Genomic DNA, 1,153,433 nt, shown 5'->3' with positions numbered 1-1,153,433 from the left:
GCTGGGAAGAATACCCAGGATTTTTGACCCTCAAGCTCATGCTTTATCCACTTCCATAGCATTTCTCATGGTATTTTTTTTTTCCAAAAGACATTAATAGGTAACTTGCGAACATATGAAAAGACGTGGGTGGGACTTAAACAAAGTTCAGCCAGTCTCTTTGCTATAAGACTTTTCAGAACCTTTAAGGTAAGTCCCCCACATACGAATGAGTTTCATTCTGAGAGTGTGTTCATAAGTCCAATCTGTTTGTAAGTCCAACAAAGTTAGCCTGGATACCCAACTAACACAATCGGCTCTATAGTACTGTACTGTAATAGGTTTATAATACTTTTCACGCAAATAATACATAAAAAACAAACACAAAAAATGAAGAAAACATTTTTAATCTTAGAGTACCTTGAAAAGTACAGTAGTACCAGTTACATCACTGCTGCTTTTACGCTTGCTTCTGGGCATCCTGGGCTTGAAATAAAGATACTGTACTACTGTACTCTCTACAGTACTGTACAGTAAAGTACACAAAAGCACAACCACTTGTCGAGGTTGCATACACGTGACAATGTACGCAAGACACGTGAACTAACTTAAGTGATTGGACATGCAAACGCATGTTCGCATCTTTGAAAGTTTGCAACTTGAAGGTTCGTATGTAGGGGACTTACTGTACTCTGCTAAGAATCCTTATGAATCTCCCAGGGAGGTGATAGAATGCAGCATCTCTCAAACGTGTTTGATGATAGGACCCTTTTTTTCAAGGAGTAGCTCAAGGGATGAAAGCTCTAACAAGCACACTTTGAAAACAATGCAATGGAAGGTTGGTTTGTATTCATTATATCCTCCAAATGTGATCATTGACCCCTCCCCTTCTGAACGCTTCTATCACATTATCCTCTCATTCTTCAACATGTTTAACTTGCCGTTGTGTGCAGGGTATGCACACACCTGTCTCACCTCTACTGCTAGTGGGTAAGCTCCTTAGGGCAGAGCCCTCTCTAGTTTATCTTTGTGATCTTCTCAGTAATGAGCACAGTGTATTGCACTTAGTAGACACTCAGATGCTTGTTAAATGAATAAAGGAGTGTGTGAAAACCATTTCCACATGAGAATAATAGAAACCAGTGCCCCCCCCAAAAAAAAGAAAGGAAAGAAAATTAAAACTGAGAGCTCCATTTTAGGTTAGAATTCTATGGTGGTGATGGTGTGAAAAACAGTAAAGATCAGGAGAAAAGGCTACTTCTCTGATGAGACTGGTTTGTTGGTAACAGAAAGAGTACAGAGAAAAAGCAAAAGAAGCAGCAAGATTACCCAACTTTTAAAACTGAAGGGAACATTGAAGGTATACCTGCCTGAGCCCAGCACTTTGTAAGTGGGGAAACTGAGGCCTAGATATACATTGGGACATCCTCCAGGACAAAAAATATCAATCCTGGGCTTCCCTGGTGGCGCCGTGGTTGAGAGTCCGCCTGCCGATGCAGGGGACACAGGTTCGTGCCCCTGTCTGGGAAGATCCCACATGCCGCGGAGCGGCTGGGCCCGTGAGCCATGGCCGCTGAGCCTGTGCGTCCAGAGCCTGTGCTCCGCAACGGGAGAGGCCACGGCAGTGAGAGGACTGCACACCGCAAAAAAAAAAAAAAAAAAAAAAAAAAAAAAAAAATCAATCCTCAGATGTTCATAATGCTATCGAGGCTGTAAATCCAAAGAATCATTCAAAACTGACCTCCTGAAATTCTTTTTAAGGAAATGTCATTATAGGTAGGCAGGAAAAAAGCAATTTCTTATTAGATTCTTCTCCTGTTTGGAAATAGTGTGAGACAATCTAATTTGGAAGGGCCAAAGGGCAATTTTGCTGTCAGTCCTGAGCTCCCAGCAAGCCTCTCCTTCTCACATCTCCCCTCTGCTATCCAGTTACGATGTCCCAAGCTCAGATCCAGACGGTTGCATAGGAGAGTCACTCAAAAATGCTAGGCCCTGAGTTTCCATCAGTCTGTACCAAGCCCACAAAGCATAAGGCTCACAGTAGAGAAACTGCAATTTCCGTGGCTCGCCCATCAGCCAGCTTACCCAATGGATCATTTTTCCTAAATCTTGGTAAGAGCTGAAGTAAAAAAATCATACATTTAAAAAAATTCAAGTCTGAAATAAATCAGCAACAGCAGACTTCCTCAGCCTAGTCACAAACCTGCAGTCATGAAATATGAAAAGGAACAAAGGCCATTGGGCCAGAATTTTTTTTTATGGTTTCCTGTGAAATATCGTGTTACCTCCCCGTGTCCTGGAGTTTTCTCAGCGTTCGCTGGAAGAAACCTCCATCAGATAATGGGAAGGGAGTAAAGAGCTGCCCTTGAAATTCAGAGCTTTGTCTAAACCCCACACATGGGTGAACTCAGGGGACGGTTGTCTTAAAGTTCTTCTAAGGTCAAGGGTATTTGTTTGCCAGTAAGAATGGCTGCTGAGAACACGCCACAGACAAGCTGGAGTTCCCACACACTGTTCTTTGGAAAAAGTCATGATGTTGCCCTAGTTATGTCCGATCTAACCAGGTATTTCAGCACCTATCTGAATAATTCGGTCACACTCTCATTCCTTAATGCATAGTTACATGTCCACGCGTATTTTGGGGCCAAAATAAAGGGACATGAGAAAAATAATCTAAGTCTTTATAAACAAAGATAAATTGCAAATAGACTTTCTTTTTTTTAGATGCCTTATATGATTTATTTAATTATAAAATCCAGAATTATATAAACATTGTAGATATTATCATCTCATTTTACAAATGGTGCAACAGGCTCTGAAAAGTTAAGGAAATGTTTACAATATCATTCAGATAGTAATTAATGGAGACAGATTTTGAAAACGTATATTCCTAACACTCAAATCTTGTTACATTGAATTAAAACCACGATTTAGGTTTAACTGTTATGTTCTCTGTTTTATTGATGCTCAGTATAAGAAGTAGTAGAGGGCTTCCTTGGTGGCGCAGTGGTTGAGAGTCCGCCTGCCGATGCAGGGGACACGGGTTCGTGCCCTGGTCCGGGAAGATCCCACGTGTCGCGGAGCGGCTGGGCCCGTGAGCCGTGGCCACTGAGCCTGCACGTCTGGAGCCTGTGCTCCACAGCGGGAGAGGCCACAGCAGTGAGAGGCCCACGTACCACAAAAAAAAAAAAAAAAAAAAAGTAGTAGAAGATATTGATTTCTCGATTCTTTTAAAAATCATCACTGAATTTTTTTCTGTTATCTTTCGATTGTGCCTTATATGGAAACCAATAAGATAAATCACTTCCAAATTTGGTTTAAGGATTTTTTTTTTTTTGGAGTACGAATACATGTGTTCTTTATTAGGATGCTCACAAGAATGACACATTAGCACTGTCCTTCTGATGTGATAGAGAATACATACATCTGACCCACATCATGGCAGGAAATAGGCAAGGGGTAAGGGCTCTCAGCTGGTACCAAGTGTCTACTGAAGAAATCTCCATTCACCAAAGCAAGGATGTTCCCTTGAATTCCATCATCTTTGCTGTAGCTTCCAGTTCTCCATGACTGGCCCAGAATCCTCCATTCCAGAACCTCTTGCCACACCTTCAAGACCTAGGTCAACTGTCCCATGTCTCACTCACCAAGGCGCCTCTGGAATTTTGCAGCATATCTCTTTGGTATGTTGCTGCCCTGCCACCCTCAGAGGCATAGATGGGAGTTGAGGGGAAATATATTACCAAAAGCAAACAGCAGGGGTACATCAGAAACTGACTCTTGGGACATACACCCAACAACCTCACAGAATACATGCTTCCTCCCCAAATGATACATAATACCCTAGAGAGCAAAGGAAACCCCTTGATTATTCAAACACGATCCTGTATGCTGGGCACAAAGGATACAAAGTGGACAGTGTTTACTTCCATCATGCCCTGCACAGTAGGAAGGTGGCACCTGAAAGCTGGAACCAAATCTCTACCTTGGCTCTTCCCTGCCTTTGAATGGTGTCAACCACTCTGCTTCCACCTGTTCTGGGCATGCATTTTCCAAAAGGGAGGATAAGATGGCAGAGAGAGAGAGTGGAAGTGGAGATTACAGGAGAGGCTGGGGAGGAGATGACAACCTAAAAATAAGACAAAAACAATACAAAAATACAAAAACCAAATTGAGCACTAAAATATTTTATAACAATAGAAGGTAGCTGGAAATACTATATGCTAACAGACAAATGATACATAACCACTGGGGTAGGAGTCAGCAGCAGGGAGCGTGGCCGAGGCCACCTGTTTAGACTAAGAGCCTTTCAATGGACTGTTGGATGGATTGGATCTGCTGCTTCAGTTGTGAGCCTTCTTTGATGGTGACAGAACAGGCGATGACAGGCCTGGAGACCCCACAGGCTCGCCCCAGGGCCTGCTTGGAGCGCACAAACACGTAGGGCACATTCTTGTCTTCACACAGCAGTGGGAGGTGCAGGATGATCTCCAGGGGCTCCGCGTCTGCAGCCATCACAATGAACTCAGAGATGCCTCTGTTGAGGGTTTTGGTGGCCTCATTGGCTCCTTTTCGAAGCTGTTTGTAGTTACATGACTGCTGCACGAGGTCCAATAGTTTCTTGGTGAGGTGGGCATCTGCAAGAGGGTAGGCCTTCGGATTTACATCAGCCTCAGTCATGGCTCCGGTTCCGTGGTACCGTCACTCTTCAAGGAGCACAGGCGACGTCAGAGCTGCAGCCCTCGCCCCTGAAGCAAGTCGCAGGGTACCGGTTTAAGGATTTTTAAAAAAGGCTTTTCTCATTTCATTACACTTACCATGAATGACCTTCCTTATTCTCTTCCGTTTATAGAATTTCTGTTTCACATATGTGAGGGACAATCTTTGTACTTTATTAAATACTTTTATTTATATGAAACACTTTTATCCATCTTATTTGATCCCCACAAGGTACAGTCGTTGCCCCACTGTACACCTGCTGAGGCTCAGAGAAGTTAAAGAAACCACCCAGGGTAGCACAGAGGCTGACAGAGTCAGGATTAGAGTTAGACTGGACTTCTTTCTCTGTCCAATTCCCACAAATATTGGGTAGATTCTCTTGTAGGTTTATCTCTTCCATCCAGTGTGGATTAGGTTCTGCCAATCTTAAACATGATATTCCAGCGTCCTGCTGCAGAGATGAATTTACGAAGGCATGGCTTGAGGTAGTGATTCCATACTAGGAGGAGATCTTCCTGGCCTGCTGCTGCCTGCAGTGTGACTGTGGGCACTCACTGGGGGGTAGCCACACGGTGCAAGCTGGCAGAGCCTGTGGTACAGGTTTCCTCTGGTGCATGGTTCCATTCAGATTCATTGTAAACAGCTCTATTTTAAGAGCAGAGTGTGGCTATTATTAATTTCTATTGCTATGTCCAGAAATGGAATCAAAACGTAGAGGAAAAACAGCGATATGCAGTTGAATCGTTTCCACATTAATTTCCCACGATTATCAACAAGCGTTTAATCTACCCCTGACCTCTTCTCAGACTGAACTAGAAAACAGCCTTCCAGGGCAGCCCCTGTCAGGGGCACGTACACAGCTCTGGCTCTGGTCCTGGTTGTTGGCTGCTGCCACCCCCTGCCCAGTTCCATTCCAGGTTTTAAAAGCCTTCTGCCCACCCACTGGCTCGCACCACCCAGGAGAGAGTGTGTCTGGGAGCCTTGCCCTCTCCTTCGATGTGATCTGCCAAGAGTTGCCTTGCTGAGGACCTGTGCATACACACAAACACACACACACAAACAAGCACACACACACACAAGTACACACTTCAAAGTGGGGCTGGAATATATGAAGTATTATTTAGGACACATCCCATTTCCTCCCCCATGATGAGGGCTGAACTCAGAATGGGAGGAGTGGGGACTTCCCTCGTGGTCCAGTGGTTAGGACTCAATGCTTCCACTGCTAGGTCCCGGGTTCAATCCCTGGTCAGGGAACTAAAATCCTACAAGCTGTGTGGCGCAGCCAAAAAAAAAAAAAAGAATGGGAGGAGTGAAGCAACTCTAAAGAGACCTGGACAGAGGCTGTTTTTCCCTCTGCTTACACTAGGTTAGAAAGCCTGAGGTTAGCCAAGCTTTTGATTGACAGCTGCCCATAGTTGAGTATTATCATAACTATATTTCATAGAATGTAGACACTAGGGGGTGATATAAATATCAGTATTTTTTGTACCAGTTTAAGAAAAAATCACTTCCAGTTGAGCTATGACATGCCTTCAATTGTAAGAGACATCCCAATATCAGAAATGTTGAAATGTGAAAAAAAGGTCTTAGAAATGATAGAACAGTCTATGTTTATTTTACGGATGGAGGGGGAGAGGAAGGAGGCTCAGAGAGGGTAACTGGTCTACTCAAGGTCACACAGCTAGTATGGGATGCAAATCCAATTACACCTGACCCCAAAGTCAAGATTCTTTCTACAAAAACACTTCCATGTTCTACCCACTGAATTCAACCTTTCCAACAATAAGCCCTTTCAGAACCAACCAGAGTCCTTAGGACATTGTGCATGAAAAAGCTGATCACCAACACAGGGACCAGCATCATGGCAAGGCCATTACCCTCAGACCTGGCCTGTGTTTACCCCTCCTAGCTGCCTATTTTGCTGAACTCTCACTATACCCAGTGCCTGAAACTACCACATATGTCAACAGCAGGTGCTCTAAAGCAGTGATGCCAAAGAGATGTTGGAAGACTTTTGTTTTTATTTTTCTAGCACAACAGATCAGAATTGTCAATAGATGGGCACTATTGGTATTTGGAGTTTGATAACTCCTTGTTGGGAGGGCCTGTCCTGTGCATTGTAGGATGCATAACAACATCCCTGTCCTCTACCAGAGTGCCAGTAGCACTCTTCAAGCTGTGACAACTAAAAATGTCTTCAGACACTACCCAATGTCCCCTGGGATGGGAGGGGGGCTGTTTAGTGGGGGAATTGCCCCAGTTGAGAACCACCACAAGAAACATTTATCAGTCTCTTTTTGGCTTAAACACTTTTTTCAAGACATCTCTTTAGCATCCTCATCAGCTTTCAGAGTACTACATTGCCTCTGGCCCCATCACAAATGAGAAAGAGGGAAGAAGGGGAAATAGATTCCAACTATCCTATAAGTCCATGGTGATTATAGTTTCCAGTAAGCCAGGACAAGCACAGTGTTAAAAGAAGGTTTTTCTCTCTGCCTGTCAAGTATTTTGTCAACAGCACATCATGTGGTAAGTCTATCAGCTGTAACCCACTTCTGAAGGCTTGACCTGCCATTTCACTGCTTGACACTAGCAGCTTCTAAAGACAATTGACCACTTATTTCTTGAACATAATCATTGCAAATACACACAGCTAAATGATCAGGAAAAGTTACAGTGTCTCAGGCAGAGAGAACCCCAAATCATTGATTGCTGGAGGTTGACAGGAGCTGAGATAACTTCCAACATAATATCATCATTTTAAATATAGAAAACCTCAGGTTTGGAGCAGACATTGCCCTGCTCATAATGAGAACAGGTAACCAAGTTTTCAAGTAAAAGACAAAGATTCTCCAACTAGGTAGATTTGATTTCAAACATATCTCGTTTTCTCCATTTCCATTTTGGTAACTTAACTAGTCTAAACTATGGTTGAATCTAAATTAACACTGGAGTCTAGTGGCTTGACTTGGAGTCTAGGGAGTTAATTCTCTTAGGACAGGCTTTGAGAAATTGGCTGAGTTCTCATTTCCTCCCTTTCAAGCAAATCCCTGAAGCATGGATTTAAGAATAAATCTAAATAGTCTTCGGCTTACTTTAATGATTATTAGCTTGTGTTATCTTTCTCCTCAACTGCCTAGAGGATATGGTGTATGATTGTAACTCGATAGTAAGGCTAAACTAGCCCATTTGACACTGGAGACGCAAATGTAGCCAGAAAAATAGCAGCTTACCCTGGTCTGTATGTATTGTATTTTTTTCTGTGGCTATGCATATTACCCCACAAAATTATAAAGAAGCTGCAGCTGAGGTCCAGGAAACTAAGAAAATAAATAGGTAGTCATTGAAAGAGTGTTTCTATTAAATAGAAAAATAAATAAATCCTTGACCCATTTATTCCTTTATTCACCCATTTATTTATTATTCATTATAAAAATATTTATTTAGCTGCTACTTTGGGCCAGACTGGGACAAGGAAGAGAATAGAAGCGATTCAGACAAGACCTCAGAAAGCCTACACCAACCTGGGTAAACAGACAAGCAAGAAGCACTGAGTAGAGCAATTATTGTGATGTGGAATATAATGCAATATGTGCAATAAGAAGCATTTCTCTTGTCCCAGGGAAATGAGGAAGGGCAGGAAGATCCCTTGGAGATAGTGATCTTGAGGTTGAAACTGGAAGTAAGAGTAACTCCTACCATCACAGCTAAATGATCAGGAAAAGTGACAGTGTTTCAGGCATAGAGAACTCCAAAACATTGATTGCTGGAGGTTGACAGGAGCTAACTTCCAACATAATATCTTCATTTTAAACATAAGAAACCTGAAGTTTGGAGCAGACATTGCCATTCATGTAACCAGAAGAGCGAGATCCTAACCACTAAATTCAGCTCCCTTGACTCACCCTTCAGGGTTTACACACCAAGCTTCCACACAACTGGAATGACTGGCTGACTGATTCCTTCTGATTCATGCATTCTTACTTGCATTTAGCCATTTATTGATGACCTCTGTATGTCTTGGATGATAAAAATATGGGTCATAGACTCTGCCTTCAAGGACCTTGTACCAAATCATTATAATAAAAGATAGAAACTGCTGAATGCAAAAAGAGGAGTACAACAAGACATGCTGGTGAGGATGTGGAACAACAGGAATGCTCATTCATTGCGTGTGGGACTGCAGCATGGTGCAGCCACTTTGGAAGATGATTTGGCAGTTCCTTACAAAACTAAGCATAGTCTTACCTTCTGATCCAGCAATTGTGCTCCTTGGTATTTACTCAAAGGAGTTGAAAACTCACGTCCACACAGAAAACCTGCACATGTATGTTTATAACAGCTTTATTCATTTGCCAAAACTTGGAAACTACCAAGATGTCCAGCAACAGGTGAATGGGTAAACTGTAGTATATCCAGATAATGGAATATTATTCAACACTGAAAAGAAATGAGTATCAAGCCATGAAAAGACATGGAGGAAATGTAAAGGCATATTACTAAATAAAAAGACCAATCTGAAAAGGCTACAGACTGTATGATTCTACCTATACGACATTCTGGAAAAGACAGAACTATGGAGACAGTACAAATATCAGTAGTTGCCAGGGATAGCGGAGACGAAGAAATGAGTAGGTAGAACACAGAGGATTTTTAGGGCAGTGAAACTACTCTGTATGATACTTTAGTAGTGGATACATGTCATTATACATTAGTCCAAACTCACAGAATGCACAACACCAGGAGTGAACCCTAGTGTAAACCATGGAGTTTGGGTGATAATAGTTTATCAATGTAAGTTGATCAATGGTAACAAAAGTACCACCCTGGTGGGGGATGTTGAGAGTCGGGGAGGCTATGGATGGGGGGAGGGGCAGAGGGTATATAGTAAATCTCTGTACTTTCAGCTCAATTTTGCTGTGAACCCAAAATGGCTCTAAAATATAAAGTCTATTAAATAACTTAAAAACTTAAAAGAGATGTGCAAGTGTAAAGAGCCCAGTATTTGAATGGTGTTGACAAAGTGCATTAGTTAGGAGAGAGCAAGCTGCTGTAATAAGAAGATCCCCAAAGGTCAGCAGCTTAAAGAACAGTAAAGTTTAGTTCTCCCTCCCTGAACAGTTAGAGATGAGCACTTCGGACACTGCCTCCCAAGGGTGTTTTCCTCATCCACATGGTCCAAGCTGGGTAGACCAGTCTAGAATCCAACTGGCAAAAGGGGAAAGAAGGCTCCTTCTGTCTCAGCCCCTCCCTCCAGAAGTGAAACAGGACCTCCACTCATGTGCCATTGGAGAGAACAGAGCACAAGTGGCCTCACCTACTGGCCAGAGCTTCTGGGCAATGCAGTCATGGGCCCAGTTGCACATCGATTACCACGGAACAAAAGGAAAACTGAATTTTGAGGACAGTTTACCATCTCCAGCAGCAGTGGGGACTTTCTTATATTTGGCTGACCCTGTCTAATGGCGCCTCCACTTTCCCCATAAATATGTTCAATCATTCCCCCGGCCCAGAAAAAGCACACCTTCCTTCCACCTTATCTCCTCCCTATGGCTACTTCTCTACTTCCTCTCTTCTTCCAAAATTCTTAAAAGAGTAGTGAACACACACTCCATTTGCCCTGCTCACCTCGCTTATACTACAGGATTCTCTGCAGTCTAGATTCAACCCTGACATTTCCCAATGGTCATGTGTAACAGTCAATTATGTCATCTCTTTGCAGCATCTATCAATAATATTCATAATAACAGCTAATATTTATTGAGCATACACACTGTGCTAATCCCTGTGCTAAGTGTTTCATGTGCATTTTCGTTGATGTTTCCCAAGCTGTGAATCAAACCCCATCTTTCTTTCCAAGCTCTAGACTAATCTAAGGACAGGCACCCCCAAATTCATCCTGATGCAAACAGAACTCATTAGCAAAATCCCTCTGCTGGGTGTCTCCTCCTGCCCCTCCAGATCCACTGGCCAGCCTTGCCACCACGCTCTGCGCTCTGAGAGGGTGACCCTTGTGGACGGATTCAATGGGCTCTTGCTTCTGGCTTCCAGCTGCGTTTGGCCAATGGAGGCCCCTGGCAGAAAGCTGGAAACAGAGAGCAGCATGGGTTACCTGTGTCCTGTGTGGTCTGTGTCCCTCTACTGAAGGTCACAGCTCCTTAGGCAGCCCTTACACCGCAGCTCTCCCTGGACTCCAGTAACTTCTCCCTTCCTCCTTCAGGCCTGAGGAGCTCACAGCCCCACTGCTGCAGTCCCAGGGCAGGGCACTGTCTCTGGGACTTTCCCTGCACCTTTCAAATAGTGTTTCTCTGTGAAAGTCTTCTCACATGACTCAGCATGGTTGGGCCATCTTTTCTGGCCAGAATGAAGGCTGGTGCACACCCCCTCTCCATTCTCTAGTTCAGCTAATGGAGTTGCTACCACAAAATCTCCTACCATGGAAACCAAGACTGACCCTCGACTCCTTCACCCTCACTCCTAACACCCAGGAAGTCCAGGCCATCTTCCTTCAGGAACATAAACCCTAAATCACTCCCTCTCCTGGATCCCTGTTCTCATCGCCTCACAGCTCAGACTCCCTCCTTACTTAAGAACTGTCATGTTTCTAAAATGACCATCAGACCATTTCAATCCTCTATGTAAAGACATCTCCATAGTCTGCAGAATTAAGAGAGAAGTTATAAGGAACGAAATCGTGCCATTTGCAGAGAAGTGGATGGACCTAGAGACTGTCATGCAAAGTGAAGTGAGACAGAAAGAGAAAAACAAATATCATATAATATCGCTTATATGGGGCATCTAACAAAATGGTACAGATGAACTTATTTGCAAAGCAGAAATAGAGACACAGATGTAGAGAACAGACGTATGGATACCAAGGTGGGGAAAGGGGGTGGTGGGATGAATTGGGAGATTGGAACTGACATATAAACACTATTGATACTATGTATAAAATAAATAACTAATGAGAACCTACTGTATAGCTCAGGGAACTCTACTCAGTGCTCTGTGGTGACCTAAATGGGAAGGAAATCCAAAAAAGAGGGGATATATGAATATGTGTAGCTGATTCACTTTGCTGTACAGTAGAAACTAATGCAACATTGTAAAGCAACTATACTCCAATAAAAATTAATTTAATGAAAGAGAGGAGTTACAATTTACACAGGGGTTTATTTAAAGGTAAGTCTCTTTGAAACATATGAACAAATGACTTCTGTGAAACTTAGAGAGTTTCTATACCAGCATATAGTTACCTATATCCATACCGAAGGAAGAGACTTACAATATCTCACTAAATGTCCTGATATCATTAAAACAGTTATTTCATGCTTCTGACATAGGCCTAGACAAATTGGACCTCTAATACCTAGGCCAAATAATAACAACAGTAGCAACAGAGATTATTTCATCTTCCCCAGGTCTGTGAGTGAAAAATAAAGAACAAATCTAAACTAGGAGGAAACTAGTTGCATCCTATCTAACAAATAAAAACACACCTAATTTTCCAGAGCAAGCAAGTGACAAGTGCTATAAAGCAATGCAGCAAAGTGTCCAATAATTCTACTGGACTAGGCTTGCTGGGAAGGTTTCATTTTGTGTTCATTTTGGTGCAGCCCCCCACCCCGAATAATGGAAGCAGAGAAAAACAACCTCTGAGCCCAGGGCAGATGCCATGGCCACCAGGCCCTGCAGAGAGGGTGTGATACCACACGCTGAATCTTCTCAGCAGGATGGGAGGACATCAGCCAATTAGAAAGAAGGATCCCGAGCCACTTTGTTCTTAGCACAGCAAACAGAACCCAAGGTTTTAACTCCCTGGGAGCCTTGCAGGAGAGAGCCTCACATAATTTCTTATTTAGGAAAGACTTAAAGAGATTTGTGCTGGAGTATTTAATCCAAAACACTGGAACTGTCCCAGCAGTGGGTATAGATTAGGGGACAGTTGACTTCACACATTGATATTCAAACTAGAGAGTTGCTATTCTTCCAAAGTGGCAGGGAGATGGGTGAGTGACAGCAACCCCAGCTGTGCGGGAGCTCGGATCTCGCTCTCTCAAAACTTTCAGGAGTTTCTGTAGCTCTTGGCAAGCTAGCTTCCCATTTGATGGAGGACTCCCCTGAGCCCTTGGATGCCCGGGACTTTGCAAAATCAACCACAGACTTGATTGCTTTCAAGAAAGGAGCTCTATCATCTCTTTCTCTCTCTCTACCCTCTCTCGCTATCACTCTCTCTCAGTTACCTTTTCTGTTCTATTTCGCTGGCTTTTCATGCCACAGACTAGGAATGTTTGCACTTGTCAGGGAGCCCTCAGTCATAAAACCCAAGAAGGGCTGTCTGTTTATAAGAATTCTGCAGTTAGGTTAAGTTCAATAGAATGTTTCCACTGAAAGTAAGCAAGAAGCTTCAGGTGATCCATCACCGATTTATATTTTCCATTGAGAGAACAACATTTGTCACTATCTGCAAATAGCCACACACTCCTTCTCAGTGTTTTGCCAAGTCAAATACCTGGCCGGTGAACGTTAGACAACGCTGAGAGGAAGTGAATGCATAAATCAAGTCTCAGGGGTTTGTAGACAACAAACAGAGAGCCACAGGAGATACCCACAGAACCTGGAAAGAAGGTGACCCCCTGATGTCCAAAGTTAGAAGGATTGATTCATCATGCTTTATATTTAGCCTCAGACAGGAGCAATTCACTGCAAGAGAATTGCAGTCTGGAAGGTGTAGTGGATGAGACCTAGGGAAACCCAAGTCCAAGCAGTGATCATGGAGGGTGAAACCAAGGAGACAGGGCTGGGGGAGTGATTGATAGCAAGGGAGGCTGGTGATGTGCCCTGCCTGTAGGAACACTGTGCGAACAAAGAGGGGAACAGACAGCACAAGGGCAAAAAGGGGGCCCAAAGAACGGAGTGTGGGTTAGTCCAAGAGCACCAGTCCTAGCTTCTGAGTTGGTAGACCAATGGATGAGAACCCAGTCACAGGAACCTCAGCAAGGTAATGCATCCCATTCCTGATACAAGTCTGGGCAGCCAGATAGCCCAGTCTCATCCTTCTTTCTTCTTTGTCTCATCTCTGTGAAGAGTTGATGGCTTCCATGTTCACTCCGTAACCCCCACCCACTTACCTAATCCCAATCTACCACCATAAATCTACATGATGTCATTCTACAGGAACAACTCAAAATGGGATGGATCTTGGCCAAGTACTTATAACCAAATGGAGAAGAAAGGCAGAGGCATGGCCAAGATCTAGACTCACCCTGGCCCTGGGGTAAAATACATCACAATATTAACAGAAGTAATCTTATGCATGGTTCTGGTTGTTTTCTATATATTCCAAATATGACTATGATACCTAGTGAAAAAAATAACAAGGTTTAAAAGCATGATAAGCAAAAAGATAATAAAGTCCAGAAAGCAATTTTAAAAGGGGTTGGTATTTAGTGGTACAGGAGGAGAAATTCTATGATGACAGTGAGTAGAGCTAGGAGCAGATTGGGTAATATCCCCAAAGATATTAAGGTAAGTGAAGAATCAACTGTTAACACACAGTAAACCTCAGCCAATGGATCCGGGGTTGGGCATAGCCATAATCCATGGGAGGAAGAATGAAGGAGACATGGCAAGACTCCAGTTCGAATTAGACATGGGGATACAAGGCAGGTGTCCTGAATAGGAAACAGGAAAAGATGTTGAGACAAAATTAAGTCAGAGGTCAAGGGGGACAAGAGTCTGGGGTTCCAAAACGGGATGCCAGATTCCAGCAAGAGATGGAAGCGCACGTAGTTTTGCGTAGGGGAGGAAAAATCATTTTCTCTCCACCCTTCTGAGTTCTTGGCTGAGATCCCTGGAACAAAAGACAGACTAACTAACAAGAGAAACACAAACAGAAGTCTATCAACATGTATACCACACGAATATATGGGAGATACCCAGAGAACAATGAGTAACTCAAAGCAGTGCCTTAGAACTCTGGCTCATAAAACATCTTCAACAAAGAACAATAATTTGTAAAGAAATGGCAGGACAAAGGAAAGCAGCTTGGGGCTTCCAAGTGCACAGATAAATGCTGGTTAGTAAAGTTTGTTATGTAGCTTCCTCTAGTGCTGTCCCAAGGCTGATGGGGTCTAAAGTTGTCTCCAGTGATTAACTCTTATGTTTCCTGGTAGAGAGGGAAGGAGAGACACCTTTGTCAATTGACATCTTGTTTTATGACACATGGAAAGAGGGCAGGGAGCTTTTCTTGTATCTGCTTCTTCTCAATTGCCTTCAGGTCAAAATAACTCTTGTGCCAAAGTGGCACATTTTAGGGTGGCATATCTGCTACCTTTCATTTGCCTCTGATATTTTAGTTACTTTTGTGTAACAAGCAACCACAGGAATCTCAGTGGCGTAGAAAAGTATGCATTTATTTAGCTCACACATCTGTGGATCAACAGGAAGTCAACTGTTGTAGGCTGATCTCCGCTGGGTGGCTCTCCCAGTCTTGGGAAGATCCCACACACAACTGCAGATCAGCTGAGGTCTGACTGATATAGGCTTGTCTTGGCTGGGCTGTCAGGCTGGTGTCTGCCATCCTCCTCCTGGGACCAGTGGGCTAGCCCAGACATGTTCTTCCCACAGTGAAAGTACAAGTGCCAACGAGCAAGCTCAGTTGCACTGGACATTTTTTAAACTTTTGGTACAGCTGGCCCCCTAACATTCCACCAGCCAAGGAAAGTGATTGCCATACCCAATGTCAGAGGGTAGAGAAGTATACTTCACCCTTGGAGGGTGGAGGAAGGGGGATGGCAATGAGAGGAACATACACTTCTGAACAACAACTCAACAGCCCTCAGATTTTAAAACAATACATTCAGAAACAATGAGGAATAAAAAGAAAGATTCAGAAGGTAAGAACAAGACTAGGTCTGATTCAATCGCCACTTTTGTCAGACAAACCACAGGTTCCCCAACCTCTCCTCCAAGACAACAGGAGACAGAAGTCAGATATTAATATTTATTTTTTCTTACTGTAACTGAGACCACATGACCCCCATTTGCACGTCTAGCTTTGCCCTAAAGAGAGAGTTTAAAAGCAGGGCTTCGGGGCTTCCCTGGTGGTGCAGTGGTTGAGAGTCCCCCTGCCGATGCAGGGGACACAGGTTCGTGCCCGGGTCTGGTCCGGGAGGATCCCACATGCCGCGGAGCGGCTGGGCCCGTGAGCCATGGCTGCTGAGCCTGTGCGTCCAGAGCCTGTACTCCGCAACGGGAGAGGCCACAACAGTGAGAGGCCCACGTACCGCAAAAAAAAAAAAAAAAAAAAAAAAAAGCTAACCTTACTTTCAAAACTTGAACATCCGTGGTAATCCTATGATGCAAACTGCTCAGCTGTCACCATCCAAATAGTTGGCCCATTTCCCAGAAGTGATTATTCTTTAAGTGGGGAGTAGAGATACATTCTTTTTCTATCAATTAAAGGTCAAGTATGAATCGAAACCAACATAAGGACTTGGGATCAGGATAACATAGTGATTAGTGCTAGAGAAGGACTTCCACACGCTTGCTTGGCACAGAATACTTAATGGTGATAAAGTACAGAAGTAGGTAAGTCAAATGACATAACTCAACTCAAAATGAATCAAGTCTCCATGGATCCGAAGTGGAGGAGAAGCCTAAGATAATGAACAGAAATGAACTGGAGGAACTGTTGGGTTTGGGATCCAAGAGAAGAAAGCAATGAAAATGAATGAATGTATGCATCAATGTGGTTGGATGTCAAAAATGTAATGATATGTGAAAGAAGTCAGACACAAAAGCATACAAACGGTAACAATCTGGTATAAATAATGTTCAAAAACAGGTAAGACCTATTTACAGAAATCAGGATCATGTTTACCTTGGAGAGAAGTGGAAAAGGTAGTGGCTGTTAGGGGGCCTCAGAATGATTTCTAGGACGCTATTAAAGTTCTACCTCCTGATCTGGGTGGTGGTTATACACGAATGCTCACTTTGTAAAAAATTAATTTGTTGTGTACTTATGATTTGACCAATACACTATATGTACATTATGCTTCCATCAAAAAGTCCACCAAAAATTTTAAATTGTAACCATTCTGCTTTCAGCAATCATGAACCATGTTATTTGAGAATGACTGACTTGTCCACTGAGCAATATTTATTTTTAAGTCTAAATGCATCAGAGAGATACCAAGGCAGGGGCTAAGATACTGGAGAGATAGAAAGACTGAGTGAGCTCTGGCTGAATTTGGCACTGCATTCCACTGGTGGCGGGAAAGTGGTTAATGCTTTAAGTTCTATTATATTTTAATAAGCCAGGATTCCATGGTGTACATGCTAGAGTAACCACAAAAAGTATAATAAATTGATTGAATAGTCCAGTCAAAAGACAAAGATTTAAATCCAACATCAGTTGTATTTCACAGATTTGGATTCTCATTTGGGTAGGGAAAAAAATAGTGGAGTACAGCAGTGTGACTATAGTTTACAGCACTATGTTATATACTTGAAAGTTGGTAAGCGAGTAGATCTTAAATGTTCTTATCACAAAACATAAAAATAATTCTGTTAGTTGATGGAGGGGTTAACGAACCTTATTGTGGTAATCATGTCACAATACACACATGTATCAAATGATTGTACACCTTAAAGTTCCACAATGTTATATGTCCACTATATCTCAGTAAAGCTGGGGATGGAAAAAGGAGTAGAGACAGGAATATAATCCTAAACTGCTAGTTCATAGTAGGTCAACAATTATAGAAAGAATGCGGGAAAGCCATATGGATGGATGGATGGATAGATGGGTGGATGGATGGATGGATAGATGATAGATAAGAAATGTTTACAGATAAAACTAAAAATTTTCCATTCATAAGATGAGGCACTGAGGACTGTACAGAGGGAAACTTGAAAACCATGTACTGTAGATTGAGGACCCAAGAGTTTAGAATCCTGAGAACAAAAGGTTTGACCACAGGTTACACTGTCCTTGCTTGCCTGTGCCGCAGAGCCATTTTCACTGAGCAGTTTGTTGATTTAGTAATAGACAGTTTCTCCAAGCACTAACGGAAAATAACCTCTAGAAACACTTCTTTGACCTGTACAAGAAGGCCAACCATGTTTTCTTTTATTCAGAATGGACTGGAGGGGAAAAAAATAAGGAGAAATTACTTCAGAGAGTATTGCAAAGTAAATACTGACCTTACATGATCAGGTACCATGTAGGAAGCATAATACATGACTTCTGTGTATGTGAAATGGAATTCAATGTATGTCACCAGCCACCCCTCTCTATGAGGAAATAGCACGAATACTCTGGCCCTTCTTCTGTAGTGGAGACATTTCCACATGTGCTATAGCACAGAAACATGGTGAAGCTGTTCCTCTAAAATCGTTTAGGGTTTGTGGGTACAGCAGGTGCCCATGTGCAAGCAACATTATAATATTTATTATTTATTTTATTTATTTTTATTATTTTTGGCTGTGGCAAAAATTTTAGTTGCGGCACGTGGGGTCTCTAGTTGAGGTGGGTGGGCTTAGTTGCCCCGTGGCATGTGGGATCTTAGTTTCCTGACCAGGGATCAAACCTGCATCTCCTGCATTGGAAAGTGGATTCTTTACCACTGGACCACCAGGGAAGTCCCACAAGCAACATTATAAAATGTAAAGTTTAGCACTGGGATAAATCCATCAGAACAGGCTCAACCACAACCCTGGGCTATTATCCATCCAAACTCAAATTATTTTGACACCTTTGTGAAATATTCATATGTCTCTTTTCAAAGTGCTTACAATTCTAAACCAGATTCATGTTAAGGAAAGAAAATGTGGCCCATGTTTCTCTCCTCTTCCCACCCACCCTGACTAATGTGGAATTGTAGCCCACGGTGAAGTCTACCCACCCGCCTCCCCAAACATCATGAACACATTTGCACACCCAACATGTCCAATTAATTTTGGAAGAACCCAAGAAGGTTCTCATGGGTATTTGCAACATGTTCCAGGCATTACCATATGCCAGCTGCAGTTTCAGCCCTCTTGTCCTGCAATGGCCTTCTCTGTGGGTACGTCCAGAATGCACCCAGCACCTACAAAGACAAGTCCTCCCTCCCTCTAATTATGCTGCACCCCCTTATCTGTTTATGCCCCCCCAAAGTCTGGAAGAGCTTTGCCTGAACCAGCACTTTCAGATTTTATGGCTGGCCCTCCACCTTCCTCCCTAGCACTCAGTTGAGTGAACCGGGAGACAAGCCTAAGTAAAAATACAGCAGGCTTGACTCAGAATGGACCTTCCTCATTGATGACAGTTTTTCTTACTTGGCCAAGATTATTCTCTTTCTTTAAACCAGTTGCTCTTCCATTAGGGTGTTTTCTGTGCCAGGGGGTTCTTCATCCCTCATGCATGCCAGTTCCTGACAGGGCTACCCTGCAGTTCTCTAGACGAACAGGGGCAGGTCTGAACCCCAGTGATGGGCATTGCTGAGGCTCAGAGTGGGTTCTCACTGACAGTCATCATCATCATATCAACATTTGTTTTAAAATTAGGCCAAAAGAATTTTTTTAAAGAATTGTTTGGGGTTGCAATCTTTGTACTGAAGGAATTTAAAATACCTATTTACAATAGCCAAGACATGGAAGCAACCTAAATGTCCATCGACAGAGGAGTGGATAAAGAAGATGTGGTACATATATACAATGGAATATTACTCAGCCATAAAAAGAATGAAATAATGCCATTTGCAGCAACATAGATGGACCTAGAGATAGTCATACTGAATGAAGTAAGTCAGACAGAGAAAGACAAATATCCCATGATCTCGCATATGTGGAATCTTAAAAAAAAATGATACAGGGCTTCCCTGGTGGCACAGTGGTTGAGAGTCCACCTGCCGATGCAGGGGACATGGGTTCGTGCCCCGGTCCGGGAAGATCCCACATGCCGCAGAGCAGCTGAGCCCGTGAGCTATGGCCGCTGAGCCTGCGCGTCTGGAGCCTGTGCTCCACAACGGGAGAGGCCACAACAGTGAGAGGCCCGCGTACCACCCCCCCCCCAAAAAAATGGTACAAATAAACTTATTTACAAAACAAAAATAGAGTCACAGATGTAGAAAACAAACTTATGGTTACTGGGGGAAATTAGGGGAGAGGGATGAATTGGGAGATTAGGATTGACATATACACACTACTATGTATAAAATAGATGACTAATAAGGACCTACTGTATAACACAGGAAACTCTACTCAATACTCTGTAATGACCTATATGGGAAAAGAATCTAAAAAAGAGTGAATATATGTATATGTATAACTGATTCACTTTGCTGTACACCTGAAACTAACACAGCATTGTAAATCAACAGTACTCCAATAAAGATTTTAAAACAGAAAACAAAAACCAGACCTCTTGTGGGAAGGTTTTTAAAACCTAAAATAGACAAATTGCTCCGGCCTACTTTTCAACAAGTCCTAACAAGGCACCGATAGTAAAAACTGGCAGTTTTCTTTTGGTCTTCACCAGACTAGGAAAGTGTTGAGGTTTGATTTGTAATTTTCCACTGGTCAAAAAGTGAAGGACAGCCTAGAGGTATTTGCACCTATGGTGGTCCCAGACTCTGAGTCTTCCCTCCCTGCCCCGCAAAAGGGAAAGTGCTGCAAGTGATCTTTCTGCCCATAGCTAATACATTTATCCTCTAAAAGAGATGTATCTTTGTTGGCCAGATCAATGACTTCCCTAATGAAAAGCACATTTCTAGACATAGTCCTACTGAGATCTCATGGAGGGCCTATGAAGGCTGGAGCAGCCGAAGCCTGCACAGCTTTCAAAGCTAACTGCGTCCAGGTGAACGAAGAATACGACTTGAGCTCATCTGGCGCTCTTTTCAACCTAGTGCCTGAGTGTCTTTGTTCTTACATGTGTAAAGTTTCCCTCATTCTCCTTTTTATGGCCACGGGTTTCTGGCTTGCCTAACACCCAATAAGAGAGCACAAAAGGGCTTAGTTTTATTGTTTTGTTGTGTTTTATTGACTCCATGTTTTATTCAACTAATGGGTGCCGGAGAGGCAATAACAGTTCAATTACACCATTCAGGCTCTTCCTCTCCTCCCAGAGCCCGACCACGACCCAGTGCTCTTTTATTACATCCACATGCAGATGTGAAAGGGAAGAAGAAAGGAATGACGGAGGGCTGGGAGGCGCTTGGTTAAAGTATTAAAGCTGGAACCACTCCTTTCCCAAATGATCCTTGAAGGCCAAGAGCTTTCCAAAGAATAGCAGTTTGTTCCTGCTGTGACCATGGCATCAGTCACCCGATCTCTTCTTGGGAGAAGAATGCTGTTGCTCTTTGGAGAAAACCCAGAGGAAACTTTGCCTATTTGAAGGATTGGGGGCATTGGGATTGTGCCATAAGGGCCCAGCAATACCGGAGCCGTTGGTCCAATCTTGGAACCAGTGGCATCTCAGTGGACATGGAGGAACTCACTCACACCTCCTTAGATTTTGCTAATATTAATTTTCATGGTGTTTGAAGTAATTCACAAGAGGTCATAGAACCTAAGCTTTAGAATCAAAGAAACCAGGGGTTCAAATCTAGGCTCTGCCACTTCCTAGCTCTGTGAACTTGAATAAGGTACTTAATTTCTCTAAGCTTCTGTTTCTTCACCTGTAAGGTAGGAATAATGTTACTCACCTCAGGGTTGCTGTGGATGTTTAATGAGATAATTATAAAGCACGTGACATATCACCTGAATGCACACAAACTGGTAGCATGTTACCTTTCATACATACATACAGTTGTAAACAAATGCCCTCAATTTTTGTAGTTTGCTTGTTGTCACTAAAATTATATCTGTGGTCTTACACATCTTTGTTAACATTATTTTCGTTGTATCATAATGTCCCACTGAGTAGAGGTATCATAAATTTTTAGCCATTCCTCATTGCTAAATATGGAAGATTTCCCCAGTACCTATGTAAATAATGCTATAATGTATACATTTGTGCATAAATTAATCAGCATTAATTACTATGTCTTAAAATAGATTCATAGCTGAGGACTTACAGGGTCAAAAGTTGGTAACATTTTTAAGATTCAATATGTATTACTAAATTATTTTCCAAGAAGGGTCCCCTTATGTTTCACAATGATTCTAATAACATCTCTTATTGGCCATCAGAAATGGGAAGAAATAGCCCAATTTTGGCTTCTTTTATGAAAGATGCATAGTTGGGCAAAGTTCACATTCCCTTCTACATAACAAAGGAAGTGGAAAATAGTTGTAACTGTACAGCTAACAAGAATTATCCAGAAAATTGAACAAAAATGAAAATTGAGTTGTCTGAATATTTTCTTGATTCTCCACATTTCATTTCCAGATAATAATCTCAGTAGCACAGAACTACTCTTTCTACATTTTGCAGTCCAAATGCTTTTGTCCTAAATTAGAAGAGTTACAAGCTAAGACGTCCAGCCACTTTATGAAGTCTTAAGTACTCAATAGGTAGAACATGGGTGCCCAATTAATAAATTCTGAACAGTTTAAAGGCTGCAGAGGACATAGTGTTTTCAATGCAACCATTAGCATATGGTTAGCATCACTGTGGGACAGAGCTTATGGATGATCTATCTAAACGTTCTCATTTTTGCAAGTGAGCAAAATGAAACCAAGAGAATTTAAGGGATTCGTCCAGTTGCCCAGCTGGCAAGCTGCAGGACCAGACCCACCCACAAGCAATGCTTGTCCCCATGCTGCTTCCTCTTCCTGCATCCATACCACCACTAGATGGTAACCCTTCCTAGAGATGGCCCAGTTCTCAACAACAGTAACCATCTGAAGGACACATCCTGATGGGAGCTGAGCAATGTGCCCTAATGAGAAAAAGCAGGAAACCATTAGTCTACGCGTTAGAATCATATACTGTTAGATTCTGTTTCACCAACAGAAGATGTGTGAATTAGCCAAAGTCCCACATTCACTCTCTCATCACCCCATGTTGGACCTCCTGTCACCTCTATGCAGATAGGAGAGGAGAAGGACTGTTTCCAACGGAGCAAAGACCCCCGCAAGCATCCCGGTCAGGTGAACTCTTGCCCCAGAAATCCAGGAAGCACAGGCTCCTCGTCTTTGATAGTTCCGTGATCTAGCAGACCAGCAGCCAAATCCAGCCAGCAGTCTCTTTTCATAAGGCCTGTGAGCTAAGAATGATTTTTATATTTTTGTAAGGGTTGAGGAAAAAAATAAAACAGAATAAGTGACAGAGACCATATGGCCCACAAAGCCTAAAATATTTACTATCTGGTCCTTTACTGAAAAAGGTTGCCAACCCCACTGTAGATTACAGCTCATTACTGATTTATCAAGCATAGTTTCAAGGTTCCGACTCTATGTTTGCACCTCCAGTTCCCCCTGGTCTGTCAGAACACCTCTTCTTAAATACTGTAAAGGGTGATATTTAGAAACACGATGCCCAGGAGTTAGGAGTGCTGCTTTCAGAGTAAGTGGGTCTGAGTTTGAACCTCAGTGACTCCATCATCTGTGAGCTGTCAGACTGTGGGCAAACTGCTTTACTTCTGGGAATCATAATTTTCTCACCTGTGAAATGGAGGAAATACTAGTAACTGCCTCATAGGAGCGTAGTGAGGATGAAATGAGATTATACATATGTCCATATATATGTATATATTTGTATAACCTATACATTATATTTATATAAATACATTTATGTTATCTTCATATATACATAAATTAGATTACATATATATATATATATATATATATATATATATATATATATATATATATATATATATATATATTTAAATAACCTGTAAAGTCCTACAGAGATAAAGGTATTTTAACTCATAATATCAGGTCTGAAATGAGATTTTTTTTTAGACTTGCCCATTTTTAAAAATACATTATATCTTTTCATCTTTTTTTATTGAGGTATAATTGGCATATAACATATTCGTTTCCAGTGTACAATATAAAGATTCAGTATTTGTAGATATTGTAAAATGATCACCACAGTAAGTCTCTAAGTAACATCTATCACCATACGTAGTCACAATATTTTCTTTTTTTGTGATGAGAACTTCTAAGATCTACTTTCTTAGCAACTTTCAAACATGCAATACAGTATTATTAACTAGAGTCACCCACTGCACGTCACATTCCCAGGACTTATTTATTTTATAGCTGAAAGTTTGTACCTTGGGCTGCCTTCACCCATTTCGCCCATCCCTCACTTTATTAAAATAATAAAAAAAGCATGTTTATTTTTCTTTTCATATCACCTGTAATGACTTGCCCTTTGAACTGAAGCAGTGTAAGGAAGGCAAACGTACCAAAGGGTGTGTTTTTGGACAAAGCTCAAAATATCCCTGCATCGTTGAGCCTGTGGACAAAATAAAGATAGTCAAAGCAAGGGGAGAAGAGTCCAGAGAGAATATGAGATTCCCGGGATAATTACTACTCACTGATTCATTGACTCACGTAACAAATGAGCTTTGTACCTGAAAGAATTAAATTAGGCTGTAAAAAATGAGAAGCATATAAGGATTTGTTTTTTTCTTATAAAGAGAATTGACAAGCTACTTAGAAGATGGCCAATCAGGCCCCTTTTAAGTCCCAGCTCTGCCACCTGCTGCAACTGGCTTTCATGCTCATGGTCACAGGATGACTGGCTACTCCAAGCATCAAGTTCATGGAAGTGAAGAGGGCAAAGAGCCCAGGGTCCAACCAGCTGAGCTTTACTTTTAAATGAAGCTCTCCTCGTGACCTCAGCATGTGGACTTCTGCTTCCAAGAAATAAATGTATTTCTCCCTATTCCTCCAGCTAAATACAAATAAAAATCTTGGACGTTGTACAGCAAGTCCCCTACATAGGGACCTTCAAGTTGTGAACTTTCAAAGATGCGAACATGCATCTGGTTCCAGCAAAGAACCGATTGTGTTTGTTGGGTACCTAGGCTAACTTTGTTGGACTTACAAACAAATAGGACTTATGAACCCACTCTCGGAATGGAACTCGTTCATATGTAGGGGACTTACTGTATTTAAAATGAATGTAAGAAGACTCCGAAACATGGAGACAAGAGACAGACCAGCTGGGGACTTCAGGACTCAAGGAACAAAACAGTGGTGGGTTCTCTGGGTTTTCTTTTTTGTCCTGTATCTCCCAGATTTGGAGCCAAAGAAGCTGGCAAACAAGAAATGCCAACAAGAACGGGCAAAAAACCCCACAAAAGTCTGTTCTCTCTAGCCAAAGGATCAGGAAAAGGCAACCTAGAAAAACACATATTTTAGACAATAACCACTCTACTCCAGCCAAATACCCTCGAGAAGAAAAATGTGTCACAAAGTTCCAACAAGGTGCTCCAATAAACACACACACACAGGATGGTGTCAGAGAAGGCCAAGTGGTGACCCACAACCTCCATCACTGCCAACTGATCATGAGCCCCCACCCCACAGTGTCAGAGAGGACCATTTCAGGTGCCAGAACCCCCCCTACCCAGCAGTAAATAGGACTCCCTCCACAACCACTGGGTGTCAACAGAGGCCAAGGGGAAAACCTGGGTTCCTACCTTCACCCGACTGTAACCAGGAGGGCCCGCCTTCCCCTGCCAGCATGGTGTCAGAAAAAGACATCTAAAACAGATTTAAACAAGACCACCTGGTGTCTTGTAACATAATACACAAGTGCCCAGGAGTCCATCAAAAGTCTTCTGTCATACCAACAACCAGGAATACCTCAACATGAATGAAAAAGACTGTCAGTAGATACCACCACTGACATGAAAGAAATGTTAGTTGTTTGACAAAGATTTTAAAGCAAGACAAAAATGCTCCAACCAGCAACTGCCCATGAGCACACTTGAAACAGATATAAAATGCAAAGCCTCAGCAAAGAAATCAGAAGCCTCAGCAGAAGATACCTCTTTGGCCATGACGGGTCACAGAGCCATCCCTGACTGCAAAGGAATGGAGAAAATGTGTCAGAGTAGAGGAAAAAAGGGAAAACAGGGCTTGTGAGTGGTTTGGAATAACCCATCTGTAGCGTATCCTGCAAACCTCCTTACAAAATATCTTTGAAGCCAACTGCTTTATTCACCAAACAAAACTTAGCATTTTCTATGGATCTTTTGATCTTTCCTTCTAGTGTTTATTGCATAAGTGTGTGTATATGGCTCCTATTCCTTTGTGAAAATAATAAGTAAATGAATTATTCCTTCACCATTGAGTGGTGATTGATGACTATTGATAAATGGTCTCTGTAGAAAAAGACTATGAAGACTAGAATCCTTTCATTTTCACACTGATATTCTAATTACTGCTTTTAAGCAAGCTATAAAAAGGTCAATATTTCAGGGGAAACATAAAAATGTTTTCTGACGTTGCCATAATATCAAAGGTTGTGTGTTTTCTAAGACAGTAGATACCATCACAGATGTTTTCTTTCAAAGTGACTTTGAAATACATGCACTCAAACAAATTAACGTTCCCCTGACTGACTCCTTTTGCCAGGAGTGATATCACAAGCCAATTTGGATAGACAAGGAGGGATGGCACAGGCAGAAACTGGAGATACCCTTTACCACCGTGTAAGATATGTGCAGTGACACCTCATTCAAAAAAAAAGAAAGAAAGAAAGAAAAGAAAAAAGGTGTTCTGCGTAACTAATATTTAACCAAAGGAGAGGGGACTGGGGGGTGAGTGAGAATATAGCAGAATATTTCCAAGAACAGAAGGAGCCCTGTGGGTCCAGATTGAAACCCTGGTTTCATGGTGAGACACACTATTCCAGGAGCAGAGTGAGGTGGGCTCAGAACACGAAGGCTGCTCATTAAAAAAAAATTAACAGTAATAAAGGATGCAGTAAAAATAGTTCACCGATTCAATTTCTTATTAGGTTCTGGGTTCACATGCCTTCAAAATTTTATTTTGAGAAAGATGTATTTCTCATATATGGTACTTGTGATACAGAAGGTTGGGAGGGAGGGGCTGCAGAGGGAGTGGATAATAAAGAAGGGACTTGTGGCAAGAGTTTTCTGTGGAAAATAAAATAAAACTAGAAGGAGTGGTAGATGCAGAGTTCTAGAAGTGGAAAGAGTTGCTGGATGACCTTGATAGTGCTCTGAATCCAGAGACATTTCCACCTCCCTCTGGTCTTCCAGAGTCTTTGGCTTTGCCAGGTGGTAGAGAAAGGCCAGGGCAGTCAGACAATTTGACCTCCTCTTGGACACTCATCCTTGGAGCTAAGGAGAGCTGGAGGTGATTCTGGTCCTGTCACTTTGAGTGCACATTACAGGAACAGCCTCCAACTATAGAAACACTAATAGGAATTTAGTGGAAGAGACCTCATCTGAATACATCAGCTCCAACTGTCTTCCTTCAAGATTTAAATGCCTGGGGGGAACACATAATCAGCCCCCTGCGGATCACGTGCCCACCTGCTCACCAAGGACCCCTGGTTTGGCAATCCCATTAAGACTAAAAAAATATTGGAACAGTGATGGTCAAAAATGGGGTCGTTATTGCCAAACAGGCAAAATCCACAGAAGTCCAGTACACTAGCAGAAGTCTCAGAGGAGTGAGGTAGTTCTGAGAAATGTAAAATCTCAACATTTTCAGTGAATGGGATTAGAAATGAAAACCAGAGTAAGTAGGGACGATTGACACCGGGAAGAAGGAGGAAAGAGGTGATCTATGGTCCTACTCTGAGTGCACATACCAGGCACCGTGCCCTGAACTTTGGGGGCATTACCTCTTCTGTCCTTAAGAAAACCCAGTAAGGAAAGTTCTAATATTTATCTTTATTATACAGATGAGGAATGTGAGTTTCAAAGCAAAAATGGGGGTTTTCTTAAGGTCACACAATGGGTAAACAGATGAGGGAGTTGGAATCAGAGAGCTGATTCTCTCTTGTTAAGAGTCACAGAATTAACAACTCACAGAGCAAATGCACAAAGCCAAGGGTAACTCCATCACAGCCTTCCTTGTCTATCCCACAGGCCTGGCCCTGAGCCACTGTGTTCTATGTAAGATTTCTTCTTGCTCAAGACACAATAAACACACCCATGTTTTTAAAGCCTCTGTTGGAGGTAAAGAATATAGAGACTTCCCGATTCCAGCCCATGAAGAGATGATAGGCATCACATAAGACTTCTATAATGTATTGCTGAAATATATGGGTGGAAGTACTTCTTTGACAATAAGTATAATCACAGAAATTGGTTTCAGCAAGTATTTTATGCCATGGTGGCAGGGTGAAAAAATCTGTAATTGGTTAAACTCCCATGTTAATTCCTTACAATTTGGCCATTGCTACAGTACATGAGTCACTGAGCATATTTTCATTTTCAGTCCTAAGCACAGTAATGTATTATATAGTTTAAAGTTGGAACTTTTAAAGAGAGTCAAAATTAAAACCATTTTTAATAAAAAGGCTGAAAATTATTGCACGTCATCTTGATGGTTTAAACTATATATTTAATGTTTTACTTCTTATATCAATCATTGTTATGAAATGTTATTTATTTAGCACCATTTTTCAACTCAATGCACCCAAACTATATTCTTTTTTTTATTTTTTTATTTATTTTTATTTTTTATTTTTATTAAATCAGTTATACATATACATATGTTCCCATATCCCCTCCCTTTTGCGTCTCCCTCCCACCCTCCCTATCCCACCCCTCCAGGCGGTCACAAAGCACCGAGCTGATCTCCCTGTGCTCTGCGGCTGCTTCCCACTAGCTATCTACCTTACGTTTGGTAGTGTATATATGTCCATGCCGCTCTTTCACTTTGTCACAGCTTACCCTTCCCCGTCCCCATATCCTCAAGTCCATTCTCTAGTAGGTCTGTGTCTTTATTCCTGTCTTACCCCTATGTTCTTCATGACATTTTTTTCTTAAATTCCATATATGTGTGTCAGCATACAGTATTTGTCTTTCTCTTTCTGACTTACTTCACTCTGTATGACAGACTCTAGGTCCATCCACCTCATTACAAATAGCTCAATTTCATTTCTTTTTATGGCTGAGTAATATTCCATTGTATATATGTGCCACATCTTCTTTACCCATTCATCCGATGATGTACACTTAGGTTGTTTCCATCTCTGGGCTACTGTAAATAGGGCTGCTATGAACATTTTGGTACATGTCTCTTTTTGAATTATGGTTTTCTCAGGGTATATGCCCAGTAGTGGGATTGCTGGGTCATATGGTAGTTCTATTTGTAGTTTTCTAAGGAACCTCCATACCGTTCTCCATAGTGGCTGTACCAATTCACATTCCCACCAGCAGTGCAAGAGTGTTCCCTTTTTTCCACACCCTCTCCAGCATTTATTGTTTCTAGATTTTTTGATGATGGCCATTCTGACTGGTGTGAGATGATATCTCATTGTAGTTTTGATTTGCATTTCTCTAATGAGTAAAGATGTTGAGCATCCTTTCATGTGTTTGTTGGCAGTCTGTATATCTTCTGTGGAGAAATGTCTATTTAGGTCTTCTGCCCATTTTTGGATTGGGTTGTTTGTTTTTTTGTTATTGAGCTGCCTGAGCTGCTTATAAATTTTGGAGATTAATCCTTTGTCAGTTGCTTCATTTGCAAATATTTTCTCCCATTCTGAGGGTTGTCTTTTGGTCTTGTTTATGGTTTCCTTTGTTGTGCAAAAGCTTTGAAGTTTCATTAGGTCCCATGTGTTTATTTTTATCTTTATTTCCATTTCTCTAGGAGGTGGGTCCAAAAGGATCTTGCTGTGATTTATGTCATAGAGTGTTCTGCCTATGTTTTCCTCTAAGAGTTTGATAGTGTCTGGCCTTACATTTAGGTCTTTAATCCATTTTGAGCTTTTTTTTTTTTTTTTTTTGTGGTACGCGGGCCTCTCACTGCTGCGGCCTCTCCCGCTGCAGAGCACAGGCTCCGGACACACAGGCCCAGCAGCCCTGGCCCACAGGCCCAGCCGCTCCGCGGCATGTGGGATCCTCCCGGACCGGGGCACAAACCCGCGTCGTCTGCACCGGTAGGCAGACTCTCAACCACTGCGCCACCAGGGAAGCCCCATTTTGAGCTTATTTTTGTGTATGGTGTTAGGGAGTGATCTAATCTCATACTTTTACATGTCCCTATCCAGTTTTCCCAGCACCACTTATTGAAGAGACTGTCCTTTCTCCACTGTACATTCCTGCCTCCTTTATCAAAGATAAGGTGACCATATGTGCGTGGGTTTATCTCTGGGCTTTCTATCCTGTTCCATTGATCTATCTTTCTGTTTTTGTGCCAGTACCACACTGTCTTGATTACTGTAGCTTTGTAGTATAGTCTGAAGTCAGGGAGCCTGATTCTTCCAGCTCCGTTTTTCATTCTCAAGATTGCTTTGGCTATTCGGGGTCTTTTGTTTCTCCAAACAAATTTTGAAATTTTTTGTTCTAGTTCTGTGAAAAATGCCAGTGGTAGTTTGATAGGGATTGCATTGAATCTGTAGATTGCTTTGGGTAGTAGAGTCATTTTCACAATGTTGATTCTTCCAATCCAAGAACATGGTACATCTCTCCATCTATTTGTATCATCTTTAATTTCTTTCATCAATGTCTTATAATTTTCTGCATACAGGTCTTTTGTCTCCTTAGGTAGGTTTATTCCTAGATATTTTATTCTTTTTGTTGCAATGGTAAATGGGAGTGTTTCCTTGATTTCACTTTCAGATTTTTCATCATTAGTATATAGGAATGCCAGAGATTTCTGTGCATTAATTTTGTATCCTGCAACTTTACCAAATTCATTGATTAGCTCTAGTAGTTTTCTGGTAGCATCTTTAGGATTCTCTATGTATAGTATCATGTCATCTGCAAACAGTGACAGCTTTACTTCTTCTTTTCCGATTTGGATTCCTTTTATTTCCTTTTCTTCTCTGATTGCTGTGGCTAAAACTTCCAAAACTGTGTTGAATAAGAGTGGTGATAGTGGGCAACCTTGTCTTGTTCCTGATCTTAGTGGAAATGGCTTCAGTTTTTCACCATTGAGGACGATGCTGGCTGTGGGTTTGTCATATATGGCCTTTATTATGTTGAGGAAAGTTCCCTCTATGCCTACTTTCTGCAGGGTTTTTATCATAAATGGGTGTTGAATTTTGTCGAAAGCTTTCTCTGCATCTATTGAGATGATCATATGGTTTTTCTCCTTCAGTTTGTTAATATGGTGTATCACGTTGATTGATTTGCATATATTGAAGAATCCTTGCATTCCTGGAATAAACCCCGCTTGATCATGTTGTATGATCATTTTAATGTGCTGTTGGATTCTGTTTGCTAGTATTTTGTTGAGGATTTTTGCATCTATGTTCATCAGTGATATTGGCCTGTACTTTTCTTTCTTTGTGACATGTTTGTCTGGTTTTGGTATCGGGGTGATGGTGGCCTCGTAGAATGAGTTTGGGAGTGTTCCCCCCTCTGCTATATTTTGGAAGAGTTTGAGAAGGATAGGTGTTAGCTCTTCTCTAAATGTTTGATAGAATTCGCCTGTGAAGCCATCTAGTCCTGGGCTTTTGTTTGTTGGAAGATTTTTTATCACAGTTTCAAGTTCAGTGTTTGTGATTGGTCTGTTCATATTTTCTATTTCTTCCTGATTCAGTCTTGACAGGTTGTGCATTTCTAAGAATTGGTCCATTTCTTCCAGGTTGTCCATTTTATTGGCATAGAGTTGCTTGAAGTAATCTCTCATGATCTTTTGTATTTCTGCAGTGTCAGTTGTTACTTCTCCTTTTTTATTTCTAATTCTATTGATTTGAGTCTTCTCCCTTTTTTTCTTGATGAGTCTCGCTAATGGTTTATCAATTTTGTTTATCTTCTCAAAGAACCAGCTTTTAGTTTTATTGATCTTTGCTATCGTTTCCTTCATTTCTTTTTCATTTATTTCTGATCTGATTTTTATGATTTCTTTCCTTCTGCTAACTTTGGGATGTTTTTGTTCTTCTTTCTCTAATTGCTTTAGGTGCAAGGTTAGGTTGTTTATTCGAGATGTTTCCTGTTTCTTAAGGTGGGATTGTATTGCTATAAACTTCCCTCTTAGAACTGCTTTTGCTGCATCCCATAGGTTTTGGGTCGTCGTGTCTCCATTGTCATTTGTTTCTAGGTATTTTTAAATTTTCTCTTTGATTTCTTCATTTATCACTTCGTTATTAAGTAGTGTATTGTTTAGCCTCCATGTGTTTGTATTTTTTACAGATCTTTTCCTGTAATTGATATCTAGTCTCATAGCATTGTGGTCGGAAAAGATACTTGATACAATTTCAATTTTCTTAAATTTACCAAGGCTTGATTTGTGACCCAAGATATGATCTATCCTGGAGAATGTTCCATGAGCACTTGAGAAAAATGTGTATTCTGTTGTTTTTGGATGGAATGTCCTATAAATATCAACTAAGTCCATCTTGTTTAATGTATCATTTAAAGCTTGTGTTTCCTTATTTATTTTCATCTTGGATGATCTGTCCATTGGTGAAAGTGGGGTGTTAAAGTCCCCTACTATGATTGTGTTACTGTCAATTTCTCCTTTTATGGCTGTTAGTATTTGCCTTATGTATTGAGGTGCTCCTATGTTGGGTGCATAAATATTTACAATTGTTATATCTTCTTCTTGGATCGATCCCTTGATCAGTATGTAGTGTCTTTCTTTGTCTCTTCTAGTAGTCTTTATTTTAAAGTCTATTTTGTCTGATATGAGAATTGCTACTCCAGCTTTCTTTTGGTTTCCATTTGCATGGAATATCTTTTTCCATCCCCTTACTTTCAGTCTGTATGTGTCTCTAGGTCTGAAGTGGGTCTCTTGTAGACAGCATATATATGGGTCTTGTTTTTGTATCCATTCAGCCAATCTGTGTCTTTTGGTGGGAGCATTTAGTCCATTTACATTTAAGATAATTATCGATATGTATGTTCCTATTCCCATTTTCTTAATTGTTTTGGGTTCATTATTGTAGGTCTTTTCCTTCTGTTGTGTTTCTTGCCTAGAGAAGTTCCTTTAGCATTTGTTGTAAAGCTGGTTTGTTGGTGCTGAACTCTCTCAGCTTTTGCTTGTCTGTAAACGTTTTAATTTCTCCATCAAATCTGAATGAGATCCTTGCCGGGTAGAGTAATCTTGGTTGCAGGTTTTTGTCCTTCATCACTTTAATTATGTCCTGCCACTCCCTTCTGGCTTGTAGAGTTTCTGCTGAGAGATCAGCTGTTATCCTGATGGGGATTCCCTTGTGTGTTATTTGTTGTTTTTGCCTTGCTGCTTTTAATATGATTTCTTTGTGTTTAATTTTTGACAGTTTGATTAATATGTGTCTTGGCGTATTTCTCCTTGGATTTATTCTGTATGGGACTCTCTGTGCCTCCTTGACTTGATTAACTATTTCCTTTCCCATATTAGGGAAGTTTTCAACTATAATCTCTTCAAATATTTTCTCAGTCCCTTTCTTTTTCTCTTCTTCTTCTGGAACCCCTATAATTCGAATGTTGGTGCGTTTAATGTTGTCCCAGAGGTCTCTGAGACTGTCCTCTGTTCTTTTCATTCTTTTTTCTTTATTTTGCTCTGCAGCAGTTATTTCCACTATTTTATCTTCCACCTCACTTATCCGTTCTTCTGCCTCAGTTATTCTGCTATTGATCCCATCTAGAGTACTTTTTATATTTATTTAGCACCATTTTTCAACTCAATGCACCCAAACTATATTCTTTAGTCCTCCTATTAATTGGAAATATCCCACTATATCTGATTTTGTGTGCGGGAACTGTACTCTTGTAACAATGACAGGATTCAATTTTAAAGACTCCACTGTATTATTGCATAGGGTATAATTTGTGCCCAAAATCTTTTGTTAATATTTCTACAAACTGTTACTCTTCTACGTGGGTTTCATCATAGCATTGATCTCGAAAAACTGAAATGCCTGTCCATGTCTCTCCTGTCTTTCCCAAACAATTCAGCTTTTAGAGTTACTATTTCTGAGTCTAATTTCACCAAAGGAAACTCTCACCTAGTCGTAACACAGAGTGGCCCATACATAGGTTCAGAGGGAAGGGGATGGGGAACAATAGGTCTGTGACTGCTGCATTGTCTTCCTGGAGTCTCTAAGATCATTTCTAAATGTGTGATGCAGTAGAAGAAGCATGATTGAGGGTTGGAAACTCAGAGTTTAGCAAGCCATCTCCTTGGCTAAGCTCCTTGAGCTTCAGTCACTTACTCTGTGAAATAGGGATTCCAACTTCTCAGCTCTATTCTAGCAGATCAGCTCCGTGGATCTCTCTGGAGCTCTGTTCTAGCAGATCTACAATTTCTTCAATTTTTTTTTAAGAAAGTGAGTTATGAAGAGGAACTAAAATAAAGTTGAGATACTACATGGTGAAGAACAATACTAAAGCACATTTGCATGATGCTTCCTTCACAGGTGACAGAGCAATATGACATGCACGTGCCTTTTTCAAGGATTCAATAATTCTGTGTGGTAGAGAGGAGGCACAGCTGAGAACGTGGATTCACTCTCTTCCTCCACTGTTGACAGCACTGTAACTTTGGACCTGTTACATAACTGCTGTGCACCTTAATTTCATCCTCTCTAAAATGAAAATTATAATAATGGAAACATTTTTTATGAGATTAAGTGAGTAAAGACATGTAAAGGATGCCAAGCAGACATGGCAATGCTATGTGCATTAATGACAGTCGATGATCATCACTGTTGTCACCACCATTATTTTTATGCCTTCTGTGGTTGTATGGAATCTGAGGGGCTGAGTGGTGGATGCTGTGGGTTGCCTCATTCAATTTCCATTACAACCTACTTCTCATCTGTCTCCCCAAAGTCAGAGTCTGAAAGCTAAAAACACTTCTCAGATTTCACTAGGCTAGAGTCCTGAGTAGGATTTTGGTTACACCTTTCGGATGAATTTACACGTGGGGCGAGAGGCAAGGCTGAAGGCATTCACTTTCCTGGTTCAGTTAAACAGAGGAGTGCAATTCTGGAGTAGGAAGCTGTGGTGGAAATTTCCAGATTGGGCAGCTTTTTAACCACATAGAGGCAGGAGCTCCTTTGGTGGCGTGGCTCAGTGGTATGGTTTTTGGAGTTGTTCCCCAAAGCTCAAGCCTCTGTTTCTTCCACACCCCCTATGATACTGTGAGCTATGTATATGTCTTACTATATCTCATTTTCTTAGACTAAGTAGAGAGGATTCTGTTGTCTGCAACTAAGGAGACTCATCAATGTGGAGGGTACAAGCCACTTTGCCTAAACCACAGGCATAAACCATAGAAGGCCGGGTTTATGACTCCAACTTTAGTGGTCATTTCATTACCTCACAGTAAGAGAAAGGAAAATCAGCCAATTTTAATCTGATCATATCTCTAAATATGATCATATCTCTTCTACAATCTAGAAACTGGGCTAGGCACTAGAAATGTTTCTGAGTTAACATGTAGCTAAATGACATCACCTCAAGGAGCTTTTAATCAGTGGAAAAGACAAAACAAAAGCAAATAATATGTAGTATAAGTGCTTTAATAAAGACAAATACTGTACAGCAGGAACATGATGGAGAAAGCAATTATCCCAGGAAGCCATAGTATGGGTTTCTCAGGTGAGGGGGCCAGACAGAGTATGTGGGGAGGAAGTAATTCCATGCAAAGGTAATAGCATTTTCAGGGGCACAGGAGGCATAACCATTTATGGCATTTTTAGGGTTGTTTTAATATTCAGATAAAAATCAGTATAATTTTGGGCTTCCCTGGTGGTGCAGTGGTTGAGAGTCCACCTGCCGATGCAGGGGAAACGGGTTCGTGCCCCGGTCCTGGAAGATCCCACATGCCGCGGAGCGGCTGGGCCTGTGAGCCATGGCCGCTGAGCCTGCGCGTCCGGAGCCTGTGCTCCGCAACGGGAGAAGCCACAACAGTGAGAGGCCCGCGTACCGCAAAAATAAATAAATAAATAAATAAATAAATAAATAAATAAATAAATAAATAAAATAAAATATAAAATTGTAAAGAGCCTTTATTCAGTCCACAAGTATTCCTAAGAACTTGCAATGTACCACATGCTGTGCTAGACCAGAACCCAGCAAGATGCTTGCCCTGGAGAAACTGACATTCTGAGATTGAAGGGGAAAGAGCTCTTTGTTTTATTGTTTTTTAATATCCATTGACTATTAATAGGAAGAAAAATTTTGTAACTTCTCCTCCACGTTCCTTTGCCTGTGCCCAGGACTTTGGACATCTATTATTCCAAAAAACACTCATATCTTTCTCAGTCCCTGGGGTCAACAATTCTACTGCTAACAGACTTCCCAGCCTTCTCTTTCTACCCTCTTCCCTACCTGCCCCCCAATCTTTAAGTATCTCTCAAAAGCTTCCCTTGATTTCTCTGCCCAACTCTTTTTTACCCATCTCTTGCTTAAGATCTCAGAGGACTCCATAGCATATTGTGATGGAAATAGCAAAGAAATGAGAGTCAGAAATTCTGGGTTCTTACATTTTTGCATCCTTGGAAAGTCACACCCCCTCTCTGGGTCCCCATGTCCCAAGTGTAAAACAAACCCCCTGAGAGAGATGACCTCCCAAGTTCCTCTAGTACCAAAAACTTGAACACTTGTGCCTTTCTGAGCCAGGGAAGTTTCTTTCAGATGCAGATATAATTATGTTTGCTGAGGTTAATTGAGATGGAATGTGAGTGGTAGAACATTTGTTTTTTAAACTTGTTTATAACTAAATGAGGTTGAACTAAATATGGAGTTTCTCTACCTCTGGTCTAAGGAATATAGGGGGAAAAAACACAGACAAATTCTGAAAATGCCCACTGTGGAAGCATCTGGTGGTCAACCAGACGGAATGAGTTGTATGCATAATTCCTATAGAATAAATAACCAAAAAACTGATAACTATTAGTAATGAAGCACAAATGTAATTTCTTAATTTGGCCAGCTGGTTTTACAGGCTTCTGTCATCATCTTGAGGATACAGAACATTTTTCAAATCTAAAGCTGAATAACACAGGCTGAAATTAAATTACAAGTGTAGTCTGGACATCATGATTTCCAGGGACTGATGAGGACAGGGAAGTAGTCATAAAATCTGGTTCTGCTCCTGGTTCTGCTTCTGGTTCCTGTTGCATCCCTACTCACTGAGTAATTCCAGGTAAGTCACCCAAACTTTTTGAATTTATGCCAGCCCTAATGACAGGGCTTTTGTGGGGTTCAACAGAGACCGTGAAAGTGGGAACATTTTGCAAACTGTCAATCACTGTACATCCTTGGGGAATTCGTACCGTCTGAGAATCCTGAACATCTGTGTTTTCTCTTGTACTTAAAAGGAACTTTAATACGTGATCTCCCATTGTTCCAGATATGGAGCTAAGTGCTTTAAATACATTTTAATTCTCACAACAGTCCTATCTTCATTTTACAGATGAGGAGACTGAGATTCAGAAAGATAAAGTAACTTGTCCAAGGTCACACAGCTAGTTAGTAAAATCAGAGCCAAGACTCAAACTCAGATCTAGTTGAGTCTAGAACAACTAGAAGTTGTTTTGTTTATGAAGATACCTTCATAAGATATCCCATAGATAGCCAATAATAGGGGAGGCATCTTTATCAGAATAAAACATGAGGATTCTTTATCCATTTCCAAGCAATGAAGAAGGCAAGAAATATTCTTTGTCTATAGATGGTCCAATTTTCTGGCATCTTTCCAGCCTGCACATTCCGATCATCTTCTCAACTCCAACAGAAAGTTTCTGTTCCTTCCTCTCGGGAGCCATGGGTGCTACTCTGGCCTGGGTATCACAGGGAGACTGCAATGTCCTGGCCTGTTAAAAGTGCCCTCTGAGAACATCATAATTCAAAAAGACACATGCACCCTGAGTTCACTGCAGCACTATTTACAAGAGCCAGGACATGGAAACAACCTAAATGCCCATCAGCAGAGGAATGGATAAAGAAGATGTAGCACATATATACAATGGAATATTACTCAGCCATTAAAAGGAACGAAATTGGGTTATTTGTAGAGACATGGATGGACCTAGTGTCTGTCATACAGAGTGAAGTAAGTCAGAAAGAGAAAAACAAATATCATATATTAACACATATATGTGGAAGCTAGAAGAATGGTACAGATGAACATACTTTCAGGGCAGGAATACAGACGCAGACATAGAGAACGGACATGTGGACATGGAGGGGAGGGTGGTGGGACAGAGGATGAACTGGGAGATTGGGATTGACATATATACATTACCATGTGTAAAACAGATAGCTAGTGGGAACCTGCTATATAGCACAGGGAGCTCAGCTCGGTGCTCTGTGATGACCTAGATGGGTGAGATGGGGGGTGGGGCATGGGAGGGAGGTCCAAGAGGGAGGGGATAGATGTATACATGTAGCTGATTCACTTCATTGTACAGCAGAAACAAACATAACGTTGTAAAGCAACTGTACTCCAATTTTTTAAAAAAGCGCCCTCTGCCTTTCCATGTCTGAGCTGTCATATTGGCTTGGAGATCTTTGGCTCCCTGGGCTGTTACCAAGTTAGTATCTCCCACAAGCACAGACTCGGCAGAGCAGGCCTGTTGGTAAGTAGCTGGAGGAGTCAAAAATGCTCCGACTCAGACAGACAAAGACAAATAGCGTCACTTAGACGTGCAATCTAAAAACAATGATACAAATGAACTTATTTACAAAACAGAAACAGACTCACTGACATGGAAAACAAACTTATAGTTACCGAAGGGGAAAGGCCGGTGGGAGGGATAAATTAGGAGGTTTGGATTAGCAGATACACGTTACTGTATATAAAATAGACAATCAACAAGATCCCACTATATAGCACAGGAAACTATATTCAGTATCGTATAATAACCTATAATGGAAAAGAATCTGAAAAAGAATATCTATATGTATATCTGAATCACTTTGCTGTACACCCGAAACTAACACAACCTTGTCAATCACCTGTAATTTAATTAAAATAAAAAATGCTCCGGGCTTCCCTGGTGGCACAGTGGTTGAGAGTCCACCTGCCGATGTAGGGGACGCGGGTTCGTGCCCCGGTCTGGGAAGAACCCACATGCCGCGGAGCGGCTGGGCCCGTGATCCATGGCCGCTGAGCCTGCACGTCCGGAGCCTGTGCTCCGCAACGGGAGAAGCCACAACAATGAGAGGCCCGCGTACCGCAAAAAAAAAAAAAAAAAAAAAATGCTCCGACTCAATGAAGAGAAGCTAAGAAAAGCCAAGGGCAAATATAGTCAGGCTTCCTCCTTCCAGTCATTCAACCATTATTCCCCCAGGCTGTCCCCACATCTCAGGTTCTGGGGAGGATGCGAGTTACACCTAGCACTTGCTCCTGCTTGCCAAGAGTTCACCTTCAAGGCACAGAGATAAGACAGAGATGTAATTTCCCTTCAAAGAATGCAGCAAATTTCTGGGTGTTAATGCATCTCATTTGTATACACCTGCTATTAAAGGTGTGGGAGAGTAAACAGAATGAAAGAAGAAATTTGTTTTATAAACTGATAAACAACACATTGCCTGGGCCAGGGAGTTGGTCTGACATTCATCTTTATGCTTGGTTCAAAATCCAAGGCAAGGATTTACAGCTGTTTCTGCAGATTGGAGAATAGTGTATGGCCAACACCACTTCTCATTTGCACCACAGAAGGTAGGAGGCTGTAACCATGGGTAAATCCAGTATATATAACATTCACTGTTCTTACTTCTTTCTCAGAATGCTAGGAGTCTTTATAGGGTAGAGTGAGAAGAAAAGAAAAAGGTAAGAAATCCTGTTTCTATAATCATAGCATCCTTCCCTACTGGAATGTTTGTAGACGTTTTTATAGAATGCCTGGTGGCAACTTGTCATGGAGTAAATGAGGAAACTGAGGCTTTGGGAAAAGTGGTGGCTTGCCAGAATCACACAGCTAACAGCGAGGGCTAGGGCATCCTGGCTCTGTGAATTCACATGGCCCAAAAGTTAGTTTCTGTCAACCTAAAAAGAGAGAGGAAAGAAAGAAAGAAGAAGGGAGAGAGGGAGGGAGGGAGGGAAGAAGGGAAGGAGGGAGGGAGGGAAGGAGGGAAGGAGGAAGAGAGAGCAAAAGAGAAAGAAAGAATTTATATTTGGCCCTATTATTTTAATGATCACCAATAGCTGCCACATTTTAGAGCAGGGAGAAGATAGTATTTTTGAGACCTATGTTATTTGCAATTCCCCATAGATAAGGGGTTTTTATTGGAACTTTTAGCTTGAGGCTTATTTAGCCTAGCCTTGCTGCTGTGATGTTGAAAATTAAATCCTGTCTATGCCTTACCTTCTATGTCCTACTCCTGCCCTAGCCCCTAACCAGTACCACCCTTAAACCCAGGAAAGAGGGGACCCTGCCCAGAACACTGAGCTTTAGAAGGTCCCTTCCAGCCCTCCTCTAACTACGCCTTTCTCTATGAGGACAGGAGTCCCCAGGACTACAGGGGCACACTCCTTCTCAGAACTTGTATTCCACCTTCTAGACCATGCACACAGTACCCAGGACCACACAATTCTCTGCCCAAGTGTCCCTGAGCCCACATGCCACCAGTGTGTAAATCACCATGCCCTAGAGGTGAGCAAAGTGGGGCTGTGACTGGCATGGGTTGAGCTTGGAAGCCCAGGTCAAACTCAGACGTGTGGGCAGAGCTGGGCCACAGGCCGAAGTCTGGAGACCAAATCTTGACTGCCATGTTCTGAGGACACCATCAATCCAAGGAATCCCGACTTCCTTCAACTCTAAATTCTAACCTGGCCTTCCAGTTCATTATGAAGGAAGATTTCTCATGGTATGAAGAGACAACATGGATTTAATAATGCGTTAGCTTGACTTATACTGTTTTAACATGGAGACATAGGGTAAGTGGTTCTCTGTTTATACTCTTGCTCTGGGCCCCATACATGAAGTTCCAAGCTGTGTTTTGCCTGAAAATGCCTTTCCCCTGTGCAGAAAGCATTGACTTGATGATTTCAAGCCTAAAACCAGCCACAGTGGAGGGGTAGGTGTCTGGAGGCATGTTTCTTCCTACTGTTGGTGCTTTCTCTCATGGGAAGAAAGTTCCACTAGTAATACGCTTAGCCTCTCTCTAATCTTTAACTCAGCCCAGCCCAGGAGAGATGGAGTGAGTGCACTGATAGAGTTAGAAAGAATAAACCAGGCATTCTTGACTCTCCTTTTCCTATTGGGATGAAACTTCTCAAAGGAAATAGGAGTTCCCCTCTTTCTTCCACGCATAAGTCCATTGCCTATGACTGGATAGGTAAGTCTGCTAAATGAACTACAAACTAATTTCTCTAATAAGTATAAATATGAAAAATAAAACATATTGAATCTAGATGTCAAAAGCAGGGTATGGAACCAAGCTACGGTCTCTTCTAGAAATGAAAGGATGATTCGATGTTGGGAAATATACCAGTTATATTAGCAGGTCAAAGAAGAAAAATCACATGATTATCTTGATAGATGGTTATTTGATAAAAATCAACATTAATAATTGATGAAAGCTCTTAGTAAACTAGGGATAGAATGATACTTCTGTAGCATGACATAATAGGCTAAACCTATATCACCCCAAGATTGAAACACTGAACTGTACTGCCAAAGGTATTTTCTGCTAAGCGAGAGGTCTGTGCTTGTGTTATCCACATACCTCCCCCCCCTCCACTTCTTCTTCCCCACCAAATTGGGGGGAAAAATGATTTCCATGGTAAAAAGACTTTTGAAAAAAATGCATGTTACATCCTTATTTTTGAGTATGATAACATATGCAGAATGATGCAATACAAGATTTTAGAAAATGACTTACAATAAATAAAACTTTAAATCTGTTTACCTTCACAACATTTGACCATGGAAACTTTTCTCATTAACATTTACTCATTGAACACATTTTGTAAAATAATGTGCAGAATGTCAGTGTCAAAAATAAACCAAATAAGTCCATTATTCTACTATTCTACTATTATTATTCTATATTATTTATCCATTTCTAAATAAAACAGGGAAGAGTAATGGGAATAAATACGGGGGATTAAGAGACAAATTACTGCTTTGGGGAGGTGATGTGATTGTCTATCTGGAAAACCCAGAGAATGAACTAGAAAAACTAACTTATTAGAATTAATGAGAGAGTTCAGGAAGATGGCCAGTTAGAGAACAAATATACAGTAATATATATATATATATAGTGTGCCTATAAGCCAGCAATAATCAGTAATAGCATACAATTTTAAAAGACTATAATAGCAACAATGATATATATATTAATACCTAAGAACAATTATCACAAAAATAGACTTGTATAAATAAAAAGAAAAACTACATACCTTTATTGAAAAACCATAGAAGACTTGAAAAACAATTAGAATATGTACCAGATTACTTTTTGGGAAGAGTCTAAATGTAAAGATATCAGATCAGTTCTCCCCAAAATAACTCATTAATTCAAAATGATTCCAGTCTAAATTTCTAAGAGATTTTAAAAATTTTGTCCAAAAAAATTTCTAATATTCATCTTGAAGAGTAAACAAGACCAAAAGAAATCTATAAACATTAAATAAAGGAGATAGCTTGCTAGATATTAAAATCTAATATAACTGCAATAAACACTGTGACACTGGTGCTGGATGAGACAAAGAACACAGACCAGAAACAGAACAAAAAATACAGAAAGAGTTACGAATTTAGTACAACCAAAAGATTTCATTCAAGTAAACAAGCAAACAAAACAAACGAATATATTGAATTAAATATGGCCTTGGGGCCACTGACTAATATGGAAAATAGGAAATGTAAATCCCTCCATCTTCTCATATTTTTTAAATAAATTTTCAACAAAAATAAAATTTAAATATAAAAATATATTCACATAAACTTCAAGTAAAATGGATTTTAAAGCAGGATAACAAAAATAGAAATAACAAAGATAAAGATAAGTACAGATTTAAAATTGAATACCTAATTTATCAACTACCTCTTGAACGTCTACTGTGTCAGGCAGTGTACCAGACATTGGCCTTACTGGGTTTTCCCTAAGTAAGTAGACTCTACTCCCAAGCTTATTTACATCTGGATGGAGCCACGTGACTAGTTGGGACAATAAAATGTGGCTGGAAGAGATGCAAGCCAATTCATCTGCCTGACTCTACTGAAGAACAAACAACAAACCTCTCAGTCTTCCTCTCACTCCCCTGTTTGCAGCAATCTTGGGGCCACACGTTGAGGATGCTATCATGTGATAGAAGCAAACTTGATCCCACAGTCACCACTTGGAGAAGGAGCCCAGCCAGGAGGGCCACCTATCCATGAACATCCCCTTGGAACTTTATATGAGCAAAGAAGAAATCGTTCTTATATTAAGCCATTGAGACTTGAGGCTGTTTGTTACAGCACTTTGTCTTAACTGACTAATACAATTATTACTGAAAGTGGGATTGGCTGAGCAGGCAGGGGCAGTGAGGATGCCCATGGAGGGCTGGGAGGCTGGATATCCATGCTCTACAGAGGCAAAATATTCGGAAAGACTGTCTTAAAAGATAGACCAGGAGGCTGTTGATCCTGGAGGAGAAGATAGAAGACACATTAGCTGTGTACACTGGTTGTCACTTGCTGACTTTGGCAAGGTCAAGGAAAAGGCTGTACCCAGGAAAGAAGAGGCTAGTTTACAAGCAAAACCAAAAGGGAACAGAAAGATTTCAAACATTTGCAACAATGAAGGGTGAAAAAGTCAATTGCTTCTAGATTCCAAATAAGAACAAGATGGGATTGGAAAAAATCTTTGAGTGGCAAAAATCCAGGAAAAATTCTCAAGGAATCAAATGACCCCAGGCAGTGATTGCAGTAAAGGTGTATCCTTCTTCTCAAATGCTGTTTTAGATAGACTCAAGGTGGCTGCCTAAATCAAGACTGTGTATGGGTGGGGAAGCAAAGAAACCAAGAAAGAAATTGGTGGGGGGGGGGGCGCGTCGGGGATGGGGGATGGGGGAGATTGCTAGCACCTAGCAAAGAAATCAGAAGTCTTCTAAGTCTTAAAGGGAATTATGAATTGCTAAAGAAAGTAATTTTTTTTTTAAAAAAAAGGAGCTTTGTTCAAGATACAAAACTTGGGGATTCGAGTTGCAGGAACAGGAAGAAGGCAGCAAAGATGTATAACTCCCAAAATAGTCCATCGCCTCCACACTCACTTCCTATTTGGCCAAGGAGCGTAACAGAAAAAGGAAAGGTTTTCCAGAGGGTGGAGTCAGGGGCCCCAGACAGCAAAGCAAAGCAAGGCAAGGCACCCTCTCTTTCTCTCTCTCTCTCTCTCTCTCTCTCTCTCTCTCTCTCTCTCTCTCCCTCCTTTCCCAACTAGCTTCCTTTCCAGGACAAAATTAAATCTTAAAGCCCCAAGGCATTACTTACCTTGTAAGGAATGAATTAACTTCTTTCCCATGTATCTACAATGGTTCTAACTATGTACCAACCAAGGGAGAATTGGAAATAGTCACTCAAGTCATTTTCTGTGTGGCTTATTCTCTCTTGGAACCCCAGCTGAGAAAGGATTACTGGGAGTTCCTTCCAGAAAGTCAAACCTGGGTCTAATTAGGAAAACTCCTCTACCACCAAGTCAGGAGACTTCAGGATTTCGCCATTGACAGTGACCAGAAACTGTTGTATGGAAAAGGAACACTCAAATTATACTGACAGGTGTGGAAAAATGACAATATCATTTGAGTATACTGTAAAAGGCCTTTAAAATATATGTATCTTTTCCAACCCAGCAATTCCACTTTTAGGGTTGCACCTCAAGAAAATAATTGTAGATAGGTCCAAAGATGTTCATTCACTGAAATCTTAGTCATGGAGCAAGTTTCTTACTGTGCAGACTTGAATATGCAAGAAATATCAATATATTTTATAATTTTTAATAGAAATCAGGGTGGGGGGAAGGGATAGTTAGGGAGTTTGAGACTGACATGTACACACTGCTATATTTAACTTGGATAACCAACAAAGACCCACTATATAGCACAGGGCACTCTGCTCAGTATTCTCCAACAACCTAAAAGGGAAAAGAATTTGAAAAAGAATAGATACATGTATATGTATAACTGAATCCCCTTGCTGTACACCTGAAACTATCACAACATTGTTAATCAACTATACTCCAATATAAAATAAAAAGCTAAAAAAAATAACTAAACACATAAATAAATAGAAATAAACATGGCATCCCCACCCAATCATACCAGGAAGCGGGGAAACAAGTCTTGGCTCTTTTTGAAGACTCCTCTTTCTTCTTGGGGTCTCCAGTCAAAGGAATCAGGAAGCTTACATTGAGTCCAATCTTGGTGGACATGGGTGACTTCCTTTTCCAAGCTGGCAGGGCCTCGTGTAGGCCGTGTCCCCCTGCTTCTGTGTCTTGCTTGGAGACGGGAATACTTGCCCAGGCTTAGAGCCTACCCCCTGCCCCGGCCCTCACCCAATATCAGGCCTCAACAGCCATTCCCAGTGATGCCTGCACCCCCTCCCAAGCCCTGGGGCACTGCCAGGGCCAGACTCAATCCTTCCACTCTCTCCTCTCCCTTTTATGACTCCAAAACTCCTCTCTCACACAAAGCCACTTTGCCCTTGCTCTTTGCATAATCCCCTCAATAAACTGAGACTTAACCAACAAAAGCCAGGAAGAGGGAGCTGTCTTCCTGCCTGGTCACAAAGGATCTCAGGGGCTTTGGGCTCCCTTCTTAAAAGGAGGAAGAGTGAAAATTGGGGAGAAGGAGCACAAAGAACTTGCGTCCTTTCACATTCTCTACCAAGGCAAAAAGAACACGCCAAATTGTCTTTGTAAATTATTCTGCACCTTTATGATAGCAAAGCAACTGGACATAAACTATACGATTTACAGAGTGAGGCTATTAAATGCGTTACCATTTATTCAGTGCAAGAAATAGTATGCAAGAAAGGAAACAAAATGCTATAGAAGATTTAATAACAGAAAAAAGTTATTAAAAAACAGTAGAAAGCAGGGGACAGGAAAGGTGAAAATCGGTTGACAAAAATGTATTTAAATATATCCCACTTCGAAAAGCCCAAAATTTATAATGTAAGGGTGTGTGTGTATGTAAATGAGCCTATACCCACAAATATATGATATTCCAAGACACACTGCATTCACTACAATGTGTGGTACAATTTTACATCTTTTGTCTTTTTGCTTGCACGTATGTAATGCAGTTTTTATAATGACACATATTTTCATGATCACATGTATATAAAGAACCCGTATCCCTCCCTCCGCTGCGACCCTCTCTCTGGTCCTGCCTGGCTTACAGCTCCAGCAGCTGCCAGCAGCTTGCTCACTCAGACTTCGAAAGAGCAAAGCCCAAGCCCTGTGAATTATAATTGAAAACATTCTTCAAGGGCTTTAAAAGCATTATTGGCTCAGGAGTTCGTGCTGAGGATGAGCCAGCCTGGGCTTCATGAGGACTGAAGGGAAGACAGAGAGCCCTGTCAGATCTGGAGGACCTTGAGGGAAGTGGGGGGGTTGTGGGAGAGAAAGGAGGTGAGGAAGTTGGGGGTGGTGAGGCAGAGGGCAGGGCCAGGTGTTTCCTTGGAGTGTCTCCTTTAAAGAAGAAGCAAAATATGTGGAAGGGCCCAGGTTTGGATGCTTGTGTGTCTACCTTAAATAAGGCCTGATTCATCGTGTGGTGATGAGGATTTTACAAGAGTGTAATTCTGGACATCTAGCCTTTACCCTGCTCCCAGATTCATCTTACTGTGCATTAACCTGTGGTTCTTTAAGGCTCATCAATGGATCCTTAGGGCCAAACCAAATTAAAGATCTCTGAAGTGTGGTCCAGGAAAATGAATGTTGGCAGGGCACCCCGGGGAGCAAGATGGGCTCTGCCACTAATAAGATGCCACCTTCTGCAGACTTTCTCCCCCAGATGAGGAGACCCCAGCAAGGCTAAATTATGCTGATCAGGGTCACCTGCAGAGACCCCTGAGGGCAGGGATGGGGTGAGAGGTGTCACCTCTCCACTTGGGCAGCTCCTGCTTGGCTGGCTCTGTGTGTGTGTGTCTCCCTGAGTGTGTGTGTCTCCCTGTGTGTGTGTGTCTGTGTGTCTCGGCATCTCTCTCTCACACTTTGTAAATGCTTTCATGTCATCTTTTTTTTATGTTCCAGAGCTGAAAAATGGTTCGGAAACTATGACCCTTGATTTTTGCATTCCCTTTCTCTTCTATCATTTGGTGATTTTTTTTTTTTTTTTTATCAGTGTAGTAGCAACAACCGGGTAATTCAATACCAGTATGGGAACACACCTAACACAATGCAGAAACAGCACGGTGGTCCCTGCCATGGTCAGCCCTGTGCTTCTCCATCTCCTTAGAGAGGTTAGCACCTCCTGTTTGGGTGTTAAACAAGGATTTATTAGAAGAAAGAGAGAAAAAAGAGGGAGGTAGAGAGAGAGGGCCAGGCAGGAGGAAAAGAGGGAGAGGGGAGTGAGCCTGTGGCCTTGGGCAGTGATAAAACACGGGTGGTATTATCACCTCCATGGGCACTTTTGACTTCCTGGGCCCCTTCCTCCAAAAAATGATATTAAAAATTTTACTTTACAGCTGCATTGATATAAAGACAAATTTAATCTAGCTTTGATTATATTCATTGTCTTTCTTCTGACTTCTGATTTTAAAAGAAATAAAGGTATTTCGACGGCTCCTAAAATGATCATGGGCCCTGGGCACTGCGCTTCCTCTTGCCTGATGGGGAATCAGACCCTAAGCCCCGCCCACCTCTGCCCCTTGTCCGTGGTCAGCTCCTTCTGGGATGGGCTTGTCCCTACCCTGACCCTACGCTTGGTGCAAATTCCTAAAAGAGGGATCTAGTTTTTGCACATCTGAGAGATGGAAAGTTAAACATAATGTTCTGTAGGAATTTTTAAGGCCTCTCTGGAAGAAAACCATCACAGAAATGGTAGATACATTGGAATGACCAAACTCCTCCTTGTCTTCCCATCTCAACCCCTGCACCATCATCAAGAGAAAAGCAGGCAAATAACTAAATAATAGCTTGGAAGAAATTAGCAGATCGTCATTGGATGATTTTGCTCAGTTTCAGCAAAGTGCAGTTGGCATTCTTTCTGGTGTAACAGGCAATTAACTGCACAGTGGTGACAAGAGGCAGAGGCTCATTATAAAAATAAAAGAAACGTGTGACCCGGGCACCAAAAGGGAAGCGACAGGGCTGCATATCTTTCCAGCCGGGGTTTTGTAAAATAACTGGCCCTCAATCCAAATGTCTAACACACAAAGTGAGCTGGGGGTCTCGGAAGGGCCCCATTTAAGAGCAAGGAGTGGACCATGGATGATCAAAGAAAAAAGGAGAAGCCCATCAAGGTGAGGGGACAAAGAGAGAGGAAGGAGGGAGGTGGCTGTGGAATGTCAGGGTGAAATCGGGAACTCGGTCCCCACGTTTGATTTATGACATCAAGCAGAGTGTCATTGCTCAATCTTGTGAAGGAAGCAGGCACTGGGGGTACAGCTCCAGATGGAGGTAGGGCATGGCTCTGCAGGGCCCCTTGGACAAACGGGCTTTCAGCACCATCACATGGTTGCTGGGTGACCTTGGGCGAGTCAGCTCAGCTCTCTGTGCCTCAGTTGCCCCATCTGTAAAATGGGGATGATTACCTGCCTCTCAGTGTTGCTGTGAAGATGGAACAAGAGCACACGTGGACACCGCCTGGTTAGAATACGAACTCACTAGGGGTTTGCTGTGACTGCAATCACCAGTCTTCTTATTATGGTCAGCATCTTTAGACTCCTCCTGGGGTGTCATGGAGATGGGGCGGGCAGAGTCAGGGTTTGGCTGTGAGGGGTTCTCACTGAAGAGGTGTGTTTTGGGGACTTCCCCGGCAGTCCAGTGGTTAAGACTCCGCCTTCCAAAGGTGTGTAGGCTCATCCCTGGTCAGGGAACTCTCACATGCCCCGGGGCGAAGCTAAAAATTTTTTTTAAAAAGAGGTGTGTTTTTAAGATTTGGGGGATTGGAGGAGAATAGAATTGGTGAGGACACATTAAGTTTTAGTGATTGTTTCTCTCTCTTTCACACACACACACACACACACACACACACTACCTCGCACAAGTTCTTCATGGCTTTTTACATCAAAGTCAGGAGATGAAGCCTCACGTAACCTACATCCAGATATAACCCATTCTCAAACTAGAGCAGGACCCCAGGCTTCCTGTACAGACACTGACATACCCGCTGACCCCATGCCCTCCCCTCACTCCCAAGGCCCTCTGGCCATCTCCAGCTCCGAGCTCTGAGAGCTGGCATTTCTGTGGCACAAGTGCATAAAAGAAAGTAAAGAAAGGCCTGGCTCAGCTGAGGGGGCCAGATGCTGGGAACAGTTCACAGAACCCCTACTGGCAGGGCAGAGGCGGCATCTTCAAAAGGCAGCCCTGCTAAGTGAGGTGCTGCTGTGCCCCCAGCCCCGAACCCCGCATGTCTGAGCTCCTTCGGGGGACATGGAGCAGCTTTCACGGGATCTCTCTACCACTGTCCTTATTAGATTTGCCTCCTAAGTGCCAGCCGTGAAGGTTCATGTAAGTTTGTAGCTGTAATTTCTTCTGAGAAAAAAAATTAGCCATTTCTTGTTCGCTTTTTCTGTGTTAGCCAACTTTTAACTTTTCCCTTCATCACCTGCTCAGCTCCAGCCCTTAATCCTGCTTTTCCACAGTCTATTCATTGTGAGGCTTACACTAACATCGATAGCCAAAGTTGATGGCATGCTTACTATGTGTGGCACTGTGCTAAGCATCCTATGTGCATTATCCCTATTATGTTTACAAATGATGAAGGTGACACTCAGAGAGGTGAAGTCATTTGCCCAGAGTCACACAGCAGAAATGAGTTTACCCAAAAGTCAAGGCTGTCTGATTCCAGAGCCCATGCTTAGAGCACCAACACTCTACTGAAATGGAGCAGGACCCTATGGTCTATGCCCCCCATGTCCTCCACCTGCCTTCTGTCTGTGGAAAAACTTCAGCCAAAGAATCAGTTTAATCAGAGAAGTGAGAAAATGCAGAAACAAAAGAAAAGCAAACACAAAACAGTCATAGTTTAGTCAGTAAGCAAAGTCAAGGACCTTTAGTTCCTTCTCAAGGGCTATAGATAATATTCTGAGCCATATCCTGTGAGTTGTCTTATAGATATTGAAACCGCCCCAGGTGGAAGAAGTCACTACATGATGACCAGACCGTAGTCATGACATAAGCTGCCACAATGCAGAGAACTGGCCTCAAGGAAATGGGGACAAACCAGCCCTGGAACTGAAGATTAACTGTACCTAAAACAATCAAGATGACACTGATCAGACCACCGATGACCAATTTTAAGATGACTGTCAGAGCTGACTGTGCTGTTTCTGCATGTATATATTTCTCCCTCCGTCTATAAAAGCTCTTGCCCACTGATTGTCAGTGGGGGGAGTCAGCCTTTGGACAGAAGAAGTCCGCCCTCCACCCCCAGCCCCCGCCCCGGTTGCCAGCATCCAAAATAAAGCAAAGTTTCCTTTCCACCAACCTTGCCTCTTTATTGGCTTTTCAGTGGCGAGCAGCCGGACTCCACTTTCAGTTACACTACTAATTCATTCGAGGCAACTTGGGAAATGTAGAAATAGATGTGCTGTTGATAAAATCCACAATTAAAGCACATGCTAGGGTAATTTAAACAGTAAAATGAGGACGTATTATGCTAAGTCTGACCTACACACAGGATTGACCGCAGTACAGCCTCAGGGAACACAGCCAAGCAGCATGCTAAGCAGACGCCTGGTGAAAGTGAAAAGAGGTGGACGGTTTCCACTCTCTGAGCTTAGGTCGACCAAGCAGGAGCAGGATAAAGTCTTAACTCTGAAAATAAACAAACAAATCCTCAGCTATATAAAGTCCACAGCATCGAATAGAGGTCAGTGGGCTGGGCGAAACCTGGATACGGATAAATTCTGAGGATGGAAATAACAGGGCAGGCACAGCGTCTGAAGTGAGAGACAGCCAGTGCCTGCAGTAAGTCTCGGGTCCACATAAAGCTCAAACTCTGGCTAAAGGCCAGGGACCTATGAAGCCTAATAAGCCCTAGAGACTGATGGTGTTGGGTGAAGTCTAGACTCGAGTACAGCCCGGCTCTTCTCCATGGGGCACAGCTGAAGATCATTCCTGGGGGACGGTGGTCCCCAAGAGCCATGGGTCTCCACTGTCCCCCCTTCCTGTCTGGCCGGTGGCACCACCTTAAGCTAAGCTCTACCCCCCACCCCAGGGGCAGGAACAAACTCTCGATCCCCTTGACATCTTCCTCAGAAGGGGACAAGGGGACCCAGTGCCTATGTGGTGTCACCCATCTGTCAGCTTTCTCCCAAGACTCTTTAACCAATCTCAAAAGAGGTTAGATTTTGTCTTCTTTCAAGGGCACGGCTGTAAGAAGCTTGAATTGCTTCCCCAGAGGACCGGGGACTCCGAGGGGCTCCTCAGGCTTTGAGTGAGTCCCACCTTTTGGTTTCTCTATACCGGTTTTTCCTGCCTGCAATGTCACTCGAAGAAAGGTCTCCACCTTGGTAAAGAGTTTGAAAACCCCTGGGCCATATGGTCAACAAGTCTCTTCCAGCTGTTGCCACCCATCTTCTATGACAAGTCCCTTCAGCCAGTAATCACAGGCACCAGGTGTGAGGGCCCTGCAGGCACCGGCCAGCCTGTATTGATTTCTCTCTGGCCCCTACCAGGACCTGGCTCAGCCACTGCACGCCAATGCTCCAGGGACCAGCCCCGAGGGAAGCTCCGGCTAGCTTTCCAGCTGATGGGCAACAGCTGGCCATATGCTGGCAGCAATCTCATGGTCCTGATGGCTCATCCTCTCCCCTCCCCCATTCAGTCACCCAGGCCGCCAAGCCAAGGCCAGCTTCCTCTTGGCCTATGGAACCTTGGCAAAGTTCGAGAAGACATACCCAGTGGGAGGCTTCCTGGGGTGGCCAGAATAGCCACTGCGTCCCAGGGAGGGACAGGTGAACCTGGTGCAGCAGCCTGCTGGCAGCCACAGCCTCCTGCAGCTTGCACAGTCTCGGGAAACCTTCACCACGACCAGCATTGTCCTCGTTCTCAGCCAGTCTCAAGTGGGAAGCCCAGCTGAGGACAGGACCACCGGCCGGTGACCCCTTTCCCATGTGGAGGGCAAGGCCAAGGCTCAGGATTACATTCAGCCTGCTCCCCTGCGTGGCCTCACACAGACCTGCATTTGGATGAGATGCATTTGAATCCTGGTTCCCCGGCTTACTAATTAGAGGACCATGAGAATTTGTTTAGACTCTCTGCGCATCCGTTCCCTCATCTGTAAAACAGAGGTACTAACCCCTACCTGGCTGGGTTGCTTGAGGATTTGCTGAACTATTGTAAGAGCATAACACAATGTTTGCACCTTGTAGTGGGGGGTTTTATTCTTATTAAATTTTTAACAAGGTGTGTGCATCTGATGCTGTTCAAAAACGCAAAATCTCTCTCCAGGTGCATGCTGTGGAAGACTCTATCACTTAAATGTTTATCACAGAATCCAGGTGACCTCACTGCCCTATCTACCTCCAATTCCATCTCTGCCACTTACAAGCTGAATGACCTGGATCAAGCCTCTAAAATGAAGGGCTTGAACTAGTCAATGGTTCTCACATGTCAGCATGGCCGTCTGGGGCCCACCCACAGAGTTCCTAATTCAGAAGGCCTGGGTTGGGGCCTGAGAATCTGTATTTCTAGTTTCCAGGGGATGCTGGTCTGCGCTACACTCTGAGAACTACTGGATCTTAAATGTCCTTTCCAGTTCAAATGTTTTATATTTTATCTATTTATATTTTACATAATTATATATTAAATATTTATATTTTATGCTTTTAGGATTTTATAGTCTAAGACTATATGGGGTCTTGACTGGATAAGTTTTCCAGGAAGGTACTGCAATGTAGTATTAAAGAACTGACAGCTGGAGTTTGTTAGTCGGCCTGTGGAATCCTGGCTGCTTATAAAGGTGTGTGCGTGTGACCTTGGAAAACTTACTTACCCTCTTACTACATCTTTCTCATATGGAAAATGGGGGTAATAACACTACCCTACTTTATATAATTTGAAGTAGAGACTGATCATTGTCCCCCTGAACCCCCACAAAAGAATACTGGTTTTGTGCCCAACCCCAAGATATGCATCATAATTGGTCAAAGCCAGTTACATTCTCCTTTGCCAGAAACTGTTGAGGGGATGGGCACATGACACAATTCTATAAAGGGGAAGTCTGCTGGGGCCTTCTAGGAAAGATGTTCATCCCTAATTAATGACAAGAATTTCTCAAGGGAAATTCTTTTTTCCCTGTCCTTTTTCCCACTGCTTTCCTGCTCGGGTTGATGTCTTATGAAGATATAATGCTGGAGCTGCAGCAGTCACTTTGCAATCATGAGGCCATCCGACAATGACTCACTGAAGATGGCTGAATGGAAAGACAGAAAGGACTTGAGTCCTTGAGGGGAATTTTGAGCTGCTGGGCCAACCTTGGGGCCATCAACTTCCTGATTCTTGTTCATAAGAGGCCACATTGGTGAGCACTTACTATATTTACTATACACCAGATATGCTATTATATCAGATGATACATGTGAAGCACGTTTTTATACAATGCCTGGGATGAAGCTCATAATCAGTAAATATAAGCTTTGGGCAATAATGAAAAATCTCAACATTTTCCTGTTGGTAGCATCTTCTTTAATTTTTAATAAAATCTCTGGCTCAAGGAAACAGAGAGGCAGTGTACATTTACTAAATGCCCACCTGATACCCTTTTTGCCCCTGAGGACACTATACAAAGTGCATGCACAGTGCTGTCCTTAAGGACATTACAATCTAATGAAGAAGAACAAACTAACATTTTGGAAAAAAATAAGTTTTAAAAATTATTATGTATAGCACTAAGATATTTTTAAATTTTTATTTATAAATAAAAATAATAAAAGTAAATGATTTAAAAACTTTAACACCTTAGAAGGTAGCAAATGAAAAGTACAAGTCTTCCTCAGCTTCTCTTTTTTGCCAAGGGTCACCGTTGTTTACAATTTCTTGTATATCTTATCAGGAAAAAAATTATTTATGTACTAACACTTACACACATATTTATCAGTTTTATTGAGATATAATTTACAAACCATACAATTCACCCATTTAATTTGAATTCAGAGTTGTGCAACCTATGTTGCAATCAATTTTAGAACATTTTCATCACCCCAAAAAGAAACCCCATCATTAGAGTCACACTCCATTTCCCCCTCTCCCCACCCCCTGGCAACCTCTAATCTACATTCTTGCTCTATAGATTTGCCTATTCTGGACATTTCATATACATGGAATCACACACTAAATGGCCTTTTGTGTCTGGCTTATTTCACTGAGTATAATGTTTTCAAGACTCATCCATGTTATAGAATGTATCAGTTCTTCATTTCTTTATATTTCTGAATAATATTCCCCTGTATGGATATACCACATTTTTATTTACTCACTCATCAGTTGATGAACATTTGGATTATTTCCATTGGGGGCTATTATGAATAATGCTGTTGGGAACATTCAAACATACAAGCTTTTAAAAAATTACAGAAAGGGGTTCATCCTGCTATACTTCACAGTTCGTTTTTCACTTAAAAATCCATTTCAAAGATCTTTCTATATTAGCACATTCAGATTGCTGGGTAGAAAAATAAATGCATTGGAAGTTTGATAAATGCACTGAGGAGAAGGAATTTGTGAGAGGAAAAAGCCATCTTTTATTTTGAATAAAGCAAATTTATAGAGAAAGGAAACAGCTAAGAAGAGATGACACACAAGCAACCAGAAAAGGTGTTGATGAGGTGAATGCTGTTCACCTACTCTGGTAAATACGGTAGCTTCTCTTGACATCCCTAGCCTGATTTCTTACCAGAAAAGCACCAACAGTGGGTGAATTGTCAGAACTGACAGGTTGAATTGACAGGTGGCTCTGCTTGGTTCACATGACCCTGGCCAGACATGCCCACAGCCCACCATCATTACAGCCAGCACCTTCCCCCACCTACCTCCTCTCACTGCATCTCTTGTCCTCATCTCTTCCCAACCCAATCCTGCATCCATCCTCCTAATCTCAGCAGATAGAAGGTAAACCCCTCACATGCCCAATCCTTGACTATCTCCCAGTATCTTTTTCTTTTTAACTTTTTATTTTATATTGGGGTATAGTTGATTAAAAATGTTGTGTTAGTGTCAGGTGTACAGCCAAGTGATTCAGTTATATGTATACATGTATCTATTCTCTTTCAAATTATTTTCCCATTTAGGTTGTTACATAATATTGAGCAGAGTTCCCTGTGCTATACAGTAGGTCCTTGTTGGTCATCCATTTTAAATACAGCAGTGTGTACATGTCAATCCCAAACTCTCTATCTGTCCCCCACCACCCTTCCCCCCTGGTAACCATAAGTTCGTTCTCTAAGTCTGTGAGTCTGTTTCTGTTTTGTAAACAATTTCATTTGTATCATTTCTTTTTAGATTCCACTTATAAGTGATATCATATGATATTTCTCTTTCTCTGTCTGACTTACTTCACTCAGTATGACAATCTCTAGGTTCATCCATGTTGCTACAAATGGCATTATTTCATTCTTTTTAATTGGACTATCTCCCATTTTCTTTATGAATGAACCCCAGAAGTACACTGGAGTGTCTGCATTTTTAACCACAGGTACAGCCTGGGATGTTGAGAGCAGCAAAAGGATGGGGAGAAGGTAAGTAAAGGGAAGACTTAGGCTCCACATTTTTTCCCTTTGTTACCTGTTATTAAGGTAGCTGACACTAGCCTACTCATCCTGAATGCCCACCCACCCTCAGGGCAAATCTCATGCATGATAATGCAGGATCTTCTTATTTCCCACTTTAACACCCAAAGCTGTTTTTTTTTCCCCCCTAAGTCAGAATTGGTTGCTGTATTTGTAAGAATTCATTACGGAGGTATTCCACCTGGTGACCAAATTAGGCTGGCAGCAGAGTAAGGTTGACTATACAAAAACCCATCTGTCTTCATTAATCTGGGTAATGATGTGCAGAACCCCAGCCAGGTACCCTGGAAGCTGACACTGAGGACCTATGTGCAGGCGAGAGCAGGCGGTGACACTGCTCTACACAGCCTCCCTCTTTGATCTGCAGGAGCCACATCAGAGGCGATGACAGCCTGAGGTCTAAACACAGTCATGGAGACAAATCATTAGCTGGTGTCAGAGGGGACGGGACAAGTTTTCTACAAAATTCAAGTCTGTCCCATTTCCAAAGGCTCAGGTGACTCAGTTAATCTCTCCTTCCTTTCCCCTGTTCCTCCATCACCACACATCACCCTTTCTTAGACTTGAAAAAAATAATCTAGCTTTTTAAAAACATGGTTTTATAACATTGTGGATGTTTGGAAGTAAAGAATACAAATTTGTGTGTTGCAAACTTTATCATCTCCCTCGCTGACCAGCTCACATGTAGACTGTAAATCCTGGAATGACCCCACGGGCGGACATAGGCTGCCATGGTTGGGATTTGGCTGACAGGCACATCTACCATATGCTCACGACCCCAGCTCCAAAAGAGCTCAGAGCTCTCCCTTTCCAGCAGCAAAATCATTACCCGCACAGCTCCCCAGCAGCACTTCACTGGACGCACTATATTTGTTCAATACAAACCCAGACTTGGTACTAAGAGGGCTGAAAATACCTTTGGTTTCAAAGGGAGCAGCTGTTTATCTGAAGTAAGGATTTGGGTACTTCCCTGGTGGTGCAGTGGTTAAGAATCTGCCTGCCAATGCAGGGAACACAGGTTCGAACCCTGGTCCGGGAAGATCCCACATGCCGTGGAACAACTAAGCCCATGCGCCACAACTACTGAGCCTGCGCTCCAGAGCCTGCAAGCCACAGCTACTGAGCCCGCATGCTGCAACTACTGAAGCCACATGCCTAGAGCCCATGCTCCACAACAAGAGAAGCACCACAATAAGCCCGTGCACCGCAACGAAGAGTAGCCCCCGCTTGTCTCAATTAGAGAAAGCCTGCTCGCAGCAATGAAGACCCAATGCAGCCAAAAATAAATAAATTTATTTAAAAATAAATAAATAAATAAAGTAAGGATTTGTCCTAATCTGCAATTACCCAGAAGTCTGAGGACTCTCCACTTGAATATCCCCTGGGACCATCAACTTCACCTAAAACTGAACTCCTTCTTTCCCCTCCCAACATCCAAATGAAGTTCTCTTCCCAACACTTGAGTTCATATTCTGGCACCACTCTCCTCACGTTCACCTTCTCACACTCCTCTCTTCCCTCCCAAAGCTGCTGTCCCCACTGGATCAGCTTCCAAGCTCTGATGGTCATTCGGCAGCTTCCATTGATTGCTACAAAGTTCAGCCATTCATTATCTCCCATCAAATGAGTGCGCATGCTTCTTAATAGGGGTCCAGTTACCACTCTCTCCAACCTCCAATACAATCAAATAAAACAAGAAAGAAGATATTCGAGGGTATTAATATTGGAAAGGAAAAGACAAGGGTCATTATTTTCATAGGATATGGTTGTTGATGTTAAGTTCAAAATAAGCCACTTAGAAGCTATTAAACTAGTGAGAGAGTTCAAGAATATATCACACACATGATGAGTAAACAAAAAAGTCCATATCCAATCCATACACATGCAATAATTAAACAGAAAATATAACAAAAAGAGATTGCCTCCTCAAAAGCAACAAAAATGTAAATGCTTAGAATTAATACTAACCTAGAAGCACACAAGACTTACATGAAAATTATAACACTTTACTAAAGAAGCAGAAGAATACTGCATATTCTTGGATAGGAAGAATTATTGTAAAGATGGTAATTTATCCCCCAACTTAATCTATGAATTCAATTCAATCCCAGTAAAAAAATCACCACCAAAACTAATTATTGAATGTAGTTATTCGACAATTCTATAAAAGTCTATATAAATCTAAAATCATAATGAAGAAAAACACACAAATAATGAAGCTTTGAAAATAATAACAATTTGACAGAAACAGTTCTATGAGAATTTGAAATGTATTACAAAATTATAGTAACGTGTGTCTTTTTGTGTCAGCAGAAAAAGACAAAGAGATCAGTGGAAAAAAATTATGACAGAAATCCAGCAATATAGGAACTTAGTTTATGATATTCTGTAGAGAGTGAGTGGGTTAAAGATGGGAGATAAAATAATCAATAAATGCCATTTAGAAAAATTGGCTATCCATTTGGAAAAACATGAGGATTAAACCTTACCTCACACCATACATAGGACTAAAGATAGAATAATAACTCAAGTGTAAAAGTCAAAACTTTGGGAAAAATATATATGAGAATATTTGTACAATCTCCAGAAGCCATTAAGTATAAGACTAACTAATTTAACCAAAATTTAAATTTAACCCAAAATTAAAACTTGTTATAAAAGAGACATAGTAGCAAAGTTAAAAGATAATGTACAAATGCACATACTGGGAGAAAAAAATTGCAACAAAGAGAATGGGGGACATGGTATGAGATAAGAGATAAGGCAAACCATGGAGGACCTCAAAGGCCACGATACAGAATTTCATCTTTACCCCCGGTCAACCACAAAAGGGAAATATACAAGACAATGACAATATGTTTGGAGATTTGCATTTAGAAAGATCATTCTGGCTACAAGGTGGAGGGTGAATTAGAGTTTAGCTGAGGTGGATATGGGCAGACCAATTACAAGGCCTTATACTACAGTGGCCCAGGCAAGAGATGATGACCAGAGTTATGGTGGACATGGAGAGAAGAGGATAGAGGTGAGAGATAGTGCCGGAGTAAAGTTAACAACTCATGGTCCTGGATTGTCATGGGGCCAGGGGTGAGGGAGAGGAAGGTGTCAGGAATTACTGCTAAGTTCTGGGCTTGTGGAACTGGATGGGTGGTGGTTCCAGCAATGAGATAGGAAATAACAGAAGAACATGCTTGGGAAGAAAAGTCAGAGGTTCAGCTTGGGATGTGTAAGATGAAGATAGGTTTGAGACCTCATTGCCAATGTATCTATCTGAGTTCCATGGATCCTGGTTAACAGGACAATACAAAGATGTGGCGAAGTGCAGGTCCACGAATGAAGCAAAAAGACACCAGTCCTTGACTTCAACTAGTGTGTCCTCCAATGGGGAGGTGAGATCCTCCTTCCATGAGTGATAAACAGCTTGTTCTCCCATGTGGAGACACTTCATTTGACTCTGAATGAATCTGTGGAAAGTCTTAGGAACAGGATCAGCATGAGGTCACAACTAGGCCACCAGGGTCCCCGGCCGTTTTATTACAGAAATCATGATGGTGGGATTACAAGTAAACAGTATTTTCTGCTTGTTGTTTATAACTTCTAAATTTTCTCTAATGAACTTATTTTATTAGGAGACCAAAGACTCAGTAGAGATAAAATTTTTAACGTGCTTTACAGAGAAAGAAAAATGGAAAACTGAAGATGGTAGAAGTTTATTTTTTTCTTTTTATTTCCTTTAACACATACTATTTTGAAGAATAATAAAGTTTGGGTGGAAAAACAAGAGTGGAGGGGGGCCAGGAAGGCCACCAGTGTCCCAGGTTGTATTATGACTCTGTGGGAAGGAAAGGGAGGAGGGAGAAAGGACCCTAAGAGCTGCAGGAGACAGAAAATCCACAAGCACCCACTTTTAAGACTAGTGACATCACTTCACTGTACAGCAGAAACTAACACAATATTGTAAAGCAAATATACCCCAATTAAAAAAAAAAAGACTAGTGACAAACTACAGGTGGCTTCCCACCTCACAGTAAATGAGAACACCATTTCTTATAAAAAATGTTTTCCAAAAAATGTCATTGATTCTCTTGTTCTGTTCATCAGAATCACCCAATGTGGTTTCCAGTTTGGAGTCTTTAGTACTTAAACTTAACAAGGTCACTGAGATTAAACAAACTTCTTCCTTTCCACTGCCATTTCTCTTATACTCTCTTTCTCTCTCTCTCTCTCTCTCTCTCTCTCTCTCTCTCTCTCTCTCTCTTTTTATGTGTACCTAGTAATATGGGTGCTCAAAAAAATATTTGTTATTGACTAGCTGACTCTGATTCCCTGGCCCTGTGGGATGTGAGCAGGAATGTCTTGACATTTCCTCAAGTGCAGCCAGGGTTGCTGGGCTGGCGAGGTCTTCCCCATGTCAGTTCTGCTGAGCGCCAAATCTCCTCTGTTTGGGCGTTTGTACCTTTTGCGTCTTTCTGAACCTTCCTTGTCCCTGAGAACTCCCTCTCAGTGCCACTCTGAGCTGCATTTCACAGTGTGAAAAGCAGATTCTCTGATACCTGCTTCCTGAGTTTGAATCTGGAGCCTCATTTTGATCTCCAGCAGCCTAAAATTAGATGATATCACTGGGAAGAAAAGCCATCTGGCCAGCAACCCAGCCCCCAACTCTCAAGCCACCCTTCTGTCTCTAAGAGACAGCACCCAACTCAGACAAAAAGAGGGGAGAATTGCCTTGGGAAATCAACCACATCAGTGGTTCAGTGTACCACCCTTCCCCAAAAGAGAACTTGGGACCTTTGTTACATGGTGCAGTATCTCTCAATTCCAGAGAGTTCAAGTCATGTTCAAATTTGGAGTCAGAGTCCCTAACGTTCACAGTAGCACAAAATATAAAACCTGGAGCTGCATTAGCATGTTTCCTCTGATTAGAAATTGCCTGAAAGCAGCTGATTGTAACAACATTAGAAACATCCCTTCTCTGATCCACATAAACAATAGATATAAATATGTTTGTGTGTATAAATATGTGTATGCAGCTATAGATATAGTTATAAACATATTCAGACTAAAGAAACTAAGGAAAGTAGTCTAGTTTGCTTTTTTTCCCCCCTCTAATCAAGATACATTTTTTGGAGTCTGCATTCAATTCCAATTAAGGGATGTTTTTATACCTTTATAGAGGAACGACTATATTAACACTACCATTCACTTTAAGTAGCAATTGAATTTTATAAGGTATGAGGCTTTTAATGCTACCTTGAGTCTCAAAAACTTCTCTCTCCTGCTCATGAGCCAGGTGGCTGAGCTCAAAGTACAAAGGCACTGTTACAGGAGCTACCCAGGCACCAGAGAACCTGCATCACACCTCTGTGCACAGAGATTTGGCTGATTTTCACATCCAACAGAGGAAGCAATTCCCTTAAAACAAACAAAAAAAAAGTAATTTGAGGGAATTGGCCCACTGAATTTTTTAAGAATTCAGAATTAGGTTTTAAACATGACAACTGTAAAGAAGGAAGAGGAGAAATATGTTCTGTTGGAAAATATATCAGTTAGGAGGAAAAAAAGGAGGACTTTTGCAACCTCCATTGAAATTAATCGTGATGCGTCCCATCTCTGTCTGCTTTCTTTTTTATTTTTTATTGGATAGTATCTCATTTTTTTAATAAGCTTTTAAAAAATTAAGGTATAACATGCATACAGAAAAGTGTGCAGATCCTAAGTGTACAGCTCCATGAGTTTTCAAAGTAAACACACCCATAGAACTAGTAACCAGGTCAAGCAACAGAATATTAACACCATTTCAGAAATCTCTCTTGTTCCTCCCACTTCACTGCCCTCACTCTCACACAAGTGTCCACTACATTGACATTTTTTAACAGCCTTATTGAGATATAATTGTCTGTCTGCTTTCATGACAACAAATCAGAATTTCTATAACATCACAAAACAATTATCTGTACAAAACTTCAAAGAAGTCAGAACGCAACATCAATTGTGTCAACAGGATGAGTTAAAAAAAATTAACCCTTCAGATGTGAGCCTGCCCTTATTACAGCCCAGGCATCTGCTAGGGCCCCACCATTTTCCTCCACAGGGTATTCACGAGTTGATGGACAAAAATGCATCAAAACAGATTTGCTGGATCCTGGGAAGATGGTGGTGTAGGAAGCACCAAGAATCTGTCTCCCCATCTAGACAAAAATTGCACTGGCAGAATTTGTCTGCTGTAACTATTTTGGAACTCTGGAGTTTACTGAAAGCTTGCAACTTCCAGAAGAAGCCTTAAAAGGTAAATTGCATTTAAGTCCTGTCAATTTCAGATCTTAGCTCACCAGCATTTACCCATCCCCACCCCAGCCCCATGGTAGGCAGTTGTGCACCTATTCCTAGAGCAATTGGCATAAAGTTTTCAGAAGCCAGAGTGGGCAATAAGTACCCTGTCCTCCAACAATCAGGTATCCATGCTCTGATCACAGATTGCTGATTCTGGTCATAAAGGTGCAAACACAGAGGCAGGCAGCCATTGCTATGCCTCCATCATTGTTGTAAGCTCCTCCCCATCCAGCTGAAGTAACTTCCAGAGGATTTAAAAGGCTGACACTTTTCCCCCCATTAATTTTTCTCTTTTTCTCCTTTAGGGAACCAGGCGTTAAGGAATAGATCATTCAAAAGCAACTGCCATATACAGAGGAAATAAGAAAGTCACTGAGTATGCCCAGGGAAAGATTTAGGCTCAGAAAAGACCTGAGAAGACCTTAAGTGTACACCTCAGGCTGACCCTTAACATGACGAGAACCTACAATAATTTTTTAAGGTAAAACAAAAACAGCAAACCCTAGAGAAAGGGAAGAATTCTGACTTACAGGGTTATCACATTATTAGATTCAAATGTCCAGTTTTCAACAAAAAATCACAAGGAGTACAAAGAAACAGGAAAATATGGCTCATTCAAAGGAAAAAAAAAATTAACCAACAGAAACTCTCAGAGAAAGACCAGATGACTCACCAACTAGACAAAGATTTAAAACAACTATCTTAAAGATGCTCAGAGAACTGAAGGAAGATGTGGAGAAAGTCAAGAAAATTATCTATGAACAAAACTGCAACATTAATAAAGAGATAGGAAACCTAAAAAGAAATGAAAAAGAGATTCTAGAAAGTTTAGAGCTAAAAATACAATAACTGAAATGAAAAATGTACTAATCAAAGGCATATTTGAGCAGACAGAAGAATCAGTAAACTTAAAAATAGGACAGTTGAACTTATTGTATCTGAAGAACTAAAAGAAAAATATTGAAGAAAAGTAAACAGTGTCTAAGGAACCTGTGGGACACCATCAAGTAGACCAACACATGCATTGTAGGAGTCTCAGAAGGCAAAGAGAGAGAGAAAAGAGCAGAGAGATTATTTGAAAAAATAGTAGCTGAAAACTTCCCAAGCTTCATGAAAGACATAAATACTCAAGAAGCTCAACAAACCTCAAGTATGATGAACTCAAAGAGACCCACACTGAAACATACAAACTATCAAAAGGCAATGACAAAGAAAGAATCTTGAAGCAGGAGAGAAGCAACTCATCACATACAAGAGATCCGTAGTAATAACATCAGCATATTTCTCATCAAAACCTTGCAGGCCAGAAAACCATGAGTAATATATTCAAAGTGCTAAAAGAAAAAAAACTATCAACCAAGAGTCCTATATTTGGCAAAACTGTCCTTCAAATGTGAGGGAGAAATTAAGACATTTCCAGACAATTCCCAAAGGTGAAGAAGTTTGTTACCACTAGATCTGCCCTGTAAGAATGACTAAAAGAAGTCCTGCAAGACTTGAAATGAAAGGACACTAGAGAGAAACTCAAAGCCATATGAAGAAATAAAGATTTCAGTAAAGGTAAATACATGGACAATCATAAAAGATAGAATTGTTGTAACAATGATTTGTAACTCTGCTTTTTATTTTCTATATGGTTTAAGAGACTAATACATTTTTTTTAAAAATCACTTATTAGTTTATGCTTTTGGACACACAATGAAAATGTAATCTTATGACATGAACAACTGAAAGAGATGGGGATAGAGCTGTGAAGGAGGTTTTGCATGTTATTGAAGTTAAGCTGCTATAAATTCAAACTAGAGCTGTGTAACTTTAGGATGTAATCCCCATTATAACCACACGGAAACAGGTATAAAATTACACAGAGAAGGAAGTAAGAGAATTAAATTACCACAAAAATCAACTAAGCACAAAAGAAGACAGGAATTCAAGAAAAGGAGGACAAAAAATTCTATAAGGTATATGGAAAACAACTAGCAAAATGACAGAGTTCCCTCTTTATCAATAATTACTTTAAATATAAATGGATTAAACTATCTGAGAAATCAGAAGACAGAAATTGGTACAATCGATTAAAAAAAAAACAAACAACACATGATCCAACTATATGCTGTCTATAAGAGACTCATTTTAGGTCCAAAGACAGAAACAGATTGAAAGTGAAAGATTGAAAAGGATTTTTCCATGCACATGATGACCAAAAGAGAGCAGAGATAGCTATATTAATGAGACAAAATAGAATTTAAATCAAAAAAATGTTACAAGAGATAAAGACATCATGTATTAATAAAAGTTTCAATACAGCTAAACAATATAACAATTATAAACATTTATGCACATAATAACGGACCATCAAAATATAAGAAGCAAAAATTTACCTAACTGAAGAGAGAAATAACCAATTTTACAATAATAGTCTCAATAGAGTTAAACAGATAGACAATATACAAAGTATCTTCTCCAACAACAAAATGAAGTTAGAAATCAATAATAGAAGGAAAACTGGAAAATTCACAAATTTATGGAAATTAAACCACACACTCTTAAACAACCAATGGATCAAAGAAGACATCACAAGGGAAACTAGAAACTTCAAAAAGTTAAAAATAGGATTACCATATGCTCCAGCAATTCCATTTTGGGGTATATACCCAAAAGAATTAAGAGCAGGGACTCAAAGAGATATCTGTACAACTATGTTCATAGCAGCATTATTCACAATACCCAAAAAGTGGAAGCAACCCAAGTGTCCATCAGTGGATGAATGGATAAACAAAATGTGCTCTATATGTGCAATGGAATATCTTCAACCTTAAAGAAGAAAGAAATTCCCACACATGATACAATATGGGTGAAACTTGAGGACATTTTACTAAGTGAAATAAGAGAGTCACAAAGACAAATACTGTATGATTCCACTTATATGAGGTACCTGGAGTAGTCATATTTATAGAGACCGGAAGTAGAATGGTGTTTGCCAAGGGCTAGGGGAGAGGGGAGAATGGGGAGTTATTCTTTAATGGGTGCAGTGTCTCAGTTTTGCAACATGAAAAGCGTTCTGAAAATGAATGGTGGTGATGGTTGGGCATCAGTATAAATGTACTTAATTCCACTGAACTGCACACTTAAACGTGGTTAAGATGGTAAATTTTATGTTACATATTTTACCACAACAAAAAAAAATGAAAAAAGAAAACAGATTTGCTGGTGTTGGGCTAAGCTCACAGAGTTTATGAACCCAATTCCACATCCTCCCACAATGTCATTTCCCCCTTCTCTTTGTTTCATCGTAATCTGGATTTCATTACCTGGAAGTATTGCAGCTGAAGGATACCGCACCCACCCCAATTCTCCCAAGGTTCACTCTCTGTGGAATATGTTGTTCAGGGGCTAAGAGGACTGGCCCTTGGAGCTCGACCACCTGGGTTTGAATCCCAGCTCTGAAACTCAGTAACTGGGTAACATTGGGTAATTCATTTATTCTCTCTTTGCCCTCAGTTTTCCTATTTGTAAAATGCAGATGATAGAAGTCCTTTTCTAACAGAGTATTTCTAAGAATTAAATTGTAAGTACAAAGCTGATCAGAATTCCCAGTTCACACTGGGTGCCCAATTATTCATGTTACCAACATTCCATTAAAACAAGCATTAAAAGAAAAATCAATGAGGAACCAAAACCCATGGATTTGACATTCTTTTATTTCCCAGAGCCACCCACCTTAGCTTTGGTAGTTTAAATCATCTCCCTTCCTCCAGTCTTGGCCCTTTCTAATCCATTATCCACCTCCAGGATAAGGAGATCTTTCTGAAAGACAAATCTGACCATGCCCCTCTCCTGTCTAAAATTGTTCAGCCACCATGGCCATGATCTGGTCCCTGTCTTTTGCTGTTCTCCAAGGTTTCACTCGCACTCCAGTTGCACTGAACTGCTTGCAGTTCCTTGAGTCCTCATTTTTTATTTCACATCTCAGTGTTTTGTCCACACAGCTCCCCCTCCTGGAAAGTTCTTTCATGCTTGGTCCACCTGGCAAACATCAGGCATCTTTTAAAGCACAGCTTTGAGGTCACTTTTCCATGAGTTTTTTCCTGGTCACCTTGGCATCCGATCCCAGAGGTCCTAATACTTGAGTGCCCTTACTCGTCTCCATCTGGTGAGAATGATGCTTATTCCACCTCGTGTTCCCAGTACCCAACAAGATTCTGGCTCAAAATAGATAAATAATGTGGGATGAATGAACCTACTGTGCACCAGCAGACAAGACGACGTGAGTTATGGTGTCTGCTCTCAAAGAACTTGGAATTAAACTAAGCTTCGAGAATACAATCAATGTGCTGTTAAATGTCTCGTTAGGGGTGCAGATATAGCCTCCCCTTCAAAATGAGGACATCATTTGGGGAGATTTTAGAAACATTAAAATAGCAGCCTGTATCTCTTGAGCACACCTACTGTGTGTCATGTTAATTGTGTTAAAGTCATTAGGTCATTTAAGCCTCATTAATTGATTAAAACATCAGTTTGAGCAGATAGAAATCAGACACTAATGCTGCACATAATTGCAGCAGTTCTTAGTTACTGCACTCATTTACTCTTCATATTGCATGGGTCAGTTTGTATTTACTGACCCTGTTCCAGAAGGAATGCAAAGAGAAAAACAGAGTTAATATAACCTCTGATCCCACAACAAGACAGTGGTTTTGAAAGCCAAGCTTTAAATAAATAAGAAGGGGGCACAGGGGGGCAGGGAGAGAATCTTAACTCCAAATGTTTCTTTTTACTTAGAGGGAAACCAGGCCACCTTGTAGACCATAGGGCTTTCCTGTAAACCATGGAATTCAGATATGAAGTAAAGAAGTTTCTGCCACAATGAAAGGGTGGAATTCCACCTTTTCTGGTGCACAGAACGTGGAGAGGAGAGAGATGAAATGAGACGTGAATCCAGGATGCAAAGGCACTTGCCGAACTTCTCTAGGGTGACTGCTGGGACTGAAAGGTCAATATCATTAGATGGTTATGGAGGAGTTCAAGGATAGGATACTGTGGCTAGTGGTCTGCTTCCCTGGGTGTAGCTTGAGGAAGTCTGCAGAGCTAGGAAAAGCCCTACATTTAGCCTAGTAAAATGAGAAGGCAGCACTGAGAAAGAAAGCGTGAAAACTTCTAATTGCCTAACCATGAAGGAGATCTGCAAGTACATGTGCCCCCGAGAAGGTCATGAGGGCAGAGGTATAGATGTGGGACAAAGACACTGCAGAACGCGAGCCTCAGGATCAAAGGGAGATGACCCAGACCATGGTCTTTGCATCAGGTACTCATGCAAGGTCCCAAAGTAGCACAGGACCCAGCACATCCGAGTGGAAACTGGGCAGTGATCCAGGGGCAGGACCACACCAGCCACCCAACAGAGAAATCAATCAGGACACAGAAGCCAGCATCAGGTCCCGTACTCACACAGATCTAAGATGACCCCTCACTTCCTGAGGGGTCATTTGAGGAGAAGCAAGAGGGAAGAGAAAAAGTCTGAATGACTGAACATTTATCTAAAAGGGATTTATCCATTCATTCTACAGATATTAAGCTCCTACCACATGCAGGCCAATGCTGTGGACACTGGGAACACAAGCAGGGAACCATGAGGAAAAGAACCTGCACTCAGAGACCTCTCATTCTGATAGATAAACACACCTCTTGCAAATAAACAAGGTGTGTCCTATATCAGAGGGTAAGTGCCAAAGAAGGGAATGGGAGTAGGGGTTGCTGTTTTATGTAGAGTGATCAGGAAAGGCCTTAATGGTGATATACGAGCACAGACCTGATAAAATGAGTAGTGGGCCACAAGGATGTCTGGGAGAAGAAGGCTCTGGGTAAAAGAGACAGCAGGTGCAAAGATCCTGCCCCAGGAGGATGTTCAAGGAAAATCAAGGAGGCCAGTGTGTCTAGAACAGACAGAGCAAGGGAGAGGGTGGTCAGAGAAGAGCAAGGGGCCAAATCATGTTGGCCTTACAGGCTTTCATAAGAACTTTGGCTTTTATTCTGAGAGAAAAGAGAAAGACTTGACAGGTTTTGAGCAGCAGAGTGACTTTGCCTGACTTGTATTGTGAATGGATCACCTCTTAGCTAAGAAATACACAAAGAGGTTATAACTTCCTAACTCATTGAAGGGAAGAAATGAAAAAAGGAAGGAAAAAAAAAAAGAGAGAGAGGTACACAGTAAATATATAGTAAAGTGATTGATGTGATTACACACACACACACACACACACACACACCCCAGTAAGCACAAACAATATAAATGGACTAAGATCTCCAGCTAAAACCAAATATTGTCAGGAAGGATAAAAGATTTAGTTGCATGTTGTTTATAGCACATATGTTTTAAACAGGAGGACACAGAAAATTTTGAGAGAAAAAAGACAAAAAGAGAAAGTGCTAACCAAAAGTATATTGGTTAAAAATTTACTTTAAAACAGCAAGAGTCACTAAAGATAAAGAAAACTGTAGATGATTAAATATTCCATTCTCCAGTAAGATATTAACAATTCTGCTGCCCTCAGTGCTTTGAAGATGAATGAAAGCCTCTCCAGAGGAGGACACATCCAGGCCTTGGGGAGCCCTGTCAATGGCATTTCAAGGGAAATGACCAACACACAGTCAATGGTACCAGGAATATGAGGAAAGGACAAAGAATATTGATAAAAACACCCTCTTCATAGGAGGCAGCTAAAACTAAAAATATAGAACGATTGAAAGTAAAAAAGATGCCACTTAAATAGCAGCTAAAAATATAAAGACTATAGGAACAAACCTAGCAAAAGATGGGCAAGACTTTGATGGGATAAATTGCAAGACTTTATTGAAAAACAATTTTTAAAAGCTTAATGATTGGAGAAATACACCATACTCTTGGATAGGATGACTCAATATTTTAAATATCACTTCTCCCCTAAATTATCTGTAGATTCCATGCAATCCACAACTAAAATCCAAGCAGATGTTTTTTACAACTTTTATGAGGCAAAACACTATTGAATAAGAAGACAAGAGACATGTGTCACAATGTATTATTAAACTGAGTAACTAAGACAATAGGCAATCAGTGAGAAAAAATAAAAAAGACGAGAGTCTAGGAACATACTTATACCTATATGAAACTTACTATAAGACCAAGTAAGCATTGCCAATTAGGAGAAAAAAGAGATGTACTTTTCTTTTTTGAAGTAAATTTGTTCTATTTATTTATTATTTATTTATTTATTTATTTTTGGCTGTGTTGGATCTTCATTGCTGTGCATGGGCTTTCTCTAGTTGCTGCCAGTGGGGGCTACACTTCATTGTGGTGCATGGGCTTTTCATTGCGGTGGCTTCTCTTGTTGCGGAGCATGGGCTCTAGGCGCGAGGGCTTCAGTGGTTGTGACACACAGGCTCAGTAGTTGTGGCACACGGACTTAGCTTGCTCCGTGACCTGTGGGACCCTTCTGGACCAGGGCTCAAACTCATGTCCCCTGCATTGGCAGGTGGATTCTTAACCACTGTACCACCAGGGAAGTCCTGAGGTATACTTTTTTTTTTTTTTTTTGGCGGTACGCGGGCCTCTCACTGTTGTGCTCTGTCCCGTTGCGGAGCACAGGCTCTGGATGCAGAGGCTCAGTGGCCATGGCTCACGGGCCCAGCTGCTCTGCGGCATGTGAGATCTTCCCGGACCGGGGCACGAACCCGTGTCCCCTGCATCAGCAGGTGGACTCTCAACCACTGCGCTACCAGGGAAGCCCCTGAGGTGTACTTTTTAATGAATGGCATGGAGACAACTGATATCCATATGGAAAAAAATAATATTGGATACTTACACCATACCAGACATAAAAGTCAATTCCAAGTGGACTCAAGACTTGATTATGAATAGAAAATTATAAAATTTTCAGATGATAACATACATGAAGTCTTTCTGACTTGGGGATAAAGAAGGGTCTCCCCAAATAAAAAATATTTGTGACAAATATCATATATTAATGCATATATGTGGAACCTAGAAAAATGGAACAGATGAACCGGTTTGTAGCGCAGAAATTGAGACACAGATGTAGAGAACAAATGTATGGACACCAAGGGGGGAACGTGGCAGAGGGGTGGTGGTGGTGGTGGTGGTGTGATGAATTGGGAGATTGGGATTGACATATATACACTAATATGTATAAAATGGATAACTAATGAGAACCTGCTGTATAAAAATATAAATTAAATTAAATTTTAAAAATATGAACATTACAGTAAATTAAATCAAAAGGAAAAACTAAATATCTTATAGTCTCAAAAAAAATCAAAAAGAATATTTAAAATTCAGCTACATTAAAATTAAGAACTTCTATTTTTGTATATTACTGAAATTTTCTATAACAAAATATTTTAACTTCTGTTAATCAAAAAACACAATAAAGATAGCAAAAAATGAGCCATAAATTAAATGATATATTTAATTCAATTAATTAAATGATAAAGGATTAATATATAAAGTACATAAAGAACTTCCCTGAGTCAATCAAGAAAAAGACAAACAACCCAAGAGAAAATGGATAAAAAAGAGTAATGGGACTTCCCTGGTGGCACAGTGGTTGAGAGTCTGCCTGCCGATGCAGAGGACACAGGTTCGTGCCCCAGTCTGGGAAGATCCCACATGCCACGGAGTGGCTGGGCCCGTGAGCCATGGCCACTGAGCCTGCGTGTCCAGAGCCTGTGCTCTGCATCGGGAGAGGCCACAACAGTGAGAGGCCTGCATACTGCAAAAAAAAAAAAAAAAAAGAGTAATGTCATCAAAGGAAAATACAAATGGGCCATAAGCCTATATTCAATTTCATTAGTTTCATCAGGCATTAAAAAATGCTTATTAAAACCACAAGCAGAAAACTTTTCACATCCACCCAAATGGTAAAAATTGAAAAGTTGGACAATACCAAGTGCTGACAGGAGTGTGGTGCAACTGTAAATCTATATCCACCACTGGAAGAAGAGAAAATTACTATAATCAATTTGGTAAACAGTCTGGCATCACCTAATAAAGTTAAACATGTATATTTCATATGGCCCATATATTCCACTCCCAGGACTATATCCTAAGTAATCCTCACACATATGAACCAGAAGATTATTTCACAGCAAGATTGTTTATACCAGGGGTCAGCCAACTTTTTCTGTAAAAGGCCAAATGGTAAATATTTTATTCTTTGCAGGTCATCTAGTGTAGCAGGACAGCAATCATTAGACAATATATAAACAAATGAACATGACTGTTTTCCAAAAGAATTTTTTTATGGACAGTGAAATTTTAATTTCACATATCCACATGCCATGAAATATTATACTTCTTTTGATTTTTTTTTACCATTTAAAAATGTAAAACCATTTTTATGTTGAGAGCCATACAGAATCAGGTGGATTTGACCCATAGGACACTGTTTTCCTGTCTCTGTTTATAATGTAAAAAAAAGATAAAGGTAAAAAGAAACAATACAATTGTCCATCAACAGATAAATAGCTAAGTAAGTTAGGAGGTATAAACAATGGATACTATACTGTTGAGAAAATGAATGAAATTCACACATCAACACAGATGAAACTCAGCAAAGAAATGTTCAGCAAAAGAAATAAGCCAAAAAATGCCACTACGCTAGCCAAGTCTTCCAAGAGGCAGACACCAAGATGGAATTCAGTGTGCAAGGATTTTTGTTAGGGAAAATGCCTATGTGAGAGAAAGTCTGGCAGAGAGAAGGTTGGGTAGAAGCATCCTGGGCTGCCTCCATGCCATCTCAGAAAGGTGCTCCAGGGAGTCCTTGAGCCAAAGTTGGCCCACAAAGGGCCTGTCTCCCACACAGGTCTTCCTTAGTATCCTCATGAGCGAGCTGTGTGTGGGAAGTGGCCTTAGCACTAACACCCATGAATTTCAGAGTTTAGAGCTAAGCATTAGGTCAATTACACTCCTGTAGAAGGAAGTGCAAGGCACGTTTATCATTATCACCCATGGTATACATCCCACTTACACAAAGTTCTAAAACAGGCAAAACTAAATACAGTTTTGTTGTTGGTTTATACAGAGATAATGAACCATAAAGATAAGCAAATGAGGGACTTCCCTGGTGGTCCAGTGGTTAAGACTCCATGCTTCCACTGCAGGGGGCATGGGTTCGATCCCTGGTCAGGAACTAGGATCCTGCATGCCATGTGGCACGGCCAACAAAAAGAAAGATGAACAAATGAATGACATACACTCAGGTGGTGGTTTGGTCTGTGGGGGAGGGTGGGGAAGTAACTGAAGAAGTTCACACCACAGCTCAGCACTAAGGCACTGGAAATCGCTTCTTCAGCTGGATAGACGGCACATGGGTGTACATTTTGTTAGTATTCACTAAGCTGCACAAGGATGTTTTATGTACTCTTTTGTATGTATGGCATATTGCCCGATAATTTTTATTGAAAAGTATCTTTTGCATATCTAAGTAATAGTATGTGTCAGTATTCAACCATGCTACAGATATAAAGGCTTTGTGCTTCGATATTGTAAACATTAGAGATTATGTATGTAAAGTCACCTTGCTGAAGCTCAATAAATAATGGCTCTTTCCCTCCTTTCCTTCCTGCAGAAGTCATCAGCACCAGTCTGCATTTCTTCAAGTTCTTCTAGGACATGGCGTGTCAGTTTTCACTAAGGAAGTCAGTCAGTGGAAGTAAATCATAGCTTTTCAAAGGGACCTCAGAGAGGATCCTCTCCATCTTTCGCCTTCTCTCATCACTGTGGGTGTTATGGCTATTGTCTTAATTTCTGCCACCTTCCTGATCAACAGTCACAGGTGCAAAGGACTCCATCAAGGATAGATCAGCCTGTATTGGTAAAATGTTCTATGTGATTCTGGCCTGTTCCACTATCAACTTCCTCTGAAATTCAGAAGTGCCTACATTGTATTCACACAGAGCTTTATATTCTCCACCAGCCAAATTCATTGTAATAGCCACTAAAGTGACTGCATTGGACTAGAAGTTAAGACTCCTGGCTTGAAAGAGATCAACTTGATAAGATAGAAACTTAATAATGTTGAGGAAGAATTTTCCATTTCTAGTTCATTATTATTCATCAGTAATTGAATTTAAATTTTAACAAATGCCGTTTTTGCTACCACTGAGGGGTTTTTTTTTGACCTGTGGATATATATTATAATAAAATATTCCTGACATCAAATCATTATTGTATTTCTGGAGTGTTGCTAATTTGGTCATGAATTCATCTTCATTTAATGGATTGCTGGTCTCAAATTTGCTTATTTTCATAATTCAAATTGAACTTTTTTTTTTTGTATTGAGGTAGGCATCATGTCAATTCTGTTACCCAGGCTATTAACACATGAATAAGAAAAATTTCCATGTATTTCCTTCCTCTGTTTCTTGTACATTTAATGAAACCAACCAATAAAACCATCCATCCAGGCCCACACGTCCTTTTTTAAGTGTAAATTTTGGCATCTCTGGAAATTGGTCCTTAGTTATTCTATCTTTCAAGATTTCACTTCTAATGTAAATTTTTATGGGTATACTTTCCTTAAAATTAGGCTACTTTGGGATGTTCAAATTTACTTTTTTAATTACACAGAAAGTTTTCTATATCCTTTTCTTTCTCCCTTCACTAAAAAAGAATTAAAGAGAGATTAGATTAATTTCTTTATAGTTTCCATAGTTCACTGTCTTTTCATTGTTAATTTTTGGCTTAATACAGGCTCACCTAGAAGATATTGTGGGTTCAGTTCCAGATCACCTCAATAAAGCAGATATCAGAGTAAAGCGAGTCACAATTTCTTTGGTTTCTCAGTGCATAAAAAGTTATGTTTACACTATACTGTAGTCTATTAAGTATGCAATACCATTACATCTAAAACCAATTTACATACCTTAATTTTAAAATACTTTATTGATAAAAAATCATCCGAGCCTTCAGCATCTAAACCATCTAACTATCACCCAAGCATCTAACCATCACCCGAGCCTTCAGCAAGTCCTAATCTTTTTGCTGGTGGAGGGTCTTGCCTCCATGTTGGTGGCTGCTGACTGGTCAGGGTGGCGGTTGCTGAAGGTTGGGAGGCTGTGACAACTTCTTAAGTTTACAGCATCTATTCACTCTTCCTTTCACTAATGATTTCTCTACTGCATACAATGCTATTGGATAGCATTTTACCCACAGTAGAACTTCTTTCAAAATTGGAGTCAATCCTCCCAAAGCCTGCTGCTGTTTTATCAGCTAAGTTTTATAATATTCTAAATCCTTTGTTGTCATGTCAACAATCTTCACAGCATCTTCACCAGGAGTAGCTCCCATCTCAAGAAACCACTTTCTTTGCTCATCCATAAGAAGCAACTCCTCACCTTGTTTAAGTTTTATCATGAGATTGCAGCAATTCAGTCACATCTTCAGGCTCCACTTTTAATTCTAGTTCTCTTGCTGTTTCCACCACATCTGTGGTTACTTCCTCTACTGAAATCTTGAACCCCTCAAAGTCATCTGCGAGGGTTGGAATGCACTTCTTCCAAACTCCTGTTAATGTTGATATTTTGACCTCTTCCCATGAATCACAAATGTTTTTAATGACATTGGAATGGTGAATCCTTTTCAGAAGGTTTTCAAGTGGCTCTGTCCAGATACATCAGAGGAATCAACATCTATGACAGCTATCACCTTAAGAAACATATTTCTTAAATAATAAAACTTGAAGTCAAAATATTCTTTGATCCATGGGCTGCAGAATGGATGTGGTGTTAGCAGCCATGAAAATAACATTGATCTCATTGTACATCTCCATCAGAGGTCTTGGATGACCAAGTGCATTGTCAATGAGCAGTAATATTTTGAAAGGAACCTTTTTTTCTGAGCAGTAAGACTTAACAGTAGGCTTTAAATATTAGTAAACCATGTTGTAAACAGATGTGATGTCATCCAGGCTTTGTTGTTCCATTTCTAGAGCACAGACAAAGTATATTTAGCATAATTCTTAAGGGCTTTCAGATTTCCAGAATGGTAAATGAGCATTGGCTTCAACTGAAAGTCACCAGCTGCATTAGCCCCTAACAAGAGTCAGGCTGTCCTTTGAAGCCCTGAAGCCAGGCATTGACTTCTCCTCTCTAGCTATCAAAGTCCTAGATGGCATCTTCCAATAGAAGGCTGTTTCATCTGCATTGAGAATCTGTTGTTTGGTGTAGCCACCTTCATCAATTATCTAGCTAGATCTTCTGGATAACTTGCTGCAGCTTCCCCCTTGCACTATTATATCATGGAGGCATCTTCTTTCCTTAAACCTCATGAACAACTTCTGTTAGCTTCCTCACCTCTCTTTATATAACTGAAAAGAGTTAGGGCCTTGCTCTGGATTAGGCTTTGGTTTAAGGGAATGTTGTGGCTGGTTTGATCTTCTATCCAGATCACTACAGCTTTCTCTGTATCAGCATTAAGGCTGTTTCTCTTGCTTGTTATTCATGTATTCACTGGAGTAGCACTTCTAATTTCCTTCAAGAACTTTTCCTTTGCATTCACAAGTTGGCTAACTATTTGGTGCAAGAGGCCTAGCTTTCAGCCTATCCCAGCTTTCGACATGCCTTCCTCACCAAGCTTAATTATTTCTAGCTGATTTAAAGTGAGAGATGCACAACCGTTCCTTTCACTTGAACACTTAAGAGGCTGTTGTAGGGTTGTTAATTGGCCTAACTTCAATATTGTTGTGTCTCAGGGAATAGGGAGGCCTGAGGAGGAGAGAGATGGGGGACGGCAGGTCGGTGGAGCAGTCAGAACACACACAACATTTATGAAGTTTGCCAGCATAGTGCTCCAAAACAATTACCATAGTAACCAAAGATCACTGATTACAAATCACCATAAAAAATAAAATAATAAAGAAAAAGTTTGAACTATTGCGAGAATTACCAAAATGTGACACAGAGACGAGAAGCGAGCAAATGATGTTGGGAAAATGGTGCCAATAGACTTGCTCTACGTAAAGTTGCCACAAACCTGCAGTTTATAAAAAATTCAGCATCTGTGAAGTGCAATAAAATGATGTATTCCTGTATTATACTTTCCTCATATTTTCATCAGATTTAGCTTGCCTTTCCTTTTCTAATTTGGATTGACTCTTCGATCAATTGAACTCACTTCTCATTCCTATCATTTACTTTCCTTTTTGAGCCATAACCCTTCCTTTTATCACTGCTTCCATAACACTTTTATGTCTGACATGGAGAATTCTCATTTTCACTGTTTTCTAAGATGTTTAAAATCACAGGTTCAAGTTGACTATTTATTTTTAGGCGATTGCAATTTTTTTCCATGTGATTGATATTTGTGATCACAGAAAATGGGCTATATAATTTCTCCCATTTGAAATGTATTAAGGTTTTCTTTGTGATCTAATTACATTTTATAGTTGTTCAATGAACTCTTACCAAAGTGTATTCAACTATTTGTAAGGTACAAATTCCAATTTGGTCTATTTAATTAAAGCCAGTAGTGCTATTATCCAGATTCTCTATATTCTCACTTAGTTTTGGCTGGTTGAACTTTTCTCTATATTCTCACTTAGTTTTGGCTGGTTGAACTTTCAGAGATGTAGGGAACTGTGCCAAAGTCTTTCTCTTCTTCTAGCTTTCAAACTTTTTCTTCTTGTGCACGTTATACAAAAATATTTTGTATTATAAGTCAATGACATGCTAGTCATTGCATGTATATTCCCTTATGTCTGTAGGGAGCCTTGTACTTTTTCTCGAAATAAAATAACCTCCATCAGTTTTAATGTTTTTATACTTTTAATTCTTAATAATATATTGATAGTACTAATATAGCAGTCTTCTGAGATTTTTGCTTTTTTGTTAGTTTATTTACCTGTGCATATTAGCCCAACATTTTGGTTTTACTCTTCTCATTTTCATTTTTTCTTCTTCCTTCCTTTCTTAGATACAGACATACCTCAGTGATGTTGTAGCTTTGAATCCAGACCACAGCAATAAAGCAAGTTACAGAAATTTTGGAGTTTCCCAGTGTATATAAAAGTTATGTTTGCACTGTACTGTAGTCTATTAAGTGTGCACCAGCATTATGTCTACAAAAGCAATGTACATACCTTAATTTTAAAATACTTTAATGCTAAAAAATCCTAACCATCTTCTGAGCCTTCAGTGAGTTGTAGTAGTAACATCAAAGATCACTGATTAGGGCTTCCCTGGTGGTGCAGTGGCTGAGAATCTGCCTGCCAATGCACGGGACACAGGTTCAAACCCTGGTCTGGGAGGATCTCACATGCCACGGAGTGGCTAGGCCCGTGAGCCACAGCTACTGAGCCTGTGCGTCTGGAGCTTGTGCTCTGCAACAAGAGAGGCCACGACAGTGAGAGGCCCGCGCACAACGATGAAGAGTGGCCCCCTCTTGCCACAACTAGAGATAGCCCTCGCACAGAAAAGAAGACCCGACACAGCAAAAATAAATAAATTAATTAATAAACTCCTACCTCCAACATCTTCTTAAAAAAAAAAATCACTGATTAGAGATCACCATAACAAACAAAATAATAATTTTAAAAGTTTGAAATAATGTGAGAATTCCCAAAATGTGACACAGAGACACGAAGTGAGCAAATGCTGTTGGAAAAATGGGGCTTGCTCGACACAGCTGCCACAAATCTTCAATTTGTCAAAAACGCAGTGTCTGTGAAGTGCAATAAAATGAGGTATGCCTTCCTATACAGGTAACATATGCGATTTTGTTTGCTATTTTATTGCTGTTTTTCATACTTTCTTATAGTTTTACACCATGTTTCATTTATTTTGTCTTCTTATTAAAATTGGTCACTTAAAAAATTCATACCAGTGACTCCTCCTAAATTTTGTAAAACCATACATAATATATATATATATATATATATATATATATATATATTTCTCTAATGATCAAAATCAAAAATATAATCTCTTACATGGATAGATGGATCTATCCAACTATCCTATCTATAGGTGATAAAACAAGTACAGTAAAATGTTAATGGTAGAATCTAGGTAGTGGGTATATTGATGTTCACTGTAAAATTCTTTTGACTTTATGTTTGAAAATGTTCAGAAATAAAATATTGGAAACTTAATTAATTCATTAACTAACTTAACACCAAATAAATAAATAAATAAAATCTCTTTCACTATTCCTCTATAAGATGGCACATTTGGTTCACAATTACCTGTCTGTGACTCTCACTTAACTCTCCACAGTTTAGGTAATAATCCTTAGAATTTTTTGAAACATTATAATGATGAAATTATAATTTTTACCTTATATTTGTTCTGTTTTTTTGCACTTAGTTCACAGAGTATATATAAAACAATTCTATTTAACTAGTTTAATTCTCCAAGTCATACTGTAACAACCTCATTTTTACTTATTTTGATTCATCTCTTGGCCAACTTAACTGTTTTGTGAAATAATATTCCTCAAAGAGAGTTTATAGACATTTTACTTTCTGGAAACTTTCAGTATCCCTCTCCCATCCCAAAACACACTACCAAATGTAAAATAGATAGCTAGTGGGAAGCAGCTGCATCACACAGAGAGATCAGCTCGGTGCTTTGTGATCACTTAGAGGAGTGGGATAGGGAGAGTGGGAGGGAGGCCCAAGAGGGAGGGGATATGGGTATATATGCATATGTATAGCTGATTCACTTTGTTTTAAAGCAGAAGCTAACACACCATTGTAAAGCAATTATACTCCAATGAAGATGTTAAAAATAAATAAATAAAATAAAATTCAAACAAACAAAGAAAAAGATCTTATGGATGTCCTTCATTTATGAATAATTTTGCTAATATAAAAATTAGAAGCTAAAAGATTTTTCTTTCAAAAGAGTAATTTGAAGAAGCTTGAATTAAATAAATTTTTAAATTTATTTTATTATTTTATTATTTATTTCATTATTACTGTAAACCTGAGTATAAATAAACTGCTATTTGTTATTTTACTCCCTATGTAGATGATTTTATATCTATTTATAAAGTACCACAACATATGATGGCTCTGGTCTTTCCTTACCTTTCTTTTATTAATTGTACTTAGTGCTTACTTATTCAGCTTCAGACAGGTTTTCTTCTGTCTTTATTACTATTTCCCTCTTTTCCTCTTCTCCAGGGATTCTGTTCCATACATGTAGTTTCAATATGGTATTGTACTCCATGTCATCTCCTCTCACTATTTTTATTTCTTTGTAATTTTCCTCCAAATTTTGGGAACTTTTCTCAATTTGATTCAACATCAAGAGTTGTTTTTTTTTTTTTTTTTTTGCGGTACGTGGGCCTCTCACTGTTGTGGCCTCTCCTGTTGCGGAGCACAGGCTCTGGACGCGCAGGCTCAGCGGCCATGGCTCACGGGCCTAGTCGTTCTGCGGCATGTGGGATCTTCCCGGACCGGGGCACAAACCCGTTTCCCCTGCATCGGCAGGTGGACTCTCAACCACTGCACCACCAGGGAAGCCCCAGCATCAAGAGTTTTCAGATGGCTTTAGCCATGGAAAACAATTTCAATCAAAATCTCAGATGACCCAATTATAAAGAATTATTCAAAAAAAAAAAGATTATCTGTTCTGTTTGAAGTGGGGATAAGGAGACCTTACCCCACTCCCTAAAACATGTACACCCCTTACACCAGCCTCTGAGACACCCTCGTGAGGACCTAGGGTGCTCAGTTCAAAAACCACTGCTTTGCATTTCTCATTAAATTTTCTGCAGCATTAACTTTTTCCTTTACTACTTCTATTATTGATTTTTATTTGATGATTTTATTTTTAACGCAAAATACTACATTTAGTTTATTAGACTCATTCTAAACTTTGTAAAGCTGTGTACCTAATTCCTCTGTACATCTGTAACTTTACAAAGCTTAAACTCTACATTTAATTGGCAGAACAGACCAAAACGTTTAAAAGTCAGACTTATTAACATTTGGAGCAGTTTTAATAGCACATTTGGCATTCATTGATGTTAGGTCTCTTTGAAAAGCCAAAATAATAAAGGAGGAATTTAATTTATAATTTTCTCCCTTAAAAAAAAGCTAAATATACATTTTAAAAATAAATTTTGAACTACTGAAAACATCTGTCCCAAGGCAGGAGGGGTGCAAGATGTGGAATCAGCTCTGGTGACCACATAAATTGAAAAGGAATGCAATATTCTGTGCATTTTTATAAGTTTTGGTGTCCAGATCTGTTATCAACCATTTTTAAAAGTCATTAAATTTTAGTTTCCTTAAAAGCTCTACTTATCACAGTAATCTCTCTTTTCATCAAAGTCTATTGTGTTTTTATCTCATCCTTGGCTTCCTGAAGTTTATAGAGCTCAAGTTAGATATTGTCTAAAAGCTTTCTGCTCTTTCCTATCATAAACTTTTTTCCAAAGTACACTGTTCCTCAGCCTCTTAAGTCCCATGTTCATTTTCTTCCATGTTCAATCCTTTGATCAGAGAGAGAGATCTCAGTCTTGATATTTGCTCATAAAAAGTGCGTGTGATTCTGCTTTGGCCCCCTCCCTATCTATGTGCTTTCTGTTGGACTTCACATCTCTGCCCATTCCAAACCAACTTGCCTGTGATTTGCAATTTATTTAACCTGAGGAAGGATCTGCCTGGTCAACTTGCTAGTCTGAAGCGGTGTATATTTACTTCCTTGTCAAAACATTAAATGAAAAACACAGTCTCCTGTTTGCGCTAATGCCACAGTTTTTCTAGTTGCTAAATTCTCATTTCTCCATTAGCATATTGGGAGTTGTAGCCCAGAAGTCAGTTGGAGAGAGGGAGAGCCTGAAAGAAAGACTCTATAATGAGGAAGAATTTCCTATGACCTCTTTTTCCCTATACAGCCTTACTTTGTTTCTTAGAGCTTCTTCTAAATTCGGTAAAGTAGAAATTCCTCCTGGCTTCTAGTAAGTTTTTTAATAATATTTCTGGTTTCCAGCTTTGTTGGAAATCTGAATCTCCTTCTATATTTTTATAATTATGTCAGTGGGAAACTAGGGGATGGTAAATTAAGAGTCACTGGTTTCCTTCCATCATAACCCACAAACGAGTACAGTTATTCAAATGCATTAGGCCACTGATCAAAACTGCAATCGTGGGCTTTCCTGGTGGCGCAGTGGTTGAGGGTCTGCCTGCCAATGCAGGGGACGTGGGTTCGTGCCCCTGTCCGGGAGGATTCCACATGCCGCGGAGCGGCTGGGCCCATGGGCCATGGCCGCTGAGCCTGCGTGTCCGGAGCCTGTGCTCCTCAACGGGAGAGGCCACAGCAGTGAGAGGCCCGCGTACCGCAAAAAAAAAAAAAAAAAAAAAAAAAAAAAAAAAAACTGCAATCGTCCCTGAAATTATTTGGAATGACTGGTAGTGCTGAGAGTAAATTTGTCCCTTGAGTACTAAGGAGTCAGTGGAGGTCTTGTGTATATACATATGCATGTGTGTGCCTATGTGTGGCATCTGGACACGTACATGTGTACACATGATGTGGAGGTGGTAAACTAATCAAGGGATGAACAAACAAGAAATTTCATTGAATTTAAAATTGGAGAGATTGTTTACTAATTTCTGGGGTATTCCATATAGCAACTGTTAATGGTCACTTATTTTATCTTCCCTCTGGACTCAATTCTACTTGGTGCACGGAATTGTAAGGGGCTTTTAGTGGTTAGGTACTCATCATCTACTCACCTCTTCTTCCATGCTAACACTACCCAGTTTTATTTCAGCTTTTCAATGTCTTTATTATTCCCTTCTGCTTTGGGGAAAGTTGATTCAACCCTCAGTGCCCTGTTTGGATCCCAATTGATCTAATCCATTCGGGGTCAGACCATCTCCCCTACCACAGGGTTATTGACCTGTTGTAACTGACCTGTGGCTCAGGTAATTGACTTAAGCCAATCAGTGCCTGGCTTTCCCCAGCCTTAGGGACTGATCTAAAATAAGCAGGTGACCCAGTGAGATGTGAGGAGAGGTTTGCTGAGGAATTACAGGAACAAAAAAGAGAGAACATTCTGAAAGATATGCTTTCTCTTTAGTTATATGGTGTATCTATATCAAACCTGGAACAGTGATGACAATTTGCTAACATGAAGGGAAGTCACCTTGAAGCTGAAGTTGACGCTGCAAAAAGTTGAGCAAAAATGGGAAAAATGGCTAGGTCCTTGAGAAACTGTCGTGTGACTAAATCGATCCCATCCTGAGGTTACCCCAACTTTGGAATTTTTAGTTTCATGAACTATCAACCATGGCTTTTGCCACTTAAGCCACTTTGAGTTGGTTTTTCATTATCTCCAAACAAAGAGTCCCAACTAACTCAGGGATCACAGGTCATGTTCTCCTCTGTATTCCTTCCTTTAAACATGACAACAGCTGTTTCACTCCATCTGTTTCCAAAGTGGTTAGCCTTAAAGGAATGAAAAGCACAGTGTTTCAGAGAAGCTAGCAGTGGAGGTCAGCACCAGGGTGTTGGCCATCTCTGCTGGACTGAACCTTGCCAGCTGTCCCACCCAGAGGACAGCCTTGTGATCACTTCAGTCACCTTGGGTTTCTATTTCATGGCACACATGGCATCATCAGTTGAGACCATAGTCCCTCCCAAAGCAAGAGTACCTGCCTTATCTTTGACACTTCCCTCCAGGGTATTCTTTTTTTCTTTTTTTTTTTGCGGTACGCGGGCCTCTCACTGTTGTGGCCTCTCCTGCTGTGGAGCACAGGCTCCAGAGGCACAGGCTCAGTGGCCATGGCTCACGGGCCCAGCCGCTCCACAGCATGTGGGATCTTCCCGGACCGGGGCACAAACCCGTGTCCCCTGCATCGGCAGGCGCACTCTCAACCACTGTGCTACCAGGGAAGCCCCCTCCAGGGTATTCTTGAGGGCCCTCTCACAGGAAAGGAGGTAACTGTTCCTGTAAGTGAAGATTTCCTCTGATTGTACTAGGACAACTACCTATGGGGTACATTTCTATGTCCCTAGCACTAAACCTAAGACCTGATTCACAGACTGCATCCCAAGTGTTTTGTCAATGATGGCACAGGAAAAAACAGCCTTCTGTAAAATGACTGAACTCTGCCTAAATAACTAAATATCCCTTCTTACAATGCTCACAGTGACCTAATAAAAGCTAATTAATTGTCTCCAAATTGTAGGATTTATTGCACAGATGTTGTAAGAAAAAGGAACAAAAAATGGTCAACCCAATTAGGAGTAACCAGACTGGTGAAGAGGCAACCAGGAGGGCCTCCAGATAGATCACAGAAGGGGACACATGGTCAGGGGGTCTGGCTCGCCCTGATCTTTCCATTGACAAGCTGTGTAATTGTGGATGGTAACACTTCTCATTCTCTCACCAGGCAGGAGTTTCCAAAGAGACATATGGGATTGTGGATACAAAAAAAAAGTTTCAATGGCAGCATGAGTTAGAATCCATTCTAGGTTCTGGGGGCAGGCAAGGTGAATAAGGCCCTCCAGGGAACTCTCAGTCCAAAGAAATGACCATTCAGAAACTTCCATGTGATATTGGAAAATTGAATGAACAGTGTTTTCCATTTCCATACACCTTGCCCAACTAGATTTCTGTTAAAATAACAAATGGAAAATAAATTAAAAGAGATGAATATCTTAAACATATGGAACACTGACGTCCATAGTTCAGTATTTCATGATATATTCTAGTATAACTACTTGGGAAAACATAAAATTAAATCCCTACCTCAAATGATTCTTCAAAATAAATTACAAATTTACATTATATTAAGTATGTTACAATAAATGAAATCAAACAACTAGGAGACAATATAGCCCTATATTTTTCCAGTTTTGTTTTCTTTAGTTTTATTATTTTTTAAAATTTATTTTATTGAAATATAGTTTATTTACAATGTTGTGTTAATTTCTGCTATACAGCAAAGTGATTCCGTTATATATATATATATATATATATATATATATATATATATATATATATATATATATTCTTCTTCGTATTCTTTTCCATTATGGTTTATCACAAGATATTGAATACAGTTCCCTGTGCTATACAGTAGGACCTTGTTGCTTATCCTATTTTTCCAGTTTTATAATGGATAAATGCTTCTATAAACACAAAAGAAAACAAAAATTTCAGAAGAGAAAAAAAGACTGAGAAGTGTCACTGTATTTAAAAGAACTATCATATTTCATCTGTTATATGATATTTTTAAACAACTCTAAAATTGGGATCGATGACATCATGAAATTATTTTCAGACATACAGTAGTTTCGAAGTAGTTGTCATGACTTACATGTGCCCCAGCTTGGTTAGCACTATTTGTCTTACCTTTGCTTCAACTGAGTCTGTTCATTATTTGTACTACATGGCCAAGTAACATAACTAAAAATAGAAAAAAAGTTGCCAAATGTTCAAAGCATCGAGAGGCTGGTACTACAAATTAACACATCAAGCAGGACTATAGTTAAGGTGTTGAACACTGGAAACTTCCTGCAGACTTTGAATAGAATCTAACTTTAACTTTAGTGACATGTGATTCAATTAAAGAAAGCACCAAGTCATGAGTTAATTCAAATAGAAAAGTGACAACATAAAAACTTGCAGATTTGGCAAAGTGGGCGGAGTGGATAACAGCTTGGAAGAAAATCATAAAGATAGTCATGGGGTCTGTTTTTTAAACTACTGCATCACCAACTGGTCTTAATGGTACAAAGGATGATATTGTGCAGAAAACCATAGATATCAATGAAAAACTTCAGATTCTTTGAAAAAATACAACTTATCAAAACTGACACTAAGGAGATATAAAAAATTAGAATATTCCTATATCGATAAAAGAAGTTGAATGCCTAATTGTTTTTAATTTATTTAATTTATTTTCTTTATTTTGGGGGGGCATTGGGTCTTAGTTGTTGCATGCAGGATCTTTTGTTGCACCATGCAGGCTCTATGTTTCAGCGTGCGGGTTTCTCTCTAGCTGTGGAGAACAGGTTTTCTCTCTCTAGTTGTGGCACATGGGCTCCAAAGCACGTGGGCTCTGTAGTTGCAGCGCACAAGCTTAGTTGCCCTGAGGCATGTGGGATCTTAGTTCCCTGACCAGGGATTGAACCAGAATCCCCTGCATTGGAAGGTGGATTCTTTACCATTGGACCACTAGGGAAGTCCCTGAATGCCTAATTTTAAACCCTCCCATAAAGAATTCTCCAAGCTCAAATAGCTTCAACAGTAAGTTCTTCAAATATTTAAAAAAGAATTTCTATCTTACACAAACTTTTCCAGAGAACAGGAAAAAAGTAGGAATACCTTCCAGCTCTTTTATTCATCATCCAGCAGTTCTTTGAGTGAAAACCTAAAAAATTTATACAAAAAAAGAGTATATAGTCCACTGAACATTGATGCAAAAATCAAAAATAAAATATTAGCAAATCAGATGATCCAGTGATATAAGAAAAAGAAAATTAATAAGGATCAATCAAGTTGGGTTTATTCTAAGAATGCAACTTGATTTCACATTTAAAACTTAATCACCAGATTAACATAAAAATGGAGAAAACATGTTTTTTCAAATAAGTGAAAAAGAAACACATTAAGGAAATTAACCACCCATTCATGATTTTTTCTTTAATTTTAGCAAATTGGGAATTAAAGGAAACTTCTTTAACTTCCTGATAAAAGGAATCTGCAAAATAAATATACAGTAAACTTAATTAATGGTGAAATATTGAAACCGATTCACCTAAGTTTGGAAATGAGACAGATGCCACTATCACCATTTCTATTCAACATTGTACTAGAAATCCTAGTTAGTATAAATAAATAAAGCAAGAAAAAAATAAAGTTCAAAGTGTTAAAGAAAGAAATAGGTATCCTTATGCACACATGATGTAACATCCAAAGAATCTAGGGATAAGAAGTAAAAGACCTCTATACAGAAAATGTGAAAATGTTACTGAAAGGAATTTTTGAAAGACCTAAATATTTGGAAGAGTACACCATGTCCATGGATTTGAAGACTCAATATTATAAGGATGTTGGTTCACCCAAACTTATCAATAGATCCAACGTAATCTTAATCAGATTCTGGCAGATCTTCCTGTAGAAATTGACAAGCTGATTGCAGAATTTATATGGAAATGCAAAAGGAGCAAGAACGTTGGAAAACAAACTTGAAGACAAAGAACATGTTTAAATGACTTATGCTTCCAGATGTGACAACTTATTATAAAGCTCCAGTAAGTAGCACTGCATGGTACTGGCACAAAACTAGACAAAAGAACTAATGGAACTGAACTGGGAGCCCGGAAGTACATATATATGTTCACATAAATTTTGACACAGACTAACTTGCAATACATTGAGGAAAGGATGATCTTTTCCATAAATGTTGCTGGATCAGTTTGCCATCCAGAAAAATTAAAATATCTGAATCCCTTACTCTTACCATAAAAAAAATCAATTCCACGTGGGTCATAGACCCAAATATAATAAGTAAAACAATAAAGTTTCTAGGCAGTAGCATAAGAGAACACAAAGTCTTCATGACCTAGGGGTAGGCTGGTATTTCTTTAAAAAGACACCATCTGCCCTCTCCCCAAAAAAAGCACAAACATAAAAAAATAGAATAGCAAATTGAACTTCATTAAAGTAAGAATTCCTATTTATCCAAAGACACCAATGAGAATGTGAAAGGCAAGCCAATGAGTGGGAGAAAAGGATTTTTACCCAGCATGTATAAAGGACCCTTACATATCAATTTTAAAAGATTTAACAGATCCCTGTTCAACCTTGGAAAACAGTCTTAAACAGGAGATTCACAGAAGAGAATCTCCAAATGGCTAATAAGTATACGAAAATGTTCTCAACATTATTAGTCATCAGGAAAATTCATATTAAAAACACAAAGAGACACCACTATACACCTGCTAGAACATTTAAAAACAATTTAAATGTAACAATGCCAATTGTTGTCAAAGACATAGGACAACTGGAACTCTCATAGGCACCTGATAGAAGAGTAAACTAACACAACCACTTCAGAAAACTGTCAATATGTACTAAAGTATAATCTACAGCTTTAGCTATAATTTACACATAGCATATGACCCTTTAGTGTTTATATATATATATATATATATATATATATATATATATATATATATCTCCCAAAGAACTGCATACATATATGCACAAAATACATTATAAGAATATCCTGGGGCTTCCCTGGTGGCACAGTGGTTGAGAGTCCGCCTGCCGATGCAGGGGACACGGGTTCGTGCCCCAGTCTGGGAGGATCCCAAATACCGCAGAGCGGTTAGGCCCATGAGCCATGGCCACTGAGCCTGCACGTCTGGAGCCTGTGCTCCACAACTGGAGAGGCTGCAACAGTGAGAGGCCTGCATACTGCAAAAAAAAAGAATATCCCTAGGGCTTCCCTGGTGGCGCGGTGGTTAAGAATCCACATGCCAATCCAGGGGACACGGGTTCAAACCCTGGTCAGGGAAGATCCCACATGCTGCGGAGCAACTAAGCCCGTGTGCCACAACCCTGAGCCTGTGTGCCACAACTACTGAAGCCCATGCACCTAGAGCCTGCACACCAAAAGAAGAGAAGCCACTGTAATGAGAAACCTGCACACTGCAACGAGGAGTAGCCCCCACTCACCACAACCAGAGAAAGCCTGCGCACAGCAATGAAGACCCAACACAGCCAAAAATGAAAATAAATAAAAATAAATTAATTAATTAAAAAAAAGAATATCCCTAGTATCATATTTTAATAGCCCCAAACTGGAAACAAAAAAATGTTCATCAATAGTATATTGTATAGATAGCAGTATAATTGCCCAATGGAATACTATATTTTAGTGAAAAATAAACCAACACACAGGAAGATGGATGAATCTCAGAAGCATAATAATAAGCAAAAGAAGAGAGACACAAAAGAGTACATACTGTATGACTCCATTTACACTAAGCTCAAAAACATGCAAAATAAATGTATGGTGAGAGAAGTCAAGATAGTGTTTCTCTTGAGGGGTATGATGTCTTGCTGAAGGTAAAGGAAGGCATCCGGGGTGCTGGTAATATTCCATTTCTTTTTTGTTTTTTATAATAAATTTATGTATTTATTTCTGGCTGCATTGGTTCTTTGTTGCTGCATGCCGGCTTTCTCTAGTTTCAGTGAATGGGGGCTACTCTTCGTTCAGTGCGCAAGCTTCTCATTGCGGTGGCTTCTCTTGTTGTGGAGCATGGGGTCTAGGCACACAGGCTTCAGTAGTTGTGGCTCGTGGGCTCTAGAGTGCAGGCTCGGTAGTTGTGGCACACGGGCTTAGCTGCTCAGCAGCATGTGGGATCTTCCTGGACCAGGGCTCGAACATGTGTCCCCTGCATTGGTGGGCAGATTCTCAACCACTGTGCCACCAGGAAAGTCCCAATATTCCACTTCTTTTTTTTTTTAATTTGCACAATCTTTTGATCTATAATTTTTACTGTTACTTTATAAACCATGCAAAAATTAATACACTAAATTTAATGGGGAAACATTTGCCCTTGAAAAATTTTTAAATGTTTACACGAAGAGGAGCAAGAGTTTTTCACTTTGAAGAGTGACACATGGTACAGGAAAACAGTATTCAGGTCTTTTAGCTAAAAATATAATTACAATGGTATGTTTCATGAGGGGTGGTGTGTGTGTGCATATTTTGGGCAAAATGAATACCCCATTTCATAAATAAATTAATGCAAATATTAATGTTGAAGCGAATCAAGAAAGGACTCTATATAAGTACTAAAAGTCAACCCACACTTAAATCACAGAACATACCTGATTATGATTAGGGAAGAAACAGTTCTGTTGTGAATTGGAGTAAACATTACTTTGACAGATTCCATTTCTCCAGGTTTTAAAATTCGTTTTAAAATTAAATGTCGGGAGAGGTGCTCTGTTAATCCTGTTGAACTCTGCAGTGGATGAGCCTTGAAGCATTGGGTAAACAAATAGGAGTCATTTGTATATTCTCTGGAAAAATTTTTTTCCCTTTACCCCATCCACAGCCCAGTATTAGTTTCTTGAATTGATCAACTATATAAAAAATTTTATCCCTGATGATTTAGAGGCTGGATAGCTGACAAGGAGAGCTGGGCAACCAATGATGACACTTTATATTCTGCATTAAGTCCCAGAAAGGGCTTTGCTCCCCAGGTCACCAAAGTCTTCATGTTTGTACTAAGCACTTGTTTTTGTGTACGGATCTTTTTATTTTTAACTTTAAATGTTTTGAAACATGACACAAAAACAGAAAAGGACACAAACCTAAGAGATGAGTAGCTCAGTGTTTTAGCACAAAGCAAACAGCTGCCAATATTCCACTTCTTTTTTTTTTTTTTTTTTTTTTGCCGTATGCGGGCCTCTCACTGTTGTGGCCTCCCCCGTTGCGGAGCACAGGCTCCGGACGCGCAGTCTCCGGACGCGCAGACTCAGCGGCCATGGCTCACGGGCCCAGCCGCTCCGCGGCATATGGGATCCTCCCAGACCGGGGCACGAACCCGTATCCCCTGCATCGGCAGGCAGACTCTCAACCACTTGCGCCACCAGGGAGGCCCTCCACTTCTTGATTTGGGTGTTGGTTACACAGGGCCTGCCCAAGTTGGTCTAAAAGTGAAAAGATTCAAACTCAAGTATATCTGACTTCAAAGCCCTGTTGAATAAGCTATTTTAATAAATATGTGTCTGTGGTGGTGATAAGGAGGTCTACTTTAAAATGGGTATGAATAAGAAAATGTTCAAATTACCTCTCCTTTTATCACCCATTTAGTGACTAAAATCAAAGAACCATGACTAAGAAACCACTGCCACCTAGTGGCATCCTGCCCTAATTGCAGGATCAGGTATTTGGGTCATGACTCAACTTCCAAGCTGTCTACTGCCAATTCAAAATAGCAGGATGACAGCAAAAACTTGTTCGCTCTCACACACACACCAAATATTTCTTTCTCAAGCAATCATTTATGGAAAGCGGCCATCTTTCCTTCAGACTGCTTATCTTAGTAACATAAATATTCAATCTTTATCCTATATTCATAAAAATAACAAGAACGTTACCTACTAATCATTGATCAGTTACAACATGGCAGACACTGTATTAATCTCCTTGCATAAATTATGTCATTTACCACTCATAACAATTCTATGAGGATTCCACTATTCTTATACTCATTTTAGAAATGAGTAGACTGAGACATACAGAGATTTCCCAAGGTCCACACACACAGATACTAAGTAATCAAGTTGAGATTTTAATCCATATCCCTAGGATTCCAAATGTCCTGCTCTCCTATTTTCCAAGCATGAAAGTTGGACCTTTCCTCCTCACAGTAGGAAATCCACAGTTGTGAGTTCCAGTGCTAGAGATGCCAAGGACTCACTGTGGACCACAAGCAAATCCCTTTACTTCTCAGGGACTCAGTTTTCTTATCTATAAACTTAAAGGCTTGCCCAGATGATCTCTAAGGCTCCTTCCTGCCCCATCACCTAATGGCTCCTGAACACAGAAGAAAGGCATTAATCTAAGTCACTTGAAATATGTTTTTGTGGTTTGGTATGACTATTTTTAGACAATCACAGAATAAGAGCTCATTTCATGGAGCCAGCCACAAATTTCCCACAATCTTTGGGGGAAATCCAGGCATGAGGGATTCTAGTGCTTAATGAGATGAGGTAATACAGGAAAATATATAGCTGGAAGAAAATTTTATTAGTGTGAGTAAATGTACATTTTCAAGTGAATTACAAGACCTTAAGAAGTAAATGTATATGCCCCATGGGGGAAATCACCTAAGACTTTAAAACAGAGCATGTAGTGTTCATTTTCAAGCATTCTGAGAACCTCTGCTGATGTGAGTAAAAAGGAAAGTTGTGCAGGACTTTTAACCCTAGAAAGAAAAACAAATGACCTCAGAAAAATATCTTCAGTTAAGCAAATTGAGGATACTCTGTGACAGGTGCAATTGTTAGATAAAGGGGCTTTATAACACAACATGAGTTAATGTATTCATTCAGCAGAATCACACTTATGTGAAATCTGCTGATGTGAAATCTACAGGATTAGCAACATTTAAGAATAATGCATGAAACTGGTCTGGCATTCAAGTAGTAAAGCATGCACCCTCCAGCTCAACATGCTTATTTTCTAAAAAAAAAAATAAAGAAAAACAGCATGTTGGCTCATGCAAGTACAAGACATAACATTCTGGGTCATATAATTCCTTAAAATATTTCTAAGTTGTCACATACCTATAATATGTTCGACACATGCATCCTAGCAAATTCCAATCCCGTGATGTCGATTTCAGAATTTACATCTGTGACAGAACTGTTAGGGAATGGGATGTCTGGTTCTTTCCATTATTATTTCAATAGCCAACCTTAAATGAATAAAATAACAGAGGTAAGACACAGAGGTACAATGAGAAAGGTGTCCCAAAGAGATGCTCTTTTCTCCTGTCTTACCTGTTTTACCTCTGCAGAGGTGCTCCTGGTATTTTTCAGTCATTAAACAAGAATTTATCAGTGTGTAAGATAAGAATAAATTCAGAGATTAGGCATTTTAGGGAACACCACTCATGGATGATTTCAAAACCAAGAGTATTGCAAAAAACCAAGAGCTCACAGCCTTGATGGGACTAAAGCAACTAATGCATCCCCAATCTGGGGCCCATAATGCAAAGGCCCATGTAGACACAGTCACAGATGAAGAGACTGAAGTGCAGTGAGAAGGAAAAACTGTGTATGCATCCAACAGACCCAAGCGTTGGTGCCTCCAAGTGTGGCCTGAAGGTCCCTCTGTAGAATGCTCCCCTGTCCATTTTAGTCTTGTTGCTGCTGTTCACACCCAGCTCAACAGCCAACACCCCCTCCCAAGTATCACCTGGTTCCCCAGTACGTACTGTCTCCTCAAGGCTTGCTCTAACCCTAGAAGGCTTAGCTCTCCCTTGCCCAACAATAATTCATAAATCCATGGATGCTACAGTAAGGATGGACCTTTGAGACATCTAGTCCTCTCTCTTTACATCAATTTCATCCATCCAACAAAAAAAGTATGTACCCCTGGAGACTAGCACCATGCCTGACACAACAGATTATCAAAATTTATTTACTGGATATAAAGATTTGCAAATTGTTCACATTTACAAGTTGAACAAGATCCATTCCCTGCTTTCTCTGAGCTCAGAGCCCAGCTGAGGAGATGGGACATGTTCAAAAGTAACACTAATTGAACAATAAGAAACCACAGTCATTTAGAGAGGCCTGGAGGAAGTGGCACTGGAGGTATACCTTAAAGGATGGAGATAAATTTCAACAGACAGATAAGAAAATGCTTTCTCTTTTCTTTAAAATCTTTGCCTTCTAGTTTCCTTGCTCACATTCTTCTGAGAACTTCAGCCACATGGGCTTTTACTTCCAAATAGATGGGCTCATAAACAATCCCCATTGAGTATTTATGGATTGGACAGATGGATGGGTGGATGGGTGGATGGGTGGATGGGTGGATGGATGGATGGGTGGGTGGATGGGTGGATGGGTGGATGGGTGGATGGGTGGATGGATGGGTGGATGGATGGATGGATGGATGGATGGATGGGTGGATGGGTGGATGGGTGGATGGGTGGGTGGGTGGGTAGATGGATGGGTGGGTGGGTGGATGGATGGATGGGTGGATGGGTGGATGGGTGAATGGGTGGATGGGTGGATGGATGGGTGGATGGGTGGGTGGATGGATGGGTGGATGGGTGGGTGGATGGATGGATGGATGGCAAATGCTCCCTGCTCAAGTTCTGCAATAGTTCCCTATAGTCTATCATTTTGGGTTTTAGCTCATCTTGATTGACTTAATTGACCAAATCCATGTCATAGTTTAACCTTCATTGTGGTCCAGTCAATGTCCTAAATATCTTGCAGAAATCCTGTACTAGACCCAATCTTTGGATTTCCCTAAAGTGTTCTTGGGCTGTAAAATGGCCTATTTACCTTCTCAAACTCTCCATCCCCTAAAGCCCAGTTCAAGTCTCACATCTTCCAGGAAGTCATTTTGACTATAGTAGCCCATAGGGAAATCTTTCCTTGAATTTCTGCAAGATTTGTAATGAGAACCACAGAGTTTGTTCCTCAAATACACAAAGGCTGAACTCTTCTTTATTTCAAGTAAAATCAGATTATTGTGCAAGAGATTGCTCTTCATGCACAGAAATGCATTTTGCATTTATGATGTGTTCTTTCCTATCACCTTGCAGAGATCTTTACAAGCTGCTGAGCAAGGAATGGGGAGGGGGTGGAGGGGGGACAGATGGAAACTGAGCTGAGTTTGAATCCAAGCTTCCTCACTTATAAGTCATTCCTCGTCTTTAAAAAAAAAATGGTGGGCTCCCCTGGTGACGCAGTGGTTAAGAATCCACCTGCCAATGCAGGGGACCTGGGTTCGATCCCTGGTCGGGGAAGATCCCACATGCCGCGGAGCAGCTAAGCCAGTGGGCCACAAATACTGACCCTGTGCTCTAGAGCGCACGAGCCACAACCACTGAGCCCATGTGCGTACAGCCTGTGCTCCGCAACAAAAGAAGCCACCGCAATGAGAAGCCCGTGCACTGCAACGAAGAGTAGCCCCCGCTCGCTGCCACTAGAGAAAGCTCCCGCGCAGCAACGAAGACCCAACGCAGCCAAAAATAAATACATAAATAAATATTTTTTTTTAAAAAGAGTTTAAAAAAATGGGATCAAGATACCTCTATTGCATCCATGTCCTGGCTATTGTAAATAGAGCTGCAATGAACATTGTGGTACATGACTCTTTTTGAATTATGGTTTTCTCAGGGTATATGCCCAGTAGTGGGATTGCTGGGTCATATGGTAGTTCTGTATGACAACTGAATGAGACACCTATGTGGATGCACTTAGTATGGCACATAGCAAACTCTAATCCTTCAATAAATGCTTGGTTCCCTCTTCTATTGGAAACTCTAAACTGTGGAGGCAGGGCTTAAGGCAAAATAGCCTCCTTTATCGAAGGGTTAATATAAAACTCTGAAACTAATAGTCTGATATTTAAATAATTTGTTGGAAGATGACTTTGAAAATGTCAAGCTTTAACTGTGAAATCTCTGTATTGCAGGGTCAGCCCTCATTCTATAAAACCCTGTAATCTGGAAGAGAACAGGATGTTGTTCTATGCAGGCAGTATAAATGTGCCACAGCCCCACAGAGTCAAGGCTTTACCAAAACAGTTCAGTTCTCTTACAAGCCGAGATCCTTGACAGCTACACTGTAGCTCTGTAATTATCTATAAAATGCCTGCAGATCACAATGGCCCTTCATTCTTCCCTGTGTCAGTGGCAGCCTTTCCTTGTTATTTGGGGTCTTCTCTTGAGCAGGCGTGAGCAGCCAGACAAGGCAATGCACTGAATTTTGAGGGTCCTGAATCAGAGGGAAGTTCATTCATCCTGGTGCCTTTCACCAGCCCTGTTTACAAACTTCCTGTGACAGAAATCTAAACATGCTTAAGTAAAATAATAATAATAATAAAGGACGGGGGAGGGGATTTTTCCATCTGCCCAACTGGGAAGGACAAAGTGGAGAGTGCCGAGTACACTGTCTCCACGCTTCTGGATTCTGCTTCTCCCTGGGCACCGACCTCGCTTTCTCCTTTTACACACGGGCTTCCTCCTGGTGCCTCTTCCAGTTAGCACCTTATTTCTTTTCCCTTTGTGGTCAGATTTCATGAAATGGGAGTTTTCACAAGACAGCTCTGTGTTCTCCTTTCCCCCTCCCTCCCCAAACCATCCCAGACTCATTTGTGTCCCTTCACTTCATTCTGAAACTGCTCTCATTCCCGTCACCAATAACCTCTAAATTGTCCAATTGACCGTGCCTTGAAGTCTTTGGCCTTATTGGGCTTTTTTGTTGCCTTTGTTTCTCTTGGCTGGCTCTCCATCCTACATTTCCATGCAACATTCTCTCCTGGTCTCTTCCTATCCCCCTGGCTGCCCGTTCTTGGCGTCCTTTACTGGCTCGCCTTCCTCTCTCCACCTCTTAGATTGTGTTACTCCCCAAGGTTCCATCCTCAGCTCTCTTCTCTTTTCACACCATATCTTTTCTTTGAATGTGACATATCCACATTCCTGGCTTTAATTGCCACCTCTAAGTGATGACTCTCTATCTCCAACACAGATCTTTCTCTTGAATTCCAGTCTTCTAACTGATAATTGATTATCTCCTTTCCAATGTCCAAAGGCACTTGGAATTCAACATGTCCAAACTAAACTCAGCACCTACTCCACGGCCCTCAAAGTTGTTCCCCTTCTCTGTATGGCGCCATCCTTCCCTCGGGATCCCAAGCTAGACATCTGATAACCATCCTCTGCTTCCCGGTTTAATTAACCCCAGGTCCTGTTCATCTCAAGACTATATCCTTCTCCCCCCAAAACCACTGCCACGGGCTTCCCTGGTGGCGCAGTGGTTGAGAGTCCGCCTGCCGATGCAGGGGACACGGGTTCGTCCCCCGATCCCGGAAGATCCCACATGCCGCGGAGCGGCTGGGCCCGCGAGCCATGGCCGCGGAGCCTGTGTGTCCGGAGCCTGTGCTCCGCAACGGGAGAGGCCACAGCAGTGAGAGGCCCGCGTACAGCAAAAAAAAAAAAAAAAAAAGAAACCACTGCCACTGTCTTAGTTCAGGCCTTTGTCATTTCCCACCTGGAGGACCACAAAGACAGCCTCCCTGGTAGTACTGGTCTTCAGTCTCGCCTTCCCACCTCCTTCTAGTCCAGTCTCAGAACTCCCTCAAGTGTGCTCTTTCTAAAACACAACAGAATTGTGATTGTGTTACCCATACATGCCCACTTAAAATTTAAGTTGCTTCCAGCTGTTCTCAGAACAGATCCTAGGGCAAAAATGTATTTTATCCTCTTGCCCATACCTGTTTCACCAGCCTCATCCCTCTCTGTGAGTTCTCGTGATCCAGCCTCCCCTGCTCCATGCAGGTGCTCCACTGTGGATGCTCTCTCTTACCTCTGCAAGTTGGCTTGAGCTGTTTCTCTGTACAGGGTGTTTTTCCCACTTATTCACCTGGAAGGTTCCCACTCATCCTACAAGTCTCCATTCAGCCATCGTATTAGTTTCCTGGGGCTACCATAACAAACTACTGCTAACTGGGTGGCTTCAACAAGAGAAGTTTACTGTCTCTCAGTTCTGGAGGTTGGAAGTCTGAAATCAAGATGTCAGCCGGGATGGTTTCTTCTGAGGGCAGTGAAGGGGGATCTGTCTTATTCCTCTCTCCTAGCTTCGGATAAGCCGCAGACATTATTTGACTTATCCATGGTATTCTCCTTGTGACTCCACACCATCTTCACTCTATGCATGTCTATATCTTTGTCCAAATTTCCCCTTATTATCAGGGCACAGTCATACTGGATCAGGGCCCCCTAATGACCTTAACTTAATCACCTTTACTTGATGATCTGCAAAGACTCTATTTCCAAATAAGATCATATTGATAGGTACTATAAGTTAAGACCTCAACATCTCTTGGGGGGAATGCAATTCAATTATTGTTTCCAATAATGATCCAGACCCTCATATAAACACTTCCCCACTAGGCTTTAGACATGTCTTTACCCAGCAATTCACAGGCCAAAACTAAGAAAAAGACCAGGACCCAGTGAGGTAATCTAACCCTGCTCCAACCATTTGTTCTTGCAGGGAAACTGAACTATTCTTTTCATAGCCTTCCGGGCCAAGGACCAAAGCACAGAAGTTAAAGCCAAGGGTCACCCATAGTGAGGAATCTGATATGGCCCTTCCACACCCCACATTCTGCCACAATGATGAAAAGCTACACCCTGGGGGTAAAAGTGAGCCAGAAGTACATTGGACTCCCTGCCCCCAACTCAGCAGTGCAGGGAGAGTTGCTTTGATGCTGAACAGAAAAGGGAGAGAGATGGTAAACTGACATTAGTCCTTACACAGAATTATAGCCAGAATTCGCATCACCAAGTAGTCTAAATTCCTCCTTCTCTCTCTCCCTCTCTCTCATGTTGAGCCACTGAAACTAAGAAAGCACCTGTGCGTCCAAAAAGAAGATGGATGTAGGGATAAAAATGAAATGATTGGTGGAAGACATATATAGCATCTTTAGAACAAAAAACAATTTAAATCAAAACCATGTAGTATTGATACAAGCACACTGACTTTTTTTTAAGAAAGGAGAGTGAATGAAGAACTCCTTAGGTTTTTTGGCTTGACGCTTTTAAAACTGATGTTCTAACAGTATATCATTTTTGTTATTGAAACTACATATAATGAAAATCCTTCATTGTTCTGACATCTGATTAAATTTCTTAACTTCTTTTGCTCTTTATGTGTTTTTTAAAACTATTTGGGCTTTTGGGGCAGGAGGTGTTATGACACTGGTAGAGAACACTGTATTGCTTGGAATCCAGGGGTTGTGAAAACACTAAGAAGTAGCAATGTTTCCATAATGTCACAGGCAAAACAATTCTCAGGTCTTGAGTTCTACGACCAAGGCGCCAGGCGTGGCATCCGTGGCCTCAGAAAGTTTGAAACCCCTTCCTCACCTCAACATTACAGTAGAAAGTCACCCTCTTTGTAAGAAGGCAGGTGGTAAGTGAAATAACAGGAAAGCTGTCACATAAAATGAGGCATTTCAGGACTTGAAGGGGCCTTAGAAATCAACATTTGTGGAAGCTTAAATGGGTCCTTTTGTAGGACACAGTCGCTATTGAGCTGTTTGTCACACAACAGAAGCCCAGGTGGAGGAAATCAGGGTGAGCAGCTCATAGGACACCTTAGGAAGCTGTAGTGTTGCCTAAAGACTTCAGTCCACTGCTACGACAAATGTTCAGATGGTTCTTAAGCTCTAGGGTCCCTTGAACACAGAGGGCTTTACCTCTAGCAGAGAGGTGCACAGGCCAGTGGTATCAACCTCTCCTAAGAAGGACAGCCAGGGCAAGTATTTTGCAGACAAGTGGCTTTGCCAGAGAGGGCAGAGCAGGTAAGCACACCCTTCCCCCAACAAGGCTTATTCCTTCCTGAGTAACTTCCCGAGGCACTTTCACCTCTCTGGGCCTCAGAGTCCTCCTTTATATAATGAATGGCCTGGACAACACCATTTGTGTAGTCCCTTTCAGCATCGCAGTTGTATTGCTGCTGTAACAAATTACCACAAATGTAGTGACTGAAGCACAAATTTGCAGTTGTATAGGGCAGAAGTCTGAAATGGGTCTCGCTGGGCCCAAATCAGTTTGCCTGCAGGGCTATGTTCCTTTCAGAGGCTCCAGGGGACAATCTGTTTCTGTGCCTTTTCCAGCTTCTAAGGGCCTCGCACATTCCTTACTTTTCCCCCTCCTTGCAGCAATGTCAGGCTGAGTCCTTCTCACTCTGCCATCCCTCTGGTTCTCTCTTCTGATTTCCTTTTCCATTTCTCTGGACCCTTGTGATTACATTGGGCCCTCCCAGATAACCCAGGAAAATCTCCCCATCTTAAAGTCATGTGATTCCATTCAAGTCACCTTCTATCTGCAACCTTCATTTCTCTTTGCCACTTAACCTAACATAGGCACAGATCCTGGGGATTAGGGTGTAGACATCTCTGGGCGATCATTATTCTGCCTACCACACCAATAACACAAAATTCTGTTTCTATAATAATCATGTTTCATGCCTATCACCTACCCTTCACCTACCAAGAGCCCCAGAAGTGAGTGCCATTGAAATAAGGAATAAATACTTTGACTTCTAAACCATCTGATGTTGGGAAACCTAGAAAAGGAGCGAGGAAACTGACATTTCTTGAGAGTATCAGCTACTCTGTCACATGCTTCATCTACAGCATCGCATTTGTTACCATTTTCATAGGAGAAAACTGAGAGTCGGGTCGTTTAATTAATATGGCTTGTAAGTGGTTGAGTGGGAATTCAAATCCATGTGCATCAGGACAACTGCAGAGTTTATGTTCTTTTTCATCCATTAGTCCTTTCCCAATTGAGAGTCCCCTAACGCAACTAAAAGAACCACGTGGTTGAATATACTCAGTTCAAAAGACTATCCTCTATTCTGAGATTTTGTCCTTCCTATTTTGTTTTGTTTTGTTTTGTTTTGTTTTTAGAAGGATTTTTAATTTATAGAAGTATAGAAGGATGGGGTGGAAAACAAGGGCTGTTGAACTCGTACAGACCTGGTCTTGAATCTCAGCCCTGCTGCCCACTGTCCATGTTACTGAGAAACACTGAGCCTCTGTTTGCTTCTCTATAGAAGAGGATAATAAGGTCTATCTCATAGAGCTGTTTAAAAGGTGGAGATACTGCATAGTACCTGGCACGGTACCTAATATTGCTCTGATATTGATATTGACATGAACACTCCCATTCCACAATCTTTGCAATGCCAACCAATCCCTGGGCTCCATCTAGCACTGTTATACAAATGACACCTGTATCCACATTCCTAGGCTGCTTTCTTCCTGGTCCTGATTTTCCCAGAGCATGCTAAGCATCTCCACCTGGATGCCTTAGCAGTGTCTCAAACTCAGTACATCCAAAGCTGAACTCTGCCCTACCCCAATGTCTGCTTTGTCTCCCATTTTCTTTGTTTCTATTAATGGTGCACAGCCAGTATCCAGTCACCCAGGCCAGTAACTTGGGAGTCTTCTTTGATTCAGTTTTCCCTTAAACTGATAGTTCTTGCCTCTGTAACCCTTCCTCCCGCAGGCTTCCTTCTCCCAGTTCTCATGGCCACTGTATCAGTGGTATCAGTGTTCATTGCTGCATCCCACACACATACTATGCCCCATGGCCTTTTACCTCCAGCTTCTCTGCCCTGGGTTACTGTTTTAGCAGTATCATCACTCCCCTGTCCAGAAGCCTTATAGTTTCCCAGTGCCTCTAAAATCACATCCAGACTCCTTAGCCTAGTTTTCAAACTCCTTTGCAAGCCCCCACCAGCTTTCCTGTGCTACCTTCTTTCCTACCACTCCCTCCATATGCCCTAAAGTCCAGCCAAATTATCAAGGACCCGCTTTTGCCTCACTTCTCCCCATTGTTGCCTGGTTCCATGCTTTTGCACACACTCCTCCTTCCACAAGATCGCCTCATGTCCTGATAAGACATCCTCCAGGATCTCCTCCCTGGACCCTCATGTCTCCAGGCAAATGCTACCTACAACAAGTCTTCTTTTCTCTTTAGCCAGTAGACTGCTCGTTTTAGTGGTTGCCGTCTATAGGCCTTCACTATAAAGCTGGGTGATTATGATACATCACTTTGAATGTAGTGGTCAAAGCTGTATAGGAAATATAAATGTAAATTGGCTTTTAGTTATGTATTCATAAACAATAGGTGGTCACTTTTGCCTGGACAACTAAGCCACACAATACCTGGCCCTTCTCAATGAAAGTTAGGACAGCACCCACTTACTCTGTAAAACAGAGGTCCCAGTGGCTCTCCCCGTAATAGCTGCTTACCTGGCACCTACCAAAATCCAGGGACAAAAGTGTGACCTCTTCCCTGGTCCCATGGGAAAGAGCCAGTTTCTTAGGGGGTCCCATGAGCTGCAGGAACACCCTCAGGATCCTCCCCTTTCCTCCCACCAGGGTCAGGGAAGACAGGAGGCGGCATTAAACTTTTCCTACATTCACACGCCCAACTTGTGAGTCTGTGATCTCTCTAGAGACCCACTGGTTTAGAAGAAAAAGAAGCAACTTCTAGCTCAACTCCTGCACCTGGAAAGCAAGTTCTTTATGAAATGACTAATCCTTCCCTTTCACCCACCCCACATGCTCACAAGCCCCACATCTACCAGGAACCAGCTGGTTTTGGAAAGCTTAGCTGGCTCTCCTGCTGTCAGTCAACTTCCGCCACCCTACATCATGGTAGTTTCTAATCCCAACTGTGCATCAGAATTATCCATGGAGCTTTGCAAGCACAGAAATTCTGCCTCCCGTCCCTAACAGACCCCATCATAACCTCCAGGGGCAGGGCCTGCATCTGTACCTTTTATTTAATTGGGGCTTCCTGATTTCTAGTTTGTCATGAGGAGAATGGTCCCACCACAGTGTCCCGAATTACAATAGTAACTCCCACTTTATGTGACATTTGGTCCCTCCTCTTGAGGATGCTCTCCCAATACTTATACCCACATGCCTAGGATCTTCCATGTGCTCATAATTTCAGCAGACCCATCCGTTTCCTGGAGCTGCACCATCGGGCGTTTGTAGGCTCCACTGGTGATTGCAGTGCATGATCAGATCAGTTCCCTTCCAACTTGAGGAATTCCAGAATCCTCTTCAAGTGGCTTTCTCTGTCTCCCTGGTGGGAGTGAAGCAAATTTACTATTCCTAATCATCTCCCTGAATTGGGAAATGAAATGAATACTGCTCTACTTAGAGAACTAAGCTGAAAGTTGAGAGAGAGAAAATGATTTTTGAAGCCCAATGCCATAAACTAAATTCATAAATTTTAAAAAATAACCTTTAGATCCTTTCACTAGATTTTCTCAAGTTCTTTTTTTACTACTGTATTTCAAATTCCTACTTCTGATGCTCCTCCTTCACTGTAGATCAATCCATTCATTTTTTTAAAATTCTACCTGCTTCTATTAAATGCCAGGAATGATGGATCTAAAAGACCAAAGATAAATGCATGTTATCCTGTCATTCATTTCTAGGAGGAAATCAGCTATAAATTTAGTTTGCTTCAAACTCCATACCTAGTACAGTTCAGCTACCACTGATTTTCCTGATGTAAATATTTTGCAAAAATAAGTTAAAACAGTCTGAGATCCTTTGCTACTTGATTTTAGTATTATGAGTATCTTGTCACAGAATTTCCAATTTCCTTTATGTGTTCTTTTTAAATAGTTTCTCTTCATTCTCAAGTGTGATTATATTTTGTCTTGGGAACAAAACATTTCCCAAAGAACATAGGTCCAACCATATAGTGGGAGGCCATGGAAAAACCCTGTTTCATCTGTAGGAATTTGGTATACATGGCACACATCCATCTTCAGGGGGAGGGATGCAATGATGAGAAAAAGCCATAGTGGTGGTTCCCCAGTTCATCTTTCCCTTATCACATCTTAAACACTGGGGAAGAGAAAACCAAATATTTTCGGATTCTGGCTAAGCATCAGCAGGACATTCCTGGGGACCCTGGGAAGCCTGCTGATTTTGTAGTTCAGGGTGGATATGGTCAATTGGTATCATTAAAGCAGGGACAGGCTGCCTATAAAAACCATGGCACCAGGAAAATGTAGCCAACAGGGAAGGACTAAAATTCTTCAAGCTCCCATGATGTGCCGGGTGCATCCTGCTTGACCTCCCAACACTGAGAGAAGCAGGAGGTTTGGATGCCACCCGGGGTACATTGTGAAAAGCTCTAAAAACACATTTCAAATTGGCAGTTTACCAAAAACATTATTATTACCAAAGTCTGTGAGAAATGAAGACACTTACCCTCCCCCAGCCCTACCCACCATCACAGCTTTATTTTCTAAAGTGTGGGTGATGCCCGAGGGTGCAATGAAGCTCATTGAGGGGATAAACAAGAAGCATGGGTAAGAGTGAGAGACCAACTCAAAGTGAAGGAAAGACGGGGGTTAGGGGTGCATTTTGGCTACCTACTGCTGCCTGAAAGATCACCCCAAACTTAGTGACTGAAAACAGCAAACGGTTTTTGTCTAGCAAGCTCTGTGAGTCAGGAATTCAGAAGTGGTATAGCCAGGTGGTTCTGGCTTGGGGTTCCATTGAGGTTGCAGCCAAGATGTCAGCTGGGATTTCAGTTATCTGAGGGCTCGACTGGGTTTCCAAGCTCACTCAGGTGCTCTTAGTAGCCAGCCTCTGCTTTGTGACACCTGGCCTCTCCATAGGGCTCTTGGAGTGTCCTTAGGACATGGTAGTTGACTGCTCCCAGAAGGAGAGATCCAAAAGAGAAAGCAAGGAGAAAGGCCTGTCACCTCTTATGACTGAGTCTTGGAAATGGATACCAACATTTCCACTTTATTCTCTTCACAAAAAAATGAGTCACTAAGTCTAGCTCACACTCCCAGGAGGGGAATAAGACTCCACCTGTTGAAGGAAACCGTATCACAGCATTTGTTCACACAGTAAGTCCAGTACATATGAACAAGTTCTGTTCTCAGAGCATGTTCTGTTCTCAGAGCATGTTCATTAAGTCCAGCAAAGTTAGCCTAGGTGCCCAACTAAGACAATTGGCTTCACTGTACCAGCTACATCACCACTGCTTTCATGCTTGCTTCCGGACATCCTGGGCTTGAAATAAAGATACTGTACTACTGTACTCTCTACAGTTCTGCACAGTAAAGTACACAAAAGCACAACCACTTGTAGAGGATGTGCACACGTGACAGTGTACGCCAGACACATGAGCTAACTTATGTGATTGGACCTGTGAACGCACGTTCACATGTTTGAAAGTTTGTGGCTTGAAGGTTTGTATGTAGGGGACTTACAGTATTTCAAAACCAGGATTTAGGGGATTCAGGTGGGGATTCAGGAATGGAGTGGGGATTCAGGAATGGAGTGATGGTGGAGAATTCTGCTGTGCACATTACTTGGCAATAAAAACACTATTTTTACATTCTCACACAGTTGCTTCCAGACAACCATTTCAAAATGGCAACTCCTTCGGAAGGGTGTGTCGTCACTTGCAACTGTAGGAACCTATGGTTCCATATTAGCACAGTCCTGTCAACCACCTTCTGTTTGGGTGCTCAAAGCTAAAAAGCAATTGTATCGACTTATTAGGAAGGTCTTACAGGTCATGGGCCTTTTGGGAGGCCCAGGCTAAGCTCACTGCCCCCAGACTGACCCCAAGGCTGCACTGAATGCAGCAAATTAAACACAATATGTTGAACACTTTGCATATTTGCCCTGTGTATTAAATTCATATAATTTTGTACCAAGAGATATAGCTTTGTCCCTGCAAAGTCTCCCTAACTCCATCTCAGATAAAAATAAGCAAAGCTGCTTTTAGAAGCTTTGTATACTTTTCCCCCTTCTGACAGCCTTCAAGTGGCAGCATATGATTTTGTCCCCGAGACATACAAAGTGTTTTAATTAAAGGTTGTCTAAAAATACAGAACGTTTCCACAACCACGTCTGCCATTAACTCTTCTGACATTCTGGCGGCATTAAGTCCCGGAAAATTCTTTACATATTAAAAAGTATCCGGGCCTCCCTGGTGGCGCAAGTGGTTGAGAGTCCGCCTGCCGATGCAGGGGATACGGGTTCGTGCCCCGGTCTGGGAGGATCCCATATGCCGCGGAGCGGCTGGGCCCGTGAGCCATGGCCGCTGAGCCTGCGCGTCCGGAGCCTGCGCGTCCGGAGCCTGTGCTCCGCAACGGGGGAGGCCACAACAGTGAGAGGCCCGCATACCGCAAAAAAAAAAAAAAAAAAAAAAAAAAAAAAAAAAAAAAAAAAAAAAAAAAAGTATCCAAGTGTGCCTGCACACTGCTGGCTGTTTGCACTGACAAAACCAAACGGTCTGTTTACAGTTGGTGACCACAGTAATTAGAGTCACTGCAGGGCCCGAGGCAATTTGTTCTTATAACTTGAGAAACAAGCTTAGAGATTTTGTGGCATTTTGTTGAATGTCTCTATTTAAACATCCTAAGAGGAGAAGTAACGGCCTACGTGTCCACTAGACCAATCTGGGGAACCGGTTTTTTTTTTTTTTTTTTTTGGTCCCAGTTGGTTGCCAACTGTTTCTGTGACCTTGAACAAGTCAGTTAACCCTTATTGGCTTCAGGTTTGTTTAATCTATTGAGTTGGCCAAAAAGTTCGTTCGGGTATTTGCAACATCATTATGGAAAACCCGAACGAACTTTTTGACCAACCCAATATAATAATAGCAGTAGCTATTCAGCAGTGACAATGTGCCAGGGAGTATGCAAAATGCTTTACATTGATGATGACACAAATCCTTACCTCATCCCAATGAGACAGGGCCTATTATTATGCCCATTATATAAGCTTCCTTCCTCTTGCTTATTTATGTCTTATATGATGGCAAAGAAAGCTTTCCTCTGAGAGGCCATGGAGGGTCAGGGTAAACAGCATATACTCGGAGAGAGTGCCTGGGTTCAGATGCTAGTTCTGTCATTTACTATCTGTGTGATCTCAGGCTAACTTGTTAACCTCTCTGTGCCTCATTTTTTCCCAACAGTAAAATGTGGGTAATACTAGGACCTACGTTATAGGCTTGTTAATATGAATTAAATAAGTTAACATTTGCAAAGTACTTAGAACAGTATTTGGTACATAATAAGTTTGGTTAAAAAATTATAAATCTGGATGATCTTGGGCCAGGCTTTTACTGGAAAGAAGAGGTAGGTCAAGGAATTGGGCCCCTGATAAGTCAAGGCAGAGAGAGAAGATGTGCTTTCAAGAATGGCCTCTGTCCAGACGGGCCTCTAGAGTGCGGCCTCCCTGGAGCTGAAGAGCCCTGGGGCTGCCCTGCCCGGCCAGGCTGGAAGACAGCAGAGCCTCCCTGAGGTCTCCGCCTGCATTTGGAGACACTTCCGTGAATGGTAGCAAAGCCCAACCAAACACACAGCAAGAGCCATGTTCAGTGCAGAGCAGAAGTCACGGCACTGCATGCAGAATTCCAAGCTGCTGGTCCCAATTAGGCCCAGTCATGACACCCTTTTCCTCTTCCTCTGTAATCCCTACAGCAACCTTGCAAATAATCTATCAAGACCCAAGAGCTTAAATACAATTTTTGCTCTGGTCCACCCTGGCCCACAGATGGACAGCAGCCATGCATGAACAAGGTCTTAGCTTTTTCATTCCTTCTTCCGCCCAAATATTCTTCACTACAAAAGAGAGGTTGCCGTACATATTCCCAAGGCTACTGTGGGTAGTGTAGGGGTTCTCCTCTCTGAGATAACAAGTTGAAGGTCTTTGTACACAAGAACATCTTTGCAGAGGCAACCAAAAACGAATCTTTCATTCATCAGAACTTAGGGAGTGAAGTGAGAAGTGTGGATTCTCAAGAGAAGAGCTGTTCAAGTGGAAGATAAGGGACTTAACGGCAGCTGGAGGGCATGAGGAGAAAGTAGATCTGCATTGAACAGGTTCAGGAAAATCAAAGGGAAGAGAGCAAGAGAAGAGATAGGATGTCAAAGAGAATTTGGGGCTGAGCATTGTTTCATGGGAACAGCTGCAGTCCACATCGGGGACACTCAGAAAAGGGGACATGGAGAGAATTTTTAAGAAGTGTTGCTATGCATTAACAATGTCTCCCCTCCTTCCACCTAGCCTCTCCCTTGGAGATTTTTCAAGAGACTAAGTAAAAACTGGCAGTGTTTTCAGTTCTATTATTCTGAGGCACTTTTAATTCCTGTAATTGATACTATGCAAAGATGGGGCCACATGGGGCCCCAGTTATAGTTAGGTTTTGTATGTGTATATATATGACACACTGGCTTTCAGTAGAACCTCAACCCTGAGATTCCATAGTTCTGAGAACATAGCATCCAGGCAAGTGTTACTTAAACAAGTGTGCCACGTCCTCCTAAGAAAAACGGGCCTCTTATCTTGGGGGCCCCCATGACCAACATTAGGAGTGGCTCAGAAGGAGCATTGCACAGAGTGTAAAACAGGGACATGTCAGAATCTCCTGGGGACGCCTACACTTGTGGGGAAGTAGTGGGGTTCCAGCAAACACATGTGGGTCCAGAACCAGTTGGCTATCTTTGGTTATTATTATTATAAATCTCTGGGGACTTCCCTGGTGGTCCAGTGGTTAAGACTCCGTGCTTCCAATGCAGCGGGCACAGGTCTGATCCCTTGTTGGTGAACTAAGATCCCACATCTCGCTTGGCCGAAAAAAAAAAGAAAATCTCTGATACTCCTAGGCCTGGAAAGCAAGTCCTTTATGAAACAGCTAATCCCTCCCTTTCTCCGACCCCACATGAATTCTTCAGCTGTAAGCCAATGTCACTTGTAAGACACAAGAGTGCACCATTCATTTAAAAATAAATGGGAGGGGGCTTCCCTGGTGGCACAGTGGTTGAGAATCTGCCTGCCAATGCAGGGGACATGGGTTCGAGCCCTGGTCTGGGAAGATCCCACATGCCACAGAGCGGCTGGGCCCGTGAGCCACAACTACTGAACCTGCGCTCCACAACAAGAGAGGCTGCGATAGTGAGAGGCCCGTGCACCGCGATGAAGAGTGGCCCCTGCTCGCCACAACTAGAGAAAGCCCTTGCACAGAAACGAAGACCCAACACAGCCATAAATAAATAAATAATTTTTAAATAAATAAATAAATAAATGGGAGGAGCTGAGTCAGAGACCACATAGGCTTCCATGGCTGGGGGAGGGATTGAATGAGTTCTGTCCCCTATCCTTCATAGCATTTCCTCATCTCCCCTTCACTCACAAACTCCCAGAGTTGTTTATGAGCCCATCATCCCATCAGTGATATCAAGAAGCTCCACGGAGATTCCTGAGCCCGCTGCTAACCAGGCTTCACAGCCACCTTCCGTGCTGGTGGGGACACTCTCTCCTCGGAAACATCGGCCCCTCCCCCCTCGACTTCAATGATGTCACACCGCCTTCAGTTGTCCTCCTAATCCACTGGCTGTGCCTTCTCTACCTCTTCGCAGGCTTACATTCCTCTACATCCCCATTTTATTTTTCCTCAGGGACTCCACGCTAGGCTCTCAATGTATTACCCTGCTTCCCTTCCCCAAGCAGCCTCATCAATGCACCCAGGTTCATTGCCATCCAGAATGTCAGCATGCTCCTCAGAGCTCAAGAGAGCCCTGTCTGATTGTACACTTTAAATCTCCACTCGGATATCTCAAAGATCATCCCTATTCTGTGTGTCCAAGACAGAACATGTTATCTACCCTCCCAACTTGGTTCTCTTCCAAGATTCCTCCTCTCAGTTAACCTCAGAAATAACTAGAGGGGGGCTTCCCTGGTGGCGCAGTGGTTGAGAGTCCGCCTGCTGATGCGGGGGACACGGGTTCGTGCCCCGGTCCGGGAGGATCCCACATGCCGTGGAGTGGCTGGGCCCGTGAGCCATGGCCACTGGGCCTGCGTGTCTGGAGCCTGTGCTCTGCAACGGGAGAGGCCACAATAGTGAGAGGCCTGCGTACCACAAAAAACAAAAACAAAAAACAAAACAAAAAAAGAAATAACAAGAGAACAAACAGACACTCTCTGCTTACCAGATCCCCAATGCCATGCCACACATATTAAAAGTGACTTCTATAAATCTCTTACTTTGCACAAGAATTCTAACGGTTGGTTCTTTATTGGCACTATTTTGCCAATAAAGAAGCTAAGGAACCGAGAAGTTAGAGGATTTCCCTCCATTAATAAGTGGCGGCTCCACTGTCTACATAGCTGTCAAGCCAGAAACCAGGAAGACGTCATTGACATCCTTCCCCTAGCAACAACTTCCTCATCAACTCATCACCAGTCTGTGGCCTGTTAGGGCCCGGGCCGCACAGCAGGAGATGAGTGGCAGGGGAGCGAGGGAAGCTTCATCTGTGTTTACAGCCGCTCCCCATCGCTTGCATTACTGCCTGAGCTCCGCCTCCTGTCAGCATTATGGTGAGTTGTATATTTCATTATATATTACAGTGTAATAATATAAAGTGCACAATAAATGTAATGTGCTTGTTGTCCAGTTTTGCTTCTAAATAGATGTTTATTCGCTCTATTCTCTTTATCTCTGTGGCCACCTCCCTTTCCCACCTTCCGTTGTTTCTTTTTTTTTAATTATAAAATTTTTTTTATTTTTAAATTAATTTTTATTGGAGTACAGTTGCTTTACAATGCTGTGTTAACTGCTACTGCACAGCAAAATGAATCAGTCATACATATATGTATATCCCCTCCCTTTTGGATTTCCCTTCCATTTAGGACACCACAGTGCATTAAGCAGAGTTCCCTGTGCTATACAGTATGTTCCCCTCAGTTGTCTATTTTATACATAGTATCAATAGTGTATATTGCTGATATGCCTGCAATGGCCTCTCCACCTTCCTCTATCTCCTCTTGTTCATTTCTAAAACATTCCCCACACTGCAGCCAAAACGACAGTGAATTTGATCACCTAAGCCTTTTAATATCTCTGCATTGCTTTTAGAATAAAGACCAAATTCCTAATGATGAGAGCCTGCAACACTCCTCAGGGTCAGCTTCCCTCAACCTTCAACTCTCCAGCTGAAGGCTGGGTGCCAGTCACACTGTGTTTTCAGTTCCTGGAATGCATCTTACTTCCTCCTTCTTTCACCCAGGCTCTTCCTTCTGCCTATAATATTCTTTACCCCCTCACTCTACCTAGTTAGTGCCTTGTCATTCTTCAGATCTCAGACCAAAATCATTGTTTCAGAGAAAATTCTCTGCCCCCAAATGATGTGTTCTTTTCCTCAGGGCATTAATCTCCCTCAGGCATTTGTTTCACTATTTGATTGATGTCTGTATCCCTTGCTGGTTGGTAAGTTCCTTAAAGCAGCTGGTCCCCAACCTTTTTGGCACCAGGGACCGATTTGGTGGAAGACAATTTTTCCACGTACCGGGGCGGGGTCGGGGAGGGTGGTGTCGGGGGGATAGTTTCGGGATGATTCAAGCACATTACATTTATTGTGCACTTTATATTATTACACTGTAATATATAATGAAATATACAACTCACCATAATGCTGACAGGAGGCGGAGCTCAGGCAGTAATGCAAGCGATGAGGAGCAGCTGTAAATACAGATGAAGCTTCCCTCGCTCCCCCACCACTCACCTCCTGCTGTGCGGCCCGCATCCTAACAGGACATAGACCGGTACCAGTCCGTGGCCCGGGGGTTGGGAACCTCTGCCTTAAAGGCATCGAACATGTCTATTTTGTTCACCTTTGCACCCTCATTTAACCAGCACAAAGCCTGGCAAATAGTTGGCACTCATTGATGTCTGCTGGCTGGATGGATGATGGATGAATGGATGGATGGATGATGGATGATGGATGATGGAGGATGGATGGATGGATAGATGGATGAACGGGTGACTGATTAAATAAAGAGGGAATCAGAAGCCCAACCTACTTGCCCTTGTTTTTGTTCCCCTCATTTACCTAAAAGATAATTTTTTTCCCTCCTTTGCATGCTCAACCATGTCTTCAGTATATTGCGTGGGTGTTAAGCACCAGAAGTCGATTCCTATAAACCTAAAAAGAGGCCAGCTGCCAGACTCATGATAGCAATGAATAAAACTGGAGAGGAAAACAGAGTTCTAATCACAGCAGGAGACAGTGCAAAGAGCACTAAACTGATGTCTAGAAACGTGCTTCCAGTCACAGCTTTGTCACACATTAGGTATGATCCCGGAGAAATCTCTCTGCTTTCTTAGCCTCTTCAAATGCTATTTTTTTAAAAAAGTTGGCGATACAATGTTGTCTTCATTTCTCAGAATCTTCACTTGGCTTATTGATGAGTTTCAGTTTGTTTCAATTACAGTTTTTGAATTCTTCACACAATGACTTCACATGGGGTACAAAAGGAAGGTTTAAAATCAGAAAATTCATATAAGAAAGAAGTATCCATTTTAAATTTCATTTGGCGTTTTTTCCAGACCAGGTACTAGTGTTTTGCTGCATTTAAAAATAGCAATTTAAACGTTCTCCTTTTATTCACTGTAGTCATTTATTTTCAGTTCTATAGACTTTAAACTAACATAGAAGAAGCCATGGTTATTTCACTGTCAGAATTATTAATTTCTCTTTATCATAAATGCTGCTGAGTGAAGTCATTTTATGTACTGCAGCTCATGGCTGCAGCCTATCGTCTATGTGTCCATCATCAAAACACATTTTCTTTAAAAAAAAGTTAATAAAGTATAAGCACCACAAATTGAGCTTCATCTTCTTTCTATAATTGCTGAATTTTATTTGTGCCCTTTCCAGAAATTACCTCGGAAAGGGAAGAAAAGCAAGCTTCGGATCTGCATTAAGTCTAATTAAGATAAGTATAGTGCATGACTTGGAGTGAGACCCATACCACCAGGAAACTTCGGTTCATTTCCTGTCTAAGTGTAAATAAACACATCCACTTTGCTGTTAATAAAAGCAATTGCAAGGCAATAAAAAGCTTAGCTGACATGAAGAAAGATGGAATTATGAATACTTAATGACAACATGCCCCAGTTAAGAGACACAGACCTGGAATATGTTAGTCCAAACACATGTGAATTTCCACCAGTGAGGGAAGGACCTGCAAGTTTCACAGTAATGCTGAGCTTCAAATGTGTGAGTTCCAGAAACTCAATCTCAACCAAGATTTTGGGGTTTATTTTAGATTTGGTATTTTAAACGTGGGAGGGAAGCAACGCGTAAATGGTGGATTCAGTGTTCCTTTGTCAGGGGGTGGGTGAATATTGTTGAAAAGGAGTCAAGTTACAGATTTAAAGAAATGCAATCCTCTTTCATATAAGAGTTAACTACAAAAGTACAATTTTTAAACCTGTTTAAAAGTGTTTATATCCAGAAGGTCGAACAAGACATTTTATCCACATTTTGTTTAGAGGTCAGGCAATCTTGCAGATTGGGGAACAGGTTTACATACATCAGCTGGGAGACCTTGGGCAAGTCTCTTCCCTACTCTGGACTCAGTTTTCCTGGCTACACACTTTAAGATGGAAGTCCTCCAAAGTCTCTTTAGCTGGAATATTCCAGGATCATATTCATAATTTTATCAAAGCATGAGTTGAACTTTTCCTGCTTCCAAATTTTCATAAGTGAAAATTTCCCATCTGACTTGTGCATGAACACCTCTTAAGTTTGGTTGTTGAAGGTCATTTCAGATCTGCTTTATGGCCTTCAGTCATTAACTCAGCAAACATTTACTGAGTGCCCTGTACCTTGTTTCTAGAAAGTGTTAGGGAGCTACCCAGTTAAAAACTAAACCCTGAAATGAATGCCTTCATTTGAAATTGGTCCCCAGAGAGGCCCTCTCTGTTCATCAGATGCTCCCTGCAACTACTATTTTATTTCATTGTTTTCTAACGGTATTGGTGGTCCTAATATTAATCTGTATAAGTAAAATAAATTTTACCTCTGTCTATGACTCTTTCATGACACCAGACTGAACAGAACTTCAACAAATTTAGTAAGAATGTTGGGAAGAGTCAACTGCACAATATAGAGTCCATGACACATCTAAAATGTACTTTGAATTGAGTTATTTGTAGTGAGGTGGATGGACATAGAGTCTGTCATACGGAATGAAGTAAGTCAGAAAGAGAAAAACAAATACCGTATGCTAATACATACATATGGAATCTGAAAAAAAAAAAGGTTCTGAAGAACCTAGGGGCAGGACAGGAATAAAGACACAGATGTAGAGAATGGACTTGAGGACACGGGGGTGGGAGGTAAGGGGAAGCTGGGACGAAGTGAGAGAGTAGCACTGACGTATATACACTACCAAATGTAAAGTAGATAGTGGGAAGCAGCCGCATAGCACAGGGAGATCAGCTTGGTGTTTTGTGACCACCTAGAGTGGTGGGATAGGGAGGCTGGGAGGGAGACGCAAGAGGGAGGGGATATGGGGATATATGCATACGTATAGCTGATTCACTTTGTTGCACAGCAGAAACTAACACAACTTTGTAAAGCAATTATACTCCAATAAAGACGTTAAAAAAAAGAGTTAAAAAAAAAACCCTTTAGATATAAATAAATAAATAAATAAATAAATAAATAAAATGTACTTCGAGTAGCCTACAAGTATGTCCGACAGAGAGGCGGTCCTCCCCCAAGCCAGCTAAACCTGAGGTTCAACAGCCTGTCCGGGTACCTGCCAATTAGGAAATCAATACATTAGGATACTGTAAAATAAATGTATAAAATAAAAGAAAGAATCAAAGTGAAGAAGAATAGTATGTATAGTACAATGTGAGTAAAAACAAGAGAGAGAGAGAGAGAGAGGGAGAGACTTCTATAAGGGTGAAAAGGCAATAAACTTCATTCTATGCTTTTTTATGCTTTTTGGTTTCTGTATCACATACAGGTATTATATCTATTAAAATAACAAGAATTTTATAATTTACTATAAGGAAGAGTGTAATCACCAGCGTATGAGGGAGATAGACAAAATTTCATCCACAGAAAGGTGAACATGGGTGGATTCAAGGTGAAAGGGAAATTCAATGTAAGCCTAGAAGATTTGCTGACCTCATTTGATTAGAGTCAAGGACACTCTGAAAAGACAGAAAGAACAAAGAGAGCAAAGGGGTGAAGAGACCATAGGCTGTATTTGTGGCAGGCTGGAGTGTGGGTATTTATAGGTGAGGTAGGCATACTGTTAAGCCTAACAATCTTCACTACTAAAAAATTCAATGACATTTATCAACTGTTCTATCACTCACTTAAAGAAGGAAGAGAATAAGCAAAACTCTTAGCCAAGCATTGTCTCTAATGGATAAGACCCCCATGTTGAATATCCAAAGTAATCCTTCGATGTTTTCTATCCTATGTTCGATGTTTTCTATCCTATGTTACATTTTGGAAAAACACTATAAAAATGAAACCCTCTGGTTCTCTGCTGATTTTCCCCCCACTTCCTTCTTCTCCATCTTTCTTGTCCTCCACGCTCTTCATCTACCTGGGGGAGTTGTCTGGCAACAACAAAATGTCTAAAGCCAATGTGGTTGGGAAGAGCCCATAGCTCAGCACACCACCCCCATCAGGGTATAAATGCTGGTCTGGGCCTTCTCTGAGTTCTTGAGCACCAGGTGCTGAGGGAAAATAGCAAATTCATCCATAACAGGTGTCTCCATCCTTCAGCAGGTGTAGAAGACATAACCATGGTAGAAAGTGTCATGCATTCCTCCAGATTTTGTTTGCATTTTGCATATTATCACACTTAGGAGCACTCAGGTTTTCTCCCATTTCTGAAATGGGAGCTTAGAGACCTTTTCTTGCATACCCAAATTCAAGACTGTACAATTTGCAGCTGTTAAAATGTGCATGTCCTTTGACCCACCATTTCTATTCTAGATATTTATCTTAGAAAAATATACATACATTCACAAAATAATTCAAATACAAAGATGTCTATTGCACCAGTTTATAACAATGCAAAAAATTAACTACCCATTAATATGGAAGTGGTTAACCAAATTATGATGTATCCATATTATGGCATACAACATAGCTTGTAAAAAGAATGAGATATACATATACTCACATGGACAGCTCTCTAAGATATATCAACAAAGGAAAAAAATCAAGGTACAGGAACACGTATATGGCAGGAGGTTTATTCCAAACATACATCTATTCATGTAAGAACATTAATGTACTGGACTTCCCTGGTGGCGCAGTGGTTAAGAATCTGCCTGCCAGTGCAGGGGACATGGGTTCGAACCCTGGTCTGGGAAGATCCCACATGCCACAGAGCAACTAAACCTGTGCGCCACAACTACCAAGCCTGCGTTCCAGAGCCCACAAGCCACAACTAGTGAAGCCTGCGTGCCTAGAGCCTGTGCTCCACAACAAGAGAAGCCACCGCAATGAGAAGCCCACACACCACAATGAAGAGTAGCCCCCGCTTGCTGCAACTAGAGGAAGACTGCACGCAGCAAAGACCCAACGCAGCCAAAAAAAAAAAAAAAAGAATATAAATGTATTGGAAAAGGATTGGCAAGATTCACACGAAACTGATAGTGGTTGCCAAGGGTAAAGAGATTAGGAAAAAAGTTGAAAATGAAATATTCTACATCTTCTATATTGTTGGGATTTTTATGCAACAAACATGTTTTTGTGTATTACTTGTGTCATAAAAAATAGTAACCCACTAACTTTGTGAAAATTTTGAAAAATACAAAAACACATAAAGAAGAAAATTAAATTCACTTATAATCTTACTGCCCAGAGATACCTACAATTAATATTTGAATGCATTCTTCCAGTATTCTGTGGACCTTTTTATCATGAAGTGTTCAAGGGTTTTCAAACTTTAAAATCCCCAGTACAGAGCATAAAATGACAATGCTGGGCATGAGTTGTACCTTGAAGTTACACCCTTATTAAAAATCAGCCCAGCATTGCCTGGGCAATAATTATGATAAAGTTTTTAAAACTAATACCAAGGAAAATAAGAGAAATGAAATGCCCTGAAGTGCTGAAACAGGGCTTTTGATTGGTATAGCCTCTAAATCTTCACCTATTTTAAAATATGCTGCAATTTTGTGTCACTTTTACCAAGAAAATAAATCTTTATAATCTTTCAAATTCTTTCAGGAGCAAGATTTTTTTAAATAAAAATTTACTATGGTTTATAATAGTTCCCCTCCTCTATAAAGAAACATAAAGAAACCTCTATAAAGAAACATATAAAATTCCACAACACCAAAAACAAAGGTCTAACAAACATGCCAATGCCAGGATCCAAGTGAGATCTTTCATAACTACAAGGCAGAGGGAGGTAAACTGAGAAAAATAGCACATCTCACCTCGCAGGAAACACAGGCTTTATCTAAGCAGGTAGCACAGCCTGGAAAAAGATGTGATGCCTTACTTCTCTCATTGTCTTATTCAAAAAGACAGGGTCTGTGCCAAACTCTTAATTGGGCAGTGCTGCAGGTAAATTTTCTTGGTGGCCATTAGAGTGTGACCACCACTGCCACATGCTCCAGTGAGGGGTTGTCCGCATAAGTAGAGCTTGCTGGGGAGAGCCAGAAGAGTCTCAGAAGTACATGTTGGGTGTTGTGTTTTTGTGTGCTCTATTAGTTCAGCATATCAGAGAACAGAGATCAGTAGATGTCAACAAAGGAGAGTTGAAACAGGCAAGTAAAGGGGAAAGAGGAGAGAGAAGGATTAATTGGGGGGGGGAAGCTCATAAAAAGAGTAAAAACCCTGGACATAGTAAATGGCAAAATTGATGGTGCAGAAAATTGAATCAGTAATGTGGAAAAAAAGCTAGAGAATCATCTTCAGCTTGAAAAGAAAGGGAGGAATAGACTAAAATGATAAAAGATAAAAAAAGATACATGGAAGATAATGGAACAGTTCTCTGACATATACATGATTGAGATTCCTGAATTACACACCATAATAAATAAGAAAATAATCATCTACAATCCCTTAGGTAAGTAATTCTCAAAATGTGGTCTGCAAACCTTTGGGGGTCCCAGTACACTTTCAGATAATTCATAAAGTCAAAACTATTTTCATAATAATGTAATGATATTATTTGCCCTTTTTCACTGTGTCGCTATTTGCAGTGATAGCACAAAGGCAATGGTGGGTCAAGCTCTAGCACCTAAGCTTGAATCAAAGCAATGGCACCAAACTGTATTATTAGACATTATAGTCTTCGCTCTCATGCACTTTTTTTAAAATGCTAGTTTCCTTTAATAATGTCCTGGCTGCAACAGTAAAAGTACTAATTATGAAATATCTTGTCCCTTGTAAACATGTCCATTTATATCTGAGAGATGTGTGCTATGGTCCTGAGCCTCCAGGACATCCCCAGCGATTCTCCCCTCCTAGGATTCGCACTCCTATGTCATCTTCTTCCACACTGAATAGTGATGACCTGAGTAACCAACAGGATACTGCACAAATAAGGGTGTGTATCTTCCAAGACTAAGCCATAAAGATACGGTGCCTTTCTCCTTGTGTCTTAGATCACTCCCTCTGGGGAAGCCAGATGCCATGTTAAGAAGACATTCAAGAAGACTTACAGAGAGGACCCCATGGAGAGGAATTGAGGTCTATCTACTGTCAATAACAAGCATGAATGTGCCACACATGTGAGTGTGCCATCTTGGAAGTGGATCTTAGCTGCAGTCAAGCCTTCAGCCAACAGCCAACAACCTGGCTACAACTTCATGAGAAACTCTCAGCCAGAATCACCCAGCTAAGCTGATCCCAAATCCCTTCCCCACAGAAAGTCTGTGAGATACAATAAATGTTTATTTTTGCATTAAGCTGATAAATTTAGTGGTAATTTGTTATACCTCAAAAGATAGACATGAAGTTCTGTGTCACCTACAGAAGTCCAGTGATTGCTCCAAGATAGGTGTTAGCAGAACTAGCCACTTTTCTCATGGAATAGCATTTTTACTGAATGAATAACTGGCAAACTATAGTTATTTAGAAGCAGACATGTGGCACACTTTTTCTCAAAAATAAACAAAGTGAACCTGACACTTCAAGGAAAACTGACAGCATTTGTTGCCAATGACAAAATCGGGGCTTTTAGAAGGAAATTAGAATTTTTTAGAATTTATATCTGCCACCATGGGTCTTCATAGTTTTCCAATACATAAAGTCTTTTCTGATGAGACAGTGGTGATATTAACTAATGTGATTTTTTAATATGGTTTAGTGAAATCTGTCAACATTTGGAAAGTCTATAGAACTCAGAAGCAATATATTTTCTAAATCAGCAATGCCTGATGTTATAAAAGATCCATTTGAACTGCAAGATGAGTCAGTGGATTTTTTTTTTACTTTTATTTATTTATTTATTTTTAAATATTTGGGTAATCAGTCGTTCTTCTACAGTTACCATGGTTTATTTTATTTTATTTATTTATTTTTTGGCTGCGTTGGGTCTTCGCTGCTGTGCGCGGGCTTTCTCTAGTTGCGGCGAGCAGGGACTACTCTTCGCTGCGTGCGAGGGCTTCTCATTGTGGTGACCTCTCTTGTTGAGGAGCATGGGTTCTAAGCACACGGGCTTCAGTAGTTGTGGCGCTCGGGCTCAATAGTTGTGGTTCGCGGGCTCTAGAGCGCAGGCTCAGCAGTTGTGTCGCCTGCGCCTAGTTGCTCCATAACATGTGGGATCTTCCTGGACCAGGGCTCTAACCCGTGTCCCCTGCATCAGCAGGCAGATTCCCAACCACTGCACCACCAGGGAAGCCCTAAGTCGGTGGATTTTAATGTAACAGAGGACAAAGAGTTCGTTGCTATGGTTTCAGCATCTACATTGCAACTCATCTTTAAGAAACTAACATTTACCAAGTTTTGATGTAATATCAAAGCAAGTTTTTCATAACTATCCAAAAAGACTTTTAAAATATTCGTTTATTCTCCAACTACATAACTCTGTTGCTGTACTTTTTTTCATACACTTCAATCAAAACAATATAATGCCACAAAGCAAATGAAGAGAAGCAGATATGAGAATTTAACTATTTTTTATTTAGCACCTGTTAAAGAGATTTGCAAAAATCTAAAGCAATGCCACTCTCCTCACTGAAATTTTTTTTGGAAAATACAGGTAGTTTTCATTAAAATGTATTATTTATAAGTTTTAATGAGTTTATTACTATATTTTAATGAATTAATAAATATTTTTAAATTCTCACTTTTAATTTCTAATATAGCAAATAATGATAATTATATCCTTCACAAAGGCAAGTTTGCAGGGGAGGTTTTCAAACATCTTTAAACTCAAGACCACAATGTTTGATAACAACTGCCTTATATGAGGAAAAAGACATTACATGTATGTCTGATTGAAGGGATCACCTACCTCTCTGTTACTCAGAATCGGTTTGGTTACAAATAGATAGATAGATAGATCTCTAAATATATATGTATATTTGAAATGATATAAAAGATAAAAACAATAAAGCCATTTAATAAGGAAACAAAAGAAAAGCTTAAAAGCACAGAGCTAAAAAACTAAGGTCCGATATGATCAATTATGATGATGATTGAAGCTAAACCAAAATCTTTTTTTAAATGGGAGAGACTTTCTAATGGAGTATTAACCATGCTGTTTATAAAAGGCATTCCTAAAATATGGTGGAAAGTAAGCCAGAAAAAAATGGTCAAATATGTATGATTCCACTTACATGTGGTACCTAGAATAGCAAAATGCACAGATACCCAAGATAAAATAGAGGTTGCCTACTGTTAGTGGGAGGGGGAAACTGGGAGTTATTGTTTAAGGGGTATAGTGTTTCTGTTTGGGATGATGAAAATGTCCTGGAAAGGTATAGTGTTGTAGCACAACACTTTGAATGTACTTAACGTCACTGAATTATACACTAAAAAATTGTTTAATGAATTTTGTTATGTATATTATAGTACAATAAAAATGAAAAAATATATAGAAAAAGAAAATTTATTATTATTGTCTTAAGCTGATATAATAGTATGCCCAGAAAATAAAGAAAAACAAACTGAAAAATTATTAGAATATACTAGTGTTTAGTAAAAAGACTAATTACAAAGTAAACACACGAAATCCAGTAATTTCCTATATACCAATAGCAGTAACTTACAAAATACATTAAAGGTTCCATTTTCAAGAGGAAGTTAAAAATATAAAATGCTTAGAAAAAAAAGAGCTAAAACACCCTTATATAAAGAGATCTATAAGCTTTATTGAATGACTTAAAAAGAACATCTGAAAAATGGAAAAACATATCATGTTCCTGGATATGTAAGTATATTGTAAGTATGCTTGATATTGTAAGTATATCAATTATCACCAAAGTAATCTAGAAATATAGCTAAATTTCTATCAGAATTTGATATTTTTAACTTGACAAAAAGCAAATTTACAAATTCATCTGGAAGAGAAAATGTATTAAAATCACTAGATAAAAGGATACAACGATCTAAAATATGTTCCTAGTACCAAGATATGCCAACTGTTCAATTCATTTAACATTTATGCCATAAAAATCATTCAGCACATACTATGTGAGATGTGCTAAGGATACAGTGATGAACAAGACAGAGGACCAGTTCCTACCCTCATGGACCAGTGGGAAGCGGGCATTCAGTAAATCCTGGGGAAAGGAAGAGAGAGAGAGACAATGTAGGCAAGGAAAAACATAATTGCTTTCCTTTACCTGTCTTAGGTTTATTGGCTGTAGCTCTGCAGATTAGAGTTTTAAAAGATGAATTAACAAGAGATAAACAGAGTTTGTTAACACATGCATCAAGTGTACATGTGAGAGAACTCAGGGATGAATAACTCAAAGCAGTGGTGATAATAGGGGGTTTATTTAGCATTTTAACAAAGAACAATAAATTTGTGGAGAAGTGACAAGACAAAGGAAAAGGGGTTTAGGCTCTTAGAGGCAGCAAACCGTGAGAAGATAAACATATGTGGTTAAGTAATGGAAGATAAGGGCTATTTTAGTAAAGTTTTCCTGCTCTGGGCTGGTAAGTGTCGGGAGTCCTGGTGAGTTCTGCTCTTCCTGGTGCAGGAAAGAGAGACACCTTTCAAAACTCTTGTCCTGCTTTGAGGCGTAGGAGGAGGGCAGAGAGCATTTCTTGTGTCTGCTTCTTCTCTACTGCCTTCAGCTCAAAATAACCTTTATGCTACAGAGGCATTCTTGGGGTGGCATATTTTGATCCCCTAGGAAGGAAAGAGAATTACAGTCAGCACTGTGGAGGAAATAAACAGGATAACATGAGAGGAACTGACAAAATAGGGATGATCCCACCAAGATAAGATCGTCAAGGAAACGGAAGGGAGACCATATAACAAGTGAGAATTAAAGAAGAAGTCAGGGCTTCCCTGGTGGCGCAGTGGTTGAGAGTCCGCCTGCCGATGCAGGGGACGCAGGTTCGTGCCCCTGTCCGGGAAGATCCCACATGCCGCGGAGCAGGTGGGCCCGTGAGCCATGGCTGCTGAGCCTGTGCTCCACAACGGTAGAGGCCACAACAGTGAGAGGCCTGCGTACCCCAAAAAAAAAAAAAAAAGAATGAGAAGTCAACTGTGGGGAAAACCTGAGTAAGTGGGTTCCACACAAAGGGAACGATGGGTGCAAACACCCTGAAATAGGGAAGGCTTTTGAGGCTTCATCAGGCCGTTATGTCACAGGAGTAGCATAAGCTGGCCAGAGGTAGACACAGGAGTTAGATCATGAAGAGATTCTAGGCCATGGTAAGGACTATGGATTGTATTTTGGTAAGACATATACTTCATCTTGGTAAGGATTATATTTTATTTTGATAAGGAGGAGAAACTTTATACTGGAGGCAGTATGATCCAATTTGTACTTTTAAAATGTTCGGCTAGTTGCCGTGTGAAGAATGGATTGTAGGGAGAACACAGTCAAAGCACAGAGAATAGTTAGGTTTTTGAAGTAATATAAGAAAAGGATGACAGTGGGTTGTACACTAGAGGTGACAGAGAGAATGGAGAAAAGTAGATTGAGTTAAGGGACAGACATTTTTTTGGAATAGATCCGAATATATATATAGAAACTGAGTACATGATAAATATACATGTTTTAAAGCAGTGAAGAAAGAATAAATTATATAACAAATAATTCAGATGTAGTAAGGTCTTCATTTAGGTAAAAATTAAGTCATAACCCTACCCAAGTCTTACACCAAAATAAATTCAACTTAATTGAAAATTTCAATGTGATGCATGCCTTTGTAATTGTCTGGGGGGGTAACAAATTTACTATCTGAATTTAAGCCCTTTAAAATACCATCCAAGATTTTGAATTTGTGAAATCATGAAAGAAAAGAGATCAGATAAGAGAATCAAAATTATATTACATGTCATTGTCGTTCTTCCTGAGGCTCCTTTTGGAGATCTTGCTTGTTTAGGATGACTTAGATAGTCTTGAGGAATGCTGGTTAAGTATTTTGGAGACTAGCCCTCAATTTAGGTTTTTCCAATGCTGTTCTCAGGAACAGACTGGGATGATTTCTTTTGGGGAGGAGGACAACAGAGGTAAAGTGCCATTGTCATCACATCATATCGAGTGATGATGGCATACCATCAACATGATGACCTTGAGCCCCGGGCTGAGGCAGGAAGTTACTCTCTTCTCCTGTTTCCATAGTGCATTCTTTGGAAGTCTCTGTGCGCAGCCATGCTTAAGGAGGGGGAATTATGCTCCACCTACTTGAGGGCAGAGTTATCACACTGTTTATTTGGAATTCTTCTACATGAGAGATTTGTCTATTCTCCTTCCTTTATTTATTTATTCAATCATTATTTACATCAGTTTGGAGTCATGGATATTTGTTTTATGCTTAGCCTATAATCTAAATACTGCTTTATTCTGCTGCTCAAACCTTTGACCACTGGAGCTCTTTAGTTGGTTCCTTTGACCTTTTGACATACAGACTGAATCACTTTCTTTTATCAGCACTTCCTTACTTTCTGGCACTACAAGACAATCCAGGCTCATTTTGTATATTTTCTATCCCACACCTAGTCACTTCTCCAAGAAGCCCTGGTTGCTTTAGTTGGAAAAACGGTATTAGAAACCAAGATCTAGGCACTAGGTGTGAAACTACTTTTAAAAAAAAATCTCATATGATACCATGCTGTCAAGGATGTATTAAAACTGGTGTTTTCATCCATTACTGATGGAGTGAATGATACAATTTTTCTGGAAAAGTAAATTTTCAATGTGTATAGAGCCTTGAATTTTTATTCAGACTTTAATGTTGTATTCTCATGTCTTAAATGCAAAAACTTTTGCTATATTACTTATAATAGCACAATATTAGAAAAGTCAAACAGCATGGAAATGGTTAAATAAAAGAATAAGAGTCATTAAAAAGTAAGTTTAAGCCATCTTAAATTATTTGTTGTATAAGATGGCCGGGGAAATAAATAGATACGTAAATGTATGGATGCCATAGGGAAATGGTTTTTATGGGAATGAGGAACAACAACATTGTGTGTTTGTGTGTGTGTATTGAAATATATGTTACAATTTGATTATAGGGAAATATCTTTTAAAATGGAAGGAAATTTTCAAAAATGTTAATAGTAATGACCTCTGGATGACAGAATTATGTAATTTTTATTCTATTTTTTTCTGTTTTTCAAAAATTCTTTTAAAAGCTGGTACTTATAATCATCCAAAGCTAAACACAAAGTAATTTTTTTTTACTTTGTTTATGTATAGTTTATTTAGTTTAAAATATAAATTATATAACGAACTAAAATAATGGTATATAATGCAGTTTTTATATAATTGATATGATAGGAAATTATATGTCATACATAAATCATCTAGATCCAAGAAAAAAACAATTCAGTGGCTTGAAAATTATATACTAAATTCTGAGGCTGAAGATATACTTATTTAAATATCTGAAAAATGAAAATAAAATTTTTTATAAAATCTGCAAAAATATATACACTCATGACTGTCCTGTGTGTAAATCTGTCATAGATTGCGATATAAAGTGGCCCTCTAAATAATTACTGTGGGCTATTTGTATTTTATGGATGACTAATTTACCTATTCACTGAATGACACCATGATTTCTTGACAGTAAGCTCCTTATCTGTAATAGAGGAGGAAGGTCTTAACCAGGGGAGTGGATCAACTCTCCCAAAATCACACAGCAAGTTGATGGCAATAACCAGATTCAACACAGCATCAAACACTAGAAAGAGCACTGGACTAAGGGTTGAGCTATCAAAATTCTTCTGGGCTGATTTGCTTTGTCACCTTCTCCTGGCCTTCCTAACTCATTAGAAACAGACATACCTTCCTGGGTCATAGGGGGGATGAGGGAAAGGAACAGACAAATCTCAGAGTACTACAGGGAGTAGAGAACATTGAAACTACAAAGTCAAACAGACTTGGCTTTCAGATGATGGCAAGGCGGGTAATTAATTCACATGGGACTTTGAGTTCTGGGTTTGTTTTTCTCTTATGCAAATCTGGGTTTGTTTTGGTGGAGAAGTTAAGTCATAATTTTGTGTCGTCTTCCCCAGCTACAAGTCACATGACCCAAAGTTTTACCAAAAGCAGCACTTTTATTCTGTAAAGTTGCCAAGGCAACACCAGCTGCTATGACATCATGTGACTGAGGGGACACAGGCTGATTTTAGAAGCCTAAAATTATCACTCAATCTGCTCACCAAAATTCTAAAACCGCCAAGACGGCCCCAAGCCCAAGCAAAAGCTTCATTAATACTGTTCTGTGGAAATGATGGTGGTAATGAATTATGTATTCTTCTCTGAAGTCTGGTACCACAGCCTCAAATCACATACTAAAAACGTACTCAAGATCAACACATGCCAGGCATACAGGACACACCTGCTGATCTGTTTTCAGTTAAAGTTTTTCCAATACCATGATGAATAAAAATAATTTTTAGTTTTTGTGCAGTTTAAAAATTAAAATTTATTTTTCTTTCAGTCAAATTATATCTCACATTGTTCAAGATATATTAAAGGTGAAAAATAAAATGGTATTTTTCTACTATAATATATAATTATATAGTAATTGGGAATATATATATAGTCAACGTTTCAACATTTTTATAATAATAAGCTATAGTCCATGGACCATAGTAAAAGTCTAAATTTTAAGTGTTCTCAGAGAGAATTAATTGCATAGACACATTGAAGAGAACTAAATCATTTGCCAGGCATTTAGAAACAGGGACACTAGTCTCAACCTCCCGTTATCACCTCTTAGAGGACGAATAAATCAGAATGGAAAATAAAAACCAGATGAATAGCAAATGTAACACTTTATCATATCATGTTGCCCAGGTTTTCCTCTTTTTCATTCTCAAAAACTCACTTTTAAATTAAAATAGTTCAAACTGTCAAAAATTAAACACAAAGAAATCATATTAAAAGCAGCAAGGGAAAAAAAACAAATAACACACAAGGGAATCCCCATCAGGTTAACAGCTGATCTCTCAGCAGAAACTCTACAAGCCAGAAGGGAGTGGCAGGACATAATTAAAGTGATGAAGGAGAGAAACCTGCAACCAAGATTACTCTACCCAGCAAGGATCTCATTCAGATTTGATGGAGAAATTAAAATGTTTACAGACAAGCAAAAGCTGAGAGAGTTCAGCACCACCAAACCAGCTTTACAACAAATGCTAAAGGAACTTCTCTAGGCAAGAAACACAACAGAAGGAATATACCTACAATAACGAACCCAAAGCAATTAAGAAAATGGGAATACGAACATACATATCAATAATTACCTTAAACGTAAATGGACTAAATGCTCCCACCAAAAGACACAGATTGGCTGAATGGATACAAAAACAAGACCCATATATATGCTGTCTACAAGAGACCCACTTCAGACCTAGAGACACATACAGATTGAAAGTAAGGGGATGGAAAAAGATATTCCATGCAAATGGAAATCAAAAGAAAGCTGGACTAGCAATTCTTATATCAGACAAAATAGACTTTAAAATAAAGACTACTAGAAGAGACAAAGAAGGACACTACATAATGATAAAGGGATCGATCCAAGAAGAAGATATAACAATTGTAAATATTTATGCACCCAACATAGGAGCACCTCAATACATAAGGCAAATACTAACAGCCATAAAAGGGGAAATCGACAGTAACACAATCATAGTAGGGGACTTTAACACCCCACTTTCACCAATGGACAGATCATCCAAGATGAAAATAAATAAGGAAACACAAGCTTTAAATGATACATTAAACAAGATGGACTTAGTTGATATTTATAGGACATTCCATCCAAAAACAACAGAATACACATTTTTCTCAAGTGCTCATGGAACATTCTCCAGGATAGATCATACCTTGGGTCACAAATCAAGCCTTGGTAAATTTAAGAAAATTGAAATTGTATCAAGTATCTTTTCCGACCACAATGCTATGAGACTAGATATCAATTACAGGAAAAGATCTGTAAAAAATACAAACACATGGAGGCTAAACAATACACTACTCAATAACGAAGTGATCACTGAAGAAATCAAAGAGGAAATTAAAAAATACCTAAAAACAAATGACAATGGAGACACGACGACCCAAAACCTATGGGACGCAGCAAAAGCAGTTCTAAGGGGGAAGTTTATAGCAATACAATCCCACCTTAAGAAACAGGAAACATCTCGAGCAAACAACCTGACCCTGCACCTAAAGCAATTAGAGAAACAAGAACAAAAAAACCCCAAAGCTAGCAGAAGGAAAGAAATCATAAAGATCAGATCAGAAATAAATGAAAAAGAAATGAAGGAAACGATAGCAAAGATCAATAAAACTAAAAGCTGGTTCTTTGAGAAGATAAACAAAATAGACAAACCATTAGCCAGACTCATCAAGAAAAAAAGGGAGAAGACTCAAATCAATAGAATTAGAAATGAAAAAGGAGAAGTAACAACTGACACTGCAGAAATACAAAAGATCATGAGAGATTACTTCAAGCAACTCTATGCCAATAAAATGGACAACCTGGAAGAAATGGACAAATTCTTAGAAATGCACAACCTGCCAAGACTGAATCAGGAAGAAATAGAAAATATGAATAGACCAATCACAAGCACTGAAATTGAAACTGTGATTAAAAATCTTCCAACAAACAAAAGCCCAGGACCAGATGGCTTCACAGGCGAATTCTATCAAACATTTAGAGAAGAGCTAACACCCATCCTTCTCAAACTCTTCCAAACAATTTCAGAGGAAGGAACACTCCCAAACTCATTCTATGAGGCCACCATCACCTTGATACCAAAACCAGGCAAGGACGTCACAAAGAAAGAAAACTACAGGCCAATATCACTGATGAACATAGATGCAAAAATCCTCAACAAAATACTAGCAAACAGAATCCAACAGCACATTAAAACGATCATACACCATGATCAAGTGGGGTTTATTCCAGGAATGCAAGGATTCTTCAATATACGCAAATCAATCAACGTGATACACCATATTAACAAGTTGAAGGAGAAAAACCATATGATCATCTCAGTAGATGCAGAGAAAGCTTTTGACAAAATTCAACACCCATTTATGATAAAAACCCTGCAGAAAGTAGGCATAGAGGGAACTTTCCTCAACATAGTAAAGGCCATATATGACAAACCCACAGCCAACATTGTCCTCAATGGTGAAAAACTGAAACCATTTCCACTAAGATCAGGAACAAGACAAGGCTGCCCACTCTCACCACTCTTATTCAACACAGTTTTGGAAGTTTTAGCCACAGCAATCAGAGAAGAAAAGGAAATAAAAGGAATCCAAATTGGAAAAGAAGTAAAGCTGTCACTGTTTGCAGATGACATGATACTATACATAGAGAATCCTAAAGATGCTACCAGAAAACTACTAGAGCTAATCAATGAATTTGGTAAAGTAGCAGGATACAAAATTAATGCACAGAAATCTCTGGCATTCCTGTACACTAATGATGAAAAATCTGAAAATGAAATCAAGAAAACACTCCCATTTACCATTGCAACAAAAAGAATAAAATATCTAGGAATAAACCTACCTAAGGAGACAAAAGACCTGTATGCAGAAAATTATAAGACACTGATGAAAGAAATTAAAGATGATACAAATAGATGGAGAGATATACCATGCTCCTGGATTGGAAGAATCAATATTGTGAAAATGACTCTACTACCCAAAGCAATCTACAGATTCAATGCAATCCCTATCAAACTACCACTGGCATTTTTCACAGAACTAGAACAAAAAATTTCAAAATTTGTTTGGAGAAACAAAAGACCCCGAATAGCCAAAGCAATCTTGAGAATGAAAAACGGAGCTGGAAGAATCAGGCTCCCTGACTTCAGACTATACTACAAAGCTACAGTAATCAAGACAGTGTGGTACTGGCACAAAAACAGAAAGATAGATCAATGGAACAGGATAGAAAGCCCAGAGATAAACCCACGCACATATGGTCAACTTATCTTTGATAAAGGAGGCAGGAATGTACAATGGAGAAAGGACAGCCTCTTCAATAAGTGGTGCTGGGAAAACTGGACAGGAACATGTAAAAGTATGAGATTAGATCATTCCCTAACACCATACACAGAAATAAGCTCAAAATGGATTAAAGACCTAAATGTAAGGCCAGACACTATCAAACTCTTAGAGGAAAACATAGGCAGAACACTCTATGACATAAATCACAGCAAGATCCTTTTGGACCCACCTCCTAGAGAAATGGATATAAAAACAAAGATAAACAAATGGGACCTAATGAAACTTCAAAGCTTTTGCACAGCAAAGGAAACCATAAAGAAGACCAAAAGACAACCCTCAGAATGGGAGAAAATATTTGCAAATGAAGCAACTGACAAAGGATTAATCTCCAAAATTTATAAGCAGCTCATGTAGCTCCATAGCAAAAAAACAAACAACCCAATCCAAAAATGGGCAGAAGACTTAAATAGGCATTTCTCCAAAGAAGATATACAGACTGCCAACAAACACATGAAAGGATGCTCAACATCTTTACTCATTAGAGAAATGCAAATCAAAACTACAATGAGATATCATCTCACACCAGTCAGAATGGCCATCATCAAGAAATCTAGAAACAATAAATGCTGGAGAGGGTGTGGAGAAAAGGGAACACTCTTGCACTGCTGGTGGGAATGTGAATTGGTACAGCCACTATGGAGAACAGTATGGAGGTTCCTTAAAAAACTAAAAATAGAACTACCATATGATCCAGCAATCCCACTATTAGGCATATACCCTGAGAAAACCATAATTCAAAAATAGATATGTACCAAAATGTTCATTGCATCTCTATTCACAATAGCCCGGAGCTGGAAACAACCTAAGTGTCCATCATCGGATGAATGGATAAAGAAGATGTGGCACATATATACAATGGAATATTACTCAGCCATAAAAAGAAACGAAACTGAGCTATTTGTAATGAGGTGGATAGACCTAGAGTCTGTCATACAGAGTGAAGTAAGTCAGAAAGAGAAAGACAAATACCGTATGCTAACACATATATATGGAATTTTTTTAAAAATGTCATGAAGAACCTAGGGGTAAAACGGGAATAAAGACACAGACCTACTAGAGAATGGACTTGAGGATATGGGGAGGGGGAAGGGTAAGCTGTGACAAAGCGAAAGAGAGGCATGGACATATATACACTACCAAACGTAAGGTAGATAGATAGTGGGAAGCAGCCGCAGAGCACAGGGAGATCAGCTCGGTGCTTTGTGACTGCCTGGAGGTGTGGGATGGGGAGGGTGGGAGGGAGGGAGATGCATGAGGGAAGGGATGTGGGAACAGATGTATATGTATGACTGATTCACTTTGTGATAAAGCAGAAACCAATAAAAAAATAAATTAAAAAATAAATAAATTAATTAAAATAGTTACACTGAAATTTATGCTTATCATGACAAATGAGCAAGATTATTGTCAAAGGAAAATATCCAGAGTATAAATATTCCTTGTAAACAGAAAGACTTCTCATCTCCTTACGTTTTATTTTGTGAAGTTGAATAGCTGAGCACCCACTATGTGCAGGACAATGTACTGGGTCCTATGAGGATACCAAGATGAACAAAATATCATCCTTTCCTCCAAGGAGATAAGATAAACATACAAATAGCTAAGCAAAGATGCAAATAATTAAAACTGAAAGCAATAGAACCATGGGAGCACAGGAAAGGCAAAGCTCCTCTGGCTGGAAGGACCAAATGAGGCTTCATGGAAAAAGTGATCTTTTGAACTGAACCTTGAAGGATGAGGAAGACTTTAACAAGTTGAATGGGGAAGAGCATGCCAAGGAGGGGACACAGGGTGAGCTAAGGCTGGGGAGCTAAGAGAAGAGCTTGAGAAGAGGCAAAAGATACTCAGGAAGTTGTTGGATGGGAGTGGAAGGGTAACACAAAGATTGGGACCAGGTCCCAGAGGAAGCTGAATGCCATTCTGAGGCACTTGGACTTGATTCTGAGAATAAAAGGAAATGACTGAAGACTTCTGGGCAGAAGAGCGACTCGTACAGTAAGATTATCTGGGGGAATGTCTACTGTAGGAAGGCTAACTCAGAAGAGTGGGAGTCATATCAGGAACCAGTGGAAACCACCTAGTGAGAAGCAATGGAGATGGGAACTGGATAAGGATAAGCAAGCAGAATGCCTTAAGATGTATGAGACGGGTGATTGGTAAGACATGGTGGCCTGCTGCACTAGTGTGGGGCAAGGGAGTATTTTAAGACAACGCTGATGGCTATTACATGAAGAGAAACAGCACTCTGATCCCCTTGCCAGCTAAAGGGTTCTGGCTTTGTCTACTGAGCTTCCTCCCACACCATTCCTTCCAAGGAGGGGTGTGTGTGCCTGTACACCCATGTGCATGTGTTCACGTGTCTATGTGATCGGACTTGGAAGGAAAGAAGGAGGAGAAATAGACTTGACAGGGCAAGAGGAAAAGTTGTCAGGGACTCTAGAAGAGAGAGAAATCAGGGGATGGAACAGAAGAGAATTGAGGACAGAAAGTGAATACAAAAGGGGGGGTATGACTTTGATCCCTTAATACATGACAGAGCAAAGAATCAGATTCACTTAAAATTATTTTTCCCTAATGGATGTTTAATTCTGGAGGCCACACTCCAGAACTGAAACGTATGGATTGCAACTTCAAAAGGGTGACCATGTGTCATTAACTGTGGTTTGGTTTGGTCTGGTTCTGAGGATGGCAAAGAAGGGAGAGGTTTTCTGTTTAATTTATTACTTTTAATATTAAATGTAAAGGCCTAAGTAGCAATGTCCAGGAGGCAGTTCTAATCATTATAATAAAAATTATTGCCCTGAGATCCATGACTATTGTTGAAATGGATTTGTTCATCTGACCAAAATTACTGATGGCTCAATAAATAGGGTCAATAAGTCAAAATTCAAATTCTAGCTATAGTTGCAAAATTAGCTCTTAGAATATTAATCTGCTGTAAAATAGACATGTACATCCTAAAAATTACACCTGTATCTAAATCCAAATTAAAAGATAATATATAGTATTCTATAAGTAATCTTATCAAACAATTCAGTTGCATTTTTCAGATCTGATTAAACCAAAGTTGTCTGAGTAATCATTTAAACTATATGAATTTGAAGTTTGTTAGATATGCCTCTTTTTAAAGATAATTCAATTTCATTTTAGAGAATTTGAAAAATATGGAAAAGTAGAAAAAAGTTCTATTTTGCCCATCACCCAAGTAAAAACTGTTTTCATGTTGATATATTTGCTTTCATTTTTTCCTCTATATAGATTTCTTGTTTGCTTTATATAGTTTAAATTATATTTTATGTGTAAATTTGTGTCACTTAATATGAGTATTTCTATGCTATAAAAATTTCATAATTATTTTAACAGAGAAGTAACATTCCATCAGGTCACTATACCATGATTATTTAATTATTCCCCATCATTGAAACTGTAGTTATCTGATATTTTTGCTAATAGAGAAACATCTCATTGCATATTTTTTTCATATTTAGGTTTGCTTCCTTGAAATATGTTCTCAGAAGCAGGATTTCTAATTTAAACGTAATTTGATTTTAATCAAAATATCTTCACCTGATGTATAAATTCAATCTCTCCCATTTCTTTTTTTTTTTTTTTTTGCGGTATTCGGGCCTCTCATTGTTGTGACCTCTCCCGTTGCGGAGCACAGGCTCCGGACGCGCAGGCTCAGCGGCCATGGCTCACGGGAGTAGCTGCTCTGCGTCATGTGGGATTTTGCCGGACCGGTCACGAACCCGTGTCCCCTGCATCGGCAGGTGGACTCTCAACCACTGCGCCACCAGGGAAGCCCCTATACTTTCTACTTTTGACGGACATCTTGGTTGTTTTCATTTAGGAGCTATTATAAATAATGACTCTGTGAATTTCCTTGTACACATCATTTGTTCACATATGTACCACATTTCTGTTGGGGCCCTAGGAATTATTGGGTTATAGGGTGTGTATACCTTCAAAGTTAGTAGATCCTGCCAACAAATTTTTCAAAGTAGTTGAACTAACTTACATTCTGAAGAGCAATAAATATCTGAGAGTTCCTGTAACTTGCAGGGTCCCTACCAGCTTAGGCTTGTGGAGCTTTTAAGTTTCTGCCAATCTGTTAGCTATGCGTGGTTTTCATTGTGGTTTTAATGTTCATTTCCCTGATGACTAATGAGGTGGAGGCCTTTTAATATGTTTATTGGACATTAGGATTTCTTTTTATATGAAGTGTCTCTTCAAGTTTTTGCCCATTTTTCTAATTGATCTGAATGAGTTCTTTATACATTTTAAATACTAGGTCTTTGTCAGTTCTATGTGTTGCAAACATTTTCTTCCATTGTGCAGTGTGTCTTTTCATCTTTTCAGAGCCTTCTTGTGAATAGCATTTCTTGATTTTAATGGAGTCTATTTCAGTGCTTCTCAAACTATCTGTGGTGAAGGACCTTTCTTTTTCCCCCTAAATCAACTGGAAACTGAAATTTTTGAAAATACAATAAAATGACTGAATATAAACATGAAATTTTAAAAAAGGCATTCAAAAAACTTTCAACATTTTATTATCAAGAAATGTATTCAAGAGACCCCTGCCTTTCTCCCTAAGCCTCACCCAATTTTCTGAGAATATTGTACCCAAGAATGAAGTGAAACTCAGGAGAGAGTGGAAATTTTGACATTTACACTTATCAATTAACCCTTAAACAAAAGAACATTCAACTGCCAAGATTTTTATTGCTGAATAAAGGTCACAAAAGATAGTCTTACCTTATTCCCCTGAGTTTCTTCTCACCCTGTTCTTGACCTTCACTCCATTTCTCTCCCCGTTCGTGAGCCTCCAATCACCTTGAAGTACAGGGATGGTTAGAGCCATGGATGTGTCCACATGATACTTGGTAATAAAAAATTATTTTTAAATTATATCAAAATGTCCCCAGAATTTTTAGTTTACTCCGAGTCAAAATTTCATGAGGACTAGGTAAGTGTCCTACTCATAGTATAGCTTGATTTTTAACAAAGCATTTAAAAACTCTCTTGTAGGATCTAATTACAGATAAAATGGTGCAATAAAGCAGAAAGATTATATGGTTAGGTCATAGAAAAAGGAATGTTTGAGCAATATAATTATATATATATATAAAGAAATTAAAATGTGATGACTGATTTAATTGAGGTGACCCTTATTTTCTTCTCTGTTAAGAGGACTTAAAAATGATTGTGATTCACAGCTATAACTGTTTCTGTGCTTATCTCCTTCTGATTTTGAACCCCTTGAGGGCAGGAGTTATGTCTTACTCATATTTGCAGTAGATTTTTTTTTATAGATAGTCTTTAACAGGTTAAGAAAGTTCCCTTCTATTCCTAGTTTGTTAAAACTTTACCATGAACGAATGTTTAATTTTTTTTACCAGTTTGTCCTGCATCTATTGAAATGATCATAGGACTTTCTGCTTTAATCAGTGAATGCAGCAGAATGCATGAATAGATTTTCTAAAGTTAAACTCTTCTTACATTCCTGCGATAAATCCTGTTTGGTTAATGATGTACTGTCACCTCTACACATTGCTGGATTCAGCTTGCTAATTTTTTGTTCATTAGTCCATGTCTGAAACTGATCAGAAGTTTCCCTTTATATTACTGTCTTTGTCTGATTTTGATATCAATGTTATGCTTGCTTTATTAAATGAGTGGGGGGAAATTCCTTCTTTTCCTATTTTATGGAATATTTTGTGTGAGACCAGAACTATATGTTCCTTAACTCTTTGTTAGAACCCAACTCTAAAGCCTTTAGACTTGAGTATTTCTTTTGGAGAAAGTTTTTAACTATTGATTTCTTTCCTTAAAGGTTTGTATGGCAATTTATGTTTTCCATTTCTCTTGAGTCAATTTTGATGAGTTATATTTTTCCAGGAAATTGTGCATTTTATCTGTTTTTAAAAATTGAGCACAAAGTTGCTCATAACAGTACCTCATTACATTTCAATCTCTGCAGCATATGCACTTATGTTGCATTGCTTTAAGCCACTTTTGTAATTTGTATGGAAGCCATAGAAAACTAATACACCACCCCTTAATGTTATTGTTTCTGAGGCTCTCCCTTTGCCCCGCTGAGCTTCAAATTTTATATTTCTCTGGGGACGTTTTCAACATTTTCAAAAAATCTGTATGCTGATGTCTCCCAAATCAGCATCTTCAGCCCTGACATCCTCCCAACGCTTCAGATTTCTATACCCAACTGCTCACTGGATATGTCCACCTCCACATTCCATGATTCCTCAAATTCAGCGTATCCAAACAGAACTCACCCAAACCTGCTCCTCCGCTGACATTGCCCTTCTCTGAATTAGGGGTCTTCTACCCAAATACCCATGCCAAAACCCAAGTTGTCTTTCACTCACCCCTGGCTTCTCCTTCTCTTCCACGGGTTATTCAGTCATCACGTGCTTTTGATTTTACTTCCTAAGTTTATTTTTCCTCTGCTGCACATCCCACCTACTTACCACTGTCCCAGTTCTGACACTCATTACCTTTATTGTAACAATCTCTTCTCTGATCTCTTTGCATCTCAACCTGTTTTCCTGAAATTCACCCTCCACGGAGTTGAAAGTAATGTCCTTAAAATCTAAAACAATAGCACTTTCCTACTTAAAACGGCCAAAGCCTACACGGCTTCCTGAGACCTTCTCATAGCATGAAAGTGATTTTGCAAATAGTATCTCATTTCTCAAAACAACAGAGGAGAAAGGTAGAAAAGACTATTATTATTATCCTCACTTTATTAATTTAAAAGCTGAAGTACAAAAAGTTAGGTAATTGCTAAAAGGCATATAGCTAGAAGGAAGTGTGAGACAAGCATCTCCATGCCTTGGAATCTACTGGCCACCATGTGTTCTGTTTAAAGCTGACAGCAAAGAGGGGAGATAGCTACCAGTAAGAATATGAAGGCAGGATATGAGGGGTGGGTGAGTGAAAACAAAACAGAGACGTTGTTTTGTAATGCTGTAATTATTCCCTTAATGTTCAAGTCTAAATGTCTCTTCTCCCTTGCCTGCTGTCCAAGCCACCAGATGTCTTGAAAGACAGATGTTTCAGCATGTCAAACTTTTGGCCCCTTTAAAATGGCGAGTTATGGTCCCTGAAATACTCAATTACCAAAAATAAGTGTGCTGTACTTCATAAATCTCCAGCAAAACCATAAGCACATGGGCAAGGCAGTATGGTAGATGTCATATCACAAGAATAATTGTAACAGATGTGCCACTATGAAGTTCTTTCTGGAATAGCCTCTACTAGAAAATACACACCCCTGTTTCCTACTCCTTATTTCAAGGTAAAAAGTAGAGCATATTAATGAATGGTCTGGACTTACAGGAAAAAATATACATTATATAATTTGGCCAAATGTCCCTGTCTGCAAGACAACCCGTGTCCACCCTTGGAATTCCAGGCTCTTTTGTATGATTTTAGCCATCATGGACTCCTCTTCAAGGCTTTCACTTTTCCTTCCTCTTCTCTCCTGCCTCACCAAGAGTCTATAACTCTCATTCTAGAAAAAAAAATGGCATTGCATTGACAAATGTTAAATTCTAGAACTCCTAGCTACCCCTTCATCTGTGTAGCTGTGTGACTTTCCTGAGTCACCTCACATCTCATCTTTTAGGAAGAGGTCACTGACCCTGATACCCCCAGGGCTGCCCAGAACCTCTGACTTTATGCTACAGCTGTGGCTTGAGCTTCCTCTCCCTGCCCTCTAAGTCAGACTCAGCCCCAAAGCCACATGTTCCTGTCCTACCCTTGAGACCCAAGTCCCCCCTCCCTGGTCTCTTCCAGTTTCATGGCTCTCCTGTTTTAACCACTGCCAGGACCTCATCTTCCAGGTTCAAATCTCAGAGGCAGTCAGGCAGCCCTATAAGAGCTATGGAAGAAAGTTTAAAAATGCGTCATTAATGATCCTGCATTCCTCCACTCCCCAGCAAAGACTCCCTCTATCCAGGGAGGACTTCCCCTCCTAGAACCAGCATTGCTCATGGTGATTCCCAGGTCCAGAAAGACTGAGTCAGTAAGTAGAAATGTCCTGATCCAGCCTTTGCATGAGAAAGTAGCAGGCATCGTCTCCTCCACTCTGACCCATGATCCTCTTCTTTACCCTCATCAGACTGGGCTCAGCTTTGAATCTCCATCCTCTGGGTTCCTCTTTAGTAATAATGAATGGTCATGGATAGAACTGGAAACAACTGATGATCACCATCTCATGTTTCTCTGCAAGGCACACATACTGTACTCCCATGAAAAGGGTGTTCAAATCCTGTAAAAATGTAACTGGAAACATAAAATTATATTAATATTCAACAGGCATGGCAGAGGTCTCATCACAATGAGATCTTCCAAAATCTACCTCTGAGTTCCCTGACTCATCTCTTCTCTCTTCTTTTACTTTCTAGAGCCAGGGAAAGTTTGAAGTTGGAGAGTATTGACTATGGGAGCCCCTGCTGGGACTGAGGCATAGTGGAGAGAAGCACAAATTAGAAAAGAAAGCACTGGCCACAGTTGCTCCTGGATGAGCCATGTGGCTGGCTTGAGCTCCCCTACATATTTCTCATTAGCATTCCAGCCTCAGTTTTCATCCTTTTCTCTCTGAAAACCTTGTCTCCAATTCCACTAAGAAAATTGCCTTCTTCCATCCCATCACCAATCACATTATTTCTGCATCCATCCTCCATCTCCACTCCAGTTTCATTCTTCCTATCCACCACTTCTCCCCACACATGTGCCTTTTGACATCATCCCCTCCAGTTCCTTGGGAGCGTTCTTCATCAGTCTTGACCTCTCTGCCCGATTTCTGAAATCTCTTCCTCTCTCCTGGCACTTTCCCTTCAGTAAATATAAGCATGCTTGACTCTCCCATTCTTTTTTAAGACTTCTACTTTAACCCTGTGTGGTAGATAGAATGATGTCCCCTCTACCCCAAACATGTCCATCCTAATCCCGGGAAGCGGTGAATATGTTACCTTACATGGCAAAAGGGACTTTGCAGATGTGATTAAGCCAAGGATCTTGAGATGACATATGATCCTGGATTATCTGGGTGGGTCCAGTGTAGTCACAAGGGTCCTTATAAGAGGGAGCCTGGAGGGTCAGAATCAGACAAGGTGATATGACAACAGAAACATAGGTCACAGTGATGCCATTGGTGGAAGAGAGCCATGAGCCAAGGAGTATGGAAAATCTCTACAAAGTGGAAAAGGCAAGGAACAGATTTTCTAGAGCCTTCAAAAGGAACACGGTCCTGCGAACACCCTGATTTTAGCCCCATAAGACCCCTTTTCAGACTTCTGAACTCAATAACCATAAAATAATAATTTTTGTTTTTTTCCAGCCATAAAGTTTCTGCAATTTGTTACCGCAGCAATAGGAAACATGAATTCTGCATCCCTCTTTAGCTGGCCTTCAGAGAATCTCCTTTTTCCCTCATTCAAAATTCCTTACTATCTCAACTTCTTTATCTGTTAACTCCTTCAATCTCTCCCCAGATGTCACCCAAGGTATTTTCCTACCATTTCCCATTCTGGAACACTTCCCCCCTTCCCCTTCTCCCAATTTACAGCATGGCTTCCCTCAACCTCCTGAGGATTTCAACATGCAGGGGAGGTCCTGGCTCCCCTCCCTTCTCCAGGGATGATGTGTCCCTCTGAGCCTGTCCTGGTCGCTGAGGTCAGCTGTTCCATCTTTTCCCGGTGCAGCTTCTCCTGGGCCCTACACTGTTGGTGCCATCTGAGTGATGAGGAAGTTGGTACCTTGAAATGTCTTAAATGTCCTTGAATGGAGACGTTAACAAAGAGACCCAAATCCACTTTGTATTACTTCTGCTATCAGATGGAGGAGTCTGGGTCAGTTCTCCCTGGATGTCTCCCTTCAGCTGAGGAGAACTGGCTGCCTTATGTCTTTACCTCAGCAATGCAGTTCTTGCCTGGCCTACTTTCTTTTTACACATATCTTTTTTGGCATCTCGTTTTTCTCAGCTTGGCTGACATTTGATGCCACCCCATCTCCAATATATTCGTTTTCTATTTGAGCTCCAAGTTCTGAGACAAAGAGTCTTGACTCCAACTCCTTGAAGAAGACTCAGCAGCTGAAACTGCGCTTCACTCCAAGGCAACGTGCTCCAAGGTGGCCTCCTGGGTGGGGAGGGGAACCGGCGACAGCAGGCCACGCAGTAGAAGCCACACTCTGCGTCAACCATCACGCTGGGGTCTCCATTCAGGACCTCTTTTTTTTTTTCTTTTTAACTTTTTATTTTATATTGGAGTATAGTTGATTTACAATGTTCTGATAGTGTCAGGTGTACAGCAAAGTGATTCAGTTATGCATATACATGTATCTATTCTTTTTCCAATTCTTTTCCCATTTAGGTTGTTATGTAATATTGAACAGAATTCCCTGTGCCATACAGTAGGGCCTTGTTGGTTACCCATTTTAAATGTAGCAGTGTGTACATGTCAATCCCAGACCTCTTTTTTTAAAACCATTTTTCTATTGAAGTATAGTTAATTTACAATGTTGTGTTAGTTTCAGGTGTACAGCCAAGTGATTTAATTATACATATACATATATATGTATGTATTCTTTTTCAGATTCTTTTGCATGATAGGTTATTACAAGATATTGACTATAGCTCCCTGTGCTATACTGTAGGTCCTTGTTGCTTATTTATATACAGTAGTGTGTACCTGTTAATCCCAAACCCCTAATTTATCTCTTTAACCCCCCCAACTCTGCTATCCCCTTTGATGTCCATAAGTTTATTTTCTATATCTGTGAGTCTACTTCTGTTGTGTAAATAAGTTCATTTGTCTTCTCTCTTCCTTCATTAGAAACAAGTGCACATATTTCAGCTACTACCACCTCCTCAAAAAGCCTGATGGGATTGACAAATAACAGCAACCAATAAACAAGAGCAAGCTTTAGAATATTAAAGATATAATTGCCCAAATGTGTTTTTAAATTTTCAGTAGAAGTGTGGGAAGATAAAAGTGAGGAACTCTCGTAGGTGTATGCATCAAATCTAGAAGATCAAATAATTAAAACACAAATTCCAGAAAGATATATTAGAAGAGGGAGAATCCTATACAAAAATGAAAGAAAATTTCCCCCAGCCAACAGTAAACACTGACCTTCAAATTAAAAGTCCCCACAAAGAGCTGGGGTGGAATGACTGAGAAATGACCCCTATCCAGACATCACTGTGAAGCTTCAGAACATCAAGAATTAAGCCAATGATCCTCAAACTCCTAGATTCTAGAGAGAGAAAAGCAGGTCACTTAAAAAGAAAGACGAATTCAACATAAGATTCTCATCAGTGATTCTGGATGATATAAGACAATAGAACACCCTGTTCTTCTGATGGAGCAGCGCCTTCAGAAGTTTATATAACTGGTTGGTCTGGAAAAAAAAAAAAAATGAGAGACAGGAAACAGTAGCTCCAACCCAACAGAGCCATGAAGGGATATCCCTTGTGACACTAAAGCAACAGGCCTAGAAAAAAAAAAGCAGTGCAGGTTTCAACAGGCTGGCTGAAATAAATTTCCAGGATAAATGCAATGGTCTCACATTCAGTCCACAAATATCTCCTGCATACCTATGACACAGCAGGCACAGAGGACAGGGTGAGGGAAACACTGTCCCTGCTCTCATGGAGCTGGCAGTCTAGCCCAAAGGAAACTAGCCCTGGTGACTTCCAGATGCGATGCGCAGGCTAGCTCTTCTCTGGCTCCGCCCCACGCCTCAGCTCCCTGTCTGATTGGTGAAGCCGTGCATGACTCAGCTGCTCTCAGCTGCTGGCAATCCAGCAGATAAAGGGATTCCAGGGGTGGCACTCCCCTTCTGTCCCAAGGCCCCGTCCTTCTGTATTCCAAACCAGGGTGTATTTCCTTGCATTCTTCACCACTCCACAGCTTCTCTGGAAGGGAAGCTGCAGGCGAGAGATTAGTACCTTCCTTCCGTCTGCTACATGGGTGAAAATAGATATAACACAATCCCATCGAGGAAAATCTGGAACCGGAAATAGAAAGTTGAGAGTCCATTTCACTCTAGTACCTTCCTTTCGCCTGTGGGTGGCGTCTTCCCCGAGACAGAATTTCCCGTTTTTTATCTTTTTCGATTTTCAATCAAAATGGAATGGAGGTGGAGTAAAATGGAGAAAGTAATTTCGTGTGTGTGTGTGTGTGTGTGTGTGTGTGTGTGAGAGAGAGAGATACAGCTACCATTTTACCCAGAATTGGAATGAACTGAGAGATGAAAGAGAGAAAGAAAATTGGAAGTTAATTGCTACTTAATATCAGAATAAGGAACTGAGGGTGGCTTTTGCTTTACTTATTATCTGTCCTCCCTGAATTACAAAATAAACAGGATGAAACTTAGTATTTTCTCTATGCAGACTGAAGTGTGACGTTAAGAGGCTTTGGTAATTAAATTTAATTGGAACCAGATTTATAAAAAGGGATGTGAGCTGTTGAGGACAAGCACTCTGTATCATTCACCTTCCTCTTCAGCCAATGCTGGCTATTAGTGCCGCTGTAGCCGCCGTTTCTAATTACCATGTGTAACAGAATTTAGGAAGAATTGCTTCTGAGAATGATCAAAATGGGATTTTATTTTTATTGATGATTGAACAATTTTTCTAAGTTCAATCGTGGCTGAACTAAAAGAACACGGACCTCTTCGTAAGTGGAGGCTTTGTACAGCAGGATTTATAGTTAAACGCTGCGAATCATATTTTTGTTAAAGCTTTTACGAGAATTAGTCATTAAAAAGCTGTTTCTCCTTTTCTATCCACCGCACAGCCAGGACTTTATAGATGTGTGAAACAGAAAACTGCTTGTCTCTAAACACAGTCACCTGCCCCTATTTCAGACTGACCTCTTCCATCAGGGCAAAGGAGCTCAGTGTCACAAAAGCCAGCAGCGGTTCCACGGAGCGTTCAGAGCACAGAGGGGGAAATGGAAGGGCGGCAGGGAAGCACAGACAGGAAGTAAAGAAGGGGACAAATCGGGGATGACCGAGTAAGTGTCACAGGAGGGTGAGAACAACATAGGGGAAAGGAGAAGGTAGTTGGGGTAGAAGTGGCAGCTTGAAGAAGGAGAAAGGGAAATAAGAGCAAGGGGGGAAAGCAGCAGAAAACATGAGTGAGAAGTGTGTGGGGAACGGATCTGGCCAAGGAGATGCTGAAGCAGGAGTTCCCCTCCATGCCTGGGTGAGAGCAAAGGGACAGATGGAGGAGGAGTTGTGCGGGGAGTGAAATGGACTCTCAACTTTCTATTTCCGGTTCCAGATTTTCCTTGATGGGATTGTGTTATATCCATTTTCATCCACATAGCAGGCACCACACATGTCTTCTATAGGACAGGTGATTCTGAAACTAGCATTTATTGAGCAACTATTATGGGTCTTGTCCTCCACCCAGGCACATTGCTCATTGTTATTTCATTGAATCCTCATAACTAGCCTGCGAGAGAGTATTTATCCTTCTGTAAGGGGTGGGAAAAATTAGTCTGAAGGGGATTAAATAATTCTCTTCATGGTCTAACCTGGACTGATGTTTGTGTGTGTTTAAAAAGTCCTTGTCCTGAGCAAGAGGAAGACCTAAGGGGCTTTTAAAGTAAAAAGTCAAAGCAACACATTGTCCCTAGAGCCACAGGTTCATTAGACAGAGATCCTGTTTTTAAAATTATCAGTGGTAACAGTTTTACCTAATGTTTGTCACTGCATCATGTGGGTCTCCATCTTTCCATCATCTGATAGCCATTTTCTTGCTATGTGATTAAGAAGTAAGTCAAGGACGTATATTTTAGGCTTTTGTTACAGCACCACCTCACTCCAAGATTCCAGGTACCAAGTTTCAAACTAGATAAGTCACACTAGCTGCAACAGAGCAGATAAACTACAAAATCACAGGGTATAAGAGAATATTAGTTTATTTCTGCACCATATTAATCCAAAATAGGCATTTCTGATTAGCAAGCACCACTCCCTCAGGGATAATTCAGGAACCCAGAATGCTTCCACCTTGTAGCTACCATCTCCAAGGTTGATGCAGAAGGTCAAGAAGAATGTGTGGGAGGCCTGAATATTGGGCAAATCCCCTTAGCTCACATTTCACTGGCTAGAACTCAATCACATGACCACATTCGTTGCCAAGGAGGCTGGGAAATGTAATCTAGCTGCAGTTCCAGAAAGAAGAGAAAATGTATAAGGTTATCAACTAGCTCTGCCACATACCTCCAGTTCCCAAATTTTAATTTAGCATTCTCTTCTGGTTTCTAGATATAGATATAGCCAAAATAATTATGGGTTGTTTAAAGCACTTTTGCTTCAAACATATATTGAGCATATACTGTATGTAAATGAGTGGGCTAGGCAGGATATGAAATTTGCTTGGAACTATGGATGTCAGTGGAAGATTCTCTGTAATATCTGTTGCATTCTTTGTTAACCTGCTTCTTTCCAAAAGGAGGAAAGAAACATACATGTTGTGTCATGGGCTTTATTTCAGTAGAGAAGATAGAAGCAGTCGTTTTGATGGAGGCCAGTTTTCAGCGGGGAGAAAGGGATGCTCTGGCTAAATGTCCCTCAGGCAGTTTTGGTTTCCAAGGGAACCTCTGCCCACCCCAGAGATGCCAGGTTCCCTCCCTGTACTTCCGGGCCTCAGGACTCTCCTGCCTGATCCTCAGAGATATCCAGGCATCTCCCCATCTTTCTTCTCCCACGCAGCCAGCACTATCATGAGGAGAAGTTCAGACTTGGCCGTAGGCAGACGACTATACTGCAGTTTACCTCTGCCACTGCTTCCAGCCGGGTTAGAAACCCTGTGCCCCCCAAGATGGCTTCCCTGAGCCTCTTCAGATTTGATTCCCAAGGTCTGTGTCACAGATACTGCAAGCTCCAGAGCATCCTAACACATCTGGTAACTATAACCTGGGCAGTCTTTGCCCACCCCCTAAGCTGGAGCCCACTGAAAGGGATATGTGTCCCTATCCTTTCCTCGAAGTTCTCCTGAGGTCCCCCGCCCCAGGACCCAGCCCACCTCCCTCCCTCTCCCCTGATCCTTCACACACAGCTTGCTTGCTGTGTGTGTGTGTGTGTGTGTGTGCGTGTGTGTGTTTTGTTTGGGAGCACATAGTCTCTCTTTTTTAAAACAATTTTTAAATTGAAGTATAGTTTATTTACAATGTGCATTAGTTTCAGGTGTACAGCAAAGTGATTCAGTTACATGTATATATGTAACTGATTTTATACACACACACACACACACACACATATATATATTCTTTTTCAGATTATTTTCCCATAAAGGTTATTACAAAATATTGAGTATAGTTCCCTGTGTTATACACTAGGTCCTTGTTGTTTATCTATTTTATATATAGTATTGTGTATCTGTTACTCCCAAATTCCTAATTTATGCCCCCCCCCAACCTTTCCCCTTTGGTAACCATAAGTTTGCTTGTTTTGTTCTAGACATTACATCTCAAAACTGATTAAGTCATCCTGAATGAAAACAGCAGCCTCAAATATGACCAATTCAAGGTCCAAAGCCAGTCAAACCCACAAAATGTTCTCAGTCCTCAATAGAGCGCCTTGGGGGTTCCCTGTGGGGCAGTCCAGGGAAGACCATTCATAGAAGAGCCCACGGACTGATAGTGTCATAAAGCCAATGTCCACATGAAGAGACTCGTTCTTTGCTACTGCTCAGCACGCTGTCCCTTGGCTTTTCCAGTGACAGACTGAGCCCGCCCATGAGCCTCTGGTCCTGGTCTTGGCTTTTAAGCTCCTCCCCACCCTGGGGCTACCTTTGCCTCAGTGTCCAGAGAACGATCAGAATTGGAGCTGGAAGCAAAGGACAGTGGCTGTCATCCTCCCCACCCAGCCTCCTGTTTCCCTGTGAGAGGAATCTACAGCCTCTGGAAGCCAGCAGAGAGTACACTGATGCAACCCAGCAAAGAGGCATTCACCTCCTCTCATTAATTATCTAATTCATCTGATCAATCTACAGACATATGCTGATGCCTTCTCTCTGCCAGGCCCGGTGCTGGGCAATGAGGACAGGATGACTCACACAGTCCCTCCTCCCAGGCCTCATCCCAGGGGATTTTTCTACCAGAAGCCTCTTGGTCCTTTCTAGCGTAATCCCTTTGCTACAACAGAGTCTGGAAGGCCCCTTCTCAATACACTGGGCGACAGTGAGAGATTAGAATTTTAATGGACTTCCCCCCCCCCACCCCCGGAGGTATGAGTGAGGGACTTAAATAAAAACAGTCTTGTTCAAGCCAAATAACCTTGGACTCTGAATATGCATTTCTTCGTGAATCATGGGCTTTCCTCAACACTTTACAAGGATCTCAGGAGACACATTTTCTCCCTGCTTCGGTGGGAGTTGCTAGGAAGAAAGGGGAAGGCAGTGGTCCTCAGAGGAAGGGATGTAAACCCCTATCTCCTGCCCATAAGGTTTCCACACAGCCTGGCGGCTGCTCTGGTTGCAAAGAACTGGTTCCCTGGGTCAAAGGTCAATCCCCTACACTCATGGTTGACATTCCTAGAACCTCTCCCATCCACCCATTACCCACAGAAATCTCTCTCCCATGTAAGAGAGAGGCTCACACTCGGGTGCTAAACTCTGCTTTCCCGATTAGGCCCTGGTTCCACCCTCTTCTCTTGGGCATGGGTGTCCCTCGAAGGTCAGCTATTCTGAGCTTCCTCCCAGAACACCTGCTCCTGGGGCCAGTCCTGCTGGGCAATCCAGAGTGGGGGGATGGGTGGCAGATTCAAAGGTCCCTGACGGGGAGCCTCGAAAAACAGGACAAAACGTTCCACTTGGTTGATTTCTCTTCCAAAGTTGAAGAGCTTTGTCCTCAGTCTCATCTTAGGAGCAGGGGATTCCTTGTCTTCCTTCCAAGCCTCCTGTTTTTTGCATCCTGTCCAGCTGTTTCTCCAGCCTGTGCAGCTGCTGTCTCTGCTCACCCAACTGCTTTTGCAGGACTGGACATGTTTCTTTCTTTGCCTTCTCTTATCTCTTGGCATCAGGCCAAGCAACAGAAGCCACTAATAGTAACCAGCTATTCCAGCCGGGGTCACCGCCCAGAGCCTTTCTTTCTCCTCCATCTGTCCCAGGAACAAGTTCTGCTATTTCAGATTCTATCTTGTCTTCAAGGGTCCCATTGGGACTTCCAGGGGTCCTGTGCTAGTTGTGCTTATTGGAGAACAAACGCTGCCCTCTCCTGCAAGCTAGGTATGGAGGAAGTGGTTAAAAACATGTTCCCTGGGGCTTCCCCGGTGGCGCAGTGGTTGAGAGTCCGCCTGCCGATGCAGGGGACACAGGTTCGTGCCCTGGTCCGGGAAGATCCCACATGCCGCGGAGCGGCTGGGCCCGTGAGCCATGGCCGCTGGGCCTGCGAGTCCGAAGCCTGTGCTCCACAAGGGGAGAGGCCACAACAGTGAGAGGCCTGCGTACCGAAAAAATAAAAAAATAAAAAAATAACATGTTCCCTGCTTCCCGTTCAATTGGCTCCTCCTTTAGGGTCCTCCACTGCTTCTCTGATGCCCCCCGGGTCCAGTTTTTTGGCCTTAAGAAAGACCCACCTCAGCTACCCACTGCCCCTTCCTGGATCGGGTAGGATTCTTTGTTTGGAGGATCCAGCCGAGAACATTTTTCCTCTTCCATAGTGGAAACCCCCATGAGGTCTCTGGATCTCCCTCCTTGTCTATAATGTAGGGCAAATTCTCAAGCAGAGGCAATTCGACCCCCCAAGGAATATTTGGCAATGTCTGAAGACATTTTTGATTGTCACACAAGGGTGAAGTGTTGCTGCTGGCCTCTAGTGGGTAGAGGTCAGGCACGCTGGTAAACATCCCACGATGCATAAGACAGCTCCCTCAGCAAAGATTACCTGGCTCGAAATGTCAGAGGTGGGGAGGTTGAGAAACCTTGCCCTAAGTGTTTTTGTCTCAAGGGATCCAGGAGGTTCTCTCCAGCCTGGCAGTCTATGAAATCCCATCAATTTTGTCCCACTTCCACCCAAGAGGCTTACTCTACCTCATTGCAAGTTCTGGGTCCCAAGTACAAGGGGAATATCCAATTAGTGTGTGACTTCAAACAGACTAATAATAGTAATACCTAATGACAAACTTGTATTCAACCTAAAGAAATCCTGCCTTGTTTGTATATATTGTGGCACATTTTGTGCATTTTGTGTTTGCAGAGTACTTACCAGTTTAATTTGTTTTTAATTCCAGCATTTGTTTGTTGACTGTTGGATGAAGCTGTCCATCAGAACTTGGAAAAATATTTTTACTAAACCTTCAAAATGCAGTTTTGTGTCAATAGAGGAATATGTGATTTTCTTTCGTATCATTCTAGTTTATGTAGGAGAAATATTGACCTCTTTAAAGGTAAGGCATTTTACATCAGCACATATACTTAAGCAAGGAGAAAAAATCTTATATTTCTGTTAAGGCTTTTACAAGATTTCCTGATACAGAGGTGTTCTCTCCCCTTGACAATGCTCCAGTAGGTTATCTATAGACTTGAAAGTAATGAAATTGCCTCTCTCTAAACATTTGCCTCTCAAGTCAAAGTTCTTGAATTCAGATTAACCTCTAGAGTGAAGTCAAATAATTGACATCTACTGTGTCTGAAATCTTTGAAGTCAGAAGCCAATTCCTCAGTCAAAAGCAGGGCCCAGGGAACTCAAAGGGAAGAAGTTTGTGAAAGTTTTTGTGTGTGGTTGTGGTGTGTGAGGAGGGCAGGGCTGTGGCAGGAAGTGGGGTATCTGTCCGGAAGGGCAAAGAAAGAGGTAAGGAAAGCATCTGGAAGAGTGAAACAGCAAGAGAAAGACAAGGGGCAAAGAGGAGCGTCAGGAGAAGACATGGGACAGAAAGATGAGAGGATGGAGAAAGGAAAGGGGGATAACAGACGACTGCAGGGACGAGGGTCCAGGAAAGATGTGCAAAGAGTGAAACGCGGCAGGGCCCCAATGCTGAACAAGAAATTCCACATTCTTGAGTTAGGCAAAGGAAACTTTTTTAAATAAGAAAAATAGGAAGTCCTTCCTTGCCAGTTCCTTGATCCCTGAGGGTAGGGTAGATGGGAAGGACAGAGAGGGGTAGAGGGAGGCAAGGCAGGGTGGGCAGGCCCCGGCCTCAAAGCTACAGCATCATCGGGGCTCTGGGTTTTGTCTCAAGTGCCATACACTCTTTCCCCACCCAACTCCCATGATCTTCTAGTTTCCTTTTGAATTCACGTTGAGGTCAGACCCATTCAGTCCCTGAGCCCTTCTTAATCCAGGGATCCAGTGCTGCCAGCTTGCCCCCCGGCCACCTATACCCTGACTCTCAGAACCTCTTTCCCTTCTTGTTCACCCCAGGCATTTTCTCTGAGACACTCCATCTCTGCCCCCGCCCCCCATCCACCCACCCACCCACGCCAAGCACCATCCATCAAGAGCTCTCTTTCCTTCTTAGAGTGGCAAGAAATAAGGTCCCACAAGCCTTTCACTCACTGGTAAATTTCTGATTCTTCTTGGCACATGACCTTTGAGGATTCTTTGTTGGGCCACAGGACTCGTGTCAGAGTAAACCCCTGACAAGAGTTTCCTGCCCCAGACCCCAGGCAGTTCAATCATCCCTGACGACTTCCTTCATCCTGGAATTTCATCTTGGAACTGGATGACTCATTGCCAGATCAGCAAGGAGGACCTCATCTCCAGTGGAATGCAGGCACATTCCCTGACATAAGGTGGCTACCTAATTGCTGTAGATTTCACAGGTGGTAACCTGAGAAAATGTCTCAGTGTGTGTGCATGGATGAGTGTGTGTGTGTGTGTGTGTGTTGGGGGGTGCTTTCTTGATGCTATGGTGGTTTTTAGAACCTGGAGAAATAGATGGCCCACTTACTAAGCAAAGAGGACATGGCTGAGTTACTTTAGCAAACCATAGAGGAAGGGAAAAAAAAAAAAGATCAGGTCAGTGGGCATGCTGGAATGGATATACTACGAGGCCAATAGACCCACTAGAGGATTATGTTCCATGGGTGGGCCCAGTGGACCCACCGTGCACCAAGGCCACCAGAAAAGAGCTGGCCAGAGGAGCACCAACAACACTAGGCAATGTATTGATAGCTCTCTTCTGCAGGCTGGAGCTGGCTATAGGTAAGATACTCACAAAGCTGGGCAGGTTAATAGCAATCTGTATTGACGGGGCCCCAGAACAATAGAGGCAGCGCTTCACTCCCAGAAGCCAAGAGGGCACAATGACTGCACATCAGAGGAGCACCCATAGGGAGTTGTGGAGTTTGCTTATAGAGCACAGTGCTCTGAGGAGCAAAAGAGACAACCAGCCAACAAGGGAACTGCTCAACATCTTCAATCAGAAGAAGGCATGTACGAATGACAGTAGGAGGCTGATGGAAATCACCCCACCAGGAAGAATCCACCATGGAAGAGACGGTGGACAACCAACTAGACAAAATGACTTGGCCAGTTGGCTTTAGCCAGCCTTTGTCATCAGCTACCCCAGAACTTGCAAAATGAGCCCACAAATGGAGAGATGGAGGCTACGCATGGGCCCAACAGCATGGACTCCCACCACCATGGCCAATCTAGCCACTGCCACCTCTGCATGTCCAACCAGCATCAATAGAGGTCAATACTAGGCCTTGGAAATGGCCCTATTCCTTGAGAACAACAGGCCACAGAGTGGCAAGTTGACTATTTTGAGCTCCTCCATCCTCTCTCTAAGCTTCAGGTCCCATACCCTGTCCCCAGACTGGTCTCTGCCAAACTCAGACAGATCCTATTAAACTACCTGGCTGGTGACCTCAGCCTTAACTTTGACTTTGGCAAATTCCTGGCCCTTGCAGTCTTAGCTCCTGAAGTAGTTCTACTGCTATTTATCTAATATTTACTGCCCCCTCCCTCAACTTTATCCTTTATCTTTACCAGGAAAATGCAGATTTCATTCAAGGTAACATGGTGTCCAGCTAAAAATATTTGATTTCCCAACCACAGGAACGGTTCTGGCCAATGAGAGGTAGTCCCTGAATGAAAAGGCAAAGGTGCACCAGGAACATGCCTTTTTATGGTCTTCTTCACCCTTTCACCCCGTTTTCATGCTGGAACCACAGACAAGAGGCCTGAGGGTGCAGCAGCTGTCTTGTGACCCTGGGGCATTAAACACATAACAGATGACACAGCAGAAAGCTGGAAAGAGCTGTGATTCCTGGTTGTGTCTCTGAGCCACCAGACAAGTGCTGATCGGCTTACTCTGGGGCTCCCTGTATGTAAATCCACTCAAATTCTGCTTAAGCCACTATAGGAAGTGTTATGGATTGAATTTCAACATGTGAAAAAAAAGCATATGTTGTGGTCCTAGCCCCCAGGACCTCAGAATGTGACCTTCTCTGGAGATAGGGCCCTTAACAGAAGTAATCAAGTAAAAATGAAGTCATTAAGGTAAGCCCTAATCCAATATGACGGGGGTCCTTATTTTTTTTTTTTTTTTTTTTTTTTTTTTTGCGGTATGCGGGCCTCTCACTGTTGTGGCCTCTCCCGTTGCGGAGCACAGGCTCCGGATGCGCAGACTCAGCGGCCATGGCTCACGGGCCCAGCTGCTCCGCGGCATATGGGATCCTCCCGGACCGGGGCACAAACCCGTATCCCCTGCATCGGCAGGCGGACTCTCAACCACTGCGCCACCAGGGAGGCCCAACGGGGGTCCTTATTAAATGAGGAGATTTGAAAATAGAGACAGATACACAGAGAGGGAAGGTGATGTGAAGAGATCATATAAAGATGGCCATCTACAAATCAAAGTAGCCAAAAAGAGATACTTTCCTCAGAGCCCTCAGAAGAAACCAACCCCGCTGACACCTTGCTTTCTGCTTCGCACCTCCAGAACTGTAAGACTATACATTCCTGCTGTTGAAACCATTCAGTGGGGTATTTTGTCAGCCCTGGCAAACAGGTACAGGAGGGTTTTCTGTTATTTGAAACAGGATGCCTGCCTATACGATATGGCCACACAGTCCCCCATCTCTGCCTTTTCTCCCACACTCACCCTACCTATGACCTCAACCATCATCTGACATAATCCAACATTTGGAAAAATCTCCCTGACTTAAGATGACTGTTCAGTGAGCTGTGGGGAAAACCAGTAAATTGTATTTAAACTTAATGAACCATTAAGAACAACTGAACCACCAGAGAGATTCTCAGAGCTCTTAGCAAAAGCCAAGAGTCGAGTTCCTCCCACTCACAGAGGGGCCATCACTTTCTGAAAAGCATCAACTTGTGTACAGACTGCCTGTGGCCACAGGGTCCTATCACAGACTTGATTCAATAAGATAAGGCCACACAATGACTTGTTTTTGTATTCTGACTGTCCTGGGCTCTAAAACCTGCCTATTTCTCTATTTTGAGAAGCTTCTAAGTTTGATTGGTTCATTTTGGACATTAGTTTGGATGCAGGAGTATCAATATTCTGACCATTAAAGAAGGATTAATAGGGCTGCCCTGGAAGGGACTTCATTCTAGTTTCCAAATTTGATATATGGCCTCGTTCCACCCAGAACGTGGACACCTGGATTGTGCTTCACTCTCTTATAGTGAGCTACTTGGCAGCCCCAAATTTATGAAGCAAAGGGCAAGATATTGAGGCAGTATGTTCAACATCCCACCCCTGCTACGATTTCCTCTGTCCCAAACATTTTATAAATACTTGAGTGAAATTTGAGGCGTTCTTTCTCCCTAAATGGGAAATACAGACTGGAGGTTTTCATTCATTTTGATCTCTTCTTTGCAGTGGAATTGCTGGAATCTAGTTGGCACTTAGTTCTAAATATATATGAATGAAGACTGAGCTCTTGAGATTAAACTTTTATGACAATAACACATTGATGTACATGCTCATACAAACAGAAGATTTGAAACACTGCTACTAGTAATAACTGGATCATAAAAGCTTCCTAGTAACAAATGTTTGTCTTGGATATTTAATTAGCACAAGCTGGATCCAGCGTAAGATACATTGTTTAGCAAATTCTAATGGTTACTACTAAAAGAGTGCATTTCTTTATTTCTGTGTGTCATTTAAATATATTTAGCAATTTTTTTTCTTCTCAGATCAATCATTTAGTAAGCCTGGGGCTCAAATATATTCCCATTATGTGCCTTACGGCTTACTATGCTATTGTATATGTAGTATTGTATGTAAACCTGCTTACAGGTTACACTGTGAGTTCTTAAACAATAAAGTGCCTCAGACAGAGGCCAAGTTTTAGAAGCTACATTTCTATACTTCTTAAATATCTTCAACCTTTATGTAATAAGTGCTCAGAAACACAAGATTCTTCTAAAAACACTTTTATTCACTGCAGTAAATTCAAAATCGATGACAAATGTTTAACCTTAACTGTTGTAGAATTTCTAAACAATTTCAAAAAAGATTAAATAAATGAACCCTCTGAAATGTAATCATCCCTATAAACAGAAATTTTGTCCCTGTCATCTATTAGTATCAATATGTGTATAAAGCAACAATGGAGATTTTCAGATAATCTCTGAAAATTGTATATTCATTGGTTAAAACAATTATGTAAAAACCACACCCATGAGAAGGCTGGAAGAAATTTTTAAGCTACACACGCACACACATACACACACACACCCCGTTTTGAAATAAGCAGGCACACTGAGGCTCTCTCTTTTTTTTTTTTTTTCTTTTTGCGGTATGTGGGCCTCTCACTGTTGTGGCCTCTCCCGCCGCGGAGCACAGGCTCCGGACGCGCAGGCCCAGCGGCCATGGCTCACGGGCCCAGCCGCTCCGCGGCATATGGGATCCTCCCAGACCGGGGCACGAACCCGTATCCCCCGCACCGCCAGGCGGACTCCCAACCACTGCGCCACCAGGGAGGCCCTGAGGCTCTCTCTTGATAGTCACTTCTTTATATGCCTGTCATGTCTTTGCTTCTAAATGCATCGTTTGCCTAAGGATATGGAAATAGACTTTTTAATAGACATAATCAAGATAAACCTAGCAGAAATTGTTTCAAGTTGTATAGAAACCCTGGTCCCCAATTCTCCTACTGAAGAGCAGTTCTTTTCTTCTTTGAAGTCATCCTCAACAGATAGAGCCCCTCCCCAGGTTCTCATTTGATTCTCAGGTGAGCCTGTGGGTAGAGGTGAGGAAGGTTTGCTTTCTTAACATGGTCAGAATATTACTAGGTATAAAAGTTTCTTTTCCCTGGATGACCTTTTTTCCTATCCACCTTCCCCTGGAGGGAAGGAAGTCTGTGATAAACAGGAATATAAAAAGAGGCTCTGACTTCGAATAGTCAAATTCATAGGGACAGAAAGTAGAACAGTGGTTGCCAGGACCTGGGGGAAGGGAGGTAATGGGGAGTTATTTATTGTTTCCTGGATATAGAGTTTCAGTTTGAGATGATGTAAAGGTTCTGGAGATATGTGATGGTGGTGGCTGCACAACAAGGTGAATGTACTTAATGCCACTGAATTGTACACTTGTGTGTGTGTGTGTGTGTGTGTATGCACACAATGGAGTATTACTCGGCCATAAAAAAGAATAAAATTTTGCCATTTGCAGCAACGTAGGTGGACTGGAGGGTATTATGCTTAGAGAAATAAGTCAGACAGAGAAAGACAAGTATGTTATCACTTATATTTGGAATCTAGAAAAAATGAAAGCAAATGAATACATATAACAAAGCAGAAACAGACTCACAGATACAGAGAACAAACTAGTGTTTACCAGTGGGGGAGGGGTGGGGAGAGGCAAGATAGGGGTAGGGGATTAAGAAGTACAAATTACTATGTATAAAATAAACAAGCTGCAAAGATATATTGTACCTTTTAAAAGTCAGATTCTTAGGTTCTAACCCAGACCTATGGTACCAAGTTTTCAGTGGAAACAAAAGCCAAGCATCTGTATTTTACATGTTCCCCCAGGTGATTCTTACACACAGTAAACTTTGAGAACCACTGTATCAGGTAAATATAAGCCCAGGACAGTAAGCTTCAACTCCCAGATGATGAAGTTAATTTTCCCTACTTTTAGATTATGAGCTAAAGAATAAGGCAGTAGTTCTCCAGCAGGGGTGATATTTCCCCTGGTGATATTGGGCTGTGTTTGGACATATTTTGGGTTGTCACATTTAGGAGTATGCTACTGGTATCTAGTGGGTATAGGCTAGGGCTGCTACAAAAAAAAGTGGTTAAAATGGCAATTTTGTGTTAAGTATATTTTAACCACAGTTTTTTTTTTAAGTTAAACGAAAAAAGAAGGGCATGTTAGTCAAATAACATCTAGACATTGTACTAGCAGAAGCTGTCAATATTAGAAAGATTTGTCTTGTAGATGCTCTTCTCTGCTGACACAGAAAGGCTTACACTCTCTCCCACAGTATGTGGTCTCAGTATGCCTCCTTCCATGGGGGGTAGGGGGTAGGGTGTTAGAACTTTGAAGACTTTGTACCCACTCTCTAGGATGGAGTTGGGATCCTCATAGGAGGACCATATAGAGAATATCAAGAGGATCGTGGCAGTGAAGGAAGAGCGAGGAAGATAAGAAAGTGGAGGGAAATCTGCACACCCATCAGAGGTAGCCTCTGTATGAATTGGAAGGAGATTCCATGAGAAAAGTCAAGAAATACTCCACCATACGTGCACCCCCATGTTCACTGCAGTGCTAGTCACAATAACCAAGATGTGAAACGACCCGGGTGTCTGTCAACAGGTGAGCAGATTTTAAAATGTGGTATCTATTTTAAAATGTGGTATTTTAAAATGGAACACCATTCAGCCTGAAAAAAAAGAAGGAAATCCTGCCATCTGGGACAACATGGATGAGCCTGGAGGACATTATGCTAAATGAAAAAAAACAGTCACAGAAGGACAAATACATCATGATCTCATTTATATGTGCAGTCTGAAATAGTCAAACTCATAGAAGCAGAGAGGAGGACAAAGATGATCAGGGGCTGGGGGCAAGGGGGAGGGGGAGGGGGTGGTCAAAGGGCATAAAATTTCAGTTATGTAAGAAAATAACTTTTGGAGTTGAGGGGGGCAGGAAGAAACTTTGGGAAGTGATGGGTATGTCTATGGCCTTAAGGGTGATGATGATTTCCCAGGTGTCTACTGATCCCCAAACTCATTGAATTAAATACACTAAATTTGTACATAAACATGTATGGGAATGCATACATTAAATGTGTACAGCTTTTTATGTCAATCATGCCTCAATAAAGTGGTTTTATAAAAAGTGTTCTGCAGCCTCTTCTGGATTTCCAATCTATTTATGGTTTCTAATCCACTCTCCACCGCTCTCCAACAAGTCCCCTTAGGGATTTGGAAAAAGACCTGGACCCTACAGACAACTTCTTCAAGCTGGCCCAAAGCCAATCTTCATGACAGAGCCTCTGCTTGGAAAGCGGGTCCAATCCTCACCAACCTCCACATCCAGCCACTCACCAAAGCTGGCCACACACCTGGCAGCAAGTGTGATGCCACCCTCATGGTTTGTGTCAGGACTCACTCCAGCATGGGCCAGGCCACCAAGAAGGTGAATGCTTCCCAAGGCCACGCGAATGGAAGGAGGTGTCCCTGCTCTGCGCCTACCTGTCCACACCTAGAGTACAATTGTCCAGTCGTGAGCTACCGGAGCTTAAGGTAAATGGGCCCAAAGCGCATCATTTACAGGAAAGTTAAAGCCCCTGAGCTACCTAGCATGGAAGTGAGAAAATTCGAGTTCTCACAGTCAGTGCCTTCAAATCACTGACGAGTTGCCAGGTAAAAGAATAACGTGACTTGGTCCATAAAATGAAAGCTGCCCGGTGGAGTTTCAGCTTTTGACTCTGGGCAAGGACCAGCTTTCTCACAGTTAGACCTGCCCAAAGGCACAAGATTGATGATTTTCCAGACAGAGAATGACAAATACTGTATGATTTCACTTGTATGTGGTATCTAAAGAAAAATAAATAAATAAACAAAGGTAACAAAACAGAGTCATAGATTCAGAGAACAAACAGGTACTTGCCAGAGGGGAAGCGGGTGGGGGGAGGAGAGAAATAGGTGAAGTAGATTAAGAGGTATAAACTTCCAGTTACAAAATAAGTGAGTCACAAGTATGAAATGTAGAGTATGGGGAATATAGTCATTAACTGTGTAATTTCTTTGGACGGTGATAGATGACAATTAGACTTATCATTTTGAAACGTATAGAAATATTGAAACACTCTGTTGTACACCAGGAACTAACATAGTTCTGTAGGTCAATTATACTCCAAAAACAAGCAAACAAACAAACAAACTCATAGAAAAAGAGATCATACCTATGATCCCAGATGAGGGGGGTGAGAGTGAGTGGAAATTGGGTGAAAGCAGTCAAAAGGTACCAACTTCCAGTTATAAAATAAATAAGTACTAAGGATGTAATGTACAACATGATAAAGATAATTAACACTGCTGTACACTATATACAAAAGTTGTTAAGAGAATAAATCCTAAGAATTCGCATAACAAGGAAAATATATTTTTTTCTATTTCTGTAAGGTTGTTGTATCTCTATGAAATGATGAATGTTCACTAAACTTATTATGGTCATCATTTCATGATGTATGAAAGTCAAATCATTATGCCATACACCTTAAATTTATACAGTGCTGTCGGTGAATTACATCTCAATAAAACTGAGATATAAAAAAGAGTGATGACTTCCCAAGCTCTTCAAGAAAACGGTGGTTCCAGCATTGGTGGAGGTGCTGTTTGAACTAGATTATATTTAAACTCCCTTCTTGTGCTAAGATTCACTAAGCCACGAAGCACCTCATTTCATTCCCCTCCTTCCTAATCCAACTGCTATCTCCTGGGTTCAGGCTCTCACCATCTCATCTTGGGTCACTGACAATTTTGCGGGAAATCAATCTTGCCTACCACCAGCAACATCCTCTTCCGAAAATATCACATTGCTTCGGGTGCTTCTCTGTTCCAAGGCCCATTCCCAACCCCGTCAAATGCTCATGATTCTCTACCTTGCAAATTTTTGATAATCTTCCTCCACCCCAGTGAGGTCATAAACTTTGCTCCAGGTAGACCTTTCTTTTCTCTATTTTACCAGGCTTCCGCTTGGATCTTTACTAAAAAAAAAAAAAAAAAAAAAAAAATTCAACACATTTCCTAGGCAGAGGGAATGGTTCAGGCAAAGGCATAAATATGTAGAAACACAAGACATATTCAGGAAATATAAGCAAAAGCGTCTGCTCTAAAATCCCATGGTCTAAAATTCCATGACACTCCATTTAGTCATCACCTCAAACATCCTCGTTCCTCTCTTTTTAATAACGGTGTTCTAGCCACTGAGACTTAAGTCCCCAAATCTCCCCGTCCATCCTCACTCTGCAGAGATGCCCTCTGCCACCTCACAGTGTCAATTCTGTTAGGTTGAACCGCATGAAATTGTGATTAATGTAGATCACAATGGTCCAATATCAGCACTTTCACATGATTCAACCTAATACTTTTTCAAGGCCCTCACGACTCTCTCCTCTTCTCTCATCAGCCCAGATGCTCTGCTACCTCGTGCCTCACCATCTACCTCCTGGATCATGGCCATGGCTCCTCACCAGACTCCCCATTCCAGCTTGGCCTGGCCTTTTCCCAGCCCATCTGGCTCACTATGAAAACAGTGTACCCTGATGCCTGCAAGACACACCCCAAAATCACCAGTCGAGCTTTCCAGGCTCTCTACAACCTAATCTGACCTGCTTTTGCAATCTTACCCTCTACTCTTCTGTTCACCTGGAACCGTCAGTGGAAGGGGCCTTACGCCCAACACGTCCAGTGAGTCCCAAACCTGGCTACACATCAGAATCTCAAGGGGAACTTTTACTTCATCAGCCTGTCAATCAATCAATCAGTCTAGCCTTACATTCATTTATACATGGGTTTACCATGCCTAGCACTTTAAAAAATTGTTCTAATGAATAGACTTTAATTCTAGAGAATTTCTAGGTTAACACCAACATTGAGGAAAGTACAGAGTTCCCACCTCTCCCCCGATGCCCCCACCCACCCTGCCACACACACAGCCTCATCCACCATCAATGTGGTACATTTGTTCCAATCAATAAAGCAACACTGATGCAGCATTATCAACTATAGCAAATACTTTGAATAGGTAACGTACAAAATTTCTTTAAAGATCCAAACACCACAAAAGGATATACAATGACAAGTAGGTCTCTCTCCAGCCCCTGACCCCTGACACCCAGTCTTCCTCCCCAGAGGTCCATTCCATGTATATACAATTATAGTTGTAGGTAAGTCTCCATATACAATCTTAATACAAGTGTAGCATAATGTATGTACTCTAATGTACCTTAACGTTTTCCTCTGAAGAATGCATATTGTTCAATATCAACACAAATCTATCTGCTTAATTCTTTTTAACAGCACTCTGCAGAGTTGTCTAAAGTCTAGTATTTATATCTTTAACTAACCATCCCCTATTGAAGGAATAGAGGGAACTTTTTAAACTGCAGATTTCCAGGCCTCATCCCAAGTGTACTGAATAAGAATTCCAGAAGGTGGACCCAGGAAGTTCTATTTCATATACATTTTCCAGATTACTCTCATGTGGGCATCTCAAGGGACTAATATGCCGAGAAAATTGGAGATGGAAGATGTATAGTGAATTCCCCGCAGTCTCAGAGCAAAGGCAGAGTTAACAGAACAATAGCGATGCTCCCTGAATAGGAAGAGTGGATGAATGAACAGATCTGGGAGGTACACCATAAAAGTGTGACTGTGATAAGTAACCCCAAATATCATAGTCCTTTTTATCAAGAGATTTTAAGTGATCATTTTCTTGCTGTACAGTTCACTGATGTTGAATTGCCTTCTGAGTCATCGCAGGAATATTAAGGTGACGTCATCATGGTTTTTAATGAGAAGTGTGTTTTACTGGCCTCCAAGTCCATGGGTGGTAGGATTGGATATTTTCAGTAAGCAGTCTATTAAATTTACTCATAACTCATTGGAGTCACTTTGGGCTGTTCTGTAAAAGCAGGAGTCTTCTGTATGTCTGCACAGGGCATGGTTAAAAGGAACTAGGTTTCCAGAAATCTCTAGTCTCCACTTCACCAAAGACTGCCTGTTGGGCAAAGCATTTAAGCTCAGTTTCTTGGGCTGTAAAATGAGGATAAAAATGAGAGCCATATTATTCACTACTTCACGGGGTGTCTGTGAGATGATTCATATGAAAGCATTTTGAAAAGTGCAATGTCTCCTATACAAAATAAAATAATAGCATTGTATTAAAGATATGATGTCCATCAAAATGTTCAGACATGTAAGATCTGGCCCAGACAAAATCGACGAACACCCCTCATGCTTCCGATTCTAAATTTTTAAAATTATTTTTGACCTATGAAAGTAATATAATCACATAGTAAAAAAAAACCCAAAGGTCATGAGGATATTAAGTGAAAAAATAATAATAGCAAACATAAGGACTGATAGAGATAGAGAGCACATACCATAAGCCATGCATTATCCTAAATGCTCTTCAGAGCACCCCTTTGAGGTATGTTACTGTTATTATCCCCATTTCATAGATGATAAAAGTGAGGCACAGAGAAGTTTAGTAACTTTCCCAAGATACACAACTAGGAAATGGCAGAGCCAGTTTTCTGTTATCACCCTCAAATACCAGCCTTATTCTCCAAGGATGACCACCGTTTTAACAGTTAATTGCATAACTGTATTCATTTTCTACTTGTGCATAACAAATTGCCCTAAAGCTTAGAGGCTTAAAGCAACAAACATTTATTATTTTCACTGTTTCTGTGGGTCTGGAATCAGGGTTTGGCTTAGCCGGGTATTTCTGACTCAATGTCTCTTAGGAAGCAGTCAAGATGTTAGCTAGGGCTGCAGTCTCATCAGAAGATTCAACTTGGAGAGGGTCTGTATTGGAGAGGGTCTGTATTGGAGAGGGTATCTCTCCCCAAGTTGCCTTGCCCCCCATAAAGCTTCAAGGACAATTACTACCAGCATCACCCTGGCCAGCAGGCTCTAAACCCCCTTGAGATGGAGCAAATTTGTTCATATTACTTGGAAAGATAAGGCTTAAGAGATAAAAGCTCTGGATCTCTTAGTGGCTGATAGTCACTGACAATAATAGAGCTTTTCCCAAGAGCCAGTGTTGGTAGGACTACATTTTGAGTGTGTTTTACTACAAATATGCACAGCAAAATCTCAATGGTTTCTCCCTTACGGTTGTAGAAAGGATCACAGGAGACAATAGAAAAGAAAGCGCTTTGAACATTCCATGCAAACATTATTATTGATTGAGTGCAATCTACCACTCTTTGGTGAAGAAAAATGATTTCCTTAATTTTGACCTCCCGTGCTCACACATAAGCCTTGGCTTCCCCTGCAATATTCCTGATATCACTAGAGCTACCCTGGGTAGTGGGCAATCCCAGAGTACCACCACGGGTCAACCTCTGTGCGTTTAAATGTCAGAACAATATCACCAATTTCAAGGCAGTGAAAAGACAGCAGGGAAGGTCCATTTTCTTTGTCTACATCAGGGTTTCTCACCCTGGCCTGGATGATTCTTTGTTGTGCTTTGCAGGATGATTAGCAGCATCCCTGGCTGTTACCTACTAGATGCCAGTAGCACTACCCCACATTGTCATAACCCAAAATGTCTCCAGAGATTGTTAAATCAGGGGTGAGGGGGTTTGCAAAATCACCCCCAGTTGAGAACTAGTAGTCCAGGTAAAGAAAGGAAACATGGACCAATAATTCGGGGCAGAGATGTCTGTTAGCTGATATTTTGTTGCTGCAGAAAGACAGATTTCAGATGGGTAGCAGAAAGTAGAAAGGGAAACTGCTGGTAGTTGCTGGGCATAAAAGTGGTACCTCTCATCTCTCCTCCAGCTGGAGAACCTCCACAGCAAGTGACCACCTCCACAGTTGTCATTTGTGGGACCTGGGGGATGGGACAAAAAGCCTGCCTTGGATCAAAAGTTAATGCCATCTAATGTCACTAGCATGTGTCCACATCCTCCGCTGGTGACAAGAGCCTGCCCTTCAGAGGAAACCAATAGTGAAAAGCTCTCTCTCCTCTCAAGAATCCTGGTTTTATTAATATATTCCAAAACTTCATGTCAACAAAGGGGACCTCTCACCGCAAAGAAATACAAGCCATCCAAGGGCGTGTCAGTAGCCTCGAAACCTGATTTTTTTTTCTCATTTTCTAAAGCAGCATATGGACCACAAAAAATCTCAGTGAGCAAAGAGCCCATGTGAAATTCAACCAATCAAGTCTTCGATTTTTCCTCACCTTCTCTGGAATCATTCTGCTAAAGCAGCAAAGCAAAGCTGCATAACTAAAGAAATAAGTGCAAAAAGACTCTTGGTTCTGTTCTAGGCACTTTGGAACAGCTGAAAGAAAGCAGGGATTGGACTGTAATATCGCTCCTTGCCAGGCCTCAGCTAACCTCCAGTCCTTGAGGGAGCAAAAAAGGGGGTAAACACTGCCTGGGAACTTTCCAGAGTTGAAGATGATGCCAGAAATTTCCCAAGCAGGGCCACTCCTTTCTCTCCTCCCACCCCAAAGGCCTCTCTCCTGCCTTTGCACAGAATCATTCAAACCAAACAAATCAGGAGCTATGACGTAGGCAGTGACTAAATTTCCGGACAAATAAAAATGAATACAAAGGGGAAAAGAGGAACAGCCAATATATGTTATAGCTTATCTTTGGACTCACCTGCTAAATGTTACCCATCCGCAAAGGTTAAAATAAAAGGCTGCCACATTCCAGGCAGACACCATTCTCCTCCAGGGGCAGCTCAGCTCAGCCTGGAAGTCGGCTGGCAATTCAGCAGTATGGTCTGGTCATTCCTAAATACTCTCTAGAAGGCAGAGTTCCTGTCAAGTGAAAGCATGCAGGCTCCATCCCTTGACAAAGCCCCACAGCCAGGGAGCAGGTGTAGCCTGCCAAAAACAAACAAAAACTTCTCCCAAACAACAACAGACAGTTAACACCCGCAGCCTGTCAACACCAGTTAGCCTGCCTGACGAGCAGAAGCCTATTAAAGACCAGTGCTCAAATCGAGCCCAGTCCTCTACAAGCAGAAACTGGCATCTCTGGGCTTCCCCCAAGGAAGTGGCCTTCAGTGGAAACTCACCACAGCAAGAACAGCCCTCAGGCTCCCTATACTCTTGAAGGCCCTCGCTGGGTGGGATTATGATTTTCCTAAGCCCGAGGTGCTTTTGCTCCTTCCTCCATAATAAAATTATTCAAATTTATTTTTGATATAACTTTCAATACTTTGATACCTTGTTTTCTTAATGTGTTAGGTAAAATTGAATAGGTTTTTGTGGGCCTGAAAATTAAGACATTGTCTTTGAATATTTTCATTTCCTTTGCTTTATTTTCTTCTAATTTTAAGAGAAATTAAACCTTTTCCTGGGACCCTAAAAGAATCACAGATCCTAGGCACTGTGCCCACAATGTCTAATGAGGAAGCTCTGATTCCGTAGATAACTTGCAATTAAAAAGAAAAAATACTGTTACCCACGGCCTAACCATCCAACCAAACACAACCTTGGCCTCTTTTGAAAGTCCACTCTATTGATAAAATACTGACATAATACGCCTGGAAGTTGTATCTTTCAATTTGTCACTTAAGAGTGATTCCTTATAAAGGTAGACTCCAAGAAGCTTAAAAAAAAAAACAAAAAAAATCAAGTTACCACACAAGATAGATTTTCTTCAATATTTTATTTATATAGAAATACTTAAAAAATGAAGTAGCACCATTACTTAAGTTTTACCTTTATTATGTAGAACTTTAAATGTCAGAAAAATAAAACTCTTGATACAATTTCAAATCTTGTCTCAGCAAATATAATATTAGTATTTGACCATGAGGTTAAAGGCCCTTTATCATAAAATAAAATATACTTTGTTTTTTTAAACTTTGCTCAGTAAAGTACATTTAAGCTCAAGTAACATCACCTACATATACATAAACAAGTGGTAAACAAATGTATTAAAATAGAAATACTAAAACTATAGTGGTGCAACAGAATTTTTGTAACTTGCACTGAATTCTATTTATACAAATGTTAGAAAGCATCAACAGTTCCTTTTGACATGTTTATACATTTCCGTTTTTTGTAATAATATAGAATAAAATATGCTTTATATCACTGAATAGAAAATATGCTGGGTGAAGCAGATCTAGAAGATTTGTCTGAACCTATAAAATCTCCATCCCAACAGAATACTGTTCAAAACATTACACATTTTATGGTTTGTAATTCCGTCACAATTGTGTGATTATTAAAATAATACAGTGTTCTTTGCCATAAGGCCATACTAAAATAAAAAGATTTAACCCAGCTACAAAAAAGTTCACTGAACTTAAATTAAAATACTTGTAAACATCTTTGCAATATGAAATATAATTTTTCAAGTCAAAAAAGAATAAAATACTTCAATCTGTATTAATGCAATTTCTCTTTAAAACTTTTAAACGTTTTTTAATATATAAGAGATATGTTACAGTTTCTTTAACTTTAATAAAGCTGCAGTATCCTGGTTTCACAGGAACTCCTGGCCCTTCCACGAACATTCAAAAAGGATCCACTGTGTTCTATAATAAGCATCGTAGGAACCCAGCCACAAAGGGGAACACACTAAAACAGTCCACACATCCCATAGCACTATTATTATCATCTTCATCATAATAATTATTGTTCATTTTTTCCTACTTTAAGAAAATGGAAAACTTGTGGGGTTTTCTTCTTTTGGAAGCTTCCTATTAAGTACAGTGTAAAAACTATCATTACTAGAATGTCGCCGTTCCTATTATTTATAGAGCATGCATTTAAGGTGGTTCGGAGGTTTCCCAGGCTACAGTACTCTTGATGCAGATATCCTGGCAAGTTCCTTTGTTTAAAAATTGAAATTTAAAAAATGAGCGGATACTACAGCTTTCCAAGCTCCTCTTCGGATCTCAGAGTGTGAGCAGGGAGGCGGGGAGGATAAGGTGGGGCACCAAGTAGGCAAAGAGGCGCTGGAGAGTGAGGATGGAGGGAAGCGGGTTCTCCATCCCCCGCGTGGTGCGCGCCGCCTTCAAGAAAAGATGCGGATGGCCTGAGTGACCGCGGTGTGGCAGACCGGGCATTCAGGCTCACTCTTCTCACAGATGCGGTTGGCGCACTCCATGCAAAAGAGGTTGTGGCCGCAGGGCACCAGTGCGGCGATTACTTCGCTCTCAAAGCACACGGAGCAGTCACGGCTGCCCTTACGCCGCAACCCAGAGGAGGAGGATGAAGAGCTGGAGGAGGAGCTGGACGAGGACGAGGAGCCGGATGTGTCCGACGGCTGCAGGCCCGGCAGCTGCGCCCCCAGGCCGTTGGCATAGGCGGCGTAGGCCAGGCCCCCTCCACCCGGGTCGCTGCGCACCCGGCGAGCCAGGTGGTGCTCGCCCGCCCCAGGAGCCATGTGCAAGGGCGGGGACAAACGGGGGCAGCTGGTGCCCGGGTGCAGCCGGCGGTGCACCAACAGCCCCAGGTTGGCGTTGGAGGGCGCGCTGGCGCCGCCCCCGGGAAAGACCACAGAGGAAGACGAAGCAGACGAAGATGCAGAGGAAGAACAGGAAGAGGACACGGGAGCTGCAGGTCCGCCTCCCGGGGACCTCTCAAACTGGGCCCAGAGAAGTGGAGCCCCAGGCGGTGGGGCGGGAGCCGGGTCGAAGGTGGGCTGTAGCTCAGGACAGCCGTCAGGGGAAGGCACAGAAGCTTCCCCCGCCGTGTAGGTGTATCCATTACCATTGTTGTTGTTTCCATTGTGAGCAAAGCTGAGCGCGGGGCTGGGGGGACTATAGTCCGCCAGGCGCGGGGTGGCAGCTGCACTGCCGCTGGTCCCCCCGCCGAAGTAAGAGTCTGTGGAGGCGCTGCCAAGCGAGCTGGAGCTGTCGTTGCGATAACTAGAGAAGGGCTTGCGGCCCGGAGTGGGCGTGATGCTGGGGGTGGGCTTGCTCCAGAGGCTGCCTGGGCCGGACCCGCCGGACCCATGATGCAGATCAAAGCCCACATCCGTGCCATTGGCGTGGAAGTCGTTCTCATCTGTGAGCTCAATGATGCCGCCAGTGCGCAGGGCGATGTGCGCCTCGATCTCCTCGCGAGCTCGGTCCACGTTCTCAGGCATGCCGGTCACCTCGAACACCGGCTCCTTGTCGCGGCTGGGCGTCACGATGTACGTGTGCGTCTGCTGCTGGATGCGCTTAATCGTGGCGCCCTTGGGCCCCACCACGAGCCCCACCACGCGGTAGGGCACCCGCACCTGGATGGTGGTCTGCCCCGGCAGGTTAGGCGGCCCAGGCACTGCGCCGTTGAGCGCCGTGTTCTTATTCCGCGAGGCGCGGATCATGGAGAAGTGCTCGGCGGCAGAGATGATCTCCCTCCGAGCCATGGCCACATCCTCCTTCCTGCCCGTCACAACAAAGACAGGCTCCTCCCCACGAACCGGGGTCTTGATATAAGTGTTGGTCTTCGCCCGCAGTGCTTTGATTTTACAACCTGGGAGCCAGAGTGCAGGGGAGGGAGTGGGAGAGAGAGACAGACACGCCCATTACCCCGGGGTAACCGCGGGGATCTGGGACTGCCCGCGTACGGGGCAGCGGGAAGGCAGAACGCGCGATGGGCGGAAAGGGGGCGGCTCCCTCACAGACCCTGGGCCGCTCCACGGGCTGGAAAGCGGGTTCCACCCGCGAGGCGCTCGAGGAACAGTCTGTTGGCTGCCCAGCCCTCCCCCAGTGACTGCAGTCGTCCCGAGCCAAACCCGAGAATCCCAGAAAAAGTCAGCTGGGGAGATGCCGCTGGGATCCAGCGGGACGCGCCGCCGTCCGCCCCGAAGACGAGGCAAAGGGGTTCGGGGAAGGTTACCGAAGGCCGAGATCCTCTAGCGCGGGGGGTACTGGTGGGAATGGGGGGCAGTCCCGGGACCCATTGTTCCTCCTCTGGGCTCCATTCCGCTTTGCAGAAATCCAGAATCCTCCTCCCATCCGATGCTCACTCCTCCTCCTCCCCCCTCCCAAAGGACCGATCAAAGGCCCCCTCCCCCAAGCATCTTATATTTAAATTCTATTTCCCGGGGTGGGCAGGGTGGGGGGCGCTAGGGAGAAGGCAGTGATTTTCGCAGGAGAAAGTGCATCCCGCCGTGGCCGCGGCGCGGCTCTGGGAGACAGCCTGCCTGCACTTTCTTTGTCTGGGGCGCCGGCCCTTCGCGCGGCTCTTCCTCCCTCCCCAAGGCTCCCCGGCGCCGCGGATCTCGATTCCTCTCCCGCCTTCCCCGCGGGGCGGTGGCCCGAAACCCTCTCACCTCCAGCTGCCCATCCCTGCCGGACCCACCTTGCCGCCCCACGATCTCGGCGACATGCTCGGAACTGGGCACCGGCACGCACTCGGTCATGTTCACGCTCTTCTTCCTCGGCTCGCTGTCGTACAGAGACGCGCCCTCGTCACTGTCCAGCCCCAGCAGGGAGAGCTGGTCGAGCGCGAGCTGCAGGGCTCTTTGGTCATCCAGGGTCTCTCCCCCGCTGCTGCCGCCGCCGCCGCCTCCCCCGCCGCCGCCTCCCCCGCCGCCGCCGCTGCCGTTGCGCTCCAGCTCTGCAAACAGCGAGCTGGGCATCGCTCGGCCGTGCGCACCGCGCCCCCGCCGGCCCTCTGCTCGGCGGCGAGAAACTGCGGCCACAAAGGCAGCCGGGAAGCGAGTGGTCAGGGGCGGAGAGGCCGGCCGGCTGCAGAGGGCTCCGTTGCTCCTTTCTCGGCGCCGGGAAGAGTGGGTCGCTCCTTGTGGTCCACGCCGGGCAGTGGCTGCGGGAGCCCCCGCCTGGGTCCCCACCCCAGATCTGCTGGCGGGTGGGGTGGGGGCAGAGCTCGAGCGGCGGCCGCGCGTGCCCCCCAAGTGCCCGGCTGGCTGGCCACAATGCCGAGCGAGAAGCGAGCAGGCGAGCGACAGCAGCGTTTCTTTAAGGAGCCCCTCCCCGGCTCCTCCACTCCCTCCCGCCCGCCCGCCCGCCAGCCCTCACTCAGCGCTTTTTCCTCCTCTCCTCCCCGCCTCTTGACTGAGCCTCTGCAGCCAGACGGCTCCAGAGGGGGACGAGGGAGGCGCAACGTCACCGGCGGGAGCTGACTCTACAATGCTACTGACACTATCGCTGGGGGAGGCGATTGGCGCGCGCCGGGCCGGGGGCGGGCGGAGGCCGCAGGCTGAGCGAGCGGAGAGCGAGCGCCCCCCCAACCGCCGCGCTCGCCGCAGCCCGCCCCGTCCTCCTCCCGGCCGCGCCCCTCCCCCGCCGCCGCTAACGCCTCTCTTTGTTGTCTAATGCGGGACCGGCAGGCTCGGGACACTTGCCTGCACCTATCAGCCGAGGACGGTCACTGTCCCCAGGTCTCCTCCCTCGCCAGACTGAGAAAAGGAAACGCGCCCAACTCTGATGCCAGGGGCCCGGCTCTAAGAGACTGGTCCTTAGAAAGTCCCGTTAGTGTCCCCCAAATAAACCACCCCTAGAACCAAAGATGCCACTGGGAGAAGCGTCTATTGTCTGCCCAAAAGGCGGTCCGAGCCCTAGGACACGAAAGGCATGTCTCGAGGTCCTGGTGCGCACTGGCAAAGTGGCCCCCGGCGCGGGTTGCCCACCTGCACGGGAGCGCAGGAGACACAAAGGCAAACGCCCGGCCGCATCGCCTCTCGTGCGCGCGCGCCCGCAATTCTGTCCCCTTGGGCAACACTTCGCCCAACTGGCCCCAAAACTGCGGATCAGAAAGCCAGAAACCGGTTGCAGCGCGGACCTGGCCGGCTCCGCCTCCGGCGACCTCCGGAACGCACCGCGCTAGGGTCCGGCACATGCCACGCGCGCCAGCTGAGACCCCGCGGGCGCTGATACGCGCACGAGCGCCGCGCCGGCACCGCTGGGACGCCGGCCATACCTCCAGCGGGCGGTGCGGGCGTGCGCGCCCGCTGCTCTCAGGGTCCTCCCCGCCCCACGGTCGGGCCTGCGCAGTGCGCGCGAAGAGCGGGCGGTCACTTTAAGGCGAGCGCGGCGGAGCGCGCCGGCTCCTCCCGCAGCCCCGCCCAAACGGGAGGTGTGCGCTTGCCTCCCGGCCGCTCTTTTGTGCATTTCTCGGGGTGGGGGTGGCGTCGGAGGGAGGGTGCGACGGGACCGGCCGGCAGGGACGGCGAGCTGCGCCCCCTCCCGGATCTCCCGGGGGCCGCCTCCGAGCGCTAGAGAGAAGAAAGGAGGCTTTGAGGGGCGGGCAGGAACGGGGCACGCTGCCCGCCGTGCCCGCCACTCGATCCCTCTCCGCCCGAGTCCCCCTCCGCCGCCGACCCGGGCGGATGCCCCCGGGTCCCGGCGCGCGCTCCCCTCCCTTGTTCCGGGCGCCGCCTGGCTCGCCGGGTACCCTGCGCCTGGCCGGGGCCGTTCCGCAGAGGGGCCGGGGCCGCGGTTCGCGGAGTCGGCCAACGTTGGCGCAGCGGGACTCCTGCTGAGGACAATGAGGCCATGTGGCCGCAACCGCAGACAGGCTTGCTCGGGAATCCTCGTGGTGCCGCGGGGCGATCTCGGCACTCGAAGACAGCGGCTCCCCCAAGTGCTCCCTGCGTGACCCAGGGAAGAGTGAGGGAGCGCCCAGGGCCTTGGTTTCTCATCCATAAAATAAGGGAAACCATACAAGCCCTCCCCACCTCGTGGGTTCTGGGAATAAAATGTGACAATAGGTGGGAGCGCGCTTTGCAGGCAGTCAGGCAAACGCCTTTTGAGAAAACGAACGTGTTTTTCCTTCCTTGCTCACCTGGAGCTGTCTTGGCAAAGAGGTGCTGATTATTTCCTTAGGGAAATGAGACTTAGAAGCCACTTACAGTGGTTATTTCCTCAGGATGTTTACATCAGCTTCCTGGTGTGTGTTTTTCTTCAAAGGGAAAGCTTGGTGAGGGGGCAGGGATTGGGGTGGTGGGCGTGCTGAGTCTTCTGAGAGAGCCACCACCTAGACCTCCAGTAAAGAATTCTTGTATTTTTTTAAACCTGGTTTATGGACTCAAGTCCTACCAATTTGAGAATGAGGAGGGAGTGCCCTTGAGGATTCCTGCTGAGATGGAGGGCTGGGAATAAAGGGTCCTGGCTGGGGACGGCCATAGAGGAGGCCCAGCCTGGAGTCCCTCACTAAGGGCCTGTAAACACCCACCGAGGCAGACAGGAAAAGCCCTCCTGAATCCTTGGCATTTGTATCTTGTGGACACAACAGGCTAGCTTTGGCCTCTCAACTCTGTTTCTAGGGACTTCATAGACTCTGGATTGCACCAACTGAGGTTTCTTTTTTCAAATCACAAACATGATGAAGGTAAAGTTGTTCTTCAGCTTTCACAGCTGATGAGGCCTGTACCCAGGTAAATGGGGGCCCTCCTCCCCAAGGTTGCCTGTGCTAGGGACCAGGCCTGCCATATATCCTCCCCCTCCTACCTGCAGGGTTAAGCTTTCAGCTGGTCAATTCAGAAATTGGTTTGGAGAACTGGATACTTCCGAGTCCCTGGGTCATTCCCAGGAAGGTGAATACACTTTGTGTAAGTGACATGTTTCATATCTCTCTTCCCTACTGGATCAGGAAGACAGGAGCTCTACCTGCCTGTAAGTGTAAATGTTCAATGAAATCACCCATCTCACCCCCACCCCATGAAGGATAAGCTAAAACTCTGACCACAGGAATTGATGGAAAGCTGCCAATCGCGAGTGCCCATGACCTTCCATGTAGCCCGGGTCACCCTCCAAGGACCAGAATGCTTCAGTTAAACCTATACAAAGGTCAGCATGGTTTTCTGAAGACACCCACAAAATCAAAGCCCCTCCTGAGGGTAGGAGGGGGATGATTGTGGCGGCAGGAGCTGAGATGGCTGATGGATCCGGTTCCCAGTCCAGCTCTGCCCCAGTGTTTCTTGCCTGCAAAAAGAAGGTAGTGTCCTGCTTTCCATCTGCTTCCGGGGTGGAGGGTGGTTTAGCAAATGGATAATGATGGTAAAAGGTGACTCATTGTACGTTGCAAAGTCCTAAGCAGATGTACTGGTAAGTGGGTGCTTTCCCCACTGCCACTTCTTATCTACTTGTATCCAGTACTGACTGGTCAGGGTTATTTTCTGACACTTGAACGCTATTATAAAAGTAATGATCTGGAAATTTTAATTCACAGTTAATGGCTTGAATAAGCCAAGACATCATAAAACTTGCAAAGTCCAGTTCTGTTTTTAAATAGATAATACACCCAACCCCAAAGTTTCTGGTTAGACTTTCCCAGGCGCCTTTAGGACCCCAGAGCTTAACTACTTTTCCTGATACAGGACATGTTCCCTAAGGATGTCCCCGATGTAGCCATATTATTTTTTTTATTAGCACAAGAGAGAAGCTTGCAGAATGTGATCTGGTAAGATAATAGAGAAGTTCAGTTGTCATAAATAAGAAAAGGTAAAAACAAACCAAGATTAGCAAAAGACCACCTTGTTCTTGTTTCCAGAGGCTCCAAACTATTTTGCACACAGCTTGCTTCCTCTTGCAAACTAAATAGCTGGCAAAAGAAACTAAAATCCTCATGGGAAAACAAGCACACTTTCAATCAAATCATTCAACATTATCGAGCACCTACATACTTTTTTAAAGGCACAGAGGAAAGTGCTGAAGCTACAGAAATGAAAAAGGCAGAGGAAGCCTTTCCCTTGAACATGGTCTTGTCCAAATCCAGTTCCCAGCAGGTGCCCAGAGGGTAGTGAATCTGCCTAGGGTCCCAGGAAGCCTTCCCAGAGATGTGGACATTTGAGTTGTACTTTCAAAGGATGACATTAATTGAGGCTAGTGCCTAACATAGCATATGATATCTCATAGGGACTCAATTAATGTTTATTAAATGAATGAGTGAGCCAGATTGAGAAGGCTCGAGGTGTAACTTTCTTAAGTATGTGGATGAATACAGTCTCTGGGAAACAGCTCAGATTACTTCAGCCACAACTACATGATTTTGAATAATAATAACCACAGGTAATACTTATTAAACACTTACTATGTGCCTGGCAGTTTTACCAAATGCTTTATAATGCAGTATCTTATTTAATCCTCTTGACCTCTGAGGTCAATACTTTTATTATCTCCATTTTACAGATGAAAATAGGTTAAGTCACTTGCCCAAGGAGAGGCACATTTATTCTTTTCCTTAAGGAGTACCCCTAAAATGATCTTCAAATATTAGATCCACTTTTGAACCTAAGGTCTTAAAGCTAGTAAGTGGTACTTGAGCCTGTGATCTTAATCAACCATAAGTTCCTTCCCATCTCTGAGCCATGGTTCCTCAGAGAGGAAATATTTCCAGCCCTGCTTCTGTAACAATCACATGTGTGAGGGGAATTGAAAGCATTTTGTTTTTCTGATGTTCTGTGGTTTTTATATCATTAACATGTATGTGACATATAATACATAGAACACACATATTTTAAGAATATTTTAATAATATAGGAAATGTTCTCCTTATGTTGAACGAAAACAGAAAAGGAGATAAGGAGTGTGTGTGTGTGTGTGTGTGTGTGTGTGTGTGTGTGTGTGTCTGCATTACTAAACACTCAATAAGCATTAGAAAAAGCAAATGATGTATGGAAACAAAAAAGACCCCAAATAGCCAAAGCAATCTTGAGAAAGAAAAACGGAGCTGGAGGAATCAGGCTCCCTGACTTCAGACTATACTACAAAGCTACAGTAATCAAGACAGTATGGTACTGGCAGAAAAACAGAAATATAGATCAATGAAACAGGATAGAAAGCCCAGAGATAAACCTACACACCTACGGTCACCTAACCTATGACAAAGGAGGCAAGAATATACAATGGAGAAAAGACAGTCTTTTCAATAAGTGGTGCTGGGAAAACTGGACAGCTACATGTAAAAGAATGAAATTAGAACACTCCCTAACACCATACACAAAAATAAACTCAAAATGGATTAAAGACCTAAATGTAAGGCCAGACACTATCAAACTTTTAGAGGAAAACATAGGACACTCTATGACATAAATCACAGCAAGATCCTTTTTGACCCAACTCCTAGAGAAATGGAAATAAAAACAAAAATAAACAAATTGGACCTAATGAAACTTAACAACTTTTGCACAGCAAAGAAAACCATAAACAAGACGAAAAGACAACCCTCAGAATGGGAGAAAATATTTGCAAATAAAGCAACTGACAAAGGATTAATCTCCAAAATTTACAAGCAGCCCATGCAGCTCAATATCAAAAAAACAAACAACCCAATCCAAAAATGGGCAGAAGACCTAAACAGACATTTCTCCAAAGAAGATATACAGATTGCCAACAAACACATGAAAGAATGCTCAACATCACTAATCATTAGAGAAATGCAAATCAAAACTACAGTGAGATATCATCTCACACTGGTCAGAATGGCCATCATCAAAAATTCTACAAACAATAAATGCTGGAGAGGGTATGGAGAAAAGGGAACCCTCTTACACTGTTGGTGGGAATGTAAATTGATACAGCCACTATGGAGAACAGTATGGAGGTTCCTTAAAAAACTAAAAATAGAACTACCATACGACCCAGCAATCCCACTACTGGGCATATACCCTGAGAAAACCATAATTCAAAAAGAGTCATGTACCACAATGTTCATTGCAGCTCTATTTACAATAGCCAGGACATGGAAGCAACCCAAGTGTCCATCAACAGATGAATGGATAAAGAAGATGTGGCACATATATACAATGGAATATTACTTAGCCATAAAAAGAAACGAAATTGAGTTATTTGTAGTGAGGTGAAGGGACCTAGAGTCTGTCATACAGAGTGAAGTAAGTCAGAAAGAGAAAAACAAACACCGTATGCTAACACATATATATGGAATCTAAAAAACAAGCAAAAAAAATGGTCATGAAGAACCTAGGGGCAAGACTGGAATAAAGACGCAGACCTACTAGAGAATGGACTTGAGGATACGGGGAGGGGGAAGGGTAAGCTGTGACAATGTGAGAGAGTGGCATGGACATATATACACTACCAAATGTAAAATAGATAGCTAGTGGGAAGCAGCCGCATAGCACAGGGAGATCAGCTCCATGCTTTGTGACCACCTAGAGGGGTGGGATAGGGAGGGTGGGAGGGAGGGAGACGCAAGAGGGAAGAGATATAGGGATATATGTATATGTATAACTGATTCACTTTGTTATAAAGCAGAAACTGACACAACATTGTAAAGCAGTTATACTCCAATAAAGATGTTAAAAAAAAAAAAAGAAAGAAAAAGCAAATGAATAGGCTAGAAAGAAATACATCAAAATTTGACAATGGGGGCTTCCCTGGTGGCGCACTGGTTGAGAGTCCGCCTGCCGATGCAGGGGACACGCGTTCGTGCCCTGGTCCAGGAAGATCCCACATGCCACGGAGCGGCTAGGCCCGTGAGCCATGGTCGCTGAGCTTGCGCGTCCGGAGCCTGTGCTCCGCAACGGGAGAGGCCACAACAGTGAGAGGACCGCATACCGCAAAAAAAAAAAAAAGTTTGACAATGAATATTCTTTAAGTAGCAGGTCACAATTTTATTTTCATTTTATTTTTCTGTATGTTTCAAGTTTATCTTTATTCAATTAATTTTTTAAAGTAATGCATGCTTAATTTAAAAATTGAATAGTGCTAAAGGTCTTAATAAAATAGAAAGCACCCCATCCCTGCTGTAAACACAAGCAAAAAAAAAAAAAAAAAACCTAAGCTAATCCTAGCACACATTTATTCATTTATTTTTATTAAAGCTTTTGGAATTGTGAGAGGAAAGGGGAAAGTTTCATAAATTTTATTAATGGGCTTTTAAAAGTAGCTTGACTCCTAAAATTTAAACATCATTTAGTTAATAATCAGTAATAACCATCCTACAATATCAGAAAGGAATAAGAATAAGAGAAAGTAATTTAAAAATCTCTGATATACTGGAATTCAAAGAGCCTGGAAGCTCATGGGTCTCTAGAAAGAAGGAATTCTTCTTTCCGAGCGGAGCTGAAATAAATCAGTGGAATTCAAACTTTGTTTTGCAGTTGAATCCCCTTCTTTCCCCAGAGTCTTAGGTTGAACCCCTAATCTATGAAACTGACAAAAGAATGTTAAGATCTCAGGTGTTAGTGTGTGGTCCAAAACCTTCATTAGACAATGAGCAAACTGAGGGCCAGAAATAGATAATCTGACCCAATGTCAATTGCCCAACCCAGAGTCCTGACTTCCAATGTGAGATGCTCTGTTCTAAATCTGGTATGACCCCTAGTTAGCCCCTTCAATGTTTTATGGGCCATCTTCGCAGTAGTCTTACAGTCAAAACTGCTGGTATCAAACCTAAAAGGAACTCTACGATTGCTCCCCAAGTCTGGGTAGTAAAGAATCAGAAAGGGGGAGTGGTGGGGAAGATCTAAAGGCAGTGCCACTCACCTTTCCTCCCCAGCCTCTCTTCCCTGAACTAAATACTGCCTAGTGAAGGCACTGTCTCAAGGAGCTATGCAACCCTGCTCGGGAGAGACAGGTGATGCACTGGCAGTGAAGGTTCCAGTCATCACAGTGGTGCTATACCTTCTTAGAGGGACTTCCATACCATAAATAAACAAAATGAGTGCTCCGTATTGGTATATCATACAAGTCAGGCACAGTGCTAAACAGCTGGATACTTTGTCATCAATTCTCACAGCACACCCATAAAGTATGTACTGTCGATTCTATTATAGAAATTGACTTTCTCAAGGTCACATTTCTAGAAGAGTTGGAACTAGGATTGGAATCCAGCCACTCCAGAATCCAAACTCCAGCCGAACTTCTCAAATAGATGTGTGTCCAGAAAAAGCCAAACCAGGATAGTGAAAAACCTCAAAATCTTGATGTAAGAGAAATAATTGAAGGAATTATGACTCTTTGGACAAGAAGAGTTTCAGGCTAACAATAGTTATCCCTCAGAGTTGAGAAAGACAAACAGATTAAAATAATAAAATAAAAGATAAAGTGTCTCACTATCATAAGTGCTCAGTAAACAGAGATTTAAAAAAATCAAAAGTGGGAAGGGACAAGGCAGGGAATGGATGGTTTTCTGATATTTAAAGAACTACTCAGTGGGCGGCGGGTTCTGTGAAACTATGTGGGGTGAACAAGGATAGAAGCTACTGGAAGGTACTAGCATAGGATAAGAACTTGCTTAAGTGGCAGATGGGTGGGGTGGGCCACTTCCAGGCGATTCTCACAAACGCCTGAGGACCAGGAGACACCTACAGAGGGTTCATGCACTGGCTGGGCAGACAGGTAAATTTAATCAGAGGTGAAATTTTGAGTTTTTTTCAGTTGGTCTGTTGACATTCAACTAGTCACCTAGTCTCTGAGCTTCAGTTTTCTCATCAGTAAAATAGGAATATTAGTCCTTACATAGATAGGTAACAAATGTGGGATAGTCTTTCTTGCCAGTGGGACGTAGACATAGTCTACATGAGGGTTTTCTCGTCAGACCCTTTATAAAAGTGATAGAGTACAGAATGAAAAAAGTAGTAAAAGCTCTTAAGTCTGTTTCAGTACCTTACATGAGTCCATTGCCTCTGCTCTCATAACTTTTTTTAAAAGTAAGGAATACTTCTATAACCTAGAGAATTTATGTGTGTACGTTAAACATCAGCCCCAAAGTCGAGATGCTAATTAATGAAATACAGCTGTGATATTCTCACAAAGAACTCTGAACTATCATCTAATTTATCCTCATAATAAAAGCATTTTTCCCATGCATTTCAGTTAAAACAATAAAAATTATGTCAACAGGGCTATTGACATTTTAGCTAATAATAGAATCCATTATGTTACATTAATAAAACAAATCTTCAATTTTATTTATTAAAATTCTACCATTATCACTTTAATAAAATGTATATGCTGCCATATAAAGAAGATTCACTAACCCTGACAACCAAAGAAATCAAGTGAAAGAGTGCTTTTGAGTAAGCACAATCACTAGTGAACCTAACCAATGAATTAAAATAGAGGTCATAAAGTAAATTCCACATCTCAGGGGAAAAAAAGAAAGTAGTCTCTAGCTGGAAGCATTATAAATAAGAAATAAAAAACAAAACACAATAAAGCATACAAAAACATTAAACAATCAAATAAAGCAAATACCAACAAGTTGGTAATAACAGATATGAGGAGAATATATTCCTTCTTGAAAAGAGATTGATTCTCAGGTTGGATTTTACCTTGTAAAGGTCAAGGTCATGGTCTCTGGAACTAGACTGCCTGGGTTTGAGAGCTTCCAGCCCTGCTAGTTTTGTGACCTTGAGAGCATGTCTCCTCTTCCCGTGCTCAGTTTCCTCATCTGTACAATAGAAGTGGTGATAGCACCTGCCTCCCTGGGCTGATGTTACATGTGAGGAATGATGCTTGCAGAGGCACATGGTGATGCTCGCATAGCTGATAAGAAAAACTCTGAAAAAAAAAAAAATGAGCAACACTTGCATTCTCTTGTGTTTAACTATGTTATGCAGCTGTAAAAAATTAAAACAGCATATAACGGCATCAGATGAGAGCTAGATAATTCCAATGGACATAAACATTTAGAAACAAACCCAAATTGAAAAGTATTTACCATATGACAAGGGTAGAAATGCAAATGAGTGGGGGAAAAGATTATTCCAAAAATGATGCTGAGATAGCTGGCTTTTTAGAAGCACTACATTGGGTTGATTTTTTTTTTAACCTCACAACATACAATGGAATAAATTCCAGGTGGGTTGAGGAGTTAAGTTTGAAAAATGAAATCATAAAAGAACTGAAAGGAAATCACTGTTTCTATAATTTTGAATTTGGAAAAGGGCTTTCTGAGTGTGACCCTAATGGTGGAAATTATTTAGGGAAAGGCTTATATAAAGAAACTAAGAAACTGTACTGTGGGACAAAATAATGTACAGCAGGGCTTCCCGAAATGTGAGGTACCAGCAGTGACATTGGGAGGTACACAGATGAGTCTACTTTGTTTCAATTATTATATATTTATTTTAATTATATTATAAGATCTTAGTTTACCAAACCTTAGAATTCACTGATATCAAGGCAAGGAAGAAGCTAAAGTTGGTATGTACACTTAGAAGGAAGTCAATTTGAACAAAAATATTAGATAAATAATATTAGAGTTTGTTCTCAGATATTGTAAAAATATATAATGCAACTGTTCACTATTTACAATAGCCAAGACATAGAAGCAACCTAAATGTCCATCGACAGATGAATGGATAAAGAAGATGGAGTACATATATACAATGGAATGTTACTCAGCCATTAAAAAGAATGAAGTAATGCCATTTGCAGCAACATGGTTGGGCCTAGAGATTATCATACTAAGTGAAGTAAGTCAGACAGAGAAAGACAAATATTATATGATAACATTTATACGTGGAATCTAAAAAATATTACAAATGAACTCATCTGCAAAACAGAAATAGACTCACAGGCACAGAAAACAAACTTATGGTTATCAAAGGGGAAAGATGGGGGAGGGATAAATTAGGAATTTGAGATTAACAGATACATACTACTGTATATAAAATAGATAAGTAACAAGGACCTACTGTGTAGCACAGGGAATTATAGTCAGTATCTTATAATAACCTATAATGGAAAAGAATTTGAAAAAGCATATATATATATATATATATATATATATATATGTAACTGAATCAATTTGCTGTACTATGTATATATACATATATATATAGCAATAAAATCACAAATGTATGGGAGAATGATGACTAGAGATGGAAACTATGGATGAGAAGATGTTCTAATTAAGCTAATTCTTTAAAAATTCATTTATAATTAGAATATTATATAATTCCAATTAAAACACCTGCTTTTGAGGGGAAGTCTTTCAGAAGTACATCTAAAAGAACACAGAAGAGCCAACAGAATAAGGGATAGCCTTCACAATACCAGATATTAGCACATTTTATTCCACTGAACAAACAAACAGAATAGTGTGGTATCAATGCATTGAAACAGGAAACTCAGAAATAGACCCAAGAGTGTGTAAAGCTTTGGTAGAGACACCATCCTTTCAGCAAATACTTGGAGTGCCCATCCTGTGGGCACCGGGCTGGGGTAGGGGAATAAAATGGTGAACCAGAGAGAGACGTGGGCCCTGCCCCAGCTCTGCATGCAGTCTAGAAGGAAGGTGGCATTCATGAAATCACAGGGCAGGGCCCACGACTCTGTAAAATTGCATCTGTGACAAGTGCCATGTAGGAAGGGACCGTGGTGTAAGGAGAGTTTATAAAAAGGGGAATATGTCTTCTTCTCATCCCATAGAGGACTTAATCTCTGACCTGGAAATAAATGAGACAAGAACATGTTTTCCTGTATAAAGTGACAAAAGCAGGATCAATTGTTCTTTATAACATTTTTTGCAGCACTTAGTATACACCAGCATCATGCCAGCCACTCTAATAATCTCAATAATCCAGTGAAATAGAGACCATCATGCTTTCCATTTTTGCCCTGAAGAGCACTGAGCCTTAGCTGGCATGTGACAGGCAGACCCGGGCTGTCCAAAGCCAGAGTTTTCCCTTACTCTCTTTTTCTTTCAACAGCTTTATGGAGGTATAATCAACATACCAAAAAACTGCACATATTCCACATTTACAAGTTGATGCGTTTGGACACACAGCACACCCATGAACGTGAAACCACCACCACAGTAAAAGTAATAGATGTATCCATCACCTCCAGAATTCTATTGTGTCCCTTTTGTGTGTGTGTGGTAAGAACACCAACCTGAGATCTAGTTTCTCAAATTTTTAAGTGCACATTACGATATTGTTAACTATAGGCTATGTGGACAGCAGAAATCTAGAACTTATTCATCTTGCATAACTGAAACTTTATACTCATCGAACAGCAAGTCCCCATTAACCCCCACCCCATCCATGGTAATCAGCATTCTACTCTCTGCTTCTAGAGTTTGACTACTTTAAATACCTCATATAAGTGGAATCATGCAGTGTTTGCCCCTCTGTGACTGGCTTACTTCACTTAGCATAATGTCCTCCAAGTTCATCCACATTAGCAGGATTTCCTTTTTTTAAGGCTGGATAATATTTCATTGTATGTATATACCACATTTTAAAAATTCATTCGTCTGTCTATGGACATTTGAGTTGTTTCCACATCATAGCTATTAGTGAATAATTCTGCAGTGAACGTGGGAGTACAGATGTCTCTTTGAAAGTATGATTTCAATTCTCTGGGGTATGTACCCAGAGGTGGGATTGCTGGATCATACGGTAGTTCTATTTCTTTACCTTTCCACCAGGAGTATACAAGGGTTCCAATTTCTCCACATACTTGTCAACACTTTTGTTTTGTTTTAAAATAGCCATCCTAGTGGGAAGCTGCTGCATAGCACAGGAAGATCAGCTTGATGCTTTGTGATGATCTAGAGGATTGGGATAAGGAGGGTGGGAGGGAGGCTCAAGAGGGAGGGGATATGGGGATATATGTATACATATAGCTGATTCACTTTGTGGTACAGCAGAAACTAACATAATATTGTAAAGCAATTATATTCCAATAAAGATATTAAAAAAATAAAATCAAATAAAATAGCCATCCTAACAGGTATCAGGTAATATCTTATTGTGGTTTTGATTTGCATTTCCCTGATGATTAGTGATGTTAAACATCTTGTATGTCTTCTTTGGAGAAATGTCTATTAAAGTCATTTGCCCATTTTTTAATCTGGTCTTGGCAATGAAATCATGGATATGACATGAACAGCACAGTCATCAAGAGCGTAAGTAAGATGTCTGCACAGCAAAGGAAACCATCAACAGAATGAAAGGGCAACCTACAGAATGGAAGAAAATATTTGCAAACCATATATCTGATAAGAGATTAATATCCAAAATATATAAGGAAAGACTACAACTCAATAACAAAGAAACAAAACAAAGCAAAAAACAATAACCCAGTTGAAAAACAGGCAAAGGACTTGTATAAACACTTCTCCCTCTTCATCATTATACTGTGATACCAGCTGAATTTTAGGATTACACACACACACACACACACACCTTCATGTATGTATGTGTGTCCTAAACATTTGCTCTCATGCCATATATCTAAATACTTCAAAGTTATAAATCAAGCTATCAACTGTTGAATAAAATGTGTTCTAACCTCCTACCTAGACAAACAGACCTTCAAAATGCCCTGGGAGACCAGGTTAGAATTTAGAATTCTCAGCCTCCTTGGGGTTCTGTCCTGGACCTTGGTCACACAGGGAGGGGTAGCCTTGGCCATGACCCTGTGACTCCCACTCCTCTTCTTCCCACCCCCATCGGTTTCAGACTCCATCCCACATCACAAGGAGGCCTCAAGCACAAGTGTGTGGACTTCCCAGCTCCGTCCACACCTTGTTCCCTGCAGATAGTCACTCCCTTGGATGCATCTTGGGCCTAGAGGTGCACACACTTCAGTGCAAGACCTGGGTGGGCCATCAGGAGGGGTCCACACTGGTAGTGTACTGGGGCCTCTGGGCAGGGAAGTCCCATTGTGACTTTGTACTCAGGGGAGGGGCATAGCCAGAGGACAGCAAAAGCATGGGGGCCCAGGGCAGTGGCCTCTCTTGTCTGACATAAAATAACTTAAAATATTTAAAACAACAATTTGAGTTATAAAATAGCAATTGAGATAAGTACTATTATTATCTCCATTTTCTAGGAAAAGATGACAAGTAAACCTGTATGCTGGGGGACAGAATTGTTGTAAAGGATCTTTCCACTTGTAACATTTCTCACTAGCTGCTTCTTTTCCTTCCTTTTTTTTCTTTCTCCCACTCCCTTCCTCCCTCTCTTCCTTCCCTCCTTTCCTTCCTTCTTTATACAAATATTTAGAGAGTGCCCTGTGTGCCAGGCACTGCCTGGGCCCTGGGGTTCAAGGCTAATCAAGACAAATGCTCTCAGGGAGTTTACAGCCTAATGAGGGGACTAGCATTGATCACACACAAATAAATGGATAATTACAAACTGGGACAAGTGTGCTGACAGATAAGCATGTGTTGATTTGTTGGTTGCCTTTGATTTAAGGTTTCCTGCTGAGGCGGGAAGGAATGTAAATCTGTTTTTCTCTTAAAGCCAGAGGCCTTACATATTTTCACAAACTTCCCAGTTCTGTACGGCCGGTGTAATGAAACTGTTAACATTCCCCATGTGGATTTAGGCAGAGAAGATCTAGAAGCTTATTATTTTTAAATAGCTTTGTGTCGAGGAGGAGAATCCTAGAAGGAAAATCTGCTTGTGCCTTTAACATTGGCAATTTGGATTTCTGATCGCCCATTGATCTTACATATTTTCACTAACGGTGTTCCTGGTTTCAGGTAAGGAGGAAATAAAGCCCCATGAACTTTACCTTGGGAAAGGAATGATCATATCTTTACCATACCTAAGGGTCACTTAGGCAAACATTCCCTAAGAGGCACAAGCAGCTGGTCTTACCCTCTCATCCTCCCCTGCCCCGTACTGAACAGTCAAGCTTTTTAAAATTTTTATTCCTCGCAGGGGAAAACCTTATTTGAGAAGTTGTATTTTAGTACACACACAAGACACAACACACACACACACGTTTTCCTGTACCTTTCTCAGGTTTGGTGCAGGTGCCCCAGGTTGGGGGGTGCCCACGGGAACTGGCACAACCTGGGCTGGGTTTTCTGGCCTTCACTACTGTGTCCTCTCCTGCCAAACAGTCTCCGGAGGACAGACCTGGCTACTGCGAATGTGCTGCCCCCACCCCTGGGACCGCTGGGTCTGCTCCATGTTCTCCATCCTGCCTGTGGTATCCGCCTGCCAGGCCTTTCCTCTAAGTTACCTACAGACTGCACAGCAAGTATAAGTTTGTTTTAGAGGGGTTTTTCAGGGGGGGTGGTTATTTTGTTTGTTTTTTATTTTTATTTTTACAGGATTTGGGAAAGCATCCAACACCAGAATCAGAGCTGAGAAAAGAATAAGGAAATGGCTGGGGAGGGGAGACTATCTTGTCTCCAAAGCATCTTTTATCCGACGAGCCTGCAACTTTCTCCCGTTGCGGAGCACAGACTCCGGACGCGCAGGCTCAGCGGCCATGGCTCACGGGCCCAGCCACTCCGCGGCATGTGGGATCTTCCCGGACCGGGGCACAAACCCGCATCCCCTGCATCGGCAGGCGGACTCTCAACCACTGCGCCACCAGGGAAGCCCTCCTTAAGTAATTTTTCATCATCCTCTTAGGTGCTATACAAAGGCCACCTCCCCGATGAAGCTTCCCACACCGACTCCAGAATCAAAAGCGATTCCTCTCCCTTTTCATCTCCCAGCCAAGTGTTAGGGTCTGTCTTGGGCACACCTTTCCTTCAGCCTGATATTAATGTTCTTCGTGGATCTTCCTACCTCCCTTGCGAGGCTGTAGGTTAGTTGGGGAAATCTCTACACCACTTTCTTCTAACCGTGTTACCTCGGAAACTGCTTAACCTCTGTGTCTCAGTCTCCACTTCTGCAAAATGGGGGCAGGGGGGGATTTTCATTGCACGATGCCCGTGGAGTTAACACAAGAATTTTTTAAAATGCTACATGTAATCACATCATGCGGTCCCCAGCAACAAGGAAGTAGATGCTCAGAAAATGTTTGTGGAGGGGTTCTCATGGCAGCTGATGTATTGAAGGGTGAGAAGGTCTACAACTGGAGGACACAGGGTCGCCTTGGTGAATGCAGTCAGCAGATGTGAGGGCCACAGATAGCCCTAGCTGTCCCCACTCACAGTGTGCAAGTCTGCAGCCACACAGACGCTACTGTCCCACGGCCCTGCGATGCGGAGGCCGGGGCCCTCCGACTGCAGCTCCACTGTTCCGAGGGGAGCCGCATCTGTGGCTGCAGGCCCGACACCACCTGGGCGTCTGCCCCAGCACGTGTCCGGTGCCTCCTCCAAGGCACAGGCATCACTGTTCTCCCAGCATCACATCTGCGAGGAAACCCAACTGCCTTTCACAGAACTGGGCCAGCTGAACTGGAAACAGATTCAAGGCATAGAAATGGGGAAGGAAACCCAGCCATGACAAGTCAGTCTGAAGGAACTCTCATTCAACATCACCAGCCCCTGCTCCCTGTATTTCAAAGAAAAGCATTCATCACACCTTTTTCTCTGGAGTGTTGATGTTTCCCAAGGTCAGCACTTTTTTTAAACTTTTCATTTGGATGTAATTTCAAACGTACAGAAAAGTTTCACAAACTAGAATAGTGCAAAGAATATTCATATATTCTTTACCCGGATTCATGTATTGGTAACATTTATCCCATCTGCTTTATCATTGTCTTTCCCTCTCAATATAAATATAAGTACAGATATAGATGGATATAGATATACACAAAACTAGGGTGTACATCATAGTGTGTACGTCATGGCCCTTTACCCCTAAATACTTCATCATACATTTTTCTAAGAATAGGGGTATTTTCTTACAAACCCATGCTACAGTTACCAACTTCAGCATTGATACAATACTTTTATCAGCTCTACTGTCCTATTCCAATGTTGTCGATAAGGGTCAGCACTTTTAAAATTCTCTTCAAAATAAAAAAAAGATGAAAACCTCAGATAGGTTGAATAGGGTCATATTTATTTTAAAACCCTCAGCTTTTGGAGTAAATCTTCACACACACACACACACACACAACTGGCAGTGCTTTAAGCAGCCCACCTTGGTTGGCCTTATATCCTTTTATGTTTCTGTTATCGTTGTGACAAACTGCTTCAGCATCCTGTGTCTATTGTGCAGGCTGGTGTCACAGGTGTTCTAGAAAGGGAGCCCCAGCAGGTAATTAACACCTCAGAGAATGAGCTACATGGAGTGGGGTCTGGCAAAACCTGTAAAATGTACTCATTCTTTCAACAGTGAGCCATCGAGCACCTGCCCTAGACTGGGCATCGAAGATACAAATATCAGAGACAATCTCTGTCCCAAATTTGCTTACATGACAGCTGAGAGCACAAACTTAGGAATGGGATGAACCTGGGTTGTACTTACTTGTTGTGAGATGTGGGTGGATTACCAAGCTCTGAGCTTCACTTCCTTGAGCTGGGAAATGGGGGTGATAGTAAAAGCTACCTTGCAGGGGTGCTGTGCTGATCCAGTGAGAACATCGGTCCGAAGCTAGTACAGTGCCTGGTACATGGAAGTACTCAGTAAGTGCTCACTGGTGTGATTGACGGGGAGACAGGCACATAAACATGCAATTATTATATCAATACAATCAACCTATGACTATCATGGTGGTCTAGAGCACCAAGGGGTCCCCAGAGATGGAAGCCCTGTGTCTTTCAAGTGGAATCAGAGATGTCCTCAGAGGAGGCATTGGAACCAAGACTGGAAAGGTGACGTATAAGCTGACCGGAGGGAGTCTGGAGGCTGAAGGGAAGGAAGAAGGAAGGAAGGGGTGGTAGTCCACGTCCCATGCAGAGGAAATTGCATGAGCAAAGCATGGACGACCAAAAGACAACAAATTACTTCACTGCGGCTGGCCTCAGAGCCAGAGGGGTAGGTCACTAGGAGGTGAGGCTGAAAAATGACCAGGGAGCCCAACGGTACCAGCGATGTTCAGGTAAAATTCCCACGAAGGATCACACGCTAATGGAATCAACCACGCTGCCTTTCATCAGCATCAGGCACAGGCTACCAGGTGAGGCTAGAGCTGAGCAAACTAAGCCCCAGTGTGGTCCTGACCTTCCCCGTGTGGCCCTAGCTGGGGATCACGGCAAGTGAGTCAGGCAGCAGAGGGGTCAGGAGAGAGGGAACCAGCTCGGCGGAGGCGGGGAGTGGGTGTGAGAGAAACTTCAGATAATCCATCAAGTAGTGATGGAGAGTTTGACTGTGAATTAATTTTATGCCATAAAAGACCAATCCAATCCTGTTTGACTATGTAGCATCTTTAAAAGAAAACAAAATTAAAATGAAGCTCCAAAATTAAGAAAAAAAAATTAAAAGGGAGGGGTGTGCGGTCAGCCCACCCCTCCCTTTTAATTGCTTAAAATGGCCAGACGCTTTTTCATGAGAAATATTTTCTTCTGATAGTAAAATGAATAATGTTCATTACAGATGATTGCAAAAGTATTTCTTTAATCTCTTTTTCCCACTTTCAATTAAGAACCTCTCAGTCATAGCTTCATTATCTGGTGTGTCGAGTTAATGAAAGGCTGGTTACGGAACTCCCTTCAGTCTCCCTGCTTCCACCTTCCCTCCTGTCATCTGTGAGTGCTGAGCAAAAACCACCTACCTCCCATCTCCCAAACACCTCTTCTCATCCTGGTGTTCCTTTCTTTGGGGTGGGGGTGGGGGCGGAGGGTCCCATGGTGCTATGCCATCTGCTGGTTTCCCCAAAGGTGGCCCATTTTAAAAGCAATGGCTTGTGCTGAATGTAAAACCCCAAGCTTTTAAGTAAGACCCATTAGCCATGGTGTTTAACCAGAAGCTAGCCGCTGAGTTACCAGGGAGCTTTGTCAGCTCACACAGCCATCTGCTTCCCTCTTCCATCCTACTTCACTTGGGGGGCGATGGGTGAGGGGACTGTATATGGGGCTATAGCTCCCCAGGTGATACTGATGCACAGCCCTGGTTAAGAACCTCGCCATCAGAAGGGGTTTGTTTATTCACTTCCTAGTCAGTGGCAAGAGACCCCAGAGGGAACTAGGTACGCCAAAGCCCAAAGTTGGGGTCCCCTCATCAGATCTCCACTCACCCCATTGTTCCTTTAAATAGCACAGTCCCCTGGAGCTTTTTTTTTTTTTTTTTTTGCGGTACGTGAGCCTCCCACTGTTGCGGCCTCTCCTGTTGCGGATCACAGGCTCCGGACGCACAGGCTCAACGGCCACGGCTCACGGGCCCAGCCGCTCCATGGCATGTGGAATCTTCCCAGACCAGGGCACGAACCCGCATCCCCTGCATCGGCAGGCGGACTCTCAACCACTGCGCCATCAGGGAAGGCCCCCCACCCCGGAGCTTTTAAAACACAGTTTACTTTCAAAAAGTCAGTGCTCGCTCCTTCTCTTCCAGTAATAGATTTACTCAGTGAAGTCAAGTTCTATAATCTGGCCTCGACTTGGCTCCGACAGCAGTTAGTGAAAACACGGAGTAGAAACTGGATTTTTTAGATTGCTTGTCCTGTTCACTGGGTCTTTTCCAAGATAGTGCTTTTGTTTTCTGATTTTCAAAATATGATCTTATACAAATGTTCATGAAGGGATTGTGGTCCACTTCACAAAGGGATTTTAAGAGGTTATAAGAGAAGAGTGTAGGTTCCCCCAAAGCACTGATAATCGGATTTAGTTTACCACCATTGGTTTTATATAAAATTCTTGGGGAATGTAGTTTATGCATCAGAGAGGCGCAGCTGCCACAAACGCGGCCTGGGTGTCCAAACCTCTCCACGGTCCACCTTTTGAATAAGGGCTACAGACTAGCAAGCAATGGCGTTTTCCAATAGCTCTGCCCATCAGAGCTTCTTGTCCTAGACCTTGAGCACAACCAGGCCTTGCTCTTAAAGGTGCACCTCTCCCTCCCCCTTCTCCCAATGTTTGTGAAAAATTAAGACAAAAATCAAAATGCTCTTGAGAAATATCTGAATGAATTCTTAAGAGGAGTTAGAAGGAAAAACATCCTTCCTTCCCTGCCTTTGTGTTTTGATTATGTTTGGTGTTATCTGTGGTTTGCAGAACAGCAAACTATGCAACCCAGCTTTAAAACATACCCACACTGACACCCACACCAGGGAAATGTGTTGGAAGGACCCAGGATTCTCTGCCAAAGGCAGAAAATACAGCCCCGCCTCGCCAGAGGCCGGGATCACTGGCTGGAGGGCAAGAGCTGTAGCTCATAATTTTCGTCTCTCTGGGGCTGCCCAGTCCCTGGTGTTCTCTGCATTTCTGCTTCATTCATTCACAGACTACCTTTCTCTGCTTATCTCCATGTAGCTCCTCAATCCAAATACTTAACAGAACTTTCCAGAGTCTCTGAGTCACAAGTTTATTTTAGAAAAAATCTGATTGGTTCAGCTGGACTCCAATTAGCTGTAACAAGAGGAGGCTGGGTACCCCTCACCCACCGCCCTAGCATGCCTCCCCACGGCATCACCTCATCCCTGGTTCTGACTTTCATAAACTATTGTACGTTTCTGCTGCCTTTGTCCTTGCAGTCCCTGTAATAAGCATTGCTGGAGGGTCTGTTGTTTTGGCCTACCTAACATCTATTACTCCTTCGTCTGGCATCAGAACCCGCCTTTGCCTGTTGAAAAAACCTTTGCCCCAAACGGCATCTTCCACTCCCCCTACCTGCCTGGCCGGTGGGTCACAATGATTCAGAAGATGAACATGTGTCACAAGCAGGGCCACTGAGAATCTTATCTAGGATTTTTGCTGGACCGTTCAGGGAAAGAACCATTCTCTTTTTGCTGCAGCCAAATTCAAGCCTGGAGCTGCTGGTGGCCATCTTGGCTTGCCCCCAAATGAAGCCAACACAGAATAAATGCAGAACCAAGAAACAGAAACAAATTGTGACAACATGGGTTTGAACAACTAAATCTGAACATGTCTGAAGCAAGTGGACCCCAAAAATCTCTTCTTTGCTTAAGCCAATTTGAGTTGGATTTCTGTCCCTTACATCCAAAAGAATCCCACCTGAAACACCAGTGGAAAGAAATTACTTGCATTCTTCTTTATCAGTTTCAGCCTCATCAGCTAACACTCAAAGAATGAAAGAGCTGAAAAGCCAGTAGAGCTGATGGAGCCCAAGGCTTTATGATGCAGAGAAGCTTTGCGCTTCAAGGGCTGGAGAAGTTTGCCTGAAGCAGGCTGACCCCTAACATTTGTGGCCTAGAATAAGAGGACAAGTGGAGGCCCACATACCACATGTCTAAATATTTAAAAGTTACCAATCAAGCTAACCAGCTATTAAAGATGATATAGTTGCGACTTCCCTGGTGGTCCAGTGGGTAAGACTCTGTGCTCCCAATGCAGGGGGCCCGGGTTCGATCCCTGGTTGGGGAACTAGATCCCGCATGCATGCCACAACTTAGAGTCTGCATGCCGCAACTAAAGATCCCGCATGCCACAACTAAGACCTGGAGCAGCCTAAATAAATGAATAATGTATTCTATCCCTCTACCTTGACATATATACCTTCATTTTTTACCTAGCAAGGCAGACCCAAGTTTAGGATTCTCAGGCTGCTTGGAATTCTGCACTGGAGCAGATGGGCGTAGGAAAGCCCACCACCAGCATGGGGGCAACCTCCCCTCCCATCCCACTCCCTCCAGCTACATCTTCACTGCAAGAAACCTCACACTTGCAGGCTCACATCTCAGCCCACAGGACCAAGCTCTGCAGATCTGCCCTTCCCCCCACACTCAGTGTGGTCTGCCCTCAGGAGGACGGACGCAGCAAAGGAGCCTGAGCAGGTCCCAGAATCAAGCCTTGGAGTTTGAGGGGTAGAAAATTCCAGCAACCTGGGTCCCCAGAGAATGGCCTAAAATGGGGAGGCGCGGGCCTTGAGTGCTATGTTCCTTGGCCCTTTAGACTCCTCCCCTGAGAGGAAGACCACGCCTGCAGAAGAGCTAGGACAAGGCCTCTGAAAGCATGGAGCCCAGGGTAAGGCCCCTCCTGTCCAGGTCTAAGGATAGTTCTAGGCTAAGTTCACAGACACGTGACTAGAACTTAGTTTGCAGGCCCCAAGCCATGTACTGATTTCTACCTCATTATTGGTATTTTTGTCTGACTAGAGTTTCCATTTTCTAAATTTGTATCGACGATTTAGGATCTGGCTTACAATTGGATTAAGCCCAGGGCTACTGGGTTGCAGGGAACTTATGCTGTCAGGGAAAGGTGTTTGCACGGCCCTTCTGACTGTGTCTTCCTGCAAGATGAAATTCAGTGATCCCATCAGCTGAAGACATGTTTGCATTAGAAGTTCATTTTCACAGGAATGATCCTGTCCAGGCACAGACTACCCACCGTGGGGCAGTCCTGAAGGCCAAACAACTTGCAGAATTACAACTCATTTACTTCCTGATTTCTCACAGCACTTTGGATGGTGAACATACGTAAACAAAAGCTTCCTGTATGGACTCTTCTATGAGAATATTGGCATCTGCAGTTATTTTCAAGAGACTCAGGATTATTATAATATTGGATTGGCCCAAAAGTTCATTCGGGTTTTCCCATCACATCTTACGGAAAACCCAAACTAACTTTTTGGCCAATCCAATATGTTGCTGGTGGGAATAAGAGTTTGGAAGAAAAATGGACATAATGTTAAGGACCTATGGGATTCAGCAAATGCAACTTGGAGGCTCATACACAGATGGGAAGGCCTGTGTTGGAGTGTGTGACGGATAATTGTAGGATTTATTAAAAACTATTTATAGTACATCAGAAGCAATACAGTCCAGTCATGATACACAAGCACCAAAGTGTTAGACAAACTTTTTGTTCAATCCTATCGGTGTGTCCCTGTGACTGTATTTATAACCTCATTTGGAGATAACCCTGAGGTGGAACTAGAGGCTCTTCCTGAATGGAAGGCCAAGTCACGTGGCCCTCTATCCCCACCCAAGCATGTGCCTGGTCCTAGGTCAGTAGTGATCCTGGCTTTGGGGCAGATGCTCTGACCTCTGACCTGAAATATCAGCTTCCGGAGACCCACATGGTCCCTCCAGCCCAGGGCTGCTATTCACCTTGGAGAGTTTGCCGTCCTCTGTCTGCAGGTATGAAACAGAGCAGGACCCTATGGTCCCTGCCCACCACACCCCCCCACCCATGTCCTCAGCCTGCCTTTTGTCTGTGGAAAAACTTTAGCCAAAGAATAAATTTAATCGGAGAAGTGAGAAAATGTAGAAACAAAGGAAAACAGTCAAAGGAGACCAAATAATAATAGTTTGGTCATTAAGCATAGTCAAGGACCTTTAGTTCCTCCTTAAGGGCTATAGATAATATTCTGAGCCATATCCTGTGAGCTGTCTTATAGATACTGAAACCCACACCAGGTGGAAGGAGGTAACTACATGATGAACAGACTGTAGTCATGACATAAGCTGCCACAATTCCAAGAATTGGCCTCAAAGAAATGGAAACAAACCAACCCTGGAACTGAAGACTAACTGTACTTAAAACAATCAAGATGATGATGCTGGTCAAAAAAAAAAAAAAAAATAGATGATGCTGGTCAGACCACTGATGACCAATTTCAAGATGACTGTCAGAGCTGACTGTTCTGTTTCTGCATGTGGCCCCCTCCCTCCGCCTATAAAAGCTCTTGCCCACTGGTTGTCAGTGGGGAGAGTGGGCCTTTGGACAGGCTTCCGCCCTCCCCCACTCCCCACCTGGTTGCAGGCATCTAAAATAAAGCAAACTTTCCTTTCCACCAACCTTGTCTCTTTACTGGTTTTTTTTTTTTTTTTGCTGTACGCGGGCCTCTCACTGCTGTGGCCTCTCCCGTTGCGGAGCACAGGCTCCGGACACACAGGCTCCGCGGCCATGGCTCGCGGGCCCAGCCGCTCCGCGGCATGTGGGATCTTCCGGGATCGGGGCACGAACCCGTGTCCCCTGCATCGGCAGGCGGACTCTCAACCACTGCGCCACCAGGGAAGCCCTCTTTACTGGTTTTTGAGCAGCAAGCAGCCAGACCCCACTTTCAGTTACAGGTACCCAGAGGTCACCTTAAAGAAAATATTTTCTGCCCCACTATGCAAAATGCAACGATGGCTGTGGACATTGATTAACTCTCTTCCTGCTCCTATGTTCCTTACTTTTCTGCCAAATCCATGTAACACACTCCTTCCTTCAAAACTGCAGTGTAATAAGCCCTTGCTGGGTGTTGAAGACACAGAGCTAATAAGCAGTTAGTTCTCCAAGGCCTCTCTGACCTAGTGAAAGAGACACGTATGTAGAGATAATCACCACCCAATTGGATGAGTATGGAATTAGTTCTGATTTATCTTTTACTTGATTTTACTGTCCATCTCCCCATCAGACTCGAAGCTCCTTGAGGATAGATGGTGGCTGTTTTGCTTTCTATCTCCCCACGGCCTAGCACAAAGTAGGTGCTCACTAAATACTTGTTGAATTAGACAAATACTTCACAGACTTTCATATCTTGTTATTTCATTCGACATTCTTAGTGCTTAAAATGTCATGTGCATTTTTCAATACAATTACCTTACCACTATAAACATTAGCTTCAATGACATTTCATATATTTCCTCTATCAGTGTTTTCCAAATTCATCTGACGATAAGAATCGCCTTGGAATGTAGATTTCTGGGCACCATCCCAGTCCCACTGAATCGGAATTTTCCAGGGACCGAGACCATAATCTGTATGGGTAACCAGTGCTTTGAGTGATTGTTAAATCTGGGACATTCTAATGAATTTATCAAGGATTACTTAACCAACTTCTATTTAGACGATTTCTAGAAAGTTTGTTTTTCCGCTTACAGATGATTTCTTTAGAATGTATGTAACAAGTGTAATTACTGGGCCAAGTGCAGCAAATCACTTTCCAACAGGACTGTACCAGTCCATCAGCAGAGAGGAGCACCTGTTTCACTTCACCCCCTCAGCAACAGCAGTAACAACTTCTTAAATATCACTCATCGTATAATTGAATATTTCTCTCCTTGCATTATTTTTATTCCAGTTTTATTGAGATATAATTGACACACAGCACCATGTAAATTGAAGATGCACAGCATAATGATTTGACTTATGTATGTCATGAAATGATAATATTCTCAATAAGTTTAGTGAACATCCATTATCTCATATAGATACAAAATTAAACAAATAGGAAAAAATATTTTTCCTTGTGATGAGAACTCTTAGGGTTTACTATCTTAACAATGACATACAGCAGTGTTCATTCTGCTTATCAGGTTGCACATTACATCCCTAGTACTTATTTATCTTATAACTGGAAGTTATATATAAAGTCCATCTGGGCTAATGTATCATTTAAGACCAGTGTTTCTTTATTGATTTTCTGTCCAGATGATCTGTCCATTGATGTAATTTCTTGCTTTATTTTGCATTGGTTTGATACCTACTAAGACTGAACATTTTCCTATGTTTGTGGGAATACATAGTCATATTTTCTCAGAATTTTTTGATCCTATTTCTTGCCTTTTTAATTTTGGTGCTTAATATTTTTTCTTATTTATCTTTAATGAACTCTTTATATATAAAATATCAAACCTTGGTCTTTCGTATTTTCTGCAAACATTTTCCCCCTCCTGTTGTTTGCCTCTTGGTTTGAGTTCTTTTTTGAACACAGAAGCTACACACACACACACACACACACACACACACACACATACACACACATTCTCCTTGTCTTTTCTCATTCCTCCTATTACTTCCTTTGTTCCCGTATCACTCCATGGACAGTCTATAAGCGTCATGTAGGCTAGAGGTCAGGGCTGAAGTTACAAGCCTGGGGCTGGGAGTTCACAGCAATAGATGGCATTGAAGACTAGAGCCTAGATGACCACTTGGAAATAAAGTATTGAAAGAAAAGAAGTAAAAAGTCAAGACCCAAAAGACTCCAACAAACAGAGGTCAGGGCAGAGGGAGAGCTGGCAAAGGAGGCTGAGAAGGACTGGCCAGAGAGGTGAGAGCAAGGCCAGCAGCCTAGGGTGTCATGGAAGCCAAGAGGGGAAAGTGTAGAGACGATGGACCTCCAGGGAGAGTTTATGTCTAAGGGTGGACAGGCCTCACTCTTTCTTCGACTGGTTTCATGGGGTTTTTGGTGGGTTTAATATTAACTGCTTCATCCATTTGGAATTTCTTTAGAGATATAGTGCAAGGTGAGCCTTGGACTGCCATCAGCCTAGAGATGAAGGGAGGGAGCCCTGGACAGTTTAGCCCTTTCACTTTCTCCACCCTCCCCAACAAAGGGGTAAAGGAGGAAAACTGGTTGGGAATTGTTGTTTCCCTAACCGAGATAAGGGTGTGGTTTCTGGAACAGGCCCGGCTGTCTCTGCCTATCTCTCCCATTCTGATTAGAATGGATGCTTGAAGTGAAGGCAGAATTAGGGAGGAAAAAAAGAATCTTGGCCAACCACAAGCAACTACGATCTAAAAATCACTTTCAATTACCCTGTGACTCAGAAAGACAAAAGTTATGGCTTTGTATTTATAGATGAGGAAATACAGTCTGAGAGCAGTCACGTGAGTTGCCCCAAATGCCATGCCTAGAAAGAAGTGGAATTGGAGGAAAACCCCTAGTCCAGCCGTTTTCGCCTTTGCAGGCAATGCTGTCTCTCTGTTACAACTACTCAGCTTTGCTTTCTGTATCACAAAAGCAGCCATAGACAACATATATGAATGAGTGTGGCTGTGTTCCAATAAAACTTTATTTAAATATATGGAGATTTAAATTTCATAGATTTCACATTTCCCCCCAACCATTTAAAAAATATAAAACCATTCTTACCTATGGGCCATATAAAAACAAGCAGCAAGTCCAATTTGGCCCTCAGGCTGTAAGGTGCCAGCCTCAGGCTGTTGGTGCCAGCCTCCCATCCCCCCCCACCTTGTTTCATGTTATCATTGGTTCTTCCTTACCGAGGACCAGCATCAAACTTTTTCTCACTCCTTAAAATGGAAATTAAGTACCAGCCTATCTTCCTTGTTAGAGCCACAGGGACAGTCCAGTCCCCAGAAATGCAACTGTTAGCTTTTTTATTAGCGCCATCACTTTCTCACGGCCATGGAAATGTCGTTTTGATTGAGCCCCTTGGCCCCATGGGACACTGACAGTCGTTCCTGGCAGAGAAGGGGAGCATTTGTCTGGTGACTTCCTGGTGAATGTGCCCAAATGTAACACAGAGGCTCAAAGTCCGGCTCCTCTACTTCCCAGGCTGCGTGACGTCAGAGCAGCTCCTCGGTGTCCAAGCCCGTGAGGCTGATGCTCCCAGCTCACCGGAGGGTTGCGAGGATTCAGCGAGATAAGGCACATTCGGTACTCAGCCCACCATAAATGCTCGACAGACGCAACGGAGATGATCATGAGCTACCAAAGCAAAAGCTGCACGCATGGTTTGTGGCGTGGGCTGGCACGTCAAGGCGGCACGCGACAGAAAGGGGCTTGGGGCTGGGGGAGCTCACAGACATCTCCAACCTGTGCAGAGTGGCATGATGGGTTCAAGTGCTCTTTTGGCTTCCGTGTGGCGGGTAGCAGGTTTGTATCTCCAGCTATGGTAAACAGAGTGTGCAAAGACGCCAATGCAACCAGCCAGCTCTTACCCTCCAGCCCCTCAAAGTCCCTGCCTCTTCCCAATCACAGAAAAGAAACAATCTGGGGGGGAAAGTCCCTCCTAGTGTGAGACCCCCCACTTGGGTAGCTGCTCTCACTTCTGCAGACTGCTTTCCAGGTCTCCCCCAGTGCATACAGATGTTGATGCAGCTGACAGATTTTGTTTAATGTTCTCCATCTACATGCACCTTATCCCATGTGGCTGCATTGTTGTCCCAGTTACCGGTGTGGGTGGCAGCATACTATCTCTCAGGATAGCTTAACCGTCATTGATGGTCTTAACATTTCCCGACTTTAGGACATCAGGTTAGAGGTTTTTTTCAATGTCAAATATAATGCAGTGATCTTTGTGCCCAAAGCTCTTTTATTCTGCTGAATCTCTTTCTTTGATTTCCTTTAGAGAGATTCTAAGGACAGGATCAAAGCAGTACTACACTTGGATCAGGCAAGAGGTGTCTCTCCAACACTCCTCTGGCTGAGTCCTTCCCCATATGGTAAGGAATCCCCAGACCAAAGGAACATGCCCACTTGAAGTCCACAACCCCCTTCCAGGTACCTGGGACCCACAGAAGTCCCTGCCCCAATCTCATCTCCAGACCTGCTCCTGGGTCTCTCCTTCTGAGGTCCAGTCTCATCAATAGCGAGCACAGAGCTGGACCCAAGAAATGGCTAAGGGGACCTGGGATAGTGGTCAGAGTTTGGACATGAGGGCTGTGGTGTCCGTACACATGCACAGGAGGTCCCTCCCAAAGACAGATGACCTAGAAACTAGAAAGAAAATGGGTCTGGGGACCAGCGACTGGCATTCCCCATGTCATCACACTCCAATATGGAACTCCGAGGAGTCTGAGAACTTTAAACATGAACCTGTCCTTCGGTGGTTGTGAAAGTATATTTGACACAGTAGAAGGGTAGAACACATTGTATTTAACAGTTCATAACCTGATCTATGACTCAAAACTATTTAAGCATATGGTATATGAGGCTCCGATTATACTTTTACTTGGAACCCTGGAAATTATTAGGAGGAGTCCTGGGTTAAAGGTTGTGACCATTTTTATAGTCTCTTCTATGTCTATATTGCCACATTGCTTTTCCAAATAGCTATACTGGTTTACCATTTATGACTGTATCCATTTCATTATACTTTCTCAGCCACTGAGGATTATAGTTGCTTCTGCTATTATATCTGCTGATTCAGTAGGTGTGAGATGGTCTGTCAACATTGCTTTACTCTGCATTTCTTTGATCATCTGCAAGAATAATAATAAAACCCACCATTTATTGAGTGTTTATATGCCAGGCACTATGATAAAATGCTCTGCCTGCATTTTCTCGTTCACTCTTCCTAGGAACTCTCTGAAGTATGTACAATTAGGATACCTATTTTAGAGATGAGAACAATGAGCTTAGAGAAATAAAGGATCTTGACCAATATTGCGGTTAGTAATCAGTGCAGCCAGAATTAGAAACTTGGTACATTTGACACCCAAATCTGTGATTTTTTAATTGTTATACACATCTTACAGGTGTCTATTTCCTAAATGTATTTCCTCTTTGGTGATTGACTTTTTTATTATTTTAAACTTTTTATTTTGGACTAATTTTAGATTTACCGAGGAGTTGCAAAGATGGAACATAGAGTTCCCATATACCCTTCACCCAGCTTCCCCTAGTGTTAGAATCTTACATAACCATGGTCCATTGGTGAAAACTTAGAAATTAGTATTGGTACATACTATCTAGGGACTTCCCTGGCAGTCCAGTTGTTAGGACTCTGCACTTCCACTGCAGGGGACAAGGGTTCAATCCCTGGTGAGGGAACTAAGATCCCATAAGCCGCACAGCGTGGCCAAGAAAAAAAAAAAGAAAGAAACCATCAGAAAAAACTATCAACTTCTCCTCAAAAACCAACACAAAAGGTGGAGACAACCACAATGTCTATTAACAGGTAAGTGGATAAAAAATTGTGGTCTATCCATACAATAGAATTTTAGCCATTGTATTGGTTTCCCAGGGCTACCATAACAACCACCACAGACTGGGTGGCTTCAACAACATAAATTTATTTTTCACAGTTCTGGGGACTAGGAAGTCCAAGATCAAGGTGTTGGCAGGTTTGGTTTCTTTTTTTTGTGGGACGTGGGCCTCTCACTGTTGTGGCCTCCCCCGTTGCGGAGCACAGGCTCTGGACGCGCAGGCTCAGCAGCCATGGCTCACGGGCTTAGCTGCTCTGCGGCATGTGGAATCTTCCCGGTCCGGGGCACGAACCCATGTCCCCTGCATCGGCAGGCGGACTCTCAATCACTGCGCCACCAGGGAAGCCCAGGTTTGGTTTCTTATGAGGCGTCTCTCCTTGGCTCAGAGATGGTGCCTTCTTGCTGTGTCCTCAGATGGTCTGTCCCCGTCTGTGTTGTCTGTGTCCTGATCTCTCTTCTTATAAGGACACCAATCATATTGGATTAGGGCTCACCCATATAAACTAGTTTTACTTTAATTACCTCTTTAAAGGCCCTATCTCCAAATATAGTCACATTCTGAGGGACTGGTGGTTAGGACTTCAACATATGAATCTTGGACAGACACAGTTCAGCCTAAAACAGCCACAAAAAGGAATGAAGTCCTGAAATGCACTACAACATGTATGAACCTCAAAAACACTATGCTCAGTGAAAGAAGCCAGACAAGAAAGGTCACATAGTGTATGATTCCATCTATATTAAATGTCCAGAACAGGCAAATCCACAGAGGCAGAAGCAGATTGGTGGTGACCAGGGACAGGGGTGAGGGGGAATGAGGAGCAACTGCTTGGCAGGTACAGGGTTTCTTCTGGGGGAGATGAAAACATTTTGGAACCAGATAGAGGGGGTGGATGTACTAAATGCCACTGAACTGTTCACTTTAAAAGAGTTACTTTGGACTTCCCTCATGGCGTTGTGGTTAAGAATCCACCTGCCAATGCAGGGACACGTGTTTGACCCCTGGTCCGGGAAGATCCCACATGTCGCGGAGCAGCTGAGCCCATGCGCCACAACTACTGAGCCCGCATTCTAGAGCCCACGAGCCACAACTAGTGAGCCCTCACGCCACAACTACTGAAGCCTGCGCACCTAGAGCCCGTGCTCCAGAACAAGAGAAGCCACCACAATGAGAAGCCTGCACACCACAACAAAGAGTAACCTCCACTCGCCACAACTAGAGAAAGCCCGCATGCAGCAACAAAGACCCAATGCAGCCAAAAATAAACAAAAAAAAATATTTTTAAGTTTACTTTTATGCTCTGTGAAATTTCACCTCAACAAAACACCCACACACAGTTACCCACTTCCCAGAACCATCCTCCCTCTCATCCTCCCATCCGTTTCTAGGGTCCACCCCCAGCCTCCTGCAGTTCGCCCTTCAGATCCCAGGGTGCACCCCCTGACTCCCATGCTCTCAGTGCTGAGGCCCCCACTGCCCTCCTGAGGCCCTGGGAACATTCCTCCCTTCCTACAGCCAACTGAAACGCTGTCCTCTCTCCCAGCAAGTCCGGGTTTTCTGTTTTCCTGTATTTTCCCACGGAGCAAAGTTTGGTGCTTTTGTACAGGCTGTGCCGTGTTCCCAGAGCTCATTAAACAGCCTCCCCTGAAAAAACAAAAACAGAAAACTGACTTGTCTACATATTTCTCCTACCTCTGCCCTGGATCCCTTCCTTTCTGCCTCTGTAGAGATCTAGCTTCATCATTTATCCTCGCACACTCACGTTTTCTCTCTCTCTCCCTCTCTCTCTCTCTCTCTCCTGTATCTTCAAATTCTCCCTCACGTATGCTCTCTTCCCATTACGATGTCAGCCTGTTCCAGTCTCTTCTTCATAAAGAGTTTCCTTCCTTCCCTCCACACCTCTCTCCAGTTCCTGCCCTATTTCTCTGCCCGTTGGTGTGAGATTCTTTTTTCCTTTTAAATTGGAGTGTAGTTGCTTTACAATGTTGTGTTAGTTTCTGCTGTACAGCGAAGTGAATCAGCTATACGTATACATATATCCCCTCTCTTTTGGGTTTCCTTCTCATTTAGGTCACCACAGAGCACTGAGTAGAGATCCCTGTGCTATACAGTAGGTTCTCATTAGTTATCTATTTTATACATAGTAGTGTGTATATGTCAATCCCAATCTCCCAGTTCATCCCACCCCGCCTTTCCCCTCTTGGTGTCCATACATTTGTTCTCTACATCTGTGTCTCTATTTCTGCTTTGCAAATAGGTTCCTCTGTACCATATTTCTACATTCCCCATATAGGCATTCCTATATGATAGTTGTGACTCACTCTGTATGACAGTATCTAGGTCCATCCACATCCCTACAAACGATCCAGTTCCATTCCTTTTTATGGCTGAGTAATTGTCCATCGTATATATGCCACATCTTCTTTATCCGTTCCTCTGTCATGTAAGATTCTTGAAAGAACTGTCGCCTGTGTCTCCTCCGTTCACCCCTGAAGTCACAGAGGCACCCTGGTGTCAGTCTCACCCATCCACCTGAAACGACTCCTTCCGCTAGATAATTCCACCACCTTTAGCTTCCCAGCCTAGCTTTCTCTTCCTCTAAGAAGCCTCTGCTGGCCCCCAAGTCTGGGATGGGACCTTCTGGGTGTTTCCCAGAGCACCCATGCTTACTCTGGCTGGAGCACCTGTCATAGTGCACTGTGGTTGCCTGTTCAGCCCATGTCCCCTCCAAGATGGTGAACACCTGAAGGGACACATCTGTGTTTAAAAAACACTCTACACACAGCTCCTGAAAGCACTTGGCATGTTGTGTAATTGTCTAGGTGTCCAGCAACACTTATCAAATAATCTTTCATTGTTTCCTGGTTCCAAAATGCTAAATAATAAATTTTTATATTTAGCCAAGTTTATTTCTGGGTCTTTTCTTCTGCTCTGTTAACCTATGTTTATTTATTTTGAACTTTCATGTATTTTAAATACCGACCTTTTAATAATTTTATTATAAATATTTCCTCTGTTTTTTAAAATAAAGTTTGAAATTATTTCGTGTATCTCCATTAATAAGTCTCTTGGCTTTTTTATTCTGATTATATTGTCTATAAAATGTCTCACAGAGAAAAATCCTCTTTCAGTAACATTTAGCCTTCCCATATGAAGCATAATATAATTATTTATTCAAATCTTTATTTATATCTTCTAAAAATATTTTATATGTTGTTTTCTTTCTAGAGATTCTGTATTTCTGGGTACCATGTGCCCTTTCATTACTTTGCCTTGTAATATGTATATATATTTTGCTTTGTGTGTGTATATAATATATATATATTCAATCATGTGTATAAAGTATTTCATAATAAAAAATAAAAAAGATCTTAATATCTCACTTGTTTTATTCCCCTGTAATGAAATATTTTTATTAAATTCATAAGGATGATTTCTCTTTTAATAATTTCTTTCAAGCTTCTTCATTGCAGTGTGTTCAATAATGCTCCTTTAGCTATACTTATCTGACATCTAATAATGTACGTTATTATGCCCTCTTAAAATGATGACATCCTTGTCTCTCTTTCTAATATTGTACTCCTCTTATTTATTTTTCACATCCAATTACATTGTCTGATCTTTGTATTGCTTCAAACACTCATCCTCCATCTGTCATTGGAAGGGAAAATCAGGGGTTCTGATGGGAGTGTGATCTAAGCTTAGTCAAAGGTAAAAAGACAGCTGAGTTTCCATGAAATCCTTTATTGATGACAGTGAAAAGGAGGCGTGGTCCCAGGTGGAGGTCGGGGAGTTGATAGGGAAGGTTTCTCCCACTATAAATGATACAGACATTAGGTTGTTAAATCCACGTTCAGTTTTGACAAAAAGTTAACCTTCCTTAGGAATCAGAACATTGGGCAGTACACAAATATGATTCTAAGTACCTTTTTTTTTTTTTTTTTTTTTCCTGTATGCGGGCCTCTCACTGTTGTGGCCTCTCCTGCTGCGGAGCACAGGCTCCGGACACGCAGCCTCAGCGGCCATGGCTCACGGGCCTAGCTGCTCCGTGGCATGTGGGATCTTCCCGGACCGGGGCACGAACCCGTGTCCCCTGCATCGGCAGGCTGACTCTCAGCCACTGCACCACCAGGGAAGCCCTAAGTATCATTTTTGTACTAAATGTTCTTTAATCCTGATAGCCAAAAATGGTTGTTTTTTAAGCTCTCATGCTTTTGATTAATTTCTAAACTAAGAAGGGCAAAGAATTGTCTTCTGACAATAAATATCTTCTGTCTGTTTTGAAGCCCCACCTGTCCCACCCTCCTGAGCAGTGCCTAGTCTGCACTCTACCTAAATGGCTTTCCTCTCTGAGCCTTAGTTCTCTTATTGATTAAAAAAGTCATTGGACTAGATGACTGCCGTGAACTTGTGGGGATGTTGATCTATGTTGAAAACACATTTCCTATTGGTATTAGCTGGTTGATTAATGGATTTGTTGATGATACCAAAACAGAGAAATGTGTTTCTGTGGGTGTGGTTGCCAGGCATTGATGAAAAGCTATGTTGGGGGATAAAATTGAGGCTGGGCTAGAGCTGGAGCTTCCAGGTTCCTTCTAAAAACAAATGTCAAGTCCAGGATTTTAGAAATAATTATTTGAACACATAGTTAAACATCACTTCTTTTGTAAACCTTTTCCAAATGTCCTTCAGACAAAGAATTTCGCATGACTTCCTGAATGCTACTTTGTATACACCTCTGTTCCCTTACTTTCCACACTTCACCTGAATTATCTTTTTACTTGTCCTTTGTCCCTGTGAGACAGTAAGTTCTCTGTAGTGTGGGGCTGTGGCTTATGACCTCTGTAAGGCTATAAGCCTTCAGCTAAGCACCTGGCAGCTAGCAGCTGGTAAAAGAACTTCTGTTGAATACGTGAGTGAGACAGAGAGAGTGAGTAAGTGAGTAAATGACTTGAAACCAGCTCTGTGGTGTAGAGCTATGCTGTCCAATATGGCAGCCACCAGCCACATGTGGCCACTTAAAATTCACTAAGATTAAATGCAAAAAAAACTCAGTTTCTCCATCACACTGGCCACATCTCAAGTGCTCGATAGTCACATGTGGCTGGTGACTACAGTATTGGACAGCACAGGTTACAGAAAATTTTCATCATGGCAGAAAGAGCTTTTGGACAGTGCCGGTCCAAACTCTTGTCTGTATTACACACACACACACACCACGGAATTACAGGGACTCTCCAGTGGAGTTACAAGGAGGGCCATCTCACTGCAAGAGATTTAGCTCAGTCACTACCAGATATGTAGGGCTCCACCGCTTTTGACGGGACAGGGATGGGGGGAGAAGAAAAAGTTCTAGAGGAAGTAAAAGGGGATGCCTTTGCTCCTAGACACCTTCTACCCCCTATTTCAAGCCCTCTTAGAGATCAGGATGCAAGGGGAGACCCAACTGCCATGATGTTAGACAGGATTTCATTCCTTTCCCAGACAATAAGCCTTCCATTATAGTCCCATTACTCTATACTTTCGATTTATAAAGGGAAACTCCCATGTCTCACATGATAAATCATCTTTATTTATTTAAGGCTGGGAAGGGGCCAAAAAGCAAACCGTCAGTGAACAGCATGCTGTAACCACAAATGCCTGCCTGGAGAGCCCTCGTGGAGTGCACGCATTCCCTGCCGATTCCAAAGCACTCTTTGTTGGGCAATGTTTGCCAGGACATTTTCAAGTGTGCTGTGTGTTTGTCTCTGGGGCTTGATATTAAGCTCTGCTCATCCATCACCATCTGAAGGTCCACTCCTTCAGGAGAGATGCCTGGCCACAGAGATGACAGCCCCCTTTAGCCAGTTAGGGCTGTGCTCAGACATGGCCAAACTCTCCCATTCCCTTTTTGGAAACGATAAGCAACGGTTACTGCAGGCAATAGCGAAATGCAATCGCTGGATTCTTAATAAAAATTCAAAACTGCCCATGATATTCCAGGCAGTAGCTTCTATGAATGGAAGATTTTACATGAAAAAGATCTCAGAATTCTACTAAACAACAAATGCCACATAAACCATGAATTGTCACAATCAGGCTGGACAAATAGAAGGGGACCTTCATATCAAGACAGTAAGTGTCCCACTATGTTTGGCCCTGGGAATCACACACCAGTCCAGGGATGGGGACAACACACTGGGATATTGTCTAGAGGGGAGCACCAGGAAAGTGACAGAAATGGTGACGAACCATTGCTTTTGTCTACGGAAACCATGTTAGCTGACATTTCTCTGGACAGAAGGATGAGGATTCAAAATAAGCCATCAGGCTGAAATTATGATGAGGTAGATCGCAAACAATAAGGATGGACTCTGGCGGGAAAAAAAAAAAATTACCTGGTGCCCAAAAATTTATTTGTGAAAGTGAATGCCTAAGAGTTTCAGATAACCACAAGCTCGTTATAAGGCAACAGCATAATTGGAATATTAAAAATAAAAATGTAAATGCTCATGAATGATACAGAGTGAGTGGGGGTGGCTAAGAGTGCCCCCAGCGATGAAGAACCAGTGTTCACCTCCAAGTGCTATCTTAGGAAAGGGGTTCAGAGCAGCGTGATCAGGATGGCATGGCGGGGAGTGTTGAGTCTGGACAAAAAGTATTGGCAGTACTGATGGATCTCTGTGGATCTCTTAAGGGTCACCTTATAGGGGAGAGATTAGACAGACATTTTACCTATATGGCTAATTGTTCTGAACAGGTTTCTGAGCAGAGAAAAGAGATGTTCTCGCTCTTTTCTCTGTGCTAGGGGCACCAGGTTAGGGGCATGATTTCATTTAGTCCTTAGGATAACTCCAGCAGGTAGGTCTTGTTTTCCTCATTTGACACCTGAGAAAGCTGCTTATTAAATATCAAGCTCAAGGTCACAAGCTTGTAAGTGGCATAGCTGAGATTCAAACCTGCACCTACCTGCCAACCAAGTCCGCTTCCTCCAGGGAGTCTCCCCTGACTATGTCTCCCCTGACTACCTAGGAAGTCTACCCCCTTGACCTTTGACCTCTCTCAGATATCACCTTTCCTCTCAGGCTTCTCAGGCTTCTCCTCCTTCTCTCTCCATCCACTCCCTGGGATCTCTCCTCCTCCCCCCTCCGCAGAACCCACATACAAGGTTTCAACCTTCATCACTCCCTGTTGGTGAGTCCTTAGCTGACGCACTTGCCAATTTCCATTGCCCCATTGCTACCCCCAGGGCAGTTTCATCACTGTTAGGTGCACAAGGTTCTGGGATGACTGAACACAGCAATTAGCATTGCTTGAACATCTACCAGGCTCAGGGTGAGCTGGTGTGTGCGTGTGTGTGTGTGGCGGGTGATCAGAAAGCAACCAACAGGAACAAAAAGATGCTCAGAAATCATCGTTGGATTGTCAAAGAGCACATTCTCTCCATAATTAGCTAGCGCTCAGTCCCCGCCTTCCAGGAATTCCCCGTCCATTGGGAGAAAAAAGACAAAGACACACTAACCAATAATTCAGGAACTGTGACGTGATGCACGGGAGCACAGAGGGGGAAGCTCGAGGGTCTGCAGAGGTGTCACGGCCGGTGTTCTGGAGAAGTATGAGGGGCAGACAACCTGGGGAGGGCTTTCCAGGCAAAGTCACATTGGAAATAGAGGGTGCGGGGACTTCCCTGGTGGTCCGGTGGTTAAGACTCTGCGCTCCCAATGCAGGGGGCCCAGGTGTGATCCCTGGTCAGGGAACTAGATGCCACATGCATGCCGCAACTAAGAGCCCTCATGCCACAGCGAAGATCCTGAGTGCTGCAACTAAGACCCGGTGTAGCCAAATAAATAAATAAATAAATAAATAAATAAATAATTTTTTTAAAAAGAAAGAAATAGAGGGTGCAGAACTCCAGGCCTGGGGCCTGCACTGCTCAGAGATGTCAACATATGTGGGGTGATTTGGGATGTTAATCACAAAGGTCAAATTGTCAGCTAATAACAAGCAGAGGTGAGGTGACAGGCATTTGGCGTACACATGACTTAGGCACTCATGCTTGTTATTCATTAAGTTTGTTTACTAGAATAAGAGCACAGAGACTTTGGGAAGGGAATTTTGACTGTACCTGCTGATCAATTATAGATGTGCTACCCTCTGATCCAGCAACTCCACTCTTGGACTCTACCTTACAGGAATGCTCATTGTTCAGCTCAGCACTTTTTTTTTTTTTTTTTTTTTTGGAAATACTGGAACACTGGAAGCAATGCAAATGCTTTTTGCCAAAGAATTACTTGGCAACTTATCAAACATCCATACAATGGAATATGATGGAGCTGATAAAAAGGAATGAGTTAAATACATATGCATCAACATGGAAAAGTAACCATGATAAACTGGGGGTTTTTTTCAGTTGTAGATTAAAATATATAGAGTGTAACTTCATTGTGCTTGTGTGTGTGTTCGCCCAGGAAAACATCTGAAAGTATATGTCTCAAACTGTACGTAAGGGTTGACGCTACATAGGGGAGGAAGCAAAGTCGGGGGAAGGGGAGGATTTCGCTTTTTACTACACGCGCTTCTGGGTTGCTTAAAAGTTTTGCAACGAACTGTAAAACTAGTAATTTAAAACATTTAAAATAAATTTTTTTGCCCCGTTGCACAGCATGTGGGATCTTCCCCAACCAGGGATCGAACCCAAGCCCCCTGCAATGGAAGTGCAGAGTCTTAACCACTGGACCGCCAGGGAAGTCCCTAAAATGTTCTTGAATTAAACAAATACAAAGAAGACACTGACCTGTAATTAAATTAAGTAAAATCTATAAAATATCTGTTCCATTCTTTCCTCACAGGGCCTCCCACCCACTGGATCTGAGAGCCTGAACTGAGGGGGCAGATATGCAGGCAGGAACCACAGCAAGTCAGTGCCTCCCATTGCTGGACAGTGGTGAGTGGTGAGGGAGACAAAGTCTTGCAGTTCCAGCTGGAGGGGGGCCCCACAAGGGGAAGACAGCCCGTACCGAGAGATGGAGTTTTAGGAACTGACGTGTCTAATCCATTTCTGCCCTTCACCAGGCAACCTCTCTGTCATTGACTGTCCTCTTACCATCACTGTCCCATGTGCTAAGCAGACATCTCCCTTTTTCCTCCATCCAGCATCACTCCTGGGGCCTGGCTTCTCACTCAAGCTGGAAATCTCTCTTCTAACATAGCACATGTATACACAGAACATCAGAATCTAGAACCGCAATATTAATGAACTATATAAACCCACAAAAAAATAACATGGGTGCTGGACCAATGCCTAAGAGCATACCCTCTCTGAGCAACTGACCATACTTCTTAAATGCACCTGCTAGCCTTGTACACATCAAGATTTTGAGGACTTATTACAAGACCATACCATGCATTCCTCCAGTCTTTTACCAAGACTCTTACTCTATGTCAGGCTCTTTGCTAGTATATTAGTTAGCTATTGCTTTTGGCTGCTAGTTACAGGGACCCAAATAAGAGTGTTTTAAACAAGCTATAGGGGGTATTTTTCTCTCACATAATAGGAAACCCAGAGGTAGGGAGTCCAAGACTTGTATGGTGGCTTCTTGATTTCATTAAAAACATTCTATATTTCTGCTTTATCTTTTTTCCACCATTTTTATCATGTGGCTTCCAGTCTCAAAATTGCCTCATGATCACAAAATGGCTGCTGCACTTCCAGTCATCACACCTAAATTCCAGTCAGCAGGGAGGAGGAAGAAAAGGAAATGACAATAAAAGCATACTTTCCATCTGAATCAATGTCTTTCAAAACAACTTTAATGGAAACTTTACCCAATTTTGTTTGTATCCCACTGACCATCTCTATGTGCAAGGAGAATGGGAAACGTAGGTTTCTACTACAGCTCCTGACAATACGGAGGTTCTGTCAGTAAGGAAGAAAAGAAAAAGAGATACTAGGAAGACATTTCTCACAGCTGGGCACCATGGGTGATGCAGAGATTAAGACCCAGCTCTGCCCTCAAGGAGGTCAGGCTTCAGGGAGAACAATTTCCTTCCAAAATGGTTAAAAGAATAATTACATCTTGAGACATAACCTTTCATCTCGAGAAAGAGACTCTGTAATTTAGGATGACATTATCCCAGAAGATTCTAGACTGCAGAGAATTTTGCTGAGTTTGTTTGTTTTTGTTCACTAAGAATTGTGTTTCTGTCTTTGAAATCTGCTTGGGCCCTGCTCCTATCCACCAGCATTTATATTCCTCACAGCTCTGTAGTAGGAAATGGGAGAATTATTTTGCTAATAGTAAATGTCCACAGAATTTCTGGGCAGATTTCCCTGAAAGACAAATGACAGCTAGAAGCAGAAGGTGCTGCAGTCCTGTCTGTCCCCTCCCCCTCCCTTAAGGTTATCCCAGTCATATTCAGGTTGTGGGTACCAATGGCTGTGGCTTTATTAAGAGAGGGATGCCACTAGGGAGGGTGTAAAACCATCTGACTCTGCATTATGTGGTTTTAACTCCAGACCCAGGAGAGACCCAATTTTTCTATTTCATTTTGAGCAGATCCCTTGTTTTCTTAGATAAAGTCAATGCGGCGGGCTCTGACCGTTTTCTGCCCCCAGGGGAGAGGGGTGGATTTTAAGCTGGTTTCTTCTATTTCTGTCTCGGCCTGGGGTGGGGATTTCCCCTGATGGAGCTAAGAATAGAGGAACCCGGAGCTGGAAGCCTGGGGGTGAGCACCCACTGCTGTCACCTTGACCTCTGCCATTCACCTGTGCCACTGCCCTCTGACTGCTCAAGGGGCAACCCAGAGGCTCGGCGGTAGGTGGGAGCGGATGGGGGTGGTCCTGAGAGAGGGTGGGGCACTGCAGACGGCCTTGGGGAGTCCGCAGGAGAAGTGGGGTGGGGGGCACGGGAGGAGCAGAGCAGGGCCCCACAGACACCCCGACAACCTTGAGAATGAGTCGCACATCAGCGCAGGTGTGTCTGACCCGGTCGTCTTTCAATCAGCCTTAATTAGGAGCGTTCCTTCTGCTGGGCGCTAAACCAGGCACTAGACACGCTATCCCTGCCCGGGGGCGGGAGGAAATAGAAGGTCCAAGGAGGGTGCTGTGCGAGGTCAAGGAGAAGCCCTCCAGTGGGCTGATGGGCCCAGAAAGCTTCCGGGAAGAGGCTCACCCAAACTGAGTTCCAAAGGATGGATCAGGCAAGCAGAGACTGGACTGAGCTGGGGCGGGGCTCTCTAAGCTTGGCCAGTGGCTGCCTGCCTGCCCTTGGGGGATGGGGGTGGTACAAGGTGAGGCTGAGCGGGATGGGCGGGGCCGTGATAATAGGACCACCCTATCAGGAGGAGGATGCTCCGGCCCAAGGTACGTGAAGCAAGGAAGGGGCAAAGATCTGCGTGGCTGCGTGGAGCACGGCTTTGGAGCTGGGCCACCCGGCAGTCAGGCAAGAGCCTAGGAAGCAGAACCTGAACTCAAGACTAGTCAGGACACTAGAGGCAAAGGGACAGACGCACAGGTTGCCGAAGAGATAAACCGATAAGCACTGGTGAGTGATGGGGTGTTGGTGGGAAGTCAGGAGCCATGGAGGAGGACAGCCTGGTGTGGGGACTGGGTGACTTTGTCCCAGCCTCACATTCTGATCAGGGGAAAGATGAGTCCAGAGATTGTCTTTGTGAGTGGGGGGGTTTGTGGGTCAGCTCTGGAAGCCCTCCCTCCGATCGGATCCGGGAGTTGGGAGAGAGTTGGGGAAATGCAGCCGATTCCCGCTCTTCTGCTGCCCGCTAGGTCTGAAGACAAAAGAGGGCTGTCCCTACAGTAAATACATACAAGGTTCCCCTCGTGAGCGTAACGTGCCATATGTAAGAAGGAGACGCCTCAAAGCCCGGCAGGGGCGGGGCAGGGGGGAATGTATATGGAGACTTTCTTGTCACTTGCAACAGGGAATATATTTCTTCAGAAAACCCCGATAGGTAAGTACTAGAATGAGCTCCATTTGACTCATAAAGAATCTGGGATCAGAGATGGAGAGTAACTTACTTACTCAAGGTGACCCAGCCAGTTAGTGACAAACAAACAGAGCATCGTGTTCCAGGTCTTGTGATTCTTGGGTCAGATCCAGGGAGGGAGTTTTACCCAGTGGTTAGCCCATGGACTTTGGAGTTTGGTTTGACTCCAAATTCTCCTTCTAACTAACCTCTCTGAGCCTCTGCTTTGTCACCTGTGACTTGAGGGTAAGGCTTCCATCTTCTCACAGGGGCACTATGAGGCTTGAGTGAGATAATGCACTGGAGCTACTCCAATGTTGCCGTTACTTAATAAGGGGACTAGAGGGGACCCTGCTCAGTGGGCACGACCCAAGGCCAGGAAGTCAGAGTCAGTCAATGGAACATGGATTTCCACTGGGTGGTGGTTTTCCTTACACCCAGCATCCAAAAAAGCTGAGTTCATCCTCCCTCCAAAGCTACATGCAAACCAGAGTCTGGTCCCCAACTGGGATTGGGGGGAGAATTTAAAACCCACCCTCCTGGACTTCCCTGGTGGCGCAGTGGTTAAGAATCCGCCTGCCAATGCAGGGGACATGGGTTCGAGCCCTGGTCTGGGAAGATGCCACATGCCGTGGAGCAACTAAGCCCATGCACCACAACTACTGAGCCTGCGCTCTAGAGCCCGCGAGCCACAACTACTGAGCCCATGTGCCACAACTACTGAAGCCTGCATGCCTAGAGCCCGTGCTCCGCAACAAGAGAAGCCATGACAATGAGAAGCCCGCGCACCACAACGAAGGGTAGACCCCGCTCACCGCAACTAGAGAAAGCCCGCGCGCAGCAACGAAGACCCAACACAGCCAAAAATAAAGTTAATTAATTAAAAAAAAAACCCACCCTCCCGGTGGGCCTGACTTAGGCTGAGGCCCCGTACGACACTCCTGGCAGACACAGGCCAGCCTCCTCTGTGAACTCACTGGGCTCAGCCATTCGGTCCACACTTACGAGTCCCCCTCCTCCTCTCTTTCTGCCCGGTCCTCCCCGTCCAGCAGTTCGGCTTTGTGGAGTCGGGCCCAGGAGTGGGGCGGCCTGACTCAGCAGCAGCGATCAGAGCCCCGGTCTCAGGCAGGGGTGTGGGCAGGGCAGGCGAGAGGGGTCCAGCGAGGGGTGGGGGAAGCATGTCTTTGGGCTCTGCCTTCTGCACAGTCTGTGCCAAAGGCCAGCGGAAGATCTGACTCAACCCAGCTGCTTCATCTGGGCTCTCATCCCATGTTCATGGTCGGGACCACAGGCCCCAGCGACAAGGGCACTTAACCATAAGCGACCCAGCTGACAAGCCCACTGTCCCATTTCTGGTAAGGTCCCATAGGATTTCTTGAAATCTTGTTCATGGGGTTGCTATGGACCAGACACTCTTTTAATTCTAAAGTTCAAATGTAGCCTTTTCTTTTCCAAAAAAAAAAAAAAAAAAAATCTGCCACAATTCAAAGTGAACTGTGTTTCTATAAAAAGGAAAAAAATAGTACTTTTTCAAAAAACCATAGCCCAAACTGGAACATTTAAATATGAGACTGATGTATAAATATGCATACCCTCTCATAAAAATAGAGCGGTTTCAGTATATGTTATTTTTTCCCTTCATTGGTTGAATGTAATTGAAAATCCACCAAAAGCCATCCTGTGGTGAGTTAGCAGGTCACACCCCTCCCCCGCTTATGGAGACAACTGTTCATCTGGAGAATAGATCTTAGAGCTGCTTACAGGGGCATGGTCTGTTGATGCAATAGTTATCCAGTCACCTGTCTCCGTTACCTCACACAGAGTTGCGTTTCCAGACCCCCAAACAGAGCTGAGGAATGGGCGGAGGCCTGAAAGAGATGGTGCTGAAGGGGCCACAGGGAGCATTTCAAAGGAGGGGAAAGTGGAGAAGACTCGGAGGTCCGTGTCCCCCTCAACGAGGTGCTGGGAGTACGCTTGCTCCAAGGAGAAGCTAAGGGAGCATCTCCTTGGAGGCGAGGCAACCGCATTGTGTAAGAGGCTTGGGTTCAGGTCCTGCTCCCTCTCTATGTGGTTCTGGCCCAGTTATTTCACATCCCTGACTCACTCTAAACTGAAACGGATGATACTGATGCAGAGGTGTGCTGGGGTGACTAACTGAAAACATGCTTGCTCAGCTAGGAAAAGACGTGGGCAGTCACTGGGTCACCCACGGAAAACGGCTGGACATGGTTGGCGCTCTGGCAGTCAAAGCATTTATTTTATTTCACGAGAACAAAGAATTAAGAACAGGACCAAGAATAGCCACGAGTGGGGATGAAAAGACAAGAAGAAAGCATCTTGTAGTACCAAAAAGTAAGTAAGCGATTAAACACACAGGCACACGCATGGATGGGGGTTTGTCAAAGGACTGCAGGGCAGATTGAAGGAGCCCCCCCCCCCATGGCCAAAGATGGAACAATCTGAGCAACACAATAAATAAAGGAATATTAGATTATAAACAAAAGTATAACCTAAATATGCATGCCTCCATACTGATGGAAATAAAAGATTGAATAAATTAATAAATGAGAGAGAAGAGACAAATGCCCCGTGCAAAAGAATCCCAAATCATTCCTGTTGGATGCCTCCCCCTACAGGAGCTGGAGCATAACTCTCCATCCCTTAAGTGTGGGCTGTGTGTCCTGACTTCCTTCAGAAGACCACGGGATGGAAAGCTTTACCATGGAGAAGCCTGACAAACACTGCTCACCCAAGCAATCAAGGTCAACGTCAGCAGCCATAAATCACATTGACAGTACGTACTGTTGATGTTGGTGTGATAGGATGTAAATGGCACTTTACCCCTTTGGTCTTCCTCGAAAAAGGAAGACCATAACCCCAGTCTAATCGTGAGTAACATATCAGATCAATTCCAATAGAAGGTCATCCTACAAAATACCTGACCACGACCCCTCAACACTGTCTAGGCCACCCCAAAAACAAGGAAAGTTGGATAAATCATCAGCCAAGGGAGCCTAAGGAGATGAGGTGACTAAATGTAATGTGGTGTCCTGGATGGGATCCTGGAATGGAAAGAGGACATAGGGAAAAGGGGATCCAAATAAACTGTGGACTTTAATGAATAATAATGGACCACTATTGTTCCATTAATTCTAACAAATGGACCTTACTGGTATGTAAGGTGACAATAATAGGAGAAACTTTGTGGGGGGAAGGGGGGTATAGGGGAACACTCTGTACTATCTGCTCAATGTTTCTCTAAGTCTAAAACTCTTCTAAAAAGAGTCTATTAATTTAAGGAAGAAGGAGGAGGAGAGAAGAAGGAAAGGTAATTCTTAGCACACTCCTCCATAAAGAGCTGACCTGAGGGAGGGCATGGTCAGCACATAAGGTGAGGGTGACCCAGAGGAGGGGAAAATGGGGTATCCTCATACCCCTGAAAGTTGCGGGGTGGTGGGTGAACCTCCAAGATGAGCCAGGGGAAGGAGCTGGTGTCAGGGAACCGAGTCCAAGGCTGTCCGTGTGCCAGGGAATTCAATAGGAACACCCAAGGTGGGGAATTTCTGGTTCATTAAATTTGATTCTGTAAAGGAGGAAAATGTCTTTGCTATTTATAACCCCAAGAGCCTTCTAAGGAAGGGGCACTCCATCCAACGAAGATCCTTTTGTTCTCCCAAGCACCTCTATGGATTCAGACCCGCCTGGAGCTGACTTCAAGGGGATGAAAGGGAGAGGGAGGGATAGAAGAGATGGAGAAGAATCAGCAAAGTGGCAGAAAGCCGAGGGCTCCATGGGGTGAAAGGCCCAGTGAGAAGCCCTCCTGGAAAGTCAGCCGAAAGGAATTTTATAACAGGAATGTCAGACGCGCTATTGTAAGTTGCTTGCATTCCTCCCCACCACCTGAACTTCCTTGGTGACCCACAACTCCCCCATAGAAGGTTCCACTAAAGCGATGGCCCAGGACATCCCCGGTGGCTTCCCTGGGAGAGAAAGAACGTGAAGAGTTTATGTGGGCAATCACTTGAATGGAGACAAAGAGGCAACTGCAGGGCGCAGAGCAGGAAACAATAATTCAGTAGATGTGGGACGCTGGGTATGGAGCTGACTGTGAGAACGGAGACCCCCCACTAGGGGGAACCCAGGCATCTTGGGGAGAGTTGAGACTTCCATTTATCCTTTGGGGAGGGTCTGCCTGGAAGAGGGATGTCAGCCAGTATCTCCTGGACCACCAGGGGCCAGGAGATGCCCGCTGACATTCAGGCTGCCTGAAATACTCTACCTCAGCGTTGGAGGGCTTGCAAGGGTGATCGGATCCATGTGGGCAGCATGGCGGGGGGACACATGTCCAAGGAAGTGTGCCCGGAGCCTTTCTAGGGAAGACAGGTACCCAGAGCTTGCACTCAGTTCTCACCATGGAGCCCTGCAACCAGTAGGTCCCCAGCATACCCTAGTTCCTTTTCCAGTAAAGCTCTGCTTAAAGAACACGCCAGCCTGATTGCGCCAAAAGAACACAGTGCAGTGCTGTTCCTTTCATCTGGGGGTGTGTTTGCTCCTCTGCTGACGATCATCTCTTATGGGTAACGACAAACACACCACTCACTAGTTAGCACCCACAAAAAACATCTGTTTTTCTTCTTTCTGCTTGATATTTGGAAATAGAAATCACTGAGTAGCTAAACTGATCGTGTGTGTGTGTGTGTGGTGTGTGTGTGCATGTGTGTGTGTGTGTGTGTGTGTTGGCGGGGTGGGGAGTGGGAGAGCAGGGAGACAGCAATGAGTGACTCTATTTAAAATCTCCACCACCACCACTACTGGGCAATATCCTGAGAAAATCATAATTCAAAAAGAGTCAGGTACCACAGTGTTCACTGCAGCTCTATTTACAATAGCCAGGACATGGAAGCAACCTTAAGTGTCCATCGACAGATGAATGGATAAAGAAGATGTGGCACCTATATACAATGGAATATTACTCACCCATAAAAAGAAACAAAATTGACTTATTTGTAGTGAGGTGGATGGACCTAGAGACTGTCATACAGAGTGAAGTAAGTCAGAAAGAGAAAAATAAATACCATATGCTAACACATATATATGGAAACTAAAAAAAAGGTTCTGAAGAACCTAGGGGCAGGACAGGAATAAAGATGCAGACGTAGAGAATGGACTTGAGGATACGGGGAGGGGAAAGGGTAAGCTGGGACAAAGTGAGAGAGTGGCACGGACATTCATACATCACCAAGTGTAAAATAGATATCTAGTGGGAAGCAGCTGCATAGTGCAGGGAGACCAGCTCGGTGCTTTGTGACCACCTAGAGGGGTGGGATAGGGAGGGTGGGAGGGAGGCGCAAGAGGGAGGGGATATGGGGATATATGTATATGTAGAGCTGATTCACTTTGTTATACAGCAGCAACTAACACACCCTTGTAAAGCAATTATACTCCAATAAAGATGTTAAAAAAAAAAATCCCCCCCACCAGCCACAGCTTGCTGCTTGGCACAGAATAACTGGCATGGGTTAGGCTTTCAATAAGTGGTGTCTGTGGATGCTGTACTGTTGTCAGGAGGCACTGAAGGGTGGTGGTGGGGGAGATGGGGGGGCATGAGCATCTATCTGCAGTGGTAGAGTGAAGGCAGGTAGAGGGTTCTGGAAAAGCAGAAGCTTTAGAGCATCACTTTTGATGCTGGCCACAGGAGGACGAGCTCTCAGTTGGATGTGAGACAGATGTTTTAATCTGGACCAGACTTTTTAATACTGACATGTGACCAGTAAGTTTTTAGATCTTTCTGGGATGACATCAAAAGAACTGAAAAGTACTGCATGGTTGCAGTTGGGATATTTTTTAAGGCAGTTCCTTGTCTGTACCCCCTTGAGTTCAGATTGTTCAGTGAACCAGTTATATAGTTTTAGATGTTCATGCGGACAAGTTTAGGAAACACTTGTCTGTAGATAGATGGACATAAAAATCAAACTAGATAAGGAAAGAAAAGTATTATTCATATTTTTGTGAATAACATTACAGTTTTCAATGTAGTTTCTTTGTAACTTTTTATTTTGATGTTATTTCAAACTTGCAGAAAAGTTGCAGGAAGAGTACAAGGCGCTCCCATATACTCGCCACCCAGATTCACCGATTGTTCACATTTTGCCCCATTTTCTTTATTTTTCTCCCTTTACTGTCCATTTATTTTTTCCCTTTCTCCCCTGATGTATATAGATCGATATATACGTATATATTGTTATTTTTCTAATATGTTAACTACATTCTAATATCTTTATCAATATATTAAATGTTTTTGTGACTATTAAAATAATAATAAATTTTAACAATATACTCATATATTTTAGACAGACACAATTTCTGAACCATTTGAGACTAAGTTGCAGATATTAGGCCCTTTATCCCTAAATACTTCAGTGTCTATTTCCTAAGAATAAGGTAGTTCTCTTTCATACCCACAGTGCCAGCATCAAAATCAGGAAATTTAGCATTGATGCTATTATCTAATCCGCAGTCTGTATTCAAATGACATCATTTGTCCTAATAATCTTCTTTATAGTAAATTTTTTTCCTGATCAGCGGCTAACCCAGAATGTCACAATTTATTTAGTTTTCATGGCTCTTTCGCCTCCCTTAATCTATAAGAGTTCCTCAGTCTTACCTTCCATGACCTTGGTACATATTTTAAAATACAGGCCAGTTAATTTACAGGAAGTCCCTCAATAAGGGGTGATCTGATGTCTCCTCATGATTCCATTTGGGTTATAAATTTTTTTGGTACAAATACCCCAGAAGTGATGTGTCCTCAGTCCATCCTATCAGGATGCACGTGAAGTGGACTCATCCGGCTATTGGTGATGATAACATTCGCACCAAGGGATGGTCAGATATTAAGAAAATTGGGTTGCACCGGACACTGTTTTATAAACTGCTTTTTCACTGAACAATTTACTGCAAACGTTTGGTATGTTTTAAATATTCTTACACAGAATCATTTTAATAGATGCATAGTTTTCCATTGTCATGTCATATTTACTTATTATAACTCCTATAATTTTGCTAAGTTGTAACATTTTACCAAATATCTCCTACCATGAGCAATGTGATGCTGAATATTCTTGTAAATAATCCTTTTTGTATACCAAAGACTATTTCCTGAGGGTGAATCCCTAGAATTGGAATTGACAGAGGCTGTGAATACTTTTATGGATAAAAGATGCCATTCAAGGGGCCCTGTCCTCACAAGCTTTGGTCAATCTTATGCTCCCTATCAGAGTGTGTGAAGGGGCCCACTTCACCATCTGCCTCCCTACACCCTCCCCAGCTTGGGGTTTTGTCGTTTCCCCAAATCTTTTATTGCTTTAATTTGTAATCCTTTAGGTAGAAAATTTGACTTTTGCATATATTTTGGACCATTTACATAACTTCTTTTCTTTAGTTTCCTAATCATATCCTTTGCTAGTTTTTCCTTGAGTTTCCACCTTTTGGTATAACATACAGTACTTATTGTTATTATTGGATGAACAATTTGTAAATTGAGTTTTGAGTACTTTCTTTGTTTTTTCTTTCCTTAGTGGTTATGTTTTTTTAAAATTTCCAAATAGCTTTCCTTTATTTATAAACAGAGTACATTTATACTTGTGTTTGTAATTTTGTCACATGCTTGTAAATATAGTTGTAAATAATTGCTCCAGTGGTAATTAATTTGTGGTGTTAGTTAGGTCTTCAGGTTAAAGAGGACTACCTAGAAGCAAGTATAGTTTGGTGGCGAAGAGCACAGGCTTTGGGGTCAGGCCAACCTGGTGTTGAGTCCCGGCTCCGCTGGGTGACTCTGGGTGAGTCAGCCACACTGGGTCTCAATTTTCTCAACGGTAAACTAGAAGATAATAATAGGGTCGTGGTGAACATTAAATGAGATATTGTGTGTAAAACACCCGCTCCTGGGCACTCAGTAAATGTCAGTTGTTAGACGGTTGTTTTGTTATTGTAACCCGGTCTACTGAGGACCACATTCAAAGAGACTCTGATTCACCAGGATGTGTGGAAAGGGCAGACACTGTCCAAAAGTGAGCCGCCAAGGACGAGAAGCGAGGCTTTTAAAGAAGTTCACGGCAGGGCCGGGTCTCAGGCTTGTTATGTAACATCCAGCATTGACCTGCTTTACTGGCTCTTCCAGGAGCCCCTGAACCCTCCTAACCCTTCCAGGCTCGAAGTTACAGCATCTGAATGGTTAAGGGGTTGTTGTTTTGATGGGTTGACTTTTCTATGCTGCGCAGACGTCTGTCCCGTGGTGACATCCAACAGCTATTTAAGGTCCCCAGATGTACATCTGCAGGCTGCTGACTTGGAGTTTTAACGTCAGTTGGTAGCACTAGGAACCTCTAACTAAGTGAAGAATGAACTTGGAAAACATTGAGCCCAGTGCCTGGCACATAGTAGGTGCTCATCCAGTGCAAGTTGTTTCCCTTTCCCCCACTCTCTCTCTCCCCATTACTAATGGATGGGGAAAAGCATGAACCAGCAACCCAGTCCCAGTTCTGGTTCTGCTCATTACCTACTGTATAATATTGGGCAAGTTAGGTACCCTCTGAATTTCTCTTCGCTCCCCTATAAAATCATGGTTTTGGGGACAACTTGCTTTCAAAGAGCCCTTTCCAACTCTAATATCCTATGATGTTATCATATAAGATTTGGCGTAACTGCTTATCCCCAGAAGCTCACACTCCTGAGATACTTATACACACTCAAGAACCACAACATGAGGCATGGGATGCAAACTGCCCCAAGAAGGAACGCCCGAGGGTCTTCAAAAGGGCCTCCACCCGCTTAGCCTCTTATCTGACCCGCTCGCCAGGCACTAAATGCCCCCGTAGAAGCTCCAATTTGTCCGTCCCCCCCAGAGGCCAGGCTTCCTACTCGACTCCACTAACTCACTACTTGTCAGGCCCCAGCTATGCGGTTGTTGGTAGGGGGAGGGCAGAATTCTTTCCAGCCTCACCATGGAAATTTAAAGAAAATAACGCGAGACCTTCACAGATAGCTGCACACTCACCACCGCAAACGGCAGCATCACAAAGACAACTATGTAACATTTCAGAACTTGGGAGCGACCCATGCTCAGAAAGGGAGCAATTTGGCCGATACATGGCCATCCTGTGGTACAGCAGAGGGAAAAAGCAAAGTTTCTAATTACCCGGCCACAATCCTGTATTTTGATGTAAAAGAGAGGAAATAACTGAGCTCTCTTCTAGTCACAGACACACCAAGGGGCCAAGAGAAAAGCCTTCTGCCCAGATCATTGCTGAGCCCACAGCTGGCCTTCGGCCCAGGCGGGCCCAGCCAACGATCCTCAGATGAACCCCCAGAAGCCGACAGTGGCCCACTTCATCCTCCCCCACCTTTCGCAGAGGCATCGACAGCAATTTCCTTCTCAAAACCTCTTCACCCTCTTCCGTGTCCTTTCTCACACATGTGTGTTGGGATAGGAGGAATTGGGGTCACAGGGAGATCAAATAACAGCCCTAGTTTACTCAGGGATACTGCAAACCACGTCACAGCTCATCCTGTGCGCTGGGCACTTCTGATCTGGGCTCCCATCCCTCCTTCACTCTGTGCTTTCTGGAGCTCTGTCACATCCTTCATCTCTGCTGAACGTCACCTGTGGCCACGAGGTCAGCCAAGGTCTCCTCTATTATTGGGCTGCCAAATTAACGGCATCAAGCTTCAATCCTAAGATTTTTAGGGCATGACTCACAACCCGTCTCAAGGATTTGTCAGAAGCGTCAGCACAGACAGTCTGGCAGGAAAGGATGCTACCTTCCTAAGAATGCTTGGGGAACGCTTAGCTGTGCCTCCGTTTCCCTTAGCATCCCTCTGAGCTGCGGGTGCTCGAGGCTAAGAGGACTTCCCCACTGTCCGGGCGAGACAGACTTGGAAGTGTTCCCTGTCTCACAGCACAGGAGCAATTATTGTAGCCCCCCTCTCCCTGACAACGCTCACAGAAACACACGCACCCGGCTACCAGCCTGTCTGGGTTTTACTAGTCATTCGTCTTATTTTCAGGACGTATAGGCAGGAGAATGAAAGGGAGACTGCACGGCACGGGCGAGGAGAAAAGGAGAAGAAACGTGGGAAAGGGGAATGAGGGATCCTCTTGTGCTGGTGGCGTCCTGACACCCCTGATGCTTGATGTATGGTTATTTTGACATTTCTCCTATCCAGACAACAGTAAATCCTAAACAAAAATCAGTTTATCAGAAAACATACAAGGAAAAAATATTAACACAGAGAGTTGTGATACTTGCCCCTCCCACAGCCTAACACAGCCAATTCCATATCTGGCCACGTTTCCCCTCCCCCTCCTTCCATGGGAGATCCTGGGTCTGCCATCTTGGTTCCTGGGCTCCTCTTCTAACAAAACATGGTCATACCTCCAAGAGGTGAAACAGAGGGCACACTGATTTCCTTAACTGATTTGGAAAAGGGCAGACATTTTGCTTATAGGAAAGAAGAAAAGATTTAAAGAGGGGGAGGAGGAGTGAGGGAGTCAAAGGCCAACCAAAGTTGGATTCGAGGACAGCTTTTCTTAGGCACGGAGGTGAGGAAGTGAGAAAGAGAGAGGTACTTCATTGGCAAGTGAGAGCTGTGAAGAGCAAAGGTCATGGGGGAAGAGGAGCTGTGGGCTGTGAAATTCTCCTTTGACAATCTTCGAGGGATCCCAGTAAAGAATCTGGAAAGACATTTGGAAATTCAGTCCTTGCCTCCGACAGTGCTCTTCTTTATTCTTCAAGATCCTCATCAGAAGCCATCTCTGGACATCTCTAGAATGACCTCCTAGTGACCTCCCATGTCTGAATTCCTAGTAGGCAAGTCCCATCTCAGTCCCCAGAGTCCAGTAATCTCCTCAGGAGCGACCCCTGATTTTGTGGCATTGGGTGGGAGGTGGAGTGGCTTCCTTACTTGAGTAGGTTGTCTTAGTCCATTCGGGCTGCTCTAACAGAATACCGTAGGCCGGGTGACTTATAAACAATGCAAATTTATATCTCACAGTTCTGGAGGTTGGAAAGTTCAAGATCAAGGCGCTGGCAGATTGGGTAAGGGCCACTTCCTGGTTCATGGACAGCCATCTTTCACTGTGTCTTCACATGGCAGAAGGGGCAAGAGGGTTCTCTGGGGTCACTTTTATAAGGGCACTAACCCCATTCACTACCAGGAGACTCAGTCCATCTCTGCCTTGCACGTGCTGCAGGGTCTTGAGAGAGGTTTCAGGAGGTCAGGGTCCGCATCGGTTAAATGATGGGTATAACTACGGGCTCCTTAAAATGCCCTCTAACCCTGAAGACCCTTCACCTGGAGAGCGGACCCCCTCCTGGTTGATGTTGGCCTGCAGAGCCAGGACCTGGGCCACCTCATGGCTTCTCATTGGCGCAGACAGGTCTTGGGGCTCCAAAGACTCCTCGGGTATCTGAAGCCTTAGCCTCAGGCCTGGACCTAAGGCCAAGACACTGCTGTCAGCTCAGGTCCCAGTAGGGTGACAAATGATTTGGGTTTGTCCAGAGCCTGAGCGCTTAAACTGGGGAAGTCTGGGACAAACCAAGACACAGTTGGGTGGTCCTGCATCCCCTCCCAGTGTCCTCTGGGCTGCTCTTCCGCTGGGGGGACCCTGCTCCACAGTCCCACCCCCTTCCCTGCCATCCGATCACAAAGCTCTCAAGCCTTGGGCCAGCCTCTCAGGGAGGGGCTGGAAGAGGAGGGTGCTGTGATAAAGCATCCAATAGGAAGCCAGGAGGCAGGAATTCGAGTCCAAGCTCCACCAATCACTGATGGTGAAACCTCAGGATTTAATCCCTGTAAACCTAGGTCTCCTCGTATGTCACACAAAGAAATAGATACGGGGGTGAGTGTGTTCCTATGTCAAAGTGATTAGAGGATTGGACTCTGCAGTCAAAGAGGACAATGTTTGAATCCTGAAGGGCCATTTATAAGCTGGATGAACTTGGACAACTCACTTAACCTCTCTGAGCCCAAATCTCCTCATCTGTAGAATGAAGATAATATCCCTGTTTTGGAGACTTTTGTAAGGATTAAGTGAGATGAGGTTAAGTAAAGCCTTTAGCCCAGTGCCTAGCACATCCTAAGCGCCTGTTATTATTACTGCCATTGTTATTGTTTGCTACTCACTAACAGTCTGTGGCTCTAAAGCACACTGAGGGGAAACTGGGGCCTCAAACCCCCTGGCATCATTTGTTAACCCAGAACATGTAGGCAAGCAAGGCTTGTGCTATAGACTGAATGTGTCCTTCCAAAGTTCATGTGTTGAAACTTAATCCCCAGAGAGACGGGTAGGAGGTAGGGCCTTTGGGAGATGATTAGGTCATGAGAGTAGCATGACACGGAACTCCTCAGAGGCAGTACCGTATGACCTTTCTCTCTTCTTCGCATGTCCAGCATGGGGCCTGGCTGTCAGGCAGTCTCAGTACAGTAATAGGCTATGGTCCTGGGGCCCTGGGCCTCCAAATGGGGTGGCCTCGATGGAGGTTGGGGGGAAAGGCAGGAGGCTCATTCTCCAAAAGGGACGTCTGTTTAATGATTGCCCTTTAAGATAAAGTGGAGACTGTTAGGACTATGCTGAAAAGATGTTAGGGGAAGTGGTTGAAACCACATGGGGAGACAGGCAGACAGAGCAGGCAGAGGGTGGGGCTTATTTTAAGTGATCACCTCCCACCTCAAGCAGCCTGCCCTTGCCTGGTTCACTCAGTGTTTTTAGCGCTCCCCAAGTGGCTGTCTGCAGGAACAGTGTCACCTGAACACATTGACTGCTGGGGAAAATTCCTGAAAGCAGTTTGCCAGAACAGATCAATATTTAATTTCTAATGAGCAGTTTTCAATTAGATCCTAGATTGACTGCTGTCTGATTGGTCACCTGTAACCACTGTAGGCCTTTGCTCCAGCCAGTGGCCGAGTGCAGCTGATATTACAGCCATGATACCCTGGGTGTTCGGTCCCACTGCTACACCTAGGGCAGCGGTTCCTAAGTGGGGCAGTTTTGCCATCCAGGAGACAGTGGACAATGTCGAGATATTTGTGGTTGGCACAACTGAGAGATCTAATGGCCTCTAGTGGAGAGAGGCCAGGGATGCTGCTAAACATCCTTCAACGCACAGGACAGAGTCCCCACAACAAACAAAGGTAGAAAAACCCTGTCTTACTTAGGGCTTCCTCTCCCTGGTGATCACAGTCACCTCCCTGATGGCCTCTCTACCTCCAAGTTCACTCTTAAAAGCATCATTGTTTGTGCCACAACTGTGCGCATGCATACACACACATGCACACCCCTTCACAGCACCAGTCACTTACAGTCCAAACTCCACCCACTGTGTAAGCTCTGCACACCCAGGGCCCGCTTGTTTTTCCATTTTTCTTTCCCCATCTCACTCCAGTCTCTGAACTAAAGTCCCTGTCCTGGTGACTCTCAAACTTGACTCTGCATCAGAATCTCCTGGGGGACTTGTTAAAACCATGGTTACCGGGCTCCGTCCCCAGAGTTTTTGATTCAGTAGGTCTGGACGGGGGGCTGCAGGATGTGCATTTCTTCTGGGTGAGGCTGCTTCTGCTGGGCTGGGGCCCACACTCTGAGAACCTCCACCCCACACCAGCTTCTCTTCACCTCTCGTCCTGTTCCCCAGCCTCTGCTTCTGTCCAGGATGCCCTTGCTTACTGTCCTTATACCCACCCGAGTTCTACCCTCAAGGTCCAGATCAAACGCCACCTCCACCCTGCAGTTGCCCTCCTCTGATGCCCAAGAGAAGAAATATCCCAGCCTCGGCCGTCTTTCAGTACTGTGCACCTCTCCGTGGACACTTAACTTTCTTCTTTCACTGACAGTTACAGTGAGTCCTCTACACAGGAACGAGTTCCATTCTGAGAGCACGTTCATAAGTCCAATTTGTTCGCTAAGTCCAACAAAGTTAGCCTAGGTCCCCAACTAACACGATCGGCTCTATAGTACTGCTCTGTAATAGGTTTATCATACTTTTCACACAAATAATACATAAAAAACAAACACAGAAAGTAAAGAAAACATTTTTAATCTTACACTGCAGTACCTTGAGAAGTGCAGTAGCACAGTACAACAGCTGGCATCCAGGGGCTGGCATCAAGTGAACAGGCAAGAAAAGTTACTGACTGGAGGAGGGAGAGGAGGTGGGAGATGGTAGAGCTGAAGGATCGTCAGCGATAGGAGACGGAGGGCGAGCTGCAATTTCACTCACTCCTGACGCTGATGGCCCAGGTTCCTTGCTGGAACCAGATGCACGTTTGCATCTTTGAAACTTCTCAACTTGAAGGTTCATATGTAGGGGACTTACTGTATTTAAATGCATGCTTTACAAGCCAGGCATGCTCCAGAAGCGTAGCTGGAGAGAGTTTAATCAAAGGGACTGTTTACAAAGATGTGGGCAGGCTTAAGGGAAACTAACAAGGATGCTGAAGCACCCCAAGGCTGGCAATTATTGGAAGGCATGACCACTGCGATGGACAAGGTGGGGAAATGGTCACTGGAATCAGGAGAGGGTCACCTGATAGGAGCTGCAGGCTTGGGAAGAGGAGCACAGACCACTAGAGGGCAGCCTGGAAGGGAGGGAGTCTGGGGAATAAATACCCCAGCCTTTCTCTCCAGCACCCGCTGCTGTCCTGCCAGTGCCTCCCACTGGCTAAACCCAATAAGAAAACAGAATGCAAAGGGAACATGATGCAGCCCATAGACATCAGCATCCCAAGGCTCAGAGCAGGTGGAGAAGGTTGGAGAGTGGACCTAGTGGGGCAAAGAGAGGGTCTCCAGCACACGACTTCTCTCCCTACTATGAAATCCCAGAGTTATAGCATCCATGTCAGAATTGTCCCCAGGATCCACGACAAGCCCGGGCTTTGCATAATAGAGTAGGTTATTAATAAATATTTGGTGAGTGAATCGTTCATCATTAGCTGGTGAGTATGTCTGGTGATTAATTTTCAGATATTTTATGGAATTTCATCACTCAAAGAAGTTTCTCAGAATATTCTAAGAATGTTTATAGCTCCACAGAAAAACCTGCCAGCTGAGGCCCCCATGACGTGGCTGGGAAACCCAGCTTATCGTATTTCCCAGCCCTGTCCACCAATTTCTCACTTATATATCACTTTATCTTTCAAAGCAAAGAATATAAAATGGGGATGTATCAGGCTTCTGGAGGAATATTTTCTCAGATTTCAAGCAATCAAAGAAAACAGAAAGGAATGGAATCAACAACAGAGATACTAGTCTTTTTAAAGTGAAATATAACCAAACTAAAATTAAAGAGAAAAAGTTGTCTGCAAAACATACTTGCATTAGAAGTGATCATGAGTTCAAATTGATTAATTTCATGTAAATATGTAAGAAAAACAACTTGAGCTTAAGAGAGAAGTGGTCTTCTATCCTAGCACAACTGGCAGCCATTTATTGAGCACTTATTATGTGCTGGCAACTGTACTAAATGCTTTATGTATTCTGTCTCATTTAATCCTCACAACTGGCATTTGAGCTCTGAACCGTTATGATTTTCATTTTCACAGATGTTGAAACTGAAGTACTGAGAGGATAAGTAAATTTTCCTGGTTCTCGTAGTTGGTAAAAGGCAGTGTTGGAATTTAAATCCAATTTACCTAATTAAATCCAATTCTCGCTGGAAAATAGATAGCTAAAAGTTGAAACCGTAATCACTATACAAATTCAATTCAATGACTATCTGAGTGCCATTTACACCTACTAAATTAATTAATGCTTTTTAAAATTACTATTCAGTTCCATTGCTGATGAGGCACTGGTGAAAGTTATACCCACAGAGCTGGTGCCATGGTGGATGAATATACACTTCTGGGAAAGCAACACAGCAGAACCCATCAGAAATTAGAACCACATTCAGAGCGTTTCTACCATGTTCAGAAGGCTGGTTCGCTGTCCTGCGGGAACAGGATTCTGCATGAGGGGCAAGGATGTGAGGTCTGGGTCTGGCTTTGCAATCTTGGGGCAGGAGAAAGATGGTGTCTTCAGATATGGGATCCACTGTGCTTTCATCTACATGACCCAGCCCCATCTAGAAGCAGCTTCCTCCAAAGGATCGAGGTGGGGGTGGGGTGCCCAGACAGATGGGCACAGCTGTGTTTGGAGTCGTAGCCTTCCCAGAAGACTCTTCATTTGCTCTCACTGACCGGGCCATGGCTGGTCCTAGAGGTGACTCATAGTGATGTCCAGATGTTGAGCAGGTAGAGCAAGGAGGTAGCGGGGTGGGGGGGTGGGGCGGTGGAGGGGGTTCCTTGCTCCACCCTTCCTGAGCTGGAGGAGAGCGGCCTCCCTGCTGCCCCTGCTGGGAACTCTGAGAACTGCAAGGGGTTTTCTGACATCCTGGATCTTGATTTCTTCTGGAGACAAAGCAGGAATCTTCTTTTGCTCCCTCCCAGTCATCTCTTTGTCTGACGCTACCTCTATATTTTAGCGGAAGCAGCACGCCGAGCATCCCAGCTCTGCCACTCACGCACTTAAACTCTCGCTTCCCTGCTCCGTCAACACTACTACCTGCCTCACAAGTCTTTCCTGAAACCAGAAACATAGTGTTTCGTAAAGGCCTGGCACACAACAGGGAATCGATAAATATTCACTTTCCCCCTTTCCTTATTTTTATCCCTTTAACGGATTACAGGTGAAAACACCTCGGAGTGGTCTTCGTTTTATACGTTAAGGCCCATCTAGTGTGGGGCTTTCCCCTCCCTCACATTTTTCTTACAGGACCAAAGGGCTGGGACCTGGCGGCTGTTTCCAGCCCGCAAGAGTCAATCAACCAGGGGCGGGCAGGGCAGTACGGCAGGGATCCACCAGGGGGCAGCAGAGAGCCGGCCTCCGCGGGCTCGGAGGCGCAGGGCTGGGGTCTGCACAGGTGACCTCAAGAGCAGGGAGACCTTCCCAGGCTCTGTCTTGAGAGACTGAAGGTCTGGGGGTTATGCGCTGTGTCACCAAACTGCAACTCTAGAGGCAAAGACCTAGGTGTGCGTGAGCCCAGCATGGCTGTTAGGTTAAAGGGGAAGTAGTTCTCGGACTTCCCTGGTGGTGCAGTGGTTAAGAATCCACCTGCCAATGCAGGGGACACAGGTTCGAGCCCTGGTCCGGGAAGATCCCACGTGCCATGGAGCCACTGAGCCCCTGCACCACAACTACTGATAGAGCCCGTGAGCCTCAGCTACTGAGCCTGTGCACCACAGCTGCTGAGGTGCGCACCTAGAGCCTGTGCGCCACAACAGGGGAGGCCACCACAATGATGAGAAAGACTGGACGCAGCAACGAAGACCCAACGCAGCCAAAGATAAATAAATTAATTAATTAATCAAAGGCCATTTCTTTAAAAAAACAAAAAAGAGGAAGTAGTTCTACAGAGTCCAGAAGAAACCCTCTCAATCAGGGGAGTAATAGTAATAATAGCTGCTATTAACCAAATGTGCTGATATCATAAGGATATTATTGGGGGGATCTTTATATACATATGTACATATATAATACGTATGTGTGTGTATATACATATATATATATATATATATATATATATATATATATATATATTTTTTTTTTTTTTTTTAGGCTGTGGCATGAGGGATCTTAGTTCCCCAACCAGGGATGGAACCCAAGCCCTCTGCATTGGGTGTGCACAGTCTTAACCACTAGACTGCCAGGGAAGTCCCACCAATATATATTTTATGTGTGGTCATGTCTAATGTCAAACCTGGTAGACTCGGGCCATAGAGATTCTTCCAGAACATAGAGAAGATACTCCCAGCAGTCATGGGCTTCAGGACCTGGGGTGGGAGGAGGGTATTGAGTACAAGGAGATTCTCCCAGATAGGAAGTGGAAATGGAAACCCTGCTGTTTCCCCTTGATGGAACGTGGAAGGAAGAGAGGCGAAGGAGGAGAGGCAGTGGGTCAGACGCGTGGTTCTTGGGTGCCCCGCGCAGCCCAGCTCCCAGGATGTGGTGGGGCTGGATGTTAACATGAAGGAAAAGCCAAAAGTGGAGGGAGGGGGGCTTGTGCTCTGCGGGTGCCGGGCGTGGAGCAGGCACGCTGGGTACACACGGAGACCCAGAGGCGTGAGGTGGAGAGGAGGCCTGGGTTAGAGCTCTCCAGCCCTCTCTTGGCCTGGAGGGGCCCCCGAAGAGCCGGCGTGCGACAGCCACGGGTTGAGACCCAGGGACCTGCCATTGTAAAGGGTGAGGTGACTGCACCATAAAGGCCACAGAGTCCCCAACTTAGTAGGGGGCAGGTGGAGGGTGTGTCTGAGACTCAGAAGGCTGAGCAGCACGCTGAAGAGCTGGGGGAGGGGCCAGTCAGTAAGGGAGAACAATTGGACCCCAACTGAAATAAGAAAACAAGCTTCGCGCGTTAATCTCTGCACCCAGGGAGAAGTAGCCCAAGGGGCAGGCATCCCTGCCTCTATGTCTGCTTTGCCTCTCGAGCCCCAGCCACTCCCATTCTCCTTCACAGCAGCCACGCTGGCCCTCTCAGGCCTTCATTGCTGCCATGCTTCCTCCAGCCACAGGGCCTTTGCACATCCCTTCTCTCCTCCCTCCAAACCCAGCCTCCTGGCTCAGTCCTTTTCTTCTCTTCCATACTCTCTTTTATAACACTTGTCATTTTACTGAGTTGTGATTTTGCATCTATCTTTGATTAACACCCACCTCCCCCCTAGGATTATAAGCTCCATGGGGGCAGGGACCATGTTGTTTTTTATTTTTTCTTTCTTTTTTAAATTTTTATTTATTTATTTATTTGGTTGTGCTGGGTCTTAGTCACGGCCGTCAGGCTCCTTAGTTGTGGCACGCATGTGGGATCTAGTTCCCTGACCAGGGATCGAACCCTGGGCCCCCTGAATTGGGAGCGTGGAGTCTTAACCACTGCACCACCAGGGAAGTCCCACCATGTTTATTTTCATGCATCACCGTGTGCCCAGCACCCAGCAGACACTGGCAATGACAGACCCTCCATCAGCGTTTGCTGAATGACCGGACAAAGAGCTGAATGAGTGAACGTGTGGCCACAACCTTGTCTCCATTTTCGGAAGGAGGAACGGAGGTGAGCAGTGAGCTGTGTTCATCACAGAAGTGGGGGCAGGGGGACGGCAGGGGGCAGGTCCCGCCCTCGCTGAAAGCAGCAGACCTTTCCCCACATCACACAAGCTTTTCCTTTACCTGCCAAGTCAGAGCATCATTTTCTTCTCCATATGAAGAACCTGAGGATTTGAAGGGTCTTTTGGTTTTGTGTTTACTTCTCATGATGAGAATTTTCAGCAGACAAGAAAAGTGAGGAGGACTGTACCATATCCATTGGAGAATAAATATTTTAAAGTAAATTACAGATACCATGGCAATTGACTGTCAAAGACTTCAGTTTGCATCTTTGAAAAATAAGGACACTTCCCTACATAACCCAAATACTGTTATCGCACCTAACAGAGTGATCCAGAATTTCTTATTATCATCTCACACTCAGGTCTTGTTCATATTTCCCCAGTGGGCTCCAAAATGTCTTCTACACTTGGTTTCCTAGACCCAGGAGCCAAACAAAGTCCTTGTACAGAGCAGCATGTTTTGAAAACCATCTCAATGTCTTAATTCAGACCATATGTTGACCAGCATGGAACACAGAACCAGACGTCTCCCATTTACATTCCGGTATCCTCGGTCCTTCTTCATTCTGATCCATTCCTGGATGGCAGGCAAGTCCAGGAAGGAATCGCCACAGAGCCCAGATCCCTGGGGACACAGGGCGCCTCAGGCATATTCCAGAAGCCCACGGCAGCCCCCGGGGGAGGCAACACGCAAGCCGCACTGCGGAGGAGCAGAAAGATGAGCCATAAAGAAAGTATTTTCTTTTTCTGAACTTGCCAAGCTCTCCCGAGCAATCTGGCTACCACTTCTGAAGGAAGGTGCTGCCCGCCAGGCAGGTCCTGGGGGGCAGTGGTGAGGTCGACCTTTGAAAAGTCATCCACTTAAGGGACAAAGCACTTTCTCCGGTTCTCGGCCCCAGTGCAGCTGGCCTCAGGGCCTGAGGTCGGCCAGAGAGGCTGCAGACAGGCGTGTGTCACCAGAATGTGTGGAGGTCGAGCTGGGGGGTGGACATGGGACTTGGCTGTGCCAGTGAGATTTTTTTTAATCTTGATGGGAATTTTGTGGTTTTCACAATTGCCTTGGGTTAACATAGGACCTTGGTTTATAGTCCCTCAAGTATATAGCTGCTGAATTGTCCTTTAGATGACTCTCTTGACTTTCCAACTTATACTTTTTCCCTTGGGCGACTGCAGGAGGGCAGATTTCCCCGCCCCCTACCCTTGGCTTCCTTGCCTCTAAGACAAGGGAGAGACTAGGAAATGCCATGCCTAAAGAGAGTTTCCCCTAACCTCCCCCCTGAAACCGTGGGGTTTGGACAGACTGATACACGTAAGACTCAGTCCTATGGGGACGGTCACTCTCTGGGCTCCAGAAAAGCTGGGGGCAGCCTGGAAACAGCCTCAGTGCCTGCAGGAGCCCCACTCATCAGGTGGGTGCAGACGTGGTCACCCGGGCCACCGTCCATCCCACCTTTGCCCCCGAGCTGCAGCCTAGGCCCTGGGTCCCATCCGGCGTGGCCCCCACCACCTTCCCTGCCCATCAGGACAGGGTGCCCATCCCAGACAGAGAGCTGTGGGACTCAAACAGGGTGGAAGAGACTCCTTGCTCACCATCCCCTCCCTCCCCATTTGGTACAGATGCTTCTCTGCTGTGGGGCCTGTCCTGAGAACAGGAGGATGGTGAGCAGCGGCCCCGGCCTCTACCCACAAGATGCCAGGATCGTCTCCAGACGTTGCCAGATGTCCCCTGGGGACCCAAATCATCCTCAGTGGAGAACCGCTGGTTTAGATCTCATTTAAAAAGCCAGGAAAGTTGCAGAACTGTGTACACCAGCTGAGAGTTTCACTCTTTGTTAGGAGAACCTCAAACCATGCATTTCAGCAGCGCTCAGGAGAGCCCCCATTCTCTTCTTAGGGAGGCAGAGTGGCCACCAGGCCGGGCCAGTCGAGTCCTCCAGGTGTCCCTCTACTCATGCTCGGGAAGCTGCGGAACAGTGCTGTCCCTAAGCTGGATGAATGGGGCGTTTCCCCCCTGGAAGTGTGAACCCGCGAATGCTTTCCGGCCACCGAGGCCTGCGTCCCCACCCTCTCCCTTCTTCCTCCCTTCCTTCTCACACCCTCATCCCAGGTTGCACCCGTGGCTCTCCCAACACTCTTACTGCCGTCACCTCCTTTCTCTCATGTCCCAGAGGAGCTGCATCAGGGAGGTGGCCTTAGAGCCCTGGCTGACAGATCTGCAGGGCCTGGGTCTGAATCTGGACTTTGCCGATCTCTGGGCTGGCCCCTGGGAATTCAGGTGATGAACGTAACTTCTGAGCACGACGCCCAGCTCACCTCGGAGCTCTGATGTGTTAAGAAGGAGGCTTGTCCTGATATCATAAGGATATTATTGGGGGATCTTAATATATATATATATATATATATATTTTTTTTTTTTAAAGCATGCGGGATATTAGTTCCCCGATCAGGGATGGAACCCATGCCCTCTGCATTGGGAGTGCAGAGGCTTAACCACTGGACCACCAGGGAAGTCCCGCCAGTATATATTTTATCTGTGGTCCTGTCTAATATTTTATCTGTGGTCATGTCCTGCTTCCCTCTTCATCCAGCAGCAGATAGTGAGCGAAGGCTCAGATGGACCAAGCGGAGAAGAAGGGGCAAGAATAAAAGGACAAGGGTCTGAGGAGACCAGGGAAAAGACACAGGAGGTCAAGGGGAAGCGGTGCCTCTGAGAGCCCTGTTGGGTGACCTTGAGAGCAGAGGGCTGAGGCCCGAGGCTCTGCACCCATGGGAGCGCCTGGCGGAGGAGGAGGCCCTGGGATGGAGCCAAGGGGTCACGCGTGGTCCTAGCCCCCCACCTCCGCACCACAGACTCTGATGTAAAGGGCTGGACCATATCCCCTCTTCCCATCCTCTGTGGGTGCTTGACGGCCTTGTAAGTAAGATCTGTCGGCACGTAGGCTACATCCCTCTCCTCCTTCCCCAGAAGGTTTGGGGTGCTGGGCTCCCCCATAACTGGGTGGTTGTTTATTGTCACTTCTGCTAAGGATCCCCCAGAGGAGGTTAACATCCTCAGGATCCAGGAGATCCTTTCCTGCTGGCCCTCCTGCCCCTCCCAGTCCCTTCTTCCGCCAAACCCACTTCCTACCTCACTGGGCGTCCCGCTGGGCCAGGCCTCTGGTTCTCAGTCTCTCGGGCCCCTTCTGGCTTCAGTTCTTCCTTCGACCATCTCCCAGCAGCCTAAACTCACCTGCTCTCGTGGCCCCTCGCCTGAATCTCCATGCCTGCCCTGGTCAGCTCAGCAGTGTCCTCTGCCTGCCCTGCCTGGGAGCTTCACGGGGGGAAAAAACAGTACCAATGTGCTGATTGACCTTGTCGTAAAGAAGGTCACCCAAGCCCTCCAGGCAGTCCTCCATGATGCTACAAGTCCTCCAGCAGCCCCGCCCCCTTTTTCCATGACTGCATCCTCAACCTTCACTGCTACTCTCAGGGCGCCAGAGCCATCTCCAGCCTCACCTTCTCAGGAGGATCTTTCTTCCTCCTTTCCCTGAAAAGCAAAACAGGACGAAGCAAAAGGACCATCAGAGGACTTGCTCTGTCTTGGATATAACCTGTTCTCCATCTTCACAGCTGCCACCCAGGCCAAGCCACCATCACCTCCTGCCTGAAGCACCACGATACCTCCCATGTGACCTCCACAGAGCAGCCAGAGTGACCATAAGTTAGCTCACGTCACCCCATCTAGAATCCTCCAAGACTTCCATTGCTCCTAGGAAAAAGATCAAATTCCTCAAATGGCCTTTCGGGCTCTGCCTGGTCTAGCACCACTTTCCCCCAGGCTGTCTCTGCTCTGGCCATGCTGGCCTTGTCTAAGTTCCTCAGACATACAAAGATTCCCCCTGTCACAGGGCCCTTGAACATGCTGTTCTTTCTGGAACATGATTTCCTCTCCCATCCTGGCCTAGATATGCTCAAAGGTCACTTTATCAAGAGAAACTTTTCTGGTCCCCCCAGTAGGTCAGGTTACTTTGGTATACATTCCTTCCTTCAAAGGCACTTATCCTAGATCACTGGGATGTCTTCCTCCCCAACTAGGGTCACCAATAGCTCCTGAGTGCCTGGCACAACATTTGGCACATGGTTGGAACTCAATAAATGTTTCTTTGTTGAACGAACCTCACCTCCAATCCTTCATTCTCAGTGGACCATCTCCCATTCTCTCTCTTTTTTTTTTTGGCCACACCTCATGGCTTGCGGGATCCTAGTTCCCCGACCAGGGATCGAACCCATGCCCCCTGCAGTGGAAGTGTGGGGTCCTAACCACTGGACCGCCAGGGGAGTCCCCGTTCTCTCTTCCTCTCCCTCTCTACCCACGCCCCACATCAAAGAGTCCATTAGAGGTGAACTCTTTCCACCGCTGTTCCCTTCACCACGCACCCAGCCAGGCTCTCACATCAGAAATGGGCATTCGTGCCTTCACAGTCCTGAGGCCGACCACGAGGATGCAAGGGGTAGATTCTACAGCTGCTATCGAGTCTTTCCAAAAGGCTTGAAAGTCTTTCCACTGAACACTAGATTGGGTGGATTTCTTGGAAACAATGTGCTTCTTACGAAAGAGATGAAGTTTAATGTTTCTCAGCAGCTTCTTCTTGGTCTGGCTGAATGTACCTAGCTAGTTGTGCTTTTCTGCCTTTTCTGGCTCTCATTTTCATCAGAGAGACACCATGCCAACGCCCTGTGGGGCCGTGTTGAGAGCCAAGCTCAGGAACGAGACGGGCTGAGTCTGAGATTCTGTTGCACCACTTCTTAGCTGTGTGGCCTTTAGGAATTTATGGGGATATAACTAGTACATACCTGAGTCGATTGGGAGGCAGCCTAGCACAGGGTTTGGGAACATGAGGTCTGGTGTGAGAGCATCTGCATTCTAAGACCTTAATTCTTGTGTGTAAATAATGTTAAAACCCAGAGGGAAGGTGACCAAGGGTTACTCCATTTCATGAAAGAATTAGTAATCAGTGTGTGTGTGTGTGTGTGTGTGTGTGTTTCCCAAGAGCCCACAAGATTTGGAAAATATACCATTTACGAATAAGCAGAGCTTCTTTGGGCCACCATCGCAGGAAAACAGATGGAATCCCACCCCTCTGGCTCTTATCCACCTGCCATTACATGACCTTTAGCTCTCAGAAAGGGCCCCCCGCCCCCAGTTTCTTCTTGAAGTTCCCTGAGAGTATCTCTGAGATGCACCCTCGAGGTATGAAAACAGAGCTGTGCTCCCTAGAGCCCTCGGGGTGTTGAGACTAAACTGTGTTCTGGGCATTAGTGGGAGAGGTGTCTTTGTTCTCTCCTCAGCTGCCCTTTGGACCAGGAGGAAGGAAACTGTACGGTCTTATCTGTCTGGGGCTCAGAGATTTAGTGAGGCAGCTTTTTCAGTGTTTACTCACAGCCTGCAATGGGGTCAGGGAGACAAATCTGAAATGCAGATCCTCGGTGAACTGAGTCGCTCCTGCCTTCTTTTCCTTGCCACTGTCTAGGGCAGTGGTTCACAAATACACGAGTGCATGAGAATCAGCTGGAAGGATGATGGGGCGCACGCCCAGTTCCTGATCCAGTAGGACTGAGGTAGGGCCGGGCGTGTGCATTTCTGAACCGTCCTCAGGTGGTGTTGATGCTGCTGGTCTGGGGACCGCTCTTTGAGAAGACCTGCTGGAGGGCTTCCAAATCGAATCCAAGCGACTGTCCAAGTCCTCTTTTTAGAGTAGGACTCCTGGGACCTGGGACAGTGGCTGTAAGTCACCTAAATTCCTCCCATCCTTGCAGATGTAGAGACCTTGGTGAGGAGTCAGCAGGCAGCTGAGCTGGGTGCCGTACCCCAGAGCTGGAAGTGGAACTGAGCACGGTGTGTGCGTGTGCCATTCCGGGAGCCCAGCAAAGGGGATGGGGGGGTGTGTGAGCGGGGACGCTGAGGGTGTCGGCTGAGTAGGACCTATAGCTGTTGGTTTTCAGCCGCACCCCACAGACCCCTAGGTGTTCCATGGACTCTGCCCGGAGCAGCTCTCTGCGCGGGCGGCCAGGTGTGGGGCTCCTCTTCTGCCCCTCCCCCTGCCCTCCACTCCCGCCTGCAGCAGGGCAGGCTCTGCATGCCAGGCTCTCAAAACCTTCCTCCTCTCACCAGAGTTCCAACAGGGTCCCTGCCTAACACCGTCCAGTTCGTGTGCAGATGCCACATGCTCAGCCAACGTCTCAGCAACCAGACGGCAGTGCCCTGAGTGACGGTGGAGGGCTACTCGGTTATTTATCTTATCTCATCTAATTATTTTTTTCTGATTATTAAAGCAATACATGTTGGACGTGCCAAAGAAACACTTGTTAGGAAAACATAATGTGGAAAGAAAAAATGGTCTGTAACGAAATCCATAGGGATAGTAAATTTAACAGGCTTGTAAATGTCTTCAGATTCTTTCTGAGCATTTCTTAATGATGCATACATGCATTATAAATACTTAATAAAATGGATTCAAAGTATAGTTTTGTAGCTTTTTAAAAAATATTCCAATATATCTCAAATTTCTATGTCATTAAGATTTTCTTCAAACTTTCTAATGGCTGTTAGTGATCCACTGTTCAAATACACCGTCATTTACATAAGCAATTCTTCTTTGGCTATTAGGATTTTTCCCTGTGGTGGCTGTTATTCACAGCCTTGTTTGGGCGTTTTTGTGCACTTGTGTGAATGTTTCCGTAGAGGAGATGTCTAGAAAGATGTCTAGGTTAAAGTGTATGACCAATTTACATTTTAACACATACAGTTGACCCATAATGCGGGTTTGAACTGTGTGGGTCCAATTATACCTGTTTTTCAGTAGTAAACACTACAGTGCTACCCGATCCGTGGTTGGTTGAATCTGCTGATGCTGAGCCGTGTGTACCGAGGGCTCACTGTAAAGTTATATCTGGGTTTTTGACTGCAGGGAACTTCAGTGTCCCTAACTACCTGTGTTGTTCAAGGGTCAACTGGGTAGCAAATTGGGCTGGGCCACTTCTCAAAGTTGCTTGTTCACGTCAGAGTCAACAGCTCCAGAGGATGACATGTCCCCTCTAGCTCACTTCTCAGATCTCACCCTGCTGCAAACTACGGATGGATTCAATGGCATTCTGCCACGGCTACCAGCATATTACAAAAAATAATGGCAGTGGGGGTCTCCTTAGAAGGAGCTATGGGTATGACAAGGAGATCGACCGAGCTATTTCTGGGGAATTTTCTTGGAGAGAAACATCCTGTAAGAAGGCAGCAGACACAATTGGTCGAGTAGGTAGCAGAAGAGGGTAATAATTTTGAGTACAGCCAGTGACGGCCATTTGAATCCATCCCAAGCTAGGCCTCGGGGACACTTGTCTGGTCTGCTGGAGAGCAAGGTGCCAAGGAGTTGATTCACTGAAAACTCCATAAAACCCCAGGACACCAGGGCCCACTGCTTTGAGGCCTTTCTGACATAACGACACAGAAAGGAAGAGGCAAAAAAAAATGCATCTCTGCAGCCGTGGCAGGAGCATGGCTCAGTGAGCGGTGGCAGCAGCTGGCAGGGGACTGGGGTGCAGGTGAGAGGCAGCAAAGAAGTGACAGCTCCAGGGGAAAGGGAGCTGTGGCGCCCACAGAACGGTGCCCAGGGAAAGCGGGTCTGATGGGGGCATGTGTGGGACCCCCCAGCCCCCAAACCCACCCCCGGGAGCCTCCTGCAGCATTTGGGGGAAAGGAGGAAGCAGCAGGAGGTCCTGTATGAAGAGGGCCATCAGCACAATGATCCCTCCAGGCTGGATGGACCCTTGCACATCACTTAAGAAATATTAACCTTTTCTGGGGAAGGGAGTTAGCTCTCCAAGAGAGAAGCCGCCCAGGGAGAGTCTCAGACTTGAGGGCACTTTTGCCTTCTTTGGAGAAATATTTGACCAGGAAGCACGCCTTTTCTACATCAAATTCCATTCCAAATGCTACATCCTATTTATTTTGAAGGATTGAAGGTGGTGGCAGCGGCAATTTTAAAACATTTCAAAGCCTCTGAAAACAGCCAAATGAATTCACCTCTGATTGACAGGCTCGAAAGTGCAGTTGTTTTAATATACGAAAATGTCTTTGGAAAGGGTAGCATATAAAATGAAAAGTGTGTATTTTCAATGACCTCATGTGATACACTTAGAAGAATTCTCCCAGCCCTGATTTTTCTAGACACTCTTAAAAAAAAAAAAAAAAAAGATAAAAGAAGGGGAGTAAACATTCATAAGTAGACATCTCATAAGGTCACTTCTTTTTTCTTTCTTTTTTTTTTTTTTTGAATGAGGGCAAATAAAAAAAGAAACATCTAAATCTGATGTTCAAACAACCTTTCCAGTTTGATCCAATCCTCTCACCTTAAAAGTCCATTTATAAGTGCCCCAGATCTTTGAGCTGGTTCCTCCCTTTCTTTGCTCCTTCTGGGTTTGAAAGGCAAATAACTTCTTCCTCCAAAAATGTTCTGTCCAGAACGAACACCATATGGATGCTCTTTTTCAAACTGAATACTTTTTGGTGAGTTCTCTCCTTTGACCTTTAGTCTCCCAATCCTAAAAGAACAGTGTACACACTTGGAAAGAGTTAAGAGTTTCCATTATCTACTGTAAGGTGGAAGAAAGTTAATTATCCAAATGAGACCTTGCAAGTTTTACTTAAAGTTAGACTTAAGATGTGTAGTGTGCATTTTCACTTGTAAATCACGAAGAAGTTAAGATAAATTTCAAAAAGAGCAAAGTATAATTTTAAATAATTGTCAATTGAAATCTCTATGGCGGTAGTTTTCAAACTGAAGTATGCATCGGAATCACTTGGAGGGCTTGTTAAAACACAGCTTACTGAGCCGACCCCAGTTTGATTTAGGAGGTCTTAGGCGGGGGCCGAGAACTTGCATTTCCCACAAGCTTCCAGGTGATGCTGTCTGGGGACCACACTTTGAGAAGCACTGCTCTTGGACACATCCATGCCACTAAGACACCTCTCTCAGGAAGGAGGAAGTGTGGCATCCCAGAAACACTGGAAGAGAGCCAGGAGAACTATGTTCTCAGTGTGGTTCTATGTGACTAAGTGTACACTCAGGCTAATCCATACACTTCCACCAGGATTTACTGAGCATCTACTATGTGCAAGGCACAGATGGTATAAAAAATCTTCACCTTCAAGCTTTCAAATAAGTAAATGGGGCAGGATCTGTACCCAAACCACACTTACCAGAATGCCCTGGGTACCATAAAAGAGATGCAAATAATATTATGGGCATCAGAAAAAGATAAGCTCATTTGGTTGGCAATGAGAAAGGTGACATCCTAATAGAGATGGCACTGGACCCAGGCTTTAAGAGATGGGAAGGACACAGGGTGAAGGTGGGGGGACAGCGGGAACCACAAGACATTCTTGAGCAGAGGAGGGTGTCAGGATCAAAGGTGTTGTATTGGTCAAGGCTGTTCAGTGCTTGTGATTTGAAGTCGACTCAAACTGACTTCGACAGAAAAAGGCGAGGAAACTTACTGCCTCGTGTACCTGAAAAGTCCAGGGATAGCTTTGGTTTAAGGTACAGAATTTAGATGCTCAAAATTGTTCAGAAATTGGTCTCTCATCCATTCCAAAGAGGTCAAGGGACTTGAATACACCAACTGTCCCATTCTGGGTCACATGCAGGTGAGGTGAGGTCAAACCCACTCCAACCTCACGGACCAAGTAGGAATGAGGTGGTTTCCCCAAAGAAAAGCAGGGTGTTATTTCCAGAAGGCTTTTCTCTACTGGGTACTGCATAGGAGAAAACAGCTAAGAACTACTATAGATGTGAATAGCCCAAACACGGGATCCAACAGGTCACTATCAGAGGGGGAGCCAATTTAACAAAAGGTCACTACCCACCTCTCAGGTCCCTTGCCAGAGGACTTGCTACAACCTGGCTTCCATTCTCGGGGTCTGGTCCAGGGCAACTCCCTGGTCCTCCGTCCCCTCCGCCTCGAGCTTCTCTACAGCAGCAGGAACGCTGCAAGGGGGACTGTCCAGGTGGGGGGAGGAGGGGACAATTGCAGTGGTGGCCCCTGTAGACCAGGCCTTGAAAGCCCATCTCTGGAGGATCCACTGTCTCCAAATGTCTAATCAGGGCAGGGTCAGCTCAGCTACCGTGCATCTTTCTCCCACCAGCCTTGAAGCCCACTGTCACTTTCCTAGAAGGTTCTGGATCGTTCCTGTCCCTTGTGGATGCTGCTGTGCACTCAGTGGCCAGAGCAGGAGCCCCTGCTGCTCAAGTTCCTCCCGCTGCACCCAATTCTGCTGGGCGCCAGGCCTCCCCCCACGGTGGGCTCCCCGGGGAGCCCGTTCCCGAGTAACCGCAGCGTCACCAGTCCGTGAACTGCTTTCTCCAAGGCACTCCTGACCCACCTGCTCTTTGAAAAGGCGAAGGAATGGGCCCCTGTGCCAGAGGTTCTGGAGCAGCCCAGAGGGCTGGCTGGAGGAAGCCCTGGCTCTGGCCATGAAGGTAACATCAGTGCCTTGACCAGAGCAGGTCTGCACAGGGATGGTTATGCTCGGTGGATGTGGCTGCCTGGGGACCAGGCCGGGGAGAAAAGAAAGTCAAACCTATGGAGGGTAAAAAGGTGGAAGGCAATGGTGGCTGGCAGAGTCGTGGTAAGTCAGAGCTTCCCAGAGTTGGGAAGACAGCAGGCTGCGGTGGCAGCAGAGCACAGTGAAGTTCAAACGGCCCACGTGGGGCAGGCCAGGCCCGTGGCGAGGGCCAGAGTGGCCCTGAGGGCTGCCTCCGAAGCAGAGGGGCAGGAAGGGGAGTCGGCGCAGGGGGGGCTTCAGGAGCTGGGACGACCCCATGGAGACCCAGGAAGCTGCCGTCTCGGCCGGGCCTAGCCCTCACACTTTCCTGTAGCTCCCGTTCCAGCCGGAAGCACTGGCTGCCGTGGGTCCACGAAGGATGGATGAAGGGCACCCCACAGGCAAGCTCATCCGGCTTGGCCTTAAGCAGAATCAGTCACTGTCCGAAGGCCAACTGTAGGGCGGTGCCCAAAGCGAAGGGTCTTGGGGCTGGCCGATCCCACTTGCTATGCTTTGGGGACAACACATAATCTGACAAGGGGCGCTGGCTACAGTATAAAACCTGACCTGAAGGAAAGACCGTGAAAAGTGAAGAAACCAGAAAGCAAGCACCCCTGGAATTTCGAGTCCTGCCGCCCTCCCCACTTTCGGTCCAGAGTGCTCAAGGTCAGCAGGATGGGAAGACCTCACTAGAGAAAAAGAAAAGTGAAATACGCAGTCTGAATTTTTGTCTTATCAGATCAAATCAACTGATTGTGTAATCGGCCTGAAATCAGGTATCTTCCCTCTCCGTGCATGTGCACTGCCTCAGGATTGTAATAAAAATAAAAAAGCAATGATAATTGCTTTTAATATATTGGGCACGATACACCAGGTACTGTGTCCTAACATGGGTTATTTTGTTTCCTCCTCCCAACAACCCCTCCCACATGAGCAATTACCGACCACCTTACATCTGAGGGATGTAAGGCTTCCAGAGACTTGCCCAGCGTCACCCAGGTAGGAGTGACAGGACCCTAAGCTCTTGTCTCGCTGCTCCTGACCCCACTATGGTACTGTCTGATGATATCACGGCTCTGTGGTTCACAGAAATGTTTTTTATTTTTTCAGAAAGACAACAGATAACAACTTTTTGGGAAAAAATGCTACAAATGGTCATTCAAAATTAAGAAATAAAGGGCCTCCCTGGTGGCGCAGTGGTTGAGAGTCCGCCTGCCGATGCAGGGGATACAGGTTCGTGCCCCGGTCTGGGAGGATCCCATATGCCGCGGAGCGGCTGGGCCCGTGAGCCATGGCCGCTGGGCCTGCGCAACCGGAGCCTGTGCTCCGCAACGGGAGAGGCCACAACAGTGAGAGGCCCACATACCGCAAAAAAAAGGAAAAAAAATAAAAAATAAAAAAATAAATAAAAATAAAAATAAAAATAAAATAAAATAAAAATAAAAAATAAAATAAAAAATTAAGAAATAAAAATTCTTCAAGATCAATGATTTGCAAAAAGGTAAAAGTTGCAGCTGTGGTAAAAAGGTCTTCTAAATTGGACAAGAAAGGCTGTTTGTTTATGAGAAATCACATGAAATCTGGGACAGCAGAATTAGAGCTGCTACACCTTTTGCCTTGAACCAAAATCATACAAAATAATCTCAGCCAGACCCAAAGGCCTGGCAGAGATGTGCAAAGGGCAACCCCCAAAGCAAACGTGTGCTCCCAGCGCTCCCAGCCCTGAGGCCGAGGTGAGCTGGAAGGGACCTGCGGGGTGGAATACAACTGCCTGGCCCTCTGCAACTTCCTCAGGAACACCGGAGGGAGGGGACACATGGGCTGGGAGAAACCCCATCCCCATGACTCAAGATCAAGTCTCTGGCCTTCCAGCCCTGGGCCAGGAATGGCCAAGCTGGGAGGGCCTTGGCCCCTTCACTTCCCGAGCCCTTCCTCGTGTTCCGCCCCCTCCGCCCTCCCATCTCCTCTGGTCGGTGCTCCCTTGCTTCCCTGGAGTCTGCGGCATATGGCTCTGGTCGTTCCCTGCAGGGCAGACATGCCACAGGGTGAGAAGCCTCCCCACCGCTCATTCCTAAATTGCGAGAAGATGCTCTCTGTGCCTCGGGTTCTGTCTATGGAACAGGATCAAAGGAAAGTCTTCTTACTCCCGTGGTCTGGTTTATGTTTTTAGGTTGACATTCATAATCCTGTTTTTAGAATCTGATCTAAATTCTTGGCTTTTATTATTAATTTTATCTTTTTTTTTCTAGTTTAGGAAGTTTAAAGTGCTCTTTGCCTTAAAAAGAAAGGATTACTTGGACTGCTTCACAATGGCACACCTTCTAATTCTGGGATTTAATAATCTATTCACCTGGAGGGCTTTGGCTCCAGGACAAGCCTTCTATGGCTCTGGGTCTTATTTGTTGTTGTAAGACAGGAGAGAAGAGATATTTCTTATCCAGTTCCCTTTTCACAGTTCCAAAAGCACAGGTTACTCTAATTTTTTTAATCTAATTTCTGAAATCAATTATTTTTCCAAATTTACCAGCCATAAATCTGAGCCATATAGATAATGATTTTGAATCTTGGACACTGGTAGCTTTACCTAAGTTTGAGGCACAGAATATAAATATCATAAATATAAAGATGCCCCAAATCCTCGCCTCATCCTCTGCTACAGTGAAGATTCAGCTTCTGTTGATGATTTCCCTGACCTAACACAAATCAGGCAACAGTCCCTGGAATCCTTTTATGATGTACTCAGAGCAGGGCTTACCCAGAGGTGCAACTAAATGAGATATGGGACCATGGGCTGTGAATGTAACTTCTACTAGGCCGTTATGATTTCCTACTCCTATTCCCATACAACACGTGTGAGGATCCAGTAATTCTCTCTCCCTCTCTGCACAGACACAGACACAGACACACACACCACACACCCCCAACCCATACACCCAGGGTCATAATAGGAGATGGGTATTTCCCCTCAAGTCTATGAAAACTCTGACCCTTCCAGACTCTGTGCCCCTGGCCCACCTGTGCCCTGGGGTTGCCTTGGAAAAGGCATTAGGTTAATGTTGCCTATGCCTGTCCTCTGAGACCTCAGGACCTCAATGCCAGAATCCTCCAGGAGTAAGGGTCTTGATTTTGTGGCTTCCTCACTGCCCCTGAGGCCTGTCTGTAAATGACTGCCAGAAACTAATCCCCATGTAAGAACAGGAACATCCCCATCCCACTTTGGGACGGATAACTCCTTGGTTCACTTCCACTGAATTCAGTACACTGAGGCTAGGGTCTGAGCGTGCCATAGGGACACGAAGTAGAGACACAGTCTCACTATGCTGTCACACATGGACGGGGTATCCGTGGCTGGGGCCCCTTCACCAATTACACACCACAGCAGATTACTCGCATGGCGGATTAGCTGTAGCCCTTGGCCTGCCTGCTCGTGGTCATTTCTGCTTGTTGTTGTCTCCCCAGACGTGGAGAAGGAAGAGAGGCAATCTATCCACTTGACACGCCACTTCCCCACAACAGCACATCTGGCAGAGCCCAAGAGAATGCAGAAAGAGCTCCGACTCTTTCTGGGTTATGCCTCTTTTCTCCATTAAATGTAGCATTTGCTGATAAAGTGTATAGTCTAAGAATACTTTTTATAGCACATCTGGCAGTTTGAATGATATTATTTACAAATGCTATAAATCGATGTGCTAGCTTTTCCTGTGTTATCAAAGTTTTCAGATAAACCAATATGTGGTATAACTCTTCTAAATTAATTCAGATATCAGTATCTGTTCCACTTAGACAGTGAATTATCTAGCTACATTTTCCCCAAAGTCTGGGTCAATTAGACTTGACCAGATATGCCAGGGCTCTGGTATTAAGAATGACAGAGTTTATTAAAAACAACAACAACAAACAAACAAAAAAACATTAATAGCATTTCAAGCCTGGTCTGATAATTTTAGGTGTTTTGAAAAAGAATCCTTCTTTTAAGTGGCTATAAAAGGTATTAGCATATCAAAAATTATAAAATCTATTTTTGACTGGATTGCATTTGTACCTTATATGGGGATCTCCCTGAATGAGGCAACTGAGGAGATTTAGGGAAAGTATTTACAATCAAGGTAATAATCTCATCATATTAGCTAATATCCCTTTAGTAAGGCTAAGAGGAAACAGCCAAGAGAATTATAGAAATTTACCTTTTTTTTAAAAAAAGAAAAAGGTATAGGGCATAACTTTAATTAACATTTATTTAAATATGAGTGATGCAATTTATGAGGGAGTGTAAAAACAGAAGGTTTAAAGGCTAACAGTTGAACATTACATTGTTTTGCTATACAAATAAACCGTAAGATGAATCAGCTGTAACAGTGACTTGGTTTAACTAACCTAAAGGTAGCTGGTCTCTCAAGTACGCAGTCTCTCCAAATGATGTTAAATGCTGTGATTCAATGATTAAATATGAAGTATGTTTAAGTGGAGGATGTAATCAGAAGTGCGACACTCTGATGACAGGCAGAGGGGTGGGTGCTCAGTGTAGAGGACCCAGCCCACTGGGGGATATGCACACCCTGCCCCCGGCACTTAACAGGTTACCCTCACCACAGCATGAGTCTTGCTGCCAAGGGGTTATACATAGGGTAGGAAGAAGGCAACACTGCAATATTTATAACTTCTTGCCTTGTACCAGAATCAATTGCAAAAACATTTTGGAACGCCCTCTTTAAAATATGATATGGATCAGCTTTATTGAAAGTGAATGCACAGAGATGATGCAGCATAAAGAAATTTTCCCAGTATCGAAGCCTGGGTGATACTTCCTAACTTATTACAAAGAGAAGAATCTGCCAACAGTAGTAGTTACTTATTTTTGCTGAGGGTTCTCTGCTTTTCTGCGTGCTCCACAATCTTCTCTTCCACATAAAGACCCTTCCGCTTTCGTACCGCATTCATGTACTTCCGGGCCTGGTTCTCAGAATCAGCCTTTTCCCCAAAGTGCAAATACTCCTCCTCAGTGGTTGGTACCCAGAAGGGGTCGCTGGGAATGATCTTGTAAAAGAAGGTGACAGAATGTGCTAGATTAGACAAGTATACTTTCATTTCAAATGCCAATTCATACAGTCTTAGCTTAAGAATAAAATGAAGCAATGAAGAGTTAAGCTTGCTAGAAATGGTAATAAACAAATATGAAGGATCACAGGCGGTATGAACAAATGGAAGTAGATTCAACAAAACTTCTAACATACATATTATTCTTTACTAGAGCCTTTACATAACACTAAGTAAGAAAACTATTAATTTTGAATAATATAATAGAAAAAACTCTCCCTTTCACTAGGATATACCTGGGTATCAGTGTCACTTCACTAATTTTGCCTTTGTCCTCAGCAAAGACCAACACATGTAAGTCCATTCTTTTTTTTTTTTTTTTTGCGGTATGCGGGCCTCTCACTGTTGTGGCCTCCCCCGTTGCGGAGCACAGGCTCTGGACGCGCAGGCTCCGGACGCGCAGGCTCAGCGGCCATGGCTCACGGGCCCAGCCGCTCCGCGGCATATGGGATCCTCCCAGACCGGGGCACGAACCCATATCCCCTGCATCGGCAGGCGGACTCTCAACCACTTGCGCCACCAGGGAGGCCCATGTAAGTCCATTCTTGATTATTCTGAGCTTTTTGCTCCAAAATTCAGTGCAGTATTAGGAGTTTGGTATTGCCTACAGATGAAGACCACATTCCACAAGATCAGCTTTATCAGTAATAATAGTGAGATTCTGATTTTTATATGCCTTGTTCTTTTCGTTGTTTTTTCTTATTTCTCAATTGGGAGGAAAGAGGTGGTATTTCTCAAGTGGTCTCAAATCCCAACACTTTTCAATTTAAAATGCAGAAATGAAAGAAAAATTTATTTTATAATAGTCACTCTTCAACACAAGAAAAGGAAATTTCTGTGGACCAGGAAGGGAGAGGTTCTTGGAGGGAGAGAAGAGAGCCCACAGTAATACGTGAGGGCAAAAGCCCCATCCACTTCCCATAGGGAGCCAAGACAGCTGTGCATAGCATGGGCCCAAAGCCACATAAAACCAGGTGTGTGGGGACCAGAACCATCCACTCTTCTCTGGAGCTGGAATAACCATGCCTGCCCAGGGCTGTGGCTGAAAATGAGTTGTAGGTCATGAGATAAAAGCTGTCACCTTCTGAAGATCAGACTCGGCCTGTGCTGAGTCTGCTGTCCTGCACCATCCACACTGGTGAAGGCACCAAGCTGAGCCACTGCAAATGCTACAGTTAGAGCTACGGGACTCATGAGGACCGAGGAGGAGAGAATTCCTGCTGAAAATGACCCTGCCAGTAAGATATATAGAAGACAAAAGGAAATCCAGCACCATGAAAGACAGGAGCCAGACTCAACAAAAGGGAGAGTGAATAATCAAATAGAGATAATAAGGTAATCTGAAGAGAAAATTCTAGAGTGTTCATTTAAAAATCCTCCAAGAAATAAAGGAGATGGAGGTGGGGAATAGCATCCATAACACATTAGGCAGTTGTGAAAAAGAAAGAAGTAGAAATCCCAGAAATTAAAATTTTAGACATTAAAATTAAAAAAAAACAAAGAAACTCAGTGGGTAGGTTAAACAGAAAACTGCTGAAGGGAGAATAAGTAAATTAAAAAGACAGACTTGATATTCAGAATATATAAAGAACTCTTAGAACTCAACAATAAAAAAACCAAACAACCTGATAAAAAACGGGCAAAGGACTTGAATAGACATTTCTCCAAGAAAGATATACAAATGGCCAACAAGCAATTGAAAAGATGCTCAACGTTATCAGTCATGAAGGAAATTCGAATCAAAACCACAGTGACGGGACTTCCCTGGTGGCACAGTGGTTAAGAATCCGCCTGCCAACGCAGGGGACACGGGTTCAAGCCCTGGTCCGGGAAGATCCCGCATGCCGCGGAGCAAATAAGCCCGTGCGCCACAGCTACTGAGCCTGCGCTCTAGAGCCCACGTGCCACAACTACTGAGCCTGAGTGCCACAACTACTGAAGCCTGCGTGCCGACAGCCCGTGCTCTGCAACAAGAGAAGCCATGACAATGAAAAGCCCGCACACTGCAGTGAAGAGTAGCCCCCACTCGCTGCAACTAGAGAAAGCCCACGTGCAGCAATGAAGACCCAATGCAACCTAGAAAAATTAATTTACTTAAAAAAAAAAAAACACAGTGAGCTACCACTTCACACCCACTGGGATGACTATTATTTTAAAAAAATGGAAAAAAAGTGTTGGTGAGGATGTGGAGAGGCTGGAAGCCTCATGCATTGCTGATAAGAATGTAAGATGCTACAGCCACTGTGGAAAAGTCTGGCGGTTTCTCAAAAAGTTAAACGCATAACTATCATACGACTCCGCAATTCTACTCATAGGTATATACCCCAAAGGACTGAAAATAGGAACTCAAACAAGTATCAATACATATACGTGCAAGAACATAGCAGCACTATTCACAACAGCCAAAAGGTGGAAAAGCCTAAATGTCCATCAATGGACGAACAAACTATGGTATACAATACATACAACAGAATGTTACACAGCCATACAAAGAATACTGATACATGCTAAATGTGGATGTACCTCCAAAACAGTATGCTAAGTGGAAGAAGCCAGACACAAAAGGTTACATATTATATGATTCCATTTGTATAAAATGTCCAGAATAGATAAATCACAGACATAGAATGCAGACTGATGGTTACCCAGGGCTGGTAGGGGAGTCTGTGTGTAAGCCCAGATCCAGGAAGGGTTTGGCACATCTCTAAATCCAAGGCAGGCGCGGAAGCTGGAGCGAATGTAACGCAGGGGTTGATGCTGCTGGTGCTGAAGTCAGATCTGCATGACTGGGGCAAGTTACTTAAAGGCATCTTGTGCCTCAGTTCTCTCGTTTGTAAAGGTGTAATATTAAAAGTCCTAATCTCCTATGATTGTATGAGGACTAAATGAGATCATCAATGTATGCAAAGTCATGCCAGAGATGTAGTAAAACACATCACCACTCTCTCTGACACTGAAGAGTTCAAGACTAGGGCTACAGGTGTAAGCACAGTTGAATGGAAGTGGAAGGGGAGAGTCTGGAAAGTGGGCAGTGTCTCTGTGTGCTTTTATGAACCACCAGCCTATTGTGGCTGGAAAAACAGACCCACTCAAAGAACTGCTACTGCATTCTGTCCCCGGGAGATGAATCCCTTTGCTTCCACAGTCACCTCTGGGGACCCTGTCTGCCACTCTCCTCCCCCACCCCCAGCCACAACCACATGTCACAACCTCCTAAGTGTGTCAAAGCACAGAGCAGTGCCCTCAGGCTGAAGAAGGATGACATGCTAGGTATGAGGACTCAAGTGTCATCAGGGTATACATCTACAGAGGATAAGCAAAATCTCCAAGGTGCCATTAGCCAAGTATTAGCAGGTTGCTGGGGCCCTGCCACATCCAAGTCTAATCTGACAAGGTACCAGAGTAGTGGGGTGATACTGCTGATCTGGAAGTTCCCACACACTGGTGAGTGGATTCAAAGGTGCTGAGAGGCTGGTGGAAGCCTGGGGGCAGGACAAAGGCAGTTGCACGTGGGGATTTTGTGGCTAGAGACAAGTGGTTGGTAGGAGAGATTCCTGAAACTGGTTGGTGCCACCATACTGGCCCCAGCAGCCAGATGGGACTGGACCAGTCAAGCCATTTCCTGGCCAAAGCCACTGAGGATCTAGGGTACTGTGTTGAAGCTGAGGCTCCCCTCCTCCTTTCCACAGAAGGCCCCCTGTTGCTTAGAGAGGGGAAGAAGAAAGTCAGGAAATGGAACATTTACATGGGCAGTCATCCACAAAGACTATACTTTTAAGAGACTAGTTTTAAGCCAGTTATCAGTGCCCTCCTCTAACTAGTTGGATGATAAACCCATCATAGAATATAAAGAAGCCACATGTTCTTAGCAGTTCTCAGTGGTAGCAGTGAATACATCTTTAATCCAGTTTTAAAAAAGTGACAAATTTTATAAAGAGAAATAAGTGAGGTGTTAGTTGGGAGATATCAGACTCAGACTGGCCAATTGAAGACCAGAGTATCCTCTTTTCAAAAATGTAACTTCAGAGCTTCAGAAAGGTCCAATTTTGCCTGGGACCTCAGCATATATTTCTGAGGTTTGCTCAGTTTGTTTTCCGAGCTGCCAGGGCCGCTTTCTGTGCCCATCTCTAGCTGCCCGGGGGACTCGACCCGATGCGGGCCCACTGCTCACACACCTCTTCTGTCCAGCACGGGCAGCTGCTGTTTTCACCTTCACTCCTCCTGTATCTGTATGGACATCTGGAAGCTTCTTGCCTCAGCATGCCAAACAAACTCTCAGAAAAGGGGCAATGGGGTACACTTTACCAGAAAAGGACTAGCTTGGTCCAGTCCCACCTGACCGTGTTAGGGTCATTTTGAATTTTCCCAGTGGGGTAATGACAAGGCAACCCCAAAGGCTGTCCAGGAGATGCTCCACAGAAAGGCATCCTTGAGGCGAAAGAGCAGAGCTTGCTATCAGTTTGGAAGAAAAGATGCTTTCTTCTAACTGGCTCACCCAGAATTCACGTGCCTACAGTGAGAATGGTTTTTTTGGCAGCTCCACAGCCTAAAGAGGATGCCATTTTCTAACTCACAGGAAAAAAGGCACCCAAGTGCTAGCTGTTGCCCTGAGCATTACTACAAAAAAAAAAAAAAAAAAAAAAAAAAAAAGCCTAGAAGAAAAAAGCTTTGGGAGCTCTGTTTCAATACTTTGCCCAATTTTCCCTATGGTTACGGCTGGCAGGTGGCAAACACCATGTCCAAAATACACTTCTTCAGTGCGATTGTGATCACTTCTTCCTTACCCTAAAGTGAACTTTAGCCCACCCCTCAGCAGCAAGTCTTGAGGTTATGCTGACATACATGTAGAGCAGCACTGGCTGGTAATATTTTTCCTTCTGTGTCTGTTATTAGCTCCTTTTCTTCCTTTTTCATAGAAGGGTAAAACATAGAAAGAGAAATTAAGAGATTGCTGACTTCAAAGGTTTCCTCATGGAAAATGCCTGTAATTTTATTTTCTCTATTTTTTGAAGCACTTTCTCTCAAAAGCTCTTGATTGTAAATTATATGGTGTCGTAGAATACAAATGAAAAAAAGTGCCTTGGGAGTGAGAAGCCAGATCTCAACAACTGTGTTATTTCTAAACCTAACTATGGGGGAAAACTGAGACAGCCAGAAAAGATCAGATCAATGACACTTAATTAGAATGTAGTTTTCTAGACTTTCAAAAGATTTGAAGCTTTTGGGAACAGGACCATGACAGGTGGCAAGGGGATGACAGAAGGATGGTACAAAACTGGAGCAAACTTTCCTTGACTACATTTTTCTCTCAAGTTATTTATTAAAGGGCGGATTTGTAATGATTAGCTGTAACTAAGTCAAAAACTAATATTTTTGAAAAAACTACTATTAAGTATGTCAGGTTAACTTTCAGCTCCCCCCCGCCCCCCTTTTTTTTTTAATTTTGAGAGAGAAAGGAGACTGAAAAACCATCATGGTTTTTTTTTTTTTTTTTTTTTTTTAATTTTTATTTATTTATTTATTTATTTATTTATTTATGGCTGTGTTGGGTCTTCATTTCTGTGCAAGGGCTTTCTCCAGTTGCGGCGAGCAGGGGCCACTCCTCATCACGGTGCGCGGGCCTCTCACCGTTGCAGCCTCTCTTGCTGCGGAGCACAAGCTCCAGACGCGCAGGCTCAGTAGTTGTGGCTCACGGGCCCAGCCGCTCCACGGCATGTGGGATCTTCCCAGACCAGGGCTCGAACCCGTGTCCCCCGCATTGGCAGGCAGATTCTCAACCACTGCGCCACCAGGGAAGCCCATCATGGTTTTCACATTGACAAAAACCGCCTGTTTTGTAAAACTCTGTTTTGTATTAACTGTTCCTAAATACTTATTATCCTCTTTTTCTTTGGTATTAGTATTTCAGATGGGCATACAGATGACCTAGGTTCTGGGGGGAGGGGTAGGTAGGCACACATTTTCTATAAATCTCAAGACAGTAAATATTTTAGACTGTGGGCCACATGGTCTCTGTTGTAACTACTCAAGTCTGCTTGAAAGCAGCCATATAAAATACGTAAATGAATGGGTATGGCTATATATGAGTATATTTTATTTACCAAAACAGGTAATGGGTCCTAGTTTGCTGACTCCTGAATGAGTTAAAGACTACATTGCCCAGCCTCCTTGTCAGACGGAGCCTTGTTAGATGTGGCGGGATGATGTGTTCTGGGCAATGGACTTGGGCAGCATCCTCTTAACGGGACTATGCCCTCTTAACGGAGTATGCCCTCTTCCCATGGCCTATTCTTTTTTTTTTTTTTTTTGCGGTACGCGGGCCTCTCACTGCTGTGGCCTCTTCCGTTGTGGAGCACAGGCTCCGGACACGCAGGCTCAGCGGCCATGGCTCACGGGCCCAGCCGCTCCGCAGCACGTGGAATCTTCCTGGACTGGGCACGAACCCGTGTCCCCAGAATCGGCAGGCGGACTCTCAACCAGTGCGCCACCAGGGAAGCCCCATTCTTTTTTCTTTATTCTGTTCCGCAGCAGTGAATTCCACCATTCTGTCTTCCAGGTCACTTATCTGTTCTGCCCCAGTTATTCTGCTATTGATTCCTTCTACTGTATTTTTATTTCAGTTATTGTATTGTCCATCTCTGTTTGTTTGGTCTTTAATTCTTCTAGGTCTTTGTTAAACATTTCTTGCATCTTCTCGATCTCTGCCTCCATTCTTTTTCCGAGGTCCTGGATCATCTTCACTATCATTATTCTGAATTCTTTTTCTGGAAGGTTGCCTATCTCCACTTCATTTAGTTGCTTTTCTGGGGTTTTATCTTGTTCCTTCATCTGGTACATAGCCCTCTGCCTTTTCATCTTGTCTATCTTTCTGTGAATGTGGTTTTTGTTCCACAGGCTGGATTGTAGTTCTTCTTCTTTCTGCTGTCTGCCCTCTGGTGGATGAGGCTATCTAAAAGGCTTGTGTAAGTTTCCTGTTGGGAGGGACTGGTGGTGGGTAGAGCTGGGTGTTGCTCTGGTGGGCAGGGCTCAGTAAAACTTTAATCCGCTTGACTGCTGATGGGTGGGGCTGGGCTCCCTCCCTGTTGGTTGTTTGGCCTGAGGCAACCCAACACTGGAGCCTACCTGGGCTCTTTGGTGGGGCTAATGGTGGACTCTGGGAGGGCTCATGCCAAGGAGTACTTCCCAGAACTTCTGCTGCTAGTGTCCTTGTCCTCATGGTGAGACAGAGCCACCCCCACCTCTGCAGGAGACCCTCCAACACTAGCAGGTAGGTCTGGTTCAGTCTCCTATGGGGTCACTGCTCCTTCCCCTGGGTCCCGATGCACACACTACTTTGTGTGTGCCCTCCAAGAGTGGAGTCTCTGTTTCCCCAAGTCCTGTCGAAGTCCTGCAATCAAATCCCGCTAGCCTTCAAAGTCTGATTCTCTAGGAATTCCTCCTCCCGTTGCCGGACCCCCAGGTTGGGAAGCCTGACGTGGGGCTCAGAACCTTCACTGAAGTGGGTGGACTTCTGTCATGTAAGTTTTCTCCAGTTTTGAGTCACCAACCCAGCAGTTATGGGATTTGATTTTATTGTGATTGTGCCCCTCCTACCATCTCACTGTGGCTTCTCCTTTGTCTTTGGATGTGGGGTATCTTTTTTGGTGAGTTCCAGTGTCTTCCTGTCGATGACTGTTCAGCAGTTAGTTGTAATTCCAGTGCTCTCGCAAGAGGGAGTGAGCACACGTCCTTCTACTCTCAAGGTCATCTGAATGAGATGGACGACTTGTCATCTCTAAGATATTCAGAAGCATGAGCTGCAAGTTCTGAAGGCAGTTTTCAGCAACAGCAGCACAAATGAAGAAAGTGTTTCACTTCTCAAGGTCATTACTTTGAAGTGGAATAAGTCTCTCTTCAGTTCTAAGCATCATTTAGCTGCACTGTCCTGTAATCACACATCTGGTCACTAAAACACATGGGGGATAATGCTAATGTTTTTCATTAGGAACTTCAGTAATATATTTACACTATAGACATAATTCTTCAGAAGTTGCCTTTATAAATCCATTCCTTCTACTTCTTACTAGTTTGTGTTTTTATGTAAAAGTTGAGTGCCAAAAAGCAAAACCAAAAAGCTATAAGTTTGGATAAGTGGGAAATTACTACCCATAAGTGTGGGCATTAACAAATAACTTAAATGTTTTGTGCTACTGTTTTCTACATAATGAAGTACAGCAATGGCATCTATTCAGATATAGGCCAATAAAACCATCAAAACGTCATTTAGTTTCTAGAAAAAGATGCAAGAAAAATTTCATAGTAAATCACTGTTAAAATGTAGTTTGTACTGACAACCAAAAAAATGTAACCTAAATTAGAACATTAACTTTAGTTCTATCAAGTACTAAGAATGTAACTTTCTCTTTTTAAGGAGAAGCAGACACAATTGAGTGTTTTGGACTAGCAACTTCACTTGTATCAATTTAGACGATATGAACTTGCCCAACTAAAATCAAATTTGCCCTGTCCAAAGTTAGTTTTGCTGAAGTGTCACCTTTCTTTACTTTGCCAGATTCACTTGACTATAGAATTCATTTTAAAGAGAAAGTTCTCCCTCAATTATTCCCATTCCTCTATACTATCTAAATTTAAACTGCTCCTCGGAAGCATTCTAGAGAAAGGGACCCAGCTGGCTAAAGAAAGTGAAAGAAGTAAAAAGAGCTTAGCACTGAACCTAAACCATGAGCTTTGTTTAAATAGTTTAAGGAAAAAGTCTGGATTATTTGTGTGAAGTTGAGTGCAATGCCACATTGCTGAGAGAGAGCCAAAAGGAACATGACACAGACTCTAAGAATGTTGACAAGAAAACAATCTTCATGCCAGGGAGGGCCTACCAGTGTCAGGCACTAGGCTAGATATTCCATATACCTTATATCTCAGGGGCAAAACAAACTCAGGGAGGTTCCACAATTTGTCCAAATAAGTGGCAGAATTAATATTTGAAACCAGGACTTCCCAACACCAAAGTCAATGCTCCTTCCACTAAACTATACACCTCCACGATACAAGAGAATAATGTGAAGTTACTTAGGTCCCCTGTAAACAGTGACAACAGAACTTTCTTAAAACCACCTTTCAAACTTACAACCTACAGTTTAAAAATGCTATTCCTGACCTTAAGGCTTTGTCTTGAAACATAACACATTGCTTTCTGCACATGCCCTACAGCTTTCCTTCACTGCTTCTCAACACAGGCACCCTCTAACCCAATGTCCTTCTCTCCTCCTGAGCTGCTAGCTTCTACCTTTCCTTTAAGGATCTGTTCACAAAGCCCGGTCTGACCTCCCCGTCCTTTCTTGTTATTATTTTCTTGCCCTAAGTTAAAAAACAATGTGTTCACAATCTTCTCTTCTCTCCCAAGCAATGTGGACCTGTTAAGTTTGCATTTCTGATTACAAATAAGGTTTGCCTTTCACCTACCTTTCCCTACACTGACAGTGAAGTGTTTTGATGAGCCATTTTATTCCACAACACTTGAAAGCCACAGGAGCCTCGAATCTCTATAATGGGGACTGAAGAATATGTAACACGTAATAATTTAAAGGTGTCCCTTGTAAGAAGCATAACTGTTTGCCTTTAAATGCTAGAAGTACTTTTTCCCCAGAAGAAACAATACCTTAAAGTTTCACTTTCAAAATATCTGTGGTTTTCTTATCTACAGTATTATCTTTGGAGGGAAAAAAGGGATTAAATGTTCTGTCTTAAATTTTACATCAAATGAAAAAAAAATGAATATATATGTGTGTGTGTATTACACAGCATATATAACCTAAGGGTCATTCAACCTGGATGAAAAAATGCCATCTGCTTTGTCCTGTCCATTTGACTAAGCAGAGCCAGAGGAAGGCCACATGGCCTGGGAAGTAGTCTGCTACTCTTGGCGCCATCTATAAGGAAGCACATCCGTAGATGCAAAGGAAGGAATGGGGATTTGGATTCTTACCTCCCAGTGGCTAAATATCAGCTGCGGGCTGGCCAGGCCACTTGTCCTCTTCCTGATTTCATCAGCAAAGCCGAAGCTTTCGGCCACGGGCAGCACAGCCTTGATGATGAACATGTCCGTCCCCTCTTTCATTTCCTCTTGTAGCACTCGACCTTCTCTCTTTGACAAGACCGCATAGACCCGACCTGCAAAGCCATATACACCTTTTAAATTCATTGACCGGTTACGCGTCTTGAGCGACACAACGATGGGACTACTCCTGTACCCTGTAACAATCAACTAATGATTAACTTTGTTCCCAATAATTCTGGTTTATAAAAGCATGGGAAATTTTCATGTGTTTATTTAAACAGTAAAGTGTGACAATTATAGAAAAATTAGAAACAAATGATAACAAAAGGTGAAATCACCCCAAACTGCATTACCCAAAGACAATCCCCTCAATACAGCGTGAGAAGCAGGAGACATTAAAAGGAACTTTTGATACAATTTCACTACGAGGTGTCTTTGGGTCTGAAATCCAACGAGATGAGTGTGACTGGGCTTTGTAAATGTTAAAATATTCTAATAATTTCAAGACATTATTAATGTGATGATAATTATCATGATGACAAGCTATTTGGGACTGGTAAGCAATCAACTGGCTCAATGACATTTTTATACTAAAAGTTAAAGCCGCACATATATATATGCTTGCTCGTATTTGTTTTAAGCTGATAATATTTCAGTGGTACAAATAGAAGGGTTTTATTACCTGAAAACTGATAGTCTGGAATCTTTAATGTCTGGTAACAATTTTTACTGCCACGTCACAGGAATTCTAGCAAATCCTCTTGGCTAACACTTTTATTTCATCTTTAGGCACAATTCTGCCTTCCACTCAGGAGGGAGACCCCTTCCCCTCTGACTGGCTTCTGTATGACTGCCTCTGGGTGCTCAGACTATCCAATCAATTAGTAAGCAGAACAGACTGCAGAGAACAGAGATAAACTGGAGATCACAGACAACTGGAAGGAACTTGCTTTAGCTAATGGGTACACTCATTAAAGCCCCCACTTTCACCTTCCATTTAGAAAAAATAATTTTAATTACGTAAGTGATCTATAAATATATTAGCCTTAAAAATATACACATTGCAGTGAAGCAGAGTGCAAGTCTCCTCTGACTACCACACTGAGTTCTGGACTCTTCCCTCCGTCCTAAATAACTGGGTAGTGATCTGGTGTGGATACCACCTTACTTATTTTTTATTTTTTAGACTAGGCACGGAGGACACAGGGCAAACTTTTCTCTCTGACTTAGATTTCCCCCTGGTGGTGGTTATTAGGAAGGATAAAGGAAAACAAATGGCAGGAAACCCATTGTGTCGCAAGGCTTAAACATTAAAAAAACCTTAAAAACTCCGGCAGACCTTCTGCATCTCTTGGCTTAGCATCAAAACAAATAAATTAAAAATTCCATCAGTGATGACAGGCACAGTTGTCCTCTTCCCCACTCGCACGCCGGCCTCCACAGTTTCCCCTTCTTCCTGCCCCACATGCCCTAAGGGACCGCCTCCCGCGTCTTCACTGTGTGCTCCTCCTTTAACAGCCAGGCTCTACCGGTTGCCCTGAGCTCTATTAAAACTGCTTCCTTGAAATTTCACAATAATTTTCATATTCCTATCCTAAATGTCTTTTTCTCAATCCTCATTCTCTATGATTTCTCTGCGGTTTCTGCAGCTACTGATCAACACCCTCTCTGACAAATCTCTCCAACCTTAGTGTCACCTTCCTTTGACCCCTGGCCCTCTAACAACCATCACTCTACTGTCTACTACAATAATTCTTAAGGGTATGACTTCTTCCTAAGAGTATTCACTGAGGCTCCATACCCTTCTCCAAACAAACTTTCCCTTCAGAAAGCCCATTCATTTCTCATTTGTGTGGTTAAATTATTAACTTTATGTCTGGGACTCCTGGGACTCTATTTCTAAGCCTGGCCTCTCACTGGACCTCCAATCCCACATTTACTGGGACTGTGGCTGCCAGGGCATCTCCACGGTGGAGCGCAACTTCCTTTTAAATTCAACGTGTCTAAGACACAGTACATTGCCTATTGCGAAAGGCAACTCCACTCCTGAATTTTAAAGTCGTTTCCCCTGTCATTCACACTAGAAATCTCAGTCAGAGAATCACAGAACAGTGGGCTAGAAGGGAACTCAGGGGTCAAGTTCTACCACAGTAGTCATTTAGATTCTGCTTGCATATGTCTAAAACTCACTTCCTCCCAGGGCAGGCCATTCCATCTTTGGACAGCGCTGATTGGTAGACAATTCTTGAGCCCCAAGTTTCTAACCATTAGGCCCAGTTTTTGTCCTATGGGACAGGTTTAACCCCTCGTCCACAGACCAGCCTTTAAGCTACTTGAAGACAGTATCCAGCCTTCTCTTCTCCAGTCTCAACACCTCCTCTTTCTCTGTCACGACCTTCCTTTCCTGTCCCATCCTGACCACTTTCCTATTTGAATGACTACAATTTATTTACGTTGCTTTTGGAAAGCAGTTTCTAGAACTGAAAGCCGTATTTTAGGTACAGTCTGAAAAGCTCTTGAAAAAAGCAGAATAATTAGTCTTTATTAGTGATCCGCTCTAGGTTATATATGGCTTGCCTGAGATTCTTATGAGAAAAAAAAATTACTGTAATAGCTACCATGTGTGAACTAGTCATCTTTATTTACTCCTCTACCTCACTCTAAGCAAAGTTTTAAGGTGGTTTATGGAAGTAAATACAGAACAATGCGGTGGGCAGGGGGAAAGAATGAGTAAATTGGGGCAAACAGACTACGAGGAGCTGGGCCAGCAGGGACGAGCCGCCTGGCTGCTGCTGCAGAGGCTGGCTGCTTCTCCCCTCCTTCATGGGTCGTGCCAGCAGGCTTGGATCAATCATTACAATTGGAACTGAATGTAATTAATCATGTCATTTTGGGCCATTCCATTTTAATTCCACTAAAACTAAATCCTAAAACTGGGACACAGTGATGGATCACTGAACAATGGAAACCAGCTATAACAAAACCTTCCAAATACACTTGGCGCTCATGACAGGTGTGTCCAATGCTTGGATGCACTCAGCGACCCTCTCCACTGCTGAGGTTACACTGAGAAATGAATGCAGTCCTATTTGAGGATTTCTGACCCTGTGGCCCCTGACAGAATATTTTGATACCCCTTCAACTGGTCGTTAACACCTCAGGCATCTGTTCACTCACTCAAAGGAAGATCACGGTGCGCCCTACCGTACGCAAGGCACCAGGGAAGAGGCATCCGTCAGGAAAGAAGCAGCACCAGAAAGGTTAATTGCCTGAACTGGTTTTGAACAGGGCTCCACTTTTAATGACTACACTATAAATGTCTCAGCCTGTACTCCAGGCCCTCTATGACCTGGCAGGAACCCACCACTCCAGCTCCTGAAACTGCCAGACCCTAGAGCACAGAGCACAGACTCTACGCTCTAAGCCAAGGTAAACCCCTCACTGCCCACAGGACACGTTTGAGGTTTTTCCACTCTGAGCTCACAGTTTCTCCAACTCACAATACTCTTAGCCCAGCTTTATAGTCAAATCCTTTTCATCATTTAAAGACCATTCAAAAACAACTCGTTCCACAAAGTGTTCTGTGAGATCCCAAGATCAAAATAATCTCTTCACCATTTGGGCTTTACTGAACCTAATCTGTTCTTTTGTGGCATTACAGATTCTTATACACATATTTTCTTCTTCCATAATAGGCAGTTAAGATTGGTCTGCAGATTCTACCATCTTTAGAGCTGAAAGTTTGGCAATTAAAGGTATGTTATTTTTTTTCAGAATTTAGGAAAGGAAGCAGCTGTCCACAGCAATGTTTTCTCTAATAGTAAACAAACAGGAAACAATGTGAATTTCCAATTTGGGGATGATGGGAAGTAAATTACAACACATCAAATTGATAGGATATTATGCAGAGGTTAAAATGAAAATTATGAATACTAAGTAGCCAAATGGAAGTGTTTGTAAAACAAATAATAAATGTAAAAAGCAAAACATCAAACTGCCTCTACCATAATGCATAATAGCTATGCAAAATGTACTATTATGGACAAAGATGGTAAAAGAAAATGAAAAATGATAGGCTGACTTCCAAGGCGGAAGATTTTTCTTTCATCTTGTGGTTTCTGTTACTGTCGGTAACACTTGCGGTATAACTTCAATTAAAAACACACACACACAAAGAAATAGGTGGGCATTTCTTATTCTTATAAACTAGGTCACACAAACCTCTTTTCCTTTTGTCACAGAACAACCAGACTGCTAAATCAAGCAAATGTGGTCGACAGGATGCAGGTGGTCTTCAACCAAATATGAGATAAAGTGTGCTGTGGACGGAATGGGGAATGTGGGCTGGTTGCTATTAGATAGAAATGGATGTTAACAAGTCACTCCCACCCTGGAAGGATGTCCTCAGTGAACTGTCAGTGCTCTGTTCACAGCTCTGTGCCCTTACTATGATAATCAGCCACTTAAAAATTCAGAAGGCACGGTGATCAAATCCAAAGTTGACATGAAGCTGGCAAAGGTAATAAATTCTTTGACAGAATCAGGATAACTAGGTAAGGACCCAAATTTAATAAGACACAGTATGGGTAAATGCAAGGTTTTACTGTTGGGTTCAACCAGCCAGTGTCCAGGATTAGAAAGGTAATGCTGCACAGCAGTGTCTATAAAACCAACTGGAAAGGAGTTTACTTTAAGTTCAACAGAGGTCTTTAGTGCTGTGGTATAAAGAAAGCCAATTTAATACCTAGTTGATGAACTCAAAATTATTCCATCCATCATCAAAGCCCATTTCAAAGTACAATCACTTTCAAAAGATTTACCCTGTTTTGAATTTTGCTGATCCAAATTTCTCATAAAATTTCACTAAAAACCCATATTTATTCACTAAATTCAATTGTATTTTACTAATTGTTTTACATAATTAAGCTTTGTCACCTTAACTTATTTCTCAAAGCAGGAACCATGCTTAACATAGTGCTGGCATATATAGCTCAATAAATTTTTGTTGAATTATGAAATGCTGGTGAAATATAAAAAGAACTCCAAGTATGAAATAAGAATAGGTTTTTAAAAGTAAACAGTAATACTTACTAAGAATGTTTCTGATACATTAAAACACATATGTTTTAACAATATAAGCATTTATCCCTACAAATAAAATAGAAGAACTATAATAATTGTAGATGTGAGTAAAACTAACACTAACAGAAAAAGTTATATTTTGTACGTGAAGTTATTGCCAAAGGTAAAAACAATGGAGAGCAAGAATGAAAGACGTTAACAGGTTATTAGAAATATGAAAAGAGACAATTTACTAGTCACATGATGATCAATTAAAAACACAAACCAATTCTTATGTCCGTTCAAGCTCATAAAAGGCAATTTTCATGGGTAAAAAATGAAAATAAAACCACAGTTAGGAAAGCAGGTTTTACAAGTAAAGGAGGTCATTTTCTTGGGATTATTTCCCCAGACAAAACAATTTTAAGATGATTATTTTTTCTGCAAAATTTCCCATTTTGACCATAAGCAATTCTATACATTTATAAAAGGATTGCTTATTTTAAAAATCTGTGTAGAAAAGAGTTTTAAAAAGAGACTAACTCATCTTACTAAATAAAAAAGACCTGACTTGTCCTTTTATTTGTCTTGTGCCAATTCCTGGAGAATTAAAGGAACCAGCAGCAGTCTGAAGTTTTCCTGGAAGATCTCTGAATATCCAGGGAGAAAGCAAAAAGCCTCAGGAACATAGAGGTCTCCTCATTTCTTTTTCCAGGTGAAGGTGGTGATTTAGAAAGAAAAAGGAAAACACAAGTGAAGAGTTGAGTATCCTGATAGACCTTGGATACTAAAAACTGGTCATCATTACCAAAGAATCCCTCAAAACAAGAGAAAACAGGCTTAGGAGGAGATTCTCTAGTCTAAGCAAGAAGGCCTCAAACCAATTCAGGAATAAAAAAAAATTCCAGATCAAATCTAAACACAGCTTCTTTGTAAGGCAGTGGGTGTGGTAGCCAGTTGATCTCTGAGAAATGTATTAAGAAGGCTGACCAGCGACACTGGTACAGACTGTGTACAGTGGACCCTTGAACAACACAGGTCTGAACGGTGTGGGTCCACTTATAAGTGGATTTTTCTAAGTACATACTATAGTACTACAAAATTCGCAGCTGAATCTACCGATGTGGAGCCATGTATAGGGAGGGCCAACTGTAAAGTAATAAACGGATTTTCAACTGTGTGGTCACTCAGCACCCCTAAGCCCCGTGTTGTTCAAGGGTCAACTGTACTAACCAATCCACATATACAAGGTTGAGATTTGTACCTGGATAAGGCAAGGCAAAGACATATTCTGCTCCTAAGGGAGAAGAGGGCATATAACCCTGAAGGCTAAGATAAGCATCTATTCCTAGAAAGTGCCAGAACTGACTCAGCTGGCCAGGTGACAAGTGCCAGGATGAAGATCAAAGTGCAGGATGACAAGTGATATTCAAGGGACTGCCTAGTCACATGCAGGGTCCTAGTGGTGACTTCCTAACACAGATGGAAAAATGGACACAGAGGACTGACTCAACAAAGGTGATTCAACAGTCTGCTGGGAATTTCCAATAAATGCCAACCTAGCTTCATGTGTTGTGCTGAAAAGCTGTCTTATCAGAAAGGACAAATGCTGCTCTAAATGGATTATGTAAGGAGAGATGGCCATTTGGGGAGGAAATATGTGTTCCTATTATGCTGGGAATAAGGGAGGGAAAGACAGGCATAGATAGATCTGCATGGAACCTAGACTTTGGGAAGGCTCATTTCAAACACATAAAGGAAAAGAAAAACAAAAAAACAAACAGGCTTTAGGATAACAAACCCTAAGATAAAATTCCTTTGGGGAGTAACAAGAGTCTGAAAATATCAATCATGAATGATCCCAATGAGAAAAAAGGAGGAGAGATCCTCCCCACTCAAAATAAATAGCTCCAAAATCTGTTGGGTCATGGAAGGCACTCTGTTGTGCCTTCTGACTCCTATTTTAAGAGGACAGGCACAGCAGATAGAAGAAGAAGAAGATAGCAAACAACTAAGGGAGGATCATAGTTATGTCCTGGATGTTGAAAACTAGAGTAAGGCGAGCCTACCAAGTAACAGAGTTAAAGACAACAAAAAGGGTCACAGCTACAACTTGGAGAGGCCAGTGTAACATTAATACAGGACAGCAAGAAGGCCAGGGTTGGTTCTCAACACCTACGTTACCTCCATTCTCTTCAGTAAGGAGAATGAGGAAGAAACTACAGCAAGTAGAACAAACATGATAGAATGCTGAAGTTCAAGATAGCTGAGCAGTTGATAAGCAAGTACCTGGCCTTCTTAAACGAGTTCAAGTCTCCAAGACCAGAATTCTATCTCATGGCCCTAGAGAAATTTGCCCTTTTGAGAACTTGTGGATAGCAGGGTAGCTGCCAAACTACAGGTAAAAGGCAAATGATAAATGAACTTTTTAAAGGATAAAAGCACTGGTTTCCATAAACTACAGACTAGAAAGCCATACACTAATTTCCTACAGAATTTTAAGAAAACATTATAAAGATTTGTATATATTTATAGAAGCATGAGGTAAACCTTTGGAGATGACACGGACTTTCTAACACAAAATGCTATCAACCTAAGCTTATTTCTTCTTATAAGATGGTTGGTAAGTTGATAATCAGGGGAATGCAATATATACAAAGGACCTCAACTTCATCACAACATTCAATTCACTACTTATTGAGTTTCACTTCTCACCAGACAAGAAAAGGACCCATGAAAAAAATTTTTTTAATGAATCAATGTGTGAAGATTATGGTGTTGAGGGACTTCCCTGGTGGCGCAGCGGTTAAGAATCCGCCTGCCAATGCAGGGGACATGGGTTTGAGCCCTGGTCCAGGAAGATCCCACATGCCACGGAGCAACTAAATAAGCCCATGTGCCACAACTACTGAGCCCACGTGCCACAACTACTGAAGCCCACGTGCCTAGAGCCTGTGCTCTACAACCGCAATGAGAAGCCGGCACACGGCAATGAAGAGTAGCCCCTGCTCGCCGCAACTAGAGAAAGCCCGCGCACAGCAATGAAGACCCAACGCAGCCAAAAATAAATAAATTTAAAAAAAAAAAGATTATGGTGTTGAGACTTCTTTTTCTTGGCATTAAAAAAACCCCAAACTTCCTTCACTATTGTTGTAATGTTTATTATGTATTTTACACACACACACACACACACACACACACACACACACACACAACCTAAGGGAAGAAATTAATTGTATAGACCCAGTTTACTCGTATGTAAATATAGGAGTTCTACATAATTTCAGTCACTAAAATTTAAATCCAGCTTTTGGGGGAACAAAATAGAAAGACAAACTCATTAAAAAAAAAATGAGTTTGATCCTAACTTCTCACAAGTGAATGACAAGATGCAACTGCTGAACTGCATTAAAAGAAGAACGCTGTACCGCATGTGGGAGGTTGCAGTGTGTCTGTGTCTGTACGGGTGAGATGGTATCTGGGGTGCTGTTTATGGCTGCTTTATTTAAGAGGGAGGCTGACCGAAGGAAGTATGTCCAAAGGACAGCAACTGGAACAATGGAAGGATTAAAAAAAATCATATCCTGAAAACCAGGTGAAGGATGTGGAGCGTTTTCCCCTAGATATAAAACTAGAAAACGAATGCTCCCCTCAAATATATGAAGTGCTACTGCATGTAAGAGGGATGAATGGTGGTATGAATGGTGAGAAACCAGCAGGAGACAAGACTTTTTTGCTCAATATGAGAAATACAGTTTAATCCCGGAACTGGCTGTGAGCTGCCCATCAACAGAAGTATTCAAGCAGAGGTGGTATAAGCATCTGTCAGCATAGGAGAGACTGGAGAAGACCTCTGAGGTCTTTTTTTGAAGGAATTAAGACTGCTTGATTCTAATTCTACCTCTGCCTTCTCAAATTAAGAAGGTTCTCAATGGAAATGTGAAGAACACCTGGGAATGGTCTAGATCGGTGTTCCTCGAACTAAGCTACGGATTCCGTGAGATGTTAATAGGATGCTATATTCAAGTAAGGTTGAGAAACACCACATATTCCAGGCCGTATCTGCAAATCTGACTCACAGCACATACTGGCTTTAAGCCATCCCAGAGTAACCAAATCTATGTACCTGTGTTTAACTCAACTGTGTTTGAAATGCTGCTCTGGGTGCTCAGTTCCTCTCACAGGAACCTTACTGTGATGCAAGGCTAAATTTCTTTTTGGGGAAGAAAACCCCCAACAATTTAGATTTATGCTTTTAGGAATTAATCGGCAAAAGAACCTTACCAAAAAGAATGTAAAGGAACCACGTATTGACTCAAAGGACCTCAGAGCTCGAGAAAACACAACAATTTGGTCCACTCGCTCATCCAGTGCTCAATTCCCCCTTCTACCCTCCTCACCGCTGAAGCAGTTCCATGATCTCAAGAGGGTAAAGAGAATACCGTGTGCCAGGCATGGTTCTAGGTCCCATATTTGTGTTCTCATGCTACTCTTCACAACCTCCAATGAATTATTACCTTCTGTTTCAGAGGTGAAGAAAATAAGTCTCACTGAAGTAAAATCTGTCAAAAGTCAAAATAGCTACCAAGTGCCAGGGTTCAATGTCTCCTGAGATCTTAAAGGTTCTTCTCCCAAAGAGAGAAAAATCAGCAGTAGGATCTGATATAATAGTTAGCAGTCCCTTTCCGACGGTGACGACCTCCCCACGAGAACATGCCTCTCGCAAAGGATCTCCTTCATCCCTCTCCAGAAGAGGAGAAGAGGAAACACAAGAAGAAGCGCCTGGTGCAGAGCCCCAATTCCTATTTCATGGATGTGAAATGCCCAGGATGCTATAAAATCACCACCGTCTTTAGCCATGCACAAACAGTAGTTTTGTGTGTTGGCTGCTCTACCGTCCTCTGCCAGCCTACAGGAGGAAAAGCAAGGCTTACAGAAGGGTGCTCTTTCAGACGGAAGCAGCACTAAAAGCCCCTGGAATCAAGATGAATGGGAAACCATCCCAATAAACACATTTTGGATTAAAAAAAAAAAAAAAAAGTTAGCAGTGGATAAAGTCCCAAATAATTTTCTTATTCAGAAGACACCCAGAATTCACAGAAGTGCTTTGTGTTAGGAGTACGAGAATGTCACCTTATTCTCTGATCATTGTCACAACTTTGGTTACCCAGACTGATATGGTTATTCCCTTGTGAAAAACTACTGCACGGGTTTGGATGGTAAAATATATGAGAAGCTTAAACCTCATTTACCAGACCTTCTGTTGCAGAAAAGTCTTTCTATTTTAAAAAAACAAAATATCCTAAGTTGGCAAAACTTCCACTCCCTTGCCCCCAAGATTTTAATATTTAAGGCCTCTGGCTTTCTAAGATCTTAGTTCCTGAAAATCAGATGATAATGTAGCTTCTGCAAAAAAAAAAAAATATTAAATGAGTTTAAGCTTTCTGATCTGGGAGACTTCCACTGTTATTCATGGTATTTCTCAGTCTTTACCTTTCTTGCCTTACCGAGAACATCACTGGTGGCCATGATGTCACACGTGTACATTGCTGCCATCAGACGCTGAGGTTTCACTTGCAGTGCATAGCGACAGGCTTCCTTCATGGTGGCAATGAGCTGTCCTGAGAAGGGTCCATAGCAGTCGGTGAGTGAAGACTCTCCTTTCTGGGAAGCCCTCTTCTCAAAGGGCTCAGAGCAGCCACCTTGTAGGTCTTGGTGTTCATCTCTACCAGAACAGGTTTCACCTTCCCCCTGTCCCTCTTTTACCAGATCACTTTGTTCTTGATTCTGTTTATCACTTACTGTTTGGTCTTCAAATTTACTTAGGTCCCATTTTTCCAGAACAAAACAGACACCCATGAGAGGCTCCTCACACATGGGGCCAGAGAGGGTTGCTAGCTGGAAGCCACTCACGATGCTATTGCCCAAATCTCGATATCTACTGGCTTCTTTTGAAGCTTTGCCATCTGGGCCTGTCCACACTGAATTCTGAAAATCTTTACTTTTATTTACTAATATGTTGGGCCCACATTTTCTTGGGCCAAATGACCAGATTTGGTCAACAGTGTTCCTCCATTTTCTCCCTGTTAGATGTTGCTCTAGTTTTCCTTTGAATTCCCAAATTTTCTCTTGGGTCTTCTGGTGAATCATCTGAGTGTTTTTACCCTCATTCAAAGAGGATATCAATTGCTCCATAGAACGAATCAAATCACTATTTTCTTCCAGAATCTGAGTGACTTCTTCTGGAAGGGGCATGGCTCGAACACTGAGTGTGGCAAGTTTATTGGGGGTTGTCATGGTGATTAGCCCACCAGAGTAAACTTGGATTCCTTCAGGGATTCTGTTTTGATCTTCTTTTGTTTGGTGTATGACTGCAACTTTTTGTTGTTTGCCTATTTCTTCATTGACCATGTCAACTTTGGGGGGTTTTGTGATTGTTTCTCTGAATGGAATAATGGGTTCAGATACACTGATTTGAATCTTTGCAAACCTACAGAGTCAAGAGAAATAACACAAGGTTATAAACAAAATGGCATCAAAATGCCCATGTAGAAATATTACATAATGAATATTCTGCAAAAACATAGAAATATAAAAATTATTTTACTAGGAAATATTGGTAATTTACATTATATCAGAATTCAAAAACCACTTTCATTTCAGATTCAAAAGACCACCTCTAATGGGAACAGACCTTCAGGGAGTTCTTTGCATATACTAGAATCTCACTGCTTTGTTCATTCTCAAAATAAATAAACCAGGTATTTAGATAAGAATGTTCTGAGTGGAGAATAAATGTTTTAATAAGATTTTACATGAATTCTTTAAAATAATATCTGCCACTTTAAGAATCTGGAGAAGAACAGCTCAATGATTGTAACTCTAAAGAGACAAAAAAAAAAAAAATCACAGAACTTCAGGATATCCAGTCAAATCCTGACAGTGGATTTGGCTTTGATGTGGCTCATGGTGAGGCTGGCAAGACCTAGGAGTTTGTCTAGAGTAGCACTCTCCAAAAGATCTTTCTGAAATAATGGAAATGTTCTATATCTGTACTATGATTACAGAGATATGTGGCTAGTACAACTGGGGAAACAAAGTTTTTATTTCATTTCATTTTTTTTTTTTTTTTGCGGTACACAGGCCTCTCACCACCGTGGCCTCTCCCGTTGTGAAGCACAGGCTCTGTACATGCAGGCTCAGTGGCCATGGCCCACGGGCCCAGCTGCTCCGCGGCATGTGGGATCCTCCCGGACCGGGGCACGAACCCGTGTCCCCTGCATCAGCAGGCAGACTCTCAACCACTGTGCCATCAGGGAAGCCCCCATTTAATTTTAATTACATTTAAATAGCCACACGTAGCTACTGAACATTTGAAATGCGGCTAATATGACTGAGGGACTGAATTTTTAATCTTATTTAATCTTAATTTAATTTAAAATAGCCATATGTGGTTAGTGGCTACTCTACTAGACCGCATAGGTCTTGAACCTCATAGGTCTTGAACCTCAGTCTGGCACCAAGTCAGAAAGCCCCCTTTCTCACAATGTGTCAAGCTTATTAGTTTCATGCTGCACTTTCTTCCAGATGAGTTACAAGTTCACAGAGGGCAGATTCTGGAAACTGGTATGGTCTGATTCTGATGACAATGAAACCATGCAATCTTTCTTTTTCTCTTATTTTCTGTTTACCTCATTCCCAGGTAATACTAAAGGTTTGGTCTGGTCTACTATTGGCAAGGTGGATGGACATATGTATAAATGTACATATATATGTATGCACACATACATAAATGAGTGTGTATGTATACATATATAAGAAATTTTTGGATTTTGGAACAATGCTTTTTCCCTGGGAAATGTTATTCAGTAAGGAAATTAAATACTAAAAGTAAAAGGTTTTGAAATGCTTACTTTTGATTCTAGACTTGTTTTTGCTTTCTATATTTTGTGAGTTTAGGGCAGGAATTTGGTTTATCTGATTTCATACTTTGTGATAAAATTGAAAACTCAATGAATGGACGGTTTTCTAAAAATGTTACCAAAACTGATTTGAGAATACAGAACCTGAATAGATCATAATGTATGGAAGAAAATTAAAATTTTCTAAAAATAAAAGTCACTTCCAAGAAAGGTTTTGGTTTTGCCAGTGAGTTTGTTTACTTTCAAGGATTAGTTTATTCCAATGCTATATACATTGTTGCAGAATACACAAGATGGATGTCTACCTGACACTGTATTCATTTAAAATTACTCTGATACTTGAACCTGACAAAGACAGCAGACATACACAAAACTGTAGCTCAGTCTTACCCAAGAACTGAGATATAAAATCTAAGATAAAATAACAATGACAAAAATGGATATATATGTGTGTGTTTTGGGTTTTTTTTACTAATCACTTATTATGTATGAGGCACTGTGTTAAGTGGTTTACATGTGATTTCTTTAGTAGGTATATTATTATCCTCATTTTGTAGAGGAGAAAATCAAATAAGAAAGGTCAAATAACTTCTCCAAAGTCACAGAGCTAGTAAGCTGGGTTTCAAATCGAGGTCTGACCTCAGAATCCACCCTCTTAGCCATTATGCTATAATGAAAAATCCAATTAAACAGCATATTAAAGGAATAATTCACTGCAACACTAAGTAGTTTTTATTGTAGGTTCTAAAACTTGATTTGTATTAAGACATCTGTTAAAATATCACATTGAAAGTGTCTAATAGGGCTTCCTGGTGGTGCAGTGGTTGAGAGTCCGCCTGCCGATGCAGGGGACGTGGGTTCATGCCCCAGTCCGGGAGGATCCCACATGCCGCGGAGCGGTTGGGCCCGTGAGCCATGGCCTCTGAGCCTGCGCGTCCGGAGCCTGTGCTCCGCGGCGGGAGAGGCCACAACAGTGAGAGGCCCGCGTACCGAAAGAAAAAAAAAAAGTGTCTAATAAAGTAATCTATGTAACTATCTTTAAAAATGCTAAATTGGCATTCAATAAAATTTAATACCCAATCCTGGTTTTTATAAAAGAAAAGCACTTAGAAATCTTAGAAACAGGAAAATATTTTTTTAGTTATCTTTATTTAGAGAAAGTATGTCCAACATACTTAGAACATTCAAGAAAACCAACTGCACAGCTTTGAAACTATGAGAGTTGAGTACTATGACACTGTCTTATTTTCCTCCTACTTACCATAAGGTCCTATTTACCATAGGGTCAAAAGGGCTACTAAAAGTCATATTAGTCCTTCCAGTTTCTAAGGTTCCCAAGAATTCTTCCATAGTCGTCACTTATAAGATTAATTAAAATCACTCCACACCATGGAAGGGGACTTGTGCATTTGGTTTTCACACCTACAAAGTGCCTCAGGGCTAAAGTTTCTTTAAATCTTGGCAGTGCAGAGCCTGTGATTACTTCAAAAGAAGTGCAGTGGACTCCGACTACATCAGCAATTTCCTGTGGCTTCCTGCCATATCTGATCATGACTACCTTGAGAGGTGTAGGATAAGAGCTCTGACAGTTTCTCTGGCCTAGAGATCACAGGAGCCTCCTTGTCTCCCACACATGTACATAACGCATTCCTGCACGTGTATCAAAGTCAAAAAAGCTTATATATTAGAAGGCATAGGCTCTGTCCTATGAGAGGTAAAAAAAACCCTCTAGCATTATATATATGTTCTTTTTCTAAGTATATAATTGTAAAATTTAACAGTCATATAGAACAGTACACAAAACAAAACTCTACTGGATCTATGACTTATCACAACATGAACACCATGTAAATAAACCACTACTCAAGTTAAGAAACAGAACATTACTAGCCCTCAGAAGGCCCCGTTATGCATTCTCCCAACCCCATGAAGGTAACTGCTATCTTGATTTTCATTGTAATCCATTTTAAATTATTTTTTTATCACCTAAACATAAAACCCCCATACTGTACATCGTTCAGTTTGGCCTGCTTTTTGGACTTTATATGAATAGAATCAAACATGTTTTTCTTCAATTGTCTTCTTTTGCTCAATATTATGTTGTGAAATTCATCCATGTTTGCGTAGTTAGCTTGTTCACTGAGATTATTCTATAAAATTCCATGGTATGGATTTACTGTAATTCATTTGTTTATGCATTTTATTTTGAGGTTTTTCCAGTTTTTGGCTATTAAAATTTTTGTTGCTATGAATATTATTGATGCACATTTGTCCAGCTTTGTGTTAAGTATATATAGAATAGAAATGGGAATAGATTTGCCAAGCCGTAGGAAATAACTATCTCCTACCTTAGTAGATAATGCCCAAACTACATACCAAAGTAGTTGCACCAACTCCCACTCCCACTAGTTGTGTAGGTGAAGTCCTACATCTTTGCCACCATTTGACGCTGTCACTTTAAAAAATTTCAACCACAAATAAGTAATTCAACTAAAATCAGTTTTAGATTTAAAGGGGGAATTTTACTTGAAATATAATTCTAAGTACCATAAAGCATTATTTTTTAAAGAGGAGTTAATGGCCTGAGAAATGTAAGGTTATTTAACATTGGGTTTTAATTTGGTAGCAAAGAGTGTGAAAAGAGAGAAAATAAGTTAATTCAAAAACTCCAAAAAATAACTTAACATTTCAATACTATTAAGAAAAAAACCAGTGGGAGGGAGGGAGATGCATGAGGGAAGGGATGTGGGAACAGATGTATATGTATGACTGATTCACTCTGTTATAAAGCAGAAACTAATAAAAAAAAAAAAAAAAAAGAAAAAACCCTCTGAGAATTAAGTTACTATTTTAAAATACATTATGCCTTATGATTTATCCAATTAGGATTATTCTCTAATCAATATTATAATTATACCTTCAGAAATTCTAAGAAAATGGTGACAACATGAAAGAGATGGAAAAACCTACCTTCCAATTTTGTACTAATTATGGCTATAAAAACATTTAAAGAAACCCAAATGGACGGTGCTGCAGGAGCAGCTCCTCTTACTCTACTGTATTAGTAGTAGTAGTAGTAGAGTAGTACTGCACTACAACAACAACTATTACTACTACTACTACTACTACCGCCACCGCCAATTTTACTAGGTTGTTTTAAGGATTAAATGAGACACACAGAGTTCAACACAGGGACTAACATGTAGTATTTAGTATGTAATCATGTTGATTATTTATAATTATTACTTTAGCTATAATTATTATTATGGTTATTAAAGTCCCAGAAAATTGAAAAATAAAAGGAAGGAAGGCCATTACAGGGTGATTCATCAAAGAAAAACAAATGGCCAATAAACATATTAAAACATGTTTCAGGGACTTCCCTGATGGTGCAGTGGTTAAGAATCCGCCTGCCAATGCAGGGGACACGGGTTTGAGCCCTGGTCCGGGAAGATACCACATGCCGCGGAGCAACTAAGCCCGTGCGCCCCAACTACTGAGCCTGTGCTCTAGAGCCCGTGAGCCACAACTAATGAGCCTGTGTGCCGCAACTACTGAAGTCCACGCACCTAGAGCCCGTGCTCCACAAGAAGAGAAGCCACCGCAATGAGAAGCCTGTGCACCGCAACGAAGAGTAGCCCCCGCTCGCCGCAACTAGAGAAAGCCTGCGCGCGGCAACAAAGACCCAACACAGCCAAAAATAAATTAATTAATTAAAAAAAAGTTTCAGTATCATTACTAAGTACAGAAAGTGTATATTAACAATGAACACCTTTTATTCGTCTTCAGGTTGGTGAAATTTTTAAAAATTATGATATACAGGGCTGGCAAAAGTTTGGGAAAAGAGACTTTCAAATACATCTTGTTAGTTTCAGTGTAAACTGGAACAGCCTTTCTTAGGGATAATATGGATCATAAGCTTAAAAAATATGCCAGCAATATAATATGCCACCTTTTGAATCAGCAATTATACTTCCAGAAGTTTATCTTAACCAAATAATCAGAGCTATGTATAGATATCTGTAGGTATTTGAATACACATAGAACAGACTAGGGATTTATGGACCCAAATGTAATGGTCATAGTTATCTCTGTATGGTAACTGAATGACTCTTTTTATTCTTCTGTATTTCCCTAATTGCTACAATAAACATATATTACCTTTGGAATAAAGAGGAAAAACGTAATATACAAAAAGTTATTTGGGATGCCTATTTTATGACACTTATGTATCACCATGATAGAGAAATATAAAGATTTACCAAAGGTTTACACTGTAGAGACCACATCAATAAGGAAAGGAAGTCTATCCTAATTGCAGCCTATGTTTACAAAATACGATTTTGTTTTGTTGCCCTGATATGCTGTGTGTGTATATGCTTAAAGTAAAATACATATATATGAAAATACTTTATGACCCAAACTAAAAATGCAAAATCATCCAAGTATAGCAGTGAATACTATTTGTCAGTTATTAAAAATTAAATCTATGATCCAGTAACACAACAACAGTTCATGTTTAAGTTGAGGGCACTTAATTTTTCTCCAAAGACAAACCACAGTGTAAGTTCAATGGGTTTAGGAAACGCTAAAGCATCCCACCGATTTGGGGGCTATCATTTCTTCATCTCTGTTATCACCTAACCTTTCTTTTAAGTCATCCAGGCATCGCTGAAGGTGGACTTCCCCCGCTGTGACTAAAACGTGCTCTCCCGTTTCCTGAATTAAAATCTGGACACAGGGATCAGCTTGGTTTAACAGTTTCATTCCTCTGACGAGCTGAGGCATTTCATCTAGGTTAACAAAATGAAATACTGATTAAATACAAGATAAGGACTAATATAATCTAAAGATAACATCTGTGAGAAAACTGAAGGGAAAAGTATAATGAAATAAACTCTTAAAATAATGGTTTATTGTGCTTCCAAATAATACAGCAATGTGAAGAAAACCACCCTCTAGTTATTTACCTGTACAGATAGCTCACATGAGACACGTGTCACAAACATATCAGAGACTCCCAAATCTGATCTATGCCACTTCTTCAAACACTCAGCAAATATAAACTACCATCGTTATACTTGTAAATCCACCTAAATGTATTACACATGTATATATACCTAGAAATGTAACAGAACTCTTCCCAAACAGTACCTATAAAACTATAAAAGCAACAAATAAGCAAAGGAAGCATTCAATATGATACTCAATTCAAGAAACTGTACCAGAAGCTCGTATTTGAAATAATTATTGGGCTTCCCTGGTGGTGCAGTGGTTGAGAGTCCGCCTGCCAACCCAGGGGACACGGGTTCGTGCCCCGGTCTGGGAAGATCCCACATGTCGCGGAGCGGCTGGGCCCGTGAGCCATGGCCGCTGAGCCTGCGCGTCCGGAGCCTGTGCTCCGCAACGGGAGAGGCCACAACAGTGAGAGGCCCGCGTACCTCAAAAAAAAAAAAATTATTATTATTTATGAAACTGCTTGACACAACTGTGGATTTTAGAATAAAGCTGCCCTTTGGGTGAGAGGTGGGATACACTAAGCAGCCACTTTATCCCGTGAGCTATGGGTACCTTCTGCATGCCACTCTGCTGGTGCTTTCAGTATCTAATTGCTTGTTCCCTACAGTTCCTGGGGTACAGGTAGGGATTTGGAGCCACATCTTGAGTTCCGCTGCTTTTTCACACCTTTCATATGCGTGGTGGCCACTATTCACTCAAGGCAGGTCACAGGTATTCTCTTGTTACTACTTTAGCAGAGACCTTGGCTTTGAAGGCATTTTTATGCAGTCTTGTTTCACTTCTACGTCTGAAGGAAGGACTCAGTTAATTCCTCAATGCTTGGTTTTCAACATGCCAAACAAACCAAACCACAGGAGCTTTCTGCAATCAGTGGTTTTTCAATATATTCTACCCAAGTTGACTACCCATATCTATTCCATATCTATTTGTTTCCCCATTATCTATTTATTCTTTAAATAAGCTTTTCTTAATGATAACTAACACTTTATAGTGCTAAGTGTGCCAGATAAGCACTTTACATATATGAACCCATTAACTATGAGGCAGGGATGATTCCTGTTCTCATTTTATAGATGAGCAAACAGGCACAGAGAAGTTTAAGGAATCTGTGCTCAAGGTCACAGACACACTGGTTTTGAAGCCTGCAGGCAGACAGCCATAGCGCCACACTCCATAATGGGTGTCGGCACCCTCACAGGTCATGGTCATGAGCCACATATGGGATGCATAAAATGCTGATGGAAGACAGGGAGTGAGATTTCACTGTATGTGGAGGTGACGGATGTACCCTCATATTTTCCTTTTCAGCATTTGTAGTTTTCCTTTGCTTAATTCAGTGGACAGATATTATCTAGTGTTAAGTTAACCTTCACAGAATTTGAAATATGGCTTAAAAAGATTCTTGCACGAAGGCCACTAATAATACGTATCACACAAGCCCAAGGGAATAATTTTTTTAAAAAATGACAAAGCTTTTTGTCATTTTTTCTCCATCACCAAAGTACAAAACAATGTTACCAGTATGAGGACCTAATAAATTCTTTTTTAAATTTTTCCTTATAAATTTATTTGTTTATTTTTGGCTGCATTGGGTCTTCGCTGCTGTGTGTGGGCTTTCTCTAGTTGCGGCGAGCGGGGGCTACTCTTTGTTGCAGTGTGCAGGCTTCTCATTGCGGTGGCTTCTCTTGTGGCGGAGCATGGGCTCTAGGCACGCAGGCTTCAGTAGTTGTGGCTCGCGGGCTCTAGAGCACAGGCTCAGTAGCTGTGGCTCGCGGGCTCTGGAGCGCAGGCTCAGTAGTTGTGGCGCACGGGCTTAGTTGCTCCGTGGCATGTGGGATCTTCCCAGACCAGGGCTTGAACCCGTGTCGCCTGCACTGGCAGGCGGATTCTTAACCACTGCGCCACCAGGGAAGTCCACAAATTCTTAAGAAAACAAAAACAAAAAACCCACTCCCATTCACATACACACTTCAATCTGTCACTTCAAGGCAAAGGTGACAGTGTAACAATAAGCAAAGAAGAAGCTTTTTCAAAAGAAATTTGGCCTGTCTGACCAATAGAATACTGCAGAAGTGATATGTGATTCCTAAGGCTAGCTAACAAAAGGTACTGCAGCTTCTGTTTTAGTGTCTTGGACTACTGGCTAAAGCCAGTAACCATACGGTGCTCTAGGAAAATCAAGCAGCCATGAGGAGAGGTCCCCAGCAAGCACCAACTTATGAGCACCTGTGAGTGAACCACCGTGGAAGTCCAGTTAAACCTTCAGACGGCTGCAGCCTGCTGTGATATATGACTACAGCTGCATGAGACATCCCCAAACTGAACCCTTCCAAAACTCCTGACCAAAGGAACTGTGAAAAATAATAAGTGATTACTGTTCTTTTAAGTCACCAAATTTTGGAGTCATATGTTAGGCAGTATTACATAACTAATGCAACTATAAACCACAATCATAAATAAATAATACATATTCACCTATTTATATATACAGTGCATGTCTCCATCAAATACAAATAAGAATGTTTTAAAGACAGTTATTTCATTTTCATCTCCATTTTTAAAGCAATTTCTATGTTTGTGTGTATTTCATAATGTACATAAAACATCAGCACAAAAGTTCATGTATCTATATAAACATATGTATAGAGGGCTCTTTTCTTTTAACTGATATGGATAAAGGATGAAAAAATTCTGGAAACCAGTAACTCTGCTCTCAGGTAAATAGAATTTCTTGGATTCCTAAAAATAAAGATCCAGAGGCAGGAGTCTGAATCCTGACTCAACCACTTACTAACTGCGAACTGTAAGGCCATGGGCAAGTTAACTAACTTCCCTAAGCTTCAGTTTACCACATGTGAAGATGAGGATAAAAAATAGCACACGGCTGTTGAGAAGATTAAATGAGACACTGTCACATCCTTAGAATGTAGCACACAGTAAGGATCAATGATGACGCTGAAAATAATAATGGCTTTGGGCATGTGGAGTTCTCTGTGTTTGGGTGTTGGATTTTGAGTAGACCCCGTGGGCACGGAGCAGAGTGGCAGCCACCATGACATCTGGACCTCAGCTTAGGAAGTCAGAGAAAGAAAAGTGGAAGAACAAATGCTCGGAATGCCTTCACACCAAAAGAAGAGTAAAAAGGCTGTCTTCTAGATTAGTTAACCCAGTTTGTCAGCATGAAAAAGACAAGAGGGCCTGGGGACACATGTTCTATTCAGAAATAAACAATGCAACTGCCCAGTGCTTCTCAGGGGCAGTACTACCAGGAAGTTGAGGTATAGGAGGGTGGGACATCCCAATAGTCATTAGACATGTAATCCGTAAAGAGAGGGGCTATTGCTCCAAAGTAAGGATGGGCATAAGAAACTAGGGCAAAGAGTAAAGAGACAATAAATATCCTCTGAGGGCTCGGAGGAATGAGACTAGCATCATGAGAAGTATTCCCAGACATTCTAAATGTAAAATAAGATGTTGACATTGTAGTAACAAGAAGACAGAACAATGGGTATAAACTTCAGACATGGAAATATAGAATGGGGTACACTTCAATAACATAATCAAGAATACGCATGGCAAATCCAGCAAGAACAATATACTTGATTGGGAAAAGCAGCAATGCTCCTTTTAAAATTATGAAGAAAACTGGGTGCCCCTTCTATCATTTTAGTTTATTTTTTACAAAGTTCAGAAAAATCTAATGCAACACATATGAGGAAATAAATTTTGGCACTCAGATGGACAATGTTAAGTAATTCTGTTTATTAGATTACCTTGTTTATGAGAAAGAAATTAATCTTACTGAGTCTGCTATGGGACAGGAAGTAAGCTAGGTACTAGGATCTCTCATCTCATGTAGCCAAAGCTGTAGAAGGTGGCCCTTTAGGACTGGGCTTTTACTCGGCTTGGAGAGTAGCACAGAGTAGCACATAGCTATCACACAGACTCCAAAAAATTATACATTTCTCTTAAAACATTATAGCTTAAATTTCTTTAATCCCTGTTTTAAAAGTAAGAAATAAGATTTAAATAAATACTAGAAACACCTAAGAATAAATAATGGTTGCCAGACTCAAATGTTACAACTTAGATAAAACTGAGCTTTCTTATATTGTATGTGCTTCTTAGGGTTGGACGCAGTTAGCAAGCAGAATAAAAGAACAAACCATGAGGGGCCGGGATCTGGAAAAACCCACAAAGAGGAAGCAGGCATTACACAGAATGGGGTAAATCTATGCAACAACCAAAGGCACTGTCAGTCCACAATGACAGCCCAGAAAGCATGGCTGTCTGAGGCCCAAGGCAGATAGCTATTTACTAAGACTGAGCCCAAAGGCCAGAGATGCAGTCCTCCAAATACATGTCTGCTCAAGGGTCCCAGGGATCCTCAATGGCTAGAATATGTCTTAGGAACTGAGGCAGAGACAAGCTTTCAGAAGGTCCCAGCTCTGGGGAGAGGAGGGATATACAGATGCAGGGGCAACAAGGCCATTATATACCTCAACAGAAAACTGCCATTTTACACATTTGTTCTCTGGTTTCCTTAAAGCAGTCTGGAGATTCTTCACTGACTACCACTAAGCACTGGGAACAGCAAAGTCACAGGGACTAAGGGGGTTAGTGAAAATCATGGGAAGTAAAACATAAGAATCAATGAAGATTGGCCAGGCAAATGGTATAAACCAAAGACTAAGAATTAGTTATTATAGGGACTGGCATATGTAGGTGTCACACAGCCAGACAGAAAGAAACAGGAAGTGCTTTCTAAACAAAGAGGAAATGCTCAGTGTCCAGATAATCTAGCAAACCTAGAGGGAAGAGGATATGAATTTTGAACCAAGGAGTTTGGGATAAGATTCTAAGAACCATTCACATAAAACATGAACTTTGCTGAGACACCACCCTGTGCCAGGGTTCTGGGGGATGCAGAGATGACCCTGTTTCTGCCATAAAGAAGAATACAGTCTCCCTGGAGGGTGAAGGTGCCTAAAGACTCCCAGTTCCTAAGACAGAGGTTAGATTCCCCTCAAAATGCTGGTGGTCTGTATGGCCTCATGGCTGGGCAGGTTACTCCTATTATATACCTTCATGAAAATTCATAGTCTACTACTGAAACAAATCATGAGGAACCAAGCATTAAATGCAAGTATTTTTAAAATGTAATGAACATCACACGCTTTTAAAAACAAGGTGATCTTACTTGGGTGTTTCGGTTCAACAGCAACCCTCACAATAGGGGTGGCTTCAAAGTTGAGTGGTATAAATGGCGGGCAGGATGGCAAGGTACACAGTGTTGCTGATTTCAGCACAAAGTCTTGAAGGCCTCCTATTCCTGCAGGGAGGAAAAGATCCATGGAGTCAATAAAAGATGATAAATTCTGAATTTATGTTAGAAAAATAACAACATCAACCCAGTATATATGTCACAGAGAAAAAACACTAAACAAATTGGGCTAAAACATACCTACTTTGACCACAGAAATGATCATGTCCAGAAACATATGTCTGAAAATACTAATTACTTTTAAAATTGTAACTCTTAGTTTTTAAAATACATTAATTTGGGCTTCCCTGGTGGCGCAGTGTTTGAGAGTCTGCCTGCCGATGCAGGGGACACAGGTTCGTGCCCCGGTCCAGGAGGATCCCACATGCCGCGGAGCGGCTGGGCCCGTGAGCCATGGCCGCTGAGCCTGCGCGTCCGGAGCCTGTGCTCCGCAATGGGAGAGGCCACAGCAGTGAGAGGCCCGCATACCACAAAACAAAAAACAAACAAACAAACAATAAAATAAAATAAAATAAAATAAAATACATTAATTTGATGAAGATGAGTCTCTACTGAAATAATCTCTTTTGCCAGATCTACTTGCTTGTGGGTAAAGGGGATTTAGAGAGGAGAATATCAGTTATTCCCCCACCTCCCTCTCTTGCCCACTCTCCACTTCAGGCTCCTGGCTGATAGTTGCATAAGGCTCTAAAGCATACATATTTGTCTTTGAGCAGATAGGAGCAGAGAGAATGCCCCAAAAAAGTGAGATGAAGGGGTCATATTGAACCTCACATCGAGAGTAAGAGCAGACAACATTTTAGAACAAATTAAGAAACACAAGGGCGATTTTTGTGCTTTGAGGTTAAAGAATTAAGAATTGAAGAGGGCGTGGAAGGGGAGGCTACCTGTTTTAGGGGGAGGTGACATAGGAGAAAGGGGCAGGGATATTTAATCGGCAGTCTGCTTTTGCATCTCGAGCTTAGCAACAACTATGAAAAGGAAACAAAGAAAACAGCTTTGTACCTTCAGCTGACAAACGGATGTATAGGTACAGGGTGCCGGGGTGCCATACAATCGACCATTCAGCCTGGTGGAGGGGAACTGAATCTGACTACACACTGTGAAAAGCCCCCTCCCACCGCCCCTTCTGAATGCCTCCAGAATTCACCATCCCACCACATTAAGGGATCGCTCCAACTGTAAAAACACCTTCCTTACATTAGGCTGAAACGTGTTTCCCTCATCTCTACACATTGTTCTTAGTTCAGTTCTCCAAAGGTCCTCAGAAAACGTGCTTCAACTTTTACCAGCTACCCTTTGGATTTCAAAGGCATCTGTCAGATCCTTTTAATCTTTTCCTGCCTCACACTAAACCTCATTAGCTCCTTTAACTGTTTAGCTCATGACATGATTTCTAGACCTTTCGTGTGCAGGGGATCCTCTTCAGACTAAAGTTTCCAAGGAGCTAAATTCATTCCCAGTGCCTCTGGTTTATTTATTTGGTCAAGGTCTAAACTCATTGCTGTCCTTCTTAGCCCAGCACACAGAAAGACCTATACCTGGCCATAGCTTCTTGATAATGTCCTCCATGTACCATGATGTAACACATCTGGGTCTGCCCAAGTTTCCACCAAGTCTACTAGAAATAACAACATCTCCCATGAGGCTAGGGGTTTAGGAAAACCCCACAGTAAATATTCTCTTTCAAACCTCATCCATCCTGCTTCTGACCTCTGACTAGCATGCATTTCCTTCCTGCACACACAGCACATGGTTTCAATGAAAAGATAAATGCTGGTCTCTTCTCTGTATCACCAGGGATGCAGGCTGCAGAAGGTCAGTATATTTTGAACACTGTCTCTTTAAACTTCTGGTTTACATTTTGCTGTTCAAATCACCAAATCTATTCTTGCTATTTAGATATGCCCAGATTTGTGAACAGATTAAAAAACATGAAAAAACTGAAACAAAAGAAGTCAATACCACAGTATTCCTAGTCAAGATTAAGACTTTATGGAAAAAGTTATGCTCCAAAGATAGTAAAAAAGTCACTATCCATAATATGCCACTATTTTAACAAATTTTTGAATATAATTTAAAAATCTAAGAAAGGAACCATTAGAGTTATTTGGCTGAATCACAATAAAATGATTTAAAAATCACTTTGAGAATTTCTTGATGTACTATCAGATAATTATTAAGTGTACAACTTGATAGTTATACAAAAAACACTTTAAAACAAACTTTCCGTTTTAAAAATAATGCCATCAGGTACAATTTTGAAAAAAAAAATGAAACAAAACAAAACAGATCACCGTAAACCCATAACCACACCATTTGAATACTGTCACTATATTCATTTGATGTATTTCCTTTTTTATTCCCTCCTCTACTGGCACACATAATTTACACTGTTATAATCTCCATATAATTCTGTCATTTTTTTTCTATTTAAATCACATGATTTTCACTTCAGTTGTTTACATCACAATTATATCAATCAAGGAGGTATAATTCCTTCACATAAAGTTCACGTGCTAAAGCATTTTTCAACTGGGATTGGAGCTGCACAATGTGTTCCCTTCAGGGAATCATTTTAGAAGTTTTGGGATGGGAAAAGTGATAGGTCAGAAAAAAAATATGCAAAATTAGCATGGCATGAATTTGTTTCAAGGATTAAAGAGGGTTCAAAGCTTTTTCCATGTATGTTTTTAAAAAAGGCATATGACTTAAATAAAAGATAGAGAAAAAACAGGCTGATGAATATGGAGCAAAAGGAATTTACTAAACACCAAGAATTCTAGCTTGTTTTTATACAAACGCCAGTAACTTTTGTCTGACTGAAGATGAACAATCCAAGTCCTCTCTGGTCCTGATTCTTCTCTATATAGCAAGGAGTATTAGACATTTTGAGTGAGTGAACTCTAGCTTACAGGCTGGGGTGACACCTGAGTAAATACTGAGTTCTTCCACTGGGTACACAGGCCCTCACCAGGATGTGTACCATACCCTTCAAACTTTTCTTAATCAAAAATCAGCATTTTGCAAACACTGCCAGACCAAAATTTTTTCCAGGTTCTCTCTAATGTTTCCTTTTACAAAGTATTCCATTTTTAGTTTTTTTTTGAGAAACTGCCATACTGTTGTCCACAGTAGCTGTACCAATTTACATTCACACCAACAGTGTAGAAGGATTCCCTTTTCTCCACATCTTCACCAACATTTGTTATCTGTGTTCTTTTTGATGACGGCCATTCTGATAGGTGTGAGGTAATATCTCATTGTGGTTTTGATTTGCATTTCCCTAATGATTAGGGATGTTGAGCATCTTTTCATGTGCCTGTTGGCCATTAGCATTTCCCCTTTGGAAAAATATCTATTCAGATATTCTGCCCATTTTTAAATCAGGTTGTTTTGTTTTTTTGATGTTGAGCTGTATTAGCTGTTTATATATGTTGGATATTAACCCCTTATGGTCATATCATTCGCATCATTTGCATATGTGACTGATATGACCCAGCAATTGCACTCTTGGGTATATATACATAAACCCCAATGTTCATAGCAGCATTATTTACAACAGCCAAGATATGGAAGCAACCTAAGTGCCCATCAACAAATGAATGGATAAAGATGTGGTGTGTATATATATATATATATATATATATATATATATATATATATATATGTGTGTGTGTATATATATATATGTATATATATATATATATATATATATATAATAGAATACTACTAAGTCATAAAGAAGAATGAAATTTTGCCATCTGCAGCAACATGGATGGACTTGGAGGGCATCATGCTAACTGAAATAAGTCAGACAGAGAAAGACAAATACTGTATGATATCACTTATTTGTGGGATCTCAAAAATACAACAAACTGGTGAATATAACAAAAAAGAAGCAGACTCCCAGATATGGAGAACAAACTAGTGGTTACCAATGGGGAGGGGGAAGGGCAATACAGACATGGGGGAGTGGAAGGTACAAAACTATTGGGTGTAAGATAGGCTCAAGGATTTATTGTACAACAGGGGGAATATAACCAATATTTTTTAATAACTGTAAATGGAAAGTAACTTTAAAAAATTATATACGAATTAAAAAAAATTTTAAGTATTCCAGAAACAAGCAACGTTAAGGAGCACATCTTTTATGATATGAGACTGAAAATACTGTGTGGGCCCTGAGAGATGGATTGGTCTTCTGTCGACAACTTTTTTTCTTTAACAACCCCCTGCTGCACCAGTTGAATCAATCTAGGATGAGGGCACACTGGCAGCAGTAAGATGGTGAAATCATTACTGAATTCTAACACTGCTTCCTGGGGAGGAGACTGCTAGCTGCCTGGAGAGAGAAGAGCATTACTATCTTCAGGAAAGTTTCAATTCGTAAACTGCTCTTTCATTGCTGGTATAAAAATAATACTGGAATTAAAAAAAACGTTGTGGGAAAACATGTTACTGCTCTAGCTAGAATATGGTCTCCTAATTGCCAAAGTTTTATTTCAAGACAACTTTAACATTACTACACCCAGAACCATCAACCTGTTCCTCTTAAACTGTTTAATAAGACTGAGTTAATGGATTCCTTTAAATCTTCATAGTAAATGCAAGTTATGTATCATGGATGTCTACAGAGCCTCAGGCCTATGAGAGCAATAAACACTACTTTAGAAGAGATATGAGGATTCAGACAACTATGAAAACAAAACAAAACAAAACCTTTTTTTTTTTTTTTAAAGTACAGGTTTCCAGAGTAGTTGGTGAGAACCTAGAAAACCTTTGGTTTCAGAAGACTACCTTTTGCTCTAGGTCCTTCTGTCTTTGAATACCAAAGAAGCCCATATCCTCTGACTCTAATTTTACGTCCTTATTCTGCACCTTTCTGGAAATTCAGATTCTGCTCTCTTTGGGTCAACTACACAGGATATCAGGGGATCCATGCACTTTATAACTCTTGTCATGGAGGGAGCAGGCAGGTAGGTACAATAAATATAAAATGGGCCTTTCCCAAGCCTGCCTGCCGAGCATCTCCAACGCAGACCAGTGTTGCTGAGGTTTTCAGAGGACAGGTCCAGTCTGTCCATGATGCTAAACAAGTTCCTTAAATCCACTGCCCTTTACCTTCTTGGTGTTATAGGAGGCCCCGGGGAAAACTCTTGCAACAATGACATCACCATGTCAGGATTTTTTCCTTCTCGTAGGGACAGATGGAGCTCATAACCAGCTAACAGCTACATCAAGATCTGGGGTCCTTTTCTCAGAAGAGAGACTACAGTAAATGGAAAATGTAACACCTTAAGAATCAAAACCTTTTTTTTAAAGAGCCGTCTAGACTTGCTATCTTCGTCTATATTCCAGAACAGGTGGAAACATGGCCCTCAGGGTCCAGAACCAGGTAAGGGAGCTATAATTAGGTGTCACTGTGGAGTCTCAATTTATGCATCAAGACCACTTCCATTTATGCCAGACCACCATTCCTGCGAAACAGATGACGCAGTAGAGCTGGCTGTCACCAAGAGAATTAACACAGTTGGAAGGGTCTAGGATTAAAATAGTGGAAGAAATTTCACCTTGGACCTAGAGGCAATGCAGAGTTCCTGCATGGTGCCTAATAGTCACTCAGAGTGAATAAAAGGGCAGTTACTTCTGACTGTCTCTTGGTGTGTTATACCATGATAAAGGATCTACTAATGCTAGCCCAGGAGAAAGGATGAAGCACATTAATTAATTAAAATATTTGAAAACAATGTTTTCTATCAGAACAGAAATAGATGTGAAGGACTGTGAGGAAGGGAATACCAGGCCAGGGATACAACATATACAAAGTGCTGGAGTGTTGTGGGAACCCAAAGTAGTTCAGAATACCTTATGCATAGAACACACCAAGGGGCTGGCAAAACAGGAGGGTGAAGGCAAACAGAGAGATTATCAAGGGATGTGGATATCAAGCTAAGCTTAGACTTCACTCTGAAGGGTGTGGATATGGAAACAAGCAGATGAATTAGAGAGAGATGAGGTACGCTATCAGTCTTGGTGGTTACGTAGGAGCTGGAAAGAAGGGACAGGAAGAAACGAGGATGAAATCCAGATTTCTAACTTGGAAAACTAAGCATTTTTCTACCCTTCTTTTAGGTTCATAAGTTTTTCCTATCATTTTTATTAGTTCTCCATGTAATAAACATTTTAACTCTTATTATATTTTTTTTCTCCAGACTATAGTTTCCCTTTTGATTTTGCTTCCATTTTTTCTCTTTAGTACATTTTTGAGCTTTTTCTATTTGGTGTCTAAACTTCAGAGCTTACAAACTTCAGTGCACTCAAAGAACTGATATTTATTCAACTTTTTGTTAGTTTTCTAAGAATTTAGTTTTAAGGGCAGGGGCACAACTAGGCACTTTCATAAAGTTTCTTCAATGAACAAGTGAACCTGAGCACAGTTCCTGTCCTCAGAGCTTAAAATCTGGAGGGGCGGGCTTCCCTGGTGGCACAGTGGTTGAGAGTCCGCCTGCCGATGCAGGGGACACGGGTTCGTGCCCCGGTCCGGGAGGATCCCACATGTCGCGGAGCGGCTGGGCCCGTGAGCCATGGCTGCCGAGCCTGCGCGTCCGGAGCCTGTGTTCCGCAACGGGAGAGGCCACAACAGCGAGAGGCCCGCGTACAGCAAAAAAAAAAAAAAAAAAAAAAAAAAATCTGGAGGGGGACAAAGGCAAATAAACAGGCAATTACAATATAAGGTGATAAATGTCATAATAGGAAAACTACAAGGTTTATGTGGAGAGAGAAATTGAGAGGTTAGACTTCCTAGCAAAGTTAACACGTAGGAGTAGCTGAGATAACGCTGCAGATGCTGTGGGAGAAGAGTGTAGGTGGGGGGGGGGGGAAATGGCACCACTGGAGGTCCAAGTGAGAACCCAAAGTCATTATCTACAGCTGCAGTGTGGAGCAGAAGGCAGGACTGAAAAGGCATTTTCAACCCATTCATTTCCAGTTCTCTGAGGTCTTGCAACTGCCATCAACTTTTTTTCCTTAGTCAACATGCATTCTTGTGATGTCTGATTTGGAATCGGAAGGACTTGAATTTAATTAAAGCTCTAACCTTATGCCAGCTACCTAATCTCTCCCTAATTTTAGTTTCCATATATATAGCATGTGGTACTTTCATAGGGTTACTGTGAGCCTTAAGTAAGATAATCAAATAAAGAGTTACAGTCGCTGGCACAGAGTGAGCACTCAATAAATGGAGTTGGTGGCAGTGGTGGTTATAATTGGTGGTAGTAGTAACAGTAGCTGTCAGTAATAGTTTTGTTCATCAAAAAGGTTTCCTTGTGTATGGTATGAAGTGCATATTTAATTTTTATATGTACGATTCACTAGTTAACTGTAAAGAAGGTTATAATAACTTCTCTATAAGGTACAAATTCATAATCATATCCATTTATAAGCTTTGAATCCTGTCCCACTGACCTAAATTTATATTTTGTATAGTAACACATGGTTTTAAGTGATGCTCCTTCAAAGATGTGATTCCAATTCAAATGATTTCAGTGAAATGGAAGAAGTGTACAATGTTTAGCACATAAGAAGAATAAAATGCCTAGTATAGTTTAAAACAATGCTGGAAATTTGTTTTAAGATTTAAAAAGAAAAAAAAAGAGAGATGGCTTTACATAACCAGGAAATTGTAACCAGATTTCTTCTACCTTTAAACTCGAAATAATTCCAAATAAAAACAGGAAGCAGAGTCACTTCTGGATGAAATGGCAACTTCATCACAAGTACACAGAAGATCCTAGTTGAAATGATCAATGGAAGAAAACGAAGGAAAAACTGAATAAATAGTGAAACTAGAGAGGGCACTTCAAACTTTGAGCTATTTCTGTTAACTGTAGATCAAATTAAAGAAAAACAGCAAGTGTCAGGTCATAACTCCATTCTTAAGAAATTAACACAACTTAAGAAAAATGATTACATACATAGTGTACTAGTGGTGGACTATTTGATAACAGACCAGTGGAAATGAAGAGCCTAGAAACATGTATGTGTGAAGACAGAAAACCTAATGAAGTGGAAAAAATAATACAACTGCATCTCTATCATACACTATCTAGAAAAATAAATTTTACATGGAATTGAAAGCACAAGTCATAAGATGACATCATAAGACTGAAGACTGATAATGTCTTACTATATTATAAAATCTAGAAATCAAAAATGCCATAAACAAAGTAAAAAGTTATAAAATAGATGTTTTCAATGTTTAAACAAGACAAAGGATTAGTAAGCATAATATATAAAGAATTAGTACAAATCAGTAAAAGAGACATGCAACCAACAGGAATATAGGCAAAGAATATAGTTTCAAGAATAGACACTAAAAGAAAAGGAAGCTCTAAACATTCAAAAAACACACAAAAAAAACCCTTAATTGCATTAATAATAAGGTAAATGTAAATCAGAACAATGAGATACTATTTCACACCAATACAACTGGTATAAGTCTGAAAAGAAACCACGGTTGGCCAAGTATGTGCAGAAATCATAGGTCTTATGAACTGGAAATGGGAACAAAAACTGTTACAACTATGCAGGAGAACAATTCTGTGATGTTGAGCCAAATACACACAGACTGTGCAACTCACCAGTTTGATTTCTATTCGTATATCTCAAATCAGTGTGAGTAGCAGGCACAATAGTGTACCAGTAACATACCACAAACAGTGGTACAACTCTAGTGGTACAAATCTAGGTGATCTGGTAATTGCTGGGAACATTTCTGGTTGGGGCCGACTACAGGTATTAGCAGGCAGAACCACGGACCAGTGCCTTGGAATGTGTGCAAATGTCCCACACAAAGAATTTTTCCCAAACCACACAGCTTTTGAGTATTCTGCTGGACAAACCTATTAATAATGATCCGAGTTTAGATTTAACTCCATTTTAAAAGTGAAGTATTTTTTGCACAATTTAACACATGTTGAATTTTCAGGAATTTTGTTCTGAAAATGAGCTATTCACCATTTTCCCAACAGCCACTCATGGCACCCCAGTCATCAGTGCCATACATCTGCATCAAATTGCATCTGTAGCTGTCACATTCATGGTGACTACAAGTATGTATCTAACTTGATTATGCCATCTAGTATAGTCAGATTGGAACATTTAAACACTGCAGGGTACTTCATTTTATTGAAAAAAAATTTTTTTAATCAGAAGGTAAGAAAACAGCCTTTTTGTTACTCCTGCACCTTGAATGCTTGCACTGTTTGAATTATCACACAGCAATAAAACCCTGGCATTATGCTGTAAATGCATTACATTTGAATTAATCAATTTAGGTCCTAAAAACTGAAACTGTGCTCTCACCTCTGGGCTGCTGGACTTGAATTTCCCTGGTGCCTGGTGTCCGCAGAGGGAGTCTTGGATTCCTATCTGATAGGGAGCTGGAATGTTTCTTGAGGTTAATCAAGGTCCTGGGAGTGAGGTGTCTGATAGCCTCAGACTGAAGGCCCTGTTTAATCTTAGTTCCATGGAAAGACCCTAATCTCCGGGTCCACTCACAGGCCACCCTGGCATTAGATGTGAGAATGCAACACCTGATGCCACCCCTGTGTCCTTTACCATTTGTACCGATCACTTTTCCAAAGGTAAATATTTTCGTCAAAGTCAATTTAGGAATTATGGAATTTAGAGGGTCCTATTGAACCTTATATTCTAATATATTGTGATTTCTTTGCAAGTAGGGCTCAAAACAGTGGGTGAAGGAATACTTCACACAATTCCTGTGCTTGTTAGATTTATGTCAATAAATTTCTACTGACACTTATGTTTACAGGCCTGTGCTGAGCACCTTGGAGGAGACAGAGATGAAGAAGACCAAGATCCTACAACTTTCTCTCATTTTAGTATTACAAGTGCTCCTAAACCACTTTTAAAACTCAGTCACAAAGTGAAAGAGCGGCATGGACATATATACACTACCAAACGTAAGGTAGATAGCTAGTGGGAAGCAGCCGCATAGCACAGGGAGATCAGCTCGGTTCTTTCTGACCGCCTGGAGGGGTGGGATAGGGAGGGTGGGAGGGAGACGCAAAAGAGAGGGGATATGGGAACATATGTATATGTATAACTGATTAAATTTGTAAAAAAAAATAAATAAATTAATTAAAAAAAAAAAAAAAAAAAAAAACTCAGTCACATTATTGCTGATAATTTATTCCAATCCCTGAACCTTGGAGCTTGAGATTTTTGTGACCATTGCCATGTGTCCGCATCTTGATGTGGCACAGTTACTATGGCATGGCACAGACACAACTTACTTGTATTAGAACCTACCAAAGAAATGTAATTCCTAAGGGGAAAAAATAACAATGATAGAATGTTAACGAAATTTTAAGCAAATATAGGTTATTTGAATTCAAGCCAATACTTTTTCCAGTGCATGCATTACTTCCCTGTGAGAGGCAGCTTTCAAAGCAGTGCTGTTATTGTGGACCAATCACTTCACAGACCAATGAAGTAAGAATAAGTAATACAGGTTGAATTTTTTAATGTTAATATTACTACTACAAAACTACAGTAATCAAAAGAGTACGGTACTGGCACAAAAAGAGAAATATAGATCGATGGAACAGGATAGAAAGCCCAGAGATAAACCCACACACCTATGGTCACCTAACCTATGACAAAGGAGGCAAGAATATACAATGGAGAAAAGACAGTCTTTTCAATAAGTGGTGCTGGGAGAACTGGACAGCTACATGTAAAAGAATGAAATTAGAACACTCCCTAACACCATACACAAAAATAAACTCAAAACGGATTAAAGATCTGAATATAAGGCCGGACACTATAAAACTCTTAGAAGAAAACATAGGCAGAACACTCTTTGACATAAATCTTTTTTGATCCACCTCCTAGAGTAATGAAAATAAAAACAAAAATAAACAAATGGGATCTAATTAAACATAAAGGCTTTTGCACAGCAAAGGAAACCATAAATAAAACAAAAAGACAACCCCAGAGTGGGAGAAAAGTATTTTCAAATGAAGCAACAAACAAAGACTTAATCTCCAAAATATACAAACAGCTCATGCAGCTCAATATAAAAAAAAACACAAATAACCCAATCCAAAAATGGGCAGAAAATCTAAACAGACATTTCTCCTAAGAAGACATACAGATGGCCAAAAAAGCACATGAAAAGATGCTCAACATCACTAATTATTAGACAAATGCAAATCAAAACTACAATGAGATATCACCTCACACCAGTCACAATGGCCATCATCAAAAAATCTACAAACAATTAATACTGGAGAGGGTTTGGAGAAAAGGGAACCCTCTTGCACTGTTGGTGGGAATGTAAGCTGGTAGAGCCACTATGGAGGTTCCTTAAAAAATTAAAAATAGAGATACACCAGAAATACAGCTACACGTGGAACAACTCCTACAGAACACCTACTGAACGCTGGCAGAAGACCCCAGACCTCCCAAAAGGCAAGAAACTCCCCACATACCTGGGTAGGGCAAAGCAGAGAGATTCCCACAGAGAGGAGCGGTGCCGAGCGGCACTCACCAGCCCGAGAGGCTTGTCTGCTCCCCCGCCGGGGCGGGCGGCGCTGGAGCTGAGGCTCGGGCTTCGGTCAGAGCGCAGGGAGAGGACTGGGGCTGGTGGCGAGAACTCAGCCTGAAGGGGGCTAATGTGCCACAGCTAGCCGGGAGGGAGTCCGGGAAAACTCTGGAGCTGCCGAAGAGGCAGGAGACTTTTTCTTCCCTCTTGGTTTCCTGGTGCGCGAGGAGAGGGGATTAAGAGCGCCTAGTAAAGGAGCTCCAGAGACGGGCGCGAGTCGCGGCTGAAAGCGCGGAGCCCAGAGACGGGCGTGGGACGCTGGGGCTGCTGCTGCCGCCGCCAAGAAGCCTGTGCGCGAGCGCAGGTCACTGTCCACACCGCCCTTCCGGGAGCCTGTGCAGCTTGCCACTGCCGGGGTCCCGGGATCCAGGGGCGGCTTCCCTGGGAGAACGCACGGCGCGCCTCGGGCTGGTGCAACGTCACGCCGACCTCTGCCTCTGCAGGCTCGCCCCGCACTCCGTGCCCCTCCCTCCCGCCCGGCCTGAGTGAGCCAGAGTCCCCGAAGAGGCTGCTCCTTTAACCCTGTCCTGTCTGAGCGAAGAACAGACGCCCTCCAGCGACCTACACGCAGAGGCGGGGCCAAATCCAAAGCTGAGACCCAGGAGCTGTGAGAACAAAGAAGAGAAAGGGAAACCTCTCCCAGCAGCCTCAGAAGCAGCGGATTAAAGCTCCATAATCAACTCCATGTACCCTGCATCTGTGGAATACATGAATAGACAACAAATCATCCCAAATTGAGTAGCCAGGAGTCAGTGCTGTGCCTCTGAGGTGGGAGAGCCAACTTCAGGACACTGGTCCACAAGAGACCTCCCAGCTCCACATAATATCAAACGGCGAAAATCTTCCAGAGATCTCCATCTCAACACCAGCACCCAGCTTCACTCAACGACCAGCAAGCTACAGTGCTGGACACCCTATGCCAAACAACTAGCAAGACAGGAACACAACGCCACCCATTAGCAGAGAGGCTGCCTCAATTCATAAAAAGTCTGCAAACACCCCAAAACACACCACCAGACGTGGACCTGCCCACCAGAAAGACAAGATCCAGCCTCATCCACCAGAACACAGGCAGTAGTCCCCTCCACCAAGAAGCCTACACAACCCACTAAACCAACCTTAGCCACTGGGGACAGACACCAAAAACAACGGGAACTACGAACCTGCAGCCTGCAAAAAGGAGACCCCAAACACAGTAACATAAGCAAAATGAGAAGACAGAAAAACACACAGCAGGAGAAGGAGCAAGATAAAAACCCACCAGACCTAACAAATGAAGAGGTAATAGGCAGTCTATCTGAAAAAGAATTCAGAATAATGATGGTAAAGATGATCCAAAATCTTGGAAATAGAATAGACAAAATGCAAGAAACAGTTAACAAGGACCTAGAAGAACTAAAGACGAATCAAGCATCGATTAAAAACACAATAAATGAAATAAAAAATACGCTAGATGGGATCAATAGCAGAATAACTGAGGCAGAAGAACGGATAAGTGAGGTGGAAGATAAAATAGTGGAAATAACTGCTGCACAGCAAAATAAAGAAAAAAGAATGAAAAGAACAGAGGACAGTCTCAGAGACCTCTGGGACAACATTAAACGCACCAACATTCGAATTATAGGGGTTCCAGAAGAAGAAGAGAAAAAGAAAGGGACTGAGAAAATATTTGAAGAGATTATAGTTGAAAACTTCCCTAATATGGGAAAGGAAATAGTTAATCAACTCCAGGAGGCACAGAGAGTCCCATACAGAATAAATCCAAGGAGAAATACACCAAGACACATATTAATCAAACTGTCAAAAATTAAACACAAAGAAATCATATTAAAAGCAGCAAGGCAAAAACAACAAATAACACACAAGGGAATCCCCATCAGGATAACAGCTGATCTCTCAGCAGAAACTCTACAAGCCAGAAGGGAGTGGCAGGACATACTTAAAGTGATGAAGGAGAAAAACCTGCAACCAAGATTACTCTACCCAGCAAGGATCTCATTCAGATTTGATGGAGAAATTAAAACCTTTACAGACAAGCAAAAGCTGAGAGAGTTCAGCACCACCAAACCAGCTTTACAACAAATGCTAAAGGAACTTCTCTAGGCAAGAAACACAACAGAAGGAAAAGAACTACAATAACGAACCCAAAACAATTAAGAAAATGGGAATAGGAACATACATATCAATAATTACCTTAAATGTAAATGGACTAAATGCTCCCACCAAAAGACACAGACTGGCTGAATGGATACAAAAACAAGACCCATATATATGCTGTCTACAAGAGACCCACTTCAGACCTAGAGACACATACAGACTGAAAGTAAGGGGATGGAAAAAGATATTCCATGCAAATGGAAACCAAAAGAAAGCTGGAGTAGCAATTCTCATATCAGACAAAATAGACTTTAAAATAAAGACTACTAGAAGAGACAAAGAAGGACACTACATAATGATCAAGGGATCGATCCAAGAAGAAGATATAACAATTGTAAATATTTATGCACCAAACATAGGAGCACCTCAATACATAAGGGAAATATTAACAGCCATAAAAGGAGAAATCGACAGTAACACAATCATAGTAGGGGACTTTAACACCCCACTTTCACCAATGGACAGTTCATCCAAAATGAAAATAAATAAGGAAACACAAGCTTTAAATGATACATTAAACAAGATGGACTTAGTTGATATTTATAGGACATTCCATCCAAAAACAACAGAATACACATTTTTCTCAAGTGCTCATGGAACATTCTCCAGGATAGATCATATCTTGGGTCACAAATCAAGCCTTGGTAAATTTAAGAAAATTGAAATTGTATCAAGTAACTTTTCTGACCACAATGCTATGAGACTAGATATCAATTACAGGAAAAGAGCTGTAAAACATACAAACACATGGAGGCTAAACAATACACTACTTAATAACGAAGTGATCACTGAAGAAATCAAAGAGGAAATCAAAAAATACCTAGAAACAAATGACAATGGAGACACGACGACCCAAAACCTATGGGATGCAGCAAAAGCAGTTCTAAGAGGGAAGTTTATGGCAATACAATCCCACCTTAAGAAACAGGAAATATCTCGAATAAACAACCTAACCTTGCACCTAAAGCAATTAGAGAAAGAAGAACAAAAACATCCCAAAGTTAGCAGAAGGAAAGAAATCATGAAAATCAAATCAGAAATAAATGAAAAAGAAATGAAGGAAACGATAGCAAAGATCAATAAAACTAAAAGCTGGTTCTTTGAGAAGATAAACAAAATTGATAAACCATTAGCCAGACTCATCAAGAAAAAAAGGGAGAAGACTCAAATCAATAGAATTAGAAATGAAAAAGGAGAAGTAACAACTGACACTGCAGAAATACAAAAGATCATGAGAGATTACTATAAGCAACTCTATGCCAATAAAATGGACAACCTGGAAGAAATGGACAAATTCTTAGAAATGCACAACCTGCCAAGACTAAAGCAGGAAGAAATAGAAAATATGAACAGACCAATCACAAGCACTGAAATTGAAACTGTGATTAAAAATCTTCCAACAAACAAAAGCCCAGGACCAGATGGCTTCACAGGCGAATTCTATCAAGCATTTAGAGAAGAGCTAACACCTATCCTTCTCAAACTCTTCCAAAATATAGCAGAGGGAGGAACACTCCCAAACTCATTCTACGAGGCCACCATCACCTTGATACCAAAACCAGACAAGGATGTCACAAAGAAAGAAAACTACAGGCCAATATCACTGATGAACATAGATGCAAAAATCCTCAACAAAATACTAGCAAACAGAATCCAACAGCACATTAAAAGGATCATACACCATGATCAAGTGGGGTTTATTCCCGGAATGCAAGGATTCTTCAATATACGCAAATCAATCAATGTGATACACCATATTAACAAACTGAAGGAGAAAAACCATATGATCATCTCAATAGATGCAGAGAAAGCTTTTGACAAAATTCAACACCCATTTATGATAAAAACCCTGCAGAAAGTAGGCATAGAGGGAACTTTCCTCAACATAATAAAGGCCATATATGACAAACCCACAGCCAGCATCATCCTCAATGGTGAAAAACTGAAACCATTTCCACTAAGATCAGGAACAAGACAAGGTTGCCCACTCTCACCACTCTTATTCAACATAGTTTTGGAAGTTTTAGCCACAGCAATCAGAGAAGAAAAGGAAATAAAAGGAATCCAAATGGGAAAAGAAGAAGTAAAGCTGTCACTGTTTGCAGATGACATGATACTATACATAGAGAATCCTAAAGATGCTACCAGAAAACTACTAGAGCTAATCAATGAATTTGGTAAAGTTGCAGGATACAAAATTAATGCACAGAAATCTCTGGCATTCCTATATACTAATGATGAAAAATCTGAAAGTGAAATCAAGGAAACACTCCCATTTACCAATGCAACAAAAAGAATAAAATATCTAGGAATAAACCTACCTAAGGAGACAAAAGACCTGTATGCAGAAAATTATAAGACACTGATGAAAGAAATTAAAGATGATACAAATAGATGGAGAGATGTACCATGTTCTTGGATTGGAAGAATCAACATTGTGAAAATGACTCTACTACCCAAAGCAATCTACAGATTCAATGCAATCCCTATCAAACTACCACTGGCATTTTTCACAGAACTAGAACAAAAAATTTCACAATTTGTATGGAAACACAAAAGACCCCGAATAGCCAAAGCAATCTTGAGAACGAAAAATGGAGCTGGAGAAATCAGGCTCCCTGACTTCAGACTATACTACAAAGCTACAGTAATCAAGACAGTATGGTACTGGCACAAAAACAGAAAGATAGATCAATGGAACAGGATAGAAAGCCCAGAGATAAACCCACGCACATATGGTCGCCTTATCTTTGATAAAGGAGGCAGGAATGTACAGTGGAGAAAGGACAGTCTCTTCAATAAGTGGTGCTGGGAAAACTGGATAGGGACATGTAAAAGTATGAGATTAGATCACTCCCTAACACCATACACAAAAATAAGCTCAAAATGGATTAAAGACCTAAATGTAAGGCCAGACACTATCAAACTCTTAGAGGAAAACATAGGCAGAACACTCTATGACATAAATCACAGCAAGATCCTTTTGGACCCACCTCCTAGAGAAATGGAAATAAAGATAAAAATAAACACATGGGACCTAATGAAACTTCAAAGCTTTTGCACAACAAAGGAAACCATAAACAAGACCAAAAGACAACCCTCAGAATGGGAGAAAATATTTGCAAATGAAGCAACTGACAAAGGATTAATCTCCAAAATTTATAAGCAGCTCAGGCAGCTCAATAACAAAAAAACAAACAACCCAATCCAAAAATGGGCAGAAGACCTAAATAGACATTTCTCCACAGAAGATATACAGACTGTCAACAAACACATGAAAGGATGCTCAACATCTTTACTCATTAGAGAAATGCAAATCAAAACTACAATGAGATATCATCTCACACCAGTCAGAATGGCCATCATCAAAAAATCTAGAAACAAAAAATGCTGGAGAGGGTGTGGAGAAAAGGGAACACTCTTGCACTGCTGGTGGGAATGTGAATTGGTACAGCCACTATGGAGAACGGTATGGAGGTTCCTTAAAAAACTACAAATAGAACTACCATATGACCCAGCAATCCCACTACTGGGCATATACCCTGAGAAAACCATAATTCAAAAAGAGACATGTACCAAAATGTTCATAGCAGCCCTATTTACAATAGCCCGGAGATGGAAACAACCTAAGTGTCCATCATCGGATGAATGGATAAAGAAGATGTGGCACATATATACAATGGAATATTACTCAGCCATAAAAAGAAATGAAATTGAGCTATTTGTAATGAGGTGGATGGACCTAGAGTCTGTCATACAGAGTGAAGTAAGTCAGAAAGAGAAAGACAAATACTGTATGCTGACACATATATATGGAATTTAAGAAAAAAATGTCATCAAGAACATAGGGGTAAGACAGGAATAAAGACACAGACCTACTAGAGAATGGACTTGAGGATATGGGGAGGGGGAAGGGTAAGCTGTGACAAAGTGAAAGAGCGGCATGGACATATATACACTACCAAACGTAAGGTAGATAGCTAGTGGGAAGCAGCCGCATAGCACAGGGAGATCAGCTCGGTTCTTTGTGACCGCCTGGAGGGGTGGGATAGGGAGGGTGGGAGGGAGACGCAAAAGGGAGGGAATATGGGAACATATGTATATGTACAACTGATTAAATTTGTAAAATTAAAAAAAAAAAAAATTAAAAATAGAACTACCATATGACCCAGCAATCCTACTCCTGGGCATATACCTGGTGAAAACCGTAATTCAAAAAGATACACGCACACCAATGTTCATTGCAGCAATACTTACAATAGCCAGGACATGGAAGCAACCTAACTGTCCATCAACAGAGGAACAGATAAAGAAGATGTGGTACATATATACACTAAGACAGGGGTCCCCAACCCCCGGGCTGCAGACCGGTGCCAGGCGGTGGCCTGTTAGGAACCGGGATGCACAGCAGGAGCTGAGCAGCGGGTGGGCAAGCGAAGCTTCACCTGCTGCTCCCCATCGCTCCCCATTGCTCGCATTACTGCCTGAACCATTCCACCCCCCATCCCCCTCCAGCCCATGGAAAAATTGTCTTCCACGAAACTGGTCCCTAGTGCCAAAAAGGTTGGGGACCGTTGCACTAGAATATTAGCCATAAAAAAATAACAAAATAATGCCATTTGCAGCAACATGGATGGGCCCAGAGATTAAGTCAGTCACAGAAAGACAAATATCATATGATATCGCTTATATGTGAAATCCAAAAAAAGGGTACCAATGAACTTATTTACAAAACAGAAGGAGAGTCACGGATGTAGAAAACAAACTTATGGTTACCAGGGGATAAAGGGAGGAAGGGCTAAATTGGGAGATTGGGGTTGACATATACACACTACTATATATAAAATAGATAACTAATAAGAACCTGCTGTGCAGCACAGGGAACTCTACTCAACACTCTGTAATGGGCTACATGGGAGAAGAATCTTAAAAAAAAAAAAAAAAGAGTGGATATATGTATATGTATAACTGATTCACTTTACTGTACACCTGAAACTAACACAACATTGCAAATCAACTATACGTCAATAAAATTTTTTTTTAAATCATGAAAATATATAAAAACTGGGTATGGTTTGGTGCAAAGAATATATACTTCTGTAGAAAGTCAACTCTAAAGGTGTCTCTAAATGAATCTGTGCTGGAACTATACTGAATATAACCCATAAGGGAAAAGAATCTGAAAAAGAATACACACACACACACACACACACACACAACACACACACACACACACACATATATGGCTGAATCACTTTGCTGTACACCTGAAACTAACACATTGTAAATCTACTGTACTTCAATAAAAAATATTTTTTAAAAAATGTTAATGAGGTTTTACATTATAGTAGTAATGGGTTTTAATTTTATAATATTATGAAAGCTCATCTGTTTAGTACTGGTATTGTAAAGCAATCAAACCTCTTTATAAAGGACAAAGGAATCTATATTAAAGAGTTGGATTAATGTAGACTCAGTTAAAAAAATAAGTGAAAACAATTAAAGATGGGGCCCCAGATTTATACATTCATTCTCATTTGCTACCCTCTTGTAAAATGACAGATCAATAAATTTCTACAAGGTAGCAGTTCTCATTACTACCTAAGAACACTCTAAATGCCTATCAGTATAGGACTGGTTAACTAAATATGCTGTACGTGTCAAAAAAACCCATACAGCCACTAATTAATTGAATTTTGAAGACTACTGAGACACAGATAAAGCAGAATATAAAATTCTACATAGATAAGATTTATAGATAAAATGAAGAGAAATATAAAAATGAAAATTATAATAGCGGTGAGATTAAAAGTGATCATCTTTAAATAAAAATATTTTGACTTTTACTATGAAAAGTTATTAGACACAAGCTACAAGAACTAAAAATTTAAGCTTTTTAAAGAGCTGCCATTAACAGAATCAAATGGATATAAATTATATAAACTGATATATGGCAAAGGTGACACTGTAGTATAGTGGGGATTTGATAATGATTTTAAGTCAATGGCGTATCCACACTGGCAGAAACAATCAATCTGACTTCCATCTCACACCATGTGCAAAAACCAATTCAGATGGATTACAGATCTAAATCCCATAAGTTAAAAAAAAAAAACTTCATGACTTTGGAGTAAGCAGATTTCTTAAACAGGACACAAAAAGCACTAATCTTAAAAAACTGATAAATATTAGACTATATTAAAATTAAGAACTACTGTTCATCAAAAGACACCATTAGAGAACAGAAAGGTAACTCACAGAGTAGGAGAAATCTGCAGTAGGTATATCCAACCAGGGACTTTTATGCAGAATATATAAAGAATGCCTACAAATCAATACAAAAAAGGCAGAGAATCTTTAAAAAAAAAAAAAGTAGGGCCTCCCTGGTGGCGCAGTGGTTAAGAGTCCGCCTGCCGATGCAGGGGATACGGGTTCGTGCCCCGGTCTGGGAGGATCCCATATGCCGCGGAGCGGCTGGGCCCGTGAGCCATGGCCGCTGGGCCTGTGCGTCCGGAGCCTGTGCTCCGCAACGGGAGAGGCCACAACAGTGAGAGGCCCACATACCGCAAAAAAAAAAAAAAAAAAAAAGTAGACAAAGACTTAATGATAATTCATAAATGAGTAAAAGTCAATAGTTAATAAAGAAGTCAAAAGGAGTTTAACTTCACTAGTCATCAGGGAAACCAACTACTATTCCATACACACCAGAACGGCTCAAGCAAGAACAAAAACAAGTGTTGGTAAAGATACGTAGCAACTGGAACTTTCAGGTCCTCCTGGTAGAAGCATAAATCGGTACACTCACTAAGCCTGAACATAAACCTGCCCTATAACACAGCAACTTCTCTTCCAAGAGACATGTGTACAAATGTTCAGCAAAAGACATGCACAAGAATATTCAAAGCAACAATATTCATAATGGCCAAATACTGGAAATAAACTAAATGTCCACCAACACAAGAGTGGATAAATTGTGGTAGTCACACAATACAGCAATGAGAATGAACAAATCACAACCATGTGCAGTGACATGGATGAATCTCACAATCAGAATGATGAATGAAAGAAGCCCGACACAAGAGCACATTCTCTATGATTCCGTTTGTACAAAGCTTAAAAACAGGTAAAATTAACCTATGATGTTAGAAGCCAGGAGAGTTGGTACTCTTAGGGGTGGAGGGTGCAGGTGGCAGTAACTGGAAAGGCAGTTGACTTTCTGGCATGTGGGCAGTGTTCTGTTTCCAGATTCGGATGCTAGTAACACATGCATAATGTTCAGTTTATGAAAATCTATCAACCTGTGGTTTAAGATTTGCATATTTTTCTATACGACTATTATGCATCAATAAAAGCTACTTAAAAGTGTTATTTGGCACAAAATTACATGGGTATTTAAAGCGCTTCTGAACCTCTTAGAGATGCCAATAGTTGCAACTATTAAAGATAAACCATTTCAGAGCCTTTAAAAAAGAACTGGCAGCAAAAGAGTGAGCGCATGGTTTGTCTCCTGTATCTTTTCCCTCCACATCATCCAAGGGAGAGTGAAAGGTGTCTTTCACCGCAGTGTCCTTATACGGATTCTTCTGAACATGTCTGTCCTTGAGCAAATCACTTCTCTATTCAAGTAAGTGCAGCTGGCCTCCTCCTGGCGGCACAGTTCTGTCTATTCTCTGGTTCCTGATGCTCTCCAGTTCATTCATTCAGAAGATGGTCCTTTTAAATACCCACTGGAAGATACTATAAATGGTTTAGAAAACTATTCTTTGGGTTTTGGTCTGTTTCATTTTGGGGGAAAACAAAACAATCCCCAGCAAACATCACACAATTCTCTAAGGCTGCTTTTATTTATGTATAAAAAACGTCCAACACATTACCCAAGATTTTCCAAGTGTCTCATTCCATTCTTACCAGCTACCACTGCTGAAATCTAACCACCATTAGAGAAAAATAATCTCAGCTCACACCATGGGAAATGTTTCTTTGGCTCTAAGAAAAACAGAGAATAAGTGCTGTGAAAAAGTAGGTCAGCAAAATAATGTGAAAGTTGTTTACAGCTGATTATTTCCATAATACTGTCCATGGTGGCCTTGTGTATATGGATCTCTTCAGGAAACACCCCAGAAACACTCTGAGGCAAGATTATCATTTCTAAGTGATAGGAGACCCACAAAAAGGGTATGTCAGGCGACCCTCCTTTACTCTACCAAGGCACTTGGGTATGTTTTCTCAAACCACCACAGGTGTCCTTCTGATTTATTAACAAGCTCTGTCCCTAGTGAAACCTGTTGCAAACTAAAGAATTCCACATAACAAAACGCAGAAATGCTAATACAGCATCTGTAAAGAAGCTTTCATAAGACAAACTAATGTGAACAATTTACTCAAGACTTCCCAGTCTGTGCCTACTAAGTAGAGTTAGATGGGCAATAACAAAATCCCACTGGCTCCCTGTCCCCACCAGTTCATACAGGGCCTTCATCTTCCTGTCCATCATCTTCTCTAGGAATCCCAGGGGCTGTTCCTCATGAGCTCATGAGCTCACACTTGCCACAGATACTTAGGCACTGGTGTCCTCATGGTGCAAAAACCCTGCAGGGGTCTCTGATGTAGGGGGAATGCTTCTTCTGTATGCTATACCCTGTTAGAGCATAGATAATGCTTGTGACCCAATGTCTTACCGAGGCCAACTCTTACCTTCCAAAGGTCTCAGTCATGGGAGCAACAGGGCTGGGCCAAAAGGCAAATCCAGTGACAGGTATCATGCCATTCCTCCCCATGGAGACTAAGGCTTGGCTACTGGATTACCCTGTCATGTCTGGTTTCTTGTTCCTTTGGAGAAGTTTCCTTCCAGGAGGTACCTCAATCATCTTCAAGGGCCCTTTCTACCAATATCTGGATATGCTCCCCAGAAGGTAAGCAGTCCATGCTGAAGCTGATCCTTGGTACTTAACTATTTGAGTTATTATTCAACATTAAGAAAATGGCTCATGGTATTTGGCTCAGGAGCAGAAGAGAGCGGCAACACTACTGAGCACCCTCAGGCAGTGAGAAAAGCCTTCAGGGAGATATGGAAGCAGCCAGCTTTCCAGATCCAATACCATATCAGGTTGGTAAATGCCTCATCTGGAAAACAAAATCATCTCTAGAAGAGTCTATGTTTTAGTAAACATCAAGGGATTTCTTTCAAGCTTTGCACACAACTTTTATAGCTTGCTTGTAAAACAGCATTGTCGCTGATTTAATGACAGAAACATAAACTGTATACTTCAGCAAGTCCTTAGAGCTCCTCCCTTTCACAGGTGAAGAATCTGAGGGGTACAGTGGGGAAGGACTGATCCCAGATCCCAGTCGCTGGCCGTTCTGGGAAGAGCCCAGTTGTCCTGACTCCCAGGAGGAGGGCTTTTGCCTTTATGCCATGCTTCCTCAATGTGTTCCAGATAAGATGAATTACATTTTTCCAGGACCAATAAATAGTTATAATATTTCTGCTGCTTCCCAAAATCATTGAAATCTCATTCACATGCCTTTCGTCCAGTGAAGGAAAAGTAAAAATGCCAAATCTGTTAAAGAAGAAGAGAGGAGGAAGAACTGGTGGGGACAAGGAGGGAGTGGGTCACCCTATCTATCCCCTGTAGAGCTGGTTAGCACACAGGAACAGAGTGCACCAGGGTGGAGAAGATGAAGCAATAATTCCTGAAGACTCCAGTGCCTATGCCCAGGATCATCCTTATGGAGGGGCAAAAGGGCTGGGCAAGTAAACACCTGGTGCCCTGTCTACAAATATCTCCAAATAGGGAAAACTGGTTTATAATGAACATCAGCTGAAACCTTCAAGGGACAAATGAGAGGAAAGTGCCTTGCCAATGTAAACACACTCAGATAAGGAAATGGGGAGAGAGCACTAGCTGTATTTTATCCCAGCTCCTACCCCTTCACTGGCAACACTTAGAATCTCAGGTGTTCATGAACACCATTTAGCTGTGCTGTCTTCTTTTCTCTGATCTCTTATCTCCTCCCCATTCCCACTCCTGCTATGGCTTTACTACCTCTCCACTCCGAGAGTCACCAGAATGTCTGGCATCTAGTAGGCCCTCAATCGATATTTGCTGAATGAATGAATGAACCTCATTTGTGTTAAATGTCAATTAAAATGAAGCAATAGCTGTGATTAGACTGGCAAAAAACCCAGAGCCAGTACAACATAAATATAATACAATGATTGTCACCATAGCACTGTCTGAAACAGGAAAACCACCATAAAACAAAGTAATTATTCATTAGGAAGGAACGGGTTTAAAATACTTGTGGGGCTTCCCTGGTGGCGCAGTGGTTGAGAGTCCGCCTGCCGATGCAGGGGACACGGGTTCGTGCCCCGGTCCGGGAAGATCCCACGTGCCGGGGAGCGGCTGGGCCCGTGAGCCATGGCCGCTGAGCCTGCGTGTCCGGAGCCTGTGCTCCGCAACGGGAGAGGCCACAAGAGTGAGAGGCCCGCGTACCGCAAAAAAAAAAAAAAAAAAAAAGAAAATACTTGCGGTACATTCATAAAATTTATTTAGCCATGAAAAAGAATATAGTAAATTAGAATGTGATAACACTTGAAGATACAGTACTGATAAAATATTCTAAGATATATTATGATAAAAAAGCAAAGTTGAGTAAAACAACATTAATAATGAGATTCTTTGCCTCCCCTTTTAATATAAGAAGATATACTTGGAATATGTTGGTATACTTGGTAAGAAGATATACATGGTATATGGGTAAACCTGACTAATTGTCAAGAACAACAGCTAGATTCTTAAAGCTGGCCCTTCCCAAAGAACATGGAATGGATAAAATGATATCCCAAGTTCCTTTAAGCTCTAAACATCTAGGGTCTTAGGACTTATTAGGAGCAAGTTTCCCTTCCATACAAATATGGCACACTCTATAAAAACTCACTATACGACTTTGTCCTGAATTTGACTGTGATAAAATGATCCCCAGATGAAAATTAGACTTGAGTTAATTTGTATTTTTGCATTTTGCATACAAGTCCAGGAAAACAAATTTTAAAGCCTCTGAATATCACTTAAGAAACAGTTTCATTGTGATTATATTTGAAGATGGAAAGAAAAAAAAAGTTACTTGATACATATCAGATTTATTATCCTCAGTGACAACACAGAAAATCACAATTAATCATGCAAAAGAGCTGCAGAAGTGGAAGACCCCTGACAGCCTGTTCGCTTAAAACAACCTGCTGCAACGTGAAATCTCCTTCATAATAGCCCTAAGAGAAGGTGGTCACAGCAGTCCACTTCCCTGATGGAGGAGCATGAATTCAAATTTCTGTATGTGTGTGTATGAATTCACTTATCATTATGAACATCTCCTGCATGACAAGTCCTCTGGTAGGCACATGAATATGGCACTGCCTCTATCCGGCAGGCTCTTCTTGGCTTTCTTGTGTTGTGTTCCAATCACATTCCCTGTTATAACCCTACTGCCTCTAGCTGTACTCTGGAAAAACACAAGCCTTTAAATACTTTTGAAAGCTAGTTATCACGCCTTCCACACCACTGCTGTTTTCATAAAACCCCCTAAAAACGTCTATTCCCTCTATGCTCCGTATATAAATTTAACAGAGGAAACTACAACATTTAGGTCAAAAAATCGGTTGCCCACACAGGTATATTTTTAGGCAGTCATTTCAGTTTCACAAAGGTTTTCAGTTTGTGGTTGACAATAGGTTTGCTGCAAACTAACAGTCTGAGGTAGCTGCTAATTCAATCTTAGGTTTCCTTCATGAAGCCTGGGAACCAGTAGAAGGTTCCAACAATAGTCACCTATATTTGAAGTATTATGCTGTTAGGAAGGGCAAGGACAAAACTGAGTCCACCTAGAAATGGCAGAAGAGGATGGCAAGCTGCCTGTAAACCATATTTTACAGTCATGAAGCATAGCAAGCCAAAACGTAGTTTGAAGTCAGGTTTAATCAGCAGAGCAGTCAGCTTGCAAAGGCACGGGCAGACAAACACATGGGAGGAAAAAACTGGGCATCCAACTTTCTATCAAGGCTGGAGCCTCTCTGGCCTGGGGCATTTGTAAAGGGCATGGGATGGAAAGACAATGATGAGATCTGCAGGTAAAAAGGATCTCCCAGCAGGAAAGAGGACTTGGTGGTGACAGCCCACTTATGACCCAGGTTTGGGGGAGAGATGGCAAAACTAAGCGAGGACTTGTCCAGGGAATTTTACTATAGAAGCCCCTTTGCTATATATTAAGTATTAAAATTATCAATTTCTCAAACGTGGGGAGGAAGAAAAGTTGATAATCATATTTTATAATAATTTTGCCCTTAATATAAACTCTGCTTTCTTTAGTAACTCAAATAAAGCTTTACCTATGCCAGGGTAGATCTGCCTAATTCTTCAAGCACATGGGATAAAAATAGATTGGTCAGTGAAGTCTGTTTTCTTAGAAGGCAGCTCTCTCACTTGCTTCTTTGGTAAGTTCATCTCATTATTTTTTTTGGGGGGGAGAACACTTGCTCCTTAGGATGTGGTGTCACACCACCACTGAGGGCACCTTCCCTTATGAGTCATCACTGGTCACTTGCCCTTTTGTCCCTGCTCTACTGATCATGTAACACTACTACTCCACTGACTGCAGCAGAAGCCAGCTGAGGAGAACAGGGTTGGTGATAAACTGCACCCACCCTCCCTAAATCTGATGGAAGGAGCTGGAAGAAATGTAATAACAGAGGTTCTAAGGATGGTCTAGCACTGAATTTTTAGCCGTTTTGAATATTATCACTGGGTTTACAATAGGCCCTTGTGTTCTGTTTGTGAACAGGGTCAGCTGGCAGCTGGTTAAATTTCTTAGGGAGTTACTGAAGCCAACATTAAAACAAAACCAAGCACAGGATTCCCTAAAAAGTGCAAAGCACCGGGAAGTGTGCCCAGAAGAACAATGTCAGGTTACCTTATGAGTCCAAGAGCAGAATACTCGAGCAGTACATATTATTAATGAAGGGCTCACCTTTCCAGGGTGGCTAGTGTCAGTCATGCTCTCCTCCCCAGGGTTTTTGGTTTACACTCTATAGGGCTGTGGCACTCTAGGACCTCAGAGGTGAGGAGTGATGTGAAACAGGCTGGAACAGGGGCTAAGAAAAGCGACCCAATCTTACAATTGTCATTATAATTGGTGGTAAATCATTATTTTTAATCTAAATATCTTGTCTTTGATATTGTTAGGGAAGTCATCATTATAAATATCTACCTTGGAAAGCACTGACTGCTATATTACTATGCAAAAGATCTGCAGTTGAGATATCCAGGATTCTCAACAGTAAATACTCCTGGTACCCACAGGAAACAGCAGAAGCCGAAAGAAAATTCAAATCATGACTATAACATACATTCACAGTAACCTCTGAAGACTGATTTAGGAGCATTCAAAAGAGTTCTTCTGGCAATGGAGAAGACAAAGCCCTGCAATCAGGATGACTTGTGAAGCACTGAGCCCAGCTTCCTGGTGCAGGTGGGCGTTACTGACTTCTCCCTGAGGAGGAACCCAGTCCTCCTCCTGCACCACAGGTCACACTTTACTTCAAATCAGGGCCCAGCTACACCCTCCCAGCAGGACCAACCACAAAAATAAACGACACCCAGGCTGTAAAATGGGAGGCACAGCAAACTGCCCAAGAGAACACAGACACTTTGCAGTGCTCTTTCATGCCCTACTGGACAGTCTCTCCAGCACCTCATCTCCTACCTGGTATGTGGGGAATTTTTTCCCACGTTTGGAAGAAAATGGAAGCCAAGTAGACTGTAAGGAAGAAGTTGAAAGTTCCTAACTCCCAAATTCCTCAGAGATTGACAGATAAGGGATTACTGGATGAAATGGGGTAAAACAATCTACTCTACAGCCAAAATAAGTATAATCATAAAAACAAAGAAATGTAAAGTCTTCTCACCTGAGGACTTTGGGACGAGAACAACTTAAAGAAGGGGGTGAATAATAAGTCCACTGTTCAGCTAAAAAATTAGGAGACCTTCACTTCCCCAGGCTGTGTTACTAACATGAAGCAAATGTGTCAGCGAAAGAAAAGGAAAAGACATCTGTCTTTAAACTCCCCGCCACAATGAGCTCTCAGAGACAAAGCCAGTTTGAGTTCTGTTGACGATACAAATAAACTCACTATATATATATATATATAAAACCCCTCTTCCAGAAGACATGTAGTTCTTAGTAATGCTGTGTGTGTGTATGTGTGTGTGTGTACACACACACACCCTTCCCCACCACCCTCCAAGTTAGGACATTAGGTCACCTATTTTCAAAAATAAAAGATTAAAATTACATCTCTACCTGACATGGTAAGCCAAGATAAAAATCCACATGGATTTAAAAGTGACATATGTATGCATTTTGTTTGTGTAAGCAATACATACTAAACAAAAATGGAGTGTTTATCAGGGGAAAGGACAAGACTATTAACTTTTCTCTATATGCCATTGTTTTGCTTAATTCATTATATTGTTTATCTCCCTAAATAAAAAGAGAAAAATGAATTAAATTATATAATTTAATTTTTTAAAATTAATTAATTAATTAATTTATTTGTTTTTGGCTGCGTTGGGTCTTTGTTTCTGTGCGAGGGCTTTCTCTAATTGTGGCAAGCGGGGGCCACTCTTCATCGCGGTGCGCGGGCCTCTCACTGTCGCAGCCTCTCTTGTTGCGGAGCACAGGCTCCAGACGCACAGGCTCAGTAGTTGTGGCTCACGGGCGCAGTTGCTCCGTGGCATGTGGGATCTTCCCAGACAAGGGCTCGAACCCGTGTCCCCTGCATTGGCAGGCAGATTCTCAACCACTGCGCCACCAGGGAAGCCCTATAATTTAATTTTTAAAGATGGTTGAGTTTAAGAATCAGTTAGCAAAATTCCTGAAAATTTAACAATTGGGTCTTGTAAGCTGACCATTTCCCTTTTCTGTGTCCTGTAGGGCCTACTGTAGATTTTCTACACCTAAGCTTTCTAGAAATAACTTTTTGGAGCTTCCAGTTTATATGAGTTCCTGTAGAAAGTCTATAAACTTCATGGTACCAAGGCTGACTCTGCTCTTACTTGCATGCCCACACTGTACACCCTGCAACTGACATCTCATGATGATGTGCAACTAATTCCAGTAACGCAGGAGCTTGCTAGGTAGTCTTTTGAGCACCTCCCCCTCCCTCCACCCCCCACCTCACTGGAACCTCAGCCTGTAGTCATTTTAGCTAATTTCTAGAGCTATGTTGTTTATCATTTCCTTGAACTCTGAATAGAGGTCACCATACCACTTGGATGCTCTGTTTAACCTTCTTACGTAAGCTATTTTTGATCTATTTTTAAGAGTGATTTCACAAATATTCTCTATTATACATCACCTTACAAAGGAAGTTAGCAAGGGGATGATGACAAGCACCAGGGCTAACTGTAGTGCTTTTCTACAGAGGAGGCACTTGTCAGTGAGCTAAGGAGCAAACACTGTGACATATATTTGGAGTTCAAGTTTCATTTTTTTTTCTCCCAATAGTGAAGAAAAAATATTGTGAAATGGGTATCACTAAGGCTGTTTGGTTAAGATAAAATGCAAATGTTTTAAATCAAGGGGTTACCTATATCCTATAGTTAGTTACAAATTTAATTTCTACTTTGCTCCAAAGGTGATTTAAGAGATTGTATTTTAATATCTAACTGGTGAGAATTATTTTGAGTAACTTTTTATTACGAATTTCAAGTTTTAGTTTATTTTATAGTATAACAGCCAGTGCAGTTTATATTTGAGGGACTTTATTAAGATTTTACTTGTGACCTAGAATCTGATTTTAAAATCTGACTTGTACATAGAGTACAATGTTTTATGTATACCTAGTGAATCCAGCTTACATTCTAATGGGGGAACTAAATAAGCCCAGAAGGTTAGAGAAGTCATGAATCACATTTTTCTCCCTCTCAAAGTTCCGGAGACAGAAAAAGAAGCTTGATGTTGACTCCATTTTCTCTTTTTAGGGGGTATTCTGCTTTAAACTACCTGGATTTTCTGGACTATTTTCCTTATTCTTGAAATATTTCTAAGAGTCTTTCTCTCCCGCCCTGCCCCCCCATCTGTAACTACACCCATTACTCAGGGTGTCCTTTCACCATGAGGGCCCAAGTCTACAGAAAATTTTCTCCCATTCTTTCTTTCTAGTGTAGATGCATACACACACACACACACACACACACACACACATTCATATACACATCTATACTGAATTCTCTGTGTTTATTTTCCATGTTTCCAATCTTTTCACTCAGAATTTTAATCTTTTTCCTTTTTATTTCTATTAGGATTTCTTTAGCTTTCTTTTCATTCACTGCTTCAGGTTTCTTCAGTACTGAATCTGTTCCTCACCACTTCGTTTTAAAATCCTACAACCATGTTTTTAATTTCCAGTAATTTTTCCTCCTCTCAGATCATTTATTTTTTATGACTATCAACTCTGGTTTTATCAATGCAATACCCTCCTAATCTTACTTTGGATAATTTATTTTCCTAAGTTTTCTCCAGGTCAGACAGTCCTATTAACTCTTGTCGCTCAAACTGGTCTTTTTTCTTTTGAAATGCCGTATCTTTCTATATGTCTGTTGGTGTCTTCTATGTTCACTCGAAGAGAGGACGTGTCCATATTAGTTTTCTGAGTGATAAACTGTGACAGATAGTACACAGGTTTTCTGTTCTCATCTTGAGTCTTCACAAAATGAGGAGGGAGGAGTTTAGAGTTAATGAAAATTTCTTTGCCATCTTGGTGATGAAATTATCTCTACGGTTTAAGAAAGGGCCAGCAAGTAGAATCAGAGAAAAGGGTTTAACTTTTGTCTCAAATAATATCTTTCTCATGTCCTGAGTAATATAAGCAATAATACTGATTTAATAGGGGTGTATGGGTGTGTGTGTGTTTGTGCACAGGCATGCACAAATTATCTTTAATGTCTGTGGAACATTTTAAAAATGGATACTAGATCACAAATAAAATCTCAATAAAGTCCCCAAAATATATGCTGCACAGCTATTATTTGATTCTCTGATTCACCTAGACTTTTCCATCCTAGTTTGCATGCCTACTGTGATTTTTAAAAAAGAAAAAAAAGGATTATCTGTCATGAAAATTATTTAAAACATATTTCCACCTCCTTAGGTACTTAAGGAAAACTGACAGTTTTCTTTGCCCCCTCTTTTCTCCTTGGCTGCATCCACAGATTTCCCTAAGCATATTACTTATTATCCACATCTCTGTAAATTATATATACTCATTGTAAAAAAGGAGAACAACAGAAGAATTGAGCTGCTAATTTCTAAGATTACTCCAAGCAGTAAAGTTTTCTTTTATAAAAAAGAAAGTTTAAAGTTTCATCATTCAAATGTAGCCTATCTAAAACACCTGGAAATGATTTCAAAGTCACTAGTCTAATAGGTATTACTTCCAACCTTACCATTACTGGCCTTTGAAATATAGAAGCTAAAAGCAGACTGACAGATCAAATACTATAGATAAAAGCATTCTGAAAAGCATACAGTGCTATAAAAACATATGGTGGTAGTATTAAAAATAGATTTGGACATGAAATCCCAAACTCATTCATTTCAATGATTCCCTTAAATCTTGACAAAGGCAGAAAATAGTGAGACTTTAATCCAGATCCAGTTCTGCATCTTACTGGGATCATTTCAGTCCAGTCAATTTTAATCAAATTACACTCCATCCATACATGATTAGAAACAAACTGAGAGGTTTTGGTCGAGTGCCACAGTTTTTCTCACAAAGCCATCATGCTCACTTTATTGGAGGACATTTGGAAATTATGTGATCAAATTTGAAAGTAACTTTTCAAGAGTTCCATGCGGTCTTGCTGACAAGGAATCGCTTTATACTTGTGGCAAAGTTAAAATCTCTGGCTGTAACTAATTAGCTGGTGATAAAATAATCACAATGACAATGGACGTGGAATACAAACCATAAAGAATCTTAGACTCTAACACATGCATGTTAACTGAATAAAATTTATGGCCTCACTCTCATCCATCCAGGAATATACGGCCAAGATACAACCAAGAACATGGAAGAAAAGGATGGCTGAAGATACAACTAATGGGATTTTTTTTAAACATCTGTTGAGGCAAAGAAGGTTAGGCACATTGCATCTTAAAGTAACAAATACAATAAAACCAGGTGCAGAAATGTATGGAACCTACTAAAATAAATTAAATATAAGCAGATGTACCATTTTGTCCTTTAGGAATTACAAAAACTAGAATTACCCATAAATAATTATTAGTAATCATCATGCTTACTAAATAAGTGCTTTATGCTTAACTAAGTGCTTTAATAAACATTACCTTATTTGGGTTTCACAACACTATGGGCAGGAAGCCCCCACATGAATTGACAGGGGATTAACAATAGTAATGAATTTGAAAATGTGTCAGAAGAGATTATGCACGCTCATAGTGCAGTGCCTCTTGACACTGTGTGAGCAAGAGCCCAATACACATCTGCTGAACTGTACTAAACAAATAATATATTCAACAATTTTATAAGGCAAAGGAAAGAAGCAAAAAATGTGTGTGTGTGCGCGTGAGTGCATGCTGTATAAAGAAGAGCTATGGAAGGATACATGCTGGTTTGTTAGCAATGATTATATCAGAAAAGCAGTTGCAGAAATGAAACTATTAATTTTTGACACTTCTATACTGTTTGGATTTTTACTATAAGCATGTATTACTTTTGAAACCCAAATGAATGAAATAAAAATTAAAATGTACCAGCTAAATCTGCTAACAAAGGATGGATGCAAGTTTTAAAACAGAAAACAATTCAAATTGTATATATCTTTTTAAATAAAAGAAAAACAAAACACCGTAGGATTATGCTATGGTTTGTGATTATTGGATCCTGAAAATTGAATAGTGAATTTTATGATCAAATATACTTGCTAGAGGGGAAAAAAACACAGATTCACCACTATTTATTGAGCACTAACCATCATATGCTAAACAGTTACCTAATAACTTAGGACTCAGAGAATATTTGTACTCAATTTATCCACAGCCTTCCTTATTTACACCCAATTAGATCACCTTCCAGCTTTGCAGATAAGCAACCTTACACTCTGAATATAAATTCAAAGATTACTACACTTTCTAAATATCAAAAGTTTTTAGTCATGAAAGTCTACAGCATTATTACGTGTAAGCTCAGTTAAGTTGTCCATATTCTGCCTAAATTTGGAGGCACTTAGCTAGAGTAAAATTTGGCAAAGCCTTTAGAAAGACTCACTTTTTTCTGGTGTTGTCAACTGCCTATCATGATAAAGTACACGGCATATTTTGCAACTCAAATTCTAAAAAAGAAGATTCTTCCCTCTTCTGGCTCATAAATGGTTAACCGTTACTAAATACACCTAGCTTTCAAATTAAGAAGTCAAACTTATTCTTTAGAAATACACATGGCCCTGGACTTCCCTGGTGGCGCAGTGGTTAAGAATCCACCTGCCAATGCAGGGGACATAGTTTCAAGCCTTGGTCCGGGAAGATCCCACATGCCACGGAGCAACTAAGCCCGTGTGCCACAACTACTGAGCCTGCGCTCTAGAGCCCGCAAACCTCAACTACTGAGTCCACACGCCACAACTACTGAAGCTCGTGTGCTCTAGGGCCCACGTGCCGTAACTACTGAGCCCATGTGCTGCAACTACTGAAGCCCTCGCACTGCAACTACTGAAGCCCACGCGCCTAGAGCCCGTGTTCCGCAACAAGAGAAGCCACTGCAATGAGAAGCCTGCACACCGCAACGAAGAGCAGCCCCCACTCGTCCCAAAGAAGACCCAACGCAGCCAAAAATAAAATGTAAATAAATAAATTTATTTATTATAAATAAGTAAAAAAAGAATTCTTTAAAAAAAAAAGAAATACACATGGCCCGACCAACTGGATTTGCTCACAAAAATCTCTTCTGTGAATTCCTTGTGTGGCTCTCCAACTACTGTCCCACTGGGTCTCTCCCAACTAACTTGGAGCCCACTCTTCTAACTCTAGACACAGCGCTGTCGCCAACACTGCTGGTGGCCATGGTGGCTGAATTGAGCTGCTCTCTCTCTGCCTCGCACTGGAAAACTCCTTTGCCTTCATATTTAGCAGGAGTGTCATCTTCCAGAAAGAACTTTAATTGAAAAAGAGTTTACTGAAAACTTATTTGAGAGTCTCCAGGTAACAAAACAAGATAAATGGAATCTCTTCCAAAACTGGGTTTGGTCAGTGGTGCTGTGGGACTGACTGGATCCTCAGCCCCAGCTCAATCCCAGGTCCTTTACCTGAAGGACATTATTCTCAGACAAGATGGAAATTCAGCCTTCCTTCTATCAGGCCAAACTGTTTTCTCAGATTCATTCCACAAGTATTTCTTGAGCACTCACTTAGTTCAAAGCACATTGCTGGATACTGCCAGAGATACAAGGATCAGGTACCATCCTCAAAGAACTTATAGTCTAAGTCTTAAATTGGTTGGATACACAAGTAACATTTCAGTGTTGACTCTTTTAAAGAATGATTTGAAAAACATAAAGGGCAGCCATTCATAGAATTAAAAATAGGATATGCCTTCTAAAACATAAGAGTATCTAAAATACAGGAAAATATAGTAAAATACGCACTAAAGCAGCATTAAAACCAAGCATAAAGTAAAACAATTAAGGACAAAGTATACCAGTCATAACTAGAGTGACAACAGAATTCATCATCCAAACTAGCATTTACAAAAGTGAAAGGGGGTGCTATTAATAACTTCTCCAAGACAACAGGCATAAACCAGGATGTCCTGAGCAAGCCAGGTGGTGACTTCTCCCTAGTTATAAAAATAAATAGTTTGCTTTACTAAGAAAGGCGGATGGAGTTAATGGGTTCAAATGATCATCTTCCTTTCAGAATCTGAAAATCATGAAGCATACTGAAAAAAATGGAAAACAAAATAGGATACACAAAAATATTCTTTCTACAATTTTTGCAAAGAACAAAACTACAGACTTGTTACATTTTAAAATAAATTTAAATTTGGTCAAATATTGTGAGTTTGGGAAATATTTTTATATCATTTAAAGTGAATATATACAACTTATCTATAATTACACCAGTAAACTAACATCTTCTACTTGCTTAGGCTTTTTATTTTTTAAAGACAATTCTATATTTTAACATAGGTTTCACATACTGGGTTCAGTTATAAATTTGCCTAACCTCATAAAGGGAATTGTTTTCCAAATTTATTACCAAAAAAAAAAACTTTGGATATACTAGACTTATGTAGAAAATTAGACTTTTACAGGCCAAACAGATCCAGAAAACAAAGTTACTCAAAAAAATGAAGATATCTTGTAAGACCTGAAGAGACCAATGTTACATTACTTACAAACTCTTCTACAGCTATGAGATTTCAGGCTGGGAACAGCCCTAAGGTATCCCACATCTGGGCAGATTAATACGCCTACAAATGAAAGACAAACAGCCATACTTACTCACATGACACCCAGCCTACTGTCTACTCCAAGTTCTACATCTCTAAATTAATGCAGGTCCTTGGGAGAAATTAATTCCTGGTGAATACACTGAATATCAGAGGCAACAAAGAAGCAAACCAGAAGCATAGGACTGGTAGTCACGTGCTGGAAATTCAAGTTCTTGGTACTCTGGTCTTCCATTCTCCCTTTCTGATCTGTAGTCCCTCAATTTTCCCATATATAATCTAAAAGCCAAATTGCCAGCAAACCAATGAATAATTGTAATAATAGCTCCTAGAACTTCCATAGACTCTCCTTTCCTCCTGCTCAAAATTCTATTCCATCTCTGTGCTCAGAAGGTGCAACTGGGAGGGTAGCACACAGCCATTTGTCTATTCACTTACACGTGCACTGGAACATGTGTCCTAGTAAAGGGCACCCACTGTGTAACAGGTCTGGGCTCAACACCAGAGATACCCAAAGAATGACGATCCTTGGCCCAGAAGCTTAGATACACCAACTGAAAACACAAACAATGTAATGGAATAAATGTTCTAAGAGAAATGTATTAAAAGAGGTATAGGAACCCGAAGGAAGGAGCCAGATGTAGCCTAGAGAAGGTGGGGAAGGCTTCAGAGAGGCTGCATCTGAACTGGGTCTTGAATCTGAGTTTATCAGGTAGTAAAGGGCAAAAGAACGCTTGAAAAGAAACAACATGTGTTGAAACACAGAGGTATAAAAATCCTGATATATTCACTGTTGGTGGGAATGTAAATTGGTTCAGTCACTACGGAAAACAGTACGGATGTTCCTTAAAAAATTAAAAATAGAACTACCGTATGATCCAGCAATCCCACTTCTGGTTATACATCCAAAAGAAATGAAAACAGGATATCAAAAGAAATCAGCACTCCCATGTTTATGGCAGCATTATTCACAATAGCCAAGATATGGAAACAACCTAAGTGTCTGTCAACAGATGAATGGATAAAAAAGTTGTCACACTCACACTCACACACACACACACACACACACACATGGATATTATTCAGCCATTAGAAGAAGGAAATCTTGCCTTTTGCAACAGTATGAATGAAACTTAAGAGCATTACGCTTAGTCAGATAAGTCAGATAGAGAAAGACAAACACTGCATGATATCACTTATATGTAGTATATTAAAAAGCCAAACTCAGAGAAACAAAGAATAGAATGGTTACCAGGGGAAATTGGGGAGATGGTATTTAAAGGTACACACTTGCAGCTAGCAGATAAATAAGTCCTGGAGATCTAAACCACAGCATAGTGATTACAAACAACAAGACTGTATTATAATCTTCAAAGCTGCTAAGAGGCTAGATCTTAATTGTTCCCACCACAAAAAAGAAATGATAATTATGTGACATGATAGGGGTGTTAGCTAACACTACTGTGGTAATCATATTACAATATATAAATGTAGCAAATCCACATGTTGTACACCTTAAATGTAAACACTGTTAAATGTCAATTATATCTGAAAATAAAAATTTAAAAAATCCTGATGTATTCAGGAGTGGTGAGAAGTGAAGCACAGGGTTTGAGGTGGAGGGAAGCAGACAGTGAAGACTCTATGAGGTATGGATACAAAACAAGCCTAGGGGGCTTCCCTGGTGGCGCAGTGGTTGAGTCCGCCTGCCGATACAGGGGACATGGGTTCGTGCCCTGGTCCGGGAAGACCCCATATGCCGCGGAGTGGCTAGGCCCGTAAGCCATGGCCGCTGAGCCTGCGTGTCCGGAGCCTGTGCTCCGCAACGGGAGATGCCACAACAGTGAGAGGCCCGCATACCGCAAAAAACAAACAAACAAACTAAAAAAAGCTTAGGCTCCCAGGTGTGTGACATCAGCAGTGAGGAAGTATGAGGGGGATGGAGAAGGGGAGTGTCTCACTATCTCACCTCTTTATGGTCTCTCTTTCCAAACTGGGTAAAACTGACAAAGTCTCACTGTTCACAACTTCTCTCTTCTCCCCTTTGAGAGGAGCCAAGCTATTTCTCTTCCTGTCCTTCCCAACAGTTTTCTTTTCTCCGCTTATAAAATGAAAGACCTGGGTTCGAGTTTCAACTCTCACTACCCAAGCTTAGAGGAGACCCAGTCTCTCTCTGAGTCTCAGACTCGCTTTTTATAGGAAGAAGAGACCGGACTACATGAACCATGAAACTCAAGGACTCAATAAGCAGAAATGCCAAAAATCATTAGAGCATATTTTCATTTTAACAATCACAGAAAGTGAAGAGAATCAGTAGCAGACATATTCTAAATAATGTCAGCTACACAATGGTGCAGGACACAACATCTGCCTACTCGGGGATGGCTGGGTAGTGTGATTTGCTATGCAAGTCAAAACCACCTCACAGTTTTCTCCTCTGCAAAATGAAGACAGGAAATTCACACTCAAGTTTGCAGTGAGACTTAAATAAGAAAACATAAACAAAACCAAGTCACTGGACACCTGGCATGCAATAGGTGCTAAGTAAATATTGGTTAAATCTAGTTTGATATATTATCTTTCAAGTACATTTATATATGTGCCATCTGTTTTAGTATCAGTTAACAAAAAATATGCAAATACAATAACATTGGTTGTGTAAACTGTTTAGAAAGTGAAATTATTATTTTAGAAAAATTGAAGGCTTCTAATTGCATGGGAGATCAGGATATTAGTGATATTTTATATGCTGCTTCATTGCCCATTAAGCAGCATACATTTTCATTTCAATGCTTTTTTCAACTAGAAACAACCCAAGGAGTCATAACTCAATTTCCAAGGTGAAGAGGAAACCAAATAGAAAAAATATACAATGAAACAATGCCTTTAATATTTGGAAGAGAGGTAGGAGGGGCAGGAGAAAGAAAGAAAGGGCCAAAATAAATTTAAATTACTGCTTTGAAATCATTCTTCATGTTCAAACAGCAAGCTAAACTGATTTCAATTTCTTTATCTTAATGATTCAGACATCTCAACCTCTGATAATAAAAGATGCCTGCCTGCATGTTTGCAAGATTCTGGCCTGCACAAGAGGGTATAGTTCATAGTGCCTCAACAGAAGAATCCTATTTGTGTTAACAAACTTCAGTCCAGTAAAGCACAAAACCTACTCAGCACTCATATGCCCTTCACCCAACAGCTTAATACTCTTTAAAAATACAGAGGCACAGGCTACAGATTTTACACAGGGGCTCTGGCGCAGAGCACAGGCTCATGCACGCGCTCGCACACAGACACCCTACAGACACCCTAGTCTTTGTTCCTCTGTTTTCCAATATGATGAAAATCCGTGGGAAAGGCTGCCCCCTTGTGTTCATCTCAGTGCGGCCGTGGACCTTGCTAGAGCAGGAACAACTGGCCACAGATGCCTTTCAATATCTCCTGATGGGTCAGAGAGCAGACTTATTAGCCCACTCGACCTCTGCCCAGAAATCTAGGCTGGTATAAATGATGATCATCGCTTGGGCTTTCAGAGAAAGTGGCACTGCTTCTGAGTTGGTTCAAGTCCAAGAAAACCATTCTGGACCTCTATTAAGGCACAGCCATGTGCAGCTGGTCCTTGTACATACAATCAGGATGAGAACCGCTTTTACAACGCTCCTGGTTGTTAGAAGAGACCTTTAGAGGGATGGAATTCCTATCTGTCAGATGGCCTCTGGACCTCTGGCTTTCTGAATGACACCTAGAGAAATCCACAGATAGGACGAAGCGCAAAGAGGGTACTGAGAACAGCATAGCAACTAAAAGAGGTAGGAGAGCCCAAGAGAGGAGCAATTAGGAAGGTTCCCAGAAAACCAACTAAGAGAGAAGGAAAGGCTTATCATAAGAGATCACCTGGGCTTCCCTGGTGGCGCAGTGGTTGAGAGTCCACCTGCCGATGCAGGGAACATGGGTTCGTGCCCCGGTCCGGGAAGATCCCACATGCTGTGGAGCGGCTGGGCCCGTGAGCCATGGCCACTGAGCCTGCGCGTCCAGAGCCTGTGCTCCGCAACGGGAGAAGCCACAACAGTGAGAGGCCCGCGTACCGCAAAAAAAAAAAAAAGCAATCACCTGACTCAACCTTATTTTCTATGGATATGCTTTCAGGTCTTGAAGTTCCCACAAAAGTAGTCAACTTGCCAGAGGTCTCAGCTGGCATACCTAGTGCTTTTTCTCATGTAAGAGGCTTCCTTATTGACTAGTATGGGATCAAAACTCTGAAGGGCCTATAAATAATTTGGAAGATTAAATTTAAGCACCCAGCGTAAGAAATCTAACCTACTGGATAATATAGAACCAAACATACAGTACACATGAAATCCATGTATGTGAGAGAATGACTAAGCTATAAAATTAAGCAAACAAAGGTTTGTCTTTTCAGAGCAAACAACAGTTCAAAAGAGAAAAAGAAAAAACTCCGTCTTATTTTTTTTCTTTTAAGAGACTCTGGATCCTGAGAAAGGAAGGCTTATCAGAGATATTGATATCCCTCCCTCTCTTCCCCAAATCCCTCCACCCACAAATCTCAAGTGAAATGTCCAAAGAAAGGTAAAAATTAGGGAAAGACTAGTCAACACAGGAAAAGGTCTCATCCAAATGCCAGAAAATTTGAAAAATTTTCTAGAGCTAGATTAAAGGTCACCCAGGCATCCTAGAATTAATTTATGCCACTAGGAGAGCAACGGGTCTCTCCACAAATTAAAAAATAAAAGAGATCCTGGACCTCATAAATACCCCAGAGTAAGAAGGCCCAGGGTAGACGTCTTCATGTCAGGGAAGACCCTGGGGCACAAGCGGTAATTCCAGCTGCCTGCCAGCTGGCTCCATTTGAGACGGCCAGGCCTGGGGCCCACAACAAAAGAGCTTATATGAAAATGGAAAGGGTTTCTCCCCCAAACAGACTAGTATTGGTACAATTTAATGGTTTAAGATGATTCGGTATTAATAAAGTTAGGAGACCAGAACAACACAGAGCTGGGTTAAGTCGCAGCCCCGTCCTTAGCTCCCCCATCACTAGAAATGGCTTAATATGATAAGGATGTCAATCCTTCCCAAATGAACTTGTAAATTCACACACATAAAATTATTTCTTATTATAAAACATGTGTATGTATGAATGTGTGTTTATGCCTGGACAGAAGTTTGGAAAAATACACATTACACTGTATATTCTAAACACCTACAGTGAATACCCCTGGGAAGGTAGTTCACCTAGTATTTTCTATATTTACTGAGCTTTACAGTGAAAGAAGGTGATCACAACTTACTTCTGTAAATAAACTGCCTCAACATAGATATTTAATCTACTGGAATTTAAAAAAAATGATCTCAAGTTCATATGGAAAAATAAATGTCCAAGAAGAGCCAAGAAAATTATTAAAATGAAAAGTGATAAAACCAGATTAAGAAAGAATGACTGAAACCATCAAAACCAAACAATACAGACTGGCAAATACATCAGAATAGAAAATAGAGCCCAGAATCAGACTACTATAGTATTTGTAGGAATTTAACAGTGACAAAAGTAGTAGTAAAACTTGGGGGTGGGGGGAAGGTTTATTTAATGAACTGTGATGGCACAACAGTTATGCATCTGGAAAAAAAAAACTGGAATATTTGGCCTACGGGTAACCTGGTCCATGCCAGAGCTTGGCTGGGCACACGAGAGTTATGTAACATAAAACGGTCAAAGAACAATGCAAGAAAGAGTACAACTGCCAAAGTATGTGGTAAAGAATAAGGGAATTAAACAAAAAAAGAAGAAAAAAAGAGGAAAAGTATCAGTGGAGCTTAAGTCCCTACAAATCATACCTCTGAGAATATGGTACAAAATAACAAGTGGGGATAGACAAGCTCTCTAGGCTATGAGGCGACTGAGTTCTGTCTTCCCTTGGGAACTCCCTTAGCTCAGGAGGCTAGAAAGGGGCCTCAAATGGCTCCTGGGGGCAATTTTGGCCTTTACGAAGCCTAGAACAAAGCTCTTCTCTTGACTGGACCAAGGCACACAGAAAAGAACAGAAAAAGACTCAATATCTCTGCTTCTCCAACATCAAAAAGCCTTTTTCAGCCCAGAATATGCCCTCTGAATCTCCCAGAACACCTGGGATACACTGAGTGGAGGAAGAGGCAATTCGTTTCAGTGTCTACATGAGCCAAATGAAGAATTTCCAGTGATAACATCACCTTGCCGCTGAAGCCCCGGATGACCATATCACATTAAAACATCACTATCCTGTTATCCTTAAATGAGAAATGCTCAGACCAAGCCAGGATTTTGCTCTCACCTACGAAATTCCAGAATATTTATGATGAAAAAGCAAATTGTGTTCGCTTCTAAAGAAATGTTTTCCACACTCTTCCTTTTGTACCTGAGAACATTTTAAACTTTGAAGAAATAAATGATAAACCCCAAGTTGCTCTGGCTGCTCATGTGTTCTCTCACCTAAGCTCAGCGATCTTATTATTTGATTAATTCATGCATTCATTCAACCAATATTCACTGAATGAAGTGTAGAGACTTATGAGGCCCAGTCCCCTTAAGGTATTTGCAGTCAGTCCCCCACCCCCAAATTAGCTTGTGTGAAGTGTTAGGATGGTGTAAGCTAAGTGTCCACCACTGAAGGAGAAAGGGACTTCCTTCCCTAATAGAAGGTGTACTGACTCTCCTCCCCACCCTATAAAACTGGAAAAAGGCCAAGTGCTTTTGAAAAGACCACCATATATTTTATTCCAGGGCAGAACCTAGTTGCTTTCAGCTCCTACTGCTCTTAGTACAATTCTAGAGGTCCAACTAAGGACTTACCTTACAAATGACAGCTTAAAAAAATTAATATATTTCCTTTTATTTATTTTTGTTGTTGTTGTTGTTGTTTTGTGGTACGCGGGCCTCTCACCACTGTGGCCTCTCCTGTTGCGGAGCACAGGCTCAGAGGCCATGGCTCACGGGCCCAGCTGCTCCGCGGCATGTGGGATCTTCCCAGACCGGGGCACGAACCCGTGTCCCCTGCATAGGCAGGCGGACTCTCAACCACTGTGCCACCAGGGAAGCCCCCTTTTATTTTAAGAGAACAAATTATACTGCTATTTTGTGGTGTGCTTTATATTTATTAATCACTATATTTTCAGAATAACATTTCAGAAGAATATATACCTATTTTTAGAGTTAAAACCTTCTTGCAAAAAAAAAAAAAAAAATCAAAAATCAGGGCTTCCCTGGTGGCGCAGTGGTTGAGAGTCCGCCTGCCGATGCAGGGGACACGGGTTCGTGCCCCGGTCCGGGAAGATCCCACATGCCGTGGACTGGCTGGGCCGGTGAGCCATAGCCGCTGAGCCTGCGTGTCTGGAGCCTGTGCTCCGCAACGGGAAAGGCCACAACGGTGACAGGCCAGCGTACCGCAAAAAAAAAAAAAAAAAAAAAAAATCAAACCTTAACTCTGAATCTACCCCGAACAGCTCATGGCTTTGTTGACCAGGCACATGATGCGGCCTCTCACGGAGTATCTGGGACACCACCACCCGTCTGCTTATGTCTTCACTTTGTGTTCAAGCTTATATACATGCTTCTCAATAGAAAATTCTCTACCTCCTCCAACTTGCAAGCCACCGCCTTCTGCCTCAGCCACTCCTCCTCCTCTAAAACACACACTTCTGGAGTCAGGCTCTGACCCAAACGGAATGGAGTACTAACATCCATGTTGGCAATTCAGAAGTTTCAAGAATTCACGCTTTCTGCCTTGCTTCTCCGGGAAACTGATTCCTTCTATCATCTCTACTTACCTCAAGCTTTCTCTGGAAGAGGTTACCAGAAGTTTTGATTCTTTGTTAACTCTGAATAACTAAGGATGAGAGGGAGAGTCAGAGAAGTAGTTTCAGTAAGAGCCAAAGCATCTGATTTCTTCTCTACCTACATTTTCTGGAGGACATTTTTCAGACAGACTTCATAAGAACAAAAGAGTACTTTCCCCAGAATGTTTATGGCGGCTGACTTGAATTTTTCAATTAGATCAAAAGAGTTACGTTTAAATAACTGACATGCTAAATTAGAAAAGTGTTCTTTAATCTTCACAATTATGTGCTTCACTTATGATTTATTTTCTTAACAAGTGTGACAACTGGCAGTCAATTAATTAATGATAATATTTCCCATGGAAATCAATGGTAATAACCATGTTGCTTAATTAACATGTTGCCTTTTGATATTTTCTGAAACAAAATAAGAGGCATCATCCTGTTGCTTCCCATTATCCTCATCTGCAAGATGAAGTGAAAGATCACAGTAAGTACCTTGCCCAAAGCTACAAAGCTAAACAGTTGCTCAGCTGGAATTTTAACCCAGAGTATCCTATTTCCAATCCATATACTTCGTACTTCTCCACTCAATTCAACAGGATAAATTCTATAAAACAGCACCAATGGTGTTACAGAAAGATATTAACACGGTCTTCCCTTCTGACTTAAAGAAAAAAAAATTAGATGATATTTCAGGTATAAAAAAGGTAAAAAGAAAAATAAAACAGACAATATAGGCTCACTACTCACCTGACGAAAGAGAATATTACCAATAATTTTTACCCCTTCCAATCACATCCTCTCTCAAGGGAACTACTCTGTTGAACTTGCTGTTTATCTTTTCATGTATTTTTTTAATTACATATGTATCTGCTTCTAAACAATATACAATATTTACATGTTTTTAACCTTTACATAAATGGTTGACAACTGGCTTGTTTTTAAAATGCACTATTTGTGAGACTGACCCAAGTTGATATTTATAGTGTAGTTCATTTTCATCCATGTATAATATTCTACTTTATGACTAAACCATAATTTACTTATCTATTCTTCTGTCAATGGATAATTAGGTTGTTCCCCTCCCACCATTTTTTGCTATCGTAATTAGTGCTATTATGAAAATTCCTGTACATGTTTCCTTGTTTGCAAGATTTAAAAGTTTCTCTAAGATATATTCCTAAAAGTGGAATTGCTGTGTCTTGCAGTCACCTATTCTTCAAAGTGGTGTACCAATTAACAATTTACATCAACAGTTTATAAATGTTTCCACTGCTCCATCCCTACAACACAGGATGCTGCCAGATTTTAAAATTCCACCATTCTAAGTGCTATAAAACAATATCTCATGATTTTAAAATACATGCATTTCCTTGATTACTTTCACATCTAATGGATCTGCCACATTTTAGGTCACACTAGCAACATGTTTCTCCCTCCAACATCACACCTTCCTCTAAACCACATACTTCACCTTTTCTGAAAAGACCAAAAGAGATGTCAAGCCTTCTTAATTACTGCCACCACTCAAAATCCATAGTTACTGTTATCACTCAAAATCAGCTTCCTTCAAACTATCTTCATAGTCTTTGCAGAAATACCTTTCTTTTTGGAAAATTTTTTAAAAATTCTATTTAACCATTTACCCTCTCCCCCAAGACTATAATAAATATCTTCATAGCCAAATCTTTGTATACAATATTAATTATTTCCCTCTGAATCAATCCCTAAAGGTAGCACTTTTGGGTCAAAGGATATGATTATTTTTCAAGATATAATTATCTTTAAAACTTGATATACAATGCCAAGTTGTACTCCAATGGATGGTATCAATTTAGGGGTATAAGAGAGTATCTTGACAGTCAGTCGTCAGCTGGATAAAACCAAATTTGGCCTTGTCAACAAGCCTATTGTGTGAATCATCAAGGATTGCTTCCCAAATTTCATTAAACCATTTACGGAAGTCAAATTATTTCCCCATTCTGTCATGCATTAAAAATACTAAGAAAAGAGGTCAAAGGTCTCACCATCAGCTTCTTAAACTTGACCTCTGCTTTATCCATTACCACCTACTCTTTCAGCTTCCTATATCTGACATTTGATCTCTCAGTGTCTTATGAGTTTAGCTAAATTCCAGGCTCTGGCCTCCCCAGTGCTGGCATGACAATTATACATATAATTATTCAACTCACAAGTGTGATTCCAATATCACTTGAAATGGAATATGACCTGTAGTACGTTTATTATTATGTGTAAGTTCTAAATACAACTGTTCACTTTTTCAACTGTCGTATCTGAAATAGGCTTGGTAGGGCCAAAAACAAATGGAAATGAGGAAACTGCAACAAGCCTATAAGCTGAGTTTATATGAGGTGGCTCAATGACAGGTGAGCCTGCCCCCTCCCGGCCAACCAGGTCTCAGTGGTTATTTCCTCCACGTTTAGACCTGGGGCAGCTGCAAAATGTCTAACAATAGCCAATATACAGTCCCTCTATGATGGGCACTCGACTCAAGACAATCTTATATTTCCATGTCTGAGCAGTACTCACTGGACTTCCCATCTCCATGTCTTCCCGAAGCCTCACTGAAGCCCATTTATTTTAGTCGAGGTACAACGTGATGATCTGCTAGCAACTGCTCACTACGGTTTCTCCATGCATTATCACATGCTTCAAAATCTTATTCCCTCCCAAGCTTTCTTTACTCTCACCAGCCGACCATGTTTTTTACTCTGTTGAGTTGAGAGAGGTTATATTCTATATACCACTAACCATTTGAACATTTCACTGCATCCCTCATCTTTCCCCTTTCACTACCTCTTTTTCTCTCTGAAAAACAACTATTATCAAATTCTATTATACACACACACACACACACACACACACTTTCCCTCTCTCTTTGCCGTGACCCAACCACTCCTTCAAACCATTAACCCATGTCGCACCTTTCTTCAACTGAAAAACTTCAGCAAAAACTGTTTCAATTACCTCTTCCTTTATTTCCTCTGACAAGCTGGTCTTTATTTTATAAGTGCCATTTAAGAGTAAAAGAGGACTATCATATTTGGAGACGTAAGGGAAAAAAATTCCCATCACATAATCATTTGTTCTCATATAATATTTAGAGTGGCAATAAGCTTATTAATAGTCAATTCTTAGGTTATGAAGCTGTATTAGTCTATCTATTCAAAAGAAGTTATGTAGTTTTAGCCAGTTACTCCAGTGAGTGAAAATGAGGATTCAACAGACAAATCTTAAAATAAGCATCTTACTAAAACATATGGTAACAATTCGATCTTAGGTAACAGACAAGAGGGCTCCAGCTATCCCATAACCTGCTCAGCTGCCTTAAGGACTAAAGGGATCAACAGCTTGTCGCATTTAAGTGCAACTGCAGTACACTGGTTGAAAAGTGTTGCTATTAGAGTGTATAAAAATGTAACGATAAAAAAGAATAATGCATACAAAACTAAAGAAATCCAGCCAAAGTTATAAGTAAGATTCAGGCTATAAACACTTTCATTTGAAAAAAAATGAACCAACTCTTTTGAATAAAAAAGGGACAATAACAATTGATAACATTATCAAATCACAACTGACAACCAACCAGATATAGCTGCTTTCACGGTGTTAATCAAATTTCTTAAGGGACAGAAAATTCCTGTGTCATTTAAACTGTTCTGCAAAACAAGAAGCAATGAAAATATCCCCTAATTTGTTATTTCTTCATGCAGCTAGTAGAAAGCTGATATCTAAATTCCACAAATATAAAATATACAAAAAACTATAGATCAGGCAAACTTACAAATACTATAAACACTTTACAGAAAAACTACTAGCAAATTGAATTCACTGCTCTATTAACATATTGAAATATACTCATCAAATAGTTTATTCCAGGAATACAAAGCTGGTTTGATATTAGGAAACGTGTTAATGTGATTCACAATATAAGTGGGTCAAAAGAGAAAAACATGTATCACCTGAAAGATGTGGAAAACACGTGATAAATCTCAATATCTATCCACATTTAAAAAATTAACCTAGTAAACAGAAACAGGAGGATACTTTATTTTCATCATAAAGACTATCCAGATCAAATCTCATAGAAACACTAAAATGTTTACAGGAATTCCTATACTATAAAAGGAATAAGACACCACTCTTAAGCACTGTTCTAAGGGTTACAGCAAATATACTTAAACACAAGGGAAAAAGCTATAAATACTGTGAGAAGAGATTATCTCCAAGAGAAAAACATACAGGTTACAAAACAGGAGAGAAAGGGTGATTTTTTTTAAATTAAAAATGTACTACTGAACTGTACACTTAAAAATGGTTAAGAAGGTAAATGTTGTGTTATTACATTTTTATCACAATTTAAAAAATATATACACAAATACAGATTAAAAAAGAAAGACTGGTGGTTATCCCTATGGTAAGAGATAATTCTTATTTCGCTTCCCTGAACTTTTCAAATATATCTCTATCATGACCCACATTATGTTGAAAACCATCTTTTAAAAAGAACTTCTAAAAAAACATAACCCTTAGAATTCACATATAAGCCTTATGACCTCAAAATAAAAAAGACAAACTTATATAGTGAAGAAATAAAGAAAACACAAACATAGAATTGATCATGAGAAAGACAGTCTACCAGATTGAAAGAATCAGACTTTTTATGTGCCCGGCCAAGATGATTTACAAGTGAACTATTTCAAAACTTTCAAAGAAACGATGATTATCACATTCTATAGAAATTTCTCTAGAATAACAATGTCTACAATGGTAGCCACGAGCAACATGTGGTTACTGAGCACTTGACATGTGACTAGTGTATCTGATGAAGTAAACTTTTTTTTTTTTCTTGGCGGTACGCGGACCTTTCACTGTTGTGGCCTCTCCCGTTGTGAAGCACAGGCTCCGGACGCGCAGGCTCAGCGGCCATGGCTCATGGGCCCAGCTGCTCCGCGGCATGTGTGATCTTTCCAGACCGGGGCATGAACCTGTGTCCCCTGCATCGGCAGGCGGACTCCCAACCACTGTGCCACCAGGGAAGCCCTGAAGTAAACTTTTTTTAATGTTATCTGATTCTAATCTATTTAAATAATGGCACACGGCTAATGGCTACCAATTGGACAGTGCAGCTCTAGAGGGTAGAAAAGATGGAAGCTTCCCATTTTGGAACTACCATGACACCAAGAAAATAATGTCAATTTTATTAATAATACAAGAAAAGTCTGGATGAAATACTAGAAAATTGAATCTAACAGTGCATGGAGAAAATATGAAAATGCTCAAGTATTGTCTTTTCTAGAAACACAAGGACATCTTAATAACCAGGAAATAAATATAATTCATGATATCAATTATATAGCAAGGAGAAAAGCTCTATAATCTTGTCTTCAGAGGCTGAGAATGTATCAATAAAAATTAACTGTCTATTCCTGATTTTTAAAAAAACCCCAAACTTTCCTAGCATGATTAAGAGATATGAATCAATAGGCATCAGCAAACCTGAAACTAAAATACTAGGAATATCTTCATTAAAGTCAGGAAGGAACAAGACAGAACAGCAGCTCTAACTATTATTTATCGTACTTTTACAGGCAATAAAAATAAAAAGAAATAAGATACATAACTCTTAGGAAACAGGAGAACAAATTCATTACATCTGCAAAGAAAACTTAGTAAAATCAGTTGGAACTATTAATACTAAGAAATGACTAGTAAGGCTGCCGGTTATTTATTGATTAAAACAGAGTCTTTCCAAGTGGAAGTGTTGATAGTAAGGTATATTTAGAAGAAATTCACTAGTAAGTGAATTTAAAATATTACAAATGTACTACAAAGGCTTAAGAGTCACAAACCGTTGAGCTTTCCCTTGAAATAATCGAATCAAATCTGCTAGTAAAACCCTTCAATGGCTTCTGCCTCTTCAGTCACCCCACATGACTAAGAACACATACACTCTCTCTCTCCATTTAATCCGCACTGATTACCTATCAACCCAGCAACCAACCACGGCAAAACTAAAACCATTTCAGGAAAAGGCTAATTAATATTTATTATTTTCTTCATGTTGCAAAAAGAGGAATATCATGTTTCCTCTTAGAATATGCCCCTGAAATTTTTAAAGATTTAACCATATGGAAGAGATCTAAAAGTGTGTAAGAAAAGGCTAAAGATTTGGAATCCTAATTCAATTTCCCCTCACATTTTAATAGGAGCCTGTAGCAAACATTTATTTTTAGAGAAATTCTCAGTAGAGAACTGAACAAAAGACTATTGTGTGTTCAACACAGTAAGGTTTCTCTGGTCCCATCTATACCAACTTTTCAAACATCAGGTTGGAATTAAATGATTTTAAACTTTAAATTGACTATTTCCAGACCATAAAATCTAACCACACTTAGTCGGCGTAAGTATTCCAAGTGAGTTATAGCTGAGTTCAAGTGTGAAATCTGCATTTTTCAAGTGCCAATAAAGGAACTTTCCTTTAGACTTTGACTCTATACACTGACTTGTTCAAGAATGCCATATAATGTTTTTATTTCCCTCTCCAACAAAAATTTTCATCTGCACCTGATAAATCTGACTTGGTATCGTTTCTGATGAAAAGCATATGGGTATCGGTCATATCACTCTACTATTTTCTTATTAAAATGAGAATTGTAACTTTTTCTCTAACTTAGGAAGAGTAAAAAAGAAGTTTACAGGCCTGCCTGATCACTATGAACATCGCTATGTCTTAATTTGAAATATGTGTCCTACCACAGGCCTGCTAAAATACAAAAGGAAACAAGAAATTATCTGTGATTAGTGGTGTGGTCATCTTAAAACATGTCCACAAATTCCTTGACATATCTCCCATCAAAGGTGGAGTTAGTTCCCTCTCTTTGATATGGACCAGTCTTAGCGACTCTCACTTCTTAATAAAGAGAAGGTGGCGGAAATGAGACTGAAGGCTTTAGAGGCTGGGTCATAAAAGTTGATACAGCTCCCTCCTGGCTCTCCCTATTGGGATGCTCACCTGCAGAACCCAGCCACCATGCTGTGAGAAAGCCAGGTGGCCACATGCTCCAGCCCCAGTTCCACTTCCAGAAAAGGTCCCAGCAGACAACCAGCATCAAACAGCAGACAAGTGAGTGAAAAGAGGCTTCACATAACTGTAGCACCCAGGCTTTGAGCACTTCAACCGACACCATGTGGCACAGAGACAAGCTGTCCCACCAACCCATGTCCAAGTTGCAGATTCATGAAAAATTTACAAGTGCCTTTGTTTTAAGCCACTAGGCTTTGGGTGGTTTATTATGCAGCAACAGATAACTGGAACATGAAGATTAATTCAACCACATTCAGCCACTCAACTTATTCTTTCCATTCACCCCCTGCCCAACCCCTGCCACAGGAAGACAAACCAGTTTTAAGTAAACAACAATGCTGACATAGAAACTTGACAGCTAGAATCCCAGCATTTGTTACCCTTGCTGGCAATTAGCTTTCTCTTGTTCTGTTTGCTTCTCACCTCTTAACATACAAGAATTCTTGGCCTTTTCCTCTGTCCTGCCTTAGACTTACTCCTAGCTTTGAAAGGTTGCTTTTATTAAACACCTGGCTTATGAAACTGCTACTACTGCTACATACGCTCCAGTTTTTTAATCAATTAACAAGTGAAATTTGCCTTACAAAAGGTAATTCTGACTCTCAGGCTAGTAACTAGTTCAAGATGTTCTGAAAGAGCCATTGAAATGGGTTCTCAACCCAACCAAGTAACCATATCAAAAATGTACTGTTCCTTCTAAGAAATACCAGGAAGGGAAATATCCTAATAACTAAAATAAGATTTTTCTCTAAAAAACACAAGCCTGAAAAGTTAAAGCCTGAGGGAACCTTGGAGATAATCTAGTTCAGGACTTTTTTCAACCAGTGGTATATTGAATATAATCCAGGGAAGATTTTCATGACAAAAGTACTAAGAATTTGTATCTTACTCCATCCTCACTGAAATGTCAACGTGCCATTATATAATGGCAATTTTAAACTTGAATTTTGTTTGTACTTTATTTTTACATTTGTATGCATGTATTTTACAAACAAGATGTACAAAATATGATTTTGTTTATACTTTACAGCTACAGCAATAAAATGTATCCATACAATGCTATTTAATGTTCTGTCCTTAAAGTTTAGAATATATGATAAATATAACAAAAGAAGCCCTGGGAGTCCATAAATAGTCTTCTAAGCAAAAGAAATTAAAGTAGCTGTTCTATTTTTACTATAAGAAATGTTGGTAAAAATTACTCTAGTCCAAATCATGTGGCAAAACTGAGGACCAGAAAGGTTATGCAGTTGGCCTGAGGCCACATAACTAGTTAGTGGCAAAACTATGACCAGAATTTTGGTATACTCATGTTCTCTAGTCAGGTATGGGGCTCCATTAGATTTGGATTAATAGAAGGAAAACAATTACTGTCTGCTTCAATTCAGAAGGTAAGTCAAAATGGTTGGCTGGATTCCAACCCCTTCAATGTTACATTTATAATCATTCTGGAAGACTATCTTCCTCCTTAATGTAAAGAAACAGAACCTTAATGAAGGGGCCTCAGACAACACCAGGGCAATGTGGAGGAAATGTGGCTGACAGTGTGGACTGGCTATTCAAAAGCCATTCATAACCCCAATATCCCTTGCCTTAATTGTAGAGACTATAAGAGACTCAATCCTTGGCCTCCACTGCAGCTAGGGGTGATCATATGACAAAATTACAAAGAAATGAGGATGTATACATTGGTCACTAAGAGGGCATTTCTTCCCAAATAAAAACATCAGTGCTATGAGAAGGCCTTTGGCCCTTGTGCCCTCTTCCTGCCAGGAATGTTGATGTGATTCCTGGAGATGCAGGAGCCATCTTGGTTCCATGGGGACAAAAGCCACATGCTGAGGATTGCAAACAGGCAAAGAGAAGGAACCAGAAGGAGAACCAACCCACCAGCCCTCAACTCTCTGTCCTCTATCTTAAACTTCCTACTGAGTGAAGTTTAAGACTATGCAGTTGGTTTTTTTATTACCTGCAGCTAAATACAATCCTAATTCTTAAACGAAATAAATCTGGCTTTTCTCCTTAATCCATTTTGTCCCAAAGTTGGGTGTCCATCTATGTTATTTTTTTATCACTGAATTTGGTAAATGAATGTTTAATCACCTCCACCACCCTAGCTCGTACCACCACCCCAAAATGTTTTAAAAGATCAGTAAAAGAGAATGAGGCATGTCTCTTTTCTCCAAGACGAAGACAGTTTTAACTTGTAGTAGGTCTCCTGTAGCAGATGGCAGAGTTAAGGGCTGCCTTAGGAGGCAGATGAAAGAGAGATGGTTTCCCTACTTATAACCCAGCTGACCTCAGTCCTGAAAAGCATATGGAAATCTAGAAACAGAAAGAAGGAAACCAGAACTATTGCATGTCAAGTTCCTAACCTCTACTGGGGAAAGAGCACAAACAATGAACCTTAACTGGAGGGGATATTATAAAAACCATGCACTCAACCCTTCATTCAATACCTTTTCTTTCACTTGAACATTGTGTTAAGAGATCTTCCACCTCACCTTCCATTTAAGAAACAAAATTAATTGAATCAAGAGAAATACAGTAATCCCAAGGAAGGCTTATAAACAAAACTAGGGTGTTTTCCATTCATCTTCCCATGTCCTTCCTGATAAAATATTTTTCTGGCTACGGAAGCTCGTAAAGTTATATCAATTGTTAAGGTTCAATAGCATTTTCCAAAGGGGTGAAAAGAATGGGTAACACTGATGAGAAGCTAGGAATTCTACTAATTTCATACCAAAAGAACAAAACAACAACAAAAAAGGAATGAAAAAATTTTAAAAAGAATGTATCTCAGCAAGGGAGCATCAAAATGCTTTGGCACATTTCCCGGACTAAAGTGGACAAAATCCAGCTGTTCTGGACCAGTAGTCTAGATCATTTCTCTAAAACATAAAAAGAATCCCCAGCCCAAGCAATCACCCAATAAATAGCTCTATAGCTGACAAGGACCCTAAGGGTTCAGAATGGGATACAACATTCCACAACACACTCAGGTTCCTGTGATGATCCAAGGGAAATTCCTTAAGCTAAGTCTTTAGGATTACACTAAGGACCTTAAAATGTGAATTCTGCACACAAAGAGCATAAGCCAAGCAAGTAATAAACATTATGGAGGCAAGGAGCAGTATTTATGGATATATAATATAAAGCAACATTCAATGGATAAAAAATATTGCGAGAAAATAGACCTTTACATCGGAATAGTTTCCGATAATTTAGAACCAGAAGTGTCTTATTCATCTAGACTGACTTTAATGTGAGCAGGAATTCTCCTTCTTGCTCCCAAACAAATGGAACCCCAGCTTAGGATAGAGCATTCACAGATAACTTTTTTTTTTAAGTAGAACTACCATAATTTACAGCAAGCTATTGCTGTGCATGCTAATTACTCAAATGCACTAAGTTAAAGCCTAAGGACACCGGACAAAAATAAACAAACCAAAAATGAGATCAAAGTCATTTCCTTTGAAGACTTCACTTAGTTTGTGTGGCAGGTAATCTCTCAGAATGGACTACAGATATAATACATAGCACCACCCTACCTAGCACATTTCCTGGAGGTACCTTCTCTAGATCTTCCAGTTCCCTTCCCATCAGAAGATACAGGTTTTCCAGGGTACAGCATGCCATGTGGGGGACCGGGGGAAGGTCATCTAATGGAGCTGAGAAGCCTAATGGCACCTAGGCAAAAAAATAAAATAAATAAAGGAAGATAAGTTAGAAGGCATCAAATGAAGAGATTAGTTAATACCTACAAAGTTACTTTATTCAAAAGTAAGATATAGTGCGGTCATGTTTCATGTAAACCTGAAACGTGTAAATCTGAAACGGCATGATACAAAAATAAGTCTCAGTTTATGAATAAATTCTGAAATAGTGAAACCTCTCAAATATTCAAAAATTGTCAAGAATTCCACATAATCATAAGCTTTATGGCTAAGTAATATAAATTCTGTTGTGACCCGGTAGCACCACATTAACTAACAAACAAAAATCCCCATAGCCCTTTGCTAGTATTTACATGAACCATGTCATACACCAGTTCTGGTGACCACTATGCTATTATTTCAATGCTCATTATTACTATTACTACTTAAAATTATAATAATATTATTATAATGTCATGTCAATTATAATCTTATTATAATATCCTTTAAGCATTCAATAAGGGCTGGTGCTAGTGCTGAGTAAGACTTGAAAACGAGTAACTTTGGAAGAGCAGTTAGACCTAATAAACATGCCATGTAATGGCCAAACAACTGCTATTGATATTATATGCTACACTGTTCATCTGGAAGAGAGCATGCTGTGAGATATCAGGGACTCATGAGAAGACACAGCACACTCACAAGCAAAGAATATGCTACAGGGATAAGAGATTTATGAACTCCCCCTACATCATATTTATTCTTATGGAGATACTGTCTCAAATGATTCAAGATATTGTCTCGAATTATTCAGTGATCTCCATATAAATGCAAGTGCCCTGAAAGCATTTCAACCAAGGAACCAACTTATCTTTGATACCGAAAGGCCCAAGGCACTGTGCCAGTGCTGTGAGGAGAATAAAACATCCAAGACATAACATGTACAAAGATAATTACCATTGCAAACCTAGAGTGAGTGACACAAAAGCAGTACAGGCAAGTAAATTCATGAAATCTCAGAGGAGGGAGAAGATAATGTGTTAGGGTAGACTTGAAACTTCATGAAAATGATGACCTTTCAGGCACCTGATACATTTAAATGTACATGTTCTGACTCAGTGACAACTCTATAGGGGAGCTCTAAAGATAGGGTGGAAGAAATTTAAAATATAAGGATCAAATTGGAAGAAACAGAATTATGCATAGACAGTATGATCATTCACTTAAAGCAAACTACAGATAAATTATAATTACTAAGACAATTTAGCAAGATGGCCACAGACCAATATACAAAACTTAATTAACTGTATGTCTATAAATCAGCAATAGAAAAAATATATGTTTTTAAAACAGTAACTTTTACAATATCAACAAAATATAAGAGAGCTAGGAATTAGTAACAAAAGTGATTAAAGATTTTTATAGAGAAAATGATAAAACTTTATTAGAAAACATTTTAAATGACCTAAATAAGTGAAGAGCTATACCTAATACATTCATGGATAGAAAGATTCAGCATTGCAAAATGTTGACTAGTGCCATACATGTACCAAAGTCTCCACAGGACTTTTCATGGAACCTGACAAGATGACTGTAAAGTTTATAGAGAAGAGTAGAGAGTTAGGAATTAATGAGATACAAAGAAAAACAAGGTAGAGGAATTTGGCCTTTTAGATGTCAAAACACGTAGAAAAGAAGACAACACTGAATAGAGACAGTGACAGACAAACAGAAAAAATGAAGCCTAATAGTCCAGAAACAGACCAATGTACATGTGAAATTTGATTTATTACAGAATTGACAAAGCAGATTAGTGGGTAAAGATAGGATTATTCAATTAATGGTGCTGGAACAACTGGTTATTTGTATGCGGACAAAAATCAAATTGGATCCCTTCTTCATACCATATATAATACAAACACTGACTTAAACATTTAAACATGAAAGGCAAAACATTAAACTTTAGAAGAAAACAGAAAATTTTGCGTCTTCAGTGTAGTCATAATTTTAATTTTCTTAATCAAGTAACAAAAAATAAAATCCATAATGGGAAAGACTGATGAATTCAACTACATTAAAATTAAGAACTACTGTCTACTGAAAGACACTAAATAAGAAGTGTGACAAGTCCCAAACTGAAGAAGGAATTTGCAAAACTTAAAAATGACAAGGAATTAGTATCCACAATACACAAAAGAATATACAAAATTAATATCCAGAATATATAAAAACCAATATTAAAAAGTATATATTGTACAATAGAAAATTATGCAAATGACCCAAAGAGATACCTTCATAAGAGAAAACAAGAATGACCAATAAACATGTTAAAAGAGGGCCTCCCTGGTGGCGCAGTGGTTGAGAGTCCGCCTGCCGATGCAGGGGATACGGGTTCGTGCCCCGGTCTGGGAAGATCCCACATGCTGTGGAGCGGCTGGGCCCGTGAGCCATGGCCGCTGGGCCTGCGCGTCCAGAGCCTGTGCTCCGCAGCGGGAGAGGCCACAACAGTGAGAGGCCCGCATACCGCAAAAAGAAAAAAAAAAAAAAAAACAGGTTAAAAGAGTAAAAAAAAAAAAAAAAAAGAGTAATAAGGAAAATGTAAATTGAAACCATAACAAAACACCATATCATACCCATCTGATTAGCAAAAATTAAAGCCTGACAATACCAAATTTTGGTGAGGACATGGAATAACTGGCACTGTTAAACACTGCTGCTGGGAGTGTAGGTCAGAACTACTTTGGAAGACAATTTGGAATTATCCAGCTAAGCTGAAGACACACACAGGCAATTCCACTATGGGCACATTACCTTGAATTTTTTGCAAATATGCACAAGGAAGATGTACAAAAATATTCAATGTAGCATTGTTTTGATTAGCACAAAAGGAAAGCAGCCCAAATACATACTGAAAGGAAAATGGATAAATATTTCTATAATGAAATACAATGCAGCAGTGAACAATAAATGAACTACAGGAATAAGCATCAACATAAATTTACCTCACAATGTTAAGTTAAAAAGCAAACTGGAGAATAACTACAGTTAAGATTCCATTTAAGCAAAGTACACAAGCAGGATATTGTTTAGTAATGCACACATAGGTTGTAAAACTAGAGGGAAGGGGCTTCCCTGGTGGCGCAGTGGTTGCGAGTCTGCCTGCCTATGCAGGGGACATGGGTTCGTGCCCCGGTCCGGGAGGATCCCACGTGCCGCGGAGCGGCTGGGCCCGTGAGCCATGGCCGCTGAGCCTGCACGTCCGGAGGCTGTGCTCCGCAACGGGAGAGGCCACAACAATGAGAGGCCACCGTACCGCAAAAAAAAAAAAACTATAGGGAAAAGCAACAGAAGGATGGAGCAGACAGACGAAAGGCAGTCCTCCTATGATCCCTGCCTCCTGGTGTTCACCTCCTTGTGCAATCCCTTCCCCCTCAGTGTGAGCGGGGCCTGTGACTTGCTTCTCACCAAGGGAGTATGGCAAAGGTGATGGGATGTCACTCCCACGATGACCTCATGTCACACAAGACTCTGTCTTGCCAGTAAATTCACTGTACAGTCTCCTCTCGGGCCTGATGAAGTAAGCATCCAGGCTGGGAAAGTCCACATGACAGGAAACTGCACGCAGCCTCTAGGAGCTGACAGCAGCCAAAAGAATCTGGGGCCCTCAGTCTCCCAGTTACAAGGATGTGAATTCTGCCAACAACCTAAGGAAGTCTGGAAGCAGATACTTCCCCAGCTGAGCCTCCAGATGAGAATACAACTCAGTCAACATTCTCATTGCAGCTTTGTGAGACCCTAAGCAGGACTAGATAAGCTGTGCTCAGACTCCTAACCCACAGAAACTGTGAGATGAGAGAGCAGAAGCAAGAGAACTACTATTCTGCAGCCTCTGGAAGGAAAACCACATTCACAGAAAGATAGACAAAATGAAAAGGCAGAGAACTTTGTACCAGATGAAGGAACAAGATAAAACCCCAGAGAAACAACTAAATGAAGTGGAGATAGGCAACCTTCCAGAAAAAGAATTTGGAATAATGATAGTGAGTATGATCCAGGACCTCAGAAAAAAAATGGAGGCAAAGATCGAGAAGATGCAAGAAATGTTTAAGTAAGACCTAGAAGAATTAAAGAACAAAGAGAGATGAACAATACAATAACTGAAATGAAAAATACACAAGAAGGAATCAATAGCAGAATAACCGAGGTGGAAGAACAGATAAGTGACCTGGAAAACAGAATGGTGGAATTCACTGCTGTGGAACACAATAAAGAAAAAAGAATGAGAAGAACTGAAGACAGCCTAAGAGACCTCTGGGACAACATTAAATGGAACAACATTCACATTATAGGGGTCCCAGAAGGAGAAGAGACAGAGAAAGGACCCGAGAAAATATCTGAAGAGATTATAGTCGAAAACTTCCCTAACATGGAAAAGCAAATAGCCACCCAAGTCCAGGGAGCGCAGAGACTCCCAGGCAGGATAAACCCAAGGAGAAACATGCCGAGACACATAGTAATCAAACTGGCAAAAATTAAACACACAGAAAAATTACTGAAAGCAACAAGGGAAAAATGACAAATAGCATACAAGGGAACTCCGTAAGGTTAACAGCTGATTTCTCAGCAGAAACTCTACGAGCCAGAAGGGAGTGCGATGACATATTTAAAGTGACGAAAGGGAAGAACCTACAACCAAGATTACTCTACCCGGCAAGGATCTCATTCAGATTTGATGGAGAAATCAAAAGCTTTACAGACAAGCAAAAGCTAAGAGAATTCAGCACCATCAAACCAGCTCTACAACAAATGCTAAAGCAACTTCTCTAAGTGGGAAAAACAACAGAAAAAAAGGACCTACAAAAACAAACCCATAACAGTTAAGAAAATGGTCATAGGAACATACATATCGATGATTACCTTAAACGTGAATGGATTAAATGCTCCAAACAAAAGACACAGGCTTGCTGAATGTATACAAAAACAAGACCCATATATATGCTGTCTACAAGAGACCCACTTCAGACCTAGGGACACATACAGACTGAAAGTGAGGGGATGGAAAAAGATATTCCATGCAAAAGGAAATCAAAAGAAAGCTGGAGTAGCAATACTCATATCAGATAAAATAGACTTTAAAATAAAGAATGTTACAAGAGACAAGGAAGCACACTACATAATGATCAAGGGATCAATCCAAGAAGAAGATATAACAATTATAAATATATATGCACCCATCATAGGAGCACTTCAATACATAAGGCAACTGCTAACAGCTATAAAAGGGGAAATCAACAGTAACATAATAGTGGGGGACTTTAACACCTCACTTACACCAATGGACAGATCATCCAAACAGGAAATTAATAAGGAAACACAAGCTTTAAATGACACAACAGACCAGATAGATTTAATTGATATTTATAGGACGTTCCATCCAAAAACAGCAGATTACACTTTCTTCTCAAGTGCACACGGAACAATCTCCAGGACAGAGCACACCTTGGGTCACAAATCAAGCCTCAATAAATTTTAAAAAATTGAGATCATATCAACCATCTTTTCTGATGAGATTAGAAATCAATTATAGGGGAAAAAACGTAAAAAACACAAACACATGGAGGCTAAACAATATGTTACTAAATAACCAAGAGATCACTGAAGAAAGCAAAGAGGAAATCAAAAAATACCTAGAGACAAATGAAAATGAAAACACGATGATCCAAAACCTATGGAATGCAGCAAAAGCAGTTCTAAAAGGGAAGTTTACAGCAATACAAGCCTACCTCAAGAAACAAGAAAAATCTCAAATAAACAATCTAACCTTACACCTAAAGGAACTAGAGAAAGAAGAGGAAACAAAACCCAAAGTTAGCAGAAGGAAAGAAATCATAAAGATCAGAGCAGATATAAATGAAATAGAAACAAAGAAAACAATAGCAAAGATCAATAAAACTAAAAGCTGGTTCTTTGAGAAGATAAACAAAACTGATAAACCATTAGCCAGACTCATCAAGAAGAAAGGAGAGGACTCAAATCAATAAAATTAGAAATGAAAAAGGAGAAGTTACAACAGACACTACAGAAATACAAAGCATCCTAAGAGACTACTACGGGCAACTGTATGCCAATAAATTGGACAAACTGGAAGAAATGGACAAATTCTTAGAAAGCTATAACCTTCGAAGTCTGAACCAGAAAGAAATAGAAAATATGAACAGACCAATCACAAGCAATGAAATTGAAACTGTGATTAAAAATCTTCCAACAAACAAATGTCCAGGACCAGATGGCTTCACAGGTGAATTCTATCAAACACTTAGAGACGATCTAACACCCATCCTTCTCAAACTCTTCCAAAAAATTGCAGAGGAAGGAACACTCCCAAACTCATTCTAGGAGGCCACCATCACCCTGATACCAAAACCAGACAAAGATACTATAAAAAAAGAAAATTACAGACCAATATCACTGATGAATATAGATGCAAAACTTCTCAACAAAATACGAGCAGACAGAATGCAACAACACATTAAAAGGATCATACACCACGATCAAGTGGGATTTATCCCAGGGCGCAAGGATTTTTCAATACACACTCATCAATCAATGTGATACACCATCTTTAACAACATCTTAAAAACCATATGATCATCTCAATAGATGCAGAAAAAGCTTCTGACAAAATTCATCACCAATTTATGATAAAAACTCTCCAGAAAGTGGGCATAGAGGGAACCTACCTCAACATAATAAAGGCCATATACGACAAACCCACAGCAAACATCATTCTCAACGGTGAAAAACTGAAAGCATTTCCTCTAAGATCAGGAACAAGACAAGGATTTCACTCTCGCCACTATTATTCAACACAGTTTTGGAAGTCCTACTCACGGCAATCAGAGAAGAAGAAGAAATAAAAGGAATACAAATTGGAAAAGAAGAAGTAAAACTGTCACTGTTTGCAGATGACATGATACTATACATAGAGAATCCTAAAGATGCCACCAGAAAACTACTAGAGCTAATCAGCGAATCTGGTAAAGTTGCAGGATACAAAATTAATGCACAGAAATCTATTGCATTCCTAGAATAAAATACCTAGGAAAAAACCTACCTAGGGAGACAAAAGACCTGTATGCAGAACACTATAAGACACTGATGGAAGAAATTAAAGATGATACCAACAGATGGAGAGATATACCATGTTCTTGGATTGGAAGAATCAATATTTTGAAAATGACTATACTACCCTAAGCAATCTACAGATTCAATGCAATCCCTATCAAATTACCAATTGCATTTTTTACAGAACTAGAACAAACAATCTTAAAATTTGTATGGACACACAAAAGACCCCAAATAGCCAAAGTAGTCTTGAGGGAAAAAAGCGGAGATGGAGGAATCAGAGTCCCTGAATTCAGACTATACTACAAAGCTACAGTAATGAAGACGATATGGTACTGGCACAGAACCAGAAATATAGATCAATGGAACAGGATAGAAAGCCCAGAGGTAAACCCAAGCACCTATGGTCAACTAATCTATGACAAACGAGGCAAGGATATAAAATGGAGAAAAGACATTCTGTTCAATAAGTGGTGCTGGGAAAACTGGACAGCTACATGTAAAAGAATGAAGGTAGGGCTTCCCTGGTGGCGCAGTGGTTGAAAGCCCGCCTGCCGATGCAGGGGACACGGGTTCGTGCCCCGGTCCGGGAAGATCCCACATGCCGCAGAGCGGCTGGGCCCGTGAGCCATGGCCACTGAGCCTGCGCGTCCGGAGCCTGTGCTCCGCAATGGGGGAGAGGCCACAACAGTGAGAGGCCCACGTACTGAAAAAAATAATAAAACAAAATAAAAAATAAAAAAAATAAAAAAATAAAAGAATGAAGGTAGAACTCTCCCTAACACCATACACAAAAATAAACTCAAAATGGATTAGAGACCTAAATGTAAGGCCAGACACTTTAAAACTCTTAGAGGAAAACATAGGAAGAACACTCTTTGACATAAATCACAGCAACATCTTTTTTGATCCACCTCCTAGAGTAATGGAAATAAAAACAAAAAAAAACAAATGGGACCTAATGAAAATTAACAGCTTTTGCAATGCAAAGGAAACTACAAACAAGATGAAAAGACAACCCTCAGAATGGGAGAAAATATATGCAAACTAATCAACGGACAAAGGATTAATCTCCAAAATATATAAACAACTCATGCAGCTCAATATTAAAAAAACAAACAACCCAATCCAAAAATGGGCAGAAGACCTAAATAGACATTTCTCTAAAGAAGACATACAGATGACCAAGAAGCACATGAAAAGCTGCTCAATGTCACTAATTATTAGAGAAATGCAAATCAAAAATACAATGAGGTATCACCTCACACCGGTCAGAATGGCCATCATCAGAAAATCTACAAACAACAAATGCTGGAGAGGGTGTGGAGAAAAGGGAACCCTCCTGCACTGTTGGTGGGAATGTAAATTGATACAGCCACTATGGAGAACAGTATGGAGGTTCCTCAAAAAACTCAGAATAGAATTACCATGTCCCAGCGATTCCACTACTGTGCATATACCCAGAGAAAACCATAATTCAAAAACCATAATTCCATAATTCATAAACCATAATGCACCCCAATATTCATTGCAGCACTATTTACAATAGCCAGGTTATGGAAGTAACCTAAATGCCCATCGACAGACAAAAGGATAAAGAAGATGTGGTACATATACACAATGAAATATTACGCAGCCAAAAAAAGGAATGAAATCTATAGAGACGTGGATGGATCTAGTGACTGTCATACAGAGTGAAGTAAGTCAGAAACAGAAAAACAAATATCATATATTAACGCATATACGTGGAACCTAGAAAAATGGTACAGATGAACTGGTTTGCAGGGCAGAAATAGAGACACAGATGTAGAGACGTATGGACACCAAGGGGGACAAAGTGGCTGAGCGGGTGGGGGGTGGTGATGGTGGGATGAATAGTAAAATAATACTAAACTCATGGCAGGATGGTTGAGTGATGATGGTGGTAAGGATTAAGTAAAGTACACATAGTGTGTGCTTTATAAGGCAGAGCGGCTTTGCTCTGGGTTGCACTGGAAGGGTAGGACCAATTAAAAAAAAAAAAACTGTGAGATGAGAAAACTTGTTTTAAGCTGCTAAATTTGTGGTCATCTGTAACATGCAGCAATACAAAAAAATAATACAAAGGATAAACACAAAATTCCAGGAAGGGATATGTCTGAAATATTCACTTTTTTTTTTTTTTTCTTTTGCGGTACGCGGGCCTCTCACTGCTGTGGCCTCTCCCGTTGCGGAGCACAGGCTCCGGACACGCAGGCTCAGCGGCCATGGCTCACGGGCCCAGCCACTCCACGGCATGTGGGATCTTCCCAGACCGGGGCACGAACCTGTGTCCCCTGCATTGGCAGGCAGACTCTCAACCACTGCACCACCAGGGAAGCCCCACTTTTTTTTTTTAAGTAGCTGAAATTAGGTTTTACGGGGATCCAATTACTGAAATAAGGAGTCATTTGTGCTGTCAATTCATTTTATCATTCCTGCTTTAGTCATCTGACACATAAGCAGTTGATTTCAATCCTGAGCCCCACAAGAGCAAAGATACACTATGTACAGAAGATAAACTGGAGTGCTCATGGAATTTCTAATGCCCAATAAATCAGTGTTTCACTAAATAACAATTTCTTACTCCTCTTGACAGTTTAGAGAGTTAAAAAGGAGAAAAATTAACCAAGACCACCCTTTCTGATAAATAACAAACTATCAATTACGTGTAAACCAAGATGGTAAGATGATCATAAATGGATTTTTATACATGCCATCACAGCACTTTCTCCCTCCCATAAAACCTAACCCTATACACACCAACTGCTGCGCTCCTTCTTGCTAAATCCAAACATGTCACAGACTAGCACAAACTGCTTAGCCACCACTCAACACTGCAATGTCCAAGGATTAGACTGCTAAAACTGATGGAATTAGCATTCAAGGCAAGGCAAAGTTGATGGCATAGACTTCCGTCAACTGCCATCTCCCTCTCTCTCATTCATACAGCAGTTCCCCTGGTTAACCTGCAAGGAGAGGAGCACGTGCTTTTCTGCTTGTGATGCTGCATGTCTTAGAAGCTCCTAACTTACTGCTTCTTGCTGATCCTGACTGGCTCCCTGGACCTCTGGCATTCATCCTATGACCTTTATCATTCATTTACTACATATATACCTTGTTTATGTCCAAAAATGTTCTGACGGCTCTAGCTTGTGGTTTCTTACTCGCCCTTTGCCTCAGACATATTTAGATGCTGGCTGTTCACCGACTTACAGACCCTCCTGATCAATTTTTGGGATCTGCCTGCCAAGAAACTGTTGCCTATCACCTGCTCACTGCCCATGCCTTTGGCCTGTGCCACCTAGTTTTTGGATCTTTATATTTCTTGGACATCTGCTATTGCCCTGGCTCCAACATGACATCTGTTCTTACCAGTTCCTTCCTCTAGCCTTGAGCAGAAAAGCCTTATAATTAACTAAATAAGGTTTAAAAACTTGGTTCATATACTGGTTTAATTTCCTAAATGCTACTAAGCGAGACAGGTTTACCAAATGTTACTCAAGTAACACAAGAGGAAGTACATGGATTCACCTGAGTGTGCCTTTCTAGAGACAAAATAAATCTACTAATAAGGTAATCACCAATCTCAACCCATCTGACAAGGTATCAGAACCTTGAAACAATAAACTAACGTTTTACTTCCAATTCTTACCCGCTGCAAAAACTCAAGAGGACTGTATTTGGGCCCCAAGACGAAAATTTTCTTTCCTCTTCGAGCCACACCACTGAATACTCGAGCAAATGCAATAAAAGGCTCTTGGTCATTTCCTTCCTGGGGCACAGGTTTAAGGGTCTCACTCTCCACTTCTTGCTCATCACCTGCCAGAAGCCAAAGGATAATGAGTGCCAGGAATGCTCTCTCCAATCCAGGGACTGCTGAGAAACTCAGAGGGAACAGGGAATATGCTATTTTCAGCCCAGTTTCAGCAAGGAAACACCAAGAATGAAAGTATACTGATAAAAGCTACCTTTAAAGCTAAAAAGCCCAAGAGCTAAAGGATGAGTGTCCCAAGTTAAGTAAAAATCCCATCTCACCAAAGCCTATTTAGGAAAGCTGTACCTTTTGGCTCTTCTCCCTGTGGACTCGTTTCAAGGGCACTCCCGTCCTGGGTGGGCTCCAAAGGTGCTTGGCCCTGCGCGGCTGCCAGCTTCTCCGCGTGCCTTCGTCTTGCACGCTCATGCCTCTCAGCAATCTCCTCCTGAGTGAGAGGTCTACAGGATACCACAGATACGTTAACACCTGGCAACATCAAGCATCTCTCAGTCTGTTCAAGTAGAGAAACAGCAAGTATTAACGTGGCTGGAGAAGATGATGGTTGGTCCCCAGTCTCTTCCAGGCGGAAGGTTTCTCCAAGTTCTCTCCCTCACTGCAGCAAGAGGAGAGAAGGCCTATCGGGCTTTCTCTGAGAATGCTGCGTCCCCAGCTAGTCTGAGCTTATGAACTGACATGCAAGAGCCCATGTCCCCACACAGAGCCACACACAACAGCACGGAACCTTTCTTAGGTACTGATGTTCCTCCTCAATAAGGCAAAGGACAGGAAAAGGGTGGGTGTGAGTAACAGACACCGGGGCTCAGAACACCCCTGTAAAGAGACAAGCATAAGACTTCAATGAGAAATTGAGGTTTTCTCCTCAAGTACAAAACTATATCTTCATGGAGAATTGGGGTCCAAGAAGAAGGGTCAGGCTGGACGCTGGCAATTCATCAGGATAAGAGGTCAAATAGTGATTATCAGTCATTGTGTTAGACCCAAGTACCACCAGAGAAAAGGCAGTGCGTGGGTGTGTCTGGCTATCTGCTGGGGGGTTCATCTGGGGGGTGGGTCATGTTGCTTGATCCTGTCCCTTTGTGCCTGCCTCCACTGCTGTCCCCCACTGTGATTTTATGATTCCTGCTTCACTCCCTGGTCTCTGACTTGACACCTGGCTGATAATCTCGTCTCCCAGCCTGCCATTCCCCTTTCCCCTTCTCTCTCCTTAAGCACTAGAATCCATTCAGATGGCCATTCTGAGAGTGCACTGTCCACATGCATTCTAAATGTCCACATGCTCTTGGAGATCCTGATGTCAGGTACCCTAAAACCCCTTTTTACTTTGTGTGGGCTACCCTGGGAGGTGGATGCTTAAGTCACTGACTGTCCACTGCTGTCCTCTTCAGACACCTGCCTGCTAGACAAGACCTCCCACTAGGGCTGGACACCAATGCTACTCCCTTAGCATCTGCACCTCGAAATCGAAGAATTCAGTTCTAGGAGTCGGCCCCTTCTAGTCAGACCCATCCCAATGCAGGTGGCAGGGCTGTGCCGTAAGACACAAAAAAATGAGAGCGTGATCTTTGAGAATGGCTTGCTCAGGTGTCGTTAGGCAATCAAACCTGCTGGCAGTTTCGCTACAAGAGATAAGCTCCTCCTTACTGGAAGCCTTACATGTTAAAGGCCTTTCAAACACAGGATAAAAGCTGCTTCCTCATAATTTCTCATCATGGCTCTTGTTCTGTCTTCTGGAGCAACGTCCAACAAACCTTCTTCCCTCTGCTTTCCTTTCAATCATCTGCATTCATGCCCTTCCCCTCCCTCTTCTCTTCTTCAGGCTACACACTCCAGCTGCTCCGTCAATCAATCCCTAGATAACTTACCTTGTTTCTAGACTTTTGCTAAAATCTTTTATAAGAGTATCTGAAAAGTATGAATTAAAATATAAATGCAGAATACATTACTACAAACAGGGTGGGAAAAAAAAACCCGATGCACTTGTTAGCACACGGAGAGAAACGGTCTCTTCCAATGGGCTTATCACTATGATACGGACATTGTGTTCTTCACTCTACGTATATTATAGCACATATTTATCAAAACAAATGACACAGGTATTATTACTCCTAGTTTACAGACGAGAAACTGGAGGCTTAGGAAATTTACATAACTTGACCCAAAGTGACATAGACAATAAGTGGAGGAGCCGTAATTCAAATACAGATATGACTCCAAACTATACTCATTATCATCAGGCTATGTCTTCCATCCAGAAGGAATTAAAGACGATAAAATCATCATCACATTAAGTAAATGTGGTTTTATTTTAGCTTTGGTTAAGAAAGAAACATATTTGTTCACATATATTAAATCCTCATTCCGCCTGAGCTCATAACATGATTAGCATTTTATATTTACTAATCAGCATCAAATGCATGCAGGCTTGCTGTCCATCTACATGTTTATCCATCCATCCAGTTAACGCCTACTATGTGCCAGGCACTGCTGTGAGCACCAGGAGTGGTGGCAGAGGTAAACAGAGCAGACGGAGGAGAAGTCAGCAAGGTTTTACATGAAGAACCCATTGTGTAAACTAGTATTTATTGAGAATAAAGAGGAATTTATTTGCAAGAAAACAGAGCTTTACTAGTCAAGGAACACCTGTGGGCGGTGAGTTCTTGAGGCTGTAGTTGAGCTAACTATGGATGACAGTTCTGAGGGGATGGCAGTCAGCAACAGCAGGGATGAAGGAGACCAGAGGTGAGAATGCTGACTGGAGCGTCAAATGGCAGACTGGGGAGGTGAATCTGGAGAAGAAAGGAAAAGAGGCAACAACACAAAACCACCCACCCTCGGGATTCCAAGCTGAATGTTCCTGCTCTGGCCTCTGCGAAGCTGGCTGAGGGGCGGGCTGGGAGAGTGTCAGAGAAAGGGCTGGAAAGCTGGCTGTAGTTGGTACGATCAGTAACCACACCACAAGGTAGCTGAGATGATGGGAACCGAGGGACCAAGGAACGCGGCTTCTATCTGAAGATCACATCTTGTTACTGAAAGAAGTTGGTTCTCAAGAAGGAAGCCAAAGGGACACAAAGACTCGGGATTCAGAGGGAGAGGAACTGCCTCAAAAACTCCGAATAGGATGCTACCTAACAGGTACTTATCAGCAAGTAAGTATTCAGCAAGAATTTGATGGAGTACAGTTGAGAACAGCAAAAGCAAAGGCCCAGAATCTAAAAAGGGCAGGCAGGTTGGAAGGCTGCCTGCCTAGATTTAGAGGTGGAGGTTAAGAAGCTGCACAGGATGACGGAGGCCAGATTCCACACAGTGAAGGAGAAGACCACAGGTTTTCAAGCTAGACAGATGTAGATTCAAATACTGTTTTGGCCTCCTTCTAGCTACGTAACCTTGAGTGCACTACTTACTCTTTTTAAGGCCTCTTCATTTCCTCAGGTAAGACTGAAACATTAAACAGTTCCATTGCAGAACTGTTGTTAGATCTAAGTGGCATAATCAATGGTGAGGCAGGAATATGATAAGCTTAATAAACTGCAGCCAATTATTAGTGTTATCATCATTATTAATTATAACATAAAAGAGTAAGATCTGAGATGCTGCCTGAGGTACCAGGACCTTCTTCAGAAGTAATATTTATATCCTTTCTCTCAGGTTACTTGAAAGATTGTTACACAGAATGCCCCCAGAGTAGCTGTGGACAGCACAGAAGAGGAGCTTCCAAGCTCCTATATCGAGTGAAGCTTTTCATTCCAGACACCAAAATCATACTGAAGGAAGGATGGCAAATGGACTGGCAGAGTTAGAAACTGGGGCAGGGGAACCAGCGAGGAGACTGCTGCAATAATTCTCACAAGAAATGATCGGGATCTAATCATTTATACTAGCAGGGGGTGGGGGGGCAGTGCAGGTGGGAAGGAGGGGAAGACACATGACCAACTCATATGATGCAGAATAGATCCTCCAAGACTCTGGAAACTTGAGAAATGAGCCATCTCCCTCCACACACGCACAATACACACGAAGATCAGCAGAGATGCTCACCCATCCAACAATCTATACTGGGGCAGACAAGACAGGCTTAGATTAGACCCTGCCTGATGTTCAATAAAAGTTAACTGTGGCTACCACTACTGTTACTGCTCTTCAAACTGACGTGAATTCCAATCAACAGTCCCAGAGCTGATTTCAACAACCATCTCCTACAGAGGTATCACAATAAGATAAAGTACCCTGCAAATTTTATGTTCCCACAGGGGCTGCGGCGTATGAATTCCAGGCTGAGGAGAGAAAGCATTATCTGCACCTTCCCACCCACACCCTCACTGCAGCCCCGTCAAACCTACAGCACTTCCCTGGCCCAGCCCAACTTTCCTTTTATCCTTACCTTTGCTTATTCTGAGGCAAAGCCTTAGCATCAACTGCAAACATTTTGGAAACAAAGATAATAACCGGAGCAGTGTCTTCGCTTCCACATTTCATAAAAGCTAAACAGACGGGAAATAAAACTGTTACTGTTTTTTCCCATTATTAAAGAGTCAGATTTTTCTGAAAACAATTACGAAGTTTAGAACATGTCATCATCCAAATACATAAGCAACCTATAATCTTTTACCACTATGATAAAAATTGCATCTGGAAAAGTATAAAATTGCTAGAAAAATAGTAGAGCAAGAGCAAGAGAACTGGCAGAAATGAGGAAAGGAAAGCAAAACTGATAGCGTGGGAGCAGGGGTGGAGGAACTCCCACATAGAACTAAAGCTGGGAAATGGGTTTAACCACCCACCATCAGCCCTCAGAAATGCTTCCTGTGGAGAAGGGATAGAATGGAGAAATTTTACCAAAGGTCAATCGTCAATAGGTAGCTTACTAATAAAATACATAAAAACCAGGAGTTTTTCCAATCCCTCACAAAAACAAGTTAGAAAATAAAACAGACAAAAATATCTTATCATGATAATAACCAAAAACCTTAGAAATGAATTACGATTCAATACTATAAAGACGTCAATTTTCCCTATACCTATAAATTTTAACACAATTTCCTATCAACATATTGACATTTTTCTTAACCTACATAAAAAAACCATTGGTTAAGATAAAAAACCATCGGTTAGTAATTTTTAAAAAAAATCACCCCACATCAAAATAATTCACACATAAAGAATTCAACAGTAAAATTCAAATAAGGAATAAAGGAAGCAAGAATTAAATATCTATCAGAAGTCTTGCCAGGGAAAACTTTGAAAGGCTGTGAGGAATAAAGTGACACGCCCTGACTTCAATTTTTAACAGGATCACCCTGGCTGCAGTGTTGAGAAAACACGAAAGGCTATCAAGAACAGCAGCAGGGATACCAGCTGGAAAGCTATTATAATAACCAGATGAGAGATCATGGTCCAGGGAGGACCCAGGGAGGCAGAAGTGGAAATATTGAAAAGTAGTTGTTCTGGATATATTTCAAAGGAAGAGTAAACAGGATTTGCAGATGGACTGGATGCAGGGGAATGAGATAAATGTGGGAATTAAGAGCATACCGTTGTCATGTAAAGCCTTGAGACTGGACAAGATCAGCAGGTAGAAATCAGATGAGGTTCAAAGACTAAGCCTTGCTTTGGGGCATCCCACAGTTAAAAAGTCAGGGAGATGGAGAGGAACTGGAAAAAGAGATTAAGAATAAACAGCCAGCTCTGATGGCAAATATTTGGCTTGGCTTCCTAGCCTCAAGAGGCTATTAGAAGTTCAATCTGGAAATTCCTTATGAAAAGTTCCAGCAAAGCAGATTTAAAAGAGCCTATATGGTCAGCTGCTATTCTTGCTGGACCTATAAAAATAATCAGGCCAAGGTTAATGAAACTAAACTTACTTTGCAAACAAATTGGTCTTAATTTGGCTATCTTGGGTAGAAATGAGGGTGGTTTCAGAGAAAAAAAATTATGTTTCAATAGAAACTATAATACACACTTGTGGATATTCGATTCTAGTTCTGTTATCATCTTCAAGGTTTTGTTTTTCTACTGGCAAACTGGACTGGATCCTGAATTCTTCTAGTTTCCTCAAATATTTGGCTACAACTCTCCAAAGTAACATTTCCAATTTTTCTCCCACTTTTGATTCGGAATCACTGAGAACCAAAGCTGCCCCTTTCCTGAAGCCCTGAAAACTGAAGCTGAACAACCTGCAATACACTTGAGAGAGACCACCACACAACATCCCATGTATAGACAATCTTCAGGCCTGTTGCTGTGTAAGCCACTCAGAAAGTTTACCTGAACACTCAACGACATCATCAACGACACTTCACAATGCAGATGATACTTGACTCTGACATCTAGAAATCTTGACTGGCTGCCTCCTAGGTTCAGAAGTTGGTTTATAATTTGCTCCAACCATTAACCTTTTTCTTCTGTCTCCATAAAAATGCCTCTTATAATACCTGATTGCTTGCACCTTATAAGCCTAACTTTGAGAGCCCACCTGCATCACTGCCTCCAGAAATGAATTTAACTAGACAGACCTATTGTCAGGACTGAGACTGGTTTAATGAGATGGAACAATCTACCAACTCAGCTTCTGGATTGTGACACTCCTTGAAGACGATTCAAAGGCAGAACTGTTGAAGAGCAAAATTTGCCACCCCAGAATGTGTTTCTCTGGCATGAGGATTAATTTAGGCTGATTATTTTTAAGAAGCAGAAGACTCAGGAAGTCTTTCTTTTTATGTCCCCTTAGCTGTCTAAAGAATTTAGATAAAGGGCCTGGTCCTGGAATAGAGCTATCACCAGAAAAGAATATGCAGCTATCACTGCAAAGAATATGGGCCAGGTGTGGTGGGGGAAACCTGGCAGGACCTAGAGATCAGAGTCCACTCTGTGTCCCAGAGTCTCTGCACAGCCCAGCAAACATTCTTTTCAACCAAACTTTTGCTTTTCCATCTTCATGTGAATTGCCTTCCTCCCCTTTGAAGTCCTAAACCACTCACAGTATTTAAGGTGAGGGTTTCGGCCAGTTATTCTGTTTTCCTGGGTCTATCCCATGTATACATGTTATTAAACTTTTGTTTGATTTTTCTGTTTAAAAAAAAAAAAGAAAAAGGAATAAGTAGCCAGGGAGACAGGGAGAAAGTAGGAGTATGTGGAAGCCTAGAAGTCAAGGAAAAAAGTGACTCAAGGAGGAAGGAGTGATCAACCATGTCAAATGGTAGTGACGGATCTAGTCAGATGAGGATTGAGAACTGGCTGAAAGATATAACAAAGGACAGTCAACAGTGAGAACAGTAGTGACTTGGGGGGCAGGGGCTGCAAATTCAATAGATTGGGAGAAAAAGAATAGGAGAAAGTGAGTACATACACATGAATTTCATGGAGCCACAGAGAGCCTAGAATAGGAGGATCCCTCTCATGGGGAGCACATATACGGGGCTTCAAAAGAGCAGCACTGGGCTTCCCTGGTGGCGCAGTGGTTGAGAGTCCGCCTGCTGATGCAGGGGACATGGGTTTGTGCCCTGGTCCGGGAAGATCCCACATGCCGCGGAGCGGCTGGGCCCGTGAGCCATGGCCGCTGGGCCTGCGTGTTCGGAGCCTGTACTCCACAATGGGAGAGGCCACAACAGTTAGAGGCCCGCATACCACCAAAAAAAAAAAAAAAAAAAAAAAAAAAAGAGCAGCACAGCCCCTGGAATCACTTTTCCACAGTCCCTGGGGACACATCCATGGTGGTGATATGGCACTTTAGGAATACATTCCTGGCTATTTAGGAGGATGGAATACAGCATGGTTATAAGATTATGAAATGTGATCAGGGCAAAAGGTAGGGGTCTCAGAGCCTCTGGTATCCCCACTCCACTGGCAGAGCAAAATGGCTCTAGCAAAACTGAAATGTTAGAAAACAAAAGGCAACTGGTGAAATGTTTGTGAAATTGTTTGTCTGTGGAATTGGCCATTTGGCCATTTAGCAAACTAGCATTTAGCAAATTGGTCTAGAGTAGTCTGGACTTAGGACAATCAAAAATATGTTACCTGCTGCTTTACCTCACCTGCTTTCAGTGCCTGGGTTTCCGGTGGAAGAGAATCAAATGTTTGCGATCCTGCACACATCAGTTTCTCCACTCTCTCGGCTGTAATATCAAGGGGACTAGGAAGTTTCTGACACACCATGGCTGAAGTCTGCTGTTAAGGACTCAAAACCTTGAGCAAGTGCCCTCCACCATGGCAGAGATTCACAGTATGCACTAAATACTGAGGTAACAATGTATGTCTATAAGATGCCTGGGCTATAAGGCAGCACTACGCCACATATCCCATCTCAAAATACGGATACAATTTCAGGGAGTTCATGGACACTCTAGAGCCCAGAAAGGATCCTCATGATAGATACTCCAACACTGACATCCTATGGAACAAGTGAGGAAGGACAACAGAGCTTAGGAGCGTGGCTAACTGTGACCATTTAAGTCCTCAAAATCTTTTATGTGGTTTCATAAACTGGTATAAAACAACCATCAGCCACAAGCTATGATACAAGAAGGTCCCCCACCAGAGCGAGTGTCACTGTAGGGGTATGTGTCTATCACAGCTCTGAGATCCACTGCTGGTTCACTCCCAGGACACTGCGCCCCCAGCCCACTGCAGGGGTACGGCTGAGTACACACAGGTCAAGGAAAAGAAGATAGTCTAAATTCATCTATAAAATCCTTTAGTTAATGTAAGCCATTTAAAATCAAGTCTTTTTGGAATCACTAATGTGAGAGGAAGTATCAACAAGCTAACGAAAATATGGGTCTAAAATGAACCAGTGCTGTATAAAAAAATAAATAAAATAAAATTCAAAAATAAATAAATAAAATGAACTAGTGATCCTAACACAAACATTTAAATTATCTACTTATATGTAAATCTTAGTCTAAAAGTTTTTATTTTACAGATTACTAAACAAAAACTAAAAACATTTTTTAAGAACATTCAGGTTGATATTAGTCCTAGTTAATATTAATATATTCATTTTTAAAGTACTTAATACAGTTTCATGGTAGAACCTTAAATAACCCCAGAAGACTTTGGATGGAAATGCGTTATTTTCAGAGGATTTCCGGATTGCCAATAACACACTGGTTTTTCTTGTTTAGTCAAATCTATGATTTCATTAAAAACCATTAAAATAAAGGATACCAAGAACAGCTTGAGATATGGGAAGCCACTGACTGCAAATAGCATTGATCTGAACTTTAGGATCTGAATGCCGTGCCTCTCGGGCTCCAATTTTTAATCCTAAAGAAGTCACGATTTTATCAATTTTGTCTTTGTCCCTATAGTAAACGTACAGGATGGGTGGGGGGTGAGGGGTGAGGAGAGAGAAAGATCACATAAAGACACAAAGGAGCAGTGAGGAAAAGGGACTCAACACTGTTTGACACATTTATTCCTAGTGTATTACTTTTACTATAAAAAAATTAAAATGCTTGAAGGGGCTCCTGCCACAGGAGGAAACTGCTCAACCTCTACCCATACACTTCCAAATGAACTTTTCTTTAAAACGTCCCATGAAGCACCATTCCACAATCTCCCTAAAAAAGCTATGTCAACTGGTAAAGCAATTGTATAAATAAATACTAAAAAATCATTATTCCATCTCTGGAACAACTTAGAAATTTACTGAAGCAAACATTCTTTTCCACTTGTATCAGGCAAGTTTTTCCCCAAGTGCCCCATTAGTGATCCTTGATATCAAGCACCTTTTCTACTACAATTACTATTTTAAACTGAGTTTGTATAAACAAAAGTCTAATGTTTCTTTCCATCCTTTATACCTCTTCACCTCAGCACTCTATAAAATATTGCTGTTCTCTCCCGCCTGTCACCCTTTACTTGGGTTACACATACTCCTTTAAATTGTTTCCAAGCCCTGTAATCAACTCCTCTGTAAAGGCTCTGTTCATTTTTTCAGTTTATCTCAGCTTTCTGAAGTGTGACTCATCAAACTGAAAAGTGAGGCAAATTATACTGCTCAATTTATGTAACAATTTATAAGTCTTACTTTTTCAAGACGGCATCATACAAACTCCATATATTTTCCAGGATCAACTGTACAAATAAAGGTTTCTTTCCTTTTGCCTGTAAAAAAGGATGAATGGGCTTAAATTTCTGAATATTTAATCGGTATCTTACATATTCATTCTTGACATGTTTTATTATCAGTGTTTCATTTCTACCAGAAAATATTTACTCAACAGCAAAGTGGAGGAAAGTAGCTATAAGAATGCTCTAAACAGCCAATAATTCACAATCAGTAACAACCCACTGTTCTCTTCCTCCAGGAACCATGGAATTCACAAACAAGACCATTTGGGGGATATATCACTGCAGTTGCACTTTCACTGCCATCAAAGAAATACATGATACCCAAGCTGAGAGCTAAGACCTCACTCTAAAATTTCCATGGACTTTGTTCTAAAGAATGTTCTTAAACATGAAAAATGTTCAACTTCAAGGAAGAAGATATTTAAAAAAAACAAAAACAAAAAAACCCCTATTATTTCTCTTACCAAACTGTACAAAATAATAGCAAGAGCACTTTAAGATGGATAATATACAAGAGCTGGAATATAAACTGATACCCTCTTTCTCAAGAACTATTGGCAAGGTATTGGGAAATTAGGCCATTACCTTTGAATGCCTGGTTAGAAAAAGCTCATTGTCAAGACATAAAAATGTATTTACCAAGATGCCCACCACAGCTTTACTTAAAATATCAAAATATTTGTGAAGCAGAAATAAAAACTATATCCAATCTTACAGAATTTATGTAGATTCTACATTTTTGTAGAATGATTACGTAAATGATGATGTAATAGGGTCCTTATGCGACAGGAGCTGTTCTAAAGACTTTTCTTGGGTATTTCATATAATTATCCTAACCACCCTATAAGTATTACTATCTCCAATTTGCAGATGAAAAAAACTGAGACAAATGTCACGGAACTAGTAAGTGGTGGAGCTGAGATTCAAACAGAGTTGGATTCTCAAACCATGCTCTTTCCTACTCCATACATTGGCTCCTTCTTAAATACACTGTTTATAGAAAGATTTTAATGGCAACAGAAGATGTTCATAATATGATGTCAAGCAGAAAAGCAGCTATATTATATAAACAGCAAAATCTCAACTGAGGGGTGTATGTATCTATCCAGAAAGAATGAAAGAAATGAAAACCACGGTATTAGCAGTGCTGGCTTCTGATATTTTTTCTTTCCTTTATACTTATAAATACCTTCTTAAAGGAATATATATGCTCTTCAATGAGAATGAATTTATAAAATCCTGAATTTTACATTTAAAAAAAATCTTCAAGAAAAGCATCCTCTGAGGCTATGTGATTCAGCAGCCTTACATCAACTCAATCAATAAAGTGCTCCAGGGAGCACCTGCCTCTCCACATCAGCAAAGCATGGTGACTGACATTCAATGAGAGAAGGCTGCAGCTGAGACTAGGGATAAAGTGTGGGCCACACAGTGATGTCTGAAAGAGATGTCTCTTTATGAAGGGGACACACAAATGCCTGATGCAAAATATGTGTCTTCAAGTTCACATGCACAGGATCTGAGGTTTTTGCTCCTCTTAAAGAGAAAAAACAAACAAACAAAAAAACCCAGGCAGTCCTTTGTTCCCTATATTTAAAGAACTCTATTTAAGCAATACTTGGATATAAGACACATGAGCTTTAGCCAAATATATACAGTAGAAAATCCCTCATAAACTGACTCCCATAAACCAAGGCCAAATTACAGGTGTGTTACAGTACAGGTTTTCATAGGGCAACAATGTGACCAACAATCAACAGGGACATATGCCACATTACCTGATCAACCTTCATAATCTTCTTAGCCTTCATATTTATATAATAATCTCCCCACAAGGTTTTCAAAAGAACTTCCTTTTTGATGCCAGTTTTTTGACTGTAGATTTTGGCAAAGTGCTCAATTCTGAAAGAAAAGCAAGTTTTCATGTTATTAATAACAACATAACTAAGTATGAGTACAGCTAACACTTGAGTGTTTCTGTGCCAGGTACTGTTCAACGTGCTTTAAATGTCATTTCAACTATCTTACAAGGTAGGTATTAATTATCTCCCCCATTTTACAGAAAAGGATAATGAAGCACGAGATTATCACACAGGTTAACAAGTGAAGCTGGGATTCAAACCCAAGCAGTCTCACTCCAGAGCCCAGCTTCCTGTCCAACTGTCCCTAAATTCATATGAATTAGAATTCATGCCATACCTCCCTTTTTTAATTCTGCATGTGTAAAACAAGAGGAATAATGGCCAAGGAAATGGAGGTTCCAGCTGCCCATTGCAGCCACGCCAACAATAAACTTTGTTTCAGCCCTTCACTGCTATAGGTACCTATTGCTCACAAAGAAAACAAACCCTAGAGCCAGAACCTGCCAAAAAAGGCTTTTTAGCATCCGGGATTAAACAGGAAACAGATAGATACACACTTACTTAACTCTCTCCAGCCCTTAGAGAAGCCAGTTAGCACCAGGTCTGCTCTACTGGAAACCCCAGCCACATGAGAGCGGTCACCTGACAAATAATGATGCTGTATATTACAGCATCTGCAGTATCTGGGTAAAGGACCTAGAAAAAATACCTTTTCTGCAGGGAACAGTACGTTCCTACATAATCTAAGCTTTGAGTCCAACTCTCAAAGTACCAGCAACTTAAAAGACGCCTGCTATATTCTCCAATGCAGAAGGAATCCAAAGTTAACAGATTCTAGACAATTCTTTACCTGTCAGTCAACAACTGTGGAATCCAGGGGTTAACTACAACCAAGTCCAATTAGCTGATATTCTCTTATGATAATAGAAGCTTGGTGGGAGCAATAAAAAGCTGCAGGAGTGGAAGTTAATAGTTATGGTTGGAACCAGAAATATGAAGAGCATCAGGCAGCAGCTTAGAAGCAAAAACAGACGCTACAGAAACTGCTGAAGATAAATACCCAATGCCCCCTCTCACTGAGGGCCAAGGGAGAGAAAAACACCCATCAGGAATCAAAATTCATATCATACAGTTATAAGCTACTAACATTCTGAAAGAGATGGCCTCAAAGGTCCATCACTTCCAAAGTAATTCACTATGGTAAGCTTTATTTCCCATTTGATCCAACAGTTATTTATTTAGTAGAGTTTTTTTTACTTTTCCAAAACTTTAGTTTCCATTATTATTTTACTTATACTTATCATATAAAAATTTATATATAAATTGTATATATAACATGTATATAATATATAATTTATACATTATTTATATGTGTTAGTATCACTATATTATTAATTCAGAATCTTTTTTGTCTTTTTTGGAGGGAACCCATCTTCTCTTTACTAATTTTTACCTTACTCTATACACATAGATTTCCTACTCTGGAGGGCTGAAAGGAGCACTCTTGGTCTCTCTCCCACCTCAATGGCTACTCCACAAGCAAAAAGAAGGCCAATGGCCAACACTTATTGGGCAGAGCTCCTATGCCTCAAAAAGGAAGCAAGCTCTGTCTTGCTCCCTACTCCAGCGATCAGTAAAAAGAGCCAAGCTTCCTCCTTGACTTCCTGGAGTTAAGTAAACCTAGAACAAGGCACAGAACCTTCTTTCCAGAGGCAAGTCAGCAGACCCTTATCTCACCCTGGGCTTTCCATCTCTCAACACCTGATCTTGCCAGACAGGCTGCAATCCTCCATGCAGATTCGCAGATCCATTACAGGACCTACAGGAGGGAGACAATGGGAGGCAACTACTGTGGCCTGAGGTCCCAAGCACATTCTTCAGCCTAACTCTACCAGAGAGCCCTGTTCTTTACAGTGATGCTCGCTGGGTCCTCAATAAATACAGCCAACACTTTGATCATCATATTGGCAACTTGGGTCCATTCTTAGATGGTTAGCGCTGGAGATAATGACTGAGTGATTTGTATAAGCTTTCAACATAGTTTGTATTCCTTGAACTTGAATTGTTTGTTTGCCTGACATAGGATCAATTTTTATATATCCTTCATTGACACTTAAAACAAATCCAGACTTTAATTATAATACTACTCATATGGTTTGTTTCTATTTGATGTTAAACTGTGATATGATGCAATCCCCCCAAACCACATGCCTGTGGATTTCTACTTATACTTTTATTTTTGTCTCATGAACTTTGCTGTTATGATCATTAATCTCTTTACTACAGAAATGTGCCAATTATCCATATAAAAATGATCCTTATGCCACATTTGCCATAAATTCTGCTCTGCTTATCATTAAGATCGCCAAACCTACTTTCTTTTTATTCACATCTGTTTGACATATTGAGCCAAAGCTTTGGTGTTTACCCTCAGTCCCTTATGCTTTATGTTTATTTTGTTTAGCAAATCTCTGGAAATTTCCTTCTTATAAAAAACAGTATCTCCTCAACAGGGGATTCAAACATTTACTGTCATAACTCTTCTGATTAGGTAGATTTCTATTCATGCTTCTAGGATTTTGTTGTTGTTGTTGTTGATTTGGGCTACCCAGTCTGTTATGTTTTCTTTTATCCTTTACAACAATGTGTCAGATATCTGTCTTGTTTTTAACTCAAAAAGTGGTAAACAAAAATTTTCACAAACACTGAAACATACTATAAAATCATAAATTATAGTAAGAAATTGGCCATTTGCTTAGACCACTGTCTTCAAACCCTTTTCTAGTCCATCATTTATTTACACATACATACACAGACACATAAATCTTTGAAAATCTTGTTTTTCATCCTTTACATTCTTTTCAATCCCCCAGTTACCACAAAAGTTGCTTATAAACATCAAACCTTTCTTCATTATTGCTTAGTGCTTTTATTCCTGTGTCTGTCACTAGTTATAATTTTAAAATACTGACAGCTTCTAGCACAACTTCTCCATTCTTGAATTCTATTTTAATTCATTTCCTCTACCGAATAACTGCAAACAAGATTCTCAGAAAAGATTTGCAGAACATGTTTTCCAAGACTACTGACCTATCAATCTTTTGCCCTGAATGACAGCTTGGCCAAGTATGAAATTTCTGGGCCACATACTCTTTTGTGTCCAAGGTACCCAATGGATTAATGTTAATTGCAGGATTCTAAGACACTGCTGCACAAAGACAAACAAAACTATAAGGAAGGGCTTTTCCTTGTCTTTTCTTTCCTGCCGCTGTTTTATAGGGTTGGGTCCTCAGCTCTACTTATCTTAATCAGGAACTAGATCGTTGCTGCCACCCACACAAATCAATGTGTTTCTGCTTTTTCGGAGCAGATTCTCCTGGAGTAACAACTATTAACAGGACAGATTTAGGCCACACAGCCACTAGTCACACTTCTTAATCCTGTCCCACTATATAAGAGTTTATAGAACCATCTGCTAAATTCTGAAATGTACTCATTTCCCACTTTTTGTGACAACTTTCCCTATTGAAGTTGCCAACTTTCCCCATTCACTGACATGTTAGAGGAAAATTGGAAGGAAATGGGTCTCCAGTGTTTTCATTTCCACCAACTCTTTTCCATAAATTAACATGTCAACTAGTTGAGAACAGGCACTAGCAGATCTATAAAGATGACTTTGTCTAATACAGGAGAATTCATTTATTGACTGAAAGTACGTAAAAATGTCCAAAGTTGTGAGAAGTTACCCTCATTCTGCTCATTCAAGTCTCTCCCCATTCCTTCTTCCACAGTAAACTTTCCCTAATTTGTGAGATTTAGACTAAAATTCACATAAAACATTCATTTATGAAAATCATTACAAGAAAAGGGCAAGCCCCTTACCTTGTAGCTCACTAACAAAATTTACAAATTAAGAAATCAATAGGTCTGACCCTGAATGAATCACTGTACATTTTAGCTCAAAGAAATTCTTAGAAATTATCTTAGACCTATATTCTTATTTTTCAGATGAGGAAACAAGGCCCAGAAAGATGACAATGGTAAGTCATCAACTACATATGAAAAGTACAAATTTTCAAGTTTGTAATTTCCATTTTCACTATATATCCATTATCTGAATTTATTTGTCTGGTATAGCCTTTATAGGCACCAAATAAACCAAGGTATCTATAATCTATTACAAACTAGCAGAGAAAAATTATGGTATTATAATTTATTATGCTGCCCAAGGCAAATGTGTTCAGTCAAAAGGAAGTTGAAGAGCATGTTCCTGTAAAAAGGAAGACAAGGAACAGCCAAGGGTGGTTTCACCTGGTGCATTATTTCTGGCTCTATTCCTGCAAATTATATGTAAGGTTACGTTTACAAGTAAAGTAAATTTCATTATATCCCCACAACTGTTTACCCAGGCCAAAGACATTTTTCTCAAAGTAAAAATCCACTGAATTTTCTGATTTCACAAGTCAGTGATGGTTGTGGCTAGAAATGTAATCAATTACCTAGCACATTCAAAACTGATATCACTACTACTTGGTCTGAGTGTGTACATACCCAGAAGGGGCAATTAGAAAAAACAAGGGTCCCTATATTCCATAGTGAAGATCCCATAAAAGCACTATGGTAAAAAAGCACGAACTTCAGCGCCAGGCAGACTTTAAACTTAACAACAGCTATGCCACTCAGTGGCTAAGTGATGTTTAACAAATCAATCAATGTCTTTGAACCTTAAATAATAAATATTAATACCTATTTAAAAGGATTGTTCTGGGACCTCCCTGGTGGCGCAGTGGTTAAGAATCCACCTGTCAATGCAGGGGACATGGGTCCAGGAAGATCCCACATGCCACAGAGCAGAGCAACTAAACCTGCATGCCACAACTACTGAGCCTGCGCTCTACAGCCTGTGAGCCACAACTACTGAAGCCCGCGTGCCTAGAGCCTGTGCTCCGCAACTAGAGAAGCCACCGCAACAAGAAGCCTGCACACCCCACAGAAGAGTAGCTCCTGCTCGCCGCAACTAGAGAAAGCCCACGCACAGCAATCAACACCCAATGCAACCAAAAATAATTAATTTTAAAAAATTGGAAAAAAATAAAATAAAAGGAGTGTTCTAAGAATTCAATGAAATAATTTAAGTAAAGTGACTAGCTCAATGCCTAGCATATGCACACCCTCAATAAAGTTAGTTTCTTTCCACAGTAACTTCTGCTAGTGTAGATAATAAAAGTTGATAATGTATTTGCTCATATATGCATAATAACCTCCAGATGATACACAAGAAACTGCCAGGACAAACTAGTTTTCTGTGGGGAAATGAACTAAAAAACTAAGGGATAGGGTGGTAGACTTTTCATTGTATACATTTTTGTACCTTCTGAATTTTGAATTTATTCAAATAATAAGGTTTAAAAAGTTAATTGTATATAAAATCTACAAAGAGATGCAAAACTTGTTGAATATTCAAAAATCAATGTAATCTACTATATGAATAGTTAAAGAACAAAAATCATAGGATTATATTAATTGATACAGAAAAAGCATTTGAAAAAATCTGACACCAATTCATAGTAATAACTCAGAAAAAAAGGAGTGCAGGGGAACTTCCTTACCTTGACAAAGAACATTTAGAAACAACTCAGAACTAACATTATACCTCTTGGTGAAAGACTGAAAGATGGGGAACAAGGCAAGTATGTCTACTTTCCCCACTTATTCAAACAGTGCTGGAAGTTCTTGCCAGTGTAATAAGACAAGAAAAGAAAGGAAAGTGGCACAGGACAGGAAGAAATAAAAGTCTTATTTGCAGATGGCATGACTACCTTGTACAAAATCCCAAGGCATCTACAAAAAACTCTTAGAACTAATGAATAGGTTTAGCAAGGTGACAATATACAAGATCGACACACAAAAATCAAGTAATTATATTTCAATACAGTAGAAATGAATATGTGAACACCAAAATAAAAAATACAATACCATTATAATTTCTAGAAAAAAAGAAAAATTAGGTGCAAGCCTAATATAATATGTACAGGACCTAAATGCTGAAAACCATAAAATGCTGATTAAAGAAATCAAAGAAAATCTGCACAAATGGAGAAACATACAGTCTCCATGGATTAGATGATTCAACATAGTAAAGGCATCAATTCTCCTTAAATTAATATACAAGTTTACCATGCATTTTCCACCAAAATCCTAGCAAAATTTTTTTTGCAGATATAGGCAAAGATTATTATAAAATGTATATGGAAAGGCATAGACCCTTGAACAGCTAAAACCATTTTGAAAAAGAAGAATGTGATGGAAATAATCCACCCAATTTCAAAACTTATTATACACTTAGAGTAATCAGGGCTATGTGGTATTGGTGGAAAGACAGACACATAGATCAATGAAACAGAATATAATACTCAGAAATAGACCCACATAAATATGTCTAACTGATTCGGACAAAGGTACAAAAACAATTCAATAGAGGAGGTATAGGCTTTTCAATAAATGGTGTCAAAGTAACTGGGACACCCACAGCCCCCAAAATGAACCTCGACCCAAGTTTCACATCTTATACAAAAACTTAACTCAAAATGAATCACAGACTTAAATGTAAGAAGGCAAACTATAAAACTTCCAGAAAAAACATGAGGAAATATTCAGGATCTAGGGCTAGGCAGACTTCTTAATGCCAAAAGTATAATTCATAAAAGGAAAAATCGATAAACTGGACTTTCTACTCAAATTAAAAACTTTGCTCTGTGAGAGACAATTATTAAGGTGAAAAGTGAAACTCTAGACTGGAAGAAAATATTTATAAAACACGTATGAGACAAAGGACTAATATCCAGAATATATACAAAATTCTCAAAGCTCAAAAGTAAAACATAAATAAATAAAAAATAAAATTAGAAAATGGGCAAAGGACTATACAACAAAGCAGGTAGTCAAGAAAATGAAAAGGCAGCCTACTGAATAACAGAAAGTGTTTGCAAATTATATATCTGATAAGGGGTTATATCCAAAATATACGAAATACTCATACAACTCAATAGCAAAAAACCCAAACAATTCAACTGAAAAAAAGGACAGAGGATAAGAACAGACATTTTTCCAGAGAAGACCTACAGATAGCCAACAGGTATGTGAAAAGATGCTCAACATCACTAAATACTGATCATCACTATCAGGAAAATGTAAGTCAAATGAAAGTGAGCTATCACCTTACACCTGTTAGAATGGCTATTATCAAAAAAGGTAAGAAATAAGTATTGGCGAGGATGTGGACAAAAGGAAACGCTTTGTGCACTGTTGGTAGGAAGGCAAATAGGTACAACCACTATGGAAAATATTATGGAGGTTCCTCAAAAAATTAAAAATACAACTACCATTTGATGCAGCAAGTCTACTTCTGGGTATTTATGCAAAAAAACCCACAAAACACTTGAAAAGATATATGCACAACACCTTCATTGCAGCATTATTTACAACAGCCAAGGTATGGAAACAACCTAAGTGTCCACTGATACATGAATGGATAAAGATGATGCAGTATATATACACAAAACGGAATACTATTCAACCATAAAAAATAATGCAAACTTGCCATTTCCAACAACATGGATGGACTTCGAGGGTATTAGGCTAAATGAGATATGTCAGACAGAGAAAGACAAGGACAAATACTGCATGATCTCACATACATGTATGATCTTTAAAAAACAAAACCAAATAAACAAGCAGCTTACAGATACAGAAAACAGATTGGTGGTTGCGAGAGGCAGGGAGTAGAGGGTTGGCAAAGTGGGTGAAGGGGGTCAAAAGGTACAAATTTACAGTTATAAAATAAATCAGTCACGGGATGTAATGTAGAGCATGGTATAGTTAATAACACTATATTGTATAATTGAAATTTCTTAAGAGTCAATCTTAAAAATCCTCATCACACACACACACAAATTTTGTAACTATGTATAGTGATAGAAACTAACTAGATTTACTGTAGTGATCATTTCACAATATACAAATATTGATCATTATGTTGTACACTTGAAACCAATATAACATGTCAATTATACATGAACAAAAACAAAATGGGCAAAGGACATTTCACGCAAGAGGATAAACAGATGACAAATCAGCTCATGAAAAGATGTTCAACATCACAAGCTGTTAGGAAAATGCGAATTAAAACCATAATAACATCAGTACACACCTATCAGAATGGCTAAAAAAAGAAAAAAGAAAAAAAATAGTGACAATACCAAATGAGGGTGAAGATGTGGAGAAACTGGATCACCATACATTGCTGGTGGGAATATAAAACTGTACACCAGTTTGACAGTTTCTTTAAAAACTAAACACACAACTACCCTATGACTCAGCCAATGCACTTCTAGGCATTCATCCCAGAGAAATGAAAACTTATGTTCACATGACAACCTACAGATGAATGCTTACAGCAGCTTCACTCATAGTAGCCCAAAACTAGAAAAAACCCAGATATCCTTCAATTGGTAAATACTCAAACAAACTGTGGTACAACCATACATGGAATAGTACTAAGCAATAAAAAGGAACCAACCAGTGATGCACCCAAAAACTTAGGTAAGTCTCTAGAGAATTATTCTGAAAATCAAATCCAGAAAAGGCTACATATTATTCAATTACATTTCTATAACATTCTTGAAATGACAAATTATAGAAATGGAGAAGAGTCATTAAGGAGAGGCTGGAAGTGGGAGCGAAGTGGGTGTGGCTATATTAGCATAACATAAAGGATCTTCATGGTGATGGATTATATCAATGTTAATATCCTGGCTGTGATATTACACTACAGGTCTGCAAGATGTTACCTTTGGACGGACACTAGGTAAAGGAACAAGAGAACTCTCTGTATTCTTTCCTACGACTGTATGTTAATCTACAATATCTCAAAATAAAAAGTTTAATTAAAAAATCAATTGGATAGGGGCTTCCCTGGTGGTGTAGTGGTTGAGAGTCCGCCTGCTGATGCAGGGGAAGCGGGTTCGTGCCCCGGTCCGGGAAGATCCCACGTGCTGTAGAGCGGCTAGGCCCGTGAACCATGGGCCACTGAGCCTGAGCGTCTGGAGCCTGTGCTCCGCAACAGAAGACACCACAACAGTGAGAAGCCAACGTACCGCAAAAAAAAAAAAAAAAAAAAAAATCAATTGCATACAAAATCCACAAAGAGATTTAATTACATTGAAACACTTACCCAAAGCCCCACCCATCTATCGCACTTGTAAATACCACATTTCCCTGGTCTGGAGAGAAGTAAAGGTGAGAATCATCCGTGTCCTCCAAGCCAGTGCTCCAGTCATACACTTGCTCTCCTTGCTCAGAATTTGGATTCACTTGGGATTCAGTCTCTCTCTCTGCTCTTTCTTCTAGCACTTTAGAAGTAAAAAGAGTTCCTGTGAGTGCATTAATCTAGGAGAGATGGTAAAATGGCAGAATGTCATTCAGATGCTTTGCACGCCCACGACAGGGGACACACTGTCTAACCCTTGCTAAGCCTAGAATCGTAAGTCACACTCTCAGCTCATATTAAGCACACATGAATGGCGATGACGTTTACAGCAATCGTTAACTTATATGCTATCAACCCATTCTTTCCACACCAGCAAAGCTAAATTGGAAGGCTTTTGAAAGGTCATTTTTGTGCTCATGAGTTGAAAGCAGACACTAATCTGCCTTACCTTCAACTTGGTTTCCAGTACCAGGGCCAGGTGTCACTAGAACTCATGGTTTCTACCCCCACAATCTTCCGTTATAACCTCAGTCAACTCCCTCACCATTTCTCACAGCAGATGTTTGAACTGTTAGCCCCTCTCTTCAGGCCCTCTTCCTGACCTCTAACCCCCAACTATTTTCACTCTCAAGTAGGTAATCTTATTTCTTACCTCCAAGAGAAAATGGAACCTATTATTCAGAAATCCTGCAAGCTCCCAATAATTCAACCTATAGGTCCATCTATATCTACAAATACTGCTGGCCCTTCTCCTTCTGCTGCAGGGCGGGAGTATTTCATCTGTACCCATCCCTGACTATCTCTTCAGGGAACTAGATCCACTGATCCATTCTTTTTCACTGCTCTACCTTTATCATTTTCTTTCTCTAGAAAATAAATATTCTCAAGTTGGTCTCATCAATGGTACTCCACCGTCTTGAAGAAGACATTCCAAACCTCTATGCATGGCATACAAGATTCACCATAATCTAAACCCTACACTCCTTTCTACTCCCCCCTCTTATCACTACTTAACAGGATCTAATTCTTCAACTATAACAAATAATTTGCAGTTCTTTGAATGAAACACTGTAGTATGCTTTTTTCCTTTATAACTTTGTATATCTCATTCCTTCCCTCTTGAAGGGCTTTACCGTAAGTCTCTACCTGGCAAACGCTACCTCTCTTCCATCTCAAGGCCTCTTTGGTGAGACTTTTCCTAACTCTCCCTTTCCTCCTGACCCAGTCTGGGTGAAGCAGCCCTCATTTATGCTCTCAAGTCACATCCAGGGTTTATCTCATTGTTCTCCAAGTATCTCTTTTAAGTGTCTGTCTCCCCTACCACACTGTGAGATCTTTGAACATAGGGACTCTGACCTGTCTTTATAGTCATAATCCTTAGCACAGAGTGAACATCCAAGAACTCATTCATTCAACATAGAGGTATGTTAATGTTTGCTGAATAAACGAGTGAATGCTTTGGTAAAATTCCATCTAAAGACAGGTAATAAAAACAGCCAAAGAGTCTCCTAATATTGCTTCACTGTGAAACCAAACTACAGGATTTTAAACAAGAGAACACTGAAACCTGTTGTCCAAGCTTTATACTCAAGGATGCTTCCAGGAGATGGAGGGGCTCCTACGATGACACTCGTTCTACTGCCTCGCTCGTGGTACGATGACTCTAAGTAAGTGAACTTTCTGTAGCAATGCCTCGTACTCAAATCAGCAACTTCCTTACAACTCTTCTTCGAGCCACAATTTTTCAAATGCCGAAGTAAAGGATAAAATACCTGTTCTAAAATATTCTTGAGGTGAGAATAGGCCTCCTGTGGGGTGAATTTCAGTTCCACTATCAAGCGATCTATCTTGTTAATCACTAAAACTGGACGGATGTTTTCGAGCCAGGCTTGTCGCAGAACTGCCTGTGTCTGATTGAAAAAGAAAGGAAAATTTAAAGCTCATGATTTAAAATAAGTAAAGCACATTAGAAAATTCTGATTAATAAGCAGCTCATTTCCATACTCCTTGATCACAACTCATACAATGCCAGTCAGACACAGGTGTTCACCAGACATTCACAAAGTATATAACACAGAAGCGTAGAACTACAGACAAGAAACTGTCCTTGCCTTTATGTAACTGACAATTTATTTAAGAAGGATAAATAAAATTATGTAAAAGACAGTGAAGAGTTTTGTGTAATTATACACACACACACACACACACAGTTTACCGAATTTTATTCAGTAAATAATCAGGAAACAAACACTCATGTTGCCAACACACAGGTCGAGCAACAGAACATTCCCCCAGAAATCCCCTATGTACACCTTCCTGATCATAAACTACCTCTCAGCACTAGCCACCATTCTGCTATACTATAGTCAGGTCTGTTCATTTTATTTGTCTTGTCAGGACACCTAAGACACTACAAAGACTAAGACTGTGCTTCTCCAGTTGGGGGACCTGTGCCCTTCACAGGCAATCAGACGGGAAGTTACAGAATAATTACAGCATATCTTCTTGGAATTATCAAATTTTCTCCATTTCTACAAGAAAACCTCATTTCATTGTGCTTTTGCTTTATTGTGCTTCACAGATGTTGCATTTTTTACAAACTGAAGGTTTGTGTCAACCCTGCGTCAAGCAAGTTTATTAGCACCATTTTTCCAACAGCATTTGCTCACTTCATGTCACTATGTCAAATTTTGGGAATTCTCACAACATTTTACATTTTTCATTATTCATCTATTTGTTGTGGTGATCTGTGATCAGTGAACTTTGATGTTACCATTACAGCTCAGTGAAGGCTCAGAAATCGTTAGCAGTTTTTAGCAATAGAGTATTTTTTTTATTTTTTTTATTTTTTTTTTCTTTTTGCGGTATGTGGGCCTCTCACTGTTGTGGCCTCTCCCGTTGCGGAGCACAGGCTCCGGATGCGCAGGCCCAACGGCCATGGCTCACGGGCCCAGCCGCTCCGCGGCATATGGGATCCTCCCAGACCGGGGCACGAACCCGTATCCCCTGCATCGGCAGGCGGACTTCTTAACCACTTGCGCCACCAGGGAGGCCCAGCAATAGAGTATTTTTTAAATTAAGGTACATACATTTGTTTTTTATACATAATGCTATTGCATACTTAAGAGAATTCAGTATACTGTATACATAACTTTAATATGCACTGGGAAACCAAAAAAAAAATTCATGTGACTCGCTTTACTGCGATATTCATTTTACTGCAGTGGCTCAGAACCAAACCTGCAATATCTCAGAGGTATGCCTGCAATTTAAACCTTTTCTTATTCTTTATAAAAAACATTAAAACGAATAAGGGCATTTAAGAAGTAGGACACAAAGGTGACAACATTTTTAAAGATAACACATAAGGTTTCAAAGAAAAATTATTTTAAAAACTGAATTTAGAAAGCCACTCTGAGTTTCACGTTGACCGGAGTTACATGTTCACTCTGGCCTTGGGGTGAACTTTTTGAACTTTGGTGGGAAAGAGAATAAAGTCTCGGTTAAGGACCTGGAAGAGTAAGTGGGGGGAGGCGTGGAGGAAGGCAGAGAGACAGCGTGTGTAGGGGGGAGGGGGGCAGACTGACAAACCAACAGAAGAGACTCAGTATCTTGCTATCAATTACCTCTCACAGTTCAGACACTTTTCCACTGGACTGAAACCTCCAGATCCTCCTAAACACCTCTCCCATTTTTTGCTGAGTCCCTCTCCAAGAGGACATGACAGACACGTCAAGGCACCTTAAAGTCATTCTCTCTACTATCCCTTCAAAACTTGGGGGATTTAACTCCATCACAGACCAGAACACTACCGAATGTGAAATGTAAAACCAGCTTTCTCATGGTCAGTGAAATGTCTCAAGTGGCACAGAGTCATCGGCAGTCAGTTCCTCCTCTCTCCCCACACCTTCTTTAACCAGTTAAATATTTCCATGTTACAATCCACTACCTGCGGACAGACCCCTTCCACAGCATCCACTACAATGATGCACCCGTCACAAATGCGAACAGCCGTCGATACTTCTGAGGAGAAATCCACATGTCCTGGAGAGTCGATCAGATTAATCAGGTACTCCTCCTCACCTGAAATGAAATTGGAAGACACATATTTTCAGTTGTGCAGGTATACAGTACTCTTCCTCAGGCAACCCAGAGTAAGAGAGCTTCTAAGAAAGGACTCAATAAAGCTAAAGAAGACAAAAGCTCAATCAACAGCTACCAGTCCAATTTAGGAATTCCCAATGATGGAACTATCGATTCCAAACAGCATCGGTATAAAAGGTTAAAGGATTTTATTATTCTAATAATCTAGTAACCACTTATCAAGAGCTACTGTGAGCCAGGCATTGTACTAAACACTTGTGCTAATCACACATTATTGAGCCCTTAAAATATCCATACAACATAAACATTCCTCTACTCACTGTGCAGGTTAGGAAATTGGGACTACAAGAAACTAATGGAAAAGACACAAAGCAGGTGGCCAACTACTTCCCTACAACTTCTCAAAGAGCAGTGCGTGAATATGCGCAGCAAGACTTACAGTCAATTCTAAGTCACAAATTTAAAGAGCGGCTACTATGTGCCAAGCAGTGTGCTATGTCCTCTCACATTTGATACACTGTATTCTTTAATCCTCACAACAAAGTTGTAAGCTCAGAGCATGACTCATGCCTATGTGTCCTGTTTTAGCACTGAAAGTCTCACATCCCATCAAATGCCAACGTCAGTCCCACGTCCCACTAAGCCCTAAGTCAGTCCCAGGCAAACCACCCTACGTTACAGAGACATCATATTATCAATAAAACATAATTAAGTAAACCAGCCAGAAAACCGGTAGTTCATTAGAATTCTACACTCATTCCCCATTCACTGCTAAATTTGATACAATTCTCTTTTAATGGCATAATAATTACTTAAGTGATCAAACACCTGAATATACCTATACTTTACTTTTGCTCCTCCTCTTAACTCAGTGTTTTTCAACTTTTGTGTGCTCCAGAACTACTACAGGGCTGAATGGTATAACTTATGGGGCCATTTAAAGGAATTTCCCCAGTGTGAGGTTAACAACTTGATGATGTGATTAGTGCCCTGTGTGACACTGATAATGATAAAACAACAACACTGCAGTAACCAAAGCCAGAGCTCACATTTGTGAAGTGCCTATCTGAGCACTATCGGGCACTCTTCTAAACATTTTATACACATTATCTAATGTTTACTTACAACAACCCTTGCAGTAGTTACTACCATTAGGCCAAATTTACAGAGCAGGAAACTAGGGCACAGAAAAGTAAAACATCTTTCTGAGGAACATACAGCTAGAATCCAACTCTAAGGTAAATTGCCTAAGATCAAAAAATGGTAGAGTGAAAGTGCAAACTCATCTACCTCCAAAGTCATACCTTTAACCCCGATCCTCAAGATGGCATATATTTAATCTCACAAGCCAAGAATCCACTGGTAGTGAATTTCTGAACACTAGGTTAAGGATTCCAAAATGCAATGGGCTCCGTGGGCAAGACTGCCATCAACCGGCAAGACTGCCTTCTTCAATACCACTCCTTCCCCTGCTTCCTCTTTTCAAGCAAATTGCTCTGTAAGGAATTCTGGCTCTGATGCACCCACCAGGGAAGACTCCAACCAGAGAGGACTGTGGACATCTCTAAACAAAGTCAAAGGACCAGTGCCCTGGAACAATAGCCCCGTGTGCCAGGTCTCACAGCACCAGTCTCACAGCTACCCTTTAGGATAAGCACCAGGGTCCCAACCAAATAAACCAGAGAAAAATGAGCAGTGCTAGCAAGGTTCAGGGTTCTATCCGCTCCCATCACATAAAACAAAAGTTATGAGATTCTTGAAATCATTCAGCATTTTTGCAGCCCAACCCTTCATTTCATAAACATGCTAAAGCCCCCAAAAGGGAAGAGATTTACCCAAGGTCACAAAAGCAGTTGCAAGACAGAAACACACCCGGGTCTATCTACCACCTTAGTCACTTCCTATGAAGGTCACAGATGCCTCTACACTTTGCAGCTGAGGAAACAACACTTGTTTGTTCATTTGGCTAAGAACCAGAATAAGAAACCCTGGAGTGAAAAAAGATTGATGTTCACTTCCTGGAACCCATATAAGGGTTCTAAACCTCTGCAACCTACTCGGAACTTCTCTGTGTTCACATCACCCTGGAGAGAAAGTCAGAGATCAAGGACCAACTATCTTTCACTCAATTTCACATGGCTAGTATGTGCCATTACCATAAAGCATGGGGCCTATTGTCAGAACAACTGAAACAGTAACAGCGGCACACCTTTGACTAAGACTTAGAGTGACAGAGAGAGATACACACGCGTGCGTGTGCACACACACACACACACACAAACACTTAAGATAAGAGAGTTTAGCATGCTTAAGAGCTGACAGTTAGGCACCAGGACAAAGGAGATAAGTACAGAGCACAAGTCTTTCACAGTGACAGGAGGCAAGCAAAGATACTAATAATGTTACATTTTGAGGGGCAGTGGCAAACAGTTGAGAGAATTCTCCCCCTTTCTGTGAAACAGAATGTAAAAATGTCTGCTGAGACTGTGGGAGAGGGACTGAGAGGTGGACTGGAAGAGACTAGAAGGTTTAAGAGAGCTGTTGGAGAGAATGAGCAAGGCGCAACAGACAACATACTGGAAGTCTGCCAGCAGCCCGAGGACCAGCCGAGAACCCAGCCCAAGTATAAGGAGAAAAAAGTGTAGAGAGTTAGCTCTATCAAGGGTTAGAGTTCTACTGGGAGGACAGAAGGTGAAGAAAGCAAACTGAGGACCTTGGCAAGACTGTCAGCAAAAAGACAAATCTGGGTTGTATGAGGCAGGAAGTAAATGAAGGACAGTGATGTGGCTCAAGAGACTGAAGGCCTTTCTGAAATCAGAGAATGGGTACCTCGCTACACAGGCGAGAGAGCTGGCAGGAGTAAAGATTGTGGAGAAGGGAGTATTTGAATTTGAAATGATGAACAGTTCTGGATGATGATGAACAGTTCTGGATGATGCTAAAGTCCAGAAAGCAGCCATGCCAGAGGGAGGGTGAAGTGGAGATCTACACGTCACCATTGATGAAGCCATGCTGTTGGAGAGGTCATTTTCAGAAACGGTAAAAGCTACCCTGGTGGATTTGGGTAAAAAGGAAAACGATGAGCCAGGTACCAAAGTCATTAATGAACAGGGACCGGGGACTGTAACCGGGAGCTGACAGTGGTAAGAAAGGGTCGAGAATAATTGGATGGACAGTGAGAGTCTCAAAGGAGATGGAGTTTTAAAGCAAGGGTGGAAGAATTAAGCTTTGAACCAGAACTAGGGAACAAGGGGAACGGCAATCCCATGTCCTAACCCAGAGACAGATGGAGCATGAAAGAATGAGTAGCACTCACTTGAAAGAAGGACAAGAAAAGCACTGTCCTCAGAAAACAGCCAGCAGGAGGAGGGGGGAACAGCAACAAAAGATGTTGCAGATGCAGGGGTTATTTCTTTACCTTGGGATGCTTTCAGAGAAAGTTTTGAGAAGGAAGGGAACAGTGAGAGGTTGAGGGCAGGGCAGGTATTAGAATCACAGAGAAACATGGGGAAGAGATTGCTGAGAGGCCAGATCACAGGACTTCCATCTTGGGCGGTGACCAAAGACAACAGGGATGCGGGTAATGCTGGCCACAAGAAGATGTCTGTAAGTAGTCGCAGCAATCCCTGGTGGACAGGAGACATTTACGCTTCAGGGGGAATCAGCCGTGGCCAGGACTGACTGATTTCCAAAGACTCCTGGCGCAAACGAGGAGTCTGCAAATGTAATTACTTGGCTCCCAGGACTACTACCACATGCTAACTACTCTGTCTTCAGGGGCGTTTCTTAACCCCCTCCAAAATGTGAACTCCATTTTGCACACATGTAAAATGAGGATAACATCCATCTCACAGGATTGCTGTGAGGATTAAACAAACACACGCATATGAGGCATCTGGCTCAGAATCCAACTATCGTGCAGCCATTTTCTTAGATCTCACATCAACTGAATGCTTCACAAAGTGAAGCATTCATTATGTTAAGAGGAAATAATCTGATCTTTAGTCAAACAAGGGACAATGGAACCCTTCCCTCTCAGCCCTGGTCCCAGAGGAAGAGGACAGAAATCAGAACCTCGGGTTAACGTTCACATATCTGGAAGGTAAGGGAAGCGACTGATACATGTTGGCCTTGTGTGAATCTAGATGGCATGAATCAGCTTCCCCACGGCCTAGTCTTAAGAGATTAAGACCAGAGAGCCACCGAGTTGAAACCAACATGGGTGTAAACTCTCCACTTGCCCACAACCACAAACCCCTATGGAGGTGTTTACAAAGAGGTGAACCTGCACGTGGATCTCTTTGCAGAAAGCCCTGCCATATCCTTGGTCTCCACATTTGGAGTACATCCAAGCTACAGTGTGGCTGCCACCTGGGTAAATACTGAGAATCCCACTGAACCAGGTTGTTAGCTAGCTAGCACATATGCCTGAAGTACAAACTGAAAGCCTGTAAGTTAAAGCCCACTGCAATTTGTTCTATATAGTGCTTTACAAATTTTTAATAAGTTGCCAGTATTTTAAAAATTGGAGGATTTTACCAAAAATCCTGATGCCAACTTTTCTTGAAAAAACAAAACAAAACAAAACAGAAAAATACAAGGCGTCAGTCAGCTGCAGCTGACTAGCACTAGCCCCCAGCCAGGTAGTGGGGGGTGTTTCATGGGTGGGCAGAGTCTGCTCTCTAGCTCATAACAGTCCCACCCAGACTGCCTCATTCATGCAGAGCCGTTGACACCAGCACTGCGTAAAGAACTAATAATATAGTACTTAATAATCAAATTAGACTGGTGTTGGAAAGAGTAGTTAACTCTTTGGGGGGAAATTTAAGTTAGACATCTACCTCACAGCTTGCATGTATACATATACACGTGTACAATTATGGTAGGATTAAATGTAAAAACTGAAAGTAGAAAAGAACTGGTGGTGAACTAGAAGTAATTTTTATTTCAGTCTTGTGTTTTAATGTATATTCTACAACATACTGAATTTTCAATAATACATATAAACTTGTAAATTCATTTACAATTTTTAAAAAGACGAGTTAGAATGAAAACTTCATTTCAGAAGTTCTGCAAGAGCAATATTTGCTCACAGGTATAAAGAACAGCTACAGGTAGAAATGACAACAATAGGCCTTCTGACAACAATAGTCCAGGAACTTTTAAGTATTTAATACATCTGAATACATTTCTCTCATCTACAGTTGCATCCTAGGCTAAAGGATTCAAAGGTATTACATCCTCTTAGGATTTTTTATAGAACGTATATTGGGATTGAGATTATTTCCTAACTCTTGAAATGACCAGATAAATGTATAGTATCCTTGTGGGAGGGGCACAAAGAGAGGTGGCTGAGAAATAGGAAAATAACAAGATTTAACAATATGGTCCCAACATTTGTACCAAATTTTAGTCACAAATGGAAAGATGAGAGAGGCTCCATTTTCTCAAGGAAGAACTGGGGCCCTGGAAAATGCTCAGATAAGAATATCACCTTGCGCTTCCCTGGTGGCGCAGTGGTTGAGAGTCCGCCTGCCGATGCAGGGGACATGGGTTTGTGCCCCGGTCTGGGAAGATCCCACATGCCGCGGAGCGGCTGGGCCCGTGAGCCATGGCCACTGACCCTGCGCGACTGGAGCCTGTGCTCCGCAACGGGAGAGGCCACAACAGTGAGAGACCCGCGTAACGCAAAAAACAAAAAACAAACAAACAAACAAAAAAAACTGGCATCCTGATCTGGGGATAAAAACTATAGTGATCATGGCAATGCGTACAAAGTCAAGTAAATAAGACTCTACATCTAATAGGCAGGCCATAGGACAGGAGGACCTGGCATGGAAATGGGACAATAAGGCTGAACCAGCAAGGTCCTAAGACTCCAGACCTTCCCTCTGAAGAAATCTATACAATCACCTGGGTGGATGGGGGCAAGTGTGAGCTGCCAGTTCTTCTGCCCTCAAGCCAGCCAGAGGTCCCCATCTGTACTCAAATCTGGACAGCCTGACTCTGACCTGACAACAGATCATCTGGAAAGGCCAGATGAAATTTGTGGAATGTAAAGCAAAAAACCTGAGGCCTGAAACAAATTCAGGAAGAGAAAGAAGGACACAAAAGATACAAAACCACTGTTCTTTAAAACACAGATCAATTTACCTTTTGCGTAATGTAGTGAAATGGCACTGGATTTCATAGTGATCCCTCGGACCTGTTCATCCTCTCTGCTGTCCATGTACCTTAACTGTAAAAATGCAACATATGCATCCATATTTCCCAATGAATTAAAATGTAATATTAAAATGGACTGATTTGGATTTTTGTTTTAAATACTTAAACTTTTAGGCTTATTGCCGTGAAGCTGTTTGTTATGTCCCATTATTACCTTCTTAATCTCTGCAGCATTTTTCTTTCCTAGTACCACTTACTTCTTCCACCTTCCCTTTCTCCTGATCAATTTCTAACTTTTTATCAGTTGTAATGCAAGACAATCATAAACTGTCTACATTGCTAGTAATTTTTTTTTAATTAATAGACTTTATCTTTTTAGAGCAATTTTAAGTTTATAGAAAAATTGACTGGAAAGTAAAGAGGTTCCCAAGCATGCCCTCCCCTCCTGCACACACAGTTCCCTCTATTACTTACATCTTATATTAGTGTGTGGTGTGGTACATGTTACAATTAATGAACCCATATCGATACATTAGTATTAATTAAAGTCCATAGCTTACATTAGGATTCACTCTTTAAATGTATTATGACGTGTCCACCATCACTGTATCATATTTGTTAGCCGTATTAACCTTTTTGAAGAACAAACTGTGGCTTCATTGATCTTTTCTACTTCATTAATTTATGGTTTATTATTTCCTTTCATCTACTCACTTTAGAGTTATTGTACTTTTTCTCACTTCTCAAATGGGAAAAATAAAAGCACTTTATTATTTCATTCAACCCAGTTTCTTTCGCCTTCTGTAGACAGTGTCTTGGGCCAGTTCCCCACCCAACGTGCCTCAAATGCCCCAGGCTTCCTTCAGTCTCTTAGGTCTACTAATTTTTTAATTCAATTTTGCTTCTCTATCCCCTCTTCTCTATATTACCAGTCACCTGATAAATCCTGCTGACTATATCCTAAATTCACTGAAGGGAGGTACATCTCTATGTCTTTCTACTGCAAATAAATTACTCCAATTTCTTTCAGTTCACAGCTAGAAAGAAAGGTCTCTATCATTTCATTTCCTCAAACATGATCTTCATCATGACCCTCAGGCTTCAGAAGCCTTCCTTTGGTACTTAGGTTAGCCTTCAAGGTCTCTGTAATCTGATACATTTTTTCTACCGGCACCTTTTTCTCTCTCAGTATAGGCACACGATCCACTCAAATCAAGCACAACCCACAAATTAGCCTTTATGCATTTTATCCACAGTATTTCCCACTGTGAAGCATCTCTTCCACCTGTGAAATTTTCCACAATCATGCCAGGTTATCACCTGATTGGTTGCAAAAACTCATTCTTGCACTTATAAAATATTAATACAAAGTAATATAAAGCAATATAGAAATAACTTTTTCTCAACAATCTATTTTATCTTGCTAAATGGATTGGCAGCTTCTTAGATGCATGAACTAGGCTTCATACTTTTTCGATCTTTAAGAACACAACGAGGGACTCATCACGTTGTAGATTTGCTAATACTTACTGAAATGCAAGTATATATCAAATATAACATACCTTGCCTGCCAGGCGGCTGGAGATGATGCCATTGCTAGATATAAGACAGTCAGCCAGAGTAGTTTTTCCTGTTAAAGTAACAATATTAATTTAAATCGATTTCTTTTTTTAAAGGGTGAGGTAGGTAGATTGTATCGATAAATTTAACATCTAACCATAGAACTGGTTTAGCAAATATTTCCTATTTACCTATACTAAGTGAAGCGAGATACAACGGGCAGTTTAATTAGAACTTTGAATAAAATATCATATGGAAGGACACAGATTCCAGCACTCCACAGTGCTGTAATCTGTATTGCCAACCCTGCGGATCAACCTCACTTTAAAATCCGTCATGCAACATTTTTTTTTTTAAGGGCAGAAAAATATTTTTTAATTGAGGCATAATTTACACAGAGCAAAATGCACAGACTCTTCAGTGATAAGACAAACCACTGTGCCAATCAAAATATAAAACATCTGACAAACAACTTTTACAGTTACTCAAATCTGTCCGACAAAGAATTTGATCAAGTTTATTGTAATTATTACATCAGTCATCAGATATCCATAACTGTGTCCAGGCCTATAAACTTAAACTCTTGACAGCTCAGCATGACAAAAGGATAGCACAGCAATCATTTTTTCCTCTGAATGATATACTGGGTAAAACATCACCAAAAAACAATGGAACATTATCTTTTGCCATATTTCCCCATGTATGGCCTCAGCTGGCTTTGGCCAGTTAAACTGTCTGAAGAAAATACCCATTTGGCAAAGAAATTCATGAAATTTACCCATATCTCCTACTGGCTGCAAGCCAATGGAGAGCGTCAGCTACACTGCAGTGACCAATGCTACCTAGTATCCAAACATAAACCCAGGAATCTACTGTAATAATAAAAGAAATTCTTACGATACTCAAGTACGCATTTAGACCTTTAATACTGTATTACGTGCTTGTCATGTAAATATTATGTATTAGCATATAACCCCAGAGCGTCCCTTTCCTGCTTCCAATGGAGTAGAACATTCTAAGTACGGTGAGCATATATCCCCCCAAATGCAAGTGTCAAGAAAGCAGGGACTCTGCTTTATTCACAACTGTATCCCTAGGACCAGAACAAGGCTTGGCATATAAGAAACATTCAGTGAATTATCTGTTGAATGAATAAATGAATCACAGGTTTTCCAGGACAGTATTATCTTAACATACATTTAAATAGTAAATTTTAAAGTAATTTGCTGTACACACACATGCCACTGACTTGCCACATGATTTAATTCACAAAGCAAAAAAAAATACTTTTGTCACACTTCATGTCCTCAAAACGTGAGCAGCATAATTATAGAAACTCATGAGGTAGGTTAGTCACCAGATTTGTATACAAAACTCATTCTCAGTTGCCTTCATCAACAAAGTGATCCATCACCTCTCCTTTTAGTTCCCGTAAGTACTTCACTTCAACTATTATACCAATGGCAATAGCCACCTAACCTCTTTTCTGCCCTTCAATCCATCCTAAACACTTCCACTGGACCAATCTTACTAGTGTACTATTTGATTACAACATCCCTGCTTTATCCTGTTCTCCCAGTGGCTCCCTATTACCTAATAATAAATGCCAATGATCGTCTTCATGATAAAGCACGTACCTGCCGAGGGCTTCTCCTTGTCATCATTCAATCCTCACAATGCTATAAGGTAGGTTTGGTGTTTATTCCGGTACACAGAGGCTGTATACTGAAGCTCAAAACGGCAAAGTAACTTGAAATGGAGTTTTGAACTCAGGTTGTCTAACTCCAGAGCTGGAGCACTTAACCCATATCCTAGTGCCTAGCTGGCATGAAGGGCTCTTTAACATGCAGCCCAGCCGACCTCTTCACTTTTCTCTCTTACTCCCTCACCTTCGGGATGGTATATGGGTTTTATTTCACACTCCCAATCCTATCACTCTGCTGTGGCTACGTGAACTAAGAAGGAGTCTGAAACCAAGCGCGGGCTTAGCAGGAGGCAATGCTGTGGGATGAAAGCAATGTCTGTGAGAAGCTAAGCACCATGCATCCCTCCCCCCTCTCATGTCCCGTGCGTTGGTCACGTACATTTCATTCTCCCCTTGCTGACATTATTCCCACTTGAAATGTGTGTCCCCATCTGCCATCTTGAATCACCATTCCGGGGTCATCTCTAACACTGTTCTAAAGCCCTTTTCTTAACCCATTACTAGCTTCCCGACCCTCCAGCCCTCTCAACCCCTAGAGTCTACTTTTTGCCTGTCTCGTGTTGTGCCGCCTCAACCCCCAAATCACCTCTCTATATAGCTGGGCTGGTTTCCTGTGCGTAAATCTCTACCTTCTGACATAGCTAGCAAATTACCTCGAACTTAGCAGATGTTCAATAAACATCGGACGAGTTAAACAGAATCACATAACACAGGTTCTGAGGACATTACGTCAAGGCTACAGACGTGTTATATTACAAAGCCATTTCAAAATACTTGACAAATACTTAAAAACTCAACTTCTCGTTTAAAAGACAACAAAATATACTACATAGAAGAATAACAATCACTAGTTAGCTGTGTTCCTCCCACAGCAAACTTTTAAAGGAAATAAGACTTGCAGCTTAGCAAGCATCACTCCACTGACACATGCGGAGACGCACCCCCTCAATTACTGAAAATAAGCCATTTAGGAAGGATTCTTACCATGGTCAACATGAGCCAAAACACAGATATTCCTGATGTTAGCCGTGTTCTTCTGGAGTTGAATCATCTTATCCAAACTATTGAGCACCATGGTGACTTATTTCCTGTGACTAATAATTCAACATGTATTCCAAATGGCTGAAGATCGGGGCGTTAAAAGATAAGAGCTTCTACTGCTGGGAGCTGACAAGACTTCTCGAGTCCCTTAAAGTAAGAACCCAACGGATGCTTACTGAAGGGACAGACCCACCCAGGCCCAAGTCCAATTTGAGCACTTCAACAAATACTGTACCACGACTGTACTCGCGGAGTCTACTCATCCTTCCGGATCGGCCATTTGCGATGAATCACAAAGCTCGTAGGGGTTGGGTGCACAGTGACACCTGGAACTCTGCCCCGTACTCGGTACTCGGGCATTATTTCTCCAGGTCAGTGATTACATACTGGAAGGGTCTTATGCAGGAGGGAGAGAAGATGCCGACATCTCTCTCTTCCCCTGCTCGATCTTTCTCCAAGCCTCTCCTATCACTCCCAATTGCTTTCACTGGAGGTAAAACACCCAGCTTCCCGACTAAAGTTTGGGCTCACGTGCAGGTGCACTGAACGTCTTCCATTCCTTTCCACAGCGGGGAAACAAAGAAAAAACAAACCCTCAACTCTACATTCCCTTTATCCTCACTCCCTTTTTCTTTGAGGATCCCGGGTCCGCACTGAGAAACGGCCGGCCGGCCCGGCCCGGACACTACGCTCGGACGGCAGCCGCTCTCAGCCCAGGCTCGCCCCTAGCCCCGTCCCCGCCCTGCCGCCGCGGCGACCCGGGACCGCCACTGCCTGGGGTTGGCGGAAGAGGACGCCCGGACGCCTGTGGGCCCGCACTTACAGGCTCCCGCCGCCCAGCCAGCCCAGCTCGAATCACAGCGCCGACCCCACCACCCGCAGAACAAGCACCCTCACCTCCGCGTGCACCATACGCCAGCGCGCCGGGGGCGGGACTGAGAACGCACGACCTTTGACCCGTCTGCGTCTCTGGCGCCGCCGGAAGCAGGCTGAGCGTCCGTTGGCCGCGCCCCGCCTGTTACCTGGACTGAGGCCGGTGCGGTGGAGTTGCAGGAGCTGCGGCTGCGGAGGAGCTGTGGAGCCGGCCCCGCGAGCCGGGAGCATGAGGACCTGGTGTCTGTGTCAGATTTGTACCTGCAGGTAAGAAACGGCCGGTGTAGCGGCCGCCGGGGCTTGGAAGCGAGCTGGGGTCTCGGGGAACGGAGCCCTCAGAGTGGCCGCCCCGCCAAGGTGGAGGACGCGGGCCCAGCGACGTCCCACTTATCCCCGGGTCCGCAGATGCTCGCTGCTCACCCGCCAGCTACCGCGGGTTAAGCAGTTCTGCTTTGTCGGCTCCTATCCAGGGGCGCAAACTGAAATGCTATGGCGCCAGGCAGATGATATACGCCTGTGTAGCAGCGGCTAGATGTCCGGCTGCCAAGGGTGGAGGCTTGATCCGACGGGGAGAGTGTATACCCACAAAATTTTTTTTTAATTTCTTGTTTTTTGGCTGTATTGGGTCTTCGTTTCTCTGCGAGGGCTTTCTGTATCTGCGGCAAGTGGGGGCCACTGTTCATCGCGGTGCCCGGCCCTCTCACTATCGCGGTCTCTCTTCTTGCGGAGCATGGGCTCCAGAAGCGCAGGCTCAGTTGTGGCTCACGGGCCTAGTTGCTCTGCGGCATGTGGGATCTTCCCAGACCAGGGCTCGAACCCGTGTCCCCTGCATTGGCAGGCAGATTCTCAACCACTGTGCCACCAGGGAAGCCCTATGCCCACAGAATTTTTTAAAAATAAATAAAAGGAAACGGAAGGAAAGTAGAACGGTGTGCAAGTCTATGAGTTTTCGACCCGTGTTACGCTTTCTTCTGTTCGTAGCTTTCCATGCCGGCCTGACCATATTCCCGTTCCCAATCCCATCCAGACTGCTTTCCTTTGGGATGTGACGGACTGAAAAGGTAGTAGGTAGTCTCCTGAAACCCAGAATTGGTCAGTGAGTCCTGCCTAACCTGTAAGCAGTCATCTCCTTCCTCAGCTTCCTTGCTGACCCAGGGATTAGATGACTATTTGCTAAATAAATATTATGAAGATGTCAATCCTGTCGTACTGTAATCCCCTCCAAAAGAAAAACACTTCACATGGTGATGGGAAGCAGTTTCCCCGTAGTTTCATGGTAAATGTTGTTTTTAATTACTAATCGGATGTAGATTAAAAGATAAGTCGACCTTTGAGGATTTGATTCATATCTGAAAACCCTGCTGTGCAAGAAAATTGATTAATTTTTTTTTCTAATCTTTATATTAATTTCTATCCAACCTAAGTTCCTTTCCCATCCAGCTGTCAGGAAATTTCAGTCTTCATTATGTTGGAGGCTTCCTTTTCTCCAAGCAGTAGAATGATCCAGGGAGCAGAGGCATTGCCAATGCAAGAGGAGCCTTCTCTGGGCTCTAAACATTGGTAAGCTTCCCACTGAAATGTCTCTTGCTGAAGTTCGCATCATCCCTTCAAGAGTGGTGCCACCGCTGCTTTGAAGTTTATGTTTGAGGTACAAGAATCTTGGCAAAGTTGGGAGCCACTGTTGTAGGGTTCCACCTAGCCAGCTCTTGATATCCGGCCACCTGCTGGAACACTGATAGAATGGGGCAAAGACCCCCGCTCTTCTAAGAACTCCCTCCCCCTCATCTTCTACCTCCTTCCTCTCTCTGGGGAGTCGTCCCCTCTTCCCTCTTTTGCAGTCCAGGACCATCTGTTTCCTCTTAGGACCTCATTTCCAGAAGGATATCTGATTTCATCTCTTCATCAATTGTGTTTAAAAAGACAGGAGAACGTGTTGACTTCAGGCAGCTTATATCCTCGGCCCTTCCCAAAGTCCTGCAAGAAGGACATATCAGGGTCCTGACTACCTGCTTGAAATAAAGGAGGGGAAAAAAACAAGTAGGACAAACTCATTCATATTTCAATACGTTGCCTGTCTTTAGGAGGATCAAGATTGTCAAAGAGAGCCCTTCAGGGAAATTTTGACCTGCATCTGCTACTTTTTCATCTTGCTGTTTGAATCTTTTTTTTTCATACTATGTAACTAAATCTTTTCAAATGTCTATTTCTTTCACTATATCAGTCAAAACAACCATCTATCTCAGAACATCGTTTTCTCTGCAATGTGTATATACAATTGCTCATGTGAGTAAAACTATGATAAGTTATTTATGTTTGCATAGGCGACATCATTGCCCACATGGAACCACAAGGATTTATGAAAATTCTGACATGTCTTGTCCCACAGCTGAATGTTTGGAAAACTATCCTATGTATGGCAGTGTTCTTCCACCTCAGAGTCTGAAGCCCAGGGAAGAATTTCGAGCATAACGTGGTAAAATGGAAGGAATAACAACATTTAAGTAAATATCAAGAAACTGTTTGCTTTACCTATTTTTCTCCCCACTCTTCTGGGTTTTTTTGTTTTTGTTTTTTGAATTTTTGAATTTTATTTTATTTATTTTTTATACAGAAGGTTCTTATTAGTTATCCATTTAATACATATTAGTGTGTATATGTCAATCCCAGTCCCAGTCTTATGGTTTTAATAAGGTGTTTTTGTTTTTAACTCTTTAAACTTTTTAGTTGATTGAAGTTGAACCAGTCTAAGAAGCAAGAGACTAGTTAAGTCACAACTTGAGGAAAACAGAAAGATGAGAATTAAGTTAAATGATAAAATGAGAAGGAAAGGGGATATATAAAAAGTTCTATTGATTGTTTTTGTTAACCTCCTAAAATCTCTTGTGTTTCTCTGCTTTCCATTGTGACCAGAACCTAGAGGAATGCAGCAGCTTCCTAATGGTTATGTTTCTGTCTACTCTAGCTTTTGCATCTCTGATCTGTTTTCTAACGTTAGCCAAGATGACCTTTTTATGTACTATTTATTTTATTTGATTTTATTTTTTATTGAAGTTTAGTTGATTTGCAGTGCTGTGCCAATCTTCGCTGTACAGCAAAGTGACTCAGTTATACACATACAGACATTCTTTTTTCATATTCTTTTCCATTATGGTTTATTGACAGGATATTGACTATAGTTCCCCGTGCTATACAGTAGGACCTTGTTGTTTATCCATCCTATATGTAACAGTTTACATCTGTTGGGACTTCTCTGGTGGTCCAGTGGCTAGGACTGTGTGCTCCCAAGGCAGAGGGCCCGGGTTCCATCTGTCGCCGGGGAACTAGATCCTGTGTGGGTGCCGCAGCTCAGTGTTCAGTGCCGCAACTGGAGATCCCGCATGCTGCAGCTAAGACCCGTTGCAGCCAAAATAAATTTAAAAAAAAAAAGTTTACATCTGCTAATCCCAAACTCCCAGTCCATTCCTCCCCCTTCCCCCACCCACCTTGGCAACCACAAGTCTGTTCTCTGTGTCTTCAGTCTGTTTCTGTTCTGTAGATAGGTTCATTTGTGCCATATTTTAGATTCCACATATAAGTGATACCACATAGTATTTGTCTTTCTCTTTCTGAGTTATTTCACTTAGTATGATAATCTCTGGTTGCATCCATATTGCTGCAAATGGCATTATTTTGATCTTTTTTATGGCTGAGTAGTATTCCATTGTATATATGTACCACATCTTCTTTATCCATTCATCTGTCGATGGACATTTAGGTTGTTTCCATGTTTTGGCTATTGTGAGTAGTGCTTCTGTGAACATAGGGGTGCATGTATCTTTCTGAATTAGAGTTTTGTCTGGGTATATGCCCAGGAGTGGGATTGCTGGATCATATGGTAATTCTATTTGTAGTTTTCTGAGGAACTGCCACACTGTTTTCCATAGTGGCTGTACCAACTTACATTCCCACCAACAGTGTAGGAGGCTTCCCTTTTCTGCACACCCTCTCCAGCATTTTTTATTCATAGACTTTTTAATGGTGGCCATTCTGACTGGTGTGAGGTGGTACCTCATTGTAGTTTTGATTTGCATTTCTCTAAATACTTAGTGATGTTGAGTAAGATGACCTTTTTAAAATGCGGATCTAATCCTGTCACCTCCCTGCTAAAAACTGCTGTTATATTTTCCCATTATATTTAATGTATACCAAAATCCCTTCATTGTTTGCTCGCTGCTTTCTTCTCTGATTTATCTTCACTGTAATGCCCTTTGCACTCTTACGGTTACATCTCATAGGACATTTTTCATTTCTTGGAAGTACCAGGCTTCTCTTGTCACAGAGCCTTCCAAGATACTATGTTACCTGCGTGGAATTTTTCCTGCCTCTTTACCCTAATTAATGCCTATTCAGCCTATAGCTCTCAACTCAGTTATCACTCTGAAAAGCCTTCACTGACACTCATCCAGTTTTCAGGCTAGGTAAAAGTGCCCTATGTAAGTTCTCAAAGCATCTGCTTATTATTTATTATTAGATTAGTTTCATTGTTCCATGAAAGCAGGAACTATGTCTGTTCTTATATCAGCATTCTATTTCCAGAAACCTGTTACAATGTCTACTGGCTCATAGTAGGCACTCACTATTTATTCAGTGTGTGAAAGACAAAAAAGTCCTTTTAAGCCTAAACTTTTCGTTTTGATCTTTGTCAGTTCAGTGGGTTCTTTTCTCTATTTTCTTAATGTGTACACTATATTCAAGGTACAATCTTAGGCATTAAGTATAAAATTATCAAGAAAGAGAGGTTCTTGCTTTCCAGAAACTCATACATCAGATTTCTATAATTTAGGTCGTTCAGTGAACATGGTGGGAACCAGAGAATTTCAGGATCTGAGAGATTGGTGTATAGTTCTAAAGATGTATGTTGAGATAAGATTACGAAGTCTTGGTTGTCAGACTGAGGAGCTTAACATTTTTCTAGTAGCCACTAAAAATTTCGGAGTTCTGCTACCAGATAGGATATAGCAGATGGCAGAAAGCCATTACTTCCACTGAAACAGCTAAAAAAGAAATACATAAATTTTAAAAAATCTTTTTTTAATGGAAGCAAAGAAGTAAAATTACAGAGACAGGGGAGCCCTTCCTAGATGAGCTGAGATGGCCAACTGTGTACTTCTCTGGGAGCATTTGTCAAGCCTAGGCCAAGGCTGAAGATTAGGGAAGCATCAGCAGCGGGACCCTCCTAGGAGAAGGGAAACCAGTGGAGCACCTAACATTTAGGTGGTGTGACCAACTGGAATCTGTAAATACCCCAGAAGTATGGCAGGTTTTCCTTGTGGGATGTCTGCTGAGGGATTAGTGGGCATGGTGGGCTAGAGGACTGGGCTAGAAAGAGCCCACAGAAATATCCCACAGTCTCACTTGGGAGCAGGTGCTTAGGGGAGTAAGTCCCACTAGAATGAAGGCTCTACCACAAACACATCACAGGTCTTGTCCTTGAGAAATTTGTAACTAGAGGAAGACAATGTCTAACTGAAGGTGCCGCTGAATGCCAGCTGCACTCAGTTCCTGACTGGATCAAGGTGACCTGCCCCATATCCTATCTGCGTAACATAGGAAAGAGCAAGCTGTCTTCTGTTGAAAATAACATCGACTTTAGTTTCTATGGTTTTCTTATACATGACATCTGGCATAGAGTAAAACATTATGAGAACTGTGAAGAATCAGGAAATATTTAAAGAGGTGATGGTCAAGAAATTTCCAAACTTGATGAAGGAATCAGGCTTCAGAGTCAAGAAGCTCGATAAACCCCAAAATAAACACAAAGCCACTCCTGGCAACTGTTGTCAAACTTCTGAAAACCAAGTAAAGATAAATTGTTAGAAGTTGTAAGAGGAAAAAAAAATGTTGTAAGAGCAAAATCTACATATTATTGACAAAAGAAAAATTAGAAATATACTGCACCAGAAACTATGGAAGCCTGAAGATAATGCAGTGACATTTTAAAGTACTAAAAGGAAATTTCAAACCCAGTGAATCCCAGCATTTTATATGTAGTGAAAATATCCTTCAAAAATAATGCAAAACAAAGACGTTTGTAGGGAAAAAAAAGCAGCAGAGAATTTGTTAGTAGCAGATACATACAACAAAAAGTACTTAAAGTTCTTCACGTTGAAGGAAAATGATTCCAGAGAGAAGCATGAAATGCAGGAAGGAATGAAGCATACAGAAGAGGTAAATAAGTGGGTAAGTGTAAAAGGATATTAATTATATTAGAGATTTTATACAAGTCAAGTCACAATAATTATATTAGGTGATTTTATACAAATATAGAATTAAAATATATTATAACAATAGCACAAAAGGCAGAAGGATGTAAATGGAATTCAACTGTTGAAAGCTTCTTCCACTGTTCTAGAAGTGGTAAAAACATCAATTTAAGTTTGACCAGATCAAAAGGATCCCCTAATAAGTCAAAAATGTATCTTTATTCTAAAACTACAGAAAGTTATCATTAAAATGCTAATGGAGAAAATGCAATAATAAGAGTACCCTTTCTTAATCCCAAAGGAGGAAATAAGGGTAAGGGAACAAAGAAAATATGGGACCAACCAAAAGCAAATAGTAATATAGTCAACTTATAAACAAAATTAGATCAATCCTTACATTAAAAGTAAATGAAATAAATATTACAATTTAGAACTCAAAGATTGATTACTCAGACATTAAGAAGATAGGAAGATATTATGGAAAGCGTATACCGATAATTGTTCTAGTATGGAGCAATGCCTTGAAAAATACAATTGGCCAAACTGACTCATGAAGGAAAACATCAGAATAGCCTTATATCTGTTAAAGAAATTGAATGTGTAGAATTTAAGGTGTAATTTAAAACTAGAGCATAAAGAAAATTTGAGCATTTCTAATTTCTGAGTGGGATATAGATGGCTAGACAAAAGTGTTTCTAACCTAACAGGAAACAGCCAGATAATATACAAAATCATAAATATTCATGAGTACTTCAGAAAGCTGAGATCACAGGGAAATGCAAAACAACAACAAACCTCTAACCTAAAGGAAGAACAAGAAATTATCCTGGGCCCAACCATTAGAGATCTACATCAAGGAGAGGGACAGACACACTGAGAGAGCCCCACCACTGAGACCCAGGGACACGGGGTTTGCTTAAGATTGAGGCTGGTGGGCTTCCCTGGTGGCGCAGTGGTTAAGAATCCGCCTGCCAAGGCAGGAAATGGGTTGGAGCCCTGGTCCGGGAAGATCCCACATGCCGCGGAGCAACTAAGCCCATGCGCCACAGGTACTTAGCCTGCGCTCTAGAGCCCATGATCCACAACTACTGAGCCTGCATACCACAACTACTGAGCCTACATGCCACAACTACTGAAGCCCTTGCACCTACAGCTGGTGCTGCACAACAAAAGAAGCCACCGCAATGAGAAGCCCACGCACTGCAACGAAGAGTGCCCCCCTCGCCACAATTAAAGAAAGCCCGTGCTCAACAAAGACCCAACGCAGCCAAAACTAAAATAAATAACTAAATTTATTAATTAAAAAAAAGACTGAGCCTGGACCTGGACAACAGAGGAACACCCCCTCCACACACACACACACACACCAGATTACTGAGCACTGAATAACAAGCAACAACAGTGTACCATTGGAGAGAAGCAAGATCACAGAGAGACATTCTCTGAGGTGCAGGTGCAAAGAGAATGCCTCAAGCTGAGAATGGCGCAGAAATTAAGAAAACCAGCCCTCACTCCCCGCCCCACCCCAAAGCACAAGATAATGCCAAAGGAATTTAAAGCTGATGGTACACTGAAGGTAAGCCTAGCAACAACAAAAGGCAAACCTAGCTCAGCTACTGACTGAGCTGACTTAACCCCCCTCACTAAAGGCCTGGCAAATGAAGACGTATATCCCTTTCTGGACATAAATACTATTTATCCCAGTCTCTACTGCGCTACACACAATATCCAGCTTTCAAATACAAATTACAAATTGCACAAAAAGTAACATTTTATGGAAACACAGCAGTGCCATTCATTTACATATTATCTATGGCTGCTTTCATGCTACAGTGTCAGAACTGAGTAGTCAGAACTGAACATTCAGGTACAAGTTTTTGTGTGAACCTGTTTTCGTTTCTCTTCGGTACATACCTAGGAGTAGAATTACTGGGTCATATGGTAACCCATACATTTAACGTTTTGAAGAACTGTCAGACTGTTTTCCAAAGTGGCTAGACCATTTTACATTCCCGCTTGCAAAGTATTAAGGTTCCAATTTCTCCATGTCCTCATCAACACTTACTACCATCTCTCTTTGTGATTAACATTTCCCTAATGAGTAATGATGCTAAGTATCTTTTCCTGTTCTTATTGGCCATTTGTAAGTCTTTATTGGAGAAATGTCTATTCAGATCCTTTTCAATATTTTAATTAGTTTATTTGTGTTTTTATTATTGAGTTTGAGTGTTCTTTATATATTTTAGAAACAAGTTCCCTTTCATATATATGATTTTTTTAACATTTTTATTGGAGTATAATAGCTTTACAATGGTGTGTTGGTTTCTGCTTTATAACAAAGTGAATCAGTTATACAAATACATATGTCCCCATATCTCTTCCCTCTTGCATCTCCCTCCCTCCCACCCTCCCTATCCCACTGCTCTAGGTGGTCACAAAGCACTGAGCTGATCTCCCTGTGCTATGCAGCTGCTTCCCACTAGCTATCTATTTTACGTTTGGTAGTGTATATATGTCCATGCCACTCTCTCACTTTGTCCCAGCTTACCCTTCCCCCTCCCTCCCCATATCCTCAAGTCCATTCTCTAGTAGGTCTGCATCTTTATTCCCATCTTGCTCCTAGGTTCTTCTGACCATTTTGTTTATTCCTTTTTTTTTTTTTGAATTCCATATATATGTGTTAGCATACAGCATCTGTTTTTCTCTTTCTGACTTACTTCACTCTGTATGACACTCTCTAGGTCCATCCACCTCAGTACAAATAACTCAGTTCTGCTCCTTTTTTTTTGATCCCCCAGCTTTATTGAGGTATAATCGACAAAATCGTAAGATACTCAAAGGGTACAACGTGATGATTTGATAATTCCCAGTGGTTAATGAACACATTGATCACCTCACATATTTACCTTTTGTGTGTGTGAGAACACTTATATATTTTTTTTTCAAAAGTTAATCTAATTTATTCTTTTATTCTGTGTGGTTAATTAACCAAGTTAATATACGGTGAGTTCATTTTTTTCTATTTGTTTTAAATTTTTTTTTCTGCTTTATAACAAATTTAATCAGTTATACATATACATATGTTCCCATATCCCCTCCCTTTTGCGTCTCCCTCCCACCCTCCCTATCCCACCCCTCCAGGTGGTCACAAAGCACAGAGCTGATCTCCCTGTGCTATGCGGCTGCTTCCCACTAGCTATCTACCTTACGTTTGGTAGTGTATAGATGTCCATGCCTCTCTTTCGCTTTGTCACAGCTTACCCTTCCCCCTCCCCATATCCTCAAGTCCATGCTCTAGTAGGTCTGTGTCTTTATTCCTGTCTTACCCCTTGGTTCTTCATGACATTTTTTTTCTTGAATTCCGTATATATGTGTCAGCATACAGTATTTGTCTTTCTCTTTCTGACTTACTTCACTCTGTATGACAGACTCTAGGTCTATCCACCTCATTACAAATAGCTCAATTTCGTTTCTTTTTATGGCTGAGTAATATTCCATTGTATATATGTGCCACATCTTCTATATCCATTCATCCGATGATGGACACTTAGGTTGTTTCCATCTCCAGGCTATTGTAAATAGGGCTGCTATGAACATTTTGGTACATGACTCGTTTTGAATTATGGTTTTCTCAGGGTATATGCCCAGTAGTGGGATTGCTGGATCATATGGTAGTTCTATTTGTAGTTTTTTAAGGAACCTCCATACCGTTCTCCATAGTGGCTGTACCAATTCACATTCCCACCAGCAGTGCAAGAGTGTTCCCTTTTCTCCACACCCTCTCCAGCATTTTTTGTTTCTAGATTTTTTGATGATGGCCATTCTGACTGGTGTGAGATGATATCTCATTGTAGTTTTGATTTGCAATTCTCTAATGAGTAAAGATGTTGAGCATCCTTTCACGTGTTTGTTGGCAGTCTGTATATCTTCTTTGGAGAAATGTCTATTTAGGTCTTCTGCCCATTTTTGGATTGGGTTGTTTGTTTTTTTGTTATTGAGCTGCATGAGCTGCTTATAAATTTTGGTGATTAATCCTTTGTCAGTTGCTTCATTTGCAAATATTTTCTCCCATTCTGAGGGTTGTCTTTTGGTCTTGTTTATGGTTTCCTTTGCTGTGCAAAAGCTTTGAAGTTTCATTAGGTCCCATGTGTTTATTTTTGTCTTTATTTCCATTTCTCTAGGAGGTGGGTCCAAAAGGATCTTGCTGTGATTTATGTCATAGAGTGTTCTGCCTATATTTTCCTCTAAGAATTTGATAGTGCCTGGCTTTACATTTAGGTCTTTAATCCATTTTAAGCTTATTTTTGTGTATGGTGTTAGGGAGTGATCTAATCTCATACTTTTACATGTCCCTGTCCAGTTTTCCCAGCACCACTTATTGAAGAGACTGTCCTTTCTCCACTGTACATTCCTGCCTCCTTTATCAAAGATAAGGTGACCATATGTGCATGGGTTTATCTCTGGACTTTCTATCCTGTTCCATTGATCTATCTTTCTGTTTTTGTGCCAGTACCATACTGTCTTGATTACTGTAGCTTTGTAGTATAGTCTGAAGTCAGGGAGCCTGATTCCTCCAGCTCCATTTTTCGTTCTCAAGATTGCTTTGGCTATTCGGGGTCTTTTGTGTTTCCATGCAAATTGTGAAATTTTTTGTTCTAGTTCTGTGAAAAATGCCAGTGGTAGTTTGATAGGGATTGCATTGAATCTGTAGATTGCTTTGGGTAGTAGAGTCATTTTCACAATGTTGATTCTTCCAATCCAAGAACATGGTACATCTCTCCTTCTATTTGTATCATCTTTAATTTCTTTCATCAGTGTCTTATAATTTTCTGCATACAGGTCTTTTGTCTCCTTAGGTAAGTTTATTCCTAGATATTTTATTCTTTTTGTTGCAATGGTAAATGGGAGTGTTTCCTTGATTTCACTTTCAGATTTTTCATCATTAGTATATAGGAATGCCAGAGATTTCTGTGCATTAATTTTGTATCCTGCTACTTTACCAAATTCATTGATTAGCTCTAGTAGTTTTCTGGTAGCATCTTTAGGATTCTCTATGTATAGTATCATGTCATCTGCAAAGAGTGACAGCTTTACTTCTTCTTTTCCGATTTGGATTCCTTTTATTTCCTTTTCTTCTCTGATTGCTGTGGCTAAAACTTTCAAAACTATGTTGAATAAGAGTGGTGAGAGTGGGCAACCTTGTCTTGTTCCTGATTTAGTGGAAATGGTTTCAGTTTTTCACCATTGAGGACAATGCTGGCTGTGGGTTTGTCATATATGGCCTTTATTATGTTGAGGAAAGTTCCCTCTATGCCTGCTTTCTGCAGGGTTTTTATCATAAATGGGTGTTGAATTTTGTCGAAAGCTTTCTCTGCATCTATTGAGATGATCATATGGTTTTTCTCCTTCAATTTGTTAATATGGTGTATCACGTTGATTGATTTGCGTATATTGAAGAATCCTTGCATTCCTGGAATAAACCCCACTTGATCATGGTGTATGATCCTTTGAATGCGCTGTTGGATTGTGTTTGCTAGTATTTTGTTGAGGATTTTTGGATCTATGTTCATCAGTGATATTGGCCTGTAGTTTTCTTTCTTTGTGACATCCTTGTCTGGTTTTGGTATCAAGGTGATGGTGGCCTCGTAGAATGAGTTTGGGAGTGTTCCTCCCTCTGCTATATTTTGGAAGAGTTGGAGAAGGATAGGTGTTAGCTCTTCTCTAAATGTTTGATAGAATTCACCTGTGAAGCCTTCTGATCCTGGGCTTTTGTTTGTTGGAAGATCTTTAATCACAGTTTCAATTTCAGTGCTTGTGATTGGTCTGTTCTTATTTTCTATTTCTTCCTGGTTTAGTCTCAGAAGGTTGTGCATTTCTAAGAATTTGTCCATTTCTTCCAGGTTGTCCATTTTATTGGCATGTAGTTGCTGGTAGTAATCTTTCATGATCCTTTGTATTTCTGCAGTGTCAGTTGTTATTTATCCTTTTTCATTTCTAATTCTATTGATTTGAGTCTTCTCCCTTTTTTTTCTTGATAAGTCTGGCTAATGGTTTATCAATTTTGTTTCTCCTCAAAGAACCAGCTTTTAGTTTTATTGATCTTTGCTATCATTTCCTTCATTTCTTTTTCATTTATTTCTGATCTGATCTTTATGATTTCTTTCCTGCTGCTAACTTTGGGTGTTTTTTGTTCTTCTTTCTCTAATCGCTTTAGGTGTAAGGTTAGGTTGTTTATTTGAGATGTTTCTTGTTTCGTAAGGTAGGCTTGTATAGCTATAAACTTCCCTCTTAGAACTGCTTTTGCTGCATCCCATAGGTTTTGGGTCATTGTGTTTTCACTGTCATTTGTTTCTAGGTATTTTTTGATTTCCTCTTTGATTTCTTCAGTGCTCTCTTGGTTATTAAGTAGTGTGTTGTTTAGCCTCCATGTGTTTGTATTTCTTACAGATTTTTTTCCTGTAATTGATATCTAGTCTCATAACGTTGTGGTCAGAAAAGATACTTGTTACAATTTCAATTTTCTTAAATTTACCAAGGCTTGATTTGTGACCCAAGATATGATCTATCCTGGAGGATGTTCCATGAGCACTTGAGGAGAATGTGTATTCTGTTGTTTTTGGATGGAATGTCCTATAAATATCAATTAAGTCCATCTTGTTTAATGTATCATTTAAAGCTTGTGTTTCCTTATTTATTTTCATTTTGGCTGATATGTCCATTGGTGAAAGTGGGGTGTTAAAGTCCCCTACTATGATTGTGTTACTGTCAATTTCGCCTTTCATGACTGTTAGTATTTGCCTTATGTATTGAGGTGCTCCTATGTTGGGTGCATAAATATTTATAATTGTTATATCTTCTTCTTGGATTGATCCCTTGATCATTATGTAGTGTCCTTCTTTGTCTCTTGTAATAGCCTTTATTTTAAAGTCTATTTTCTCTGATATGAGAATTGCTACTCCAGCTTTCTTTTGATTTCCATTTGCATGGAATATCTTTTTCCATCCCCTTACTTTCAGTCTGTATGTGTCCCTAGGTCTGAAGTGGGTCTCTTGTAGACAGCATATATACAGGTCTTGTTTTTGTATCCATTCAGCCAGTCTCTGTCTTTTGGTTGGAGGATTTAATCCATTTACATTTAAGGTAATTATCAATATTTATGTTCCTATTACCATTTTCGTACTTGTTTTGGGTTTATTATTGTAGGTCTTTTCCTTCTCTTGTGTTTCCTGCCTAGAGAAGTTCCTTTAGCGTTTGTTGTAAAGCTGGATTGGTGGTGCTGAATTCGCTTAGCTTTTGCTTGTCTCTAAAGCTTTTAATTTCTCCGTCAAATCTGAATGAGATCCTTGCTGGGTAGAGTAATCTTGGTTTTAGGTTTTTCCCTTTCATCACTTTAAATATGTCCTGCCACTCCCTTCTGGATTGCAGAGTTTTTGCTGAAAGATCAGCTGTTAACCTTATGGGGATTCCCTTATGTGTTATTTTTTGCTTTTCCCGTGCTGCTTTTAATATTTGTTCTTTGTATTTAATTTTTGATAGTTTGATTAATATGTGTCTTGGCGTGTTTCTCCTTGGATTTATCCTGTATGGGACTCTATGCGCTTCCTGGACTTGATTAACTATTTCCTTTCCCATATTAGGGAAGTTTTCAACGATAATCCCTTCAAATATTTTCTCAGTCCCTTTCTTTTTCTCTTCTTCTTCTGGGACCCCTATAATTTGAATGTTGGTGCCTTTAATGCTGTCCCAGAGGTCTCTGAGACTGTCCTCAATTCTTTTCATTCTTTTTTGTTTATTCTGCTCTTCAGTAGTTATTTCCACTATTTTATCTTCCAGGTCACTTATCTGTTCTTCTGCCTCAGTTATTCTGCTACTGATCCCCTCTAGAGAATTTTTTATTTCATTTATTGGGTTGTTCATCACTGTTTGTTTGCTCTTTAGTTCTTCTAGGTCCTTGCTAAACGTTTCATGTATTTTCTCCATTCTACTTACAAGATTTTGGATCATCTTTACTATCATTATTCTAATTCTTTTTCAGGTAGACTGCCTATTTCCTCTTTATTTGTTAGGTCTGGTGGGTTTTTGCCTTGCTCCTTCATCTGCTGTGTGTTTCTCTGTCTTCTCATTTTGCTTAACTTACTATGCTTGGGGTCTCCTTTTCACAGACTGCAGGTTCGTAGTTCCCGTTGTTTTTGGTGTCTCTCCCCAGTGGCTACAGTTGGTTCCATGGATTGGGTAGGCCTCCTGGTGGAGGGGACTAATGCCTGTGTTTTGGTGGATGAGGCTGGATCTTGTCTTTCTGGTGGGCACATCCATGTCTGGTGGTGTGTTTGGGGGTGTCTGTGGCCTTATGATTTTAGGCAGCCTCTGTGCTAATGGATGAGGTTGTGTTACTGTATTACTAGTTGTTTGGTATAGGGTGTGTTTGCACTGTAGCTTGCTGGTCGTTGAGTGGACCTGGATCTTGGCATTGAGATGGAGATCTTTGGGAGATTTTTGCCATTTGATATTATGTGGAGCTGGGAGGTCTCTTGCGGACCAGTGCCCTGAACTGGCTCTCCCTTCTCAGTGGCATAGCCCTGACGCCTGGCTGGAGCACCAAGAGCCTGTGCTCCACATGGCTCAGAATAAAATGGAGGAAAAAGAAGAAAGAAGAAGATAAAATAAAATAATGTCAAATAAAATAAAGTTATTAATATAAAAAATAATTATGAAGAAAAAAAAATTTTAAGTTAAAAAAAAAAAGGACAGACAGAACCCTAGGACAAATGGTAAAAGCAAAGCTATACAGACAAAATCACACAGAGAAGCATACACATATACACTCACTAAAAGAGAAAAAGGGATATATATATAGTTGCTCCCAAAGTCCACCTCCTCAATTTGGGATGATGCGTTTTCTATTCAGGTGTTCCACAGATGCAGGGTACATCAGGTTGATTGTGGAGATTTAATCCTCTGTTCCTGAGGCTGCTGGGAGAAATTTCCCTTTCTCTCCTTTGTTTGCACAGCTCCTGAGATTCAGCTTTGGATTTGGCCCTGCCTCTGCATGTAGGTCACCGGAGGGCATCTATTCTTCACTCAGACAGGATAGGGTTAAAGGAGCTGCTGATTCGGGGGCTCTGGCTCACTCAGGCTGGGGGGAGGGAGGAGTATGGATGCGAGGCAAGCCTGCGGCGGCAGAGGCCAGCGTGATGTTGCACTCGCCTGAAGTGCGCCGTGCGTTCTCCCGGGGAAGTTGTCCCTGGATCACAGGACCTTGGCAATGGCGGGCTGCACAGAGTCCCGGGAGGGGAAGTGTGGGTAGTGACCTGTGCTTGCTCACAGGTTTCTTGGTGGCGGCGGCAGCGGCCTTAGCGTCTCATGCCCGCCTCAGGGGTCCGCGCTGATAGCCGCGGCTCGCGCCCGTCTCTGTAGCTCCTTTAAGGGGCGCTCTTAATCCCCTCTCCTCACGCACCAGGAAACAAAGAGGCAAGAAAAAGTCTCTTGAGTCTTCGGCAGGTCCAGACTTTTCCCCGGACTCCCTCCCGGCTAGCTGTGGAGCACTAGCCCCTTCAGGCTATGTTCACACAGCCAACCACAGTGCTCTCCCTGGGATTCAACCTCCAAAGCCTGAGCCTCAGCTCCCAGCCCCAACCCGCGCCGGCGGGTGAGCAGACAAGCCTCTCGGGCTGGTGAGTGCTGGTTGGCACCGATCCTCTGTGCGGGAATCTCTCTCCTTTGCCCTCGGCACCCCTGTTGCTGCAGTCTCCTCCGTGGCTCCGAAGCTCCCCCCTCTGCCACCCGCAGTCTCCGCCTGCGAAGGGGCCTCCTAGTGTGTAGAAACCTTTCCTCCTTCACAGCTCCCTCTCACTGGTGCAGGTCCCATCCCTATTCTTTTGTCTCTGTTTTTTCTTTTTTCTTTTGCCCTACCCAGGTACGTGGGGAGTGTCTTGCCTTTTGGGAGGTCTGAGGTCTTCTGCCAGTGTTTAGTAGGTGCTCGGTAGGTGTTGTTCCACATGTAGATGTGTTTCTGATATAGCTGTGGGGAGGAAGGTGATCTCCACGTCTTACACTTCCACCACCTTGAAGCTCCTCCTCATATATATGATTTTTAAATATTTTCTCCCATTCTGTGGGCTGTCCACTTTCTTGATCATGTCCTTCGTAGCAAAAAAAAGTTTTTAATTTTGATGTGGTCCAATTTATTTTTGTTCTTGTTGTAGCTTATGTTTTGGTGTCATATCTAAGAAACCGTCTCCTAATCCAAAGCATGAAGATTTATGGCTACATTTTCTTCCAGGAGCTTTATTGTTTTAGCTCTTAAGTTTAGGTCTCTGATAAATTTTGACTTAATTTTTTGTATATGTTGTAGGCTAGGAATCCAAGTTCTTTCTTTTGGATGTGGCTATTCAGTTGTCCTGCAGCATTTGCTGAGGAGATTATTCTTTCCCCATTGAATGGTCTTGTCACCTTTGCAGAAAGTCAGTTGACATAGATACATGGATTTATCTCCAGACTTTCAGCTCTCTTTCATCAATCTATGTGTCTATGCTATACGAGTACCACACTCTCATGATGATTACAGTTTCGTAGTAAGTTTTGAAACTGAGAAGTCTGAGCCCTCCCACTTTGTTCTTTCTCTAGATTGTTCTGGCTATACTGGGTCCTTTATATTTCCATATGAATTTTAGGATCAGCTTGTCAATTTCTGCAAAGAAGCTGGGATTTTGAAAGGGATTGTGTTGAATCTGTAGATCAAGTGTAGACATTATGAGTTCTCTAAAATTATTACATCTTTTCAAACTAGAAATAAAAAGGCCACTGAAGTATCCTACAGATTTTAATTTATACCAAAGTGAATACCAATATCTAATAACATACGTACAGAAAAATTTCTTTGGGATCCTTTTTCCTAAGTGTACAGGGGCCTTGAACTGAAAAAGTGAGAAAACCACTGTGGTTTATCCCCAGCGGTGATGGGTCCATTTCTTGCTGTGACCTCACAGTACCCCACTGTGATGTACTTCACAAACACTGTATAAAAGAGCCCAGCTGGGCCAAGGTTTTTGGTCCTTAGAGCCCAGGAAGCTGCTTTTGGTGACCTGACGGCCTTGGACCCACAGTTAGCTTGTTTTTTCCTTGTTTCTGCAATTTTGTGGATTTTTTTCCTCTTTTCTCTAGCCTTTTTTATTTTTCTCATTTTTATTTCTTCTTTGCCTTTTTCTCCTTTTTCTTTATTTTTTCTCTCTTTATCATTTCTTTCCGTTTTAAATTTTTTCTTCTTTAGCACTGCTAGTTAGTGTTGTCATTCAGTGTAGTTAGCAGACCACTATGATGGAGGGCCTCACAGCCAACTCCGCTGACAAAGAGGCTCATATTGATGAGTACGAGATCCTCCACACCATTGGTGAAGGCGGCTTCGCTAAAGTGAAGCTGGCCAGGCACATTCTGACCGGGACACAGGTGGCTGTGAAGATCATTAAGAAAGGTCGGCAGAGCTGCTCAACTTCCCAGGCAGTTTACCGGGAAGTGTGCTGTATGAAGGCTCTGGATCACCCCAATATGGTAAAACTGCTGGGGGTGATTGACACGGAGGAGACAATGTTCCTCGTGATGGAGTACCTCAGTGGGGGGGACATGTTCAGCTACCTAGTGAACCATGGCCGTATGACAGAGGCGGAGGCCCGACGCCCGTTCCAGCAGCTGGTCTCCGCCCTGCAGCACTGCCACCAGAGGGGCATCGTGCACAGGGACCTGAAGCTACCGAACCTCCTCTTGGATGCCAACATGAATATAAAACTGACAGACTTTGGCCTCAGCAACAAGTGTGATGAGAGTGGCATACTGGACACGATCTGCGGCACACTCCCGTATGCTGCCCCGGAACTGTTGCGGGGGCAGAGCTACAGCGGCCCTGCGTTGGACGTGTGGAGCCTGGGTGTAGTTCTCTACAGCATGGTAACTGGGTGCCGGCCCTTTGTGGGAGAAGACGTCCCAGAGATGCGGGAGCAAATCCTACGAGGGCAATACCCCATTCCACCTTACCTGTCTTTGGAGATAAGGGCTCTATTACAAAAAATGATTGCCCTCAACCCCCGTGACAGAGGCACCTTATCTGACCTCATGAGGCATCCATGGGTGAACATGGGCCAGAAGGAGCCACTCCAGCCACCCTGTGAAGAGGACCCGGAGGTGACCATGGTGAGGACTCTGGGCTGGACTTGCGAGCAGATCCAGGACCCAGAAACAGGCAGTGTGAGCTCCATGAAACCAATGGTGGGGTCCTCCATCATAACTGTGAGGCCCTTCTCTTCCGGGGACCTCAGTGGCAGTGAACTTGAGGCTTCTTTAAGCCCTGAGTTGTCCACCCTGAAAACCAGATGGCTCTACCAGGGAGAAAATGGGCAGCTGCAGGAAGACCAACAGGCAGGGCAGAAGACCAGTGAGCCTGCCTGTCCCCCACCCAGCCTGGAGTCGAGGACTGCCACCCCCAGCCCAGCCGACCAGTGTGGCCCTGGGACATCCCCGTCCACCAGCAGCAGGATTGGAGCCCCAGAGGGAACCAGCTGCCCCCCAGGTGTGTCCAACATTGGAAGGTCCTCCCACCCTGGGCAGACTGAGAGTATGTCCTCATCCACTCCCTCTGGCCACACACAGAAAAAGCAAGGGGTGGCTGGGAGAATCTGCAACTTTATATCTAAACACCTTTGTTGCAAGCTGAGGCGTCGTCATAAAGTGAAACCATCTGAACCCCATGGATGACCCGAGGCAGGAAGGTCAGGCCGCCGCACGCCCTGGGACCCGGTCCAGTTGAAGATGACTGTGTTCTCTGCACGGCCTTCAGAAGCATAGTATCCAAGACCCTGGCCAGCTCAGAGGATGGTCCGGAGCAGCCCAGGCCACCGTGGCTGCAGGTCCGCCCCTCAACCCCCACCAGGGTGAAACTTCAGAGACTGGACTGTCATTCCTGGGGCACGTCTCCCCTCCCCCACTCTTCTGTCTTCCGTGTTGGTGGAGGAGGGGGAGAGTTCTTGTTCCAAGAACTCCTTGGTTCTTCCAATTCTAGTTAATAAACTTGATGCTCTAGAAAGATGTATCACACTCTGCTTTGCATCGTCCCTGCACAGAATTGGGGCTGTGCATTTTCCAGTTAGACAAGTGTGTAGCCATGTAGTGCTTGGAATTAATCAGAACAACTAAAGGGGAAGTGACCTAAGAGAATTAGCAAAATGACTCCCAGCAGCAACAACTGCTGCACTGCAGGGCAGAAGTGCAGAAAGTGTCAAATACCTTCCTGCACTAACATTCCCGAACATTTTCAGAAGGGCCGAGGGGAACTCTTGGTCTCTGCAGCCTGTGTTAATTACATCAGAGAGGCCCATAAAAGGATAAGAAGGTCCCGTGAACCAGCCTGTGCGCAGTGTGGTAAGGTCCCTGTGCAGCTGAGTTTCATGACTGTCATGCAGCAGTTGGGCTCTCCTCTTCCCCCATGCGGAGGGGCCCTGATGCATGGGTTTATTTTATTTTTCTGATGTGCACCATTTTAAAAGTCTTTATTGAATTTGTTACAATATTCCTTCTGTTTTATGTTTTGGTTTTTTTGGCCACGAGGCACTTGGGATCTTGGTCCCCGACAAGGGATCCAACCCGCACCCCCTGCACTGGAAGGCGAGGTCCACCACCGGACCGCCAGGGAAGTCTCCTTTTTAATTTCATTGTTTTGATGCATGGGTTGGACCACGGGGACTGGATGATTATACTAAATGATCATACTAGCAAAACACTAGATTTGTCACCGTTCCCTGGTTCCCTGGTTCAATAAGCCCTTGAACACACGGGTGAGTGGAGCAGGGTCTTCTTCCCAGAGGCCTCTCTCTGGGGGCACATGCTCTCGGAGGCATCACCTGCACAGTCCCATTGGCTCTCGTGCGCTTACAGGCCACTTGCCGACTGTGGAATCCTTCACCGCAAGACACAGAGCACTCTGACCACGTGCCCGTGAACCACCTAAGAACAAATACTCCAGGAGCGTATTAGTAAGGACGGGTAGGACAGATCCTACAGGAAGTGCCTTCCAAAGGAAAAATCGATCCTAACATGATGACTGTTTCAGGGCCCTCACATGTCTCTCTGGGAATGGGCCGCAGCACAGATAACTCCCAGCCATATGCTCAGATTTTCTTTTACTCAGAGAAGCAACAGAATCACCACGTAGACAACCAGCATAGGGGTGGGATAGAGCCGTCTTCAAGTATGTAAGGAGCCATGACTTGTGTGGCTTCAAAGAGTAGAGCTAGGCAAAATTAGGCGGAAACTTCAAAAAGGTGCATTTCGGGCCTCCCTGGTGGCGCAGTGGTTGAGAGTCCGCCTGCCGATGCAGGGGATACGGGTTCGTGCCCCGATCTGGGAGGATCCCATATGCCGCGGAGCGGCTGGGCCCGTGAGCCGTGGCCGCTGGGTCTGCGCGTCCGGAGCCTGTGCTCCGCAACGGGAGAGGCCACAACAGTGAGAGGCCCGCATACCGCAAAAAGGAAAAAAAAAAAAAAAAAAAAAAGGTGCATTTCAGGCTTCCCTGGTGGCGCAGTGGTTGAGAGTCCACCTGCCGATGCAGGGGACACGGGTTTGTGCCCCGGTCCGGAAAGATCCCACATGCCCCGGAGCGGCTGGGCCCGTGAGCCATGGTTGCTGAGCCTGCGCGTCCGGAGCCCGTGCTCCACAACGGGAGAGGCCACAGCAGTGAGAGGCCCGCGTACCGCAAAAAAAAAAAAAAAAAGGTGCATTTCAACTCACTGAAAGCAAAGGGAAGAAAATATTGCTAAATCACCTATGTGCTCTTTGTGCTCTGAGACATTTGCATGTTTTCTAATGTAATTGTCATCTTGTTCCCATTCTTGCAATGAAGACAGCGATGTCCACAGGGTTAAATAGCTATGGTCACATAACTAACATGCCAACAAAGCTGGGACTGCTTCTAGAATTATCTGACCCTAAAGTTCATAATGATTATAGGAGACTGAACTAGGAACTGGACACCTTGGAGATACTGAGTGTGCTGTCACTCAAGATGTTCGAGCTGCCACCAGGATGCTGCAGAGGAGGGGTTCCTAACCTGAGCCCCATGGTTCTCCAAGGGAACCACGGACTTGCATGGGAAAAGGATTACATCCTCGTTGTCACTAAGCTCTAACGGCAATTGAGTATTGCCTTCAATTGTAAAAATGCAGGCCACAACATATATTAGTAGTAGCAATACCTGTGATTTTGTTACCAATAGAAATCACAGCTGTTTTCACATGCCATGAAAATTGTGGCAGGCATCCACAACAGCAATTACATTCATCACCATTTCAAAATCAATTGTACTAGCAGATCCTATAATTTAGTGTGTTAATAGAGAAGCAAATTTACTACTACATCACACATTTAAAACTACTTCAGTAACTGTACTTCCATATAATTAATTGGCTTCCTTTGTAATCAAGTATATTTTATTTTTATAGATTTAAAACCCTTGTTTGAGAAGGGAGCCATAGGCTTCTCTAGACTACGGAGGGATCCGTGGCACTGAAATGTGAAGGACCCCTGATGTAGAGGGATCTAGGGTTAGATGATCTCTACTGTTTCTTCTAGGTATGAAAGTGTATGACTCTGTTTTCTCTAGGAGTGGCTAAAGGCTTGAGAGTACTTAATAAACAAGGATAAATTTCCCAATGTGAATTCTCACCTTGTGCGAATCAAGAATTGACATAAAGCAAATTTCTTGGATCAAGTTCCTCCTAGTTATTCTAGCATCAGTTTGCTGCTTCCTGAGGGGTAGATGACTCTTGCACAAGCTCTTCCTTTGAAGGATAGGAAGAGCTCACGCCAGAGTCAAGGTGCCTACGGCACTGGAAGACAGGTCAAGGTGACTACCAAGGCTCTTCTGAGAACGTGTTCTGAGGCATCTCTTTTGTTTCACGATGTGACCATACCTCCCACTTCTCCACCAAGGCACAGATCATGGATCCGGGGTGGGCATTTGCACAGAGCAGTGAGCTGTACACCATTCTGTACACTTCCGCTTCCTCCTCAGTAAAATGAGGTTGATAATAGTGTGTGCCTCACAGGTTTGTGCTCAGTAAGTGCTACTACTGTTTGGGTTTTGTCTTGGTTTGATTTTTTGTTGTTGTTTTTACTATGGGTTTTGGCATTGTGAGCTGAAATGTTGCCTGCCATATCAGTAAACAAAGGATGTTGCAGCCATCAAGCCATCATATTATGGCCGCCCTAATGGTGCACCACCCCAAGGAGACTCAGGATGAGAAAGCACAGGACACTGGCCCCAGATAGTGGAGGTGCACATCAAAGGAATGATTTCAGTAAACCCAGACACTTGCATCTTCCCATACAGACAAAAGTGCTAAATTCCTTAACTTGAGATAGCTGATTTTCTTTAATTAACAGTCATCTTTTGATGTTCCAACTACCTGGTCTTTTGTTGCAAAAACTCCTATATATCGTGGCTCCCCAATCCCCTCCTTGCCACTTCAGAACAGTTTCTCAGCATTATCTGCGATGCTATGTCCCAAGCTTGAAGTCCTCAGAATGTCTGTCAAATGAAACAGACCTCTCGACTTTTCGATTGTGCAGTATTTTCCGTCCACAGCATCACTGGTCAGTTATCTGCTAGGGGCTATGCTATTCAATCATTCATTCATTCATTTAACAAATATTTTTAGAGTGTGCAGTGGGGCAATCACTGTGCTGAGTAATGGGGATTACTTGTTAAACACACCAGCTGTGGATTTGCTCTCATAGAACTGATGGTCCAGTACATGGGCAAGACAGGCAGATTGTGGTAAGAGCTGTGCAGAAGAATGATACGGAAATTGAAAAACATACAGCACAGGGTCTGGTTTAGTTTGGGGCCTAGAAGGTTTCCCTGAAAATAGATGAATAGGAATAACTAAGTGAAAAGAGAGGAAGCAGTATGTACAAAGGCCCTGAGTCAGGAGACAGAACGGTCTATCGAAGGTACGAAAAAGTCTATTGTGGATGGAGATCCAATAACCAGGCTGGGAGACACAGCAATGAGGCAGAAAGGCAGCCTGAGACCCAAGCACGGAGGGACTTTTATTTTTTCACTCACGTATTCAGTCAGGCAGCAAATAGGTACTGGGCACTTACTATATGCAAGGCATTATTTTAGACATTGGGGGACAAAGTGAACAAGACAGACACAGTCCCTATGCCAGGAATTTTGACCTTTCTCCTAACAACAGTGGGAAGGCATGGAAGGGTTTTCTTTTTTTTTTTTTTTAAACATCTTTCTTAGAGTGTAACTGCTTTACAATGTTGTGTTAGTTTCTGCTTTATAAGGAATTGAATCAGGTCTACGTACACATATATCCCCGTTATCTCCTCCCTCTTGCGTTTCCCTCCCACCCTCCCTATCCCACCCCTCTAGGTGGTCACAAAGCACTGAGCTGATCTCCCTGTGCTATGCGGCTGCTTCACACTAGATATCTATTTTACATTTGGTAGTGTATCTATGTCCATGCCACTCTCTCACTTTGTCCCAGCTTACTGTTCCCCCTCCCCGTGTCCTCAAGTCCATTCTCTAAGTCTGCGTCTTTATTCCTAACCTGCCCCTAGGTTCTTCAGATCCATTTTTTTCTTTTTTCTTTTTAGATTCCATAAATATGTGTTACCATACGGTATTTATCTGGTATAATAAGGTCAAACCAAGAAAATATATTGCAGATAATGAAAGCCAGGCTTCTCGCTGTCATAGAAAGAAGTTTACAAACAAGAAAAAGGTATAGACTGTAATAACGTCCCTATGTGCTGGACTGGCATTCAAGGTTTCAGTATGAATGCATAGATACAGGAAAAAAATTGTGTGTGTGTGTTTGTGCACACGCACGTGCGTGCACACACATTCAAGGATTAGTGTATATGCAATCAACCCTTTAACCCTCCCAATGACCAAAGCTAGAATGCTTTGAGCAACAAAATAATGATAGTGCTGGATTTCAACCCTTAAATATATATCTATATATAGATATAGATATCTATATCTATAACTATATCTAGATATATAGATATATACGCATCCCCTGGAGTCCATGTGGATATACATAAAGTGAATAAATGGGGAAGAAGGAACAACTCTTCCCTTCCAAAGGATTCCAATTAGTAAAAGTAGACGTAATGAAGAAAGTAGGTCACAATTAGAACATCTTCATAATAATTGTTGTAGGCACAATCCACAGTGGATGCTAAAATTAAGGGGCAATACTTTAAGAAACAGTGGAATGTTTGCACAGTGTCAAAGTATTGTCTCTGAAATAAGCATGTATTAATTACAAAGAGAAAAATAGTAACTTAATAGACAAGAAACATGGCAGAAACTACCAGAACCAAGGATCAAGTCACTTGTAAAAGGACTTATTGACATATTGTTCCCCCTGATGGTATGCGTTAAGAAGGGCAAGAATGCATAACCTCACTCTCATCTTGAGAAAACACTAGATAACCCCAGATTGAGGGCCATTCGATAAAACCTCTAGCCAGTGTCATGGTCAAAAGTGTCAAGGTCATGAAAGACAAGAAGAAATTGAGGAAGCATCCCAGATTGGAGGAGGCTAGAGAGGCAAAGCAACAAAACACAATGTGGGATCCTGGATTAGAACTCGAGCAGAATAAATGGCAATAGTGGAAAAATGGTAAAATCCCAAAATGTTGACATGTAAAAGACAGAATATTTGGGATTTCATCACACTGTACATGAGTGGACCCAAGCCTTACATTAGTGTTTACATTGTAAAATCTGGACTTTTTCGGTGTCCTTGCATAGTTACTAAAGATAACAAAATATTTCAAACTGCCAAGAAAATAGAGGGGATTTCCTAGAAAAATGTATCTGAGTTAGAAATAAAGTTGTAACTTTTCCACTGTCCCGATAATGCTGTCCACTCCTTGTAACCTACGTAGGGCTTAGAGGAGGACGGAAGGGAGGGAGGGAGGGAAGGAGGGAAGAAAGGGAGGGAAGGAAGGGGAAGGAGGGAAAGCGTCAAGGAGAGAAGGAGGAAAGGACAGAAGAAAGGAAAGAAAGGAAAGAAGGAAGTACACTGTTGAGGTAGCTGAGGTGTCCCATTGCTTCTCTTCTGTGTGGCTCAGCCTCACTAGCTTAACACAGTCTTACAAGTTACTGTAAAATGGTTGAGTTTTGTCTACATCAAGGGACCTTGGAAACTCCAAGGCCTGTAGCAAACGAAGGGGAATTTCAATTCCAGCACCATGAATGTTTTCTAGAAAGACTCACTGCTAATCTTGAAGCACTATACACTTCACCCTTGCACAGTGTGGGAGTTGGGGCGCCACCCTTCCCCGCCATGGAAAACCCAGGTATAACGTGTAGTTGGCCCTCCGTATACTCAGCTCCTCCGTATCCGAGGTTCCACATCCACATATTCAACCAACCTTGGATACTGCAGTATTTACTAGTCATAGAAATCTGTGTATAAGTGGACGCAAGCCGTTGAAACCCATCAGCTGTATAAGAGAAGGAAGCTATTAAACGCGGTTACTCACCAACCGCTGCTAAAAAGTCTCTCTGTGCAGACATCTCAAATCCATGGCTAACCTCCTCACAATGGCCAGAAATAAAAGTGTGCTCGTGCCTCCTGCTCCTGCTCTCCCAACTACCACCCACTTCCACACCGGCTTCAGGCTGTCTGTTTGGAACTTCTTGCCACTCTTTCCTGCCCTTGACATTCTTTTAGGTGTGATTCACAGGAAGTGAATGACTGGGATGAAGCAGTGAGAGTGAATCTCTGTGTGATCCGCTCTGAATCCTATAACTCACACCCCAACGACAGCCCAGGGCACTGAGCCCAGCAGGGTTGCTCCTGGACTCAGAGAGGCAGCCAAGGTGACCATACGCAAGGCCACCAGAACCCGAATGCAAATAAGTCACCTGCCTTTGTAAGGATGCCACTGAATAATCAAAGTACATTTATTTCTGAATTCCTAGTCAGGATCGTGAAAGAGAAATAGTAACTCTTAGGTGATAGAAACAGTAGTAAAATACAGTACAGAGGAAGGTCATTTGAATGATAACAAGACAAAAGGTACAACAGCAAATGAAAAATAGCAACTTTAAATACAAAGTGAAGCAGTTTAATAACAAATTTTGTTAATAAGAAAAATACATGTCCCTTGTCTTTATTACATACTGTACAAAATAAAATATTGCACCTTTAAGTCATATAATAAATATATACAAAGAGTATTGTACAAATGACCTCTCTTTTAATTTGAAAAGCCTTCAACAATCAAGTGTGATTGATGATGAACAGCTCCCAGGCTGGTGTGTCCTCGTCACGTTCCCGCACACCCATTCCCAACCACCAGACCCTCCACGTCCAGTAGTGCTCATCCCAGTGTCCGTGAGGCTGCAGTTAGAACAAGAGGCCTGGTGCTCAGGATATGGCAGAGACTCAGCAAGCTTGTCCACAGACACATGCAAAGCCAGAACGCACTGCTCGCTTAGGAGTGACCAGGGACTAGGGCCAGCACACCTGCTTCAGGTCACTTTGCTGCCGACAGGCTATAGGCAACATGCACACAGGCAGCTGGGACGCTGAATAAAGAAGTAGGACCACGTATTTGCGGTTGTGGGCCATCCGAAGCCATGACTGGTAGAATGTAAGGTAAGAGCCCCCTAATCAAATCAGCTTTAGAACTTACAATTAAATACTAGTTCCCAGCTCCTTCAGCAGCAACATCTTCTCCAAACTTTACCTCCGCCCTGACGTCATCACTAATGCCAGCATTGGCACGATCCAAACCCAAACCAATTCTGACCTAACCTTAATACATAAAGCCAACTCTAGCCTTAACAGTAAGTTAACCTCCATTTTTCTCACCTAACCCAAGGCTAAAACTAAAATGAACCTTAAACTTATTCACCAAATCCTAACTCTAACTCCTCAGCCTAACTGTACCTTCCAGCCTAATGCTAATTCGCTTTGGATTTACTGACAAATCAGTTCAAATTAAAACAGTTATTTCCTGTAAACAGCTCTTTTCTTCTATCATGTTTCAGAGTTAGATTACTTTCTCATAATTTTTCCAAAATAAAAATCCTTAGGGATACTATCTTATGCATAAATTCGGTCTAACAAGGCTTTGGCTTTTCTGTTTGTGTGCAAGAGAATAGTGCTGAGAAAAGTCTCATTCACAGCTCTTAAAAGAACGCTTTGAATATACTTCAAAATCAGTAGAAGAGGTTAACTTTCCGTCTCCTTTAATTTCCAAGATGCCTCATTTGGTCACAGGTCGATTTCCGTAGTTGTGAAAATGGCAGCCATGTTTACTCAGTGTTTTCTTCCCTAAGTTCTCTAAGAGCGAGGACAAGATGCCATTCCCCCAGGATGCCTGGATCAGTCCGGGTCACAAGCCTGTCCAGAGTGATTGTCTCCTTTTCACGTTCAGTAAGGGTCCATAAAAATGCCATTAGAGCCAACATCTTAACGACCACTGGCCAGAGCTTCTCAAATGTAAATGCCTTATAAACCCGTTGCAACCCTAAAACTGAGAGAAGTCATCCGTTGCCGTGTTTCCCAAGCCTTCAGGATGTCCTACTCTGTACTAGTCTATAAATCACAGGAAGAGGCAGCTCGTGACAGTGCACAGGTGATCTTGGTGATTTCCTGATTAGAAGGACAGAACGAGGTCCCAAGTGCACTGGCGCACCTGCTGCGGTATTTCATGTTAGTCCTGGAACGTACCATTTACAAGAGCTGGAATTAAAAAACCGGCCATGGGGAAATGACAGTACCCAGTTTTAATAGTGGTGATTTTGCATTGACTTCTGTCTGATTGTAGAACCTAGAGGGTTTTTTGTAAAGAAATGTATGTTTTTGTGCCAGCTACATGGGGAAGAGAGCTTTTACATGTTGCTCCATCTTCACAGCGGCATTAGGACCCCCCTGCAAAGCTTTATCCTTCTTGACACGATTGACGGCACCTTTGTTTGCAGAGGTCTAGCGAACACAAATTAAGATGCTTTACAAACGTACAGTGCTGAGTTGCGTCTGTGCAGCCTCCTGCCAAAAAAAAAAAAAAAAGAATCCATTGAACACATAGCTCATTAGAGATCTAGTTACAAAAAGAAGTGCATGATTTTATGAAAAGCGGAAACTGAGATCGCAGAGGGAAGCGAAAAAGCTAGGCTTGGGTTAGGGCCACTGCTTGGCACTGGAGTCAGAAGTGCCCTGGACTCACTTCTTAGCTGGGCCAAGAGGCTTCTCGATGCCCTCAGGGGACATCACAGCCCTTCAGGCCACCTGCTCCTCCCAGTGCTGACAGCAGCACTAGCTTCTGGGGTGTCATGAACCCCAGGGAAATCTTATCAAAGCAATGGACCTCTCCCTAGAAAAATATATATGATTACATTGCCCACATAACTTCAGGGCGTTTACACACCTGCCCAATCCCATCCAAGGAAGCCTTGTCTGAGGGGCTGAAACTCCAAGGCAGAAAGAGGCTGTGGAGAGGCTCCCAGTGCTTGTTAGAAGGCCACCGACCACCCTACTCAGTCAACTTATTTTTTTCTCTACAGGACACCAAGTTGCACCCACATCAAAGCAGCTAATCTCCTGATGTCCCAAGATACCACATCCGTTCAGAATGGCCCTGCGGACGAGACCGTGATAAGGTTGGCTCCATGCGGTCTGGTTTGCACAAGGCTTCGGGGTGTTCGCAATACCTGAGAGGGGTACGTACTATCACAGGAAGGCCCCAGGCAGTGCCGCCAGGAAGAGGGTTTCTTTCCCGGCTCGCAGCGTCTCTCAGCCACCGTCTTGCAGCTCCTCGTGTGGACACAGTCCACTTTTCGAGACTGGAAGCCCTGACCACAGGCTGACGTACAGGGCCTCCAAGGGCCTGTGTGCCAACATGCATGACAAGCCCCCGACGAGCAGTTCCTCCAAAAGGTGGGTCTGAAATGAGAAAAACAAACAAAAAGGTGGACAATGGGAGAAAGTGGGGTGCCACTTCTTGCTGGGATCAAGCCTTTTACTGTACTGTACTTTCAGTATAGCAAAGGCTTGACAGTTATGACCTTATTCAACAGGAAACTCATCTGCATTGTTCCTGGCTGACGAAGCAAAGTGGTGGAGGAATCACAACCTCAATAGAGGCAAGCAAACCACGTGTTTCCATGAGCCTCCGGCACCACATCAAGGCACGCACCTCAAAAGACACACTGTCCTGATGAGCTGGAGCAGATCGATTTAGGCAAGGAAGAGAAGAAAGACACATTTGTCAACAAACTGTAAGCTCCGTTTATATAAGCACTTGAAATATATTCTGGTATGAGTATGAATTTGTTTGTGAGCAATCTCCTCCACTAAGAGGAGCGCTCTAGTTTACATTTAGGACACACTATAACTCGCAGTGAGAGCTAAGAAAGACCTTTTGGGAAGAGGGATCTCTCTCTAGCCTCCTTACCCTTTAAAACAGAACAGCAAGTTAATGCCCTCTGTTTTGTTATTGTCAAAAAGGGTCCACTGTATGTGCATATTTATTTGACAGTCATGTGCCAGAGAATTTTCCAAATATTTTACATAGATTGACTCCTTTACTCCTCACAACTACCCTACACAGTAGCTACTTAATATTTTTAATTGAAGTATCATTGATTTACAATATTATATTAGCTTCAGGTGTACAACGTAGTGATTCAATATTTTTATTCTTTATACTCTATTTAAAGTTATTATAAAATACTGACTATATTTCCTGTGCTGTGCATTACATCCTTGTACATTATTTATTTTATACCAACTGGTTGACACCTCTCAGTCTCTTAGCCGTGTCCTGCCCCTCCTCCGTGCCTTTCCCCCAACCTGGGTAACCACTAGTTTGTCTCTGTATGTATGAGTCTGTTTCTGTTATAGTCATTCGTTTTATTTTTTAGATTCCATGTATAAGTGACAGCATATGATATTTTTCTTTCTGTGTCTGACTTGCTTCCCTAAGCATATATACACTCCAGGTCTATCCATGTTGTTGCAAATGGCAAAATCTCATATTTTATGGCTGAGTAATATTTCACTGTATATATACCACATCTCCTTCATCCATTCATCTGTTGATGGCTACTTAGGTTGTTTCCATATCTTTCCATATCTTTTATAAATAATGCTGCTCTGAAAACTGGGGTGACATATCTTTTTTTTTTTTTTTTTTTGCGGTACGTGAGCCTCTCACTGCTGTGGCCTATCCCATTGCAGAGCATCAGGCTCCAGATGCACAGGCTCAGCGGCCATGGCTCACGGGCCCAGCCGCTCCGCGGCATATGAGATCTTTCCAGACCGGGGCACAAACCCGTGTCTTGTGCAGAGTCGGCAGAGAGAGTTGGCAGGCGGACTCTCAACCACTGCGCCACCAGGGACGCCCAATCTTTTTGAATTTGTGTTTTCATTTTCTTCAGATTTACACCAAGGAGTGGAATTGCTATATCATCTGGTAGTTCTCTTTTTAACTTTTTAAGGAATCTCCATACTGTTTTCCATAGCAGCTGCACTAATTGACATTCCCACTAACAGTGTACAAGTGTTCCCTTTTCCCATCTTCAGCAACATTTATTATTTGTTGACTTTTTGACAACAGATATTCTGACAGGTGTGAGGTGATACTTCATTCTGGTTTTGATATGCATTTCCCTGATGATTAGTGATGTTCAGCATCTTTTCATGTGCCTGTTGAATACCCTCTGATTTTTGAAGATATTTACCCTGGAGGGTGAGCCACCTTAGTGGACCCACTTTGGGGTATCTGCTCTTGTTCTCTCGGGCAGGGTTCCTGGAACTGATGTACTTGTACCACATGAGAATGTCTCCCCATCCCCTAAGATGACTGGAAGAGGGCCCTAACCTGAGCTGGTTCAATCACCGTCTTTCTCCCAGGAACTTGGAGGTTGCTGGAACAAGACATATAAACCTGAAGGCTGGAGTAGTGGTGGCCATACTCTGCCACATGGGCCAGAGAAGTAGAATAAAATAACATTCAGAAAGAACAAAGAAAGAAGCAGAAACACACGGAGCTGCAGAGCTGAGAGGAGAAATAACTCCTCATTTCTTGGTTACAGTCCTTCCTGAGGTCTCACAGCATTATCCCTTTGGATCTAGACATTTTTGTGTTCCTATAAAAGGCTCCCTATCAGCGCACATAATCCATAAGGAGTGTTGAAACACCACTAGAAATGTAATAAGGTGGAGAAAATTCTGATCACCTGAACTTCTCTAAGAGACTATTACACATAGTTGGAAGCAATACTTTGATTAGCCAGTAGGGGGAGACTCTATCAAAGGGTTTACTTAATACTGTCCCATCAAACTGTTTATAAGATTTGTAAGAGGAAAAGGGATGAGGGTGTCCTGTTAACTGCAGGGTTTTTGTTTTCTCCAGTGGGTATGAACCTTAGGGGGCTAAAAGTTGAGTTGCTTTGGACAAGAGGGCAGAGACTGAGTACTCTTCAGCCATCCCGTATGCAGAGATCAGCTTTTCTACTGAAAACAGTTGAACAAAATATTCCAAGGATACTCAAAGAAGACATTTTAAAAGATACCAAATTGTTCTATGTGAGAATGGTGGTCCTATCTTAATAAGAAATCTCCCACCCTCTTTGTATAAGTCATTCTAAGTTGACTTTTGTTGTTTCCAGCCCAAAAGACCTTAACTAATACAGCCTCTTTTTCTGCTTTGTTAGAAGACAGGGCCAGTGGGAAGTCAGAAGAAACTATTTAGCTTCCTAAATATGAAAGATGAGGGGGGCACAAGGAGCTAGAGACCAAGGCAGATGCTGAAACCCAAGAGGCTGGTCATTGAGGACCCAGTAAAAGAATGCACAATCGGTCCAGCAGAGAGCATCACTTCCTTCCGGACAGGGATGGGACTGGGGATGGGGATGCCTGAGCTAGGGGGACACAGTCTGGGCACCAACACTGTGCACACAAGTGGAACTCGTGTTTTTCTATGCAAAACATGAAAGTAGAAATGGCAGCAGAAATCATAACAGTAACCCTGTTTCTACTAGTCTTTCTTAATTTCTCATTCCTATTCAGTCCATCTCTGCTCCTACCTCAAATAACCCATTTCATCATCAGCCAGATGGAACTACTGATTCTGTAGGGCAGTAGATTTCAAGTCTGGCTTGCTGTCAGAGGTATGTAGGCAGCTTTAAAAAGACGTAGATTAGGAAAGAATTAAAAACAAAAGATAAACAAACGAACAAAAGAGATACAGATTGCCAGGTTCCACTCCCTCCCCAAGATTCTAATTCATTAAGTCCCAGTTGAGGCCCAAGAATGTTTAAAGACACTTCCCAGGGAATTCTGACTCATGGCTGAGGTTAGGAATTACCTCTTTGGGGAACAAACTCTGTGGGTCCTCCAGCACGTCCTCAGATCCCTGTGTTGTCTTCTTGCCATAATGTGGGCTAGTTTACCCTGATAATTCTCACTCCCTTTATAACTCTTTTCAGTGGAAGCCACACCTCCCAAACCCTTCCCAGGGCCAATAATAGAGGCTAACAGATGGCCTGCTCACCATTGATTCTCTACCAGTGGCCACTAATAATGTTACTCCTTGTGACACACCCTCTAATATTTACTGAGGCCGTACTATGGCAACTGGGGGTCTCCAGCCCACCCACTGCATTGTAAAGTGACATCTAGTACCTCACCTACCTTCAGCGAGCCCACAGGAAGCATGCCCAGTCAGCAGAAGAGGTCTGTGGGGGAAAATGAGGCCAGAAAACTGCAAAAGAGACCCACAGAAGCTCTCTAAACTAACCTAGTCCTTCTTCCATAAACCACCAGATATTTGGGGGAAATTAACAGCATGAAAGAAAAGTACTAGGACACTAGTACGAAAAGCTGAACAGCCAACCCTGGAGGAAGCAGAAACAACAGAGAAAATGAAAGGCAACTTGACTCTTTTCCCCCTTCAGGTCTAGGAATTTTTCTTCTATTACTTCTTTTATGTCTACCCTTTCAGTTCATTTCCATATCTCTTTCTCTAAAACCCCACTTAATCAGATATCCTCGTGATAGATCCTTCCATGCCTTTTATCCTCTCTATTCTATTTTTTGCTTCTTGTTTTGGTTGGAAAGTTCATGGCGTATCCAAGGGACTGAAAGAAGGACAGTGGCTGGAATACAAAGAGTGAGACAGAGTGAGGTCTCGAATGAGGGTGTGCAGGGAAGTAGGACTTGACCGTGCAGTATTTTATAGGGCACATTGTGGATTTTAGTCAACCTTTTCCCTAAGAGCAAGTGAAGCCTCTAAAGTGATGTTAATCTAGCAGGGAGATGGGGTGCGGTGGTGGTATGATCAGATTTGCCTTTTGGAAAAGATTACTCTGGCTGCAGTAGGGAGACTGGGTTGGAAAGGAGCATGGATGGATGGAGGGAGACCAGTTGGATGGCTTGGCCAGGGGTGATGCTGGTAAAGATGGAAAAAGGTGGATGGGTTGGAGAAAAAATACAAAGAGCCAAAAGTCATATAAAAAGTAACCAGAAAAATACAAATTACAATAAGATATTTTTTCATCCTTCAGATTGGCAAAATTTTTTAAATACTGAAAAACCTACATAAAGTTGATGAAAAGGGGGACTCTCATATACTGTTGGTATAGACATTTTGATGGTTATTTAGTAGTGTCCAAATGAGCATGTCTGTCAATTCAAGTCCATATCTAAAATTTATCCCATAAGGATATTACCCTTTGTGCATAAAGATGTTCCGGGATGTTTACCGCAGCATTTGTTTGTAATAGCAAAAAAATTGGAAACAATCCAATGTCCATTAGCAATGGAGTGAGGTAACATTAAGTACAACAATTCAAAAGAATAAAGTGACTCATGTACTCGGATGGGAAAAGGTCTATGATGTATTGATAAGTAGAAAAAACAAGTTTCAGAAAAATATGTCCAGTATGTTATAAAGAAAGCTCAAACCACGTAGGTGTTTGTAATATAAATATATCTTTGAGTGTGCAAAGTAAAACATCTGGGATGATACCTATCAATCTGTGTGTGGTCTCCATCTTCCGAACAAAATTGGAAACTGGGTTTTCTGTTGAGAATAAGGGCAGCTGTTCCAGACATCTTCCATTCGAGGAGAATGGTTCTGGCTGGAATTGTTTTGGGAATAGGAAATGCAGCTGACCCTACATTGCCAAACCTTACTGAAGGCTCAAAATAGAAACAGAGCCAGTTGTCAAGGTCATCTCATTTTCTCCAGCAAGACTCAGGATGTGGAGGAGGAAGGAAGAGCCATAAAGTGAGCATCTTCTATGACCAAGGCTGCTTAAGTGCTTCACACTAAACCAATTAATCAAAACTTCCCCCAAACAAGATAACCTACAGACTAGGAGAAAATATTTGCAAATGATGCGACTGACAAGGGCTTGATTTCCAAGATAAAGTAAGAGCTCATACAACTCAACAACAACAAAAAACAGAAAACCCTATCCAAAAATGGGCAGAAGACCTAAACAGACGTTTGTCCAAAGAAGAAATACAGATAGCCAATAGGCACATGAAAAGATGCTCAACATCGCTAATTATTAGAGAAATGCAAATCAAAACTATAATGAGGTACCACGTCACACCAGTCAGGATGGCCATCATTAAAACGTGTACAAATAACAAATGCTGGAGAGGGTGCGGAGAAAAGGGAACCCTCTTACCCTGTTCGTGGGAATGTAAGGTGCAGCCATTGTGGAAGACAGTAAGGAGGTTCCTCAGAAAACTAAAAATAGAATTACCATGTGATCCAGCAATCCTACTCTTGGGCATATATCCAGAGAAAACTATAATTCAAAAAGGTACATGCACCCAATAGCCAAGACATGGATACAACCTAAGTGTCCACTGACGGATGAATGGATAAAGAAGAAGTGGTACCTATATACAATGGGATACTACACAGCCATAAAAAAGAATGAAATCATGCCATTTGCAGCAACATGGATGCAACTAGAGATTATCATACTAAGTGAAGTAAGTCAGAAAGAGAAAGACAAATACCATACGATATCACTTATGTGTGGAATCTAAAACATGACACAAATGAACCTGTCTTTGAAACAGAAACAGAATCACGGACATAAGAGAATAGACGGGTGGTTGCCAAGGGGGAGGAGGTTGGGGGAGGGATGGAGTGTAAGGCTGGGGTGAGCAGATGTAAGTTTTTATATATAATGGATAGACAGTAAGGTCCTACTGTATAGCACAGAGAACTATATTCAGTATTCTCTGATAAGCCATAATGGAAAAGACTATTTAAAAAAAAGAATGTCTATATGTGTATAACTGAATCACTTTGCTGTACAGCAGAAATTAACACAACATTGTAAATGAACTCTACTTCAATTAAAAACAAAACTAGCATAATTTCACACCGACAATAATACCCCATTGTGCAGACTAGGAGTTAGGTAGTCCAAGGTTACACAAGAAGAGAGTGGTAGAACTCCAAATTTCCCCATTAGTGTGCCCTCTTGGCTTTCCCCTCACTTTCTCTGGCTGGAGCACGCTGCTCTGGGGTGGTGGAGTCGCCAGACGGGAGGGGTCTGGGTGACCTCTAAATGACCTCAGGGAACAAAGTTCTTCTACCCCTAAATCATCTATCAGCTCAGACTTTTATAAAAGAGGGAAGCATTTTTGTCTTGTGTAAGCCCCTTAACAAGATAAAAGTTCATTTTATTCTCTGCTAAAGTAAATTTTATTCTCTACTAATAACGGTGGACATTATTCTGTGCCAACGTCCTAATCAAACACTTTCTAAACAAAGGAATAATGTAGTTCATAGAAAACACTAGGTTACCGATTTAATCTGTAAGCCTAAATGAAATATTATTAGGCTTCATCAACTTTGTACATAGAGGGAAAAATACCTGTCTATTCTCAGTGCTACTTTTTCCTTTCTCTTTGGGATGTCTCTATATGTTGAACATCCAAATAATTTGTGATGATAAATAGTACATGTTAATGAGTATTTTGGTATAATACATACTATTGAGGATGGCACCATGAGAAATCATAATTTAGTAGGAACTGTCCATTATGAGAGGTGGTATAGAGGACAGATGATGCCCCTTTTAGGCGGTCATAGTCACTACTGAGGTGGCAGAGGTTGTGTGCTGCCCTAGGGCGGGGCCGGTACCTCCTGTCATCACAGCCGGACTCAGAACGGTTGGGGTGTTGACAAATTATACGATGCTGCTGCTGCTGCTGCATCCTCACAGCGCGACCCAGGCAACGTCCAGGACACTGGAACAAAAGCACAATGCAGTATAAACAACATCGTGAGCTCATGCATGCTGGGGTTCCAAAACCATGTGCTGCAGCGGCATTGCTGATGACTAGCTACAGGGGATCAGCTGTCCCCGAGGGAAGTTAAGGAGGATGGAAGCCCAGCTCTAAGGACCAGACAGCCCTCCTTCAGAGCCAGAAGTTTCCTTTCCTCCTCTTTTCCCCCAGAAACTTAGACCACCTCTGGGCAGAAGGGGAAGGCACAGGGCCGATCTGTAATTGACCAGGCTTAGGTTCAGAAATGACTATGCTTAAAACCATAAGCCGTGGGCAAGTTTGGGTTTTCCTGCTCAGAGCAAAAATGAAGGCTATGTGTTGAGGTGAGTTCAATTACAGAAAAAAAAATATTTTGACATGCAGTTCTTAAGTTTTTCTGTACTCATAACATCTATTAATTTTTCTTGTAATTTGTTTTATGCTTGAAAAGGTCTTTCCCGTCCTGATAGTTCTAGTCCAGTTTAATTACTTTTACACTGAGCACTTTAATCAAGTCAGAACTTATTCTGATGTATGCTGTGAGTTTGGGCTCTCATTTTACTTGTTTTTCTTACATTAGTTGACCAATTTCCCTCATACAATCTTTTTTTTTTCCTAACAACATTATTGTGATATAATTCACATACTGTACAAGTTTAACGTATACAATTTAATGGTTTTTAGAGTTGTGCAACCATCACCACAATCAATTTTAAGACTTTATCACCGTCCCCAAAAGAAACCCTGTACCCTTTAGCATCTACTCCCAATTCCTCCCATGGCCTCTCCCCCTCAGGCCTAGACAACTGTTCAGCTACTTTTTTCTCTAAAGATTTACCTATCGTAGACACTTCATATAAATAGAATCATACAATATGTGGTCTTTTGTGTCTGCCTTCCCTCCCTTACCATAATGTCTTTAAGGTTCATCACCTTGTAATACATATTAGTACTTTATTCTTTTCAATGGTCAGATGATATTCCATTGTACAAATACACCACATTTATCTATCTGTCCGTTATTTCCAATTTTTGGAGTTTTATTATGGGTTTGATATGAGTTATTCCCAGTTTTTGGTTCTTATAAATAATGCTGCTGAGTTATTCCCAGTTTTTGGTTCTTATAAATAATGCTGCTATAAACATTCATGTACAAGTTTTTGTGTGAACCTGTTTTCGTTTCTCTTCGGTACATACCTAAGAGTAGAATTACTGGGTCATATGGTAACCCATACATTTAACGTTTTGAAGAACTGTCAGACTGTTTTCCAAAGTGGCTAGACCATTTTACATTCCCGCTTGCAAAGTATTAAGGTTCCAATTTCTCCATGTCCTCATCAACACTTACTACTATCTCTCTTTGTGATTAACATTTCCCTAATGAGTAATGATGCTAAGTATCTTCTCCTGTTCTTATTGGCCATCTGTAAGTCTTTATTGGAGAAATGTCTATTCAGATCCTTTTCAATATTTTAATTAGTTTATTTGTGTTTTTATTATTGAGTTTGAGTGTTCTTTATATATTTTAGAAACAAGTTCCCTTTCATATATATGATTTTTTAAACATTTTTATTGGAGTACAATGGCTTTACAATGGTGTGTTGTTTTCTGCTTTATAACAAAGTGAATCAGTTATACATATACATATGTCCCCATATATCTTCCCTCTTGTATCTCCCTCCCTCCCACCCTCCCTATCCCACCACTCTAGGTGGTCACAAAGCACTGAGCTGATCTCCCTGTGCTATGCAGCTGCTTCCCACTAGCTATCTGTTTTACGTTTGGTAGTGTATATATGTCCATGCCACTCTCTTTGTCCCAGCTTACGCTTCCCCCTCCCCATATCCTCAAGTCCGTTCTCTAGTAGGTCTGCATCTTTATTCCCATCTTGCCCCTAGGTTCTTCTGACCATTTTCTTTATTCCTTTATTTTTTTTGGATTCCATATATATGTGTTAGCATACAGTATCTGTTTTTCTCTTTCTGACTTACTTCACTCTGTATGACAGTCTCTAGGTCCATCCACCTCACTACAAATAACTCAGTTCTGCTCCTTTTTATGACTGAGTAATATTCCATTGTATATATGTGCCACATCTTCTTTATCCATTCATCTGTTGATGGACACTTAGGTTGCTTCCATGTCCTGGCTATTGTAAATAGAGCTGCATTGAGCATTTTGGTACATGACTCTTTTTGAATTATGGTTTTCTCAGGGTATATGCCCAGTAGTGGGATTACTGGGTCGTATGGTAGTTCTATTTTTAGTTTTTTAAGGAATGTCCATACTGTTCTCCACAGTGACTGTATCATTTTACATTCCCACCAACAGTGCAAGATGGTTCCCTTTTCCCCACACCCTATCCAGCATTTATTGTTTGTAGATTTTTTGATGATGGCCATTCTGACTGGTGTGAGATAATATCTCATTGTAGTTTTGATTTGCATTTCTGTAATGATTAATGGTGTTGAGAATTCTTTCATGTGTCTGTTGGCAATCTGTATATCTTCTTTGGAGAAATGTCTATTTAGGTCTTCTGCCCATTTTTGGATTGGGTTGTTTGTTTTTTTGATGTTGAGCTGCATGAGTTGCTTACATGTTTTGGAGATTAATCCTTTGTCAGTTGCTTCATTTGCAAATATTTTCTCCCATCCTGAGGGTTGTCTTTTCATCTTGTTTATGGTTTCATTTGCTGTGCAAAATCTTTTAACTTTCATTAGGTCCCATTTGTTTATTTTTGTTTTTATTTCCATTTCTCTAGGAGGTGGGTCAAAAAGGATCTTGCTGTGATTTATGTCATAGAGTGTTCTGCCTATGTTTTCCTCTAAGAGTTTGATGGTGTCTGGCCTTACCTTTAGGTCTTTAATCCATTTTGAGTTTATTTTTGTGTAGGGTGTTAGGGACTGTTCTAATCATATGGTTTTTCTCCTTCAATTTGTTAATATGGTGTATCACGTTGATTGATTTGCGTATATTGAAGAATCCTTGCATTCCTGGAATAAACCCCACTTGATCATGGTGTATGATCCTTTCAATGCGCTGTTGGATTGTGTTTGCTAGTATTTTGTTGAGGATTTTTGGATCTATGTTCATCAGTGATATTGGCCTGTAGTTTTCTTTCTTTGTGACATCTTTGTCTGGCTTTGGTATCAGAGTGATGTTGGCCTTGTAGAATGAGTTTGGGAGTGCTCCTCCCTCTGCTATATTTTGGAAGAGTTGGAGAAGGATAGGTGTTAGCTCTTCTCTAAATGTTTGATAGAATTTGCCTGTGAAGCCATCTGGTCCTGGGCTTTTGTTTCTTGGAAGATTTTTTATCACAGTTTCAATTTCAGTGCTTGTGATTGGTCTGTTCATATTTTCTATTTCTTCCTGGTTTAGTCTCAGAAGGTTGTGCATTTCTAAGAATTTGTCCATTTCTTCCAGGTTGTCCATTTTATTGTCATATAGTTGCTGGTAGTAATCTTTCATCATCCTTTGTATTTCTGCAGTGTCAGTTATTTATCCTTTTTCATTTCTAATTCTATTGATTTGAGTCTTCTCCCTTTTTTTTCTTGATAAGTCTGGCTAATGGTTTATCAATTTTGTTTCTTCTCAAAGAACCACCTTTTAGTTTTATTGATCTTTGCTATCATTTCCTTCATTTCTGTTTCATTTATTTCTGATCTGATCTTTATGATTTGTTTCCTTCTGCTAACTTTGGGGTTTTTTTGTTCTTCTTTCTCTAATTGCTTTAGGTGTAAGGTTAGGTTGTTTATTTGAGATGTTTCTTGTTTCGTAAGGTAGGCTTCTATAGCTATAAACTTCCGTCTTAGAACTGCTTTTGCTGCATCCCATAGGTTTTGGGTCATTGTGTTTTCATTGTCATTTGTTTCTAGGTATTTTTTGATTTCCTCTTTGATTTCTTCAGTGCTCTCTTGGTTATTAAGTAGTGTGTTGTTTAGCCTCCATGTGTTTGTATTCCTTACAGATTTTTTCCTGTAATTGATATCTAGTCTCATAACGTTGTGGTCGGAAAAGATACTTGATACAATTTCAATTTTCTTAAATTTACCAAGGCTTGATTTGTGACCCAAGATATGATCTATCCTGGAGGATGTTCCATGAGCACCCGAGGAAAATGTGTATTCTGTTGTTTTTGGATGGAATGTCCTATAAATATCAATTAAGTCCATCTGGTTTAATGTATCATTTAAAGCTTCTGTTTCCTTATTTATTTTTGTTTTGGCTGATATGTCCATTGGTGAAAGTGGGGTGTTAATGTCCCCTACTATGATTGTGTTACTGTCGATTTCCCCCTTTATGACTGTTAGTATTTGCCTTATGTATTGAGGTGCTCCTGTGTTGGGGGCATAAATATTTACAATTCGTATATCATCTTCTTGGATTGATCCCTTGATCATTATGTAGTGTCCTTCTTTGTCTCTTGTAATAGTCTTTGTTTTAAAGTCTATTTTGTCTGATATGAGAATTGCTACTCCAGCTTTCTTTTGATTTCCATTTGCATGGAATATCTTTTTCCATCCCCTCACTTTCAGTCTGTATGGGTCCCTAGGTCTGAAGTGGGTCTCTTGTAGACAGCATATATACAGGTCTTGTTTTTGTATCCATTCAGCCAGTCTCTGTCTTTTGGTTGAAGGATTTAATCCATTTACATTTAAGGTAATTATCGATATTTATGTTCCTATTACCATTTTCATAATTGTTTTGGGTTTATTATTGTAGGTCTTTTCCTTCTCTTGTGTTTCCTGCCTAGAGAAGTTCCTTTAGTGTTTGTTGTAAAGCTGGATTGGTGGTGCTGAATTCGCTTAGCTTTTGCTTGTCTCTAAAGCTTTTAATTTCTCCGTCGAATCTGAATGAGATCCTTGCTGGGTAGAGTAATCTTGGTTTTAGGTTTTTCCCTTTCATCACTTTAAATATGTCCTGCCACTCCCTTCTGGATTGCAGAGTTTCTGCTGAAAGATCAGCTGTTAGCCTTATGGGGATTCCCTTATGTGTTATTTTTTGTTTTTCCCGTGCTGCTTTTAATATTTGTTCTTTGTATTTAATTTTTGATAGTTTGATTAATATGTGTCTTGGCATGTTTCTCCATGGATTTATCCTGTATGGGACTCTCTGTGCTCTCTGGACTTGATTAACTATTTCCTTTCCCATATTAGGGAAGTTTTCAACGATAATCCCTTCAAATATTTTCTCAGTCCCTTTCTTTTTCTCTTCTTCTTCTGGGACCCCTATAATTCGAATGTTGGTGCCTTTAATGCTGTCCCAGAGGTCTCTGAGACTGTCCTCAATTCTTTTCATTCTTTTTTCTTTATTCTGCTCTTCAGTAGTTAATTCCACTGTTTTATCTTCCAGGTCACTTATCCGTTCTTCTGCCTTAGTTATTCTGCTACTGATCCCCTCTAGAGAATTTTTTATTTCATTTATTGGGTTGTTCATCACTGTTTGTTTGCTCTTTAGTTCTTCTAGGTCCTTGCTAAACGTTTCATGTATTTTCTCCATTCTATTTACAAGATTTTGGATCATGTTTACTATCATTCTGAATTCTTTTTCAGGTAGACTGCCTATTTCCTCTTTATTTGTTAGGTCTGGTGGGTTTTTGCCTTGCTCCTTCATCTGCTGTGTGTTTCTCTGTCTTCTCATTTTGCTTAACTTACTATGCTTGGGGTCTCCTTTTCACAGACTGCAGGTTCGTAGTTCCCGTTGTTTTTGGTGTCTCTCCCCAGTGGCTACAGTTGGTTCCATGGATTGGGTAGGCTTCCTGGTGGAGGGGACTAATGCCTGTGTTCTGGTGGATGAGGCTGGATCTTGTCTTTCTGGTGGGCACATCCATGTCTGGTGGTGTGTTTTGGGGTGTTTGTGGCCTTATTATGATTTTAGGCAGCCTCTGTGCTAATGGATGGGGTTGTGTTACTGTATTGCTAGTTGTTTGGTATAGGGTGTCCTGCACTGTAACTTGCTGGTCGTTGAGTGGAGCTGGGTCTTGGCATTGAGATGGAGATCTTTGGGAGATTTTTGCCATTTGATATTATGTGGAGCTGGGAGGTCTCTTGCGGACCAGTGCCCTGAACTGGCTCTCCCTTCTCAGTGGCATAGCCCTAACGCCTGGCTGGAGCACCAAGAGCCTGTGCTCCACATGGCTCAGAATAAAATGGAGAAAAAAAAAAGAAAGAAGAAGATAAAATAAAATAATGTAAAATAAACTAAAGTTCTTAATATAAAAAATAATTATTAAGAAAAAACATTTTTTACGTTGAAAAAAAAAAAGGACAGGGCCTCCCTGGTGGCACAGTGGTTGAGAGTCCACCTGCCGATGCAGGGGATATGGGTTCATGCCCCGGTCCAGGAGGATCCCATATGCTGCGGAGCGGCTGGGCCCATGAGCCATGGCCGCTGAGCCTGCGCATCCGGAGCCTGTGCTCCCCAACGGGAGAGGCCACAACAGTGAGAGGCCCGCATACCGCAAAAAAAAAAAAAAGGACAGACAGAACCCTAGGACAAATGGTAAAAGCAAAGCTATACAAACAAAATCACACAGAGAAGCATACACATATACACTCACTAAAAGAGAAAAAGGGATATGTGTATATATATATATATATATATATATAACTGCTCCCAAAGTCCACCTCCTCAATTTGGGATGATTTGTTTTCTGTTCAGGTATTCCACAGATGCAGGGTACATCAGGTTGATTGTGGAGATTTAATCCTCGGCTCCTGAGGCTGCTGGGAGAAATTTCCCTTTCTCTCCTTTGTTTGCACAGCTCCTGGGATTCCGCTTTGGATTTGGCCCCGCCTCTGCGTGTAGGTCACCGGAGGGCATCTATTCTTCACTCAGACAGGATAGGGTTAAAGGAGCTGCTGATTCAGGGGCTCTGGCTCACTCAGGCTGGGGGGAGGGAGGAGTATGGATGCGAGGCAAGCCTGCTGCGGCAGAGGCCAGCGTGATGTTGCACTCGCCTGAAGTGTGCCGTGCGTTCTCCCGGGGAAGTTGTCCCTGGATCACAGGACCTTGGCAATGGCGGGCTGCACAGGATCCCGGGAGGGGAAGTGTGGGTAGTGACCTGTGCTTGCTCACAGGTTTCTTGGTGGCAGCAGCAGCATCCTTAGCGTCTCATGCCCATCTCTGGGGTCTGCGCTGATAGCCGCGGCTCACACCCGTCTCTGTAGCTCATTTAAGTGGCGCTCTTAATCCCCTCTCCTCACGCACCAGGAAACAAAGAAGCAAGAAAAAGTCTCTTGAGTCTTCAGCAGGTCCAGACTTTTCCCCGGACTCCCTCCCGGCTAGCTGTGGAGCACTAGCCCCTTCAGGCTATGTTCACACAGCCAACCACAGTGCTCTCCCTGGGATTCGACCTCCAAAGCCTGAGCCTCAGCTCCCAGCCCCAACACGCACCGGCGGGTGAGCAGACAAGCCTCTCGGGCTGGTGAGTGCTGGTTCGCACCGATCCTCTGTGCGGGTATCTCTCTGCTTTGCTCTTGGCACCCCTGTTGCTGCACTCTCCTCTGTGGCTCCGAAGCTCCCCCCTCTGCCACCTGCAGTCTCCGTCCGCCAAGGGGCCTCCTAGTATGTAGAAAGCTTTCCTCCTTCACAGCTCCCTCTCACTGGTGCAGGTCCTGTCCCTATTCTTTTGTCTCTGTTTTTTCTTTTTTCTTTTGCCCTACCCATGTACGTGGGGAGTTTCTCGCCTTTTGGGAGGTCTGAGGCCTTCTGCCAGTGTTTAGTAGGTGCTCGGTAGGTGTTGTTCCACATGTAGATGTATTTCTGATATATCTGTGGGGAGGAAGGTGATCTCCACGTCTTACTCTTCCACCACCTTGAAGCTCCTCCTCATATATATGATTTTTAAATATTTTCTCCCATTCTGTGGGCTGTCCACTTTCTTGATCATGTCCTTCGTAGCAAAAAAAAGTTTTTAATTTTGATGTGGTCCAATTTATTTTTGTTGTTGTTGTAGCTTATGTTTTGGTGTCATATATAAGAAACCATCTCCTAATCCAAAGCATGAAGATTTATGGCTGCATTTTCTTCCAGGAGCTTTATTGTTTCAGCTCTTAAATTTAGGTCTCTGATAAATTTTGACTTAATTTTTTTGTATATGTTGTAGGCTAGGAATCCAAGTTCATTCTTTTGTATGTGGCTATTCAGCTGTCCTGCACCATTTGTTGAGGAGATTATTCTTTCCCCATTGAATGGTCTTGGCACTTTTGCAGAAAATCAGTTGGCATAGATACATGGATTTATCTCCATGCTTTCAATTCTATTTCATCAATCTATGTGTCTCTGCTATGCTAGTACCACACTGTCTTGATTATTACAGTTTTGTAGTAAGTTTTGAAACTGAGAAGTCTGAGCCCTCCAACTTTGTTCTTTTTCTAGATTGTTTTGGCTATTCTGGCTCCTTTATATTTCCATATGAATTTTGGGATCAGCTTGTCAATTTCTGCAAAGAACCTGGGATTTTGAAAGGGATTGTGTTGAATCTTTAGATCAACTTGGGGAGTGCTGTCATCTGAATAATATTAAGTCTTTTGATCCATAAATACAGGATGTCTTTTCATTTATTTAGATCTTTAATGTCTGGAAAAAAAACTTTTTGTAGTTTTATACTATTTATTTGTATTGAACTTTTGTTTCCTCTATGATGAGCTGCCTTTGAAATTTAAACTCATTTTACATGGGTCTGTTTCTGTACTCTAATTATATTCCATGACTCACATCTATTCCTGTACTAATGCTGCACTATTTTACTTACAACAGCTTTGCGGCACGCTCTGACATCAGATAAGGAAAGTCTTTCTATACCTCCAGTGATTTGTTTTCCTAAAAACTCCAGAAAGAGGTATCACACTCTGCTTTGCATCGTCCCTGCACAGAATTGGGGCTGTGCATTTTCCAGTTAGACAAGTGTGTAGCCATGTAGTAGGTGGAGTTAATCAAAACAACTAAAGGGACAAATGACCTAAGAGAGCACAATGTCTCCCAACAGCAACAACTGCTGCACTGCAGGGCAGAAATGCAGAAAGTGTTAAATACCTTCCTGCACTAACATTACCGAACATTTTCAGAAGGGCCGAGGGGAACTTGGGATCCCTGTGGCCTGTGTTAATTACAACAGAGAGGCCCATAAAAGGATAAGAAGGTCCCATGAACCAGCCTGTGCGCGGTGTGGTTAGGTCCCTGTGCAGCTGAGTTTCATGACTGTCATGCAGCAGTTGGGCTCTACTCTTCCCCTGTGCAGAGGGGCCCTGATTCATGTATTTATTTCATTTTATTTTTGTGATGTGGACCACGTTACAAGTCTTTATTGAATTTTTTACAATATTGCTTAGGTATCATGTTTTGGTTTTTTGGCCGCGAGGCTTATGGCATCTTAGTCCCTGACTAGGGATCGAACCCACACCCCTTGCACTGGAAGGCAAAGTCTTAACCACTGGACCACCAGGAAAGTCTCTTAATTTTATTTTTTTGATGCATGGCTTTCACCACAGGGAGTGGATGATTGTACTAGATGATCATACTTTCAAAACACTAGATTTGTCACCGTTACCTGGTTCCCTGGTTCAATAAGCCCTTGAACACACGGGTGAGTGGAGCAGGGTCTTCTTCCCAGAGGCCTCTCTCTGGGGGCACATGCTCTCGGAGGCATCACCTGCACAGTCCCATTGGCTCTCGTGCGCTTACAGGCCACTTGCCGACTGCGGAATCCTTCACCGCAAGACACAGAGCACTCTGACCACGTGCCCGTGAACCACCTAAGAACAAATACTCAGGAGCGTATTAGTAAGGACGGGTAGGACAGATCCTACAGGAAGTGCCTTCCAAAGGAAAAATCGATCCTAACATGATGACTGTTTCAGGGCCCTCACACGTCTCTCTGGGAATGGGCAGCAGCACAGATAACTCCCAGCCATATGCTCAGATTTTCTTTTACTCAGAGAAGCAACAGAATCACCACGTAGACAACCAGCATAGGGGTGGGATAGAGCCATCTTCAAGTATGTAAGGAGCCATGACTTGTGTGGCTTCAAAGAGTAGAGCTAGGCAAAATTAGGCGGAAACTTCAAAAAGGTGCATTTCAACTCACTGAAACCAAAGGGAAGAAAATATTGCTAAATCACCTATGTGCTCCTTGTGCTCTGAGACATTTGCATGTTTTCTAATGTAATTGTCATCTTGTTCCCATTCTTGCAATGAAGACAGCGATGTCCACAGGGTTAAATAGCTATGGTCACATAACTAACATGCCAACAAAGCTGGGACTGCTTCTAGATTTACCTGACCCTAAAGTTCATAATGATTATAGGAGACTGAACTAGGACCTGGACACCTTGGAGATATTGAGTGCACTGTCACTCAAGATGTTCGAGCTGCCACCAGGATGCTGCAGAGTAGGGGTTCCTAACCTGAGCCCCATGGTTCTCCAAGGGAACCACGGACTTGCATGGGAAAAGGATTACATCCTCGTTGTCACTAAGCTCTAACGGCAATTGAGTATTGCCTTCAATTGTAAAAATGCAGGCCACAACATATATTAGTAGTAGCAATACCTGTGATTTTGTTACCAATAGAAATCACAGCTGTTTTCACATGCCATGAAAATTGTGGCAGGCATCCACAACAGCAATTACATTCATCACCATTTCAAAATCAATTGTACTAGCAGATCCTACAATTTAGTGTGTTAATAGAGAAGCAAATTTACTACTACATCACACATTTAAAACTACTTCAGTAACTGTACTTCAATATAATTAATTGGCTTCCTTTGTAATCAAGTATGTTTTATTTTTATAGATTTAAAACCCTTGTTTGAGAAGGGAGCCATAGGCTTCTCTAGACTACGGAGGGATCCGTGGCACTGAAATGTGAAGGACCCCTGATGTAGAGGGATCTAGGGTTAGATGATCTCTACTGTTTCTTCTAGGTATGAAAGTGTATGACTCTGTTTTCTCTAGGAGTGGTTAAAAGCTTGAGAGACTTAATAAATAAGGATAAATTTCCCAATGTGAATTCTCACTTTGTGCGAATCAAGAATTGACATAAAGCAGATTTCTGGATCAAGTTCCTCCTCGTTATTCTAGCATCAGTTTGCTGCTTCCTGAGGGACAGATGACTCTTGCACAAGCTCTTCCTTTGAAGGATAGGAAGAGCTCACGCCAGAGTCAAGGTGCCTACGGCACTGGAAGACAGGTCAAGGTGACTACGGTATCCACGGCTCTTCTGAGAACGTGTTCCGAGGCATCTCTTTTGTTTCACGGTGTGACCATACCTCCCACTTCTCCACCAAGGCACAGATCATGGATCCGGGGTGGGCATTTGCACAGAGCAGTGAGCTGTACAGCATTATGTACACTTCCGATTCCTCCTCAGTAAAATGAGGTTGATAATAGTGCAGGTTTGTGCTCAGTAAGTACTAGTACTGTTTGGTTTTTGTCTTCGTTTGTTTTTTTGTTTGTTTTTACTGTGAATTTTGGCATTTTGAACTAAAATATTGCCTGCCATGTCAGTAAACAAAGGATGTTGCAGCCATCAAGCCATCACATATGGCTGCCCTGATGGTGCACCACCCCGAGGAGACTCAGGATGAGAAAGCAAAAGACACTGGCCCCAGATAGTGGAGGTGCACATCAAAGGAATGATTTTGGTAAGCCCAGACTCTTGCATCTTCCCGTACAAAGGTGCTAAATTCCTTAACTTGAGATAGCTGGTTTTCTTTAATTAACAATAATCTTTTGATGTTCCAACTACCTTGTCTTTTGTTGCAAAAACTCCTATATATCGTGGTTCCCCAATCCCCTCCTTGCCACTTCAGAACAGTTCCTCAGCATTATCTGCGATGCTATGTCCCAAGCTTGAAGTCCTCAGAACGTCCATCGAATAAAACAGACCTCTCAAATTTTAGGTTGTGCATTGTTTTCAGTCAACGGCATCATTGGTCAATTATCTGCTAGGGACTATGCTATTCAATCATTCATTCATTCTTTTAACAAATATTTTTAGAGAGTGTGAAATGGGGCAATCACGGTGCTGAGTGCTGGGGATAACTTGTTAAACACACCAGCTGTGGATTTGCTCTCATAGAACTGATGGTCCAGTACGTGGGCAAGACAGGCAGATTGTGGTAAGAGCTGTGTAGAAGAATGACACGGAAATAGAAAAGCATATAGCATAGGGTCTGGGTTAGTTTGGGGACTAGAAGGTTTCCCTGAAAGTAGATGAATAGTAATAACTAAGTGAAAAGAGAGGAAGCAGTATGTGCAAATGCCCTGAGTCAGGAAGCAGAACGGTATATCGAAGTGACGAAAAAGACTATTGTGGATGGAGATCCAAAAACCAGGCTGGGAGACACAGTAATGAGGCAGAAAGGCTGCCTGAGACCCAAGCACACAGGGACTGTTTTTTTTTTTTTTTTTTTTTTGCGGTGTGCGGGCCTCTCACTGTTGTGGCCTCTACCGTTGTGGAGCACAGGCTCCGGACATGCAGGCTCAGCGGCCATGGCTCACGGGCCCAGCCGCTCCGTGGCATGTGGGATCTTCCCGGACTGGGGCACAAACCCGTGTCCCCAGCATCGGCAGGCAGACTCTCAACCACTGTGCCACCAGGGAAGCCGCGACGCAGGGACTTTTATTGTTTCACTCACCTATTCGGTCAGGCAGGAAATAGGTACTGGGCCCTTACTATATGCAAGGCATTATTTTAGACATTGGGGGACAAAATGAACAAGATAGACCCAGTCCCTATGCCAGGAACTTTGACCTTTGTCCTAAGAACAATGGGAAGGCATGGAAGTTGTTTTTTTTTTTTTAACATCTTTATTGGAGTATAACTGCTTTACAATGCTGTGTTAGTTTCTGCTTTATAACAAAGTGAATCAGCTATACGTATACATATATCCCCATATCTCCTCCCTCTTGCGTCTCTCTCCCACACTCCATATCCCACCCCTCTTGGTGGTCACAAAGCACCGAGCTGATCTCCCTGTGCTATGCGGCTGCTTCCTACTCGATATCTGTTGTACATTTGGTAGTGTATATATGTTTTTGCCACTCTCTCAGTTCGTCCCAGCTTACCCTTCCCCCTCTTCGTGTCCTCAAATCTATTCTTTAAGTCCGCGTCTTTATTCCTGTCCTACCCATAGTTTCTTCAGATCCATTTTTTTGCTTTTTGTTTAGATTCCATATATATGTGTTAGCATATGGTATTTGTTTTTCTCTTTCTGACTTACTTCACTCTGTATGACAGACTCTAGGTCCATCCACTTCACTACAAATAACTCAATTTCGTCTCTTTTTATGGCTGAGTAATATTCCATTGTATATAGGTGCCACATCTTCTTTATCCATTCACCTGTTGATGGACACTTAGGTTGCTTCCATGTTCTGGCTATTGTAAATAGAGCTGCAATGAACATTGTGGTACAGGACTCTTTTTGAACTATGGTTTTCTCAGGGTATATGTCCTGTAGTGGGATTGCTGGGTCATATGGTAGTTCTATTGTTAGTTTTTTAAGGAACCTCCATACTGTTCTCCATAGTGGCTGTATCAATTTACATTCTCACCAACAGTGCAAGAGGGTTCCCTTTTCAAGTGAGGAGCATCATGATGAGTTTGTATTTAGGGTTTTTTTTTAAGGTTTTTTTTTTTTGATGTGAACCATTTTTAAAGCCTTTATTGAATCTGTTACAATATTGCTTGGGTTTTTTTTTGGTTTTTTTTTTTTTTTTTTTGCGGTATGCGGGCCTCTCACCGTTGTGGCCTCTCTCGCTGGGGAGCACAGGATGCGCAGGCTCAGCGGCCATGGCTCACGGGCCCAGCCGCTCCGCAGCATGTGGGATCCTCCTGGACCGCGGCACGAACCCACGTCACCTGCATCGGCAGGCGGACTCTCAACCACTGCACCACCAGGGAAGCCCTGCTTCAGTTTTATGTTTTTGTTTTTGGGCCGCAAGGCATGTAGGACCTTAGCTCCCCGACCAGGGATTGAACCCACACCCCTTGCATTGGAAGGCAAAGTCTTAACCACTGGACTGCCAGGGAAGTCCCATGAGTTTGTGTTTTCAAAGATGATTCTTATAGAGTGGACAAGGCACTCTAGAGAGGAGACAAAACTCAGGAGGCTCCAGGAGTGGTCCTAGTGAGGAATGATGATGGCTTGGACTCCATTGGTAACAGTGGGAATTGACAAGAACGGATGGAAGTGAGAGGAAAGGGGGAGTTTAGGATGTTGTCAATGTGATCTGGAACACTGGGGACAGATCAGATTTGGTGGAGATCATGAGTTTGACTTTGGACATTTTTAAAACCATTGATTTGTGTTGTCTGTGACACAGAAAGGTTATTTATGGCAGTACCCCTGGACGTAGAGTCTAAGGAACTGTGCTTTTAGCTAGTGCCTCTCATGATCTTGCCCACTGCCTTATCTCCTGGGTAAACCCATGAAATCAGCTTCACTGTGCTCTTAAGGTACATTGTGAGTGCATGAAACAGATCTGGGTAGCAATTAAGATCAGATGCTGTGAAATCAGACTATCTCAATTTGAATTCTGGCCCTTGTAACTGTGCGGCCTAGGGGAGTTGTTCCATCTGTAAAATAGAAAATGAACGACATCGACCTCATACGTGACTGTGAAGTGATCCACATAAAGCACTTAGCAGAGTGCCTTGTATGGTACATGCTAAACAAATCATAGTGGTCGAGTTATTAAATCCAAATGACTGGGCATTTTAAAACAAGCCAAAACCTGGTACTGATGAGATGACTACACATACCTCGAGGGGCAGTCCCAGATGTTACAGGGCTGGAACCTAGCCAGCGGCTTCTGGAGGTGCTCACAGAAGGCCTCACTCACTTCCTGCCCGTTGGCCATTACACACTGGGGTCTCTGAACTCGGGCTCCCAAGTGGCCGCAAGTGGCAGAACAATGTGTCCAGCTACCAAGCTCCCAGAAAGTCTCTATGGAAAGGAAATGAATGTCATGACAGATGAGAAATGATGATGGGCTGGAGACAACCCGGCCAAAGACCACCGCCAGCTGTTTTCTGGTTACCTGCCTGTCTGGTGCTCTGAGTACCACACAGAGAATAAGCCATCATACAGTGCAAGGGAGTCCTTTAAATCTCTTTTCCCTCAACTAGCTTATTGTAATAACTGGTGGGAATGGCAGCCAGAATGGGGCCCTTGGACCACAGCCTGGGTGAGGGGCTACTGCACACCAGCTGGATCTGCCAGAAAAAGCCCAGAGAGAAGGCGGAGGTATCCTGTGCAGTGCGCTGGCTCCTCAGGACTCTCCAAGCAGAGCCAACAGGACAAGAGTGGAGGGTCTCGCAGGGGATGCCCTAATGGGTTCTATTTCTCCAAAGTGGATCAGGCTGAGAAATGAAAGATGTTTAGCAGGGAGCAGGGATTAGGCAGAAATGTTAAAGTTGCATTTCAATTCCATTCTTACTTTTCCATTAATTCTGAATCTAAACTTCAGATTATTCCTGAAACTGCATACATAATTTGCTCTGGAAACATCTGGAAAGGTGAAAATGGAAGTTTCCTTTAGAAACGTTGAAGCTGACCCCCTCCAATAATTATAGCGGTTTTTTCTTTAATCCCCCTTCCAAGCAGCCTTTCCCTTCACTTTTGACACATGGTAGAAAGATGAGGTAGGACACGATGATGACACATTTGTGTATGACCACAGAAAGTGCCAGATTTTTTGTAATAATCACAAGTAATTGATAGCTACCAGCTTTGTCCACAGGCTCCCTCACAGAGGGACTGATTTCTCTAACGTAGTTGTTTTCCCCATTTTCCTTTTGATTTTGGAATATTTGTCCTAAGTTGCATATGGTATCATTTGCAAAGGAGAAGAGAATATATTTTTAGTTGCCCCGCCCAGGATTACAGTTTATTTAAAACAAATTTTAAAAATAGCTAAGTTTATTGAGAATTTTCCAGGTGATAGGTATTGAGTTAAACACGTTAACATCAATTTTCCATTTAATCCTTATGGCCATGTTGTGAATTAGATTAGTTTTACTTGCTGAGGTGGACACTTAAAAAAGCTAAGTGACTTTCCCAGGGTCCTTCAGCTGGATTGGAGCCCAGTGTGTCTGTCTCCAAATCTAACTCTTTCTAGTCTGCCACATTTCACAAAGACACCTTGATGATTCAAGGCAGGACACACGTGCATTTCTTTAAAAAAATATGTATTTTTTTACTGAGGTATAATTCATATACAGTAAAATGCTCAGATATCAGGAATGTGGTTTTGTGAGTTTTCACAATTGTATGCACTTACATAACCGTGATCCACAGCAAGGTATATAACATTTCATCACCCCTAAAATTTCCTCCTGCCTCTTTTTAAATCAATTTCCCTCTCCTCCAGGCAACTACTTCTTCACTTCTGTTAATATACATCAGTACTATCTGTTCTTGGACTTCATACGATACATACTCTTGTGTGTTTGGCTTTTTTTGATTAACATAATGTTTTTGAGATATACCCATATTGTCCTGTATATCAGTCATTCATTCTTTTATTTTTATTGCTGAATAATATTTCATTGTATGAATACACCCACAAAGTTACACCTTATTCTCATAAGTATTTCTGATTTTCTTAATTCTACCTCTCTCCCTTGGCCTCCTAAAGAGTTTTGCAAGCTGGAAATACCCAGATTAGGTTCTTGTGACCAAGAACTGATATGTATGTGCGGAAAAAAATATTTGTGAAAGAAGACAAATGAAAGAATTGATTGCATAGTTCTTAGCAAATCTTCCCTCTGTTAATCTTTACCAAGTTAGCAATTGTTTTGCAACTGGAAAACCAATGTCTGCATTACCACAAATAATGATGCAGATTTGGTATATGACCTCTGTGGGCTTCCTCAGGAGTGAATTTTTTTAAGAAACGTTCAATATGGAAGGAAAAAGTTGAACCCCAGAAGGTTGAGGGGGAAGGGAAAAGCTGGCTGGATGCCTAGGAATAATTTTACTTATTGCAAAGTGCAAAACATGGAGGGTCTTTTAACTAAGTCCTTTTCTTAGCACATGCCTTACCACCAGCAAATCCCCCCCAAAAGCCCAAATCCCAGACCTGAAGGTAGGGATTCTCTTGTTGGCCCATTACTGTTGGTTTCGGTGTGGATGCCTGGAGCATATGCTGTTTATGGTCCTTAGGAAATAGAAGTTTACTGCCTGACTGTCTTTGTTCTGAGAAAAAAAAAAGGAACCCTTGTTTACCAATTAGCAGTTATCTAATTCTTGTGCCATCTTGGGTGTTGTGAAAGATGACAACTCCTGGGAAATAATTCCTTTGCAATAGAATGCTCTGTCTCAGGACACTCAGGCTTACACAGGTCTGGGAGCTACGTGTGGGGCTGGGTGTGCAGAGTGCCACGGGGGCTTAGTTAGAGTTATTAACTACGCTAACATGTAGCATCTCTGCATGTTTTGGGGGTTTATAGCCTAACTAACAAGGTAGGAAAAAATACATCCACTAGAATTCCAAAAGGGACTGGAGGAAGCAGCTGGGGCTTATAGGGCTCTTCCCCTCCAGACAGCTTTGGGAACAGAAGAAGGGGTGATGTTTTATAGGGGACCTCACATGGTGAGGAGTGCATGAGTGTAAGAGCAGAAGGATTGTAGAGGAATGCTGTGTATTGTGTGATGTAAGACATTCTTGATTCCTCAGTCATGTGACGAAAGTCACGAGCTGCTTGACTGGAGAGACTTCTGAGAGAAGAGGCGTGCAGGGCAGAACTGAGACACCCACACAGACTCATGAGTGGAGAGGGGGAGAGGCAAGGAATAAGGCTGGGACTTCTCAGGGAGCTTAGGGAAGGCACTCAAGAATCAGACAGGTTAAGCTACCCCATTTGTTGACAATCTTCCATATTAAGATCCTAGAGGACCACAGAGGCTCTTTGGGAAGGGCCACATGGAGGTACACCAGTGCCTTTCTGATCAGAACTGAGAGTCAAGGAGGGCAGTATGGAGAACACTGAAAGAGATGACTATATATTTGGGCTCTAGTAAAAACTTTTTTTTCTTTTTTTAAAATAAGTTTATTTATTTATTCATTTCTTTATTCATTTATTTTTGGCTGTGTTGGGTCTTCGTGCACGGGCTTTCTCTAGTTGTAGCGAGTGGGGGCTACTCTTCGTTGTGGTGCGCGGGCTTCTCATGGCGATGGCCTCTATTTTTGTGGAGCACAGGCTCTAGGCACACGGGCTTCAGTAGTTGTGGCATGTGGGCTTAGTAGTTGTGGCTCACGGGCTTAGTTGCTCTGCGGCATACAGGATCTTCCCGGACCAGAGATCGAACCCATGTCCCCTGCATTGGCAGGCAGATTCTTAAGCACTGCGCCACCAGGGAAGTCCTCTAGTACAAACTTTCAATGAGTAGCAGGTTTCCTCAATTTATACAACGGGATAAAAGATTACTGACCCCAACACTGTGCTACTGTAAATATCTAAAGAGTTCATGAACATCAAAGTGCTTTGTGCATGACACCTATTCCAAACCCCCATCTATTTATGTCTCTGGGCTCCTCTAACTGCCAACAAGAAAAGCCATGGAGACAGCTCTTTCCATCATCCTCTTAGTTTGGCAGTGGATTCTATAATCTCATACCAGTTCTGCCAGTGACCTGGTTTTACTCATTTATGAAACACTTACTTAATACTTAAACCTGTGTTAGGTGCTGGAGAGACAAAGGACAATAATAAATGATCCCTAATGTCAGTCTAACTGACTTCTGTGATTAACTCTCAATCACTTCCAAACTCTGGGGGGGAAAGAGAAGTATTATTTATTGAGTCCTCAAACCCCTGCAAGTTAAAGCTCATTCTGGTGACAAGACTTCCGTGAGCTCCAGATCTTATGCCTGACAGACAGCAGCAGAAGAAGCCAGCTTATCACCCTGTGCCGGGGGCTCACTGCAATGACCTTCCCCAAATTACAATACTGACCCCACTACAAGGTGTCTTAAGACTCAAATTGATTAGTATTTGTTGAGCACCTACTGTGTGCCTCATACTCTATTATATTCTTAGGACTGCAAAAGAAACATTAGACATGGTCTGTACCATTAAGGGACCCACAATTTAGCTGAGGAGACATAAATGAAAGAGGAAACAACTGGAGACCAATGTGTGTTAGGACTTAGGGACCAAGGGGTGAGACCACAGAAAGGAGAGGTCCAAAAAAATCAGAGAAGGATTCACACGGGAAATAGGAATTCAGTTGGCCCTACAGGATGGGAGGTATTGGGGCAACATGATAAAGGCAGTGAGCAGCATGAGTGCAATAAGCACTTTTCCTGGGTAAGCAATATGAATGGAAGCCACACTTCCAGGGAAGCAGCATGGGGTATGTGTGTGGAGGGGGGTTTGGAACACAGGGCAGGAAACCATGTTGCCTAGAACAGAGTTTAGTGCTAGCTTACAATGGAGGTCAGGGAAAAGAATTAAGTAGATGTAAAGGCAGAATATGAAGGATCTTGATTCTGGGCAGAAAGTTTATATCCCAATGTAGGTTCTTAGGCAGAGAAGCAGCAGCAAGAAAGTCACAACCTTCTAAGAGAAGAACTGGTAAGACAGAGTATTAGATTTAGTGCTCGTTTGTAAGTGGGCAGTGCAGCAATAGTTAAAACCATTTAATGTCCACTTGTTTACTCCTCGACCCCAGAATCAACAAAACCAGGTCCTACTTTGTACCTATTATAGGAAGCACTTGAAGGACAACAAGAATTTGACGCTTACCCAGCAAGTGGAGGATGGATGTTGCCATCGCCTTTCCAAGAGCATTGGTGGCTGTACAGACATAGGTTCCTTCACTTTCAAGGGAAACATTCTGCAACAACAGGGATCCATTGAAAAGCAAGGAAATATTGTCACTCAGAGATCCTCCTTTCTTCAACCAAGTTACATTAGGTTGAGGGACACCTTTGGAAGAAAAACAAATATGACAAAGGCAAATTCCTTTAAGAATAGGGCCACAGGGCCATATGCAAATACCATTTAGCATTTTGACCACAAGTCAGGAAATGGGTTTAATCACATATAATAGGAAAAATGGCTCTTTCTATTTCTATAGCTCCTCTATGGCAGGTGGGGGATGCTGCTGAAGCATAGGGCTTTCGTCTACTGAGCACGGGTTGGTTTATGTATATAAGTCAAGGAATAGGAGCCAAAGAGGGTGAGCTTGCTTTGTATTGGGAAGGGAGAGAAATTTGAAGTTGAGTGGGGGTAACGGGAGAGTGGTTGGAAAAGAGGAGCTGATGAAGCCAGATGAATGTGGAGGCAGAGACACAGAGAGAAATCCTAGCAGTGGGTTGTCACAAAGAAGCCTTTTGGAAACAAAAATGTCGAATATGGATGTTTAAGTGGTTCGCTGTGCAAAATGCAGTGCACTGTTCCTCCCTTCAGGAGGAATACAAAATCTTTAGGGAAGTAGATTTTGTTCATCCATGCTTTTGTGAAAGAGGATAATTTCAGGGAACAAAAAGAAGTGTTGCATTTTAAGTTTGGGTCAACGTAGGGGTGAGCAGACTATAAGCAACATCTCTGGACACAGAGAGGAGCATGAGGAATTGAAAGAATTTCTTCCCCCACATCTTGAGAAGTCTTAGCAGTTTGCTGGGCTCTGGGACGTGAAACTAAGAGGAACCTCATTTTGTTCATAAGAGCTGGGGCAGCCTCCGGTGACCCAGCAGGGTTACTGGTTTTGAGGATGTCCTTCCTTCCTGCAGTGCTCTGGCTAGAGAGGCTATGGTAGACATGGCAAGGCTTTCTGACAAGAAAGAGAGGCCATCGCTCTAGTCATGACATCTGCAATGCACCTTACAAGAGGCAAAACACATGCTCCATCAACACTGAGACACCTTCTCACGGTTATTCCCACCTCCTGGGAAGCAGTCCTTGTTAGCTCTGTCTTACAGCTGAGGAAGCTGGTCAAGTCAAAACTAGCTCAGAACCTAAATACACAGAGAAGTGCTAATCACAAGTGCATATATATAGTTTTGTAGTTTCTTCTACAAATATAAACACATGGAGAGGTTAAACTTTCCTAAGGTCAACAGCTAGTAAACGTTGGATCTGAGATTCACACCCACGTAGTTTACTCCAGAACTGACCTTTTAACCACAATGTAGGTAGGTCTTGTATATTTCTTGATAGATTTATTCCTAGGCACCTTATACTTTTTATGGCCATAGTAAGCAGGCTCTTTTAAAATATATTTTATAGTTGTTGATTCCTGACAATTAGGAAAGCAATGAACACTTGCGTCTTTATCTTGTATATAATCATCTTACTAAAGTTTATTATTTTGAATAGTTTTCAAATGATTTTGTTTTTTAAAGGTAAACAATCACATCACTTATATGTAATGACAATTTTATCTCTTTTTTCCTATATTTATACCTATAATTTCTATTAACTATTGCATTGTATTAGCTAATGTCTCTAGAACAATGCTGAATCATGTTACAGCAGGCAAATTTGTCTTGTTTCCAGCTTTAAAGGGAACATTACTAATGTTTCATCCTTAAGCATGTTGTTTGCTTTTGTTTTCTGTTAGCTGTTGTCAAATCAAAGAAATTTCCTTCTGTTTCTAACTCACATGGAAATTTCTAAACCTTTGAGCTAATATTCAATTTTAATTGGATTTTTAAAAAATTAAAGTATTTAAAGTTATTAATTTTCCTTTGAGTACAGCTTTGACTGTATATCTTATATTTTGAGATGAAATAAACCATTACCATTATTTCACTCATTCAAAAATGTTTACAGGGCTTCCCTGGTGGCGCAGTGGTTGAGAGTCCGCCTGCCGATGCAGGGCACATGGGTTCATGCCCCGGGCCGGGAGGATCCCACATGCCATGGAGCGGCTGGGCCCGTGAGCCATGGCCGCTGAGCCTGCGCGTCCGGAGCCTGTGCTCTGCAGCGGGAGAGGCCACAAAAGTGAGAGGCCCGTGTACCGCAAAAAAAAAAAAAAAAAAATGTTTACAAAGTGCTTATTATATGTGAGACTTTATGCTGGTGCTAAGGATATGTGAACTAAGTTTCCTTAAGAAACTTGATTTTAGAAGCCTTAATTTTGTGGTCTTCTAGGATCTTAAGATGGAAGATTGTCAACAAATGGGGTAGGCTTAACCTGTCTGATTCTCGAGTGCCTTCTCCAAGCTCCCTGAGAAGTCCCAGCCTTAATTTTTAAATTTTAATTCCCTCCTTTGGAGGGAAACAGATGATTGCAATAAAAGGACATGGGGGCTTATGATAAACTAAATACTGGATGCCACTGGCACGTAAAAGCTGTATTTAATGCAGACTGGAGAGAGGGGAAAGATTCCCACATATAAGCTAATACTTTAGGACAAGTAGAAACACGTCAGGTGAAGGGGGTGGATGTGGCGGTGAGAGAGTTTTAGCTAGAGGGAACAGCGTGCAAAAAGGCACAACATGAAGGAAAATATAGTGCATTTGGGGAATCATAAATTGTTTTTTTATGAATGGAGCTTAAAGTACATGGAGTAGGAGTGAGGAGAGATGACTACAGAGGTCAGCAAGTACCCATAAAATGAAAATTTATTATCCACAGTAAGGAGTTTGGTGGCATTTATCCTAAAGGAAATAGGAAATAGTTTCATTCTTTTAAGCAGTGGTTAAAACTATCAGATTGCTGCTTCAGAAACATCGTTCTGGATGAGATGTAAAACGGGGACGAGGGAGGCAAGGGTCAGTAGGACCACTTAGGTGGTTATGGAAGCAATTGAGGTGAGACGCAAAGGGTGCTGAAACAATGGTGGGAGTGAGGGATCTGGAGAGAATAGATTCACTTAGTAAACATTAAAGAAGAAAAATCAGTAGGATTTGGTGACTGATGTTCTATGCGGGAGTGAAGGAGAAAAAGGATTTAAGGATGACATGCAGATAGAGGGTGGTGCCATTCATTGAAACAGGGAAAATAAGAGGAGGAGCAGACCTGCAAGATAAATTCTTATAAGTATGTTGCAGCCTGAGAGGCAGGCATCGAATTTTACACATACTCCTAGGAGCCTGCAGGAACACTCCGGGGATGAGGGCCGGTGGGCGCCATTGTCATGCTCTCCCTCTGCTGTGCTCCAGAGCTTTAGAATCTCCCAGAAGAGAGCTTTTACACAAGTCTGCCCTGATTTTTGTGGCTGACACCTGCGGATGCCTCTGGAGGACAGGGGAGCCCGTGTTCCTAGTCCCTTGAGACCGTAATAATTGGTGTCACCCAGAAAAGAGCTCATACTCCTATCTGGCACCCTGATTTTTGTGATTGCTGTCAGGGGACACCTCTGTATCACATGGCTCTGGTGGCCAATGGGGCTTATACTTGTGGGTCCCACAGGATTGTGGCCAATGGAGAAAGAGTTCTTAAACAGGTACCACCCCCCAGGGCACAGCAAGAGGCCACAGACCCAGGTCCTGCTTTCTGTGAAGGAGGCCTATTAGCTAAGCACCATGACTGCGCCCGAGGGGCAGGCTTCTGATTAAACATGCATCTTGGGGCTGTGATCCCTCGCAGAGACCTCTGAGGGTGGGAGCTGTCTTCATGCTCACCCTCTGCCATGCTCCGGGTACCAGTGTTTCCTGCAGGCAAGCTATACGTGCATCCAGTGCCCTGGTTTTTACCTCTGGTATCCTGTTTTTATTTTTATTTTTATTTTATATTGGAGTATATTTGATTCACAATGTTGTGATAGTTTCAGGTGTACGGCAAAGTGATTCAGTTATACATACACGTGTATCCTTTTTCAAATTCTTCTCCCATTTAGTTTATTAAAGAATACTGAGCAGAGTTTCCTGTGCTATACAGTAGTAGGTCCTTGTGTGTTGTCCATTTTAAATATAGCAGTGTGTACATGTCAATCCCAAACTCCCCATCTATCCCTCCCCCCAACCACACTTTCCCCAGGCTAACCATAAGTTCATTCTCTAAGTCTGTGACTCTGTTTCTGTTTTGTAAGTTAGTTCATTTGTATCTGGTACCCTGGTTTTTGTGGCTGCCATGCAAGGGATGCTCCTTGATCTGGTGGCTCTGTTGGCCAGGGTTGGAAGGGGTAGGTGTAGGGTTAGCGGTGGGATGGAGGGGTGGGAGGGTAGGGAGGAGGCAGGGGGTGGTGGCTTGCATTCCTGGGTCCCACAGGACTGTGGCAATCAGAGAGGTAGTTCTTGGCAGGCTACCACTGCCAGGGCATTGCACAGACAACAGACTGAAACACACCCCCAGTCTTTCTATGAAGGAGGTCTCTTTGCTTGTCCTGGAGCTTTGGCCTGAGGGGCTGGCTTCAGGTCTGGCTCACATTTAGTGGCCTATGGAGCTGCTTTCAAGGAATGTAGGCTGTAGAATGTAGCACCCCTTGGCACTCTCCCTCCGCCTCGCACCAGCTCACCAGAAAAGGAACTTACACACTCATTTGGGGCCCTGATTTCAGCAGCTGCCACCCAGGGGACCCCTCCAAATCTTCTGATGCTGGTGGGCATCAGGGGTTACACTTAGAGTCCCACAGGACTGTATATATCTACATACTTAAAGGAAAAACTGATCCTGAGGGTCTAGCTTGCCGTCAGCCTGAATCTAGGTTCTGAGAGCTTCCTGTTTGAGACACTGACAGGTCTTAGCACATCCTCAACTATGAGGAGTTATTAAATACATACAGTAAGTCCCCTACATACAAACCTTCAAGTTGCGAACTTTCAAAGATGCAAACGTGCGTTCGCGTGTCCAATCACGTAAGTTCACGTGTCTAGAGTACATTGTCACATCGCATGCATCTTCTACAAGTGGTTGTGCTTTTGTATACTTTACTGTACAGTACAGTATAGAGGACAATAGTACAGTATCTTTATTTCAAGCCCAGGATGTCTGGAAGCAAGCTTAAAAGCAGCAGTAATATAGCTGGTACTTTTCAAGGTAATGTACTGTAAGATTAAAAATGTTTTCTTTATTTTTTGTGTTTGTTTTTTATGTATTATTTGTGTGAAAAGTATTGTAAACCTATTACAGTACAGTACTATAGAGCCAATTGTCTTAGTTGGGTACCCAGGCCAACTCTGTTGGACTTGCCAACGAATTAAACTTACGAATGCGCTCTTGGAATGGAACTCGTTCATATGCAGGGGACTTACTGTAGTAGGCTGCTTGGACAAGCACAAAGGTTAGGGAGACAACCAGGAGCTAAGGCAGAGCTGAATGACAAGGTTCATCTCCTGCATGAGGCTACTGCTTCAAAACTGGGAAAGGTTGTTGCTTCATCTCTATAGACGCCAACACAGAGACACAGAGGGGTTGAATGGATGAAAAACCAAGACCCATCCACATGCTGCCTACAAGAGACTCCCTTTAGATGTAAGGATACACACAGACTGAAAGTGAAGGGATGCAAAAAGATATCCCATGCAACTAGAAGTTAATTTCACGAGGAAACCTGGAAAATCACACAGATGTGGAGATTGAAAAACATGCTACTGAACAACCAATGGATCATCTTGCTTTTCTAGATTTTCTTGGGGACATAGTACATACACTACCTAAGATTGACCTTGGTGATACAGTGGATGCTCTTGTGTGCTTCTTGAGTGCTAGTTCAATGCCATTTTTACCGCCTAACCTCAGCATTCTGACTCAGAGCTCTAATGAGCAGAAATTCCTCCTGGCCCATCTAGATAGATCCCAACCAGCATCTCTGCTCCCAGTGCTGACTATATTTGTTATCTCTTTTACACACTTGTTTTTATTTCAAAGGGTAACATTAGGAAGAGCAAATCAGGTCTCCCTCTTTTCTGCCTAAAGACCACAGAAGTAAATCTGCGGTTTCCTGAAAGCCTCAGACCATACTGCTCAAAAATGTCAAGGGTAAAGATGAGAGACTAGGTTAAACTTCTCTTGGGATTCCTTTCAGCTGAAAGGTATGTGTGAGATAAATTCATCTGTTCATCCATCCACCCACCTGTCACTTTATATATTTATTCAACTCACTTTTATTATGTACCTCCTATGACCAGCACTCTTCTTGAGCATTATTACTGCATTAATTTCTCACCTCTCCAGTAGATCATGAGGATAGTGCCTGGCAAAGGGTAGACAAATGAATATTTGCCGAATGCATAAATGAGTGAACTAGGGAATGGATCTACTAGAAGAAAATTATATCCCAAAGATACGTCAGCATGACTTCCTGGTTATTCACACCAGTGTTCTCTTCCAAATGGCAAAAATAAAATGCTGACTCTATTATTAAAAATCTTCATAAATTCAGACACTATTATTTTGGAATCTGTGGTAATTTAGAAAAGGGCGGTATTAGCTGGGAGGAAAATAACCTCCGTAAATATTTTGAGGCGAAAAATGTGAAACATTTCAGAAATCCCTTCAAACACTTAACTAGCCTCCGTATATGTGAATTTAAATTGTTATTTATTAATTAAAGGGATTCCTTTAAGACCTCTGCTAAGTCATCCTCTCTTGAGTAACTGAACATTTTTTAAAGCAACACTAAGTTTGAAACTATTTTACAATTTAAGGGTATTCAGATTTATCTCCTGCAACTAGTCCCAATTAAGGGGAGTTTTCTCAAATTATAAAACCTCTTACAGTGAGAGACCCTGAAGCACTTCACATGTATTGGCTTATTCATTATGCCTCTATCATAAGAAGCATGCAAGCAACAGTGCTGTCAATTCTACATTGAAAAGAGGTGTACTAAAGCCCTTCAGCCAGGTAAAACAAGCCACGCGGGGTCCTCAGGGAAGACCACTCCAGGCAGAAAGAACAGCTCATGCTTCAGGCCTGAAGCAGGGTTCTTACCAGGGGGTCCCTGAACCTCATGTAGGTCCATAGACAGAATTCAGGGGTTTGTGACCTTTCCACTTACTCCAGCTGAGATGTAGCATTTCCATCAACTATGAACATCAGCAACAAACCAAGGTAGCAGAACCTTGGACGCTGCAGCCAATGGAAATCACAGATATTTTCATATCACATTATAATTCTTACAGATATCTCACAGTATCTTTTATACCATCACTACTTCAAAACTGTGGTATTTATTGGATGAATGTTAGCTTTTCAATTAAATGCATTAGTAAAGAAACACATATTAGATCCCATACTTGCTTTATTAATATTGTGATATCTGTATTTTGATTATAATTGGTTTTCTTTATAATATATAGTCTGCATCTGAAAGCACTGTTCTGAGAAGCAGTCCCCTAGGCTTCATCAGACTAGACTTCAGGGCATGCTTCTCTTATTCTGGAAAAAGATAAAAGAACACTGGCTGCAGGGATGTGAGCTAGGTCAGAGAAATGGCAGGTCGGGTGGGGGCTCAGATCATAGAGAGCCTTATAGGTCATTGTAAGGCTCTGGTTTTTATTCTAAAGGCTTTGAAGAGTTGTGTGTTCTGACTCTTGATTTTAAAGGATTACTTTGACTGCTACGTTGAGAGTAGATTGTAGGGGTCAAGGGCAGAAAGGGAGACCACCGAGGAGGCTGTGATTACAATCCAGCCTAGAGATGATGGTGGGTTGGAGCAGCTTGGTAGCAACTGAAGTGGTGAGAAATGTTCAGATTCTGGATATATTTTGAAGGTGGATATATTCTGAAGGATTTCTCTGGGGAATGGGGGATTGATGGATAGAGGGCTATGTCAGAGAGAAATGCAGGTCAAAAGTGATGTCAAGATTTTAGGCTCATGCAACTGAAATAAAGGCACTGCCATTCTCTGAGACTCAGAGAAAAACTCCATGAAGAAGCGATTTTGGGAACAAAACTCAGGCATTCAGTTTTGGATAAGTTAGGTTTGAAACATCTGATATTCACTGGGAGATGCTGAACAGGCACTTGGATCTGTTCACCTAGAGCTTAGAGGAAAGGTTGGGGCTGGAAATACAAATCAAGGAGTTGTCAGCATACAGATGACATTTGAATCCTTGAGCATGAATGAGATTGATGAGGGAGTGAGTACAGCTAGAGAGCAGAAAATGTCTGAGGACTAGTCCTGAGGTACCTTAACTTAGAGATCAGAGATGTGAGGCAAAGCCAGCGGAGGAGGCTGAAAAGGAACAGGTGATACGGTGGGCATAGAACTGGGAGTGTGGTTTCCCAGAAGCTGAGGAGAAAGTGCAACTGTCAAATGCAGTCACTGTCAAAGGGCCAAGTAAAAGGTCTGAGGATTGACCACTGAATTGGCAATGCACAGACTTACATGGTGGGCCTGTTGGTAACCTTGACGACAGCTCTGAAGGTTGAGTGGTGCGGATAAACTTGGCTGGAGTGAGCTCACGAGAGGATGAGGGGAGATGAAATTGGAGACTGTACAAACTACTCTTGAGGTGTTTTGCTATGATAGAAATCGAGGAATGAGGCAGTAGCTGGAGCGGGGAGTGGAGTCAAGGTCAGGCTATCTAAAGGTGGCTTCACTCACCTGGAATTTGCAAAATCTTCCTAACCGTTCTCCCTACTCCTACACTGGCCTTCCTTTCTCTCTTTGATTCCCTACCATCTATTTTCAACATGGTAGCCAGAGTGTTTCTCCTAAAACATAAGTCAGATCATGACATTCCTCCAATTGCTTCCATCTCATTCAGAATAAAAAACAAAGTGCTTATGATGGCTTATATGGCGCTATGTGATCTGCCTCTATCATCTCAAAAAAAAAAAAAAACGGAAAAAAAAAGTGCTGAGAGCCAGAGAGAGACAGATTCTTGATGAAATCATTTATGTTCCTGAATCCAGATGTGTCCAAAGTTAGCTGCACCCTAGGACTTTTCAGTTTCCAGAGCCAGTACCTTCTCTATTTTTCTTGAGCGAGTTCGAGGTGGGTCTCTGACACTTGTAACCATGGGCGTCTGGACTAAAAACTTAGGTATGAAAACAACCCAGATGGGCAAATGGCCACAGCAGCACGCACTTCTGGGAACAAACTGGCATCATCGTGTTCCAAAAGAAAATGTCGGAGATAAGAAGTTTGCAATGAGGAGGGTGAGACCACAGCAGAATATGGCCCGACCTCTTCCTCCTCACTCTACACAACTAACCTGGCCAAGTTCATCAGCTTTTAAGAACACAGTGATAACTCCTATGCTGACAATGCCCACATCTGCCTGTCCAACCTGAACCCATCCCTCGAGTTCAACACCAACAGTTCCTGGACGTCTCCCATCCGCGAGTCCCAAAGGTGCCTCAAACGCAGTAAGTCCCACAGCAAATTCATTCTCCCTCTCCTCTTACCTCCCCGTAGGCTTGTTCTGCATCATCATTTCAGCACTGCATCTATCCAACCTCCCCACCTCGGAGCCTCAGAGCCACGCTCGGATCTCGCCTCTGCATCCTCCATGTTTCATCTGCCACCAAGTTAGAAAAAAATCACTTCTAACTTAGGATGTTCCTGGATCATCTCCTCTTCTCCATTCTCACGGTCAGTGCTGTGGCTCAGGGCCAGAGTTCCTGCCTTAGTTACTGAAACAACCTCTCAGCTGGATTCCCTACTTCCCAACTATTCTTTTTTTTTTTTTAATTTTTATTGGAGTATAGTTGATTTACAATGTTCTGTTAGTTTCAGGTGTACAGCAACGTGAAACAGTTATACATATACGCATATCCACTCTTCTTTAGATTCTTTTCCCAAATAGGTCATTATAGAGTATTGAGTACCTCCTACACCATTGGTGGGAATGTAAATTGGGACAACCATTATGGAGAACAGTATGGAGGTTCCTTAAAAAGCTAATTACAGAACTACTGTATGATCCAGCAATCCCACTCCTGGGCCAACAATACTTCATGCAAAGTCAGAGGGAGCAAAGTGCTGGGCCCTGACTGCCTTCAGAAGCTCGTGGCCCTGGCATTGTCAGTTCCACATCACTTAGCTCCAGCCACACTCCTAGCCTGACTTTCCAACCCTCCTGCCGGGTCTCTCCTTGCACAGACCTCAGACTGTAGCCAATTCCGTGTCCTGCAGTAAGCCTGCCCTTGCATGCCAGGTGTCCTCACTTATGCTCTTTGCTCTGGAATGTTCCTACCTTTTCATCTTCATGGGCCTGGTCACACCTCCTGGGACCTCCCACACTGAGCTGCTTGTCTACTCCTCCCAGTTCCTAGAGCGTTGTATTTGTGCGCACACTATCGCATTGACCATGGTATGTCATGGTCAGTATTGTCTTTCTGGGAGCTCCTTGCTGTCAGCTGGGCGTGTAGGAGGTGCTCAGAAGAGTGTGTCGAATTGAAAGCATTCAAGGCTCTTTTTGGCGACGGCCATTCTGACCGGTGTGAGGTGATACCTCATTGTAGTTTTGATTTGCATTTCTCTAATAATTAGTGATGTTGAGCAAAACTGGGTCATTTGTAGAGACGTGGATGGACCTAGAGTCTGTCATACAGGGTGAAGTCAGAAAGAGAAAAACAAATATCGTATATTAACGCATATATGTGGAATCCAGAAAAATGGTACCGATGAACCTATTTGTAGGGCAGGAATAGAGATGCAGACATAGAGAACGGACATGCGGACACGACGGGGGAAGGGGAGGGGGAGATGAATTAGGAGATTAGGATTGACATATATACACTACCATGTGTAAAACAGATAGCTAGTGGGAACCTGCTATATAGCACAGGGAGCTCAGCTCAGTGCTCTGTGATGACCTAGATGGGTGGGATGGGGGCGGCTGTGGGAGGGAGGTCCAAGAGGGAGGGGATAGATGTATACGTATAGCTGATTCACTTCGGTGTACAGCAGAAACTAACACAACATTGTTAAACAATTATACTCTAATAAAAAAAAAAAAAAGCGCGTTCAAGGCTCTTGTTATGGACAGGATGTTCATGCTTCATTCCTCCCACCTCCACCACTAAATTCATCTGTTGAAGCCCTAACCGCCCATAGGATGGCATTTGGAAATGGGGCTTTGGGAAGTTAATGAGCTTTAGATGAGTTCATGAGGGTGCATCTCCCATGAAGGGATGAATACCCTTATAAAAAAAAAAAAAAAGGAAGATACTGGAGATCTCTCTCTCTTTCCATCACGTGAGGAAACAATGAGAAGATGGCTCTCTGTAAACCAGGAGGAGTTCTCACCAGACACCGAGCCTTCAGGCACCTTGACCTTGGACTTCCCAGCCTCCAACACTGGGAGAAATAAATATCTGTTGTTTTAGCCACCCAGTCTATGGTATTTTGGTATAACAGCCTAAGCTAAGGCAGCTGTAGAGGAGGACTTGACTTTGGGGTTGTTGCCTGTCATGGGGCTCACCCGTCCTCAAGGCTTTAGGAAACAGGTTCTGCTGGCTGAGACCCTAAGGGAAGGACGTCACCGTAGAGCATCTAGCGGGGCGCAGTCTCAATTCCTGCAGTGCCGTCCTGCTCTGGCCGCACCAGCTCGGAATGACCAGGCTCCTCTGGCTACCCAGGGCTCCTGACAACCTCCAGAGCCTCTCCGCAGTTCAGCCGACCCGAAGTCTGAGCTGCAGGTGATTCCACGAGGGGAATGAGCTCCCGTTTCAGGGTGCTCCCTGAAGACACCCCACCTCAGTCGTTCTGAAACGCAGAGCAGGGGCTGGTGAGGATGGTGCTGTGAAAGCTGTGCTCAGGAATTCTGCGGTTCATCTCAGCAGAACTTAACTGTTCAGCAGAAATTTTTTTAAAAAGGGAAATCTCCCAGCATGATTTTTTTGGAGTCCATTTTGGTCACTAGTTATTCTGATTCGCTATGACTTCCTAGTTGCTTTCAGTCTCCCGTGCCTGTGCTTACATCACTTGGTGTAGGAGACGACACATCTGCCACTCAGACTGTCCCCCCACCAACAATCGCCTACACCTTTACGCAGACAAGAATCCATCCATCCACTGAATGCTCTGGAAGTGCCTACTGTGTACCCGCACTCCTCTAGGTGCTGGGGTCCTAGCTTTGCTGGAATGCTGAACATCAGCTTCTCCCACCGTTAGGCTTTCAGCAGAGTACAAGGAGGGTAAGACTCCTCTCAGGAGTCGGCCTCTTTTTTCAGCAATCTAAGGAGACACACTCTATGGGCCTCTCACTTCGTATGAGGCCTCAGGCAACCATCAGCCAACGAGTTTCCTCAGGGCTGAGACATGCAGATTGACCTCAGGAACCCCAGAGCAGTGCATTACACACAGCAAGCGTGTTGAAATAAACTGAATGGAACAAACTACAGGTCGGAGAAATTGTTCTGATCTACAGTATATAACTCTGGTTTTCTTTTTTCTTTCTTTTTTTTTTTTTAAGCTTTAGAGCTCTTTCATTTCATTTTTTAAAAAATATTTATTTTTTTAAATTTATTTATTTATTTATTTTGGCTGCACAGGGTCTTAGCTGCAGTGCACAGGCTCTTCATGGCAGCACACAGGCTACTCTCTAGCTGAGGCGTACGGGCTCAGTAGTTGTGGTGCACGGGCTAAGCTGCCCCGCGGCACGTGAGATCTTAGTTCCCCGACCAGGGATCGAACCCGTGTCCCCTGCATCAAAAGGCGGATGCTTAACCACTGGACCACCAGGAAAGTCCCTATGGTTGTCTTCTAAAGAGGGTGATGCTTCTCCTTCAGAGTATCTTGCAAGGTTTAGATGCATGCATTTGTGGGCAGGGGCTGCGTAAGAGGGAGAGAAGAATCTAGAGTTCCTATGGTGATCCCAGGAGGTTAGGGGTGAGGACAGGAAGGCTGAGGGTGAAGGAGAACAGGGAGAAGAAGGGCTGAGTCATGACATGCCTTTGCCATGATCCCTGCATCTTCAGCCTTGCTTGAAAACCTTGCCAAATGCTTGGTATTAATGGATGTCCTCCTATGAGCAGAAACCAGTCAAGGAAGTGAGTTTTTCATCCTTGGTTGATGGAGGGCAAAAGAAAGACCATACCAGGTCGGTGGAAGAGAGAGTGAGAGCAGAGGGTCCAGGGCAGTGTAAGCCCCCCAAGAACTCTCTGAAGTCACTTCCAGAAGGCTTTGGAATCTCCAAACCCTTCTGGAACTGACAGGGGTCAGAGACAATTTAAACCTAAACCTCCACATGGCAAGGGTACGATACTGAGTTTACACAGATAGTAATGTTCTACACAGATAAGGAATTTCAGAAAACAAAACTAAACTTGGCAACTTTTTAGATGTAAAGGGGGAGACAAAGGTCTCCACTGCTGAGGAAAGGAGCTGACCCTGCAACTCAACACCTAGAGCATCACTGCACCTGTGAATGTTTTCAAAGAACCGCAGAGGCCAGAGGAAACTCAGATGGAATTCTTTATGGTCTTTCAAACCTACAAATGTTTGCTCTGTTGAAACAGCCATAAATTGTCAGAAATAATTTAATCTTATTTATCTAACCTCAAAGACAGGCTATTTCCCCCAAGACTTACAGCTCTGAAATATTCAACGTTCTGTTTCCACAATGCTGAAATCGTTTTTGAAAGGCAAATGTTATGGAAAAAAAGTTCAGATCTGGAGGGGCTGTGAAAAACACGTGTTGCAAAAAGTCTGCACCTCTGGGGTGTCTTTAAAATAGTCACTGTTTAAAGACAAATTTCCTTCACCCTTGAAGGGCTCATGAAATATTCTATACTATAAAATCCTTGGCCTCTTCAGACTGCTCTAAAATGCTAGATTTTTCTATCAATGTATCACATATATTACACTTGTATGTTTTGTTCATTGGTTTGTTTCCTCCAGCTACTCAACACTCATACTGTCTTTTTTTCATAGATGAAAACTGAACATTTAAGCTACCACTAGTCACCTCCAGGGAATGGGAAGAAATGTTGCTGCCAGTTTATAAGATTAGAGGCAAACTGAACACAGTGTAGGCAAAGCACAAAGGGAATCGTTACTAATCGATGAAACAAATGAACAAGAGTTCACAGTTTCAGTGTCAAAGAGAATATCTCAAAGCCACTAGCACAAAAGGTACATACCCTTCTTGACTGGTGGGTCAGTCTTCACAATGCAGTACATTTTGCAAGGCATTTCCCTCTTTTGAGTTAACTGCATACCCTTTTGTTCTTTTGGCAATAGATATGTAACTATGTTTTTGGATGTAAAGGATTATCCTTCAATGAGGCCATATCCAGAACTCCCTCCAAATATAAGGCTCTGGCTTTTACCATTCAGAGAATTCTCTTGAATAGCTATGGAAGTACTTCCTCTTTAGTAGAATTATGTTAACAGATTGGCATAATCAGGTCCCCAAGTAATTTGACCTGAGGACCTTAGAAACAATCTGGGTCATAGCATCGATCCCCAATTCCATAATCAAGAGTCTTTCCTCAAAGGTTTTAAAAACGTGTTTATTTTGCCATAGAGGAAGGGTGCCAGCAAGTCCTCTTCCTGGTGTGGTCAGCCCTGACCTCTCAGCAACCCTGGACTCCTGCTTTGCCTGGGACTGAGCAGTTCTCTTTTAACTCCAACAGTCGTATCTCACAAGCACTACACAATTCACTGCTGGATAGTGTCCTCTGGGGTCCCGTTTATAGGCTAGGAAGGACCCCTGAGAGTTATTCTATATATTACCTGAAAGCCGAAAACCTCCAGTGGTTCCCTGAAGAACAAGACTCAAAGTCAAAGCTGGTGCAAATCAAGCACAGGAATGCATGCTGGAGTTTACAAGTGGTGATAACCACTGACCCCAGCACAGGGAATTCCTCAACAGCAGCTCAAATGGGGATAATCTTGGGACATTCAGAGGCCCTTCCTGATAAACATCAATTTTGTTAATCTATCAATGTAACGTTGGGACGTGGATGGACAAAGAGCTTTGATACATTCCTTAAAAGCTACATTCAGGGCTTCCCTGGTGGCACAGTGGTTGAGAATCTGCCTGCCAATGCAGGGGACACGGGTTCAAGCCCTGGTCTGGGAAGATCCCACATGCCGCGGAGCAACTAGGCCTGTGAGCCACAACTACTGAGCCTGCGCGTCTGGAGCCTGTGCTCCACAACGGGAGAGGCCGCGATGGTGAGAGGCCCACGCACTGCGATGAAGAGTGGCCCCCGCTTGCCACAACTAGAGAAGGCCCTCGCACAGAAACGAAGACCCAACAGAGCAAAAATAAATTAATTACTAAACTCCTACCACCAACATCTAAAAAAAAAAGCTACATTCAATGTATGGCTTGTTTGGAAGTCATACACCATGACCCACAAGCCACCAGGAAAGCCTGGGAACTACGTGTGGGCTGCTGTCAGTGGAGCTCCCGGGGTGATCTCTCAAGGCTTGGTTGACTCCACAAGGCTCCCTTTCCTCCTCCCTCAAGGCACTGACGCTTCTCTTGTGTCTCTGAGCTGCCCCACTTACCCTGTTGAGCAGTTCTTCTCTCCTTGGGAGTGATGGGGAGTAAGATTCAGTTTTCCTAGCTCCATAGCTTTGACACTTCTTGGAGGAGAAAAGCACAAAAGCCCTTCAATGTACGGGTACGACTGCTCGCAACAGCTCATCCTCCGGCTCCGGGAACCTCACCGTTCTCACCTCACTGTGGGTAATCGCTAAGATTTTCTACGTGCCTTCTCTCCACTAGGGACTTAGTTGCTATTCTCTTTTATCACTTGGGAAATTTCTACTAATTCTTAAAGAGCCATCTTAAGGCTGCTCTTCCATGACCCCCTCTGACACTGAAGCTGATTCCTCCTTTGTGGACCTTTGAACATGCTGACATGCCTATTCCACCTTCAGAATGAGCCCAGAGCATGGCCCTGGCCCTGCCATTTAACCTGTTTCTGGTTCACTCCTTGTTACCCACTGTTTCCTGAGGGAGAGTCTCTCATTTTCAGATAACATTTGAGATAAGTTCCAGTAGACACTTAGCCCCACTTACTGGCTAAAGCACTGGCTTTTAACCTTAACCTTGGCTACACGTTAGAATCTTCTCGGGAGCTTTAAAAAACTTTGATTCTCAGGCCATATTGCAGACAAATTAAATCAGACTCTCTCGGGGTAGGGTGGGGTGGGGTCGGAGGTGATGTCCAGGCCTGAACTGATACTACCCATGGTAATAAAATGGCTTGAGCAGATTGTCTGTCAGTCATGAAAATGAACACATGGGTATTCAATTATCAAATACATAACTGGCGGGAATAAATGAATGAAAAATAAGAAGAAACAGAGGGGCTCCTAAATTGGGGTGTTACTAAAGATGCTGAAATTCTATTCTGGTCCTCTGTTCTTGCACCCTAATGTGGGGTGTTCTCCTCACAGTGACTCTTTTTCTAACATCAATACTTCCTAAATGCCTTTTTCAGGCTGTACTGACAAGCTTTTTAAAATTTCTGGAGGGTGAATTCCAACTAGATTTCCTCTCCTCAAGTGCCCACCTTCTGTGGGTCCTGTGCACCCTGCTCTCTCTCTAGGAAGGCGCAATTAGGGCAGAGGAGTGAACGTGGACAAACAAGTCATCCGAGGGCTTCTGATGGTTCAGTGTGTTTAACACGAGAAGGATTCCTCCAGCCTCCACAGCTATCCTGAGCTCTCCATCCATGTCCAGGGGATCTCAGAGCATAAAAGAGCTAAAGTTGAGACCCCTGGGGGGCAGAGAGCAAGTAGGGCCTTTCTAACAAGATAAGCAGATACGATTGGTTTGAGGCGTTGCCTCTTACTGCCTTTAAAGAAAAGCTCCCTAGCAGATCTCAGACAGGTCTGGGGAGCTCAGCACCGACCACTCTGGCTTCCGCTCCAACAGCATCTGAGGAGCCAAGAGGACACAGGGCCCGCCCCAGGCACCACTCGGAGACCCGGGGGAGTGAGGCAACTTGTCACATTAGAAACCTGAGCTTCAGAAGATCACCAAGAGAAGACCTGAAGTCGGAAAGCAAAGAGGAGGAGCCCAGGAGGAACCCTGCCTACGGGATCGGCATCCAGCAGGCCCCCCCAGGACCGAGTCATTACAATTTAGGTGGGTTTAATGCATCTTCATATCAGAACTGTGGTAATGAAAACACCATGGGGGTAAAAGCTATCATGGCAGAGAGCTTATATATTAGTTTGGGAGTCATAAGCCCTATTCTAGTGTTCCAACCAGTGGCTTTCTAACAGTAGCAGAACCGATTCTTAACTTTTTTTTTTTAATGTATATATAAGGAAGTCCAATTCACAAAACTGCAGAAACGTGGAGGTCTCTTAGTTGTACTGTATGCCGTGGGAGAGGGTAGGTAGGGTTGAAAGGTAAGTTTGGGGTCCCTGACGAGGCTCCATGGAACCTACAGTTTGAAACTCGGTTTCTCCACTGGTCTGTTGATGGCGCATAGAAGAAAGGTGCGTGGTTATTTGGAGGACAGAGAATAAATGGACACAACGTGAAATTGCATGGTAAAAGGCCTTGTGGGTCAGCTGTTTTTACAATGTGAAGGGGTGAAGGTTAACACAGGGCTGGGTGTCTGTGAAGTTTTCAGGGCAGAGAAACATATTGGTGGGACTGACGACACGAGTGGGGAATAGATATTTGGGGAGGAAAGAAGTGTTGCTGATTGACAGGACTGGCCCATGAGAGCTGTGGTCTGAATGCATCAAGAGATGGCGGGACTCAGTCTCGGCAGACATAGAAGCCCAAGCACGTGGCTTTTTGCAGTAAGTATGAAATTTGATAGGTGCTTGAATAGCCCCTTCTGTTTTTCATTCTGCACATCTAGCTACCTTATGCCAGCATTTCCTTCTAGTTCTTGACTGTGTAGAGATTCATGTTTCCTCCAAATGGGAAACTGAGATGGATCAAAGGAGAAGAAATCATGTTCCAAGGAGCATTGAGAATCTTCAGCGGATCTTCAAAGAACAGACAATTGCTTTACATAATCCAAGTATGAGTACAAAGAGGTCTGGGGCAAGTATATCAAGGGTTAGGTGAGGCAGCGGGGAATCATTACCGCACGGTGCATGACTCGCCATGTTCCTTTCCTGCTACTGCAGTGATGGGTGAGGCATGCATCAAGGTGGGGCCTCAATCCTCCTGGGGACAGAGGGGGGACACTCAGGTAGACCTCTGGTCTAACACTGGCTGGCATCCTGCAGGCTGGCGAGAGGCCAGCCTCTCCGTGGACTCTGCCTGGATCCTAGACCTCCCACCATGGGACAGTTCTCCAGTGGGCCCTGGCTGCTGCTCATACCTGAGCCTCTGACACCTTGTCCCTAAGCTGCAGCACTTCCTAAGTCCTGCCTCAGACCTCTGCTTTGACACTCTCCTCTCTGATTAGGCCACCTGGGTGCCCATTCTGCTCTCTCAAGCCCAGAGCCTCCTTCTCCCTCCAGTTCCTTTGGAGTCACACAGACTTGGGATTAAATCTTAGCTCCCACACTCGTTACATATATACACACGGGTAAGTAACTGCACGTAGGGACTTTGCTGGCGGTCCAGTGGTTAAGGCTTCTCCTTCCAATGCAGGGGGGCGGGTTCAATCCCTGGTCGGGCAGCTAAGATCTCACATGCCTCGTGGCCAAAAAACCAAAACATAAAACAGAAGCAATATTGTAACAAATTCAATAAAGACTTTAAAAATGGTCCTCATCAAAAAACAAAAAAATCTTAAAAAAAAAAAAAAGTAATTGCACATCCCTGAGCATGTTTACTCTTTAGCAACACAAAGATAATGATAATATCCACCTCATAGCCTATTCAAGCTGACACATATTACGTACTCAAGTTATTGTTATCTGGGGTGATGAGTGTTGATGGCTTTTTAATATGTTTCTTACTGAGATGCTGCCTGTCAGCATATAATCCTTAGCTCTTTGCAATGTAGTTTCTCTCCATGTTTGACTTACCTCTGTGCCAACGTCCCAGCCCTAGCCTGGGGACGACTGTGTCCCAGATCCTCAATTAATGACTCATCCATTGCTAACTGCTTGATATGCCTGCTCTCTCTTGTATAAGCTCTCCAGAGGCATGGAATCCTAATTTAATATCTTGAGTGACTGGCTCCACAATCCAATCAATGACCAGCGATGCGATTTCACTGAGCTTAATTTATGGCTTTCTGCAGTTTCTTTTGCCCCCAACTTTGCATCCATACTGTAGACAGAATGTTCTCTTTAAACACAGATTGGGTCATACCATTACTCTACTTAAAACATTTCTTGGGACTTCCTTGGTGATCCAGTGGTTAAGACTCCACACTTCCAATGCAGGGGGTGCGGATTTGATCCCTGGTCAAGGAACTAAGATCCCATGTGCTGCGCAGCCGAGCCAAAAAGTAAAAACAAAAAATTTTTGCTCCCCCCCGCCGCCTCCAATAAAAGGAAGTCCAAGGGTTTTAGTGTGGCATTAAAAGCCCTTCACAATCTGGTCCCAATGTATACTTTCAAACCCACCTCTTCCCACTCTCCCTCACACCCTCTGCTTTAAGTCACGTGGATCTGCTTATGGTTTTGCAAATAAGCCAGGAGCTCTCATGTTTCTGTGCTTTTGCATATATACTGTTTCAACAAAAATGGCCTTCCTTTTTGTTCCAAGTAGCCTGGTTATAGTGTCATCTCTTCTGTCAACCTTCTCCGATCCTTTGGGAGCCTTAACTATTCTCTCCTCCATGTGGCTTCATAAAAACTTATATTTTGCATTTGCTACATCATAGTTTCCTTGTCTATGTATCTGGAAAAACAAGATTTTATTCATCTCTGTACACTAAGGAACTAGACTGGGCTTAGTAGATGCTTAGTGAATGCTTGCTAAATGGATGGAAAGATGGATGGAATTTCCAACCATCTGTGATTGATGTTTGATTGAATATAGGGTTCAGAGAGGAGAATGGTGAGAAAATTTCTTTATCATAGGCAGAGGTAGGAAAAACAAGGGAGGGGGATAGGCTTTTTGAGTGGGAGAAGAGCATTTAAACATACTATTAAAAAATTAGCTATTTCAAGGATTGTATATGGTGTAAATAAGAGATAAACATAGTACAGAAGAGGGGATACATTTCAAAAACTAGAGATGAAGCAAAATAAATTAGCTTTAATTTAGAATATGGTCAAAAGCACTAAAATGTTTGGTTCATACAATAAGAGGAAGCAGATTACCCTCAGATTTTCTCTTTAAGTATTCTGAAAATTATATGGAAAATGTTGTGGGTAGTTGTATTTTTCTGGAGAGAGAGTTTTTTGTGGGGGGTGGGGGGTGGTCAAAGGGATTTGTGACTTAAATATGTTAAATCACTGCTACTGAGTTCCACACTGCATAACGTCAACCAGTAGTTGTCGGGGGAAAATAATTGTCAGACACATGAGGCTGTGTTCAGGAATTTAAGCATATAATCTTGCTGCACCACAAAAATTTTCTCAAAGTCCTCCCCTGTAAGGGAAATCATTAAAGCCAGTAAAGAAAGCTAATAATTCAGTTAGACATCAACAAAACTCTAGGTATATTTCACAGCACCTTAAGCCTAAAAAATTCTCCGGATTAAGAAGATGATTTTAAATTTATGTAATATGTTTCTTCTGAAACTGAACAGCATCTCTTAGGTATGAATGGCTTACCTTCTCTCTGTTCATCTCATGGAGCACCAAGCACCCTGCTGCTACCTGCTTAGACCCTTGCTTCCCACCATCTGCTTGTACACACACTGTGTGCACTCAGCTTTGTACCTTCTACCTACTTATTCCCCCATCCTCTCCTATCAATGGGGAACTCAGAAATGACAGAGGTGTAGGGCTTAAATCTATATCACTAGTAAGTTTAGACTTTCTAGAAAGCAATTTGCCTTATTTGCTTTAGTTCTTGTTTAAGCAATAGAGCATTACACCTACATCTAAAGTTCTGTCCCTAAACTTTGCTTTCTTCCTTTCTCTCCCAGGAGTACCAACAATCCTGACATTGGTATATGTCCTTCCCATGAATGTTTATATATTTTTGCCATATAGTCATACACATAAATATATGATTGTGCTGTAAGTTTTAACTGTACATGCTAATATATTGTGATTATGATTTTAATGAGATATAATTTAAATACTATAAAATTCACCCTCTCAAAGTATACATTTCGGTGTTTTTTTTTTTTTTTTAGTGTATTCATAAAGTTGTGCAACTGTCAGTACTATCCAATTCCAGAACATTTTCATCACCGCAAAAAGACACCTGTGCCTATTAGTCATTACTCTCCATTCTCTTGCATCTTCCTCTCCTCTTCGCCACTGGCAGCCTTTAATCGGTCTCTATGGATGTGCCTACTCTAGACATTTCATGGATACGTAATCATACACTGTGTGATCTTTTGTGTCTGGCCTCTTTCACTTACCATCATTTTTAAAGATTCATCCATGTTTTAGCATGTATCAATATTTGATTCCTTTTTACGACCAAATAAAATCCCATTGTATGGATATACTACATTTTCTTTATCCATTCATTAGCTGATGGATATTTAAGTTGTTTCCACTGTTTGGCTGTTAAAAATAAAGTTGCTATGAGCATTCGGGTACCAGTTTTTGTGTGAACATGTTTTCATTTGTCTTGGGTATGTAACTAGGAGTGGAATTGTTGGGTCAAATGTTTAACTTTGAGGGAAATTGCCAAACTGTTTTCCAAAGCATCTTCCTAGCTTAACCTCATTCCAACCTGTGGGCCAAGAGAGTTTCTTGGACACTAAAGAGGAGCCCAACACACAAGAACACTTTAGAGCAGAGACTCAGATCAGCTGCACCTCTAATGAGCTTAAGGAATAAGAAAAACAAGCAACCCAATACACACCTAACACGAAATTATAGGATAAATAATGTTCTTGCTAAGCATTAACACACGAAAAAATAAAATATGCAGCTCTTGATATTTACTGGTCGTTTTCCTCAGATGAGCTTTCCTTTCTTACCAGAAGGTGGCAGAGAGGGTGCAGTTTAAACTCCCCACCCCTCTCATTTTTAGAAGAAACTTTTTTTTTTAAAGAATAAGACAAATAACTCTTGCAAATAACTTAGAACTTTTAACCCTTAGGAATGCAGATTCTCAGGTTCTATTACTTAATATCATGATTAGAAATACCATATAAGAGTGACTAGGGACAATCACTATTGATATCTATACCACATGCATTAACTAAAACATATTTGGCTATAACAAAGAACTATGAATCTGTCTAAAAGGTATGAATAGATAAGCTCACTCCGATTAGTAGAAAACATTTTAAGGGCAACTGAAAAATAAGAGAAAAGTTGATACATGCCACTGATTGACAGTAATAATCTAATCTCAGTTTGCAATACGAAAATGTAATTTTGGAAAGCAGTATTCAAGTTTGTAAATGTTATAATGCCCTCCTCTATCAAATGGGGCTGAGTTAGATGATAACCCAGGTCCCTTCTTCCACTAATATAGTGTATTTCCTATTTTAGAGATGAGAGTAGCACGGACACGGGACTCACCTATGGTCATATACTAGCCAGTGACGGATCTGTCTGTAAAACCCAAGTCTTCTGACCCTACATCAACTTCATCATTACTTCATCTTCACTTAAAAAGATGAATCTCCATAAAAAGCAAAGTTAGCTATGACTTCTGCCCATAAGAAAACACAGTAAGTTCACTGCAGGCTTATTTAAAATGGCACATAACTCAAAATGAGGTGTTTATTTTGAAAAGGAAAGACCTCCTGACGAGTTCCTGGGGTGCCAAGTAAAGCAATACCAAATGGGCCCATTCCTAGTAAGAGCTGAAAGGCGGGGGGGAGGGAAGAGGCAGAGGAAGTCTGCCAACACCGAGCTGCATCGCGGGCCCGAGGGGGCACAGCACCGGGTCCAAGGGACTGCAGGTGTCAAGGAGTGGTCAGAGACGGCACACAAGCTGACTGGGTCTGGCCGGAGAATAAACCAAGACAAGCTTAATGGTCTTAGCTGGAGGCTTCACTCACGAAACAGTTTCCAGTCCCTGCCTTACGACAGCAAATAATACACCACAGTCCTTTCAATGGATTGTCCCCACAAAAGCCTAATTGTAAACTATTGTGGGGAAAGTAAGAAATTTAGAAATAATGTTAAAAGTTGAGGTTTCTCTTAATAGGAGTCAGATCTATTTTGAGAATCCTCTGCAGGTGTAGAGCTGTAGAAACTCTAGACATTTGTGGCTTGGCAACTACAGAGTTCCGTTCTGCTTCTCTCCTTGCTGCAGCCAGAGAACGCCGCCCGTTCTGTGATGGTCGGTGTGTTTTGCCAGAAAACTCACATATTTGTGGGTGGAGTCAGTTGGGAGGCTGGAGGGATTTTTCAAAAGTCTGTGTAGGCCAAACACTGCAGGGACTTCCAAGGGGTGAAAAATAATACCTTGGGGGTTAGCAACTTTCCACTGCTTGTGAAGCCAAAGGTGAAGCTCTGGAAACATGGCAAGTAACTAACTGACAGCGACAGGGAGGGAGAGCCTTAGAGCTGGATGGCTGTGTCCTAGGATCCTGTCATTACGTGCACCTTTACTCTGGTACCGAGACCAGCCGTAAGGGCTCCTCCGGTTACCCTGGGCTCTCTGGCCTTGGCAAGATTCATCTTAAGGGGCTGCAACTACAGGTACCCCGTTAGAACTAGGAAACCAGGCAAATACAGTTCCCCAGAGAATTAAATCAATGCACAGTAAATGACAGGCACATGCAAGGTCACCCTAACACAGTAGATCTTAATTTTGAGGAGTTTATAATTCTCTCTGAGAAACTGATCAAAGCTATTCACACAGGCCCACTGGCCCCCATAAAATGTACGTGTGTACAGCGTATAATATTAATCTCAGTTGGGGCATGCATGGGCCCGGGGTAAGACTTAAGAATCCATGGCTTAAAGAGACAGAATGGCCCTAGATTAAGACAACATCAGACTGAAAATGGCATTTCTATTAAAGAAAGAATGAGTCAGTTAGAAGAAGGTTTAGCTGCTGTTGTAAACAAAGCAGAAAGAGTCACTGAGGCACAGACTGGTGATGCTCACCCAAGGACAGTCCAGGACAGACACTCTAGGCCACGGGACCCTGACGTTCCCACTCTCTGACCTGGCCTTGCCTAGCACAGCCTTTGTCCAGCTGGAGGACACAGCTAATGATTTCCAACAAACCTCCTTGCTCCAACTCCATACTCACCAAGCAATCACCTGCTAGAAGCTGGCCCTTCGAGCAGATCTGCCCACCGGGACAGGGTGTTCTGGTCTTGCCAATGTGAGCATGCCAGTGTACAGGGCAGGTCCTGTACATGTCCTCATAGTCCTCAATGAGAGTGATTAAACTGCATTCTGATTTACACACTGGTCTCAGGAGCTACTGTCAGCTCACCCTTGAGAGACAGATCATCTGTCAGGTGCTGGAAAATCAGATTTTTAAGCTTGTAGGGCTGTCTGAGCTACCAAAATGCCAGCTGGCGACTCCCGGCCACACTGGGCTGGCCTTGTGCTCTCCCACTGGAAATGACCACGCTCACCTTTTACAGGACATTGGATGGTCACGTTTGCTCGCTGGGGTGCTTCCACGATGCCTCCAATCACGATGGAGAGATGGCTGTGCTCCAGTCTGGTGATATTTCTTCCAATAGACAAGATGACAGGTGCCTCTTAATTCAAAGGGAGCAGGAAACTATGTTAGGTTCAGGCTTTTGCTCTGAGTAAACCATGCTGCATTTGGTAAGCTTTGCTGAGTTCTTTGAGAGCAGGAGCGGAGTCCTGGCTCTCTCGGTATCCCTCGTGGTGCCCCATGGGGACTTGCACAGCCACAGCCTGGAGGTGCTCAGGGGATGGATAGACAGATGGATGCATTCAAAGAGATATCTACAAAGAGGCTTTGCAACAACCATATACAGACTGTGAGGATAGTTTGGTTTTATAACCAAAATTGAGGATAAAGTCCTCTTTGATACTTTGAAAAAGAAGGAATCAGAAGTTCATGCAAACAAGACATGGCACGGCAGGAATAACATCTCTGCAGTGCAGCCTTGGATGAGTTTAAAGCAGGACTAAAACACATGAGGGCTTGGGACCACCTGACTCTTTTTCTGGAAGGGAAGTTTGAAACAAACCTGCATAACACTTGTATGGGAAAAATTAAAAACAAGGTCATAAAGAATCAGGAATTCATTCACAGACTTTTATTTTCCTGGATATTAAGAACCACGTACTTTTACCAGATTCATTTATGAACTCACTCAGGAAACATACTTTGTGCCTGGGCTGGAGAATGGGAATATGAAGTTGGAAAACAACCATTCTTGCCCTCAAGCAACCCACAGACTGGTGGGAGACACCATTACCATTACAGGGTGATGGCTGTTGAGGTAGAGAAAGGTGCTGGTTGCCCAGGTGTCTCTCAGGAGCATGTGGGGGTCAGGGAAGGCCACATTCTTCTACTGCAGAACTATTGCCATGGTTGGTTTCCCTCCTTCACCCCATTAGCAGGTAAGCTCTTGGAGGGAGAGGCCACATCATATTTCTTTAATCTGTTTTATCACCAATGCATAGGACATGAAAGAATAACAACATTTTGGTGTCTGGTAACCATGTATTCTGGAGAAGAGAACTTGGGAATGACCATGTTTGGGTGACAAAATGTTCCATTTGCTCCTGGAGTGCTTGGGGCACTGAAATGCTATCCTGAGAACTGAAAAGATAGGAACTCTTGGGCTGGGAAAGGGCTGTCATTGTCCTATGTCCTCTGGCCCCTGAGGACCTTGCACCAGCTCTCCCATGAATCTGAGCTGTTCTGGGATGGACTTACGGGGAAATTTGTGAGCTGCAAGAGAGACTTCTATTCCTCCCAGCAATTCCAGAACCTTGGAACTGAAGTTTTCTGGAAAAGAGCTGATGCTCACAGGAGAGAACAGTCCAGGAGGATCAAGGCACAGAAAATCAAGGCCTGAAGGCCCTACCTTGGGAATGCAGCCAGGAGAAGGACTTCGCATCAAGCCTTGCACATTAAAGGAGCTTTTAAAATCAACTCGTCCAACCTCCTCTATTTAGAGATGTGATGTACTGGCTACATCAATGCTTAGTTGTCTAAATGGTAGGTTGCAATCCCTGATATTGTCTTTCTCCTCACCTTAGTTTATTTGAGCCATAGATTCCAGAAGCCACACAGCAGAGAGTTGGACGATAACTTTCTTATTTTAGTTTTAATCCCAGAACATGAGCCTGACACAAGGAAGCATTGCTTACAACTTTGCCAGCTAAAAATGTTCCTTCATAAAAAAAGCACACTTTAATATTAAAGTGACTTTGTCTACATCCTGGGACAATTTACACTAATTTACAATGACAATTTCCTGAAAGTGTTTCTAAGGATTGGGGGGTATGCCATTGCGAGGTATACATCAACCTTTAAAGGATAATTACTCTCTTTCGCCAGCTGGTGGCGCTTTAAAAATGAAAAGTCCATACTATCAACACTGCCGATTAAACCCTGTCTCATTAATTCCCAGTTCTTAGAAAGCAAACCCTGGAGCAGCTGTTTTCAAAGTGTGGTCCTCAGGCCAGCAGCACTGGCATAACCTGGGGACACGCACATTCTCAGACTCCATCCCAAGCCTACTGTGTCGGAACCTCTGGGAATAGGGTCTAGACATTTGTGTTTTAACCCCACCTCCCGGTGATTCTGCTGCATGAAAACTGCTGCTCCAGAGTTTAATGTTCAAAACAAAACCAAACCCAGGCATTCCAGGTTTCAACAATAGGCATTACCTGCATAGAGCACAGAAGAGCTTTCCACATCCGAACCCAGATGATTAGCGACAGAACATCCATATATTCCTTGTTCTTTCTTTGTAGGTTTCTGTATCTGTATTTTCCCCATTCCATCCACAATGACTCTGTAGAACAGTCAGAAAGAGGATGCGCTCGTGTAACACACTGAACTGTTCTAGAACCACAGCAACTCACAGAGAATGAGACAGCAAAATGATTGACTTTGGGCTGGCAAGGATCCCAGGAGATGATCTTGTCAAGCTTCCTGCCTATAAGCGGACAACTATATAGACTAGAGGGTGGAAAAGTCCTTCTTCTTGGCTGAAACTCAGGGAAATGGTAGAGCTGGACTGTGCTTGGAGATCCAATCATCCTATCTCACTTTGCATGAGAACAGACTTTTCTGGATGGACTCAATGCTTAATCTACCACGTTTTAAAAAAGACAAATGAGATTGCAAACAAATTGTAAGGTTCGTTTAATTGTAAGACTATACATTTCAAGAAAACGCAACTGCAATTTTTCTTGGTACATTACATCGTTTTCTTTCAAGCATGAAAAATACAGTACTGAATACTAATAGTGAGTTTAAATCATCTGATTTTTCCCTTTCTTTTATAATTTGTTAGTCATTATTAAAATTTCACTAATGTTGCACCTTACAAATCCATATGAGACATGTGTGTCATTCTCTACAGGCAAATCAAAAGTCCAAGTAAGGTAAACTCTAGGTGAAGTTACAAAAGAAGTATAGCAGGGATTATTAGGCACACACAGTCTCCACGCTACTGTTCCTTAATAGTATGGTTTACTGGGAAAGATGATCTCAAACAGGGATCAGCACTGATTCCCTTGTGTATAGTTCAGAGATACTAAGTCATGCTGTCTCCTGCTTCTCTATTTCTCAGTTCTATACATACTGAATTTCACCTGTCTGTCATCATTATTGACCCACACCTTACTGTGTTACAGTTGACTTTAATAGGTACTACTCCTTTGAAAATGTTAGAAACATTTGCAGTGGGAGTAGCAACTCTGAAAACTAGGGCTGCTTCTAGGCTATAGGATATCTGTATGAATTTGAAAAAAAGTTGACCCTCACCCTTGGCAAACGTAGCCTCAAAGTTCAGGGGTTGGTGAGCAGAGGGTTCCCTTCTGTCCACCTCCTTCCCTTCCTCTGGAGAGACAATGCCTTTCACAGCTTTGTGGGCAATTTGTGAGCTCAATTTCAGCCAGAGATTTGCCCATTCAGCTGGGTACCTTTGTGCAAAGTACAAACTGTATACACATGCATGGTGGTCCTGAACACGATTTTGGCTATGGAAGGAAAGGGAGAAATAGAAAATTCCCAAGTGTTCAGTGAAATATTAGTTATAAGAGAGTGGAAGAGGTTTCTATAAGAAAACAAGAAGGAAACAGTTGAAAGGGAGAAGTTAAAGACAGCAAAATCTGTCAATGGTCAATCGAATCTCCTTTATTAATTTTTTTAAAATTCAGGGTTGACCCATTCTACCACTTATGAACAGAAAATAAACATTGTGCCATAAATTATTATATTCTATATCAATTTTCACTTCATATTATTTTAACTGGGGTTTCTCTTCTAATTCTACATGAAATAATAAATCTTTTGGTTTATGAGACTACAGGACCATCCTATATGACTTTCAGTAGAGAATGATTTCACCATTGTTTATATTCTTTCAAATTTCTTCAGAATAAACACTGAAAACTTAAGAAAATTTCTTCAAATTTTACTTCCTTTTTATTATAGCAGTTTAAAAGTCATTGAAAATAAAGAACTTAAATTCACTTTCTCCTGAAGTCACAAGTGAGAAAACAGAGATAATGGATTCTACTTTGTTAATGATATGCCTAATATTGGATAATAAGTTATTAATTTTTTAGTTTTTTTATGAATGAGGACAAAATCTTCATTTCTAAATCTGTCACGCTTAAATTATGCTCTTATTTGAGTCCTCAAAGGATTAAGTCCAGTCTTATGACTGTCACTCCTATAAACTCATTTTTATCCAAGTGACATAACCTCCAGAAATACATAATTTTGAAACTCTCTTCAGACTAGCTTCCATTATTATAGCTCATAATAATAAATAAAGAACATCTGTAAGTTTCATTTTCCAATGTTTACAGTACCCAGTCTCCTAAAGAACTTATGGGCTAACTGTACTGTGTTTCCTGAAAGTAATTTGTTTAGTGAATAAGAACATTTTAAAAATAAGCTTACGGTGTTATTTAGAATGCCAGAGATCCATATCATATGTAACGTTTAATCAATGTTACACTTTCTGTGTGTCAATATTTTCCCATACAAAGGCTTTTAAAATTATATTAAAATGTTTAAAAACTAAAAACAATTAAAAATAAATTAAAAAGACAAACGAGCAAACCTTAATTTGCCGGATGTTAAGCCCTCGTTTTCTGCCCCGATCCTTCTTAACAAACTGCAGACGTGGACTTTTCATTTCAGATTTTCACACTGGAAGTGAGTGGACCTTTAGTTACTGCTGCCTGGCAATGGTTATTATCTCACTATCACGGTACGAAAAAGTCAGTGGAGGTAACAAAGCTCAAGCTGCATTATATTGGATTTTGACCATGCTGTTAAGAATCAGGACTACACTGTGTGAGTTCCTTGTGGCTTCCCAATATTATACCTGCATGTAAATACCACTTGATATTCATAAACACCCTCATGTAAATACCACTTGGAGAATCAGAGTTGGTCAGGTGTATCCTCACAGGTGACGTAACTATTCAGGAAATGAGAAAGAGTACTTGTTCTGCTTTAATTTTATTTTAATTTTTTCTTAATGATTTGAAGTTGCTAATAGGTTGTCTGGATCAGTGGTCCGTATACTATTTTTTTCCCTGCCCCTTCGCACTTTACAGATCTTAGCAACATGGACTGTTCTGACCACTAAACACTATATGTTTCTTCATGAACTGAATGGGGCCACTTCATTTCCTGTCGTCACTTCATGTTGCTCGCTCATCCTATGCTCCAGCCATAATGAACCTCTAACAGGTTCCAGGACATTCCATGATCTGTCATCACCCCGAGCTTTAGCATACGTTGTTCACTTTATTTGGAATGCCCTTCCCCGCTCCAGGCAAACTCTGACTTACCCACTGAGTCCTGGAACAAATGTAATTTCCCCGGTAAAGCTTTCCCCAATACTCCCAGAGTTACCTTCTGCCCGCTCTGGGCTCCTTCTGCTCTGGTTCATATATGTAAAAAGATATTTATAAAATATCTTTTTATTCCCACCAGACTGTGATCTTGTCAAGAGCAGGGACCAAATCTTATTCACAGCTGTGCATTTTCTATGCTTAGCACAGTGCCTTGTATACAGCAAGTTTTCAAATGCATTCAATGACTAAATGCATGAATGATTAGAACAGAACAGAAAAATGGTAGAGAATAAATGTACTAGGAAGATGCAAGCTCTCCTGCAAGCCACAAATGAAATAATCAAGGGTGGGCAGAAAACAAAAGAGCTGAATTGCCCAGAACAAAAACAGGAATATGGCAGACCTAGATATTACTAGGGCTAGACTTGCACTGTCAAATCCCTATTAAGGAATAGTTGATTAAGAACAAAAGTATAACTAATAACTCTACTTGACAAATGTTTATACACTAAAATGTTTTCTTAAATTATTTCATATGTACGTTTGTATGACTTAGCAATTCTCAGATGATTCCTTGGTTTTCTTGGCCTCAGTTTTACAGCACAGTGAGAAATCACTGAGATTAGAAATAGTCGAGCACATGTGAAACTTCCTGCCAGGTGGTGCCACCCAGTATCCAGCCTGGACCAGTCCGTGGGCTGAAAGTTCTTTAAGGAACCTGATCTTGGCCTTTGCTGCATAAGCTTATTCTTAACTTGAAGTAATAACAAGGCTGATCTTTCCATAGACATCATCCCTAGGGAACCTACCCACAGCCTTCCCTTCCTAGCTGAGATTTCTTACTCAGCTGGCGTCCAAACGTACTCCACGCCCACGCTGTTTCCTCTTAAGGGAGAGAGGCTCTCAGAAACATAATTCCATTTCAGAATTTCTTCAGTTGAAAAGATTTATGAAGTTCAGAAAAATATATATAAAAGTGAGAACCTTTGTTGCATAAAGGAGTTTAAACATAAGTTGAAAAAATTAATTAGGTAAATTTGAGAAAAAAAAGGAAATAAAAATAGATATTTTAAAAATACCCTTAAAACAATAAAAACAAAAACTCTTAATAGCCATATAGGATTGTTTCAATATCAAATGGTTGATCCTCAGAGTATGCAGAAACACACCTGAGTGGGATGTCAGAACCTTTATAGGATTTCCAGGAGTCTCAGCCTCAGAAACAAATGTTAATTCCATTTGAACAAGTCAAACAATCTAAAATCAACTCAATTCAACAAACATTGACTTAAACTGACCATGCTCTACTACATCCCTGTCGCACTTTATGGCCACAAGTCAACTGATCAACCTTCTCAGCCTCTTGTTTCCTTATAATTTCTAAAGTGAAACTGTTGAGCTGTCCTCAAAGGGTAGTCCATGGACGCCAGGGGTCCGTGAGCTCAAAACTATCCTCATAATAGTAAATACTAAGCCATTATTTGCATTTTTCACTGTGTTGACAATTGCACTCATAGTAAAAGCAGTGATGGGTAAAACTATTGGTACCTGAACTGGAACCAAGGCAGTGGCACCAAAGGGTACCAATAGTCACTGTATTCTTGGTATTACACACTTGCAGTAAAAACAAAAATGCCAGTTTCCCTTAAGAATGTCCTTAATGGGGCTTCCCTGGTGGTGCAGTGGTTGAGAGTCCACCTGCCGATGCAGAGGACATGGGTTCGTGCCCCGGCCCGGGAGGATCCCACATGCCGCGGAGCAGCTGGGCCCGCGCGTCCGGAGCCTGTGCTCCGCAACGGGAGAGGCCACAGCAGTGAGAGGCCCGCGTAACGCAAAAAAAAAAAAAAAAAAAAAAATGTCCTTAATGAAGCAGTAGAACTTATTAATTTTACTATAACTTGACCCTTGAGTGTAAGTTTTGAAATATTCTGTACGACAAAACGGGAAATACAAAGCACTTCTGCTGCATGCCCAAGTGTGTTGGTGTGATTGTGTGAACTGCTAGCTGAACTAGCTGCTTTTTCATGGCATACCACTTTACTTGCAAGAATGACTAACAGACAAACCATGATTATTCGGACTTGGGTATTTGGAAGATAATTTTTTAAATGAACATAAACGAGCTGGCCAATTCGAGGAGAACAACTGACAGTATTTGTTGCCCATGATAACATTCGAGCTTTCAAGGGAAAATTAGAATTTTGGAAAATCAGTAGCCTTCATTGTGAGTTTGACTGCTTTCGAAAACTCAAAGACTCTTCTGAAAAGCTGGGTAGTAATATTAAAGAATATACGTCTTTTTTGTACTGTACAATGAAATGTGTCAACATTTGGAAGATGTGTATAACTCAGTCAGCCAGTATTTTCCAAATGACCAATGTATGATGTTATAAAATCTAGTATAGTTAAAACATCCATTCAAAGAGCAAGAGAAACCAATAGATTTCATTGTAACAGAGTACCAAAATCTCATTAATATGGTTTTAGATTCCACATTCCAGCTAAGCTTTAAGAAACTACCACTTGGGGACTTCCGGGTAAGATGGCGGAAGAGTAAGACGCGGAGATCACCTTCCTCCCCACAGATACACCAGAAATACAGCTACACGTGGAACAACTCCTACAGAACACCTACTGAACGCTGGCAGAAGACCCCAGACCTCCCAAAAGGCAAGAAACTCCCCACATACCTGGGTAGGGCAAAGCAGAGAGATTCCCGCACAGAGGAGCGGTGCCGAGCGGCACTCACCAGCCCGAGAGGCTTGTCTGCTCCCCCGCCGGGGCGGGCGGCGCTGGAGCTGAGGCTCGGGCTTCGGTCAGAGCGCAGGGAGAGGACTGGGGCTGGCGGTGAGAACTCAGCCTGAAGGGGGCTGATGTGCCACAGCTAGCCGGGAGGGAGTCCGGGAAAACTCTGGAGCTGCCGAAGAGGCAGGAGACTTTTTCTTCCCTCTTGGTTTCCTGGTGCGCGAGGAGAGGGGATTAAGAGCGCCGCGTAAAGGAGCTCCAGAGACGGGCGCGAGTCGCGGCTGAAAGCGCGGAGCCCAGAGACGGGCGTGGGACGCTGGGGCTGCTGCTGCCGCCGCCAAGAAGCCTGTGTGCGAGCGCAGGTCACTGTCCACACCGCCCTTCCGGGAGCCTGTGCAGCCTGCCACTGCCGGGGTCCCGGGATCCAGGGGCGGCTTCCCTGGGAGAACGCACGGCGCGCCTCGGGCTGGTGCAACGTCACGCCGACCTCTGCCGCTGCAGGCTCGCCCCGCACTCCGTGCCCCTCCCTCCCGCCCGGCCTGAGTGAGCCAGAGTCCCCGAAGAGGCTGCTCCTTTAACCCTGTCCTGTCTGAGCGAAGAACAGACGCCCTCCGGCGACCTACACGCAGAGGCGGGGCCAAATCCAAAGCTGAGACCCAGGAGCTGTGAGAACAAAGAAGAGAAAGGGAAACCTCTCCCAGCAGCCTCAGAAGCAGCGGATTAAAGCTCCACAATCAACTTCATGTACCCTGCATCTGTGGAATACATGAATAGACAACAAATCATCCCAAATTGAGTAGCCAGGAGTCAGTGCTGTGTCTCTGAGGTGGGAGAGCGAACTTCAGGACACTGGTCCACAAGAGACCTCCCAGCTCCACATAATATCAAACGGCGAAAATCTTCCAGAGATCTCCATCTCAACACCAGCACCCAGCTTCACTCAACGACCAGCAAGCTACAGTGCTGGACACCCTTTGCTAAACAACTAGCAAGACAGGAACACAACGCCACCCATTAGCAGAGAGGCTGCCTCAAATCATAAAAAGTCCGCAAACACCCCAAAACACACCACCAAACGTGGACCTGCCCACCAGAAAGACAAGATCCAGCCTCATCCACCAGAACACAGGCAGTAGTCCCCTCCACCAAGAAGCCTACACAACCCACTAAACCAACCTTAGCCACTGGGGACAGACACCAAAAACAACGGGAACTACGAACCTGCAGCCTGCAAAAAGGAGACCCCAAACACAGTAACATAAGCAAAATGAGAAGACAGAAAAACACACAGCAGGAGAAGGAGCAAGATAAAAACCCACCAGACCTAACAAATGAAGAGGTAATAGGCAGTCTACCTGAAAAAGAATTCAGAATAATGATGGTAAAGATGATCCAAAATCTTGGAAATAGAATAGACAAAATGCAAGAAACAGTTAACAAGGACCTAGAAGAACTAAAGACGAATCAAGCATCGATTAAAAACACAATAAATGAAATAAAAAATACTCTAGATGGGATCAATAGCAGAATAACTGAGGCAGAAGAACGGATAAGTGAGGTGGAAGATAAAATAGTGGAAATAACTGCTGCACAGCAAAATAAAGAAAAAAGAATGAAAAGAACAGAGGACAGTCTCAGAGACCTCTGGGACAACATTAAACGCACCAACATTCGAATTATAGGGTTTCCAGAAGAAGAAGAGAAAAAGAAAGGGACTGAGAAAATATTTGAAGAGATTATAGTTGAAAACTTTCCTAATATGGGAAAGGAAATAGTTAATCAAGTCCAGGAGGCACAGAGAGTCCCATACAGAATAAATCCAAGGAGAAATACACCAAGACACATATTAATCAAACTGTCAAAAATTAAACACAAAGAAATCATATTAAAAGCAGCAAGGCAAAAACAACAAATAACACACAAGGGAATCCCCATCAGGATAACAGCTGATCTCTCAGCAGAAACTCTACAAGCCAGAAGGGAGTGGCAGGACATACTTAAAGTGATGAAGGAGAAAAACCTGCAACCAAGATTACTCTACCCAGCAAGGATCTCATTCAGATTTGATGGAGAAATTAAAACCTTTACAGACAAGCAAAAGCTGAGAGAGTTCAGCACCACCAAACCAGCTTTACAACAAATGCTAAAGGAACTTCTCTAGGCAAGAAACACAACAGAAGGAAAAGAACTACAATAACAAACCCAAAACAAGAAAATGGGAATAGGAACATACATATCAATAATTACCTTAAATGTAAATGGACTAAATGCTCCCACCAAAAGACACAGACTGGCTGAATGGATACAAAAACAAGACCCATATATATGCTGTCTACAAGAGACCCACTTCAGACCTAGAGACACATACAGACTGAAAGTAAGGGGATGGAAAAAGATATTCCATGCAAATGGAAACCAAAAGAAAGCTGGAGTAGCAATTCTCATATCAGACAAAATAGACTTTAAAATAAAGACTACCAGAAGAGACAAAGAAGGACACTACATAATGATCAAGGGATCAATCCAAGAAGAAGATATAACAATTGTAAATATTTATGCACCCAACATAGGAGCACCTCAATACATAAGGGAAATATTAACAGCCATAAAAGGAGAAATCGACAGTAACACAATCATAGTAGGGGACTTTAACACCCCACTTTCACCAATGGACAGGTCATCCAAAATGAAAATAAATAAGGAAACACAAGCTTTAAATGATACATTAAACAAGATGGACTTAATTGATATTTATAGGACATTCCATCCAAAAACAACAGAATACACATTTTTCTCAAGTGCTCATGGAACATTCTCCAGGATAGATCATATCTTGGGTCACAAATCAAGCCTTGGTAAATTTAAGAAAATTGAAATTGTATCAAGTATCTTTTCCGACCACAATGCTATGAGACTAGATATCAATTACAGGAAAAGAGCTGTAAAACATACAAACACATGGAGGCTAAACAATACACTACTTAATAACGAAGTGATCACTGAAGAAATCAAAGAGGAAATTAAAAAATACCTAGAAACAAATGACAATGGAGACACGACGACCCAAAACCTATGGGATGCAGCAAAAGCAGTTCTAAGAGGGAAGTTTATGGCAATACAATCCCACCTTAAGAAACAGGAAATATCTCGAATAAACAACCTAACCTTGCACCTAAAGCAATTAGAGAAAGAAGAACAAAAACATCCCAAAGTTAGCAGAAGGAAAGAAATCATAAAAATCAGATCAGAAATAAATGAAAAAGAAATGAAGGAAACGATAGCAAAGATCAATAAAACTAAAAGCTGGTTCTTTGAGAAGATAAACAAAATTGATAAACCATTAGCCAGACTCATCAAGAAAAAAAGGGAGAAGACTCAAATCAATAGAATTAGAAATGAAAAAGGAGAAGTAACAACTGACACTGCAGAAATACAAAAGATCATGAGAGATTACTATAAGCAACTCTATGCCAATAAAATGGACAACCTGGAAGAAATGGACAAATTCTTAGAAATGCACAACCTGCCAAGACTGAATCAGGAAGAAATAGAAAATATGAACAGACCAATCACAAGCACTGAAATTGAAACTGTGATTAAAAATCTTCCAACAAACAAAAGCCCAGGACCAGATGGCTTCACAGGCGAATTCTATCAAGCATTTAGAGAAGAGCTAACACCTATCCTTCTCAAACTCTTCCAAAATATAGCAGAGGGAGGAACACTCCCAAACTCATTCTACGAGGCCACCATCACCTTGATACCAAAACCAGACAAGGATGTCACAAAGAAAGAAAACTACAGGCCAATATCACTGATGAACATAGATGCAAAAATCCTCAACAAAATACTAGCAAACAGAATCCAACAGCACATTAAAAGGATCATACACCATGATCAAGTGGGGTTTATTCCAGGAATGCAAGGATTCTTCAATATACGCAAATCAATCAAAGTGATACACCATATTAACAAACTGAAGGAGAAAAACCATATGATCATCTCAATAGATGCAGAGAAAGCTTTTGACAAAATTCAACACCCATTTATGATAAAAACCCTGCAGAAAGTAGGCATAGAGGGAACTTTCCTCAACATAATAAAGGCCATATATGACAAACCCACAGCCAGCATCGTCCTCAATGGTGAAAAACTGAAACCATTTCCACTAAGATCAGGAACAAGACAAGGTTGCCCACTCTCACCACTCTTATTCAACATAGTTTTGGAAGTTTTAGCCACAGCAATCAGAGAAGAAAAGGAAATAAAAGGAATCCAAATGGGAAAAGAAGAAGTAAAGCTGTCACTGTTTGCAGATGACATGATACTATACATAGAGAATCCTAAAGATGCTACCAGAAAACTACTAGAGCTAATCAATGAATTTGGTAAAGTAGCAGGATACAAAATTAATGCACAGAAATCTCTGGCATTCCTATATACTAATGATGAAAAATCTGAAAGTGAAATCAAGGAAATACTCCCATTTACCATTGCAACAAAAAGAATAAAATATCTAGGAATAAACCTACCTAAGGAGACAAAAGACCTGTATGCAGAAAATTATAAGACACTGATGAAAGAAATTAAAGATGATACAAATAGATGGAGAGATGTACCATGTTCTTGGATTGGAAGAATCAACATTGTGAAAATGACTCTATTACCCAAAGCAATCTACAGATTCAATGCAATTCCTATCAAACTACCAATGGCATTTTTCACAGAACTAGAACAAAAAATTTCACAATTTGTATGGAAACACAAAAGACCCCGAATAGCCAAAGCAATCTTGAGAACGAAAAATGGAGCTGGAGGAATCAGGCTCCCTGACTTCAGACTATACTACAAAGCTACAGTAATCAAGACAGTATGGTACTGGCACAAAAACAGAAAGATAGATCAATGGAACAGGATAGAAAGCCCAGAGATAAACCCACGGACATATGGTCACCTTATCTTTGATAAAGGAGGCAGGAATGTACAGTGGAGAAAGGACAGTCTCTTCAATAAGTGGTGCTGGGAAAATTGGACAGGGACATGTAAAAGTATGAGATTAGATCACTCCCTAACACCATACACAAAAATTAGCTCAAAATGGATTAAAGACCTAAATGTAAGGCCAGACACTATCAAACTCTTAGAGGAAAACATAGGCAGAACACTCTATGACATAAATCACAGCAAGATCCTTTTTGACCCACCTCCTAGAGAAATGGAAATAAAGACAAAAATAAACACATGGGACCTAATGAAACTTAAGAGCTTTTGCACAGCAAAGGAAACCATAAACAAGACGAAAAGACAACCCTCAGAATGGGAGAAAATATTTGCAAATGAAGCAACTGACAAAGGATTAATCTCCAAAATTTATAAGCAGCTCATGCAGCTCAATAGCAAAAAAACAAACAACCCAATCCAAAAATGGGCAGAAGACCTAAATAGACATTTCTCCACAGAAGATATACAGACAGCCAACAAACACATGAAAGGATGCTCAACATCTTTACTCATTAGAGAAATGCAAATCAAAACTACAATGAGATATCATCTCACACCAGTCAGAATGGCCATCATCAAAAAATCTAGAAACAATAAATGCTGGAGAGGGTGTGGAAAAAAGGGAACACTCTTGCACTGCTGGTGGGAATGTGAATTGGTACAGCCACTATGGAGAACGGTATGGAGGTTCCTTAAAAAACTACAAATAGAACTACCATATGACCCAGCAATCCCACTACTGGGCATATACCCTGAGAAAACCATAATTCAAAAAGAGACATGTACCAAAATGTTCATAGCAGCCCTATTTACAATAGCCCGGAGATGGAAACAACCTAAGTGTCCATCATCGGATGAATGGATAAAGAAGATGTGGCACATATATACAATGGAATATTATTCAGCCATAAAAAGAAATGAAATTGAGCTATTTGTAATGAGGTGGATGGACCTAGAGTCTGTCATACAGAGTGAAGTAAGTCAGAAAGAGAAAGACAAATACTGTATGCTGACACATATATATGGAATTTAAGAAAAAAATGTCATGAAGAACATAGGGGTAAGACAGGAATAAAGACACAGACCTACTAGAGCATGGACTTGAGGATATGGGGAGGGGGAAGGGTAAGCTGTGACAAAGTGAAAGAGCGGCATGGACATATATACACTACCAAACGTAAGGTAGATAGCTAGTGGGAAGCAGCCGCATAGCACAGGGAGATCAGCTCAGTTCTCTGTGACCGCCTGGAGGGGTGGGATAGGGAGGGTGGGAGGGAGACGCAAAAGGGAGGGGATATGGGAACATATGTATATGTATAACTGATTAAATTTGTAAAATAAAAAAAAAAGTATGATTATGGTTAAAAAAAAAAAAAAAAAAAAAAAAAAAAAAAAAAGAAACTACCACTTGTCTAGTTTTAGTGTAGCATTAAAAAAAGAATAGCCACAATTACCTGAAAGGGCTATGAAAATATTCCTTCTCTTTCCAACTGACATATCTGTATGAAGCCAAATTCTCTCTATAAACGTCAATAAAAACAACATACCTTTTTTTTTAACATCTGTATTGGAGTATAATGGCTTTACAATGGTGTGTTAGTTTCTCTGTATAACAAAGTGAATCAGCTATACATATACATATATCCCCATATTTCCTCCCTCTTGCGTCGCCCTCCCACCCTCCCTATCCCACCCCTCTAGGTGGACACAAAGCACCGAGCTGAGATGTTAAAAAAAAAATCATTTGTATTCAGAACAAAAGAAACATTGTATGCAAAGAAAAACCAAAAATGCAAATTAAGGAAAATATCCATTGTGCTGGCTTTTTCTGATAATCCACTTGCACATGTTAAAAAAAAATAGCACACCTAAGGAAAAAGAGAAAGCCAACAGAATATTTCAGGGAAATAAAATTTTCAAGTGAAGAAACCAAAGAAAGGGGCTTCCCTGGTGGCACAGTGGTTGACAGTCCGCCTGCCGATGCAGGGGACACGGGTTCGTGCCCCGGTCTGGGAAGATCCCACATGCCGCGGAGCGGCTGGGCCCGTGAGCCATGGCCGCTGAGCCTGCGCGTCCGGAGCCTGTGCTCCGCAAAGGGAGAGGCCACAACAGTGAGAGCCCCGTGTACCGTAAAAAAAAAAAAAGAAAGAAAGAAACCAAAGAAAAACAGGTTTTAAATCTGTATTTGCACTTGGACTTGAAAGATCTCAGTGTCAGGAATAACAGGGTGTAGCTTCTTTTTTTTTATTGAAGTATATAGTTGATTTACCATAGTATATTAGTTTCATAGCTTCTTTTTTTTTTTTTTTTCGTACACGGGCCTCTCACTGTTGTGGCTTCTCCTGTTGCAGAGCACAGGCTCCGGACGCGCAGGCTCAGCGGCCATGGCTCACGGGCCCAGCCGCTCCGCGGCATGTGGGATCTTCCCTGACCGGGGCACGAACCCATGTCCCCTGCATCGACAGGTGGACTCTCAACCACTGCGCCACCAGGGAAGCCCCATAACTTCCTTTTAACTATGGGAAAAACCACTATAAATCCAGTGTGAGGTGATAGATCCCCATCTTACTAATTCTAAAGGGGAACCTTATGGCACCCCAAAGGCATGGAAATACCCCAGAAGTGCTCACATGCACACACACCGTCATACTAGTCACACTTTTTACTAGAGAGATTTTCCTGGAATATATGTGTTTTTTAGAAATCGTCTTGTTTCCCTTTCGTTAATTCAGGCTGTAGGAATGAAAGGTGAAGCTAGTGTAATGTCATGATGCATTTGTTCGTAGCCTTCTTATACCCCAACCTTACGGAAAAATGGTCTGAGAAGGGAAAGAAAATCATTAATTTTTTTGTTTCCATTTATAATTTATGCCCCCAACTGTTTCTCAAATGGGTGTGAAGTCAGAATGATCCTTGTTACTTGACCAGCTGGGAACTAAATTATTAAATTATCCTTTAAAAAAAAAAACAAACACACAACCTATCACAACAGATTGAATGTAGAAGCATTTAGGAGAATCCAGCTATATTTTATTAAACCAGACATGAAAGAGATTTGCAAAGATGTAAAACAATGCCATTATCAGTAATTTTTAAACTACTGCTTTTCAAAAATTATGCTATTTATGTAAACATGAATTGGGCTTACTACTTATTTCTAAATGGATTAATAAACAGCTCTTTTAGATGTTTCTTTTTTTTTTTTTTTTTTGCGGTATGTGGGCCTCTTACTGTTGTGGCCTCTCCCGTTGTGGAGCACAGGCTCCGGACGCGCAGGCTCAACGGCCGTGGCTCACGGACCCAGCCGCTCCGCGGCATGCGGGATCCTCCCGGACCGGGGCACGAACCCACGTCCCCTGCATCGGTAGGCGGACTCCCAACCACTGCGCCACCAAGGAAGCCCTGTTTCATGGTTTTAATTTCTAACATCACTAGATATAACTCACATTACCAAAAGCTCTTCGGGCTTCTCATCATTTATTTAAGTTTAAAGGGGTCCTAAGACCAAAAGATTTGAGAACTGCTAAGTTAGTTGATCCGGAAGGTTAATTCCACTTCAAAAACTTCATTATACTCTTGTGTTCAGCGTTCCAGGCAAAACAATAAAAAATTATATTTGTTCTATCTTTTCATTCTAAGACATAGCCTAACAATTTAATATAAAATTTGAATTTTACCTACATTTCTTTTAATGTTTCACATATTAGGTGATGCACAAAAAAACGACATGATAAAAATAAAACTTGCATTTTTAAAGGAACTTATGGTTTGCAAAACAATTTAACATCTGGTGTTTTGTGTCTCTCAACAATCCCTAGAGGCAGATAAGGTGCAGCTTGAGCTCTTAAACTCAAATTGAAAGAAAGCAAAAGGTCTATAACCCTATGTGTACAAACAGCAAGATTTGGAGACAAAAAAGAACACAAAAGCGAATTAATATTTCTGTTATCCCCTGTTATTTTGTGTAAAATGAATGAAATGTGATATTTTTGCACTGATATGGATAACTATCACAATAAAATAAGGTGACTTAATATTGTGGGGGGTTTTTTTGTTTTCTTTTTTTTTTTGTGGTACGCGGGCCTCTCACTGTTGTGGCCTCTCCCTTTGCGGAGCACAGGCTCCGGACGCGCAGGCTCAGCGGCCATGGCTCACCGGCGCAGCCACTCCGCGGCATGTGGGATCTTCCCGGTCCGGGGCAGGAACCCGTGTCCCCTGCATCGGCAGGCAGACTCTCAACCACTGAGCCACCAGGGAAGCCATAATATTGTGTTTTGAACATGTCAGAAAACTTTGATCCTTAATCATCTTATTTTTGGATTTTGTGACATGAAAAACTTCATGATATAGAATATTACTTCAGATTCTTAATCTTTCTCCCGAAGCTATTATTTGTGTGATCTTCAAACATCGCTGGCAGTGTTCAGGAGATAAGGTCCCTGGTTCTGACTGGCCATGAATTAGTCATGAGATTCTGGTTTGGTTTTTTTTAACATCTTCATTGGAGTATAATTGCTTTACAATGGTGTGTTAGTTTCTGCTTTATAACAAAGTGAATCAGTTATACATATACATATGTTTCCATATCTCTTCCCTCTTGCGTCTCCCTCCCTATCCCACCCCTCTAGGTGGTCACAAAGCACCGAGCTGATCTCCCTGTGCTATGCGGCTGCTTCCCACTAGCTATCTACCTTACGTTTGGTAGTGTATATATGTCCATGCCACTCTCTCACTTTGTCCCAGCTTACCCTTCACCCTCCCCATATCCTCAAGTCCATTCTCTAGTAGGTCTGCATCTTTATTCCCATCTTGCCCCTAGGTTCTTCTGACCATTTTCTTTATTCCTTTTTTTTTGGATTCCATATATATGTGTTAGCATACAGTATCTGTTTTTCTCTTTCTGATTTACTTCACTCTGTATGACAGTCTCTAGCTCGATCCACCTCACTACAAATAACTCAATTTCATTTCTTTCTATGGCTGAGTAATATTCCATTGTATATATGTGCCACATCTTCTTTATCCATTCATCTGAAGATGGACACTTAGGTTGCTTCCATCTCCTGGCTATTGTAAATAGAGCTGCAATGAACATTTTGGTACATGACTCTTTTTGAATTATGGTTTTCTCAGGGTATATGCCCAGTAATGGGATTGCTGGGTCATATGGTAGTTCTATTTGTAGTTTTTTAAGGAACCTCCATACCGTTCTCCATAGTGGCTGTACCAATTCACATTCCCACCAGCAGTGCAAGAGTGTTCCCTTTTCTCCACACCCTCTCCAGCATTTATTGTTTCTAGATTTTTTGAGGATGGCCATTCTGACTGGTGTGAGATGATATCTCATTGTAGTTTTCACTTGCATTTCTCTAATGATTAATGATGTTGAGCATTCTTTCATGTGTTTGTTGGCAATCTGTATATCTTCTTTGGAGAAATGTCTATTTAGGTCTTCTGCCCATTTTTGGATTGGGTTGTTTGTTTTTTTGTTATTGAGCTGCATGAGCTGCTTGTAAATTTTGGAGATTAATCCTTTGTCAGTTGCTTCATTTGCAAATATTTTCTCCCATTCTGAGAAATAAAAACAAAAATAAACAAATGGGACCTAATGAAACTTAAAAGCTTTTGCACAGCAAAGGAAACCATAAACAAGATGAAAAGACAACCCTCAGAATGGGAGAAAATATTTGCAAAAGAGATTCTGTTTTTCAACGACCTCATCAGAAAAGTATTAACCCCTACCCTGCCAAACTCATGGGGCTGGTGTGAGTTCAAACGAGATACCACATCTCCTAGATATGGAAGATTCTGATTTACAGTTCCTACACAATGTAAGATTACTGTAAGTATGCTTTTTTAATGGCCTTATGTTGATTTTATTTTTAAATGTTAAGTGACCTGCAAAGAGAGAGTCTGTACATGCTTAAATTCAATCTTAACGGTATCCAGTCTTGTATCACACCTATGTGATAGTGATTGGGACAGTATGATTTCATTTTGAGAATTCCCATGCACATGTGAAAACCATACCCTGACTTTTTTTTTTTCATTTTAAAATTCCTTTGACAGGTGATTGTATGGAATACATACAGTAGCAACACATTTTAGAGTATATAATGTAAGTAGAAGTAAAATGTATGATAAAAATTAGCACATGAGAGAGGGGAAAAGGAAGTATAATACTATTAAGATTTTTTTGTTTTGAGACACATTTTATAAATTGAACTGTAATTATCAGGCAATAAAATTCACTAACTTTAAGTGTACAATTTGATTTCTGACACATGTATACATTCGTGTAGACACCACCACAAGCAAGATATATAACATTTCTATAACCTCAAAAAGTTTCCTTTGCTCCCTTGCAGTCAAGTCCCCTCCCCAAAACCTTAGGACTATGACAACCATTGACCTCCTTTCTATCACTGTAATTTTGTCTTTGCTACAAGTTCATATAAATGGAATCATTATAAAGTATGTAGTCTTTTATGCTTGGTTTCTTTCACTTAACATAATGGTTTTGATATTCACCCATATTGATGTATATATCCGTAGCTCCTTCCTTATCTATGGTGAGCATTTGCCATTTTATGGACATACCATAATTTGTTTACAAAGTCATCAGTTGATGGACATTTGGCCTATTTCCAGTTTGGGGCTATTATGAATAAGGCTGTTAGAAACATTCAAGTATGCATTTATTTGATATGCTGCTTTCCATCCTTTTACTCTTAACCTATCTGTGTTTTTACATTTGAAGTGAACTTCTTGTTGACAACCTATATTTTAGTTGTTGCTTTGTTATCATCTGACGATCTCTGGCTTTTAGTTGGAGCTTTTGGATTATTTATATTTAATGTATAATCTTATACTTTACATAATATATACATAAATAGAAGAACACCTTGACAAACTATCAAAAATTATTCAACAATCCACAAAATAACCAAACAGAACTTCTAAAAATTATATATGTGGTCACTGAAATGGAAAACTAAGTGGGTGGGCTAATATCCACTTAGTTTTTTACAATGCTGAAGAGACAAGTAGCAAACTAGAAAGTAAAAGAGGCAATATGAAAGAGAGGTTGTAACACAGGAAAGGGCTTCCCTGGTGGCGCAGTGGTTGAGAGTCCGCCTGCCGATGCAGGGGATACGGGTTCATGCCCCAGTCCGGGAAGATCCCACATGCCGTGGAGCGGCTGGGCCCGTAAGCCATGGCCGCTGGGCCTGCGCATCCGGAGCCTGTGCTCCGCAATGGGAGAGGCCACAACAGTGAGAGGCCCATGTACCGCAAAAAAAAAAAAAAAAAAAAACACAGGGAAGACTGAGACAGAGAAATTCTCACATACATTTATTTGGAGTTCTAGGAAGAAAGAAGAAAAAGCTATATTCAAAAAGAAAGTGGGCTGAGAATTTTCCAGAACTGATAAAAGATATGTATCCTCAGTACAGAAAGTGCAGGAAATTTCAAGCAAGATAAATAAAACAAGACACTCACGTAGATTGACCATCATAAAACTGTAGAGCACCAAAGATAAGAATAAATTTTGAAAGATAAACAGAGAAGGACATATTACCTACCAATGGATAATTACATTAACAACACACTTTTCAACAACAAAAATGGAAGCCAGGAAACAATCTTATCTATAGTAGGCTGAGAAGAAAGTAACTGTTCTCCTAGAACTGGTAGCCATTTAGCCCTCCACTTTAAAATGATGGTGAAGTAAAGACTACCTTGATTTTCTTTCTTTTTTTTTAAAATAGATCTTTATTGGAGTATAATTGCTTCACAATATTGTGTTAGTTTCTGTGGTACACCAAAGTGAATCAGCTATATGTATACATATATCCCCATATCTCCTCCCACCCTTCTAGATGGTCGCAAAGCACTGAGCTGGTCTCCCTGTGCTATGCTGCTGCTTCCCACTAGCTAACTATTTTACATTCCATACCCTAACATTTTTGAGTTTCTTTCCTAAAGAATCCTGTTGGAAACACATTCTTAGGAGAAGGGATTTGAAAATATTTTCAAGAAAGCTGGAAGAAGAACCATTAAGACAGTATTACAGAGGAAACACTGTATTCTTATTTTACTTACTTTTCGGAGGGTCGTAACAGTGCTCCATCCTTGGTCCATGTATATGTGGCCTCACCGGGGGTAACAAGCTCACACAGTATATTGATAACCTCCGTCCTTCTTGTAATGTAGACTGTATTTCCAATCCTTGAATTTACTGTTTTATTAAAAGAAATCGAGGTGGGCTGGCTTTGCCTCAAAAGAACAGGTCCCTTTGGCTTGAATGTCAGCTTGCCTGAGTTTTTCGAATTTGAGCTTTGGGGCACACTTCCCGTTTCCCCCCTTAGGTGAGCCACGGGAGGCGCCTCTCCCAGGATGCCCCTCCACTGCACATGTGCAGACTGCGCCTTCGCTAACTCGGCCACCAGCTGATATATCACCTGGGACGCAAGGTCATCACTGACCTCTCCGGTCTCCATGAGCTGACTCATGTTCCTTATCAGTTCATCAAACTGGGCGGTATCCATGCTGTAGGCTCCCTGTTTAACTGCGGATTCAAACTGCTTTTTCTCAAACTCCCAGGAGTTGGCGTTTCCTGCAGAATGGCTGCAGTGGCCCAACAGAGCTCTTAAGAGAGGCTGGTGATGAATTTGGCCATCGTCCAAATAAAGCTCATTTTTGTTACTCCACTTCTGCCTCATCTTATGCCACATGGCTCCCAAATTATTGGCTTCGTTGTGGTCCATCCCAGGATATTCCCCTGTGTGCCCTCTGAGGGCTGGGGGTGCAATGAGCCGGTTGTCAGTGCCAATGAGCTTGAGCACCACTGTCTCTTGGGCAGAGCCTGCAATGCACCGGTACATGCCGATGTCGGGGGCTGCAAGGCTGTGGATTTTTAGTGAGCCTGACTTGGTGATGCCGAGTCGTTTGGAGTTCTGCAGACAATGGCCATCCTTCTCCCACTGGATCAGAGATTTCTGGAATCGTCGCACTGGGCATTTAATAATCACAGATGTGTTGGGCAGCAAATAGGCTCTGCTCCCGACGGTCAGGTTAAGGCGCTTCTCTTCCCTTGTCTGAATGTAGACTCTCTGGACACCAAGGATCTGAGGACCCTGCTTGCCAAGGTTGGTCTTTGTCCTCCCTGGTTGCATTTCTGTAGGAAAAAAAAAAAAAGAAAGAAAAGAAAACACAAATATCTCAATAATGAAAACTTTTTGACTGTAATCTTCCAAGGCTGGCACAAGTCAACAAATTCTTTTTTCCTCTTTTAAGACATTTGAGAACTAAAACATAAGTAATGAGATATATATATATATATATATATATATATATATATATATATATATATGTATAAAATACATCCTTAGATGGGGGTAAATTTCACAACTATCTGGTACTTTAGCAGCAAAGAATGCACGTTTGAATGAATTGCACGGAAGCATATATATTATTTTACAAAGCTCTGGTTTGGGGAGGCATGAGGTTAAGTGGTTAAATGTTTCCATCAGTAAGGGGATGTCTGATATGTGGGGCCTCCACCACCTAGGGGAGGAGGCCCCTGAGAATCTAGTATGGCTTGGCCAGGGGTACCCCAAATCTGAGGGAGGCAGTGGTTGGGGAGAGGAGTGAATGCGTTTGAAGGATCTGAAAAGGAGGATGAAGCTGGCCAACTGCAGCAGATAACCCAAGTGGGTCAGTTAAACTAGCATGGGGGCCTAAAGAAGCAAGAGATCAAAGAAGAAAAGGTAGGACAGGCACTTGGAAGCCAGATGAATCTGAGTTTGAATCTTAGCACTGCCATTTGCACAAGTCATTTAACGTCTCTGAGCCTCAGTTTTCTCACTCATAAAATGTGGGTAATGTTAGCACCTTTGTCATCTGAGCCTCAGTTTTCTCACTCATAAAATGTGGGTAATGTTAGCACCTTTGTCAGAGGAATGTGACAGGTTAGAGCATTTATATCAAGTGCACAGCACATTAGCGGGCACTTAAAAGCTCTCATATATGACTACTGTCAGCGGACAAAGGCAGGTCCAGCCAGCAAACAACAGGGCAAGCTGAGACGGATCAAGGGTCGGCTGACTCTTGCTTGTTCCTGGGCATTGGCTGCAGTTAATGGGCTAAGGCCAAAGAGGACACTCCTCAGATCCCATCCCCCAAGAGCAGTGGCTCTCTCCCTCTGTCCACCTGCGGGAAGGCAGGCCTCAATGCATTCTAGGGTGATTCTGAAGTGAGTAGGGGGGCTTGATACAGGTGGGAGACTGATTCCTTTTTGAAGATGTACTTAGGTCCATGGGTAGATGGTGGAGCGTGAGCTAGAGGGCCTGGAAGGAGGAAGTGACAGAAGAGAGACTGGATCCACAGAAATGGCACTGTGGAATTCAGGTCATGAGACGGGGTGGGGGGGAGGGTGGGCATCAGAACCTTGGAGGACCCCGGTTACGGCTCCTCCTGGTTGTAGCACTGGCAGGGATATGCTGGGAGGAGAACCAGATTAAAACTCCGCTTAGACGGACTTCTCAGGCCCTGGGCACGAACTAGAGTGTGTTCACCAGTACCTTGGTTTGCCAGAATAACTCCTGGACTCCTCTCGGGTGGCTCATGATCCCTTTAGGGTCTGCCTGCCTGCTGGGCTGTGGTGGTGCCCGTACGTTCAGAAAAGCAACAGGGTTGGGTGCATAACAACAGGGTTGTGGTAGAGAATGTTCTAAGTGAGGGACAGGCATAGTGAGTTTGCATGCAAATTCCACAGAGATGCAGTTCATAGGCCAGGCCCCTTGTCCACGGCTCTGCCTGAGAACGCTCCCCTCGGCTCATCTCTAAGGAGCGGGGTGGCCTGTCATGCATACACCTTTCCCCAGTGGGACGCAGACCCTTCACAGAGGGTGTCAAGCTCCCCTCAGCCTGTTAAGGCATACAGGTTTTCTTTCGGTTGGGAATATAGAGTTTTGGACTTACCGCTGTTCAACAATGATCAAAAGCAGCAGGATTCCTGGTAAATTTATGGTTCATCTATTATTATAGGCAGAGATGCTATGCCAAATACTTAACAGTCTGCACGGCGAGGGTGCAGTCAGCCGGAGCCGATGGCAGCTGTAGCACTGGACCAGGTCCTGGCAGCGTTCCCTCTCCCAACACTGTTACACTATGAGGAGGTCAGACGGCTCCTGGCAGGAGGGTCCCAGCAGCTCGGAGACAGTCGTGGGGTTCAGGCAGAGGCTACTTACTAACCACTGGGGAAGTATTCCCCTACTTTAACAACCAGTTACAACTCTGGTGTGTAGAGTTTCAATGTCAACTCTGACTATAGGCAGTGGCTCTCAAACTTTGCTGCACATTCAAAACACCTGCTATTATTGTTTTTTCATCTCAATACCCTGGGTCCCACCTCCAGAAATTCTGACTTATGGGGAACAGCCTGGGCGTCAGACTTTTTAAAAGCTCCCCAGGTGACTGAAATAGGCAACGAAGGTTGAGGACCACTGCCCCGGAGCGTCCCACTGCATTAACTCAAAGGTAATCTGATGGGATGCTACTGGTGAAGAGGGAAGGGAAAATCAGAAAGAGCAACTGTGTTTTCTGTGCGAACCCTGCCAAAGTCTTCACAACTTGCGGTGTCCTCTGTAAGGAGGAGGTAGGAGGATTTCTTTGTGGTCTCACCATCAGGAACTCTTACACTTTCCTCTGAGTAATTAGTCCATTTCCTACCCAATAAACACTGAACCGTGTAATCGACCAGGTTGCCTTTTCCAAGATAGTTACGTTATCAAGTTTAGAGCTAAATTTGTGCCCACACATAACAGAAGTGCAAAATTCAAGACATAATCCTATATTAGCCTTGTTTGTTTTCCTTTTTTATTATTCACTGGTTTCTAATTTTACTTATCTGGTTGCATTTTATGAATACTTAACTTATCAGTGGCCTATTGTTGTCACAATGCACGGTATGTATGTATGTCTATACACATACATATCCATAATATCTACATATATGTGTTTATATGCACCTATAAAGATCTCTTTTTATTATCATTTAAAAGGATTCAGGGCCTCCCTGGTGGCGCAGTGGTTGAGAGTCCGCCTGCCGATGCAGGGGATACGGGTTCGTGCCCCGGTCTGGGAGGATCCCATATGCCGCGGAGCGGCTGGGCCCGTGAGCCATGGCCGCTGGGCCTGCGCATCCGGAGCCTGCGCATCCGGAGCCTGTGCTCCGCAACGGGGGAGGCCACAACAGTGAGAGGCCCGCATACCACAAAAATAAATAAATAAATAAATAAAAGGATTCAGTTGAACACCCTGTCTGGTCATTGATCCCTCAGTGGCGGACAATGGGAAAGATAAATGTGCACGTGGGTGGCTTTGAAACCTGTTCTTCAAAATCGGAGTTTAAGCTGGGTCAGAGTCAGACTTTTGAACTCATGCAACTGAGAGAGATGTGTGGAGACAGACTCTGAGGGCTGCTACAGATGAGGCCATAGCTTGAACGTTCCTGCTCTTACTGGGAAGGTGCAGGAGCCCACATGGGGAATGCAGCACGTGCCTGGCTCGATGCTTCAGGCTGGAGATGGTCTGAGGCTGGCATAAGCCCACACAGCATCCTGTGCGGAGATGGGTTCTAATTGCCATGGAGACGGTTTCTAATTACCATGGAGAAGGGTTCTAATTACATTCAGATCCACTGGTAGCCAGATGTCCCTCAGCTGAGCTTGGGGCTTAAAGTAGATGGGACCTGACTCCTTCAAAAGCAGGCTGGGGAATCTGCAGGTGACAGGCAGTGTTTAGCCTTGGTAAAGGACCTGCCCATGGCTGGGTGAGCCACACAAGCAGCTCAGCCGCTCCCTCTGGCTGCATGCCCATCTGTTGGAAGGCAGGCCCTGTGGCCCCAGCTCCATGCCCAGCCAGGCCTGTTTAGCAATTACTCACGCTGGGTGTGCAGCAGTTCAGTTAGCATGTTTGCCTGGGGAGGGATCTGGGATCAGGCTCTGCCAGGCTGCCAGGTCCCACGGCATGGGCCAATTCCTCTATTGGGACTCCAGTGAGTTCCTCTGGAGCAGTGCCTGGAGCATGGCCTCATCAGACACAGTTCTTGGGCAAGAAACTGGTCTGGTTTTGGGTGACTGCCTCCTCCTGCATCTGGATATGCCCCCAAACTGCCACACTGGACAAGCCTGATGAGATAGAGAGTGGCCAGGCAGTGATGGCATCCTCCTGGAGGGCCTGCAGGCAGTGCGAGGGTACCAACCCATCCCTCCACTCTCCCACTGCGCTGGATATGAGAAATGCCACATCTTTTGGCGTTTCCAGAAAACGAAAAGATCTTTCTTCTGGAGGTCCTCCCTCTGGCCTCAGTGTCAGCCTGCCCTACCCAGTAAAGGCCAGCTCTGGTGCCCGAGGCTGTTTATCGCAATTGCCTCTGCTCTTTGCCTGCTCGTGTCCAGCCCTAATTCCAGTTGTGTCCCTGCCATGACACTAAGTCTTGGCACCATGCCAGGTTTCTGCCCCAAGCCACCTGTGCTGGATGTTTCCACTTGGTCTCACCATCACGTGACTCCTGCCACTCCCGAATGGGCTTTGGCTGCAAAGCAGCCTCTAAGCCTTCTTATTACCCTGTGGAACCCAGGCCCCTCAGAATCCAGCTCTGGATGGGGCTGCTTGGTTGGTGCTGACCCCCATTGCTCCCACTGGCATGGAGGATCTCACAAGCCCCTTTGGAGCTCTATCAAGAACCCGGGCAGCTTTTTTTTCAGATTCTCTTTAGGGTAGAAACACAGGTAGCTGAGAGGAGGCTACAAGGGATGCTATAGGCGGGACTGGTTAAGTGGGCTGTGAAGCCCCATGAAGATTACACAGTAAGTGTCTCATCAGGCTGAAGGAACGGCTTCCACACTTGGTTCTCATGCACTTTTCAACCGAGGGTAGATGAGCTACTGCTCACAGCACCGCACTAAAAGCTCTCAGGGAAAGGCCACCAATGGTCCCCTAGTGACAAATACAATGTCTCCCTTCAGTATTCGTACTTGACCCTTCTAGGACACATGGCGCCCGTAATCACTCGGTTCATGGAAAAGTCTCGCCTCCCCACCATTTTTTTAAACCCTTCTTCTGGTCCTTTCCCACCACTGTTCGTTGCCAGCATGCTGCTGGCTGTTGCTACCACCCCTCAGGTGTCAGTGCTTGGCCACTTCCTCCCTTTCTCTTCTTGCTCTAAACTTTTCTTTGGATGATCTTGTAGTTGTAACTAATAACTCTAGGTTGATGCCTCCCAAGTTGATCTGTCTAACCTAGACCTTTCTCTAGAGCACAAGATCTAATAGTCCACTGCTGACTGGAAATCTCTTCCTGCTACTTCAAGTTTAAAATATTGTAACCTAAACACTTTATCTCTGCCTCCCTAACCCATCCCAACAGTCCTCCTCTTCCTATATGCCCTAAGTTAATGGCTTCACCTTCTACCAACCTCCTCCAGGCAGATTCTAGAGTCATCTCGATTTTTCCCTGTCCACTGGCATGCTGGCCCTTCCTCTCACAGACTCACTGGTCGGTGAGACTGTTACTATCCATTCCCAACTCTGCATTCAATGATGCCACGTTGGTAGCCAGAAACCAACCATGACGGAAGTATCTACACCACAGAAATCAGCAAAGGTAACGAATGACAGCAACCTCTCCCTCCTCGCCACCCACCACCTTGCCCCAGAGCTGCTTGTTAAACACTGACAAGCACACCACTGTCCTTTTCGCTCCCAACTCTAGCCAGCCATCAGGTACTTAGATGGGACATCTGAAACATTGTTAGAATGTAGCCTCACTGCTTCTATCCTCACACTCTCTCACCTAGAGATCGTCATATCCCCTTGACTAGACTCCCTGCCTGCACTCTCATATTTTTCCAATATATCCATATATGAAGCACTATTGACAATAGCCAGGACATGGAAGCAACCTGAACGTCCATCAACAGAGGAATGGATAAGGAAGATATGGTACATATATACAATGGAATATTACTCAGCCATAAAAGGAAGGAAACTGTGCCAGTTGCAGAGACGTGGATGGACCTAGAGAGTGTCATACAGAGTGAAGTAAGTCAGAAAGAGAGAAACAAATATCGTATAATATCACTTATATGTGGAATCTAGAAAAATGATACAGACGAACTTATTTGCAAAGCAGAGACACAGATGTAGAGAACAAACGTTTGGATACCAGTGGGGGAAGGGAGGCTGCGAGAAACTGGGACTGACACATATACACTACTATGTATAAAACAGATATAATAAGAACCTGCTGTATAGCAAAGGGAACTCTACTCAATGCTCTGTGGTGACCTAAATGGGAAGGAAATCCAAAAAAGAGGGGATATGTGTATATGTATAGCTGATTCACTTTGCTATACAGGAGAAACGAACACAACATTGTAAAGCAACTATACTCCAATAAAAATTAATGTAAAAAATATATCTAGACAGCTGTCTGAGTAAATAGACCAAAATAAAATCTGACTATGTCACATTCTTCTTTGATAAAATCTAAACTCCTCATTATGGGGTTCAAGATGCTCTACAGCTCACCTCTCAAGCTTTCCCTTTCACCATAACCCACCTTCAACCTCAGTTCTAATCCTATGGAATTGCCTGCAGTTTCCCCAAACATACCACTCCATTTGTCATGCCCCACTTTTGCCGACACTGTTCTCTTTTCCCAGATTCTCCTGTGTCCTGTGTGGATCTGATGAATGGACACAGCTTTCAGAATTCATCTCAAAGCTTCTTCCTTTTTGAAACTCTTCCTCACATCCCCCAGCAGGAGTGAGCACTTCTGCATCCTTTTATGATATCATTGGCACTTTATTCTCCTTATTTGTTTATATATGTCTCTCTCCCACTAGACTATGAGTTCTTAGAGACAAGAGAAGGGATCCTTTTCATTTTGTATCATAACATCTAAAACACAGTAGCACTTGATGAATGATTCCTGAAAGAATTAATAAGGAAACGCTATCCTCTGACACTGAAAGCAACATATGCCCAGGCAGAGAGATCATCTCTGTCCTTGGGGCATAGCATAGTGTCTGGTACATATAAACAAGAGTAAACAGTAAGTAAGAGTAAACAGTAAGAGAAAACTCTTACTGTTTATTGAATGAATAACAAATGAATGACTGAGCAAAAGATAAAATAAACGTATGCTGTTGGATGCTGCAGGAGGTGACACAAGCCCAAGAGGGGTGCTGGCGAGGTAGCCCTGTGCCTGTCTGGGTTTCCAAGGGCTACAGCTATGTCAGGCAGGCAGGGGTGGGTGTTACTGGAATCTGAGAAGGCATAGAGGAAGAGTAGAAGGTCTCTATAATGAGAGCTGAAGAGGCAGACGCTGGGCTGGTACAAGGAGGAAGACCAAGAGCTGGAGAGAAGCGAGTGGGTTTGAGATAAACCGGGAAGGGGATGAGGCATATGTTTCTTGACATTTTCATCATATAGCACATGCCTGGGTGCCTCCCCTCCCTCAAAAAAAAATTTTTTTTGGCTGCACCATGTGGCATGTGGGATCTTAGTTTTCCGACCAGGGATCGAACCCGCGCCCCCTGCAGTGGAAGTGTGGTCTTACCACCGGACCTCCAGGGAAGTCCTCCAACTATTTTGATGTCAGTACTTGGGTGAAAAATAAGAATTCTTCACCAAAACTTGGGAATCTTTAAAACCAGGAGCCATAATTGAAAAAAGTCTAAACCCAAACACTATATTCCTATTATCTTTTGTTTCCTTTAGATGCCTGATTGGAAGCCAAGACAGGTAGGCTTTTTATAGCAATCTGAGGATGATCCAAGCCTGACATATTTGAAAAGCATGTCTTTGGGTACAACTCATTATGATAAGTGCTTTGGGGGCCTACGTGGAAAAACTGTCCAGAGCTACTGCCTAGCTACCCCATATAAACTTATAGCCTAGTAAGCCAGAGGACACAATACTAGTTACTCTGTTACATTTTATCCTATCTTAAAGCTATAATAGGAATTAAAGTGATAATGACATTAAAAATAACTAATACTTTTGAGCCTATATAGTATGTACCCGGCACTGTTTCTAAGCACTTTCTAGGCATTAATTCTCAAAACAATTCTATGAGGTAGGTACAACTACTATTCCCATTTTATAGATAAAAAACTGAGGCTCACAGAGATTAAATAACCTGCCCAATGTCACATGATGAGATACTGATAGAAATGAGATTTGAACTCAAGTTGGCTTAACCACAATGTCATATTACTTTTCAGAGATTAAGTGCAACTGAGAAAGATTACTGGGGAAGGTAGGGTTTGTACTGGTCCTTCAAGAATGGGAAGAATGTCAGTTGCTAGATATGGTGGAGGGAAGAATTTAAGCAAGGGGTAAAAGCTGGAGGTGGGAGAATGCAGGGAAGGTCTGGGGAGAAGCAGGCAGTCGGTATAACTGGACTGTATGGTGCACCGCTGGCCTCTAGGGGGAGCTCAAGACATCTTGACACCCCACCCCGCCCCCGCACCTTGCCCTCCACCCCACTGCACATTAAAAGGGTCAAAACGAGGAGCAAGAAGATTCCTCCATAGAGGATGGGTTTTACTTAAACTCAAGGCACTGATTAGGACACATTTCTAGAAGTGGAGCCTTGACAAGGAATAAAGATCACAGCATAGTTGGGCTTGATCTTTCTTGTCTTCACACCTCTTCCATAACTGAGGGATTAGGCCTACAAAGAAGACCATACTTTTCCAGTCTGGTGAGCAAAGGGTGTGGATGTGACATGAAGGAGAGAGGACAGTCAGAATAGAGGAATAAAAGATGAGTTTATCCACAGAGAAATGGGAACTTGGGGCCACTAGAGTGGTTACGAAATAGCTGCTATGATGAATTTCTTGGGAATTATTAGGAAGAGGAAAAACACCCACACATTATTGCCCAGGTAAATCAGATAGCATGAATATGAAGTATGTCTAATCAGGATGGTGATATTATTTTCTTCAGCAAATCCCAGTAGCTCAGGTCAGGGAACTAAAAAACAAGCAAATAAAAATCACCTAAAAGGTGATGTCATCCTAATTGCCTTGAGACATAACATTAAGGATTCTTTTAAAGGAGATTGCACAAAGTACCTAAGCCTGTGTGTGATCTTCAGTGGTAGGTCAGAAAGTATGTATGACAAGAGATGTTCAGTTTATATCTAGAAAGATGGAATTCTGCTTGAATTGACATGGTGAAATGCATTGATTTTGTATACTGTTAAAAATATTATGTATGCACATTTGTTAAATATGTATGCAAACCGATCTTTGTTTGTTTGTTATTTTGTGTTATTTTGGTTAAAATATAAAAGAGGTTTCTTAGGTTTTAAAATCATGTGGATGTGATAAATTACCACGCTTTATTATCTGAAACAGTCAACTCTGTGAAACAGGAGTCCTACTCAGCTGTTATCTGATCTGTGATACAAGATAAAATCATTAATTCCTTTACATCCCCTTGTTCTCTCAACTTATTCTGTGTGTTATCATTTATATACATGGTTGTAATTAAAGTTAAAAATGATGACACAGTAAAAAAAGATCACCTAAAAGGTAACCCACCAGGGTTGAAGATGAGCAGGGTGATTGAGGTAGTGGGTTAAGGAAGGGCATAGTGATCTGACTCTAGAATTGGTTAAGTGAGTGATGAGGAAATGCCAGCCAATAGGAGTGGTTTCTAGTGCAAGAGCAGGAAGTTTGGGGACAACAGGGAAGGAAGAACCAGAGGTCACAGTGAAGCATTAACTAAATAAGCAGGGGCCAGGTGGGGAATGGTAGAAGAGCAGGAAGCTATTTAAGTACCAAGAAATGAGGAAGTCTAGGGTGTCACCCTGCCAAGGGGATGGCTGTCAGTGAAATTGACCATGTTGGGAAATTGGGATATCAGGGTGTGAGAAAGTCATCCACATGGATGCTGGTTGTCCTAGGTGTTGGCAGATGTTGGAGAGAAAGAATGGACCTGGTGGTGGTGTGTCCTGGTGAAAGGTAGAAAGGATGCTGGAGGTCCGCACACAATGCATTTGAAGGTGGGATGAGGGCGGTGTACGTGCTAAGTGTGTGATGACAGAGGGAAAATGGTGCAGAGGCAGGAGAGGTAGGGAGAATGGATCTGTGCCAAGCTCATCCCTCGGCTCTGATACGGTGGTGGGGGGAAGAGAATGCCATAGGAGCGTGCAGAGGGAGAAGCCAAATTTATGCAAGCCAGGGCCATTGATCCAAGGTGATGGCATCAGGCCAGGCTATGGCTGAAGTGGAGGCCCAGCTCGGGGTGACTTGGCTGTGCTGGGAGAATGCATTCCTGTCTCTTGTCTGCTTCCATGACCTACATGTTGGCAAGCTAGAGAATGAGATAGGGTCAAGGGGAAATATGACTGTCTTTTTTTCCTGCTTTTTTTTCTCCCTAAAACTTATCCTTTTACTCTGCTTTCTACTGCATGCCATAATAATTTACAACTTCATCTTCTACCATATTGCATGCCCTAATAACCACGATGTATTCCACATGTTATTCTGTTATTATTTTAGAGGAAGCTGCCAGAATTTAATTTCACTCTGCTCCAAGACAGTTTACGGTCCAGCCACATTGCTATGCAACCATCCACAATTAATAAAAATCAGACAGGTAAGCAGCTTGAAGCATGACACTGCGCCACACGCCACAGACATTCTTGAATTCCAGGATACAATAAAACTTGGGGATCTCGAATTTTTGGAATCTCAAGATTTTGAAAACTTATTCTCAAAGAATTCCCAGGGAAAAAAAATTAATGTTGTCTATGAATCACCACAGAGAGGTGGCTAAGAGTGTGGGCTCAGGAATCAGACAGATTTGTGGTCAAAGAGGCCAAGAGGCCCAACTGGCAGCTACAGATCCTTGGTCAAATCTCGGACCTTCTCTACGTCTTGGATTCCTCATCTCTCAATGGGGATAAAACCTGACTCACAATGTTGCTGGGGACTAAATAAGACAGTGCAGTAATGTCTGCAAGGAACTCCACAGAGTAAGTGCTCAATAAATGCCATGAATGCTATGACATTTTTTAAAGTTACTATCGTTTTTCTTACTTGGTAAGTTTCTTCAGGAAAGTTGCTGGTAAACTTAGTAGTATATATACATACATATACGTACATACATATATGTACGTATATGTATGTATATACACAGGATGCATTTGTTAAGCGGGTGGATATTTCTTCAAACTGACTTTTCTTAGAGCTGTATCTTGGTCTTCAATATTATACCATTTGCCACTTATAACAATCCTGAATTCTGCTTGATTTGCTTTACCTACAGATTAAAAACGTGTTGCTCTATGGAAGATGAAGCCACTCGGGGAGAGGAACAGAATCGGCATATATGGTGAAGCGTGGACTTTCCATACTTACTCCTGCACACAGGCATTCGGCAAGATCTCGCAAGAGGGGGCCCAGGTAGATGCCTGCACATGGTCTCACTGAGGAGAACACGCCGGCCTTTGGCCGTCAGCCTTTGGCATACCTGCTGTCTCCGCTGGGTTCCAACACCACAACTGACAGAACACTGTAATGAGAATCGGGAGACAGAGTCAAACGGAGTGTGAGCAGACACATCCCCCGCAGCAACAGCGACGTCTCCTACGGTGAAACAGGAGGGGTGTTATGTATGGGTGCACCAATAAGTAAGCACTTCCTAGGCTTGAACATCTTTTAGGAGATGGAGATTTTCCCTCACCCCACCACTCCCCATCACTCCCCTCCCCTCCCCTCTGCCTTTTCTCTTCTCTCTTCCTTTCCTCCCTCCCTCCCTTCCTCCCTCCCTTCCTTCCTTCCTTCCTTCCTCCTTACTTTCTTCTTTCTTTCTTTCTGAGATAGTAACTAATTTCTAGTAATTTATTATCGTGCGGTTTTATGGTCTTGTAATTGATATCTAATTTATTTTTCAGATATCTAATCTATTTTAATTTATTTTTAGCTATTTATTAATATAGTAGGATGACTTTGCTTTTTAAAAAATGACATAATATAGACAATAATATGGTATTAACTTTGTATGGTGACTAGAATTATTGTGATGATCTTTTCATAACGTATACAAACATTGAATCACTATGTCGCACACCTGAAACGAATATATTATATGTCAATTATAGTTCAATAAAAAAAAATTAAAATTAAAAAAAGACATACACCCATGATCAAGAATTCAAGGAGTAGAAAAGTTTAAAAAGAAAGTTTTTGTTTTAAAAAACACCCAAACTGCTCTACGTAAAAGAACATTAATATTTGATAATCACTGTGTCTATAACATTGATATTTGGTAGTCATAATTACATGTGTACATGCAATTTTAATTTAAAATTTTACTGCAATTTTATTAGGTATATTAGAAAAAAATAAACTAAAATAAGATTAAAAGAGTTGCTGAATGCAGATTTTTTTCCACTATTAAGTGATTAATTCCCAAAAGAACTCTCCGAAGTTAAGAAAGAAGATGAAAGAAACCAACAAGAGGTTCGGGTACTTATTTTTACTGACATATTTTGACTTAACGAGAGTATCTGGTAAGCACATTTACATTTCCTCTCACCCATCTCTCCTCTGCAAACATTCCATTTGTTTTTGTTAAATTATTTAGCTAACATCAAGGTTTTCTGATATTTACGTTCTGTTCTGAGATGCAATTGCTGGTTGATTACTCTTAATCCTGTGCTTAAATGAATTTACGATTCATCTTCCATCTTTTTTCACCAGCATCTGTGCCTTCCTGGATTTTTTATTTTTAGTCATCTTGGTGCTTCATCATGGCCCTGCAAGTTTTTCGAGACGGGCTTATGGGTATGTATGCTCTGACTGCCTCTCTTGCCTTTCCACATGAAGAACAAGATGAAGAGAAAATACTTGGGTCATACTTCCTTTCCTTTTGAACTGTGCAGACACTGCTTCACTGTCTTCTTGCATCTAATGCTACTGTGAAGGTGTAGGAGGCCAAGCAGAGAATTTCTGTTGTTTGTTTTTTTGTTTGCCTTTTATGCTCAGAGCCCTTTGGCTCCTTTCTTTACCAATGAAGTTCAGCACCTAAGCAGGCTATGTCTTAGTGGGTCATACTTTAGTGGCACGTGGTATACCATTATGACTTGCAAATTAAAGCCTTTATTAAAGGAAACTAATTCCCCTTAATTATCTCTGAATATTTTTCTGTTCCATTTGTTTTGTTCTTCTCACAAATCCCAATTACACTTAGGTCTAATCTCCTCTCTCTGCCTTTCCATATCCATCATTGCCTCTAAAAACCAATTTTACATCTTACCCTTTTTCATATCATTTTATATGAGTTATTCCAGCTTGTATACCATAGCTCTCTGTTTCCAGTCGTTTTAATTACTTTTTGTTGCTTGTAAAGTACAAGCTGCTGTCTAAAGTTCTTCTTTTCACTTTTTTTCCCTGACTATTCCAAGTTGTCTTTTCATCTTCTGTTGACTCATAATCTCTTTCTGAACTCGAACCTCATTTTAAAGCCACTTTCCCCCCAGACATCATGACTATAATTTCCTTGGGAATATGGAGTCTATTTTTCAGAACTTTTCTCTGGGTAATACCTTTGTGATACTATGCTGTTCACGTGACTCTTGCTTCCTGTTCCTTTCCCCACACCTTAACTTCTTTCTTCCCCTTCAATTTTTTCCCCCCGTTTTGATGCATAGTTTTTATGCCGGAGCTTTTTGTTTTTTACATCTTTATTGGAGTATAATTGCTTTACAATGGTGTGTTAGTTTCTGCTTTATAACAAAGTGAATCAGTTATACATATACATATGTTCCCATATCTCCTCCCTCTTGCCGGAGCTTTTTAACTGCAGCTGGCTGTTTGTGAATACCACGGGTTTGGGGAACGGGCTAGTGTATTTCCATAAGTTTGCTGTCTTCAACAGTCTGTCACCAAATTTTTATTTCCTTTGCCCATATATCTCTTCAGATTTTGGCATTGAAAGGGTCAGTGGGACTCAGGGAACAGCCTCTTCAGTAACTCGTTCACTGTGTAATCATCCAGCAATTGCTGCCCTCCTTCCTCCACACCACTCCATTTCTGCAGCCTTCCTTGGCTGGGAGGCCTAAACATGTGGCTTCTCCTGCAGCTCCATCTCCCCCATGGCTCTGCAGGGACAATCACGGTGTTTTCAGGGGCAGCGCATGGTCCCCCATCTAGTGTCTGTAATCAAAGAACCACTGGGTAGGCCTTTCAGGACCATCACACTTACTCCTAGGGAAATCTATATCCTGCTCGTGCCTGAGGAAATCTCTGTCAGCCCTCAGCCTTCCCGCTCTCATTTTGGTCCAGATTCTACGGTCTTTGGCAGGTGTGTCTCATACTTGATAGTTTGGGCTTGTGGCCATTTATTTCATTGTTCATTAAAGACAGGATGTTCCTGCTCTTTCATTCTCTTTGTGGGTATTTTGCTGGGTTTCACAGAAGGGGAATGGAATTTTTTTAAATGCCTTTATTGTCCTCTTTAACAGAAAGCCCAAATTATTAATAGTTTTCAATACAGAGGGAAGCTTTTGAACAAATAATTAAAAATTACCATTTAGCAACTTATGATGTATTTTTTTAACACATCAAATCATCATCTAGGAGGTTTCCATAGAATATAAAAACAGTAGTTACATAATTGCCAATCACCACTCATAAGCCATTTCTCATGATCAGTATTTGACTTTTTCTCCCCATTATGAATGGGAAGACCATTTGTAAACCCCTCTTCTGGATGGAGGTCTCACGTGACCTTGTACCTGCTAAGTTCAAGGTTAGCGTGCCATTAGAGAAGGTTCACAGCTGAGACAGCATAGATGACAGGACCAGTGCCATTAATTATGACTCACAAAACAGCAACTTTATGCCAAAGCTTCTATGATTTATTCCATAGAAAAATGGTAGATTCCTCTGGAAGAGCTCATGGGAACAACATACCCTGAGTTCTTGTAACTTTGGAACTATTTGTCTGCGACCTTCAAACTTGAAGATCAGTTGGGCAGGACAGAAAATCCTTGGTTCACATTTCCTCTTTTAGTACATTAAAGATGTTGCTCCATTGTTTTCTACTGTGAAGTGGTATTGTTGGGAAGTCTGATTTTCTTTCCCTAGTAAGTGACTTGGTCCTTTTGCCTAGAAACACTAACACATTATTCTCTAATCTTTAACATCCAGTGTCTTTAGTAGAGTATGTCTTGATATTGACCACTCTGGGTCAATTTTCCCAGGTATATGGTGTGCCCTTTCAGTGTGGTGCTTGGAATCTTTTATTTATAGTTTTGTTCTGTTACATTGTTTTGGTTTTCTTTTCTCAGGACTCTAATCGGGTCTCATCCTTCAGACCAAACTCTAAAGCTGCATTTTCTACAACACTTTCCTGGGACTCAGGCAGACTCAGATGTTTCCCCTCAATTTTCACTTATTTCTGTAGACGGGACAACTTTATTGGACTTTATATACAATTTTTTTCATCGGTCTGCCTCATTCAACTGTGAGCTCATTGAAGACTGTATTCTTGATTGTCTCAGATTCCTGGTACCTGGAGTAATCAATCATAGCAGTGCTCCGTAAATGACTGTGAAGATGCTGAGCTGTGGCAATAGGCATACTCAATTTAGAAGAAGATTCTACAAGTCTATTTATTTCAGTCAACAAGTAAGAGCATTTCTATCCTAAGTACCTGTCTTATCAATAAGCTGAAACCGTCTTGTTGATAAGATTTTGTGTGTGTGTGTGTGTGTGTGTGTGTGTGTGTGTGTGTGAATATCCCTTTCATGCAGTTGCGTGCTAGTAAATGTTTCACAACAGGTTCATGGAAAAGAGGGCCCTGATTGTAACATTTGCCAATTTCTGTGGTGTAAATATTCCCATCAGGGCTGATTTCAAGCTGTCATCCAAATGTCATTGAATACAAGGTAGGAAGAGATCACAATTGGTCCTCGAAAGCTAGTATGAACTGGCTCCAACACACTACTGCCTTCCTGAGTCATAATTAATAAATCTATTGAAAACTGGAAAGCCATATTTGGAAATCCATGTGTCCTGGGCATATCTTGAGCTGTACTTTGTAAAATGCCTCATGTATAGAGATCTTTCCCTTTTTACTTAGCATATGGACATATTTCAAGAATTGAAGAGTTGGCAGGTATAGGTAACTGCATACAGGAGGCAAAGTCAGAGATGATCAGAAGTGTTGGAAAGATGCTGGTGCACTGACAGGGACAGGAAGTAGGTGGGGGAGCTGGTTGGGAATGAAGAGGGTGTCCCTTTGCTTTCCCATAATGAGGATACATCCTACCTGGGGAGCTAAGGACAGGTACTGAAGAGAACGTCGGAAACTGTTCCTGGAGACAGAGAGTCACCTATAGAAGTCAGAGAAGTCCCACCACAGAATCATCGATGGAGGAAAAATGCAGTGATAAAAATCAAAGGGTCAAATACTGAGCTTTTTGGAGATTTGGAAGAAGGCAAACCAATAGAAAAGATGCAGTTGGGTAAGTAGGAAAAATAAATAACACCGAGAAACACCCTGAAGGAGAATGATGAAAGTGGACAAAATGGCCAAATGCTCCATCAAAGTAGAGAGAACAAAGAATGAGGAGAGGCTACTGGATTTCAGTCAAAGGAATAGGGTCACAAAACAGTCCACAAGGGGTATGTGGATTGCAGAAATCCACCTTTAGGGAAGACTGCCCCATATAAGTGTTGATGCTCCTTTTTTTTTTTTTTCAAATTTATTTATTTATGTAATTTATTTATTTTTGGCTGTGTTGGGTCTTCGTTGCAGTGCACGGGCTTCTCATTGTGGTGGCTTCTCCTTTTGTGGAGCACGGGCTCCAGGCGTGTGGGCTTCAGCAATTGTGGCACACAGGCTCGGTAGTTGTGGCTTGCAGGCCCTAGAGCGCAGGCTCAGTAGTTGTGGCACACGGGCTTAGCTGCCTTGCGGCATGTGGGATCTTCCCAGACCAGGGCTCGAACCTGTGTCCCCTGCATTGGCAGGCAGATTCTCAACCACTGCGCCACCAGGCAAGCCAATACTCCTTTTTGGTAACTAGAAAAGCAGTGTAAGAATTGAAGTTTCCTTTCTGCCTAAAACTGGGTTCAGATCTAAGGAAATCAAGGAAAAGGAATGAGCCAATGAATGAACAAAGCCCAAACATGCCATGAATAGAGCTAGTGTCGGGGAGAGAGGAGTATTCCAGCTGCAGCCTGAGAGGCCTGGCTCGGCGAAAAGCGGAAATTCTGGTATGGCTTTTCAGTCTCTCTGGGTTCAGGGGTAGTGGCCAGTTCCAATGTGGAAGGGCCTCATCCAGAACCACAAGAATGAGCCATCCCATGCCAGAGGGACGAGCCTGGCAAAAAGCTTTAGGGACAGTGGCAATTTGGCATCAGAGTCTCTGTCAAAACAAAGCAACTCAGAAATGAGAGAAAATTTCAACCATCAAGAGAAAAGCTGAATTCCGTAGGCAACACAAACTGCTGGGCGACACGTGGGACTAACTGGACCCAAGTCTGAACGCTGGCTCTGCCTTCCTGTGCACATGGGCACACCTGCTCCTCCTCCCAGATGCAGGTGTCCTGGAGATGTGGCCTTGGTTAGGAGCAGGAAGATGTCCTGACTGTGCTTGGGCTGACCTCTTGGAGTGTGCACAAGCTTGCTCTCGCCTTGGTGAATGGTTGCCTAGGAAACTGATCTGCCTCAGGTCCAGCCCAGCCACGTGGCTAACCTCTTCTGTCTCCTCTTCTTTCTTCCAGCAAAATCTCTTCCAGTGAATGATTTTCCTGTCCTCTGTTAGCTGGCCTGAGCTTTACTACAGCTCACTACTTCAACACCATTTTGCATTTCCCCTGTCTTTGCAAAGGCTCTTGAGGAAGAGTATTTACCTGCTCAGAGGTCTATAGGGCCCAAGGACCTGTCAGCAATCTCATGGCCACTGGCCTCAAGGACACTATAGACCAGATGAGAAGACCATGTGGATGCTCAGGAAGTAGCTCCCCATTAAAACGCAATAAAAAAAAAAAAACCTGGGGTCATTATAAGTTAAAGCTGGGAAATGCTGTATGATTTTAGGGAGTGGAAGACTTCAGAGGAGGGAAGCTTAGAGCTGGGCCCAGGATTTGAGAGTAACAACAAGAGCAAAGACACAAGGCAAGCCTGAGTAAACGTGGTAAAGGGTGTTAATTTAGTGAAACATACCCAGCAACTACAAATTCCGTTATTCACAGAGGGAATGGACAGGAGAGGAAAGCAAGGATGTCAGCCCCAGCCTCTCCTCTAAAAGGCCAGTGAGAAGAGTTTGTTCAGGAGGTAGGATGGAACTGTGAAGGCCTCTTTTTTCTCAGAGGAAATAAGAAAAGAGGTGAGGAGGGTGTGGTATTTTAGAGCACGGCAGGGGTTCTAGGTGCTCCCGGGCTGCATCCAGAAACAAGGTGCCCACCCACCACCTCCATTCACGCCTTGTCTTTCCCTTTTCCTGCCTCTTCCTCTTGGGTTAGGGCAGCACTTGCTCACAGAAGTTATTTCCCAGAGCCATCCCTACTGTGGACACATTGAAGGGCTAAGCAACCCTCCCAAGGATGAGGGGCAGGTAGGGAAATGCTTCTCCAAGGGTAATGTGCCTGACAACACCTGGGGATCTTGTTCAAATGCAGATTCTGATTCCGTAGGTCAGGGTGGGACTTGAGATCCTCATCTCTTACAAGTTCCCAGCTTCTAAAAAGATGCCCATTTGGCTGGTCCCTGTGTCACACTGAGTGCAGTAAGGTGACCAAGCATTCACGATGCCAAGAGTTCTCTCCACAAATGCGTGGCTATCCCCTCCCTGAAGTTCAGCCCCTAACCTTATGGAGACGGTAACCAGAAGCATTTAATGAGGGTTTGGGGAAACATTTAGGTAGACCCTCAGTAACCTGGATGAGGACCATGACTTGTGGCCTGTCAGTTAAGATAGTTTATACATACTAGCACTTAATTGAGCTAGACAGTTAAAACAGGAAAAATATAAAACTGTAGAACATGCAGATAAAAGTACTATCAATCCAACCTATGCCAAAAGGATGCTCAGGGGGATGGGAAGGCTCCACTCTGTTAGGTGTTTCCATACCTAATATCTCATGTTATCCTCAGAACAACCACTGTGTGAAAAGAAAGGAAAATGGAGGCTCACACAGGTTAAGGATATGGAACGAGGTCACCTGCAGGCATTAAAGCTTGTAGGTTCCATCATGGGTCTGTTTGGCTCAAAAGCTCTTGTTCTTGCATGAGAGACATGAGTGTACACAGTTTGTACTAAACTTGTGTCACACAAACTCAGGTTTGAATCCTAGCTCTACCCTTGGGAAGGCGACTTCAGTCTGAATGTACCTCTGTTTTCTCATCTACAGAAATGGATACATCTGCTCCCAAGGCCGTCGTAGGATGAGACGGGAGTGGTATCATACAATAGGTTGCAACCGTACCATCACTGAATTTAGGACTCAGGGAAGGTCACAAATGTCAGTTACTGCCCTTTCTTATTTCTTGAGATTATTTCTAAGGTTAGATTGCCCCTCTGTTCCCAGAAGATATACATTTGGGGCAGTGACTGGAGATTAGAGGACCCTCATTACGGACCTCAACTACCTGCTTCAGAATCTTTGCTAAAACCTCAGCCTATAGACAGTAAAGATGCAGCAAGACTGGAAGAAAGAGCTGGAATAAGAATAAAGGGGGCTGGAATATGAGTCCCATCAGTTCAAGGAAAGCCCTGCAAGGTATTCTGGGAAACTGAAAGTTGATTTTTCCAACCTGTAGGAGGTGACTTGATGGACGCAGTGATGGGAATACTTTGAGGTGTTAGATGGTGTGGAGATGAGAGAGTGGTACAGAGGCGGGGAATCTGGTGGGCAGTGTAATATCAAAGAGAGAACCCTTGGAATAAGGTTAAAAGGCATGGATTCTGCTCCTACCACGCAGCTTATTTCAGGTATTTGGGTTTAATTTTCCCCACCTGAGAAATGAGGCATTGCTACTAGGCATTGCTATATTAAGTCCTGCCAGCACTAAAACGATAGTTTGGAATTCTGCTTATTGCAATTAACGTGAACTTGAGAGGGTAAATGGTAAAATCAGCAATGGTATCAATGGAATGCAGAGGAAGTAAAGGTATGGAAAATTTTCAGAAAGTTGAAATGTCAGGGTTTAATAAATAATTCTATATAAGGAGACCTAAGGCACAGAAGAACCAAACCGATTTTGAGTTAATCCTGGGATACAATGACTTTGGTTCTTCCAAAAGAAAGAAGTAACGGGATTTGGTTTAGGAGAAACGTGTTGAGTACAGTTTAAGTAATATTGAGTAAAAACTGAAAACGGATCATTAAGTGTAGGTCTGGACCAGGGCACTTACACAACCCAGAGAGTGAGTAAGTGCCTCCTGAAATTTTGCACCCTGGACATTCCACTCACCTCAAACTAGCCCCAGCTCTCATCTCAGGGAGGAAATATTGAAAGGCTGAAAAAAGGGAGGAGCAGAAAAGAAGGGACGGTGAAGTTTGCAATGGCCCTTACCTTTGACCAGTCTCCCACAGTTAGATGCGGAGGACAGTCTGTTCTGGCACAGGACTTATGAGAAGATGCCTTGGGTCCTTGACACAATTCATCTGAGAGACTCAGAAAGCTGCCATCCGTTAACAGCTGCTGACAGGTGACCCTGCGATTCTGAGTTCCCCCACCACAGGTCCTGGAACACTGAGAAGACAGAAGGAGGTGAGTCAATGGGCTTGGCCCTCTTCAACTTACTGCAATGCAGGGCTCTTACAATCATCAGCCTGGCGGCCGTGGAGTCACCAGTCTGCCATACCTGCTGCCATTCTTCAATATGCCAGCTAGGAGGGCAATCAAACTGATTGCATGCTTGTAAGGCATGGGGCTTCTCATCTTGGCATTCCTCAGGAGGGGAGGGGGATTCCCCAGGGTGCAGGCAGTACACTTCTCGGGTCTGGATTCCAACACCACAGGTAGCTGAGCAGGGTCCCCAAGAGCCCGTGTGCCACCTGTACCAAAAAAAACAAGTGGGCAACATTAACTGTCCAATGGACTCTGTGCAGCAACCAGAGCACGGACAAGTTCCTCTCTGGACTTCCAGACTCCACCCACCACATCCAGATCCTGGTGTCACAGCATCAACATATGCAATTAAAGTACAGAAATACAATGTTTCAAGGCAAGAAGTGTCAGGAAAGGGTTTAAAGATTTTACCTGTTTGGGAAAGTCCAGAGTAAATTTCTCTCCACCCTAACCTACCACCCTACAGCAATAATAAAATCTTAGTTTTGTTTTGAATAGAGCCCCAAGGCAAGGATGATTTATATAGGTGCCAAAAGAATTTTAAATGCTTAAAAGCACACTTCAGGAAATTTTCAGGGCACCTGGATTCATTATTTGGAATATCCCTAAGAAAATTATTTTATGTTAGGATTACAACATATATATATATATATATATATATATATATATATATATATATATATATGTATATGTATATGAAATGTGATTCCTTTCCAATAAGATCTTGGAAAAATCAGGTTTTCTCATGAAACATCTGTAAAAATTAAAACCCAGGGCAGCTGCTCATGATACATATTTCCAAGTTGCCTTCAAAAAAGATTCTCTCAATTCACACTCTCACCAAAAGCAAGTGGTATCTTACAGCCACACCAACACTGGACAATATCATTTTAAAAAGTCTCTGCCCGTCTGATGGGTAAAAAATTGTATACAATGATTATTTTAATTTGTGGATATTTAATTCTTAGTAATCATGAGTTTTTAACTAGTTACTGTAAAGATATATCATGAGGAAAGAATTTTTAAATGCTTAAAATGTACATTAATAAAAAAAATGCTTGCTCCAGGGTAGTTTGTAACAGCAAAAAATTAATTAATTAATTAATTAAATTTTACAAAGTGGAAGGAGGCCATCTAAACATTTAATAATAAAGGGCAAAATAAATAATTGTCTATTCATAAAGCACCATGCTAGCAGCCATTAAAGGTAAAGTAGATATATAGTTAATGACATGGAAATACATTCATGTATTTTTATTAGAAAATAGGTCATAAAATAGCCATGTTATTTTATGCACTATAAACGCATGCAGAAAAAGAATATGGATAATTACACATTGAAATGTTAACAGTGATGATCTCTAAGTGATAGGATTTTTATTTTCTTTATTCTTGCTAGTATCTTTCTCCTGATTTTCCTTATAATAAACATTCATTATCAGAAAAAATGAGTTCTTTGAAAAATTATTAGTGTTTATCTAAAGGTGATTTTTCAGTTTTTCTGATTTCTAACTTTCTATAATAAACATGTTTTACTTATGTGACTAAGAGAAAAAATGAAGAACAGTATTAAAGACAAATAGGGCAAAAAGAGTAAAATCTTAATTTATGAAGGCAAGAGTTCACAATGATGATATAACAAATAAGGAGACTGAATAACAAGCACAAATATGTATGAAATATGAGATGTTAGATATAAGAAAAATGGAAGGATATGTAATAAAAAAATTTTAAGCTGTGAAATACTTCTTAAGCTCCTGGCTTATCAAAAAGATGAATTTTAATAAGAACATAGAGAACTGAATAATACATTTGAAAATTTTGATGAAATACATGTTATTAGGCAACTACAAAAAGTTCTATTCAAGAAAGGGACTAGAGCTTGCTAATTGTGTAATTGAGTGCCTACAAGTTTCTAAGAAACAAGTGAATTCCTATGTTATTTATAACGTTCCAAAGTAAAGAAGAGGATTAAATATTTTAATGTATATTATGAAGCTCGGTAAAACCTGAGCACAAAATCTGACAAATGTATATAAAAAATATTTTTTACATATGGTTATATATTCTGAATTCTAAATAAAAGAGAAATATAAATCCTAAGTAAAATGAAAGCAAGTCAATCAAAGGATTAAAATAATACACAGTACACGCTATGGACTGAATGTTTGTATCTCTCCCCAAATTCATATGTTGAACCCCTAACCTCCAATGTGATAGTGTTTGGAAATTAGGCCTTTAGGTAGAAATTAGGGTTAGAAGAGGCCGTAAGGGTGGGGCCTTCCTGATGGGAATAGTGCCCTTGTAAGAAGATAAACCAGAGAGCTTGCTCTCTCTCTCTCTCTCTCTCTCTCTCTCTCTCTCTCTCTCTTTCTGCCATAAAAGGACACAGTGAGAAGGCAGCTGTCAGCAAGCTGGGAAGAGAGCTGTCATCAAACACTGTACCCTGCTGGCACCTTGATCTTAAAAGTTCTAGCCTCCAGAACTGTGACAAAATAAACTTTTGTTGTTTAAGCCACCTAGTCTATCACATTTCTGACCACAGTGGAACTATATTAGATAATCCCCCAAATATTTAGAAATTATGCAATAACCTTTTAAATTACTCATGGGTCAAAGAAGAAATCACAATGAAAATTAGGCAGTATTTTTAAATGCATGTTAAAAAATATGAAATGTCAAAATCTGTGGGATGCAGCTAAAGCCATGATTAGAAGAAAATCAGTGTCTTAAATGCATATATTAAAATGAAAGAAAGACTGAAAACAATAATCTATTTCAAGAAGTTAAATAAACAGTATATTAGACCAAAAAAAGTAAAGGAGAGGAAACAAAAAAAGAGATGAGAACAGAAATGAGTAAACTAGAAAACAAAAGTTGGCTGTTCAAAAGACATATAAAATTGATAAATTTATGGTGAACTATGAAAAACAAAAAAAGAGACAGCATAAACATAAGAAATTTAAGGGGAATCTCAAAGGCATTAAAAATAATAAAAGTATAATAGGTGTAAAATGAAAAACATTATGTCAAACAATAAATAAATTTGAATTTAAATAAATTTAAAAATTGGATTTTTTTAACTTTAGAAATTAAAAAATTCAATTAACATGCAAAAAGACAAATGAATATATAAACCAGCATTTATATTCCTTTAGCACTTATCCTTAAATTATAGCATATATCACTATAAATGTTGATAATAAAGTCTAGAGTTTCTTGGTATCTCTATTCCTTTTCTTGATCAAGATGAAAGGGCTTCTTGAACTACTCTCATCTGTTACTGTTGTCTAGAATTCTGTTTCTCCTGACTTTTCCATACTTATTTTATTTATTTATTTATTTTCTTTTTCTTTTTGCGGTATGTGGGCCTCTCACTGTTGTGGCCTCTCCCGTTGCGGAGCACAGGCTCCGGATGCGCAGGCCCAGTGGCCATGGCTCACGGGCCCAGCCGCTCCGCGGCATATGGGATCCTCCCAGACCGGGGCACGAACCCGTATCCCCTGCATCGGCAGGCGGACTCTTAACCACTGCGCCACCAGGGAGGCCCTCATACTTATTTTAATCACTCCTGTTTTGTTTTGTTTTTCTACAGGTTTGGTTGAGTTCATTATATTTTTCATTCTGCTTTCTCCTCTGCTATCTTTTATCCTTAGAGTTACCCTTGGAAATTTAAAGGGCCTATTTAACATCTCTAGAGTTAATCAAAATTATTTCCATCTTCACAAATAGTACAAGGGGCTTAAAGCACTTTAACTCCACAATCAACATTTGACCCAGTTTTAAAAGGCTTTGTTGTCCAATATCTATTTCAAATCCACATTCAGATATTATTATTGACTTGCACAGTCAGTGATTCTTTTTTAGATAGCTGTCTTTACAATGTACTTTGGTCAGTATTCATTCTTATATCTCAGACTGTCCCTCTAGGATCAGTTCTCTGCTTAATAAACACATTCTTTTAAAATTATCTTTAGTGAAAGTTTGCAGATAGTAAAGTCTCCTGGTTTTGCTCACCTAGAATTTCTAACATAATAGTAGTTAACATTTATCGATCACTTACCATGGGCCAAGCTCTTTTTCGAGTACTTTACATGTATTAACGCACTTAATCCTCACACTACCTGTAAGGCCACGGTTTGCTGACCCCATTACAATCTGAAAACACCTTTGTTTCATCTTTGAAATATTGTTCACTAAGTATGCGATTCCAGGCTGACAGTTATTTCCTCTGAGCCATTTGAAGATAATATTCCACTATTACTAATGAGAAGAATACTGTCAGTTTTTGCTGTTCCTCTTATACATCTCTTCTCTCTGATTGCTTTTGAGATATTTTCTTTGTCTTTGGAGTTCCAAGGCTTCCCAACCATGTGTCTAGGTGTGTATCTCTTTTTTATTTTTCCTGCTTGGGATTTGTTGTAACTCCAGATTCTCAGGATTCATATTTTTCATTAACTTCAAAATATTCTCAGCCATTATCTCTTTGAATATTACCTGCTATCTTTTTGTAGCTTCATTTAGATACATATCTTCTCAATATTTCCTCTGTATTTCTTATCTCTAGTGCATATTTTACATATCTCGTTTGCTCTCTGTGCTTTTTTCCAGGTAATTTCTTCAGATCTCTCTTCTACTTCACCTGTTTGCCCCAGTCCATAACTTTTAAATGTCAGTGATTTTAAATTTAACCTCTAGATATTCTATTAGGTTGAACCATATGAAATTGCCAATATTTGACCATTTTTAACCAATGAAATTTAAGTTTTATATGGTTCAACCTAATATTTGGTTCTTTAAAAAAACTGTCCAAGTATTTTTGATATGTTGTTCCTAGCTTAGGTTTTCATTTCCAGTTTTATACCTTTAAGTATTTTAAACAAACTTATTTTATATTCTGTATCTGATAATTCCAATTATCTGATGCTCTGTGTATCTGATTTCCCACTGATTCTCCCATGCTGTTTATTCCTGAGTATTTTGATTTTTGTTTATGAGGTCATTCCCATTAGGTCTTTGTGGGAATTTTAAGTTCTAGGTGGAAGTTACATCATTCCTCTACACAGAATTTGCATTCTGTCTGTCAAAATCAATATGAATTAATTTTCAGATCACATAGTCAGATGGATATAACCCCCCCTCCTGCATAAAGGGCTGTTGGTAGCTGTCCCCAGGGAGGTACTAACTTTTATCCTGGGTTACCACTCCAGATTCATGCCTCAGCTTCGTTTTGGCTACTGAGGATTTCCCCTACTTTCTTACAAGCTTAGTTCTACATTTCAAGTTATTTTTACATATTTTACCTGGTATTTTAGGAGCTTTAACAAAAGGGCATTCAGGATATCTAGTCCATCACAAGGCTAAAATTGGACATCCACATTCATATACTTGAAAGTTTAGCAAGTTTAGCTCTAGGATGATCATGACTTTCCCTGAGTTCTCTGAATATGTTATTCCTTTGTTTTCTGGAAACTCCACTTGTTAATAAGTTCTTGGGGTTAATATGTCTTTCATGTCTTATAGCTTTTAAGAATTTCTTGTCATCCCTGATTTTCTGCAGTCTCACTATGCCCTATCAAAGTGGGGATTTGTTTTCACTTATTTCTCTTGATACTAGAAGTATTTTTTCCTGAGTTTTAGTAAACAGTTAAATATCTTGCTTCTCTGCCATTATTTCCCTATTTCTGCAATTTCTTCTCTTTTCCCCAAATCATCAACCTTCTGTGGTTTGATTCATTTGACATCCTCAGCACTATCTTCAAGTCACCAACTCTTTCAATTGTCTATAGCTTACTCCTTTATTTCATTGACTTTTTTTCATTTCTAGGTTTTCTAATGTTTTCTTTATAATACACATCTACTCTACCACATTCCTGCCTATTTCTATTTCAAAATTTCTAGTTCTTTACATGGATATTATTTATTAGTTATTTCTCCAAAGATCCCAATAATACTTAGTTTAAAGTACTTTCAGATTGTTCTTATATTTTAATTTCTTCTCGAGTGAATTCATCTTTCAACTATTGAATCTGTGGACTATCTTCATAAGTATTAGATTTTTTTACGTGCTTTGGAACTTTATTTTGCAGCCTCAACTGGAAGAGGGTACTCTCTCCCTCCACCTCCTTCAATCTTCTTCTCTGTCTCTTAACCATTCCTGTCTCAGTTTTGTTTGCCTCCATCTAGTCCTCCAGGGTCTCCAGTCTAGAACGAGGTCTTCTATGGACAATGTGGCACAGAAGCACTGTAAGGACATTGATGATCCAACCACCAAGCCAACAGGTAATCTGGGGCGGTATCTGGTCCCAGGCCTCTATCTGTGTCTGTCCTTCCTCTCCACAAGTAAGCAGCCTCAGGTAAACAATGGCTTCAGGTTGTGATTAGCAGCAGCTTTTTTTCTTTTTTTTTTTCACAAAGAAGCAAAGAACATGGGTCCTTTCCCACTAATTAAAAGGAAGATGGTAAGTCCCTGCTATCCATAGTATTGGATATAATTGGAAGTATATAAGTTAATCTATTAATTAGCCTATTAATATCTAAATTTCCAGGAGCTTTAGAGGTGAAGGAAATCACCTATAGTAGATATATAGGTCATACTTTGATGACAATCAGACTACATGGCTAAATAATTAGAAGGCTTTTATCGCACTATTAAAACAACTCAGCTTAACTATGTAATTTATTTGAAGTGACTTCAGGATGATCAGTCTTTCAAGAAAGTATGTAACTAGAAGAATCAATTAGTGCCATAAGGAAGCAGAAGTGGAACCATTTTTATTCAAGAAATGGATAACAATTTCTTATTAACAGACAATGAACTAAACACAGAATTTTTTTTTAATTCAAGAACTGGGTAACAAGTCGGTACAGAAACACATTACTCTTGCCTCCTGTTTCCCTACTTCCCTGTCTAGCTATGTTGAATCCTGTCATAGAAGAAGGCTCTTCTCGGACTAGTGGGACTATTAAATAACCCCGCATGTTTCTAGGAACTGCTGGCTCTCTCTTGGAAAAAGCAAACTCCATAAATAGCAGACACTCAGCAGTTACAGGGTAGACCAAGGGGAGTAACCCCATAAAAGCAAATAAACATATAACACCCCACCTTGGAGAGTTCAGGCTAATACATTAAATGCATTTGCCTTTGGGTAAATAAAGATCTACTGACTGTCCAATCCAGTCTCACTGGTAAGTTTCACCCTGCTGTAATATTTTACTGCTATTGCCCTTGGAGTCAGTAAATATTTGTATGTAAATATTGTGCAACATCCTGTTCCTGTTATTCCTACACCACTGGTTTCTAGAACCTAAAACATTTTTGTAAAATTACCTTTATTTTGGCATCAACCCTTTGTCTCTGCTGGTTTTTTTCCAATATGACTCTCAAACTTCAAAAGTTTATTAAATTTGCAACTTCAAAATGAGGAATAGTATTTCTCTCACATAAAAGCAGACCCTTAATTTTGCAAAGTGGCCAAGATATATTGTGTGTTGCCTTAGTCCTAGCTTGAAAGCTCTGTGAGCAAGATGCTGCTGAAGAAGATAATGTGCAGGATCTCTCGCTGAGGCTGAGGGAAGGAAGGGATCCTGCACGTGGGCTGGTGTGTGAATAAACCAGCATGCTTCCATCGGCAGCCTTAAGGAACAGTTTCTAGACTTGTTGTCAAATCTTGCCCTGATTGGTAAGCCAAGGAAGGACAGCACTGCAAAACAAACTCAACCCTGCCTTGGCCTCCTGGGCAGGTCAAGCAAAGGCTGTTATTCTTAGAACTAAAACAAACCCTGAGCATTTCAAACAACTCATGAGTAGATATGAGGATAATTGCAAAAACACTAGGCAGAGTCCTAGAGATGTGAGTGAGAAATGCAACCTGAAAGCATGACTCAACAATGAAAGACTAGAGCTGAAAGGGACCTTGGTGATCATAAAGTCTGACACTTTTCCTCAACATTCAGATTAAGAAACTAGGCCCAGAGAGCTAAGGGACATGTCTGAAATGCCTTGATGGAGGTAGAACTAGGGCTCTATCCTGTTCCCCTGACCCATTCCCACTTCTCTCTGGACTAAGACTTACCCCTATCAAGTGTCTAAGGTTAGGGTCCCATTTCACATTGTTGGACTTCATTATACCAGTAAGAAGTGAGCCACTGCTTACTTTTATGGGAGAGTATTAGCTTATTTCCTGGAGGAGGGCTCCAGGCAGAGGGCACTGTATGTGCAAAGGCCCAGAAGGCATGAATTAGCATGAACATGGGTCATAGTGAATAATTAAGTGTGGCTGCTGGGCAAGTTCCTCAGTGTGAACACCTCTGTGTGTGTGTGTGTGTGTAGTGTGTGATGAGGTAAGAGTGGTCATGACAGGAAATGTGGTTCCAGAACCTAAAACCAGGGTAACAAAGACTTTATTTGCTGTTATGAGTTGAACTCTTTTCTTCAAAAAGATGTTGAAGTCCTAACTGCTAGTGCCTAGAAATGTGCCTTTATTTGGAAATAGGGTCTTTACAGATGATCAAGCTAGGATGAGGTCATTAGATATTGGGCCCTGATCCAATATGAGTAGTGACCTTATAAAAGGGAAATTTCGATGCAGAGACATACAGAGGGAAGAGGATATGAAAACACATGAGGAATGCCATCCACAAGCTAAGGAACACTCAAGCTACCAGAAGTTAGGAGAGAGGCACAGAACAGGTTTTCCCTCACAGCCCTCTGAAGGAACCAACCCTGCCAAAACACCTTGTTTATGGACTTCTAGTCTCCAGATTGGTGAGACAATAGACTTCTATTGTTTAAGCCACTCAGTTTGTGGTACTTTGTTATGGCAGCCCAAGGAAACAAATACCTATGCCAAAGTAAAGAATGTGGATATTCCACAGGTAAAGGGAAGTCATTGAAGGGTTTTTTGTGGAAGTTCACATGGTCATTCTACAATTTAGAAGGATCTTTCATAGTCACATGTGTGCGTATGGATCAGGGAAACATTAGAAGCAGGAGTTATTTAGGAACTAAGAAACCGTTCAGTCAAAACATCTGAATCAAGGCAGTTAGGAATGGCTAGGACCTGGGAATTATCATACTAAGACAAATATCAAATGATATCGCTTATATGTGGAATCTAAAATATGGTACAAATCAATGAAACAAAAACAGACTCACAGACATAGAGAACAGACTTGTGGTTGCCAAGAGGGAGGGGTTTGGGGAGGGAAGTACTGGGAGCTTGGGATTAGCAGATGCAAACTATTATAAATAGGATGGATAAACAACAAGGTCCTACTGTATAGCACAGGGAACTATATTCAATATCCTATGATAAACCATAATGAAAAAATATGAAAAATAATATATATATGTATAACTGAGTCACTTTGCTGTACAGAAGAAATTAACACAACATTGTAAATTAACTATACTTCAATAAAATTTAAAAACAAAACAAAAACACCTCTGCAAAACCCTGGAGCACAGAGGGGCATGATTTGGGAAGCAGTATTTTTGAAGGATGCTCTGAGCATTTCTGGAACAGACAGCAGAGATGCAATGATATTCATGGCTACAAATCTAAAAGCAGAGTCAACATCTTGATGAAGAATATTTGCGGCACTATATAAACAGCAAAAATGAAATGACAAGCTAAGGAAAAACTATTGCAGATTCACATGGAAGCAGGGTTTAAATGGGGGATACTCAAGTGGAATTGTGGCAGGTTGGGTACCTCATTTAAGGACATTTATTATTTATTAAAAATTTGTAATTGATCTCATCATCTCTATCACTGTTCTCCCCATTTCAGGGTTTGAGCAGTCTTTTAAAATTTGACTTTATCATTTCACTGTGTAAAGCCTCCAATGGCTCCCCACTGATTCTCTGGATCACATCTAAATGCCTACCATGGCCCTGCAATGTCTGATCTCATCTCAGGATACACTGACTTCCTTTCTGTCCAGTTTCCTGACCACACCAACTTCTTCCTTTCCTTGGGGTCTTTGCACATGCTGTTCCTTCTGCCTAGAACACTCCTTCCTCTACACTTCCCCTGGCCAACTTCTACTCCTCTTTCACATCTCAACTCACATAGAACTTCCTCAGAAAGGCCTCCTCTGACCACCTGCACCCAACCCTCAGCCCCCACCAATCTACATTAGGTCCTCACGTTACTCTCTCTCTCTCTTTTTCTTTTTTTGCGATACGCGGGCTTCTCACTGCTGTGGCCTCTCCTGTTGTGGAGCATAGGCTCCGGACGCGCAGGCTCAGCGGCTATGGGTCACGGGCCCAGCCACTCCGCGGCATGTGGGATCTTCCCGGACCGGGGCACGAACCCATGTCCCCTGCATTGGCAGGCGGACTCTCAACCACTGCGCCACCAGGGAAGCCCCCTCACGTTACTCTTGCTCCTGAGACCTTTTCTGTTTCTTTATAGCATTTATTATAATTTAAGTAATATACTTATTTATGTTTATGTTTGCTTAACTCTTCCTTCTACCCCATTCCAAGACTCAAGATTAAGGAACCAGTTTACAAAATCACATAGAGCATGATTCCAATTTTGTGGGAAAATATGTTGAGATATTAAACTATGTTTTTCACCTCCTGTATTTCCCCTTGTCTCTTACCCCAGTTCAGATGGGTAGTCTCCATCTTACAGGGCCTCAGAGGAGGGATGGGGCAGGGAAGGAAAACAGAAACTCCGGCTTTTCCAAAAATATCTGAATCATTGGTTTCAATATTAGAATAAGAAAAAACTGAGAAACCTAAGATAAGTAATTTGGATTACTAAGGTTTTTTTTTTTTTTTTTGCTGTATGCGGGCCTCTCACTGTTGTGGCCTCTCCCATTGCGGAGCGCAGGCTCCGGATGCGCAGGCTCAGCGGCCATGGCTCACGGGCCCAGCCGCTCCGTGGCATGTGGGATCTTCCCAGACCGGGGCACGAACCCGTGTCCCCTGCATCGGCAGGCGGACTCTCAACCACTGCGCCACCAGGGAAGCCCACTAAGGTTTTTAATACTTAACCTGAGTGCTATTTCCCTAAAGATGAAATGGAGCAGGCTTCAAGATGGCAGAAGAGTAAGACGTGGAGATCACCTTCCTCCCCACAAATATATCAGAAATACATCTACATGTGGAACAACTCCTACCAAACACCTTCTGAACGCTGGCAGAAGACCTCAGACCTCCCAAAAGGCAAGAAACTCCCCACGTACCTGGGTAGGGCAAAAGAAAAAAGAAAAAACAGACAAAAGAATAGGGACGGGACCTGCACCAGTGAGAGGGAGCTGTGAAGGAGGAAAGGTTTCCACACACTAGGAAGCCCCGTGGTGGGCGGACACTGCGGGTGGCAGAGCGGGGAGCTTCGGAGCCATGGAGGAGAGCGCAGCAACAGGGGTGCGGAGGGCAAAGCGGAGAGATTCCCGCACAGAGGATTGGTGCCAAACAGCACTCATCAGTCCGAGAGGCTTGTCTGCTCAGCCGCCGGGATGGGTGGGGCTGGGAGCTGAGGCTCAGGCTTTGGTCGGAGCGCAGGGAGAGGACTGGGGTTGGTGGCGTGAACACAGCCTGAAGGGGGCTAGTGCACCACGGCTAGTCAGGAGGGAGTCCAGTAAAAGGTCTGGAGCTGCCAAAGAGGCAAGAGACTTTTTTTTTGCCTCTTTGTTTCCTGGTGCGCGAGGAGAGGGGATTAAGAGCGCCACTTAAAGGAGCTACAGAGACGGGTGCAACCCGCGGCTAGCAGCGCGGACCCCAGGGACGGGCATGAGATGCTAAGGCTGCTGCTGCCGCCACCAAGAAGCCTGTGTGCACACACTGGTCACTATCCCCACCTCCCCTCCTGGAAGCCTGTGCAGCCGGCCACTGCCAGGGTCCCATGATCCAGGGACAACTTCCCTGGGAGACACACGGCACACCTCAGGCTAGTGCAATGTCACGCCGGGCTCTGCCGCCACAGGCTCGCCCTGCATCGTGCCCCTCCTTCCCCCCGGCCTGAGTAAGCCAGAGCCCCCGAATCAGCTGCTCCTTTAACCCTGTCCTGTCTGGGCAAAGAACAGACGCCCTCAGGCGACCTACATGTAGAGGCGGGTCCAAATTCAAAGCTGAACCCCGGGAGCTGTGTGAACAAAGAAGAGAAAGAGAAATCTCTCCCAGCAGCCTCAGGAGCAGCGGATTAAATCTTCACAATCAACTTAATGTACTCTACATCTGTGGAACACCTGAATAGACAACGAATGATCCCAAATTGAGGAGGTGGACTTTGGGAGCAACGATATATATATATAAATTTCCCCCTTTTTCTCTTTTTGTGAGTGTATATGTGTATGGTTCTGTGTGTGATTTTCTCTGTATAGCTTTGCTTTTGCCATTTGTCCCAGGGTTCTGTCAGGTTTTTTTGTTTGTTTGTTTCTTGTTTTTTCTTTTAGTATAGTTTTTAGTGCTTGTTATCATTGGTGGATTTGTTTTTTGGTACGGTTGCTCTCTTCTTCCTTTCTTTTTTTATTACTTTTTAAATTTTTTAAAAATAATTATTTTTATTTTAATAACTTTATATTATTTTATTTCATTTTATTTTATTTTTATCTTTTTCTTTCTTTCTCCCTTTTATTCTTAGCCATGTGGATGACAGGCTCTTGGTGCTCCAGTCAGGCATCAGGGCTGTGCCTCTGAGGTGGGAGAGCCAAGTTCAGGACATTGGTCCACCAGAGACCTCCCAGCTCCACATAATATCAACACCGAAAATCTCCCAGAGATCTCCATCTCAACGCCAAGACCCAGCTCCATTCAACGACCAGCAAGCTACAGTGCTGGACACCCTATGTGAAACAACTGGCAAGACAGGAACACAAGCCCACCCATTAGCAGAGAGGCTACCTAAAACCATAATAAAGTCACAGACACCCCAAAACACACCACCAGATGTGGACCTGCCCACCAGAAAGACAAGATCCAGCCTCATCCACCAGAACACAGGCATTAGTCCCCTCCACCAGGAAGCCTACCCAACCCATGGAACCAACTGTAGCCACTGGGGAGAGACACCAAAAACAACGGGAACTACGAACCTGCAGTCTGTGAAAAGGAGACCCCAAGCATAGTAAGTTAAGCAAAATGAGAAGACAGAGAAACACACAGCAGATGAAGGAGCAAGGCAAAAACCCACCAGACCTAACAAATAAAGAGGAAATAGGCAGTCTCCCTGAAAAAGAATTCAGAATAATGATAGTAAAGATGATCCAAAATCTTGTAAGTAGAATGGAGAAAATACATGAAACGTTTAGCAAGGACCTAGAAGAACTAAAGAGCAAACAAACAGTGATGAACAACCCAATAAATGAAATAAAAAATTCTCTAGAGGGGATCAGTAGCAGAATAACTAAGGCAGAAGAACGGATAAGTGACCTGGAAGATAAAATAGTGGAAATAACTACTGCAGAGCAGAATAAACAAAAAAGAATGAAAAGAATTGAGGAGAGTCTCAGAGACCTCTGAGACAACATTAAATACACCAACATTCGAATTATAGGGGTCCCAGAAGAAGAGAAAAAGAAAGGGCCTGAGAAAATATTTGAAGAGATTATAGTTGAAAACTTCCCTAATATGGGAAAGGAAATAGTTAATCAAGTCCAGGAAGCGCAGAGAGTCCCATACAGGATAAATCCAAGGAGAAACACGCCAAGACACATATTAATCAAACTATCAAAAATTAACTACAAAGAAAAAATATTAAAAGCAGCAAGGGAAAAACAGCAAATAACATACAATGGAATCCCTATAAGGTTAACAGCACATCTTTCAGCAGAAACTCTGCAAGCCAGAAGGGAGTGGCAGGACATATTTAACATGATGAAAGGGAAAAACCTACAACCAAGATTACTCTACACAGCAAGGATCTCATTCAGATTTTACACAGAAATTAAAACCTTTACAGACAAACAAAAGCTAAGAGAATTCACCACCAACAACCAGTTTTACAACAAATGCTAAAGGAAATTCTCTAGGCAGGAAACACAAGAGAAGGAAAAGACCTACAATAACAAACCCAAAACAATTAAGAAAATGGTAATAGGAACATACATATCGATAATTACCTTAAATGTAAATGGATTAAATGCTCCAACCAAAAGACATAGACTGGCTGAATGGATACAAAAACAAGACCCGTATATATGTTGTCTACAAGAGACCCACTTCAGACCTAGAGACACATACAGACTGAAAGTAAGGGGATGGAAAAAGATATTCCATGCAAATGGAAACCAAAAGAAAGCTGGAGTAGCAATTCTCATATCAGACAAAATAGACTTTAAAACAAAGACTATTACAAGAGACAAAAAGGACACTAAATAATGATCAAGGGATCAACCCGAGAAGAAGAGCTAACAATTGTAAATGCTTATGCACCCAACATAGGAGCACCTCAATACATAAGGGAAATACTAACAGCCATAAATGGGGAAATTGACAGTAACACAATCAAACTAGGGGACTTCAACACCCCACTTTCACCAATGGACAGATCATCCAAAATGAAAATAAATAAGGAAACACAAGCTTTAAATGATACATTAAACAAGATGGACTTAATTGATATTTATAGGACATTCCATCCCAAAACAATAGAATACACTTTCTTCTCAAATGCTCATGGAACATTCTCCAGGAGATATCGTATCGTGGATCACAAATCAAGCCTTGGTAAATTTACGAAAATTGAAATCGTATCAAGTATCTTTTCTGACCACAACACTATGAGACTAGATATCAATTACAGGAAAAGAGCTGTAAAAAATACAAACACATGGAGGCTAAAAAATACACTACTTAATAACCAAGAGATCACTGAAGAAATCAAAGAGGAAATCAAAAAATACCTAGAAATAAATGACAATGAAAACACGATGACCCAAAACCTGTGGGATGCAGCAAAAGCAGTTCTAAGAGGGAAGTTTATTGCAATACAATCTTACCTTAAAAAACAAGAAACAACTCAAATAAACAAACTAACCTTACACCTAAAGCAATTAGAGAAAGAAGAACAAAAAAACCCCCAAGTTACCAGAAGGAAAGAAATCATAAAGATCAGATCAGAAATAAATGAAAAAGAAATGAAGGAAATGATAGCAAAGATCAATAAAACTAAAAGCTGGTTCTTTGAGAAGATAAACAAAATTGATAAACCATTAGCCAGACTCATCAAGAAAAAAAGGGATAAGACTCAAATCAATAAAATTAGAAATGAAAAAGGAGAAGTAACAACTGACACTGCAGAAATACAAAGGATCATGAGATATTGCTACAAGCAACTATATGCCAATAAAATGGACAACCTGGAAGAAATGGACAAATTCTTAGAAATACACTACCTTCCCAGACTGAACCAGGAAGAAATAGAAAATATGAACAGACCAATCACAAGCACTGAAATTGAGACTGTGATAAAAAATCTTCCAACAAACAAAAGCCCAGGACCAGATGGCTTCACAGGTGAATTCTATCAAGCATTTAGGAAGAGCTAACAACTATCCTTCTCAACCTCTTCAAAAATATAGCAGTGGGAGGAACACTCCCAAACTCATTCTATGAGGCCACCATCACCCTGATACCAAAACCAGACAAAGATGTCACAAAGAAAGAAAACTACAGGCCAATATCACTGATGAACATAGATGCAAAAATCCTCAACAAAATACTAGCAAACAGAAACCAACAGCATATTAAAAGGATTATACACCATAATCAAGTGGGGTTTAACCCAGGAATGCAAGAATTCTTCAATATATGCAAATCAATCAATGTGATACATCATATTAACAAATTGAAGGAGAAAAACCATATGATCATCTCAATAGATGCAGAGAAAGCTTTTGACAAAATTCAACACCCATTTATGATAAAAACCCTCGAGGAAGTAGGCATAGAGGGAACACACCTCAACAGAATAAAGGGCATATGTGACAAACCCACAGCCAACATCGTCCTCAATGGTGAAAAACTGAAATCATTTCCACTAAGATCAGGAACAAGACAAGGTTGCCCACTCTCACCACTATTATTCAACATAGTTTTGGAAGTTTTACCCACAGCAATCAGAGAAGAAAAAGAAATAAAAGGAATACAAATCGGAAAAGAAGAAGTAAAGATGTCACTGTTTGCAGATGACATGATACAATACATAGAGAATCCTAAAGATGCTACCAGAAAACTACTAGAGCTAATTAATGAATTTGGTAAAGTAGCAGGATACAAAATTAATGCACAGAAATCTTCTGCATTCCTATACACTAATGATGAAAAATCTGAAAGTGAAATTAAGAAAACTCTCCCATTTACCATTGCAACAAAAAGAATAAAATACCTAGGAATAAATCTACCTAGGGAGACAAAAGACCTGTATGCAGAAAATTATAAGACACTGATGAAAGAAATTAAAGATGATACAAATAGATGGAGAGATATATCATGTTCTTGGATTGGAAGAATCAACATTGTGAAAATGACTATACTACCCAAAGCAATCTACAGATTCAATGCATCCCTATCAAACTACCACTGGCATTTTTCACAGAACTAGAACAAAAAATATCACGATTTGTAAGGAAAAACAAATGACCCCAAATAGCCATAGCAATCTTGAGAAAGAAAAATGGAGCTGGAGGAATCAAGCTCCCAGACTTCAGACTATACTACAAAGCTACAGTGATCAAGACAGTATGGTAGTGGCACAAAAACAGAAATATAGATTAATGGAACAGGATAGAAAGCCCAGAAATAAACCCACACACATATGGTCACCTTATTTTTGATAAAGGAGGAAAGAATATATAATGGAAAAAAGACAGCCTCTTCAATAAGTGGTGCTGGGAAAACTGGACAGCTACATATAAAAGAATGAACTTAGAACACTTCCTAACATCATACACAAAAATAAACTCAAAATGGATTAAAGGCCTAAATGTAAGGCCATACACTATCAAACTCTTAGAGGAAAACATAGGCAGAACACCCTGTGACATAAATCACAGCAAGATCCTTTTTGACCCAGCTCCTAGAGAAATGGATATAAAAACAAAAATAAACAAATGGGACCTAATGAAACTTAAACGTTTTTGCACAGCAAAGGAAACCATAAACAAGACAAGAAGACAACCCTCAGAATGGGAGAAAATATTTGCAAGTGAAGCAACTGACAAAGGATTAGTCTCCAAAATTTACAAGCAGCATATGCAGCTCAATATCAAAAAAACAAACAACCCGGGCTTCCCTGGTGGCGCAGTGGTTGAGAGTCCGCCTGCTGATGCAGGGGACACGGGTTCGTGCCCCGGTCCGGGAGGATCCCACATGCCGCGGAGCGGCTAGGCCCGTGAGCCACGGCCGCTGAGCCTGTGCGTCCGGAGCCTGTGCTCCACAACGGGAGGGGCCACAACAGTGAGAGGCCCGTGTACCACAAAAAAACAAACAAAAAAAACCAATCCAAAAATGGGCAGAAGACTGAAATAGACATTTCTCCAAAGCAGATATACAGATTGCCAACAAACACATGAAAGAATGCTCAACATCATTAATCATTAGAGAAATGCAAATCAAAACTGCAATGAGGTATCATTGCACACTGGTCAGAATGGCCATCATCACTAAATCTATAAACAATAAATGCTGGAGAGGGTGTGGAGAAAAGGGAACCCTCTTGCACTGTTGGTGAGAATGTAAATTGATACAGCCACTATGGAGAACAGTATGGAGGTTCCTTAAAAAATTAAAAATAGAACTACCATACCAACTAGCAATCCCACTACTGGACATATACCCTGAGAAAACCATAATTCAAAAAGAGTCATGTACCATGATGTTCATTGCAGCTCTATTTACAATAGCCAGGACATGGAAGCAGCCTAAGTGTCCATCGACAGATGAATGGATAAAGAAGATGTGGCACATATATACAATGGAATATTACTCAGCCATAAAAAGAAATGAAATTGAGTTATTTGTAGGAGGTCGATGGACCCAGAGTCTGTCATACAGAGTGAAGTAAGTGAGAAAGAGAAAAATACCATATGCTAACACATATATATGGAATCTAAAAAAAAAAAAAAAAAAGGTCATGAAGAACCTAGGGCCAAGATGGGAATAAAGAAGCAGACCTACTAGAGAATGGGCTTGAGGACACGGGGAGGGGGAAGGGTAAGCTGGGACAAAGTGAGAGAGTGTCATGGACATATATACATTACCAAATGTAAAATAGATAGCTAGTGGGAAGCAGCCGCATAGCACAGGGAGATCAGCTTGGTGCTTTGTGACCACCTAGAGGGGTGGGATAGGGAGGGTGGGAGGGAGGGAGACACAAGAGGAAATGATATGGAGATATATGTATAACTGATTCACTTTGTTATAAAGCAGAAACTAACACACCATTGTAAAGCCATTATACTCCAATAAAGGTGTTAAAAAAAAAAAGATGAAAGGGACATTCCAAATGGATATAGCCTCAGCACCACCTCCCATATACTTGATGTTCTTGGAAAGCTCCGGACAGACTTGACAAAGTGGGCATCCTGACACCCAGTTAGATCCTAATAGTCGTACTATATTGTCTCTTCTGCAATTTTCTGCTAGTGTTCTGGTATGGATGACTCTGGAATTCAGAAACCTCAGGGTGGAAATGGGATGTCTAGGAAAGAAGATTTCCCTATGCTGTTTTTGGGCCTTGCTCTCCAAAGTACGTTTGTAGGTCTTTACTGCCTCCTCTCAGCTGAGCACAGCAAGATGGCTCGAACGCAAGTCAAGAAATTCCCCGCATTTCCTTAGCCGACAACTTAAGTCAGAAATATGGCAATGGACCACATCTTTATCCATTCCTCTGTTGATGGACATTTAGATTGCTTCCATGTCCTAATGAGAACCTACTGTATAGCACAGGGAACTCTACTCAATGCTCTGTGGTGACCTAAGTGGGAAGGAAATCCAAAAAGGAGGGGATATATATGTATACGTATAGCTGATTCATTTTGCTGTACAGCAGAAACTAACACAACACTGTAAAGCAATTATACTCCAATAAAAATTTTTTTAAAAAGAAATACGGCTATATAAAACCCTGTGCGTGGCTCACTGCAGGTGTGGTCTCCCCAGGGATGAAGCACACATTGAGCTGGCCTCTTCCCAAGACTCTGCAGGTTAGAGAGCAAGACCCACAAGGAAACGGCCCATCTGTGGGATACATAAGACTGGATCTCCAGGATGCCCTGACTTATTTGATCCTCACCCTCACCACTTTCAGACCACGAAGGCAGGCAGGAGTTTCTGCCTCATAGCCAACACATCTCATGGAATCAAAATCAGAAAGATCAAGAGAATTCCAGAAGCACAACTTATTTCCTGAATAAACATAAAAACCTATCCTTACTCCCGTATGGCACGGGACACAATAAACTTCCTCAATTACTTAGGGTCCTAGACATAACTAAACTCACCTTTAGTGAATACAGGTACCTCATTAGATGGGTGATATAATTACTAAGAGGCAGGAAAGAGAATCTGGCAACAAGAGAGAGGAGGTGATTGGGAATGGGCTTTAAATTTTTGGTTTTAAATTTATCACAGAAGAGTGGTGAAGATCATAAAGGTAAAGGATAGAGAAGAGAAAAAAATGGAGCCTGGATTTTGCAAGGTCTTGTGTGAGAGACCAGTGATGTTGAGTTATAATCTTCTGTAGCCAGCAACACGCAGGGATAGAGGAACAGGGGGAAAACCTACCCTTCCTTCTGATAAAATTCCCCAGGATCTTAAAAGGACTTATGAAAGGAAGCAGATTAACTTTTAAGTTCAAACTTTCAGACCAAGGAGACCAAAAATAAGTCAACCTCGCCTACTCTTTGGGGCCTGTAACATTACACCCCATAATCTGAGATCTATGGTAAATCAGTGGGAAGGTAAGAACACACTGGTGCGAGTTCTAGGTAACAAATAGGAGATCACTCAGTCATTCAACAAATATGGATTGAGCACCTACTGTGTACCAGTGCCAACTCGACCTCAGATCCTGTGCTCTTGGATGTGGCTTTAGGCAAAGAATGTTCTTGAGGAGACAGACAGGAGACAGAACAAAACTGCTGACCTCATGGTTTTGTCAGCAGCAGGCCAGTTCATGTTCATTCATGTTTCATGCAAACAAAAGTCAGACTAAAGGGGTTTCCTGCTGAACCTGGCAGTATCTGTGCATCTTAGCAAGAATTTGGCTGGGGCATAACTTGAACAGAGAAGGGAGAACTCCGACGTAGGCCAGGCTGGTCTACGTTGGGTGGACCTGCCAGTCTCAATGCACACACGTGTTTCTCTGCAAGGGAGGGTGTTACCATTCAGATGGTGTGTCCTGGGAGCATGAGACAGCACATACCTGGGTGGGCAGGGTTCCGTGTTACAAGCCTGGCTCATTGCTGGAGGACGGTGGACCATATCACACAAGGAGTCGTTGACCGTCTGCTGGGTCTGGATGTGTAAGCACACTGCAATGGCTTCTTGATGGCCTGGAGGTTGGAAAGAGAAAAAGTGCAAATGACTTAGAATAACTCATTGTGGGGAAAAAAGAAAACAGGGTCTTGAGACTGCTCGCTCTTAAGCTACTGCCCTTTTGACCATATTACGTGGCTGCAGGCTGCATTTCAGGGTACACGTGGAGCAAACGACTTTGCATTTTGCAAAGTCTCCCAGTCTTTGATTAGTCTCTCCATCACCTTTTAAACTCAGTCCCTCTACTGGCCCTCCCGCAAATATACTCACTTTAAGACTCTAAGGAGCATCCCAACTCCCCATCCACCTTCAGACTGACCTGCATTCCAAATATACTCAAAGCTAGGAGTTCCCTCAAGTGAATCATCAAAGTTCCTTCAAAACATATACAATAATTTCCCTAAGAGGAATTTTCATATCAGCTCCTAAAGAATAACACTTTCTTTGTATCATTGAACATGTGCTAAATTTGATGTATAACCCTTATTAAAATTTTCATTAGAGTTGGAGTTCCTGTTCACTAATATTATCATTAGTAATATTTCTATTACTGGCAAAAACAACAGCAGTGCCTCCCATTGGGAAAGTGATTTGCAGTGTATGAAGTGCTTTCAAATACATTATTTGAGCCCACCATAATCTTGTGAGGTCAAAAGAATGGTATCATTATCTCCAGTTTATTAATTTAATCATAAGGAAACAGTTGAAAGAGAAATGAAGACCGCAAAAGAGTGGCAGATTCAAAACTGAAAATCAGATTTCCTGCTTCCGAATTCAGTGGTCTTTCTTTTGTACCCGAGGGATTCCAAAATGCAATACAGCCAACCAGCTTCCCTGTTCAAATATGAACTTTCACAGGCACATTTTTCCTTTGAGGCTAGACAGGTCTGTCTGACCCCAAAGCCCATGTCTTAACCACTCTTCTTTTTTTGTTGAGACAAAAAAAAAAAATTATTGGAAAATCAGAACTGAACAAAATATAAATGAAACTTTTGATGAAAAAAATCAAATGAAAATTGTAATAGTGACTGACTATGCTGTTTGAAATACGCAAATGTATTCAGTTTCATGCAAAAATGTGTGTTCCATTATGTTATAAGATTGTGGTTCTTTTTCCAAATGCCATGTTTCAATTCAACCATTTTACAATATTTCGCAGAATGCAGTACAGGCCAAAAGTATGTATAAAATATGTATTTGAGATGTTCAGTTCTTTTCACTAAATTTTCTTTTGCTTTCTTCAGTTGTAATCTTATGCTCCCGTCCATGGCAGGATGCAGCCTTAAATCTCCATGCATCTTCCATGAACCTTTTTCTTTTTTTTAATAAACACTGGCTCACCTGAAATACAAGGAGACACTGCTACAACATCACACCTTTGGTTCTCACCAGCAAATGTCCAACTTTCTTAGTGATTTTACAGGGACATAGATGTTCATTTTCTAGCAGGTTTCATTTCTTTTTAATCTGAGAAAAATTCAGTTATCTTTCACATATATTTTAATTTGTAATCAAAATTATTTAGAAACTACACTTAGAGACTATTTTGAAACGTTTTCTGGAGACTGAAGGGGTGAGTCTGACAGCACCAAAGTTATCTCATTTTAACCATCTTGATGGAATTCCACAACATTTCTGACAAATCTTTGGGTCTTAAAGCAACTTTACTCAAAAAAATATAAAAGTTTAATAGGCGATTTAGGATACTTATTGAGGTAGAATGCATTTTCCAAAAACGGCCACGAGAATATCTCCCTTCCCACATACTGGGCCTACAACATGACTTCACCACTTTTCACTTCAAGAGGTTTGAGCAAACCTTTATCCTCAAAAGTAAAAATTATAAAAATAAGTTTACTTCATCTTATACTTAAAATGTGGATAGTAGTTGCAAATATGCATTTAGAAGTCATAAAATAAACCAAGTGTTGAAATTTTGATGTAATTTTTCTAATAAATTCCTTTGGTAGCATGAGGCAACATCCTTCACTTCACATTTGACTTCTACAACGTCATAGTAAGAGGGTTGTTTTTTCTTTGGCAAAAAAATATCCAAAGCCTACATCAAGAAATGAATTCATAATTAAAGGGTAAAAACACAGACTCTATGAGGGGAAGCAGAGCCAATAAATGAGCTAATACATTGTCTTTTGTTGGTTTAAGGTTAGTTTGAGTTGGATTTCTTGCAAACAAATATTGACTAATTCAACATGCCAAGTAACGTCACACACACACACACACACACACACACACACACAGTAAGAAATACCTGGGGCAATAAAAAAATCTATAGTCAGAACCTTTAAGATGACACCCACTATTTAACATATCAAATTATTTTTCAAAGTGGGAAAATGATTTGAATAAGAAAATTATGTTGATAAAATACCAAATAGCCTTGGCCCTTAGAAACAGATGTAATATGCTCTTTTTAAGCACCAGTGGAACATTAACAAAAATTGATCCTATATGAGTCTATAAAGAAAACTGCACTAAATTCCAAAAGCCAGAAATTATGCAAGTAACATTCTTGACCATAATAGAGTCCAACTATAAATGAATAATAAACAATGAACCCACCCCCCAATCCAAACATTAGAATTTTTTAAAAGTCATTTCCTATAAAACTCCTAGGTCAAAAAGAGTGACTAGGTTACACATTATTTGTGACAAGAAAAAAGAGAAGAGGAAGCCTTAAAGCAACTTGACACTAGATGAACATCTCTTGATGATGGTTTTAATATCATGAAATAGATGACTTATTTCCAAGAAAATCTAAATTATGAAATTCACTTTAAAATTAAGACCTTGTATATAACAATAAGCAGGGGGGAAACTTGAAAATGATGTTAAAGATCCAGCCACAATGCTCCCCCCTCAATCCTGCCCCCAAGAGGGAAAAGCGAGAACTGAATTTAGACAGTTGTAGAAACAAATCCTTTCAAACTTTTAAAACAGATAGCATCTATGATATGAACTATTTAAGATTATTAAAAGTTATGGAAAACTCCAATTCATCTCACAAAACTAGTATAAACCTGATGAAAAAAATCTATAAAAGAAAAAAAAATCCAGATCTACTTCATATAGTGTTGCCTTATACAATGCTATATGACAGATGCAAGCCTAGGGCCATATTGAAAAGAACAGTTAGCATAGGTTTTTCCCTCTGCTGATTAGCCAGTATGACAGAATAAATACTACTATAAACTCCCAGGTAATGAAAAAAAGTAGAACCATAATATGGTATGGACCCAGAGGTGTGCCATTTTGGTATGAAAATGCAAGTTTTATAGCACTCCAAAATAGGTGAGTTCATTTTAGGAGCCAGATGAGAAGACAGCTGGTAAAAATTAAGGACTGTTGAAAGCCATTTGGCCTTATGAAGGGCATCATAAACATCACTGGAGCCTGAAAGGAAGTGACCAATTATATCAAGAGTAGCTGGAAGAAACTACAGCTAGAGGCCTGTTATGATTTGAAGGGATTTGAAGAGAACAAAACAGCTATTGCTGATGTACCATGTCGGGAACACATCTCCATAGGATGTATGCTAAAATGAGCCCATAGTGGGCCAAATCAGCTTGCAGTCCTACTTTCCCATTTGCAGGAAGGCATTCTTGTACTCCACCACGCTCAATAGATGATACCTACGTGCATCAATATCATTCATACATGCATGGAAAACCCTAAATTAAATACTAACACATTGTAATCAAGTCAAAAGTATAATAAAAGAATACTACATGTGACCTCAAACAACTGGGCATTCACATACCAAATCACTCACACACAAATATTCACACACTCAGACAAAAACAACCAGATAGGAACTTCCTGCGATCAAGCAGATAAACCCACCTACCCTCACATCCATCCTCGCCTTTCCCTTGCCAGTTTCCATTAGGAGCTGCTCCTGCAACTATTTAAGAATGAGCTCCACAACCAGGCTTTGAATTTCACTCCCTTGCATCTTAGGACATTTGTTGATACTTTGCCTTTTGCTTTCATTCTGGAACTTTCTCCTCGCCTTTTTTTTGTATGTGCATTTTATTTTATTTTATTTTACTTTTAACATCTTTATTGGAGTATAATTGCTTTACAATGTTGTGTTAGTTTCTGCCATATAACAAAGTGAATCAGCTATGTGTATACATATATCCCCATATCCTCTCCCTCTTGCCTCTCCCTCCCACCCTCCCTATCCCACCCCTCTAGGTGGTCACAAAGCACAGAGCTGATCTCCATGTGCTATGCAGCTGCTTCCCGCTATCTATTTTACATTGGTAGTGTGTATATGTCCATGCCACTCTCTCACTTTGTCCCAGCTTACCCTTCTCCCTCCCCGTGTCCTCAAGTCCATTTTCTACGTCTGTGTCTTTATTCCTGTCCTGCCCCTAGGTTCTTCAGATCCATTTTTTTTTGTTTTTTTTAGATTCCATATATATTTGTTAGCATACAGTGTTTGCTTTTCTCTTTCTGACTTTCTTCACTCTGTATGACAGACTCTAGGTCCACCCACCTCACTACAAATAACTCAGTTGCATTTCTTTTTATGGCTGAGTAATATTCTGTTGTACACGTGCCACATTTTCTTTATCCATTCATCTGCTGATGGACACTTAGCTTGTTTCCATGTCCCGGCTATTGTAAATAGAGCTGCAATGAACATTGTGGTACATGACTTTTTTTGAATTATGGTTTTCTCAGGGTATATACCCAGTAGTGGGATTGCTGGATTGTATGGTAGTTCTATTTTTAGTTTTTTAAGGAACCTCCATACTGTTCTCCATAGGGGCTGTATCAATTTACATTCCCACCAACAATGCAAGAGGGTTCCCTTTTCTCCACACCCTCTCCAGTATGTATTGTTTGTAGATTTTTTGGTGATGGCCATTCTGGCCAATGTGACGTGACACACTGTAGTTTTAATTTGCATTTCTCTAATGATAAGTGATGTTGAGCATCCTTTCATGTGTTTGTTGGACATCTGTATATCTGCTTTGGAGAAATGTCTATTTAGGTCTTCTGCCCATTTTTGGATTGGGTTGTTTATTTTTTTGATATTGAGCTGCATGAGCTGCTTGTATATTTTGGAGAGTAAATGTTTCTCAGTTTCATTTGCAATATTTTCTCCCATTCTGAGGGTTGTCTTTTCGTCTTGTTTATGGTTTCCTCCGCTATGCAAAAGCTTTTAAGTTTCATTAGGTCGCATTTGTTTATTTTTGTTTTTATTTCCATTTCTCTAGGAGGTGGGTCAAAAAGGATCATGCTGTGATTTATGGTTCCCACCACACCACTCCCTCCTGGTTTTGCTCCTATCTGGCTGACCTCTTCATTGCATTGACTCTTGTGGCTCAGTATCCTCCACCCAGCCATCAGATGTTGAATTTCCTCAAAGCTCATTCTTAGACCCTCCCCACGGCTCACAGGTGTTCTCTTCCTGAAGATTTGCATCCATGCCCCTGGCTTCAATTCTCTCTGTACACAGATGACTCGTAAATGTATATTTCCAGACTAGATCTTGCCACTTTGCTTCAGACTCACACATTCAACTGTCTCTTTAGCATCTCCATTTGGAAGTCTAAAGGCACTTTAAAATCATTATGTCCAATCTGAAGTCATGATTTCTTTCTGCCAAACTGGACCACCTGTCGGCACTCATCATCTCAGAAAAGAATCTTAGGACTCAGACCTGCCACCTCACTCCCACTGGCCCACTCCACTGACAGACTTTTTCCCTTCTCAACATCTCTCAAAGTCATCTGGTCACTCCATCTCCATCATCATCACCACTCCAGCCCAAGCTCTTTCCTGGACCAGGCAAAAGCTTCCTTGATGGTCCCTCTTACATCTGCTATAAACCCTTCTAATCCCTTTTTTACAATACAACCGGACTAACCTTTTTGAAATAAATAAACATTTGCTCATTAACTCCCACTTTAATGACTTGAATGGCTTCTCATTGATCTTGGGATAAAGACCCAAATCAACACGGCCGGTAAGGCCTTAACTGTCTGGCCCCTGCATTCCTCTCTAGCATCATCTCACATTAAACTCCGTCTTTCTCAGTACCCCAGCTGTGCCCGACTTCTTCAGCTCCTGGAATGTCCCATGTGCCCTCCCGCCACATAGGGCCCTTCCACATGATCTTTTTTCTGCTGGAAATTCTCTTTGTACCACCATCTCCAACCTCTCTTCTGCTTAATTAATTCCTGATCTTTCAGATTTAAGTTCGAGTGTAATTGTTCTTAGGGAAGCTTTCCCTGACTTCCCTAATTAGGTCAAATTCCTCCTATTATATGCTTTCATAGAACCACATACTTCTTCTGTAGCTGCTATAACCAGCTGTAACTTTACATACGTGTGTGTGTGATTATGTGAGTAACACAATTCACTCACTAGATTTGAGTTCCAAAGGTAGGAACTACTGAGTCCATATCACCTAGGCAAGTGCTTGGCACAAAGAAACATGCACTAAATATTTATAGGCTGTTGTTTTTGAATGAAACAATAGAGAGATTCCTGCTAATGTCAAGACCAAGGCAAAGTTGGCATTTCCACATTATTTACTATCGTTTTGGAAATTTTGGACAATGCAGTAAGATATAAAACATAAACAAGATAAATAACTATTGGAAATAGAAAGAGAAAAATCATCATTAATTGCAGATGATTATTTACTTGAAGAATTCAAAAGAATGCACTCGGAAACTGTTAGATGCATGAAGGGCTTCAGCAGTTTAGTCAGATTTTTTTTAAAAAGGAGAAAAAAACAGTAGTCTAATATAAGATGAATAACCTACTATTATTATATTATAAACCAATCATCCCACCAACATTTATTATATACCACGTGTCAGGCACTGTGATTAAACACCTCTCCAACATAACCTTGTTTAAGAATCAGAGTTAATTTCATTTCTTTTTATGGCTGAGTAATATATGGGGGTATATGTATATGTATAGCTGATTTACTTTGTTATAAAGCAGAAACTAACACACCATTGTAAAGCAGTTATACTCCAATAAAGATGTTAAAAAAAAGAATAACAGTTAATCCTTTCATTAATCCTAATAAGGTAGATATGGCTCATTTTACAAAAATAAACCTCTACAAACTTAAATAACTAGCCCAAAGGGAGTGGCAGAACTAGGGTTCAAAAATGGGGCCAGGGGCTTCCCTGGTGGCGCAGTGGTTGAGAATCCGCCTGCCGATGCAGGGGACACGGGTTCGTGCCCCGGTCTGGGAAGATCCCACATGCCACGGAGCGGCTGGGCCCGTGAGCCATGGCTGCTGAGCCTGCGCGTCCGGAGCCTGTGCTCCTCAACGGGAGAGGCCACAACAGTGAGAGGCCCGTGTACTGCAAAAAAAAAAAAAAAAAAAAAAAAAAAATGGGGCCAGGCCTCAAAGTCCATGTGTATCCTACTAGCCTGTGCTTTTAGAAAATACAAGGGTGAAAATGAAAGGTCATAAATTCAACAAATAATATAAGATACCAAAGAAAAGTTTAGTGAGGAATGTTTATGATGTAGTAAATTACAAAACCTTACCAGAGGGTATTAAAAAGGTAAGCATAACTTCTAGAATGTACACGTATGTACACACGCACACATACACACATACACACACAACACACAATGCTGTATACATACATACATACACACACTCTGGAAGATGGAAACTGAATATGTCTGCATGCTTCATACTTTTGGGAATTGAAAAAGAATTCTCTGTTGCCACTCCAGTATGAAAGCAGATTTGTAAAATGTTCTTAATCATCAGTAATGACAATAAACGGATTTACTTTTATTTCCTGTATGATGTGAAGGCAAGTTAGAATATACAAATACACAATATCAGGATGTGACCAAAAGTTTATCTTTTTGGAAATCTATAATTTGTGTGTCTTATTTTTCTACGGAAACAGGAATGTTGAAGAAATAACTATATGCCTGTGGAAATTCTACTTTCCTGTGGTTTTCAGTCACTGCAGACTTACCCTCCCTATTATCCAGGTGAGGGTTAAAAACCCACATTCAAAACCACACATAAGTGGACTTGTAGACGCCAAGCCTTTAAAACCACATTAAAATGGATCACAGAGAGGCAAGTATCACTGCCTATAAGTAATGCAGTAGAGACAGTAAAGCCGAAATAATCAAAAGTTGCACTCCATCAGAACAAGAACTATGCCTTCATTTTATATGCTGATATTGAGCCCAGAAGCAAGTGCAGAGCATGGAGTCTAGCGCAGAGCAGGTGTCCGGTTTCCTGCATTTATAGAGGATTTTATAATCCTCCAAGCTTTCCAGTTTTTATAGAATTTAGTTATGTATTTAAAAGGAAATTTTAAGCTTGAACCCAAGAAATTAAAAACATTACTTTTTACAAAGTTAAGAAGCTTATTATAAGCACTGACAGTTCAATCAACACTCTCTAAAGAATGACAATTAAGCTGTTCATTTTCTATTTTGGACTGTGTGATGCCCTCTAATCCTCAGCTTCCTCAACTGTAAAATTTGGGTTAGTGGGTATCCAAGGTTCATCTTAATGATATAATTCTGAATTACACAACTCAAGGCACCCTCACAAGGTTAAATTCTGTTTAACTGAAAGTTGAAAGATTACCAAGTTGAGGGCTATTAAAATATGTAAAATGCGTTCCAGATACACAAGAGGATGTCAGAAATAAATGGACACCTTCCCATCAACCATCTGAATACTGAAATGCATTTCTAACATGTGCAAGGCATTTTTCTCCTCACAATAGGCCAAAAGGTCCACAGTGCCCATAGGATAAACTGCATTAGTCAAGTTTCACAAAAACTTTTATGTTTTAAACAGATCCTGGTCATGCTATTACTCCTAAGTATATACCCAAGAGAAATGAAGACATATGTCCATACAAAAATGTGAACATGAATGTTCAGAGCAGTATTTCTCATAATACCAAAGACATGCAAATAATCCAAATTCTAACTGATGAATGGATAAATGTGATATAGCCATACAATGGAATAGTATTCAGTCCTAAAAAGAAATGAAGTACTGACTTATGCTACAACATGGATGAACATAGAAAACACACTAAATTAAAGAAAGGGGTCACAGAAGATTGCTTATTGTGTGATTCCATTTATATGAAATGTCCAGAATAAATAGAAAGTAGATTAGTAGTTGCCAGAGGCTGCTGCTAGCAGGAAAATGGGGGCTTGAAGGAAAATGGGGAGTGATTTCTTAAGGATACAGGGTTCTTTTGGGGGGAAAGTGTTCTAAAACTGATTGTGATGATGGCTGCACAACTTGATGAATATACTTAAAAACACCAAATTGTATACTTTAAATATGTAAATCATACGGTGTGTGAATTAATATCTTAATAAAGTTGTTACCAAAAAAAAATCATTCCAGGGGTCCAGGCATCCTGGAGGTGGAAACTAGGGCTGTCTTAGTGGACACTGGGAACACAGCAGATCCAAATATTTTGGCATCAGGCTCCAAAAATGAGGTCTAATAGACTCTCCCAACTGAATCAGAATTTACCTGGTCAATTTTCCTTGGGCAGCTGCTAGTGGCCTGTTGAGTTCCAGGGACCCAACAAGCCATATTTTCCCATCTGGAGAGGGCCTTCCCACTCAGGAAAAGAACTGAAGTCAAGGATGACAGAGTACTAGATGCAACAGTAATTCTATCAATGGCAGTATTTAAAAGCCTGAGATTAACAGAGTAGTTTTGGGGTATGCAAGCAATAGCAGGGCTTATTTCTGCTCTCATAATGAAAGACAAAGCTCCAAGTCTCTGGTGAAAATACAGCAATGTAGTGGCTCAGAAGTGGTAGAGATAGCTGCATTTTGTAGTCATGTAGTAGAAACTTCCAGACATCTATAATTGCAATTGAATAAGAGGACATTTTTGCATCCCAGTGACTATCTCTAGAGGGTTTCCCCAGATTCATCAAGAAAGTACTAGCTCCCAGATTGCCAAGGGCATATCAGTCTTAAGGTTTCCAAGATATAACAAAAGACGTGGCCAGGACCCTGAACCCAGAGGGAGCAGTAGTTAGGTTTTGGGGCAACAGCAGACATGTGGCAGTGTGCAGGTAACTGAGACTTACGTGCCTGGAAGGGAAGAGACATAGCAGACATTTAGGGTCCAAGTGAACCAGGCTAAATTCCTGGCTACTTGGGATGGGCTTCTAGGAACCAGGGAGAAGCAAGTAAGAGATAGAGAGAATCTGGAGGCAGATAAGGGTTCTCCTCCTAACTTGCACATGTGTACCTCCAGGCGAAAGGCAGTAGCTTAGCTGAAACCTGGGGGTAAAGCACACACCACCTCATCTGGGTTTATTGACAGGCTGGTGTCTAGGATAGGTGGGTTTACAGGTTGATTAGACAAGAAAGGAGAAAGACAGATACCATGAAGTCACAGTGACTGGATGGCAAGGATTGAGAATGTACTCAAGAGCCTGAGGGGCAAAAGAGGAGAGGCTCGGGCACAATGACTGGTCCTTGAGCTCTAAGACCCGAACGGGAGCTCCTAATGGGCGCGGGGCCACCAGGAGGAGTGGAGCGTTCTCTTGAGCCAACTGCCTCCTAAGGCAATAGCTTCCTAGCATTTCTAGCCCCCAACTTCGGCCACGACAGCTGGCAGGAAGGCGCAGTCAGGAGTCAGTGATAGGATGTCAGGGGGCTGGATTCCTGATGAGATGAGTCTCCTTCATGTTAGTAGAGGATCTAGGTTTCCCATTGATTATTTCTGTCTTCTTCCTTCCAACAGAGAGAGAATGACTATCTGGACTCCCACTGTCTGCTCATCCAGTCCCTTTTGGATCCTGGAATGCTTAAAGCACCTTGGGGCCAACTTCCACCCCAGTGGGGTCCCCTGACTATATTACCACTTCTTAATCCTAACAGGGTCCCCTGGCTATGCATGTTACCCCACACGTACACACACATAAATCATGGTGATCAGTGTGCTCTGCACTGGTTTCTGGTCCAATGTGCAGGTATGGACCTAAATATTTTCTAAGGATGGCTTCTGACCAAGAGTTGCATCAGATAGGGCAATCCCAGGCTGCCTCAATCTGTAATTCTGTTTTATGCACAAGATTGTCTTAACTAATCATTTCTGCATTTTCCTATTTATTCTCTATTAATCAGTGACCTCTCACTCCATCTCAGTTAGGCAGATGCTTAGGCCAAGGAGCATAGGCTACAGTGCCACTAGTCCTTTATCCTTCTAGAATAATCACGATGAAAACTGAAAGAAAGGGCATAGTTTTCAATTATTCAACCTTAACCTCCTTTTGACTTCTGCTAAGTTGCATATTTGGCTTAACCGATTTAGTGATTTCTCAAACCATCCGCAATGCAAGACCTAACTGTCCCTTAAACAAAAAATCACATACCTCCCAAACACGTGGCGGTGCAAGGGGTGAATCCAGCATACTCCCAGTCGTAAGTCATCTCACTGTCCTGCTCCTGCTGGGAGGCGGCCAGCTCACGGGAGGTGGGGCTCTCGTCACAGGGTTCCAGGTGGCAGGGCCGCTCGGTGGGCAGCCGGGGGCCTTCACACTCTTCCTCGGGTAGCTCGGTCTCCGTCTGCATGAACGTCAGGAGCACGCGGCACTTCACCTCTCGCACCTGAACGCCTGCCCCACACGTGGTGCTGCAGGCGGACCAGGGCTCCGGAATGAACCTGCGTGAAACAGGGGAGCCCCGGGTGGGGGGAGGACACGGGCAATCATTCAAGAGAGGCCAAAAAAGGAGTGACAAGCATTCTATGAAGGAAAAAAGTAACTTCATCCAGAGGGAATTCAATATATTTGGAATGCTGTCCTTTTGTTGGTGCTCAAAAATGTGTCGTTGACAAATGTTCCAACCCCGTCAGCCACGGAAAGAAATTTGCACCAGAGATACACTGAACTTTTGTACCCATTTTATAATTCAAATTCTGTGCTCTGACCTATGCAGATCATCACTAAAAGGCTTTCCTTAAGATCTGGTAATAAATAAACCATTGTGTAGAGATCATTTCTACTCTGATTTCTTTTATAATATGGAAATGTTCACCAGTATTTATTCAAGAAATCTTTATTGAGCTTACCCTTTCTTAACAGGCAGAGTTTTATTAAAATGTCTCCATATTTAGGAGCTAAACTGTAGGATAACAAATGCTTTCTAAAGAGTGGATGAAGCTTTAATATTCTTTTCTATTTAATATATAAATACACAAAACTTCTGAATCTTCTTGAAAATATCCCAGGTGTTGCCCAATCTGACTGAATAAAGCATTTATTTCTTATCCTGAATCATTAGCCACTAAATCATAGGGTGTCACCCTTTGGTCTGTAGACCAAAGGCCTACAAAGGTCAAATCCAGCCTACCTGTTAAGAATGATTTTTATAGTTTTCAATGGCTGGGGGGAAAAAAGAAGGAAAATATTTTGTGTCATGTGAAAATGACATAAAATTCAATGTGTGTCCATAATTAAAGATTTATTGGAATACAGCCACGATCACTCGTTCACCATTGTTTATGGCTGCTTTTGTGTTACATGGCAGAGCTGAGTATTTGCAATATAGACTGTTTGGTCTGCAAAACCTAAAATAGTTATTATCTGGCTCTTTACAGAAAATGTTTACTGATTCCTGCACTGAATTTAAAACATAGATTCAATAGGGACATATATTTTAAAGATACTCTGAAGGAACATTTGCATCATAAGATATCATCAACAAGTAATAGGCTGGAAAGAGTGTGGTAATAGAATAAGTCTGGGAAACTTTGCTTTCAGTAAGGTTGAATAGGTTTATTTACTGCAAAACTTTTCCAAAAACTATGATATGAATGCATACCATACATATTTAAGAGGGGAATATGATGTGCATCATTTCCTAAATTTAAGTGAATATATGCCTCTATTCATGGGATAATGTTGTACTAACTTCAGAAAATGCTGCTGAGATGTTTGCTTAAAATGCACTTCCAAGGCTTAATGTTTAAAATCTCAGAATGATATGGTTACAAGGGTCTCTCAAAGGCTTCATTACAGTTGTACACAATAGCACATACCAATCAGCAGAATTGAAACACCATTGCTTTAGATGAGCCCAATAAAGAAATATCAATAACTCCTCCCTTTCCACATTTTGTTTCCTGGTTTGAAAATTGTTAGTGGGAAACTCTATTCTCTAATCCTCAATTTCCATGAAAGGTTTTGCTTAACTTCTCAGGATGGAGTGGTATTGGAGTAATATTTGCATGTTTACTCTCTACTTTGCTTGCTGTTTTCCCATGGTAGAACTGGAAAGGAGGAGACATTAAATTTAAGATGATGCATCCATAGAATGTAATAAGATGAGGTCATTTAAAAGAAGGAGGTGAGGGCTTCCCTGGTGGCGCAGTGGTTGAGAGTCCGCCTGCCGATGCAGGGGACACAGGTTCGTGCCCCGGTCCGGGAAGATCCCACATGCCGTGGAGCGGCTGGGCCCGTGAGCCATGGCCGCTGAGCCTGCGCGTCCAGAGCCTGTGCTCCGCAACGGGAGAGGCCACAGCGGTGAGAAGCCCGCGTATCGCAAAAAAAAAATAATAATAAAATAAAATAAAATAAAAGAAGGAGGTGAGTCTATGTGATTGATAAGGAATAGTCTTCTCTTGAAGACTGTTAAATGAAATAAGTATGGGATATATATACTATGATCTTTTGTCTAAACACACAAAAGGGCATATATATACATATATAGTGCATATACTATATATATAGTATATATTTATAGCTATATGTCTATATATGCTGAGTTACATATAATTTCTCTTTTCAGGAAGCAATTGCAAGAGTTGGGAACTGGAGTGTGTAGAGGGAGGCTTTTACTTTTTGTTTTGCAGCTTTAAAATGTTTGAACTTTCTAACCATATGAATGTGGTACTTCTACAATCATTAATATTTTTTCTCTTTTCGCCTTTGTATAAAAACTTTAATAAAAACTTAAAATTTGGGATTATGTTTTAATGGGAAGTAGATTTTTTCCATTCAGATTGGACTCTTGTGTCTTGTAGATTGAGAATCCTGAGAGGAAGGCTCACCTAAATTCCCAAAAGGGCAAATGATGGTTACACTTGATATTTTTCTAGGTGTCCTGGATATTTCAAGTTGTTTTTCGTTCAATTTTTTAATTAAAAAAATTGGGGGGGATTGTGGGATCTTAGTTCCCAGACCAGGGATAGAACCCGGGCCCTCAAAAGTGAAAGCACAGAGTCCTAACCACTGTACCACCTGGGAATTTCCTCAAGTTGGTTTTCAAAGATCCTTTTAAGGGTCCTCTTAAAAAACAAATGTCAGAGCTGTCCAAATTAGCCATGAATGATTTGGGGGAGGTGATGTGGGGAGCCATGGCAACTCCAAAATGTATGCATCTTCTAGCATGATCTTCTTCTATGTATTATTTTTTATTTAAAGGAAAGATAGTATAGTGTTCATGCAGTTCTTAATCTTGTTTTGTTTTTGTTTCTCTCCTGCAGTAATTTTTTTTAAAGAAAAGAATGGAGCACAGCTGCACACAAGCATTTGAAGAGCAGTGTCTGGGCACAACAAAACCAGAGAAACAGAGCATGTTCCCTATGTCTTTGTACAATAGAAGAATTTAAAAGAAGAGCAATTCATTAACATGAGAGCTTAGACACAAGATGACAAAACAACAGAATAAAATGGAAAACTATAGAGCTGAAGAAACAAACTATGAAACATAACATTATTAGAAACTAACAAATAATTCAGAACTAAGAAGAAAAACAGAAGAAATATGGCTGAAAATCAAATTAATGACACAGAAGCAAGACTTGGAAGTGAATGCAGTTGAGAGAGAGAGAGAAAGAGAAGCTTTTAAAGCAATTAGAGGGGTGAAAGGAGGGATGGGCTGCAAAGGAAGCTTTTGGGGTGATGGGAATGTTTTGCATCATGAATGGGGCTGGGGTTTTATGGTTGTGTACATCTGTTAAAACTCATCACTTTGAATAGACAGTTTTTGTATGTAAATTATACCTCTCTAAAATTGATTTTTAATGCAGTTTTTAGAGATAAAATGAGAGAGAACCTAAATAATCCAGTATTGAAGACAACTGGATTCTTCAAGTAGAGGTTTCAACACATGAAACAGAAAAAAAGTGTTCATAAATAAAATATGCGAAAAATGTGCCTAAAATACAGCTTGGAAAGGTACGCTGTCTTCCAGGAAAAAGTGATGAAAAAATGATTAACATAAAAACCTAGAGCTTTCAGCAGAATAATGCCCCCCCCAAAGATGTCCACACCCTAATTCCTAGAATTAATGAATATGTTACCTTACATTGCAAAAGGGATTTTGCAGATGTGATTAAGGTTATGACCTCAAGATAGGGAGATTATCCTAGTGGGCCTAATCTAATCACATGAGTCCTTAAAAACAGAAAAAATTCTCTGGCTGGAGTTAGAGAGATGCAGCAGAACAAGAGGCGAGAGATTCAAAGCATGAGAGGTACTCAGCCCGCTGTTGTTGGCTCCAAGATGGAAGAGGCCAGGAGCTGAGGAATGTAGGAGGCCTCCAGAAGTTGAGAACAACTCCTGGCCAACAGCCGGCAAGGAAATGGAGATTTCAGCTCTGCAACTGCATGGGCCTGAATTCTGCCAACTCCCTGAATGAGCCTGGGAGTGGATTCCACCCCTAGGGCCTTCAGAGAAGCATTCAGGCTGACAGACATCTTGATTTTAGCCTAGTGGGATCCAGAGAAACCAGTTGAATCTATTGGATTTCTGACCTACAGAACTGGGAGATAATAAATTTGTGTTGTCTTAAAGCACTATGTTTGTGTAGATGAATTTACCTGGCTTAAAAAAGTAAAACTTTGAGGATGAAGAAAGAATTGTATAAGCATTATAAAAAAAAGTCCCCTATAAGAATAAAAAGTCAGGTGGGCTTTAGACTCACAACATTCAAAACCAGAAAAGGATGGAGCAAAAGTTTTGAGAGAGAGAATCTGGGTCCCAAGAATATTATGTCCAGTCAAATTGTTATTCAAATACAAAGGCCATAATTTTCTGTAAAATAGGAACAGTAATGGTACCAACCTAATGGGGTTAGGTAAGGATTAAATGAGATGTCAGAGTGAAAAGTTCAATAATTACAATACAATAAAAAATGACAACTAACATTCATTGCATTATTATTCGTGTGAGATACTGTTCTATGTACTTCACATATATTTTATCATTTACTCATAACAACAACCCCATCAGGAAGTATTGTTATTATTCCCATTTTACAGATGAGGAAACTGAGGGTAATTTGTCAAAGATTACAAAGTAGCTACTGGCGTTATTTTACCCTGCCTCAGCAGTGAGAGATCATAGGTGAGACATGCATTTTAAGATCATCCAAGATGACAATAAAAGGATGCCAGGAAAATTCAACAATACTATTTGGAGGCATTTACTTTTCTTATTTCAAAAATGAATAAACAAACACCAATATCCACTTGATAAAATAATTCTTCACTCTAAAAGAAGAAGAATGTAACCTGTATTAGTGAAAGAAAAGCATATTTTGGGGAAAATATTATCAGAAACAGAAGGAAATGTATAGCATCTCCTTAAAATTTAATGACAATAAAATTCAAGGAAGCATTCTACAAAACAAAAGATAAATGATGGGGTTAAGGAGTTAAAACATGGTTGGAAAAAAGACCTCTGGCTTGGATGAGAAAAGACTGAAAAATACAAAAATAATGCAAAGTTTGCTCTATTACAGAAGAAAATCCAAATGAATAGTAGGAAATACATTCAATGATGAGGAGGGCAAGTGCTTTTGTTTGAAGGGGAGGTGTGCTTCCAAAACATGGAGGAAAAAAGACAAAGAGGTGGGGGAAAATATCACATGTTAAAAATAGAGAAGAGGGCCTCCCTGGTGGCTCAAGTGGTTGAGAGTCCGCCTGCCGATGCAGGGGATACGGGTTCGTGCCCCGGTCTGGGAGGATCCCATATGCCGCGGAGCGGCTGGGCCCGTGAGCCATGGCCGCTGAGCCTGCGCGTCCGGAGCCTGCGCTCCGCAGCGGGGGAGGCCACAACAGTGAGGGGCCCGCATACTGAAAAAAAAAAAAAAAAAAATAGAGAAGAGATGCAATACAGACAGTTGGTGAATCTTTAGAATAAATAAGAAAAATAACAGAAAAGAGGCACAAATACAACAGAAGAAAACTTTCACGCACCCAAGAAAGATTTGAATCTATGTCCTAAAAGCCCTCACTGTTTACCAAAATTATTGAAAAGAAAATAGAACCTGGACTTATTCTAGAAAAATCCTCTAATTTTAAGTATATGGGGAAAATCTTATATCTAAGCGGAAAAAAAAAATGGTTCACAACACAAGGAGGAAGGACAGTTTAGGCGCAAATATTTCCTTTTCAATATCCAGAGCCATATGTCCACAGTTTTAAGAAAAAAAAAAAGAAGATAGCTTATTAAACAAGAGTTCATATTCCTGCTCATTTGAGGGTATAAGAAAGGCATCCTTAAATATAGAGGGTCTTAGAGAGTATGCCATCTGTATAATCTCCCAGAAGAAAATGCATGGAGATCCACTCCAATTTAATGAGGATTTAATTTTTAAAATTACTATGGGGGAAAAACAAAAACAAAACAAGATTCAGCACTGCCTGAACACTATAGTACCTTTTGTTTAAATTTTAAAAAAGGAAATTTGACAGTAGAAATTAAATGCCTTCAACGTGCCTATCTTCTGGCCCAGAAATTCCACCCCAGCAAACGTGTCCCAAGGAGACAATTAGAGATGAAGAGATGGGCAATTTCAGATTTGCTACAGTTTTATTTATCATAGTAAATAATTAGAAACAAACTGCAGGCATCCAGAAAGATCTCTCTAAAAATGTAATCATGATTACATCACTTGTTAAAAATCCTTAAATGGCTCTCACTGCCTCCAGGTGAAGTCCAAATTCCTTTATGAACCATGGAAGACCTCCAAGACTTGCTTACTTTCCTAGCTGCCACTACCACCGACTTCTCCTCCAGCCCCCTCTCCATGCTTAGTACCTCAATGTCCAGGTGTGGCCCCCATAGGCCAGTTGGCCAACATGAAACCTCAATACCTGACATGCTGTTCTGACATCTGTGTTCATCTTAGGGCATCATTTCATGTACCATCTCTCCCAGGAAGCCATCCCTGACCTCCTAAGCCTTACAATACTGTAATATAATCACTAACTTCTCTATCTGCCCTATTAGACCAACCTAAGGATGGGAGAGACTTGAATTCAGGTCTCCTAACATAAAGTTGGAGCTCTTCCTAGTATCACATGCCAGAGAATCACCATCCACCACTTAATAGCTCTGAAATGTTGGATAATTCCTTAATCTATGCCTTTGTTTCCTCATCCCTAAAATGAAGCTAATAATAATGCCTCCTTATGGGGTCACTGTGAGAATTAAATCAGTTAATCCACATGGAACACTTAGAACACAGTCTGGCACAAAAGAAGTCCTCAATATTAGTTGTTTACTGCTGTTGTGAGAAAAACAGCTGCCTGAAACATAACCTAATTTGATTTTAGCAAATACAAATAGCACAAATGCAGAAGCTAAGATAGCAGTGAAGAAAATACACAAAGTGTTCTAAATCCTTGGTTCTCATATGTGAAAAATGGGAGGGAGGGCAGCATGACTAAGGAAGTGTTGTGAATCCCGTAGAAACTACGAAGTCTCCAGGGAAGAACTTTTAAAACAACAATGAACCGTATCAACTGTCAACACATTCCACAGCTGAAAGTTAAGAAGGTCAAAACTGCAGTTCCCCGGCTTAGCTTTATAAGCTATAATTTTTATTTTTATAATTAAAAAGAAAAACCTTTTGAACATCCACTTTCTATGTAAATTCAGAGCTCGGGCCATAGTCAACCACAGAGGCAGAAATATTTATCTTCTCCAGGAGGGTTTGGGAGGCTTTCCTCAAGGGATCTGAAATACAGCTCACTGTCAACAAGCAAGCATCCCCAAACCACAAGAGACAGGGGTAATAAAAGGATGAACTGGAAGCTGAGATATGTTGTGGTTTTGTTTGGAAATCAAGGGAATGACTAGAGTCAGAAGTGGTAGGAGGAAACCATAAACTTCACACTAGACAGCCAGGAACAGGCCAGAAGCTGCCAGGCAGCATGAATTATAAAGGAAAATTGCAGAGAGACCACAGAGCGAGACGGGGAGGAAGGTGGAGAGAGGCAGCCGCTCAGGCCCGGGAACAGGTGCTGGGGCCTCGGTTTTCCATGATGGGAAGAAAGAAGTGGTATCCTACAGGAGGAAAGAGTGAACCAGCTTTGCACAGTGAATAGGGACTGGAAGAGCCACCAGCAAAGTCGGGTGGGGCTGACAGTTCATGCAGGCTTGAGGATGGATACGGGGCTGGAACCTGCTAAGCTTACACGATATGGGCCTTTTCCGGTTAAGTAAAACAAACTGTATTTTCATAACTTAAAAGGGACCCTCAGGACTATCTGATCCAATGGTTCCCAAATTTGGATGCACCCCACCCCCAGTCACCCAGCGTGCTTGCTAAAAATGCTGCTGACAAATTCATAGAGATGGAAGTAGAACAGAGATTACCAGGGGCTGGGGGTAGGAATAGGAGGATGGGGAGTCAGTGTTTAGTGGGTACAGAGTTTGTGTTGGGGATGATGAAAAATTCTGGAGATGATGGTGGTGATGGTTGCACAACAATGTCAATGTACTTAATATCGATGAGCTGTACACTTAAAAGGGGTTAAAATGGTCCATTTTAGGTTATGTACATTTTACCACAATTTAAAAAATACCTGGCAGAGCCAAAAGAAAAAAAAAGTGCTGGTGACTGGGACCCACTCCCAGAATGTCTGACTTGGTGAGGTACAGAAATCGGCATTTTAAATAGCACCACAGATGCTTCTACAGGAAGCAATTTGAGAACCACACTTTAAAAAGTGGTATTGTGGTTATCAAAAAAGGTCTTTCTATTTTAGAGCTATATACTGAAATATTTATGAATGAAATGATATGCTGTCTGGGTGTGCTTCCAAAATGGCCCAGTGGGCTGGGGGTAGTAGTGTAGATGAAGCAAGAGTGGCCCCAAGTTGATAACTGTTGCAAGTGGGAGATGGACACATGGGGGTTTGTTACACTCTTCTCTCCTCATTTATACAGCCTTGAAATTTTCTATAACAAGCAAAAAAAAAAAAAAAAAAAAAAAGACGTGATCACCCTCCTCCCCACAAATACATCAGAAATACATCTACATGTGGAACAACTCCTACAGAACACCTACTGAACGCTGGCAGAAGACCTCAGACCTCCCAAAAGGCAAGAAACTCCCCACGTACCTGGGTAGGGCAAAAGAAAAAAGAAAAAACAGAGACAAAAGACTAGGGATGGAACCTGTACCTCTGGGAGGGAGCTGTGAAGGAGGAAAAGTTTCCACACACTACGAAGCCCCTTCGCAGGCAGAGACGGCGGGTGGCGGAGGGGGGAGCTTCGGAGCCACGGAGGAGAGTGCAGCAACAGGGGTGAGGAGGGCAAAGCGGAGAGATTCCCAAACAGAGGATGGGTGCCGAGCAGCACTCACCAGCCCGAGAGGCTTGTCTGCTCACCCGCCAGGGCGGGTGGGGGCTGGGAGCTGAGGTTCCAGCTTCGGAGGTCAGATCCCAGGGAGAGGACTGGGGTTGGTGGCGTGAACACAGCCTGAAGGGGCTAGTGCGCCACAGCTAGCTGGGAGGGAGTCCGGGAAAAAGTCTGGAGCTGCTGAAGAGGCAAGAGACCATTGTTTCAGGATGCACCAGGAGAGGAGATTCAGAGCACCGCCTAAACAAGCTCCAGAGACAGGCGCGAGCCGTGACTATCAGCGTGGACCCCAGAGACGGGAATGAGACGCTAAGGCAGCTGCTGCAGCCACCAAAAAGCCTGTGTGCAAGCACAGGGCACTACCCATACCTCCCCTCCCAGGAGCCTGGGCAGCCCGCCACTGCCAGGGTCCCATGATCCAGGGACAACTTCCCCGGGAGAACAGGGTGCATCAGGCTGGTGCAACATCACTCTGGCCTCTGCCGCCGCAGGCTCACGCTGAATTCCGTACCCCTCTCTCCCCCTGGCCTGAGTGGGCCAGAGCCCCCTAATCAACTGCTCCTTTAACCCCATCCTGTCTGGGCGAAGAACAGACACCCTCTGGCAACCTATACACAGAGGCGGGTCCAAATCCAAAGATGAACCCCAGGAGCTTTGCGAACAAAGAAGAGAAAGGGAAATTTCTCCCAGCAGCCTCAGGAGCAGCAGATTAAATCTCCACAATCAACTTGATGTACCCTGCATGTGTGGAATACATGAATAGACAATGAAACATCCCAAAATTGAGACGGTGGACTTTGGGAGCAACTGTAGACATGGGGTTTGCTGTATGCAACTGACTCGTTTCTGGTTTTAAATTTATCTTAGTTTAGTATTTAGAGTTTATTATCATTAGTATAATTGTTTATTGATTTCGTTGCTCTCTACCTTTATTTTTTATATATATATATATTTTTTCCTTTTTCTCTTTTTGTGAGTGTATGCTTCTGTGTGTGATTTTGTCTGTATAGCTTTGCTTTTACCATTTGTCCTAGGGTTCAGTCTGTCCATATATATATATTTTTTTAGTATAGCTTTTAGAGCTTGTTATCATTGGGGGATTTGTTTTTTGGTTTGGTTGCTCTTTTCTTTCTTTTTTTTATTACTTTTTAATTTTTTACTTTAATAGCTTTATTTCTTTTTATTTTCTTTTCCTTCCTCCCTCCCTCCCTCTCTCTTTCTCTCTTCCTTCCTTTCTTTCTTTCATTCATTCATTCTTTCTTTCTTTCTTTTCTCCCTTTTCTTCTGAGCCGTGTGGCTGACAGGGTCTTGGTGCTCTGGCCGGGTTTCAGGCCTGTGCCTCTGAGGTGGGAAAGCCAAGTTCAGGACATTGGTCCACCAGAGACCTCCCAGCTCCACATAATATCAAACGGCAAAAGCTCTCCCAGAGAGTTCCATCTCAACGCTAAGACCCAGCTCCACTCAACAACCAGCAAGCTATAGTGCTGGACACTCTATGCCAAACAACTAGCAAGACAGGAACACAACACCACTCATTAGTAGAGAGGCTGCCTAAAAGCATAGTAAGGTCACAGACACCCCAAAACACACCACTGGATGCGGTCCTGCCCACCAGAAAGACAAGATCCAGCCTCATCCAACAGAACACAGGCACTAGTCCTGTCCACCAGGAAGCCAACACAATCCAATGAACCAACCTTAGACACTGGGGCAGACACCAAAAACAAAGGGAACTATGAACTTGCAGGCTGCAAAAAGGAGACCCCAAACACAGTAAGTTAAGCAAAATGAGAAGACAGAGAAACACACAGCAGATGAAGGAGCAAGGTAAAAACCCATGAGACCAAACAAATGAAGAGGAAATAGGCAGTCTATCTGAAAAAGAATTCAGAGTAATGATAGTAAAGATGATCCAAAATCTTGGAAATAGAATGGAGAAAATACAAGAAACATTTAACAAGGACCTAGAAGAACTAAAGAGCAAACAAACAATGATGAACAACAAAATAAATGAAATTAAAAATTCTCTAGAAGGAATCAATAGCAGAATAACTGAGGCAGAAGAACGGATAAGTGACCTGGAAGATAAAATACTGGAAATAATTACTGCAGAGCAAAATAAAGAAAAAAGAGTGAAAAGAATTGAGGACAGTCTTAAAGACCTCTGGGACAACATTAAATGCACCAACATTCGAATTATAGGGGTCTCAGAAGAAGAAGAGAAAAAGAAAGGGACTGAGAAAATATTTGAAAAAATTATAGTTGAAAACTTCCCTAAAATGGGAAAGGAAATACTCAATCAAGTCCAGGAAGCACAGTGAGTTCCATGCAAGATAAATCCAAGGAGAAACATGGCAAGACACATATTAATCAAACCATCAAAAATTAACTACAAAGAAAAAATATGAAAAGCAGCAAGGGAAAAACAACAAATAACATACAAGGGAATCCCCGTAAGGTTAACAGCTGATCTTTCAGCAGAAACTCTGAAAGCCAGAAGGGAGTGGCAAGACATATTGAATGTGATGAAAGGGAAAAACCTACAATCAAGATTACCCAGCAAGGATCTCATACAGATTCAATGGAGAAATTAAAACCTTTACAGACAAGCAAAAGCTAAGAGAATCAGGCACCACCAAACCAGCTTTACAACAAATGCTAAAGGAACTTCTCTAGGCAGGAGACACAAGAGAAGGAAAAGACCTAAAATAACAAACCCAAAACATTAAGAAAATGGTAATGGGAACATACATATCGGTAATTACCTTAAATGTAAATGCTTTAAATGCTCCAACCAAAAGACACAGACTGGCTAAATGGATACAAAAACAAGACCCATATATATGTTGTCTACAAGAGACCCACTTCAGACCTAGGGACCCATACAGACTGAAAGTGAGGGGATGGAAAAAGATATTCCATGCAAATGGAAATCAAAAGAAAGCTGGAGTAGCAATTCTTATATCAGACAAAATAGACTTTAAAATAAAGACTTTTACAAGAAACAAAGAAGGACACTACATAATGATCAAGGGATCAATCCAAGAAGAGGATATAAAATTATAAATATTTATGCACCTAACATAGGAGCACCTCAATACATAAGGCAAATGCAACAGCCATAAAACGGGAAATTGACAGTAACACAATCATAGTAGGGGAATCTAACACCCCGCTTTCACCAATGGACACATCATGAAAAATGAAAATAAATAAGGAAACACAAGCTTTAGATGACACATTAAACAAGATGGACTTAATTGATATTTATAGGACATTCCATCCAAAAACAACAGGATACACTTTCTTCTCAAGTGCTCATGGAAATTTCTCCAGGAGAGATCGTATCTTGGGTCACAAATCAAGCCTTGGTAAATTTAAGAAAATTGAATCACATCAGGTATCTTTTCTGACCACAATGCTATGAGACTAGATATCAATTACACTCAAAAATCTGTAAAAAATACAAACACATGGAGGCTAAACAATACACTACTAAATAACCAAGAGATCACTGAAGAAATCAAGGAGGAAATCAAAAAATACCTAGAAACAAATGACAATGAAAACATGATGACCTGGGCTTCCCTGGTGGCGCAGTGGTTGAGAGTCCGCCTGCCGATGCAGGGGACACGGGTTCGTGCCCCAGTCCGGGAAGATTCCACATGCCGTGGAGCGGCTGGGCCCATGAGCCATGACCACTGAGCCTGCGTGTCCGGAGCCTGTGCTCCGCAACAGGAGAGGCCACAACAGTGAGAGGCCTGCGTACCGCAAACAAACAAACAAACACGATGACCCAAAACCTATGGGATTCAGCAGAAACAGTTCTAAGAGGGAAGTTTACAGCAATACAATTCTACCTTAAGAAACAAGAAAAACCTCGAACAACCTAACTTTACACCTAAAGCAATTAGAGAAAGAAGAACAAAAAACCCCAAGTTAGCAGAAGGAAACAAATCATAAAGATCAGATCAGAAATAAATGAAAAAGAAATGAAGGAAACAATAGCAAAGATTAATAAAACTAAAAGCTGGTTCTTTGAGAAGATAAACAAAATTGATAAATCATTACCCAGACTCATCAAGAAAAAAAAGGGAGAAGGCTCAAATCAACAGAATTAGAAATGAAAAAGAAGAAGTTACAACTGACACTGAGAAATACAAAGGAACGTGAGAGATTACTACAAGCAACTATATGCCAGTAAAATGGACAACCTGGAAGAAATGGACAAATTCTTAGAAATGCACTACCTTCTGTGACTGAACCAGGAAGAAATAGAAAATATAAACAGACCAGTCACAAGCACTGAAATTGAGACTGTGATAAAAATCTTCCAACAAACAAAAGCCCAGGACCAGATGGATTCACCAGCAAATTCTATCAAACATTTACAGAAGAGCTAACACCTATCCTTCTACTCTTCCAAAGTATAGCAGAGGGAGGAACACTCCCAAACTCATTCTATGAGGCCACCATCACCCTGATACCAAAACCAGACAAAGATGTCACAAAGAAAGAAAACTACAGGCCAATATCATTGATGAACATAGATGCAAAAATCCTCAACAAAATAGTAGCAAACAGAATCCAACAACACATTAAAAGGATCATACAACATGATCGGGTGAAGTTTATCCCAGGAATATAAGGATTCTTCAATACACGAAAATCAATCAATGTGATACACCATATTAACAAATTGAAGGAGAAAAACCATATGATCATCTCAATAGATGCAGAAAAAGCTTTCGACAAAATTCAACACGCATTTATGATAAAAACCCTCCAGGAAGTAGGCATAGAGGGAACTTACCTCAACAGAATAAAGGCCATATATGACAAACCTACAGCAAACATCGTTCTCTCTGGTGAAAAACTGAAACCATTTCCTCTAAGATCAGGAACAAGACAAGGTTGTCCACTCTCACCACTATTATTCAACATAGTTTTGGAAGTTTTAGCCACAGAAATCAGAGAAGACTAGAAATAAAAGGAATCCAAATTGGAAAAGAAGAAGTAAAACCGTCTCTGTTTGCAGATGACATGATACTATACATAGAGAATCCTAAAGATGCTACCAGAAAACTACTAGAGCTAATCAATGAATTTGGTAAAGTAGCAGGATACAGAATTAACGCACAGAAATCTCTTGCATTCCTATATACTAATGATGAAAAATATGAAAGAGAAATTAAGGAAACACTCCCATTTACCACTGCAACAAAAAGAATAAAATACCTAGGAATAAACCTACCTATGGAGACAAAAGACCCGTACTCAGAAAACTGTAAGACACTGATGAAAGAAATTAAAGATGATACAAACAGATGGAGAGATATACCATGTTCTTAGATTGGAAGAATCATCGTTGTGAAAATAACTCTACTACCCAAAACAATCTACAGATTCAGTGCAATCCCTATCAAATTACCCATGGCATTTTTCACAGAACTAGAACAAAAAATTTCACAATTTGTATGGAAACACAAAAGACCCCATATAGCCAAAGCAATCTTGAGAAAGAAAAACAGAGCTGGAGGAATCAGGCTCCCTGACTTCAGACTATACTACAAAGCTACAGTAATCAAGACAGCATGGTACTGGCACAAAAACAGAAATATAGATCAATGGAAGAGGATGGAAAGCCCAGAGATAAACCCATGCACATATGGACACCTTATTTTTGATAAAGGAGGGGAAAATATACAATGGAGAAAAGACAACCTCTTCTATAAGTGGTGCTGGGAAAACTGGACAGCAACATGTAAAAGAATGAAATTTGAACACTCCCTAACACCATACACAAAAATAAACTCAAAAGGGATTAAAGACCTAAATGTAAGGCCAGACACTATAAAACTCTCAGAGGAAAACATAGGCAGAACACTCTATGACATAAATCACAGCAAGATCCTTTTTGACCCACCTCCTAGAGAAATGGAAATAAAAACAAAAATAAACAAATGGGATCTAATGAAACTTAAAAGCTTTTGGACTGCAAAGGAAACCATAAACAAGATGAAAGACAATCCTCAGAATGCGAGAAAGTATTTTCAAATGAAGGAACTGAGAAAGGATTAATCTCCAAAATATACAAGTAGCTCATGCAGTTGAATATCCAAAAAACAAACAATCCAATCCAGAAATGGGCAGAAGACCTAAATAGACATTTCTCCAAAGAAGATATACAGATTGCCAACAAACACATGAAAGGATGCTCAACATCACTAATCATTAGAGAAATGCAAATCAAAACCACAATGAGGTATCACCTCACATCAGTCAGAGTGGCCATCATCAAAAAATGTGTAAACAATAAATGTTGGAGAGGGTGTGGAGAAAAGGGAAGCCTCTTGCACTGTTGGTGGGAATGTAAATTGATACAGCCACTATGGAGAACAGTATGAAGGTTCCTTAAAAATCTAAAAATAGAACTACCATATGATCCAGCAATCCTACTACTGGGCATATATCCTGAGAAAACCATAATTCAAAAAAAGTCATGTACCACAATGTTCATTGCAGCTCTATTTACAATAGCCAGGACATGGAAGCAACCTAAGTGTCCATAGACAGATGAATAGATACAGAAGATGTGGCACATATATACAATGGAATATTACTCAGCCACCAAAAGAAACGAAATTGAGTTATTTGTAGTGAAGTGGATGGACATAGAGTCTGTCATACAGAGTGAAGTAAGTCAGAAAGAGAAAAATAAATACCGTATTCTAACACATATATATGGAATCTAAAAAACAAAAAGAAAGGTTCTGAAGAACCTAAGGGCAGGACAGGAATAAAGACACAGACGTAGAGAATGGACTTGATGACACAGGGAGGGGGAAGGGTAACCTGGGACAAAGTGAGAGAGTGCCATGGACATATATACACTACCAAATGTAAAATAGATAGTTAGTGGGAAGCAGCCGCATAGCATAGGGAGATCATCTAGGTGCTTGGGGACCACCCAGAGGGGTGGGATAGGGAGGGTGGGAGGGAGACGTAAGAGGGAGGAGATATGGGGATATATGTATATGTATAGCTGATTCACTTTGTTATAAAGCAGAAACTAACACACCCTTGTAAAGCAATTATACTCCAATAAAGATGTTAAAATAAATAAATAAAATAACGAGTGAACAGTGACAACAACAACAAAAAAAAACAAGTAAGAGACTTCCCTGGTGGTCCAGTGTTTAAGACTCCGTGCTCCCAAAGCCGGGGGCCTGGGTTTGATCCCTGGTCAGGGAACTAGATTCCGCATGCCGCAACCTAAGATCCCACATGCCGCAACGAAAAGATCCCACGTGCTGCAACTAAGACCCAGCGCAGCCAAATAGATAAATAAATATTAAAAAAAAAAACCACAGCAGTTGAGGGGCATTCCCAATAGAGAGGAAAACATGATTAAAGGGATGGAGGTGAGTGGCAGCTTGTTGCTAGCAAGGAACAACCACCAGTTCAGTGTGGCTGGAGCATCCCATTCAAGGCAAAGTAAGGAAGCGGTCAGAGATGAGGCTGGGAGCTCGGAAGGCTAACACCCTGCTACAGCTTGCTAGCCTGGTGAATGAGTGTAAGTCTTTGGGGGATGGGGAAACATTGGGATATTCTGAACGTTGTAAGAAAGATCAGATTTGTGCCTTAGCTACACTAGTTTGGGTTAGAGGACAGATTTCAGGGGATCGAGTGGGGGAGCAGATTAGAAGGCTGTTGTAAGTGTTCTGCTAGTGGTTTCAGGACCTGGACAGGACGGTAGTAGGAATGGAGAGAAGGAGCTGCAACGGAGAAAGACTTTAGTAGATATGACTGCACAACTCAGTAGTTAATTACAGATAAGGGAAGAATGAGCAAGAGGCAAGGATGACTGCAGGCTTCTAGTTTGGGGAATTGAGAGCAAACCACTCAACCAAGAGAGGACACGCAGAAGGACTAGCAATTGTGATCTAACTGTGTTTTGAGAAGAGATCCTGGTAGGATGCATCATTCAAGACTGAGAATTCCATGACCGTCCTTATGTGACAGCTACAGACTCCCTTGCAGGTGTCTCAAGTCCCTTTTCTTCTACAGGTTCCTTCCCTTACAGAATCATAGGAGATGAGAGCTTGGAGAAGGTTCCAGTAGCTTTTACCCTAACACCCTCCTTGTACAGCTGGGAAGTCTAGAGACGGTAACTGACTTGTCTAAAATCCTTATTATCTTTTTAATACGTTTAAGGCTGTCCTAACTTCAGATGAAAAACAACAACAAAAATCAAGCACATACATATAACCATTCCTTTTCATCAACTTGACTACCAGTCTTCCTTCTTTAGTAATCAAATACCCATTGCCCCACTTCCTTCCAATTCAGAATTCATTACTTAAAGCTCTGCAACGTTTTACTTCTCTACACTTTGAATGCTACTGCCCTAAAATTAAGTGAGAAAGACTTTCTTGTCACACAAAACAGCCTTTTCTCAGTCCCCACAGTTGTTCCTTGGCTTTTGGTGAGGTTTGAATACTATCTGCTACACCTCTCCTTAAGTGCGTTGCTCCCTTGGTCTTTCTAACAGTGAGCTTTCCTTGCATTTACTCCTTCATGCTCCACTTCTTCTGACTCCAATTCTAGATCTCCCTGCTTCCATCATGAGCCAAACACTCTTCTCTCTTCAATCACTTACTCTGGGGTCATTCACCTCACGGTGTCCACAGTGTCTTCTGGGTTCACATCCAGATTGGACAGTAGTCCATGTGGAAAAGCTCTGCATGTGTCTTAAGTGTGATGTGCCAATTCTCTTGGCCCACATCACTGGAGGCACGGAGCCTTCTCAAAGACAAGGAATCCATGTGCTCCTGTAGGGGCTCACTGTTGGGCTGAACCACAGTTAAAAGGGACACTGACAAATGAGAGAATGTTCTGAAAAGAGCAATGGGGTTGGTAAGGGATCTAAAAACAACATGTGAAAACCGCTGAAAAGGCCAAGAATGATGATGAGCTTGGGAAAGACAGTGCTCTTGGGATCCAGCTTTCTGCAAATTTGTGAAAACTTGTCACATGGGATGCAGCATAGATGTGTTTTTCTCTGTTTCAGAAAGCAGAAATTTGAAGGAGATTGTATTTTGGCTCAACAGGAAAAAAAAATTATTGCAAATAACTCAGGTTGTTCAACCCAAGAATGAGCTGTCTCTCAATGCAGTGAACTCTGCCCTTGCTGAAGGTGTTGAACAAGAAATGCCTGTTCTGAGAGGGAGACCAGCCATATCACCTCTGAGATCCCCTTTCCTCTGACACCCTGTGAATCACTCTCCCTGTGATAGCCTGTCAGCACCACGGACTTCATATGCCTGATGGGGAATCAGCCGTCCCATCCAATTCCTCAAGTCTACCATTCATGCTGTTGTTCTTCTAGATTGCTGGGTTAGATTCAACATCTTTGATTCCTTGTTCTTTTTAGGTCCCTATACCTCCACCTCCAGAATGTTTCTTTAATATGCTCTTAATACTTTATTTCCATGGATACCATTATAATCCAGACTTGCCAAACCCCATGTGGATAGAAGTCATTGGATTTTTGAGTTGGGACGAACCCTAGAGAGATCAAGCCCAGCCTGCTCATTTTATAAGTAAGGAGAAAGAGACACAGAAAAATGAAAGACTTCTCTAAGGTCACATAGTTAAAAGTGGTGGTACTAGGCTCCAAGATTTGTAGTGCCATATTCTTTCCATTGCCCCATACCACAGCAGCTCTGGAATTTCTCCTTTTAATCACTCAGGCCACCCTGATACATTTCGGCCTAACTGGTTTTATAGACATTGGCCATGACTTAACCATGGAATGACTGGCTTATTTGTTTAATACTGTCTGTTTGTTTAATGATGGCCTTTGGTCAAATCATATGTGTTAATCTAGATCTAGGAATTATCCTCAATCTCTTAACTGTAACAGACCACTGGGTCTGCTTTGAGTTAAACAGCACTGTTCTTTTCTGGGCTTCTCACAGATACTGCCAAAGCAGGACTGCTGAGTTGTGAAATAAAGAAGAATTCTAGCCAGCTCAAGCTCTCTAGAGTCTGCAAATCCAGGTCATTTGGATTTGAAACATATCATTGTACTCCAATGAGTACAAAAATTGCATATATCATGTTAGCTGGCTATGCTCTGATTACTTCCATAAAAGGTCCTGGACTCACGTTGGTTCTTCGGTTGCTATTCTGGTCTCTTCTAGTTCTTGTGCTTGTTTCAGCCAAGGTAGTTTCGCTTCCACTGGACTTTTTTCTGACAAAAAGGGAACATGAACAACAAGCTTAATTATTGTTACTCATTCAAGAGTTGGATATGTGATTGTTATTTGCTGAAGATTTCATCAATAAAGAGGTCACACCTTTCAAATGCACAGTACATGAAGTGGCTTCTGGATGGAACCAAAAATTTCTGTCATACATTTTTTTTAATTAACACATTATCAAAATACAACCAAACAACCCCATGACACAGTTGAATACATTCTCCAAGTTAGCATAAAAATGCCTTTTATAAATCAGTACCAATATCTGTTGTTTGCATATTAAAGCTCTTACTTCAACCATTATCAGTTTGCTTTCTTTTTCCACAAATTTTTTTGCCCGTTGAATGAGGAAATTAATAGAGAAAAGCAAATAACATAGAAGGCTTAGAAAGTTGGGAGGAGGAGAGTCAGTGCTATGGTTTATTCAAACTTTAATTGCTATAATTGTTGAGGGAAATGATTACTAATTACCACTGGCCTGCAGGAGCAAGCTGGTGCCCCTCTCTGTCCTTTGAAGCTTCCTAAGATGTGAAGAAAGAAACAATCTAATTATGAAATGAGAAAGGAAATAATTTTGGACTGCTTCAGGAAAATCACAGACACTAAGAAAGTGGCTATAAAAGTACCACTGACTGCAGAAATATGGAGAAAAGACTTCACTGGGAAGTTATATAATCAGTGTTTGTACCTTGCATGGAAACCAGTGATTTTTCTGGAAGACAGACATCATCAAATAAATATTTTTTGAATAGTTAGTTGCCTATGAGGCTATTTGTGTAAATAATGCACCCAGAAATAATGAAGAAGAATTTTATCATCCTCCCCAAAGTACTAAGGAAGACTCCTTGGCACTGATACTTGGGAGTAATTCTTTTTCCATTTCCAAAAGGAAATAGTTGTCACGAGGACTAGTAATACCTCACTAAAGTACGTATATGGAAATAATCATGTCTAGAGAGGAACATACATCCAAAAGATGATGCCAAGACTTCCTTACCCATGGATGCTACCCATTTCTGCTAATTCATGTGGAACAAGTGGGAACTACAAAATAATTTCTAAGTGCATCTATAAATCTAGATTGGGAACTGAAAGTCTTCATTCATTCATGGTAGGCAACAGGACATATGATGAAGCTGGCATTGTTCCTTCCTCAAGAAATGTACACTCTGGTGGAAGGCATGTGGGAATTTTCCTTTTCCTTTTTCTCTTCATCCTCCTTCTCCTTTTTCTTCAAAGCAGGGACTGCATCAAATTATTTTATGCCCACCAAGAAATGTTAATATAAGCCTAGACAGGAGCCACTCTATATGTACTGAATCAATAAGAGCTCAGTTTCTTCTCCAGACCAATTAGTCACATAGGCCTAACTTCTTTATCTAGGTGGACGGGTCTACTATAATCTGTCAGTAAAACAATTTTTATAAGAAAGTTAGTACATTGAAATTTAAATGCTGCAATATTAGTAAGAGAGCTGGAAAACACCGTTTGATTTAACTTTAAAGTGCACCACAAACTTACCTTTGGGTTTGTAACATGGGATGGGAATGATACATTCTTCTTTGATGTGTAACTTCAGTTGTGGATTACAGCCACCAACGTGCTGTCCATGATGGTTGATACACAGAACAACCCGGTAACGTAACCCCCGGCCACAAGTCACTGTGCACTTGAAAGATGAAAAGAGAAGCCAATGAAATTCTCGTTCATGAAGAGATCCACAAAGGTACTAAGGTCTCATGCACAGGAGAGTCACTAATCTACATGAATGTTAAACACAAAAGACCGTTAGATAAACATTATGTAAGGAAGGGGGTGGAGGCTGAGTTCCCATGATTCTTATGCTTCAGGGCTCCTCCCTTGCAAGGCTTCCTTCCCATTCTCCATTCAAAAAGTATTTCAGGTGAGGTCACAGCGCAAGAAAAATTGAAATGCCCTGAAATCTTTCTACGCAAATATGAAAGAAACTTAATATAGGTTTTCTCAAATTTGATTAAAAATTCACATGATATCATCCAAAACAATTTGTGAAGGCAAAAGAAACTTTTCTAAACTACTAATTTAAAAAAATATCAAATTTTGCTCAACCATGCTAGAGGATTATCTTTCTATTCTGTGTATAGAAATTGATCTTCCAAAATTGTTGTCGTATGAAAGGGCCATCGAAGAGTATTCAGCCAAAAAGTGTAGGAAAAAAATATTATAGATGTATCAGGCACTTAAAATTAATAAAAACATTATGCTATTTTCTCTGAGTTTTTATGAACTTTGTGTTGTATTTTTTTTTCTGGAATTATTTGTTTATGATTTGGAAGGTACTCTTGTCTATGAATGGAATATTTTCATGTCATGAACATTCAGGGTATGTTTTCAATTTATGTACATTATGTTGGTGAGCATGTATGTATGTATATGTGTGTGTGGTTTGTTTTTAAAATCAAGACTTTATTTTTTAGGACTATTTAAGGTTTATAGAAAAATTGAGCAGATAGTACAGAGAGTTCCCATATGCCCCCTTTCTGCTACATACAGTTTTCCCTATTGTTAATATCTTGCATTAGTGTGGTACCTTTGCTACAACTGATAAACCAATACTGATACATTGTTATTAACTAAAGTCCAGAGTTCACATTAGGGTTGTCAGCTTAAAAAAATTTGTAATTGCTTACAATTTCTTTCATTATTGTACATACACATTTACTTAGATACCCAATATTTGTGTTTTGTATTCTTTCTTCTTAAAAAGTCACCTCCTTGGTAGGGGAGGGATAGATTGGGAGTTTGGGATTAGCAGATGTAAACTATTATATATAGGATGGATAAACAACAAGGTCCTGCTGTGTAGCACATGGAACTATATTTAATATCCTGTGACAAACCATAATGGGTAAGAATATGAAAAAGAATGTATTATATATATATATGTATGTATAACTGAAACACTTTGCTATACAGCAGAAATTAACACAACATTGTAAATCAACTATACTTGAATAAAATAGATTTTTTAAAAAGTCACTTCCATATGATATAAACTTCAGGCCCCACCAATCCTGGATCCACCCCTGGGAGAGGTCAAGAAGCCTTGGGCATGTGCTAGAGAACACACACTGTTCTGCAGATGTGATCTCACTAACTGTCCTGACACACTGACAGGTTAGCAGCTTCACTCCCATTTAACAGGTGAGCAAATGAACAGCCCACCGCCTAAGGACCTTGTTCAAGGTCATGCAGTTCCTAAGAGGCAGAGTGGAAATCCTTCCCAGAGCCTCCTGTTGTCAAAATAATGACTTCACCACTGCTTCATAAAGCTTAAAGATTCTTTCCTGAGTCCATGGATGCTTCTACAATTGTCACAGATGAGTTGCAGAGGATACGGAGGCCTTTTTCAGCATAGACCCATCTCCAAGAAGAGCAGAACAGCAGGAAACCTCTCTTATTCCCTCATGCCACTCTTATGACCACTGAACAAATACTGAATGAATTTAGTGAGGTTTGAGATTATATCTGACGTCTGGGAAACTGATTCACCTACCCCCACATTCACCTATTTGAAATATATGTGATCTTAAGAGGCTATTTTATATTGGCCAAGAAAGAAAAAAAAATTCTGCCCCAAAGAGAAAGAAAACAATATGATTATAAGGTATAACTACCCTAGAACTGGTCGATCCAAAGGAATATTATTTCCTTAGTAGCTTCTCAGGAAGCTGGACACTTACACCAAGGATGTGGTCAGTGTTTACGACATTCCCAGAACTCCTCTTTCAAGCTGAATACATCCTTAATGATAGCAAATTCTCATCACTGAGAATGTGTTTGATTTTTTTTAAAGTGGAAAGTATGAAGAGCCAAGAAGGCTGAATGAGATGCGTTGGTTAACAATCCTTCATTTGGGTATTGTAAGTGACAATAAAGTCATGATATAGATGGGGTGGGGTGGTATAAAAGCTCTAAAGACAACACAGAACATATGGGTAAGACCTGTAAGAGTGAAAAACAAGCTCTGCAGGTTGTAGAAGTAATGTGGATTTTTGAGGAGAGATCACAATATGATTTTTGGCATATAACTCGAGTTCAAAGAACCGAACGACCTTGCCATAATAAAATCCTTCCATCTCAGTCTATTGATTTATGTGAACAAGGCTTCCCAGTGTGTACATGCAAAACAAACTAAAACAAGAAATCAACAGTTAAAATTAAGAATAAAATTACTGCTGAACCCATGTTTCATTCTGGCAATGGACTATTTTTTAAAGCCCCACTCATCTTCTTGGAAGACTAATTTCAAAGGAAAATTTACTTTTTATGTATAATAATCATTCACGAGAAATCGAAATACATTTAATTGTTGTTTGGTTGTGTACTAAAATTAAATTTAATAATAACTTAATCCAGGGGAACATTTCTAATACTTAAAGCCTTACAGCTATAGGAAATTAAAATAAATTAATTTCAACTGCTACACGTATTTTCTTAGAGAAAAGTAGAATAGGGTAACCAATAAAAGACTTTAAAGCATAAAAGTACATTATATTAGGATAAATTCTGTGGGGGGGGGAGTGGTTTGAAAATGTGAGTTCAAGGGGAAAATAATGCAAAACATTCAAATTATTCAAGAGCTTGTTCATATACTTTTTAAAAATGGAAGATGGCAAGGATAGAAACCATCATGGCATTTACATTCTACTGGACGTATTTTTTTTAATGCTATAACACTTTTATTTTAAAATGTCAGCCTTCAAGACGTGTTAGAAATGACATTCTTTGATTTTTTTTTATTTAAACTTGTGATAAAAATTTTAGATGTCAACCTAAATATATATAAAGGGGTATGTAATTTTCCAAACTTCTTTTGGTATGTGAACAAAAAAGGATGGATAACTACTGCCCTACTAAGTACAAATGAAGCAGTAGGGGGTGATGATTTTGAGCCAGGGATATCAGAAAAGGACTGTGATGAGAAAGCATCTGTAAACTGGGGCTGGAAGTGGGTCTTTCACCCAGAAAACTCACTTATCTCTACTCTTCAAGTTTCAGTTCAAGTGCTTCCTCCTTTCGGAAGCCTGCTCTGACACCTTCAGGTAGAGTGAATCACCCCACCTCTGTGTGCCGGCCATACAGGACATCATACAGCTCACTGCAGTGTCACACTGTATCATAACTGTTCATTTGTGTGTATGGTTTCTGCAGCTGGATTATGAGCTTTTGGCGGGGGGGTGGGTAGAAGCAGGTTTTATTTACTCCCTAGGATGGCAGCTGGCACACTGAATAAATAAATAGGTGAATGCATGTGTGTGTTGAACTAAATATGTAGGGATCACTCAAAAGAGCTAAAGGAACATGAGTCAATTATGTCTCACCCTCTAGTAAATTAAAAGTTTAAGCTTAAAATATTAAATACCAATACCTGCAATTTTTTGACTAATCCAACTGCACTTTATTTGCTCTAGAGGTTTACTTGCTCATCTCCCTAGAGAGGAAACTAAGCTAACCTAACACAAGGCCTTGTTATACCTCTGTGATGTTGCCCTTTTCTCTTTTCCCACCACCTGACACCTCAATGGCTTCCAAATAGGCTGCCTGCCTCTGGTCTTTCCCAGCATCAGTCTATTGCCCCAATTACTTAAAATATATTACATTTATTTTCTTCAACAAAAATAGCGAAGCTTCTTAGTAACCACCAGACTAAGAACATACCTCTAATGTCAGTTTTATCATCTCCATCTGAATTTTCCAATTCTTTTTTTTTTTTAATTTATTTTTGGCTGTATTGGGTCTTGGTTGCTGTGCACAGGCTGTCTCTAGTTGCGGCAAGCAGGGGCTGCTCTTCGTTGTGGTGCGCGGGCTTCTCATTGCAGTGGCTTCTCTTGCTGTGGCTTCCAGGCTCTAGAGCGCAGGCTCAGTAGTTGTGGCACACGGGCTTAGCTGCTCCGCGGCATGTGGGATCTTCCCCGACCAGGGCTCGAACCTGTGTCCCCTACATTGGCAGGCGGATTCTTAATCACTGTGCGACCAGGGAAGCCCCAATCTTCCAATTCTTAGTAACATCGGTTCTCTCTTTAATCGAGGTGAATTAGGGCCTTTTTCAACATCTAGTCATTCTGTGTCATTTCTGCCTTTGCTCAGCCGTCTCGGCTTGGCCCTACCTCACAGTGATGTCTTCACTGGGCTCTCGTTTGGTTAAATCTTAAAGATGGGTCAAGCACTACAAAGGCAACAAAGACTTCCCAGTCAACTCTGCTCCAATGCCTGTTCCGTTCAGATGTACTACGGTTCTTAATTAATTGTTCTTACCTGCGTTGATGCCTGCAATGTTCTCTCTTACACTGTCCTCCAACTGGCTCTTCCTAAGCTCTTTGGGGCTAGGAACCCCGTTCATATACAACTTCTGCCTCCCCCAAGTTGCCCAGTACAGTGTTGGGAGCATAGCAAATAATCATTAAAATCTGAGATTGAATTAAAAAGTGGCGTGTACTCGGGACTTCCCCAGTGGCACAGTGGTTAAGAATCCACCTGCCAATGCAGGGGACACAGGCTCGAGCCCTGGTCCGGGAAGATCCCACATGCCACGGAGCAACTAAGCCCGTGCGCCACAACTACTGAGCCTGCACTCTGGAACCCCATGCCTAGAGCCCGTGTTCCACAACAAGAGAAGCCACCGCAATGAGAAGCCCACACACCGCAACAAAGGGTAGCCCCCAGTCGCTGCAACTAGAGAAAGCCCGCACACAGCAACCAAGACCCAATGCAGCCAAAAATTAATTAATTTCTAAAAACAGTGGCATGTACTCAAATCTTACCTGAGACCACTCCATGGCAATCCACTTGGGACAGTCGAACAGATTGCAGGTTTGCATAACCTTGGGTTTAGGCGCATACATGCACTTCCATTCTTCCACTTGCAGTATCTCTCCATGCATGGACTCCTCCACACACACGAAGCTCCGTCTTTGAATCCCACCTCCACAGGACACCGAACACGCAGTCCAAGGATTATGTTCCCAGCTCAAAAGCAAACAAACAAAAACACATTATTTATTTGTTGCCTGTTTCAAGTTTGCAAAGTTGATTGCAAAAAGTACAGCCTTGGGATAACAGTTGTGGTTCGGTTGACAGAGCACAGAATTGGAACCTTAAGACTTTAATCTTAACTGCTACACACAATCTGCAGTCACGAGGTACTTAACTCCTTTGACCCGAAGGTTGTTGTCAAATGGGAGTAAGACACCTGCCCTCGTGTATTACCACAACAGGGCCATTGTGAGAATCAAATAAATTAAACTATAGGGTGTGAAAGCATCTTCAAACAGTCCCTAAACTATAAAACACCAATGGACAACATTACTAGGGAATCATAGAATTTCAAAGTCAGAAAGAACCATCCTAGTCATCTAGGTATAAAAGGGAATGCAAATTTCTGATCAATTGCAATGCTTGAGGTCCCTCTATAATACCCAGTTATCAAGATACGTTTGACATCTCCAGTGACAGAAAACATCACCCTCTGAGCCAGCCTATTCCATATAATTCATAGAAAGATCTTTCTTATGGACTTGAAGTCTGTGTTCCCTTATCTCTCTGTGAAAGGTCTAATAACTGCCCCTCTTACATTTTAGTCTATTGCTACAGATACTACAGTTCCTTGCAAATTACTTAGAGCATATTACAGAAAGAAAAAGGAAACCTGTAACTCACCGAGGGAGAGGTTGGAAGTGGTCATAGGGCATGATCTCTTTAAATCCATCGCTACAAATGAAATCATTGTGAGAATATAATTTCTAATCAATTAACATATTTATTCATTTGACTAGTACAGGTGTGACATCCCAAAAGACAGAGCTCTTTCAAATTAAAAACTAAATATGCCGAGTGTTATGAACCATTTCCCCCAAAATTCAGCCACGATCTCCTTAATTTTTAGGAAAATCTCTGACACACAACATCCCAATTCTATATGAAAATGTAGAAAATGGAACTAGTAATATGTAGTCATCAAAGGCAAGAGTTTCTCTTAGTTTAGATAAATCTATTTATTACCTTTTATCATCTTAGCAGGTTAGTCTGATAAAATATATTAATGATATTAACACACTGTCATATTAGCAGGATCTTTAGAAAACCATTTTGTTTCACAGAATTTGCCTTTTGAAAAGGCCTCTATCAATAATTACATACACCTGGGATTACAGGACATGCACAGCTTCGTGATAGGAAATGAAATCCACTGAGAATGCTTCCTTTTCCACTTGCACACTTTTGCCTTAGCCAGCTGGCAGATAAGTGGGGGATTCTGGGACTTGACAGTATGCTGTTATTTTAAGATACTGTAGTAAAGCCAGGAAACTTCCCCAGGCAATCCAATCATCAGGTACTAAATTATGCAGCAGGATAGTTTATGCATAGCTTTACTGCTCTGGCATTAAAACTCTTCACTTCCTTGCACCATGCATTATTTATACTGAATTTAATGTGTACACTTCAAAAGTCAAAACATGGTGATTGGTGACCCAGTTTAAAAAGCTAAGATGGTGGGCTTCCCTGGTGGCGCAGTGGTTGGGAGTCCGCCTGCCAGTGCAGGGGACACGGGTTCGTGCCCCAGTCTGGGAAGATCCCGCATGCCGCGGAACGGCTGGACCCGTGAGCCATGGCCGCTGGGCCTGCGCGTCCGGAGCCTGTGCTCCGCAACGGGAGATGCCACAACAGCGAGAGGCCTGCGTACCACAAAAAAAAAAGCTAAAATGGTGAGTTACTAATATTTACGGCTGGCAAATGGACTAGACACTGTACTTGGATGAAGAGAATGTTCATGCTGTATGTGTAGGAGATGCTCAAAGAGGTTCATTATAAACAGTCAAAGATCACAGCACATGGACACATAGCCCGCTAGAGAGAACTAGACTGAGTAAGCTGATGAGCCTAACTCCTACTGACCACGGTTATAAATGTGAATACAGGTACCTGCCACCAGTGTACGTTCAAGGTCACGCAATGGCAATGTGTTGCCTGGCAAGGGTGGATCAGTCACAGCTGCAGCTGATTTGTTTCTTTTTAAAGGAAAAAGGGTATGGGCAGTTATGCAAACCTTGATGGGCAAGGATCCATGCTGCATTCCTTCAGTTTTGGTTTTGGTTTCACATTCTCAGGGTAGTAATGGCAATAATGGTCAGGAACCACCCTCTTCAACCGGATATCCACACACTCAGCAGAATTGAGCTGATACCCTAAAGCAGCAGAACAAGAAAGTCTGAAGATCGCATCCGTTTGGGGTTTACTTGGCAAAGTTATCACTTGCCACACACTTTTTTATTCCTCTTTAAGAAACGTAACTCAGTGGTTCTCAACCCTGGGTGTATAACAGAACCACTTGGGAGGCTTTAATATACACCAATGCCCAGGTCCCTTCCTGGTCCAATTAAATCAGAAGCACTGCAGCCAAGAACAATTAAATCAGAAGCACTGCAGCCAAGAAATCAGCATTTCCACTGGTCAAAGTGGAAGGAGTGGGTGCTTTCTGTTGCCATGATTGCGTTGCCATGATTGCGTTGAGACCAAAGAAATAACATTGTTCCTTTATTCCCAGGCTGTGGGGTAGTAGAAGCAGGTAGTAGATGCCCACTGCTTAATCCCAAGGGGGTAAGGCTCTTTAGCCAAAGCACCTATGGAGAGCTAACAATTGGATTGAGTGTTATTTTCAGTTTCCCGAACTACTTTAGGTTTAGAGTTGTTATGGGGAACGAATAAGGTCATGTGTGTCAAAGCTTTGTTAAAAATGTAAATCTCTAGACAAATGCTAGGTGATATGGTGCAGCAGCAGCAGAAAAAAAAAAAAAAAGACTTTTTAAAAAAGACTCTCAGGTTCTTCTAAGTTGACTAATATGTGTGGCCAAGATTGAGAATGACTACTTGAACTGATTAGTTATAAGTACTCCTAGCACTTATAACTAAAAGTTACAATAGACGCCTTTGAAACTGTTTGAAGCTCAGGTACAGAAGATAGTTATCCATTGTCACGTCTCCTCATCCTGGCACTGTGCAAGGTTCTCTTGTTTCCGTATACTTTCTCTTCTCCCACCACCACTCCCATTACAATCCCCCAGAGACACCTATTTATTGTTTATATGTCCTTAAATATACATCTGTCTTATGGAATTTTGTTTTGTGTGTATCTGTTTTGACTAAATTAATGATACTGTGTTTTAAGACCTGTTCTGTTTTCTACTTTTCTCACTCAACATTACATTTCTGAGAACTACCCTTGTACTGTTGCTTCTTTCTTCTGTAAAATATTCCATTGCTGGTATATTTTACTTATTTCCTGTCCTGGGGTACCTAGGGGTACCTCTGATGACAATAAACTTTCTAACTGGGAAAATAAGCATTGTCTATACAGAGAGGAACAAAACCATCCCCGCCTACATCTCCCTCTGCCTCATAAGCCTTCAAAGAAGAAGGAATGGAGACTTATTCCTGATTCTATTAAATTCAATTTGTACAGTCTCTGAGGAAAGTGAACATTCCACAAGCTATAAACTTAAAAAACAACTCACAACATGATGCTTCTAACCTCCGGAAAGATTTGATTCCAAGTTTCCTGTCACTACATAAGTGTCATGTTAAGTTTTTTAAAAAGTAATTTTTCAAAACCAGAATAAGCTCTTCACCAAAAAAAAAAAAAAAAAAAAAAAAAAAAAAAAAAAAAAAAAAAAAAAACACACACAAAAAACAAACAAACAAACCCCAAAGTTAAGTTCTCAGCCTCAGCCAACTGGTCTAAAGTTCTAAAAATACATTTAAAGGTCCGACTGCTGAGAGGAATCTGGTTTTATAAACCAATAGACAGCTTTCTACAAGTCAAGGTTTAAATGAAAGCTGAGTGTAGAAGGACAGACTGGTATGCGTTATAAAAAGCAAGGTCAAAACCACAGGAACGAAAATCCAAATGGAGTCAATAAAATATTACTTGGGTGCCAATATCTGCCAGAAAGTCTGCAATATCAGATGACAGTGGCAATCTTGGTACTTTCTCCAAACTAATCTCAAGTATCCCACATAGATGATTGCAGACAAGACCAGGAAAGTCCATCCAAATACCTTGGAGACCAGCGAGCTAATTTTCCTGATTACACCAAAAACCCTGAAATGCCATTTAACACAAATCATGTAGATTTGATTACTAACATAATTAAATTTTGGTAATGCTTTCCTTGTGGGTTTTATGTGTATGTTTTTATTTTTCCCCAAGACAATAACAGAATGAGATTACAGCTCCTTGAGTTAAAGAAAAAAATCTTTGCTCTAAATGGAAACATATTTCTAGGAGGAGACAAGGAGCATACAGGTGTTTATAATTTGGAGAGAGACAATTAATTTTCCTCTTTAATTTTGTAGCAGTACAGAGATAGCTAAAAGAGAAAGAAATAAGGCAGACTGCCTTCCTACATTATGAACAAACGTATTGAAATTCTGCCGGTGTACAGAAAGTGGAAGGATATTGGGAGACCCCCAAAAGGAGCCTAAAATGTTCCTTCTGTCCTTACAGTCAATGCTACCTTTGGTGGACAGTCACACAGCCAGGTGCTTCCAATGTAGGTTCCAGCAGGACTGATCGTGTCTTTCCTTGGGCACCAGCTATGAGAAACATCTATTCTCCTCCCAAGAATTGAATCAACTGAACTAATAAGCTTAGTCCCATTATACATGTCCCTCCCAGAATGGAAAGGTTCTCTTTTAACTTAGGTGTCCAAATGAGAACGTCTCTCTGTGTGTGAGAGCTAGGGAATAAATTAAAAAGAAAGAGATATTTGTTTTTCTGATGGGTAAGAATTAAAAATCCCCCCTATCTCTTGGCTTTTATTTTGGAGTCCATGAGAGACATGCAAACATGTTTCCAGCTCTTTGCCCAAAGTAAAGGGTGTTTTCTAAATCCCGTTTTCACCTATGTTCAAGAATAAAACAAACGCACATTCATTAAAACCACTGCATTCCAGGCCACTGAGTAAGATGCTGTGTGGTTACACATCTCTAATTACCATGCTAATTTTTTTAACACCTTTATTGGAGTATAATTGCTTTACAATGTTGTGTTAGTTTCTGCTGGATAACAAAGTGAGTCAGCTATACGTATACATATATCCTCATATCTCCTCCCTCTTGCGTCTCCCTCCCTCCCACCCTCCCTATCCCACCCCTCTAGGTGGTCACAAAGCACAGAGCTGATCTCCCTGTGCTATGCGGCTGCTTCCCACTAGCTATCTATTTTACATTTGGTAGTACCACGCTAACTTTTAAAGTCAGCTTCAAAAAAGCAAACGTGTCATTTCTAACTCTGAGCTCTAAATATTCATGAACAAAGTCTGTGCCTCACCTCCTCCACATGTCACAGTGCAGGGAAAGAAGTCAGTTTGTCTCCACTGATGACTGATTGGCTGGTAAAAGAAGAACTGGACCACGCTGTCCTTGGCCGCAGTGTACCTGGTCTGGACAGAGACAACTTTGATAACATATTCGCATGCAAGGAGCTAGTGCCTTTAACATCTTTCAACATCAGGTGAACACAAGTCACCTACGTAGACAAACACATCTATCACAATAAACTCTGGTACATGAAGATTCCCAGAATTTTAAGACGTGACAGCATTTCGATTAGATTTGTCATAGATGGGATCTCAGAAGATCTTTGACCAATCTCCTTGGAGTCATTTTTCCAGATAATTCTATGCCTGTGAATGAGTTCACAAAAATGTAGGTGTATTTTTAGTTTATTTATTTGTTTTATTTTTCTTCCATTTGATTAACATTTGATTTTAATTTCCATGAGAACAGGAAATGAGACAGGAAATGTAATCTGGGTTTGCTTACAACATGGCACAAACTGCGATTCTTACATTTATAATAACAATATCTTTAAGCATCTTTAAGCAGATCCTTCTGAAAGCACAACTATAGAAACTCAAATGTACACAAATCCATGGTGTTTGCATAGAAGCCTTCCAGTATCTAATTAAAATAGAGGAGGGGCACCACTGAGAGTGAGCAAGCAGTTATAGACAGAGGTAAGTTTACTTTCAGGATATTTTACTCAGGCAGCAAGTCCTCTCCCTACTTTTTTTTTCCTTCCCTCGTGATTGAACAAATGAATGAATTGAGGAAAAGTCCCACAACACAACACAAAGAGAAAAAGAGAGGGAAAACAAAGGTTAAGCTGTGGGAGATAGATCCAGAAATGCCAGCATCACATGGAGTTCAAGAGAAAGAATAGAAAAAATAATGAAAAGGTGATATTTGATTACATCATTGTTGAGAATTTCCTAGACCTTAAGAAAAACAGAAGTACTCAGTCTAAAAATATTCATAAAGTTCTGAGCAGACATTGTAAAGAATACAACAACAAGGACAAAGAGAAATTCTGAAAGTTATCAGAAAGAAAAAAAATGATTCCCTACAAAGGAGTGAGAATCAGAATGGCATCAGATTTCTCACAGGCAATAATGGATGCAAGAAAACAAAAGCATACCTTTAAAGTGATGAGGGACAATAATTTTTAATCTAGAATTCTACAACCAAATTATTCATTGCTAATCAATTGTCAACTTATAAACAAACTATGATCAAATTATCAATCAGTAATCAGTGAAATAAAGTTTTTCTCAGACAAAAAATGACAGAAACTTTACCACTCAGAAACTCTCACTAGGAAAAAAAAAAAAAACTATGAAAGGATATACTGAAAAAGAAGTAATATAAATCCACAAGAAAGTAGTGAGATGTAAGAAGCAGTAATGATGAAATAAATCAGTAAAGCTTATTAGTAAATCTAAATAAGGGTTGACCGAAAAAGAAAACTTTGATGTATTTAATTATAAAACGGTAAAAAGAAATTATACAATTATAAAATGGTGAAAAATTCCAGACACAAGATGTGTGTGGAGGGAGGGAGGGGCAGGGTTACAGTGATGGGATGAGGATAGCACAGAAAAGACTTCTAAGTAGTTTTGCTTCTGGCTATGGAAGAACGGTTTGTTTCTGATGAATCCTCCCACTGAGAATAAGTAAAAATGCTGCATAAAATACTTTTTAATGTATCTGAAGGCATCAGAAAACTACCATAGTAGCGAGGATGTGCAGGACCAATATCACAGACACAAAGGAAGCCCAGACATGTGAGCATAACATTTGGTACCACCTTTAGTACCACCTTTCTGCTCAAGACATTTTCTATTTTACAAGTGGTGACTGAGCAGCTGAGAAGCCGAGCAGGCCTGTCATCAGACTCAAGTGGCTGAGGCAGCAAAACCTGGAGCTCCAGGCCCGCCAAGGTGAGGAGTCTTGGTAAACAGCCCAGGCTCTCAGCTGGGACCCCAGAAAGCTGTATCCTAGGAATAAGAGTAGACTGGAAAGGACTTCCCTGGTGGTGCAGCAGTTAAGAATCTGCCTGCCAATGCAGGGGACACGGGTTCACGCCCTGGTCTGGGAAGATCCCATTTGCCACGGAGAAACTAAGCCTGTATACCACAACTACAGAGCCTGTGCTCTAAAGCCCATGAGCCACAACTACTGAGCCCATGCACCACAACTACTGAAGGCCATGTGCTCTACGGCCCATGTGCAGCAACTACTGAGCCCACATGCTGCAACTACTGAAGCCTGCGTGCCTAGAGCCTGTGCTCCACCACAAGATAAGCTACTGCAGTGAGAAGCCCGCACACTGCAACGAAGAGCAGCCCCCACTCACCACAACTAGAGAAAGGCCGCGTGCAGCAACGAAGACCCAATGCAGCCAAAAAAAAAATACTGGAAATATTCCAGTTTTCAAAGGGAATGATGCCCAGATTCAAATTATTTCAGTCCCATGGATGAAGGTGATTAGCTGCTAACCTGTCTTCTAGAAGCAATAATTAATCCAGTCTCAAATGGTATCTATAATCTTTCCTCTACTATATGCAGCAAAACTTTAACCCTAGATATACAACAAAGATAAAATTTAACACCAACCAAAAAGGTGAGAAAATAGACATATAATCAGAAAAATAGGAAATCCAGATATGGGCATTAACTGATAGAAACTTAAAAATGTAAGTATACCACTACCATTTCCTATAACTCTGGCCTTGGCTTCATGTCTTGTTTCCCGGCTTGAGGGCCTAGCAACACCTCATTCTATTCCCATGGTCAAAAAACATGTGTTAGCACATAGCTTTCGCCTCAGGCTCTGTTTTTAAGAACACTTAGACAAAGATACTGTGACTAAATGACAAGATGGAGAATTTCACCAGAAACAAAGAAACTGTAACAAAAATAAAATGTGATTGTACAAATAAAAAGCAAAATAATTTAAATAATTCTCTCAATGAGTAGACTTAGTAGACTAGACTGGGGTTCAGCAAATATTATCTTAAAGAACCGGATAGTAAAAGTGAGTTTTCAGGCCATGTTATCTCAGTTGCAATTATTCAACTTTGCTGGTGTAATGCAAAAGCAGCCACAAGTAATATATAAATAAATGGGGGTAGCTGTGAACTTCATTTACAAAGACAGTTGGTCAGCTTGCTGGTCATAATCTGCTGACTTCTGGATTATATACACCTATTCAGAGAATTAGCAAACTGACAGATAAAAAGAAAATGGAAATTAGACATTTGAGATAAAGGTATAATTGTAGTCCCAGAAAAAGAGAACAAAGAGAATAAGATAGAAGCTATATCTGAAGAGGTAATAAATGAGAAAATCTTCCAAAACTGATGATGGATATCAAGCTACAGATTCATGAAGCACCAGGAACCTCAAGCAGAAGAAAGTTATTAATTATATCAGAGTCAAATTGATGAAAATCAAAAACAAAGAGAAAACACTTGAAAGCAGGCAAAGAAAAAAGACACATTACCTTCTAAGGAACAAAAATAAGACTGACAGCTGAATTCTCAACAGAATAAATGGAAGCCAGAAGACAATGAGACAATACCTTCAAAGTGCTGAAAGAAAATAGTTTCACAATGATAAAGAGGTCAGGTCATTAGAAGAGGTAATGATTCTAAATGTGAGTGTACCTAACCACCTAGCCTCAAAATATATAATTCAAAAATTGACAAGAAACAGAAAAAATATAGACAAATGCATAGTCATAGTGATAGTTTTACCAGGTCTCTTGTGGTAACTAACAGAATAAGCAGACAAAAATCAGTAAGGTTATAATTTTGCATAAAACCATTAATAAATATGACCTAATTGACATATGTAGAACATTGTGTCCAACATCAGAAGACTACATATCATAGTCTTCCAAAATTTGCTACATTCTGAGCCACAATTAAGTTTTAACAAATTTCAAACATTAAAACATTAACATTTCAAAACATTAAAATAATATAACATTATTTGACTATAGTAGAATTAAGGTGTAAAATGAGATTACTTAAAAATTCCCACATACTTGGATGCTTCACTTCTAAATATTCTATAAGTCACTATATCACTATATCATATATATCACTATGGAAATTACAATGCAACTTAACTGAATGATGAAGAAAAAGATTTCACATCAAACTTTGTGGAACAAAATCTAAAGCATACTTTAAGAAATTTATAGAGTTAAAAGCATATGTTATGGAAAAACTGGATGAAAATCACTGATCTAAACAGCCATCCCCAAAAGTTAGAAAAGGACTTCCCTGGTGGTGCAGTGGTTAAGAATCTACCTGCCAATGCAGGGGATTGGAATTGGCAATGCCAATGTTAGATCGCTGGTCCAGGCAGATCCCACATACCACGGAGCAACTAAGCCCATGCGCCACAACTACTGAGTGTGCACTCTAGAGCCTGCAAGCCACAACTACTGGGCCTCCCTGCCACAACTACTGAAGCATGTGCACCTAGAGCCCATGCTCCACAACAAGAGAAGCCACCGCAATGAGAAGCCCACGCACTGCAACGAAGAGTAGCCCCCACTCGCCGCAACTAGAGAAAGCCCGGGTGCAGCAATGAAGACCCCATGCAGCCAAAAATAAATAAATAAGTAAATAAATTTATATAAAAAAAGGTTAGAAGAAGAATAACATATTGAATCTGGAGAAAGTAGAGAGATGGTAACAATAAAGATAAGAGCAAACATTAATGATATGAGAATGAAACTACTTTAAAGTGGTTTATAAAGCTAAAAGGTGTTTCTGTGAAAAGTCTCATAAAACTGATAGACCTCCAACATGACTGATTAAGGAAAAAAAAGAGTAGGGACAAATAATCAAAATTAGGAATGAGAAAGAAGACTCGCTACAGATTCTCCACACAATGAAGAAATAAGACAATACTATAAAAAAATCTATGCCAATAACTTTCAAAAAGCTAGTTGAAATAGACAAATTCTTTGAAACAAAACTGACACATAAGGGAATAAAACATCTGACTAGTCAAGTAATAGCAACCTCACACAAACTGTTACAGAAAATAAGAACAGAGGAAATACTTCTCAATTTGTTTTATAAACCTAGTGTAAAATTAATACCAAGACCCAAAAAAGACATTACAGGAAAAAAACAACCCCAAAAACAAAAACCTCTCCTGGAAACAAATACCGAAAAAGAATCATAAATAAAATAATTTAAAATCATTGGGAAAGGGAACAACAGAGGTTCAAGATGGCAGAGTAGAAGGACGTGTGCTAACTCCCTCTTGCGAGAGCATCAGAATCACAACTAACTGCTGAACAGTCATCGACAGGAAGACACTGGAACTCACCAAAAAAGATACCCCACATCCAAAGACAAAGGAGAAGAAACAGTGAGATGGTAGGAGGGGCACAATCACAATAAAATCAAATCCCATAACCACTGGGTGGGTGACTCACAAACTGGAGAACACTTATACCACAGAAGTCCACCCACTGGAGTGAAGGTTCTGAGCCCCACGTCAGGCTTCCCAACCTGGGGGTCCAGCAATGGGAGGAGGAATTCCCAGAGAATCAGACTGTGAAGGCTAGTGGGATTTAAGTGCAGGACTTTGACAGGACTGGGGGAAACAGAGACTCCACTCTTGGAAGGCATACACAAAGTAGTGTACACATCAGGACCCAGGTAGAAGGAGCAGTGACCCCATAGGAAACTGAACCAAACCTACCTGCTAGTGTTGGAGGTTCTCCTGCAGAGGCAGGGTGTGGCTGTGGCTCACCTCAGAACAAGAACACTGGCAGCAGAAGTTCTGTGAAGTACTCCTTGGCGTGAGCCCTCCCAGAGTCCACCATTAGTCACACCAAAGAGCTGTAGCCTCCAGTGCTGGGTCACCTCAGGCCAAACAACCAACAGGGAGGAAACCCAGCCCCACCCATCAGCAGACAAGTGGATTACAGTTTTACTGAGCTCTGCTCACCAGAGCAACACCCAGCTCTACCCACCACCAGTCCCTCCCATCAGGAAGGTTGCATAAGCCTCTTAGATAGCCTCATCCACCAGAGGGCAGAGAGCAGAAACAAGAACTACAAGCCTGCAGCCTGTAAACGAAAACCACATTCACAGAAAGGCAGACAGAATGAAAAGGCAGAGGACAACGTACCAGATGAAGGAACAAGATAAAATCCCAGAAAAACAACTAAATGAAGTGGAGATAGGCAACCTTCCAGAAAAAGAATTCAGAATAATGATAGTGAAGATGATCCAGGACCTCGGAAAAAGAATGGAGGCAAAGATCGAGAAGATGCAAGAAATATTTAACAAAGACCTAGAAGAATTAAAGAACAAACAAACAGAGATGAACAATACAATAACTGAAATGAAAAATACACTAGAAGGAATCAATAGCAGAATAACTGAGGCAGAAGAACGGATAAGTGACCTGGAAGACAGAATGGTGGAAATCACTGCCACAGAACAGAATAAAGAAAAAAGAATGAAAAGAAATGAAGACAGCCTAAGAGACTTCTGGGACAACATTAAATGTACCAACATTCACATTATAGGGGTCCCAGAAGGAGAAGAGAGAGAAAGGATCCTAGAAAATATTTGAAGAGATTACAGTCGAAAATTCCCTAATATGGGAAAGGAAATAGCCATCCAAGTCCAAGAAGCATAGAGAGTCCCAGGCAGGACAAACCCAAGGAGAAACATGCCAAGACACATAGTAATCAAAATTGGCAAAAATTAAAGACAAAGAAAAATTATTAAAAGCAGCAAGGGAAAAATGACAAATAACATGCAAGGGAACTTGCATAAGGTTAACAGCTGATTTCTCAGCAGAAACTCAACAAGCCAGAAGGGAGTGGCATGATATATTAAAGTGATGAACGGAAGAACCTACAACCAAGATTACTCTATCTGGCAAGGATCTCATTCAGATTCGATGGAGAAATCAAAAAAGCTTTACAGACAAGCAAAAGCTAAGAGAATTCAGCACCACCAAACCAGCACTACAACAAATGCTAAAGGAACGTCTCTAAGTGGGAAACACAAGAGAAGAAAAGGATCTACAAAAAGAAACCCAAACCAATTAAGAAAATGGTAATAGGAACATACATATCAATAATTACCTTAAATGTGAATGGATTAAGTGCTCCAACCAAGAGACACAGGTTCGCTGCACGGATACGTAAGAAAGACCCACATATATGTTGTCTACAAGAGACCCAGGTCAGACCTACAGACACATACAGGCTGAAAGTGAGGGGATGGAAAAAGATATTCCCTGCAAATGGAAGTCAAAAGAAAGCTGGAGTAGCAATACTCATATCAGATAAAATAGACTTTAAAATAAAGAATCTTGGGCTTCCCTGGTGGCGCGGTGGTTGAGAGTCCGCCTGCCGATGCAGGGGACACGGGTTCGTGCCCCGGTCCAGGAAGATCCCACATGCCGCGGAGCAGCTGGGCCTGTGAGCCATGGCTGCTGAGCCTGGGCATCCGGAGCCTGTCCTCCACAATGGGAGAGGCCACAATGGTGAGAGGCCTGCGTACCGCAAAAAAAATAAATAAATAAAAATAAAAAATAAAAATAAAGAATGTTACAAGAGACAAGGAAGGACATTACATAATGATCAAGGGATCAATCCAAGAAGAAGATATATTATAAAATTACAGTATAATTTAGGTTATAAATTATACTTATATATAACTATATTATAAAAATATATTATAAAATTATAAATATATATGCACCCAACATAGGAGCACCTCAATACATAAGGCAAATGCTAACAGCTATAAAAGAGGAAATCAACAGTAACACAATAATAGTGGGGGTCTTTAACACCTCACTTACATCAATGGACAGATCATCCAGACAGAAAATTAATAAGGAAACAAAAGCTTTAAATGACACAATAGACCAGACAGATTTAATTGATATTTATAGGACATTCCATCCAAAAAAAGCAGATTACACTTTCCTCTCAAATGCACACAGAACATCCTCCAGTACAGATCACATCTTGGGTCACAAATCAAGCCTCAGTAAATTTAAGAAAATTGAAATCATATCAAGCATCTTTTCCGACCACAATGCTATGAAATTAGAAATCTATTACAGGGAAAAAAAAGTAAAGTAAAAAACACAAACACACGGAGGCTAAACAAAACGTTACTAAATAACCAAGAGATCACTGAAGAAATCAAAGAGGAAATCAAAAAATACCTAAAGACAAATGACAATGAGAACACGATGATCCAAAACCTATAGGATGCAGCAAAAGCAGTTCTAAGAGGGCAGTTTATAGCAATACAATCTTACCTTAAGAAAAAAGAGACATCTCAAATAAACAATCCTACCTTACACCTAAAGTAACTTGAGAAAGAAGAACAAACAAAACCCAAAGTTAGCAGAAGGAAAGAAATCAAAAAGATCAAAGCAGAAATAAATGAAATAGAAACAAAGAAAACAATAGCAAAGATCAATAAAACTAAAATCTGGGGCCTCCCTGGTGGCGCAAGTGGTTGAGAGTCCGCCTGCCGATGCAGGGGATACGGGTTCGTGCCCCGGTCTGGGAGGATCCCATATGCCGCGGAGCGGCTGGGCCCGTGGGCCATGGCCGCTGAGCCTGAGCGTCCGGAGCCTGAGCGTCCGGAGCCTGTGCTCCGCAACGGGGGAGGCCACAACAGTGAGAGGCCCGCATACCGCAAAAAAAAAAAAAAAAAACTAAAATCTGATTCCTTGAGAAGATAAACAAAATTGATAAACCTTTAGCCAGACTCATCAATAAAAACAGGGAGAGGACTAAAATCAATAAAATTAGAAATGAAAAAGGAGAAGTTACAACAGACACCACAGAAATACAAAGCATCATAAAAAACTACTATAAGCAACGCTATGCCAATTAAATGGACAACCTGGAAGAAATGGACAAATTCTTAGAAAGGTATAACCTTCCAAGACTGAACCAAGAAGAAATAGAAAATATGAACAGACCAATCACAAGTAATGAAATTAAACTGTGTTTAAAAATCTTCCAAAAAACAAAAGTCCAGGGCCAGAGGGCTTCACAGGTGTATTCTAATGAACATTTAGAGAAGAGTTAACACCCATCCCTCTCAAACTCTTTCAAAAAACTGCAGAGGAAGGAACACTCCCAAACTCATTCAACAAGGCCACCATCACCCTGATACCAAAACCAGACACAGATACTACAAAAAAAGAAAATTACAGACCAATATCACTGATGAATATAGATGCAAAAGTCCTCAACAAAATACTAGCAAACAGAATCCAACAACACATTAAAAGGATCATACATCATGATCAAGTGGGATTTATCCCAGGGATGCAAGGATTCTTCAATATATGCAAAACAATCAATGTGATACACCATATTAACAAATTGAAAAATAAAAACCATATGATCATCTCAATAGATGCAGAAAAAGCTTTTGACAAAAAGTTTTGACAAAACACCCATTTAGGATAAAAACTCTCCAGAAAGTGGGCATAGAGGGAACCTACCTACCTCAACATAATAAAGGCCATACATGACAAACCCAGAGCAAACATCATTCTCAATGGTGAAAAACTGAAAGCATTTCCTCTAGACCAGGAACAAGACAAGGATGTTCACTCTCGCCACTCTTATGCAACATAGCTTTGGAAGTCCTAGCCATAGCAATCAGAGAAGAAAAAGAAATAAAAGAAATACAAATTAGAAAAGAAGAAGTAAAACAGTCACTGTTTGCAGATGATATGCTACTATACATAGAGAATCCTAAAGATGCCACCAGAAAACTACTAGAGCTAATCAATGAATTTGGTAAAGTTTCAGGATACAAAATTAATGCACAGAAATCTCTTGCATTCCTATACACTAACAAAGAAAGATCAGAAAGAGAAATGAAGGAAACAATCCCATTCGCCATTGCAACAAAAAGAATAAAATACCTAGGAATAAACCTACCTAAGGAGGTAAAAGACCTGTATTCAGAAAACTATAAGACACTGATGAAAGAAATCAAAGATGACACAAAAACAGATGGAGAGATATAACATGTTCTTGGATTGGAAGAATCAATATTGTGAAAATGACTACACTACCCAAAGCAATCTAAAGATTCAATGCAATCCCTATCCAATTACCCATGGCATTTTTCACAGAACCAGAACAAAAAATCTTAAAATTTGTATGGAGACACAAAAGACCCCGAATAGCCAAAGCAATCTTGAGGGGAGAAAACAGAGCTGGAGGAATCAGCCTCCCTGACTTCAGACTATACTACAAAGTGACACTCATCAAAACAATATGGTACTGGCACAAAAACAGAAATATAGATTAATGGAACAGGGTAGAAAGCCCAGAGATAAACCCACCCACCTATGGTCAACTAATCTATAACAAAAGAGGCAAGGATATACAGTGGAGAAAAGACAGTCTCTTCAATAGGTGGTGCTGGAAAAACTGGACTGCTATTTGTAAAAGAATGTAATTAGAACACTCCCTAACACTATACACAAAAATAAACTCAAAATAGATTAGAGGCCTAAATGTAAGACCGGACACTATAAAACTCTTAGAGGAAAACATAGGAAGAACACTCTTTGACATAAATCACAGCAAGATCTTTTTTGACCCACCTCCTAGAGTAATGGAAAGAAAAGCAAAAATAAACAAATGGGACCTAATGAAACTTCAAAGCTTTTGCACAGTAATGGAAACCATAAACAAGACGAAAAGACAACCCTTAGCATGGGAGAATATATTTGCAAACAAATCAACGGACAAAGGATTAATCTCCAAAATATATACAGCTCATGCAGCTCAATATTAAAAAAACAAACAACCCAATCCAAAAATGGGCAGAAGACCTAAATAGACATTTCTCCAAAGAAGACATACAGATGGCCAAGAGGCACATGAAAAGATGCTCAACATCACTAATTATTTGAGAAATGCAAATCAAAACTACAATGAGGTATCACCTCACACCAGTTAGAATGGACATCATCAGAAAATCTACAAACAATAAATGCTAGAGAGGGTGTGGAGAAAAGGGAACCCTCTTGCATGGTTGGTGGGAATGTAAATTGATACTGCCACTATGGAGAACAGTATGGAGGTTCCTTAAAAAACTAAAAGTACAATTACCATATGACCCAGCAATCCCACTACTGGGCATATACCCAGAGAAAACCATAATTCAAAAAGACACATGCACTCCAATGTTCACTGCAGCACTATTTACAATAGCCAGGTCATGGAAGCAACCTAAATGCCCATCAACAGACGAATGAATAAAGAAGATGTGGTACATATATACAATGGAATATTACTCTGCCATAAAAAGGAACAAAATTGGGTCATTTGTGGAGATGTGGATGGACCTAGAGACTGTCATACGGAGTGAAGTTTGTCAGAAAGAGAAAACAACGCATATATTTGGAATCTAGACAAATGGTACAGATGAACTGGTTTGCAAGGCAGAAATAGAGACACAGATGTAGAGAACAAACGTATGGACACTAAGAGGAGAAAGTAGGGGCAGTGGGGCGTGGTGTGTGTGGTGGTGTGATGAATTGGGAGATTGGGATTGACATATATACATTAATATTTATTTTAAAAAATAGCTAATAAGAACCTAAAAAGAACTAATAAGAAAATAAATAAAATAAAATTGAAATTTAAAAAATCATACCTCATGATATATAAAAGGAAAATCCTTTTTATTAATAATAAAATAAATACTTATAAGTAAATACTAATAATAAATTCTAATAAAAAATAATAATGACCAAGTGAGGTTTATTAAAGGAAGGTAAGATTGGTTTAACATCTGAAAATCAATGTAATTCACTATATTAAAAGGAAAAAAAATATGATCACTTCAAAAAATGCAAAAAGGCATCTAATAAAATTCCATGCTTATATATGTTAATGATGCAAACTGGGAAAAAAATTATTTCATCAGATAAAAACACCTACAAGAAATTTATAGAAAACATCATACACAATTGGGGAATTATAGAGATCCTTGTCCTGAAAGTGAGAAGCATGACAAGCACAGCTGCCATCATTACTTCTATTCAGCATTATACTAGATGTCCTAAGTAATGGAATATAGCAAGAAAAAAATTTTAAAGCATAGAATAATTGGAAAAAAGAAACAGAACTCATTATTTGCAGGTGTCATAACTGTGTATGTATATAATCCAAGAGAATTCACAAACTATTAGTATTAGCAAGTGAATATAGTGAGAATATAATGTCAATATACAAAAATCAATTAGATTTTCATACTCCAGCAGAAAACAAACAGAAAAAAATTTTAAAACATTTACAATAACATCAAAATAACAAACATTTGGGAATTAATTTAACAAAAGATATGCAAATCATATACATTGAAAATTATAAACATTGAGAAGAATTTTAAAAGAACTAAACAAAGGTATGAATATACCATATTTATGGATTGGAAGACTTGATATTGGAAAGTCAATTTTCTCCAATTTGACCTACAAATTCAATGCAATTCCAATCAAAATCAGCAGAATTTTATAAAAATTTAGAAGCATATTTCAAAATTGATATGGAAATGGAAGGAGCCAAGAATATCAAAGATAATCTTCAAGAACAAAGCTGAAGTACTTAACACTACCAGACATCAAGACTTATTTTAATGCTACAGTAATTAAGTCACAATGGTATTGGTGCAAACAGGTCAATGAAACAGAACAGAGTGCAGAAATAGACCCACACATATATAGTTTGGGATTTAAGAGAAATGAGGAAGGGATTGTCTTTTCACCTAATGGTTTTGGGTCAATTGCATAGCCATGGGAAAAAGATATTGATCCCACTTCACAACATATACAAGTATCAATTCTAGTTGGATTATAGCTCTTAGTATGAAAGGTAGAAGAGTAAGATTTCCAGACGAAAACATACGAGAATATTTTTGATCCTAAATAAGGCAAAGATTTTTTAGCCAGGATACAAATAGCTTACACATAAAGTTTAAAATTAACAACCTACACCACAACAAAATGAAGAACTTCTGTATGAGGAAACTGATAGCCCTAAATACATTTAATGGAGAACAAAAATTGAAAATAAAATGAATTAAGAATTTAGCTCTAGAAGTTAAAAACACAATACCAAAATAAAACCATGTAAAGATAAAGGAAACAAAAATTAAAATTTACATAAATAGAATTTTTTAATGAACTCTGAGAGTTACCAAGCCTCGAATCTAGTTCTTAAATGTCTCAGAGACAAATCTTTGGATGGTTTGAACAAAACAAAAATTAGACGAGGAGCCAATGAACAAGTTTAGGAATGAAAGAGACATAGGTACTGTTGAGTCTGTTGTTGTTGTTGTTGTTGTTGTTGTTGTTGTGTTTGTTTTTAGTGATAAAGGAATGCTATGATTACTTTTGAAAAGTTAAGTTTGAAAAATTAGATGAATTAGACACTTTTTGAGAAAATAATAAATTGCAAGACTGACTCAGAAATAGAACTCTAAATAAATCAATAAACATAAGAGGTACTGAAATGTTTTTCTAAGTCTTGTTCATTGCCACCAAAAAGAAATAGAAGGAAGGATGGGAAGAAGGGAGGAAAGGAGGGAGGGAGGGAGGGAGGGAGGGAAAGAAAAGGCATTAAGCCCAGATGTTTTACAGAAAGAAACAATCCTTATTGTTGCAGATGCATTTACTTGCTTACCAATATCCATTTCCCTTTCCCTTTCTGCCAGAGGCTTAATTTTGCTCCAAGGTTCCTCCCTCCCACAGGTGTCTCAGATAACTCTCTTTGCAACTTTCAAATATACAAGAGTATTGTTAACTTTAGTCACTGAAATATACATTACATCCCCAGAACTTATTTATCTTGTAACTAAAAATCTGTACCTTTTGACTCCCTTCACCCATTTCACCTGCCCCATCCTCTTCCTGCCTCTGGCAACCACCCATCTGTTCTCTGTATCTGTGAGTTTCGATTATTTTTAGATTCCACATGTAAGTGAAATCATACAGTATTTGTCTTTCTCTGACTTATTTCACTTAGCATAATTTCCTCATAGGCCCACCCATGTTGCTGTCTTTTTGATAATAGCCATGCTAACAGGTGTGAGGTGATAGCTCATTGTGGTTTTGATTTGCATTTCCCTGATGATTAGTGATGTTGGGCACATTTTCATGTACTTGTTGGCCATTTGTATGTCTTTGGAAAACTGTCTATTCAGGTCCTCTGTCCTTTTTTTTTTTTGGTAATAACACAATTCTGAAAAAAAAAATCAATCACTCCATATATTTTCCTCAAGCTACACACTACTCGTCGCTTAAATTTATAATACTGATGAAACTTCATTCAATTCTAGTTCTCCACATTGTCATTTTAAAAGACAATGCAATTGTTTAGAGGTGTATTAATATTATAATATCTTTAAATGTTATTAAAACATGATGCAGTATTATCATTCTTCCTTGGAAAAAGTCCCTGTTACTACCACTGAGAATTTCTGACTATTGTAAGAGAATTTTAATCCGAACTCCAGGAAGGAGTCATATTTGGATATTTGTTCTTCAATTCCAAGAACGCTGGCATTATATCATATTATTTTAGAGAGCAAAATAGGCAAAAAGGGAGATAAAGGATTCTTTCTTCAAAGTAAATAAAAACTACAAATTAAATAATAATGTCCCTTCCTCCAATCCTAAACACTTTAGAAAAATGAAGTTATTAAATCTACAGGGAACTTTTTCTCCCCCAAGATTTTGTTTTTGCTTTTGTGTTTTGCGACCGGGCAGTAGAATCAGCACAAGTGCTCATACTCTATGAAGACGATCGCAAAGATGCAGCTTCTTTCTTTATAACTGCTCTGATCTTCTTCACAAGCCCCCTCCTGACTAGGGAGGGAGGGGAAAACAGCTTAAATGGAGTTCAATCCTAGGAGGTCAGTCTGGTTCACTCATTTGAAGAGTTCTCTTTAGGTATTGCTGTTTCTGGTGGGGAAGCGTCCAGGCTTTCTGCTGTGCCCTCATCCAGACCAATCTCCTCTATGGTGGTCTTTGATGTAGGACCTCACAAAGGCGGGAAAGGAAAGAGGCCTCGGATCCATGCCTGGAGGTCCTCATCCTGTCCTTGGGCCCACAGCTGTGTCCCTTGTCCCTCTGGCCAGTGGGAGGCCCACAGGGAGTCTCAGTGCCTGTGAATTCAGCTGTGTTCTTCCCCAGCCAGGGTGGGTGGGCTCCTCTGTTGCCCTGCCCAGTCCACATTACTCTTGTGCTCAGTTTCTCCGTGGTGTGGCTGCGACTCCTCCCCAGTCCCTGGCCTAGCTCACAGCCCCTTACCAAGGAGACCAGATGCTTTGTTGTCCAAGCCAGGACGTTTCTGAGGATGAAAGGAGGAGCTTCTAAGAATTAAGTCAGGGCTGCAGGTGGAAACTGGGTCTTTTCTGAACAAACTAGGATGTCTGGTCACTCTACATTTACCCCTCCGCTGCAGGGTCATTTTGCCCCCACCATGTCAAGGCTGGCCAGCCAAGAGTACATGGAATTTTCTAGATACCTTCCATGCCACACAGGAGCTGAGGGAGACTCCGGGGAGCTGAACTCAGACGCAACCTGTGACTAAACATTTCACGGCACTCATGCCAATTTCATTCCAAGGTAGCTTCCCCCAGTGGTGGATGGAGATGGCCACCCTAGGAGGCATTTTCCTCTTGGGTTCTAAATGAAAAGTGAAGCAAATCTCCTCCTCTGCCTTTAGCTTTGAAACCTACTTAATATGCTTCCCTGCTCTGCAGAGTGACTGCTGTCATGATCCATGTCTCATTGCCTTGCTTCCTCCCTCCTGTCCCCAGTTTTCTTCTTTTACCCACAATGCCCTGAGGCAGAGGAAGCTGACTCTCCACATCCTGGCTGGGGTCTCCCTACAATGGATGCTCCTCCTGAGTGTAGGGCGCTGAGGACACTAAGCCCACAGCTCAGCCTTACTGGGGGTAGAGGCATCCTCTGTATTGCAGAAGAAACACTTTGATTTAGTCCCCCAAACTTGGTCCTTGAAATGTTATGGGAACTAAATCAATTTATAGAAGGCTTATCTCCTTCCATAAGCCTGACATGCAAGACAAAAGTCTAAACTAAAAAAAAGAAGAAAATCCTACCTTAATAATCAAAAGTTGAACATGAATGTTCTTTGCAGTCCTGCTAACAACAGCCCAATCATTAACCACTACTTTCAAACCCCCAGGGTGAATAGGTCCGTTGACAAGGGAGATGGTCAAGTACAGAATGGCAAAAAGGGAAATTAACTAATGTAAATTACATTAACATTTACAAGCGTATACTACTCCTGTTTGGTTAGGAAAATGATTTTATAACAATGGTAAGAAAATGAATTCAAACTCAACTGCCTTACTTGGCCACTTCTAAATAATTTCCAAAATTTATGGAATAGTTTTTTCTGTAAAACTCTTTTTTTCATATTTGTGTATATATTACACCAATAATTTAGCTGTGAATTATGGTAACTACTAGAACAGTATCTGAACTGCTTTAACCAAGAAATTTCCCTCAACAGACCACATTACAGTAACTATCATGTAATATTTCAACAGTTTCTACCTTTGTGATTCATGGCAAATGTTTAAAATGAGGTGGAATTCTGATTGGGAGGCATGATGAAATAGGTAAATTTTTTCTTCTGTTAGACACTGTTATGGGCTGAATTGTATCCATCCCCAAAAACATATGTTTAAGTCCTAACTCACAGAACCTCAGAATATGATCTTATCTGGAAATCGGGTCTTTGCAGATCTAGTCAAGTTAAGATGAGGTCATTAAAGTGGGTCCAACACAGTATGACTGGCATGCTTATGTAAAGGGGAAATTTGGGCTCAGAGGTGGACATGCACAGAGGGAAGGTGGTGTGAAGACAAAGGGAGAAAACCTGAGGATCCAAGAGGCTAGGAGAGAGGCACGAAACAAATTGTCCCTCACAGCCCTTACAAGGAACCAGACCTGCCCTCACCTTGATTTTAGAGTTCTAGCCTCCAGCACTGTGAGACATAAACATCTGTTGTTTAAGCCAACCAGTTTATGGTGCTTTGTTACAGTAGCCTCAGGAAACTAACACATGCACAGACTCTAAAAACTGTGTCTTGCTGTGTTTTGAAACACCTGTGAACATATGAATTTAGCTAGCGTCTGCATCACATTGCAAGGCTGAAATCTTCTCTTTGAGAGAGAGGAAAACAGGCAGTTTCAAATCCTCTCGGCCCTGGATAAGTTAGATGTGCTATCATAACTCCCCAGAAAGAAAAGAAAGACTTCGTAGGTAGAAAATATACAAAATATCTGGAGCTGTGTTTGGAGGAAACCAGAGACAGAGGCTTGCCTAGCTGAAAACTAATGGGAAAAGAAATCAGAAAACATTTTCCTACAGAAACACAAAGTATCCAAATGGGAGAAAGAGGAAGATTTCAGACCACGAGGAAGAGAAACTTTTTTTTCCTTGAAGATGGACATGTTTTTTAAAGAGGGGAAAAGTCACCAGCAATAATCAAAATACTTAACCACAGAAACAGATGTCTTTCTCAAAGCCATTTAAGTTTATTTTACTAGATTATTCTCATAAGCATATACTGAAAATTGATATGCACAACTCACAGATATTCAGTAAATTCTCATTGAATGGATAGTGCCTCTTACAGTCCAGTCAACAAAGCATACAGCATCAACCACTGGCTCAAGACTCTCTACTGCTCCCTGGTGGCAACAGGCACATATTGCAGAAGCAAAATAATACCTCAGGGGCTCTCATGAAAATAATACCCGTGACTCAGTAACACAGTAACAAGAGTCATCCATGAGAAACAGATCATTCAGGAAAATCAGAACGTGTAGTGAGAAACCCATTGGGAAGAAGAAAAAGTGCACTTTTCAAGAATGGTCCAATCATGAAAATATATCTTCTGAAAAAGTAGAAAAAAGAAATTTTGTCTCATTGGTGTAGTGGTTGCCAGATTTCAGAATCCGCACAATAACCACAAAAGACTCTAACATCCCATGGAAGACTTCATACTTTACTCTCTATGTCAGAATATAGTCGTTTTCAACAGTCCATTTATTAAAAGTCCATGAAATGAGGTCTAATCTAGGAATGGTATAAAAGAGGGTGCCTTTATATCTTAGTGCACCCATGGCTGAGCGAAACTAGCACTCGGGCGCAGAGCTGGTTTTCACATTCTCTCTCAGGTTGAAGCCAGGTCTTCCTTTTTTTAAACTCAGCTGCTCTTGGTTGATTGGAATGGAAAGAGATACAATGAAATACATGGCTGACCATCATCAGGGACCTAACACACACTTTTAACCTCCCACTCAAAGGACAGCAATCCCTTGATTGCATCCTGGGCCAAGCAGAGATGAATGGAAGCAGGGTTCCTTATCTTAGTAACAACACAGGCTGGGTAATACTACAGTGCTCTGAGGAAAAAAAAAAGTAATGAATGGAAAAGGATATTTCCTAGAAACCCACAATATTTGGACAAGCTTATAAGGCAGGGAAAACCATCAGAGTCATTCTTGCTTCATCAGAGTGTCTCTGATTTTGCCAATTTCTCTTCCACCGAGCACACCATGTTCATGAAAGAAAATGGCTGTAGGCACAAAAATGAATTTCTATTTATGCATGAGTCCGACAGCTGTGTGTAACACCCTCTTTGATAAATAAGTAAGTAAATAAATAAATATATATATATATATATATATATATATATATATATATATATATATATATATATATATATTCTTTAAAAAAAAAACCTTCCCAGTCAAGGGAGATCAAAATCTTTCCAGAAATTGAAGTTAAAGCCTGGATTTGTTTATTAAATCTGAGAAAACTAGAACTTCGAGACAGGAAAATAGAAGGCTGAGTACAACTTCAGACAGTGGCAACATGCTGCTAAAATGCATTCTATTAAGAGGTGAATATATAATTGGGGCAAGAAGGTGTAAAGTAATTTTTAATTACACATGTGATATATGACTGTATTTTTTAAGAACTGTTTTAAGTATTAAAATATTGTAAGTAAAACTAAGATCACTCCCCCAAAGCACCAATCCCCTCTAAAATAGCCATTGTTTCCTCAGTGTTTTCAGTTAGGAATGTATCCTCTCAAATTTAAAAAAGTGTATACACACATATTCATATACATACATGTGTACATTTGTAGAAGTAAACAGTTTATGTGTATATGTGTTTTTATGCATGGGATCAATAAACAGTACATTTTCCATGCTAATACTTTCACCAAACAATATCTTAAAATTTTAACTTTTGTGGCTATTTCTCCCATCCCATCACTGTACTAATGTCTCCTACTTGGTCATATATCTCCAAATTGAGAAGATTACAGATCTTCTGAGTAGGAATGAGAAGAGAATTTTAAAAAAAGGATGTGTGTGTGTGTGTGTGTTTTACCACTTGAGCATCAAATGGGAAAACCCTAAGAGAAGCAAACCAAGCCCAGAATTTATGTATAACAATGGATGAGAGAGAATAGAAGGAAAGAGAGATGACAGTTGGCTTCCCCAAAAGCCTTTCACAAAGCTACTGTCAAAGAATTACATTGGGTTGACACTTCAAGGGTCTGACACAGAAGTCATTTCAATGTCTAGGAATGGCAAGTCATGTCCAGGAATGGCAACTTACATGTCTACGAATGGCAACTGACACTTACACCTTCAATGTCAGGAACACATTAGGGCCTGGTGTGGACCCTGGCAAATGAGGACGTGTGCCCTAATGAAAAGACTGCTGTTACCCAGCTGCAGCCAATTATCACTATGGCAACATGCAAGCTAGTTGTCAGATCTTCCCATTTTTAAAAAGAAGCAGGTAAAAATACTGGTATTTTAATATTATAATCTCTTGATTTTTTTCAAGGTTGACTATTTAAAACCCAAAGATTCAAAACAACAACTCCACCCAGACCGACCCTTGGCTGGTCACACTGTAGGCAAACAAGAAGTCAGTTTGCAACTCTCATCTAATTCCAAAGGTATTTCTCTGCTGGCACAACCGATGTCTCAATGAAACACTCTTTGACAAATTAATGTGGAACACAGACAGTTCTTTTGAAGGCACCAGGTCTTTTCACAGGTAAAGAAATCCCTGGCAATTAGAGCTCTTTTCTTTCTTCCCTTTCCATCTTGAAGTTTCCAAAAAGGGATAGGACAAAACCATCCACTGAAATGCCCTTTTTTGCACATATTAGGTATTTATAGTTTTATCAGAAGAATTTCAGATTGTGTCACCTTGGAAATATATTGGCCACTACATTTCATATCCTCTGAGTGAAGGAAGATGCTCCCGATGTACCCAAGAGAGGAAACACAGAGTCGTGGTTACAAGGGAAGAAGAATTCTTGTGAGGGGACCTCGTGACAGGTGTCCAGACAACGGCTCATTATGAGACATTGCTGAGGAAACAGGAAAGGGGGTTAAGGAAGGGGGCCTCTGTCTTCTCTGCTCACCTTTGCAAGGACAGCAATAGCAGTCGTGGTTTAAGACATGGAGCATTTAGCCACTGACCATTTTCACTGAAATCCATCTGGAGGTTTAAAACTGAACACAGCAACTAGAGGTTATACATGCAAAAACAATCACTCCCCTATAAAAGTGAAGCTTGTTTCTTAACTCTTGGGGCTGGGGAACAGAAACTACTTTAGAGAGATGGACAGTTTTTCAGAACTGACTGTCAAGGTGAAAATATTAATGACACATGCTCTGTATAAAAACAGTCACTGGCTGCCTACTAAACAAATGTGTTCTTTTTAAAATTCAAGATGTGCAGGGCCCCAGATGCAGGACATTTATGAAGAGGCTCATCCTACCTTGAAAATGAAATCAGCCATCAGAGGTCCTGGAATCTTAAAGGTTTGCCTCTCGGAGCCCCTCTGAAATTCAACTGTTGTGTTTTCTACAACAAAAGTTCCAGGGCTGTTAAAGCTGTGCTCTCCTTTGCTTCCTTGAAGTGTTTTTGATTCAATGACTAAAATTTAAAAATAAAGTTTCAATGAGAGAATATCTTAAAAGCATTTTATTCCAAAAGATATTTTACTACAAGTAATAGCATCTGATATCAACACAATATCAATACATCCACTCAGTTTACAAACATTGATTCAAATTGGTAGAATAAATACATAAGCTTCTTAGTTATCTATAAAAAGAAGCAAACAAGAGTGCTAGGTCCAGTTAGGTCTACCCAACTCTTTGGAGTCATTTCTATAATAAGGGGAAGAAAAAAACATCTCTTTCTTTATATTTTTTCATGATGTAGCTATTACTTAAAATAAAGCGATGTTACTCATTTTCTCACCCATTCAGATAGTAAGCCTAGACTTTTATTTAGACAAAACCACAATAAATTCTAAATTTGCTTAAATTTTTTTTTATTTTGAAGTAATTGTAGATTCACAGGAAGTTGCAAGAATAGTAAAGAGGTCATGTGTACCTTCATCCAGTTTTACCCAATGGAATGGTTACATCTTACCCAACTATAATACAATATCAAAACCAAGAAATGGACATTGGTACAATGTGTGCATAGAGTCCTATGCCATTTTGTCACACGTGACCACAACCAAAATACAGAACTATTCCATCACCACAAATATCTCTCTTATGTGTCACCTCTTCATTCACATTAGCTTTTAAAGGAACAGTAGTGCTTTTAGATCTCTTACAGAACAATGCCAACGGTTTAACCAAAATAACACTTCTACCTTATTTCAGTGATTTCTTTCTTTCCCTTCTCTTTTGTTTTTCTTTCATTTTGTAAATGTCACCATTCTTAGTGGACCTGGTCCACCTGCATTTCTGGCTCCAGATCTATTCCTAACTCACTGCCTTGGGTTTTCATTGCCTTTTTTCTGAAACGAGGAGTCAGAGCTGACAATCTCCCAGGTCCTCTGATCCTCAGAAACCTACACTTGACTCACTGGTATCCAATGGTTCTTTAACCATCTCGAACAAAGGACACAACAGAACCGGAACTCCATTCCGTCTCAAACTTAAAAAGCTGATAAAAACACAACAAAATTATCTGGATTTTATGAGGCTGCAATCCCCATGTGCTGTGCTTCGGTGGTGTTCCATTGCCGATTTCTCTCTGCCACCAGAGCAGCTGCAGGAATTCAAGCGCCCTGGGCAGATTGCATAACAGGCATTAGGAGACATCCCTGATTATCCCTGACAGACAGGCTGGGAACTTTTCTGGGAAAAATTCAAAGGCTGGACATGAGCTCCTTGATCTGCATTAGTCATTAGCAGTCAAAGGATAATGCTGGGTCCTCTCAGGCACACAAACCCCCTACCACTTTGGCCCTGATCTCCATGACGGCAGTAGATTTTTGGGAAGTGTGAGATTAAATTCATTTCCTAGTTCCAATGAAGATACAAAACAGAGTGTTAGAATGTGAATCGTCAGTAAAAATGAGATGGGAAACTGGAGCTAGGAAGAGGAATCCACCCTGGATGAATTAGCCCTCTAAAAGTAAAGGAGGGAAAATCATGAGCATTCGGGTAACATTAAAACACAAAATGAAGCTGGACAAAATCCATCCACGCAAAGAAGAAGGCATGTAAAACACTGCTTCTAGACCGAGATTTAGCCTGAAGTGACTTGATGAAATTCAAATAGAGTGCAATGGATTCGATGGCTGTGATTGTTTTACCACTGTGCTAACGTTCTGGTCAAAGCTCTCCAAGTTTCATCCAGCTGCAGAGCTATGGCAGCGGGTGTCAGGATCTGGAAATGCGATCTGGGGGGAAGGGAAGACCAGTGTGACATCCATCTGTTAGTTTGGTTTTGATGTTTTGTTTTCTGACGTTCAGTCTATTCTATTACTTCAAAGGTGTCCAAAATCTTTAGAGGCAAAGATGTGAGAACACAGGAGCAAAACCAGTTTTCAAGTGCATGTGAATTACCCAAACCACTCTTCTCCAATTCTCATATCTTTATATCAATTACTTCAGAAGGCTTCCCACTCTCTGGGTCACAAACCCTGGCTGCATACATAGGAGGTCAAAAGCAGGTGCTCTGACCTCAACTGTGTAACTTGAGTCAGAAGTGGGTGGTCAATAAAGACAAGGGAAGTGATTTGATGAAGCCACCTTTTTATGGTTTATGGATGCAAACGATTCTGATAGTTTGGATTAACAAAGCCCCTGTGATGAATTCACAGTGAGCCAGCAAAGAAACATATTGGAAATCCCCTCATCTTTGTTGCTTAATCTGAAAAATGAAGTTAGTGTTGTGAGAATAAATAAAATCACATACAAAAAAAAAACCAGGATCAGAAATCAAGACTCTCTTAAATCCCCAAACCTTTACAACTCAAGTCTACCATGGTACCTTTAAATATTTTGATCCACACTTGTTATTTTTAAAAGAAATGACTAGAAAAATGATGAATGCTGCTAACTGCTTCTAGTTGAAGGGCTTGCCCTGAGAAGTATCTGTCCAGGCTTCTTTCGAAAGAGACAGGGTCATGCTAATCATCCCAAGAGGTCTCCTTAAATTCTAAGAAGGCCACAAAAGTATTGTTAGGTAAACATGTAATGAGCATTTAGCACAGCTGACTTGGTTATAAATACATCAAACTTATGCTTCGAGTTGTATATTATAGTGTATACATAGTTTATTCAGTATTCATTTCCTTTGATTAGTCATTATGTTCAGGGCTCATGTTTATATTAATACATCTCTACATATGGTCGTCAGACCGCACTTAGAGGACCAAAAAAATCCCAATTCTTAGAATTGATAATGGAGGTTTTCAGTTTATGGCATCTTGGCTTCTCGAGTTTATTGCTAGTCAAAACACATTTAATGCTGAAGTTTTGCTACAATACAATCTCTTTTGCAGGAACCCTCTTATTGTTTCCATTTTTGAAATTTTAGGGAAATCTGGAGCTGTGTGCTTGATATAATGCTGAAGCCAAGCTTGCGAAAGGACTAGAAATTCAGTATTTAAATTTAAATTCAGTATTTAAACACCTCTAGGCGATATGCAAGATGGACATTCTGTAATTAAATTCCATTCCACAGCAAAGAGACTTAACAGTACGCTACTGGGTGTTCTCAGTTCTTAACTATGCAGCCTTTTGGAGGGTGGCAGTTAATATGGATCTTAAAAAGAACAATTTATTTACTGAAAAGTGAGCTTAATTTCAGGAATATATCTTTGAATAAAAAATTAAGAAAACAGGGGGCGGGCTTCCCTGGTGGCGCAGTGGTTGAGAGTCCGCCTGCCGATGCAGGGAACACGGGTTTGTGCCCCAGTCCAGGAAGATCCCACATGCCGCGGAGCGGCTGGGCCCGTGAGCCATGGCTGCTGAGCCTGCGCGTCCAGAGCCTGTGCTCCGCAATGGGAGAGGCCACAACAGTGAGAGGCCCGCGTAACGCAAAAAAAAAAAAAAAAATTAAGAAAACACTTGTATAAATCAAGAAAATAAAGACGCTTCTATATTTCGGTGTTCAGAAATGGTAACTAAATCCTTTGTAAATGAAGCCAGTTCATTCTATTCACTGGCAGAGAAGGGTAACTTTCAGAAACACTTCTAGAGCCAATTTTGAGATTGTTCAGAAGGAGATATAATCCAAGCAACAGATCTGTCACCTTTGGAGAAATGGCAATATATTTGAGCTCTGTTCTTGGAACCATGCCAGTCTTGAGTATAAAGTTATGTTTAATACGCCAGAACATATATGTATGTAAATGAATATTCTACCTCAAAGTACTCATCTTTACCTAAACTGTTTACTGTGTACTTATTCTGTTTTTAGAGCTTATAAATCTCTTTTTAGAGCTGAATGTTAAAGAATTGTCTGTAGTATCACGAGAAAATCAGACCCAGTCACTGCAATTTTTTTTATTTTTTAAAACATCTTTTTGATATGCCATAAAATTCACCCATTTAAAATGTAGTTTCATGGCTTCAGCATATTCACAGAATTGGGAAACCATCACCAAAATCTAAGTTTAGAACATTTTTGCCACCCCCCAAAGAAACCCCATATCCGTTAACAACCCAGACCTGCCACCAACCCAATTCACCCCAGCCCTAGGCAACCACCAATCTACTTTCTGTCTCCTTAGATTTGCTTTTCTCTGGACACTTTATATAAAGACAATCATAAAATATGTGGCCTTTTGTGACTGGCTTCTTTCACTTAGCATAATGTTTTCAAGGATCATGTCTATTGTAGCACATGTCAGTACTTCATTCTTTGTTAGAGCCAAATAATATTCCACATATGCCCATTTTATTTATCCATTCATCAGTTAATGGACATCTGGGCTGTTTTCACGTTATGGCTATTATGAATTATGCTGCTATGAATGTTCAGCACTTCACAGTTTTGAATCCAGGACGCTATTTTACAATGTGATCACTCAAATGATTCACAAAATTTGGATCTAAATGATTTTCACCTGTTCTCAAACATCAAGTTTGCATTTACAAGGATGAAGATCTACTCTCATCAAGAGCTGTGGACCTTAAGCCATTTTAAAAAGAAGCCTAAAAAATGTTTTGATGCTTCATTGTAGAGAACGCCTTGAGTGAACTGACCATTATATGGCTATAAACACTTCAATATTTTAGTTAAATACATCAGTCACATTCTTTTAGTCATAATTCATATAATAAAGTAAGGGTTGAAAAAGACTTTCCAATAATTGTTCACCCTCATTGTCCTAAAGATATTCTCTTGCTTCCCTAATTTAGGTCATAATTTACTAAAGAATTTCTTTCTTTTCCCAAGATTTTTATCTATACCCTTGTTGACCTTAAACATTTTGATATAAACTTTTCTCAAAGGACATTTCTGGTTAGACTATCGGTACTGCAGCCAAAATATACAAACACATATAACACACATGGACAAACACTAATTTAAAAGCTACCAAAAATGCTTGTGTCCCTGAGAAATTTTTATGATTTGAAAATCTAAGATGGTGGCTCAGAAAAAAAATGGCAAAATATGTCACATTTTAATCCAGTAGACCTTGATTTGTGTGGCTTTAAAACAGTTACAAATAGTGTTTCGTACTTTTTACAGAAAGATAGAGCTGAACACAGTAAGCTTCTTCAAGGCCAGGGTCTCAGTCTTGACAAAAACTCATTTTCCTGGGAAAAAGACTAAGAAAGCCCTGCCTATGGCCACAGGAAATCTTGGAAGAGAAGCAGACAAACTTTGGTATTTCTAGTTCCTTTGGGTCCTAAGAGACCAGAAAAGCTAAGACAGAAAGATGCCATGTGACTTTGGCCAAAGAAACAATACAATTTCAATCCTCTATTGTTTCAGACTCTTAGTATTCTGGGAAACCAGTGTTTACTTTCAGTGTCCCCTAGACCTGAGGTTGTGATATGCTGGCAACGGAGCATGTACTTGTCAGCTATATTCACTGATACAGCTCTGTGTTTTAAATTTCGTTTTGTTATTTTTTATCCCAAACTGTTAAGATCTCCAGAAGACTCCAGACTCCTAGTTTACTCTCCACATAAAAAATAGTTTATTTCACATATAACTTGATTTCCTCTCCCATGAGGAGATTAATTTCCCACTAGGGCATGAGAACTAAAAAATTCAGGGTCATAGATCATTCCCTAGTGATATAGACTATTGCAGACTGGTAGAAGTTCATCTACCTACCCGATAACACAAAGAAATATATATATATATTTTGGCTAAATAAATTTTCAGGAAAGAAAAACATGTTAAGATTAAATTCTACTTACAGAGATGTGCAGGTCCTTTCACTGTAATTCTCACACTTCGACTTCCCAAAGGAACAGCAATTACATTTTCTTCCCCTAAGAAAGAACACAAGACAAATGTAATAAAACTTGTGCACTAAAGGGCCATCAAAATAAGCAACTCAAAACTGGGAGCATCTGTAAAGTGTTCTTAACTATATTTCATTTCCATCTTCAGTCAAGAAATCTTTGGAAAGCAGCTACTGTGTATAAGGAATATTAATACTAATCACATAATTTCATTTAAATATATTTTTAAAAAACATTAAAGAAAAGTTTAAATAAATGCACTGGTCTACTTGAGTGAGTCCACAAACTAGGGCCCTCAAGTCATACCCATTCATCTGAGGCTGCTTTTGCCCTACAAAGGCAGAGGTGAGTATTTGTAACAAAGACAATATGGCTCACAAAGCCTAATATATTTACTACCTGGTCCTGCACCAAAAAATTTCAATAATACCTGGCCTAGATAATTACCTAGTGGAAATCCTGGTCCCTGTAGACTTTTCCTTCATGCCGTTACACATTTTGAAATTGATTTTCATTGGCACGTAATAATCTAAGGGCATATGAAATTCTATCCCCCAGTCCCCTATTTGATCATTAAGTGTATTATTAAATGATATTAGTACATTATCAACAATATGAATTACTTCAAGCAGATGTTGTGTTTTGTTTGTTTAACTTACAGAGAAGAATTTGTTTTGAGAGCCTCTGGGGTGAAATTGTTTGATCAAAGGATGTCACTATGTTTGTTGACTTGTTCATAAGTTTTATTAAATAAAAATACCTATTTATTACTGAAAATTAGAAAATGCAAAAAAGCATACCAGACAAAATGAAACTATTTCCAGAGATCATCACTTCTAACACTTTGAGAAATATCCTTTCTGGATTTTCTGTTTGTTTTTAACATACATACATACATACAAAAAAAGCAATGAACACTACTTAAATATACACCATTTGGGGAGGGGTTAAATAAACAATGGTATATCCATATTAAGGAATACTCTACAACTGATAAAAGTTATGATAAGAAGCCACATTTTTTTAACATCTTTATTGGAGTATAATTGCTTTACAGTGGTGTGTTAGTTTCTGCTTTATAACCAAGTGAATCAGCTATATATATACATATATCCCCATATCTCCTCCCTCTTGCATCTCCCTCCCATCCTCCCTATCCCACCCCTCTAGGTGGTGGCAAAGCACCGAGCTGATCTCCCTGTGCTATGCGGCTGCTTCCCACTAGCTATTTATTTTACATTTGTTAGTGTATATATGTCCATGCCACCCTCTCACTTCATCCCAGCTTACCCTTCCCCCTCCCCATGTCCTCAAGTCCATTCTCTAGTCTGCATCTTTATTCCTGTCTTGCCCCTAGGTTCTTCAGAACAATTTTTTTTTAGATTCCATATATCTGTGTTAGCATATAGTATTTTTCTCTTTCTGACTTACTTCACTCTGTATGACAGACTCTACATCCATCCACCTCACTACAAATAACTCAATTTTGTTTCTTTTTATGGCTGAGTAATATTCCATTGTATATAGGTGCCACATCTTCTTTATCCATTCATCTGTCAATGGACACTTAGGTTGCTTCCATGTCCTGGCTATTGTAAACAGAGCTTCAGTGAACATTGTGGTGCATGACTCTTTTTGAATTATGGTTTTCTCAGGGTGTATGCCCAGTAGTGGGATTGCTGGGTCATGTGGTAGTTCTATTTTTAGTTTTTTAAGGAACGTCCATACTGTTCTCCATAGTGGCTGTATCAATTTACATTCCTACCAACAGTGCACGAGGGTTCCCTTTTCTCCACACCCTCTCCAGCATTTATTGTTTGTAGATTTTTTTGATGATGGCCATTCTGACTGGTGGAAGCCACATTACTTGATGTGGAAAGACTGCCAACATATATATTGATTAATGAAAAAAGAAAGTTAAAAAACAATTATATGGACAATGATCTCTTGAATATGACTTCAAAAGCATAGGCAACAAATGAAAAAAATAAATAAATTGGACTACATCAAAATTAAACTTTTGCATATCAAAGGGTACTATCAATACAGTGAAAAGGCCACACATGGAATGGGAGAAAATATTTGTAAATCACATATCAGATATGTTCTGGTTAATATCCAGAACATATAAAGAATTCCTACAGGGCTTCCCTGGTGGCGCAGTGGTTGAGAGTCCGCCTGCCAATGCAGGGGACATGGGTTCGTGCCCCGGTCCGGGAAGATCCCACATGCCACGGAGCAGCTGGGCCCATGAGCCATGGCCGCTGAGCCTGCATGTCTGGAGCCTGTGCTGCACAACGGGAGAGACCACAACAGTGAGAGGCCCACGTACCACAAAAAAAAAAAAAAAAAAAAAAAAAAAAAAATTCCTACAACTCAAAAACAATGACAACAGAAAGGAACCCAATTTAAAAATGGGCAAAGGACTTGAATAGACATTTTTTCCAAAGAGGATATACAAATGCCAATAAGCACATAAAAACATGCTCAACATCACTAATCATTAGGGAAATGCAAATCAAAACCACAAGGAGATACCACTTCACACTCATTAGGCTGGGCATTATTAAAAAAATAAGATAAAATAACAAGTGTTGGTCAGGATGTGAAGAAATTGGAACCCTTGTGAACAGCTGACGGAAATACAAAATAATGGTTCAACCACCATGGAAAAAAGTTCCTCAAAATATTAAATATAAAAGTACTATATGATTCAGCAATTCTACTTCTGAGTATACCCAAAAGAACTGAAAGCAGGTAGTCAGATATTTGTACACCCATATTCATAGCAGCTTTATTCACAACAGCCAAAGGTGGAAGCAACCCAAGTGTGCATCCACAGATGAGTGGAAATCTATCACGTGGTAAATATACACAAGAGAATATTATTCAGCCTTAAAAAGTAAGGCAATTCTGACACATGCTATGTAACATAGATGAACCACAAAGACATTATGCTAAGTGAAATAAGTCAGTCACAAAAGGATAAATACTGTATGATTCCATTTATATGAGGTATGTCAAGTTCATAGAGACAGAAAATAGAATGGTTTTTGCCAGGGGATGGGGTAAGACAGATTATCACAACCTATCTCCAGAACTTTTTTCATTTTGCAAAACTGAAAGCCTGAGCCCACTAAACAATAAGTCTCGGAGGTGGCGGCAGCGACGGCGGCTCTGGAGGCCGCAGTCCCGGTCCTGGCTTCGGCCCCAGCCCCACCGTGGTGACGCTCGCTGAGCTGCTGGTGCTTCGGGCCGCCCTCCTGGCCACGGCCTCGGGCTACTTCGTCAGCATCGATGCGCATGCCGAGGAGTGCTTCTTCCAGCAGGTCACCTCGGGCACCAAGATGGGCCTCGTCTTCGAGGTGGCTGAGAGCGGCTTCCTGGACGTCGACGTGGAGATTACAGGGCCTGATAATAAAGGAATTTATAAAGGAGACCGGGAGTCCAGTGGGAAATACACAATTGCTGCTCACATGGATGGAACATATAAGTTTTGTTTTAGCAATAGGATGTCCACCATGACTCCAAAGATAGTGATGTTCACCACTGAAATTGGGGAGGCCCCCAAACAACAAGACATAGAAAGAGAAGCTCACCAGAACAAGCTAGAAGAAATGATTAACGAGCTTGCAGTGGTGATGACAGCTGTAAAGCATGAACAGGAATACGTGGAAGTTCGGGAGAGAATACACAGGGCAGTCAATGACAACACAAACAGCAGAGTGGTCCTTTGGCCCTTCTTGGAAGCTCTTGTTCTAGTTGCCATGACACTGGGACAGATCTACTATCTGAGGATTTTTTGAGGTCTGGAGGGTTGTTGAAAAAGCCTTTTGCTGATGATCCCAAACTCATAATTCACTGTTTACCAAACGTCTTGGTCATAATAATGTCATTAGTTTCTATGTTTTTATTTTCTAAACTGTACATTCACAGCTTCTGTTTCTTTGTGATTATCAGATATTGGGGGAAAACACTTTTTTAGGAAAGTTATAGTGAAATTCGACCTGTGATTGGCATGATTTCATATTTGAATTCTTCCTCCATTATACAGGTCCTTCCAGAACTCAAACACTGTAAGTGGAATATAGGTGCATAGTCCTTATTATATCTTCTTTCCTTTTGTTTTCATAATAAAATGCAGTTTGTTCAGGATAGTACTTTACTGATAGCACTTTACTAAAATGACTGCATTCTTGGGATCCCTTATCCTGCAGTTCAAGTCATTAAAGATTCATTTTGTTGAGTCCTTATGAGAAACGACAATCTGAACCTTGACATTTTCTGTCCAGCCTAATGGCAGAGCTCTGTGACTTAGAGGATGCTACCAGGTTGGTACTTTTATACTTTGTCTATCTGGTTTTTGCTTTAAAGATAAGACTTAAACCAACAACCTTTTTCCCCTTTAAAGTTTTACTTTGAACCTTAGAACTCAATCACCTCCACTTAAAATTGTTGACACAAGCAGCTAATAACCATTTTTTGGTTTCTGCCTAACCTTGTAAGAAGTGTCTATTAAAGCCAATTCTCTGGGTGTTGCAGTGAACGGTGGTTCTTTTTCTTTCCACGCTGGCTTATCCACTTTCTCTACTCTTGGCACGGAGGAGGTATGCATTCACATAATTGGAAAAATCTGGATTTCTGATGCCAAAGGGTTAAAAGCCTCTTGGATTTCTTTGCAGTGATATACAGCCACTATTTTATTTTTGATCAGTGGCATTTTGGCCACTGTTTAATTGGTGTACTGAACATTACTGTCAGTACTAGGGTGTTTGTTTCTGTTTTTCTTGGGTCTTTCTTTTTTGGCACATGTGAATTTTGTTTTGTATAAAACGAAATGACTTTCTCTTGGCCTCTGATGATGGGTTTAAAATTAAAGGAGCATCTAGTTTTGGTGTGGGGATGATCCAGGTTTATGTTGTGACTGATGTATATTAGCTACTTGTACACATTATTTTTGGATCTTTGCAAGGGGAAAACTACAAGTAACGAGTTTTATACAATTAATTTAAATTTGTTACAGGTTTTCATGTTCAGGATAAACAATTTTTCAACCTTGGGTGAAAATACTTGTAACAGTTTAAGGTGACTGGGTTTTACCTTAGGACAACTGTTGCATGCCAATTTGTGTGCATGTGTGTGTGAAAACACTTCAAAATTGAGTTAAAAGATGTAAATTTAAAATTGGTTGTATATCTAATCTGCCCCAGGTCCAGTAAATAAACAATACTTTAAAAAAAAAAAAGCCTCCGTTCTCTTTCACCAAACCATGGACAGTGATTACCTCTGAGGAAAGAAAAGAGTTCTAGGAGTGCGTGAAGGGAAACATAGTTCTACACGTTTTGAATTTTTTATAATGAAAATGTACTGATGGGTTACTTTTAAAATACCGTTTAAAAACTAAAAACACTATTTACAAAAGAAAAAGAGAGAAAGAAGAAAATAAAGAACCAGGGCCCAAATGTTTTGTTGGATGAGTTTTGCAAAACCTCAAAGCAAACAAGTAAGTTGCAGATATAGGAAGAATGAAAGTTTCCCGGTAGTGATACACAGCTAAAATAACTCAGATACCCAAATCAAACACAGAGATCACATAAATAAATATGTGAACTAAATCTTAATTATGACTGTGGATGTAAAAATAATAAATAAAATAACGCAAGTAAATTCCAGAACTCTATCATAAGAATGATAAATCATGACTAAATAGAGCATATTATAAAAATGAATGATTGAGTCAACATTAGGAAAATTATTAATATAATTGATTATATTAACCAATCAAATGAGTTAAACATTATGATCATTTTAATGAATATAAAAAGGTAGCTAACACTAATAAGAACCTGCCATATAAAAAATAAATAAAATTCTAAAATTAAAAAAAAAGTAGCTAACAAAATTCAGCATGCATTACAATGATTCCTTACAAAGCCAGAGATAGAAAAAAACACCCTCAATTTAATAAAGAATCAGAAGCCATGAGCAGACTTAATGGTGAAACATTAGAATTATTTCCACCATAGTCAGGAACAAAACAAAGATTATCATCATCATTTTTTCCCCACATTCTTATCCTTGTCAATGTAATTAGAAAATAAATAAATTAGAGGACTATATATTGGAAATAAAAAAATTTAAAAACCTTATTTGTAAATGATATAACTACTTTAAAATTCAAGAAGAAAAAAACTACTGTAGACCAATATCCCTAATGAATATATTGTAGATGCAACAAGTCTCAATAAAATACTGGCAAACCAAATTCAGCAGCACTTTAAAATGATCATACACCATGATCGAGTGGGCTTTACCCCTGGGGTGCAAGGATGGTTCGACATATACAAATCAACAAATATGATACATCACATTAATAGAATAAAAGAAAAAAATCATATTATCATCTCAATAGACAAAGAGAAAGCATTTGACAAAATTCAATCATGATTAAAAACTCTTAACAAATTAGGCATAGAAGGAACATATCTCAAAATAACAAAGGGCATATATATTTGTTATATATGACAAACCCACAGCTAACATCATACTCAATGTGCTTTTTATGTTTTTTCTGTATTTTCCAAATTTTATACAATAAAAAAATGCACTGATTTTTTCTATAATGTTATTTTTTAAATTATTCAGGAAATTCTCCAGTGGCTTCAGATTTTAAGATGGCATCTACAATACCAGAGGGTGACAAGGATCTCCAAGTAGAGTCAGAATGACTACAATTCTTAGTAAGCTGAGGCTAACCAAAATGCTAAGGACAGTAACCAAACACATGTACTTCACTGTGTCATTATTTAAGGTAGAAGAGTCAATAATATTATGTTGATGAATAACACAGAATACAGACAACTTTTTATTTGCTTCTGACTTCTGTCAAGAAATACTTCTATTTAAAAATGATAAAAATAAAGAAACCATAAAATAAACTTTAAATAGGCCCATAGATGTGAAGTCGTCATTTTTCTCTCTTCTGTACTTTCAAAGTTATCTGTAATGAAAAGGGCCTGGAAGCAATGATTCCCCAGGAATAATAAGTATTGCCTATATCTTGGGCTCTAAATACTATTCCCCACTGAAAAGAACCAAGGCTCCATGAAAATACAGGCAATTCTAGGTCTGGAGAAGGAAAACAATTCAAAGAGAGCCTAAAACACCTTGTTGTTTTAGAATGCAAGGCAGTGTTTAAAATCCAACAGAATTATGTCAAAAGGAGTCACCTTGAACTGCCCCCACTGGCCACATTTTGGACTATATGAGGCCCCAAATGAATACTGTCTATAATATTATAAAACATTGAATAAATAAAAATCCCTGAATACAGAGTGAGAAATGAAAAAAATGACTGGGGAGCTTCTTTACAGAAGAATGTCTGCAAGTAAATGTAGAGGTAATGATAGAATTAGAAAATTACCTTTTGCAACCAAACCCCAGTGTAAGTACTGTTTCAAGCCAGGAGCAACAACAGATGCTAAACCTATCATGTGAGAAATTGTTGCAAAACAGAATATTTAACACCTTAAGATAACACCCTGCAGGTTTCTTACAAGGAAACATGGATCTACATAACAGAGTGATCTGTATGTCCCCACCTTAGACAAGTGATCAAACACAGCATTACTAATATTGGGAAGGCTGACATCACACAGATGTTCAATCCAGTTCTAATCAAGCCCTGGACCTCACGGCTCAGTTTATAGGAAATACTTGAGGGAGATCAACAAATTAAATGGCAATCAGACAAACACAGAATATGGGAAATGCTATAAGACAACTGGGATGAACGCTTTAAAAAGTCAATATTATGAAAAAATAAATGGTCTAAATAAAAGAGACATTTATGTAACAAAAATTGTTCTGAAAATAATAAATTAGAAAGCTTTCTTGAGCTGAAGGAATCCTGTTTGGGTAGATCAACTGGGCCAAGCACTCTCTTAGAAAATCTTTGTGAACTAGGCTATAGGGTCTTTGAGAAGCATTTATCCTGTGTGTGTGCATGTATGTGTGTATGTGTGTGTGTGTGTGTATGTGTGTGTTCCAACTACCATCCATTGACAATTACACACTTAAGTGAAACCTCTTAGACTAGAACCCCTGGCACTTTTAGCCAGATGGTTCAAACTCGGGGGAAATGTGTGTAGACAGCAATGAACCCCCAGTCGCCTACAGTACTAACCTGTGGGGAAATGCACATTGCAGGGCAGCTGGGCAAGGCTAAGATGGAGAAACCTATAAGAGTCCCCACGTAAGGCTTTATGTGCTTCCAATGCAGGGGGAGCGGGTTCAGTCCCTGGTTGGGAAACTAAGATCCTGTACATGCTGCGGTGTAGCCAAAAAAAAAAAAGAAGTAGGGAAAGGATTCAACGTCCTTAGATTATGGAAAAGTAATCTATGCTGTACAGTTTTAAATGCCTTCTCCTAAACTGAAATTCCCTTTTGTTTCTGTAACTCTCCTACAGAACAGTTTGATACATCTGACGTCCCTGTGGTACTTTTACAGGGCAGTGCCTCCCAGGATCACCTGGAGAACTTACTAAAACACAGATTCCTGCTCCTCCCACAGAAATCCTGACCCAGAAGTTTAGGGTGAGGCCCAAGAATTTGCCCATCCAGCAGCCTCCATATGATGCTGCTACGGAGCATCTGTGAGCTATGTTTCCAATAGCACTGACCCAGGGTGAGGGAAAACTCCAGGTCTTTAGGACAGGAAGCAGGGATGGTTCTGTAGTCACAAACTTTTCAGCATTTCTTTACTGTTCTGCAGGAAATGGCACAATTCTAGGTCTGACCAGAAATAAAGTGGGAACCCTTGTGAGGTAGACAATTTTAAGGAGGGAGGGGCCAGCTGTACCAAATGTTCTACCGATGAGGGCTTAAAGTGCTGATGGATGAAGCAGTAAAAAGCTTGTTAATGGGCTTTGTAAAGGCAGTTTCAACTGGGTAGTAAGCACAGGGGGCTGTGGTTTGAGGACTAAATGATGACAAAAATGTAGAAACAGGAAATGTAAACAGTTTTTCCAAAACTTGTCAATAAAGCTAGGTGAAAGATTAGGGTGGTAGCTGGAGATACGGAGTTTAAAAGATGTATATATACACACACATACTAATATACGTATACATATATTATGTATACATATATACACACACACATATTTTGTAAATTATACTTCTATTTAAGATGGAAGACATCTGGTCACATTTAACCCTGATGGGAAAAGGAGACAAGAGAGGATAAAGAAGAGAGAGGGGATGATGGGTGGGATGAGATCCCTGAGGAAGTAGAGGGGGCTGGAAGCCAGGACACAGATGGAGGGATTAATTAGCCTTGGAAAGGAAGACAGACACTTGTGCCTCTGTGATGGGAGGGAGCAAAGAACGGATGGGTGCAGCTGCAGGGCGAGGTCTGTTCTGATGGTTTCTGTTTTATTGAGGTGTTTTGGTTTTTTTTACAATCTTCTTTGGAGTTTAGCATAGAATCAGTTTTTGTAAATGGTCCATAAATGCTTGAAAAGACATTACATTCTGCCAAAATTCAATGCTCAATAATACCTGTTAATGTAACATTACTAATACTGCTGTGCAGCTCCTACTGACTGAAGTGTGTTCAAGTCTTTCATAGCAGTTTTATTTGCTTCAATTTCTTCTTACAGACCTATAGGGCTTTGTTTTCTTTATACATTTTGATGTAATGGTATTCACAAATTTTTAAGACTGTTTTTTGATTATTGGTGGCTATAAAATACTCCTCTTTGATTTTTTTTTTTTTGCCTCAGATTCTACTAGTTCTGATATAAATACTGCTATCATGCTTTCCTTGTCTCCCCTGTTACAATGGGACACTTTTAAGCCCCAGACAAATGGCCTCCAGGTTAATCCCCCCTCAGTCTGGAGCTAGACCCAGACCTCATAGGAGCAAGCTGCTTCTTGTGCTTCAGGACAGGTTAAGTATAGACCACTTAAAACCTCCTCTCACAAGTTTGCATATGAGGCCACCAATCAGGTCTGCTTCTGAGGCTGCTTTAAAATATTATACTTTCTAATGGTGTAGAATCCAATGGTTGAGAACATACCAGATGGAGGAAGGATTCTTCTCTACCCCATCCTACGATGTTCATAACAGCAAGTCCACATCTGGGAACACCCAGATTTGGTGGTGGTGTTGGGAACTGGTTCCTGGGGAACACCTTCATTATTTGGAACTATTTCAACATTTTTTCATTGAAATTTGGGGTAAGAGATCCTTGATACTGCTACTCACTGTGCCATCTTCCAGGGCTTCTTCTCATCACAATTTTAATGTCATTTGCATTATTTTTACTCTACAAACTACTGGGAGAGTCAATATGGAATCGTGGTTAAGATCACAGACCCTGGAGCCAGACAACCTGGATTGGAATACCAGCTCCGCCACTTACAATGGCTGTATGACTTTGGGCAAGTCTCTACCTTCCCTGTGTCTCAGTTACATCTGTAGATTGAGGATAATAAGAATACTTGTTTCAAGGGGTTGTTGAGAGGATTTAATAACATAATACACGCAAAGGGCTTAGAAGAGAACTTAACCACCAGTAGGACTGGGTAAGTAAAAGTTATTAAAACCACGCTGAGCACATACTATGCCCCCAGGCACAATCCTAGGTAACCTGAGATAAATGCCTCCTTTGTTCTAGTAAAAACCCATTCCTACAATAAAGAAAACTGAAGTTTTGCAAGTTTAAGTGACTTGCCCAAGATCACAGACTTCCTAATTAGTAGGGCTGGGGTCAGAACCAAAAACTGCACTCAACTTTTCTACTGTTGAGACCAAGTTATAATTGTATAAACCCAAACTGTCCCATCACAAGTATATTCTTTACAGACTTTGATTTTATGGGTTTCACTTATTTGATTTCGCAATCACTGGGCTGACTCAAGGATCTACGAAGTTTGCTTCCACTAACTTCCCTCCCACACATAAATGCTCAAGTCCAGCTGTTCCATCATATTTTTTCTATGTCTCATTTCCTGCCGCAGAATCACAGTTTTGCTAAGTAGCAAGATGTACAGGAAATAAATTGTCCACACAATATTAACTAATCAATAAACATCAGTTTCAGCCCAGAAGGACTGTAATTTATACCAGATCGCTTATTTTCACTATAAAGTCAAACTAGAACTACACCAACCTAAATACACACATTCCGTGGTAACACAAGAAAAGAGACAGACTCTTTTATTACTCTCACTTTAACAACCTCATTTCCACTTTTCCATTCCTGGTTTTTGTTTTTTTTGATTTTTAAAATCTGGTTGGGTATCTTGCCGAACAAAACTTTCGGTCACGCATATTTCCTGTTACTTTCTTGACCCTGCATTTATCTTCTTCAGCTTTTTTAGGCTCAAACACACACACACACACCCTCCAATCTCCTCTCCATTCCCAAAAAACAAAGGAGTTATTTTTTAAAAAAGGAAGAAAAGTACCTGAATAAATGTTAATGCTAATAATAATAATAACCCTATGGAAAAAATGGAAAAATAATACTTATTTTCCTTTAAAGCGAGATAATGGGCGTGAAAGCATTCATTTTGTAAACTGAAAAACATATAAACACAAAAATGGTGTTTATTAATGCTCGTACACACCCGTAACCACTTGGCATCATTTAACCTAAAACGACATTGTGTAGAACAGGGGCTGACAACTTTCCAAATTAGGGTAGCCAAGTTTGATTTGAGTCTATCGGTCCCTCTGTGGGTGTGGTGGGGGACGGAGGGGGCAAAAGAAGGGAAAGCCAGTGTGTGGCTACACGGATTCTGAAGCTGGAGGACTATCCACATACTGCCTTTTGACACAGAGGTGGGATAAATGAGACGTGCCATGGAACAAAGATGGGCAAAGTAAAAATCAGAAATTAATAACCGTCTTTTCAAAAGTAGAGAAGGGACACGGCAGGGATTTGACTTGGTGAGAGCAACCGGCTGCACGCTGAAAACCGATTCCCATACCTACACCTGCCCTGCGATGACATCCCTACTCCTACCCTGAGCTGCTCATGTGCTACATCATGGATGTCTCTTATTGCTGAATCTGCAAATGAGTGTCCTTAGCTATTAGCCCTGGTGTCTCTGTAGAAACAACCTGGAGGTATATCTCTTTAAGGGCTTAAAATGCCTTTACCCCAAAAGAGCATGGTAACAGGCCGAGTGCCTAACAGTGTATGCTTTGGTGCTTGTTTCCAGGACTAGCTTTGAATAACATGCAGTAGAGGGGGCTACATTACATACAGCATCTAACAACATCTTTCTGTCCAGATGTTCCCCAGCATCCTAGTGTAACAGTTCTTTTCTGCCCTCAGACTGCATCTAAGAAATCAAGAGCCTGGTGAGGACTAAATGGTCATTTGCCTTCTGACTCTGTAATGGGATGTAGAAGTTCAGAATATGTCACCCCAAAATATGCCACTTTGGCATACTGATTATTTTGAATTAAAGGTACTTGAGAAACAGCAAGCACAAGAAGGACACTCTGACCCTCCACTGGAGGAAAGCAGGAGATAAATCTCAGGGGAAGGGACCCTCCCTGTACCAGGGTGGGTAGAAGGCATCCTTATCACCAAAGACAGGGAATTTGGGGCCAAGAAGGCTGTGTAAACAAATATAAATATGTAAAATCTCCTGCGCTCTTTAAGAAGACAAGCCATCTCTGTGGAATCTTTTCATTAAAGCTTTGGAAAATTCTTCATATGAGATCCTAGGACTTACTTCTTTAACCTCCATTTAATCCCAAGATCTCTGTGTTTGAAAATAAGGAATAAATTACAAATATATTTAATAGACTTTCAGAAATAAAAGATGTCTTAGAAATCATCTGTGCTAACAGTCTCAGGACACAGATGAAAAAGCCAAAGTTCCTGTGATCTTGCCTAAGATCACAGATAGTGGCCAAGCAGAGGTTATTACCCTAGTCTTTGGCTTCCAGTCCAGTTCTGTTGCACAATATTATTTAGTCTCACTGAAAACATAATAGGAAGCAGAGTTGTCTCCAGCAAAGAGCCTGCATTCATTCGTGCAACAGTTATTGAGCTCCTGTGACGTGCTCAGTACTATACAAGCACTAGGAATAAAATGGTGAAAATCACAGACGTGTTGTCTGCTTTTGCAATGCCTGACTAGTAGGAGAGACCAATTAAACAAATAAATACAACTGTCCCTTGAACAACACAGGGGTTAAGGGCACTGAACCTCCACGCAGTTGAAAATCCACGTATAATTTATAGTCGGCTCTCCGTATCCGTGTTTCCTCTGTATCCAAGGCTCCACATCTGGGGATTCACCCAACTGAGAATCATATAGTACTGTAGTCTTTACTATTGAAAAAAATCCACGTATAAGTGGAGCTGCGCAGTTCAAACCCATGTTATTTAAGAGACAACTGTAAATGAAATAATTACTTCTTGCAATAAAGGCTAAGAAGGAAATAGAAAAGAGAAGGGCTGACTTTAGGTGGATTGGTCAAAGAAAACCTCTCTGAGGAGATGACACTTGAACTCAAGGTTGAAAAAGAGGTAGCCCAGTTAAGAGCTGGGAGAAGCATGTTCCAGGCTCAGGGATTGGTCAATGCAAAAGCCACGGAGGAAAAGGGCACCTGGCATTCTAAAATCATCCAGAAAGTCAGTATAACTGGAGATTAGTGAGTGAGGGGCAAAAAAATGGTACACATGACATAACGTAAGAGCCAGATCCACAAGACTTTGAAAGTCATGGAAAGGGGTATGGATTTTATTTTAAGTGTAAAACTAAAGGCAATTCACAAAGAGGTATTAAGCTGGGGAGTTCCTGGTCAGTCCGGCTACTCTGTGAAAATCAGCCTCAATAACACTCTTTCTCAACAGCACCTGCATGTCATTTTCCTCTTGTTTTTTTTTATGCAGAGGACATAGGAGAAGCATAAAAACATGGGAGAGAGCAAGGCAAGGGTGAAAGCCCAGGGCTCTAGATTTTCAGTCTTGGGATCTTCTTCCATGCCATGCTCTCTCTCGTGAATTAAATGGGGAAACATCCTATTAAAACGAACAGGGTCTGGGACTTCCCTGGTGGTCCAGTGGTTAAGACTCTGCACTTCCATGCAGGCGGTGCGGGTTCGATCCCTGGTCGGGGAGCTAATATCCCACAAGCTGTGCGGCGTGGCCAAGAAATATTTTAAAAAAGTAAAAAAGTCAAAAATAAATAAAATGAACAGGGTCTTTGGTTTGAATATTCTTTTGCCACACACAGTTCTAGCATAAGAGTTTTATCCATCAGAATCTTGCCCAAGAAAGATGAATAAGGAGGCAGAAAAAATGAAATAAGAAGGCAGGAGGAAGGGAAACCAATCTGTTTAGCATGTCAGCAAGCCAATACAGTCTTCTTTGTTATGGAATAAGTTAAATGCACAGATTATCTTTGGAAATGACAGTCAAAGGAGAAATGAAGAGTGTATGAAGAGAAAACCTTGTGAGAATTACCCTGTGAGGCAGCCCCACAGTCCGCCTAGCCCAGGATGCTGTATCTGTCAGGAGTACACAGGGATGCTTTGTAAGAAGGTGTGGTTATCTTCACAATGTCCAAAGTTGAGCATAATGCTGGTGTTCCAGCTCAGCCTTAGGCATCACTGTATCAATAGGCTTAGTTGCCACCAGGGAAAAATGTACAGTTGACCCTTGAACAACGCGGGGGTTAGGAGTGACAACCCCCTCCAGTCAAAAATCCGAGTATAGGGACTTCCCTGGCGGTCCACTGGTTAAGATTCCGTGCTCTCAATGCAGGGGGCACAGGTTCAATCCCTGGACGGGGAACTAAGATCCTGCATGCCACACAGTGAGGCGAAAAAAAAAAAAAAAAAAAACTGAGTATAACTTACAGTTGGCCCTCCGTATACCCAGTTCCTCATATCCGTTCGCAGTTCTGAGTGGGTGGGTCCAACCCACCACAGATCATTTAATCGTGTAGTATTTACTGCTGAAGAAAATCCAAAACCATGCAGTTCAAACCCGTGTTGTTCAAGGGTCAACTACATAAACAGCTCATATCAGACAAGCTGAGCTTATTTATTTATTTGTCTCATGGGTGCATGCCCTTGTGTGGACAAGACCAAAATAATGGGCAAACCTGGAAAAACAAGTGAGTCCCTAAGTACCAAATCAAGATGCTCCAAATAGGGGTGTTGCTGTTTTTAGAGTTTTCCCTCTTTAAAAACTGAGTAGCTTCCAGTTCCCTGTTCCAACAGCCAAAGTTATTGATGCCAGTTGTTAGTTCAGTCTCTCTCCTTCTGCCTGTGAACAGGAAATATGCATGCTGTATGTGGATTAATTTCTGGTATTTCTCATAGCAAAGCTTTTGGCTCCAGGCTCTTACACCTTGAATCTGCCTCCCTGCAGGATGGAAACGAGGGCCCCTGAGCAACCCTGTGCTCTTTCTCCAGAGCAGGGCTGTGCCAATAGCGTCAGTCCCGGGGAAGATCGGAATGATTGCTTGGCAAGGTGAGGACAGAGGAGCCTGGTGGACCCCACAGGTCTGGTGATGCACACTTAGGGATTGACGTGGCTTCGTTTCCCACATTTCTTTCACACAAAGCACGATTATAGGGAAGTGCTTCCATATGGCCCATGGAAAACCCCGGCCAAAAACAGCTTCAGCTGGCCAGATTCAGAGCAGCAACAGACATGAAGGGGCCGTAAGGAAAAGCGAGGATGAGAAGCACCGAGTTTTCACACAGGCAGGCATCTTTGCTAAGTTTAGCCTCAGCCCCAGCACAGGCATAAAGAGCCTGAAGACTCTGTCAGCCGCGGGCGGGATGCCCCCAGCTCTCACCGCATAGCTCTCCTCACTGCATTCAGGGATCTGTCTGTGAGCTCCAGCTGCTCTTCCTTTGCAGAAATTAATCAAAAATATCAGATTTTTAGGGGCCTTTCTCCTGGATTGTCCTGAACTGGCATCAGGGGTCTGAGACCCCTTCAAAAACATCGGAATGGCAAATTTGGGGCTTATGGGGACACATGCATTTTTCTGGAGAGAAAATGCATAATTATCAATAGATTCTCGAAAGGATCTATAATCCCAAAGCTGGAATTCAATGAGAGAGAGAGAGGATACGAAGTACCTTATCAAGAGTGAGGAACGATGCAGTCAAGCAGGTAAAAGCCCCTTTCAGCCAGCACAGCCCCCATCCCATCCCCTCCCACCCCAGGGCCTCCTCCACAAACTTCTCCAAAAAGACTGGTTTCTTGACCCAATTTCACTCAGCTTCTACTCTGGTTCAATTAGAATTTTCTCAATTTCTAACCTCTCTCAGACCCTGACAAGATGACATCCTTTCTGATGAGATTTCCACACTTTTTTTTTTGTTTTTGTTTTTGTTTTTGCGGTACGCGGGCCTCTCACCGTTGTGCCCAGCCGCTCCACGGCATGTGGGATCTTCCCGGGCCGGGGCACAAACCCATGTCCCCTGCATCGGCAGGCGGACTCTCAACCACTGCGCCACCAGGGAAGCCCAAGATTTCCACACTTTTTAAAGCCAACAGTAACTGCAGGCACTTCCCCAAGGCCTGAGCTGGTGAAGATTTTCCCCCATTAGTCCTCTCATTCCAAAGCTGTCCTAGTTAACTCTTCACAGCCCTGCCTGGTTCTTCACTGTCTTCCTCTGGATCTTGTTCTTTCCTCTATCTTTGGTTTGTCGTACAATTCACTGTGTTTTGACACCTTTGACAAGACTTTCCTCCACACCCATCAGTAGCTCTCTCAAAAACAAAGCCCCGGCGGACCAAGTGTTGATTTCGAAATCTGTTTACATTTAATGTTATGTTAGAGGTGTGACATCCTTTGGTACCCATATGAGCAATATTTCTAATAAAAATATTGCTAGCATTTACTGAGCTCTCTCTAGGTGCCAGACACTATTTGGAATGCTCGGCATGACTGAGTTATTTAATCCTGACAATAACTCCACAAAGGCAGTACAACTGCTGTTCCCAGTTTAAAATGAGAAAGTCAAGATACACAGAAAAGTTCAAAAACTTGCTCTGTTTACAGAGCTAGTAAACAACAGGCCCAGGATTTAAACCCAGGCAATCTGGCCCCAGACTCCAATTTCTTAACCATATTCCTTAACTTCTCTATTCCTTAGTTTTCTCACCTGTAAAATGGGTCAGACAATGTCAAAACCACAATGTAAGGGGGCCGGTGGAATTAAATGATATGCCTGAAGAGAATGTTGGGAATTATAAAGCATTAGATCAATATTACTAATAACAGAATGGATGGAATGTGATATACTTGGTTTCCCAGCTCCTTAGAAGCCAGTGTGTCATATGCCACAGTTCTGGTCAGCAAGGCAAAACTCCCTGAGGAAGACTTCCTTTCCTGACTAAAGGGCACAGTATTAAAAGAATGCCTTTTGAACCACCTTCTTCTTTCTCATCTGCTGTGTGGATGTGTTGTCTGAGTATTTAATAGTGACTTAGCAACCCCAGATGAAAGCCATACTCTAAACTGGTGAAGGAGAGACAGGAGCCTGGTTCCTCAAAAACATAGTAAAACAGCTTCCCCAGACTTGACTGCCAGCTCCAAACTTCTTGTTAGAAGAGATATGTAAACTCCTGTATCTATAAGTTGGGTCTTCTGTGAATTGCCATAGAATGCATCTCTCACTGGTACCCCACCACTCAAAGCCAGCTCCTTCAGGAAGCCCATGGATCTTATGGCTTCCAATCTCACCTAGGCCCCCTTGCAGCTACTCCTCCACTTCATTACTGTCTTTTTTTTTTTTTTTTTTTTTTTTGGCTGTGCTGCGTGGCGTGTGGGATCTTAGTTCACCGGCCAGGGATTGAACCCGGGCCCCAGCAGTGAGAGCACAGAGTCTCGCTGGGAATTCCCCTCCTTACTGTCTTTGATGAGTGCCTTATCCTCCTTTCCTTGATGGGAGCACTCTCGAGTCCCTGATAGCCCTCACTCTTTTCTTTTTTTATTGAAATATAGTTGATTTACAATACTGTGTTAGTTTCAGGTATACAGCATCTTGACTCAGTATTTTTGCAGATTATATTCCATTACAGGTTATTACAAGATATTGGGTATCATTCCCTGTGCTATACAGTATATCCTTGTTGCTTATCTGTTTTATATATAGTAGTTTGTATCTGTTAATCCCAAACTCCTAATTCGTCCCCCACCCTTTGGTAACCACAGGTTTGTTTTCTACATCTGTGAATTTGTTTTATGTTTTTAATTTATTTTATATATTTTTTATTTATTTTTTATTTAGATTTTAGGGAGCCTGAAATCTTTTTATAATTCCTTGGCACCATAGTATTAGCTCACAAAACACCCACTCGTGCTTATTGTCTGCAACAGACAATTTGTATGATAGTATTGTTTGCAATGAAAGAATATTAAACCTGTTTCTCAAGTCACTAAGCACCCTCCTGCTACAACTATTCCCAAAGCTTGCACAGATATTTTGTTGTACTTAAAATTTTGTTTTTTCTACTGTTAATCCCTTTGCCAATGTTTTATCCTAAAGAAGAAGGAAGTGATGTAGAGATCACAGCTTCCAATGAAGAAAAGGATGGCTGGAGAGTAGGGTCATCTGCCTCATCTTCTTTATCCTTCAGCCAGTGTTAACTATGTGTCACACATTTTTTCTTATATAGTCCAATTTGATCCTCACAATGACCCTAAGAGCTGAGCATAATTATTATCCCCATTTGTGAATTTGTTTTAGAGCCCTCACTCTTAAGCAGCTGACTCTACCTCCTAATGAACAGAGTTGAAAAAAAAAAAGACAAAACACTGTATTGGAACACAGTTAATTTCTCAAGGGTGCCTGTAGTTATCCAGTTCTTGACATGGTGTGGGTGTGTACCCCTCCTTTATTCCTGGGAAAAGCCTTCCCTTGATACATTCTCTCACCTTCTGTTCACTCCTAAGCCCACTGCATTCAGGCTTTGGTTTCAGCCAGAAGTTCGTTGAAACCACTCTTGCGAAGGTCACAAATTTGGCTTCAAATTGCCAAGGAGAAATTTTTGGACCTTAATTCCAGCTTACCTCAAAACAGCATTTAACATGGCCAACTATTACCTCCTTTTTGGAATTACTTATTCCTTCAGCTTCCATACTGCTTTGGCTAAGTTCTGAGTTTACCTACTCTTTTCATTATCTTTTCACTTGAATTCCCTTAAACTTTTTCCCTGGCTAAATTGTCATGACTTCCTGATATATTCTATATACTCTCTTTGGAGAGACTCGGCTAATTTATAGCTAAAGACCACCAAGATGGGGATTTTGCCACTAGCAACAATGGACTATCATGTTTCAGATCAACTCTTCCACTCCAAAGACAATCAACATCTGTTTGAAGGTATCAGATAGGTACCAAGGCACTGAATACTTAAGGGGCCAAATTTCGGGAAAGAAGAAAAACCCAAGGAGGTGAACGTTTATTTTTTTTTTAAACATCTTTATTGGAGTATAATTGCTTTACAATGGTGTGTTAGTTTCTGCTTTATAACAAAGTGAATCAGTTATACACATACACATGTTCCGCCTAGAGGGGTGGGATATGGAGGGTGGGAGGGAGGGAGATGCAGGAGGGAAGAGAAATGGGAACATGTGTATATGAACATTTATCTTTGATATGCATCTCCTCTCCATGCATTCCTTACCCTGATGAACAGCAAATAAATCCACCCAGCTGCTCAAGCTGGAAAATCTGCAACATCCTACCTTTCTTTTCTCTCTTACAGTCTTCATTCAAAGAATTATCAAACTCCACTGACTCTCCTAAATCTCTCTCTCATCTGTTTCTTCCTCTGCCTCTCCCACCACACTACTCCCGACCAAGGCCTCATTATTTCAAACACCCTGGAGTATTTAAAAACAGCATCCTGCTTAGACTCCTTGCTTCCTGGCTCACCTCCACATGCAGCCAGAATTATTTCATTAAAACACAAATCTAACCATGCCACTCCACTGCCTAAATGGCTTCAATGACTCCATTTAACCTGAAATGTGAAGCACAATGATGAAGGCCTTTATGGTTGCCTTCTGTCTTATTCCCCCACCCTAACCAATGTGCAATCCTAGTAGTTCCTCAACAAAGTCCAGGCTTCCCTCTAGGGTCACACCATGACTTTGTGTTTCCTCTGCCTGGAAAATCCTCCCCACCTTCCACCCCTCCTGTAAGGTTCTCCCTATTTTGGAAGAATAAGTAAAATCCCTATTTCATAAGTTACATCCAAATAAACACGAAGAAATAAAAGAGTTTAAAGTAGGAACACACAGGAACTTCCCTTGTGGCGCAGTGGTTAAGAATCCACCTACCAATGCAGGGGACACGGGTCAGATCCCTGGTCCAGGAAGAACCCACGCGCAGCACAGCAACTAAGCCCGTGCGCCACAACTACTGAGCCTGTGCTCTAGAATCCGCGAGCCACAACTACTGAAGCCCACGCACCTAGAGTCCGTGCTCCTCAACAAGAGAAGCCACCACAGTGAGAAGCCCGCGCACCACAACAAAGAGTAGCCCCCTCTCGCCACAACTAGAGAAAGCCCGCACGCGGCAACAAAGACCCAACACAGCCAAAAATAAATAAATAAATTTATAAATTTATAAAAACTAAAATAAAGTAGGAACACACAAAAAAAGCACTGGCAGAAGGCGCACATGTATGATTTTTTCCCTTTAAGGCAAGGGTCAGCAAACTACAACCTGAGGGTCAAATTCAGCCTGCAGGCTAGTTTTTGTAAATAAAGTTTTATTGGAACACAGCTGTGCCCATTGGTTCACGGGTTGTCTGTGGCTGCTTTTGCCTGGCAACAGCACAGTGTTGAGTAGTTGAGACAGAAACCATATGGGCTGAAAAGCCCTAAAATATTTACTCTCTGGCCCTTTACAGACAACGTTGACTGACCCTGAAATTTTTTTTAAAAAAATTTAAGCAGATATTATTGAACTTAAAAGATGGAAAAGTCTGAATATGTAGAACTTAGAAACTACTGATTCTACAAACACAAACAATATTGAAAGTCAAATGACAAACAGAGAACATTAGAAATAGGTACAACAGACAAACAAATAGTATATATTCATGATACAAGTAAGGAAAAGATCACCATCCAAATAGGAAAAAGAGTAAATGACTTCAGCAGCTAATTGAAACATGAAGAAGTATAAATGGGCAAACAATGCATGACAATATTTTCTACCCTGTTAGCAATCAGAGGGGGGCAGAAAAAATAATGACTCATAGTTTACCTTAAAAAATCAGCAAATTAAAAAAAATAGTTATATTCTGTATTGGCATATGTTCAAAGAAACAGGTAGTCTTAGAAGAGGTAATTGGAATAGGGACTTCCCTGGCAGTCCAGTAGTTAAGACTTCGCCTTCCAATGCAGGAGGTATGGGTTCAATCCCTGGTGGGGGAGCTAAGATCTCACATGTCTTCTGGCCAAAAGACCAAAACATAAAACAGAAGCAATACTGTAACAAAGTCAATGAAGACTTTAAAAGTGGTCCATATCAAAAAAAATCTTTAAAAAAAAAGAGGTAATGGGAATAAGAATTTGATATACTACACTTTTTGGAAGAAATTTGTCTTTTAGAACACGGGTCAAATGTTCTTTCCAGCGAAAAAGCTCAGCATTAGGAAAATGTTATTCTAGTATCAGACGGTCTAAAGCACATGTTTTATGGTAACATCGTATCGGGTTTAAAACCTACTTTTTTCAGGAGAAACGTGTGACTTTGATTGTCCCCGCACCAGCCTGCAGGTGGCGCCGTCACCAGCACAGACGCCACAGTTGTCTTCCTTGGCGTTGCTCCCCAGTTGCCGGTCGCAGCCCACTGCCTGCAGACAGACAGAAGCACGGCGGTCAGGAGCGGGTAGAGATACGGGGATGTGAGACCTTCTGTATGTCAGAAACCGTATTTATGGTGTTATCCTTCTTAAATGTACGAGTTGGCTCTCTTTTATGAGAATATAGTTTTTAAAAGATATAATAATATATAAAGCTTGACAGTACCCTGTCATTTATATGATTCTTCTCCAAAGGCCAAAGAATTAAAAAAGACTTGAGACTGCCCCTTGACACTCCCGCTCTTAGTGTTTTATTTATAATTTTATTCAGATATTTTATGTACATAAAATGAATGGAACATCACAGATATTTCCTCTCTCCTCTTTCCCACCCCTTCCCTCTCTTTCTATCCCTACCCTAGTCCTATTCTCTCATTTCTTCCCCCAAATGACCACTATTCTGAAGTTGATGTATATCCTTCTGGTCCATCGTTTTATTTTAATTTTTTTTCTGTTTTTAATCTCAATCTATACCTGCATCTTAATATTGATGATATATCCATATCTCTCTACATTCTGTATTTGTATCTTTGCATTTCCTTCTGTTTATCATTATCTATACCTATACTTATCTCTACCTGTATGTCATTATATATATATGTGTGTGTATATATACACAATCTTTATAAAAACTTTTATAAACAATTTTTAAAATATAAGGAAGGAATTGAGAGAGCTATCTCATAGAATATGCTTATACTGATATCCTTCAGTCTTTTGTGAATTACTGCTTTTGTGAGTTGTGTGTATTTGCTAGACTGTGAGCTTCCTTGTATGAGAAAAAGGGCTATGTCTTATATTTCTTTTTATTTTACAAATACGTCTTTTACATGATGTGCACCCAATAATATTAACTGATGAGCTGGTTCATCTCTACCTCTGCATACACATTCAACTTTATTTGTATTTATATGCCTGGTGTGTAAGTGCAGAGACCTTAGAGGCAAACAGCCCACTTACAAAACCTGCCCTGTCCTACCACCCCTTTCAAGCTGCAGGGTGCTGAACAATTCAAACTCTAGGAGACTCATTTTCCTCAAGAGTAAAATAGGGTCAATAATACATACTCCACGTAGGGTCTACTAAGAATGAAATGAGAAAATATATGTGAAACTCTTAGTACAGTGATTAGAATACTCAAAGGGCTCATCAAAAGAGAGCCCCTTTAATCTCTCTCTGTTTTTCCTTTTGTTTTGACTGCTGGGTTGAGCCCCTATGCTTCGGTTTGGAGAACTGCTGGATCAGATTTTGTATCCAAGGTGTTGAAGAGAATATAAAACAGGACAAAGTTGGAACCACATCTATAGACTATTCTTTCCAAAATGTTGGTGCTGAAGGGAAGGAAAAAGATCAAATGAAAGTTTCAGGGAGAGGTAGGACAAGTTCCAAGGAAGTTTAAGGAAAAGCCTATGATTAGAGATATTTTCAAATTCACAAAGGGCTGTCATGAAGAAAGGGTTTACATTTGTTCTGTGTATTTTCAAACGGTGAAAGCTACAGGTTTAGGCATAATTTAGTTCAATATGAGAAAGTTTTTAAAATCAGAGTTATCCAACAATAAATATTCAACCATGGGCTAGGTAGGAGACTTTTTGGCAGGAATATTGGAGTGGGGATTAAATTATTTGATGAGCAGCTGAATCCTTTGAGACCCTTTCATCCTGATTATATGATTTTTATATGATTTTTATAAAGATAATAGTAAAATATTAATAATAATAGTTGATTTTTATTGAATGCTTACCACGTAACTGGCATTATGCTAAATATGTTATACACATTATTTCATTTAATCTTCATAGCAACCTTCTGATACCTTCTATCTCTATTTTACAAATAAGGCATGTGAGTGTCACTGAGGTTATATGACTTTCCTACATTACACAACTAGTGTATTGTTTTAAAACCCAGTTCATCTGACTGCAGAACCCTAACACTATGCTATACTTTCCTCACCTTTAGTATCAGCAGATGGACAACAGTGAACCCAGATACATAGGCCATTATGTTAATATTTACAAGTACATGTGGAATAACTTAAGAGTGATTGATTTTGGAAACACACTTGTGTGGTTGAGATTCAATCAGTGAGTAACTTGTGTTCATGCAACTTTCTCAAAGGGTAGTAATTCTACCATCAAATTATAAAACACTGTTCCTAGGCCAAGCTCTGTCCTCACACATCCGTGTCCCTGAGCACTTTGCATTTCATGAGAAGAGAATCACCCTTTGTCTGGTCATCCAGGAAGGGTGTGGGTTTAGGAGCTAGGACGGGCTTGTTTTGAAGAGTGTTTAGAGCCTTGCAAGACCCTGGGCAATCGAATACTCCCCTGAGCACTGACATGTATTTCATAATTTTTAAAGCTACAGTTCATCCAAATATTACAGCCAAAAATAAGCATGTGAAAACATCACAGAAAAATAATATCTGAAAAGAAGTTCTGGTTGCCTTGTGATTCATAGGGTATAAGCCAGAACTGCCCTTGAATTTGAAGGACTACTGAATTTTGGCTCTCACTTCACATCCTAATGAACACTGAGCAACTTTCTAAGAATTGCCTCAACTTCTGTGACTTTTCCTGAAGTCAAGATCTCTAGTGGTAATGATTTAAAAACCGCTAATCGATAAACATAGCAATAAAATTTATTAACATCCATATATAACCAATTTCTATAGAGCCATGCACTACAGAGTATAAATTAGTAAGACAAGATTTATATTCTACAGTGTAGTTAATGAGACAAGTTATACAAGATAGGGGATAATATAAACAAAAAATTAAGATATATGAGCAGTGCTTTGGGGAATAAATACACATATATAAATCATCACTTCAGCTAAGGATTATTTCATAGTTCTGGCATATGATTTCTTAATCAGCTCATAGAAGTCAGTGTTCAAATAAGGGTCGTTACTCCAGATGAAGCAAAACATGAATTTTCCAGCTCAGTCAAATATAATCCTTCAAGAAGCAAAGAATTTTTTGAGTCAACTTCTGCTTGAGATCTCTGAAAATTGGATTCTACCTTACAAAAAATTCTAACATTCCTGCCTGAAAAATCAGAGGATATGGAGCTATGGTAATCATTAGGAATCTTCATAAATATTTAGCTTCTCCAGCCCATGGAGGACTGCACTTCCCCACCCCCTTAGAAATTTAAGTGTGGTCATTGACTGTCTTTGGCCAACGAAATATGAGTCTAAGTGTTTGTGTCACTTCTGTAAGAAGCTTCAAGGGTCAGTGTGTGAGTCACACATTCCCCTTCTCACTGCTGTAGTTATTATGCAAAACGTGTTCCAATAAAGCCTCCCTCAGTCTGGGTCTCTGAGACGTTCAAGAGCAAAGACTCCTGCTGACCCACGTTGGCCAAGCAGCGTGAGCTAAAAGTCACCTTTAATTGTTTTAAGCCACAGAGCTTCAGGGGGTGTTGGTTACTGAAGGAAAAACCTAGCCTGTATTATACTGAAGTACTATTTAACTATTAATGCATAGAGCAGGGTCATTAACATCAAAGGGTTGTTTGAAACTGGCCATTTCACATTAAAATCCAGATTTCTGGCTCCTGTTGACAAATGAAAACTCTGACATGTTTATACACGGTTGCCCCCTTGAGCATATTAATGAGCAGATATGTATTCTCCAGCTCACGACAGCCCTCATCACTCACTATGACTAGACTTGAGCAGTTTTCTTCCAGAGTGGAGGGTAGATATTTGAGTTTCAGCCTCTGTACTAAACTGTCTAAGCATCACTCACCTATCGTGCTGACTGCTGTCTACTAGAATCACATCTTACTTCCAGTTAGAAAATTTGGCTATATTTGTAGCAATAAAAAACATACAAATATCATCAGTATAGCGCCATGGTTAAGAAAACAGATTTTGGAATTCGGTTTCCTGGGTTCAGATTCCAGCTCTACCATTTTCTGGCTGTGCCATCTGGGCAAATGACTTAGCCTCTTCAAATTCCAGTTTCCTTATAGACAGAGTGGGGATAATGACTATCCCAGCTTCATAGTGTACGATAAGCTAACACAGTAAAGTGCTTAGACAATGCCTGACACCTTGTAGGCACCCAGTAAGGGTTAGATGCTATTATTTTTTAGAAATACAAAGTGATTTTCTTCATTTACACAGTTGTCAAGGAATTCAATAAATGTGAATGATAAATCAGACTTGCTCTGAAGATCTGGTTCCAACCAGGTCCTGTTTCTGATAAAAATCAGACCTCCAAAGCAGAAGCAAATTTCATTCAGTGTGTTTTGTTGTCTCATGCTGTCTGCTGTGCTCAGGCTCATGGTAGATTCTTCCCAGGAGCATGGTGACAGGGTCATGTAAATGAGCAAACTGTAAACACACTTGCAAAAATTGTCTGTAGTCTCTGTCAAGTGAACATCAGGGCTCAGTTCACTGATCCTAAGGCAATCAGAGAGAATCACAGTTTACTTTCTCCCATCCTAATGGCTGTGGACAGCCACAGCCACATTGTATGGGAAAGGGAATTTATGTGAACATTGTCCTGTGGAAGGAAAGATACTGAATTCAACTTAGAAGTGTCTGAGTCACTTTTGAAGAAGGGCATGCAATTCTTTTGACCTGAATAGCCTTGCCAGAAGATCACTCAGCTTTCAGCAAGGTATCACCTATGACTGCCCAAAGAATCCACTTACTCATTAGACTCACAGAAACATGATAGGAAGCACACATTTTAAAGGAACTAATTCGGCATTGAAAACCAACTTTATCCTGCAATCCCCTTCAAACCTTGGAAACTACTGGAGCAAACTATGCACTTTAGACAAATAAGAGGGAGCTCTGGTCAGTGCCCACAAGGAGAAACCAGGGAAAGAGAACCAGTGTAGCCTACAGGGCTCCTGTGTGACAGCTGTTCTGCTGGGCTCCTGAAATGTTGTTCATGAAAGAACGAATTTTTTTTTTTTGAGTTTTTTTTAAATGAATTTTAATGTTTTTTAAATGTATCACATAAACTAGTTGTACTTATTTTCATGCTGCCTTATAAATTTAAAAAATCCCTATAAAACCATCTATTTACATTTGTCCTTAACAGCAAAATCAACTCTTTCTTTCTCTTTTTTTTTTTTTTTTTTTGCTCAATACATTTTTTTTTTCAATTGGGGTATAGTTGCTTTACAATGTTGGGTTAGTTTCTACTATACAGCGAAGTGAAGTAGAGTTCCCTGTGCTATACAGCACATTCTCATTAGTTATTTATTTTATACATATTATTGTATATATGTCAATCCCAATCTCCCAATTCATCCCACCCCCATTTCCCCCCTTGGTGTCCATATATTTGTTCTCTACATCTGTGTCTCTATTTCTGCCTTGCAAACAGGTTCATCTGTACCATTTTTCTAGATTCCACATATATGCCTTAATATATGATATTTGTTTTTCTTTTTCTGACTTACTTCACTCTGTATGAGAGTCTTTAGGTCCATCCACGTCTCTACAAATGACTCAATTTTGTTCCTGTTTATGGGTGCATAATATTCCATTGTATATATGTACCACATCTTCTTTGTCCATTCGGCTGTCAGTGGGCCTTTAGGTTGCTTCCATGACCTGGCTATTGTAAACAGGGCTGAAATGAACACTGGGGTGCATGTGCCTTTTTGAATTATGGTTTTCTCTGGGTATTTGCCCAGTAGTGGGATTGCTGGGTCATATGGTAATTCTACTTTTAGTTTTTTAAGGAACCTCCATACTGTTCTCCATAGTGGCTGTGTCAATTTACATTCCCACCAATAGTGCAAGAGAGTTCCCTTTTCTCCACACCCTCTCCAGCATTTACTGTTTGTAGATTATTTGATGATGGCCTTTCTGACTGGGGTAAGGTGATACCTCACTGTAGTTTTGATTTGCATTTCTCTAATAATTAGTGATGTTGAGCATCTTTTCATGTTCCTCTTGGCCATCTGTATGTCTTCTTTGGAGAAATGTCTATTTAGGTCTTCTGCCCATTTGTTGATTGGGTTGTTTGTTTTTCTGATATGAGCTGCATAAGCTGTTTGTATATTTTGGAGATTAATCCTTTGTCAGTTGCTTTGTTTGCAAATATTTTCTCCCAGTCTGAGGGTTGTCTTTTCATCTTGTTTATGGTTTCCTTTGCTGTGCAAAAGATTTTAAGTTTCATTAGGTCCTATTTATTTATTTTTGTTTTTATTTCCATTACTCTAGGAGGTGGACCAAAAAAGATCTTGCTGTGATTTATGTCATAGAGTGTTTTTCTTATGTTTGGTAATAAGGATGATGAATGGTACTCTATGGGTAACTTGTCATCCTTTCAGATTATCCTTCTTATTTGAGAATACTTTTTATTTTTCCAGGCAATTCTGTAATTATCAATGTAACAGGTTCTTGAGCCCTCCACACCTCATAAGATAAAGAGTCAATATCCATACCATTTCTTTTTTTTTTAACTTTTTATTTTATATTGGAGTATAGTTGATTAATGAAAGAACAAATTTAAAATAGGGCCTATAAAGAGAGTAACATCTCCTTTATACAGACTGAAGAGACCAAGGCTCAGAGACAATAAGCAGTCACAGGAAACTAATACATCCTGCACCAAGCTGTGTTCACTCCAACCATGTCATTGAGACTGCTTAAGCTGAGGTCACCAATGATCTCTGTTTGGTCCAAATGAAGCAGGCATATTTCAGTTCTTTTCCCGCTTGACTTCTCTGAAAGTCAAGCAGTGCCAACTTCCTTCTTAAACACTCACCCACCCATATCTTGTTTTCTCCCAGTTTTCTATTAAACAGAAGATTGTTTTGTGTAGTCTCCATCATGTGTACCTCTTCCAATGCTTGCCCCTGAAATGATGGGGCCAGAACTCTGTCCTTGGGAATCTGCCCTTCTCATTCAGTCCCTAAGGACATACATTAGCTTTAACCATGGGACGACCCCCAGGTCTATATTTCTCATCTAGAATTCTCTCCTAAGCTCTAGATTCATGTATCAACTTGGATATCCACAGCAGGCTCATCATCTTTTCCCCACATACTTGGTCCTCACTCAGTATTTTCTGTCTTGGTGAAGGGCCTCATCATCTACTTAGTTATTATGTCAGAAATCCAGACATCATTCTCAACTTCTCTCTCTTTTTTTTCCCACATCCAATCAAACATCCAGCCCTAAAAGATCTGCTTCTTTAATCTGTAGAATTTGTCTCCCCTTCTTCAGTCACCCTACCTCCACCTTACTTTAAGCCCTTGTTACCCCAACGTGACCTATTTTTATCTGCTCCAACCCTGTCTTTCCCAAATAATCTGCCACATTGCCACTTGAGTGATCTTTCTAAAAACAATCCCAACTCAGCTATTTCTTATAAAATTCTTCAATGGCTCCTCTCTTCTTATAACTTGCAGAATAAGTTCATGATTGGTTTCCACCTACATCTGTTGCCTCAATTTCAAGCATTATCCCACAGGTATTTTTCACCTCAGCTCTACAGAATGAGTCAAAGATGCTTAAACACACCTACTATCACACCTCTTCACCAGCACTATTCCTTGTCCTTGGGATTCTCTTCCTCATCTTGATATATGTAACTTCTACTCAACTTTTCAAAACCTCAGCGTCAAAACATTACCTCGATCACATTGCTCTTCTTTAGCCCAGATTAAATTGTTTGTTAGTAACAATTATTTTTCATTATAAGAGCAATACACACTCATTGTCAAAAACTTGGAAAACAAAAAAGCATAATTCCACTGACAAATAATAGCTATTATTATCATTTAGTGGAAGAGCTCAAAAGTTAACTGGTGGTTACAAAGGGAAACCACTGACAGCATATGAGATAGAAAAATGAAGTAGTAAACTCTGACCTTAGGGAAGATTAAGCAACAGCAAACATCAAATAAGATGGTTTAAGAGTAGGAAAGAAAGGAAGAGAGATTGGTTAGGCTACCAAGGGAGACTGACCAGTTTAGTCTTGGGGTAGAAAGGTGAAAGTGAGAGAGGAAAGAAGAGTAAAATGTGAGAGATTTGATAGAGGTACCGGGATAGAGGACATGCAAGCAAATACACTTGGTGACTACAATATGAATTCAGGAAGGTAACACTGGGAATTGTGGTGTCATAAGCAGAAATGAATAGAAATAGCAGTTAGAATAACTAGTGGATCTGGGAAGAACAATACTAGCTCATTTGAAAAGGGGTGGGGATTGGAGGAATTCCGATGGTGTGTTGGAGGAATCTGTGGAATCTCCCAGAATGGATATCAAGCTTGAACTAGAAAATTCAGGATTGGAGGCTGAGAGAGAAATGAAAGGAAGACCAAGAGTTATGAAAAGCCTCTGCATTTGCAAGTAGATAAGACTCATTTATTCAACCAGTTTTTAAGTGAGGACCTTTGATGGGGCCAGACATTGTCAGGGTACTGGGGTATGGCAGTGAGTCTAAATGTACCAATTAAAAAGACAGAGAATGTCACAGTAGATCAAAAAACAAGATCCAACTATCTGTTGTCTGAGGAAACCCACTTTAAATATAAAAGCATCTATAAATTAAAAGTAAAGGGATGGAGAAAGACACAGTATGCTAACATTAATAAAAATAAAGCAGGGGTAGGTATATTAATTTCAGACAGAGCAGACTTCAGAGCAAGGGGAGTTATCAAGGGCATTTATGAATGATAAAGGTGTCAATACTCCAAGAAAACATAACAATTCTTAATGTGTATATGCCTAACAATGGAATGCCAAAATACATAAGGCAAAAACCTACAGAACTGCAAGGAAAAGTAGATGAACCCACTATTACAGGTGGAGACTTCAATACCCCTCTATCAAAAATGGATAGATCCAGCAGGTGGAAAACATTGAGAAGAACTAAATAAATGGAGAAATATTCCTTTTTTGTGGATAGGAAGATTCAATATTATCAAGATGTTAGCTCTTTCCAACTTGATTCCAGAAAGTTATTTTGTGGATATTAACAAACTGATTCTAAAGTTTACATAAAGAGGGAAAACACCCAGAACAGTCAACACAATACTGAAGGAGAAGAACAGTGTCAGAGGACTAACACTGCCCAACTTCAAGGCTTACGAATAAAGCCAAAGTAATCAAGATGGTATGGTATTAGAAAAAGAATAGACAAATAGATCAATGGAATGGAATAGAGAGCACAGAAATCAACTGACATGAATACAATCAAATGATCTTTGACAAAGGAGCAAAGGCAATACAATGGAAAAAAAAGATAGTCTCTTCAATGAATGGTGCGAGAACAACTGCACATCCACACGCAAAAAAATGAATCTAGACACAGACTTACATCCTTCACAAAAACTAATTCAAAATGGATCATAGACCTAAATGTAAAATACAAAACTATAAAACTCCTAGAAGGTAACCTAGAAGAAAACCTAGGTGACCGTGGCTATGGTGATGACTTTTTAGATATAACACCAAAAGCATGATCACTGGAAGAAATTACTGATAAGCTGCACTTCATTAAAATCAAAAGCCTCAGGACTTCCCTGGTGATCCAGTGGTTAAGACTTCGCCTTCCAGTGCAGGGGCTGCGGGTTCGATCCCCACAGGTTTGGGGAGCTAAGACCTCACATGCTGTGCAGCCAGAAAACCCAAACATGAAACAGAAGTAATATTGTAACAAATTCAATAAAGACTTTAAAAATGTCCACATCAAAAAAAAAAAAAAACCTTAAAAAACTAAATGAAAATAAAATAAAATCAAAAGCCTCTGGTCTGTAAAAGACACTGTGAAGAGAACAAGAAGACAAGTCACACTGAGAGAAAATATTTGCAAAAGACACATCTGATAAAGGACGGTTATCCAAAATATATAAATAACTCTAAACAATAAGAAAATAAGCAACCCAATTAAAAAATGGGCAAAAGACCTGAACAGACACCACATCAAAGAAGATATATAGGTGATAAATAAGCATGAGAAAAGATGCTCAACATTACATGTCATTAGGGAATTGCAAATTAAAACAACAATATGATACCCCTACATACATATTAAAATGACCAAAATCTGGAACAATGACACCACCAAATGCTGGAGGTGATGTGGAATGACAGTAACTCTTACTCATTGCTGGTAGGAGTGCAAAATGCAGTCACTTTGGAAGACAGTTTGAGACTCTCTTACAAAAATAAACATACTCTTACCATCATACAGCAATCACACTCCTTGGTATTTACCCAAATGTATTGAAAAGTTGTGTCCATACAAAAACCTGCACATGATGTTTATAGCAGCTTTATTCATAATTGCCGAAACTTGGAAGCAACCAAGATGTCTTTCAGTAGGTGAATGAATAAATAAAATGTGGCACATCCTGACAATGGAATAATACTCAGCACTAAAAAGAAATGAGCTATCAAGTGATAAAAAAACATAGAGAAAAGTTAGATGCATATTACTAACTGAAAGAAGCCAATCTGAAAAGTCTACACTGTATGATTCCAACTATATGACAGTCTGGAAAAGACAAAACTATGGAGGAAGTTAAAAGATCAGTGGTTACCAGGGGTTAAGAGTTGGGGGGATGAGTAGGCAGAACACAGAGGATTTTTAGGGGAGTGAAAATACTCTGTATGAGGGAAGGGATATGGGAACAGATGTATATGTATAACTGATCCACTTTGTTATAAAGCAGAAACTAATACACCATTGTGCAGCAATTATACTCCAATAAAGTTGTAAAAAGAAAATACTCTGTATGATACCACAATGACAGATACATGTCATTATACTTTTGTCCAAACCCATGGAATATCCAACTCCAAGAGTGGACCCTAATGGAAACTATGGACTTTGGGTGACTATGATGCCTCAATGTAGGCTCATCAATTGTAATAAAGGTACCACTCTGGTGGGGGAGTGTTGAAAATGGTGGAGGCTCTGCATGTGTGCAGGCAGGGGGTATATGGGAAACATCAGTACCTTCCACTCAATTTTGCTCTGAACCTAAAAAGTTTTAAGTTCTTTTTTAAAAAGGTGGGGAAGGGGAGAGAAGAGTTCAGGAAGAGCCTGGAATGGTAGGCAAGGATCCTGGATGTCATCATCAATGCAATGACAAGCCATTTAGGGATTTTGGTGGGAGGAGTTAAAAACTCTGATTTAGGCTTTAAGACAATCACTTTGGCTGCTGTGTGGAGAATGAATCAAATGGGGACAGTGTTGGAAGCTGGGAGATCAGGACAGGAGGCTATTGTAGTTTAGGTCAGAGCTAATGCGGGGCTTAGACTAGGAAGGAAATCAGTGGAGACAGAAATGGTGGATTCAAAAGAGGCTTTGGAGGTAGAACTGACAGGACTTGACAATGGATTAGATGTGTGGATTGAAAGAGAAGAATCAAGAATGACTCCAGGGTTCTGTGTTGAGCAACTGGAAGCCATTTTCTAGATGAAAAGATGTAGGAAGGAGAAACTAGTCTGAGGAACAAGACCACGGTTCATCTAAGCATATGAAGTCAGAGATGCCTGGCAGTGTCTGACACTTAGTAGATGGTTAGGTTCATTTGCTGTTGTTACTACCATTTTGTTATGAACATAATAGGGTAGGCATTCATTATGTTTACAATTTTTTTTCCAGTGATCAAAGGAATGGGGTGGAATCCTATCCTTTCCCTACTATCCCCATACTGTCTCAGCAACCTGTCATAGTGCCCTGAATCCTCAGACCCATTACAAGCAGTGGGGGCTTATACCTCAGACACACTCACTGCAGCTCTCCAAAGACCACTCTGAAAAGCCTGCTGGAACACATTCATGCTAATTAATTAATACATAAGTCATTGCTCCCAAAGACCCAAAACAATGAATTAGTTTTAATAAGAAAGGTCAGAGAATATATCAATATTAGCCTTCCAAAGCAGTGATTCTCGAAGTGGGGTCCCTGGGCCAGGAACATCAGCATCTCCTGGGAATTTGTTAGAAATGCACATTTTCAGGCCCTACCCCAGACCGACTGGATCAGACATTCTGGCACTGGGGCCCAGAACACTGTGTTTTAACAAATCCTTCATGTGATTCCGATGCACTTTCAAGTTGGAGAACCACTGATCTAGAAAAACCACAAGTCATATATTGCAATCTTTTGATTCTACAGGGGCAAAATTTACACTATTTTAAATAAGTAAAACATAAGCTACAGGTAATACTCCCTAAAAAAATTTTACATTAAAAGGATCAAAGACAGTATTTCATCTGCGTGAACAAAAGTGCAGAAGAAAAAGATTATTGAGAGTGGTCGTGGCACATCCTTGAACCAGGGGTACAGGAAGTAGGTGTGGCTTACCTGACAGATGCCGCTGATACACATGTCCAAGGAGTCAGCATTGCAACGAGTTCCATCCAAGACCTTGGGTGCCAGCTCCACTACCAAGTTCTGTCCCCGTGCGTGACACTTGAGCGCGCAAGGGGCAGCAGGATCATTGTACTCTGGAAGCCACTCATAATAATGCCCCTGATACTGAACATCATTGTAGGCTGAACACTGCTGGGCTCTGAAGTCCTCCGCATCCGGAGGGCAGTCCTGGGGGCAGAGAAAAAGGGCCACATGCACATCATCCAGTGAGATGGGCCAGCAGAAGGCTGAACAAGTGTACCTGGGTCCCATGAGAGCAGACCCCAATTGCTTCTCTCCCAGAAGTCACTTCATTCCTTCACTTCTTTTTTTTTTTTTTCCTTCAAAACAGACTCTGTACTGTGGAATTCTACTGGTACCTCTGTGATAAAGGAGGGGATCACCTCATTTATTCTGATTATTTTTAAACCCAGGTTGTTTTCTCCAGTTAATTAAAGCTTACCATACTTAAATGCCAAATTTTGCTCTATTTTAACCACACTGAATATAAATTTTCAAATGCATTACACAACCTCCTTCTTTTTGAGACAAGGGAAAATGGAATGTTTTTGATTTTTCCAGGTGACCTAAGGTCTTCATAGGAAATATTCATTATCTTCCATGCCTTTAGGAGCCATTTCAATGTAAAGGGTTGTTACTAACTGGCCCCAAACTGCTGTGCTCTGTGGGGACTTGTGTTTGTTTCATTGCTTTTGTCATTGTTATTTAGTTCATCACCTTTCCTCTCTTGTTTTCAGACCCCCTGCCATTGCTCTTTACTGGTACCCAGTGCCTGCCTTCAACAGGCTCTAGAATGGAAAGAGATAATGCAGCTTTTTCAAATTCTGTCTACAACAAAAGCAAATAAATCCCAAGTTAATACCCCAAGAAGCTCTCATAATAATAGGACAAAGTGTTTGTACAAGTCTTGATGACTCAAGGGTCTTTTTATTAATTACTAATCAATCTCATCAGATACTTCCAAAGCAAGATGCTGGATGATAAAAATGTTACTTTACTCTTCAAAACTGAGCACACTGTGATGACCTAGAAGGGGTGGGATGGGGGGTGGGGTGGGAGGGAGGCTTAGGAGGGAAGGGATATATGTATACATATAGCTGAGTCACTTTGTCGTACAGCAGAAACTAACACAACATTTTAAAGCAAATACACTCCAATAAAAAAACAACAACAAGAGGAAGGAGTCCTTGTAAGTTAGGCATAGAGAATAAAAATTGAGAAGCAACTCCAAAAAGCTGTAATGACCATTCAACAGTACCTAATAATGACTTCAAAGCTAGTTAAATCCCGACTAGAAAGTGATGAACAATAAATAATGCCTACTCAATAAGGGGCTGCAAATAGACACAGGGGTAAAGTACTTTTGAAACTTTAGATAAGGGAGCTTATTTTTACAAGTTTCCCCAGAAGGACAAATGACCCCCAAAGTACACTAATGTTAACTTAAAATTATTAGAAGACACTTGTTTTAGATTATATTATACTAATAATTGTTTTTCATTTATTTTTTCAAATAAGCCAATTAATTCTAAAAGCTCAGCAACAAACAAAGCAAAACAATAAGACAATTTAGCATAAAGTTTATTTAAAATAGTCAGGGTTTCCCTGGTGGCACAGTGGTTAAGAATTCACCTGCCATTGCAGGAGACATGGGTTCGAGTCCTGGTCCAGGAAGATCCCACATGCTGCAGAGCAACTAAGCCCGTGTGCCACAACTACTGAGCCTGTGCTCTAGAGCCTGCAAGCCACAACTACTGAAGCTCGCGAGCCTACAGCCTGTGCTCTGCAACAAGAGAAGCCACGACAATGAGAAGCCCGTGAACCACAATGAAGAGTAGCCCCCGCTCGCTGCAACTAGAGAAAGACCGCACGCAGCAACGAAGACCCAACACAGCCAAAAATAAAAACAAATAAATAAATAAATTTATTAAAAAAATAAAATATTCAGTATGCAACTCTACACACAGTTCTATTAAAATTTATAGAGCATTTTTTGCTATAAACATATCAAATACTCACATTTATAAAATACAAAGATTCACTCAATATTAAAGACATTGCTTACATTTTAGTATGCAAAAATATAGATATAAATATATATGATATCACCTGATGAATTTCCAGAGACTTAAGCTGAGTGAAAAATGCCAATCCTCCAATCTTACTCACATGATTACATTTATACAATGTTCCTGAAGTGATAAAATTATAGAAATGAAGAACAGATTAGTGGTTGCCAAGGACTAAGGATGGGATGAAGCTGGAGGAAAGTGGGTGTGGCTATAAAAGGAAATGAGAGATCCTTGTGGTGATGGAGTTTTTTTTTTTTTTTTTTTTTTTTTTTGCGATACACGGGCCTCTCACTGTTGTGGCCCCTCCCATTGAGGAGCACAGGCTCCAGACGCACAGGCTCCGCGGGCATGGCTCACGGGCCCAGCCGCTCCGTGGCATGTGGGATGCTCCCGGACTGGGGCATGAACTCGTGTCCCCTGCATCGGCAGGTGGACTCTCAACCACTGCGCCACCAGGGAAGCCCTGGAGTTATTCTTTATCTTGCCTATGTCAATATCAATATCCTGGTCCTGACACTGTACTATAGTTTTGCAAAATCTTACCATTGTGGGAAACTGGGTAAAGGCAACATGGGACGTCTGTGTATTATTTCTTACAACTGTATGTATATCTACAATTATCTCAAATAAAATGTTCAATTTTAAAAAAACAAAAACAAAACAAAACAAAAAATAGTTGAGCACAAACTTCCCAATTAACGGGAATGAATTCATTGTATACAAACTTCCCAATTAAAGAAAATAGATACAGAAAGGCAATATATTATTTTCTTCTTATTGCAAAATAAATAAATGTTCATTGTAAAAACTTTGGGGATAGTTTCTATTCAAAAAAAGAATAAATAACAAAGATTCTTATACATAAATCTTTGCACAACTTTTTGATTATTTCCCAAGGACATATTTCTGGAAATGAAATTTCTGAGAAGAGTGTGTCTCATGAGCTTTTCAAAATATTACCACATTGCCCTCCAGGAAGGTCTTATTATTATCATCAGGCTATATAAGTTCCCTTTTCTCAGTACCTCCTCTCAGTTCGGATATTATAATTTTCTAAAATTTTTTCCAATCATAAGTGTTACATAGAATTTCAACATTTTAATTTGCATTTCCTTCTTATTATTTAGGTTTAATATTTTTTCATGTATATTTGCTTTTTGTATTAATTCTTCAAAAATTTCTTGTTTTCTGTCCTTCACTTATCTATTAGAATGTTTGTGTTTTTATTATTTTTAACAGATAAAGCTATTAAATTTCATAGTGAAGGTATCGACTCTTTGTCATTTGTATTAGAAATATTTTCCCCATTTAATCTTGTTTTTGGTGCTTTATGAAGTCAAGAAGTTTTGAATTTTTATGTAGTCAGCTCTATTCATATTTCCTTTTAAGGTTTCTTTCTTTACTAATGAGATATGCTTTTTCCTCCCTGCCCTGAAAACAGATAAATACTTAAATGTATTTTTCTAGTTCCTTTATAGTTTAGCAATTATGTTTAACTCTTTATTACATTTGGAATGTATTTTGATCTATGGGGTGAGGTAGAAATCTAACTTTATTTTTCTGAAAATAGTTATTAACAAATTATCAGCCAGAATTTTAAAATATAATTTCTTCTATTTATTCCCTTTTTACCACTTAATTTTTGTATTTTACTGTGTTTATGCTTTGGGCCTTGATAAAGTGCCTAAAATCCTTTTTGGAAGTAAGTAGGGAATAAGTAAAATATAATTAGTAGACTTTGCCCTGAAATTAGTTGTATTACTTTGCTGTGAATCATTCCAAAATCTTCTATTACATCCACATTTTTCTTTGTTTTCACAAAATTAACCCTTAAGCTAGGTCACACCTATGGAAGAAAGTATCAAACTGCAGAAGATTAAAACTGGATGTCATTTCTGTCTTGGAATGAGGACATCTTCCATCCAGCCATAGAGAAGATCATGAGTGACAAAATTATATCACCTCCTCTTTCCTCAATCAGGGTCAATTTCTTCTGTATCTGACTCTTTGAAACCCAGAGAATATAAGAGAGCAGGGTAAAAATAACTTCCCTTGCATTAGGCTCACTTAGCATCTTAAGAACACTTGAGGAAATACAAGTGCTAGCTGTCTGACTCTTGAATGTCTTAAACTCCTCAAACCAAAGAAGTTTCACAAAATCAACTATGGTTAATTAACAGAAGCCAGCCTAAACTGAGCCCTTGCTGAAAGGGTGGCCAGGTTTGTATGTGTGACCTAGCCTCCTTGGCCACAGCTGATTATCAGAGGCAAACATCTGGTCCACGCCAGGTCAATATTTCCCAGGAATTCAGAATTGCAACAAAAGAGCTGGAGCTGAAAACTCACATCAATCTGGGCTGGGCTAGCCATTTCTTTTATGTGATGCATGTTGAAGCAAAGTGAGCCAGTTCCCACAGCAAGAGCAATGAATTAGACATGAAAGGTCAGATAATAAAACATGGGTTTCAGTTGAAGGAGTAAGTAACCTGGGCTTCACTTTCTGATTCCCGGGTCCAGGCCCTCAAGATGTACTTATTCCTAAATTCCGCTAAATATCCACTCACCCATCCAGTGAATCCCATTTTTCTTGAGTTAATTTGAGTGGGTTTCTGTTCCTTACAAATGATGATCCCTGATTAAGACCGCCGTATATCTAGCCCATGCTTTCTAGTTTACCAGGAAATATTACTGACATTCTCTCTTCACTACCACCCTTTGAGCGAGGTAGGTCAGGATTATCATTACCCTCGTTTGTGTAATGGAGAAAACTGTGATACAAAAAGTCTTTAGTCGCTAGCCCAAAGGCATACAACTGGAGTATGACAGAGCCAAGACTGATTCCCAAAGAAACAAGCATTCCATTATATGATACTGCTTTCTAGTAATCTTGGGGGACATTGACTACTTACATTAAATGCTTTCATTTACATGGCATTCTTCCACTGTCAACACTAAGTCTGTCTAGTCTGGTTCAGATGGGTTGCATGCCCTGGCTCAAGACAATCTAGGGATTCTTGTGTCTAAAGTTTAGTTGACATTTAGGAATCTTGGATGCCAAACATCCATCTGCTTTCCTTTCCCTGAGAAGCAGTTCTTCATATTAGTTAAGTTCAAGACAACACTTATTTATTAAATATACTTTATGGGTTTTGCCTAGGTGACATGCTGTAAGGAACACAAAAGAAGAATATAATCCATCAATTACCTGGTGAGCTTGTTATCTTATTGGAGATGTAGCATCTATGTGCATGGAATACATTGAAACAGTGGTTTATTTATTACTGGTATTTGTAGACTTACACTAGGACTTTGCAATGAAGGAAATAAAACTGTTATCCAAGAGTTAAATTTAAAAGTGAATAAATGGAGCTAATAAGGAAAGAGTAAATCTAATAAGGAAACAATAGATCCTAGATCAGGAAGACCTGACTCAGTCAGGAGTGGGTACCCAGCCTGGGAGGCATAGAAAAGGAGAAGGAGGAGAAGGGGAAGAGATAGGGGGAGGGGAAGAAGGAGAGGGAGGGGAAAAGGGAGTAAAGCACAGCAGATAACGACCAGCGCCCATTCGAGGACCATTCTGAAGACAGGGGTGTCCTTTCCTCCCTAAAGCCATGAGAATACATAAACCTGTATGAACAACTTAGGGAGAGAAGCCAAGACAGGAGGATTACCTAAGAAACTGAGTACTTTTATGCAAGAGAGACAGACCATTACCTAAGAGATGATTTATATAATAGGAATGGACCAAGCTTTAATTTGGGTTAGATATTTAATTTTCCTCCTAGATAAGCAGTGAGTAGGGACTCAGGAGAAGCACAATTTCTGTATAAGCAAATTTGAGCATTTTATCTTCATATCCATGTTATAGTATGAGTTAAATTTTGTGATCCTCTTATATAACAAATGCCAAATTTTCTAGCATAAAAATAAATTATTGTAGGTGGCTACTATCAGCTAGAACAAGAAAATGATGCATCATGAATAAGTAACATTTCAGAAGGGATCTGAAGGATGATGTGATGTGAATAGGACAAGATATGAGAAACGATATAAGCAAAAAAGAAACAGCAAAAATAAATTCAGTATCTATGAGGCACAGCCTTGTCCAGCCAGGGTGAAACGTGTGTGTTGAATAAGATGTAAATCTTACCATCTTTTGGAGGTCCTGAAATGCAAGTAAGGGGAATTAAAAGCAATTGGAATCCACAGAGAAGAGCAACATTAAAAAGGGACAGAATAGGTAGCATTTTAGGAGGGCCAGTATGGTAGCAGGATGGACTGGAGTTCTGCACATAGATATGAGAGGAAGTGGCCCTAGACCAGAGTAGAAGAAATGGCAATGGAAAAAAAAAAAAAAAAAAAAAAAACCTCTAAGAGAAAACTGTCAGAAATTAGCCATTCATGGGATCCAGAGTATAAAAGATCTTTCAAGGGTCATATCAAATGTCACCTCTTCTGAAAAGTTGTCAGGGAGCCCAGGGACCCCACTGTGCAGAATTAACCATGCCTCCCTCTGTGCCCATATAAAAAATGTGTTCATGCTACAAAAACACTCTTACCAAATTATGATACACTTATTTTTAAAAATATGTTCCCTTTGCTTTCTTCCAGCTTTACCTTTAATTTCATATACCCTGGTATAAAAACATACAAGTAGTGAGTGAATTCAGGCATTAGGCCTCCTTGCTGACATGCATGACTGCTCTTGGAACGTCTCCACTTGCTCTATATACACCCCTGATAAGGATAATTCTTTCCTGGGGCCTCTGGGGCCCAGCCCTGGCTGGAAGAGCCCATGCTAAGTGCTGATCGGAGGGTCATGTCTGAAGATGGCGGTTACCTGGAGCCCCAGTACTGCACATAGGCATGTTCTGTTCCCCTAATCTCCCTGGCCCTTCAGCCCAAAGCCCCATCTCCCCTGACAGAATGAATGCAGGGAGAGCCGCTGAACCGATGCCTGATTTCTCAGGGAGGGAAGTGTGGTCCTCGTTTCCTGGTCATGCCTCCCACTCTGCCACGTGAAGCATGGGCTCCTACATACCACGAGTGGAATTTCTTTGTCTGTGAGCTCTGAATGCACGTCCCTAACACATCCAGACTCCATAACAAAAGAACTTTCAATCTTTCTTGAATGCCTGGAACCTGCTTTTTTCCCAGGTTCCCTGTCTTCCGCTGACGCTGACGTGGGCAGAGGTCAGAAATGTAGCTGTCAGGGTCGTTAAGCCAGATCCTCCCCTGTGCTGGGGATCCCTCCTGGGCTGCTGGAGCGGAAGGCCCAGGGGCATGGAGGATATCATTTCAGTTGCCTCTGCCTTCAGCTCCCTCCCTGCCCTTCTCTGACCTTTGTCCCTGGCCAGCTGTGAATATTCAGAAGGCCCTTCCTACTGTTCTTGGGGTTGAAGTTTCTATAATGGTATCGGAAAGTGTAATGTTCCTCCAATTACCTCTGCAATTCATGTGCTCCTGGGCTATTAGAAGTGACCTTGCTGCTGTCTGGGTGTCATGTCATTATCTGACAAAGCTCGAGACCTCTTCACACTTCTTTCCAAGAAGCATGATGTTGTAGCAGAGTGATCAAGAGCACACACTTCCAAGGAGCCTGGAACCTGACTGCCTGGGATTAAATTCAGCTCTGTGACCCTGTGCAGGTTACCTAAATTTCCTTCTCTGTAAAAGTGGAGATAAAAATAACACCTACTTTGTAGGGATTATGAGGATTAAATTTATTTATTCATGAAAAGGCACTCAGAACAATGCCTAGCATTTAAGAAGTCTTAATAACTCTGAGCTATTATTGTTGCTATTAATATTATTAACTGATCTTGGTTAGGGGTTAGAAAGCTGATACACATGTGGCAAACTCCATGGTCCGGAGGGAGGCTGAGAGCCTGAGCCTTCAAATAATCACGTGGAGGAACAGAATTAGCAACCTCGGGAATAGGATTGAATGTCAGGTCTCTGGGGCTCACCGGCGGTGACTTCTGCTTCTCCGTAAAGCACAATTCACCTCCCTATGTGGCCATTGATGGTGACATCGCTTGGATGGGAATGGGAGATCTTGCACTCCCATCAGATGGGATGCTCAGGTCCCCAGAAGTATAGGTGTGAGCATCTTTGAATCACGAAGCAAGTTTCCCTCAAAAGAGTGCCTGACCTGGGAATCACTAAAGGCAGCTTCCTTCAAAAGAGTGGGTGATGAGCCCCATCCCCAGGGAAAGGGGAGCCACTGACTAGTGAACGAGCATGGCCCATCTTCAGTGAGGCCATTGGAAGGCAGGGAGAAGCAACAGCAGGGCTCACAACTCAGTTCTCTCTCCACTTGAGATAGACTACAGAGTAGTTCCCACTCCTGCTCTCTGGACTCCTTGGGGTGATAAGAGAGATGAAGATTTCAAGAGGGTTATTCTAAATCCCTAACTAATAAAGCAGGAAGCTTCTCCAGTAATTATATGTAAAAAAAGAAAAAACAAGATGTGACCATATTCATACACCGAGTTCACTGTGGTTACATCCACTTAACGGCACTTGACGCCCTTGAAACGTTTCTATGTTATATTCCATGGAATATACCCATATAATCACTCCTGTAAAGGAACAGACTTCTTACAGATCATGGACACTGCAGCTGGGACTGCCTTTATCCACATCTGGTCTACAGTAGGGCTTGAGTATCACGGCTGCAGACACTTGGCACATGGAGATGGAGGGGTGTCTTGCACACTACAGATGTGAAAGACCTGCCACAGGGCTCCCTTATTTCCCTGTAAGGAATTTTGTTGGAAACTCTGCACTTGCAATGGCAAGCACAGAAATTAATGTCATTTTCTTATGAAATCTCTCTACGGACTCTCTTAGGACTCCAAGTCTGAGAAGTAGAAGAGGGTGAAATTTACACTGCTGTCCTCCCCCAGTAGCTCCCACCTCCTAAGCATCTATTTCTCACCAGCCTGGAAGTTGTAAAGGTTTCTGCAGACTCTCCCGAGGGAACATCAATTAGAGACCATGTGTACTCCCAAGACCCTCGGAGCCTCAGGGGCATCAGATCTTCACTCAAGCACACCAAAGTTCTAACCATTGCAACTAATATGCACCAATTTTAGTAGATTACATCTTATCTCTACATTTCATGGCACACTCCTAGACTCTTATAACACTTGTGTTGAAAAGAGCTGCCTTTTTGGAACTAGCTAGAGCAGAGTCTCTCTCACTCACACACACACACACACACAGACACACACACACACACAGAGAGACAGAGACAGAGACAGAGAGAAACCCTAGAATGAAATCTCATAATGTAATATCTTGATCTGGACATTTAAAATGAATTCTCCTAGATAGCTTCACAGAGTATTCCTTGATAGCATACTGTTGTGAAATTTATTCTGGAATGACTGCAAGGAATTTGCCAGACCAATTTGTCTGAGAAGCTGAGCTGTCCCATTGTGTTCATCAGAATAATGCACCCTCTCCAAAGATGGTCACAACCTAATCCCTAGGACCTGCAAATAGCTAACCTTACATGGCAAAAGGGGCTTTGCCCAAAGCATCCTTTGACTAAGGTTAAGGACCCTGAGAGGGGGAGATTATCCTGGATTATCCAGGTGGGTGAACGGTGCTCAGCTGTGATCACAGGCAGATGTGACTACATAAAAATGGAAAGAGAGATGCAATGTTGCTGGCTTTGAAGTTGGAAAAAGGGGCCACAAGCCAAGGAATGTGGGCAGCCTCTAGAAACTGGAAAAGACAAAGAAGTGGATTCTTCCCTGAGACTCCAGAAGGAATGTAGCCCTGCCAACACCTTAATTTTAGCCCAGTGAGACCCATATCAGAATTCTGACCTCCAAAACTGTAAGATAATAAAAAATTTGTATTGCTGTAAGCCAAGTTTGTGGTAATGTGTTGCAGCAGCAATTAAAAAATAAAATGTACCCAGGCAAAAGGTAGTAGATGGAAATGCCTTGTGTGTAAAACCCTGAGGCTGCTAATACATCCACGTGCCGGTGTAAGAATGAATGCTAGGGGACTTCCCTGGCGGTCCAGTGGTTAAGACTCCACGCTTCCAATGCTGGAGGCACCGGTTCAGTTCCTGGTCGGTGAACTAAGATCCCACATGCTGTGCAGTGAGGCCAAAAATAAATAAACAAAATTAATTAATTTAATTAAAAAAAAAAAAAAAAGAACGAATGCTAGACTCTGCTTGTACCTAAATGCCAGCCTGTGTCTGTGCTCGGTCAACCTCTCTCCCTCCTTCATCCCCACCTGGATTCCAGCTCATTTAATGGTGCAACCATGCGCATGTGTATCTCTCGATTCCTCAAGTCCATCCTGTCACAGGACATGTGAAACCTATTTGCTTTGTCTCCCAAAATCCCTCCTAGGACATAGAGGGCACAAATCTGGCTACCTCAGGGCTGGGTGATATTGGATTTTGAGTGCCCTATAAATAAGCACGATTTTTCCCACCAAATTTTGAGAGAGAAACATTTCTGCTTCGCCACTGATTAAAACAGACTGAAAACGTGGCTCGAGCTCCACAGACAAAAGGTCCTGCTAACACTGCCTATCCTCCACTCCCCAAGTCTAGAGCTTGAGGCTGTCCAAAGAGGAAACGTTTGGGTCCATCGAACAGAAATGCTTACCCAGGACCGCTGTCTCACACTGGCCCAGGACAGAGAAGGAACAGAGACGGGCAGTCCCTCCAGAAGTGAAACATGTAAAATAAATGGCACAGCTAATTGAGAAAAATGGATTTTTTAATAAAACACCTAAATCTCACTTAAATCTTCAGATTTTCAGAATTTCCTTTGAATTCCTGTCATTTTGATTCGGGTATATATCACAAAAACCCGAAATGTTGTACGTGGAGAATAGGACTGGTGCTTTCTGACATTTTATTTTGCATTGCACATTTGTATATTTGAATTTTAGTTTCTGTTTGTGTTGACCACTGTAGAATGAGAGCAAGGTTTACAAACCCTTCCTCAGGTGTGGTTTTCTTGAGTCACCTACAGTACTCCTCAACACAGTTTGCAGGGAGTGGGACAGGTGTTTTGGAGCAGGAGAAACAGCACTAGACAAGTTCAAGTTCAATGCTTGCTTTGCGGCCTTTGGAAAATACTTTCACCTCCCTCGGCCCCAGTCCCCTCATTTGAAATAAAGAAATAACCACACCTCATATGCCAACATCTCGGAGACAGTTGTGAGGGTCAGGTGAAATCCTACACACAGAGCACTTTGAACTCTGAAGGCATTTACAAGTATTATGTATTGTTTCTATGAATTCAGAAATTATTAAATGCTTACCAAATTAGATCATACGTGTGAAGTGGCCTAAAAGGGTAGTATCAGTGGCAGGTATGAGATATACAAAACCTGTTGTCAGTTAAATGAATATTGAAGATTTCCACAATGAGTACCAAGAGACCATTAGCTTTACAGTACATAACTTCAAACATGAACATGTTTTATGGGATTATATGTTTTTATTACATACAGAACTTACATGATTGCTGCATGTCTTGTATCGAATATTCTGCCCTTCACAATTCCTGAGGAAAAAAAAGAAAATAAGGATTTCATGGAAGTTGCAAGCAGGAAAAAAAAAAACAAGTGAAAACGAGGCACACGTAAAACTTTTATTAGTGCCCATTACCTCAAAGATTCAAAGTTTAAATTCTAAGAAATAACTTTCAAGGATCAGGAGGACGGGGCTTCCCTGATGGCGCAGTGGTTGAGAGTCTGCCTGCCAATGCAGGACACATGGGTTTGAGCCCTGGTCTGGGAGGATCCCACATGCCATGGAGCAGCTGGCCCCATGAGCCACAATTACTGAGCCTGCGCGTCTGAAGCCTGTGCTCTGCAATAAGAGAGGCCGCGATAGTGAGAGGCCCGCGCACTGCGATGAGGAGTGGCCCCCACTTGCCGCAACTGGAAAAAGCCCTCGCACAGAAACGAAGACCCAACACAGCCATAAATAAATAAATAAAATTAAAAAAAAAAAAGGATCAGGAGGCCAAAAAGTCTCATGGAAGTGTCACATTAAATACAGTGAATTCTTTAGTTGAATTAATGTAATAATATGACTTAAGCACAGTTTTTACCCCAGGGTCTATATAACCACTGAAATTAATGTATACTGTGTGTGTGTGTAATGTGTGCATAGATGTTTTCTTTTTCTATGAAAAAGAAGGTAAAACTACAGGCAGAAGTATTTGTGTAGCATGTCCCTGTAAGGGAATTTCTCTTCCTTACTCTCTGAGGTCACCAAGTTATCTGGGCCCTCTATAACCTCCCTCTCTAATCAGTACAATGGTCTCTGTCAGAAATTTGCCTGAGGCAATGCTTATATTTTACTTCAGCCACCAGCCTTATTAAACAAATGCTACAAAATAGTGTTGGGGTGGATTTCTTAGGATACCGATCCTCTAGGATCTGAAGTCATATACGCATGTATGTATATGCTTCAGAATCCTCCAGGGATGACGACACACTATCCTTCCCTCCAACCACTTGATTTGGGACCCAGCCACTCATCTTCCAGGCAAGCTTGCCTTTTGGATGTTTGGAATTCCATCTGGCAGGTCCTTTCCTCAGTGCAGTGCTTGCTGCTCTGTATTTTACATTAACTCCTTAAAGATAATTCATCTGTGAATGGGATCTTTCCCAGTTTTTCCATGGAGTTATGTTTTTACCCTTTATGTGTCTCTGGCCAATTCAATGGCAAATTTGGAGCAAGAAAAGCTAAACACAGGCTTAACTCGCCATTTTGAATTAAAAGTCAAGCATTAATTTGTTTTAGAATAGTTAGTCCTGGAAGAAGAGAACTTTTTTTTTTGGCTGTGTTGGGTCTTCATTGCTGCGTGCGGGCTTTCTCTAGTTGCGGTGAGCGGGGGCTACTCTTCGTTGAGGTGCGCGGGCTTCTCACTGCATTGGCTTCTCTTGTTGCAGAGCACGGGCTCTAGGCACGAAGGCTTCAGCAGTTGTGGTGCTCGGGCTCAGTAGTTGTGGCTCGCGGGCTCTAGAGCGCAGGCTCAGTAGTTGTGGTGCACGGGCTTAGTTGCTCCGCGGCATGTGAGATCTTCCCAGACCAGGGCTCGAACCTGTGTCCCCTGCATCGGCAGGCAGATTCTTAACCACTGTGCCACCAGGGAAGTCCCTGGAAGAGGAGAACTTTTAAAAAGTGGATCCAAAGAGATCCTTTTTTGCTGGTGTGATTTAAATATGAGCCTATATGAAATGACTGAACAAGTCTATTTCAGCAGTGTATAACTCACTGCACATACTTTCTGACGATTCTATTTTTATCAATTACAAAAAGAGTAAGTGAAAACTACTAATGTGCCAAGAAGTATAAAGGAGAAAAACCAAGCATTAATCCCATCATTGGGACTTCCCTGGTGGTCCAGTGGTTAAGAATCCGTCTTGCAATGCAAAGGACACCAGTTTGATCCCTCGTCGGGGACCTGAGATCCCACATGCCTCTGGTCAACTAAGCCCAAGCGCTACAACTACTGAGCCTGCTCGCTCTGGAGCCCATGCGCCCGTGGCAACTAATGAGCCTGCATGCCACAACTAGAGAGAAGGCCGCGCACCACAACAAAGAGCCCATGCGCCACAACAAAAGATGCCCTGTGCCACAACTAAGACCCGACGCAGCCAATAAATAAATAAATATTTTTTAAATCCCATCATCAAGACCCTTACCCTTAATAATCTGGCATTTCATCTTCCAGTGTTTCTGCCCTGATTTATTTACAGTTGTGAAATCATACAGCCCATTCAACTTCATATTCATTTTAATCTAATATTATAGCCTTTTCCCATTTTATTAATAATTCCCTGGAAAAAATTGTTTAATGACTACATAATAGTCCATAATACAGACATTACTTTTTTTGTAGTTTTGAATTTGAATTTTTTTAATTGTGGTAAAATACACGTAACATAAAATTTACCATCCTAACCATTTTTAAGTATACTCTTCAGGATTGTAAGTATATTCACATTGTTCTACAGACATTACCTTTTGTGGGTATTTGTGCTGCCTCTTCTTTTTCCCTACTTTTAAAATTTACATACATTAAAATTCACTTTTTGGGGGTGCACAATTTCACGTGTTTTCACAAACCCATACTGTGTAAGCACTACCACTATCAACGTGTGGAACAGCTCCATCACCCCATAAATGCCCTCAGGTTGCTCCCTTGTAGTCAACTCCTCTCCACCCTCAGCCTCTGGCAACCACTGATCTGTTTTCTGCCCCATTAATTTTGCCTTTTCCAGAATGCCATGTAAATGGAATCATACCGTGTATAGTTTTTTGAGACTGACTCCTTTCACTTAATGTAATACATAAGAAATCCACCCATGTTGTTGCGTGTATCCATAGTTTGTTCCTTTTTCATTGCTGAATAGTATTCCACTGTGTGTATGTACAACAGTTTATTTACCCATTCACCGACTGGATATATGGGTTGTTTCCAGCTTTTAGCAATTATGAACTAGAATGTTGTAAACATTCACATACAGGTTTTGTGTGAACATAACTTTTCATTTCTCTTGGACAAATACTAAGAAGCAGGATTGCTGAGTCTGCTTATTTTATATAATGATGCTTTGCTAAACATCTTTATGCTTTCATTTTTGTTCACATTTAGGATACATATCTAGAAATGGATAACAAATGCCATTCCTTTTATCTTATGACTTCTTCATGTATGCGTTTTTAACTCTTGGTTGGCTAAGTATTATTTGATTCGTTGTTTTTTCAAGAAGGGTAAATGTCTCCCATATTATTATTAAACTTTGTATTTCACATAGGAAAGGCAATGCAGCAAGATATATTACTTTTTTCATGTTCCTTTTTCCTCAAAACTGTAGACACGTTTCATTGACCTTTGACATTTAGACTCACAGAAGAGAAGTCTGATTTTTATTCTTTTGTACATATGTTTTATTTTTCTGCCTGGAAGCATATAGTGTTTTGTTTTGTTACTATTTGAAGTAAAAATTAGAGTCAAGGTGTACCTAGTTGTGTGTTTATTTTCATTGATTTTGACTAAAAATCATTGGCCTTTTTGACTAGAATACTCAAGGTCTTTACTTGCAGTGCCTCATATTATTCTCAGATTATAATTTTGATTACTGCTCTTGTTCCAAGAATATCCGTAATTCTTAAGTTAGAGTTCCCTTTCTCCGCTCCTATTATTTCTTTATTGATCTATGATTTTCTCTAATATATATCTCATTTGTTTGACCTTCTCTTATACTTCCAAGAAATCTCCTACAGATATCCTTCCACATGACTGATTTTCTTTTTCCTGTAGTGATTATTTTGTATTTTATTGTCTGGTATGCTTTTTTTTTTTTTTCGGCCACGCCACGCAGCTTGTAGGATCTCAGTTCCCTGACCAGGGACGGAACCTGCGCCATGGCAGTGAAAGTGAAAGCCCAGAATCCTAACCACTAGGCCACCAAGGAACTCCACTGATAAACTTTTTTTTTTTTTTTTTTGCAGCACATGGGCCTCTAACTCTTGTGGCCTCTCCCGTTGCGCAGCACAGGCTCTGGACGCGCAGGCTCAGTGGCCATGGCTCACGGGTCCAACCGCTCCGCGGCATGTGGGATCTTCCCGGACCGGGGCACGAACCCGTGTCCCCTGCATCGGCAGGTGGACTCTCAACCACTGCACCACCAGGGAAGCCCCTGATACACTTTTTGATACTGCTTTTTCTTTCTTTGCAATCCTTCTTAAACTCACCCTTCTCCATCCACATCTCATACCATCCTCACCTTACTTTCTGCTCCAATTGCATCATGTACCTCAGTCTCTCCATATCTGTTTTCTGGGAGGTGCAGTCCCTAATGGGATTTAGAAAGTATACAGGAGAAAGGCATTTTGGAGTGAAAAGAACAGCACTACGGCTGCCTCCAAAAGCATTACCTAAATGATACTTAAATTTCTGAACTGGAATACAGACAAAGTGTCCAATTAGTTGCCTCTTTTTAATATAGTTCTCTTGACTTGTAGTTTAGAACATCTTCCTAGATTATCGCAATAGTTTGACCCAGTCTTAGTGTTTTCTAACACTGTGTATTTCCATCTTTGTGACTCATCAGAGGTATAGGACTTTCAAATTTATTAAACTCTCAGCCAGGCTACATTAAATTTTAAACATTCCAGAAGCACCAAACTGGGAGTCTGGCAGGAAAAATTTATTAGGGTGGAGAAGTCTCTCTCTTGGTCAAAAGGATATGACTCCATTCTCCTGGGAAACAACAGCTATGCCAGTGGACAAGGTCATTTACTTACATGACTTATTTCATTGTGCTTATTATGTGTGGATAAAAGAAGAAAATAAATTACAGAAAAAGTGAAAGGGTAATTTGAAGTACTCTGCTTTTTTTGGAAAAGCCCCAATTGAGGAAAGCAGCTAATCGATCAGGGAAGTGATAACCAAAATCTTCTTGTATTATGCTGACTTATAACCCTAAAAAGCTTTTGATTCCAGTTTCAATGGGGCAGGCAAATTACAAAAAACATGGCTTAACAGAGTATTTGAATTGATCTAAATACTGGAATACAAAAACTGTGGAAACTTACAAAGAATGACATTTTCTTTAAAAGTGTATTAGAACTTCAGAAATAATTTTTCAGATGCATTTTTAGTAATTGTTTAATTTTAGTTATTTAAATGAAAAACAAAACCAATTTTGAAAAATTTAACACTAAGAGAAAAGAACATATTTGCTGATGGCAGCTTGTGTCTCAGGCCTGCTGTGTAGACCATATGGTCGTGGTCTACACCCCACTGCCATCTGCTATGTCCTAACTGTGAGGCACTAACTTGCATCTTGAGTGTTGGGCCTGAAAATCTAAACCTAAAATGTAAGTATATCTCTACTAAAAATGCTACTACAACTGCAGCAAAGTGATATGAAAAAAAGGAGCATTTCATTTCATGAATTCTCAAAATATAAAGTACCATTTTGGACTCATTCCTTCTCCAATGACTTCTTATGGTGAACCTACTATGTACTAGGATGTGGACATAAAGATGCAGTAGGATTACCTCTCAATTCCTTTAATAAGTCAACAGTAAGGTTTTTTTTTTAACCCAACCGTCTGGTGGACATTTTTCATGTTCTACTTCATTTTGTCCAACCTAACACACACTGAACCCACTGATTGGCCTCTATTGATGTGGAATGCTTTGGTTACAATTTAGTGTGAAAATGAATGGCCACTTTATGAAACAGGCATAAAATGAAATGCAAGTTATTTTAAAGTTAAGGACACTGGAGTCCTAATTCCCCAAGCAGGAACCTGCCAGCTTATTCTGGAAATAATTCCTTTGGCTCAAAGCAACTGAGCTGCAGAAATATTACTTCCAAGTTTTTAATTCCATTCTAATTATTATTTGCAAGAGCTAATGGTTATCAGAAGTATATGAAAACTCAAGAACATCATTTCACAATTATGTATTTTCTATCCACTACAACATTCATAACACCCTGAAATTGAAGATTTTTGAAGCCATAAATTTATGAATATATAAAAAACATATGTTGATTCCACATGAGGATACATTAAAAACATTAATAAAATTTCCCTGGAGTTTATAGCAGTATAATTTATTGCATTCATTTGCTGATGTACTGACTCAAATACTAGTGTCTTAAAAACTAAGAAGCATGTGGTTTGAAGAATAGAAATATATTAATTTTTTAAAATAGCAGTTAACTTAAACCTGTCTTTCCCATGGTTGGCACTTGACTAGAATATCAAATTGCAAATTTCTGCGAGAGAAAGAGACATTCTGGCTGGCGTATGGTTTACAATGCAAAAGAACTGAGTGTGTATTTAAATGTAATCAAATTCTGAAATAACTTTATCCACAAAGAAATAAATGAGCAAAATAGCCACACTCACTCCCTTTCCTAAATCATAAATTTAAAGGGGCACACTGATAAAAAGAGAAGGCATTGAAAGGCCTTCTAAAGCTTTGGGAGAGCTTTTTGTCTGGTTTTTATGTAACCACCTCCACATACCTCTTCCAAGAAAAATCGACCACAAAAGCTCAATATTTATGAAGAATTTAATGAGTCTCTAAAGCTGTTCCAGGATAAGGAGACCTGATAAGCTTTCCAAGGGAAGTAGGTTTCCTTCTTAACAATCATAGAGCACTTCCAAAATTACAGTGAATCATCTCAATATGGGAGTAGGTATGTAAGGTTTGGGGCTGCCTAAAAGGTGGGGAGCAGGAAAGACAGAATTATTAACAACCCTACAGCCTTTCCTTTGAAGTAATCTAATTTAATTTTTATGCAGAGAAATAACGTTACTGTCCCTGTTTCTTATCAGAATCATGGAAAGAGTGGGTGCACCGCAGGCCTGGCCTTATGCCAGGAACCAAGCTGTTGAACAAATATTGCCTCACCATACACTTTTCTTAATGAACATACCTCAGAACACACTATTCTCTTATTTAATTTTTTTCTTATATTTGGTTTAAGATCTTCCCTAGCTTCAGATATGTATTCAAACTAGATGAGCTCAGGGAGCAAGCAAAAATTTGGAGATTCCCAGGCCTAAAGGTAAATTTTAAAATATAGGTTAAGATGTGTACATAAATAGACTAAAGAATACTGCGTAAGTCCTAAAAAATGAAAAAGTCAAGCAAGTACTACTTCAGGAATGGTGACTCGAAACACAGTAGCAATATTTAGGATAGAGCTGTTTTGGGGTTCCTACAATTATTTTATTATGAAATGTTTTAAGTCCAAAAAAAGGTCGGGAGAATGATGCAAACTCATGTACACACCAGTAAGCATCATCATTTCTTGAAAGTTTTCTTCAGATTTATTTTTAAGACATGTGTCATTATAAATATGGTGGAAACCCCCTGCCAAACCTCCTCAGTCTTATCCCCCTGCCTCCCTCCCTTTGGTTAGAGGTAACTAAGTAAATGGTATCATAATTTACATAACCTTTCACAGCTTGATTTTTTTTGTCCCAACACTATGTTTTTTAAAATATCCATGTTGATAGACGCATCTCTAATTCATTCACTTTTATGGCTCTAGAGTAATCCAATTTATAAATATAGCTCAATTTATCAATTCTTTCTATTTTTTATTGATCAATTTTCCTAAAAGTCTATGAAGATTTAGGTTGGTTCTGCAATGAGCAATGTTATACAATCACCTAGGGTACATCTGCACACGTTTCTCTGGGATATATACCCTAGTGGGACTGTTCTGTTGTGGGCATTTACAGCTTCACTAGTACCAGATAATGACAAACTGCCCTTTAAAGTGGGAATACCAATTTTCACCCCCACTAGTAGTGCAGAAAAGTTCTTGTTTTTACACATCTAGGGCAATATTTGGCATTTTTAAACTTTAAAAAGTTTCCCAGTCTGAAGAATATGAAATATCTCACTTTGTATTTTTTGCATTTTTTTGTTAATGAGGTTAATATTTTCATTTGTTTTTGACTATGCAGGTTCCCCTTCTGTGAACTTCCTGTTCATATCCTTTCCCCATTCTTCTACTAGTTTGCTTTGCTTTTGTTTTATTGTATTTAAATATCTCAGGCACTAATCCCTTATTGGTTATATTCATTATCAAGATTTTATCCCATTCTATGCTCTTCTTTTGGTTTATAGTATATATTTTTACAATACAAAGCCTGCTTAAACTTATAAATATTTTCCTTCCCAACTTATGCTCTTTTTGTCTTAGTTAAGGAATAATTCACTACCCAGAGATCATACAGATATTCTCCTATATATTCTTCTTCTAAATGTTTTCAAGATTTGCTTTTCATAAGTAGATTTTAATCCACCTGGAATTTATTCTTTAATAGATTGACATTTTCTAATATTTTCCTTTGGATATTAATAATCATATTTGAACCTCATGTATTGAATATTCATCTTTTCTCCACCATTTTTTAAATTGTGGTATAATTGGCATATAACATTAGATTAGTTTAAGGTGTAATTACACAAATTTTTCATGACATCTTGAAATCCTACATATGCATGTTTCTGTTTCTGGGCTCTTGATTTTGCTACATTGGCCTATTTGTGCCCGTCCTACTACTATAGTTAAATTTTTTTTTAATGTTAGTGTTTGGGCAAATCTTTTGTTCTCCTTCAAAATTGTTTTTATTATTTTTGCACTTCCATGACTCCTGAAATTACATTTAATATAAATATAATTTAGGAGAAACTGGCATTTTTATGATATTGAGGCTTCCTAATATGAACATATTATATATCTCCATTTATTTATTTTATTTTATTTTTTTTTTTGCGGTATGCGGGCCTCTCACTGTTGTGGCCTCCCCCGTTGCGGAGCACAGGCTCCGGACGCGCAGGCTCCGGACGCGCAGGCTCAGCGGCCATGGCTCACGGGCCCAGCCACTCCGCGGCATATGGGATCCTCCCAGACCGGGGCACGAACCCGTATCCCCTGCATCGGCAGGCGGACTCTCAACCACTTGCGCCACCAGGGAGGCCCTATCTCCATTTATTTAGGTGAGCTTTTAAATATTTCATAAAGGCCTTGTATGTCTTTTATTGAATTTATTACAAGGTATCTTATATTTTTTAAGTAGCAAAAGCAGTGTCCTTTTGAAATTTGCTTTCTTATTAGTTTTTCCTACTGTGTAAGAATATAGTTGTTATTTGTGCACTAACTTTGTTTCCAATAATCTTAATGAATTCTTTCATTAGTCCTATTATTTTATGTGTAGATACTCTTGGATATTCTGTCTAGACAATCAGGTAGTCTATGAATAATGAGAGTTTTGCTTCTTCCTAATTGTTATACTTTGTATCTCTTTTTCTTGCCTTATTATACTGACTAGGACCTCATGTACAATAATGAATATAAACAATGACAGTAGCCATTCTTATCTCATATCTAATATTAAAGAAAATGCAGTAACATTCTATAGACTAAGAGAGTACATCTCTATTCCTAGTGTGAGAAGATTTTTCATTTCAATTATGAATGTGTTCATTATATCAAATACCACTTTTGCATCGATTTAGATAACTGTATGACTTTTCTCTCTTAAATATTCCATGCTGTGCCTGCTGGTGCTTATTCATTGCAAATATTTCCATGTGTATTATCTATTTTAGATTGCAAGCTTATCATAAGCAGGGCTCTATTGATAGGGATAGGAATCCTATACAGCCTGGCTTGGTGACCTGTCTCTCTATATCTTTTACTACTGCAGTAACCTCAGGGCTGTCAAGACTACTTTTCGTATTAATTTCTCACCTCAAGGCTTCCACAATCAAATGGGATATAAACATCCAACTCAATATATACAACATATGTAGATCAATATGCATGCACTTCAAATTCTTGGGAGAGTAGGTCCATTGTTTCGAAGTGGAAAATTTTTTTCATTTAATGTTGAGACCAATATCTTTAAATTCCCTATGTTGGTGTATGGCTTTTATTTTTTTCCAGTCCATCTGTTTAGTAAGTATATAGACCTCAACAGTCCTGTCTTTAAATTAGGGCTGGAGTTCCTATACTGTGCCTCATATACACACAAGACTTGATCTCCTGTGACTGTGAAGGGATTAAAACTCAAAAGCCTGAGTTCTAGAGACCAGTAAATCCCATCTCCATCCCCAGGGTAGGCACAAAATCAGTTATGCACTTACTGGTCTGGCCCTCAGTTTCCTCTTTGTTTTTTGGCTCTGTAGATTTCATTTAATTTCTTGTATGTTCAACTTTACTGTTTTTTTATTAAGACAATTTTTTTAGAACAGTTTTAAGTTCACAGCAAAATTGAGGGGAAAGCACCGATATTTCCCATATATCACCTGCCCTTACACATGCATAGCTTCCCCCATTATCAACATTCCCCACCAGAGTGGTGCCTTTGCTACAATTGATGAACCTACATTGACGCATCCTAATCACCCCAAGTTCATAGTTTACATTAGGGTCCATGCTTGGAGTTGGATATTCCATGGGTTTGAAAAAATGTATGACACGTGTCCATCATTATGGTATCATACAGAGTATTTTCACCGCCCTAAATATCCTCTGTATTCCATCTACTCATCACCCCCACCCCCGACCCTTAACCCCTGGCAACCACTGATCTTTTTACTGTCTTCATAGTTTTGCCTTTTCAAGAATGTCATATAGTTGGAATCATATAGTATGCAGCCTTTTCAGATTGGCTTCTTTCACTTAGTAATATGCATTTAAATTTTCTCCATGTCTTTCTATGTCTTGATAGACCATGTCTTTTTAGTGTTGAATAACATTCCATTGTCTGGATGTACATTTTATTTATCTATTCACCTTACCGAAGGACATCTTGGTTGCTTACAAGTTTGGCAATTATGAATAAAGTTGCTATAAACATCTGTGTGCAGGTCTTTGTGTGGACATAAGTTTTTAACTACCTTGGGCAAACACCAAGGAGCATGAACACTCACTCATATTGTAAGAGTATGTTTAGTTTTGTAAGAAACCATCTTACTGTTTTCCAAAGTAGCTGTACCATTTTGCATTCCCACTAGCAATGAATGAGAGTTCCTGTTATTCCACACCCTCACCAGCATTTGCTGTGGTCAGTGTTCCAGATTTTGACCATTCCAATAGGTGTATAGTGGTCTCTCGTTATTTTAATTTGCAGTTACCTGATGACAGATGATGTGGAGCATCTTTTCATGTGCTTATATGCCATCTACATATCTTCTTTGGTGAGGTGTCTGTTAAGGTCTTTGCCCATTTTTTTTTTTTTTTTTTTTTTTTTGCGGGCCTCTCACTGCTGTGGCCTCTCCCGTTGCAGAGCACAGGCTCCAGATGCACAGGCTCAGTGGCCATGGCTCACGGGCCTAGCCGCTCCGTGGCATGTGGGATCCTCCCGGACCGGGGCACAAACCCGTGTCCCCTACATCTGCAGGCGGACTCTCAAACACTGAACCACCAGGGAAGCCCTGCCCAATTTTTTAATTGGGTTGTTTGTTTTCATATTGTTCAGTTTTACAAGTTCTTTGTATATTTTGGATAACAGTCCTTTATCAAATATGTCTTTTGCAAATATTTTCCCCAAGTCTATGGCCTGTCTTCTCATTCTCTTGACATTATCTTTTGCAGAATAGAAGTTTTTAATTTTAATGAAGTTGGCTTATCAATTATTTTATTCATGGATCATGCCTTTGGTGTTGCATCTAAAATGTCACTGCCATACCTAAGGTCATCTAAGGTTTTCTCCTAGGTTATTTTCTAGGAGTTTTATAGTTTTGTGTTTTGCATTTAGTTCTTTTATATATTTTGAGTTACTGTAAGGTTTGTGTCCACATTCAGTTTTTTGCATGTGGATGTCCAGTAGTTTTAGCACCATTTGTTGAAGAGACTATCTTTGCTCCATTGTATTGCCTTTGCTCCTTTGTCAAGGATCAGTTGACTATATTTATGGAGGTCTATTTCTGGGCTGTCTATTCTGTTTCATTGATCCATTTGTCTGTCCCTTCAAGAATAATACACTGTCTTGATTTCTGTACCTTTATAGTAAGTCTTGAAGTCGAGTAGTTTTAGTCCTCTGACTATTCTCCTTCAATATTGCGTGGACTATGCTGGGTCTTTTGCCTCTCCACATAAACTTTAGAATCAGTTTGCTGTTATCCACAAAATATTATGCTGGGATTTTGACCAAGATTGCATTGGATCTAAAGATCAAGTTGGGAGAAACTGACATCTTGACCATATTTAGCTTTCCTATCCATGAAAATGGAATATCGCTCCATTCAACTTTACCTAAAAAAGATTTATGTCCTATTTTACCTGGCCTTTCTAGGTGTTTTTTAAAATAAATTAAATACTTTATCTTAAAATAATTGTAAATCACATTGATCTGTAAGATAATGAAAAGAAATCCTATGACCCTGTTTCCCCAAATGATAACATCTTGTAAAACCGTGTTACAATAACTCAACTGGGATATTTACATTAATACAGTCAGAATACAGAACACTTCTATTACCCCAAAGATCCCTCAAGTTGCCTCTTATAGTCATACTTTCTTTCTAACTACCCCCAACTCTTCTTTAATACCAGGCAATTACTGATCTGTTCTCCATTTCTATAATTTTTGCCATTTTAATAATATTATATAAATGGGATCATATGGTATGTAACCTTTGGGGAATGGCTTTTTGTACCTCAGCATAATTCTCGGAGATTCATCCAGGTCATCACCTGTATCAGTGGTTCATTTCTTTTTACTGCTGTGTAGTAGTCCATGATATGGATATACTATAGTTTGTTTAACTAGTCACCCACTAAAGGGCATCTGGGTTGTTTCCATTTTTGGGATATTATGAGTAAAGCTGCTAAAAACATTCAGGTTTTCATGGGAAAACAAGTCTTCATTTCTCTGGGATAAATGCCCAGGAGTACAACTGCTGGGTTGTATGGTAGTTGCATGTTTATTTTATTAAGAAACTGCCTGTGGCTGTACTATTTTACATTCTCACCACCAGTGTATGAGTGATCCAGTTTATCTGCATTCTTGCCAGCATTTCATGTTGTCACTTAAAATAAAAAAAAGTATTCTGATAGGTATGTAATAAATAATGTCTGATTGTGGCTTTAATTTGCATTTCCCTAACAGCTAGAGATAATAAGCACATTTTCATGTACTTATTTGACATTTGTGTATCCTCTTTGGTGAAATATCTGTTCAGGTCTTTTATTCATTTTCTAATTGGATTGTTTTTTTTTAATTGTTAATTTTTTAAAGTCCTTAATGTAGATCCTAGTCCTTTATCAGATATGTGATTTGCAAATATTTTCTCCCACTGATCTAGGTGCCATTACCACCAATACCACAGTTGTGATTACTGTAGCTGTATAAGTCTTGATAACAGGTAGACTGATTCCTTCTACTCTATTTTTTTTTCAGAATTGTTTTAGGTATTCTGTGGCTTTGCCTTTCCGTATAAATTTTAGAATAATCTTGTTTAATCTACATAAAAAAACCATGCTAGAATTTTGAGTGAAATAAACCTATAAATCAATTTGAGCCCAGCTTTATTCCCCACTTGGTTCCTAGAATATTGGAATCAGAGGATCTTTGTCTGAGAAATCAGAGCAGCCCAAAATAAAATACCTAAAAACATCATCAGGCAATGAGATAGACCAGCCACATCTCCTTAAAATTAAGCTGGCAACTCTTTTCCTTAAACATCAACAACAACAAAACAAAACAAAACAAAACAAAATAAGGATCACCAGAAATCTCAGAAAGGTCTCTAACATGAAATACAGTGACAAAAACAACACAGAAAACAGTAATTTGGAAAGAATTGAGACTATGCAGGGAGAAGAAAACTCCCCCCAACCCTGCCCCACAAAAGTCTTTTTGTATGCTCAGAGATAAAAGAGAAGATACTGCATCTGAGAATCAGGGACAGACTGCTTTTGTTAAAAAAAATAATTCAAGGGGCCTCCCTGGTGGCGCAGTGGTTAAGAGTCCGCCTGCCGATGCAGGGGATACGGGTTCGTGCCCCGGTCTGGGAGGATCCCATATGCCGCGGAGCGGCTGGGCCCGTGAGCCATGGCCGCTGGGCCTGCGCATCCGGAGCCTGTGCTCCGCAACGGGAGAGGCCACAACAGTGAGAGGCCCGCGTACTGCAAAAAAAAAAAAAAAAAATTCAAGGATATAATTCAAAATATTTAAGAAGAAAATAGAGAAAGAGGAAAAAAGAGAGAGAGAAAATACTTACAGAATTGGAAAATAAGTTTAGGCAAATCTCCCAGAAAGTAGAGCAAATGGGCAAAGAGAGGAAAACAGTAAGTCTAATATCTGAATAATATATACATAAACATCTTTAAAAGAATAATCAACAAAAATTAAAATTAAAAAAATATATCTTCATCAAAAGTCTATATTCTCCAACATAGTTTTCAATATTCTTCACAAAATTACGCATCCTTACCTATCCCACAGACCCATACTGTAGTCAAGCAGGCTTTTTTATCAGTCTTGGGATTTATTAATTCATTCATCTATTTATTTATGGAATAAAATATACTAAATTTCCTCTACACATCAGTAGTAATGTTGGACACAGAATAAAGAGAAGAAAGACACCATGTATGCCACCTAAAATGTTTTTTCGATTGTGGAAATAGAAAAATAACAAAACAACACAATGAAATAAACACTCTGATAAAAGTATGTTCACAAGATCCTATAGAAATACAGAAGAACTGCACCTAACCTAGTAAATGGTAGAAACTGCCAACAAATGCTTTAAGGAAGAAATGGAGACTCAAAGGACTTTCCAAGGTCAACTATGTGTTGTTAACAACCAAAAGGAGAAAAAGGATGCTTTAGACAGAAATAAGAGCATTGACAAAAGATGTGAAGTGATAGGTGAGCACACATTCACTTATTTACTCATTCAATTAACACTGTGTGGGTCCTAATCATATGTTAGATGTTAGACCTTAGGGTGGTGAAGTAAATGTCCTTTCCCTAAAAGGAGTATAATAATAAGAAGCACAAAAGAGGAACATCAAATTTAGACCAAGATGTCAAGATAGGTTTCCTAAATGAGGATGACCTTGAAGAATAAGTAAGAATTAACCAGATACCACACTAAAAAAAGACACAAAAGTATACGTGATAAGATGCAGATGATTAAGACAATAGGTGCACAAAGAAGGGCCAGGTTTAAAATGAAGGAAAGAAGGTAAGGTAACAAATACACCATAGGAGCATTTTGAAACATCATTAGAAAATAAATCAGAGAAAAATTCAAGGGGCAAGGATCTTGAAAAGCACTCTTAAACACACAGGAAAATAAACAACAGATGAAAGTGACTAGAGTAAAAGTAGAAGACAAACAGAAATAACAAGTGTTCATGGAGAAAAGGACAGAATAAAGAGGCAAGAACCAACAGTAAATGATACAAGAGAAGAAAATTTTTCCTACAATAAAGAAAGATCTAAATCTGTACAACAAAAGTGGCCACCATGTGCCAAGGAAAAATAAATGAAAAGAGACTGATAGCTAGATGAAACACTGTCAAACTCCTAAGGGAAAAATACAGCCTTCTATAGGCAGCCAGGCAGAACAAATAGGTTATCTACCAAAGAAGACAAAAAAATTAAGCCAGCTTGAGAGGTCTGTGAGCAACACTGTATATCAAATTTTATGAAAAAAGAACTTCTGAATCTTGAGAGGGAAAATTTGTGTCTCGGGAATTTTATACCGAAATAAGCCATTCACTGCTTATGTGTGAAGTCAAGTGAAAGACATTTTCAGATATATTATATAAGGACTCATAAAGTATAAGACCCACAACTTTTTCCTGAAATTAAGAAGGCTATAAAGTCTTGCTGCTTGAAGTGTGGTCCATGGACAAGCTGCATTGACATTACCTGGGGATTCGTTAGAAATGAAAGATCTTGGATCCCACTCCAGACCTACTGAATCAAAGTTTATATTTCAACAAGATCCCTAGGTGATTCATATGTGCATTAAAATTCCAGAAGCACAGCTCAAAACATATCCCTGCAAACAAAGTGATGATTCGGAATTTAGAACTGAAAATACTGACAATGAACACTGAAATAATGTATGCACACAAACACAATTAAGTTTCAACGATAGTTTGGAATATGATTATGAAAGAAAAGATATAAAGGGAATAAATGGTGCCAAGAAACTGAGTATAAGATCCCAGATTATAATAACAAAGCCCCAAAGAGTAGGAATGAAGAAGAAAAGCATAAAATATGCATCAGCTTACAAATAGAAATCAAAAGAAACTAGCATTTTATTATTGGCATTGACAGTTATAAAGCAATTATTAAAGTATGGCTTTCAAACATCTTAAATTTAATCATCAGTAATATAAAAACAGGATATATATATATATGTACACATATGCATATGTACACACACACACACACATATATATATATATATATATATATATTTCCAAATTACCAGAGGTAAAATTTCAGCAAAAAAAAAGCATAAAAGAAAAGAGAGAATGAAAGATTTTAAATAGTGATGGTAAGCCAAGCACATATATTGAACTCTTTCCCCCTTATAAATGCCTAGTGAAATGACCAACAAAGTATATTAATAGGTCAACAACTCTCCATCATAGCTAGAAATTCATACAGGCTATACACAAGCCAGAAACTTCAACATGCATGTGAACAAGACTAAATTAAAGGATGGTATACAAATATACTATTCACTATACACAAAAGAGAAGGCTGCCTTTGAAGTAAGTGGAACAGATACACAGGAGAACCCACCAATACTCACTAAATCAAATTGACAGATGATGTAGCCAGAACTCCTGGCAATCAATGCCATGGGAGTGGCTAGTATAAGACAAAAATGTAGATGCATGTAAGAGCCAACTGGATAGGGGGCCCTGTGAAACACTCAGTGCCTGTATGGGCTGGGGTACTCTGGAAGGGTTAAGGGAAATGTAGGTACTGCAGAGACTATCTCCAAATAAAGGAAAGCCACAAAAATTCATTAGCAGAAAGGCAATGTTCCTTCCCACAAATGCCTTCCACTGCAGCTTCTATTCATTCTCCATATTGATACAAAGCTGCAATAGATTTAAAGCAATGATTCTTACCCAAACAGAAGAAAGGCATTTTTCCCATGGAGAGTGAGAACTGAATTAACAAAGGACTTGATTAAACCCTAATTCTAATCTAGATCCCTGATATTTGGAGATAAACACACACACACACACACACACACACATATACACATACATACACGTAAGTATACATATACACATATTAGTAGATTTTTTTAAAATTGCTATTATTTCTTTAATAATGATCCTATAGGATCATTTTCCCTCTACCTGGATAACTCCCTTTAGCAATTCTTTTAGCACAAGCCAGATAGTAAAGAATTATCTCAGTTTTTGTTTGTCTCAAAACATCTTTATTTCACCTTCACACTCAAAGGATATTTTTGTTAGATAGAGGATTCCATTGTAATAGTTATTTTCTTTCAAGATGTTAGGTAATTTCATTATATTCTAATGTGAAGTTAGCAGTCAACATTATCTTTTCTCCTTTGATGGTAATGTGTCTTTTTTCTCTGGCTTCTTTTAAGATTTTACCATAATGTGTTTATGCATATTTATTCTCTTTAGGGTGTGCAGAGTTTCTTGAATTTGTGGCTTGATATCTTTATAGCAATAACTTTTGGAAATTTGGGGAAATTCTTGGTTACTATCACTTCAAATAGTACTTCTACCCTATTCTCTATCTCTCTTTTCCTTTTAGGACTCCAATTATACATGGTTTAGACCTTTTCATCTTGTTCCATACATCCCTTATTCTATGTTCTGTGTTTTCCCCCAACCCTATAATTTAGCCTGGATATTTCTACAAAACTATACTCTCTTCTACTGTTTCTAATCTGCTATTATGGCCATCTATTTAGTACATAATTTTAGTTATCACTTGCTTCTATTCTCAAATTCCCATATGATTCAATTTTATGGATTCCAGTTCTCTGATGAAATCCTGTATTCTGTTATCTATTCTCATAAATATTTATTACAGGGTTTTTGTTTTGTTAACACACAGGTCCAATAACTCTAGCACCTGTTTCTATCATCTGTTTTTCCTCTTGCTCTTGTATCATGGTAAGATTGGCAATGTTTTATTGAATCATTGGCATGATCTATAAAAACTTGTATAATCTCTGGTTGGTGTCATCTTCCTCCAGGGTGTCTTTTTTAAAGTTTCTTGGAGGCAGTTGGAATAACAACAAATTTTATTAGTCAAATTAGGGTTGAGCTAATTCAAGACTAGGTTTCAGTCTTTCTAATATCTAGTCTATTTAGGATTGGTTTTCCCTTTCTCCTAGGGTATAGTCCTTCATGGATACAAACTGATCACCTGAGATGTTTACCAGGGCTTTGAACTCAAATTTGTATGTCCCAGGACTATGAAACTGCCAATAAATCTGCTTAATTTCTCAGCCTCTTAGCAGCCGCTTTCTGCTTGGCTTTTCTGCCTTTTACTGCTTAAAAATTGGTGAATACTAGGATGAAAAATGTGGCTCAGATAAAGTCATTTTTCTGCATATCGCTTACTTGCAGGGATCTTGCAGTCTCAAGTTCTAAGTCCATGATTATGTTTTACTCCTCAATTTCTGGTTCCCAATTACCCATCATTAGATTGCTAATATCTGTAAGAGTTTTTATTACATCCAAAGTATGGTCCAAAGTGAAGTGAGACAAATAAGGGCAAAAAAGTAAATTTCTATAAAGCTACATGAATTCAATTTAAAGGCAGGTCTTTCAATCTAAGATTATGTCCTACTTTTTAATGTTAAAATGAAAAGATTCTGATTGTAATTCTTTCCTGAAAAGTCTGTGATGGTAGACCATAGGTGAGTTTTTTGTTTGTTTGTTTTTATTTTTGTCTTTATTTGACCAAATAAAAAACTGACAACCTATATTAGTTCCAAATATGCTTTTTTTGAACAATTTACTAGTATTTGAAATCCAAAAGTCTGAGAATCAGATTCTTTACCTTCTTCTCCAACATTGGCCCATTCTGCTTTCTCCCCTGTCTATTGTCTTTTAGGCATAAAACCTGCTTTTCATTTCCTGCTCCAGCACCTTTACATATGCTGGCCTCAGTATCTGGATTTTATGTCCCATAACCCTCCACCCTTCATATAATTGACTTCCTCTCAGCAGTTGGGTCTCAGCATAGACCCTCGGCACAGAGGACTTCCCTGGATAGGTGTTATCTACCCCCTTGACACAAATTTTAATCACACATAATTTGATTACATACTTGTTTATTGTTTGTCCCCCTAGATTACAAGAACCATGAGGACAGGCTCTGTGTTAGTTTAACTCACAGTTGTTAAACTCCTTACCCACACCAAGGTATAAAAAGCATCTTGGAGCTGGAGACTTAGATAGTATAAGGATTTCTGAAGATTTCTTTGAGAAATCTATGCTATGAGCCTACCCCTCACCCTGCTCCAACAGAAAGAGAAGGGATGAGGGCTTCAATCTGCTAACCCCCAATTGAGAGGAAGAAATTTTAGGGACACCAGCTGACACGTGCCTCTTGCAGTTGGTTGGTGTCTAATTCACACCTGAGAAATTTAAGGGTTGAGAGCTCAGCTGCAGTGGCCTGTGTAAGCAGAGCAGGTGTTGCTGCATTGGCTCCTAGAACTGGAGAGTTTGTTTAGCAAAGTTCACAGGAGGGTTTCCAGTGAACCAGATGTGGGCTGCATGCAAGAGAGCCAGCATGGGGTTGTCTTAGGAACGAACATACCAAGACAGCTGCTGAAGGGGTGAGTAGACATAAACAGGAAGAAGCTGGGAGTATGCCTAGGTGTCCAAGATTAGGAAAGAGCAATGTTACCAAGTCAGAGGATTGCGAATACCACATCTCAAGCGAATTGCAGGCGAGGATCCCAAGGGACTGGGGGGAAGGAGGAGACACTGTCTCAGAAAAATCCATCAAAGTGCTCACGATAGATGAAGCTGGGTTTAAACACCTACTAAACCAGAGAACATCAATACCTGGTCACTAAAGTCAAGGCAGAACGCCCCTCCTCCTTCTCCTCTCCTCTTGCCCAAATCTCCTTTTCTGAGTAAGTACAGAGAAGGCAGAAGAGGCTAAGCAGTAGCCCTTCCTACCCCAAAGGCTTTCCAGTAGCAGCCGACCCCGGTTAGGAAACAAAAGACACAAATGCACACACACACTGAGATAGATCACTTGGCAAAGTCATATTCTAGGCAAAATCAAAGTAATTTTTTAAATTAATAAAATAACAGACATGGAAGCATTTTGGTTGTATGACAACAAGATGAAAGTGGCCATTCATGATCCTTAATATCGATATATTCCTCTAATTTTTTTTAACAGATACAAGTACATACCATCTTTTTAAAAATTTTGCCTTTATCTCTTTTGCCAGTGGATAAGTAGAATTTATGGAATTTTTGTTGTTTAAGTGATGCTTGATGCTGAATAAGGACCATTTATACCGGTGATTCAAATAGAACCTTGACTGAGCTCAAAATTTTGAGCTTAAGTAGCTTCATCCCTTCTATTATTCCTAATAATTACCTTGCCATTTATCACAGGGTATGGATTTTTATATTTTGAGGGCAGGGCATGAGGGATGAATGTCAAGGAATCATAAAATGCTCTACTATGAGGGGTTTGGCTTTTATATTTAGTTGGTGACTGGGGTGGTACATACCATAAAGAAAAGACAAACACAAATAAACCCCACTCTCTTCCCACCTGAACCCTACCATTCATTGCAAATTATTCAGATCCCTCAGATTTGGATTGAGATGCCAAAATCTCACCTTCCCATGTCAGTCTCCATGCTAGAAACCTCTCCCTCAAATGACTGACCAGCAGTGGGTAAGAACTTGCTCCCTACCTAAGAAGACCCTCCCTGACCCTTGCCCACAGGAGCACAGGCCCCCTATTACAAACCTCACCAGGATAAATACATCCCAGTACAATGCAACATCCATATGGTATGACACACTTAGAGGGCCTTTATTTCCTCACCAAGGTAACACAGAAGAAGCAGCTATATACCACTTTGTCATTGCGGGACTAATCCCTGGACTCAGTTCTTCAACCATTTACTTAGGGTTCCAAGCTCTGAGTCAGAACTTGCCCTAAGATAATGACACCAACACTAACTCCAGAAGCCTTCCCACACTTTCCTGGAGTGGACTCAGAGTCCTCCTTCTCAAAGGCAATGTCTAAAGTCTCACATCTTCCCTGCTCTGTGCTGTCTCAAGGAAATGAGAATGTACATGGTCACTCTTTAATATGCCATAAAACAGCGACCTTGATGGAATCCAGAGCATTTCTGCTTTATACCTTACACATTCAGGGAACGTCCATTCCCTCTTTCACCGGACAACATCCCCAAACTGAAGTTAGCTGCCATGATCTTGGAGACTTCTTTTGTCCAGAACCAGCACATCCGGTTCCATCCACTTGGGGTTCTGTCTTATCTGAGAGCTCAGGTAAAAATCCTTGGCTAGGACTGACATTACCCCGTGAAGAATTACTTCAAATTGTCTCAAGAGCAATGATAACTGTGGGTTTCTTACAATGTATGTTTATTTTTTAAGAAGCTGATCTTACATTTTAACAAATGTTGCTTAACATAAACATTTCTAAGATGGAAGCACAGACCTTGCATTACCTTCTTAATCAATGGGTTGCTCAGAGAAAGTGAACCGAAAGTGATTAAAATGGCAACAACTCAAGGGTGGAACACAGAAGACTTGACCTCTTACCCCAGGTCTCAACAACTTTGGGCCAGTGACTTATCATGCCGGCCTCCCCTCCCTTAAAGCCCAAAGTGTGGAGTGCACCAGCTGCTGCAAGCTGGGAGTCTCATGTGAAGGGGTATGGCCACACTCATGAAAATGCGGCCATTACTATTTAAATACGGTAACTTGAGGTAACTTAAATATGGTAACTTGGTAACTTACACCACCATCATGGTGCCTTCCAAAGCCAAGAAGCCCACTTGTCTTCCCAACCTCACCCACCCAAAGGCGCTGACACCCCACAGAGAAGAACAGGAAAAGCCACCACTTACCTGCCAGTCAAACATCTCCGCAGAGAATAGGACGCTCCTCCCCCACAAGTCCGGGAGCAGTCACTCCAGTCACCCCAAGCATCCCAGTTGCTATCTTTGTCTTCATCCGAATGAGTATTTCTTGAAGTCTGTAATGTGAAAAAACACAATAAATTATAGACAAAATGCTAGAAATATCCCAAAAGCTTTCCCAGTTTTTCCAGAGTCTTACTCTAAGCTGTTCACAAAGACTAAAGTTGCCTAAAAATGCATTGTTTTGGAATGGCTACATTAAAACTCACACACACACACACACACACAAGATAGTTTTATATGGAAACTCATGACACATGAGTACCTTTCCACCTTACAAAGGTTTTGTCCAGATGGCTTCCAAGCCCAGTTTTAAATTTGAAATTTTATCATTTCAAAATTTAGATACATTGGCTAAATATAAATAATAATATTATTATTTTGTTTTTATAACTTACATAGCAGGGTCCTAAGAAATTCTCTTAGGAGAATTGTACCTAAGAAATTCTCTCCATTGTCTGTCATATAGACTGGTGCTTACTCCAAAGAAACCTTTTTGCATGAGGATTTGTGGAACCTCCTGAGAGAGGCTTCACCCCAAGAAAACAAAGTAGATAAAGCTTCAGGGTCCAAGAAAATAGAGAAAGTTCAATTATGAATGCTGTTTGGATTAATTTGTCTTCTGGACTTGCCACCATTGACTTATATCAAGATACTCTAAAGAAAAGAGAACAGGGGGAATTAAAATTTTTTAAATATATAGATAGATATAGATATGAAAAGAAATGATGTACAAAACATTACGAAGAGGCCTAAAGTAGACTCGAATAAATGGAGAAACACGTAGTCCTAAATAGCCAGACTCAATACTGTAAAATGTTAATTCTCTCCAAATTAATCTATAAATTTATGATAACTCCAATCAAAATCCCAAAGGGGATTTTTTTAGACCCTAACAAAATGATTCTAAAGTTCATCTGGTGGAGTAAATGTCTACAAGAGCCAAGAAAAAACTGTACAAGAAGGGAAATTAGAGGGAAATTGCCTCAATTCAAACAGTATAGAATTGGCATAGCAATAAGCATTCAGATCTATTAAGGTAAGAAAGAGAAGAGTCCAGAAACAGACTCAAGTATAAGGACATAACATAGAACCACAAGTCGGTGTGATGAATGGTTTAAAAGAAAATAATAGATAACTTCTTCACAAAAGACATCAAAATGAATTCAGATATATTCCAGAAATTAATATTTTGAATGTTGAACCCATAAAATACTAAAAAAGCTATAGATTAAAAGTCATACAGGCTTGATGTAACAAAGAGTGTCCTAGATGTGTCAACAAAGGTAGAAACCCCAAAGCAAAAGACTGATAGACTGAATTACATTAAAATAAAAACACACATAGCATTTTCTCTCTCTTCACCTATAGATAAAGGAATAAGTATATGAACATCCACACGAAAATGCCGTAGTAAAAGTACAAGTATGTGGGCTGGAAGAAAACCCACCAAATTGCCTCTAAGGATGGAGGGAGCAGGACTCGGCGTGCAGCCTGTTGGGGAAGGACACAAGAGGAATGCCAACGGAAGGTTTTATTCCCCTCCCAGCCCTCCCCCAAAAGATCTGAAGCAACTATGACAAAACATTCAACTCGATGAAGCCAGGTGGTGCTATAATAGATGTTAGTTATATCTGAACTTTTATGGATTTTGAAAATTCTTTTAAAACATACTTTGAGGGGGCTTCCCTGGTGGCGCAGTGGTTAAGAATCTGCCTGCCAACGCAGGGGACACGGGTTCGAGCCCTGGTCCAGGAAGATCCCACATGCCACGGAGCAACTAAGCCCATGTGCCACAACTACTGAGGCTGTGTTCTAGAGCCTGAGAGCCACAACTACTGAGCCCGCGTGCCACAATTACTGAAGCCCAGGTGCCTAGAGCCCGTGCTCCACAACAAATAGAAGCTACCGCAATGAGAAGCCTGTGCACCGCAACAAAGAGTAGCCCGCTCACCGCAACTAGAGAAAGCCCGCCCACAGCAACAAAGACCCAATGCAGCCAAAAACAAAAAACAAAAAAACTTTGAGGGTAAAAGGCAATCATTAGAGAAGAATGTAAGCCTATATCATATTTAATACAGGTAAATGTGTACATGCCTAGGGAAATGAGTAAGAGGTTAATTAAAATGTTAGCAGTGGCTACTTCCAGGTGCTAGGAAATTTAAAATTCTTTTGTTCTTTTGTCTCTGAATTTTAAGGTTTTTTTAAGCCAACACTTTAATATTTTAATTGGAAACAAGCAAGGAAACAAACAAAACCACATCCTGTTGACATACAGAAAAGCTCAAGTCAGACAGGACTTAATAGGTGAGTTCTAAGTTGGAAACCAGAAGAGTTTATGAAGGAAACCCTGACATACTAATAAACCGAAGCATGGGACTCAACTAGATATTGCATAGATTTCCAGCCCTTAGGCCAAGTTACCTCATCCAACCAAAAAAAAAAAAAATTAAATTAAGAGAGGGATCTGTAGAAAGGACCTTCAAATTTGAAATGAATAAATAATGACTGGAAGCAAGGAGGAGATTTTCCAATAATTTTCACCCACATCTCACCGGTCAGTGGGTTTCCTGGCTTCTTACCAAGCTACCTATTTATAGCACAGTAAGCAGCCCTACTAGAGGCAATATTTCAGCAACAGTCAAGTGAAAGGAAAGAATAAATACCTGGCAACTGATCAAGTCTGTCATCGGGAATAAGGGCCAATTAAACCCATACTATTTACTGTTCTAATTAGACCACTGTTCAGTTCGATTTTCTACACTAAATGTCACCAAACAGAACTGTGTCCTGTCTATAATTTAATATAAAATAAAGTTTTAATTCATAAAAAATACAATAAGCAGTTTAATACACTCATCTGGGCTTTTAGGTTGGTGAGTCCAAATCATTTAGGTAAACGTTTAAAATATACACAGCTGAAACTGATTTTTCATTTTGTCACTCGATATACTGATAGGTTGAATGTGAAAAGTTGAAAACCATCATCATATATATTTTAAAATGAAAGTTGAGAGTTCTTTGCAATATTGTTTTAATTTGTTTTTATTCCCACTATCCCATCTGTTCAGTTTATAGTTAGAGTCAGGTTTCTTTCCATAACTTCTCCACCTTTACTTACAAAAAAAAAAAAAAGAATCTTGATTCTAAAATAACTAAAATAGGCAAGTTATAAATGCAGGCATTTGGTTTCTTTGGTTGAATCAGTAAGATATTTTTCCCCTAAGAAGACAGAGAAACTGACATCTCATGAGGGATCCTTGAGTTTTTCTCCTCTCCTGGCCATGAAGATGGTCAGATTTTGCTTCGAAACCCCACTGCTATTTCCTACCAGCCAGTCCTCCTGCCCTTCTCATCATTCTTCGTTTTCCAAAGAGTAGCAATAATATCCCCAATTTCTACCCAGTTCTCATCTCTTCCCTTTGATGCCAGCAGCATGATGATAACACAAATGTTCAGAAAAAAAAAATCTCATTGGAGCTGAGCAAAGAGTCCCCAGGGTCATTTCTGAACATTTATATTTGTGTATTCTTCTTTATAGCGACAGAGAACCTGCTTCCCTGGAACTTACATCCTCTAGAGCAGTGGACAGTGAGTCTCCATCCTCTTCTACAGAAGAAACCTTTGCAAGCTTTCTCAAACGATCTGGTACCTTCAATTGTCCCGGCTCTCTCACGAATATCTCCTCTCTCTGCGTGCTCGCAGTCTGCACATTTTTTATTTTAAAATGTAGCATCCAGAACATAACAATGTATCTGAGAATAATACAGACTACATAGTGTCCCTATGACCCAGGTTTCTTTTGATGAAATCTAAGTTTCCATCTCTCCTTCTTCCCTCCTCTTCTCTTCCTCCCTTCCTCCCTCCCTTCCTTCCTCCCTCCCTTCCTTCCTTCCTTCCTACCTTTTTAGTCACACCATTTATTGAATTTCATGATGGAGGCAATATCACATAATGGTTAAAAGTTGTGTGACTCTGGATAAATTTCTTAACCTTTCTAAAACTCATCTATAAAATGGAGATTATATTTTTACTCCAACAGGATTTAAATAAAATGCCATCTATAGAATGAATCACACACCATCTCAGTAAATGTAGTAAGTAAATGTCTCAATAAGCATAAGGTATCTTTCTTCAAAATAATGTCTTTTTCCAAACAATGACAGGAGAGCCAGCTCTCTTCCATTTTTACTTAGGCAAGGCTTAACATTAATCACTACTGAATTTCCTCTTGTTGGTTTTGGCCCAGAATACCAGCCTGCTGAGATCTGTTTGCACCCTGATCCTGTCACCCCATCTACAAGCCACTTTGCTCAGCTTTGCAGCTTCCATGCTCCACCCAAGTCCCTGATAAACATGCTGGACACAGCTCCCTAATCTTACAGAATTCCATATGCACATTTCTGCTTTTTGAAAATAGCAAGTGGACCCTAATGCCAAGTAAGCAGCCAACTAATCAGACTTGGAATCGGTGAACACAGTTTACTGTTACAATAAAAATATGAAATAAAAACCAATCACCAACACCAAGGAGGCAGAAAGAGTGGTGGGGTGGGAAGGAACTAGCCGTTAGGAGGAACTGGATCAGGGACCATAGGGTGGGGTCTATATTCTTGGGCTGGTGGTGAGTCTCCTGAGAGAAGAGGTATTGTATTTAGCAGCCCCACTTTGGCCAGCCCCAGCTCTGAAATCTAGTGACAATAAAATATGGTTGACTGATATCAGCCCCATGTTTGACCTGATGGTCACCCTGCAGAGGCAACTTCTATGTTTGTAAGTTGGGTACCACTAATTCCCAATTTCTTCTTTTCAGACATCTTCATGAGCTGTCTTAAGTAATTATTTAAACTCCAAGTTATTAATATTTTATAAGGTAAGTTGTTATCTGAACCCTATCTATAGACTTCTTCCCCCAAGTCTGAGTCAACCAACATCATATCACTCAGTGACCCTGTTCTGGGCCAGACACTGAAGTGGGCATGGAGAAAGAACTGAAGAATCTGGCCTTGCACAAAGCAGCAACCATGTATGTACAGAGTGAGCACCCCTTGCCAATATTTTCCTACATTCTTTCTAACCTTCTCAACAAACCCTTGAGGTGGATATTACCAATCCCCGTTATATAGCTGAACAACTGTAGCTTCCAGAATGACGTGTCCAAGGTGTAGGGGAGCCCGGGCAGAACCCCTTCCTGTCTGACCCAGACAAGGCCTGCCTTTTGCTCATGGATGCTCCTCCCCTGCCCTTGTGGACCAGGAATCCAGTCAAGTGCAGCAGCCAACCTATCATCACTTGTAGCTAGCATTTCACATCTTGGATCGAATACAGCTGCTGCTGTGATTCACTTGACCACAACATTCTTTTGATATCTCAATGAAGTCGTTTTACTTTTTTTCCCTCTCTATATTGCAAGCAGAGTTACACTTCTGTTTTTCAAAAAATATTTGACTTTATCTAAGTTATTCCACGAGGAATATGCGTTCTTGACCGATGTTCACAGACCGGGATGCATTTGTTAATTTTCTCACACAAACGTATACCAAGGGCTTGCAAAGTTCAAGGCTCGGGGAAGATGAGCATGGATCAGGCCCTCAAGACAGTGAGCAGCACGTGAGAGAGGCTGAAGGGTTGGGCAGAATCAGCCCTCAGTCACTGAGGGCAACAGACACAAGGACCCAGAGCAAGGAGATGACAGAAGCAATTTCTACCTCGGTTAGGAATGCCGGGGCACATACTTTCCAGGGAACATACTAATTCTGCTGGAAGCACCTGGCAGAGCCTCATAGGTCCCCATCAGCTTCCCTCATGTAATGGGATTGCAAGTGCATTCTTAGTTTTGATTCTTCTTTATTTTCTAATTGTAATGGAATTACAACACTTTCCTACTTTCTTCCTTTTGCTCATCTATATTTCCCAGTTTTATACAATGAACATGTATACTTTATGCAATAAAACACCCAATAAAAGTTCTTTTTATAAGGGGTGGGGGGAACACTAAAGAGGAACCTTATGAAAATATATCCAAAGAGGTAAAATGAACTTTGTGCTGTTTGGTTAAAACTATCAGGCTTAAAGATCTCTTAGGAAGTCATATTTTCCTAAGTAAAGTTCTAGCTAGGGAGTATTTTGGATGAAAAATTCAGAAAAGATATTGTTTACTCATTATATAATAGGACTGGTAGAAGCCAAAAATATTGTAGGAATAAGTGTGCTCACATTCTCATAAAGACTCGAGGACTTATTGCCTTCTTGGATCCCCATGCATAAATCAAATTATAAAATATTTCCCTGACAGCTCTTAAATCTGTGACTTATAATGAACAGCACAGCTCTACCAGTCTTGCAAAAACGTTAGCAATTAAACACAGATTTCACATATAAGGTCAGTTATCGGAAATGCTATATTAACAGGTCCATATTAAAAACAACTCAAAATAAAATAGGTTCCACTGGGATGTTACTTCCCAGACATCAAATAAAGGTTTATTCCAGCATTGCCACAAAGGTTATTTAAGGAAATGACAAATGACCCAGATTTTAACAGTAAATACATTCTTTCAGGTCAATACTACCTTAAGATCTTTAACAACAAATTTTTTAAAATATGAATTAGGTAGGGGCTTCCCTGGTGGTGCAGTGGTTGAGAGTCCGCCTGCCGATGCAGGGGACACGGGTTCGTGCCCCTGTCCCGGAAGATCCCACATGCCGTGGAGCGGCTGGGCCCGCGAGCCATGGCCGCGGAGCCTGTGTGTCCGGAGCCTGTGCTCCGCAACGGGAGAGGCCACAGCAGTGAGAGGCCCGCGTACAGCAAAAAAAAAAAAAAAAAAAAAAAAAAAAAAAAAAAAAATATGAATTAGGTAAATGACATGAAATGTCACTGAAGCTGTCACAGAGACTCAACAATTCAGTTCAACCAGAATACCTAAAACACTAACATAGCTAAAGCTATGTGCTAGGCATACACCTCTGTCTTCTTGGTCCATTCTATCCTCTAATGGAAGGTACATATATCCACACGTCATTACCCTGATGGTCAATGACCACTTGCTAGGATTTGGCCTACCCTTTCCTAGCCAATGTGTTACCTATAATTTTACCACCTTCTTAAAGCCCTTCACTGATTCCTCAGGACACATGTTCTGGATGTCCAGGCTCTCCATGACCCGCTCTGTCTCATCCTCCAGCTCTGTTCCCTGCAGCCCAGGCTCACACTGCATCCCATATTCCAAGCACACGATATTTCTCATTATTCCCCAAACACAAACACGGTTGCCAAGTCCTGCTTCCTTTGGCAAACCGCAAAACAACACCAAGACCCTCCTCTTGGAGCAGCTCTATTTGCAGGTGACCAGTGAGTGAAGATACAGAACTAACAAGCCCTGCTTCCCTGAGGCTGAGGTCAGTATAGTCCAGGATTGCTTCTGAGAAAGCATCCTGCTCCCTGGATTTTTCCTGCCAGCCCCACTACATAGGAGGCTGGCCCCAGTTCTGGGATTCCTCATCTCCTTGAGTCTCCAGGCATAGACTGACCTGGTTTTATGTACGCCTGGTTATGTACTCCAGTCACCCTGGCTCTCAGATTGCTGGATTAGAGATTGATTCCGCCTATTGTTCTAGTAAAAGAAAAAAAATCTCCCACAAATGTTATGAAGAGGTTCCAAATCATGGCAACCAAGGTTTCTCCACATCAAGATGAAGGAACACCAACTAAACACTCTAGACTTCTGAGAGTGAGACAGGCCTTCTGTATACAGCAATCCAGTCCGTCATATTAGGTCAGAGAACTAGGTCCCAGGGGAAAAGAGGGCAGATTCAGATGGGCATAATTTGAGAAGCATTTTAAAAACACACTTTGCTGTACAGCAGAAATTAATACAACATTGTAAATCAACTGTACCTCAATTTTTTAAAAAAACCCACACACACACTCTTTACTAAGATGAGAACACAGTACAGGGAAACCACAGGGCTGGTGCAACACACCGGGTCTGGTACCAGGCAGGCCCTGTGAATCAGACAATTCACATTATCTGCCTGGGCCTTGTCTGCAAGATGCGGCGAGGGCAGGCAGAGGCTGTAGGTAAAGGGCTGGTTGACAGAAGCTAAGGCCTTTGGTCAAGAATTACAGCCCACAGCAGACCCACCAAGTGGGAGCTGGGGAAACAAATACACTTCTCTCCTCCCTCTCTCCAATCCCCTGCAGTGCTCATCATTGGCCAAACCCAACCAGGAGCCAGAGGGCAAGGGAGACCACTGATGCAGTCCGTCCAGGTCAGTCCCCCGGGTGGGGCCAGCACAGGGTGGGGAGCGGTGGAGAGTGGATGTGGAGAACAAAGGGAAGCTTTCCGACGCAGCAATTTATTGACTTGCTGGAATATTTTTGAGCAGAGGAGTGACTTCGGCAAACTGTATTTTGGAAAAATTACTCTGGCAGGAGTGTGGGGAAAGATTGAGGGAGGAGAGTGCAGAGCTGGAAGGCCACTGTATATAGGACAGGCAAGAAACAAGAGCCCAGGCTAGACACGGCCAGTGTCTGGAAGAGGAGGACATAGACTTGAGGGGTTTTGTTGTTGTTGTTTATTTGTTCAATTTTTTTAATTGAGACATAATTGACATGTTAACATTACATTAGTTTCAGGTGTACAACGTAATGATTCGTTATTTGCACACATTGAGAAATGATCACCATAAGTCTGGTTAACATCCATCACCATACATAGTTACATTTTTTTTTTCTTGTGAGGAAAACTTTTAGACCTACTCTTTCAGACATGAGGTTTTAAGGAGCTAGAACCAAGAGGACGTGGGTGCTGACCAGATGCAGGGAGAAAGGAGGCACTAGGATGACTCTTGGGCTTCCAGATTAAGTGACTTGTGGGAGATGTTCATCTCAGCCTCACAACCATCCTCAGCGCTACCCTTGAGGTGAGATGCTCAGTGCCCTTGGGTACAGAATGCGAGCAGTACCTAGATTACAGCTAAGATAAAGGGAGCATACTGGTGGTCCCAGGAGGAATCTGGCCTGTGGGTCTGATTCATCTAACTCTAACTGTGTGGTTTACCAAAAAAAAAGGAATTATTTGTTAATGTTTAAAGATATGGAGATTTCACATAAAAATCTAGATTTCTGACTTCTCGGGAAAAGGAAAGAGGAAACCAATATAGGCGCCACACCCCAACATGGTAATAACTCAAACTAAGGGTGGCTACACAGTTTTGAAGGGGCATATGCCCTCCAATTTGTACAGTCTCCATCCAGCCACTATGAGGATTCACAGTATCTGCCTGACCCCCAGGGGTCCAACTGGGAGCTTGCTGGTGATGAATGACTGTTGGTTTGAAGGTAATCAAGAGACATGTGTATTTGTACTGATGTCAGATTCTTCAGTCTGGCTACAGAACATCATGTTCTAGAGAGTAAGAAACATACACACAAATAACAAAAATAAAGCAAAACAGGATGCTTTGTTGTCTTCACTGGACACTGAGTTCAGCCATGTGCACACAGAAGCAGAGTTTAAGAAGTTATTCCATGGTGCTCAGTGTCTAAACCCTTTGCACCCCTGGGCTTTGTCTCTGGGGTATTTCAGATATAAAATATTAGTGTATTTAAGAAGCTCAAATAAAAATTCCCAAAGCATAGACAAATCATATTCTAGAACACGCCTGTGCTATCACTAACACACAGATCATCACTGTCCCCAGGGAGCCCATCCCAGGAATTACACAGACCACCTCTGTACAGCACACCCCCACAATCCTATATTAAGGATGAGAACATCTAGGTTACTTTTTTTCCATTAGTGCAATGTTCCTGGCTACTAGACAAGTTAGAAATCAACCATAGCCTCCAATTGTAGCAAGAGGCATAAATAAAAGTGACCTAATACATTTGGGTTTAGTTTAGTTTTGTTTTGACTGTATTTTTTTGTTAAAAAGAAATTCCTAAATACAAAGCTACTTTACATGAAGACAGACTTAATAGGATATTATCGATGATACTTTGGTAAGTCATCATGAAGCATGTAGAGCACAACATCAGGTAAGGCTGAATAGAAAGGAGAAGTAAATGTTGCCAAATATAAAAGTCTGATGGAGAGTAATGGTAGGCTGGGTAATATGGACCAACCGTCCCACTAAGAACAACTAGAAAAGCAAAAATATCCTCCATAAATGAAATAAAGACATTTTCAGACAAACAAAAATAGAGAGAATTCACCATAGGCAGACCAGTCCTAAAGGAAATACTAAAAGGTGTTTTTAGGGCTATAGGAAGCTTGGAGATATGGAAAGAAACGAAGAGCAAAAAATGAAACGGTAAAGAAGAATGTGGGTAATTCTAAATAAAGAGCAACTATATAAAACAGCAATTATCGTGGCTTGTGGAGTTTAAAATATTTATATGGCATTAATATATCTGACAACAATGGCATATGAATCAGAAGAGTGATAAATGACATCAAAGGGGCTTCCCTGGTGGCGCAGTGGTTAAGAGTCCACCTGCCGATGCAGGGGACACGGGTTCGTGCCCCGGTCCAGGAAGATCCCACATGCCACAGAGCGGCTAGGCCCGTGAGCCATGGCCACTGAGCCTGCGCATCTGGAGCCTGTGCTCCACAACGGGAGAGGCCACAACAGTGAGAGGCCCGCATACCGCAAAAAAAAAAAAAAAAAAAAAATGACATTAAAGTACCCTAAGATCCTTGTATCACCTAGGAAGAGGCTAAAAGGACCAATTAATATTTGACTTTGATAAGTCAAGAATACATGTTTTGCTAAAAATAGAATTACCATATGATCCAGCAATCACACTCCTGGGCATATACCCAGACAAAATTACAATTCAAAAAGATACACACACCCCTATGTTCATAGCAGCACTTTTCACAATAGCCAAAATATGGAAACAATCTAAATGTCCATCACCAGATGAATGGATAAAGAAGATGTGGGACATATATACAATGGAATACTACTCAGCCATAAAAAAGAATGAAATAATGCCATTTGCAACAACATGGATTGACCTAGAGATTATCATACTAAGTGAAGTAAATCAGAAAGAGAAAGACAAATACCATATGATATCATCTACATGTGGAATCTAAAATATGGCACAAATGAACCTATGAAACAGAAACAGACTCAGACATGGAGAACAGACTTGTGGTTCTGTTGCGGGGGAGAGAAGGACTGGGAGTTTGGGATGAGCAGATGCAAACTAGTATATATAGGATGGATGAACAACAAGGTCCTAATGTATATACAGGGAACTATATTCAATATCCTGTAATAAACCATAATGGAAAAGAATATAAAAATAAGGATGTCTATTTGTGTATAACTGAGTGACTTTGCTGTACTGCAGAGATTGGCACAGCATTGTAAATCAACTATACTTCAATTAAAAAAAATTTTTTAAAAAGAATACCTATTTTGATCTCTAGTGTTACCACTAAAAGAATAGAAAAGAGTGTACACTTCCAAATGAATAGGTGGGAAAATATACAATAAGGACACTTATTCAATCAATCCAACAGAAAGCAAAAATGAAGAGGAAAAAATAACATAGAAATGATGGATAAATTTTAAAAGCACATAGTAAAATGAAAGATTTAAATGCAAATATAACAATAATTGCATTAAGCCCAAATAGGATAAATTCACCAACTAAAAGACAAAGATTATCAGGATGAATTTTGAAAATTCAATTATATTCTGTTTAAAAGAGACATTCCTTAAATATAAAGACCACAAAGATTGAAAATAAAAAATTGAAAAAAATGATACCATAAGACTACTAACCAAAATAAATCTAGTTTAGTTACACTAAAGTAGACTTAAAGATGAAGAGACAAATAGAGATGCTTTATGATGTTGGAAGTTTGAATTCACCGGGATGGAACAAAAATTCTAAAAGTGGAGGTACCTTATAACTTCACCTCAAAATATATAAAGCAAAAACTGACAGAACTATAAGAAGAAAGAGAAAATTCCACAATCATGGTGGGAAGTTTTAACACGTTCACTTACCAAAGAGATGAAAAATCAGTAAGCATATAGGGTATTGAAACAATTCAATTACAAATAGAATGAATACACATGTATAGAAACCTATAACCAACCACTACAGACTATATACTCTTTGTATTTATAAAACGTTTGTAAAAATCGATCATAAGCTGGGCCATATAGTGAATCTTAAGAGTTCAAAGGATTGAAATCATACAAGTATTTTCTTTGCCCACAAATCAAATAAGCTAAACGTCAATAAAAAACTAAAAAATGTCTAAATAATCAGAAATTAAGAGATATTCTTTTCTTATGATTTTTAAAGAGCTTTATCAATATAATTATATATCATAAAATTCACCTAACGTGCACAGTTAAATGGTTTTAGTATACAGAGTTATGCAGCCAAATCATTTGTTGAAAAGACTATTCTTTAATTGTTTTGATACCCTTATCAAAAATCAGTTGACCATAAATATGAGGGCTTATTTCTGAGCTCTCAATTCTATTCCATTGATCTATATGTTCATCCTCATGCCACCATGACACTGTTTTCATTACTATAGCTTTGCAGTAAGGTCTGAAATCCGGAAATGAGTCCTCCAACTTTGTTCTGCCATTTCAAGATTGTTTTGATATTCTAGGTCCCTTGTATTTCCATATGAATTTTAGGATCAGCTTGTCAATTTCTGCAAAAAACCCAGCTGGGCTTTTTTAATTGAGTTACAATTAACATACAATATTGATTTAGTTTCAGGTATACAACATAGTGATTTAATATTTTTATACATTATGAAATGATCACTGCAATAAGACCAATTACCATCCATCACTATACAAAGTTGTTAAATATTATTGATTATATTCCCTATGTGTACAATATATCCCCATGACTTATCTCATAGCTGGAAGCTTGTACCTCTTAATCCCCTTCATCTATTTCATCAGTCCCTCCCCCTCTCCCCTCTGGCAACCACCAGTTCATTCTCTGCATCTATGACACTGTCTCTGTTTTGTTCTGTTTGTTCAGTTGTTTTGTTTTTTAGTTTAGTTGTTTTGTTTTTGTTTTCACATACAAGTGAAATCATACAGTATTTATCTTTCTCTGTCTGACTCATTTCACTTAGCATAAAGCCCTCCAGGCCCATCCATGTTGTCACAATGGCAAGATTTCTTTCTTTTTATGGCTGAATAATATTCTGTTGTATATATATATACCACATCTTCTTTATCCAGTCATCTATTGACAGATACTTAGGTTGCTTCCACATCTTAGCTACTGTAGACAGCAGTGCAATGAACATAGGAGTACTTATATCTTTTCAAATTAGTATTTTCATTTTCTTTGAATAAATATTTAGAAGTGGAATTTCCAGATTGTATGGTAGTTATATTTTTAGGTTTTTGAGGACCTCCATGCTGTTTTTCATAATTTGCTGCACCAATTTACATTCCCACCAACAGTGCACAAGGGTTCCCTTTTTCTCCACATTCTCACCAACACTTGTTGTCTCTTGTCTTTTTGATAATAGCCATTCTGACAGGTGTGTGGTGATTATCTCATGATAGTTTTCATTTCCCTGATGATTAGTGATGTTGCACATCTTTTCATGTACCTGTTGACCATCTGTATGTCTTCTTTAGAAAAATGTCTATTCAAGTCCTCTGCCCATTTTTTTTAACATCTTTATTGGAGTATAACTGTTTTACAATGTTGTGCTAGTCTCTGCTGTATAACAAAGTGAATCAGCTATATGTATACATATATCCCCATATCCCCACCCTCTTGCATCTCCCTCCCACCCTCCCTATCCCACCCCTCTAGGTGGACACAGTGCACAGAGCTGATCTCCCCATGCGATGCAGCTGCTTCCCACTAGCTATCTATTTTACATTTGGTAGTGTATATATGTCAATGCTACTCTCTCACTTTGTCCCAGCTTCCCCTTCCCCTTCCCCATGTCCTCAAGTCCATTCTCTACGTCTGCATCTTTATTCCTGTCCTGCCCCTAGGTTCATCAGAACCTTTTTTTTTTTTTTAGATTCCATAATATGTGTTAGCATACGGTATTTGTTTTTCTCTTTCTGACTTACTTCACTCTGTATGAGACTCTAGGTCCATCCACCTCACTACAAATAACTCTATTTCATTTCTTTTTATGGCTGAGTAATATTCCATTGTTTATATGTGCCACATCTTCTTTATCCATTCATCTGTCGATGGACACTTAGGTTGCTTCCATGTCCTGGCTATTGTAAATAGTGCTGCAATGAACACTGTGGTACATGACTCTTTTTGAATTATGGTTTTCTCAGGGTATATGCCAGTAGTGGGATTGCTGGGTCATATGGTAGCTCTATTTTTAGTTTTTTGAGGAACTTCCATACTGTTCTCCATAGTGGCTGTATCAATTTACATTCCCACCAACAGTGTAAGAAGGTTCCTTTTTCTCCACACCCTCTCCAGCATTTACTGTCTGTAGATTTTTTGATGATGGCCCTCTGCCCATTTTTAATTGGCTTGTTTGTTTGTTTTTTAATATTGAGTTGTATGAGTTCTTTATATATTTTGGATATATTATCAGATATATGATTTGCAAATATCTTCTCCAGTTCAATAGGTTGCCATTAATAGAGTTTCTTTTAAATAACCCACAAGACAAAAAAGAAAGCATCATGAAAGTTAGAAAATATTCTTAACAAATGTTAAGGTGAATATATTACATATCAAAGCTTAGAGAAAGCAGTTAAAGCTGTGCTTAGAAAGAAATTTGTAGTTTTATATATACACATACTTGAAAAGAAGAAAGGTGAAAAAAATCAATGATCTCAGTTATTTCAAGACATCAGAAAAATGGCAGCAAACAAAACCCAAAGAAAGTAGAGGAGGAAAATAATGAAAATAAAAACAGCAATTATGAACTAGAAAACAAAAATATAAAAAGGAAGATCAACAAATCTAAAAATGGGTTCATTATGAAAACAAGAGGCTAAATTCTTTGGCAAGACTACTGAAGAAAAAAAGAAAGAGAAAATCAATTCCAAGAATGAAATGTGGAACATCACTACAGATTCTGCAAGCACTGAAATGCTAAGAGGATGAAAGCCAATACCTTTATGGTAATGTAGTTCAGACTTTAGATTCAGGCCCAGCTCCCCAGCCTTGAGGCAGGGCAAACTCTGCACAGTATAATTTACCCTCCAGTGGGCCCCACAGGATAAGGCAAGGCTGGGACTGCACTTGAAAACCCTCCTTGGCTGTGCTCTTTCCCTTTCCCCTTCCCTATCTTGCTTCTCCCACTCCTTAACCGGATTCCACTGAAGATGCTTCCTGAATAAATCACTTGGATGCGAATCCTCGTCTCAGCTCTGCCTCTCAGAACTCAAGCCAAGTGACTTCTAAGACTCTACACACATAAAATACTGATAAAAAAGTACTGTGACCCAAACATGACAGAATACTAGCATTAGTTAATTCTGGGTGGTGGATATATATGAATCTGTTATACTAGTCTGCAGTTTTCTTTTTCTTTACATATTTTTTTCCAATTAAAACAAAAAGTAAGCACTCCTGGGAGGATATGGAGAGGGAGAATTTCTGAGGCATTCAAGTAGTGACAGCAAGTCATTTGCAGGGGAAAAGTCTGCCTTCTCTACAATAACATTTAATGACATAAGACAGGGAAGCAATCCCTAAATATTACAAAAAAAGAAAGAAAAGGAAGGAAGGAAGGAAGGGAGGGAGGAAGGGAGGGAGGAAGGAAGGAAGGAAGGGAGGAAGGAAGGAAGGGAGGGAGGGAGGGAGGAAGAGAGGAAGGAAGGGAGGGAGGGAGGAAGGAAGGGAGGGAGGAAGGGAGGAAGGGAGGGAGGAAGGGAGGAAGGAAGGAAGGGAGGGAGGGAGGGAGGAAGGACGGGAGGGAGGAAGGAAGGACGGGAGGGAGGAAGGGAGGGAGGAAGGGAGGAAGGAAGGGAGGAAGGGAGGGAGGGAGGAAGGGAGGAAGGAAGGAAGGGAGGGAGGGAGGAAGGAAGGGAGGAAGGGAGGGAGGGAGGAAGGAAGGGAGGGAGGGAGGAAGGGAGGGAGAAAGAAAAAAAGAACCATCTAAGAATATTGTATTACACTCGTCCAAGACCTATTCAAGAATAAAGGCACTTTACCAAAATCTAAACCTTTTGTGCATCAGAGGATACTATTAACAGAATGAAAAGGGAATCCAAGAAAGGCAGGAAATATTTACAAATCATATCTCATATAAGGGATTAATATCCAGAATGCATAAAAATAAGTCAACGACCAAAAAAGAAACACCTCAATTAAAACTGGGCAAAGGACATGAATAGACATTTCTCCAAAGAAGATATACAGATGTCCAATAAGCACGTGAAAAGATGCTCAACATCACTAACCATTAGGAAAATGGAAATGAAAACCCACAATGTGATAACACTTCACACCCACTAGGTTGACTATTATTAAAAACAAAAACAAACAAACAAAAAAACAAGTGTTGAGGAAAATGTAGAGAAATTGGAACACTTATGCTTTGCTGATGAAAATGTAAAATGGTGCAGCCCCTGTGGAAAATAGTCTGGTGGTTCCTAAAAAAAAAATTAAATAGAATTACCATATGATCCAGCAATACCATTTTGGGGTATATATCCAAAAGAACTGAAAGCAGGGACTCAGACATTTGCTCACTCATGTTCACAGCAGCATTATTCAAAATAGCCAAAAGGTGGAAACAACCCAAATGTCCATCGACAGATGAATGGATAAACAAAATGTAATACATACATACAATGGAATATGATTCAGGTTTAAAAAAGAATGAAATTCTCATACATGCTACAACATGGATGAAACTTGAAGCCCATTATACTAGTGAAATAAGTCAGACAAAAGAAAGGACAAATGCTGCCTGATTCCACTTACATTAGATACTTAGAGTACTCTAATTCATAGAGACAGAAAGTAGAATGGTGGTTGCCAGGGTCTGGGGGACGGGAAATGGAGAATTATTCTTTAATGGGTACAGAGTTTCAGTGTGGAAAGATAAAAAACTTCTGGAGAAGAATAGTGGTGATGTTTGCACAACAATATGAATGTACTTAATGCCTCTGAACTGTATACTTAAAAATGGTTAAGATGATACATTTTATGTCATGTATATTTTACCACAATAAAATAGAAAGAATAAAGGCAACACTAACATTTTCAAATGTAGGAAAAAACATTCAGGAAATGGAGCCTTTCTTTAAAAAAACAGATGAAGAACTCTAACCAACCAAGAGATGATTCAAAATTTTAAAAACAGAATTATAGAAGTCACATAAAAGGAATGAAGGTGTGTATTTAATCGATTCAAATACTGAACCATGAATAAACAACAGAAAATTAAGGTTGTAGAACAGAATATGTATTATATTAAATTAGCATGCATATGATAAAAATTGGGAGGTGAAAGAAGGAAAGTTGCAAGGAAGTCAAGAAATATTGACTAAAATTTAAACATGAAATTTGAAAACATAATAACTCCAACCTCCAAATGTTTTTCATAATCTTTTGTCATATTCTAAGAGGTATCTTTGAGGAAATAATTTATCAGTATTCTGTGAAGGAACATTCATCCCAAGTTTGGCAAGTCCTTCAGTTTCACTTCATTTCCTTATTATCTATAAAATTCACAAAAATTAAATACTTTAAATATAAAATGGCATGCATCATGTGATGGCATTGTTAACGAATTATGTCAATTTATTTATCCTATCCAAAATCCTATTCATACATGTGTGTGAAAATGTCTAGAAATGCTCTTTACCAAATATGAACACTAGTTATTGCTAGAAAGTGGAATATAGGGTGGTTTGTAGTTTTCTTTGTAGTTTTCTGTACTGCTAGATTTTTTAAATAACAAAATACAATTTTTTAATGTTAATTATTCTGATAAATAAATAAATCCAACCTGCATCCAAAGAAGTCATTCCACTGTGGCTTCAAAACCCAAGGCAAGTCAGGGTCTCTCTGGTTAACGCTTGCCAAGAAGCCTGCATTGGTGTCTGGCATTCCTGTGAGCAATATTTATGGAAACTGTCTCAGGGCATCTCAAGGTTGAGTGAACAAGGCCCGCAGTCAGTGGCTACGGATTATTAACTTCCAGCCTTAGACATCTCAACAAATGGTCTAGAAGTGAGGCTGGGACCTGGGACCTGGGACACTTTGCTGCAGTGCTGCAGTGCTTGCACCTGGACAAACATCTCCTAGAGCAACAAAATACCAAGAAACTATAAGGGACTAAAAATAACTGCGTGCATGCACAGTTGGGGCAAATTATGGACAACAAGATACAAAAAGACCAAAAAAACCCAACCGGCACTTCTGAAGAGCTGGGAGCAAAAACAGGGTGTCACTAGCAAAAGCAGAGTGCTGTGCATGCCCCCTGCACTCACCACCAAAGGGGTGGGCAAAACACCTAAGCCAACCCTCCAGCCCGACCCCTGGACACACCCCTACCCTCATGCCATATAAGGAATCAGCTCACACCCCCCCACAACAGGAAGCAAGCAAGGGAAACTGTTACTTGTTTTTGCTCCCTCCTGTGGCCGCAGGAGCCCCAGTAAAGCCTTGCCGGAATACCCTGGCTGGCCTCTTATCAATTTCTATTGATTGGGGAAGGCCAAGAACCCTGGTTGGTAACAGAAGGATATTTCTCAGTTGGGCACTTTTATCCCCCAGGGGCATTTGGCAATGGAGACATTTTTGGTTGTTGCAACTAGGGCAAGGGGATTGCTACTAGCTTCTAATGGATAGAGGCCAGGGATGCTGCTAAACATCCTACACTACATAGGACAGCCCACCACAACAAAGGATTATCTGACCAAAAATGTCAACTGTGGCGAGGTTGAGAAACCCATTCGAGAAGGATGCATGTCCATACAACCCAGATTCTTTACTCTCATAATGACTTATACCGGTTAAAGTGAAAAAAAAAAAAAAACTTATTTTCTAAACCTACTTAACAACCAAGCATCATTAAAATCTTCAAACTTCAGCTAGTCTTAACAATGCAAAATGCTTTACTTTCACTCCCCACATTGGAACAAAATAATACCCTGCATATGTATAATGCTTCTTACCATTTTAAAGCAGGTTCATGAAGATTACTTTATATATTTTCTTGCCCTACATTAAGAACCGCAAACTAGTCTTAAAGAGCTCCTAATTTTAACATACCTCAAACCATATTCAAAGCATTCATATTTGAAAATCCACAGTAGACTTTTCTTTCCAAGGAAAAAATAAGCATAGACTTTCAGATTTAATGATATCAAGTATTTTAAAAATTCTTTTTTGACTTTTCTCAGTGATTTACTTCCATCCATGGTTAGCCATTTCACATAGAAAAACACAGGTTTTGTGCCAACAACTCATCAAGAATATTGCCCAGACCACATTTTAGGGGCATAGGCTTGAAACAAACACCCACAAGAAATATTATTTGACAGTTACAAAAGTTAAGTAATAAAAGAAGCCAGCATGTTGTTTTTATCTCATGCCTCTCCTTCAGGGATTGGCTGGTGGTCTGCATGTCCTGAGCCACCTGTGGTCACCGCAGGTGAAGAGAGAAAACTGAGACATTCTGCATATCTGAGATTGGTGGCCCTGTGACTGGAAGAGATGACAGCAAACTCTTAATACCTTCACTAAAAATGGTAGGAGAGTCTCCCTAGTTGGATAACAATGGCCTTGTGTAGGTCACTGCTAAATGGTTGAGGTTTGGATCCACTGAATTTTCATGAACATTAGCCAGAGTTTGGGCAGGTTTAGCAAAGTTAAAATTTTTTCACCCACTAAACAACGTTCACCAAGTCCAGTTTAGTCACTGCCCTCAAGAAGATTCATCTAGTTGGAAGATAAAACACATACACATACACACACACACACATATATGGATTTATAATACAATCTTACATTAAATCAATCATTTATTTGATTTGATTGTGTATTTAATTAACTTTTAAAATATCCAGTGGGAATTTTTAATAACAGAACTTAAACTTTCAGAATCACCAGAGACAATGAACTCAAGCAAAATATATCTGTAGAGCAAAGTACCAAAAATAAAGAAACATATCCCAGATTTTGGCTGTACCCAAAACTATGAACATGATAAAGAAATAAACCAAAAGTAACAGAAATTAGATTAAGTATAAACAACACAGGGCATTTTCTTTTCAGCATTTTTATTTCTTTATATTCTATGTCATTGATTCCGTTTTCTACAATTTCAATTTTGTTCTTTGTTGCTTCTAATGCTATCAAAATCCTGCTGTTGCATCATCTGTTTACATTCTTAACTTTTAAGCCCTTTTTTCATCTCATTTTGTGTTTTCATACACTCAATGTTTTCTTCAATTTTATCAATAGCCAAAGCAAATGTTAAACTATTTGTTTCCTGTAATAAATTACCTTATAAGTATTCCTACTTCAGAATATAGTTTTGTGTTATGATGCAGAATCTTTTCACATTTCTCATGTTATTATTATTGATTTTTACACATTGTACAAGGAAAAATCTATTCTCAGCTGGTGTTGCCTCAGAAAGTTCTGGGGCAGATTCTTGTTGGATGGACAGATTCTCACTTCTTACCTGGACACTACGGGCAAATTTCTTACACCTAGGCTTAGGTGATACATGAGAAGTAGGTAGTGAATCAAGACTAAAAGTAACCCCAAAGAAAGAATATCACCTCTGCATCACATTAGTTACAGTTACCAAGATATGGAAGCAGCCTAAGTGTTCATCAACAGATGAATGTATAAAGGAGAACGATAAAGAAGATGTCATATATATATATATATACAAAATGGAACACATTTATATATGTATATAATGGAACACTACTCAGCCATATAAAAGAATGAAATTTTGCCATTTGCAGCAAGGTGGATGGACTTGGAAGGCATTATGCTAAGTGCAATAAGTCAGAGAAAGACAAATACTGTATAATATCACTTATATGCGGAATCTAAAAAATACAACAAGCTAGTGAATATAACAAAAAAGAAGCAGACCCACAGATACGGAGAACAAGTGGTGATTACCAGTGAGGGGGAGGGGCAATATAGGGAGGCACAAAGTATTGGGTGTAAGACAGGCTTAAGGATGTATTCTATAGCACGGAATATTGCCAATATTTTGTAATAACTGTAAATGGAAAGTAACCTTTAAAAATGTGGAATTTTTTAAAATTAAAAACTTTTAAATGTAAAAAAAAAAAAAAAGATGCTGCATCAAAGAATGAAATTTCCATATGTAGTTTCCTGTTCATACCAGTCTCCACACCGTATCAAGTGAACTTCCTGGCACAGCTGCTCACCTTCTTAGAAAGGACCCAAACATGTTGGGGAAAATCTACATCAGAGAAAGGTATAAATACCCACAGGTATATGTTTGGTGTGGCTCCTTTTGTGCTTGATTTACCTGGACCAGGAGCTTCCAAATATTAACTCACAACAGCCAACAAGGTCCCAAGAGGAATCATATCTGTCTCCCTGTCATTTTAGACTTTATTTCAAGGCCACTTTAAATTTGATTCTGCTTCTAACCTGTTGGATGACCCCCAACACTTGGTTAAGTCAATATATTAGTTTTTCCCTCTTTCCCATAATAATATAAAATGCTGAAATTTTAATGATCTTGAGGTTGCATTCATCAATGACTCAAAGCTACAATCCAAGCTCACATAGTTAACTTAGTCCTTCAGTTCTCAGCTCAGTTGTCACTTCCTCAGAGGAACCTTACCTGACTTCAGTCTGTAATTATAGAGCAAACCATGTGATTATCTGATTAATGTCTGTCTCATCAACTAGACTGTAAGCTCCATAAAATTTGGTATTTGATCTGGTTTCATCTGCCAGTGTATCTCCAGAACTTAGCATGGAACCTGACATACAAGAGGCACTTAATGAGAGTATTTACTAAACGAAGGCGTGAATTAATAATTTAGTTAATAAACAAACAAGTGCATAAAGTTTCAAACATAAATGTATTTGGATAAAAAGTCATGTTTTGAGACAATAAATCAGGGAATTAAAATTTCTCCAATACAGAAAAATTTCTCTATGAAACATTTTGAAAGAGAAGTGGGCCAGAGCCCTGACCGGTGAATTTATCTCTTTCGTTTATTGTCTGACATTTATCCTTCTCTAAAATAGCTGTTGATTCTGGTCACAGCACTAAGCTATGCCACAGAATCCACAAGGGAGAAAGAAACATATCCTACCCAAGTTCTCACCAAGAATGGGCTCAGACTGGTTCGTTTCTTTATTGCCAGTGTTAATCCTCTTTTCATGACTAAGCAGGAGCTTAAGGGAAGCTAATTCAGTTTTCTGTGGAGTTGGGTTGAGTTAGCAGATATGTTCATTGTAATTGATTAAGAAACAAAACCCTCGGGCTTGTAACAGCTGATACCTGATTCTGGTTCAGCTTAAATTCATAACCCATTGGCTTCAAAATTTGTGTGGAAATATGGTGATTTGGAAGGCCATGAAAGAGGAGGAACCAATTAACACACAAACATCCAAACCGAAGCTTCCAGAAGTCTGGTTTTGCATGAAATGAGCCTTCAACATCTTTCTCAAGGATACAATGAAGGAACACAAATGAATATCGATAATTTAACGTGGAATCACAAAGTGTTAGAGCTGGAAAGGGACCCTCAGGCTTATTACTTTTACAGATGGTAAAACAAAGGCCCAGGGCTTCCCTGGTGGCGCAGTGGTTGAGAGTCCGCCTGCCGATGCAGGGGACACGGGTTCGTGCCCCGGTCTGGGAGGATCCCACATGCTGTGGAGCGGCTGGGCCCGTGAGCCATGGCCGCTGAGCCTGCGCGTCCGGAGCCTGTGCTCCGCAATGGGAGAGACCACAACAGTGAGAGGCCCGCGTACAGCAAAAAAAAAAAAAAAAAAATCAATGGCCCAAGTGGAAAAGCTACACAGTCAGTCCAGTGACAGAGGGCTTGGATAAGAATTTGGTTATTTCCTCTTGCAACCCAGGATGCTTGCTCACTAAGCACAAAGCTCACTCTCATGAATTGCTAGTCTACCGCCATCTTCCCATCTTTTACCTTCTCCACTCTCCATCCTAAACATCTAAGCCAGATGTGTCCCTTTAAAGCATCATTTCACATCTGTCACACTCACTCACTGCTCAAACTATTTAGTACCCACTACCCACATTTTTTGTCCTACTACCCACAGGACAAAATCCAAAGTCTTCAGCTTGGCCATCACGACCCTCCCCTCTGCCTTCCGCCGGCATCTCCATATTACCTCCCTCTATGCTTCCACATGTAACAGCCACTACAGTTCAATTGTTCTGGTCATCACTGATCATCACGCTGGCTATGCATACATTTGCTGATGCCATTCTCCCTATGGTGACACGTTGATGGCTGCCCAGAATCCCTGTCGGAGAACTCTTGGGACCTCAGCTGCAGGTGTATGTTATCAAAGAGGCTTCAACCTTCAGTCTTTTCAGGAACTGACTAAGTTACAGAAAAGCATCTCTCTTAGGGCCATGCCCCTATCCAGGGGCAGTCCACATGCAATGACTAATCAAAGAATTGATATAAAGTCCTGGCCATCTCGGTCCAACGTGGGACAATTCTAAAAGCTTTACTTGCTCCAGAGTTCCTCGAGGTGGGTTGAAGCTGTGTTTGGGTCTGCATTACAGCTGAACTTCTCCCTCTGCACATCCTGCTTCCTTCCCTCTCTTCCATGGGTGTCAATCCCAAGGGAACTCCCAAATACACATCTTGCATCCTAAACTCCGCTCAGCGTCTGGTCCCCAGGAAACCCAACACACATTTCATCTCCAAAAATGCCTTCCTCCATTCTCTTTCAAGAATGGAGGCCACTCCTCTTCAGAAATTCTATAGCACATATAGATCATTTCACTTATTTTACATTAATATGAACCACGGCACACCATTAATTATATCCTAGGCACTTGAAGTTGAAAGCATCCACCATGTTTTAAACCTCTTTGTATCCCTAAGAACTAGCATCATGGCATGTACACAGTGAGTGATCAACCCACGAAGACAATGTCAGTGATAATGAAGATGTAACAAACCTTGAGTGGACAATCCATTTGAATTCATGTGTCATTCTCCTTCCCCTATCCCAGAGAACAGAGTACTGCTATCCCCCTAGGCCTCTTATGGCAGGCACTGAATAAATGTCCAACACAACTCTGATGCAGTACTCCCTTTAAAATGAAGGAGAATAAGTTTGCTTTTGTATTCTCAGACATGAGAGAGAGGGTTAGGGAAGGAGGAGACATGTTTTGCTTAAGGGGAATGACATATGAGGAATGTCATACAAGGTCTTTCTTCCAGGCCTAGAACACTCCAGAAGATGCTGAGCAGACACTTGCTGAGAGCTGCCGCTCTGGTGCCAGGGAGTCTGGGTCTGCCAGATCTGATGACCGCCCCACTGCAAGCTGCCCTCATCCATCTAGAATGACCCATAGTCTGAAATAAGAGCCCCTTCTCCATCCTTGAAACAGCCAAGCAAAACTATTCCTTTTGTCTCCTTCTCCTGGAGAACAATGGATGTTTGGGAGCCATGGGTTTGCTTTAATTAAAACAAAACTGGATCACAGTAACTCTTACGAAGTAGACAAAAAATAAACAAAAACCCATTATGAGACGTCAGAGCCGAGGCTTGAATTTTGTGATATATGAGCATGTTCTGAAAAGGAAAGAGAAATTTCCTATCCTCCAGGAGAAATCTTAAAAGCTAACCTCGGAGAAAGTCCTCCAGCCAAGGTCACTACCACTACTGCTCTGAAAATGGGAGAGGCACAGCATCCAGCCTTCTCTTACACGCGTGGACAGATCTGGCCGGGTAGCTGACAGGAAATCTAACACGTGGGAAATGGAAAAAGTTACTGAAACCATTTCTCCTACTGGGGCAGAAACAGTCTAAAGTAGGGACAATACTACTGCCTTGAAGTGCCAAATAATGAAATGTTGTTTCAATGCTCTTTCCAAGTGAGGAAAGAGGAAGTGAAAGATGAACAGCAGGGGAAAGCAAAACAGGAACAGGATGCAAGGGGAGAATCAGGAAGCAGAAAACCTCAGGAATGGCCAGAATTGGCTCTTAGCTGACAGGGATTTCAGAGGCTTGCAGCAAGAGGGCAGCCCAATACTTCCTTATAGAACTTAATTTCCAGATTGCACCGAGACCACATTATGTGGGCAGCATCCTTTGAAAGCCAATCTAGACGGTCACTTCTGTGAGCTTTGGACATTTTCTTGGTGTCCAAACACAGATAAATTATGAGCAGTTCCAGTCCTTTTATTTTTCCCCAGAAAAATCCACAACAAAGCTTTGTCTTACTGAAAATTATTTATTCCATTGCATGTTAAGTAAGAAAATTTCCTATTTCACTTAACTTTTTTAAAAAATGAGAAATTACTTTAAACTTGAAATGTACTATTTTCACCTAAGGCTAGCTTCATCGTGTAACCACCATTGTAAATATCATTCACATTACACAGTGCCCTTCATAAAATGACCCTGGTTTACTAGATAATAGTCAGGGGCATGGGCTTAAAAGTGAAATGGACCTTGGTTGATGTACTGTCACACAAGAGCTGGTGGTTTTGGTCCAAATCGTTATCCTATCTCAATCTAAACTTACCCATGGGTATAAATAATACAGGACTTGTGTCAGACACTCAGACTGACCCCCAATATCCATGTCCTCCTTCTTTTTTGCTAACAGAATCCCAAGTGGTCAACCATAATTCAATACGATTAAGCCTGTTCCCACTTTCCCAGCCTCCCTTGCATTCTGGGTGGCCTTGTGACCCAGTTCTTGTCAATGACAGGTAAGGGGATATCTGCTCTGGGTGTTCTGGGCAAACACTGCTTTCTTGATTAATGGGACATCAGTGGTCCAACCCCTCTTCTCCCCTTCTTTCCTCTTTGAGCTCAGTGTGGTATCTTAAGCTGCAATAACCATCTTGCAACAATAAGAGGAACAGCCAACGCACTGAGTACAGAGAACAGAAGAAAGGGAGCCTACATTTTTTATTGTGGCACTGAGCTACTGTACCAGTCCTATTTGTTTAAACAACTATTGGTGTGGTGTTATGTTCCTTGCAGTTGAAAACCCTCATAACTGATAAAGGTTGTTGTGAAGATTAAAGAAAATACTCTATGAAAGTCTCTTGGTAAAGCATCTGTTACATCTTAGATTTGTCTGGCTTCAAAGCCTGCCCACTGCCATGAAAATTACATTTATCCTTAACATATATTGCCCAATTACACTAGATATATCAAGTGCCACTCTATGTACTTTTTGTTTCATTTATTAATGCAAATAATTTCATATAAGAAGCAAACACTCTCTTTTGACATTACACAAATGCCTTCCCTAGAAAGGCGTATATAGGAAATCCCAAGCACTAAAATCTTGCTGACAAACCACTAATTGAAAATTAATGCTTAGAGACAACATTTACTTGAGTGACCATGAGAGACACATATGGGATATCTAATGGAGGTAGAAAGAATTCTACCTTACACAGAGTGGGAATGGAGAAAATCATGGAATCTGAAGTATTCCAAAGTATGTAAATTTGAACAAAATATTTTTGGTGTCCTTGGCAAATATTAAATCATGAATGTGGTTTAATCTTTATATGGCAGTGCTTTGCTTTTCTAGGATGATTAGAATGAACTGTGCTACATAAATGAACTTTCTACATGAAAAAGTTGTTTACCCCTTTTGGTATTATTTGAATTAAAGAAATCTTTTCTTGTTAAATCCATTATTATTACAAACAATAATTATTACACTAGATTGAAATATAACACTTTTAATAACCTCATCCAATCTCCTCACACAACTATTATAAAGTTGGGTGTTATATTTTCAGGCTAGTGTTAGTTAGACACTAGTAACACATATCTACCTTTTAATTAGTTTCCCTTCCCCCAAACTATGACAGGCAGAGAGATTAAATAGTTGTAAACATTAAACTCATTACAAAAGTAGGTGCTTTTGTGCAGGGAAAAAAATGAATATATCACTCAAAAGGCAAAGGAAAGCACACTTTTTAATAAATGTACTAAAATCAAAAGATAAATGTTAGATTCCTGTTTTCACTCATGTAAATTCAAGGCAAATGGACACAATGGTAGAAGAGATAAAAATGGAATGATGAGGTAACAAACTCTTACCAAAAGGAAGATGATATACATAAAGTTAGATGTAAGGACAGTTGCAATACCATAGGAGAGTTAAAAAGTAAGTACAAGCAGCAACAAACAGAAGAGATAATTCATAAATAAAAATCCCATAAGGAGTAGAAAAATTTTAAAGCATTTCCCAGAATGCTGATGAAAAGGATAAGGAAATTCAAACAACGAGAGAGAAAATAATACATGTGGAGATCAAAGAACAATGTTCTAACACGTAACTTGTGTTTTTAATTGTATAGAGAGAAACTTTTCTGAGCTGAAGTCAGATTGCCACACCAGGGTTGCAGAGGTTCATTTTAGGCAAAATCATTAAAAAGCACCACTCACATAAACACATCCAGGCCAGTTGTCTGAAGTACAAAGATTTAGAACTAATCCTACAAGCTTCTAGACAGGAGAAACATACATGATTACAAACTAAGAAAAATCCTACTGGCCAAGAATTACTTTATTATTTTTATCTGTTATTCTACTTTGTTATTCCAAATTTTGTGTTATTCCTCATTTCTTTTTTGCTAAGGCTAACCAGAGGTTTATTCATTTTATTGCTGTTTTTTTCCCAAATAACCATGTTTAAATTTAGCCTTTCAAATGTTTTTAACTATTCTAATTAACAAAATTCTGCTTTCACTTATATTAACTTTTTCTTCTGAATTCCTTAGGTATATTTTGCTTTTCTAATGTCAGGAGTTGAATGTTTATTTAGTTCCTTTCAATTTATTCTTTCTTACGAAGTTTCCTCTAATTACAGCTTAGGCTGTATGCTTTAACATAACACATTCTTTTTATTTTTCATTTTCATTATTTTCCAGATAACCTACAATCATGGATTTTATTTCATCTTTGATCAAGTAATTATTGGCTTAGGAAAGAGGCTTATTTCATTTTGAGTATGACTGGACTTATTTAATTTCTACTTTTTGTTACATATTTCTACTTTTATTGCATTGTGATAAAAAATGTAGTATAAACTCTAATATGGGACATTTGCTGACTTTTCTTTGTGAGCTAGTATATTTTATTTTTGAACTGACCCCTGGGGTTTTTTTTAAAAAGAAGACATGTTTTCTGTTTGGAAAACATAGGGCTCAGTATACATCTATTAGATTAACTATGTTGAATATATTTCAATTTATATCACCTTGCTGATTTCACCTTTCACTTTCAATAGTTTTCGAGTTGATTTTCTCAAATGTTTAGATTGATCATAATTGCTTCAAATAATTATAGTTTTGTCTCTTCCCTTATAGTCCTTATACCACTTATTTTTCTTTTCTTATTGCATTGGCTAGGTATTCTCATTTAATACTTAGTATTTTTATATGATTCTATTACGTCTTCCTTATTTCAATAAGATGTTTTAACACTAATAGGATGCTGGTTGAAATATTCACTAACATATTTTCTTTACAGTACTAGTGAACTGAAAAAAATTTTATTGGTATTCCATATTGAATACATTACATCCCTTTATGACAACTTTTTTTTTTTTTTTTTTTTTTTGTTTTTTTTTTCTTTTTGCAGTATGCGGGCCTCTCACTGTTGTGGCCTCTCCCGTTGCGGAGCACAGGCTCCGGATGCGCAGGCCCAGCGGCCATGGCTCACGGGCCCAGCCGCTCCGCGGCATATGGGATCCTCCCAGACCGGGGCACGAACCCGTATCCCCTGCATCGGCAGGCGGACTCTTAACCACTGCGCCACCAGGGAGGCCCTATGACAACTTTTGAGACAATTACTCAGTCTGTTAATGACTAAATTTTTCATCTGATAATGACTGAAATTTAAACTATTTTTTCATTCCTAGAAAAACTACACTTGGTCATGATGTAGAAAAAAACCAAAAAACCAAAAAAACCCTCGTGGATTTCATTGATTAATATTTTATTTAGGATTTTAGCCTTTTGCTCATGAGATTAAAGTATAATTTCCTTCTCTGTGCTATCTTTGATATTTCAGTATTATACTAGTCTTTTAGAACGTTTTCTACCTCTTTCTACACCCTAGAATAGTTTATATTACATAGGAAATACATGTTCCCTTCAATGGTTGTTAAAATTCATATAGAAAAATATGTTGATGACTTTAGTAGATAACTGGCCACTTTTTCAACTTTTCCAATGGATATTGGTCTATTTATATTTTCTATTTTTTATTTTAGGAGTTTGAGTTTTAAGATTATCCATTGTATTCAATTTTTCAATTTTGTTATAAAATTATACATAGTAACTGCTCATAATTTATAATCCTTTTTATATCTGTGATTCTGTTTCTGATATTTATTTGTGTCTTCTTTAATTCTTAATCAGACTTGTCAGAAGTCAGTGTATTTTACTGGTTTTCTCAAAGGAAGAGTTTTTAGCTGTATTGATGAAGTATATTGTTTTGTGAATATTACTCTTCTATTTCAATGTTTTTGCTCTTATCTTTACTTTCCTTGTGTTACTTTGACATCCGTTTATGTGTTTGAGTTGAACATGTGTTCATTTATTTTTTTTAATAGATCTTTACTGGAGTACAATTGCTTCACAATACTGTGTTAGTTTCTGTTGTACAACAAAGTGCATCAGCCATATGCATTCATATATCCCCATATCCCCTCCCTCTCGAGCCTCCCTCCCACCCTCCCTATCCCACGTCTCTAGATCATTGCAAAGCACCAAGCCAATCTCCCTGTGCTATGCTACTGCTTCCCACTAGCTATTTTATATTTGGTAGTGTACATATGTCGATGCTACTGTCACTTCGCCCCAGTTTCCCCCTCTCCCGCCTTGTCCTCAAGTCCATTCTCTATGTCTATGTCTTCATTCCTGCCCTGCCACTAGGTCCATCAGTACCTTTTTTTTTTTAGATTCCATATATATGTGTTAGCATAAAGTATTTGTTTTTCTCTTTGAAAAAGGAACCCTCCTGCGCTGTTGGTGGGAATGTAAATTTCTTTTTTTAATTTAATTTTATTTATTTTTTTATACAGCAGGTCCTTATTAGTCATCAATTTTATACACATCAGTGTATACATGTCAATCCCAATCACCCAATTCATCACACCACCACCACCACCACCCCGCCGCTTTCCCCACTTTGTGTTCATTTATTTTTATTTTAAATCTTCCCTGCTTTTTTTTTTTTTTTTTTTTGCGGTATGCGGGCCTCTCACTGTTGTGGCCTCCCCCGTTGCGGAGCACAGGCTCCGGATGCGCAGGCTCCGGATGCGCAGGCTCAGCGGCCATGGCTCACGGGCCCAGACGCTCCGCGGCATATGGGATCCTCCCAGACCGGGGCACGAACCCGTATCCCCTGCATCGGCAGGCGGACTCTCAGCCACTTGCGCCACCAGGGAGGCCCCCCTGCTTTTTAAGCCAAAACATTTCTCTCAGTAGTGTTTTCACAAGGGGGTTAATTTTTAAAATATAATTATCTGACCATTAGATATTCTACATCTTCCATGGTGCAGCTAATCACTGGGAGGACCTCAATGCCAGGATTGATAGAAAATCCAACGTAATCCCAGCAGGATTGCTAAAGAATAGAAGGACTGCTTTCCCCTATTATGGATACTACATTATTATGCAAGATGATATGTTAGATAAACCTGAGGGAAATTTTGCCAATATTGCTAATTTGTGCCTTAGCAATATAAAGTTTAGTCAATTTTGCATCTTCCTGTCCTAAGAATGCCTACTGCAGATCAAGTCAAAAGGGAATATTTCTCCCTTGTTCTCACAATATGCATAGCTTCCCCAAATCCCTGCTGCCAAGTAGTTAGATCAAAGTAAGAGGGACTGAGGCACTTGCAAACTTTATTGGTAACCTCTTTCTAGGCAAAGACTCTTTCAAATTCTACTGTATGTCTTAAAGGTGAGGCTTCTTTCTGTCACCAGCAGATTATGAATAACCCAAACCCGGTTTAATTTACGAAGAGTCCTTTGGTAGCTGGTTTGACAAACACTGCTCAGTAGCAAACAAACAAACAAACATTTAGGTAATTGAGATGCCAAAAAACATACATATGTTTTAGTTTATGAAAAATCTCTCATTGACCCCCAAAATGTCCTTATAAATCTTATAAGAAGACTCTTAATGGGAGAAGCTTCTGGAACATAATCATTCATATGAATCTGGTAAGCAGATTAAGAAAGCCCAACATTGAAATGTTTCTTTTTCAAAGTCAAATATCCTGATCTTTGTGGACTAAAAGCTACTTTTTAAAATAAAATCAGTAGCTTTTTCCATCTTATAGTAAGGAATATGTTTTTGCTCCTGAGAAACACTGTTAGTTTATTATCTTATGGACCCTGTGAATTGTGTAACTGGTTGGGTTTATCCCTCCAAGTTGGCTGCTAGAAAGTTCAGAATTATCAATAAATATGTACCCCTTCCTCTCCTGTAGTAAGTATGTAGACCTGTGTGGTGTGCATTTTTATTTTAGTCTTATTTCTGGCTATAACATAGTTATTTTGGTCTTATTCTTGGCTATAACATATTTTATTTTAGTCTCATTCTTGGCTATAACATATGCCTTTATCCTTGTCTTTTCTTTGTCACCTACTTCTGGTTTATTTCATATCAGATTTTCTATCTCTTTATGGGCTGCCTTGTTTAAAATTAGATATAATTTAAAAAAAAATAAAAACCCTTATTCTGCAACATTTGCAGAGTGAGCCTGCCTGATACAGTTTAACTCCCCACTAGATATATATAATTACAGGTGAAGCTCAGAAAATAGCATACTCAGATCAGAAAACCAGTATGGGGAGTACAGGCTCCCCACCTTCTGGAGACAGTCAAAGAGAACCTGGATGACCTCATAACAGAGATGTAATATCAAACATGACATGTTTTGCCCTCCCTACCAGCAGAGGAGAAGTTAGAGAAAAGATACTTCTACCATCTGCAGCCATCATTCCCTAGGTGAGATGAGAATTACCCAGGGGCAGGCTGCCCCTGATGCTTCCTGGGGTCTGAAAAGGAGACTCCTTTCTCCTCAGCTCCAACAGTGATTTGTGCTTGCATGGTTTGGAGGAGAAATGTTCTAACTCCTTTGTGCCTTGTTGTTTTCAAATCTATAAACCATGAGGCTATTTCCTGAACATCTCTTCCTCCCAGAAATAGCTACACCTGTACCCGAGCTGGCAGGTATAAATGAGCAGAAGCAACTTGTCACAAAACAGGCACACAGGGCTTCCCTGGTGGAGCAGTGGTTGAGAGTCCGCCTGCCGATGCAGGGGACACGGGTTCGTGCCCCGATCCGGGAAGATCCCACATGCCGCGGAGCGTCTGGGCCCGTGAGCCATGCCCGCTGAGCCTGTGCGTCCAGAGCCTGTGCTCCGCAATGGGAGAGGCCACAACAGTGAGGGGCCTGCGTAAAAGCAAAAAAAAAAAACAAAAAACAGGCACACAGGTGTTGTGATGCTGAACAGTTACAGCAGTTTGGTCAAGGAACTACTATATGAACATCTCCATGGCCAGAGAACCTGGACTCCCATCCCCGGCTTTCCTAGCTCTGCCCTTGTTATGCCCATATGAACTTACTGACAGCTTGAGGATGAAAAATAATTTAATTAACAGAATGGTTTTTTTTAGGCTATGATTCTTGCCAATGCCATTAATTATGGAATAATGTCTACAAATCCAAATTAGCATAATAGGTGACTCAATAAAATCCTTACAATTGCTATAATCACTCAGATCACAAAAACTCAAAAGAGAATTCTTTTTTTTCCTGCAAACTGCAAAATATATGTCGAAAACTTTTTCCCCTTTAAAGAACTCACACAGATGCACCATAAATTGTTGCCATAAAAATTACTATCTGGACTTAATATCATTATGAGTTCATAGTCTATATTTTATAGTTAAACAGTTTCAAGCTGTAAAGCATTATTATAAAACAAAAAATATTAACAATTTTTGTTTCAGAGACTCACTATTCCCTTTATGCTAGGAGGCTCACCACACTTCCCTCTGGTCTGAATACCAACCTTTCATTAAATGTCCGCCTGCAGTGTCTATTCCTCATATACCATTCCAGATGTCTATCCAGTGGGAAGGGGTCCCTGGGCCGTTTTGTGGTTGATGTCTGAGTTACCTTCCTGCTTTTACTGGGCACTAAGCCAAATAAATGATCTAAAGCATTCAAAATAGACATCAAAATTAATAAATTTTACTCACATGAAATTCAGGATCATGCACCCTGTATTATGAAGTATGAATGCTGTCAACAAACTAGAGGAGATTTTTAAATAAAGTCATCCCCCTGTAAATTTAATCAACACCATTTTCTCCAGACAGTGAGATAGCTTCCATCAGACAAAGCATAGCGAGTATGGCACAATCATTTGAAAGATTTGCACTAAAATGTAGCATATTGCCAAAGCAAGTTATTTTCCAAACCTCTAGACCCACGAACTTTCTCTGGTGAGTTAAAATGACATTAAATTCCACTCATATGTGCGCAACCCACAAAAATGCCAAAGGACAATGAACTTAGCACCAGCCCCAGAATTCCAATCACATTTAGAAGCTGTGACTCACAGTTTCTCTCCATCAAGGTCAGTACCTAACATGTAGACACCCACCTAAGTCCCTCACCCCCAGGAACAGAACGTTCCTCTCTACTTCTTTGCTTTCCATCAACACCTCTACCATAGCATCACATTAGGATTACTTTTGACCATTTGTCTCCCCTGCTGGGCTACGAGCTAGCTGAAAACAGAAACTGTCTTGTTAGTCATTTTATCACCGACAGCTGCTGTATAGTAGGTGCTCAACTTGTTGGATTGAATAAAAGATCCAGTTCATTTTTGTTTAGGAGGGTTTAAGGAGACATTTTACATTACCTTCCCCATTTCAGTATTGTGATTACACCCAGACAGTAAATTTAATGAAATGTTGAAAATGGAAATAATGTGGCAGGTCATAATAAATGCCAGCTCAGGAATTCCTTAGAAGTGTGTTTCCCCAATACAATGCAGTATTGTGCTCTTTCCAAGGGCCATAATTTAGCCAACCCATTTTGACAGATTCTAATGAACCAAATGTCATGTATGACAATATCCATTACCTGTGCTCACTGCAGTCTGACAGCAATCACATGCAGAGAAACACTGTATCCTAAGCTGGCTATTTCTAAAGAAACATACCCCTTTAACAAACACAAAGAAAGATAAACAGGAATGTGTGATGTTCTGATGAAAATCCAACCCGATCTAAGAAGCAGAAAGATAATCTAGCACAAATGAGGAAAATCCAACAAATTCTGTGAAATGTCAATGGAATAAAAATAACGGCTTTATGGAATATAACGAACTGGTTAAAACAGAGCTGAACATTGTTTATATAGCTTCTAATACAGTTCTACATTATTTCTTGTAATTCACACTTATTATCAAGTGTAAAAGCAATAGCCCTGGTATATATTATTGCCAATTATTCAAACAGAATAGAATTTTCTTGGAAAATCCATTTTTAAGGAAGAACATTGATCCCAACCTGTTCCTTTAAATCCCAGTTTTACTCATATGTTTTGATCTGACAAAGGAAGCATCTGTTAAATGGATAAAATATACAGAGATGACTCATTTATCTGACACCATTAGGGAAATGAGTAACTTTCCAGGTAAAGAAGGATGCCCTCCAGAGTATCATTTTTAGCTTAACTCTTTTTAAATGGAAAGCATACATTAAAGCCTTTAAATTAGGGACTTAGAAAAGAATTTTACACCTTCTTGGTACTCAGCCTTATTTCAGGGAATACCCATTACTATAAAAAAGCAATGGGTCAGTTTGTGTGATTCTAACTACTCCCAACCACTAAGCTTTTGAGCCCTCAAGGCTGGTTGTGAAACTGAGCTATGGTTTTTCAAACCCCAATCTCCATCCCAGCTTCTGACCCCCTTCTCCATTCTTTCCCCTTTGCCACACAGAGTGACCTAGGCACCATTCTGAGGAGGATACTCCAGCCTCAGTCCTTAGTTCACCATTCCAGGCTTCGGATAGCATTTCAGATTCAACTCTGCAGGCTTTATTCCTGGAGTTCCCACTTGGACAATGCATTGGTTTGGAACTTCCTAGGTGGCCAGTTCTCCTGGCCTTATTACTAGCACCTTCTCTGGGTAATCAGTACCTGCAAGTGACCCAGCACATTCTAAAATGTTCCATGTCATTTTTATTTTTTTTATTTTCCTCTTACTGTATGTATTTTATTTAAATTTTTTATTTATATTTTTATTGCATATATATAATATACAATACTTATGTTATATATTATAGTGTGTGTGTAAATATATATATATATATAACAAAATTTACTATTTTAACCATTTTAAAGTGTACAGTTTTGTGGCATTAGGTACATTCACAATGTTGTGCAATCATTACCTCTATCTATTTCCCAGAACTTTCTCATCAACCAAACAGAAGTTCTATATCATTAAACAACAACTCCCCATTCCTCTCTCTGCCCAGCCCCTGGAAACTTCTATTCTACTTTCTGTCTCTATGAATTTGCCTGTTCTAGGTATCTCATATACAATATTATACAATATTTATCCTTTTATGTCTGGATTATCTCAGCAAAATGTTTTCAAGATTCAACCATATTGCAACACATATCAGAATTTCATTTTATTTTAACAGAAAAGTAAACAGAAATATAAAAATGAGATAAACCAAAGAGTTTCTTCCCTGTAAAACAGGAAGGAAACTTCCTCTTTTGCAATGGCACTGGAGAAAAATGAGGAAATAAAATCTTACAAACTTATGGAATGGAGGCAAAACCATGGGAAACTTTAGGATAACAAGATAATGGGAACGTTGTAGTCATCTTCCTGCAGTGTCCTTCCCTTTTCACACTCCTTGCATTCCTGGCTCTTTCTTCTCTACCTAACCTCCATCCGTGGTGTTCCTCAGGCCTCAGGCCTGGGTTCCTATCCCCTACTCTACCCTCATCTGTTCCTGTATCTTTTTTTTTTTTAATTTAATTTATTTATTTTTTATACAGCAGGTTCTTATTAGTTATCTATTTTATACATATTAGTGTATACATGTCAATCCCAATCTCCCAATTCATCCCACCACTACCGTCCCCCACCATGTCATTTTTAAACATCAGATTTTTAATGTCAGTTTTTAGATGTTATCCATCTCTTAAAGAAAAAAAAAATTAGGATCTACAGGTCAGATAACACACCACTAGGTTACCTGCTCTGTGACAATTCTGTCCCTCTGAAATTAATGCAAAAACCATAGACCTGGGTGGTCTTTTTCAAACTAAGATCCATAGAGGTCCAGTACTTTTGTATTTTCTATGCTAGTTTCCATTGAAGACATAATTTAAAAAATTAATCTAAGCATGTTGAGGCTCATCTGAGGGTGGGAACACATTATACCCAAATGATGTCCCTGTTCCCTTTTGTATTTACATTGATGATTGTGTTCAAATCGATGGATCACCCAAAGTGATTGGGTTTTCCTTTCAAGGAAATCTTTCTCAAACCAGGGGGCAAGTTCTCAGGTTTTGAGTGTTAACTGCAAGGGAACATTTCTAGGGGGTTCTCTTCCTTTGTCAAACATGTCCAACCTCAATTTTATATACCTTTTTAATCACAAAATTATTCTATTAAATGATTTAATATGAGCAACTTTAATGAGTAATGCAAATTACTATTTCAAACTAACACTTTATTGATTAGTGTTTGTATTGATAGACAGGTATTCATGTTTACATTACAGTATGCATTTCACCCAAATGTAGAGGGAGGGGGATCAATGTGTGTGTGTTTGTGTAGGTGAAATTGAACACTTAAACATATGCATCCCCCAAGGCTGAATCCTGCAGACTTCTCTGCTCTGAAAAGTGAAAAAAGGAAAAGGTTTCCACAGGAAAATAAAGTTTCTCCGTAGAAGACAAAAGTAAAGGTGAGGTCTTCTGTCTCATTAGTGAAGTTCTTCAAAGAAAAACAAGAAGAGCAATGACCCACCAGACATAGAAGAAGGTGGTTGCTTATTAAATAAGTGTGAGTCTTGGACACCCATTCCCCAATCCTTTCCATTTATTAAAATTGCCCCCAACCTTCAAAGTATCCCAGTATTGGTAGCCACTCCCCATGAGTGGTCCTTCATCACTATTTAAAAAGAATATTTATCATGTTTTAACGATCAAAGTATTATACTGTTATTTGCAGAAAACCTGGAAAATATATTTAAAAGACAATTGGAAACATCCATAATTCTACAATCCAAAGATAACCACTGTTAACAGCTTGGGGTATTTCTTTTTTTTTAACATCTCTATTGGAGTATAATTGCTTTACAGTGGTATTGGAGTATTTCTTGATGTTCTTCTTTCTGTCCACATGTGAACAAAATTGGAGACTTGTATGATTTTGTGACCTAATCTTTCAACTTATGGATATAATATTAATGTGTCCCATGTTATTTTGAAAGTGTATATGTAATAAAAATTTTGTAATATTCCATCTTAGAAATCCCATAATTTACTTGACCATTTCCCTATGGTTTAATATTTCGATTGGTCCTGGTTTTCACATATTATAAACGATGATGAGATCAATGTACTTTTGCATAAACCTTTTTTTTAAACTTAAAATATTCCCTCGATTAATTCTCAGAAAAGACATTAGCTGGGTCTAAAAGTAAACATATTTTTGAGGCTCCTAATAAAGGTTGCAAAACTGCTTACCAAAGCATTGCACTTATTATTATTCAATAGCATCACATAAGCCTAATCTTTCCCAGCACTGGGTTTTCATACTTTTGCTTTTTTTAAGTAAAGTTCGGGGGGTGATGCTATTTGGTCATTGCTTGGATTTACATTTTATTGATTATAAGGGAAGTTGATTTTTTTTTAACAAATTTTATCAGTTATACATATACATATTTTCCCATATCCCCTCCCTTTTGCGTCTCCCTCCCGCCCTCCCTATCCTACCCCTCCAGGCGGTCACAAAGCACCGAGCTGATCTCCCTGTGCTATGCAGCTGCTTCCCACTAGCTATCTACCTTACGTTTGGTAGTGTATATATGTCCATGCCGCTCTTTCGCTTTGTCACAATCTTTCCATATGACTTAACGGATCTTCTGCTTTCCTTTTAGAAGAATAAATTATTTTCCTTTACCATCTATTTTCCTTAATTTTTCTTACAAAGTATTTTGTACAGTAAGCATTTTAACATAATTTGTATTATATATTTTCCTTTAACTTTTCATTTGAATGATTTTCAATAAATATACATTTTAAGCCTTCTAAGTAGTCAAAGTCATCAATACACTTCATTTTCCATTCATTGTGAGTTTCTCCATCAGAAATTTGAGAAACATCTATTTTTACAGTCTTATTATATTTTTATGGTTTAATTTTTATTTAACTCTCCAGTCCATATGGAATTTATTTTGGCATATGGAAAGGACTTTTAACTTCCTCTAAATATTTAACCAATTCTTCTAATACCACTTGTTGACTATATTAAATGTTTACATTTACTGAAAGTATTTGAGGCTATATGTTTACTTCTCAATATAGATTATAGTTAATTATGATTTTTGAGATAGTATTCTCTTTTTTGTTATTTCCTACAAAGTGTGTAATTACACTTCTCATTTCCTCTTTGATAAATCATTGCTTTAGGAGAATATTTTTAAATTTCTAAGTGTTTATAGTTTTTTGGCTTAAAACATCTTTTCTTAATGTTTATTTGGATTACTTAGACTCAGAGAACATGGGCTATATTCATCTCCATATCTTCATTTTTTCTATATCTGCATTTCCTAAATTCTAAGGTGCTGCTTCCCACTTTTTTTTGATATCAGAATGCAATACAATCAACATAGATATTAGTGATATTTTTGGATTTTTTTCACAAAAGCTTTTAGTAAATCAAACATGTCTTATAGCATATATTTAATTTCTTCTTCTCTTCCACCTGATCTCTTCTGTCATTTGTGAGTACATAGGTTAGCTCTCTGAGATGTGTATAACATAGCTACAATCTCCTTCTCATCGATTTTATTTCCCTGTCCTTTTCCCCGGTTACTAAATTTCTGAAATTTGATTTCACTGATTCAATTTTCTGCTGAATCCAGAATGCTTAATACCTCCTGCATCTTGATTTCCTTTGAAACTATGCTTTTCCTCTTTTTTAGTCTTTGTTCACCTCAGCCTGCTATGCCGCCTGATGGTCTAAGCGAGTTTCAGAGAGGTAATGACTGAAAAACAAACCAGTCAGTGTGCTGTATTTCTTAGGTTTCTTCTTGCAAATCTATTTTGGAGGGAGGCAATATCTAAGAGTGTTAAGAGAATTGGAGGTTCCCTTTCTTTCAAACTGAAGAACATTTTTTCGCTTCTGTGACATCCCGTGCTTATACTTTTTTAGAGAGAGTAATCCATCTAGAATCAGATTAAAACCGAGCAGGAGTTAAACGAGGGTATGCTGTGGTGGTGGTGGGGGTGTCTCTCAGAGACCTGTAGGGAAAGACACCTTATTCACCCCAATACTTTACTAAAGAATCTCTGAGTCTGAGTCACCAGCAGGTGCATATGGGGCAAAATGACCGTGGGGTCCAACACCACTAAATGCTCATGAGCATTAGAGTATGCCAGGTATTTAATGATATTGATGATCAGATGAATTCTGGTGTATGTTTGTTTTTGGCCTCACATTGCAGCATATGGGATCTTAGTTCCCTGACCAGGGATCAAACCCACACCCCCTGCCAGAGTCTTAACCACTGGACCACCAGGGAATTCCTGAATTCTGGTCGTTTAAAACAAGATTTCCTGCACTGTGTGGCAAGAGGGAGGCCTAATAGAGAGATGTAGAGCATCTCTGCAAGACCACACATGGCAGACCAAAATGAAACTTCAAGGCAACCTCTGATAGCTCTGCCAAATGGGTCAGCTTTGCTAACTTAAAAAGTACTTATGGGGCTTCCCTGGTGGTGCAGTAGTTGGGAGTCCGCCTGCCGATGCGGGGGACGCGGGTTCATGCCCCGGTCCGGGAGGATCCCACGTGCCACGGAGCGGCTGGGCCCGTAAGCCATGGCCGCTGGGCCTGCGCATCCGGAGCCTGTGCTCCACAACGGGAGAGGCCACGGCGGTGGGGGGCCCACGTACCGCAAAAAAAAAAAAAAAAAAAAACCCAGTACTTATGCTCCTAAATAAATTGCAACATTTATATATATCGATGTATCTATATCAATATATGTAACTAAACTGTATAGAAAAAAGATTTCCTATACTCTTCATCTGAACCTGGGAAAGAACAAAAGGGTTTTTGCATTTATTTTTTAGGCTTCTTATTCTAATATTCTGCAATAAAATTTGGCAAATTTAATGAAGTATTTTTTAACTTAAAAACTATAAGTGACTATTTTGTCTTAAAACTAAGAGAAAATAAGCTTTTAAAATATTTCCGCTAAGAATTTACCCCAAGTTCATGGCATTAATAAATCCACGTCTTAAAATGGGTTGAATTTGGGATGCTTGTGTTCTAAGAGCACTATCCTGTAATGGGGCAGGAAATTAAGCTGCTCCAAGTTAGGACACAAAATAGACTCAACTTGTAAAATATGCTAATGGTAACACAGTTTCACTTGCAATTGCAGGGCATACTTAGTGCTATTCAAATAGTTTAGTGCTAAACACAGTCATTCAGAATGCAATGCCCACTGACACATTCTTATCTTTGTAAATGCTGGAACTCCAAAATACCTTTTGTCACCAACCTCTAAATCAATACTTCTCAAACATGTTCTGATTTCAGAATGTGTGAAACATCATGGGATGCTTTTACAAAGCCCCATGGAATACTAATAAATTAAACTTTATTGTTCATATAATTTTGGACTAATAAAAACTATTTTATGTCATATTCTAATCTGGCAAAGAGGTCAGGAGCCAAACACTAAAGAACCATCTATAGAATAAACATCTAGTTGCAAAATATTTTTCTAATCAAGTTCTTTCCTGTGAATTTGATATTTTTAAATTTGCATTATTTAATTTTAGGCATGCAACCTAGTATGGGAAAAAATGAACTCTTCCCTTGAGAAAGACTAGGTTTGACGAGGTCATTAATTCTTCCAAGCTGCAACTTCCTTATTAATAATATGAAATGATACTAGCCACCTCACAGGAATGTTGTTTCATTTTGTTGTTGTGTAATTGTTACCCTTTTACTTTTTATTATGGAAAATTTCAAATATACATAAAGATAGAACACTAAAACTAACCCCAAGGATCCCTCATTCCGCCCCACAATCAGCAACCCAAGGTCAATTCTAATCCATCCACCACCCACCTACTCCCCATTATCTTGAAGCAAATGCAAAATATCATGTCATTTTATCAGTAAACATTGTCATGTGCCTCTACAAAAGACACTCTTTTTAAACATAATCACAATGCTGTTTTCACATCTTAAAATTTAGCAATTGACAATAGAATATTAATTTTCTAATTTTCTTATGTCATAAATGGTATTGCCATTTGGGGTTTCTTGTTTGTTTAAATCAGGATCCAAATAAGGTCCACATATTGCAACTGGTTGATATATCTTCTACATCTCCTTTCAGCTTTTTGGTTCCCGTCTAGTCTTATTTTTTCTTTAACAACGTATTTGTTGAAGAAACTGTGTTGTTTGTCCTTAAAGTTTCCTCCTGTCTGGATTCTGGTGTTGCAGACCCATGGATGAGTTTAATGTTTCTCTGTACCTGTGATCTAGAGCCTTGATTTTTTTGTTGTTGTTTTAGCCACCGGGTGCGGCTTGCTGGATTTAGTTCCCCGACCCGGGATGGAACCTGGGCCCCTCAGTGAAAGCGCCGAGCTCTAACCACTGGACTGCCAGGGAATTCCCTAGAGCCTTTATTTTTTAGGAAGGTGGTGGGAAGCACAGATGGTACTGTGCTCTTCCAGCATGCGACGCATCATGTTTGGTTGTCTCTCTTCTTGTGATATTCGCAGCTGTTGATATTCAATGCCTAGAACCATCAAATTCATTAGGGGTTGCACAGTGATGACATTCTCATTCTGTCACCCCGTCTTTATTTACTAGCAGGAGTATTTCTGTTAAGACAAAATCTCCTCCTCTACTATTTGGTCACAGTCATATAGAGAAGGCAGGATAAATGTTTGGGGTTTTTTCTCCCCTTACTGGTTTCTAGTGTCATGAGTTGATACCCTAACACCTGCCAACATTGACTAATACATTCTAGTGTCATTGTTGACTTAGGAATTTAAATATAGTTGGTATATATATATATATATATATATATATATATATATATATATATCCTTTGCAGTTTTTATTCTTACTGATGCTCAGATTGTCCCAATTTATGCTCGTAAGCATCTCTACAAGTTGGCTGAGCCCTTTCGATCGGACTATTAGTCTGGACGGCTTCCTTACTACCTGGTAATTACATGATGTCCCAGGTTAATTTTGCATATCTCCACCCCCACAGACCTGGAATAAGCCATTTTTCCATGGAGTTCTGGTTCCTTTTAAGTAGAAAATGGTATTTAGAGACCATAATCTGGACATTAGGTAAGTTGCAAGTAAGTTGGCCATTTGGTCACTGTTTTTAGGACTTTTCAGTGAATGGAGTGAGAAAATATGTTCCATTTTGTTTTTGTTTAAGATAAAAAACACTTCAGGAGTTTTTACAGATACTTACAGTTCAATTTTAGAACTATAGGGTTTTTACTTAATTTCTTCTCTCTTATATTTGTATCCCCTTGCTCCTTCACTGAGAATCTGGGTTCTCAAGAATGCCAGAAATAAAAATTAGATCATCCATCTGTATTGTTCATTTGCTTTATCCCACGTTACCCCCATAGAAGTCTCAGAATAGCATTGCCAATGCTACCGTCAACAATGTGATCCCTACAAAAAGTTTTATGATTTTATTTTTAGTTCTTTTTGGCCTTGGATATACCCACTTACAGTCAAATTAATATGTCTTAAAGTTACGTGGAATAATTCTTCTCTATGTGGTTACTGCCCTCAGCTGAAAACACAGATTTTTTCAGTTGGGATCGTACTTTTTACATCTAATTTTGTTTGAGAATTTTGTAAATTATTTGCTTGATTCCAAATTCAAATGTATACAGAGAAGCTTAGCTTCTATCCCTCACCCCTGTACCTTATTCTCTCTCACTTTTTTTTTTCAACTCTTCACAAATTTCATCCCAGCTTGTACAGGGGCCATGCTAATCCTTCCCATATTGTCAGTTTTACTATATGTGCTGCACAGAGCACACACAGAGGATTTTTTTTTGAGGAGTAACTGTAATTATAACTCACATGTAATATCTGATACAGTTCCTGTATATGGAGGCTGCTTAATAAAGGCAGCTATAATCTTAGTTTTATTTGAACTAGAAAAAGCTTCCTCTTCCCTAGCTTTCGAGATTGGAATTGCAGGAGTTATTCTGGATGCAATACTATTTCACATCATTACACCCCACACCCAGCACAATGTCTGGCATGCTGCAGAGATTCAATCAACATTTACTGAGGGAATGAATGAATGACTGTTCCTTATCCTACTGCTGCTACCAGCACAGATGTCAAATATGAAACACCTAAGTTCACAGCATTATAATCTTTCATGGGAATGGTGTATTGAGGATTAGGTTTTTATAGACAGCATAGTTGTATTTAATGTATATATTTAATATATCATAGCTCTATTCAATACACATGTATTTTCATGTAGCAGAAACCTAATTCAAAGGCAAATTTTTGAGTCAAAAATCTTGCCTTTTTTTAATGAGAAAGGAAAAATTTCTCAACCATTTTAAACTTTGCAGAATTAAAAACTTGTCAGTGTTACATCCCAGAGGGAAGAGGTTAAGAGAAGGATGCACTCAAAGGGACTGGGAGTTCTGTCCTTGTTGGTGGTCTGCCACATGGGAAAAGTTGAGAATTGAAAGCAGAGCAGCCAGTGTCCAAAAACAGAGAACAATCTGATTCTCCAACCAAGCCTTTGGGCTAACAGTGTTTGGAAGAAAGAACATATTTCCCCACAGCTGCAGGTAGGGAGTAAAAACTAGAAATGAATATACACACACATGCACACAAGAAAGAAATCAGGATAGACTCTTTGCTATAACCAAGGATAAAAAACATTTTGGAAGCACTTATTCCATTCCTTAAAGAAAACTCAGAAATAAAGGTATAGTTAAAATTTCTCCAAGTCTTGTCACTTCTGGAAGTCGGCCTTCTATCCAGTCGGTGTCCATGGGAGACAAAGAGAAGTTACACAGGCTCGCTCTAGAATTGCTCTTATTCTAGTAGAAGAGACATGACATCCACATAAATAACTACAAACCCAGATGAAGCCTTGGGGCCCTAAGCAAGGATGAGCTGCTCCTCTCCAAAGAACAGAAAGAAAGCGCTTTACCCTGAGGACTTCTCTCAAAGCTACCTGGAGGAGATGCTGTCTAAGCTGGGCACTGCAGGAAACACAGACATTCAGTGAGAAGCTTGGCCGGCCAAGGGTCTGGTACAGGCAAAGGCTGGAAAGGACCTGAAGTCCATTTTGGCCAGAGCACTGGGCACACAAAAAGAAGAGGGGGGATAAAGGACCAAGCTATGTAGGGACTTGAATGACGGTCAGGAATGAGCTATTTCAGAGAAGGAAATCAGTGGGACCCACTTAAGGCTTTTGACAAGGGATATAACCTTCAACAAGCAAACGTTCATTGTGTGTCTACTACGTGCCAGGCCATGAAGTAAGATCTGAGCCTATGGTGATGAAAAGACACAGTCCCTACCCTGAAGAGGCTCAGAGCCCAGTGGAGAGTCAGAGGAGGAAATAATCCCTGTGCTGGGAGCAGAAGAGGGGAAATTAATGGCAGAACCTCGAAGGAGAGGTTAAAGTCCTCTTTAAGGACTTGGTAACATCCTTAATGAGTTAGATCCAGTTCTGGAAAGGGAGGTGTCTATTATGTTACGTACTTTAATTTCCACATAACTCAAATGTATTCCTGAAAGCAGCCACATATTACGAACTTTTAGAAGTGGAAACCTGTCCAAAACGATTGTGCATTTGTGCATGTGCAGAATGACGAATGTAACTGAAACGGTTTCTGGGAAGAGGCAATATTAAAAGCCATCCGTCACTGTCCTGGGCTATCACTGCCAACCCTGGGGACGTGGGGCTCATCGAAAGTGCTCCAAACCTCAGATCCTGGATCATGTTTTCTTGAAATAGTTCATGATGCAGCATCTCCACGGGATTTGCTGTTTGGATAAATAAGTCACCCAGACCAGCACTAGAAATTCAAACTGACCAGGCGCACTCTCTCTTTATACCCACTCCTCTCTCCTCACTCCCTCCTGCTACCCAGGAAGGTTAGTGATAGCCTGCTTGAGAGGCAGAAAATGTTACAAGAAAAAAGCTCCCAGGATGCTAAAGAAAGGAAGCAAGTAAGCAGACCTAACCTCACCTGGGTGGGCAGTAAAGGTGAGGATGTTATCAGGGGACTTCCTTGAGGAAGTAATAGTTGAGCTGAAGGATAAACAAGGTTCAACAGAGATGCCAGGTGAGGGGAGGGAGCGGGGGATAAGAAGCAGAGGAGGATGTTCCAAGCAACTGGGACAATTTGTGCAAAGAAGGCAGATGGAGAAGACCCAAGTGAATGGACACATGAAAGCTTCATTAATAAAACCAGACCTGGAAATTCACTGGAAGGCAATGCCGAGAGAATGTCCAAATGGGACATCTCTAACACCTACACCCTTGTCCCCCACTTGCCCTTGGAATGTCCCACCAAGCACAGTAGCCAGCAGCACCTCGACCTCAGGGCCACTGATCTCCATTGGTAACTCCAGCCCAAGAGTGCACAGAAAAGTCAGGCCTGGAAAGTTGGGTGATCAACTGTTCCAGTTTGCCTGGATTATCTCAGTCCCAAGAAAACTAGGATAGTTGGCCACCTACGAAAGTTGACACGAGACTCATATTACAAGTATCATAAAAGGTAAGATAGAGAATAACACTATAGACACTTCCAAGGTACTTCTCCAACCAGTCTCAGGCATCCACGTGCCAGAACAATTTCCCCACCACCTGGAAGAGCCCTCAAGAATGCCTTCACTACCCAAAGTCCACACCCAAGAAAACACAGTGCAGAGTGATGAAGCTTCAAACATGAGCAGACAAAAGCATCCATGGAATGACCCAAACCTCACAGAGCCTTAGCCCATCAGGAACCTCTTTGCAAGCATGCCTGTACTTTTGTGATGTAGGCCAGAATTGGCCCAACAAAAAGAAACATTTCCAAACTCGAAATAAGCCAGTCAAAACATAATGCTTAAAATCCCTCATGATAGGGAAAAAATTCCATTATTGCCTCGACATCTAGCCCTTCCAACTTCAGCTTGGAGAAAATCAGCACTCTTCTTGCCTGACATGGTTCTCTCTCAGCCGGCCAGAAAATCAACTCACCTTTGTTTTGTAGCTCTCTCAATCTCTGTTGTCCTTGACAAGAGAAAGAAATAACATGCTTCCAGTGAGCCCTCCACCTGCCATTTACTCCCCACCCTCATAGCAAGCCTGAAAGGCCAGCTTCCTGGCCCTAGCCCAGCACTGGCCCAAGATAGCAAGACACCACTAAAAGCCACTCCCTTTGCTATGTCTGAAGAAGAGAGCCCACAACAGAATGCAAGCCCTGGCATTCATTTAAGAGAAACAGGCATTTTGTAGCAGAGCAGAGAGGGGGGCCCACTTGCTTTCTTTCAGCCAAGGATTGAGGGTGACACAGTAGAATGACTGGAAGTGACCTAGTTTCCAAGTGCTTGAAGACCTGGAACATCTCTGGGCAGGGACTGGCCAGATCTCAGAGAGAAGAGAAGTCTGGGCACAGCCAGCAAGGGCCCTGTCTCTCAGCAATCCTGACTGCAGTGAGGGACGTGTAGGGGATACTGCATTTGGGACCGTTTTGAATTTCACCAGCTTGTATCTACCATTTAACCCACCTGATGAAAGTGATTTAAAAAATGACACGGTATCCCAAAAATGAGTCAAGGAAGACAGCGTTAGAAGAGGAAAATGTTTGCATGTTTCAGAGGCTGGAACTGACTCTCCATTTAACAGACCTAATTCTTTTATGCTTGAGAACGAGCTGATGTGTGAAAAGCTCGATGATAATGAAATTCAGACTCCACGTGTGCCAAAGTCGATCAGAACAGCACGTACGGTTGCGTGTGCAGTGTTCGTGTATTTGCAGTGAGCCTGAACTAGGTGGGAATCGAGTACAAGTCATTCCAATCAGTGGGTTCCTGTCTTCTCCTAACGGACCATGAGCTCGCCTCATTAGATAGCTAAATCTTTGGAATATCGAAGGAGCGTAACTACATTTGACCAACATTACTCACTAACAAAGGAATGAACTATTCAAACTCAAATGGCTCGCTGCTTCAAAACATTTTACACATAGGCCAGAAACAACACAGAAAACTCTCCTATGTGGAGAATGTGTGATCTAGGTCCCCAAAGACAATGACAATACCCTATATGTCCAAGGGCTAAGGCCACTTCCCTTCACTAGAAACTTCAGAAGTTGGTATATACTTCCCAAGTTAAAAACTATTACATAAATAACTTGGAAACATCAAGTGATATTTCTGAGGCCTGCCAACAGTTTAACCACAATGAAGCTCCCGGCCAAGATATTCATGAAAAGTTCAGAAGTTACTTTAAGAAAGATGGACTCACAGCAAACAGATTTCTTGTCTTTAGAAAGAATGCATAAATCAATAATTAAATAAGGAAGAGGAAAATTTGGTTTGTCATAATTGTTGAAGAAAAAAAGACATTTAAAAGAAGTCTAGAAAGAAGACTACACAAAGGCTTCATTTATTAATATATTATTGTTACGACTCATATTAAAAATTCATTCAAACATTGCTCTCATACTTTTCCTTCCCACAGATTAGATGTAAAAAATGTCTTAACTGAGCTTCAGGGCAAAGAACAGGCACTTGGCTTTGCTACTGCCTGGCTGTGTGATCTTGGGTAAGACACTGTTCCTCTCTGGGGCTCAGATTCCTCACCTGAAAAAACAGAGTCCCTAAACTTCCTTCCAACTCTGTCATGCTACAATTCCAGATGCCTGTCAGGGCTGGGCCGCACATCCAGCCCTCTACCACCCTGGTGATGGGAACAGTAAAGAAAATACAAATTGGAGAGGTGTTTTGAAACGAGAAATCACACAAGTAGGCAGTCAACAGCATCCAGGGGAGGAAAGCGAAGAGTCAACTATGACTCCATTGATGATGTCGTAAGGCCTTAGAATTCTGACAAACACAGAATTTTACAAACATAGCATTTTACACATGTAGAATGATTCACACCAAACCCTGTGTTTGACTTCAGGAAAGGAAGTGAAATTCTTGAAAAGGATGCCCGTCTAAGGTGAGGGGGGTATGGAAGTAGGAGATGCTGGAAGTCAAATTTTAAGAGCTAAAAGCAGGAGGAGGGGACTTCCCTGGTGGCGCAGTGGTTAAGAATCCGCCTGCCAATGCAGGGGACACGGGTTCGAGCCCTGGTCCGGGAAGATCCCACATGTCCGGAGCAACTAAGCCCGTGCGCCACAACTACTGAGCCCACATGCCACAACTACTGAAGCCCGCGTGCCTAGAGCCCGTGCTCCGCAACAAGAGAAGCCACCTCAATGAGAAGCCCACACACCGCAACAAGGAGTAGACCCTGCTTGCCGCAACCAGAGAAAGCCCGCACGTAGCAACAAAGACCCAACGTGGCCAAAAATAAAATAAATTTTAAAAAAAGAAAAGGAGGAGGAGGAAGCAGCAGGAGACAATAAGAATTTGGAAATCAAGGTCGCTGAAAGCAACAGTAGATCAGAATATAGCTAAAAGCAATGTTAACTTGAAAAAACATCTTGAATCCACTTAAACGTGGGCAAAAAGAGACAAAACAAATGCCAGATTAGCCAGGGGCTCCTTACCTGGAGTTACAGGGGAGACAGAAGGTAACAGGGGAGAAAGGATGATGGGTATAGACAGTATAAAAGGACCTCTGCAACATGAAATCAGGTGGTTCTCTTCCAAATGTCCGCAAGCTTATGTTAGAATTTACCCTAGGTTAGTTTTAGGAAAGTCAGAACCCACCACTAACTGAACACCCAGCCTTATCCCACATGCTGGAATTCAAGTTAATGCTTTGGGTGTTTTTTGTTTTTGTTTTTGTTTTTCAGCTTTTTGGTGCTTTGTAGCCTAAGGTGGCAAGGTAGACATTACATCAACATGTGCACACGAAAAGACAATCCTTGGACCATAGGAAAATGCACATGGGCATGAATTTCTAAGTGTGCTTAACCCCCTTTATCCCACCACGGGGGCCCACAAGGAGGAAGCACATTATAGCCAATCCACAAAATCTGGGAAGATGTACCTTCCACATTTCCCTGCACCTAACAAATGCTAAAAAATAAGACACAAAAAGAAAAGAATATTTGTGCAAAACAAAGAGTTCCCCTAACTTTTTTTTTTAAAAAAAAGAAAGAAAGAAAAGAAAAGAAATGACTTTCAATGGAGAAACACGAATCCTGGGACAGACTTTTAAGTCAGTCCCATGACAACTCATGAAGCCCCACGTCTAAAGCTTCAGTGAGTTGAAGGGCAGGATGGGAAGACTCGCCATCCTCTTTCCCAGAAAGAGACTTCGGCAGACGCTGAGCAGCTCTCAGTTCTGCCTCATCAGCGATGGGAGAAAGAACAAACTACAGAATTCAAGACTCCACTTCCTAGAACCGGCCAACACTCAGCTGCTTGCCTGTGAACAGGTCCTCTGGGGAACAAAACTCTAAAACCACCATGAGGAGTGACCAAAGAATCTACCCCAGAGGCTGGCTGCCTAGCAAGGCTTTCCACCACAAGCTCCTTAGCAAGTCATCCCAAACTAACACATTTTAACTACCTTGTACCACGGATGCAACCGAATGTCAGAACGCTTTCATTCCAAGGATCTGCTCACTACATGGGAAGTCGGTGCCATTTTCATCTCTGCTACCACGTTTCACCCAGACCTTGAAAACAATGTCATTTCTACTGTGATAATAATTCTCCATATAAGTGCTATCAGAATGGTTAATTTCAAATTCCCGAAGGAGTTAAGAATGAGCTGATGATGCAACCCATGAATATGAAATTCCCTTGGATGTACTAAGGTCTCCAAAGCCCTATTCACTATAACAGTGGAATCGGGATTTTTGGGAAAAGAGATAATTTTCTAGGCAATTCTTCTGAGAGAAGCAACTGGATGTATCTCAGAGTGGGTGAGCCTGAGGTGTGGAGTGTAAGTTTTAGTTTTTTTCACATGACCATCCGGGTGTCCTTGAGTAAGTCATTTGCACATTCAGAGGCTCTGTTTTCTTGACTTGTAAAATGAGGCATTTGAGCCAAAGTTTCCACCAGTTGTAAAATTCTATGATTCTCTAAGTAACAGTTTACTACATCGCTGGCAAGCCTGCCTCGATAATCAGAATGATCCAATTAACACTGTGCAATGTAGAATAATCATTTTGTACTTTCGCAAAATAGACTATTTTGGGGGGAAGGAGTTCAGATCATGAAATACGGTCGCTTTGTTTTTCAAGACAAATGAGGCATCTGCGGTCCAAAGATGTTGGATAACTTCATTGAATTACAAGCCAATTAGTGGCAGAAGCAAGACGAAGGCTGTCTGACTAGTCCTTCGTGCACTGAACCGCACTCCTACCCAGTTGGCTTCAGAACGGCTTTCTTCACTAGAAGCCATCTCAGCCCCCTGTATAATCCACAGTGTGCCTTTTATGTGACTCATTAAATACAGCCTACATCACAGCTGTGCTTTACTGGCCTCAGGGTTATTAGTTTTCCAGACACCTAATCCAGGAGACATTTGAAGAGTGACCTGAAGGTCTTCATGAAAATATACCAGAATAAAATACTTTAAAAAGTCCTACAGGCTGTATAAAAAAATAAACAAAATTAAATTAAAAAAAAAAAAAAGAGGGGCTTTCCTGCCGGCGCAGTGGTTGAGAGTCCGCCTGCCGATGCAGGGGACACGGGTTCGTGCCCCGGTCCGGGAAGATCCCACATGCCGTGGAGTGGCTGGGCCCATGAGCCATGGCCGCTGAGCCTGCGTGTCCGGAGCCTGTGCTCCGCAGCGGGAGAGGCCACAACAGTGAGAGGCCTGCGTACCGCCAAAAAAAAAAAAAAAAAAAGAATTTACTGTATAACACAGGGAACAGTATTCAATATTTTGTAATAACATATAGTGGAAAATAACCTGAAAAAAAATAATAGATATATACACCTGAATCACTTTACTGTACACCTAAAACTAACACAATATGGTAAATCAACTATACTTCAATAAAAATGTTCTTAAATTAAAAAAAAAAAAGTCCTACAGGGGTCATCGAAGAGAGCAAACACACCATCTGCTTGCTTCCCATTTTATCCAATGAGTATTTGATAGGTAGGAAGTTCCTAGTGAACCCAGTTTTCACCCAACAACTTCAGTAACCAGACAGCAGCGCCCGCAGCACAAGCACTTTGTCACTCTGATTTCAGGCTGTTGGGACAGCAGGACAGTGCCTCTGGCACATACCTGCAAACTCCACAGGTAGGTGTACTTAAGCAACATGACAGCACAGACATTGACGGCCCTGGGTGGGAACTCACACAGACCTATAGACCTATTTCTGACCATGGAATGCCAGCAGCTGCTGGGATGGAACAAAGGCTACTCTGGAACACCACCTCCACCACACCCCAGGTACGGAATCTTGGGAGGGGCTGCCCTGAAAACCTCTGAGGGACAACCTAGGAACTTCTGTGCAAGAGCAATGCTGCATGCCACCCAATATGCTGCGATCTGTTCCAATATGAGACAGTTCGTTCCAAAGAGCGCGACAGACATTAAACCCTAAATTATGTTGCATCCAGCAACTTGGTTGAACCCTTCAGACATCATGATGTGTGAAAGAAGCCAAACACAAATGAGTACGTGCTGTATGATTCCATTTATATAAAAAATAAAAGTAAAAACCAAAACAAATCTATAAGAGTGATAAAAGTCAGGATGGTGGTTACTTCTTGGGTGAGGGATATTGACCAGAAGGGGTCCAAGGAGCTTCCTAGGGCGCTGGGAATGTTTAATTGCTGGACCTGGGTGGTGGCTACAGAGGTGTAAAGTTATTTAAAAACTTACCAAGTTCTACACTTCAGATATGGGTGTACTTTACTATATGCTTGTTATACCTTAATAAAAAATTAAACATATTGTGTGAGGCCCTTTGACATTAATGGAGAATATGCTTCTTCCTTTTCTTTAGCATAAGAATATCTGAGATTCTCTGAATTGAGTCTTTGCAAATAGTATTACTAGCAATAACAATAGCTAAATTAAGGGCTTATATGCTCCAGAACCTGTGCAGGGAGACATATGAATTATCTCCTTTAATCCTTAAAACATTTCTGTGAGGTTGACACCATCATATATTCCACAGATGACAAAACTGAGGCACAGAGGAGTGAAGTAACTTGTCCGAAGTCACACAGCAAATAAAACATCAGAAATGGAGTTCAAATCCAAAGCAGTCTGACTCCTGAGTCTATGTTCTTAGATGTTCTTCACATTTTATGGTATGTTACAGGATAGGGGGAGTTTTCAAACTGAGTCATATTTGATCCAACTTTTCCCCTGAGCCTAAGAAGCTCCCTGATATTACAGTGCCGTCTGCACACTCAGCATTAAGAGAAAAGAGAATCAAGGCTTGGGCTGATAGGTTAACAGTCTCTAGATGATTACATTCTTGAGATTCATTCAACAGATACACCTAGTTTGGTACAAAGGCCTATTTTCTTTGCCTTTAGTAGCAGAGGGTAGGTGCTATTATTGGCTTGTTATAGTTTGACCTTGTTCCTTTCCCTTAAAAGAAATACACAGTGGGGGCAACACAGAATGTTTTCATATGCTATTCACTGGGGCTCTCTGGAACACTGTGTCCCAAGACAAAATTTCCACAGCGTGCCACACACTTTTAAGATCTGCTTTAGGCCTTTTGGAAAGACTAAAGGGGCTTACTTTCCTCTTTTGCTAGCTTTTATATTGTTATTATATTAAATATCATTTATCTGCAGAACCTGGAGAAGGCATCAACCACTCTTTAATTAAAAAACACAGAGCTCGTGATTTTCCAGACACTCTCTTCTATCCTTTACTGCCTCCTCAGTTAGTTTCTCTGAAGCTCTCATATGAAAACCTGTTAGAGCATTAATTTCTTGATTAAAAGGAGCCATTAATCATAGGCCCTCTAAGATGGCGGAAGAGTAAGACGCGGAGATGACCTTCCTCCCCACAGATACACCAGAAATACAGCTACACGTGGAACAACTCCTACAGAACACCTACTGAACGCTGGCAGAAGACCTCAGACCTCCCAAAAGGCAAGAAACTCCCCACGTATCTGGGTAGGGCAAAGCGGAGAGATTCCCGCACAGAGGATCAGTGACGACCGGCACTCACCACCAGCCCGAGAGGCTTGTCTGCTCGCCTGCTGGGGCGGGCAGTGCTGGAAGCTGAGGCTCGGGCTTCGGTCAGAGCGCAGAGAGAGGACTGGGGCTGGTGGCGAGAACTCAGCCTGAAGGGGGCTAATGTGCCACAGCTAGCCGGGAGGGAGTCCGGGAAAACTCTGGAGCAGCCGAAGAGGCAAGAGACTTTTTCTTCCCTCTTGGTTTCCTGGTGCGTGAGGAGAGGGGATTAAGAGCGCTGCTTAAAGGAGCTCCAGAGACGGGCGCGAGCCGGGCTAAAAGCGCGGACCCCAGAGACGGGCGTGGGACACTGGGGCTGCTGCTGCCGCCGCCAAGAGGCCTCTGTGCGAGCGCAGGTCACTGTCCACGCCGCCCTTCCGGGAGCCTGTGCAGCCCGTCATTGCCGGGGTCCCGGGATCCAGGGAAGGCTTCCCTGGGAGAACGCACGGCGCGCCTCGGGCTGGTGCAACGTCACGCCGCCCTCTGCCGCTGCAGGCTCGCCCCGCACTCCGTGCCCCTCCCTCCCCCCCGGCCTGAGTGAGCCAGAGTCCCCAAAGAGGCTGCTCCTTTAACCCTGTCCTGTCTGAGCGAAGAACAGACGCCCTCCGGCGACCTACACGCAGAGGCGGGGCCAAATGCAAAGCTGAGACCCTGGAGCTGTGAGAACAAAGAGAAAGGGAAATCCCTCCCAGCAGCCTCAGAAGCAGCAGATTAAAGCTCCACAATCAACTTCATGTACCCTGCATCTGTGGAATACATGAATAGACAACAAATCATCCCAAATTGAGGAGCCAGGAGTCAGTACTGTGCCTCTGAGGTGGGAGAGCCAACTTCAAGACACTGGTCCACAAGAGACCTCCCAGCTCCACATAATATCAAACGGCGAAAATCTTCCAGAGATCTCCATCTCAACACCAACACGCAGCTTCACTCAACGACCAGCAAGCTACAGTGCTGGACACCCTATGCCAAACAACTAGCAAGACAGGAACACAACCCCACCCATTAGCAGAGAGGCTGCCTAAAATCATAAAAAGTCCGCAGACACCCCAAAACACACCACCAGACGTGGACCTGCCCACCAGAAAGACAAGATCCAGCCTCATCCACCAGAACACAGGCACTAGTCCCCTCCACCAGGAAGCCTACACAACCCACTAAACCAACCTTAGCCACTGGGGACAGACACCAAAAACAACGGGAACTACAAACCTGCAGCCTGCAAAAAGGAGACCCCCAAACACAGTAACATAAGCAAAATGAGAAGACAGAAAAACACACAGCAGGAGAAGGAGCAAGATAAAAACCCACCAGACCTAACAAATGAAGAGGTAATAGGCAGTCTATCGGAAAAAGAATTCAGAATAATGATAGTAAAGATGATCCAAGATTCTATTTCCCAGATCCAAAATCTTGGAAATAGAATAGACAAAATGCAAGAAACAGTTAACAAGGACCTAGAAGAACTAAAGATGAATCAAGCATCGATTAAAAACACAATACATGAAATGAAAAATACTCTAGATGGGATCAATAGCAGAATAACTGAGGCAGAAGAACGGATAAGTGAGGTGGAAGATAAAATAGTGGAAATAACTGCTGCACAGCAAAATAAAGAAAAAAGAATGAAAAGAACAGAGGACAGTCTCAGAGACCTCTGGGACAACACTAAACGCACCAGCATTCGAATTATAGGGGTTCCAGAAGAAGAAGAGAAAAAGAAAGGGACTGAGAAAATATTTGAAGAGATTATAGTTGAAAACTTCCCTAATATGGGAAAGGAAATAGTTAATCAAGTCCAGGAGGCACAGAGAGTCCCATACAGAATAAATCTAAGGAGAAATACACCAAGACACATATTAATCAAACTGTCAAAAATTAAACACAAAGAAATCTTATTAAAAGCAGCAAGGGAAAAACAACAAATGACACACAAGGGAATCCCCATCAGGATAACAGCTGATCTCTCAGCAGAAACTCTACAAGCCAGAAGGGAGTGGCAGGACATAATTAAAGTAATGAAGGAGAAAAACCTGCAACCAAGATTACTCTACCCAGCAAGGATCTCATTCAGATTTTACACAGAAATTAAAACCTTTACAGACAAGAAAAAGCTGAGAGAGTTCAGCACCACCAAACCAGCTTTACAACAAACGCTAAAGGAACTTCTCTAGGCAAGAAACACAACAGAAGGAAAAGACCTACAATAACGAACCCAAAACAATTAAGAAAATGGGAATAGGAACATACATATCGATAATTACCTTAAATGTAAATGGACTAAATGCTCCCACCAAAAGACACAGATTGGCTGAATGGATACAAAAACAAGACCCATATATATGCTGTCTACAAGAGACCCACTTCAGACCTAGAGACACATACAGACTGAAAGTAAGGGGATGGAAAAAGATATTCCATGCAAATGGAAACCAAAGGAAAGCTGGAGTAGCAATTCTCATATCAGACAAAATAGACTTTAAAACAAAGACTACTAGAAGAGACAAAGAAGGACACTACATAATGACCAAGGGATCGATCCAAGAAGAAGATATAACAATTGTAAATATTTATGCACCCAACACAGGAGCACCTCAATACATAAGGCAAATACTAACAGCCATAAAAGGAGAAATCGACAGTAACACAATCATAGTAGGGGACTTTAACACCTCACTTTCACCAATGGACAGATCATCCAAAATGAAAATAAATAAGGAAACACAAGCTTTAAATGATACATTAAACAAGATGGACTTAATTGATATTTATAGGACATTCCATCCAAAAACAACAGAATACACATTTTTCTCAAGTGCTCATAGAACATTCTCCAGGATAGATCATATCTTGGGTCACAAATCAAGCCTTGGTAAATTTAAGAAAATTGAAATTGTATCAAGTATCTTTTCTGACCACAATGCTATGAGACTAGATATCAATTACAGGAAAAGAGCTGTAAAAAATAAAAACACATGGAGGCTAAACAATACACTACTTAATAACGAAGTGAGGGCTTCCCTGGTGGCGCAGTGGTTGAGAGTCCGCCTGCCGATGCAGGGGATACGGGTTCGTGCCCCGATCCGGGAAGATCCCACATGCCGCGGAGAGGCTGGGCCCGTGAGCCATGGCCACTGAGCCTGCGCGTCCCGAGCCTGTGCTCCGCAACAGGAGAGGCCACAACAGTGAGAGGCCCGCATACCGCAAAAAAAAAAAAATTAAAAAAAAAAAAAATTAAAAAAAAAAAACGAAGTGATCACTGAAGAAATCAAAGAGGAAATTAAAAAATACCTAGAAACAAATGACAATGGAGACACGATGACCCAAAACCTATGGGATGCAGCAAAAGCAGTTCTAAGAGGGAAGTTTATAGCAATACAATCCTACCTTAAGAAACAGGAAACATCTCGAATAAACAACCTAACCTTACACCTAAAGCGATTAGAGAAAGAACAAAAACATCCCAAAGTTAGCAGAAGGAAAGAAATGATAAAGATCAGGTCAGAAATAAATGAAAAAGAAATGAAGGAAACGATAGCAAAGATCAATAAAACTAAAAGCTGGTTCTTTGAGAAGATAAACAAAATTGATAAACCATTAGCCAGACTCATCAAGAAAAAAAGGGAGAAGACTCAAATCAATAGAATTAGAAATGAAAAAGGAGAAGTAACAACTGACACTGCAGAAATACAAAAGATCATAAGAGATTACTACAAGCAACTCTATGCCAATAAAATGGACAACCTGGAAGAAATGGACAAATTCTTAGAAATGCACAACCTGCCAAGACTAAATCAGGAAGAAATAGAAAATATGAACAGACCAATCACAAGCACTGAAATTGAAACTGTGATAAAAAATCTTCCAACAAACAAAAGCCCAGGACCAGATGGCTTCACAGGCGAATTCTATCAAACATTTAGAGAAGAGCTAACACCTATGCTTCTCCAACTCTTCCAAAATATAGCAGAGGGAGGAACACTCCCAAACTCATTCTATGAGGCCACCATCACCTTGATACCAAAACCAGACAAGGATGTCACAAAGAAAGAAAACTACAGGCCAATATCACTGATGAACATAGATGCAAAAATCCTCAACAAAATACTAGCAAACAGAATCCAACAGCACATTCAAAGGATCATACACCATGATCAAGTGGGGTTTATTCCAGGAATGCAAGGATTCTTCAATATACGCAAATCAATCAACGTGATACACCATATTAACAAATTGAAGGAGAAAAACCATATGATCATCTCAATAGATGCAGAGAAAGCTTTCGACAAAATTCAACACCCATTTATGATAAAAACCCTGCAGAAAGTAGGCATAGAGGGAACTTTCCTCAACATAATAAAGGCCATATATGACAAACCCACAGCCAGCATCGTCCTCAATGGTGAAAAACTGAAACCATTTCCACTAAGATCAGGAACAAGACAAGGTTGTCCACTCTCACCACTCTTATTCAACATAGTTTTGGAAGTTTTAGCCACAGCAATCAGAGAAGAAAAGGAAATAAAAGGAATCCAAATTGGAAAAGAAGAAGTAAAGCTGTCACTGTTTGCAGATGACATGATACTATACAGAGAATCCTAAAGATGCTACCAGAAAACTACTAGAGCTAATCAATGAATTTGGTAAAGTAGCAGGATAGAAAATTAATGCACAGAAATCTCTGGCATTCCTATATACTAATGATGAAAAATCTGAAAGTGAACTCAAGGAAACACTCCCATTTACCATTGCAACAAAAAGAATAAAATATCTAGGAATAAACCTACCTAAGGAGACAAAAGACCTGTATGCAGAAAATTATAAGACACTGATGAAAGAAATTAAAGATGATACAAATAGATGGAGAGATGTACCATGTTCTTGGATTGGAAGAATCAACATTGTGAAAATGACTCTACTACCCAAAGCAATCTACAGATTCAATGCAATACCTATCAAACTACCAATGGCATTTTTCACAGAACTAGAACAAAAAATTTCACAATTTGTATGGAAACACAAAAGATCCCGAATAGCCAAAGCAATCTTGAGAACGAAAAATGGAGCTGGAGGAATCAGGCTCCCTGACTTCAGACTATACTACAAAGCTACAGTAATCAAGACAGTATGGTACTGGCACAAAAACAGAAAGATAGATCAGTGGAACAGGATAGAAAGCTCAAAGATAAACCCACGCACATATGGTCACCTTAACTTTGATAAAGGAGGCAGGAATGTACAGTGGAGAAAGGACAGCCTCTTCAATAAGTGGTGCTGGGAAAACTGGACAGGGACATGTAAAAGTATGAGATTAGATCACTCCCTAACACCATACACAAAAATAAGCTCAAAATGGATTAAAGACCTAAATGTAAGGCCAGACACTATCAAACTCTTAGAGGAAAATATAGGCAGAACACTCTATGACATAAATCACAGCAAGATCCTTTTTAACCCACCTCCTAGAGAAATGGAAATAAACACAAAAATAAACACATGGGACCTAATGAAACTTCAAAGCTTTTGCACAGCAAAGGAAACCATGAACAAGACCAAAAGACAACCCTCAGAATGGGAGAAAATATTTGCAAATGAAGCAACTGACAAAGGATTAATCTCCAAAATTTATAAGCAGCTCATGCAGCTCAATAACAAAAAAACAAACAACCCAATCCAAAAATGGGCAGAAGACCTAAATAGACATTTCTCCACAGAAGATATACAGACTGCCAACAAACACATGAAAGGATGCTCAACATCTTTACTCATTAGAGAAATGCAAATCAAAACTACAATGAGATATCATCTCACACCAGTCAGAATGGCCATCATCAAGAAATCTAGAAACAATAAATGCTGGAGAGGGTGTGGAGAAAAGGGAACACTCCTGCACTGCTGGTGGGAATGTGAATTGGTACAGCCACTATGGAGAATGGTATGGAGGTTCCTTAAAAAACTACAAATAGAACTACCATATGACCCAGCAATCCCACTACTGGGCATATACCCTGAGAAAACCATAATTCAAAGAGTCATGTACCAAAATGTTCATAGCAGCCCTATTTACAATAGCCCGGAGATGGAAACAACCTAAGTGTCCATCATCGGATGAATGGATATAGAAGATGTGGCACATATATACAATGGAATATTACTCAGCCATAAAAAGAAACGAAATTGAGCTATTTGTAATGAGGTGGATGGACCTAGAGTCTGTCATACAGAGTGAAGTAAGTCAGAAAGAGAAAGACAAATACTGTATGCTAACACACATATATGGAATTTAAGAAAAAAAAATGTCATGAAGAACATAGGGGTAAGACAGGAATAAAGACACAGACCTACTAGAGAATGGACTTGAGGATATGGGGAGGGGGAAGGGTAAGCTGTGACAAAGCGAAAGAGCGGCATGGACATATATACACTACCAAACGTAAGGTAGATGGCTAGTGGGAAGCAGCCGCATAGCACAGGGAGATCAGCTCGGTGCTTTGTGACCGCCTGGAGGGGTGGGATAGGGAGGGTGGGAGGGAGACGCAAAAGGGAGGGGATATGGGAACACATGTATATGTATAACTGATTAAATTTGTTATAAAGCAGAAAAAAAAATCATAGGCCCTCTAAAAATCCATCAGGGAGAAGGTCCGAAAGCAATGTGATGGTTTACGCCCTCTTAGCAACCAGGCCCAAATGCCGTCCAAAGGATTAACTGGGGTCTATAACATGAATATCGAATCATCTTCCACCCCACCCCTGCTCCCCCCTTATAACTATTTGTGGACTCGCTATTCAGGGAACTTAAATGATTGATGTTGACAAATTTTTTTTTTTTTTTTTTTTTGCGGTACACAGGCTTCTCACTGTTGTGGCCTCTCCCATTGCGGAGCACAGGCTCCGGACGCGCAGGCTCAGCGGCCATGGCTCACGGGCCCAGCCACTCTGCAGCATGTGGGATCCTCCTGGACCAGGGCACGAACCCATGTCCCCTGCATCAGCAGGCGGACTCTCAACCACTGTGCCACCAGGGAAGCCCTGATGTTGACAATTTTGATTAAAAAAAAAAAAAAAAAAAAAACTGGTCTCATCCCACCCCTGCCCCTGACTACCTGGATAGCATCCTGCTCACAGCTGGGTGTACTGGTTCACAGCCTGCCCCTCACCCCAATTCCAGCTCCAGAGCTCAATGTACCAAGCACAGGTCACGCAGTAGAAGCTGAGGATCAAAATCAATGGTGCCTCCCCCTGAGCTGGGATACATAGCACCCTGCAATAGATATCTCTACTCGCCCTCCATGCTCCATCCTTCATCAACCAGTTATGCTGCCTGAGACTTTAATCCTCCTCCCAGCCTCATCTGCACTCTGCCCACCTCCAAGCCAGCCCCAGAGCTGCGTACCACTCCCTGCTGTCACATCTTATATCTACCCATGTTGGCAGACTGACCTGCCCAGAGCTCCTCCTTCCAAGCAATATCTGTCACCCCCTAACTAGGCCCTACACAACTCAAGCCAGAACTCACCAGCCTTGACCACACAGATCAGGACAGCACAGCGGACCTCGGTCCCTGGGCCAACTTCCTCCACCCCGTCATGTCCCGTGAGAAGACGCTCTTGCCCCATTCCTCACCCACACTTGGCCCCTTAGGTGCCAAGGTCTACCAGATCTTTGAACGTCACTCATCATCGTAAATCCTAGCCCAGTTTGCACCACTGCCTCAGAAGTTCAGGCCCTATCAGCTAGAAACCTCTGCCTTTGGCAAAATCGACATTCTCTGTTTCAAACGAGTTGTGAGTGATTTCAAAGACGTATGTAATCTTCCATGCTGTTAGGGCATCAATGTAAATCGAGAATGGAGAGTCACAGTCCCGAGTGTGCGGTTTCTGCATCTCAGCCAAGCATGGCCTCACTCTCCAGTTGGGTTTCGTGCAGTGATTTAAACACACACGCATGTGCACACACACGCGCCCTCACACAGAGGCACACATGTTTTCCCTTTCTGGAAAATGGGCTTGGAAAAGAAAAGTTTTGGTGCTGGTAAAAGAAATAAAGTAAGAGCTAAGAGGGTAAATAAAGTAAAGCTTAATCAGAAAACAGAACTTTTGGATAATTTCAGAATTACATGATGAATTTGGCAATAGCTGAAATGAACAAATTTAAATATTATTATTAATATGGAAATATTTCTGATGAAAATAAGACAATGTGTCACTCAAGGCAATGCCCCAACCAGAGCAAGAACCACACACTGTGCAGGAAGCTACATGCAAGCGTGAGCAGCCCAGCATCTTGGGGTCCTTCCTGGTGTAATGGGTTTATTATATCAGTGGTGCCAAGGAGGAAATATAATTATTTTGAAGTTATTTTTGAGAAACTGTTTCCTGCCCATTGGCAAATAGCAAAGCCAAAAATAGGCTCTTTAATGAAGTTCTTACCTGGTCGTCATAGCGATACGTGAGGAACTGCTCCCCTGTTGTATCTTCCAGAAAACTTCCCTGAGGGGAGAGTGCAAACTCAGGAAGGAAATAGGCCCCAGGAGACTTCTCTGCTGTGGTCTGAAAGGCAAGATCACTTGGTTACAAATAAGGCCCCAGTAAGGACTCCCAACAGGCAGTCTCTGAAAAGGGTGAGTCCAAGAGAATCCACCCACCAAAAGGCTATACCAAGAAAAGGGAAGTGCCTATTTACAATAGCCTAGACGTGGAAACAACCTAAATGTCCCTCGACAGACGAATGGATAAAGAAGATGTGGTACATATACACAATGGAATATTACTCAGCCATAAAAAAGAATGGAATAATGCCATTTGCATTATGTCAAATGGCATTAGACCTAGAGATTATCATACTAAGTGAAGTCAAACAGATAAAGACAAATACCACATGATATCACTTATACGTGGAATCTAAAATACAACACAAATGAACCTATCTGTGAAACAGAAACAGACTCAAAAGACATAGAGAACAGACTTGTGGTTGCCAAGGGGGAGGGGAGTGGGGGAAGGATGGACTGGGAGTTTGGGGTTAGCAGATGCAAACTAGTATATATGGGATGGATAAACAACAAGGTCCTACTGTATAGCACAGAGAACTGTATTCAATATCCTGTGATACACCATACTGGAAAAGAATATAAAAAGGAATGTATATATATGTGTATATATACACATATCTGTATATATGTATATACAGATATGTGTATATATACACATATATATCTGTATATATATATATATATATATATATATATATATGTATAACTGAGCCACTTTGCTGCACAGCAGAAATTAACACAACATTGTAAATCAACTATACTTCAAGAAAATTTTTTTTTAAAAAAGGGAAGTGCCCTCTCTTGGCAAAGGCCATGTGAGACATACCAGGTATCTGTGTTGAGGGGCTGTTAGACCAGGATAGCACCCTAGGCCACCTCAAATCAGCTCACACAGTATTTACTCCCTGACACCTGTTTCTTCCTCCTGCCCACAACCTTCCAGCAATGCAGCCACAGTGAGGTTAACTTGCTGAAGTTCTGTTGTTACAAATCCATTGTTTCTAGGATGTGCTTTCTTTCTCTTTCTTTTTCTTTCTTTCTTTCTGTTTTTGATTGTTTGGTGAAAGAGTGAGAAACAAACTTATTTTTTCCATACTATAACACAAGTGCATGTTCCTTGCAGAAACTTTAGAAAATTCAGATGAGTGCAAAAGAAAATAAAATCTGCCCATAAATACTCCAACCTATAATAACCACTTTTAATTGTTCTGATGTATTTCCTTTGAGGCTTTTTTCTCATAATGCTTTGTATGTTTATATAAAAAAATCCAAGATTAAATAAACATGGATTTTGCAGAAAGACTCCATTGGACTCAAGGAAAGCTCATGCCCTGGCATCTGAATCGGTAGACGTAAGCCCCATTTGTTGGGGCCAAGGGGAGACAGGAAGGACATCATCTGTTGGAGAATATGGCTTGGACACAGTGGCCCAATGGACTTGCTACCAACACTTGCCACGCCCCCATCCAAGGGAAGGTGGAGCATGTAGAGGGCTTATCCAGATCACTGCCTTGATTGGTTCAAGGAGGGAGGAGATAAAGGCGATGGAACCCCCAGTGCTTAGCCCCACGTGATCAAAAACATGGGTCCATGACTCTGCCCCCAACAGGGTACCTCATTCCCCCTGCTCCAGAAGGAGTGAGCAAGAAACAGAGTGAGAGGCCATGGGTGTAACTCCGAGGAAATCATTTTCTGCAAATACGAGGAGTGGGGAATAAAAGTACCCCTCTAACACCTCTGTTCCACCAAGGGTCACAATTCCAAACTGCAGCAGGAACTGCGGTTAAAGCAAAAACAGCCATTTGAATGCTACACGTTAAAAAAAAGAAATCAAGATGGGATAGCTTTGTTAAGGCACTTCGAACAGATAAGTCTGTGTTTTGGTTAGCCCTACCCTGTTCAAAGAATTTCAAGATTTTCTCATGAAGTTTCTTTCATATGAGGGGCTCAGCACCAAGCGAGAGACAGGAATCTTCCCAGAGCCCTGCAGCCCCAGATCTCCTTTGCCTTCCTTCTGAATGGCTTGCTTGAGGCCCAGTGACTCCTACCTGAGTGCGGGAAATTGGAAAAACACCTGTGGATGTTCTACCTGCTACACTGTGAAGCCACCCTTGATACGACACGGGTCTGTCACCCCAGTGTTCAGACCACCACCGGGTGTTCTGTGGAGGTTTTCTCTGTTATGTCACCTTCCTGTGGGGAGGCTCTGATCTAAAAGTTAGCATGGTCACCCTGAGGTCCACAGCAAAGCCACGGTGTCAAGAGCCTGGAAAGGAGGTCTGATCAGGCCCAGGCAAGGGCACAGAATACATCTGTCAGACCTGGCCGGCCAGCTCTCTGGTAAGTGCTGGAGATGGTTCCTAAGTGACCTTGGGAGGAAAAGGAAGGGGAGCTAATGCCACAGCCTCCACCGAGACAACCGCACTCTCACACGCTTTAGCAGTGTTCTATGGGGCTCTGCATGAAACAGCAGAAAACGCTAAGAGTCTTCCCGGTAGTAAAGCTTTCCAGTCCTCAGTATTCATTGGTGTGGGAAAAAAAGAGCAGACAGTTATGACTTGATTATAACCATAGCTGATTACCTTCCACTTTGTGAGCCACTGTTCCAAACTTCACATTGTATTTATCAGGTTTTAAAAAGGTGAGGCGGGAATAAAAACTTCCACGTGAAAATAAGAGGTGGATTTGATGGTAAAATGTATGTCTCTGTATGTTTCCCAGGAAGTTTGAGTATGTGTACAAGTATCGTTCTTCTCACCAAGGATAAAAACACATCTAGGTAAACCTCAGGGTCAAATTTTATATAACTGCTGGTAAAGAATGGATTCTATCTTAACGTAATTCATGGACACTGATTACCATAATGCTTAGTGAAGAATCGATAAAAGTTAGTTGTTGTTGTTGTTTGCCTCTACTGGCTTCAGAGATGGTAGAATCATAGTTTTAAAGGCCTGAAGAGGCCTTAGAAGTCATCCAGGTCAAACTCCTTTTTTTAGAAATGAGTAAACGAAGGCTCTGAAAGTGAAGAGACTTGCCAAACACCACAGAGCAGGAGCCAGGGCTGGAACATGTTAGTGGCCATGTGCAAAGACACAGTTAGATCATTTTACCAAAGAGTGGGGGCTGGGAGCAGCCTAGGATCAACACCTGAAATCAGCTCCCTGAATACACAGGGCCTCCCGGTATGATGCTTATCTTTAGTTGACCATACATTCAACACATATTTATTGAGCACCTACTACATGCCTGAAACTGTTCTAAGTGCTATGAATACAATGACATACAAGAAAGATAAGGTCCCTCTTTTCATGAAGGTTATACTCTAGTGGGAAGAGATACATAATAAAATAAGCAAATAAATTCATATACAAGAAAATTAAAGCTCTAAGTGCTATAAAGGAAATAAACAGGGGGATATGAGAATAAGGTTGTTTAACTTTAGATAAGAATATCAGGAAGGCATCCCTGAGAAGACAAGATTTAAGCCAATACCTAACAGGTAAGAAGGAACCAGTCATGCAAAGAGCCAAGGATGAGCATTCATGATGAAAAGAAGAGCAAGTACAAAAGCCCTAAGGTGGGAAGCAGGTCAGTGGGACTGCAGATCAGAAAGGAAGTCAGTGCGGCTGGATCCAGTGTGAACAAGGAAGAGAGTGCATGAAATGGAAATAAGAGAGAAAGGAGGAGCTGGGACATTCAAAGCCTACAGGCCACGGCAAGGAGTTGAAGAACTATAGATTTCAGTTAACACTGACTGCTTTGTGGAGGATAGGTTAGGCGGATGCAAGATGGAATCATATAGATCAATTAGAAGGCCGTTGCACTAAGCCAGTTGAGAAGGGATGATTCCTTTGACTGGGAGGATGGCCGTGGTGAAGGAGAGAGGTAGATAGACTAGAAGTTACTGACGGGTGAGAAAAAGCAAGGCATCAAAGATGACTTCCGGGTTTGGGCTTGAGCAACAGGCTACAAAAGACTCAGCATGAGGGACTTTGCTGGTGGTCCAGTGTGTAAGACTCCGCGCTCCCAATGCAGGGGGCCCAGGTTCGATCCCTGGTGGGGGAACTAGATCCCACTTGCATGCTGCAACTAAGAGTCCGCATGCCACAACTAAAAGTTTGCATGCCGCAACTAAAGATCCCGCATGCTGCAACAAAGATCCCACGTGCTGCAACTAAGACCCAGTGCAGCTTAAATAAATAAACAAGAGATTTAAGTAGTAAGAAGAAAAGTTCTTTAAGGAAAAAGAAAAAAGATTCAATGGGTGGGTTGCCCTGAGGCAGGAAGGGATCTGCTGAGGACGGGCAGAGAGTTTGGGTCTGTTTGGGTCACATGAAGTCTGAGATGTGTATGAGACATCCATTCATGTGGAAAGCTTGAGCTGGCTGTTCATTATGCAAGTCTGAAGCTCATAAGGGAGGTCTAAGGCTGAAGACAGAAATATGGAAGACATCGTTTTCATTTCCTACACATATATATTTACAGCATCATACTGGAAAGGACCCTCCCTAGAGAATGAGTTTGGCGGACAAGAGGTCTTTGTCTGGAGCCCTCAATAATTTTAATATCTGAGGACTTCCCTGGTGGCACAGTGGTTAAGAATCCACCTGCCAGTGCAGGGCACATGGGTTTGATCCCTGGTCCAGGAAGATCCCACGTGCCATGGAGCACCTAAGCCCATGCACCACAACTACTGAAGCCCGCGTGCCACAACTACTGAAGCCCGCATGCCACAACTACTGAAGCCCGCGTGCCACAACTACTGAAGCCCGCGTGCCTAGAGCCCATGCTCCACAACAAGAGAAGCCACCACAATGAGAAGTCTGCGCACCACAACAAAGAGTAGCCCCCACTCGCCGTAACTAGAGAAAGCCCATGCACAGCAACAAAGACCCAACACAGCCAAAATAAATAAATAAAATAAAAAATTAAAAAAATAAGTAAGTCTAATATCTGAACGTGAGTAGAAGAGGAGGAGCAAGCAAAAGAGACTAAAAATGATAATCAATTAGAGTAGAATGAAGGAAAAAAAGACAAATATTGGGTCATGGAAGGATTCAGCATCAGAGTGACCAACGGTCTTGAATGCTGCTAAGAGACTGAGATGAGGCCAGAGATGTGTCCATTGGATCTGACAGCAAGGAGGTCACTGTTGACCCTGACAAGAGTAGTTACGATCATGCGGCAGGGACAACTGTCATGGTTTTGAGAGGTGAATGGGAGAAGAGGAAGTAGAGACCGTGATGAGAGACTCATTAAGGGGCCATAGCTGGAGGGAAACGTGGAATCGCAGGTAGAATTTTTAAAGATAGGAGACACTGGAGCAGGTTTGTTTGCTTACAGGAATCATCCAGTAGCAAGAGAGAGAATGGAGAAGACAGAAGAGGTAACTACAGGTGCAAAACCCCTGAGAAGGAAGAGGAATGGGATCCAAATTGATTGCGGAGGTTCTGGCTTTTGTCCAGATGAGGGCCCTTGGCCCACATAAGCCTTCATCAGGCCATGCTCCCTAGCCGACTTGGAGCCTCCATCTCCCCTGCGCCTACTCCTTGGATACCCTTCTGCGAGGTCCCAGGGACTCCTGGTCCCAAGATCATCCGTTTGTCTCTATCACCCTCTCCGAGCACCCCCCACTCATCCTGGCCCCATTCAGCTTTCTCACCTCTGAGCTGCCTCTCTTTCCTGGGCTCCGCTGCAGCTGCAGCCGCCCTACTGCTGAAAGAAAGTGCAGCCACATTTCGTCCCAAATAGCTGCCTTCTGTGGTGAGGGGGGACTGTCCTAAGCCTCTGTAATCAGAGTATTTGTCTGTTGTGCTTCTTTTATTTATTTATTTTTTAATTCTCTTCGAACTACCAGAATTTTTTTTTTTTTTTTTTTTTTTTTTGGCTGCGTTGGGTCTTCGTTGCTGCATGTGGGCTTTCTCTAGTTGAGGCGAGCAGGGGCTACTCTTCGTTGCAGTGCGCGGGCTTCTCTTGTTGCAGAGCATGGGCTCTAAGCACACGGGCTTCAGTAGCTGTGGCACGTGGGCTCAGTAGTTGTGGCTCACGGGCTTAGTTGCTCCGCGGCATGTGGGCTCTTCCCAGACCAGGGGTCAAACCCTTATTCCCTGCATTGGCAGGCAGATTCTTAACCACTGTGCCACCAGGGAAATCCCCAGAGTATTTTGTCTGTTGTGCTTCTATACTATTAACAGCAACTACAAACATTTCATAAGCTCCAATTCGTTTTTTTCTTCCTCTGCTTAAATCCGACTGGGTAAAATGATGTATGTTTGCCCTACATTTTGTTCATTGTATTCCTATCCCAGGCTTCTGTCTCTCCCCCAAGGCATCTCAGTGCAGCATTTGGAGGAAGTTCCACAGGGCTGAGGACTGTCTCCATCATGTCTGCGTTCCCCAGGGGAGATGCCTGGTGTAAGGTCATGAGAGTGAAAGACCGCTGGCCTGCACGACCTGAGCTATGGACTAGGGGGCCTTCTTCCTCACCAACCCCCATTCTCCTGTGGGAGTTAAACTCTGCTAATCTGGGCTAGCCCAGATTCTCTCCAGGCTCACGTCACACTCCGTGTTACTGATAAACTGATTTTACATTCACCTCTTTTTATCAAAATCCTTACTCCGGAGTCAATTTTTCAATCATTTGGGAGTCGAGGCTACAGCCTGGTGCCATCCAAGTCCTTTCCCTCTCTAGTGGCGAGGGTGCACCACCATGCTTGTTTGAAGAGCCGTCCTGTAGCATCCCATGATCATGAAAGCTCAGTGCCGGGAGGGACCGTCTCAGTAATTTAATCCAGCCTGTCCACCTCAGCAATCCTGCCAGATGCCCTGCAGCCTCTGCTTGAATTCTTTTAGTGACGGGGAGCTCAATCTCTTACAAGGCAAAAGGGGTCTGTCAGAATCTAGGAAGTTCAGAGATACCAACCTAGTCTGAAGTGGCCCATTGCTCCCCAAGGGTGGAATGAGGTACCTTTCCTTTGTCATCCTCCCCCACGTCCTTCCCCTGCCTTTCCTTCTCCCTAGAGGGAATTGAATTCTACAATCTGAACAGAGTGGGATTTGGCAAGGGACAAATATTTGAGTCACAGAGCTATATAACTGGAAGAAATTTTAGAGACAGTCTAATCCCAACCCCTACTTTGGAGCAGGAATTTCTCCTGCAGCATCTTCCACAGTCATGCACATAGACTCAATAGAGGCCCTTTGAAGAGAAAGCTGGGAAGGAAGGAAACTCAAGTTTATTGAGCATCTACTGTGAGCTAGGATTTGTGAACACTGCCTCTAGCTGTGCTCACCGCTACGCCATGAGGTATGTGTCACCAGTCTCTTTTTGCACAGGAAGAAACCAAGACACAGGACACCAGGACATTTAACTAGGGACACACAAAGTCCCAGCTGCTGAGTGAAAGTTCACCCCCATCCCAGTCCCCCAGCTCCCTCAGTGGAAAACAGTCTTGGAAAAACTGGACCTTCCTTGAAGGAGAAATGGCTAAGCTGACTCATGGCTTCAGAAAGCAAGCACCCTGGGCAGCAAAGAACACGTGCTGACATTCTCACCACATGGGGGTTGACTTCCTAAATGTCAGGGAGACTCGGTGTCAGGCGCCTCCTCACAGGACAGGGTGACCAAAGAGTTCAGGCCCCTTCAGCAGCAAGAGTTGACGGTAGGGTTGGGGGAGGGAGGCCAGACCAGGAAGTGTGCAATCTTCCCAGGGCGCAGATCCAGGGCCGAGGAGAGCAACTGCCAAAATGCATCATCCCACCAGCCACTGTGCACAGCTGCGGAATCACTGGGGATGGGGTCCGAGTCACCAGGGACAGGGTCAGAAGGAATCCAGACGGCCCCTCCAGGGACCTGAGGATGCAGCTGATCCACATCCCCCTCCAGCTGAAGGCTTTGACTTTGGCAGGAGGAAGTAAGTATGGGATGGGGATTCAAGGACAGGATTTCAGCATCCTAGCCTCCATCTACACCCTGGAAAGGATAGAGAATGTCTATCAAGACTTGGCTGATGGCATGGAAGGAGAAACAAGTGGATGAGAAGTGGGTGTTCCTATATATAGAACAGAAGCCAATACTCCTCGAAGGTTGAGCAGTCACCATTAAAAAGAATACAATGGGGGCTTCCCTGGTGGCGCAGTGGTTGAGAGTCCGCCTGCCGATGCAGGGGACTAGGGTTCGTGCCCCGATCCCGGAAGATCCCACATGCCGTGGAGCGGCTGGGCCCGCGAGCCATGGCCGCGGAGCCTGTGTGTCCGGAGCCTGTGCTCCGCAACGGGAGAGGCCACAGCAGTGAGAGGCCCGCGTACAGCAAAAAAAAAAAAAAAAAAAAAAAAAAGAATACAATGGGATTCCCATTGAATTTCAACAAGCCAGTTTAAACCCTTCTCCCAGCCTTGTCTGAGCACTACAGGTGGACGTTCGTCTCTCTCCAGAGTGTGAACACAGCCAAACACCACACCACTGACCTCTACAGAACTGTGGTCAATAAAGATCACTAAGTTCTCTTTCCTACCTGCCACTGTTAAGCCATATCTGTATTCAGGACTGAGAGCCAGACTATACCATCCCCAGTCATTCACGCCCTCTTTAGATCTGGCCCATCCTTTCAGCCTGTCAAGGCTCTTTTTGGATCCTGACTCCATCTACCAATTTTTGCATCGCTCTCTCCCTGCTTCTCATCAGCCCAAATGTGAGCAGCACTCTCTCTATCTGCCTCCTTGTTACTGCCACACTGAGCTGGAACAAGGCTGAGAACTGTGCTCTTTACCAGGCCAAGAGAAGCCTGTCTCCAGGCTGACAGTGACTTAACTCACTTAGGGTCTTCTCATTTCATATATCCCCAGCTTGGCCACTGGGGATTCAAGAAACACCTTGTCCGATTCTGCCGTGACACAGACAACACATGGAAGTAAGACGCTAGATGGAAGAACTGAGATTCCAACGGATCTTCCTAGGTCGGGACAAAAGCTAAAGGCTAAGAAGGGACAACACTGAGCCACTACTGCAGAACAATTCCCCATGACACCAGGGCTTAGCAGAGGATGGTTACGGTCACTGTCAGGAATATGAATGCATAAGAAGTCAATCTCAGTTAATGGCAACCAAGATCTGCAGCAGAGAGTTAGCACCAGGATGGGAGGCGTGGACCCCTCCTACCGGCGGAAGGTCCTTTTAAAGAAAATATTTGGTGAGTCTGAAAGTGTGTGTTCCAGGTGGAACAGGAGAATCCCCAGGCTCTGGGGACAGTCTGCCAGGAACACATTCTCTGGAGGGTCTCTGGGGGTTGTTCCTCCCGGCCTGGATTACACATGGGACTTTACAGTTTGTACCCTCCAAAGTCCATGAGGGAATAATCAAGTTAACCAATACTATTTAAATTCAGCATACCAAACACATTTTTGTTCCAAGAAGCAGGATGTGCATTTTGTTTCCTGAACCTGAAACAAAGACTCAAGAAGAAACCTTCAGGATCATGTTGGTTTTTCAAGTAGGATGTTGTCATTCCAAGATGTTTCAAAGTCCTGGGGGTCCTCAAACTTCCTGATTAAATATAAAATGTATTTATTTTGCCAATGTTGAAAGGGTGGGCTGAAAGAAAATGAGTTTTCACATTTTTCTTCTGAGTCTTTAAAAAAAATTAATGCTAGGAATTTAAGATTCATCCTTTCTATTTACCATCAACTAATGAATACATTCTCTTGATCTTGTTGGGTTGAAAGGCCTAACATTTGAATGAACATCTGAGTGTGACTACATCTCAGTCAAAATACCGTGTCGTTTCAAACTTCAACTTCACTCTGTGTCACATTTTCAGCAGACCCTTCTGGATCCCTCTTAGTGCTGGAAGGTGGGTGATGTGTTGTGGGTGTGCATATTCAGAACAAGCTGTTCCATGGAGAAGGTCTTTCCTTGAATTTAAATTTATCATATTAAGACTCTCTTTAGCAAACTGGAATGTGGATCATTTTTTTGTTTGTGTGTTTGTTTTGTTTTTGTTTTTGCAGTACGTGGGCCTCTCACTGTTGTGGCCTCTCCCGTTGCAGAGCACAGGCTCCGGAAGCGCAGGCTCAGAGGCCATTGCTCACGTGCCCAGCCGCTCCGCGGCATGTGGGATCTTCCCGGACCGGGGCACGAACCCATGTCCCCTGCATCCACAGGCGGCCTCTCAACCACTGCGCCACCAGGGGAGCCCTGGAATGTGGATCTTACAAATGTCATTCATAGCACTACTCTTCCATCTGTCACTAAACACAAATTCTCTCTCTCTCTCTCTCTCCTTCCCTCCCCTTCCCCTACACACACACACACACACACATCTACACACACACACACACACACACACACATCTTTAATCAGCCCTGGCAAGCAGGGCCAAAAGTAATCAGTGAAAAGATCTTGCTGGAACAGATTTCACCTTTCAGTTCCCTGAAAGGAGAAAACCTGAAAATGAAATCACAATACTTCTTTATATATCTGAACCGTCTTTGCCCTCAGGCTTTGTGCATAGGAGACATTCAATAATTAATTTTCTTTCCTAGAAAAACTGACATAGGTTGCCCTTTCCACCCCCACAGAGCCCTGCATGACCGATGCCTGATTTTCTCTCTGCCACAGAAAGACCAGAATACTCTGGCTAAGCACATGCTGGCATTTCACAAGGGGTTATTTAAAACTCGACCATTACTCTAAATGGGGAGAGGAAAGAAAGCCTGCCCTGCCAATATACACAATACAGACCCTCTTTCCCTGGAGGCCACCCCTCCCACAAAATTTTATTGAAGAGTCCATTTTTCAAGGACTTGAAGGAAGCTGACCCCTTGGAAAGAGACTCAATGAGCAAAATGTCATGTGGAAATAACTCTAAAACCCCTCAGGGGGAAAAATTGAAAAGTGTATTCCATGAACAGGGCTCCACTGGTAAAGAAAAAAGCTAGATGGATGGTCATCACAAATCTTAATTAATTGTAAACTCCCTACCCACTCTTTCCTTCTCCCAATCCCTCCCCTCCTCCTGGTCCAGTCACACTAGCAAGGGGTCATGCTCTTCCCCGCCAAAAGCCAGTCAGCAGAGAAGGGAATGGTCATTTATTTGAGGAACGTGAGCAACTGTTGTTGCTGAGAAGTGCTGTGAGAACGAAAAGTGCCGTGGAGAAGTGAGGTGTTTCCTGGGGGAATCTCTGTAATTCCCTCCCAGGCATCACTCCCACTCCAACAGGGGTTCAGGGTTGAGGGAGAAACAGTCTCGTGGGGCCCAATCTGGGCAGTGGAATCTGCACTTTGATCCCAAAGTGAAATACTTTGGGATACGTATTTTCCCGCAGCCTCTTCACCACTGACACTCATGATTACCTCTCTGCAGAGACAAGGCATCTTTGCTTTTAAAATAGAGTACAGGGACTTCCCTGGTGGTGCAGTGGTTTAGAATCCACCTGCCAATGCAGGGGATACGGGTTCGAGCCCTGGTCCAGGAAGATCCCACATGCCGCAGAGCAACTAAGCCCATGCACCACAACTACTGAGGCTGCACTCTAGAGCCCGGGAGCCACAACTACTGAGCCCACGTGCTACAACTACTGAAGCCTACGCACCCTAGACCCCGTGCTCCACAACAAGAGAAGACACCTCAATGAGAAGCCCACGCACCGCAATGAAGAGTAGCCCCCACTCGCCACAACTAGAGAAAGCCCGCGTGCAGCAATGAAGACCCACTGCAGCCAAAAACAAATAAATTTATTTATTTCTAAGAATAAATAAGTAAATAAAAATTAAAAATCAATAGAGTAGGGGCTTCCCTGGTGGCGCAGTGGTTGAAAGTCCGCCTGCCGATGCAGGGGACACGGGTTCGTGCCCCGGTCCGGGAGGATCCCACATGCCACGGAGCGGCTGGGCCCGTGAGCCATGGCCGCTGAGCCTGCGCGTCCAGAGCCTGTGCTCCGCAACGGGAGAGACCACAACAGTGAGAGGCCCGTGTACCGCAAACAAAACAAAACAAAACAAAACAAAACAAAATCAATAGAGTACAAATCAGTATTGCACTTTACCCAGGTGGCGGAGGAAGGGACTCCCCAAAGCATCAAATGTTCAGGTATTTCTTGAGGGTATGTCCAGGGTCTATTCAGTCACCCGGTCAACATACTGTTTATTAAGCACCTACTAGGCACCAAGGCCATTTTTGACATGGAGAATTCATCAGTCAACGAAACAGACAAAAATCACTTTTCTCAAGGAGCTTATATTCTAATTCGGGGAAACAGAAAATGAACATAATATATAAGTAAGTTATATAATGTGATATAGGAAAAAGAGGTTGGAAGTGCTGGGGGCTTGGGGTATAAACTGCACTTTTAAATAGAGCGGTCAGGGGAAGCCAAGGTAGGTCAGGGTTCCTTAGGGAATCACGTTTTATTCTCTGGTTTTCTAAACAGACAAGTTGGAGCCTGCCCTTTTCCTTGGAGGCTTCAAAGTGTCGAGTCTCTCTAGGAACCTGGCTGGGATCTGCCAGGCCCTGGAGTCGTCTGCTTCTACCTACAGCAGCGGTGTGACCCTCTGCTCCTTGGCCCCAACTGCCTGTGTGCCTCTCCACCACCCTGCACTGCAGCCAGCCCAGGCCCCAGCACTCCACCCTGGCTGTTCCAACGTCTGCTCCCGTTGAGCCACAGCCCACCCCGCCCAGGCCCCAATAGTACAAGCACGGGCATAAGTATGCAGAAAACACCATTACTGGACAACAGACTGATTGCATGGGCATGGTGTCCGTTGCCAACGTCAGAGTCCATTACTAAGCATGAGGCAAATCTGCGTATATCCCAATACACGAGCTTATACAAACTCAGTAGTGAAAGAAAAAGAAAGGAAGGGAGGGAGGGAGACAGGAAGGAAGGAGGAGGGAGGGAGGCAGGAAGGAAGGAAGGAAGAGGGGGGAGGGAGGGCAGAAGGAAGGAAGAAGAAAAGAAATAAAGGAGGAAAGAGAGAAAAGAAAAAAAGCATTACCAGCTCTTCCCAATTTGCCAATGAGACACCACCCAGCCTGACACAGTCCAGAAACATGTCGGGGACATAGTCATGTTTATTCAAGGTCTTTCTCACCCTCATGGCTTTCTTTCTTTCAGGAAACAGCTTGTCTGTGTGGCTGAAATCCTACAGGCTTTCAAAATGTAGGCTTCCAAGAGAAAAGAAAGACAGAAATGTGCTGTTTGCACATATTCCGAAAAACATTTATATTCAGCCTAAGCCAGTTTGTTTTTCTCAGCTTAGCAGGGCAGGAAGTCTTCAGTGCTAACGCATCAGCAGAGCTGCCAAGTTTGCTGTTTGGATGCTCCTGCCTTTCAGAATTCTTAAACAAGCAAGGCGATAGGAAGATAGTCATTTACAGTCAGGATGTCTTTGTTCCATGTGTATAAAATGGCATCACTCTAATTTCCATAAACTACCAAAAAATTCTGGGGGTTTAGCATAAAATGTTAAGGACTTCTTGAAAACAAAAGGTGATGCTTTTATAAAATTAAAATGCTAACATTAACCCCTACAATTCAATGGTACCAAAGCCATACTGGAGGCATAAATCAGAAGAAATTGTTACAGACTGTCTTCTGTTTAAAAACAAAAAAAAAGGAGAAATGCAAATTACAGTGTTTGATCCTAGCAAAGTGTTGGGTGTAATACAGGTTTAGGGATTTAAGTTGGTATATTTTTAAGATACAATTTTAATTTCTTAATGATATATGGAATGACACGTAATTTTTTTGCATGCTTAAAATGCAATCACATCATCCCATATTTGTTTGACATGAAAATGTCACTTTGTTTTAAATCCTGTATAAACATAGGATTAGTTTTACAAACGGTACCAGATACATGGAAAGTCACATTCATAAGCCAGACAAACTTGGAGACACTGGACACCTGTTATAATTGGTGATGGATGCTCAAGTTTAGAAAGGGGGCCAGATTTGTGGTGGGAAGCCCGGGGGTCCAGCCCACCTCCACAAGAAACTCCGTGGCTCCCAGCATGTTTCTTCATGTCTCCAGGTCTTACTACATCGTTAAACGGGAGAGACCGGGCTAGATGAGCTCCAGAACCCCAGGGCAGGAGGAAAACTGGGCTAGAAGATGAAAGGGCAGGGCTTTTGTTTCTTTACTGTATTTTTTATATTACTAAATTAATAGTGTTGGTATGAATTCAGAAAAAGTCTCCTGAGCAGAAAAATACCCAGTAGTCAAAAAGTAAAACTCTGGTAGCCTTTGTAATGAGAGTCATTGCATTTTCTTAAACCAAAAGCAGTCCCAGGAGAGACATGCAGAGTGATCCCCTCGCGAACTGAAAGGGCCCTCAGAGACAGCTGCCCATGAAGGCCAGGGTTAAACAAACAAACAAACAAACAAAAAAAAAAACAGAATAACTTCAGGATAAAAGAGTCAATGTGGAAAACTTTAACCATTGTCTTCCCCCCAACAGCCAGCATGGAGAGGGAGAGGGGGGCTCTGAGAGAGGTAGCAAGTATATTTTGATAAGGTGTATTCGTGCTCGCAAAGACTCACTTGTTAAAATAGAGTTAAAAACCTTATACCTCCCAAAATTGCTGTGACCATTTAATAAAATAATGCATATGGTTGTGTAATTGTAATTACTTAGTTTGTAAGAAGCTATACACATGTATGCTACTATGATTGTTGTTATCACAAAGTTCCAAAAACAGTGGATATATGTATATGTATGGCTGGTTCATTTTTGCTATACAGCAGAAACTAACACAACACTGTAAATCAACTATACTCCAATTTAAAAAAAATAATTAAAAAAAAAAAGAAGTATGACGGACTTCCCTGGCGGTCCAGTGGTTAAGCCTCCGCATTTCCATTGCACGGGGCATGGGTTCAATCCCTGGTCGGGAACTAAAATCCTGCGTGCTGCACGGCCAAAAAAAAAAAAAAAACACCAAAGGAAATTCTGAAAGAAAAGTATTAAATGGTGACATATTACAAAAAAAAAAAAAAAGTATGAAATCCACTGATGAATATCCAAATTTCCTAGCTTAACTTTCAATCTTAATCTAATTTGCACAATATCTGTTACAATCCCACTGAATTTCAAATGTACTTCTTAAACTTTTTCTAATAAAAGTGAATTTTCTTTGACAAAAAAACCCCAAACAAACAAAAACAAAGTTCCAAAAGCAAGTTTTTCATATCAGTAGTAATACAAGCATGTACTGAGTTATCTCCTCTCTGTAGGTGCTGTGCTGGTCATCAGAGACTGAACGAGAGACAGTCCGTGCTCTCAGGGAGCTCACTGTCTAGGGTTGGTTGTGGACCGAGAAAGAGATCAGTAAATAGGCCCTTCAAAGCCATGTGATGAGGGCCATTGAGGAGGGGGAAGGACAGGATGCTACAGGAGCACGTGAGAGGGACACGCTCGAGGCGGGGAGGGTGGAGTCAGGGTCACAGAAGGCATCACAGAGACAACAGCCAAGCTGTGATGGGAAGAACACGTAGGCACTCATCAGGAAAACAGAGAGAAGGATGGAGGAACAGAACCTTCTAGAACACCATGGGTGTCATGAACAACAACGGCAAGCTGGATGAACAGCCTGCATATCTGGGGCGTGGCATGGGAGGGAAGAGGAGAGAAGTCGGAGAAGCAGACATAGGCTGGATCTCAACGGGGGTCTGGTGGGGCAGATCACAAAGCCAGTGTTTATCCCTAGGAAGCACCAGAGGGCTATTAGGTAAAGAAGTGAAACTATTATTACAGAGAATGAACTGGAGGGGGAGTGAGACAGAAGTCGGGGAGGCTAGTTAGGCTCCTCTATTATTCCAGGGGAGAGATGACAGTGGCAGTGAGGATAGAGAGAGGAAAATGAGCCATAACAAAATAATGGATCTCAGAACTCAAGCTAAGAAGACAAGTATGCCAGCATATCTGAAATACTGGGAGAAATTTAAAAGTTTTAGAAAAAATTCTAAATAATCAAAACTGACTCTAAAAAACAAAAACAGAAAAATCTCAAGGGTTCTTCAACTATTAAAGAAATAGAATCAGTATTTAATATTCTTCTCATGAAGAAAACAACAGGTTCAGATGGTTTTAAGGTGAGCGCTACAAAACGTTCAAAGTGTAAATAATTCCAGTCTTTAAATAAACTCTTCCAAAGAACAGAATAAAAGGGACACCCCATAATTCATTTTTACCAGATTATGACCTTGATAACAAAACCAGACAAGAGCAATATGAGAAAGAAATTACATACCAATCTCACTCTTGAAATGAAGGCAAAATTCCTATATAAGATATAAGCAAAATAAATCTAACATCGTATAAAAAGAAACCATCAACAGTAGAATGGATCAATAAATTGTGGTCTATTTATACCCTAGAACACAATAGAGGAGTGAAAATGTATGATCTCAGCTTCACATATCGACAGAGATGACATTTTAAACCATAACACTGAGCAGAATAGACACAGTATGATTTCATTCATATAAAATTCAGAAAAGGCTAACACCACATAATACGTTATTTGGGGATACATACTCAAATGGCTAAAACAAAGTTCACCTTTTGCGGGCTTCCCTGGTGGCACAGTGGTTAAGAATCCACCTGCCATTGCAGGAGACACGGGTTTGAGTCCTGGTCTGGGAAGATCCCACATGCTATGGAGCAACTAAGCCCGTGTGCGACAACTACTGAGCCTATGCTCTAGAGCCCGTGAGCCACAACTACTGAGCCTGCGTGCCACAACTACTGAAGCCCGTGTGCCTAGAGCCCGTGTTCCACAACAAGAGAAGCCACTGGTGAGAAGCCCACACACCACAACGAAGAGTAGCCCCCGTTCGCTGCAACTAGAGAAAGCCCACACACAGCAACGAAGACCCAACGCAGCCAAAAATAAATAAATAAATAAAATAAATTTAAGGAAAAAAGATTTTTTAAAAAATTCACCTTTTGCTGTGGTGGTGTCTGAGCAGAGAGGAGGATGCAGTAAGGAAAGGACACACAAGAGGCTGCAGTGGTATTGGTAACGTCCTGTTTCATAAGCTGGGCCACCTCATGTGTGGCTATGCAGGTTGGGCACCACACCCTGCATATGGCCATCTTCCTATAAGCATTGTGCTACATAAAGTACTTTGTGTGTGTGTGCAAAATAATCATCATAATAAATAATGTTATAAAACTTAAAGTACATATGTATGCAAAATAATTAGAATCAAATAATTTATATAACAGTAATATAATAAGAAAATAAGTTTTAAGTCAGACCTGTAAGCATGTTTATTTTTAACACTAGATAAATATAGCCTTTTATATCAATGGGAAAGTGGTAGATTAGCCAATAAATTCTTTGGGACAACAGGTAAATTAGGAGGAAAAAGGGCAAACTCAGATGCCCTCCTCAATCAATGCATCAATTCCATATGGATAAAAAAATGTAAATGTTAAAATATATATGCATGTGTGCATATATATATATATACAAACACATATTTATGTGCATGTGTGTCTGAATGTGTATACATACATTCTAGAATACATATATATTCTAGAAAGTGGTGGAATTTTGTAGAATCAAGAATTTTGAAAGAAAAGTCTGATATCATTATGGTTGTTTTCCCATTGTAAGTTACTTTACCTTTCATCTGGAATTTTTGAACAAATTTATAACAGCCAACAAAGTATTTGTGGTGACAGACAACAACTAGACTTAATCACAGTGATCACTGTGAAACATATAGAAATATTGAAATACTACGTTGCGCATCAGGAACTAACATAGTGCTGTAGGTCAATTATACTTAAAAAACAAAGAAACAAACAAACTCATAGAAAAAGAGATCAGATTTGTGGTCACCAGAGGCGGAGGGTGGGGAGCAGGGGAATTGGATGGAGACAGTCAAAACTTCCAGCTATAAGACAACTAAGTACTAGGGATGTAACGTACAAATGATAAATACAATTAACACTGCTGTACATTACATATGAAAGTTAAGAGAGTAAATCCTAAGAGTTCTCATCACAAGGAAAAAATTTTTTTCTATTTCTTTAATGTATCTATAGGAGAAGATGGGTGTTCACTAAACCTATTGTGGTCATCATTTCATAATACATGTAAGTTAAATCATTATGCCATACACCTTAAACTTATACAGTGCTGTATGTCAATTATATCTCAGTAAAACTGGAAGAAAACATACAATTTAATAATCCAAAAAGAAAAAATAAAATAATTTGTTTAAGATGTCTAGGGAATTCCCTAGTGGCCCAGTGGTTAGGACTCTGCACTTTCATGGCTGAGGGCCCAGGTTCAGTCCCTGGTCGGGGAACTAAGATCCCACAAGCCGTGTATCAGGGCCCCCCCCCCAAAAAAAAAAAAAGTCTAACTCCTGGCTTCCTAAAACAGTCTCTACTGACTGTGTTCTTTTCATGTGTGTGGGCCACACTTTCCTGTTTCTTTGTGTGTCAAGTTTTTGTTGAAAACTGGACATTTTAAATAATATAATGTAGCAACTGTAAAAAATCTTTTAACCTTCACCCTTAGAAGTCAGAAATTTCACCAGAATATGTATACGTCTCTGTTTGTGTCTTTTTTCATTGGTCCTGACTGTAGCCCAGTGAGCCCTTTCAGACTCAAGCCTGTCTTCATTCAAGGAAACTTTCTACCAATATTTGCTTCATTGTTGTCCCTTCTCCATCCATTGCCTTTTCTCCTTCTGCTGTTTCTATTGTTTGAATACCAGGTCTCCTAAATCTGTTTGCCAAGTCCCTTAGCTTTTCCCTCATGATTTACACTGTGTGGGTTTCCACTGTTGTAGATGGTATTTCGTCCACGTGGATGTCCTTCAGCTCATTCACTGAAAATCTCATTTGTTTTTAGTTGAGGAAAGCCATTTGGGGTTGTAGTGGAATCTCCTTACATTCTCTTAGTTGGTGGTTTTTCCAGTTTCTTTCTGTCTCCTCCAGAGCAGTTCTAATTCTATACAACAGAAACACTCTACATAAGAGTTCTGTGTAAGAGGTGTCTGATCTGAGTGGGTTGCTTGTTATTTCTTTTTCTGGCTGCTGAGCCCCCTTAGATGTGCTGCTTTTATACTCTTTTGTGTATACACGTTGGTGCTCAAATATGCTAGAACCAAGTGGCTACCATCCCGCCATGGCAGGGAGGAAGCACAATCAATGCCCCTGAGGGACCTTAGAGACCCAGCTGGCTAGATAGCAGTCTCCTATCAAGGCACCAAGAGAAAACGTCTCTTGGGACTTCCCTGTCGGTCCAGTGGTTAAGACTTCGCCTTCCAATGCAGGGGGTGCAGGTTCGATCCCTGGTTGGGGAGCCAAGATCCCATATGCCTCGTGGCCAAAAAAAAAAAAAAAAAATAACACAGAAGCAATACTGTAACTAATTCAACAAAGACTTTAAAAATGGTCTACATCGAAAAAAATCTTAAAAATTCAATAAAGACTTTAAAAATGGTCTACATGGAAAAAAATCTTAAAAAAAAAAAAAAAAAAAGAGAGAGAGAGAGAGAGAGAAAATCTCTCTCTTCCCAAGCCCTATTCTCTTCCCAGAGGGAGAAAAGTTCTGAGTCACCTTTCAGCATTCATTAGGGGCTGGGAAAGCCTGAATCCTCTCTCCACACCAGCCTGCTTGCCAGCCCCAGAACCTATCTATCCTTTGCCAGAGGGGCAGCTGGCTTTATATGGCTGTAGGATTATGCGACCCTGAATTATTCTGATATAGCATTCTGATATACAGAATGAAATATTTATATACATATCAGATCTTGATGTGATGAAAATCTTTAGAAGTATAACATACCTCTAAAGGCAGAAACCATACAAATATTTATAGAGCTAATATTAAAATTGAAATTGAAAAGCAAGTAATCAAACAGGAAAATACTTTAAACACACGTAACAAAAGATTCTTAACTTCTACATACAAAAATAGCTCTTACAAACCAGTAAGGAGATGAGGAAGAGATTAATTTTAAAAATGGGCAAAAGATACGAATAGGAAACTCACAAAAGAAGAAATGAAAAGAGCCAATAAACTTATGATATCACTAGCAATAAGAAAGAAAGTTAAAACATTTATCAGATTGGCAAAGAGTTTTAAAAATACACTACCCACTGCTGGCAGGGATCAGGTTTGAAACACATTTTAGCAAGTTGGACTTTCAAATGTTTAAATTCAAACGAAGAACAAGTGACAATATTAACTTTAAAAATGTACACAAAAATTGCTACACCCCAAATAAAATCTCAGAACAAATACATGTTTAAAAGTTTAAATGACTAAAACTACAATACAAATAGAACACTGGGGATATGAAGAAGCACTCTCAGGCTTAGCACATTCATTCATTCATTCATTCATGCAGTATTTTTGAGCACCAGCTCTGTGCCAGACCATAGAAGAAGCACTACGGACACAGTGGTAAAGGAGACAGATGCAATCCTGCCCTCAAGGAGTTTAAATTCTTTATAAATAAAGAAATAAATAAAGTTTAATTCATAATAAAGAAATTATTATGAGAGCATTTCAGACAAATTTCGCTAATTTTAAAACAGGCAAATTATATGGTTACTTAACCTCCCCACCTAAAAACTAATTTTGAGGGATATGTTGAAACATTACTCAAAACACATTTAAATCATAAGTAGCTTATCAGTACAGTAAGGGGAAGAGGGACAGAGCTTCACCTGCTCCAGCCTTTGTAAAGATTCAACTCCACATTGGTTACCTTCTGGCAAGGAGAAGAGAAGAGAGGAAATTAGCTGGTTGTGGTCTAAGTAAAGGAGGAAAGATGGGGCAAGGTATGCTGATCCCATCTCTTCCCTAGAGGTCCTTTAGGGCTGCACTGTCCAATAAAGTAGCCATCAGGCAACATGGCTATTGAGCATTTGAAGTGTGAGTAGTCTGAACTGAGACGGGCTATAAGTGTAAAATAAACTCCTGATTTCAAAAATTTAGTATTTAAAAAGCAAGGTAAAGTATCTCATGAAGAATCTGTATGAATCTGAAAAAGAATATATATATACACACATATATATACATCTATATACATATATACATACCTATATACATCTATATACATATATACACATCTATAAACATATATATATACACACACACACATATATATATGGCTGAATCACTTTGTTGTACACCTGAAACTAACACAACATAGTAAATTAACTATACTTCAATTTTAAAAAGAATTTTTATATTGATTACATGTTGAAAGGATAATACTTGGGTTTTTTTAGGTTAAATGAAATATAATATGTTACTAGAATTAATTTTTTTAGTATGGCTACTAGAAAATTCAAAGTTACATATGTGTCTTGCGTTACATTTCTATTGAACAATGGCAGTATACAGGATTTTGGAGTAGTTCTTACTTCCCTGAAAGTTCTGAGAAGAAACCCCACTGATCTAAAATAGGTGGGTGTTTCCAATACTCCTTACTCACCAGGATGCAGTCTTGGGTTCAAGACTAAACAGATGATCCCTAAACGGGCTGCAGAGAGGAATAATCAAGATCTCGAGGCACTGCAGAAACTCCATGCCTAAGAAGGAGGTCCCATCCACTCATCAATTATTGGCTCTGATGAGAATGGCCACCAACCTCAAACCAGCATGAAAGGCTTAACTGCAAGAGTGCATTTTAAAAGGCCCACGTTCCAGTGCCAAAATGAAGTTGAGCAACTAAATTCAGCTTAATTCTTGAACAAGAAACCATAAGACAGCACAAACATTCTAGCCATGATGCTGCCTGCCACCTAAGACATGAAACATCTTCCATTTTCAGCAGCTGCTATTCAAACATAATTCAGTGTGACTACATCTAAGTCTTACATTTCGTGGATGCTGACCATTACTACAGATCTGTTTGTCCCCTCCCATAGCGAGTCAATGCCAACAGTAAATAATGGACTAATGCCACTGGTTGTGTTTAGGAGTAAGTGAAATGCAAATGAATCACAAACCTTCCTTATGGAAAAGCACTTGTTCTGATGAAAGTGTCTTTAAGTGTTTAGAAGGAAAAATGGTGTAGCGCCTCCAAGGCTTGCCTGCATCTACTCAGGGGTTTCTGACAGGTTGTAAAAGAGAGGCGTCTGCTACTTGGCTTAGGGCAGAAACCCAGGCTGTGGAGACCTTGGCTTAGGCCAGACCAGGAGGAAAGCGGAGAGAAGACGAGCTAGCTGCCAGGAAGAAGCTGGAAAGAGCTCATCATGGGTTTCTACACGTCCATGGTGAAGTCGCTTGTAGGGAGAGATGGCTTCATATGCCTGGGGCCTCGCTCTAGCTTTGCTGTCCTCAGTAAAAAGACAAGAGAAGGAAGAAACAGCCACATTATTGAACGGCTATTATGTGCCAGGCATGTATTAGATGCTAGGCATAGTTCATTCAAATTAATCTCACATCAACCCTGCAAGGCAGTTAATATCACCCCTCTTTTTTAAATAAGGGGGAAAAATTGAGGTTCTTGAGGTAAAGAGAGCTGTCTAGTGTCATGGTTAGTGAGTGGTAGAAACTTTTGGAAAACCCGTTTATTTCCTCCTCACAGAGACGTACAGGACACAAAATCATTTTCTTGGGCAAAAAATACACGAGGCTAAACACCTAGAAGAATATATAAGAGGGTACCTGTGTGGTATCAAGGTCAGAAGGAATTTCTTTTAAAAGACACACAAAAAGGCAAACTATAAATGATAAGATGAATAAATAGCCAAGTATTTATTCATTCAATAAATACTTCTGAACACCTGTCACCTGCCACAGACGGCTCTAGGCACTCGGGATCCATCATCGAACAAAAGAGACCAAAACCTCTGCCAACAAAGGATTGGTATCAAGCATATATAAACGATGTCTACAAATAAGTGAGAAGAAGACAAAAAAGAAACTCATGGGCAAAAGGTATGAACAAGCAATTTACAGAAGTGGAAACCCACGACAGTGAACATGAAAAAATTGCGTACTTCACTAGCAATCAGGAAAATACAAATTATAACATCAAAGAGATACCCTTTCATAAATATGAAACTGGCAAAAACGAAAAAGCCTGACAATATCGAGTACTGGAGATGATACGGTACAACAAGGATTCCTAGATTTTTGGTTAGACTATAAATTGGTACCATCACCTTAGATAATAATTTGTGCAATAGCTAGTAAAGTTGAAGATGGTGTATCATTTCACTCAGCAATTCCTTTCCTAGGCAAAGACCTTAAAGAAATTAACATATAAAAACAACATGTAATAGAATTGTCCATAAAAACAAAACTGGAAACACCTTAATTATTGATAGATGTGCAACAGGAGGATGAAAAAATACATTCTGATGTCTTCATACAATGGAATACTACACAGCAGAAGAATAAATGAATTAAAGCTACATTTAACAACATGGATGAATCTCACTAACATAATATTGAGCAAAAAAACCAAGTTCAGGGCCTCCCTGGTGGCGCAGTGGTTGAGAGTCCGCCTGCCGATGCAGGGGATACGGGTTCGTGCCCCGATCTGGGAGGATCCCATATGCCGCGGAGCGGCTGGGCCCGTGAGCCATGGCCGCTGGGCCTGCGCATCTGGAGCCTGTGCTCCGCAACGGGAGAGGCCACAACAGTGAGAGGCCCGCATACCGCAAAAAGAAAAAAAAAAAAAAAAAAAAAAAACCAAGTTCAGAGTATTCACAGTATTCCATTTACATAAAGCTTTAAAAGTATAAAACAATACTACATATTTTGTTTAAGAATATGTAGTAAAATTATAAAGAAAAGGAAGGGAATTATAAACTCTAAATTCAGAATAGTTACTACACCTGGGGACAAAAGGAAAGGAAAAGAGGAAAATGTACCTAGTTCTTTGTATTGATAATGTTTTATTTCTTAAGCTGGGAGAAGGTACATGAGTATGCACTGTATTACTAGTTAATCCTTTCTAATTCTTAATTATTACATTAAAACTTTAGCAAACTAAGCATAAATATCAAAAAAATAGAACTTGCTTATGAGAACTCAGAAAGGATTCCCCAAATATAAATTAATGCTGTTCTTTATAAGTTGTAAACAGCTAATCTTTGCTTTGGATTTCAAATCCACCAGGAAGCCCTAACTTGGAATATCAGCACAAAGTGTGCAGCCAGGGACATAAAGCACTGTTCTGTGAAGGAGACATCTAAACTGTTTTTCCTAAAAGCAGAATGATAAAACAAAAACAAAAAAAAATCAGATTAAATGGTGTCAGGTTGTCAAAGGCTAAGCCCGGGCTTGGAGACGTCTCAGGGCAAAAGCTGCCCCATACAAGAGGCCCAGGTTTTGAAAACATGGTGCAAGTGTGGAAAAGGCCCAGAATGGTCAGGGGAATGAAGCACTCCTGAATTTGGAGAGTGAGGGTATGGGAAAAGCACAGGGTTCATTACTGGATGAATTCAGGACATGGCTGGATGAGGGATTCAGCAAGGCTACATCAGGAACCGTTCTGTGCTTCTCACGCTATTTACTTGTCTCCCCAACTCGGTATGAACTTCTTCCAAGGCAGAGGGCAGGTCCTCAAATGAGTCCTCACAGTGTCCAGGGATCTGTGCTAGACTGTGAGGGGACCAAAGGTAAAGCAGACATAGGCCTCAAGGAGTGAGAGAGAAGAGACAAAGGTGAAGTCCAACAGAGGAGAAGGGTGCGTACAGAAAAAACTCAGTTGCAACGTCAAACAGGATAAGGGAGAGATGAATGGTGGTGAGAGGATTGGGAAAGACTTAGCAAACATCTTGAATCTTGAGAGAGATTGAATGTAGAGAGCTAGGATTAAGAACAGAGGGGTGGGACTTCTCTGGCGGTGCGGTGCAGTTGTGAAGACTCCGCACTTCCAACACAGAGAGCGCGGGTTCGATCCCTGGTCAGGGAACTAAGATCTCACATGCCGTGCAGTGCGGCCAAAAAATAAATTTAAAAAAATTTTTTAAATAAAAAATAGAACAGAGGGGCAAGGGGAGAAAGGCTTGAGAGGAGGGGAGAACAAGTAGAGGAAAGCAAGAGGCAGCAGGTCTGTTAGACAAGAGTGTGAAATACACGACCAACCGCACCATCTGGAGGAAACAGTCAGCCATATACAATGGCAGAGTAAGAACTCAGCAATACCTCTCTCCATCATAAACAGAAGTTCTGACCAAGCACAGTCAGCCCTCCACATCCACAGGTTCCACAGCTGCGGACAGAAAATATTCAGGACAAATTTTTCCAAAAAGTTCCAAAGCAAAACTTGAATTTGCCACGCACCAGCAACTACTTCCATGGCATTTATATTGTATTGACAGCTATTTCCATAGCATTTACATTGTATTAAGTAGTATAAGTAATCTTGAGATGATTTAAAGTATACAGAGGATGTGCCTAAGTTACATGTAAATACTTGAGCATCCTTGGATTTTGGTATCTGCAGGGGGTTCTGGAACCAATCCCCCACAGATACTGAAGGATTATGTACCTACTTCCTTTCATTCTTCCCACTAATGCTAAGTTTCATCTTGACTCAAAAGAATGACCAGTTTCATTAAGCAATATCTTAATCTGAATTTGTGGCCAAAGTTCAAATATTTCCAAGTGAAATCCCTTATACTTCAATACCTCTGATAAAGATTGGGCAACCTTACAAGGCCTGCTTGGGATGTCTTCCTCTTCCAGTTTATAACGAAGGCAGTTTGGTCCAACTGACAACAGGTTGGGTAATGAGTCAGTAAGAAAAGTGGATGGGAAGCAAATCGGAATAGATTCACATTTCTTTACAAGTTATAAACAACACATTTTTGTAACTGGAGAAATAAACATAGCTCACTTCTAAGAAAGCAAACATTTGTAGGAAAGTCATTAGATGACATCTGCTCTCTGATGGAAAATTTAAGGAAAACAGCATGATCCAGACCAAGCCAAGGGAAAGACCAATTAGTACTATTTAGACTACATCACTATCATGCTTCCTTGTACAAGAAACAATCACTGAATCTCTCTACTCTTTAACTCCAATGTTCTCCAACTAGATACCAAATGCTTTCTTCTTCCAACAGACCAGTCTGTAATCTATTCAGTACTCAGTGCCCACAGCAAGGATGAACATTTTTGGTAGGCTCCTTTGGCCAACCTAACATATACTGGGGAAGAAGGGTAAAAAGGGATGGAAGAGAAGAGTGAAAAGGTGAGAAAAGAAGTAAAATGAGTAAAGGAAGATGTGCCTAAAGTAGTGACAGGTAGAGGGACCCAGCCACTAGCCACTGGCACTGCTAACATACATTGTCTGAGAAAGACATCAAGTGAATTAGAGAAGCAAGTTTATCTTAGCTCTGACCCTCACTTGTTCTGAGACCTTGGTTAGGTCTGTTTTGGGCTCCGCGATCTTTGAGGCTCTGTTTATCCTATCCCTGAGTTTTCAAACACAACTGGCCTACCACATACTATGCCATAGAGGATGCAGAGAAGCCTTCTACAATGATTCCACCCCCAGGGCCCCAGGGACAAGATGTCAGCATTCAGATAACTGAGGTAACCAAGTCGCCCTACCCAGAAACTGTCCCAAATGGCCAAAGGAAAACAGAACAGGGGAATATCAGTAGTTTTGAATAATCGTTTTGAAATGATGCCAACCATATGATAAAAATTTTAAGGATTTTTTTGGTGTTAGATCAAGTATTGGCAGGACCCAACAAAGAATAAGTCACTAAGGACAGATTTTTCAATATCCGTTCTTAAGAAAGTGGTACATGGGATTGTTATGGGAGTATGTTAATGAAATTGTACAAAAATTTCTAGATGTGGAAGATTGACAGCTGGAGACCATGACAAAGCACAGGGAAGCCAGGAACAGCTTCACTTGAAGTCTCTCTCTTATCAGGGACCAACAGCGGTCAAAGGTAGCTGGCAGAGGGGCCATACCAAACTGAGCCTGTAAATAGGACTATGGCCTCAGCTCGCACAATTAGTCCTTTAGGATGTTGGATGAATGAAGTTGCGATTTAAAAAAAACTATATGATCAAGAGTGATATTTTAAAGTATTTAACAATTGCTAAGGCACAGGTACCAACCAATAAAACAGATGGCAGCCATAACTACTGATTGGCCAGATAGGTAGGTATGGCTGGTAGGTACTTGCTTAACTAATCCCAGATCCATTCCTGACAATCTTAAAGACAGATTTCTAGGGTACGCAAGCAAACAATCAGGGAACCTATGGTAGCCATTAGTGCTGTTCACTAAATGTTTCCAGTTCTCCTCTTGGGTTCATGGTAGGAGTGCATGTTCCCAACCCTTTGAAGTTAGGTGTGGCCATGTCACTTGCTTTGGCTAACAAAGCAACAAATGGCTAACAAAATGTGAGTGTCACTTCTATACAGAAGTTTTAAAGAACCAGTGCTCACTTGCCACATTTTCTATTTTCCTCTGAAATGGCAACCAGCAATGTTTCAAATGGCAACAGCACTGAGGAGAAACGTGACAGATATACAAACGAGTGAGAAAAAGCCCTTTGTGTATCATGCCACTGAGAGTTTTTTTGAAGGTTACTGCAGCATGATCTAGCCTATCCTGACTGATGCATCACTAGTTTTGGGAATAATGCAAAAGGGAATAGGGCCATTGCAAACACTCATTCAAGGACAAGTGAACAGATTAAAGCCAACTTGGAGGGAATTCCCTAGTGGCACAGCGGTTAAGAATCCACCTACCAATGCAAGGGACACGGGTTTGATCCCTGGTCCGGGAAGATCCCACATGCCACGGAGCAACTAAGCCCATGCACCACAACTACTGAGCCTGCACTCTAGAGCCCGCATGCCTGGAGCCCGTGCTCCACAACAAGAGAAGCCACTGCAATGAGAAGCCCACACACCACAACAAAGAGTAGCCCTCACTCGCCACAGCTAGAGAAAGCCTGTATGCAGCAACAAAGACCCAATGTAGCCAAAAATAAGTACATAAATAAAACCAACTTGGAAACTACAAGCATCTGCAGCATTAAAAAATAATACCAGAACATGCAAGAGATAATTTTTTGGAAACAAAGTCTGTTTTTTGGAAACAAAGTTTTACTCTAGTTTTACTCTGCTCTCTAAATTTTAGATAGCATTTGTTGTGAACACTTCAGGAAATTAAAGTGAACATGAACTTTGAGAAACAAGATATAAAAGATGAGTTGATAACTCAACAGTTTTAAATGAAAAGGGAGCTGGCGTAAGAAAACAATGTAAGGAAATAATCTTAATGCATTAGAAGGAGGAAAGAGCAGAAATTACAGAAAATTAACTGCATGCAGTTTTTTAGCATAGTAAGATGAGAGATCAAAAAAAGTGAAGAAAGAGCAAGGGAAACTATTTAATCTAAACAACACAGAAAATACTATGAAAATAAAGTTATGAAAATAAAATTAACAGAGCATCGAGGATCTATGGTATAATAACAAAAGATATAAAATTTATGTTATCAGAGTACAGAAAGGAGAAGAGAAATAGTATAGGGCTGAAAAATATATTTGAAGAAATAATGGCTAAAATTTGGGGAAAAGCACAAAACCAAAGATTCAAGAACCTGACTCCTTAAACAGAATAACACCAAAGAAATACACAAGACATACCATAATCAAACATCTGAAATCTAAGGACAAATAATCTAAAAATAAACTAGAGAGAAACAATGTATTACCTTTAGGGGAACAAGATTTCAAACGATAGTGGACTTTTCATCTGAAACCACAAAGGCCAGAAGGAAGTAGCAGACATTTCAAGTGCTGAAATAAAAGAACATTTGGACCAGAATTCTATACCCAGCAAAAATACCCTTTAGGAATAAAGGGGAAATACAGACATTCTCAGATGAAGGAAAACAGAATTTGTCACCAGAATACCTACCCATAAAGAAAGGATAAAAACAGTGGTCTAAGAAGAAGGGAGGGACGGAGTCAGGATGGCAGACTAGGAGACGCAGAATTCGCGTCTCCGCACAAGTAGGGCACCTACCAGGCACCGGTGGGGGACCACAGACACCTAAGGGGACAGGAGGAACCCCCAGCGACTGGGTAGGATGTGGGGCATAGAGGGGAGTGAGGGAGGAGGAGAAGTGGCGGGATGGGACTGGCGCCCCTGAGGGGCGTCTGGGGGAGGGGAAGGGATCCCATGCCCGAAGGGAGAAAATGGGGGGACGACTGGGAGGCCAAAGGATCAAAAGGGAGTGTGGCCAGGTTTCCCCTGCCCACTTGGGCCCCTCGGGAGCCTGCTGAGATCCCAGGCCTGATCCTCTGCCCACAAAGGCCCCCTTCAGCTGTGTGGGTCCTGAGGGAGTGGGAGGAGGGGAGTGGGAGCAAAAGTAAAGGCCGGACCTACAGGACTGGCTTTTCTGAGGGGCGGCTGGGGCAGGAGAGGAGTTCCTACACCCAGCAGACCCACCCACCATTAGGGGTGCAGCAGGGACGGGGGAGACCCTGGGCGAGACCTGGAGGGGGTGCATGGAGGAATGGCAGTGCGTTCCCTGTCCACTTAGGCACCGGGTAGCCTGTTGGTCTCCTGGGCCTAATCCTCTGCCCTCGGAGCTTCCCTCCTGTGCAGAGCCCAAGTCCCGCCCCTACACCTGCACCCAGGGCCCTACCTTTACACTTGGAGACCCATTCTGAGAACTCCTCCAACCCACTGGGCCTAAACCCCACCCACACACCCTCACCCAGGGCCTTACCCCCAAACTCTGGAACTCCACACTCCAGAGGTCCCCCTTTGGACGTGCTGCCTCTCCCCTTCCAGGCAGGTCCTAAGCAGAGGCCCCGCCCCATGCATGAATGTTGCCCCGCCTAGGTCCTGCCCCCAAGGCATTTTCTGGCTGGAGGGTCCTGAGCCTAGCCCCTGCCCCACACTCAAAGGTCACTCCCCCACCCCCACCCCCTGCCTAGGTCCTGTCCTGCCCCACCCTAAACCCCACCCCTGCCTAAGTTCCACCCCCACCTAAACTCAGCCCCCCCATAGCCAAGGCTTTTTTTCTTTCTTTTTTCCTCTTTTAGATTGGGATTCTGCTTTACCTTGTTGTTGACTCATTGTTGATTCATTTATATTTTCATTTTTCCTAATATATCTTTTTCTTTCTAATTTTATTTTGTCTTTGATTCTTTGTTATTGTACTGCTCCTTTTTTTCTTTTTCTTTTTCTTTTTTTGTTTTTGGCATGCCACGCAGCTTGCAGGATCTTGGTTCCCAGGCCGGAGGTTAGGCCCAAGCTCCTGTGGTGGGAGCTCCAAGTCCAAACTGCTGGACTAACAGAGAACCTCAGACCCCAGGGAATGTTAACTGGAGTGAGGCCTCCTAGAGGTCTTCATCTCGGCACCAAGACCTGGTTCTATCCAACTGCCTGCAAATTCCAGTGTTGGATGCCTCAGGCCAAACAACTAGAAAGACAGGAATACAGCCCAACCCATAAAAGAAAAAAAAAATGAAATGACAAAAAAAATGTTACAGAAAAAGGAGCAAGGTAAAAACCTACAAGACCAAATAAATGAAGATGAAATAGGCAACCTACCTGAAAAGAATTCAGAGTAATGATAGTAAAGATGATCCAAAAATCTCAGAAACAGAATGAAGAAAATACAAGAAGAGTTTAACAAGGATCTGGAAGAACTAAAGAGCAAACAAACAGTGATGAACCACACAATAACTGAAATTAAAAATACTAGAAAGAATCAATAGCAGAATAACTGAGGCAGGAGAACGGATAAGTGAGCTGGAAGATAAAATGGTGGAAATAACTGCCAGGGAGCAGAATAAAGAAAAAAGAATGAAAAGAATTGAGGACAGTCTGAGAGACCTCTGGGACAACATTAAATGCACCAACATTCGAATTATAGGGGTCCCAGAAGAAGAAGAGAAAAAGAAAGGGCCTGAGAAAATAACTGAAGAGATTATAGTCAAAAACTTCCCTAACATGGGAAAGGAAATTGTCAATCAAGTCCAGGAAGTGCAGAGAGTCCCATACAGGATAAATGCAATGAGAAACATGCCAAGACACAGAGTAATCAAACTATCAAAAATTAAATACAAAGAAAAAAATGTTAAAAGCTGCAAGGAAAAGCAACAAATAACATACAAGGGAATCCCCATAAGGTTAACAGCTGATCTTTCAGAAGAAACTCCACAAGCCAGAAGGCAGTGGAAGCACATATTTAAACTGATGAAAGGGAAAAACCTACAACCAAGATTACTCTACCTGGCAAGGATCTCATTCAGATTTGATGGAGAAATCAAAAGCTTTACAGACAAGCAAAAGCTATGAGAATTCAGCACCACCAAACCAGCTTTACAACAAATGCTAAAGGAACTTCTCTAAGCAGGAAACACAAGAGAAGAAAAAGACCCGCAAAAACAAACCCAAATCAATTAAGAAAATGGTAATAGGAACATACATACAGATAATCACCTTGAATGTAAATGGATTAAATGCTCCAACCAAAAGACACAGACTGGCTGAATGGATAAAAAAACAACACCCTTATATACACTGTCTACAAGAAACTCACTTCAGACTTAGGGACACATACAGACTGAAAGTGAGGAGATGGAAAAAGATATTCCATGCAAATGGAAATCACAAGAAAGCTGGAATAGCAATACTCATATCAGATAAAATAGACTTTAAAATAAAGACGGTTACAAGAGATAAGGAAGGACACTACATAATGATCAAGGGATCAATCCAAGAAGAAAACATAATAATTATAAATATTTATGCACCCAACATAGGAGCACCTCAATATGTAAGGCAAATGCTAACAGCATTTGCTGTTAGCAAATGGAGAAATGGACAGTAACACAATAATACTGGGGGACTTTAACACCCCACTTACCCCAATAGACAGATCATCCAGACAGAAAAAAAATAAGGAAACACAAGCTTTAAATGACAGAGTAGACCAGATAGACTTAATTGATAGACTTAATTGACATTCCTCCCAAAAGCAGAAGAATACACTTTCTTCTCAAGTACACATGGAACGTTCTCCAGAATAGATCACATCTTGGGTCATAAATGAAGCTTTGGAAAATTTAAGAAATCTGAAATCATATAAAGCATCTTTTCCAACCACAACGTTATGAGATTAGAAATCAATTACAGGAAAAAAAAAGAGTAAAAAACACAAATACATGGAGGCTAAACAGTGTGCTGCTAAATAACCAAGAGATCACTGAAGAAATCAAAGAGGAAATAAAAACATACCTAGAAACAAATGACAATGAAAACACAACAATCCAAAACCTATGGGACACAGCAAAAGCAGTTCTAAGAGGGAAGTTCATAGCAATTCAAGCTCACCTCAAGAAACAAGAAAAATCTCAAATAAACAATCTAACCTTACACCTAAATCAACTAGAAAAAGGAGAACAAAGAAAACCCAAAGTTAGTAGAAGGAAAGAAATCATAAAGATCAGAGCAGAAATAAATGAAATAGAAACAAAGAAAACAATAGCAAAGATCAATAAAACTAAAAGCTGGTTCTTTGAGAAGATAAACAAAATTGATAAACCTTTAGCCAGACTTATCAAGAAAAAAAGGGAGAGTACTTAAATCAATAAAATGAGAAATGAAAAAGGAGAGATTACAACTGACACCAGAGAAATACAAATGATCATAAGAGACTACTACAGCAACTATATGCCAATAAAATGGACCAGCTGGAAGAAATGCACAAATTCTTGGAAAGGTACAACCTTCCGAGATAGAACCAGGAAGAATTAGAAAATATAAACAGACAAAACACAGGTAATGAAATTGAAACTGTAATTAAAATTCTTCCAACAAACAAAAGTCCAGGACCAGACGACTTCACAGGTGAATTCTATCAAATAATTAGAGAAGAGCTAACACCCATTCCTCTCAAACTCTTCCAAAAAACTGCAGAGGAGGAATACTGCCAAACTCATTCTACGAGGCCACCATCACCCTGATACCAAAACCAGACAAAGATATTACAAAAAAAGAAAATTATAGACCAATATCACTGATGAATATAGACGTAAAAATCCTCAACAAAATACTAGCAAACAGAATCCAACAACATATTAACAGGATCATACACCATGATCAAGTGGGATTTATCCCAGGGATGCAAGGATTCTTCAATATATGCAAAACAATCAATGTGATACATCAAATTAACAAATTAAAGAATAAAAACCATATGATCATCTCAATAGACGCAGAGAAAGCTTTCGACAAAATTCAACACCCACTTATGATAAAAACTCTCCAGAAAGTGGGCATAGAGGGAACCTACCTCAACATAATAAAAGCCATATACGACAAACCCACAGCAAACATCATTCGCAATGGTGAAAAACTGAAAGCATTTCCTCTAAGATCAGGAACAAGACAAGGATGTCCACTCTTACCACCATTATTCAACATAGTTTTGGAAGTCCTAGCCATGGCAATCACAGAAGAAAAAGAAATAAAGGGAATAAAAATTGGAAAAGAAGGAGTAAAACAGTCACTGTTTGCAGATGACATGATACTATACATAGAGAATCCTAAAGATGCCAACAGAAAACTGCTAGAACTAATCAATGAATTTGGTAAGGTTGCAGGATACAAAATTAATGCACAAAAATCTCTTGCATTCCTATACACTAATGACAAAGGATCAGAAGGAGAAACTAAGCAAACAATCCCATTAACCATTGCAACAAAAAGAATAAAATACCTGGGAATAAACCTACCTAAGGAGGCAAGGAGGCAAAAGACCTGTACTCAGAAAACTATAAAACACTGATGTAAGAAATCAGAGACAACATAAACAGATGGAGAGATATACCATGCTCCTGGATTGGAAGAATCAATACTGTGAAAATGACTATACTACCCAAAGCAATCTACAAGTTCAATGCAATCTCTAACAAATTACCAATGGCATTTTTCACAGAACTAGAACAAAAAATTTTACAATTTGTATGGAAACACAAAAGACCCTGAATAGCCAAAGCAATCTTCAGAAAGAAAAATGGAGCTGAAGGAATCAGGTTCCCTGACTTCAGACTATACTACACAGCTACAGTAATCAAGACAGTATGGTACTGGCACAAAAACAGAAATATAGATCAATGGAACAGGATAGAAAGCCCAGAGATAAACCCACGCACATATGGTCACCTTATCTTTGACAAAGGAGGCAAGAATATACAATGGAGAAAAGACAGCCTCTTCAATAAGTGTTGCTGGGAAAACTGGAAAGCTACATGTAAAAGAATGAAATTACAACACTTCCTAACACCATACACAAAAATAAACTCAAAATGGATTAAAGATCTAAATGTAAGGCCAGACACTATAAAACTCTCAGAGGAAAACATAGGCAGAACACTCTATGACATAAATCACAGCAAGATCCTTTTGGACCCACCTCCTAGAGAAATGGAAATAAACACAAAAATAAACAAATGGGACTTAGTGAAATGTAAAAGCTTTTGCACAGCAAAGGAAACCATAAACAAGATGAAAAGACAGCCCTCAGAATGGGAGAAACTATTTGCAAATGAGGAAACTGACAAAGGATTAATCTCCAAAATATACAAGCAGCTCATGCAGCTCAGTATGAAAAAAACAAACAACCCAATCCAAAAACAGGCAGAAGACCTAAACAGACACTTCTCCAAAGAAGACATACAGATGGCAACCAAATACATGAAAAGATGCTCAACATGTCTAATCATTAGAGAACTGCAAATCAAAACCACAGTGAGGTATCACCTCATACCAGTCAGAATGGCCAATATCAAAAAATCTACAAACAATAAATGCTGGAGATGGTGTGGAGAAAAGGGAACCCTCCTGCACTGTTGGTGGGAATGTAAATTGATACAGCCACTATGGAGAACAGTATGGAGGTTCCTTAACAAACTAAAAATAGAACTACCATATGACCCAGCAATCCCACTACTGAGCACATACCCTGAGAAAACCATAATTCAAAAAGAGACATGTACCACAGTGTTCAGTGCAGCACTGTTTACCATAGCCAGGACATGGAAGCAACCTATATGTCCATCAACAGATGAATGGATAAAGAAGATGTGGCACATATATACAATGGAATATTACTCAGCCATATAAAGGAAGGAAATTGAGTTATTTATAGTGAGGTGGATGAACTTAGAATCTGTCATACAGAGTGAAGTAAGTCAGAAAGAGAAAAACAAATACTGCATGCTAATGCATATATATGGAATTTTAAAAAGCAGTACTGATGAACCTAGTGGCAGGGAGGAATAAAGATGCAGACTTACAATATTATGACATAGTATGAGTGTGTTTCATGTTTGGTAATTGCAACAATCATTGTTGCTTTTCTTGTGGTCATCCATTTACAATGTTTGGTGTCAGTTTATTTATCTCTTGTAAAAATGAAATACTGTGTGTGTGTGTGTGTGTGTGTGTGTGTGAAAAAAAAAGATGCAGACTTATAGAACAGACTTGAGGGCACAGGGGGTAAGGGGAAGCTGGGATGAAGTGAGAGAGTAGCACTGACATACATACACTACCAAATGTAAAATGGATGGCTAGTGGGAAGCGGCTGCATAGCACAGGGAGATTAGCTCAGTGCTTTGTGATGACCTAGAGGGATGGGATAAGGAGGGTGGGAGGGAGGCTCAAGAGGGAAGGGATATGGGGATATGTGTACACATATAGCTGATGCACTTTGTTGTACAGCAGAAACTAACACAACATTGTAAAGCATTTATACTCCAATAAAGATGTGAAAAAAAAAAAGAAGGTAAGTGATAACAGAAGGAAACCTGGAACTTCAAGAAGGAAGAAAGTATAGTGCAATGGGTGAAAATAGGGTAAAGATAATAGAATGTCCTTCTCTTCATGAGCTTTTTAAAAAAATGTTTGAAAGTTGAAACAAAAATTATATCATCTGATGTGGTGCTCAATGTATGAAGAGAACATATTTAAGGCAATTACCGTATTAAAAACAGGCAAAGGTAAAACCCAAATGGAGGTAAAGTTTCTACACTTCCCTCAAAGTGTCTGTGATAAGATAACACAACCATGAGAGGGTGGGGGAAAGAGAGAGAGATTCAAAACCTCTATAGAGGGCTTCCCTGGTGGCGCAGTGGTTGAGAGTCCGCCTGCCGATGCAGGGGACGTGGGTTCGTGCCCCGGTCCGGGAAGATCCCACATGCCGCGGAGCGGCTGGGCCCGTGAGCCATGGCCGCTGAGCCTGCGCGTCCGGAGCCTGTGCCCCGCAACGGGAGAGGCCACAACAGTGAGAGGCCCGCGTACCGCAAAAAAAAAAAAAAAAAAAAACCTCTATAGATAAATCAACATGTAATTCAAAAAAAATGTTCAAGAAACCCACAGGAAGGCAATAAAAAGGAAACAGAGGAATAAGAGACAGAGAAAACAAACAATAAAATAGCAGGCTAAAACCCTACAAATATAACATATAGTTATAACAACAATACCATGTAATTATATAGCATATAATTAAAATATAGCAATAGTTACTTCCAGTGCAAATGGTTGAAGTACACCAAATACACCATATACCAGACAGAGACTGGCAGAATGGATTAAAAAAAAGATACACAACTCAACGATATGCTCTCTATAAGAAATCACTTCAGGTATAATTATATAGACAGGTTGAAAGTAAAAGAATATTAAAGTAAAAGAAAAATATATTATGCTAATAGCATATTTAATAGTAATTTCTTGAAAGGGGTGGCTACATTAAAGCAGATAAAGTAAACTTCAGAGCATAGAAAATTCCCAGGGACATAGAGGAACATTCCACCAAAAAAACATAGGAATACTAAATGTGTATACACCAAACAACAGAGCTCCAAAATACTTAAAGCAAAAACTGATAAAACTGAAAGGAAATATAGATAAATTCACACTTATAGTTGGAGATATCAATACCACTCTCTCAGCAACTGATTGATAACTAGAGAGAAAATCAGCAAAACTATAAAAGAATTAAACAACATTGTCAGCCAACAAAACCTATTTGACATTTAAAGAACACTCTACCCAACAGTAACAGAATACACATGCTTTTCAAGTGCCCATGGAACATTCACTAAAATAGACCATATTTTTGGACATAAAACAAACCTCAACAAATTTAAAACAATTGGAATCATACATTGTGTTCTCTGACCATAGTGGAATCAAACTAGGAATCAGTAACAAAAAGGTAACAGGAAATTCTCCAAATAGAAACTAAATAACATATTTCTAAATAATTCATGGGTCAGAGAGAACTGCTCAAAGGACACAAAAAAAATTCAAAGAAATGAATTAAATTAAAACAAATCAAATTTTGTGGAATATGGCAAAACAAGTTACAGAAAGAAAAATTTATAGCACTAAATGCTTACATTAGAAAAAAGGAAAGATCTCAAATTGATGATCTAATTCCACCCCAAGAAAATAGAAAACAAAGAGGAAAAATTAAAAACAAAGCAACCAGAAGAAAGAAAATAACAAAGAGCAGAAATCACTGAAACAGAAAACAGAAAAGCAGTAGAGGAAATCAATGAAAAGAAAAACCTGATAATTTGAAAAGATCAACAAAAAGTGTCAACAAAAAAAAATTGACAAAGAAAAGAAGCAAGACTGAGGAAGAATAGAGATGATACAAACTACCAATATCAGGAATGAAACAGGATATCATTATAGATCCTGCAGTCATTAAAGGATAACTAGGGAATACAGCAAACCACTCCACATGCATAAATTCAACAATTTAGATGAAATAGGCCAATTCCTTGAAAAACAGAAACTACCAAAATTCACCCAACATAAAAAAGATAATCTAAATAGTGCTATAACTATTAAGGAAACTGAGTTCATAGTTTAAAGCCTGTCAAATAAGAAAGCTCCAGGATCACATGGTTTCTTTCACTGGAGAATTCTACCACACGTTTAAAGAATTAACACCAATTCTACACAATCTGTTCCAGAAAACAGAAGAGGAGGAAACACTCTGCAACTCATTTTATGAACACAGTATTACCTGGATGTCAAAATCAGAAAAAGACAGTACAAAAAAAGAAAACTGCAGGTGAATAACTGTCATGAATTTAGATGCAAAAATCCTCAAAACAAAATATTAACAAGATAAAATTCAGCAATATAAAAAAGAATGATACATCATGACTAAGTGTGGTTTATTCTAGGAATGCAAAGCTGTTTTATTATTTGAAAGTTAATCAGCAGAATATACCAAATCAAGAGGTTAAAGAAGTCACAAGGTCTTATCAACTGACAAAGAAAAAGGCATCTGACAAAATTAAACACTTATTCATGATAAAAATTCTTAGCAAACCAGGAACAGAGAAGAACTTCCTCAACTTAATAAAGAACAATGATCTACAGGCAATGTCATACTTAATGATGAAAGGCTAAATGTTTTCTCCCAGAGATCAGGAATAAGGTGGGATGCCCACTCTCACCACTCTTATTCATAGAACTGGAAGTGATAGCCATCACAATAAGGTAAGAAAAGAAAACAAAGGCATACAGATTGAAAAGAAATAAACTGTCCTTATTTATAAATGACATGATTATCTGTTTAATCACCTCCTATTCACCTTATTCATGAGGGAGGAATTCCCACCCTAAGGTTATTAGAATGGCCAAATACACAACACATGACCCTGGACAGATGAGACAGACAACAGTCTGTTAATCACATATACTCACAGCCCAATGGAAGAGCATACCGCATGCCATACAGGGCCCCATAGCAGTTTCACTCAGGACAGAGTAAACAAGCAGGAACAAGGGAGGCAGGCTTTCTAGTATCAAGAGAGTGAGGTGGCCTCTGGTTCTCTCAGGAGGATGTGGTTGGCTTGTTTGAATAATTCCACAGGCTGCAGGGAACTGAAACTCACTACTCAGTTATAACTAGGAGCTCTGCCTGGCCCCCTACATAAGGAAGGTTGTTTGTCTAGGAGACCATATCCATGGGAGCAGAGTGGGGAGGGGAAAACTGGCAGATGTGCATTCAAGGCCATCCTGGGTTCACCAGATATCAAGGCAGCACATAATACTGGGCCTTAATTTTAGGCCTTACACCACACTGTCTGCATAGAAAATCCCAAGGAATCTACCAAAAACCTCCTAGAACTAATATGTAAGTTTAGAATGGTTGCAGCATACAAAAGCAACACACAAAATTCAATTGTATTTCTGTGTTTTAGCAAATAACATGTGGATAATGAAACGAAAAACCCCACACCATTTATAACCACTCCAAAAAATATGAAATATTTAGGTACACATATAAAAAGACATGTTCAGAATTTTACAAAACACTTATGAAAGAAGCCAAAAGAGATCTAAATAATAAAGAAACAGACCATGTTCATGGGTTGGACGACTCAACACAGTAAAGATGTTAATCCTCCCCAAACCAATCAATAGGTTTAACACAATTCCTATCAAAATTCCAGCAAGATTTTTGTATATATAGACAAGCTTATTCAAAAGTTTATATGAAAAAGCAAAAGAATAGCTAAAATAATTTTAATAAAGGAAGAGTAAAGTGAGAGGAATAATTGTACTCAATTTTAATACTTACTATATAGCTACAGTAATAAAGATACCATGGTGCTGGAGGAGGGGTAAACACATAGTTCAATGTGAACAAAATAAAGTGTCTGGAAATAGACCCACCGAAATACTCCCAGTTGAGTTTTTTTTTTTTTTTTTTTTTTTTTGCGGTACATGGGCCTCTCACTGTTGTGGCCCCTCCCGTTGTAGAGCACAGGCTCTGGACGCGCAGGCTCAGCAGCCATGGCTCACAGGCCCAGCCGCTCCACGGCATGTGGGATCTTCCCAGACCAGGGCACGAACCCATGTCCCCTGCATCGGCAGGCGGACTCTCAACCACTGTGCCACCAGGGAAGCCCACTCCCAGTTGATTTTTGACACAGAAGCAAGAGTAATTCAGTGGGACTTCCCTGGTGGCACAGTGGTTAAGAATCCTCCTGCCGATGTAGGGGACATGGGTTCGAGCCCTGGTCCGGGAAGATCCCACATGCCACAGGGCAACTAAGCCCATGCGCCACAACTACTGAGCCTGTGCTCTAGAGCCCGCGAGCCACAACTACTGAGCCCGCGTGCCACAACTACTGAAGCCCATGCACCTAGAGCCCATGCTCCACAACAAGAGAAGCCACCGCAATGAGAAGCCCCCGCACTGCAACGAAGCGTAGCCCTTGCTCGCCGCAACTAGAGAAAGCCCACGCGCAGACACGAAGACCCAATGCAGCCAAAAATAAATAAATAAATAAACAATTTTTTTTAAGTAATTCAGTGGAAGAAGGACAGTCTTGCTCTAATGCTGAAACAATTGGACATCCACAGGCAAAACTGAGTCTTGACCTTAACCGTACACCTTATACAAAAATTAATTCATAATGGATCACAAACTTAACTGTAAAACTATAAAACATTTAGAAGAAAACATAGCAGAAAATCTTCAGGACCTAGCAAAGAGTTCTTAGCCATAACACCAAACACCATCATCCACAAATGAAAAAAATGATAAGTTGGACTTTATCAAAATTTAAAACTTTTGCTCTGCAAAAGATGCTAATAGGAGGATAAAAAATCAAGCTATAGACCAGGAGAAAATATTCATGAACCACATATCCCATAAAAGGAATTCTAACATACCAAAGAAGTGAAAACTCCTTTATATATACTCACTATTAACGAAAAAAGACTATGAATTATAAATATTGAACACAGATTAGGGCTCCATTTGCACTATTACTGCCAACTCTAGCTTCATATTAGTTTTCATTAAGATCACTTTCTTTCTTGACCTCATCAGGGATTGTCAGTCGATGGATTCATTCACTGAATCTCAGAATTATGTGCTAATCCCACAGTCTTGTATTACACAACAAAGCTCTGAGCTCAGTGAGTACTTCCACATGACAGTCAAAGAAAAGATACCCGTGTCCTGTGTGCCATGTGTCTTTTGAAAGACAAGCTTCCCTTGGTAATTGCTGAAGTGGAAAGAACTCAACATCTATCTGTGCTGGCCAAGTAAGAACCTTGGGAGCCAAGGCTTCCTTGATACACCTTGTGTCCTGGGATGGGCATCAAAGAAGATCAACTGACAACGTAGGAACAAATTAGCAGTGAGGCCAAAAAGGACAGAGGCATGTGGCCTGTCACAGTAAAGAGATTCACCAAAGCCCCACTGAGGAAAGACTGAGGGTTATATCAGCATATCATCTGTACTGCTCTGTGTACATATAAGTGTATGTGCCTATCTATTACTTTTATCAGTTAACTATATAATAAAGTGTGGCTGGTTCATTCCCTAGCATGGGTTGGGCTATTCCCCTTCCCACCCTGCCAAATCTTTCAGTTGTCTTTCAAAGTGTCTGGTTGCTCCTAAATGTCCATTGACAGAGGAGTAGATATAGAAGATGTGGTACATATATACAATGGAATATTACTCAGCCATAAAAAGGAATGAGATAGTGCCATTTGCAGAGATGTGGATGGACTTAGAGATTGTCATATAGAGTGCAGTAAGTCAGACAGAGAAAAACAAATATCACATAATATCACTTATATATGGAATCTAGAAAAATGATAGAGATGAACACATTTGCAAAGCAGAAATAGACACACAGACATAGAGAACAAACGTACAGTTACCAAGAGGGTAAGGGTGGCGGGGTGGGATGAACTGGGAGATTGGGACTGACATATATTCACTACTATGTATAAAATAGATAACTAATGAGGACCTACTGTATAGCACAGGGAACTCTACTCAGTGCTCTGTGGTGACCTAAATGGGAAGGAAATCCAAAAAGGAGGGGATATATGTATAGGTAGAGCTGATTCACTTTGTTGTACAGCAGAAACTAACACAACATTGTATTACGCAACCATACTCCAATAAAAGTTAATTTAAAAAACAACACAATAAAAAAAATTTTTAAGCAGAAAAAAGGTGTCTGGTTGCTAAGTACCTCACTGAGGATCCACCAGGCACCAGCCAGATGTATAGTGGGCACCACCGAGGTAAACAGCCTCCCCACATCAGGGACTGAACAGAGCCCACCAGAGCATGGCCGCCTGCCACTCCACGTGTTCCTTCCCCGCTCCACGCACCAAATGTTTTCCTGGCTCTGACAATGGAAGCTGCTAATGCATCCCAGAAAGTGTTTACAAAGTGTGCAGCACAAGTGCTCCACCCCAAAAGCCATGAACAATGATGCCTGCCACATGCTGGACCTCCCAAGGATGGGAAGGAGGGCTTATAGGTCAGTTCAGAGCCACTGGGCTACCACTGAGATGCAACACCATCAAGCCTGTCCTGAGGAGCAAGGCAAAGGCCTGGCTGGGGTCCTGGGAGGGCCTGCTTTCATCAGAGGGCCATCGGGGGAGGGAGTCATAGTTGCTGGTGTCCTACCAACCACTGCTCCATGGAAAGGAGGCTCTGCATTCTCAGTGTGAAGTGTTTGCACTGAACGGAATTTCATTTGAACAGCCACAGGGCTTTGGACCTGCTTCACTCTGCCCATCCCAGAAATTCCCCCCTCTCTTCTCTCTCAACCTCAGTGAAGGGTGACTGCAATTACTGCCAACAAATGAGCAACGCTTCCTCCAGAAAGGCAGTCATGCCCCTCACGTACAGGCTGGCTCCTTTCCACCGCTGGCTTCAACCTTCCATCCCAGCAAAGGGGCAGGTCATCCTCCAGCCTCATGGAGAACCAAACCAAGCAGGAAGAGGGTCTTCACAGGCCCTGCCTTCACCCCCGCAGAGGAGTTGGACAGTGCTTTCTCCTTGCCAATCTCACCTGGAATCTTGTCCCCCAGATTCCACTGAGCACCACCAAGTTTTGCTTATAATTTTATCCCCCTCCCTTTCTGGTGCCTTATTTGGGGACTTTAATGTATATGGGTCTCTCTTTTCATAAATTATAGACTCATCTCTTATTCACTTTATAACTAGCTTAAAAGGTATCTCTAAATGAGCCACACCAACCCTCAGAATTCCCTGCTCTGATAACCAAGGTGGCCATTTCTATCCGGATTTAAGGATGACAGAGTTTAAAATGTCTGGACTGCTACTAAACTGACAACAATTTTGAGTGATATCAAATGCTGGTGAGTACGTAGAGAGAAGGGCACTCTCCCGGGCTACTAGCGGGAGTGTGAACTGGCACAACTTGGTAATAAAGAAAAATATATGTGTATAAAAATGTTGAAGATTTCATTATTGATCCTATTGGAAAAACTAAAAAAACAACCCAGAGGCAAGATCAGAAAACAGGGAAGGTTAGTTCAATCTTACCCAACACCTGGACCTATTATTCCTCTTAAGGAGAGAACCATCTCTGTTTACAAAACCCAGCTAGACAAGAAGTTGCTAAGTTCCTGAAGACAAAGATCAGTAACAGCCAAGGGGAAAAAAAAAAAGAGATAGACTGTTCCCCCCTAGAACTAAATAGGAATTAGTGTGGGGAGTGAGTAGACAGAAAGGAACAATGAAGAAAGAGAGAGGGGATAGGAGAACAACACTGCTTAATACAGAGAATAAAATGTATTGTCCATTATCCATGGAAATTCAAAAAACTGTCAAACTGTTAAATATCCTTGCAACATTCATAAAATTGAGCATTTAAAAACAAAAACTTTCTGCATACTCTCAAGAAAAATAAATCAGAAATTAAAGCAAAATAATTTTTTAAAGTTTGAAAAATTACAAAATACTCCCCTTTGCTGTCCTTCCAAATTTTTAACTTTTTTTTTTTTTTTTTGCGGTACGCGGGCCTCTCACTGTTGTGGCCTCTCCCGTTGCGGAGCACAGGCTCCAGACGCCCAGGCTCAGCGGCTGTGGCTCACGGGCCCAGCCACTCCGCGGCATGTGGGATCTTCCCAGACCGGGGCACGAACCCGTGTCCCCTGCATCGGCAGGTGGACTCGCAACCACTGCGCCACCAGGGAAGCCCAAATTTTTAACTTTTGATTGCATAGAAGGTTTCTAGGAAGAGGTTAATTACCAAAATTGATTAAAGAAGCGGGAAAAACCTGAATAATCCAATAATCATCTAAAAAGTTTTTAAAAGTTGTCAAAGAATTATTTGCCCCCAAATGTTCTGGGCCCCATTTATTCTTACTATCAAGGTAAAATTTTACTATTTATTTTACTTTCAAACCTTCAAAGAATAGCTTATCCCTGCACTAAACTGATCCAGAAAAGAGAAAAAGATGGAAAATGTTTCAATCCATTTTATAAAGTTAACAAAAATTTTTATATTAAAAACCTGGAAAATATAGTACCAACCAACATGACTTATGAATACAGATGTAGTACTTTTCAACAAAATATTTGCAAGCCAAATCCAGCTGAATATTAAAAAGACAGTATATCACGGCCAAGCACAGTTAATGCCGGGAACACAAGGATGATTCAATATTAGGAAACCTATTAATATGACTCATCATGTTAGCAGGTCACACAAGTAAAAGAATATGATAATCTAGATAGCTCTGAAGAACCTTAGTAACCAAGCATATTGGAAACTGTAGCTTTAAATGGACACTATTGGCAGTAGTTGGTTCCGTGGGGGAACATAGCGTCCCAGGAAAGCAGAGCTACACTAGGTGATGGCCAATCAGAATTTGGAAGCTGTGCTAGGAGCCTCATTTATCAACCCCCTCCCTCCAGCCAAATATCAGAGAAGGAAAATCAACACACACAAAAGTCGATGGAGAATGGGGTCTATTAACTAGGGCAGTGTTTTTTTCAAACTGTAAATATAGCCCATGAGTAGGTGATGAAATTAATTGGGTCTTAACCAGTCATTTTGTCATAGAATCAACTGGAATGGAGTGGATATAAAAACAGGTATCACAGTGAACCACTCATGGAAAGAATTAGCATTGTTTCTTGAAACTTTTGTTCCAAAAATATGAATGCATAGATATGTACATGCATTGAGTCACAATGTAAAATGCACTTCCTCCTGTGGGTTTTTTCAGTCAAAAAGCTGAAGTAACACTGAACTAGGGGATTGAGAGGAATCCATTTCTAGACTTCTACTTGCAACAGACTAAGATTTAACGCTAGGGTTAAAGTTATGAGTAAGATGGGAAGGAAGGTATCATAGCCTCCCTATCCAAGAGGAACACCTATCTCATGAAGTAAAGCTAGCTTCACATCACGAGGTGACACTTGGCTACAATTCCTCTTTAGTGCTGACTCTTCCCGAATCAGTAATGTTAGTTTGTGATGGTGGTGTGAGCAGCAACTAAACTATGCTCTCTGGAGCTATACTGCCTCAATGAAAAACCTGGCTTTGCCAGATTAGAGTAGATTAATTATTCAAAAATATTCACTCCTACCCCTCACCCCACACATACATATGATCTCTAGGGGAGGAGCATACTTGCCCACCCCAATAATTTTGTGAGGGTTCTTTGGTGGGGAGGCTTAGAATTTAGTCAGTTTTATTTTTTTAATATTTTAATTAATTTTTATTGGAGTATAGTTGCTTTACCATGTTGTGTTACTTTCTGCTGTATAGCAAAATGAATCAGTTATACGTACACACATATCTCCTCTTTTTTAGATTTCCTTCCCATTTAGGTCACCACAGAGCACTGAGTAGAGTTCCCTGTGCTATACAGTAGGTTCTCATTAGTTACCTATTTTATATGTAGCAGCGTATATGTGTCAACCCCAGTCTCCCAATTCATCCCACCCCCCCTTCCCCCTTTGGTATCCATAAGTTAGTTCTCTACATCTGTATCTCTTATTTCTGCTTTGCAAATAAGTTCATCTGTACCATTTTTCTAGATTCCACATCCAAGTGATATTATATGATACTTGTTTTTCTCTTTCTGACTTACTTCACTCTGTATGACACTCTCTAAGGTCTATCCACATCTCTGCAAATGGCACTATTTCATTCCTTTTTATGGCTGAGTAATATTCCATTGTATATATGTACCACATCTTCTTTATCCAGCCCACCCCAATAATTTTGGACTTGGCCATACAACCTGCTCTGTCCCTACCTCTGACTGTGTCTTCAGCTATGTGAGTTGCTTCAGCCAGTGGGGTTTTACAGAAATGACACAAGCAGACTGCATAAGAAAGACCCTTATGCCTTCGGACTTGCTCTCATGTGTCTCTTGTATTACCATGAGAAGAACATGTTCTTCTCAGCCTGCTCGTCTAAGAAGAAGGATGAGAGACCCATGGAGCAGAACCCCATTAAAAAGAGGATCCCTATCAGAACAGAACCCTTACAAGATCAATGCATACAAATTTTTAAAAATAGAAACAAATATAAGCAAAATGCAATCAATGAACACGTATCTCTAGATAAATTACTCCCAAAAAATCACAACTAAATTATAAACAACCTGATCTTGCTTTTAAAAGGTTCAGGAAGAAATACAAGAATTTAAAGAAAACATTTTAAGACAACAGAAAAAGTAAGCTTAGGAAAAAAATGGGAAAAATTGTAAAAACATTACAGATTTGAGGACCACATTAAAAAACCTTTCCTGAAACACATGCACACATGCTTATGAAGATTAAAAATTATTTACATTATGTCCAGATGAAAATATGGACTTTGGAATAAGGAAGAAATCATGTACGCATCATGGCAGACAAAGTGAGGCACATACAAGGGTTAAAAATCAGATTGGCCAGAGTTCTCTTCAGTAATACACAATGACAAAAAATACAGAAACAATATTGACAAAGACCTTAAGAAAAAGACGGGGAAAAGTTTTCTTTGATTATATTGTTGAATTTTTTCCTGTTCTTTTAAAGAAATATTAACGTATGTTAGATCTCCTTTGTTACCATTTTTCTACAATCACGTGTATGTTTGTTTTCTACTTCATCTTATAGGAGACCCACTCTGTCTAGCACGTCCCCAGTTGCTCATTCCATTGCATGCGCTCTATTTCTGTTGCTTGTAATGGGATCGGCTGTTTGCTGAAAAACAGCAGGAGGAGGACATGAGGTATGAGACAGGGGGTGAACTAGACGAGTCCACAGCTTCAACTCTGCGCTGTTGTCGGGCTCTGTCTCTTACTAAAGATGTGCTTTCCTTTCCTCTAGAGCTACACCTTCCTTTTATTTTCAACATCCAACAGTCAGGGAGGTTCTCGAGAAACCCCCTTACTCCACAGCATTTTGGTCAGAAAACTGCTGTTTTCTTCCTCCCTACGTTATCCCACTCCACCTTCCGTGGTCTCTCCCTGTAGGAGGTTATGTTGTACAACTAGATGATATTCTGTGTCAGCAATTTTCCCCTTCAACTCTATGTCCCTTGCCATTTTTGGGGTCAAACCAGGCCTCTTTGGGGACAATACCCATTTATTTTTGTGTCCCATCAAGGCCCCCAATTTCACTCTTCTTACCAAAAGTTTACTAGATAGGCACAATTTGTGACAGTCATCATTAGGGAAACCTCTGTCCTGCTCAGAACGCAAGGAGACACATGTCAGCCTGCAGGGTCCTCTCTCACTCAGGTCTAGATTTCACAGTACTCAGAAAACAGTACTTCAGAGTTCGTGTTTACAAACAGGTACCATCTCCTTGTTTTACTGGACATAAACTTCGTTCTTTTTGTTGCTGTTTGTTTGTTTTATATAGTTTTGAGGGAAGGAACTTGTTACACCTCCATTATGCCATTGCCATTGAAAACAACAGGATTTTTGTTCTTGGAACTTGCCCAAATAACTTTAAAGACCTTCTGGACTGGTCAAAACTATAATATTGAAGAGAAAAGTCATGCCTTAGTAGATACTAAACACATTTCAAAGCTATAAGAACTTTAAAAGTATGATATTAGCACAGAAAGCAACTGACAGAAATTTTAATGTTTAAAAAGAAATATAAGACTGGAAGAAAACATAGATTACACCTATTTTCTCTCAATATGAGGTTATTTCTAAGCATGATGCAAAGGCAAAGAATTCTTAAATTGAGACTCCTAGAGTAGGCGACTTGAAAATTTTAAATGTCAGTTTATCAAAAACATAAATAAAATTAAAATATTAATGACAAAATGGGGAAATTATTTTGCAGCATATTAAAGATAAAAGACTCATATTCTTTACATATAAAAAGCCACATACAAATTAATGAGAAATTCTCAGTAGAAAAATAGGCAAAAATATGAAGATAAAATCTTTTATTCTATTTCTAATGTCTCAAGGAGACAATACACAAAAGCAGTAACACAAATGGCCCAAAAGTATTTTTAAGAATCTCTCACTACTAAGATTTCTTTAGATCTTACATTGCCAACTATTGCAAAGAGGCAACTTGATAGTATAAATCAAAGGTCTTAAAACTGCACATAGCTTTTGACCCCAAGATTATGCTTCAATAAATACATTTTCCTAGAAATGTATTCAAAGGAAATAATCATAAATGTGAGCAAAGATGGATCTGCAAACATATTTTTATAGCAGCATTATTTGCAACAGCAAAAAACTGATGAACTTAAATGCTCAGCAGTAAAAGAATTAGTTAATAAAATACAGCACAGCAAATGATGCAATACTATGAAGACATTAAATATTATATTATAATAAATATAAAAATATTTAATGACATGTAGAAATATTCCTCATGTTGTTAAATCTTTACAAAGTTATAATCAAAATACTGTGTAACCACTTTTTAAAAGATACATATATATGTTAATATTCTAAGAAGAATACTGGAAATGTACGCAACAAAATCCTAACAACTGTTAGAATGAAAGGTGGTTTTCTTCATCTTTGTCCTTTCCTGTGATTTCCACATTTTTTTATAATGAATATGTTTATGTTTTTAAATCAGGGGGAAAATGGAAATTTCAAAAGAGAAAGTGAAGAGAATTTAAAGAGTCCTTTAATACTATAAATGAGTTTTTATTAATAAAATAGAGTAATTCTTCCTTTAAAAAATTTTTTTTCAAAATAACATGCTATTATATTTGTAAATGAAGGCTTGGAGACCAGATGAATTTCTGAGCATTTGACCACAATAATTTATAGCATACATTAGCTGGAGCTGTTCAGTGCTGACAAATTCCAGAAAGTAATTGCATAAAATACTTGGGAGAGGAAATTGCTTTATGCTTCCATGCTATTTATGGAAATTAGCATCTTTGTAAAAATAAACTGAGAGCAATCACAATCATAAACCTTGAAATGTGGTTTCCAAAAGATGTTAGCTCTGCTGCATTAGCTCCATTAGCAATGCAGAGGGGAAACACTGCCTACTTTTTTTTTCTCTGTTATGAAATAACTGCATACAATTAGTTTTTTCCTCCTGGATCTTTAACCCCTCCCTTTCTCCTTGCTGCCTCCCTTTGCAGTGCATGTATACTGAAGTGTTCACTTTGCTCAGAAGAAAATTCCTAATGATCCTGTTTCCTTCTCAAAGAGTATTACATATTTCCTTTTTTTTAAACATCTTTATTGGAGTATAATTGCTTTACAATGGTGTGTTAGTTTCTGCTGTATAACAAAGTGAATCAGCTATACATATAAATACATCCCCATATCCCCTCCCTCTTGCGTCTCCCTCCCACCCTCCCTATCCCACCCCTCTAGGTGGTCACAAAGCACTGAGCTGATCTCCCTGTGCTATGCAGCTTCTTCCCACTACCTATCTACTTTACATTTGGTAGTGCATATATGTCAATGCTACTCTCTCACTTCGTCCCAGCTTACCCTTCCCCCTCCCTGTGTCCTCCAGTCCATTCTCTACATCTGCGTCTTTATTCCTGTCCTGCCCCTAGGTTCTTCAGAACCTTTTTTTTTTTTTTTACATTCTATATATATGTTAGCATACGGTACCTGTTTTTCTCTGACTTACTTCACTCCATATGACACACCCTAGGTCCACCCATCTCACTACAAATAACTCAATTTCGTTTCTTTTTATGGCTGAGTAATATTCCATTGTATATATGTACCACATCTTCTTTATCCATTCATCTGTCGATGGACGCTTAGGTTGCTTCCATGTCCTGGCTACTGTAAACAGTGCTGAAATGAACATTGTGGTACATGTCTCTTTTGAATTATGGTTTTCTCAGGGTATATGCCCAGTAGTGGGATTGCTGGGTTGTATGGTAGGTCTATTTTTGGTTTTTTAAGGAATCTCCATACTGTTCTCCACAGTGGCTGTACCAATTTACATTCCCATCAACAGTGCAAGAGGGTTCCCTTTTCTCCACACCCTCTCCAGCATTGTTTGTAGATTTTGTGATGATAGCCTTTCTGATCGGTGTGAGGTGATACCTCACTGCGGTTTTGATTTGCATTTTTCTAATGATTAGTGATGTTGAGCATCCTTTCATTTGTTTGTTTGCCATCTGTATATCTTCTTTGGAGAAATGTCTGTTTACATCTTCTGCCCATTTTGGGATTGGGTTGCTTTTTTGACACTGAGCTGCATGAGCTACTTGTATATTTTGGAGATTAATCCTTTGTCAGTTGCTTCGTTTGCAAATATTTTCTCCCATTCTGAGAGTTGCCTTCTCATCTTGTTTATGGTTTCCTTTGCTGTGCAAAAGCTTTTAAGTTTCATTAGGTCCAATTTATTTATTTTTGGTTTTATTTGTTTCTTTAGGAGGTGATCTTGCTGTGATTTATGTCACAGAGTGTTCTGCCTGTTTTCGTCTATGAGTTTTATAGTATCTGGCCTTACATTTAAGTCTCTAATCCATGTTGAGTTTATTTTTGTGTATGGTGTTAGGGAGTGTTCTAATTTCATTCTTTTACATGTAACTGTCCAGTTTTCCCAGCACAACTTATTAAACAGGCTTATTCAGTTCCTCACATTTTGCAGTCCACAGCTTCCCCTGAAACTACTCTCTCAAACATAACTGACAATTTCACAAAATCAGGGTGAATTTTCACCTTCGTGTGTCCCTAAAACTAGCTCAGAACCTAAAGGAATCTTCAATTCTTCCCTGTTTCTCTCTCAGTCCCACATAATCACTTGTCAAGTTCTATCCCTTCAGGTTCTAAAATGGTGCTCATAATCACATCCTCTTGTTGAGGACTACTCTCCCCCTCCCCACGGCCCCATGCTCTCTTGTGAACTGAGCTGAAGTTCTCATCAGTCCCAACCTGCACTGGTGCCAGCGGCATCCCAAGTATCGTTCACTCAAGTGTGTTCCCAGTGGTCCAATGGAGTCTTACTGGTGTCTCCCATCACCTCCTGGTCAACGCCCACAGGACTCCATGCTGCCCACTGAATCAAGTCCTCTTTATCATTAATTTATTTAGTGTGCTCGGCAAGGTCCTCCCCAGTGTAGCCACAAACTATCTTTGTTCATCCTTATTTCATACCCCACGCTGTCAAATACCCTACTCTTCAAACATACAGTGTCAGTGGAAACAAAGAAGACAAAACAGATTGAAGAGACATTTCTTTCTTTTTTTAAAAAAAAGTATTTATTGAATTTGTTACAATTTTCTTCTGTTTTATGTTTTGGTTTTTTGGCCACAAGGCATGTGGGATCTTAGCTCCCTGACCAGGGATCAAACCCGCATCCCCTGCATTGGAAGGTGAAGTCTTAACCACTGGACCACGAGGGGAGTCCCTAACAGACATTTCTGAGGTGGAACAAATGGAAGTTAGTGGCCGGATGGGTACAGGGCAGGGGCAACAGAGAAGAAGGCATCTAGAGTGGCCCCAGGATTCTGGGTCAAATGACTAGAAGATGGAGAATCCAGGCACTGAGACCGAGCTGGGTGGGTGGTGAGGATTTCCATTTAGGAAATATTATGTCTGAGGCCTGCAAGGAATATCCTGGTGGAGGTAAGTAGCAGCTCACAGATATACTGATCTGCAGCTCATAAGAGGCTGACAGAAACCTCTCAGAGATACTGGGTGTCTTCCATTTTAGTGAGGTTACCAAGAAGAAAGAAGGGAAGGAAGGAAGGAAGAGAGAGAGAAAGAAAGAAAAAGAGAGAGGGAGGGAGGAAGGAAGGGAGGGAGGCCAAAACTAAGCTATCAAAATTGTGTTTTATTTTCAGTGTTTACATTTAACAGTTGATGTAAAATAATAGACAGTTTTTTACCTTTTCAATGTATATATAATCCTATTTGAAGAGAACATCAAAAGCCTAAATGTGAAAGCCTGAATCATTATGAGACCTGGGTCCTCCGGTGATAACCCCAGGCAGGAGCTTCTGGAGAGAGAACCAGCAGAGTGATTGAGGCTGCCTGGGGAGAGCACGTGGAGAGAGAAAGAAGAGGGCAAAGGGCAGAACTCTGGAATAAAGCAGCTTTTAAAGAGAGCCAGAGACGAGCCAAAAAAAGAGCCTGAGATGGAAAGGTCAGAGAGGTAGAAGAGAAGAGGGAGTGTAGGTGTCACAGACGACAAACAAGGAAAGAGCCCCCATTCATTCTCCCACTGGATTCTCACCAGTTCTATGCAATGACTCTGTAACTATCCGATGACTACGGCAACTTGGTAATAAGGTGGAGTCTGCCTCCAGGACAAGTTTAGGTCTTTCTGCTCGGACTCCACCTTTGGTGTCAGCACAGTTTGGAACACGCAACCAAGATCACTGTAGAGGATGCGGTCACACCGGAAGTCCATTTATAACATAAAACCCAGAGTGCTGGAAAACTCTACCCAAAATAAAACAGGGGGAAGATGAAGAAGACCACAATGTCTACCAAGTGTGTAGCAAAGCATATTCCACTAAGAAAAAATTATTTTAAGGCAATATTCAAATAAGTGATCAAAAATGTGAGTATACAAAGTTCACTACAGATGGCTGATAACAAACAGAAGTGAACAAACCATCCTGGAAACAACCCAACTGTCCAGTAATGAAATAATGCGTTTAAACAAATTACAGTATTGTGGTATATCCAAAAGTGCCATGAACACAGCCATTGCAAACAAAAATGCAGTTATATATGCAGAACGATGTTCATGACATAATGACTAAAAAAATGATGCATAAGACAGTATGTTTAGCATGATTCCATTTATCAAAACATATACATATATTTATATCATATTTATGTATTTAAAAAGTCTGGAAATGAAAATGTTAATAATTATTATCTGGGCAGTAGTATTAAGGCAATTTTTTGAATTCTGATTTTCCTTTCATTTATCTACGTCTTCTACTTTTCTACAATTTTAAAAATAAATTTATTTATTTTATTTTTATTTATTTTTGGCTGCGTTTGGGTCTTTGTTGCTGCGTGTGGGCTTTCTCTAGTTGCAGCGAGTGGTGGTTACTCTTTGTTGCAGTGCAGGGCTTCTCACTGCGGTGGCTTCTCTTGTTGCAGAGCACGGGCTCTAGGAGCATGGGCTTCAGTAGTTGTCACACGCGGGCTCAGTAGCTGTGGCTTGTGGGCTCCAGAGTGCAGGCTCAGTAGCTGTGACGCACGGGCTTAGTTGCTCTGTGGCATGTGGAATCTTCCCGGACAAGGGTTCGAACCTGTGTCCCCTACACTGGCAGGTGGATTCTTAACCACTGCACCACCAGGGAAGCTCCCAATTTTTCTACAATTTAAATGTTTTATTTGCATAATGTATCTGCTAGCAGTCAGGGCCTCTAGACACAGAGTGTCAAGTGATGACAATGAGCTCAATCAACTGATTGTTATTCTCTTAAACATCTTCCCTGCATAGGGAACAGCAGGAAAAGTGTCACAGAACTCGCCTGGAGAGTTCTGTGGAAGGATGATCAGAAGATATGGCGATCATGCATATGAGAACAGAGAGAGACACAGATGAAAAAGATGAAAAAACAAAAGGTCCTACTACAAATTAATTGATATCATAAGAAGCTATTGTAAAGGGTGAATCCAAGTGTTTATGGATCTCTAACCAAGGCTCATGGAGGACCCGATTCAGTCAAGAGGGAACTGACACAGGTCACCATCTCAGACTGAATCTGCCACCTCCTTCTCCTGGGTCAGAAGAGTGATTTGGAGGAGGCAGGGGATTTCTGTAACTCACAACAAACACCCAAGTGTGGATTCTGACTTCTGACTTAAAGGAGATGGAGTGAAAGCGAATGTTGGGATTAATGTTGGTGGTGTCACAGGGGGAGAACTGCCACCAAGACCACAGCCAACACCAAGACATGAACTACTAATACTGGAGCTTCCACCACGGTGACAGCCACGGAGACAAAAATACCACCAAGACCAGAACCACCAAAATATCCAGAATCACTGAGACCAGAACCACTCCCAACCCCAGGACTGATGAAAACCATAATGATTAAGATCAGAAACAGCGACAAGACCAAAAACAATGCCAGAGAGAACCTCTGAGACCAGAACCACCTAACGTAACAATATTTAAAACATCAGACCAGAACCACTGAAATCAGAGACCAGAACTACCACCAAGACTAGCATGGCCCTAGGACTAGAACCAACATGTCTAATTTTAGTATCAAGATATTGACCCTTCCCAATGCCAAAACATTGGAATTTAGGGGGCAAAGCTCACGATAAAGAGGAGCTAAGTACACACATTCTAAAGGGGGCTACCAACATAAGGTGACCTCTCCCTTAGAGCTCCCTAAGAAGGGATACCAGCTACCACCTCACTTCTTCCCCTCTAAGAAGGAGGATTGAGATGTATTGAAGAAAAAAAAGAATCACTCATTGAGATTGGGGATGCCTGCAAGGAGAGTCTGGTGCTCCACTCTCCAGATGGGCATGAGCTTAGACTGGATGCACTGATCTGTCCTAGCAGAGCAAGGACAGAGAACTGAAGGGAGTTGGCAGGACAGAGAGAGGAGCCAGCGCTGGAGCATCCCATACCCCCACCAACTGCACAGCAAGGATGTGAGCACTTCCCGTGGATTAAGTGGACAACACCAAAGGAACCGGGTTTAAACCATCCTGCCAGCACCCCACCCAACAGCGTTGCCTGGAGGCAAGAAGATCCCAGCAGCATCAGGCAAGCCCGAGCTGGACCTCCTGCTTCAGGAAAGGCAGGTCCTGCAGAGCCCCCTGAAGAACTTACATGTGCTACCCAGAGGGCAGAGAGTCAACGAGAGCTAGAGACGGTGACAACTACCAGAGAGGCATCCAGTTGAGTCAAGAGCTGTTTGCCCTTCTTCCCATCCCCTCTCCTTGCTCCCAACCCCAGGAAAGCTGGACCGAGAATAACTAAAAGGAAGAAAGAGCCCCACACCAGTCCTTACCACTGGTTGAGGTGAGAAGAGAATGGACCACAGTACGACCCCACTTCAGGTACCTGAAGCCACGTGTCAAGGCTAGACTAGACAGAAGGGAGATAAGATTTAAATCAAGCAGGGAATCAAAATTTTATTGGACTGGACTTTTCATAAATGAAAGTGAATCTGCCCAAGATTGCATGGAGGCATGGAAATGGAATAGATTTGGCAAAGCATGGCTGGAGCCCATGATTTGCTCCATATTTATATCCCCCTGAGTTGAGACTTCTCAATGAAGAAGGCTGGAAGAGAGAGTTGGAACAGCAGCACCTGTCTTCTCAGGGAAGATCAGGGTCCCTAAGGAGCAGGCCCAGAGCAACAGGAAGCTTCCAGGGCCAGGGTATAACCAGAAGATGGGAGGCTTTTCCAGCTGCCTGAGTGAGGGAAACGGTGAGCTCCTCCAGAAACAGTCAAGAATGAGTTAGAAAAACACAAGACTGCTGACTTCATGGCTTGCTCTGCAATCTATCACAATTATTTGTGGCCAGTGAAAAGGTTTCAGTTTTAGCTGATTTAATAAAGAAAATCTAGTTTTTATTAAATGAGTTGGCACATTCCTTGCTCCTTGCAGCTCAGCCTCACACGGCTATTAACTCTCCACCAGCCTCCTGGTGGCAGCACTTATAAGGAAGGGGAGAGACCAAAGAAGACCCCAAGGGCCCCCCAAACACCGAAATCCCAAGATACCTCGGAGGAGCAGCTTTGACTCAAACTCAGGCTGACCCGAGGGAGATAACCAAATGTCCAACCCTTGGGTGCCCCAAACTGACTTAGCCTTCAGTAGAACATTCTCCAGGCCCCATGATGGGACCAGCCACATCCCCAGCAGAAATCACAGGCATCTCGCTTGTTTCAAAGGGTTAATACAGCAACAGCACTTACTTAGTACACTTACTACATGCCAGACAGTTTTCATTTTGTTTGTTACTTTTTTCCTCTTCACAATGGATTAACTCCTCCAGAAAATTCTATGAGGTAGACACCCCCTCTCTACAAATGTGGACACTGAGATGCAGAAATGTTTGTATAACAGGCCTTGAAGTGGTGGAGGTGGGATTCCAACAGCTGATGCTGTGGATGATGAAGACCACTGGCCTGAAATCTCCGTTTACAGCCTTCTGTGCACACTGCCCCATACATGGAAACAACACTGCAGCGGCACAAAGATATGGAAAAATGCAAAAGAGGTCAGTGCGTGATTCAAGCTGGACAAACACTGCCCTTGGCCAAAGGTCAACAGACTGCCTCAAAACACATTTAAATTTTATAGGGTGGAAGAAGGCAAAATGAAACTCTGTGCCTTGAAGCCTCAGCCTCATTTGACCAGGAACAAATCTCTGGAGCTCTCACAGCCTGTTTCAGATCTGCTGATGGGATGGAAAAGCAAGTCTCCGTCCTTTTGCCCCAACACTACACCTCGCTGACCACAGAAATCCTAAAGTTACCCTGAAAATATTAACATTTGTTCTAATAAAAGCTATCTATTGAAATGTGAATATGGGGTATAGCACCAATAAAATGAATAATGGGGGAGAAAATGTACCTCACTAACCAGCTCTGCATGAGTCACCGAAATCATGGGACACTGGAGCTGAAAGAGGCCTTAGAAACACTAAGTACAAGAGTGAAGTGAGAAGCAGAGAAGTCTGACTAATCTATCCCAGGGTGTATCTCTTTATATATGTGTATATGCTCATCTAATAGACGTTAGAGCCCTTATTACATGCCAGACCCTTTGCCAGCCCTGGGAGTACAGAGGCCACCAAGCCATGTAATAATGAGACGTTACATGTGCCAGCAGGGGTTGCCTTGCTTTAATTCACACAAGATACCACATGGACCAGCATGTTCTAATTCACACAAGGTACGGCATGGCTAGCAGCATCCCTCAGGCCACAATACTAAGATGTGCTCTGCATCTTTAGATCTGGGGCTACCAACTGCTTGGCTGAATCTAGTCTACAAATACTGAGAGAGAGCATAGGAGGTCTGGATAACCAGCTACCTTGCAAAATAGGACAATCCAGCAATCCTGAGTTTGCATTCTCACTTGGCAATGATCAGCTGGAGTTGAGTAGAGGCTGCTCTTAATAGATGGAGCATGTACCATCAACTTTGCCACAGTCTCCGCCATTCCCTACTGTCTCTCAGGCAACGCTAGCTCCATTCGTTTGAGTCTGTCCAGTGGGTAAATGAGGATGCGATGCTTGAGCTGGGTCCCCCTGGGGCTGGTGGGAAAGACAGGATGCTAGAGAAAAGACTGCAGCGCAGGCGCATTGGCGGCCTCTTCTTGGTCTTCTCGAGCCCGCAGGAGCTGGGTCCGTCACTGGCACAACTGGTGGCGCAGTGCCTGGCGCGGGGCCAAGGCCAATTGGCGCTCGGTCTGTCCGGCGGCAGCCTCGAATCGATGCGGGCCCACGAGCTGCCTGCCGCCGCTGCCTCCACCGGGCCTGCCTGCCTTGCGCGCTGGACGCTGGGCTTCTCCGACATGCGCTTGGAGCACTGGGAGAGCACTGATGGCCTCCAGCGGCCCCACCTGCTCTCCACACTGCCCAGCCCCACCAACCAGGTGATCACCATTAACCCCGCACTGCCCGTGGAGGAGGCGGCTGAGGACTCGGCCAAGGAGGTGAGACAGGCCTTCCAAGAGGACTCCATTCTGCTTTTCGAACTGCTGATTCTGGGTGTGGGTCCCGATGGCCACACTTGTTCACTCTTCCCCGGCCACTCCCCCCTGCAGGAGCGGGAGAATTTGGTGGCCTCCGCATCAGCGACTCCCCAGAAGCCTCACACTTCCCGTGTGGAAGGCAGCTCCAAGTGTCATCTTTGTGGCGACTACAGCAGGCAAGGCAGACATTCTGAAGCGCGTTTTGGACGACAAGCAGGAAAACCCGCTCCCCGCAGTCCTGGTCCAGCCCCGAGCTGGGAAATTCTGCTGGTTCCTGGACGAGGCAGCAGCCAGACTCCTGACCGTGAGTGCCCTTCGGGAAGCGTTCCACGTTGTAACCGTTGTAACCTGGCGCCCGAGAGATGCTGCAGCTGGGACCATGCACAGCCCGAGTAGGCGGGACCTTCCAGGGCTGGGACCCGCTGCCAGCCCACTCCAGGCTTCATTTTAGAAAAGCCCTGTGGTGCCACTGGAAGCCGATAGGGTCCGGCCATCAGCCCTGCCCAGGGGCTCAACCCATGGGCCTGTGGCTCCGGGTGACAGTTATTAAAAAGAGCATTTGAAGAAAGCAAGAAAGGAAGGGAGAGAGAGAGGGAGGGAGGGAGGGGGATGGAGGGAGGGAGGAAGAGAGAGAGGAGGGAGGGAGGAAGGGAGAGAGGGAGAGAGGAAGGGAGGGAGGGAGGGAGGGAGGAAAGGAGAGAGGAGGGAGGGAGGAAGGGAGAGAGAGAGAGAGGGAGGGAGGGAGGAAGGGAGAGAGGGAGAGAGGGAGGGAGGACTGCAAAACAGTGTGATATGTGTTGATAGATGTAAACACAATACTTATTTAGTGGCTGAGCTAATGCCACAACCTGGCCTCTGCCCAATCATTGTGTCCTGGCCTGTAGCAAACAAGTCTCTACAGTGCACATGCAGACAGCGGTTCCAGACTGAAAAAGACAGGATCCATCACAGCCCCAAGTTATCACTCATATATAGCATCCACAGTGGTATCAAGGCACAGTGGTATTAGGACTCAGAGAGGACCCAAGGGATTGGATTATGCTTTCAGCTAAGTCAACCAGAAATACCACTTGCTGGAGGTAAGAAACAATTAGATTCTCTTTGGTATAAGATTAACATTAATCATACCACATCTTAGGTGATCTAGAATGAAACTCCTAAGTAAACAGAGGGATGCCTACCATTCCTCTTCCCCTCCCTATTACCTGCAGGAGGGCAGAGTGCATGAAGACCATCCATATCAGCAGCCACCAGGGGCTCTTCCAGGAAGCCATGGGGTCCGGTCTCCTGGGGGTCTCACTTGCAGCCTAAAAAGGAGGAAAGATTTGGTTTCCAATCAGCTCTGGACCCAGTGGCAGCACTCATGACTTAACAGACCCACCAAAGGGAGGAACCCTGAGCCCCACATAATGTCTTGGAAAGGTTTGTGTTGGCCCAGGATGGAGCTACCTATTACAGGGTACAGGCTGTCTGGGGCTCTCTTTAGGAGGAGTCTACATCAAAGTCAGGAGGGCAGCTGGACCAGCCTCCAGTGTGCAACCCGTACCTCCAGCCCTCCAGAAGCTGAGCCATCTCTGCACCAGCCACTTCCCAGCCCATTTGTCAGCAGCAGGGTGTGGCTATTGGCATCCCACTCAGGAAGCCCGCATGGAGCCAAGGGTTAGGGCACCTGCCAGCTGCCGCTGCTTCAGGCAAAACTGAGTCTAAGCCCAACTAAGCCAGCCCAGAGAGGGGAAGGGAACTGCCTAAGGTCACACAGCAAGACGGTGACTTTTCTAGGACTGGAATGCAGGTCTTCTGACGGTTCAAGGCTTTCCCCACCAGAAGACACCGTTCATCCTCAGAGCCTCAGCCCTGCAGCCAGAGAGGCCTGAGAGTTAAGTTAAGGGAGGTTCGGAGGGCACAGCCTCAGAGCCATACTAGCACAATCTCCTAAAAGTAGGTGAGGGCAAACCAGCAGAGGCCCTCTGAGACCAGGAGGGCAGCGGGGTCTTTCTTCAGAGTTCTCCTGACAGTTTGCAGGGAAATCAGAACGAGGCGAGCCTGGAAAAGCCGAAAAGCCGAGGTCACCCTCACCTCTCGCTTCGCCTCGCGGGCGCCTTGGCGGAGCCGGTGTCCGGGGGCGGGTCGGTGGCTTCTCTCCATCTGGAGAAAGCATTAAGGGCCTGGCCTAATGCGATCCGCAAATGTGCTGCTGTTTCCGACCTGAGGCGGCGACTCTGGGCCGAAGGGAGGCGGCCAGTGCGGGGCCCTGGGACCTGCGCCCCCCTCGCTCGCTCGCTCTCTCGCTCGCAGCAGCCGTCCCGGCGCGCACTCCCCCGACTACCCGCCGCCTCGCAGTCCCCGGGCCCCCGCCGCCGCCGCGTCCCAGTCCCGCACGTCCACTTGCCACAGCGGGCGCGTCACTCAGCCCCTGGCGCTCGAGAGGCGCTCGCATCCCACTTGCCAACCGGCCGGACCTTCCGACGCCCAAGACCACTAGGTGTTGTCGGCCCGTTTTCTACCTAGAAAGCCCCAAATCTGAAAACCCCCAACCCGGTGGAGTTCCCCGCAGTCAAGCGCCCCTGAATGTCTCTCCCCCAAACCACCGGGACCCCACGGAGTTTGCCCGGCCCGAGGTCTCCGAGCCTTGCCGAGCGCCCCGGTCCTGAAGCTCCCGCTCGGAGCCCCGCAACCCCGCTCAGAGGCCACCGCCCCGTCTTGCTCCCCCGGAGAGAGCCTTCCCACCCCCGGGCGCCGAGCTCCTAGCACCCACCTGGCGCCACAGAAGCGTCTGGGACGTGCAGCCCGGGCCGCGCGCGCGCGCGGAGGAGAGACGGACAGAAGCGGCCCAGTCAACACCTTGTGCGGAATCCGGGACCGGGACCTTCCCCGACGCTGGCCTCCAGCCCGCGGCGCCGCAGTCGCCGCCGCCGCCGCCGCGAAGTTAAATGGGGCTGGGACGGGGCCGCCCCGCCTCTCCCGCCCCCTCCGGGCGTACGGAGCAAGGCGCTGGCGGGGGCCCAGAGGCGGAGGGAGCGCGCCGCCACCTGCACCGCCCGGCAAGTGCACGGCGCGCCCGGGCGCCCGCACGCCCTCGTTCCGGCCCCGCGCCTTCCGCCCGTGCAGGGGACGCCGGGGGCGTGAAGGGAGCGCGTGAGGGGCTGGGCCGGGCCGCTCGGAGCGCGTGGGGCCGCGGCTACGGCGAGACTCGGCTGGAACGCTCCGCCGCCCGCTTCCTGGAAGCCACTCCTCGCCTTGGGCCGGCCGCCAGGCGTGGTGCCAAGAGCCGGGATTGCCGACGCCGCCACCGCCGCCGCCGGCAGGCGCGCAGGGGAAAGGCGGCCGCTGTGCCGCGAGCCAGCCGGGGCGCCCCGCCTCAGCCGGGGCCGGGAGTGGGGATGCCATCGCCCCCCCACCCCACCCCCCGCGCTTCCCCGAGCCTCCTCCCGCCCCGCCAGGGCCCGGGCTCCGACTCTGCTAAGTCAGGCCCAGCGGCCACACGGAGGCTTGCCTGGAACCGCTGGCTCGTGCCTGCGAGCCTCCGGAGCTCCCGGCCAGGCGTGACCAAAGTCGGAGACCAGTGGCCCCACCCGGCCTGCGCTGCCTCTGCCTCCGGAGGCGCCCAGCGCAGACCCCGTGCAGGGGCCGGTGGACTCACCACCCGGACTCTTGGCTGCCAGGTACCACCAGCGACCGACCAGTAGGGGTGCCTCGTAAGCGGGTACCTGGTGCCACTTCCTATGAGCCGAGCTTGGGTAACAGAGCTGCTCAGCTGCCCAAACCATGGGGTGCCCAGGCCTGGGATTTAGGGTGGAGGTGTCAGGCACCCGGAGTGGGGTGAATTTCCTCGTGGACTTGTGGAGTGAAGTAAGGTGGAACGCTTGTCCCTGGCCTTGGCCTAATCTCAGAGGTATGAATCCAAAGGCCCGGGATTGCTTGGACAGTCTCACTATGCCCCCGGCTAAGTCCTACCACAGTCATCATTTCCTTGGGTGCCTAGTGTGTGCCAGCCACGTGCCAAGCTCTTTATGTGCAGCTCATCTTCACAAGGGCCCCGTGGTGACAGTAGCATTATACCCATTTCATTGATGGGAAAGCTGAGGCCCAGGGGATAACATAACTTGTACACAGCGAGTTGCAAAGTCAGGGTTGGAGCTCATATCTCTCTTCTCTCTAAAGCCTCCGTTTGTTCATCTCTGAAGTTGCTCTCCTTCCTGTTCTGTGTTTGGTACATTACAGGTGGTGTTAGAGCTTTACGAAGAGGAGCTGGCCCTGCACGCCTACCTCCCCTATCTTGCCTTCCTTAACTCGGTGACTTCCTCTGGCCAAGAGGAGGATCTCCAGGATGGTCCATGTAAAACGGCTGGAATCTTGCAGGAAGTTAGCAGAGGACATTCAGTATGAAGGAGGCAGAGGAGCAGGCGGCCGTGGGGAGACTAGTCATTGGGGGATGGGGGGGGCTGGGCTGAACCAGAAAGAATGCACCCATGTACAGTCCATTCTCCTTATTCACCATATCAGTTATGTTCTTATAAAGTAAAGGGAACTTTATAGTGAATTTGGGAATACCAGGCCATTGTTCCTGGGGAAGATACAGGGTTAGATTCCTGCCAGCCTCTGGCCACTATATTCTTGTGAACCAATCAATACATATGTGTGTTTCTCCTTAAAGACATCTTACTCAATATGTATTGATTCATCAACACTGAACCCACAACGCGTGCCTGAATGAAGTTTATCTAACATGGGTATCTTATCACAAGGATTTTCTCCACAGGGCACATCACAGCCTTCTGCTTAGGGGCTCTAGACAGCACTTCAGCACTGCTCTGGAGGGCCATTTTAAACAGCAGAATCACCAAGAAAAAAGACCAAAATGTGAAAAGTGGCACTGAATAGGCCCTCAAAGGGTACTTGTTTACAGTATGAGAGCTGAAACAAGAAGGCAGAGCATGGCCTTGATGGACCTTAGCTGGGAAAATGCATATCAGGCAACTCAAAATGTTCACCCCTCATCAGAGGACCGTGAAAGTGCTGCAAGCATTGATTTGGGGGCTGCAAATAAATTTTAGCAAATAGGCAGGTTCACAAATATGGAATCTGCAAATAATGAGGATTGACTTTGCGCTTCTCCTATCAGGGTAGGGTAGAGGAATAATGATGTTAACGTTTCCAAACACAATGCACCAGGTGCCGTTCCAGGTACTTCGCTTGTATTAACTCAGTCATCACACCAGCCTATAGGGTAGGTATAACTTTTATGCCACTTTACAAATGAGGAGACTGATGTAGAAATAGTTAAACACTGCATGTTCTTAGCAACTAGACTATACCGCTTCTCACGTCACTCACATTCCCAAATGGAGTCCATTGCAAAAAATACATGCATATTCAAGATGAAATGGAGAATTCGAAGAGACATGCTTGTGCAGTGGCAGCCCTGCACTTCCTGTGACTCAGGAAGGCGCTGAGAAGGCCTCTGGAGTGGGGTCTGGTGGGGGTGTTGGAAACATCTGAGCTGCTCTGCTCTGAAGTATTAGTGGCTCCTGTCTCATTTTCCCTTGGGCACTTTTGATTCTAGAGCCTCTAGGGAGTGCCCACACCAAGTAGGGAGGCCAGGGCTGAGGCTTGCTCTCCCACAAGTGCCCTTGAGTATCAGGCCAGCCCCCTCAAGGAACAGTTGGTCGGTAGTGAAAAGCAGAAGGGAAAACGTCACCAGTTCCCTGCTGGAAGTTCTGCCTTCCTGTTCACCCTGGCAGGTCTTGCCGTCAGTCCTACGTGTGTGGCTAAGGCACTGCGAGTTAGGATCACAAATTCCCCTACTCCTCCTCTACGTGTGGGCTGGACCTCACACGTGCAGTCCTCAGATTCACCATCTAACTACCCCAGAGGGCTCTCCATCACCCTGCCCAAGTGTAGGCGCAGAGCCATCCCTCAGTCATTTGCACCCACTCTCCCCTCTTCCCTGAAGCCTGCCCAAATATTTAAACAAGACATTGCCAAAGGCATGGAGGTGGGGGAAGACTGGGGAGTGGGAAGAAGAGAAGAGAACGAACCCCCAAAAAGCCAAATCTGTCTGATCAGGCCACTGGGTGTGACTGCCCAACCGATCTATCTCTGATGGGGGATGGGGCTCAGATCCTTCCCCGACTAGCTCCTGGACTACCTCCCCCCATGAGAACCCCACCGCCTGGGGACAAAGGCAGTGCATTTCAATCCTGAGAGGTCTAAGAAACCAAGTTCTATTTCCTCCCTAAAATCCATCTTCTTGAGTTCCCGGTTTCTCTTATCTGTCTCAGAGTTTCCTACCCCTACTCCCTGCATTGCCTACTGACTTCAACCAGACAAGCACAACAGTGCAACATTTGTATGAGAGAGAGACAGAACCAGAGAAGTTCCTACTAGTGAACTTCTGATGCTTCTGTTGGGGCATGTGTGTATTTTACCCTAAGAGAGAGGTGACATCCCTTCAGGGCTTGGGCCTGAATTTGTTCTTGATACAGAATTACTCTTTCTGGTTGCAGAACTCATGAGATGGACTTGGAAAGCACACTCAAGAAGATGGTGTCAGAGGCTTGGAGAAAAGGAGCCCTTGGAGGCAAATCCTATACAAGTTAGAGCTGACTGAAGTAGGAACGAAGGATGCATCAGGGGAAACGTCAGGTGAGCATGGTGTCTTAGGGGTGCGAGATTGCCGAGGGAGTGCTCTCACAGGAAAGATCTGTAAGGGAGCAAGGGATACAGGATAGGGAAGGGTGGAGAGCAGGGCAAGCCCGTGCCCCAGGGAAGGTCTAGCCCTCTCCTGATCCTCAGGGATCCTGGAGCCGAACCTACACCACAGAGTTGCCCTGTCTCCAGGCAACAGGACTGGGTTGTACGCACGTGACAGTCATTGCTTCCACTGGATCTGGATGGTGGTGGAACCTCCTAAGCAGCTCTCATAAGCCAAAGGCAATGCTCCAGAGCAGGTCTCAGGTATAAGCCCTGGGCTGCCACACTCGTGTAAGCTGGGAGATGGGGGTACATGTCAATAACGAGGGTCCGGACAGGGCTCCGGCACCAACAGCATCTACCACAACTGGCTTCTCAGGTGTGCCCCGCCCCACATGGGAAACAGGCTCAGCCAGTGGTGATAGTTTTCTGCATGTCCAGAGTACTTCTTTGGAACAAAAATTTGCTTTATAAAACGTGTTCAAGGCTTCTGCCTCATAAGCAAAAAAAAAAAAAAAAAAGCCCCTGGGAGGAGGTGTGACAGGAGTGGTTCTACTTGGTGAGGGGCTCTGTGTGCTTTGGCACACCCCCCTTCCTGGTTTTTCCTCTCATCCTGCACCCAGATCCCCAAGGAGCTGGGGATCAGATCATGCCAGATGCGTGATTTCACGCCTTCTTAGAGGTGCCAGATCCATCATTTCAAGTCAGGAGGCTTAGGAATTACGACTGCTGCAGCACTGGAGGTCTGAGCCAGTTAAAATCTCTGTCAGGAGGGCGAGGTGGTGTTAGACAGACTCTTTCTAGAAAGTTCCAAATCTTTGGGATTGGTCAAGGGAAAGCTATAGTCCCCCAAAGTGCTGCAAAGCTATAGTCCCCCAAAGTGCTGCAAAGAGTTGGGATTTGTTGACCCTTCTCAGGGCCAGAAAATTCTCCAGGCCCCAGACCCAAGGCTGATTTTCATGTGGTCTCCAGGGCTAGGAAGGTGCTGACCTTAGTTTTATGTGCATCTCATACTCTGATAAACCTGTACATATACACAGACATATATGTGCACATAGACTCTACAATGGAACATAAGCAAACCATAGGTACTCTAGGAAGAGTGGATTTACTAGTGCCTTTGAATTCATCCCCTTTACCCTTGACAAGAACCTTATCTTCTTCCCCTCAGAGGCACAAGGCCAGTGTAGAGAACACTGGAGCTGTGGTCAGGAAATGTGCTACCTGTCCAGGCTTGGCCACACAGTGGGGGACTCCAGGTAAGTCACTTCACCTCTCTTAGCATCACTTTTCTCCATTATTTTGTGAAATATAAAAATCAGAAAGTTCTAAGAGGTCCTTCCACTTTAACTTCTGAGATTGTTTCTATACTTTGCTTGTATAACATAGAAACATCTTCCTAATCTAGAACCCAGCTCTGGAAGTCTCTCCTCATTTCCCCACAACCAGAACAAAAAAGGCCTCTGAGCATCCAACTGACATCAGATTTAAGCATATTGCATATAAGCAAATACTTATGTCTCATTTGAGACTATTGATTCTTTCTTTGCACATAGTTCTCACATGTCTGTCATCTAGTTTTCAAGGGTAAATTAGAGGCTATAATTAGAAAGGGACAGAATATCTCCAGAGAAAAGGGATACTAACAGCATGAAGGTGCTACAGAAAAACTGTAAACGGCACAAAAGAAATAAAAGACACCGTAAGTCTGGTACAGTTTTGTTCATCTTGGTGGGGCCTGAGAGTATCACAGTATCATTGTACAGGGCTGTGTTCATGCTCATGAATCCAGGTTATCTATGAATTCACTTGTTCCTTAGATTCTGTTGATGGATGTATGGAAGTACAGGCTACATTTTAGAAAAATATTCACTCACCAAAGGGTTAAATTGTAAGAAAAGGAAAACAAAAACAGGCACCATATATTCCTTTAACGATTCACCCTTAGCTTCCTGAAAAATTCACACCTAGCACATCATCTCTGACAACTCTAGGAGTCCAAGGTTTTTTTCCCAGAATTGATTAATTTGAGCAAAAATAACAGAGTGCAAAGTACTCTGTACACTTTTTTGTTTAAAAATGTGATATCGGTTTTCTTACAAGTCGTCAAGAAGAGTTGTACACAAAAGCATTTTCTCCCATGCTGCATGGCATGTCACTCACCCTGCACCACAAAATGAGACCCACTTGTTTAGTCTACTTCCCTACGTGTCCCTTACTCTGTCAGACTGGCAATATTTGGGTTGGAAACACCACAAAGAAATACTTGAAAAATCTTTTTTCAAATATAAGTTCAATAAAAACATTTCTATGTATTAAGTTTTGCAAAACACACTTAACTTTGGGAGAGTTTGGATAGCCAATTAAGCATTTTTATCCCTTCTTTACCAAGACTCAGGCAAGAAATGTTCTATGGATGAGTGTGAAGAACCAAATTCCTTCAGATGCCACCATCTATGTCCAGTCAGCTTTAGGCTTAGAGAACAATTCAGTTCAATGCAGCAAAATGCAATATATATTAACTGACAATCTATTTTTGCCAGGTTATGTTCTAGGTCCTGGGAATACAACGGTGTGGTAAGATACAGCCCTGCCTGAAGGAGCAAATGAGATACTGTTTTCCACAATGGCTGCACCAACTTACATTCCCACCAACAGTGTAAGAGGGTTCCCTTTTCTCCACACCCTCTCCAGCATTTGTTATTTGTAGACTTTTTAATGATGGCCATTCTGACCAGCGTGAGGTGATACCTCATTGTAGTTTTGACTTGCATTTCTCTAATAATTAGCGATGTCAAGCATCTTTTCATGTGCCTATTGGCCATCTGTATGTCTTCTGTGGAGAAATGTCTATTTAGGTCTTCTGCCCATTTTTTGATTGGGTTGTTTGTTTTTTTGTTGTTGAGTTGTTGAACTGTTTGTATATTTTGGAAATTAAGCCCTTGTCGGTCACATCATTTGCAAGTATTTCCTTCCAGTCTGTAAATTGTCTTTTCTTTTTGTTTATGGTTTCCTTTGCTGTGCAAAAGTTTGTAAGTTTGATTAGGTCCCATTTGTTTATTTTTGCTTTTATTTCTATTGCCTTGGGAGACTGACCTAAGAAAACATTGGCATGATTTATGTCAGAGAATGTTTTGTCTGGCTGTATTTTTAATAATCCAAGCAAGAGCTCATGATGGCCTAACCTGGTACTAGTAGTAGTGCAAACAGAAGAAAATAGACGGATTTGAGACAGTTGTTAGAGACGTAGAATTGTTAAAACTTGGTGAATGACTTAAAGGGTAGAGAGGAGAGACAGTCAAGGCTGATACCCTGATTCCTGCCATGGGCCGTGGGTGATGGCAGTGTCATTCGTGGACACTGGGAACATGAGGAAGAGGAGTATATTGCCTGGAGAGAGGCAGTGCAGAGATGATGGGTTCACCTGGAACATTTTGAGCTGGAAATGCCTCTGGGTCTAGAATCAGGAAGACAACCTGGGCTGGAGATTTAGATTTGTGACTCCTCAGCATATGGTTGATACTTGAAGCCATGGAAGTTGATAGTTTGGGTGAAAACAGGCAGCTAGCTAGCTCATTCACCATCTATCCATACATCTGTTCATCAGGAAAGGAATTTCTAAATGTTCCCTAATGTGCATGTAGTATGTCTATAATTTCTCCTAACAGTGAAAATATCACAAGTTTATTTCTTTTTCTCAAAAAACCAAAACCAAGGAGCAATCACTGGGAGCCACTTTTGATTTCTGCCTTTGTCTTCACCATTTGCTCTTATGGTTCAGTGGCTCTGGCCTGAAGGATGTTTTCTCAGCTCTGTTCTTTTGCTCTTTCGTTGTGAATTTCCGCCTGAAAGACACACCCACCCCTGAATCCTCCAAGGCAAGTTTGACATTCAATCCGAGCCTGGGTCTCTGGTTTACCATCAAAGCAAGAGAGGGACTTATTCAGCCTTTCCCATGAAATTGCTAAATGCTATTTCATTAAATATGTGCCAGAGCAGTGTATTTTTATTGTTTTTAAAAGCCAAGAAAGAAACCAAAAAAACTCCATGAAACAAGTATCCCCAAATTCATGTATGGTGTCAGGAAGATTGAGAACAAAATGACTAGTGTGCTGCAAAGCATAAATAAAGAAAATGGAAAAGAATTTTTCCTTTCAAAAAAGACCCCTGGGCCTCCCTGGTGGCGCAGTGGTTGAGAGTCCGCCTGCCGATGCAGGGGATACGGGTTCGTGCCCCGATCTGGGAGGATCCCATATGCCGCGGAGCGGCTGGGCCCGTGAGCCATGGCCGCTGGGCCTGCGCATCCAGAGCCTGTGCTCCGCAACGGGAGAGGCCACGACAGTGAGAGGCCCGCATACCGCAAAAAGAAAAAAAAAAAAAAAAGACCCCTGATATTGACAAGAAATGTCAGGTCAGGTCGAGACTTCTGATCCAAGATGATCTGAACTCAAATGTTTCACTCATCCTACCCATTCCCCACAGAAATCACTAAATGGATATTATATAAAATTCTATATGAATGCTGGAAACTGAGGAAGGGAATTATCCCCACAACTGAAACTCAGCGGGTTGATGAGATACACTAGTAGCCATCGCTCTGGCGACAATGGCCCTCTTGATGAAGGAAGAGAGCTGTGCACTGTCAATGTCCTCCGTTCACCCGGCCAGGAAGCTAAGGAGACCATGGGTATCTTGTGGGAGACTCAGCATCACCTGATTCTTTACCACGTCTGGCCTGGGACCTCACAGGAATGGTCCCTCTGTAGGTGTATCTCCCTGTGTGGTACCCTCCTGGCTGCCTCTTGCTAGCCTCCTCCTCTGGCTTCCTCCTGGCTATGTAAACCAGAGACTATGGTTTTTAGAATGATCAGTTTAATGTATACAAGATGTGTCACCTTTCTGGTGAAGGCTCTGGGGAGCACTAACCCCTCCATCTTTGGAATCTCAAGAGTCACAAGAGCCTTTGAAGAACGGTCATTTTCTGAGCTGCATCCAGATGCATTGGGAGAGCCAAGAGGCAGAGGCAGTATAGCTGAGAGCAAGGCAGCCCCGCGTCCTCTCGTTGTGGGCTCTCAGCTATTACCATTCCTGTGGCTTCACACTGACAGTTATAAATATGTACATATAGATCGAATAAATATATGTAGACTAAAATGGGATTAAATGGTAGGATAATACACCTCACTGAGATGAAAAGTATAGTAAGTGTTGGTGTTCAAGGGGACCAAGAAACAGAACTCCTCTGTCCAAATCTTGAACCAATGGAGCAATAATAACAAAGTGTAGGAAGACCACACATCACCTTTATTCCTGAGCTTTCCGTGTGCTCTCCACTGATGAGCAGCTCCCGAGAAGGGGAGCGGAGGGGCTGAGCTACATTTGCTCAGTTCTTCTTTCTAAACTCATCAGTCAGATTAAGTTCCCCCTGGACCCAGGGCTCATGAGCTAGAGGGTGTAAAGAGGGAAAGAAAGTCATACGAAAAGAGCTGCGTCTATAGGGAGGAGGCATCCCAAGTGGAGAAGAAGTGTCCACCACACATACCCCAGCACTCTTTGGATTTTTCTTCCATTAATCTCTTGGGCTTAGTCATTAAGCCTATGGTCAACTGGAAGAAGACATTTCCCATCTTCATGAGGCTACTTCTGCCTTACCAACTACTACATTTTTGGGTGTCCTCATTGACAGGGTGGATTTTACCCCTAGAAAGCTCTGAAATGAGTTGAAACTGTATAATAACTAAATGAACACCACTGTATTAGTTTCCTAGGGCTGTCGTAACAAATGACTACAACTGGGTGACTTAAAGCAACAGAAACTAGTTCCCTCACTATTCTGGAGCCCAGATGTCCAAAATAAAGGTGTCAGCAAGTCCGTGCTCCACCTGAAGGCTCCAGGGCAGAATCCTTCCTCGCCTCTTCCTTGGCTTCTGGGAGCATCACTCCAATCTTTCTCTGCTTTTCCCATGGAAGCTTTCCCATGCTTTCCCCATGGCCTTCTGCCCTGTGTCTGGCTCTGTGACAAATCCTCCTCTCCTTCCTTTTATAAAGGCACCAGTCATTGGATTTAGGGCCCACCCTAATCCAGGATGATCTCATCTTAACACCCCATCTGCAAAGACCTGATTTCCAAATTCACATTTTCAGGTACTGTAGGTTATGACTGGGACATATCTTTTTGGAGGCCATTAATCAATCCACTCCAGCCACCAATACTAAAGTTTACTATATATTCTATTTCCCACCTGAAATTATGTCCAACGATGTTGTCCAACATAGCTTATCAGAGGTTCTACAACTGAGACCAAACAACATTAAGATACTCTAAGAACAACATACTAATATAAATATAGACATATAGACATATACAGAATATATAAATAATTCTCACAAGTTAATAATAAGCAATTTAAAATGGTCAAAAGATGGGGTTCCCTGGTGGTCTAGTGGTTAAGACTCCACGCTTCCACTGCAGGGGGTGTGGGTTGGATCCCTGGTCAGGGAACTAAGATCCCACATGCTGCGTGATGTGGCCAAAAAATATATAAATAAATAAATTAAATTAAATGGTCAGAAGATTTGAAGACACACTTCATATGACCACTAAGCATATGAGAAGGTGCTCAACATCATTAGTTATCGTCAGGGACTGGCCCGTGGGAGGCACCAAGGGGGCTTAGACTTGCAGTGCTGTACACTAAACAAGAGATCTTCTAGTTGCCAGGGTAGCCACATTCCCAGAGACATTAACCACGGTGGGGCCTTGGACTAAGACACTGACCACCTAATTTGTAGCAAATGGGTTCTAGTTATCACTACTGAAAAAGAAACAGTGGATGCACATCCCTGGTCCAATCAACTGTGGCCAGTGGATAGGGTCATAATGTTCAGGGTAGCTGATGGGTCCCTCCACAGTGGGTAAAGAACAAGTTATATGTGGGGCAGACACGCTAAAAGATCAATCTGACAGGTACAGAAATAGCACGGCCTTTAGAGTTGAGCTCTGTGATATTCATTCAGCAAGTCACTTGCCTTCTCTAAGTCTCAATTTCTTCACCTGCAAATAGGAACACTGCAACGTGCCTTAGTTTTTTTAATGAAGATTAAACTAGAAAATGCACATAAAGCAAATGACACAGCTGGCCCAGGAAGGTGGTCTTTCTTCCACCTCCATGGAGGTGAACATAACTCATTCTTCCTGCTCATGGGGTGGGAAATGGAGGTGGCTCCTGAGAGGAACACTTTAAGCCTGAATTACTCCAAGTCCAAAGGAATGTCCCCAAGAACCCTTGATCCCAGGACAATCCCAGGAACTGGAACAAGTTTTCCTAAAGGAGCCATAACATCCACTTTGATTCTTAGCCCCCTTCCCACGGTTTACCTCTGAGGCAGAGAACCTTTATGTCAATGGAACTTGGCTTGAGTTTGGGGACTTCTTCTAGGCAGATAATCCCCCATGCACCTTCCTACTGGACACACTTCATTAGGGCTTGCCCTCGAATACTCCCTTGATTCTATGTTCTGACATCTCTCTAATGCTCCTATTTCGGCCCTCTAGACTTGGCCTTGAGGTTAGTATTTGATCTCCTTCGCTCATCTCTTGTTATTTCTTACAGACTCGGCTTTTTATTCCCCCTTCCTGCTCTTTGTACTTTTACTTACAGTGAGTAGGATCACATTTCCCTTGTCAGCCCATTGAGACCAACCCTTGGTGCCGCCCAAAGGCCAGATCTCAAGCTGCCCTTGCTCAGTACCCCCAAGGGGAGATTTGAACAAAACCCAGTTATCCACTGGGACCTAGACCATGCACATGGCCATGTGTGATCTCATAAGGACAGACACTGTGTGAGTCTCCTGGGACTCACTCCATTTGCCTCTATAGCAAAACAAGAGATGAGGCAAAAGTGAGGAGGGATCCCAACTTGAAGCTAAGCAGTGTCCATGCTAAGGGTCAAATACACCTAGCAATACCCATTGAATTGAAAGATGTGCCTGTCAGGAGTCCATTCGTTTGAGGGATGGAAAAATCTCAGAAGAACATATCCTCAAGGAAGAGGAAGCCACATAAATAAACTTGATCCATTTAAGAATATCTAGTACTTATTTATATCTAGAACTGTAGTAGATTAGCGTCCCTGCTTCCTCACCTTTGCCCACAGGTCTGGAGGTTGGCTACGGTAACTCGGTTCTGGTCCATGTCTTTCTTCAGTAGGCTAGCTTGGGCATGTTCTCCTGGTGAAGATGCAGGTGCAAGAGCACAGGTGGGAAGGCTGAGTGCTATTTCAAGTTTCCGTTTGTATCCAGCCTGCTAGGATCCCACAGGCCAAACAAGTCACAAGCTGGACCCCGAGTCAGAGTGGGCACAGGAGGAGTTTGCAGCTGTGCACGACTGTCTTAAAAATCAATTCAACATGAAGAATAACCAAGGCCTTTTTGCCAACACAGTGTGACATGTTTATTGGGCTATTCACAAGTCAGCTAAAACACCATGAAGGGAAAAGACTGGATGCCATCAGTAATGTCAGGAAACAAAATATTTAGCAGTTCTTAGTTTCAAGTGTCGCATTCCATCACAGCTTGAGGAATATGGGCAATTCACTAACAAAACTGCAGTGGGTGCCGTTTATTTTTAGCAACAAGAAGCACATACATTTATTTAACCAATGACTTTTAGGACAGTCAGCAAAAAAAAAAAAAATGGTATTTTCATGTAGCTAAGACAAGAAAATCATTTATACAAATTAAATGGATACAAAATACATTATAAAGAGAACACACATACAAAAGTCATTAAGCTGGTCAAAGAGCAAGAATGCCATAGAACACCACACTGAGAGAACACTGGTGTGAATTCATTTCCGTTATGAAAGTACGTCCAAAGTTTGAGTTACACATTTACTGAGGTAAAGGCACAATCACTTCCACGTAATTAATGGGGAAGAATCCAGATTCCCCATGGAGAACTCCTTCATACCAGTTTTCATCTATCTGATTGGTCAATGTAATGATATCCCCTTCTTTAAATCCTAGTTCTCCTTGGTTTTCTGGCTCAAACTCATAGAGACCACGACAGCAGGGCTGGTCCATGGGAATGTGAGAACCTGTCCGCATCACATGGAGACAAAAAGCACAGGTTAACATGACAAATCACCCAGGGAGCATTGCAAAGGTGGAGAGTTGCAGAGACCATGGCAGCAGGCCCCTGCCTTCCTTCCCAGGACAAGGCCGGCTCAACCCACCTCACAGGTGCTGTACTTGTGGCCTCTGCCCTCCTCAGCTCTCCCAGCTGCCCTAGATGACCTCCCGGGCCCATGGCTTTTCTCATCAGTTCTCCCAGTCAGAGAATTCAGGCCCAGCCCCTGTCCTTGAAGCAGCTACTTAGCTCTGCCTGGAGCCCAAGGGAGGTACAGAATTACAAGGCCCAACCCCTGCCCTCAGGGAGCTCATAGTTTCTTTCTGGAGACTGGAAAACACATGGGAAACATTTAAAAAACAAAGATGAGGTACTGTATCACCTATAGCTCAGAGAAGAAGGAAACAGGAAAGGCCTGAGTGGTCAGGGACATTTTCCTAGAGCTGGTGACCAGGAGCTGGAACATGGCAGGGCGTGAGACTGGAGAGGGATGAGGAGAATCTCTACAGACCAGCCTGCAGTCTTGGGATTGTTGTACTAAGCCAGAAGTTCTCAGAATAACATTTTTTAAATAATTGCTTTTTAATTTCAAAACTAAAACTAAACATGGTAAAAAGAGAGAAAAGATGCAAAATTGAGAAAAGTTAGCTGTAAACCACTAATGAAGAGGTAACCAATGTTAAATTAACATTATGGCATAGAAGCTTCCAGATATCTTTATGAATATGTTTGTGTATGTATTTACATATAGCTCTTTTCATAAAAGAATTCCTCTATGTATTACTGTGAACCTCTTTCCAGGTTACATTTAATTACTGACCAGTTGTCAACTGTTATCAGTATAACATAATTTCTTTAACCGATCTCCTATTATAGGATATTTAAAGGTCTTCCTTTCTTCCCTTTCCTCCCATCCTTCCCTCCTTCCTTCTTTCCTTTCTTTCTTTCTTCCTTCCTCTTTCTTTCTCCCTCTTCCATTCTCCATCCCTTCCTTTTCATTTTCCTGTTTGTTTTCTCTTGGCTTTCATTGATAACTCTTTGAAAAATATCCTAATGTATGTGTATTTACAAATATGTACATTTAATTCCTGATGGTAAACGTCTAGAAGGAAATTGGCTGTTCATACACATAAGTTTTTCCAAGACTTTCAAAATTTACTATCAATGTATTTTTTCTATGATTTTTTTGTCTTAAAAGTACTAGGAGCCCCTAATATATTATACACATTTATACTATAAATATTAACCTTATATCTGTCATGTTTGATACAAGCAGTATTCCCAGCTTATTATCTGTTTCTTTTTTTTTCTTTTATTTTGTTTTTGGAGTGTGTACTGGGGATGGGGCAGGGATGGGGGTTTCTGTTTTATTTTGGCATACCTGCAGAAATTTTACACAACATAAGCAGTCAAACTGATGAAACTTTTCATTCATGGTTTCCCTTCTACAATTATATATGAATATTCAACTAAATTTATCCGAGTAATTTTTTTAATTAATTTTTAATGTTGAAAACGTTTTCTTTCAACCCGTTTGGATTTTTGCAAATAAAAGTATTATTTGCTTTTAATAATGTTTAAGCAGTTATCACAACACGATTTATTAAATAACCCATTCTTCTCCACTGATTTCAAATACTACTTTTATCTTTATCAATATCATACATTTAATTATCATGTGCACTTGGATCTATTTTAGGATCTTCTACTTTGCTCCACTGATCTGTTTCAGTAACTGTACTGTGCACACTATTTTAAATATTGTAGCTTTGAAGTAAAGGTTAGTAATTAGTAAAGCACGTTCCTCATTATTACTCTTCTACAGGCATATGTTGGAGATACTGCAGGTTTCGTTCCAGACCACCGCAATAAAGCAAACATCTCAATAAAGCAAGTCACCCAAATTTTTTGGTTTCCCAGTGCATATAAAAGTTATGTTTATACTAAACTGTAGTGTGTTAAGTGTGCAGTAGCATTTTGTCTAAAAAAACAATGTGTATACCTTAATTTAAAAATACTTTATTGCTAAAAAATGCTAACCATCATCTGAGCCTTCAGTGAGTCCTAATCTTTTTGCTGGTGGAGGGTCTTGCCTCGATGTTGGTGGCTGCTGACTGGTCAGGGTGGTGGCTGCTGAAGGCTGGGAGGCTGTGACAACTTCTTAAAATAAGACAACAGTGAAGTTTGCTGCATCAGTTGACTCTTCCTTTCACAAATGTTTTCTCTGTAGCAGGCAATGCTATTGGATAGCATATTACCCACAGTAGAACTTCTGTCAAAATTGGAGTCAATCCTCTCAAACTCTGCTGCTGCTTTATCAACTAAGTTTTATAATATTCTAAATCTTTTATTGTCATTTCAACAGCCTTCACAGCATCTTCATCAGGAGTAGATTCCATCTCAAGAAACCAGAAACCACTTTCTTTGCTCATCCATAAGAAGCAACTCCTCATCTGTTAAAGTTTTATCATGAGATTGCAGTAATTCAGTCACATCTTCAGGCTCCACTTCTAATTCTAGTTCTCTTGCTATTTCCACCACATCTGCAATTACTTCCTCCTCTGAAGTCTTGAACCCCTCAAAGTCATTCGTGAGAGCTGGAATCAACTTCTTCTGATAATGTTGATATTTTGACCTCTTCCCATGAATCATGAATGTTCTTAATGGCATCTAGAATGATGTCATTCTGAGAATCCCTCTCAGAAGGTTTTCAATTTACTTTGCCCAGATCCATCAGAGGAATCACTATCTGTGGCAGCCATAGTCTTACAAAATGTGTTCTTAAATAATAAGACTTGAAAGTTGAAATTACTCCTTGATCCATGAGCTGCAGAATGGATGTTGTGTTAGCAGGCATGAAAACAACACTGATCTCATTGTACATCCCCATTAGAGCTCTTGGGTGACTGGGTGCATTGTCAATGAACAGTAATATTTTGAAAGGAATCATTTATTCTGAGCAGTAGGTCTCAACAGTGGGCTTAAAATATTCAGTCAACCATGTTGTAAACAGATGTGCTGTCATCCAGGCTTTGCTGTTCCATTTCTAGAGCACAGGCAGAGTAGATTTAGTATAATTCTGAAGGGATTTAAGATTTTCAGAATGGTAAGTGAGCTCTGGCTTCAACTGAAAGTCACCAGCAGCATTAGCCCTTACCAGTAGAGTCAACCTGTCCTTTGAAGCCAGGCATTGACTTCTCCTCTCCAGCTATGAAAGTCCTAGATGGCACCTTCCAATAGAAGGCCATTTCATCTACATTGAAGATCTGTTGTTTACTGTAACCACCTTCATTAATGATCTTAGCTTGATCTTCTGGATAACCTGCTGCAGCTTCTACATCAGCACTTGCTGCTTCCCCTTGCACTTTTACATCACGGAGGCAGCTTCTTTCCTTAAACCACATGAACAACTTCTGCTAGCTTCAGACGTTTCTTCTGCAGCTTTCTCACCTCAGCCTTCACAGAATTGAAAAGAGTTAGGACCTTGCTCTGGATTAGGCTTTGGCTTAAGGGAATGTTGTGGCTGGTTTGATCTTCTCTCCAGATCACTGAAACTTTCTCCATATCAGCAATAAAGCTGTTTCACTTTCTTATCATTTGTGTGTTCACTGGAGTAGCACTTTTAATTTCCTTCAAGAACTTTTCCTTTGCATTCACATCTTGGCTCCTGTTTGGTGCAAGAGGCCTAGATTTTCACCTATCCTGGCTTTCGACATGCCTTCCTCACTAAGCTTAAACAATTCTAGCTTTTGATTTAAAATAAGACGTGCGACCCTTCCTTTCACTTGAACACTCAGAGGCGATTGTAGGGTTATTAATTGGCCTAACTTCAATATTGTTGTGTCTTGGGGAATAGGGAGGGTGAGGAGAGAGAGAGAGATGGAGGAGTGGCAGGTTGGTGGAGCAGTCAGAACACAGACGTTTTTCAAGTTCATCACCTTACATGGGCACAATTTGTGTCCCCCCCCCAAAACAATTACAATAATAACATCAAAGATCACACATCACACATCACCACAACAAATACAATAATAACGAAAAAGTTTGAATTATTGTGAGAATTACCCAAATGTAACCCAGAAACACAAAGTGAGCAGACACTGTTGGAAAAATGGTGTCCATAGACTTGCTCGATACAGGGTTGCCACAAACCTTCAATTTGTAAAGAATGCAATATCTGCAAAGTGCAATAAAACAAGGTATGCCTGTATTTAAAAATTTCCTATTCCCACAAAATCATTCAACTAGGTAAATTTTAGTATCAATGTATTGAGTTACCCTCATCTTGACTTTAACTGGATCATATTTTTTGAGTAATAATAAGATTAATGTTACAAGATTATTTTTAAATGAATGATCATTGCATGCCTTGAGGAAGCCACACTTGTTTATGTGTTGTACATTTATCCTACGTCTAGACTGGGTTTGTTACTATTTTAGATTTTTACCTCTGTATTTTAAAATGAAATTACTTCCTTTTTATATTCTGGTCATGTTTTGGTATCAGTGCATTTATAAAATAAATTAAACTCTTTTCTCTATTCTCTAAAATATTCAAACTTGAAGACTTGATTTTAAAATGCCCCTAATTATCTAGGCCTATGGATTTCTGAAGACAGAAGGCTTTCTAGGATAGCTTATGATAGTGGCTTAGTGTGTCTGGGAAGGACATATGGTCACCCCAGTCCAGTTCCCTACAGATCCTAAAGGGGACATGTGGCCCCAGTGGTTCCCATGGTTCCATGCAGAGGAGCCAAAGGTGAGAGCATGGGCAGGAGCTGAGGGGCTGCCCTGGCCAAGTGAGGTGATGCCCCTAGCAGAGGGGGTGGAGAGCAAGGACCACCGGTGAGTTCAGAGGGAGACCTGATTGTCCCAGTCAAGATGGAGGTAGAAGGAAGCTGAACCCCACCCCAGGAAAACCACACACTGCATCCACATGAGGCCACCACATGGACAGAGGCCACCACCAGTGGACGGAACAGGCCATCCAGGAGGAGACCAGGGAAGCCTGCACACCACAATAGCAGACACTTGTTCCTCTTTACATCACCCGAGCAGAGTGAGGTCTGCAAAGCGGGGAAGGCAGCACCCCAGAGCCAGACCAGGCCAGTTTCACGGGTTTTGGCCTTTAAGAGGAGGGCTTAATCCTTTCCCATGATTGAAATATCTGCACACGTGTGACCTCTGCCATCCTATGTTTTCCATTTCTATTTCCTTTTTCTATTATTATGAAACATTCTTATTTCTCTCCCTGTCCAGACATCAACTGAGAGTTGAAACAAGTTCTGCTAGAGATTGTGTTCCTTCCTCACCAAGTCTTTTCCATCCAAGTAAAGAGAGAAGATAGATTTGGGTTGGTCAAATGAGAAGCCCCTTTGTCCTGGGGAAGGGCCGGGAGGTGGCAGCAAAATCACCGTGCAGCACCCCTTTCTCTGGGGGCAGTCCTCCCTCGGTGCCACCCCACTGCTAAGCTTCTGCGGACACTGTCCACCCCACGTGGGAGTGAGAGCCAACCCCCCGCTGGCATAAGGAGCGTTTCCCACCTACTGCCTTCCTGCTGCAGTGGTTCTCAACCTGGCGGCACATTAAAACGCCCACTGCCCAGGCTGACCCCAGACCAATTAAATCAGTAGCTCTGGCAATGGGACCCAGACAAGGGGGAAAGTTAAAAAAACATTTCTCAGGTGTTTCCAATTTCCAAAGGAAGTTGCGAACCACCAGACTCACGGCCCTCTTTCCCTCCACTTCCTTTGACCAGAGCCCAGGAGTGTTAAGGAGCTCGTGGGGAAAGGGAAGAGCGTGGTGGTGGGTCGGCCGGGTCGGGGGAGGTTCTTCTTCCTCTGCAGGTGGGAAGCTCCTTCCCCAGTGGTGCTTCCAGGTAGCTCAGCATTTTAAAATCTGGGCCCCCTGCACTATTATCTCTAGAATCTACCTGATGTTTCTGGCATGTAGATGGCTCCTTCCATGACAGACGCCCCCATCCCACCCCAAGTCTGTATATTCCTCTTGTCATAATGATGGTAATTGGGAAGTAGAAGGATTTAAATAGGGGGCCCAGTTCATGATCTTGAATATGAACAGAATAACCTTCAATGATTTCAAAACATTGGGGAATTGTGCGTTTCCAAGCAGAACTTTCCATTTTCCTTTGGAAATACAGCTCCTTTCTGGGTGGGCAGGGGGGCTGGGAGCTGGGCACTGAAACCCTGCAGCAATTCAAGCCTCTGAGTCAAAGTCAATTTTATTAATGAATAACTGTTTCCATGTGGTCTATTAAAATGATTAGTATTCTTTTATCATTTCTCCCACTGTCAGTTTTTAACAGAGATGGAGTCAGGTGCCAAAGTACATGGTGGTCTTGGGAAGCATTTCCTTGAACACAAAATGTCAATGCTAGAAGGGTCTTTGGTGGTCTTCAGTGAACCCTCCTCTTTTTGAAGAAGAGGTCACAGCAGCCTGGCCCCAGAGCTAATGGCAAAGGCAGGAAGAGACACCAGGGCTCCAGACCCCAGCCCATGACCTACCCTCCTGATGTCACCTCCTATGTGATCTATGCCACTGCTAAGGGTTGCCAAGAAATTTCACAGGCTATCACACTGACTACAGGGCTAATTGTGTGTGTGTGTGTGTGTGTGTGTGTATTTTCCCCTCCCATTTACTTTGTAAGCTACCTACAATGACTAAAATAAATACTAAATGGCAGGCATGCACTTATCCCAACCGCCACCTATGTGTGCATACATGTGCAACCCCTGCACGCATGCACTGAACAGATCAGGGGTAAGACACATCACTCACTTCTCACTTCATTTATTCCAGGCGAGGGACCATTGCCACACTGCAATTTGATTTCCTAAGAGCTGGGAAGTGACCAAGCACTCACATCACACTCCATCAGCAAATGAACCCAAAACATGGCATCTCTCCTGAGACCCCTGAGTGGAAAGCCCCTGGGCAAGAGTTCCCTGACTCAGGTAATAAGACACGAGCACCGGGCTCTCCCCCATCTCTGCGCTGCGTCCCCTCCACCCACTGAACACAGTTCTCAACAGTGTGGGCACCAGGCAGATCCACACCCACCAGAGCTTGGTCTGGCTATCCTGAACTACACCGTCAGCAGGACAATATTCTGCAATATCGTCCAATGCATTTGTCACGCTGGGTCGTTTTTGCCATCTGGGGCCCTCAACCCAAGTGGCTGTGGCTGCCCTTACTCTAGGGAGAAGGTGGAACCTGCACACGAGCAATCAATGTTTAGCTGGTAAATTCCAAAATAATGCCATTTCAGTTGTGAAATGGTCTGAACGCCAAGGCTTTCAGGCTTTCATGCCAGAGCCAGGTAGGCTTTTATGAGATTTGAGAAGCGCGGGGGCGGGGAGACTTCTGCTTCCAAGGAAGCAGAGCTTGAAGAACTCCAGAGCATAGAGGTTTGTATTACAAGCTGTGGGGAGGGAAGGGCTGTTTCCTGCCACCCAGAGAAGAGATAGGAGCTCTTTCTGGAGTCAGGGAGGAGGCCTGGTGAGAGAAGAGGGCAGGGAAGAAGGCTGAACTGCTCCCTGGATTCCACCCTGGGTGGGGGGGTCTTAGCCCCACTTCCCACTGGAACCGTGGGGGAAGGCAGGCCCCCAAAGTGCTCTAGACTTGGGGGCACTGAGCACAGTGGAAATGGTGGGTGGTATAATTAAAGAGAGAGGGCGTCTGAGGGGGCCACCCTTGGCTCCCCACGAACTGTGAACATGTGTCAAGTCCCGGCAGGAAGTGAGGAAGTGCTGCAGGGGCAGCTGGACCAGAGATGGCCTGGGGGTGGGTACACAGGCTCCGAATGCAGAGATCCAGCAACCCAGAGGCAGAGACTCAGGCCCCGGACCCAGGCCTGGACCTGGAGTGACAAGTTATCTCAGCTGTGGAAGCAGTTAAGACCCCGACACGCTTCCCCACCTGCCACTGTGATGTTGCCTAAACTCCCCCTGCACCCAGGCAACACCTCGGGGTACAGAAGGAGGTAGGAGAGAACCTTGGAGGAAAACCAATAGTCCTTGCAGGAAATTTCAACCGAATGACTAGATTTAAATCCTGAATTGACAAAGCAATAAATGGATAGTCTGCACTTTCTATTGGAAGAGACTGCATTACCTTGAAATGGCAAGATTACATTTTTTTCCACCATTAGAAGAAATGGAAAAAAGATTAATTTTTTTTTTTTTTTTTTTTTGGCCAACAGTAGAAATGGAAAAAAGATTAAGTTGTTTCCGCCATCAGTCTAAACGGAGGCTCATAAGCAAGTTCAGTTAAAAAGAAAGAAAGTTTGTGCCCATTTGCGTGATGGTGTGTGAATTTTCCCTCTCCACAAAAGACAAGTCAGTGTCACCACGGATGGAACCCAAAAGTGCAGGCAGAAAAGGTGACATGTCCTCAGTGGGACCTTTTCAAACTGGACTAGGCACAAACGTGGGCGAGGTGCCTGAGTGCCCAGCTTCCCTGGATCAGAAGCCGCACCTCTGCCCAGATCTTCCCGTAATAAAGGAGGGGTCCTACCCAGCACCCCATCTTTGTTGAACACCCACTCCCCCTTCCCCTTGGGTCTTGCTCCACCACCTCCATCTCTATGCTTTCTCGTGCTTGGTAGTTGGCACCTGAAACTGCTGAGAATTTGTGCACGTGAGCTCCTGGCAGCCGAAACCCCAACCCAGTCTTCCTTGTTAAGGCACTAAAACAAAGATTATTTTAACAGCGAAAAGGGAGTGTCTCTGTTAAATATTTATTATTCAAGCTCTGTTCCACCCCATTTGGGGGAAGAAAAAAAAAGAGAGACCTTACCACAAGAACTGTAAGGTGGCCGGTCAGTCAGTACTACATCGGCAACACATAATAGGTCAGGAAACCCTAAAAGAAATTTCAATTCCCTCTTGGCAATAATGTGGACTGGCTTCTAACAATATTGGGCCCCCTCTTGTTTTAACAGCAGGAAAATTCTTTGGATGCCCTTCCCCCAACCCCGCCTTTTGTTTCCCAAAGTCCCTGCTGCCAAGGGCTACTCACGTGTACAGAATTGCTGGGCACACTTTATTCTGGTAGCGATAGCCCCACAGTGAATTAATTCTGCAGTCCCAGTCAGCTATAGGGATGAATACTAACCCTCCGTTTTTCAGTGAACACCATGTGCCAGGACAATATTCTAAGTGCCTGTTAGCAGATTTAATTCTCAGAGAAACCCTTTGATGAGGTACCATTATTTCCCCCAATTTGATGGATGGAGAAACCTAGGTTCAAAGCAATTAAGCAGCAGGGCTGATATCTGACCTCCATCTAGGTCCAGAGTCTGTGTTCTTGATCGCCACTTCATGCATCCACTCTGAAAATTGTTGGCTGGTGAGTTTATGCCCACTCAGTTTCTGAGCCAACCCCAGCCAAGGGGATGGTCCATCACCTAGGTTGGAAAGAGCCTGTGGGTCCTCAGCTGGGCAGGCTCCGGGAGTTCCCGTGCCTTGGGATGCTCTTTATTTTTTTTTTTTTGAGAAAAATATTATTTAAAATCTTTTTTAATGAGGTATAATATATACAGATAAGTGCGCATATCATAAGTGTATAGTTTAATGAATTTTCACAAACTGAAACATCTGCGCAGCTAGCATCAAGATCAAGAAATAAAATTTTAGTAGCATCTTAGAGCTCAGTCATGTTCTTTCCTCCAATCAGTACTCCCCCAAAGGTAATCACTAGCCTGACTCCTAATGCTATACATTAGTTATGTCTGTTTTTTGAGTTTTATGTTAATGGAATCATACAGTATGCACTCTGGTGTCTCATTTGTTTCACTCAACGTTATGTCTGTGTGGAGTGTGACTAAGTTCTTCATCTTGTTTAATTTTGTGTGTGTCTGTGTGTGTCTTTTTGATGTATATAACAATACAGTTCAGTATTAGATCCATATAATCTATAAATAAAGACAACATTTTTGGGGGATGTGTGAGGAATGCTCTTTAGCAGCATCCTCCACCTAAATCCTTCTCTGATCCTGGAAGGCCTGCCCACAGCCCAGCTCACCCTGCCAATCACTTGAGGGATGTCCTTCAGGTACTTATTCTCTGTGCTGCTTCAAAGTGAGCAACTCAGGCTTCAATCAAAATAATAATAATAACCAAACAAAAACAGGTGTCTACTCCAGGTGGTGGACGAGACACTAGAGTGGAGGTGGCATCAGCTAAGGCTGGCGTTTCTGCAGCCCGGCCATCTCCTGTGCTCCCTCCCTCTCTCTCTCTGCCATGTGCCAGGACCTGGGAGCCTGTTCTCCAAGGCTGTTTCTCATCCTGACTTTGAAGGAGATAAAGGTGGAGGTAGGAGTGGTCCGTGGGGCAGGGGACATCCTTCTCTCCGTAGCACTAAAAATCACAGCTCTTTTGCTGTACTTGAACTTGGCTAATTTCCAGATCACCAAAGGAGCCCACTGTACTCTCTTCTTCTCTGCTGGCCCTGACTTTGTGGATTTCATTACCTGGAAGCATTTAGTCAGAGCATCCCAACTGAAAGGCAAGCTACAACCCCCACTCCTATTTTTTGGGTTGGGGTGGGGAAGGGGCTGGAGAGAGAAGGAAAATACACACAACTGCTGTCCGCATGAGTGCCTATCAGGGTACAAGGTATGGAGTCTACGGAAGCTACTGACCTGAGGAGGGCTCTTTGTCTTTTAGTAAATGCCCCAGACGGCTGTGCCTTTTGAGTTTTTGTTCCTGCTTTTTATAGTTTTTCTCTTGCCTCCCTTGTAGTCAGGCTGCGACCTGTCACTTTTTCCTGCCGACAGTGGGCCTTCCGAAAGCAGTCCCCCAGGCCTTTCTAATCTGCTGCTTCCAGTCTGCTGTAGGCTGGGAAATCAGATAACCAATTATGTAACATTAACAGCTGCTGTGTCGTGGGCTCTTGCTCTGTAGCAAGTACCGCGCGTGCCCAGCACCTCTTATTTATGTGATCTAATTTAATCCTTAGAATAACCCTATGCAGTTGGGGTGATACTTCCTGTTCTTTTGATGACAGAATTTTGACCCAGAGGTGAGAGCTGGGATTTCACCCTTCCTCTGACTCGAAAGCCCACTTAACAGTAGGGCAGGTGACACCTATCTTGGCTGGGTGAGCTTGTTTTCTGCTCACTTCCTGGTCTCAAGTCTGGAACGCAGAGGTATTTCCATGACTTCTGCTACCCAGGGGCAGTTAAGGAACAGAGAGGAAGGTACCTGAGAACAGGTGGAATCGGCAGTCACCCTGAGACTTACTATACCTGTACCATCTAACTAGAGAGTTCATCTCTTAACGTGTTGGGGCAAAAACACTAACTTGGAACTTTCGAGTCTATTTCTGGTTCACACTCATTCTCAAACACCGAGTGTGCACTCTGGGCCAGGCACCACACCGAACATATTAGACGCCATCTCTCTTGAATTAGAACGAGCATATCTGGTTCAAGTTCCCTTCAAAAGGTGTCATTTTTTTTTTTTCCGATCTACAATCTCAAGCTCTTGTAGCAAAAATTTTTTTGAAGCTAACACTTTTCTTTGAGCTGACCCAGACAAAGAATTGGTATATAACTCTGATAAATAGCACAAAACCCATTTTGTTCAACATCTGTAAATACTATTTTTGTCCATTTGGGAATAACATATGGGACAGAAACTTCAGATCCCTTGGGTTCTAGCTCTGGGTTAGGTCACCTCTGGGCCCTGACTTCCTTACCTGAAAATTTTAAGTATTAATCTATGGTTAATGCTATGGACTGAATGCTTGTGTCCCCTCAATATTCAGATGTTGAAGTCCTAATCCCCAAAGTGGTGGTATTTGGAGGTGGGGACTTTGGGAGGTGACAAGGTCATGAGGGTGGAGCCCTCATGAATGGGGTTAGTGCCACCCTGTGTACAGACACAACGAGAAGACCGCCATCTGCAAACCAGGAAGAGGGCCCTCACCGGACACCGAATCTGCCGGCACCTTGATCTTGAACTTCCCAGACTTCAAAACTGTGAGAAATAAATGTTTATTGTTTTAAGCCCCTCAGTCTAGTATTCATTATAGCAGCTCAAGCTAAGACAGTTAAGTAATAAACTAGTAAGTAAAGTCTAGTAAAACTCTATGAACTACCTTTCTAGAAATAAGAACTCTGTATTTATCCATAGGAGATGTGATTTATGAAAATGACTTGTCAATGGAACTCAAGCTTAATCATTACAATCTATAAAAATAAGCATGTGTAATTTGTTTTTACCTTAATACCAATCCTCCACCACTTACAAAGGTTATATGAGATGGGTTTAACTAGTAAAGTTTGTGCCCACCCCCCTTACAAAGCTTTCCCTTGTGTACGGAGATGACTTTTGCAGATTTCTCAGAAGCCACGGCCCATTTACTTAACAAAGTTTCCTGGGAGGTGACTCCTCAACTACAGCCAGGTCCAGTGCTTGTGGGTTGCCTTTGCCACTCTGAACTAAGGAAAAAGGGAAGACAAATGACAGCCTTAATCAGAGGTGGCTTCCTGGCCACTGGCATGGGGATCAGCTTGCAGATGGTGTTTTGCTTGGCCTGCTCCTTGCTTTCTTTGTACAGTGCGGATTAGCTGACAATATTTTAAAAATAAGGAGATTGCACATAAATATATGATTTCTGGCTTCTCTTGGAAAATCATAAAGGCTGGCTATCCTAGGTCCACATTCTCAGGCAACAAGCAGCTGCTATTTGGACAGGGCAAGTGTTCTCCAGGTGGCTACAGACTCCTCTGCCTGTGGTGCTCCTGACTTGGAGGTCTGTTGTCAGACATCTTTCACTGGCCTGGCACTGTTTTCTTACACTTTCCTATGTCTCTCATTCCCATGATCTGGCATTAGGGTTTGCACCTGAGGCCACACCCACTCGACAAGTCCAGGAGGTATCACAAACAAGTCCAGGATTCAAACGAAAAGTCCTCTGGAATTGTGGTGCATGGCTGCCCTGTTTGTAATCCCTGGAAACTGACTTCTACTGGCTATTTTTTAAAACGTAAGTACATATATTACTATTTAGATAATGGTATTTTAAATTTTAGCTTAAAGACCAAGCATACCATTGTAGAATATATACTGAGATTTTAAAATACGCATTTGAGACAATATAACCATTTCAGCCAAGAAGTATTAAAATTCCTACAACTAAGTTAGAAATTATGTCCTACAGGCTTTTCAAAAACTCTTTTTACAGACTATTTAGAAGAGTTACAGGAAACCATTCCCTGCAGCAAGAAAACCTTTCTCTCTAAAGCTTCCTTGAGATGAAAAATAAAACAAGGACTCTTCCCCTTTCACACATCAATGGCTACTGATCAACAATAATAATCATAGTTCACATTTTAATTTTTAATAATATTTTTTAAAATACAGAAAATATAAAAATGTTCAATCTGCACTTTTCAAATTTTTAAGAATGCTGAGTACTCAGAAAAGATAAATATTGCAGCCACAGAATTTAGAGCTGGCAAAGAAACTTGGAATGTATTAAGTCCAATCACTTCATTTAGTAGAAATCAGTCCAGAGATGTTAAGAAACTCTTCCCAAAGTCACACAGCGAATAAGTGCCAGAGTCTGAATTCCAACATGGGACTCCTGTTTTTTGCTTATTTCTCTTTGTCTATAACTCTGACTCTGAACCACTACTGATAATATACAGAAATGGATGTTGGGGGAGGGCTGGTGGCAGGGGAAAAAAAAAACAAGAAAAAATTGGAAAGAACAGAAGACAAAAAATGAAAAATAAGCTGCTGACTGAGCAATCACCATTGTCACTGCTGTGTGAAATTTTAATTTCCTCTTTGGAAATTTAGGTTAAAAATACATCTATTTCTATTTGCAGAGTGCTCATCTTCTTTAAGTTTCACACTTCACACTTTACTTTCGAATAAATGTTTATTTTCTAATGTAATCCTAGAGATTTCACTCTGATGAGGGGAACGACTTAGGCTCTAAACATTATATCCAAGCCCCCTTAGAAGTGTGAAGGAATTTATAAAAGTCTCTTTGTACCTACAGGGAGTTAGAATGTCTTAATATAAGCCATTTGAGAGATTTATTTTGCCTCGCTCTGACATGCCTGTAGCACACATTTGGAAACCACATTTGTTCACTCATCTCAGCCTTCTACATTCTTAACGTCCATCTCAGTTTGGTCCATATCAATCCTCAGTTGTGATTATATAAAGCGGTGCCCTCTTTAAGAACAGCAGTGAAAATGAAAAACTTCACAAAGAAATGAGTTGATTAAAAAAATGTAAAAGATACCCTGTCTTCTAGTCTTTACATTTAGAATTCAGCAAGTGATAACTTACCCAGGGTAGGGAAGATACTTGAGCATAGGTCACAAGCTCCTATACTATTTTCCTCAAAACCAAGGGTTTTCTGGGAACGACCCAGGCACGCATTTTAGCACGAAGACTTTTCTTGGCCTCCCTTTCTCTTTGGGGACACAGAGGCAGCACACGCTGCTGAGCCGTCATGACCCCACACTCAGGGGCTTGGACAGGCGGTGGTTTCTCCTAGCCAGGGCCTAAACTTGGATTTTTGTCTGCAATCCATCATTTCAAGATGTGATTTCCACCACCCCCCCCCGCCCCTTCTCCATTTCTGGCTCACTTTATTCATTCTCCTAAGTACCTAGAAATGATATTATCAAAGATTCCATCTCAGTCCCAAAATGGATTCTGCCTAATTGATCTATGTCCTTTCATCTCCCTTTTTTTTTTCTTTAGAAAGAAGAAATGATGAAGAAAATGTTCTTGGAATTCACTTCTGGCAGAGTCCTGTGAGCTTTGCTTTAAATTGTTAGTGAAATGCTTGACATTTTTCCTTCACTTTATAAACACTATGTGCAAATCATTCAGAATCCTAATGGAAGGTAATTTCCCATTAATGCAGGCTATAAAAATGCCATTTTCTTCTGAAACTGTGCCTTAGAAACAAACAGTACAAGATCTCTTCACACTTGCAAATTCTCCCCACAAATCAACGAAGCCCGATGCTGGAAATGGGGACGAACGCTACCACCAAGGGAACTTTCTAGAGGCAGCCTAGAAAAGGCAGAGGCATGTCATGGAGTTTGCCGCAATGGAGAATCCAGTTGTGGACACTGAGCCTTCTTAAAAGCCATCTTTGGCACATCTGTGATCTCTGGCTGACCATCACCCTTCTAACAACTTAATCTGCCTAGGGACTGAGCTACTGGCCAAGAAGGAGGGGACATAAGCACTGACACGCACAGTCTGGATGAGGAAGCCAAGGAACTCACTGTCCTATCAGTGTTTTCTTCTTCCAAGTCAGATGCATACAACAGACTCCCTTTGCAACCACTTGCTGGCCCGATTCCCTCTGATCAAGAATCTTGGAAAGAAATCATTCCCGATGCTCTTGAACATTCGCTAACATTCCCCAGTATTCTTTCTTAAAGATATAAAATAAAAAATCTATAAGGTGAAGTGCCCAGACTCTGTGACCTCAGGGAAATCTCACTTAACCTCTCTGAGCCTCCACTTACTCATCTGTAAAATGGGCATAATAATGGTACTAGAAATGTGTCTGAAGTATTTAATACATGACCTGACCCCTAGTAAGGACTCAATACGTGTAACTGCTATATTGTTAAATTATTATTTATTACTGCTTTATTTTTTATCACTTCCTCGCAATATTGTTGCAAGGATGAAATGAGTTATGTATATAAAGCATCAAATAATAATACCTGGCTTATTTTTGGTACTCAAGTGCTATGTCCTTATGCCCATAAATGTTACTTTAATTAAAAGACTTTTTCATTTTTATTTTATGCCAGTCTGCGAGGTCAAATTCAGTATAGGTAGATGAAAACACCTTCATCAAAGGAAAACTGAGTTCTCTCTCATAGCAAATGAGAGCATGGTATCTTGGGAGCTTGACTGGAGGCCTCATCTCCAAGAACTACCCCCCTGTTTGGATGCAGGCTGTAAGGGCAGAGAAGGTGGGGTAGGGATTGAGTCCTGGGGTCCTGGGGTCTGCTGATTCTGCTTCATTCAGATATAATACAGGGACGGAGGTGGGCTGGAGTTGGGACTCATTTTCAAAGTTTTTAGTTAGTTTGTTTATATTCAGCTTCTTTCTAAACAGAAATTTTGAAATGGATTACAATGACATATGTATTCAGAATAGAGGTTTTACAAACCAGAAATAGAAAAGTAAAGCCATCTAAAGTAGGGAAACAACATATTTTCATCCAAACACGAGAACCCGTGAGTAAAGGTGGGAGGGGACTATTAAAAATGATACTAGAGCAACAGACATACACTGGGACTGTCCCAAGCAAACTAGGATGCATGGTCGCCCTCGACAAAGGGGAGGAGGAGCACATGCACTAGCTGTGGTCATTTTAATGACTTCTGTGCTTGAACTTCACATCTGGCATTGAGCTTCCTGGGGGCAGGGAGAATAGAGAATATAATGGGGTACACAATTTTCTTTAAAGAAGGAAGTACACCTATTCTTCAAAAGCCATCAATTTTCTCATTATGAAATACATTTCTGTTTACTCAAATATTCTTACTGAAATACAATTTAGAGAATATCTTGAAAACAAGAAAATATTGCCCATAATCCTACCATTTAGCCTGGTCTACATGCAGATATTGATTTACAAAGTTGTAATCATAGAACACTTATAACTCTGTGTCTTTCTTTTCAACTTAATATCAAACCATAAACATTTTTATGTTGCTACATAATTTCCATGTTAGTAAGTTTGAATAGCTGCATACTACCCCATTTGATATACCACTGCCTACTTAACCATTATCCTACTATTGACAAATATATATAAATAAATATTGGTCATTAGGCTGTTCCCACATAACTTTTTCTTCCTCTATATAGTGCTGTAATAGATAGAGGAATATGCTTTTGCTTAAATTATTTCTTTAGGATACATTTCCAGGAATGAAGCCACGGAGAGTATATAAACATTTTTCTTAATTTTGATAGATACTGCTAAGTTGATTTCCCAATGAGTCACCCCAGGGGTTGGCAGACTATGGCCTTCGGGCCAAGTAATGTTTTAATGGAACACAGCCATGCCCATCCATTTTCATATTGTCTACGGCTGCTTTCACACCAGAACAGAGTTGAGTAGTTGCAACAGAGACCATATAGCCCACGAAGTGGAAACTATTGGGCTGGCCAAAAAGTTCGTTCGTGTTTTTCGTAAGAAAACCCGAACGAACTTTTTGGCCAACCCAATATTTACGACCTGTCCCAGTACAAAAAGAGCTTGCTAACCCTGAGATTATCCTAATGTACGTTCCCGTACTGCCTGTACATGGTACCACATTCTAACAGAAATGAATTATGTGGGGTCAGACATTTTCTTCCACAACATATTTGTAGTAGATGTTCGTGCTAGAAACTGCAAGCTGGCCATCAAAACCCTCTCTTTCCTTCTTCACAGTAATATAATGTTAGGATGTGGCTCTCCAGCTAACCTCCCCCGCAACCTTTGCAGCTAGTTGTTGTCCTGTGACTAAGCTCTCCCCAGTGGGATGGCAGTGGAAGTGACGTGAACCACCTTTGGCTCATTTCCCTAAGAGGAAATCTCTAGCCCTGGACTTCCATTCTTAATTTCTATCTTGTTTGAACCATTGCTCTCTTGAGTTTCTGTATGACAGTAACTACTATTACCCTAACTACCATGCAAAAACTGGTACCAGAAGTGGGGTATTGTCATGATAAAAGCTAAAATTAGTGGCTCTGACTCAGTGGCCAGGTAGTGATGAAGAAGAAACAGATATAATCGGTGTGAAAGCCAGTGACCCTTGTTAGGGTGTGGAAAAACATATGGTAAAACTTTTGCCTGTGATAGCTTTCAAAGCATACCACATACCAGGAGCTCTAAAGGAAGGAACTGGAGAAAACAGAATGTTAGTGGATGTTACCTCCCATCCTTGGTACATCTAGCAAATTATTATAAGAAGGAGAAGAACTGCACAGTTTGCAAGCAAAGATAAAAGAGAAGAGAGAAAAATCAAGACGTTGGGTCCCAGCATATTAGAAAAGCTTCTGTACCCCAAGGAACAGAAGATAAGCAGGTTGTACTCCAAATCATTCTCAGAGACTTCTCTCAACCCAGTGAAGGCACCTAGTTCCACAGCAAAGATTAATCTAAAAGTATTGCCTTCTCACTCAAGTCTGCTGTTTCAGATGGCCTCAAGGTAGCCTCAGTAAGTTAAGAAAGGTTAGACAAGAAAGGAAAGAAGTAAGGCAGTCTTAAGAGCTATATCTAAGAAAGAAACGTGGATGTGATTACCCGCACGTGGAACTGCCTGGGAGATACAGATCAGAAGCCATTCCATTTTTGGAGGCACTGAATTGTGAAAGGAAGTGCGGGTCTAACCTGAAAACATCTGCATCTATTGAAACTTGAAGAACCTCAAGGCCCCCAAGCAGCAGTAAGCACAATTCTCACAGGAGGCAGGTTTCCAAAGGCCACTTCAGATGTGAAGTGAAGATATGGAAGCCATGAAGGACTTCTGAGAAGGCAAATCTAAGTACCTACGGGATAAAGGACAGGAGCGATTCCTCCTGCCACCTTCCAAGGGAGCAGAACCAGGGTCTAATCTTCTTTCACTGACATAGTCCTTGCCATTCCTGTCCAGCAGAATTCCATCATTTTTATAGACTAGTGCCGGCTTTGTATTTCCCGATGTAACTAGGTATGGCTGCCCAGCTAGAGACTGCACTTCCCAACTTGCTTTGCCACGACCTGTGGTCATTGGATCTGAGTTCTCATCCCTGGAATGTGAGTGTGTCATTCCTGCCTGGCTTAAGAGGAAATGTCTAGCCTCGCCTTCTGTTCTTTCTCCCCTTCCTTCTGGCTGGAGTGGCAACAACTAGCACAACTTGGAAGCCACAGGATGATGAAGATGGCAGAGCTACCATCAGCTGTGTCTCCTGAGTGACTCCACGGACGAGAACCACCCATCCTCTTGGAATATCCTCCCTGGATTGTTGCATGAGTGCGAAAATCTTATTTTGTTGAGCATTCGTTGTACTTTGGGTGTCTCTTCTTTTTTAAATAGAAACTAGTGTTACCCTAATACAATACAAAAGAACTTCCCAGAGAACTGTATCTGAGTATCCTCTTGATAATATTTTAATGCAATTAATTTTATTCAAATAACTTTGAATAAAACTTTACATCAAAATGTAAATTGAAAAGCAGTACTACATGCTATAAAGAGACTGTAACCGTGAGCATAATTATGATGAAAAATAGACAATTTTTTAAAATTCAAGGTAGGTACTTTTGCCTGCAGAAGACTTTTAGCCTGAGGCCTATCTTCTCTGTTAAAACTGGACATAAAAATATTCCAGCACAAAGCTGTAGCTTTATCTCCTTGAAATCAGAATGACTAAAAGAGAATTGAAAAAAAGAATAATTTTCTCATGATGTGATTCAAGGTTCTCTAGCTCTATATCCATTTAGCACCTAAAGCCATCTTGGGTAACAAACAGCAGAGAGATGCAGCCAGTGGGACGTATGACACTGAATGACTTGAAGTTTGCATTAATCCAGCAGACTGAGTGCAAGATCGCAGCCTTCCTTTCATGTATCGAATCACTAATGATTATAAAATAGGTATGTCTTTAATTCCAAACAATGAGTGAACAAGAATGAACACTGTTCGTAGACCATAAATTATGAGGAATATAAGGAATATCTGAAAGATGGAAAGCAGCAGATGGAGGAAATGAAGCTCAAAATGGTTCCCAAAGAGAGATGCAACAAAAGTGGATTTGGAGGATGCCCAAAACTCAGAGTAAGCGGTATTGGGAGCTGGATGACTGGTTGGCATTCTGGGAAAAGAGCAGCTTGGTAAGTCCTCCCATCCTGGCTTTGTACCAAGTACCTGGGAGCCCAGGCGTCTGCCTCCAGGAAGAAGTATTGAGTGCAGGGACCTGAAACAGTGCCATGAGGAATGTAACCAGCCAGACAACTAGAAACCAGTGCACCTCACCCAGTGGAGCATCCCTAATCCCTCAAAACCATGGAAAATAGGCAGCAGTAATAGACAGCACTATAGGCAAACTAACATGGAATCTCAAATTAACAGTTATGCACAGAACCAAGAATCATTGTTTATCCATTAATGCTTGGCAAAAATTGAAGTCTAATGACACAGGTATGGGGAAGCATGTATTGCTCCATTCATGGTAGTGTACCCGTTTTAGCAGGTAATTTGGAAATATCTATGATCACTTAAATGCATTCACTCTAACTCAGTAATTTCATTTCCAAGAAAGACTTGCCCATCAGCATGTGGAGGCAGATAAAGGACCTTCTTTTTAGCAAATAACTGGAAACAACCTTAATGTCCATTAATGGGGAAATGGTATATATAATGGAAAACTATGAAGCCATTAAAAAATAGTGGGATAACATACATACAATGGAATATTAGTCAGCCATGAAAAAGAATGAAATAATGTCATTTGCAGCAACATGGATGGACCTAAAGATTGTCATACTGAGTGAAGTAAGTCAGACAAAGACAAATATCATATGATATCACGTATATGTGGAACCTAAAAAAAATGGTACAAATGAACTTTTTACAGAATAGAAATAGAGTCACAGATGTAGAAAACAAACTTATGGTTACCAGTGGGAAGAAGGTGGGGGAGGGATAAAATGGGAGATTGGGATTGACATATACACACTACTATATATAAAACAGATAACTAACAAGGACCTACTGTATAGCACAGGGAACTCTACTCAATACACTGTAATGACCTATATGGGAAAAGAATCTAAAAAACAGTGAATGTATATATATGTATAACTGAATCACTCTGCTATACACCTGAAACTAACACAACATTGTAAATCAACTATACTCCAATAAAAATTATTTTAAAATAGTGGGATAGATCTATATGCATGACATGGAAATAACTCCAAGAAATAGTGATACATTTATAAAAGCTAACCACAGAACAATACATCTAGTATGATCTTGTATTTAAAAAACAGCAAAAAATCTAAAACGGTGTGTATATCGTGTATCTATCTATGCACATAAATAGATATGACAGTGTTCATACCAAATTTTTAACAATGGCTACTCTTAGAGAGGGGCTTGGGATGGAGTGGGTGATCATAGGAAACTAGAGCATGATTTATACCACTTGAATTTTATTTTTCTCAGTTTGACCATTTTATTTCGGAATATATTTGTGCCATTTGTCTAATTAAAAAATAATGATGCAGCACTTAAGGCAGTGCCTGCTATATAGCAGGTGCTCAACATATGCTAATTCAAACTTTTTTAAAATTAGTAAAATATTTGGAAAGTGTTAAAAATGTAAATATAAAGGATAATGTAGCATGATGTTTCTATGGCCAAGGTTTGACACATTAGAAGGCAATAAGTGAAGTGCTGGAATTCTTCCTTGATATAAGTACTCGAAACAAGGAAGTAGGAAAAGGGGCATTACTAGGGGGAAAAGGGAATTCACCAAATAATCTAAGAGAGAAATCTGAGGTCTCAAGGTAATCACACAGAATACAGCAATAAGCAGTAAGCGAACGCTTCCAGCAGAGCTGTACCGAAGGGCACACAGCACCCACAGAATGGTCATCTCACCTGTTGTCTTTGCTGAAGAGGTGGTGGATACCCCATTGAGCTCACTAGGACTCCTTTTTATGGGCCGTGGCTTGTATTCTCGTTTGGGGACGTTGGATGCAGCCGATATTCTGTAATACAGATTTGAAGGTCAGTCAGACAGCTGATGAAGAAAGCAAAGCCTCCAAGCCTATGTTTGCTCTGCTGTGATAAGCCTACAAATTTAGGTCCTAGGTGATGGTCGTGAAGGGGGTGATTTTTACATGTTGATTCGTGAGTAGCCCAAAGTGATAGCTTTGATATCCCAAATGTAGTTTTTCAACTATATGCAGATATACCTCATTTTACTGCACTTCACAGATATTGCATTTTTTATAAATTGAAGGTTTGTGGCAATCCTGTGTACTATAGGTGCCATTCTTCCAAAAGCATTTGCTCACTTTGTATCTCTGTCACATTTTGGTAATTCTCAAAATATTTCAAACTTTTTCTTTATTATTATATTTGTTGTGGTGATCTGTGATCAGTGATTTTTGATGTTACTCTTGTAATTATTATGGGCCCCACAAACTGCGCCATGTAAGACGGCAATCTTAACTGATAAATGTGTGTGTTCTGACTGCTGCAGCTACCACCTCCAGCTGTTCCCCCATCTCTCTCTCTCTCTCCTCAGGCCTCCCTATTCCCTAAGACACAACAAAATAGAAATTAGGCCAATTAATAACCCTATAATGGCCTCTAAGTCTTCAAGTGAAACGGTCTCATATTGCTCACTTTAAATCAAAAGCTAGAAATGACTACGCTGAGTGAGGAAGGGATGTCCAAAGCCAAGATAGGCCAAAAGTTAGGCTTCTTGCACCAAACAGCCAAGTTGTGAATGCAAAGGAAATGTTCTTGAAGGAAATTAAAATTGCTATTCCAATGAACACACAAATGGTAAGAAGGTGAAACAGGCTTATTGCTGATATGGAGAAAGTTGTAGTGATCTGGGTAGAAGATCAAACCAGCTACAACATTCCCTTAAACCAAAGCCTAATCCAGAGCAAGGCCTTAACTCTCTTCAATTCAGCAAAGTCTGAGAGAGGTGAGGAAGCTGCAGAAGAAAAGTTTGAAGCTAGCAGCTGTTGGTTCAGGAGGTTTAAGGAAAAAAGCCGTCTCCATAACATAAAAGTGCAAGGTGCTGATGTAGGAGCTGTAGCAAGTTATCCAGAAGATCAAGCTAAGATCATTAATGAAGGTGGTTACACTAAACAACCGATTTTCAATGTAGATGAAACAGCCTTCTATTGGAAGATGCCATCTAGGACTTTCATAGCTAGAGAGGAGAAGTCAATGTCTGGTTTCAAAGCTTCAAAGGACAGGCTGACTCTCTTGTTAGAGCCTAATGCAGCTGGTGACTTTCAGTTGAAGCCAATGCCCATTTACCATTCTGAAAATCCTAGGGCCCTTAAGAATTATGCTGAATCTACTCTGCCTGTGCTCCAGAAATGGAATAGCAAAGCCTGGATGATAACACATCTGTTCACAGCATGGTTGACTGAATATTTTAAGGCCACTGCTGAGACCTACTGCTCAGAAAAAAAGATTCCTTTCAAAATATTACTGCTCATTGACAATGCACCTGGTCATCCAAGAGCTCTGATGGAGATGTACAATGAGATCAGTGTTGTTTCATGCCTCCTAACACAACATCCATTCTGCAGCCCATGGATCAAGGAGTGGTGTCGACTTTCAAATCTTATTCTCGAAGAAATACATTTTATAAGGCTCTAGCTGCCATAGACAGTGGTTCCTCTTATGGATCTGGGCAAAGTAAGCTGAAAGCCTTCTGGAAAGGACTCATCAGTCTAAATGCCATTAAGGACATTTATGTTTATGGGAAGAGGTCAGAATATCTACATTATCAGGAGTTTGGAAGAAGAATTCCAACCCTCATGTATGACTTTGAGGGATTCAAGACATCAGTGGAGGAAGTAACTGCAGATGTGGTGGAAACAGCAAGAGAACTAGAATTAGAAGTGGAACCTGAAGATGTGACTGAATTGCTGCAATCTCATGATAAAATTTTAACAGATGAGGAGTTGCTTCTTATGGATGAGCAAAGAAAGTGGTTTCTTGAGATGGAATCTACTCCTGGTGAAGATGCTGTGAAGATTGTTGGAACGGCAACAAAGGATTTAGAATATTATAAAACTTAGTTGATAAAGCAGCAGCAGGGCTTGAGAGGATTGACTTCAATTTTGAAAAAAGTTCTACTGTGGGTAAAATGCTATCCAATAGCATTGCCTGCTACAGAGAAAACATTTGTGAAAGGGAGAGTCAATCAACGCAGCAAACTTCACTGTTGTCTTCTTTTAGAAGTTGTCACAGCCTCCCAGCCTTCAGCAGCCACCACCCTGACCAGTCAGCAGCCATTAACATTGAAGCAAGACCCTCCACCAGCAAAAAAGATTAGGACTTGCTGAAGGCTCAGGTGATGGTTAGCTTTTTTTTTAGCAATAAAGTATTTTTAAATTAGAGTATATACATTGGGTTTTTTTTAGACACAATGCTATTGCACACTTACCAGACTACAGTTTAGTGTAAACATAACTTTTATATGCACTAGGAAACCAAAAACTCTGTGTGACTCACTTTATTGCAATATTTGCTTTACTGTGGTAGTCTGGAACCAAATTCCCAATCTCTCCTAGGTATGCCTATATTTGTAAAGTATTTGTCTCTCATAAAGTCTCTGAGGCATCTAGCAAGTACCAGGGATGAACTGGGCACTCAACAACGTTAGCTTCCTTCTCTTTTTCCTCATATAAAGATAGAATTAAGAAAAGATGCTCATGTGAGCAGTAGATGAACTACCTGCCTACAAAAGTGGATAGTTCAGAGACTGTACACACCTTTTGTCTTCCCTCTATAATTACTGCATTGATTTAAGCAAAAATCCCTCCAGATTTATTCACTATAATCATCCTGTGTAAAACAATTTTCTGTTATCAAACCTGGTCAAAAATTAGGGTAGATTTTTAACCCAGTATTTTAATTAATAGGTTTACCATGAACACTACATATATCACTAATTTTCAGAAAAGTAGAGGATACACTTATCAGTAAAGTCACAGGGAACCCAGCATTGTTTCTTTGACCATTCAGAGGGTATTTTTGACTCTTTCAATATCTTTCAGAGTCAATGTTATGAACACGGGCTGGTATTTGTGCTCGTGAAGTAAAAACACATCTTTTTTGAGACATTTTTGAATATCATCTCACTCCTCTCCACATCCCTAGATGTTGGGGAGGGAGTATATGCCATCCCACCCTCAGCTAAACTCTCATCAACTCAGCAGTGAAGCCAGGACAGCTCTGTAAGGGCTGAATTCGAAGGCAAGTGAGCAACTTTGGTTGCCCTAAACACAGGTCATGAGTAAGGGCTTGAGTGAAAAGAAAAAGGAGAAAAGCTGCCAGATCCCTTTTCCCAGTTCTGTCCTATTGGCCAAAGCCATGTATTTATTATCTCAGTGCTATCCCACACCCAACCATGAAAGCCAGCTAAAGAAAATTCAAAACAGAATGGGGCAGTGGGAAGGGGAAGATGGAGAGAAAGAGAGAGAGACTGATTTCGATTGATTTTAAGTCTGCAGCCCTAAGCTTATAATGAATGTGAAGGTTCTTACCGCATCTGTAGCTTGCTCTGTAGCTCCTGCAGAATCTCTGTGGACTGTTTGTGATAGTCTAAAGCTGCCTCTATAAACACGGCCAACTGGCTGACTTGTTCTACCTGCAGCAGAAGTGGAAAATTACTCCATGGAGGCCAGCGCCTGTGTAATGTTCAGAAAGAGAAGAGACCAGCAACAAAGACCCAGCTTTGCAGGGAAGCGTCCTGTCTGCCTGGGCTCTGGTCTATTTCATGTCATTTCATCACAAAGTAATGATCACATAGATCATGGTATAGAGCTATAAATGCTGGAAAAACATGTTCAAATTTATTTGTGATTATGAAGTTGATTTAACTCAATAAAAAAAGTCTACTTTTCCAATTAGTTGATCTTCTCAGGAGATGTTTACGCTATAAAGTTCATGGATCTGAAAACGGAGAGATAAAGCTTTTCCAGTTACAACTGAAGCCAAGGTTTAGTAAATGAACTGCTTCCTTAGCGAAGTGTCTCTACGGGCACTTTCTAGCTAAGCCACATCAAGAAATTAAGTAAATTAAGCTGTTCTCGGATAAGAAAGGAAGCCAGGAAACAGGGCACACACCAGGCCAAGACTTGCCAGCCCCCTATATGTTTTTGTTGCCCCCTATATGTTTTTGTTGCTATCAGCACAAAATCATTTCCCTGAAAAAAACAGCCCAAAGGAATAAACTAGGAAGACTCTGGCAGCTCTCTTTCCCATGAACCAAGACATTCATGAAATTAGTGACCAAATTACAGTGGATGTAAAAAAATAAAATGAAAAAGTTATGTTACATAAAAAAGCCTGGAAGGCCTGGGGATGCATAATTTGAGGAAGAGCCATCTCCAGTAGGGCACTGGAGCTCCATTCCCTGCTTCCCTACATGTTTGCGGGGCCGCTACAGAAAAGAATGATTCATTAAACTGATTTCCACAAGCCTCAGAGGCAGGACCACTGGGTTGAGGTGCTGGGACGGGGAGGGGGTGGGAGGCAGCGTGAATCCCATGAACTCCAGAACCAGACAAAGGCACAAATCAAAATCAATCCCCCTCTTTCCTAAGCTTCCCCATAGTCTATGCATCACCTCCTTACTTCATTTGCTAATCAGCTTAGCGGAAAGTCTGCCTGTTTATTCACCCTTACACCCTCACCCTGCAAAACCAATCATGGACTCCTTTGCCTTCAAAGATCCAAGCTGTTTTCATTTGCTATTATTGACTGCGTTTTAGCTGTCTATACTTTCATTTTCCTTGCCCATGTACACCATTTTAAACACGGGTTCATGTTCATGTAAGATATACATGGACTTCCACTTGGGCCATACTGTGATCAGCATCTGCACGATGAAATCCCACTGTATTACATTTACTTTACCACACTCTGTGGCTGGAAAAGCAACAAGCCTAGCCTTAAATTTCCAAAAACTCAATAAACAAAACAAAGACAGCCTGGCCCCTACAAAATCCTAAGGATTTCTTAAGTTTCACCTCTTTGGCTTTTACGCATACTTTTAAATGAGTCCAGCACCACAGCCTAACAGGATCACAGTAGAATCTGCTATGGATTCCTTACAGTGTAAGAGCTGTGTGCTGGTTAAAATCTGCACCACACTTCTCTATCTTTAGTAAAGTTAATTTATATATTAGTACCCACTTCGAAATATGCTTGACATCTTATAATTTTTAAGGGAACAGTGAAAGGTAGTTGAATGAATATTCCTTGAAACACACGTGGTGTTGGGAGGGGGCATCACCAGCTATCATCTCTGATGTGGCTAAAACACTAGATTATGTATTCCAGAGAGGCATTTGGATTCATTGGATGGCTGACTTTGGGAAGGAAGTGGATCTTGGGGTCCCTTAAAACCTGGAAGACAACAGCAGTGCTGTACATCACCTGCACATAGTAGGTGCTCAATGCAACTGCTGAAGAGGTGGTTATGAAGCTGTAAGTCTCTTGTTGACAGTGAAGCCATGTGGTGCCCCAAGTGGATTATCTGCCTTTCCCTGCCAGAAAAATGGAAGCTTCCAGCTGTCCCCAGGCCATGAGTAGTGAGCTGTATGCAGGCGGCCTCTGCTTCCCAAACCCCAATGAGAATTCAATACCTGGACCGGCAGAATCAAGGTTGCAATAAACCCAGGCCTGGCAAGAGTCAAAACCTGTCCAGAAGGTAAAACATTTCTTCCACTGGCCACACCACTCAATTTGGCAAATTCATCTATTGAAGCAGGAAACGTCACCTGGGATGAGAAGAAAAACTTAATTCCACTGCCACCTGAGACCTGTGCTGCCACTTGGCTGGTGCCGTCTGGAGAGTAAAGTGTGACCTCACACCCCGGAAGGGTTCCCATGACACACACAGTGGAACAGAATTACCAGAGAATTAGCTCCGGTCTCTGAAAGTAAAGTGCACTTGCTGTTACAGATAAGGTCACACCCAGCTCAGACGCCTCAGGTGAGAAACTCGTGATGCAAACAGACTTCCCTATGGGGCTAGAGGTGAAGGAGGCAGAGACCAGACAAAGGCAATGCTGGCTGACAAAGGGGCGGGGTGAGGACTATGACACTACCTGGGAGGTACATGGAACCATGAAACCAGGAGCTTTTGGTAGACAGAAAAGTGGCCCCCAAACACGTCCAAGTCCTATTTCTCCAAATCTGTGAATATATTACTAGATGGCAAGAGGGCCTTTGCAGATGTGATTTATGTAAAGGATCTGGGATTAGGAGATTACCTGCATCATCTGGGTGGGCCCAATATAATTCCAGGGTCCTTTAAGAAGAAGGCAGGAGGGTTAGAGTAAGAAAAGGAGATGCGTCAGTGGAAGCAGAACCAGAGTGAGAGATTTGAAGATGCTTCACTCCTGGCTTTGAAGTGGAGGAAGAGGCTATGAACCAAGGGATGCAGGTGGCCTCTAGAAGTTGGAAAAGACAAATAAATGGGTTCTTCCCTACAGCCTCCAGAAGGAATTCAGCCCTGCCAATACCTTGATTTTAGGACTTCCAACCTCCAGTCTTTAAGATAATAGATTTGTGTTGTTTTAAGCCACAGATTTGTGATGATTCAGCAGCAATAGGACACTGCCATTTCAGAGCTGCTTTGGCCTATTCTCAAATGAAGCAAAATCTAACAATGGGACTAGCTCTGGTCAGGGACCCCTGTTTATGGGGGATGGGAGTTGTTACCTTGAGACTCATAGGAACCAAACTCATGGGGCTAATGAACCCACTGAGGCTGTTGGAAGTACCTTAGCCCTGGGGACGGGGGCAGAGACTAAGAGTGGGAGAAGTTCCCAAGAGCTGTGGAAAGCGTCCAGGGACACTTGGGTGGGATCTGAGCCACTGGGGGAGCCTGTGGACCAACAGCCATTGAGGGGGCTTGTGGAACTTTGGTTGTACCAAAGGAAGAATGGCTCAAAGGACTACATAGTAAAGGCCCTCTAAGATCAACTCTCTGCAACAGGGATATGGAAATTGGGGTGGCAGAGAAGGAGCAGGGCTGTGAAATCTCCTCAGACCCTCCAACAATCAGTTACCAAGGGACTGGTCGGTAGCCAGGTAAATGGGCACAGAGGCACACTCTGAAGACCACGGAGAGAACAGAGAGAACTTGACGTGAATAGGTAATGCCCCGCCCAGATCCTTGGAATATACAGTACACACAGCATGCATGAATGCAGAAATGTGCATCTCCTGGGACCTGGCAAGCTGTCCCCTTTCACAACTGAAATGACGTACTTCCAATGGAGGCCACCTTCGATGTGAATTGTGATAATCCAACTGATTTCTGGCTCTGTCATATCAAAGACTCCACTCTTTTTGGATTCCTCAGAGAAGCTGGAGGAAAATTTCTCAGGAATTTTGCAGTCTGGTCATAAACAGATGCCTTTTCCAATAAGGCAAAGGCCTTTATTTAGAGTTTCTGAGAAAGTTTGAGTCAGGCCATTAAATTCGTATTAAATTAATAACATGGATAATAATCCTCTACACTCTTATTCTCCACTTTATACTTCTAAAGAATTTCTTGCATGCAGGGTTTCATTTGCCTGACACTGTAACGGTGAAAGTGACTTTCTAGGGGCATATAGCTGAACAGAGGTAAAACCACAACCAGATTTCAGGTCTTTCCCTCTTTGTCGGGAGTGCTTTCTTTCTACTAGTCCAATACTTCTTAAATGCCTTATTCGATATATCACAAGTCCCTTGATATGTCAATAATAAAATAATAATAATAATAATAGTGGTGTGGAAGAGTTCTATTGTCAAATAAGTTTGAGAAACTGCCTTGTGTATCCTCTTTTAGGAATCTCCTGGAGATTAATTTTTCATATATTCATATAAAGACTCTGAAAAGTCTTGTGATAAAGCAAACCTGTTTCATTTTGGTTAACCCAGGCTTTCCCAAACTTATTTGACCATAAAGACATCATTCACGGAACACACACTACATCCCATGGAATGAATTTTGGGAAACACCACTCTAGACCAATGGAAAGAACCCAGGAATCTGGAATCTAGTAATTCCACTTGTTCTGGGAGCCCATGGACAGAGGGAGGGTCCCCAGGCTGGGGATTTGTATCAGGAGAGCTTAGAGGATATTGCAGGTGCCTGGCCTCATCGGACTGAAATGGCATCTTCTGTGTGATATTTCTGGCCCCTGCCAACATCCAAGACCTACATTCCATTATGTCGTGTCGTGAAGAATAAACTTCTCTGTGAAGACAGAAGAGGAGAGTGTTAACAGGCCTAGGGGTGATTTAGCATTCCCAAGAAATGGCAGTGGAGACGGGGAACCAACTGCTGAATATCCTGTACCCCCATCTCAGAGCTAACTATCGGGGGCACAGGGCCCCCTCCCCTAGGGGAGGGTTGCTCTGGGTGCCTCATCCCAGCCTGGCACAGCAGAAAGAACCAGCCCTAGACCTGCCCCTCTGGGCTCCTGGAAAATCTCATGGACCAAAACACCTCCTGGCTTGCATCTGCATGTAGAATAGGAAGCTACTCAGCTCCGGACAAGAGGTGATGTGATGCTCAAGGGCTCCAATATAGCACTTACTGACAAGACCCCCAAGGACGACAGCATGGCGCCAAAGGAGACTCTTCTCTTTGATTACCCCATCCCCAACTCTGCCAAAAATAGGTAGAAAAACAGATGCCACTTTCCCTTAGGAATGAATGTTGGAGTAAACAATTCAGGGCCTTCTCACCACCCCTTCCTTCTTTCCACGTGATAGGAGGAGGAGTGATCCGTCTGATTGATGAGATTAGGGGACCCTGACACTCAAGGCGACTGGACCCTGTGCTGGAAAGGCAAGAGGGGCCTGGCCCTGGGGTCTGTATTCTTGAAGAAAGTGGGTTTGTGAAGCAGCTTTTCTGCTCTGCACACCTCACTCTCCCTGAAGGTGGCTCTAAGATCTAGACGAGGTCTGGGGTAAGTAGTTGGAGGCCAGTGTGGACCCAGACCCAAGCTGCCCACTCAATTTTCCAGACAGTCCTGTCCTCTAGGCAGGAGGCTGGTTTGTCATCCTTGTTTGGCTGCCCTGTTTGTCTCTCAGTTGGGAGAATGCAGATATGAGGACAGATGAGCCACCACATCCTGGAAACCTCCAGAAAATCCCAGGAAGAGTTGCATGATCTGCATTTGGAGACCCGGGAAAGACCAAGCCTGTTAGTTCCAGTTGGAGTTCTCCTCACATCAGACAGATCTTTGGCAGACAGATTTTGTAGGCAGTATCTGGTGAAGCTTTTAGTGTGTCTTAGCCAGGGCTATAGGACATGAGGGCTGGAGAAGACACTGCCTGTTCCCTGGAGAGCGAGACTTTGGGATTTGCATTGTTAGTGCCAGACAGAGTTGGGCAGGTGGCCCCAGAGCTTCAGACACACCACCTCAGATGGTCTCCCTTCCTTCACACTACTCTGCTTTTCACTTTCTCTTTGGAGGGAACACTTGCAAGCCCTTTCCCCAGCCCAGCTTCACTCCTCCCGCTGTGGATGAGATCAAGGAATGTTCATTCATTAGTAGGATGGGTTCTCTGCTCTGCATGGCCAGAGGCCATGGGTCTCAGCCTGTGTCTGGGTGTGAGAGTCAGGCTGGCTCTGCACCGGGGAGGCTTTTGCCAATGAGGGTGCAATGAGCAGAGAGTGCAATCGGGACGTGGGTTGGCCATGCCAACCCCTCCAACACAGGTGACCAGGAGGCCGGTACCTTACAGTCATTGGGTATTCTCATCAGTTAAAAGGGCTTCCCCTTGATTCCAATCTGGTTTTTGTGTCAATGCCTCAATCAGTCCGAACCCAAAAGGATTATCAGTTCTGATGGATACCTCAAACCTGTAACCCACAATAAGAGAAGCATGTCCCACTTGTGTTTGGAGAAAGTGCCAGGGCCTCTGCTGCCTGCCACCATGTCCCTGAGGCCATGTGTTTGACAGAGTCTGTCCTCAAGAAGCAGGCATATCCTGGTCTCTAGCAGGTACCATGTCAGATGGAATGTCCAATCCATTGGGCAAAGGCAGGGCCTGCAGACCCACTGTGTTTAATCTGGGAATTAGACAGATCCCAGCCATCTTTAGTTCCTGGAAGAAAACTCAGCCATCACCAGCCATCCTGAAGCACAGCTCTTCATTCAGAGCTTCCTCACCATAAAAAAAAGCAGACATGGATACAAAAGTCTGAGTGATGAAGGATGGACATGAGGTTGACCCAGAGGGAGCAGGAAGTCAGGGTTCTGTGAGCTGCAGAGCCACTGGGCCTGGCCTGGTTGCTGGAGAAGGGCCAAGGACAGGCCTGAGGGTTCAAAGCATGCCTCATCCCACCATGTATTGCTTCTTTGTCTTTCCCCCAATAAGTCACACCCACTATTTATCCCCAAGCACCAGGCAGTTTCAGTATTAGCATGTCAGATCCAAGGGGAACTGGAGAACATTTTCTAGACCTTGCCTCATCAACAGGACTGCCAGACCACCTGGATATGGCCAGACACTGTCATGGGAAAAGACAAGGTTGTCCTTTTCTAGGTCTACTTGCTGTTACCCCAAGAAGAGAAAGAAAGCAGTCTTCTGGAGCTTCCATGATAACTTGTGAGTCTCCTCAACTATAAACCTGGGAGGGGCAAAGGTAAGAGCAGCCTCCCTATCATAAGTCACTCAGTAAATGGTAGCTTTCGTCACTGTCATCCTCATCTCACCACCATCAGTCTCCTTAGCACTGCCATTATTTTGAGAATCAGCAACCACAGCACGTAGGGTAACCACTACAGTTGAAAATGGCACTAGGATAGGTGGGAAGAGAAAGAGGTGGAGCCTATTTCCAAGGCAGCCTTTGAAAGTCCTCCACCGTTTCATTATTCTGATCTCCTCCCATCTCGATGGCCAGTTTCCATGGCTGCCAGTGAAGATGTGGACCCAGGCCCTAAAATGAGGGAGCAGCCCATGCTCCTCAGAGCTGAATGAAGGCGCCCCCCACCCACCCCAGGAAACTTTAGGGGAAACACTGCAATTCATGCCTCTGCAGGGCCAACACCAGGACCTCCGTGGGGCTTGAGTTATAAGCTAGCTCTTACTTATCTCAGGGTGGGGTGGGCAGGGGTTAACTCATTTGTGACAAGCAGAACACTGTCAACAAATGGACAAATGACTGAGTTCTTATAAGGAAGGGATCATTTCTGATTTTGACTGATACTGAAGGGAAACTGAGGTCTCTTGGGTCAACTGCCAAGACCAGAGCAACTGAGACAGGCCTCCCTAATGGAGTACTTTGCAATAGCTCATCACAGAGCATGAATAAAGGTCATGAATAAAGCACGTGGGTTAGACAGCATGTCTGACACATGAGATTCAACCTCAGAGTTTAAATCTACCTCTAAAGTACCCAGGACTGGAAGGGCAATGTTTGCCGCAGCCTGATAAGGAATACATGCATCTGATACCTCACACTTCAAAAAATCAAATATGGCAATCCAAGACAAAACCAAACCAAATGGCCTATTGCTAGGGGATAATTTCAAGGAAATTTCTATTTTTAAGGGAAAACAAACAACAAAGAAAAACAGGGAAAACTGTTATACCTCTTCTCATTTCTCATAAGATGTAAAAGAAAAAAACCTGATAAGATATTTAAAGGAGAAACATAATAGAATGCACTTTTTGGTACTGAGGCTTAATGGACATGGGGATTTCACATTGTTTCCTCCAGGGTTAATGTCTTGTCAACAGTGGACATAATTCCCCCACAACACCATGGCATAAAAGGTGCTCAGTACATTTGGTTTGACTAGACTTGAAAGATGCAAGACCTCAAGGTACCTTTTAATCAATTATTAGAAGTAGAACACAGTGTTGCAGAAAAATAAACCCTCTGACTTGTTCCAACAGGTTTGAAAGTCCAACAAATAGGTCCGAAGCTAATGCTGGGCTGAGGTGGCTCGTGGCATCACAGAAGCTGGACTTAGGGTGGGAACTCTGAACGGGGCAGGTGGCCAAGGGCTCTTCCCATCAGGCAGTAAAAAATGCCAAATGACTTCTCATTGCCAAGGCAAAGAAGGGTGGCCTTCAGCCTTCACGGTGCCCAGTTGGGGGTTACCATCCTCTTTAGTTCCATTTAATCTAACTTTACTTGGACAAATAAAATAAGAGCTGGTGGCAGGAGTCACGGTATAATAGGATGTTAGCATTTCTGAGGGGTATGTGTCAAGACCTTCACGATCCCCAAGTTCACAAGCACCACTATGGTACAGCTGAAAAACTTAGGTCATGCTTTTATATCCCAAAGGTTCACTATGACAAGTAAAGGCATCAGAGAGCTGGGTGATGAGTGAGGCTCTCCCACTAGCCAAGAGAGCTGCTCCTCCTCAAACATCTGCCTCACTGAGCGCTCTTCACAGTCTTAGCAAAACTGCAAATTACCACCATGACTTGGGCTTTCTATTCTCCTGCAAAACCACCAATGCTATGGCCTCAAATACAAAGGCTGGTCTACGATGCACTTCACCTAAGACAACCCCACCTCCCCAGGGCCAACCCGAGCACATCTCTGAAGCAATTCCAGGATCAACAGGACTTCTCCAGATCTGAGATTTGAGTCAGGACTTGCTGGGTATCTGAAGCTATTTCTTAGGCAGGAGATAATGGTTATGGAAAATTCTGGAAACTTTGTAACAACTAAGGCTCCAGAGCTTCTCAACATGCTGAACCTAGTCATACAGTCAATGTTTTCATTCACATTAAAGTCTTCTGTTTGGTTTAAATACTTACATCATTTTCTAAAAAATTAAACATGCTTCTTTCAGCCAACTCCTTTGACTCTTCAAATTTTTCTACTGCTTGTCTGACTTCTTCATCTGGTATCTTACCTACTCGCTTCTTTTTATAATCGTAATCCAGGCGGCGGCCTTCCAGCTTTTTCAGGTGGTGCTAAGAGACAAAGGGGTCCTTCAGAGAACTGTGATGCTCAAACACAGCATAAAGAAATATTCAGCATTTCTGTGAAAATAGTCATTGCTTTTTCTTGGCATAAATTCTAGGGGGCAGGATCCCACCTTACACTTCTTTTGCATGCACTCAGCATCTATTAGAGGCTCCCTCCACTGCCGGTCTACAAGGGACATTTGTGGAATGAATGAATGGGTAGATGGATGGATGGATGGATGGACAGATGGAAGACAGAATGACTGAGTGTCTATATGGAACATAAGGATGCAGTATCAGTATGCAGATTAATTTTCCAAGGTTCCCTATAGGACCCCTCACTTAGGCTCCATTAATGTCCAGATAATTTCCAGCCATATTAACTACACCCCAGAAAAGTATGTTTCTTTTGGTACTATTGTCAACTCCTCACTAAGAAGCAGATTATAAAAACACAAATTTCTAGTATCCTCTAGAATACTTATGAATCTTCCATAAAGTTCCCAAACAATTACAGAACAAGTTGAATAAATACCCTCGATGAATGTGATACAGAGGACAGATGCTCACAGGCAACCTCTGAAATGATGGAATTTCTTTTTAAAAATATGATCTCTTTAACAAAGTAAAACAATTATAAATATTAGAGGTGTCCATTCGTGGAATGCAGTGCCTTGCGTGGTAGTAAGTTCCCCATCACAGTTTGTGTTCAAGTAGAGGGATCCCATGTCAGAAATACTATAGAAGGGATAACCACACAGAGCAAGGGAGTTTATGACCATAACCCCTGGAAAACAGATATTTGATATTGAAAGTGTATGTGAAAACAGATTGTCCCACTGAAGCATGTGGGTAACTTGACTATTCTTTTTAGTGGGAAGCACTGGTTCTAACCTCCATAATGATTGGGTGAAAAGAGTACATGGGACAAAAAGTCAGAATCATCTCTCTTCTGACATGTTCTTCTGACTCTGGGCAAGTCTCTGAATCCCTCTGTGCCTCCACATATGTGGCTGTAAATGGGCACAGCCAGGCTTAGTCTGGCTACTTATGGGTGACGAAACATTTATAGAAGCCCTTTGAGTCCACAAGACCTTTTACAGATATGTCAGTCATGTGTTAAATGAACAGGCTCTCCACTCCAGATGTCCAAGATATATACAGCACAGCTGAGACTATGAAAAGCCTTCTGAATATTAGACGCTTAATTCTTTTTTTTTTTTTTTTCGGTATGCGGGCCTCTCACCATTGTGGCCTCTCCCGTTGTGGGGCACAGGCTCTGGATGCACAGGCCCAGCGGCCATGGCTCACGGGCCCAGCCACTCCGCAGCATGCAGGATCTTCCCGGACCAGGGCACGAACCCGTGTCCCCTGCATCAGCAGGCGGACTCTCAACCACTGCGCCACCAGGGAAGCCCTAGACGCTTAATTCTTGATCATCTATAGGATTTAAGTTTAAATTTATACAGTTTCTCTATCAAACCAGAGTTGAAGAACAGGAGACACCACTTAGAAAATTATTTTTTTGCATAGGGAGAAACATTTAAGGATATGTGTATTTTGTACATTTCTCCCACTCATTGCTCAGGATCCACATTTGCGTCCATGACTAGCTACCCTACTGAACCAGGTCAAGTGGAAGAGCAATGTTGTCCAGTGGACTTTCTGTACAGCTTTCTTCAAGGTCAGCAACACAAGAAGAAATGGCATATTATGTATTTCAGCAAAGGAGGTATTTGGTTCTAAGGTTCTGCATTTGGGAAAGATGTTTTGGCATCCCCACAACACAGAATGTCTCTTCTTTAGAATCATCTGTTCAATAATAATCTGTGAGCACAAAGGCTGCGCTAGTCATGCAAAAGTGAACAAAACATGCCTCCTTACTCCAAAGCACTTGCTGCCAAACAATAGAAAAAGAGAAGCAGTGATGCTCACAGCACAGGAAGCACAGAAGGAGCACCTGATTAAGCCAGGGAGAGAACAAGAGCTTCCCAAAGGACCAAACATCTGAGCTGAGATCTGCAACGTGAGATGACTTAGCCAGGAGAAGGTGGAAAAGGAGAAAGACAAAGAATAAAAAGAGAGCACAAAGCAAAACATCCCCTGGGGACTGTAAGTAATTCATTGAGGCCAGGCAGAGAGTTCAAGTGGGAAGGGGTGAGCGATCAACCCATAGAGAGAAGGAGGGGCCAGGAATTAGGGACTACGGTGCTGGATCTTTACCCTCAAAGTCAGTGGGCAGCTACTGGGGGCTTGTACTTTAGGAAGACTCTGGCTGTGGTGTGGAGAGTGGACTGGAGGGGCCGAGATGTGAAGCTGGGAGTCAAGGGCTGCTGTGCTGATGTGTTTAAATGTTAACCCGAAGAAGCCTATAGAGAGAAAGGGGAAGAAGGGAGATTCCGGAGAGAGGATGCCGGTGTGGCAAAGGCCCTGAGGAGATGAGGATAATGGACTCTGGGGCCCAGTGGAGGACTGGCCTGAGGGGAAGAGGGCAATGGGAGTAAGGAGCTGAGGAGGGTGCTGGGGGGGACTGGGGGTGGTGGTCAGGTAGCAGAATGTCCTGGGAGTCCTGAACGGTTGCTTTCATTTTTCTTTCAACCTTCCTGAATTCCCCTCCATAGCCTCTGGTTTTGGTATAAATTCTAAATGCCTATACGGGCATCCAGGACTTTCCATTAGGAAGCTCTGGAATAGGGCCCAAGTATTTGCATTTCTAACATGTGATGCTGATGCTGCTTAGGGACCACATCATGAGAATCTGGGCCTGAAGAAAGGAAAAGGGGACATCCCCAAGGCTTGGATGACTTCCAAGCTGGCCCAGGCTGCATTCAGATCACTCCTCAAGGCACCACCAGGAAGGTCTTCGGGGCAGCTTCTCAAGGGGGTGCCCAAAGAAGGTCTTGATGCAGCCTGCCCCTCCAGAGTAAGGTCCCTGGCAGGGTAGAAGTCTCAAGACTGTTTCTGCATATCTGCAAAAGCACCACCAAGCAAGTGGCATGTGATTACCTACAGGTCCCTGAAAGTTCCCATGTATGCTCTGGAGGGCCATTTTTAACATTTTCCAGATACAAAATGTTGATTCATAGGTACTGATTTCCTTAAAAAGTAACGGAAAATAATGATCACTAGTGCAACGTATCAAAAGACGCAGCTAGGGAGTGTTCTAATTTCATGTAGCTGTCCAGTAATAGCAGGACATGGAAGCAACCTAAGTGTCCATCGACAGATGAATGGATAAAGAAGATGTGGCACAGATATACAATGGAATATTACTCAGCCATAAAAAGAAATGAAACTGAGTTATTTGTAGTGAGGTGGATGGACTTAAGAGTCTGTCAAACAGAGTGAAGTCAGAAAGAGAAAAACAAATACCATATGCTAACACATATATATGGAATCTAAAAAAAAGTTCTGAAGAACCTAGGGGCAGGACAGGAATAAAGGCGTAGACGTCCATAGAGAATGGACTTGAGGACACAGGGAGGGGGAAGGGTAAGCTGGGGTGAAGTGAAAGAGTGGCATGGACTTATAAATACTACCAAATGTAAAATAGATAGCTAGTGGGAAGCAGCCACATAGCACAGGGAGATCAGCTTGGTGCTTTGTGACCACCTAGAGGGGTGTGGGATAGGGAGGGTGGGAGGGAGACACTAGAGGGAGGAGATATGGGGATATATGTATATGTATAGCTGATTCACTGTGTTATATAGCAGAAACTAACACATCATTGTAAAGCAATTATACTCCAATAAAGATGCTAAAAAAAAGATGCAGCTAATATGGTATGATTTTGATAATCAAAAATCCAATACATGGAATTCGCTGGCAGTCCAGTGGTTAGGACTCTGTGCTTTCACTGCCGGGTTCGATCCCTGGTCGGGGAATTAAGATCCCACAAGCCGTGGGGTGTGGCAAAAAAAAAAAAAAGGGTATTAAAAAATAAATAAAGGTTGCTTTAAAAAAAATCCAGTACAAAGTTATGCAGTCATTTTGTTATGCGAGAAATGCCTGTAGAAATATGTATCTTGAGCTTGGCTTCTAGCTGGTTTCAATAAGGTACAAAATAAAGGCCTAATTGATCCTGGGACTCTTTCCCAATGAGCCAGGTAAACATAACTGAGTTATTTTTTTACCACCCACAATAAGATGATGCTTTCACTGAGTCGCTATAGAAATGTTCTAATGATTTTAAATAGTATAAACATCATACTAAATAGCAACAGGCAGATTTATAGTCTAGAAAACTTACCCCAATCTCTTTTAAATCTTTGTCTTGTAGTAACTGAAGTGGATCAATAAAAGTTTGCTTTACATTAATATCAAGAGAGTCTTTCACCTCAGCCATTAGCTTCATGGATTCGCCAACTTCTATCAATGCATTGCCTTCAACAGAAAATACAAATAAAAAACATTCTTTAGCAGACCTAACTCTAAGTTAACAGTGATATTTATTTAATTTTTTCCCAAAAGTTTGTGATGATCAATGGTGTGTAACAAGGTCCTCAACTCTGGGACATTTGAATCTTGACCCAGAGAAAAGAAAATGTAAAAACGAGGAAGTCTTTCTAAATATTTTCCACATTTTCCTCACTACTTCTGCACTTTCTCCACCGCATAGAATAAAACTCTGAGGCTCAGACAGACTGAGGCACTTACCGTATCAGCCACTAGATGGGGTTAAAGCTTCTTTTTTTAAACTGGTAGTTTTGTGAACTGGCACCAAGGGTTCCTTAGAGGCCCAAGAACAAAATCCGTCTTTGTAAACAATAAAAGGATTCATTCATCAGGGATTAAGTATTAACCAATAAAGATTACAATAGAAATAAATGAACAAAACCTCATCTCAGCTTCTAGCTGCTAGGTCTTCTTGAGGCCACTCCTTGTATTCTTGAGATGGTTCTAAGTTTCCCTACCCTTTCTGATGTCAAAGAAAGTCTGGCAGTGTCACACAGAACAGCCTTTCAGCAGGGTGGGAAGGGTCTGCTCTTGCCGTGAGGTCCAGGCCAGCCATGCCAGACTTGAGCAGCGATGGGCAGCTTAGCTGGATTAAATCCTGGTATTCAGCACCAGCTAACCTGCAGTAATTTGCAAGCAGGCATAGCTGAGCACTATGAGGGTTGCAGGTTTTCTAGAAGACATCTCTGGGAAATGCTGCACTAAACTGAACTCTTTTTCCTGTAGTTGGGGTTTTCCAAATAAATCTCATAAAAAGTTAGAGCTTGCGGTCTCTCAACTCCCAGGCTTGAAGAAGACCTGAAATCCCAGCCCAAGAATTAGCATTTCTAGCTAATTTTGACCTTCAAGTTGTTTCACCTACAAGTCAATTGGCATGTACAGTTTATTCATCTGTAAAACAGGGATAGCAATATCACCTCACCTCACTTTTTATTTTTTTTAAGAAACAGCCTAGATAGTGTATGTTATAGGACCTTGCAAAATGTAAGTGGAAACCATTACTCCAAACCACAGCTGACCGAGACTCCGTTTTGCCGTATGGGTAGCTTTGTTCCTCCTGGGAGGCTATGTCTCCTTAACTAACTCCCCAGAGTCTGGTTCTAACTCATTCTGAGATGGAAATGAGAACATCCTTTCCTGGCCTGGGGACTCTTTCCTGCCCAGCTGGTCAGAAATGGAGGATATGGCTTCTGACCCCACTGCTCACTCTGCCACCAGTGCTCACACCCCAGAATGTCAGTTAATTTAGCTTTGACGAAAACATTTCTAAATATGTTTCTTAGAAGGCGCCAAAGGTGACATTCTGAATATTAGCTGTCACCTCCATGGGTCTGATATCCCCTCTCCTTGCTCAAGATTCCAAATCCACGAGGACGTGGGACTCAGCCTCCACCGGTGGAGGTCTCTGCACTTGAGGAAGGTTCTGTGTGGCCCCAAGAAGAAAGCATCCGACAGCACAGTCTCTTCCTCAGAACAGCAAGCAACCCCTCTGTTCCTAGTGTCCTCCTGATGTCAGCTCTCTCTCACTGGGCACCTAGGAAGCTACCAAATTGTCTGCCCTTCAAATCCCCTGCCCTGTCACCTGACCAGACGCACTGCAGGACTGTCCATGGATGTCAGGGCCTGCCTGGCGGTCTCTCCTGTTCCCTCCACTGGTCAGCCTTCAGGACAAGGAATAGGCCATCTTGGCCCCATTCACCCAGGAAATAAAATAAAATTCACATTATACTGCTCTGAAGGATACTGTTACCCTCTGTGACTAACTAGTGTTTTAACATACGGGAATTTTTTTTTTAAGTTTTCAAAAGACTTTCCCCCCACTTTCCTAGATGAATGACTATGGCCTAATACCGGAATCCTCAATTTCCATATCTTGCTTTGCTACCACTACATGAGTAGCAAACGTGCCAAATTCTCCCGGAAGATTTAACATATCAAATTCGACTCATACCCAATATAATTTAAAGTAATCTCAATCAAAATTTAATAAATTTTTTGGGGATTCCCTGAGGGTCCAGTAGTTAGGACTCAGTGCTTTCACTACCAAGGGCTTGGGTTCAATCCCTGGTCGGGGAACTAAGATCCTACAAGCAAAAAAAAAAATTTTAATTAGTTTCTTGTTTTTTAGTAGAGGGGACTTAAAATGACTCTAAGTTTCATCTGGAAAAATAAAACAGATGAGTATGTCCATGAAATTTTTATAACATTTAGGGGAAATTTTAGTTAAATATATTAAATATATTTTAAAATGACAATATTTAAAACAACATGACACTTGATCAAAACAGGGTACAGATCAAGAAAACAGAAGAGAAAGACCAGAAACAAACGTAAAATATATAAAATTTTATAACAAAAAAGTTATAGAAAATCAGCAGAGAAAGGTTGAACTTTTCAATAAAATGTTAGGGCAACTAGCTATGTATTTGTGAGAACACAAAATTAAAACCCTATTGCACAGTACTCATCCATTAAATTCAGGAGCTTGGGAATTTAAAGGTAAGAAAAGAAAACATATGTATGAAAAAAAAGTATAAATAAACATTTACACAGCTTATTAGTGAAGCGGGGAGGAGCAGAAAAGTTTTTCTAAACATGATACCAAAGCCATAAACCATAAAAGAAGACCAATGAGCCCCACTAAATAAAAAGCAAAAATCTTGTTCCATTAAAATGACCTCCACCTACAACATCAGAAGGTATATGCCTACCTGGGGCAAAACTTCATCAACATATGAGACAGACAAAAAGCAAGTATCCTGACCACTGAAAAAGCTCATAAACCAGTAAGAAAAAAAAAATGAACACCTTAATAGAAAAATAGGCAAAGGACACAAATATACAATTCACAAAGATGATGACAAATGTGAAAAAAAATCTACCTCACACATAATCCAAAAAATAAAGTTAAAACAGCCCCCAGATATCAGTTTTATTTGCTATAAATCAAATTATCAGTTATTTAAAAGGAAACTAAAAAGATAATTCCCAGAGTTAGTAACTGTGCTGAGAAACACACTCTCATACCTTCCTGGCAGGAGTGTCAATATGGTATAACCTTTCTGGAGGGTCATTTGGGACTATGCTTCAAACACCTGAAAAATAGGGCATACTTTTTTTTTTTCTAGTCAAGCACTATGGGTTTATTTAGTAATGTAAAATCCAGTGATGATTAATTTTTCATAGCTGCCTACATATACAAATTTTCATGGCATGCAGATTGTCAAGAGAGCTCTTTAGGTTACAAAAGATACTTGTTACCAGATTTTTTCTGCTAAAATAATAACTTTAATGGAAGATATAAGATAAAAAAGATTAGATAAGATTTGGGGGCTTCCCTGGTGGCGCAGTGGTTGAGAGTCCGCCTGCCGATGCAGGGGACGCGGGTTCGTGCCCCGATCCCGGAAGATCCCACATGCCGCGGAGCGGCTGGGCCCGCGAGCCATGGCCGCGGAGCCTGTGTGTCCGGAGCCTGTGCTCCGCAACGGGAGAAAAGATTTGGTACAGTATAAGACACCAGCAGGGTACAGTGCCAAATTAAGAACAGAAAAAATGTCTTTAGAAGATAGCAGGTTCTAATATGTATATGTATAACTGTTTCAACTTGTGTACACCTGAAACTAACACATATTGTAAATCAACCATACTCCAATAAAAAATTTTTTAAAAAAGGATAGTAGGTTCTAGCTATTTATCAAACTATATAAACTTATAAGTAAAGCCTTACCAAATTAGTGTACCAGAGGTACCAAATTAGTATACCAAAGGAGTGGGACTTAGAAAGACTGCATTTCTTTTTTGAAATTCAAAGCATCTCTAGGAACTAGAAAAGTTATTTTACAGATGACTACACTAAAATTTTAAACAACAACAAATGACCTACTAAGGCAACGTAAATATGTTTCAAGGCTAGAAAAACTATCCCCATACTTTCCTGACATCACTCTAAACATAAGAATCGCAGTATGCTAAAATCTCAAAGCTAATATATTAAACATATTTGATATTTGGGGCTTTCTGAAATTATTTTTAGAATTTTACTTTACAAGTGGGAAATGCACTATTAATTTTTTAATGACATTTTCCTCCTAGAGATAGAATTTAGACATTTATATCTTTTCAGAGCAAAAAAGTCATCAGGAGACTAGCATAGTACCAGCCTACAGATAATGGTTACACACGCACGTGTCTTTATTAGTCTCCAAACCATTAGGAATTTATTTCAAACAAGATTCTCTAAGCCTTCATTACTTGTATGCAAAATCCAGAGAAAACCAGTTTATCAAATTACGATTTCGTGGTCACGATCAGGGAAAATGATACTCTTCCCTGTGAAGAAATACATGTCAGTGGTTGCAGAGGCAATTTAGACCTCTTTTATTGTCTGTTACCCAGGACAAACCTTTGCCAATATCTAATTACCCACGGAATCAAATTTAAATAAAATAAAGTATTAGAAGGTAGCCCATATGATGGGTATAAAGTAGACGATCTTAGCCTAAATTTATCTTTTGCTCCTCAATAAAGCACACTGCCTCAGATATATGTTCCACAGATGATATGCTTTTTCTTAATCAGTGCAGAAATATAATTTGTACATCCTGAAAATATCTTTATCTGTCTATCCATGAAGAAAGCTTCCTCTTATTTGCCTCTGTCTTGTTTTGAATATATAATTCAGAGGTTTACAAACTTCCAATGACTGTTTTTCAGCTTGTGTTTCATCAGGAAACATTTGAAAGGATGTTTTTATTTTCTAGATTTACTATTTGAAACTCATTGCTGCTCAAGTTAGTAGTAGTGGGCAGTTTTCCTGTAGAGAGCAATTCCAAACACAATGAGTAGATGCCTGCTGGCTCTAATCAATAGGTTGTACCTCTTGTCCTTTCCCTGTATTTGACCACACACTATTCTGTTGTCCATGGCCTCAGGCAAATCAAATTGGTCCTTTCTTCCCACCCCTCCCAAAAGGCAAAAAACAGTTCAATGGCTAAGTTTTAAATAAGATTTATAACTGCCTGCAATAATCCTTTGAAGTTTTCTTACTAGAATATGAAACATGAGTTTTAGGAGAGTTTCTGATTTAGTTGAAGTGGGAGGGTGGGGGGGGGAATAACAAGCAATAGTCACACTATTTTTAAACAATATAACAATTCAGTGAAGATTATACATCAACTGATGTTCCCCTAAGTTTTAAATGATTTTCTTTTTAATTGCTAGGGAACAGGTTTAGACACAGGAAATAAAATACAGGCCAGTCCATTATTTACATGTTCTTCATCTTGGCCATGAGGTCTTCCAAGCTTTCACCAGAATCTTCCACTGTTACTTCAGGTACAGAATCTTCTTGCTTTGGGGGAACTCTATATACCACTGTAATTCCTTCAGGTAAGTCAGGAATTGGACCTGAAGAACTTTTCAGTTCCTCTTCTGAAACCTCAGGTACCAACTCAATACCCCACACATTGTTGTCATGTATTATCTCTTCCTCTTCTTGAACAACCTTCTGTGTGGGCAGTGCTGCTACCTTTTTCTTATATTCTTCCTGTTGCTTAATACAATTTCTGTCATCACACTGAGGATTTGGCTTCATGGACATAGTAGGGAAAAAATCCTGCATTGCATTGTATCCAAGGTAAAAACTAACAGTACCAAAATTTAACAGAAACTTTAACACATTTTGTACCAAGATCCCAGCAACCACTCCCATAGTGGTAGGAAGACTGGCTGCACAAACACCTTCTCGTTTCAGAGTCTTCTCATCAATATTTGCAGCAACTACAAGCAGTGGAGCACACGCAAAACAAGCAGATTCTCCAGGAATTATGAGCTGTATATGCCCTGAAACTGCATTTTCACTGACCCCAGACTCCATCCATGTTTGTCCAAGCTCATTACAAGCTGTATTTATTGTCATTCGAGCTTCAAAATTGTCCACACAGCTAAGAACTAGGTCAACAGGTTTTCCTTCTTCTAATCCACCATTACTTATTCTATTCATGAAACATTCAAAGCTTTCTACTGTTGTTATACTGTAGTTGTGTACTTCAAAAAGAACATCAGGATTAATGTTCCTCAAAGTATGTTCTGCTGCTTGAACTTTACTTAATCCTGCTTGATGAGGCTGGAAGAAAAGTCTATTTATATTGGCCAGTTCCACCTTGTCATAGTCAAAGAGTAGCAACTTACCAATGCCACATCTTGTCAGCATTTCAGCAGTCACACTGCCAACTCCACCAACACCTACTATTGCTACAGCAAAGGCACGGATTTTCTCATAGTCACTTACAATTCCCATTCATTTCAATGCCATCAGGAGGCTGTAAGGGTTGGAATTCACCACTTCGGGGCTCATCTTTTCCATGCGGGCCCAACCGCCTCCTCCATCGCCGCCCCACAGGGCCCGGCGACTTCTCTCCTGGGCCAGTTCCTGCTCCAGCTCCTCGACCCACTGCTGCAGCTGCTCCACAGACTCGGCCATGGCTGGGACCCTGGCCACTAGTGCTCCCAGCCCCGGTCATCGACGTCGCAGCCGCCCCATGCTGTTGGCCTGCTGGGCCCGTGAGGGGTATGTGAGGAGGCACCTCGCGGTGGTCTTCCTAGCCCACAACCCTGAGGAAGCCCTCCAAGCGCCTCCCGGACTGACAATCTCTGCTGCTCCTGTGGGCCTCCCAGACGGGCATACTCCTGACTCAGCAACTTCACTACCAGGAATTTCATCTAAGAACATAATCTTGGATATTCCCAAAGCTTTAACCATGAAAAAAGTGCCTATCGTAAATGCTATGTAATTTTTTTTTCACATAAAGAAGAAAAATCTAAATATCCTTAATGGGATTGATTGAACAAACTGTGGATACATGGAATATTATGCAGCCTTTAAAAACAATATGGTAGAAGACTGTCTTATGACATGGACCATGCTATAGCCAGTGGGAATAAGCAGATTTACAAAAGGGAATTAGGGTATGTATACTATAACCCCATTTTAATTTTTTTAAAGGTGTATGTGAATATATATAAGAATAAACAAAAGGTATAAAGGATATACAGCAAAGTGTGTAATTGGGCCCATCACTGGGTAGGTAACTATGGGTGATGCTGGCATTTTCCTTTATTTTCCTTGCCTATGTTTTCTAAACTTCCTGCAATAAACATGTATTACTTTTCTTTTAATTTTTATTTATTTATTTATATTTTGGCTGTGCCACTCGGCATGCAGGATCTTAGTTCCCCAACCAGGGATCACACCCGCGCCCCCTGCATTGGAAGCAGCAGGGTCTTAACCACTGGACCGCCAGGGAATTCCCGAACATGTATTGCTTTGATAATATGAAAAAAATAACAAGCGTTGTTAAAATGAAGGTTTTGTGCATAACCTAAAATCGACAAAGGATGCATTCTCAGCTCTCCCAGGTGATGTGGGAATACTCACCAAAAGTGGAGCCTTCCCCGAGCTCCTTTCCGTATTTCAGCATGCAGTCGCCCAGCAAGCCTTCCGTCTGTGGGTACCCCGTGGTTTTCACCTGTCCTCGGATCTTCGACACAGTGTTCAGCATTCCTAGCTTAGCTCTGTATGCTTAAAAACATTATCATTTGTAATTCCTTAAAATGGCACGGCGGAAAGACAGGTACATAGCATGTAACAAATGGGGCTGGAGAAATCAAGGTCACCCTAGACAAAATGTCAGAGCCCTGAGACAGGAAGGTAACTTGTGTGACCAAGTTACTCGCATGGTTTTCTAGATTCTTAACCGGGGTGGGTGCTAAGGGCACTGTTGCACAAACATGATGAAAAATAGAAATTATGGCACACACTGTTGACTCCCAAATAATAGTAACTGGAGCTCTCATTACCCCACCCACCGCTTAGCCACTGAGTCAGACACTGACATCTGGGCAGACAAATTTTCCTGGGGAACAATTGCAAACTAAGAATAGAATTGCTGAGGTGGATGTTGCAAACCAACTGGTGGTTAATAGCCCCCCACCCCCAAGAGTGTATCCAGACTGATGATATTTAACTTCATGGTACAGGGCCACTGCGCTGCACACTCCTGTCTAGGAAGCCTAACCAGTAGGAGACAGATGCCCACATGGAGAACCGGAGTCCATGTTGATGGTCCCTCAGGTGCAGCTCCACTCCTGGACCCAAGGGAAATGATAGGTGGCCACTAAGTCCTTTCTCTGACTTAGGCCATGAGTGTTTACTAATCCCAGCTCTGTGTGACACACCATGCTAATTACTGGGACTCCAGAGAGACCTAAGACAGCCTCTGTCCTCAAGGAGCTCACACTCTAGTTACTGGAAGGCAGAAAATACAAGATGTAATTATGCAAATAAAGTCTTATGTGGTGTACAGAAAGAAAAATATAACAATACACTGAATAAAGATGGAAAGATGCCCCCCCAAAAGTGCAGAAATAGTGTAAGATGAAGAAGGGGGAATGCTTATTATGGTTTATAACCAACAGATAAAGAGTAGGCTGCTTTGACCAAAGAAGAAATTAATACAGGACAAATCAGGAACTACCTAGGGGGAAATGTGACTATGAACTGAACACCAAGCTAAGGATTTGGGAATTTATTCTGTAGGCTAGGTGGTGTTTGAGATAATTTTAGGTTGTAAAGGGGTAAATTTTTATTGTCTTTTATTTTAATAATTACATATTTATTTTAAAGTATTCTAGACTAGCGCTTCTCAAACTTTAATGTGCATGCAAAGCACCCAAGGATCCTGTTAAAATGCAGAGCCTGATGCAGTCAGTCTGGGATGAGCCCACGTTTCTGCATTTCCCACAGTCTCTCAGGGGATGCCGATCCTCCTGGGCCATGGACCACACTTCGAGTAGCAAAGCTTTAGACACTCACGGTGCCAGTCTTTTTGAATCTTGCTCACCTCATCCTTGAAGCACTTATCCTCCTGGTCCCCAGGCACACAGGCTTCACTCTCCCGCCACAGACACACACACACACACACACACACACACACACACACTCTGCTCCTCTTCCCCACTGTCAGGGCGGGATGTGGGACGCAGCAGTCCTGTGACTGAGGGCCACTAAATGGAATGAGAGGCTGCTAGGCCTCCCCTCCTCTTCTCCAGGAATAACCAGAGGTGTCTGGCCAAGTGGACACTTTCATTGTTGGCCAGTACCTCCCTCCCCCATTCCAGTGTCAGCTCATTGAGGGCAGGTTCCCTTCCAACTCAACTGTATATCCCAGGACCCAGGAAACCCCCTTGCCTAGAGGGAGCATTTGCTAAATATGTGTTGACTGATTCATCAGGAAAAGGGACTTGTGTGGTTCAATCACTGACGAGGCCCAGGAAGAGATATATAATTATGCTTTTTAAAACTATAATCAGCTGTACAGTTTTAAAGAATTCTATACCTGCCATCCTGCCTGGACATAATATTTTATTCAATGTATGTTTTTAAATTTATTTTCTAGATTTTCAGATGGTTGGATGTGTGCTGATTCCTACAGCTGAGGGAATCACGATAATTATGTACAAATAATAAATTCATACAAAGTAAAGGCAGCTTTGGAAAGCCACAGAATTCAAAGCTTGGACGCCCTCTATTGGTTTCTATAGTTTAGAACTTAGGAAAACTTCATCAAGGGATGCTGCTTCAATACCTAGGAGTGAGAGACCTCCTGTCCAGAAGCTGCGGTAACACTGGACCTTCTCATGTTTCTCATGTTTATCGTACCTCACTTCATCAGCATTTAAGCCATGAAGTGAAAGCCATTTCAAAGTCACAGGCACCGTTAGAACAGGATGGCAGAAATTTTTTTAAAAAAGAAAAAAAAGAGGAAACAGCTGAATAAGAAAACATGGACAAAATATTTAGTGGGTTTCTGAAGCATCTCATAAAAAATGTCTTTGCTTAGCAGTGTCTTGCTGCTAAGACCAACACTCCACCCAAATAACGTCACTATAGTTCACAGAAGTGTCTGCTCTGTTTGTCATCAGCTACGATTCACTGCAACTACCTTTAGTCACTCAACTTAAAAAAACTGAATTTCATTATTCGGACACAGAGGACATTGTTTCTAGATCACGCCAACCATATGCTCAGTAAACCTGGGTTATTAGAATCTGTGACAGCGAATGAACAATTGAATATTTCAAGACATTTTCTAACTTTACCTGGATTCGGCTGAAGATATTCTGTGGCTTTTGAAAGAATTTCTGCAACAGCTTTATTGGTAACATCTATTTTCTTAAAAAAAGAGAAACACATGAAGATATTGGTAAATGACAAACAGTGAATTCTACAGAAGAACAGAGAAATAAATTTGATCAATTTAATATATATAACACCCTTATAATGATTTTAATCCAAATGGACATTTTCAACATTTTTGGAAGAGGTAATATTTTCTTAACTTTTTGATTCTGGGACATCCTTCCAATAATTGCTCCTCCCAATGATGGTGGAGAAGACTAACTTCTTATTCTACATTAAAATGAATATTAATGTAATATTTAGGAAACTTGGACAAGTTATTATGCTCCACTAGATTACTGGTTGTGCGTGAAGGTCTCTCAAAACCAAGACTATTTCTGAGCCAAACTTTCCTTATTTGCTGGGTGAACTTGAATTTCTGCACTTGTACAAGGATGCCATAATAAGGATTCATATGAGAAACTACCTCAGTAAGCCAACGACAAAAGAATCATCATCACTTGTATCAATATTATCACTGAAATACATATTCTTCTGTTCTGTGGGCAGAAGATGCTAACAACAAAGGTTTCGCTGCCAGGTTAAGACTGAATCTTTCCTTCCTCAAAACCATTCCTGGATACTCTGGCTGTTGGTTAACCAGAAAATGAATGTGAGACTATACAATAAAAGTTAACTATGCACATTTCAATAGCTTTACTTTATACCATCAATAGCCCAAAAGAAAATGTTTTAAAGGAAAAGGAGATCCCATTCACAAGAGCAGCAATTAAAAAATAAGCAATAACGAGGAAGAAATATTGTGAGAAATGTACAATACATACTTGAAAAGCCACATTCCTAGATGGGAAAATTCAGTTTTGGAAAGATGTAAATCCTCCCCCAATTAACATGTAAAAGTAATTCAAAGCCTATCACACTTTCAATTTTTTCTTTTTTTGGTTAAAACTTGGCAAATTAATAATAAAGTTAGATTCATACATCACACTACATGCAGAATTAAAAATATGGACCTAAAAACAAACTGTAAAAGTACTAAACTATGCAGGAGAACATTTTGAAATACTGGGGTGGAAAGGATATTCCAGGCATCACCAAAATCCAAGTATCATAGATGAAAAGACCAAAATTCTGACTCCATAAAATTTCAAATGGAGGGCCTCGCTGGTGGCGCAAGTGGTTGAGAGTCCGCCTGCCGATGCTAGGGGATACGGGTTCGTGCCCCGGTCTGGGAGGATCCCATATGCCGCGGAGCGGCTGGGCCCGTGAGCCATGGCCGCTGAGCCTGCGCGTCCGGAGCCTGTGCTCCGCAACGGGGGAGGCCACAACAGTGAGAGGCCCGCATACCGCAAAAAAAAAAAAAAAAAAAAAAAAAAAAAAAAAAAAATTTCAAATGGAACGGTGAAAAGACACAATACACGAACTTTGATAAAAGTGGTGAACAGAAACTAAAATGCAAAAAAAAAAAAGGGTTAGTATCTATTATACTCCGTACTCCCATTAAAAAAAAAAAAAAAGCAACCGACTAGAAAGAAGGCAATCTACAAAAGAGGAGAAATACAAGTTGCTTATAAACATTGACAAAATATTCAGGAAAATTATAAATTAAAAGGAGATACTTTCCACTCACCAGATTGACCCCCAAAAAATCTTAATTGACTAGACCCCATATAAGGTATTATACAGGTGTGGAGTAATGGGCCCTTTCATATACAATAGGAGTGCTAAATGATACGATCTTTTTGAGATCAAGGTGAAGTACCTATTAATGTACCATCTATCATACTTCCAGGGGCTTAGCATCTAGAAACATACCAGTAAACTGCACGGAGGTAAAAAGATGTTTCTTAGAACATTTTATATAGTCATAAAAACTGAAAACAACTTAAATTACAATCATAAGAGATTGGCTTGATAAATTGTGAAACATCCAAATAAGGAATACTCTTTAATCACAGAGGGAAAATACACAGAAGATCTATAGGTACTGGGAAGACGTCCCCTGTGCATTGCTAAGGAAAAAAGCAAGCTGGGAGTGATGTCTAATACAAAAAAACTCTTTTTTGTCATTTGATCTATGATCTGTTCAGGGTCAGAAGCTTTCAACGAAGCACTCTCATCCAATCTGAAATTGTATTTGTTCCCCTTAGGTGAATGCTTAAATTTGGGGCCCCAGGAAGGTTTAAAAAGACAGAACAGAAATGAAGAAATGAATCAAACCCATATTACTGATACACGTGTGCTAGCTGTGTGTGTGGGAATGTGCCTGTGTGTATGTGTACTTGACTTGGTAACGAGTTTTGTAAACTTTGAACTCTCTTCAGTATGTTCAATTGTTTATGAAGATCTTTGAAATGTTTAAGAAAATTTGACAACTTAATGTTTATATTTTATTAGAGTTACAAGAAACGTAAGTGCATAGGAAAATCCTGTTTTAGATTTGATGTTAAGTTTGAGGGACTCCTATGCACTGCATTTGTATTGCAGGAATTTGCATTAAGGGAATTTGCTTAATTATGTAACTAGTTTGTGACAAATGTATAAGGATTTCATCTGTTCAGCTTATGACTTAATGGAAACTAAAATGAAGATTAACTAAAAATGATCATCACTTTTACACTGGAATTACTAAATTTATAAATAAAATCCATATGTGCAGTTTAAGGCTTAAGAAGAACTAGGTTTTTTATCGTATAATATCGCTTATATGTGGAATCGAGAAAAATGGTACAGATGAACTTATTTGCAAAGCAGAAATAGAGTCACAGATGTAGAGAACAAACTTATGGTTACCAAGGGGGGAAGGGAGGGTGGGATGAACTGGGAGATTGGGATTGACATATATACACCACTATGTATAAAACAGATAGCTAATGAGAACCTGCCGTGTAGCACAGGGAACTCTACTCAGTGCTCTGTTGTGACCTAAGTGGGAAGGAAATCCAAAAAAAGAGGGGATAAATGTATACATATGACTGATTCACTTTGCTGTACAGCAGAAACTAACACAACATTGTAAAGCAACTATACTCCAATAAAAATTAATTTTAAAAAAAGAAAAAAAAAACTAGGTTTTAGATTTATAACTTTATATATATTCAATATTAATTAAAACACAACGTAGAGTGGTCATTCCATGTATACAACCCTCTTTGGACATGAAAAGCCACCAGGTATCTAGGAGTCACCTCTGAGGGGTGAGGATGAGAGGAGGTAGAGGCGGGAATACTTTCTACTTAGACTCTTCTATTTCTTTTTGGAAAAAAATGCCAAGAAACAAATGGCCTAAAACTCACAGGCCTTGATGTACACATACTGGTGGTGCTTCCAGGACAGCCCAGGAATCAATACAAGGAATAAACCCTTTACAAATTAAAGAGGATGCCACTAAACATGCTGGCAAAAATAAGCAATCAAGTTGAACACTGAAAAAAATAACTCACGTAGTTTAAAAACAAAAAAATTAAAAACAAAACCTCCCTTCTAGAATAACTGGGGACATCGGGGGGTGGGTATGTGTGTTCAGGTTAAGAAAATGCAATGCAAATATCTCAGCAAACCATCAGGACAAACAGGGGAAAGCAGAGAGGTGAAAATTATTTTTGTAAAGCCTACCTGGTGTGAGGACGTCTTTGTTGGTAGATTAAATCTGGAATTTCCATCTGTGTTGGTACCCTACCCCTGAGGTGCCCAAAGCCTGTGCCACTGACACTCCCAGACCTCGGCCCTTGGGTTAGAGAGCTGCTGGCAGCCCTGATTTCTGACACCTGTTTATAATAATCTTTTTTTTTAATTTAAAGAATTGGGAGATTGGGATTGACATATATACACTAATAGGTATAAAATGGATAACTAATAAGAACCTGCTGTATAAAAAGATAAATTAAATAAAATTCAAAAAAAAAAAGAATCCACATCTGTCATTATATTCTTCTTATTCCTTATGTAGTTTGTATTTTCTCTCTTCCCTCTCTTGCTCACACTTAGTAGAGGTGGTCTTTCAAAAAAAACCAAACAAACAGTTCTTGGTTTTATTTATTGATTCTACCTTTTTGTTATTATTGTTTTATATTTTATTAATTTCTCATTTATCTGTATTGATTTCTTCCTTCCACCTAGAGTGATTTACTTTGCTGTTATTTTCCTAGCTTTTTTGCTTGAATGATTTATTCACTCTCTTCCAACATTTATTTTCTATTAAATGCATTGAAGACTTAGCCATATATCACGGGTTTTGACATATAGAGTTCTCATGACTAAGTGATCTTTAATTTTACTTTTCATTTCCTCTTGAAACAAGAATTATTTTTACATGTTCTTCCATTTCCAAACATCCAGAATTTGGCAACTATACCTTCCTTGTAATCCTTGTGTTCTATGATTTTACTTTGAGAAATTTGTTGAGTTTTTTTCCCATAGCCCAATAAATAATTGATTATTGAAATTGTTTTAAAGAAATTTGAAATGAATTCTCAATTTGAGGAATGCAGATATCTATATTATTTACAATCAAAGTTGTCATATTTTATGAAAATTCTCTATGAGCCTATCTATTATTTAATTATCTGTTACTTTATGAGAAAGGTATGCAAAATCTACTCTGATTTTTGTCAGTCCTCTATGCATTGACAGCTTTTACCTTACATATTCAGATGCCATGTTAAATGATGCATAATGGTTCATAACTGTTATAATTTCCTGATAGATTACATGATACATCTTTCTATAATTTTTTAAAACCTTCTTTTTCCTTTTAGTGGCCTCATATTTTACCTAATTCACCTCTTCTAGAAAGTCCTTAAAACTTCTTGACCTATTAAATATTTCCATGCTTTTCACTGCTGTAATAAAACAGATAATAGACTTTCTTTTTGTATTTCTTCTGTCACTCATTCAGGTTTTGGGGGGAAAGGAAGTAAACAAGAGGGGTCTCAGTCCAACAACCGAAACTAAAATTATTGAAATGTACTTTTAAACTTAACATCTCAACTGAATCATTTTATTAGTAATACAGTTACACAAATATCTTTATTTATCAAGAGATTTTTAAAGTAATTTTAGGTATGCCAATGATGTTTAAATGTTCTATGTTTTTCAATCTTCAGAAACTAACTTTTTCCAAAAGCAAAACAAATTAAGCTTTCTATCAAGGCCTTAACATTTCTAGAAAATTAATTGTGCTCACCCAGAAAATAAGAAGCTCCCTGGAGGACAGTGTGGCCAGGTCCAGGGTATCCTGAAGACAGTAACCCCTACAGCCCCAAGGCACAGTCTGGGGCTGGATTTCCTTCCCCAGAATCTGCTGAAAGCTCTACTACCTGCTATAGCCTGTATCCTCCATGTTACACCTGAGGAAGGATGCTTTGCTTTCTCTCTGCTCTCTCTCACCTGGGGACTCTAATTATTAAAACTAGGCTATGTTTAAAGGTCCCAAAACAAAGGGGAAAGGACCTGAGGAAGCTGATAATTAGTGATGGTCCCACTTCTGCCTCCACCTAAACTACTTCACACAGTTGACCAGGAAGCTTGTTCAGGGACTGAGACTCTACAGTCTTCCTTTGTCATGTGTTAACAATCACGTCTGTAACGTGCTCATTGTATTTTTTAAATGCTTTCATACACATTAATTTTTCTGCATAATTCTCAAAACATCCACATGAGGCAAGCAGAGCACACATTATCATCCTTGTGTCACCCGTCAGGAAAGTCTGAAACCAGCTTATCCAAGTTGATTGACATGGCTGGTTCCAGTGGATAAAAATTACTTTTTATGCAGCTGCTGCAACACGTGGGAACAGGGTCAGAGTCTTCCACACATTAAATCAATATTTATATATTAGAAGAGCCTCCTCCCCGTAATACATTTCGACTCTCCAAGATATTAAATCACAATCACTTTGGCCTAAACTGTTTGTCAAGATGGACCATCTTTTGAGCATTCTGACTCTTGTCCACTAGAGGGAACCAGTTAGCCACATCCCATCTCCCAAGGTCCAGGGTCTTTATTTGGACCTTGAAGAATGAAAGAACTGCCTTTTGGATTCCATAATCCACACCTGAATTCAAACATCCTAGATCCCCACTCTAATATCCTTTACAGTATCAGTATATCTCATCACAATGAAAGTCAAATTTATAATTTACATTAAAACGTTCTCTTACCCTTTCCATGTCAAGAAATTCATCATCTAGTTTCGTTCCTTCAACGCCACTTATTTTTTCACTAAACAGCTGCAGAAATAAACACAAGTAATTGTACTGTACAATCATTTGTTATCACAGTATTTTACCCAAATTATTACAAACAAAAACAAAAAAACTCAGGTTCAGTTTGTTGGATTTTTTTCAATTAAGTCCTTTAAGGAAATTGTTGGAAGGAGTAACCATAGCTAAGAACATGGGAAGATACACATTCCTCACTCATTCAACAGATATTTATTATGCACCTACTATATGTAAAACACATGGTAGTTGCTCTAGTAGAAACATAAATAAGATTAATCCTGGTCATCCAGGAGCCCACAGTTCAGCAAAAGAGTTCATATACCAACAGTCAACTAAAATACAAGGGAGAGGGCTTCCCTGGTGGCACAGTGGTTAAGAATCCACCTGCCAATGTAGGGGACACGGGTTCGAGCCCTGGTCCAGGAAGATCCCACATGCTGTGGAGCAGCTAAGCCCGTGCGCCACAGCTACTGAGCCTGCGCTCTAGAGCCCACAAGCCACAACTACTGAGCCCGCAGGTCACAACTACTGAGCCCACACACCACAGCTACTGAAGCCCACATGCCTAGAACCCAGGCTCTGCAACAATAGAAGCCACCACAATGAGAAGCCCACACACCGCAACGAAGCGTAGCCCCCACTCGCTGCAACTAGAGAAAAGCCCGCGCGCAGCAACAAAGACCCAACGCAGCCAAAAATAAATAATAAATTTATAAAATACAAGGGAGAAACAATAAGAATACAAAATAATAGTACAGAACACAAATTGTTGTAAACATCTTAAGTGATAAGCATTTCAGTGATTCATAGAAAGGATTCTGTGAACCTACAGTGTAAAGGGTAAGGGTGGGGATCATCCAGGACTTGTTTCCTAGAAGGCCTGGCATCTGAACTGGCTTTTTAAGGACAGGGGACATTTCAACAGGCAGGACTGAAGGAAGGCCTCTGGTGTGAGGCGGCATGAAAAAAGACCCAGAGGCAGCAATTTGTAGGGCAGTTTCTCAACCTTGGCACTCTGATATTTAGATCAGATAATTCTTTGCTGAGGAGACTGTCCTGTGCATTGTAGGATATTTAAAAGCATCCCTGGCCTCTACCTACTAGAAACCAGCAGCACACACAACCCCACTGTGAAAACCAACAATGTCTCTGGACAGTTGAGAACTACTGGTATAGGACCAAGTGTGCTCAAGAAACAGCAAGAAATTTGGTTTAACGGTAATGAATGGTACTCAAGGGAGAATTAAGGAAAATAAAAGCTGAAAGGTAGGCAGAGGCCAGACCACACAGATTCTCAAATGCCAAGGTAAAGTGTATGATTGAGAAGTCCCTAGAGTTTCTTCGTCAAACAATGCAGTTGGAAAACCTTTTAGAAAACCAACTTTGGCTCCAGTATGGGTTGGATTAGAAAACAAGGAGACTGGATGAGCAGTAGAAAATGTTGTCACTTTTTTTAGAAAAGTACACATCTACAGGATTTGTTTACACCTTTAAAATACTTATATGAATATAAAACTCAGTAGTAAAGGGAGGTGGGTACCACCAATTAATGGTAAAAAAAAAATTGTAGGTTGTTTTAAATGTTAAGTGTGGTTTTCTGCTACTACTTACACTACTTACCAAAAAAAGGCTACAACTCCCCATCTTCCCTGTTTCTATGTCTTTGCCATCCCTCCTAGACAGAGCTGGAGTCTATTTCCACCCTAATGAATCGAGCTGGGCACGTGACTTGTTTTGACCCATAAAAACAAGCCTAGGCTCGACAAGATCTTGTGTGCTTTCACTCGGTCTCTTGAAACCCTGCTGCTACCATGTGAACAAGCCTGAGATAATTTGCTAGGTGGTGAGAGACAAGTGGCCCCAACACCTTCAGTCAGGACAACCAGTTAATTCCCCAAACCAGAGCTCTTTAGTTTGACCTGCAGCTGACTGCAAACACTGTGAAAGCCCAGCCAATACCAGCTTAATCTGCTGACCCATGGAAGTATGGGTCATTTACATGCTCATTGTTCTAGACCACTAAATGTTGGGGCACTTTGTTACTCAACAGAAGCTGACAGATACACTAAGACAATAGTTTTTGTTCTCAGGCTCAGTATTGAAGTCAGAGAGGATTATTCTAATGCCTTGATACCAGGGGTAACCTTCAACAAGAACAATTGAGAATCCCATTGCCATACACCAAGCAGTGTTTGAAACAGATATCCATCAATTAAGTCCCCCAAATCTCTTTTCGTTCAGTAGTGAAATCATTTAAAATATTGGTTCTTAACTTTGGAGGTAATTTTCTGAAAATTACACAACCACACCCCAGGAAAAACCCTCCACATTCTGTTGCACGGTAAATTGCAAAAATGGCCGTAATGCTTTGCAGTTCCTCCCATCAAGATATGGATTTCATTTATCCACCCATAACTTGCTTTGGTCAATTGAATAGAATGTAAACAACCCTGTGTGAGTATTGACTTTGGACCTTATAGATACATTATAGCTATAAAGAGACTTGGTAGATACTTCTGCTCACTCTCTGAGGTCCACTGTGACCATCTCTATGTGAATAAGCCTGAGCTTGCCTGCTAGAGAATAAAGACCACTTGGAACAGAGATAGCCATCCCAGCTGAGCCATCCCAGAGCACCAAAACCACAGCTCACCTGACCACTGGCCACCAAGAGGTCAGTGAGCCTGAGCCCAGCTAAGATCAGCCAGACCAACAGACCCACCCAGTAAATCCCAGCTCAAATACCTGACCTACAGAGTTATGAACTAAATAAATGGGTTTTGTTTTAAGTCAGTATGTTTGGGGGTGGTTTGTTACACAGCAAAACTGACTGATACAATTACCTGCAATTTCAGAGGGCTACTGGAAACACAGAAGCCCAAGCATATATCCTTGTTTTAAAATATCCCTTTGAAAATCCTTCTAGTATTGAGAGTTAGACCTGAAACCTACCCAGCCTGAATCAGTTCTCACTGGTTCAGGTTATACTTGTTCTATTTTTAGAAATCAGAGTGTCCAATAGAAGGAGTGTTCCCACTTTTAAGAACAGAAACTAATGAGATTAATATTTGTTTCTTATTTGGAAGGAGACACCAATATGGTGTCATGGTTAAGAGTCATGATCATTCCTCTGTTTTTCCTGAATTCCCCAGTGATGTTCAACTGTTTTGAAAAGTAAGTATAAATAGACGCATGGTATTAGCTCTTTAGACCACTTGACAATATTTAATTCTTCATCATTCAAGAAATATTGTTGAGCATCTACTATGTGATAGGGAGACATAAAGATGAGAAAGACAGGGGCGATCACTACAGGGCTCCTGACCTCATTCCAGAGTTACAGAAACTGCAGCCCTATTTCTTTTAAGTGTTGGAAGCTATATATAAATACTGAAGCTTCTACTTCTGGTCAAAATGACTAGATAAACTCAAGTATGATACATGGCCTATGCTCTCAGTACATAGCAATGAAAGGTTAAGTATCAAAAGAGAAATCCAAAAAGATAAGCAATGCTTAAAAAGAGAATAAAGTTTTTGTGCGGACAAGAAAAGGAACAGAAACACAATATGGTGAGCAGGGTTGAAGCCTCAGTCTTGCTGAGCTTCTTGTCTGCCACAGGCTCTGGCAGCCAGCAGTCTGGTTCCTTTTGGGTAAAAAGGGATCTAAAGTGTTCCATGAGACAAGAATCTGGAATCAAGCTCTGCTCAAAGCCAGGGGATGGGAAGGAAAAGGAGGCTGGAAAAAATATCCAGATGCAAACCACTGTCCGAGGCTAGTACGTTTGGGAATCTGCAGGCTCATGGAGACTGGAGAGCAAAGAACCAATCAAGTTACCACCTCCACCCCCCAACCAGCTCTGTGGCTAGATTGAGATATCTCCAATATCACCATAGAACAGAAACCATAATTCAGCATCTGGGCCTTAGGAAGCGAGGTGGAAGAAATTACAACCCCTAGATAGAAGGGTGCACAGAGGGATTACAAGTGACAAAAAGACCCCCTCCCCAATTAAAAGTAAGCCTCTAAATCTAAATTCTAAGGCACATGAATCAATATAACACCAAGTAAGAGAGCCAACAAAATCACAGGTCACAACATGAATTTACTCCTGGTGAAAATAGTTTTATGAAACAATCTGACAAAGACTTTATATGTTTAGACGTTACCAATATGATAAATGAAGGAATAACTTCTATTAATAAAGAGCAAGTAATTACACAAAAGGAGGGGATTCTTAAATAGCTCTACAAAATTAGAAATCTTGGAAATAAAAAAAATAGATAGTCATGAAAATGAAAAATTCAAGAGATGATATAAACTCCAGACTGGGCATAATCAGAGAGAGAACTGGTAAACTGGAAAATATTACTAAGGAAACTTATCAAAGAACAAAAAATTTTAAAGGACAAAGAAGTCTTACTTTTTTAATATGAAATGTCAATGAATATGGAGCGTAAGTGAGAGGCTCCAAGATATACCTGATAGGCATTCCAGAAAAAAATGACATCATATGAGAGAATCAATATTTTGATTTAATAGCTCTTTTTTTCCTACAATTAAAGGAAGATATGAGTCTACAGGTTGAAAGTGCACTCAAGTGCTAAGCAAGATAAATATTAACTCAAACCTAGATACATCAAGATCTCAAGAATAAAAATTTCTAAAACTACCACAGGGGGAAAAACAAACAAACCAAAGCAACAATAAAAATGACAGATTTCTCTCTGGCAAGAATAGACGCCAGGATACAATGGAGGTAAAGCTTCAAAGTGCTGAGAAGAAATAAGTGAAAATCTAGAATTTTATGTCTCCCTAAACTGTTGTTTAATAAAGAGAACAAAATAAAGATATATACAGACTATCACAGTCACTAATAAAAGTAATGCTAAAATACTTCATCAAGGAAATAAAAATTGAACCAAAATGGAAAGTATGGATCACAAGAATCAATGGTGAGAACAGGAATTGAAAAACTCTGGTGGTAAATGTAACTATTGATTAAAAAACAAACAAGCAAAAGGTAAAATTAAATCCTTAAGCAATAATAACATAAGGAGTGGGAAGGGTGTTCAGTGGATATTTTGAACAAGCTAAGGTTTGTCTGTGTTCAGGAGGAGGTGGGAAATGGGCATAACTGTAACATTGTTATAATAATGTATGAGAAGTATCTGTTTTATATAATTAATGGTAACTACTAAAAGCATAAAATAATAATATACATATAATACTATGTGGGTTATAACATAGTATCCATACCAGCACATTTGGAAAATCAGTGGTTTCCAATCCAAAAGAAAACAAAGGCAAAGGATATGGAGGGGAACATAAAAGATGACCGGTGGAAACTACAAAATAAGACAGTAATCAGAAGTCCAAATAAACTAGTAATCATTATCTATGTAAATCAATTCAATTCAACCCATGAAAGGATAATTAATAGAGTAGATTTTTTAAATCCAGCTATAAAAAGTTTTTAAGAGACACACCTAAAACACAACGCACAGAAAGAGTGAAAATAGATAAATTATACATACTAGGAAAATACTAATCAAACTAAACCCGGTCAACAATAATATCAAACAAAAAAGACTATAAGGCAAAGCATTAATAAGGATAGAGACTTAACCTAATAATAAAAGGAGCAATCCACCAAAATTCTGTTATAATATAATCCACCTAACAGCATAACTTCAGAAAAAAAAAAAAAAGTAAAGCAAAAACTGAAAGAAATAACTGAAAACTAACAAATCCACAATCATTATGGGGATTTTAACACAACTCTATCAGAAAACTGACAGATTAAAAAAAAAAACTTGGAAGGGATATAGATGGTTTGACTGATCAAATTAATAACCCTAATCAAATATGCACAAATACATATATCCCTCCGGTCAATAAACAGACAATGTATATAGTCTTTGCAAGTATAGATAGAACATTAGAAACACTGACCATTTACTAGATCACAAATCAGTCAGTACCACAAAGAACATATTTTTAACCATAATGCAATTAAATTAGAAATCTACAATATAAATAACTATGTAGGTATAAAATTTTAGAATTCAGTCCTAAATTACGATGAATTTAAAAGGAAACCCTAAGAGGAATTAGCAAAATAATAATAATAACAATAAAAATACTATATGTCAAAACCTGTGAGATGCAGCAAAAGCAGTGTTTAGAAAGCACTGTATTACTGTATTTTTTTAAAATTCATTTTTTAAAAAATCCACCTCAGTGTTTCAAACTGACACATATCATTCAATCTAATTCAACAAATATCTGAAAGTCTACCAACTAGGTCAATATGTTAGAGATACAAAGATCAATCAATCTACATTCCAGCCACTTACAGACTCATTGAGAAGCAAAAGTAAATGGCCACAACACAATGAGATGCACATAATAGAGATGCAGAATTTGCTGTTCAAACCCAGATGGAAGAAAGCAAATTAAACGGATGAAAAGATGCCAAGAAATTTCCAGAAATGAGCCTAGAAGAATATATGGAGTGCACCAAGGAGACTAGAGAAGAAGTGGCATTTCTGGCAGAGAGAATAGCATAGGCAAAGGCATACCTTATTAAAAAAAAAAATATATATATATATATATATGGGCTTCCCTGGTGGCATAGTCATTAAGAATCTGCCTGCCAATGCAGGGGACACGGGTTTGAGCCCTAGTCTGGGAAGATCCACATGCCGCGGAGCAACTAAGCCCATGCGCCACACTACTGAGCCGGCGCTATAGAGCCCGTGAGCCACAAGTACTGAGCCCATGTGCCACAACTACTGAAGCCCGCGCGCCTAGAGCCCGGGCTCTGCAACAAGAAGACACTGCAGTGAGAAGCCTGCACACCACAAGGAAGAGTAGCCCCCGCTCGCTGCAACTAGAGAAAGCCCACGCACAGCAACGAAGACCCAAAGCAGCCAAAAATAAATTAATTAATTTAAATATATATATATATATATATATATATATATATATATATATATATGAAGGCACTTAAGAAACAGCATAACAATACAATAAAGATAATGAACATGGAAATCTGACCCCAAATGAAAATGAACATACAATCATATAGGCAGAGGTCAGATTATGAGGCTGAATTTAATCCTGTGGGCAATGGATTTTTAAGCAGGTGAGTGATATGACTGGGTCTGCATTTCAGGAATATTACTTGAATGGTCCATGGGAGAATGCACTGCAGGGGAACCAGAAGGTGGACAAGGAGATCCACTGGGAGATAAGAAGGGACACACACAAGATGAAGAGGTCGACTGGGGAATAGTGTCTAAATTTCACTCCAAAACTCTCCTATCTTCTTCAACTTTAAACACAAGTTGCCCTCACCTATTCAGCTTCTCCATACCCAAACATTGCTTCTGACCTGGGCTTACTAGATGGAAGTTGCGAATCTAAAATACACATAGCTAAGGGAATGTGTCTCGTGTGGTCTTCCCCTGGTGAGAAAGAGGATTATGCTGCAAATTAGACCTATCCCAGGATTGCGTGTTGCTATAATCAGAGATAAATCTTCATTCACCATCTACTTCTTGGTAGGCTCCAATTTTGTCAATAACAGGAAAATAAAAACCATTTTCAAAGACTACAATCAAGCAGTGATGTAAAAGAAATTTATTTGGGGGACATGAAGCTTTTGCATTTGGCTTTTCATCTAGATGTGCTGGGGTTTTAGTGGTAAATGTTAACACAGCCTTGGCCTTATTCTTGTGCAAAAATCTGTTTTCAAAGAAACCTTGGCTTCTCTACCTTCTACCCTTTTATGAAGCAAGAAAGTAAACAGCAAGAAAGCCAGGACCTAGGAGAAAATGTAAAAAAGCAAATTTTATACCTCAGGATTTTAGAACGTGCTCTAGAACAGTATTTTCCAATATGTGTGCCACAAAACACTAGCTGCCCAGGATATGAATAAAGGTCAGACAAAAGAACAGCTCCTTCACCATATAAGTTTGGAAACATGGGGATAAACAAAATTAAGCAGATTTCTTAACTAAAACACTTTTCGGAGACTTTAAAATGTAAATGGGCATTGCAGATTTCCAAGGGGGTGCATATAAGATAGAGCATTTCCCACCCTTATGTGGTCATGGGAGATGTCTCACACAAGGAAAAATCTCAGTGGAGATTTTGAGAAGTCCTGAACCAAAAATTTCACCTTCTCTACTAGCTCCTTTTTTTTTTTTTTCTTTCAACCACTTAGTAGCTATGCTCTGCTCTTATCAGCTTGGAAAATATGGCAATACTCAAGTATAAATATAAATAATTAAGGAGACTTGTAAGTTGTTAACATTAGGAGATGAGCACAAGGTATCTGTGAGCTCTCTGTACTAGTTTTGCAACGTTTCTGTAAGTTTAAAATTATTTCAAAATATAAAATTTTTTTAAATCTCTGAAGGCTTCAGAGAGCAACCAAGGCAATCAGGATCTGAGGGGCCAAAATCATGAAGAAGGGAAATGCACCGAGAAGAGCCATGCATTCACAGCTGCTTCTCCCCTTTGGGGAAATTCCTGCCTTGCAACACACGATGTAAAAAATCTGAACAGAAAGCATTAGCCTAGAACCTGCAGCAGTCTCACTGGGCTGGGGAGAGGAAAATTGAAGTGTGCTGTAACCTAGGAAACCAGGATAGAAGAGGCCAAAATTCCAGGAAAATAAGGAAACATAAAGAAGTAAACCCGACAGGCTCTGTGCAATCTCCTCTCAAGGCTTTTGATAATTCTTAAGCTGTATATGCACAAAGCAAGATGCTAAGCTACCAATACAAAGAGGCTGCTAGAAGGCTAAAGATCTAAGTGGAGATTTCTGCATTATCACAGTGATCAAGAGACAAAATTAGAGTTCAGAATGCCCAATAATGAGGAACCTCAGTAAATGGGTTTTTGGTTCAAACCCTGAAGGCCTAAGGCCCAGGACTAACTGCAAGGTAGAAAGAGACATGCCCTCACAAAGCCTGATATGCAAACTTGAATCATCACAATTCCTGTTTGCATCAAGATTCTTGACCTTAACCCTCATTATGTGCCAGAATAAAATTTCTCTCTGGAGGAAATCTTCACATATAGTATCTGCCATTAAAATAAAAAATCATCTAGCATGCCAGAAGACCGAACCAAACAACTGAAAATTAAGAAAAAAAAATCCAATAGGCAATCCCAATACTGACATCAAAACTATCTTTAAGATAGCTATGATTAATAAACCCACAGCTAACATCATACTCAGTTGTCAAAAATGGAAAGCTATCCCTCTAAATTAGGAACAAGACAAGGATGCCCACTCTCCCCACTCTTATTCAACATGGTATTGAAGGCCTAACCAGAGCAATTAGGCAAAGAAAAGAAATAAAAGGCATCCATATTGGAAAGGAAGAAGTAAAACTGTCACAATTTGCAGATGGCACAATTTTATATATAGAAACCCTAAAGATTTCACATAAAAACTATTAGAAATAATAAACAAACACAGTAAAGTTGCAGGGTATATTACCAACTTAAAAAAGACTGTTGCATTTCTATATGCTAACCACAAGCCAACAGAAAAAGAAATTAAGAAAACAATCCCAGGGGACCTTCAAGATGGCGGAGGAGTAAGATGTGCAGATCACCTTCCTCCCCACAAACACATCAAAAATACATCTACATGTGGAACAACTCCTACAGAACACCTACTGAACGCTGGCAGAAGACCTCAGACTTCCCAACGCAGAGCACTGCCTAAATGAGCTCCAGAGACGGGCGCAAGCTGTGGCTATCAGCTTGGACCCAAGAGATGGGCATGAAATGCTAACACTGCTGCTGCAGCCACCAAGAATCCTGTGTGCAAGCATGGGTCACTATCCACACTCCCCACCGGAAGCCTGTGCAGCATGCCACTGCCAGGGTCCTGTGATCCAGGGACAACTTCCCCGGGAGAAAACACGGGGTGCCTCAGGCTGTTGCAACGTCACAGCAGCCTCTACCACCACAGGCTCACCGTGCATTCCAATTATGACTACCGTACCCGTCCCTCCCCACAGCCTGAGTGAGCCAGAGCCCCCTAATCAGCCGCTGCTTTAACCCCCTCCAGTCTGAGCAGGAACAGATGCCTGAGGGAGACCTACACGCAGAGGTGGGGCCAAAACCAAAGCTGAACCCCGGGAGCTGTGTGAACAAAGAAGAGAAAGGGAAATCTCTCCCAGCAACCTCAGGAACAGCGGATTAAATCCCCACAATCAACAGCCTCAGGAGCAGCGGATTAAATCTCCACAATCAACTTGATGTACCCTGCATCTGTGGAATACCTGAATAGACAATGAATAGTCCCAAAATTGAGGCAGTGAACTTTAGGAGCAACTGTAGACTTGGGGTTTGCTGTCTGTGACTGATTTGTTTCTGATATTTATGTTTATCTTAGTTTAGTTTTTAGCGCTTGTTATAATTGGTGGATTTGTTTACTGGTTTGGTTGCTCTCTTTTTTATTTATTTATTTTTTTACGTTAATTTTTTTTCTTTCTTTTTTTCTCCCTTTTCTTCTGAGCTGTGTGGCTGAAAGGGTCTTGGTGCTCCGGCCTGGTGTCAGGCCTGAGCCTCTGAGGTGGGAGAGCTGAGTTCAGGACACTGGACCACCAGAGACCTCCCAGCCCCACATAATATCAATAGGCTAGAGCTCTTCCAGATATCTGTCTCAACACTAAGACCCAGCTCCACCCAACGGCCAGCAGGCTCCAGTGCTGGACAACCCATGCCAAACAACTAGTAAGACAAAAACACAACCTCACCCATTAGCAAAGAGGCTGTCTAAAATCATACTAAGTTCACAGACACCCCAAAACACACCACCGTATGCAGCCCTGCCCACCAGAAAGACAAGATCCAGCCCCACCCACCAGAACACAGGCACTAGTCCCCTCCACCAGGAAGCCTACACAAACCACTGAACCAACCTCACTCACTGGGGACAGACACCAAAAACAATGGGAACTATGAAACTGCAGCCTGCTAAGTGGAGACACCAAACACAGTAACTTAAGCAAAATGAGAAGACAGAGAAATTCACAGCAGATGAAGGAGCAAGGTAAAAAGCCACCAAACTAAACAAATGAGGAAATAGACAGTCTACCTGAAAAAGAACTCAGAGTAATGATAGTAAAGATGATCCAAAATCTTGGAAATAGAATGGAGAAAACAGAAGAAACATTTAACAAGGACCTTATAGAACTATAGAGCAAACAAACAATGATGAACAATCCAATAAATGAAATTAAAAATTCTCTAGAAGGAATCAGTAGCAGAATAACTGAGGCACAAGAAGAGGTAAGTGACCTGGAAGATAAAATAGTGTAAATAACTACCACAGAGCAGAGTAAAGAAAAAAGAATGAAAAGAACTGAGGACAGTCTCACAGACCTATGGGACAACATTAAACACAGCAACATTTGAATTATAGGGGTCCCAGAAGAAGAAGAGAAAAAGAAAGGGTCTGAGAAAATATTTGAAGAGACTACAGTTGAAAAGTTCCCTAACATGGGAAAGGAAATAGTCAATCAAGTCCAGGAAGCACAGAGAGTCCCGTACAGAATAAATCCAAGGAGAAACATGTCAAGACACATATTAATCAAACTATCAAAAATTAAATACAAAGAAAAAATATTAAAAGCAGCAAGGGAAAAGCAACAAATAACATACAAGGGAATCCTCATAAGGTTAACGGCTGATTTTTCAGCAGAAACTCTGCAAGCCAGAAGGGAGTGGCAGGACATACTTGAAGTGATGAAAGGGAAAAAGCTACAACCAAGATTACTCTACTGGCACGGATCTTATTCAGATTTGACGGAGAAATTAAAACCTTAACAGACAAGCAAAAGTTAAGAGAATTCAGCACCACCAAACCAGCTTTACAACAAATGCTAAAGGAACTTCTCTAGGCAGGAAACACAAGAGAAGGAAAAGACGTACAGTAACAAACCCAAACAATTAAGAAAATGGGAATAGGAACATACATATCAATAATTACCTTAAATGTAAATGGATTAAATGCTCCAACCAAAAGACACGGGCTTGCTGAATGGATACAAAAATAAGAGTCATATATATGCTGTCTACAAAGACCCACATCAGATCTAGGGCCACATACAGACTGAAAGTGAGAGGAAGGAAACAGGTATTCCATGCAAATGGAAATCAAAAGAAAGCTGGAGTACCAATTCTCATATCAGACAAAACAGAATTTAAAATAAAGATTATTACAAGAGACAAAGAAGGACACTACATAATGATCAAGGGATCAATCCAAGAAGAAGATATAACAATTGTAAATATTTATGAACCCAACATAGGAGCACCTCAATACATAAGGCAAATGCTAACAGCCATAAAAGGGGAAATTGACAGTAACACAATAATAGTAGGGGTCTTTAACACCCCAGTTTCCCCAAAGGACAGATCATCCAAAATGAAAATAAATAAGGAAACACAAGCTTTGGATGACACATTAAACAAGATGGATTTAATTGATATTTATAAGGCATTCCATCTAAAATCAACAGAATACACTTTCTTCTCAAGTGCTCATGGAACATTCTCCAGGAGAGATCATATCTTGGGTCACAAATCAAGCCTTGGTAAATTTAAGAAAATTGAAATTGTATCAAGTATCTTTTCCAACCACAACGTTATGAGATTAGATACCAATTACAGGAAAAAAACTGTAAAAATTACAAACACATGGAGATTAAACAATACGCTACTAAATAACCAAGAGATCACAGAAGAAATCAAAGTGGAAATCAAAGCATATCTAGAAACAAATGACAATGAAAACACAACGACACAAAACCTATGGGATGCAGCAAAAGCAGTTCTGAGGGAAGCAATACAATCCTACCTCAAGAAATAAGAAACACCTCAAATAAACAACCTAGCCTTACACCTAAAGCAGTTAGAGAAAGAAGAACAAAAAAACCCAAGTTAGCAGAAGGAAAGAAATCATAAAGATCAGATCAGAAATAAATGAAAAAGAAATGAAGGAAACGATAGCAAAGATCAATAAAACTAAAAGCTGGTTCTTTGAGAAGATAAACAAAATTGATAAACCATTAGCCAGACTCATCAAGAAAAAAAGGGAGAAGACTCAAATCAACAGAATTAGAAATGAAAAAGGAGAAGTTACAACTGACACTGCAGAAATGCAAAGGATCATGAGAGATTACTACAAGCAACTATATGCCAATAAAATGGACAACCTGGAAGAAATGGACAAATTCTTAGAAAAGCACTACCTTCCAAGACTGAATCAGGAAGAAACAGAAAATATAAACAGACCAATCACAAGCACTGAAATTGAGACTGTGATTAAAAATCTTCCAACAAACAAAAGCCCAGGACCAGATGGCTTCACAGGCGAATTCTATCAAACATTTAGAGAAGAGCTAACACCCATCCTTCTCCAACTCTTCCAAAATACAGTAGAGGCGGGAACACTCCCAAACTCATTCTACGAGGCCACCATCACCCTGATACCAAAACCAGACAAAGATGTCACAAAGAAAGAAAACTAGAGGTCAATATCACTAATGAACATAGATGCAAAAATCCTCAACAAAATACTAGCAAAAAAGAATCCAACAGCACATTAAAAGGATCATACACCATGATCAAGTGGGGTTTATCCCAGGAATGCAAGGATTCTTCAATATACACAAATCAATCAATGTGATACAGCCTATTAACAAATTGGAGGATAAAACCCATATGATCATCTCAATAGGTGCAGAAAAAGCTTTTGACAAAATTCAACACTGATATATGATAAAAACTCTCCAGAAATTAGGCATAGAGGGAACCTACCTCAACATAGCAAAGGCCATATATGACAAACCCACAGCAAACATAATTCTCAATGGTGAAAAACTGAAACCATTTCCTCTAAGATCAGGAACAAGACAAGGTTGCCCACTCTCACCAGTATTATTCAACACAGTTTTGGAAGTTGTAGCTACAGCAATCAGAGAAGAAAAAGAAATAAAAGGAATCCAAATCAGAAAAGAAGAAGTAGAACTGTCAGTCTGCAGATAACATAATACTATACATAGAGAATCCTAAAGATGCCACCAGAAAACTATTAAAGCTAATCAATGAATTTGGTAAAGCAGCAGGATCCAAAATTAATGCACAGAAACCTCTTGCATTCTTATACACTAACGATGAAAAATCTGAAAGAGAAATTAAGGAAACACTTCCATTTACCACTGCAACAAGAAGAATAAAATACCTAGGGATAAACGTACCTAAGGAGACAAAAGACCTGTATGCAGAAAACCATGACACTGATGAAAGAAATTAAAGACAATACAAACAGATGGAGAGATATACCATGTTCTTGGATTGGAAGAATCAACATTGTGAAAATGAGTATACTACCTAAAGCAATCTACAGATTCAATGCAATCCCTATCAAACTACCAATGGCATTCTTCACAGAACTAGAACAAAAAATTTCACAATTTGTATGGAAACACAAAAGACCTCGAATAGCCAAAACAATCTTGAGAAAGAAAAACGGAGCTGGAGGAATCAGACTCCCTGACTTCAGACTATACTACAAAGCTACAGTAATGAAGACAGTATGGTACTGGCACCAAAAGCAGAAATATAGATCAATGGAATAAGATAGAAAGCCCAGAGATAAGCCCACACACATATGGTCACCTTATCTTTGATAAAGGAAGAAAGAATATACAATAGAGAAAAGACAGCCCCTTCAATAAGTGGTGCTGGGAAAACTGGACAGCTACATGTAAAAGAATGAAAGTAGAACACTCCCTAACACCATACACAAAAATAAACTCAAAATAGATTAAAGACCTAAGTGTGAGGCCAGACACTTTAAAAGTCTTAAAGGAAAACATTCGCAGAACACTCTATGACATAAATCACAGCAAGATCCTTTTTGACCCACCTCCTAGAGAAATGGAAATTAAAAAAATAAACAGATGGGACCTAATGAAACGTAAAAGCTTTTGCACTGCAAAGGAAACCATAAACAAGATGAAGACAACCCTCCAAATGGGAGAAAATATCTGCAAATGAAGCAACTGATAAAGGATTAATCTCCAAAATATACAAGCAGCTCATGCAGCTCAATATCAACAAAACAAACAACATAATCCCAAAATGGATAGAAGACCTAAATAGACATTTCTCTAAAGAAGATATACAGACTGCCAAAAAACACATGAAAGGATGCTCAACATCACTAATCATTAGAGAAATGCAAATCAAAACTACAATGAGGTATCACCTCACACTGGTCAGAATGGCCATGATCAAAAAATCTACAAACTATAAATTCTGGAGAAGGTGTGGAGAAAATGGAACCCTCTTGCACTGTTGGTGGGAATGTAAATTGATACAGCCACTATGGAGAACAGTATGGAGGTTCCTTAAAAAACCAAAATTAGAACTATCATATGACCCAACAATCCCACTACTGGGCATATACCCTGAGAAAACCATAATTCAAAGAGTCATGTACCACAATGTTCACTGCAGCTCTATTTACAATAGCCAGGACACGGAAGCAACCTAAGTGTCCATCGACAGATGAATGGATAAAGAAGATGTGGCACATATATACAATGGAATATTACTCAGCCATAAAAAGAAATGAAATTGAGTTATTTGTAGTGAGGTGGATGGACCTAGAGTCTGTCATACAGAGTGAAGTAAGTCAGAAAGAGAAAAACAAATACCATATGCTAACACATATATATGGAATCTAAAAAAAAAAAAAAGAAAGAAAGAAAAAAATGGTTCTGATGAACCTGGGGCAGGACAGATATTAAGGTGCAGACATAGAGAATCGACTTGAGGACACGGGGGAGAGGGGGAAAGGGTAAGCTGGGACAAAGTGAGAGAGTAGCATTGACATATAAACACTACCAAATGTAAAATAGATAGCCAGTGGGAAGCAGCTGCATAGCACAGAGAGATCAGCTCAGTGCTTTTTGACCACCTAGAGGGGTGGGATAGGGAGGATGGGAGGGAGATGCAAGAGGGAGGGGATATGGGGATATATGCATACATATAGCTGATTCACTTTGTTATACAGCAGAAACTAACACAACATTGTAAAGCAATTATACTCCAGTAAAGATGTTAAAAAAATACACAGAAAACAATCCCATTTACAATCACTACAACAAAAAATAAAATACCTAGGGATAAATTTAACCAAGGAGGTGAAAGATATGTACACTGAAAACTGTAAGACTTGAAGAAAGAAACTGAAGAAGACACAAATAAATGGAATGATATTCTGTACTCATGGATTGGAAGAATTAACATTGTTAAAATGTCCATATTGCCCAAAGCAATCTACAGATTCAATGCAATCCCTATAAAAATCCCAAGGACATTTTTCACAGAAATAGAATGAAAATTTCTAAAACTTATATGGAATCACAAAAGACCCCAAATAGCCAAAGCAATATTGAGGAAAAAGAACAAAGCTGGAGGTATCACATGCCCTGATTTTCAACTATATTACAAAGCCACAGTAATCAAAACAGCATGGTACTGGCAGAAAAAGAGATACATAGATCAGTGGAACAGAATTGAGAGCCCAGAAATAAACTCACACATATATAGACAACTAATATGAGACAAAGGAGCAAAGAGCATACAGTGGAGAAAAGATAATCATTTCAATAAATGGTGTTGGGAAAACTGGACAGCCACACAGACACGCAAAAAAGAAATTAAACCACTATCTCACACCATACACAAAAATGAACTCAAAATGGATTAAGGACTTTAATGTAAGACCTGAAACCATGAAACTCCTAGAAGAAAACATAGGCAATACACTCTTTGACACTGGCCTTAGCAATATATTTCTAGATATGACTCCTAAGGCAAGGGAAGCAAAAGCAGAAAATAAACAAATGGCACTACATTAAACTAAAAAGTTTCTGCACAGCCAAAGAAACCATCAAGAAAATGCTTGACTTAAATAATCTAATTTACTTTTGTAGAAAATTGGAGCAAACATGACAGAATAAAGATTGTTTTCAAGTAAACATGGAACATTTACCAAAACGGACCATATGCTGAATCATAAAGCACATCTCCAACAATTTCAAAGTCTAAAACCATTCAGAATATGTTCTCTGACCACAGTGATATCAATATGGAAATCAATACCTGAAAATTTCCCAAATATTTGGAAATTAAGCAACACATCTAAATAACCCAAATCAAAGATGAAATCATGATGGGTGTTAGAAAATATTTGTAAATAAATAATACCAAATATACAGATATATCTAAGTTTGTGTGATGTAACTACAGGTGTTCTCAGAGGAGAACAGCTCTATAAGTCATCAGTTCTCAAACTCTTTGATTTCAGAATTCCCGTATAATTTTAAAAACAATTTAGGACGCCTACCACATGCCATACATCAAAAACAATCCCTCATTGATCTTAAAATAAATGTCAAAGGTAAAACTAAAGATTCTATGATCTTAAAATAAACGTCAAAGGTAAAACTAAAGATTCTAAGCATGAACATAACCTTGGGATAAGAGATATCTCAACCAGTTCCCCAAATACTAACTATATATAAAGAAAAAGATTGATATGTCAAAATTCATTAAAAATAAGAGAAGACTGAGAGAGTGGAACATCAAGCCACAGAGTAGAAGATATTTTCAATACATTTATCTGACAAAAAAACACATTCAGATATTTAAAAGAATTCCTACATTAAAAGAAAAGCAACACACTCAATATTTTTTAGAATAGGCAAAAGCCTTGTGGAGGCAACTTCACAAAAAGGGGATATCCAAATAGATAAAAAGCATGTGGAAATATTTTCACCTCATTATCATCACAGAAATACAAATTAAACCTCAGCGAGATGCCACTACATCTCTACCAGAATGGCTAAAATTATTTTAAAACAACAATACAAATGCTTCCAGCAATTAATGGAGCAACTGGAACACTCATACACTGTTGGTGGGAATATACTTTGGTACAACTACTTTGGAAAACAGTTTGGCAGAATCTACTAAAACTGAATATATAAATAGCCATATCCTAAGACTCAGTAATTCCATTCCTAGGTAAACATCCAGCATAAATTCTTCATATGCACACCAAAATTCATGTACAAGCAGCATTATTCGTAATAACCCCAAACTGGTAACAACTCAAAGGTCTATTAGGAGTAGAATGAAAACTACATCATGGCTATTTCTATAATGCAATACTGTACGGCAATTTAAAAAGATACACCTGCCACATACAACAACATGGGTAGATTTCAGATATAACATTGAATGAAAGAAGCTCATGCTGTGTGATTCTAATTATATAAAGTTCAAAAATAAAAGTACACATACTGTATTATTCCATTCACATAAAATTTAAAAACAGGAAAAACTAACCCATGATGATAGAAGTAAATGTAGTGGTTACCTTTAATTTTGGGTTACCAGAGAGACTTCCAGGGAGCTGGTCATGTTCTACATTGGGAACTGGTTTTGTGGATGTGTTCACGTTGTTAAAATACATCAAGCTATGTACGTATGACCTGTCGGTTCCCTGTATATATATTTTATTTCAATAAGAAAATGTTTAATTCACCCTCCCATGAGCCCTGCATTTAGTGTTGTCAATATTTGTATATATCATATTATCATGATTTATTTACCTACAAGGAAGCTTAACAAACAATGCTGGTCCACTTCTTCCTCCTTTGTCTGAATAGTAGAAATAAAGTTCATGTCTGATTATCCATGTCTTGAAGTCTCTGTTCAGTAGAACAGTGACTAAACCATACAAAATTAAATAATCTATATTCAAAAGAAGAAAAAGCCTGGGGGGTATTATATGGTGACTGTGTTCCCTGTACCCTAAATGTTACTTCAAGTTTAATCATTACAGCAGCAGGTTGAAGCAATTAATTAATGTCAAGAAGAGAAAGTAGATAGATAAATACATATAGAAAATACTGCAGACATTGAATCAAGATGGTGGCTTGAATACACACATCTTTCTCTCCACTGTACCAAATACCTTTAAATAAAACTGAATATATATGTGTGTGTGTGTGTGTGTGTGTGTGTGTGTGTATCAAGACAGAGAGAGAAAGAGAGAGAGGCGTATGACACATCCATAACAGTGCTGAAAAACAAAAAGGGTGCCAGCAGCAGATCAGAAATGGTGAGAAATTCCTAGAAGACAGAAAGCAGATGGGATCAGAGAACTGAAGAAATAGACCAATATAGACAAGGTAGAAAACTGCTCCCAAGATAAAAATTAATACAGAGAAATTCCAAATCTAAATAAAGTGAACATAGAAAGAACAGAGTGAGCCCCCAGGGACTCATCAGGAGACTTGATAAAATAACTATATAGAAAGCAACAAGGGGGCTTCCCTGGTGGCGCAGTGGTTGAGAGTCCGCCTGCCGATGCAGGGGACACAGGTTCATGCCCCGGTCCGGGAAGATCCCACATGCCATGGAGCGGCTAGGCCAGTGAGCCATGGCCGCTGAGCCTGCGCGTCCGGAGCCTGGTGCTCCACAACGGGAGAGGCCACAACAGTGAGAGGCCCACGTACCGCAAAAAAAAAAAAAAAAAAGAAAAAAGAAAGCAACAAGGATCAATGGAAACCCTCCAGCCCCATCCCTGTTCCCACATCTATTTCTGAGGGCAGGTTCTGCAGTTACTCTATTTTAGTTCAAACCGCTGCCCTACTGCTGATTAGAGAAGTAACTGGGCAAATCACTGAAGCTCTCTGTGCCTCCAATTCCTTATCTGCAAAACGTAGAGATATAAGGGCTATTAGATATACATGGGTTATAACCCATATATTAGGGTTAATATATGGAAAGCATTTAGAACAGCATCTGACACTGTTAAGCCCCATTAAATATTAAACATTAATATTATCAACTGACCAACAAGCAGCTAAGGTGTGTGTCCTGCACCCACACTCTAAAGAGAGTGAACTACTCTAATCAGATGGGCCCCAGAGTGGGTGTGAAAATCTCAGAGAAGCCAGAGAACCTTCCAAACATCCCAACAACCTCCCTGTCTTGTCCCCCATGGCCACTCACCCTATTGTAAAACCCACCAATCCCCACACCCACCCGTACACCCACTCCTTTCGGTGTTTCCCTAAGACTCTTAGGGAAACAAAAAACCTAAGCAAGCTACCTACCTACTGAGCCAGGCCCAGTCCTTCATTCTCATTGACTGATAACCAGGAATCACAGAAATTTGAGGAAAACTAGGAGCATGAGAGCAAACATCAAAGATGAAACTTTAAAATGATCCAAAGAAAATAGAGATAATCAAGGTATAGAGGGGAACTTCTAGAAGTTCTCATTAATGCTCACAGATACACTTGAGAAGATACTGCATGCATAAAACAAGAAAAAGCTACAACGAAAAAGGAGCCGTCAGAAGGGGAAAAAAGCTTAATAAAAAAGTGTGAGGGGCTTCCCTGGTGGCGCAGTGGTTGAGAGTCCGCCTGCCGATGCAGGGAACACGGGTTCGTGCCCCAGTCCGGGAGGATCCCACATGCTGTGGAGTGGCTGGGCCCATGAGCCATGGCCGCTGAGCCTGTGCGTCCGGAGCCTGTGCTCCGTAAAGGGAGAGGCCACAGCAGTGAGAGGCCCGCGTACCGCAAAAAAAAAAAAAAAAAGTGTGAGCATTTCATGGACACAACTGAAATATGAATTGCTTATTGAGAAGACAGAGTTGAGGAAATGTCCTAGAATCTACACACACACACAAAAAAAAATGAGAAGTAGAAAGAGGTTTGACCCAACCCTCTCTTGGCCCAGACACCCACCTTCTGGATGCCCCACCACTGCATCAGGAAGGCCTGCTGTCCTCAGGCCCAGCTTGGCCTTGGGCTTCCTGCAGGAGCTGATTTTGAATTGTGGATCCACTCTGGGAAAAGGGGTTACAAGTAGAGTAAATATTCCCAGTCTGCACAGAGGCGGACCCCTCTCAGCTCTCATGCCTGGAAATTGGAGGTTATTACTGACGGTGGGGACTAGTTGAATCTCTTCTACTTACTTTTTGCACACCCTAGCTTTTTCTGAAAAAAGGATACCTGTGATTTGGCCAAGGTAGCCTCCTGCAGTTTGCACTATATCGGGCAGAACTTCCTCCAAGTTGGTGGCATGTGGGTGAAGACTTCTCTAATTTTCAGCACTAATGCTGGCTTCCATCCATTTTTATATTCCTCTGGCCATTTTCAATTAGGGTTGATAGATGAGGTTAACATTTTTCCCCATAAACTTCTTTACGTTTCTTAAAAAGTTTGCCAACATGTACTCAAGTCAATAATTATTAGTTGCAGGCTTCTATGAATCTGACCTTTTAAAAAATTTGATTCTTACTGGTATTATCTGTTTGATCCTTTCATAGCAAAATGTAAAATTTTCTTTGTAGAAGACCCTGCATGGTTAAGGCAGAGTCTTACAGGGAACGCAATTAATCATGAAAGTCACGCTCCTTCTGGGAAACTTTGTTCCCAGAACCCACTCGTGCATGCAGGACAGACAGGACAGCGTGGGAACCCAAGGTTTCACTGGGATTTGGGAGGAGTTACTCTTTTCCTTTCTTCCGTTGTGAGATTTGTTCTGTTGGGTACCCTTTTCATTGACCTAGGTAGGCAAAGATCTGCTAAGTGTCAAGTAGCTCAAGGCAAGTTACAAAAGATCAGATGAGAAAATGATAAAATGAGCTTTAAATTATAAGACCAAATTTAGCTAAGAAAATGTATTTCATTCTCCTTAAGCCATCCTACCCATCCTAGGAAAATTTCACCACCTTCAAAAGGAGGTAGGAAGTTGACACTGAGAATGTTTTATTCCTAATGCTCACCAATAAATACCAGTGTAAAGAGAGTTCTAACACAGATGATATACCTGAGTTTTTTAAATGAATAAGCAGGAACCCCTTGTTTTAAATAAAAAATTATAGAACCAAGGCTTGACCTGTGATAGCTTTTTTCTTTTATATAGATGGTACTTTATAAAATTGAAAAAAAAAGAAAAATACAAAATGTAAAATATTACCAAATCTTACTAAAATTTTGACTTAATTATAAAAATTAAGAAGCAATGGTTCCCCCTATTCCCTGTCCCTTTACAAAAGTGACAATAGGTTATACATATTTATCTGCAACCACCCCCAGAAAAGAGACCTTTGCATTCTGACCTCTAGGCACCAAGCTAAATATAGTATTTGGGTGTTAATCTATTCCCTCCTCAGTACTTTGGAGACATTGCAAATTCATTGTTTAATGCTGCTAAGGAAAGTCTGAGAGATGAATTTTTGGTAACTTTTTTCGGACTCATTTATTTTTAGGAGTCTTCATCTTAGAAAAAAATTTACTATCTACTTTATAAAGTCAAGTGTTTTTTCCTCATTCGTTTCTCTTGGTCTACATGGAGCCCCTATAAGTTGGACAATCATGTCAACAGGTCTGTGAATTTTTTTGAAATCTATAGACAGAAGCAAAGGACCAGAGTCTTTTGGTTTAAGTTAATAGGAGGAAGAGAGAGAGAAGAAGAGCGATACTGCTGCTCTGAGAAGTAATTGCACCCCCAAACTCAGGGCAGATCAAAGGTCAGAAAACCCAGGGACCAGAAGTAGGGCCCTAGGTATTAAGGGGACCCTCCTCAAGAGGATCCTAAAAAGGAAGTTTAGTGCCACCAGAAATTTTTGAAGTACATTCATTGTACCAATCAAGCACATGTTAACCAGAGAGGCCTGGGAGGAAATGAAGCACCTGTGAGGAAGTCAGCTCTGAATATCTACCAGGACCCAAGAAGAGTCACCTGCACAGTCACCAAACAAGTAGAAGCTTCCCGGACCCGCTTTCCCCTCCTCCCACCCCACACTCCAAACCCCAAGGGCCAGCTTCTCTAGGGCAGGCGACTCAATGAGAGAAAAATGCAAGCACAAACTGTCCTCGATGGCATGGCCTGCCTGAGTCCTGCCCCAGCTGGGGAAGGAAGAAGATTAACTCCAGTCACCACTCGAGTTGTGATAATCACGTGGACCTGGAAATTCCAATGGCTGGATTGAGGCTGTGTTACATGATTTAAGGCAGTAGTCTTCAAACTTGGGAACTTGTGGAGACTGCGCGTGGACAGTTTTAAGGGATTCAGTTTCCAGATCCTCAACCTCTGTACGTACTCTTTCCCACCACTGATTTGCCTGAGAAGGCTCCCAAATCTGTAACCCACCTTCTGTCACTTTACAAAAGAAAAGCACAGCCCACATCTCACACTTCACTGGGTATTGGCCAGGGTGAGAAAACCTCTGATGAATCTTCAACCTCGCTCACTCCCTGGAATCAACACGGACATGTGCCCAAGGCTTTCACCTTCCAAAATGTAACCTTCCCTTCTTTCCCCACATTCCCCTCTGGCAACCTACTCTAGTCCGTACTTCTCAGGACCGCCTCGTAAAGGAGCCATACACACAGACTGTCTCCATTTTCTCACTTTCCTTCACTTCTCAAGCCATGTTGGGCCAGGACTGTTAGCTGCCTACTCAATACAATCTCCAAGTCTTGCTAATAGTACCCAGATTTTGCTCAGATGGCAAACCAGTCCAGGCAAGATCACTCTTCCAGAAGTGGTAGTGCCATCCCTTGTTTTCCTAGCATTCCTCACAACTACTGTAGTCATGTGACTCATTATGGCCAATGAGACCCAAGTAGAGGTCAGCTGGGGGCTGGGGATTTCTGGGAAGGGTCCCTCTGAAATGACCATGATATATAAGGCTGCACAGCCAAGTTGAGACTGTAAAGAAAAGGCTTCAAGAACTGCAGAGAGGGGCTTCCCTGGTGGCGCAGTCGTTGAGAGTCCGCCTGCTGATGCAGGGGACACGGATTTGTGCCCCGGTCCAGGAGGATCCCACATGCTGCGGAGCGGCTGGGCCTGTGAGCCATGGCCGCTGAGCCTGCGCGTCCGGAGCCTGTGCTCCGCAACAGGAGAGGCCACAACAGTGAGCAGCCCGCGTACCGCAAAAAAAAAAAAAAAAAAAAAAAAAGTGCAGAGATACATTAAGCTGTTGAACACACACTGACAGCCTCCTATCTCTGGACTTTGGGTTATATGAGTAAAATAAGCCCAGATCTGTATGCAGCTACAGTTAATTGCAGCCAGACTCATTCCTAATTGATGTACCTTATAACTGATACACCTTAACTGGCTCCATTCAAACTGCTCTCACCAATGACTTTTTAATTTCTAAATCCCCAAAATAAATCTTAGCTCTTCACTTACATGGGCTCTCTGGGCATGTTGACTCTATTGACCAACCTCTTTCTCAAAGTACCTCTTTTCTTGGCCTGTGGGACCTAAGTCTCTTCCCCTTCCTCCCTGGACACTCCTTAATTACCTTTGTAATTTCTTTTTCTCATCCCACACACAGTCCTCCCCTCCCCACCCCCAATTCATCAGCCACTAAGTCCTATCCATCCTATACATCCCAAATATCTCTTGATTCCATTTCCTTCTCTCCATTTCCATTAACACACCCTCAGTTCAGGCCACCATCATCTCACCCCTGAACTACTTTAAGTGCCTCCCAGATGGGCTCCTCCAATCCCTCCTCCACACTGCTGCCAGGGAGGTATCCAAAATGTCAAATGAATAATGTCACGCCCCACACTGATTCAGCAGCTCCCTGTTGCCTTTAAAATAAAACACATATTTGGGGCTTCCCTGGTGGCACAGTGGTTAAGAATCCACCTGCCAATGCGGTGGATTCGAGCCCACGGGCTCGAGCCCTGGTCCGGGAAGATCCCACATGCTGCGGAGCAACTAAGCCCGTGCACCACAACTACTGAGCCTGTGCTCTAGAGGCCGCAAGCCACCACAACTACTGAGCCCATGTGCCACAACTACTGAAGCCCATGCACTTAAAGCCCATGCTCCGCAACAAGAGAAGCCATCACAATGAGAAGCCCGCGCACCACAACGAAGAATGGCTCCTGCTCGCCGCAACTAGAGAAAGCCTGTGAGCAGCAATGAAGATCCAACGCAGCCAAAAATAAGTTAATTAATTAATTAATTATTTTAAAAAACCAATGCATACTCCTTAACACAGTGTACCACACCCTCTGTGATCTGGCCGCCTCATGGCTCTCCAGCCTCATTCTCTGCCACTCTTGATAAGCATTACACATGCCTCCATTCCTAAATTTTTAGTCCCTTGAAGCATCCTGTTCTTTCCAGCCTTGGTACATGCTATTCCCATTCCCTTGGAAGGCTTTTCCCATCTAGCTAACCCCTAATGATTGCTTCATGGCTCAGCTCCAGTGTCACTAGGATGTCCAGCCTGACCCTGAGACATAGTTGGGTGACACTCCTGCAGGTCCCCTTAACACAGCAAGTGCTAACACAGCACTTATCACGCTGCACTGTCCACCAGCCTCCTGCAGTGTCCTGTGAGATCCTTGGGAAAAGGATCTTGTTCATCCTACTCATGATGCCGTCCCCAGCACTAGCACAGTGCATACCAAATAGCAGGCCTCCTGGCCAATAACTGCCCGCACAAAATGTACTGAAGGGTCACTGAAATAATTTGTGGACACGTTAAGGATATTGTTTGAATTTCTATTAGTGACACTTTTCTCCAATAAAAGTCCAGTAAAATTTGGTCCTGAATGATAGCAAGGAAATAATCATAATATCTCTAACCATGTGATATCCTGGCCTGTGATCTCCTGACCTTCAGTGAAGTTAAGAATTTAAAAAAAAAATTCTCATCATACAGTTGCTATATGGCAATAATAGAAAAGAAAAGCATGATGATTAATTGAAGGAAAGCAAACCTGTTGTTTTAGTAACGTCAAGATAAGAAAAAAAATTAGTAACTTATGATTTTGTCTGGGTCACTTTACAAGAGTTATGTGGAATGTAATCTCAGAAAGTTTTTGAAAAAATCCTCCTATAAAAATAAAACAGGGGCCTCCCTGGTGGCGCAGTGGTTGAGAGTCTGCCTGCCGATGCAGGGGATACGGGTTCGTGCCCCGGTCTGGGAGGATCCCATATGCCGCGGAGCGGCTGGGCCCGTGAGCCATGGCCGCTGGGCCTGCGCATCCGGAGCCTGTGCTCCGCAACGGGAGAGGCCACAACAGTGAGAGGCCCACATACCGCAAAAAGGAAAAAAAATAAAAAATAAAATAAAATAAAACAGCTGAACAGAAAGTTACACGTAAAAAGCATGAATCTATATGACTTCTCTTTGGAAATGGGAAGATACCTCTTTCATGAAAAAACAACAAAGAATACAGTATTTAGACTTTTGTAAGCCAATAGATCAGCAACTTGTAAGTGTTGAAGCTTATAGGAGAAAAGTCTGATTCACCCACTATGTTGCAAATAAAACCCTCCAGGGCCACAGAGGCTCAGCAGATCTCCCTAACTGGTGGAGAAGAAATCACCTTATATAGTCTAATCCCTTTCTATAGCCGTCACATCCTTTGGCCTCAGCTGTTTGGTTAAATTTAACATTGCTGAACACCCAATATGACCTTCCCCATTCACTGGAAGGTTTTGGTGATTGCTGGGGTAGTTGTTGCTTTTGCCAGCACATGGGCCTCAGGGAGGAGAATCCTCGATGATTTCACATTCAGTTGGTTTTGGAGATCGGAGGCCATTGAGAGATAAGGATAACAGCAAAACAAAAACAAAGCAAAATAAACCCAAGTACTTGAGATCACACCAGATGCTTAAGTCAAGGTTGGGTCCGTATCTAGAGCTGAGGGCCAGATTTCATAAAAGCTCCCCAAGCCGGGCCACAAGGAACACAATAAAACTGCTAACGTGAATTCATTCACAATTCAAAAATTAAGGTGAGAAAGCCTCAGTGCTGCTTGTAATGGCTTGGGTCCACCACCCCTGCCGCCTTCAATACTGTTCCCTCATACAAGAAAAGCTGGTCTCGGGCAGGTTCCTGGGAGATGCAACTCAGGACCTTCTCCGTTCTTCTCCAAAGAGCCTCCACTCTCCTCCTGGGCGCCTACTCTGCGCTTCCTTAACAAACCCTCACACACAACCCTGCCCTCCCAAACTCTTCTCAGGATGTCTTAAAGTACCCACTTGCTTCCACAGTGTCATTTGAGCTCAAGGCTAAAGGACTAAAATCAAGTGAGACATCATTGATATTGTAGCAAATAAATAGTAACAATACAATGTACAGTTGGTCTATTTTGAGATGCTGATAAGGGGGAAAGAAAAGGTAAAAAGGAATGTTACATTGTTTTCCTTCCCATGAAAACTTTCATGACCTTGCTCAACACTTCACAATGATACTTCCTTTCTGGGGTTTGTCCCTGAAAAATTGTGTGTAAATCTGTTTTTCATAACTCAAAACATATTTTAATTCACTTTTGAAGCTTGTTTACTTAAAGGCATCATCAAAGAATCCTTTAGCAAAATGAAAGGGTACTAATGACGTAAAGATCACCCTTATATCTATTTGTAATATAAATTCAACTTTGGGAATATCTGTTGTTCCCAAAATGTGGACCATCTCTATGGTTTAGGAAAAAAAGGTAACTATTTACGCTTTTTAAAAGTTTTTTCTTTTTTGCCCTTTTATTTCTTTGCTTTTTAAATTGGGGTATAGTTGATTTACAACAACTAGTACAAACAGTTGTGTACAACACAGTGATTCAAATGTTTTATAAGATTATACTCCATTTAAAGTTATTATAAAACATTGGCTATATTCCCTGTGCTGTACAATATATCTTTGAGGCTTATTTATTTTATCCATAGTAATAATACTTTTTTCAATTGTACTTGCTCTTACCCACACAGACTTTTTCCTATAGTCACACTACAGTCCACTGTAGGAGGTTTTATTGGATACCTTAATCAGGAAAAGACCTTTCTGTGATCTCAAAGCAGATTTCAGAGCCTGCACGTAGTCTCTCCCTTCTTTGCCAAACTGAAATTATTGACTCAGAAAATTTAGTAATTTTGCTTTTTAAAAAGCAGCTATAATGACAAAGCAAGGAAAGAAAATCAATGGATCAAACTCAATTTCAGAACCAAATTAAGGCAGCAACATTAGTGTGATCACAAAGCATATGAAATGCCTAAGGCAGGTCCAAGAAACTTGCAGAAATGAGGACAGCAAAGGCCAGCGTCTTCCTCCACCAGCCCTGCAGCAAAGGGACGGGAGGAGTGTGGACTGACTGCCCACATCACTTTTGTGGAAGACGTCATTTGAGGAGATTGTCCCTAAAAACCAACACTTTGGGATCTGCACTTCCAACTTACATCACGGTTGTGGAAGGTGCATTCTACTACAGGGCAAATACAGTAAGTCCCCTACATACAAACCTTCAAGTTGCAAACTTTCAAAGACGAACGTGCATCTGGTTGCAGCAAGGAACCTGTACCAGCAATGTCAGGTGTGAGTGACATTGCAGCTCGCCCTCCGTCTCCTATTGCTAACGATCTTTCAGCTCTACCATCTCCCACCTCCTCTCCCTCCTCCAGTCAGTAACTCTTCTTGCCTGTTCACTCGATGCCGGCCCCTGGATGCCAGCTCTTGTACTGTACTACTGTACTTTTCAAGCTACTGTACTGTAAGAGTCAAAATGTTTTCTTTATTATTTGTGTTGTTTGTTTTTTATGTATTATTTGTGTGAAAGGTATTCTAAACCTATTACAGTACAGTACTATAGAGCCAATTGTGCTAGCTGGGTACCTAGGCTAACTCTGTTGGACTTACGAACAGATTGGACTTACGAACATGTTCTTGGAACGGAACTCGTTCATATGTAGTGGACTTACTGTAAGTAACACCTGGGATGAAAGTTGCGAGCACCTAATCAGGTCAAAAGAAGAGCTTTCTATTAGCAGCTTCTGCAGACTCCTCTCACTTTGAAAATGTTAGGGGTCCTCCAAGGTCTGGTTTCAACTCTTCCTTCATCTCTTCTCACTCCCCTGTATTCTCTCCTGGGAAATTGCATACACTCTCAAAAGCTTCACTTACCATCAAGCACCCAAATTATTATCTTTAGCCCCAATCACTGCCCTGAGTTCCAGATCCACATATCCAGCCGCTTCCTGAATGTCCCCATCCAAATGCCCCCTACTGAGCTCATCATGTCCCTCTTTCCCTCTGTACCTGCTCCTCCCTTGCCCACCTGTCCAGACAGCACCAACTTCCTAGGTGATAAGAGCAGAGGCTACAACAAAATCTCCCATGTTACGACTTCTGGCTTTGACCTCAAAAGTGCATATACATCCCAAACTAATTCAACTTGACTTCTGAAAATAATCAGACACAAAACAAAGAGCAAACACTGCCCCAAAGCCTCCTTCCTTAGTCAGCAACACTGGCCTCCACTAGCCTCAGCTTGGACACAACCCCTGCTGAGGCCCTAGGACATCAGAAAGAGAGAGCAGGGAGCTGACCAACACTCCACACTGACAAAGAATTGGCAATAGAATGAGCATTACAGTTTTCACATTATTGTAGGTTGTTCTAATCTGAACAGTTTGCTGCTGGTTATTTGTCTATTCACTCCCAGCCCCAGCGGCACCCTTCTGCATCTCCTCGGTCGTGCCATGCCGAGGCTGGGACTCTGCAATCTACATTTCTCAGGCTTGCATGCCACTGGCTTCTAGTTATGTTCTGATGGTGGAACGAGGGAGGAGGGAAAAAAGGCTCTGTTACTGCTTTCAGCATCCACCTAGCAGCAGCAAAAAAGCTCCACCTCCTAGTCTTGGCACTTCTAGCAGCAGCTCTGGGGTGCCCCCTTGGGGATTCAAGGCACAGCTCTCACCACCCCCACAGGGCACAGCCCACCCCGCAACCGTGGCAGTTCCTCCTCTGACCTCTTAGCTTTTGAGATCACAGTTCTTCCCTTTGTCCCCCAGGACCTAGAGGTAGCAGCTGCAATTACTTCAGCATCCACTTGTGTTCTTTCAGCCTCCCAATCCCTGTAGAGTCAGAAATCCCTCGTATTTGAAATACTTAGCATGATTTCTGTATCCTAAAGGGACTCTGAGTTATGGTACAGAATTTCTTTTGTTGTGTGGTTTGTTTTCTTTTGTTATAGATTTTATATTTTGCTCACAAAATATCACTTTCCCATGGCAGAAGTCTCTACCTCTGGTTACCATTTATTCTGCCAAGGAGACTGCTTTCCAGAGCGGAAATGGAGGAACACATATCAGTAAGAGGAAATTGAAACCTCGGAAAGAGGCCAGCCGGACCTGCAGATAATTCTGGGCCCATGATCCATACAACTCAACTTTCAGATTCTCAATTCAACTTTATACCGAATATTTGAGAGGTTAAGCGAAACACAGGCCTGTTTTAAATGTTTGGTTTTTCTATGGACACAAATACATTTTAAGATCTGATGAAAAAGAATACTGCTGACCCCTCTCCCTCCTTTGGCCCCTTCCCCACAAGCCACCATCCTATGGAGTCCTGTCCATTCTACCTCCAGCTGCAGGAGCAGTCTAACTCGCCAGCACCTGTACCTGGGAAGACAGCAGCCTCCCACTCTTCCGGTACAGGATGCTGGGATAATTGCATGGAATTAATAATCAGTGTGGAAAATGACAAAGCTTACCTTCCCCCACAGACAAATTAATAACAGGTGGATTACACTGTTGGGAGAGAATTCTCCCCAGGTCTCTCTTGCTTCTGCATCTCTTGAAAGCAGAGGCTTTGCTCCTCCCTTTGTTCTAGACTATCTTTTCAAGGATGTTTGTATAGTGACCAGTCTTAGAAGATATGATGTTTCTCTCCGGGGAAAAGAACAGGTTGTTTACTTTCCAGTAAAATAAAGAGGGTATCTCCCTTTGGAGCAAAGGTCAGGCAGACCTTTAATAAAAGGTTCAGGTTCTGAGATCTGCCCTTAATAAAAGGTTCAGGTTCCCTAGGCTCAGGGTTCCTCTCCTATAACACAATCTACTTCTTGTACAGGAGTTACTCAGCCCTTTTCACATCTATCCTGGGGACTTTGGACTTGGGAGCCCGCACAAGAAAATTCCGCTACTCTGGCTACTGCTATTTTTTGTGAGTAATAAAGTCATTTGTCTCAGACCCAAAAACCCTGTATCTTTTGCAGCATTCATGAAACTGAACAGGCTAACTTGTTAGCTTGCAAGTAGGGGAAAATTTTAGACCCTCTACAGCAGTGGTCCCCAACCATTTTGGCATCAGGAACCGGTTTCGTGGAAGCCAATTTTTCCATGGACTGGTCGGGGGGGATGGTTCAGGCTGTAACGCGAGTGATGGGGAGTGATGGGGAGCAGCAGATGAAGCTTCGCTTGCTCGCCCGCCGCTCACCTCCTGCTGTGCGGCCCGGTCCCTAACAGGCTGCGGACCAGTACCAGTCTGTGGCCCAGGAGTTGGGGACCCCTGCTCTATAGTTCTTAGTATACATTACTGAATGTGAAAACAAAAACTATCAAGCTTTAGAAGATGAAGCTTCATAATCTGGAATGTCTTAAACAGAATACACAAAAGCATTTACCAGAGAGAAAAAAATAGATAAATTTGACTACATTAAAATGAAGAAATTCCATTCATCAACAGACACTATTAGGACAGTGAAGAAGATGTTCACAATAATAAATAATATTGACATACAACTGAAAAAGGCTTATATACAGAATGAATATATATCCTATAAATCAGTAAGAAAGATACAGAAAATCCAATAGAAAAATTGGCAAAATAGTTGAGCAGACCCTTCACAAAAGAGGAAAGCCAAATGGCCAGTAAACATATAAAAAGGCACTCAACCTCAAAATCAGGGAAATACGAATTAAAATGAAAACCACCATGGAAAATCATTTTGGAAAACAGTTTGCCATTATTTAGTAATGTACACCATATGATCCAGCCATTCATAGCAGCATTATCAGTAACAGCCAAAAAACTAAAAACAACCCAGAAGTCCACCAACAGGAGAATGGATAAATAAATTAGGTATTCTATACCACAATAAAAATGAATGAACTACAGCTACACAGAACAACGTGCCCCCACTTGCCACAATTAGAGAAAGCCGCGAGCAGCAATGAAGACCCGACACAGCCAAAAATAAATAATAAATAAATAAATTTATTTTTTAAAAAACAGGTAAAAGTAATCCACTGTATCTAGGGATATTTAGGTTATACAATTATAAATAAAAGCAACACGTGATTGCTACAAAAGGTAGGATAGTAATTACTCTTAGGGTGAGAGAGGAGTACATAACTCTGAAAAGCTCCATGGGGACAATGTTCTATTGTCTGGGGTGCTAGCAATGTTCTATTTCTTGTCCTTGATGGGACTACACTAGTGTTCAGTTTATAAATAAACCAACAATCTGTACACTTATGTTTTATACCCTTAAAAATTAGTAAACACAAACACAAAAAAGCCTGAGGAAACAATATCCAGGTCATGAACCTGAACACTGCCAGTAAACCAGAAGCTCCCACATACCCCTTTCCAACACAACCTCCTCCTTTCCCTCATCGGTTGTCACTATCCTGACTTTGACCCCCAAGTGTACATTATTAAATACTACGGTTCACCTCAGTCTGCTTTTGACTTTTACCTAAACGAAATCAATTGAATATTTGCATTTGAGTCTGAAAACTGTTCTTGATAAATCAACTAATTACTGTGATGCATATGCTGCTTTGAACATAGTATCTTCGTAGTGAACTAAACATAGTTCAGTTGAAACAGAGATAACGTGCTAGAACTTTACAAGTGTGTGTGAAATCATGAGAACACCAATTCAGATTAAGCAAAAGAACATTCATTATCCATGACATTAACTCAGTGGTGTTAATTTGAATTTTACTGGGTTAGTAGCTTTATCTGCATTTAATCTGAAATAAGTTTGGAGTTTATACTTGTCTTAAAGCTCTAAGCATAAGTTTTAACACTTACTTTTACATTCATCCATATTTAAGTAATATAATAAAACTAGATTTAACTTAACACAAGGAGTCCCTTATAAAAAGGGGTCCTTAGTTCACACAGATTTGAGAAACCCTGCCTAGGAATTGGCTCCCATTCTTCCATCTCACCCTCCTGCCTGCACCCCAAGACAAAACCACAGCTTGCTACCTACAGCCAGGAACATTCAAGCAGAATGCTTTCCAAACCACCCATGTCATCTCTGTGAAGTATGTCAGGCACTCTGCCTGTTACCTTTGGAATTCATTCCGATTCCATTTGTCATACAGGTGATCAAAGCCGGGGACCAAAATCAGGCATCAGCAACTAAGCAAAGTGTGAAAACAGTTTATTTGGGCCAGGTGACAATTCTTTGAAATGCTAGTGACAATCATCCATAGCTCATACTTTGGCATTGCTACTGCTTAATTATGAACTCAAGCGCAGAAAGTCCTCACTCAGTACATTTGTCTCCTACTGCCACTGTAAAAAATTACCAAAAACTTAGGGGCTTAAAACAACACAGATTTATTTCCTTACAGTCCCACACTCAGGTAGCAGAAGTCTGACCTACCACAGTTGTGAACAGGAGGAATGCACTTCTCCTTTGCTTAAAGTTCAAGGGTTCAAAAGAGGCATACAAACACCTGACCTAAAAGCAATTTGTTTCTATGTGAATGAATCCTAAATTACTGTGGTATAAAAAGAAATACAGGAGGGGTGGGAGGGAGACGCAAGAGGGAGGGGATATGGGGATATATATATACGTAGAGCTGATTCACTTTGTTATACCACAGAAACTAACAGAACATTGTAAAGCAATTATACTCCAATAAAGATGTTAAAAATAGTGAAAGAAAGAAAAAGAAAAGGAAATACAGGCACTTCCCTGGTAGTGCAATGGTTAAAAATCCACCTGCCAATGCAGGGGACTCAGGTTCAAGCCCTGGTCCGGGAACATCCCACATGCCACGGAGCAACTAAGCCCGTGAACCACAACTACTGAGCCCACGTGCCACAACTACTGAAGCCCGTGCGCCTAGAGCCCGTGCTCCACAACAAGAGAAGCCACCGCAATGAGAAGCCCGCGCACTGCAACAAAGAGTAGCCCTCGCGTGCCGCAACTAGAGAAAGCTGGCATGCGGCAACAGAGACCCAACGCAGCCAAAAATAAATAATAAATTACTTAATTAAAAAAGAAATACATATGGCTTTTATCCCTGGTTTCCCACACAGAGCTCTCCTAAGACCTTTGGGATTTTCTGAGTGATAGGAGTGTCCTTTGTCATTCTTTAGGAGTCTCTTTTGAGCACACCTGAGTCTATGCTGATGATGACTTAGGGTGGGGCCCCTAGATAGCCTCAGGATGGGGTTGGCCACCAGAAAGACCCAGTGAGTAGACGGTTGAAACTTACCATCCCACCCCCTTGATCTCCTGGGGAGGGCAGAGTGGCTGGAGGTAGAATCAATCATCAATGGTCGAGGACTTAATCAACTGTGACAGATGTGTAAACCACAGAGAGCAGAGTAGCATGAAGTCAAGTGTACAGTAGAGTATGATGAAGGTGCTCTGGACAGGCAGGAAAGGCATCATAAAGGAAGTAGGATGACAATTTTGCCTCGGAGAATTCACAGCATTTGGAGGAGGTAAGAGGAAGGGAAAGGGTGTTCCCAGATGAAGGAAAGCATAAGCCAAGGCACCAAAAAGCAGATATTGAGCCTGTCTAGGGACAAAGGTGACACTTCCAATGTGGCTCGAGCGTGGAGGGTCTGGAGCTCAAAGGGGGGTTGAATAAGATGATGAAAGCTCTGACACCATGTCATATTATTCCATGGTCTTTATTCCATAGTCATGATTGATCATGACTTTATTCCAGAGTCATGATCTTTCAGAAAACAAATTTCCTTTTCATTTACCAAGTAACAAACACCCCACAAGTTTAATGTTCAAAACCTTGACCTAGTTCTATCTCAATTATACAATTTCCCAAAGACCCTTCCAACCCCATGCCTCCGAGTTCTAAGCTGTGGTTAATGGACCCCTAGTAGAAGGCAGAGCGGGGAAGACATCACCAGTGCATCCAGTAGAGAAGTGCAGATTCACAACAGGAAAGCACAACTGTTGTGCAACTTGAACTCTGATTAAGTCATTACACAGTGGCTGAAACCTGTCTGAAAAGGAGTATTTGGATTTGTCATGAGAACCAATGCTACGTAGACATGTTTTTAAAGGATTGTTTTCAAATTGCTCTAACGTTTAGAAGGAAAAGAGATATGACCTTTTTAAAATGTGAAAAGTGGAATAAAGACGCAGATGTAGAGAAGGGACTTGAGGACACAGGGGAGGAAGGGTAAGCTGGGACGAAGTGAGAGAGTGGCACTGACATATATACACTACCAAATGTAAAATAGATAGCTAGGGGGAAGCAGCTGCATAGCACAGGGAGATCAGCTCGTGCTTTGTGGCCACCTAGAGAGGTGGGATAGGGAGGGTGGGAGGGAGGCTCGGGAGGGAGGCTCAAGATGGAGGTGATAGGGGGACATATGTATGCATATAGCTGATTCACTTTGTTGTACAGCAGAAACTAACACAACATTGTAAAGCAATTATACTCCAATAAAGATATTTTTTAAATTAAATATTAAATAAAGGGAAAAAAATTTCATCCATTCATTAAAAACAATATTTATCAAGAAAAAAAATGTGAAAGGCAGGAAAAATGTTGCTAGTTGCTCCTTTATCTAGTTGATGAGGATTCTCTAAAGTGTTCTCTGCAGAATAACACCTTATCTGGAGGGAGTTGGTGGGGAGAGAGATGGAGGGAGGTGACAGCCAGGCCAAGGGGGGACACAAAGTGCTGATCACATTGTGACTCTGTGTGGGGGTGGGGAGGGCTGTGTGTGTGTGAGAGAGAAAGACAGAAAGAGAGAGACAGAGAGAGAAAGAGAAGGGGGATGGGCTGATGGAGGGAGGGAGGAAAGGAGGGGGAGGAAAGAAGAGAGGAGGAGGGGTGAAGGTCAGGGAGATGCTGCTGGCGTCTGACTACACTGTTGGTGCCTCTTGTTTGGCTTCCCTCACAGAGCAGGAAGACAGAGGAGCTTTCTAAGTCTAAGCTGCAGGAAAGCCTTACGTGAGCAGCTTCCACAGAACCAGGAACAGATCTTCTGACACCAGTAAGAAGGAGAGCTCCTGCTTCCACGCTGCGGCTACCGCTCAAAAGCAAACTCTTTGGAACATAAGTACCTCTAGGTATTTCTGACCCTAGGAGTAGTTTAGAAATGAAAATTATTGGGATCTCAGAGAAGACAAGGATTAGATTAATATTAGACATGTAGAATGGAAGCAACCTAAGTGTCCATTGACAGATGAATGGATAAAGAAGATGTGGCACATATATACAATGTAATATTGCTCAGCCATAAAAAGGAACGAAATTGAGTTATTTGTAGTGAGGTGGATGGCATACAGAGTGAAGTAAGTCAGAAAGAGAAAAACATATACCATATGCTATACCATAGTAGGGATGGGCCAAGTCCCCTGAAGTGACAGGTGGCATTTATTCCCCTTGAGAGGACCTGTCAGAGCCATCCTAGACCTCTCCATGGGACGCAGGTCTGAAGATCCCTATACCACATGCTTTTCCACGGGAAACTCCCACTGCAGTGAGTCTGTCTCACTGATAATGTGCAGAACCGCATGCCAAGTGATTGTGCATCCAAGGGCCTGACTCCCTTAGGTCCAGCATTGGCCCAAGGGACAAACTCCCCTCTGACCCTGGACCCCTGCGAGCTTGCAGCTGTCCACACTAGGGCGCCATGCCATACCCGCCCTGTAGGGTTGGGGTGCTAGGAGGAAATCCCAGGAGGGATGGGAAAGGTCAGGAGTGTGGCTTCTCGGGAGCCAACGTGAGTTGGGCAGGGGAAAGGAGTACTGGGGGAGCAAACTGGGACATTTCACTGGGACCCTGGAGACTAAGCAGCTGGTGGGGATGCTCACAGTCCAAGAGGATAGGAGTCTCCAGACTTTGGGATTTTACGGGCAGTAAATACCAAAAATGGCAGTAGTAGTAATAATAACAATATAAAATATAATATTTATCATAAATTAGTTATCCAATCATAATTATATTATAAAATATTACAAAATATGTTACGTTCAAATAAAATAATAGATATAAAATATAATAATGATATTATTGTTAATTTTATTATTTTTACCATATAACAAAGTGTTTTCAAGTTTTCATTTTCTTAGAAAGGGCACTTCTTTTTTATTGCTGTTTCATTTGAATAAGGACCTTTCAATACCAAAATTATAGGAAGAACATAATCTTGGAAATCAGGTAAATTCAGATTTGATAGAAACTCACATTGTTCTCTTGTGTGTCCTTATACTTTTATCACTTTGCTAAGGACAAGTGAACACTTTGAAGGAGGCCAGTAGTTCACACGTGGAGCTGGAGAGCTGGTGGGACTGGACACCAGGCACTCCTGCCAGCTCTATTTCTACCTGTCCTCCTGCAGGTAGCTCTGCAGAGGAGGTGCCTTCTACAAGAGCAAGGCCTAAGGCCCAGACACTGCGGTGCCAGCACCCACCAGCATCCCTTTCCTTCAGTCTGCTCTTCTGATTGGCAAGTTTCCTTTGGGGAAAGCCTAAATGCCATACTCCTGCCTGGCGGTAGACATGCTCTAAGTAGTCCTTCCCAGAGCCAGAGAAAGGATTAACTGATTGCTTCCCTCTTCACTTTGGCTGCCAGCAAGCCCAACAACAAACTTGAGGATCAACAATAGCAACTCCACGGACCTTCTTATCTGTGTCTTTACATGTAAATAAATTCACGTAGACCTCCACAAGCCATGACTTTACCACAGCTATTTATATTTTCCCTAATCACGATTCATTATTCTCTTTTACACTTTATATCTAAAATTTCTTGTAAACTGTTTCAAATCCTACGTGGTACAAGAGAATGTAAATAATATAAACCCCAAAAATGTTTAGGTTAAAATTATAAAAATTTGCTAAAGTAATTCACTGATGACTGAGGCAAGCATGATGTCTTTTACATGATAACCAAAGTGCAAAGCAAAAATCACTTATGCCACCAGATGAGGCATTAGGGCCCAAACTGGTATTAGCAAAGTTAATTTTTTTTCCCTGAAAGATAAAATATAGTGAGCCATCAGCTTAATTTAAAATTCACACAGCTTCTAAACAATAAGAGGCACTTTTCTTTTCCATGAACAAAGACGTTTTATTCATATGTGAATAAAGCAAAGATTCTTTCTATTCTATCTACATGAAGCAATTCTGCATTTCTATACAAAATGAGCTATTTTGCACCAGGCAGAGCCATATTACAGAACCGTTGTGCACTCTGGATGAAGTTGTCTGATTGCACATGCATTAATAACAAAAAGTACTTTGTATTATCAAATAAGAAAAAAAAATCCTTAAGCTTTCCATGACACTCTCTTCTGTTTTTCCTTCAACACAAACCCATACATTAATGCATTCACTTCTAACCTAGAACTGGGTGTGCTCCATAAGGATGGAGAAAGTGTGTAGGCCCATAGTGAAAGGACCAAATAAAAGAAACGTGAACCTCCATACCAAGTATTTTGGAGCGGTTTTTGGTTGAATTTTTTCCAAGGGTGCAATTTTAAATAGGTTTTGTGAAGTTCGGGGTGGGAGGCGGGGTCTGGGGAGGAATCTCCCCGAAGTGATTACAAACTCATTTAGACAGCAAAGGATAGTTTCTACTTATTTTAGGGTTAAATCCCTGAATTATTCATATTTCAGGATAATGAGGGAGGCATTATAAAAATAGCATATTCTTGGGCTTCCCTTGTGGCGCACTGGTTGCGAGTCCACCTGCCGATGCAGGGGACACGGGTTCGTGCCCCAGTCCGGGAAGATCCCACATGCTGCGGAGTGGCGGGGCCCGTGAGCCATGGCCGCTGAGCCTGCGCGTACGGAGCACATACGGAGCCTGTGCTCCGCAACGGGAGAAGCCACAACAGTGAGAGGCCCGCGTATCGCAAAAAAAAAAAAAAAAAAAAAAGCATATTCTTTCAAGAACTTTATTCTTTCTTCTCCAAAAGTTTAAACCATCTTCTTAAGAGTGTAAATATAGTTCTTAAATTTAACAGGAACCAACACTGACCAACCTGTTAAATTTAACAGGAACCAACATTTATCATACCAATAAAACTGGATTTGAAATATGAAGTCAACTTAAAAACAAAATTCTTCATTAATTACTCCCACTTTTGAGCAACAAAGTACTGAGAAGTTCTGATGTCCTGGGTGAATAGCTAGTAAGAAGTGAGACAGCAGAAAATATAAACTAATTTAAAGCTAGAATCCATAGGGATCATCTGGAAGCAAAACATGAATATCATCATAAGAGTCCTTGCCACCCCCCGGCCCTCTACAGTGTTCATGGGAGGGATTTTACTCCAATAACAATATCTAATCTTAGTACATGCAGGGCATACCTCCCCATTCTTCACCTCCAAAGCAGGTCAACCTTTATTTTCCTGTCTTCTTCACCCAAGACAAGGCTTGAGCAAAATGCCCTGTTCCATAGACAACTCCACTACCCTCATATTCTGTCCCACCCTTTCCTAAAAAATATGTGTATTTCTTAAATGTGTGATTCTTTTAAAAAGCATACTAAAACACTCAGTGTGTATTTTAAAACATTCATTCCATAAAGGCTCACAAAATGCTTAATCCCCAGTAAGATGCTGGGAGAGGTGACTTTCCAATAGCCTGTCTCCTGCTCCTACCTTTGCCCCTCTGAAGTCCGTTCTCAAAGGAGCAACCAGAAAGATCTTGTTAAAATTTAAGATTTAAGTCCACCTTGCCCCTCCAATATTCCAGAACCCTGCAATGGCTCCTCTTTTCACTCAACGTAAAAGCCGAAGTCTTTGCAGCAAGGCCCCACAGAAACAGCCTCTCATCCTCCATGACCATCCTTCTTCTCCCCCTCACTCATTCTGGTCCAGCCACTCTCCTCCCTGGTACTCAAACATCTCAGGCAGGCTCCTGCTCCAGGGCCTTTGCACAGGCTGTTCCCTCTGCCTAGCACACATTTCCAGCAGATATCTTTACAGCCAACTTCCTCGCCTCCAAGTCTTTGCTTAAATGTTACCTTCTCAATGAGATGTACACTGACCATCCTATTTAAAATTGCAACTGCCCCATGCCCTACCTCTACTGCCCCAATCCATCTTCTTTTGTTCTACATTTTCTTTCTCTCCAAAGTCCCTATCACTTTTGAACTTACCATGTAAATATACTTATCGGTTTTGTACACAGATACACCCCAAACACCTAGAAAAGTGTCTGGTACATAGTATGTACTCAATAAATATGTTTCAAATGAACAAATGAATACTTGAAAAGGTCCGAGATGAATCACTAAAAAGAAATTCAAACCAATGAAAGATATCAGTAAAGGTCGTTAGTTGAAAATAAGTATACACAAAAATAGATTTTCAAATTTCAATAACAGCCAGTCAGGAAAATTACATATTTTTAAGCAGGAGAATTATTTATATAAATAAAACCTGTTGGAACTTCCCTGGTTGTACATTGGGTAAGACTCTGCGCTCCCAAAGCAGGGGGCCCAGGTTTGATCCCTGGTCAGGGAACTAGATCCCGCATGCATGCCACAACTAAGAAGTCAGCATGCCACAACTAAAGATCTTGTGTGCTCCAACTAAGACCCGGTGCAGCCAAAGTTAAATAAAAAAAAAAAAAAAAAAAAACGTATTATGGTAAACAAGTAAGAACAGAGCTGTGATGCTCCCCACCTGTCAGCCACTCCTAGAAGCCCTTGATCTCTGAAGGAGAAGGGGCTTGAAAAGCCACACATTAAAAAACGCACAGGAGAAAAGAGCCAATTCACACCAGCAACAAAAAACATTAAGTACTTGGAATACTTAAGAAGAATTTGTTAGACCTATATTGAAATAAAACCTACAAAATACTTACTGAGGGACATAAAAGAATTCAAAAGTAAATGGCAAGATATGATAAATTCGTTAAGTGGGAGGAGTCAAAATCCCAAACCAGCTGTTTTTCCACAGATAATTACATAACACAACCCCAACAACAATGCTTATGTCAATACTTTGAGTAAACTGACAAAGAGATCCTAAAACCCGTCTTGAAAATAAAAATGTAAAAAACAGAAAGTGCCCAAATCAATAGAAAGAGCAATGAACAAAATAGAAGGTTCAGAAATAGAACCAATATGCAGGATCTAGTTTTACAATACAGGTAGCATTTAAGTTCAGTAGGAAGAAGCCAAATTATTTAGTAAACTCACTAACGATATTGATGACAATAAGAAAATTTTTTTAAATTGCTGTAACTATAACTTCAAAAAAATTCCTGATGAACTCATAAATATTTTAAATATTTAAAAAATGAAATGATATAAATGAAGCCACCATAGGTAGGTGAATATTGGTGCAGTCTCAGTTAGAAGCCTTTCTAAACATGATTTCAAAATCAGAAACTATGATAAGAAAGACTAATAAAACTGACTACAATAAATAAATAAATCCTATTACATTAAAATAAAGAATTTCTTTTTGACAAAAGACACCATTCAGTCATTAGAGAGTAAAAAGACAAGCCAGAGAGTAGGAAAATATATGTGCATAACATATAACAGCAAAGAACCAGTACCCAGAATATATTTTAAAACTGCCACAAATAAATAAGAAAAAGAAAAATATTTTTAAATGGACACAGTACTTGAACAGGTATGTCACTAAAAAGGAAATTCAAGTGGCCAATGAATAAATTAAAATATTCAACCTCTTGGTCTCCAAGGAAACGTAAATTAAAACATCAATGAGTTATTACTACATATTTACCAGAGGGGCAAAAAATCTGAAAGTCTGACAATACCAAGTGCTGTCAAGGATGCGAACTATGTAACGAAGTTCTTAGAAATCAATAAAACACAAACACATAAGATGTTAAGCTCTATTCCTGAGCAGTATGGGAGACAGGTGTGCTGAGAACTAGGACCAACACAAAACTGAATCCAGGAAATAGGTGCAGTTAAGTGCAGCAGCCTCACCCTGTCTCCTACTGGGTGTTTCCTATCTACACTCACATTCCATGAAATGTGGTAACTGTCACAGACCTCACTCACTCTAGGTACCAGAACTGCTGGAGCTCTGAGGCAGCCCCAAGGAAGGTGCCAAAGGTTTCTTTTGTGATTATCATGTCCTGTAAATGATCCACACCTTTGGTCTGCAATTCTGCTTTCCATTTCCACACTGGTGAGGAAAATGCATCCTCCTCGGAGAAGGTGATTCCTGAACACCAAATTAGACCCTCAGAGAGAAGGCTGTAATTTAGATACACAGTTGTCACCGTCTAAAACCATAGCCACATCTTCTGATGACTTTAAGTCATTCTCCAGATCAGAAGTTTACATTATTCCTAGAGAGAAATCTGATCGTTATTAAATTTGTCTGAATGTGAAATAACTGCAATTAACATTATTGATAAAATACCTCTTTTCTTAATGAATCATCAGGTTTCTTTCCTCTCCTACAAACTGTCCAAAAGGAGGCTGGTAAGTCTTAAATGCAAGATAGGTTCTCATATGTCTAGAATAAGTAACTAAGATCTTGCAACCAAACAAGAAAATGAATAAATCGACCTTCAAATGTCTGTTCTCCTCGTGATATCAATAATCCCATTCTGAATTCCACCTTTACTTTCCCATTAAGGACCATAATAAGCAAAGTGAATTTAAAAAAAAAATTTGTAAGTCAGGAGGAGACAAAAATATTGGAGCAAAAAGTACTTTTATGATGCACTTTACAAATCTAAAATTGGAATTTACCTTAAGATACAGCCTTCATAATTTGGGTTGTTTATACAGGCATACCTTGGAGATATTCTGAGTTCAGTTCAAGACCACCACAATAAAGTGATGATCACAATAAAGTCACACAATTTTTTTTTGTTTTCCAGCACATACAAAAGCTATGTTTACACTATACTGTAGTGTACTAAGTATGCAATAGCATTATGTCTAAAAAAACAATGTACATATCAATTTAAAAATACTTTATTAACAAAAAATGTTAATTATCATCCAAGCCTTCAGCAAGTCATAATCATTTTGCTGGTGGAGGGTCTGCCTCAATGCTTATGGCTTCTGACTGGTCAGGGTGGTGGATGCTGAAGGTTGGGAGGCTGTGCCAACTTCTTAAAACAAGACAACAGTGAAGTTGCCACATCAACTGACTCTTCCCTTCATGAACAATTTCTCTGTAGCAGGCAATGCTGTTTGGTAACATTTTATCCACAGTAGAACTTCTTTCAAAATTGGAGTCAATCCTCTCAAACCCTTCCACTGCTTTATCAACTAAATTTATTTCTAAATTTTTTGTTGTCATGTCAACAATCTTCACAGCATCGTCATCAGGAGTAGCTTCCATCTCAAGAAACCTTTTTTTTTTTCCTAATCCGTAAGAAGCAACTCCTCATCCATTCAAGTTTTATCAGGAGAGTTAAACAATTCAGTCCCATCTTCAGGCTCCACTTCTAATTCTAGTTCTCTTGCTATTTCCACCACATCTGCAGTTACTTCCTCCACTGAAGTCTTGAACCCCTCAAAGTCATTCATGAGGGATGGAATCCATTTTTTCCATACTCCTGTTAATGTTCTTATTTCTATCTCTTTCCATGAGTCACAAATATTCTTAATGGCCTCTAGAATGATGAGTCCTTTCCAGGTTTTCAAATGACTTTGACCAGATCCATCAGAGGAATCACCATCGATGGCAGCTGTAGCCTTTCAAAATGTGTTTCTTAAATAATGAGACTCGAAAATCTAAATTACTCCTTGATCCATGAGCTACAGAATAGATGCTGTAATAGCAGGCATGAAAACAACATGGATCTTGTTGTACGTCATCAGAGCTCTTGGGAGACCATGTACCTTGTCGATGAGCAGTACTATTTTGAAAAGAATCTTTTCTTCTAAGCAGTAGGTCTCAACAGTGGGCTTAAAATATTCAGTGGGCTTAAAATGTTGTAAACAGATGTGTTGTCATCTAGGCTTTGTTGTTTCATTTATAACACAGAGTATATTTGGCATAATTCTTAAGGGCCCTAGGATTTCCAGAATGGTGAATGAGCACTGGCTTCAACTTAAAGTCACCAGCTGCATTAGCCCCTAACAAAGCCTGTCCTTTGAAGCTTGGAAGCCAGGCACTGACTTCTCCTCTCTAGCTATCAAAGTCCTAGATGGCATCTTCTTCCAATAGAAGGCTGTTTCATCTACATTTAAGATCTGTTGTTTAGTGTAGCCACCTTCATTTATTATCTTAGCTAGATCTTCTGGGTAACTTGCTGTAGCTTCCACATCAGCACTTGCTGCTTCACCTTGCCCTTTTATGTTATGGAGGCCAGAGGAGCGGGAGAGAGATGGGTAACAGCAGGTCAGTAGAGAAGTCAGAACACAGAAATTTATTAAGTTCAGTCTTACATGGGCGCAGTTCATGCCACCTCAAAACACTTGCAATAGTAACATTAAAGATCACTGATCACAGGTCACCATAACAGATATAATAATACTTTAAAAGTTTGAAATATTGTTGGAATTACTAAAATGTGACACAAGACACAGAGTGAACAAATGCTGTTGGAAAAATGGCACCAGTAGACTTGCTTGACACAGGGCTGCCACAAACCTTTAATTTGTAAAAAAACAAAACAAAACAAAAAAAAACCCAGTATCTGCTAAGTGCAATAAAGCAAGGTATGCCTCTACTGTTAAGTTTCACAGAATGTAAAAACTCAGGGTTTTTTTAGACAAATTTATTCAATTTACTTTCATAAAGTTGTTAACTGTGCCATAAACAGTGTTACAAGCTGGTGGCTTTCAAAAAATTGAATAGTTCCTGCCTGCTTTTGATAAGCAAACAACAACTTTGGAACACTGAATAAAAATCAGGTGGAAACAACAAAAAAAGGTGAATGGATAAAGAAGATGTGGTACATATATACAATGGAATATTATTCAGCTATTAAAAGGAATGCAGTTGGGTCATTTGTAGAGATGTGCATGGACCTAGACACTGTCATACAGAGTGAAGTAAGCCAGAAAGAGAAAAACAAATATCATATATTAATGCATATATGTGGAATCTAGAAAAACGGTACAGATGAACCTATTTGCAAAGCAGAAAAGGTAGCATTTTCTACTCTTAAGGTCATGAACAGCATAAACCAGTCCCAAAAAAGTTGTAAATCTCAGGAACAGAGAGAACACAAAGAACAATACTCCAAAATTTATGACTGTAACTTTTACCAAAGGATCTTTCTTAGCCTTCTAGAAAGCAGAGCCTGAGGCAAGGATTGAAGTGCTGACAATTTATTCCAGAAGCACAAGCCCAGGACTGTGAAGGTGAGGAGAAAAAGGGAGTGAGGCAAGGAAAGATACTAAAGAGTGTGCAATAAAGCATGTGATCATGCTGACACTTTCAAAATAAGCCAGGAAGACAGCAGGTCACCTGGCAGGTGTGTCCACTTGGTACTTGGGACTTTCTCAGAAAGAGTTGCAAGAACAAACTGGACCTCAGAGTAGCCCATGTAAGGGAGGAAGAAAGGGAAATCCATCTACCCAGCTCCCTCCTATTGGTTAAGGTTTACTACAGGGAGCCGACAACAGAACACTTCTGGGTTTCACCATCTAGGCCTTAGCGGCCACTCCACAGCCAGGCCCTATGCCCACTCTGTGGCGTTCCACCCAAGACCAAAAGTGGAGGGAGATTTAGCACTTGATAGGACTCGGCATGTGGGGCCCAAAGGACATGTCAGCCCAGGGCTTCACCTCTGAACTCCAGCCTGCCCTGAGAGCTCAGCAAGTCTCAGCAACAGTGGCAGCTGTGTGCTCAGGGAGGAGAGGCTCAAAAGGAGGTGGCAGGGAGAGAATCTCATTAGATGCTCCAGGTTTGGGTTCAGTATAGAACCTTTCAAGAAATAAAGCTCTGTCCAATTGCTTTAATGTACTCAGCAATCACTATCAGCAATTTCTGCCTCATTCATTCATTCATTCATTCATTCATATGTACATAATGAGTGACTATCACGATCCAGTTCCCATCTGTGCTAGGTCCCAACAAATCAATAAGACAATTCCAATCCTCACAGAGATCCAAATCTACTCAAGGAAACACGCATCATTCACTAAACAAGTATTTATTGAGTGCCTCGTTCGTGTGCTAGACACTCCTCTAGGCCTGGAGACTCAGTGATTAATAGTCAAGAAAATGACACAGAATGGTAAACAATGAGAATTGTACTAATTATAACCCTGAGTAAATGATTACTAGTGTTTTAACTAGTCGTCCTGCGACCCGAGTCAAGTATATGAAATCCCATCAGTACACAGGGGTTTAAGAGCAAACAAATAAACAACAATTATACAACACACCAGGGCTCGGGCACTAAATGAGGAGATCTGGATAAAATCCTGGAAAATGGAACCAGAATCCAGGAACCTAGCAAGTCCCTGACATTTTGCAAGATGTGTTATTTCAGGAAAAGGTGCCAGTCTGCTGAAAAAACTGACATGAAATTAGACAAGATCCCACTGAAAGGAATGGGGTAGGGAAGTCCACTTGCCTGCTGGTGTGGCAGCCACTTGCTATCAGTGAGGGGCCCGCTGAACGGATGCCAGCTCAGATAGAATCACTCTGGAGGAAGGACCCACATTCTGAGTCCAGGTCCCAATCTCCAACCAATTACCTGGAGCTTGACTACATTTTGGTTCCCAATATTTCGTAGGGGACCGCAGGTGGCCACAGTCCCTTATTTGGGGTGTGGGATAAAGAAATAAATCCCTGTGTTGAATATAATGATTGTAATAAGGTATAATGATAGTAATAACCTTTGCAGGCATTTTTATGTGCATATGTTTCATTTACTTTTTAAGCCTTATGAGAATCATACATATTGAACCTGTAACTATACTTTAAAACATTTAAGAGAAATTAATTAACAGACTATATAAATGGTATTGTTTGTGGGATTTAATTGGTTAAATTTATAAATTTAGCACTATTCAAAGAGCAAGTGAAATGAGTGCTTTTCATTTTAACCAAATATCACTAGATTTACAAATAAATTTACAAGAGTTCCAAGTTGTTCTTAAAAACTTACAGTAGAATCAGTTTTTACATTTATAACTTTAATGAATTAGATATTGGATAAAATACAGGCATACTTCAGCAATATTGCAGGTTCAGTTCCAGACCACTGCAATAAAGCATATCACAATAAAGCAAGTCACACAAAGTTTTTGGCTTCCCAGTGCATACAGAAGTTATGTTTGCACTATACTGTAGTCTACTAAGTGTGCAATAGTATTGTCTAAAATTAATGTGCATATCTTAATTTAAAAATGCAAAGCAAAAAAACCCCACCCAATAGGTAACAATAGTTTCATGTGATGTGCAATAGTAACATCACAGATCACCACAACAAATATGATAATAATGAAAAAAATTGAAATATTGTTAAAATTATCAAAATGTGACACAGAGACATGAAGTAAGCAAATGCTGTTTAAAAAATGGTTCCGATAGACTCGCTCAGTGCAGGGCTGCCACAAACCTTCAATTTGTAGAAAATGCAACGCCTATGAAGCACAATAAAATGAGGTATGCCTGTACTGGTAATCATAAATCTCTCTTTCTGAGCCCTCAGAAATCAAAAACCAAAGGGACAAGAAAAACACAATAGGCCAGGTAAGTACAAAATGCTATAAGAACACTGACAATGGAGCAACCAATTCTGGGGGGGAAGGTGGTTGTGCAAGAAACAGAGGCAAAAAATCCTAAAGCTGCAGGTGATGTTTCAACAGAGTTTTGAGAGAAGGAAAACAGCAGGTGAACAGTGGAGGGAGGCTGAAGGGAAGCATACATCAGCACAGAGGAGCATGGGCATGGCCCACCGGGGTAAGCCAACAGGGCACGGGGTGGAACCTGCAAGTGGTTCTGAATGGCTAGAGCTGGGTCAGCATGCACACGTACGGGAGGGGTGGGCCTGACAGCAACGGGAACCAATAGAGGTTTATCCTGAGGGGCCTCTGAAGGATTTTTTTTTTTAACATCTTTATTGGAGTATAATTGCTTTACAATGGTGTGTTAGTTTCTGCTTTATCACAAAGTGAATCCGTTATACATATACATATGTCCCCATATCTCTTCCCTCTTGCATCTCCCTCCCTCCCACCCTCCCTATCCCACCCCTCTAGGTGGTCACAAAGCACGGAGCTGATCTCCCTGTGCTATGCGGCTGCTTCCCACTAGTTATCTATTTTACATTTGGTAGTGGGCATGACATAATCAGATTTGTGTCTTAGCAGATCCTTCTGGCAAGGTATGGAAGATGGCCTGGAGGGGGAGAAAAGGTGGGTGTATAAGCAAGGTATGCCCTCAGTGTACAGTGGTGGTGGGTACAGAGAAGAGTTAACAAGTCTTAAAGTATTCAGGAAGTAAAATCTACAGAATGTGGGCCCTGGAGAGATGTGGCTGTGGAGTGTGTGCCTAGCACAGTGCCAAGGAAGTAACTAAAGACAATCAATTGAACAACAAATTTGTTCAATGTGTCGAACAAATGATGAATAGAATAATGGCAACAATATCAAAACGTGTCGTTTACTGGAAGTTACTGGGTGTTGAGCCCTTTGCCAAGAGTTTTGCCTTTATTATCCAATTTCATCTTCACATCAATCCTTTAAGGCAGGTTATATTTATTGTCCTCATTTTGCAAATGAGGAAACCAAGACACAGGGACATTCAATTACTTGCCCAAGCTCACCCAGCTACTCGGAAGAGGAGGCAGGATTGAAACCTGGGTAATCAAGCTCCAGAATTCTTTGCCCAAAGGTGAAGAAGGATGGTTTTACAGTTTCTAGCAATTGGAGTGATGAAAAGGTTTGGGTGGGGGAAAAAAAGTATAATTTCGGACAAAAATTTAAGATGTGTGTAGGGCTTCTAGATACAGATGTTTAGGAAAACTGTCAATAGCTCAAGAGAAATGTCAGGAAGCACAAACACAGATTTGGGAATTATCAATAGGAGGTCCCATGGATCATGAGAGTGGATGGGATCACGGAATATGAACAGAGTGAAAGGAGAAAGAGGACCAGGTGATCACTGATCACTCCTAGTGATCACTAATTTTAAAGAGATGGGAAGAGAAAGAGAAGCCGGAAAATAAAATAGAGTGGTCAGAGAGGTACGAGTTCCACCAGCAGAGTGGTGTGGCAGGAACCACAGTAGAAGGCAGAAGTAGAAGCCTTCGAGAAGGAGGGAGTCAAAATGCACAATAAAGCAAAGTGGCCAAACAAGATAAAGACAGAAATGCCTGTTGTATTCTTTTTTTTTTTTTTTTTTTTTTTTGCTGTACGTGGGCCTCTCACTGTTGTGGCCTCTCCCGTTGCGGAGCACAGGCTCCGGACGCGCAGGCTCAGCAGCCATGGCTCACGGGCCTAGCCGCTCCGCGGCATGTGGGATCCTCCCGGACCGGGGCACGAACCTGTGTCCCCTGTACCAGCAGGCGGACTCTCAACCACTGCGCCACCAGGGAAGCCCGCCTCTTGTATTCTTTTAAGAAGACGTGGGTAACCTTCAATTAACTGAAGCAGTTCCAGAGAGGGAATGAGAGAAAGGCAGATTACACTGGGTGGAGGGGGATAACGCGATAAGGAAGTAGAGGCAAAGGGTAGAGATACGCTTTGTAAAAGTCTAGCGGTGAAGGAAAGAAGGAGATGGGAGAGGCTTGAGGGAGACAGAGCCATGGGAAGGATTTGCAGAAGAGGCAACGCTGATTAAGACTTAGTCAGTAAAGGAGAGGTTGAAGATGGGGGGGAGAGGCTAGGATTGATGCCGTGAGGTCTCAGGATCGCAATGATTCTGGAAGAGCCACCACAAACAGTGGAAGAGGAAGCCATTCGGGGACATGATAAATGATTAGTGACTTCTCCTGAAGCCAAAGCCATACATCTGTAACATCAGCATAGTTATAAGATCTTCTCCAGCAGTTCCTGGCAGCCCCTGGTAGGAGAGAAGACAGATGTCAGATTGCTCCAGAAACATATGAAAGACGAGGAAGTGATGGGTTTGCAGGGGTCTGTGAGAAAGGGGCTGTGCCCTGCACGCGATCCGGGCAGGCAGGAAAGGAAGAGAAGCCATAAGATATCCGAACGAGCTTCAGGAAAAGAGCAGGACCTGCCAGCACTGCTGAGCTACATCAGAAGTAACAAGCTGAGTGGAAGTTTCCTACTGACCTGGAATCACAGCTAAGGTCCAAACTGAAGATCAAAGACTCATAATATCCCACGTTCAAAGTGACCAACAAGCTTCCACCCATGAACAAGCTTCCACTGCCCTGCACTTTCTTAGAGATGCCAACACTGGTCCTGCCCCCCACCCGCGCCAACTGCTCTCCCTCCTGCCTGAACACTCCCCAAATCAATAGAAGGAGAGGATGCAGGAGAGGAAGGTAGTAGCCGGCCTTGTGGGGAAAAGGGTCCTTCAGGGTGAGAGGGACATGCAACACCTAAGCCAGACGAGTTGGGTTCAAATCCCATATCTGCCACTGGTAAGCTATGTGACCTAGGGCAATATATATCCACTCTGGTCCTCAGACTTCTCGTCTACAAAAGGGGGATAATAATACCTACTCCAAATGGTTGTTACAGGGATTAAATCAGTTAAATTATTTAACATGCTTAGAATTGTACTATGTAAGTATTAGCTATTTTTCTTATTTCTTCCCCTTCTCATGGGAAACCAATGCAGGTGCTTCCCCTTCCCCAAAGCCAAGTCACGGGGTCTCCCATGGGGACCACTTGCAACATTTGGAGATGCCTTCAAAGAAGGAACACTGCTCTCCTTGGCCCTCAGAGGGTGGGAAAGAGGACTCCAGTTAGTTCCCCTGTCTCAACAAGAAGTTGCAAGGCAGGGAACAGCAGGAGAGGAGCCATGGGGCTTTCCAGGAGCATCAGGGCTAAGTAAGGAACACAGCACCAGGAGAAGAGGGTAGGATTCTATACCACTGATGGCACCAAAGGGAGAAGACCCAGCTCACTCTGGAGGAGGGAGTCCTCCGCAGTCGGGGGGCTAAGGCAAAGCTGTTCACCCCAAGCAGAACCAGAGCAAGGCCAGGACCTCCCCCCAACACACACCACCTCTAGGTCGGAGACACAGAAGAACTCGGCCTCTGCAGCTGTCCCTCTTGCACCCAGCACCAGGGGAAGAAACCCCTAGAAGGAGGAGAGGGAAGAGATTCCTCAGAGCCTGAGCACAGCCCCTCCTGCACCCCAGCAGCCAGGATCCTGCCTCCTCCAGCCACACCGCAGGGAACAAGTTAGGTCACAGTTTCAGAAACGAAAGGTGCTGTAAACACGGAGACTGGCAGGAAAGCTTTGGCTCTAATCAAGGTATCCTGAGGGTCATAATCTGCAGAAGGAAAGTAGAATTTGCTCCCACACAGTGGAGAGCACTTATCAGCAAAGATAAAACCAGGTCTTACGTTTGTACAGAGCTAAGGCCTCTCCTTAAATAAGACAAATATGAAAGACCTTCAGCCGGCAGGTTCTCCATGGCCACCCTCACTCCACCTGCTCCACTGACTAAGCGCATCACAAACCAGCCCCACAGGGTGGAGGTTGCCGTTCCACTTGAGGCCCACAGCCTGGAATATCTGTGGTCAGCCTCAGGAGGTAGACCCAGCCTAAACCTGGCCCATGTGTTCAGTATACAAGATTGGGCTTCTGCCTCACTTTCTCAGTTATGCTCTGATTTCACTCTGGAAAAGTCCAGATCATTTGGCTGATGCCCTGACAACTACCCTAGCTTTCTCCAACCCTCTCTCCCCGAGGACTAAACTCTTTCCTTGTTGGAACCTCCCCTGATGGGAGTTTCCATTCCTCTTCTTAGAACCATGGTGGCACTTCTCCCTCTCCTGCCCCCTACCACCACTATTATACCCCTGGAGTACTGCCAAGGCCAAAGTCACCACAGCCCACTAGAGTTACTGACCACAGCACTAACAGAGAATCCCACAATCTGGCCTGACCCCCAGTCTCCAGGCCCACCCCTCCCAACCTGTCCACTCCAGCAGTTCTGGGCTATAACAGTCAAGACCCTGTCGGTATGACTACATTGGGAGAGGGAGGGCACTTACAAATTGGAGAGTAGATGCAACAGGATCAGAGGAATAGTTGGTTTCAGAGCAGAAGCTGATAGGATGGAATTTAAGATTTCAAGGTGAAGCAGTGAGTGATACCAGAGTCTCTAGTCTGGCTATGGGAATGGGTGGACACAGTGGGGGAAAGGAAGGCTGCCAGTGTGGAGAAGGGCCAAGAACTCATCTGCTTAGCGGCTGACCCATCCAAAACAAAGCTGGTGTGTCACAGTGCCAAGGCTGGGAAGAGGATAATTTAATCTTGACTCAGAGGAGAAGGGACCATAAGGGTGTTCAAGTGCTTCTTTTTGTGTTCTTTTAACATTTTATTTTGGAAAATTTTGAACATATCACAAAAGTAGACAGAACATCATAATGAACTGCCAGTTAGCCATCACCCAGCTTCAACAATTGTTGAAAATTTTGCCCATCTTATTTCACTAGTATCCCCCTCCTGGTACACCCCCCGCCCCCCACTGTTGATTATTTTAAAGCAAATCCCAGACATCATATAATTTCATTTGCAAATAACTGAGTATGTATGTATCTCTAAGAAGTAAGTGCTCTTCATTGTTTTCAACATTACCAGAAATAATTTTCACACGTAAAAATACTTAACAATAATTCCTTAATACCATCTGACATCCTCTTGGTGATCATATTTCCTCAATAGACTTATGCCTCTTTACAGATGGTTTGTTTGAGATGGGAAGCAAATAAGGCCCACATGTTCATTGGATTGATTTGTCTCTGTCTTAGCTTGGTTTCCCCCAGAAACAGGTTCCAAGGCAAGGATTTAAGTGCAAACTGTTTATTTGGGAGGTTATAGCAGGAACACTAGTGGAAGAATAGGAAAATGAGCCAGGGAAGGGAAGAAAGCCAACAAAGGGTACACACCACTGGGGACAAATAGAGCACGGCTCCTCTGGACAACTCTGGGAGACAGTGTGGGGCACCCCCGAGCGTTACCCCAGCCCTGAGATGGGGAGGAAGCTTGGGTATTTATCCACCTTCCCCATCCATCACTGGATGAGGACTGCTTCCAGAGGCATTAACTCTCCAGGCCATAAATTCTCTGGCTCTCTGCTCTGCTTGCCATGCGTAATCCTACAGACAGAATGAAAGCCCTGGGGCAGAGGGTCACCAGAGTTCCCAGCAGGGTATCAACTGTAGCTGCTCCAGTCCACTAAAAGTTTCTTTCATCTACATTTCCTTCTCTGTCTTGTTCTTTGCCCTTCATTTACTGAAGAAGTGTGTCATCTGTCCTTTAGAATTTCCACATTGTAGATTTGGTGGATTACATTCCCATGGTGTTATTTAACATGTTCTGCTATCTTCAACATTTACTGTGAATTAAATAGTTAGAGACTGATCAGATCCCGATTCTATCTTTTAACAAGAAGACCTATGGGTGACGCCATGACCTTCCAGTTGCATCACATCAGGAGGTAAGGATCTCTAACAACTAAAGGTTTGTCTAGCTTTAAACAAATTTTCCTCCTCTTTCATTGGTTGGCTATGTTCCTTAATCCAGCATATTCCCAAGCAGGCCAACTTCTTCCAAATGATGTGGAAGCTGAGCAAATATGAAGTAGACAAGTCAAGCTCTGTGTCATCCAAAGGCCTCGCTGGAAATTTTCAGGGATGGTTTGCTTGTGACTTAGAACACACACCCGAATATGTCATTTATTCTCCAATTGCTCAGAGTGTGTTTCAAATACCAACCTCCTTTTTTTTTTTTTTTTTTTTTGGCGGTACGCGGGCCTCTCACTGTTGTGGCCTCTCCCGTTGCTGAGCACAGGCTCCCGACGCACAGGCTCAGTGGCCATGGCTCACGGGCCTAGCTACTCCGCGGCATGTGGCATCTTCCCGGATCGGGGCACGAACCTGTGTCCCCTTCATCAGCAAGCGGACTCTCAACCACTGCGCCACCAGGGAAGCCCCCAACCTCCTTCTGAAACCAACTTCCATACCAAAACAGTGCAAGCACCACATGTATCTCTCTGACTTTGAATTCTGCATGTGTGGATCTGCTTACACTGTAAGCTTCAACAAATTCCAAAGTGGAGAGATGCTTAGACCCTCTCAATCTTACCTACACCATTTCATGAGAAAAGTCTGCCTTACTGCATTGTAAGGCACATAGAATGCACGCTAAAGAAAGAGGCTAAGGCTCTTGAAGAAATGCTAAAATTAAATTCAGAGAATGATCTAGCCCAAAGGAATGCTTCATACAATACTGACAAGTTGAAAATCTTCAGTAATTGATGTCTGGTAAAGAACCTCATTGTAGTTTAATTATCCAAGGTCATTGCTACTTGCCTCCATCAAACCTTCTCCAGACCAGAGTCCATGTTGTCAATTCACTCATTCAAGAAACACTGACCGTTGGAGCTCAGGAAGGGTCACAGGCTCCAGTGGGAAAGAGTTTCTCTTCATCTCCTCTGTGATGCCAGTTCCTTCAATGTCATCCCAGACTCACAATATTCCAGCCTATACATCTTCTTAAAAAGGCATCAGGGACAGTGATCTGTTTTTACTCAAAACACTCTGACACCAAATGTGTGGATTTTTCTTCCACCCAACAACCAATTCCCTAATTCTCCAATACCAACTGAGTGTCCTACAATTCAGTTCTGACACTAATTACCTGGAGTTGGCATCAGACTCCACAGGTTTCAAGGCTCCATCCCACAAGACTGCCCTCACTTCAGATGCCAGACACAAGTATCGGGTCTCCAGTTACCCACACGTCTGTCCCACTTGGCTACAAGGTTGGGGATTCCCACAATCTCCTCCTTAGGTTTGATCATTTGCTAGAAAAGCCGACAGAACTCAGGAGAGCACTTTACCATTAATAGTCTATTATAAAGATACAACTTAGGAACAGCCAAATTCAAGAGACGCACAGAGCAAGGAAGTGAAGCGGGGAGCAAGGAGCTCCCATGCCCTCTCAGGGCACACCACCTCCATGTGTTCACCAACTGGAAAGTTCTCTGAACCTCTTCTTTTAAGAGTCTTTACTGAGGTGTCATCAGGTAGGCATTATGGATTAAATCTTTGTCCATTGGTGGTTAACTCAATCCCCACTCCCTCTCCCCTCCCTGGAAGTCAGGGGGTAGGGCTAAAAGTTTCAACCCTCTATTTATGCCTTGTTCTTTCTGGTGACCAGCCCCCCTCCTAAATCTATCCAGGAGCCCCGACTCAACAGTAATCTCATTAGCATATAAAAGACACTCATCACTTAGGAGGTGCTGAGGATTTGGGAAGCTGTGTGCCAGGAGCCAGAGACAAAGAACCAGGTGTCAGAGAACCCTCTCCTTCTTCACTATGCCTACGGTGGATATTTCAAAACCTATAAATGACATTTTCTACCCACTGCATTTACCAGAAAAAAAAAAAAAAACTCTTATCCCCAAGAGACCACCTGAGTGGCTTCCTTTCCATATGGAGGCCGAGGCATTCTGATGACTCCCAGTGTCCTTCTGGCCTTTATCCATCAGTGACCAGCATCTAAGAGTCACCTGGAACAGTGCAGTGTGTAGACAGCAAAGCCTCTGCTAATCAAGGTCCTCAGAAAATAACAACAACAAACCATCACAAAGCATTCATTAATGGGGCACAGCAGGAGGGAGGCAGCCCAGACCCACGGAGAAGGGGAGGCCAAATATCCAAGCGTGGCAATGTCTTGAGGGTCCCAACTTCGTCCTTCTCTCTGAAGTTAGTTCTTACACAAGGTCATCAGTCTCTTCCCAACGTCTTAGCTGACCTCTGTGGGCCAAACAATTCTGTCCCTGATGACCCCGTTCCCCCAGCCTGCCAGAAAATGCCCAGGCCCTGGAGATAGGTTCAGTTCCCTCTTACCTGTCCAGCTAGCTAGTCACCTCCTTTATCTCTAGATAATTCCCACTAGACTCCACTGACAACAGGTACAAACCTGTGCCACAGGCTGTTCTCTCTCAAATAGGCGTAATTCCCCTGCTTGACTTCACCTGGAAAGGGCACACCGGTTCAGCCTCTTCATTTTAAATAGAAGTGGAGGCCCATAGGGGTTAAGTGACTTTCCCAAGATCACCAAGCAGTGGCAGATTGAAATCTGAAACTGTTGTGCCCCAGTATTACTGGACCATTCAATATGAAAGGAAGCTTGTGTTTGTAGCTATGGAAGAATAATGCGGTTTGCAAATACATAAAGTTGCCCCTAGGCTATCAAACACTGGCTAAGGACTGAGTAATAGAACAGCTACTACTATGGGGGCACAAGGGAGAGTCTTCATCCCCATCAAAGGAAGCAGTAAACATCCTGGAAAAGCAAACTGGATGAAAGTGGAAAAAGGGATGGAGAGATGGAGGTAATGGTAGTTGACCCTGGATAATGGAAATTAAGTGGTTTTAGCCTTTTTCCCTTAGCTTTACTGTGATGCTTGAATTTTCTTCTCAAGTAGGTATTTATCATCCTAATTAGGGAAAGTAGACCAATAAGCCTGATTCCTAGAGTCACACTCAGAAGCCAGCCTCATTTCCTGGGAGTCATACAAGATATTATACCTGCCTGGAGAATGCCATCAGAAGAAACAAAGCATTCCGTAAGCCATGAAACGTACCAGCTCTTTACAAGGCATCCCATCCACTAGCACAAACCATGCTGGACTCTCAGGGCACCGCATTCAACCCTGGTGCACAGCATTATAGCTTCAGAACTGGCCAGGATCTTTGTCAGAAAGTCAACTTCAGTCTTCTGTGTCAGGGGAGGCAGATAACTAACAGTGCCTAGATGCTCACTAAAGTCCCCATGAAAACTAAAAATAGCAATAGGTCTGGACAAGATAAGAGTGCATTTACCGTATACCAAAATCAGAAGGATCTTCCACTGATGGGAAGGAATTCAGGTATATAGTCACTGACAAGTGAACATCAGCCCCCAAACCAGAAGTGGCTGCAGTGTGAAACTGAGTACATCGTTCAGAGAACACACCCTTTCCATCAGAGACATTGTAGATTTGTGTGCTTACCATACAGTTTTCTAGTAAGTAGCAATCCCATGACCTGCTCTAACAAATTCAGTATGTAGAACACCACAGTGTTCCCGCACATGGAAGTCAGGGTCTTGAGGAAAAGGTGCCTTTTTCTAATTCACAAAGAGCACCATATAGGCTAGCAGTGACCTCATCAATACCCTAACTCCACTGGCTGCTCCTCCACAAAACTCTGAGGGATTCAATCCAAAGCACATAACCAGCCTGACACTGTTGGGAACCCCTTTCTGAAGAAGTCGAGTCCCTATGTCTCATCAATAACTTTCTTGCCTCATCCATCCTGAAGCAACAGCTTCTAGGGAGCAACCCAGCAAGATGCAGAGATGACCAGACCAACTGCGTTCCTGGGTGACCTTGGAATAGTGCCTGCAGGCAGGTATACATTTTCATGCAATGAAAGTTTGATCAGAGGTGGCCTCAGGCCCTGCAGGGCCAATGTCCATTTTACCACTTGTCAGAAAATGGACGGTGGGGGGAAAAGAAGCTATGTCAGCCAAAAACAGCTGCCCGAGATGTGTGACAGACCAGAACTGTCCCATTGGAGACACCGGCTCAGCCGCTGGCCTCAGTCGGTGAGGACAGGGAGGGCACTGTGAGTGAACAGTGTATCACATCCAGGAGCCAACACTAGGCTTATTCATGGGTAAGTAAATAGAAACACAACAGTCTGAGGCCTATGACCAGAATTTGAAGCATAGGAGAACAAAAATAGTTCCTCGAGGAATAAGAGCAAAGACCTTCTTGCACATAACTTTACTGCAGGGAAGAGTAAAAACTGCTTTGGGTCTGTGATAGGAAATGAGGGCACATTCCTCCAAAATAGGCCAAGTACAAAATAGAAGAGGCAAATGTATCCAACAGAATGAACTGAGTAAAGAAGAGACCACAGAGAAAATTAAAACATCATAGCCCAATTATAGGAAATTCGAGGCCGAGAGGAATGTGCTGAAAAACAGCATGAGGACACAATTAGACACAGCCCAAAGGTGGGACAGCTAGCCTGGTCATTTCAACAAACTGATGTCATGAGAGAAAAAAGAACAAAAAGAAAAAGATCAGGTGAAGGGAACTCTTCTAGATGATAAGAGATTTTAAAATGACCAAGCAATTCCACTCGTAGGTATATACCCAAAAGAACTGAAAAGGTACTCAAATATCTGTACACAGTATTGTTGTGTCCTGAATGTTTGTGTCTCCCCAGCCCCAAAATCCATATGTTGAAGCACCAACTCCCAATGTGATGGTTATTTAGAGGTGGGGTCTTTGGGAGGTAATTACATTTAGGTAAGGAGGATGGATAAGGATTGGTATCCTTATAAAATGAAGAAGAGTCCAGAGCTCTCTCTTTCCCAAAGACATGTGGGAATAATTAGGGAAGTTTGCATATAGGCTGGGCATTGAATGATATAAAGAATCATTGTTAGGTGTGATAATGGTAGCATAGCTAAGGAGAAAAATGCCTTTATTTTTCAGATGTGCACACTGAAGTATTTGGGAACGAAATGTTATGATGTCTGTTAAAGTATTTCAGGAAAAAAGGAAGATGAAGCAAAGGCGGCAAAATGTTAACAACTGTGAGATGCAGGTGATGGGGTCGGGATATTAACTGTATTTTTCTCTTTAGTTTTCTGTATGTTTAAATTTTTTCATAATAAAGGTAAAAAAACCTCCCAGTCAAAATCCCAGCAAGTTATTTTGTAGATATTGACAAAGTGATTCTAAAGTTTTACATGGAGAGGCAAAAGATGCAGAATAGCCAAGACTGATACTGAAGAACAAAGTTGGAGGACTGAGGTTATCAGACTGTAAGGCTTACTCTAAAGCTACAGTTAAATAAGACAGCACGATATTGGTGAAAGAATACACAAATAGATCAATGGAGCAGAATAGAGAGTTCACAAGTAGACTCCCATAAATATGGTCAAGTGATCTTTGACAAAGGAGCAAAGGCAGTACAATGGAGCAAAGATAATCTCTTCAACAAATGGTGCTGGAACAACTGGAATGACCAAAGGACTATAAAATTTGGGATCATCTAGATCCGCTTTGCAAATTGGGGCAACTCCAGTCTACCTGGCAGCAGCTTTGAGAAATTTCTGAAAAACATAAAGCAGGCAAGAATGCCTGAAGCAAGGATGGATGGATCCCTCACTCACTGGTCAGACTGGCACACACAATGGGATAAATAAAGGGCCACAGAGTGGAAGTCCCACAGATGCCCCGAAAAGAGCACTTGTGGTAATTACTAATGAAGGTGGTAGAGTGCCTTACCTAAACTTGGGGAAGACACACAAAGAGGAAAGGAACCATTGGCAAAGCAATTAAAGAAAACCCTGCCAGAGATTTCCTCCAGTTACATTCATTATTTCCACAAATACTAAGTGCCTGTTAAGTGAATCTGGGGCTGGGAACACAGCAGCAAACAAAACACACTTGATGTCTAACTTCATGGTGGCTGCGCTATCCAATCCATACCCACTAGCTACATATGGCCATTTAAATTTTAATTTTAATGAATTAAAATTAAATAACATTTTAGAATTCTATCACAGTTGCATTAGCCACATTTCAAATGCTCAATAGCCATGTGTAGCTAGTGGTTATCAAATGCTCCCAGGAGCAGCCCTCAGCCAATGCTGGCAGGGCAGTTGGTAGATAAACGCCCCAGCCTCCTGCCTCTGGTTGGCATTATCTCTGACGTGGCTTCCACGCTGTCTCTGAGAGTTCCCTGGCAAGCCTGAGCCCCAGGTGCCCTCAGAGGTCACTAATTTGGTAGCACACCTTTCACTGGCTTCCTTTTCTCCCCTGTCTCTCTTCCCCACTCCCCCACTGGTTTGCCCAGCATCACCTCAAAACCAACAACAACCAAAAAGCTGTCTCCCCACAAATCCCTGTTTCAAAGTCTGCTTATGGGAACCTTCAAACCAAGGAAACAGGGCTTCCCTGGTGGCGCAGTGGTTGAGAGTCTGCCTGCCGATGCAGGGGACGTGGGTTCGTGCCCCGGTCCGGGAGGATCCCACATGCCACGGAGCGGCTGGGCCCGTTAGCCATGGCTGCTGAGCCTGTGCGTCCAGAGCCTGTGCTCCGCAACGGGAGAGGCCACAACAGTGAGAGGCCCTCGTACCGCAAAATAAAAAAAAATAAAAAAATAAAAAAACCAAAGAAACAATATACACAGTCCAGTTACACTACACCCCACCCCCAAACACTCTAACCACCAGAATATACTACCTACACTGTAAGTGAAGCGGCAAGGGTGTTCCTTCAGTGTTGACCCCAAATGTGCTCATCTTTGAAGGATCCTGAAAATATGCACCCAGCCCTTAAAACACAAATTACTAAGTGCAGACCTTAATGTATGCAGCATGGAAACATGTAGCATTGTGGAGGGGTTGAGGGAGAACTGAGAGACCTAAGTCATCACCCAAGCAGGCCTTCTGCTCCCCAGGGACCCAACAGTGGGTTCTCACATACGGACCTTATGAGGGTGAAGCTTGGCCAAATTCTGCTTTAAGGAGCAGAGTTTGATTTTCTGTCCCAGGCAGGAGGCCAGTGGAAAAAGTTAACAGCTGGTGTTTATTGCATGTTTATTACATGCCGAGCCCTGTGCTAAGTACTTCAAATGCATTAGCTCATTTAATCCTCTGAGTCCACCATGTTGGAGCTGTTTTTCTCCCCATTGTACAGAAGAGGAAACTGAGGTTTACAGAAGGGAAGGGGCTTGCCTAAGATTACACCACTACTACACTGCTGCGCTGGGACTCCAACCAGGTCTCCCTGACTCTGAACCCAAACTCTTCACCAACAGGTAACACACCTCCCTTCTAAATGATTATTATAATAAAATCACCATTTATTGAACCATATTATGTGCAAAGCACTTTAGATACGTAACTTCTTATCCTCACCACAACCCTCCAAGTTAGAATTGAGCCAGATACTATGTAAGCTTCATAAATACATTAGCCCATGGTTCTGATGAACCTAGGGGCAGGACAGGAATAAAGACACAGAGGCAGAGAATGGACTTGAGGACACGGGGGTGGGGGGGAAGGGTAAGCTGGGACGAAGTGAGAGAGCAGCACTGACATATATACACTACCAAATGTAAAACAGAGAGCTAGGGGGAAGCTGCTGCATAGCAAAGAGATCAGCTCGATGCTTTGTGACCACCTCGAGCGGTGGGATAGGGAGAGTGGGAGGGAGACGCAAGAGGGAGGGGATATGGGGATATATGTATACATATAGCTGATTCACTTTGTTATACAGCAGAAACTAACACAACATTGTAAAGCAATTATACTCCAATAAAGATGTTAAAAAAAACAATAATAAATAAATACATTAGCCCTAGGAAGAGTTATCTCCATTTCACAGGTAAGAAGACTGAGGCACTAAGAAGCATTTCCCCAGGGACTTCCCTGGTGGTGCAGTGGTTAAGCATCCACCTGCCAATGCAGGGGACATGGGTTCGAGCCCTGGTCCGGGAAGATCCTGCATGCCACGGAGCAACTAAGCCCGTGTGCCACAACTACTGAGCCTGTGTTCCAGAGCCCATGTGCCACAACTACTGAAGCCTGCACGCCTAGAGCCCGTGCTCCACAACAAGAGAAGCCACCGCAATGAGAAGCCCGCGCACTGCAACAAAGAGTAGGCCGCACTCATTGCAACTAGAGAAAGCCCACGCGCAGCAATGAAGACCCAATGCAGCCATAAACAAACAAACAAACAAACAAACAAACAAACAAACTTTAAAAAAAGAAAAATACTCAGGTTTTTTTTTTAAAAAAAGAAGCATTTCCCCAGCAAGTGCCAGTGCAGAGAGCCAAGCCGGCTATATTCTCCTTCCTACCTGGGTGGGGCTCCTGGATTCCATCATGCTCTTCATCTTACCTGCGGAGAGACCCAGCTTCCTCCTCTGCAAACCCTGCTTGGTCAGTGCTTAGAGGTAACTACGACTGATCGAGAGCTCCTACCTGCTCAGAAGAAACCCAGCAGCAGTCCTCCCAAGGCTCTGCCCCTTCCCTAACCTGCAAGTTGTCCCAGGTCCTGTCTTCTCAGAGTGATGTCACCCCATCCCATTAGCTTTCGGCTAAATGGCTTGGCCCTCGCTCTCTGGTCCCATGCAATCTCCCCTGCCTCGTACCCACCTTTTCTCACTGCCCCAAATGCCCTCAAGAGATCTCAATGAACAAATCAGTAGCCTTATCAAAGAAAAAACATATCATGGAGACTACAGGGCTTTTCGTCCTTGGAGAAGTAAATTAAATAAATCCAGTAATATTTGTTCCTTAATCTACGCTGGTCTTCTGATATTACACTCCTTATTTTGATGATAAGCTTCCAAGAATTTTTCAATTATGGCAATTTCAGCTGATTTCCATTCCCAAAGAATCCCCATGTAAATCTACCAAGGAGAATAGATACACCACATTTCTTTAAAATATGCATGTTTGGCAACTCAAAAGGGTACCATCTGCTTCACATAATTTCTGCATGAAGTTTCTGAAAAGCCTGCACAACATATATGATCCACTCCTGCTGCAACAGGAGCCAAAACATTCCACTGCTATTGTACAAACCGACTCAGGTTAACTGTGGCTGAAATTGGCCATGGACCTTGCAACGATCCCCTTAGAACACGGCTCACCAATTAAAATATACATATTTAATCAAAGTCATGCTAGAGAGGAAAGATAAACATGAAAATGACATCACCCTCAAGAATCATTTTTGAGCCCTGGGAAAAGCAAGTAGAGAACTGGCAAGAAAAGCAAATTGGGACTCTTTCAAAATGAAGCAAAGAAGAAGGCAAAATAAAGTCAGAATAATTAAAACAAGAAGGGAATGATGATGGGAGTGGAGGGAACTCAGCGAGGGGAGTAAGCACTGTTTCCCTGGTGAGGAATTACAATGCGGCACATGGCAAAATGCCTAACAACCTGTAAACAGAAAACACTATATCCCCATTGGAGTAAACACATCAAGGCCATTCCTCACCAGCACTGTAAACTCTGGAGAAAGGAGTTCGTTGGTGTGTAACAGACGGTGAGGCATTACCAGAAGTGACTTTGGGGTATGCAAGTCTCCTGAATTACAAAGTAAGAATGTATTCCAGAGCAAGTCCCTTCCCAGGTCACCAGGATGAATCAGAATTGTTAAGTGATTGGAGATCCTCCAAAAAACACACAACCCAATTGCAGGTGCAGACAAAACGTTTTTTAGTGTTCTGTCCAGGGCTGCAGAAATGTTGCACACCAGCATACGTAAATTCCCTAGACTTACAGCTCAGAGCAGAGGTTGGCAAACATTTTCTGTAAAGGACCAGAGAGCAATATTACAGGCTTTGTGCTCTATGTTGTCTCTTGTCATAACTATTCAATTCTGCTTTACGCCATAGACAGCATGAACGAAAATGAGCTTGGGTGCGTGTTCCAATAAAGCTTTATCTACGGACACTGAAATTTTAATCATATGTAATTATTGGGTGTCACAAAATAGAATTCTTTTGATTTTTTTCAGCCATTAAAAAATGTAAAAATCATTCTTAGCTCACAGGTTGTACAAAAAAAAAAAAAAAAAAAAAAAAAAGGTAATGGGCTATATTTGACCCACAGGCCGGTTTGCCAACTCCTGATTTACAGCTTCTATTTAATAGAGGCTAAATAGGTGACATATGGTTCAAATGAATGATAAAGACACCTTGGATTTATTCGAAGATTGAAAATCATGAGGAAGAGACTGGAGGGTAGCACCAGATTTATCTCATGCAATGGTGACAAGTACTGTACTGCATTTGTCTCAGAATCACTCAAGGCCTGTCCTTGAGTCCTTACAAGACCATTTGCCAGCTATATGACCTTGAGCAAGTTTTACTTAACCTTGCCAGGCCTAATTTCCTCCCTTGTAAAAGGAGAAATAAGACTAGCACCTTCTTTTTTTCCAATAATCATTTTTTTAATTGAGGTATAGTTAATTTACAATGTTGTGTTAGCTTCAGGTGTACAGCAAAGTGATTCAGATGTGTGTGTGTGTGTGTGTGTGTATTCTTTTTCAGATTCTTTTCCATTATAGGTTAGTACCTTCTTGGTAGCGGTATCAAGGAGATGAAATGAGATGCTGTCTCTAAAAATACTTTGCACAGTACCCAGCACTTCTACCAAATGCAGCTAATTAGCATTATGATTAACTCATGGAATGATTAGTGGATTGACTACAAAACATTTTTCCTGGATATGAAGATAACATTTCCTGGATGTGGCGAAGTCCCGACTCCTAATTTATGAAAGTCAAAGCTCAAAACAAAGTAGATGCCAGAGGCAAACATCAAACTAAGACAATAAAAGAATATTTTAATTTTGGTGCAACACCCCAATGATTCAGCTATTAGGAGTCTGGAAACTTCCAATTTCTATAAAAGTTGTAAGCTTGAACTCATGAGAAAAGAATGTAAGCATAAACAGTCATTCAGTCACTCAACAAGCACTTCTAAAGACTTCCAGGACAGTCTGCCTGCCTGGGTTGTAGAAGTGGTAGCCACTGACCAAGCCTGCCTCTGCTTCTGCTTCCCGTCTCCATCCCTCACCCCATGACAGATGGAGTGGCCATCTGTGGATGGTGAAATAGCTTCTATCTCCCGATGCTCAACCCTGGCCCCAGTCAGCACCAAACAGACAGTTGCAGCAGCAGCAGCAGCAGCAGGTGACAAGGAGGTTGGTGGACGGCTGCTGGCCTGTGTGCTGGACTATGGTACAGGGTATTGCTATTAAGGAGTCAGCAAAAAAAAAAAAAAGAATGAGAAAACTGAAAGGAGGGTGATGAAAGGTGCTGATGACCTAGACTTCTTCATTGCTGATGAAGCAACAGAAAAACCTTCATATGCAAAAAAGTGGCCAATCCGCCATGGCATTGTTGAAGAATGGGACTGGATGAAAAGATTTATGGATCAAATGATCTTTAAATATTTAAGAGCAGAACCTGAAGACCATTTTTTTGGACTGAACCTCCACTGAATACTCCAGAAAACAGGGAATATACTGCCGAAATAATGTTCTAGGCGCGTACATTTCTGCACAGGCCATCATTGCCTTAGCTGCATCCTGGGCCTCAAGACGAGTAGGAAAACAATCTGTTGACTGGTACAATAATAGACCGTGGAAACAGTGTCACCCATGCCACCCCTGTGGCTGAAGGGTATGTGACTGGCAGCTGTGTTAAGCACATTCCAAACACAGGATGGAAAAGAACATATTTTATTCAGCAACTGCTGAGAGATGGAGAAGTAAGAATCCTTCAGAGCAATCCTTGGAAACTTTAAAGGAAACTTTAAACTTTAAACTATAGTTATGCCTGCCCAGATTTAGTGAAAGAATTTAACAAGTATGACACAGATGGAGCAAAGTGGATTAAACAGTATCCTGGAATCAGTGCTATCTCAAAGAAAGAATTTTCCATTAGTGTTCATCATTGAGAAATTCCTGGGACCTGAAATTTTTTTTCATCTAGAGTTTGCTAATCCAGGCTTTACTCAACCTATCTCAGAAGTTGTAGATAAAGTAATTCACAACTGTCCTACTGATGTCAGACGTCCTCTCTACAAGAATATTGTCCTCTCTGGAGGCTCAACCATGTTCAGGGACATCGGACATCACTTGCAAAGAGATTTGAAAAGAACTATAGATGCCAGGCTGAAATTAAGTGAGGAACTGAGTGGTGGTAGATTGACACGAAAACCTATCAATGTACAAGTCATTACACCCAAAATGCAGTCACAGGCAATTTGGTTTGGAGGATCCATGCTGGCTTCCAAACCGGAACTCTACCATGTATGCCACACCAGAAAGGATTACGAAGAAATTGGGCTTAGCATTTGTCATCACTATTCAGTGTTTGGAATCATGTAAAATTGACTTCGTAGTTATTGGGGTTAGGGAGATGAGGAAGAAATCGTCTTTCTGATTGCCTTTTTTTGCCTGGATGGCTGGTTTTGAGATTTTAAACTTGACTTGAAATAACAGGACCACATTCAATTACACAGGAATATTTTAGTAAGTTTATCAACATGGGAATGTAAAGGAGAGCCAAAATGATTAAATGTTTTTCTTCAGATTCAGTATTTGGATCGTATGTGTAACAAAAAGAAGCAGGTGTTCGTTCTTTCTGTGCCCTGATAGGTTCTATATTATTGAATTAGTCAAGATTTGATGGGGTTTATCAGTACACTATAAATGTATCGATAAATATACATAACGCTTGAATTGAACACTTCTAAGTGTAAGATGCAAGAGCTTGCTTATATTTCATACTTTTTATCCTCTGAGGGAAAAAGTCATGGGAAAACTAGTATTTGAGGGAAAAAGTGACCAAGTAAAGGACAAATTCAAAAAGTAGCCTATGACACATGGCATAGACACACACACTCATGGGATTCCAGTTATTAGGAAGTGCCTCCGTACCGTGCCCCGCAATGGTTTTCTTTGCAAGTGCTTTTGGAACTGAGAAGCTATTATCTTAGATTAACTGATACCTGCTAGTGCTTTCTGTTTAACTCTCATTCTGTTTCTTGCAGTAAAAACGAGACTGTTGGGCCAGTATTGCAGTTCTATAGTGTCATTTCTTATTAAAAAAATTAATCATTTAATTGGTCATTTTTGAAGCCTAACACCATTCTAATAAAGGCACAAATTTCTTTTGAATACTTGTTTCAAGTTCTTTTTAAGTTAATAAATCTATTTTCTTCAAACCTCTGCAACAGTTCTTTAAAATCCAACAATTGTAGCAAACTGACTTTTTATGTGTTCTAAACAAATAATTGTTAACTTTTAATATGGCGAGTGCTTTCATTTTTTAACTGGATCTCCACCTGATATTTTCATTTGTGTAACTCATTTGCAGTCTGAAAAGTTTTTTTTTTTAGTTCCAGTCTCTCACATATCATGGAAAGTTAATCTTCATTGCATTTAAAAATATCTGGATCATGAAGAAAAAGTGATGAAAATAAAACTAAATTACCTTTAAATTTTTTAATAAAACAGTAGACTTCTGTGTGAGAAGCAGCTTGCAATGTCTGGTAGAAGGGCCTAAAAAGTAACCAAAATAATTTCAGTACAACAAAGGTGACATTATTGATGTGTGTACACCCAAGGTTCAGGGAGCAGTGATGGCAAGCAATAGCTTTGGAGAAGAAGGAGGAAGAATAAAAGGAAGCTGGGTGAACTAGAGTTCTCCAGGCTCTGAAGATGGGGTAGAATTTTCCAGGCAGAAGTAATAGAACAGGCAAAGGACAGAATGATCCCAAAGCTGCTGGAGAATGGAGGTTGAGCGTTGCTAGAAAGAGCTGAAACCATCACACACCAACTTAAAGAACTGAGAGTCTACCCTACGCCTGTAGGGACTCCACGGCAAGGCCTGAAAGGGGAATGACAAAGTCAAATTTATACTAGTGGCAACCAGGTACGGTGTTCACTTAGGCAAGAGCCATAAGCCCCCGTGGAACAGGGGAATGTGGTGGGGATGGAGAGGAAGGGGTGAATGGGAGAAATATTTAGGAGGCAGAATCTACACAGGACTTACTGACTGCATGTTGAGGCTGGGAGGAATGAAGAAGAGAGGAGAAACTGAAATAAGAAGCCATAAAAAATAGCCAAGAAGCAAGAAATGATGGTAGATTCCAAGAGAGATGGGTGGCACGGTCTGCTGGTCTACAATAATTGTCGGGGCAAAATGAATGTCAGCTTCAAAGCCAAGAACAGCCAGGGAACAGGGAGAGAAAAGCAAGCAAGGAAAACACGCACATCTTATGCATACTGTCAAGCATGTGCAAATAAGTGTGAGACAGTGGCCAACAGCCAAAGCAGCAGGCAGCATACATTGCTGTATCAGACATTCACTGGATACGTCCTACATGTTCCTTAGGTAGTTCCTGGACACTTGGTACACACAATAAAATACATATAAACAAACAGATTCAAATGTGACTTAATATTGCATTTTAACCAGCTATCTTTTTAAAGTAATTATGATGGCAAACAAAAATATGCATACCTTTTCTCTTTATTCCACAGAGGAATTAGTTTATCAGACTCTGCATTAGTTAATTCATTCTTTTTTTTTTTAATGATTTCTACCTCCATAGTGCTTAGGAATCATTTGGGTAGTGTATATATCTCACTTTAGTTTTTTTTTTTTTGTCTTTATTGAATTTTGTTACAATATTGCTTCTGTTTTATGTTTCGGTTTTTTGGCTGCGAGGCAAGTGGGATCTTAGTTCCCTGGCCAGGGATCGAACCCGCACCCCCTGCATTGGAAGGCAAAGTCTTAACCAGGGAAGTCCCAGTTAATTCATTCTTGGGCAATCACGTTCACCACACAGGAAGGCAAAACAAATGGAGGGTCCTTCATAATCGCTGAGGTCAAGCCCTCACTCTATGATGAGAAAGCTCTGTGACCTTGAGGCCGTCCCTTTACATCTCTGGGCCTCCTCTCATTTGATAACACTTGTGAATGAGACTTCAGGCCAAACACTGGGACACAGGGAGGAATTAGGTCCAGACACTTTTCAAGGGCTGTTCATCTTTTCTCATTTGTTAAAACGGTGAAAATAGCCACTACTTGAGCAGGTGGCTGTGAAGGTTACATACGTGTTACGTTCCTCCTTACAGTCTGTACAAACTAAAAATGTTCAACAAATGGAAACGCCCATGAAGAACCTCTAATATTGGTTTCATTATTGCCGTTTAGAGATGAGGTAACCAACGCCAAGGAGAGTGAAGTTACTCTCCCAGTCACACTTCTTGGCAAACGTGGGAAACCTAGTTTTCGCAAACCCAGATGCTACTCTTCCCAGTACTCCCTGCTACCTCCCCTGACAGTGAGTCTCCGGCCCCCCGATTAGTCAACACAGCCAGCTGGTGAGGATCGTAGCCCCCCACATTTTGGCACAACCACTGTTCAAATACAGGCCTCCAGTCTCTGTACTTCCCAGTTCCTTCCACCAACAGCCATAGAGGTTCAGTTCCTGGAAGTTCAGCTGCAAGACATCGTGGAATGGAGTTGAATGAAAGGTACATTTAATATACCTGATTTAACAATGCCCACTCAGGCGGAAAAGGAAAAAAGACAAGAGAAATTCCTTTATTTTCTCAGTTGCCCCTACACCCGCTTCTACTCCTTCAAAATAAACCTGGGCCTCCATCCATTGTCCCCCAGGAAAGAAATCCACCGCTTAAAATCAGGAAACATAAAAGTGAGTTATGGGCTCTGAGCTCCCAAGGGTCTAAGTCTTTGCTATTTATGGCCAAATCATGGAATCCTATAGGTCGTTTCGCTCTGAAGTTTCTGCATGACATGCTGACTGTTAACACTACTCCTAGTCCTGGATATCATGCCATCATATTGAGAACTCAACCCTTGAAGAGACATGACCACGAGGTTTAGACAATGATTCTGTCTTTTCTTGGAAAAAGCACTTGATCTAAGACATCAATTTGAATAGCAGGGATCCAGGATAAATAAAATTCAAGGATGTTGTTTAACTTTGGTTAAGCAGATTTTACAAGTTATGTAAAATTTATCAAATTCTGTCATAAGATACATAACTTTTACCAGGGAAGAGCTCCCATCTGCCTTAGACTATTCTAGAAACTACCTATTCTTGCATCCTCTTCTCAAAATAGTCCCGAATAGGTCACTATGAGCAAAGGGCTCGCTGCCCCTCATTTCTTGCCCATGTTCCCCCACAGTCGTGTGAGGCTGCCCACTCACTTCAAAGCCTGCCTTCTACTGCTCTGCCCACTCAGCACTGTTGAATTCGTATCATGACTAGACAGCTCTCTGTCCTCACACCTGATCATTCCACAGTTCCCACATTACGCTGGCCAAGCTCCTTCGAAGAGAGCCTAACACAACAGCACATGGGCAGATGCTCAACTCGGTTCCATCCAATCTGCCTTCCAACAAGGTTTCCAGGAACAGTCCCAGACGAAAAGCCAAGAGCTGTCTCTACAGAAACCATATTTATCTCCTTAGCAAGTACTGGCAACACCACAGGCGACCAGGAATCATCCTCCTACTTTTCAAACCAGAGGAGATGTCAACCTGCCTATGAACCGTTTCAGCAATATGTGCTAGTCTAAGACGTTTAAAAAAAAGTCGCCAAACATTTGGCAATGGACCATGTTAATTCATCACACGTTTCTTTTGGCCTGCAGAGGTTTTTTAAATTTTAAATTAATTGCCAATATTTCAAAACTAGGAAACTTCATTTAAAACATCTGGATTTTGCACATTCCTCCCCCCAAATCAAGAGCATCCAGGCCAACAACAGGTTGGAGTTCAACAGAAGCAGCCATCCAGGTTCCAATCCTGACAACTTGCTGAATGTTCATTCAACATTAGTGGATGGTTCCATGCAGTGTTCAAAAGGCTTAGGATTCCATAAGGGACAACCAGGACAAGAAATGACCAGACAGTCATACCTGCTAAGAAGGGATTTTTATTTGGGTAGCTCAAAGGACTTCTGCTTCAGGGAAGATGGAGTAGATATACTTTTCTCTATTCCTCCCACTAACTACAACTAAAATCCTGGGCATTATATATAACACAAACCCAAGAAGGCCCTAACAGGTGGAAAGAAGGAGGCACACTGAGTAGGCACCTCAGGGCCCAAGAAATGACACAGTGGTGAGCTTCCTGAGTTTTCTTTTTCCTTCATACATCCAAGACTTGGAGCTGAAATAGCAGCAACCTGGAAATACCAACAGATGCAGGAAAATAAACAAATAAGTAACCTCAATAAAGACCTGCTCTCTCCAGCCAAAGGATCATGCAAGGAGCAGTCTAGCAAGACAGAAATGTTTAGATAATACCCGCTCCACTCCAAACACCACAGAAAGAACTGTGACCCCTACCCCCATCCACACTAGCAAAGGATGAGTGGAATGGGGGAACTGGCACCTCTGTCAGGTTATAATGAGGTGACCCCCCCCTCCAATTCTCTCTTCCCCTGGATGGTGCCAGAGGAAGTCAAGTAGGGAGCCAGGGAGCCAGGACTTTCATCCCCACCAGGCAGCAACAAGCTCCACCCTGCTCACACCTTCAATGTCAGTGGACAACATGGCGGGGAGCCTGGACCTCCACTCCCACAAGTAAGGCACCCTCTCACCCTCCTTCCTGGGGTGTATCAGAGGAGGCCTCGTGGAGAATCAGGACTTCTACCACCATCCTGTGGTAATGAGGCCACCCCCTGCCCTGGTGTGAGTTGAGGCCACATGGGAAACAGCTACAAGGCACTTCTACCTATCCCAGCCAGAGAGGTATCAGCGCAAGCCTACTGAGGTGCCAGAACTCCCACTCCCACACAGCAATAAGGAGGCACACACTCTGAATGTCAACAGTCTAAGTGAGAAGCCTGGACATTTACCCCCACTTGGAAGTAACAAGGCAGTGCCACCACCTTCCCTTGCCAAGGCAGTGGGAAAGAAAGCCAGTAAAAACAGACAATTTAAATAAGATCCAGAGTCTCATAAAATAATACCTAAAATGCCAGAGTTTCAATTTAAAAAATCCTAACATCATGAGAGTATGGTCAAGATGGCGGAGTAGAAAGACCCTGAGCTCACCTCCTCCCATGGGCACACCAAAATTACAACTATTTACAGAGCAACTATGGATGAGAATGACCTGAAGACTAGCAAAAAAGGTTTTCCACAACTAAAGATGTAAAGGAGGAGCCACAGTGAGACAGGTAGGAGGGGCAGAGACATGGTATAGTCAAGACTCACACCCCCAGCTAGGCAACCCACAAACAGGAGGATAATTATAACTGCAGAGGTTTTACCCTAGGGGTGAAGGGTCTGAGCCCCACATTGGGTTCCCCAGCCTGGGGGGCCTGCACTGGGAATACAAGCCCCAGAACAACTGGTTTGCATACAGAAGAGCCAGAGAGCTATAGGAAACAGACTCCACTCTTAAATGGCTCATGCAAAATTTCACATGTCCTGAGACCCAATGCAGAGGTAATAATTTGAAAGAAGCCTGGGCCAGACCCGGTTTCTGACCTTGGAGAGCCTCCCAGAGAAGCAGGAGGCAACTAGGATTCCCCTTGGGGGCACAGATGCTGGCAAGCACCATGTTGGAGCCCTCCTTCTAGCCTATTAGCACTGGGGCTTACCCACCCACCAGCCAGCTGGTACCAGCCCCAGGACCCCCAGGACCCTCAGCTAGCCATGCCAGGACCTGGCCCCACCTACTGGCAGGACAGCAGCATCCACAAGAGGCAGGGCCTGGAAGCCAACCAGGCCAGGGGACAGTCCCACCTACAAGTGCACCCACAGTAGTCAGCCCTGTCTCAACAGAAGGGCCCACTCAGTCCACATAGAAGGCACTACTAGAGCATATAGCTTTGGTGGCCAGAAGGGAGTGTGCTACTAAGCCCCACAGGACATCTCCTACATAAGGCCATTTCTCTGGATCAGGAAAAATAACCAACCTACCTAATACGTAGAAATAAAAATAGTTAGGCAAAATGAGGTGACAGAGGAATATGTTCCAAATGAAGAAACAAGATAAAACCCCAGAAGAACTAAGTGAAGTGGAGATAAGCAATCTACCCAATAAAGAGTTCAAGGTAATGATCATAAAGATGCCCAGTGAACTTGGGAGGATGGATGAACACAGTGAGAAGTTTAACAAAGAGTTGGAAAATATAGAGAAGAACCAAACAAAGCTGAAGAATACAACAACTGAAATAAAAAATATACTAGAAATAATCAACAGATGAAATGATACAAAGGAGCGGATCACCAAACTGGCAGACAGAATAGTGGAAATCACCCAAGCTGAAAAGAAAAAAAAAAATTTTTTTTAAATGAGGATAGGGCCTCCCTGGTGGCGCAGTGGTTAAGAGTCCGCCTGCCGATGCAGGGGATATGGGTTCGTGCCCCGGTCTGGGAGGATCCCATATGCCGCGGAGCGGCTGGGCCCGTGAGCCATGGCCGCTGGGCCTGCGCATCCGGAGCCTGTGCTCCGCAACGGGAGAGGCCACAACAGTGAGAGGCCTGCATACCGCAAAAAATAAAAAAAAATAAAAATAAAAATAAATGAGGATAGTTTAAGAGACCTCTGAGACAATATCAAGCATACTAACATTCACATTATAAGGGTCCCAAAAGGAGAAGAGAGAGAGAAAGGGACAGACAACTTATTTGAAGAGATAATAGCTGAAAAACGTCCCTAACCTGGGAAAGGAAACAGACATCCAGGTCCAGGAATCACAAAGAGTCCCAAACAAGATGAAGAGATCCACAGCAAGACACATTATAATTAAAATGGAAAAAATTAAAGACAGAAAGAATCTTAAAAGCAGCAAGGAAAAGCAACAAGTTACATAAAAGGGAACTCCCATAACACTTGTCAGCTACTTTGCAGCAGAAACTTTGCAAGCCAGAAGGGAGTAGCATAATATATTTAAAGTGATGAAAGGAAAAAACCTAAAACCAAGAATACTCTACCTGGCAAGGCTATCACTCAGATTTGAAGGAGATATAGAGAGCTTTACAGACAAGTAAAAGATAAAAGAGTTCAGCATCACTAAACTGGCTTTACAAGAAATGTTAAAGGGACTTCTCTAAGCAGAAAAGAAAAGACCACAACTAGAAATATGAAAATTATGAAAGGAAATATGTCAATGGTAAAGGCAAATATACAATAAAGGTAGTAGATCAGCCACGTAAAAAGATAGTAGGAAGGTTAAAAGACAAAAGTAGTAAAATCATCTATATCCACAATAAGTAGGTAAAAGATGAACAAAAAGATGTAAATGTGAAGTCATAAACATTAAATGTGGGGCGAGGGAGAGTAAAAATGCAGGGTTGTTAGAATGCATTCAAACTTAAGAGATCCCCAACTTAAAATAATCATGTATATACATATATATATATATATATATATATGTTGTTATATATAAACCTTGGGGTAACCACAAACCAAAAATCTGTAATAAAAATACAAAAAAGAGAAAGGAATCCAGACATAGCAATAGAACAGTTATCAAATCATAAGGGAAAAAAGCAAACGAAGAAGAAAGGAATGCAAAAGAACTACAAAAAAAAAACCAGAAAACAATTAACAAAATGGCAGTAAGTACATACCTAATCAATAATTTCTTTAAATGTAAATGGACTAAATGTTCCAATCAAAAGATATAGAGTGGCTGAATGGATATAAAAATATAAACCGGGCCTCCCTGGTGGCGCAAGTGGTTGAGAGTCCGCCTGCCGATGCAGGGGATACGGGTTCGTGCCCCGGTCTGGGAGGATCCCATATGCCGCGGAGCGGCTGGGCCCGTGGGCCGTGGCCGCTGAGCCTGCGCGTCCGGAGCCTGCGCGTCCGGAGCCTGTGCTCCGCAACGGGGGAGGCCACAACAGTGAGAGGCCCGCATACCGCAAAAAAAAAAAAAATATATATATATATATATATATATATAAACCATATATATATTGCCTACAAGAGACTCACTTCAGATCTAGAGACACACACAGCCTGAAAGTGAAGTGATGGAAAAAGTTACTCCATGAAAATGGAAATAAAAAAGAAAGCTGGGGAAGAAATACTTGGACCAAAATAGACTTTAAAACAAAGACTGTAACATGAGATAAAGAAGGACATTACAGAATGATAAAGGGATCAATTCAACAAGAAGATATAACACTTGTGTGTGTGTGTGTGTGTGTGTGTGTGTGTTTATCCCCAACAAAGAAGCAACTAAATACATAAAGCAAATATTAACAAACAAAAAGGGAGAAATTGATAGTAACACAATAATAGTAGGGGACTTTAACAACCCATTTACATCAATCACAGATCATCCAGACAGAAAATGAATAAGGAAACACTGCTCTTAAATGACACATTAGACTAGATGAACTTAAAGTAAACTTCACTGGAACTGGTAACATGACGACACCAGTAGACTGCAGTAAGTTACATATATAGAGTATAATACCTAGAGCAGCAACCGACAATGCTATTCAAAGAGATACAGGTATCCCCCTACTTTTCAAAAGTTTGCTTTATGCCACTTTGCTTTTACAAAAGACCTACATTACTACCTGTTTTCACTAATTGAAAGAAATCTGAAGAGGATTTTTACTTTTACGAAAAAAGGAGAAACGCAAAAAAAGTGTTCAGCATTTGTTTTGCAGCAAGCTGTTATAGAGGCAGCACACACCCAGAGAAGCAAGAGTGGCACCACTAAGCTCAATCCCTGGGAACTGTACTCAGCATCTCAATATCAAGCTGAGCTTTGAACTGTATCTGTCAGCATATGTAGTTTATCTCAATTTAGTTTATGCACCTCTTAGCAAGATGTGTGCTAAGGTAATTGCATCTCTACTTTACTCCATTTTGGCTTATGAAAGGTTTCATAGGAACACTCTACTTTGGATAGTGGGAGAAACCTGTACACTCCAAAATGTTATACATAAATCAAAATAGAATTCTAAAAAAATTCAAGTAACACACAAGAAGGCAAGGAAAAAAAGACAAGAAACAAAAAACAAACGAACAAAAAAAAGGTAGCCTTTAGCCCTAACATATAATTACATTAAATGTAAATGGTCTAAAAACACCAATTAAAACACATATTGGTGGAGTGAATTACCATGACCCAACTATATGCTGTCCACAAGAAACTCACTTCAAGTAAAGCAATATATGCAGGTTAAAAGTAAAAGAATGAAAAAATACATATCATGCAAACATTAACCAAAAGAAAGCAGGATTAGCTATATTAATATCAGATAAAGTAGACTTCAGGGCACATAAAATTAGCAGAGACAGAGAGGGACATTAAATAATGATAATGAATTTAAAAGGGTAAATCTACCAAGTAGACATAGAAACCCTAAATGTGTATTTACCAAACACTTGAACTGCAAATTATGCAATGGGAAAATTGACAGCAGTGAAAGAAAATATGGACAATAGATATAATTATAGATAATTATATTTAGAGACTTCTCTCAACAATTAAAAGAACTAGACAGAAAACCAATAAGTATACTGAATTCAACAACACTATTGACCAACAGGATTTAATCAATATTTACAGAATACTCCACCCAACAACAGCATATACACACTATTTTCATGTGCCTTCAGAACATATAACAAAAGACCACATTTTGAGCCATAAAATAAACCTCACAAAATTTTTAAAAGTCAAAATCATATAGAATGTATTCTCTAATGACATTGGGATCAACCTAGAAATCAAAAACAGGGTTAAACAGGAAAAATTACAAACACTGTAAATAATTGTGGATCAAAGAAAAGTCTCAAGAGAAGTCAAAATGTACACTGAATGAATGAAAATTAAAATACAACATATCAAAATTAGTGAAACACAACTAAAGCAGTGTTGAGAGGAAAATATATAGCATTCACTGCATACGTTAGAAAAGAGAAAACGTTTCCAATCAATAGTCTGCTTCCCTCAAGAACCTATAAAAAGAACAAAATAAACCCAAGCAAGTAAAAGGAAGGAAATAATAAAATAAGAGCAGAAATCAATGAAATTGAAAATGGCAAAACATTGGGGAAAATGAAATAATGACCTGGTTCTTTGAAAAGATCAATATAACTGACAAACCTCTAGCAAGACTGACAAAGAAAAAGGGAGAAGGCATGAAATTACCAATATCAAAAGACAAAGAGACCCTATACACATGTAATAAGGGAACTGATGATAATGATTAATAGGGGAATACTATGAATAACTCTCCACACATAAGTCTGATAACCTAAATGAAATGGACCAATTCCTTAAAAAACACAAACTAACAAAACTCCCAAATGAGAAATCTCCAAGCCCAGATGTTTTCACTGGAAAGTTCTACTAAATGTCTAAAAAAGAATTAACATCAATTTTACATAATCTCTTCCAGAAAACAGAAGAGTAAGCACTTCCCAATTCATTTTATTAAAGTAGTATTACCTGATACTAAAACTAGACAAACACAGTACAAAAAATAAAGACCAATATCCCAAAAATATAGAAACAAAAATCCATGGCAAAACATTAGCAAATAGAATTAATTCATCAATATATAAGAAGAAATATACACCATGATCAAGTGGGTTTTATTCTAAGGACACCCAACTGGTTCAATTTTCAAAAATCAATTAATGTAATCCACCATATTAACAGGCTAAAGAAGAAAAAAAATCACATAATCATATAAACTGATGTAGAAAAAGCCTTTGACAAAATTCAACACCTATTCATGATTTAAAAAACACTCAGAAATAAAAGAATTAGAGAACTTCCTCACATGTTAAAAAGCATCCACGAAAGATTTACAGCTAACGTTACTCTTAATAGTGAAAGACTGAAAGCGTTTCCATAAGGGTGGGGAACAAGGCAAGGATTCCACTGTCAATGCTCATTCAAAATAATGCCGGAAGTTCTAGCCAGTGAAATAAGGCCAAAAAAAAAAGTAAATAAACGGCATATAAAATGTAAAGAAGGAACTAAAACTGTCCCTATTTACAGATGACATGAGTGTTTACAAAAAATTTCCAAGGAATATATCAAAAACCAAACCAAAACAAACAACCCCCCCGCAAAAAAAATCCCTCCCAGAACTAATAAATGAATTCAGCAAGATCACAAGTGTAAATTTAATGAAGCATGTATAGGACTTCTACGCTAAAGACTCAACATAGGAGTCATTTCAATGCTCTCTAAACTGATACACAGTTTTAGTGCAATTCCTACAAAAATTCCAGAAGTATTTTTTGTAGATATAGATACGATTATTCTATAATTTATATGGAAAGACAGAGGAGCTAGAATAGCTAAAACAAATTTTGAGAAAGAAGAATAATGTGGAAAGAATCAGTCTGATTTCAAGACATCATGTAGTGACAGTCAAGACTGGGTGCTATTGGCCAAGGGATAGATCAGTGGAATAGGATAGAGAAGGCGTGAATAGATCCACACAAGTATGCCCAACTGATTTTGTCAAAGGTTCAAAAGCAATTCAATGGAGGAGGGATAACCTTTTCAACAAATGGTGCTGGGGTAAAAGAACACTCATAAACCAAAAAAAAAAAAAAAAAAAAAATGACCTTCAACCTAAGTCATACCCTATAAAAAATTAACTCAAAATGGACAACAGGCTTAAATGTAAAACACAAAACTGTAGAACTTTTAGAAAAAAACATAGGAGAAAACCTTCAAGATCTTGGACTAGGCAGAGTTCTTAGATACCATAAACATGATCCATAAAAGGAGAAATTCTCAAACTGCATTTCATCAAAATTTTAAAGTTTTGGTCTGTGAAAGAAGATGAAAAGACAGTCTACAAACTGGGAGAAAATATTTGCAAACCATACATCCAACAAAGGAGGATACTCTAGGATATTATAAAGAATTCTCACAAGTCAACAGTTAAAAAAAAATTCCAATTTAAAAATGGGCTAAAGATGTGAACAGACATTTGACCTAAGAGGAGATACAGAAAGCAAATAAGTACATGAAAAGTTGTTAAACCATTAGCAATTAGTGAAATGCAAAGTAAGACACAATGACGTAACTCCATACATCTAATAGAATGGCTAGAATAAAAAATAGTGACAATAAATCCTACAGAGGATGTGGAAAAGTTGGAACCCTCATACATTATTGTAGGAATATAAAATGATAGTTACTCTAGAAAAGAGGGAAAGTTTCCTAAAATACTAAACATGTAACTACCATGTGATCTAACAACTGCACTCCTAAGCATTCAACCCAGAGAAATGCAAAGTTATGTTCACATAAAACCTGTACATAAATATTTATAGCAGCTTTATTCCTAATAGCCAAGCTGGAAACAATCCCGATGTCCTTCAACAGGTAAATGGTTAAACAAACTGATATCTGTAATAAAAAGGAGAAAACTACTGGACTTCCCTGGTAGCACAGTGGTTAAGAATCTACCTGCCAATGCAGGGGACACAGGTTTGAGCCCTGGTTTGGGAAGATCCCACAAGCCTCGGAGTAACTAAGCCCGTGTGCCACAACTACTGAGCCTGAGGTCTAGAGCCTGTGAGCCACAACTACTGAGCCCGCACGCCACAACTACTGAAGCCCTCGTGCCTAGAGCCCATGCTCCGCAACAAGAGAAGCCACCACAATGAGAAGCCTGTGCACCGCAACAAAGAGTAGCTCCCGCTCACAGCAACTAGAGAAAGCCCATGTGCAGCAATGATGACCCAACGCACCCAAAAATAAAAAATAAATAAATAAATTTATTTTTTTTAAAAAGGAGCAAACTATTGATACATACAACAACCTGGATGAACTTCTACAGTATTACACTGAGATAAAAAATCCAAGCCAAAAGATTACAGACTATATGGTTCCATTTATATAACACTTATGAAATGACAAAATTATAGAAAGGAGAACAAATTAGTGGTTGTCAGGCATTACAGAGCGGGTGGGGGCAGAAGAGGAGTGGGCAAGGCCATAAAAGGGCAACATTCATGATCCTTATGGTGACGAATCTGTTCTGTATTGTGTAAATAAATGAGCTCAGCAAGGTCACAGGTGTAAATTTAACAAAGCATGTACAGGACATGTATGCTAAAAACTACAAAATCCTGATGAAATAAATCAAAGAGCAAAATACATGGAGAGATATACCATATCCATGTATTAGATAATGTAAATGTAAATATCCTGGTTGTGATAATGTACTATAGTTTTGCAAGATGGAAAAATGTGGGCAAAGGGCATAAGGTATCTGCATCCTGTCTCACAATTGCATGTGAATCTGCAACTATCTCAAACTAAAAAAGTTTAATTTAAAAATACATGGGATTATAAAGGAAACCAATTGTACTGAACTCAGTCATCAAAATACCAAAATATTTATCATACAGCTTTTTAAAAGTTAAGCAGTGTGATAAAGAGGGCATATGCCTATTTGAATTGGGTAGTCAGGGAAGATTTCTCTGGCAAAGTGGCCTGTAATCTGTGCTATGATCTAAATGACAATAAGGAAACACTTTGCAAAGATCTAGAAGAAAGGCATCAAGGCTGAGGAAACAGCTCTGGCAAAGGCCCAAAGAAAAGAAGACCTTAGCACATCAAAGGAATAAAGAGAGGCCAGCGTGGCTGAACAGCAGCAGGAGAGGGAAGGGAGAGGCCAAGTTATGTGAGGCTTCACAGGCCAGAGGAGGAAGTTGGGGTTTTATTCTAAAAGCAACTGGAAGCCACTGAAGCACTGAAGACTTGTAAGCAGTCTACATTACATTAACAGAATACCATAGTCTGAGATACATTTTTAGAACAGCATTCAGGTCACTGTGGGTAAATGGATTGTACCTGGTAGGAAGAAAGGTCTGGAAATTGGTGAGGGGGCTCTGGCAACCATGTGGGCAAGAGGTGATAGAACAAGGATAGGAGTAACAGAGCCAGAAAGAGGTAAAGTGAATGAGGGATACTTTTTTTAAAGCAGAAACAAGAGGAAGTACTTTCTGATGAATTAGGGATAAGAGAAAGAAAAAAATCAAACATGAATCTTGTTTTTGTCTTATTTTATTTGAGCAGTTGAACAATTGACTGAAATAGAAACCACCAGCAGGAAAACAGGTTGGGGTGGTGAAAATTAAGAGTTCAGGTTTGGACATCTAATATTTGACAACCTTTTAAATATCCAAGAGGTGAGGTGATGTAGGCAGTTAAGCTTATGAGTTTTTTATGGGTCTGTGCTCAGGAGGAGTGTCTGGGCTAGAAATATAATTTAGAGAGCAATCAACGTATAGATCATGTATAAATCCATGAGGCTGGACAAAACACCTTGGCAGAGTGCAAGGCTAAGAAAAAGGGGAGTTACTCCAAGCCAGAGCTCTGGGGCACTCTAGGACTTAAGTTTTCAAGGGAGCCATTAAAGGAGATCTGAGGGAACAGGCACTGAAGCCAGAGGAAAACCACACAAGTGTAGAAGGAGTTGTAAGCAGAGAATGGTCCGCTGGGTCAAAGGCTGCTGAGAATCAGACGGGGAAGTGACCATCCAATTTGGCAACTTGGAGGTAGGTCACTCACCACCTAGGTAAGGTGGTCTCAGACAGATGGAGAGGAAAGTCAACTGGAATGGGTTGAGAAGAGAATGGGAGATGAGAAAGTAGAAACGGGGCAACAAAAAACTTTCTCAGTACATTTTGCTGGGAAGGGGAGAGAAGAAATAGGATGGAGGTGAAGCGGGATCTCGGACCAAAAAAGGATTTTTTTCCTTTCTTTTTTATCTGATAGGCGATACTGTTTTATCAGATAGGCGATACTGTTAGGGGAACCACTGACTGAAACCACCCGCCCTGGCCAGGCCCAATAGTAACCACTTGCATGAGTTATCTTACAACAGGAGGTCCTGGTAAGGAACATGGAACTAACAAGCCACCACCAACTGGAAGAATTCAGGAAAGGTCAAAAGGAGAGAGGAGACACCAGTCCATATGTCCTACCAACCTCCCAGAATCCTCCTCGCTGGAATCTATCTTGGCTGAGCAATGCGCTCACCACCAGGAAGGACCCTGAGTCAGAATGATTGGCCAGAGACAACCCAGAAACTAACCCCATCACAATAAAACCCGAGATAGCGAGCCACGTGGCAGAGCAGTCCTCCCGGGTTCTCTTACCCTCTGCTCTCCACCCAGGCGCCCCTTCCCAATAAAGTCTCCAGCTTTGTCAGCACGTGCGTCTCCTCCAACAACTCATTTCTGAGGGTTAGACAAGAGCCCGCTCTCGGGCCCTGGAAGGGGTCGCCCTTCCTGCAACAGTACTAGAGAGCATTCCATATGCCGATGGAAATGATCCAGGAAAGAAGAAAATATAGTGCAGAAGAGAGATGCAACAGGAGCAAAATCCCTGAGAAAATGAGAGGAGACGGGGTTCAAAGCAGAGTGCAGAGACCAGCCAGGTGTACCCTGTCCTTGTTACACTGGGAGAAACAGAGGAGGACCCACGCATTAGCTGACAGGTCCCTCCAGACTTCTGAACTGTGGCCCATAAGGAAGAAAGAACACAGATGTGGATGAGGAGATATGACTCAGATATCAGGTTCAGGAGTAGGGAGTACCCAAGTCATCCAGCCTGAAATAGCAACAGCTTCTACCACTGATGGATGATTCGATCAGGCAAAGCACTTGGTGACATCAGTGTTTGAGAAAGATTTAGCCAATGCCAGTGGGAAAGACACCACAATCCAATGAATTACAAAGTCAGAAGGAACAGCACTGGGCTCAGGAAGGTCACTGCTGCTGGTGCTGTGGTAAAAACATGTGGGGATGACCCTGGGAATTGCAAGGGAAGAGCTCATCCGGAAGGAATCTCACAGAAGAACTCGAATAGTTACAATTGCAACAATGCCTTCTCAATCATCCCCAGCGCTTCCTCCAGCCCCTTCCCCCCAACTCAATACTTTCCCAGGTTTCTAGTGAAAAAGAAAATCTAGCTATCCACGTTTGGCTGATGTAGACTCTCCAGAATAAATTCACTTATTATTTAGCCAAATAAAATCGTGTATCAGTTCTGTTTATCAGCAGTTTTATTTTCTGGGTAAAGCATGCCAATGATAGCCTCCCTCAAATACACGTGATACATGCCCCCACACACCTAACGTGGGAAATATAATTTATAGTCAGTTTGTTAGTAAAGTTGAAAAATGAATCTGAAAAGAATAGTACACACACACACACACACACACACACACACAAATCCCTGCTTTTAAATGCATTTTTAATCAAATTCCAAGTGATAGCCTCAATTACAGTTACTTTAGAGAAAAGGCATCAGTGGTAAGAAATGCTTGGATTATACTGTGTTCTTCAGATATTAAAAAAATTAAAACTAATTTAGTTTCAGCATCTACTCTAGCACCGTGAGTTAAAAATATATGGATAACACATAGATTTATGGATTAATTTATCAAGCAGTCTATGTGGAAAGGAGCAAGCATGTTTTAGCTTAATACATTTTCTGATGCATCTAAGTAAAAAAATTAATCATTATGGATTTTGCAAAGTGCATTTTTCTTTCTCTCTACTGAGAAAGTGAAACAAGATACATTCACTGCCTCCCTAGAGATTCTCATAATTTGCAAAGAATATCCTTCTCTGAAGTGTTTACCCCTAAAGGGTCAGCCTGTGCATTTAGTCATTACAGGGAGAATGTCTTGGCCCCTTATGACCACTCATCATTTTTCTGATTAATGCATCAAAAGAGAATGGGGGAAGGTTACAAAAAAAACTTTGTTAGGGGCTCCCCATTCCCTACTGTGTTCCTGGGTCACATGAAAGAGCACTGCTACATAAGGGCAAAAAGAAGTAAATTTAACATGAAGCCTACAAGTGTCATCACCATCTTGTGTCATCGCCAGTTGGTTAATTAGGGGAGAGAAGAATAAGACGAAAGAATAAAACTAGGCTTTCATGGGATGGGGAATAAGGCTCCTAGAAGTCCATAAAGGGAATAAATCTGGCTATTAGCATAGCGTCCAGGTCAGCGCAAGCACAGATGTGGCCTAAGCATCCTACACCAACAATAAATGCTGTCAAGGAAATTATGATGAAATAAACATAATTAATACAAATCAATAAGTGGTGACATCATTATTGTAAGTTATATTTTTATTGGTCAGGCACAATGCTTAACAAGAAACCACAATGCCATCTCTAAGCTATTTGTGTTTATCTCTAATAACTCAAGCTGCATCCCTACCAGTAGAAAAGTAAACCACTCGATTAAGAACCCTTTTCAGGGACTTGCCTGGTGGCGTAGTGGTTAAGAATCCATCTGCCAATGCAGGGAACACGAGTTAGAGCCCTGGTCCGGGAAGATCCCACATGCCGCGGAGCAATGAAGCCCGTGCACCACAACTACTGAGCCTGCGCTCTAGAGCCCATGCGCCACAACTACTGAGCCCGTGTGCCACAACTACTGAAGCTCGAGCACCTACAGCCCATGCTCCACAAGAAGAGAAGCCACCGCAATGAGAAGCCCGCGCACTGCAATGAAGAGTAGCCCCCCGCTTGCCGCTAGAGAAGGCCCACGTGCAGCAACAAAGACCCAATGCAGCCAAAAATAAATAAATAAATAAAATTTTATTTTAAAAAAAGAAAACTTTTCAAGAGAAAAAAGGTATTTAATTATGATCTTGGGACACTTGGGTTATAATCCCAAATGCTGAAGGAAAGGATTAATTAAATCTCGTTATTAACTCAACTTGTACTCTTCTCATTTTACTTGATTTCCTCCTCTTTCCTGTTAGTCTCCACATGTTGCCAAAATGATGCAGAATCCCTGGGGTTTACAATTCTTCGTTCTCTGTAAAGTAAGGGGATTTTTTTTTTCCTGCAGAGATAGGTAAGGTATCAAGAAAGAAGGACAGGTAACCAGGAAGTTATAAGCTATTTTTACCTTGCCTATCATTGAGAAAAATCATCTCAATTTGTCATGGTACTGGTACCCTTATTTGTAAAAGGTCCACTTTATAATCTTTGTCTTTCTCTGAAATACTTTAAGTGAATTACTTAACAATTTCAGAACTGGGATATATTATATAGATATAGATAGATAGATATGTATTTTCTTGAGATATAATTTATACCATACAATTCACAACTTAAAGTATACAATTCAATGTTTTTTAGTATATTCACAAAGTTGTGCAATCATCACCACAATCAATTTTAGAACAGAGACATGGCTTCTAAATCCTCTAATTCATTATACAGAGAGAAAACTAACATCCAGATGGGTTAAGTCACGCTCCCCAGGTCACAGAGCTAGTCAGTGGCAGAGCCAGTCCTGGATCCCTGGGAAGTATTAAGCCATTGACATCATCCAGACTCCCTTTCCCCTGCCTAGGAAAGTTCTTCGTGAATTAAAAACTGCTGTTAAAATGTTGTCTGAGAAGAACATCTGGCATTTTTTTTATTGTGCTCCCTCTTATTATATTAAGCCTGGTCTAATTTCTAATATGACCAAATCTGTCATATTGCAAGATTTCTGAGAAAGACCCCTAGAACAGATAAAAATGTATCTATTGGGCACTTTGACCACAAAATGAAGCCCAGAGAGAATCTGTGATGTCTTTCTTTTCAAATAAAGTCACAAAGGATTTCAGCTCAGGCAAAAAAAGGCTAAATTAGACCCTCTGTTCATTTCTTTTTTAATGAGCTGATTATGGGTAGTTAAACTAAATGACCTCATCACTAGCATATTATTTCACCAATCCCAATAACTTCCTGGGATTTCAACCACTCACTCTGGTTAGTGGTCAGAAACCAATTTCAATCATCCAAAGGCTGTGTCTTGCTCATCTCTGAGATTTGCTCCCATGAAGTCCATATCCAATAAAAGAATATTTTTCAAAAGAGGTTAGTTCCTTGCCAGTGCTAAGGAAGCTAGCATAGCAAGCCTAGCCAGCAAGTACGCTGACTGCCCTGACCACAGCTGCACTCGCCTCCAGGCTGCCCACCCCTCAGTACTGAGCTCACAGCAGCACTCGCTGACTGTTCCCACCTCTACATGCGCCCACCTCTCTAGGTTTCCAGGACACTCCTCTCTCCTGGGTTGTACTAGTTCTCTCCTTCCTGTGCTCCTCCACCCCCAAAAGTTTCACTTATTTAATAAATATTTATTGAGTGGTTACTGTTTATCAAGTCCTGGCCTAAACATTGTCCCTAAATGTGGGTGCTCCCTTCAGTCTATGTGCAGCTCACTGTGCATTTTCTCACTTTTACTTGCACTTACATTTTTAAATCTCCATTTAGGCTGGAAATCCCCCCAAACTCTGTAGTTCCAATCTTGGCCTCATCCACTGGCTCCCAGGCCAATGACATCTGAATGTCTCACAAACCTCTCAAAGTGCCCAAACCCCACAGTGAATCCACCATCACCCTGGTAACCTAATTGGCCCCTCATCCAGGACTCCTTATCAACCCAATAGTACCACTGTGCCCCCAGCTGGAAACTGAGCACCACCCAGTTTCTTCATGGAAGGGATGCAAGTGAGGGAACAACACTGAGACTGACAGAAGAGAATCCTCCAATTCCAGCTGCATTTCAGGGACCAATGTGTGGAAGAAGCAGGATGAGACCTCATCTGAAATGTGAATTCTGAATGAAATCTGTAGAACAGATCCAGCAGTGCAGGTGTGGGATAGATTTTACAATGTGAGCTCTGCCATAGCTGGAAGAAACTGAAATCTTAGAATACAAATTTGCTTGTCAACAGACACACACACACACACACACACACACACACACACACACACCAACTCCATGCCGCCCTGCGGGTTTTCCTGTTTCCTCCGCTTAGAACGCCTATCCTTTCCACCCACACCCCCTACCACAATTCCTCCTCATACTTAATTCACAAATGACGCGACTCTTCCTCTGGGAAGCTCTCCCTGATGCCCCTACCGTATTATCTGGCATCCCCTGTGCGTGGAGGTGTGTCTAACACTATTTGTTTACGTGTCTGTCTCAGTGTCTCCCCACCAGACTGGCGGCTCTTTGCGAGCAGGAGCCTGGTGCCCAACCCCGGGCCGACACCAGGAAGACGGTGGGGAGAGGAAGGACGGCTGTGTAGCGTCCCAGCCCAGGAGCCGGACGCAGTCGGGCAGGGGCCATTTCGAGGCGCGCGCTCGGAGCGCTGCGGGGCGCGCTGCGGGGCCCAGCCGAGCGCCAAGTACACAGCATCCCAGGATCCGCCGACGCCCGCGCGGCCGCCCCCCAAGCGGCAGGACGTGCCCCGGGGGCTCCCAACTAAAAGGTGGGGGACTTGAGGGAGGCCCGGCCAGCACCGCACTCTCTGTGGTCCACCTCCCGGCGCGGGTTCGGTAGAGGCACCAAGAGGAGCCTCCAGGCCTCGGGACGCCCACTCTCTCTCCTGCGCCCGAGACCCCGCGGCCCGCCACCTCTGTGCTCTCCTCCCTAGAACCTCTCAGAATTACAGTGGCTCGGGGTGGAGCTGGGGGCCGGGGGCTGGGAAGGAGGAGGCGCCAAAGAGCGGAGGAGAAAGCAGGCGGCCCCTCACTCCACCCCCGCGCCCGCCTAGGCGAGAAGAAATGGAGCCCTAACAGAGGCCCCTAAGGGCGCCAGAGCCCCAAAGGCCCCGGAGCCTCGAAGGGTCCGCAGCTCCCCAGTCCCCTTCCCTCTCGCCTCTGTGCCTCCCTACCTGGCTGGCTTTGTGGAACTGCTTCTTCAGCCCCGCCACCGACATCTCGACGGCGCCCGGCCGGGGCTGGATGGTCTCTGGGCTCTGCCGGGCCACGCGGCCGCGACACGCTGGGGAAGCGGGCGCCGGGGCCGGTCCCCGCGCGGCTGGGCTCCGCCGGGCCAGCCTCCCACGGTCACGGCCACGGCCACAGCCACAGCCGCTGTCACACTCGCACACACGCGCACACGCTGATGGCAACACTGCGTTCCAAAGCCCCTGCGCAGCCCATTGGCCAAGCCGCGGCGGTATGCAAATGAGGCCGCTGGGGCCGCCCACGCTTCATTGTTGCCTGGAGACCCGGGAAGACTGGAGCTGCTGGGAAAATGGGCCTGGGAGGCTGGGCGTGGGGTTGTCCTGGGGTCCGGAGAGCAAAGCCACACAGGGCTGCTTGCTGGGCGTAGGACGGGATGCATCTGGCATTACGATTGCCCTGGATGGGGAGAGAGAGAGATCACCTTTCTATGCTTCTGGGACTTGGTGCGAAACCTGCTTTTGCTCATAGGCAATATCGCCTCCCTCAGACGCATTTTCGGTAGGTTTCTGGTTTTTAAAAGGGACGCTCCGAAATACGCCTAAGTGGGGAGAAATGGAACGGGACCTGCAGTAGGAGGAGTTAGTCTGTGGGCGGCTGGTCTGTCTCTTCTTAACCCCACTAGGTGCTCTGGGTACAGTCTGGTCCTCTAGAAGCCCAAGAGTTATTTTGTAATTTGTTAAATACCGCACTCGCCTCCATAGAGCGCTGAGCCCACTGTCAACTGTATTAAGAGCAGCTATCTCCAAGGAGCCTTAAACAGCGTGCTCTGTATCCAGGGGAATTCACCCGAGGACGAACCCAGCTCCCTCGGTAACTCCTACCAGTTGTGTCAGTTACAGAGTGTCCTTTTTAAGAGAGACCAGAGCGCCCATGTGCGCGGGGATCCAGCCAGGGGTCTGGAGCATCCCACTGATCTTCGTGTCAGAGCTGCGCCCAACAGGTCAGCATCTAAGCGGAATCTGGCCTCCAAAAGTCCTTAGGGCTCCCAAAAGACCTAGTACCCACTCTTAGCAACGCTTAACACTGAAAGATACAACCCTCTTCCTCCTCCAGTCTTCACCTAAAAGAAGCTCCTCTCTCTGGACCCTCAACAGATCCCATCTGGGATGACCAAGAGCCCCGGTTTACACCTGTTCCCTGGCGTCCACTCCTGGCATCCTGAATTTCTCCAGGATAAAAGTCACATGGGCTCTCCTTTGCCATTAGCTCCCAACTCCCGTATCCCTGACTTCATCCTAGTGAGGATTGGGCTGGTAACTACATCTCCCTGTGCCTCTGTTTCCTCACTTTCCCTTTAGAGGGTTCGAACAGGAGCATTCTTCCTCTGATATGGGAGAAAACAATGAACTTAGTGAAGAAGATAAAGGCGGCCATCCAGAGGGTTAATTAGTATGACTTGCATGAGTGCTGTGGGCGTGACTGGCCTACATACAGCTGACATCAGCCACAGATAGGTAACTAGAAGGTATGAGGGTGGTAACAGCTAGGTCCGAATAGCACAGCAAGATGACCTGTTCACACAACAGGCTGAATGAACCCCACTCAACAGCAGGCTCTGCCCCAGGGGAACTGCTACTAAGGCAGGGGCAGCTGGGGGCCGGGCCATCTGGAAGGGGCTCACCTGCCTTCTTTCTCTGTGTCCAAGAGTAGTGTAAGTAGAACATGTTTGAAGGGACTTCTCCCTAAACTAATCTGACTCTGTGCCCTTTGGGAAAGGGGGTGATTTATTTAAAACTTTTTGGCCTTTTTTCCTTGGTTGATAGCATATTCCAATTCAGTTAATTTTGGTAATTTATCTCTTCATTTCATCAAGTATAGAATTGTAAGTGTATTCTCATCATTTTTTTAATATCAGAATCGTTCATATACGTTTTTCCTTCATAAAAGTATTTGTGATTTTTCTTAATTTTTTCTGTGATAAGACTCAGAGGTTTGCCAATTTTGTTGGTCGTTTAAAACAGTTCTTGGGACTTTCCTGGCAGTTTAGTGGTTAAGACTCGTGCTTCCACTGAAGGAGGCACAGGTTCCATCCCTGGTCAGGGAACTAAGATCCCGCATGCCATACAGTGCAGTCAAAATAAATAAATTAATTAATTAAAATTTTTTTAAGTTCTTGAGTTTATTCATCATTGCTATAGATTTTTTTTCTCTCATTAATTTCTATCTTTATTATACATTCCTTCCTTCTGTTTCATTCAGGAGATTGAAGTTATTCACAACAGAAACTGATCCTAAGCTGGAAAAGAATGTATTGGAGAAGGATTATCAGGCAGCGCAGAGGTTCAGGGGATGTAGGGAACCAGGTGGGGGGGATGAGCAGGAACTAGGAATCTTGAGTGGTCAGATCTCCAGCATGTCCAGGGGCAGCTTGTTGGGATGTGCTGGTTCCACCACATGTTCAGGCTGTGGCTACCAGAATGAAGGCTAAGCTGTTTCTGCTTCTTTCAGGCACTCACTTCAGATTCAAAGTTCCAGAGGGCAGCATATGATGAGCTAAGTCTAGATGTTATGCCCTGGCTCTAGAGTCTAAGATCCACACCATGGTGGATTGACCCAATATAGGAAGAAGCTTCAGATGCCAGGTAGCCAAAAAAAAGTATCTACAAACAACAGCAACACGAATGCCCATGAATGTTTATCTGGGAACTCCTTAATCCTTTCAGCTGAATGTGTTTTATTTATTTTTATACTTTCTTGTTTTATAATCAACACATGTAAAACTATGAATTATCCTCCTGAGTACGGCTTTGGTTTCACACTTTGTTTTCATCATGTAGTATAGTTCTTCTGATTGTGTTTTAAATAAATTTTTAATTGCAATTACAAAGAGGAAATAACTCTTTGATCCAAATGTTATTCAAGACAATTTTTAAAATCTTTTCTAGGTGGTTTGATTTCTATTATTTATGATATATGAAATTTGAGACTTGTGGTACTATTGTCCAATAACATGTCTTGAAGGTTTTTTTTAACATAGTCTATTATGTTTCATTTTATGAATGTACCACAGATGTTTGAAATAATGTGTATTCTCAGTTTCTAGGATACAGTTTTTCAGTTCATGGGTAACAGGAGCATGTGTTCTACCAAAGCTCCTAGCTCAGAGGGAGATTTCAAAGACGTGCTAGCTGAAGCCACATTGGCCAGTTCAAGGCTTGCCTTTTACATCACCATCACCCCTCCAGGACCCAAGGGCCCATAGCTCCTCAATCTGTTTAGGGAAGGAGTATACAGATGTCTTGGGCTATCTGACAGAGTTGTCTACATGGTATGAAACCAATGGGAGAGTCCTGAAGCACAAACAAGCATCACCCTAAACTGAAGGATCTTTGGGCACTTGGTGGTCTTCAAGGTAAATGACAAGAGGGATGCTGTGGTTGTCTCTGGCACTCTGGACAGATGACCCATGTTCTGGCAGAGGCTTGGGTGTTCTCCTATGTTCCTTTCCTTGTAGTCCTTGGCTCTCCCCTCCACTTTCCCTTCCCTGGTCCACAGAGTACTATGCTAATGTGCATTCACATCTGTCTGTCTTGTGGTCAGGCCAGCTTTTGAATCTAGTATTTGTAGCTCTTGTGTCTGGTCCTGGCATGAGTGTCACATTTCTCTGTGTGGGCAGGAGCAGAAGAGCCTTGGGCAGGGGACTGAGGGGGAGAGAAGCCTACTGATTAATGTCTCCGAATATTATCCCATCATGTATCTCATAAATCAAGTCTTCTGAGCTTATTGTTCAAATGCTCTGTGTCCTGATTTCTTCTACTTCACTTACCAGAGACTGAGAGTAGTCTACAGTCTCTTGTTACAATTATAATTATGTCTGTTGTGCCTTCATTTGGGAGTTTGCCTTTAAATATTTTAGGGCTGCCATATTTTGCCTGTGTTTGTGACTGCCATATCTTCCTTGTGGATTGGAATTTTATCCATATAAAATAACATATCTGTCCTACTTATGGATTTTTGCTTCTATTTTACTTTGTCACATGTAATTTTTTTGTATCCCTACATTTTGTTTGTATGTGCTTCATATGTCCTAATTGGTCCTTTTCCTCCTGTCTCTTCTTTTTTCCAGCTTTATTGAGATTAATTAACATATGTGTCATATTACATAAGTTTAAGGTGTACTGTGTGATTTGATACACATATATATTGCAAAATGATCACACAGTAAGGTTAGTTAACACCTCCATCACCTCATTTGTCTTTCTTTTTTCTTTTTCTTTTTTTTTTTTTTTTTGGTGACATGAGAACGTTTAAGATCTACTCTCTCAGAAACTTGAAGTATACATCCTTTACTTTTGACTTTTCATTTTGTTTGACATGTGCTCTTATAAAGAGAATAAAATTTAATTTTGTTTGTGGGCCAAAATATGTTTTCAATGTATTTTCCTAGAGAGATTTAAAGCATTCATATTTATTATGAAAAGGATATATTTGGTCATTTTATGGCATGTTATCTGGGGTTTTATCCCCCCCTTCAAATAGCTCCTTCTGTCACTAGTATCTGTTTGCTTCAAAGGTTTTCTTTGCTTTTTCTTCCCCTTTACTTTTGTGAGTTATGTACCCAATTTTTACCCACTAGCGGTTATCATTGTTCTATAAAATATTTGAACTTATATTGTCTATCAACATCAATAATTAAACATTGTAGGGAAGCCATAGCATGATTAGAATGAGCAGCGGCCAGGGCGCATGGACTAGGGCCACCTCGTCATCTCCTCAACTTAAAGCAGATCATGCTCTAGCCCCAGCCAGCTGAAAAGCCTCCAGCAAAGACCAGAGTGGGTCCAGTTTCCTTTGTCTGAAACAGAAAAAGAACCAGTTTGAGACTAGGATGCAGGGTGTTGGTTTTAAGCCAGGGAGGCAAAGATGGAGAGAAAACAAACAGAAATTTTGAGATAAAAGAATAGCAAAATTATTTTAAATTCAAAATAAAAGTTTTCACAAGTATATATTTTCCATGATACAATAACACCTAGAATTTGAAACTATCAAAAAGTAAAAAGGAGGAAATTTTACCTTTGGAATCACCACTGAAACAACTGCTCTTAATATTTTGGCATATTTTTCTTTTACAGCCTTTTTCCTATGCAAAATTTAAACACAGCAGGGTCAGGACTATGCGTACTACTTTATTTTCTTTATTCTCTTAATTACATGAGCATTTTCTATACTGTCTAGTCTTCACACACATTATTTTCATGACAACTTAATAACCAATTATGTAGACATGTCAAATTATATTTGATCATTTTCTATTACTACTCATTTAAAGGATTTTTCCCCAAAATTTTTCATCACTTAAATAACACTACATTAAACATCTTTTTCCATATTAGGTTTTCTTTCTGTATTTAAGAATAGTTCCTTAGAATGGATTCCCAGATGTGAAATTAGTGCATCAAAGACTTGAACAGTTCTAAGTGCAAATTGCCATTTATGTAGCATAGTTATAATTGCTCCCACCCGCCATGGTCATTAGAAGAAAATCTTATAAAAAGGGAGGGGGTGTCAAAGAGACATGGATCGACATCTTCCATTTGCCTTGAATTCCATGACTTTAAGCCTGTGGCCTGATATAAGCTCCAGATTGCAGTTCTTGGCAGTCTTTGGAGAGCTGAGTTCAAATACTGACGTCTTAAATAATCCTAAAATGTTAGTTTAACCATGGCCTCTCAATTTCCAGCTTTACTCTTTTTTTTTTTTTTTTCTTGAAAAAAAGCTCTCACCCAGACTCCTTTCTGGGGAGGCACTCTGGGTTACTCATGCGTGAAAGGGTGTAGCTCTGGCCCATTATGTGGCATTTGTGCATTATGCCAAGTATTTAGATAGACCAGACCTAGAAGCATTCCTTCCCTCAATTTAAAATCTCCACATACCTGGTTGCGCAGAAAGTTGCGAGCATGGCTATTATTTTGCGTTCCTTGTAACTTCACAGGCCTTTTATTTTGCACATCTGGGAAAGATGTGTGCCCATCGATGAGGTAACAGAGCAGACATGATGAATCCCAGATGCTGAACATGGCAATTTGCCTTGAACTTGCAAGATCACAACTGGGAACAAATGTATAGATTTTCTTCACTTATTGTTTTACATGAAGCTGATGGAAAATCAATTGATGGGTTCCAGAAAAGGCCAGAGAAATCTTTCCATTTTAAAATGTAGAGGAAAAACACTGAAGTATTTTTGTGTGTTTAAAAATGAGGATTGGGTGAAGGGCTGCAATAAGCACACAGTGAAAGTAAATATAATTAACTGCTGAATTAATGTCTTTCATAGTTATACACACGCATGACTCCATTGTTCTGCACTCTAAAAATGTTCAGTTAGAATTCTGGGTCATGGTGTAATGCTAATTAGAACTTGTTCATTGCATAGGTGCAGTTCTCATTTTCACATTTTACCCCAGAAGATTTACTTTTAAACAAATGCCAGGGATGAGGAATTAGTGAGTGGTGCCCTGATGGCTTTTGTAAACTACTGCTGCCACCTTGTGGTGCTTCTGAGAAGTGGCAGAGGTAAACCTTTAGGAACCGTAAGTTTATCAGACAGTGGTTAGTTGCATGTCATTTACTTATAATTTCAAAGTTTTTTAAGAGCACACTAGCACCCCTAGTCTTGTCACAGCAGCTCATCTGAATGGTGTTGAGTGCAAAATGTTGCTGCAGTTTGGATACCTTGAGGTCCTGGATCGCTTCTGGGACTTTGGCTAATCAAGGGTCCTCTTGCAGTTCTTACTGTGTTAAGAATCTCAAGAAGAGCTGTTCTGTCACTAAAACTTTAACCAGAGAGGTAGGAGGAGAATAAATAGAGAATGATGGTCATGGTATTAAAGGAGGAATTTCAAGAAAGAGGAAGTGGCCAATAGAGCCAGTGGTTACTAAGCAGCCCCCTGCATCCCAATTCTATCATTATTATCTATCCCCTTTTCCTCAATTTATTTTTTCCTCTTTACTCTAGATACCTGATATTTTAATAATACCTAATTTTTAATTTTGTATCATCCAACTCCACTCCCGGAATGAATAAAAAAGCTCTATGGCCGCACTGTTCAATAGAACTTTCCATGATGATGGAAATGTTCTCTCTCTGTGCTGTCCAGTACTGAGAACCACTGGCCAACTACGGCTATCAATCACTTAAAAGGTGGCAACTGTGGCTCTCAATTTCTACTTTATTTGGTTTTAATTAATTAAAACTTAAATAGCCACATGTGGCTAGTGGCTACTGTGTTGTGCAGAGCAGCTCTAGAAGGGAAAGAGATTATTCTACTCTATTTACTGCCGTGCTCCCAATACCAGAAGAGGACATGGAGGCCTAGAGCCACTCCAGAAACATATTCATTTAGTGAATAAATGACTATGAAGAGGGCAGATGAAGACGCAAAGTAGTGTATTAGATTTAGCAAGAAGTTGTGTGTTTGGGGGGCGGGGGTGATTAGGGAGGAGCTGTGGTCAGAGTAGATGGAGTTGAAAAGTAAGGAAATGTTAGAGGTTGCTGTTCGTGTTGCGTATTCAAGGTGATGTGAGCAACGGTCCTGCCAGTACTGACTCCCATGGAATGGCGAGAGTCAGCTCTGCAGACAGAGGATGGACTAAAGGCCAGGAATCCTGCCAGGATGGTCAGCAGAGGGAGGGACCACAAGAAACAGGGTTTTCCCATAGGCACATCTGGGCGGGCATCCACAGCAGTGCTGCCATGGAGGACAGGGAATTTCCACCTGGCTGTGTCCTTGTCCTTGAACCTGCAAGTTCCCCAGCTCGTTAAGTGGACCATGAGGTTGATAACAATGACCTGACAGGTGTGGTAGGACTCAGGGAAGCTTTGTCAAATGCATGAGACAGTCTCATTAGTATCATTATTACACATGGCTTATTCCTCTTCTGGTCACTGCTCAGAGTTGCACAGAAGTCTGTGGGCCCTCACTGGCAGGAGATTCTGGTCCTAGACCCCAGCAGTCCAAGCTTGCACATATCCTCTACCCGTCTCTACTCCAGGCACCTACTGGGACTAATGCTCTAACCGTGTCCCCATTCCCCTTGGGAAAATGTCAAATTCCTTTTATAACATGTGCCAAATGAAGCACTGAAGGACATTAAGACATCGATTCTCAGGACTTAGAGGTAATAATTATGGAATTGTAGATCACTGAATCATTCTAAGAAAACCCAAAAAGACACAGACATTCAATTTTAAGAAAACAATGCTTGCTGGGCTACTAAAAAGTGTGCTTTTCTCCACCCATTTTCCTATAAGCCCCCATTTTTCAGGGGATAAATCAATCCCCAATTGAATTCATATCCTCTTTCCACTGCCCTTGTGAGAAGAAACTGTGGTTCCCTTTAAGTGTAGGATTTGGTGCATTTACAAATGTAGCAGAAATGGCCATAGCATCTGGCATTTCAAGAATCTCCCACTTGTTCTGTATGTGCCTCTTGTAATCATACAAGAAAAGTTTACACAGTGTCTGTGTTGATTTGTATTAATATTTTTAAAGTTGGTTCATTGCTGTTATGATTACTGTCTATAGGGGGCAGCGAGGGACCTCAAAGTGAAACAGCAGAACAAACTACATATGGCCAAATGTGAGATTCCACAGCTCTCTAAAGCAGTGCTTCTCAGTCTTTTAATGTCTACATGAATCCCCTGGGTATCTAGTTAGAATGCAGGCTCTGATTCCCTGGGTCTGCAGTAGGCCCCAAGGCCTAAGATTGTGCATATCTAACAAGCTCCCAGGTGATGCCAGTGCATCTTCTATGTGGTCCAGGGACCACACTTTGAGTAGCAAGGCTGTAAATGACAGTCTTATAGAGACCCCAGATGCAGCTTTTCTTATTTAACACATGCTCATTATATGAATAGCGGGCATGCACCATAAACAGTTCCTTGTGTTTAAGCGAACTGGATGGATGGAGAACAACTGAGTTACAGGTATGTCTTTCCCTTGGCCATGGGGGCAACATTTTCTCTCCTGTGGCTCAGCAACTCTGCTGGTAAACTTCAGAGGCTGGTATTATTTGTCATCACCTTGGCCCAAGTGGGTGTTGGATTCTGAAACTGATTTTGTCAGACTTTGTCCAAACCGTAGGATGTGCTCTCACCCCTGAAGCATGGAACCAGTGGCCTACAACCACCTTGTGTGGCCCGGGCCATTATCAGGCCCCTGGACGTGCAAAGGGAAAAAAGGCACAGTGTATATGGTACATGCCACTGTGCGCTCTCACGGCAAGCCTGTGAGATACATACAGTCTCTCATTCAAAGCTCAGAGAGATGTGTCCCCAACAAGAGGTGATTGATCCATCTCTCAAACTCAGGCCTCGGAAGTCCACCCACTGGCCTGGAGAGAATCAGGACTTTAATGTGTATGAATACTCCTTGCTCTAAAGTACACTTCAGTCAAGTTCATTCAGTTAACACACACGTATTGAGCACCTGCTATGCAGCTGGCCTTGTGCTGGGGGCTGGACCAGCAGAGATGAATCCATTTGTCCTGTAGGAGCAGACATTTGAAACTTGTGAGTAGGTTTCCAAGGGGAGTCTCATGCAGCCTTAGGAGAAGCTGGAGTCGAGTGAGCTGACTGGTGTCTGTCCCAACCACTGGCCCCTCAAGGTGCTTTTCCCTGACCAGGGCAGTCATATGGCATTACATAGAGGCTAGATTCCTTTGTGCCCTAACATGACCCTTATTTCTATAGTAAGCTGTGACTTTATTCTCCTCCCTACCAGACTCTGAACTGGAAAACACAGCTTAGTAAGCACGTATTGTATTGGTTAGCACCATTCCATTCTCGTGACTTTTCCTTACTCCTGACCCTTATGCACCCTCTGCCCACCCAGGCTGGGGAACAAGAGAGCTGATGCAGCTGAAGTGATGGAGGACCATCAGGGGTACTGACACACACACTGCCACCCATCCTCTTCGTGGGCTGGAAGCTTACCTCAAGCAAGCTGCTGGAAGATGAAGCTTTGTCTGGCCCATCTCTGTACAGGCGCGTGCACACACACACACACACACACACTGACTAGTACAGAACCAAATGAACTCTGTCACCCCACAAAATTTGAGAAGTAAATGAATGACTTAAGTTCTCACCCGTGGGTTTGCAGATCATGAATGGATTGACGTTAAAGTTCATTCGTTTTAGGCAAAACTGACCAAAGCTGTTAGAAATCAGGATCCTGGTAACCTGTGGGAGGGGCAGTCAGGACTGGAAGGGGTCCCAGGGAGGCTTCTGGGGGCTGCTTATGTTCCATTTCTCAGACTGGGTGCAGGGTACATGAGAGGGTTCACTTTGCTAAAATACATTAAGCTGTACTCGTAAAGTATGTGCACTCCTCTAGATGCACACACAAAAAAATACACAAAGTTCATAACTGAAAGATTTTCACTACATAGAACAGCCATTTTAAAAACAGGAATTAAATCATAATGCTTAAATCAATGACAATGAACAAATGCCCTGCAATTTTCTCCTTTGCAGATTCATTGCTTCTTAAAAACAAAACAAATCACCAATTACCTAATCTTGGCCACCCCCATGCAATACATTTAAGGCTAGAAACTTCAAAAACAGCCCATCTCTTCTCTGTTTTCCATTCTGCTTTTGCTCTCCCCGCACTGATGCTTGTTGAACGACCTCACCTGATTTTTATATAGAAAATTGAGTCCATCTGGTGTTAGCTCCCTCCAGCCCCCTCCTGCCCACTTGAATGCGATCCTGGGAACCCACGTTTTCCTCCCCTGCTTCCCTCTGATGGTGAGGAAAAGGAGCCCCACCTCCTCTTCACCTCTCTGCAGCTCACTCCCCAGGAGTCTGGCCCTGACACACACCTCCAGGAGGTGGGCATCCCCTCCCCACAGGCAGCAAATGCTGGATGTTCCAGACTTGGCCCCAGCCCATTTGCAAGGTCTTCAGTTTCAGAAAAAGAGCCTGAGCTGCTTCCCCATCCCCCCAGAACATTGGTAGAATCATCCCCTGAGATCTGAGTTTACCTTTTATACAGTCTTGACCCTTTGACTTTTGTCTTATATTTCCTGACTTCCAGACATATGCGGGGACTAATTTTAAGTGGCTTTGGAAGTTTAGATGTTCAGGCTTTTGCAAATAATTTAATTTCAGGCCTGAAACGCTCAAGTTTCTCTGAAAACCTAGAACCTTTTAAACTCTTTAAACTGGGTGCTTCAGCTGTACAGTCTGAGAGTTGGAGGCCCAGGCCTGGTCTTTCTGTCCTCCATAAAACCCAGATAAACTGTCTAGCAGGGAAGTACCAGGTGCCACCCAATCTAGGTTTAACCTGCTGGAGGGCTCTGTAGAAGCCCAATTTGCCTAAAAGCTAAAATATCCATTCCCTTAATGATACACTTCCCCAAAATTCATAGTTGTATGATCTATTTTAGTTCACATATGATAAAGTAGTCTCTAGCCCCTACAGCATCCAGGCATTCCCATGGGCACCCAACCTGGGGAGTGGAGTGTAAGCTTGCTTCCTCAACTGGACATCTTCTTCAGGACACAACCTGCACAACTGCCCATGGCACCCCTGTCCACTCTTTTGGAGATATTTTAGGTAAATTTTGATATCTTTCTGCTTCCTCTACTTTTGATCATATCAGTAACTATTTCTTAGCCACTCCTTCTAAGGATACTTCAACTTTATTTTCATGTTTATAGTACATATTTAACAAATGCCCAGAATTTATACCCAAGGTATCAGACTTATCTCTTTGAAGTGTCTCAGTTCCACTTTACTCTTTAAAAATGGGTTTTACAGAACTTGGTACACCATAGGGAATTATTAATCAAACTATATAACATACAGAAGGTTTATGCCAAATTAGTGAGGCCTGCCCAGATGGTTAGAATGAAGAGGCAAGAGATATAACATCAGTGTACTCAGCTCCACTGCACTTTGTTTTTAAAGCTATATAAATAAATAAAAGGATTAGGCATCACAAAATACTAATTAATACATCCAACATATTTAAAATATATTTGTGGTTTTTCTCTCCTCCACTCTTTTCCTAGAGCCCATGCCTTGCAAGGCCAAGATAAATGAAAAGCATGCTCATAACACAACCTGAGTCTGGGAAGAAGGTAGACACTTTTTTTTTTAAACATCTTCATTGGAGTATAATCGCTTTACAATGTTGTGTTAGTTTCTGCTGTATAACAACGTGAATCAGCTATACGTATACATATATCCCCATGTCTCCTCCCTCTTGCGTCTCCCTCCCACCCCTCTAGGTGGTCACAAAGCACCGAGCTGATCTTCCTGTGCTATGCGGCTGCTTCCCACTAGCAATCTATTTTACATTTGGTAGTGTATATATGTCCATGCCACTCTCTCACTTCGTCCCAGCTTACCCTTCCACCTCCCCATATCCTCAAGTCCATTCTCTACGTCTGTGTCTTTACTCTTGTCCTGCCCCTTGGTTCTTCAGAACCTTTTTTTTTTTTTTTAATTCCATATATATATGTTAGCATACGGTATTTGTCTTTCTCCTTCAAGGCAGACACTCTTCAGGATAATAAAATACAGGAGATATGCCAACAGCACAAGATATCTGATATATTTTAGATAATCCACCTGGAGACCAGATGACCATAATGGCCTTTTTCCATCCAACCAGCAGGATGTGAGACTCCCTCCACCCTGTCTCCAGCAACGGGCAAAAGAGAGAAATCCACTCCAAAGGACTAATCCACAGACTGACAATGCACACCCAAGGCCATGGCCAAAAGCAGCCATTTTAGGGAGAATATGAGGAATAAAAGGACTGGGGATGGGGAGTAGGGGATGGCAAGGAAGAGTTCCAAAGGAAACTGTTTCCGCTCATGCGCTGAGTAGTTATTACAGACTGAGGTCAAGCATGGAAGGTATACTGAGAAGACAAATAAACATGATTGTCCATAGAGGTCCCTTAAAACTCTATGGCCTACTGCTCCTAAGTGGTACATGGGCATGAACTGGGTAGACGAATCCCTACCACCCCTTTTTACTCCAAACAGATTGATTCTATCACTAGAACATAAGTTAAGAATTGACTGAAGGAGGTTTTCAGCTAAACAAAGCAGACATAACACATGTTTATCTCCACCTCTTCCCAAAATCACACAGAAGGACACTAAAAGAATTAGAAAGAGAACAAGAGAAGAGATGACAGACTAGAGATGTCAACCAAATTTGGGGAAATTGAAAACAGTTGAATAAATGGTGCTGCCTTAGCTGAGCTCTGAGAACAAAAATCTGACTGCCTGCAGAGGAGATGAAACTGGTGAAAAACTGATTCCCAGTACAGAAGCCTGGAAAGTTTCAGAAATCAAGGCACAGGCACCTTCAAAGAGGAAGAATAGGGTGGGTTTGGCAGTGCAGGGCGGAAAGCAGAACTGTTATAAACCTCTAAAAAGGAGGAGCTGGGCCCCCATATTCCAAGCCCAGGCCACAAAGCCATGGGAATGACCCTGCCTCTCTTTGCAGAAAACAGGAGACTCATCCTCAGAGAAGGATGGGAGAGGGACCTCCAGAGAAGGACCAGAGAAACACTGGGAGTGGAGAAGTAAAAGTGGGTGAGGCCCTCCTTCCCCCACCCCACCCCCACTCAGTTCTGAGAATGCTGGCTCCAGGAGGGCTGTCTCTAAGGGAAAACCATGGAACTGATAGATTAGTTGGTGTGTTTGACTGCATAAGAGGACTGTTAGAGTTCTTTTAGAATGTTTGGGGCTGAATCAATGATAAATAAGTGCTATAAAACTAAGTGAACAAAAAATAAGGCAATTATTTAAAATGATATAATAAGGGAAATAAAATCATAACACAGGGACTTTCCTGGTGGTCCAGTGGGTAAGACTCTGCGCTCCCAATGCAGGGGGCCTGGGTTCAATCCCTGGTTGGGGAAATAGATCCCACATGCATGCTGCAACTAAGAGTTTGCATGCTGCAACTAAGAAGTCTGAATGCCGCAACTAAGAAGCCCTCATGCCGCAGCTACAGAAGCCCACAGGCCGCAATGAAGATCCCGTGTGCCACAACTAAGACCCAGCACAGCCAAAATAAATAAATAAATAATTTTAATAAATCATAGTAGTGGTATTATGATACCAGTACATGGTATAGCTGTGAACAATATTTGCATAATTATAATAATGACAACATAAAAGATTAATTTGACAAAAAACTATATAAATTAGGAAGACGGGGAGGGGCATGTATGGTGGTTTAGGAAACGTAATAGTATTTTAACAGTAGGAAGTCAATAGATGACTTCTAAAATTTAAAAAATCACAACTAGTAATATAAGCATGTTGTATAGAAATAACAAATTTTAAAAAGAGAGAAAGAGAAGAAAAGGCTGAAAGATTTAAAAGCATGTATTCTGAGTGGTGGAGATGGGGAGCAAAAATTGAGGTACAGGAAGCCTGGGGTAAAGGACTGCTTCCTTTCCTGTAAGGCATGGACTATCATTTGACTTCTAAAATTATGTACACGTACTGCTTTATAGTAAGAATTAAATTACATTTTTAAAAGGAATTTGTTGGACATTCTTTAGAATTAGGTGTGCGTGTGCTCTGGGTTGAGAGGGAATTAGACCACCTCTTTGCTCCCCTAATCACCAGCAGATGTGTGGATTTCTTCAGAGTCTGAGAGAGGGATGATAAGAGACCACAACATGGACAACAGCCTAGCAGCTGACCAGTGAGACTGATTTGCTTTACTGGCTGCTTCATTCTTCCCTCCAACCTAAAGGCCATAGATGTCTGGGATTATGGAACTGTGGTGCAGTGCCTGCTATGCCCATTTGAATTCCATAAAACTTAGTCAGGAGGTTCCTGCTTTGGCAGCTGAACAATGGTTTTCAGGGGTATAAGTATCCCCAGCACAAATGGTAATGTTGCTTGGAGGGGAAAAGAGATTTAAGTAGAAGCAACAATGATATCTGTGCTAGAGCTATTGGAAAGGCACCCAATTTGGAATGGATGTGTCAACTGAGGACTGGGATCACACCTTATTTTGCAACATAGAAGACACTTCCTATTCAGGCCTCCCAGAGGAGATGCTAGGGGAGGTGGCCTAGAAACTAGTGTGTACACCTTTGTTATGTGGTGCAATTAGAGGGACGGCGAATTCATGGAAAAAATGGAGCTGGTCTTCCACATGTGCTGGTGCAGTGACTAGGCAGGCTTCTGGGGGGCTTAATTAGTGTGTGCATGGTATAGTTTTTCATCCTTTAGTTTTAACCCATGTATGTCTTTATTTTAAAGTAGGTTTCTTGTAGATAGCATATCGTTTTTTTTTTATTCAAGCTGACAATCTCTGATTTTTTTTTTTTTTTTTCGGTACGCGGGCCTCTCACTGCTGTGGCCTCTCCCCTCGCGGAGCACAGGCTCCGGACGCGCAGGCCCAGCGGCCATGGCTCACGGGCCCAGCCGCTCCACGGCATGTGGGATCTTCCCGGACCGGGGCACGAACCCGTGTCCCCTGCACTGGCAGGCGGACTCTCAACCACTGTGCCACCAGGGAAGCCCAATCTCTGACTTTTAATTGGAATGTTTAAACCATTACATTTAATGTAATCATTAATATGGTTGGGTTTATATCTACCATCTTGCTATTTGTTTTCTATTTCTCCCATCTGTTCTTTGTTCCCCTTTTCCATTTTTCCTATTTTCTTTCATGTTAATTAGGTACTTTGAGGGATTCCATTTTGTTTCCACTATTGGCTTTAACTATAGCCTTTTGTTGTATTTTTTTAGTAGTTGCTTTTGGGTTATAATATTCACCTCTAACATGGTAGTCTACCTACAAATAAAATTATACTATTTTACTTATTATACATATTATACATGAAGCTTAAAAGAGTACACTTCTATTTCCCCCTCCTATCCTTTGTGTTATTTTTATCATACTTTTAAATTCTATGTATGTTATAAATACCACAATACATTATTATTGTATTTGCTTTAAATGGTCAATCATCTTTAAAACAAAATTTCAAATTAAAAAATGTATTTTATATTGACATACTTACCATTTCTAGGGCTCTTCCTTCTTTTGTATAGATCTCAGTATCAATTTGGTGTCATTTTCCTTCTGCCTAAATAACTTCCTTTTTTTTGCTCAGATATACTGGCAATGAATATCTCAGCTTTCTTGTGTGGAAAAGTTCTTATTCCACTTTCATTTGAAAGATATTTTCAAAGATATTTTTGAAAGATATTTTCACTAGGTATAAAATTCTAGGTTTACAGTTTTCTTTCAGTGCTTTAAAGATGCCATTCCATTGTCTTCTGGCTTGCATCTCTTCTGACCAGTAGTCTACAATATTTCTCTTTGTTCATTTGTATGTACCGTTCCTTTAATTTCTGTCTTGTGAATTTTTTTTCTCTGTATCTCTTATTTTCAGCAATTTGATTTTGATGTTCCTTACTGTGGTTTTCTCTGTTTGTTCTACTTGGGGTTTGCTGAGAGTATTAGTCAGCTTGGACTTCTATAACAAAATACTATAGACTGGATGGCTTCAACAACAGACATTTATTTCTCACAGTTCTAGAGACTGGCAAGTCCAAGATCAAGGTGCTGGCAGATTCGGTTCCTGGGGAGAGCCTTCTTCCTGGCTGCAAGAGGCTGCCATTCTCACATGGCAGAGAGGGAGAGAGCTCTGATCTCTCTTCCTCTTTGTATAATGCTACTAATCTCATCATGGGGGACCCCCACCTTCATAACCTCATCTAAACTGAATTACCTCCCAAAGGCCCCACCTCCAAATGCCATCACATTGGGGGTTAAGGCTTCAGCATGTGAATCTGAGCGGGGTACACAAACATTCACTCAATAACAATGAGCTTTTTGGATGTGTGAGTTTATATATTTTTTTTTAAATTGGAAAACTTTTGGCTATTTTTTTAACCTAGTTTTACTAAATATTGCTTCTTTGGGATGTGTTTATAACAACTCCCAGAACATCTCATGTAAGGATTTAAAGCGGTCATATTAAAATACAGCTTCAATATAAAGTTTATCACAGTTTTACAGTATTCAAAAATGACAGACCTGCCTTAAGAACAAAACAAAAACCAAAAAAGGACTATTACACCCAAAACATAAGAAAACAATTAAATAAACAAGTTTGGCATCTCCATACTTTATAGTATAAAACAGAATATTAAATCTATTACTGGCAAACAGACACTGACGCATTACCTAGTTTGAAATGTGTCCCATTTAAACACACTATACAAGTTCACTATACAAAAGATTGATGGTCTTTTTGATGAAAGAAGTGCACCCTGAAAATTTTTGCCACTTTAGAATATTCAGCTCTTAAAGTCAAAAAAGTCCTTTTGCTTTTTTAAACTGAAGGCTGAATTCAGATTTTTTTGTTGTTGTTTTGTCTCTTTTGTCAGCCTTCCTGGTTTAAAAACAATAGTGTCTATGGACGCCCACAAGGGGGCAGTGTAAGATTAGCCATTAAATCACGAACAGCTGCAAATATTGTGCATTCACCTTGTCGTGGTGGGTTCATCTCTGCAAACCTCTTCAGAATGTTGCTGACCATCATGGGAGCAGCAATAGAAGAGTTCTGCTGTCTGGGAATGTCTGCCTGCTGGGTGATACCTGAAGCCATGTCATAAACAATTGGAACTATAATGCTAACAGGTTCTTGGGGAGGGACCGATGTTTTCTGAGTTAGCTGAAGAAAAAATAGCATTTTGGATTTCAGCACCACAGCAGGTGTCCCAGGAGGTGCAATTGGCGGTGCACTGGGAGGGATCGTCAGGCAAAACTGAACGTTCCATTTTAGCTGTGTTGCCTGGTCAGGAAACAACTCTAGCTTCATAATATGCACACAGTCCCTGAGGATGTGTGTAGGAGCTCCTAACAGCTTGGTGAAAGCTATTAATGTATTGGCTTTAAATGGCGGTCCTGCAACTCTTGTTTCAAAGAATTTCTCTAAAACTTGAAGTTCATCAGGTTTCCACTGTCCTGCATTTTCGGGTGTCACTTTTAGCTGAAGTGTTTGGTTGGTTTTGGGACTAAGGGCTACTCTGCATTTCAGCGCATCAGTCTTAAACATGATCACTCCGGGTTCATTGGAATTTATCAGCTGTAGCGTTTCTTGTTGAATAATTCTTTGAAGGTGTCGTCTCATGATGACGGATCCAAGGAATCTCTCAAGCGGAGAACAAAGGTAACTACCTGCTAGGCCGGGCACGAGGCCTGGCGTTGGAGAGGGCAGCAGTAAAATATTCAAGGCACTGTGAGTGAGGATGGTAGGGATGGAGGCCGCCCAGGAGCGCTGAGGTAGTTTACGAGGTGGAGGCATATTTGTGGGCATTGTTTGGGAACTTGTTCCAGCTCGAGGGGAATGAGAAGCATCTGGAACTGGAGAATGTAGTGATGGGTTGGCTGGTGACATCCCAGGCATGCGTGTTGCTGGTGAGGGGCCAGACACTTGAGGAGACCCTGGCCAGTTCCCTGCTCGTCCACTTGGTGACACCATAGTGTATGGAGAACTAGGGTCCAGGGTTCCATGTGGACTAGCAAAACTGGCCCCTGGTCCTATTGAGATTCCATGCGAGGAAGGGGGAGGAGTTGGAACAAATGATGCTGGTGATGGGGCTCTCAAAGCCCCACTGGGGGAGCTGGCGGCATGCAGATTTCCTGGAGACTGTGTGTGCATCATAGAGGGAGACTGGTTAACTGTGCTGTGATAAGATGTAGGGGGCAAAGTTAGAGGATAAGCGCCTGATGATCCTGGCTGCTTTCGAAATGGCTGTTGCTGGGGTGGTGGCTGGAGTTGTGAGATTAAAGAATCCATCATATCTCCTCCAATGGGAGAAGGGGGATTATCATCCTCATTTACAGACCTTCTTTGAGCATCCTGATTGCTGTCAACAAACATATTCAGGAATGTCTTGAGTCCTGGTGCAGGATAAAAACCTTCAACTAACTTGCTATTATCAAAAAGACTATAGGCCCCATCACGTATTGCCACAACGCCTCGACTCCGGCAGTATATATCAATGCAATACATGTTCCTGAAGGCCAGTCTGATGTGGGTGGATGACTGCGGCAGGATGGAGAAGCACTGGTAGGCAGTGTTGGTTCTCTGGGTCAAGCCCAACATCGGCACAGTGGGCAGTTTGTTGATGGCATTCAATGGAGCCTGAGTATCAAACAGTACCTGTAATAACTGAACCACATTTGGTGTTTTGTTGAACATTTCTTGAAGCTGATGGAGAATAGTATTGTGACAGTTACTGCATCCTGAGTTTAGACCAACAGTTCCCAAAGAAATGTGAAATTTCTGATGTATGGAATTCCACTGGATACTAATTGAACTTCCCTTGGTGGTTCCATAACACAAGATAAGTTTTCGGTAATTATAAACACAAACTTCTGAGAAAATGTTTAGATGAGTGGGTATGTCTGGTAGAGAACGTGCGAATTCCAACACACACTCATATAATCGTGCAATGCTATTCCAGTCATTAAGGAACATTTCAACCACTTTTCTACCACCAACAGGTTCAGACAACAGGTTTTCATATGTCAGATAAACATGCCGGGATGGTCCTTGCTCCCTGGTAGAAGTGCCATTAAGTGGACAATTTGCAAACACTAACTCTGCCACCCAGGTGCGGTTATTTCTACCTTGTAATCGGAAAGTGCAATCGAGAAGAGAGCGGTCCAGAGCCTTTTGGGTTTCCTCATTTACACCCTTACAGGGAGGAATTTTCAATAAGCGAATCGCGTGACTGAAGCCATTACCTTCCATTTGCACTCCTTGATGTGGAATCTCCAGATTGGACAGCTCCAACCGAAGTCCTACAAATGGCATATTTGTATCACACATAGCGACAAAGTGAGCTAGAACTTTATTGAAGGCACACATTTCTCCTGATCGTTTGGTTTTCTTGGTTTCTACTGGACACAGATCATCAGACAACTTGCGCTTGGTACTGCTTCTAGGCTGTTTCCCGTTTTTTGTACGAAAAACTAATTCCTGGATGTTTTCCTTGAACTGCTGCAGCAGGAGGGCCATGACAGGGCTGTCTTCACAATCTGTGGCATTCACAGACATGAAGTAGTACTTGTATGACAGCTGTGTGGGTTTATTGGGAACCTCCAACATCTCCACAACAATGTAGTATTGTGGAAGACGGGTAAGTTTAATGAACAGCTTATTCTTAGAAAGGTTTCCAATAGGATGGGTTGAATAATTGGACAGCTGCAATGTTTCACTGCTTATTGTAGGCAAGTGTTTTATAGATTGTTTGCAACGCTGTTGTCCAAGCCAAAACTTAAGTTGCTGAATCCAAGGAATGATCCGTTTCATATCATCATTCACAGCCTTCTCCATGTCATCCAGTGTGGCTTGGTCAAGTCCATAAAGCATCAACTGGAATGTTCCAGAATGCAAATCTACGAAAATGTGTAGACACTCCGAATTACCACAGGGCTCCAAGATGGGAACAACAAGAGCTGGAAGTGCAGTCTCTATGGAAGAATTTTCATTGGCATTGAAGCCTCTAAGAATGGCCTTCAGTTCCTGGAGCTTCTGATGAGCTCGTGCATGGACACTGTCAATCAGGAGTTTTTCTATTGATAAATGATCAATCTTCATGGCTCTTTCTACTAATTTGGAATCAGAAGCTGGCAAAGGAGGATCATGAAAAATCTGTAAAGGCTTGGAGACATCATTCTCATCAATTTGAATTGTAACTTTGTGAACAGATGCTGTCCCTGTTTTTCTCCCAAGAACCTGTTGATTCCAAACTGAGAGGGAGAGGCACTTTCCTGCATGATACCTTTCCACCTGTATGAGGTCTCCCCACCGCTCTCGGATTAACATTAGAGTTTGGGAATGTAGCACTTCTAACTGAAGTGATAAGCAGAAAGAATGCAGGCAGTTGTACATGTCCTGAAGAGGTTTCTCATCAGCAAAGAGCCTAGACTGTACCAGCTGATGGATAAAGTTGATCTGCATACTATGAACCAAGGCTCGCCCATCTCCTGTCTCCTTATCCTCAACTAGAAGTTCTAGCTTGAGAAGACGCCAGGGAACATCAGGGTCATCTCCCATCACAGTCAAGGTGGCTTCAAATTCTCCTTCAGCTCGAAACTTCACTCGGCCATTTGCAACTGTAACATTTGCTAACTGAGGAGGAAGATCTGTGGTTACAAGACGATGTCTAAGAATCTGGTTCAGCTGGTGAAGTGTAGCTTGTTTCTCAATTTTGGTAATTGGGTCTGGAGGAATAATTTTATCCCTAATGCAGGTTGGCAGCCGTGGGTAAGACCCAGTAGTCAGTACATCAATAGCATATGGGATGGCAAAACTAGGCAGGCGTGCATGGACCAGAGCATCTCTAGCTAATGAGGCCAGGCGATCAGCAGTATCCACAAACAGGATGGCTTGCTGATCTAAGAAGCTCGAGATCATCGCACATTTTTCCACTTTGCCAGCATTATTAGCCCATTTTACTAAAGCTAATAATCGAACAAAGAGTTGGCATGTCCGGCTAGCAAACTGCACTATTTCTATTTTCCTTTCCACATCAGATTTCCTTGGCAGTAAGTCAGTCAGTACCATGAGCTCCGAGTAGGCCCGGTGCAGCAGAAATTCGACGAGGGTGCTTAGCCGGTAGCCAGGGCTAGCCGCCGCCGCAGCGGCCGCCGCCACGGCGGCTCCCGGAGGAGGAGGCGCCGGGGCTGACGCGGGGCCGCCGCTGCCCCCGCCGCCGCCTCCGGGCGGGACCAGCTGGTGGTTCTCCAGCTGCACTGGGGCCATGGCGGCGCAGGGCCGGGCTTGGCGCAGCGGCACAAGATGCGGCTCTCGAGCCTCCCTCCCGGGCGCTGGATCACCGCGCCGAACTGGGCGCGGGCGAAGTCGTCGTCGTCGTCGCCGTCGTCGTCGCCGCCGCCGCCGCCGCCGCCCCCGCCGCCGCCGCCGCCGCCGCCTACTACCGCCGGGCCGCCTCTGAACAGGAAGCCGTGCGCCGGCCGCAGAGGCCCGCCCCCACGTAACGTCAAGCCCGCCGGCTGCCGGGACTGGAGCAAGGGGCGGGGGTGAAGGGGGAGAGGGGAGGGGGGAGGGCGGGGAAGCGGGGTGGGCGGCTCAGAGAAGCTGCGCCCCCGCAACCGCTCAGAGGCAGTTCCACCAGGCAGCCGCAGCGTCCATGTTGACGGCCCAAAGCGCTTGGCTATTTTTCCTTGAAAAATTTTTATTGCCTTCCCCTTTTCTGGAACTCCAATCACACATTCCTCAGGCTTTTTCTCAATCCAGCTCTACCTAATCAGCCTTCTGACTAGAGTGATTTATTTTTTTTCTTAGAATAATTTAGTGAGTTTCTACACTATTATTTGTCAATATAATGGTGAATTTTTTATTTTTGTTTCTTTTTTAAAAATATTTTAATGATTTTTCAGCTTTATTGAGACATAACTGACAAATAAAATAGTAAGATTACTTAAAGTGTACTATGTGATGATTTGATATACATATATATTGTGAAAGGATCCTCCCCATTGAGTTAATTAACACATCTATCCATCACCTCACACATTTACCTTTTTTTTTTTTTTGATGAGAACATTTAGGTTCTATTTTCTTCGCAAATTTCATTTATACAATACAGTGTTCTAACCTATAGTCATTATGACATATACACATTAAATCCTCAAACCTTATTCATCTTCTAACTGAAAGTTTATGCCCTTTTACCAACCTCTCTCTATTCCTCCCAACGCTTGCAACCACTTTTCTGCTCTGTTTCCATGAGTTAAACTTTTTTCCCAGAGTCCACATGCAAGTAATGCCATGCAGTATTTGTCTTTCTCTGTCTGACTAATTTCACTCAGCATAATGCCCTCCAAGTTCATCCATGTTGTCACAAATGACAGGATTTCCTCCCTTTTTAAGGATAAATGATAGTTACATGTGTACACACAAACACACACACACACAATATTAATTCTTCCAATCCATGAGCACAGAGTATCTTCCCAATTATTTGTCTTTTGAATTCTTTCATCAATGTCTCACAATTCTCAGTGTAGAGAATTAATATTGTTTAAGTGTCCATACAACCCAAAGTGCCCAAAATGTTCTACAGATTCAATGCAATCCCTATCAAACTCCCAATGACATTTTTCACAAAACTAGAAAAAACAATCCTGAAATTTTTAAGGACCCACAAAAGACCCCAAATAGCCAAAGCAATCTTTAGAAAGAAAAACAAAACTGGAGGCATCACACCTCCTAATTTCAAACTATATTACAAAGCTATAGTAATCAAAACCATATGGTATTGGCAAACAAACAAACAAACAAAAAAGACACATAGATCAATGGAACAGAATAGAGAGCCAGAAATAAACCCACACCTATATGGTCAATTAAGTTATGACAAAAGAGCCAAGAATATAGAATGGGGAAAGGATAGTCTCTTCAATAAATTGTTCTGGGGAAACTGTATATCCACATGCAAAAAAATGAAGCTGCGGGCCTCCCTGGTGGCGCAGTGGTTGAGAGTCCGCCTGCCGATGCAGGGGATACGGGTTCGTGCCCCGGTCTGGGAGGATCCCATATGCCGCGGAGCGGCTGGGCCCGTGAGCCATGGCTGCTGGGCCTGCGCATCCGGAGCCTGTGCTCCGCAACGGGAGAGGCCACAACAGTGAGAGGCCCGCATACCGCAAAAAAAAAAAAAAAAAAAAAAAAAATGAAGCTGGATCTCTATCTTATACCATACACAAAAATCAACTCAAATGGATTTAAGACTTGAACATAAGACCTAAAACAATAAAACTCCTAGAAGAAAACAAGGGGTAAGCTCCTTGACATCAATCTAGATAATGATTTTTTTTTGGACTTAACACCTAAATCAAAAATAAACAAGTGGGACTACAAACTAAAAAGCTTCTGCAGAGCAAAGGAAACCATCAACAACCTACAGAAGACAACCTATAGAATGGGAGAAAATATTTGCAAAGCACATATCCAATAAGAGATTAATATCCAAAATATACAAGGAACTAATACAATTCAATAGTAAAAACAAAAACAAATAACCCATTCAAAAAAATGGGCAGAGGAACTGAGTAGACACTTTTCCAAAGAAGACATTCAAACAGCCAACAGATACATGAAATGCAAATCAAAACCACAATGAAATATCACCTCACACCTGTTAGGATGTCTATTATCAAAAGACAAGAGAAAACAAATGCTGGTGAGGATGTGGAGAATATGGAACACTTGTACACAGTTGGTGTAAACATAAAGTGGTGCAGCCACTATGGAAAACAGTATAGAAGTTCCTCAAGGAATTAAAAATAGAACTATCATATGATCCAGCAATCCCACATCTCAGTAGATGCCAAAGGAAATGAAATCATTATCTTGAAGAGATATCTGAACTCTCACAACAGCCAAGATATGGAAACTACCCAAGTGTCCATCAACAGATGAATAGATTTAAAAATGAGTGGTATATACAGTTGGCTCTCCGTATCTGCAGGTTCTGCATCTGCCATACAGAGGGTCAACTGTACTATGACATTTTATATAAGGGACTTGAGCATCCAGATTTTGATATCTGCAGGGAGTCCCATGGATACTGAGGGACAACTGTACATTCAATGGATATTATTCATCCGTGAGAAAGAAGGAAATCCTGCCATTTGCAACAGCATGGATGGACCTTGAGGGCATTATGCTAAGTGAAATAAGTCAGACAGAGAAAGGCAAATGCTGTATGATATCACTTATATTTAGAATCTAAAAAAAGCTGAACTCACAGAAACAGAGTAGAAAAGTGGTTACTAGGGACTGGGGGTAGAGGAAATGAGAGAGATATTGGTCAATAAGTACAAACTTCCAGTTATAAAATGACTAAATTCTGGGGAATCTAATGTACAACATGGTGATTATAGTTAATAATACTGTATTATACACTAAAGTTGCTAAGAGAGTAGATCTTAAATGTCCTCACCACAAAAAAAGTAATGGTAATTATGTGATGTGATGAAAGTTAGTTAACACTATGACAGTAATCATTTTGCAATATATATTGAATATATGTATCAAATCAACATTTTGTATACCTTAAACTTACACAATGTTATATGTCAGTTATATCTCAATAAAGCCTGAAAAAAATAAAATAAGAAGAAAAGGAAACAGATCACAGAAAGAGAAAGCTGAAAAGAAGGCTCAGGACCAGATTGAGGGTTCTGTAATCCCTCAACTTTAGTGAATTGTTCATGCTAATACAATTGCATCTAATGTAACCTAATCTGGGTGAACCCCACAGTACAGATTCTTTAGTACGTACTGCTTAGATAGGAGATTTGATCTATGGGGAAAAGCCAGTGAAGTAGAAATTGGAATTAGGCTCTTAACTGAGGAAATGAAAGTCTAGATGATCATTGAAATACCACTGGAGAAAGCTCTTCTGATTAAAACTACAGTGCTGGGCCAGCCACTCATGTGGTTGGTTGTGTGGACTATTCCCTTGGACTTAGATCACAGGGCTGTGAGCAGATGACTATGGGGGAGGGGCACTGACCCATGTGCCTCTGAGGACCGAAGACTGTGATGTCCCAAATGAAGAGTGAATGGAGCAGGGGTGCTGGTTTAATGCTCCTCTCTCACATGTATAACAGTTGCTAGTAGTCTGAGAGAAATGATGTAGACACCCAAATTTTAGGATGGAATGGAAAATGTGGCATCTAGAAACGATTATAGTTGTTCTCAGAGATGGCACTGTTCTTTCTCCCATACCGTGTCAATTTCCTCTTGCCTCAGGAATTCCTGAAGCCCTACTTTTCCCATTTCAAGTGTTTTTTGCCATCTCCCTAAGAGTGATTTGGGCAGCGAAGACACATAGCCAATTGCCTTTCTATTAGGGATGCTCAATGTGCAGACGTGAACATGATGAAAATACCAAAATTCATGAAACCAAATTAGCGTGATCCCTGAGGAACACACGTGATCACCTGGCACGTTTGGGTAGATCATCCGTTTCCTCCTGCGAGTTTCTCTGCCTCCCTGCTCAGCCTCCAGTAGTTTCTCAGGGTAACTTAGAGGACCCTGTTTGGCCTGCACAATCTAGAAGAATTTTGTTGACCATGGTTTGGGCAGCAATGTCCCAGCACGAGTTCAAGTTCTCCAAAAAGGTAACTTTCACAAAGTTTTATTAGCTAAACCCTTGCTCAATATGAAGTTTGCTCCCAATCCCCATACTTTTTCTAAATCCCTTAACAGTGAACCAGATCCCGTGAGCTGAACAACAAGCTAGGAGTGTTTAATTCACTTTGTTTTCTCCCTTAACATTCCATGGCGGGTGTACCATCAGACTCCCTGCAACATTTTGTTCTACCTACAATGTACAACCTGATAGGGTCTGGAAAATTCAGATGGGGTGAGGAGGATTCAGACAAATCTGATTAGCCGGGCAGGGAAAAGTCACTCTGTGAGCAACAACCATTGGCTTCTAGAGAATACCAGACCTCTCCAGAGAAAGGGAAAGGTCAGGTTCATATATTTCCTATCTTTCATATTGTAGTGCCTGGTACAATTCACTCCAATAGGGAGTATTCTCCTTTTAAGGCCCCTCAAGATACCCTGTACCAGGTAGATGCTGGTGTCTTAGTTTCATCTTCATGGGTCACATATCCATGGAAAGCTGGTTAGATAAGAGAGAAGACCCATTTTTCCAAACTTCAAGTATGTCATTCCTGCAGTAGATCCAAGATCTGAGGGACAGAGATTAGATTAGCATTCCAGGCATAAATAAGAGCATAAGCAAAGGCCCTGTGACAGGAGAGGGCACAGACCGGAAAGAAAATCAGGGTGCTGGACCGCAAAGGCAGAGGAAGTATGGGGTGGAAGAGGCTGGGGCAGTAGTTAGAATCAGACTACACAGGGCCTTGTAGGTCCTGTTAAAGATCTGGATCTGAATCCTAAAAATAATGAGAAATCATTGAAATTTTAATAAAGCAGGAAGCAGATGAGTGGCCTGATCACATTGGCTGCATCTGTGGAGGAGCTTTGGCATGGAGAACAGATTGGAAGGGCACTGGTGTGGAAGCAGCATTTCAGACGTGAGGCGCTGACTGGTTGAACCACGGTGGTTCGGGGAAGCAGAAAGAAGTGAACAGATTCCAGCGACATCCTCAGGCAAAAGGGACAAGACTTGGTGACGGACCAACTGCGGGGAAGGAGGTGTCAGCAATGACCTTCCTGCCTTGGAAGCTGCCAAGAACTCAGCTCAGCTTTCCTCCTTCTCTGCTGCCTCTTCTGGAACAGGCAGAGCCCCCAGGGAAAAGCAGCGTCAAATGCTAAGTTGATCTTTCGGGTTTTCCTTTGCCTCCCAGATCTTAGCACTGTCCTTTTTCACTGCTTATTTTGGGTCTCTGAGGCCTCAAGAAGACTTTATATTTTGTCCCGTTTTTCTAGCTGTTCTCTGAGGGAGGCTTGGCCCGTCACTAGCTGAAATGGAAGAAACAGTCTCCAGTGGACCTCAGAGACGCTGATCTCTGCCCCGCCCCGTCCTGATCCCTCACAGGGTCACTGAGCTCTTGCCGTTGGGAGACCCAAGTTCTAGCCCAGACTCTACCACTGACTTTCCCTGTGACCTTGGGCATGCCCCTTCCCACTCTGGGCCTCACTTTTCTCATGCGGTGTCTACCTCACATGCTTGTGGTGTGAGGTAGAATGTAAGTATATCAGGATGTTTGTTCAAGGTGATGTGACTTGTGGTCTCTAAGACCCACCTGAGAGCCATGTCCTGTAGTTTCTGCCACCAACTACAACCTTGGGCACCCAGGCAGACCAGCAGTCACTCTGCACAGTCTGATGTCCCTGGGGTCCCTCCCAACTTCACAGCAGCTAGCCTAGTTTTGCAGGGCCTGAAGCTTATGTAATTTGTTAGACCCTCTTAAAAAAGAATACTATAGAACAAACACAAAATCAGTTATAAGTGAATATTTTTTTAGAGTGGAAAAATAAATGTTAATGAATTCAAATTTAAGAGCTAATAAATACCTATATTAGTCAGGGTCCAGGCTGGAGGCAGAATCCACAAAGTAACTGGAGTAAGAAATGTTTAATATAAAGAATTATTCATTGGTTAAAAAAAAAAGATTCATTGGTAACAGGGGATAACTTAAAGGGTAAACAGAACTCTAGAGGATATAGGACTAGTAGATAAATGGAGCAACCATAAACTCTAGGACTAAAAGTACCCAAGGAAGGAACAAATTTGGAAGAGCTCCCCACCCTCCCATCCCCCAGGGCTGAGATTCAGACCTTGATGGAAAGGGTATGGCTGTGGCCCATTGGACATGCAGAAGTTCGCTGAGGTGTCTCAGGCCAGGTCTGACAAGCAGTAAGCCACCTGCTAGGGTGTGGACTAGACTTACACAGGAGCTCCCTTCTGGGGTGCAAGCGGAACTTGCTGAAAAGCTTCTGCAGGGGAAACGCACTGGAAAGTTGCCCATCAGGCAAGATTTGTTGGCAATCCTCCAGTTGGGTGCCTGGGAGATGTGCCAGGAGCTGGCTGTGATGCTGGCAGTAATTGCTGGAACCACCCGTTGGGGTGGCCCTGAAACTTGCATGGGGATAAGCACCATGGGGGGTGGCCAAAAGCCCCAGAAGCGAGAAGAGAAGCAGGAAAATCCAGAAGAAGAGAAGCGTCTTTGTCCTCCAGTGTCCCTTCAGCACCCTCCTCTGGCAAAGCTTGATATGATGCCAGCAGGCAATGGGGAAATGTTTACATGGCTCACCCCAGTATCACAAAGCAGAGCAAAGAAGCGTGGGTAGGAACTGAGAAGCAATAAAGTGATGACTGGCACAATCCAGGAAAATTACCTATTTCATCACCATCATCATCACTACCACCATCGTCATCATCCATTAATTGCTCGACATAACCTTATTACACATTTTTCTTACCCTTTCTGCCTTCATACTCTTTGACTTTGAATGCTTGCTCATATGAAACTTATTTTGTGACACTGTTTTCTATAGCAAGACTAGAAAAGTAATCCAGTATTTCTTCTAGCATGCTTGATGGAAATCTATTTTTTTAGTATTGATAGTTCAGAAATAGTAGCCTCCAACTTCAAAGGCTTTTGTTAATGCCCCTTCTGTAACTGCACTCCTGGCTCTTCAATAGCTTGGAGTGAGGGCCTAGGGTGTTACTGGCTGTTGAGTGGGGGACACGGGGGTGGCTTCCCAGCAGGGAAGGAGGAAGGGACAGGGCACATGTAGAGGATGGACACCTAGCTCGAGCAGCGCAGCCGAGCAGAGGTGTGCTGGGATGGCTGCTTTCTCCACTTAGTCCTGCAGGGGAACCTGCTGATCCTGGGAAGGGACCCCCAACAAGCTAGAGTCTTTGAGGCTTAAGCTTCATTAATTTGACCATCAGTCCACTTTTGCCACTACAGAATAGCAAAACTGACTTCCTACCTGTCTTCAGAGGCCTTTGGATGGTTTCTGAAATTCTGCTTTAGCCTCAAAAGTTGTGGACATTATTCAAAGCACATTACTCTTATGGAAGAGTTTTAGAAACCAGGCAGCCTCTTGGGATAAATGTCCAGACCCCTCCCAAGGGGTTATTTTAGAAGCCGCAGCAGTCACGGAAACTCTAGCCAGTTATTTTTTTAAGGACAGTTATCATGAGTACTAAGGCATAGCAAGTAGAGTTATTTTTATCTTCTTTTATCAACTAAATCACTTCTTTCAAACATGAAATAACTTTTGAAACAGGGATGGCTGTGGTCAGAATCAATATTTCCCCCAAGATAAGCCTACTTCAGAGAACAGTGCATCTCCTCCAGTTTTACTGAGATCTAACAATCCCAGACAGGACGCACGCAGGAGGGCGACTAATGATTTTCCAGTTCCGGTCCTGCCCCTCCCTCTCCAACACCCCTCCAACATCCAACCTGTATTCTGGGCCACTCTTTCTTGGATGGAAAACTAGAAAGATTTGACATGTTGTTAACTATATTCTTGTTCATGGCTTTTACCCCAGATTTCTGTACATTCCTGAGTAGAAAAAAATACAGGCACTGGAAAGTTTAAGGCTATTTTTTCCCAAAGGTTATTCTTAGTGTGGGCTAGAGGATAGGCAGGTGGATGAGGGGAGAGCATTTATCCCATGAGGAGGGAAATTGAGGCCCCAGACAGGCTTACCTGCTTCAGCCATGTCTGCCCTCCATCTGGTATCCTTAGATGCCAGTTACACCCATCTCCCTAACCTTCTCTGCCATCTTATTTATATTCATCTCTATCACAAGAGAAAACTCAACTATCACTCAGTATCCAGAAGCAATAATTTCTTTTTTTTTTTTTTTTTTTTGCGGTACGCGGGCCTCTCACTGTTGCGGCCTCTCCCGTTGTGGAGCACAGGCTCCGGACGCACAGGCTCAGCGGCCATGGCTCACAGGCCCAGCCGCTCCATGGCATGTGGGATCCTCCCGTACCGGGGCACGAGCTCGCGTCCCCTGCATCGGCAGGCGGACTCTCAACCACTGCGCCACCAGGGAAGCCCAGCAATAATTTTTTAATTGTATGGTTTTTTTAATGAGCAAAATAAAAAGATAGATGACAGATAGAAAATATTTGCAACTCATATCACAAAAAATGAACTTCAATACCTAATATAGCCAGACCCTAAAAATTCTACATACCAACATTATCCAAGCAGAAATATAGTAAAAACAAAAGATACTATTTGTAGCAGCCACTGAACCTTTGGAGTGCCAGAGAAAGGCTGGGGTGTAGGAACAGGTGGGAAAAATCTGTCTCCAAAATTCATATGTTGAAGTCCTAACCCCCAGTACCTCAGAATGCGACTGTGTTTGGAGATAGGGTCTTTAAAGAGGTAACTGGGTTATAATGAAGTCATGGGGGTGGGTCCTGATCTGATATGACTGGTGTCCTTATAAGTAGAGGAAATTTGGACACAGGCATTGCCCAAAAGGAAGACACAGGGAGAAGACAGCCACCGACAAAGCAAGGAGAGAGGCCTGAGAAGAAATCAACCCTGCCGATACCTTGACCTTGGATTTTCAACCTCCAGGACTGTGAGAAAATAAATTCCTGTTGTTTAAGCCCCTAGTCTATGGTACTTTGTTATAGCAGCCCTAGCAAACTAATAGAACCCTGGAGCAGCTCTGTTTGTGCTCAGAGAATCACAGAAGAGTCTGTCTCACTTTCTTTCTTCAGGATGCTCCCAATTGTTGGCTTTCTTCTTTCAGCCCAGCTTCCTGAAACATAGCTACTGAAGGTTTGGTGCCCCAGGGAAGGGCTCTGATTGGTCCAACAGGAGTCAAGTCTCTATCAATAGACCAATACTTGAGGCCAGGAGGGTGGTATAGAATGATTGGTTCAGGCAGTCTCAATTGATCAAAGGTTCTGCCTGCCACTGCCACTGGTCTTGCTAATTTAAAGCAAGCCAGAGTTCCTACCTGAAGCTCCCCACTCCCTGACCTTCCAAAGTATCGCCCTGAGGAGAGCCACTTGCATGGCAGATGAGGTAGACTCTAACCAGCGGACTCGGAAAATCCAGAAGGACCCTGGACCCTCTTTTAAAACATACATGTTCCTGGTAGTAGTTACATGTTGAATTAATTGTTATGCTATTCATTTCTTGGTTGCTTCCTTTTTTTTCTTTGTAGGTGAATTGAGCAGAGAGTCCTAGATATTGTGGAAAAGTTCAAACAATAGTTCTGAGAGGGAAGTGAGGGGAAAGAAACAAGTTTCATGGACTTAAAACTTTTGCTGGGGCAGCCTCTGCCCTTTGAGTTCTAAGAACTCTTCGTGTGAGATGTAGAGTCAACATACATATGTGGACTTCTCATTTAGATGATACCTAATCTAGGGGGTCTTAGATCGGTAAACAAAATTGATGGATTCTCTGAAATTATTTATCTCTTAAGGTACCATAATTTCACTGTGTACCCCAAAAGAGAAAGTTAAAGAAAACTCACAAAATTCCAGCTTCTAGGTTCCACCATCAATTGAAAATTGGGTACAAAAGCACTATCTTCCCTGGATCACTGGCTTTTAGAAGTTTCTCAACTTCAAAGTTTTACTTGTAACAAGTAGCAGCCAAACCTCATGCTGTCTAGTCATCCACTAGGATGGAGTCGTGGGAAGAGGACTGGGAATAGATCAAGACGACGACAGGTGGTTGGACTTCCCTGGTGGTCCAGTGCTTAAGACTCCATGCTCCCAATGCAAGGGTCATGGGTTCAATCCCTGGTCAGGGAAGATCCCGCATGCCATGTGGCATAGCCAAAAAATTGAAAATTAAAAAAAAATTTTAATAAAAAAAATAAAGACAAGAGGTGGTCAAGTTCCAGGAGAGCAACAGGACAGGTGATGGTGAAGCAAGCGGTGGGGGTTGGGGGGAGGGGGGTAGGCAGGGAGTTGGGTCAAAGGAACCAAGGCTAAGAATTTGAGGAACAATGGGCAGATACCCAAAGTACAAAAACTGGACCATAAGACTGGGCCAATGTCTAGGCAAGGAACTTGGGTAACAGGCCTGGGGCCACAGCAGCAAGTCTGTCTGAGGATCCTGGATAGAGGCTGCTATGCCAGAGACTCCCTTCTGCATATGGCCCTGGCCAGATTGGGTGCCAATGGGATTTGGTAGTGTTTATAAAAATGTTTCCATGGTCCCCCATCTGCCTCTGAATCTCCTGGTTGGCTTATTCAAAATACAAATTACTTAGCTTCCCCTCATCCAGAGCCACCTCTTCCTACCAGATCAAACATAGGGCCAGTACTGAAGAAAGAGCCTTTTCATAACTCCCCACCATTATTTTTATATACCTTAATTTTTAGAACTTTACTGAAGTAGAGATCTGTGCCTTCAGAGAGGGGTAAATAGACATGACTAGATGGAAAGGTATTCTTGATACTGGAACAGCAGTCAGAAGCACTATTTTCCCAACTTAGTAGATCTGGAAAGTTTGGCCCATGAGCCCCTGTCTCATCACCTGACCTTGATGCTTCCAAGCTCCCCATTCCTACTGTCCCTACTCGAAAGCTCAGTATGACTCCCATATCCCAGAATGACAGACTTGAGACAGGAAGTCCTCAGGCTCCCCTCCCCCAATGGTTAGGGACTTAAAATAAGGTCACTGCTCCTGGAAGACTGGCTCAGGACAAGGCATTCCCACCAACCTTGGCTCTACCTCCAATATGGAACCCAGCTCACAGGGTGGGCTGCTTTGACCCCCATTTTTTAGTGTGTCTCTGCTAGTGCTTTGGGGAACTGAGGCTCTGGCCCTAATTGCTGACTGTTGGGTTTCATTTTGCCTCAACCATTTCTGGAGACTCTGCTTTGTGCCTGGTTGTATGTGCCCCTCAGACTCCATCCAATCAGCCCCATCTGAAGTGTCTGTCTAGTTCCAAACCTAGCACATGCTATAAGAGGTAGCATGGATCTAAGGTGAAATCACAAGACCACAGATCTGTCTTGGTTCTGCTGTCACCCTTGGGAAGCCTTGGGTAAGTCAGTTCCCATTAGAATACATGGACAGCTGTGTAACTTTATTTTTTTATTTTTTTATTTTTTTTTATTTTTATTTTTTTTTGCTGTACGCGGGCCTCTCACTGCTGTGGCCTCTCCCGTTGCGGAGCACAGGCTCCGGACACACAGGCTCCGCGGCCATGGCTCGCGGGCCCAGCCGCTCCGCGGCATGTGGGATCTTCCGGGATCGGGGCACGAACCCGTGTCCCCTGCATCGGCAGGCGGACTCTCAACCACTGCGCCACCAGGGAAGCCCCTAGCTGTGTAACTTTAGACCACCAGCCCATGATAACGGAGACAACAACTGTCAACCCCCAAATCTAAGATATCCCTGTGGGTGATCTATAGAACCTGTATGCAACAATGAATCAGCTCCCTCTCTGCTTTACTCTGATACCCCAAACAAAGCCTCACTCAGAGGTTCATTAAACTGCCATATTGAAACTTTAGAACCAGCCACATGAAAAAAAAAAAATCACTCCAGTTGCAAACATTAAGCATTTGAAGGAGACCAAATACACACTTACTCAATACAGCCAGGTCTCAGCTTCCCCATCTGTAAAACTAGGCTCAGTCCCCAGATCCCTCAGGATGACCAGCAGCTCCCAATGCCAGGAAAGTGCTTCAACAACATCAGGTGAGCTGTACAAATGAGAGGTAATTTGACAAGTCAGCCAGCACGGAGCAGCCAGTCAAGTCAATGCAAAGTGCTCTAATGCACTTAAAAGCCCAGAAGCAAGCCCAGGCTGAGTAGTAATGGCCTAAACACCACCAGGGATTTCCCCAAGTCTAATTTCCAGGCCTGATGGCCATGGTGTTCCATCTCCATTGGGCTAATTAAGGCACAGCGGAGACAGAATCTGACAGAGAAGCTCACCCTGGCCTTGGTCTAGATTTATGGAGAAGAGAAGTTGCCAAGAAGGTAAATTAGACATCAACAGGGCTTCCCCAAGGATGTTGAGGTCTCAGGAGCATTAAGGCTGTGAGATTTAAAGTGAATATAGATCAGTGCTATGCAGAGAGACCAGGAGGTGTGGGAGTTAGAGCAAGGTCTCTTCCATTTGCTAACCATGTGGTGCTGGTGTACTCCACTATTCCAGTCCTTCACTTCTTCATCTATAAACTATAGCTAATGTTACCTATCCCAAAAGGTTGTTGTAAAAAATGAAACATATGTAAAATGGGAGTATTGGGCCTGGCACAGAATGAGTGCCCAATAAATAGTAGCTATTTTTATATTATGTTATATTTGTCATGTTTTCTGCTATAGTGAAATATTCACACAAGACCTGAGAAGTGAAATACTATTTATCTTTCAGACCCAAAGACTCAGCCGAGCCCTGATTGGGACATATGTTCCTTTGGGGAAGATGTTTACATGGGATGTATCTGCCTAAGGGGGCTACTTTTTCTCTCAGCTTCTTCAAATACCAGTCACTTTAGCCAAATTTATACAATTTATCTCTCCCACAGAATTCCTTAATCTTAGCTCAAGATGCTCCCCCCTCCCATTTCTAACCCCTTTCCCACCAGTGCCATGAGCCACATTGGACCATCATACAGGAAAACCATAGCCTGTGCTCCCGACAAGTACAGAGGAATCCATACCTCTCTGCTAGTCATTCTTATCACTAACTTTCCAAAATCAGTTTATCTACATAATATCCCTGATTCTAAGCCAGGAATGTAGGTGCTAGCCATTAAAATTTTCAGCTCAATGGAGGAAGAGTAAAGAAATTTCTATTGAGTAGAGCTGTCCAACATATATACATATACATACATACATATATGCACACATACTTTGTGAGAGAGAAATTCAAAGGGCCAAAGTCTAAATCAAAGTCCACCAAGTTCATACATTAGAAGACACATTATTATTAAGAGTTTACTTCTCCCCAAAATTAATCTGTAGATTAATTCCAATCAAATTCCCAAAGAATATTTTTTGTTGAAATAGATGAGGTAATTATAAATTATATGTGGCAATGCAAAGGACCTAGAGCGGTCAAAGGAATCTTGAAACAGAACGAAGCTTAAGGACACACACTACCTGATTTCAAAATGTACTATTAAAGCCACAGTAATCAGAAGAATGTGGTATTAATGTAGAACAGATAAATAGTTTAATGGCAGAGAATAGAGTCCTGAAATAGGCCCACACATATAACGACAATTGATTTTCAACAAAGGCACCAAGGCAATTCAATGGAGGAAAAGAAATTCTTTCAATAAGTAGGAGCTGAAACAATTAGATAAACATGTGGGAAAAAAATGAACCTTGACTCCTATTACACACCACACACAAAAATTAATTTGAGACGGATTATTGATTTAAACATAAAAGCTAAGACTACAAATTTTCTAGGATAAAAAACCAGGAGAATAGGCAGATATTCCTTATAAAAGACACATAAGAAATAAGAAATTTCTTATACAAGAAATTTTTGATAAACTGGATGGCATCAAAACCAAAATATTCTGCTTATCAAAAGACACCATTGAGAAAATTAAACGGAGAACCACCTGCTGGGGGAAAATAATCACAATACATATATCTGAAGAAAGACTTGTATTTAGAATATATAAGGAACTCCTACAAATCTACATCAAAAGACAAACAGTACAAGTAAAAATGGGCAAAAGACTTTGAACAGACATTTCACAAAAGAAGGTATACAAATGACCAATAAGCCCATGAAAAGATGCTCAGCATCATTTATCATCAGGGAAATGCAAGTTAAAACCATTATGAGATACCATCTCACATCCACTAGAAAGGTTACAATTAAAACAATTTACAACACCAAGTACAGACAAGAATGTGGAACAACTGGAACTCTCATATACTGTTGGTATGAACTAATTTGCTGGTACACAATTTCTTGGAAAATGGTTTGGCGGTTTCTTATGAAGTTAAATATACAACTATCCTATGACATGCTAGGTATTTACTTAAGAAAAATGAAAACATTTTTCCTAAAAGAGACTTATATAAGAATGTTTATAGCAACTTTATTCATAATAGTCAGAAACAACCAAGTGTCCATCAATAGGAGAATGAATAGACAATAGTAAAATATTGACATAATGAACTACTTTTTAGCACTAAAAATGTAACAACTGATACATGCAACAACATGTATGAATGAATGAATGTACACACATGATTTTGAGATTCATGGGTGAATCTCAAAAATATTATGTTTCATAAAAGAAGCCAGACAAAGAAGAGTACATACTGTATATTCCTTTTATATGAAGTTCAAGAATAGGTAAAATTAACTTGTGGTCATAGAATTCAGAACAGTAGTTACCTGTGGGGGATAGGATTTACTAAAAGGGGGCATGAAGGAACTTTCTGGGCTGATGGAAATAGTTTATGTCTTGATTATAGTGATAGTTACATAATCACTGATCAAACTTCATCAGACTATATACTTAAGATCTATGCATTTTACCGTATGTAAATTTTACCTAAAAAGAAGAAAAAGACCTTTAAACACACATTTCATTCTAGTTAGTTGGTTTGCTTTTTCACAGTGGGATGTTAGTAATTCAGAAGCTGGAGCTAATGAGTGAATTCATTGAGGATAATGAAAGCCAAGTTTCTCACTGTTGAAAAAGGGCATTAGAAATATGGAAACAGAACACCTACTGAACGCTGGCAGAAGACCCCAGACCTCCCAAAAGGCAAGAAACTCCCCACATACCTGGGTAGGGCAAAGCGGAGAGATCCCCACACAGAGGATCGGTGCCGAGCGGCACTCACCAGCCCGAGAGGCTTGTCTGCTCGCCCGCCGGGGCGCGCAGCGCTGGAAGCTGAGGCTCGGGCTTCGGTCAGAGCGCAGGGAGAGGACTGGGGCTGGCGGCGAGAACTCAGCCTGAAGGGGGCTGGTGTGCCACAGCTAGCCGGGAGGGAGTCCGGGAAAACTCTGGAGCTGCCGAAGAGGCAAGGGACTTTTTCTTCCCTCTTGGTTTCCTGGTGCGCGAGGAGAGGGGATTAAGAGCGCTGCTTAAGGGGGCTCCACAGACGGGCGCGAGTCGCGACTGAAGGCGCAGAGCCCAGTGACGGGCGTGGGACGCTGGGGCTGCTGCTGCCGCCGCCAAGAAGCCTGTGTGCGAGCGCAGGTCACTGCCCACACCGCCCTTCCGGGAGCCTGTGCAGCCCGCCACTGCCGGGGTCCCGGGATCCAGGGAAGGCTTCCCTGGGAGAACGCACGGCGCGCCTCGGGCTGGTGCAACGTCACGCCGCCCTCTGCCGCTGCAGGCTCGCCCCGCACTCCGTGCCCCTCCCTCCCGCCCGCCCGGCCTGAGTGAGCCAGAGTCCCCGAAGAGGCTGCTCCTTTAACCCTGTCCTGTCTGAACGAAGAACAGACGCCCTCCGGCGACCTACACGCAGGGGCGGGGCCAAATCCAAAGCTGAGACCCAGGAGCTGTGAGAACAAAGAAGAGAAAGGGAAACCTCTCCCAGCAGCCTCAGAAGCAGCGGATTAAAGCTCCACAATCAACTTGATGTACCCTGCATCTGTGGAATACAGGAATAGACAACACATCATCCCAAATTGAGGAGCCCGGAGTCAGTGCTGTGCCTCTGAGGTGGGAGAGCCAACTTCAGGACACTGGTCCACAAGAGACCTCCCAGCTCCACATAATATCAAACGGCAAAAATCTTCCAGAGATCTCCATCTCAACACCAGCACCCAGCTTCAATCAACGACCAGCAAGCTACAGTGCTGGACACCCTAAGCCAAACAACTAGCAAGACAGGAACACAACGCCACCCATTAGCAGAGAGGTGGCCTAAAATCATAAAAAGTCTGCAGACACCCCAAAACACACCACTAGACGTGCACCTGCCCACCAGAAAGACAAGATCCAGCCTCATCCACCAGAACACAGGCATTAGTCCCCTCCACCAGGAAGCCTACACAACCCACTAAACCAACCTTAGCCACTGGGGACAGACACCAAAAACAACGGGAACTACGAACCTGCAGCCTGCAAAAAGGAGACCCCCAAACACAGTAACATAAGCAAAATGAGAAGACAGAAAAACACACAGCAGGAGAAGGAGCAAGATAAAAACCCACCAGATCTAACAAATGAAGAGGTAATAGGCAGTCTACCTGAAAAAGAATTCAGAATAATGATGGTAAAGATGATCCAAGATTCTATTTCCAAGATCCAAAATCTTGGAAATAGAATAGACAAAATGCAAGAAACAGTTAACAAGGACCTAGAAGAACTAAAGATGAATCAAGCATCGATTAAAAACACAATACATGAAATAAAAAATACTCTAGATGGGATCAATAGCGGAATAACTGAGGCAGAAGAACGGATAAGTGAGGTGGAAGATAAAATAGTGGAAATAACTGCTGCACAGCAAAATAAAGAAAAAAGAATGAAAAGAACAGAGGACAGTCTCAGAGACCTCTGGGACAACATTAAACGCACCAACATTCGAATTATAGGGGTTCCAGAAGAAGAAGAGAAAAAGAAAGGGACTGAGAAAATATTTGAAGAGATTATAGTTGAAAACTTCCCTAATATGGGAAAGGAAATAGTTAATCAAGTCCAGGAGGCACAGAGAGTCCCATACAGAATAAATCCAAGGAGAAATACGCCAAGACACATATTAATCAAACTGTCAAAAATTAAACACAAAGAAATCATATTAAAAGCAGCAAGGCAAAAACAACAAATAACACACAAGGGAATCCCCATCAGGATAACAGCTGATCTCTCAGCAGAAACTCTACAAGCCAGAAGGGAGTGGCAGGACATAATTAAAGTGATGAAGGAGAAAAACCTGCAACCAAGATTACTCTACCCAGCAAGGATCTCATTCAGATTTGATGGAGAAATTAAAACCTTTACAGACAAGCAAAAGCTGAGAGAGTTCAGCACCACCAAACCAGCTTTACAACAAATGCTAAAGGAACTTCTCTAGGCAAGAAACACAACAGAAGTAAAAGACCTACAATAACGAACCCAAAACAATTAAGAAAATGGGAATAGGAACATACATATCGATAATTACCTTAAATGTAAATGGAATAAATGCTCCCACCAAAAGATACAGATTGGCTGAATGGATACAAAAACAAGACCCATATATATGCTGTCTACAAGAGACCCACTTCAGACCTAGAGACACATACAGACTGAAAGTAAGGGGATGGAAAAAGATATTCCATGCAACTGGAAACCAAAAGAAAGCTGGAGTAGCAATTCTCATATCAGACAAAATAGACTTTAAAATAAAGACTACTAGAAGAGACAAAGAAGGACACTACATAATGATCAAGGGATCGATCCAAGAAGAAGATATAACAATTGTAAATATTTATGCACCAAACATAGGAGCACCTCAATACATAAGGCAAATACTAACAGCCATAAAAGGAGAAATCGACAGTAACACACGCATAGTAGGGGACTTTAACACCCCACTTTCACCAATGGACAGATCATCCAAAATGAAAATAAATAAGGAAACACAAGCTTTAAATGATACATTAAACAAGATGGACTTAATTGATATTTATAGGACATTCCATCCAAAAACAACAGAATACACATTTTTCTCAAGTGCTCATGGAACATTCTCCAGGATAGATCATATCTTGGGTCACAAATCAAGCCTTGGTAAATTTAAGAAAATTGAAATTGTATCAAGTATCTTTTCTGACCACAATGCTATGAGACTAGATATCAATTACAGGAAAAAAGCTGTAAAAAATACAAACACATGGAGGCTAAACAATACACTACTTAATAACGAAGTGATCACTGAAGAAATCAAAGAGGAAATTAAAAAATACCTAGAAACAAATGACAATGGAGACACGACGACCCAAAACCTATGGGATGCAGCAAAAGCAGTTCTAAGAGGGAAGTTTATAGCAATACAATCCCACCTTAAGAAACAGGAAACATCTCGAATAAACAACCTAACCTTGCACCTAAAGCAATTAGAGAAAGAAGAACAAAAACATCCCAAAGTTAGCAGAAGGAAAGGAATCATAAAAATCAGATCAGAAATAAATGAAAAAGAAATGAAGGAAACGATAGCAAAGATCAATAAAACTAAAAGCTGGTTCTTTGAGAAGATAAACAAAATTGATAAACCATTAGCCAGACTCATCAAGAAAAAACAGGAGAAGACTCAAATCAATAGAATTAGAAATGAAAAAGGAGAAGTAACAACTGACACTGCAGAAATACAAAAGATCATGAGAGATTACTATAAGCAACTCTATGCCAATAAAATGGACAACCTGGAAGAAATGGACAAATTCTTAGAAATGCACAACCTGCCAAGACTGAATCAGGAAGAAATAGAAAATATGAACAGACCAATCACAAGCACTGAAATTGAAACTATGATAAAAAATCTTCCAACAAACAAAAGCCCAGGACCAGATGGCTTCACAGGTGAATTCTATCAAGCATTTAGAGAAGAGCTAACACCTATCCTTCTGAAACTCTTCCAAAATATAGCAGAGGGAGGAACACTCCCAAACTCATTCTACGAGGCCACCATCACCTTGATACCAAAACCAGACAAGGATGTCACAAAGAAAGAAAACTACAGGCCAATATCACTGATGAACAGAGATGCAAAAATCCTCAACAAAATACTAGCAAACAGAATCCAACAGCACATTAAAAGGATCATACACGATGATCAAGTGGGGTTTATTCCAGGAATGCAAGGATTCTTCAATATACGCAAATCAATCAACGTGATACACCATATTAACAAATTGAAGGAGAAAAACCATATGATCATCTCAATAGATGCAGAGAAAGCTTTCGACAAAATTCAACACCCATTTATGATAAAAACCCTGCAGAAAGTAGGCATAGAGGGAACTTTCCTCAACATAATAAAGGCCATATATGACAAACCCACAGCCAGCATCATCCTCAATGGTGAAAAACTGAAACCATTTCCACTAAGATCAGGAACAAGACAAGGTTGCCCACTATCACCACTCTTATTCAACATAGTTTTGGAAGTTTTAGCCACAGCAAACAGAGAAGAAAAGGAAATAAAAGGAATCCAAATCGGAAAAGAAGAAGTAAAGCTGTCACTGTTTGCAGATGACATGATACTATACATAGAGAATCCTAAAGATGCTACCAGAAAACTACTAGAGCTAATCAATGAATTTGGCAAAGTAGCAGGATACAAATTTAATGCACAGAAATCTCTGTCATTCCTATATACTAATGATTAAAAATCTGAAAGTGAACTCAAGGAAACACTCCCATTTACCATTGCAACAAAAAGAATAAAATATCTAGGAATAAACCTACCTAAGGAGACAAAAGACCTGTATGCAGAAAATTCTAAGACACTGATGAAAGAAATTAAAGATGATACAAATAGATGGAGAGATGTACCATGTTCTTGGATTGGAAGAATCAACATTGTGAAAATGACTCTACTGCCCAAAGCAATCTACAGATTCAATGCAATCCCTATCAAACTACCACTGGCATTTTTCACAGAACTAGAACAAAAAATTTCACAATTTGTATGGAAACACAAAAGATCCCGAATAGCCAAAGCAATCTTGAGAACGAAAAATGGAGCTGGAGGAATCAGGCTCCCTGACTTCAGACTATACTACAAAGCTACAGTAATCAAGACAGTATGGTACTGGCACAAAAACAGAAAGATAGATCAATGGAACAGGATAGAAAGCCCAGAGTTAAACCCACGGACATATGGTCACCTTATCTTTGATAAAGGAGGAATGTACAGTGGAGAAAGGACAGCCTCTTCAATAAGTGGTGCTGGGAAAACTGGACAGGGACATGTAAAAGTATGAGATTAGATCACTCCCTAACACCATACACAAAAATAAGCTCAAAATGGATTAAAGACCTAAATGTAAGGCCAGACACTATCAAACTCTTAGAGGAAAACATAGGCAGAACACTCTATGACATAAATCACAGCAAGATCCTTTTTGACCCACCTCCTAGAGAAATGGAAATAAAGACAAAAATAAACACATGGGACCTAATGAAACTTCAAAGCTTTTGCACAGCAAAGGAAACCATAAACAAGACCAAAAGACAACCCTCAGAATGGGAGAAAATATTTGCAAATGAAGCAACTGACAAAGGATTAATCTCCAAAATTTATAAGCAGCTCATGCAGCTCAATAACAAAAAAACAAACAACCCAATCCAAAAATGGGCAGAAGACCTAAATAGACATTTCTCCACAGAAGATATACAGACTGCCAACAAACACATGAAAGGATGCTCAACATCTTTACTCATTAGAGAAATGCAAATCAAAACTACAATGAGATATCATCTCACACCAGTCAGAATGGCCATCATCAAAAAATCTAGAAACAATAAATGCTGGAGAGGGTACGGAAAAAAGGGAACACTCTTGCACTGCTGGTGGGAATGTGAATTGGTACAGCCGCTATGGAGAACGGTATGGAGGTTCCTTAAAAAACTACAAATAGAACTACCATATGACCCAGCAATCCCACTACTGGGCATATACCCTGAGAAAACCATAATTCAAAAAGAGACATGTACCAAAATGTTCATAGCAGCCCTATTTACAATAGCCTGGAGAGGGAAACAACCTAAGTGTCCATCATCGGATGAATGGATAAAGAAGATGTGGCACATATATACAATGAAATATTACTCAGCCATAAAAAGAAATGAAATTGAGCTATTTGTAATGAGGTGGATAGACCTAGAGTCTGTCATACAGAGTGAAGTAAGTCAGAAAGAGAAAGACAAATACTGTATGCTAACACATATATATGGAATTTAAGAAAAAAAAATGTCATGAAGAACCTAGGGGTAAGACAGGAATAAAGACACAGACCTACTAGAGAATGGACTTGAGGATATGGGGAGGGGGAAGGGTAAGCTGTGACAAAGTGAAAGAGCGGCATGGACATATATACACTACCAAACGTAAGGTAGATAGCTAGTGGGAAGCAGCTGCATAGCACAGGGAGATCAGCTCGGTGCTTTGTGACTGCCTGGAGGGGTGGGATAGGGAGGGTGGGAGGGAGACGCAAAAGGGAGGGGATATGGAAACATATGTATATGTATAACTGATTAAATTTGTTATAAAGCAAAAAAAAAAGCTACTTTGGAAGTAAAAAAAAAAGAAATATGGAAACAGGAAGACTACAATAAACCTTGGAGTGTTGGATTGGAATAGAGGAATCAGTATGAATGGTTTATAATATAAGGGTTTTTTGGGGTTTTTTTTTTTACGTCTTTACTGGAGTATAATTGCTTTACAATGGTGTGTTACTTTCTGCTTTATAACAAAGTGAATCAGTTATACATATACATATGTTCCCATATCTCTTTCCTCTTGCGTCTCCCTCCCTCCCACCCTCCCTATCCCACCCCTCCAGGAGGTCACAAAGCACGGAGCTGATCTCCCTGTGCTATGCGGCTGCTTCCCGCTAGCTATCTACCTTACGTTTGGTAGTGTATATATATGTCCATGCCTCTCTCTCGCTTTGTCACAGCTTACCCTTCCCCCTCCCCATATCCTCAAGTGCATTCTCTAGTAGGTCTGTGTCTTTTTTTTTTTTTTTTTTTTTTTTTTTGCGGTATGCGGGCCTCTCACTGTTGTGGCCTCCCCCGTTGCGGAGCACAGGCTCCGGACGCGCAGGCTCAGCGGCCATGGCTCACGGGCCCAGCCGCTCCGCGGCATATGGGATCCTCCCAGACCGGGGCACGAACCCGTATCCCCTGCATCGGCAGGCGGACTCTCAACCACTTGCGCCACCAGGGAGGCCCTAGGTCTGTGTCTTTATTCCTGTCTTACCCCTAGGTTCTTCATGACACTTTTTTTCCTTAAATTCCATATATATGTGTTAGCATACGGTGTTTGTCTTTCTCTTTCTGACTTACTTCACTCTGTATGACAGACTCTAGTAGGTCTATCCACCTCATTACAAATGTAAGGTTTTTATTTAGAGATTGATATATTTCCTAGCCCTGACAGCTGGGAGGGCCTCGAAACAATGACTCCAGTAGCAATGAACACACCCAGTGCCCAGATTTGATTTCTAAATGCTATTCTTCTCTAAAAGCAGAATGGCTCCTTGAAGAAAGGGTTGATTCCAGGAATGGGGCGGGGATAGTACAGTATGAACCTGAAACATCTCATCCCACCAAAAAATATGGATGTGTTAAAAAAAAAATGGTGGGAACATGTCTGAAGGACACAGGAGCCTACTTGACAAGGCTCCCACTGGCTGAACCTTAAACAGTTTGGGAGTCCAATTAAATAATCATGAGGAAACAATTTGAGCATCAAATTGGGTGAATTCTAACCCACGGAATAAAATAAAGAATCCACAAATCCATTCTGACATAAATAAATATATGCTGATAACTCTTCCTTATGCATAGAAGAAATAATAAATGGAGGAATAATAGTTTTTAAATTACCAGTGAAGGCTAGAATTAGTGGGTGAAAGTTTGATGAGTAACAGGGTGTTTACATAATCTCAAAGTAGCTCCCGTAACTACAAAGGGGATGATAGAACTTTACAGAGAAGAAACTTGGTGGACACCTTCTTAACCAAGTGATCAAAGTTAACATCACCAAAATTATGACAAACTGACATCAAGTCCCTCCTAATATGATACACAGACAATAACACAACATCACTCCTGGGGCATATCTGCCAAAAATTAAAAATTTAAATCTAATCAGAGGAAACACCAAACTAACCCAAATCAAGGGACATGCTATCAAATAACTGACCTGTAGTCTTCAAAAATGTCGAAATCACGAAAGGAAAACAAGCTCTAGGAACTGTTCCAGATTTAAGAGACTAACAATTCATGACGACTAAATGCAAAGAATAATTCTGGATTGGATTCTGAACCAGAAAAGAATAGCTATAAAAAGGAACGACATTGGGTCATTTGTAGAGACATGGATGCATCTAGAGACTGTCATACAGAGTGAAGTAAATCAGAAAGAGAAAAACAAATATCATATATTAACTCATATATGAGGAATCTAGAAAATGGTACAGATGAACCAGTTTGCAGGGTAGAAACTGAGACACAGATGTAGAGAACAAACGTATGGACACCAAGGGGGAAAGCGGCAGGGGAATGGTGGTGGTGGTGTGATGAATTGGGAGATTGGGATTGACATGTATACACTGATGTGTATAAAATGGATGACTAATAAGAACCTGCTATAAAAATAAATAAATAAAATAAAATTGAAAAAAAAAAGAAAGAAAGACAACCTGGCCCTGGGCAGGGGGCATGGACACCCACGTGCTTCTCTGGAAGAAGCACTGCAATGAGATACCACCACATGCCTGTTGGAACATCTAAAATTAAAAAGACTGATTGTGTCAAGTGTTTGTGAAGATGTGGAGGAACTTGAACTCATATACTGTTGGTGGGAATGTAAAATGGTACAACTATTTTGGAAAACAATTTTTCATTTCTTGAAAAATTAAACAAACACCTATACCATATGACTAGCCATTCCACTCCTAGGTATTTACCCAAGAGAAATGAAAGCATTCAATACTTGTACATGAATATTCATAGCAGCTTTATTTGTAATCACCCCAAACTAGAAACAACTCAAGTATCTATCAACAGATAAATGAATAAAAATGTTGTAGCATATCCAAAAAAAAAAAAAGAATAGCTAAAAAGGACACAATTGGGACAATTGACAAAACTGAATATGGACCATGGGTTGACAGAGAGTATTGTATCAGTGTTAAACTTCCCAGTTGAGATCCTCGTATTGTGATTATGTAAGAGAATGTCCTGGTTCTTAGGAAATATACACTCAAGTATTTAGGGATAAGGGGGGCTGTCTTAGCCAGTTTGGGCTGCTATAACAGACAACTATAGACTGGGTGGCTTATAGACAACAGAAATTTATTTCTCACAGTTCTGGAGGCTAGCAAGTCCAAGATCAAGGTGCCAGCAGATCTGGTGTCTGGTGGGGACTCCCTGGTTCATAGATGGCCGTGTTCTCACTGTGTCCTCACATGGCAGAAGGAACAAGAGAACTCTCTGGGATCTCTTTTATTTAAGGGCACTAATCCTATTCAGGAGGGCTCTACCCTCATGACCTAATCACCTCTGAAAGGCCCCATCTCCAAACGCCATCACATTGGGGATTAGGTTTCAATGTATGAACTTGGGAGCAGGACACAAATATTCAGTCTATCACAAGGTCCAATGTCTGCTACTTACTCTCAGGTGGTTCAAATAATAACAATAGTATGCACTTATATATGATATATAGGTATGCGTATGTATGTATGTGTACAGAGAGAGAAAGATTGATAAAGAAGCAAGTGGGGGAAAATATGCAAACAATTGGTGAATCTAGATAAAGGGTATACAGAAGTCCTTTGTACTGTTTTTGCAACTTTTCTAAAAGTTTGAAATTACTAGATCAAAATTAAGTTTTATGCATTCGTTATTTTGACTCTGTATTCTTTTTAAATATAGCAAGAATGAAGGTATTTTTATTCCTTTCCCAGACCTCAAAACTCATGGAAAAAAATAGAAGATGTGATCACTGATGAGGTGAAGCTGTCCAAATCTGAAATCTGGATGGAGACAAGAGATCAGGCTGAGAGCCAACACATGCTTCTCCAGCTGGGTGTCTAGGGAAGAAGAATCTGAGAGAAAATTGATAGTGCAGGACCTTTATCAGGGATTGCTCTTAAATCAATACCTCTGGAAGAAAGGGCATGGAAGCAGGATTGGACAGAGAAAGGAAAAGAACTGTAATGCTATCTTGATAAGAGCCTCAGTCCTTCCCCTGGGGAATCTCTGGAGTTGGGATGGCCCTTGGGAAATGCCCCTGGTTTAGATGAGGGGGCTGGACCTTTATATCCCTGCATGAACCAGTCATGGGATGACAGCAAAGGAAGGAGAAGGAACCCAAGAGAAGTTACAGAAAAGGGGAGAGTTGATATAACATGATCTCAAGGGAGACCCGATTCAAATCAGGTGTGAGAATAGACTTAGAAAGATGTAGACATGTTTCTTCTGAACTAAGCAGGAAAGTGAAGATAAATCACTTTTAAATAGTAAGCAGGTAAATCAGCTTATTCATGGACATCTAAAAACCTAAGATATGTTTGAATTGAGATAAAATTATGCGCTGTTCCCAATCCCAGTTTATTTTATGATTTATGAACATAGATGAGTTTCTTTCATGTGCTGCAGAAGATACAATAAAAAGCTAGAGGTGATACTGGGCAGACCCCCTGGCATTTGTTGGTGGAAATGTGGGCTTGTCACAAGTCCAAGCTGGGCTCCTGATCCAAACACCAAAAAGAATGAGCCTTTCCAACATCATGGTGCTGTGCAACTTGTCTTGGAATCTGGACAATGCAGTAGCCCAGCTCTTGTAGCATTCCCATGTGCCTTTGAACCTGGATCCAAGAGATTTGTAGCAGCCCACATGGACTGACAACAACATTCCTTATGTTTTATTAATAAATTTTTCTCGATTACTTTACGATATATGCAAGATTCTCAAAAGTGATTGATTTTATCAGAGCCAGCTAGCAACGAAAAGTATGACCAAGATGAACTACGTAACTCACTACAGGGACTACTTGAGTTTCCAAGTCTTTTCTTCTTGCTTTGTCTTGAAGGCTAGTTTTACAGTATGAATGCAGCTTCTCTCCCTCTTCCTTAGGAAGGTCCAGCTTCATGCTGTTGGGTACATATCCTATTTCAGGGAGTCGTGGATTATTGCCCCTTTTAAAAATCTTTCATGCAGTTTTTCTCTTATGACAGGGTTTTTCAACCTTGACACTATTGACATGTTGGGCTGGATAATTCTTTGTTGTGATGGAGAGTGGAAGAGGTTCTGTCCATTACAAGTTTAGCAGCATCCCTCGCTTCTATCAGAAGTACCCCAACTTCCCACCAGTTGTGACAAAAATGTCTCTGGATGGTTCCAGATGTCCTCCCAGGGACAAAATTGCCTCTGGTTGAGAACCACTGTCTTAAACTGAAATATTAGAAAGGATTTCAAATATTTTATAACTGCTACACTTTATAGCCTGTCTGTTTACTCCCAATACAAGGCTTTTATAAAAACCTGGGTGAGGTGTAATCCCAACATCCAACTGTCTCCCCAGGCAACTGTCCACCTCTCTGTGTTTGTAAATTGCAGTGCCTCATTGATCCTTCTTTCCACAGAGTCCATTATCTCTTCATATTTTGACTCTAAGAGATGTTTGCTCAAATCATGTCTGGTAATTTAAAAGCATCATGGTCTCGGTAATTTAAAAGCTTCCTGCCAGCAGGCATTTCCCACTATTGACTGTGGTCTTCTGGAAAAAGTATGTTGCTTTTGCATGAGTATGGCTGGATCTCCGATTCTATTCCAAAGCTTCAAGTGTCATCTTGTCTACAAACAAAATAATCGAGCATTTAGAGTTTGTATTCATTTGTCTGCAATTTTAGTCCCTTGGAGATGCTGATCGGACAATACCTCATGATGCTGCTGCAGGACAGGAGCAGCAGCGGGCAGTAGACTTCTGGACTGAGAGTAACGGAAAGATTATTGTCCTATCTCTGCCTACTCCCTTCCATTCTGAATGGGTTTTCTTTTTTAAGTCATTGGCATACTTCCTAATTTCAGACAGGTTTTGTGGGTCTAGAAGTGTTTGGAAATCCATATTGTGTATTGCATATTAAAAAACCATTTTTTTTCCTTTTCTTGGAATAACTTTGAAATCTGGAAATGCTTCCATGTGGTAGAAACTGGTCCTCCCGAGTTTGCTTAGAGAAGAAAAAAGAACATATGCTTAGTAGTTAATTTCCCTATAATACTAAGTAAATTTAGCAAAGGCCTTCCCTCTGAACCAGCTGTTTCTCTTTCCATTTCTTCTACAAGCAATCCACTCCTACGCATATATCTGGAGAGAACCATAATTTGAAAGGATGCATGCACCCCGATGTTCACTGCAGCACTGTTTACAACAGCCAGGACAAGGAAGAAACCTAAATGTCCATCCACAGAGGAATGGATAAAGAAGATTGCAGAGACGTGGATGGACCTAGAAATTGTCATACAGAGTGAAGTAAGTCAGAAAGAGAAAAACAAATGTTGTATCGTATCACTTATATGTGGAATCTAGAAAAAATGGTACAGATGAACTTATTTACAAAGCAGAGATAGAGTCACAGATGTAGAGAACAAACTTATGGTTACCAAGGGGGAAGGCGGGGGATGGGACGAATTGGGAGATTGGGATTGGCATACATACACCACTACGTATAAAATAGGTAACTAATGAGAACCTACTGTATAGCACAGGGAACTCTACTCAGTGCTCTGTGGTGACCTGGATGAGAAGGAAACCTAAATAAGAGTGGATATGTGTATACGTATAACTGATCCACTTTGCTGTACAACAGAAACTAACACAACATTGTAAAGCAACTACACTCCAATAAAACAAACAACCAAACAAACAAAAAACTCCATGACATGTTCTGTATGTTCCAGTCTTACAACAAGGTCATACATCTGAGCATTCTGTCCTTCTCTCTCTGGAAAATCGTTCAACTCATATATTCGCTACTCTGTCATTTGTTCAAATAAATTAATGAGAGAAAAGAAATGAAGACATGTATACAAATAACTAAGGCAGAGAGTAGAAAACAGTATGTGTATCATGCAAGACTTATCAGTTAAATATTATGAGGGTTCATTTATTTGGGGTTCAGGACTTTGTGAAGTCCTGAAATGTTTCTTACTATGATCGTCTGTCCTCAAAATATTAAGGCACAATTCAGTGTCTTCTGCTGTTATTGCTTATCTGAGGGTCACACTGAACCCTCAGAATAATTTCCTGTGGCAAAAAGATCATCGCTCTGCAGGCCCAGGGGACAGGGCAATCTCGGTAAGCTGCCTCCTTTGCTGCACACAAGCGGGCCCATCCTCACCCTGTGGCAGGTTACTGGTGGGGTTAAATGTACACTACTACCACAAAACACAAAGTACACAGAACAAAAAGTAAGTTTCATGACAGATGCCTCTGGCATCTTCTCAATATTTCTTCTCCAGTGGTGATTTTTCCTTCCCACCCTCATTAGAGAAATCCACCATTAGTCAGTTCAAACACTAAAGAATTTTAACTGGAGTATGAGGGAATTCAGAAGGCCCAGAGCAGGCATGTTCCCTATGAGTGTAACAGCCATTCTTCTGGTCCTGTCCCTAAGAGTTTGGGTTCTTCTACTCTTCAGGGAAGGCCACAGAGATCTTTGAGAAGCACATTTTACATTCGTTTTATTCCTGACTGGGTTCGGGTTCACCTTTAGGGCAGAGAATGCTAATTGTCCCCTAATATCCATCCTCTCCTTCTTCCTTTTAGTAACAGAACTTCCTGAGTTTTGAATGAACACTTGCCCAACAAGTTAGAGACAGTATCTCCCAGCTTTGTAGCTAGGTATAGACAGGTGTCTCAAGGTCACCAGAGAGTAAGTGGAAGAGCTAGGATTCAAGTCTACATAAACAAAGAATATAAGTCTATCTATTTTCTCACCCTGTCTCCCAAAAGTGAAAATGATGAAAATAAGGAGGCCGTTTGTGGATAAAGGAGAGAATTCTAGGAGAGCAGTTTGATTGTTCTCTTCCTTTCCAGAAGTGATATTGATGGCCACCATAGAAGGGCTGGGAGGGGCAGGTGTCATTTGCCAGAGAAGGTGAGCTGGGAGAAGAGCCAGTGCAGGGCATGATGGGAGTCTGCTATGCAAAGGTTTGGCAGGCAGCGCTGGGTATCCAGAGCAGGCAGGTTAAGGGGCGGGAGGGAACTGGACCCAGACAGCCACATCCAGTATGGCCATTCCTTTTTTTTTTTTTTATGCAGCATGTTCTTATTAGTTATCTATTTTATACATATCAGTATGGCCCTTCCTTGACCACATGCAGCAGCCTCGAGCTGGACTGAAGGAAATGGGAGTAGGAAGGAAATGGGTGGCTGTCTCAGACACAGAATCTCTGATATACCAGGTTTAAAAGAGCCCTTGCCAGATAATTAGTCCAACCTCTGGCTCACCATCTGCATCTCATCCCAGCACTTCTTGAGCATGTCCATCAGTACAGACCCTTTGTTGAGTACCTGTTCCCCTTTTGAAAGAAAACAATTCTGCAGAATTGTTAAAAAAAATAATACATATTTCCATCCTACTGTGGACATACATCTGGCATTATGATTTTTAAAAATTCATATGTATAGGTCAGTAGTATATTTGTCTTTATTTGCAAGGCTGCTTTAAAATTCACAGATATATATCCCTTCTGGTGTTTGAATGTGAAAGCGTTTTTTCTTTAGATATTTTAAAAGGTGAGAGTCTGTGGCCCAAGAATTTTCACATGTAATGCTATCCTTCTAAATGGATTTATGGAAAGTTATCTCAGGACTTCTGCTTTTTTGCTGCTGTTAAAAGCTGCTGGCTACAATGTCTCTGCCTTGTGAAAAAATGTGGGGTTTTATTTTAAAATTAGATCCTAGGGTTAATTTAAAGATTCTGCCAAGTGTATGTTCCAAATCCACTCATTCCATCTGACCTGCAGGAACACATCTGCTCTGTGTTCGCCCCACCCAACTTCTGACGGTGGCATACATCTGATGCCTTTGATTAAAGAGAGGAGTTTGTTAGGATGTCATGTACAGTATATCAAAGGAGATCAGGCACCCGTCTGCAAGTCAGATGACAAAAGGAGTGATCAGGACGGTACGGCTAAGCAGACATTGTGAAGAGTCAGCTAAGGGGAATGAGTCATAATTTGGAAAAGTGTTCGTTACCGGTGGTTTTGGTAATAATCACGCACAAGTCCCAGGGTCTGCGACATTAAGTGAAGCAAAGTAATTTCCCCAACATCCATCTGTCCCAAGCACAGAATTCCAACCAAACTGTAGAACCAGCATGGTAAGGGAGATTCCACAACATTTGGCAATAATTTCCCAAACTGGGATTTGTCCAGCTGTTCAGTCAATGGATCCAGATTAAGAAAGCGCCTTACCTTTAATCAAAGCATGATGAAAAGCTTTTGTTTCTGAATAGCAAGGCTGCCTAAGAACATCATTTCCTTTTTATTTGAATCAAAATATACATTGTTTTCTGTATTTTTTTTAACTTCTAGAGTAATTGGCCTCCACACTGGACCATCACTTGCACTCCCCATATCTCTTGAGATGTAAGCTATCCATCTTGGTGCTGAGACACAGGAAGAGTTAATGCTTCCTGCATGGAGCTACTTCCCAGACTGTTAAGTTCTTACTGCTCAGCGTGTGATACACCCCAGCAGCACCAGCTTCCTGTGGACCATTGTTAGAAGTGCAGGATCCCAGGCCCCACCCCAGGCCTACTGAATCAGAACCAATGGTTCTGGCGGGTTGGACAGTGCATTCTTTTCCTTTCATGGCCTGATCATTCTTAAAAGAGGAAATGATGTCTTGTTATTTATTTAAAATACAAAGCAGGTACTTTGTAAACTGCTTCTGTGTTACACTCATTCTTCAAAACATATTTATGAAGTATAAACAACAAGGTCCTACTGTATAGGACAGGGAACTATATTCAATATCCTGTGATAAACCATAATGGAAAAGAATATTAAAAAAGAATGTCTTTATGTGTATAAGTGAGTCACTTTGCTGCACAGCAGAGATTGGCACAGCATTGGAAATCAATTACACTTCAAATTTTTAAAAAATTTTAAAAATACATTTATGAAGTGATGAGTATGTGTCAAACCCAGTTCCAAGAGCTAGGATAAAAGAGTGAATGGAAAAGGGTCTGTCCCCTTGGAATTTAAATTCTACTGCAATAGATGTATTTCTGAGAAAGCCCTTTTTCGCAGTCTTCACTGTGATGTGTGTCTTCACAGGTTTTTTTACACAAAGCCTATGTCTCTTCTGTTTTCAGGTGCTCCATCCATTAACAAACAGTGTCCCAGGTGGAGAGGGCCCAGTGTGCCTGGATTGTCCTCGGGCCCCTCAGGAGGCTCCATCTCCCTTTCACAAGCCTGAGGCTGAGGGCAGGTTTCCTGATCTTTGTTTTACACAGGTCTCTATCCCAGTTCCCCAGGCAATTCAAAGAGCCTCAACCCAGCAAGCCAGGAAGAAATTCCCCCTTGTGACTATGAATGTTATTTCAGAGGATAAGGAGGGGGAAAGCTGAACACAATTCTGGATTTTAAGTCCTGCCTGTGCATGAAGCCAAAAGGAAGCTTCAAGGAGAGATTTTAGCTGTCTCCTTCATCTCAGCCCTGGCATCCTCTGCTGAGGACAAAGGTCTTCCCTGCTTACCTCCCCAGTCTCTGGTGGGTGTAGCCATTCATGTGCTGCTGGGAACGCCAGAGGGCAAGACTCTTCTAGAGAAGCCTGGTTCATCCTGCTGGCAAAGCAATGAGTTAGGGGCTGATGATGGGGAGGTCAGCCAAGGCTGGATCTCACTTAGCACTGGTTTACACTAAAAGGCATGGAGGAATTAGCTGTTAATCCAGCCCCGCAGAGCTGTATTTAGTACCCCGTGGAGCTGTATTTAGTACAGTATTTAGTACTGTATTTAGTACCTAGATTTTTACATGTTTAATTTTATCCAAAGTTCCTGAAGCTGAGGGAGACTTGTTTTTCTATTTGCATATCTTCATGGATATTTAATGAAATATGGGAAAGGAAGCCCATGTGCTTTTACTTTACTCTGTCATTTTCTACAAAAGTCAAGGGACTACCTTTATAGAAAAAATTAAACAAATATTGATGAAAAGCACTTCTTAACACTCTGAAGAGGTGGCTACCCTAAAACAAAAGCCAAAACTATGTCGAATGGCAAAGAGCTAGTAGCCCCTCTAAGCAAAGGAACAAAACAAAGATTCCCTATTTCCTTCCTTCATTCTTTTTTTTAATGTGGATTTTTTCCAGTTTTAGTATAATTGGCAAATGCAATTTGTATGTATTTATGTACAACACATTGTATGTACACCTTAAACTTACACAATGATATGTCAATTATATCTCAATAAATCTGGGGGGAAATGGATCTGATTAGATTCCCTAACTATATTTTATTCTTTTCTTCCTCCCCCCAGCAATTATTGAGTATCTACTCTGTGGAAGTAAATGAAGCCCAACCAAATGAAGAAAGCAAAGGCTATTTATTCTGAACTTGCTGTCGTAAGGGAGTCAACCACCATCACTTGCATTTTGGCAGAGACTCAAAGTCAGGCAGAGAAGTGAGTAAGCTATACAGTGGGAAAACACAGAAGGCTTCAGGTGTGCCCTGATTGGAGGCTGTTGGCATGGGGGAGCTGGAGGTGGGCTAACTAGAAGCAGGGTATCCTATGTGATTGGTTAGGGGTGCATATTTGGCTTTCTCTGGTTGATCCTTAGGTGGAAACCAGGACAAAAATTAGGGGAACTCTTAGTTATTAATGTCCTGGACATTTGGGGCCAATAGAGAAGTTATTGTTTAGTTTCCTGGATTGTTGCTAGAGATAGCACTTGGCTTCCTGCAAGTCTGGTTTATAGCAGACCAGCTTCCTGGGCTAATTACTGTAGATAAAGGGTTTTGTTTCCTGGGCAGGTTGTGGGTAAAAGTTCTGTTTTTGTATTTGGTCATTGTCCATGTGTACATTCAATCTCTCAACTATGTCCCAGATGCTAGGTACTGGGACACAAACTTATATAAAAATGATGTCTGCTCTCAAAGAGTTTACTGTCTAGTAGTTACCATTGTTATTAATTTATGAAGTTTCTTCTAGTGCAATAAGACATGAAAAAGAAATGAGTAAAGATTAGAATAAAAGTTTACCTTATTATTTTCAGGTGGCTTAAGTGCAGTCTTTGGTACTAGCATATGGGATAAGGCATACTTTTAGGCCAGTGGGTTGATATTTGAGGCAAGAAGTAACTTATTTTGTCATTGAAATTATAGTATTTACAACATGACACAGACCTTCCACTTATTAGGCACACACAAGTCCAGGTGAGAACTGACCCTCGGGGGTTATTTATAATCTCTAAATACACCACAATCCCATGCACCTTAAACTGGCTCTGGGAGAGGAGCTCCATCTCATACACGGGAACAAGCAAGACATGCCACATCCAAAAGGGCAACCTACACAGGAATGAGGAACCCACAAAGATCATACCAAGGCAAACATCTTAAAGTCCTTCTTCATCTTCATTTTTAGGATATCATTAATATGCCACAGCTGTTGGTCTAAGACACCACTCCAAGAATTGCCTTCTTGAGGCAAAGCCCTGAGGAAGGCATGGAAGGAAGGATAGTCCATTCATTTCCCTCCTGTTCCCTGAAAAATCAGTATCTCACTCCCTCCTCTGCTCAGAAAAAAAGAAGGGCTCTCTCTTAAAAGAGGAACTGGCTTTGTTCTGTGAGGTATCAGATGGTGGAGATGGGAGCAGATTCTTGAGGCAGCCCGTATCTTATACAAGAAGGGACCATGTCACAACTAACCTACAACAGCATGAGCTGCCTCAGTGGTAGTATGCTTTCTATCCAGGCACTGAAAACTGGGTAACCAAGCTTGCCAGGGACATGAGGGAGAATGTGGTAGACCATGTAGTAATGTCCTCAACACCCACTCCTTACCCACACCCCACTGTGTAGCAGCCATATTCTATGAATGCTCCAAGGATGAGTCCTTCTTGGTCTAAGTCAACCATGACGACCATAAATCTTTGCCATGACATTTGTCTGAGCCAATCAGCTCATAGCACTCTTCAATGAGCATGTGACCCAATTCAGGTCTCTGGGCCATAAGGTGAGGCACTTCTGAAAAATAAAAAATGCTTGCTTGCCTTTTTGAAAGCACTTTAGAAAAGGACACTCTCTGATCTTCTGGAGGGCATGCTGTGCATATGTGAAGCCAGGAATTTCTGCAGCCATTTTGCCACCATAAGGAAGACCAGCTTTAGGATGAAGCTTTCCAAGAGGATGAAGTCAGAGCATAGAGATGGTAAGAAACACCATCCTTAATTTCCTCACTAAGCCATTGGATCAAACCAGCCCAACTTCTGCTCTACAAGTTACAAAAACCAATAAATCCCTTTATTGTCTGAGCTATTTTGAGTTGGGTTTTCTATTTCTTGACCTTGAACAGAACTTATACAGAGGGGATTCCTTTCCTGGAAGAGAGACAGGCCCAGCTGACTTCTGAGGATGTTTCATACCTCCAAACATTTCCCAGACAAGATAAACATCCCCATCAAAGACTACTGCTGAGCAAACAAATTACATATTTAACTCTAAATTCAAGCTAAAATGGAAACCTAGACTCTAGGGGCATTAGGAATGCTTCCCCCTCAAATAAATACATATTGCATAAGGGACTGAATGGGGTCTGGGGAGCAGACAAAAGGAGGAAGAGGCTTGGCCAAGGTCTGTGATATTCAATACTTAACAGTATGCTTAATTTGCCCAGTATTTGAGACTGTCATAGCAGTCCCCTATTTGCTTATAAATTTGCTTTTGTTTGGGAGCAGCAGCTCTGCTGTTTCTCAGACACATCAGCATCCCAGCCACAAATGGTGATTAAGGTCTCAGAAGGCCTATGGTCTACCTTTTCCCTAAATCCCTTAAGATGACTTCCCACTTCTGTAGGCAACATCCCCACCATGTGTATTTTACACATCAGGGTGCATGCCAGAGCCCTGAAATGGATTCAAAACATGTAAACTCTGGGATCCAAGATAACTATTTTTGAAACAAATAAAGACATGACTGTCCATGTGGATATTTCCCCTCTGTCTTGGCTCTTTTACCTTCTCTGGTTGAGAGGATGAGCTGAATCCTAAACCTGAATTTGAACCTAAGTGTGCTTGTTACTGTTCCAGAAACATCAGGTCATATTTCCTCCAGAACATGGACAGAGGAGGTGAGGCTTGTTGTTTCTCTTACAAGAAGGAATTCGGGGGCGGGGGGCTGTGAGAATCCTGGGGTTATTAGAGGCCCCAGCAGTCACAGTAGGGGAGGTGTCAAGAAAACTTCTGTAAACTCTGGACTTCCTAAGTCCACACTTGCAAACAGGTACCAGAGTGGGGGAGCTCGGGAGTCTCCAGAAGATTCCTCTGAGATGGGAGTGCTTCTGCAGCAAGCTGAGGAGAGGGGTTGGCAAGCCTTTATCAGGCCTCAGCCAGTGAGCCCCTTGGTTCTGTCTAAGAGGGCACAGTGTAGAGGAGGTGCTCAGAACCCCTGGGATGCAGGCTTCAGTAGATGCCTTTCATTGTCCCCCAGTCATGCATCCCTGCCTGACAGTCCCCGGACGCTCTCCTTCATGCAGCCTCAGACTGGTGGGTGCTGAGACGTTTACAGAGTTATTGACAGGTTGCCCCTGACACCCTAGGTAGAGGCCAGGGCCCTTACTCCTGAAAGTGCGTTTTCAACTAAACCTCAGCTTCACCCCTCATCTTCCTCCTTATCTGGAATTTAGTGGCTTAGCATGATGTTTAGCACATTTTTTTTCTTTTTTTTCGGTACGCGGGCCTCTCACTGTTGTAGCCTCTCCCGTTGCGGAGCACAGGCTCCGGACGCGCAGGCTCAGCGGCCATGGCTCACAGGCCCAGCCGCTCCACGGCATGTGGGATCTTACCGGACTGGGGCACAAACCCGTGTCCCCTGCATAGGCAGGCGGACTCTCAACCACTGTGCCACCAGGGAAGCCAGCACACTTTTAAGGTCGCAAAAGTGCCAGCCATTATTGCTGTTATGTATCTGCCCTTGCAGTTGTACCAATACAAAACCTTTAAAGAATCCACTTCCACGTTGATGTTTTTTCCCACACATGTGGCTTTGACACCTGTCAATCATCTTCCACTCTCCTCACTCTCTCCCATAGACAGTAAATCACCAAAATGCAGCCTTGCAAAGGGGCCCAAAGACAGTGGTGTGAACCAGTCTCTCTCAAGGTTTCAGAGCTATTCCTATCCCTGGCCAACCGATACCCCTGTCTCTATCTGGTGACTCTGATGAAGGAGAAGTGCAATGTGTCCCTCTATGGCACCTCAACCTAGAGTTCTGTGCCTGTTCCCTTCTCATAAGGTCTATTCGGAGGCCATGACTTGCTCTCCTCCCCTGGCAGCTGCCATGCCCACAAGACTGCCTGCCTTTACTGCCAGCCCCTTCTCTGCTACAGGACCAGCTGAGCGATAAGAACTCTGAGGACCAGCTGACAAATGTGGGGAGGCAGGACCCAGTGAAAAGGGAAGCCTCTTTCTACACCTTCAGTTCCCTTGAGTGATCATGTGATGCCTTTGGTTAACGGGCAGGGAGGACACACTGCAGAGCAGAGAGGCTGCATCCCCAGCCAAAATGTAACTGTAACTAATGTGAACTCTGGAACATTGGCCACATAGCCTCTCCCAAGTACCCACATCAATGGAGGGCTACAGAGGCATGGATGATCCAGAATTGTGGATAATGGATAGAATTTCTGTGTGGTGGTAAGGTATGTTGCTGCTATGTTTGAAATTGTGTGTACCCTGGAAATTAGCTTCAGACATCACATTGGAGCTGAGTTTTGAAGTCTCCCTGTTTCCCATTCAGATCCTCCATTACCTCCCAGGCTAGGGAATGGAAGAAGGGAGTGGGCACTGATTCTTGTGTTTGACGATGTCTCCACCTGTATCTAGTTAGAGAAGTTGATTTAGTACCACAAAGCCTTAAATGGAGAAAATACTCTCCATACATGTCCTACAGGTGGGGTGGGGTGGGGGGAGTTGATAAATAATATTCCTTTTTTTTCTTTCCTAAATATGGAACCAATTGATAAATATAAGACATGTGAAGCAGATGGACAGAGATTTTAAGTCATCAGTTTTATTGTTAACAAGCTGATGAGAGAATGTGTCTTTACATTCATGGCCAAAAGGGCTTGCCAACACTCGCAGTACATACGCCCCCTCCATATCACCCCTGGACAGACCTTGGGAGCCCAGGCAGGGAAAATTCAGGTCAGTAATGGACACATCCTCACCCAGGAGGGCAGCCTGGTACCTGTCCCAGGTGAGAGGGAAGGAGAGTAACAGGCTGTTGATAGATCAGCTCCTCCAAATGGAGAAATGTAAACCAGCGTATGTCAGCTCTTTTCTAATCAGATAACTCACCGCACTCCCATGAAGAGAGTCAGGAGTGGGACTAGAGGTGAGGAGTGTCCCTCACTGATGTAAGTCCCTGCACCTGAAAACATGTGAAAGCCAGGTTTGCCCTGTAAACTGATATCCCTCCTCCCACAGAGAATCATTACGGCTCTTCCAATAAGAGCTGTTAACACGGTGAAAGTCGGGAGAGTCTGTAGTTGAATGCTATCATCTGGCATCCTATATGGGTACAACAAGCCACAGGCAGAAGAGCTGCAGTTACTCATGGCACATCTCACGGATGGAGAGCTCGCCTCTTTCCTTTCATACCTTTCAGGTCCAAGGTCTTTACTCAGGGACCATGGCCTGGGGCAGCTATGGGTTGAACCTGGGTGGGGATCCTAGAGAGGGCCTGTGTCTATGAGTGTCTGCCTAGCAACCTCTCACAACATTTCACGAAACATGCAGGGAACCGTTTGCAATGCACCGCCTTCTGCCTGGATCCTGCCTGTCCCTACCCCTTGCATAATTTACTCCTCCGCATCCCATGGTCTGAGCTTATTGGCTCACTAGTCACTTTCTCAGGAAGGCTCTCTCCTAACACCCTCACCCCCACTCCTCAAGCCTTTACTGTCTACTCTCAAAGAACTATGTTCCTTTCCTTTGGAACATTTATTTGGGACGTGCTTTTGTGTTTGTTGGTGTGATTCTTTGGTCAATTTCTGTCAGCCTCAATAGACTATCAGCTTCGGGAGGATGGAGCCTGTGTCTGGTTTTGCCTCCTCCTGTATCCTTAGCACAGTGGCTGGTACATAGAAGGAGTTCAAATATTTGTGGGAGAGTCAAATAAATGAAGAAGTGAATGATTTTACTACCACACTGGAGAACGAAGATTAAAACCAAGGTAATCCACTCTCCCCGTCTGTTAACACATGGCAAGACTGAAAGGAATCACATGGAGAAGCGATCAAGAACTTGAGCTCTCAAGGCGCTACTAGAAGCCTAATCCCACTTTTCAGTCATTATTAGTAGTGTGACCTTAAGCAAATTACATAACTTGGCTTCGGTTTCTTTTCCTATTATCAGAGGATAATAAGAGGGCCCACTTTATAAAGTTGTTGTGAGGACGAAACCACATGTAAAGTGGCTAAAACAGTGCCCAGCACTCAGTATATACTGGCGATGATTATTCCTCAAGGAGGGAAGGTTGGTGGGTGGGTTGAAGTTGAGACAGATCCAATAGAACGTATGTTTTCTTCAGATAGAAGGTGAGGTTATCTGCTGGTGATGGGGTAAAGGATGAAGCAGATGCAGGTTTGAAATGGCTGTTACAAGATTGGGAAAGGGAGGTGACTGCAAGGCAAAGTTGAGGGTGCAGCTAAGGCAGAAAACTGTGAATTTAGAGCAGCACCAACCAGTGGAATTGAATAATTTCCCAAGCAGCTCTCAGCAGCCAGAGAGGAGGAGCAGGAAGAGGGGAGGGTTGGAATGATCCAGAATTAAAAGCAGGGCAGAGGCAGGATATTAGCAAGGAACAGGACCTGCTACATGCAAGAATTTATGATAAAGGTGACATTTCAAATAAGAGAGTGAAAGATTATTCAATAAACAATAGTGGGACTATTGGGTAACTCTTAGGAAAAGACAAAATCAGATTGTTGCCTAATATAACATATCAAAATAAACTAAATAATTAGAATTTTAATAAACTAAATAATTATAAATAATTAGAGTTGAAGGTGGAAGGAAGTAAAGAAAGAAGGAAGAAAACAAAGTAAACTATAGGTGACAGTTTATACAACCTTGGCAAGAGGAAGGCTTTTCCAAACCCAACAACCAAATCAGAAGTCATAAATTAAAAGATTAATATGACTAGAGAAAATGTAAAGCCTCTATGCCAGAAAATTCATTCTTAGAGTTCAAACTGGGGAAAATATTTGCAATGTAATGAGCAAAAAAGTATTTGCGATTCAGTCAATATTATGACATAGTATGAGTGTGTTTCGTGTTTGGTAATTGCAATCATTGTTGCTTTTGTTGTGGTCATCCATTTACAATGCTTGGTGTCAGTTTATTTATCTCTTGTAAAAATAAAATACAGTGTGTGTGTGTGAAAAAAAAAAGTATTTGGGATTCAATATATAAAGTATCCTTTCCAATCCATAAGAGATGAAGGCAGTAACAGAAAAACAGACAAAGGACTTGCATAGACATTCACCAAAGGAGAAGTGCAAATGGTTAATAAACATATGAAAAATCAAGAAAGTATTCATCAAAACAATCATATGTTAAATCTTTAGGGACAAGATAGCATGTGCAATTGATAATGTTAATTGGCCAAAATTTTTTGAAAAAAAATAAGTTAGGTTTTTACCTATGTCAGATATCAGATTAAATACAAGAGGAATTAAAGATTTAAATGTAGTGAAAAAATTTAAAAATGAATGGGAATAGAAAGTTATATTTTTATATTCTTGATAAGGAGAAAACCTTTCTTAATGTAATACCAAAGCTGACAATTTTGACTAAGTAAACATTTAAAACTCCTAAAAAAAAAGCTTAAAGCTGAAGGACAAGCAGGAATGAAGTCTTCATAACATGATAAGCAAGGGGCTAATAATATTATATCAAGAGCTCTTGAAAATTAATGAGAAAAAGCTGAACGTACCAAGTAGAAAACACCCAATGTCTGATACAAATAAGCATTCAATAAAATCAACAAATGACACAAACAGGCAATTTACATAAGAAGAGATTAAAAAGTGAAAAGATGTGTTGTTTACCCTTATTAAAAATCAAAGAAAGGGGTTAAACAATTAAACATTAAACTTTCTACTTTCAAATTGACAAAGATTTTTAAAGATTGATAATACCAAATTTGGGTGAGGTTGTGGGGAAATAGGCATTCTCATACTTTGTAGGTATGAGGGTAAATTGAAACGACCTTCTGGAAGGCAGTTTGCCAATGTGTATCAAAGCCTTAAAAATGTGCACTCTATTTGACCAGCCACTATCTTCCTAGGAATTTATCCTAAGAAACTCATTATGTATGTGCACATAGTTTTGTTTATAGTGCCATTCACCACAGCTTTCTTTTATGGCTAACAGTAGTAAGCCACCTTAATGCCCAATAGAAGAACTGATTAAATAATTTTGGGCAGAACCTACAGATGTGAAGAGATTCATGATATACTTTTAAGCGTATAAAGTAAATTACACACAACTATGTATAAAATAGATAACTAATGAGACCCTACTGTATAACACAAGGAGCTCTACTCAGTGCTCTGTGGTGCCCTAAATGGGAAGGAAATCTAAAAAAGAGGCGATACATGTGTCCGTATGGCTGATTCACTTTGCTGTACAGCAGAAACTAACACAACATTGTAAAGCAACTATACTCCAATAAAAATTATTGAAAAAATAAAAATAAAGTAAATTACAAACAATATGTGTAATATATAAAGAGTCATCACCTCTGGGGATAAGCTTACAAGTCATTTTTATTTTCCCTTGGTGGCTTCTCTATATTGTCCAAATTTTCTTCATAACCAAATACTGATTTGTAATCAGAAGACAGTAAATGTTACTTTATTGGGGGACAAATGAGAAATAAGGGGGATAAAATATCATATTCTTAAATATTCCAGCTCTCTCAGATCTCTCAACCCTGTGGATACAAATGGGGACACATCAGCAAAAATCATTCCGGTTTCAGTGTCTCCTGACCCATCTCGGGCCATCTTCCTGGCTCCCTCAAAGCCTCGGCATGTTACTTCTTAAAGGAGGAGGAAGAGGAGTATCACTGGTGCTCTCCATCTTGAGCTCCATCCCCTCCTTCACGTGCGCTGCTGTGAAGCCACTTGAGGGCGCCTGGGACTGTGACAGTGTGACCAAAGGGACGTGCCCAGGCAGAATGCATGCTCCAGGACGCGATCTCCTGGAATTCCAAATAGCAAGCCCGAGTGCGGCCCAGGGTGCCTGGTATCCTCACACGCCGAGCCCCTGCCAGAGTGAGGAGAAGTCCTCCTCTCCCATTCTGGTCACATTTTGAACTTGGGCCCCATTATCCCGCAGAATCCCTCCACTATCCCCACCCCTACCCCGCCTCTCGCTTCTCGAAAACACTCCCTCTGCTCCTGCCTTCAGCTCTTCCCGTAATGAACCTTGCACAGAGTCCTGATCCAGTGCCATCAGAGCCTGCTGTTTCTGAGACACCTTGTCCTCCCTTACCAGAAATGATAGGGCAAATAAGCCCTAGGAAAAGTCACACGATTCTCCCAGCTTTTTTTTTTTTTTTTTTTTTTGCAGTACGTGGGCCTCTCACTGTTGTGGCCTCTCCTGTTGCGGAACGCAGGCTCAGCAGCCATGGCTCACGGGCCCAGCCGCTCCATGGCATGTGTGATCTTCCCGGACCGGGGCACGAACCCGTGTCCCCCGCATCAGCAGGCGGACTCTCAACCACTGCGCCACCAGGGAAGCCCTCTCCCAGCTTTAACAGTGGACAGAGGTTTACTGTGTTCCTGCCATGTGCAGAGCGTGTTGGAAATGAGTGTGAGCACACACCCAGGTTCTTCCACCACCTGGCTTGCATCCTAGCAGGGAGGGGTTTGTGTCACCAACATCTGACTAGGGAGAGACAGATTTTGTGGTGAATACCCACTTTCATAGCCTAAGATTCACCTGATAATTGCATCTTCTAATGCCGTCGGGCTTTGGCTATGTGCAGTCTCCTCACTTCAAGGAAGCTGTGCACTCCTCCGTGTGACCCCCAGGGTACCTTGTTGCTAACAGGTCTGAGTTTCCCCAGAGATCCCTGCACCAACTCTGCCAAGCACTGGAAAGGTGAAACCAAGATGGGACCCAGTACTCAGGAAAGCTGCCTTGTCTGCTGCAGAGAACACCCGCCACCGAACACGCTCGCCCACACGGCTTCGCTTTCTGCCACAGATGGTGAAACCTGTCCCACGTCTGCGGTGGGGATGAAACCTGGAGGGCGGGGCCTGGCACTGCCTGGTAATGAATGCCGGAGGTATTTGGTGAGTCTGGGAGCCCACGGATGGGTGGAGGGTGGGGAAGGTCTCCAGTCAGTATTTAAGTGACAGGAAATTCCTATTGGTAGGATGACCTCATGCTGACGGTTCTGGGGAGCGCCTGCCCCAGGCTCAATCTGGGAAAGGCAGCGTCCTGTCCCGGGAGGGATGCCACTGCCAGTGGGGTCCTCCGAGGAGGGCACAGGGAGCGCCTTCAGAGTCGGAGGCTTAAGCCATTTGCAGACTCCAGAGCCTGGATACAGCACAGTCAGGTCCTGCTAGACCAACCCCTTGCTGTATCCCCTCGTATGGGCTTTTTGGGCTCTCCCACGGGTGCCTAGGAAAACCTGGACACCACACCACAGTGGGGAGAAGATTGCACCCGAGGTGGCTCTAATTAGACCAGAGGGCAGGGCACGTGCCTGTTGGGTGACAGCTGGAGGACCCTGGGCACGTGTCCGTAACCAAGACTCACTCCCAACCCTCGCCCAGGACCGGTCATTCCTTGTTAACTCTGGAATCAGCGATCAGGACACACCCGGCGTACAAACTTCCCTTTGGAGACAAGATGGGCCAGAGGGAGAAGGAGTGGATAGTGGCTGGGACCAGGGCCGAGGGCAGGGTTGCACACTTCAGGCAAGTGACTCAGCCTGGGACGCACCATCAGTAGCAGAATCCAGAGCTCAGGGCTTTGAAATCGTCCTGGGGAGGCCAGGGGCTCCTGCGAGAGGCAATAGCATCTCCAGCTTGCCCCCCAGGCCACAGGTGGCATGGGTAGTGTGTGACCCTCAGTGCTCAAGGGCAGAGGTCCACTGCAGTGAGCCCCTCCCTCCCCCCACCTCCAGCAGAGCAGACAAGGCCCCCAGGCACCAGGCAGCATGGGTGCGCTGGGAGGTATGGAGGAGCAAAGAGCCGTCCTTTCTCTCTTTAAGCTTAAGGGGTCAGAGGGACTTCCCTGGTGGTCCCGTGGTAAAGAATCCATCTTGCAGTGCAGGGGACACTGGTTGGATCCCTGGTCGGAGAACTAAGATCCCCCAAGCCGCGGGGCAACTAATCCCGGGGGCCTCAAGGAGAGAGCCTGCACACCCTTCAACTAGAGAGCAGCCCGTGCGCTGCAACAAAAGATCCCGCATGCCGCCACTAAGACCTGGCGCAGCCAGAAAATGAAAGACAAGGCTTCATTCCTTGTCTGTGATCTCTCCTGATGTGTGGTGTGAATGAACCCACAGACTGGAGACCGATGAATAGACTGATGGAATGACTGTAGTAGCTGCCTCTAGACCAGGTCTGGAGGGGTCCAGAAGCAGCCTCCCACCTCATCCAGTCCTTGACCCAGAGGTCAAGAGCAATTTCCCACCCCCAGCATGGGGTGAGGAGGGGATGGGTGAGCTCCAGAACCTGAGGTGCTCTTCTTCACCCAGAAGAGGGGAAGTGAAGGCCACCTGGCACAGTAGGGAGAGGTAGTAAGAGCATTCTTGCTTGCCCTCCCAAGGAACTCAGCTCAGAGCTTAACAGTCACAGAAAAATGGGAAATGGAGCATTATGTGTCCCAGACTATGGAAGGAGCCCTGTGGAGGACGATGCTTCAGCAGAGGCTTTGGGGGAGGGGACTTTCAAGCCTTCAGACTGTCTGTTCAGTACCTGCTCTTATTTATGGTTCTTGAGCTGTTTAGCCTGAGTGAGAAGCATAGGAGATATAACTCTTAGAAGATACAAGAACATTTGACAAGGAACACCTATTAAATGCCCCAGCCTTGAGGAAAAAGAGGGAAAGAAACGGGGACTGGAAACCTGGGCAAAGTGCCTGGAGAAAGCACTTGCCTGCACCCCTAGAGTGTCAGCTTCCTAAGGGTGGGGACTTTTTTTGTCTGCTTTGCTCACCACTGTGTCTCCAGCAACTAAAATAGTGCCTGACACATAGAAGACACACAATAGATATCTGTTGAATGAATAATGCAAGGGGTAAACCCCAAACCTGCCACTGCTCACCTCAGAGCAGAGTAACCACTTCGCTGGGAACCAGTCTCTGGTTCAGCCCTGCTCTCTGCTGGGTGTCAATCCTCATTCCCTCAGTCAATAAAACTCTACTGGTGACTTCCACGCAACAGGAATGGCAGGTGTTGGGGAGGACGTTGTGAATCAGATAGAATCTCTCCCCTCTGGGCACTCCCAGTCGGGTGTGGGGGGAGACAGACAGGAGACAGATGTCATCAGCAGGTGGCTGTGTGGGGAGAGGATGTGTGTGCATCACAGGGCGGACACAAGTGACAGGGTTGGGTGAGCCCAAGAAGACTGCACCCAGTGCCTGGGAGTAGGACTTCGAGTTCCAGGCAGATCCAGGCTTGAATCCCAGCTCCACCCTGGTCTAACACTGGGCAAGTTACTTAACCTAAGTTTTCGTTTCTTATCTACCAAATGGACATGATTTCCTCCTCATAGTTTTGTGTGAGGATGGAAATTGAGATAGTTCCTGTTAAATGCTCAGCCCAGGGCCAGATTCTTCATACATGCTACTGATGGTATTATTATTATTCTTAAGGTATTTAAGAGGAGGTGACATTTGAGCTGGGGCTTAAAGGAGGACAAGAAAAAAAAAGAGTAGCTCTAGATGAGAATGAGTGAAGTTATGGTAACTGAGTTTGTCTCTAGAGGGTAGGAAAGCCAGGAGAACTGCATTCGTGGCCTCTGTTTGCCCTAGGAAGGAAACAGAAAATATCTGATGAGAAGAGTAGGATGGGGTTTGAGTGGGAAATAAATAGGAGACATTTGGAATAGCTGCCTTTGGGATGGGAGAGGAACCTAACAGGGAAAAGTATAAGAGTTGATGGGATCTGTCAAAAAATCCAGTTATAAGGCTGAAAATCTAATATTTTAATCGGTCGATCAACAATGTTCTGGCCAGGAGTGAGAACCAAGGAGGCAAATAATGGGGCTGGACTGAAATTGGAGCTGGTCAGCAGGTGCTGGAGAAGGGGACAGGACTAAGAGACAGAGAGAACTCCTGAGTGTGTTGTTTAAAGAGACTGACCAGTGATTCCAGGACCTGGCACAGAGCCTACCATGTAGAAGTCATCCCATAAATATCCACTGAATTCATGAAGGAAGGAAGGAATACATGAAACGAACCTATGTTCTAGTTTAGCAAAGAAAACAATTGAAGACAGATGTAGGAGACTCTGGTCATTGTCTTCTAAACCTATTTAACTACTGATAAAAGGACCTACTGTATCCTTGACCTCAGGGCAAGCATCATGGCTGGCCTACACTGTTTAGAGTAATCCTGTTCTCCTTTGTTTGGGCCAATGAGATATACAGGAACTTTGGACCACAGCCCTTCACAGTCAAAAGACATGGCTTTCTGTCTCTGCCCCTTTCTATCCTGGGCCACTGGTGACAAAATATGACATCTGGAGCTGCAGCAGCCCTGCTGCAACCCCAAGGAGATAATCAATGGACAAAAGCCAACACACTGAGGATGGGAGAGTACAAAAACAGGCAGAGGCCGGGTCTTCGATGGACTGGCTGAGCTGCTGTGCCAGTCCTGTGCCAGTCCTGGAACCACTTAGCTCCAGACTTCTTGTTAAGTGAACAGTAAATGCCATTGTGGATTAAGCCATTTGTGGTTTACTCTTTCTTTCAGCTGAACACATCCTAACTGACACAATGGGTAGATCCACCATTTGCACAATTCACATTGTGGTCTATGTGGAAGCACCCCAGGAATTCTACAGAGTGGCCTCTTGTCAATTGCAGAGGGCTGGTAGCCTGGGAAAGGGGTCTGAAGGTCTTGAGGACTTTGCAAAGTGGGTTTATAGGATGTGAAAAGACAAAAAGACAACACTTCAAGCTCCTAGGTTCCCAGGATGCTCTTCCCAGGGGACTTTTACCACCTCCACTCCTGTGTTTCCATCCCTCACTGACCATCTACAGGTTCTAAAGCTCAGCCAGCAGGAATTCAGGAAGCCAATCCTCCCCACCCCCACCCCTGATCCCTTTGCCTAGAACCTGGGGTCTTCACTGGTGCTTCTCTTGGAGTCTCCATCCCTTGGCTTTGGGGAGGCACCCCTTTGACATCCTCTTCCACATGGAGAAGGGGAGGTATAGCCCATACATAATGAACTCCCCTTAAGGCCAGCAACCTTCTTGTGGATTCTCCTCTTGTGAGGCGGGGGAGTAGGTGGGTCTATGGAAGCAAGATTTGTCCTTGCACCTCCCAGCAAGCTTTGCAGATAGTGGCCACTCCTGCTGGAAGACCCCTGGATTCGCTCAAGGTTGAGTAGCTTACTGACTTAACTGCAATTCCAAGCCAACAGGAAAATCCCTCTCTCATCCTGTTACTGCCTTGATGATTCATCATCTATCCCTGTGGGTATATATTCAAATCCACACTGGCTACATGTTCAGCCTTTTCTCCCTGCTAGATTCGAAACCTTGCAAGTTGGAGGTGCAACTATACTACAAGTACCTGGAGCCAAATTTATCTTCTATATACATTTGCCTTGGGTCCCTTAATCCTACTTTAGAAAACTGATGCCCTGCTGATCACTTTAGCCCAACTTTTGAACTACTGCTGACTGTGTGTGTAGGATGGAAAAGTACTTTTTGATTGTCTTAACTTTGTGAAGGACTAAACTCTCCAGAGACCTAGACAAGCCCAGATGAATAATGTGGTTCCAGTAGAAGCAACTGAAATCCTAACCACAGAGTAATTCTCCAAAGAGCTCCTGGATCTCACTCATTCCTTTCCTGTAGCATGTAGAAAGCTACTTTGTTGGCACAGACTGGCTGACCACTGCATCATCAAGACCCAGCACAGTGACGGGCAGCCACGAGGTCCTCAATAAACACTTAAAGAATGTATGAATATTGATATCAAGCTTATTTATCAGGGTCAGATTTTGTGGTTAAAATATTAAAATTCCTTGCTTTTCCTAGAGAATATATTAATGACAGCTAATAGTGCTATGGATAGTGCAAGCTTTGACTAAGATAAAAATTAATTATTTAAGTCCATATAAAGAACTACAAGCAAGTCAAGTAGAGCAGGAATTGAAATGCATCTTAAGGACATTTAAGATGGAGGTCAGTGGCGACCTGGGGGAGGGCAGTTTCAACAGATTGGTGAGAGGAAAGGTCAGATCGCTGAGGTCTGAGGGATGAATGAGGAAACAGACACGGAGAGAATACAGGATAGACATTTCTTTGAAGAAGCTTCGTCGTGAAGAGAGAAAGGGAAGAAGATTTCTTAAAAGTGCATCCAGCATTTTTCTACTACCCACTTTCCCCACTGCTCCCCTCTCTGGTACCTGAAACAACAGAAATAAAATCAGCTTATCAAAGTACACCCCGAAAAAAGCATCCTGAGCCAAGCTCCTCACATGAACCTCATGTCTAGAGAGAGCTTCAAGGGCTAGATGTTTGGCTAGGAGTCATGACTCTAGAACTACTGTGAGAAAGAGGGTGTCTTGGGTGCCTGCTTCAGAGGTGTCTTATTACACATTGTCTGGGCTATTTCTGAGAAACCCCTTCATTGCTTGAAAAAAAAGCCTATGGAGTTTCTATAAAATTCATAAACCTACTCTGTTTTTCATTTAAAAATCCAGAGGGATTCCATATGGGAAGGAACAGTTTGGGGAATTCCTTCCCAATTGGCCACAGGTGTGCCCTAGTTCCTACCACCCCGCCCTGCCCCCATCTCCCCGGCAACATGAGTGGAGACATGGGGGAGGATTCTCTCTGGCCTCCCAGCCATCAGTGTGCTGAATATTCTGAGTGTGTCTGTTCTTCTGGCTGAAAAGAGGCTGCCAGGTGGGCAGGGATGCCAGGAGTCTGGGCTCTGGTCCTAGGGCAGCAGCATGCCTGCCAGGTGGAAACTCATCATCTCCTAAGACCAAATACACAGGTACCCCCCAGAAGAAGGGGACGTGAGCACAATTTTGATCCCTCTAAGCCACACCTTCACTGGATTTTTGTATGGCTGTGGGCCATGCAGTTCTGCTTTAATTCCACAATGAACCAGGCTAAGGGTAGCCCAGATCAGCTGTGTTGACCCGAAGACTTTTTCCCCTCCACTTGTTTCACTTCTGTCCTTCAAGCTAAAGTTTCCTGGTCTTTGGATCAATGGCTACCTGTCAGAAGTATGTCTGGCAGTGAAAGCCACTCATAACATCTCCAATTAGAAGTATATATTTTTAAAGTCTCTAGTTGGTTAAACACTAATATGGAAGAGACACAAAGAACACACTGCTAAGTGGACCCTCACTACTGGATATGTGAGATTTAATAGATTCATCATTTAAATCATTAAGTGCTCACCAAAATATGCCAAGTAGTGACAATTATCTTAGCCAGTCACTTTTCCTAATTCTTCCTGTCTGAATCTTTCCTGGAACAGCCCAGTTCTGAGCCTACAGAGTCCTCTGCTATGACTTCATCCTTGTGCTGAGAGATGGTGTAATAAAGTGGTCTTAAGATGCAGGTAGACCTGGGCTGAGTCCAAGCTCTGACACCCCAGAGTAGGTGTCCTTGGAAATCACTCCCCTCTCTGAGGTACAGTTACCTCACAAGGGCAATGGAGATGACAGCATCTAGCTCAAGGCATCAGCTGGATGAAGTGAGATACCATCCACCAGGCACCTACCACAGTGCCTAGCATTTCAACAAGGGTGCTAAGTGAATGCAATTTCTCTCTAAGATGGAAGGGGGCTCAGTCGGAGCTGCTGGACCACACATGAGGCAGGCTCAGGCACACTTCTGCATTTGTGAGGCAGAGACAGCAGAATGGCACCACACAGGGCAGATGCATGTTTCTTGGAGGTGAGCAGCCAGCAGCTCCTCTCTGCTGGATCTCTGTGTGGTTTGCAAAGGGGTGAGACAGACAGTGAGGCTCGGTAGGGGGAAAGGTGCAAGTGCTGTGCCTCTAGTGACTGAAGAAACTACACCTCAATTAGAAAGAACTGTCTGGAATGTAAAAAGGTCAGGAACTTTGGAGGGAAGGCAGTCATGTCATTTTGGAATTTATGCAATTGAAGCAAGGGCAGACTGGATGGGGTAACGAGGCTTTGGAGACAGACAGAACTAGGCTGGCATCCCAGCATGACCACTTTCAGCAGAAAGCCATGGCAGGCCAGTTTCCTCATAGGGGAGGGTGGATAGTAAGACCCATCTTACAGAATCACTGTGAGATAGTGCAGATGGACACCTCACTCAGAACACCCATCGTGATCAGACAACATTAGGTCATGAATCTCTTAGGTCAGGAAAGCAAATGCCAAACACTTTGGAGAGAACATGGCTTAAACCACGGCTTTTACCTAAAAGGAACTATTTCTTCAAAAAAAGGAAATCTTGAACATTTTGAACAATCCATATGAACACAAAGATGGGGAGCTACACGGGAAGTTCACTCATTAGCTCAGCTGTTGAAAGCCCATGTACCTTAGATGGAAGGAGGTCACCTATCCAGGGAAAAATTGAATAGGCTTCATTTCTGCTTCTTTACCACCACCCCCATCTTCAAGGCAAACTCACCCCCACCCTGCTTCTCCATCCAACTGCCATTCCATCTCTTCTTATCTTGCTTGCTCAGTGATGCTTATGCAGCATCTACACTTGCTGTCTACACATCCCACCACTTAGTTCCTCCTCAATCACCTATGTTTGGCCACCCCCACTCCAATGAGACTGCCCTTGCCAGCATCACACAGGTACCCTCCAATTGCTTCAATCAGCAACCTCCTCATAATTCTTACCTTCCCTGGCTTGGGTACCATTTCCATTCAGTTTAGAAAACATTTATTTATACCTGCTCTATTTGGGCACAAAAAATGCTATGGCAGCCATGAATGTTAGTCAACCACTTCCTCTTAAAATTCTCTCTCTCTCTTTTTTTTTTTTTTTTGGCTTTTATAATACTTTTCTTTCTTCCTCCTATATTGTTTGCTGGCTCATCTTCTCCAATCACTGTTTTCTGACCCGTACTTGGAAAGACACTGATGAAAGAAACTGAAGATGACACAATCAGATGGAAAGATTTGGATTGGAAGAATTAATATTGTTAAAATGATCATACTACCCAAGACAATCTACAGAGTCAATGCAATCTCTATCAAAATGCCAATGGCATTTTTCACAGAACTAGAACAAATATTTTAAAATTTGTATAAAAACACAAAAGACCCCAAAGAGCCAAAGCAATCTTGAGAAAAACAGAGCTGGAGGAATAATACTCCCTGACTTCAGACTATACTACAAAGCTATAGTAATCAAAACAGTATGGTACTGGCACAAAAACAGACACAAATATCAATGAAAGAGAATAGAGAGCCCAGAAATAAACCCACGCATCTATGGTCAATTAATCCATGACAAAGGAGGCAAGAATATACAATGGAGAGAACACAGTATCTTCAATAAGTGATGTTGGGAAAACTGGACAGATACATGTAAAAGAATGAAATTAGAACATTCTCTAACACCATTACACAAGAATAAACTCAAAATGGATTAAAGACCTAAATGTAGGACTGGAAACCATAAAACTCCTAGAGGAAAACACAGGCAGAACATTCTTTGATATAAATCATAGCAATATTTTTTTATCTGTCTCCTAGAGTAAAGGGAATAAAGGCAAAAATAAACAAATGGGACCTAATTAAATGTAAAATCTTTTGCACAGCAAAGGAAATGATCAACAAAGCAAAAAGACAACCTACTAAATGGGAGAAAATATTTGCAAATGATATGACCTATAAAGGGTTAATATACGACATATATAAATGGCTCATACAACTCAACACTGAAAATATAAACAACCCCAATTTTTAAATGGGCAGAAGAACTGAATAGACGTTTTTCCAAAGAGGAAATGCACATGGCCAACAGGCACATGAAAAAGGTGCTCAATATTGTTAATCATCAGGGAAATGCAAATCAAAACCACAATGAGCTACCACCTTACACCTGTCAGAATGGCCATCACAAAAAGAACACAAATAACAAATGTTGGCGAGGATGCAGAGAAAAAGGAACCCTCGTACCCTGTTGGTAGGAAAATGTAAATTGGTGCAGCCACTGTGGAAAACAGTATGAAGGTTTCTCAAAAAACTAAAAATAGAACTACAATATGACCCAGCAATTCCATTCCTGGGTATACATCCAAAAAAAACCAAAAACACTAATTCAAAAAGATACGTGTACCTCAGTGTTCATATCAGCATTATACAATTGCCAAGATATGGAAGCAACCTAAGTGTCCATCAACAGATGAATGGATAAAGAAGATGTGGTACATATATACACAATGGAATATGACTCAGCCAGAAAAAGAATGAAATTTTGCCATTTGCAACAATATGGATGGACTTCAAGGGCATTATGTTAAATGAAATAAATCAGACAAAGACAAATACTGTATGATATCACTTATATGTGGAATCTAAAAAATACAACAAACTAGTGAATATAACAAAAAAAGAAGTAGACTCACAGATATGGAAAACAAACTAGTGGTTACCAATGGGGAGAAGGAAGTGGGGGAGGGGCAATATAGCGGTGGGAGAGTAAGTGGTACAAACTATTAGGTATAAAATAAGCTACAAGAATATATTGTACAACATAGGGAATATAGCAAATATTTTATAGTAACTATAAATGGAGTATAACCTTTAAAAATTGTGACTCACTATATTGTACTATATTGTAACTTATATAATACTGTACATCACCTATACTCCCATTTAAAAAAATTTTTTTAAATAAATAAATGGGGTTCCTTCTTGACTCCCTTCTCATTGCAATTGACAGCCTCTTTCCCAGAGATCTAATGATCAAATCCAGCTCCAATCTCTCTTCTCAGCTATTGATCCCCTTTTCCTGCTTCCAACTGACATTTTCAATGGAGAGTTACAGGAACCTCAGATCCCACCTGTGTAAAGCAGACCTGTTTCATATGGCCTGGGAGCTCCCCCCGCCCACACTGGACCAGCACCATCAAGCCGCTCCCAGCCTCCCCATCCTTCTTTCTGTCCCTCCTTATCAGCTCCCTCCTGCCCAGGGCTTTCACCTCCTGGCCTCACTGTCTGGAACATGCTTCCTCCCTCTCAATCTGGTCCCTACTGTCCAATCTCTCAGGCCCCCAAATCATCTATTACATTGTTAGAAGTGCAGATTTCTTGCAACCCACCTCGGATATCCCGAATCAGAATCTTGGGAGAAATGTCCTGGAATTGTACATTTTTATGAAGCTCCCAAGTGTTTATGATGCACTCTCAAGTTGAGAGTCAAGTTGAGAAGGGCCAAAAAAAGAGAGGATATATTCTAGACACATTACAAGCGATAGTTGGCAGGATTTAATGATCGTCTGGATATGGAATGTGAGGGAGAAGGAAGAAAGAAGAACCCTTTGGAATTTGAAACCAGGAGAATGAAGTACCAGTAAGTGAACTATAGGAGCCCTGAACTGATTTTTGTGGGTAAGTTATTTCATTCCACTGTTACAGCTTCAGTTTAATATGCTAAGGAGACCCCAACAGGAAATGAATAAAAGCATTGCTGAGGTCTTTTCTGAAATTCATTGTTTGCTTAAATTCAAAACTAGCTTTTATTCTTTTCCTCTACCTAATGTTGAAACCCAAGTTGGAAACCCAAATGAAGGGATAATACAAATGATCTTCAAGTAGATGGGTCTATGTCAGTGTTGACTAAAAAAAGGGAAAAGTATTTGGAGTTAAATTAAAGCATGAGCTGAAAAAGAAGCTACTTAATTAGAGAAGGAGATGGTGCTGATACGTTTGAGCTCTATTTTCAAAAACAATTATCCTAATTTACGTTTTTGAATTGCAAAGGAAATAGTTACTCCTGAACTCCCACCTTCCACTTGCCAAAAATATTTAAGCCTTCTTGGAGAGTCTTTTGAAAATGGTCTCTTTTATTTGCACAGTTGTTTATTTGTATTTTAAAATACAATTACAATGTATTAAGTTCTCTACAGAATCGATGCTGTGATCATTGAAATGCAAGATTAAGTTAATGAGAGAAAAAGTGTTGCCTAATTGTTCAAACTGTAAAGTTAATTCACTGAAATTCATATTAGTTGTCTTAACATGGCCTAGCAATGTAGAAAATTATAACTCAATCCAAGTTTTGCAGTTCCTAAAGAGAATTAGGGATGAACAAATAGTAACTGAACCGCTGACAATTAGAGATAACTCTATTGTACATAAGAAGCCAATGTAGAGTGTTTTATATTAACATTTGTATTTCAGGACCCATAGTTTTATAGATATGAAAGTATTTAAATTTGCTGTCACATTCCTTTATGGTCTTAAATCAGCAAAGCCCCAGCTTCTGCCATGACTGGAACCAAATGTTATTTTCTAAAGAAAAGAGCTGCGGGATCAGGGAAGTGTCAGGCAATTCATCAGGAGGAAGGAGGACAAGATGCCAAGACAAGCCCTTGATGCGTTAGGGCATATTAGATACTTAACCCATTCCATAAAATAGAAAGGCTTTTTTTTTTTTTTTTTTTTTTTTTTTTTGCGGCATGCGGGCCTCTCACTGTTGTGGCCTCTCCCATTGCGGAGCACAGGCTCCGGATGCGCAGGCCCAGCGGCCATGGCTCACGGGCCCAGCCGCTCCGCGGCATATGGGATCCTCCCAGACCGGGGCACGAACCCGTATCCCCTGCATCGGCAGGCGGACTCTCAACCACTGCGCCACCAGGGAGGCCCTTTTTTTTTTTTAATGGAGAAAACATCTCTGAAGTTAGGCTTTCTTCTCAGTATAAAGAGCATTTGGGGTCCTAAATTATAATTTAACAACTAGAGATAGAATGACCTTTAGAGCTAGTGATCTAATGCAGCACCTTTCTTTGCAGATGAGAGTGTGGGACAGGGAGCCCTGAAACCTGGTCAGTGGCAGAGCTAGGAGCACTTCCCAGGCTCCCAGGTCCCTCCCTGAGGTGAGGCTGCCACCTGGAGCCTTCCATATCTGTGCATACTTTTAAACTAAACAAAAGCACTGTTTCTAATTCACCAGGTTTCTAATGGACACCATCATAATTGACTTTACCATGTGCCCAAAGCCTGGAATAAAATATAAATGGGACATTACACTCAATATAAAATTAATGTTTTTACTATGGAGAACAGTATGAAGGTTCCGTATAAAAGTAAAAATAGAGCTACCATATAATACATGCACCCCAGTGTTCATTTCAGCACTGTTTACAATAGCCAAGACATGGAAGCAACCTAAATGTCCACTGACAGAGTAATGGATAAGGAAGATGTGGTACATATATACAATGGAATATTACTCAGCCATAAAAAAGAATGAATTAATGCTATTTGCATCAACATGGATGGACCTAGAGATTACCATACTGAGTGAAGTAAGTCAGACAGAGAAACAGAAATATCGCTTATATGATATATCACTTATATGTGGAATCTAAAAAGAAATGATACAAGTGAACTTATTTACAAAACAGAAACAGACTCACAGACTTAGAGAATGAACTTATGGTTACCGGGGGATGAGTGGGGGAGAGGGATAGTTAGGGAGTTTGGGATTGACATGTACACACTGCTATATTAAAAATGGATAACCAACAAGGACCTACTGTATAGCACAGGGAACTCTGCTCAATATTGTGTAACAACCTAAATGGGGAAAGAATTTGAAAAAGAATAGATACAGGTACATGTATAATTGAATCACTTTGCTATACACCTGAAACTAACACAACACTGTTAATCGACTATACTCCGATATAAAATAAAGTTTTTTAAAAATAAAATAAAATTAATGTTTTTAAGTTAAAACAATTATCTCAGTATGGAGCAATTTTCATTTGGAAAATTTCTGTGGTGTATGTGGGTGTGGGTATACGGTGTTGTCACAACAGAGGTTTTGTTCAATTCAGTAAAGAAATATGAAGGACCTGCTGGGTGTAGGTCCCATTTTAGAGATAATGGAAGAAGGCAGAGGAATGTTATGGAACCAGCCTTCAAGGAGCACAACGTCTAAACAGAAGACAGACAGCCAAATACATAACACAGTGGGTTAAAGTATAGGATAGAGGGGATGGTGTGCTGGAGCCAGCTGGCAAGAGCCTTCTTGTCAGCAAGTACGCATCTTGTCCCAGCTCAGCTTTCAGCATCTTCACATTGATAGCCTGAAACTGACCAATGCTATAAAATCAGGGTTCTGGAGAGCCCACGGTTAAACACTTATCACTGCAACACTGGATAGAAGGTATCACAGAAAAGATGTGTTTTGCAGGATGAATAGGAATTTGAGGGAGATCCTTGGGTAAAAGAGGGTCAGGGGGAAGAAAAAAGTATTCCAGCCAGAAGAAATACATATATAGGGGCATCACTTGTTTAGGAAATATTGATACAAGTGGGTCAGTGGCTCTCAAACTTTAATGTGCACCAGTTTCACCTGTAGAGCATGTTAAAACAACTTGTTGCTGGGCTCTGACCCTAGAATTTCTGATTTAATAAACCTGAGGTAAGGCCCAAAGATTTGCCTTTCTTACCAGTTCTCAGGCAATGTTAATGCTGCTGGTCCAGAACCAAGGCAGATGATGGAAAACCCCGTGCATGCAAAAAAAACTTGGATTTTTCTCTAGTTCTTCACCTGTCAAAGTGTGATCTGGGGGCAGCAGCAGCAGCATTACCTGCGAGCTTGTTCTAAAGGCAGATTCTCAGGCCACCATTTCAGACCTGTTGAATCAGAATCTTCAGTATAACAAAATCATATGTGATTCATATGCATATAAATTCGATAAGCACTGCTCTACATAGCCCACTGATTCTCAATCCTGGCCCTAAATTGAATCACTTGGGGAGATTTCCAAAAATACGTATGCCCAGGCCCTACCTCCAGAGACTTTAATCTAATTGATTTAGGATCTGGCCTGGGCACGGGTATAGTTTAAAAGCTCCTTAGGGTATTCTAATGTGCAGCCATGGCTGTGAACCAATGCTCTAGCCGTAACCCTCAGGTGGGAGAAGGGTTCCTTGTCAGGGCAGCTGTTGTGAATATTCCATGATGAAAGTTTGAAAGAGCAGCCAAAAGGTGCAAAGTCATCACTAACTGCTGAGAATGTAACTGGGGAAGGGACAGACAGGTTACCCTCTTTCATGCCTCTCCCTGCTCGCCCCACAAACCTCAGTCTCTTTTTCACTCCTCTCTTCCTTTTGCTTAGCTTTGACCTCCTATTCTGTCTTCCTTCCTCTTTCTTACTCCCTTAACAATATATAATATTAATTAACATAAAAAATGAGCATATCATTTCAGTATGCAAAGTGCTTTAACATATATAATCTCATTAGATGATATGAAAAGAAGAGTGTTTTAAAACCATAGTCTTTATCTAATAAGGTTACCTGGCCTTGATCTGTCGTTTAAATAACAGGTGAATTGAATGGTTTGGATTTTACTCTCTCTAAAACGAATACCAACTACTAATTGAAATGCTTTGTATTTGCATATGGCCCTTGACTGACACCCCCACACACACACACACACCTTAGAACTTGACCCTAAACAGGGGAGTAAGTTTCTCACCTTATTGCATGGGACACATCTATGCAGCATGTATTCTGAGAGCACACTTAGCATGTACATATTAGATTCTGTAGTCTTCTCGGACAGTTTGGCCATTCCAAATGGCTTTGCCATCTAATAAAAGCCATTAGCTCTGAACTTCAAAAGCATTAGGCTAAGTGAAAGAAGCCAGACATAAAAGACCACCTATTGTAAAATTCCATTTGTATGAAATGCCTAGAAAAGGCCAATCTATAGAGACAGAAGGTAAATTAGCAGTTACCTGGGGGCTGGCAGGGGTGGGCGCAGAAGTAACTGCAAAAGGGCATTGAGGGGTTTTTTGGGGGGAGGGGGTGGCAATAGAAATGTTCTAAAATTAGACCACGGCTACAGTTGCACAATTCTATAAACATACCCGAAACTACTGAACTGTCCTGGCAAAATGGATGAATTCTACGATATGTAAATTATACTTCAATAAAGCGACTTAAAAAAATAACAACAATAACAAAACATTAGCATTAAGTATTTCTCCACCTTAAAATAAGTTTGTCCACTCTCATCCTCCTCTAATACTATTCAGTGAAGAGGAGGGAGCAAAACGGTTTTAATGCAGACTAACTGACTTAAGAAAAAATATATATTTACATTGCCCACTGTTTGATAGCATTTTTATTTGCCTCAAAGTACTGTTAGGCTTGGCAGGGCAAGGACAGGAGGGAAAAGACAAAAAGGAGGAAAGTTTAAAAAGAAAAGAAATAAAAGCTATGTTACGTTGTTAAAAATAGCTGTCTGGGAAGCTTCTGGCCGGCAGAGGAAAGCAGAGCTGCAAGAAAGGGTTAACCCCGCGGGCGCCGACATCTGGCAGGAGTGAGGGCGTTGGCAGAGCCTGGTCCGCCCGTACCAGTCTGTACAGGGGAGCTGTCCCGCCCGCTGATTTATCATCCCCTAATGTCACGGGGATGGGATGTTGAAATTGCGGCTAGAATGTGAAATACGAAAAACATGAAGATTATGATTTAGCGTCTGGGGAAGATCAGCGTTAGCCTTTGGAGAACAGCTCGTAAATGGGAGACATCCTTGGCAATAGCCTGTGGTTTTCAAGACTCCAACTCTCAAGGAAAGCAAGCTCAGGAATTGGGTCGCCGGAGTGTTCTTCTCTTAGAGCAGACAGAGGCAGAGATGGAATTAAGAAAAAAGCCACTTCTGTGCCGACATGGAGACGGTGCCAGTGCTCACCAGGAGAACCAAAGTAAATTTTAATTAAACAGAGACCTGATGTTGAAGGATAAACAAGACAATGTGGGGTGTAAACAGCTTAAATCGGTGATTTGAATGACACCTGTGGGTGTCTAGACATGAGGTGCATCCTGATAATTTGTAGTCTCAGAAAAGATACAGATGAGTAGGACGATATCCCCAAATTTTGCTCATTAAAAGTAACAATAGCTTGAATTTTTAGGAGGTGCTAAATAAGAGAACTGAGTAGGGAAATGATGTTAACAGCTATCCATGGAGGAAAGGGTAATTTAGCAAAAGAAATACAAAACCACATGTGTGTAAATCTTGTATCAAAGATATGGAGAAACACTACTTTCTGTGACTTCTTTTTCCCCAACTAGATTTTAGATACTGTGTTGGAGCTTTTTTGCATTTCCACATGTCAGCACGCCCCCGTTTACAGGGGAAAATGCAGTTTCCACATTGTTTGTTGTTATAGAAATGAGCGTTGACAAGCGCTCCCTCAATGCTTAAGGTGTGTTTTAATTACTTCCTGTCATATCGAATGCATCCACAATATGGATTTTAAGAATTGGCCTCAAGATATGGGTGTGCTACACTGAAAGTTAAATAGGAGAGTCTGACTACTAAGCCTTGAATATTCATTCATTTGTTCATTCATTTATTCATTCATCCAGAAAAAGCACAGCCACAGGCACTGTACAAAATGGCAAGTTGGACCCTGCCTTCATAAAGCACCCAGTCTGCCCAATGGAGTCATATGGAAAACTCTGTGTGTACTGGGGGCGGGGCAGGGGTTGTACTGAATCCATTTTGCAATAATAGAAAAAATAAATAATGATTTAGAGGGGTGGGATAGGGAGGGTGGGAGAGAGGGAGACGCAAGAGGGAAGAGATTTGGGGATATATATATATGTATAGCTGACTCACTTTGTTATAAAGCAGAAACTAACACACCATTGTAAAGCAATTATACTCCAATAAAGATGTTTAAAAAAATAAATAAGGATTTAAGGAGTTCTTTTTCTCTGGCAATATTGGGACATAGCCCAGAAATCAGTACTTCAGATAAATGAGGATAATCTCTCTTCAGAACCAATTAAAAATTATAAAAGAATTTTTGCTAGGAATCACCCTAAAATATAGAGCTCTCTCCCCTGCCTGCCTTGATCTCATTTGGTCATGCTGACCCTAAATTACAGTCACCTTGGCACAGAGAGCCAGGAGCCTGGGAGTTTCTTCGTTTGTTAATTTCACATCACAGTTTTACTTTCATTCCTGTGTGACTTGGGGCAGGCTTGTTAACCTCTCTAATTGTGCTTCTTCCTCTGTAAAAGGAGGGGTGGATGTCACTAGATGTTCTTTTTTTTTCTTAAGGAATTTATTGATTTAATTGTCGCACCATGCACGGCATGCAGGATCTTAGTTCCCCGATCAGGGATCGAACCCGTGCCCCCTGCAGTAGAACCACAGTCTTAACCACTGGACCGCCCGGGAAGTCCTTTTTTTTTTTTTTTTTTTTTAAACATGGGTTTTTGCTTTTTTTTAAAAGAATTTATTTAATTGGCCACATTTTGCACGGCATGTGGGATCTTAGTTTCCCAACCAGGGATTGAACCCGCGCCCCCTGCATTGGAAGCACGGAGTCTTAACCACTGGACTGCCAGGGAAGTCCTGAGGTTGCTTTAAATCTTACCTCTAGATGAATGGAGTATAACTGTACATTCACACACCTACCAATTGTGCTACTATTTCTAAGGCAGAGTGAAATTTCCCCTAGCATGCCTTCCCAAATTTCTAGAACACTGGCACAAAATACATTGTACTTTGCATCGATCCAAGTTCATTTTATTCTTAAAACTGGTATCAAGGCATTCAACAAACATTTACTGAGAAGGTACCTGTTCTGTTCCAGGCCCTAAACGGGTTGCTGGAAATAGAGTGGAAAAGCCTGTCCCCGCCAGGTTTAGTCCCTCCAGTACAGGAAGCTCGGCCGGGCGAATGTCAGAAGTGAGCCCTGAACAGCCTGCCGGCTTCATGACACTCCTCCTGGATTTGTATGTTTTGCCCTAGATAAAGAGCTAAAAACGCAGATGAAATCCCACCATTCTTTCCATGAAAAAAAAAAGAACACAGGGTTGATATTGCTCCTGTTCATACCCTCTCAAGATATTTTACAAAGGGTTGCTATTATTTTTCTATTGTAAATGCAATCCATGCTTCTTATAAAAAACTGGAAAAATACAACAAAGTAGAAAAAAGGAAAACAAATCAGCATTCGTTGCCCCACTTTACAGTCAACCACTGGCAACATTTTGGCCTATTTCCTTAAGGTTTACAGTCAACAAATAGTTATTGAGACCCTATGCCAGGCACTGTGCTGAGTGCTAGGAATGGGAAAAGCGTGACCCGTTCACCCTCACAGAACTCACAGCCTAGGGAGAGAGACCCTGGAAGTGTGATGACCCGGAAGTACACACTGGAGGGACTTGACCTCAGGGCACTTCCTCAGACTCTGGGTGTAGGAAAGGGTTTCCAAAGGAAGAGATATTTGAGACCTGAAGAATCAAGAGGAGTCATCCAGGAGAGGGGAGAGGTGGCAATGGGAGGAAGGCATGAGTGAAATGTGGGGTTTAGGATGGTTGGAGGGCAGGGGGCAGGGGCCTCCAGGAGGAGGGGTGATAAGAGATGCTGCTGGGGAGGGAAGCCAGGCCCTGCCAGGCAGGGTGTTTTTATCAACCCAGTTGTTATTTTTCTGTAGCTACAAGATTGGGTCCTGCTTCTTTTTTTGTTCTTATTTTTAGACTTAATTCTATAGCATAATCATGTTTCACATTATTATAAACTATTTTTTTAATTCAGTTTTTTGGGGGTTTTGTTTGTTTGTTTAGTATTCAGAGAGTTGTGCAACCACAATCAATTTTATTTTTTAGTTTTATTTTTTGGCCGCGCTGTGCGGCATGCGGGATCTTAGTTCCCCAACCAGGGACTGAACCCGTGCCCCCTGCAATGGGAGTGCGGAGTCTTAACCACTGGACAGCCAGGGAAGTCCCTATTATAAACTATTTTAATGGATACATAATATTCCCCCAATGGATGAGGCATCATTTACCTAATTTTTTTTTAAAAGAAAGCTTATTTTTCTTTGCTTCACATTCCACTTCCTTTGTAGCTCTCCAAGGTCTCCAGATAATGACAAATCAGAAAACTCGAAGCAGGATAAATGTGTTAATGTTTTTTTGCTCCAAATCAGAATTTGAACCATCAGCCAGAACCCACCACCTGCATGACTCCTGGCAGCAGCTGTTTAGAGTCCCTTCCAGAAGTGAAATCAACATAGCTTTCATTCCCTCCTCTCAACAGCCCACTCCCACATCCAAAGAAAGATCAACTCACAGAATCCGTTTCTAGGTAGCACCGAGTCCCACCTTCCTCCCACCCCTGGGCTCTGAGCATTCCCACCTCCCTTCCCCTACTCTGACGAAATCAAAGATTGAAATCAGTTGACAAAACATCAACCTTTTATTAAAGCAAAAGCTTTAGAAGAAAAAATAATCTCAGTCAAAAATAATGTACGAGGGACTTCCCTGGTGGCTCAGTGGTTGGAGTCCGCCTTCCAATGCAGGGGACACAGGATTGATCCCCGGTGGGGGAACTAGATCCCACATGCATGCCGCAATTAAGAGTTCTCATGTCACAACTAAGGAGCCCGCCTGCCGCAACTAAGACCTGGTGCAACGAAAAATAAATAAATAAAATAAAATAATATTTTTTTTTAATGTGTACACCTTAAAAAAAATAATGTATGAAAAAACTCACTCCTTCATCTCTCTTAACCCCAAAGATGCCACAAGCACTCATTCATACATTTATTCATTCATTTATTCAACAAGTGCTTGTTTATTGTTTGGCTGCCCTCTGAGTATAGAGGTTGAAACCTATGTGGCCACTGCCGTGCAGACCTTACAGTTAAAGAAGGGTCTGACGTTCAACCAACAAATAAATATCAAGAAGCATTTTATGACCTACAGTGGTAGGTGCTATGAAGGAAAACATATGTGAAGGAAAAAGCATGGCAAGTTTTAGGAAATGGAAGGAGGCAATGTGGCCAGAGCATGGTGAGAGGGTGGGGGAAGGTGGTTAGATGAACAAGAGATTTTCTCCTTTTTTCATCTTTCTCCCTAACCACAACCATAGAACATCTCATGCGAGATGGAGCATTTCTACCCATTTGGGCTTGTCTTCAGACAGGGTGGGCTTGGCATTGGGGTAGAGAAACAAGACATATAGCCTTCAATTCATTCCATTTCTTATTTCCTTTGGTTTTTGAGGCCCTGAGGGTCAGTAACCTTGTTATGAAGGCAGCCCTTAGGACAGTTAAAATACTAACACCACACATGAATGAAGTTCTGTTTATGTACCTGCCATTTATGTACAGCTCATTGATTTTCCTTCTGTTGATTGTTCTTAAAAGGTATCTGAAGATAGAATGTTTTCATGAGCCCAGATGTTAATATTAATGCTATATCCAACAGCCACAGATTCTCAGAGAAGTAAGCTTGCCTTTAGACTGTATTATTGATTTATTCTGCCCAACCGAATCAGTTGGAACTCTTTTGGTTACAAGTGATAGAAAACCCAACTCAAGTTGGCTTAAGCAAAAAGGGAATTTATTGGCTTATGTTACTGGATAGTCCTGGCGTAGGGCTAAGTGTCAGGCACAACTTAATGCAGGGGCCAACTAATATAATTAGTACTCAGCACAGCTCTGTTCTTCCAGTGTGTTGATTTTGTTCTCAGACAGTATCTCCCCTCGGGGTCAGAAGGCGGCCACTGCAGCTCATCTTGAAAGCCCACCACGAAAAGGGAGCTGAAGACCATCGGTGCCCACCCTGGGAGCTGGGAGCCGGCAGGGAGACCCACCCAAAACACAAAGGCTCAGAGTAGGGGAGGCATGGGCCCCACAGAAAGAAGCAAAATACTGGAATTTTTTTAATAGGAGAAAGGTAAATAGATCTAAGAGTCTCACCCCCCAAAAAATCACTATCAAAAACCTAACTTTTGATAGAACCCATTTATGCTCTTTGGTAGAAGAAAATCTCACAGAATAGCAGAGCTGGAAAGCAAACAAAGAAGTCATCTGGTTTGATCCTCTTTCTTTTGTCAGGATCAAATCCAGATCTTTCCAGGCGGATGAAAATGTGTAAGTGTTTCCAATGAAAGAACCAAGTCTTGAGCCTGGGCATCTCATGATTCTCAACTCTAACACCACCCCCTCTTACCCCTCCTTCTCTCCATGCCTTCAACAGATGAAGAAGTGGATTCTATTCTCATTTTCTCCAGTATAAATTCTGCTCTTTACTGCTTCTAAGGCTTCAAATTCCACCATAACATGTCAGATTCACATCATTTTATCATTATGTCATCCGGCTTCCTTCCTATTTTTTTCTTTCATCTTAATTCAGGTTTTGTATCTGGAAAGCATTCCTGAATTTTATAGAGAGAATAAAGCGGATGCCACGTAAAATGTATTTTTTGCAGTAAATATTTTTCAGAAATGTGATTTTGCTCTCCTACCTTGTATAAGTTCCTAAACCTCTCTGAGCCTCCGTTTCCATATCTATAAAATGGGGATAATAATAATAATAAGCATCATAGGGTTTTTTTGCAGGTGAGGATTAAAGCACTTAGAAGTCTGTATCTGGCATTTAGTAACTGTTCAACAAATGTTAGCTGCTGCTACTATCATTATATCATCATCATTATTTTATAGGGTCTTCTCCTCTTTGGGTATTTCATCCTTGTACAACCAGGCTTTTCTTCAGATGTTTCCTCATTCCCCACAGAACAAAAATCCAAACCGGACGCTCACTGTGTCTTGATCCTCCCTCCGGCCCGGCTTGACTTTAAGTTGCCATTTGATTTGGTTTTCTGTTCGATCTCAAAACTGGGAAGAGTTCAGCGGGCCAGGGACCTAAGTATATGGAGAGAAAGCAGGGATCCTTGCACCTGGATTCTCCACACAGGGCCCTGGTCTTGGTGCATAAACAGCTCTCCTCTCCTGCCGACACTGTGAGCCTGTCCTCGGACCCCAACCCTGGGCCTCGGCCAGCAGCTCCTACAACACCTCTGTGCCACCAGGGGCCTGAGGCTCAAGGAAGCCGCCCTTGCACGAAAACGGCCTTACTGCCTTTGCTCTAGATCTGCCTGCTGTGCCTCCAGGGGCTGCTGGCTGGACATTTGCTGTTTCAACAGTATATACTACCGCCCTCGCCTCCCCCCACTCTCCCAAGCCTCCAACTTAGTGCTGCTTCTAAACCTCAGTCCCCAGCCCCAGGTCTCCTCTCCTTCCCTGCAACTTTCTCCCCTTCAAACTAGAAGCCGTTCAGGACGCCCATGATCTGCTCTACTCCTCCCATGAGGTTTTGCTACTTTCTCAAGAATCTGAGTTACCGCTTTCTTTCATTCTGTACCATTTACTCTCAATCAGACAGAAATTCCTTGAAGTTTTCTGACATTTGCTTGGCACCCTTACCCAGCTTCTAGCATGAATGCAGACTTCCCCCATTTTTATGGATCTTCTATAACTTAATTTAGAGTTGTAAAGAAGGGCCATGTTACCCTAAAGACTGAGTGTCCCATTTTTTTTCTTGTTCAACCTTTCTTAAGTGAAGAATTTCAACTTTGAAACACAACTTCTTTTCCTGTTTGTAGTTGTGAGAGAGGGCAATATTGAACTTTTTTTTTTTTTTTTTTTTTTTTTGCAAAATGTTCAAATTGGAGCCTCAGTAAAATCCTGCTCTGACCACACCCAGGGGAAATGGAGAAGCAGTAATGAACACAACTGTCCCAGGGAAAAGAACACAGGAGGATGAAATGGGAATCGTTTCTCCTGGGTGATGCAGGGTCCGAGCAAGTCAGGGCTTCTGAAGGAGGCTGCCTTCAAGGGCTCTGACTTGCCTGCCCTGTGGGCCAAAGCCTGCTTTAGCCGCAAGTTTACTATGCAGAGACAGAAAAGGAAATTCATGAACAGAGATAATGTCATGTGTATGGCCACTGCCAAGAATGAGAGCCGGAATTTCTCTCTGGTCGGGCTTCTCCTCGGCCGTTCCTTGTCACAAGGGTGGAGCCCAGCCAGGTGAACCAACCTGACCACCGCCCTGTGTGTGAGCCCGTGGCTGGCTTGTGGAAGCATGTCCTTGCAGGGCTCCTACGGTTCCTCCTCAGCCTGAATGAGGACGCCCACTGTCATCAAGCCAGGTTTGCAGGCAAAGTTCCTGTCCCATGCAGACACACAACTTGTAGCTTCCTTGGGAGGGTGGAGGGTGTGGGAAGTGACTCTCTCCAAACATTTTCATCTTATTTTCTCCTATGAAGCCCATCCAGGCAACCTGCATTGCATATGTTCTTTGAGGTCAAGAGGCTGGCAGGAAAAGGTTCTAGGAGGGCTACACGAGTAGGATGGAAGCACAGAGCATCACTTAGGGCTCATCACTTTGGCTTAGACTCAAGGCTGACTAGGACTGCTGACTATACCTTGCCTACTGTCAGGTAGGCAATGGAGGGGAGGAATGTTGGCTGAGGACTGTTTTTTTTTTTTTTGGCCGCACCACACAGCATGTGGGATTTTAGTTCCCCAACCAGGGATCGAACCACGCCCCCCTACCCCCCGCAGTGGAAGCGCAGAGTCTTAACCACTGGACCGCCAGGGAAGTCCCGGCTGAGGACTTTTGATGTGTGGGAACTTCCAAAGGACAAGGTTGAAGCCAACTAGCTGGGTGGCTCCAGGTGATTTTCTTTCACTCGCCCAGTCACAGTCTCAAGAGTAAAAGGGGACTGGACAAGACAATTTCTACAGCCCTTTATGGCTCTGACATTCTGAGATAGTACAGTGAAAATAAACTCAGGCAATTACCTAAAAGTCTCTGTTCCCAGAGGAAATGGGGAAAGCTGGAGCCTTTGGAAGTCCTCTTTCTCCTGCTAGGGCCATAGCACAGTGCCTGGAAGTGATATAAATCTCTTCTCCCATCTGTGGGGGCCCTGATGGAGTGAGCACCTTGCTTATGGTGCTAGGCATGGCCATAAGGCTTGACATCGGCATGGAGTCCTGGGTGCCCTTTGCCTTGTACTGACAGGAAAGCCGAGGCTTACTTCAATTCAGGGACCATTCCTCACCTGCCACTATGTGTGAGGTACCATACGGAGGACACTGAGAAGTAGAAAATACATTCTCCACCCTCAAGGAGATTTCTAGCTAATCTGAGCTTCTTTAGTTACTCAACACTCCTCCTTTTCCTTGTTTACTTCCAGGTCTTTGCATATGATGTGCCCTCAGCCTAAAACACTCTCTCTTTATGCCTCTGTTGCTAGGCCTGCTGTCTGTAGCAATGCAGGTTGCATACTGCATAGTTCTAGATCTATGTATGCAGATGTAAATGGTGCCTTCAGAAATGTGCAGTGCATAGCCTGTACAACTGTACAGCATGGCTTTGACTGCCTTCTCCACCCCGTTTCTCCTATCTGGGGGTAGCTCATAGTCATCTCAGTTTTCAGCTTAGTCATTACATTTCCTTCTTTCTTTCTGCCCTTCCTCCTTTCCTCTTTCCCTCCATCCATTTCTCCCTGTCTCTCATAATTACTGAGCATCTACTATATGTCAGGACCTGTGCTAGGAGCTGGGTATATAGTTGTAACAAAACAGATAGGGTCCCTATTAAGCTTACATTCTTGTGAAGTATTTATATTTTTCTTCCTCCAGGAAGTCTTCCCTGACTGCACCCATGATTGCCTCAGGTGCCTACTGACTGACTGATGAATGGCTCTGACTTGGGAACCTTTTGCTCTAAAACACAGTGCCTCTGGTATGGAGAGAATCTGAGAAGCACAAGCGGGGTTGAAGAGACTAACCTGAAGCCCTGAACCCAGCTGGGCTGAAGCTCCATCCCTTCCAGATTCCTGTCCTTGGGAGCACCCTGGGGCATCCGTGAAGCTCAATAGTGAAGCCGCAATTAATATGAGGCCAAGAGCATGGCTTTTCCCTGTCAGGGAGGCCACAAAGTTCCAGAACGTCTCAGGGAGGAATGGAGCACCATTCAGGCCTGTCTCCCGGGGCTGCAAAACAATCCTTAATGAATCCTCTGCAGGGGAGGGTGAAATCGCCTGCAAGGAGGCAGCTCAGCCTCAGGTGTTCTCCAGGAGGCTTAAAATAGTGGGGCTCCCTCCACAAACACCTTCCAACACTGTTTAGGATGGTGAATGCCAGGAAACTAATGAATCTGAGCTTAGTGAATTAATTGTTGATGAAATAATGTGAAAAGTGTGCTTACTGTTCATCAGTCTCTACAGAAATTAATTAGCCCTGCTTGGCAGCAAGCAGGATCAAATTTTCAATTTAATTGATGAATTTGGCCAAATTGTCTATGGGAAGCCCTGCCTGGAGGACCTTCCATGGCTGCTTCGTGTCCAGACAGGCCTTGCCTTTCATAGAAGACATGATTGCTTTAAAAGAGCCCCAACAAGAGGAGAGAGTGGTGGAGGAGGAAAGAGGTTGGATTGTGAAGCTCCAAGCAGACCCACGCCTCTCCAGGCTTCCTGTCTCAGCCTTCCCCAGTGAATCCTTCATCTGAGGAAGGTCTGTTAGCTGAATTGAGGGGTGATGATTCAGAGCAACAGGGCTAACCGTCAGGCACGGTCTGACTTCACATTTAATTATTCTGTGCTCTGTGTGCTAACTCAAATTGCAGGATGATATGAAAGAAAAATAAATCTAATGAGAAGTGTATTTTTGGGGGACTATTTTTAAATAGGGAGCAGAAAACTTCTCCGGCCTGGTGAGACCAATCTGAGGAACTGGCTGGCACGAGGCATGAATGAGAGCCTGTATGCCCGGTACTTGGGCACAGAACTGCTGGCTACTGAGGGTTCGGTCAGCTTTTGTTACCATGGGAGTCAGGCTCTCTCACTGCAGCCATTGCGAACAGGAATCCCCACCAGGCTTTCCCCGCTGAGCAGCAGAATCTGATGTAAACCCCTAAGCAGAGTGACTTGAGTGTCACCAGTCTCTGAAACATTTCTGAGAGAGAGTGATTGAGCATCTATGTGTGTACATGCTTCTTTCTGTTGCTAAAACATCAGTTTTCTCACGGAAAAGCCTGTGAACCACTGAGTTAAAACAGGAGCAGATGGTGCTTTGTGACCACCTAGAGGGGTGGGATAGGGAGGGTGGGAGGGAGGCTCAAGTGGGAGGGGATATGGGGATATATGTATGCATAGAGCTGACTCATTTTGCTATACAGCAGAAACTAACACAACATTGTAAAGCAATTATACTCCAATAAAGATGTTAAAAAAAAAAAAAAACAGGAGCAGAGAGGGTAAGGGGATGTGTTCCAATCTAACTGAACACTAACTGGCCAGTCTCAGGAGTCAGGAGAGGACAAGAGCCCCCAGGGTCATTTCTACTACTTAGACTTACTCAGTAATTCAAGCGATAACTAAGCAGGACTATTCTAAGCATTGGGGATACAGCAGGGAACCAGGTAGTCAACACCATGCTCCCATGAAGCTTATTTTCTATTATGAGCACAGACACAAGCTATCAGCGTCTGGTTTCTGATTCTGCTAAAACTTAGACTTGCTAACATTTTATGATGGACCACTTTACTGAACTCTGAGTTCTATACTAGTTTCTGTTTTTAAAACAAAATGCACATTGCCTAGTAGACACGTACATTGTCACCTCCCTTGCGTGCATGACTGTTTAAATTCATACCTGTACTAACGCCCTCAAATTTAGTCCAAAAAGGTTGTGATCTTCTAAAGATAGCCAGAATCAGCAACCGTTTTAGGACACAGTAAGCCAGGGGAGGAAGTCTGTTTGCCCGTGACATTGGCTGTTTGGAGGTGACCTTGGGTCCCTGAGAGGCACACCCCTGTAGGTTTATCAGGCCGCATGGAAGGGCTCACTCATGCACCAGATCCGCCACTATGGTCAGGAAGAGCATCTTAGAGGGAGAATGTTGGAGCCCGAGCAAGCGCCTACCTCCTCCCTGTAGGCATTTGCAGCTGCAACCAGACTACCCTTCCCTCTATGAATTTGTGATGTTCTTACCAGCTCACTCCGTGACCTCAGGCTGTGTCTGTCTGCCCTTTGTTTACCTCTGTTCTCAAACTGCCAGATATATAATTCCATGGTTCCCTCAGGTTGCTTCTTGGGAGAAGGTAGATTGCATAAACAAAGGTGTGTGTGGGGACAGCTCTAGCCCGAGAGCTAGGCAAAGCAGTCGGATGTGCTGGAAAACCAAGGCATGGTCTTCCTTCAGCCCAGCTCCCCTGCTAAACCGACAGTCACTGTTCCATAACAAATGTCCTTTGCTTTCTTATCCTCAAGTCACCTGAACCACTATTCCCCCATCTTCTCAGACTGAATGCCTTCCAGGTCCCGCTCACACGCTAGCCCAGCTCTTGAGGGCTGCCTGGATGGTGTTCTCTGGAAGTAATTTCTTCCTCTTCCTGGCCTCTCACTGCTCTTGAAATGCAGCCATTTGTGTATTATCTTGCCTGCAAATTTCAAAGTCCTCAAAGGAAAACCCCATGCATTCTTAACCAAATTGTCCCCTACAGTCTTCACACTGAAGAGGGACTCAGTATGTGTTTGTTTCTGTGTCTATTCCACCCTGGGAACATTTGAGGACAAATTACTGTTTATAGAAAATGGTGAGATTTAATGAAAGAGGTCTTAATGTTAAGTCCAATTGTGTTGAACATCCAAAATTTTTTCTTTGCTGAAAGCAAATAAGCAGAGTGATCCTCCTTGGCGTCCTACCACCCAGAAATGTGACTTAGTAAGATCTCTCAATCTTCCCTCTCTTTCATTCTTTCTGCAGTTTATATATTACTCTGCCATAGATAACACAGACAAGGGGGTTGGCATTGAGAGCCAGAAGACCAGGGTTCAAATCCCAGCTGTGCCTCTTACTAGCTGAGGGATCCTGCACAAGCCATTTAATCCACCTGAGCTTCAGTTTGCTCAGCTGTGAACTGGAAATAATAATATCTGTGTTGCCTACCTCCAGTGTGGATGTGAAAGTTAAATGAGATGGTATAGGTGCCAGTGCTTTAAAATGGTTTACCCCAGTGTGTTCACCGTGTGAAAATCACTAAGCCGCACAGATATAACATGTGTGTATCTATCATGCTCCAGTAAAAGTTCTTTATAAGGTAATACTTTGTACAGACATTTCCAATTGTTTATATACTGTGTACTGAGGAAAAAGATGAAAGAATGATTTAAAGTTGGCTGTAAGTCACTAACAGTCTTGAATCGATGTTGAGTTTGTAAGGGAACTAGCCATTTCAGTTCACTGAGACAACTTCACATTTTGTTAGTCATTACGTCATAATTCTCAGTGTTTTAGTTTTACCATAGTCAAATACAATAGAACCATCTTTTGGCAGTCTGGAGACTTGCATTTGAAGTAAAATTTAGGAGCTCTCTATGGAAAAATATATGATATAGTGAAGGATGAGTTCTCTCATTCATGTATATTTTATCTTTAAAATAATAACTGGGATATATGAACTATTATAATTGCTTGGTTTTTTGTTTGCTTGTTTGTTTGCTTACCACTTTATACTCAGTGCCTTGAAGAGTGCCCCCATTTACTTAAGAACTAGGGAGTTCGTGGGACACAGGACTTCTGGTGTTAAAACCAAGAACGTCCAGGACAAACTGAGATGGTTGGTCACCCTACTGGCACATGGAAGATGCTCAGATGTTGGTGGAAGGAAGGAAGACAGGCAAGAAATTCAGGAAGAGTGCAGCATTAGTGGTGAGCATCGCTGCCTTCCAAGAAATTCAGGAATAAATTTTGGTACCACAAAACTCCCCTTTCCTTTAAGTTTTCTAAAAATGTACCTTATGCGTGCATATTGTAAATGTTTTAACATTCATATTTAAAAGCCACTATTCTGCACTTTAAACACCATTATGGGATAAAACGGCCTTCTACAAAATGGTTAATGTTTGGAATTGCATTGCTCAGACCACAGGCAGATGTAAAGATGTGGAACCTACAACTTTAGACACTATTGTCCTCATTCTTTCCTCCTGACTGCAGGATTTCATTCTAAAAAAGAACCATGGAAATGTTACTGTAGTCTTTATCACTGGACAATTAAATTCAAAACGCAGGATTAAGAGTGGGTGTTGTTTTCCTGGCCAAAGGCTTATAGGGCTGGAAGCGATCCCTCCAACCCCTTCTATTACCAATGGGAAAAGTCAGGCCAGAAGAAAGTTGGCAGCAGAGCCAGTCAGGGATGATCCTCCTGATTTCCTGTGCATCCCACTTCCCCACGTTGCCTTTTCCTTTTACTTTGCTGCCCTTGGCCTCCTTGTCTTCATCTTATGGCATTTTTAATCAAATTACAAACTCAGATTTGAGGATTTCCTGTGCTTCCAGGGCATGTGCACCTACCTCCAGTCTAAACCCGGTTGCTCTTATCTGACTCTGTCTCCCAAAGATTTCCAAAAAATTAGATACTGTATAGGTCTAATGAGGGTGACTAAGAATAAGCAATATAAAAGCATTTCAGCCACTCATCTCCAATGAGCAGATATGGCATTATGTATTCTAATTTGGGGGTAAACACTAAAGAATGAGACCCTACAAACTGGCTGTCTTCTGACCCTGTGACTTTGACATGACTGTGGAAAGAGAAGCAAATTGAAGTGGAGTGAATATACAGGACAAGGGATGAGAACAGAGCAGAGAAGCCTGTGCTTTGTATAAGAGACCAGGAAGGTTAACACAGCAAACCTTAACTAGTCTCATCAAGATAGAAAGATAGTAAATGCAAAATAATGACATGAGTGATGAAACAGAGGACACCACTATATGGACTGAATGTTTGTGTCCCTTAAAAGTCCTATGTTGAAGCCCTAAACCCTAATGTATTGGTATTTGGAGGTAGGACCTTTAGGAGGTAATTAGGTTTAGATGAAGTCATGAGGGTGGGACCCGTCGATGTGATTAGTTTTCTTAATAAGAAGAGGAAGAGATACCCCAGAGCTCACTTTCTCTCTGCCATGTAAGGGCTCAACAAGAAGGCGGCTGTCTGCAAGCCAGAAAGAGGGCCCTCACCAGAAGCCAAATCCTGCCAGACCTTCAATCTCCAGAAGTCCAAATCTCAGTCTTCAGACCCAAGAACTGTGAGAAAATTAATTCCTGTTGTTTAAGCCACCCAGTCTATGGTATTTTGTTATGACAGCCCAAGCAGGCTAAAGCAACTACATTCACAACTCTCCTAACGGCCTGGCCTCTCAGCTCCTTAATCACTTGTTTCCTATAATGTTGGCCTCCATCCTACCTAAACCATGTACTACCTGGACCAGGGACTCTCAACCTTGACTGCATATCAGACTCACCCAGGAAGCCTGGACTTCACCATAGCCCATTAGAATTAGAATATTTCTCAAGTTGGGACCTGTTATTGAAAAGTTCCCTTGGTGATTCCAATGTGCAGCCACAATCAAAATCCACTGAACTAAATACATTCAAGCACGTTCAATCAATAAAAAGAAAACCTCAGAAAATGGGGAAAGCATAAAAACAAGCAATTTACAGAAGAAATATAAATGGCTAATAAGTATGTGGGGAAATGGTTAACTTGCTAATGATCAGGGAAATGTAAACTTTTTTTTAAAAGATTGCTCTTGGGACTTCCCTGGTGGTGCAGTGGTTAAGAATCTGCCTGCCAATGCAGGAGACACGGGTTCAATCCCTGGTCCAGGAAGATCCCACATGCCGCGGAGCAACTAAGCCTGTGTACCACGACTACAGAAGCCTGCGTACTCTAGGGCCTGGGTGTCGCAACTACTGAGCCCGCATACTGCAACTACTGAAGCCCATGCACCTAGAGCCCATGCTCTGCAACAAGAGAAGCCACCACAATGAGAAGCCTGTGCACTGCAACGAAGAGTAGCACCCGCTCACCACAACTAGAGAAAGCCCACATGCCACAACGAAGACCCAACACAGCCAAAAAAAATTTTTTTAATTAAAAAAAATTTTTGAAGTCTTTTAAAAAATTCAAAAAATAAAAGATTGCTCTTTTGGCAAAAATCTCAAAGACTGATAATATCCAATGTTAGTAAAAGCTTGGGCATATTCTCAGAAAATCTTCTAACATATCCTTAGATCCAGAAATTTCATTTCTGATTATCTCTCCTATGAAAACAACCACATAAGTACATAAGTATCTATACAAGAGTACATAAAGCCAGTCTTTATAGCACTATTTGTAATAGTGTAGAAATCCAATAATTATAGAATAGTTCGATAATTGGAGTACATCCTTACACGAAAAATTATTCAGCTACCAAAAGAATGGGGTAGAAGTATAATTATTGACATGGAAGGATATGAATCTATACACACATACATGTTATCAATTATATGGGGGAAATAAAGCAAATTTCAGAATAATATTTGTGGTATAATCTCACACTTGTTAAAAAATTATCACTACACATAGAGAGAGATACATATACATTTATACATACATAGAAGGCTGTCTTAAAGACCTTTCAACAGTAACTACCCTTAGGGGATTGGAAAGGAGTAAGGGGACTTTTGCATTTTACTTTATATTTGTGGCTATTTTTACAATAAACACGTATGAACTATTTTTGTAATGTAAATAGTCTGATATGAGCTCAAATGGAAGCTTTATAATGAAAAGGTTCCTGTGCCAGAAGGTTGCGGCCATTTCAGGGCCATGTCTTTATCATCATTTACACTTAAAAATCTTTCAGGGAATCCCACAGCTAGGGGAAAGGGGCTGGGTTTTCAAGTTCTTTTTTAGAATTATTCTCCTCAGTTTTAGGAAAGACTGCTATGCCAGTGATTCATTGCTGGTACAGAAATAACACAACCTGGCTATTTTGCCATCAATGTTTCAGTTATGTGGATGTTAGGAGAGTCTTCCATTGTTAAAGGATGAGGATGAAAATGAGACTGCAGGGCCTCCCTGGTGGCGCAAGTGGTTGAGAGTCCGCCTGCCGATGCAGGGGATACGGGTTCGTGCCCCGGTCTGGGAGGATCCCATATGCCGCGGAGCGGCTGGGCCCGTGAGCCATGGCCGCTGAGCCTGCGCGTCCGGAGCCTGTGCTCCGCAACGGGGGAGGCCACAACAGTGAGAGGCCCGCATACCGCAAAAAAAAAAAAAAAAAAAAAAAAAATGAGACTGCAAATGTGGTCAGCAGCCGGGAAAAAAACATATGAATATCACAGAGCCGGAGATCTGTGGTCAAAGCAAATCCAATGTCAGAAAAGATAAAGAAAATACAGAGATGATGCTGCATAGTAAATAGGTTTCATCTCACAAACAAACACAATTTATTGATTGTGATGTTTGGGAGTCAGGTCATGAAGCCCCTGAGGCTATATTGTGGCTCAACTGGAAAGTCCTCAAGATCAGTTGGTGATGTCTGCCATGGACCCAGGAAGGGAGAATGGAGACACAGGTAGTGCAGTAATAACAGGAAAGGAGCACGAATTAAGAAATGCAGTGTTGATTTAACTTTTGCAACCTAGGGTTCATAACTATAATGAACAGAAATGAACGATTTCTACATGATCCGCACCGTCTAGCATAATGGTGTAGACATGCAGATATTTGAGTTCTTGAAACAGCCATGTGCATCTTGAAGACACTGATCCGTGTTAAAATTCAATTTCAGTTCTCTTCATAAAGGGTTATTTGGAAGTTCTCATTAACCGGCTGATGAACACATTCATGGCTCTCTGTGCCACCTTAAGCAACAAATATTTATTTTTACTGAGTCCAAACTACAAAAGAAAGTAGATGATAGAAATAGTTTTCTCCAGAGAGGAGGGGATGGCAGTCTGGAATAGGTATGGAAAGTTCCCTTCAAAAACATTCTCCATAAGCTCTGCACCAGTTAGACTGATCTGGATGAAAATTCAGAAGTCCTTAGACAGAGTCAAACCTCATTCCAGACAATCCTTTGCTGATGTCAGTACCTAGAGAAGAGGCATTTTGACTGGGCAAAGAAGTAAGAAAGGATTCAGCCTATCACTTGGCAACTTCTGCCACCTCTTTTCTCCATTCCCTGCACTTGAAGCATGCCTTGTTTGCTGTTTCTTGACCCTGATGGATGTTCCTTGGTGCATTCACAGGCTCCCACATCCTGGCATGTGCTTTTCCTTCTGCCTAGAATTCTATTCTTTCTCTATTGACAACTTTTACTCACTCAACTTCTCAGCAAAGCCTTCCCTGATTCCCTCAAGCATGAAGGACCCGTTAGGAAGAACACTTACCTTGTTTTCCCCTAACAACTTTCCCACTGTTTCCCAGATCCTTTCTTTTCCTTTCTTTCCCTTAATCACTGAGACTCTAGCATTTATTTATTTATTCATTCATTCATTCATTCATTCATTCATTTGGCTGCGCCAGGTCTTAGGTGTGGCACACAGGATCTTTCGTTGCAGCATGCAGGCTTTCTAGTTGCGGCACGTGGGCTTGGTTGCCCCGCGGGATGTGGGGTCTTAGTTCCCCAACCAGGGGTCAAACCCATGTCCCCTGCACTGGAAGGCGGATTCTTAACCACTGGACCACCAGGGAAGTCCTTCCAGATCCTTTCTTGATGCCTCTGTTACGTCCCTCATCACAGGTGGATTAACACGAGTAGCTATGTGCAAGGAACACTTATCACCCTCTGGAGAGGGCAAGCCTCTCGATGGCAAGAGCATGTCTCCACCCTTGTATGCTTCCTGCACCTGCCTCCTCCTTATTATACTAAGTGTACGTTAGTGCAATAACCATAGACTTTCTTGATATGTGGGAACTCAAAAATATATCTTCAGCAAATGCAAGGGGCCTGCTACAGCTGGATTTCTCTGTAATCAAAGAAATTACAAGGGAAACATTTGATAGATTTAACTGTGTGAAAAAATAATAATAAAAGCTTAGAAAATAAAACAGCATGGATTTTAAAAGAAAGCCATTTTAAAGTACATATGATACACTCAATTTTAAAAATACAGACCTCTGTCAAATAAGTAGATATACAGCCAATTTGCATGGGAAATAAAAGCTTTGAAACAAGTAAGTAAGGTAACTCAGCGTAAGCACATAGCTATTAAAATTAGGACTGTAATGACTGATAGAATATCTTTATGAAGTGATATTGAGTGAAAAAATATATACATATATATATATATATAGTTTATGATACCATAGGTAGAATTTATGCATAAAGAACATATCATAAGGGTACATCCCCAAGAATAAGAATTTTTAAAGTGGTGTGTTGGAAGAATGAGATTATGGATAATTAATTCCTTTTCTTTATTACTGTTGGTTGTATAATAAATAAAATTGGGGAGGAGGGGCACAAAGTGAACAATCTCACTGAACATATTATCAGTTTACCATGCCTGTGGTTTAGGCTCTTAATTGAGTGACATAAAGAAGGCACTTCTTTCTGCCTGGGGTCAGTTTCCTCTTAATTTTTTTGAATTTTATATCCGCATATATATTTTTATGTATTTATTTATATTATTATTTATTTGGTTGCGCTGGCTCCTTAGTTGTGGCATGCAAACTCAGTTGTGGCATCCATGTGGGATCTAGTTCCCTGACCAGGGATGGAACCCGGGCCCCCTGCATTGGGAGCACAGAGTCTTAACCACTGCGTCACCAGGGAAGTCCCTTGCATATATTTTTAAGAGATAAAAATCCTCTGAAAAAGGATTTCTACTTCCAGCAATGGTAGACTAGCTTGCTGCCAGCTGACCTTCCTGTCAAAATCAACTAGAAAAACTAGATAAATACGAAGGGAAATAAACCGTATTTGAAGTCATCTGAGATCTATGCAGGCAGCCGACCTGAGGGGCCAAGATCCTGGAGAGCAGGGAAGCACAGAGAGGTGAGCCTGCTGGAGGCACCACTTTTCTCCTAAGGGCATTTGTCAATTATAAGGCAGCAGCTGAAACAGTGGGATCCCAGCAGAAAGCTGTGAAGGGGCAGCTGAGAAGCCAAACAGAGCTTTCAGCAGTCTCAAAAGGCTATGGTGAAATGAACAGTTAGGGACCACCTGAGGTAAACACCCCAGGCTGGCTTTCATTTGGAGCCCCTGGAGGACTGGGGCTCTAGGAATTAAGGGAAAACCAGAGAGAGACTAGCACTCACGTAGACTAAAGCCCAGCTTTGCCTCATGGTAAGGGATATTAACATGCTTCTCCCAGTAGTAACTGATAGAAAAAGTGGACAAAAGATAAGCAATGATGTGGAAAGATCTTAATAAAGTTGATATGATTACAAGCGCACACACACTTTACCTAATAAATGCACTACTCTTTTTAAGTGTACATGGGAATATCTACCAAAATTGACCATATGATGCTGGGTCAAAAATTATGTCTCAAAAAATTTCAAAGTTTTGAAATTACACAGCATATGTTCCAAGATCACAGTACAATTACCTATACATCAATAACAAAATATAACTTTTAAAACCCCCAAATGTTTGGAAATTAAGTAATATACCTCTAAATAACCCATGGGTCAAAGAAGAATGAAAATAATGAAAATAATGAAATTGTAAATGAAATAATGAAATAATGAAAATTGTAAAATATTTTGAATTAAATGATAATAAATATATGATATGACAGTGTGTGGGATACAGCTAATACTAGGCTTAGAAGAAAATTTATGGTTTTAATACATATGTTAGAAAAGCAGAAGGTCAATTACCTGAGTGTTTTTCTTGGGAAGTTGGGAAAACCCAAATAAAGGAGAAGAAAGGAAATAATAAAGGTAAGAGCAGAAATTAATGAAATAAAGAGCAAAAGGACAGTTGAGTGGATCAACAAAGCCAAAAGCTGAGTCTATATAAAGAACAATAAATTGATAATCCCTTGGCAATACTAATCAAGAAGAAAAGAGAAAAAGCATAAATAACCAATAACAGGAATGAAAAAGGATACATCACTACAGTTCTCACAGGCATAAAACTTCTCAACAAGGGAATCTCTCAATCTAAATATATAAAATAATAATGCTAAATTACAAAGCATTTTATAATAGCAATTTTAAAATGGTAGAATTACTTGCAGATTCCACCAGCTTTCTTTCCTATTTTAAGATGGGACCCTGTATAAATAAATTTTCATGATCTCATTAACCCTGGCTTGATAAAATACTCAGTACAACTCTCACAAGCATAGAATGTCTGGTAAACTTGGAATTTCAGCAGTTAGATATTAGGAAAGATAGAAAATCTCCAGAATTATATAATTTAGAAGCTTGAGATGCTCAAGAGAGTCTCTTACCTAGACCTCTCCTTTAAGGTGAAATATACATGAAAAAATTTGAGAAGAGAAGGTAGAACCCCGAACTTCCTCAATCACCAATTAAACTGTCAGTATAGCGTCATATGTATTTCTGGTGATAGCCTAAATGGCATTAAATCTTCATGTTGCTACATGATTTTGAACACCTCTGCAATTCAGAACACAAAAGGAAACACAATGTTTAGATTTATAACCATTTTAAGAGCACTCATCATGGTTATGTTCCCAAGTTTTTATTAACCACCTTGTGATTATGAATTACAACCTATTACTATGCTGTTAATCTAAATGTTTACCTTGCTGGGACAGCAAAGGCCTTTAGATCAGTAACCATCTCTCGAATGTTTTTAAAAACTCGCCTTTTGTGTGAAAATGGCTGGACTAGCTCCCTTCTCACTTTGTGTTTTCCAGACCAGGGGCCTTGTTCTGAGGGAAACAATAAACAGATAAAATAGGTGAGCAGTATGGCAAGTTCAGGTCAAGAGCACTAGATTGAGAACTCAGGAACCAGGTTGTCATTCTAATGTGTAGTTAATTTAGTTCTAAATATAATGAACTGTGTGACTTTGGGTATGTCCCTTCCCCTAATGGGCCTCAGTTTCCCCATCTGAGAACTGATGTTGATGGTCCAGGTGATCTCTGAGGGAGGGGTCTACTTGGGCTAAGCAGCAGAGGCACATAGTCCGTTTATGGAGAAAGCAGCAGAGACTCATTCCCTAGGGCTGGCCCCAGGGAAACTGGGCTCCCCTTGTTGGCCCTGGACTTAGGGGGACAGATTGGAGAATATGAAAACAAGGCTCCTCTTCTTTGTGTTTAAACATCTTGCTGTGCAGGAATACCATCAAGTAATTCTAAAGCACCTCTCCCTTCCCCTTTCCTCCCTTCTCCCCCTGCCACCAGCCATTTATCTACTTGAGAATGCTAAGTCCAAGAAGTGAGGAGGGTGCCAGCTTGCCCTATAGTCTAAGAGGCGTCTGTGTAAGTCGAGGTACTCCAGAGAAATAGAACCAATAGGATGTGTATGTATACATATATAGAGAGATTTATTTTAAGGAACTGGCTCACAAAATTATGGAGACTGGCAAATCCAAAATCTTCAGGTTGAGCCAGCAAGCTAGAGACTCAGGGAAGAGCTGATGTTACAGCTCAAGTCCAAAGTTCTTCTGCTGGCAGAATTCCTTCTTGATCAGTGTAGGTCAGACTTTGTTCTAATAAGACCTTCAACTGATTGGATGAGGCCCACACACAGTGATTGGATGAGGCCCACACACGGTATGGAGGGCAATCTGATTTACTCAAAGTCCACTGATTTAACTGTGAATCTCATACAAAAGCTCCCTCACAGAAACATCCAGAACAATGTTTGACCAAATACCTGGGCACTGTGGCCCAGCCTAACTGATACATGAAATTAACCATCACAAGTCCATCCCTTGTCGACTCAGCACCCATACACATCTCCTTAAATGATAGTTAATCTCAGAACAAAGACAATAACAAGATCATACTTCCACCTAACATGACACCACTATCCTGTGAACAGCTGAAAACACACCAACCTTTTCCCCAGAAGAGGATGCAAACTCCTTGAATAATATTTACTCTTCTCCTTAATATCTTGTATCTTAAACACTGTGATGTAAAGTTAACCATACCTAATTTACACAGTATTATATATCATTTATATCTCAGTAGATCCGGGGAAAATATTTTAAAACAGCCCTTAAATACTATGAGATAAAGTCAATACATCCATCTTATGTTACATGATACACACACACATATACATATGTTCATAACAAAATAAGGGAGAAATACTCATTTCTGTAACTGGTTACCTGCTCATAGCTAGTTTTTATAACTACATTCTCCACTATGCATTCCATATGCCCTTTGCTTTTAGCAAGCACCTCAGCTGGTCATGATTCTTTACCTGGTGGGTAAAGAACCCTGAAGGGTCTGAGCCATTAGTGGTCCTACTTGGATTAGGTTTTCCATTGATCTTAATCACAGGGCATGGTAACACTAATAGATGCCCTAAGGCATCTCCTATATTCCAAACACTCTCTTCCTTACACCCATTGTGGAGTAGTTGTCCAATTTCTGTAGTTGTCCAATTTCCCCTTGATAGTCAGAATCAATCACCCCACCCAACGCAGTAACTCCCTTCTTCGCTTGTTGACTTAAAGCCATAAGGAGGCCAAAGTGGCTGGGTGGCACTCTTAACTTCCAGTCCAATGGAATCATCATGTCTCCTGGTGGAAGAATTCTTCCCTTTTAGAACAAAGACCTCTAGGCCAGCAGAGCACAGCATCATGGAGACAGGAAGCAAAAATCTTGCTAGTGGGTCACTAGGGGTAATAATGGTTCCTCTCCCATTTCCACCCCTGGATTCCTTGACCCACGAATCCTGGCTATCGAGAAACAGTACCACATATCAGATGTTGATTCAGAGCATATACGGCCTCCTGGAGAACCCTGTCCCAACCCTGCAAGGTATCGCCACTTAACTGGTGCTATAACTTAGTTTGCAAAAAGCCATTCCACCATGCTATCAAGCCAACCGCTTCAGGATGGTGGGGAACATGATAAGACCAGCAAATCCAATGATCAAGAGCCCACTGTTACACCTCATTTGCTATGAAGTGAGTTCCTTGATCAGAAACAATACTGTGTGCAATACCATGACATTGGATAAGGCATCCTAAAAGTCCATGGGTGATAGTTTTGACAGAAGTACTGCATATAGGGAAGGCAAATCCATATCCGGAGTGTCTATTCCAGTGAGAACAAAATGCTACTGCCTACAAGACAATATCCAAACACACAAGGCCACTCCAATTCCAGCCCCTGCTTACTTCTCCAGCCTCATCTGTCATCACTGCCCCCCCCCAAATTCCCTGATGGAGTCCCCAGAGACACTTCTTCTTTCCCAATTTTGCCATGATCTTTAATAACTCTGCATCTTCACCCACCCATCCATTGACTCGTTTGTTCATAGATTCATTGAGTCATTAAGTATCCATTGGTGAGCAGGACAACAAGGTCTTTGCAGATATGTGTTAAATAAGTTAATACTCTAATGAGATGGCTGGTATGATAGGGAATGTAGTCAGTGCTAGGACAGGAGAAAAAAGTGCCTAATCCACAGGGTAGATGAAGACACCCTGAGGGCGAGACATTTCAATTGAGATCTGAAGAATGCATAGGCATCAGCCTGGTGAAAGAAGTCAGAAGGGTGTTCTGCCAGAGGGGGCAGAATATGTGAAATCCTGGGAGTGAGAGTTGCTGTGACAGAGCAACAGGAGGAGGGGGAGGAGGGGGAGGGGGAGGAGAGGAGGAGGAGGAAGGGGGGAGGGAAAGGAGGATGAAGGGGGAGGGAAAGGAGGAGGAAGGGGGAGGGAAAGGAGGAGGGAGAGGAGGAGGAGGAGGAGGAGGGGGAGGAGGGGAGGAGGGAGAGGAGGAGGAGGAGGAGGAGGGGGAGGAGGAGGAAGGGGGGAGGGAAAGGAGGAGGAAGGGGGAGGGAAAGGAGGGAGAGGAGGAGGAGGAGGAGGGGGAGGAGGGGAGGAGGGAGAGGAGGAGAAAGGGGGAGGGAAAGGAGGAGGAAGGGGGAGGAGGAGGGAGAGAAGGAGGAGGAGGGGGAGGAGGGGAGGAGGGAGAGGAGGAGGAGGGGGAGGAGGGGAGGAGGGAGAGGAGGAGGAGGGGGAGAAGGAGGAAGGGGGGAGGGAAAGGAGGAGGAAGGGGGAGGGAAAGGAGGAGGGAGAGGAGGAGGAGGAGGAGGGGGAGGAGGGGAGGAGGGAGAGGAGGAGGAAGGGGGGAGGAGGGAGGGGAGGGAGAGGGAGGAGGAGGGGAATGGAACTGGGAGACACCCAGAGGCTGATGCAATATTCTGAGCAAGAGATGATGAAGGCTTAAGATACATGGATGGATTTTAGAGATATCTAGTAGAAGAAATAGAACTTGGTGAATGATTGGCTGTGGAGAGTTGAGAGAATGCAAGAATATTTCCAGGTTTCTGGCGTAGGCAACTAGGAAGAGAGTATCACTAGCTACTGAGATGTTCACTACTTATCCCCAGACCCTGGGAAATATTTGTTGACTAAATCAATGAGTCAATGGAAGAATGAGAATAGTTGGGAAGGAAGATGAGATGATGCCTTTGGTTTTGGATATGGTGGTTGTAAGACACCTGTGGGATATCTGAGTGGAGATGTCCAGAAGATCATATTGCATATGCAGGTCTGAGCTCTAGAGAGAAGACTGGGCAGAGCCTTTGCACGTGCTATTCTGTCTGTAAAGTGGGAATAACAGTGTCTCCTCTGTCTCTGATCCCCACAAGAATCAAATGAGGGAAGAGGGCTTCCCTGGTGGCGCAGTGGTTGAGAGTCCGCCTACCGATGCAGGGGACACGGGTTCATGCCCTGGTCCGGGAAGATCCCACATGCTGCAGAGCAGCTGGGCCCGTGAGCCATGGCCGCTGAGCCTGCGCGTCCGGAGCCTGTGCTCCGCAACGGGAGAGGCCACAACAGTGAGAGGCCCGCGTACCGCAAAAAAAAAAAAAGAAAAAGAGGGAAGAAGTGGTGCTTGGAAGAAATCATATGCTGGAAGAAATCATATGCTGGAAGAAACGGTTTAGACTTGAAATCAGACAGACCCAGTTTTAATCTGTGCTTGTCCCTTTATAAGCTGTGTGTCCTTGGGTAAGTCACTTAATCTCTGAGCCTTGGGTTTTCATCCACAAAATGGAGTTGATACCACCCCTCCCTTCAGGTTACCTTGAAGCTTAGCTCGGCTAAGGATATGGAGCTCCCTTTATACCTGGTGCTGTGAAAGGGCTCAGTATGGCAGCCATCCCTGCTATTGTCTTTTTTTTTTTTTTTTTTTTTTTTTGCGGTACGCGGGCCTCTCACTGTTGTGGCCTCTCCTGTTGCGGAGCACAGGCTCCAGATGCGCAGGCTCAGTGGCCATGGCTCACGGGCCTAGCTGCTCCGCGGCATGTGGGATCTTCCTGGACCGGGGCACGAACCCATGTCCCCTGCATCGGCAGGCGGACTCTCAACCACTGTGCCACCAGGGAAGCCCAGCCTGCTATTGTCTTTTATATTGTGTTCGTAATGCCCTTAGTCCTTGTCATTTCTTTTTTTTTAATTTAATTTATTTTATTTTATTGGCCACGCCATGTGGCACGTGGGATCTTACTTCCCTGACCAGAGGTCAAACCCAGGCCCCCTGCAGTGGAAGCGTGGAGTCTTAACCACTGGACCACCAGGGAAGTCCCTAGTCCTTGTCATTTCTAATTACTTTGAGGAGGTGTGACTTTGAGTACCTCTTTCCTCCACCCACTCAAAAGGTCAGATGTGTACCTCTGTCTCATGGGTCTTCCCACCTTTCTCCCTCACAACTTAGTTCTATACCGTGGCTTCTCCATATAACTAGACCAAAAACATGGTAAAAGTCCATGTCAGTTTCATGTGGAATGTCAGCTTCCTGTGGCCAGCTCCACAGAACCAAAGGCATTCCAAGCTCAGGTTCTAAAGCCAGTAAGAACTACTTTCAAACACCCACCTTGCAGCTGGGTAACCTTGGGCACCTTGTTTAACCTCTCTGAACCTCTGGTTTCCTTATCTGTACAATTAGAATAATATTAGTGCCTGCCTCACAGACTTGCATGAAGGAACAAAGAAGGCTGTGGGAAAGCAGTTTATCAAGGAATCTCAGTGCACTGGGGTGAATGAATAAGATTGTTTTATTTACTGAAAACTTGCCATATTAGTCATGGTCTGTCAAACCCTCTTTTCCTATTGGATAATAGCACCCTTGATGATATTTCATTCTGATTCTAATATAACTTCTTGGCTACTTTTTGTTCATCCATTTTTCTGTTATTGTTGCTTTGAAAACAGTCTTGTTTCATTTCTTAAGATTTAGTTTTGTTCAATGAAAGACGACAGATTCTGGATCCAGCTGCCTTGGTTGTAATCCAAACTCTACAATTACTAGCTGGGAACTTTGGGCAAGTTACTAAACCTCTCTGTGCCCCCATTTTCCTCATCTGTAAAATGGGAATAATGATAGTACCTACCTCATAGGATTGTTGCCACGGTTAAATGAAATCAAAGCCCTAGAAGAGTGCCAGGCACACAAAGTGTGTAAGTTTTGCTATTATTATACCCAACTCAAAGACCCTCCCCTTCTCTTCTCCAGGCAAGGCTAGATCTGTGGCTTTGTCTGTTTGAGTTCTGGGGTCTCTCTCATCAGCCTTCCCTCTCCATCTTTCCAAAATGAGACCAACATTGGGGCCTGGAGGAATAAGTAAAAGATAGCTATTGTCCCACTTGCCCCAGCCAGGGAGACCTTCTTTCCTACACAGCAGTAATACACTACACATGGGCTTGATGCCGGCAGGTGGTGCATTCAATAGGCCTACAAAGGAGGGCTCCCTCCCGGGCACCTCCCAGAGCCATTGATGATCCCTTTAGACTCTTGGCCTGTATATTCCTGCCCCAGCTCACAGCATCCTGTGACATACTTCTGATGTCCCATTCAGGAGTGGTCACTGGCTCCCAAACTCACCTACCCTCAGCCCCCAACTATTAAACCCATGGACCTGTGCAGAATCAATCTTATGTTTCACCTGGGACTGAAACTCCAAGCCCAGAGGCCAAGGAATGGGGAGGTAAGTCCTTCCCCCTCTCTACCCATAGCCCCCACCATGCAGCTCACCCCACGGGCCCTCTCCCACACCTGGGCACTGCTGTATCAGGCTGTGTCAAGGGCTCATTGGTTCCTGACTGAGCCAGGACTCCATCAAACCCACATCCCACCAATTTGACAAGGGTTTCCCCTGAAGCATCCCTCCCTTGGCTTCAAAGAGAGAAAAAGCCCTTTCCACTCCCCTGACAGGCTAAGTCTGTCCTCCTCCAGGCCTCCTCTTCTAGCCAGTGTTGAGAGGCTGGGGCTGGTAGGGTGATGACCACACTTTCTGCAGAGTTGGTTTCCCCAGCATCCCTATGCCACAGTTCTCCAACCCCAGAATGCAGGCTCCTTGATCCCTTTGTTTCTTAGCTGTAGGCTTTGGTTACCAATTCAGGCACATGATAATCACACCATCCTGTGAAATTTTTTTTTTTTAAAGAGAATTTGCACATTGCTCTCAAAATATATTTGAAAGAGTGAATGAAAAACAGGCATATTACAAACCAATATTATAAATATAATAATAAAGTTATAAACTAAGTGAAAATAACTAATGCAATAATAAAAATATGAAATTATTATAAATATAATTTTATAAATAATATTTAAGGGACTTCCCTGGTGGTCCAGTGGTTAAGAATCTGCCTTCCAATGCAGGGGACGCGGGTTTGATCCCTAGTCAGGGAACTAAGATCCCACATGCTGCGGGGCAACTAAGCCCGAGCACTCTGGAGCCCGCGCTCCACAACTAGAGAGAAGCCAGTGCGCCACAACAAAGATCCCGCGTGCCGCAACTGAGACCTGATGCAACCAAATAAATAAATAAATAAATAAATATTTAAAAAATAATAATAATATTTAAATTAAAACCTTTTTATAATTAAATCAGAATGAGCCATATGAAACTGCTGCTTTTTTTTTTTTTTTTTTTTTTTTTTTTTGCGGTACGCGGGCCTCCCACTGTTGTGGCCTCTCCCATTGCGGAGCACAGGCTCCGGACACGCAGGCTCAGCGGCCATGGCTCACGGGCCCAGCTGCTCCGCAGCATGTGGGATCCTCCCAGACCAGAGCTCGAACCCATGTCCCCTGCACCGGCAGGCGGACTCTCAACCACTGCGCCACCAGGGAAGCCCGAAACTGCTGCTTTTTGAAGGTCAAAAGCAGTCATGTGTTGGTAATTTCACGTGGATCAACCTAATGCTTAACTCTTTCTGTGGGCCAGGTATTGTTTCAAAAGCTTTACAAATAACCAGTTAATTCTAATGATGATCTTACGAGAAAAGAATTATTATCAAGGCCATGTTACAGCTGAGGAACCTGAGGCACAATTTCTTACTCAAGAAACCTGCCAAGGTCACACAGCTGGTAAGTGCCATAGCCTGAGTTTAAACCCAAGAAGGCTGACTCCGGATAGCATGCCCTTAACCACCACCCTACTCTTCAGAAGCAGTGATCTGATAAGCAGTTAGCTTCCAATGTAGGCCTTTGCCATTTTTGTTCCAAAATCAGGGATGGATTATGGACCCAAACCCTGCCAGGCAGAGACCGTGAGCTCAGCAGGAAACAACACCCTCACGCAAAAGGAACAAGGCACAGTTCTCCCTGAGCAAACATAGTTAAGCAGACATGGCACTGTGTCTTTTCCTCCCAGCACATCTTTTCTACCTATCTCCTCCTGGTCAGTCTTCCCATCAGGAAAATGGGCACATGCAATGTGCACTCATGGCAATAGATGCAAGAACTAATTAGCGCCTGAAATGTGTGTCAAGATCCCCTGCTAGAGGTACTATAATAAGGGCAAAGTATTCTCACATAAATTCCAGTTTTGCATCCTGTGGCTTGTTCCTCTCTGGGCAGGAGGTGGTGCCCCATCTTGTTGAGATCTGATTTCTAAATGCAACCATGTGTTTTCTTTCATCCAAATGACTGTGCTCATCTCAGGAGCAGCCTTTAATTTTCTTCTTGGAACCAAGGACCATCCTTACTTACAGCAACAAAAGGTCCCTAGGACGGTGAGGTAAGATTTGAATTAAGATACCTTGGCATATTCCACTCCACAGCAATTAACGGGCAACAGGTTTTTAGCAGCACCCACTCTCTTAAGAGCAGTTACTCTTTGCCTCGAGAATCCCTGAGTATCATGTTATCAACTTGTCCTGATTAAGCAGCCCCCAGAGGCTGGCTCTCTGCAAAGTGGGAAACCAGGTCGACGTCATAGTGAGGACCTCTGTCCTCTGAGGGTCCAGCCTGATGGAGAAGCTATGTGGTAATCAGGTCTTGATCTGCATCACTGACATCAAATATGGCCCAGGCTGCATGATTCAGAAGGGGCTAGCTATCCAGTTGGCCCATTATCCAGTTTGTTCCTTACTCTCACCTGCCTTTTGGCCACCGTTGTTCATTAGCATCTCTCCCAGGAGAAAAGAGAAAAGGAAAGAAGAGCCAACTTTTGCTTGTCCATTTGGCTCCTTGTCAGCAACTCTGGTAAGTGTGTAATCTGATGGAACCGTGGTCCAAGACGAGAATTTGGATTCTTTCCCTCTCTCTACCCCTTGCCAGGCATGTGAACTCCTGTTAAGGCTTCAAGTCCCAGCCTTCCTGAAGGCCCCCAGGCAAAGTCAGAAGTTAGTCACTCCCTCCCTGGCTCCTGGAGCCCCTCTCCAGGGCTAGAGAACACTCCTAACATTGTGCAGTAACGATCAGGGCCCTCATCTGGCTGCCACTGGCCAGGAAGTTCCTCGAGGGTGGGGTGCGCTCTTTCATCAGCTTAAGTCCCACAGGTTCCGGGCCCAGCACTTGGCACAGGACGGGGATGTAAGAAATGTATGTTGAATGAACAAATAAACCCAGGAAGACCTTCTTTACTCTTTCCTCTCAAAATCAAGAGTTAATGACAGTTTTTTTTTGTTTGGGGGTGTTTCTAGATTTTGATTGGGGGGGAGGGGCGCCCGTTTGTTATTTTTAAGAAAACAACATCCCAGAATTTCTAGAGAGGGGAAGGCCTTTTCTTTTTTATACTCTTTTTTAAATTAATTAATTTATTTTATTTATTTATTTATTTTTGGCTGTGTTGGGTCTTCGTTGCTGGGCGCAGGCTTTCTCTAATTGTGACGAGCGGGGGCTACTCTTCATTGTGGTGTGCAGGCTTCTCATTGCAGTGGCTTCTCTTGTTGCGGAGCATGGGCTCTAGGCACGTGAGCTTCAGTAGTTGTGGCACGTGGGCTCAGCAGTTGTGGCACATGGGTTCAGTAGTTGTGGCACACGGGCTCTAGAGCGCAGGTCAGTAGTTTTGGCGCATGGGCTTAGGGTTGCTCCGCAGCATGTGGGATCTTCCCGGACCAGGGCTCGAACCCATGTTCCCTGCATTGGCAGGCAGATTCTTAACCACTGCGCCACCAGGGAAGTCCCGGGAAGGCCTTTTTAACAGACTGTTTCACGTCACTCATTCAGCAAATATTTGTTGACTATCCCTGATGTACCAAATGCTACTTTATATTATAGATCCTGGAGAAACAAAACAGACAAAGCCCCTGCCCTTGGGATACTTACATTCTAGTGATGGCATTCTTTCTCGGGTACTATATTGACTCTCTTCTCTAATTTCCTACCTTATATTCACCTCTCTGGTCCTTTTCCCTGAAGACAATGAACCATCTCAACAGTTTTCACCAAATAAGCAAAAATACGCAAGATACAATTACAAAATAAACACTTAGGTAAAACAGCAGGCACCCCTTTTTGCCCTCTTAGTGGCCCTCAAAATCCATGCTGCTAAGTAAGAAGCTTTTTAGGAGACCAGGTGTCAGAGGCAGGAGGCAGGAGGCAATTTCACAGCACAGAGGCAAGTGGCAGGACAGTGTAGCCTTCCCCAAAGCCAGACACCTCCTTTGACACAATGGCAGCCAAAGACTCCTGGGCCACCCCAGGAAGGACTGTTCCCAGGAAGGATGCCTGTTCTGAACAGGGAGGGAGAAGAGGAGACTAAACCACCTCCGGTTCTGCCTGAGTCAGGTCTTTCAGGGGAAGAACATTTAGCTTATCTAAAATGCTGTGAATTCCCACAGCCTCAGGCAGACCCATGTTCCAACGTAAGCAAAAAAACAAATTCTAAAGCCAAGTAAATGACTGGTGATGGTGGTGATGAGCCACGGGTATGTATTATCGCGACCACTGCTTTTCCCTGAGGATTCTCTCTGTGAGGGTAGGGGATCCACCCCACTACTGTAAGGTTCAGACCGTTTTTTTTTTTTTATAACTTCATTTATTTTTTTAACTTATTTTTATTTTTGGCTGTGTTGGGTCTTTGTTGCTGCGTGGGCTTTCTCTAGTTGTGGCCAGCAGGGACTACTCTTTGTTGTGGTGCACGGGCTTCTCATTGCCGTGGCTTCTCTTGTTGCGGAGCACGGGCTCTAGGCGTTCAGGCTTCAGTAGTTGCGGCATGTGGGCTCAGTAGTTGTGGCTCGCGGGCTTAGTTGCTCCACGGCATGTGGGATCTTCCTGGACCAGGGCTAGACCCTGTGTCCCCTGTACTGGCAGAGGGATTCTTAACCACTGCGCCACCAGGGAAGCCCCCAGCCCATGTTTGAGCAACAGCTTTTAGAGCTTGGTACGCAAATGGTGACTGGCAGATGGATCTGTTCACACAGTCCCAGCGTGTACTGCCGACACCTAAAGGGAAAGAGATAGGTCATGGCTGAGGACGTTCCTCTGGTCTTGACATTCTGACGATCGGCTTTAAAACAACCAGAGCTGTGATTTAAAAAATTCCCTGGCGGTCCAGTAAGTTGACTCCGCGCTTCCACTGCAGGGGGCATGGATTTGATCCCTGGTCGGGGAACTAAAATCCTGCATGCCGCGTGCTGCGGACAAAAAAATAAATACATAAAATTAAAAGGAAGATCTTTGTGTGGACAAAAAGGCAATAGCTTTTTTTTCTTTTTCTGGATGAGTTGAAGTGATGATTGAAGTCGTTTTGGCTTTCCTGGTGTCTGGATGGAAAGAGAACATGTGTGTGACTCTGCCCAAAATGACAGCCTGCCTACAGGCTCTATCAACGGCCGGGGAACAGAGTCCTCACGCAGCATCAGTGAGTTCCACAGAGGCCGGGAGGTATGCAGGTAAAAGCGTGGGTCTGGGGTGGGGGGCACAGCTCTCCAAGGCCTGTTTCTGAGCAATTGGTGGGAACAACTGTTGAGAAATACTTCTACTTCTGCCCAACTATATTCGCCCAGGAGAACTACATACCATGACTTCTGTCTCAGAACAATATTTGCTGCTATTAGCCACCCAAGGGATTGTGTGCACATACGGGCTTCCTGATGAGGTCTTTTGGCTTCGTCTGGGGGGGTCTCTGTCCTTGTCTTGTGTCTGTCTCCCCCTGAATGACACTGTATGTGGGGGCCTGTTTCCTCTCAAACCCATAGACGTGTGCGTGTTTGGCTGTGAGCGAGTATGCAGGCACATTTACCCCTCTTTACAGACCAGGAAGGGCTCTTGAAAGTCTGTCTCAGAGACTTTAGAAAATGTGGGCAAATTCCACACTCAGGGCATTCTATAGAGGGGAGGGGCAGGTGGGAGCCTTGAAGGCTTGCTGGTGGGGAGGGGCTCCTACAGGCACCCCGGGCCCCAGGAAAGCCAGACCCGGAGAGAGAACCCGGGGACTAGATAGTTTTCCCATAACAGACTGTCTTGCAGTTGCATTCAACATTATTCAAAATGACTCGGAGCTAAAGCTCTGCACTTGGGCAACAGAGGGCTGCTTGTCCACTGGGCAAGGTCTCTGACACACTGCTAGGTGCAGGAAAGGGCGTTTCTGCCACTCTGTGCTGTTCAGGTGCAGATGTTCCAGGCAGGCAGCCTCGGAATCAAGCTGACACGCATCCCACAGCATGACAACCACGGCGCGAGGTTCTCAGGAAGGGCTGAGTGTGTGCATTAGGTCACTGAGCTCTGTTACCATTTAACCAGCCTCAGCCTGCGTTGTGGTGACACACATCTGCTGACTGGACGGATCAGTGCATCGCACTGTAGGCTGACTGGTGGGCCATGCTTGAAAGACTCCTGGCATGTGCCCCTGCCTGCATTTTTCACTCTTGACTGAAAGCATATGCTCCGCACAATCAGGACAGTGTTAGCATGTGGGTCCGGGGCAGCTTCCTACACATCTGGCTGAGGCTGGCTGAATCACTTCCCCCGGGAGGGTGGCTTTCAGCCCTGTGACATCTGGCGAGTGGCAGGAAGTGTCTGGATTCATCCCAGAATGATTTTTATCTCCACATGCTTTTCCAATTTCATCAGGGTCTCTGTGCCACATTACGAATGACATGTCCACATGTGCCATAGGCAAGAATGACAGATAGAGAAAAATCATCTTTGACCCTTAAAAGTTGGTCATGTTTTATGAGGAGAGCTTGGGCACAAAAGGTATTTACAGCGAGAGCCCAGAGATGGCTCGAAATATACGTCACTTACGTTTTAGGTTTGGAAATGAAAGCATCCTTCCCAAACGACTAGTTTATCAAAGCAATGAAAACAGCATTTTAATTTTTCTTTTTTGATTGAGGCATGACTTACATAGAAAAATGCACAAATATCTTCAAACCTTAAGTGTACACCTTTGATGACTTTTAAATTTTTATACATATACATATTCATGCAGCCACCACCCAGACCAAGGTTTAGAACATTCCCAACTCCCCAGAAGGCTCCCTTGTACCCTTCCCTGTCGATGGCCCACCCATGAAGGTCCCCACTGTTCTGGTCTCTATCACTATAGAGTAGTGAAAAGGGCATTTTTATTTTGGGCTCTTACAGGTTAATAAATATCTCACTATACACAAACAATAGAAATTTTGTAAATTGCCACAAACTTGCATAGAGGACCCAAGGTCAAGGTTCAGATAAAATGCTTTTGTAACACCCATATGTTACAGCATATAGGGGTCCTCCTATACCTGATATTTCACAACTGGGGAAGAACATATTCCCAGAGGAAAACTCCTTATCTTTACTGGGGAGAATTCTGGATTTGTTCTTGTTCCTGAAGCCTATCCGTATCTTGCAGCTGAGTTCACGCATTTGCAAATGTACAACCACATGCTTTCCTGTTCTCCCCTCTTTGAAGGACATCCAGGCCCCAGGCCGAGAGCCCGGGCTCTCAGACCTCGCTCTGCCTCTCCCCCGTCTTACACCCAACCAGGAATTAGGCCCTCGTTGCAGCTTGCTCCTCTCCAGAGAAAACGCTTAGTCAGACCCAAAGCTAGTCGCTGCAGGCCCCACACTGTCCTCAGGAAATACCAAGAGAAAAGGCTGCCGGAGAGAAGATTAAACCCCCTGAGTATTCCAATATCCCATTTCTAAATTCTGCAGCCATTGTCATTGGACTGAGTGGACATACCTGCCCACTTTGCCCGACAAGTTGCCCTCTCTTGGAAATAGCCATGGCTGCAAGCACCTGACCTCAGGTAGACTGGCCTCAGCAACCTGGATGCACCTTTTCTGGAGGGTTAGACTCTTTGCCACTCTACTTTTATTTTTAGATTTGAAGACAAGCACTTGGAAGGATTTTCATTTAAGTTTGGGGCAGGGGGTGCTGTGCTAGCCACAGGAAAGTGGCAGTGCTAATGGAAGAGGCCTAGCAAAGGAGTCCGGAACCAGGGGTGCTTCTGCCCAGGTATGACCCTGACCCGCGATGGGACCTGGACAGGCCACAGCCCCTCTGCCCCCAGCTCCCCATCTGTATGATGCAGGCCATTGTACAAAGAGACTAATCCGAGCTGTTTTGCCTAGGGTAGGGGTGGGGGAGATGCGCTGGGAATGTGGCATCTAACAGTGTGGGTTTTTGTCTAAGTCTTAAGCTGTCCTTCAGCTTCTCTAACTGTAAGATGAGGGTTTGAGCTCCCTCACACTCCCACAAGGGCCTGTGTGTTCAACCATGCTGATGACAAGGAGGTTTTTCAGTTGCCCGAGAGAAAACATTCCTTCCACAGGAGCTCCAAGCAAAGGGTGTGTCTGATGGGTCACCCTTCCTGCACCTACAGGAAGACTTGGGCAAGGTGGGACTCTGTAGGTAGCTTCGAAGACCCCCAGGTAGGAGGGAGAGAACGTGCTTTTCCATGCATGAGGAGGGTGGACTTTTCCTTCTTGGTGGCCAAGTTCACTGTCCATGCAGACCCACTGCCAGCAGAGTGACTTTCCACAGACTTGTCGTGTTTTGAGAGCTGGTCCTTGGCTGGACTAGAACACATCCCTGGGAGAGAACACTCGTGGGTTTTCTTTGTTGCCGCATCGTGGGGCCCTCACTGTCAGACCAGGGCAGCCCTTGCAGACACTCCAATCGACACAACGGTCTCTGGTCTGTGGGTGGAGTCCACCTTGTCCAGAAATCTGCTAAGAAGGTTCTTTTTCAGGACTTTAAAGGCAGGATGAATTACTGCATTTGGTCTTTTTTACCTATTGGGCTGGTCTCATCCAGGTACCTCCTACTACTAAGAATGGAGTTCATCTTGTAAAATATGCCAGATTCAGCTTCCAGAATAATTAATCATATATGTGTGTATGTGTTGCTGTAATGCAAATACCCTACAACATCAGGGGTTCTGTTGTTCGCATCCACTTCTGCACCACCGAGGCCCTCAGCCATATGTGAGAAAGAAAACTCTCTTACATGCTATTTGAAGCTTCTTCTGTCATTGTCTTGGATTTACCTCACCCACATGCCTTTTTCTGGGTCCTATGCCATGCCATATTCAACACGGATTGTATGGGAAGGTCTCCTTCCTTGCTGTTCATTGTTTTCAAATCAATAGTGATGGGCTCTCCCTCTCTTACCCACCGTTGCTCAGAGTTTACACGGTAAGCACATCTTCATCAACACAATTCATATAGCTCTGAGTAGACCTGTTCCTACTGGCTACTACACAGACCTGTGCTCATGCTATGAGTTCTGGCACATATAATACAAAGTGCCCCCTGCATGGCTCTATCAGTGTTACATCTTTGGACCATGCACTTCTTGCCCATAAACTCTTTCTCCACCCAGCAGTCTGCATCTCTGATCATCACTGTGGCCATGAGGGAGCTTTTACAACATCTGGTTTTTTTTTTTTTTTTTGGTGAAGGGAACTATTTCCAGGCTGAGAACAACTTAAAAATGTCTCCCCCACCGTGCAGATATCATCAACTTTACCAAGCTTCCTGTGGCAAGCTTTCCCAGGAATTTGTTGCTTAACCATTTCATACCACTCTATGTGGGCTGCAGTAGATCACTGGGAGCTAGTTTGTCTCAGGACATCCCTCATTCACATGAACCCTCAGTGGTTGCAGGACAGTGACTTACACACACAACTGATGTTCAGTGGATGAATGAATGAGCTTGGCATCTTTTAACTTAAATCAAATCTCCATTGCAGACCTACTAATCTTTAATAAAATAAGCTTTGGTTCAAAAGAAGTCTGTGTCTGAAGTGAGGGGTTTTTACTGCAGAAAAAAAGTTGCCATCCTCTTTAACAATAGGGATGTCGGTGCAGGAAGCTCTGGAATGAAGATATGTTCTTCCCACCTCTGAGATTCTTCAAATCTTTTTTTTTTTTTTTTTTTTTTTTTTTTTTTGCCATGCCGAGAGGCATGTGGGATCCTAGTTCCCCGACCAGGGATTGAACCTGTGTCCCCTGCAGTGGAAGCGCAGGATACTAACCACTGGACCACCAGAGAAGTCTCTCAAATCATTTTTTATGAGGTGGGTTACCTATAAATAATGCCAATTTCTGTTACTTTTCTCCTCCTATTTCCTCCTCCTGAAACATCCTTTTTTTTTTTTTTTACTCTATCCCCAACTCTGAGTGTCTGATTATGTCTATTATACAAGATCCACCCTCCAGGAAGCCCTCCTTGATCTCTCCAGACTCACTTTATTAAGGTATCTCTTTGGCTCTTACAGAGGTCTACCCTGATCCCAGCCCCGTGGATCTTTGCCCAGTCCCCTCACTTGATGCTACGTGGAAAACTCCTGGAGAAAAGGACCAGGCTCTCCCCCAACAGCATCACACATGGTACGCAGTCGGTGAATATGCAGGAATGAATGGTTCCAGTGGGAGTCCCTTTGTGCTGTTCATTTGTAGAAGTGATTCAGATTAGCTTTGGGGAACAGAGATTTCAATTATTACAATCTTCTGTTTCCTCTTTTCCACGTTTGAAAGTCAAGCTGTGGAAAGTAACTCCCATATTCGATTATTAATCTTTAGATATACATATCATAAAATTTATCTTTACATGTTCATAGCTGGACTTTTTGTTATAGTCAAAAAATGGAAACCATCCAAATGCCCATCACTAATAGAATGGATAATAAATTGTGGAATTTCACACACAGGACAATTATAATGAGCAATCTACGACTGCATGCAACAATTTGGATGCATCGCATAACACTGAGTAAAAAAGCCAGATACAAAAGAGTGTAATTCCATTTATGTACAACAACAGGCAAAACTAATCTTTGCTGTTAGAGATAGTAACTGCCCTTGGAGGAGTAATGACTGGAAAGGAGCTCGAGGGAGGTTCTACGGTGCTTATAGTGAACTGTTTCTTGATTTGGGTACGACTGCACACGTTTTCAGCTTGTGACCATCTACTGAGTATTACATCTATCATATTGGTGCCTCTCTCTAAGCAGATCTCTGCCACATGCACTGTTTTTGGAGAGATTTTGGCCTGGATCCCTCTTTCCAGATAGATGTCAAGAATCAAAAGGTATCAGGAATCAAGCTCTACCAGAATAACAGTTTGTCTGTGTAATAGTTATCAACTGCTGTATAAAAAATAACCTTCCCCCCAAAACACAGTGGTTTAAAAGAGCAAACATTTATTATCTCATAGCTTGTGAGGGTCAGGGACTCGGGAGCAAGTTAGCTGGGTAGATCTGGCCTAGAATCTCACATGAGGTTTCAACTGAGATGTTGGCAGGACCTGCAGGCATCTGAAGGCTTAACCGGATCCTATAGGATCCAATTTCAACATGACTCATTCACATGGTCGTTGGCAGGAGGCCTCAGTCCCTTGCCATGTGGATCTCTCCATAGGGCTGCTTGAGGGTCCTCACAACATGGCAGCTGGCCTCCTCTAGAGCGAGTGAGAAGCAGTGTGAGGAAGAGCCATGATGTCTCTTATCACTTATCCTCAGAAGTCACATAACATCTTTCACATCACACTGTATTCATTAGAAAAAAGTCACCAAGTCCAGGGGCTTCCCTGGTGGCACAGTGGTTAAGAATCCACCTGCCAATGCAGGAGACACAGGTTCAAGCCCTGGTCCGCGAAGATCCCACATGCCGCAGAGCAGCTAAGCCCATGCGCCACAGCTACTGAGCCTGCGCTCTAGAGCCCGTGAGCCACAACTACTGAACCCATGTGCCACAACTACTGAAGCCCGTGCACCTAGAGTCCGTGTTCCTCAACAAGAGAAGCCACCGCAATGAGAAGCCCATGCACCGCAACGAAGAGGAGCCCTGCTCGCCACAACTAGAGAAAGTCCGCATGAAGCAACGAAAACCCAACTCAGCCAAAAATAAATTAATTAAATTAATTAATTTTTTTTAAGTCACCAAGTCCAGCCTACACACAGGAGAAGAGAATTAAGGTTCACCTCTTGAAGGGAAAAATATTTTTAAATTGTGGACATATTTTTGAAACCACCAAAGTCCACCCACTGACCAAAAATTATTTACATTCTTCCCATATGCAAAAGACACCCCCTTCCAAGGCCACCAAAAGTCTCATCCCATTTGAGGATCAGCTCAAAGCCCAGCATCCCATCATTAAAATCAAGTCCAGGTGCAGATGAAACTCCTCAGGTGTATATAGCTCCTTAAGTGCAGCTCCTTGAGTACAGTTCCTCTCGATCTGAACTAAATATACAGGTTATCTGCACCACCCAGAGAAACACACACTCAACATAAGATGATGTAACAGGCATAAGATAACCGCTATTAATGCTTCTGTTCAAAAAGGCGTAAAACAGGGCCTCCCTGGTGGCGCAAGTGGTTGAGAGTCCGCCTGCCGATGCAGGGGATACGGGTTCATGCCCCGGTCTGGGAGGATCCCATATGCCGCGGAGCGGCTGGGCCCGTGAGCCATGGCCGCTGAGCCTGCGCGTCCGGAGCCTGTGCTCCGCAACGGGGGAGGCCACAACAGTGAGAGGCCCGCATAACGCGAAAAAAAAAAAAAAAAAAAAAAAAAAAAAAAAAAAGGCGTAAAACAGGAGGCACAATGAAGTCACCAGTAAGTAGCAGTTCTGAAATTCAGCTGGGCAAATTTTGGAAGTTCCTTGATTAGGATTCAATCCTGTTTCTGCTCAGAAGTGATTCTCATGGCTGTTGGCTCCACCTTCTGTGTTTTCCTTCCTTTTCCATGAAAGGTGACGTATGTTTGTAGCTGTGTAGTTTTCTCAGTTTGCTTCTCAATAGAATTCTGGGAGTTCAAAGGCCTCTATTCATTTTGTACTGTCTCTGTCCCTTTCTGTCCAAATGTGATTTTTTTTTTAACCAAAATGCCATGGAGGCAATACCATGGCTCCTGATCCTGAGATACAAGAGCCTCTCTCCTGAGACACAGGCCCTGAAGTGAATGTGCCACTATATTTCAAACTGGTGTCTGGCCACCATACCCCAACACGCCCTCTCTCAACTTGTCACTAACATACCCATGAAAACAGGGGAAAAAAGTTTTTTTCAATTCACATTGCTGAAAACTAACACCCCCTCCGCCCCCACCAAAAAACAAAGAAAAGAAAATATTGGTAGGAACTGATATTAAGACAAACAAAGCAGAAATTGTATATACTTACATTAGTTTTCAGCTCATGGAATGATCTGGCTTCACTTCTCAAAACAGAGATCAACAGAAAAAAAGGAAGATATCTGTACCTTCCTTATCATGACCAGAAACCCAGGCAGCCCACCTCCTGGGCACTGCACTACAAGAGCCCTTCTGCCTGCCCTGCCCCACACCACCCAGTATAATCATCTCTACAGACCCACACAGAGAAGGGCAACCTTGGCAGAAAGAGGTCAGGCAAATGGTGACACATACTGTGTATCTCAAGATGCGGTCTCCACAAGTGAGGCAGTGGAGACAAAAGGATCTGGGTAGCAGTGCATGCTGGGAATTGTAGTTTTTATGCTTTACAGTACTTCAGAGCCCAAGAACAGGGAAGTTATCATGAGCCCTAAAACCAACTTAAACAGAGAAATTTCTAAATAAAGTAAGAGTGAATACAAATGTGAACATCTTTTTCTTGAAGAGAATCAACATTTTGAAAAACAATAATAATAATCTGGATCTAAAACCCTGACTGAGTTTATAAATGAAAGAAACAGAAGCGAGGAAGACTGAAATACCAGTTAACTATTGACCCTAACAATGAAAGAAGCGTAAGTAAAACTTTAGGAAGACTTTAACAACTTACAAAAATTAAAAACTGAGTACGTGTTCCAAAACACTAGACTTCCGCCAGCGGAATTAATATACCTAGAAAAACTAAGAAAATGTTAAAGAAGAGTAATAAGGTATACCAGTGATTCTCAAACAAGTATGCATCAGAATCACCTGGAAAGCTTGTTAAAACATGGAGTGCTAAACCCCACCCCAGGGGTTGTAATTCAGTAGATCTGGGTGAGAGCTGAAAATTGGCATTCCGAACAAGTTCCCAGGTGACACTGAAGGTTGACCACACTTTAAGAACCACTGAAAATGTATCATAAAATTACAACAATTCATGAATGGATAAACAAAATGCATATCCATACAATGGAAACTATAAAAAGGAACAAAATATTGATTTGTCCTACAACACTGATGAACCTTGAAAACATTATGCTAAGTGAAAGAAGCCAGACACAAAAGGCCATGTAGTGTATGATTTCATTTATATGAAACCTCTAGAACATGCAAATCCATAGAGACAGAAAGCAGATTAGTGGTTTTCAAGGACTGGAATAAGGGGGGAAATGAGGAGTGATGCTAATGGGTATGGGATTTCTTTGGGGGGTGATGAAATTGTTTAGGAATTAGATAGTGGTGATAGTTGTACAACCTTAAGAATATACTGAAAACTACTGCATTTTACATTTTAAAATGGTGAATTCTTGCCATCTGTGACATGAATGGACCTAGAGGGTATTATGCTAAGAGAAATAAGTCAGAGAAAGATAAATACCACTGATTTCACTTATATATCGAATCTAAAAAACAAAAGAACAAACATGCAAAACAGAAACGGACTTACAGATACAGGAAACAAACTAGTAGTTACTAGAGGGAGGGGGGAGGGGGATAGGCCAAATGGGTGAAGGGGATTAAGAGGTACTAACTTCCAGTTATAAAATTAAAAAGTTGTGAAGATGTAATGTACAGCACAGGAAATATAATCAATAATATTGTAATAACTCTTTACAGTGACAGATGGTAACTAAATTCAAAGTGGTGATCATTTTGTAATATATAAAAATATCAAATCACTATGTTGTACACCTGAAACTAATATAATACTGTAAGTAAACTATACTTTATATATGTGCATGTGTGTGTGTTAAACTAAGATATATTTTGCCTGCTAAATTGGCAAAGAATAAAAAAACAATTTTTCATAGGTTAGAGTCCAGACTTCTGGGAGGGGGGACGATCTGACAATGTACATCTCAAACCTTTAAAGTTTGAGACTCTGCAATATCACTTACATGAATTTATACTAAAGAAATAGTTAAGAGTGTGTCCAAACAACTATCCACCGGGTGGTTGATCAGCAACCTTGTTTAAGATTTTGGAAATCAGAAAGGAGCTATGTGTTAAACAATAAAGGTTATGTTGAAAAATGGTCCATCTAGCAAATGAAATACTATTCAGCAATTAAAAATGATGTTGTAGGGACTTCTCTGGTGGCGCAGTGGTTAAGAATCCACCTGCCAATGCAGGGGACATGGGTTTGAGCCCTGGTCCGGGAAGATCCCACATGCCGTGGAGCAACTAAGCCCGTGCGCCACAACTACTGGGCCTGTGATCTAGATCTCACGAGCCACAGCTACTGAAGCCCTCGCACCTAGAGCCCGTGCTCCACAACAAGAGAAGCCACCTCAATGAGAAGCCCGCGCACCACAATGAAGAGTAGCCCCTGCTCGCTGCAACTAGAGAAAGCCCACGTGCAGCAACAAAGACCAAACACAGCCAAAAAAATAAATAAATAAATTTATTTTTTTTAATGATGTTGTAGAATTAATATTTATTGCCATGGAAAGATGTTCATAATAATCTAACAAGTGAAAAATACAGGTTACCAAATAGTATACACAGCAAAAACCAACTTTTGTTTTAAAAGCTGTGCATGTGATATAAAAGATCCAGAAAGCTGTATACCCAGCATTACAGAGGGTGCCTCTGGGTGAGGAGAATACCATGGATTTTTCTTCTTTTAAGCTATTTTTTCTGCAAGTACTGTAGAGTGCTTTTGTAATAAGGAAACAATTACTTTTCACTTTTTAAAGGAATGTAATGTAAAACTGAGGGGGACACTCCTTTGTCTGAGATGACACTCTCAGATGCATAGGAAATGGAAACCAGGAGCAATGCGTAAACTGCAGAATAAAATATGGATGGCCTTGGAGGCCCGACTCTTTCAGCTGTATTCCCACCATAGTATTCCTTCCATTGTATTTCTACAATATTCTTTCCCCTGTATTCCTACAATAATATTCTTTATGCTGTTTTCCTACCATAATGGCACATGATTCTGCTAACCAAAGGGGTCTGCTCTTGGGGACTTCCCTGGTAGTCCAGTGGTAAAGAATCCACCTTCCACTGCAGGGGACACAGGTTCGATCCCTGGTCGGGAAACTACGATCCCACTTTCCACAGGGCAACTAAGCCCATGCACCACAACTACTGAGCCCACTACCACAACTAGAGAGCCAGCATGCCACAAGGAAGATCCCGTGTGCTGCAACTAAGACCCAACACAGCCAAAAATAAAATAAAATAAGTCATAAAAAGGGCTCTGCTCTTGAAAAAATTTGGCAACCTCAAGGAAAAGATGCTTCTTGAAGAATATCGTGTGTTCTTAGAGAAATTTTTATTTCCCTAAATATCTTATCTCAGAATTCAGAGACCCCCCAAATCACTGAGCAAAGGAGGAGGTAATGACATCAAATTAGAGCAGCTTAATGGATTCGTCTCCACTATCGATAATAACTAACATTTATTCAACACTTACTACTTGCCAGACTCCATTCCAAGCATTTCCCACGCACTAACTCATTTAATTCTCACCGCAACGCTATACACTAGGTACCACTATTAACCCCACCTTAGAATGGCAAACCGAGGCGCAAAGAGGTTAGGTAACTCGCCTAAGCTCACAAGATTCAAATCTAAGCATTCTGACTATAGCCTTGTCATACTTTTTAGGGTCTCTTTAACAACAAATCTATACTTCTGGATCCAGAAAACATCTTGCCATCGTCATTTGGGAAAGCTTTCTTACCCTGTCACTGGGCTATCATTACTCTTTCTGAGGGAATCAGGGTGGTCCTAGAGAAATGTCCTGTATCATCAATATCCATTTGCTCCTTCCTGATCCTAAAGATGTGGGGTTCCTTGGATCTCCTTTCCTGTTCCCCAACCCCACTGTCCCATGGGTTCACATCTGGAGAGCAAGACAGGGGTGAGCCACCACTGGGGCTTTTGGCATGATGGAGCCTCATGGCACTGTATCCTCGGGGGATTCAGAGTTTGCAGATCAAGTCCCAGTCTCTCCCACCAGATGCTACACACTGGGCGCATCCAGAGCCAGAACCTGTTAGAAGCCCCAAGGTGTGGGCAAGAGTCTGAATTTTCAGTTTTTTCCTGAAGTTTCAGGAAGTTATTTTATTGAGTGACAAATGGGGCAGGGAGCACAGGAGGAGTCCACCTTCGGTGCAAGGAATAAGGGGTGCCTTGTCCACAGAGAATTTAAAAACAATAACAGAACTAACTAAAAGTCGATCTGCTTTCTATTATCTCCATCGCCAACAATTCTAAACAATGTCAGTGATAAAAGACTCCAACCTGGTGGATTGGACCACTCCCCCCCGACCTCACCCACAAGCCTTGGTACACCACAGCTTTGATTCCTAGCTTTTCTGATGTTCTACCGTTTTATTTGTGAGGCTGACCATCAACCTCCAATACCCTCTCTCTTCACTGGGGTTCTTGGTACCCTAAGTAATGGGTGAGGAGGATGAGAGGCTTTATCTGGGAGGGAGGGAACAAGATGGCCTTTAAAGGCTGTGTCTGTCCGCTTCTTCTCCCCATGAAGGTGTCTGGGAAAGAGGAGTTGCGAAACCAGGCATGGGGCCCAACTCTGGCTTTTCCCCTGAGGGCAGACGTTGTCCCCAAACTTAGAGTCAGGCTCATGCTGGGAAAGGGAGTGTCTTTGAGACCCAGCCCTGATGTCCCAGCTTCTCTTAGACGTTCCCTGTGCCCCAAGGCAGAGTTAGTCACTTCCTTCTTGTGCTCCCACAGCACATCGTACACCCCTTTGTTGGAGCGCTGGGCACACTGGAGCACTCATAGATCACCCCACTCTCCAGGCAGCTCCCTGAGGGCAGGAACTTACTTGTTCGTCTTTGTTCCCCAGTTCTGACGTAGCGACTGACACAGAGCAGATGCTCAAAAATGTCCAGTGGAACCAAAAATGGAATCACACCCTGTCCTCATTTTTCCCCATGAAACTTGTGTGCTATGGGTCCATGAGAAATATGGTCTGGGGTGAGGCATAATTCATTCATTCATTCATTCATTCCACATACACTTGTGTATTCTTTTTTTTTTTTGCTTGTTTATTCTTATGTCATCATCATTATGCTTAGGTGTTGTTTTTCTTTACTGTCATTGATCTGAGTAATTTCATTTGTTAAAGACATTAATTTCCTAAGCTGATAGAGGAACAGCAATTCAATACAAAACGGGGACATTTCTGGAAAGAAATTCGAACACTGCAGATGGGAAGCTGATGCTGTTCATTCACCCTGTGGTGACAATGTTGACCTGCAGAAGGAGTGGAAGAGGAAGTGGTGGTTGGGTCATCTTCCCCTGGGGGCAAATCTGATGAGAATTGCAGTGCCCTAGCCATCCAACCCAAGGCCTACCTGGGGATAAGGACTGTAAGGCCTCAGTGCAGTAAGGGAATTACTTACTAATAACGGGTGGGGATGAGCTGGGAGGAAAACGTGACAGGACTCGTTCAGTCTTGTACAGGCCACACCCAGTTTAGTCACAACTTCTGAATCCGAAGAATGTTAAAGGGACACAGTGGAGGTTGTACCTGGGGTTTAAAAATTTTTAATGTCCACCTGATCAGTCCTCTACCAGGAAACGCCCCACACTGCAAGGATGGTCTTGAGAGAAGGATCTGTCCTGAAGAACATCCAATCTTTTGACTGAAAAGAACGAGTGGCTGATCTGATCTACTTCCTCCCCTTTAAGCAGAAGAATGTGTACACTCACTTCAATGAGAGCCATGTCAACAGCAATCACTGTGAAAAAAACCTTCTGCCAAGATGAAATTCAACCTTCGTGGGCATATGCTGTGGTGGCACTTTTAAAATATATTTTCTAGGCACCTGAAATGTAAAAGCATGTAAAATAAATAAAAGCCAATTAACACTAGCATCTGGGGAGATGCTGCTTGGGGAAAAGAGAATGGAATGTAGGGGAAATCCTTGGGAAGCACGCAGCTGATAGCTTCAGCAGCACTTCCTGAGGCCTGGCTTTGACCTATTCGGAGAACCTTCCGTGGCCTCTCAGGCAATATTAGCACAGGCAGGGTTTGCAAACCAAAGTCCCATGGGTCAAATTCCAGCTCACAGATGTGTTTCATTTGGCTTGAACAGTGTATTCATTTTTTAAAAGTTGAAATCTGTAAATAGGACGTGTGCTTTCTAGTTTACCACAGTCCTCACCACTCCCAATTGTCTTACATTGTCTTGTCCATAGCCAAGCCTCTGTGGGCACCTAGATCTGTGACCCCTATGCCCTAGACTCTGGTTCTCAAACTTGGCTACCCGCTGGAATAATCCAAGGGAGCTTTATAAAATACCCATGTCTGGGTCCTACCCTCAAAGATTCTGATTTAATTCACCTGGGGTACAGCCTGGCCAGTAGCTTTAAAAGCTCCCCAGGTGATTCTAATGTGCAGCAAAATTTGAGAACCAATGCCCTTAAGAAAGAAAACTGGCTGGAGAGCTCTCACCCCAGGACGTTTCCCACCAGGCACTGCTTATCTCCAAAGTAACTGGTTCCTTTTACCTAAGGCTGGGCTACCTGGTCAATAGAAGCACTTCCTCACCTAGACCCTTGCATTTAACCTTCTCTGAAGGGGCTCCAGGCCAAACTCCTCAAAAGATCCCTGATGACTTGGGAGATAATGATCCCTTTTGAAATAAGGAGTTAGGGCCATTTTTCTAGAGCTTTTAATAGTTGGTGATTTAGCCACAGGCACATTCAGAATCAGCCAACTTCTATTTTTATTTTTTTTATTTTGGCCGCTCCACGCAGCTTGTGGAATCTCAGTTTCCTGACCAGGGACTGAACCTGGGCCACGGCAGTATAGAATCAGCCAACTTCTATTAGACATGAGGGATTTTGTCATTTGATTTGTCACTTTAGATTTATAACAACATCACAAAGAAGGTATTACTCTCCCATTTTATAGGTGGGCAAACTGTGATACCTAGCTCTAGGGCCATAAAAGCCCCATTTTGTAATTCAGGCTACAGTTGAATTTATGTCAATAAACATTCAGTGCCTGTTATGCCGTCTGCAGAGGGCTATATTCCAGAACAGCCCTAATGACTGTTAACAGCCAGCATTTGCTCTGATTGGTCAGTGTCTGTGCCACATTGGTTGGTAAACAGTTGAACTTAGAGTCAATGGACTTGTATTGGACACCAAGCACTTTGTCATATCACACCTGTTGCTGGATCCACAACAAAGGTGATTAAAATATGGTCCCAGTGCTTAAAGGCTCAAGCCTCAAGGGAGAAGTAGACACTGTGAAATACTTATAATAGGATCTACTACGCAATAGAAGAGGGTGTAAACTGAGTGCTTGGAAAGCACCAAGAGGGAAGCAACTATCTCTATTTGGAAACACCAAGGAAGGCTCCATAGAGCAAAAGATAGTTAGACCTGAATGTTGAAGGATGAGTAGGAGTTTCCCAGGCAGAGAGGGGATTAAGGGTGGAGGTACTTGCCAAGCAAAGGCATGGAGGTGCCCCACGCACACCATGTTTGGAAAACTTGGCTTTGAGTCAGGAAAAGAATTTCAGGTTCCCTTGCAAGTTAGTTTATCCTGCTTATCTATAAACCTAATGGTTCTGGAGGTCCTTAATTATTTTTTCAGTATTTTGGCCCATCAAGGTGAGTTGCAGATGAGTTTCCCAGCTGCAAAGACAGAGCTCACTGGTGTAACATCCTTCATCTGTTACCTAGCACCTTTCCCTTTTCAAATAGCATTCCAGAAATCTGAACGTGACCCTTAGCTTCAGCAGAAAGTAATCTCTTTTTCTCCCTTACAGTCACGGGCACACAAGCGTTGCTAATTACCTTATGTTAGCTAATTCCATCAGCAGCGTTATTTTAAAAATCATAGGAAAAGAGAGAAATCAGAGAAAAGGAGCACACAATGTAAACACTAATACTTTGGAATGTTTGCTTAAAACCATCTTGGGACAGTTAGAACCTAAATCATCCCACTAATTACTACACATTAGTGTCTATAATTCCTCTTAGCCATGTCTTTTAAAATCCACACTTCGTCCCTTAACTCTGGATGACTCTCAACGCTGTTCAATTCAGAAATTATGGCTTTTTAATATTCAAACATGAGTTATCTAGAGGCTTATTTGATCTAATTATGGTTCCACCTTCCAAAGTGAATGTATCATCAGAAGGAGAGCACTGTCCAAGATCAGCCAAAATGTCTGTGCATGAGCCTGAATTCTCCTTTTCATGTGCATGTGTTTTAGCCCAGAGCAATGTACAGGACTTTGATATCTTCAATATTTTCAAGCTGGAAGATCTGTGCAAGATTAATTACAAACTTAGGGGCCTAATGTAGCTCAGCCCTTCATTATCATTAATGAAGCTTTTTCGTCTGTACCAAGAAGAGAGCTCTAATTGGGTTTATTTCATACAGTAGAAATACAAGTATCCCTCAGAAGTTTACTTTGCCAACCTATTTTGCCAAGTAAACCTGCTAATTCATGCAAACTGGAGGATCCACTGAGAATAAATAAATTTCATGACAGTAGCTGGTTGGGGGAAGCCCCAATGAAAATCCACTACATCACAACACACATTTCGTTCATTAATCTGTAAGTAGAACCTGGCCTTAATTATTCATGATAATAGCCCTTAATATGCTACTTCGCTGCAGTGTATTTGGTATCAGTAATGGAGGTCTCTATCCTTTAAGAACTTATTACAACTCTCTATTAAATCTTCACTGAGAGGTAGGGTAAGAGCCTGACCAGGGTTTTCATGGGAATGTCATGTTCGAAGCATAATAATCAGGCTTTGCTGTTCTGAAAAGACTTTCATCCTAAGGATCTCAAAGTGCTTTATGAGCCTTCATTAGTGCCAGGAATACCCCGAAGGCACCAGGGTTTTACTATCTTTGTTTTTTATAGGTGAAGAAACAAGACACAGGCTGGTGAAGTGACTTGCCCAAGGTCACAAAACAAATCAGCAGGACATCTTGGAGGGCACAGGCAGGTTTAGGCGGTGACTGTTTTTCTTCAGCCTTGCAAGAAACCAGTTGCGTGTCTTTTGAGCTAGAGGGTCATGGCCATGACTTTAAATGTTTGGGTGGCCCCCATCCACTCCAGCACATACAAGGCACAGAAGAGGACCTCAGTGCCTGCTGAAGGGAGGAATTAATGATAGTCTTACCGGTGCTTTCAATTCAAAAATTCCTTATTAGCTACTCAAACTCTTTTATATACAATTTCTCTCCCACTTTGTACAGCATGTGGAAGAGTCCTGTGAAGTATGCTAAATATGCCGCTATCTCTTTTACAGTTGCACTATGAAGAATTAAGTGTTTGTAGGTTTTTGTTCTTAGGGAGAGAGATTTCCATCTCCCATATTACAGGATTTTAATAAAGGTCCTTTGCTCAAGTTAGCTTCTGCTGTTATATTGGAGAGTTCTAGATAATTAAGTGGTAGGTTCTCCTCATAAATCCAGCTATTTTTTTCTAAACCCTCAAGCTTCAAGAAAACCAAGAGAGAGCTTTTAAAAAATTATTTTTTATTGCAAGTGACATCTATAATATGGGTCCCACTTTGAGGTTGGTGGGGGAGATCTTTTTTGTTTGTTTTGCTTTAAATGTGTGTATTTGATCCCAGCTCAGATTTACATTTAAAACATTTTAAAAGTGTACGCACTCCCAATTGTGTGGAATGTCAGGAAACGAGTTCATTCAGCGAGGAATGAGCTTTCAGCTCTGTCCTTTGTGACAGATTCCAGAGCGTCTCTACCTTAAGGCAGGCGGGTCACCAGGCCGCTTCTGTGACCCCCCCTAACCTGTACCAGGCTGCCGGCAAGCACTCCTGTCAGCTCTGTTTACTCTGGCAAGACTGATGGCATCCAGGTGGACTTCCCAACCCCCACGCCTCCTCACTCTACACCCCCACTCCCCCCGCTCAGGCCCACGAAGATGGTTGCATTTGCCAGCTGAATAGCTAGGCGGTGAGTTGCTGTGCAAAACTACAGTCTGTGAAAGCAGCTTTTCTCCTGAGTTAAACCAGGGCCTCCACCTGATTCCTCCGCCCTCCCCACCACCAGCCCCCGGCCCGAACTCTGTCCTCTGGGTTTTAGGAAAATGTGCCTTTTGCTTGTTACTGCCCCTGCCTCTCCCTGGATAAAGTCACTTGCCTGGGAGGGCTGCACTGTTAGGTAGATAATCCTGTTAAGCATCTGGAGGGCCTGGTCAGGGGATGTTCAGCTCAAGAATGTCAGAAGTAGATGGAATGGTGCTGGAGGTGGGCTCCTGGCTCAGGGCTGAGGGTAAACAGGCTGCTTCCCTGCTGGACATCAGCCTCCAGTCTGCCAGCTCCCACTGGCCGGTGATAAGCTGCTGACCCTAAGGACTAACTGCTATGATGGCTATTACGTACCAACAAGTGTCGTTTGGGCCCCTTGGATGTGGCGCTAAACACTAGGGACTTACTATGAGTTAGACTCCATTCCCAGGTACTGTGTGCAGAGGTGGGGGAGAGGAGGGGTGGAGTTAAAGGACAAGAAAGCAAACGCTAAATAACATGTTACAGAATCCAGAAAGAGAATGATCCCTGGGGAGTGGAAGGATTCGAGATGGTGCTTGAAGGAACAAAAGGCACCAGGACATGGAGGAGAAAAGGGAGGGTGTTCCTGACAGGAGAAATGTCCTAAGCAAAGGTGCTCAGGCAGGAACTAATAAGCTGCATTCGGGGAACAATAACAGAGGAACATGGCTGGTGCCAGAGTTCGCACTGGAAAGTAATGGAAAAGCAAGGCTGCAGAGCCAGGGCGAGCCCGCGTGAAGAGGGCCTTGAGTGCCAGGCAGAGGGGTTATTCAGCAGGCAAAAGGGAAAAAGTTCTGGAAGGATTACCCAGGAAGGTAGGAGGTGACATGATCCAGGTGGTGTTCTAGAAAAATTAATCTGCCATCAGTGTGCAGCTGGAAAGAGAATGAAAGCAGGAAGCTGGTTGACTGTAGTAACTCACACACCATTTGATAAGGGCTGGGAGGTGGCTGCTTAACCTATTCACAGTCTAGAGCCTTCTTCAACCCCCACCCTCCACACCCTTCCATGGTTAGCTTCATTCATCCCTTAGGTCTTGGCTTAAAGGCCACGTCCTCCAGGGAGACTTCCCTGACCTACTTCCAATTAGGCAGAGTACCCTTGCTATATGTTCCCATAGAAGCCCACTTGCTTTGTCATAATTACCTCACTGTGTTGTATGTGTGTGTGTGTGTGTGTGTTAGAAAAAATATATATAAAATTTGTCATCTTAACCATTTCTAAGTATACAGTACAGTAGTGTTAAGTATGTTCACATTTTCATGCAACTATCACCACCATTCATCTCCAGAACTCTTTTATCTTGCAAAACTGGAACTCTGTCCCCCAAGAAACAACTCCCCATTTCCTTCTCCCCTATCCCCTGGCAACCATCATCCTACTTTCTGTCTCTATGAATTGATCCCTCTTAGGTACCTCATATAACAAGTGGAATCATACAGTATTTGTCTTTTTGTGACTGGCTATTTCACTTAGCATAACGTCCTCAAGGTTCATGCATGTGGTAGCACATGACAGAATTTCCATCCTTTTTTAGGTGAAATATATTCCCTGGTATACATATCATATTTTGTTTATCTGTTCATCTGTTGATGTACATCTGCAGACTTTTTTAAAAATACAATGTACTCTAAATAGAACAGAACAGAATAAAAATAGCAGAGTGTACTCTTGTAACAGGGGTAAGTATTGAGAGGGAGAGTCGCTTATCAGAACTCCAATATAATGAGATGAGCAATACAGGAAATAAATTTATGTCATATGCCCAGAATTTAGTAATATGAAACAAATCCCTTCTTGATCTTGTGCGTAGTACAAGTGTTAAGGTGGGTGTTGCTGACTTTATATACTGACTCTTCTCACCTTAAACCAGCACAGTGAGTGAATGAGGAGTGATAAAATGCTAGTTCTCCAGGCCACATTTCCCCAGGCATTCTTCACTCTGTGGCAGTATCTGTCTAAGAATACACACAGGCTGGCTGAGTAGGACCAGTCCTCTTGGCTGCATGATCCTAGAGGATCTCATACAACCAGACTGTAATCCTCTGTTCACTGGCCACCGGAGTCTGGATTTAGCTCCTAGTATGAGCCTTAGAGCCCTTTCCCTCCCAATACCCTTCAGTTCTTTGCTCCCAGAAACTCATGTTAAACCCTAGACAGTTCTTCCTTTAGAGCAGGTCAATAGGGGTTTAAGGCAGCTGTCTGAAAAGTTTATACCTTGTAGCTACAGGTACACAAGTGTGGGGGAGGACACATATCGCACACACACACACTCACCCTGGGGCCGAGGAAGCAGAAAAGAGAGGCTGCAAGTATTCCTTGGTGACTATGGGATAGAAAGAAGACGATATGGGTAACCAACACCTCAAATCCTTTCCCCAGTCTTTGGCAGGGACACCACCCCCTGCCCTCCACGTTATCACTTTGTTCTGGCCATCACACAGACGTTTGGTGGACACAGCATGATGTAAGTCTGCACCGCAGTGCAGAGCCTCTGTGGGGAGGACCTCTGCTGACCTATGTCTAGTGCATTTGATTGCCCCCAGGCCCCAGGACTGCACTGGGCCAGTCATCAATAAACATCTCTGCCTGAGAGAACCAACCAAATCTGTATAAACAAGAACTGTGAGCTGGAAATAACTTTGTTCATACCGCCTGATTTTCAATACAGGTAATTTTCAATACAGGTAATAAAATAGAAATTCAAAATTAAAGAATCATATCTAATGCGTGCTTGCTGTAAGTGAACTATAAAATTGTTCTTGGAAATCAGAACACCTATTGAAATGTAGAGACACTGAAGACATGAAACTGATACTGAACTTCTAATATAAATTATACATTTGGAAGCAGGACTTAGTCAAAATTGAGTTAAGTTTACACTTTAAGCCCCTCTCCAACTCTAACCACATGACAATGATAGATAAAATATAAAAACAGAATACTAAAAATGTATAATCATGCTCAAAAAGAAAATAAGCACTTCCACGGACTATATATTTATCAGAAATACAAGCTTACAAGTAGTAAACAGTGGTACTTTTGATGGGTTCACAAGTACCCCATAAAAGATGGGGAACCAAAGCCAGGATCACTGCAGGACCACACAGATCCAAACACTGAGCAATGACATGGCTTTTCTCAGGTCCTGGATGCTAGGTGGAGCTTCTCTCACCTCCATAAGTATGTGGCTTTTTTAAGAGGTAGTAGTCTTTGTCTATTTTTTTTTCAGGCTTCTTTAATGGGTAAGGGAGCCCCACCTTAATCTCAGTTTTATACAGTGATACCGTATCTGGTCCCCACCCTTTTTAAATGAACAGTGAGTAGATGAATTCAATCCAGATGAAATGACAATAAAAGAGCTACCTGAAAATGATTTTAAGGTGACTGTTTCAGGGTCTTCAAAGAGCTAAACGAATGAGTAACATCCATAAAAGAATAAAATAAAAGAACAAAAAGTTATGAAACAAAATAGGCAGAAATGAAACACGAACAGGGGAATATGATAAAGAACTTATAATAAATCTTAGAATTGAAAAATATATTTATTAATGTAAAATATATTCTTCTATATTGAACACAAAAAGAAAAGTAGAATGTTGAGAGATAATACCAGGAAATTTACCCAAATTGAGCATAGAAAGATAAAGATAAATAACAAAGAGCAGTTCAGAAACCCAGGATAGAGAGGCTCCAGCATATGTTTAACAGAAGTCTGGAGTAAGAGAATAGAAAAAATGAGGAAAGCAATAGTTGAAGAAATGCTGGCTGAGAATTTATCCTTATATTGAAATGCACACCAAATATTGAGCAGGATAACTTAAAATAAATCATTCCTAGGCACATCTTTATGAAACTGAAAAAAATCAGGGATAAAAAGAAAAAAATTATAGCTGTGTTAGAGGCAAGACAGATTTCCTGCAACAGAAAGATGTTAGATCAACAGTGAACCACTCATCAACAATATCAGAAGCCAGAAGACTTCTAATGGAATAAGTAACCACCCGTTCAGAATTCTTCGCACAGCTAAACTACCATTTATGAGTCAGAGCAAAATAAAGGCTTTTTCAGATTTACAAAGTCTAAGGGTATGTGCCATTCACAATCCTCACGGGAAAGACTACCAAAGGACTTACTTCAGCAAGAAGAAAAGTGAACCCAAAGGGATGCAAGGCTGTATGAACAAAGAAACAGAGCCCAAAATAGGGAAAATGTATTGGTAGATTAACTGTTGACTGTAAGTTTGGGCCAGAAGTTACCTGAAGATGCATAAGATAAAGAGGAAATGTTGAAACATGAGCCAAAACAAAGAAATAATTCACCAGCATTAATAAGAAAGCAATTGGTCTGCCCTAGATTCTCTTTGTTCAGCCATTCAGCAGAGGAGGAAGGAGTAACTTGCAATCTATTGATTACCTTATACTCCAGTCTTATTCCAAGAAAGATTTAGGTTAGCCTTCAGCTATTCCTGGTCTATCCTTCATTTTCAGATCCAGGAACTTCCTAAGGGAGTCATTGGCAGCCTTTTGATTGAACCTTTGGCACTAGTCCCAGGGAGGGCTCTCCATGTTAAAATGAATCATGGGATGTGGGTTTTTTAAGCAATCCAGTCCCTCAAGTCTTCCAAACATAGTAAAGACTTTTAGAAAAACTCAAACTCAAAGGAAGAAGAAACATGGGATCTATGAAATAATTCTGCAGCACTAAAGAATATGTAAGACCCCAAGGGAAACTCTTCCTCCTCAAGTAGGTAAACTTGAAGATAAAGCTGCTTTATATTTCCAATGATGTAAAAGAATTCATTACATCAATCAATGAACAGGTCAGCATAAAAAGAATGCAACAAAATTATACCCATAACAGTTGAAATTTGGTCTTCATTAAAAGTAATAAAAGCAGAATGAAAACTAGAGAGAATCTATTCATTCAAATAGATGATAATGTTAAGAATGATACACCAAATACAGAATAAATCAATATAAAATATTTTAAATGAAACAAAAAAAGACAAGAGATATTAAAAACAGAACACAGATCTGATAGCCAAACTATGAAAAAAATGTTCCTGATAAAGAATGAACAGCTGGTTAAGAATTGATTATCAAAGCTCAATTTGGATATATCAAAGCAGAATTTGGAGGGAAAAAAACCTGACATTGGAAATCAAGAGGACTCCCTGGATTATCCCAGATAGGAGCAATAAAAAGGAAACAATATTAACACACATCCTCATGTATTCTTACACCTCAAAGGAAAGAATACACCTATTATCTGATAATCAGTAATCAGGTCTTTGTGAAATCTCCTACCCTGCAATGTGAGCTGGACCTAGGGACACTCTTCTAACAAAGTAGAGAGGAAGTAATGGGATGTCACTTCCAAGATTAGGTTACAAAAAGATTCTGGCTTCCACCTTGCTCACCATTTCTTGTTCTCTCTTGCTTGCTCTACCATGTTGTTGTAAGCAGCCCTATAGAAAGACCCAAGTAGCGAGAAACTGATAACTCTGGCAAACAGCCAGCCAGGATCTGGCGCCTGCCAAAAGTCACATGAGTGAGCTTGGAAGTTGATCTTTTGAGGTCTGCCAACAGCCACATGGGTGAGTGAGAAGCAAATGCTCTCCCAGCTAAGCCTTGGGATGACTGCAGCCGCAGCCAACACCTTGACTGCAGTCTTATTAGAGACACTGGGCCAGAGGTCCTAGCTAAGCCATGTCCTATGTCCTATGAGACAACAAATGTCTGTTATTTTAAGCCACTAAATTTTAGGATAATTTGTTACACGGCAATATATAACTATCATACCTATTGTCTGATTATATTTTATTTTTTTAATTAATTAATTTATTTTTGGCTACGTTGGGTCTTTGTTGCTGCACATGAACTTTCTCTAGTTGCGGCAAGCAGGGGATACTCTTCGTTGCTGTGCACGGGCTTCTCATTGCGGTGGCTTCTCTTGTTGTGGAGCACGGGCTCTAAGGATGTGGGCTTCAGTAGTTGTAGCACACGGGCTCAGTAGTTGTGGCACACAGGCTTAGTTGCTCCACGGCATGTGGGATCTTCCCAGACCAGGGATCGAACCTGTGTCCCCTATATTGGCAGGCGGATTCTTAACCACTGCGCCACCAGGGAAGTCCTGTATTGTCTGATTATATTTTAGATTTTAGAAGAATGGGAAGAGGAAGAGAAAGAAGAGGGAAGTACAAGAGGGCATAATTCTTTTTTCCATCAAAGGGAGTCAAAAGATACCAGCTTTGATTAAGTACAGAACAAAAAATTTATAAAATGTTTCAAGAAAATTATTACTAGGATTAACAATATGGTGATTGGCTTCCAAATAGCCAAAAGTAAACAGAACATATTTTGTGTGTTGAAATAGCATGAAAATAGCAAAGAAACACTGAGAAAGCGTGAAATGAAATCTCTTAAGTCAGAGCAAGTATAGCAATTAGACCAGGCACCATTTTAGAGAACAAGGAATCTCAGGCTGGTTTAAAAAAGAGAATCTAACAATATTTACTTATTTGGTAAACAAATATATCTACTGAGCCCCTACTGGGATACCTGATGAACAAGCCTGATTCAATCTCACATTAAATACAAACAAGCAATTATAACACAGGATAGTAAATGCAACAATGAGGGAAGTAAAGGACATAAGAAAAGTTGATTGATGTAACCTTTTCTACCTTAGTATTTTTAACCCCTTTTATTTTAGACAATCCACATATCAGCACCACTCTCCAAGCAGCCTTTCAAGATTCCCAAGTCCTAACCCTAAAGCACACACAGACAAATAGAAATTACATTAGCTATAATCTCTGATCATAGTGTAGTAAAGTGATAAAGCATAAAGTTTAAGACCAAAAAAGAAGGCATTAATAAACTGGAAAGCCTTACATAACATCTGGCTCAAAGAAAAATACTAATAGTGCAATAAGAGATGATCCAGAAAAAAATAATTATGGATATATTGCATAAGAAAATATAGCAAATGTGGTTAATGATATATTCAGAGTTGAATTTGTAGCATGAAATGTTTTTTTTAAAAGAATTTAACATTCAACTTAAAGTTCCAGATATAGAACACTAAAGGAATCCTAAGAAAAATTAGATTAAGAAAATAATAAAGATAAAACAAGGTGACTTGTTGAAGGAACAAATAAAATAGACAATATAGTGACAAATCTGATTAAGAGAAAAAAGGAAACAAAATTAGAATTGAGAAAATTGACATAACAATAGCTATACTTTAAATTATTATATAATTGCACACAATTATGTTATTTAATTTAAAAATAGCAACTAGATGGATATTTCTCCCTAAAAATAAATAAAATAATTAAAAGCAGAAGAAACAGAAAACTTGAAAAGAGTAATAAAGGAAAAAATAAACTATTAAAAAAAACCTCTCTACTCCTACCAGCAGATTTCAGGAATAAGGGAATACACAGGTGAATGCTGTCAAATCTTAGAGGAACATAATTTCCATGCTAAAAAAACTTTTCCATAGCACTGGGAAAAATGGGAAGCTACCAACTGATGTTACAAAGCAAACATGTCCATGGACTCCAAACTTCTTTGACTTACATACACACAATTACAGGCCAATTTCCCTTACAAATAGAGATATGAAAACCTAAAATGGAATGGAACTCCGAAGGACATTAACTCTACCATTCAGTCCCTCTACAGTCATTCACTGAACACCTATTACTGGGCAAAGATGATACATCAAGCATTATGCTGAACCCTGGGAGACACTAAATCAGTAAGATATGGTCCTTGTCATCGAGGAGCAAAGAGTCTAATTGTGGGGGGAGGAGGGGAGATATAAAAACAATTAAAATGTGTTAAATGCAAAGGAAATCTATTCTCAGAGTACAGCATGGAATAGGGACATCTAGCCCAGTGTGGAAAAGGAAAACAGAGGGCTATCAGTAAAGACTTCTTGGAGGACAGTGAGCTTAAACCAAGCCTAAAGGAAGAGTAGGAATTAGCCAACAGGGAGGTGGGGGGAGCAGTGTTCCACCTCAGCCGGTGGGGTTATTCCAGGCAAAAGAGATAGGAGTGGAGGCATGGAGACAAGCTTGCTTATAAAAAACTACTATGCACCACAATGGTCTACAGGCCTAAGACGGTGCATATGGTTTTTCATACTGTATGTGTAGGGTCTAAACCAAAAGAGGCAGAGTGTGAAGTATAAACAACAGGAGGCTGAGGACAGAGACTGAGGAACATGAAAAATGCAGGTGGAGATAAAGGAGCCCATGAAGGACAGGGAAAATATCTGGTGAGAGAGGAATGAGGAGAACCAGGAGCATGAGATGCCATGGAACTCAGGGAAATTGTGGTCCACAGAGACTAATACAGCAGAGAGTGGTGTGGACAACTGAAGAATGCCCATCAGATGAGAAATCAAGGAAGCGAGCAGCAAGTGTAGCCTACTTTGAAAAGCTTGGACAAGAAGAAGAGAAAGAGTGGAGAAGGTGTGAGATCAAGGGAATGTTCTGGTTTTTTGCTTCTCAGGGTTGTTTCAGATATCTGCTGCTGCACACCAAACCACTCTAAAGGTTATGACTTAAAACAAGGACTTATTATTTCTCAGGATTCTATCAACTGATGCAGTAGCTCTTCTGCTGGTCTCTCCTTCGGTCACTCTCGGGCTATATTCAACTGGTGGGTCATGTGCTTGGGCTGGTTGGGACACTAGGCTTCTCTCTCCACATGGTCTCAGATCCTCTCTCCCAAACTGGTCAGTCACTCTACAGGGCCTCTTCCATATGGCCATTCTCTCCAGCAAGACAGTCTGGACTTCCTTACAACATGGTGGCTGGGCTCCAAAAGGGAATACAGTAAGTCCCCTACATACAAGCCTTTAAGTTGTGAACTTTCAAAGATGGGAACGTGCATTCGCAGGTCCAATCACGTAAGTTAGTTCATGTGTCTGTCATACATTGTCACGTGCATGCATCTTCTACAACTGGTTGCGCATTTGTGTACTTTACTGTACAGTACTGTACAGAATGCAGTAATACAGTATCTTTATTTCAAGCCCAGGATGTCTGGAAGCAAGTGTAAAAGCAGCGGTGATACAGATGGTACTGCTAAGAAGTGCCATCTGTTGTACTGTACTTTTCAAGGTACTGTACTGTAAGATTAAAAATGTTTTCATTGGGCTTCCCTGGTGGCGCAGTGGTTGGGAGTCCGTCTGCCGATACAGGGGACACGGGTTCGTGCCCCAGTCCGGGGAAATCCCACATGCCGCGGAGCGACTGGGCCCGTGAGCCATGGCCGCTGAGCCTGCGCGTCCGGAGCCTGTGCTCCGCAACGGGAGAGGCCACAACAGTGAGAGGCCCGTGTACCGCAAAAAAAAAAAAAAAAAAAAATGTTTTCATTATTTTTTGTTTGTTTTTTACGTATTATTTGTGTGAAAAGTATTGTAAACCTATTACAGTACAGTACTACATAGCCGATTGTGTTAGTTGGGTACCTAGGCTAACTTTGTTGGACTTAATGAACAAATTGGGCTTACAAACCCGCTCTCAGAACAGAACTCGATCGTATGTAGGGGACTTATTGTAATCTAAGAGAGATAAGCTCAGCGTTGCCAAGCCTCTACTTGCATCACACCTGCTAATGACCTTTTAGCCAAAGCAAACTACATGGTCAAGCCTAGAGTCCACGTGGGAGGGGACTACAAGAGGGTGTGAATACTGGGAGACTTGGAAGGACAAATCTATCGATATAACAGTTCACTGTAATGGCGTTTCTTTTCCCCTTAAAATGGGAGAGAGTTTAAAATGTTTATAGCCTGGGCCCAAAAGAACTAACTGAATGGGAGACATTGGAGATGCAATAAAGAGAGATTATCACTAATAGAACCCCAGCGGGTGCACTTGGTGGGGGAAGGAAGAGGAACAGCATCCTCTGAGACTGGAGGAGGTGAGATTTAAAACAGGTGTTTAGGACTTCCTTGGCAGTCCAGTGGTTAGGATGCCACATTTCCACTGCAGGGAGCATGGGTTCCATCCCAGGTTGGAGAACTAAGATCTCACATGCTGCATGGTGCAGCCAAAAAAAGAGAGAAAAAGAGAAGAAACAATTAAAAATTAAAAAAATAAAATAAAACAGGTGTTTAAATATATTTTGGTTAAATCACTGAGGGGAAAAAAAGGGGAGTTGTCCACGGAAATGTGGCACTTGGGTAGAGACTTGTAACACTTGTAACACCAACCCCACCATCATTTTGCTCCTCCATCAACGCTCAGTCTGCATGTTGAAGCTGAGGAGGCTGATTATAATATTGATCCAGGGGGGGTTTTTTAAAGAGGAATTTTATTTTATTTTATTATTGGCCGCGCTGTGTGGCACGTGGGATCTTAGCTCCCTGACCAGGGATGGAACCCATGCACCCTGCAGTGGAAGCTCCGAGTCTTAACCACTGGACCACCAGAGAGGTCCCCTGACCCAGGTTTAGAATTTGGTTGTTGGATGCTGTAAAAGGATAGTGGTGCCATGGAATTATGGATTACTGGAGAGGGTAATTTGAATAATAGAAATGGGGTTTTTACTCCACAGGTAAGAGACAGAGGCCAGGAAGAGACTGATAGAGGAAATAGAAGAGTCAGGACACTAGAGGTCTTTATAAGTTCAAAATACACTGAAGTGTGAACAAAGATGTGAGAAAGGGAAGAGAAATTGAAGGCCAAGGAGGTCCAAGAATCGTAGGGCCAGATTACTGGGTGGGCAGACCACATGAACACTGAAATCCAGGAATTAATGAAGGTCCAGTTAGGGTGGAAAGTTCTAGGCCAATCCCCAGGGTCAGCAGTGAACGATGGGAAGAGACCAGGAGGTGACAGTTCTGCTGAGGGGCTGCTCACAAGGACAGACTGGGTCTGTTGTGTCCTCAGGCACCAGTACAGTGCCTGACACATAGAAGGCATTCAGTATCAATAATTATTATGCAATAAACAAATGACTTTAATCTACCTTCTTCACTTAACAGCTGAGAAAACTGAGGCTCCCAAAGCTACACAGCTAGTGTTCAGCTAGCCAATGCTTCCCACCTCCTTACAAAACCACACTAAATATGGATTTCCTTCTCAACCTTCCCAGAGGCAGCTCATGATTTTATTACTTTATTATCCCAAAACTACTGAAGCGGCATTTGTCATCCCTTGGGTGCTGGGATGGAATATCCTAAAGTTGAATGACTAAAGGGAGTGGCTAAAAACCTTCCCTGAGGCCTAGAGGGACTCACTTATTAGAAATACATCACATGCATTTTCAAGGCACATTCAAGGAAGCTGGTTCTGTAACCATATCCTCGCCAGTTTTCCAACATTTCATTGTTCTCTTGTCTTCAGGTGCTGTGGCCCCATCTTCTTCACTAAGATTCAGAAAATCAGGAAGTCACACACACGCACCATAGCTGTCCACCCACAGTCACCATAGACTTTTCCATAGACTCTACAGGCTTAAAGAAATTAATTAGCCTTCAGCTGAGTAGGTCTGGGCTGTTAAAGCCTTCCCGGCTCTTATCTTTAAAGAAAAATGAGAACATCTCCCCAAAAGGCTATTGTCCATTATGGAATCCAACTGAAGAAGAAGGAGGGTGGTGACATGTTCCTCTTTCCCACTGGACCAAAATTTCAAAGCTTCAAATGTGTGGTAAATCTAACCAAAGATAAAGATTTGCAGGTGTTTTTTGCATAAAAGCAAGCAGGGCAGATGTATCTGAAACGTGTTTCTAACCAAATGGGACATCTGCAATCCATTAGGGGTGTCCTGAAGAGAGAAAGTGAGAGGGGAGGTTCAGGCAGAAAGCCTGCTCTGCAGAAACACAAGCATGAGGACGTGTGTGGACCCTTCTGTCAGGATCTGAGGACGCCGAGGTTCTATAACAGGTTACCTTTTCAGGGGTAAATTTACATCTCTACCCAGTAAACCAGTTCCTCTTTTTCCTTTCCTTCCATCACGTTATCTCTGAAATGTCAGTGCCTCCTCTTTACTCAAGTACACCTACATGTTTTAGTATTTAAGACTTGGCAGCCACCTCAGATAAAAAGAACATTCCCCTCTTGGAGCGTGTGGACCTTCCTTTCCCAGCACTCACGAGAGCAATCGGTGTCCTGACTCGGCTTCTTACATTCCCACAGAACAAAGCAAAATTGTCACCACGGCATTACTTGCAGGTTACTCACTGGCTGTTATGTGCTCTGTTTCAGACTCCCAAGAAAACCACTAACTTTTATTAGAAGGTGTGTAACAAAGGCTGTTGCAAAATACCCACAGCTGTGAAAATGATTCTGAGGTGTGTGAATCCCAGAATGGACGTTATGAAGGTCAGTAGATTTTAATATATAGGATCTATGCCCAGAGCTTGCTTTTGGTCTCCCTTTGAAGTCTTGGATTGAGCTTCAGTGGCTGGTCCAAACTGAGCATAACATGTAACTGGCATGCTCCTTACATGAGTTCCTTCATAAACATACAGGTCTATTTTCCTGTATAATGTCTCTTACTTACTGACTCACCTTTTGATAAACCATTAGTACCGGGGCATTTTGTTAATTACTAAACTCCTGGTAACAGACAAAACTGGCCTGTTAAAACTTGTGTTGTAACTTGAGGATTTAAAGCCACACCTCTGGGAAACGTCGGTATCAAAACTGATTTGGTGTCAGACACAAGGTGTTAGAAGCCACAGTTTGACAAAGTGGATTCCCAAGTGCAGTTGGCAATTACATTTTTAGAAGACTTCAATTATGCCATTTACAAGAAGACACTTTTAAGAAGCTACAAGTCAGGAGTGTGTTTTTAAATCTCTTCATATATACATTTATAGGTAAGCCCATATTTAAGAAGCACCGACTGCATACAGAAGAGTACTGTTCTAGAACAGTAAAAGTCAACAGTCCCTACCCTCTGAATCTCAAAAGCCAAGAAGAAAAGCCTCTTCAAAAATTAAACTATGTGGGGACTTCCCTCGTGGTCCAGTGGCTAAGACTCTGCACTCCCAATGCAGGGGGCCAGGGTTCGATCCCTGGTCAGGGAACTAGATCCCACATGCATGTCTCAACTAACAGTTTGCATGTCACAACTAAAGATTCCTCATGCTGCAACAAAGATCCTGTGTGCCACAACTAAGACCTGACACAGCCTAAATAAATAAATAAATTTTTAAATTAAAAAAATAATTAAAGTATGTGGTCAGTGTATTTCTGGAAAATATTTTACTTAAGATCAAGGAGATAATCATGACTACAGCATCAATGTGCTTTAATTAGAAGGTTCTCCTCACTTGCCCAGGGTCTGTGGATTGAGGGCCTGTGTTCGGAGATTCTCTCCTAATCGTCTGTCACCAAGGTCATCTAAGAGTGAAAGAATGAACAAAGACTGTTATCAACATAGGGCACTTGGTATTTCATTTATCCTTTATCCCAGAATAATCTTCCAGTAAAACTGTATGTAATACCCCGGAGCAACTGGATCCGTGCGCCACAACTACTGAAGCCCATGCACCTAGAGCCTGTGCTCCGCAACAAGAGAAGCCACTGCAATGAGCAGCCCTCGCACCGCCACGAAGAGTAGCCCCCGTTCACCACAACTAAGAAAGCCTGTGCACAGCAACAAAGACCCAACACAGCCAAAAATAAATTAAATAAATAAATAAATAAATTTATTTTAAAAAATCTATACCAGCTGAGAAGCTTTCCATTGAAAATAAGGGGGAAAAATCTCAAATTGGCTTAAATGATAAAAGTGATTTAATTGTTCACAAATCTAAGAAGGCTGAAGGCCTTCACGCATGGTTTGATCAAAGCTGCAGCTGAATTTCCCTACAATTCTCTCAACTCTACTCAAGCTGCAGGTAACATCGGGGATTACATGTCTCCTTCTTCATGCCTATGGGGAAAGAAGAACTTGGCTTCCCATGACCATCAAACCAAAGTCCTGAGCTTTGAGCTCATTGGACTACCCTGGAACCAATCCCTGGGACCAGGAAAAACCCTGTGATTGGGTCACCTGAACCAATTACCTGTGGGATTGGGGTTGGGTACCCACCCAGAAGAAACGGCTGCGACATGGTTTAGAAGGAATGAAATGGAGGTTGAGGAGGCAATCACAGCGTAGTATCTGCTGCAATCCTTTTTCATGCCTAGACTCTGGATTACTAATTAAGTTTTATTCAGTATCAGAAATGAGGGCTGTAAAGAGGAATCTATTTCCTCTAAATTTGATAAATCAAATTTAAAGGTGGTTTTATTTTTTCAAAATCATAAAATGCATAACTGTTTGTTTTTTCATAGCTCTCTTTTCCCTTAAGAATACACTGAAACTCCCAAAGAAATATTTTAGAAGTTTGCTATCAGTTAGTAATTGAGAATGATTTAAAGTCCATCCTATAGTCCATCTTCCCTAACCCTTTCTTCCCTACTTCCAAAAGCAATGTGACCTAGCTTGGAATTCTCAGTTATAGTAACCCAAATATTTTCTCCTTCAACTTGAATAATAGGTTGTTAAATTTGCAGAAGATGCCATGTTCCAAGGTATAATGAACCTTAAAAGTTTTCTTCTGACACATGTTCACCCGCCTCCCAAAACTGTCCTGTCCTGATAAAATCCACTCCAAATTCATCAACTCAATATGCAAAGTGCCAGTCTAAGGGATTTTCAACAAGTATTTCTTCTACACTTTACATAGAAATAGAGCTCCTTGAGTTCAGAGTTGCAATTGCAGTACTAAATAAAGTGTCCAGGGAGGAGTCCACCTGTGATATTTTCTTTCCACTGCCTTGGTGAAGAGAGGATGAGCTGTTTGGAAGGCAGGCCACAGCCTTCTCATGACTGTCATTGATTGTTTAAAGGCCATGGAGGACAGAATAAATGAGAAGCTAACTTCACGCATCCCAGACATATCAAAACAATGGTAGCCAAACTTGCAGTGTTTTCTCCAAGCATTACACTTGAAAGAACCATCATAAGCCTTCAATTTGTCCGCATCAGAAATGAATATTCTTTCCTGATTGCAGAGGGTGTCACGGATGCTCGCAAACTGCATCACTGTCAGACGCACACAGGGAAGCAGTTTAGAATCGGGCCTGGGTTTGTTTGCAGGTTGGAATTTACAACAGTATTTATCACTCTTCCTTACTGACATCCCCCTCCTTGAGATCCGGCAGTCTTGGCTACCAAAACTCCAAATGCAAGACACAGTGCATTCCCCTTGGGGTAGCAGGACCTTCAGGGCATTTTGGTCTCCTCAATCCCTGACCTTGTGTGAGAGGTGGAGAAACAGGAACAGTTTTCTGCCACCAAAACCCTGTGCCACCTCCGGAATGGCCTCATCTCCTTCCTCTCAATAGGGAGCAGCCCAGGGGCTAGAGGGAAGAAGTTGTGACACCTGGGCCAGGCCTGTGGCAGGCCAGCCTGTCCCCCAGCAGGCAGCTGGGGAATGGGGGGCGTGTGCAGCTTGGCCTCAACGTGGCTTAGTCAGGCTCCAATGCTGAGCTGAGCAGCAGATGTGCCCAGACCTGCCAGGTGTCTGTGTCTGGGCTGGGAGGGGATGGAACAAATGTGACTCTTGTCTTCCAGTGTTTGCCGGCACCGTCCTCAGAGGAATGTGGAAGACTCCAAGTGAGGCCACCTCAGAAGACTTTCGACAGAGCCACAGCTCTCTGCCCACGCTGCCATGTCAAAAGCCTTTCCCTGTCCTGCCCCTTTGGCCCTCAACACAGTCCTCCTGCCAACTGCCCCAGGGCTAGCTCCTCCTCCGGGCCACTGGTAAGCTCAGGAGGGAGACAGCTACCCACCTGCCCTGCTGTAATACGCTGTTCCCATCAGTGGTGCCCAAACCTCCATAGGTAAAGGTGGTTTTTTTTTTTCCCTTTTTAACACAATGATCCCATGATTAAAAATACCCTTTTTTAATTTAAAAAAATTTTTTTTCAAGTTCATTTGTGCCCACTGGGGAAAAATTTTCTTGTGAGAATTAGTTTCCCAACAAGAGGCCATTCTGAATTTCACAGAACTATTAACAACTAGACGGAGACTTATCAGGGTATAAATATTATAGATGTTTACCAGCCCATCAGCGGGCTCTGAATCCAACACACAAAGGTTGTTAGTCGTCTCCGTGTGGCTTCTGAGAATTCCATTTAACGGTTAGGCGGGCTGTGAGCCATTCGCCACCAGGAGTCATATTCACTCTACGAATGTTTACTGCACACCTACTATATACTACAAGCCCAGGCCTCAAGAAGACATCCCTGTATACAGCAGAGGGTGCAAATGAACAGCACATAGGCCAGATTCAGCCCAAAAACATATTTTGTTTGACTCACACCATATTTATCAAAAATTTGAATTAGTTGCCAACTTTTAAATATCAGAATATTTCCAGCTTCTCTTGCAAACTCAGGAAATCTGGCAAAAGTGAGCCCACATTCCCAGCTGATGACAAGCAGAACAACAACTGATCACCTCACCCATGCACTGGCTCTCAGTTCACACAACCCCCACCTGCCCTGCTTCCCCTGACTCAACCTGCCCCACCCCTCGGTATACACCAGTGGGTCTCAGGAGGGGCAATCTCAGCACACCCACCTGAGGAAAGGCCTCACTCAGGGAGACAGCAACCCAACCAAGTCTCTCGTTTAAGAAGAGCTGCTTCATGCCTCCATAAGAACAGGTCACAGGGATTTTCTTATTTTGTGCCTTCTCGACTTTTACCCTTTTTTTTTTTTTTTTTTGCGGTGTGCGGGCCTCTCACTGTTGTGGCCTCTCCCGTTGCGGAGCACAGGCTCCGGATGCGCAGGCTCAGCGGCCATGGCTCACGGGCCCAGCCGCTCCGCGGCATATGGGATCCTCCCAGACCGGGGCACGAACCCGTATCCCCTGCATCGGCAGGCGGACTCTCAACCACTGCGCCACCAGGGAGGCCCTACCCTTTTTAATAAAGGTTCTTTTAATCCCTGGTATCAGTGAAGACATTCTGTTTTTCGTGCTTGCTACAACAAAAAATTGGACACAAAAGAAAAATGGCAAGGTGGAAGCACAGAAGCACATAGAAGCAAAAAGGGAGGAGTGTGAGAACAGGGTAGGCCCTCAGGATGCCCCACTTGCCAGATAAAGAAGCTGAGGCCTAGAGACAGGAAAGTCATGTCCAGGTCCCATTACTGACCAGTAGGAGAACAGAAGTGTGATCTGGATGATCTTTACCCAGCCGGTGCCACATTGTTTTGTATATTCAAGGATGGTTCCTCCGTCCCAGGTTCTGCTTACACGTTTCCAAGGAGTGGCAGAGAAGCCCATCAAATCTGGGAATAAATATGAGGACTGATTTCAGGAGTCACATTTATCAGGTATATGATTCTAAATGAACCTGCAGAAGATTAATTAGCAATTTTCATCTAGTCCTACTGATTCCATACATGGGGATCCAAACTGTCATATTTGAAGAAATGTGTATGTGGATCCCAATGGTGCGTCTTGGGAGAGGTGGCCTATTTTCACGTTTTCAAATTGTGTATTGCTAAAAATCCTCCTTGTCTGTAACCAGAAACAGAGTTAAACAGGTTGATCATGATATTTGTTGCTAGTGAAAAGTTTTACTAAAATATAATTCAGTTGCCACACAAAGGTACTGACAAAAACCATCAATCAGACAGATTAAAGGTATTTAAGTGGGCCACTGTCTGGGTCTTAGACATTTCAGTGTATTTATAATAAGCATATACGGCCATTCAATAATACTGCAACCAAGGACTCCTCTGGTAACAAATTTAAATTAATTACAAAATCAGTTTTATGTGCAGGAGAAAGGAAGGAGACCAGCGTTTGCAGAACAGAAACTATCTGATTTAGCTCTACCAATCTAGCCAGAAACAGGGCTTCATACCTACTTTTAAAGATGAGGACAGTATGAGGCCTAGAAAGCTGACTTTCTCAGTTTCCAATTGCGCGAACCAGCTACACTCAAGCCATTCTAACGTCAAAACCTGAGCTTTGTCTGCTGCAGCAACTCATAACACAGAAGCCACTAAGATGAGTAATGACCAAAGAAGTTAAGACAAGGACACATCACAACCAGGCTAGAGAATGTAATAAACACAATTAGAGAGGCAGATACAAGTGCTTGGGGGTCAGAAGAGGACAAAAGCACACAGAGTGGAGGGTTGGTGGATCAGGGAGGGCTTCTGAGAAGCAGTGACGTTTGAGAAAGGTCTTGAAGGATGCACTGTGTTACAACAAGCAGAGAAGAGCAGCAAGGAGAAAGGTCGAAATGCCGGGAGTAGGAAGGAGGAGGACACAAACGGAAGGTAAGCAGTTTAGGTTTGGAATTCACAAAGCAAAGCTTCATAATAAAGTCAGCCATGTGAGAAAATGAATCTTGCCACCACCAGTTAAGGCAGGGAGAGCAGAGTCCATCACATGAGGCCAGGCAACCTCATACCTGCAAGGAAGGGCACCACACTGCAGACCCAGGGCATGGCCAGAACGCCAGCTATGTGTGTCCAGCCTGCGGAGCACAGGCAGCAGGGGCTCTCTGGACCCTATGAAGCCCAGATACTTTCTTCCACAAGCACCATGGTCGCTCCTTTCCCTCCTCTTCCATTCAGAGGCCTGCGCCATTCAGAGCCAGGACCAGTACCCTCCGTCTGAATGAGTGCAACTCGCTTCTTTTCCCCTTTCATCTCACATCTTTTTCCACAATGGGCAAGGGTTTTGTTTCCCTCCAAGGACCTCCACTAGCAGCAAGGTAGGTGGGTTAACTTGGGGGAGAAGGAAGTAGGATTCCCCCAAATCCAGCCTTCAGAGAATCCTTTTAGGGACCTGAAAAGGGAGAGAAGGCCTGACTCTCCTCAGGTTCTGTGTCTGCCCCAGGGCGGGGCAGAAGAAAAGCTGGGTCCTGCTTCAGCAGCTGTGGGCTATCTCTGTCAGCTCCTAGGGGTGAAGCATCCCCTGTCCCCAGGACAGGAAACCGGTTCTCCCGGCAGGCCCCCTCCCCATCTACTCATGGCGGCCAAGCTCCTGTTTGGTTTTCCAGGGCATTTGATTACATTTCGTCCTTACTACTCAATAAGAGAGGTGAAAACTTAATCCCATTTTACAACGGAAGCAATTGAGGCTCAGGGAGCAAAGACTTGTCCCAGGAAAGTGGTAAAGCTGAAGACTCTAACTCCTTATACCACAGAAGGGAAGCGGGGATGCCTGTTGGAGTTCGTAATAAAACTTCCTGGCGCCCTTCTTTCTCCACATCCTGGGACACGTCCCCAAACTTCCTCTGGAAATAAAGTTTCTAGTGACGAGGGTGGCACAGCCCTCTTCTTGGCCGCGGTGGGACCCGAGGGCGCCCCGGAGCAGACAGGGCGGCAGAATCATCCCCGACATGGGAGCCAGAGAACTTCAGAGCATTTCGCCCTTCCCCGGGACAGGCAAACACCGACACGTCTGTATCTTTACCGACAAGTGCCTTCAAGCCCGGCGGGGGCAGACACCTCCTCGCCGGCCGCCGGCTAGGTCTCCGCTGTCTGCGGGGGCCACGGCCTCGCATCAGCTGCATCGATTTAGCGCGTTAGTGGGCCGCGGGAGAAGGAGGCGGCTTCCCGTGCGGCGCAGTAGCGCCCGAGCCTCGGGCGACTCGGCAGCCCAGGAGGAGGAGGAGGAGGGGAGAGGAGGAGGGGCGCCCCCCCCGGGGCGCAGGGGGCGGGCGTGCGGGCACACGCGGTGCGCGGCGCTCCGGAGGGCGGGGGCGGCCACCGCGTCGCGCGGCCTGGGAGCACGGGAAGCCGCCCACTTCTCCGCGGCGGGCCCCGACGGCCAGAGCTTGGATGCGGCAGCGCCCGCCGAGCCGAGGCGGACGCGGGGTGGCCCAAGCCGGGGACACGCGTCGGTAGCCACGGCACTGCAACGGCCGCAGGATGGCTGAGGTAAGCGTGGCGCCCTCCCCGGACGCGGGGCCCCCTCAGCGCGCAGGGCGGGGCGGCCGGGGACGCCGCTCGGACCCCGAGCAGTTCGGTACTCGGGGGTGCGCCAGGGGCCATCTCCCCGAGGGCCACCCGCGCGGCGGCGGCGCGGTCCTTCCCCGAGGCAGGGCGTGCGGGAGCGTCTCTGCGGCGGGGAGGGCCCGTGGGGGCGCCCGGACCCCTCGCCGCCCGACGTCTCGGAGCCGCCCGACGCTCTCTGGGTGAGCGACCGGAGTTGGCGGGCGGGGGCGGGACCCCGGCGTCCCCGGGGCAGCCCCGGCGCGTCGAAAGTGCGGGGTCGGGAGAGACTGGGCGGCCGCCTTCCGCACTTCTTCCCGCCCCCTCAGCACCTCGGCTTTCGGTCCAAGGACATTGGGACTGTTTCAACCGCTTTTACCTCAGAATTAATTAAACAGCTGATTTTTAAAGTGGCCTTTTTTTTTTTTTCTTTACCTGGATTCTGTTTCCGGAGACTTAAGCGTGCGGTAGCCTTCGGTCACTCGGAGAACTGCGGAGCCGGGCGAGGGACAGTGACGGGGCCTCCTGTCCGGGGCGGGGGCGAGGGGTTGTCTACAGATCTTTTGTACAAAACTGCAAATGAAGACGCAGACAGGTCGGGTCAGGAAGCTTCCGGGACAGGATAGATTCGAGGGTGCAAGGTCAGGTTTTTATAAAGGTTACAGCTGACCTGCCGGGTGCGCGGAACAGTTCAGCGCTGGGTGTTTCCCCCCTGGTTCAGGCAGCCCCGGGAATCGGGGTCAGGCTCTAGGGTTTCCACCTCCAAGCCAGACACAGTGGGCTCTGGCTACTTGGGGACGGGCAGCCTTTAGGTGACAGGGCTGGACCGGGCTGCGGAGCCGGCGGCGGTGCCCCCGCCGCACTCGACATCGCCTGCAAGCGCCGGGGCGGCCGGTCCCGCGTCGCGGGTGTTGAACCCCGGCCGCACTCGGCTTCCCGGCCCCGGGGGCGCCGCGCTCCCTCGCCACCCGAGCGCCCAGGCGGGTCCCCGCTGCCGACTGGCGACGGGGCAGGGGAACGGGGGTGGGGGGTGCCCGAGGGCGGAGGAGGAGGCCGCAGCGTGGTCCCCGCTGCCCCTCGGGCGCCGCTGGCCAGACCCCGAGCCCCACCGGCCGCCTGGTTTTGCATAACCTCCTAAGGATTTGTCAGCCAGATGTGACAAGATTGTCGAGCAGAGAATGAAGGAGGAGATCTGATATTAATCAGTGCATAGCTCGGAGCCAAACTTTCTCAAATGCGGTGTAGAAACATGTTCTTCTCATTTAAGGCATCTCTTTGTGGCTGCGGGGCTGCCACCGGTCTGACTTTGACAGTTAAATGGAATGCCAACTAGCAGCCTTAATTGTATGAGTAAAGTTGTGTGTATTGTTGGGGGGAGGATCAGACACTCTAAGGTTCAGTAATGTCCCCTAGTTTTATGGCCATGCTCACCGCAGTCCTCTGAAGACAGGGCATTGAAATCGGGCCAGACGCGCCTGGTCCCAGCCAGGCCTTTGCTGTTAACACTTAAGGGGCCTAAAAGAGGCCCCATTGATGTCCTGGGAAGCCGTGTGTGTGTGTGTGTGTGTGTGTGTGTGTGTGTGTGTGTGTGTGTGTGTGTGTGTGTGTGTGTGTGTGTGTGTGTGTGTGTGTCCGTCCCATAGAGTAGATCTAGCAAGAATTTTTTTTTAATATATTCTTCTCATCGAAGCAACAAAGATTTTGGTTGGACAGTAAGTGAATTGAAAAACAGCATTTAACATATCTTTTTTTTTTCTGGTGTCCTTTTATTCCTTGCTGTTTTAATTTGATATTGGATTCCATGGGATCTTTTCATAAGATTTCTTAGATTGCTTTTTGCAAATACATGCTTACGTGTTAAAACTTGTTCAGTGATAAATATACTGACTTCTCAGCTGTCCCCAAATCTGTTGATATATATTACTAAAATTTCATTAAAATTGAATACGTCAAAATAAAAATTTTGTGCATGATGTAAAAGAGCATTACTTCAGATGTTACAGATTGTCCAGGATTTGATTTTTGCTTTAAATAGGTGTAAAAAGATAGCCACAACTTTTGCTAAAATAAATTTTGATAAATAGCTTTATCTTTTTTGTCATACCTAAAAGAATAAGATGTGAGTCATTATTTGATTTCTCATCTAAAAAGTTTGCTAACTTTAATTTCCCCAAGAAAGTGTTACTGTTTCAACTCAACTGTTGGTTGAACATGTTCTGTTATAGAAGAGGTGGTGAAATCTTAGAACAAGTACTGCTCATACTCTGGGAACTCAAATATGTTCAGACATCTGCATAATTTAATTTAGAATATCACCTGTACCCATAGTTCCTATTCCCTTCAGAATAATAAGGATTTAGCAATGTGCCACTTCTTCAGTCAGACAGAGAGAGTGGTTAGTTTGAAGTGGTTATTTGGCTGTTGACATCTACTGGGATGTGGAACGATGATCTGTTTGCTCTGGTTATAATTCACACTAGAAATGTTAGTGAAAATGGAGTAATTGCAGTGGAAGCATAAAGTTTACATAGAGGGTTATCTTTATTTTATTTTAATTTTTATGCCTCTCCCATGGATCAGTTAGGCCTGTGTCCCAAGCCCATGCCCATATTCTGTACCTCAGAAGCATCAGCTTGGAAAGAAGGATGAACCAACCCATTGGGTGAGAAGAGCCATATCGGTTTCCCTGTGGAACAAGTAATAATTGTCCTTTAAGCATACACTTATTATTTCGGAATGCCTATGGACAAATATAAATGGGAAAACATTTTAAAAGTTTAGTTTGTCAGTAAAATTAAACCACAGCATATGGGGTGAGGGGCATAAGTGTCTTCTAGCTTTTGTGTAGGCTTTAGAAGTTGTTTTGACAGTGGCCATTAAAGAGTTGCCCTGAAGGTTCCACAAGGTAAATTACTTGCAGGAGGAGCATGCTTTACCCCAGGGTGAATTTTCACCTCTACAGACGTCATTTAGAATGAGTTACTTTTGTCAGAAACAGTCCTGTTTAAAAAGAACTAGAAATATCTTAGCTAAGGTGAAATCTCAGTGCTAGAGTCAATAAATTTTCTAAATTACTTTATTCTGAGTATTCTGTAGATTTTTAAATTTTATTTATTTAGATATTTTATTTTTGATGACTTATCTGAGAGATATTAAAGCTAACTGATTCTGCACAGAAGGGGCATCTGGAAAGGGTTGTTTTTTCGGTCTTTTTTTCCCTTTTAAATCGGTTTCCACCTGAAAACCTTATTTCCTCTTATCTTGTCATTCTTTGAAGCCCTTTTTCCTAATTCTGGAAATTCCACAATTCTGGTGCAGCCCCATTTCTCTACTCAGACACACGCCTATTTTATCCAAAAAGGTGGGTCTAAACAGTGCAGACCTGCTTCACCAGGGTCCAACTTGGGGCCTTCTCAAACTTCGCACAAATAAGCAAACCAGCTATCGCTGTTCCCGTCCACACATGGACTCATTATTATAAACCAGCCTAACATATCACAAGAGGACGCTGCCTTGGGGGTTGATAATTTCACTCAGCTAATGTGAGAGAAAAGAAAAATGGACAAATAAAATGTTGTGAAGGCCAGGTCCAAACAGCCTATGTGGAGGGAAGTGGTTGTCTCAGGTAAAGTTAATTCAGGCTGCTAACTTTTTTCATAGAGTTATGTTAGTTTGTCTCCTCTTACACATTATTTGTGTGATCCTTCAGTACATGCTAGCAAACATCAAAATTATTTTCCAGGTCTACATCAGCTTCCAGAAGCATTGTCCTTGCTCTGTAGCCCTCTGATTATTTCTTTCGTTATTCATTATGAGGATAAAATTTTTATACAGACAACTGTGTTTCACGATACCCCATGCTGAATGTTAAGACAGTGATCAGGATGTCATAAGTGAGTCTGATCTTTTCTTTTCAAAAATTTCAATTGGAAAATCTAGGGGTTTTTTTACACTTCATTTTTAAAATCTAGTTCTCCCTAAGTCCCTAAAAGAAATATTTGCAAAATTTTACTTAGCAATGTTCATAATGTCATTGTCATTTTACATCAGCAGCAATGGTGAAGTTACATTGTTTGTATAGTTGAAATTATCCTGAAATGTAAATGTCTTTTTTTGTTTGGGTTTTTATTTTTTTCCTTAGGCTGACTGTTGTATCCAGAAGTTCCCTACATTTACAGTTAATGTCCTTTTGTTTTTTGTTGTCAAAGTTTTCTGAAGATTACAACTGAGGTCTCTGAAACTTAGGTTATAAAGGAAAAAAAAGTCTCCATATCATTTATATACCTGTATAGTTTTTTGTTGTTGTTGTTAGCTTTTTTAAGAAGAAATGTTTGGTTTGGTTTCTAAGGTAGGATTCACAGATTTTTCTACTTTTTATATTTTCTGTTTTTAGAACTAATAATTTTAAGGAAAAAGGCACAGCTGTTAAATTATTTTGGCACAGAGTTTATACTTTGATTTATAGAGATCAAAAGAACAAGTATTTTCCCCATCTCCCTCTTTGAACTATAAGCAGCAAGAGAAAACACTACAAGTGCCTCATGCATACTTTCTACTAACAGGTAGACTTGGCCCAACATCTGTTCCCTGAGTTCTACCTCCCACCTGCCGTTTCTCTGCCAGACCCTTCTCCACCCTCTCCGTCTTCTTTGACCGGCCTCTTTTCATCCCCATCCTTGCAGCGAGAAACCAGATTCTGTCAGTTCTCCTTTAGTGTCATTTTTATGTTGCAAAGGCTACCTGCCTGGTTTCTGAGCCTTCCCAGGGTCCCCTCTTTCAACCATGCTCGCGATAAACAGTGTCTTCCCATTGTTCAGAACGCTGATGGTTCCATGGACCCAGGAGAGAGACTCATGGCTGCCCATCTGGACAGCACCCCCCGCTTTTTGCCTTTCTCGGTCGGCTCTTGTTGCCCATGACAGAAATCTGTGCTCTGTGGCCCAGCCTCCTGGTCTTGACAGACATGTACAGGGTGAGCCTTCTTACGCCTAGGACTGTGGCATTTCCTACATGCATTGCTGAGAGAATGCCTGCTGTCTCCTGGAGGAAGCCTCCTCTGGGCTCTCTGAATAACACTGCTCTCTCCCTCTACTCCGTCTTACTCAAAACTGAAATTTGGGATAGAGGTGGAGTCTTGATTTATTTTTTTTTTCACTTTTTTTTGTTTGTTTGTTTGTTTTTTGCGGTACGCGGGCCTCTCGCTGTTGTGGCCTCTCCTGTTGCGGAGCACAGGCTCTGGACGCGCAGGCTCAGCGGCCATGGCTCACGGGCCCAGCCGCTCCGCGGCATGTGGGATCTTCCCGGACCGGGTCACGAACCCGTGTCCCACTGCACCACCAGGGAAGCCCCTTTTTTTTCACTTTTTATTATAGAGTATTTCAAGCAAAATTGGACTAGTTTAATGAAGCTTGGTGATATGTGCTTTGGGGATTCAACAGTGATCAACTTTGGGCCAATCCTGTTTCGTCTGTTTTCCCTACCCATTCTCCTCACTGTCACCAACACTAAATTCCTTTGAAGCAAATCCTGAGCATTCATTCATAAATACTTTAATATGTAGCTCTAAAATAAAAGGCTCTTTTGTTAAGAGAAACAATATACCATATAGCATCTAAAAATTAACAATAACTATGTAATGTCATTAAATTTCTAAAGTGTTCAAATTCCCTTGATTGTCCCTTTAAGTTTATATTATCATTGGTTTGTTCAAATCAGTATTCAAGTAAGGTCCATAAATTGTGTCTATTAATCTATAGGTTTACTTTTTTCCTTGCAATTTATCTGTTGAAAAACCTGGGTCATTTGTCTTGTGGAGTACTCCCCAGCCTGGATTTTGGTGGTTGTTTCCTCGTGATATCATGTAAACATTCCTCTATCCCCTATACCAAAAGGCTTGATCTAATTCAGATTTGAACTTTTGGGGCAAGAACACCCCATATGTAGTAGTATGTATCCTCCAATGCAGAGGCAGGTGACCTAGTTGTTGTCTTTTTCATTAAGAGTTGCAGAATGCTGATATTCTAATTCTTCATTTGTTTATTTACTGGAATACTATAAAGAGAATATTTGCCTCATCAGTGATTTGGTTGCCCTGAACTACAATTGGTATGATAAAGGATACATGCTTAATTCTTTCCCTTTGTTTAACATTTTTTGGTTCCATAGCATCCTCTAAAGGGGGCCAGTGAGTTTTGCATTTGTTTTTAACTGCCTTATGAATTGCTAGATTTTAACGTAGTAAATGACTCGCACTGCTTTTTAGCAAATCATATTTTCTGTTCAGCAATTCTTTTTTTTTTTTTTTCTTTTTGCGGTATGTGGGCCTCTCACTGTTGTGGCCTCTCCCGTCGCGGAGCACAGGCTCCGGACGCGCAGGCCCAGCGGCCACGGCTCACAGGCCCAGCCGCTCCGCGGCATATGGGATCCTCCCAGACCGGGGCACGAACCCGTATCCCCCGCATCGGCAGGCGGACTCTCAACCACTTGCGCCACCAGGGAGGCCCAGCAATTCTTTTTTAATGCAATTTTTAAAGTGTGTATTTTGTTGTGTGACTATGATACAATACAGCAATTTTTATTTATTTAATTATTTATTTATTTTTGGCTGTGTTGGGTCTTCGTTGCAGTGCGCGGGCTTCTCATTGCAGAGGCTTCTCTTATTGCGGAGCACGGGCTCTAGGCGCGTGGGCTTCAGTAGTTGTGGAAGGCGGGCTCAGTACTTGTGGCACACGGGCTTAGTTGCCCCGTGTCATGTGGAATCTTCCCAGACCAGGGCTGGAACCCATGTCCCCTGCATTGGCAGGCAGATTCTTTTTTTCTTTATTATTTTAATTTATTTTTTTATACAGCAGGTTCTTATTAGTCATCCATTTTATACACATCAGTGTATATATGTCAGTCCCAATCGCCCAATTCAGCACACCACCATCCCCACTCCACCGCGGTTTTCCCCCGCTTGGTGTCCATACATTTGTTCTCTACATCTGTGTCTCAACTTCTGCCCTGCAAACCAGTTCATCTGTACCATTTTTCTAGGTTCCACATATGTGCGTTAATATACGATATTTGTTTTTCTTTTTCTGACTTACTTCATTCTGTATAACAGTCTCTGGGTTCATCCACGTCTCAACAAATGACTCAATTTCATTCCTTTTTATGGCTGAGTAATATTCCATTTTTTATATGTACAACATCTTCTGTATCCATTCATCTGTCGATGGGCATTTAGGTTGCTTCCATGACCTGGCTATTGTAAACAGTGTTGCGATGAACATTGCGGTGCATGTGTCTTTTTGAATTATGGTTTTCTCTGGGTATATGCCCAGTAGTGGGATTGCTGGGTCATATGGTAATTCTATTTTTAGTTTTTTAAGGAACCTCCACACTGTTCTCCATAGTGGCTGTATCAATTTACATTCCCACCAACAGTGAAAGAGGGTTCCCTTTCTCCACACCCTCTCCAGCATTTGTTGTTTGTAGCTTTTCTGATGATGCCCATTCTAACTGGTGTGAGGTGATACCTCATTGTAGTTTTGATTTGCATTTCTCTAATAATTAGCAATGTTGAGCAGCTTTTCATGTGCTTCTTGGCCATCTGTATGTCTTCTTTGGAGAAATGTCTATTTAGGTCTTCTGCCCATTTTTGGATTGGGTTGTTTGTTTTTTTAATATTGAGCTGCATGAGCTGTTTATATATTATGGAGGTTAATCCTTTGTCCACTGATTCGTTTGCAAATATTTTCTCCCATTCTGAGGGTTGTCTTTTCACCTTGTTTATGGTTTCCTTTGCTTTGCAAAAGCTTTGAAGTTTCATTAGGTCCCATTTGTTTATTTTGGTTTTTGTTTCCATTACTCTAGGAGGTGGATCAAAAAAGATCTTGCTGTGATTTATGTCAAAGAGTGTTCTTCCTATGTTTTCCTCTAAGAGTTTTAGAGTGTCCAGTCTTACATTTAGGTCTCTAATCCATTTTGAGCTTATTTTTGTGTATGGTGTTAGGGAGTGTTCTAATTTCATTCTTTTACATGTAGCTGTCCAGTTTTCCCAGCACCACTTTTGAAGAGACTGTCTTTTCTCCATTGTATATCCTTGCCTCCTTTGTCATAGATAAGTTGACCGTAGGTGCATGGGTTTATCTCTGGGCTTTCTATCTTGTTCCATTGATCTGTGTTTCTGTTTTTGTGCCAGTACCAGATTGTCTTGATTACTGTAGCTTTGTAGTATAGTCTGAAGTCAGGGAGTCTGATTCCTCCAGCTCCTTTTTTTTCCCTCAAGTCAGCTTTGGCTATTCAGGGACTTCTGTGTCTCCATGCAAATTTTAAGATTTTTTGTTCTAGTTCTGTAAAAAATGCCATTGGTAATTTGATAGGGGTTGCATTGAATCTGTAGATTGCTTTGGGTAGTATAGTCATTTTCACAATATTGATTCTTCCAAACCAAGAACATGGTATATCTCTCCATCTGTTGGTATCATCTTTAATTTCTTTCATCAGTGTCTTACAGTTTTCTGAGTACAGGTCTTTTACCTCCTTAGGTAGGTTTGTTCCTAGGTATTTTATTCTTTTTGTTGCAATGGTGAATGAGATTGTTTCCTTAATTTCTCTTTCTGATCTTTCGTCGTTAGTGTATAAGAATGCAAGAGATTTCTGTGCATTAATTTTGTATCCTGCAACTTTACCAAATTCATTGATTAGCTCTATTAGTATTCTGGTGGCATCTTTAGGATTCTCTATGTAGAGTATCATGTCAGCTGCAGACAGTGACAGTTTTACTTCTTCTTTTCCAATCTGTCTTCCTTTTATTTCTTTTTCTTCTCTGATTACCATGGCTAGGGCTTCCAAAACTATGTTGAATAATAGTGGCGAGAGTGGACATCCTTGTCTCGTTCCTGATCTTAGAGAAAATGCTTTCAGTTTTCCACCATTGAGAATGATGTTTGCTGTGGGTTCGTCGTATATGGCCTTTATTATGTTGAGGTAGGTTCCCTCTATGCCCACTTTCTGGAGACTTTTTATCATAAATGGGTGTTGAATTTTGTCAGAAGCTTTTTCTGCATCTATTGAGATGATCATATGGTTTTTATTCTTCAGCTTGTTAATATGGTGTATCACATTGATTGATTTGTGTATATTGAAGAATCCTTGCATCCCTGGGATAAATCCCACTTGGTCATGGTGTATGATCCTTTTAATGTGTTGTTGGATTCTGTTTGCTAGTATTTTGTTGAGGATTTTTGCATCTATATTCATCGGTGATATTGGTCTGTCATTTTCTTTTTTTGTAGTATCTTTGTCTGGTTTTGGTATCAGGGTGATGGTGGCCTCATAGAATGAGTTTGGGAGTGTTTCTTCCTCTGCAATTTTTTGGAAGAGTTTGAGAAGGATGGGTGTTAGCTCTTCTCTAAATGTTTGATAGAATTCACTTGTGAAGCCATCTGGTCCTGGGCTTCTGTTGGAAGATTTTTAATCACAGTTTCAATTTCATTACTTGTGATTGGTCTGTTCATATTTTCTGTTTCTTCCTGGTTCAGTCTTGGAAGGTTATACCTTTCTAAGAATTTGTCTGTTTCTTCCAGGTTGTCCATTTTATTGGCATAGAGTTGCTTGTAGTAGTCTCTTAGGATGCTTTGTATTTCTGCCGTATCTGTTGTAACTTCTTTTTCATTTCTAATTTTATTGATTTGAGTCTTCTCCCTCTTTTTCTTGATGAGTCTGGCTAATGGTTAATAAATTTTGTTTATCTTCTCAAAGAACCAGCTCTTAGCTTTATTGATCTTTGCTATTGTTTTCTTTGTTTCTATTTCATTTATTTCTGTTCTCATCTTTATGATTTCTTTCTTTCTGCTAACTTTGCGTTTTGTTTCTTCTTCTTTCTCTAGTTTCTTTAGGTGTAAGGTTAGATTGTTTATTTGAGATTTTTCTTGTTTCTTGAGGTAGGCTTGTATAGCTATAAACTTCCCTCTTAGAACTGCTTTTGCTGCATCGCATAGGTTTTGGATCATTGTATTTTCATTGTCATTTGTCTCCAGGTATTTTTTGATTTCCTCTTTGATTTCTTCAGTGATCTTTTGGTTATTTAGTAACGTATTGTTTAACCTCCATGTGTTTTGTGTTTTTTACATTTTTTTCCCTGTAATTGATTTCTAATCTCATAGCATTGTGGTCAGAAAAGATGCTCGATATGATTTTAATTTTCTTAAACTTACTGAGGCTTCATTTGTGATCCAGGATGTGATCTATCCTGAAGAATGTTCCGTGTGTACTTGAGAAGAAAGCATAATCTGCTGTTTTTGGATGGAATGTCCTATAAATATCCATTAAATCTATCTGGTCTCTTGTGTCATTTAAAGCTTCTGTTTCCTTATTTATTTTCATTTTGGATGATCTGTCCATTGGTGTAAGTGAGGTGTTAAAGTCCCCCACTATTATTGTGTTGCTGTCGATTTCCTCTTTTATAGCTGTTAGCAGTTGCCTTATGTATTGAGGTGCTCCTATGTTGGATGTATATATATTTATAATTGTTATATCTTCTTCTTGGATTGATCCCTTGATCATTATGTAGTCTTCTCTTTGTCTCTTGTAACATTCTTTATTTTAAAGTCTATTTTATCTGATATGAGTATTGCTACTCCAGCTTTCTTTTGATTTCCATTTGCATGGAATATCTTTTTCCATCCCCTCACTTTCAGTCTGTATGTGTCCCTAGGTCTGAAGTGGGTCTCTTGTAGCATATATATGGGTCTTGTTTTTGTATCCATTCAGCAAGGGCAGGCAGATTCTTAACCACTGCGCCACCAGGGAAGTCCTTGTTCAGCAATTCTTGACCAATCAAGGTGTCTGACTTTTTTTCCCCAGTGAAGCCATGTGCTCCCCTAGAGCGGACACTGAGAGTTCCTCATCTTTGTATCTCCCTGAGGCTCCCCACTGTTACCTGTACATGGTAGATGCTTTAAAAACAGACAATGACCCCCACAAAAAAAAACAATTTGTTAAATAAATTGGTTTCATTTTGTCAAACTACTAATGAAAGGTGAAGGCATGATGAACATCTGGTCCATGTGTAATTCTCCAGGTGGGCATCAGTCCAGTGCTGCCAGCAGCAGATAAGCTACCTCACACAAAAGGACCTCATGGGTTTTCTTCTCCCTTCATCCCAGTTGTCCTGGGACACCTGGCAAATGATGTTACTATTTTCAGAATCCTAGTTGTACCTCTGTGGTTTTGCATATGTTAGAAAAACAATGAAAAACGTAATGAAAAGTGTAAGAAGTTAGAGAAAAATGAGAGGAGGGAAGGTAGGGAGCAAAAACAAGAAAAAAAGCTAGTTCTAGTAAGAGAAGTTAGAAGTATAAAATGTGTGTTAAGAGGCAGAGTAGCTCCAAAGAGCAATGGGGTAGAGACCTCCCGTCCTTGAATCAAGCATTTTCCCAAACCAGGAAGTCTTACTCTGCAGCCACAGAGAGAATGGGAATACAATTTCACTGGAGATGAAAAGAAAGTAAGTTCTGTCCCCACAAGCTAAGGGTGGTCCAGCCGCTTTAGAAGATGTTTTATATTATAGATGGGCAGTTTTTGATATGCACTGTAGATTTCCAGAACTCAAACATATGAAAAGCCATTGTCTATATTCAACATTTAAAAATACAACTTGGAAAAACCTGAATCATTTTTATTCTAAAGCTTGGTGACTTTTAAAAAGTGATTTGTGATTTAGCTGACTGGGTCCTTTGATTTCAAGTTGGGAAATTATGATTCTCAGAACTGAGAATCTGACACAGTCTTAGAATCTCACATTTAAGAGAGGACCATAGACTCTAAACTTGGCCTCAGTGATCTCTACTAGTTAGCAGTTTTTCACATGATTTTTATGTGTCACTCTCCACGGTCGATAGGAAGATCAATGTGTAAATTAGGAACAGCATTTGGCTGCTAGTAAAAGAGCTCCTTAATAATGGTTGCCATCCTTTCTGCTCAGCCATCCTTAGGGCTTGACTTCGAGGTTGACCTCAAGTTTGCATCCATGAGGTCCAGCCATCGTGTTCTTGTTCCAAGAAGGAGGAAGGAGGAAAGGCAAAGAATTCCCCCAGCTGAGTCAGCTCCCATTTATTTTTATTTTTTTAACATCTTTATTGGAGTATAATTGCTTTACAAATGGTGTGTTAGTTTCTGCTTTATAACAAAGTGAATCAGTTATACATATTCATATATCCCCATATCTCCTCCCTCTTGCGTCTCCCTCCCACCCTCCCTATCCCACCCCTCTAGGTGGTCACAAAGCACCGAGCTGATCTCCCTGTGCTACGTGGCTGCTTCCCACTAGCTATCTCTCTTACATTTGGTAGTGTATATATGTCCATGCCACTCTCTCACTTCGTCCCAGCTTACCCTTCCTCTTCCCCATGTCCTCAAGTCCATTCTCTACATCTGCATCTTTATTCTTGTCCTGCCCCTAGGTTCTTCATAACCTCTTTTTTTTTTTTTAGATTCCATATATATGTGTTAGCATATGGTATTTGTTTTTCTCTTTCTGACTTACTTCACTCTGTATGAGAGACTCCAGGTCCATCCACCTCACTACAAATAACTCAATTTCGTTTCTTTTTATGGCTGAGTAATATTCTGCTGTATATATGTGCCACATCTTCTTTATCCATTCATTTGTCGATGGATACTTAGGTTGCTTCCATGTCCTGGCTATTGTGAATAGAGCTGCAGTGAACATTGTGGTACATGACTGTTTTTGAATTATGGTTTTCTCAGGGTATATGCCCAGTAATGGGATTAGTGGGTCATATGGTAGTTTTATTTTTAATTTTTTAAGGAACCTCCATACTGTTCTCCATAGTGTCAGCTCCCATTTATAAGGAGCTTTCTGTAAAGCTCCACCCAGCCACTTCTGCTTGCACACATTGGTCAATCCTTAGTCCCCTGGCCACCAAAGGAGACGTGGAAATTAAGGTTCCTTTACTAAGGCAGATCAGGCAAAGGATATTGGATGGGTGTCTGTAATTAGTAAGCATGGTGCAGCTTTCTCATCTCATTATTCTCTTAATACCAGTGGAAAGCTTACCAAGTATCAGGCCCAGTGCTAGCCACTAGGTATTGGTTTGGAGTTTCACTTTTGTTGCCTCTTTAGGGAATGATTCATTATAGAACAACTTTTTGGAGGTTTTTATCATGGGTATTTTTGGTAGCTCTGTCTGTGCAGAGTCAGATCACTAGAGCCCAGAGGACCTAAGATCTTGCTTGTTGTAGGCCTGTTAGCAACAACAGTTAGCAGCAACTGTGCTAATCGGTCTTTTCAACTCTCTATCTGTATATCCTCATTAATATGACTAATAGGCCTCTGAGATAGGCAGGAACACATATCTAGCCCATTTTATAGTCAAAGACTCCAAGGCATGGAGCTGAAGGTTATATGGCTTAACAAAAAGTAAGACATAGACTGAGGACAATCATAGATTGTACTACCTCTCAGTGAAAGATGCTCAGTGTGATGAGGCAGAAGGAGTTTAGTCTCCCCAGCTCTGCCTCCAGAGGTGTCATTTTAACAGGCAAATCATATTAGTTTCATACTTTTTTCAAAGGCTCACTGTTAGACTTAGGACAAAACCATGCTCCTTGGCCTGCCCCACAAGATCCTATGCACAGTGGTCTCTGTCACCTTTCTGACCCTCATTTTCTACAATTAACCTTACTAACTCCACTCCAGCTACCCTGGCCCCCTTTCTGTTCCCTGAGCACTTCCAGCCTCTTTTATGCCTCAGAGCCTTTGCATTTACTCTGCCCGAAACACTCCTTCAATCTCCAGTTCTTCACTGGCTCCCTGCCATGCCTTAGGACTCAGTTCAAGTGTCACCTCCTCAAAAGCCTTTGATGATGACCCTGTCTAAAAGGCACTTACCACTACTCCTGCTTCTCCATGCCACCCAGTAAAATTGCTAGCAAAGCTTTCTGCTTATTTCTTCAATAGCACTTACCTTATTCTGAAAAGGTATTGTTTGTTTGTTTACTTGTTTATTCTGTCTCTCTCTTGTAGAATATAAGCTCCTTGAGGTCAGGGACCTCATCATTCTCGTTCAACACTTTAGCCCCCAGAGTTTAGAATGCCTGGCTCATAAACACTCAGTAAATATTTATTCAATGAATGGGGTTTCTTTACCATGTGGAACTTTAATATCCTTATAGTTTCTGTCGAGATTAAATGAAACCATAAATATAAGTGCAGTTAGTACCAGATACTGGTAATTCAAGATATAATCTGTGCTCAATATCCAGATTTGAGACCACCCTCAAGTAGCCTATATTTTCCTAGCTTCCTCATCTATAAAACGGGGTGGTGGTAAGAAATGAGATAACACATAGGTACTGCTTACTGCAGTGCCTCACACATAATGAATAAGCAATCAGTATCATAAACTATGTGACCTTGGGCAAATTACAATCTTCCATAAGTTTGTTTCCTGAGAATAATTCCCTCCTCACAGTGATATAGTGAGGGTTGAATGTGAACACCTATGACATACGAATGCCACCATGTGGAAGGGCAGGTGTTGAAAGAATAGCTAGTCTCGCCTTTGGACTCAGAACTACCCAGTAGAATTTTGTGTGATGATGGCAATGTTCTCATCTCTGCTGTCCTGTACAGTAGCCACTAGCCACATGTGGCTCCCAAGCACTTGAAATATGACTAGACTGACCAAAGAACTGAATTTTTTATTTTATTTTATTTTAATTAACTAGCCACATGTGGTTAGTGGCTACTGTTGGACAAGGCAGACTAAGTAACTTAACCCTACAAAGTTGTCTGGCTGGTATGCAGTTCAGTTTTGTTCCTGAGCCAGATGGCAAATGACTCCCCTCAAAGGGTCAATACCATGAATCTGGAAATCCCAAAAGCCCTCTATGATTTTTCTCCTCCCCACTTCCATCTGGTCCCCCAAGAGTATCCCCCTGAATTTATCTTCAGTGATATGAAAATGTTTGCATGTACTAGAGATGAAAACAGCTTTGAAGTGGACAGTTCTTACTCTCAAGCTCAATAATTCACATCCCATCAAAGGCCTGCACTGTCCAGCAGTGGATGTCTGTGCATCTACCCCACTGTGTGCCTGCCCTGGCCACTGCTAGAAGTTCAAGTCGGCATCTACTGACAAAAGGCCCATGGCAGCATCTCCCCAAGCTGAAGGTAGAGGGTATCTGGGAGAGGAAGTGGGACCCTCAAATCTACCTAAAATCTAGGTCATAACTTTCCGTCCCCAAACTGAAAATAACCAAATCATCCATCCTATACTAGGTGTGTCAGTAATTTCTGGGTGAATGAATGAGCAAATGATCATTACAAAAAAGCAAACCAGAATTTTGAATGTTGATTTGTAGCACATCAAAGTGACTAATAACAATTTGGAAATAGTCTGATTAAAATGAGTGCGTAAAAAGCAATAATCATGTCTTGATGAGTTCGGAATGTGGTAAACATCTGTTTTATGTTTCTGAAGAATGGAACAAGTATCAGGATTCTGAAAGAAAGGATGTAAGTTTTAAGAGTTTTCCATTATTGATTTACATGAGTACTTTTTGTCCTGTAATGAGAATTTTTTATTTGATTTCATCTTAGAAGTTTTAATTTGTCTGTAGATAATGGTGCTATAATTTGACTACATCGTGGAATTCTGAGATTGGTGGAAAAAACCCAAGGGCTTTAATATTGGAAGTTTTCTTAGACACTGTAATTAGCACTTTTAGTTCATAAATAATTCTTCTGAGATTTATTTCCATAGATGTTTAATGAGCTTTATTAAGCCTTATTCAAACAGGTTCATATAGAATCACATGAATGTTTTTTATTTTTTTTATTTTTTTATTTTTTTTTATTTTTTTTTGCTGTACGCGGGCCTCTCACTGCTGTGGCCTCTCCCGCTGCGGAGCACAGGCTCCGGACACACAGGCTCCGCGGCCATGGCTCGCGGGCCCAGCCGCTCCGCGGCATGTGGGATCTTCCCGGACCAGGGCACGAACCCGTGTCCCCTGCATCGGCAGGCGGACTCTCAACCACTGCGCCACCAGGGAAGCCCGAATGTTTTTTATAAAGCAGCATTCATACATTGGAATTACAGATAAAACTGCTTAAAATTCAGTCCCCAAACTAGAAGCTGCTATAACTGTGAATAGTCAGGTTAGATCAGGGAGTGTCAACTGGGGGCAGTTGCCCCTAGGGGCATTTGACAATGTCTGGAAACATTTTGGTTTTCACAGCTGGGGAAGAAGGGAGGTGTTACTGTGACACCTGGTGGGTAGAAGCCAGGGATGCTGCTCGACATTCTACAATGCACAGGACAGCGCCCACCACAAATAATTATCCAGCTCAAAATGTCTATAATGCTGACGTTGAGAAACCCTGAGTTGGTGTCAAGAGATGCAGAAAAAAATGAGTTTCAACCTTAGGCTAGGAAATGTGCTTGGAATTGTTCCCTCTGTAGTTTCACTGTGCTGGGCCTGAGATAGTGTCACTCAGAGTTTCCTGGGGGCTTCCCATGAGTCAGCCTTCTGAGCAGACTCTTTAGGAAGTGGAGGAAGTATGTGCTCAAGGACATCTTTCTCTAATTCAGGCAGGTCCTATTTTCCAAGTAAATAAAATGTGAATTCACTTCATATAGTTCCAATATCTTGTTTTTAAAGAATGAATAGCATCTTGAGGGACATAATCCAAAAGAAGAACTTTTCTTCTTTTAAAAATTTCCATTAAAACAGTCATATTTTTAGAATATAGGTGGTGAAATATTTCAGAGGTTTAGTACTAAGTGTACTGGTAGCTACTGAGAGTATAGATGATTGGTTTGCCTGTGAGCTGACGTTCAGGGAGTTGCAGGGAAGTTTAGAAGCTGGACAACGTAGGAATGCTGCACACTGAGGTAATGACACTCTTTTAAATTTTGACAGTGTGTAGTAGAAACTAAACCATTACTCATTTTTATCCTTTAACTTCCAGTCAAGATAACTGTATAATTATGTGTGTAGGTATATAGATGTGTGTGTTTGTATATTTATCAATAATACATTTGTATATGTGTACACAAGTAGAAACTCTATAACCAAAAAGTAAAATAATTTCTGTCATTAGAGCAATATTTCTTGATCTTATTTTTCATTATTCACCCCCCACACACGCATCCAAGGAGACTTTAGAAATTTTTTTCTAATTGTGCCTACCACAATGAAATTTTAGTTTCACACCATATACTATATATCTGTTTATGTATGTATATGTGTGCTTTATACATAAAAAGAATGGAACAGTTTTCACCCTTTGGGGATGGTATACCCCAGGTGAGAATGTATGCATTATTAGAGTGAGAGACTGTTCTGATCATCTGGAGTTCTTTATGTTATATTCTATGACTTTACAAAGAGCAAAACCCTTTTACCCATATTTCCTGTTTTTTGATAGCCTGTTGAAGGGATTAGGTAACACTGTTGCTGTCTGCTGCACACGTCAGTTATAAACAGCCCTATTCCTTCACCTGAAAATCTCTGTCTAGTTGTTCTGTTCAGGCCCATTGTAATCCAAAAGAAATTGTAGATAACAGTCAAATCATGTAAAGTTTAACCTGTATTTAAGGAAGGTCACTGTTTTTTTAAAAGACTTTATTTCTTTAGAATACTTTTAGATCCATAGAAAAATTGAAAGGAAAGTACAGAGATTTCCCGTGTATCTCCTACCTCCACGTAGGCATAGCCTCCCCTATTTTCAACATTCCTCACCGGAGGGTACATTTGTTACAGTTGATGAACCAACATTTGACACATCATAATCACCCAAAATCCGTGGTTTAACCTTAGAGTTCACTCTTGGTGTTGTACGTCCTATGGGTTTGGAAAAATGTACAATGACAAGTATCTATCATTATAGTATCATACAAAGTATTTTCACTGCCCTGAAAATCCTCTGTGTTCTTCCTGTTCATTCCCCAACCCCTGCCAACCCCCTGGCAACCACTGATCTTTTTACTGTCTCCATAGTTTTCCCTTTTCCAGAATGTTTTATAGTTGGAGTCATGCAGTATGTAGCCTTTTCAGATTGGCTTCTTTCACTTAATAATATGCATTTACATTTCCTCCATGTCTTTTCATGGCTTTATAGCTCATGTCTTTTTTGTGCTGAATAATATTCTGTTGTTTGGGTGTACCACAGTTTATCTATTTGCCAACTAAAGGACATCTTAATTACTTCCAAGTCTTAGAAATTATGAATAAAGCTGCTATAAACATCCATGTGCAGGTTTTGTGTGGGCATAAGTTTTCAGCTCCTTTGGGTAAATACCAAAGAGTGCAGTTACTGGATTGTATGGTAAGAGTGTGCTGAGTTTTATAAGAAACCACCAAACTGTCTTCCAAAGTAGCTTTGTTACTATTTTGCATTCTCATCAGCAATGAATGAGATTTCTGTTGCTCCACATCCTCACAATCATTTGATGCTGTCAGTGTTCTGGATTTTGGCCATTCTAATAGGAGTATAGTGAACTGATTTTTTGAAATAATATTTTTATCAAAATATAATTCACATACTATAAAATTCACCCTTATAAAGTATACAACTGAGTGGTTTCACTGTATTCATTGAGTTGTGCAACCATCACTACTACCTGATTTTAGAACATTTTCATCACCTCAAAAAGAAACTCTGGTCAAAATTTAAACTATCTGTGTTTCAAAGGGTACCATGAAAAAAGTGAAAGGATAAGCCAAGGATTGGAGAAAATATTTGCAAATCATATATCTGGTAAGGGACTTGTACATAGAGTATATAAATAACTCTTATGACTCAATGCTAAAAAGACAACCCAATTTAAAAATGGGCAAAAGATCTGAACAGACATACAGATGGCCATCAAGCACATGAAAAGATGCTGAACACCATTAGCCGTCAGGGAAATGCAAATCAAAACCACAATGAGATACCACTTATGCCCAGTAGGATAACTACAGTAGAAAAGGCAAACAGTAACTAGTGTTGGTGGGGATGTGGAGAAATCAGAGCCCTCATAGACTGCTGGTGGGATTATAAACTTTGAAAAACAGTTTGGGATTTTCTCAAAAAGTTAAACATAGAGTTACTATATCATCCAGCAGTTCTACTCCTAGGAGTATATCCCACACACTGCAACGAAGAGTAGCCCCTGCTGGCCGCAACTAGAGAAAGCCCGCCCACAGAAACAAAGACCCAACGCAGCCATAAATAAATAACTAAATAAATAAATTTTTTTAAAAAGACAAGCAAAAAAGATAACCCTTTCCCCCCACTACCACCCATTAGCAGTCACTCCTTATCTCTACCTGCTCCCCACGACCCCGGTAACCACTAGTCTGCTTTGTGCCTCTATGGATTGGCCTGTTCTTGACATTTCACATAAATGGAATCATTCCACCTGTGACTTTTTGTACTTGGCTTCTTTCATTAGCATAATATTTTCAGAGTTCACCCATGTTTTAGCAGGTATCAGTACTTCATTCTTTCTTATTGCCTGGTGATATCCCATTGTATGGACATACCACATTTTGTTTATCCATTCATCAGCTGATCAATATTGAGGTTGTTTCCACTTTGGGGCTAATATAAATAATGCTGATTTTAAAGTTCGGGTACAAGTTTTGTATGGACATATGTCTTCAGTTCTCTTGGGCTTATACCTAGGAGTGGAATTGCTTGGTCGTATAGTAACTGTGTTTGTGAGGATCAGCCAGACTGTTTTCCAAAGCGGCTGCACCATTTTACAATCCCACCAGCAACTGATTTTTGAGTGAAGACTAGTTATATACTCCTTAAAGTGCCTTAGGCCAGATTCTCCCCTTCCCTGTCCCCACCCAAGGCCACATAGTTCCTTAATTGTCACATGGAGGGTTTAAACCCATAGTCGTAGGGCTCTTTCATCCCCTCCAAACACAGAGACACTCCCCAGTGTCAAAGCTCTCTTGAATCATACAGATTCCACACAGCGGTGCTTCCCAGGAATCTCACTGACAGAGCTCCTGTGAGAGCTTTTTCTCTTTAATAATAGATTACGTTCCTCAGGCCTCTATCCCCTTTTGAGAAATTCATCTTAAAAATACACATGAAGTGGGCTTCCCTGGTGGCGCAGGGTTGAGAGTCCGCCTGCCGATGCAGGGGACGCGGGTCCGTGCCCCGGTCCGGGAGGATCCCACATGCCGCGGAGCGGCTGGGCCCGTGAGCCATGGCCGCTGAGCCTGCGCGTCTGGAGCCTGTGCTCCGCCAACAGGAGAGGCCACAGCAGTGAGAGGCCCGCGTACCTCAAAACAAAAAAAAAAATACACGTGAAGCTTTGTTCTTAATACTAGAACTTTGTTGTCACGTACATCTCTAGTTTCAATTTCAGTTGTGTGTTTGCATACTCCACACCCCCACACCACACCCAACACTTCGACCTGCACCTGGGCATCGATGCAGGGCTTGTCCAGCCTGTGTGCGTCTGTCGGTCACACAGTCCAGTGAGCGGAGTTGGGGAATCATTGTCAGTGTGGTCAGCCATTGCATGTCCTCAAATCTATCTTGATATTCAGCCTCTGCCTCATGTTGGGGGGTAACGAATTACACATGTGTGTTACTCTCAGTTCTGATCGCTCTCCTATTTACTTGTGTCAGGGTAGCCCGTGTATACCTTTCAGGGTTGCTGTTCTGGTCAACTTAGAGATTCAGTGAGAATGTGACTCTTCTTCACCCTTTCTGTGTCCTTAATAACAAGCAAGATGTTTCCTTCCCACCTGTAATCCTTTCTTATAAAGAGCTCTGGGATTTTAGCCCATTCTCGCATGCAGAATATCTGTGTAGCATGTTCACTGTCTCCAGGTCTGGGGCCAGCTTCCCCTCTTTCCAGGATACACTATACAGGTCTGGGCCTGGCACAGAGTGAGCACACATCACTCAAAGAACGTTGCTCAGTGGAGGAGTGTGTTTTGTTATGTAAATGTGATGTGTGTTCCACGCCTCACTAACATGCCAGGTATCCCTGTGTTCTCTTCTGCAGGCCATCGGCTGTACTCTGAACTGTAGTTGCCAAAGCTTCAAACCAGGAAAAATAAACCACCGTCAGTGTGAGCAGTGCAGACATGGATGGGTGGCCCACGGTAACTATTTTGCCCCCTTTCTTGGCCTTTAGTGTACCCTTTAAATAATTTACAGTTATTCAGGAACAGATTTAATATCTAAGAATGACAGCTAACATTTGTAAGTTACTGCTGTGTGTCAGGTTAACAGCCTAAGAGCTTTATATACGTTATCTCTTTGAATCTTAACAACTCTGTATGATAAGTGTTTATCAACCCCCTTCTAAAGATGTAGAAAATGGGCTTCAGGGCTGTCATTCTGCAACAGTAGAAATGTCTGTGCTATCTAATATAGTAGCCTCTAACCCAGGGTTGCTAGATGGAAAAACAAAATGCTCAGTTGAATTTGAATTTCAGTTAAATTATACATAATTTTTTAGCCTAAGTATATCCCAATGAATATTTCTGTTATAAGTGTATACCACTTATTCATTTTTTATCTGAAATGTATATTCAAGTTTAATTTTTATTTGTTTTTTTATTTGCTATACCTGACAGCCCTACACTAGCCACATGTGGCTACAAGTACTTGAAATGTGATTAGTGCAACTGGTGAATTGAACTTTTAGTTTTATTTAATGTTAATTAATTTAAATCTAAATTTGAATAGCCATATGTGACTGATGACTGTTGCATTGGACAGCATGGAGTTCAGTGGCTTAACTTGCCCAGCCCAACAACTAGATAGTGGCACACTAGGGCTCAAACCCAGATCTGTTGGCTTTCCAAGTCCAGGTTCTTCTCCAGACCCCATGCTTCCTGGTTTTCCATCCTCTTGATTATGCACCTGCCGCCTTCGTTTTTATCCGTTTTCCGTGCACGGTCCCTACTTGCGGCTGTTTTACTCCTTAGGCATGCCACAGGAAAGGGAGAAAAGAAGCCTCTCAGGCTAGTCCATTTTATTTTAGAAGTTCCTGAGAATAACTTGGAGCCAGATAGCTATTAAGATTATTAATTGTTTGCATATTTGTGGGTTTTCTACTGGAACAAATAACTGAGAGTTAGCGCTAACCTACTTCTGTGCAGTGTTTCTCTTAAAAGTAGAATCTTAAAAAATGATATTTCTTCAATTCACTTTTTCAGCTCTAAGTAAGCTAAGGATTCCCCCCGTGTATCCAACAAGCCAGGTGGAGATTGTCCAGTCCAACGTGGTGTTTGATATTAGCAGCCTCATGCTGTATGGGACCCAGGCCATCCCTGTTCGCCTGAAAATCCTACTGGACCGGCTCTTCAGTGTGTTGAAGCAAGATGAGGTCCTCCAGATCCTTCATGCCTTGGACTGGACCCTCCAGGATTACATCCGTGGATACGTGCTGCAGGTATGGGGACCATGGGCACTGTTCTCCTAGAATGTCTTCCGAAGCTCGTGTCCATGGAACTGATGTAACCCAGTTGCCTACAGTGCTACAGCCATTGGTAGTCATCCTTCCCTTTCATCGTTATTTCTAACGTCTTAAGCCCCACCTCCTGTTCTGGGTGAACTCCAGTGCCTTTCCTCAAGGTATCTGTAAGACTTCAGGATGCGGGAGCGTTCCATGTTCTCTGATGTAGGTTGCACTCAGCCAGCTCTTCCACAGTCAACCATTTGCCCCATCCTTGGTGCTGCCTCCGTTTCTTTCATTAGCCTCAAACTATTTACTGACGCAAGACATCATGTTTCAGATTTTACTGAGAGTTGGGGGTTGAGGAAGGGAACTTACATTGCAGAACGGCACAGCAAACAGTTACAATTTCATGCCACACCTTCCTGTTCTTTAAAACCCTCTGCCATCCATCCTACTGCTAATTTTCCTTCCCAGGCTCCATCACCTTGTGATATTTCTGTGTGCATGCTCTGGCTCATTCTCTCTCTGCCTCCCCCGTTCCTTTTGGCCTCCTCGCATTTTCTCTGTGTCTCTCCCATCATTCCATGCCTTTCGTCCCTTCTCTCATCTCCTTCCTTTGCAGAGTAGTTTTACCTCTTTTTCTGTACCATACTGTGGGGGGTAGGCCATATGCTTCCTATCCAGAGAGGCTATCAAGGTGTTTCAGCAGCAAAGAACATATTCCCTGATGTGAATTACATCACTTCTCTGACATATGAAACAGCTACAGCATTTTCTTCCTTGTCACTACGCTAGAAAATGTCAGCTAACTTTGATAAAAATTTCAACGAAATGGGCAGATGAATGTTATTTCCAAGACTAACATACACTTCAGTCTAACTCAGCTGGGCCATAACCCTGAAACAAATACTAATAACAACCATTTATTGACTTAGACCCTCTTCCAGTAATCTCACAAGGTAGGTACACTATCCCCATTTTCCAGTTGGAAAACCAGAGACTGAGTGCTTCTAAATCTTGCTGAAGTCACTCAACTTGTATGCAGCAGACTGAGAATTTGAACCCACTTCTTTCGAACTCTGACAATGCCTCCAGTCTTCCTGTGGAAACATGTTTGCTCACCTCGAGTGCAGGACCCCCAGCAGGCTAGAAACCACCTTTTATGTAGAGCAGCATTATGACATAGATCAATATTTAATGATCCTAATAATCTTGCTTTCTAGTGTTAGGATTAAAAATATGGAATCAATTACCTTGAACCTCTAGTGCATGAAAAATTTATGATGTTACATTCCTCATCATCTTCAAAACTCTTACATGCACTGTGAAAAATCTCAGTAGGCCATCAAATACATGTTCTGTGATAAAATATTTATTGTAGTTTTGGGAAAAGTTAGGCCTTGCTAGAGTTTGAAAGATCTCCAACACTCCAGTGTAATTACAGCTCTGCTTTGTGAACATAGGCAATAGATCAATACAGGTTCATTTGTTTTTCAATGTTAGTTGCTTGGGAAAGATTATTAAACTTGCAGCAAATAAATACTTGAACTATATCTAGGCCTGATTGCCTCATCTATACTCTTAAGATAAAGAAGTTACTATTGTTCAGATGATACATATTTTAATTTTAGTGGAGGAAAATTATGCCTGATGCAAGACAACCAATTGGTTTGAAATAAGATGGAAAATAATCACCAAACTTCCCTTAGGCTTGAGTGATATAATCTTATTTCTCTCTTCTGGACCACTGCTTGCATTTGTGCAGTTTATTTTCTGCACAGAGTTTCTGTCCTAGGACAGTGGGGTGAGCGAGGGCTGAACTCATCAAGCCTTGTGCTCACAGGGGTGTCTTTTTCTAATATGTACAAAAGTGCCCTGTGGTGCTGATGGAGGCCCTGACCACATACATGGTTCCTTTCTTAGAGAGAAGGGTAAGGAATAGTAAATTAATTGCCCTTTTTAATTCTGGTTTGGGTTTAGGATGCATCAGGAAAGGTGTTGGACCACTGGAGCATCATGACCAGTGAGGAAGAGGTGGCCACCTTGCAGCAGTTCCTTCGTTTTGGAGAGACCAAGTCTATCGTTGAGCTCATGGCAATTCAAGAGAAGGAAGAGCAGTCCATCATCATCCCGCCCTCCACGGCGAACGTAGATATCAGGGCTTTCATCGAGAGCTGCAGCCACCGGAGTGTCAGCCTCCCCCCTCCGGTAGACAAAGGAAACCCTGGCAATATACACCCCTTTGAGAACCTCATAAACAACATGACCTTCATGCTGCCCTTCCAGTTCTTCAACCCTGTGCCTCCCTCACTGATAGGGTCAGTGCCCGAACCATATGTGCTAGAGCAGGGTCAGGACCAAAGTCAGGACCCCAAACAGGAAATCCACGGACCCTTCCCCAACAGCAGCTTCTTAACTTCCAGTTCCACCCCATTTCAGGTTGAAAAAGAACAGTGTCTAAACTGTCCAAGTCCTGTTACTAAAAAGGAAGACAGCGCCCATTTAAGTGACTCCAGCTCATACAACATCATCACAAAGCTCGAAAGGACACAGTTGTCCCCAGAGGGCAAAGTGAAGTCCGAGAGGAACAGCCTCAGCACAAAGAAGGGCCGGGTGTTCTGTACAGCGTGTGAGAAGACCTTCTACGACAAAGGCACCCTCAAGATCCACTACAACGCCGTCCACCTGAAGATCAAGCATAAGTGCACCATCGAAGGCTGTAACATGGTGTTCAGCTCCCTGAGGAGCCGGAACCGCCACAGCGCCAACCCCAACCCCCGGCTGCACATGCCAATGAACAGAAACAACAGGGACAAAGACCTGAGGAACAGCCTGAACCTGGCTGCCTCTGAGAGCTATAAGCGCCCAGGTTTCAGGGTGACTTCTCCAGACTGTCGACCTTTCCCTGGCTACACTGGTTCAGGGGAGGATTCCCAGAGCCAGCCAGTCTTCCCAAGCATCGGCCAAAATGGAGTGCTTTTTCCCAACCTGAAGACGGTCCAGCCGGTCCTTCCTTTCTACCGCAGTCCGGCCACCCCGGCTGAGCTAGCAAACACACCTGGGATGCTGCCTTCCCTCCCTCTGCTGTCCTCTTCAATCCCGGAACAACTGGTTTCCAACGAAATGCCATTCGATGCCCTGCCCAAGAAGAAATCGCGGAAGTCCAGTATGCCCATCAAAATAGAGAAGGAGGCTGTGGAGATAGCGGATGAGAAGAGGCACACTCTCAGCTCAGATGGAGACATGGCCCTGCAGGTGGTCAGTGAAGACGAGCTGGAGGCCTGCAGCCCCCGGTCAGACAGAGCCCCACTGGGAAGCTTAGGGAAGCCTGGTCCTGAAGGAGAGAGGCCCTGCCATCTCAAACCGGCGATCGAGTCCAGCGGAGCCATCCGCCAAACCCCTGAGCAGGCCACATACAACTCGGAGAGGGAGACTGAGCAGAAGTCAGTGCTGACCGTGGTGCCACGGGACAGGGAGGATGGTGGCCGTGAACCTCACCTCACCCCCGGGGTGGAGCCCTGTGTCCCTTTTCCTGACTACGTCAAACTGCAGCAGCGCCTGCTGGCTGGGGGCCTCCTCAGTGCTTTGTCCAGCCGGGGGATGGCTTTTCCTTGTTTTGAAGATTCCAAAGAGCTGGAGCACTCAGGTCAGCACACATTCGCGAGGCCGAAGGAGGAAAATCGCTTCCAGTGTGACATCTGCAAGAAGACTTTTAAAAACGCTTGTGGTGTGAAGATGCATCACAAGAACATGCATGCCAAAGAAACGCACACGTGCACGATGGAGGGCTGTAAGGCCACATTCCCTTCCCGCAGGAGCAGAGACAGGTAAGACATCTGGTGGCAATCATTTCTTCCAAGGCAGTGGTTCTTAAACTTTAGCATGCATCTGAGTCACCTGGAGGGTTGTTAAAACAGACTTCTGAGCCCTCCCCCTAGAATTTCTGCTTCAGTTGGTCTGCTTCAGATGTGAGAGTTTGCATTGCTAAGTTCCCAGGGGACACTGATGCTATTCCAGGGACCACAGATTGAGAAACAGTGTTCTATAGATCCAGATTGCTGGATTTTCAATTCTAGAATTTAAACTCATTTAGCCACAAAACCTGACCTGAAATGATGTGAGGCTATTTTAATCTTTTTAAATCTCCCTTTGTGTGGATTTTTTTAATGTATATTCCATACAGAAATGTTAATGGATTTATTATGGGGGCATTGCCATGATATGACAGTATATGCATCATTCTGCCTTTTTAAAGCCTGAGAAATTCTGGATTCAGAAACATCTGGCCCCAAGGGTTTGGGATAAGGCATCATGAACTAATTCACACATTAGAGGGGGAGGAAGCAGGGGAGCTTTTAAAGTTAGGATTGTAGCCCCCCAAAACTTGTCTGATTTTCATTTCACACTATGAAGTCCACAGAATGAAACGTTTTCTCCGATTTCTATTTAACCACTATTTTTGAGAGGAAGAATAACTGCCTGATTGAAGATTTTTGAAATACTAAGATATCAAAGAGTAAAGGCAATTAACAGGTTATTTCAGTGTCTGCGACGTGTGGTTCAAAGATGAGAAGTCTTTCAGTGCCGGGTTTTCATGACCCCACCACACACAGTCAGACTGTTTGTACCGAGTGCCCGGGTATAGAGTATCTCTCATCACTCTGGGGACACAGCACTGGCGTTACTATCTTACTTGTGCTTTTCTTAATGAACTTGAGTCGCATAACCACTCTTGAGGTCGCCTTCCTCCCCAGCCTATAAAGGGAAGAGGAAGCTTACCAAAAGATGACCCCAGGAGGCTTTAAGGAGAGAACCAGCTCACTGCTGAAATGCAGCATTGTGGATGCTAAATGGTTCACAGAATATCAAAATGTTACATTCGCTTAAACAAGCTTGACTTCGAGCAGCTCAACACCACCACTGCCTCGGTCCAAGTTGTAGCACCTAATTTATTAAGAGGGTGAAAATGTATAGACTCCCACACACATTCCTGGACAGGGCTCCTAAGAACACATACATTGTCTTGAGCAGAGAGGATAGGGCAGGGGTGATATTAGTTAAAATTCCTGTTTCTGTTGCTGGATGTTGCACCAAACCACCAAGATACCCAAATTAGTGAGCCAGTGCCCCTCCTCCACCCTCCAAGAAGGGTGTTCGTTCCTGAATAAGCTGTCATTATAAAGAAGAGATAGTCATATCGGTCAGGTTATCCTTGATATTTATGATACTGTTCTGACCTACATTGTCTACTAAATTAGAAGACATATTGAATTTAAGATACTATTTATATTTATTTTTCATATATTTAACATTTTCTTATTTGGGGACCTATTTGTGATGCCAGCCTCCTGCCCCACCACAGGAAGACATCTTTCGTTCTAAATGTAAACCACTAATTCTAGTAGTCTAGAACTTGGACTGCATTTTCCCTAGCATCTGTGATTAAAATGATACCATCTTAAACAGGACTTTGTGAGCAGTCCCGGGCCCACCACCATTTTTCTGAGTCAGAGATGAGACTTGCATGGCTGTAAGGATAACTGACGTCCTCTCTTCAAGCCACTGCTACTGCCAACAGCAGTTCCTAGGATCCATCACCAAGGGGCGAGGACAGAACTGTGGATACTTATTTAGCCAAGAAATAGCCAATAACCTTCTGTGTTAGGTGCTCTCGACACAGTCCCTGCCCACGACAGCCAGTGGGGAAGACAGAGCAGTGAGCAGGTGATTACAGCTGAAGGCGGTGGCTGCTAGAAGCGGGGTATTCTGTTACGGGCACGTGGGAGGGCGCCTACCCAAACCCTCTGAGAAGTTAGGGATGGTTTCCCACAGGAGTTCTATCTGATCCAGCAGCTCGCAGAGGTTTTGGTCTCACAGCCCCTTTACAAATTCTTAAAACCTCAACACCCTCAAGAACTTCTGTCTATTTGGGTTTATATCTATCAGTATTTACTGTATTAGAAATTAACATTGAAAAATTATGGGCTTCCCTGGTGACGCCGTGGTTGGGGGTCCGCCTGCCGCTGCAGGGGGCACGGGTTCGTGCCCCTGTCCGGGAGGATCCCACGTGCCGCGGAGCGGCTGGGCCCGTGAGCCATGGCCACGGGGCCTGCGCGTCCAGAGCCTGTGCTCCGCAGTGGGAGAGGCCACGGCAGTGAGAGGCCTGCATACCAAAAAAAAAAAAATTGAAAATATATGTATCACATCACTTAATAAACCTATTATATGTTACCATTACATTTTTATGAAAAATAACTACATTTTCTGGATCAAAAACTTAGTGAGAAGTGGCTTCGTTTTACATTTTGCCAATATCTTTAATGTCTGGTCCGGTAGAAGACGACTGGGTTCTCATACCGGCTTCTGCATTCAGTCTGTTGCAATATCACATGTCACGTAACCTCTGGAAAACTCCACTCTACACTAGTGAGAGAATGAGCCTGAAAAGGGAAAACAGTGTCTTAGTATCATCATGAAAGGAGTCTGACTTGAGGGACATCCTGAAAGGATCTCAGGGACCACTAGGGGTACCCAGACCGCAATTTGAAAACCACTGGTCTCAGCTTATCTAAATAGTTAAAAATGGGAGGGAAGAGTTGGACGGGGAGGTGTAGAAGTTGAAGGGGAGAAATACAGACCTGGGCAGTAGGCACAGTATTAGTCCTGGAAGCAGAAAGCCTGGCACGTGGTCCACAGGGTTTTTGCAGCTGTGATACTCACTGGTCTCAGGGGACATGGCACCTTGGGAAGTGTATCTAACCCTCTGAGGATGGTTAAGGAGGAGAGAGGGCTGCCCACATGTTAGCTCTTGGTGTTCATGGGATCTTCAGGAGTTGAGCAAAGGGCCCAGAGGTTTGCTTTGTTGCGTCAGGGACCTTTCTGTACAAGGTGTTCCAGTAAATGTGTTTGTCAGACTTTTTTTTGACCACTTGTGTATACTGGAACCTGTATGTCAATCTAATGTCTGGTTTTCTGCCGAGACATACCTGCCCCTTCACCCAGGGTGCTGACATAATCACAGGGCAGAGTTGCAGTTGAGAAGAGCTGCTTGCAAAGTGGGTGATCTGGGAGTATAATTCTGATTATGTCCCAAGAAAAGAATACATAAGAAGATTAAAAAGAAGTTCAGAAATAAATTTGATACATTATATGAGTAACACCCCTCCCATATGTCCTTGGAGATTTAGAAGAGAAAATTTGATTCCTTGTTATTTAGGTGAGGGTGTTTTTCCCAATTTGACCCTGGCATGCATTCTGATCTGTGTTGGGGGAGGTATTTTCCCTGTTTGGAATAATTCTCCAATCACCTTTAAGATTGTACCCTCTGGTAAGGGGTGTTTTTGCTCGTCAATAGTTAGGGGATCTCCGAGCAAGGCCGACATTGATTGACAAGTTACATCCAAATGATATCTTATGAGTAAAAGGCATGTGTCATAATGGATACTCATTATCTGCCCTTTAGGAGTAATCATTGGGTAGATGATTGGCAGTGTGCTCACAGTGCTGCATTTGCAAGATTTCTGTTTGGTATATAGTGAAATGTTGCAAATACGAACTAAATTTAGCACACACACGTGTACACCCCACACACACACTCATGCACACACATACAATTTCTAGCCAGTCAGATTTTCACACCTGTAGAACTTGCCTGGGGGTGTGTATGCAAATACTCTAGACCACCATGCAAGCCACATAGGAAATTTTAAATTTTCTGGTAGCCACATTAAAAAAGAAACAAGTGAAGTAAGTGTTAGTAACATATTTTATTTCACTCAGCCTATCCAAAATATTATCATTTCAGTACATGACACTAGCCACCTTTCAGGTGCTCGTGCACTTATGAGTAGCTGTCATACTGGACAGTGCAGCTCTAGAAGATAATATTTCCTGGTTTCATTGAAATAAAGTCATCTGCTTAGTTCCTTATTGTTTGTGACCGGTTTTCTTCTGGGATCTCCTGGTTCCAGTGTCCCAGTTGAACTGGCCTAACTGAAGTAGTCTAGCCATTCTCTAAAGATGAGGTACAAGAACTTACGTGTCAATCAGATTGTGGAAACTGAAGAGAACTACATATTCTGTTGACCTTTCTGGTCAAATGCTAACTTGTGACAAGTGGTGAACGGCAGTGGGCAGTGTCCACCACACACACACACTGTATCACTTCTCTCATGCCACAAGCTTTCCTGGTATCTGCCTAGTGTCTCTACTCAGAATGAAGGCTGTCTTTAACACAACAGAAACAACAACCCAACCCATTGCTAACCATCTTTTCACTCTTGTAGACACAGTTCAAACCTAAACCTCCACCAAAAAGTGTTGACTCAAGAAGTGTTGGAGAGCGGTGGAGACCATTTCCATACAGCTTACTTGTTGAAAGATATGGCTAAGGAGGCCTGTCAGGATGTGGCTTTCACACAGCAAGCCTCCCCAACATCTGTCATCTTCAAGGGAACGAGTCGGATGGGCAGCCTGGTTTACCCAGTAGCCCAAGTCCACAGCGCCGGCCTGGAGAGCTACACCTCCGGTCCGCCCAGCGAGGGCACCATCCTGGATTTGAGTACCACCTCGAGCATGAAATCGGAGAGTAGCAGCCATTCCTCCTGGGACTCAGACGGGGCAAGCGAGGAAGGCACCGTGCTCATGGAGGACAGCGATGGCAACTGTGAAGGGGCGAGCCTGGTCCGCGGGGAAGATGACTATCCCATCTGCGTCCTGATGGAGAAGGCCGACCAGAGCCTTGCCAGCCTGCCATCTGGGCTGCCCATAACATGTCACCTCTGCCAAAAGACGTACAGTAATAAAGGGACCTTCAGGGCTCACTACAGAACTGTGCACCTCCGCCAGCTCCACAAGTGCAAAGTCCCGGGCTGCAACACTATGTTCTCGTCTGTTCGAAGTCGAAACAGACACAGCCAGAATCCCAACCTGCACAAAAGCCTAGCCTCCTCTCCAAGTCACCTCCAGTAACAAGGTAGTGGACCACGTTTGCTCAGATAAACATTGGTCGTAATTCAGGAATAAGATAGTCCAGAGAAAAGTTTCTAACTCTGTTTAGTTACCATTTGGGGCAAGCGAGGCAAAGAATATTTGAGTTGACTTCATAGTCTTCTACAGCAGGATGAGCAGAAGACAAGCCTTGTGAGAAGTTGCCATTGGGGTGGCGTTTCCTATTATTTTTCTTAGCCCAGAAGAAAAATAAAACTGACATAACAAAAACTTGCAGAAACGTGGTTTTCCCCAGATTTGTTTACACATTCCCTGGGAGAGCTCCAGGTCTGCAGGTTGACAGCAGAGGCCCAGGACCTGGGGGCAGCTTGAAGTGAGGCTTGTAGTATTAAGGGTCAGTCGAGTGTCCTGGGATACAGACTGTCACCACGGGTGACACCAGGAGCCACTCCCAAAGATCACATTTTTGAGTTCCTGCTTTAATGAGTCTGAAATCCAAACTGGAGTTTGGGAAAATGACTATTTGAGACTATCCCTCCATTTAGATTGGAGAATTGCCTTTTTTCCCTCTGAAGATCTCATGTGTTACTCCAGGGAGTTCTCAAAGGAAGCACGTTGGCCTCTAATACGTAGGAATACAAATGTTACCTAGGATGTTAGTTCTCACTCTGTAACACGCGTTAAGAGGCTAGGGGGAAATACTTCATGCACTTAAAAATAGCAGTCTTCAATTTAATTTAAAATAAGTTTGCTAATATTTAATTTGTGTTTATGTTATGTGAGTGTGGTGAGTGCAGACATGTCACAGTGTGACCTCTGGGTCTCTGCTCAAAAGCAGAATGAGTGACCACCTAAACTGCAGAACCACTGCCCATTTTCGTTTGGTGACCTTCAGCGTCTGTTCATTTAGATCCCCTGTGGAACAAATGCAGACGTGATTCTGGCGGGACCATTTGTATATATTCAGCCAAAGTGTTGAGAGAATGTGGTCCTGATGGTTGTTGCGCATTTTCAGTATCACTGGATCCCTCAGTCCTCACCCTTTTATAAATGTGTGAGATTAGGATGAACTTTTGAATTTACATGGTAGAAAGAAAAGTAGGACATTGTTGCCATACTGTATGTCTTAATATTTAACTTATTCTGAAGTACATTCTGTACCATTATACACATTTGCTGTTGTAGAAAAGAAGCATAATAGGTCCTGTGAAAGGAGACCCTGTCCTGAAATTCGGCATTTACAATACCCTAAAAGTCCATGGTTGGGAAAAAGAAATTGATTTTGTATTAAAACTTCAAGTTAATCACCTTCTTAAACTCATGGTTGGTTTGAGTAATGAAAAGCATCCTTAAAGAGAATTGGGGCTTTATAAGAGATACTATTCCTCTGACCCAAAGGTGAAAAAAGCCAATAACCTGTTACTGATTATTTCAACTTTTTTTTTTAATAAATGTGACAACTTAAAATTTGTCTCTGCTTAAAGTGAGATGTATCTTTCAACTGTTTTGTTACCCAGCTGTTTAATATTCCATTGTCCCCAAAGTGGAAAAATTTGTATACAAATGAGTTTTCTATGAGTTAATAAAAATATATGACACAGTTTTTGTTTAAAAAGGCAAACCTTTGTCAAAGCAGTTTTGTCATACATACTGCGTGTTGTGTGAGTGCATGTGATCATCATACACACACATACACACATACACACACTTATGAATTTTACAGATCTAACCACCCAGGGAAGGTCTGGTGGACAGGAATCAGTAACTACTGCCCCATCCTAACCGGAACTGCAGCGGTTCATGAGTTGCAAAGGAATTAAGTGGTTACTTCACTGGGAGGAGGGGCTAGGTATCACTTATCAAGGAAAATACAGGGATTTTTTAAAAATCTATGCTATCAAAGATAAGTCTTTGCTCAAAATGGAGTGTAATGAAAGATTTAAGCATCTTCTTTCTTTCTTAAATACTCAGGGTTTTTTTAAGTTATTTTTTTAATTTTTATTGGAGTATAGTTGCTCTACAATGCTGTATTAGTTTCTGCTGTACAGCAAAGTGAGTCAGCTATACGTATATATATATCCCCTCTTTTTTGGATTTCCTTCCCATTTAGGGCACCACAGAGCATTGAGTACAGTTGCTTGTGCTAGACAATAGGTACTCAATTAGTTACCTATTTTATACATTAAAGTAAGTTTTTATTACTTATCTTTTAACCACTTTGCCTCTCTCTTCTACCCTTCCAACATATAGATAAAAGCACAATCCCACCTACCTGTCCAGCCCCCCTCTCAGGTGATGTCAGTGTCCCTGCTGCTTATTTCAGTGGGAGAATAGGAGTCATCAGAGGGGAACTTTCTTAGCTACCGGCATCTGCACTGCTCCCGCCCTGCTCTGGGCCATGTCATCTCTTGCCTGGATGACTGCTATAACCTCCTCACTGGTCTGCTGCATCCATTCTCAGCTCCTACAGTAGCCAGAATGTCCTTCTAAGTTACAGACCCAGTCCTGTAGGGCCCCAGCTCGAAACCCTCCAAGGTTTCCCTTTAGCAGTTAGTGTAAAATCCAGAGACCATCCCAAGGCCTACAAGGCCCTAAAACATTTTCCTGCCCCTGCTGCTTCTCCATTCTCTTTTCATTACAGTCTTTGTCAGCCGTCTCTCCCTCCCTCTCACCATAGCAGCTGTTCCAAACCTCCAGTTTGCAAGGTCCCACCCCGTGGACTGGTCATATTCAGAGCTGACCTCACTTCCTGCTCTCTGAGAATTAGGTGGGAACCCCTTCAGCTTCTCCCTTGGTGCCCACCAGCCCCCATCCATTTGTCTGTATTCATATCCATCCTCATGTGGTCACATCTGCCTGGACCTCCTGAGAATCTATCTTGTGCCTGGCAGACAGTCAACAGTGAGCTGCAGGCCTCTGTGAGAAGGTGACCAGGATCCCCCCTGGACTCCCACCGCCCATTCTGCCATCACATGCAGACCCGTCACAGCCTCCTTAGGCTCCTTTTTTCACCTGAGGGATCCGAGTCTCCCTAACTCAACCTTTCTGATTTTATCCATGTGTGCCTGGGTGGCTATGTTAGTCTGGGTCCTCTAAGAAGCAGATGCCAGTAGGACTAAATGTACAAGGATGGTATTAAGAGACACTCTTGAGAGAAAATAAGGAGCTGGGTAAAGCTGGAGGAGCCGGCAGATGCAAAGCAGGGCTGACCCCAAGTGAAGAAAGGAAGGAGGGAAGATTGGGTGAAAGTATCTTGAGACTGCCATGTACCTGAGGAAGGTTCAGCACGGCCTTTGGGGAGTCCCTGTGTCCAGATGAACCATCCGAGCAGTCGTCCTCCCCCATCTCCCGGGAATGGGTTCCCTGGGAATCGTTTCCCTGCCATGCTCCATCTTGGCTGCGAGCAACCCATGGAAGTGTGGCCGCTGTGCAAACGTGGCAGTGGATGTAGAGCATGATAGCTGTAGCAGTTGGCCAAATCTTACCTTTCTAAAGCCCCTGGGTCCTGTTCAAGGTGCATTCAAGCCTGTATGTTTCTCTAGACTCAAAAGAAGTGTTCATTTTCTTTGTGAAGGCTCACGCTGTCACCTCATCCCTCCAGCTGCCTCAAGGTTGTCGTTCCATCACTTTTCTCTCCCATTCATTATCAAATTCTTCTTTCTAATGGTTCCATCTCTCTAGCCTGTAACATTTGCAAATCTCTCTCATCTTAACGATTAAAAGAAAGAAAAAATAGCTCTCTGTCCCCACTCCCCCGATCCCTTCTGGTGACTCTTCTTTCCTCCTTGTGCGTCCAATTTCCTTAGAATAGTAGATTTTGCCTCTGTCCTATGGCTGCACTCTTCTTGCTCCCGGATGGCCATATCCAAAGGACACATTTGGTTCTTTGGTGTATCCTGGTCCCTCCCTGGCCTTTTTCTCCTCATGCTCATGCCCTTGGTTGCCTTATTCATCCCTGTGACTTGCACCCCCAGCAGGATCCCTCCAGAGCTGCCCTCTTGACTGTTGGTTATCATGGAATAACCCACAGCATCTCCAGTTCAACTTGTCCTCAACTCAGTTTGTCGTTTCCCCACCAATGAAACGTTTTTCTCCTTCTGTTTCCTCAGATTGAGGGAGTGGTGCCATCACCTGGCCAACCCAAACTAAAACCCTGGGGGCGGTACTGAGTATGGTTAAGAGCATAGCTCTTTAGGTCTGACTGTCCTTGGCTGTTCCACATACTAACCTGGTGACCTTGGCCAAGCAACAGCTTCCTTGGGTCTCAGTTTCCTCATCTGTATAATGAGTATAAAAATATACTCATGAGCTTCAATAGCTCATGATGAGACTCAATTGACATGGTGTATATGAAACACTTAGCACAGTGCCTGGCACATACACCCTCAACAAACATCAGCCGTAAGCATCGTCTTTGTCACCATCATCATCCCTATCCTAGACTTCTCCTTTCATCTCACTCCCAACAACAGCACTCAGTCACCAAATCCAAACAGCTCTACCTACGAAAACGCTCTCACATCCTTCCCCTCTTTCCTGCTCATCATCGATGTCAGTTCATCAAGGCAACCCTCCACTCCGTTCTCTGAGAGTATTTCAGCAGCCTCCTATTTCTTTTCTCTCTCAAATCCAACCTCCAGACAGCAGCCCAAGGTCTGTCGGTGCCACCCCCTCCAGGGACTTCCGGTCCAGCCAGGCCTCAGCCAGGCTGACCCCCTGCAGTGGCCCCACAATCCCGAGGCTAGTCAGGCCCCAAAGGCCCTGCATATGCTGCTTGCTCTGCAGGAATCGCCTTTCCAGTCTCTGACCCACTAACCCTTGGTCCTCCTTTGAGACTCAGCTCAGGTGTCATCACTTCCTGAAAGCCCCTGGTGACCTCGCTGTCTCTCCCTCTCAGTGTTGAGTGAAGTGAGCCAGTTCTTGGCACCCATGTGCTGTCAGGTTTACCCACAGACTTGCCCTCCCCCACCCCAGCCCCTCCTTTGGCAGTTCTACTGTCAGCATTCACCCCTCACCAAGGGGCTTTACTTGTGACCTCTGGCTGTCAATCAACAGAGAACCCTCTACCGTGTGCCAAGCATGCTGAGCACACGGTGGTAAATGTAATAGACGTGGTCCCTGCTCTTCTGGAATTTAAAGCCCAGCAAGGAAGACTGATAATAAACCAAAAAATTAAAAAATGATACAAGCTGAATTTCCAGAAGAGAGGTCTCTCTATCTTCAACCTCTCTCACTAGAATCCCTTCCTGCGAGGCCCACCTAACTGAGGGCATGGGGTCATGACCTCCCCATGACCTCCCCTCCTCAAGGTTGGGCACTCTGTCTCCACGCCCAGGTGTGTGGCTGCATAAATGTAACTTAACTGTCAATTGCCTGCACGTCCCTAAACCTTCAGCCTTGTGGGTCATCCTTCTGTTTATATTCACATTAAATAACGCCCACACTTTAAGAAGACTCATCTCAGCAATCACTTTCTCCATCAGCCTTTGAACATTAAAAAAACACAAGCCTCCCAAATTCTGGGAGCAAACTTTCAAATCAATACAACTTCAACTGACAGATGAAAACTAGCTTCTTTGCCCTTAATCTTAGGGATCTGATAATATTCACTCCTCCAATCAAGCTTTCAAAAACCCTTTTCTCCCTCCTCTAGCAGAGGGTCAAAGACCATGGGGGCATAAATATGGCCTATCTTAAGGTTTATTCTGAATGAGCTAATCCACTCACATCCAGATTTTCCCTGATTTCTTAGACTCTATACCTCTATTAGGAATTGTATAGGTCACTGTTTCTTTTTTTTTCTTTTTTTGAGATAAAATTCACATGATGTAAAATTTACCATTTTAACTATTTTAAAGTATACAGTTCAGCAGCATTTAGTACATTTACAGTGTTGTGCAACCACGACCTCTATCTAGTTCCAAAACATTTTCGTAACCCCAAAATACAACCCTGTACCCATTAACAATCACTCTCCATTCCCCCTTCACACCGGCCCCTGGAAACCACTGATCTACTTTCTACCTCTATGGATTTGCTTATTCTGGGTATATCATATAAATGGAATCATAAAATATATAGTCTTTTGTATCTGGCTTCTTTCAGTTAATGTAATGTTTTCAAAGTTCATCCATGTTGTAACATATCATTCCTTCCTATGGTTAAATAACATTCCATTGTATGGCTATACCACAACTATTTTAATTTGTTTTTCTGGACATTTGGATTGTTTCCACTTTTTGGCTATTTTGAATAATGCTGCTCTGAACATTCATATACAAATTTTTATGTAGACATACGTTTTCAATTCACTTGGGTATGTACCTAGCAGTGGAATTGTTGGGTCATATGGTAACTGTGTGTTTAACTTTCTGAGGAACTGCGGGACTGTTTTCTAAGGTCACTAATTCTTAAATGTAGTTACACGTTGGAGTCACCTGGGCATCTTTTAAAAGTAGCACTTCCTAGGTCCCATCCTCCGAGGTTCTGATGTAATCAACCTGCTTTGTGGCCTTTGCAGGGAGAGTTTCAAAGCTCCCCAGATGCTTCTCCTCAGCCCTGGTTGAGAACTTCCAGTATACAGATAAAGAGGACTCAGAGATGATGTCATTAATCAATAACTCCTGAATCTGCTGTCAGAAGTCAGTGTTTTCAGACCTGCTTGATCGTGAGAATTTTCTGAGGCACTTACTAAAAATACAGATTCATAGGCCCCTCCTCTGGAGATGGCTTAGAGAGTGGGCCTCAGGGGGATCCTGGGAATCTGAAGTTTCGACGCACATTTCAGGTCTACCTTATGATCTGGCAGGTTTTGGAAGCAATATCATAGATCCTTGCTTCTCAAAGTGTAGGCCTCAGCCAGCCACATCAGCATCACCTGGAGCTTGTAAGAAATGCAAATTCTCATACAACTAAATCAGAATCTGCATTTTAGCAATTCCACAGTGATTATAAGCACATTCGTATCTTTCCTTTTTTTAAAGATTTTTTGATGTGGACCATTTTTAAAGTCTTTATTGAATTTGTTACAGTATTGCTTCTGTTTTATGCTTTGGTTTTTTTGGCCATGAGACATGTGGGATCTTAGCTCCCCGACCAAGGATCGAACCCTCACCCCCTTCATTGGAAGGTGAAGTCTCAACCACTGGACCGCCAGGGAAGTCCCAAGCACATTCGTATCTTAAAAGCACACTTAGACTCCTAAATCTCAAGCTGTATCGTCCCTGGACAAGTGGTTCTCAAAGTGGACATGCATTACATTATCTTAAAGGCTCATTGAAGCACAAGTGGCTCTCGGAGCTTCTCATTTAGTAGGTCGAGGCATGGCCGGAGAATCTATACTTGTAACAGGTGATGCTGATACACTTGGACTGGGGACCACACTTTGAGAATCCCTGGTCTAAAGTCCAGACCAGGGTTTCTCAATCTCAGCACTGTTGACACATGGGGCCAGATAATTCTTTATTATCTGTAGGGGGCTGCGCTGTGCATTGTAGGATGTTCAACTGCTTCTCTGGCTTCTACCCACGAGACGCCAGTAGCACCCCCAAAATTGTGACAACTAAAAACATCTAGCATTGCCAAATATCCCCTAGTGGGAGTGGGCAACAAAATAGCCCCCAGTTGAGAACCACTGGTCAAGACCGTTCCTAAAAGGTAGGGTCTGTCACTCATCCCATTCCTGGGAGAGGAGAGTTGTCCCCTGGCTCAGGCAACCTCTCTCAGCCTCTTCTCCCACCCCCTCAGATCCTGCCGGGCATCGACAAAGGAGCCTGAGACACCCTGGGGCAACATCTTTCACCCAAGATTTACTCACGGGGAAATGAGACCCTGGCCCAGCTCCCTGGCAATTGTGGGGTACAAGAGAAACGTCTGAATCTCTGAACACCAGCTTTATAGTCCTGACAGGTAGCCCAGCCCCTGTCACCCTCCCTCCTCACCCATAACTCCTGTGCAAGGTCTACTTTTGGCTACTCATTAAAACCAGATTTTCCAATAAACTTTTTTTTTCATCTTTTGGCCACGCCTTGCAGCACGCTGGATCTCAGTTCCCCGACCAGGGATCGAACCCGTGCCCCCTGCATTGGAAGCGCAGAGTCTTAACCACTGGACCACCAGGGAAGTCCCCCAAGAAACTTTAGAAGTGGCTTCAGACAAATTGTATAAAGAACTGAATGCCAGTTAGGCACCTGATGCTTTTAAAGCTACATCCCAGAAATCTGTGATTGATTCTTAATTCATCTGTATTGCTATATTTTCTTTATGTTCTTTGCAGAGGGCTGGGAATACTAAGAAAAAACAACCGATTTTTTAAAGGAGGTGCTTGGCTTTCCAATCTTCGTTGATGCTTAGCCACCTTTCAGATTGTTGGTGAATAGTGCCGTCTGCTGGAATGTCTTGGTTATTGCAATTGGCATTGTGTGCTGCTGGAGTCCTGTCTGTCCTGGGAAATAATGTGTTTGGAAATTCCCCTCATGTCCTCCAATGCCAAGGCCAGGTGAAAAGAAGACATGTTTCCTGAATGTTCTTAAGCCCGCTTCGTGGAGTTGAGTGTCTCCACCTAGGGCACTGGTTCAGGGTAAGTTCACACAGTCTCCTTCTGTCACTCCCCAGTTTGGCACTTGCCTTCCTAGAACAGAAGGTGAAACCAGAGCCCTTCCAGCTCTCCAACCTGCCTGCATGTGGAGGAGTGATGAGGTGGGAAGGACACGTTTAGGGCCCCCAGGCTCCTGGCTTCACCTTCCACCTCTGCACATCCCTAGCTGTGGGGCCTTAAACATCTCTAACGCTTGGAGACCTCATTTCTCCATCGACCAAATGGTGGTTTCAGATTGTATTTCATAGTGTTCTAGGAACCTCACAGGGACCTCACAGGCCAAAGCGGGTATAAGGAGTAGCCAAGAGGGCAATGACCAGCACCAGAGGAGTTCATTCCCCTTCTATCTGGTCTCATATGTTAGGTTTTAATACTTTGTGTTCTGCTAAAAAAAAAATATATATATATATATATATAATATATGTATATTATATATATATGCCACATCTTTTTTAACATTTATTTATTTATTTGGCTGCGCTGGGTCTTAGTTGTGGCACGCGGGATCTTCAGTTGTGCATGTGGGACCTAGTTCCCTGACCAATGATTGAACCCAGGCCCCCTGCATTGCACTGGGAGCACTAAGTCTTAGCCACTGGACCACCAAGGAAGTCCCAATATGCCACATCTTCTTTATCCATTCATCTGTCAACAGACACTTAGGTTGTTTCCATGTCTTGGCTACTGTGCATAATTCAACAACAAACATGGGAGTGCAGATATCTCTTCGAGATAGTGACTTCATTTCTTTTGGACATACACCCAGAACAGGGATTGCTAGATCATATGGTAGTTCTATTTTTTATTTTTTGAAAAACCTTCATTCTGTTTTCCATAGTGGCTGTACTAAGTTATATTTGCACCAACAGTGCACAAGTGTTCCCCTTTCTCCACATCCTCACCAACACGTTAACTTTTGGCTTTTTTTTTTAACTTTTTTTTTTCAAACACACACACTGTATTTTATTTTTACAAGAGATAAATAAACTGACACCAAGCATTGTAAATGGATGACCACAACAAAAACAACAATGATTGCAATTACCAAACACGAAACACTCATACTATGTCATAATATTGACATGCAGTCCAGTAATCCTCCACTGTAACAGGTCCTTTACTTTGCAGTGAAAATTGATTTGTATATTTTTTGCCTCTGAGTCCTTGTGGGATTTATTTTATTTTTTATTATTATTATTTTTTTCATTCAAACAGAAAGTCACAAAAATTATAATCATCCTCATCAGTGCACTCAGTCCATGTAATTAATTTTTTTTCATCTTGATCTTTTGTTAGCACTTTTATGAATTCATCAGTTTTCCATTAGAGTTCTGAAAATGCTTATTCAGTTCAGCGGTATGGTCAGTTACCAGAAACCTGTACTTGTCAGAGTCTTCCATGAATTCCTTGAAGATGAAACCCTTTTATAGGAACATTTTTGCAAAAGCATCAGAGTACACCCAGAACTGTCTGTAATGACAAAAGACTTTAAAATGACCACGGTTAAAAATTTGATGTAAGTTCATAGTAATGCAATTGACAAGGAAATTTAGTTATTTCTGAGATATACATTTTAAAGTAATAACTAGAATTATGACATAACATTATACCAGAATGTATAAGATTTTTAGAAATTTCATGTAATGTCTGAAACATTTATATTAACATATTTCCATACAAATAACCCAAAGAAAGTTTAGTATTAGTTGTTTTTTTGTTTGTTTTATTATACTGCATGTTCTTATTAGTCATCAATTTTATACACATCAGTGTATACATGTCAATCCCAATCGCCCAATTCAGCATACCACCATCCCCACCCCACCATGGCTTTCCCCCACTTGGTGTCCATACGTTTGTTCTCTACATCTGTGTCTCAACTTCTGCCCTGCACACCAGTTCATCTGTACCATTTTTCTAGGTTCCACATACATGCATTAATATACAATATTTGTTTTTCTCTGACCTGCTTCATCTATGACAGTCTCTAGGTCCATCCACGTCTCAACAAATGACTCAATTTCATTCCTTTTTATGGCTGAGTAATATTCCATTTTATATATGTACCACATCTTCTGTATCCATTCATCTGTCGATGGGCATTTAGGTTGCTTCTGTATCTTGGCTATTGTAAATAGTACTGCTATGAAGGTTGAGGTACGTGTATCTTTTTGTATTAAGAGTTTTCTCCAGATATATGCCCAGGAGTGGGATTGCAGGGTCATATGGTAATTCTATTTTTAGTTTTTTAAGGAACCTCCAAACTGTTCTCCATAGTGGCTGTATCAATTTACATTCCCACCAACATTGTAGGAGGGTTCCTTTTTCTCCACACCCTCTCCAGCATTTATTATATGTAGAAGTTTTAATGATGGCCATTCTGACTGGTGTGAGGTGATATCTCACTGTAGTTTTGATTTGCATTTCTTTAATAGTTAGTGATATGGAGCATCTTTTCAAGTGCCTGTTGGCCGCAGTATGTCTTCTTTGGAGACATGTTTATTTAGGTCTTCTGCCCATTTTTTGATTGGGTTGTTTTCTTTTTTATATTAAGCTGTATGAGCTATTTGTATATTTTAGAAATTAATCCCTAGTCAGGAGCATCATTTGCAAATATTTTCTCCCAGTCTGTAGGTTGTCTTTTCCTTTTGTTTATGGTTTCCTTTGCTATGCAAAAGCTTTTAAGTTTAATTAGGCCCCATTTGTTTATTTTTGTGTTTATTTCCATTACTCTAAGAGACGGATCCAAAAAAATATTGCTGTGATTTATGTCAAAGAGTGTTCTGCCTATGTTTTCCTCTAGGAGTTTTATAGTAGCCAGTCTTACCTTTAGATCTTTAATCCATTTTGAGTTTATTTTTGTGTATGGTGTTAGAGAATGTTCTAATTTCATTATTTTACATGTGGCTGTCCAGTTTTCCCAACATCACTTATTGAAGAGACTGTCTCTTCTCCATTGTATATTCTTGCCTCCTTTGTCGTAGATTAATTGATCATAAATGTGAGGGTTTATTTCTGGGCTTTCTATTCTGTTCCATTGATCTATATGTCAGTTTTTGTGCCAGTACTATACTGTTGTGATTACTGTCTCTTTGTAGTATAGTCTGAAGTCAGAGAGCATGATTCCTCCAGCTCCGTTCTTTCTCAAGATTGTTGTGGCAATTCAGGGTCTTTCGTGTTTCCATACAAATTTTAAAATGTTTTGTTCTAGTTCTGTGAAAAATGCTATTGGTAACTTGATAGGGATTGCATTGAATCTGTGGATTGCCTTGGGTAGTATGGTCATTTTTAACAATATTGATTCTTCCAATCCAAGAACATGGTGCATCTTTCCATCCATGTCTTCTTCAATTTCTTTCATCAGCATCTTATAGTTTTCAGAGCACAGGTCTTTTGCCTCCTTAGGTGGGTTTCTTCCTAGGTATTTAATTCTTTTTGATGTGATGGTAAATGGGGTTGTTTCCTGAATTTCTCTTTCTGATATTTCATTGTTAGTGTACAAATGCAACAGATTTCTGTATATTAATTTTGTATCCAGCAACTTTACCAATGAGCTCTAGTAGTTGTCTGGTAGTGTCTTTAGGATTTTTCTATGTATAGCATCATGTCATCTGCAAACAGTGACAGTTTTACTTTTCCAATTTGGATTCCTTTTATTTCTTTTTCTTCTCTGATTGCTGTGGCTAGGACTTCCGAAACTATGTTGAATAAAAGTGGCAAGAGCGGGCATCCTTGTCTTGTCCCTAATCTTAGAGGAAATGCTTTCAGCCTTTCACCATTGAGTATGATGGAAATCCAACTTATTTTATTCTTAACAACCATTTATAAAAAGTTTACTCTGTGCCATGTATGTTCTTAAGTGCCCTACGAATAGCAACTTGTTTAATCCTCAGAATAACCCTGTGAAATAGATACTCTCATCATCCCCATTTTACAGATGATGTAACTGAGTCCCAGAGAAATTAAGTAAAATGTCAAAGGTCACTCAGCTAATAAGAAGAGGAACCAACAAGTCAGTGCAGGTAGTAGTCTGGCTCCAGAACCTGTTTTTAACCACCACTATGAAATAGTTTTATTTATTATTTTCTTCTCTGGAGAAATCTTTTTCCTACTGCGGAGAGGGCTCTCTTAACCTCTCATACTAATTCCCTAAATTCAGTTACCTTTTCTTTTTTTTTTTTAAGATTCAGTCCAGTTGACTTTAATGTATCAATTGCAAATGTGGTTTAAAGCTCCCTCTCCACTTCACCATCCTGACTAAAGTATAGAGTCATGTTGTAAAGTGTTGGTAGCAGGATAGATCTGTTCAACCCCCACCTCTTCCTGGTGACTTCCTCTCTCTCCAGGGCAGGAGGAGGATAGAAACCTGGGGTCCTCCACGTTACAAGCCTCTCTTAGCTCATTGTCTGTTGGTGTGGTGTGAACAATGGTGAGGGGTTACCACTGGTGCCATTAGGAGACTTGGCCACATCTTCGCCATGATTCCCCAGCTGGTGGTATGGTGTTGCATTCCTAGGATATCTATACAATGTCATTCCCCTTTGTGGTGGCCCCTGAAAGACTAAGGCTCCCTATATCATCTGCTCTCCATGGCAACCTGTGTGACTATAAACAAAGGGTATCATCTGCCATATCAGAAAACAAAGGATGTTGTGGCCATCAAGCCAGGAGCCACTGCAGCCACCCACAACGGTGCACCCTGAGGGGATTCAGGATGGAGAAAAACAGGGTCCTGGCCCTAGATAGTTAAGGTGCATATCAAAGGAATGATTTCATTAAGCCCAGTCTCTTGCATCTTCCTGTACATTGAAAAGTGTTAAATTCATTAACTTGAGATATCTGGTTTTTCTTTAATTAGCAATAATCTTTTGATGCTCGATTATCTGATTTGTTTTGTTTTGTTTTTGCAAAAATTCCTATAGATCCTGGCTCCTCCCTTACCTCTTTGGAATAGTCCCTCAGAGCTGAGAGGCTGCATCCTGGTCTTAAATCCTCAGTAATGCCCCAGTATTCTGATCTTAAATCCTCAGTAATGCCCCAAATAAAACATAATTCTCAACTTTTAGGTTGTGCTTATTTTCAGTTGACAGGCCCTTGGAGTTCTGTGGGATCTCCCTTCCATATGTTTGGCTTCTGCGAAGTACAGGATGTGGTCCTGGGCCCTCGTCTGTCTTCTCCAGTGCTCTTTTCCCTTGCTCTGGTATCCCAGGGAAAGGTCAGCAAGTCAAGTGACTAAGCAAGAACTCAATCACAAATGGAAACCTCAGCCTCCCCATCTCACAGACTTTCCCAAATTCTATGAGTGATTCCCTTGGGGAATCCCTGACTTGGCTTTGAAGAGGTAAGTGGAGGAAAGAGTCTCTTCTCAAACACTGCACTGCCCTGCAGGGTGTCTTCCTCCCCTTCCCAGCACTTTGTGGAGAGGAAATCTTGTGCACTGAGGTACAACAGCATCTCCCAACCTCTGCTCCCTGGAGCACCCATCCTATAAGATGTTCCAAGAATAAAGGATCCTGAGGGTGAATTCATTTGACATGAGCTACATACTTTGTCCCCTTTTGAAGATTAAAAATTTTGTTAGATTTGTCCCCCATTTATTAGATTCTCTAACGTATTAGAGGCTCTAAGAATCCCCACAGTAAAGATGGCTTAACTGTGCTTTAACTTAGCATTTGCTGAACGTATGTGACTATTCTTTTTGCCCTACACTTATTACTGTACCAGTCACAGATCCAGACGAGAGGAATCCTTGCCCTGGGCCCTGCATATCACAAACGTTGTTCAGGACCCAGAGAAAAGCATCTCTGCATCACCTTCCCTGCATCCTCAAAACCAAAGGTGACTATGTCAAAACACAATGAAGGTTTGTGGGTGGCTCTGCTGCCAGTGTGAATGATCAACACCGGCTGGGAGTCTGGAGAAGTTCTGAGTGGGAGAAGTGCTTAGGTAAGAGAAAGGAAAAATTAACGTGTCAAATCCTTCTCTGATAGCTTGAATACATTTTTGCATAACAAAATGTCTTCTCCAGGTAGGACTGAGTTTACTTGTTTTCCTTTCTTTGTATTCCAGTTCATCTTTCTGGTGTGAATTAGTAAGGTTTCAGCAAACAGTTGCACAGGGTGGAGAAGAATATGTTGCAATACTAAACAATTAAAACTAATTTTAGGGGACTTCCCTGGTGGTCCAGTGGTTAAGACTCCGAGCTTCCACTGCAGGTGGTGCAGGTTCAGTCCCTGGTTGGTGAACTAAGATCCCACATGCCACACGGCCAAAAAAAAAAACCTAAACTAATTTTAAATGTGTATACATATATATATTCATATAGATTTATCATATACTATACAATACTGATTCTTTACCTTGGCATAAAATGGACATTTTATGCTCGAATGGCAAATGCTTTTATTTCCATGAAAATATTTTATGAAGTTTAATTGAAGTTAAAAGTAAAACATTTTGGTTTGGGGACTTCCCTGGTGGTACAGTGGTTAAGAATCCGCCTGCCGGTGCAGGGAACATGGGTTGGATCCCTGGTCTGGGAAGATTCCACATGCTGTGGAGCAGCTAAGCCCTTGAGCCACAACAACTGAACCCACGTGCCACAACTACTGAAGGCCCAGTGTGCCTAGAGCCCGTGCTCCACCACAAGAGAAGCCACCGCAATGAGAAGCCCGTGCACCACAATGAAGAGTAGCCCCCCACTCGCCACAGCTAAAGAAAGCGTGCGCGCAGCAACAAAGACCTAACACAACCAAAAATAAATAAATAAAATAAAATAAAATAACATTTTGGTTTTATATAAATTATGTAAGTAATGTCAAAAATTGTTGAGGGCTATTTTTCCAAAGAAGATATACAAATGGCCAACAAGTAGAAGAAAAGGTGCTCAGTATCACTAATTATCAGGGAAATATAAACCAAAACCACAGTGAGATATCACTTCACACCTGTGAGAATGGCTATTCTCAAAAAGACAAGAGACAAGTGTTGGCAAGGATGTGGGGAAAAGGGAAGCCTGTGCACTGTTGGTGGGAATGTAAATTGGTGCAGCCACTATGGAGAACAGTATGGAGGTTCCTCGAAAAATTCAAAATAGAGTTACCATATGATCAGCAGTCCCATTTCTGGGTATTACATCTAAAAGAAATAAAGTCACCCTCTCATATGTGAACTCATGTGTTCATTGCAGCATTATTCACTGTAGCCAAGTTATGGAAACAACCTAAGTTCCCATCCATCAATGGATGAATGGATAAAGAAAATGTGAGGTGTGTGTGTGTGTGTGTGTGTGTGTGTGCGTGTGTGTGTGGTATATTGTCGACTGAAAGAAAAATGCACAATGCAAGAGTTGTGAGTTAAACTTGCTGAGGACTAACTATAGCCTGGGAGATCTGAAGAGGGTTCTGAGAAACTGCTCTGAAGAGGTGGTAGAAGCCTAGTTTATATATGACTCTTTTTTTTTTTTTTTTTTTTGCTGGGGAATACACGCAGCCAAGCATACATCTTTGTAAAAGCTTGCCACTAGTCACAAAGAGAAGATATCACAAGTTAATGATTTTAGTGCTTTTCTATGTATGGGAAGATGCAAGAAGCTGGGTTCATTAAAATTCTTCCTGAGATACATCTAACTATCTAAGGGGTCTGCTTGTCCAAAGCACAGAGCATCATTTTATCGCCTTTAATTTCCTCTGTCTGAAGCACAGATTGCTTCATCCTGTCATCACCTTAATTTCTCTGTCTGAAGCACAGGGTGCACTGTCAGTCAACGACTACAGTGGGTTAATCTTTGTAAAATTGGATGGTGGGCAAAACACTCAGCTCTTCTTTTTTGGGATCTTAGTTCCCCAACCAGGGATCAAACCCATGGCCCCTACAGTGGAAGCACAGAGTCCTAACCATTGGACTGCCAGGGAATTCCCTGTTCTTCTTTTGTTTTATATATATATATATATATATATATATATATAAATGGAATATAATTCAGCCATAAAAAAGAAGGAAATTCTGCCATTTGTACCAACATGGATAAAACTTGAGGGTATTATGCTAAGTGAAATGTCAGACAGAGAAAAAAAAATACAGGTGACCCTTGAACAACATGGGTTTGAATGGCATGGGTCCACTTATAATCAGATTTTTTCCAATAGTAAATACTATGGTACTACACAATCGGAGGTTGGTTGAATCTGCAGATTTGGAACTGTGAATATGGAGGAACCACATATGCAGAGGGCCAGCTATGAGTTATATGCAGGTTTTCAACTGTGAGGAGAGTCAGCACCCCTAACTCCTACACTGTTCAAGCGTCAATTGTGCTGTCTGATCTCATATATGGAAACTAGAAAAACTAAACTTATAGAACAGAGAGTAGATTGGTGGTTGCCAGGGTACCAGGAATGGATGATGGTGGTCAACGGGTACAAACTTCCAGTTATAAGATGGGTAAGTTCTGGGGAATCTAATGCACAGCATGGCGGCTATAATTAACAGTACTGAATTATATACTTGAAAGTTGCCAAGAGAGTAAATCTTTTTTTGTTGTTACATTGGAGTATAGTTGCTTTACAATGTTGTGTTAGTTTCTGCTGTACAGCAAAGTCAATCAGTTATACATATACATATATTCCCTCTTTTTTGATTTCCTTCCCATTTAGGTCACTACAGAGCATTGAGTAGAGTTCTCTGTGCTATACAGTCGGTTCTCATTAGTTATCTATTTTATACATAGTAGTGTATATATGTCAGTCCCAATCTCCCAATCCATCCCTCCCCACTTGGTAGCCATTCGTTTGTTCTCTATATGTGTCTCTATTTCTGCTTTGCAAATAAGTTCATCTATACCGCTTTTCTAGATTCCACATATATGCGTTAATAGAAATGGTAACTAGGGACTTCCCTGGTGGTGCAGTGGTTGAGAGTCTGCCTGCCAATGCAGGGGACACAGGTTTGATCCCTGGTCTGGGAAGATCCCACATGCCACAGAGCAACTAAGCCCGTGCGCCACAACTACTGAGCCCATGTGCTGCAACTACTGAAGCCCATGTGCCTAGAGCCCATGCTCCACAAGAGAAGCCACTGAAATCAGAAGCCCGTGCACCGCAATGAAGAGTAGCCCCCACTCACCACGACTAGAGATAGCCCATGTGCAACAATGAAGACCCAACACAGCCAAAAATAAATAAATAAATAAATAAAATTTATATTTTTTAAAAAAAAGAAATGGTAACTACATGAGGTGATGGTTGTGTTAACCAACATTATTGTGGTAGTCATTTCACTATATACATGTATATTAAATCATCACATTATGAACCTAAACGTACACAATGTTATATCTCAATAAAGCTGGCAAAAAACTGTCAAGGGTACTAACAGTTAAGAAAAGGGTGGATAAACCAGAATTTTGGCCCTGGATATAGACGTATTCTTTGTGCCATATATGGCATATTGTTCAAATTTAATATTAAAAGATGGGGCCTTATCTGTTCTGATAAGAGACATACTTGGAAACAGTTCAAAGGTTATGTATGATATTGTAGGAGATCAGAAGATCATAATATGCCACCTCAAAATATGCCTCTTTGACATAAGGATTATTTTGAGCTGAAGGCAATTAAGAAGGTGCAAATGAAAAAAAAAAAGCTTTTTCCCTAAAAGCAGGTCATAAGTTTCCCTTTGTGAAGGTGTTCCCCCTCCCCTCTCCTATACCAGGAGGAAAACGATTCTTTGCCGGACACGCAGGCTCAGGCTGCCATGGCCCACGGGCCTAGCCACTCCGCGGCATGTGGGATCTTCCCGGACCGGGGCACGAACCCGTGACCCCTGCATCGACAGGCGGACTCTCAACCACTGCACCACCAGGGAAGCCCAGAAAATGATTCTTATTACTGGAGACAGAAAGTCAGCACCAAGATGGGTGCTGACAAACAAATCTTGCCAAAATCACCATTATCTTCCATTAGTTTCCTCCCTTCCCATAATTTACCACCCGTAGAAGCCCAAACCCCTTTTCCTTTGACTTGTCACTTCTCCACATTGATTGTTCTTTGTTAACATGGTATACAAGCTCCTGGGTCTAACTGCTTGTTCGGGGTCCTAATTGCTTTTCTATGAAGGCCTCCATGCATGTAAAGATTAAAATACTAACATCACATAAAATTTGTGTGCCTTTCCTTTTGTTAATCTGTCTTTGTCAGTTTAATTCTCAGGCCCCAGTCACAGAACTGAAAAAGACAGAGGAATAGTTTTTTTTTTTTTTTTTTAATGTATTTTTTTTTAATTTTACAAATTTAATCAGTTATACATATACATATGTTCCCATATCCCCTCCCTTTTGCGTCTCCCTCCCACCCTCCCTATCCCACCCCTCCAGGCGGTTACAAAGAACCGAGCTGATCTCCCTGTGCTATGCAGCTGCTTCCCACTAGCTATCTACCTTACGTTTGGTAGTGTATATATGTCCATGCCGCTCTTTCACTTTGTCACAGCTTACCCTTCCCCCTCCCCATATCAGAGGAATAGTTTTTTTCCTCCCTTACAATTTTTCTAGGTCTGCCCAAAGATAGAACAATATTGATGAAAATATATATAAACTGTGACCTTACAACCATTCTAGGACACTAATTATATCCAGCTGAATGTTTTTAAGGCTAGTAGACTTAATTTAGACAAGATATGAAATGCCCAAAAAGAGTTCAGTGAAATCACAGAAAATCCTCAGGTGAAAAACAAATCATAGTATTTGTTGGAAAATTAAAATAATTTTGAATTTGCATTATCCAGTTATTTGGTATAAACTGTTGCTTGCTACTAAAAGTATTAGCAGAAGTTTATTTTTTAAAACTACTTCACTTTTAAAAGGATTCTTTTAATTTTTTGAGAACATGTTTTTCTAAATCAAAAGAAGCTACATATAAAATATGCAAAAAAAGTGATAGTCCAATAAAATAGTAGGATATCAGAACACGGAAACAGACAATTTGCTTGATTCTGAAGGAGAAGATTTACTTACAAATGATCCTAAAACTAATTCTGTGGAGATCCCTTTCTGGTCAAATTAAATCAAGAAGTAGTCTTCTTTTAAAGAGAAATTTGCACCAATCAAGCAAGATACTGCTACTTGGTTTTCTATAGAATATTTCAACATTGAAAAATATTTGAAAATAACTGAATAAATACTGTATGTATACAGATATTCCTTCAGAAGATTATAAAAATCATAATAAATATTAACAGTATATGATGAAATTAAAATATTTTTATAATATATTCTGTAATAATCATTTTATATATGCAACCCCATTGTTGCGTATCATGATATACATGATATATAAAATATGTAAAATTCTTGGTTTCTTTCCAAATGTAGGTATTGCTTTGAGAATATTGGCAATTATAGTTGTTACCGCTCCTCAGCAGAGCAACATTTCTCCAAATTGAAATAATTAAAAAAAATTTTTAAATCATCCAAGAACTACAGTTTTATATTACAGACATTAGTAATGTCAAATTGACATCATTATCAATAAAATGCATGTTATGGAAATCTTGATTTTGCTGAAATGAAGGCAGGAAAATAAATGTTATGGAGTAAATATATAAACAATTGATTAACCATGTATACCTTTAATTTATTACTCACCCAAACATCACTGGACCGTCAAGAGAACAGTCAGACATGCACGATAATAATTAAATTCATCATCTTTGATTTTTGCCATGTTTCAATCACATAAAGATTATAGCTGCTTACACATTTTTCAGTTTTATCATTTTGAAAGTACGCTTGCCAAATTAAGTGGGCAGAACATATTTTATCTAACAGTATGTTAGCTTGACTTATAACTTCTAAATATTTTTGTATGATACCTGGCTTCAATTTACACTATTGACCTGGGTCTCACAAATGTTAGGAAACCTGCTTGTGAATATCCTAAAAAAGAAGTATTTGTTTGGGAAAAGTTGATGTGTAGACACTGGAGGTCATAAGTACTATTTCTGATTCCCTTTCCATTTCACTTTGACTTACTGCCAACATCCTTTACTATTATTTTTCTTCCCATCAAAACTTGCTTCCTCCACAGTAATTATTTCTACAGATTGATTCATTGACTTTTCTCTGATATCATCCATTATTAGCTTAAAAGCCTTTGGTCCTATGGTGAGTTCGTGGGCAAACAATTCTCTTAATTGAGTGTTCTGCATCATCAACCAAGATCTCATGGTTGTGGCATCTTTAAGCCACAAATGACAAGTGCGTGTTGTGTGTGCCATCATTTTTTATGTGGTACATATGGCAGACACTGCTAACTGAACACAGAATCTTTCCCACTGATCCTGGATGCAGTTTCAAAATACATTCTCCTACATGGTGTTCCAGGTAGCCATTATTAATAATTTGGAGTTGGCACAGTTAGTGAAATCTATTTGCCATCCCTGGCCTAAAGCTAGGTCAGACCTTGTGATAGGTGCTGGGCATACAGAAGTAAATGAAATAGTCTCTCTCCTTGAGAAGTTCACACTTTATTGGTAAGTGGTCCTTAATGATCTGGAAAGGATTCTGTATACTTTCTAAGAATTATCTCCCTTTCCTGAAGTCACTTTGAAAGTCAGAAATCCCCTTCATCCTTTAGGGATTTGTCAAGGAAAGCAAACATTAGACATAAAGACATGTACATGGAGTTGATTTCAGAATTTTTAAGCCATAGTCCACCAATATTCATTTTTAATTTGAAATAAACTTTATTCAAGTATAACAATTATAAAGATGTGAAAAAACATGCCTACCATGTGTACAGCATGATTATCATAAAGTGAACACACCTGTGTAAACACTCGCCAGGTGGAAAAACAGAACATTACCAGCACCCAAAAGTCCCCTGTGCCCATTCCCAATTATTATCTCCATCTTCCTTCCTAAAGATAACCACTATCCTGACTTCTAATACCATGGATAACTTTTGAACTTTTTGTGAATGGAATCTCATAATACTTATTCTTTCGTGTGCCTGGCTACTTTTGTTCAACATTATGTTTATAAGATTAATCCATATTATTACATGTGGTAGTATTTATGGTATTTATGGGTATTGCATCCCATAAATTATTCTATTATATGACTGTTCCATTATTTATCCATTCTAGTGTTGATGAACATCTGGATTTATTCCATGTTTTAACTATTATGAATAACACTTCTAAGAAAACCCTTGTACATGACTTTTGTTGTACTTATGTTCACATTTATATGCCTATGGAATGAATTGCTTTATATTAAACTTTAGTAAATATATTCAACTTCAGTAAAATAATGATAAATTATTTTCCAAATTGGTTATACCAACTTATTCTTCTGCCAGCAGTGTTTGAGAGTTTCAATTACTCCACATTCTTGCCGACACATGGAATTGTTTGTGCTTTTAATTTTAGCCATTCTCTTAGGAAGATAGTGGTATTTCATTATTATTCTAATTTGCATTTCTCTGATACCTAATGATTTGAGAAGCTTTTCATTTTTTTTTTCCATAGACCTAACATCTTTTGTGAAGTGCTTGTTCAAGTTTTTTAACCATCTTTCTTTTGGATTGTTGCTTTTTCTTACTGATCTGTAGGAGTTTTTTGTTTTCTGAATACAAGCCCCTCGTTGATTACATGTCTTGCAAATATTTTCTGATACTCTGTGTGGTTTGTCTTTTTACTCACTTCTTTAGTGTTGTCTTGGCTATTGTTACCTCCTTGCATTTTATACAAGTTTTAGAAGCAGCTTGTCAATTTTCACCCCCCCCCCGCAAAAAATTGTTGGGATTTTAATTTGGTTTAATTAGATTCCATACATCACCCTGGGAAGGAATAACACATTTATGATATTGGGTCTTCCAGTCTATGAAAATGGTATATCTCTTCATTTATTTAGTTCTTCTTTAACTTCTCTAAATAATATAGTTTCTGTGCAAAGTTCTAACAAATCTTTCATCAAATTTATTCCTAAGCAGTTGATGTTTTTGATGCTATTGAAAATGATAGCATTTCTAAAATTTCATTTTCTAATTGTTTATTGCTGGTGTATAGAAATGCAATTGATCGTTTTTCTATATTGACCTTTTGTTGGTGACGTTGAATTCACTTATTAATTCTAATAGTTTATCTATAGGTTCTTTTAGACTTAGTACATACATAATTACGTCATCTGCAAATAACAGTACATTTATTCTTTTCCAATCCTCATACTTTTTTTTTCTTTTTTTATACATTTATTTATTTTATTTATTTATTTTTGGCTGCGTTGGGTCTTCGTTGCTGTGCGCAGGCTTTCTCTAGCTGCGGTGAGCAGGTGCTACTCTTCGTTGCAGTGCGCGGGCTTCTCGTTGTGGTGGCTTCTCCTGTTGCGGAGCATGGGCTCTAGGCACATGGGCTTCAGAAGTTGTGGCTTGCGGGCTCTAGAGCACAGGATCAGTAGTTGTGGCGCATGGGTTTAGTTGCTCCGCAGCATGTGGGATCTTCCCAGACCAGGGCTGGAACCCTTGTCCCCTGCATTGGCAGGTGGATTCTTAGCCACTGCATCACCAGGGAAGTCCCTGTTTTTTCTCTTTATCTTAATTCATAAGCTAAAGTATCTAGTACAATCATGAATAGAAGGTGTTATAGCAGATATCCTTGCCTTGTTCACAGTCATAGGGAAAATTTTCTATGTTTCACCATTAAGTATGATGTTTGTTATAGATTTTTGTATATACCCTTTATTCTATTAAGAAAGTGCCTATCTATACCTAGTTTGCTGTTGCTTAAAAAATATATGCTGGGGCTTCCCTGGTGGCGCAGTGGTTGAGAGTCCGCCTGCCGATGCAGGGGAAACGGGTTCGTGCCCTGGTCTGGGAAGATCCCACATGCCGTGGAGCGGCTGGGCCTGTGAGCTATGGCCGCTGGGCCTGTGCGTCCAGAGCCTGTGCTCCACTACGGGAGAGGCCACAACAGTGAGAGGCCCACATACCGCAAAAAAAAAAAAAAAAAAAAAAAAAAAAAAAAATATATATATATATATATATATATATATATATGCTGAATTTTATCACTTTTCCTGAATTTCTTAAAAGGATCATGTAATTTTTCTCCTTTACTATATTAATGTTGTGAATGACATTTTCAATGTTAAACAACCTGCATTCTGGATTAGATTCAAATTTGTCATAATATATTATTCTTTTTATGTATACCAGCATTTGGTTTGCTGATATTTTGGTTGAGATTTTTTTATCTGTGTTGTGAGAGTGATTGGTATATAGTTTTCCTTTCTTGTGTTATATACTTGTCAGGTTTTTTTTTTTTTTTTTTTTTTTTCGGTATGCGGGCCTCTCACTGTTGTGGCCTCCCCCGTTGCGGAGCACAGGCTCCGGACGCGCAGGCTCCGGACGCGCAGGCTCAGCGGCCATGGCTCACGGGCCCAGCCGCTCCGCGGCATATGGGATCCTCCCAGACCGGGGCACGAACCCGTATCCCCTGCATCGGCAGGCGGACTCTCAACCACTTGCGCCATCAGGGAGGCCCTACTTGTCAGGTTTTGATATTAAGATTGTGCTGGCCTCATAAAACAACTTTCCAGTCTTCTCTCTTTTCCTATTCTCTGAAAGAGTTTCTGTGAATTGGCACTATTTCTTCCTAAAATGTTTAGTGTAATATACCAGTGAAGCCATCTGGGCCTGGAATTTTCTTTGGGGGCAGATTTCACTTACAGATGGAATTTCTTTCGGTAGTAGATTTAGGACTAGTCACATTTCTCTTTCTTCTTGTTTGAATTCTGTTAAGAAGTGTTTTCCTAGTATGTTGTCAGTTTCATCTAAATTTCCAAATGTAACAGCACAAAGTTGTCTGCAATGACTTTTTTATTATTTTAAATATCTGTAGAACTTGAAATGATGTCCCCCTTTTCGTTTCTCATTTGTTATTTGTTCTTTCTCTATTTCTTTTGATCAGTCTTGATAGAGGCTTATCCATTTTATTAGCCCTTTAGAAAAGCAGCTTTGTTTATCCTGTGATATATTTTTATGGTTTATTAATTTCTGCTTTTTGTTATTTCCTTCCTTCTCCTTTTTTGTGTTTACCTTTATGTTCTTTTCCAAAGTTGTTGAGATGAATGCTTGAGATCATTGCTTTTCATCCTTTTCCCCCGATATATGCATTTAAGACTCTCTACACAGCTTTAACTTCATCTCACAAGTTTAGATACATTGTGTTTCCAATATTATTCACTTCAAAATATATTTTGATCTCCACTGTAATTTCTTGACTCATGGGTTGTTGAAAATTAGACACTAAAAATATTGTTTGATCTCCAAATATTTTGGAATTTCCTAGTTTTCTTTTTGTTACTGACTTCACAGCTTAATTCCACTGTGGGCAGAGAACACACCATGCCTAATTTTATCCTTTGGAAGTTGTCGGGATTAACTGTAAGAACCAGTATGTGGTAAGCTTTGGTAAATGTTCCATTATATATTTGAAAATGTGTATTCTATAGATATTTGGTACTGTGTTCTAAATATATCAATAAGATTGTGTTTATTACTTACATTACTTAAATCACATACATTCTTTTTTTAAACATCTTTATTGGAGTATAATTGCTTTACAATGGTGTTTTAGTTTCTGCTTTATAACATAGTGAATCAGCTATACATATACATATATCCCCATATCTCCTCCCTCTTGCGTCTCCCTCCCACCGTCCCTATCCCACCCCTCTAGTGTGGTCACAAAGCACCCAGCTGATCTCTCTGTGCTATGCGACTGCTTCCCACTAGCCATCTATTTTACATTTGGTAGTATATGTAAGTCCATGCCACTCTCTCACTTCATCCCAGCTTACCCTTCCCCCTCCCCACGTTCTCAAGTCCATTCTCTACGTCTGCATCTTTATTCCTGTCCTGCCCCTATGTTCTTCAGAACTTTTTTTTTTAGATTCCATATATATGTGTTAGCATACGGTATTTGTTTTTCTCTTTCTGACTTACTTCACTTTGTATGACAGACTCTAGGTCCATCCACCTCACTACAGCTAACTCAATTTCGTTTCTTTTTATGGCTGAGTAATATTCCATTGTATATATGTGCCACATCTTCTTTATCCATTCATCTGTCGATGGACACTTAGGTTGCTTCCATGTTCTGGCTATTGTAAATAGAGCTGCAATGAACATTGTGGTATATGACTCTTTTTGAATTATGGTTTTCTCAGGGTATATGCCCAGTAGTGGGATTGCTGGGTCGTATGGTAATTCTATTTTTAGCTTTTTAAGGAACCTCCATACTGTTCTCCATAGTGGCTGTGTCAATTTACATTCCCACCAACAGTGCAAGAGGGTTCCCTTTTCTCCACACCCTCTCCAGCATTTATTGTTTGTAGATTTTTTGATAAATCACATAAATTCTTATACTTTTTTTTGTCCACTTCTATCAGTTCCTAAGAGAACTTTGTTGAAATATCCCACCATAAATGTGGATTTGTCTCTTCTCCTTGTAGTTCTGTAAACTTTTTGCTTTATATATTTGGGGGTAATGTTATTAGTGCATGCGCTAAGCTTTTGATTTTTTTCTGGTGAATTTACCCTTTTATTTTTATGTAATGTCCCTTTATAGCAGCATTTCTCAACTGTGGTGCTACTGACATATTGGGCAGGAGAATTCTTTGTTGAGTGGGTATGGTGGTGCTGTCCTGTGCACGGTAGGATGTTTAGCAGTACCCTTGTTCTCTACCACTAGATGCCAGTAGCATCCCGACCCTACCCATGACAATCAAAACTATATGAATAGGGACTTCCCTGGTGGTCCAGTGGTTAAGACTCCAAGCTCCCAATGCAGGGGGCCCAGGTTTAATCCCTTGTCAGGGAACTAGATCCCACATAATGCAAGGAAGATCCTGCTCGTGGCAATGAAGATCCAGCATGTGACAACTGAGACCCGGCACTGGGACCTCCCTGGTGGCTCAGTGGTTAAGAATCCACCTGCCAATGCAGGGGAAACAGATTCGATCCCTGGTCCAGAAAAATCCCACATGCCACGGAGCAACTAAGCCCGTGCGCCACAACTACTGAGCCCACACGCCACAACCACTGAAGCCCGCATGCTCTAGGGCCCGTGTGCCGCAACTCCTGAGCCCGCGCACCTAGAGCTTGTGCTCCACAGCAAGAGAAGCCACCCCAATGAGAAGAAGCCCATTCACCAAAATGAAAAGTAGTCCCCACTTGCCACAACTAGAGAAAGCCCGTGGGCAGCAACAAAGACCCAACGCAGCCAAAAAAAAAAAAAAAAAAAAAAAAAAAAACCGGCACAGGCAAATAAATGTTAAAAAAAAAAAAAAGTCTAGACATTCCCAAATGTCCACTGGAGGGCAAAATCGCTCCTCCTTGAGAGCCATTCATCTATAGTAATGCTTTGGGTTGTAAAGTCTATTTTGTCTGATGTTAGTAAAGCCATTTCTATTGATATTTGCATGGGTTTTTTTGTTGTTGTTAATCATTTTACTTTCAGTACTCTTACGGTACCTCTCTTGAAAGCATAACGCTGATGTCTTTTTAATCCAGTCTTACAGTCTTTTAATTGTAATTGGAGTATTTGTTCCTTTTACCTTTAATGTGATCACTGATATTTTTGGGTTAAAATAATTATGAATATTTATCTCATACTTAATCCACTATTCTATGTCCTTTTTCTCTTCTTTCTTACCTTTTTGGGTTCTGTATTATTTTGCTATTTTATTGCACCCATTAGTTGAGAATTCTTTTATTATTCTTTTAGTTTTTATCCTACAGATCATGACATGAATCTTTAAATTATTAAAATGCAATATGTTAGTGCTTTTCCCACTTTCTGTACTATCTTAGGATCTAGGGCCTTTTTATTCCATGCACCTCATCTCACTTTTTGTGAATTTTTATTTCTCCATATATATAACCCAAGTAATTCATCATTTAAAATACTTTTTAATCCATGGCTTGATAGCTTTAATCAGTTTTAGAAAATTATTGGCCATCATGGCTTCAAATACTGCTTCTATCCCATTTTCTCTCTCTCTCCTCAACATTTGGACTTCATATTAGACTTTCTCACCATATCTCATAGATAGAAAATACCTTAGAAATACTAACCAGTAGAAAGCTGGTGTGGCTATACTACATTCTTTTCTGTTTTTTCCTTCCTTTAATCTCTCTGGGCTTACGTCTGAATATCTTTCCTTTTGACCTATCTTCCAGATCACAAGCTCTCTTTAGCTGTATCTAATCTGAGAATTAAACCCTGTTTCAGTTATCTGTTGCTACATAACAACCCATCCCCAAATTGTGTGGCTTAAAACAATCATCACCATTTACTTGCACATGATTCTGCAATTTGAGCCAGGCTCAGTAAGGACTGCCTGTAGCTTACAGGGGTTGGAAGACCCAAGATGGCTACACTCACATGTCTGGAACCTTAAGTAGGGAGATCAGAAGAGTTGGGGGCTGTCTAGGTGTCTCTCTCTCTCTCTGTAGTCTTTCATTCTCCAGGGCCTGTCTCTCTCCACGTACCCCTTCCCCTTCCATACCAGAAGGGTATTTGTAATTACCGTAACTCCCCTTCAAGTTGTAAAATTTCAAAGATGAGAACGTGTACCTGGTTCCAGCAAGGAACCAGAACCTGTGCCAGCAACGTCAGGTGTGAGTGACATCGCATCTTGCCCTCCATCTCCTATTGCTGACGATCCTTCAGCTCTACCATCTCCCACCTCCTCGCCCTCCTCCAGTCAGTACCTCTTCTTGCCTGTTCACTCGATGCCAGCCCCTGGATGCCAGCTGTTTGTTGTACTGTACTACTGTACTTTTCAAGCTACTGTACTGTAAGAGTCAAAATGTTTTCTTTATTTTTTGCGCTTGTTTGTTTTTTATGTGTTTTTTGTGTGAAAAATATGATAAACCTATTCCAGTACAGTACTATAGAGCCAATTGTGTTAGCTGGGTACCTAGGCTAACATTTTTGGACTTACGGACAGATTGGACTTCTGAACATGCTCTAGGAACAGAACTCGTTTGTATGTAGGGGACTTACTGTATTTACACGGTGGGCCAGGATTCCAAGAGGGTGAAAGTGGAAGTTACTACGCCTTACAATGGCTAGGGCTAGAGCTAGCAACGCATCGTTTCTCCCACATCCTTCACTCCACACAGCAGCACTTCAGATGGTTACCGTTAGATACACTGGCCTCTCGTAACTCCTGCAACACTACTTCATCTGACATGTTTTTGATTCCCTCACCATCCTCCTTCTTGTCCATGACTTCTAGTCCTAAAACAATGACTGACACATAGCAGTACTCGGCAAATATTTGTTCAATAAATCAATGAAGAAATGAATGCTAACTGTTGATCCAAGGCTCTCTTCAGCAGCATTTACACAAATATTGGAACAATACTAGCCAAAGTGGTAGCTAAATTTGCAAATTCTTCGTCTTTAATACTTTCTACATATTGAATCACCTCTTCTCCCAAAAAGCTGATAACTCACTAAAATTCTCCAGTTTGTTTCTCAGCCTGAGACAGGACAGTGAAGGCAGAAGAATGAGAACAGTCTTAATAGAAACGGCCTTGGACTCTGAGTATCAGGGAGGAAAATTCCCAGGACCAAAACAATATCCCTTTCCTTCCCCAAATAAGATCCAGGTGACTCAAGTATGTCTTCAGAGAACATTAACGTGCATCTAGGGTCACTATTGGGGGGCTCTCTGTTTCTATACATTGTGGCCTGAGTACAGTTGCTGCTGTTACCCACCCTCCCTCCAGCAATGCTGACCCCAACCTTTGACCCCTACCCTGCCCCATCGTGGCCCATGCTGAGTTTATGATGCCTTTTGCCAACCTAGAAGTTCCTGGTGCTCACACTGAGGTGGGAGTTCCCTCTCTCACCACAAGTAGTATATTACAGTTCTTCTATTTGACTGTCACAAAGGTGTCAATATCTTATGATCCTTTCTCTTTCAAAGAATATGAGACCAGTTCTTCTGGGACTGGGTCAAAGGACATTTGAGAGATAACCCTAGTGGCAAAAGTAACAGAAATGAACTCTGATGCGAAGTCCAGGGAGTGCCCTTCTGACATACCGAGTGTGTGTGTAACACCAAATTTTCCCAACTCCCTTTCCATAATTCTTTTCACCACACCATGTTAACAACAAAGACAACAATATAAACTAACATTTAATGAGTACTTAGTATGTGCCAGGCACTGTTCCGAGTGCTTTAGATATATAATCTCATATATAATTTTGGGTGGAGGAATAGATTGTAGGTAATTGAAGCATCGTGGAATGGGTGAATTGGGAGACAAATTTGAAGGAACTGTTTAAAGAGTTTTATCAGAAGCTGAGCCAAGATATGAAAGGGGAAGGTGAACACAGGACAGGGTTGACAGCATGTGTGGATGTGTGAGTAAGGAGTGGCAAAAAAAAGATCAGGTAGCCAAGGGCAGGGAGATGTAGTAGCCCATCAGGATTTGAGGATGCTGAAATCAGGTGATCAAAGGAAGTTGATATTATCACCATTTGTGAATGGAGATCCTTCCAATTTTCAGGTAAAATTAATGTATTCTATTTTGACATAGCAAATAGACTTGCTCTTGGGGCCACATTGATTAAAATAAAATATATCAGATTCTTTTAATGGTCTTAGTGGTATCTCTAAAGGGTTACTTATTATCTGTTAAATATTTGAATAGAGCATTGTTCTGGAATAGCCATAGGAACAATCCTTTGCATAAAAGCAGAGGACCCAGTCTGAAAGTTCTGTCTGCAGTGAAAGCCACAGAGCAATGCTTCTCTGGCAAATCTGTGTTGACAAGGTGGTCTGCATCCAACCTGGCTGCAAAACAAGTGGGCTCTTAGCCAAGCACATTAGGAGATTCCCGATGACCAGTCCAAGGGAGCCTGTAAGGGGATCCCATGTGCGTGTGTCATTAAGTGTGACTTGGTACGGCAGGAGAGGCAGGCAGAAAATGTGTGCTGAGCAGTCAGGCCAAGGCTCAATTAAAAACCTGAAACCAAAGCCTAGACTGGGAGAAATCTCCACATTATCGATATAACCAAACCCCCATCAAGTGTCCCTTCTTTGGACTCTGTCTTCGACCACTCTACTGGCTCCTTCTCCTAATAACAAACTCAAATTTCTCTAATCTTTAAAATCCAGCCAAATAATCACAACAGAACAACCCTCCCTGCATGCTTTTGGGCTATTCCTTCTCCACTGCTGGGAATGAGCTGTCTACACTTCCTGCTTCCACATGTTCACCTTTCAGTCCCATCTCAAGCCACTGTTCTCTGGTTTCTTCTCATCACCATTTCAGTGACACAGTTCCCAACAAGGACACCAAATACTTCTCAATCACCAGATTAAATGGAGCCATCGCCTCCCTTATCTTAACTTGACCTCCCTGTGGCATATATCTGGACATCTCCCTCCTTCTGGAAATTCTTTCTTTGGTTCCTACAGGACCACACTCCTCTTCTTCTTCTGCCTGACCCTTAAATGTTGGTGTTACCTGGCTCCATCCTCACCACCGCTTTTTACATTCTACACGGTCTCCTAGGAACCTCCCTCATGGTTTCAGCCACCACTTATCTACTGAAGTCACTCAAGTCTCTATGTTCTACCTTGACCACTTTCCCTACGCTGTGTATTCAGCTCTCCACTAAAGCATCTCTCTCTGGATACCCCAGGAAATCTCAACACACAAAACCACTCATGATCTCATCTCCAAATTGCCCATTCTTCATGGATTTCCTCATCTCAGTGAATGTCAAAACTAATCATCCCATTGCTTAAGCCAGAGACCAGGGAAGAGTTTTTGACTCCTTCTTCCTTGCTACATACTGCTCAGTGAGTCAGCAAGGCCTGTCTCAGCCCTTGTCTTCTCTCTTCTGGAGAGAGCCCCCCACCCGCCAGCTGAGCTCCTGCCTCCAGACTCTCACCCTCAAATCCACCTCCACACAGGCCCCCAGAGTAATCTGTCTAAACCCAAACAATGATCGTGCCCCTCCCCTATTTAAAGTCCTCCCATGGCTTCCAACTGACCACCTTTCCCCTCTCATTTCTCTCCTCTCCCCTGTCTCTAATCTGTGCCCAGAGGGAGGCGGGACCATGTGGGGAGAGCAGCCAAAAGCTAGGGCTTTGGCAGCTGGTCAGAGGGATCTGGGTTTGGCATAAGAGGATATAGGAACCAGTTACAGGTTCATGAGCAGGGCATGATGACATGATGACAGGTATACATGGCAGTCCTAGAAGTGGGAGACATATTAGCAGGCTGCTATAGACTGAATGTTTGTATCCTCCCAAAATTCATGTTAAATCCTAATGACCAATGTATTTGGAAGTGGGACTTTTGGGAGGTGATTAGATCATGAGGATGGAGCCCTCATCAATGGGATTAGTGCTCTTATAAAAGAGATCCCAGAGAGCTCCCTCACTCTCCTCCCCTTTACCCCTTACCCCATCTAAGGACACAGAGAAAAGACTATTTTCTGTGAACCAGGAAGCAGGCCCTCACCAGACAAATGAATTGCCTATGCCTTGATCTTGGACCTCCCGGTCTCCAGAACTGTGAGGAATAAATTTCTGTTGTTATAAGTCACCCAGTCTACAGTATTTACAGTATTTTGTTATAGCAGCCCGAAGGGACTAAGACTTACACAGGCTCTTGCAACAGAGGCAAAAGGACCTAGACTAGTCTACAGTGAGAAAACAGGAAAAGGTGAACCTGTAGGACTGGTGAGGAAGGGTAAATATCTAAAAAGGAAAATCACCAGATGCAAGTAGTAAGGAAATGCATTAGTAGATAATGTTAAGAACTATGAAACAATCCACAGGAAGCCTAGAGAATTTAAAGCCCCATTAAAGGAACACGAGCAGGGGTTAAAACACATGCACAATTCTACACAGCAAGTGAGGAAGGCAAATGCTGGGAGGAACTGTAGCTTCTATAAAAGGGGGAGAGGGCAAGAAA

The 1,153,433-nt window shown here is 41.7% G+C and overlaps 11 protein-coding genes and 3 pseudogenes across 16 annotated transcripts; 7 read left to right on the top strand and 7 right to left on the bottom strand.

Moving 5' to 3' along the window:
• Nucleotides 1–4,242: 4,242 nt before the first annotated feature.
• LOC132487620 (NHP2-like protein 1) lies at nucleotides 4,243–4,742 on the bottom strand. Its single transcript, XM_060095357.1, has one exon. The coding sequence runs from the start codon at nucleotides 4,657–4,659 to the stop codon at nucleotides 4,273–4,275; it is 387 nt and encodes a 128-aa protein (XP_059951340.1). The 5' UTR covers nucleotides 4,660–4,742; the 3' UTR covers nucleotides 4,243–4,272.
• A 157,494-nt stretch (nucleotides 4,743–162,236) lies between these two features.
• On the bottom strand, nucleotides 162,237–165,530 carry MEX3B (mex-3 RNA binding family member B). The gene is made up of 2 exons (XM_060095355.1): nucleotides 165,251–165,530; nucleotides 162,237–164,419 (listed from the first exon to the last, which is right to left on the bottom strand). Exons 1-2 carry the CDS (start codon nucleotides 165,528–165,530, stop codon nucleotides 162,972–162,974), a joined length of 1,728 nt encoding a protein of 575 aa, XP_059951338.1. The 3' UTR covers nucleotides 162,237–162,971.
• Nucleotides 165,531–241,680: 76,150 nt separating this feature from the next.
• EFL1 (elongation factor like GTPase 1) lies at nucleotides 241,681–376,926 on the bottom strand. 6 transcript variants are annotated; one of them, XM_060097484.1, is made up of 20 exons: nucleotides 376,902–376,922; nucleotides 375,948–376,151; nucleotides 373,261–373,328; nucleotides 371,687–371,771; nucleotides 365,379–365,512; nucleotides 363,202–363,339; nucleotides 361,394–361,608; nucleotides 352,078–352,201; nucleotides 350,256–350,332; nucleotides 349,391–349,527; nucleotides 348,259–348,381; nucleotides 344,610–344,709; nucleotides 340,517–340,668; nucleotides 340,109–340,275; nucleotides 329,206–329,344; nucleotides 275,324–275,455; nucleotides 269,750–269,897; nucleotides 262,690–263,672; nucleotides 252,050–252,234; nucleotides 241,681–242,007 (listed from the first exon to the last, which is right to left on the bottom strand). In XM_060097484.1, the coding sequence occupies exons 2-20, from the start codon at nucleotides 376,036–376,038 to the stop codon at nucleotides 241,819–241,821; spliced, it is 3,387 nt and encodes a 1,128-aa protein (XP_059953467.1). In that variant the 5' UTR covers nucleotides 376,039–376,151; nucleotides 376,902–376,922; the 3' UTR covers nucleotides 241,681–241,818. The 6 variants fall into 6 exon arrangements, with proteins under 6 accessions (XP_059953467.1, XP_059953466.1, XP_059953464.1 ...); XM_060097483.1 differs by lacking the exon at nucleotides 376,902–376,922 and adding an exon at nucleotides 376,828–376,894; XM_060097481.1 differs by lacking the exon at nucleotides 376,902–376,922 and adding an exon at nucleotides 376,240–376,891.
• On the top strand, nucleotides 261,869–262,208 carry LOC132487618 (small ribosomal subunit protein eS27). The gene has a single exon (XM_060095354.1). The coding sequence runs from the start codon at nucleotides 261,896–261,898 to the stop codon at nucleotides 262,148–262,150; it is 255 nt and encodes an 84-aa protein (XP_059951337.1). The 5' UTR covers nucleotides 261,869–261,895; the 3' UTR covers nucleotides 262,151–262,208.
• Nucleotides 376,927–377,031: 105 nt separating the features above from the next.
• On the top strand, nucleotides 377,032–379,382 carry SAXO2 (stabilizer of axonemal microtubules 2). Its single transcript, XM_060097480.1, is given in 2 exon segments — nucleotides 377,032–377,144; nucleotides 379,199–379,382. Coding segments are annotated over 2 exon segments (222 nt in total). The 5' UTR covers nucleotides 377,032–377,106.
• Nucleotides 379,383–394,429: 15,047 nt separating this feature from the next.
• On the top strand, nucleotides 394,430–395,860 carry LOC132488196 (serine/threonine-protein kinase MARK2-like). The gene has a single exon (XM_060096128.1). It carries the CDS (start codon nucleotides 394,430–394,432, stop codon nucleotides 395,858–395,860), a length of 1,431 nt encoding a protein of 476 aa, XP_059952111.1.
• A 9,225-nt stretch (nucleotides 395,861–405,085) lies between these two features.
• On the bottom strand, nucleotides 405,086–782,782 carry ADAMTSL3 (ADAMTS like 3). The gene is given in 31 exon segments (XM_060097479.1): nucleotides 405,086–405,192; nucleotides 405,872–406,086; nucleotides 413,324–413,430; nucleotides 422,999–423,203; nucleotides 428,221–428,404; nucleotides 430,542–430,592; nucleotides 430,595–430,657; nucleotides 433,210–433,392; nucleotides 457,829–457,957; nucleotides 460,074–460,201; nucleotides 479,082–480,156; nucleotides 491,425–491,578; nucleotides 500,594–500,773; nucleotides 500,886–501,078; nucleotides 521,254–521,383; nucleotides 532,778–533,067; nucleotides 552,176–552,260; nucleotides 553,792–553,939; nucleotides 559,074–559,278; nucleotides 559,969–560,019; nucleotides 561,356–561,494; nucleotides 564,638–564,749; nucleotides 585,564–585,721; nucleotides 591,481–591,555; nucleotides 613,274–613,400; nucleotides 625,720–625,956; nucleotides 637,366–637,411; nucleotides 659,534–659,661; nucleotides 721,888–722,007; nucleotides 781,155–781,256; nucleotides 782,705–782,782. Coding segments are annotated over 30 exon segments (5,094 nt in total). The 5' UTR covers nucleotides 781,224–781,256; nucleotides 782,705–782,782.
• On the top strand, nucleotides 594,592–595,368 carry LOC132489260 (transmembrane emp24 domain-containing protein 2-like; annotated as a pseudogene).
• LOC132489255 (6-phosphogluconolactonase-like) lies at nucleotides 779,485–780,287 on the top strand (annotated as a pseudogene).
• A 12,752-nt stretch (nucleotides 782,783–795,534) lies between the features above and the next one.
• Nucleotides 795,535–860,102, bottom strand: SH3GL3 (SH3 domain containing GRB2 like 3, endophilin A3). Its single transcript, XM_060095353.1, has 9 exons — nucleotides 860,079–860,102; nucleotides 851,309–851,377; nucleotides 845,107–845,179; nucleotides 842,384–842,527; nucleotides 834,743–834,876; nucleotides 830,341–830,499; nucleotides 821,088–821,191; nucleotides 817,441–817,550; nucleotides 795,535–795,740 (listed from the first exon to the last, which is right to left on the bottom strand). The coding sequence occupies exons 2-9, from the start codon at nucleotides 851,315–851,317 to the stop codon at nucleotides 795,535–795,537; spliced, it is 939 nt and encodes a 312-aa protein (XP_059951336.1). The 5' UTR covers nucleotides 851,318–851,377; nucleotides 860,079–860,102.
• On the bottom strand, nucleotides 840,135–841,277 carry LOC132487615 (ubiquitin-like modifier-activating enzyme 5). The gene has a single exon (XM_060095352.1). The coding sequence runs from the start codon at nucleotides 841,244–841,246 to the stop codon at nucleotides 840,215–840,217; it is 1,032 nt and encodes a 343-aa protein (XP_059951335.1). The 5' UTR covers nucleotides 841,247–841,277; the 3' UTR covers nucleotides 840,135–840,214.
• Nucleotides 860,103–916,413: 56,311 nt separating the features above from the next.
• On the top strand, nucleotides 916,414–917,555 carry LOC132487614 (actin-related protein 3-like; annotated as a pseudogene).
• A 38,536-nt stretch (nucleotides 917,556–956,091) lies between these two features.
• LOC132488811 (mediator of RNA polymerase II transcription subunit 14-like) lies at nucleotides 956,092–960,747 on the bottom strand. Its single transcript, XM_060097478.1, has one exon. It carries the CDS (start codon nucleotides 960,745–960,747, stop codon nucleotides 956,383–956,385), a length of 4,365 nt encoding a protein of 1,454 aa, XP_059953461.1. The 3' UTR covers nucleotides 956,092–956,382.
• A 129,925-nt stretch (nucleotides 960,748–1,090,672) lies between these two features.
• Nucleotides 1,090,673–1,120,847, top strand: BNC1 (basonuclin zinc finger protein 1). The gene is made up of 5 exons (XM_060095351.1): nucleotides 1,090,673–1,090,750; nucleotides 1,110,474–1,110,573; nucleotides 1,111,636–1,111,871; nucleotides 1,113,858–1,115,704; nucleotides 1,120,163–1,120,847. The coding sequence occupies exons 1-5, from the start codon at nucleotides 1,090,673–1,090,675 to the stop codon at nucleotides 1,120,845–1,120,847; spliced, it is 2,946 nt and encodes a 981-aa protein (XP_059951334.1).
• The last annotated feature ends 32,586 nt before the right edge of the window (nucleotides 1,120,848–1,153,433 follow it).

The sequence above is a fragment of the Mesoplodon densirostris genome, chromosome 4 (genome assembly GCF_025265405.1).
Source record: "Mesoplodon densirostris isolate mMesDen1 chromosome 4, mMesDen1 primary haplotype, whole genome shotgun sequence".
In the NCBI taxonomy this organism is placed as follows: Eukaryota; Metazoa; Chordata; class Mammalia; order Artiodactyla; family Ziphiidae; genus Mesoplodon; species Mesoplodon densirostris.
The sequence above is the reverse complement of the archived record's forward strand: the minus strand, read 5'-3'. Positions and strand labels throughout refer to the sequence as shown.

Coding starts and splice junctions, on each gene's coding strand:
- LOC132487618 (XM_060095354.1), top strand. CDS start 261,896: ATGCCTCTCGCAAAGGATCTCCTTCATCCCTCTCCAGAAGAGGAGAAG.
- LOC132487620 (XM_060095357.1), bottom strand. CDS start 4,659: ATGACTGAGGCTGATGTAAATCCGAAGGCCTACCCTCTTGCAGATGCC.
- SH3GL3 (XM_060095353.1), bottom strand. Junction 834,877..842,383: donor CGGGGAAGGCTCCACTTTTG/GTGAGTATTCCC, acceptor TTTCTGTTGAAG/GCAATGCATTGATAGAAGTT. Junction 795,741..817,440: donor CTCTTCAGCAAAGACAACAG/GTGAGATGACCA, acceptor TGATGCGGACAG/GTTCTCACATTCCCATGGAC.
- LOC132488196 (XM_060096128.1), top strand. CDS start 394,430: ATGATGGAGGGCCTCACAGCCAACTCCGCTGACAAAGAGGCTCATATT.
- LOC132488811 (XM_060097478.1), bottom strand. CDS start 960,747: ATGGCCCCAGTGCAGCTGGAGAACCACCAGCTGGTCCCGCCCGGAGGC.
- BNC1 (XM_060095351.1), top strand. CDS start 1,090,673: ATGCGGTGTAGAAACATGTTCTTCTCATTTAAGGCATCTCTTTGTGGC. Junction 1,090,751..1,110,473: donor CCACCGGTCTGACTTTGACA/GTTAAATGGAAT, acceptor TCTCTTCTGCAG/GCCATCGGCTGTACTCTGAA. Junction 1,111,872..1,113,857: donor TCCGTGGATACGTGCTGCAG/GTATGGGGACCA, acceptor GTTTGGGTTTAG/GATGCATCAGGAAAGGTGTT.
- MEX3B (XM_060095355.1), bottom strand. CDS start 165,530: ATGCCCAGCTCGCTGTTTGCAGAGCTGGAGCGCAACGGCAGCGGCGGC. Junction 164,420..165,250: donor CGAGATCGTGGGGCGGCAAG/GTGGGTCCGGCA, acceptor TCTGGCTCCCAG/GTTGTAAAATCAAAGCACTG.
- EFL1 (XM_060097484.1), bottom strand. CDS start 376,038: ATGGTGCTCAATAGTTTGGATAAGATGATTCAACTCCAGAAGAACACG. Junction 352,202..361,393: donor ATAGATGGGTGGGGCTTTGG/GTAAGTGTTTCA, acceptor CTTTTCTTTCAG/AATTGAGCACTTTGCCAAAA. Junction 340,276..340,516: donor ACAGGGAGAAGAGCCAAAAG/GTACAGCTTTCC, acceptor GGCTTCTGGCAG/GTGATGAGCAAGAAGTGGAG.
- LOC132487615 (XM_060095352.1), bottom strand. CDS start 841,246: ATGGGAATTGTAAGTGACTATGAGAAAATCCGTGCCTTTGCTGTAGCA.